This window comes from Synchiropus splendidus, chromosome 15 (genome assembly GCF_027744825.2).
Source record: "Synchiropus splendidus isolate RoL2022-P1 chromosome 15, RoL_Sspl_1.0, whole genome shotgun sequence".
In the NCBI taxonomy this organism is placed as follows: domain Eukaryota; kingdom Metazoa; phylum Chordata; class Actinopteri; order Syngnathiformes; family Callionymidae; genus Synchiropus; species Synchiropus splendidus.
Window position 1 is genome coordinate 6,516,259 of NC_071348.1, and position 1,137,960 is coordinate 7,654,218.

General features: G+C 44.4%; 59 protein-coding genes and 1 long non-coding RNA gene across 139 annotated transcripts in view; 26 read left to right on the forward strand and 34 right to left on the reverse strand.

The window, feature by feature from the left end:
• The first annotated feature begins 4,985 nt into the window (after positions 1-4,985).
• arl4aa (ADP-ribosylation factor-like 4aa) lies at positions 4,986-8,632 on the forward strand. The gene is made up of 2 exons (XM_053843866.1): positions 4,986-5,197; positions 6,760-8,632. The coding sequence occupies exon 2, from the start codon at positions 6,857-6,859 to the stop codon at positions 7,457-7,459; it is 603 nt and encodes a 200-aa protein (XP_053699841.1). The 5' UTR covers positions 4,986-5,197; positions 6,760-6,856; the 3' UTR covers positions 7,460-8,632.
• Positions 8,633-41,569: 32,937 nt separating this feature from the next.
• etv1 (ETS variant transcription factor 1) lies at positions 41,570-55,305 on the reverse strand. 3 transcript variants are annotated; one of them, XM_053843608.1, is made up of 11 exons: positions 55,156-55,305; positions 54,367-54,475; positions 50,167-50,220; positions 45,959-46,088; positions 45,556-45,744; positions 45,104-45,357; positions 44,197-44,271; positions 44,045-44,113; positions 43,799-43,968; positions 43,278-43,379; positions 41,573-43,204 (listed from the first exon to the last, which is right to left on the reverse strand). In XM_053843608.1, exons 2-11 carry the CDS (start codon positions 54,425-54,427, stop codon positions 42,983-42,985), a joined length of 1,326 nt encoding a protein of 441 aa, XP_053699583.1. In that variant the 5' UTR covers positions 54,428-54,475; positions 55,156-55,305; the 3' UTR covers positions 41,573-42,982. The 3 variants fall into 3 exon arrangements, with proteins under 3 accessions (XP_053699585.1, XP_053699583.1, XP_053699584.1); XM_053843609.1 differs by lacking the exon at positions 55,156-55,305 and having other exon boundaries at positions 54,367-54,761; XM_053843610.1 differs by lacking the exons at positions 45,959-46,088; positions 55,156-55,305 and having other exon boundaries at positions 41,570-43,204; positions 54,367-54,435.
• Positions 55,306-57,275: 1,970 nt separating this feature from the next.
• Positions 57,276-88,236, reverse strand: dgkb (diacylglycerol kinase, beta). 4 transcript variants are annotated; one of them, XM_053843602.1, is made up of 25 exons: positions 87,948-88,231; positions 86,654-86,794; positions 84,721-84,797; positions 84,586-84,606; positions 84,292-84,445; positions 84,055-84,180; positions 82,394-82,443; positions 81,699-81,773; positions 81,390-81,509; positions 80,652-80,769; positions 80,214-80,302; positions 80,027-80,143; positions 79,804-79,902; positions 79,407-79,508; positions 77,199-77,272; positions 76,434-76,508; positions 74,618-74,703; positions 73,980-74,069; positions 73,194-73,354; positions 68,873-68,937; positions 61,484-61,574; positions 61,214-61,409; positions 58,309-58,426; positions 58,189-58,249; positions 57,276-57,419 (listed from the first exon to the last, which is right to left on the reverse strand). In XM_053843602.1, the coding sequence occupies exons 2-25, from the start codon at positions 86,721-86,723 to the stop codon at positions 57,312-57,314; spliced, it is 2,343 nt and encodes a 780-aa protein (XP_053699577.1). In that variant the 5' UTR covers positions 86,724-86,794; positions 87,948-88,231; the 3' UTR covers positions 57,276-57,311. The 4 variants fall into 4 exon arrangements, with proteins under 4 accessions (XP_053699577.1, XP_053699579.1, XP_053699580.1 ...); XM_053843604.1 differs by lacking the exon at positions 79,804-79,902 and having other exon boundaries at positions 87,948-88,236; XM_053843605.1 differs by lacking the exon at positions 87,948-88,231 and having other exon boundaries at positions 84,686-84,797; positions 86,654-86,679.
• A 1,124-nt stretch (positions 88,237-89,360) lies between these two features.
• Positions 89,361-110,218, reverse strand: agmo (alkylglycerol monooxygenase). The gene is made up of 13 exons (XM_053843607.1): positions 109,884-110,218; positions 107,600-107,730; positions 107,319-107,470; positions 100,065-100,168; positions 99,699-99,794; positions 97,827-97,893; positions 97,693-97,758; positions 97,483-97,562; positions 97,287-97,421; positions 95,829-95,945; positions 93,889-93,971; positions 92,917-93,022; positions 89,361-89,683 (listed from the first exon to the last, which is right to left on the reverse strand). The coding sequence occupies exons 1-13, from the start codon at positions 110,001-110,003 to the stop codon at positions 89,603-89,605; spliced, it is 1,338 nt and encodes a 445-aa protein (XP_053699582.1). The 5' UTR covers positions 110,004-110,218; the 3' UTR covers positions 89,361-89,602.
• A 1,421-nt stretch (positions 110,219-111,639) lies between these two features.
• Positions 111,640-125,663, reverse strand: meox2a (mesenchyme homeobox 2a). Its single transcript, XM_053843889.1, has 5 exons — positions 124,911-125,663; positions 122,433-122,488; positions 121,097-121,785; positions 113,942-114,114; positions 111,640-112,054 (listed from the first exon to the last, which is right to left on the reverse strand). The coding sequence occupies exons 3-5, from the start codon at positions 121,644-121,646 to the stop codon at positions 111,836-111,838; spliced, it is 942 nt and encodes a 313-aa protein (XP_053699864.1). The 5' UTR covers positions 121,647-121,785; positions 122,433-122,488; positions 124,911-125,663; the 3' UTR covers positions 111,640-111,835.
• Positions 125,657-150,887, reverse strand: crppa (CDP-L-ribitol pyrophosphorylase A). Of its 4 annotated transcripts, none has more exons than XM_053843887.1 (12): positions 150,527-150,887; positions 149,857-150,121; positions 149,551-149,700; positions 148,286-148,390; positions 147,577-147,622; positions 145,806-145,903; positions 145,680-145,706; positions 143,474-143,551; positions 143,264-143,356; positions 141,481-141,606; positions 130,593-130,706; positions 125,657-126,092 (listed from the first exon to the last, which is right to left on the reverse strand). In XM_053843887.1, exons 1-11 carry the CDS (start codon positions 150,772-150,774, stop codon positions 130,602-130,604), a joined length of 1,341 nt encoding a protein of 446 aa, XP_053699862.1. In that variant the 5' UTR covers positions 150,775-150,887; the 3' UTR covers positions 125,657-126,092; positions 130,593-130,601. The 4 variants fall into 4 exon arrangements, 3 of the variants coding, with proteins under 3 accessions (XP_053699862.1, XP_053699861.1, XP_053699863.1); XR_008412569.1 differs by lacking the exon at positions 125,657-126,092 and adding an exon at positions 139,095-139,219 and having other exon boundaries at positions 130,637-130,706; XM_053843886.1 differs by lacking the exon at positions 125,657-126,092 and having other exon boundaries at positions 129,116-130,706.
• A 593-nt stretch (positions 150,888-151,480) lies between these two features.
• Positions 151,481-154,294, reverse strand: sostdc1a (sclerostin domain containing 1a). The gene is made up of 2 exons (XM_053843624.1): positions 154,048-154,294; positions 151,481-152,173 (listed from the first exon to the last, which is right to left on the reverse strand). The coding sequence occupies exons 1-2, from the start codon at positions 154,247-154,249 to the stop codon at positions 151,743-151,745; spliced, it is 633 nt and encodes a 210-aa protein (XP_053699599.1). The 5' UTR covers positions 154,250-154,294; the 3' UTR covers positions 151,481-151,742.
• Positions 154,295-155,316: 1,022 nt separating this feature from the next.
• On the reverse strand, positions 155,317-160,162 carry ankmy2a (ankyrin repeat and MYND domain containing 2a). Its single transcript, XM_053887104.1, has 10 exons — positions 158,828-160,162; positions 158,555-158,619; positions 157,804-157,942; positions 157,644-157,742; positions 157,412-157,572; positions 157,132-157,346; positions 156,938-157,073; positions 156,744-156,872; positions 156,558-156,687; positions 155,317-156,490 (listed from the first exon to the last, which is right to left on the reverse strand). The coding sequence occupies exons 1-10, from the start codon at positions 158,892-158,894 to the stop codon at positions 156,375-156,377; spliced, it is 1,257 nt and encodes a 418-aa protein (XP_053743079.1). The 5' UTR covers positions 158,895-160,162; the 3' UTR covers positions 155,317-156,374.
• LOC128771612 (4F2 cell-surface antigen heavy chain-like) lies at positions 160,057-162,544 on the forward strand. Its single transcript, XM_053887101.1, has 8 exons — positions 160,057-160,456; positions 160,647-160,837; positions 160,894-161,067; positions 161,134-161,231; positions 161,367-161,497; positions 161,561-161,873; positions 161,967-162,026; positions 162,119-162,544. The coding sequence occupies exons 1-8, from the start codon at positions 160,131-160,133 to the stop codon at positions 162,464-162,466; spliced, it is 1,641 nt and encodes a 546-aa protein (XP_053743076.1). The 5' UTR covers positions 160,057-160,130; the 3' UTR covers positions 162,467-162,544.
• Positions 162,545-162,807: 263 nt separating this feature from the next.
• Positions 162,808-166,130, forward strand: aldh5a1 (aldehyde dehydrogenase 5 family, member A1 (succinate-semialdehyde dehydrogenase)). The gene is made up of 10 exons (XM_053887103.1): positions 162,808-163,207; positions 163,899-163,982; positions 164,048-164,218; positions 164,291-164,407; positions 164,500-164,643; positions 164,709-164,852; positions 164,959-165,117; positions 165,178-165,341; positions 165,407-165,465; positions 165,624-166,130. Exons 1-10 carry the CDS (start codon positions 162,920-162,922, stop codon positions 165,830-165,832), a joined length of 1,539 nt encoding a protein of 512 aa, XP_053743078.1. The 5' UTR covers positions 162,808-162,919; the 3' UTR covers positions 165,833-166,130.
• Positions 165,072-170,367, reverse strand: kiaa0319 (KIAA0319 ortholog). Of its 6 annotated transcripts, none has more exons than XM_053887098.1 (16): positions 170,165-170,367; positions 169,528-169,723; positions 169,366-169,446; positions 168,678-169,303; positions 168,501-168,618; positions 168,280-168,351; positions 167,967-168,159; positions 167,761-167,909; positions 167,321-167,704; positions 167,099-167,258; positions 166,902-167,038; positions 166,715-166,837; positions 166,554-166,644; positions 166,402-166,493; positions 166,178-166,337; positions 165,072-165,793 (listed from the first exon to the last, which is right to left on the reverse strand). In XM_053887098.1, the coding sequence occupies exons 3-15, from the start codon at positions 169,412-169,414 to the stop codon at positions 166,186-166,188; spliced, it is 2,346 nt and encodes a 781-aa protein (XP_053743073.1). In that variant the 5' UTR covers positions 169,415-169,446; positions 169,528-169,723; positions 170,165-170,367; the 3' UTR covers positions 165,072-165,793; positions 166,178-166,185. The 6 variants fall into 6 exon arrangements, with proteins under 6 accessions (XP_053743073.1, XP_053743070.1, XP_053743072.1 ...); XM_053887095.1 differs by having other exon boundaries at positions 170,134-170,367; XM_053887100.1 differs by lacking the exon at positions 169,528-169,723 and having other exon boundaries at positions 165,518-165,793; positions 167,321-167,459; positions 167,553-167,704; positions 170,165-170,363.
• A 186-nt stretch (positions 170,368-170,553) lies between these two features.
• LOC128771610 (DENN domain-containing protein 4B-like) lies at positions 170,554-183,221 on the reverse strand. 2 transcript variants are annotated; one of them, XM_053887092.1, is made up of 29 exons: positions 183,063-183,221; positions 178,856-179,209; positions 178,284-178,539; positions 178,147-178,216; positions 177,910-178,079; positions 177,595-177,836; positions 177,360-177,426; positions 176,974-177,032; positions 176,754-176,898; positions 176,510-176,685; positions 176,351-176,451; positions 176,068-176,283; positions 175,807-175,952; positions 175,614-175,747; positions 175,443-175,557; positions 175,170-175,376; positions 174,959-175,087; positions 174,752-174,896; positions 174,196-174,345; positions 173,898-174,129; positions 173,552-173,834; positions 173,387-173,491; positions 173,141-173,316; positions 172,806-172,944; positions 172,497-172,736; positions 172,335-172,449; positions 172,108-172,273; positions 171,979-172,037; positions 170,554-171,904 (listed from the first exon to the last, which is right to left on the reverse strand). In XM_053887092.1, the coding sequence occupies exons 2-29, from the start codon at positions 179,188-179,190 to the stop codon at positions 171,759-171,761; spliced, it is 4,524 nt and encodes a 1,507-aa protein (XP_053743067.1). In that variant the 5' UTR covers positions 179,191-179,209; positions 183,063-183,221; the 3' UTR covers positions 170,554-171,758. The 2 variants fall into 2 exon arrangements, with proteins under 2 accessions (XP_053743067.1, XP_053743068.1); XM_053887093.1 differs by having other exon boundaries at positions 172,335-172,431; positions 183,063-183,196.
• A 466-nt stretch (positions 183,222-183,687) lies between these two features.
• Positions 183,688-200,638, reverse strand: LOC128772167 (CREB-regulated transcription coactivator 2). 3 transcript variants are annotated; one of them, XM_053888303.1, is made up of 16 exons: positions 199,790-200,638; positions 196,920-197,021; positions 195,969-196,085; positions 193,180-193,241; positions 191,162-191,230; positions 190,882-190,988; positions 189,686-189,712; positions 188,969-189,045; positions 188,847-188,896; positions 188,490-188,755; positions 187,328-187,776; positions 187,011-187,259; positions 186,322-186,498; positions 186,173-186,244; positions 185,933-186,110; positions 183,688-185,863 (listed from the first exon to the last, which is right to left on the reverse strand). In XM_053888303.1, exons 1-16 carry the CDS (start codon positions 199,961-199,963, stop codon positions 185,673-185,675), a joined length of 2,367 nt encoding a protein of 788 aa, XP_053744278.1. In that variant the 5' UTR covers positions 199,964-200,638; the 3' UTR covers positions 183,688-185,672. The 3 variants fall into 3 exon arrangements, with proteins under 3 accessions (XP_053744278.1, XP_053744279.1, XP_053744280.1); XM_053888304.1 differs by having other exon boundaries at positions 186,322-186,495; positions 199,790-200,637; XM_053888305.1 differs by lacking the exon at positions 191,162-191,230 and having other exon boundaries at positions 183,689-185,863; positions 199,790-200,636.
• Positions 200,639-201,251: 613 nt separating this feature from the next.
• LOC128771966 (zinc transporter ZIP1-like) lies at positions 201,252-204,296 on the reverse strand. Of its 6 annotated transcripts, XM_053887897.1 has the most exons (6): positions 204,217-204,296; positions 203,612-203,765; positions 202,827-203,040; positions 202,632-202,762; positions 201,883-202,542; positions 201,252-201,729 (listed from the first exon to the last, which is right to left on the reverse strand). In XM_053887897.1, the coding sequence occupies exons 2-6, from the start codon at positions 203,627-203,629 to the stop codon at positions 201,691-201,693; spliced, it is 1,062 nt and encodes a 353-aa protein (XP_053743872.1). In that variant the 5' UTR covers positions 203,630-203,765; positions 204,217-204,296; the 3' UTR covers positions 201,252-201,690. The 6 variants fall into 6 exon arrangements, with proteins under 6 accessions (XP_053743872.1, XP_053743871.1, XP_053743869.1 ...); XM_053887896.1 differs by having other exon boundaries at positions 201,252-202,542; positions 202,827-203,037; positions 204,217-204,291; XM_053887894.1 differs by having other exon boundaries at positions 201,252-202,542; positions 204,217-204,291.
• A 3,103-nt stretch (positions 204,297-207,399) lies between these two features.
• Positions 207,400-210,968, forward strand: creb3l4 (cAMP responsive element binding protein 3-like 4). The gene is made up of 10 exons (XM_053888031.1): positions 207,400-207,471; positions 208,200-208,373; positions 208,438-208,702; positions 208,808-208,926; positions 208,989-209,078; positions 209,201-209,307; positions 209,374-209,442; positions 209,553-209,637; positions 209,710-209,803; positions 209,901-210,968. Exons 2-10 carry the CDS (start codon positions 208,221-208,223, stop codon positions 210,203-210,205), a joined length of 1,287 nt encoding a protein of 428 aa, XP_053744006.1. The 5' UTR covers positions 207,400-207,471; positions 208,200-208,220; the 3' UTR covers positions 210,206-210,968.
• A 1,392-nt stretch (positions 210,969-212,360) lies between these two features.
• Positions 212,361-238,624, forward strand: LOC128771811 (atrial natriuretic peptide receptor 1-like). Its single transcript, XM_053887581.1, has 22 exons — positions 212,361-212,901; positions 214,877-215,652; positions 225,725-225,906; positions 227,336-227,449; positions 229,267-229,402; positions 234,112-234,206; positions 234,349-234,484; positions 234,552-234,636; positions 234,903-235,020; positions 235,497-235,571; positions 235,661-235,738; positions 235,796-235,900; positions 235,985-236,056; positions 236,115-236,277; positions 236,516-236,671; positions 236,739-236,907; positions 236,967-237,113; positions 237,232-237,355; positions 237,413-237,481; positions 237,567-237,741; positions 237,795-237,893; positions 237,959-238,624. The coding sequence occupies exons 2-22, from the start codon at positions 214,905-214,907 to the stop codon at positions 238,102-238,104; spliced, it is 3,192 nt and encodes a 1,063-aa protein (XP_053743556.1). The 5' UTR covers positions 212,361-212,901; positions 214,877-214,904; the 3' UTR covers positions 238,105-238,624.
• dek (DEK proto-oncogene) lies at positions 238,354-241,441 on the reverse strand. 3 transcript variants are annotated; one of them, XM_053887585.1, is made up of 12 exons: positions 241,305-241,441; positions 240,434-240,578; positions 240,275-240,370; positions 240,103-240,212; positions 239,944-240,038; positions 239,756-239,885; positions 239,260-239,568; positions 239,048-239,197; positions 238,925-238,991; positions 238,723-238,862; positions 238,587-238,655; positions 238,354-238,508 (listed from the first exon to the last, which is right to left on the reverse strand). In XM_053887585.1, the coding sequence occupies exons 2-12, from the start codon at positions 240,507-240,509 to the stop codon at positions 238,497-238,499; spliced, it is 1,254 nt and encodes a 417-aa protein (XP_053743560.1). In that variant the 5' UTR covers positions 240,510-240,578; positions 241,305-241,441; the 3' UTR covers positions 238,354-238,496. The 3 variants fall into 3 exon arrangements, with proteins under 3 accessions (XP_053743560.1, XP_053743561.1, XP_053743558.1); XM_053887586.1 differs by having other exon boundaries at positions 240,434-240,565; positions 241,305-241,391; XM_053887583.1 differs by having other exon boundaries at positions 240,434-240,517; positions 241,305-241,390.
• kcnv1 (potassium voltage-gated channel modifier subfamily V member 1) lies at positions 240,845-244,642 on the forward strand. The gene is made up of 4 exons (XM_053887582.1): positions 240,845-242,181; positions 242,792-243,036; positions 243,107-243,738; positions 243,902-244,642. Exons 2-4 carry the CDS (start codon positions 242,798-242,800, stop codon positions 244,414-244,416), a joined length of 1,386 nt encoding a protein of 461 aa, XP_053743557.1. The 5' UTR covers positions 240,845-242,181; positions 242,792-242,797; the 3' UTR covers positions 244,417-244,642.
• Positions 244,643-277,765: 33,123 nt separating this feature from the next.
• prdm1a (PR domain containing 1a, with ZNF domain) lies at positions 277,766-285,913 on the forward strand. The gene is made up of 7 exons (XM_053887497.1): positions 277,766-278,043; positions 279,417-279,722; positions 280,166-280,285; positions 280,502-280,754; positions 282,817-283,802; positions 283,881-284,009; positions 284,088-285,913. Exons 1-7 carry the CDS (start codon positions 278,017-278,019, stop codon positions 284,664-284,666), a joined length of 2,400 nt encoding a protein of 799 aa, XP_053743472.1. The 5' UTR covers positions 277,766-278,016; the 3' UTR covers positions 284,667-285,913.
• atg5 (ATG5 autophagy related 5 homolog (S. cerevisiae)) lies at positions 285,556-299,239 on the reverse strand. 2 transcript variants are annotated; one of them, XR_008416681.1, is made up of 9 exons: positions 299,113-299,239; positions 298,041-298,217; positions 297,576-297,703; positions 297,427-297,505; positions 297,039-297,201; positions 296,711-296,805; positions 291,423-291,540; positions 289,276-289,480; positions 285,556-288,205 (listed from the first exon to the last, which is right to left on the reverse strand). XR_008416681.1 is itself a non-coding variant. In XM_053887498.1 (8 exons), exons 2-8 carry the CDS (start codon positions 298,146-298,148, stop codon positions 289,344-289,346), a joined length of 828 nt encoding a protein of 275 aa, XP_053743473.1. In that variant the 5' UTR covers positions 298,149-298,217; positions 299,113-299,239; the 3' UTR covers positions 285,556-289,343. The 2 variants fall into 2 exon arrangements, 1 of the variants encoding a protein (XP_053743473.1); XM_053887498.1 differs by having other exon boundaries at positions 285,556-289,480.
• Positions 299,240-299,563: 324 nt separating this feature from the next.
• dctn3 (dynactin 3 (p22)) lies at positions 299,564-301,877 on the forward strand. Its single transcript, XM_053888288.1, has 7 exons — positions 299,564-299,708; positions 300,179-300,263; positions 300,353-300,439; positions 300,577-300,660; positions 300,731-300,789; positions 300,988-301,047; positions 301,117-301,877. The coding sequence occupies exons 1-7, from the start codon at positions 299,607-299,609 to the stop codon at positions 301,204-301,206; spliced, it is 567 nt and encodes a 188-aa protein (XP_053744263.1). The 5' UTR covers positions 299,564-299,606; the 3' UTR covers positions 301,207-301,877.
• A 263-nt stretch (positions 301,878-302,140) lies between these two features.
• On the forward strand, positions 302,141-307,906 carry nt5c3a (5'-nucleotidase, cytosolic IIIA). 2 transcript variants are annotated; one of them, XM_053887509.1, is made up of 8 exons: positions 302,141-302,281; positions 305,753-305,851; positions 305,911-305,980; positions 306,046-306,178; positions 306,240-306,329; positions 306,393-306,555; positions 306,617-306,817; positions 306,875-307,906. In XM_053887509.1, exons 1-8 carry the CDS (start codon positions 302,144-302,146, stop codon positions 306,974-306,976), a joined length of 996 nt encoding a protein of 331 aa, XP_053743484.1. In that variant the 5' UTR covers positions 302,141-302,143; the 3' UTR covers positions 306,977-307,906. The 2 variants fall into 2 exon arrangements, with proteins under 2 accessions (XP_053743484.1, XP_053743485.1); XM_053887510.1 differs by lacking the exon at positions 302,141-302,281 and adding an exon at positions 304,288-304,340.
• A 48-nt stretch (positions 307,907-307,954) lies between these two features.
• atp2c1 (ATPase secretory pathway Ca2+ transporting 1) lies at positions 307,955-322,592 on the reverse strand. Of its 2 annotated transcripts, XM_053887508.1 has the most exons (27): positions 322,490-322,592; positions 315,284-315,388; positions 315,094-315,210; positions 313,154-313,243; positions 313,034-313,069; positions 312,890-312,951; positions 312,706-312,814; positions 312,222-312,377; positions 312,090-312,158; positions 311,932-312,007; positions 311,808-311,874; positions 311,612-311,736; positions 311,445-311,542; positions 311,286-311,381; positions 311,122-311,211; positions 310,956-311,060; positions 310,624-310,780; positions 310,386-310,556; positions 310,207-310,304; positions 309,724-309,774; positions 309,486-309,652; positions 309,362-309,430; positions 309,184-309,300; positions 308,969-309,116; positions 308,807-308,902; positions 308,582-308,723; positions 307,955-308,504 (listed from the first exon to the last, which is right to left on the reverse strand). In XM_053887508.1, the coding sequence occupies exons 1-27, from the start codon at positions 322,511-322,513 to the stop codon at positions 308,383-308,385; spliced, it is 2,763 nt and encodes a 920-aa protein (XP_053743483.1). In that variant the 5' UTR covers positions 322,514-322,592; the 3' UTR covers positions 307,955-308,382. The 2 variants fall into 2 exon arrangements, with proteins under 2 accessions (XP_053743483.1, XP_053743482.1); XM_053887507.1 differs by having other exon boundaries at positions 312,090-312,377.
• Positions 322,593-322,940: 348 nt separating this feature from the next.
• Positions 322,941-329,876, forward strand: pik3r4 (phosphoinositide-3-kinase, regulatory subunit 4). Its single transcript, XM_053887646.1, is given in 21 exon segments — positions 322,941-323,177; positions 323,462-324,191; positions 324,255-324,388; positions 324,450-324,660; positions 324,733-325,113; positions 325,189-325,323; positions 325,385-325,606; positions 325,672-325,845; positions 325,916-326,061; positions 326,130-326,333; positions 326,445-326,646; positions 327,015-327,168; positions 327,170-327,396; positions 327,460-327,625; positions 327,689-327,853; positions 327,994-328,205; positions 328,270-328,401; positions 328,499-328,599; positions 328,678-328,766; positions 328,912-329,032; positions 329,369-329,876. Coding segments are annotated over 20 exon segments (4,065 nt in total). The 5' UTR covers positions 322,941-323,177; positions 323,462-323,473; the 3' UTR covers positions 329,540-329,876.
• A 139-nt stretch (positions 329,877-330,015) lies between these two features.
• Positions 330,016-348,710, reverse strand: LOC128746694 (collagen alpha-6(VI) chain-like). 2 transcript variants are annotated; one of them, XM_053843920.1, is made up of 38 exons: positions 348,451-348,710; positions 345,092-345,190; positions 343,679-344,266; positions 342,958-343,566; positions 341,435-342,046; positions 340,806-341,363; positions 340,179-340,736; positions 339,237-339,803; positions 338,443-339,009; positions 338,033-338,379; positions 337,883-337,958; positions 337,671-337,813; positions 337,308-337,400; positions 337,138-337,191; positions 336,931-337,002; positions 336,836-336,862; positions 336,712-336,756; positions 336,537-336,590; positions 336,267-336,329; positions 335,906-335,971; positions 335,538-335,591; positions 335,179-335,214; positions 335,042-335,104; positions 334,915-334,977; positions 334,638-334,700; positions 334,122-334,184; positions 333,942-333,992; positions 333,837-333,872; positions 333,387-333,449; positions 333,250-333,312; positions 333,135-333,170; positions 333,036-333,072; positions 332,954-332,965; positions 332,320-332,813; positions 332,103-332,193; positions 331,386-332,036; positions 331,242-331,323; positions 330,016-331,148 (listed from the first exon to the last, which is right to left on the reverse strand). In XM_053843920.1, exons 2-38 carry the CDS (start codon positions 345,165-345,167, stop codon positions 330,989-330,991), a joined length of 7,293 nt encoding a protein of 2,430 aa, XP_053699895.1. In that variant the 5' UTR covers positions 345,168-345,190; positions 348,451-348,710; the 3' UTR covers positions 330,016-330,988. The 2 variants fall into 2 exon arrangements, with proteins under 2 accessions (XP_053699895.1, XP_053699896.1); XM_053843921.1 differs by lacking the exons at positions 332,954-332,965; positions 348,451-348,710 and adding an exon at positions 347,429-347,461.
• A 3,620-nt stretch (positions 348,711-352,330) lies between these two features.
• On the reverse strand, positions 352,331-380,248 carry LOC128772162 (collagen alpha-6(VI) chain-like). 4 transcript variants are annotated; one of them, XM_053888291.1, is made up of 43 exons: positions 380,172-380,248; positions 376,420-376,481; positions 368,567-368,665; positions 367,127-367,735; positions 365,777-366,364; positions 365,001-365,621; positions 363,901-364,521; positions 363,269-363,829; positions 362,638-363,198; positions 361,804-362,370; positions 361,078-361,650; positions 360,461-360,807; positions 360,296-360,374; positions 360,083-360,228; positions 359,858-359,950; positions 359,687-359,740; positions 359,502-359,573; positions 359,393-359,419; positions 359,269-359,313; positions 359,078-359,131; positions 358,814-358,876; positions 358,315-358,380; positions 357,934-357,987; positions 357,636-357,671; positions 357,500-357,562; positions 357,372-357,434; positions 357,000-357,062; positions 356,764-356,826; positions 356,584-356,634; positions 356,479-356,514; positions 356,023-356,085; positions 355,886-355,948; positions 355,771-355,806; positions 355,672-355,708; positions 355,590-355,601; positions 354,956-355,449; positions 354,739-354,829; positions 354,022-354,672; positions 353,881-353,959; positions 353,673-353,791; positions 353,135-353,305; positions 352,752-352,799; positions 352,331-352,674 (listed from the first exon to the last, which is right to left on the reverse strand). In XM_053888291.1, the coding sequence occupies exons 3-43, from the start codon at positions 368,640-368,642 to the stop codon at positions 352,499-352,501; spliced, it is 8,292 nt and encodes a 2,763-aa protein (XP_053744266.1). In that variant the 5' UTR covers positions 368,643-368,665; positions 376,420-376,481; positions 380,172-380,248; the 3' UTR covers positions 352,331-352,498. The 4 variants fall into 4 exon arrangements, with proteins under 4 accessions (XP_053744266.1, XP_053744267.1, XP_053744269.1 ...); XM_053888292.1 differs by lacking the exon at positions 353,135-353,305; XM_053888294.1 differs by lacking the exon at positions 367,127-367,735 and having other exon boundaries at positions 380,172-380,247.
• Positions 380,249-384,440: 4,192 nt separating this feature from the next.
• Positions 384,441-396,605, reverse strand: gpcpd1 (glycerophosphocholine phosphodiesterase 1). 2 transcript variants are annotated; one of them, XM_053843719.1, is made up of 20 exons: positions 395,307-396,605; positions 395,142-395,216; positions 394,696-394,783; positions 394,535-394,619; positions 393,689-393,764; positions 393,064-393,105; positions 392,030-392,153; positions 391,067-391,304; positions 390,831-390,993; positions 390,038-390,167; positions 389,648-389,702; positions 389,485-389,577; positions 389,039-389,113; positions 388,687-388,723; positions 388,537-388,607; positions 388,398-388,463; positions 388,195-388,331; positions 387,933-388,068; positions 387,699-387,859; positions 384,441-385,380 (listed from the first exon to the last, which is right to left on the reverse strand). In XM_053843719.1, exons 2-20 carry the CDS (start codon positions 395,188-395,190, stop codon positions 385,182-385,184), a joined length of 2,025 nt encoding a protein of 674 aa, XP_053699694.1. In that variant the 5' UTR covers positions 395,191-395,216; positions 395,307-396,605; the 3' UTR covers positions 384,441-385,181. The 2 variants fall into 2 exon arrangements, with proteins under 2 accessions (XP_053699694.1, XP_053699693.1); XM_053843718.1 differs by having other exon boundaries at positions 395,365-396,604.
• Positions 396,606-403,145: 6,540 nt separating this feature from the next.
• On the forward strand, positions 403,146-410,605 carry chgb (chromogranin B). Of its 3 annotated transcripts, none has more exons than XM_053843782.1 (8): positions 403,146-403,413; positions 403,502-403,698; positions 403,787-406,201; positions 406,303-406,349; positions 406,418-406,508; positions 407,148-408,939; positions 409,565-409,631; positions 410,245-410,605. In XM_053843782.1, the coding sequence occupies exons 3-8, from the start codon at positions 406,162-406,164 to the stop codon at positions 410,323-410,325; spliced, it is 2,118 nt and encodes a 705-aa protein (XP_053699757.1). In that variant the 5' UTR covers positions 403,146-403,413; positions 403,502-403,698; positions 403,787-406,161; the 3' UTR covers positions 410,326-410,605. The 3 variants fall into 3 exon arrangements, with proteins under 3 accessions (XP_053699757.1, XP_053699759.1, XP_053699760.1); XM_053843784.1 differs by having other exon boundaries at positions 406,303-406,346; XM_053843785.1 differs by lacking the exon at positions 409,565-409,631.
• A 1-nt stretch (position 410,606) lies between these two features.
• trmt6 (tRNA methyltransferase 6 non-catalytic subunit) lies at positions 410,607-417,296 on the reverse strand. The gene is made up of 12 exons (XM_053843786.1): positions 417,078-417,296; positions 416,800-416,930; positions 416,616-416,725; positions 415,533-415,624; positions 415,374-415,457; positions 415,163-415,287; positions 414,904-415,062; positions 413,646-413,782; positions 412,874-412,959; positions 412,288-412,390; positions 412,055-412,141; positions 410,607-411,068 (listed from the first exon to the last, which is right to left on the reverse strand). Exons 1-12 carry the CDS (start codon positions 417,182-417,184, stop codon positions 410,904-410,906), a joined length of 1,386 nt encoding a protein of 461 aa, XP_053699761.1. The 5' UTR covers positions 417,185-417,296; the 3' UTR covers positions 410,607-410,903.
• Positions 417,297-417,934: 638 nt separating this feature from the next.
• fermt1 (FERM domain containing kindlin 1) lies at positions 417,935-426,580 on the reverse strand. Its single transcript, XM_053887720.1, has 16 exons — positions 426,463-426,580; positions 425,103-425,267; positions 424,320-424,417; positions 423,291-423,426; positions 423,087-423,218; positions 422,737-422,920; positions 422,550-422,652; positions 422,362-422,469; positions 420,984-421,115; positions 420,769-420,818; positions 420,387-420,511; positions 419,286-419,392; positions 418,977-419,201; positions 418,763-418,887; positions 418,522-418,663; positions 417,935-418,453 (listed from the first exon to the last, which is right to left on the reverse strand). Exons 2-16 carry the CDS (start codon positions 425,251-425,253, stop codon positions 418,280-418,282), a joined length of 1,992 nt encoding a protein of 663 aa, XP_053743695.1. The 5' UTR covers positions 425,254-425,267; positions 426,463-426,580; the 3' UTR covers positions 417,935-418,279.
• A 23-nt stretch (positions 426,581-426,603) lies between these two features.
• LOC128771889 (1-phosphatidylinositol 4,5-bisphosphate phosphodiesterase beta-1) lies at positions 426,604-581,282 on the forward strand. 8 transcript variants are annotated; one of them, XM_053887725.1, is made up of 38 exons: positions 426,604-426,919; positions 427,044-427,140; positions 427,666-427,719; positions 428,374-428,416; positions 430,539-430,647; positions 445,688-445,746; positions 484,537-484,614; positions 507,870-507,938; positions 537,652-537,792; positions 539,498-539,577; positions 544,596-544,649; positions 546,784-546,859; positions 548,169-548,269; positions 548,597-548,763; positions 553,158-553,304; positions 554,213-554,370; positions 555,464-555,546; positions 555,708-555,792; positions 560,105-560,279; positions 561,158-561,244; positions 561,436-561,506; positions 562,139-562,235; positions 562,333-562,417; positions 562,533-562,657; positions 562,719-562,873; positions 562,951-563,115; positions 563,290-563,389; positions 564,257-564,361; positions 564,425-564,540; positions 565,987-566,125; positions 566,514-566,567; positions 566,714-566,933; positions 567,089-567,257; positions 567,772-567,848; positions 567,916-568,005; positions 568,106-568,163; positions 568,277-568,363; positions 579,739-581,282. In XM_053887725.1, the coding sequence occupies exons 9-38, from the start codon at positions 537,700-537,702 to the stop codon at positions 579,964-579,966; spliced, it is 3,447 nt and encodes a 1,148-aa protein (XP_053743700.1). In that variant the 5' UTR covers positions 426,604-426,919; positions 427,044-427,140; positions 427,666-427,719; positions 428,374-428,416; positions 430,539-430,647; positions 445,688-445,746; positions 484,537-484,614; positions 507,870-507,938; positions 537,652-537,699; the 3' UTR covers positions 579,967-581,282. The 8 variants fall into 8 exon arrangements, 7 of the variants coding, with proteins under 7 accessions (XP_053743700.1, XP_053743699.1, XP_053743702.1 ...); XM_053887724.1 differs by having other exon boundaries at positions 426,604-426,845; XM_053887727.1 differs by lacking the exons at positions 426,604-426,919; positions 427,044-427,140; positions 427,666-427,719; ... (1 more) ...; positions 430,539-430,647; positions 445,688-445,746 and adding exons at positions 460,688-460,894; positions 474,426-474,529.
• bmp2b (bone morphogenetic protein 2b) lies at positions 446,545-451,196 on the reverse strand. Its single transcript, XM_053887732.1, has 3 exons — positions 450,825-451,196; positions 449,805-450,172; positions 446,545-447,773 (listed from the first exon to the last, which is right to left on the reverse strand). Exons 2-3 carry the CDS (start codon positions 450,157-450,159, stop codon positions 446,872-446,874), a joined length of 1,257 nt encoding a protein of 418 aa, XP_053743707.1. The 5' UTR covers positions 450,160-450,172; positions 450,825-451,196; the 3' UTR covers positions 446,545-446,871.
• A 3,621-nt stretch (positions 581,283-584,903) lies between the features above and the next one.
• On the forward strand, positions 584,904-624,951 carry LOC128771890 (1-phosphatidylinositol 4,5-bisphosphate phosphodiesterase beta-4-like). 3 transcript variants are annotated; one of them, XM_053887730.1, is made up of 40 exons: positions 584,904-585,150; positions 589,029-589,074; positions 596,225-596,292; positions 596,358-596,408; positions 604,236-604,333; positions 606,404-606,484; positions 606,554-606,613; positions 608,243-608,386; positions 609,478-609,557; positions 609,629-609,682; positions 609,763-609,844; positions 610,798-610,898; positions 611,239-611,296; positions 611,995-612,103; positions 612,392-612,602; positions 612,676-612,769; positions 612,870-612,949; positions 613,082-613,166; positions 613,246-613,336; positions 613,420-613,515; positions 613,600-613,739; positions 613,985-614,080; positions 614,157-614,301; positions 614,378-614,462; positions 614,835-614,959; positions 616,122-616,173; positions 617,283-617,385; positions 617,735-617,899; positions 619,033-619,237; positions 620,246-620,334; positions 620,909-621,065; positions 621,148-621,197; positions 621,298-621,363; positions 621,794-621,909; positions 622,005-622,080; positions 622,156-622,331; positions 622,399-622,558; positions 622,629-622,715; positions 622,843-622,879; positions 623,359-624,951. In XM_053887730.1, the coding sequence occupies exons 5-40, from the start codon at positions 604,250-604,252 to the stop codon at positions 623,433-623,435; spliced, it is 3,717 nt and encodes a 1,238-aa protein (XP_053743705.1). In that variant the 5' UTR covers positions 584,904-585,150; positions 589,029-589,074; positions 596,225-596,292; positions 596,358-596,408; positions 604,236-604,249; the 3' UTR covers positions 623,436-624,951. The 3 variants fall into 3 exon arrangements, with proteins under 3 accessions (XP_053743705.1, XP_053743704.1, XP_053743706.1); XM_053887729.1 differs by lacking the exon at positions 596,358-596,408; XM_053887731.1 differs by lacking the exons at positions 596,358-596,408; positions 622,843-622,879.
• Positions 624,952-627,598: 2,647 nt separating this feature from the next.
• Positions 627,599-630,757, forward strand: lamp5 (lysosomal associated membrane protein family member 5). Its single transcript, XM_053843554.1, has 6 exons — positions 627,599-627,936; positions 628,092-628,270; positions 628,620-628,751; positions 628,811-628,907; positions 629,783-629,971; positions 630,152-630,757. Exons 1-6 carry the CDS (start codon positions 627,855-627,857, stop codon positions 630,325-630,327), a joined length of 855 nt encoding a protein of 284 aa, XP_053699529.1. The 5' UTR covers positions 627,599-627,854; the 3' UTR covers positions 630,328-630,757.
• A 1,025-nt stretch (positions 630,758-631,782) lies between these two features.
• Positions 631,783-685,867, reverse strand: pak5 (p21 protein (Cdc42/Rac)-activated kinase 5). 5 transcript variants are annotated; one of them, XM_053888276.1, is made up of 13 exons: positions 685,615-685,867; positions 666,029-666,300; positions 660,739-660,962; positions 658,586-658,630; positions 645,227-646,066; positions 640,895-641,104; positions 639,957-640,098; positions 639,724-639,878; positions 639,023-639,156; positions 636,472-636,598; positions 635,060-635,185; positions 634,861-634,995; positions 631,783-634,402 (listed from the first exon to the last, which is right to left on the reverse strand). In XM_053888276.1, the coding sequence occupies exons 3-13, from the start codon at positions 660,940-660,942 to the stop codon at positions 634,247-634,249; spliced, it is 2,274 nt and encodes a 757-aa protein (XP_053744251.1). In that variant the 5' UTR covers positions 660,943-660,962; positions 666,029-666,300; positions 685,615-685,867; the 3' UTR covers positions 631,783-634,246. The 5 variants fall into 5 exon arrangements, with proteins under 5 accessions (XP_053744251.1, XP_053744252.1, XP_053744248.1 ...); XM_053888277.1 differs by lacking the exon at positions 685,615-685,867 and adding an exon at positions 675,027-680,529; XM_053888273.1 differs by lacking the exons at positions 666,029-666,300; positions 685,615-685,867 and adding an exon at positions 675,027-680,529.
• Positions 685,228-692,904, forward strand: LOC128772157 (galectin-3). Of its 7 annotated transcripts, XM_053888278.1 has the most exons (10): positions 685,228-685,627; positions 686,381-686,464; positions 686,540-686,569; positions 687,667-687,762; positions 687,983-688,201; positions 689,524-689,537; positions 689,648-690,481; positions 691,158-691,246; positions 691,324-691,495; positions 692,043-692,904. In XM_053888278.1, exons 5-10 carry the CDS (start codon positions 688,099-688,101, stop codon positions 692,199-692,201), a joined length of 1,371 nt encoding a protein of 456 aa, XP_053744253.1. In that variant the 5' UTR covers positions 685,228-685,627; positions 686,381-686,464; positions 686,540-686,569; positions 687,667-687,762; positions 687,983-688,098; the 3' UTR covers positions 692,202-692,904. The 7 variants fall into 7 exon arrangements, with proteins under 7 accessions (XP_053744253.1, XP_053744260.1, XP_053744255.1 ...); XM_053888285.1 differs by lacking the exon at positions 687,983-688,201 and having other exon boundaries at positions 689,524-689,573; positions 689,753-690,481; XM_053888280.1 differs by having other exon boundaries at positions 686,381-687,762; positions 689,524-689,573; positions 689,753-690,481.
• LOC128772155 (mitogen-activated protein kinase-binding protein 1-like) lies at positions 692,660-712,590 on the reverse strand. Its single transcript, XM_053888271.1, has 33 exons — positions 711,277-712,590; positions 710,257-710,348; positions 708,859-708,921; positions 708,735-708,792; positions 707,900-708,070; positions 707,653-707,790; positions 707,287-707,469; positions 706,267-706,427; positions 705,931-706,120; positions 704,940-705,083; positions 704,683-704,870; positions 704,524-704,615; positions 704,334-704,459; positions 704,006-704,076; positions 701,701-701,822; positions 700,757-700,832; positions 700,555-700,666; positions 700,420-700,483; positions 699,942-700,043; positions 699,724-699,878; positions 699,587-699,624; positions 698,021-698,203; positions 697,808-697,962; positions 697,605-697,738; positions 696,911-697,078; positions 696,581-696,647; positions 696,232-696,387; positions 695,983-696,158; positions 695,240-695,824; positions 695,091-695,175; positions 694,885-695,024; positions 694,388-694,473; positions 692,660-693,334 (listed from the first exon to the last, which is right to left on the reverse strand). Exons 1-33 carry the CDS (start codon positions 711,376-711,378, stop codon positions 693,113-693,115), a joined length of 4,605 nt encoding a protein of 1,534 aa, XP_053744246.1. The 5' UTR covers positions 711,379-712,590; the 3' UTR covers positions 692,660-693,112.
• Positions 712,591-712,742: 152 nt separating this feature from the next.
• On the reverse strand, positions 712,743-727,006 carry magl (MAX dimerization protein MGA-like). Of its 3 annotated transcripts, none has more exons than XM_053888269.1 (24): positions 726,837-727,006; positions 723,649-725,027; positions 723,188-723,572; positions 722,969-723,065; positions 722,772-722,888; positions 722,579-722,686; positions 722,363-722,464; positions 721,951-722,251; positions 721,606-721,786; positions 721,292-721,517; positions 720,635-720,789; positions 720,338-720,554; positions 719,766-719,980; positions 719,460-719,684; positions 719,164-719,371; positions 719,015-719,083; positions 718,110-718,612; positions 717,945-718,039; positions 717,835-717,862; positions 717,615-717,767; positions 717,166-717,321; positions 715,684-715,795; positions 714,492-715,205; positions 712,743-713,527 (listed from the first exon to the last, which is right to left on the reverse strand). In XM_053888269.1, exons 2-24 carry the CDS (start codon positions 724,992-724,994, stop codon positions 713,031-713,033), a joined length of 6,210 nt encoding a protein of 2,069 aa, XP_053744244.1. In that variant the 5' UTR covers positions 724,995-725,027; positions 726,837-727,006; the 3' UTR covers positions 712,743-713,030. The 3 variants fall into 3 exon arrangements, with proteins under 3 accessions (XP_053744244.1, XP_053744243.1, XP_053744245.1); XM_053888268.1 differs by having other exon boundaries at positions 726,807-727,006; XM_053888270.1 differs by lacking the exon at positions 717,166-717,321 and having other exon boundaries at positions 726,807-727,006.
• On the reverse strand, positions 726,768-731,613 carry LOC128746660 (uncharacterized). The gene is given in 3 exon segments (XM_053843864.1): positions 726,768-726,886; positions 730,712-730,830; positions 730,862-731,613. Coding segments are annotated over 3 exon segments (990 nt in total).
• A 3,601-nt stretch (positions 731,614-735,214) lies between these two features.
• LOC128771841 (bromo adjacent homology domain-containing 1 protein) lies at positions 735,215-773,628 on the forward strand. 3 transcript variants are annotated; one of them, XM_053887641.1, is made up of 7 exons: positions 735,215-735,756; positions 762,116-763,819; positions 764,311-764,651; positions 765,613-765,772; positions 765,861-765,940; positions 767,718-767,809; positions 768,353-773,627. In XM_053887641.1, the coding sequence occupies exons 2-7, from the start codon at positions 762,136-762,138 to the stop codon at positions 768,540-768,542; spliced, it is 2,547 nt and encodes an 848-aa protein (XP_053743616.1). In that variant the 5' UTR covers positions 735,215-735,756; positions 762,116-762,135; the 3' UTR covers positions 768,543-773,627. The 3 variants fall into 3 exon arrangements, with proteins under 3 accessions (XP_053743616.1, XP_053743615.1, XP_053743617.1); XM_053887640.1 differs by lacking the exon at positions 735,215-735,756 and adding an exon at positions 749,450-750,047; XM_053887642.1 differs by lacking the exon at positions 735,215-735,756 and adding an exon at positions 760,781-761,324 and having other exon boundaries at positions 768,353-773,628.
• A 1,395-nt stretch (positions 773,629-775,023) lies between these two features.
• LOC128771993 (echinoderm microtubule-associated protein-like 1) lies at positions 775,024-781,254 on the forward strand. Of its 6 annotated transcripts, none has more exons than XM_053887942.1 (7): positions 775,024-775,319; positions 778,429-778,623; positions 778,960-779,080; positions 779,918-780,016; positions 780,160-780,200; positions 780,285-780,311; positions 780,491-781,254. In XM_053887942.1, the coding sequence occupies exons 1-7, from the start codon at positions 775,160-775,162 to the stop codon at positions 780,766-780,768; spliced, it is 921 nt and encodes a 306-aa protein (XP_053743917.1). In that variant the 5' UTR covers positions 775,024-775,159; the 3' UTR covers positions 780,769-781,254. The 6 variants fall into 6 exon arrangements, with proteins under 6 accessions (XP_053743917.1, XP_053743918.1, XP_053743916.1 ...); XM_053887943.1 differs by lacking the exon at positions 775,024-775,319 and adding an exon at positions 777,414-778,000; XM_053887941.1 differs by lacking the exon at positions 775,024-775,319 and adding an exon at positions 777,418-778,012 and having other exon boundaries at positions 780,163-780,200.
• Positions 781,255-782,054: 800 nt separating this feature from the next.
• evlb (Enah/Vasp-like b) lies at positions 782,055-815,502 on the forward strand. Of its 3 annotated transcripts, none has more exons than XM_053843666.1 (13): positions 782,055-782,371; positions 805,202-805,370; positions 806,156-806,333; positions 810,300-810,366; positions 812,286-812,356; positions 812,415-812,662; positions 812,841-812,938; positions 813,112-813,151; positions 813,253-813,298; positions 814,006-814,063; positions 814,137-814,197; positions 814,283-814,340; positions 814,618-815,502. In XM_053843666.1, the coding sequence occupies exons 1-13, from the start codon at positions 782,367-782,369 to the stop codon at positions 814,653-814,655; spliced, it is 1,137 nt and encodes a 378-aa protein (XP_053699641.1). In that variant the 5' UTR covers positions 782,055-782,366; the 3' UTR covers positions 814,656-815,502. The 3 variants fall into 3 exon arrangements, with proteins under 3 accessions (XP_053699641.1, XP_053699639.1, XP_053699640.1); XM_053843664.1 differs by lacking the exon at positions 782,055-782,371 and adding an exon at positions 789,268-789,888; XM_053843665.1 differs by lacking the exon at positions 782,055-782,371 and adding an exon at positions 789,268-789,888 and having other exon boundaries at positions 813,115-813,151.
• Positions 815,503-816,125: 623 nt separating this feature from the next.
• yy1b (YY1 transcription factor b) lies at positions 816,126-821,664 on the forward strand. Of its 2 annotated transcripts, none has more exons than XM_053887643.1 (5): positions 816,126-816,831; positions 818,027-818,189; positions 818,389-818,449; positions 819,671-819,829; positions 820,752-821,664. In XM_053887643.1, the coding sequence occupies exons 1-5, from the start codon at positions 816,273-816,275 to the stop codon at positions 820,932-820,934; spliced, it is 1,125 nt and encodes a 374-aa protein (XP_053743618.1). In that variant the 5' UTR covers positions 816,126-816,272; the 3' UTR covers positions 820,935-821,664. The 2 variants fall into 2 exon arrangements, with proteins under 2 accessions (XP_053743618.1, XP_053743619.1); XM_053887644.1 differs by having other exon boundaries at positions 816,129-816,831; positions 818,039-818,189.
• Positions 821,665-833,559: 11,895 nt separating this feature from the next.
• On the reverse strand, positions 833,560-849,132 carry lrfn5b (leucine rich repeat and fibronectin type III domain containing 5b). Of its 2 annotated transcripts, none has more exons than XM_053843801.1 (6): positions 848,423-848,613; positions 841,943-842,859; positions 839,521-839,695; positions 838,313-838,646; positions 836,152-836,452; positions 833,560-836,063 (listed from the first exon to the last, which is right to left on the reverse strand). In XM_053843801.1, the coding sequence occupies exons 2-6, from the start codon at positions 842,831-842,833 to the stop codon at positions 835,386-835,388; spliced, it is 2,379 nt and encodes a 792-aa protein (XP_053699776.1). In that variant the 5' UTR covers positions 842,834-842,859; positions 848,423-848,613; the 3' UTR covers positions 833,560-835,385. The 2 variants fall into 2 exon arrangements, with proteins under 2 accessions (XP_053699776.1, XP_053699775.1); XM_053843800.1 differs by lacking the exon at positions 848,423-848,613 and adding an exon at positions 848,650-849,132 and having other exon boundaries at positions 833,561-836,063.
• A 3,266-nt stretch (positions 849,133-852,398) lies between these two features.
• On the reverse strand, positions 852,399-855,589 carry LOC128746727 (sterile alpha motif domain-containing protein 15-like). Its single transcript, XM_053843980.1, has 3 exons — positions 855,240-855,589; positions 855,078-855,176; positions 852,399-852,603 (listed from the first exon to the last, which is right to left on the reverse strand). Exons 1-3 carry the CDS (start codon positions 855,369-855,371, stop codon positions 852,412-852,414), a joined length of 423 nt encoding a protein of 140 aa, XP_053699955.1. The 5' UTR covers positions 855,372-855,589; the 3' UTR covers positions 852,399-852,411.
• A 59-nt stretch (positions 855,590-855,648) lies between these two features.
• LOC128746726 (methylmalonate-semialdehyde dehydrogenase [acylating], mitochondrial-like) lies at positions 855,649-866,080 on the forward strand. 2 transcript variants are annotated; one of them, XM_053843978.1, is made up of 12 exons: positions 855,649-855,844; positions 856,064-856,105; positions 858,650-858,724; positions 858,950-859,115; positions 859,388-859,462; positions 860,665-860,967; positions 861,175-861,296; positions 861,496-861,685; positions 861,782-861,963; positions 864,275-864,454; positions 865,188-865,286; positions 865,344-866,080. In XM_053843978.1, exons 1-12 carry the CDS (start codon positions 855,800-855,802, stop codon positions 865,446-865,448), a joined length of 1,584 nt encoding a protein of 527 aa, XP_053699953.1. In that variant the 5' UTR covers positions 855,649-855,799; the 3' UTR covers positions 865,449-866,080. The 2 variants fall into 2 exon arrangements, with proteins under 2 accessions (XP_053699953.1, XP_053699954.1); XM_053843979.1 differs by having other exon boundaries at positions 855,651-855,835.
• Positions 866,081-866,390: 310 nt separating this feature from the next.
• LOC128772026 (ectonucleoside triphosphate diphosphohydrolase 5-like) lies at positions 866,391-876,895 on the forward strand. Of its 6 annotated transcripts, XR_008416696.1 has the most exons (16): positions 866,391-866,438; positions 867,664-867,881; positions 868,069-868,148; positions 869,568-869,711; positions 870,784-870,859; positions 871,130-871,165; positions 871,348-871,436; positions 871,506-871,588; positions 872,175-872,227; positions 872,358-872,459; positions 872,572-872,718; positions 872,775-872,831; positions 872,889-872,998; positions 873,169-874,206; positions 874,299-874,400; positions 876,359-876,884. XR_008416696.1 is itself a non-coding variant. In XM_053888025.1 (14 exons), exons 2-14 carry the CDS (start codon positions 867,671-867,673, stop codon positions 873,250-873,252), a joined length of 1,272 nt encoding a protein of 423 aa, XP_053744000.1. In that variant the 5' UTR covers positions 866,391-866,438; positions 867,664-867,670; the 3' UTR covers positions 873,253-876,895. The 6 variants fall into 6 exon arrangements, 3 of the variants coding, with proteins under 3 accessions (XP_053744000.1, XP_053744001.1, XP_053744003.1); XR_008416695.1 differs by having other exon boundaries at positions 874,299-876,895; XR_008416694.1 differs by having other exon boundaries at positions 873,169-874,400; positions 876,359-876,885.
• On the reverse strand, positions 873,118-881,366 carry znf410 (zinc finger protein 410). Its single transcript, XM_053888024.1, has 12 exons — positions 881,243-881,366; positions 880,926-880,992; positions 880,796-880,847; positions 880,596-880,728; positions 878,563-878,748; positions 878,151-878,384; positions 876,421-876,574; positions 875,483-875,664; positions 875,303-875,392; positions 874,661-874,780; positions 873,954-874,073; positions 873,118-873,634 (listed from the first exon to the last, which is right to left on the reverse strand). The coding sequence occupies exons 3-12, from the start codon at positions 880,826-880,828 to the stop codon at positions 873,537-873,539; spliced, it is 1,350 nt and encodes a 449-aa protein (XP_053743999.1). The 5' UTR covers positions 880,829-880,847; positions 880,926-880,992; positions 881,243-881,366; the 3' UTR covers positions 873,118-873,536.
• Positions 881,367-881,994: 628 nt separating this feature from the next.
• On the reverse strand, positions 881,995-887,044 carry cipcb (CLOCK-interacting pacemaker b). 2 transcript variants are annotated; one of them, XM_053887702.1, is made up of 4 exons: positions 886,691-887,044; positions 885,768-885,884; positions 885,518-885,702; positions 881,995-884,623 (listed from the first exon to the last, which is right to left on the reverse strand). In XM_053887702.1, the coding sequence occupies exons 2-4, from the start codon at positions 885,874-885,876 to the stop codon at positions 883,727-883,729; spliced, it is 1,191 nt and encodes a 396-aa protein (XP_053743677.1). In that variant the 5' UTR covers positions 885,877-885,884; positions 886,691-887,044; the 3' UTR covers positions 881,995-883,726. The 2 variants fall into 2 exon arrangements, with proteins under 2 accessions (XP_053743677.1, XP_053743676.1); XM_053887701.1 differs by having other exon boundaries at positions 886,699-887,043.
• A 3,976-nt stretch (positions 887,045-891,020) lies between these two features.
• actr10 (actin related protein 10) lies at positions 891,021-896,131 on the reverse strand. The gene is made up of 13 exons (XM_053888029.1): positions 895,935-896,131; positions 895,159-895,231; positions 895,005-895,087; positions 894,832-894,940; positions 894,622-894,729; positions 894,229-894,296; positions 894,020-894,099; positions 893,594-893,629; positions 892,877-892,956; positions 892,725-892,798; positions 892,566-892,647; positions 891,792-891,993; positions 891,021-891,710 (listed from the first exon to the last, which is right to left on the reverse strand). Exons 1-13 carry the CDS (start codon positions 896,009-896,011, stop codon positions 891,532-891,534), a joined length of 1,251 nt encoding a protein of 416 aa, XP_053744004.1. The 5' UTR covers positions 896,012-896,131; the 3' UTR covers positions 891,021-891,531.
• Positions 896,132-897,033: 902 nt separating this feature from the next.
• LOC128746664 (uncharacterized) lies at positions 897,034-902,159 on the forward strand. Its single transcript, XM_053843868.1, has 8 exons — positions 897,034-897,092; positions 898,062-898,308; positions 899,651-900,037; positions 900,170-900,310; positions 900,379-900,534; positions 900,601-900,632; positions 901,181-901,330; positions 901,410-902,159. The coding sequence occupies exons 2-8, from the start codon at positions 898,200-898,202 to the stop codon at positions 901,482-901,484; spliced, it is 1,050 nt and encodes a 349-aa protein (XP_053699843.1). The 5' UTR covers positions 897,034-897,092; positions 898,062-898,199; the 3' UTR covers positions 901,485-902,159.
• On the reverse strand, positions 901,570-907,905 carry naa30 (N-alpha-acetyltransferase 30, NatC catalytic subunit). Its single transcript, XM_053843867.1, has 4 exons — positions 906,912-907,905; positions 906,280-906,403; positions 905,882-905,937; positions 901,570-904,555 (listed from the first exon to the last, which is right to left on the reverse strand). The coding sequence occupies exons 1-4, from the start codon at positions 907,707-907,709 to the stop codon at positions 904,418-904,420; spliced, it is 1,116 nt and encodes a 371-aa protein (XP_053699842.1). The 5' UTR covers positions 907,710-907,905; the 3' UTR covers positions 901,570-904,417.
• Positions 907,906-927,034: 19,129 nt separating this feature from the next.
• LOC128771885 (homeobox protein OTX2-like) lies at positions 927,035-929,198 on the forward strand. The gene is made up of 3 exons (XM_053887717.1): positions 927,035-927,259; positions 927,345-927,496; positions 928,155-929,198. Exons 1-3 carry the CDS (start codon positions 927,163-927,165, stop codon positions 928,776-928,778), a joined length of 873 nt encoding a protein of 290 aa, XP_053743692.1. The 5' UTR covers positions 927,035-927,162; the 3' UTR covers positions 928,779-929,198.
• A 20,074-nt stretch (positions 929,199-949,272) lies between these two features.
• LOC128746584 (uncharacterized) lies at positions 949,273-953,425 on the forward strand. The gene is made up of 3 exons (XR_008412562.1): positions 949,273-952,484; positions 952,553-952,671; positions 953,053-953,425. It is a non-coding gene; the product is annotated as an uncharacterized LOC128746584 (long non-coding RNA).
• LOC128746583 (E3 ubiquitin-protein ligase pellino homolog 2) lies at positions 950,043-957,281 on the reverse strand. Of its 2 annotated transcripts, none has more exons than XM_053843730.1 (7): positions 956,941-957,281; positions 954,846-954,975; positions 954,579-954,680; positions 954,166-954,363; positions 952,536-952,721; positions 952,257-952,462; positions 950,043-951,190 (listed from the first exon to the last, which is right to left on the reverse strand). In XM_053843730.1, the coding sequence occupies exons 1-7, from the start codon at positions 957,018-957,020 to the stop codon at positions 950,806-950,808; spliced, it is 1,287 nt and encodes a 428-aa protein (XP_053699705.1). In that variant the 5' UTR covers positions 957,021-957,281; the 3' UTR covers positions 950,043-950,805. The 2 variants fall into 2 exon arrangements, with proteins under 2 accessions (XP_053699705.1, XP_053699704.1); XM_053843729.1 differs by having other exon boundaries at positions 954,840-954,975.
• An 8,830-nt stretch (positions 957,282-966,111) lies between these two features.
• arf6a (ADP-ribosylation factor 6a) lies at positions 966,112-968,830 on the reverse strand. 2 transcript variants are annotated; one of them, XM_053887792.1, is made up of 3 exons: positions 968,703-968,721; positions 968,535-968,641; positions 966,112-968,414 (listed from the first exon to the last, which is right to left on the reverse strand). In XM_053887792.1, the coding sequence occupies exon 3, from the start codon at positions 967,921-967,923 to the stop codon at positions 967,396-967,398; it is 528 nt and encodes a 175-aa protein (XP_053743767.1). In that variant the 5' UTR covers positions 967,924-968,414; positions 968,535-968,641; positions 968,703-968,721; the 3' UTR covers positions 966,112-967,395. The 2 variants fall into 2 exon arrangements, with proteins under 2 accessions (XP_053743767.1, XP_053743766.1); XM_053887791.1 differs by having other exon boundaries at positions 968,535-968,830.
• On the forward strand, positions 968,599-976,256 carry prpf39 (PRP39 pre-mRNA processing factor 39 homolog (yeast)). Of its 2 annotated transcripts, none has more exons than XM_053887790.1 (15): positions 968,599-968,768; positions 971,076-971,399; positions 971,603-971,787; positions 971,866-971,991; positions 972,100-972,218; positions 972,386-972,553; positions 972,696-972,876; positions 973,281-973,388; positions 973,471-973,635; positions 974,074-974,200; positions 974,286-974,554; positions 975,155-975,339; positions 975,425-975,508; positions 975,638-975,764; positions 975,849-976,256. In XM_053887790.1, the coding sequence occupies exons 2-15, from the start codon at positions 971,111-971,113 to the stop codon at positions 975,933-975,935; spliced, it is 2,220 nt and encodes a 739-aa protein (XP_053743765.1). In that variant the 5' UTR covers positions 968,599-968,768; positions 971,076-971,110; the 3' UTR covers positions 975,936-976,256. The 2 variants fall into 2 exon arrangements, with proteins under 2 accessions (XP_053743765.1, XP_053743763.1); XM_053887788.1 differs by lacking the exon at positions 968,599-968,768 and adding an exon at positions 968,805-970,331.
• A 486-nt stretch (positions 976,257-976,742) lies between these two features.
• On the forward strand, positions 976,743-978,187 carry faua (FAU ubiquitin like and ribosomal protein S30 fusion a). The gene is made up of 5 exons (XM_053888262.1): positions 976,743-976,811; positions 977,360-977,441; positions 977,516-977,660; positions 977,777-977,832; positions 977,981-978,187. The coding sequence occupies exons 2-5, from the start codon at positions 977,367-977,369 to the stop codon at positions 978,104-978,106; spliced, it is 402 nt and encodes a 133-aa protein (XP_053744237.1). The 5' UTR covers positions 976,743-976,811; positions 977,360-977,366; the 3' UTR covers positions 978,107-978,187.
• Positions 978,188-978,650: 463 nt separating this feature from the next.
• On the reverse strand, positions 978,651-980,104 carry fkbp3 (FKBP prolyl isomerase 3). Its single transcript, XM_053843584.1, has 7 exons — positions 979,976-980,104; positions 979,705-979,806; positions 979,536-979,637; positions 979,331-979,466; positions 979,128-979,195; positions 978,954-979,051; positions 978,651-978,867 (listed from the first exon to the last, which is right to left on the reverse strand). The coding sequence occupies exons 1-7, from the start codon at positions 980,078-980,080 to the stop codon at positions 978,813-978,815; spliced, it is 666 nt and encodes a 221-aa protein (XP_053699559.1). The 5' UTR covers positions 980,081-980,104; the 3' UTR covers positions 978,651-978,812.
• Positions 980,105-1,049,531: 69,427 nt separating this feature from the next.
• LOC128746608 (MAM domain-containing glycosylphosphatidylinositol anchor protein 2-like) overlaps positions 1,049,532-1,137,960 on the reverse strand; it is a 199,944-nt gene continuing 111,515 nt past the window's right edge. For 3 of the 5 annotated variants that reach the window (XM_053843779.1, XM_053843778.1, XM_053843777.1), the window contains exons 7-18: positions 1,133,548-1,133,639; positions 1,133,240-1,133,477; positions 1,120,844-1,121,164; positions 1,109,928-1,110,200; positions 1,095,509-1,095,657; positions 1,081,616-1,081,793; positions 1,067,326-1,067,346; positions 1,064,771-1,064,926; positions 1,062,004-1,062,165; positions 1,055,362-1,055,492; positions 1,054,766-1,054,862; positions 1,049,532-1,053,161 (exon numbers count right to left, since the gene is read on the reverse strand). In XM_053843779.1, the coding sequence (XP_053699754.1) occupies positions 1,053,073-1,053,161; positions 1,054,766-1,054,862; positions 1,055,362-1,055,492; positions 1,062,004-1,062,165; positions 1,064,771-1,064,926; positions 1,067,326-1,067,346; positions 1,081,616-1,081,793; positions 1,095,509-1,095,657; positions 1,109,928-1,110,200; positions 1,120,844-1,121,164; positions 1,133,240-1,133,477; positions 1,133,548-1,133,639 (1,907 nt within the window). In that variant the 3' untranslated portion in view covers positions 1,049,532-1,053,072. The remainder of the gene's footprint in view (positions 1,053,162-1,054,765; positions 1,054,863-1,055,361; positions 1,055,493-1,062,003; positions 1,062,166-1,064,770; positions 1,064,927-1,067,325; positions 1,067,347-1,081,615; positions 1,081,794-1,095,508; positions 1,095,658-1,109,927; positions 1,110,201-1,120,843; positions 1,121,165-1,133,239; positions 1,133,478-1,133,547; positions 1,133,640-1,137,960) is intronic. The other 2 variants (XM_053843781.1, XM_053843780.1) reach the window with 1 other exon arrangement.

Sequence of the window (1,137,960 nt, forward strand, 5' to 3'; positions counted from 1 at the left end):
CAAGCTAAACATGATATAGTATAATCAGATGGAGTTGGTTGTAATACTAGTGGTAATAATATAATTCGAACATAATAATACCTATAATAATAGAAGAACTAGACAACCGAAAATGTTTGTAGTATAAGTACAAGCTGTAAAAGTCATAGTAGTAGTCAGACAATAATACTGATTCTAGTAGTACCACTAGCTGTTTCAGTTTTCATGGCGATGTTAACATGTAGTTATTGTAATGTTACTACAAAAAGAATTAGCTGGAGCTACAGAAATGTATATACTGGATGTACTGCTGGGTAATAAACAGTAATAGCACCTAGGAGATAAGTACAAGTACAAGTTGGCGTTGTGGAAATAGTGTGGAAAGTATTCATTGTTAGACGTATAAAATACCTGCCTCTGGTTCTAGAAGCAGCTTTAGTAATTGAGAAACTCTATAAAGTAGATGTGCAATTGTTGCAGCTGTTGTGCTAGTAATACTGTCGATAGAAATATCTTTGAGAAGTCTTTGATGTGTTTTGTGTCGCCGCAATATATGAGAGGGCCTCCGCAGGTTGACACAGTTGTGACGTTGATTTTGCCTCTAGAATGAAGAGAACATGAGGCCTGAAACTGATTTGAAATAAGTGAAGAAACCTGAGGAAATCTGGACAGTTTCTTCCTCCATCACTGACTAATCAGCACGACAGATGCAGCTGGAGTTTTTTGACTGTAATGGCTGTGATTTCCTCTCAGCACTCTTGAGGAAATCTGAACATGGTGACGGGTCGGTCAATGTTGAAGTAGGGAGACGAGGACGGCAGCTGGAGTCAAGACTCATAAACCTAGAGTCTGGGAGAACCATCTTATTTGAGTCTTTCTTCTCAGGTGTCATCGCCCACACTGGGTCATCCAAGCCTGCACAGTTTCCATGGCTTTTATCTCGGCTCGGTCACTACCTCTGGCCATAAGCGAGGAAGGTAGAGCTCTCTGGAGAGCAAGACACAGGAAGGAAAGGCTCAGTGACGCTTCCTGGTATTAAAAACCACTTATTTCCCTTTAGATGCTGACGATTCTCAAGACCTTCCCGGATTCCAAACCACCCTGGAGAAGCGTTGAACTGGGTGGAGGCCACGGGCCTGGTTTCTCCCTGATGATTTGGTGGAGGTTTCTGAAAGAGTCTGGGGCTCTTTGCCTTGACTGCTGCCCCCACGACAACACACATATCACATATGTTTGTGATTTATGGACTTGTTGGAATCACACATGAACACTGAGCTTCTGAGTAGATCCGCAGTGGTCAGCAGCAGCATCTTTGGTCAGTGTCCCAGGCTGTAAATGTCACCAGAGCGATGGAGACGCAGGGTCAGGCGGGTCAAGAGGAGCTGCTGAAGGTGGAAAGTCCTGTTTTTCCAGTGTCGGGGGTCAGCCTGCTCTCAGCTTGGGTTTCCTGCAGCTCCCGTCAGCTGTCTGGCCGTGTAAACGCGCTGACAACAGGTGGACTGATCTGTGTTTACACAAGAGGCTCCTCTGGACCTCTGAATGACACTGATGGACCACTGCAGACCAACAGAGAGGGTCAGGCTTTAGACATGTAGCATCAACACATCTGCCTCAGTCACCAGTGACAAATACACAGATATTGTTCTTCATTCTCCCCAGACTCGATGAAGGCGTCATAGATAGTGAGGAAGTGGTGAGTCATTTACATTCCTCTTCATCTGCCAGCGTCCATTTGATAGGTTCTTGACGTCACACCTCTTAATAAGTTGCCTTTGAACCATCATTTTAAAAAAATTATTATGTATCTTTAGTTTTAGAAACATCGTAATTTTGATTATTATTAACTTTTTTTGTGCATTTGTAATAACGTTTTTGTTCTTAATTAAAAATTATTATTTAGATAATTTAGACAAATATTTATATCCACTGAATATATTAAACGCAACATTAATATTCCATTTCCAAAATAAAGGGAAATTACAGTTTCTGATTATGTCTTAATAATGTTAAAACAAGTACAATAATCGATATTATAATGTGAATTATGGAAGATCAATTCACACTCGTGTTTTGTTGAAGACTATTTGGAATATTGGAGTTGAAAAACGTTTTTCTCTGCTGCCTCCTCGTGGGGAATTGGCAGAACTACATGTGCGGGCAGAGTAGTGACGTCAACATTTATTACGATTCAGTGAGTGTCGTAGTTTTATCGAACTTATATTGGGATCGTTAGCAACATAGCTGCGGGCAGAACGGAGCCGCATGTCACTATGGATTGTGCTACATGGTAACCTGGTGACCTGGTAACACAAAAGCCAACCGGACCGTGTTCACTTGCTCGTCAGCTCTTCAGCTCTCTGTTGTGAGGTGTGGTTACTGGGCAACACCTCTACTGCGTTACTGATCTCCTCACGACTCCTTCTGAGGAACTTTTCAGAGCTCAACTGTTCCACATCTGGACAAGTCACCTGGGTTCCTCTCTTCTCCTTTTAAGGGATCCCAACTTCCTCAGACACCAAGAGGAACAGCCACAGACGAGCAAGGCAAAGTGGAAACAGCACTCCTACTCGTAAATATTCCAGACCACATGAGCCATCAGCCATTAAAATGTCAGAGGCCAGTAAACGAGAATACGCAACTTCGAGCTGGCATATCAATATTTCACCACCAGGTGGGAGCAAAGATACGTTATTGATTTTCTGCTACTTCGTCATCGTGTTATCCAGACAGTCATAACATAACATAAACATATGCATTGACTATTTTAAAGTCAACGTAAAGTTGGGAATTTGGGTTGAATTACACTGTATTCTGTAATTATGCTTGTATGTAATATAATATAATATAATATAATATAATATAATATAATATAATATAATATAATATAATATAATATAATATAATATAATAAGCCTTGTCATGGTTCTCTCCAGGGAATGTTGCTGCCCTGCAGTCGGATGTCACCCTGTCGCTGTGATGGAGCCCACTGCTGCCCCGACAGCTGCTGGTTCAGATCCCCACCCAGAAATGATAAAAATGTGAGGCGTGCACGGGCTGCAGCTTATCTGGGGGAGCTGCGTTTATGAACCATCTGTGCATAACTCACACACACACACTAAATATAAGATGAAAAGAGGCTGAGGTTTGTTTGGTCTCTGGTCCACGTGCACGACCGTCTGTTTTCCCGGAGTCTGTCTGACTGGCCCTACTGTATGTCTTTGTTTGAATGATTAACTGTGGTATTTTTCAGTGTGTCAAACTCATGGCCAGGGGACCAGATCTGAAGTCATTCTCCATGTTCCCACAGAGCTTGAACGTTTGGCTCAAAATGGAGATAAGTCAACTGTTGCATGATGATATTGTGACCCGCTCTGTGGTTCAGCTTCATCACTTGACAGCCAGGAGGCTACAGTGATCCAGAAACGTTTGAGGAAAACTTTAAACACAGTTCAAAGTGCATTAATGTGCCTTCGAGCAAGACACTGATGACTATTGTCACTGCTGCGCTAATGGAAGCCGAAAATATTTTAGAAGGTTCATGATCATTTGAGTCATTACTGGCATCATTTATAACATTAAATCCAGTGATAACTACTATCTTCAACGGGTACTAAAAACAAAGGGGAGCGAAATATCAGAAGAACATATAACACATTTTTATTTTTTTTATATGTCATTTTGCGGTTCATTGCATGAATTATGATATATATATTAGCGTCGTTTTGCTGATTCAAATGCACCTAGAAAGATGTCATTACGAAATGGGCACATAAATATGGTGTAAATTAAATGTAAATTTATTTTAGCTCTGTAAAATGACAGGGTATTAGCACGGGTAAAGCCAAAATCTCTCCGCTCAGTTCCGACCGTGTGTCATTTGCTCAACCAAAACAGAGTCTGGTGCGAGTGCAATAAAGTTTGCAATAAAATTTCGTCACGTAAACAAATGAAGCCCAGGACAAGACTGTTTAGACTGGGATGATGCGTTCAGGGGCTGTGGACCAATGAGTTTGAAGAAAAACACGCGGATGAATGGGGGCGGTGCCACACACACACACACACAGCCTCGACATGTTTCATGTAGTTTTAGCCTTATAAGATGCAGGCTAACAATTTTAGCCTTCAGTTGCAGGTTCACTGTTATAATTGTGTTTGACTCCTACACCGTTTCATGAACGCGCCATTGACTTTGAAAGGTTTGTTATGGCTCGCGCGTTTGACCGTGAACGCACCATTCGTGGATTTTTCTCTTCCAGCAATGGTAGTTTATTTGTATGCTACCAGCTGGCCTTCGTTTACCGCACACACTTTATTAACTTGATAAACACATGAACGCACTGTCTTGAATTCCACCCGTGAACGCAACACCGCTGTTGGTTGCACCAACTTGTAAAACGCACCGCTCGCCTTCATTGATCGTGTGTGTAGTGTTGACCTATTGCACAGGCTGCACTTGTCGATTCGTGCAATTTCGATTTGGTCCATGATCAAGCCCAACTACGGTTAACGGGTTCACGTTTGAGACGAGCGTTGCGTCAGAAATGAACGCGATTGTCAACATAGCGCGAGTGACAAATTGACTTTAGCGCTTGATGGCATCGTTTGTGATGCGACAACAACGTTGAATCATTTACAAACATCAAAGATTTACACGACTGATGACGTCAGAAGTATGCTTAAACTTTACAGGGTCGTTTTCCTCACTTTTATGTGTGTGCTGTGTGTACGTCCACGATTCTGTTTACTGGCCATACAGTGACAGCGAGTTCACTGCAAACGCAGTGATATCGTGTTCGAATGCGTTTATTTGTGGAAAGCACTTCCTGGTCAACAGAAGTGAAATGGTGTGACAGACGAGCAAGCAACAGGTGACCCGGGATTCCGGGCATATCAGTGATTGACAGTTCCTTTGGCCAATCAGCGCGTGGTGTAGGGTGTGGGTGAACCAATCATGTCTACTGTTGGTGTCAGTACGGGCGTGGCTTCAAGTCCTCAGCAGCGTCGTCAGTGGTTGAGCCACATGAGAGCAGACCGGAGCACCGACGGCTGTGCGGAGGTCGACCGAGGCGAGGGAGCGTCGTGTTTGGCTGCTTTCAGCACCCTAGCGTCACCATATAACCAGGACTGTAACGTTGGTCGCCGACTAGTTGCTGCTGGAAGGTCGTGTCATTGTTCGGAGAAGATTTACTGCCGATTTTACACCGCGTGACTCGGATCGGTAGGTAGCAACCGAACACTGTGTGTATGTGTGCGTGCGCGCGCGCGTGTGTGAGAGCGAGATAGGGCGTGCGTGTATCACCTGCCACGTAAATACTTCATGAAATTGAGGTGTGTTGCACCAGGTAGCGATAAAACGAGCTAAAAATATCGCACAAGAATCGTGTTTCCTTTGATGCCTGATATTTTGTCATGTTTCCAGAGCTGAACTGCCAACATTATGATTACACGTGTATAGACTTAGTCATTTGGTAAGCTTGGATGACTTGTTTCTGTAGCGGTATATATCATTATTTGACGTGGACTGCACTGAAATACTGGCCCCAACATCGAGCAAATATAACCCACTCTATGATCTGATGCTTTCTGGAAACTTGTGTTATCATGAATGTGAGAAGTGACGCTTCAAAATGTATATCTGAAGAACATTCGAGACTTATCAGTGTGAGTGCGGGCTGAAGTTAGTTCCCTGCTAAAAGTTACGTTTTGGGAATTTCCCACGATGGAATAAAGACATTAACTCCAGCAGGCGTCACGGTTCGGATTAAACCGGTACTGGAGTGTAAACAGGATTAGGAACTAAGTGGATTGAATTCGCCGCAGGAAGAAATAAAATACATAAACATCAGGTAATAATTCATATGTTAATGAGACTTGAGTTGTTTGCTTTATCTGAGCAGTAATATTGACATGAGCTACTAGCTTTTACCAGCTAAGGTTTTGAAGACCGTGTTGAGCTAATCTTGTTAGCATTTGTAGCCTCCAAAGATTGGCCACATTTCTGTATGTATAAGCAAAATGTAATGTATTGAACATTTATCTATGAATACAAAAACTATGTGTCATTCATTTATGTTGCGGCGCCTTTAATTCCCCAATTTGACAAAGGTGTGCAGCACATATCTGACAGGACAGATATTGTATCATGCTTATCTGTCACAGTTTACTAACTCTCTAAAAATGTAGAATTTCTACTTTTCCGACTTGTTATGTGCTGTGCTATCAGCTCAAATCAGATTTTTCTGTTCAAAATGATAATTATCACACAAACGTTGACAGACCGTCCACTATGTTGTTGTTAAAATGAGAGTGAATAATCCGTCTTTTAACACTTCACATGGAGACAAGTCCTCGGTGTGCGACTTTCATCTTAAAGGAACCAGGAAGTTCTGGTTAGTGGACCGTCGCTGACTACAAAGTCGCCCGCGGCTGTGTGGTGTCACAAAGAACAAAGTTCAAGACAAGTGACTTCTTGTTCTGCTTTATTGTTCATGTATACTAGTTGTAAGTTGATAATTGAAATCTCATGATTGACGCTGGAAATGACCTCCAGTGCCACGTCGTCCAGGTCGGATGCTGTTCTTGCTCGCTCAAGTGAGACCTGATTTAATTTCATCGTCTGGACGACAGGTCGAAGACACTTAGCGTTAGCTACAATAGTCGTGTCCTAACATCAGCAAGTCACACGCTCAAGTTGATCTGTTGATCCAGCATCAGAAAAGTGGGTCATTACTGGGCGCACTGGTCTGTTTGTCCCGGCTAACATGAGCAATATGCTTTCAGGTTATTACTGCGGCCGTTTGGAATATAAGCCACTCGGAGGATTACCGCTGGTCACATCAAATCCCCCAAATCCCCGGCTCCTTCCTCATGACGAGAGATGGGGAATGGCTTGTCGGAAAAATCCAGCTGCCTTTCCAGCGTGCCCTTCTTCCAGTCCTTCCACATCGCCATCCTGGGCCTGGACTCGGCGGGGAAGACCACCGTCCTGTACCGCCTGCAGTTCAATGAGTTTGTCAACACTGTGCCCACCAAGGGCTTCAACGCGGAGAAGGTCAAGGTGTCGCTGAGCGGCCACCGAACTGTCACCTTCCACTTCTGGGACGTCGGCGGACAGGAGAAGCTGCGGCCGCTGTGGAAGTCGTACACACGGGGCGCAGACGGCATCATCTTTGTGGTGGATTCAGTGGATGTCGAGCGCATGGAGGAGGCCAAGACGGAGCTCCACAAGATCGCCAAGATCTCGGAGAACCAGGGTGTCCCGGTGCTGGTCGTGGCCAACAAGCAGGACTTGAGGCACTCACTGGGGCTGGACGAGATGGAGAAGCTGCTTGCGCTGAAGGAGCTGAGCCCAGCCACACCATGGCACCTGCAGCCCACCTGCGCCATCATCGGGGACGGACTCCGTGAGGGGGTGGACCGACTCCACGAGATGATCCTGAAGCACCGCAAAGTTCTTCGCCAGCAGAAGAAAAAGAGATAAACTGAGTGAAGGACTCGCTGGAGGGATCGCTGAGTTTTATCAGTCCAACACTGAACTGTAGGGGGCGCTGTGCTGTGCAAGTGACGCTGAAAAGGCAAACAGAATGAAGACAAGAATGTTTCGGAATGACTGGGGCGCCGATGATTCTGGAAGGCTGACGAAAGTGTTTCATGCTGAAATGACTCGAAAGTGGTTTTACCAAAAATAACTGGAGCAGAGTCGAAAGTTTGTTACCCCGAAACACCCGAGCGAAGATCTCTGACGACTTTTGTTCTTTTTTTATTCTTCGTGGAAGAGAAGTATTATCAATAGTTCAGCGGTTTGATCGCTTATATCCCGAGTTTTTTTTCCCTCCTAAAAGCACTTTAGATGACTCGTTGGTTTTGAAAAGAAGTTTCCTTTTTGGGGGGGGGGGTGAAGATGCTACTGTAGAGAAGGAGATGTAAATAGAGACTTTTGCTAAATAAAACATGTTTAAGAGAGAATCTGTTGACAGTGTAATATTCTTTCCTGGGATGAGGTTTGGCAACCTATTATGACCAGTTGAGATGACAGTGGATGTATTTGGAACTTGCAAGGGTTGCGAATGAAAAATGGCCATCAAAATATTCACTGTAGAAAAAAAGCCTCCACTAAGAGTTAAAAAGAGACAAGGCTGTTTTCAGCCCTCGAGTTGTTGATTTGGCAAATCGGGTTGCGAAATGAGGTGAGAAGTTACCTGCTTACATAATGACTCATTAAAACGGCCGCTTGGTGGTTCGTGCCTGAACAGGCGTCCTCGCCTGTCAGCGTGGCGCTCGCTGTCAGGTGTTGAGCCGCTGTGTGACCCAACACTTGATAACCAGCACCTTGGTGAAACAGCCCTGCAGCTACAAGCAGATGACACACCCGGAATCTGGGGCCGGTCGTAAACCGACGCCACTGCGTCGAGGTTTGACCTACTGAGGAGGAAATGTTTGATTTGCATTGTCCTTGTTTCATCAATCGGGTGAGCAAATAGAGAACAAAAACTGTGAAAAAGAAAGATTGGTGTAAGAAAACAGAAAATATTAATGAAGAGATAAATTTTAAAATCAAACCTTAAATAGTTAAATGCCCCAAAAATTACCCCAAAAACTGATGGATTAAAGTATAATACTGTGTCATAATAAATGGAAAGAGTTTTAAAAAAAAACACCAGCTACAGCCTCTGACATCAAAATTCTTTCTGAATAAACCCTTTTGAGTGAAAATTCAACCATGAAAATGCTACACAAATTCCAGATTGACCAGATTATTCAGCCCTGGTAGTCTTTGGTGGTATTCATGCTGAATTCGAGCAACAGAAGCAGCCGTTGCAGAACCTGCTGCCTCGCCTTCTGAGGGCTCTGCAATGTCGTCGGGGCGGTTCGCGAGTTGGAACCTGGTCGACCAGCTGGAGTGGCTCCCTGTGTTGGTGCCGCATCAGGGACGCAGCGGCTGAGAATATTCACACACATGAATAAAAATATCTGATCCACTTCCTAGTCCCTCGCCCCCCTCTGGACGGAGACCCCCTCGCAGGTTTTCATGGCTTTTCATGAAATGACTCACCGCTAGCATTAGCACTAGCTGCTTCTGAACTGAGAGTTCCAGACGATAAACTGGGTCGTGTCTGTTCAGGAACAGAATGCTGACCTGGCTCGTGTCGGTCAACACACCAGGACTGTCCTCATGACAAAAGCTGATGCACAGCGAAGACAGTGCAGAACATTTTGTTCAGAGTGCAGCGCTACGACGCCCAGACTCGTTGCCAAGCTGCCTCGGGCTCTTGTGTCGTAAAAGCACTGATTCCTGGGAATTCCAGCGTGGCTGAGCTGCCGCAAACACACGCAGCTTTTATTTCATGTTTCTCAGGGTTAATGGATGGCCTCTGGACACGAGCTGATAAAAGGGAGGAAATGAAGAGCTGCGGCGGGAGGCCGGTTGTGTTTGCCAACGACCGTCAGCAAAAGCAAAGACGCTTCAAGTCGTGCCAAGAGCAGGTCACAGGAAGTAACGTGGGCTACTTCAGCGGCCGAGCAGGAAGGAGAGCGCCTTTTGTTGAAACAGGCAGGCGGGTGTGGGAGTCATTAGCGTTGGAGCTAACTGGGCCGATCACGCTGAGCTGGCTCCACCAGCTCGTGCTGCGCCAGTGTCACAACAACGCCTTTATTATCCGAAATTCTAAATGTTCTCTGAGTCATGAGTGATTTCCATCACAGTAGCCTGGGTATCAAGGTGTGGGTGATGTCATTGGAGTTTCGTTTTTTGCAATTTTCCATCTTGAATTACAGGAGCATCAGCTTTGATGTCACGCTAAAGACTAGCCTTGACTAGTGACAGTGGACATGGCGTCGAGCTGTCCGTGACACTAGCCATCAGCATTCGACTTTGGAAAGTTGCTGTTTTTGACAGTAGATATGTCAACGCATTCTAGCATTAGCATTGAGATGCTAATGTCACAACGCCACAAACAGAACTTGCCACATGGCATTTATCGGATTGGTAACTTCAGCTGCAGTGTCATTTATGTGGACACACATCAACGTTGCTAATTTGCTAATTTGCCGTAAACTAGATGATGCTAATCGATAGCTAGCGCAAGGGTAGTACAGAAAATAAATGTTCTCTGGTAGAGACGTCCATGTTGCGCACTGCCACTCCTGCTTTCTGGGCGCTGTTATGGTGTCAGCTCCATGACTTGGTTTTGGGTGAACCAGGTTGGAGATTGGTTCCCAGATTTCTGAAAAACTCAGGGCAGGAATCGAAGATAAAAGTGAGCAAAGTGCTAGCAGGTGTGTTTAAGATCTGAGGGTTGATTGCAAGTTAGGTAGTGCTTTGTCCAACCCAAGACGCGCCTCTAGTGGAACTTGTTTAATGGAGCTACTAAGCGTTGCGGCTTTGCTGAGGTATATTTGTTTTTGAGCCATTAATGTAGCAGAAACAAAACATGACAGCTTCAGGTTCTAGACTCGACCTTCACCAGTCAGCAGCTAAAAACAAGTCAGACTGAATAATTCAGAACCGCAAGTTGACCTTGAAGCGACACGACTCTAAAATCCATTAGGGCAGATCCAACCCTCGCCGGCGAGTGCGTGCACCCATGCGTGAAAGCTTTTTTCGCCTCTGAACTTCTGACCGCAGAGAACTGAGAGCACCAGCGACTGTGACGACAGCAACCCCGACATGGCGGGCGCCTTTACTCTCGCAGGTCAGTTCAGAGTTATTAAGTCATGATGAAGGCCGCTTTCATGAAAAAATATGATGAGCCTCCTCACTTGAGCCACAGGGAACCTTGAAGGTCATGACAACTGGACTGCAGAGAGAGTTTGGACTATGTGATGAATCGCCCCTTCAGAAAGTTTGTCCACCCAGATGCAGTTCTGAAGACTAATGTTTGTGTCGGCCTGGACAATGTTAGGAGCAAAGATGACAACATTAAAGGGATGAACTGGTGGCCTCCTATTCCGTCCAGTGAGACCAACTCAGTTGGACTCATTCAGACAGATCTTCATATTGATGCAACAGCGACTCCTTCAGACTTAAAAGATTCAATGATTCCAGTGGGACTCAGTTGGATCAGGAGGGTTCCCTGGAGCACTTGATCTTGCAGCTGCAGTGACTCATTTAGATCTGTGTGACTCACTTCAACACACTTTCTGACGGGTTTTTGGAGCGCGTTTATATCTCTGTACAAACATCATCCAGAAGCGTCTGTTCGGGTGTTTGGCTCCCACATCTTCAGGTTTAGATCTCTGACCTGAAACCAGTGGCCAAAGAGAAGATCATCTGGAGTTGCTCATCCAGCATCTGAACCCTTGGGTTCACTGAGATTTCGGATTATAAGGATCTAAATCTTGTGCTAATCCAATCTTCAGTAAACACAGATTTAGGTTGACAACCCGAAACCTTCTCTTCCTGCGAGTTTTTGTGTTTCTGCTGCGCTCTGCACGCTCGGCTGCTTGTTATGCAAGGTTATCGTGACGGACTCATTTGTCTTCCTGGCCTGTTGAGAGCCAGCGGCCTATTTACATGTGAATTCCTCGCTCAGCCTCGCTTCAAGCACCTGCGAGCCAGAGGACGGGGGAGGGAGAAGCGGACTCCTGTTCTCACGCAAGAACTGGGTTCTTTGATCGTGCAGGTCTTCGGAGCGGCGGAGCACTTGTAGTGCAGGAAAACATTAGTTCCTGAGCATGTGGGGGTGGGGGGCAGAGGGTGGACAAGTGCAAGGTCTGAGCCATGGCAGACATTGGCGTGCGCTTAGATACGCAGTCATTTACTGCATAGTTGTGAGGGAGCATCGCAGGTGTTACCATGTGGCAGTGGTGTCTTTTCAAGTGACGGTCACATCGGGACAGTAGTGAAGCTCAGATGAACATCGTGTTAGCCTCTTCACAGCAGCCTCTTGGCGGGTAGATAAATCCTCCCTGGGTAATCCCTGGAGTCCCCTGGCGTCGACATGAATCGGCTGCACGTCCAGCCCCGCAGCCATCTTCATGGTGTCATCATTAAAGAGTCGTCTAGACCCTCTGCATCTGCCTGATGCTCGGAATTCAAATCAGATGTGACTTGACTAAACAGCTCTGGGCTGCGTGAAGATTAATTCACACAGCAAAGAAAGAAGGTCACGGAGAGGTCGCGTCTTCTCTGCCACATATGCAGACGAGGCTGGATGAGAAGACAAACACGGATCAGGACAGAAGCCTCCGCTGCTGCACATATCTGCGCTCAAGTCAGGACTTTCAAGACAGTGAAAGTCTTAAGTGTTCTCTCTTTTCTTTTCACTCTCAGTGGCAGCACCGCGGCTAAATGCGGCTGCTCCCGGGTGCAGCGGGGGGAGGGGCAGGCGGGGGACGTGGGGGCTCGCGGGGGGGGGGGTCATGTTGAAGCTCGGGTGTGATGTGAGTCAGGACGTGTTACTCAGTTATTCCTCAGAATCCTGTCGTCACAGAGAAACGTGCCGCCACAGGACGAGTCCCGAAAATTGGGGGATTCAAGTTGAGACACTCAATTTCGTCAGCAAGGTTTCATCACAGGTTCACTCAACTCAACTCAATCTTCATCAACTGAGTTTATCTTTTGGCTTATTTTTGTCTCCACAAACTCTTTTTATTCTCTCCTGAATTTTAACTTCTCATTTTTCATCTCCATTCATGTTCTGATTTGGTCATTTTTTTTAAAGAACTGAAGTCAGTATTTGAAGGAAACACAACATTATTCCCCCCAGCTGTGGTCTTTGGCTGACTCAGCAGAACTGCCTGTCCCCAGTGGTTACCTGATGGCTGTGTTTTGTTCAGTCAGCACTGAAGAGTCACAGCCTCCATGTGCTCCTCTCTCCTGGAGGACCATCAGGCAGATCTCAGTAACCTTTCCTCAGTGGGTGGTGGGAGAGGGGCGTGAGTGAGGGGGTGCGAGTGGGGGAGGGAGACGCCCTCTTGCCCTCTGAGTCATAAATCAGACTAAATGAAACGCCGAGTTTCCTCACTCCTTTGGCTTCTGTCCAAGCTCAGCATGAAATCACTTGAACAGAAATGGTGGCCTTAATCTGTTGCTGGGAGTCTGACGTCTGTCTTGTTTGTGTTTATGTTGCTTGACGTCCCGAACTTTAAGTCTCCTCCTGAATCATGAGCTTCAGTGGTTGATCTTGGTCCAACACTCTCTCCTCTCCACCACCTGACCTCCCGACTCCTTTCCAGTCTCTCCCAGTGGCAGCGCTCAAACTTGGACCCAAAGAGCGTCTGGTAGCCGATGTCATTCAGATGGCGCTCGGTTGGCTGAGGTCATTTCAGGGCTCTACTCTTCCCGCACCATTCCAAGCACGTTGGCTGTGCCGTCTTCGATCCAGCCTCTTATCTCTTCCTCTCTCACTGAGCTCCATTGTTCCGCCACAAACGTTATCAAGGATCCTCCGGCCCTGAGAGGAGCTATCAAGAGGAATTAGAGATGAAGCTCCACACGTCTCCGTGTCATCCTGCTGAAGGTTATTAGAACCTTCCGAGTCTCAGCGGGACTCTGCTCCGTGTCGCTCAGCCGTCGGCTCCAGCCCTGGGTTTCCCCCTGCGGGCCGCCTCTGTGAAAAGCGAATGACAGACAAGTTTAAGCTGAGTAATCCCTCTCTCTTCACACGCAATTAGCTCGGGCCTTCATGAAGTCATGTGACCCGCGCGGCAATAATCCCGATCCCTCGGCCCTGTAGCGGTCATAACCAGTGCGACTGGGAAACTTGAGCCCGACCATCCCGTGTCTGACGTGAGTCTAACCAACCTGAAACTCTGGAGCTCCTTCAGGAATCCAACTCTGGAGACAGAGAGGACAGAGAACACTCAGATCTCTGTCCTTGGCCAGTGAAGGGCTGAAAGCAGAGAGCTTCACCTCCACCTGCCTCTTCTGGCACAACCAGGCTTTGTTCTGCAACAAAGGAGCCCACTAACAAGTGCTGGTCCCTCTGGAGTCACTGATACGCCTTTCAACGTCTTGTCAAGTCGGACGTTGTGAGGCCCGGGACCACGTTTGGGGCTCTGAACAGGTGAGATCCACACCATGGATAAAAGCAATATATGTTTGCACTGGATACTATTGTTTTGTCTTTGCTTCCCCGGATAAAAATAAAATAATAATAAATAAATTGTAGTTCATTAAAAAGAAATAGAAATTCTAATATTTTATTGAATATGTTTCCCATATATTCTTGATATATTTTGTTGCATTATTAATGTTGTTCTCTCTTGTTAAGCAACTATGACAACATGTTTTGATGTTGCTGTCAAGTTGAAACGTCTGGCTTAGGCTTTTTAAATTTACAAATTGTCTTGAGTTTCACTCAGACTATGCTACCTTTACACGTGTAATATCTGTTGATGTAAATCACAGCAGCTCTGTTACACAACGGGAAAGTTCCACCGGCAGACGAGGAAGTTTGAGATCCGTGAGGAAGTTTTTCTTTTCTCCAGCTGCGAGCTCCAACATCTGCGCGTTGGAAACAGTTGAATGACAGGAAGTGAGGACGACGGTGAAACAGGAAGTCAAGCTAACTCGTGTCAAAGGCCTTGTTTTTCCACAGTCCGGACGAGAGGTGCCAAAACCTGCTCTTACTCCGTCCACATTCTTATGGTCAAGAAGACAACGCTGTGTCAGGTTGATCACAGTTGATAATCGATACATTCATTCATTTCTTTACTCATTGAATTATGTGAATATCTCATTTTATTTTAATGTTTTGAATCAGTACATCAGGCAGTTATGTATATATTTTTTCCAATTTTCAGTTATATGTACTGTTTTTCATCCGTCAACCTATGGTGGAACTATCAGTTAGCTAATGAAAGAGCTGAGCCAGAAGATGTCTGTCTCCCTCCTGACAGCTGAAACGTGTATTTTTGTTGTGTTCTCTTGCAGCTGCAGGCCTCAAACGTCACATTCCGGCTCATTATTTGCAGAGAATGCGACGCCTCTCAGCAGGCTGAAGCGATGACTGACTGTTCTCACCGTCACAGGGACTTCCTGCAGGACGAGGATGCAGCTGCTGGAGCTGCTCCTGGCTTCTGCTCCTGAGAGCTGCTGCATTGCTAGTGGCACCTGGGGATGTATCACTTTGCTTTGCTTTTGACAACTATTTTTTTGCCCTAGCTTTGACTGGAAATAACCATGACATGATCTTAAGAGGTCTTCTAGTGACGACTCAGGAGGTGGAATTCATCTTGAGTTCCTCTGACCTCATGAGCTGCTCTGTCAAGTTCTTGGATCAGTCCTAAAGCCAGATATTTGAAGTCCATTTGTTTCTAATTGTTGCCAGAATTGCTCCCGCGTCGCTCTGCTTGCATCAGGGCCCCGTGATGCCTCCAGGCTCCTCGTTCTCCTGCAGCTCTGGGAGAGTGTGGGTTTGCTATTCCGCAGCTCAGTCGTCCTCAGCTGTCCCATCGCTCAGCAGGGGTGAGGGGCAGACCCCCGTCCCCCCCCGTCTCCTCCACTTTCTCTCTCAGACAACTGGGTCAACCTGCTGCTCCGATCGTCCCGGTGTCCCTGAAGGCAGCAGACAAAGGCCCCAGACCCACTTCCATCCTAATGAGGCAGAGTGGAGGGAACAAAAGTGATGTCCTCTGGAGTCTGCTGGATCGCACCACGGTTATATAACCGTGTCCCGCTGTCAACAAGAAACATCATCATCATGGTATTTGTTGCCATGGTCCACTTGTAGCAGTAGCAAAAATATCACAACGTGGTTTTCTTTGAATGAAACAAAAAAAAAGTTTCACTGATGAATTTGAGCATTTGCTCAACCACTGCAACATTAAGCATCAAAATATATTTCGTCTAACCAGTGAGTGAGCTGGTTTCTTTTGAGTCGGAACGTCGCTTTTATTTTGTAATTGTACTTCCTCCTTAATCTCCGATATTATTTACGTTACTTTACGTCAGAGAAACGGACTTTTTGCCAGTTCAGTCAGACCTTCACTACTGAACCTGAGCGCTGTGTGAGTATCATTTGAGCCTTTGTGACTTGTTTTGTGTGGCTAAATCCCGGGGTTTGCTCGTTCTGTGCAAGTGAAATGGCTGTGCTGTTCGTGGGCTAAGTGCTAAAAAGCGATGGATTTGTTCGCAGTTTGAGAGAAATGTATAACTTACAAACGTTTCCAGTTGTTTGTTTGAGTTCGGTTTGATGTGGGATCCGCCACTCTGCACCAATGTGCTCGTATGTTGACATGTGTTCGTGATTTATCGAGACAACCTCATAAGCTCATGTCAGCATGTCAGTTAAACGAGCTGCCAGCTGATTTGTGCAGGACATTATTCAGTGTTGCAACAGTCAGTACCTGCAAACACAGGCTCAGAGAAGCAACTGAAGTGATGACACCACTTATTAACGCACTTCTTCTTTCTCTTTGGGCTTCTTCCTTCAGAGGATCATCCTCCTCCATCTCCCCCTGTCCTCTGCTTCCTCTTCTCTCAAACCTACAAACCTCATGTCCTCCTTCACCACCTCCATCAATCTCCTCTGTGGCCTTCCTCTCCACCTTCTGCCTGGCAGTTCCAACCTCAACATCTTCATCTACCAACGTACTGGCTCTCTCTCTCCTCTGTACATGTCCAAACCATCTGCACACAAATCGTAAACTCAAAGTTCATCTAGATCAGCGGTGGGCAACTTCATTTCCGAGTTGTCCGCAGCGTATATTTATATATATTGTAAATATGCTGTACACCTATAAAAATATTTCATTTTAGAGGCATTTTCAATGTAAGTCATAATATAACTATGGACCAAAATTCAAATTTAGTCATAAAAAAAGAACATGTTATATTTACAGTTGAACTGGTAATGACTGAAAAAAAAAAAAGAAGAGAAAATGTAGTCGTAAAAGTACATGTTTCGAACATATTTACAGTTGAACCAGTAATAGCTAAAACTTTCTCATTCACATATATTTTGGACCTGTACCTGTACTAAAATACAAATGTTCTGGGACAATGTCATAAATATTCTTGAGGAGATATTTGAATGTAACATTCTTAAGGACCCACAGATATTTTTGCTGGGACTCTTGCCCTCACAGGTGCAACAAGGTGATCGATATTTATTTAAAATCTTGATGCTTGCTGCTAAAAAAGCTATTACAAGGAACTGGGTGAAAACTGATGGACCTGATGTACGAAGTTGGACTGACATTATTGAAGAAATAAGGCAGATGGAGCGTTTGACCTCTCTGTTGAGACTGAAAACTGGGTGGTACACAGAAAGATGGACAAAATGGAACTTTTTTCAGCAAAGAAATCCAACCTTATCGCAATTATAAGTTATTGTAATATCCCCAGTGTTTTTCTGTCTGTATTTTATTTTTATTTTATTGTTCTCTTTGTCTTTTCTTTCATATTAGAAACCATTGTATGTATCATTTTCAATCATAATGCCTGTACTTTGTAAAATTTAAAATCGAAAAATAAACAGTTAAAAAAAAAAAAGGAAACAGGACTAAGGAAATGTAAGAAAAATGACTACATATCCGTTTTATCCGTCATCAGGGCCACAATTATATAGACATGAGGGCCACATATGGCCCCTGGTCCACAGTTTGCCCAGGTCTGATCTAGATCATAGGTAGAAGCTCAGCTGTCCAGGAAAGACTGAGAAAACAGTTGATGGGACTGTGTCTCTGTTGATGTTGCTCTGTTGACCTGAAAAACCTTGGTGTTCCCACAGAAGCGCTGGAGGAAGCCTCAGGGGAGACGACTGCCTGGACCTCTTGCTGCCCCCTCGACGTGGCTGGATGGATGAGGTGCGGAAAATGACCACCATTTCTCAGCATTAGCATGTGATAATGGGGTCTTCCTCGCCGTCCTGTACTTGATTGATTGTGCACGGTCGTCCCAAATGAAAGGCTGAATAATTTAGCTTGATATCGCCGGTCGCACTGTATTCATTTCCTGTTCAATCAGCCGGTTCGAAGGCAATTTAGGAGACGCCGGGTGTTTCAGCGGAGAGTAATGGGGGAGCGAGTGTGCCACTAAAAATAGAGTTCTGTTGGTGACTGTTCAGCGTTAGAGACGTCGATTCACAGCCAGGAAAACAGTGAACGTTGGGAGGGTTGGACAGTGGTGGGAAGTTTGACTCTACCAATTCTTCAAATGAAGTCAGCTTGAATAGTTCAAAACAAACAAATATACATTTACTTTTATATGAAATCACATTTTCTTTAATAAGGCTAAAAATATTAGAAAATATGTATCTTAAAAGTGAGGAGGAAAGATATGAAAACATATTTATTCGGCATAAATGAGATGAGTTTAGATAGAAAATGCCAAATAAATATTTCAAAATGAAGGGAAAGAATAATTCAATTCTAAAAAAAATGTATTTAAATCCGTCTAAGATGTTTTTCTAAACATCTTAAGTCAAACTAATAATATTTCAGTAAATATTACCAAAACATTTGCAAAAACATCCTAATAGTAAAGAATATTTTTCAACAGAGAAGTGCTGGAAAAAATGTATAGCTAGAAAAATGGGTTTTGACAATAAAAATATGTAATTTACTAACGAACAGTATCTGTAGATGTCAAATAATCTGAAATTATACCAGTGAAAATAATGAAAAGGCAATAAAACCAGCAAAAAGTGTCCAACAGCTGTGTAAAAATCATGGAGTTGAGCAGGTTCAGTGTGAAGAGGCAACCTTGGTGTTGAAAGCGTGCCTCATCCTGCCTGCCCGTGGAGCATGTGCAGTTGTTAGTAAATATGGTGAGCGGCCTTTGACTCTGTCAGGGTTCAATTTTTGGGCTCCACTGAGTCTCTGTGAGGCCTGAGTCACCGGCTGATTATCTGTGGAGCAGCTGATAACAAGTGAGCCTCCCTCCTTCCTGCTGACACTCCCCTGCACAAACAAACCTGCCGTGATGTCACTGAGCAAACACAGAGGAATAATGAAGCACTTCCTGCTGCAGACTGTTGACGCTCCGGCAAATGACCGTCCTGAGGCAGAAGCACAACAGACACCAGTGGCGTTATGTAAGCGCATCGCTGACATCTGAAGCGTCATTTACTTCAAACTCCAGCGACCTGATGGACGCACAGCGTAGTAAATGAGAAGTCATTTTCCTTCTGTGGTCGTAAAACAACCTACAGTCCTTGGTCGGCAGGAAGGAGCTTTTGGAGTCTTTTGTCCCGTGGTCACATGGTCTCTGTAATTACAGTCTGTTGTGTGGTGTTTCTACAAACACTGATTTGGTCGTGTTTGCTCCTCCTCAGCAGTTTTTATCTCCTGCGAGTGAGAGTCAGGCAGAAATAGAAGCGTTTGAACAGGAATGACCAAGAACAAACGCTGATGCAGGGCTGGGTTTGTTTGTCTTTGGAATTGACTCTTCCTTCCTGCTCCATCAGATGTGAGACGTGATTTCAGTGACTCATTTGTAGATAGAGTTTTAACTCGGCCTCAGCCGTTTTTGGCATCTAGAAGCTGGAGTCTCTCCCCGAGGATGATCACTCGCACCTGACCCACTCACATGACCTCAGGAGTAATTGGCTTAACGCTGGCGACCCTCGGAGACGCTAGCGCGGATGGTAACGCGCTGTGGCGGCGACGGTTCGCGCTGCAGTCAGGTGGAACATTTTTACCGTGACCCTGGCTAATTCTGCCGAGCAGGAGCTGGAACGGCTTCAAAGTGTGTGTGTTTTGTGTGTGTGCGCACCAGTTCCTCCACCAGTCACAACTTGGCACCGGTACCAGAACACACTAACAACCTGGTGCCAGTCGTCACCACAGAAAAGAACACAGTGTTCAGTTTTGACTGAATACCAAGTCGAGTCACATGACCTTGCTGGCTGCGTGAGCGAACCTTGAGCTGACATTTTGACCCTGAAAGTCACACGTCTGCCTGAGTGGGACTTTTGAATCAGAATCAAAATCAGAATCAGAATCAAATTTATTGCCATGGTCAGTGGGGAGCCCACTAACTAGGAAAGTGTTTTGGAATGACATGCAGTCAAAAAGTAAATAAATAATAAAATAAAATAAAATAAAATAAAGTAAAATAAAAATAAATAAATAAAATAAAATAACAACAAGGCTCTTCACGAATTCAACAATTTGACGGCCGAGGGGAAGAAGCTGTTCCTGTGACGGGAGGTTCTGGTCTGGATGGACCGTAGCCTCCTGCCAGAGGGAAGAGGAACAAACAGTCCATGTCCAGGGTGAGAAGGGTCGGCTCTGATCCCACCTGCACGTCTCTGGGTCCTGGAGACATACAGGTCCTGAAGAGGTGGCAGGCTGCAACTGATCACCTTCTCAGCAGAACGTACGATGCGCTGCAGTCTGCTCTTGTCCCTGGAGGTGGCGCTGTTGTACTAGACAGTGATAGAGGAGGTGAGGATGGACTGGATGATGGCCGTGTAGAACTCCACCAGCAACTTCGTCGGCAGTCGTAGTTTTCGTAGCTGGGCCTTCCTGATGAGGGATGGTCAGCTCCCATTTGAGGTCCCCAGTGATGGTGGTTTGAGTCTTTCTGTCACTGACTTTTTTAGAAACCAGAAGGAGAAGTGGACCATCACTAAAAACTGGCGATTGAATAATGAAAACACTGAGTGTAGATCAACAGAGACCTGAGGAAAGAACTGCAAGCAGAAGCTGGTCACTGGAGAGTCAAGTGTCCCCCTGGTTGTCATCTAACTGTGTTGGGAGTCAGGACTAGGCAGGACTTTCCCAAGGTTTTTTGTGAGGACTGCTCCGCTTGGCTAAATCTCTTTGTCTGTTCTTTGTTTTGCTGTTATTGCATCAAACTTGGCTTGTTAATTTAGATCCTGCGTGTTAGCGAGTAAACAAATAGGTTGTGTTTAGCAGAGACGTACAACCCCATGCACCGATGTTTGCCTGGTGGTGACCGCCTCACGTCTCAAACAAACCCGACCCTCGCTGGTCTCGGGACCTCGTCGCTGCAATGTTCCCGCGACCACATGCATAATTGATCCCAGAGCCAAAATGGCCAATTAAAGCGTGTTTGTGTGTCGCACTTCAACAAACAGCGGCCCACGGGGGGAGCCGGGGTGGCAACAGCGCCACGTTGTGTAGGGATTCATAATGCGACAATTAGGAATACACACGGCGCCATGATGATTAAAACATGAGCGTCTGCAGGGGGTTCCCCCCATGAGAGGGTGTGTGTGTGCGAATAGAGATCGCTGCAACAGAGACATTTCTCTGGTGAAGCCACAGTTCGCCACCCACTTTCTCAAAGGCCTCCCAACCCTGAGCTTGAGCACATGCTAGCGCGCTAACAACTGATGTCCTGCTGCGTTCACTGGGAAGGACGTCACAGCTGAGTTTGTTGAAGTCGGGAAAGAAGATAGTGATGTCCCGGGACGCTACTCTCACGCCTGCAAGTCGTTGATAGGATGAAGAGGAAACTGGCAGAGTGTGCTTGTTCCTTTGGCATAGTTCATTGGTTCTTAACTTAAAGTTCTTGTTTACAATCGAAGAAGCCATCGTGGATCGTGCACTCAGCGTGGTGAGGATTCTCCCATTTTCCAGGTTGATGCCAGTGGAAGGCTCCTTAGTTCTGTTCCCCTTAATGGACCGGTCCAGTCCAGCATGTCTCCCGTCCCTCGCCCCAGCTGGCGTGGAGTCAGTGTATAGCCAGCTGTTGTGATCGACAGTGTGTTGGAAAGCTGCATGAGATCGCTCTCTTATCCTCGGGGTCCCTTGTGATAGTCTCCCTCTACTCAGTCGGATCAACGCTTGCAGAAAACGTGGCTCTGAGGAAAAGGACGAGTGATTGGATCCGATTAGATCTGCTGTGATCTGCTCCCCCCTGGTGGAGAAACACAACCCTCCTTCGGTTTATCAGCCCACTACATTAAAAGTCAGTGCGTCCTGAAGCACAGATCCGGGGTCCAAAATTCATGATGTGAAATGTTTTAAACGAATATATCGCAGCTTGTGGATTAGAACAGTTTTCAATCTTCATGTTGACAGCATGAAGCATTTAAGTACAGGGGAAATATTCGCTTTTTGCGTCCATAGTGCGAATGTATCCAGAAGCAGTGCGCTGAACACACGGCAGAGGGCGCCATTGTTACTCCGATCCTCATGCGAGCGCGCAACCTGATAAATCCCTTATCAGTCACGCGCTAGTCGGACTCAAGCCGATGCCTCCGTGTGTTGAACCTTTTCGACCCTGAGTGAGTTGAAGATTTTTGGCTTCTCGTTTGTCTCCACGTGTCGGTTTGGAAGCAATTTAAGTTGACATTGTGTACGTGTTTTGGAACATTGCTACCAAACAGTTGTTTGGTGTAAAACAACATTTTAGAATGAACTAATTCTAATCTGACTTCTGAGTCACAATCCGCTATACAAATATGGACACAACTGAGAAATACAACTGAAAATAATTAAGTTGCATTCAAGTAATCTAAAGACAGAAAAGCACAATATGTAACTCTGTAATTACATTTTCCAACTTACAAAAATGTCCAAAATATGTTATTTATTTACTATTCGTATATCACGAATGAATCGAAGTTTAAAGTGTTTTTTTTTTGTAGAAATGAAACAAATCAACATATGAATTGCTGTTTTTCTCCTTGGCTGTCAATTTAGTTTTAGTTTATTACATATATATGATAAGCATTAACCCACACATTTTTTTTGTGATTATTAACAGACTCAACCTAGATTCAAATGAGTCAATGAAGAAAGAAATTTGAAATATTGAATCTGCTGTAGACTAAGCAGGATTTTGTATTATTATGACGAAATGACGTGGACATGGCTAAGCTTTGGCCGATGGTTTCTGTATCTTCTCTGCCTCCTATTCACTTTCAAACGCTCTGGCGTCTGGACAAATCAGCTGTAGCACTGTGAGCACTTGTTCTTGTCCTGATACCAGTGTGTCACATGTGAGGATAGCTGATGTGTTGTAGAAGCCTCTCACAACTGGAAGATCTATGAGAGAGCGGCTGGCACCATCGGCCGCTGAAGCAAACAGCACCAGAGTCCGCTGCTGCTTCAGTGTTAACCCCGAGCTCTGCGACGCTCCGCGCCAGGTCGTCTGATTAATTAGCTCCCCTCCTCCAAATTAGGAAGTGAGCACTGAGGCTAACAAGCAGAAGCGCAAGGTCGAAGGTCATGTCTGAAAAGATGGTTAGAGAAGAGGTGAGTCGGCTGCTTTAGCAAACAATGTCAAAAGTCAGTTTGGAATGGAAATATTCACACACACACACGCACTTTGTAATATGCAAAACCATTGGCAAAGAAATATTCTTGTTTACAACAATCACACACAAAAACACAGATTATATAGCACAAACACAACTGACCACAGAACTGATTCACAAAACACGAACAACCGCTGTCTTGTGAAGCTTGCACGCCCACAGACCAGGCAGCTGTTTATAAAGACAGAAATAAACACCAACGTCAGTGCACATCACGAACAAAAATAAACACACGCTCAAATAAGACAACAGAAAAAAAGATAGAAAACAAATGAATGGCTGCTCACGGGAAGCACACACACACTGACACATTCATGCAAACAGAAGGATGCAGTGTTGTGTCTCTGGGAACTTTTGCAGCACATCTTGTTGATATGAATCCCACCCTGAGTGAGTTGTTGTTTTGGATGGTGTAGGCGTCGTGTTCGGGCGGTCATAATGTTTTCATCGCACGCTCTTCCCTCTCCCATCATGCAGTGGGGCATCAGGACCGGCTGCTGATCTCCGTGGCGACCCTCACCTGACTGCACCCAACACCACCCAGGTGAGGACGATGGGATCACGTGACCTCGCCGAAGTTTTTCCAGGTCAGAGAAGTCGACGGCGTTTAGCTGGCGGCGAAACTCAATCACGCTAATTAGAGTGCAATCAAGGCTTTATCATTATTTAACATTTCAAGGCTTTGATGTTGACGCTTGATCGCTCTGAGCGGTGACACACTCGTGCACACACACGCACACATTTCTTTGAAAGACTTGTGTTTGTGTTTAGGCTCCATCAGTGTTTGTCCTTTCACAGCAAGTGAACACACAAAAACACATTTGATATACAGGTGGACTTCAACACACACTCCACGTCATGTGTGACCACGGTCGCTGAAGATTTCAGTTCTCACACTGAAAGGCACGGCTACACACTCTTACACGTTCATACACACCAAGACACTCTGACAGTCTTGAGGTCAAGTCGCTCAACCATTATGATCGGACTGCTCTCCGATTGGCCGACGATGCGTGCTCCTCCCCATCTGACCAGCTGACCCCGGTCAGGACAGCGTCCTCCACGGCCCCTGGTGGCGCTGGAGCTCCCCATATATTTATAACCCAGCGATTATAAACACATTTGCATCCGTCAGGATGAAGAAGTTGTTTGAGTTTCGGGCCATTTGAGAAACATATGGTGCAGCCGAGGAAGCCGCGGGCCGCGCCTTCATTACCCCGTCTCCGTTTCATCAGCTCCTCGCTCCCCCGCCGAGCCTCCCCACGGCGGAGCCTTCTGTCCCCGAGGTTTCAGTGGCGGGGGACAATATGTCCCCAAGGTGAGGCGCAGGGGGGAGACACTGCTCCTCCCCCTCGGTATTTAATCAGACTCCTCAACTGCAGCAGACGCGGGAGACGCTTGTTAGCTGTTTGTTTAACGCAAGGAGAGGAGAGGGACAGAGGGGAAGGAGGTGGGAAAGTGGAGCAGGGAAGGAGAGTGAGAAAAAAGAAAGTTAGAGCAGGGCCATGATGGAGGAGAAGACAGGAGGTGTAGGAGTTGAGTGGAAGGTTCGGAGGAAGGAAAATGAATGGTGACAGGTGAAGGATGGGTGGAGGGAAGGGAAAGAGATGAGGGAGACGAGTGAGGGAGGAGAGGGAAAAGGGAAGGTCACACACACACACACACACACACACACACACACACACACGTGTTAACAGGAAACACAAGTGGTCCAGGCTGTGGGTGGAGGCAGGTGAGGAGGTCACGCCGATGGTCTGTGCTCTAAATCTGCTCTCGTGTCCCGACTGTTTGTCTTCTATTTCCACGCCGCTCCTCCAGCGCCGTCGCCGCGGTTATTCCAGGACTGATGTTGACTCCTCTCTAACCTGTTCAGGGTCAGGGTGGTGGATCCGGGCCAGCTGCCCGAGAATTGCCCAACACCGTCTCTAAACACCAGCTCGACCCTCCAGACACGGTTCTTTAGACCGGAACCACGAATGACATGTAAAACAAGCGTTGCATCACACACAAAAATCTCTTTTTTTTGTTTTCTCATGTACAGTAATTTTATGATATCAAATCTTTACATATTATTATGAATTTTATATTTTAGTGTGTAATCGATTTTTTTCTCTGCTGAATTTAGATATATTTTCCCGCCTGATTTCATGAGCAATATAAACAAAGAATGTGATCACTATTGTCACAGTCAAGTCGCTGCAATAATTTACATTTGTTACGTGAAACTTTACTCAACTTTACGTAACTGCACTGGGGTGCAGCGCCTCGTCTCCCCCCCACACTATGTAAACAGTCTAGTCAAAATACTGGTTTAATTAATTTCCCTTTATGCTAATGGCTTCATCTGGGCCAGTAAATAGTCACTTTTTCTCTTCCTCAGAGTCACCCCAAATATTATTTCTGCCGTTTAGCAGCAGATGAAACGGGGGCAAACAGGAAGAGCGCGTGCTCAACGCCGCTCGTCGCCGACTGGGGAGAAAAAGCATCCAGTGTGTTAATAAGTAATGACTGCCCGACATCACAGGAGCACGACAACACAACAACTTTGATAATGACGCTCAATAATTCAACGTGTGTAATTATTGCGTTACAGGAAAGAACAATGGCGGCGGCGGCGCTCGCTGGGGTGCAATTAGAGAGATCGGGGTCAGCGGATCAGACCTGGTCTTCACAGGTGAAGTTGGAGAAGTTCTGGAGGCGCTCAAGTGGTTTTTGATGTTGTTATTGATCGTGTGAGAAAGTGACGACGCCGGCGTTTCACTTCCGAGCCGACTCCAGATCAGATCAGCAGAACTAAGTTGCCTCCGTCAAAAGACTGATGAGGGATCAGATCCCACAAGTTTGTTGTCGTCATGTTTTAGTTTCAGCAAAGACAGAGGAGTTTACTTGTTTGCCCCCTGGAGAACCAAGCTGTCTTCCTCGCGCTCTCTCTGAAACCACTGTTTGGCTGACAAATGTGCAGAACTCGATTTGGTCGTCGCAACAACGTGGGGTCGGAAAATGTCACCTTCCTCAAATATATTCAAAAAATATATTCTAAAATAATTGAACTTTAAAGTTGTGAAGAAATTGCTGAAGAAATCTTTATTTTATGATCTATTTTTCTGTACTGATCTGTGGGACTAAACATAGAAAAATAATTATTTTGTGTTTCTCTTAAAAATTGTATCAATAGTGTGTGAAGGTCATACTACTAAATAAATTGTAATAAAAATATGTCCGATAAAATTCAAATATGGCATGAAAACCATATTTTTAGAAATGTATACACATAGTGGAAGCGTATCTTAACAACCCATAAAAAGAAGAAAAGAAGGGGTGATATAAAACGCTTGAAATATAATTAGTTATTGAGGTATGGATAATAAAAGTTTGGCTTTTTATTATTTTGTAGTATCATGTGACTTCCTGAGGTCTTTTGTCCTTCAGAAACGACCAGTCGCACATTTGCAACTCAAAACTCCTCAGATCATCGGCGAACGTAATCGCAGTGTTTGTTATCCACAGATTTGAATTTCACTTTGTGGAAGAGAGAAACCACAGACGTGTGTGTGTGTGTTGTGTGTGTGGGTGGGTGTGTGTGTGTCAGGAGCTGTAGCGAAATGATACATGTCCTCACCTTTAAGAGTAGGACTTGAAAAAACACAACTTGAGTTTTTCATTTTTATATTATTTGAATTGACAATCTCAGTTCTGCCATCTATTGTTTTTCTATTTTTCATATCACCAGTGTGTTTTCTTACACATCAGTTCCGCATCACTGTTGCGTCAGGGCGGCTCCACAGTTTCAGCGTTGGGTTCAGGTGGAGGTGAGGCGCGCAGGAGGCTGCGCTGCTGACTGGTTCTCCGTCTCATACCTCTCTGGTACGTAGGCCAGGAGGAAGCACCGACGTGAGGGTGCGGCCGGAGAGTCGCGCTGGAGAGCCGCCTCTAGAAGGACGGCTCCTCTGGCTGGGCAGCGGGCCAGCGCGCGGAGCAGGATAACAATCAGCGGCAGAGTGGGAGAGAAGAGGCGGAGCGCGGCCCACCCCGGCACCCCTAATTGCCAGATGGTGAATATTTTCACCCCCTTTCTGCGGCGCATTAATTGCAGTGCTGCCGTGTTGAGCGCAGTGCCTGACCCTGATTATCCCCCCTTCAGGAGTGTGAGGAGGCAACAGTTACTCACCCTGTTTGCCTCTCCAGCCACCTGGGATGAAGGGGTGGAGGGGCTCCAGATAGGTAGGGGGACCGGCCACCCCGCCGCCCCTCCGTCAGCGCCTGCTTTACATATCTGCAAAAGAGCTAATTGAATTAAATAAAGCGTTTCCTTCAGCTGCCACAGCTGCGTGACGTGTCAAAGGCCCCACACTTTAAGAGCACTTACATATGCTCCAAATTAGCGGGTCACACGGGCGGACCCCCGCGTGACGGGGGCCACGGCTGCCAGCGCGACAAGGGGCCCGCAGCTGCAGCCGCTCAGCGTCAGAGAGGGGGGTGTGATTGTGAAGGGCAGCGGCGCACGTGCTCGCACGCAGGCTGATGAGACGCGAGGGTCACGCCGCTGTTCAGACCCTTTAACTCGCCTTTTACTGCCTGTGTAATTCAACAAACGGGATTATTTGGCTGAGGGTCGGTGGAGAGGCTTCCTGATTGGGTCTTGTTCATGAGTCGTGGGGCGACGCAGCTTCAGCTCAGTAGGACTCTTGCCAGGAGTCAAAATCAAATCTCTTTATCCTGACAAGTGTGGCTATTATGCTCGACTGGCAGACTTCCTGTTCCTGTCTTTCAGAATAAGAGTGGGAGCAACTTGTGTTGTTATTATTGTTGACCTCTACAGAGTCGCAGGGACTCACTCGGACGTGTGGGATTCCTTTCATAAGATCCAGCTCAAGTCCCAGAGGTGGAGCTTGTTGTGACTGGGAGTCGGTGCAGTTGGTCAGTTGGGCCAAGCGTGAGGGGCCAGGACGGGAACTGACTCGTCCCGGAGCGTCACGAGCGAACCTGCGATCTTCCTCGACTCCAAGTTGTGTGGAGAGAAAGTGGGAAGTGGAGACGGCGTCTGCCGTAATCACCCACTGGAGACAATCATCTAATGACTCGTCACTCATGATCTTCTGGGCAATTAAGGAGCATTTGCATGGCAGCGAATGACGTTCATGACAAATAACACGGGTCCTAATTGCTCATCTGTTTTCTTTATGTGATGGGACGTGATTAGCTGAGGAGTGATGCCACCCGTTGTCGCAGCAGAGGACGGACCTGGTCACGTGACCCGCGTCGGGCCGGTCAGTTCACCTTAGTTTGGGACTGGTTTTGTCAGCGCTGGTGATCTTCCTCCCTAGTCTAGCTGCAGCTTTCAGCTTGTACAGCGTTGTAGAAGTTTTTTTTTTTTTTGCTGAAGTCAGAGTTGAGCTTTTTTTTGTCACACAGCGACGTTGATGACATTTTCCCAGTGTTTACCGTGGAGTTCAGCGTGGCATTTTATTAGTTCTGTGGTTGACTTGATTTTTGAAATCCCCAAATCTGAACTGAATTTTGTGACCATTTATGTATAACTTCTACCTTTTAAGTTTGAGATTTTGCTTTGGCCAAAATCTCTGTATTTTTCTGTGCTCTTTTGCTGCTGCGGTATATATTTTTTGTTTTTTTGACATCTAACTTTTTCTTTATGGATTTTTGAAAAGCTATTTTTAAATCTATGATTTGGCGTATTTGTCTCCCTTGTTGAGATGTGTTTTTCATTCTTTTTTCCCCTCCAATTTTTGGGTACTTTTTATATTATTATGAGACTGTAACCAGTTTTAGCTGCCTTCTGTCTGATAAAAGAGTTTCTTACTTTTTGACAAAGCTTTACGGTTGTGGCATCCGACTCCATGAACCAGAAAGTTGTTCCGAAAGGTCATCCCGAAGTTCATGTCAAACGTAAAAAAATCCGCATTTTTAATGTGAAACAAATTTGTCCTAAAAACTCAGCTTTGGCACCGGCTCGCTGGAGCTTCACAGAAACACACGGAAAGTTGAGAGGAGCTGACCGCTGAAGTTTCCCTCCCTCATCCTCTGTCCTGTGGCGGGCAGAAAGGCCGTGACTCAGCTGTTTGCGTACGGCGCTGGAGAATAATGGATGTGAAGGAGCACCAAACACTGGCTTTAAAAATGCATGAAGGCCCCCCCAGCCCACTCCCCTCTCCTCAAACCTCCCTCCGCAGAATAGAGCTATCACTGGTGCCTGTTATTCCCTCGAACCCCCAGGTAGAAATGGTAATGATACCACTTAACATCGCTGCACATATGGAGGGAGAATGGAAATGCCAACAGCACCTCAACTATAAAGCAAATCAAATTGAAATATTAATCCGCTGATTAATATAACATTACGAGCGCCCGTTCTCTTTGTTGTTAAACAACAAAGGCTTGCAAAATAAGCAACTGCCTAAGAGGTAGGGGCTTTAAAAGAGTCCCACAGAGGTGCTAAAGCCCCTTTCAAACATCATTACTCTGCATAATGTATTCCCTTCCACAGTGCTGAGATTTGATATTGATGTTTACTCACTTATTTTTTAATTAACGCTCCTTGTTAATGAATTCTTTGATGAGAGGCATTTTGTAAATCATTATACATGGAAGAGGGGAAAAGGGGATGTGACGCGTTTGAAGCGTTATACTCGTGACAGTTGAGAAAATGAAAGTGTAAGGGGAAAAAAAAAGTTGTCGACGAGAAGTGGGGGTCATTGTTTCAAGTTTCTCTCGCCGCCGTGGCGAGAGAGACGGCGGGGAGCGCCGCGTGGCGCCTCGCTGCAGGCTGTGGTGGGGGGGCCCCCCGGAGCCCTGTCCTTTCCCCTCGCTCCATTATCCATCCGTGGGGAACTTTTCCAAGTTTGGATTGACATGTGAGCGAGGGCTTTGACACACCACTCTTCCACGGTCACCTGTAACATCCTGACACACCCAAATGATTGGCTCCCCTTCTATTCCTTCATAGATTTTTGTCTTGTGGCAAGACATAGGGGGACACCCTGGAGAGAGAGGGACTACCACTCGCACAACCTCACTCCTCTAGTGTGATGGCCTGAGAACAAAATCTTTCATTTTTGTTTTAAATTCATTCTTTCATAAAGACTTGTGCAGTTTTCTTGCGACTCATCTTCTTGTGTCGGTGTTACTCTTCAGTTTGAGTTCTTGTGCCACTCTTTTCTTTTTGTCTTAGCTGAACGTCATTTAGCTTCAGCCACAATGACCAAAGTGCGTATATAATTCTTTTGGATTTTCCACATTACGTCTTTCTCCTGTTAGGCCTACCTCTGATTTGGAGCCTTTGCTAGAATACCATTTCAAAGATCACCGTCCGTGATGAAAAATGGATTTTCAAATGTTATTCTGTAGCAGCGTGTTTCAAATAGGAGCGTCGTCTACAGTCCCACAGATATGAGCAGCTTATGATTGAATAAATATGTTTTGCGCCTGAAGCTGCAACAGTTTACTGAGAAAACACTCCAGATCGTTGTCTGGCTGGCGAGGTCTCTGCGGGGACCGCACCACACGCGGCGGCGAGGTCAGCGGGGAAATCCATCCATTAGCAGTCGTCCTCCAATATTGAGGAGTGGCTGTGATACTGCAGGCGAGTCCCGGCGTGCGGGTGGACCGCTTGGCCCAGGATGAGTCTTAAACCCCCATCCCATCTGGAGCACTGCAGAAGAAACCTGGAGAGAGTCCATCTCCTGGCAGCGTCGGGTCTCCACATCCACTCTAATCCACCAAAAATTAATTGCTTAATTGGATCTATTAAACGTCCCAGTAGATGCTGCGCTGGGGCAGAAGTGTGGTGACTGGGTATCGACATGTTCAGAGTCAGTTTGGGAGTCAGTCCAGAATGTGGTCACACTTCTGAGGCTTTCGAGAAAAATTCAGCAGTGTTCATTTGGTCAAGTACCAAAAAAGACAATGTGTTTCAAGGAGGAGTCCAACACTCAGACCTTTGGTGCCTCCTAACTCGGGTCACTCCGCAGTTGTTCATGAGTCTCAGCCACTTCCTGTCACTGCCTTGCTGGCTCCCATAAGTAAATCAGTGATTTCCAGTTGAAGCTTTCTTCTTGGATTATGTGGATTTAGTGAGTCCACCAATTTATGGGTGACCTGTGTGACTCACTCAGAGGTGTGAGATTCAGGAATCCTGGACCTGTTCACCAACTCCAGTAACAGGGTCTCATTTAGATAAGTGGGAATCTTTGCTTTATTTCTCAAATTCTTGTTCTGTCTTCTATGTTCCGACCTTCATCTCTACACAGGGTTGCTGGTACAGGAAAGAGGTTTTCTCTGTCAGGCGTCTGGATGCTCCCTTAGTCACGTAGTCACCTGTGAGAGACTCAGAATAGAACCCTATCTGAGAGAGAGGAGGTCCGGGGCAGACCCTGGTATTCCCTCAAAAGAGCAGAGGCTGGCCCCGTGACCTGACTTTGGACATGAGGGTGAAGGATGGGCTTCATCTTTTCGGTCTTTCTCCAGAGGAGTCGGGTCGGTGAAGGAGCAGATGAATCAACAGATCAGCTCGACTTCACGAGGATCCTCCTCTCCACCTGTCAGAATGATGCTTTTCTTTGACTCAACGCTCGACTGAGACGTGAACCGTGTCTCCTCTTCAAATCCTTGAAGGCTTCACTTGCTCTTAGAGTCGTCGCCAGCCGCGTGGTGAAATGGATAGATCTTACTTAATATCTATCTGCTGCTGTCACGCCGCCGCTTCAATCACGTGTGCGTCACTCCACGACATCATGCGGCGCTTGTTTTTTCTGCGCAGACAGAAGAACTATTTTCATGACTTATGGCATCGCGGCTCCTCAAAGATGCTGTTTTTTTTCCCCCCTTCAAGCCACTTTTAAATGGAGTCAAACTGCCTTTAAAGGCACATTCATCAAAAAGCGAGCACGAGAGCGCTGCAGATGCTGCCACTTTCTCCCTGGAAAAAAAAAAAAAAAAAGAAAGATTGCAAGTCGAATTACGGCTTTTCATCAGCCGATAAATTTCACTTGTGATTAATTGCAACACTCACTTTTGGGATCACTTGTACACAAAAGAGCATCGCGGCTTTGTAAAATTCATATAAAAGAAATGCAAATGGATGGTGTTCTTGGCACCAAACATATGCCAGCACAATGCCAACAAGCCTGCCCCCCGAAAACCCCAGCTGGGGGCTTGTAAGACTCGCTCTTGGCAAAAGACCTTTTTTCTCCACCCGCCTTTGCAAATGATCACCAATTAATACGAACAGCATCCAATTCTAATTCTGCACCTGGTGAGACTGTGAGCGTCTTGTAAAGCTCCTCGGATCCAAATTACACGGATGTTTTTTTTCTTCACTCCCATTTCGGAAAAAAAAGAGAAGATGGCAAAGGTCCACGAGTCTTTATCCAACAGACGAGGAATGTCACGAGTCAGATCTGTGGGCTTGATCCCTCTTACAGGAAGGGGGCAGTAGGGTAATTGACTGCGAGTAGCTGGGGGTTTGGGAGCGCCCCCTCTTGGACTAGATTTTTTTATTAATTGAATTTGTTTCTTGGAACTAGCACAAGTCATCTGGAATCAAAACATGCCGTGTCTATGAGTCCGTCCAACTTCCTCCGTCCTATTTTGACTCTGATTTTCTGTCAGTTCTGAAACAAGATCCACTTCCTTTTGAGTACTTGACTCTAAGCGAGTCACATGACCGACCATCTCATTGGCGCTTCGTGTCAGAGACGAAGTCCAACTCACTTCCCGTCTTGAGTAATAACCACTTCCCATCTAGTCAACTGCCGAGGCTTGCTCATGAAAGAACTGGAGTCTGTGTGAGTTTAACTTATTCAGAGCTATGAGTCAGACTCAGACTTGTGGAATCCATAAGTAAAAGCTGCATTTGCTGCGCTGCAGAAGTCCACAATTCGTTGAAGAAGAACACAAGTCATTGGAGCTCAGTATCCGCAGTGACAGAGTTCGACCCACTTCTTGACCAGCAGTCATGTGACTCAATCTTACCAGGAGATTTGAGATTGTGACTTGCATGTGGACTCCCCTCACAAGGACTCAGTCAGACGTGTGGGATTCAACAAGTCCAGGACCATAAGATGAAGCTGACTTCCTCCGGACGCTCTGAGGCCTCACGAGTTCTGACAGGTGCCTGCATCCATCCATCCATCCAGTCCAAACTTCTCCGCCTGGTGAACGGTGTTTGTCTCGCGGTGAAAACATCCATCCCTGTGATGAATGCCACAGATTTCCAGAAGAACAATCCAAAGACGTCTCACGTTACTAATTGCTCATCAGCGTTCTGCCTGCCTCCATCTCTCACTCTGACTCCCAAACTGATACTCGCCATACGACTTATGATGGATAGGAAGCTTTAATGAGCTCTTACAAGCAATTAAGTAATCAGGGAACCCTGCTGCTCAGCGCCGGAGCTTGTGTGAGCCGCGGCAAACGGAGGCCCATCAGCAGCGCAATCAGCACAGGACACGCTCGCCAGCGCCGCGCGAGGGCCGCAGTGGGCCGAGCAGCGGGCGGCCCACTGGCGCGCTTGTTTGTCGCAGAACTTTACCGCTTCAAACCCCCCCCCTTTGTTCAAGTCGCTGTCACGCTGGAAAGTTGAGCCGCTGTGACTTGGCAGTGGAGGCTGTTAGCTGAGGTTGACCCCCGAGTTGAATGGAAGCTTTATAGGAGGAGTTGGGTCCTGACGGTGGCTGCTTCCCACAGTCTAGTGCGGTGTTTTGCGACCGTTCTCTAGCCACCACATCCACATCCATCCCCGGGGCTCACCACCAAAGGAACCTGGGCCAAAGCGCACTTGGACTTAAGCCCTATAGAAATCCCTACTCATTTGTGAACAACTGTAGCGACTGACACTCGCTTGTTATTTTGCCAGGATATTTGCAGAAACAAATTGCAGAAAATGTATTTGTTGTGTGTCCAGAAAGGGCACACATGGCAAAATATATCATGATTTACTGATGTATTTACTGACTTTAAATAACTGTTTTGATTTTATCACATCTCTTTCTGTTCGTCTCTGAATCCTTAGCTTCTTTGCCTGAACTTGCTTCATAAGTAACACAATTCTTTCTCTCTTCACATTTTGGGGCGCATTTATTTTGTAGTGCATTTAGTTTTTCAAAGCCAACTTTTAAACCACCAAGCAAACGTTGACAGTCCATGAGTATCAATAAAGTTTAGCCGTTAGCTCTGTTAGCGCTGCGGTGCAGACAGTCTTTGGTGGCACGGCTCCGACAAGGATCCCTCCCTCCCTCCATGGTTCTGTGGTGAAAGTGTGCGGTCAAGTTAGAGGCGCATCAGCTTTAAAAACAGCTGGAAGTTGCCGCATGTGAGCGGCTTCTTGGCTGTGAGTGTGTGGGAAGAGGAGCGCCGTGCACCACAGCAGCGCTGCTTTGACTGACAGACAGATCAGCGCATCAACACACTGCAGCTCGACAGTAGAGTGGATAGAAAGAATGTCAGCCAATCCATGTGATCTCCTCACCTTGGCTGCTCCTCAACACCTTCTCATGGTCATGATTTCATGGCATCATATCGCCCCACCTCTATCTCCGGACACATGAGGTGAAACTGGATCACCTGACACACTAGTGTGCCGCGGCACCCCGGTTGAAAAACGCTGCTCTAAGCTCCCGTCTTCCCCCATCTCTCCTGCCTTCATGCCAGACTCAGGAGCCCTGTCCACCGGAGTCCATCATCCACATCCCTCTTTTGTTACCCAGGCGCTTCCCTTCTCCTCTCCTCTGCTCAGCTCTCCAGAGGCAGGAGAGGGTTTTCCTCACCTGGACGAGTCGGTGGTGCCCACCCTCCTGTAGCCACATGCTAAACTAGGCCGTGCTTCTTGCGCCTGGTGTCTGCTGCAGCGTCTGTTCTCAGATGTGCCGGAGTGTTTGGATGCCTTCATGTTACACCTTTAAACAAACAGTACATGTCGTGCTAATTAATAAGCTCTCGCCGCAACAGTAGCGATGACTTGTCTCTCCAATCAACACCTGCGTGCCGAACTGAAATTCTGAAAAACGCCGGCGCCTCGGTTTGTCGGACTGTTGGAGGTAAACATTTCATCAGGATGGCGCAGTCTAATTGCAAGGGTTGGCGTTCTCAGTTCTGCTCTCACCGGGGGCGTCTGAGCCTCGGCGTTCTCACCCACCCAAAGCATGTTGGGGCCCCCCCCGGGGCGCCGTGACACCTCTCCCACACGCCTCTGAATAATTCGGCGCCGTTCCAGGGCCCTGAAACAAACTAGAAAGTCAAATATGTTGCTTATTAATAGGGCGAGTTTGGCGAGCGCCACCTGGAGAAGAGCCTGAAGGGACAAGGTGCTGCTGAGGGACGCCGACAGAGCGGCATCGCTCTCCGCTCGGAAAAGAGCTGAGGCTGCAGATTTCTCCTGGCTACACTGGCACACACAGTCGCACGCACACACACACACACTTGATGGAATTCCGAGCGCCAGGTTAGTCAACTGAGCATGAAAAACGCAGATTCATGTGTTTTCTCTGCGCCGCTTTGTTGGGAGAGCTTCTCTTGATTTAACACCTTTCTTCATCTTCATAACTTAATGTTCAGTCATCACCGATCCTGTGCACTTTGAACACCTGAACGGGAATTTCCGTCCAAGATACAAATTCAGGAAGTGCTTGGCTTTCTGTAGTCGTACTCCCCACCCACACCACCCACTTCCCATGATCATGCTAACTGCTAACAAATGCACCTGAGCCACCTGCCCTGCTCTCCACCCAGCTGCATCCCCAGCTCCCCTCCTCCTGACCGCCTGGTTCACGCATCCCACAACCTTCCCTCTAGCCTCAGGACGCGCTTCTTCCCTCCTCCACTTCTACCAACCACACACACACACGCACGCACACACACACGAGATCAGCTGTTTGAACCGATACTTATGATTCACCCGGAACCACTGCCACAGTCAAAACAGATGTTTGTTTTGAGCGCAGAGTTTGTTTGCCGCACATTCAAATGCGTCTTTTCGGAGCTGCTCGCTATGTTTGTTTAACATCAGGGACAGAAAAGAGCGTTTTCAAGTCAGGGTAAACAGGAGCGAGCCGCGGCCGCGCCGTCATTTCCTCAGATTCCGTGCAGATTGCAGCAGCTAATTATGATCTAATAACTGGCAGACTGTCTGTTTGAATATTATTACAGGAAGAGTAGGTTAAATGAATAGCTCATCATCTGTCCCCTGTATCAGTCATGTTGTTTTAATGATCATAATTCCGCCGTTACATCTTAATAACCTGTCGAGATCACAAGGCAGACATGTCAATTTGGGCTTCAATGAGAACCAAGCCATTTGCGAGGCCTGCTCCTTTCCCCGGCTTGATTTCGTTAGCAGCGTCCGCACACGAACAGCAGCAGGGAGAGATTCTGGCTCCATCTCATCTCAGGAATTAATTTCTAATCTCCCATTGATGCGTCGCCGGAAACACGCTGGATGTTTTCTGCCTTTTGATTCTTTCTGTTTTGCTCTTTGTCTTTTCAAGACAAACATTTTCGATTTCTTTCTTTTAGATAAAAAAATTCTTCTGTTTTAAAGCTGAAATCTGTTTGTCCAGACATGCTAATATTAGCATGCTTGTTATACTGCGCCGTCGACAGAAACACCGGCAACGGCACAAAATAGGAGTCAGCTTGTACTAACGTAAAGAATGCATGGAAGCATGCGATCAGGGGGCATGAATGGGCCGTCAGAGTTCAGACGTAACCTGGACCCAGAAAAAGTCTGGTTGCCATTTCGCAGCATCAAGTTCTTGAAATCCATTGCCCAGAGTATATTAGACTGGTGGTCATAATGTTACGGCTATTGTTTGGTTCCTTCACTTTAATGCATCCTGAATCCAGGATCGTTCCTTCCTGAACCCCTGAACTCTCCTTCCTGCCTCCATGAAAGAAGAAAATCCCCAAAACTTCTTAGAGGACTTGAAAGTGACGACGGGCACTTGATCGCTAAACGGCGACTAAACCCAAGTCGTGTTTGAAGCCGCCGCGTCTCTTCATCGTCGGCTCAGTGGGAGTCGGAATCACAGCGGGTCAAACTTTGAACGTCTTGACAAACGGGCCGCTTTTGGACGGACTTCTAGACAAATCCGCCACTTTGAGGAAGAAACCTGAGCGAGCCGGGCGGCGTGTTTGTGAGGTGGCGGGTGCAGAACTAGCTGCTGGCTAAGAATAGCAGCGAGAGGAGCAGCGCCGGAGGAAAGTGAGGCAAAGTCGAAATAGATGAAGACAGGCGGGGGGAGGGTGAAGACAGAGACAATAGCTGCTGTCTGTCTCCACCTCGCTGCCGCGCCGCGCCGACTGTGGCGTGTGCGAGCGCCCGGTCACCGCCGCGGTCACCATCATACCTTTGTGAATGAGTTCATTCAACACACGTGTGGAGGAAGGTTGTGTGTTTGTGCGCTCACTAGCACGCAGTCAATGAAGCGTGTGTGCAGGAGACAGGAAGTTGAGACTGGAAGACCATTGTTTGTCTATGATGGTCGAGCAGTGACACCACTGTTGTGCATGCTGTGTTGGTTGAGTGTCAAGGCGATGCTCCTGGTCAGCGTTGGTGTTGAAGCCAACTAAGGGAAGTGGCCGTGTTTGTGTTATTCTTTTCACTCTTCAATGTTTTCACTTAAGTGGCTCTGTGTTGTCATGTGTTTCACAGCGTGGTGAAGGCCGTCCTCTTGTGTTTTCTTGCTGTGTGCGTGGCAGTGTTGGCACACTTGGGGTGACCAGTAGTGGAGGCGTGTGACCAATGAAATCCTCCAACCAACTTTCATTTTCACTCGTCTGGAGGTGCGAAGTGCAGATGTCTGCCGCGCAGCCAGGCTGAGCGGCGGCGGGAACATATTGCCGACATGTTTCTCCGACCGGAGCCAGCGCAGACGATCCAACATGTCCTCGTTAGCATTCATCAGACGTTAATTAGACTCGTCTCCTATATGCTGATTACACTGCTGGACGCTGTGTAGCGTCACCTCATCCGTCTGAGAGTCAAGTCAGACACGCCAAACTTGTCAACGAAAGCCTTCGCTAAAAAGATCGTGAGACTCTCGGAAACTCTGGCGCCTCCTGTGATCATAAGAAGAAGAACCATGAATTGTTTTATATTTGTCGGTGGAGAGGTCACATGTTGGCCGAGGGGGTGGGTGGTTCGAGGCCCGGCGGGTCATGAGCAACACTAGAAGAATCAATGTTTCTGTCACTCGCTGGTCCCAGTGTTGTGATTGGCCGAGAGCCACGAGGGAGAAGCCAGCGAGCTAACAGACACTTCCGCTACAACACAAGGAACCATCTGTTTGCTGAGACACACACACACACACACTTATTTATATCCAGGCTTGAACCACTTGAACTCAATTTATTTCGATCTCACCCTCCAAAAACACATTTACACTCCAACAGCAGCTGATGTCTTGTTGCTGCTGGCATGTTGACTCTTTCTATCCTCTGCATCCCAGTAATCCCAGCTCTCCAGGGTCGCTGGCAGCCCCGCTCCGTTTAGTCAGAGGTGGGGGAGACTCTGGAAAGTTGGCCACTCCCTCACAGGAGGAAACCAGAGTGGTGAATGGAGAGTCCACCGGCACAGGAAGAACACATGACTCTGCTATGTTGAACGTGTTTTGATTTATTACTGCACACATGTCTCAGTATTTTACTTTTTCATTTGTCACAGTGCATTTTTAATTATTGTCTTCATTCGTTTGCTTATCATATATATATATATATATATATATATATATATATATATATATATATATATATATACAACATTTTATTTATGGATATTCAGACTGACAGTTCAATTCCCAAAAAATGTTAAGATTTATTTGGCTTATTTTGAAACCATAGATTCATATTTTACATGTGTAAAATAGTCGTTGGTGATAATTAGCTGACAGTGACACGTCCTGTTCATGTAGGATGCGCTGCTGAGGACGAAGGCAGGAGTTGGCGTGGGAGTCCTGCGGTGAGAGTGGCCCGGTCCGGTCTCTTCACGTCCATCCGTCTTCACAGTGGTTAAAGAGCCGTCCCTGAACGCCTCGCGACTCGGGCCTGGAAGTGAAGGTGTGTTTTAACCAGTGCATTATTCAGTAGATTTGACGTCTGGCGACGAGTTAATTTGAGTCGGAGAATGAATCGCGAGACTATTTCAGCTGAAGAGTGTGAGGTGTTATGAATGTGAGCCGCTCTAAATTTACCCGCCCGGATCCATCCGTCTTCGTCTGACCGCGTGAGCTCGCCGCCGCTATTTAAGTCCCGGCTCAGGTGTGCGGCGGCGGCGCCGCTAGTCTCCGCGGCAGGTTCAGGAGGTGAGTGATGCGTCGGGTCGGTGAAGGAGCTAGTCTGCGTGGAGCCGGCAGGAGCACGGACAAGGCTTAGTGTGGGTGGACGCCCTGGGTCAGGCCCACACTCTGGTCCCTTCAGGACACAGGGAAACAAGCAACTGGAGGCCTGGCGGCCATTTTGGGCTAATGGATTAGTCTGGCCCGACAACCGACAGTACTAGAACACGTACTCTTACTCAGCTGTCCTTTTGCTCTACTGACAACCACCCTACACTTAAACTACTGCCTCTAAATTAGTACTAAATACATAGTACGACCACAAACCTAAATACTACACTGTGTCAGCAGATACTAGTTCCTTTTCTTTAACCATTACTAGCCTGACTACTGCTGCTACCACTTCAGTTACTTCCTTTACTACTACAGGTATTGATAGTACTACAATTTCTACTGCTACTACCTGCACGCTAGTACTTCACTCTTTGACAACAACTTCGAATGATGCATGAACTTGAGCCAGTACTTGTACTTGTACTACACTTGTTGGCTAGAATCAAACTCCATCTACTTTGTCTTCTACACACCAGAACTTTGTCTTTACTTTCTCCAATTTTTACCACCACCACGACTACTACAGTGCTGCGAATACTTCTGCTTCTCAGTTACCACCACTGTTGGTACCACTGTTGACTACGCCTACTGACCACATCTTGCTAATACTACTGCCAGCAGTGCTACAGATGATCTCAGCTGTGTGCTTCAGTCTGAGAGTCATACTTCCTTGAGTCAGAGCCACTATCTGTCTAGCCACACGATTGTGTTGAACCTTGAATCTGAGAAGTTTTATTTTTATGTTCTTCATCTGGTAATTTCTATTCAGTCGCCGTGACGCTTCTTTCTTCATCTGTCTTTATCTAGTTACTGTTGACTCTGAATCTCCTCTGAATAATTCATGTTCACTGGACACACACTCTCACACACACACACACACATGCGCTCTGCTGTGTCAACACACTCTGTATTAAGAGGCGACTTGTTTCAAAAGTCCAAACACATTTGCAGCAACAAGTGCGGTAGCCGAGTCATTCTGCTAGTCAAACATGGCGTGTCACAGCCAATCAGGGGCCTCGGGGGCCCCCACTTAACCCGAGCAAACAGCCGAGCCACCGAGCCGCACTGAAGAGCAAACACACGTCCAGTCAGAGGACGAGTCGCGGTGCTGATGACTCAAGATGGAGCCGCCATCTGTCTGACCGTGGGGGGGGGGGTTCAGATACACAGAATATTAGGAGGGCGGGTTTGGCCGGAGGAACAGGAAGTGCAGCATCCGTCCGTCACGGTGAACATGTCCGCAGCTGCGAGAGCCTGAAGTGGCTTCAATGACATGGCGACCAAGTCAGATGAAATCATGGGGTCAACAGTTTCATAAGTCAGGAAGACGTGCAGTTGAAAATTTCATGAATTTATTTGGAATATGCTTCATGAGGAATATGCTAAAACTGTAGACATATTTCAATGGAAACATTCCAGTATTAAATAACTTGAAAGTTGTGTAGAACAAATGAACTTAAATGGAATATATATATATATATATATATTAAATATAATAAAAAAATGAATGAAAAATAATCCAAGTATTCATATATAATTTATTGAAACCGTATTTATAAAATATTTCTATGGATTTAAATCATATATCCTAAATAAATCTTCATGAAATACAAATTTTAAGTATCATAAAAATATTTACTTTTTTAATTTTATGAGAAAATGAAAGAAATTCTGTTGTTTATTTAATATGTGTAAAAATGTTGAGCAAATCTAATGAAAAAATCTAATGAGGAATAGTTCCACTAACAGGAGAGAAAGGCTTTTATTCTGACAGTCTTGGAGACTTCCTGCTGTGGTCTGTGACCTCCTTGCTCAGACGCTCTTCACGGTTCGGGATGTGACCCCAGCGCCTGCGGTGTATTCAAACTCTCATGGCCAGATCCCATGCAAATGTCCGGCTGCTTTAAATATGTGGCGGTGTCTTGACGGCACCTGCGCGCCGGTTCGAATCCCGACACCTGCCTTGTGACGGAGCCGCCTCACTGCATGAACAGGACGTGTCTCTGACATGTACGCCGGCGCCGAGTCTTTCCAGCTGGTGTCCGTGCCGAGCAGCAGCGCCTTGGTCCGGTCACATGACCAGCTGCTCTGGAAACAATCCTGTTTTTGGTGAGCGGATCAATAGTGAGCCGGCGAGCGGCCGCCTCTCATTACTTCCACTTCCTCTTTCATTTTTCCATCAGCAAGGCAATTAAAGACTCGATCATTGACTCCCGGTGACACCGGAGGAGACAAGTCTCCTGCAGCCGCGCAATCGTTAGTGGACCAGCGCCGCCCTCCAGCAGCCCAGCCGGCCTCGGCCGCACTTCTGTTCCGCTCCCACCTTTTACCTAGCTTTTATTCTGATCTGTTCGGTGAGATTCTCGTGGATGTTTCTCAGAGCTGTGTTCGTACACAGAGTCTGTTGGGCGGTTTCCTGCCGCGGCCCACGTCGCTACAGAAGCTGACCTGTGTGAGAGTTTCAGCCTGAGCATGAAGGATCGACACACCCGGGAGACTTCAACAGTTTATTGTACAGCAGCTGCAGTTGGAGTGAGTTCAGACACCAATGAGGTGAGGAGCACAGTTCCGCCAGGTCTTTGTCACTCGCTCTCCCGCTCCAGGGCCGAGCTCATGGTCGCCACCTCCGTCAGCCAGTCTTTTCTTCGAGTCCTGCTGCTCAGCACAAAGGATTCCACAGAAATAAACAACCTTCTCGCCTCTTTGGAGAAAAAGTCTTCAAGTATCGTCACTCATGTTCGCCGGTTCCATTTAGCATCGCGGTTCAGAAGAAACACCAGAGTTGTGATGAAACCAAAGACAAAGCATCAGAAACCAGCTAAACTTATGAATTAAAAGACTTGATTTTGACAAAACGATACAAACAAAATGCTCAAACAAAACGGAGACATTTCTCAAATATAGCCGTCTTTTTTTTTTTGGGACAAAAACTTTTCTCAATGAATATAAATCAAAATCAACATTAAATACAAAAAACATTTTTAATAAATAATAAACATTTTATAACTTGAAGATTTTTTTTTTCCAGAAAAAAATGGTTAAAAAGCAGAGGTGGATCTGCATTTCAGTAGTCACTTTTCGCGATGAGGTCACATAACCATGAATCGTCCTGTCCTCCATGATGAGCAGATCATGTTCTCGAGTGAGGGCGCTTGGGTCACAAGTCTCTACAGAACATTGAAATCAAAGTGGGCGGCGCGTGGCAGGAGCACAAGGCTCGCCTGGTGAGTCCGGTCTCATGCTTCGGACCATCTTGTCACAGAAATAAAAATAATAAATAAATAAATCATGTACAAATGCCGGCGCCGCTGCGGTCCATAAAGTGCACGCTCCGTCCTGCTGCCAGAGGAAGAGTTCCTCGTGGGGGCTCCGTGGTGAGGCAGCAGCAGGGGGCGACAAGGGGCCAGCGGCGCGTGGAAGTGTGCGTCAGTAGACGTAGCCCTCGCTGTACGGGTTGGGCGGGCAGTACGGCGCCTCCTGCACGTACGCCATGTTCTCGTCAAAGTGCGACAGCGGCACCGTGTCCTCCTCGTTGATCTGCCGCTCCATGTCCGTCTTCAGCACCGGCCGCTGATTGTCGGGAAATGCCATGGAGAACAAGGCCTCGGGGTCGCACACGAACTTGTACACGTATCTCTCTCCTGCCACCTGAAGGACGGACGCAGAACATGAGCTTAGACAGTGGTCCACACCACGCGGTCGCAGCGGCTGAGCGTCCCACCTTCTGCATGATTCCCTTCTCGTAGTAGTAGCGCAGAGATCGGCTCAGTTTGTCGTAGTTCATGGCCGGACGGTTCTTCTGGATCCCCCAGCGACGCGCCACCTTCACAGCACACACACACACGCGCACGGTCAGGCAGCGGGCCAGGATGCAAGGCGACACAAACTTCTTAATCCACATTGTCCTGACGGCGGTAATGAAGAGATCGGAGCCGTGTTCATTAGCCAGCGCTCGCACAGCCGGCGAGGAGGCAGCAGATGTTGCTGCACCTGTCGGCCGGACCACCCGCCTCCCACCTGCACCGCCACCGTCTTTCTGCCCCCGGAACACAGCCGGCAGGAGACCTGAGCAGCCGCGGCTGGTACGCCAGTTTTCACCATTTAAAAATCGACATTTAACATTTATTTATAACATTTATTTGACAGTCATTACGTCTATTTCCAGTGATATTTGTGCCTTCTACACTCCACCTGGGATGGTCTTCCAGACACACTGCCCTATGAACTCTGGTTGCTGCTCACCTCCTCAGGCTCGATGAGCTTGAACTCCATGCCGCGGCCGGTCCAGGCGATGAAGTGCGAGTTGGACGGGTCGTCCAGAAGAGCCACCAGGAACTGCCAGAGTTGCAGGGAGCCGCGGCGCTGGTACGACGGGCCCTCGCGGTACAGACCCGACTCCTGCTTGATGTCTCCTGCAGAGGAAGGTGAGGCTGTGAGGGGCTTCACTTTCCCACCATCAACCGTGTCGCTCCACAGCTAGGCTCTCACCTTCCACTTTGTCTGGGACCACGCAGGTGTCGTCGTAGAAATGCCGCGCCACCTTGTCGAACATGCACCCTGAGGGAGACAGGAAACACTCGGGGTCACACTCCGCCAGTAACCGCTCGCCTCACAACGTTGAAGACGGCCAGCGTCGGTACCTTCGGCCCGGTTAGCGTGATGCGCCAGGTAGCCGTCCTGGCGTAAGTAGACAGAGTGGCAGCTAGGCACTTCAGCTGAAAGTCAGGATGAGAGGGGGTGTTACTGCCCGAGGGCAACATGGGAGACAAGTCTGTTCACTCAACGCAACAGCGCTCCTGATTAAAGCCGGCGCTGCTGCTGCCCCGGAGCCGCCTCGCTGTGTCATGCTGCTAATGGAAGCCGCGAGCGACGGCACTTAGATCAAGAGCTAGCACGGACACGCGAGCGAGAATGTGGCGATGGTGATGGTGGAGCCTCTTTGGTTCGCGGGAGCAACACCTGACCTCCTGGATTTGACCAACACTGAGGAGCATCTTTCACACAAGAGGATTTTCAGCGCATGAAACGTGTGTGGAGCTGCTCAGATGCTGGAAGTGCTCTCTCTCTGGACCTCACTGGGAGACTGGCTCTCGTAAACAAACCCTGAACTTCATCTCAGTAATGGACCGGCAGATTAGCGCTAATGAAGTCAGCTCAGCCGGCTGTTAATCACGGGAACATCTTCAGGTCCAGTATTTCACTGGTCACGTGACGCGATCCCGTCTTCTGACTGTGACACGTGAGGTAGTTTATGTCTGCTGGAGAGAGCTGTGCTATAGCGCTAACAGAGCTAGCAGAGCTGAGCTGAAAGCTGCCCACGTCCATATGATCAACTTGAAGCTATTTTCAGGTCAGATCCTGGTCCTGTCTCTGCCGACAGGAGCTGGCGTGGGTGGGCCAGCCGCCCCCCCTACCCCCTCCTCTCATTAGAGCAGGACAGGAAATGGTGACCGACGCAGACACCCGGTCGAACCAGACCCTCTCTTCTAATAATGGGCAAACTCAATAAGCCCCTCCCGCTCCATAAATCTACTTGCAGCGCCTCACCTGAGTCGTAGGCGAAGTCCCGTGGCTCTTGCTTGATCATCATGGCGGCGGCAGGGGGGTACGCGTGGGGCAGCGGCGCCCCCATCATGGCTGGGTGCTCGTACAAGGGGTCCGGAAACTCTTGCTTGAAGCCCTGAGGGGGGAAGGGGATGCTGGGCTCCGACATCTGCCGGTGGTAGAGGGGTCGGGCGTCCCGGGTCATCGAGGGAGGGGACGGGAAGCAGTGGCCCGGCTCCGAGAGCTGGCGCCGAAATCTGACCAAGAGAAATGAGAGTTATGTGGCGCTCAGTGTGGACATCATGACCTGGACCACCACCAGACTTGGAGCTCAGCTCCGATCATAGACCCACAGAGCAGCAGCCAGACCTGATCCCTGTCAGAAGCTGGACTGGAATACGGACTCCACACAGAAGGAGAGCGTAGAAGTGAGCCTGGGCTCGGGCCCTCAGTACCTGTGGTCCATGGCGTAGTTGTCGGGAAGTGGCTGCGAGGGCGGCACGTGGGCGTAGGTCCGGTCTGGTTTGGGTGTCTGCGCGGCGGTGGGGGAAGCATGGTGTAGGGGGGACACCGGGGTGCTACAGGGTGGTGTCACTGGGCTGGAGGGCTTCATTCCTGCGGGCTGCTTCTGCTCATAGGCACTGCTGCAACCAAAACACTCTCCATAAATGAAACATCAAAGAAGTATCTCCGTTATTACAGCGTGTGGAACGAACATGCTTCTCAACAGTGTTTCCCGTCTAATACCTCATGACGTGGAGAGCAAAAACAGAAACAGGTTTTCTGGACAAACGCGGGTCGACAAACGTGTCAAGAGCAAGGCAACAACTGAAGCTAAACAGAGAGAGTGGTCAGTACCTGCTGCTGTACGGACACTTGTCTCCATACTGGACCTTGAAGGAGCGGTCTTGGCTGCAGTTGGAGCTCAGCTCGGAACACGGACTGTGGAGCTCACGCTTGATCTTCAGCTGCAGGCCGTGGAACGCCACTGCAAGGAGCAGAGGAGGGTCGGTGTCAGACCACCACTTCAGACTGTCGTGTGTGTGAAATGCTCGAGCTGAGATGGTCACAGCCGAGTTTCCCTCAGGACACGGACACCTGACGGTGCTCTATTCCCGCTGGTTTTACCAGACTGTACATCCACTAACATTCCCGGAAGAGAATGCGCCGCAGGTCACGAGGTTAAGTGGAAGCGTTTTTAGGAAGCGCAGGAAGCATTATATACATTACGACAAGGTCCCTAACACGAGTCGGAGTCGAGTGCAGAGACTCGTCTGCTCTCCAGACGACGGCTGAACCAGTTATTGATCCGACGTCCTCCTTAACATCCCATCATCTCCAGTCCTGATTACGTCTAATGCGATTGACTCCGGCTCAGTCAATCACGACGCCACCGCAAACGCGCGCCGGAGCGGATCAAACTCCCAAATATCAGACTGGCAAGCGGCTCCAGGAAGTCCTCAACTAGCAAACCCAGTTAAAGTGATTTGTCAGCGAAGGTCCAGTGGTTGGTGCAGGATTCATCTCTTGGAAGAGACTGTCCCGGCAACACCACACCACCCGGGGGTCGTAATCTACTGGCCACTGTTGCTGATCTCTCCCACCAGGCTGAGCACTTCAGTACAAGAGCCAAGAGTGAGGTGCGTCCCTGATTCAGTGGCTTGACCTTGACCTTTCGCTCTTCTCTGTTCCTCCAAGACGTTTCCCTTGGAGCTGCTTTGACCAAAAGGGGCGGGGTCTTTCTCAGCTTGACTGACAGCTGCTGAGTCAGCAGGGGTGGATCGGCCAACACCCCCCTCTAACGCCCCGTCGAGCTTCCAGGGAGTCGGGGACACGAGCCTCTCGGGTTTGTTCACTGCTCTGGTGGGGGGTTCGACCTTTCTGGGTCATCGATCGCAGGTCACCGAGACTCCTCCCGAGGAGAGACCTTTAGAGGACGGCAGCTCGGCGGAGTCTTGTTGACATCGGACCGACGACCTTTTGTTTGTCTGGGACACAGTAACGGCTCATGTTGCTGCTCTGGAGATTAACCCATGAGTCACACTTTTGTTTTGCTGTATCGATTCATAATGTCAGTGAGTCGAGTCAAACAGTCTGTCTGAGTGATGAAGACTCAACTGAAGAGCATGAGTCACTCAGAGCATCGACCAGTTCAAAACCGTACACCTGACAGAGCAGCAGGTCCTCATTAGAGCGAGTCAACGATTCCAAGTGACTCGTTAATGAGTCACATCCTCTTCAATCTCTCTCATTTAATTAGGGAACAGCGGCCTCCTCTCCAGATTAGAAGACTGTGGAGGAGGACGGTGGGGTGGTAGTTGAAATCCGGTGTTGACCTGGTGTCATGAGCCGCTGCAGCGATTAGAAACGGAAATGTCAGCATGGATGCGGTGCGGCGGGGAGCCCAGATACACGAGTCAATAGTGAAGGCATCGCCTCCAAAGCAGAGACCTGCTCTTCAGTCCAGAATGTCAGGCCCACCAGCGCTTGACTGCCCTTGTTATCTGCCTATTGATTGGCTGAGACCACGGGGCGTCACTGAGCCCGGCTGCTACAATTACTGGAGCTGTGACTCGGGAGAGACGCTCGAGTCGGTGTTACCCTAAGTCCAAAGACTGAAAACCCAGCGCCTCACTTCCTCACGGGTGTTTTCCTGGCTGAGCGTCGTGATCCCGGCGCCACAGCGGGTGGCTCCTCCTCACCCGGGTCCGGAAAAAAGATCGGGTCTTTTGGCAGCTGCGGAAAAGCCTGCGTTCCATTTTCACCTGCCGCAGGTGCTGGACGCCGCCGCTAAACGGCGGAGGCTAAGATCTGGCGGGAAATGCGTGGCCTCATTTTACACCTCCACTCCTCCTTCATTCCCTGCTAAGTTATGCTAATGATACGCATCTGCGTGGAGTTTGGAAACAAAGAAGACGAGTCCTTTTCTCTTCCAGCCCTGAGGACAGGTTCGCTCGGGGGCTGCTCACATGCTGGTTTAGCACGATACCGCTAGCATACCTCACGCAGCTAACGGCGACGACGACAGAAAACAACACCCCAGGCCCCATTTTTCAAACATTCCTTCTAGGTACGATTTTTCTTTTCTTTTTTTTTTTTCATTTCATCAAACCGTATTTCATTATTTTTTGCTCCATTTACTTCCCAGATAAAATGAGCTGGAGAAAAAACCTCCAAACTGTCATTTTCATGTTTCATATTCAAATGACACCTTTTAAATGTGCTTAAAATAAATGAGAAAATAGATCAGCAGAAGCACTTTTCACTAAAGATAGAGGTAGCTAGCTGCTACCGTATAGAAAATCTTTTGCAAAAAATTGATGTATAAATTTTTTTTTGTTTTTTTGTCACAGGTCAAACAGTTAGCAGCATTTGTCTAACGCTAACAAGCTAAACAAATCTAGCATGATGTTAGCATTGATATGGTTAACAAAGCTGTCATCATCCAGGAAAGTTTACATTTGAGGTTTACACTCTCACAATCCACCCTTCTCTCCACAACATCTCTGGACCTGGAGGAACCCATATGGGACCCCGGCCGGCTGGGACTCGGGCTCCGGCGCCCCCTCGCCCCTCCCGCCATCTGTCGGTGCCTCTCGGTGGCTGCTGCCAACAGGACACTTTCAGATGGTCAGCAGCCTCCTGCCGCCACAGCGACCGCCCACATTCACCTCTGAAGGACGACGGGACGAGCGCTGACCTCTGGACGCCGCGGTGACCTCTGGACGTCGCTGGGTAGTAGTGAACAACGCCCAGCAAAAGTAAGAGCTCTTGTTTTCTGACTCAACCAACGTTGTTTATCTACTTAACACGGCACTTTTGGTGTTTTTTTTCTCCTCGTTTCTCTATTAGTTTGTCTTATGTGCAGACAAAATATATATATATATATATATATATATATATATATATAATTTTTTTTTTTTTTTTTTTTTGTAACATTTTGTTCCATTTTAAACAGCTGACAGTAGTGTGATTTTTATTTATTTATTTTTCCTGGGTCAATCCATCACGTCTGCTTTGACATTTGTGGCCTATTTTTCTGTTCCCTGTTTTTTAGGAAATGTAATGAAATAATAGTTTGCCGGTTTGCATCAGATAAACAACATACAGATCAAAACAAAGATAGCAAACTTGGATCATTGTTTGATCTTCAAAATGGTGATGAAATGTGTGACATGTTGAAAATGATTCTTGATCAAACCATCTCACTTCTGTTCACGACCTCCTGGTCTCAGAAAACGGGACCAGAAATCATTGAGAACTGTTGTTCATTTCTATTAAGCCGTACATTTGTTTGAGACGGACTCGAGTCTTAGAAGAGTCAGTGTTAACTGCGGTATTTTCTGGCTCCTGGCGCGTCCGCCGGCTAACACCGGAGCGGCGGCTAAGCGCTTGCTCCTGACATCTGTGGGATAAATATCGGCTTTCTCCGGTGATTACGGGTTCAAGCGCGGCGAGGACGCCGAGCGAGCAGTTTTGTGGTGTTTCTCACAGTTTTGGGGCGTTTTGGCTCCTCGCGAGGACATGTGCTCGCTCCGGCTCCCGCTGCGCTCCAGTCACTCGTTTCAGGCTCCACCTTGGCACCACTTCCTGCAGGAGGCAGCGCTGCCAAGACTCCTGTTACCAGGGGAAACCGTCCAGCAGGTAGAAGACCAGCGCAGCCCGCTGCGTCGACACGGACGAGCCAGTTCGCGTTTGACTTGAAGAGTGATGAAAGATTGACCCGTGAGTCATGAGTCGCAGAGACTGACTCACAGATGAATTCAAATAACAGGACAGGAAGTGGTTTTGACTCGTGTCACAGTTCAGGTCTGGGGAACCATTAGGAGTTCAGCCACTGAAACTGTCGCTACACTCCTGTTACCTAGCTTTACTTCCTCTGCCTGCTAAAATGTGGAGGAGGTCACAGAACACGTCTTTCTGGTCGAGTCACGGCAGGTCATATCACCGGTGTGAAGGTACCTCGTGTCTAGGTATCACGATGAACATGAGCGCGCACACACACACGCACGCACACGCGTGCACGCGCACGCATGCGCGTGCACACACACACGCGTCCTACTCACAGTTTTCGTTCTGGAAGTCGGGAACAAACTGCTCGTCATTGTCTGGAACTTGAGCTGCAGGAGAAGAAAACACAAGTGAGCTACGGAACAAAGGGAGAGTCAGGCTGGAGACAGTTCTGGCCTGGTTCTGGTGGGACTCGGGTTCATGCAGGACAAACAATATCTTGCATCTCATGGACATTTATGTGACACATTTGACTGCAACACTGAAATAAATACTCATACATGCTTAAATATGAATTATGACTACGTCTTAAATGTTGCTAAAATAATAAAACTTTCACCCACATTTTCATATTTTTCCTCTCTTCGCTGTCACGCAACAATATTTTTTCTTAGAATGAGGCAACAGGAGAGGAGGGGATGGGAGCGTTCCATTTGTCACTCAATCTACAACTCAAATGTTTGTGTGTGGCTCTCTGCTGCAGCTCCAGGGGGCGCAGTGGTCAGTACCCGGGGACGGAAACGTGGCCAGTTTTCACTGAGATGAGTTTTTATTTGATGCCTCAGATTTTGGTTGTTTAGTTTGTAATTCTAATTCTCTCACACACACACACACACACGACTCCCCCACCGCACCTGCCAAGTCGGGTCTGTTCCAAAACACTTCACCTGATCCCCCCTCACTCCTGCACTCCCGCGCTAATGCTAAAATAATGAAGGCAGCCAGCGCCAATTAAAGCGGCGGCGTGCGTGTTCACTCCCTCAGATTCAGCCGCGACGCGTGGCGGAGCACGGCGATGCCGGCACGTTGGGACACGTCGGAGGTTGTGGTGTCGGAAGCTACCACATGATTTCTCTTTTGTCCCTGGATTAAAGAAACAGCCTGATCATTATGACCACCTCCTCCAACACTCTCTAGGTCTAGGTTTGACTAGAGACAGTGATGGATGCTGCCGCAGAAGTGGCGTCAGAGGTAGGATGGTGCTGAAGACATGTTCAGCTGCAGAGTGAACTAGAGAGGGAGACCCAAGTGACATGACAAACGACAGTGACTCTCTGGTCGTCTGTTTGAGGACCAGGCATCAGTGTTTGGTCCACATGACCAAATGAATAACTAACTTAGTGGTCATAATGTTTTTGTTTTTGTCTGACTTCTGCTTCTCATTAGGCGAATAATGATATTTTACAGAGTCAACAGTGAAGAGGAAGCGTCAGTAGAGGGAAGGCTCATTGGCTCCTGCGTTATAACAAAGATGGAGTCTAGTTTGACTGACACACAGCTGAGCAGAGTTCGCTTGCTAGCGTCGATAGACAGTAGAGAATAAACCATGTTTTAAGAGAAATACTAATATAAAATGTATATGATATATATTTCATATATTTCAATATTTCAAATGATTTTCTGTCATGAACACGACAACATTCTGCCAGCACTTCAATATTAACGGCAAAATGCATGTTTGACTTCTGGTCCGCAGAAGGTCAGAGAGGAAGCAGGAGTGAAGGGACAAAGAGGTGAACGGGTGGAGGGAGAAAAAAAAAAGCCAGCGCAGCAGCGGTTTTGGGTCCAGAAAGGAAGTGGAGGATGAATGAAGCAGCTGATCCGGCGACTCGCTCCTGCAGAGACGCGGCGAGCTGGAAATCTGCCGCCATTCACTGAAACATGAGCGCGAGCCAACCAGGACCCGGAGCAGGACGAGGTCTGTCCGTGCTGCCCTCAGTCACCGAAGTTTGATGACTGAATCACACTGACACTCTTCACTCATTCTATTGTTATTGTTATTATTATTTAAATATATATATATTTATCTTGTGTTTAAAGCCATTAGATCATTATTAGTTAACATTTAAATCATTAACTGGCACGATTATTACTTTTCAGAATTTTACTTATTATTTATTTTACACGTATAAATAAAAAAAATGTTTTATTTGTTTTTCGTTTTTCGTTTTGTTTTTGTTTTTCCATGCATGTGCCTTATTTTTTATTAATATTTATATTATATTCATTCGACATTTTTAATAAAAATACTTCCATATTTGCTCAATAATCTATCATTTAATTTCTAGACAGTCTAGAAATTTCTACAGTTTTATTAAACGCAGGATACACAAAAGCATAAAAAGAAATTCAGTCAGGCGATCAATACCAACGTATTCATTGAATTTAGTCCTAATGTGCTTCAGCGATGAAATGTCGGAATATGTCACGGCCCACAGTTACATACAGAGTCGCGAGTCTTTTATCTTCAGGACTTTAATGATCAATAATTATCTGCTGAATGTCAACAGGTTTTGATGATCGATGGAAGCCATTGATTACCTGTGGAAGCTGTCAATCACTTGCAAATAAACACAAAGGAGACCAGAGGGGCGGCGGGGGTGAGGGAGGGGTGGGGGGGGGGGGGTCCAGAATAAAAGCTGTCAGCTGACAAGGAGTCGGAAATTCCATCCCATAATTCCTGCTCTTCTTCCAATTACCTGCGCTAATAAATCCTGGAAAGTGAAGGTTGGCGTCGTCGGGTAATGGACAGGAAGTGAAGACGACCCCTCCCGCCCCCCTCACCCCACCCCTCACCTGGCTCCTGGTCTCCCCCTGCCATCAAATATTTAAATGTGCCGCCTCGACCGGAGCCGCGGACGTCGGACAGGATTCCGACGGACAAATGGAGACGATCGTTTGAATATTCAGACTTTTATTCCTGGCCGTGGAGAGCCGATCCATCATGGCCGCCACAGGTGTCCGCGCACACGGCACCGCAAGCGCGACTCTTTCTTTGAAGCGCCGCGTGGCAAATTCTGCTTTTATTTTGGAAAATTTCATCATTTCTATTTAACAAAAAAAAAAAAATTGTATAATTTGAGTCGTGAATATTATTAATTTATTTTTCAGGCGTTTTTAATTTTACATTTATATTCCTCATAATATTTTAAATGGTTTATTATTTATTATTTTTTTTATATACATATTAGTATTTATTTATTTACACAAACTAGTTTTGCATCACAGCATTTCTCCAGAGTAAAAATGAACCTGAACACAAGTTAATTTTTCCAGAGCAGCAATTTAGATCTGTGCGCCTCAGCCAGACAGAAACGGGTCAAGATCGTGGAGTAACAGGCGCATCAGTGTCCTCACACGGACACAGGATCCACATGAAACTTTCACTCGAGCTTCAACCATCCAAGCATGTTAACATGAGCTGGGAGTAAACATGTCATTCCCAGCATTAATGCCTCTTTTTGGGCAGAAACACCATCATCTCCTTGGTGTTTCTGGAGCCAGGTGGAAGTGCGACCACGTCTGAGCTCGGGTTTGTGACCGGCTGAGTTGACTTGGTGTTGACCTGCCGTCACCAGTCATCATGGGAAGAAGTGGGGTTATTTATGAGTTGAGCAGAGCGACACCTGACATGGGGCTGCTCTGGCAGCGGAGAAACGGAGGCGCGTTTCTTTGTGTGAGCGCGAGTGCGACCGCGGTCACCAACCAAGTTCAATCCTGAATCACACCACGATCAAAGCCGGCGACTGTTTTTCACTGAAGTCCAGTCCTGAAACTGCAGATTTCATTTCCACAGTTTGGTGATTTTTCTAAAAACATTCTGCTTCAAAATTTAAGATGAATTGTCAGATAATTTCATTTGCAAGATTTTAAAAGAGAACAATGATTAAAATCTTTTTCCCCTTTTTCTTGTTTGATATCAAAAATATTTTGACATTTTTATTTAATATTTCACCTGAAAGAATTGTCATAAATCTCAAGACAATATTGGCGTCTGAAACATCTGAATTGTGCTGTTTAACGCTGACGTTTACAATTAAAACAAGTTCAACATTTGACTCTACACATTTTACCTTCTTTCATTCAGAGCAAAAACACTTTTTGGCAGCAATTTGAAGGTAGTGATGTAAGAAAAGGCCAGTATTGTCTGAGGATCAGAGGTCAACTGCGCGACTACTGTAATGATCGTATGAGAGGCTCAAGAGGACCCTGTTCTCCTGCCATTTTTCAAAAGTTTGTCCAAGATGTGATAAAATCTCGGTCAGAAATCCATATTAAACCCTTCATTCTGAACGTTTCTAAAAAGCCATAATGTTTGTAGCTGCTGCTCATGACATTATTTACGCCACAAAGTGATTCTAAAGCAAACACCGTCTGCACTGCGGAAACTTTTTGTCGACTAAGTTTGCTGGTTTTTGAGACCCACCGACAGGAAGAAGAAGAAGAAGAAGAAGAAGAGGAGGAGGAATAGTCACCGAAAGTTCTGTGCTGCAGACACGGAGGGAAGAGGACGGCGGCGTTTAAATCCTGCAGCATCACGTCTCTCTCGCCGCGGCCTGAGAAAGTCTGTCCATCAGCCAAAAACTAGCAAAAAAGGAAAAGACAGAGGGATGCAGATGAGGGTGAGTGGTGGTTTTATAGATCGCTGTCTTTGAAAAAAAGTTGTAGATCCATTCTTTTGTGCGTCAGTGATGGTGGGATGGAGGGAGGGGGAGAGAGACACAGAGAGAGAAAGAGAGAGAGAGGGAGCTGCTAATCCGAGATGACACTCGGGTCTGGAACCTGCGCGCTCTCCCTGCAGACCCCAGCGCGCGGCTCTAATGTATGCATGACACACGAGGTGCCTCTTCCACACCGCCTTTTAATTGGACCACGGCGGCAGGCAGCGCTCTACCCCTCCTTCACCCCTCCCCCGCCCCCTTCTCCCCCCTCCCCTCCTCCCTCGCCTTCGCTCAGTTTTTTTCTTCCAGGTTGAGCGACGACTTTAAGATTGAAGTTCGGATGCAAACTTTTATTTTGGCGGAAACTGAGATGCTCGATTTTCATTTTTAGAATTTTGTTTGACACAACTAAAAGGACAATATTTCCCCTCAGAACCGTGAATGGTGGGTTTCAAAGGTGTGATACAGAAGCCTCGTGAGGCGTTCGCTGTCAGTCCGGCAGCTTCATGTCTTTAAGTGTTTGCTGGTGTCAGTTAAACCATGGGATCACAACTTGTTTTCACTTCACCAAAGTCTCTTCAGAAGCAGGAAACCCAGACTCACCTGCGGCCCCCGCCTCAGGTCCGGGTCTGACCCAGCAGAACCGGACTCATCGACGGGCCCGGCGGCGTGGAGTCGGTTTCTCCCGCTGTAATTGAGATTTCTTCACGTTCTCCGATCGAGTTTCAGCGCAATGTTTAGGAGGCGTGAAATTAGCCGGCGCCGCGGCCTCCAGTGTCCAGTCGGCTGATGAGTTCTGCAAGCGCTGCCGCCGCCGCCTCTGCAAACAGACGGCAAAGAGAGAAATCAATGGAGATCAGAGGGAAGCTCATTTGACCGGCGCTCAGGGTTCAGAGGTCACGTAGAAGGAAAGTGCTGCCAACTTCACTCTGAGAATGTTTGCTTCAGGAGTGTTGCTTTCTTGATTCACTTTTATATAACGGCTGGATCCGGTCTGAAACACGTCACTCACATGTGCAGGCTCCGCCCACTTCGCTGAAGCGTCGTCCCGTTCTTGTTCGGCAGCCAGTCGGATCAGAGACAACTGGAAAACAAAACAATCCAGAACCGAGTCACAAACCGAAGTTCCGCTGTCGTCGAGATTAGAGCCGAGACGGAACTCGGGCTGGAACACAGAGAGACGGACGGAAGCGGGCGTCCGTCACACTGCTGCCATCTTGGAGCCGCTGAGGCAATGTGAGCTGAAGCTTGGTGTCACTCCTGATGTAGCGCCTGAAGACGCGGGAGCAAAGGTCAAGTGCGGGACTGGGACAGCGCCTGGCGCGGCTCAGGAAGTCAGTGAAGGGAACCAGCCACATGGTCAAGCCTATAAACCCAGTGTCCCGGGGTCAGCAGCCTGGACAACAACACAGGACAGCATCAGGACTGGAGCCTCAGTGAGCAGCGCCACACTGTTAACCTCCTAAAGACGCTGGCCCACCAGTGCTGCAGCGTGAGCTGGGAGAGCAACATGCTTCTGGTGTTGGTCAGATCCACGTCGGCCCTCCTCCGTCACTCGCCGGACCGCTACTTTCCGGGCCCCCGCAGGTCCCCATTTCTTCCTAGGGTCCAAACTGTCAAAAGGCATTTTGGGTTTCGTCCATTCATTTATGGAAAAAAAAAGTCCAAACAACAAACGTCATTTGGTTTGGTTGGCCCTGTTTTTGGTGTGTGTTTAAGCATATCTATCCTAGTGAGGTCTAGTTATAAGGAGAACGCCTCAATATGAGGATGAAGATTCCACAGTAACTGGGTGCAGTTGGGTTGCGTCACTATTCATATAGTGGCGTGTTGATTTGTTGTTTTTGGAGACACAAATAGCTCACAGAAGAAGACCAACGGTTCCGGATCAGCCTCGATGAAAGAGCTGCAAACAAGAAACCATCCGTCTTTATTTAAGGTTCCATCTCGCGCTGACGTCCGACCACGCCAAGCCCGAAAACAAAGCTACAAAAACGGAACAAACGCTGAGATCAAAGCATGCGACACAGGCTCCTCCTCACCTCCTGGGACGGCGACTGTCACGTGACCTTGTGGTTTTGTGTTTGTTTGCGTCTTGCTAGGTTTAATAAAGTTGTTCCTAGGTGGCTGGTTATTTACATCAAAACAACACTGAGTCACACGCAGACGTGGAGGATATGGAAGCTGTGGGCTGATGTTCGATGTCATGTCAGCAGGCCTTCAGCGGAGCAAGCAAGATGTTTGTGAGCAGATGTCGCTCTGTCATGCAACAGGAAGTGACCTCACCAACGACGTTGAACAACTGTCATGCTGTTTTTAACTCAGTAACCATCTCTGATCGCTCAGAACACCACGAGGTTCTCCGGGAGAAACTTCCAAAAATGACGGCTGTGTTTTTTCATCCCCGCGGTCCATCACCCCCCTCTTACCTCCCCCTCTCCTTCTCCCCTTTTAAGAAAACATCAATAGCAGCAAAATCTGAATAAATAAAAATAAAAAACGTCACTGAACCACATTCGACTGTCACGTGATCACAACGGCCAAAATTGAAATGGACTCTTGGGGGAGGGAAAGCCCAGAAATAGACTCCTTGGATCTCCACAACACCGAACACTGCAGATGAAAACGTCCCACCGGGTCCCGGACCAGAGCTGGTTCACCATGCAGGAAGCGTGGCGCCGCCTCAGGCCGCCGAGCTTCCGAAAAGACGGTCTTAGTGACAAGACGCAGCCATAATTGAGCTCTGGCTTCGGCTCTGCTCAGTCTTTGCTCTCGGCCCGGGTTCTCCTGAGGAACTGAGAGAAGAAGCTCCGGGCCGGCTGTGGACCCATCAGCATCGGAGCCTGGTTCTTGTGGACGATGTCAATCTGGTGGGGGGAAAAAAAAAAGGATTGAAACGTTGAGGGAGAAGTTGCGGCTGCTCCTCTGAGACCTGACCCACCTGCAGGGGGAGACTCCAGCCCGCAGCTTACAGCAGACTTCCCACTGGCAAACATTTACCAGGCGTGACCGAGCAAGTGAGGCGAGCGTGTCGGAGTGATGCAAGCGCCCCACATCAGGAGCCGCGTGCCGTATGGAAATGGATCGTCAGAGAGTCGTTAGCATAAGCGCTCATTAATTAGCCAGCGACCAGCTCCTCGTTCCGACGCGTTTAACGGGTCGACTGACGACAAACAGCGGCCGGCGTGGCAATCGCGGCGCGTCGTCACAACTTTGTTGGCGGCAGTTGAAGAGCTCTCTCCGCCACTCGTTCCGACGCGGTTTGGGATTGTGACTGGGACCCGTCGACCCGTGATGGAAACGCGAGCGTCTCTTCAGGTGTAATTACATCTGAACACAGTCCAAGTGCGGAGCGGGAGCCAGAGAGACGCCACTCGTGGGACAGAAGGGGAAGACTCGACTGAGCGAGCGCATGTTAGCATAAATTAGCTCGCGACAATGAGCCTCCAGAACGCAGCGGTTTGAGCCCGACCTGAAGAGGTTCTTCTGCTTTCATCTGTGGATCTTTGATTCAAGCGCTGAAGGGTTTGACTTGAGGAAAACAACCTCACATTGTAGCGTCGCTCATCCTTCCTGCTAAAATGCTACTCCCTTTCCACGGCTGGAGGGAGACTGGAGGTTTGTTCTGGTACTCACCGTGCAGGGGGTCTGCATCCACGGCTCCCCGTCGATCTGCATGGGCAGAGACTTGCTGGTCCTGAGGAGGACAACAGAGGAATCCAAACAGTGGTCCAAGCCTGTGGGGAGCATCCATACCTGATGGTGACGGAGGAACACTGGGCCAGCCTCCTCCCGGCCTTCAGGCCCGTGTAGATCTGACCCATCTCCATGGCGCCTTCAAGTCCCACCACCTCCAGCAGCTGGTCCGACAGGTCTGGGTCAGACACAGAAGATGGGTCATCATGAGAGTGATCTGAGCGGATCCGGGCCCGAGGGGAACCACCACTCAGTGGTGTCAGCCTGTTTGTGTTTTTGCTGCAGAAAAGCGCCGCGTCAGGAGTTAATGAGATTAGAGCGTCGCGGCGCGCCAATCTTCCGATATCATCCTTATTAATTCCTCTGGTGTCGTGCGCTGGTGAGCGTTGATTTGGACCCTGCTGGAGGCCCAGAGTCCTGCCGGGCCCATCTGCTGCAGCGGGCCTCAGATGAAGACGCTGGCTGGCTGCTGATCTGGAGCACTTCCTGTTGTGGCGAGGTGTTGATGCTGTCGCCGTGGTGACTGACAGGCGTCCGTCCGCACTGCTATCCAGGGTCGGAGTGGAGAGTGTGTGTACATACACGGCGTTGACCCGCTGACACGGGTCGTGACCCTCCCGACTTCTCATGTTAATGTAAACGCTCGCTCGGGTCCGACGCCGACTGGTGTCACCACGGCGACCAGTCAAGACCCCGTGTTGTTGCCCCGAGCGACTGGATCCCGAGTTGAAGGTGGGAACAACTGCCTACACAAATCAGCCGTAACATTATGACCAGCTTTCTCTCCTCACACTTTTGGTTGTTTTTTTTTTCAGTTTTTCTTGGTTACTTTTATGAAACATTATTTACCATCTTGTTTTTTTTTCTTTTACTTTTTTCTTTTAATTAAAACCCTTAATGTTTTGCTGAGACACTGTAAAATTTCTTTGACATTATTAGATTTTAAATAATGTCCATGTAATCTCATACATATAAAGACACAAAACATAGAGATAAGATGCGCATTCTTCTCAAATTCATCTTAATTCGTTGCCTTTTTAATCTGTAAATTCGATTTTCATTTCACTTGTCTTTCAAGTGTTCTTTATCTACGACTCACTTCTCCAGCTCACATTTCACACTTAATATTTTTGATCTAGTTTATATACAAAACTAGATACTGGCTCATATGCAGTTTGTTTTCAGCCTTTCTTTATCCTCCATGGAGCAGCGTCTGAACTTGTGGTGTCCATGTTGTGTCAACAGCCGCGCGGCGGTTATTATCAGAGGTGACAAATATGGCGTCTGTTTACTTCCAGGCCGATAAACTCAAATAAATCCCACTTAAGTAAATGTTAGGCCAAGAGGGCGGGGGACACCATCTCAGCTGTCAATCATTAACTGCAGCGACCATGCTGATGTTGCAGCCGCTCAGGTCTCATGTCTTCAGCACCTCAGAGGCCTCCAGGAGAGCGGCTGCTCTCTGTTTCCGCCTCATAAGAAGGCAAAGAAGGGAATGAGCCCAGTGAAAGACTGGACACCTCTGGGTCCTGGTGACACCCACAGAAGAGACGTGAACGGCGGCGGACTCCAGCAGACGTCCTGTCAAACGTGTCGTGACAGCCAGGGCCACACGAACAGGTGAGAGCAGGAGGGAGGTCCCAACAGTTGTGACCCCCCTCCCCCTCCCCAACACAAACTTCAGGCCCAGTCTAAATAATTCACTCCGCAGCCGTTCCCTTCCACCTGAGGGGTTTGTCTCCTGGCGTCACCAGCAGGACGATTTAACAGCTCTCGAAAGGTCAGGCTTTTTTTTTGTCTCCTCCCCATCCCAAACTGCGCCCCCCCCCGCCAACCCCCTCTCCTCACACACACACACACACACACACACACACACACACACACACACACAGACTATCCTCGACAGCGGTTTGGTCCATTCTCAGTTTGGGCTGATGCACTTCTGTGTTTACCTTTTTAAAAAAACCTTTTTCTTGATCTGACAACGTCTTCTGCTCACCTTCCACAAGGACACACACACACACTCCCACTAAGTGCCTTCCCAGGTTCAATCGCTGGCCTCTTTTATGGAACACGAGCGGATTGATTTTTATTCAGAGATTAATGGAGTGTTCATTCTCTCAGAGAGAGAATTGATCATGGACCGTCGCATTTGTGTCGCCCCACGTCACGCCGTCTCATTAGAGACTCAAACCACAGGCAGGGGGACATTTCCTGTTGAGCAAATCCAAACTTTGCACGTTATGAATCAGCAGAAACTCGGCGCCAGTTGCATTACCGACGCAGAGTTTAGCTCACGACACCAGAGCTCGAGCTGAGACCTGGACCAGGAGGTGACCAGACCCTCCTCAATAGGAGCACAGCTTCTACTCTGAGTCTCCCCTGTATGACTGAGCCTCCAGGGGGGCGGTGCCTTTTGGCTCAGCTCTGTGGCTGCACTGATCCATCCTTCCCTCAGCTATCTGCGCACCTCAACCTGGGGAATCTCACCTCCAGGTTGGACGCCACCAGCCATTTCACTTCCTGAGCGAAGTGAAGGCTCCAGTCTAATCCTTCACAAAGGTCCAGTGTGAGCATGGCGCCAGAGGCGTGACGTCCTCTGTCCGTCACCTCTGCTCCTGCGTCTCTCCACAGGTGTCAGGCCTCGGTGGGGCAGCGAGCAGCTGACTCACTGATGGCTTACTTTTGACGTAAATGGATTCGGGGTTGAGCGTGACTCGGCGACGCAGTCCGCTCCTATTAGCTGAGCCCGTCCACGGCGGCAGAGCATTAATACACAAGTGACAGGTCCAAACACTGACGCGGTTCTAGCTCTGCTCAGCAAACAACTCTGCCGTGATTCACCTTGTCGGCCCTAAAATATTCATGTGCACAGTTCCCAAAGTTTCAGTCTTGGGTGGATCAGGAGGGGGGGGGGGCAAGGACACGCTCGTGGGGACGCTTGTGGACCGGATCAGGAACCAACCTTGAACAGCAAACATCAGCTCTTTGGGGTCGGTCAGCGGCGTCCTCCGCTCCAGGCTTTTCTTTCCCGCCTTGCGGTTCCCTCGCCGCTTCTTGCTCTCGCCCCACAGGTTGGAGCCGCCGTGCATGCTGGGAATGTTGAGGATGGCGATGCCCTCCAGAGAGACGGAGCTCAGGTCCAGAGTGACGCCGTCGCACTGAAGGAGCAGCCAAACATGGTGATGGTGAGGTGATGACCGAACTCTTGGCCTGTCGCGGGAACTCTGATTACCTCCACCTCCACAAACTCGTGCAGCTTCTTACACGTGGCTGAGAAAGTCTCCGAAGTGCCGAACTCAAAGTACCACAGTTTGTTCTTTGTTCTGCAAGAGAAGAGGAGATATGAGGAGCTCGCAGGGACTCCAACCTCTTCACCCACATCAAACTCTCTGACACGACAGCTCGCAGCTTTGTTGTTCTGAGGTGGAGCGCTGGACCAGTCGAGGCAGGCTCCCAACCGCTCAACACAGCTGCCTCTCATGTTGCTCCAGACAAAATTCAGACTTTTTTATTTCGAATTTCGTACATATATAAACACACAAAACATTTAGATTCTGTCACAATTCCATGACTTCAAAGTTTTCTCTCATAATTCCATGCATTCTTCTCATATTCATTTTAATTCCTACATTTTTTCATCTGTAAATTCAACATTCTCATCTCACTTGTTTTTCTAATGTTGACTATGAAAAGCACAGTATATCTGATCACTTCTCCAGATCACATTTCACACTTTATATCTAGTTTATATACAATTATTCGGACCGAATGTTACATTAATTTTGACTTATAGTCTCCTGTGTTTTTTAATTCATATTTTAAAAACGTGTCTCATAACTGCAACTCATCTGTTCATGAGCACTTTTCATCTGTAGTTCACATTCCGTTGCCCTTTGACTCATAAAGTCTACTGTCTTTTGGATTGTTGATCATTTTCATCTCATTTTCTGACTCATAATATGATGCTTTTTTTTACTTCTTATTTGGTCATTTGGACTAAAATCTAGATTTTTAATATTCATTTTTGACCTTTGCCCTTCTGACGTTTTCACCATTACAGTTTCAGTTGTCCTGCCCTTCACTCCCTTTCCATTTATCACGTTTCAAATCTGAATTCCGACTTTACTGTGCGGGTCCGGCTGAAAACAACAGCTCCACCTGCGCGGCTCTCGCACGTCTAACCAGCCCCTTGGTGAACGGCAGGAGCGTTTCATCTCCCGCTGAAGACAAACCCATTCATCCAGAAAAGAGAAGCGGTGCTGACAAACAGCAGCGATAAAATATGGCCTTCAGCGGGCGAGAGTCCGGCGACGGATTAGTATAAGCAGAGTAACAATCGGTGAATTATTGATTTCCTCATTAGGACTTTTGTCAGGACCATTTAGCTGCTTTATAAATGAGCTTTCATTAGAGAACTGGAAACCTGCGCTTGATTTATAATGTGCAACACGGTCAATAGAGGAGCAGGAGGGGTCAGGCCGCCAGGACGCTCGCCTCCTCACCCTCCCCAGCCCTCGCGCTTGTGACGTCCAGCTCGCGGATCTCAGGTCAGAATCCATCCATTTGACTCCTCATCGCCTCTGTTTCCCAAACAGTCATTCCTTGACTTTTTTTCTTTTCATTCATCACAACACAATAAGTTAAACTCTCTGGACGGTGAGTGTCTCTTCCGGCAGGAGAGAGAACAGCTGATGGCAGAAACAAATGAGATGGTTGGTGAGCGAGAGAGTCCAAACTTCCGGCGACTCTTGAGTGAAGCCTCAGGATTTGAATCCATTTACGAAGCGCTGGTGTTTGTTCCGAGGCCACACAATGACGTTGGGGTGCGGCTAATATTTCAGTGGTGACGCTAATAACTTCCACTATCGGAGTCGCATTTCAGGTTTTGAGCCTGTGAGTTTGGACCAGTGCTAAGCTCAACATTGGAATATTTTTCTCTGTTTTCCTTCCATTAGATTATTTCCCCATTATTCTTTATCATTTTGTTTTCATGGTCATCTTCACTTTTTTAGTTCCATCGATGACAAGATCCAAACATGACCTTCATGAGGAAGAAAAGTGCTGCGGAGATGAAGACTTTTCCCCTGATTTACTCCACCGGGATCAAACCTTTCCCACTGAAGTCAGATCCCTCTGTCAGTCCAGTCGATTCCCACCACTTACCCTAACAAGACGTCGCCATGGCAACAAATCACTCGCGTCTCTGTTCATTAGGTAATTAGCCGAATCCGAGCGTCATTCGTTATCTGACCGACAGCGAGGAGCCCCGACTCATCCGAGCTCCAGTGAGACTCCGGATCAGCACCAAAGGGACTTCACCCGAGCGGCTGTAGGGCTGGAGTCAGGCACGTAACCATGACTCGGCATGCCCCACCTTTCACTCCTGACTTCCTCTGCAGAATGACCATGTGACCTCGTGTTACGGTAAATGGTCAGACACGCTGCTCTGCAGGGTAGTGACACTTAAGACAACATCAACTAACTCTACCAGCGGAGTGACGGTTGAAGACCTTGCCGTCCTGGCGACACACCTGCACGCGGTGGCTTCATCTCAATGCAAAGTGCCGTCACACCTGTGGCAGCAGGATCCAGTTTCAGCACGGGGGAGTGGATTTGCACAAACCGATGATGAAGATGATGAAGAGCGAGGAGCGGAGCGCCTGAGTCGAAACAACAGCCACGGCGTGTCCGGCCGCTCGCCCTGGCGTTACAGGATGTCACGGGCGCTGAGCTCTGTCCCGAGGCCTGCAGATGCACCTCACTGATCTCCACCGACTCTCAACCCCACATGATCTACGACCTGGTCCTCGCACTCATTTCTTCCTGATCAGAGGTGATCAATATCACGCTGACACCGCAGCGAGCCGCAGTTTTGTGTAACGCGCCGCCGCCCGCAGCGCTGCCACTTCAGCTGGCAGGTTGAGAAACGAGCCCAGTGCCGTCGTGTCGCCTTCAGAGACGCAGCCTGAGCTTTGAAAAATGTATTTGTGTCTGAAGATGCTCGCTGGCTCCGACAACAAACTCCAGAAGTTAGACCCAGCTGAGGAGCGCGAGCTGGCAGCTCCACAGATGCAGGAGGGGACGCTGAGAGAAGAACCCGTGAGCCCGAGATGCTCATTCCACCACTCGCCCCACGACCCTTTCTATCAGCCCTCAAACCAGTCACCTGAGCTCCAGCACTTGACTCCTGAATCCAACTGGATTCCAAGGATGGAACATCATTCCTCAAATGTCAAACCCAATTCTTCAACCACAACCTCGTCGATCCTAAGATGAATCTCTCAAGTCCAGAGCAACTGGGTGGCCTTACATCAAACAAAGTCCCTTCTGGACCCATCTGCTCCTCAACCTGACTCGATCCTTCACTAGAGTCCTAAAACATTCAACATCTTCAACTGCTGATTTAGTGATTAAATCCATCCCAGAAAAACTGAGCCTGAAACCAACGTCGATTCTGACCCAACCAGCTTGGACCCTGCAGTCACCTGACCACTCACGGACTGCATGTCAGCAGCCAGAGGAACCCAGGCCAGGGTCAGCTGCAGGGATGAACATGAGAGGGAGCCAGTCCCACCACTGACATGGGTGTTGTGATGTGAGTCCAAGCCACCTGCATTATGCATCTGTGGATCCAGTTATGCAACTGAGGAGCTTCCTGGTGAATGGTCCCCACTCTGCCTGTGTATCAGCGTGTGTGTGTGTTTGTGTGCTGCAGACAGGGCCACAGGTGAGATACTTCTAAATGACACACAAGTGCTCATTAATTATAGACGACACTTTGGTCACACAAACGATTTCACCCTCAATTGAGGTCTGAGGACGGGGCCACTGAGGTCCAGTGTGTGTGCGTGTGTGTGTAATTTGGAGCGCCATCACCTGCGGCCCCGTCCCCTCTCGGCAGGAGACTCACTCACACTCGCTCACACACACGTCCCACGGCGGCATCCAGCGCGCAGCAGAGCTTTGATGAACACATTCATTATGCTAAAGAGTTCTCTGCGCCGGGTTCCCTGCACCGTCACCAAAGGTTAACCGAGGATGGCGACGCAGCACAGCGAGCGCCGAGGACACGTGGGGGAGCGACGACGATATGTTAGAAGTCTGAGGACCCAGAATAGATCCAAGTGTGGGAGCAAATGTCAGCATCAAGGCGGGCGCATCTTCACCAGCCGCTGCTTCACTGACTCACTCCGCCGTGAGTGAGTCACTGATTCTAAAACGTGAAACTGAGGCTCGAATGAGTCACTGGCTTGGTAATGAGTGACTCATAAACGCTTCAACTAAATGAGTCACCTGACCCTCACAGGGGGATCAATAAATCCTGAATTCTACCATGCAGTCCTTTGATCCTGCCCTGAGTCGTTGATGAAACCATGACTCTTCAGCATTTGCTAAACTGAGTCACTTGATCCTGAGTCACTTGAGCAATGGATAAATGAAGCTGATCCTCGAATGAAGAACGGCATCGCTGGACTGCTCCTCAACTGAGCGATGAGCTCCATCCATCTGGACCAGGGGGCGTTACATTGTAAATGAGTGACGTCATAACTGCGAATGAGCTATCTATTACAATTTTGAAATCAAGAAAATTGCAGACTTTGATTTATTGTTTCACTGCAAAACAGCGCGACGTTCTGACAGAGTGAAGAGACCAACGGTGCAGATGAAATGTGAGCTGAAAAGTAAACTTCAAAGCTGGCGTTTCCCCGTGGACCCAAAGATTAGAGTAATTACATGAGAGATCAGCAAAAAGCAGCGAGTGAGCGCAGTGAGGCGGTGGTCCACCAGGGGGGCGAGGTGTCGGCGCCGCGCCGCCCGGCTGATTGTCTGCTTTTAATCCTCGACCTCATTATCACCTCCAGGTCCGGCAGCAGCGGTAAATGAATCTATCTGCCGAGTGTCAAATCTTCGCACCTTCGCTGCCGTAATCACCCCGGGGTGCAAATACATGAGATGGATTGATGGTGGGGAGGGGGGCGTTGATGAGATGCTGGTTAAGGTCAAACGTATAGAAACCACATCAACAGGAAGCCACGAGGTCGACTGTGACGTAAGGACTGCAGGATGAGGTGTTTGCTCTTTACGCTGCCATTTACATCACATATAGATGATGATGATGATGATGATGATGATGATGATGATGATGATGATGATGATGATGACGGATAAACGCCGGCAGCGACAGATCTATCACCAAAGGTATAGAGCGTACTTTGACCCCCAAGAGAGACTCACAGCTGGAGATACAGGGATGGACAAACTCATCTCTCACCTGTTCTCTGAGGAATCTTCAGAGTAACAAAGATAACTGAGTTATCTAAGTAAGTTGAGGCTCATAAATGCCTAGTAAAGTGCTGTGGTTCTGACATGAACACTAACAACCAGTCTTGATCCACAAATGAAGGTCTGAAGCAGCAGCAAGTTTCCTCACCCTGACCATTCACTGAGCGTCTACTTTATCATTTGCTTGACTGGTTTGCCATGAGGGTCCAGAGCAGGGGTGGCCGAGCAGTCAGAGGCTAAGAGCCACATTGTTTTACTGTGTTGCTGAAAAGAGCCACATCCTACAAACATGTCGGGCTGTGAGGCTCACCTGAAGAGCTGGTCACGTGACTTAGCGGCAGTATACTGGTTAAAGCACATCCCTGTCTGTCACAAGGTTGCTGGTTCGCGTCCGGCGTATGTCTCTTGTGCATGTATTTTTAAAATGCATACATTTTATCAAGCGGTTAGAATAGAATAGATAGAAATATGTGCGCCATTTATTTTACTTCAAAGTTAAACGCAAGTCAAAGTCTTTGAACAATATCTTGACATTTCGCCAGATTAGCTCTTACTTTTTCATCTTATTTCCCGTATAAACGGTCATCTCAACAGCAACTTGACCAAAATCGCAGCCAGTTCGGCGGCTCATTTGGTGAGGAGCCACATTAAACTGGGGAATGAGCCGCACGCGGCTCTGGACCCGCGGGTTGGCCAGGCCTGGTCCAGAGCGTCACCGGACAAATCTGTTCAACCTCGGCCAAAACTCTGATCATCTATTATTGAAGGAGGTGGAGAGAGTGGAGCAGAGAGATCCTAAAACCATTCACACTCCTGAATCATTGATGAGATTCAAATAACAGAGCGGATCATTTTCTTAAAATACCTCAATCATTTTTCACAAAAGATAAAACAGTTTGAGAAAATTTGAGCAGGAGCGAGAGACTCCACTGAATAAGTCAGGCGGCGCTTCAATCCTCGTCCACCTCAAGTGTTCGCCCCGCTTCAGACTACATGTTCTAAGATCCTGCTGGTGACCTGATGCGTCAGATTCATAGATATTCATGTAAATATGTGTGTGAGAGAGACAGTGGTTTCATATGTGTGTGTGAGAGACGGCAGTTCCGTGTGTGTGTGTGTGTGTGTGTGAGAGAGAGAGAGAGAGACAGTGGTGTCATATACGTGTGTGTGAGAGAGAGAGACAGTGGTGTCATATATGTGTGTGTGAGAGAGAGAGACAGTGGTGTCATATATGTGTGTGTGAGAGAGAGAGAGAGACAGTGGTGTCATATATGTGTGTGACAGAGAGAGAGAGAGAGAGAGAGAGAGAGAGAGAGAGAGCGGTTTCATATGTGTGTGTGTTTGTGAGAGAGAGAGACAGTGGTTTCCTGTGTGTGTGTGAGAGACAGTGGTTTCATATGTGTGTGTGTGTGTGTGTGTGTGAGAGACAGTGGTTTCATATGTGTGTGTGTGTGTGTGTGTGTGAGACAGACAGTAGTTTCATATGTGTGTGACTGTGAGCGAGACGGTGGTGTCATATATGTGTGTGTGAGAGAGAGACAGTGGTGTCATATACGTGTGTGTGTGAGAGAGAGACAGTGGTTTCATATGTGTGTGTGTCTGTGAGACAGAGAGAGAGAGACAGTGGTTTCATATGTGTGTGTGAGAGAGACAGAGGTTTCATATGTGCGTGTGTGAGAGAGAGAGAGACAGTGGTTTCTTATGTGTGCGTGTGTGAGAGACAGAGGTTCTGTGCGTATACTCTACAGGCAGTTTTGTGTATGCACGGATCTCAAAGAAATATGTGCGTGCAAGAGGTTCAAAGAACTTAAGTGCGAGCAAGTGTTTTGGCATGTGGGTCACAATGCACACATGCACATGCCATAGAGTGGGGTGTCTGAAGAGGCTTTCTTCTGCGGGACAAACACGTTCCAGGTGTTTGCTGACGGATCAACACGTGAACTCCATCATGGAGTCCAAGTGGTTCTGAAGCAGCCAGCGTGACAAACCGCCACCATCGTGACTCTGGTGTATGTGAGCCTCTGCTGACGGACCTGCACCGCCGCTCATTATTTCACCAGCAGTCCTCTGTTTGTCCGCCGGTCGTCACGGCGACGAGCGGCAGAAGAATGAGAAACAGCATAATTAGTAGAAATGCGATTATTAGGGGGCTGCGTGTCGTCAGCTGAGTGATCCGCCGATGTCAGAGCAGCGAGCAAATTCAATTAGAGGCTCAATTAGCCGCGACACTAGTGGAGACGTATGGGACGCGTGGTCTCAGAAGGAAGAGCCTGAGAAGCTTCACTGCAGGTCCACTCAGACACACGGGTGCTGGTGCTGCTGCTGCTGCCTCTCCTACCTGCTGTTGAATTTCTCCGGGTGTTTCTCCCTCATCAGGTGAAAGCGGTGAGCGATGGAGGCATCCTGAAAGACAGAGGAGCAAGGCTTTACCGCCACACCAGTCACCAATGAGCAGAACCAGAGTCCACAGCACTTCTGCAGAGTTTTCAAGTGTGAGTAAATAACCACAAGACTGACGTGAAAATGCATTTCTGCTGAATAAAATGAAATATGTTGGAGGCTCAATATCGATGCTGGATCTTGCATCTGAGTGTGAAGCAGCTGAGATGAGGATCAGCACCTCTAAGTCCGAGGCCATGGTTCTCAACTGGAAAAGGGTGGATTGCTCTCTCTCTCTCTATCTTGGGTTCTTGTTCTGGAGTGGAGTGGGGGGGTAAGGGAGTTAGAGTTTGCTTGGCAAATCGGCGTAGCGGGGGCGGTATTGCAGTCGCTCTACTGCACTGTTCTGTGTAAGAGAGAGCTGAGCCAAAAGGCAGAGCTCTCTATTTACCGATCAATCTTCATCCCGTCCCTCATCTATGGTCATGAGCTGTGGGTCATGAGCGAAAGAACAGGATCCCTGATACAAGCTGCTGCAATGAGTTTTCTCCGACGGATGGCAGGCATCTCCCTTAGAGATAGGGTGAGAAGTTCTGTCACTCGGGAGAGACTCAGAGTAGAGCTGCTGCTTCTCCGCGCTGAGAGGAGTCCGCCCCCTTGAGGCCTCCCTGTGGAGGTGTTTCAGGCTCGGCCAGCAGGGAGGAGACCCAGGGGTGGACCCAGGACCAGATGAGATCTCGCCACTGGCATGGGAGCGTCTCAGGATCCCCAGGAGGAGCTGGTGGATGTTGCCCGGGTGAAGGGCGTTTGGCGAGGCCTTCTGAAGCTGCTGCCCCCGCGACTTGGCAATGGATAAGAAGATGGTATATAGAGCAATAAAAATCTAGAAAACCTAGATGAATTTTTAAATTATTGTTTACACTGCAAGGTTGTAGATCAAAGTGCACAATTAAATACACTGTTATTTCACAGCATTCTTCAGATAAATCACCTGCAAAAATGTAAATGAAACATTTGCTACATTTATTTCAATCTCAATATTACCACAGCTAATAGTTCATAATAAAGATGTAGTAACTCAAAACTGCTTGTATTTAAACTTAAAAATAAGAGAATGTGACTTTTTGGTGTAATAAACTAGGAAAGTAGAACGTGAAGATGAAAGAAGCGTAGATGTTAGAAAATGAGAAGATGCTTGAGGGTAGTTGGACGGATGCCCAGCACAGTGAGAGCACACTGGCACTGCGGTGAGTTCACTGACACTGTAGCGCACCAAAGTGTAATTATCCTCCTCAGACTTGTTGCCACACCTCTGGGTCCCCGGAGGTTCCTCAGGCAGGATGAACGTATGAGGTGTATCGACAGCCAGCCGAGGATGACGCGCGCATCATTAATGAAACACGTTTGATCGCAGCGAGCGGCGAACCCACCAGCGCAGGTCTCTCTCACCTCCCTTAGTTCTGCGTACAGTAACCATGACGCCCGCATGCAGCCCTCCTCCTGTTAGCGCTCCTGTTTGGAGCGTCTTTCATAAAACTGCATGATCCAGGAGAACACAAACTATATTTCAGTCAGTCAATATGATTTGGGATTTGAACGCCATCGTAGTTTCAGGGGTCATGTGACGACCCGTGTGAGAAGACGCCGTCCCGAGACAACGGAATCTCAAAGTGTGGGAAGCAAGTAAACTTTTTTGGGCCCCGCCTCCGCCTGAGAGAGCGAAGACCCCCTGCTAGCAGTGGTTCAGCAGAGGAAAATCAATGGCGCTCTCTTGATGTCTGTGAAGACAGAAGAGCAAAACGCGTCCGGGATCCCCACAGACCAGGCTGGCACCTCAGCGGCAGCCGCAGAGGTGAGATGATGGATGTATCTGAAGACAAACAGGACGATAGCTGCTAACAAGAGAGCAGCAGCGAGGAGAGGTTGTCTCCCCTTTGGTTTGAGCTCTATTATCTCAGATTTGTACAAGAGCGGCTACAGCTCTGCAGCGGTAAACAGCAAATTCAAGCAGCCATGAGAGAGTACAGCACTCAGTCGAGCGGCATTGATCCGGCGCTCGCCTGCTCCAGCGGCAGGAAGGTCCAGGGGACTGAAACAAAGACGCTCAGATGTTCAACCCAAAGCAGAAAAAGTTGTCTGCGTGTGTGCGAGCCGCTCGGATTCCAGGTGCCGAGGCACAGAGGAAATGAGTTTCTGTTTGTAACTGGGCCTGGTCTGGAGAGGCGGCCGCGGCAGCAGCTACTAGTCAGCCGTCACTCTAGGAACAAACTGACGTGACTCATCTCTCAATAACCAATACTCAAGAGTTCACCAGACACTCTCCACAGTCCTGCGGCGGTGGGATCCCATTGCTCTCCCTCGCCCGGCGCCTCCCCTCAAATAATTACCCATGTAAAACCCAGGCTCCCGAATTAACGCGGGACATGTGTAATGTCCTCTCATAGCTCAAGGTTTGGTCCAATTACGAGCCGTCCGCCGCCCGTTGACGCGTCTTCGCCGACGACGGAGAGTAATGTCTGTGACAGGCGCGGCGGGGTCATTAGGCGACTGACTGCATTATGCTAGCGGAGCGCGCGCGGTGATTAGCTCTGTCCCTCACACGGGTCCTGATTGAGATCATTACACTTCACGTCACTTCCACATCCTCCCAGAGGGATGGCGCCATTAATCCTCCTCAGCGCTGGCAGGAACCTTCAGCAGCGTCAGGACGGCTTGCGTAGCCACGAGTCACAGACTTGGGACGTTGGTGGTTGGAGGCGTAAACATACTGTGGGATTCTTTAACAGGACTCAGACTCCTCCGTAAATGACATCCCGCCTCCGCTTGGCCTCCGCTGCAGCTGATCCTTTTTGTTTTCAGAGTCATTTCAAAAACAATCTGCGCCTCATCAGCATAATCTTCCAGCTGATTATTAGCTCGACTTGTCGCCCTGATCTGATTTTTTTTGACGCCAAAGTGTGAGAAATGTCACACTTGAACCCGTGGAGAGCAGAAAGTCGCTCTAATCCTGCTGCTACGACTTCATTTGTCATCACGCCGCCACTGAGTCTTAATCCAGGACACTGTGGAGGTGGAGGACTCGGGTCAAAGCCGAGTCTTTTGTACTGCCGTCAGTAAAGTTCGCTCATCGGTAGATCAGAATCAAAGCTCAGCTGTTACACCTGTATCTCTGAGGAATTTACTCAGAATAGTGTACTGATTTAAAAAAAAGGTAATGCCCCCATTTAATCATATAAACTGGCTGGCACATAAAAGACCCTTGAATTAGCTCTTATAGGAAAATGATAGAGAAAGAGCCTGAAATCAGATCATAAAAATCTGAACAGAAAATAAGACACATATTTTGGAAAATGGAAATTAAACAGAAACAAATGCAGGAACAAGAGAAAATTATCATAAGAAAAAAGAGGAGAAAGTAAGAGAAAACAAGAGAAAATTATGAAAACAATATGCAAAAATTAAAAACAATAAAATCAGCGGACTTAAACAGAGGAAGTAGTTCAGTAATACATACTGAAGAGAGACCTGTGACTGAGTCAGTCTCACTACTGACCAGGTTTATCTCTGCACCACTGAGTCAACACTCAACCCTATTTTGAACCAGGAAGTGATGTCACTCTGGACCTAGCATGGTGAACAGCTGAGCCTTGGACCATGTGAAAGTGGCTGATCCCCACGTGGGCCCGGTGACACGCAAGGACCGGTGTCCCCGGTGACTCCAGAGCAGCAGGACACAGCAAACTTCTTCAACATAAGCATCTCCACTCTCATGAATCTGCTCTCCAGCAGGAGCAGACGCAGCGGCTAATATCCTCTAACGCGGTCATTAGGGGCCCCGGCTGGAGCCCTTATTCAACTAACATTTGTGAGGACATGCATCACTTACGCTGCTGCCACCGCATGACAACGCCACCTGTAAATGTCAATTACCATATTTTCCGCTGACATTTATCAGTAATGGCCGACATGGGCGACGTGAAATCAGAGTCATTACGGGCGGAGGCGCGCGGCGGCGGCGTGGCGACACAACAAGGCTTGTTTATCGATTGCCTGAGTGCCTCTCAATAAAGGCCTAACTAGAATGTGATCAAAACAAATAAATGGAGTGATCATGTCGTTACCGTGGGGACAGGCTATTACAATTAGTGACAGCAGTGCGCCGCCATGAGAGCGGACCCGTCGCCCGAGGACGCGGCTCTTGAGCTGGTCAAGTATTATCGTACGAGGGGACGGTGCTTAACCTCTCATGTTCCTCTCAGGACCAAGCAGTTGGCACTCACCACTCCGATGGAGAAGTAGTTGTTGATGATGCTGTAGGGCACCGGGTCGCCCCGCTCCTCTTTGTCGGTGGCCGTGACGTCGATCTTCCAGCGGTCCAGCATGACCTCTGCACTGTTCTCAATGTCCCGCAGGATCTTCAGCAGGCTCTCGCCCTCGTACCCTGGAAGAGACCGATTCATATGAGTACAAGCAAGAAAATGCCAAAGAAAGAAAATACAAGTAATAATACAAGTGGAACTTCGATGAAATAGAAGAAAAATAAATGCTTCATAAGCTGAGGAAGAAATGAGAGGCAAATAATGAAACAAAGGAAGTATATTCAGAGAGATATGCATCATAAGGTTAGAGAGGAAATGGAAGAAGAAACAAACAGTATGGCCATAAGGAAAAACAGACAATAAAAAACAACCTCAACTGACAAATGAATGAAGTGGAACTTTAAAGTAAATGGGGAAAAAAAGGCTTTGGAAGTTTCAAAGAAATATAGAGAGAAATGTGGCCGTTATAAACACAAAAAAAACCTTTCAGTTGCTACAGAAAAATCAACAGAAAAATAACTACTTTGAAATGACAATAAAATAAAATAAAATACATTTCGACAAAAAAATGCTGGAAACCAAAAGTCTACTGGGTTGACAGACATTAAAACAAAATCAACTTTTTTGTGCCAACTACAAGGAAAACAAGTCAAAATTCAGATGAACATCAAAGGAAACAATGGCAAAGACTGAGTGAGGTAAAGTGTGTCAGGAGTGGCTGGTGTCACGGTGAGTGCGCTGCAGTACCTCCTCCCCAGCGCAGACACCTGGCCAGGTCATTCCCGGTGCCCAGCGGGAGGATACACACCGGCGGGTTCCGGTCCAGGTTGGCCTTGTCTGAAAGCAGAAGGACAACACAGCTGAAGTGGAGCACACTCACAGACAGCATGAAACCCATTTTCAGTGGCTCAATTCTATTTCCAGAGAAACAGTAATTGCCCGTTAATACCGCCGTCTTTGTTTTGATTGATAAAAAATTGAGGCAATTTTTCGAGAGGCCGAGCAACGCCTCGGAGGCCTGAATGGAGACGAGCAGGTGAGCTGTTTTTTCGGTTTCCTATCATCAAATGATGACTAATATGTTGTTTTTCCAACTGCTGTAATCATCCTATTTCGGCAGCCCCGAGTTCAGAGAGCGCTGGATGTAATGAGAGTCTTTATGGACAACCCAAGTGATGGCCAACATTCGCCAAGAACAGAATTCTGCGGCAAATGAAGATGGAGTTTTGATGGGGAAAAGGGAAGAGCTGTGTACTGTGGTGCCAAACTAAAACACTGTAAGGTAGCATAGCGCATTAGCCTAGCATAGGCTAGTGCTCCAGTGTGGAATTATGAAGCACTGTCGGACTAAACATGAAGAGAAACAAAAGGCGAGACAGCTTTACCGATGAAGTCCAGGATCCAGCCCACTGTGCCGTCCCCTCCGCATGCCAAGACTCTGAAGTCTGGAACGTCCCGGAAGAAGTTCAACCTGCAACAGTTCATCAACAACTTATAAAAACATTGTTCGCCCTTCTCACACCACACTCCAATCCTACAGAAGATCTGAGAGACGATCACTCATCCAGTTCAGTGTTGGCCTGGTCCGGCGCTAATCGGATCACGGCGGGCCGTGTTCAGCCCGACCTCTTCCGTTCCTTCACAATAACATAGCTGTAACTAAATGACGGGGCCTGCGACTCCCGCATGGCGGCTAAATGATTCGCTCAATTACTCGCCGACTGGGAGCACAAACTGCATTAGACGCAGAACAGACGGCCGCGACATGAAGGAAACTTTGGGAATATTTAAATTCCAAGAAACAAACACTTCATTAGCCGGGGTTGCATTAGCCAGACTGCTAATTGACAGCAGCGCGCGTGCTTCGTCCTCGTGGCTGCAGAACGGCCACCTGAGCAAATATGAATGCAGTTCAGGTCCAGGAAGCCGCAGGAAATAAACAGCATGTGGTGTCTCACCACTTCATGTGTCGGCTGCTGACCACTGCAGGCACAAAAGAACAGTTGGAAATGCTCCACCAAAATCCACCAAAACTCATCCATTCACCTGCCTCATCATGCTTCAACCCATACAGTCATCCATCCACTTCATTCATTCAATCAACCACTACTTCAGTCCATCCATTTTTCATTCCCTCCATCTCTGCATCATCCTGAACCATTTCTTCATTCATTCATTAATTTCACCACTCATCCATCCAGCAAAATTAAATCTATCTTTTGCTCAATAAATCCAATAATCCCTCCCACCCATCCATCTGGAACTATCAATGCACATGACTTGCTCATCTTACTGTCAATTCATCCATTCACCAACCATATATCCATTTATTTTCAACCCAATCTCATCCACCCATTGCAGACCATCTGTTCAACACTACCATCTCTTCTTCTTCTCATTAATCCATCGGCTGTTTCCCATCTTTACAACTCTCCATCCAACTTTCTCGCACCACGCCAGCTCCGCACATCCTTCCCTCAGGCAACAGCAAGTCCCTCTCCAACATTTTGGGGCGGTCAAGTGTCTGTGTGTGTGCGTGGACCGCCTTCATCCCTCTCAAGAGTCTCAGATCTAATCAGAGCCAAACAGGGCAGCAGCACGGCGGCGCCACCTTCCTCAGCGTGCGAACACAAACAGCCAACTCAGGCCGCTGCATGAATGTAAATCCAGCCACTTGGCTAATCGCCCTGTATGCGCCATCACACGTGGTATGGCGACCGCTTCACCCCGTCCGTCTCGCCATCTCTCCACGCACGTTTATGCAGATGGCCCCGGGGCCGGTCCGCACCGCCGTCTCTGTGTTTGAGCAACGCGAAGGATGAAAACCTAGGTCTGTGCTGCATGTGATGCCAGTGATTACGTCTCTACACAACACTACCTTTCAAGGTTTATTTACTTGTTCGTGATGGAACCTGCCTGACAGATATTAGCACGGTCCTGGTCACGAGTCTTGGGGAAACAAAGTGGGCTGCCCACTCAGCACTATTGGCTCCATATCATCTCATCGTTTCATGTTGTAGCAGTCATGGCGATGCTGATGCTGGGGTTGAGACCATATAAAGCCTACAACTTTTGTGACTCGCGGGTGCTGATCCTCATCCCTGCAACTTTCCAAATCTGACTCCCATGCTGCTGTGATCTGAACCAAACCTTTAGCCGCCAGTGACAAATGCAGGCCACTTCAGTTCCTGAGCTCCATACCCGGGCATGGGTCCGTTCTTCGCCAGATTGTAGACCTGTCTCGGGTTCAGAAGGTACTGGAACTTTCTGTATATCCTGGAAGACAGTGAGAGAAGCATGATTTTTAGGTTTCGCTGTAGATCAGTGGCACCTTTTCTCCGAAAGTATTCTAGTGTTTGTGTGCGGGGTCTGGCTTTTGAAACCCATTTGGGTTTCGAGTGAGTTATTTCCCCATAATGCCAGAATATCAGTGCTTAAAAAAGTGCATTTTCATGAACTATTCCTCGCAGCCGAGCTACGAAGTTCCTCATATTCATCATTGTGTATCTCGTCTTGTGAGCGATGATGCTTTCAAACGTTCTCAGGATCGTAGGACATTACAGTAAATGGTGTACCTCGCTGTGCTTAGGAGATATTTGCTCCAATCGTTGTCTATGGCGCCACCTGCTGTTATTTTTACACGTTGATGTTGCGCTTGTTTTGGTTTGCACTGTGTGAGGGAACAAGTCAGTTGTGGCAGGAATGAAGCCTGAGCCTGACAGAAGCGTCTGGCTGGAAGAAAAGTGAGGCGCAGGCCCTCACTCCCCTCCAGCAGAAACCATTAGAAAGACTAATTCATTTTAATTCCAATTTCACTACATCAACTGGCCAAAGTCGTATTTTGATCTCATAATTCCAGGGATTGAGGGTGGCAGTAATAAGAAGACGATGTCTCAGTAATAACCCAATTATCTTCAGCCGAGGTCGTGCTGACACGGCCGACCTGAGATCAGCGTGTGCGCTCACCGCTCGCCCTGCTTCCCGCCGCTCTTCGGGTTGACAAACACCAGCAGAGGATGAGTCCCCGCCATAGTTGTGATCTGAAACAGAGGCCACAGGTGAGTCATCATCTACCTGACAGCCACTCGAGAAAACAAAAACCAGTGAGAAAATCTGGGGATGACGAATGAATAAAAAGTCATAAATACCATGGTAATCCATTTAAAAACATACAAAGAAAGTGATGTACAATGATGAAAAAAATGGAGATGAAAATTTTCTACAATTTTACATGAAAAAGGCTTCAGATAATATTTGAGAAAAAGGAGTTGTTTAATCTTGAATGATGCTATGTTTATGGTAAAATAAAGTGTATTTTAAATAGTATTTGAAGAACAAATATAAAAAATAAAATAAAATATGAAGCATAGTATAAATAAACTTAATTACATTTCCTATTACAAAAGCTATTCGTCGGCTACACAATACTAAATGTGGGGGATATGTGATGCAGTACTAGCAGGAGTAGGTTCAAAAGACAACATTAATTTACAAATGTATTTCTCATTATACACAGACCAGACTGAAGATGGGAACAGGCCACACGTGGCCCACAGGCCACATCCTGACCCCTGATGCCCGTCTAGTGCCCCAACATCATCTAGCGCTTGCTGATTGAGTTTCGGACCATGACGCTGAGACGGTTCTGTTTAGCGCGGCACCTTCTCGGGGTCGGTAGTGTAGTGACTGGCTCTTGACTGACATGCGACTGCTGTGTGAAGTGAGACACCTGCTGCACAACTGATCAGCCAGGCTCAGCTCCACTTCTCTGCCGTCTGATCTCCAGCAGGAGCAGAAGGAAAAAGCCCCATGTCATGGATCAATACTCTCATCTAATTACTGAAGAATGGCTTGCTGCCCTAACTGGTTGATTGGCTGGTGACGTTCCCAGATGAGCCGCCGTACATGCGCCGGCGTCTACACCGTCCTCCTGACACAGATGAAGCGCAGGACCCCCCCTCCCAGCGGGCCCCAGGTGAATTAACCAGCTCCTCGTCCAGCCCGAGTGATCCATGACTTCCTGTAATTATAAATAATAATCTTGAATATTACGCCGGCGAGCGGCAGAGATGGATGTGGAGCAGCTACGATCCATCACGGTTTCCCCCTCACGAGACACGAGGCTGCGGACAGAGGCTCCAGCTGACGGACGACATGGCGGAGCAGCGGCCGTCGGCAGAGCAGGCGAAACTCCCGAAAACAGATTCATGTTCGACGCTCATTTTGTTTGCTCAGCAGTTTTACTCCAAACGTGTAATTACAAAGTGCTGTGATCAATAAAGCCAAAGAAGGACGACTGTTTACTGCAGGGCCAGACACAAGGAGCTGAGCGTCAAGTACGACTAGTTCAGGCAACAGCTGCAACAATAATACAGGCTGATGGTTTAGGACCAAAGGGTGATGTAAAAAATGTAGTGGTAAAGTGGAGCTGTAGCACTGATAAGTTGTATTTATAGTATTAACAGTATAGAGCTGCTTGTGTAAGTGAGTGAGAAATTCTGTTGGAGTTACAGAAGTAGTAGAAGAGCTGTCATAACCGTCAAGTACTAAAGAGAGTAGTATCAGTGGTACTGGAAATGGAAAACATAGCAGTCGTGCTGCAAGTAGCCATCTTTCTTTAAGATGGTGTGAAGTATCATGCCATTGCAAATAGTACAACATTATAAAATCTGAAGAAACTACATAAGGATAAGTAGCAGTAGTAGTAGTCACAGTAGGAGAAGCAGCATTAAATATTGGAGGAGCAGTGGCAGCACCAGAGAAGCAATACGGATGCTAGCAGTAATTACAGTTAAAATATTCTAGAAATAACAGTTCAAGTAGTGGTGACAGTGAAAATGGCTGCTTTATGTCTTAATATCTACGGTTTACTGTACTGCAATCCAAATTTCCCCATGGTGGCACGGGTACAGGATGTTCTTATCTTATCTTAGAGATGAAGCTGAATTGTTACAGGCAACAGTAGCCCAAATGCTAGAGGTAACAGATGTAGTCACAATCATATTATTAGTAGTTGTAGTAGTAGTAGCAGTGGTTGTACTAATAACAATAGTATCGGTCGTAGCAGAAGCATTAGTAGTAGTAGACACTGACTGAAGTTGAGGCAGTACATGGCACGTCAGTTGTAGTAGGAGCAGGTGGTAGGAAACCAGGAGTCAGGGAAGTACTACCCACCTGCAGACCTTGTCCGTCCACCGTGACTGAGTTGGCTCTCTGCATCTTGGCTCGACTGGACTGACTGGACTTGGAGTCTTTCCTCAGCGTTGACTGTCGCTCCTGCAAACATCACAGCTCTAGTTATCATGAGAAGGAGATTACACCAGTGCTAGAGTTTCAACAGTACTCGAAGAAGGAGGGTAAAAAACATAGCAGTTGCCATGATGTAAGGCAGAGGAGGGGGAAAATGAGGATGTGCTGTTGAGGATGAAGTAGGATTAGTAGTACTCTTAGTCTAAGACTGAATGGCAGTACAATGTCTGCGCGGTAGTTTGATGAACAAGTCTGAGGTTTTATTGATCTGATGAGTCAGGGTCTCAACGTGAGTCACTCCAGGTTGACGGTCTGGTCTCACCAGGACCACGGGGCAGATGGAGTTGGGCGGCAGGATGTGATCCTTCAGGGGTCCGCAGTCACACTCAGGCTTCACGTGGGAGGCACACTTGTTATGGAGCTGGAGAGCAGAGAGCAACATCGACACCAGACTTCCCGGAACGTCGGTAAACAAGAGTGTTAATTGGCTGGAGAGGCAGGCGAGGAAGCGGGGGTGCGAGCCTGTGCTCCGGCGGGGGTCTTACCGTGATCTGACACCAGACGCAGTGGAGCCCGGTCAGACCCTGGTAGCACTTAATGGTCTTGTGGCACTTGTCACACTTGGTGGGGCAGTTGCCCTCCACCCAGAAGTGGTGCATGACCTGCAGAGAAGCTCAGACGTGAGAGGGCCTGCAGACGTCAGAGCCTCCCGTCCACGAGGGATGGGCTCACCTCCGTGTTCTTCTTGGACTTGACGTAGGTCTTGATGCAGGACAGGGGAGCGCGGGACACGCAACGCTCGTGCACCGTGTACTTGCAGACTGAGACGACAACATGGCAGTGCTGAGGAAGTCATCCTTCACTGTGTGTGTGTGTGTGTGTGTGGGCTTGTTCATCCTACTTTGTGAGGACCAATTCTTGACAAAACACTAATCTTGTGAGGACCATATGACTTTGTGGGGTCATTTGGCTGTCCCTCACTTTGAAGATAAAACTTCAAAATAACTGGGTCATTATAATTGGGTTCCAGTTTGGTTCAGAGTCTGGTTCAGGTCAGCCATGTGTTTTGACTCGGTCTACGGGGAGAGGCTGCGGAAAAGGTGACGGCCACGAGAGGTCCCCACAAGGATAGAAATGTGTGTGTGTGTGTGTGTGAGGGTACACACTCACAGGAGCAGCACAGCCCCTGCTTGCCGAGGCCGATCAGCATGTTGAGGCACAAGTTGCAGTACGCAGGCTTGTTGAAGTGCTTCAGTCTCCACACGTGCTGTCCGTCGTCTTTCACATTCTGAAACAGAGCTCGTGCTGATCAACCAAAACGTCTCAAACACGAGAGGAATGGTCGAGCTGTAGACGCTCAACCTGATTCATGTATCTTAAAAAGCAGTATTCACCGTGGCACTTTTCACTTCCATAGCAGCTTCCAGATTTCACCACATTTTACTATCACTTGACTACAAAAGTCATTCATAAAAAAAAAAACAATCCTGACCATCCTCAGAAGGAGAAAGGCTGCCATCTAGAGGGCAGACTCGAGCACTGCAGCCAGCGAACCTCAAAAGAGAGTCGTCTTTGTTGTCATGTTTTGCAACTTTATATCTCTCTATTCATGTAATTACGGTCTTTGATCCAATAACTGGCGCCACTGCTTTGTTCTGACATATGTTCCGGCCTCAGTTGTACTTTGACTTGATGTAGTGTTCATATCTTCATTCTTTCCAGAGTGGCTCTCATGGCATGACTTATTTACACATTTGCTTTGCCTCTTTAAGCCACAGAGATTCTTTTGTTTTGCATTATATTACAATAATTTCTCACAACTTACCACCATTTTAAAATTGAAACATATCTGATTATTTGAAACATCAACAACAAGTTGAGAAAGGAGGACAACGAGAGCCGACTGACCGTCTCCAGGCCCAGCAGGACCAGCAGTGGGATGGTGGTCATACCCCCCTGGATCCACTCTTCCAGCGACACGGTTCCATCGTGATCATAGTCGATCTCTCGCATCATCTCCTGGAGGATCTGTTGAGGAACAAACTAGTGAAAGTTTGAACTCTTTTCGTGAGGAAAACAACAATGCAGAACGACGTTTTCCATTGAGAGGATTCACCTTATGAATGCTGAGTTATGAGTCCATCTGGAGTTTAAACTCTCAGTCAGGCTTTGATGTTACAAAGCCGCTAGTTTTCCAGCAGCTCTCCTTCATCTTACCGGCTTGAGCTCGGTGACATCCCACTCCAGGTACTCTGCCACGTGCATCATTTGAGAGATGATGTGTTCCAGCTCCTGCAGCCACACAAACGTTCTACTGATGAACGGCTTTCATTCTAACATTGGTTGAGCTGGTGAGCCACTGTGAGGCGAATGGTGATCCACTCTCTCTCTGGTGGTCTCCTCACCATGAGCATCACGGCAGTCACCGCAATACAGGATAGGTGAGATGAAATGTGAATATATGTGTTAAAATAATATATAAATGAAGAAAAAACACACTTGAGCATTATCAAAGAATATAAGGTGAAGATTAGTATTCAATTATAGTACAGTTCTAATGTATTGTCTAATGTAATGTGAATAAAAATAAAAACTAGAAATACAAAATAAGTGAGAAATCAAAATTTACTGGGTAAAAAGACCAGTAGACAAATAACAATTAAATAACAATTATGACAGAAAATTATGGGAATTTAAAATTACAGTTAATATTGAATTCATTATATTTAGCCATAATAAAAAGAGAGAAAATATATTCAAATATACAAAAACAAAACAAAAAAGAATGTAAAAGTACAACCAAAAAACTAATTGAGTATAATAAGAATTAGCAAAAGAATCAAATGAAACATTTTCATAAGGCTTGATCAAGCCCTCATGAATCATAGTCAAATCAGGTTTTTGAGAATTACCGAACTGTCCAGTGATCCATTTCCATCCGTGTCGTAGAGTCGAAACATAACTGTGCAGACATAAATCATACAATTGATAACACATAATCAGTAAGCAAAACACAACCAAATGAATGAATGTTAAATAGTGAATAATTTGCCTTATAAGAATTATTGACCACAAAGTCACAGAATATTTTAGAAGAGAAATTAACATTAAATTAAAAATATTCCATTGCTTTGAATAGAGACTTCATGAATGTAAATTATGCAGATTTAAAACGAGTGAAAATAATTTTGAGTAAAATAGCCAAAAAAAACTGTTAACAATTTAATTATTTCAATTAGAATAATAAAGTAAAATAAATAGAATACAAATTATTAAAGAGACAAACAATACTATACCTACCTAATTCGTTATTTTGAAAAAAAAAAATTTTAAGGGTCTGAAATTCAAATGAAATAAATGATAAAATAATGAGTGTAAAATGAAATGAGAATGACTTTAAATAATGCCAAGAAAATAAATAAACACTAACTCCTGGCTAAAACTCTGTAGGTCCTGCTCACTACAAGTGATGGCGGCGTCGCCACGGAAACAGCACCTCCTCTTCGGTGGTGACGATAACAACAGGATTGTTTGGGCAGCTAAAGATAGCACGCGCCGCATCATCACGGCTGATGTCATGTGACCAGGAACAAGGAGCTGATTGCTGGTTTCCTAAAGGATCACCACCAGCATAAAGAGCTGGTTGTGGTTCTGGACCCGAAGAGCCAGTCCAGGAGAGGAAAAACTCTCATCACAAGCAGGAAGGCGCTTTTATGAGCGACTTCCTGCCGAGCCAAAACTAGACCGGACCTCGGAACCAGAGCACCCGGACCTTCAGGATCCAGCTAGTGATGCCTCACATTCACATTCATCCTTTTACTGGCCCAATTCATATGCACTCATTCACACTATGCATTCACTATCCAAGAATTCATCCATCCATCCATCCATCCGACCGTCCATCCAGTCATTATCTGACTGTATCGAACATCCATCCAACCCTGCCTCATTTTCCCTCCCATCTTCATAAGCCTCTTCCTCATCTCCATCCTGTCGTGTCTCCTTCATCCAATAAAACATTTGTCCATTCTCTCCATCCCTTCATCCCCCTAAAAACGTTCTGCCAGCAGGGGGCGCAGGGAACCTCTGATCATCCATAATTCAGATGATTCGATTCGACCAGGTCATTAACACTGACACTAGAGAAGGAAACAATAACTAAGTGATGAGAGACACTAAAGCATGAAGATGAAACGTTTGTCCGTTCGATTTTTTTAAACATTTTTTTCTCACAAGTAAAATTAATTAAATAAATAAAATACATTAAAAAATATTAAATTTACAAATTTAAATAAAACATTCATAATTTGATTTTTTTATTTCACAATAGACATTTCTGCATTCATTTATTCATGTTCAATTAAAATACATTTAGCTTAACTTTGACTTTGAATTATTAACTTTTTTAACTTTATTTGATGAATATTTTCCGCTTCAATATTCAATGTCTACAATATACATAATTTCTCTATACATATATTTCCCATTTCATTTACATTTTTGGGGGGGTTGTTTGTTTGTTTACTTGAGTATGGGCAGCATATGCAGTGCTACAAGACTTTGGGGGACTCACACTCCAGCTTGTCCTCGGGTCGCCCCCCTTCCAGCAGAGACAGGTAGCACACAATGTCTTTCAACTGCACTGACTCCAGAGGCTTGGGGTTCAGTCTGGCCGGCGTGGACTTGATCAGCTTGAGTCCTGTGGAGAGAGGCACCTGGGCCTGACCTCACTTAACCACGAGCTCAGACCACATGTCTAGAGCAGCAGCAGATGCCTGGACTGGAACTCAGTCAGGACTTCCACACTCACCAGATACCCGGGGTCTGTCGGTGCCCGAGGAGGAGGACATGGGTTCTGCTCCCTTGTTGCTGAAGGACATGAAGAGATGCTGGCAGAACTCGTCTGGAAGCTCGTTCTCCAGGAACGTCTGCATGAAGAGCTTGAAGCCCGCAAAATCGATGGCCTGACGCAGACAGGAACTGAAGCTTTATTTCAGCTGAAACACTGCTGCATTGTCAGATTCTGAAGACCATCTTGACTGTGATCGAGTGGTACTGAGGCAGGTGGTCATTAGAGGCACAAAGCTGCTGAGTGATGACTGACCTGACTGAGGATGTCCTGCTTCTGTCAGGGGAGGCGAGAGAAGAACAATTCAGATCTTTGATGGAGGTTCTAATGTTCATGATCAGCGTGTTAAATTCACTTTCTGAGCTCAGGCTGGGCAGCGTGTGAACACACCTCCTCTGGGTTGTACTTGGCCAGGACTCCTTCACCGTGGAACTCCTGCAGCACATCCTTCAGCTTCTTGGTGGAGTCTGAGGAAACATGACGGGTTTCAAACCAGCAACTCTTCCTGCCTTCACGTCACATCTCACATCTGGCAGCAGCAGCAGCTGGCTTCTAGCGCGGCAGCCGCTCATCATCCCTGTGAACTGAAGTGGCTAAAGACGCTGGCTCTGGGTAAGAGAGAAAGGCTGTGTTGAACTTGCTTCTGGAGAAGGAACGCGCAGCTCTGGGAGCTCATTTACAGAGCAAGGAGCGCAGCGCAGGCGAGCTGGGATAATTTCTGCCTGCTGCAGAGTCTCCACCAGCCGGGCCCATCTATCTGCTGCAGACAGCAACATGTCAGGTCACTGCTGACAGCAACAAGTCTGTTCCTCGCCTTACAAGCCTCGTCTGGGCTTTGTTGGTTCCATCTCAGGACGAAACAGAACCACTGCCTCACAGTGGTAACAACACTTGCATCAGCTGCTGCAGTGATACACAGGGAGACAGTAGTATACTACCTTATACACTGCTATATTTAGTACTGCGGGATCATTATGCACTATGGTGCTATACGTGCAGTACACCTAACAAAGACACACACGCAGTAACACAAGTACACACAACTGAACAAACACTGGTACCAATCGTAAATAGTGCACACATTAGTTGTTCAAATACTTTTACTGTAGTACAACTGTATTTGTGCTGCATTTCTAAAATACTTCTACCAAATGTACTGCCTCACTAATGAAATTTGTGACAATTTGTGACATTACTGCAATATGGTACACCAAAAATGTTATACAAAGCAGAATGAAGTGCCATGATATCTGCAATACTACTTCAAATAAGGCTTAAACTGGTAGCATAAACCAACCTCACAGATATACCAGTGTACTCTGGTACACACCATGGAAGAGCACAACATGTTCCACACATACTCAGATTCAAGACTCAACCCAGACATAAAATGCTAAAGTATACATAATGTCAAATACTTCTACTGAGTACACTGTGGAACATGTCGATAAACTCAGTGTAGAACCATGGTATATACTATGTAACGTCACTACTAATCTTATGTGTACACCAAACACACTTGTTGTATCGTACCTCAAGAATGAGAATTACACAACAAACATCACTCCAACTCATGTGAGTACTGATGTACCTCAAAGCAGAACTCTATTGTGGACAGATGAACCGTCATGTTGGGAGGAAATTCGCTGGCCGTGTACTTGCTGGTACAGCAGGAGTCGGGTCATAATGAGGTGTGACTGTGACATCATCACTTTATCTTCCTCCACATTCGCCCCGGAGGCCTAACAGGCAATTCCCTTAAATGAATCTCAACAGCTCGACAACATCAGGTCTATCTGCATGATCTGGTCGCCATGGTTACAAGCCCTCAGCAACTTTTGGCATCCGCCCCCTCGTCCTCTCATTAAACCACCAGAAAAGACGACAATGCTGCTTCTTAAAGTGTCACCACGGGACAAAAGATTATCATGATGACCACCTCCTCACCGGCGGCAAAGTCTTGGCGTTAGAGATGAGCGATGGTGGACCAGTGTCGCGTCCTGTTGGGTGCAAAAGGTTGTGATGTGTTTACGACTTTCCAACAGAGACCGATCAACTCACTAGAACAGCATTTGTTTATACACGTGGTTGTCCAGCACCACCTGAGCCCACCCAATTCCTACTCTTCTTCACACATGAAACTGCATGAGAGTAGGTGTAGCATCACGCTCTGCTCATCATTTGAGAGAACTTCAAGTCCTAGATGCCCAAAACATGATCAGACTAAAGGCAAAACTATTTACCCTCATGCACACCCGGACTAGAGAGGTGAACATGATTGTGCCTGAACACATCACCTGGATGATGGCGTACAGTTACTCACACTGTGTGTACTCCTGCAGCAGCGCGAACTCAGCCGGGGTCAGAGTGACCCATTTGTCCGGGACGCTCATCGTGTTCCGTCTCTGTGTCCGCCGAACATTCCCGGGACAGCGGTGCACACAGGGAGGGGGCAGCTGTCAGACTGTGGGGGAACATCACACTTGGTCAGCTCCTCCAACATCAGAGTCACACTTGAGAGGAGTCAGAGACATTTGTGTGCAGTGGTACAACCAGGTCCTTCATCTGAGCGACTCTGCCGCGACTCGTGGTGGTAGACAGGAAGGAGCACGGACTTGGGGAATGGTTTGGATATGTAAATCTTCTGAACAGTTTTTTTTTTTTTTTTTAAGATAAAAATGAATTTGAAATTGGGGGACAAAGAATAAAAAACAAAGATAATAAATTAATAATTAAAAATAAAATGTACTGACAAAAATAAATAAATTAATTAATTAATATTTTAAAAATTACCAAAAAAATACAATTACCATAAATACCTCCAAGAACCAACTCTGACTTCATCATGTGTAGAAATTATATTTCAAATAGAATTAAATGGACATGAGCACCATGATGCACTCAAGTTCACAATAGTTTGCATTTATTGATATTTAGACGACCTTTTCTGTGCACCATGACTCGGCACTCCAGTGTGTGTGTGTGCGTGTGCGTGCATGTTCGACCCATTATCGACAGCCGGACTTGCACGTGTGTAACAGTTTTCATTTCTGTTGTGGAGGCTACAGGAAATAAACAAATAAACTGGACTTGGTGTGGGAAAGAAGTAAAAAACAAATCGACTTAAGAAAGGTCAACCTGTAACTTCACGCTGTGAGTTGGGTGAAATTACAAAAGAGCAAAATATTCAGGAATAAAAGACACACGAAGAAAACCTCCAAGGATGGAAAAATGGTGGACAACACGACACATAAAGGTCTATAATTGAAAATAGAATTGTTTCTAGTGAAGTGATTTTAATGTGAAAGACAGACACATCAGGCTACTGTTCAGAAGCATGGAGTTTCAGATGAACAGATGAGCTGGCCTGCTAACACCGTGTGTGTGTGTAGGTGTGTCTGAACGTTGATCTGAAGCTTCAACACAAATCTTCAGTCTTGTGCGACCTGTCAGTGGCGCGCCGGGAATCGACCTCCAGCTCAGCAACTTTGATCCGCCGTCACCTCTGCGGCGTCTTACCTAACGGTGACGGCAAGTGATCCAGCTGGTCAACTGTCACGGTGGTGCAGTGGCTGTCACAAGTGATGCGACACGGGAGAGACCATCATGCCGCTCACCTGATGCAGGAGTAGAGCAGGAGGAAGAGGAGTCCCCCGGCAGATGTTTGTAGCCGCTCACATTCCGCTTGCCAGCCGCTGGATCTGCCGCCGCGGCGGCTCAGAGGGACCCGAAGAGCCGTCGATGTGTCAGCAGCATGTTTGTTTTTCTGTCAGTGCAGCAGCAGCATCATCGTGGAGGGAGACAGAGCGAGGGAGGAGGGAGGGGGAGAGCAGAATAATCCGACTGCAACCATCAGTTTCTCCCGCGCTCACGTCACTCCCCCTCCTCCTCCCCCTCCACGTTACTACGACTCACCCTCCCTTCTCTACTCATTATTATTCCACTCAGTGGGAGGTCAGACACTCGCATCACATGACCACGTCACTGACCAACACACACATTAGTGTCCACGGAAGACACACCTGTCTTTCCCTCAGTTACTAGCTGCGTCTTTAGTTTGTTTCCAAGATTCATTATTATTATTACTATTATCATTATTTTATTATCATTTGATTTTTTTCTACAATAAAATTTCCGATCAGTATGTATTTTTTCCCTAGTAGGCTGGTTTCTTTCATTTATTTCTCTTTATTCTGTGGATCATGATTTTTATTTATTCACTTCCTGTACTTTTTTGGACATTGGGAGGAAACCAGAGTGTCTGAAGGACACATTTCAGAAGCTCCACTTCTGAAATGTTTTCGCTAACTAATTTGTGGATTTATGGCGAAAAAGATTTTCTACAGAAAACCTCTAAGATATTTATATTTTTAAGCCGAGTGAGTAGTGTGACTCCTGAATGAATGGATTCCCGTTCTTCACCCACGCCAACGACGGCAGATGATTCATCTGCCATTTCACACTACACCACCATCTGGAGATCCAAACCTGCTGCTGCTGCCGCTCAGTTAGTCGACATAGCTGTCTGAGATGAATGAGTCCGTCTCCGTGGAGACGCCGCGAAGCCTCACCCTCGAGTCAGTCAATGCATGATGAATGTGAAGGGTGTGACAACACAAAAATTAAATATCATCATTAACAAATCAAAAATAATCTTCAGATTTTTTCAGATTTAGAAGAAAAAGATGGACAGGAAATAGGAACGTTTTTTAAATTAAATTAATTAAAAACTTGAATGAATTGCGTTTCATTTTAGGACACAATAAGAAAAAGTGTTATGAAACACTTAGGAGATTACAAGTCGATTTTTAAAACATATTTGAATCATAAAATATTGTGAAGATAGAATGAAATTAAAGACTGATTGATTTAGATCTCAAATGATCCCAAGCACGAAAATATTTAGAAATTATGATTGAACTATTCATAAATAGTAAAAAATAAAAATAGTAAATAAATAAATTGAATCTACTAAAAAAAAACACTTTAAATTGTTTTTTGTAGATAAATATTTAATGATCAAAAACAGAATTCAAACAATTTCTGCAATATTTAGTACTACATTTGCACGTTTTTAAATGACAATAATAATGACAATAATAACAATAATTACTTTTACATTTTAAAATAAATGTAACTTTCACAATTAACCCTTTTTACCTTCATGTATAAGGTTCTTGAGATAAAAGTAACCTGAAGTGACCGGTAGTAGCACCTTGACTGCTAGCTTCGGTGAGGTTGCAGGTTGAAAACGTCGCCTTCCAGCCGAGTTTCACTCCAACTTCTTGCGGATGGTCAGATGCCGAGAGACGAGCTGCAGCGCCCAGAAGAGCAGGCAGAGGGAGACAAAGACCTGGAAGAGACGGAGACACTGACTGAACCAAATCATTATGACCACCATTTTGATCTTAAAACTGATGGTGAAGTTGGAGAGTCTAGGTGGTCTTAGCAGATGCCAGGTCAGAACCAGCTCCAGAGCTGCATGTTCAACATTAGGGAGCTGCTGCTGTCACACAATGATGAACGAGCTGTCGCCTCCAGAACGTCTGCTGAAGGTGGAACATCGGACTTGGACTGACAGGAGAAGAGGCTTGTTCCCTCTGATGCTCACAAGAACAGATCCAACATGGGACAGAAGATATTCCGAGATGAACGTGTGATGATTGATGATTGCGGTCTGGACCTGAGACTCAGAGTAGAGCAGGAGGGTGTGGGGCCAGGACCAGATGCAGTAATGCTTTCTGGTGTGGAAAGGTGTCATCAGTCAAAGCTGCAGAGGAAAGTGGAAATTCCCTCCAAAAGAAGAGGTCAGGGCAGCAGTAGGAGGCAGGTTGATCACATGACCAGCACACAGTCAAGTTTGTTCACCTGCGCAGAGGAATGTGTGATTTCCTGTCTGTCAGGCAGGAAGGACAGGTTACGTCCCACCAGAGAGTCACAGGACTGACACACACGCGCACACACACACACAAGCCACTGACCACTGCCGAGCTCCTCGTGTGTGCTGCTAACTGGACCGGGCAGGTGGTCGCAATGTTATGGCAGTCTGTGGAGCTCGAGTGTGACGGCTTCGCAGCTGAAGTTTCACGCCGAGTTTTCCGCAGCGAGATGATGTCATGCTCGGGCGGTTCTGCTCACCTCAGCAGAACCAGACGTCCCACACAAACCCAGATATCTGGGCTGTGATCTCGCGTCTGGATCAGCAGGAAGTGGCGTCGCCATCTTTGTAGACATCCGGTGAGGCAGGCGAGGAGGTGGGAACCGTCAATATTGTTCTGACCTCCAGGTCACTCATCTCCCAGAAATCTGACCCGGATTAGAGCGGGATCATCAGAACCAAGGTCTCATGTTGGGGAGAAAATCTTTGACCAAGGTCAGACCACTGCTTGACTATCGAGTCACTGATCAGCTACATCAGAAATCTATCACACCTTTATTTCAGGAAAAAATGTCGCAAGCTTATAAGTTAGTGTTTCACAATTTGTTTTTTCTTGTCTCCTGTCCGTCACCTCGTCTTCCGCGTGGTTTGTCCTCCCCCCTCTGGTCCTATCACTGACAAATTCAGCAATATGTGATTTATTTGTTCATCTTGACTCATCATGTTCAATTGTTTAGTCTTGAAAGAGTAATTTGCTAATTAGGGAAGCGCCTTCCCGAAATAAAAAAGGAAGAAAAGAAACTCAAAATAATTTGGTGAAAATATTTTTTCTGATAAAATAACACTAATAAATAATGCACTCTAAAACCCTAAAAATGAAAAGCATTAACACTATTTGACAGAAAAATTCTGAAAAACTACATGACAACGGTTGAATCTCTACATTTAAAAGATAATACTGATATACGCACACCAAAATGTAAACAACATACTATTCAGACCACTGGGACTCTCCTCTCCAGACGCCTAAAGTGGCACCCACAGGAACTCTCTCTGTGGGACGGGTTGAAAGTCAGACCCGGGTTGGAGTGGGCGAGCGAGGCAGCGCTGGTTTACAGGTCAAGCCTGTAGTTTTACGAGGGAAATCTCCAGAGTCGCTATAAATACGAGCGAGAGCCCGAACACCAGCGGGGCTCCACCACAAACCACCCCAGCTCTTCCACTTCTTTTGTAGTCCACTCAAGCCTGAACACAATTAGAGGTGAACCCCCACTCGCCTCTGCTTCCAATGACCGTTAATTGATCGGCCCCACTTCAAAAGTGCCGCCCCTCTCGCTGGTCGCTCACCTCACACGTCAGACCAGCGATTAAACAGCCTTCCAGTTTGGAAGCGTGTTCTTTTTACTTTGACTCGCTTGTGTCCTACATTTGGAAATGGATTGAGATGATCTGTATTTTATAACTTCTGGGGCCCCAAACTTTGTGACAGTTGTTGGAGACTTTAACAAAGCACGAGGAAAATCTTTTGTTCCGTCAAGTGAGGCGTCTGGTCGAGCGGTTTCACAACCGACACAGGACCATTGCAGCAAACTATAAGAGAAACAGTCTCATCGTGCCCCACGCAGATGAGTGTCTGAAGCTATTGAGACCACTATTGTGGTCATAATGTTTTGGGCAGAATCTCCGGATACAGCCTAAGTGTGCTGGACATGATCAGGACGCTGACCAGTTCCTCAAAATCTGAGCCATGAAATCCCGTGAGCAGACCAGGAATGTCTGCATCAGCGGAGAAAGAGTCAAACCCAAAGCTTTTTAGTGAACTGGACGATCAAGCCTTGAGGTCGCCTCCAGAAAGCAGCTCAGGCATCCAGAGCAGACTCGGAGGACAACATTGGATTGGAGAAAAGCAGACACGCGGAGAACCTCGGTCAGCACTCAGACCCACTGAAGACCAAGAGCAGGTTCTCCTCTGAGGAGCGTAATGAGCCCCGCGGCGTGACACCGCAGGTTTAGATCCCTCATTTGAGTGGAGCACCTGAGAGGCGCAGATGTGGGCGACCGCAGCGTGGCTCACGTGCAAATCTCATCAGGCAGCTCTAGTTAGCAGCAGACGGCCGTAATTGCTTCCAGAACGACCCCGCTGCTTCGACCCGGCCCAAGTGCAGAGCGCAGTAGGAAGGGTGGGGGGGTAGGCGTTTGGTGGGCGGGAAGGGTCACCCGTCATCTCCAGCGCAGCAGCCAGCAAAGAAACGCCAATTTTATGGTCAATTGGGCGACGCATCTGGACTCATAGATCAGAGGCCCACTGGTCTGGACTTAGCACCCGCTCACACATGTTTCTCACACACACAAACTGGACCACACAGCACACACACACTCCAACACGCTTTTTTAAAAATGATTAGCATGAAGCTTGTGGCTCCATCATGAGGAGATGTATCACTGCTGACATCAAAACACTGGCAGAAGGTTTCTGACTGGCTGTGGCTTATCAATCGCAGTGGTGAGTGATCTGTGGAGCCGGCCCTTGTTTTCGTTCACACCCTGTGGCAGCAGAAGACTTTCAACTTCATCAGCTCTATGTCTGGGTGTCTGTGGAAGTTTGAATTTGTTTGGCATCAGTAACGGTGATGAGCAGCGGTGCTGTGAGACCAGCAGCTTCGGTCACTGCGCTCCAAGCTGTGAGAGTGATGTCAAGCTGTTCCTACCTCTGTGGGCACCGCCAGCAACGGCGTCACAGGTCTGAGGAAGCCCAGCCGGTGCATGGCCACCATGACGCCGCAGCGCAGCATCTCCAGGAGAGCAGCTTCTGATCTGTGAAGAAAAGAATCGTATCAACATCTCGCTGCATGTTTAACTCCGGTGACGATTCTGGTCTGCAACTTCAACGTCTTTCAACCTTTCATTTCAATACGCTTTAATATACCATGGTACCTCGTTCAATCATTCCTGGCGGCCGTTCGAGAAGCGAATTGTTAGAAATCCGAATTGATTTTTCCCATTACAATGAATGAAAAAGAAATAATGCGTTCCAAGCCTTAAAACAGGCTTTTGTAGGAGTGAATGTAGAGTGTCCGCTGCAGGTGCGCTGTTCCTCTATGTGTGTGGCCGCTGCATGTGGGAGGGGTTGCCCAGTGAGTGACGTCTCTCCAGAAGTGAAGAGGTGCCCGGTGCGTGTCCAGCTCTGAATGTGCGCTTCTGTGCAGTTTGGCTGTGACCAAGTCATAAACCAAGTCACGCTCTGTCCCAGACCCGCCTCATCCCTGTCCCAGCTCCAGCCCACAACAGGACATCAAACCCTGGAGTGAGCGCTCCAGCATCTCCCCTGTGACACTCTACCACGGTCCAGTGCGGAGACAAGAAAGGTTTTACACCTCAATATGAAGAACAGTCAGTAAATGTAGCTAACAGGACACGTCTGCATACAGAGGCTGCGTTATACACAATAACAAAGCGCGTCGTGGGTCAGCTGATCGGTCTGCGCATGTTATGTTTTTTCCAGCTGTTTTCGGGGGCGTTCGAGTTCTGGATTTTCGTTCGAAATCCGAAGCAAAAAAATCTCACAATTTTTGTTCGAACTCCGACTTGTTCGAAGTCCGGGACGTTCGAAAACCGAGGTGCCACTGTACTGGGCAGGTCCACAAACGGACTGGTGAAAGTGCTGAGTCATGAATTCTCACCTCTGGTCTATGATGAAGCCCAGCGAGGTGAGTGTGAAGAGAATGTGGCAGGTCATCCCCAACACAGTTGGCTGGGAGAAAACCTGGAAGACAAACACATTTGAAAGCCTTTTGAGTGTGACGTTCACCTCGGTTTAACGGTCGAGTTACAGGAGCCCTCGGCGGGAGAGCCATCGTCAACCACTGCCTGGGAATGCCAACCCAAACACGGTCGGCTTTCCGAGTAAGTGGACTGGCACATCTGATATATCCAGCAGCAAACACATTAGAATGCCACGATTAGCTCAGAAGCTCGACGCACACGAGTCCTGACAGAAGACTGTGCTGTTGTGGAGGCCGAAAAAAACAGAAGGTTACAGAAGGAATTCAATTTTCCAGGCTGTTTGGGAAGAAAAGTGGAACACCGATGTGGGAATAGCGCCGAGAAGGGAACGTGATGTTCACTCTAATTTGTGTTCTCTAACCTTCGGCCTTGGCTCGGCTTCAGCTGGAAGCTCCCAGTCTCCCGGGGTCGTGGACGGCTGTCAGCTTTGGTTTACATTTCTCCAACACTTAATTCAGGATCTAACAGCCAAATCCCACAGACGCGTCAGACCATATACAGCGACACCACCTCGTCAACAGGATGCAATAAAACTGTGTTTCTGTTTATCCAAGATTAATAATCCATAAGCGCCTTTAAAGACGGAATCATTGCAGCTGAAGCTTGGGAACGCAGCGGGATACTTGGGTCTTCCATAAATCAAACGGCAGGAATTCTTGGATCAAGTCATCTGAATGGAGAAACCAAAGTTGTCTTAAACTGGACGAGGTCCCAGATATGGAACCACGGACCTGCTCTGCAGCTGAGCAGGACCAAGAGTCGGACCATCCCTCACTGTCCACATGTGTTATGAGGGACGGGAAAAGGTGTGCGGCGGCGCCCTGGGAGAGATTGTGGGGGAGCAGTGGGAGGATTGTGTGAGGCACTTTGTTTTCAGGGTAACCTAATCCCAAACACCCGAGGTGGGACTTGTGTGAGTGTGTAGATGTAAAGATGGACCTGATCCAGGGCCGAGTCTGGTGTTGCACTGTGAGGATTTGTAAGGAATCAGCTGAGAGGGTTTTAGCAGTCAACCCCTGAAGAATCCTACTTCGTCCAACACCTGTTGATCAACGTCCAACATTCAACCATCATACAACAATAGAACAGCTGACTATCAACCGACACGAAAACACTCAACCATCGCACCCATCATCTGCCTCAAAGTGCCCACCATGACCCAACATGAGGATAGGTGACTGTCATCCTTACAAGAGACTGTGTTGCAAGAGTGTCAAATGTTTGTGTGAATATAAATTTCTCTTATGTCTGTTTCTCTGTGAGCAATTGTGGTGTGAGTATTTGTCTTTGGTCAGACATGTCTCTGTGTGTGTGTGTGTGTGTGTACAACCACAACTGAAGCAGCAGCACAAAGAATCAGCTGGTTTTATTTGTGAGTTTGGAGGATCTGGGCGTGACGGCAGTTTCTGGCAAACCAAAAGTATGTCCCGGGAAACCTCGGTCCAAAGATAACTGCTGAGGAGACGGAGAGGGGTGGTGGTGAGGGGCTCTCCTGGACCGTCCACAGGAAAATAACAGACGACTCTTCAAGAGAACCTCGGTCTGTTTTGAGGATCCCGGTTCCTCCAGCGACAAAGGTGCCAAACTGATTTCAAGTTTTAAATGATTGGGGTGGTCAACATGCGGCCCGGGGCCACTTTCAGCCTTCTGACTACTGTAACAATGGGTTACCCGGACTGATATACGAGCGCCATCAGGATCTGTCAGGGGATCCTTACATGAACAGAACTACTGGCCTCAGATCCAGAGGAGAACAAATCGGAATAATTTCCCTTCCCTTCCTTCCACAGTGGTAAAGTGTCCCGGAGCAGAAGCACGGGAGAGAACTAACACCCACCGTCTTGTTCTCAAACACGTCGTGGTAACTCCACAAGACCAGCAGGAAGTGGGCGACCACATAGACCTGCAGAGGCGGAGAGCAGCTGGACTGATGAGGCACTTCCTCTCCGGTGATCTGCGAAGAGGAAAACAAAACAAGTTCAATTCCCAAATTCGTCGTTGGTCTTTTTGAGGATTCTCTGGCTGCCAAGTTCAACAGCGCCGACTTGGATGTCTCACTCCGCAAAGAAAATAAGGACAGAAGAGATTTGACTGAAATCTGGACCGCAGCTGCTGGTCTAGATTACAGGCTTTGCTGAGGGAGCTGGACCACCCTCAGAAGTTTTACTTTCAGGAGACGTCTTAAATCGGAAAATCGTGATCGCCACACAACAATAACGTTAAACAAACTTTTGGGGAAACATCAGCCACAACCAGCAGACTCCAAAACCCCGACAGCGAGAAGAACTTCTCAGAAAGTGACAGTGGATACAACCCACTCAGAACAGGCAAGACAAAAGCGCTGACTTCACTTTCACTGCTGAAAATAGAAAGTACTCCAAATGAATAAACGGTCAGCAAAACTTGAACTAAGCATGTTACCTTTCAGCAATGATGAAGGAGGGACGATGAAGAAGGATTATGTAGAAAGGGAAGAATGATGAAGGAAGGTTTGTGATTTGTTTTGGATGGTTGTAGTACTCACGTGTGTGTGTGAGTTTCTAAGTATTAAATGAAGTGTTATGTCACCATCTTCTGCTCAGAAGGTGAGATGGCAAGGAATGTTGCTAAATCTGGGCAACAACAAAGCAACAGACATCCTGCCGACACCTGGAAACATGCGTCAGACGCTCTGAAGGACTCACTCCAGTTTTCTCAGCACTGACGCCATTATGAGGGAGGTTTCCGTGCTGGTCCACAGAAGTGGTCCAGGATTTACAGGGCGCTGTGGTTTTCTCCAGAAGTGGAGGAACAAGTGAGTCCCTGCAGAAGAATTCCTGAGTCATCGCGTTCGTGATAACTAATGAGGAAAGAGGCTCTCAGCTCAGAACGAGTCCTCCTCTGGAATGATGCAGACCCTGGACTCTTATTTTGGGGGTTTCCTGAGATCCCAGCCGCCATATGTGCCCCCCCGCCTCCCTCCCTCACTCACTCAGAGCCCACCAGCAGGTTTCCAGCTCACTGCTCTGCTTCTTCTCACAGAGGAACACATGAAAACCTTTGCTCTCCTGCAGTCTTCCATCGCTTGAAATCACATGATCACATTCTGAGGCTTTTGATCACTTTACCAGTGACACCATCAACTGGAGCCATCATCACAGAAACAGAAACTCAGATTCGAATCTGCCGCATCAATAACACACATGAAAAACACAGCTGCACACTCACTGTTCAGGCGCAAGCATTCAGACATGAATTCATCCATTCATCGCTGACTGACACAAAGGCTCACACACGATAAAAAAGATGAACCAACTTTGGGGTTTCTGGAGCGATCGCCCAGACGAGGGAAGCCGGGCTTCCAGCTGGGGCCGTTGATGACCGCCAGCACTTTATTGGAGATCTTCTTGTAGTTGCAGAACTTCCTCCACAGGTGCTTGTAGTAGTGGAACTGGAGTACAGACACAGTCTTGAGGACCGAGCGGACTAAACGTGAGAGCATGAGGTCTCACCTGCACACGGAGGATCTCAAAGGTCTTGATGGGGTACACCAGACCGTAGACCACCTTTTCATCCTCCAGAGCGAATGTTCCTGAGCACAGAGAGAGGAATATGTTGAGTAAAGAATGATCCCATGGAAACAAAGAATAGTTGTGGATGGGAAGGAAAACCTGTCATGTGAGAGAAGGACATGACAAAAGAGGCTCTTCTGTAACGCTCACCGAACAGTCGGTCCCAGATGATGAGGATTCCACCGTAGTTCTTGTCGATGCAGTAGAGGTTCCGGCCTGACCGCAGGAGAGGATGAAGAGGATGAAGAGGAGCCCAGACGTTTGACAGACTAAAGTGGACCCACCGTGATGAACGCGGTGATGTTTGGGGGTGTTGAAGATCCACTCCAGAGGGCCCAGGTCTCGAATCAGCTGCCCACAAACACAAGTATTTTAAATCAATTCTGGCCATCGGAATCAATTTAAAGTTAAAGATGGTTGAGTGCGTGAAGACAGCTTTGAAAGCATTTGGCATTTGAGCAGGATCCGTCCCTGGAGATATCAAAGAACTTTCCCCAATCTAGATCCTCCAAATAAATGTGGAGGGAGACTTTCATGAGAATCTCCAGTTGAAAAGTGACATTTGACCTGATGATGTCATCGTGTTTAAAACCAGAACGTCCCCAGACGAGCGTCAAACGCGCAGAAATGAGGGCTGTGGTGACGGAAAGCGAGTTGTTTGGAAAGGAAGGACAGGAAAGATGTTGGCACGAGAGTCGTCCACACGTGCGACTCCACCAGACAATTCACACGAGCCACGTTTTCAAAACCCTGACATCAAGTGTCGTGTTCACGAGTGAGGGAATGACGGAGATGGACAGGCCGATCGGTGAAGCGTCTTCGGTCATGAAGGCTCAGTTTTGGTGGAGAAAGAGCTGGGCCTGTGGTCACCAGCCAAAGGAGTTTTCTCTGCAGGATGGTTGGACTCTCCTGTCGAGTTCCAAGCTCAGTTATCCAGGAGAGACTCTGAGAGGAACCTCTGCTCAGGTGCGGAGGCTCCTGTCATGTCTCTAGGACTAGTGAGGTCCCAGCAGCACACAAACGTCAGATGTTTCACATGAAAACAAAATCCCAGTCAAGTGCAGCTGGACAGGAAGATCCATTATTCCTGAGCGTGAGAATTCCCTCTCCAATGAAAAGTCCCTTGGCTACTTCACGGCGGCTCCGAGGTCGCCATGCTGAGAGGAACGGTGCGCCAATAAATTACACATCAAAAACGAGCACATAAAGGAGGCATAAATCTTTTTCCTCAGAGAAGCCATTCCACTAATGGAGCACTAAAACACGGAGGGCGTTCTCAGCCCAAAAGATGGCGGCGAGACTCTCCCAGTTCACTTCTGTTGGGAATCTTTCATAAAGTCTCATTATTTTTTATTGAACCAAGCGCTCCGTCCGGTCGTGAGTGTCGGCTCTGAGCAATGGCTGGACTTCTCTTCCCGAAGAGACTGTGCTTCGGGATGTTTGGATGTTGACTTCATGACAGTGTGACTGCTTTGAAAGAGGATTAGGGCCAGGAAAAACGTAGACAAGGAAATAAAGAAACACTGTAGGCGAGATTAAGGGAGATGGAGAAATGGTGTCTGAGAAAGGTGAATGAGAGAGTGAGGGGAAAAATTATTTACAGGGGGAATATGTTTTTAAGATTTGAAACAATAATTAGCAATCATTATAAAAGTGAAATATGTGAAGAAAATTATTTATAAATATGTGTGTCAACGGGAAATTATACTGTTAATATTTTTTATATGTAATGTTAACCTATTTAATATAGAAATGTGAATGACAAGCAAAGAAAAAGACTTAAAATAATAATAAAAATTGAGATTTAATAACTGTATAAGAAACCATAAATTCTTAAAATATACTGAGGAACAAAAGTAAAGTCTTCGATAAGGAGAAATCGGTGAGAGAAATATTAAATTAATGCATATTTTTGGGGATAAGGGACAGGGTGCAAAAAGAAGAATTAAGATTAATGATTATATATAAAAGTAAAACTAATAGAACAATGTCATTATTAAACTACTCGATAATTGAGGCCAGAGATTGACAAAGTTGATGAATATGTTAAAGTCGGCGAAAGATTCATTTTGTACAAATACGTTTCATGAGTTTTATATTGCTTTTCATGCGTAAATACACAAGAGAGGTGTTTCCCATGATGCCTTGGGTGTTACCTCGGTGTGGATCCAGAACTGGTAGAGGAGGTTCAGCTGGATGTGAACAGCGAAGACTGAAGGAGGAACCGCGAGGGCCAGAGGGAGGTAGAAGACCTGTGGAGGAGAGAAACTCACTGTCTCATTCCCATCGAGCAGCACAGTGTCACCGCGAGCGTGTGACCTCACTGGAGCTGTTCGTGCCAGACTCGTTATCTCGGCATCATAAAGTTTTTACGAGCTTCTTTTTATGAAGCCTCTTTACAGGCTTCAGTAATTTGTCTGCATGTGTGCACGTAACAGATGAGCGTTCCACAGTTGCATCACTGAGGGGTTGCCGTTACAGTGTCCGGGTCAAATGTCGCGGCCGGAGGTCAAAGGTCTTACCCACGACGTGAACTGCAGTGTGACAGATTGCCGGAGCGCCGTGGTCAGGTTGTAGTACTCTGAGCTGTGGTGGACCTGGTGGGCCGCCCAGATGAGGAAGACCTCTGCAGACACACATGAGGCGACGTCAGGGACTAGACCTGTTCGATATAGCTGATAGTTTTGTGATCATCCGAGTTAATGGACAGCAGAATCACGAGACAAATCTCTTCTCACTGTTCCTCCTGCATCACCAGCTGCCACAGCTGCACAACACGTCCCAGGTTCTGAACTCCAACACGATCCCACGTCCTCTCTCAGACTCACTCTTGACCCAACACCTCCTGGCCCAGTAGGACTCGTTTCTGTTGTGTTGCAGGGGAACCGCGATGAAAGCCCGAGGTGTGACAGCAGCGGGTCAGTGGGTGGACTTCAGGTGATAGGCAGGCCAGGTTCTGGCTTGCAGCTGGCCCGGTTCTCACGTCGAGTCCCAGCGCTCTAGTTTTCATTCCGCCTCTCAGGACCTGATGGAGAAGGGCTGCTAGTTTCCGGACCACCCCGACATCCCTGCTCCCCCAAAAATCTCCAGAAACCCCAGAGGAACCATGTTCACTGAAAATCCTAATCTCTCATTTAAAGTCATACGGCAGTCATATCTGTTACTTGCTAATATAATATTGATCATTGAACGGTTGACTCCAAGTAAATGGCCAAATCTAAAAAAAAAAAAAAAAAAAAAAAACAACAGATTAAAGGATTAATCTCATTAGTCCACGTTCACCTCTCCACTCAGATGGTCCTGTAGAGCACAGTCATCGTAACTAGCCAACACTTTGGGGTCGAGCCGCACCTGAACAAACACCTCACGGCGTGAGCAGCTGAGGTAGCCCGCCGCTACGCGCTCCTCCGCAGCCCGCTAATTTAACAAGGTCGTGGTTGGATTTGAGAAGGTGTGAAGACTGGAAACCAGTGTTTTGAAAATGTCATGACATGTTTAGCTGTGTGTTTTGGATCAGAGTCAGAATGGAAGCAGGTTGGTTTTAAAGGAGACACTTGGAGCTCGTAAAAGACACTAGATTGAGTTTCACTATTAAAGGAACGCTGGTCAAACCCACCATCGCTAGTTTCCCCTGCACTATTTCAATCTCCAGCTCGTGAAGCCATCACCCGGAGTGGGTCCTTCACTTCCTGTTTCAATCCAGCATTGACCGAAGAATACGAAAACACACTCCCACCATGACGGTAAAACCTTCAGCTACTGTTCTGTTATTAATGTCTTTATGAATTTACTTTCCCTCTGACACAGATTTTGCTTTTTACGATGCTGCGGTTAGCCCAATAGCATTAGCCCCTCTTGTTTGGCTTAGGGGTCTTGCTGGACCGGTTCAAAACCAGACATCAGGAGGTTGGTTATTCATTTTCTTATTCGACTATCTTGAATAACTTTGAAAGTTAAAGCCGGATCATAATGCGTTTGACAGGACTGACCCGAAACTACCGTCCCCGGAGTCCGTAAAAGATTCTACAGAAACAGCTCACTTTGCAGGAGAATTTAAGAAAATATCATCCACTATCATGGAGCTCCAAAGCAGTCCTTGAACCTGGAGGGACTTGAGAACTGTTGTGGGTGAATAATCCGGCCTTTGTTTGATTCCAGCCGCCCCACTCTTTTATTTTCCTCCCCTCCTCGCTGGGAATGTGCTTGGCGGGGTCCGGGAGCGCAGGCGGCTAAGATTGATGCGCGTTGTCATTGGTAGGAAGTTGGAACTGCTAGGCTTGACTGCAAGACCATGTCCTCATCTCTGGACCCTGCGGGATGCTGCATAGTTTGGCTTCGTTTATTCAGGAGGGAGGAGCGTTGACGGTGAGAACCAAACCAGCAGAGAAACACGGAGGACGCAACAACATCTGAGCTTGTGACAGGCCAACAAACGGTTTGTTTTGGCCGCATCAACCACTAACAGGGCTACTGAACAAGTCAGACCAGTGTGTTTGTCTAGAAATGTGTTTTTCAGGAGCCAACCTCGAGGCACTGTTGGGTGAGGGCTGGAATGCTGGACTGAAACCACAGTAAAGGAAGATTTAAGTTGAAGGGGAAGTCGGTAGAGAAATCCTCCGACCACACAGGACCATCTTACTTCTCCCTCATGGAAAAATCACTGAAGTCAGGTTATAAACCTTTATGTGAACTGAGAACCCACAAAACAGGGAGCTGCTCCGTCAATCGTCGCCGCCAACCAACAAATGCTGGAGCTTTCAGTAACTATCAAGACTCGAATTTGCCGTTGAAGAATGAAAAACATTGTCGGTGACTAAGAAGTTTCCTCCACAATGTCCCCTCAAACACATTTTCCAGGCAAAGGTTGATGCCAACGGTCAAAAATCTCTCCTCACACTTCAATCCTACGGCGAGGCAAACTTCTCATCCACGTGTCTCAACATGTGAGGTCGCAATCTGCCACGACAATTAGCAAATCTGAATTAGCCGCGTGGCGATTGATGGCAACCACTTCTGTTTACAAGGGGCTCAACTCTGTCAGAGCCTGTGATTGCATGAGTGTGTTGAAACTTCATAACGCCACACAACCGTCACACGAGCAGATCTGACTCAGGACACAGCCGTTGCAGAACAGTCAACGCAGTTTTTTCAGCACAGAAAATACATTTATGCCTATTTAATACATTCCTCTAGGTTCTTTTTCTTTTTGTTTGTTTGTTGTTTTGTGTTTGTCATGTGGAAAAACTAGAAATCAAATATGTCTTCCGGTTTCAAAGGTCTTCCACAGATGCGGTCCATCAAAAGACCACGAGCCGTGTTCAAATGTGCTCCTTCAGAAGAGCTCGCGACACGGCAGTGGTCGTAAGTGTGTGTAACCGCGTTAGCATGTCGATGGTTGTTTGTGTTTCCATCTCTGGCCTCGGTGAGTTATACGCCTGAGTTGTGGCGGTTTGAGACGTGCTGTATAAATAAAAGTGCCTCGCAAAGAGCCAAAGTCATCAACACAAAGTGCTTTCGAATCAGCGCCTGTAATCACTCAAACGTTACGCTACGACTTTGCAATTGCATCCATCAATCCACCAATCACGACCTGCGGCGACCAACTCCTGGCACCTGAGAGCGAGGACTGACTCCAGGGGCCGTCAGCCGCTGTCCGTCACCACGGTAATGGGCTGTGAACCCTCCTCCAGTGTTTGGATTGGAGGCCGGCGAGCGGCGCCAACCTAAACAGCGAGCGGCAGACTTGGTGGACGCTCGCTGGTTCATACCTCAAGCTCTCACACGTGAGAGGACAACGTCTCACCCACTGAGAGCCCAACGTGCTGCAGCAACTCTGTTGGTCGACTGGGTAGAAGGTTTGAGTTTGAGTCTCCACTCGATGATCAGATTCCTCCCTCACAGAGGTTTGCTCAGAATTTAATCCGAAAAACTGAAGAAGCGTTTTCAAAATTGACAGGATCCAGTCTAATAATTCTTCGTTTGATAGTGCCTTTTTTTTCCCCACTGCTGTGTCTGCAAGGTTTTTTTTTCGCTGCATCAGGCAAGTTTCCACGTCAGCAGGAGGTGTACTTTCTTCAGCCTCTTGCTCCTCCATCAGTATGCAATCTTGATCCATCAACACGCCCGGTCCAGTCCTCCCGGCGAGCGTCTCTCAAGAAGACAGCCCAGACTGTTGGTTCTGCTGAGCTCAGCGACGATCCTAACATCCCCCCTCCCACTGTGTTGTTCCAGGCCGGAGCTCGGTGAACATTATCCCATTGTGATGACTGGATTCCACTGGAGCGCTCTTCCTCTCTTTCATCGCACACAGCAGACGCAGAGTTGGACCGCAGCGACCTGTAGATCATGGCTGATGTTATCTTGGACTCCCGCGAGGCCGTTAACGGGGTCTCCACGTCTGCAGCAGGCGAGTCCCCCCACATCCTGACCAAACCAAAGCGCCGTGAAACCAAGAGGGAGTTGGGATTCTCTGGTCAACCTGCAGCCGTCCAGGAACTCGCCATCAAAGCGCAGATTTATGAAGACACAGAGGGCTGGGGGCTCCGAACAAAAACACCCACACGTGACCAGTCAAGGCCGACGGACGAGTCAAAAAATGAGGTTCCTCTGCTCCGAGGCTTTAACATTATCACCACGAAAAGTCTTAAGTTCAAGTTTGATCTGGGAACAGAATAACAAGTAGTTTCCCAAGAACAAATCATTCCATATTTGTTCTTTTATTTCCAGGGTTGTTTCTTTACTGGTGAGTTGATCCTCGCTTTGACCCAGTCTTCACTCAGTCATCTAAGCTCAACAGTTTTCTGCAGTGAGATTCACACTCAACTGGATCAGTATAAGCTCACCATCATGCTGCTAGCTAATAAGCTCCTCATCACACTGAGCTTCAGCGACACCCCTCCGCCCCTCGGGTCTATTTCCATCTGAAGATTGGGCAATTACAGAAGCAGAGAGTGACACGGGAATGTTTGTGCAAGTGAAAGGCGGAGCAGCAGCGAGCGCTGTTGTGGCAGAGCGACCGATGTCTCACGTATAATCAGTCCGGGGACGACTGACTGGCTGATTAATGGCCTGGGTCCGGCCCGGGACGCCCGGATATAGACGCTGCCGGAGCGCACGGCTGCTATTAGTGGTGTTTGCGATATGAAGTTAGAATAAACAGAATCATTGGGCCTGTCAACAACATGGCCGCATCCCAACCAAGTGGGTCTAGCGCTCGCCGCTGGGATCAGAATAGAGGCGGCGGCGAGGCGGCAGATACCAGACGCCATGCTTCGTCCCACAAGTGTGGGGTCACCTCAATTATGAGCAGGAGACCTGCGTGGCAGGTCCAAGGCAGCGTCCCTGCTGACTCTGTTATCGGGAGTCAAGGCCAGAGACGTCGTAAATCTCAAGGGGCCAGGTCTGATTATGTAACGTCCAGTGACGTTAAGTGATGTAAGTGACCAGAGGGTTCAAAGGTGAAGACAGACGACGGGAACACAACATCCACGCCAACACAGATGATTCAACTTCTGGCCTCTCTAGACATCTTTGTGTTGGAGTCATGACCAAGTACAATGAGGGGCAAGACCAAGACCATGACGTAAGAGAGTACAGTACAGAACATGCCAGATTGCACCAATGATAGCAGTTTAGTTCTGGATTCAGTTTGTAAAAATGACAACTGTGCAGTAAGAAATAAAGGAGTGTTTACATAACTAATGGACTAACACTTGAATTTCCCCACTTTGGGACCAATAAAGGACATCTCATCTAATCTAATCTGATTACTAAAGAAATGTCTTCTCACATATGAGGTGGATCCGAAGCAAACTGTCAGCGTTTTCAAAAAACCTGCAGCTGACAGTTGGCGGCAGAAAAGCGCTCGATTAGAGTTGGTGCTTGTTAAAGTCTTCATCATCTCACCGCTGGCCTCTGCGGTCTGAAGCAGACGTCAGCGTCGGGCCACAGCGAGGATCCAGTCGGATCCTGAAGCTGGTCCAGACCTAAAGTTTCCTCTCATCTGCAGCTATCTGCAGGATCACAGCGTCTGGCAGCGGCCGTGGCATCAGCCTCCCAGACTTCTTTCCACTTCATTATTTTGGAGCTGCCCTTTCATGTGGAAGTCGTGAGAGGGGAGCCATGAAACGGGACCATAAAACCGGCTAAATTGAAAATGATATTTTACATTAGAGCGCTCAGATTTCCCACTGGGGGATGTCTCTTTGAGATCATTTGCCAACTTTGTATTGTTCCCTCAGAAACGTCTGATTTATAGCAGCGACGTTTCGACACAATGGGACTTCAGATTTGGGGTTCCACTGGGGCTGAAACGCAATAGACTCTATTGAAGTCGGACGCCGCACATCTGCTTCACTCCCAGACTTTGAACAGATCTGGTCTTCGGCTTTGAAAGGAGCCAAAGTTGAACGTCTGGTTGACCAGATGACCCGGGCTGACCAGAGTGAGGACGGAGGAGCGTGCCTGCCCGGGCCTGCGGTCAGAAGCAGCCACTTCCCCTCGGTGACGAGAGGGAAAGCTTATATCCCGAGTGAGCTCTGCGGCTGTTCGGCACCAGACAATTATCTGGGACCCAACAATGTTCCACAATAACAACCTCCAAGGCCCGAGAGGAAACCCAGTGGAAACTTTTCTTTTTTGGAGAGTGGAGAGGTGAACACGGAGATGCTGCGACCCACTGGGCTTCACAGAACCCACCACACACTGGATATATGCAAGAAACCAGCCAAGCAACTGAATGGACTGTCCACCTTAAGTAGACCGCTTTAAATTGATTTCAATGTGTCCTTCCCATTTATTTATTTATTTTATGTCATTCCTTTTTTGTAACATGGACACCGTTTTTTATTTTCGGCTTCATTTTTTTCACTTTTATATTTTGACTTTTTCAGTTCAGTTTTTGTATTTTCCAATGTCAATTATTTTCCATCTTGAATTTATTTATTTATTTTTTTACATCACCTTTTTTGCCGTTGACATATTTTTACACATAGTTTTACTCCAGCTCTAATATGAATACTTTCTTTTGTCACAGTCAGCATTTTTCCTTCTGTCCTTCTGCGACACCCCTATCTTTTTCACGACCCTATAAAAAAAAAAACTCTTTTCTTCCCAAAACCCTGCAGGTATTTGACCGCTGAATGAAAAGTCACGCAGCCCAGGTGAGTTTGTCCTCGTCTCTCAGCAGAGCTGCATGAATCAGACAGCAGGGAGCTCTCGGTGACCAATAAACATGAGCGCCGGACAAAGCATCTGGCTGGTGAATCAGCAAGAGGAAAACACTGGGTCACTGCAGAACCCCAACTGTATCCGGCATAATACTTTCTTCTGCTGTTTTTATTGCGACAGAGTCCGCGAAGTTGAAGCTGTGACAGCTCTGAGTTCAGACTGCGAGCCTCTGGAGACGGCGCTCACATCTGCAGCTCAGCAGCAGCTGTGAGTCAAGAAGGAGCTCTTCCTCTCCTGAAAGACCAACACTCCTCATCTCCACCACATCAGGAAACAGCTCTTCCTGGTCTCAATGTGAGTTGGATTGAGAGGGTTGTTTGTGCTCAGCAGCAGGTGGCTCGAAATGCCCAGTTTTCAGTGAAAACTCACTGGAATCATATGTGAAACACAACATGCAGTAGTTCTGAGCTGCCATGACCCGCAAGGATCTGGCCCACGCCCTCCCTCGCTCTGACCTCTGTCTCTTCATGAACCTCAGTTGTCTTCTCACAGTAATGACACAGGAGCGGACAGTGAGAAGCTCTGGACGGAAAACACCACCACTGTACCGTGAGCGAAGCGGTGAACCCAATAGTAGCCGAAGTCCACTCCCAGGAAGGTGAACCACCAAGTCCAGGCCGAGTCCCACGGCAGATGCAGCAGGCGGAAGTGCTGCCAGACGTAGATATAGGCCGTCAGCTCGCAGCTCCGCATGAACAACCTGTGGAGGCAGCAGATCAGAATGAAGCGGAGCAGCGGGGACTGTTCGAGGTGCCACAGCTGCAGTTCCACAGTTGTCCACTGCGCACTACACTTCAACATCCAGGGCCTGAAAGACATGATCACTCACGAGGGCAGTCTGGAGACCATCCCCGCTGAGATAGAGGTGAGCCCATCCATCACCGTCCCCCTGATCCCGCCGTCCTTCAGCAGACCCACCAGCACCTCCAGCAGCATCAGTCCAACAAAGAACGGAGTCGCCTGAACACATCATACACATCACAGTTTTACATTTAGGCTGCAGGTTTTAGGTTTGATTTGTATTGGACAAGCCTTGGTAAGAGGGTTATTGGAGAGGACAGCCTGGGCCTCTTTACTTCAACTGCTGCCCCCATCACCCCACCTCAGTTAAGAGGACGAACATGGATCACAGCAGAGACCTGTGGCTACCAGCTAACCAGCCCTTTAGAGGGTTGTTTTTTATTTGTTTAAGATCAAACGCTACAACCAAAAACCTAATGAGCACAAAAGGAATATGAGAATGACACTTTGGTGGCTGGAGGAGCAGCGGGGATGGCAGCGCTGTAATAAGCTCTTCACCGCTGTGTCAAACGTGGATCTCATTAGTGAGGCACGGGGTCAGCGAGGGAGTCACGCCTGCGACTGCTGCAGCACGTCGCTCCGACTGGTTAGCTTAAGATCGCTGACCAAGTGGCTGCAGTCGTAACTGGAGCCTGGGTCCCGCAGAGAGCTCAGCCACCAGCGAGAAGCGGGAGCACAGGTGGAGAGGAAGTGTGTGTGTGTCACCAGGGAGCAGTGATCACACACACTCCAACATCTGGCTCCCGAGCTCCAAGCTCACCTCTGCAATCCACTGAAATGCTGCTCTTCATTTTTATCCTTTTGACAAGCAATAACACTAATTATGCGTCAACAACTCCGTTTTCCTCCCTAAACAAAACAAGCCTCACTATAAACAAGACAATCCACGGTGATGTGCCTAGTAATTCAAGAAGCCAGACGTTTCAGTCGGATCCAGAAGTGAGCCTCCTTGAACCATGATGTTTGCTGATGACATAGTGCTCAGTAGCGATAGTGAGGAGGAATATATGTGCGTTCATGAGAAGGAAGAGGAGGAAGAAGAGGGAGTAAAAATATGTCCAAATATCATCACATGGGGCGTGGCAGAGACACACTTGTGTCGCGTTGTTACGCCACAGTATGACGTTCTCTTGACGTCCCACTTGAGTCTGTGGTGCTTCACTTCGACCCGGAACTTCACCATTTGCGTGCCAGATGTCAAAAGCACTTTTAATAAGGTCGGCGATGACGGAGAGCAAGTCTGCAGACAATTCAAATTAATTCCTCAAAAACAACTAACAGCCATTCTCCCAAACAACTCTGACATGAGATGCTTTTGTTTTTCTGCTAATGAATCTGGCCTGCGCAGAATCGCGCAGCAACAATTGTACTGGCTAATTAATGACACACACACACACACGCACACGCACACGCAGGCAGATTTGTTTCATTAGCCTGTGGACGGCCAGCACTCCTGCTGAGAGGGTCATTGTTCTCCTCCCCTCATAAAGCAAAGTCTCATAACTAACACACGCTGTTAAACATGCACCAGAGCGCCGTCAAACTGTTGAGATGCACAAGAAAAGGGGATGAAAAAAGATCCGTAACTTTCGCCGCACTTTTACCATTTTTATACACCACTCTGTTGAGCTGAAAACCCAGAGGAAAAAAACATTTTGAACTACTGAACTTAAGCGTAATAAGAGGAAAGATAGCGGCAGATAATGTAACTAGCAGTTTTGACTAATGTTCACAGGTCGGAGCAAAAACAAAATATTGCAATATTGAACTGTAATATAAGCAGCAATACAAAATATAGTTATACTAGTCACAGTATTAATGCATCAGCACATGTAGTTATAGCAGATAAGGTGATAATAGCAGTAGAAGTAGTGAGTATTAGTACGAGTAAAGTGTCATATAATTACTGCTTCCAGAAATAGCACTACAAGTAACTGCAGTTTTAGCAGTACTCGTGTATGAGATGAGATGATGATCAATAGTACTACAACTTAACAAGTTGTAGTATTTGATAGTTGCAGATATTGTAACTAGAAGTAGCAGAGAGTACCCCAGTATTCTCCACAGTAATGAGAGCAGAGGTCAGTAGCTGCTGCAGTAGAAGTCAAAACAAACAAAGTCCAGCAGCCGTAGTGGTGATGGCCACCGAAGTATTATGTCATAGCTGCGTACTAAGGCAGTAATGTCAGTAGTTCAAGTGAAAAGTGGCAGTAACAGAGGAGAACATACTGCACCACAGTACATCTGAGAAGAGAATTCAACCATGGAGATGCTGAACTGACCCATGACGTCATTGTTATGCGAACACTCACCTGTTGGACATACGGAGGAACGTCCTCCACCTTCTCGAAGGAAGACTCGTTCGGCGTGAGCATGAAGAAAAGGGAGCGGACCCCAGTGGACACCGCACCGGGCAGAAGCCCTTCCGTCATGATGCTAGCTCTTCTGACTTGTGTTGCACCTGCGCAGGTAGTAGAGAGGCTCCGCCCGCAATTCTTTCTGAGCCGAATCCCTCCTCTGATACTGTTGTCGACAAAGTGGGTCAGTTGTGAAGGCGAAGGCGCGGACGTTCCGCCAGAGTTGGGCTCGAGTGACCGTGAGGTGACGCCCGGTGACTTCTGATCCACGCGCCTCCTGACCACCTCTATGTATCTACGTTCGTCTGAAGATATCGCGAGACTTTCCGTTCGCGGTTACTCGAAATAGTTTCCCCCAATATATTTCTGTTAGAAGTTACATTACTCCATTTGGAACCTCTCATAAAACTTTTCACTTTGCTCAATTTTATATAAATAAATGCACCCAGTTAGACAAACAACATTTAAAGCAACAAATGCAAATACACCTCGAACTATCTTTGCTGTTATTTTTAACACCTGCTGCAAACACTGTGACTGCCTTGACTGCTACTGCAAATACTGCAAATACTTTAATCCTGAGTAGTTGTTAGAGTCTAAACAGCAGTTCAGCAAATAACAAAAGCCACTGTTGTAGTTGTTTTAGTAGTTTAAGTTGGGGTGGTTTTAGATTTTGTAGTCAGCCACACACACACACACACACACTCACACACAGTTCCTTCTGAGAGTGTGTGTCTTTCCTGAGAATAAGAATGCACCCTCACGCGGTGCTGAAAGATGAGAACGAACCCCAAATTATTTTCTACTGGAAAGAAAATCTGGCCCCGGAATCCTCCTCCTCCGAGGATTATAAGGCCCAGGACAGGCTCTCCGCCCTCACTGACATCTTCGATTATGTCGGGATTGTTTACAGACGTGTGCGTCCAAACCCATATTCACACAAATAATGAAGTTCCCGACTTGGCTATTCCACAGTTAAACTGCATCTACAACTGCAAAACTAGTACTGAAGAGAAACACACTCCATCTACTATGATTTTTCACATGTGGGTGTAGTTATGTTTTACATGTTTACAATCAGTTTTAATAATAATACAACAACTGCTGCTGCAAAACTGCCACAACAACAAAAAGGATGTACTAGAACTGCAAAACTACTGGTTCAGATCGTACGTGTATCTTTTACTGCTTGAATTTGTAGAATTACTGTAGCACAAAAACCACGGCTGCCACTAATGGAGGTCGTAGTGATAGTCCGGCAGTAGGGTGGTAACAGTGGTGCAACAGGAGTTGTACACAACAGCAGTGAGACCGTAGAGTCAAGAGAGAGTATTAGCTTTCGCAGTATAAACAATAAATGTTGACAGGGAAGCATCAGCAGTAATATTACTAATGATAACAGGATTGACTGTTAGTAGTAACAGCTGTTGTAGTACAATGATAGCAGTACCTTGGCCGTAGCAGTAGTAACATTGATAGTAGTGGCAAGTAAAGACAGTGTCAGTCTTTGTAGTAACAGTAAGCAGTGGTAGCAGCAGTGAATGTTGTAGCAGAGACGGACGTTGTGGTAATTGTTGTGCATGAAGTATCCTCTTGCTAGTCATGGCCAGAGAAAATGACAATTATAGTGGAGTGCTAGTATTTTTGGGAGTGCTGGGGCACAGTTTTTTGATAATTCATTCAGAAAAAAAGTTTTATTTTATTGCTTTGGTTCATGTTTTACATTTCGAATTCCACAAATGTCTGCGCTAACATCACGCCAACAAAGATACATGTGACAGTTCTCCACCCAGCAGCGGGTCCCAATCCTCCTCTCCGTCTGTACACTTATTTAGCATCGTAGTGCGACGATCGGCAGGCCGCGCTCCTCCCGCGGCTCTGAGTGGCCATGGCCCGCGGTGACTGCATCATAAGTGGGCGTGGTCTGAGCTGTGGTCGCTGTCCTGACTGTCCTCGTTCGCTAGCGAGTCCGTGGAGTGATGCAGCGCTGCGATGCCCGAGAACTCGGACGGCAGCAGCGTCCCTTTTTTCACATTGATCAGTTCCTTCTCTCGAGCTGCTGCCCCCTGCTGGCCGCCCTTCACTCGTTTCCACTTCATCCTCCGGTTCTGGAACCAGACTTTGACCTGCCGACACAGAAATGAATCCAGTTTTGACTAATGTGCACAGGTTGGAGCAAAAAATAATAATACTGTAATATTAGCAGTGATACAAAATGTAGCTATACTTGTCACAGTAGTACTGCATCAACACACAGATAAGGTGATAATAGCAGTAGAAGTATGACTAGTGGTACCAGTGAAGTGTCTGATCATAATTACTACTTTCAGAAATAGCATTACAAGTAACTGCAGTTTTAGTAGTACTCATGTATGAGATGAGATAGTGACCAATAGTACACGTACTGTAGTGGATATAGTGAGTAATGCAGAAGGGCAATACTAAAAGTACTAGTAATAGTAACAGAGCAATCGGAGAAGGCTTTGGAAAGCACCTGGTAAAGTAAAGGAGCACAGTCATAGTACTATTGGTGGAAGTAGCGGCAGTAGTCGAAGTAAGAGAGAAGTAGCTTGTAGTAGTATTAGTAGGTTGCAGTTCCTGTGAGAGTGATATTGGCGCTTAAAGAATGATGAGTCATAATAAAAGCACTCTGAAGGCTCCGTACTCTGTATGTGAGCTGGGACTTGAACCCAGAACCGTCAGGATCAGGATACATTCGATGTGAAAGCTTAATAAAAGTCAGCTGCTGCAACACGCTGACAAACGTCAGGTGGGTGGAGGGGGTCAGAGCCTCCCTCCCTCTGCTCACCCGCCTCACGCTCCATATTAGCGTCTCTCAGACCGATGAGTAAGCTGTTGCTTAAAACGGCCGTGAGCACGTCAGCAGCAGCAGCGGCGGCTTCGTGAGGGCCGACACGTCAGACTGGCTGAAGCCTGAGCTGGACCCACACCGTGGGGGGTCCTCCTGCTGGGTGCCATGCTCAACAAGTCACAAACACAAACATCCTTCTGAAACAGTACCGACGAGGTTCTGTCACGACTGGGCCCACGCAGAACCTCCGCGCGCTGCCGCTATTCGGATATCGCTGACGTCATCGGTAATTGATATGAAAGCGAGACTTCAGCCTGCAGACGCCCGCTGGCACGGACGTGCTGCTGACCAGCAGCTCAACAGTTATACAACCCAAAATCCATCTTCAGAGGAGCCACGCGGTGAAGACCAAAATACTCCTGACACCAAAACAAAGCGGAACCAGCAAAGGGTCCTCTGTGGCCTCTTCACCGAATCAGTGCTGAACTGCTGCAGCGTAACTCGAACCTTCACACAGTCGTGGATTACTGAACTCTACGTGACTCACGCCTCATTTCAAGAGACTCAAGTTAACGAGTCACTTGGAGTCAGTATTGGATCCATGAGCCACCTGGAATCCTTCAACATTTAACGCAAGTCATTTCCAGTCCTGTAGAGGAAGTTAAACCCTGGCAGAAGTGGGAGCGACTCATGCCTCTAAACAACAAACCATTGTGTCCAGGTCCTGACCTTAAGTACCAGTGAGTCAGTTTCATGATTCATGGGTTACTGACTGTCTCAGGCTCTCGCTCCTTCCTTCGAACCATATTTATTTCTCCATCAGCAGCGTGGCCGCGCTCGCTCCCCAATTTGTTCTGACAGAAGAGCCAGTGGGACGAGAGCGAGCGGCTTCCTAGACACCACTTCCTCTGACCCGTCGCTTGAACGGCGGCCCGTGTGAAAGAACAGAAGGGAACATCTGGAACACGATATTCCCGCCACACCACCACATCTGGAGCACCGCGGCCCGCGATGCGGAGCTATGAAAACATAGGAGCAGAGGAGAGGAGGCATCTTCGGGGTTGGAGCTGACGTGTGTATAACTGGTCGAGTCCAACCAGAGAAGATCTGGAGTGGACCACGCACCACAGAATGCTGTGACGGTCAGACGCACAAGAGTCTTGGTTCTTCATCCGAGTTGCAGAACATGCCACTGACTCACCTGTCTCTCCGTCAGGTCCAGGTTGACGGCGATCTCGTAGCGCCGTAACCGGGTCAGGTAGTTGTGGTGGGCGAACTCGGCCTCCAGCTCCCGGATCTGCTCCTTGGTGAACGCCGTCCGCTCCTTCCTGGGCTTGCTGCTCAGATCCGACTTGTAGTTCCCGTCCTGAGACTCTGGAACACAGAGAGCGGGTCACTTCTTGGGGGGAGAGGGGGAGCTGGGCAAACACTTGAAGTGGCCGAATGAGCCACACGTGGGTCTTTACAGGAGGTTCGGATCTTTGGGGGGTTTTAATGAGGACCAAAGTCAGTCAGGAGTTGACTTGAAAATACCGTTTCAGTGACGTGTTTAATAAAAGCGAGTGAAAATGAAAGGCTGCATGAAAGAGAGGGAAGGCATGAGTGCAGTAACAGACTTCCCTGGAGTGTTCTGACCCAAGTGTTGCTCAACGGCTCCGGTCCAATTACTGCAAGTACTTGTGTGATTCATTTTGTGTATTTTTCACTTCTTCAAACTGCATTTCAAATATTTATATTTCAATATTTATCAGTATTATACACCACATTTATTGATTTATTTAATCACTTTAATTTATGCAAAAAAAGTACAAATTACCTTCAATATTTCAGCATTAAATCTACAGAAAATTCTATTCAATCTGACAGTTGAAGTTAGTATTAATTTTATTTTTTTAGTTAATATTCGTATATTAACGTATTTTATAACTTTTATAATAGCAGTATGTGTCTTTTTCATGCAGCTTAAATTCCAAATTAAACATAAAAAATAGCTTAACAAGAAACAAACTGAAATTGAAATTGTTTAAAATATAGTTATTTAGATTGTCTCTGAAAAAACTATGCTGTTGGAACGATATTCTGAGCTCAGCCAGGGCCGGCCCTACCATTAGGCAAACTAAGAAGGGCCAGTCGAAGCTGGGGCAGACAGCTAGAGTCTTTCCAACAAGAGAGCGTAAACTAACTGTCACTCACGGAATAATCCAAACGTATTTTTGAAGCGTTCAAACGTCAACCTCTCACATCTTCCTACTAATTTCCCTTCTCCACAGTCGAGACGAAGACGTGCGGGTTATTTTTACACAAGTTTTTCACAAATGAAATCTGCCAGAGAGAGGCCGCGCCCCCCCTCCCTGTAATTTGCGAGCGTTTGAAGCCGAGACGTTTCAGACACGTTTGGGTAAACGCAGACGCTGTGAAAGAGAAATAAAAAGAGTACGACAGCCAGCTGTTCTGGAGACTCCAGTTAAAAGCGGCGGCGGAGTTTTACGACACGACCGCCGCACCGCAGCAATTAGCTTCCCGCTGCAACTTTCATCTGGCCACAAGAAAGCAGCGAGAATATGAGAAACCCAGAGCAGCCTCTCTAGTGAGCTCACAGGAGCCAGACCAGCGCGGCTCTCTTCTGCCTCACAGCAGAGCCTCACTCGAGAACCAAACCACACCAGCACCACTGCTCCACAATGCAAGGGACACTTTTTGAAACAAGTCAAAACAAATGATTTTTGAAAGTATGATGTTTGAATCAGACCACTACTTCTTAAAAATATTTTACTAAGACTACATTTGCATTTTATTTCAAATAAGTAGCTATATAAATAAAATTCAATCAGCCTTCTGCCCTGCTACACTTTGTTGATTTAGGTTGCTAATAAACAATTAAAGTATGGGACATTCAAGGAAAAAGAATTTGGTTAGTGTTGGTAAAAAAAATTCTAAAAATAATTAAGACGAATAAAAAAATTGTCTAACAAGAGATAAAATGATGACATGTTCTATATAATAATAGAAATAATACGTTTTTAAAGGAAGTTTTAGAGACTAAAGATTTGTATTGATATTAAGATAAAAAAAAAATTTTGTTTTTTATTTTGTTATTTACAACATCCTTTAGAGCAAAAAATACTATTTAGTTTATATTTGTAGTAAATGTATTTATTTATTTTCTTCATGTTTGGAGTGTTTCAGATTGTGAGTCATCGTCCTCGGTTGGAGTCCAGAAAAATCAGATTCTTGAAATTCTTCTGGACTCAACAACCCCCCGCACGGCTGGATCTGGAGCCATATTTGCGGTTCTGGTCCAGATGTTGAAAGCCCATCAGCCGCGCATCTCGCGCCAGGACGATATTTGGACAGCTGATCCACTCGGAACCTCGCGGGTACGGCTAATGAGCGGCGGCCCGGTGGCGAGTCCCGGCTCGGTAATGAAGCGGGCCAGAGTTTGTTGTTGCAGGTTATTTGGGAGGAAACAGGAAGCGACTGTTGATCTGTGCTGATTGAGTAAACAAGCGAGGAGGAAATGGGTGGTTTGGGTCAGAATCGATGAGTCAGGAGGGTTTTTTCGGGCGGTTCTTGAGTGACAGGTGAGAATTGAACCCTCACACTTCAAGTCAGAATCACGTGATGTTTGTTGCTCAATAATGGAGTGAGTGGCTGCAGCACGGAAAAAAGTCTCAGCAAAAAAGGGGAAAAACTGTCACAAAATAAGAGTGTCGTGAAGAAGAAGGCTAATAAGGGGGTCACTGGAGGGTTTGGAAGGGTCAGTGTGGGGCGTCACCGGGTTCAGGTCCAGACGAGTGCTGAGAACTCTAAATCCTCAAATGGATCCCAGGAAAGCGCTGGGCTCCGTCCTGAGAAAAGCCAAGATCACGTTGCCGACGGTGACCTGAGCTGCCGTGTCAGGCCGTGATGGATGGCTCCGCTCGGTGGGGGGTCACATGACGTCGTGCTGAAGCAGACAAACCAGGAAGCCTCCTCGAATCCACGTAGACCGACCAGCTCGACCACGACAACACGCGTGAGGCCTTTGGTTCGCGCGCTGCTTTGTGTCCAGTCAAGGAGAATTCACTAACAGAAATAGTTTCAGATATTTTGAGTTGATTTTGAGTTGAGCAGGTTTTTGATTTAAGATTTATTTTTTATTTGAGCTAAAAACTATAGACTGACTCACATTGTTGAAAAGCATCACAGCTAGAAACATGAAGCCAACTTCTTCCTAAACATTTCAGAATGCCTCCTCAAACTTAACCCCAGTCGCGCCCGAGTCAGCGAGTCACCAAACCTAGACAGGTTTGACTTCCGAAAAGAAGCGCTCAAGCTGTCAAACAGAGGCTCAGATTATTCCACTCGGGGGGATTATCTCAAATTAGCACTCCTGATTTGCCGCTCAGCAGTTTGGTTCTGATAAAAAGGGTCGACTCGGCTCGTTTTCTCTCTGGCAGCGGGTGTGTGAGCGCAGCGGCCTGCGGCGGCTTTAACTGCACCAGCGGGACGAATCCTAAGACCAGGGAAGCCTGCGAGTGCGTCGGGTGTTTAGTGCCGGTGCCGAGCGCTGCTTGGCTTCCAGATGTGATCCACACTTCAGGTCCGAGCTCAGGACCTGGAGCGGGTCAGGCTCTGCTGGGGTCACCAACCGTCAGCCAGGAGTCGTGAGGGTTCTGGGGTTCAAAGGACGACTGAAAAAAGCTGATGGATCCACTCCAAAGCATGCTGCTGCAGAGGTTCTCATGACGTTTCAATTTCAAATCCAGTCTGTAACTGACCCCTAGGCAACGAAACCGAACAAATACTTCTACCACAAACATGGCGCTGTGTTCCTCACGGCTCGGCTCTTTTTCTCATTTTCTCCTATAAATACTATATTAAATCTTTCTCTGATATTTTTTTTATATATTCTATCTATTTTTATATATATATATATATATATATTTATTGTGTATATATTATATTTTTATATCATGTGATTCTCTCTTCTTAGTATGTAGGATGATTTTTCAATTTTATCTTTTTTCTCCTTTAGTTTTCCATCATTTTCTTTGAGTTTTCAACTTAAAAAAAATTTTAATTCCACCCAAAATATTTTTTAATACTCTTCTCTGTCTCCTTTTTATATTCTTTCAGAGCTGAAACATTCTTTTTAAACATTATATTCCACTTTAATGATGTTTTTCCCAGGGTAGACTGACTGATTTTCCGATCATTAAAGACTGCTCATCTCTCATTTAAAAAATTGTTTGATCCATTCAAATAAAATGAAATACTGAGAAGAATCAAAGCAGATTTGACAGTGGGACGACTGACAAACCTCTCCGTCCGCCGCACACGTGTAGCCATCATGCTAATTCACGCTTATCATAACTCAGAGTGCTGCGACGCCTCTCGAGGTTTTTGGTGAGAAAACATGCGGGAGAAACACGACGTCCGGAAAATGAAACAATGGTGAGTCGGATCACTTCCAGATGTCATATTCGGCCGAGACAAACTATGTCAACTGCAGATCATGGAGCTGAAAAACTGATGTTTATGGGCAAGTCGGATCACAGTTATGACACTCAGGTGACTGAATTACGGCGTCATTTCACTCTTCTGAGTGAGGTTTGGACACGTCTGATCTGGAGGGCGTGCAGACTTCGGTGAAGGCCGTCGCTCTGCTCACCTCTTTCCTCTTCTGACTGACAACTTCAAAGTTTAAGCCTTAAAAAGAGCCACTGCAGTTCAGCGACCTAGTTTCACAGTCCCTTCAAAACTTCCACTCCATATAAGTGACCGATCAGTGGAGACTGGCTGGCGACTGAGAAGTCGGATCCCTCTGCAGCTCGCTCTTGACTGTTTAGTTTGGTGCCGCTCCAGTTGAAGTTTGATCAGATGTTTAAAGCGACGCTATCAGTCGACTAATGACACACTTGGCTTGATATTTTTAGTGCGACTCGGTGACAGCAAACATTTGATTTTGCTGTCACAAACTTCAAGGCCAAATTCAAGGAAACAGCCAGTTGAAGCATCATGATGACTCAGCTGCACTAAATACTAGTTTTGGGAAACAAGTCTTGGGGACAAGTCGATGAATTTTGGCGGGAGATGGGACTCCTTACTGTTTGTCAACACTAATCCTGAGACGTTTTTTTTTAGTGAGGAGTCGCAGCTGCAGCCAAAGCAAACCTGCGGTCAGATTGTTTCCAGATCGGTCTGTTTTCCTCGTGGTTGTTTTACTTGTTTACTGACACGCTCACAGGGCTTCTCACACACACACACACGCAGACGCGACAGCAAAGTGTGCGACTCCTCTGAAGGCTTTTAGGTGGAGTTTGGTGGTGGAAAACGTGTTTTTTGAGTGATAAAATGAGTAAAAATAACGTTTGTCTGTTAAACAAAAGCTCTTCCAGATGCTTGGATGCTCTTGTTTCTTTCATAGACATGTCCTTGTAACACTAATTACATCGACAATGCCAGACACTTGAAGGGAAAATAAACAGTTTTCAGCAGGTTTTGATCATAAAATCGAATGGAAAAATCAGCTGTAAATGACCCCCAATTTATTTGTTTGTGATTTTGTTTGATTTTCTTAGACCAAAAATTTAGAGCATTTTTTTTTTGTCTTTTCAGTTGAATTTTGCTTTTTTTCCAATTTATTAATAAGAAATGCCATTCTCTGAATTTGAATTATTTTTACTACCATTTTAAGAGATTTATTTGTTCTATTTTGGTTTTATAATTTCATATAACTTACAAGTATTTTATTGTATATTATGATTTTTAATGAATTCCAAATCTTTTTCTTCTTATTTTTCCCCAGGTTGAAATGCTGTTCAGATAAAATGAAAGAGCAGCGCTGAAGTCCATGAGTAAAGTCTCTCTGGACCCGCCGACTCCTTCACTTGAGGGGACGTGACGTGTGCGTCAGTTGGTGGGGGTCAGCTCACCTGACGCCTCGGGTATGAACGTTAACATTCCCGCTGACGTCTGCTGACTGACACGGAACCGACGGCGGTCCTGGTTCTGGGCGTGCTGGCGAGAATCACGTTTTGGATCCGTTCACTTAAACACAACTGGTTTCCCGTCGAGCTTGGCGAGGCGTCTGGTCGAAGCTGTCGAAACTCACATTGCTGTCGGTCTCCTGCGAGCAGCGGACGTCCGTCTCAACCCAGCGCGAAAAACAATAAACAGTTGGCGGATTGAAGCGTGTGCACGTGTTCGCTTCCTTCGACAGTCTTTCCTCTCACTTTTTTCCCCACTTGATGTTCAAAACCTTTTTACCTCATTTTGAAATGACATTTTTTATGTTTTAGATTCTCCTTTTCAACACTATTTTCATCATCATAAAGTAATCTGCTTTATTTCAGTTTTATTATTCGTGTATTTAGTTCGGTCTTTTATTTTGTCATTTGTAGAAACTAAGAATTTTGTCGAAAGTGTATCATTTTGGTTCGTAAAAACGTAAATTAAAAAGTGGTCTCTCTTTCACGCAACTGTATTAAAGATTCGACGTTTGCAGTGTGACGTGTCGCTCCATATAGATTTTTAACCAGAAAATTTGTGTGCTAAAAATATTCTGTGATTTTTTTTAGTTATGATGTCATTTTTGGTTTAATGCCATATATAATTTTTTAGTTATATTTTATTCGGAGAAAACTTTCTTTGGCAGAGACGCGCTGCGTTCAGATGAACCTTTGCTGGAGAGCACTGTCGCATTTGCATGAACAAAAACTTCCATCTTCCAAACAAGTGTCTTTGAGAGTAAAAGATTTTGGGTCGACATCAAAGGCAAAGATCTAAGAGCTTCATCACATGCGATATCTGCGGCAATGTTTCTGAAAATAAAGCAGGGCTTACTGTGAATAAAAGAGCAGAGTATGAAACGGCCGTTGATGTAAATTGAATAAAATGTAATTTGTAATCAAACTTAAAACAAGTTGACCATTTGACTTTTTTTTTTTTAAACCTCTCAGCAGATCTCAGAGACACACCATGAAGGAACAATAACAATAAAGCTTTTAATACTTTATAGCTTATAAAACTTTATAGTTTACAAAAATTAAATATCTAGTTTGAGAAATATTGAAATTTAAAATACAACTATAATAGAAAATTGGAACGATGTAATTGACCAGGAAGTAATAGTAGTTTGTAAAGAATAAAAATGTCATATACTTTATGTATTTTCTTATTAAGAAGAAATTCAATTGCAGTCATATTTAAGCAAAATAAATATATTTTTAGGATTAAAAATCTCTCATTTGTGTTAAGTTTTCACCCAGTATTATATTTGGATTTCGGCTCTGATATTAGCGAGACATTTTAAATTGAGACGTGACGTGCACATTGAGGCTGAGGGTCACCCTATCAGTCCCCTGACTCTCACCTGAACTGTCGCTTTTGCGCTTCCCGCTCCTCTTCTCAGCCTCGGCTGGCGACAGACTCTGTCGCCCGAAGTCTGAGGTGACGCATGAGGCTCCGGTCGGGGCGCTGCTGCCACCCAGACTTGGGGTGCTGGCACACAAGCTGGGCCCGCCTGGGTGAACCAGGTCTGAGGGTCCGCCGTCGTGAGTCACGTGAGGGTGGCAAAGGCTGTGTCGGGCGCCGTTACCTGGCGAGGGCATCTGAGGCACGTGCCAGGTGGGACGGTGCTGGGGCGGGGGGTGATGCTGCTGAGGGGGCAGGTGGGCCCGGTGAGGGTGGTGGTGATGGTGGTGGTGGTGGTGCTGACCCGGGAACAAACCCTCCTCATAACTGGAGATGATGCAGGGCGCCGGAGAGGAGGTGGAGGAGGAGGAGGAGGACGAGGCCAGGTCCGGGTAGGAGACGTGGTCCGAGCGTCCGTGGAGGGCCAGGGGGGACTGGGTGAAGGCGGGATGCAGTGTCTGGGCCGGGGTGTGGGGGCTCCGCAGGCACCCGAACAGAGTGTGATCCATCACGGGTCAGAAGAAAACAATCCTGAGTCAGAGAGATGGCGAGCACATATCCGAGAGAAGGCGTCCCGCGGTAGTCCACAGCTCCAGTGGTCCGGGACAGCAGCAGCCCAGCGTCTCCAGCAGCAGCAGGAGGAGGTTCCTGCAGACGAGGGGAGCGGGCGGAGGTTATAAATAGGGTGTAACGTGAGACGAGGGAGGGTCACGGAGACCACAAACACCAGCGTCCCCCGAAAAACTCTGACACATAAATCTGCCACATTAAAACGGACCAGTCTCCAGAAAGACACGTATTTATTTAAGATCCAACCTCTGCGGGACCCCCCACCCCCCACCCCACGCCTGCCGAGGGCAGGGGTCAGGGGTTAACTCAGCTTTATCAGGCCGAGGTCACTCACTTCCTCATCTAAGACTGGTGGTGATGATATGATGATAAAGTCACTAGTTAAAGTCTGAACAGAATCGCTGAGTCAGGAATTTTATTTCAGTTATGTAACAAGGAAAGTTATTCATCGTTTTAACTTTATGATTCCGACCATTGTTCCTGACACTAAAGAGTCACACTGAAAGAGTGTTCATGTCCGTTTCTTTGCCCGACTCTTGCTTGCGTGACTTGAGTGAGATGAACTGGTCCACCAGTGGCATCTTGAAAGACTACGTCATTTAAGTGAACCGAGTCCCTTGTTATAATTAACCCATGAGTCACTAGTCAAATTGGCACTGACAAAAGAATCAACCCTGATCAGAGTCTAGTGAATCACTGTGTCAGACATTCTGACTTGGACTCACCCCGGGTCAACAGAAAGCGAGTCGGACTCAGAGATGACAAGACTCAGTGCTGCCCCCTGTAGGATAAAAAACAAACAAAATGAACAATCTTTTCAACAATAGTGTAAATATGAAGAACAAATATAATAACATATGAAGCATGGCCGTCTTTAAACATTTCGGCAGCAAGCAGTGAAAGTGTATATTATAATTCGTGGACAATATTATATTTTATGGTGTCAGATTTTGTTTTTATTTTACATTAAACATACATTTAAAAACTGTTTATTTCAGGACATTCAGCAAGCATCAAAAGACATTCAAAATCTTTGAAAATATTTTTATCGATAACACATTTTCAAAAACTTTTCATGTTCAAATATAAAGATCGTATCTTGCCCTAACAATATTTGGGGACAGATTATTTGGAGTAATACAGGGCCATTCATTTTCTTTGGTTAGTTCTCTGATGGAGACACGGGGGGGTTGGGGTCGATCCCAGCGACTTGGGGTGAGAGGCAGGGGACGCCCTGGACAGGTCGGCATCTTATTGTTCACATCTCTGGGTGATTTACAGTGTGTAACGTGGATGAAAAGTGCAGAGACTTTAGTTTCTGTTCGTGTGAAAACTTCAATATTCCCCCCAAAACCTTCCCTTCAGGACCAAAGGCCTGTGGGCCCGAGATGTTTTATAGATTAAATGGTTTGGGAGATTCCATTGATGTATTTCGTGAACTGGCAGGGGACCGCCAGCATGAGCTCATGCTCTGAGAGGGAGTGGGGAGGGAGAGATGTGAAGGGGTGAGGCTTGAAAGTGGGGAGCAGACGTGTGATGCTGAGCAGGGACTGTGCCGGACCACACCTCAAACAGCCCCGGGTCGCCACACTAAAACCCCCATTTAAATCTGGACCTGGTACAACCGCCTAAACCAGAAAGCGCCACCAGAACCATTAGAGCCCGTTTCCTCCCAGACTGGCTGCGTGGACGCCCTCCTGCACCCCAACACCTCCCCCGCACCCTCACCCGCGCCAGCTGGGGATCAGCTCCCACTTCAGGCTCCGAACCGGACCATTAGTGCTTTTATTTGCTCAATTGGATCCGACTGCCACACACACACACGCGCGCACACACACGTACAGCGCCAACATCCTGACCCAATAAGAAAAATCATTTCAACAAGTGAAGTCAGCGACTCAGGTTTTTCACTACTTTGTCGGGACTCTGGGCGTCGCCGGCGTCACTCTCAAGGTCACATCCTTCTTTGATGTTGACATTTTAGCAACTTCACTTTTTTATCCATTTATAACTGCATGATAGCAATAGCAAGCATGAAGCATCATCACGCTCATGGCTACAGTCATGGAAGAGTGGAAGTGATGATGAAGCTGTCGCCATGGTTACAGGAGCTTCCAAATCATGGCGAGGTAGAAATCTGTCCGTGACATTTGACCCTTAAATACTGGGATTCATTCCATCATTGAACTGCATGGCTCTGTTTGTTCACACAATACTTGATTAGTGTTTTTAAATCTTGCTGCAAAAACATTTTTCACACAATAACAAAAGGACAAAAAGTTTATAAAATGCAAACGTTTAAAGTGTTTCGGTAACCCTGGAACTCGATATAACCTCAAGTGAGGCAGGAAACAGTGACACCTGCTGGCAGCCATGGAACAGTCCTGACTTATTTACTATGGATTCTGTCGGCATTTCGACAAAGATTTAAACGATACGTACTGTTTTACTTTTTTAAATTTGCGTTTGCTCGAATAACAAACGTATTTCATAATATTAATGAAAAATATGAATAAATTTTTTTAATTTAATAATCCAAACAGTTTTTAAAATGTGATATTTCAACTTCACACTGTGAAATTTGGTTTCATAAAATATTGCTCCGGTCATGTACCAAAGACTGAATGATTATTAAGAAGCCACTAAAAAAATTAACTCATATTCATCATACTGTACAATATTTAAAATCCAAGTCTGATTTTGATTTGATCCAACAGGAGTCTCCAACTAAGCTGCAGTTAGGGACCCCGTAATGTGAGCTTCCTCGTGTCGACTTGAGAGCCACAAATGTCTTCATGCTCAGGAGTCGACCTCCAGTGACCTCAGCATAGTTCCCACTTGGCGAGGTCAGCAACACCTCCCCCCCCACCCCCCAAGGCCCGGGCTTGGGCCTGTTTGCTGTCTCTTCTGACGCCGGGAAGCTAGAGTTCTCAAGAATTCCCTCGCGGGTCTGCGCTGTGGCCCGGTGCGTGCGGACGTGACGCAGGAGTCGGACAATCAGAGGAACCAAGACCCGGCGACACCTCCATAACCACGGCAACAGCGTTGACTACTCTCCAGCTCACTTCCTGGATTTCACATTCTGGTCCAACTGAGGTTCTGAACCGTTAAAGCTGGATCAAAGAGCATCAGATATGAGGCCGGTGATGGAGAAAACGTGTGTCCGAGGATCAGGTCCGCCCGGAGTCACGCTATAAACCCACCGCAGCACGTCGTCGTGACATCTGGTCAAGTCGTCGTCCTGTTCCAGTGCACCACGTTGCCATGGTAACCAGCGGCAGAGCCAGGGGTGCCGGGGTCGCTGGGACTCAGAGAAGAAGAGGAGGCGGCGGCGGTTTTGGACGGGATGGACGCTATTCAGTTCCAGGGCTTTCCAGAAGGTCCCGAGGGCTTCATTAGCACAGAGGAGGAGGAGGTGGCGGGACTTCCTGTCGGAACATTACCGACCTGCTGTGACCCTGAAGGACCAGCGCCCAGCGTGACTGATCCTCTGAACCTGCATGAGAACCGGGACTTTTCTTACAGTCCAAACTTGATCATAAGGTTTATCACCTTCATTTGTCCACGTTCAAGTGTGCATCCTGCAGGAGACACAAACAGATGATGAAGCCGGAGCTTCTGAAGGGAAGAGGTCAGTCATCAGGTGGAGGCTGGTAGAAGAGCGACACCTCTCACGTCCCAGGAGAAACCAAGACAGAGACATCCTGAGGAACTGCCTTCAGCAGGCGCTTGTTGTCGCCCAACAAACGAATGCAGAAGGAGACTTGGAGTAGAACCACCTCACAAGGAGTGGCCTCTTGTACCAGCAAGATGTCGGAATTCTTTGATGGATGCTGGACGTCTTCTCAAACAAGGTTCAAAGAAATATCTAAGCTTGAGCACTACCTTGTGTCTTGTCTAACAGAGACGATGTGGAGCTCAATCACCCAGCAGAGACTCGTAGAAGAGCCTGGTCCAGAGTTCCTCAGCAAGAGGAGGACGGTGAGCATGAGTGGGTTCCAGCAGAGACTCAGAGTAGAGCTGCAGCTCCTCGAGAGTGGAAAGAAGCCAGGAGACTTTGAAGCCCAACTGAGATTGTGACTTCATAAATTCAGCCTTTCTCCATGACGACGAAAGCAAACATCAGGACAGATGTTGGCCAGTTCAGCGACCTTCGCACGAGTCCACCGAGACCTCCGGCAGATGTTCGGATCAGAGCCCACTGGAGTCCAGCAACGGCTAGCCGAGGGTTAAGGGGGGGTGGCGGATTCATCATCCAGCAGGAAACAATAGAGATGTTGTGGGGAGCAGCAGAGGAAGCAGCGTGGGCCGGGTCGGTTCCTCTCCAACACTTGCAGGTATTTGGACTCCAGTTTGTGCAGAAACTCCTCCAGTGAAGTTTGAATCTGCTGATGAGAACATGGAGGAAAAACTCACGATCATGCAGTAGTCGAAAAGTCCTTTTTTTCTGTTAAAAAATCTGAAATAAGGAAAAATCAATTATTTCAGTCATTTAACAGGAAAAACTTTTCATGCTCATGGTGATGAAGTGAGACAAGCAGGAAGTGTTTACTCCGCAACTGATTGATACTCGATCAGTTGCTGATTACACGGAACCGTCGACCGGAGCGCTGACTCAGCGGGAAACAAACAAGCGAAACCAAGAAAAACAGCAAACTCTTCAAGGGTGGGTCGATGCTCACACACAGACGCACGCTCACACAGGTCTGGTGTTTACGCCGTGGTTTGGCTCCGGACAAAGAAAGTGATCAGAAATCGGGGCAGCAACGACACGAGCACGCTGCAGAGTAAACAAGTCATAAATCTCGTCCACGTCGGCGGAACGTTCCCTGTAAACACGCCGGGGGTGGCGCGGAGAAGACTCTGGCTCCACGAGGGAAGAGCGGGATGAAAAAGGGTTCCGGGCTGGTTCTAATCAGGGAAGAGTTTGTCGGCGGCGTGTGAAAGAGACTCGCGAGCCAGAATGCTTTCCAGCGGAACCACAGCACAAACATCGTAATGAGGGAAATTAGCCGGACAAATGAGGAAGATTCTCGGAATCCAGCGACTGGGGAGGAGAGTCCACCACTGCCACGATAACTGACGGCACACATCGACTCGGGTGTGAGCAAGGAAATCGTCGACTCGTTCGAAAGTCGTGGACGACTCGACAAAGTCGTCAGGTTCGTTCAAACGTAGCTGTTACTGACTTGACCCTCCGGAGTTCAGAGCGTAGCTGCGATCACGTTTTCGAACTGATGGATTGTAAATGGTGCCCCCTGTTTGACAGACGGAGGATTGCACGATCTATTAACCGCAAAAACGAATTGACAAAAATGGAATGATTGTATCATTCATTCAATCACTGTGACGTGAAAATAACCATAAAAATAAATAACCAGCGGTGACCTGACATGACCTCCGCCCACGCTTGTCATAAAAAGTCCAGATGACTCTCTCCGCAGCAGAGCCGAACTCATTTGGACTTCTTCACAGAAATAAAAAGGCAGCAGTTCTGATCCAGCTTTATTGTTTTCTTCCGTCGCAGCAGGACATAAATCTCTGCTCTCCTCCGTCGCTCGTCCCTCCATCCCTCAAGCGGACTCGCTTGGCTCTCCGGAAGAATTAGACCCGCAGACGTGACCACATTGCATTTTGCGGGTTGAGGTTTTACCAAAAAAAAAAAAAAAAAGGGGGACCAGAGCTGGCTCTGGCTCCGACTGGGCCCCCGTCCTCCTGCTTCACTCTCTAATTAGATTAGCCCGGTGCCGGTTCTGGCTCCAACCCGGCGAACTGGCCACCTTCGCGGTGCAGCTCTCAAGACAAGGAAATGACCTCAACATTGGTCAGTCTGGAATCCCGTCACACCCAGCGTGACGAAATGGAGAGGAGGATTTACAGCGGCGTTCCGGACTTTGTGGTCCCGGCAGCCATTTTGAGAGCTGGCAGGGAGTCGCTTCCAAAGCAGCCAATTAGCCGTCGCGTCGCCGTCGCAGATCAATAAATATCAGTGGAGCGCGGCGCGACTTTGAGCGCGAGCCGACTGGATGAAGTGGAAGTTGGAAACGTTCTCAGCGCCGGCAGAAAACACGGCACCGCGACGATGAGAATAATGTGAAAAATATCGTAATTCAGTTGACCTTCTTTCGATTGGTTTGGAAACTTAGAAAACTCTCTTACACATGTGCAGCAGAAAATACAAAAGAAAAATTTTGCAAAAAGATTTGGGGATTTCAAGAATTTTTTTTTATCTGGAAATACAATTTGTTTTATAAAAATGGGTGTCATATTAGAGTTTTTCAAGATAAAAGATAATTTCAGCTAAGAATATAATGAAGGTTTTGAGGAGAAAATGAGTCTTGCTCACAGATGAACTAGAAGTTCCAGCATTCAAAAGACACTCATTACAAATCAGAAGTGAAAGAAGGGTGCGACTCGTGCTGCGAAACACGTGGCGAACCATCCGCGCGCTGAACTCGCCGCCGCTCGTCCTGACGTGACGGAATAGTCACGGCCAGGAAGCCAGTCTGCCAGTGATACGAGCTCATAAATCACTCGCCGCTCAGATCTGGAAACTTTTCTTCTCTTCCAACCCAGTGAGACTGAGGAGCTTCAAAGCAGCGTGTGCGAGAGTGTGCGTGTGTGTGCCAGTGTGTGTGTGTGTGTGTGTGTGTGTGTGTGTGTGTGTGCCAGTGCGGCTGCCACACCACAACACAAATCAACATGTTGTGTAGACTAATTTGCTGTTGTTGTTTGAGGTTTCAGCTGCAGACGAGCAGGAGGAGGCGAGAGTGACTCCAGTTGGAGTCAAAGATCTTGGCTCACTGCTGATCGCACTGACGCTTGATCTTTTATCTCTAACCAGAGCTGGAGCAGGGCTGCAGATAACAGCGATGAGAATCTGACTTGAGTTTTACAGGGGGGTTTAGTGAGGAACAACGTGAAGCTGATAAACTGCAGACATGAGTTTCTCAGACTGTTGACCTGGTTTAACTCCCTCAACTCATCTTTCTCACTTGCATCCAGATACACAAACATGACGTCACTTCCTGTTCGCGCAGCTGGGATTTCCAGATCTAAAGTACATAAAGAGTATTCTAATATTTTAGGATAAGAATTCATCAATGAATCGAATTGTCTGAAGATTTTTCTTTTAATTACTGGTAATTGAATAAATAGATCTGGAAAAACAGGACAAAGTGGCGGAAAAAAGAAAAACCTGTTGAGTCAAGAGTAAGGCGTAAATAACATAAATAATAATCCTAACTATTAAAATACATAGATTGAGTTAATTTAAAATAGAAATATTATCACAAAACTTGATGACCATTTTTATCTCAAGGTCATGAAAAAGGGAAAAAGGGCAGTCACAAAAGTCAAGCCCAAAAACGCGATTTTCACTGATTGTTCTCTAAAGTTTGGGCTTCTCTCGGTGTTGTCTTAATAGTGCAGTATAAATAAAGTTAGTGTCTTGCGAGTGTGTCCACATGTGCGTGTCGGCGTGGGCGCAGTGATGGACGTCCTGCCTCGCCCACTGCTGGTGGGCTTGATTGAACATCGCTGGAGGAGCTGGGACCAGAAGAACGTGGCGCAGAAGGAGGCGGCCACGACAGTCATCAGTCAGAACCGAGCTGCGGCGGCGAGTCTGAGCATGTAGGCGGGGAGGAGGGGGGTCCGCAACCACTGGCCAAGTCAAACTCATCCATCCCAACAACTGAAGTTTGAGCTCCATTAAAGAAAATACTGGCAGCGAAATAAAGACGAGGAAGAGGAGGAGGACGAAGAGGGAAAATGAAGCAGCGAAACAACACTTGCAGAGCAATTACTGAGCAATTACAGTCACAGAGACACAGGACGGCCACAAGCGCAGGAGGATGAACAGAAGAGATGGCAGCAGTCCAAACTCTCTCACACACACACTGGTCATGAAGACGGTGATGGGAATGTAGATGGGAGCTGACGCAGGTGATGCAGAAGATGATGATGTTTTGTTCCGCTCATGATTTGTGAAGCACCATCCCCGCATTCACGCTCCCTCTGCAGCTGGACTCTAACCCGGCGTCAGAACCGCAGCGGGCCGGTTCACATGTGCTCGCAGTCGGGGGTCGAGCCAAGCAGCAGGAGGAGCTGCTGAAGTGATGCAGCAGAGATGATGTCAGACTCGGCTGTCGGCGGAGAAGCCGCACTCACGCTGAGAGTCATTTATTAAGCAGCCGAGACAGAAACGTGGGACTGATCTGGACCGTGTTCGACTGCTGAACATTAGTTACTACTCTGCAACCCTCCACTCGGTTTCATTGGGCTTCCCAGCCACCGATACTATACACATCTTATTTGTCTCTAAATTGTCTTTGAGCTGAACTTGGACAGTCTGGTTTACATGAACCATCAGCGACTCATGTAAAGTGAAAGCAAATGTGGAAAATGAAATCTAGAAAACAAAAAGCGCAGATAAAACAAGTGGAAAATCGAAGCATAATTCCAAAAGCGAGCATCAGAACTGGACTCACCGCAGGTCCAGTTCTGACAGAGCAAGGAGGTCCATTACACGTCTAATATCGCCCCCTGTTGGAGGAAGACCGCAACAAACCTGTACTGACAGGACACTCCCACCAGGTGGCGCTACAACCTCGTAAATTAACCATGAGTGTATAACTATGATGTGGTTTTGGTTTGTTTCATTTTATTTTCCTCTAGCTCAACTTTCTTCGGTTACTTTTCAGTCAATATCAGCCATTTGGAGCTGAACAAATGCTTTGATCCAGCCAGACTGGAGTGTCAGTTAGGTGTCAGTGTAGAAACCACCAGTAGAGCCAGTGAACATCTGCCCTTCAGGTTTAGAGTGAGTTTTGAGTAGGAAGAAGCCGAGGTCAGTAGAAGGGACAGATCCGTGCACAGTTCAGTACCGTGCGCTCTCAGGCCCGCAGCACCTGCCCGACCAGCACCGGACTCCTGTCGCGGATCAGGGTGGAAGTCATCTCAGCCAGCTTGGACAGCGCCCTCTGCCAGCGCGCAGAGTCCTGCAACGAGACAAGGTCAGCGGTTGAAATGAGTCATGCAAACACAAGTGAGTCACAGCACAGACGTGTGGAGTCATAGGCACTAACATTTCAAAGACAGAAGAGTCACAACAAAACACCGATGATTGGAGAGGCAGAGAGCAGAAGAGGGGCCCAGAGAAGGAGTCTGAAGTGCTGGTCCGAGTGGTGGCGGCCTCATCGAGATGGACCGCTAAGACCCAACAGCACTGGGCTCCTTTCCAAAATGAGCTTTAATGAAGAGATTCCAGGACGACGGTTTGTTCCTTCAGCAGACGGAAGCAATTTCAGAGCCACCAAACAAGCTTCTCCTCTGAAGCCAGTAAGATTTATGGAGCGTGGAGCCGGACCAGGGGCACCAGCAGACTCTTGGTTCACTGTTGTGGTGACTCGCTTCTTCGCTGCAGACTCCTACTTTAATGGCTCTCGCTTGACGCCACGGCGACGCTTTGATTCTCGGCTGGTCCCTGAGAACGACCTGCTTAACGTCTGTCAGAGGTTTGCAACGCCTGTGTGTTCCTGGACCGACTCAACTGCCTCTTTTGTTGTCAGTCTGCACGAGTTCAGAGAGAGTGTCGCACAACTCGCTTCGAGACGACCCAAACAAGAGCTCACGAGGCCTCATGTTCAAATCCCATCATGAACCAACAGCTTTAAATCACTGCTGCCTTCAGCTTAGTTTTTTTTTGTGTGTGTGTCAGGCGTTTCCTTCTTCAGTGTGACTTTATGTTTATTCCGGATTGTATTGTTTGCATCAAGGTTGCAATATTTGTGTTTTCTCCTCTCAAGTTTGTGTTTTCTCAAATTTTTATACGTCCAATATTATGTTTTAAGGTCAGAACCCTGTATTTTCTGGTTCCAGATTCATCATTTGTGCGCCAATTGTTGCTTTTAATGATTTGTGTTTAAACTTGAGATGTGTGCCTTGTGCTATTCACCTTGGGTATTGTGTTTTCTACCAAAAGGTTTGAGGTCTAGTCAGTGTTGTGCAGTTTCCTGCTTCATGTTATTCATGCGCTGTCTATTGCTTTTTCTTCAGGACGTTGGCTTCTGATTTACAAGGTGTAGTGAGACGTCCTAAAGATTATAACCAGAGCTCAGATGAAGAAGGTTCAGCAGAATAGAAAGGAGTGAATAAGATAATACCACAAGTATTTGTGGCATTTTAATATGACCATCCAGAGAACTGATGAAGCTGGAGTCTTAATCCTGTTAAACCAGCAGAAGCCCAGGCTGGGCCGGGAGCTTTGCAGCGAAGCCTCTGCACCTCCAGAGGAAATTAAAGCAAAACACAAAGCATTAATCGAAATGTAATGTGTTCGTCATCTGAAGTTCAAAATCCACATCAGCCGTTTAACAGGTCTGGATCGGTGCCAGGCTTTAAAGCCAGGCTCTGGCCGGCGGCGTGATGAGGTGTGAGAGCGGCGAGCGCGCGACGGGCTCCGGCGCTCGTAAGTGGAGGCGAGTTCGGGCCTCCCGGAGTGTCTCCCTCTAATCAGAAGCAGCAGAGCCGGAGTCAGATGACAAGGATTTTCCACACTAGCAGACTGGAGGGAGGCGGCCAAGTCCGAGTCAGCGATTTTGATTAAAAAGCTCATCGAGACTCGGGCACAAACACGACAACGGCAGAGGCATTTGGAGCAGATTAACATGTCACTAAATTGAAGAGAGACAGAAGGACTCTGGTGTTGGGCTCAGCTGTGATCCAGCAGATGGGACTGCAGAGTGAGACATCAAGACTGCAGAACATCTGTGCAGCAGCGACTGTCATGTGTTCCTGTTTGCAACATGGGTGACAAACTGTTCCTCCCAACACTGTCATTAATGACCAGCACTGTGAACGACCTTTTTGCCAGTGACTCATGGACCTCCAAACCACATGCAACACACCCTCCAAGTTTTTGTCATTATATCTGCAGAAACCAACTTCAGTCAACTTTCTGTTTTGTTTTAGCTTCTTTAAGTTTCTAACGATTCGTTCTGAGAGTATCAACTTGTCAACACAAAATCACAAATAGATTACACAACTTAAAAAAGTCGACTTCTTGTGACGTCACCTGACCAAATGACCAAGCATCAGCAAGATTCCAGCCAAAAACCTAACACAACCACGCCACAGCTGTGGGTTGACAATCAAACTACAATTTCATACCTCCAGGTTTACGAAAACCCTATACATAGTTCAGAACGGCGGTGAAAGCCCAGGGAGAGAATTTTGGGACAGAGCGCGGAGCAACATCTCACCACAGCGACCGACTCTATTAGCCAGGCTGCATGTGTGCACAGGAGAACAACTTGCACGAAGAGGATCGAAGCTTTGAGCTGAACATTTCCCCTCCGTCCAAGACCAAACGTCAAGGCAAGCTGCACACTCTGTGCCCGCTGGCTAGTGGCACAACTCGAGGTGCCACTCAAAGCTCCTGCGGTGGGAGGAGATTACGAGATCTGGGTGGAATTACTCAACAACAACCGACTGGAGAGGTCCTGGAGGTATTATCACAGCGGTTAGAGAGGGTTCTGGGGCTGGCTGAAGAGCCGCAATGGGTTCTTGTAGGTGGTCGGTTTTGACAGCCAAGCTGTTTCTCTTACAGACCAGGGACTCCCATGAGGATTTGAGTGGAGCCTCAATGAAGAGCTGCATGTTGTGGGCACGCTTTGTGAGCAAGTTTATGGGAAACAGAAGACAATCTGGGCCTTAAACACCAGAGCGCACAGTGTTCATAGGCTTAAGACGGATTTGATTTCCCTCGATGGTGAGCTTCCGGCCACAGTCGTGACCTGCCTGTGCTTCTCTAAGAAACAAGGAGTTCATAGGTTCCTGTTCCTGTCGGCCGGTGTGAGGATATTGTACAGCAAGACCCAGCCGGCACGGCTTGATGGGGATGTAGACGGCAGGGAGGACAGGCTTTCAGAGGTGCTACTTTCAGAGCAGACCAGGACATGAAAAGGGAAGTCTGGGGATAGGAGGCTCTCAGTATATATAGATTTGATTGTTTTAGCGTGTAAGCAAGTCAGTGCCAAGACTCCAACTTAAACCACAGGAACTTTCCTGTGTCAGCGAAGGCTTTGTCTCAGCTCCAAACAAAGGGCAACATCAGGACCTCACAAGACTCTTTCACCGTCACATGTCACGGACCACCTCGATCTTTCGTCTCGAGCGGAGCACCAGAAAGGCAGACTTTGAAGTTCAGGCAATTAGAATCGTGAACGGTGACAACGCGCACGCCTTCTCCTGGTGCCGCTGCGCATGACATGCCAGGGAGCCTAAGTGAAAAACGGCTTGTGGTGACGCTGGTGCCAAGAGTTCTGGAAGGAGTTGCTATTGTCACACCAGCTACTATAACCAAAGAGGCCAAGAACACTGAGGGAGTTTTTACTGCCGCTTTTCATTTCACTTACATAGCATTTAGCCCTGAAACACCGGGCCGTCCTGGTCCACTCAAGGGCCCGGTCACTCCTTGTGAGAACTAAACTCAGGCTCTCGGTTGAAGCATTTTTAATTCAAATGACAAATGAAACATGACAACACAAATCTACTCCTGGCCTTTTACACATAAGTATTCTTCACCACTTTTTTTTTTCTTTTTGACGAAAACCCATTTGACATTTTCGACACCATCTTCCTTTCTTCAGCAAGAAAACAAAAAAAAACTTTTGTCTTAGCAAGGGTGGGTTTCTATTTTTATTTATTTATATTTTAGTGGTCGTTTTTGGTCTTTTGTGCTTAGTATGTTTTCTTTGCGAGGCCCCTTCTTTTTTTGGAGAATATCTTTCAATGTAGCTTAAAGGAAACTGTGCACAACTGACTCTTTCTACAGCTATTTGCACTTGTGTTCTGCCTTCATTTTCACACCCCTTGGATCCAAAATGTGGTTTGCAACTTCTTCACAAAACTCTCCCTGAATGACCCCCAAGTTCTGAGCGATACAATAGCGGCAAAAACACGGCCCCTCAGTCTGAGAGAGGATAAGGTTTCAGCGCTCCTGACAGCTCGCTTCTGAGTGGCTATTGTGGTCCTGCGCTGCTCCCCCATCACCACCCGCTCCTCATCACTGAGACAGGCAGTAGCTTGCGGCTAATCTCAGACAAGAGCAGGCAGATTGGAGGTCCGATTACCGGTCAGTCCTGAAGTCTGAAGCCCCATCCTGACCCTCCACAAGACTTTTTCTCATAATCCAGAAGCTGGCGTTCATTAGTGTTCTCAAATTTGCACATATTCATCAAGCTGACATCTCCCTCACATGTTTTCTCTTTTCCTTTCCATGAGAACGAGAAAATAAAGTCTCCCACCATTTGGAAGGTTGAACAATGTCCACAGCAGAAACTGTGAAAACATCAAATTATGTTTTTGTCTTTTCAGTTCAGGGTCTGTAAGCCATCAAAGCAGGAATCGGGATTTTGAAACCAGCACTGTTCTTTCTCTTTTTTATTGAAGACGAAATATCATTTGAATTCCAAACAGTTGGATCGTCGCTGGACGCTGATCTTGAGTAGCAGCGGGAGGAGCAGGATGATCAGAACTATTCAATAAACAACAGTGCTGTGCGAACGCAGTTCCAGTGGGACAACATCATGAGGCCTCTCACTCCGCCCAGAACATCACAGCAGTTAGACCTAATTCATTTGGAAGTCATGAAATGGGAACAATTTACAAACTGTTTCCATCCAATAAACAATGTGAAGTGAATGAATCAGGTCTTTGACTCCATTAGCAAGTCTTCCACCTTCACCTGTATTCATCATCCTCTAGTCAGACCTTCATGTCCTCCTCCTGCCGCTCATCTCCACATCTCCAAACCATCCGAGTCTGGCCTCCCTACTGATTTAGTTCTGCGTATAGCCTTCTGTTTATGAGCAAGTTGTGTCCACTAGAAGGCACCCAGGTGAAGAGCAATGCCACACTAAATTGTTTGTGTGTACTGGTGGCATCAGACTGTGGTTTTCTCACCTCCGCAGGCAGCAAGTCACACTCAAAGAAAACACATCTAAGTGAGCCGCTGTGAATCTGTACAGAGCGACTTGGCTGGAGAAGACAGCCGAACCTCAGCAGCACCTCCACAGGAGACGTTTCCTGCAGCTAATGCTGTCGGTGCATGCACGTCTGCTTTCTACATCCCATGTCGTTCCCACTCTGCCTCATTTCCTCTGAAAGGCTCATAATGTAGGAAAATGAATAACTGTGTATCCCACCCTGCTCTTTGTGTGACTGTTAGTTCCGTCAAACTTTCCGACTGAAGAAAAAGCCAACTTTTGTGTTGATAACTGCTATTCAGTGCAGCGAGGCACAATCGCAGCCACACAATCCTTCCATGGTACGCTGGCAACACTCTGTCAACACGTCCTTCCAAAATATCCTGTCTGGGGGCGTCTGTCGGGCACACGTGGGGATGTGAATCCTCCTCTGACTCGCCACTCCGAGAGGCTTCCAGAAATCTTCTGCTGAGAGACGACTTTCTTTGATTTGAGCTCAGCAGAAGACACGCAGCAAAACAGGGAGAGGACGAATGGCACTTCAGCTGAGTGCCTGTGTGGGATTTATGGACTGGGACAGAACAAGGGTCGACGTTGAAAGTGAGAGCAGGTCTCCTGAGCCCCCACACACCCGTTCACGGATTCCTCATCTACTTATCGCACCTTATCGCTTACACCAGAGCCGAGGACGCCCAGCGCAGCATAATCCTGGAGCATCTCAGGTCATGCGCAGGTGCGGGACGGCGTCTGCCTTCCAAACACGTCCACCTCAAGTTAGCATGGCGAAGTCCCTCCGCGGCTCAAGCATGAGACAGAAATCCAAACACACGAACATAGGTGAAAGCCACTGTTTTCACAGGGCTGTCAAAACATCAGTCTACCGCAGACTAAACAGGGGAGGATGAGGACGACAGTGTGGCCTGACGGATGGAGTGTGAGAACCCGGCGGGACAGCAGTTGAGGTTTACACACAAGTGTGAAAGTGAAGTCGGTCAGCACCTGTCTGTTTGAAAGCGTCAGTGTGGGAGCAAACCACGTTCGCTTGCTCACAGGAATGGAGGAAGTTGGAGTGACACAACTTATGGCTTTTCAAGCAGCATGATGTCATCCATCAAAGACACTACTGATAAGTAAACTATAAGTCACGCACAATTATCTCATAAATGTACTTTATCCATCAATGCGGATTTCATCTTCCCAGTGTAAATCATGTTGCTGTCCCCTAGAGGGCTCCCTACCACGACATGTGTTGAACCCTGAGGAGCTTGTGAAGTCGATGATTCCATGAGTCCAATTAAATAGGGGTCGACAACCCAACAGGAAGATCACTGCACATCACTGTCCGGGAAAACGGGGACATCTGGAGGCCTGGTGGACAAGCATCATTCCAACAAACATACGCAACAACGTTGACAGCAGAGCAGGATGGTGACGCCACACGATAACAAACTCTGGTTCAGCAGGACTACCGTGGGTGGTCAGAAACCACTTTGGCTGAACAAACAGACGCCATTACGCCATGTGACTGAGAGTTTACAAACCAACTGTGAAGAGCTGGCGCTCCTATATAAACTCTAACACTCCTGGAATGCCCTTTCCCCCAGGAGTCAGGGAACATGGACCCTAACATGGCGCTCGCTAGTCTTTTAATCTGAGAATCAAAGCTGAGTAAACACCACTTGGCATGGTCTTCGTCCTGAACTCAGCGGTCAGGTTTCACACATCTGGAGCTCTCGGGGTAGATCGGGCCTGATATCCAGCACATGACGCAGCTTACAGAGTTTGACCCCAGAGGAGGGAGGGGGCACTGCTTCTGCCTGTGCTGAGCTGTCAGGAGTCAATCTTGATTTCCGCAGGATCAAGTTTGAAGCCAGAACGGGTCGGGCAAACACAAGTGAGTCTGAATCTTCCTCTTAAGTTCTGATGATGTGGAGGTTGAAAGGAATCACTCCAGTGAGAGTCAGAAGAAGAGAGACTGACACTAAACTCGGAATCATAAAACCCAGCACAGAGTTTGAAGAGGCAAAAGGTTTGCTTTCACTTTCCACTGCCACTTTCCTGCCTGGATCATGTGACATGCAGTATGATTGGATACGGTCCAGCACGCTGCAGGAGTGGAGGGCTGAAGCGGCATGGCATGGGGTGAACTGGACTTGGCCTCAGTGTGACGACGCTCTACCAGCGAGGATCAACCTTTCCCCGACCACATCCTATTGCCTGCACCTCAACATTCTTAAGACGTCACATGTGAGAAGCACTTTCAGGAGATGAATATTGTTCCCAGGATCTTCAAGTTTCTGTCTGCTAAAGTTAGCAACACACGAGAGGCGCTGGTCGTTCGTTGACAGCTGTTGGATTAGCAAGAGCGTGCTAGGACAGTGGAGGTGGCACATCTAGCCAGGGTGTGAACCCAGAGTCCGGTTCCACTTTCACAGAGCTGCTCAGCTCGATATGATACGATACGACCCACGTGTGATCGGAGGGATGGAGTGAGAGCAGATAAAAGCTTCTTGGGAAGCTAATGTCCTGGCACAGCGCTGTGAAACCTCTCCTGAGTAATTGCCAGTGAAAGCTCCACAACTGTGAGGTGATGGACGATTACTCCTGATGCCCCCAAGTTTCTTTGACTCTGACCAGGACTGGCAACACACAGGACACTTATGTGCCGATTGCAGCATTCAGACATGTGTTTCAATACAGGAAAAGTGAAGTTACACCACCAGCCAAGACAAGACACTGGAGCCAGATATTTCAGAGGAGATGAACATAATCTCAGCAACACATTTGTTTGCCACAGCATGACGACATCAAGAATCAGACGTCTTGTTGGGCTAATCAAATGCAAGGTGCGAGCGACTGCTGCCTTGAGAAAGAAGTGCAATCTTCGTCACCACTCATTAACCTGCACTTGTTCCTACTCATCCTGAAAGCCAACTCGAAGCTGCTCAGTTTCTACGGAACGTGACAAAGTCTGGAGTGTGCAGAAACCACAGAGTCAGCGGCTCTCCTAATCTCCATTGACCCCGGCGAGAGTACAAACTCTGCGGGTGTCACAGCACTGGCTTCACCAGGTCGTGTCCGGTTTCACCTGTCTGCCTTTCAGACCTTGATCTAAACAGGTAGAAGAGAATGGAGCTATAGTGTCCCCGTCTTTTCTCCCTCTCTCTTTTCTCACTGAGCAGCTAATCTCCTCTCAGGTTTAGGATTCCTGGGCCCGGCTCTTTGAGGAGCAGGAAATATGGGGTTGGGTAAACATCAGGGCTCTCACTTCAGGGATTACAACACCCATATATCAACGTGACAACTCTCTTTTCACAGGATGACAAGTGGCTGGGACGCTGTACGAGGAGGGATCCGATGACACTTCCTATCGCCGCGGCCGACACCGATAGCACATACCGTCACCGCTTTCACAACATCCAGTTCGTCGATGAGGATCAAGTGTCGGAGGCTTCTCAGCCGGTGTCTTCGGAGTGTTGGAGAATTTAACGCATTGTTGTGCCCGATGATTAGCTCATGGGCATCTTGGGGGAAAGAACAAAACAAACGGAAAAGTGCTCAGAGAAAAGCGCTTTGATCAGGTTTCCTTTCAGATGCGGCATTGTTCTTTCTCCATTTCACTCTTGACTAAATAAAGTGGCACAAACTCCCGGGTGACGAGTAAATAAACAAGAAAATGAACCAATAAAAAGGCCACAAAAGAACAATGCGATTTGTACCTGCTTCACTATGCTACGCAGCGTCAGACTGGAGCAACCTCGACCTCTAGATCCCCAACTATGCAGCTCCCACCTTTGCAAAAAAACAGAGGCACCCGACATTAAAAAACCAACATCTGATGCGTAAAGGGTCGGATGTGCCGTATGAGGTAATATCTGACTAACAAACTTCTCACATCTATCCAGCCTTCTGAGACTGAGCTGAAAAGCCAAAGAGGAAGGTGCATATTTCAATAATTAAAGGTGTACTATCTCACATGAGCCGATGGTATATCCTTGTTCTCCATCAGTTAGTTCATCATACAGAGGAGGTTCAGGTCAGGGAACTGAACACCGGTTTTGATCTTAACAGCGAAGAGCAGAAGACTTTTGGATTAAAGGTGAAGTTGATTGACTGAGTTCCCTTCTCTTCATCCCTTGAAAGTCATGAAAGCTGGCAGTCTTGAGGAACAAAAGGAGATCAAAACACGACGTCCAAACATGAAGCAGACCTCTGGTCACTAACTGACAAAGGTCTGATTTACAACATGCCAGAGATGAGAAAGAGATACCAACGTCTTTGACTTTCACATTCTGTAATTGGAAACAACTCGAGTTCTCACGACCCTTCTGCTTCACATTTCTGCAGCATGTCAGGCCAAACACTTCACGTCATCCTGGATAAACACTCACAGCCACAGCTTTTGTTCAGAGCCCACATTAGAGACGAATGAATCAAGCCCAGATCAATGCAGGAGCAAAGATCTTGTCCAGAGAGGAGGTCAGATATTTTCATTGGACACATAAAGATGAGTTACTCCACTGGGTTAGATGAAGAGAAAAAAACTTTCAGTGTTCAGATTCACTGATTCTGAGTCCAGTAGCAGAAGTGTGTGTGTGTTTGTTTGTTGTCACATTTCTCACATGTGGTGAAGTCAGTGTCCACCAGGCTGCAAGAGATGCGGCAGCGCTTCCTGGGGACAGCTGAATTAGATTTAAATTAGCCAATTCTCATGCCTTCATTGACGCATGACTACCTTGCAATCACAGCTGACATATTTGTTTTCGGAAGAAAATCTTGTGTTTATCCACATCCCACGAGTCGCGGAGACTCACCTTTGATTGGTCCCTCAGAATCTAGAAGGAATCCTGCGGGGCTGTGATCAGCCGATCAGTGCGACCAGACTGGATCAGCCGATTGCGTAGGAGGCTTGAAGAGTTACATAACACGCACCTACTCTGACGCTTAAAGCACTTGCATCAGCAGGTTGACGGTCACGGCTCAGGAATGCCGTCTGATCAACCCTGCAGGAGCTAACAGCATTTTCGTTTGTCTTGGCTCCAAACTCTCCAGACCTGAATACTAGTGAGCCTACTAAAACAATCTCCAACGTTCTGCATCTTCAGGGAGGAAACCCTGGTTCAAGCGCCGTCATTGACAACCACAATCGGCAGAAGGCGCTGGCAAAAAGAACAATGACATGTGGTGGGAATTACTCATCACAGCACTAAGATATCTGATTTGTACCACAACTTTTCGCCGCTGCACGATAAGATCAGACGAACGTGATGTTTTTTCAGTCTTTGACAACTCTTTGGCAGACAAGTGCTTTTCTCATCTTTCATTTACTTCGCAGGTTGACGCTCCAGCTGTTTTCAAAACTTCAGCCCAACAGCTGAGGTGAAAGCTATAAATCCAAAAAAGCTGGACGATCCGTCAAGCTGCTCGCTGTGAGTACAACACAACCAACTGAGAGCGTGTTGGCAGGGCAGCGACGGCGTGTGGAGAGAACTACTCTTCATAACAAAATGTCTGATTTACACAGCGTAATGTTCATGCTCCACTGTAAGAATTGGACACGACAACTCAAGATCAAAAAATCTTTTAAAACACACCTGCTTATAAAAGGCACCACAAAAAGTAAATAAAAGACTTTAAACTCAACATTCCAAAAACTGACCGCGTCACCACAACAGAGTTCCTCGTAGGTTGCTGAGGTTTCAACCTCGAATGCTCCGGAAAAAGACATCACTATGTCAGATTAACTGTGACTCTACTGCACTTGGGAGGAGACGAAAGAACTCACCGTGCACAGACGGAGCTGGATGCCGTACAGGAAGACATTTCGGAGCTTGGCAGTCGAGGCCAGATCCATAAATGCCTCTGGCTCCGGCACTGTGACGGACGGCTCGACAGCAGTGCTCAAACACACCTGTCAAAAACACAAGACAGCGCAGTCGATCACAGAACAGCTTCACATGGAGGCAGAACATCATGCAACAAGGCGAGTTAGTGATGGATGTATTTGAAACCAGAAAAGTTCTGGGGAAAGTAACTGAGCCTGGAGCACCCACCAACTTGGAGACCCAAGAGCGGTCAGAGCTCTACATCTGCGAGAGTTTTCCCAGAATGTGGTCCTCTCAGTCGAGTGGATCTTGCTAACCAGTGCTTGATCTAGGAATTCTTCAGGAAGCCCTGGAGACTGGAGCTGTTTCTACTTGGCTGGTAGTGTTGTATTCCTGGATATGGCTTGTGAGTTCTTCACAGCCAGGATCTCAGACTGAGGCGGGTGGTCCTCCTAAAAGTGGATGCCGATGCCAGTCCTGGTCCAGGTTTCAGTTCCAAACGTCAAAACCGCATTTAAAGAACTTCGATGGAACCTTGAGGGGTGATAGAGAGGCCTATCCAGATCCAGGCTGCAAACAGGAGGAGAACTCGTGTAACGGAGAGCGGGTTCGCGTCTGGGATACCACAGGATGGCCCACCCTGGTTTGACTTTGGATCCGCTGACATTTGCTGGTTTATTTCTTTAGCTTAGTGGTTTGTGTCAAAATTGCAAAGGTTCATTTTCCACATAATTCTTGTTCAAACAGTTTCACCAATATCGGACTCTGTTTCTTTGAACTCTGAACTACCAGCGTTGATCCGCTCGCTGGTCTGGATGTTGCCAGTCTGAAGGTGAGCAGCTCTCAGGGGAGCGATCAACTTTCCTAACAGCTCAAACATCTCAAGCCTCGATGGACTTCACTTTTACAAGCGGGACAAAAAACAGCCTTGGCTTGGGGAAGAGAATGCACACCTCACCGAAACTAAAGCCATCCAGCCCAATGATCTGAGTTTCAGATCAAGTAAGGCAAAGTTCATCAGCAGGGAGGAATAATGAAGGAACAGAATAATCTCCTGGGGAACCTGCTGGAGCAGTGCGTCTTGGGCAAGTCATTGGAGTAAGTAGCATGGAGACAACCAGGATGGTGTGGTTGCAGGGCTGTCCAGGTGGCAGCGAGGGAAGTATCCGTCTGGCTGATCCACCTGGCTTACTTGACCAAAGCATCACAGCGTCTCTAGTCCCAAATATAACATCAGAATTTCACAAACTTCATGAGAAGCATGCTTGATGCTCTAGCTACTAGTCCTAAGGGAAGTGTCCTTCAAGACCCAGACGACAATAGAAATATTCTCGCCCTAATGGGTCTGTAGACCCGAGCCCCTGATATTTTAGAATTCCACCTGCTACTTCCTGCTGGAGAAAAAATCCTGTAGACGAAAAGTTCGCACTCGCTGACGGGGCAGAGACCAAATCTGGTGACTCGTCAATCTTAGACTGTTAAAAGACAAAGAGTCCAACAACAGATCACTCAGGTTTACAAGATGTGACATTTATCCTCCGCCACTGGAATGTTTGAGAGGCTCCTTTGAGAGAACTTTCCAGGTTGTGTTGGACCCGTCACAGAACTTTATTTTAGCCGGTGGTTCAAAATAAAAAGCAGACTTTGGAGAATTACGAGCGTCTCCTACTGAAGTTGTAGATCTTATTAGAAGCAGTGATGATCGGAAAGTTTTGAAGCAACAATTTGCTGACACTGACTCACCCAGACGACGACCAGCGGGTGGAGAAGAGCTCGATCGGACGCTTCTAGAGCTGCACAGATGGGCCGGACTGCAGCCAGGTCGGAGCGATTGATCTGCAGACCAGTGGAGGCAGGATCAGAGACAAATCCCGTAGCAAGGATCAACTGGTCTCAGGGAAGACATCCAGGATGATAAATCCATTTGTAGCTGCAGCAGATGAGGACACCTACGGAAACCTGGATGAAGTTCCACTCCTGGACCGGACACCTGCCCAAGTTCCCGTCCAGGTCCAGGATGATGTCGAGCTTCTGCAACACAGGCGCCTGACTCATTAACGTTGGGATCTTTACCACAATCATTAACAGCACAGGAGGTCAAACCGGAGCAACTCGAGTCCAATGGAAGGATTCACTCAGAAGCGTTTGACTCAGCAGACCCACGCATCTGCTTGACCTTTCTCTGATGGGGAGCTTTCTTCTAACTAGATGTTTATCTCTTTTATAAGAGTGAAATCTGTTGGAGCGTCTGCGTGTTTCAGTCGTGTGGAGAAGTGTTTTTTCAGTTTTTAACACTGCACCGTGTTGCAGAGAGATGAATCGTCTGGACCTCTCTAGAGGTCAAGAACCTTCCAGTTTGCGTTTCCATCACCTCTTCAGTCATGCCGAGTGCACCGGCACCTGTTTCCCTCGCATGAATCACATCGACACGACAAGTCAGCGACTCCATCAGAGGCTAACTCGGAGTCCATTATAAACGAGCTCCAGTGTTTTCCACTTTTAAGGTTGGAATGGTTTTCCTCGCTGCATAATTTGGGAAAAACTGTGGACGAAGTGACAAAGAGCTAGGCAGCCACAAGGAAGTGGAGATCTAAAGGAAGTCAGATCTAAACCAGAGATGAGGGACTGTACCTTGCACAACCTCTGTGTTTTGGGAAACCGGAGTGCTGGGGTGGAAACCCACAAAAGCATCATGATGTGGCAGAACCGTCCCCAGCTGACTCTACACTCTACAAGACTGAGTCCATACCAGGAAACAAGCTAAGCTTGTAACAACATCATCAACCAGCACGTCCACACACGCACACCTCAGCTTCCTGTCTCAGGTCACAGAGTGTCTCCGAGACAAAAGATACTCTTCTGCTTCTTCCTCTCGCTTTCATCTCCTCCTTTCTTCTTCTCCCGTTACCATTCCCTCAAGAATGTGGCTGTGAAAACAAGAGAAAAACACCTGACGGGACCGGCTGTGATCATCTGACACTGACCCCGATCTGTCTCAGGGGACTCGTCCAGCGCCGGACAGACACATCCGCCCGTGTGACACCACTGATGACGACTTGGACTTGGATCGTGCTGCACTTAAGAACATGTGCAACCAATTTCTCCACCTCATTCCTGCCATCGATCTGTTCTCACAATCGTGATGATAATATAACGGACTCGTTCATTCCTCTGAAGCTAACAAGTTAGCTTTCCTTTTCTTTTACAGCTGACCACAACCGTGTTCTCGCTATTCCTGATCACAGGAGCTGAAATAAAGAAGACTTCCCTCTCTTCAGAAACTTCTTCTGAAGGAACACCAAGGAGTTCCACCTCAACTGAGAGGCACCACAATCTGTCGGTGTCGAATAAGTGTTTACCAAAGGTTGATTTTTTTGGTTTTGGTCACCATTTTTTGGGGTTGTCAATTTTTTCCTTGACAACCGACTTTTTTGCCCATTTTTCTTTTACTTTTCTAATAACATTTCCACCATTGATCTACACTTTCTTCTTTTTATTTCTTTGTTCTTTGTTCTTCACGGACGGTCCAAACATGTCGGTGCTCATATCTCATCTGCACTAAAGTAAACCTGAAGGATCTGCGGTGATGTTTAGCTGCAGCTGTGACGAATGGTTCTGACGTTCATGCCTCAGCTGGAAGACCAAAGCTTTCATAATGTCCAGTTCCTCGCCAGCAGTTTCACAGATCGACGTTTCAGGGGTCAGCACCATCAAACCTAATATCTCCTCAGTTGCCGCACATCTGCAACACGCTGCTGTTTCCAGCTATTGTTCAACGCACTAAGACAGTTTGCAACAAGAACCCAGAGTAATGTGGGAAGGAGTTTTTCCCAGAAACCAAGAGGAGGCAGAACTCTCCAGGGTCCTGTCAGTTCGGATCAGTGGCTGCCTGACGGATGAAGAGCTCCTCAAGACTATTAATCAACAGAAGTAAACGGGTCAGGCCGCTCTCTCGACAAGTGGGTGCAGTTTGGTTCCCGAACAGTTGAAAACACCAAACGTGAGGACCACACATGTTGGCGATGATGAAGACGACAGACTGAACATCATCATCTGGGATGGCTGAAGCCCCCAGGCTGGTAAAATAGGGAGAGAATTCTCTAACAAATAGGCAGAATGAAATTATTTCTTTCAAAGACACATTCGCTGAGCCACTCACCTTCACTAACAATGTGATTTGTGTCCACTACAGGGCCGTGAGAAAAAAGGTCGACAACAGGAGAGGAAGAAATGGGTGGATAAATGTAGGCGAGGTGAATTTTTAGAGGTGCAAACGTCCACGTACCATCTCCATAGTGGCAACAGCCTTCTGCAGTTCTTCAGCCAGAGTCGTGGCCTGAGACGAACCGTCGGTGATGATGCAGGCTGACCTGGACAAGCTGTCTGAAACAGAAGAGCGTTTCAGTCGATGGAGGAAGAAGCTGACGTGTTTGTCACCTCAGGGACGACCTGTCGCTCAGAAATGATGTGAGGGAAGGATTGTGACATGACCATCATCACTGACTGATCCAGGACCAGCCCTGGCCAGCAACTCAGCATGTTTGATGCTGAGCAACAGAACTTGACTCAACTGTGGTCCAATAATTCAACATGAGAATGGCTTCATCACGACACTCGACATGTGACACGGTCCTCGCCAGGACGAGCTTGATGCTGCTTGAATCCAGAAACTGAATGTTCATTCAAGATTAGCTGCACCATAACATCTCTCAACAAGGTGGCAACACAAAAAGGAAACATTTCAGACTAAAATGGAACATAGGCATTTTAACACTGTCAAAAGGAAAAATAAAAAACGCCACTTCAGATCACCTCATCCAGTGGAAAATAAAGTTGATGGAGAGGAACGAATACTGGACTGTGAGGGGGAAAATTATGCAATAATAAAAACTAGAGTCAATAAAAATCAACTGTCAGAGAGGAGAGAAGGACAAGAAACGTTTAAGGATTCTGAACTCGGAAACCGATGAAATCGCAAAGTTACAGTATTCAAATAGATGACACATTTTTTCTGCGCTCTGGTGAACTTCCCTTACCTCCGATGAAGTTATGTGAAACTGTTTTGGAGAAAAAGACCCGATGCGTGTTTTGTTGAACTGTCACGCACAAAATCAGCCGGTTCTATCTGCTCCAGATGAAGCTTCGCAGCAACAATGATCTCCGCTGGTCATTTGTCTGAGATTAAAGCTAACTTAATCTAACATTGGCCAAAGCCTTGCTGAAGGAATCGCAAATGACTTCCAGCCTTCAAACAAACAGCAGTTCTGGCTTTGCTTTAACACTGAGATGTGTTCTGTCGCTGAGCCTGGGGTCTCCATGGCACCCTCAACGCAGTTTGTCCAACTGTGTCACATGATTGACTGCTACTACACTTTGTGCAGACCACAAATAAGGAACCACAGATATGTTTATTCATCTACCATCTTGTCTGAGGAAACATCCAGAGGGCAGCACCTGAAGCGAAGAAGCCCGGTCTTCCCTCTTTCCAGGATCTTCTGGGGAACACAGAGGTGCTCCGGGTCCTGACAACATGCTTCTCTTGCTCACCAGTGTAAAACCGCTTATTGAGGAGCTTCAGCCTTCCACCACTTGTGAACCAGATTGCAAGATCCTCCTCTACCAGGGGAAGACTCATGTCCAACCTGGACAGATCTTTCCATCCGTGGGGACCTCAACTAAAAAGCACCACACATTAAGTTCAGGTGTGTCTCCCGGTAAACCAGTTCTCTTCACGCGTCTTCATGACATTTGCTGTCTCACCTTGACACATGTGAGAAGTTTCCTCTCATGAAAAAAAAACCAAACAATGAATCCATTGACCTCAGAGTCTCGATAATGAAACACCTGATGTCATCCTCCAACATCTGCTTCCAGACTTTATCTCAGACTAGTCACACTCTTGTCTTGACTTGTCACAGTCACTCTGATCCGACCCGAGGCACGTCGGCCCTGGGTTACTAGCTTGTAACCAACGTCTGGGGTCATAGCGATGATGATTGTGACGCATTTGACTGCATTGTTAAACACACAACTCAATGAGGGGGACCAGAACTCACCTTTAACAATGGACTCTGCAGCAGCCAAGTCTCGCTTGTAGGTCACCTACAGATGGAGAAGATCATATGTGTGACCCAAAATCTTATCACAGACTCTGTGCTGTTGGGTACCGGAACATTCGGAGGGACAATCTTGACCTGTGGATAAGAAGGTTGTTCCGCGTCCAAAGACGAAGAAAACGTACCGCCTACGACCATCAGGGTTAAAAGACACCTATTAAGGAGTTGTAAATAAAACCATGGACCATAACTCTATTGACTGAAGAGTCACAATTGAAAAATAAGATTTGAAATGGAAGAAGGAAATTCAGTCATGGCTGCCACGCGACGGTGCCAGGAGCAACAATGGGTAAAGAGCACTTCTCAGGGAAAACATTACAAATCACTGGAGGAGCCGGGAACTGAACCAACAGCTCTCTGTGCCAGCTATCCACTTACTCTCCAAGATATTCAACCTATTAAATAAAGTACAGCATCTTGTGGCCACTTTAAAGACCTCAAATGAACCCCTGTTTCTGTGTAGGTGTCTTCTGAGATGATGTTTGACATGCAGCCTGTTTCAAACAGTCACTCTAGACACCGCACTTTCTTCCCGCCAGCACTCAATTTGTGACGCTGCCTGGTTCCCAAACTGTAAAAGAGCAGAGGGCCAAGAGCCACACTCGGCAGGATGTCCCCAAATCCCAGATGAAGCCCCTGGCGAGCTCACCTTCCACAGGGCTGGCGGGCCCTCGATGAGCCTGGCGTTGATGCCGCAGTACTGCAGAGCCAGATGGAGACACTCGGTGCCAAACTCCAAGTCAAACTCTGTGCACTGTGGACAGCAGAGGAGACAAGGTGAGGACCTTCTGTCGATGTGGACAGCAGTTGCTTGGGAGGCCAAATGGTTTGGACACGTGGAGAGGAGAGCCATCATGGGATCCATGTACCTTCCCTGTCTAGGCTTGAAAAAAGCCACCAGAATTCTTCTTACAGTTTGTGGATCCCATTCAGGATCTAAACATCCATGGAGTTGCTTCTTAAGTTCAACCCATCAAACAGAAGCTCTTGACATGAGTTTATCCCACACATCCCAACGCTCCCAGAAGCCTTATGAAGATGTGAAGGCTAACACAGACGTTGACAAGTTTGACTGGTAGGAGTCAATAATCCTGGAGGGTGAAGAACATTATGTGTCGTGAGATTCCACTGAGGTTATACTTCAAGAGAGAAGCCTTTTATCCTGGGCAGCGTGGAACCGAGGAGAAATGACATGAGAAATACTGTACGCTCTTGAGGTAATTGAACCTCCAGCACTTTCTCATGGCACAAAAGCCTCTCACTCGGTCCAGGATAGAGTGTCCCCCCTTGCTTTTGTCTTCCCAGCTCCAAGTTTTTTCCCTCTCAATGGATGTCAAAGCTCCAAACGTGAAGCTCGCAGAGATTTTTCATCAACATGACCTACAGTCCTAACCTGACAGACACCTTACACTTTCGCTTCTGTACAAATCCCACAGTTGGGGGGTTCAATCAATCACTCCCGCCCCGATCGGACTCGACGGCAATAAAACGTGAGATCATTTTCAGTGAAAGCTGAAAAAACATAAGAGTTTTTAAAGTAATCTGAGGATACAACTGGGGCGGGATATTAAAACGCCGACGGCGTGATTCAGATCCGAGCGCAGAGGTTGTTAGAGGGAAATATCAAAGGTGGATACGTCAGCGAGGTCAACGTGAATGTCATGTTTTAAATTGAAGAGCTTCTTCTGCCAGGTCGGAGGAATGAGTACCTCATTGTCTCTGCTCACCGTCTGCATCATCCCTGATGTTGAAGTTGTTTTTCCTTCTAAACCATGAAGTGGAGTCACAAACGCAAACTCAAGAGACATGAGATTTGAACTCAGTCGGTCGGACCTCCAACATTTGGACGAAGCCACTGAGGATGTCGCCACCAGATCGATATAACTGTGAGGGGTTTCTGTCCATGAGACCTACCCGCTGGTAGGCTTGAAGGATGGCATCGTACTTGAACCCCTGAGGCATCTCGCTGGCTCTGTACTTGGCCCGCTCCAGCGAGTGATCGAGAAAGCTGTCTGGTGTGGTGGCGATCACCGTGGAGACGAGAGGGCGGATTGCCCCGGCTGCCTGGGAAATAATATTAAAATGAAGCCAGCCGGTCATAATGTGGTTCACTGTTGAAGACAGCTCTTAATGGGTGACTGGCAAGTATAGATCAGGTGGTCATAATGTCTGGGATATCGGTGCAGGCAACATTTGAGACAGAAAGCTGGAGGAACTGACCCCGTGTTTGTCGGCCTCCACGGCGATCTTGCGCACCAACTCCTCCTCCACGAAGGGCCTCACCGCGTCATGGATGATGACCACCTTCGGCCTCTCTGTCGGCTCCCAGTCCAGAGAGCAAAGACCCTCATAGATGGACCTGTGGCGGGTGGAGCCGCCTGGCACTGCTCGAACCTTCCTGTGCTGGAAACGCTGGACGATGTCTGTCATCGGCTCCATGTTTTCTTTGGCAACGACGACCACGATGTTCTGGACCCAGGGCAGCCTGCCAGCACACACCAGATGCTCCCACACTTGTGTTTCATAAAGTGAGACTTCAGACAAACCAGAAACAACAAAACACAAAACTGGGTTTGCTGCTCTAGTTTTCCGCCACTCCAAACACTCACAACCTAATTATGAACATGAATTTATTGCCATGAAAGAAGGAACTGTTGCCCAAAAGTTGCCAGTCAAAGTTGCCTGCGCTCTGCACATAAGAGGAAGAATGATATCGAATGTTTACAAAGGATGAGTGAGGAAACACGAGTATAAAAGTCTGAAACATAAAGGGTTAATTGAACAATGGACCGCTCCGGGTCCACTGACGCCCAGTGGCCGGTAGAGGAGCTGCACACCGCGGCTCTCAGTCCTCCAGCTGCCACCGGAATACCACCGGAGTCCGTCTTACCTCTCGAACGCCTGGATGGCGTAGCTTATCAGCGGTCTACCCAGAAGGTAGCAGAACTGCTTCGGTGTCTGCAGCCCGGTTCTTTCTCCGGTGCCTCCAGCAGGAAGGACCACCGACACCGGGAAGTCCACGCTCGGCTCTGCGGGACTCGGGACACTTTTCTCGGCCTCACACGCCAGGAAAGAAGCAGGCTTCGTGGGCCTGACTTGGGTGTCGACGTCATTTTGCATATCGTGGCAGGTTGTCATGGGAAAACGGACCGCTGAAGGTTACGAGTCCCAACCTAACATTTTAAAAACACCCCGCCAAACTCGTGGGATAGCGGAGTGTGTCCGATTTGTATATCAAGTTAGTCGTGTTAGACGCCGAGTTTCCGATTAATACTTTCACAATAAAGGTCTTCAGCGAAAGAAAATGTCTCGTTAACGGTAGTCTAAACGTTACTTACTACTGGTAATTTTCAGTTGGCCCTCGTATTAAATCGACTCTATGCAGAGTTGAAATCCAATTTTGAAAACGAGCACTGACGATTTCCTGTTAGACTGCTGTACATATTTTAACTTTACGATTTGAGCAGCCACTCGCTTCAGCGTTTCGCTTCTTGTTTTTAGTCGATTCTAAATTATCAGATGCGTCTGAGTGCTTGTGTTTTGCTCATTAAATTCAATTCGAACATTTATCACTCATGGTCATGAGATTCAGACCCTCACATTTTTGCATGACTGAAGTTGACATTCTGTCGGTTCTATTGCATATATTTGATTTGGGTTTGACAATATAACTTTTTTTTTCCATTTATTCCCCATCACTCTAAACCCTGTTCCACTTCCAGCCTTGGTTCCACAGTGGACCTCATCAGTCCATCTCCTCACACTCATGTTTTCTGTCAGGAAAAACTTCACAACTTGCCATAAAAAGTGATGTTTATTTCATGACGTTGTTACAATCGTCACTCATGCTGGTCATAATGTTTCTGTAAAATATATTACATTATACCTCATTTATCTGGTAGAAATGTACACACGTCGCTGTATTCACATATTTACAGAGGAGCTGTGGTGGTCCTGGTGTTGGTGGTTCTGGAGGCGGTCCGAACCCTGGGCCCGGTCCCGCCCCTCGTCTGTTCACATTATCAGAATCCTCAGCAGAGCTCGAGGGTGTCCAGTCCTGCCCTCAGAGTCAGTCCTCCTGTGGGCCGGCTGCGAGGGTTCAGGGCTCAGGGCTCGGCGTCGTGCCAGTTGGCGCTCAGCTGCTTCTTCCCTGACCTCCTCTTGGACGTGTGCGTGCGCAGCAGCAGCGGCGACAGCGACGTCTCCTCGTGCGCCGACTCGTTCTGCTGCCGGGAGTAGCGCTTGCACTTGCAGGAGGTGACCACAGTGATCTTGTAGGTGCGGGTGCTGCCGTCCTGGCACTGCAGCTGGATCCGCTGCGTCCTGGTCTTGTCGTTGACGCAGCGCCACTCGCTGCCGCCGCCGCGACGGCCCCAGAACTTTTTCCCGTGAGTGCCACCGATCCAGTTCTGTAGCATCTGAGCCGGGAGACACTCGCCAGCGCAGACCAGCTCCTTGACCGGGTTGATGCTGGTGCAGTGGCCGTCGGAGATGTACTTGGTGGAGCGCAGCTCCCTGCAGCCGATCTGAGTCCGCTCTGAAAGACAAACCACTTCTTCTTAAGACTCGACTAACCTGCGGCGCTCTGCTCACTAAAGGTCAAAGGTCACCACAGCTGGAACCAACACACATTTATGGATGGTACCATGGTTTCTATTGTGTGTTCAACTTTGCCAGAACTAACTGAATCTGAGCGTCTCTTCCAAAACAGAGGTGCAGGTGCAGTCATGGAGAAAAATAATCTAAAGCAAAATAAAGGTTTTAATCTTGAACTTTTTTTTATATTCAAGATTCTTACACTCAAAACTCTAAATGTTTGACCCTGATTTAGTTCCATTCTATCAACCAGCGCAGAGACTGTGTTTAGTCAAATTTGATTTAGTGTTCGAGAGGGCATCTGTGATCCAGTCGAGTCAGTCACGCTCCTACTGAAATATGTCTAACTCAAAACAGGTGGCACACAAAACATCAGCATCAAATGTTCCTTCAGTTCAGACGGCACCGGAATGCATCATCCTTGACGCGTCTCCCTGACTGGTGATGCTTCTTCAGCAGGTTCATTCCCACCGTGACCGACGTCTCTACAAGAGAATCAGCAGCAGCGCGACACTTTGACGACATGAGGGTTTTCAATCCTCTGTGACATGAATATTCTCATTTTAATGATGTGGAAGGTGAGTGTGAGGAGGGGGTCTTTCTGGAACAGGACGGAGAAGATGCTTCTCCTGAGCATCAACCAGTGACACTGGTGTTCTCATCTGCATCCCATCCATCATTGAACTCCAACTATATTGATCATAACAGCTGTTCATAGTCTCCGTTTTCCAGGAAAAAACAACCCAGAAAAATTGAGCTTGAAATCTTGGTTGGTCACGGAAACAAGATATTTGAGGTGGTGCTTTCAATTTGTGTTGAATTTGATTTTATGTAAACTGGATGGTTTTAGAGAGATTTGGGGTCACAGAAAATGACCCAGCGGGTCGGACTTGGCCCACAGGCCTTCAGTTTGACTCACCAGAACCAAGAAAGTCCACCTTATTCTTGAAAGCGTATTCAGTCTTGACCCATCCGAAAAACGCATTTCGTTGGGTTGAAAACTGAAGTTCTAAGACGAAATATTGCAGTTTGAAATTTAAAATAACTGAGAGAGGATTCTGTAAATGAATGGTCCAGCACTGGTCTGAGGTTCATTCGTTCCCACATGAACTGAACCAGAGGAAGCAGAGGATGACACCAGGACCTGCTGCTTCGGCCCCACTGAGACTCGCACCCATGTTCACGCCCTCTGCTCTCTTGCAGTCTGGAACACACGCTGGAAAACTAGTTTACTCTGCGTCAGAAACAAACACTGGACTGCTCTTGTTTTGGTTTCCAGTGTCTCAGACAGTCGCTGCAGAACATCAAATCAAGAGTCAAGTCAGCTTCCTGCAGATCAGGTGCTTCTTATTGATAGTAATTTACTTTCTTGATGACAGCATTTTAACTTCAAATATATAGCTGATTTTCTTTTCTTGCTAAACAAATGTAATGTGTATGTAATGTCTGGAGGTCAGTTTTATCATATTTTTGCACATTTTAAATCTGTTCTTCTAACAAGAGACTTGATAAACACATTATCTGTGAGCTGGAAATCAACTTTTTTTAACGTTTCATTTCATTTTTAAAACGTGAACTTTTTAATTTTATTGTACGTTCCATCCACACTAAAATAGGTGAAGAACTGAACAATAACAATAAAGTTGTCAAGGACAAGATAAATAAACAGTGAATAAATACAAGGTTTCATGTTTGAAAGTTCATTTCGCAATAATAATTTAAACTACACTGTCACTCAACTCACTATGTGTTTCGCTTAACATGGTTCACCCTTGACCTCTTCACTTCCCTCCCGAGTTCTCTCCCTCCACTCACCGCCTCGGTCGTGCGCTTGCCCGGCTGCTGCTCTGCCGCCGGTCCGGGCTCGGTTGAGAGACACGTTACTCTGCGGTTCCGGTACCGTCGTGCTAACGTGAGACAAGAGAAGCTCCGTGGCGTCGTTCTTGAAGCTGAGAGAGTTCCGGAGCAGCAGACACAGCAGGACCAGAGTCCGGTGGTGCGGGAGGTTCCGGTGCATGATGCTCGGAGTAGATCCGGTCTGGGATGATGCCTGTGCTGGAGGTGTCGCTGAAACTGCGGGGAGGTTCGGCCTCCTCACGGGTTTATAGCCGGGACCGCCTCCAGCGCTGGCAGCTGCTCAGGTACGGTTCTGTAGGTCCAACACGCCCACCGGTCTTTTATTTTGAAGAGAGGATGATGAGAGAACGGGAACTTTATTTTGAAAAAAAACAAAAAAACAAAAAAACACCTTATCCCTTCACACGTTTCTGCTCCGTACATTTCCATTATTAGTTGTGTCGATAGTCGTAGCATCATGGATGAAATTCACAGTATGTCACAGATGAAATTACTAAAAATGTATTTAAAAATATTAGAACTTAAAAAAATATTTTTTTTTATTTATGTGTGTGTGTGTGTGTGTGTGTGTGTGTGTGTGTGTGTGTGTGTGTGTGTGTGTGTGTGTGTGTGTGTGTGTGTGTGTGTGTGTGTGTGTTTTCAAACAACAATTTATCTAAGGACCTTGATCGACGGTGATGGGATTATCGTTAATCCATCGTTTGTAGTTTCAGTTTCTGTTTTGGACCCTAATCTCGTTGCTTCGAATGAAAAGAACAATCTGTCACTTCCATCGTCTTTAACATAATTGATATCGTTGTTTCCGCACTACTCAAGCAGATATCTACTATTTACATACATTTAAAACGGCAATGATTATTGCAAGGGAACTACTTTCAAACGGCGAAAAAGAAACAGAAATTATTAAAAGTTAAACATGAGAAATTGTTGCGTAGACATTAGTAGATAAGAACTTTAGAACCATGATTTAAAATTAGTCCATTAAATCAGTGGGAATAGCCTTAAAATTGTATTTAAATGTGTATAAAAAAAACTTTAAATGGGGACATTATTGCAGTTGTCCCCGATTATTCCAATTAACTGACAATATGAGAGTAAAATTAACCACATAGACTACAAACACGTGAATTTTATTGAATTAAATGGACACACAAATCTGTTTTATTTTCTCCAGACTTGGGAGTAGCTGATCCTCTTCTGACACACGAGCAGATTCAACAAGGGAGAGAAGCCATCTTCAGCCAGATTAAAAGTAGAGTGAGCAGCTCAGCAGGTGAACTTTAGAACCAGGTACCTTCTTTGTGGTGAATGTTTGTTCATGTCTCTTCACTTCCGAGCAACAAGAAAAGACTGTTTGCTCTTCAGTCGTCAGGCCGACAGCAGCCTGAAAAGACGGAGGAAGCAGAGAAGACCAGTCGCCCCCAAGCCTCATGGGAAAGCACAGGTGGGTGTGTGAGCAGGACACGACCCCACGCTGTGGTGCAGGTGGGGCCGTGACCACAAAGACTCCAACAACTGGAACAAAGCCAGCATAGGCCAGTCGCCACGGCAACGGTCTGTCAAGTTTCTCCTCTCACAAAAGATGAGTTTCTTTTCACGCCAGTTTTTTGTCAAAATTTATTCATGGATCTTTTCTAGGAGGTCAGGACTCCCCCCACGTCACCTTTGACCCCAAACACAGCAACCAAAATAAGCACAAAAAAATTAAATAATGAATAAATACACAATTTAAATAAAAGACATGAACTAGAGGGATTTAAAAAGGAAATGTTGAATTATGTTTTATAGAATAGAATAATAGAAATGGAGGGGTATAAATGAGGCAATGAAAAAGACATTTACAAATAAAATTAAATCTGGAGGAAAGAAACAAATGAAAAGAGGGAAATTGTGAAGCTTGTGCGCCCCTTGATCAAATGTGGTAAAATCACCCCCTCTGCTGGACACTTGCTTTACCGCAGTGACGTCAGCCGTTGGTACTATGCCTCAGGTTAAATGACACATTTATTCAGTGGGTTCAAACATGACTGAACTGTTTAAACAAGAGACGGTAAAAAAAAGATTTTTGGTCGTTATCGCTCCAGACGGTCAGAAGGTGGCGCCACCACTCTCACGCTTCAGTTTAAGGCAGAGACACGTCCCAACATAATGTTCAGCGCTGCACAGAGACAGACAGAAGAGAGACGTCTGATCCTCGTGGACTGAGTCGGACCAAAGGCAAGTTCCGTCTGGACCGCGTGGACCGTGGTGGCTGGGTGTGACAATCAGGCGTCCGCAATCCTTGATCAGTTTCCGGCTGCGATGGCAGCAGAGTTGGGCGTTTCAGCGGCGACGTCCTGGCAGTTGTCCACAGAGAGATCCTGAAGCGCGTCGGCGGCCTGCTGCAGTGACGAGCTCTCCTCTGGACCAGACACCACACTCTGAACATTTCATATTCTTATCACAGAGTTGAAGAGTTGAGAACTGACCTGGGCTCTGCGGCGCCCCCAGCTGGGCCGCCTCGGCCTCCTGCTTCTCGCGCTGCTCCTGCAGCTTCTTGCAGACTTTCTTGTGAGTGAACCAGTGAAGCTTCTGACAGGTCTGGTCACAGTAGATCACCTGGAGGAGCAGAGGAGGTGACGCCAGGCTCCTCTCACTTGCTGTGTCTGTCTCACCATTTTACAGAGCGAACACCTCTTCGCCGCTCCCTTCTCACCACATGTGGTGCAGAACTCGGCGTCCATGAAGCCGACCTGACCGGTGATGGCCTGGGTCAGCACCGACAGGGCCGTGGGGTCGTTGCCCTGCGACAGAACACGATGAGGGGACGTCAGGTGATGCTGGTCACATGACTGGGGAGGTCACTCACAATCTCCACGGGGGCGATGCTGCGGACCAGCTGCTGCAGCAGCGTGGCGTCACAGTACGGGAACTTGCGGATGCACTCGCGAACAAACTTCTCCTGAGCCACGGGGAAGCCGTCGCTGTCACGGCCCTTGAGCAAACTGAGGAAGGAAGCCGACAGTTATGATCCGGCGAGTGCCCTCCCGCGTCTCCACCGACCTCTTGATGAGCCCGTCCAGCTGGTCCTCACGGTCCTTCAGGAAGGACGCACACTTCCCCAGCACGCAGCTGATGAAGTGCATCTTCATGGCGAGGACCTCGTTCATGTCCTGCTGCTTGATGCACTTCTCGCTGATCAGCTCCATCACGCGCCGACACTTGTTCAGAGCCTCCACCTCGGCCAGGAGGGGGTTCTCCTGCACCAGCATCACCATCTGGACACCACACACACGTGTTGGAGAGCGAACTGGGACACGCTTCAGGTGTTGCATTTGAGCACCTTGACAGGGTTGAGGCTGGTGCTCATGATGATCTTGTGCAGGGGCCCGGCCAGTTTCGGGGGCAGTTTGGGCTCCTTCTCCAGGCCTTGGGGCTTGGTGTAATACTCCAGTCGGGCCCGAGAAAAGAAGTTGTTAATGACGGTGACGCAGTCGTGCTGACCTGGCGAGAAGGAGAGATACACTGAGTCGGAGAGGAAACTCATCGAGGAACCATCAGGTCTGATTTGGTACCGACAAACGCAGCCATCTGAGCTGCCGTCCTGCCGACCGAGTTGACCACGTCAGTTTCTGCTCCGGCGTCCAACATCATCCACGTGATGTCAGTCTTCCCTGCAACAGGCGCACGTTAGACTCAACCGTTGCTGGGTCCAGTCTGGGTCCCCTGTCTCACCTGACAGGCCGGCGAACATCAGCGCCGTGTAGCCGTGCTCATGCTGGTTACAGTTGACGTCGGCTCCGTGCTGCAGCAGCAGGCGACACATCTCCGCTTTCCCCTTGTAAGCCGCGTGCATGAGGGGAGTCATCCCGTACTGAAGAAGGCAGCAGAGACAGGTGAGGGCACTGACGACAACAACACTTACAAGTTTGATATTTGCAGCTACAGATCACTACTATAAATCAAATGAACTCCTCCTCATCATCATGGAACATCAAGTCAGTCTCAACATCGACCACTGATGTAACAACCTTTAAGTCCCCTCCTCAGGCTCCGGCACCTGCTGCTGACAGATCAATGAAAGAGGTGCGAGAAAAGACAGGGGGGCGACATGAAGGACCCTCTTCACAGAGCCCACTCGTCCTGCACATGACACTTCACCCACAACTCATCACCATCACACGCACCGCTGACTGTTCTGTCTAACTCTTTGCCTCTCAGGTCTTCTGTGTATCACTGATATTTTTTGACTTATTTAGACCATGAAAAGATATTTGTATAAATTGTTGAAGCAAATGTAAGACATGGAACTCGGGAGATGTGGGGAAAGAGATGTTGCAGGAAAATAAAAGTCATCTTAAATCTGATCATTCAGAAGACCACACACCACCGGTCCCCTGCTCTTCTCTGGGCTGTTGGTGTAGAGAAACAACCCACAGCACGGCCTCACAATGACAGTGTCATTTCACAGTGACAGTGTCATTACCTCGTCCAGACAGTTAACGCGAACATCCTTACAGCCCAGCAGCCTGGAAGCTTCTTGAACATTTCCTGGGGTTGAAGACAAAACACGAGTGAGCAACAAAACAACACGCACAAATGTTGCAATTCGTTTGAGCAAAATCAACAGTAAGTTGACCGAACAAATAAAAAAATCATCAGAATTGTTTAAATAGTGCAGAATTTTAAAGTGTATTCTATAGCTGCAGCGCTTAACTGCTAACTGGCTATTGAATGGGGATTAGCAAAGGAGACTTACCTGCAGTTATGACCTCAAAAAGCTCCTTTTCGCTGGGTGACAAGTCTCCTTTCTTGCAGGTCGACATGATAGGAGTTCAGAGTTCAGGATAGATCCACGCTCAGTTGGCTGACCCTCAGCTTTGACGTGGTTTTCAGCAGTGCTGTGCAGACGCTGCTGACATGAGGGCTAGCTCAACAGCACCAGGCTAGGACAGTTCCACTACGACCACAACACGGGGGTGCACTGATTTATTTTAACTTAATGCTGTCTAACTTTAAAATATTATAAACAAATAGAAGTCTGTTGTTGTTTTAGTGGCAGCGTTCCTGATATGGTTGTTGATTAAATCGATATGTTGTCCTTTATAACAGACTCGCTACAGATCTGTCCCTCCCCGCTCTGCCATCAAGATAGTCCGCTCCGCACGCTTATTGAGACGAATTATTTTGGTTTATAAACCCAAAGTTTTTTATGAAATACTATTTTTTTACGTCGCAACATTGACTCGTCAATGTTAATGAAACTCGAAATGTAAGGTTTAACGAAGGTTTCTCGGTTTGCACTGTTTAAATGAATCATTACCGGTATATACGAATTAACTGGAACTGTGAAGATATCTATTATCATGTTGATATTCCCCAGTCAGAGTGAGTTCATCTGATGTGTGTTTATTTCTGAGGTTAGTATAAGTGCTGTGCCTCACGTAATGCCGAGTTTAGGGCTCGCTGAGTCAGAATGCCACTTCCTCTTCTGATGAGTCAGCAGATGTCTGCTGGCCCTCAGCTGGTGTCAGCAGTTTTTCTGTCCTTTCTGGGACTCGCTCATTAATTCATCGAATGTTCATGTCCGAAAACAACGAATAAAGACCGTAATCGCGGCGTCCTCCCGACAGAAGAAGCTGTCGACCGTTGCCATGACAACATCAGAACGATGATGCGCAAGTGGAGGGAGAAAACAGGAGTGAGCCGGTTAATGGTGCGTTCAAGTCTACTGGATTAGCTCGGAAAAAAACTATATCTCAGGCGATGAGGGGGGGAACCGTTGGGTTAAAATAAAAGTGTCTAATTTGTGTTTAATTCGTTTTTACAACTTGGCACGACACATGGCAATATCCCAAGTTCATACCTGAAATAAGCAACCCGTTTATGATCGAGGAGAACTAGCTTTCCGGGCATGAATTGGAGGCTGAGCAGGGATGCACAATGTTCTGACTGCCCTTGAACGCACCATCCACAGCCCCTCTCCTCCCCACTCGCATCAGCCACCATTGTCTCTCAGACTCTCGAGTACTCAGCACATCTCTCACATCCTGTCACGCGAGATGAGCGCGGAGGAGACCAACGTGGAGCTCCAGGAGCCCGCCGACGCAGGCGCTCCGCAGAGGGATGGAGTCGAGCCCCGGCAGGTCGCCGCGGATGCTGACGCCACCGAGGCCGACGTGAGCGAGGCGGACCTGGACCAAGAGGAGCAGGAGAAGCAGCCGATGACCGGCGGGGAGAGCCGGACCGAGGACGCTGCTCCAGTCGCGGCCGGCGTTGAGATGGAGAAGAACGGAGCCGTGAAGCTCAAGATGCCAGAAGAGATGGAGGAGGTGAAGTTCACCGGCCTGAGCAAGGAAGAGCTGCTGAAGGTGGCGGGCACGCCCTGGTGAGCACGCGCACTCTCTCGCTCTGAAGCCGCGCTCTACTGCGGTCAGTCACCAGCCTGTTCGCCAAAGCAGCTACGTTATGTGCAGCTAATCCAAATGTGCTTCTGATGTTGGATTGATCTAATCTAATCTAATCTGATCAAATCTAATGAAATGCATGGACTCCCACTCACCTCGGCGTCTCCTCAGCTGGGTTCGGACCCGCTGGGCTCTGCTGGTGGTCTTCTGGCTGGGCTGGCTGGGGATGCTGGTGGGAGCCGTCCTCATCATCCTGCAGGCTCCACGCTGCAAGGACCTCCCTGCCACCAGCTGGTGGAACGAAGGGCCGCTCTACCAGATCGGAGACGTGAGGGCGTTCAGCGAGAAGGGCAACCTGAAGGGTGAGTGACCTCCGACTATGGTGACCAGCTGCTTCTAACCACCCTCAGGTCCTCAGGTGTGCAGGAGAGGATCCAACAACTGTCGCAGCTGAAGGTCAAAGGGCTGGTGCTCGGCCCGATCCACGTGGCCCCGCCGGATGATGTCATGGGTCTGAGCTTCGAGGACGTGTCCGACAGTGCTGGAAACCTGGAGCAGTTCAAGAGTCTCATCCAGGCGGCGCATAAGAAAGGTCAGGACCAGCCACGGAGAGAGATGCTTTCTTTGAGTGGTCTGACTGTGTTCTGTTTCTGGTCAGGTATTTCTGTGGTTCTGGATCTGACTCCAAACTACCAGGGATCATCAGGACCCTGGTTCTCCAACGACTCTGTGACAAACGTGGCTGAGAGACTGAAGGTGACTGGCCAGTTGTGGTGCGTCCTGTTCAGTGTAACGTGGGCGTCACTTGTGGGGTCAAGCTTCTGAGCCTGACCTTGACTTGGTGCAGACAGCCGGGGGCGATGTTTGTCTCAGTCTTGTGTGCGTCTGCAGTCGGCGCTGGTGTTCTGGCTGAACGAGGGCGTGGATGGCGTGCAGCTGTCAGGAGTGGAGCATGTGTCCACTGCGGTGCCATTGTTGTGGACCGACATCCGAGCCATCCTTCAGAACCGCACTGACAAGCGGTAAGATCCCTGGCTAGCTGGGACTCTAACGGTTTCTGAGAAAGCATCTGGATCCTCCTGCAGAGTCCTGATCGGCGTCACCGACCGGAGCTGGGCCGAGCAGGTGTCCGACCTGCTCACCTCCTCTGGTGTCGACCTGCTGTTGTCAGCAGTCCTTCAGCCCATTAGGGACGCCACGCAGGCAGCCCAGTCCATTACAAGCTTGTCCTCCTCCCAGAATCAGTCCCAGCTAGCCTGGAGCCTGGGCGGGCCTCGCGACGGGCACCTGGTGTCTCTAGTGAGCTCCTCTCTGGTCCGGCTGTACCAGCTGATGCTCTTCACACTGCCTGGGACTCCTGTCTTCAAATATGGAGATGAGATCGGCCTGGTGGACCAGGTGAGGTTTCCATGGAGACTGTTGCTACATACTAAGCTAACAAAATGTCAAGAAAATATTTTTGTTCTCACCTAATTTTTGGATTTGTTAAAGGGCACAAAGTTTCCCAGAATGCTTTGGGACTCTGACAGTGAGCTGAATGGAACATTGCAGGTAACAAAAAGACTATTTATAAATAGAATATTTCCTATTTGAAATTGAAGCAGGAGAGACTAAAGAAGCGATCGTCACCTGCGTGTCTGCAGGGAGAACGAGAGGAGCGACTGTCTCTGCGCTCTTTTTTCCGCGACCTGAGCGAACTCCGTGGAAAAGAACGCTCCCTGCTCTTCGGAAACTTTGCGCTGCTGTTCAACTCCACAACGGCGCTGGCGTACGTCCGTGTGTGGGACCAGAACACCCGCTACGTGGCTGCCTTCAACTGGGATGACGACGCGGTGGTGCTGCAGCTGCAGGGGCCTCTACTGCCCCCGCAGGCGAGCGTCGTCGTCGCGACCAACGCCACCTTGCTGCCGGCGGAGTCGCCAGTGGACCTGGGGAGTCTCCAGCTGGGCCCCGGGCAGGCCGCGCTCCTCAAGTTTCCCTACAGCGGCTAGAGCACAACAGTGGTAGCTTTGTGTCGTGAACAAAAACATATAGAAAATGTGTTGATTCAAATAAAGAAATGCAGCTTGGTGGACTCTTGCTTCTTGTATATGGCACCTCAGCTCCTCAGCCAGCAGGGGAGTTTGGCACAACCCCGCAGTCGGGACTTGTATTCAGCCGGAAACGGTTGACTCTGAGGCTGTAATCGGATGAGAGAGTACAGTGCTGAGGCCAGAGACTGAGCTTGGTTTCGGCTCTGCTTCACATTCAGAAACAAGCTCTGACTGAGCCGAGGTCGGTCAACGACTCTTGAAATGTACGCATCGGTGATTTGGAGCAGAAGGAAGCGCACTTTGTTATGGTGCCGAGTCACGTGACTCAGAACTGGTTCCAACCGACAGGCGGCAGCTGATCGCCGGGAGCAGGCTCCTCTCACTCGGCTGCAGCCCCGCTCTCTCCCCGGTATGTCCTCACTCTGCGTGCTGGGGACTCGCAGCTTCCTCCGGCAGGTCTTCCCCGGCCTGTCCGCCACCATGCTCCGGAGCTACAGCCTCGGTGTCCCCGCTCCGCTGCTGCGGACTCAGGGCTACTGGGACGGCCGCTGGGTCTCCGCAGCCTCGGCGTTCCCAGTCCTGGACCCGGCCACTGGCCAGGAGCTCGCTCGGGTGTCCGACTGTGGTGCGGCGGAGGCCAAACAAGCCGTGGACGCCGCGTACAGAGCGTTCCACTCGTGGAAGCAGACCACGGCTAAGGTATGGAGCATGTGGAGCTCGTCAACGATCTCCATTGACAAACCAGTCAAATTAACGCTGAAGCCAGCGTCCTCTCCATTAGCTGGTAGTAAAGATTTATGACCATACTATCTTCGTCTAAGCGATGGACTGAAGTTAAAGTGAGCCGAATTGTAGAACACCGAGTCTTATTAATATTTGCTTAGGCAGATTGTGTTCAACATGTGAGGAACATGTGTTATTTATGAAAAAGATAAATCTTCAATGTAGTCTGGAGCACCCTCTTTCTCCGCTGCAGGTGCAACGTTGAGTAGTCGCGTGACACCAAGTGCTTTATTAAACATTTTAGATTTATTTAATTTATTCTTATAGTAAGCCATGTAAATAAAGATGGGTTTTCATTTTTTTCGTTAAATGTGACGATCCTTTCTTTTACTCTAATGAGCAACATAGCCATTCAATGCTAACGGCTTTTTGCAGGGTTTTTTGTTTGTTATGTCATAAAATACAAATCTCATGACCTGTTTTTAATACTGCGTGGTGATAAGGTTGATACTGAGGTTGGTAGACCTAAGCTAATCTTTTATGATGGTGGTTAAAAGTTAACATTTAGTGAGCGCTGTTGTGATGTGAAGTGAACCTTGGGTTGTTTGCTGAATAACTGTTGTAGTGGTGTAATAACTGTCAACAATAGGCTGTCTTGTTGTGGCAGGAGCGCAGCGTCCTGCTCAGGAAGTGGTTCGATCTCATGAACGTGCACAAAGAAGACCTGGCTCGACTGGTCACCTTTGAGAGTGTGAGTGCAGCCGTGGAGACAGCGCCGTCGGAGGTGATGGTTCAATGTTGTGTGCGCTTTTTCAGGGGAAGCCTCTGCAGGAGGCGCGGGGAGAAATCGCCTACTCGGCGTCCTTCCTCGAGTGGTTTTCTGAGGAGGCGCGGCGAGTGTATGGAGACGTCGTCCCCTCGGCTGCCAAAGACCGAAGGATCTTCCTGCTGAAGCAGCCTGTGGGCGTGGCCTCCATCATCACCCCGGTGCGTCCAGCATCTCCACCCGGTGCAGCCCTGTGGTGCGTGGTCTCACTTCCGTCTGATAACTCCCTGCAGTGGAACTTCCCGAGCGCCATGATCACCAGGAAGATCGGAGCAGCTCTGGCTGCCGGCTGCACGGTGGTGATCAAGCCAGCTGAGGACACCCCGCTGTCAGCGCTGGCCCTGGCTGAGGTCCGAGCGGCACCGTTACTCTTTAACTCTCAGTAACAGTCTGGAGTCTCGGTGTCCAAGTCTGAGTTGGAAATCATTGAATGTGGTTGCAGTTGGCGGAGCAGGCAGGAATCCCAGCGGGCGTGGTCAACGTGGTTCCCTGCTCCCGAGAGAAAACCCCCGCGGTGGGCAACGTTCTCTGCACCGACCCCCTGGTGGCCAAAATCTCCTTCACCGGCTCCACTGCCACCGGCAAGGTGGGATTCGCACTCGCGCATCACTGCGCGAGAACGATTGTTGACTTCCTCGCTCCCCGGCGCAGCTGCTGCTCAGACTTGCTGCCGACACAGTGAAGAAGGCGTCCATGGAGCTCGGAGGCCACGCTGCCTTCATCGTGTTCGACAGCGCGGACGTGGAGCGCGCGGTGGGCGGAGCCATGGCCTCCAAATTCAGGAACTCTGGACAGGTGGGTTGTGTCTGAAGCCCAGTTTTAATGTGGCGCTTGTTCGATGATGTAAGAGGTTTGAAATGTGTTTGTCCCGCTCTGATGATGTCACTCACGCTCCCTGCAGACGTGTGTCTGTTCCAACCGCTTCCTGGTGCAGAGTTCCATCTACGACACCTTCATGGAGAAACTGGCTCAGAAGATGGACAACGAGCTACGTCTGGGTCACGGTTCCGAACCCGACACCACCCAGGGGCCGCTGATCAACACCAGAGCCGCAGAGAAGGTCGGTGACGCTGTGGTTCCGGTGGACTCACCGCTGAGCAGGGCTGTGCTTGACCTGCAGGTGGCGCACCAGATCTCTGATGCCGTCGCTCACGGGGCGAAGGTTCTGAGAGGCGGGAAGCGGCTGCACGGCTCCTTCATGGAGCCGACCCTGCTGGCGGACGTGACTGCCGACATGCTGTGTATGAAGGAGGAAACGTTCGGGCCGCTGGTTCCCGTCGTCAGGTCGGTACCGGTTCTGTAGTCGCTCGTCATGTGACCCGCCCTCACTGCCCATCTCCTGCCGGCAGGTTCGACACAGAGGAGGAAGCAGTGGCCATCGCCAACGCCTCCAACGTGGGACTGGCAGGTGAGTGAAGGGGGGAATCATGTGGGAAAAAGGGTTTGTTGAAGGAGAACCACAAAACAGGAAGTGTTGGAGTCGGAGTCATTTTAATGCTGCGCTCTTCTCAAGCGTGCACCAACCAGGAAGTGGGACTGAGTGTCTCAGACCACCTTCTTCTGCAGGTTACTTCTACTCACAGGACGTGGGGCAGATCTGGAGAGTGGCAGAAGCCTTGGAGGTGGGCATCGTGGGGGTGAACGAGGGTCTGCTGTCCTGCCCCGAGGCCACCTTCGGGGGAGTAAAGCAGTCGGGTTTGGGTCGCGAGGGCTCCAAGTACGGCATCGAGGAATATCTGGAGGTGAAGTACATGTGTCTGGGGGCGCTCAACTGACAAGGTCACCGCGTCGGGCCGAGCAAGGAGTAACATAGTGACATGATCGTGACTGTCCTGCAGGGGTCGCTGCTGTGCCGAATAATGCGTTATAAGTCTTAAATAACAAAGTGAAGTGAATATACATTATGATTAATGTTTGCAGCGTGCCAATAATTTCGGTCATTTTTATCATCTTTTGTTTTGTATAGAAAAAACATGAGGGTATTTTTCTAAAACTGAGTCTTGACTCTGACTCTTGTTGTGATGCAGTAGATGAATGTTCCTGATCTCAGAAACCCATTAAAGTGGAACTGAACCTCTGGTGTGTGTGTGTTTTGTCCCGACTATTACCACATGACCTACCATGAATATCATCCGAAAGCGTTGCCGTTGCGGGCAGCACTGATGCGGTTCCGGGTGCGGGCAGGTCGGTCTCGGCTGAAGATGGCGTCCTGGTCACTGTCCAGCTCCGACTCCGACATCATCAGGCTGGAGTTGTGCTCCGTGCTGCGGTGTTTGATACCTGGCGAGACCAGAGCGTGATCAGCCTGTGGTGCTGTGAAGTTGTACAATAGAACTTGACTCACTGAATTTGGGTCTCAGCTCGACCCGCTCCTGCTCGTCCATGTTGTCCAGAACCGTGTAGCGAGTTTTCCTCCTCGCTTTGCTCTGTCGACTCCTGAAACACCCAGAGGTCAGAGGTCGCGTGGCCTTGCAGAGGCTGGACCGCAGGACTGACCTCCTACAGCAACAGAACAAGGTCCAGCCGACACACAGGATCACAACCACGACCACAAAGCTGGTCACAATGACGTAAAGGACCCTCCACTCTGACAGAAAAGAGCTTGTCAGAAACAGTCATCTGAAAACATCTGATCCTAGAACCAGGTCGGTCTTCACCACAGTTGCTCTCGCCATCACCCAGGTAGCGGCGGATCGGGTTCTGGGTCCAGAAGGGGTCACAGGAGCACTCTTTGGTGACTGGATCACACTGACCTCGGCCAGAGCAGCCCAGGAAACACACTGCGGAGTCAAGAGCACAAAATGTTAACGTGAGAGACTGGACCCACATTGGTTCAGGACTCACCCACTGTGTCCACTCTCAGAACTCTGAAGAGCAGGAAGTGGCTCTTCTCTTTCAGCAGCTGGTTCCTCAACAGACGCACAAGACTGGAGCTGGACATTGGACCTGACGGGCCTCGCACCCAGAACCTGAGCACAGAGCTACACACAGAGGTCACCAACAGCCTGACCGGCGGCACGCTGCAGTGCAGGTTCTGGTACCTGAGGTGAGAATGGCCCTGCAGAGACCGGACCTGGACGTCCGAGTCCAGGATGTGGATCAAAGCAGCCAGCTGCCGCACGACCGTGTTCCTCTGAACAACACTGATCTGAGAGACTGGAACCAGCATCTCCAGCTCCACCTGCTCACCCGCACCAGGTTCTGTGGAGATGAACAGTTCCAGACTGTGGTTCTAGTTCATGGACGGTGGCTGTGGTTCATACCTGGCTGGACCTCCACAGTGGCGGTGCTGCTGCTGGAGCGGCCCTGAGCGTCCGTCACTCTCAGCTGGAACAGGTAGGTCCCCTCCACCAGGTTAGCCAGGTACAGAGCCGAGGAGGAGTCTGACTCATACAGGACGTCCTGCACGTGAGGAGGGGGGGTAGGAAGTGACACCTCCCTAACTGTCTCCCAAGACTCATGACTCAAGTGAGTTTCGGTGTGCGTTTCACTGACCCCGGCCGCCGGACTCTGACCGTCTCGGACCCACAGGAAGGTGAGCTGCGTCTGGTCGCCGTCCGTCACTGAGCCACGCAGCACCAGAGAGTTGTTGGGCAGCGTCAGCGTGTGGCTGCCGCTCGCGTGCGCCACGGGAGGGAGCATCTTGGCTGTGGGAGGAAGACAGCGTCAGAGTTGTCACGGTGATGTCGCAGGCGAATCCTACCCTGCTGGATCCTGACAGTCAGCACGCCGCTGTCTGTCGCCCCCTCCTGGTCGCTCACGGTCAGTCTGAAGGTGTAACGTCCCACCCTCAGTCCAGTCGCCGTGGCGACCGCCTGATCCGAACCATCCATCTTTAACCCTGGTGGTCCACTGAAACAGCACAAACATTATGACCACGCGGGAGTACACAAGCATGACATCAGTTACCTGACGAAGTCCCAGCGATAGCGGACGATGCCGTGGTCGTCGGTGCTGCCGCTGCCATCGAGCAACAAGCTGTCCACCGGAGGAACCAGAGTCCTGTCTGGACCCACAACCGCCACGGGCCCCTGGTTTGGCTCTCCGGGTCTGGTGGCCGGAGCAGGGGAGGGGGAGGAAGAGTGGGGCATCATCACTGTGGCTGTGAAGAGGTGAGTCCAGTTCAGATTCTGACCTGATGGTCGGCACAACAGCAGCACGGACTCTGGCCCGGGACCACTGCAGCCAACTGGACCTGTGTGTCAATGGGCTCAGTGCTCACCTGTTGTTGGCCCAGTTGTTGGCTCTGCTGGTCCACTGAGGTGTCCCATTGACACAGTCCGAGGAGGATCTGCTGAAGATTAGAAACGTTGTTTACGTTTCCTGCAACCTGCATGTGGTTCTGATGGACCTGTGATCGTGGTTCTAATGGACTATTGACTGTAATTCTGATGGACCTCTGCATGACTGTGGTGAACCTGTGTGTGGTTGAGTTTACCGTACCCGGTGGTGGTGTATCTGGTGGTTCTGTTGGGGTGTCGCTGGTCCAGAGCCGTGTGTTTGTGGCAGAGCTGGTGCGGTTGTTGACGTCAGTCATTAGTTGCAGTGACAGTAATGTGGTCTGCAAACAAATAAGTGGATGTTTGAGGATGAAGGGATAAAACGTTCTGTCGGACTCACAGTTCTGTTGGCAGCAGGGTCAGAGGGTGTCGTGGTTCGGTCCACATCCTGGACAGTTGTGTCGTGGTTCAGGTCCAGGGTGCTCTCTGTTGGGCCCACGCTCACCTCTGACTGGTTGAACTCTTCGGTTCTGTTGGTCACTGCTAACTGGCTAAAGAATGCCTGTTCCAGCGCGTCTCCTTTAGCCCCTCCTCTCTGCTCTGGGCTCTCATCCAAGTAGTCCACCGGCTCTGAGAAGTCTCGTCCATCAAAGAGCGCCAAGTGCTTGAGTGCCTCCAGGTTCTCAGAGGAGGACCGAGAGTGAGTCCGCCAGCCGTACGGCTCTCCGTGCACCAGGGACTCCAGCATCAGGGTCTTGGGTGAGGCCCGGCGCAGGAAGACCAGGACCGAGTCGGCCCCGGGTCTCTCATGAGGTCGACAGGTCTCCACCTGCTGGCAGCGGAGGATATAACAGTGACCCTCGAACAGCCACGCTAGGTCATAGCCGGGCAGGTCGCAGCACGCCGCCACACACTGTGGCATCGAAGACACCCCGGGCACCCGCAGGATCCCGCCACTCGCCACTGCTGGAGACACCACTGCCTCTGAGAAGGTCGCCCCTTGCCAGCATTGAGATGCCACTGCAGCTGCAACACATCATTTCCTCCATTATAGACGCTCACAGCGCCCCCTGGTGGTGTGCTCTAACCTTCCAGTGTCGGCAGAAGCAGCAGCAGAATGTTCGTCCACATCATCATGAAAACTCATGAACTCACATCTTCACCAACTCCTGTGTCACCATGGCAACAAAAAGAGAAATCAATAACTCACTTCAGTAGTGCAAGTAGGTTTGACAAGAAGATGAACGAACCAAATCCAACATGAGCTTTTCTACTCTCAGTTTCAGCACCGGACAGCTCCGCCCGCCGCAGCTCGGCCTTCAACGCACCTCTGTGGAGTGTGTAGTGCTCGCAAGGAACATCACGTTTATTTATGTCAGTAAACCGTTGCAGATGTTCATTAATGCGTTGACAAGCGTCACAATAAACGTTGCTGTCGGAGTTCACCTGGAAAACAGACCAACGACACTTCGATCCAACTGTTGCCTATTTAAAACGTTTTTTCACTTATACAAAAACAAGAACTTCTTTTAAACTATGGTATCATTTGAACACACGACAAAAGCATCTTTCTTCAATTCGGCGTTGTTTATAAATCGTAATTCTTAATAATTCTTGCTACATTTGGAATTTTTTCTGCCACGAGTTTGCTAACGCTAGCTAACAACTTAGCCACTGCTGGGGAAACTGAGAAACAATGTACAAATGCAGATTTGACTTTGAAAATAACGGTGTTCATTGGTTATAATTTTATAAAAGAAATACTTGAGATTCAGAGCGACACCTAAAATGCGTGTTTTTCCATGGTATCTGCAACGTGTGACGTAGAAAAGAGAGTAGGTCGAGCATCAACACACCGTCATCTTCGTGATGCCAGCTGCAGCTCACCTGCCGCTTCTCCTCCGTTCTCATGGTTCTCCTCTGGTACTACATGGTCCCCGTCGCAAGTCCAGTTCCGCCTGGTTCGATGAAGGTACGAGTCAAGTTCGCCGTTAACATGCAACATCCGGTCACGACTGCAGCCGCTGTTTTAATCAGGAGGGATTTAACCGCGAGCGAGCCGCAATTTAGCGGAGATTTGACGCAGCATCTACAGAAACCTGAAATCAATCTGTTTCCAATAGATTTAACGTCAAACGTATGAAAAGAGCTAAACAAACAAAATCTTTATTCTGAAGGCAAAACATTCTTTTTCCTGTAAGCTGCTGCGTGACGTCAATGGCACTCGCCGTTTCTCACGTTCCAGAAGACAAATTTATATACAGTATATAGAAAAAAGCTGTTTTCCTTTCGTGACTTTTATTTCCGTTTTCTTATAAAAACAACTGGACTGCACTCACATTTATAAATTACAACAGCAAACACAATAATCTGGATTTAAATATTCCCATAAAACATCACGTGACCACTCCTTCATCGTCGGCGGCCGACGTGAGAACATCAAATCTGGAGCAGCTCCATCAAAAGTCTCTCCACAGTTTGCAGGATTCTTCAACGTAAACTGATCGATCGCAGATCAACAGTTATCAGTGCACAAGTCGCTGGTTTGAATCTTCATCAGTAAACATGGATGCTGGACGGGTCGGACCCGGACTGGAGATGTTTCAGAATAACGTCATTTGAGGTCCAGATTATTACACTGTTCCTAATGAGACCAAATCGAAGGATATATGGACACCAGCTGGTGATGTCAATCACACTGTAATCTTAAGCAACATTGCCACCAGCCCAGGTACTGACCACTGCAGGCCACCAACACAAATGGCTCAAAAATAGATTTAAAAAAATCTGCTACAGGCGTTGTGGTGCATGAAGATGCTGTAAACAGTGTGTTGAGAAACGTCTTCAGCCCAGGGGTTCCCCCACCAGATATCTCCAACAGAAACAACACAGCAGCCCACAGCGTCGGTGGCCCCTTGTGGTAAGGAGGCGTCAACGCACCATGACTAACTAAATGACTCATTTTTACGCTTCAAGTTTTTCATCTGTTATCAGGTCATGTTTTGCCGTTTATGGAATATAATGTTGAGTGAAGCCTTCAGAGTATATACGCAGGGCAGAGAGTTTTTCATACACTCTGTAGGTTTGATATTTTCCTAACCACCACTTCGATGTTAGCACGATTAGTTTTCAAAATAATACAGAAGATATTGAATTTAGCTTCAGAATATTGAAGTACAAGCAGAAGCTAGATGCACAATATAGAAGGCATAACAAAAAAATGACCTGAAAACAGACAGACCTGATTTTAACTACGAGTTTGGGAGTCCACCTGCATTTCTTTTCCTGTCCTAAACTTACCACGTAGACATTCCCAACTCGCACTTCCCTCCAGATGAGCGGCGGCACAGAGATGGTTAGTAAAAATGTAGCCTGAAGTTGGGGTGCATAGATCCGCGGATTCACGACGACGACGAGGCTGGACGGAGGTCGGGACGGAGAGCTTCAAGGCGGCGTCCACTGAGGGGGCATCAGCAGGAGCTCAGCATTCGAGCGGCGGGTGGAAGCTGCGTCGGCAGTCGATGGCCTTGGGGCTCGGAGGCTGTACTCGCTTCCTGCGCAGCTCGTCGCGGCTCAGGCTGCTGCTGAGGCGCGAGTAGGCTGCCTTGTACTTCTTGTCGAAGGCCGCTGGACAAGAGAATGTTTACTACTGACACCGTTGAACATGCACTGTGAGGGACGGCGTGTGGGCGTGGTCTCACCGACATGATCTTTGCCCATGGCTGCCAGCGTGAGGAACAGAATCTCTCTGTACAGACTTCTGCAGCACAAACAGGCGACCCGTGTTATGCCCTGACAGACATCTGGAACCTCAAGAGCCACGCCCTCACCTCTGTATCCATGGCGACCCCGGCTGTTTGGCCAGGGTGTCGAGGAACAGCGTCACAGCTTTGTGCACCTCGTTCATGCCGACCCAGCGCAGCACCTCCTCCAGGAAGTCCAAGGTGAAGGGGTGGTTATGCCGGCGCCACCCGTAGCTCCGCATCGGGGCGCCACCTAGTGGACGGAAGCCGTAAGAGCACAGTCACAGGAGGATGTGAACAGATGAGTGCCCTACTGTGAAGTCTCCACAGGACGTAGAGAGGCGGCCACTGGTCAGTGTCGGGGCTCAGCGTGTCCCACAGGAGGCGCAGTCGCACACCCGAGCTCTCCGACTGAGACGGAAACACAACCTTGAGTCAGCGCAGCGGGTCAGCGGTGGGCACTCACGGTCACTCACCTGCGCGAAGTGGCTGACCAGCGAGGAGGCGCGGACCAGCTGCAGCAGGTGGTTGGGGAGACCCAGTCGCTGGAAGAACCACACCAGGTTCCAGAAGATGATGGAGTGGCTGTCCAGCAGCTGCGGCTGAGCCAGAACCGCCTCGCCCTCGTTCTCCAGCAGGCTCTCCAGCTCCTTCCGCAGCACCAGAGGGCTCAGGTACGCCACGGTCACTTGCGGGGCCCCGCCCACCGACGAGCACTGCGGGAGAGGGTTGGGGGGTGAGTGACCATGGAGGAGGAGGGGGTGGGCGAGAAGAAGTGGACCCACCGTGGTTGCTCTGCTGGGCTCAGAGTAGCTGCTGGTGTCAGAGCTGGAGTCTTCACTCAAGCCGTTACATTGAAGACCACTAGGGGGCCTCACCGCGCCGTCCAGTTCATCCTCCATGTTGAGGTTGCTGCGTTCACAGCTGCAGACCACAGATGGGGGGGGGGAGGCACACATAGCTCAAGCAAGTCGAGTCATTTTCTGTGAGAAGTCAAGTCATAGCTTTGCTCATGCAAGTCACAAGTCATTCAATTATGGCAATGTGCTTGAAGTGGGACCATGGTCAAGTCACCATCTCTGCTGGAGACACACGCTGTGATGGTTGTGTGCTTGTCTACCTGCTGAGGGGCCCGGGGTCGCAGATCTCGGCATTGAGGAAGGGGACGAATGTGGCAGAACAAAAGGGACACGAGGAGTTTAAGTTGGAGTCGTCGGACGTCCAGCCGGCCATGATCTCCTCGTCGTACACTAGAGACTGACAGCCACGACAGCGAGAGCAGCTGGACATCAACACCTGGACACAGAGGAGGGGAGGTGAGCGGAGAGCAAGGGGGGGGGCTAACCAGCCGCCATCACTCTTCAACCTCAAGTCCTGCAGCCTCTTGACTATTGTCCCACGACCTTCGGAGGGGATACGCTGGCGCAGGAGTCTCCGTCAGGTCCAGGTCACTCCCCACCGACAGGGAACTCTGCAGGAGACGCTCGGAGTGAGAGGCTGCACCTGGGCACTGACCCTGTCACCAACCGACCTCGGACGTGGCGTTGACTAGGCGATCTTTGGCCTTCAGTAGGGTCTCGGCCACCTGAGACTTCCGGGACTGTCTCTGCTCAGACACGCGACGTCCGATGGCTCCACCACCGGGTCTGCGGTCGTCCACACTGGCAGCTCGCCGGACCGAGGCTCTGTGTCTTGTTGGCGTTAGCAGTTGCTGCAGCTTCCCGGCCAGACCGCCACGGCCGGGGGACGACACGTGGTTGGAGTTCTCATCCACCACTTTGCTCCGCGCCACTGAGTCCCGAGGTGCCGCCGGTCTGGAAAGTGGTGATAAGTTGACTTAAGATTCCTGCAGAGACAAGAGTCGACACGGGTCCGACCTGCCGTCTCGGCCCTGCTGACAGCAGTCCCGCGCAGGATCCGCTGACTCGGCACATTCCTTGTAGAAGGTGGACAGGCAGACGTCACTTCGCCGCACCAGGATACCAGCAGAGGGAGCCGGAGGAGGTGTGGCGGCATCCCGCCGGCCGAGAGGGGGTTTGCGAGACACGACGTCGCTGCAGCCATTGGTCTCAGCGTTTCTGAGGGCGGACTTCTTACACAGCTTCAGTTCTGTTGGGGGGAAGAGTCAAGGTTCAGACCACGGTGGCACACAGCGTCACCCGGATCGTCCGTTACTATCGGCCGGCGTCTTCATGCTGTTCAGGCTGTTGCTCTTCACCAGCGGCCCCGTCAGAGACTCGTGACTGGAGCTGTCACTCAGGCCGCTCCAGCTGGACTGACGAATCAGGTTGGACTGGGGGCGGAGCCTGCTGTCCATCATCGGCTCTACTAGACAGAGGGTCAAATCAGATTGCGATCACAGCAGTTGGATGTAGCATCACGTTAACACTGTTACTGAACAAAACAATAAATGTTTTTTAGCTCATTTCATCTCAGAATTTTAAACACTATTTTGTTTCTGTCATAGATGATTAAAGACTTCTCTTCCTATTAAAACAAAAGCTTCAGAGGTCACTCTGCAGGGGTCAGTGGCTGACTGATGAACCCTCACCTACATGTCTCTCCTTGTCTCACTTGGGATCCTCAACACTGTCTCAGCATGCCCGCATTCTCCTAACTCTCCTCTCTTCCTCACTCTGGCCATCCTCCATCTAAAACCTCTCATTTCCTCCCATTTTTCTGTCTCGCTGGAACCACGGTGGGTGAACAGACGGGTGAGTGTCTTCCTGACCTCCGTGTGACCCCAGCGAGCCGTTCTTCTGCTGCCGTTTGATTGGCTGCCTGAACTGAGCGACCGCCAGCACCACGTTCCGCAGCTTCGCCCAGCGCAGTCGCCCGCCCTGGCTGGAGGAGGGCCACTTGCTCTCCAGAACCGCCTGAGGAAGAAAGGGGTCAGTGACTGGTGAGGTCGGAGGCGTGGCGCCGAGCTGCGTCCCACCTTGTTGTAGTAGCCGTAAGTGATGGTGTTGGGTGTGATTCCTGCTTTCTTCATCTCTAGCAAAACACGGACGGCGAGAACCGGCTGACCATACTGGCCGCAGAGCTGCATGAGGATCCGGTAACAAACCTGGAGCAGTGGGGTCAGGTGAGTAAACATGAGGCAAACTTCTCATCAAAGACGTGACAACACACGTTGGTGGCGCACACACCTCGTCTGGCAGGACCACCTTGCGGTTCTCCATGTGTTTGAGGACATCGTAGGCTGTGTGCAGAGCCCGCACTTTGGCGGTCTCAGCGCGGACGAAGGTGGGCAGGTAGATGAACCACAGGCCGTAGCAGTGGCCCAGGAGACACTTGGACCACATGTCTGGCACAGCCGAGTACTTCTGGGCCCGCTTCTGTGCCAGCTTGATCTCCTGCATGGGGAGACAAAGAGTCATGCTGAAGATGAAAATCCACAGCTGCGGTTCAGTGGCGCCGACCTGTTTGGTGCGTCTGGGGGCGGGGCTGCTGGGGGCGCTGCCCTTGGCTGGGACACGGAGTTGGTCCTGCGGCCGGTCGAAGAGTTCCACCCTCAGGGTGGGGAAGGTCTCGTAACTGAAAAGTTGACTAAGTCAGCCGTGGTTCGTGGACCTCGCGGGACCGGGCGGTACCTGTAGAGGGCGGGGCACTCGGAGCCGTCGGCCTCTTGCGGCTCCTCAGGTGGCATGATGAAGACCGTGTGTTCTCCGCTGTGAGTCTCATCCAGGTCGATGAGCCGGACCTCTTCAGGCTTCTCCACGTCCACCTGCCATCAAAGACACGTCAGAGGACGTGACGAGTCCACGCACGATGGGAGGAGCCAACCTTCTGCACACACTCGTCAAAGAACTCCAGGCAGGCGTGACGGTCACTGACGAAGGAGCACTCCTCGATGAACTGCGTGAACATCTGAGTCCTTGTCATCTGGCTATAGAACTTCTGCTGCGTCCGGTCCCGGGACTTCAGGAAGCCTGAAAGAGAGAAACAGCCTCGGTCAACTCACTCATGACATTATCCCGACACAGAAGAGAACCCGACCAGATCCAACTGTAAAGCCGCTCTGCTCTTTCTGTGTGGACAGCTCACCCTGCAGGTTGAACAGGGAACTGCAGTCGGTGGCGGTGTCGGACGGCGCTTGCGTGATTGGCAGCAGGAAGGTCCGGTATCCTCTCAGCAGGCAGCTCATGAAACGCAGGAAGGCCTCCTGGATCTCCAGCTCCAGCTGCTTCTGCCGCCGGTATATCTGGTCATAATCTGTCAGCAGGAACTCCAGCGTCGCCTCCTCCTGGCCGGGAGTGCAAACTGCGAGACAGAAAAGGACAGAAATATGTTTCGAGGACATAAACAACAGGGTCTACTGTGGACTCACTCTTCTCCAGCGTCCTGTGCAGGCCGGTGAGAGTGTTGAACAGAGTCTTGCCGTGCTTCCTCGGCAGCGACCGCCATGACAGCGGCTTTTTATCTTCAGACCTGCGAGGAGACGAGTGTCAATGTTTCACCCAGGCGTCAGTCAGGCAAGGCTGCTCACTGGAAGATGGTGTTGGTGTCCAGGTCCACACACACCACGTCCGTCGGGGGGTCGTATAGGTCGAAGTAGCTTGAGTGGACTCCCACGATGAAGGGCATGGGCGCCAACAGCACGTCGGCCATCTGCAGCGGGCACAGCGGGATGTAGGGGCAGAGCCAGCGCAGCGGGAAGCTCATCTGGAGAGCGAAGCAAAGTCGTGTGGACTGCACCGACATCTCACCCACACATTGCTGCGTCCACTCACCGAAACCAGAGCCTCGCTGACGGACGTCAACACGTCGGGCCGCAAGGAGTGCAGCAGCAGCTTGTGTTCGGTCAGAACGGCCAGCAGCAGTGTGCAAGCGTTTTCTGGGCCGAGGTTCTGCAGCAGCTTCAGGAAGCTGGCGCCACTGTGACACAGAACCGCTTCAGCTCCAACCCTTACCTCCCACCAACATCTCGGCGAGATCAAGACAAAGACAGACCTGATCGGGAGTGGAGAGGAGACGGGCTGACAGAGCAGCAGGTTGTCGTACGGGGAGAGCTGCAACACAAACACAAGTGACCTCAAATCACCACTGAACGTCATCAAGGAAAATAACAGCAGGTGATTCCAACACACAAATGTGAATGAATCATTAAGGATCCAGTGAGATCGGATTCCAAAACACAAAATCATCTTCAGAGGTTTCTTTTTAATTATCTCAGAAGCTGATTGGTGGATTGTCCGAGTGAGAGTGATTAAGAACTCCACAACTCACTTGTGATCTGACCTCAGTCCTGCTGGAGGAGGGAGTAAAGACTGAGGGTCAGAGGTCACCAGGAACGTCCTGTGAAAATAAAAGCCTTCAGGACCCGCGTGGTCTCGTACCTGAACCAGGATGCGAGGTCTCTGTGGCGAAGGAAACGGGACGTTGTGCATGAAGCTGGAGATGTGTCTGCAGAGAATCAGCCCTGGTTAGCATCAGTCGTTCACGCATCTGAATGACTGAAGTCCGGCACAGGCAGAAACGAGTGAGAGGTTCTCCGATTGAAAGCTTTTATTTTGAAGAGAACTTCCACTGATGTTCCTTCCTGCAGCCGGAGTTGAATGAAAACCCACTGACTTCTCCAACGGCAGCACGTGAGGTCCAGAGATGGAGTATCTGTACACGAAGGTGAGGAACTTCTGGAAGACGTTGAAGAAGGGCCAGTGCGACAAGACGCAGATGCTCTTCTTCACCTGCAGGCTGCGGTTGGTGATGGGTCGGCGGTCCACCACGCTGAGCAGACCCAGCCGAACGCTCTGACGCTCCAACAGCTTCTCCCGCGGGTACGACTCGTAGAACTGGATGGCGGCGCCGTAGACCTGCGGGAGGCAGCGAGACCAAGGTACCATGGTGAAGCTCTCAGACACAGCTGGGTCAGACGTCTCGTCTCACCTTGTCCCCAGACGCAGAGGTGAGGACGAAGGTGGAGAAGACGGGCAGCTGGTACTTGGTGTTGAGAGGCCAGCTCTCCACAGCCACGCCCATCGGCAGACAGAAGACCGGCACCGACTCTGGCAGAGGGAATGACTCAAGGTCCTCTTCAGGGTAGCGACTGATGAGACCTGCCGGCAACCAATGAACCACAGCTGATGTCTGCAGCAGAACCAGAGGAACACGAGAAACACTCACCTGCCTCGTAGACCAGAGCGTTAGCTTTAGCCACGGCACGTTTGTAGCAGACGTACAGAGCAGGACCCCACTACAGGAACACAACACACGCGGTCAGGCCTCAGACCAGAGCCTCGGACCAGCCAGGGTGGACTCACCATGCCCGTGTTGAGGTTCTTGTCCACGCGGCAGAACGTGTGCGGGGCGACCTCTCCCTTGCTGGGCAGCAGCAGCGCAATGTCCGTGACACCCAATGTGTGCAGAGCCTGCGAGTCCAGGGCGCGTCGGTAGGTCAGGAAAACCCGGTGAGCAGTCGGGCCGCTGCCAGAACTCAGGCTGGCTGAGCGGCTGTAGGGCGTGGTGTCGATGACGTACCACCCCTGCTTCAGCGCGTCCTTGCCCTCATACAGAACCCTGTGGGGACCAGCAACAGGTCGGACCCAGCAACTTTCCAAGACCCCGAGGTCATGGACCTCACACTGCAACATCACTGCCTTTCCCTGCATCTCAGTCAGTGCAAAATAATATTAGAGCGATGTGTGATGAGTGGAGTGATCCGGGTCAAGAGTGTGATCAGATTTGAGCCGTGATCCGGGATTAACATGTAATCCGGAGTCATTAACCAGCTTGGAGACAATAGAGAGAAGAGCTGGGACCAGGTTACATCATCGACCGGATTATGTGATCTGATGACACGCGAGCCGTGAAACATTGGTGTGCCAAGTCTCACCCGAGGTCCAGGACGGGAGGTTTGTCGCGTCCTCTGCGGTAGCACAGGTACAGGTGAGGATTGTTGATGAGGCCGGCACTCAGCTCCGCAGAGTGGCCGCCCAGAGTCTTCTCGATGCAAGTGAAGCCCTCCGGCACCTCCTCCCCGAGCCCCCGGGCGATCACGGCCAGGTCTGTCACCGGCTCCACGGCTCGGACCGACGCGGAGGACGATGTGGGTGACGAGGAGGAGGAGGAGGTCTTGGCATCTTCGTCCAGGGACTTCCACGGTCCTGCAGGGTTCAGACCCGCCACTACAAAGTAGTCCACCAGCTGAGGACATTTCTCCTCGGTCATGCCGCTGGTCTGACCTCCACTGTGGACACACAGGAGAGCTTTTCAGTGTCAGTCCATCTTGACCCTCTCAGCCAACAAAAGAACTCTCTCAGAAGTTTGGAAAACCCAGACACAAGCCAACATGCTAACTGTGTGTGTCTGTACGAGATCTTTACTGCTCCAGCTGGACGTCGGGTGTCTGTGTGAGCAGGCACGTGTGACACCAAAATAGCATCCATGTCTGCAAAGCTAAAAGCTTTCTTATGTAACAGAGCGTTTTCTCTCCAGCCGAGGCTGACACTCCAGGACTGGGTCCCAGAACTGAAGAAGCAGAGGCGACGACCACAGGCCAAAACTCTAATCCAACTGAACTATATTCCTGAATGACACTGCAGTTCAGAGCGTGTGTGCAACCAGAACTGTCCACTCAGCAGATCTGTCAGCTGAAAACATGGACTTCCTGCAGGTCACTCAGTGTCAGAGAGTGAAAGTGAGAGCTGAGAGGAAGTGGAAGGATCAGCTGGAGTCAACGGTCAACTGGCAAACAGGAAGAGGTTTAGCCTGCCGCGTCCTGTTCACCGACAGCTTCCTGATGCAGTGGAGGGAGAGGTCCAGATGCCAGGGGACAGAGTCTCAGAGAGGCCTGTTTCGGTTTGGAGAGTCTGTTTGGTTGCCAAGTCAGTGACTCTGTCGGCTGTCAGGTGTTTGGGTGTCAGGTCAAATCTGCGTCAGGGTTGTGGGCTCCGAGTCGAGAAACGGAATCCGAGTGTCGAGTCGTAGCACCAGCGAGGAGCCGCCGCCTGTCTACAGATCACATGATGCCAGTGTTAAAAAATTAATGAACGGATCGCCATGACAACAGCAAAGTGGGTCAAACATTTGGGTCAAACTCTGGTCTGGGGTTCTGCTGCAGCCGATTCCTCGATGACCCTTCGTGAGCAGCTCGGAGGGGGTGCAGTCCTCCATCACGACCTTGACTCACACTGACTTCAGAGAGAGACGACAGGAACCTCCTCAGATTCAGGGAGGCTGTTCAGTCAGAGCGCAGCTGCTGAGATGACAGAGGAGAATTTCCCCACGTTCACTTCTCCTTTCAGCTCTCGATGCAGACACAGACACACAAGATCACACACTCTTACATGAAGAGGACCCTGATCAACATCTTCATCCATGAGCCCTTGAACACATGCAACCACCAAAATTACATTTCCTCAAACCATACGAGGAACCATGACAACAACTGTTGGTCCAGACCCCCAACCTCTTTCACAACCTGCAGTTGAGTTTGGGGTTTTCAGTCATTAAGACAGAGTTGAAGGTGGACACGCAGTAACCTTGGGTTACTCACAAGAGTCGGGTAAAGAGGAAGATGCAGAAACAGGAATTGAAAAAGCCCGATGGAGGTGACGGAGGGAGCCTTGTTCCTGGACGACAGAGCACTGTACTGATGCTGCCTCACACTGAACGACATCTCTCTTCTAAGATTTTAAACTATCACTGCGGTGGTATCTAAACTGGACTGTTATTCTGTGATCATGGTTAATTCTCTACACAACACGTGCAGGTTTCCAAAGCAAACAAAGCAGAGGTGCTCAAGGAGGAAACCAAACAAGCAAACGCAGCAGGAGAACACACAGGAGTTTCCGATCGCGAAACTGAAGAAGAGGATTGTGTCACTCCAGTACCTTTGCAGCTTTAGTACTGGTGTCACAGCGGCCGCGTCAAAACTGAGATTACAGTCCAGGCGATGAACCTGTCAACAGCTCACTGCTCCCTCACCTTCACAGGTCGCCCCTCAGCGCCATCACAGACCCAGAACCTGCAGCCACCGTCCGAACATGAAGTCAGAAGGTCTGACAGGAAGTCAGCGTTGTTAGGAGCAACTAGAACTGCACTTTCATTTCCATTTTCTAAGCTCGCAAAAAGTGCAGCTGAGTGAGCCACAGCTGAGGAGGAAGGAAGGTATGAAAGAGTCACACACACACAGAGAGACACACACACACTGACTGGTGTGTGTGTGAGCTGGTACTGTTGGTCGTGGATTACAACGCCTCTTTGTCAGGCGCTATGTCACTACCACACATTGGGCTTTGCTTATCAGTGACATCATCAGCTGCAGGGGTCACATGACTGACGTGTGCATGAGAACAGAGAGGCAGTTAGACGACTCAGCAGACCCTGAATATTGGGTTTGAAGTTCCTGTTACGTGACAACAATTGTGTCAAACTCAAGTCACGTGACCCCAGAGCTTCTCATCTTTGTCCTGAGTGTTGAACCACTACCTCCTCACACTGCTCTGGCCCAAGGGTGGGTCTCTGACGACCTATCAGTCCAGGAGCGCAATGAAAATGGGAAGGAATCTCCACCCTTAGTTTTATTTTCTCATGCAGTTCCTGCGACTGTCTCAGTCAGAACTGGGTCAGAACCACTCATCAAGAATCCTGCCTGTGTTCTGGAGATATCTGGACTTCTGGATGTCAGCAGGAGAGAGAAGGTGACATGGTCAGCCAGGGTAAATCTGATCCGGCCTGGACAAAGTCTCAAGATTTGCATGACTCCTGGAACCTGGAGTGCAAAGATGGGAACACATGTGTTGGAGGAAAGTTTCCTCAGAGTTAGGATGTGACCACGCACACACACACAGTTACACACATGCACACACACACAGTGAAAGTGGAGGAGATGGAGCTCCCAGAACAGATTTAAATATCTGTATCTATTTTAGTCACTCTGTTGAGTCAGTGAGGAAACAACCAGGAAAAATAAACCCACCATGCAGCTGCCAGTAGGGGGCGATGAAACAACAACAGTTCCCTTGTGTTCGTTAGTACACGTTAAAATTCATTGTTACAGCTATTGTAGCCAACTCATCACTCAAAGCAGCTGCAAACAATTTACACAACTAAATGATCACCCGAACAACAAACGTCAAGTGGAGAAACTGATGGTGGAAAATGTGAGGGTTTTTTGGTTAAAAATACCGATACAAAATCACTCGATACAAGTCTGTGATCTCCTCACAACATGAGCAAGATGTGATGTAGGTACCATTCAGGACATCACTATGTGGCGTTTTCCAAACTGGTCGCTCAGGGTCTCCAGCAGCAGTGTGTGCTGGGACACGCTGGTCCGGCTAGTTTCAGCTGCCAACACACACACTTTCACTTTCATTTGTAACCAGTCAGTGCTGCTTCTGATAAATCTGGCCCCACAGTCCACACGAGGGCCACTGGTGACCATCTGCTCCTAAACACAGTCACGTGAGCACGTATATGATTATGTAATGAAATAACATTATTGCATTTGTTTAAACAGAAGCATCCGGGCCTGGACATCTCCTGGTCAGCTGATGGTGATGATGCAGTGATGCAACACACTCAGCGCTTCAGCTGCTGCCAGGGTTTAAGTCGACCCCATCAGATCCAACAAACCATCATATAAACGAACTGAACGGTCCAAAAATGGGTGCGCAGTGAAGCCGTGCTGTCTGTCCGATAATTAAAGCAGCTTCAGAGCGTGACTGATGACAGTTCAGGCGGCGGCGTCCATCATGGGAGCACAGTTGGTCCATTATCGGACGGCCTCGCCAAGATAGCTGAATTTCAATGTAGACATTAAAATTCACTCCCTCGGTGAAACACAAGAGAACGCTGTGATGAATAACTGTGGACCACAAGACGGACAATAGTAATAAATACGCGTTTAGGTTGAAAACGTTATTTTTATTCGCGACAGAACCGAAAGCCGAGACGCGTTAATGGATGCACACAGGTGCCCCTCGCTAGCTCTGCTGGCTAACCAGATGAAAGCTAACGGGTCCGGTCCGGTAACACCGAGCCGGTTCTTGAAGACAAACGACGCAAGTCAGGTCCGAGTGTCTGGTGGCTCCTACCGTGTCGTCTGTGCTGGGTTGTCCTGCAGTCCGCTGCTCGGAGGATCATGTTTATGTCGTTCTCTGACATGTGACGTCCATGTTAGCCCAGTACAGCTGCAACATGACGTCAAGCTGGTGAGGAGGTGGTACCCCACTTCCGCTCTCCATAATAAAATAACGATAAGCGGGGCGGAAGTCCTACCAAAATCATCCTATATTGTACATTCCAGTTACATTACAAAAAACATTTCTCTGTAGTTTTTTGTATCAGAAGATGTGTAATTATTAGTGGAAAAAAGAAACACATTTACTGTACTCCAATATACATAATCATGTCAATTCTAAGTACAGCCCATATGCTTTATCCCTATATTTGAAAATTTGATTTGAAAATTGATCCTATGTAAAAATAAGCAATTGACGGTAGTGTTTAACTTTAACAAATCACATCTCATATTGTAGCTTCAGAACCCAGGACACCGAACTGGATCCCACCTCAGGACTACAGTGCTCAGCTGATTCCCATCACATGGACCTCCACACCACCAAGGACAGTCCAGTTCAAGGACTTCTGATCTGGACCAGCATTTCAATGGACCTCTCCCCAGCAGCCCTCTCCCCGCTCTGGTAATGAGATACGTTTGTAAAACAACAGTTCCAGACAAATATTCAATTTGTTTATTTTCTGTAAAATATGGTGAAGTTATGTCTCTTTAAAAATCTCCGGAGCTTCAAAATGTGAATATTTACAGCAAAAATATTAACAAACAATTTAGAAAACTCACGGAAACTCTTTCACTGCGAATGATGCGGATGAACTAAAGATGTACAAAATAAATGTTCACAAGAAGAAATGGCCGCTAACTGAAGTCACAGATCCACAGTGCTCATCCACGCCCTCTACTGGTCGAGTCTGGGAAGCAAGTTCATTCCATCAAGGGGAAACTGTCTAAAAATCTTGTTTTCTTTGCTCCATTTGCAAACACTGAAAGGCTGGTTCTCAAACTTTCTTTTCAGGTTCCTGAGATGTTTTCTGGGTCATGTTTTAGTCTACTTGCTCCAGCTTGGCAGTGGCACGTCTCTTCATAACAACTTCTCAATTACAAGCAAACAATACACTTTCAGTCCTCTGTCTAGAACCGGAGGAGCTGATCCTCATCCCACTCAGTTTAACCACTGACATCATCTCCTCCACTTTGAAATCCAGACCATCAAAACTAGGAACAGGACTTCCACTAAGGGGCCACAGCTCATTCTGTCCAAAATTGCATTGTTTATTCTGGTCTAGAAAAAGACATTTTTTTTTATATTTTGGTTTAACACGAAAAGCTTAATTTCGTGAACCTACTGCAGTGGTCAACAGCTACATGACAGCTTTACTACCTTGTCGTAGCAACTGACCACTGCAGAATAGGAACCCGGACAATATAAGGCAGGTGGTCATCATATAGGTCCTGAACTAACATCCTGTTTGTCATGCACTTTTACAAATGACTTCTACAATATCAAAAACGTCAAATAAAACACCAGGCAGAGTTTTAAATACGTCTGAAGAAAGTGCCAGTAGGATAGAGGGGGCGGACCTTATGGCTGTCGATTCGTTTTTTTTTTTATTGACGATTTCAATACAAACACTAAAAAAATAATTTATTTCTGCATTATTTTTTGAGACAGTAAAATGTATCAGTAAAAATAAACAATTTAAAAAAGAATATTTCTCATTTTTATTGGCAAATATTTTTTTGAATAAATAACAAAATGTGTAAATTTAATGTGAACAAAACCTGTTCAGAGTTTATCCATAAGTTAGCGATAAAAAATAATATTTACAAAAAGTAAAAAAGTACATTGAAAAATAATATTTGATTTAATCTACACTGGTTAGAATGGTTTGTGTAGTGGTGGGTTGATTTGTACGATCTTTATTGACTGCGATTCTATTTTGGTATCAAATCTGAACGACATTTTTGTTGGTCAGATATTGAAGGTTTTCTATGCTCTGACGGTGGACCACTGGTGGATGTTCTGGCACTTGAGAGGGAATCAGTTATCGGCCACAGATGAGCAAGTCGAGAGGCCCATGAAGTAAAAGCGCACACACGCGCACGCGCACGCACACACACACACACACACGCACACACACACACACACATACACACATACACACACAGTTTCCAGGTAACAAGCCCGTGGTCGCCCGAGTCTGGAGAAGCAGAATCTCCAGAATAATCTCTGAGCATCCGTATAAAACGTCATGGCTAACTTCCTGTTAAAGTGGCGTGGCTGCCTGCGCTGCAGGTAGCATGAAAGCTCGGGCAGCTGCATCAAGATGCATAATATTAATATAATGTCGGGTCTGACAAGCGATGCTCGTTGGCTATTGAAGGTCACATGGTCACGTTAGTCAGGAGCATGCGGGACGAGCTAATGCCTAGAGGAGACGACGGGCGCCGCGTGACGGGACGCTCTGTCGCCGCCAGCTGCCGTCTAAAAGAAGGAATTCTCCGTTCTTCGGAATCCACCGTGTGCACATGATGACCCTCAGTTCGGACGGGGACCAGCAGCTTGCACTCCTCTCTGACTGGGGTTTGCCAGCAAGGGTGGCAGCAGAAGGGGAATGGGGAGGGGTCACTTCAGCCGGTCAGATCTGAACGAGTCCTCCACCGCTGGGTCGGCTAGCATCAGGTCCCCTTCCAGCATGTCCAGGGACAGAGGGTCCATCCTGAGCGGGTCATCCAGGGAGAAGGGGTCCATCTCGAAGCCTGGGACGTGAGACAGTGCAGTGGTGATCTCCTTGGACAGACCCGGTGGAGACTCGCCTGCAGGAGTGTCAAGCAGTCGGTCACCTTCACTCAGAAGACTGACACGCACATGGGACCAGAACCCACCTGTGAGGATGATGTTGGGCACGGTGTGTCGTCCCTCTCCGTAGTTCTGGTTCTGGTTGTTGAGCATCTGCTGGTCTGCTGGGTCATGCAGGTCCAGTGGGGCCTGGGTGCCTGAGTGGTGCTGGTTCTTCTCTGAGCCACTGTAGTTCAGGCCGTCGCTCTGGTTCTCTGAGGAGAACTGGAGAAGAGACGCAAGCGTTAGGGACCAGACCAAAGTTCAGGGGTCAGGCGGGCGCCCACCTGCTGGCTGGGCTTGGAGGGAAACTGCAGGCTCAGATACGGGTCGTCCAGCAGAGAGTTGAGGAGAGCATCCTGAGAGAGAGAAGCCATCACGTGATCAGGCAGCAGTTTTGACATGTCGCTGCAGGGGGCAGCAGGGCGGGACTCACGTTGTAGATGTCTGAAGTCAGGTGCTGGCCAAGCTGCTGCAGCTGAGACAGGTCAAGTCCTCGCTGCTGGTCCGACTGAAGGGTCGACGAGTTCTGGAGGCACGAGTCTGACCCGCTCTCGTTCTTGATGAGCAGCCCGAGAGGAGTCTGAGTTGGCGCCACTCGCTGCTGCTGCTGCTGAGGACCAGAGCAAGGACCTCTCTGTTTGCACCAGTCGTGTCCTACTTCTTCAGTTTGTTCAGTTGCTGTCATGTCAAGCACTTTAATCAACGTGTTACTGCTGTTATTGTTACAGTGTGTCTTATGTGCCTCTTGATCACAACACTGCTGAGTCATTGCGTGCACGTGTCTGTGTGTTCTTCTATCTTTGTGAGAATGTGTATGAGTTTTTAACCAACAAGTGAGGACATTCCAGCCAGTCCTCACTTTGTCAAGCTTTAGCTTGAGGGTTAAAACTACATAACAGCTGGGTTATTATGATTGGGTTTTAGTTTGGTTCAGAGTAAAGGTGAAGTTTAGCCATGTGTTTTAGATGGTTAGGTTTAGGGGGAGAGGCTGGGGAATGGGTGATGTCAACATATGTCAATGACGGCGATAGGAGGGGTTGTGTGTGTGTGTGTGTGTGTGTGTGTGTGTGTGTGTGTGTGTGTGTGTGTGTGTGTGTGTGTGTGTGTGTCCTTCTGTTGTACCGCTCGGAAGTTGTGCTGCAGGGGCTGGTTGTGTGTGTTGCGCAGATTCTGCAGGTGCAGTTGCTGCAGCTGCTGGTTGTTTCCTCTCGGCTGCTGTAGTCGGTGCATCTGCTGCGGGTGGGCCAGCAGGGGAGGCTGTTGCCCAGGCTGGGCTCCCGGCAGGCCAGGCTGGTGCTGGAGCGACTGGCTGAGTGGGTACGGGGGCAGCCGCTGGTCCAGGGGCAGCTTGCTGGTGTCCAAAGCCACGCCCTGATGGGACAGCAGCTCAGTCACATGTGAACCCAGACGACACTGCGTGTTGCGTAGACAGAGAATACCTGTGTGATGGAGGACAGGGTGGGAGAGATGGTGGGGGAGAACTGTTTGGAGTGGTGCCTCCTGGACTCTCCCCCCATGGGCAGGATGAGGGGGGAGAGCTGTGCCCGTCTCCGTGGCGACGTACTGAGCGCTGGCTGACCCTGCCCGCTCAGCAGCGGCGAGTACGTCGAGGAGGAGCCGCCAGCGCCGCTGCTGTAGCCGGACCCGGACTGGAGGGAGGAGCTGCTGTGGGAGGAGTGCAGGGATTGGCTGCTGAGGGAGGATGGGAGCGAGGGGGAGGAGCTGAGGGAGGACTGCAGAGAGGGGTTGCTGAGTGACGATTGTAGGGAGGCGGAGCTTAGGGAGTTGGAGAAAGAGTGGTTGCTGAGGGACGACTGGATGTTGGGGTTGCTTAGCGACGACTGCAGCGAGGGATTACTGAGCGTGCTCTGTAGGGACGCCAGCAGGCCTGCAGGACAACAACAACAGTTTCATTTCCTTTCCTTCTGTGTGGCTTGGTGGGTGGGTGTGTGTGTGTGTGTGTGTGTGTGTGTGTGTGTGTGTGTGTGTGTGTGTGTGTGTGTGTGTGTGTGAGACAATTGTGATGAAAGAATGAGACAGTTACAGCAGAACTCCACAGTGATAAACAGTCAGGACTGTATTCCAGGTGGGATCATATGAAGGGTTCTGGCACCACACTTAGATAGACTTGAGTCCTGGTCTCACCTCGGCTCAGAGACACTGCTCAGCTTGGACGGCGCCAAGCAAGCAAAGACAGTCGAGACTGAAGGACCAATGAAAACCAAGGTCAGCCATCTTGGTGGTTTTGAGTGATCAAAATAATTTCTGATGAGGCTCAAGTCACGAGTTGGCAGTTTCCATCTTGTGGTCAGTTGCTTCTCGAGCGATAAGCCGACATGTTTCAACTGCACTTCCTTGTCAAAAACACCTTGTGTCTGCGGCCGCTTCGTTTCAACCTCCGCACCCACTCACTTCCTGCTCACCTTCACATGAGTCATTTCGCCACAGAAGAGCGAGGCGGCAGGAAAGAGTGAGCCTGGGAGAAACCATGCGCTCACACATCGACACAGTGAGCGTCACTAGAGATGGTCTAGACCTTGCCAACACGGAACAGCAATTCATAAACATCAACAGTCTGCTGAGTCAGCCAAATCTTCTCACCATGTGTGTGATGGTGGAAGGCGCCGTTTCCCGTGGGGTTTCCTGCGTTGATGCCCAATTGGGTGAGCGTGGAAGCCAGGTTGCCAGTGCTGTTGCCTCCACTGAGGGACGAGGATCCTGGGAAGCCGGGCTCGTCCTGGTCCAGCGGCGTGGGCAGAGGCGAGGGAAAGTGCAGGCTGGACAGGTCTGGTAGCGACCCACCCGTGTTAAGGGCAGACGGGACGCCGTGTGCGGGGTTCGGCGGCTGCTCCGGAGACGTGAAAATGCTGCCGACATAAGGAAGCAAATTTTCAGGTGTGCCACAGGGCTGTGTACTTGGACTACCGTCATTACATTTGGCTTGTTGTGGACACCCACCTGATGCCAGGAACTTCGCAGGACTTGGGTCTCGATGACAGTAGAGGCAACTGCACAGAGAGATAACATCTTAACCGCGCCTCCCTCCTGATGACATTTTACAATCACGGTGGCGTCCTTACCTTCTTCACGTCCCAAGGCTTCAGTTTCTCCTCATCCAGCACGTTCTCCTCGATGGGAGGCACCGGGTACGGAAACACTGGTGGAGAAGTTAAAACGAGAACTGAAGTACAATTGTGTAATGAGGGACACTAGACCCACAAAAGATGGACAGATGCAAAGACGAGAGAATGACAGACACAGGACTTTGTGCAGACCATTAGACATCAGAAGAAAACAAGCAGACAGAGGAAAAAGACAAAAGAAAAATGGCACAATGGCACACAAGTATAACATAGAAACACAAGCACAAACAATCATAGCTATTAACGAAACATAAAATCCAGAGGGAAAAACATTTAGATACTTCACACCAAACCAGTGGTATCAGATACAAGTACAAAAGCAAGGGCACACTTCAAACCTACAATAATTAACACACAAAAATGGATGCGCCCAAGCACAAAATATAGACAGAACAAACACAATGACAGCAGAACAAACACAAAAAGAAACATATTTACAAGAGTTGACAACAAATACAGAGAGGGACGAAAAAAAACAGTTGGACACAAACAAGACAAGAAGAAGAGACTAAATAATAATGCTCCCAGGCAAACACACACCAGAAGAGAGAGCAACAGGCAGGTAGACATTGACTGAGAGAAGTACACAAGCACAGCCCTGAGAGGAGGAATACATTAGACAAATGATTAAATTTGACAGAGTGTGACTCTTACTTCTTCTTCCTTCACCCTCACTCTGACCTGTGGAGACACACAGACACAATATTTAGCTTAGAGTCCAGTTTACCTTCCTGAACATCCTGATCCAGCTGCCCGTGCAGAGAAACTGTTGTGACTGAAGCTGCAGTCCGACTATGAGACCCAGAACCATGACCCAAATAAGCTGAGGATGCTTCCTGCTCTGTGTTTCAGATGTTGATCTACACACTTAATACTGAGGAACAGATTCTTCCTCCGAAAACTGGGTCACTGGGCCAGCGTTGACGAGTCTGTTGAGCTCAGTTACTGCAGGTGCTAGCAATGGTCTTTAGAACCAGTAAGTCTGTGTGGAAAGCGGCCGACCGAGTTTGTCCAGCAGCTGCGAGGAAACGTCTAAGAGCGGTAAAGAAAGACCTGACAGTTTATTGACTTCACAAGTTGTTGGATTTATGCCGGGACGTCCCTTGTACAAACACTCTGAATAACAAAGACTTTCGCCACAATCTGCAACACTTCCTGGAGCGAGCAGTGTTCCACAGACTTCTTTGAGAAATCAGCCTTGTAAAAGGTATTATATCTGAGCAAACACCAGCAATGGAACCTGAGAGACACAAGTGACCAAGTCAGACCACACTTTTAGGCTGGGAAAATCTCAGGTTGTGGGCCTTCTGATGTTTTTGTTGAGATGTAGTTAGACTTCCAGCTCTACCTCCTCATCCGTGAAGGAGGACTCCTCTCCTTGAGGAGGACTGCTAAGGACGCACTCCACCATTGTCTTGATCCACACTTTCATCTTTCAACCAACCCCTAGAACAAGAACCTGTGACTTGGTTTGACGTGGCACATGGAAATGTGCAGCTACAGCCAGGCATGTGGATAAGCTAGCATCACAACACAGCACCACACTCCAAGGTACATAGTGATTGAACTACAAACTAGGATTTTGTTTCTGGAACTTCACCACTGAGTCTGCCAGGAGTCCCACAACCCCTGAGACCAACGGTTCTTCTGAGCTGATGATGATGATGATGATGATGATTCAGTTGTTCATTTGTGACGCTATAATATCTAATTTCTGTGTTTGGTAGTCATGTGCAGGGTTTCCCCAGTGCCTTAGCAACATAGAGGCCTCCTAAGACAGGGATTTTCCAAGCGTAGAATCCCCTGTGAACCCTGGTGATGAAGCGGGTGGTCATGTAATAGATCCTCACCGGTGCGTCTGCCGCTGTGGGGGAGCAGGGTGGGTCCTCCAGTGGTGAAGGGGTCTCCTGAAGGGGGATTCATGACGCTGGTATGAAGAGCCGAATCTGAGTTGGTCCTGCGAAGGGTGACAGGACAGTTTTCATTCACAAAACCAGGGCAGCACATCAACGGAAGTCCGTCTTCGCCCGCTGTGTTTCAGATTCATGAGAGGCCAAACAACGGCCAGACGCGTTCATCGTCCGCGAGTCTCAGGACGAAGAGAGGAGACCAAAATGGAGGAAGATTCACCTGTTGAGTGCGGTGGTGGAGAGACGGAACAATTGGCTTTTATCCCCGTGGAAGTTTCCGGACCAGTTCCTTTTCGTGATCGACAAGAACAAAATCATTAATATCCTCCACATTACGGCCAGAGATGGAGAGAAGAGGAGTGGCTCCAGAGCAAACGCGAGTGGAGGGGGAGAGAAAGTGGTCGGACCAGTCCCGCTTAAATCCACATGCACAGAAGATTTTAGGGAGGAAGCCATCGAGCAGAATAAAGCATACACCATATAGTCCTTAGGTTGAGCTTAATTGTTTTACGGTCAATATTTGTTCATTTAAAAAAAAAAAAAAACATAATCCTACACAATTATTTTCTCTTAGCTCATAAAATTCTGTTTTTCAGCATCAAGATTTTTCTACAGAACATTTGTGCATCAATCCACTTTTTCTATTTTGTATTTCCAGTACTGGGGTCAGTGAGAATCACTCGTTCTTATCTCATCTCATCTGCCTCCATCATTTTGTTGGAGTCAGTTCTTGGGACTATCATTTGGGGAACCAAACTTCAAATTTGATTTCCAGATTTTACCTTGTTCTTCAGCCAATTTTCAGCTCAACATTTTTCTATAACGTCTTATACCGTCTGCTGACCATCACACTTTCTAAGACGTGGGGGCAGCATCATTGTCGCTGCCCTCATGCGTGTGCCTCTTCTTGGCTGCCATGGTGGAGCTGACTTGTCAGGCTAAGAGGCTAAACTGTGACCGTGACAGATAATCAACAGACTGTTAGGCAGCTGGTCATAACAACACAGGCCATCATTGTTTAATTCATAACAAGGCTGAATCACAATCACAGCCGTAGACCTGACAGATTCATCATGTTTGGTTTCAACACCACAATAATAACAATCATAATAATAATCATAATTCAAGCCACAATCAGGTGTCCACAGTAAATACTATGAAGTCAAAGAACAGTTTAAGAATAGAAGCTCTGTGCAGATGAATCCATACAGGACTGGCCTGGCCGCGCGAGCAGAACTCAGAGGGAGGCTGGCACCAAATCTTCAGTCCGCAGACGACTTATGTGACTACTAATGCACCCGATCCCCGTCACCATCTTTCTGGTGCCCTGCTTCGCTTGTCTATCATCCGTCTGTATCACGTAGACATGCACCTGCATCAGAGGTTGTAACACTGAATTCAGGATTGTTGAGTGAGAATCTGGTACCAGCTAACATTTTGTTTAAAAAAAAAAAGTTTGATGTAATGTAATTTTGCATCGCCATGTTAGACATTATGAAGTAGCTAAACTACGAGCTAAATACTACTAAACAAAGCCTCACAAGTATGCTGCATAAAACAATCAATTGTGGCGTCTGAAGTTGTGTTTTCGTGAGGCACGGATGCAAGTCAACACTGTTGATGAACAGAGAAGGTTCGTGTGCACGCCCAGTGAATAACAAGATAAACAGCACACCTCATGGAGGTGACAAGAAGGGTTCTGAGGCTTCGCTTCTGTGGGCCGAGGCCAGTCTCGCTCTGAAGGGTTGATTAGAGGAATACCAGGGACAACTCAAGCAGCAGGGATTAATCGCAAAAAAAAAAAAAATACGGACGAAGCAAATCTTTTCAAGAAAAGAAGGCGAAGAAAAGAAGGGAGACTCTTTAAAACTCAAGTCAGCTCCCAAGAGACGCCAGCTTGAATAAACTGTTTCCTGTTAGTAGTCTGAGAGGTTAGTATTCCTGCCTTGAGCGAATGGACCGAGGCAGCAGCTTTAGAGAAGCAGCCCAACCTTTGTGAAGCCTCCGTGGCAGCACTTGTGCGATCCTCATGAAGCTTTGGCAGGAAACCACCGCCCCCTCAAGTAAAACTGATCACAGATTCTTCTGAGGTGAATTTATAGTTTTTGGGCTTTACTAGTCTGAGGATCATACAAGGCAGCTGAGGTCAGACAAAAGCTGGGGTGAGACCAGAAGACGAGAGGCTGCGGAGATAAACAGGCATCCCAGCAGGAAGACATGTGGGACATTTGGCAGTACCTTCTCCAGCTGGGGTCCGGCGGTGGAGACAGGTAGGCAGGGTTATACTGTGAGCTGTCCACCTGAGGAGACGCCCGGTTAAGGAACAGAACGGGACTTCAACGTGAGAACCACTGACCAAAATATCACCCATCACTTCAGATGACCAAAACACCACAATAGATACATGACATGTGTTCATTTAATCCTATGTATATCTATAACAGTCATTTTTTAGGGTTTGAGATCAGTTTGCCCTGTCTTTAGTGGTGAGGTCAGCCTTGTGACATCACTATATATCGCTAGTCTTCATAGACAACAATTTTTTTATTTTTTTGTCAGTCTATTTCTTAGAGGCGGGAATTTATGGTCATTTTATGGTAGTTTTAATTTATGGCATCTTTCCTTCTTTTTTTTTTACTTTTCTTTTCCTTATTTATCAAAGTATTAATAAACCTTTGCAATACTGGTTTTATTTTTTTATATAATAAATAATGATATACATAATATGATTTAAATTTTCAAGAAAATTTTAACAATATTTCAAGATATTGCCATGTTTTTCTGGTGGGAACCAGGGAAACTGGGAACATAAATGCGTTGCTCATCAAAACATTCATCCTTCATTGGTTTCATTATGACCAGAACTTCTCCTTCCTCTGTTCCCTTACTGAACCAGAGACGTGTTCACCTCAGAACCAACAAAAGAGGAGACATCCCAATAAAATACAGTTTTTTCAAGAGTCCTATTTGAGTTCAGGTAGAATGCAGACACTGTGATTCTGTGGCGCCTTGATGAAGAGACAGGAATTTTTGCGTCCATAGAAATGACGCTCAAATCAATGGAATAAAGGTTTCATGTTCAACGGGTTACATTGTTCCCAAATGAAATCAGCTATTCACAGAAGGAGAAGATCCGTCACTTTCTCATACCACCTTATTTCTCTTAATGTCTGTTATTTTAAAACATTCTGAGTCATTATATATATATATATATATATATATATATATATATATATATATATATATATATATATAACACACATACAGACATTTCAACATGAGAGCAAACATGAGAAAAAATGTGAATAAGCGATTGTCAAAGTCATCTCTCGTGTCCTTGAACGCAAACTAAAAAGCTGATATTACAAAAGCTCAGTTATGACATGGACATTAAGTGACATGGAGCAGATTACGCTACATTATTTCACCCACAATTTGAGTAAGACTAACACAATCTCTCTTCCGGTGTCTGTTTCCTCTCCCTGTCAGGCTTCTAAATTCCAAAAGTTGATGGTCGGTAACTGAAGTTTTGTCCCCGCAAGTCAGTGGAAATGGGTGTTGAGAAAAAGGCTGATGAAGTCCACACTTCCTTTACCCATCGAGCATGATGCAATTGTGCGACCTGAAACAGTCCTTCAACTGAAGCCAGGGAGCAGAGTGGGCTGAAAACCACTGAACCACTAGGAGCAAACAAGATTAAGTGTCTGGTTCTGGGACAACAAGAAGGATCAAACCTGGATCATGGCGACCCTTCGTGGGTCTCCGGGACTAGTGAGACATTCAACTGATGGGGAGGAAGCTCCAGGGCAGACCCAGGACAGCCAGAACTGGCTGTCTGCACTGGCAGAACTGCACTGGCACGCAAAGGTGCTACGACTCACTCCGGTGCATTTATCATGCGTTTGTGTAGCTCTGTGACTGGATGTGAACTTGTGCCCTTGTTCTCTCCAGCCCGTCCATGATTCCGCTCCCAAATGAAGTGTGTCTTTATATTCGATGACACAGATTCTTGTTTGTCAGAACTGGAGTCCCACCATTGTCTTCAGGCAGTAATCTGCACTAATTAGATCTTTTCCGGATTTGGGTCCTGAAAACAAAGTACAAAAATAGCCGGAAAGACAAAGATGTGTGTTGACGACCGTCATTAGCGCGCGCTTGTTGCCTATTTACAGTCAATCAGAGACAGGGAGTTTGATGCACAGGCACGTCGGTGCCACGGACGGATGAGAGAAGGCTGTTGTGCTGCTGTCCAGACCCCTGCGGCAATACTGACGCAAAACAAACTTCACACCGATTAAAATAACATCTTTAGAGGAGGTGGCGAGGCGGTTTAACCCTCCAGGAACTAGCAGTGATGGATGCTAACTTTTTGATGGGCATGATCAGCCACCAAATCTGTGTTTCATAATGCAAATTTGCTATTTTTAACATTTTTTTTCTACTATATATTTGATATTTTCAATTTTTTTATGCATTTTTAAATTGTCACTTTTGTGTTCTATGAAATTTTCACCACCTTTTCTTCTCTGCCAACTTCAACCCCACAGTAACAGCAACAAAAACTGATCTTATTGGCAATATTAACAACTTGAGCACCTTTTTCGTTAGCCACCAGAAAGCTACTCACAGCTCACTCTCTTCACTGCCTCAAACAGCCACAACACACCTTCTTTCCAGATTTCAAATTAACAGCAGTACAGTAAGAAACACTTAAGGTTTCATCTTTAAAGTTGTTCAGAGGCTACCGCCACCAAGGAAAGCAGCAATTTTGTCAGAGCTGAGCTGCTTGACAGAGGTCTGCCCTCTCTGAGTGCTATCGTAATTTTCAGTTAGGAGAGTGTAGGATTGTTGCTCAACAAACTGGTGACGAATCGGTGGCGGATTTCTCCACAAATCTGCAGTCAAAAACCTACAGAAGGATGAGAACTGATGAAGTCCTAACTGCTCAGACTCAGAAATGACTCAGCTGCATTGAAATCCTTTCGAGATAAGCATGATCTAAACAGCCACCTGATGTGGAAGGATACTTGTCTGCTGCGGTACGGCCGGGCTGGAGACATGAATCGCCGGTCACGCTGGACTCGCTCTACCAGGCCGTGATGCCGAGTCAAGCGGTTGGAGTCCATGGTTGAAGGAAAAGATCCCTGGAGAAAGATGGAGAGACATTCAGACTTCATGCCAGAAGCTTTTAACTTTTTTTCGGTCAACATAGCTCAGACCACATAAAGGCTGGGATGCAGGAAGGCTGGGGAGGAAGTGCAAGTGAATTGTGAACAAGCTAACTCAGTGGAGAGTGGGAGAACTTTTAAAGTTTCTTGAATCCTTTTTTAATCCAAGCACCTTCTTTCATGGCCATCATCATCATTTAACTACTGGCCTATATTAATGATGAGCTCTAAAAACAAATACTTAACTTGCTCCTGAAATAATAAAACCTTTTGCATTCCATAGAATCGGACTAAAGCCAAAGATCTACACAAGTCCTCTCAGAGGGGAAGAAATCGGAGCCAATAAACGTGTTAGCTAATTTTCCCGGAGGTTAAGAGTGGACATGATGGATGTGCAACTTCCATTACAGCTGATGAGATTCTTAGATAACTCTGAAACCGAGCCGCACAAATCAAGGCAACACCTGCCTAACGGAGGAGTCAGCACTTTTCAGACGTGACAAGAAGTCGCTGCCTTCATAAGCGCTGCAGTGATACACCACACTCCATCAGCAATGAAAGCATTGGCTCCAGGAGAAGAGGAGGCTAGACCATTGAGATGTTCAACTGGGAGGATGTCTCAGGGCAGACCCAGGCAAGGACGTGTCTCAGTTGACCAGGAAACAGCTCACTATCAGCCCAGACAGAGGGGCATTTGGACCTCTTTACTTAAGAGGATTACTTGATCTATCGATTGATTGACTGATTTCCCCATGACAATCAGTGTTTGAAACAAGAAAAAGAAATCACAGCGATGAAACGTCTCCTCACCTGGAGGTCCTGAAGATTCCGGCCGATCTGGTTGACATTGGGCAGCGAGCCTCCATAGTATGGACCTTGACTCCGAGCCAGACGGATTTTCTGGGCTTGGAGCTGGAAGAGAAACGAAAGCAGTGAGGACAACTAAACTCGAGAGTGAACAGGAGGAGAAGACCGGAAGACAGGGAGACAACCAGGATGGTGTCTTCAGTGAGAACACATCAACTACATATCAATTCAAAATCAATGTCAGGAAGATGTCATTTCCAGAACAAAAACATTTACTGGAAACAAACAAAAAAGCAGTTGCAGAACTGCCAAGACAGCAGCTGGCAAGTTTCACTTTGGATTTTCAAACCGTGACGTTTGCAAACCAGATGAAGGCTGATAAAAATAATTTTGTAATCTCTGTCATTTTTCTTGGACAGCTCAGATAACTACGATGCTCTGGTTTGACTCTGGCAGCAAACTTTCTGTGCTCTGGTTTTCTCCCACAGTGAGAAAAAAAAAATGGAGCACTGCCCCTCGCCCAGTGCGTGTCTGGCTCAGGATGATTCAAAGACAATGACGATGACGACAATCTAGGGATGACGCAGTGATGGTAACTGATCTGTCTCTGCAACAGACAGTCGACCAATTATTGCCTGAACCGCCATCTCAGTCAGCAAGGGTCTTCTAATGATTCTTGTGAACCTCAGACCAGAGCTCAATGATCTTGAGCAGAAACGTCACTGTTCAGGTTATTCATTTCTCACTGAGAACTAAAATGACATTGGAAAGACGCCAAAACAGACGTCACACCTTTCCCCGACCTATGTTTCAAGCAGCTAAGTGAGGGCTGGTGACCATCCTGTGTTGGCACTGAGTGGTAAAAGTAAAGAAATGTTTCAGCACTGTCTCATCTGCGCAATGGAGCAGTCGAGTAAAAGGGTATTGAGGGGTCAAACCATTTTCAAGATGGGGGAGTGGCTTCTGTAGTTTCCTTCTTAATGTATCAGTCGCGTCCTGCATTTGGGTCGGACATTGTGCTTGCTTCTTCTGGACATGAAGTTAAAAACCTCTCCAGATTAACAAATGGAATAGAAGCAAATCGCTCAAGTGACTAATAGATGCTGCTTGATGTGAAGGTGAGAGATGTGATAGTAAGGATCCCTCTTCATAGTCAACACAGTCACAACACAAAAGGATAAAAGATGCATGTTCCGGCACACGTCTAATGCTGCAGACGCATAACTAAACGTGACGAAGGTGGGGGAGAAAGAATAGTGCAATACGAATCACTGGAGGCCAAGTGAGAGGAGGCGGCTCTCACAGGAAAGACTCCTCTGCATCTCATCTCGATCAAATGTGAGAAATTGATGAGTCAGCGTGAGCAATTTGATCAAACAAGAACAGACAGGGTTTTTATTCTAAAGCACGATCTCAAACAAACATCCTGGCCGAAGGTAATGAGCTGATAGCATTGGTGACAGCCTCTGCAAGATATAAGAGCCTGGCTCTGACAGAAGCTCCAGCGGGTGACTAGGGAGCCACAACATCACCCAATATTTCCTTCTCCAAGACTTACTGGCACCGAAAATAAAAATGTCACCACTTAAAGACGAACACTTGCACACTCACGCATAAACAGCCATGCTATTAGTTGATTGGACCACCCACACACTCCGGCTGTTGTGCGTTTGTGTGTGTGTCACAGAGAAGAGTTTATGGAATTCCCAGTGTAGAGTGAACACAGAGGGGTGGGACCGTCATTTAATGCTGCGGAATATGTATTTGAAAAGTCAGGGACCGCTTCCAACATATACATATTTGTAAAGAAGTTTTTATTCTTTTAACTCATTCAACTAGCAGTGTGCCGTTACGGTTTGCTACTGCGTCTGCAGCTTTAACTTCCATAACAATGGATTAAATGAGTGTTCTGTTTAGGAAGCCGGAACTTGTGAGTATCCACATGCAACAAGTAACTTAAAATGAGATTGAAGTAACATAATCTATCATATATTTAATCATATATATAAATGAAGTCACGCTGCTATTGAAAAGCTTTAACATCTAACAATAAATGGTTCTTCATTTCCCATCACCACTATCCCATAAAACTTCAGTGCTTACGCTGACATCACAGAGTCTACCCCCAACCTGCATTCTCTTCTTCAACTTAGCAACGGAAGGTTCATGACTGACATGAAAGCAAGGACAGAAGGTCAAAATGGGACATTTTGACAATGACAATCTCAGCTGCAGGTTGAACCACAGACAATTATTGAATAGACACCTCCCATAATACATGACTATTAAAGTTAGATGAGAAGTTATAACATAAAGACTTCAGTGAAGGATAAGGGTACACATTTGGCATATTTCACAACAAAATAAGAAAAAACACTTTTAAACAACCATTTCAGACAATAAAAATTCGAGATATTTATATAAAACCATAACGTTCAGTGGACTTAGAACGCTTCACATTGTATTTTTAACTTTTGACAAACTGTGCACCAGACACTTGATATGAAGTCAGAGTCGGGGTGTTGGCTTGAAAGTACTTAATAATTGATTTAGAACATACTACAAATAAAGCGAGAGCCGGGGAGAGTCCGGGGTCCAGCCAGTGTCGGAGGGCGCGGGGTGAAGATAGTAAACAAGCCGAGTTAGCCGTCCTGGCTAAGCTCTGCTAACTAGCCTGCTGCTAACAGTGGCAGCCGTCAACACGACACGAAACACAGAAACTACTGCACAGGAAGTTGTGATAAAGAACCCAGAAAGCGCGGTATAGCCCTATGTGCGAGTAAGTGACAGCAGGGTCTCGGTGCCTGTCGCGCCCGGGAAGGCCTCCCTTCCTCCGGACAGCTCTCCTCCTCCTGCCTCCGTCTCAGACTCACCCTGGTCGAAGTGATGTCCATCATGACCTCCTGGAAGGCGGCTGTCTCCTCGGCCTGGCGCTGTGTGTGCAGTGCAATTTTCTCACTAAACTTCCGAGGGTTCGAAGTCCCGGACCCGGCTCCCGGGCTGGATCCAGGTCCGGGTCCGCAGCCGCTTGAGCCCGTCGCAGACATCTTCAACGAGCGGACGGGACGAGTGGTGTGTCGGCTACGAACGAGTAGGCTATGACAGTCGAGGACTCTGAATCATGACAGACGCGAGGCTTTAACAAACGCATGCTCGACCAACAAACCCCATCTAAGAGGGTCGCTGGGACGATTAATGCATGAAGAATATATTAGTCATTTATAATGTGTAACGCGTTCTGTTATATATTGTCTGATGACTCGCAAGGGTCAGTCTTGTCTAATAAAGCAGAATTATTTCTGCGTTTAAACACCTTTGATGAGTCATTTACTAATTTTGAAATGATTTCACAATTAGTAAATTGTGAAATTAAAGAGACTGAACTTGATTGAGCGGGAAAAAAGAGTCACTTCCTAAAGCTGAACCAAAAAAACTAAATCTCTTTCAGGAGCCGAACGCCTCAGCACGGGAAACGAGGACTTGACGTAGTGGAACGATTTGGAGCGAAGAGCGGCAGAAAAACGAAGAGCTGTCACTTCGAGTTTTCTTTTAATAACGGACGGGTCGCCTACCTAATTCTGGTGTTGGTTAAAAAGAGAAATGCTGACATTTAGACAGATTCAACAGTTTCTACTTAAGAGGAATCCGTACTAACGAGGTTCTGTTTACCAAAAGGTTTACTCGTTTGTGGAATTTACTTTTGTGATTAAAGCATCAGCCCGCTTGTCCTTGTGACTGAGCTCAAGTCCAATTTTGTCTTGTTTTATGGCGATAGGAAGCTTCACGACAGTTGGAGAGTATACGATTAGCGAAGCGTTGGCGGAAATAGATCATTTTTATTTTCTCTCCGTGGGTGCACTTACGTCATCACTTGTGGCAACGGGGAGCGTCTGAGGTCAAACTCGGAACAGATGGCTTTGTTAGTCGGAGTGTTACCTCTATTGCATACATGATCTATGTCGCTTTGATGCGAATGTGCAGCGCGACTCCTTCTGGTGAAAGTTCTTAATGATCGCCACGATTCGATCCAGTTGAGAGCGATAACCAGCAACTACAATCGCACTCCCAAGGCTAAATGTAGAAAATTATTAAAACAAGGTATAGGGCAATGGCTACCTACCCATGAGGCCTCATTTTTGGTAGTTAATATTTGTAAAGAAAGACATTCCTGTGATGGAAATGATTTTGATACAGACAGATGATGAAACCAAGGATTCAAAGATGCAAGTTTTGCGCTGAGATGTGTGATGAGGGAGAAGAAATATGGCTGAATAAACGCAGTCAAAAGGCAGCACATTTCCCATTTCTGGGATAAAAGATAGAAGGAGACGCTGTCTACATTTAATGTATTACAATATTGAAATGTACTCCATACATTTACAATCTTAGAAACAGAAAAATCTTTCTAAAATAACAATTAAAAGTATAATTACACAGTAATAGGTGAGTTAAGATTCAAGTTCTTGAAGGCACATTTATAAAACTCCATTCAGATGGATATAAAAATAAGTTTCTCCTAAAAAACATAAATTATGATGACGAATTATACGACGTCATTTTTCACAAACTAAAATAAGGACTTTTCATCCAGGTGAAAAGGTTTGTGGTCTTCAAGCAGCTGTTTCAATGTTAAATTGTATTGAAATCATTCCGCTTTTGTTCAAAGAGGCTCCATGTTCCCACACAACTGGATCTTCCTCTCTGCTTACCAGCGTGAGTGCCGACCTGGCACCAAATGACCTCATGACCCCCAAGGCTACTGTAGGTCAATAGATCAAGTGTCCTGCTGTGTGGAAATGTCTTTGGCTTGTTCCTGCGTACAAAAGTGAAGAGATAAACAAGAGAATTAAGCATCAAGAGAACTCAGTTCTCCGAGTCCGGTCTTTAGGTCTTCACATTGCCATGGTTACAGTTTGATGAAGAGGACACCGGTCACTAGGGCGAAGCCCAACAGCAGCATAGCCACCTTGGGGATACGATTCCGCCCGGACTTGAGCTCATGCGGTAGGATCTCCATGAAGGTGATGTAGATGAAGGTCCCAGACGCTAGACCCTCCAACGAGCAGCGGGCCAGTTTGTGCTGAGGCGAGGACTTCGTCTCTGTGAGGGCGACCCCCATGCCGATACCGACGGGACTCATGGCAGCGAACAGCAGCAGGCAGCCAACGACCGCGGAGCGGCGGAGGTGACCCTGGATCAGTTTGAAGGACATACTGAAGGCGATTATGCTCTTGTGGATCATCAGAGCCAAGCAGATCTCCAACACCTCTTTGGGTTGCTCCAGCAGACCCACAGCCAGGCCCTCAAACACAGAGTGTAACGACAGCGAGAAGACCAGGATGAAGGCACGCAGTGCAGACTGCGAGCGGAAGTCAACATGGAAGTGCCCATCATCCGAGTCGTCGGACCCACGCCGACCACGATGATGATGATGATGATGATGATGATGATGGGAGGGTGGGCGGTCACTCTGGTCACCAGCCTGGACCCTGGAGTCCACCAAGAGAGCTCGATGCTCTTCCACAGGTGGAGATGATTGATCCTTGAAGGCCAGAACAATCTGCTCCATCAGCAGAACCAGGAAGAATCCCATGGCCACGATGAACTCTGGCAGCGGGAACTGGAGCTGGAGAAGAAATACAGCAAAAGTCAAACATCTGACCCTCCAAACCTCCTGAACTCCGCAAGCTAATCCTGGCCTGATTCGGTTCTCACCGTGATCCCGGCACTGTCGAAGGCCTCTGCGATGCCCTCCAGGTAGTCGGGCAGCAGGTCCAGCAGACATGTGGCGAAGAACACTCCTCCCGCGAAGCAGCTGACCATCCCGAGCAGCTTGTGGCGCGTCTCTGAAACGGCAGCACGGTGAGACGGCAGGGTGCCAACGGTTGACCAACGTGGTCGGACACTCACCTGGGCTGAGGCTGCACTGGCCAACCCCCCGCACGATGCAGAGGGGGGCGAAACCAAACAGCAGCGTGACGCTCAGAAGGACAGCAAGAGCACCCAGTTTCAGCTCCAGAGCAGGGACGTTGACAGCATCCACCTGCAGCTGCGTCACTTCCCTCACCGCAGTGGCAAAGATGGGCGAAGAAACTCTGCCCCCCACTGCCATGCTTGTTCTCTGCTGGAGGAGGAGTCACAGAGGGACTTTTAATAGACGCACATATGAATACATACATATATATACACATACATACAGTACGACCACCTACAAAAGTAGCATGCAAAGCATCAAATGCTTTAAAATGAAGAGGACAAGTCAAAAAGCTATGTGACAGTTAACCAAAAAAACAGCGGGCGAATAACGTGATTCTGAAGCTCCACCCTTTTTCACAGACTTTGGTCCCAAACATCAGTCTGAAGCATCGGACTCGTTATTCGCCGAGATATTATTGCACTTTCGCTTTTTAACTTCAAACGTCTACCTGTAGCTTCTTCAACTGAGGCAATGAGGCAACACTTGGCCGATCACTTAACCGCAATTTATCAGTAAACTCATCCTGATGTGCATTTAGCGATTAAATCTGATGTTGAAAGTTTCAAAGCCGCGTCAAGTGAGTAGCAACTTGTACGGGACACACAGTAACACAGAACCCCGCCACGTCGTGTGTATGTCCGCGTGTGTGTGCGAGTCGGTGTTAGCTCGTACCTGCTGTGCTTCTTCAGGAGAAAAAGAGTGTAGAGCCGTAAGTTACCTCTTCACTCCTCGACATGTTCGGAAATGGTGACTCAGTTTCCCATCAGCTGATCCCGCTCTCCTTATCGGATATGTTGGTTAAGCAGTCACAGTCGCAGATCTGCTTCCGGTTTTCAGAATAAAGCCTCGGACGTTTCCGCTTATGCGTTTCACTGAAGAAAAAAATGTTTATGACATGTTTTTGTGGTTCGTGATAGAAATACACGCGTGAACGATGCAATAATTCACTATTAGCGTGAGCGACCGTCCACATTTCTAGTGCTTCGAATGCTAACTGCTAACATCAATGTTTTATTTTGTACCATGTTGCAAACTACCTATTTTTTTTAATTGAATTATTTGCATTTATTTTGGTTAGATTTCGTTTGTTTTGTTCTAATTGTACATCTTATTTTTGTTGAACACGTGACCCTTGCTTCTCTGACGGCTAGTGTCACGCTATTATCTGCTTTTATGGGTTGCAATTTTGAAAGTTGAGTTCAGTGAAAAGAAGACCGATTTATTAGGTCATGTGTGGTGTGACCATTGGCATGCAAGCTCAAAGTTTCTTTTCTGGTTAATGTTCACACATACAGGTGAATAGAACAGGAGCTGAACATGTACTTGGTAATGACATGAAGACCACCTGCCTAACATACTGCAACAGGTGCTAAAATGGGAGCTGTTGTGGGCAGCAGGGGCCCGATTCAATAATGAGGACCCTTGGGTGTCGGAGGCCTTGGCAAGCCCAGTCAAATAGAGTTCATCAAGACGGGCGTCTTTGCGACATCATGGTTGAAGATTAGAAACACTTAAGTCACGACTTTAGTGTTGGTCATTACAGGGAGTTTATATAAAGGTGTGGACACAGTCCTCGAACCAACACGCAGGAGAGCTCGGGCTTTGATTTGCTCCACCGTCAGGTTTACCAACATGCCCTTCTTTCATTTGGGCTTCATTGTTGGTAAACTTCTGACCAGACGCTCTGAGCAGGAACTCTCGGGCGCAATCCTCCCATGCAAGCCTCACCTTCTCTCAGAGGTCGCTGACACCCAGGTTTCAGGAGAAACCGTCATCTGGATTGGACCAGGGGTCTTTGACGGGCCAGGAGATCAAGCAGTTAACTGGTCTGTGTTCAGTAAGAACACCTTGACTGGTGACATCTCAGTTCCACGGCCTCTGTTGGCCCAGCCAACATTCCCATGGAGTGAATTTGGCACAGTCGTCATCATCGCTGCTTCTATTGGAGTCATCAAGTACTGTCCCAGCGTGAGAGGTCCGGTGCCTCACCAGCAAGGCAGACCCCTGGCTCCGCCCCAGATCTGTGCAGCTGAAGGCCAAACCTTCTTGACACTTATGCAAGAACAGTGTGCCAGCATTCTGGAGACCATCACTGTCAGTGTCCCACCAGGCACCTCATGGACCGCTGGTGCCCGGTCCAGAGTTCAGTCCGCCGTGGACTACATCGTGTCTGTCCTCAGGACCGCCCTGGAGAAGTGCTACAGTAAAGTCAGCACCGCATGCACGCACCTGAAGGCCCGAGTGTTGCACTGCTACTACAGATGTTTGAGGTCCCTGCTGGTTTTCCTCTTGTACCAGTTCCCCCGTGAGGACCTGGAACTCCACTTGAAGAATGTGTCTCGTAAACAAGAGCCAACGAATAGGAGGGAAAATGCACTCCCAACATAGTACCATGCCATCACCAATGAGGAGCAGCAGAGTTTGGAAGTGATGGAGCTTTTTGGATTTGAAGAAGATGTGAAATCTTGGTTATTATGACAGAACTTCATGTTTCCAGGGAAACGCCCCTAACTCTGACCCCAAGCCTGTGGTTCAGTCAAAAAAACATTTAATGGCTGGTGCACAGGGGCTACATAAGAAAGCAACCTAGAGGGTCTAGCAGTCGTGTGAATGTAAAGCTAAGGTTTAGTCAGAACCAGGTCTGAGAATAAATGAAAGGTTTAGAGTATGTGAAACTTTCCAAAGGAGATTTGGGATTCAGATCTCTTTTGCTGAACTTCCCTGGAGGCTCTTCTCAACCTTTGTAGCAAGGAATCAGTGTGGGGTGAAACAGCGCCCCCTTTGTACTCCACCCAGAGGTTGGGATTTTAACAACGGACTTTGAACTATGCAGTTTCAGGATACACGGAGAGTAAACAAGTTTGTCTGAGCTTCTAATGTTTTTGCTCCTCCAAAAGTTGCTTGTTCTCAAACCAGTCAGCCCATTATTTCATTCACATTTTTGTTGATGCCAACTTTAAATAAACAAACATGACCTTCAATGTCCATTTGATTATTGGAAATTGTTTATCCCGTCTAGAATCTGGCGATAGGACATTATTAAAGCTCTATAGACAGAGCCATTAAGAAGTGCGCTCCAGAGGATGGTTTTGAAATTGGGTCACCATCATAGATCAGAAGTCTATAACTGTCAACACGCCTTGTTTCACTGACCCATTTAGTCAGTCTAGGGACTGAACTTCATTGTGGACTTTTGCTGAGACAAAAGACAAAGCTGTCCATCCATCAGTGGATTTCTACTCTTCTCTAAGTTTTCTCTGAAAGCTCAGTCATCCTGGTGAGCCTGAGTAGAACCTCCCCAAGAGATGACAGCAGGTGGCTGTTTAATATGTCTCCAGAACTACTGGAGCTGCTGGACCAGAAGAACCCCCTGGAACACCACAGTATGCAGTGAACCCAGGAGATGTGGAGGTTTCTGGAGAGTCTGGCAGGTCTACTTCTCATATACCAGACTACATTTTCAAAATCAGTTTATTTCACACTACATTATACAGTTATACAATTTAACATCTGTTTTTCTTTTTCAGTCAACTTTCAGCAAGAAATTTGATTTCCTCCGCTTGAGGGAAGTGGTTGAGCTTCTTCAGCGAGGACTTGAGGTGAATCGTGGATCAATTCCAGAGTAACAGGTCAAAACATAAACACCACTCAGCTCTGAAACTGAGAAGAAACCGGAGTTCCCGGAGAAAACTCACAGGTAATCTGAGAGATCTTCTCACAGCACACCAACACTCTCGTGTTTCTCCACATTCACTGGTTCAGTTGTGTCGTCACGTGATTGCTTCTTTTCAGCGGCGAGCTATTTCTTCAGGTTCTGAACAGCGCTCCATGTTTGGGAAAACCACGACCGGGAGCGGCTGATAATGTCTGAGAATCTGTCGAAAATGTCCATTCTGGGAATGGGAAGTTTGGAGAGTAGATCTTGAAGGGAGGAGGCGCCTCCCTGTCCCAGGGAGAGGACATAGGCTCTAGCACCAGGGAAGAGAATTATAATCCCTGCTGAGGCTGCCAGGATGATCACAGCTCCAACTTTGAACCAGGGGTACTTAGGCCCTGTGCCAGGAGGTCGAGATAGAGGGATAGCGGTCGGATTTGACTGGTCTACCCATGTCCAGCGACGACGTACATTCCCATATGGACCAAATAAATAGCAAGGTTCACCAGGGCAGTTGCCATCAGTGTGGCCCATCTCTGCTTGATGGTTCTGACCAAACCATCTCGAGAAGTATGACGCCATGGAGGCCCTTGGTTTGTTTATGTGTTCAATAGGATTTGGTGCTCTGTGTCGTTGTGAATTCAGACTCTATTGACCTCATTATATAAACTTTCCAGATGTCTGTTAAGTCTAGTGCTTTCATGACAGACACTGACATGGGTGTGATGTCACAAAGGTCGAGCCTCTCTGAGGTTCAAAACATCCTAAAACGTCACAGAAACCCAATTGATTCAAAATGGTGTGTCACTTCCAACTCATCCAGCAGGGGGCGATAACTTGCTTCGCCGATCCGAAACCCAGAAGCAGAAGAAGAAAGGGGTCTGCTCCAGCTCGACTTGTTTTGGTCCAGAAAGTTTCCGGAGGTACCGTGCTCTGTTCCCATAGCGGGTTTACGATGCAGAATCCGTCTCCGTCAGTCTGAGTTCACCGGGAACCACGACTGTGTGAGTAGTCCTAACATCTAGTCTTTCTCGACCGGTCTGGTTCGGCTCCTGACAGCAGCCTGGCTCGATAAGTACAATCAGCAATGGTTCAGGAGTGAATCACAGAATCCGATCAATACCATTTGCAACATTTAATGCGGTTAAAATAGCAATGTTTACTGGTAAACTGTTAAATGTCAGTAGATCTGTGGTTGAATGTGTCAACTTATGGATGTGATTTAATAACACATTTACAATCCACTTTGCGCTAGTAATTATTATTTGAAGTCTCCTTGCTGTTGCAGTCTGAGGAAATCTATTTGTCAGAAACGTGTTGAACAGCGTATCAGGTTTCTCTCTGTGTCGTAGGTGTGTGTGTGGTAGGTGTGTACCAGGATATCCTCCTTTGTTCACTGCTGCCTTGTGTATCCTGCCTCTCCCGAATAGTGTCAGTCACCATGGGCGTCATTAAAGAGCACTTTTTTAAAATTTATTTAGTCGTACATTTTCATTTTGTTTACACTCATTTAACTGATTTTATAATTTCAAATTCTCACACACATTTGTATAGCATGGGTGTAGTTTCTCTGACATGGGAAGGATGAATAGTTTGTAAACAGCACCATTTCATTTGATATATTTTGATATTGTGTGTTTCTCATGAAAAGACTGAGCAGCTGCGCTTCGACATGGATGCGGAGAGCTGTGAGTTATTTCTTGGTCAGGAAATCGGTCTGGGGGTGACAAGTAGTTGGCAGCTGGAGGCACCGGTGGCCTCTGACAATCAGATCTTCCACAGTTCAGAGCTCCCCCTACAGGACTGGAGTGGAGTACCTGATTGTGTGAGTCTCTTCATCACCCTCTTGAGAGTGAGTTAGACAGTGATCACACACTGTTCCCCGACAGACGCTGAGCGACAGTGAGTCCCGTGATGTTCTTCACGGTGTTGACCCAAATGAGGTGTTTCCCAGCGGCCCGCTGGCGGAGCCTTCGTCAGAGAGTGACAGCGGGCTGTCTGAGGACCAGCCGGTTGAGACCACAGCTGCCACCATGGTGGTGAGCCAGCCCGCCACTGCCACCGTCTACCAGCTGGTCTACGACATCAGCGGCCTCGGATCAGTGAAGGCCGGGCAGCAGAACATGGACGTCATCTCAATACAGCTCGGTGAGGGTGAGCTTACCAAATTCAGCAGAAAAAAAATGTTTTTTTAGGTTCTGTTTCGGTCATTGGTCTTCAGCTTGCAGTCACTAAGGTCTCCTCTCTCCTCTGGTCCAGATGAGTGGAACTCTCAGATGCTCCTTACAGATTCCTGTGTGGTGAACGAGCTGGCGCTGGCTCCGGCCGCTCGGGGCGGCGTGTCTCAGTCGTCCGAGGATCCCTCCAGCTGCGATCTGGTGAGTTTGTGGACCGTCTGTGGCGTGTGGACCGTCGAAGACTGACCCTGGTGGTGTTTTAGACGTTCTCAGATCTGCAGCTGACGGAGGAGGAGCAGAAGCTGCTGAACCAGGAGGGAGTGTCTTTGCCCAGCAACCTGCCTCTCACCAAGGTCAGACCTCGAAATGTCCGTGTTGTCAGCCGGATGTAGTTGACCTCCTCTCTGTGAGGTTAATGGAGGTCCCTTAAGTCAATGTTACTCCAGGTTCACTCAGTCAGCACTGTTGCACACAGGCAGAAGAACGGATCCTGAAAAGAGTACGGAGGAAAATCCGCAACAAGCAGTCGGCTCAGGACAGCCGAAGGAGGAGGAAGGAATATATCGACGGGCTAGAGAGCAGGTGGGACCATGAGGCGTCAAGGGGGATGCCGGGCGAGCGTCTTCTCAAGACTGTTTGTGTCTACAGGGCAGCTGCATGCTCGGCTCAGAACAAGGAGCTTCAGCGCACGGTGGAGACGCTGGAGAAACACAACATGTAGGAACATCTCCTTTCTAAACTTCCTAAACTCCAAAGTTCTGCTGAGTTTTCCACTCTGATGAAGTAAAGTTCCGGAGTCCTGTTGGTGACCTCTGTGTTGTGTTCAGGTCCCTGCTCTCTCAGCTGCGACAACTTCAGTCTCTGATCAAGCAGACGGTCAGTAAAGGAGCCCAGACGAGCACCTGCCTTCTGGTACGAATGTTGAGCGAAGTGGAGAGTCACGCACTTTGAGCTGCTGCTGACCTCTTGCTCTCCTGTGGTCAGATCATCCTGGTGTCTCTTGGGTTGATCATTCTGCCGAGCTTCAGTCCCTTCAAACGAGACCTGACTGTGGATGACGACTATAGACCCACCGGAGGTTGGACTTTCGTTAGCTCCTTCCTCAGCCACTAGATGGAGACAAAGAGCTTCCATAACTTATAATCATAACCCTGACTGGTTTCTGCTGTCTCCAGTTATCTCCAGGAACATCCTGACAGAACCAGCTGGTCCGCAGTCGTCCACAGAGACAACGTCCGACAACGTGGTTGTCCAGTCTAGTTCATCACCACCTGTTGATCCAGCGCAGTCGGATCCTCCAGGTGGCGCTTTGGTCAGTGAAGAACCAGCAGAACACCCTGCTGTACCTGCTGAAGCTGGCAGCCAACCAGTGAACAGCTCCTCTGCAGACACCGAGCAGGCTGAGCGGCTCGTCGTCGGCCTGTCAACAGCAGTGGGGAGTCACGATCCCGCCAAACCGCCGCATGCTGACGAGATGTGACTCTGATAGAGTCACACGTCACCCTGCAAGTGATGAACTTGGAGTGGCTCTGGATCAGCACATAACGGGTTCTGATTGGATCATCAGAAAGTGGGCGGGATCTTACTTTCACAGCGTCTGTTGTAGATGCTTATGTAAGTGTGAACATCACAAGATGACATGAACCCAACAACAAAACGATTGTTGAATTCATGCAAATTAATTTAAAAGGAATCAAATTGGAGGTCAAAGGTCAGATCTCAGTTCTTGAGTTGGTAGGTCTCTGAAGTTTTTCTCTTTTGTGCAAATGCTTTCTGTTGAGCTGATCAGACTGTCACGCCACCAAGCTATTTATCTTCTAACTAATGCTCCGGGACACAATCCTGAAGGACAGTCCGCTTTGCTGGACAAGTCCAGTCTGGGTGAGAAGCATTAGAGATGTGGATTGGCTCTGCCCACTCTGATATGGAAGGAAAAAAGATAAAAGAAGATGATGTCAGAGTCGGTGGAGTTGGGTCATCCACACCCGGAGCAGAGCTGCTGCTCATCGCTGTGGGAGGCTTCAACTGAACTTTCTCTTGAGACGGTTCTCAGGTCCTTCTGCCTGAGCTGAGGCATATGAGAGGAGTCTGATCGAACTGTGACAGCGATTTAAAAACGCAACTTGGTAGTGGGAGAAGTAAACGCATTAACGAGCTTCTGTTGTTCACTTGGTTTTTTACTTTTGTATCGGGCTCTTGACGAGTCTGTGGCGGAACTGCCGGCAATTAAAACTGTTTCTTCACTCGGTGTCCATAAACCAACTTCACATTGTATCAAATCAGAGGCGTCAATTTCAAGACCACGTGTGAACAGAACTGTCATTCCATTTGGACCACTGGATGGCGCTGCTGCTTCACTAGTGTTTGCTATCTAACTATATATCGATCATCTCTATTATCTATCGCGGCCAATTAAGCTTGTTATTGACCAGACTGCAGCTTCGTCTGACTCTTAAACGTTTTCTTGGAAGTGTGACGCTCGTGGTGATTGACAGCTGGAGGAAGTACCGTGGTCATGGAAACAGTTTTCCAGTCAAAGGTTCAAGAAAACAACTGTGTTCGTGTTTCCTTCCGCACTGGAAGGAAATTCATAATTGATGTGGCGCTCCTGCACGGCCATCCACACCACTCTCTCTCTCACACATGCACACTCACGCGCGCAAACACAACTGCAACCCTCTACGGTGGCATTTACACCTCGGCACAAATCACCACAACAGCTTCGGCTCTTAAATATTTAAAGCTCCCGAGGAAAACCAACACAACTTTCATGCTCATCATTAAAATTTACAAGTGGATGTGGATTCTGCCGTCAGATTCAGAAGGCTTCATCTGATGATGCGTTCAGGTGCCAGCCTGAGTCATATACTGTATTTGGATAATGAAAACTAATGATGGCAAGTACTCCTCCATCTGGTCTGAGCACGTCCATATTGTTCATCTGTCCTGCAGGACTTGCAGCACGTCTCAACACCGACGTTGTTTTGGGGACAGAAGGCCTCAGACACGTTGGTTCTTCATGTTCTGTGGGGAAAGATCAATGGATCCACAACATCAGCTTTTGGGCATAACTTAACTCGTGCAATGATCAGATCATAGATCGACAGCAGGACTACTAACAGCGGATGACGGAGCACAGCTGATGAAGTAATTTGACCAAGACCACGGTCCAGAGCGGCTCTTCTGAACAACCCTCCTGGTGAATGAAGCACTCGTGAGACACGTACCTGCGAGAGTTGGTGTTCAGGGGGACACATTCCTGCGAACAAGGCTCTTGACAACAAAGTCAAGTGAACGACAAGAGGCTGTTCTGGGGATTAGCTCCGGATATGATGCATCAAGGCTGCATAAATGAAACGGAAACCTAAGTGAGGAATTGAGACGCATGTTGAGACATTCAGCCTGGTGGTCGCACACACGTCGCCTGGCATCTCGAGTGGCCAGCGCTTCCCACAAATATATATATATATATATATATATATATATATATATATATATATATATATATATATATATATATATATATATATATATATATATATATATATATATATATATATAATGTGTGTATGTGCTAATGGGTTCACCATCTAGTGATTGAGCTTTTATATTTGCGACTGCTTATTTGTTTGTGTTACAAAATACTTAATCGTCTCACGTATAGCATCTGGTTTGGTTTAAATTCCAGCTTGGATTGATGGAGAACTTTGCACGTCCCACCAGGAAATCTGCATCACTCCCTTTCTTCCTCTCGTTATTACAGTGGACCCCACCACTTTCCTGCCGCTCTCTCCACTTCCTCCGCCTCTCTCCTCCCCCTCTCTCCGCCCTCAGACCTCCATCAGTCAGTCGGTCCGACCTGCAGCAGCTCTGCCACCAGACCTTCATCTGTCCATGGATTCCGGTTCCAAGACGAGCAAGTGGATCTCCCCGCAGCGCGCGGACCCGAACCGTCCACTCCCCAAACCTGAACGTCCTTCCTGATAAAGTTGGAGCTGCTCGCGGCACGCGTCGCTCCCGCACGTGCTTGCTGGGGAGCGCGAGGTTTCCTCAGTTTTCAAGTCCTTTCGTCACACCTGTCCTCTGGACCTGATTGACAGCTGCCGGGATGAGCAGTTAGCTAACCTGTGAGCTAACCTAAAAACAACATGAAAAAGAAAGAAGATAACAACTGAGGTGAGTTTTGTTTGTCCTTAACGGTTCTTCTTTTTATCTGCGTTTGGGAATTCCGTCATGACGTTACTCGTAAGTAAAAAAAAGTTATTTTTATATCCATTATCTTCCAAAAATCACAACAACAAATCAGCAAACATGGCAGATACGAATCATTCTGGTGTTTGTCTTCCCTGTCTGGAGATTTAATATCTATTTTAGGCGTGTTGGGTCGCTAAAACAATAGTTGTTTTGTTTTTAAACGAACTCGTTCAATGGGACACATTCCAGAAGTCAATGTTATGCACTAACTAAAGCCATTCGTTTTTTCGAGTGAAGTAATGGTCGCAAAATCCAAGTCTAAGCGTCTATAACCGACTCCTTTGTGAGGAAATGTGAGTCCTGGAGACCGTGTCAAGATCACCCTGATGTACCTTCAGACTCCTGTGATTTGCTTGTCCTCCTTCACCACGCAGACTCTGTGTCACAGCAATGCTCCTGACATACATTCACCTTTACCAAACATCCTTCTACTGTCAGGAGGACTATTAATTCCATGTATTGATGAAGAACGTAGATTTTTGTATTTTGTAGTAATCTTGGACTGAATTTTACTCTAAGCTTTTCACACTCTGGAAGTCCAGGTGAACCGGGTGGGATCATATCTTTCATATTAGACTTGAGCAAGGCAACAGTTCAGAGGTGTTCAGAGTGAAAATAAGAATAATAATATCATAACCAAACATAATAACAGACCTGCCTTATACTTAAATTTGTAAGTAACAGTTTTTTACACTTAGCAAAGCCCGAATCAGGATGATTTCCTCCTCCATATTTGTGTGATGCATTTCTCGATTCACAACAATGGAATGTTGTGAATACTATCCTCGCCATCCAGCTGGACAAGTACAGTAATTAGTGACTGTTAGCGTCGCTGTCTGAGGTGATAAGATAATTACCGTGACCATTACAGCAACATGTTCCGTTTCTGCGCCTGTCCAGCTGTTATAGCAGAATTTTGTGGTGATGATTCAGCACTAGTAACAAGAGCCGCAACACCAAAACAAGAGGAACTAAACCAAAACTTGACCAGGTATGTTGTATCTAGTACAAGCAAGTACTCGAGTTAAGTTTCAAAGAGATTACTGTAGGTTTTAACTGTGTTAGAGTCTCATTCCTCAATTTAACTACCCATCCTGCTTCATAACTTCTTTACTGGGTTTTCTCTACCCCTCCTCTCTACTGTCCTCTCGTGACAGTCCAGGGACCATATACCATGAGTCAGAACTTGTTTTCTCTGGCAGATGTTGAAGCCCTTCCAACCCCCTTTTATAATTATCGAGTCTCCTCTCTGCATCTTTAACTCCAAGAACCTCAGCTCAGACTGTTGTTGCTACGTTACTAGTCTTCATAGTATTTCATGACTCTGAGAAAAATTCCGGCGGAATTTGCTGTTTATTAAAACACACATGCACTTGTTTCTCCTGCTACAAGTCTTTCATGCTTATCTCCCTCTGCACTGACCTTTGGCTTCACAAAGCAAAATTATCTTTATGACATTTAACGCTCTGATTTATCATCTGAAATGCACCCCTTTCACCTCTTGTGTGCTTTGAGAGGTAACTGCATTTCATTGTCATTCATTGAAGCGACTGGACTGTTGGAGTGTTTACAGGGCAGAACATTTGCTGTCGATTAGCCACATGCATGTGTGACTAGATGTGTTCTTGATGGCTGCTGTTTGTTACTGCAACACAGTCGACCAGAGAGCTCAGTGCTTTCCAAAAACAGTGGTCAACCTGCAGATCTGTTGGTGCCTGATGAATGTGATTAGCACTAGCCATGTCACATACATCATGTCACTGTAGTGTTAATGCACTCATTGTAAACTGCCCCCCAGAAAAATGATGCTTGTGTTTACCCCAAAAAATTGTCATGGTCTCGGATGACAGACAAACCTCTTGGTCCAGATGCTGAGACTTGCCTTTTCTGTTGGCAGATTGAACCTCTGCAGCTAGCGGTGGAGGATGGCGTGTTTGAGAGAGGGTGCCCAGTTGCTGCTGGTCCTTCTGGTTCTGGCTGGTGGACGACCATCTGAGCGCCGCACCCTGAGACATTTGACGTGTCGCCACATAGAGCATCAGCCCAGCAAAAACATCACACTGGCCATCATTTTACCGCAGACAAACACCAAATACCCCTGGGCTTGGCCCCGCGTCGGACCAGCGCTAGCGCGGGCAGTCCAAAATGTCAACAGCGACCCGTCGCTCCTCCCGGGCTACCACCTCACGTATGAGTTCAAGAACAGCGAGGACAGTGATAAAATCTGTTCCGAGTCCATTGCCCCACTCATGGCAATAGACTTTAAGTTCTTCTACGACCCGTGGGCTTTCATTGGACCCGGATGCTCGTATACAGCCTCCCCTGTCGGCCTGTTCACCACCCACTGGGACATGCCCATGGTGACGGCTGGGGCACCGGCTGTGGCGTTCAACAATGACACAGTCTACCCGTCTGTCACCAACACTGGCCCCACCCACAAGAAGCTCGGGAAGTTTGCCCTGAGGATCTGCGAACACTTTGGGTGGCGTGAACACGTGATGCTGATGTTTAGCGACCATAAGACGGACGACCGGCCTTGCTACTTCGCCTTGGAGGGCTTGTTCTTGGAGATGGAGAATCTCAATATCACACTGGTCGACCGAGTTTTTGTGGAGAACAAACCGCCCATCAACTACACACAGATTCTGAGCGACTTCCAGGGTGACGCCCGAGGTGAGTCCACACTCTCTTCTGTCTGAAGGTCACTGTATTGATTTGAATTCCTGAAATAAGAGGACCACAGCGAAGATCTGAAACTGGAGCTGAACTGTGAGATTATGAGTCTGAGCTACGTGTTATGGTGTATGCTGCTTCCCTGAATTTATTTTGCACCTCGCAGACACATTGGTTTTTGACCTGTGGGAGAGCTGATAATGAACACGTGCTGGAGTCTGGTTCCTTTGAAGTGTTACAGATAAATTAGCTTTTATATATAGATACTGAGTTCAGGAGGAGTTTGTAGCACAATGATGGCTCTGCCGTGTTGAAGAAAGAGCTGAGCTACAAGACAGTGTTCTCCATTGACGGGTGAATTTCTACTTTCACTTTTGGTATCCAGCATTATAGTGACCTCACGAACAAGACCACAGCTGCAAGAGCTTATGAGAGATAGAAGCTGTCTTCCTGGAGAGACTCAGAGTAGAACTATTGCTCATCAAAGAAAGACAGTTGAAGTGGCTCTTATGAGGAAGTCTGCGGAGGGTGTGGTACTCCAGGCATTTCTAACTGGAGGAGACCCCGGACCGGCACCTTAGAGAGATGATGTTGGTTGGCCTCGGCAACCCCGGCAGCAAACGGTTAACACTTAGCTGAACTGAAAGCAGACTCGTGCTGGCACTAGCTTTTAATACTACAAATCAATACTGCTGAATGACATGCATTCATTCGTCCTCAATGGGTGAGAATCCTCATGACGCCACAGCAAAGCCCGTCAGCTGTTATTAGCTCAATCACTCAGTGCGTTCTGTGAAAAACCCTCTCAGCCCCCGATATTGACGTGTGATCGTAAACAAAATCAATCTGTGCGGCCGCTCCAGTCAGAAGGAAGATTGCCACCGAGCATCTCTTCCATGTGACGCCTGGCTCATCCAGCATGTGTAGACCATCAGAACTTAAGTGGTGGACTCAGATGTGTCATCCATGTGACACGGTGATGAATGACTGTCATCCAGTTGGAGCCAATTCACACCAGAACAAGGTCAACGAAAGAATATCTGCTGTCAGTCGCAGCAGCGATGCACAGATTAAATGAAACTATTCTTATTTTGGAGCAGCAACGGGTCTCTGTTTGTTTAGGAAATGAAATGAATAACAGCAGTCTGGAGCCGCTCAAAGACGAACGCTACACACAGGCTAAAGAAAATAAGCATGTCACGGCGAATGTTTGTGGTGATAGCTCGGCTGCACACGCTGAGGCGACTCTGAGCTCATGACAAATCAAACAAATCTGGACTCTTCAGCTTATCTTACCAGCTGACCCGCTTGGCGGAAAGCGAGCAAGCAAGCCAGGCTTGTTAACCTCAGCATTAGCTCAGGATCTCTGCCGCAGGGCTTCATCTCACAGACACGAGAAACATGAGCCTAAATCGATGCGAGGATGCCGAGGACCAGACACACGCAGCTCCTGCACTCTTGTCTGATTCAGCAGAGCTGCAGTCAGCCTGGCCAGGGTGCACTTGAAGCTGCAACTTAGAGGAAAATGGTAGAGCCTCGGGTGGGAGGGGACCAGAGAGCACACCGAGGATCTGATGGGTGGCTACATCTCAAGTCAGGCTGGAGATGATTCTTTCTTCATTTAAAACAAACGGTGGTTTCTCGTTTAAAAAGCCTTCAGCGTTCAGAGCTGCATGAGAGTCGAGGTCTGCTGGCGGAGATTTATAACATCGCTGTGTGTAATGAGGGGGAACGTGGATACACAAGCATTAGTTTGGGCCTATAATTCTTTTGTTGTGTTTGTTCAAGTTCAGTAATCGAGTCATAAATTCATGTCCGTCTGCTGCTTCCCACGTCGGTGGAGGTGAGTGTCGACTGGTCCAGAACACAAACAGTTTCCCACACTGGCATCAGGCCTCCCGACAGGACATTCATTAACAGAGGTCGAGAACCCCTCCTACGCCTTATAAGGACCCAGCAGCTGGACTATCAGATCTGTAGGTATTTCCTGACAAACACAGCAATTTTACAAAGCTAATTTTACCTTTTTGTCTCGACGACTAGCCGAGTCACTGTCAAGCTCCACAGCATTAAAATGTCCTCTTAGGGAGATTGTGTGGTGAAAACTAATGACGCTGTTAACATTTACATCTTAACAGCAGACACACACTCACTTGCGCCATCTTTATCGCTTCCTTTGGAGGACCCTCTGGTTCCTGAACTCTATTTTTAACCTACAACATTTACATGAAGCAGCTTGGCGTCAAGGGAAACGACCTCAGTAAAGTTGGCTGTTGACAACTGCCCCATTGTCCAGGGGATGTTCTTTAGGACATTATTATAGAACATGATGTTAAGTAACGTGAGATGTCTGTATGTATGAAATAGACAGGATATGTCAGGATACAGGGTGCTCACTGGTGTTAGCATGTTCCTGGCTCTTACTCACACAGCTCCTAGGGCTCTTGTCAATAGTGACACTGCCCACATGCATTTAGACTCTCCTTCGCCTCTCTTCCTTTTGATGTCACATTCGTAACAAAAGAGCCCTGCATTCACCACCATCATCATCATTAAGACCACCCACCGTGATTTCACCACAAACGACGGCAGAATTTCACTCAACACTTCTCTTGCAAGGCTGTGACAGAGACTCGAACCGCAGTGACGTCTCTGTACCAGGGATGGCACATTCATCATGTGGCAGCACTGCAACCATTGTGCAGTATAATTAAAGTGGGTGCGTGATTGAGAAACAAATAATTTCATTAGCTGGATTCCTGCAGGTTATTTTCTCCCTGAGGGATGAAGAAATGAGGTGGTTGGTGAGAACCATGGCAAATGGCTGAAACAGGAACAACACTAGAGTGGAACCGTGTTGTTGTGGTCCAACGTGTAGAACTGTCAAGCGTTGAGGTGGCAGCAGACAGAATATCAGAGATGACCACCTTTGATATTCTGGCTGTTTTTGCTGCTTGCGTTGATGATTCCAGAGTGTGTACTCGCTTACAGTTGTTTAGCGTCACACACAGTTGACAAGTTTGCAGGTTAGCTCACCTGTCACCGCTTCTCACCACCATCCAGGGCATGTGGAGATGCCATCTGTTTTTGCTGGTGGTTATGAAACGACCCGGCCAGTGAGGCGGACTCTGCCTGCATGATCGCTCGTGTGTGAAGAAGGCGACGGGATCAGGGAGACTGAGTTAAAGGATTCACTTCCAGCATTAACCTGGGAAGCTTAATAGGAATTCCAGCGTGTTTATGTTTCATGCAGCCGCAGCAAGCGAGAGAGAAGTCAATGATTGTCAGCGAGTCATGGACAGTGCAGCGACATCTTTATGAACAGTTCAGTTAAGAGGTCTGGACAATGATGAGGATGTGAAGAGCCACTGGAGGCTTCAATTAGCTTCACTTTCGTGGTTCGCTTCTGAGCCTCGAGCACATCTTGAGCTTATGTTTCCTAATTTGAGGATTTTGTACCAGTCTCCGTCTGGAGCTGCTCACACGGTGATACATGGAGCACGGCTGTGCAACTCCATCCATCACACTCTTGGCTCGCAGTCTGACCCAGACAGATTCTGTCAGCTTTTTCATCTGATAAAACAGTGTTTTAGTGTGTTTCCCAACAAAAATACTGTGAATTATGGAATGTGTTTTTGTCTCTCGATCAGTGTAATGAGCATGGACTACAAATATGATGATCTGCAAGTTCTCTGGTCACGCTGGCCAAGTTTTCCAGATCTGACATACGGTGCTTCAAAAATGAGGTCCACAGATTCTGACATTGGTGTCACTTCCAACGATTAGACTGGCTACTCCATCACTCTTCATGGAGTCACTCACCTGTGAATCCCCTCCTGACATCGCACCTCAGGTAGCATTCGAACTGAAGATTCCGAAAATTGAAGTTCAAAAGTGGTCCAGAAATTAATCACCTATAGAAAATAAGACAAATGGAATGAGAAAAAGAGTCGGGACAGGAAGGAAAACAATCTTTGGCGGCTCTGGAAGAACAAAAATGCATGTGGTGGTTCACTTGAAAAAGACATCCGTGGGAGAAAACAAGTAAAAGATGCAGAACGAAACAGGGTGGAAGGAGAGAAGTAATCTGAAGAGGAAATCCAGAAAACAAATCTGAGAGAGCATACCTGCCTGGATGTGACCTTTGCCCTCGGGTCTTGACGCCTTTAATAGCAAGTACGACAGGCAGTCACATAAAACAAGCTCAAGAGAGTGAGATGAAAACATGAAATATACAAGCAATAAAAGCTGATAGGAAGTCATTGTTTTAGAAACCGCAGGTTCTCTGTGACTCTGATGGGGTTAGTCTCCAAGGAACACAGCTGGGATGCAGGATATCTGACAGGAAATGACCTTTAATTTAACTGGTGTTGCAGTTTGGACGCTCAATTGAACATGACAATTGTGAATGACATCAACCTCAGCGCAACATTAAGATCGTCGAGGAGCAGAGGGACTGGACCAGAACCTGTGGGCTGCTTTAATAATTCAGCATCTCTGCATGACTCCTCACAAATGAACACATTAATAATTAAGCAAGATATCGCATGGATCATCATGGCGAAGAATGAAATTGTTCATATGCTTTGAAGATTGTGTTGAGGTCACTCAGTGACGACAATGAACACTCAAACAAAATTCACAAATTGACAGATTGACTTGTGTGTGTGGAGAAAACAGTCATGTCTAGCAGGATCTGAAGCTGCCCACATGTCTGCCATTGTGGTCACCTTTCAACACATCATGCTACTTTTGATCTCTGGGAATAACTCTAAACACTACTCTCCCTGCTTGTTTCGTGTTTCTCAAATTGATCTGTCTCGTCTGAAGTGTTTTCTAGTCGCTATTCTATTGATCACCTGATTAATATCGACATGGACTCAGGTGTTGCTGCTCTCTGGAACTGTAATCCTCACAGCCGTCCTTGTGGCAAATAAAACACCTGCTGTCCTCAAGATGGAAGATGAAGAGATGCTTATGGAGGCTGTAAATCTCATGGGTAACAATGATGATGAGACACGGACAGAGAACGGCTCACAGCCATCCATCACCGTCTATTGTTGGACTTTTTATGGCAGGAATTAGTGTGGGTCTGGCTCCTGGGAGGTGAGGGACAGAAACAATGAGAACATTGACGCTGACACAGCCACTTATTAGGACCGGGTCGGGCCTCTTCCCTGCACCGGACTCAGTCCAGTTGTATCTACCTGCTTGGCTTTGTTACCCTCTTTGTAAAGTTGTTACGTGTGAGACATCTTTGGTTAATAATAAGTATATATATAATAATAAGACATTCTCCAGTGAAAATGCACAACAACCGTGAATCATCCTTTTAGAGTATTAGCTGTGTCGTCGATATAAAAGAATGATTTGAGATCATGGTTTTATCAGTGCTTTAATATTCAGGTCATGCCGGTGAAGTCAGTCAGAAATATTTCGTCTCCAGCCCGAGGACAGAGATTTCCGAGCTTCCTAAAAGTGCTAATTGATTTCAGGAAGCAGACTTCTACTGTCCCCTGCGGCTCCTGCTGATGTCACTGGCTTTACGTCCTGGCCAAGCCGGAACGCTTTAACCCACAGGTCCGTGCCTCAGCCCACTTTTCCTCGCCACCCTGACAGTTTCCCTCCATCTGGCAGTCATTAAAGATTAATGTCCAGGAATCCCAGAGCTGGGAACATCCTGGAGTGACTCTCGATCACACTGTTGTAAACATACATGAACTACACAGACTACGGTCATTTGTGAGTGACTTCTGGTCCCAACAAACATAACCACCTGGAGAGCCGCACAAGTATTCTCAGCTCCTTGCTACATATAGTGCCAGTGGTGCTTGTCAATGGACCCGGTGAGTTGCAGATCCTTGGGGTGAAGTGTCCAAGCTAACAGACCACTGGATTGCTGAGTAAAAGCAAGTATTATGAGGCTCTTGAAGATAAAAACTATGCTTGGACTGGTTTACCTCAGCTGGGCAGCGACTCTGAGACATCAACGGCAAAATCGATGAAACCACTGGTATGTTAGATCTGCGGTGGTCCTGGACCCCCTCTGTTCCAGACTCCACCAATTACTTCCCCAAGGAATCAAGACGCTCCGCAAGACGACAAACAAACTGTAGTCGGAAATTGCGCCAACTGCGAGTGACGCAGAAACAGAAGTCACATTAAGATCACCGTCAGAACAGTGTTTGTGCAGCAGTATAAAGTAACAAGGTCCCTGACTAATCAGCTTCGCTCCAGTGAGCCACACAAGTGAAAATGTTGATGAACTTCTTCTTGCTTCTCTGAGAACAACCCTCAATATTGATGGTAAGATCAGCATAAATTTCAGCGCTGCACTTCGTCACGCACCGAAGCAGGCTCTAGCTCTTCTATTAAATGACCAAATAAAGGAAACCTGCCTTCGAACTGTACATACATTTACATAATTCTGAATTAATATTGGCTCCAGCCTTCCATCCTTGTATGGACAAAATTGGTGTTTGGGAGAGAGAGGTGGTGAGGTTCATCATGTCTTCACCAGAGTTAAATCCCCTGCCCTGTAGTCCATCCTTCCAGTGACAAACCAACAGATCTGAAGGAGGTGAAGAAGAGAGTGCAGGCAGGGTGGAGGCTGCATCAGAGCAAGTTGGGGAGGTCAGATGATTGGACACGTAGAGAAGAGAGAGCAAGAATGTTGGAGATGATGAGTGACAACATGAAGGTGTCAGTAGAGGCTCATCAAGAGGTGCATGTGAGGACCTACTGTGAAACCCCTGGTGTCAGATGTTAAAATGCTGTGTGTGTGTTGTGAAGAAAAAGGTTTCTGGGCCCTGGTTAGATATAAAGAATGAGTCTCATTATGACTGACTGAGGCATGTCTCACTGTTGCAGTTGTTAATTGATGCCAGGGGTGTATGCGACATGTTCACCACAACACGCTTTGCAAGCTGTAGTAGAAAATCTGTAATCCAGCCATCCATATCGCTGTCCCCCGCTGGTCCCCTTTGTCCCTGCTCCGTTTGTAGCGCACCAGCAGGAGGCCTCGCCTCCCGCTGAGGGAGTGTTTGTCAGCTGAGAAGCATGGTGTTTTCTCTCCGCCTTACGGCTGATAATTCAATTTCACTCTATATTTATGCCTGAAATACAAAAGCATTGATTTATCCGCATGCAGAGTTGGGATCAGCTGAGCACCTGCTGGCCTCCACACCGGCAACACTCCGATTTAATTAGCTGGTGCAGCAGCACTTGGCTCGTCTCTGCTCTGCTCTTCAGCATCAGGAGAGAGGTGTTTATGACTGAATGTCGTACTGACGGAGGAATTAAGCTTCATCAGCTCACCACAGCTAATAGATTTGACTCAGTCTGGGGACCAAACAAGGAGCGACTCTCTGGGTGTCGACTTCCGACCAGCACATTTCCACGGCAGCCGACCTGCTTTTTAAAGACAGAGCTGCATGGTGTGATCAATGACTCCACGTGGACTCTGGGGAATTACATCCATCCTCTTCAATATATGGCATCTTCACCCAGCCGCTTTTATCTCCATTTGAAATGAATTCAACGGCTGCAGATGTGACTTTCAATATAAGCCACCAGATCTTGGTCTGTGTTCTCAGCGTTAATGAGTCAGAGTCGTGCAGAGGCAGTCAGCTCAGTGGGCTTCTCATCTCGGCCAACTTCTTGCCCTTATTAGACAGTGACACGAGAGTAAGCGAAACCCACCCACGGGAGGGAGAGGATTAATTAAAACAGACTGCTCGCGTCTGTCAAGATTTTAATTACTGATACTGAAAGAGCACGGGCTCTATATGCTGAAACTACACTGCCTGGCCAAAAAAAAAAAACAGTCACCACCTGGATTTAACTAAGCTAATAGGTCAGTTGGTCAGGTCTAGGTTCAGCAACATTATGTGCTCAAAGAATGAGGTCAGCTGACTACCTGAATATACTGAATGACCAGGTTATTCCATCAATGGATGTCTTCTTCCCTGATGCTATGGGCATATTCCAAGATGACAATGCCAGGATTCATCCTGCTCAAATTGTGAAAGACGTCATTTTCACGCATGGATTGGCCACCACAGAGTCAAGACCTTAACCTCATTGAGAATCTTTGGGATTGGAGAAGGCTTTGCGCAGCGGTCAGACTCTATCTGGTGAAAAATGAATGCAACACTGGATGTAAATAAATCTTGTGACATTGCAGAAGCTTATCGAAACAATGCCAGAAAGAGATGTGGTGAGGAAGATCTGTGAAGCTTGTGGTGAGGAAAACCATAGTAAAGGACAATTGTAGTGGTTGACAAATGCACACTGGAATAACTGAGAGGATAAAACCAGAAAATAATGTGGCGAGAGAAGCCGAGTGCAGATGGAACTAGCTGACTGATAATTACTGGAAAATGTCAAACACTGGAAGTGGTCAGCTTTCATGGAGATTTCTGAGTGTGAACAGGTTTAACATTTACATTATCCTTGGTCATGAAGTTGCAAACATCTATCATCGTTGTGTGAGCCCCCATTCACAGTGTGCACCTCCTCTGTTCTTCAGTCAGGGAAGTGTGTCGCCAGCCAGAGGCGCTGGCCTGCACTCTGCCGCTTCCAGGGAATTATAGGTCGCACCTCGTGGCAGCTGAGTGACGTCGCCCTTCTCCTCTGTCTGATGTACCCGACAAATCACTTCTCAAGATGACAGCTGAGCTTTCAACCCTGGTCTGCGGAACCTCTTAAAATGTTCACAGAAAAAAAACATCAAGGCTGTATCTGATCCTGATTCCATTTGGAAATTGAACAACAGATGTGTCTTTGTTAATGGAGGAGGCTGTAAACCAGTGCTGAACGGAGTTAGACCTCCCAGGAACATGACTGGCTCTGACCCGGATTGGTTGGTCTGGATTGGAGAACCTTAAACCCGACAAAAAAGCTGCCATGCTGCTGTCACCAGTCTGGTGGGAGCCATGTTATTGAACCTTCTTATCTCATTTGCGCCCCAAGTTCAGGTGCTCCTGCTCTTGCTCAGAGAAATTGTTGCCTTTGGCTCTGCATATCAGTTGTGAGAGGCTCTTTAGCATGGCGTGGCCACGTTTCCTGCCGAGGTCATTAGTGCCTGAAACAATAGAACAGCGAGGCAGGAACGGCAGGCGGGCAGGGGGATGTCATGACGCCTCAAGAGACTTCCTGAAGCTCCGGCATCCAGGCTCTCATCTCGATGGAAGTTCTTCTCTGTTACAGTTGGGGAGGTTGGTGTTGTTGTGACCGAACAATAGTTGATGAAACCAAACTTCTCAAACCTGTCTCTCCACGCTGGCGTCTGTTTTTCTAGGGCCAGTGCCATCTAGTGGTGCACCATCTTCATGCCCTGTGTATATTGTCTTGCTTTGTAGCCAGTGAAACTAGGTTCTCAAAAGGTGTATGCCCTTACTCGGAACACAGATGGCATGCTTGATGTGGAGTGGAAAAAAAGCTGCTGGGCCAGTTTGTCCTGAAAAATACCTCCACACTAGACAGCGAGGAGATGTGATGATAGCAGTGGTAACAAACATGTCTCATCTCCTCTAGACTGGACAAGTGACTGACATGAAAGGAGATGAGACTGCGCAGAGAGCAGAGCGCCACCATGACAGCTGCTGATCGATCTGTCAGAAAGACGCTCTGCTGTTAAAATCTATATGAGCTGCAGGGGACAAAACAAAGTCAATAGAGGATTAGAGGAAGTCATCAAGGTAACAATAGCAGCGGTGTCATCCTCCAACATAATCCCAGATTATTATGCAGCCTGCACAGAAATGGTTACACAGTTACTAGTGATTAAAGTGGCCTGAATGTTGCAACAAAACATTTCCACGTATGAAAGAGGAAATGGGAAGAGAGGGATTAATGAGGGAGTGTGGAGCGCAGCTTGTGAGTGGGTCGCTTCCATCAGATGGGAAAGACTTCTCTGCTTCTCACGCTGAAGTGATAAAATCAGTGTGACCGTAACATTCAATGGCACATCTGTTGCGCTCGCCTCGAATGACTTGAGCAAGTTCAAGTTCCGTCTTGGGACACAAGAAGGGCTCGTTCTCAACCGGCTCCTGCTTTCTTCCCTCCACAGTCATTTTTGTCTGCTGTTCCCCTGACGTCTTCCGAAAGATAATGATTCAGTTCCAACGCAATGACTTGCCACACAAGGAGTACGTCTTCTTCTTCATTGACCTCTTTGGCGAGAGTCTCGTTTCCGAGCAGCCGTGGTTCCGCGGAGATGAAGATGATGCTGCGGCTAAAGAGGCCTACCAGGTACGTCTGCCGTCTTTCTGTTTCGTGAGCTCACCTTGATCGACTTAGCTGGAAGAGTGATGGTCGCCACACTAGCAACACAGTACACTTAGTTTTTCAGTGCCGTGTCACTGAAGCAACACAGCAAAGCTTAGTGCTTCAGGGAGCGTCAGAAATAGAAGGCAACTCTGGACTTCCCTCGGACTAGTTGTTAGTACAGGAGAAAATCTAGAGTTTGAAAGTCTGGTTATTATTCCTCTGCAGACTCTTCATTGATGACTTTGCCTTCCCTGTTGCGACACGCTAACAAGACCAGAGGAGGAGTTTCATCCAACAACTTCCCTCTCTTAAAATCCTGCCACCCTTTTTCTTGCTTTTCTTTCTCTCTGATTAGTACAGAAAATATTTGTCCTGGACTTGAGACAGAGACGTTTGGCCCAAAGTGTGCTGTTGATTTTTAGATGAGTGGTGTGACAGGAGGAGGGGTTGTTCACCCAGAGGGTTCCTGCTCTTATTATGACACATTAATTACAAACACAAGAGCTGCACTTACAGCAGATGTCATTCCTCGTCAGACTACTCTCTGCACCGGGAAGGATTTCGAGCAGCTTACTGAACAGCCCGCTTGACTCCCAGGAGATCTTCGGTGACTGCTTCTGTGCTCTCGGGGTCCTCTCTGCATGCTTGCTGACTTCATAAGCTTCCGTCAGGATTTCCGGGGAGTCGGCTGTGTAGAAGATTAGCTCTTGACATAGTGTGACTCTCAAAGTGAACAATTAGGGCGCTCGTATGATCCGATCTGACTGAAGCTCCTTCCCCACTCAATGTCTTACTTAATCCATTTTATTGTACTTTTTTATCATTAATACCCAAAACAAAATCCTGTTTTGTTTTTACATCACTGGCAATACATCCTTGGGTTTTGTTTAGCTGTGCCACAAGTTGTCAGTTGTTAGCATGGACTGCTGACTGGGCAAATGAGCCATCGAGATCAAACTTGCGAGTGACTGGGCACCGGGACAAAGATAACAGGAGCTGCCCTCAGAGGAGGACATCCCTCTGTTTTCTCACATGAAAGAATGTAACTTCCACGAGGAACCGTTGACTGTGTTCTGACGTTGGTCTCATTGAAGTGGAAGAATGTCAATGCTGAAGAAACACAAAGCATGGTGATGCGTTCAGGTGCTGTCAGCACTTGAGGAAATTCTGGCTCTGTGCACTCTTTGAGCTGGAGCTGTAATGCTCGTATAATGCAAGTTGCATTGTGTTGACGAGTTTGGTGTGATCAATCATTCTTGTTATCAAAACAACCGGCTGAAGCTCACCGTCCGTGAGGGGAAGAAAGCCAAGGGAGCCCAGTTAGTGAGAGTCCAGCAGTGTGGGTCTCCTTTCCTCTGGTGAACCGGGAAATCCTGTCATAAAACTAATCACTTCCTTTTCCTGTTGACAGAGCGTGAAGATCCTAACCTATCAGGAGCCTCAGAACCCGGAGTACAAAGAGTTTGTCCAAAATCTGAAAACAGACGCCGCGGAGATGTTCAACTACACTGTGGGGGATTCACTGGTGAGTCGGTGGCGAGGAGCCGTTTATGTGGGCTTGGAGGTGCGGAGTCGGAGGGATGGACGTGCCAGAAAATCATCCAAGAACTCAAAACTTCAGATTCACAGTTGACTCCCAGGAGATCTTCGGTGACTGCTTCTATGCGCTCGGGGTCCTCTCTGCATGCTTGCTGACTTCATAAGCTTCCGTCAGGCATTCGGCTCTGACGGTCGAGGATTTCCGGGGAGTCGGCTGTGTAGAAGATTAGCTCTTCAGATTCACAGTCGACGCGCTTCTCAGTCCTACCGACATTGGAATGTGAAGCTCGACCTCGTGTTCATCACGGCACCTGCTGGTATGTCCGCCTCCCTGCAGCGCTGGTGTAAATGTAATCAGCTGTGTGCAGACGTGAAGGATCATCACTGAGGAAGGCGACTGATCCCACACAATGGCAACAAATGAAGCACAATCACGTCTGCGCACACCTAGACCTGTGCCGAACACTATCATTGGAATGCAAATGTAGACAATCATCACGTATCCTGCTGTGTAGATCACACTTGCAGGTGAGAGCAGCAACACCTACAGTAAAACGCCTCATCAGCTCCACGCCGCAGGAGCGAGAAACACTGTGATGAGATGATGCCCAGGAGCTGTTGGCACCAGAGGTCCCCTCCACCTGTGGGAGGGCTGACTCCATGAGAGCAGGTCGCTCACTCAACATAAATTAAGCAGATGAATGTTCTCTGAAAGGGCAGGTCACTGCGGTCAGCGCCAGAGGTGACGCTGATTTGACCATTGAAAAGGAAGTCACTCAGGCGTCGGCTGCTGGCAGCCACCATTTCGTACAAACAGGTGGACTGATGCAATCTGTGGGATGGATTTCCGGGGGTTTTGCGTCCCACACCCTTCGTCCCCCATGGCAAGTGAGATGCTTCCTCGCTGAGCTGAGACCTCCTGCTGTGCAGCGTGGATGTGAGAAGTCTCGCTCCAGTTGTTAAGTGAGAAAAGAATCGCTGGTTCAGAGACATAGGTGCTGACGAACACGCTCTCTCTCTAATGGCTCAGTCGCGTAAACGGATTACGTTTGTTTTTCCTTATCAGATCCTGTGTGTGCAGCTCTCAAACTGTTAATCAGCAGCAGACAGAGCGCTAACGTTGTTAGCAGCTTGCCAAAACACACACACACACACACACGAGATGAAGGCCCAACATTGATCGTTGTGGATAAACCAGATGAGTCAGAGGAAACCAGAGACAGAAACTAGCAGATGGACAGGAGCGGACAAACAGGTGATTGGCACGCGAGTCACGTAGAAACTTTCAAAAACACCAAAGGAAGTTACAGGATTACGACGAGTTGAAAGGTACATTGGTGCTTCTCTGCCACCATCCTGCTCTTGAACTTCTTTCTGAAGCGTCAGAAGAGATTCTCAGGCCAGAGTGAGAGTGTTTCATCTGCCGCTGACCTCTTCAAGGTTCAAGGCTCATCCTACTTTCAGGCAGGATGCCTGAGCATGGCCTGTTTTTCCTCCGGTGTTTCCCACCGTTCTTATGCTGAATGTGATTTTAAAAATGGACACGGCGACTTACCCCTTCCCACAGGGCACCCTGCAGCCGATTGATGCGTTCAATTGGACAAAGTTCTGATGCTGATTTGGCCATTTAAGAGGGACAAACCATGTGACTGCTCAAAAATACACCAGTGTTTCTTGCCGTTCTGTCAGTGGTTGTGCGTCATCATCAGAGCAATAAGGCTGCGCTGCAGTCAGGCAATTTCACTGGAACGCTCAGCCAATTGCCGCGTGTTAGCGGACTGAACTGACTGTCCTGTCTTCCAGATGAACATCATTTCTGGAAGCTTCTACGACGGTCTGATGATCTACGCTCACGCCCTCAACGAAACCATGACGGCGGCCAACCCTCGGCCCCTTGGGAAGGCAGTCAACGAGAGGATGTGGAATCGTACCTTTCACGGTGAGTGAGGCAGGCGGCCGGCATTTACACTTGAATTATGTGAAATCCAGGGTGAAGGCAGCTCTTCACAATGAGTCCCCCACCTCTGAGATTTGCTAGACATGAAATGACTGCAACCCTCAGGTCAAACTCATCAATGCATGCTGCCAATGTCATTATCTTTGAGGACCTCTCTCCGGATCGCTGCTTTGTTTCCAGGAAAAAGAGGCTTCTGCATTTCAGTCTCATGGAGCAGCTGAGAATCTGACATTTGTCACGCACCAGAGAGAGGTTTTCCTCAGATCTTCTCTGCTCCACACAAACGTGGTGGTTCTTGAGCATCAGAGCGGCCAAGTTTGGCAGCGCTCCTCGGTTTGTCTTCCGCGGCCTGATGTCAGAGGAAACGTTGAGCCGGGAGAGAGGCGTAATCCATCACTTTTTGATTCATAAAACACAAACCAGATGACATCAGGAGATCGGCTTTGAATTCTCCTCAAACAAATCTGCGAGAGGTGACGAGCCAGCGCATTACATCACTGCGCTTTCACAATAAGAGCGCTGAGGCGGAGCGTCTTCTTGATGCCTGGGCCTCTCCTGTCTCTGTGTGGTTTTGTGCTGAAATGTTCTCTGAGAAATTAATAAACCACAAGCCGTGTTGGTCTGATGGAGGCCACAACGTTCTCACTGAGATGTCACTGGAGGATTGTCGTTTCACATGAGCAGCGGACTGGTCTTCATCTGGACTTGATTAGCGTCGACTTCCAAATTCTGCTCTTGGACTCAGTGGACATATGAGTCTGTGTCACCCTGAGACTAGGGGGACCTAAAGCTCAGGAATAGCTTGTCTCTGCCCAAGCGGCCGTAAGACAGTGTGGACGGATTTGGACTGTCACGCTTCTGACTGTGGGAAAATCCTAAGTGGGGGGGGGGGTGTGGTTGTCCAAGCTGGGCTTCTCCTTGCTGCCCGTGGTTGGTGGGACTTCCTGGACAGCGTCGTCCCAAGAGCTCCTGGTAGTCCCTCTGATGCAAGACTTCTTCTCACTGCTCCCAGAACTTTGGACCTGGGATTGTCAGAAAAGTCATGTGATCCATTGGGATACATGAATCAACTCTTCAGGTCTGACACAACAGTCGTGGCCCGTCTGCTTGCCGTACTGGACTCACCCTCAACTCCCGCCTGGTCAGGCTGACTCGGCCATGTTGCTCATCTGGTCTCCTCTTATTTCAACACAGTCTTGCAGACAAAATAAACCACAAAATCGGATGTGTTGCGCAGCAGTCACAAACCGAAGTGTGTGTGATGTTTGTGTACGTCAGAGGTGAGCTCTGCCGACGGGCTGGGATGATGAATGACACCCAACTTCCTGTGCTGTAAACTTTCCAAAGCACACAAGCCGCACGGCGACCGGCTGATGGATGAGACACACACAGCTCCACTCCCTAGCCCTATCCACTGGTGTTTGGGTCAGCGGGTCTAACCCGTCTGACTCGTCCACCCGTCACTCGCCACCACCTCCTACAGTCAGTTGGAACTGTCGACAAATTTTTATCAAACTGAACAAATCAAACGTCACCGTCTGGGATGAAACTCTAAGGACGTCTGGCTTCAATGGCCTGAGCAGATCCCTGACTGGAGGAGAGTTTGCTCTGGTCAGCAGCTCTGAAACCTCTGACTGCCTCACCTGTCAGCATGACCCAACTGTGGAGTCATGAATACAGGTCAAAGCTGAGACTCATCAGACACGCTGGCGATCTCCGGAGTCCTTCATGGCCTCTGTGATGATGTCAAAGCCCTCTGCATTAGGACCTGATGACTAAAGGTCTTGTGGATTGACCCACTTCAAGCAGTTAGTTGAACATTGAGTTCACTCTTGAAGCTCTCAGTACCCTGCTGAGAAGCTCCATGTTCCACCGCTGCAGGTCCTTGCCACTGCAGCTTCCAACGGCTTCTGTTTACTAGCTGACTGTGAGTGAGTGTCGTAGCATGATTTTCTCAGTCCAGCGTCACTGTGCAAACAGCAACGGTGAAGCAGCTCTCAGGCATTTGTTTGCTCTGCTCTTTTCTTCTCTCCATCCCTCTTCAAACCTCCGCTTCTTTGTTTTTCCATCCATCGCTTTGCCATTAGCGGCTGGCTTGTCATCGTGCTGATGACCCCGAGGGGAGGAGGCGACTGCTGCCCCACCGTCTGTCACGTGAAAGAAGATCTGTCGCTCGACTCCATCCGTCCTCTAGAATGTTTCATTCATCACGGCCATAGAATTCTGAGCTTCTCTTTTTATTTCCGTCACTTTTATTGTCGGGCGCTTTACTGTCTGGCAAGCAACTGTCACAGCTCAGACCCCAGCATCACTCAGTGGTAAGGTCAGATTTGACAGAACCTGTGTCTGATCGGTGCAACCACCAGGACCTTCTGGGGCTCACTGGTCTCGGGGTGTCCTTTGCCAGCAAATCTGGACCCATGTTTGGGAGATTGAATATTATAACACGGATGGATTTCTCCTTCAGCTTTGAGGTGACGACTGCTAATCAACAAATTCAGTTTTGTCACCTGTGGATGAAAGCTGGAGTTAGAATCCCACTGTCTTCTGATGGATCTGGAGCAGCCGCTCCCCGACACCTCCACCTGTTGGCATCGCTCTTCTTTGCCTAAACTGCAGCGCTCACCTCCAAACAGTCTAATCTAATCTGCTGGAGCCAGAGCTGCCGCCTGCTGCTTCCCTCCGAACATCCATCTCAGCGAGCAGCTGCTCCCTGGAGCCGTGTGACTCATGGACTCACCCATCATCTCAACCTGTTGCTGACGCCTGCCGCTCTGATTGCTGATTGTCCCTTGTTCATTTGTTCCTAAATGGCCGACACGTGGAGGCTGAGCGTCTCATCATGGCTGACTCGTCCGTGGAATCGCGACAGGCGTGTGTCCACCACGAGGTCAACCCACTGTCACCGTTCCATGTCACAAGTGAAGAGCTTGTTCGGACGGACACCAGGCGCCTGCTGCGGCGCACCTGTGTGACGGGGTCAGAGGGTGCTAATGTGGGCTGTCAGGCTGCGCAGAGATCTGTCAGCTCCGGTCGGTAACCAAGCAACACGTGTCTGTAAGTTTTCAAACAGCTGTGGTCACCGACGACGGCACATCTGTCGTGTGTTCCATCACGCTGGATGAGACTGGTTCTTTAGCGTTGGTTCGTGAGGACTGTGCTACACGAGTGTTCAGAGGAGCAGGAGAGGAGACAAGATGAGGGGTTTGGGCGAGGAAGAGAGGAGGACGAGGACGAGGAGGAGGAGAGAAGGGGTGAATCGTCTGTAATGACAGAGATGAAGGCGGTGAAGAAGAGAGTGCAGCATCTGGAGCTTCAGGAATAGTGACCAGTCCCAGACTGGAGGAGTTGGGAGAGTCAGAGTTAGTGCCAGTGTTTTGGAGAGGAAATGTTGCTGCATGAAGTCATAACTTGTGATTTCAACACTCACAGAGAGTCTGGCAGAGTCATGGTTATGTTGTTCTACTAACACAAACAAATACAGAGGCACACACATGGATGATCGCTTATCGGCTAATGGAGGCAAAGACAGGAAGTAGCAATATGATATCCTGCCGCGGCTCGGCCGACATCTGATTCATGTGGATGGAGCCATGACGTGATCCGATTACAGTCTGATCGCACATCTTTATTTCCCGCCTATTCACACACACACGCGCCTATGCGAGGCAGCACGTGTGTTCTCACATTTGTTTCTAAATGGGCAGCTGGTCCTCGAGGGTGGAGGCTGATCCCCTGTCTTCGTCTCTGATGTGCGATAATCGCTCCACTGTTCTCCAGAACCCAGTTTTTAATCAGAGCGGCGTCACTGCGGCACACGTCCCCGCTCTGAAACACGCCGATTCTTCTGTGCCGCCTTCCACTCCGCGCCTCCTTGTGACGGAGGTGGAGGATCCCCAATGCACGAGCCCGTGGGAGAGAGGTGTGAACCTGCAACCTCTGAGCATCACCGTGCAACCATTGTTTACTGGCCCGGGTCCTGAGGTGTGGACCCGACGACTTGACATCCGGGCTGCGCGGTTCATCTTCTGTTGTTGTGTGTGTGAGTCAAACTCGACAACAGACCCGTTCCTGGGACTCACTGCTATCACACAGTATTATTGTTATGACTTCTCTGTGTATTTATGACTCCAATAAGCTACGGGCCTCCTGACATTTGCGTTGAGAAACGTTCACACGTCGGATCAACTCGGCTCGAAATGTCAGCGACATAAAGAAATCTTATCTGCCCTTTCATGCATCCGCATCGCCGTTGACCCCCAACCCCCCCAGTCCCTGCTGTCAGCACACGCAGAAGCCTCAGCAGAACCAGACCAGTCTGTTGCGATTCTGATCCTTCCTCCTCCCAGACGAGAGCGAGTCTTGAACTCTGCTTCAAAGACGAACCGTTGTTTTGCAGAGCACAGGGAGAAACACAGGTGTCTCTGGTGAGTCGGTGCTGTGAACCTGAGCCGTGCTGATGGAGGTGGGTCATTACCGACTTAATAGCCGCCAACGCACGGTGCACAGCTAATTGGCGGTAATCACTGCCGCCGCCCGCTGCCACCTCTCGGCTCCACCGCAGCCATTCAGGCGCCGCTCATGAGGTAGATGAGGAAGAGTACGGAACATTATTGGAAGCTTGATCAGAGTGATGCAGCACCACACCAGGCTGGACATGAGGGTCTGATGTCACATGGTCTGCCTCTCAGGGGTGACCGGCGAGGTCCAGCTGGACAAGTTTGGTGACAGAGAGACGGCCTTCGCTCTGTGGGACATGGCGGACACCAACAGCAGCGCTTACAAGGTAAGTCCGCCTCAGCCTGCGCTGACATCACTTCCTCTCAGGTGTGATGAACATCATGCAGTCAACAGCATGTTTGGCGAGTCCTGCCACGAGTCATGACTCATGGGCTGAAGTGTGGAGTCACATGACGTGTTTGCGGCAGATCGTTCTGATGTACAAGACGCCGGACGAGCAGCTGACCGCCGTGCCGGAGCGGTCCGTGCAGTGGCCCGGCGGAGTCTGTCCTCTTGACATCCCCGTCTGCGGCTTCAAGAACGACAACCCTGCGTGTCTGACCGGTGAGTGGCGCCGCCAGCGGCCTGGCTGTGAGGTGTCGGCGCTGACACCTGTGTGTCTGTGTCTCAGAGGCCGTCACCATCTACCAGATGGTCTCCATCGTGCTCTTCTTCATCTTCACCATGACGCTCACCGTCACCGTCTTCATCTACAGGTGAGAGCTGCGCTTCCTTGCCAACTGGACCTGAGGTTTTGGCCCGTGGGATCGACAATCTGACTGACACTGTGTGTGTGTGTGTGTGTGTGTGTGTGTGTGTGTGTGTGTGTGTGTGTGTGTGTGTGTGTGTGTGTGTGTGTGTGTGTGTGTGTGTGTGTGTGTGTGTGTGTGTGTGTGTGTGTGTGTGTGTGTGTGTGTGTGTGTGTGTGTGTGTGTGTGTGTGTGTGTGTGTGTGTGTGTGTGTGTGCTCGCTCCCCCTTCAGGAGGATGAAGCTGGAGCGAGAGTTGGTTGCTCAGCTGTGGAGGATTTCCTGGGACGACATCCACATGAGTGACATCGACAAGATTCTCAGGAGCGGCAGCAGACTCACACTGTCACTGGTCAGCACCAACACACACGTTTGTTTTTATATCCTTGTGGGGACATTGTGAGGTTTCTCATTGCCTCTTTCTCTGACCCTAACCATCCACATCACATGGCTCACCTGAACCAGGACTCTGAACCAACCTTGAACCTAATTTTAATGACAGTTATTTTGAAGTCTTCATCCTCAAATTGAGGCTTAACCTCGTGGGGACCTGCCAAATATCCCCACAATGTCATACAGTCCTCAGAAGGATAGTGTTTTGTCAAGAATTGGTCCCTACAAAGTAGTAGAAACAAGCCCACCCACACACACCCATGTTTGTCTTCTTATCTTAGTGAGGACCGTCATCCCCAGCCTCTCCCCTAAACCTAACCATCTAAAACACATGGCTAAACTTAACCTTTACTCTGAACCAAACTAAAACCCAGTTATTTTGAAGTCTTCACCCTCAAACTGAGGCTGAACCTCTCGTGGCTCATGTCTCCACAGAGAGGATCGAATTACGGCTCTCTAATGACTGGAGATGGAAACCAGCAGGTATTTGCTAAAACTGGATACTACAAGGTGAGTGTGGCGCGTCTGTACTGCAGTTCTTGAGCGACACGTGGCGCGGCGGCGACCCGACAACGCTGTAACGGCGTCTTCTCTTGCAGGGCAACATCGTAGCCATCAAGTACTGCAACAAGAAGCGCATCGAGCTCAACAGGATGGTCCTGTTCGAGCTCAAACACGTGAGTTGGCCGACCCGCACGAGCACCACGCCGCAGCACTGACCCCTCTGTCCTCAGATGAGAGACGTGCAGAACGAGCACTTGACCCGCTTCATCGGTGCCTCCGTCGACCCGCCCAACATCTGCATCATCACCGAGTACTGCCCCCGAGGAAGTCTGCAGGTGAGGCCCGGTCCCACAGCCCCCTCTGCAGTCCCGCTCAGCCCGTCCGTCTGTCTGTCTGTCCGTCTGTCTGTCTGTCTGCAGGACATCCTGGAGAACGACAGCATCACGCTGGACTGGATGTTCAAGTACTCACTCATCAACGACATTGTCAAGGTGATGCTCACGTGGGCTGGAGCGCGTGCTCCCGGGGTAACAGCGTGTTCCTCTGCAGGGCATGGTCTTCCTCCACAACAGCGTCATCGTCTCACATGGCAAGCTCAAGTCCTCCAACTGTGTGGTGGACAACCGCTTCGTCCTGAAGATCACCGACTATGGACTGAGCAGCTTCCGATCGGAGGCCGACTGCGGGAAGGACGCCCACGCGTACTACGCCCGTGAGTCCTCAGCAACAAGTTAGCATTAGCATGGTTGCTCTGCTGTGGGGCAACTGAGGGACACCAGTGAAGTGAGAGGGGAAGTGGCAGGGACTCGGCACTCTGAGCCGCGTGTGAGGCTCACTGTGGCGCTGCAACAGGTGATGGGACCTGAGAGGCAGACAGGCGAGGTCATATGTGCTGCACTGATCCACCTTGGCTCCTGACTCGGCTCCATAATACCTGTCCTGTTCCCCAGAGAGACTGTGGATGGCACCGGAGCTGCTCAGGATCGACTCTCCGCCCCTGCAAGGGACCCAGAAAGGAGACGTCTATGGTTTTGGCATCATCCTCCAGGAGGTGGCGCTGCGCAGAGGGGCCTTCTACTTGGATGGAGACCTGCTGAGTCCCAAAGGTAGGAAAACCAGAGGGAAAGATCTGGAGACACCGGTGTGGTGCTCACTCGCTGGCTCCTTCTGCAGAGATCGTAGACCGGGTGATCTTGGGCGAGTGGCCCTGCCTGAGGCCGAGCACCGACCCACAGAGCCACAGTCCGGAACTGGGTCAGCTGATGCAGCGCTGCTGGGCTGAGGAGCCCACAGAGAGACCTGAGTTCAACCACATCAGACTGCTGCTGCGAAAACAGAACAAGTGAGCTGCCACGCGCCAATGCACACATGCACAATCTAACATCTGTATGTGTGTGTCAGAGAGTCCAGGACCAACATTCTGGACAACCTTCTCTCCCGGATGGAACAGTACGCCAACAACCTAGAGGAGCTGGTGGAGGAGCGGACGCAGGCCTACCATGAAGAGAAGCGCAAAGCTGAAGCCCTGCTCTACCAGATACTGCCTCAGTGAGTACTGCACTGCTACTGCCAGGAGGCCATTGCATGGAGCGATCCTGGCTCGCGAGTATACCTCCCTCCTGCTCTACTGACCAGAGCAGAGACGGTGCTTCTCCTGTGTCCCCAGCTCGGTGGCGGAGCAGCTGAAGCGCGGCGAGACGGTCCAGGCTGAGGCCTTTGACTCTGTCACCATCTACTTCAGCGACATTGTGGGCTTCACCTCCATCTCAGCGGAGAGCACGCCCATGGAGGTGAGTTCTGGCTCCGCCCACGCTGACGGTGCCGACTCTCACCGCATGTGTCTGCAGGTGGTGGCGCTGCTCAACGACCTCTACACATGTTTTGACGCCATCATCGACAACTTTGACGTCTACAAGGTAAGTTTGGATCTGTGGTGTGTAGTGGTGGGAAGGTGAACGAGGTCGGTCGAGCAGCACGTCTGCGGTCATGTGGCGCCCCCAGGTGGAGACAATCGGTGACGCATACATGGTGGTGTCGGGGCTGCCCGTGAGGAACGGGAAGCTACATGGACGAGAGATCGCTCGCATGGCGCTGGCTCTCCTGAATGCCGTCAGAAGCTTCCGGATCCGGCACCGCACAGAAGACCAGCTCAAGCTGAGGATCGGGATCCACAGCGGTGAGTCCGGGAGGCGTTCCCCGAGAAACACGGCCCAACTTGTGCCTGTGCAGGTCCGGTGTGCGCAGGAGTGGTGGGTCTGAAGATGCCTCGCTACTGTCTGTTCGGAGACACCGTCAACACGTCCTCTCGCATGGAGTCCTCGGGGGAAGGTGAGCGTGGGGAGGTCCTGGGTCACAGCTGGAGTCCGTCCGTCCTGACGCGCTTCTCTGTGCAGCACTGAAGATCCACGTGTCGGCCGCCACTCGCGATGTTCTGCAGGAGTTCAACTGCTTTCAGCTGGAGCTGCGAGGAGAGATCGACATCAAGGGCAAAGGCAGGATGACCACGTACTGGCTGCTGGGGGAGAGCGGCGCCCCCTGAGAACCCGGTGAGAACCCGGTCACAGACACTCCACGCTGCCCCCTTCTGGACATGTGTTGTCGTCGTGTTCACCTCGTAAAGAAGCTTTGTGACCTCACTTGAACGTCAGCCGGGACTTTCCGAGCGGCGGGAAACTTTACTCTTGTTTGTGTTTGTTTGTCGTCCAACCAGCAGAACGTTTGTTAATAAAACCATCACTGAACTTTGACTCCTGCAGTGACTCGACTCAGACTCACCTAGACCTCAATTTTTTCAATGTACAACTTTATTCTGCGAGAGAAACCCTGACAGAAGCCTTCAATAAAAAAACTGTCAGTTTAGGCATAGAAAACAAAGCTCAGCTGAAAAACAAGAGACATGGAACTACAAGTGGAGACGGATGCCTCCGGTCTTCATGTGATGAGCTGAAGGAAGGAGGAAAGCATAGGTTACTGCAGGACCCCTGGTCTGAGTGAGTGAGTGTGTGTGAGAGAGAGACTCACAGACTTGACGGTCTGTTTAATGAAGTCCTTCTTGGCGCTCAGGTCCTGGTTGGGGAAGGTGTCGAACACCTGCAACACAGGCAGGCAGTCAGTGGCCAGTGCCACAGGTCAGGGCTGCTGCTGCTGCTGCTCTCACCCTCTGGCAGATCTGCTTCATGGTCATCTCCTCCAGGTTGGCCTCCTCCAGCAGACCCTTCACCGTCTCCTTCAGCTGCTCGTCGCTCGGCAGCTTCTTCACCATGTTGATCAGTGGCTCGTCGTCCGAACTGTCGTCGGCTGCGGGGGCAGAGCGGCCAGGTCACGTGACTGTGGGGTGCGGCCTGCGGGGGCACACTCACCTGTGTTGGTGGTCTTGCTGCTGCTGCTGTCGGCCTTCTTGGTCTTGGCTGCGGGTTTCTTCTTGGGCTAAAACCAAACTCTGGGTCAGACAGTGGAACCAGAGAAGAGCGGCCTGCTCAGACCTTCTCGTCGGCGTCGCTGCTGTTGCCGTCCGACTCGTCCTTCTTCGCCCGCTTCTTCGGTGGCGCCGCCTTCTTGGCCGGCGTCTTGGCCCTCTTCACTGGCGTGGACTTCTTGGCGGCCGCCTTTTTCCCCGACTTTGGTTTTGGAGACTGAGAGGAGACGTCAAACGTTAGCTTGAGTCCTGCGAGAACATGAGGCAGGAGAGCATCACCTCGTCCTCATCCTCGCTGTCCTGCTGGCTGGACTGCTCCGACTTCTCAGACCGGTCCAGGTCTTTGTCGGACGCCTTCTCCTCATCCTCCGAACCCTCAGCTTCGGTCGCCGCCTCGGCCTTCTCGTCTTCCTCCTCGTCACTGCTGGAGTCCATCACGATAGCCTTGGACTTGCTGGCTGACTTGGACTTCTTGGGGCTCGACGAGGAGCTGGGTTTGGGTTTGCTGCTCTTCTTCTTGGCTTTCGTGGCGGAGTCATCGCCTGAGAGCTTCTTCTTGGACTTCTTCTTCTTCTTCACTGGCAAACGCTGCAAAATGATAACAGGACGAAATGTCGACACCTGGTGGAGATTTTTGGCAACTACAGGCCTGACAACTGTCGTCACACCACAACCGACGTGTGAAGCGTTTAGAAACAGAAATCACCGTCGGCACAGAGCGACCTGAGACGCACGTGATGATGCAGGAACAGCAAACTCTTCACAAGCTTCTCACCTTGCCACTGTTCTTGGGCGACACCAGGTACGTGAGGATCCGCTCCACCAGGTCCGAGTGCGTCCCCTTCTTCTCCAGGTCCAGGACGCTGCAGACCACCTTGAGCTTGCTGTTGGTCAAGTTTGAGCTCCTGCATGTAGACGCACGTTTTGGTGGGGAGCGCGGGTCATGTGACCAGTGCCACTCACTTCAGAAGCTTCTCCCGTTTCTTGGAGAACTGCTCGCTCTTCTCGTCGAAGCCGAAACCGTTGAACAGCCGCAGGGTCTTCTTGATGCTCGCTGACTGGAACACAAGTGCCGAGTCATGCCGAGGTCCAGAGAACGCTGAGACATGGCGGCGGACGTACTTGGCCCGGGCGGTCGAACAGGATGGTGTGAAGTGTCTTCAGGTCCGCCGGCTTCATCTTGGTGATCTGGTAGTTCGTCCTGGGGATGTCGCCCAGTTTCTCTCCACTTCCTGTGATGTCCGAAACGCCAGTCACTTGACCGCCAGCATCAGGGGACCCTCAAACGCCTAACCTTCTCCGATCTTCAGCTTCTTCTGCTCGGGCGCCTGGAAGTCGAGTCTCTCCACCGTCTTCTTGGCGCGTTTACCCTCCAGGATCTGTCCCGCCGCTGCAAGAGAGCAGGATCAGCCTCAGCACCGCAGCTGGGTTGGGACAGGAGAGCCAGACTCACCGGACAGCTTGGCTCTGCCGAGGTCGGGACTGGACTCGTCCATCCCCGTCTCCCTGGCTTCCTCTGCATCACTCATGCTGCCAGCTGCTCCACAGACGACACACAAGTCAGGCTCGGCTACCCCGCAGGATCCTGGGCCACAACACTGTGAGCAACACGTGGCTCACCTCAGCTTAGTAGCAGAAGGACGGATGAGAGGACCAGCACATCATCATCAAACTAAAAACACTTCTCACGTTGGTTTTACACAATAACACTTTCTTCTGCCACAACCACTCCGTCAGTCTCAGGTGAATAGACGCGTCATGAACATGAGCAAAAACCAGGGTGCAAATGACGTCACAAAAGACTAGGAAATTAACATGCGTCAGTCCGCATTAACAATATCTTCAGCATCGACAGTCTGTCATTTACATCAAGAAAGTGCTATTTTTATCTTCAGCAATATTTGACAGGGGAAGGCTCATAAATGTAAAAGCTCTAGTCTCTATTTTTTAAAAATCGAAAAAAGATTCAGATTTTGACTTCCGCCGCCAAGTTTTCAAAATAAAGCGGCTTTCGCGCTGCTGCGTTGAGTGACGTCACGGCTTCCCGCCGTCAAATACGATCTTTAATTTATCGAAATACCAGTCGGTTTCGAGGATAGTTTTCGGTTCCTGTCGTGTTGTTGGAACTAGAGAAACACAACAACGTCACGACTCACTCGGCGCCAGAATGGAAACGCTCGCGCTCACTCTGACGACGTTGCCGAATAGGAGATCTGGACGGACCCTTGACGTCACGTCGGCGACTCAACACCAGCGTGCTTACTCTGGCTACACGATAACGGCGGTAGCTGTTGTTGTGAAGACGAGTAAACAAAGAAACGAACCTTGTAGGCGAAGCTCCGCAGACGGCAACTCTTGTTTTGGATTTAGTGATGGCGGTTTCTCCGGTGGGCGGGGCTAAGACCGTGAGACCAGCTCGCTGATTGGTGCCGAACGATGACAAAGCAAGTCTTCCTCGTCTGGTTGAAAAAAAATGGCGGATGGCAGAAACGCGATTGTTGCGCTTCGTCACCCTCTGTCGGCAGACAACAGAACGACCCGTCCTCTTGATCTCCAGCAGGCACCTTTCTAGCGCCACACGATTAATCTCCACTAGGTCCACGGGGCGGCGCTACAGGCACATGGTTGGCTATTCTTGAGCTCAACAGCGCCATGCCAGCGTTTTGGGACTGGCGTTGCCTGGCAACAGCTGGACGGTCGGATGCCTGCGGAAACAAGAGTGAGGTGTTGAGAAACGGAAACATATTTGGAACTTGTTAAAAGTTGCATCAAGGCAGCCGCCCACGAGCAACGCAGTCCAGTTTCTGCCTTCAAATGTGGCTGGTTGGAAGAGGATGATGATGATTATGATGATGATGATGATGATGTCCCCACTCTGGAGCATCTTCCTGCCCTTCTCGTCCCATGGTCTTCCTCATGCTCCCGCACCTACGCTTCACTCATCCTTTGGTTCCCATCATTCTTCTGCTCTGTTTCTCCTTCTGGCTCCGGATTTCAACTCCTATAAATCGCTCACTCTTTATCATCCACTCCACTCCACTCTCCTCCTTCCGCTCATCCCTCCCACACCTTCCCTCCTCCTCCACCTCTCTCTCCTGCCGTGGCTTCATCACCGCTGTGATGTGAAGCAGCAGAGTTCAGAGCTTCTCCTCCTCATCTCCTCTGGATGTGATGATGTTGCTGCTTTGAAGACCACAGCAGGTGAGTTACGCTCTCTTTATCATGTTCAACTCACATGAGACCCTCGCGTCAATATCTGAGGATGAACTCAGCACACAGAAGAAAGAACAGTGATGAAGATTGGGGTTTATGGAAATGTGAAGGGATGAACTGAGGTTTGCTGACTGTAAACAAGATAGAGATGGATTCAGAGGAACACGTTTTTTTTCTTGATCAGAAGATCGAGCTAGACAGTCGAGCATGTTGAGACAGCAACAACCATCTGAGGATGGAGTGACTCGTTTCCGTGGCCCAGATTTTCCTGCACCTCTGAGCACGGCTCCGGTCTGGACTCATGATCGATGGGGGGATTCAAAGACGAGGCTCATTTGAGGAAGGGGTGAAGGTTTGATCTCCGTCTTCTGCTGAGGACGGACGATGACGGAAATAGACTCAGCAGACGAGGTCATTAGCATATCAGGATGAAATATTCAAACGTGGCTGAGGCGGCTCCACAAGTAGGACACGGCCGCAGGGTCCCACGTCTGGCCTGCCCAGGTGGGCTCAGGAGCGGAAACATGAGTGTGCGAGGGGATGGAGTGAGGTGGGAGTGAGGTCTGGATCAAACGCTGATGGAAGGTGTTGCTCACAGCGAACCATGATCCGTCCCTCTGGGTCCGGGGCCCCTGCGCCGCCACGACAGGAGGATCTGGACCTGTTCATCATCAACGTGGGCGGCAGCCGCTACCTGCTGTCCCGAGAGCTGCTGACGTCCCGGCCCGACACCCGGCTGGGAAGACTGGCCCGCTCCGGCCGCGACTGCGCGCTGCAGTGGTGTGATGATGCCGACCTGCTGCAGAATGAGTTCTTCTTCGACCGCAGCTCGCAGGCTTTCCGGTCAGTCCTCACTGCCCAGCACTGACGTGGCAAACCTAGTGATTTCTCTCCACTCTTCTGCTGCCCGCAGGTACGTGATGAACTTCTACCGCACCGGTCACCTGCATGTCATGGAAGAGCAGTGCCAGCTGTCCTTCCTGCAGGAGATCCAGTACTGGGGCATCGATGAGCTCGCCATCGACCCCTGCTGTCAAGAACGATGCCACCGCCACAAGGAGCAGAAGGCAACTCTGGACCTACGGCGAGAGCTGGAACCTGATGAGGCTGAGGAGGACTTCACCGGCGCCGTGTGCCCGGCGCTCCGCACGCGCCTCTGGGACCTTCTGGAAAAGCCAGACTCCTCATTTGCTGCCCGGACCTTCGGGTCGCTCTCTGTGTTCTTCGTGGTGTTGTCGGTGGTCAACATGGTGCTGATCTCTCTGGAACCCGGCGAGGACTTGCTGGACTGGCTGGAGTACGTGTGTGTGGTGTGGTTCAGTGCAGAGCTCCTGCTGCGCTTCCTGTGCGTGCGGGACAAGCGGCGCTTCAGCCGCAGCGTGCCCAACTGGATTGACCTCCTAGCCATCCTGCCCTTCTATGTCACGCTCACCGTGGAGTGCCTCCACGGAGGAACCAGCGAGCTGGAGAACATGGGCCGGGTGGTGCAGGTGCTGCGCCTCCTGCGCTCGCTCCGGATGTTGAAGCTCGGACGCCACTCCACTGGTAGGTTCCATTCACACGCCCAGAGGTCAGACTGAGCAGGTGGAGGTCGTGTGCTGTGATTCCAGATGTGATGACAAGTGCATGAATGAGCAAAACAGATGCAGGTCGGGTGTAGAGATGATGGATGAGTGAAAGGAATATGATCATCTGGTCCCTCCATTAGGACTCAAGTCTCTGGGCCTGACCATCGCTCAGTGCAACGAAGAGGTCGGACTGCTGCTGCTGTTCCTGGGCGTCGGCATCTCCGTCTTCGCCACCACGGTTTTCATGCTGGAGCACGACCTTCCTGCCACCACCTTCACCAGCGTCCCCGCCGCCTGGTGGTGGGCCACCACCTCCATGACCACAGTGGGCTACGGAGACATCCGGCCCGACTCGGCGGCCGGGAAGCTGCTGGCCTTCCTCTGCATCCTGTCCGGGATCCTGGTGCTGGCGCTGCCCATCGCCATCATCAATGACCGCTTCTCCGCCTGCTACTTTGCCCAAAAGATGAAGGAGACGGCAGCGCGGCACGGGGAGTTGCTGAGGCGTCTGGCCAGGGCGTCGGAAGGGGAGGCGGGGGAGAGCGGGGTGAACCTGAGGGATGCCTACGCCAGGAGCATGATGGAGATGTGGAAGATGAGGGGCCGCGAGAGGGCGAGTACCCGGAGCAGTGGAGGGGAGGAGCTCTGCTGGTAGAACGCCCCCTACAGGTACACCTGAGCACCTGCACCTGCTAGCCCATAACAGATAGAAATTTTTTTTTTTTTGGCCAATTCTGATCAATATTTGAGTCGCGGTTGCTTTTCTACCCAACCTGTCATGGCTAATGTTGGTGGCAGTTTAAGAAGCTAACAGGAACTGTTCTGTCGTTCTCTGTAATAAATCACTGTTGGGGTCGCTACAGATGTCGATCCCACTTTGTGGTGACTGAAGACATTTTTCTGCCATTGCACTTTTGTGTATTTGATTCTCAGTTTGAGCCAGTCGCTGCTGGCGTCTGAGCAATCGTGCGGTTGACGTTCGTACCTCCAGGAGCTTCAGATCAGCTCTCCTCGCTGCATCCCTCGTCTCCTCCACTGACAGAACCACTGAGTCCGTCTGCCCCTCTCCAAAATGTCACGGCGGCGCCCAAGGCTCGCCCGTCCACCCGGCAACTGTCAGTCAGACGAACATGAAGTGGTAAATGTGACCTCACTGAAGCTCCTCTGGATGTTCTTCTGGGATGATGCTCAGGTGCCTCGCCGCTCTCAGACGAGTCTCTCCGATAGGAGAGGTGCAAACATGCCGCTTCAGTTCCCCACTGAGCAGCAGACAGAATCAGGTCAGCCGAGCGGGGGGTCAGCATGAAGTCATGTGACCCGTCAGCACACACATGCAGAAGCTTTAATAAGGCTTGAGGTTTGTGGTGGTGCGTGAGCGTCAAGGTGTTGAGATACACAGATGTGAATGGATGAGTGAACTGATGATTCAAAGGAAAGACTGAGAAATGAATGAGTGAATACGTGGCTGGACGGGTGAATAGATTTCAGTGTTAGTAAGTGACAGGTTACCTATAAATGGCCGAATTTGACGCTGAACTTTTTAATGGAGTGACAGATGAATGAAAGAGCGGCCTGATAAAAAACGAGTGAATTCTCCAGCTGTGGAGCTCAGAACAACCTTCTCTCCACCTGCCATCCCTGAACTCCCACTGGACTGGAGGAGACGGCTTCAAGGTCAGACGAGGGACGGCTCTCTCTGGAAACTAGGACACACACTTAAAATGAGGAGATTTTGTCTCCGGAGGTCCCTGAAAAAACAAAAATCAGAAGGGTTCAAGTTAAATATCCATGAATATATAAACAGTCAAATCAAGAGCCGCAGCTGGTCATAACCATTTCTTTATACACTGCAGCGATGCGGTGAACAGTCTTTTGAAGAACTCACAAGACTCTAATGACCGTAATGCATTTATATATTGCTTACTTCAACTCCCAGAAGGCGACATATTTGAATACCGGTACCGGTAAGAACGGCGCGTGATGCAATCTTTTACCAGCAGAGGGAGACAAACACCGTAATTGTGAGTTCCGATAACGTTACACAGGCGCGCTCAATTGATCGTCTTCACCTTGATAGAGAGAAGACGCTCACGCAGGTCTGTGTCTCTGGGAGTTATTTAAGTGACAAAAGTAGAAGTGAATCACATGAACGCAGCGCTGAAATAAAGCTGCAGATTTTGATCACAGGGAGGAGAAGCAGGACCAAGGGGGTGAAGAACCAGGTCAGAGGACACTGGAAGTGATGAGACTGATGGAGGTTGAAGACTAGAGGAGAACATCAGGAGAAAGCAGAGGGGTTGGCTGTGCAGACAATTCAGGGTGTAAAGGTGAAAAAGAAAAGCAAGAAGTTGAGACGGGAGAGGAGAGGTTTGATCTGGAGGGTGGAAATAACATCAGGATTGAGCAAGGAGGGTGATGATGAGGTGCCAAAACTGGAGCAGTCAAAGTCAAGTTTCCAGTTTCAGAACGGGTGCAAATGCTAAGTTCAGTGAAGGCCAGGTTGAAGGTGGCAGGAGGTCTGATTCACCACAGCAACACATGAAACAGCGTGGCTCCTCCCACGTCTCCACCGTAGAGTTGTGTTAGAGGCACAAAACGAACGTCTCCGTCACTTAAGATGGAAGCCTGTCCTTCATGAAACTGAAGAACCAGAGTTTCCCCTCAGTTCCAGGGAAACTAGCTCAGGCTTCAGGTGAGGGCTCGACAGAACTGCTGCGATTGATCAAGACAGAAGATGGTTTATTCAGGGGAAATGCAAGTCAGAACCTCAGCTGCCTCACCGGCTCTGTGGCAGGTTCTCTGCGTCTCCATGACGACACTGAACCCAGGATGACTCAAGTGTTCTAAGATAGTGAACACATTAACCTCTCGGCATGTTTGTCCTTCAGTTGAAAAATGGATTATTTGGTGAATTTTCAGCCCGAAGTGAATCTTGCAGCGAGAACTTGGTTATCAGAGCTGGAAGAGGGTTATCAGTCCATCCCTGCTGTTTGCTCAGTTTCTCCAGTGAAACGATACGACGCGGTCAATGTTTGCCTCTCACCTTCCTTATCGAGGCGGGAGTTTGTCCTCCGCCCAAACACAAACCCCCTCGCCCTGTTTTCTGCTCCTGTGAGGCAACGAGAGGCCAGTCCACCTGTGAATCATGGCGCTCGCTTGTCGGCCATTAACCCTCCACACAGAGGTCACCTGCCGCTTCTTATCTTCACTTCCGTCTCGGCACTTTCAGCACTCTCAAGAGTGAAGGATAAACAGGAGGAGGCGTCACCCTGAATGCCTCTTCTGTAGTGACATGTTTTTAGAGCAGCAGCTCTACTTTAGTGAACGCTGCAACTCTATAAAGAAGATCAAACTTCACTGAGGTCGTGATGCGGACAGTGTGAGCAGGAGGTCGCGGTCGGCCTCGCGCACAAGCCAGGAGTCAGCAGCGCCAGGACCCCCTCAACTGTGAGGTCCAGAGACATCACTCTGAATTGGGAGGCGACTACAGGTGGGTGGAGCTTAGTGGGGGCTAATGGAACGGGCCTATGGGGCAGAGTGAGGACACCACTGCCCCGAGGTGAAGCCTGAGCAACAGACTGATGGCGGTTGTCAGCGGCGCCCTCACACACACAGTGTGCTATCAGGGATGAGGGCCATCCTAATGATCGAACTCTGACCCCCCGAAAGAGGATCTGGGGACAGAGGAAGTTGAGAGGAGGGGTCAGGAAAAGGGGAGACGCCCGGCGCCACATTAAGGTGACTGTCAATCAGAGGGAAATTTAGCAAAGCCCCGCCTACCAGCGAAACTTCTCCTCATCATGTGACCTCAACAATCGACTTCATTGTTGCCAAGATTGTTAGCAAAGACCGGACATTAACTTAGTGAATGACTAGAGCCACCACTCGCACTGACACGCACACGTTACTCCCTGCTGTGATTGGACGACAATTCGTCTCTTACCCCGGTCTGACCCACACTATAGGTCATGGCCGGGTCACTCTAATGACTTCCTCCTAATAGAGATGTGATGTATCAGACCTGCGCTCACCAACAGGTAACCATGGCAAAAGGAGGTCAGAGGTCACCGAGCGACAAGGTGTCAGTACTGATGTTTACAGTCAGAACTCTCACTGCTTCTGATCCGGTGCTGTGGATGCAGAGGAACCAAAAGACTTCCCAACGCTGGAGCACAGGAACCCAAATAGGAAAAGTTTGACAACTGACAAACACACTGCATCACTCCTGGAGACACACACACGCGTGCACACACTGCATCACACTGACACACGCACACCCACTGACGTGCAAGGAACGCGCAGGAAAGTCACCATCACAACACAAAGATTGAGTCCCTGAGTACACACACAGTTAATGGATACACATGAGGAGCCGTGCCTATACACACATACACGCAACAACAACCTCTGTCAGAGGCAGAAACACAGACACCAAGTCAGTTCTCCCAACTTTTATGGAAATGGAAATCAAGCAAGGCAAGAGGGGAAAATGGAGAGAAGGAAAGAAGGAGGAAGACGAGTGAGCATCTGTTTCCTGTCTGGGGCAAGTGACAAAAGAAGAAGAAAAGAGAAGAGGAGGAAGTGACGGCTTGAGAATGACACACACACATACAGAGAAAAGAAGGGACTTCCTTAGGAAAAAAACAAATCCTACTTCCTCTTCTCTCTTTCTGTGTGCGTCTGAGAATAAGTGGGACAGGAAGTCTAAATGCGGCAGCGTCCAAGGAAGAAAAGTGTGTGAGAGAAACAAACAAACTATCACCCATACACACACACACACACCCACACGATTACCACACAACTTCAGCCAGTGAGCCCAGCAGGACTTGAACCAGGAACCTTCAATGTGGGAACTTCATAATTCCCAAACGGTGACGATTAAAAAGCACTTTGAAATGACGCACAATTATTAGCTTCCTGTCTGACACACACACACCAACAGACTCTTACGTGAGCGTCCTGTTTACGTCCAGAAACAAATCGGCCGTTGGACTGACCAGAAGGCCACTTTGTCTTGTCTTCCAGCGACCAAACATTGCACACGAGTCACCGTCCACCTCCTGGGATTGTTTTAAACCTGCGATTTGACTCATACTGATGACTCCACGTCTCATGAGCTCCACTTCGCTGTCAAAGTCATTCACCACTTGTAAATTTCTCACAAATTCTATGGCTGACCACCGAGTGTCCCGCGGTTCAGACTGAAAGAAACCAGGGCCGGTGGGCGCTCTGTGGTCATTGGCATCAGGTGGCGGGTTTCAGCTCTGTTTGTCACCATCAGTTTCACAAGTGGAAGAGGATTAGTGGCCGATGAGCAGGAGGGCGGAGTCGTCTGAGGCGTCGCAGGTAAACAAGGTGTCAACAGTAAACAAGCCACAGTCCCGCAACATTCCAACGGGATTTGAAACAACCACTGCTGGTGTTTACGTTCATCAGTCTGTCGCTGTGAATCATGTGTGCTGTTAATCAGCAGACATGAGTCAGCTGGAGGAGAATCCCAATCTCCATCCATCACCGGACCTTTCTCTGCTTGACACACCTGGAAACTCACAGACTGGCGACACCCGAGAGCAAGTCCGGACTTCCAGTCACTGTCCGGCAGAGAGGCACCGCTGTGCCCAACCAGGACTTCAACGCAAAAGGTTATTTCACCACCTCAGTCCCACACAAACACAAGTCAAACATTTTTTACGCAGGCTTTGTCTGGAAAAGTTCCACAGATTGTTGATGAAAATGAGAGCTTTTTTTTTCATTTCTGCAGGTGTGTGTGTGTGTGTGTGTGTGTGTGTGCAGGTGCTTCATTCATTCATAAAACCAGCAGGAAGGACGTGTTGCTGGACTTGAGAGAAGAATAGAATCATTGTTTCATCAACGTCCAGTCTGAGGGACAATGTTGGGAAACGATCACACACTTTATTTCCACGCTGTGACTATGACACACACACACACACACACGCAGACAGGCGCATGCACCCAATCTCTCCCTGAGTGATAAAACATGGATAAGACATGGAGGAAATTGGCAGACCGTTCCGCTATCGTAGATTAACCCTAACCTCTGACTGGACCCGACAGAGAGGACACGAGCTCCATGCTGACCAGCTGAAACTGACCAACTGATCAACATTTACGATCGTCCGGAAGGTCGTCACAGTCGCCCTCGTTACTTTCATTCGTTCACGTCCTCAATTTAATCCGAGTTTGGTCCAATCTGGAGACCCTGAAGGTGTCATGACCTCGAGCTCCCACACACACACACACACACACACACACGAGCTGATTTAAGAGTCCCAGCTGAGATTTCACACTACTCATGTGCAGCCAAGGACACACACACACCGACACACACACACACACTCGTCATGTGAAGACGAAAACTCAAACATTTCTCCCACACAACTTTCTTACACACTAGACATACGACTGAAAATACAGTCTCACACTATTCACCATTAGAGATTAGCAAAGAGCTCAGCCCTGGTCTCTCTGTGTCGCCGTGACACCTCTGACCACATGTGACCACTGATGCTCAGCCAAGACCAGCAGGTGTGAGAGACCAACAATGACTGACCAAGGCTCACCCCAGTACCAAACCACTGGAACACAGTGAAAGAAAACAGTGTCCGCGTTTAGCCACGGTTTCATCACGGATTAGCTTAGTGTAGCTTCAGCGACAGCCCAGGCCCAGTGTGGCGAGCTGACTCAGGTGCGGCGAGGGGGCGGGTCTGCGGCAGGCACCCCGGGGCGGAGAGAAAGGGAGATTAGACAGCACAACCGTGAGTCAGTTCAGGGGAACAGGGAGCCAAAATTAGCCTAAAATAATTCTTAGTCAACAGGTGAGAAGGGGGCGTGGCCAGTTATATAACTTCAGTGATGTTTACCAATCGAACGCCTATGTAAGTTTGTCTGGCTCCATGGAGACCATTACTGTCACACACACAAACATGGACAGATAAACACACACACACATAGGCACCAACATGGACACACAAACATCAGCCCTCACACACACACACACACACCTGCTGAGGTCAGGAGCAGTTGTGAGACTTTACGTCCAGTAATGAAAGTCTGAAAGTTTTGTTCAGAAGAGACTGAGACGAAGACGGTCTTGTGTTTTGAAGCAGAATTATGTGCAACGTTCTTGTTTATTGTCCCGGAGACTCAGCTGTCATCGTGAGAGTGTTGGTAGTAAACACTCACGTCGCTACAGGAAGAGGCGAGTTCATCATCTGAATTCACGTCCACCTGAGTGTCCATCTGCTGCGTGCGTCGCCACCTTCAGGAAGGTTGGAGAGGAGGACTTGCATCCATGTGAAGTTTTAACCGCAATATCACCCGCATCATGATCGCAAAATTCTAAAATTAACAAAAAAAAATTCAAAAATGGGACAAGCCAAACAAACCTTCTGTTGCAGATGCCTGAGGGTCTTCAGGGGGCGGTATTCCAGGGGTGTGTGTGTGGATGAGTTGCATGTGCATGCAGGAAGTGGACCCTCAGTCAAGTTCAGGTAAATGCTGTTTAGTCTGCCGAGCCCTGTAGCTTTGATGTGATGAGCGACGTGTGTGTGAGAGACAACCAGGTGTGTCCACAGGACTTGGTAGACAAACATCAAACAGGTCGTCCTCATGTGGACCCGCAAGACAGGACGTGGGGTGGATGGGACTTGCGGTCCACCATGTGACCACGAGCAGCAGATGTCCACATGTGTGGGGAGAGAAGTTCACCAGGAAGTCATGTGACGGCAACATATGACTGCTCACGTATGGAGAAATATTTTCAGTTTTATGTTTCTACATTTGAAGGTCACAAACAAGCGAGCCTTCTGCGCACACTGGTGAAGACCAATGGCTCTGACTGATCGACTGTGCGGATTTTATTGATTCTTGCTGCAGAGTTGATGCATCTGTCACTGCCAGCACGAGTGCAACAAAGCTTACATGTTCACAAAGGAGTGACTTGAAGACGTGAAATCATCAGCAGTGCGGAGGCCACCGCTGGGTTCAGACGGGGACTTAAACGTTTCTCTGGCGGCTCTAAAGTCACTTCGTCTAAACGCTTGACAATTCGTCGACAGGACAGATTAATGTTGGGATTAACGGGGACTCGGTTTCATAATGAAGCGGGTTCAACACCCACTGTCTGGCTGACGGCGTCTGCTTTCGCTGTGACGGACTTGTCTGAGACCAAACCTGAGCAACAATGGAGACTAATCACAGCTAAGAGTTTGCGAGTTAATGCAGCGATTAGTGGCTAATACGGAGGCGATTAGAGAAGCATCGCTACACAATGACTCACACAAACACAGACACAATCGAAAGCATGACAGTGATCTGCCCACACACAGCAATAAATCACACACCAATACATAAACACCACACACATCTGTTGAAACTGCACATGTCGCAAGTGAGGACTGCTTCCTTTACGCTAACAAAGATGCTAACTGCACCAGCATTGGCTGAGATAGAGTGACCCCGACTCTACGCAGCTGTGGTGCGAGTGGAGGCCTGTACGCCAACGTCCCCTGACAAACAAAGCACGGCAGCGGGACGATACTACACACAAACACACGCAGAAACCAGATACAGATTGAAGTGTCAAAGACTTAACAAACCTACAAACTGTGTTTCCGTGTGTAGATGATTTCATCGCGCGCGTTACGCAGTTACCAAGACAGGCACCTTAAAAGCCATCATTATTCTAACTACTGGGGTTTTGATATTGGACGGCAACATGTTTCCCGAGTTGCAGGAATTTGCCGAAAACTTCAAAAGAACTTTATGATGATGATGATTATTGGCCGGCTGGTGTTTGTTGGCGTCAGCACCTGACAGTGATCACAGTCTGAGTCACCGGCTCAGACAGACGGACATGTCACATGTCACTGACCTGCGTCCACCGAGGGACTTTCCAGTCTCCAAACCAGCAGAGCTCTGCAGAGGAACGATGGAGGAGTCACACACTTCTTGTTTTCTGTCGACATCTCAGATCACAAACAGATGAGAGAACCAATGATCCCAGTCGAGACACCTTGTCTTCTCCCACCACCACGTAGCCAACTGCCCACCTTCGCCTGACCAGGTTCCACCACGCCTGATGATCAGCACACACGTTCTAAAGGTTAAAGGTTACAGTCTCCGCCACAGTGGGCTGATGACTCACAGCCTCTAAGGTTCACCATCACATGCTCCATCGCAGGTCCTTCGATCACACTCCCCTCATTTCAGTTTCCCACCACCTTGTCCACCACCAAGCAAGGTCCACACAGAACCTCACTGAAGGTTTCTGGTGTCACCAAGTGTGCATTGCAACAGCATTAAGCCAGTCGTGTTCATATTCCTGGGCTCAGAACTCTCGCTCTTTGACGGGCTCCTTTTTAAACCTTCAGTGAGGAGAGTTGATTTTGAAGAGCTCCTTCTGTCACAGCAGCTATTGGTCACTCTCCCTCTTCTTCTAAATGACGGAAACTCCTCGCAGCCCGTCCGTCTGTCTGTCTGTCTGTCTCTGTCTGGGTGGTCTGTGGTCTGCAGCCTCCCTCGCTGCTGTCGGGGGGGGGGGACAAAGAGTCCATGTTGGTGCAGTTATTTCTTTCAGCTCCCCCCAATTTACCCTTCACTTCCTGCCGGCTCCTTCATAACGCGCCCACCGACCCTCCGCAATATAAAAGGTTTGAGGGCTAACCACTGACGCCCACGGACCGCCACACACACACACACACACACACGAGCTGCCACCCGGCTCACTCTTGTGTACACAACACTGGTTTCTTACAGGCGGCATGACAGACAACAAGGCGGACAAACACACATTTAAACGTATGTGTATACAAGATGCTGCCCGTGTGTAAACCTATACACACATACACACACGCAGACATGTCTGACGCTGGACACAGCCTTTACTCTTCACCTCCTCGCTGTCGTCTGGGAGCCATTTCCACCCGGCTGCTTGTGCTTAGGGGGATTTTCCCCGTCAGATCTGGCAACCGCAGGAGGCAAGCAGAGAAAGCGAAGCGCTGGACGTGTGGCGAGCACGGCCTGGTCCACTTCCTCCGGTGACGGGAAAGCACGTGTGAAGAGGGACTCACGAGGGTGAAGATGACCGGAGCGGGTGCTCAGACCCAAATAGAACCAGCACGAGTCACCGTCAGAACCAGAGGAACTAAAAAAATCTGGGGAGAAAGAGATGAAGCGCACAGAACCTTGTGTCAACTACCACAGTGCCAGTCATAACTTTTCTATGACTGATGAATGTTACTTTTTTTCTTCGTGGCTGGCTGACTTGCACCACACGACCACCACACAGCAGAGATTTGTGTTCAATCCCAGTTATTTTTGCAGCAGGTTTTCTGTCAAGCACATCACAGGTCACTGCTGGAGATGATCCTCTTTAGTTCAAACAAAGACGGTTTTTAACAATGACTCCCTCGGTTCACTTTGTTGGCTGGCATCAGTGACACCAGCAAAGAAACAAGGGTCGACATTAGGGCTGTCAATAGACTGAAATTTTTATTTCAGTGTATCGCATCTGAGTTAACTCATGATTAATGGCAAACGCACAGCACATTTCTCCTCTGTTCTAAATGTAAATTGAAGGAAGATGTTATCAACAGCAGAGCTTTCATCATGCAAACATTTGTTTACACCAACAACCCAACACAAGGAACTTAAAAGGCTCGAAAACAGACCAACACTGAAGCGTTATTGGCCACTGCTATGTCGATAACATCTTCCTTTCAGTTACATTTAAAACAGACAAAAAAAAACGTGATTAATTCACCATTAATCGCAAGTTAACTCAGCTTTAGTGAGATTAAAACTGTAATCTCAACAGCCCATGTTCCCAGCAATGATGGAGTCACCGCGTGAAGCTAAGCTAAGCTAGCAGCTCTGCTAACAGGATCAGCTTTCTGATCATAATTAATGTTCTCGGCTTTTAATTATTTACTTTCCCATCTTAGACACACACACACGCACACACTCTGTGGGCCAGATTAGCCATCTTGCTTGAGGATTATCATAAATGTTGCTGAGCTCATCATAACACACACACATAAATCAAGGCGATGACGCATCACAGATTACGCTGTTTTGAGTCCAGCTGAATTAGCATCTTTATCAGTGAGTCATAAACCACTTATCACAAAAGCAGCTGGTCATGCAACAATCTCCACAGACTCTTTAGGGGAACAAGACTCGGCTTCCATTTCACCTTGGAGAGTTGAGTGTTTGCGCTAACATTCATTTCTCCTTTAAACAAGGGAAATATGACAAATATGGTGGTATCCGAGACTCCGCGTTGAAGTGGCTGAGAGCTGAGACAAATGTGCTCTGACACTCTGAATCCCAGAAGATGACAAACTTTCACCAGAGACCAGTTTCATCGCCGCGGTGACCAGCACTCACTATTTTCTTCACCATCAACGTGCATTTACACAACAACACAATCAGACAGTGTGTCTCAACTCCACCTTCTTCATCTGCACTTCTGCTTGTGCGGTGAGCGAGAAGACGGCAACAGAGAAGCAGGCAAGTCTTGGCCACAGCAAGAGAGTCACAGCACTCCAGCTTCCTTATTCTTCTCACGCTAAAGACGACTACTTCCTGTGAGTCCAGAGCAGAGGTGAGTGAAGCAACGTCTGCAGGTCACTTTCAACAAGTATTGGTCAACGCTCGGCCACATTCCCACACATGCTCGCCGCGTGTGACGTTTGTTGGAGACGTCCTCGGCAAACTGAGGCGTCAGAAAATGAGGCTTATTATGACGACCAGAGAGAAGTGGAGGAGAGCAGGGAAGCAGGGCAGAGAGGAAGCAAAGGTGACGCATGAGCCACCTCATTTACAAAACAATAAGATAAAGACGTTTGCACTGCTATGACACCAGACTCAAATGAAAAAGAGAAACTGCAGATCCACTCCAGTCTGCTCCGCTGTGCCAAGCCAAACTCAGAACTAGATGTAGATGTACGTCAACATACCCTTGAGAGCAGTTACAGAAGGATGCTTGTGAGAGACAGAGGGAGAAACTCCTGTGAAAAGCTGCTGATCAACATGGAAGCATGTGACGCAGCAGAGAACACTGCAGGTTTGGTAAGACCTGTCAGGCCTGCAGACGTTTCTCATCCGGCAGCAGATACGTAGCTGCTGGGCCGCGAAGACGAAGTGAAAGTGAGGGAAGTGAAGAAGCTTTCACTGCTTTGTTGGGCAAGCAGGAAGTTGACCAACAGACTTGACAGAAACACCTCACTTTGAACACCCATGCTGAAACACTTTTTTTTCCTTGTTGCTTTACCAGCCTGTCTGCCACATTTGGAGAAGCAAATAACAGCACTGTACTACAAATGTCAAAGTAGCCACAACAACCTTCCTTTGTGGGGGCATTTTTGGCCCTTTGTTTTGGATGGTTGGAGAGGTCCGCACAAGGACAGAGGTGAAAACGTGTGTGTGCATCAGGATTCTGAAATATAAGGAATACAAAATAGCCTGTATCAGTTTGTTTTTTTTTCCAATTCTTTGGCCTCACCACTCCACATCAACATATGCATCACTAGAATTAAATGACTCCCGACCAAGTCGTCAATCTGTGAGTCATGTGACCAGTCAACACATGTGAATTCGCAACCGGTCAGTCAATGCTGCGAGACAAGTTTCTGAGGAAGTGTTGAGCAGATGATGTTGAAACCTCGTGTTTCTGTTCTTTTCGAGGGATTCTTCCTCACAAACAAGCTCACTGTTTCATGCAATTTTTTCTAGCTCCGTTTTGGTGATGTCACCACTCTCTCTCCTTCAGTTTGTTGGTGTACACCCCACTTATACTGAGCTGGAATTAAAAACTAAAAAAACAAGTGGAAACAGCACAAAGTAAATAAGTCCACTTTCTGTCCAGAACAAAAACAAAACATGCTCTTGTCATCTGACTTGTCTGTTACCAAGACGATGGTCCGATACTCTCCCTCTCTCTTTGGGTCACAGATGAAAGGCTGCAGGTAACATGAGTATTAAAGACACACACACACACACACACACACATCAAAGTGCAACAAGCTTCACTCAGCTGGATGCTGATTTCACAGGAGATATAAAGGTTGCACTCACAAAGATGCTCTTCAGCAGGACGGAGACAGAAGACGCTGGTGGACAGTAGGGGGCAGCGTGGGTGCAGTGAGCACGAACTGGGGTCAGAGGTCAGGGGTATCTGTCAACCACGGGGATGACATGAGCGACTGGACCGCACAACCTAACCTAATCACTATCTAAACCAAACTTTAATGCTCAACCTTTAATGTCAGGAAATTGCACAAGATTCCGTTTATTTGACGTCAAATAGAGCTGGAGCTCCGGAGCGTTTTGGTCCTTTCAATTCGTTATGAATCCACTTCTTTCATCTTAAAAAAAAAAAAAAATTATATATATATATATATATAAATTTGATTTGACTTTATCCACTTAAAATGTGGATTATAGCTATTATTTTCTGTTATCTCTATTTCTGTCGCAGTAATTATATTATGTACGTAAATATATTCATGGTTAATTTTAGACGTATTAAAGTGTCCTTGCTTTATTTTGCCATGAGATAGATCAAGATAGATCCTCAAACTCTGAAAATAATCATTAATTTGCTCAGATTTTCATCCATGATTTTTCTCAGTTTTGAGTGAGAGGGCTCACGCTTGATGTTCACGTTTTGTATCAATACAGCTGGGTGTAACTTGGAGATCAGTGCTTGTTTTAAATGAATAATAAGATCCCAACTGGGAAGGTGTGTGTGTGTGTGACCACTCCATCACTTCTGAAGACATTTATTGTCCTTTGTGTTTCCAAACTTGTCTCCGGTGTCGTCGTTCCTCTCTTCTGTGTCGGTTTCTCCTCCACCGTCTCTCTGTTCTTCTTCTTCAGCTGTCGGCGTCTCGTCACCGTAACTGGACAATGTGGGCTTCAGGTTGCTGTGTGAGTGTGTGTGTGTGTGACATTCCTGCAGCGGCTGCTTGAATGTCGGACCCTCTGCTTATTCAGGCTGCTGCCGGGTCCACGGGGGGATCGGATGGTGTGTGTGTGTCGGTACATCTTTGACACACGCCTTGTCCAAACACAGACGGCAGCTACAGGGTCAAAATGGTTATTTTGAAGTGCGGGTGTGTGTTTCAGGGACCCAGGTGGGGCCGCAGGAGCGTGTGTGTGTCATCTCCACTATGACATGAATGTGAAGCTCTGACAGATCAGTTCCAGTTGTCGAATGGAAGAAGGCCAGCGAGCGGCGGCGGATTTACACGACGATTATCACCGAAATAACTGTTCCCTGAGGACAGTGGAGAAAGTCGCGCTGCAGAAGCAAACGTTAAAGTCACAGAGTGGGAAACTTTAAAACGGATCTCGCTCACAACTTGAAAACCCAATTGGTCGAGGTTTACGAGCTGAATTCTAATGTTAGTTCTAGTGAGGTCTGTTTAGTTTTGTCTTGATTTGTGAAAAATGTACTTTTTGTTTCAGTGTTTTCCCAGAACCAAGGCCTTTTTCCTTTTGACCTCTGACAAATCATCAAAAACCTGTCATCAGTGAACACCGAAGTGAATTCTTTCATTTTCACAGGATAATATTTTGATTCTTTTCTCAATACGATTTTGCTGTTTTGTCTCTACACACTGGCATGATGATGATGCTGATGGAGACGCCTGAAGAAGGACCACCAGGTCAGTGACAGCAGGCGCCGTGTGCAGCCACATGTCACTTGTGTGTCTGGTTGTGTTGTTCCACTCCTCAGACGTGTCGTGATTGGCAGCTCTCCCGTCCCTTCTTCTTCTGTGGTCCAACAAACGTTTTCCCTTGCGAGTTATTTACTGCCGCCATGACGGCACACGTTGAGCTGTGCAGCTGACTCTGAGAGAGGGGGAAAGTTACTCACTCTTTAATCACACGAAACTACACCATTAGACTTCTGCAATTCATGAAAAGCAGGACACAATCCGGAGAAAGGATATTGATCAACAGCCCCACACAACTCTCTGTTAAATTGATGCACACGTCTTTCAGAAAAACATCCTCGAAGACACACAATACAGAGACACGCTTCATACACAACATCACAGCACATACAAAACCCAGTAGACACACTCTTATGAATACAACACTCTGACTCACTGTTGTTGAGAACACACTCCACGAGATGCACACAAGACAAACAGACCCGCACATTTACCTGTAAAAACACAGTCATGCTGATACTCACACACACACACACCCATAAAGACACACACGTCCTAATGCACAATGCGTTACCCTCAACAAATGAGCAAAACACACTTTTTTATCTACGGGATGTAATCTGATTTAAGTAATCTGATTACTTTGGTGAGATGAGCTCCACCCGGCTGGCACACACACACTTGCACACGCACCGTTTGGTCGTTGTGTTGTTCTGTGTCAGAATGAGTCAGCATCATGCTCCTCTCACTTCTGCTCTGCCGCACTTCAACATGTATTTTTAGAAGACAATGATCTGATCTTGTCTTCTGGTCACCGGCACGTTGCTCAGTCTCTTCAAGTCTTGAAGAGTCTCAGAATTTGAGTTCAGTTGAGCTCTGCTCCACGTCTCTGGTGGTGGCTAGGCTTCCAATTCCACTCGCCGCTCCTCAACCAGGATCGTCACCTGCGCACAGATGCAGCAGTCATGTGACGACATCGGTGTCATCACTGGTTCTGACGTCAAAGTGGACACAGAGGTTGAGAAAGAGGCTTGGCTCCTCGCCTCCACAGACCTGCTCTGACTCAGACCTGCAGCCATAACTCACACCCCCGTCCCCGGCACAGGTTCCCCGCCGCCCTGCAGCGCTTGCTTAAGAGCTCAGCTAAACCTGGACAGTTCAACCAACCACACGCACATCTGAGAAGTTCATCCAACCACAGCGCCGTGCATGGCAACCAACGTGCTCCTCCAACCGCTTCATTCATACCATCCATCCAAGTTCTTGATGTGGACGTCATCCACTTGCTCACCACCATCTCAGACAGAAAGAAAAAAGACAGTTGAAGAATGTTTCTCACACGCACCTCAGCCTGTCCTGCTGGGTGCTGTAGACACAACCCCACTGAGCAGGTCAGTTGGGACAATGGCGCGTCAGCAGGGAGGACACGCCAGTAATCCATGTTAACATAAGAATGGAGGACTTGACACACACACACCCTCGCAAACACACACACACACACACTCTAATTGAGAGGTTAAGAGCACAAACACTGCGAACTTCCGCACATTATCTCCATCACTTCTTCATTCGCTGTCTTGTTTAGATAAAGCCCATCCATCCCTCAGTGTGTGTGTGTGTGTGTGTGTGTGTGCTTCCGTGGAGGTGATTCATAATCACTGGCTTGATAAAAGGACGGATCCATTTAGGCTGGACAGGTGTGACCTCAGACGCCCCCCATCCTGGGCTCTAATGGCCTCCTCATGTTGGAAACCACTCTTGAAATTTGACATAAATTTAGCGACAAATCTGAAGGAACACAGATGTTAACTTGAATTATGACGAATGAAGATGAGTTTTGAAAGAAGTAAACATTGCTATTACAAGTCTACTTGATGCAAAAGAACAAAAACTGGTTCCATTTAAAATACCAGGAATTTCACTTTTATATCTGAAAGTGCTTTATTTTTATACATTGGTAACTGTGTTTTCAATTAAAATGAAACCATTTCATGCGAGACTTTCATTTGTACACAAAAATGTAAAGATGATTTTCCAAATGTGGTGAAAAAGTGAAAAAAAAAAAAACGTGTAAGACAGTGCCGAGGGAAGATAAGATCTGTGTGGCTGGCAGGAATGTTCTCTTTCACTCACAAGCACACAGGTTTGTCACACTGTCTTTGTGGGGACCTCTCGATGCCATAACCCTTTCCCCAGCCTCTCTCTCCTCAACCTAACCATCCAAAACAATTGCCTAACCTGAACTAGGACCAAGTTATATCTCAAATTGAAGGTGAACCTAAGGTTCTAGGCTCCCACAAGGGGCTGTCCCCCCCAGATTGGACCTCACTAGGATACCTTAAACACACACACACAGGTCTCTGCTTCCGCATCAGTTGCGTTAAGTGGGACAATACTCTGGCGACACCTGAGGCCAAATATAATACTGGTTTAAATCTTTCCTGGGAAACACACACACCAACACACATACCAACACACACACACAGGAGTTCAAAGCACAGCCCAGGGCCGCAGATTGAGGGGCGAGTGAACGAAAGAATGAATGAATGAAAGGAAGGCAGCATACCTGCAGGGGTCAGAACAGGTGAGCTTTAATGGAGCCTTTCCCTTTCGCAGGAGACACACACACACACACACACACACACCAACAACAACGGATGTTTTGTGTGCTCACTGTTTTCAACCTAAATTGTTTAATTTCCCGTCACGGTCAGCCGGCGGTGACCTTTGACCTCCCGATCACGGACACTTGTGATCTCTGGTGAGCCAGGTTCTGGTACTGGTCCTGAGGATTTAAAGTCCATGTGGGAGAGGGACCTGTCGGCACCTTCCACTCTCTGTTCCATAGAGACGGGGGAGGGGCCACAGGTGACCCCCTCACTCACCCACCTGAAGCTGGGGTGATGACAAGCATGGGTCAGTCCAGGTCACCCACACACAAACCAGCAGCAGCGCACATCCTCATGTCCATGAACTCACAGACCAAAAGACACACACTTGTGAACGCACGGACACAGAAACACACAGTGACCTGTGACCTTGTGAGCCTACCTCCTCCCAGCACACAGACAGAAGTACGGCAGAACATGGCACGCATGCTAACACACATTTATGAACACACAGTATTGTATACAAACATGTGCACACACAACACATGACGCCACTGTTGTGTATGAAAGTAGCCTGGGGTTCACCTGTGGGTCACTCTGCAGATGATTGACGTGTCGTCAGGAGAAGCGGCGCTTTGTTTCAGGTGACATTCCCCCCACCACGACAAAGAGTCGAGTCACCTGACGTCACCCCCCTAGCTGAAGTAAACACACTGATGACGGCACCTGCAGAGAGGGAGGGGTGGGGTGCAGAGTCCCCCCCATCAGGTGACAAACCATCTTCACTCCCTGCACTGCAGGGCCACCGCCAGACTACAGACATGAATGGATGTTTGGCCTGTGGGAGGCAACCGGAGTGCTCAGAGGAGGACAAACACAGTCCACATGGCATTGACCCGAGTTATCCAGCCAGGCCATGATGTTACCTACACTGCTCCTCCTCTTCCTCCTCTCCTTACTAGTTCTCCTCTTACATTCATCCTCTTCCTCCTCATCCGCCTCTTCCTCCTCCTACTTCTCTCCTTCTTACTAGTCCTCTTACATTCATCCTCTTCCTCCTCACCTTCCTCCTCCTATTCATCCTCCTCCTGGCCCTCTTGCTCTTCATCTCCCTCCTCTTCCTCCTCCTCCTCCTGGAGGTCTGCTGGCACCTGAAGGGGGTGATCGTAGTCATCCAGGCGCCACTCAGTGCAGGTGCCTGTCAACCTCGCTCTCTCTACACACACACATGACATCATCTCCAGATGTGTTCCACCATCAAAACGGTTTCTTGGGTTCATTTGCATAATTTCGTCATTTTGCCGACTCAGCATGGAATGATCCCACACGAGAGTCCACTCAGACTTTCCACCACAGAAGGAGAACCCGAACGCCTCATCGTGTGTCATCATCACGCACGAGAGCATGTGTGTCTCAGACAGGAAAGTCCATGTCCAGACAAGGATCAGATTAGTGCGTAGGTTTGGGGCAGAGTCGGGGGACGGGAGAGTTTTGGGGGAGACGTAAACTCATCAGGCTAATTCAGTAATCCAGCAGATTAAATCCAGAGTCTGGACTGGAGAAACAAACATGGACCGCAAGAGAGTTGTGCTGTCCTGCTGTTCACTGGGTCAAAACGGAACCGGGGCGAGGAGCTGGCTCGGATGATGATGATGGTGAGTGCTGAGGAAGAGGGTGCTGACAATGAAGAAGACTGTGCGTCACATGATGTTTGTGAGATTTGGGAACTCAACGTTCTCACTGCAGAACCAACCTGATGTGGCACCTTCATCATCATCATCTGTCTGAGGAACCTGGAGAATGGTGGGGATATAAAAGGCTCCATGAAGAAAACACACACTCACACATCGGTCAGTCGGCCTCCAGTCATTCCCTCCTCAGGACAAACAAATCCCTTTCAAATCTGGGCCTGCAGCCGCGAGGCAGGGGGTTGCTCTGCGTGTGAGTGTGTGTGTGTGTGTCACTCAGACAGTAAAACATATGTCGCATCCAAGGAAGGGCTCCCTCGCTCATTTAGCCGCAGCAGCGCTCAATAGCTCGGACAATCGGACCTGCTGCTTTACAGCTCGCCAGAGGCGCGGCAGCAATATGGCGGGGAGGAGAAGACCCCCGACAGGGAGAGACCCCTGCGAGGCCAGCGCCGGCAGGAGGTGCCACTTGCTGCCCTGAAGTCTGCCGGACACTGAAGAGCGGTGCGAGTGAGGAAAGTGTGGTTGAGAGAGTGTTGCTCACACACACTGCAGCGCTGGCGACTCCGACTAGATCAAAGAGCAGAACAAAAGTGGGCGTGTCCCGCCGGCACCATCGAGTTGCCATGGTAATGACAGAGTGACGGACAGGTAAGTATCACCTGGACCGCTGTCTTGTCTCCGGACGTCTCCTTCCTGTGTTGGATGGCTCAGTGTCGCCATGGAAACAACAGACTGTATGACCAGATCAGACATGTTGATGAGTCGACCGGGTCAGAGGAACGTGGGACGACTCATCTGTTGCCAACACTTCTACTCGGGTCCACCCCAGGTCCTCCACCCCAGTGACGTCATGTCCCAGGTAGAAGTGAGCAGCTTTTCTCCGAGTCTATGGTGGACGACTGAACTCAGCCTTAGCTACTCAACTCCACAGTCCTCTTGACTACAATAGATTAACTTCCTTACTGTATTTTCTTATGTTTCCTAATCTACCTGTCCTTGAAAAAAGGAGTGCTTTTCAAACTTTTTTCTTCGAGACATACATTATTGTTTCTTTTTTCAGAGTATTTTTATTCAAGTCACAGTTGAAAACTTTTCATTTATTTAAAAAATTGCATGAATTTTTGTTTATTTGGTTATATTATCAACAACTTTTAAACTTTTCTCTCACATTAGATCGCCCTTCAAAAACAATGATTTTCCTTTAAGGAAGATCACGAGAAACTGCACCGACTTTCTGGCCTTTCTTTCCCGCCGTCTCTCACGGACGCCGCCCGTCATTCCCGCCCGTGTCGCAGCTCGGCTCAGATAAAACGCGGGCGGAGCGACATCGTAAAAAGTTACAATCCTGCGAGAAAGTGACGAGTCGTAGAAAGAATGCGGACGAGTCCTTCTCTGCAGGAAATTGGTACGTGCACAAAACAGGTTGAGAAACATTTCAGGAGAAAACAAAGAGAAAGAACAAAGAAACCTCCTAAAATCTGAAGCATCCAACTTAACAAATCATGTTTCTAAAAGTTGGGTGACTCTCTGTAAGGTCATGTGACTGAGGGAGACTGGAGGATTGTGGGAGATGAAGTCAAACAGGTTCGAGGTCTAGCGTGTGGACATCCGACTGCAGACAGGAAATGTAGATGGAATCTAGTCTGACGTCAAGAACGACTTCCTGCCTCCAGGCTGACAGCCACAAACCACACCCACTTACTCCCACAGTGTGTGTGTGTGTGTGGAGGGGGGTGCTGTTATCAGTCCAGTCATTCACATCAGGTTGTGATAGAGCTGACTCATGTGTAGTAGCAGTGGCAGTATAGAAACATAGGTGTGAGCGGATCGATTGTCGTGTGGTGATGTGTGTTTTACTGTGCTCATCCAGCTACCCAGTGTGCGTCAGTTGTGAGTCTCAAACCTGTGGGTGGAGGATGATGCAACAAAGTGTGTGTTTGTATTTAAGAAACTGTGTTGTTCTCCGGTGTGTTTGTGTGCACATGAGATAAGTGAGTGTACTTACATGTGATTGTTTGAGTTGTTAAGTGTTTCAGTTTGTCTGTGTAACTAACGGAGGTGTGTGTGTGTGGTCCAGGGTGAGGAAGTGGAGAACTCCCTCAGAAGTCCAACGTCTTGTCTCTGAATGGAACATCCAAGCCCCGCCCACTGCAGGAAGCCCCGCCCCTTTCAGGAGATGGATGTCGTCGGTGCGACCCTGGCGCGCCAGGTCTGCCAGTGTTTGGACTGCGGCCTCTTGTTAACGTCCTGCAGCTACAAACACTCTGACAGCTGATTTATGGAAATGAGCCATGAACGGAGCGCGGGGATGTAAATCCAACACACTGGAGACACAAACACTGCAGCGGAGGGAAAGTGCGTCGCTCCACAGACGCTTTCATCTCCGGGACGTCCAAGTCTTCCTGTCCTGTCCATCACAGCCCTCAGCACTGGTGGGCGCTCTCTCACACCTGACCTTTGACCCCCCAAACCTGGTGGTGATTCAAAGTCAGGAGGGAAGCTCCTCCAGGTGCTGACTCACTCGTGACACTGAATGTCTAGTCTCCCTCCAACTCCTCTTCTTTTCCCATTACAGCAGGTCCACCTTCAGCGTTCCTCACCATCCTCCAGTCACACCTTCATGTCCTCTTCCTCTTCTTCCATCTGCATCTGCCTCTCAACAAACCATCTGGCCTCTCCAACTTGGTCTCCAACCTTCTCCCTCCCATATGTCCTTCCCTTTTCCCACTCTCTACCTTCAGCTCAGACTCCTGAGAACGTTTGTCAAGACAGTCACCACTTCAGCTTCCCTTACACATCACTGTCACCTCCTTCACCTCTGACTCCTGTCCATGTCCAGCATTCTCTCATCATCAGTTTCAGACCTGAGCAAATGACAGTGTGTTTGTTTCGGAGTGATGTTTTCGTGTGTGAATTATTGTTGCATGGACCCACCCACTGAAACACCAGAGTGGACAGTAAAGACGCTGGGGGTGTATGTTTGTGAGAGCTTCCAGGGTGAACTGGTTGTTGAGAAGACTGACCTGGATGACCAGAGAACCCAGTGACCCTCAGCGGCAGGATTACTGTGGTAATCTACAGGAGAGATGATGACCTTCGCCCTCTTTAATAACGCTCCTCAGGCTGCGAGGAAACAACAAGGCACACGAGGGGGAGTCATTTCACACAGCAGGGTCATCACGGGCACTTGGGCCGGTCAGCGGGGCCACTTCATTATTGACTCACCTGCTGAGGCTGGTCTGGAACGCACGGTGACGTCACAGCTCAGTGAGCCACCTGAGCAGGTTCACACAGAACAGAAGAAGAGCGAGCTTCGTACCAGAGCTAACTCGAGTCGAGCTGATCAAGAGAACATCCGGCTCGGTACCTCACAAAAACGGGACCAATAATTCCACCCATCCGGTGTCAAAGTCATTTGAGTCTGGCTCGTCTGGACCTCCAGTCAAAGCTGTCACGCTCTCAACCATCACACACACGCCACATGCCGGTCTTGGTCCGGATCAGAACCAGGTCTGTGCCGGTGACATAATCGTCCAAGCAAAGACTGAAATCCTGAAAAGTCTAGATGATCCTGGTGAGGCGGGGGAGGGGGGGCGATCAGGGGATGAACTCTGCGACCCTCGCACGACCTTGGATCATCCTTCGGGAGCGTCACTTGCAACGACTCTCGATTGATGACACACACACACACACACAGACGCACTCGCAGCTGATTGACAGTTTCAGTGTTTGAATGATGAAGTCGGCAGATTAAAGCTGCCGCTGATGTGTGTGTCCTCGGGGAGTGTGTGTCAGTGCGGCATATGAATTATCCCTCAGATGCCGATGTTTCCTCAACTTTTTGTCGTCATTTGTGTTGCAACATTCCAGCGATTGCACGTACCTCACTTCACATCAAACCGTCATCGCTTATTTGGGTTTGGGTTTCCAAACCAGAAGCCCGACTCGGACTGAGCCCTTCCTGACTTCCTGTCCGAACTGCGCAACCAACAGGAAGTGTCCCTTCATGAGTGTGTGATGTCACTCGGCCCAGGCAGTTGAGGCTAAGCTAATGCTAATGGATGGATCTAAATGTAGAAACAAGTTTGTGTGTGTTTGTGTTGTGTGTTGTGAGTGTGTGCGTGTGCGTGGTTGTGATTGCCCCGGTGGTTAACCTTGGTGGGTTTCATTAGTGGTCCAAGGCCGGCAGCTCCACGATGAATTAGGAGGCCACAAATTCATCCTGGACAAGGCCTTCTGTGATTAAACCTGTCCGACTCACGCACACACACACACACGTGCACACGCACACAGAGGCACGGCGGACAGTTTCAGTCTGATGAACAGTACAGTCGCAATGGTCCTTGAAGGCATCGTGTTACATTCACTTCCCTCATTAGTCACCTGATTCTTCATGTCTCGTTTGTGAGGGAAAGTGAGCGAGCGAGAAAGAAACACAGGGAGAGAGAGAGAGAGAGAGAGAGAGAGAGAGAGATTTCCCTGGAGGACACACACATGAAGCGGGCTTCATTAGCAGCTGTCAGACTAATCAGTGTGTTCGAGACTGAAGTCTGTACGTACGTGTGTGTGTGTGTGTGTGATTTAGGGTCGGGCTCTGCTGAGACTGTGGAGCGGTCCGACTCCAAAACACACACATCTGTCATGCGTTCAGAGGCTACAAGTGGTGAGTTTAACAGTAGTGTTTGTGCATGTTGGTGTGTGTGAGACCTTCAACAACACACACACAATGATAAAAGCCCAAACATGCAGGATATCTCCTTACACACACACAAAGGCGGCTCATCCTCGACACGCTCCAGGATCGATTCCAGAGACAGCTGCTGCTGCCTGGACAGGTGTGTGTGTGTGTGTGATTCCATCGGAGAGTGTTGGACCTTCATCCTCCTCCATCCTGTGTTATTGCTGATATTCACTTCTCTTTTGAAGCTCTGTCCCTCTTTCAGACTTGAGAATTTGGGGCCTTTCTGGTCACATGATCAACAGCGGGTTGATGATGAACACATCCCTTCTGTCGTGTCCTTGAGCAAGGCATGGCCTCCACCTCGGCCGCGAGTCTCTTCACCTTGACTTGTGATTCTAATGACCGCGTAAAGCGGCAGGCGACCTTTGACCCCTGCTGGATACTAACAGTGGCCGTAAGTGAGGCTCACTCTCTCTTCTCTCGGGCCCGGGCAGCGACCAGCGGAATCCAGAAAAGGTTTAGCTGGTGACCTTCATGACCTCTTCAGCTCCTCTGCTCAGGCAGGGATGGACCGGCCATTCCTGCGTCCGTCACTGCAAACCCTCTTGTGGTCACGTTGGTTTGCAGCTTCACGCTGACAGCGATCCGTGCAGAAGCGTCACCAGGTGATGCGTGTGAGCTTTGACTATGGAGCCAGCGAGCCAGCGAGCACTCGATCACCGGTCAGACCTGCTGACCCTGGATGAGACATTTCATCTCATCATTTTCTCCCAAAACACCTGCGTGGTGTCGATGATTGTTGCAGCCGCTGCTTTTGTACCTGCCTGTTTGTGTGTGTTTTTCCTGTGTGTTTCCGCACATGTGCGACGCTGCGTAGCTCCTAGTTTGTGTGTGTGAGAGTGAAGGTGCTTTGGTGTTAAGCAGAGATCAGGCACTTGTGTGAAAACTGATCTGGACTGAGGCTCATTGGAGGGAGAGCTTTCACTGTGTGTGCGGAGGGCTGAAGCAGCAGCTATAAACAGACTCAAGTCGAGTGAAACAATATAAGAAACAGCACAACAATAGAACACACACACACACATGCAGAGTCGCCCTTTGACCTCTTCAGCTGCCACCATGCTTGCTTTGGTCTTGGTGCCGTGCAACAGGTGAACGGGCTAACGGCGTCGGAGAGAAGGGGAACGCCATGAATTTCACAAACATATGCACACGCACACTGACACACACCGACAAAGGGGTTAAAAGCGTTCATATATACACACTGCGGCACAAGGTCAGGGCCGGGTCGCGGCCAGGCACACACACCACTCCCTGCATTCCTACATATGTCACTTGTGTAATTAAAAGGCTCGCACCTCTTTGTCACTCTCACTGTGGCACACACACACACACACACACACACACTCACCGACGCTCACAAGCAGCAGACACGACACGTGATGTTCACCACTCCGGTCCCCGTTACCTCTCCAGTGTTAAGTCTAGTTAACACTGGCGAGAGGTCACATGACCAGCAGCAGCTGATTTTTACTTTTCTGCTTTTATTGAGGTGAGTCGAGGAAAAGTTACCAGTTCTGAGTGGGTCATCACTGACACACGCTTGTACCTCTATCTTTGTGAGGACCGCTCATTGACATAATGCTTTCCCCTGGCTAACCATCCCAAACACACGGCTAACCTCAACCAGGGCTCTGAACGAACGAGTTAATTTGAAGTTCTCTTCCTCAAACTGAGCCTTAAACAAATGGCAACAGGTCCCCACAAGGAGGTGCGCTTGAACGCATTGGTCCCCACAAGTACAGCTTTACAAGGACAAGCTCACACACACTGGGAGCAGGCAGCTGGCACACGTCCAGTCAATACTACAACTTCCATCAGGTCTGACATCGACTGAGGAAGCCGTGTGTGTGGAGGTGTGTGTGTGTGTGTATGTGTCAGGTCAGAGTCCGAGTCTGCTGAGCCATGCTGTGTTTATTTGTTTATCGTCACGGAACCAAAACACCATCATCAGAAATGCACTTTCAAAAATGAAAAACAACAGTAAGTCGGGTTCTATTTACACCAGAAACAGCCAATTCACAGATCCCTCAAGTCGTTCAGGTCCAGGTCGACACCCTCCTGGCTTCAACTCGTGTCGTCCAAGTTCAATACGTTAGTTAGTTCTGTTGTTAGCGTCTCTGGCTCATGGGTGCGAGGGTCTTCACCTTTGAGTTTCTCTGTTTAACAGACTTTTCTAATCCACACAAGCTGTAGACAAGAAAAGGTGTCACGCTGATGGAAATGACTGACAGGTCATGTGACCTTGGGTGGGCGGGCCCACAGAAGGACTAACAGAATCCTAAGGAGCAACGTGTGCGAGGGGCCAGGGAGTGTCTGTGTGTGTTCCACCTCTCTCTGTGTGTTCTTGTGCCCGTGTGAGTCAATTAGAATCAATTTGTATCATCAGCTGTTTGGCCGACACACTCCCCCCTAGAATCCCCCCCCCGGTCCCCACAACAGGACACCGTCTGTGTCGCTGGTGGCTGCTTTAGTCAGTGTGTGTGGCTCCTCCACGCTGCTGCTGAGCTCACCAGGGCTGTGTGTGTTTGTGAATGTGTCCATGAGTTTCAACTGTTGCGTTGACATGAGAGTGTTGGGGTCCTCGTAACATCACACACCGACATCATCAGAGAGTAACTGAAAATCCAGTGTGTTGGCGCGACTCCCATGAATCACTGCTGCAACACCTGTGCGTGTGTGCGCTTTGCATTCATGGGTTTCTAGTCACTTTTGCTTTGTGCGTTTGTGTTTTGTCCTCTCACACGTGAGATATCGTGAGACATCCTGGTGTGTGTTGTAATTACAGGCTCATTGAGGACAAATTACAGAGGCTCACACACCAACACTCACACTCTTCTGTGTCTCCCTCCCTCCACCCTTTTAACCTCTCGCGTTGCTCAACACACAGATAACAAAAAAACCCACCCTTACTACACGCACTACCACACAGGGACACACACACTCAATAGGGACAGTTATTAAGATAATCTTCCCTTTAACAGAAAACTATATTGTTCATCAACACATGACATTAAAGTTAAATCGTTGAGAGGATTGTTGATATTTTAAGAAAAATCAATCAAATATAACTTGAGTAAAAGATACAGAAGAAGGAAAATAAAAAGAGAAACATAATATTTTTTAAATCCTTAAATGATTAATTCAATACAAAGAAATTTCATTCAAATGTTTTCCTAATTAATTAAATCCCACTTTAAGAAGAATGATTATATAAATGTGTGTTATCAGCAGATCGACCCCCAAAAACAAACTAACGGGCGCGAACACCTGAAGCTGCTGAGGTGACGAGTGCTTTTAAAGCGGGAGAAGACCGGACTGTGTCCTCAGCAAAGGTCAGAGGTCAGATAAGAGCTGTCTGTGTTGAAACTGAGTGTGGGGAGTGTGGAGGGGGGGCTGGAGGGGCGGAGGCCAACGACAGGCCCGGAGGAAGGAGAAGGAAGCCCTGGAGTTGGTCGCTGCTGCTGGTGCTGAGAGCAGAGTTACTGAGTAACTTCCATCTTGAGGGTCAAAGTTCACTTCCTCTACAGGAACCCAGCAAAGTTGCTCCATTGGTTCTGGTTCTTCAAAGAAGGCCTTGAAGGAAGCATCTCCAGACACTTCCTGTCTGAGCAACCTTCAGGATGGAGGGTTTCCAGCTCGGTGTCTGTTGACCACACGGTCACATGATGTCAACAACTCTTGCTCCTCCGTGACAGGCGGCTGAGCTCCTCTCGGCGAGCGTCAGACGTTGTTGGTCTTCGGCGTCTCCTCTGTACTTATGAAGTGGTGGAGTCTGTAAAAGCGCAGCAGCTTTGAAGGTTTGGGCTAATAGGAGCAATTACACTGGCTCTCCTCCTCCGCCCTTCCACTCACAAACACTCTCCTCCTCCTCCTCCTCCTCTTCCTCTCTCTCTGTTCTTCTCGGCGTCTCTAATTAGCAGCATGTTCCACTCGGCAAACAGTGGTCAGGAATGTCCCGACACGCTCGTAAAAATGACATCAAACCTCCGAGACGCCGACAAACAGGTTTCCCGAGTCTCGGGGCTGAGAGCGGGAGAGTCGGCATGGGTCACATGACCACGGCACGCGCTCATTCCTGCACGTCCCAGCAAGCCGGGGTGGCAGCAACCTGTTGGCCGTCCTGTCACATGACCCATCACACAAGCGTCTCATCTCAATGAAACCACAAACTGTTATTGACGTTCCAATCACAACTGTCCACCTGATGATCATGTCGTCAGCTTCTATAATCAAGAGGAACCGGGGGGGTGAGGGGGTAGGGGCAAGTGGGGGTCACGACCACCCTGAAGGTCAATCTGGGGTCGACACGAGGAAGCAGTAGTTTGTGCTTGTGTGCGTGATATAACACGGTCATTACAAAGGTGATACCGCGCAGGAAGTCAATGCAATAGTGCTGAGACGACAAAGTTCAAACTGCTGATGGTCACATGACTGTTCAGGTGGTTAAAAAGGGTGTTCGGAAGAGCAACTGTCATGTGAGCGGCGACCGCCCGCAGAAGTCCAGCAGGGGTCGAGGGTCGTCCAGGGGTTTCAGGTGGAGGAGGGAGGCCAGTCAACACTCTGTCCAGTATCTGACCCGCGCTGTGTGCGAGTGTGATTGATCGGCTCGACCCGGTGGCCGGAGCTGCGGATTCAAGCCACCGGATAGAAGCGCGTGTGTGTGGAGGTGCAGGATGTGATCTGTCTCTCGCTACGACAGGCCGCACCGGGGACCCCTCCACTTCCTCTAAATATTTACAGAGTGCCCACCAGTCTGAAGGCGAGCGGGTTTGTGATGAAGCCATAGCGGCTTGAACACACAGGCTGCGTATGACCTGAGAGCTTCGACACCTTCTGACATACGCAGCTCTGCTGAGACGTGCAGCCAGTGAAAGTGCTCCGTCTCTGTGAACGGTAAATGAATTAAATGTGTTGGCGCTGCTGAGAGGAAGTGGTTTCCAGACCGCCTCAGCATGTTGGATGCAGCTGTGTGAGTGTGTGTGTGCTGTGGGGGGCACGCTGACCGCAGCCAGACAGACGTGTGTGTCATCAGGATGAACATCCATTTCATCCCAGACAAACATGAGGGAGCGAAGAGTTTGTCGTTGGCGCCTTCGATTGTTTATCAATTGATGTGTGATGTCACTCATCTCTGACATGTCTTTGGATTCATCGCTCGACAAAACTGGAGCCAGAGTCGAGACAGAGATGCGACTTGGATCACGAGACCTGAAAAACATAAAAATGCCGCCTTCACAAATCGTGGCCCTGGAGAAACTGAACTCAAACTCACTTAGATGATTTCTACGTCCAAAAACGGGAGCAAGCTTCCGCACAGCTCCACCAAGGCATGTGAACGCTGCCCCTGCTGGAGCTGTGGGCTCACTGCGTCCCTGAAGCTCCCACTCCTTCACTCTCCCTCTGTTCTTCACGCTGTGTGGCTTCAACTTCCGTCGTGCGCATGAGTCCAATCTTCTGATCTTTACACGAACCAGATCAGCACACACACACACACACACAGTGGCACAGGGACACACTGCTTCACCTCATCAAAGTGGTGGAAGTGTGTGTGGGACGATCAGTCTGATGGAAAGGTTGGGGGCTCGGAAGTGTTTTACTGAGCGTGTGTGTGTGTGTGTGCACACTGGAACACACACACAGCTGGGATGGATCAGTGTTTACTCTCTCTTGTTGGACTGAACTTATACTCCGCTCTGTGCAACATGTGTGTGTGTGTCACTGTTGTGTTTCACTCTTCAACATACTGCTGACACAGCACCTAAAACCCCTGCCCCCGAGTGGCGCTGCAACCCATGTCCTCCTCCCTCTGAATTATTGCTCTCATTTCTATAACCTTGTTGTTGCTTAATTGTTGATTCTTGTTGTTATTGGTTGTGTAATGGCTGTGTGCGCACACAGATGCGATCTGTGTTTTGCTTCCGTCATAAAGGAACTTTGCTTCCTCTTTATACCCGAAATAAACGTCTCCCGGCCTCATCGAACCCACAACACTCAGTAGCCTCTCCGACACACACGCACACACTTGCTGTAATAAAAGACGACAATATTTCTGAAGAAAGACTGAAAAGCCGTAAATCCATTTCACTTTTCAAGGCCAGCGGGTCACTGGGTTACTGATAAGAGTGTGTGTGTGTATCGTTTTACAGGTTCATTATCAGACGGGCCTCAGGTCAGATACACACCTCTCACACACCCACAACACACACTTCCCTGCATCTCACCAACACTTATTTTCCACACGCGGGTCACATGACTGGGAGACGCTCATTAAGGATCGAACTCGCTGGACTTTCACCTCCCACTCGGACCCCCTGGGTCTCCTGACCCACATAAACGCCGAGTCACCTCTAATTGAGCCGCGCGGTAATTAATCTGGTTATTAATCCGCCGCCGCCGCTTCAGGAGACAGACGCGTCCGCACGACTGCCGTTTATTGGCTGGTTGGCGTGCCGCGTGTGCGTGCGGGTTCAGGTGGGTCCCACCCGCAGGAAAACATGTTTAGATTCAAGTGTTCAGAGGACAATGGAAACGCATCGCCGGGAGTCATGTGACCAGCTTCCATGACTGACAGCTGCAGTCGCCGAGGTTAATGGCGGATAATGAGCGGAGTCATCATCACATCCATCATCTTCATCGTCCGTTCCTCATCGTCAGCAGAAGCAGCCTCGCTGTCTCAAGGTGTTTACAGCCACGTTTCCACGGCGACATGATGGCGGCGCACTGTGATGTGCGACATCTGCCAAGCAGCTCCGGAGGGTGGTGGTCAGCGAGTGGTCAAGGAGGTCCTGGTGAGGGCGCGACCTCAGGGGGGGGGAGGGAGGACCGGACCAGGAGCCAGACCAGGCTCTTGAGATGCTGGAGGTCTGGACCCAGTTTTCACCAGGGTTCAGGTCCATGTGGCCAGTAACCAGATCTGAGTCTGGCTGTTGTGGCGTCCGTTACAGAGGGTTGGCGGTTCCAATTCAAGCTTGCTCAAGGGTTCAGATGCTGGACTTCAGTGCAGTGGATGATTTGATGTTCACACCCAGGTTTGAGAGTCGATGCTTCCGTCATTAACGCGGTGGTCAGTCCAGGTCCTCAGGAGGCAGGGGAGCTGGGGAGGGGTCTCGGGTGGACGAGGGCCTCAGGGGCTGATGTGGCTCTGGGGGGTCAGTGAGTGATGGATGACACCGAGGATGATGATGATGGCATGTGACCAGTTCAAGCTAATCAGCACTCGCACCCTTGCTAACCTCCTCATCACACACACACACACACACACACACACACACACACACACACACACACACACACACACTTGAGAAACACAATCACAGAAACTGAACGTTGTGACCTAGATACTGTCGTCTTTTGTCTTCACTCTGCTTAGTTTACCGTGTGTGTGTGTGTGTGTGTGTGTGTGTGTGTGTGTGTTGGAAAATCCTGGAAGTTAAAAGTTGGTGATGACAAACGATGAATCACGGCTCCTTGACGTGATATGAAATGTTCCTGAAATATCCATCGTTGGTGTGTAAGTAGCACACTTGTGTGTTTGTGGCGTCAGTAGCCGCACGTTAGCTTAGCTCTGATGCTAATGTTTTTGAAGGTTTCGTGTTCTCATTCCGTCTTTCTTTTCTGCCCATGACAGGTAACGGAGCCTTGGTAACACACAGTTCTCTCACTCATGACTGAATTAAAAGAGGCTTTATTTCCATTTTATCTGCTCATGTCTGCTTCCTACACGCATCTTTTTCTTGACTCCTGAAATCTGACTCAGTCTGCAGTGTAACAACCACCTGAACCTGAGCTTCACTCTTCGGCTAGTTACCAGTCGATGGGCGGAGTCAACATACAACAGCCCCGCCCACCGACCAATCCGTAAACCTCCAACGCCTTTGATATTAAGTCAAACTCCCACTTATGAGCTCACAAACTTCACGGAATCATTTAACACAAATGACATACACTCTTTTGTTCGAGTTTCCATTTGCATTTTAAATGTTTTTTCAACAGTCAAGGAAGAAATACACATAGCAAACATAAATGCATCAACGGTGTCCACCTGCTCACTGGCAGAATATTGTTTCAAATCAAATAATAACAAAGGCTCATTCGCTCGCACACACACACACACACACACCACGCTGGAGTCCCAAACATTTTAATTGTCGCCTGCAGGCCATTTGATGCCAAATCAGTGCAAAGGATCATCTATTGTCCACTTCCTTTGTGTGAGTTGCCAAATGACAGTTTGACCATGCACCAGAGTGTGTGTGTGTGTGCACGGATTTAGGAAGTTAATCCCTGAATGGAGCGGCCATTAAGGAGAATTAAGCAGGTTACACTCGACCATGATTCCCCCACAGAATCGGGCATGCAAGGGTCCAGGACTTGAGGAGGGGTGGGGGGGTGATGCGGAGGGAGAGGCTCCCCTAATCTGGCCAATCCCCCCCTGCTGTGTGAGCGTGTCCACACACACTCGCTGGTCCTCCACCACACTTCTAACAGATGGTTGCAGCAACATGACAACACTACACACACACACACATACTCTCTTACTCTTCCATGGACTTACACAACAGAGTAAGGGAACATCCCATAATCACCTTTAGAGTGTGGGCACTTACTTCCACTGTGGCGCTCACAATTGTAACGTTGGAAAAATGAAGGGGAAAAAACATCACATGAAGCCTCAACTTTCTTCGGAGTTGTCCGTCCAACCCGAGGCCAAACACAGCAACAGGTGGAGGAAAATCCCTTACCGACGCTGGCTCAGGTCACATGACTGCCTCTGGATCGAGGTTCGAGCGAGGCAGATTTCATCACTTCTGCAGTATTTTGCGGACTCAGCGGTGCCGTGTGAGGGAAGACAAAAGCTGCTGTCAGTCACCGGGAGGCAAATCACGTCCACCTTTGGTACCTGCGGGGGGTCCGTGTTTGATGTGTGGCAGGTCGCCTGGCGGAGCCGCCGCCGCCGCAGACGCCGCCGCCGCCGCCGCCGTCGGACTCCTGGCAGCCAGGCACACTTCCTGTTGGCCAGAAATCTGTGGAAGAAGGACGACATGTTTGCGTGAGGAAACGAAATGAGAGTTTTAATCTACATTTGGAGGGGAGCTGGGGGCGGGGATGGAACTGTGTGTTGTTGTGTCGGCATGCATGCCTGCAGGAGACACAGGGCCATGACAAAGAGGAGCAGGGGACCTCCTGGGTCTGTTAGTTTAACGGAGGGCCTCTATCTCTCTCACACACGCACCTCTGCTCCTGTCTTCAGGTGGAGAAGTCGACCAACATTCACCTCAGGCAGCTCAGCAGGTGAGTGACCCCCGCAGAGGTCACAGGCCGCGGGCCCGCTCAGCTGCACTTGAGCAGCTCATGAAACAGGTGACTGTTGCTGGAGCAGGTAAAATGGATGGATAAAAGTACTCCAGAAGATGAGTGAAAATATGAGTGAATCAAACTCATCAAACACAAGGTGACTAGTATATTAGTGATTAGCTATATGGTAAAAAGGATAAGTAAAATAAGCTGAAATATCTGGAAATATTTTGAGAAAAGGAAAATAATCTATGAATAAATGCTAATTACCTTTTTTTTTAGCTAAAGAAGACTTGCATTGTATTTATCGGGAAATAGAATCTAATCCATTTATTCATACAGAATTCACGATTCTTAAAACAATAATAAAGTTGAATACTGATCAGATCAAGAACAATGTCGGTCCACTGGACCAGAGAGTCTGACAATGGTCATGTGACTCACGGCGAGGACCAGAGGAGCAGGAAGAAGTGGAGACCCCGACAAACACACACACACACTGGTGACAGCAGGTCTGACCACATCATTCGCTGCCTACTGCTTCCTGCCAACGGACGACACACACACACACAACAGATGTGGTGCCACAGCTGTCGGACATTTTCAACCTGGAAAACAACTGGAGAGAGGAGGAGTGGGAGGGAAAGGAGAGGAGGAGAGGAGATGGCTTCTCTTGCTTGAGGTGGACCACCGGAGTCCAAACCAAGGACAGGCAGAGGTTTGTTGAAGGATGGATCGAGGACAGCAGATGGATGGAAGGACAGACAGGCAGCGCGAGTGTGAGAAATTAAAAGTAGTGAAGTCAGTTAACGAGGAGAAAGTGAGCGCACAGATCAGTGCTGCCCCCTATGGGCGGCACCCTCTGCGCGAGAGTGTGTGTGTTTACCAGGGGAAGAGAGAAACATCCTGTGACAGTGACTCAATACTTCCCCCCAAACACTCACATTATCTCCACACTTGAGTGTGTGTGTGTTGCCTCAGGTGAAAGCTTCTTCCTCAGAGCTCCGCGTTGTGGGCGGGGCTTGCGAGCGCGAAGGGCGGGGCTTCAGCGCTCGGGAGCAGGGTAGAGCGACAGATGCTCGCAGAGTCAGACAGTCGAGGCAGGACAGCGACGCACACTCACACACGCTCCGCCGCTCTCCCTCACACACTCGCCGTGCGGAGCACCGGGACTGCACCTGTCGGACACTCGGACGGTCCGGACCAGACGACCTTATGTGCGGATGGGAGCAGAGTTACACGGTGAGAAGAAGTCGAAACTTCGAAGTCTGCAACTTTATTGACTTTAATCCGTCACCGTCCCGGACATGTCGGGACAGACAATTACTTTTTATTTTAACTTTTTATTGCAACTAACTGAGCAGTTGGAGTCGTCGTCGCGGTTGTTAGAGTTTTCCCGACACTTGTTGATCCACTGCGCTTTTTTTCTGCGATGATTTGATGTTTTGCGCTGTAAAGAAAAACCCTTTAATTTTTTATTCATCTCGGTTGTTGCTTTCTTTAACGAGAAATTGGTCAGACGTCTCAGAAGTGATATAAAAATGTGTTTTAATTTATCACCGTTTTGTTTTTGCGCTGATTACGAATATTTTCAGAACATCATTTTTTGTTTTAAAGAAACAGGTTTTAATGTGCAAAGCGAATTTATATTTATTTAATTTTATTTATAAGACGGATTGATTTGGATAGAATAATGTGAAACCGTTTTAGTAAAAACTTTTAGTGAACAAACATCGCCTTCTTTAAACCGCAGAAGAGTTAGACTTAAAAAGTTCGCATTCATAACTTTATTTAAATGTTCTCAAGAAACAGATTACATCCAGTCGTAATTTAACTTGACCGTGTTTAAAAAAAAAATAAAAATATTTAACTGAATCAATTTCTAGAGTGTCTAACATCTAACAAACTAGAATAAGAAAAAAAAAACTTGTTTAGAAAATGAATAAATGAGCAAGATTTAGAGTTTTTCTGCTTCAACCAGATAAAAACGAATTCATTTAGTCATTTTTGAAACAAAAATAATTCAAAATCAAATTTAAAAAAAAGTTAGAACTTATTTTTTCTATGTTTTTGCTGTTTTTTTTGAAACAGTGAAAATTAGAAATGAACTTTTGACAGAAGCGATTCATTCATAATACTTGATAGTTGATAATGGACTTGTTTTAGTGTGTGAGCGTGTGTGGGATTGTCTTGGGTGGGATTGTGTTTGAAGTTTTGTTTGTGCTGCTGTGGCCCCCCAAATGGAAAAGTTTTGGCGCTGCCTTCTTCCTTCCTAACTGCCCCCCCCCTCACACACACACACACAGATCTCCAGGATGATTCCGCTGCTTCTAATTTTAGCTTGATTCAGTCTCAGACCAGTTTCCTTCCTGTGACTGATGCGACCCAAGTAAACAACAAATGTCCCACATCATTATCATCAGGGTTTACGATGAAGGTTTCAATTCAAAATACTTCAGGAGATTTATGAATGAACACAAGGGCTTCCTGTCTGTGTGTGTGTATCTACATTGATGTTTTGTGCGGTTGTGTCTTTGTCCTTATCTAAGTGTGTATCTGTGTCAGGGTGTGTGTCCTCACCTGTTCTCACCTGTCTCCTTGTCATCTGTTGCTAGGCGACCTCTCATAGCTCGGCCATGTTGACCAGTGAGGGGGCGCACACCATGGAGCAGGACCACACCCACCACCTCGCCAAGATGGCATCCACAGCCACCACGCCCGGCTCACCAGGGGCCGCAGCAGACTCCGACGTGGACGACGTCGACATGGGCGTCTGGACGGAGGCGGAGTTTGAGGAGAAGTGCACGTACATCGTCAAGGATACAACGTGCGACACGGACGGCGAGGCGCCCGGGACCACTAGAGCCGAGGCGTCGCTACCGCGGAACCTTCTGTTCAGACTGTCGCCGGACACCAGAGAGGTGAGACCCCGCTGCAGCGCATGCCTCTGACACACCATAGTGACCCAGCTGACCTCCAGACATGACCTAACAGTCAGCCTGACTCAAATGTTCACCACCATTCGGTTCTCACGCTCATTAACAACACATTTATTGATCCATCTGTTTATCTGTTATCAGCAGGAAGTGACTGATGCACTCATCTGCTCTTCATCATCTCTCCTATCTCCTCCTCTTCCTCCCTCTATCCTTCCTCCCTCTGTCTTTTGAGGCAACAGATGACACGCTATGGAGTGTAAGAGTTCCATACTTAATTCCGATGGAACTCTGGTTTCCTCCCATAGTACACAGCCATTCACATGTTTAAACGTACCATCAACAACAATGGCTAGTTGTGAGAAAGAAATGCAGGAATATCTGGGAAGAGATGAGTGTGATAACCGTGTGTTTGTGCGTGTGTGAAGGTGGTGGGTGTGTGCAGCCGAGAGTACATCCCCAAAGGAACTCGCTTTGGCCCCCTGGTGGGAGAAATCTACACAGCAGCCAGCGTCCCAAAAGACGCCAACCGAAAGTACTTCTGGAGGGTGAGTGGTGATGAACACACACACACACACACACACAAGGACACTCACAAGTTGGGAGTGTTTCCTGTGATGTCACACTCGCTGATGGAAGCAGGAAACTTGGGCTCAGCGTGTGTGTGAGAAAGCGCGGGCAGGATGTGACATCACAGCTGAACTATTATTAGCGCGCACACGTGTGGACAGACACCAAGAGAATCTGCTCTGGTCTTTCTTCAGATCTACGCCGACGGCGAGTTCCGCCACTTCGTGGACGGCCTGGACGAGAGTCGCTCCAACTGGATGCGCTACGTGAACCCGGCGCATTCGGCGGCTGAGCAGAACCTGGCTGCGTGCCAGAACGGGATGGAAATCTACTTCTACACGGTGAAGGCGGTGCCGGCCGGCGCCGAGCTGCTAGTCTGGTATTGCCAGGACTTCGCCCAGCGACTGCACTACCCGCCGTCCGGAGAGATGATGATGCAGAAGCTCAGTAAGTCACCGACTGATGACATCACTGCTCCACGCAGATGTAAAGCACCAGGCTAAGCTAGCCTAGCTCAGATGATGGGACAGGTGTAGCTCAGTCATCTTGAGACTCGGAGTAGAGCCACCACACTTTCCTTTCAGAGGGTGGGTGACTGATAACTGAGGGTTGTGGGTTCAAATCCAGGTGTGAGAATGAACAAAGGTGAACTCAAATGTGTAACATTCGGTCCGGTCCGGACACACCTGCGCTCCCGTGGCCTCCACCAAACTCTACAAGACTGTTTGGTAAATTTTGCTGCGGACAAACATTTTAAACCGTTTTTCCACATAAAAGGCCAGTGAAGACACTCCAGTGAGTGTGTGCTTTTATGTGAAGAGCAGTTCTTCAAGTGTGCGACTGTGGCATTAGGGGCCTGAGCCCCTGTCGCTCTAATTACACTGTCATGTGCACACAAGAAGGACGATGGCACCGCGGAGATGAAAGCGTGTGTGTGAGATAATGACAGGCTGATGTGCTCAGAGGAAGGAGACGCAGCTTCACTCAGAGCACCGTGAGACTTTAACAGCGGCGACAGGACGCTCGCCGTCCCGCCAGCTTCACATCTGCAACGCATTCTCACTAATGAAGCCGCTCGGCTCAGAGACCACGACCGGACTGGACTGGAGCCGAGGGTCCGGCCTGCTGGCCGGGGTTAATGCGCAGGACACGTGCAAGTGGGAAGCTCCACTCCCAAGTGTCAAGAGATTCTGAAGAAAATGAGTTTGAAGTCCGTCCAAGTCTTGTGGATGATGCGCTGACTGGACCCTCCAGCTACAGTCGATCATTGCAGATGAGTCACTCTCAGCGCTGCATGATCCAGAACCCGCCTCCAACACAGATTAGGGCTTGTGTTTGACTGGCGGGGGCCGGTTCATCCCCGGAGGCACAGGTGGAGGAAACAAAGATCTCCTGGTTCAGATCTGAGTTCAGGTTGAAAGAGCTACCAGCCTCAGCGACTCCACCGGCAAGGAAGCATGCGCATGACCTGGGGGCCGACAGTGGTTCCACCCCCTTCCACTCCCAAATCTCGCCCCCTGTTGTTTGTGTTGCCTTTAATTAGCTGAGCGCCCCGCAGGCTGCTGACCCGCCGCTGACTCCTGCGTTCACCTGCGGCACCTCCAAAAATGACTTCATTCTGAAGTTGATCTGGTTCAGCAGGGGGCGCTGTGGAGTTTCCTATCCTTTATGTCTGTTGTACTCCACACTTAAGAAGGTGGAGGTGGGGGGCGGGGGACTCCTGCGCCTCCTCTGTTGACTACTTGAACTTCCTGGCAGAAGGACGGCGTTGACAGATTGATATCTCCAAGATGGCCGCCGTGTTTGTTTAGTGGTGGGAGGAAGAGGACAAGGGGGGTGAGGAGGGAGGAAGGGGGTGACTGATAACCTCAGTGTTTACTGTTCTACCGAGTCCAGACGCTGAGTGTGTGTTTGAACCGCGAGGATTAGCGTTGATGACCACCACGCACTCGGACACACACACCCTTCCCACCCCCCGCCAGTAAAAAGGTCGGCGATAATAGACAGCAGCGTTTTAACGGCTCGACTGCGCGGCTTTCATCATCGGGACACGAATGCGGGTGCGAGTAACTGAAGGGGAAGTGCTCTGGTTTAACCTTCGACCCCAGCAGTGACGGACGGTTCCGACAGTACAGGCAGGAAAAGAAGCAGAAACTTCAGGGAAAGTGTGTGTGTGTGTGGAGGTGGGGGTGGGCGTGGGGGAGCAGGTAGGGGCCAAAGCTTTTTCATCAGGAAGCCCTCCGTCAGCTCTGTCGACATTTAGATTTTATCTTGATTTAATAGGAGCACACACATACACCAGGACCTGTCGAGCCTCACTTCCCGTTCCCTCCTCCGCCACCTAGGCGTCCATCAAACCTGCCACCTTAATTGTGCTGTCGGCGAAGACGAATGTGACGACGGCTTCAACCGAGTTGCACCCTTTTCTGTATTTGCTTTGGTAGAATAGAGTTCTTGGTTTGGTTGCTTTGTTGGTTGAGTGTCCTGACTCTGAACTCTCTCCTAATAGAGCAATCCTTCCTGGAGGTCAAGCAGCAACAAGTCAGTGGAGACAAGTCTGCGGTGGACAGTACGCCTCCAGCCAATCCTCCCAAGAGGGAGCACAGTGTCCTCTCCATCCTTCATGGCACCTCCAAAAAGGAGCCCAGCAGGCTGCTGCCCACCCGCCCACACTGTGCTGACAGCCCGGAGCGTCCACTGTACCCACGTGCTCTCTACCCGGCACTGAGAACCCAAATCCCTGAGGACTTTTTAAGCTCCCATAAAGCGGGCTATCCATGTTCCCCAGGGAACCAGTCCTCAGCAACCCCAAGCCCATCTGCTCGAAGCAGCCCGGACAGCACACCTCAGGGAAGCCCCTCTGGCCCAGTGTCTTTCTACCCAACCGGACTGTCCTATCCCAGCTACTCCCCGCCTTCACCCTTCTACCCATCCAGCAGCCCTTACTCGCGCTACCTCCTGCCTCATCACTACCCTCTTCCTGGTGGGGGCGTGCCTACCGTGGGCGGGATCTTTCCCAGGATGTACCCGGTCTACAGCAGCCTACTGCCCACGCACATGCCGCTTCTACCCACCGATGCAGCAGGGAGGCGCTTCTTGGTACCTGAACCCCTTCACCCATCGTCCGCCCACAGAGACTTCCTCTTGCCTGGACCCACCAGCGCGTTTTCAGTTGCCACCTCTCTGAAGGACAAGGCTGGATCCCACCAGCCGTACCCAGGTCACCCACAGGGAGCGGGACACAACACCGGGTCTCCTACCGCTGGAACAGCTCCATCTAATGAGCGTGTGCCCACAAAGCCGACCTCGGCCATGCTGGGGAGTCCTGCCGAGCACAACCCTGATGAGGAGGCCATAAACCTAAGTAAGGGCAAGCGCGGACTGGGATCCGCTGGCTACAAGGCGCTACCTTACCCGCTGAAGAAGCAGAATGGCAAAATCAAGTACGAGTGCAACGTCTGCAGTAAGACCTTTGGACAGCTGTCCAACCTGAAGGTGAGTTTGCCACCTAGCACCTAGACAGCCTTACACCAGCTGTTTTAGAGTAGTGCTGACTCTCCAATCTTCCTGCAGGTTCATCTCAGAGTCCACAGTGGCGAGAGGCCCTTCAAGTGCCAGACCTGCAACAAAGGTTTCACCCAACTCGCACACCTGCAAAAACACTACCTAGTCCACACCGGGGAGAAGCCACACGAGTGTCAGGTGAGTCGGCAAAGGCCTCCAGTGTCTCGCCACTAGGCTTGTGCAGGACACGGCTAACATCTATCGTCTGCTCTTCAGGTGTGCCACAAGCGCTTCAGCAGCACCAGCAACCTGAAGACTCACCTGCGCCTGCACTCTGGCGAGAAGCCCTATCACTGCAAACTCTGTCCCGCCAAGTTCACGCAGTTCGTCCACCTCAAGCTGCACAAGCGCCTTCACTCACGCGAGCGCCCACACAAGTGCCCCCACTGCCACCGACACTACATACACCTGTGCAGCCTGCGACTTCACCTGAAGGGCTACTGCTTGGCGGCAACCCCTGGCTCAGGCCCCGCCTCTGTCTCCACGCAGGCCACACTAGACGAGGTGCAGCGCGCCAACGAAGAGATCGAGCGATTCGACGTGAGCGAGCACGCTGAGCAGCTGGAGCAGCTGCAGGGTGGCGTGGAGATGGAGGCCATGCTGGAGAAGCAGGTGCTGGGGATGTTGTGGCACGAGTCCGACGTCATGTCTCCGCTTTTCCACCAGCGTCACCAGAGCAGCTACAGCGCGTTTGAGACAGCAAACGAAGCCTCAGTGATCAAACTTCGGCGCAGCCCTGCCTCGCCCCTTCCTGCGAACATCACGGTCAAACAGGAAATGGACGATAACCACTAAGACCATCGGCGGACTGCGTTGCCCGGAGCAACAAATGTAAATAATCCTCTTGATGGTCGTCCAGTGTGGCGTCACCACCACTCACCTATCAGGGACTCGCATACTCAGGAAGACTTTGTCCCACGACTACTTATCCACCCTCCAGACAATCACCACCTTAAACCTAATTTATATAATTATTGTTCTGTCTTCGAATGTCTTCATTTTTGATCAATTGACAAATCTCCTTAATTTATTACTGTTGTTGTCGAAGCAATAAGAGATATGATCATGTCGACGCAGCCATGTTGGTAGCTGCGTCCACCCTGTGACCTTCAGGGTTTGAAGGTCAGCAGCGTCCTCTGATGCCTCCTTAACTTAAAAAGGGCATTTTTGTTTGTGTGTATTGACAACGGTTACCTCAGCGAGAGCGTATGTGTGAGCGCATGTGGACGATGTGAGTGTGTGTTTACAGGCTGAAGCTTCTATTTATTTTTGCTACTTGAAGAAAACCCAAACTGAGCTGGACGGCAGATCTTCCTGTGGTCCAACGAATCGGCGTCGCCACTGATGACACATGTAGCACGCAGCCGGCCCCGCGGCGGCTTTCGACAGCGACGCTAGCAACCAAAGTTCACACGGCTTTACTTTCTAAACCAAAAACTAAAGGGAAGGATGTTTGTGGTGTCACGAAGGGACGCGTGAATGAAGAAGATTGCTCTTGTTTTTCATAAATGTTGTCTTAGTTTTGTTACTCTTGCGGTTGAGGAACCTTTGAACCCTGTGATGGCCCCCTAACCGACATTCACGGAAACACACCAAAGCACCTCAGCTGCCCTCAATGCACTGCCCCCCCCCACGGTCTTTCCCCCCCGAGCTGAAACTCTTCGACCAAAGCGTCTCTGTTTACATTTCTGGTTTACGACCTTTATTTATGTGCAAAAATGTCAAGTGTAAATTATGATCTTTAAAATGTTCACTGCTTTAATCTAAACTGCGACTTGGTGTCTTCTTCTGCACAAACACACTCGTCTATCTTAGCATTTCATTCTGACCAGAATGACCACGACTTCACACGATTCTGTACTCACAGCACCCCCTGCTGGCGGGAGGAGATTCAACTACACAAGGCATCTCACTTTCTTAAACGGGCAACAGATTTATTTCCGAGCTCAGCTCATTTTTTAAGGTTGTTTCTCCTCTTCACAACAACTCATAACAAAAAATTCAATTAAAAGAACGTAATTACAACACTTTCTAAATAAAGGAAAATACAATCAGATTTTACAACAATTTTATTTCAGATTTTGTTTTATAAAATGGCTTTAGGATTTTATATGCAAGATAAAATGAGTTTTTATAGACTAACATAAGCATGTGTTTGTCTTTTATTAACTTTTGTAATTCAACAAATGTTTAAACACCGTTTGATCAAATAATATATCATTGTTATAATTCACCACCAACAGTGTTTGGAGTAAAAGCAGAACAGTAGATTATCATGGACTGCAAGGGTGAAAAACACTTTTGCCGAGCTAAGAAGCTAGCAACCGGAGACGCGCCAGCTCGACTGCGACCATATAAGGACGAGACATTTAATGGAGGAAAGTGAACTTGTTTTGTCTGATCGTGACTCCGACATGTTGAACATTCCTGTTCCAAGACCCGACTTCAGCACGACGGGGAGAAGTGGCTTGAAGAAAGAAGAATGAGGCGGATGGTGAAAGTCGACATGAAGCACTCACTTCCATCGCTCAACCATCCATAACACACACGTCATGTCTCGACAACAAGGAGACAGTGTTTATTAATAATAGTGTGAGTGTGTGTGTGAGTGAGAGAGGGAAGGAGAGATCAAAGCACTCCTCCGTCTACTTCCTGCGTCCATCACCTATTAGAGGGCGACAGACTTAATAACATGTTGTATGCTGTCTTTGTGTATCTGTGTGTGTGTGTGTGTGTGTGTGTGACTGGAAGTGACTGAACATCTCATTTCCAGTTCAGCTCGCTGCTCTGACCAAACAGACCCCCGAGTGGGTGCACTTCTCATGTGCGCGTCTTTGTGTACAATTGTTTCTATATATGTGGGAGTGTGTTTGTGCGATGACTCGACCTCTTCACTAATCACTCGCGTCTGTTGATCTGCTTGATCTTCACTTTACTGCCTGATACACAACAGGAGGAGGATGTGACCCCCAAGAGACTGACACACACAGACACACAAACTCTCCCTCTGACCACTAACTTGCTGCTCCGACACTCACTGGCCCGTCTGGTTCTGTGAGTGAGTGTGTGTGTGTGTGTGTGTGTGTGTGTGTGTGTGTGTGTGTGTGTGTGTGTGTGTGTGTGTGTGTGTGTGTGTGTGTGTGTGTGTGATTTCTGGGAATCCGTTAAGGATCTGCTGTCCAGTAAAGTTGTCTGTTTGCGGTTGCCACGGCGACACAAACAATTAACTGGCCCATAAAAAAAATCTTTTGATCGAAAGTGTTTTGTCGATTTTGTCCCAAGCTGAGCTCATCTGGGCCGACAACTCTTTTGGTCTGTATCAAAATATGAAATGATAAATCACTTATTTGTAATATTCATATTTGCTTTATATTTTATTTTTAAATATTGCATAAAATGCCTGAATTGTGTGGCGACTAATCGGTGATAAACCTCGCCTTGGAGCCTGGAACTGTCAATCATTCAGCTTCACTCCTGTAAACAATTGAACCTACAGTCTCGGGCGTGAGTTCAGACGGCGGCTCTGGGAGATCCTGTAAGCTGTTGTGCGTCAGGAATTTATCATCAGCGCGCGCGTACACACACACACACTTGACCCCACATCAAGCACCCGATCTGAGTCAACATCGTAAAGCAGCCATCTCAGCGCTGTAATGGAATGATAGTGACATCATCGACAACATACACTTTCAATTAGGTGTGTATGTGTGTGTGTCACCTATAATCACGAGGGGCCAGCGTGAGCCGGATCAGATGTCGGCGGCTCATAAAGCGGCGTGATGAGGACTCAGGTGAGACAGCTGGAGAAGAAAGTCGATTCACGTTCCCACGTCGGTCTCCTCCAGTACCCTGGAGTTTGGAGGGCTGCAACGTCTTCACAGAGGCGTCTTGATACACTGGAGGTTTGAAGGTTTCACAGGTCTTTAACGGGCTGCAGATGCTGTCCAACGTTTAACTGATCTGAAAGAGTCTTAGAAACCCAGCATGATGTTTTCTAAGGGTCTCAGGAGGCAGTCAGTGAGTCTCAGCGTGTCCAGGTTTAATCCAGGTGTAGCCAACCCTTTGATCTTGGCTCTTAATATGACTTTTGAGATATTTTTCTTAAAGGTCCGTCAGTCTTCCATGAACTTGTTGCATCTTGAATTTAGAGACTCTCTTGAGGGGCTCTGGTGTCTTCAAGGCTTTGAAGGTTTTTGAGACACAGCAAGGCAAAATAAAAGTGAAACTCTGCCAAAAGCTCCGTAGCTCCTGAAGGTCCTTTTGAGGGATATGAGTCCTTAAAGATCTGGAAAGATGTCCCAGGTCCATCAGATCATCTTCTCACCGGAGGGTCTCTTCTCACGTTACCCATGAGATACAAAATCCAGAACTTAATCAAACAACTTTATTTCAGCTCGTGTTAATAGAACAAATATAAAAACCCGTCAAGCATCAGGTTAGTGTCCCTTTAAAAGCCCCGGTACCAAACATAATCCAACTAGAGTCCAACACCGAGGTCACGCTTGAGTCCAACAGTCCCGAACATCTCCAAACAGTCACTGGAGTGAGCAACAGGGGTCCGTCATGAAGTCTACTTTAACCACTGATGTCGGTCACCAGGTTTGATTTGGGTCGGCGGGAAAAGCTTTCATGTGATGCGGGTAAAAAAAAATAGAAAATGATTCTTTAAAAAAATCTTCACGTGATTACATTCATAAAAAAAGGACCAAATTATGCTTTAATTTAATTCACAATCCTCAAAGTTCACCTGAAGGAACCACTTTGATCACGCCAAAGTAACACAGGAACAATAAAAGAATCACTACGGTTTTAACGGGTTCTCATAGTTATGCTCTTTCCACGCTACGTTTTCACTTTACAAATGGGAAAAATAATCTCTGATTTTGGGTTTGCCGCAGCAAACTCAAGGCGTTTGGTTCGAAGTGGTTTCTGCCATCCATAGCTTAACATTGATGTCAGTTAAATGAAAATGGAGGCAGAGTCACTTCTGCAAGAACCAAAGCAGGGCAGCAGCAGGCTGGGTTCTGAAGGCGGAAAGTTTCAGTGTGAAAAGAATTTATTTTTAAAAAATGGCCCGAATACCTTTCTTCTACAGTCCCACGTCATCTGCTCCGATTTCGAACTAAATGGCTCCAGAAGATTTAAAATCAGTAAAGCCTTTTTGCTGCTAACCTGAGCATTTTCAACCGCTACCTTCAGCGATGCTGCCATCGTGTTTCCAGTTGCCCGAGCGCAAGTCAACACAAAAAAAAAAACAGACGCGTTCAAGCGGAGAAACAAGGCGCCGCCCACTGTGACGCCCCGCCCACCACTTCAGACCTTATACGTATAGTCTTCATCTCAAACCTGTGGGTGGAGCAAGATTGATACGACCGCATCCCCCGACAATGAGGGCACATGGTACCTGCGTCAGAGCGGCGGCGTTACTACGTCTTCTTCCTTGCCATGAAGGTCCCGTGGGTAGGCGGAGCCTCAGTCGGTGGGGGTGGGCACCACGCAGACGTGCAGGAAGTTGTCAGGGTGACTGAGATGCTCGCTCAGCCACTGCAGCGGAGTCTCCAACAGTGGCTCGATTCCGTGGACCAGCACCTGGTAGCGCTTCGGTTCACCTGTAGCAACACAGACAGCTGGATAAAATAAGAGTTTTGCAGCATGACAACAAACAAATGAACAAATTTAAGTGTGAAAGCAAGTGTGGCTGGTTGTTCTCTGTTCTACAGTGTCTTCTCTTTCAGGTATGAACTTCTCTTGCTGGGCTCAGTCACAGATGAGTGCCTCAGACAGGTGACTGATGTGGGAACGTTTGGAGGACTCGCCCACACCATGTCATATCAAGAGGAGAATTTGGGTGGAGCCAACCGTCAGAACGACTGCCTCAGCTGCCCATCACAAAGAGGAAACCTCTCCATCCTTGCATCAGTCTTATACTAGGAGAGTCAGAAAGCATTTTCTAACTCATGTCTTGAGGAAATAAAGAGGAGGGATTTGTATTCTTACTCCAGTCAATAACCATTCCTTGAGTTTGTGTGTGTATTGTTGCGCAACACATGAGGTGGGAAGGGAACAATTCTGGTCTGCTCGTTGCTAGTAACCTTTTCAGTAGAGACCATCGGGGCCCGGGGAGCTGGGACAAGGACAAACAGGATCATGCACCGGTGCTCCAGGCTGAAAACATAAATAACTTACTAAATAACGCAACAGCTTGACAGACAAACTTCTGACGACACACGCACACAGCCAGTGTGTCGTGACTGGCCTCTGACGAAACAGACTGAATCACATGTGAGACAGACAACGCTGATAAGCTGCAGGTGTCGCCAGCAAGCAGATTGCCGGCTCCTTCGGAAGTGTCTGTAGCAGGACGCGGATCAGAGCCCAGCCGCTCGCTCAGTCCAGATGTGTTGGGAGGTGTGGCAGCAGGGGAAAACTCCCGTTATTCACCAACGTGGGAATTTTGCTGAATCTCCGACAAACACATCCGATTCCCAGCAACGTTTCATCATCTCAGTGTCAGGACTCAAACCCACAGAGAGGCAGACAAGAACAAGAGCAAGACTGTTCAGAATGAGACCAGATCAGACAGTCGAGAGAGGAGTCCTCCACTCCTGAAGATTGTGAAGAAGACGAGTGCTACAATCACCAGTCTCGACTATTGACAGATTCACACCAAGACCTTAAGGTCACCTTGACCAAAATTATTCAAGGTGGAGTTGAAGACAAGAAGACTCAGCATCAGCAGTGCAGATCCACCAAAACTGCCTAAAAACACTGACTGGACGAATGAGGCCTGGTGTCCACTGGACTCGGGAATCCCCCACTTCCTGTGCGTGGCAGCCACCAGCATCAGCGAGTTCAGTGTCGACGCTCCACTCTTGTCAGACACAACACCAACGTTTGAAGTCCCAGGATCACAGAACCTGAGCGCTTCCTTTTCTGATGTTGGGGTCCTGCCAGCCCAGCGCCACGCCCCGTCCTCCCAACACACGACCCGGAGAGTCTAATCCAAACACGCCACCATAATCCCGGCTATCACGGCACTCATCTCCCAGACGAGGAAGAGCCAGAAGCCAAACAAGCCGGCAGACAAAAGAGAGACTTTCTCTTGATGAGCAAGACGAGACTTAACAAAACACACATGAAAGAGGCCGAGACCCGCGACAGGAGACCACCGAGTCTCATCACAGGCCACCGGGTTTCCACGGAGACAATCCAGTGACATCACAAACCACCAACATGACAGGAGGGGAGCAGTGGACTCTTATATCCAGAACACGACCTCCAGTCAGGAGAGGAGCGACGATGAAAGAGAGAAGAAAGGAGACGGGGAGGGCAGTCTAAACACTCAGTTTTGGGGGCAGGAAGCAGATAAGAGGACCTGCGGGAGACTCACCTGTGCTCCGCCATTTTCTAAACACTTTCATTACACCTGAAGTAGCACACCTGAGGATCATTGTCTGTGTGTGTGTGTCTGTGTGTGTGCGTGTCTTGCGTGTAAGTGATATCATGTGCGTGTGGTGATGCAAGTGTGAGGAACTCTTGAGTGTTGCCCACCATCTTTGGCTACAGCAGCAGGGTAGGTCTCCTTCAGCAGGTCTCCCAGCGTGCGTGTGTTGCCTTCAGGGGAAACAGGACGAAACAGTTTCTGGATGAAGGGTCGGTCGCTGAGTGTCTGAAACATATTCGCCGCACAACAATGAGGAAAGAATCAAACATAAAGCGCACAATCATGACTCGCTTATTGCACACAGTAAAAAAAAAAACAGGTTTTATGATGACAAATTGGTGACACAAGGTGACACAAATGTACAGCTCCATGCGTCACATAAACAAGCGCGTGTCGCTGTTCCACAGGTGACTAGGGTGGATGGCCTATTGGAAGAGCGAAGAAGTGACGCACGCTCAGACTCCCGGGAAAGTGTTTGTGTGATGATGCGCGGGCGAAGAATGTGATGTTTAGCAGCGTCTGGACAGATGTTGACATGGGCTACGGCGAGCTATTAACAGGATGTATTGCATGACACTCATGACGACAGCAGGAGGAACAGGCTCCTCATGCCAATACTGTCAAAAAAAGTTGTTTTTATTTTTGTATTTCACATATCACATTAAGACAACAAACATTTTATTTTAAAAATGATCTTTACATCTGACGTCTTCGTTTCACTCTCTTAAACTCACTACTTTCATAACTATTTTTTGTAAAACATGAATAAGTACACCTTTAATTCTAAAATATATTTTCACACATAATTACATTTCCACATTGTCACCGAGCTCTATTAAAAATCCAGAAATAATTTTTGCCTCCATGAAATAAAATTAAAATAAAACCCTAAAATACACAAAGTGTATTTGTTATTGATATACACAAAAGATTAATTTTGGACAGTAAAGATAATCAAATTATTATTAGCGCTTTCCAAGGTAACACAACAGTTCAAAGGTCGAGACTCATGTTCCTTCAGGTCAGAACTGGACTCCCCATCAGCGTGAGTGTCGACTTTTCATTATTCAGTGGTTCTGGTTACCGTGTGACCCGAGGTGTCACGAAGGCAGTGAAGGTGCAGAAGCTGGATCAGGTCCAGATGCGTCGTCATGGAGACGGCAGCTTCAGCACCTCAAAGTTCAAGAACTTTCGCTGACCCACTCCAGAAGAAATAAAGGTGAATACTTTGACATGAGAATAAAGTTTGAGGTTTTTACTTTCAAATCTTGATGATGCTAACTGTTGCCAAGTAGCCTCACGAATGGAGCAATCGCCGTTTGCCAAACAAAATCTCTGAAATTGTCACCAAGGTCATCTTTTAATTTAAAATTTTCACTAATAAGTGAACAAGAAGGAGCCTTGGCTTGTTAGAAAAATATGGTTTTGACCTGAAGAAAAGGCAGGATTAAAAGACGGAAAAGCCATGGAAGTAGAAAAGTATTATGAAAAAATGATGAAGAGAAAAAAAAAAGGGGGAAAAATAAGTTTTAAATTGAATAAGGAAACAATTGGAAAGTGGTGGCCAGAAAACCTGGCAACAGATGAACGGAGGGAGCATGGTTGCCAGGGAGTCTGGACTGTAGTAACAGCTGAGAGGATCCAGCGACTCCTGCAGGAGGCTGGAGGGAGTGCAGGTGATGAATAAATGAAGGGTTGACATTTGGTCTGAATGGCGGCGGCCGCTGAGTGAGTGATGGGCCGCGGCAGAATCGTGTCGACACCCAACCTGAGGTGTCAAACACCACGACACCTAATCACCCTCTAATCAAGAAGCCGTGAAAAGGAAACCGTCCAGGATCCAGTGTCCGAGCGGTAACTACACACCGCCGGCCAAGTGCCACAGGAAGGTGGCAGCGCAGGCGTGAAGGCGGCGCTCGGGTTACACAGAAACACTGAGTCATGCCGGTGAATGCCGCAGAGAGAGTGTGCCAAGTGACAGCCAGGTGCTGAATTATTGAAGGAACCTTCTGAACAAAGAGCGGCCTGCTTGGACGCCGGCGATGAGAGCGTGACACCGCTGCCACCGGGAAACTTTCTTTTCAGCCGCCTGACACCCGAGGTGGCTGCGCTGTCATTGAGGGGCCGCTCGCTCTCGCTGAGTGAAAAGAGCAGAGCAACTTAAGACGAGAGCTAATTGATGGAGGAGATTCAATCAGCCCGAGTGATAATGGACGAGGGAACGTCGCTGTCACTCAGTTTCCATGAGGCCAGAGGAGAGCAGCAATCCGGAGACCTTCCGTTCCCACATGACAAGAGGTGGTGTGGAGGGCAACCTGCTGAGAATGGTCCACACAGCAGCACAGCCCAACTCCTGTGCTGCCTGTCTGACCACTGCAGTCATGTACCCAGTCCATGCTCACCATCGACACCAAAGCTTGGACCTTTCACTTGAAACGATCATCACGAGTCTCTCGCAGGCCTCATAACCAGTCTGCTGGGCCAGATTAGCCCTTCACCCTCATGCCTCAGGTTTGATACCCGTGATATTAGTGTCACGTTTTATTTCTGTCATATCTTGGGACTTCCATTTTTCCCTCATCATCTGGCTCAACTGTTTTCTCCCGTGGAAATCTATACTGCAAGACCAAAGAGAATGAAAACCTTGCTGTAACTTCTAGATAAATGAGTGAAATATCAATAGACTGGAAGTAAAATGAGCGCATTAATTTGCCCCACTTGTTAGAGGTGTTGGTTGCGATGGAGAATAAGGGAGTCCAAAATGAGAGATTACAACTTGATGCTTAAAAATGCACCTGAATACATCTGTGCTCCAACTATGATGGTCTTGCGCTTCAGCCCAACATGTGGCGGGTGATGTTTCAGGTGATCTGCAGCCGCGGGCGTCGTGACTCTCAACAACATTCCAGAGTTTTGTAATTGAGTGTTGTCACGCCCCCCTCCTCGTCTCGCTCGGGCCATTACTACATATCTGCGGGATAATAAAGCCGCGCAACAACCCCAGAGGAGAGCGCGGGTGGAGCTGCTGCGCGGTGAGTGTGTGAGTCAGGAGCCAGTCACTCGCTGGGAAACACAGCAAAGCCTGAAGAGCCTGATCTCACAAGCCTCTGGTGTTTTCTAAGGAAGGAACTGAGCACTGACGAGAAACTTGGTGAAAGAAACTACACAAACAAGTTGCTTTTGTCACACACTGGCACACACACACACACACACAGTGTAAATAACGTGTTTCATCCAGACAGAATTAATGATAGTCGACCAAATAACAGAGGACAGGCTTCCGTCTGCCCAGCACATTAGTGTGTGAGGACGAGGGAGTGAAGAACAAATAACAGGATCGACACACACGTTTGTCTGAATGTATGCATGTGTCTGTGTGTCCACTAGAGTTAGCAGCATTTACTGTATATCCCGAGTGACTTGTGTTGGTCGGGTTGAGTCTAGACTGAGTGAGAGGGAAGAGAGTGTTGCAGGAACTGTTCTCCACTTTGCTCTTTTTCCCTCTAAAACATATAATGTCATGATCTTTAAGGTATGTCACTGGAAAGTTGTGTCGAAGGAGCAGATATTTGTGTACCTGAAGTTGGTGAATGAGCATGTCGTGGGCGTCTGTGTCCACATGTTGCCTTTGTGTGTTTGTTTCTTCGTGTAGGCGTGTGTGTGTGTGTGTGTGTGTGTGTGTGTGTGTGTGTGTGTGTGTGTCTCTTCACCCCTGCACGTGTTAGTGTGACCATGTTTACCAAATAGAACAAGCAACATACAACAACACAATCACAGGCTCCTGACCACTGTGCACGTGAAGGGTCCGGGGTGACTGACATTTTGGATCCAGCACTTCAGCGATGGCATGCGGATCACAGCCTCCACCGTCTTCACCGTCAACGTCTTTCTATTTTGTGTCCCATGTCGTGCATGCGTGTACAAACAAAGCTGTGTTGTTGGCTTCCTGGTTGCGACACGTCAGCAGAGAGAAGCGTCCGGACTCGTCTCTCAGACTCATCATGATCCGATTAAGTTCCAGTCGCTGCAGAGTTTCCAGACTTTCTTTTGTTGTAAATATTTAACAGTTTGTAGATGAAAACCGCACCGTTTCCAAAACACTGGAAAGTCTGAACGTGACAAACAAGCGGCAGCGACAAGTGCACGCCGTCTGAGCCAGCGAGTCGCTCCCGCCGCCACATTAAAGACCGGCTTTTATTGGCCGACACAAGAATGCCTTTGTTCCGCTGGTGTTTGTATGCTGGCCGGGGCGGCAGCGTGGAGTGAGTGACAGCTGCTCATCGCCGAAGCACAGCCAAAATATTGCATCGCAACGACTCTTCCACTGGAGCCTTCAATGGGTCAGTCACCACCCGAGGAAGTTCACAAACATAAGTGTACTGATCATAAGCTGCACAAATTAAGCGTACAACTGTGGTTTTGACTCCTTGGGTACGCAGCACACACACACTGACAGAGGTGGTCAGGACACAACAACACAAGTCTCAGATCAAACACTACCGCTCTTCAAGATAAAAACAGGGAGGTAGACTGAGGTGCGCCTACAACTGTGAAACGTTCACTGCCAGTAACATCAAGCATGACTGCAGGAAGAAAAAGGAAGGTTTCCGAACATCTGAACCTAGCGGTTCTTGTCCAGAAAGCCCCATCCACGACCCAGCCGAGACTTGGCCAGACTCCAGCAGTATCTGGCTGCTGGCGTTCATGTTTTCCAGTCTAAGTTCAGCGGATTAATCATCGTCTTTGTTTTCTTCCTCTTTCCTTGTAGCCAGAAGGGAATTTCACCTGAGTCAGGCTAAAGCTGCGGAACAACCTGAAGACGCTTGTCTACCCCAGCCCCCGCGGCCGGCCATACTCTCACCCTCGTCACTCGGAGAGTGGCCCACGCTCCTTAAGTAAGGACGTATCTTTCTCATGAACATCCCAGGTTCTAAGGGAAGTGATGCACAAAAATATGAAAACACAGCAGAAGGCGTGTTTTCAATTAACCACAAGGAATGATTGCGAAAGTTACAAAGAACCGTTTGGTACATTTGCAGTCATCTCTCGACACTTTGGTTTTATTTCAGATGAGGAAAAAGGCAAGTGAAAACATTGCTCCAGAACCAGTTCAAACTAAAATCCTCACCCACTCTGGGTTTCTCAATCACCACGATTAAAAGGAGAACCATGGACACAGAACAACTGAATGAAAAAACAACAGACAGCCGCTTTGACAGAATGACGGTCAGCTGGAGTGTTGGGGGAAACTGAACTATATCAAACAGACAGAGGGAGAACGAAGTGCGCGATACAAGGGCAGCGAGGCTAAATAAGCGGTCGTTTGGCGCCATCTGGTGGCCAATAAATTGATGTCGTGTTTTTAAATTTCAGTCATCACGGGTGCAGATGTTACCTGATATATTCTGAAGGGGATGAACCTGAAGCCCCCGTCCTCCGCAGGATATTCCATCAGCTTCCTGTTCATGGCCCAGAACTGGTCAAATTTGTCTGCAGCAGCACAAACACAACATCAGACGAGCTATTGAGTCACAGACTTATAGTTTCCATGAGGATGAGGATGAGCGAGAGGGTCTGTGGCGGAGGAGATGAGGACGACTGCAGGTGTCGGATGACATTTCCTGAAGGTGTTCAGTGCCTGACTGTGTACATGAGTGAGAGTATCGGAGTGAGAGTATCGTTGTGGGTGTGCATGAGAGTGTGCCTCATGGCCAAGGTCTCACCGTTCTGCAGCCCCATCCACAGCTGCTTGTGGTCTTTCTTCTGCATGTCGTTGACCACCTGGCTCTTGTGTTTTAGTGCGTCGGCCTCCTTGATGCTGGACATAAAGTGAGCTTCGATCACAGCATTGGACGGACAGTGCAGTAGGTCGCGGTCAGGAAAGTTCTGGAACAGTCACAGAAAAACAGTCACGAAAGTCATATTCATGAGGGCCTAAGTGGGAGGAAGGTTCATGGTCTCCTGCAAGCTACCAACTGGAGTAACTACCTCCAAGTGGATCAGGACTACGTTTGGTCGAATCAGACATGGCTATCAATGAAGCTGTGTTTTAAAAACATGAGTGCGTTTTCACAGTCTTCCTGCCACAGACTAACACAAAACATCAGCCACCTTAAAGTGCACTGTGATGTTCCACGGCAGGATGGTGCTGGAGGCGTGCAGGTCGAACAGAACACCGATGGGGTAATGCCTGGAACCAGACGGTCAGACAGTCAGGCGCCTTAAGTGCCACAATAATTCCAGCATCGCCACACGCCCACCATTTCAGCGGCGTCCCCTCGTACTCAAACCACATCTCCTCCACGTCTTCAGCCTTCATCACCTTCAGGAAGTGCTTCTTCACCTTATCGGTGACCAGAGTCAGGTAGCTGACGCGGGGCAGCAGCAGCTGCAGGGGAACACAATGGGGGGACAGCAATGAGACACCGTTTTTATTGATAGACATGAACGATGCAGATAAGGTTGGGTGACAAATCAGGAGAAGATTCTGTTTCATACTCAAGAACACGCACAGAAGAAATGAGTAAAGAATGTGGATGTTAGAGAAGAAGAAAATGCGTGAGAGGGACAGAATGGCAAATGAGAACAAATGGAAAAATGGAAAGGGAAGAGACAAGACTGAAAGGAGGAAAAAGGACTGAACGACAAATACAAAGCTATCTGACACAAAACGTGTATAAGGTCACTTGGTGACCCCATATCAGTCCATGAGTCACATGACCTACATAGTAGGGCTCGGCCTCCCTCTCCGTGGCCTCATCCTGGTTCAGAGTGAAACACGCCGGAATGCGACCAAACCAAACGTCCCGCAGCACATCCTTGTCATCTGCCATGTTCCTGCTGCTGGCGGGACATTCAGAGGGAACCGGCAGAAACCTCGCCACCCAGAGTCAGACCGCCTCCTGACAATCATGAAAGTTATAGCTCAGAAAGATTGGCAAAACAAAAGATACAGAAGTGAAATATTTTCATTATTTTGCAAATGTTTACATTTTCCCCTTGTAAATTATGTAAAAAAATGTTACTGATAATCATTGACATATTCCCAGTTCATACGAGAAATGTATGCATATTACATATACTACGAGCTCTTAAGTAAAGAAACGGTCCAGAACATGTGTCACAAACAACGCTTTTGGATGAACTTTATATTGCACAAACGCTTGCCATTATTCTGGAAAGAAAAAGTGAATCTCCTCTATGACAAACTGAATGTTGCAGCTGAAAACACTGAAGTAAAACTGGAGGGGAAAAGACATCTCCCATTCAGGTGTGGACAAACCTGTGGCTACAGGCAGGTAACACCTGTCAGCGTGAATCTATAGGTCTTTTTGTGCAACGATTAAGTCCCAAAGAACGAGATGCATGATGTCACTCAGCTGCTTCTTACCGGGGTGTCACCTTGTCTACTTGACGGGAGGTTTACGGACCAGAAGTGAAACGAGCAGCTAACAGGAAGTCAGCACTGATAACAGTTGTGCATGATACACCCGGGTTCCCCAACATTATCGGCGCTATACCTCCAGACAACGAGCGGGATTCATTCATTCATTTACACCTGAAGCGATTTTAAATCGGTCAACTGCGCAGAGGTGATGAATTGAGGTGTAAAAGTGCCAAAATGACTGCGAACTGCGCAGAAGTGGCGTTAGCTCCAAGGCTAAGCTAACCCTGACAGAGGAGAATTTCACACCCAGACGAGGGAAATAAATCCCACGTGCGCGTGTTGCTAATGGCAGCAGTGGAACAACGCGAGTTTGAACGATTATTTGCGTAAATAAAGAAAATAAATCTTACTTCTAAAGACTGTTTAGCTTCAGCTTGGGTGAGACGCGGTGCCTCAGGAAGCCATTCCTACGCTTCACAGCGCCCCTCTGGCCGCGTCTGGGACTGCAATAACACTCGTCCATAAAACAAACTTTTTTGGCACATTAACATGAAAAACGAAAATGAACTGGTGCATGTGGGTGTGAATACACACTGGTCATGACTCAGGGGACATCTACACGACATCACTCGCATTTAAGAGAGTTGGAAATCTACTGTATAAGTGTTCAAGTTCCAACCCGACGGAAACAGGCGCTCGGTTAGTTGCTAAAATAAAATATGAACATAAAATAATACATGTCAAATGAACCCAATAACTTCTGAGATGGCCGCATTTCAATTAACGTCACGTTACATAAAAATAATAAATTATAGTTTCCTGCATCTCATACGTTCACGGACGTCAACGCGTCGACGTGACGTCACTGTTCGCGCTGTTGTCTGCAGCCAAGCTAGCAAGCAAGATGGAGAAGAAAACGAGCTCGGATGACTTGGAAATGCGTCTTCAGGCGCTGGAGACTCGGATTTACGGCGAAAGAAGGAACCAGAGTGGAAAACCAGTGAAGGTTATTTGTCACTGTTTGTTATTTTTTGTAAACGAAAGCTTGCTGCTAGCACAACACGGCTCAGGATGCTAACTGTCAACGCCCTACTCAGTTGCTTCAAACAATCCGTGTTTTATATGCGACTTAACCTATACAGCATAACAAAGTGTCTTTCTTCAGTGTAATTAATTCATCCCAATTTGACATTATGATACAAATATAACTAAGGTGCCTGTCACTCAAAATAATAAGAAGTTATATCGCATGTCTGTTGGGTCGCTTTACTTATGATCATTTTGTCTTAGCATTTTTGGACTTTCAAACGAATAGGAACAAAGATCAACTTGTGCTCCGGTCAAGAGAGAAGCACATGACGAGTTTATCAGCCGATAACTGTGTCAGACGACCATTTAAACTGATTAAATTGTATCCAGAACTTGTAGAGAGGTTGTTGGTTTAAATCTCCTGTAATGGTTTTATTCCTCCACCAGTGTGCAGAGTCCCTCGCTCGCATCCAGGCTGGTCTGACCAACACGGCCAACAAGAGAGAGCGTGTCAAGATCCTGCACAAGAAAAGTGAGTAGCCACAAACGCAGCACACTGGTTGGCTCTTATTCTCAATTCTGGGATCGGCAGTGCGTGAACACTGTATCATTGTGTTGCAGTTGAGGACCTCATCAAGTACCTGGACCCCCAGTTCACTGACCACATCACAGTCCCTGACGCAATGAAGCTGGAGTTCATCCTGGCTGGTGAGGAAAGATGAGAGTCTAGTCAAGTTGATGTTGTGGGTTTGGAACATTCAGCTTTCCAAGTTGTTGTCGCCTGGACCTTGTGAGCAAACGTCACTGTCAGTATGGTTCTGGCTCTGACTGTCTGTTTGTGACAGAGGAGGACTTCCTGCTCTCTCAGGCCTCTCTGCTGGAGCAGGTCAGTAACCTGCAACCTCTCCTGGACAGCACCTACGTCAGAGGTGAGTCCTCATGTTCATGTCACTCCAGCCACAGAGCTTTCTAAATGCATCTCCCCTCCTGTCTTTACAGACGTCCCTGAACATACCACCAAACTGCAGCGACTCTCACAGATTCACATCAAACAGCAGGTACTCGTAGTGTGTATTGTCAATTTGTTTTCATGTCTCTGTGAACTAAAAGGAAGTGTAATATTTTGGTTAAAACTAAACAGGAAGTGAGTCAGAGTTGCAGTGTGTTATCAAAATAATGACTGAAGTTGCTAGATGGCAAGTCTGAACATGCAGTCAAACGCCTGGTTCATAGCATTTCTCTCGCTGTTGGTTCAGGATCAGTCGGAGTCTCAGTCTCTGGAGGTGAAGAAGCTATTTGACGAATACAACAAGATGGTAATGCAGCGTCTCGCCACTCTCAGAACTTACACCTGTGGGAAGTGCTCTGACGTGTGTCCTCCACAGATGTTCCTGCTCTCCAAGCAGTTCACTCAGTGGGAGGAAACGCTGCACCAGCTGGAGGAGGCCCGAGGTCTGAAGCCCCTGGAGCAATGACTGAGACTAGGACTGAAATAGATCTGGACTGAGTCGTGACTTGCTCAGGATGCACAGAAGGCTTCCACTGTATTTAAATATCGTCTGCTGAGTTGATGATTACGCTGTCAAATTAAAACTGATGTGTTTATTTTTGTCTGGTTTTATGTGTTCAATACTCACAAATTTCCATCTTGTCATGGGGTGTGCCAAAGATAACATGATGCAAAAAGTGTTTGTTAGATTATGGAATCCAATGTGTTTATCCATAATTAACTGTTTTACTGATAGTTATTGAACATGCATCATTTTGGCCTTGAGACTGACTGGATCTGTTTCTGGGACTAATCTTTCGCAAATGAACAAAAGACAAACGTGTCTCCACATCAAGAAAGAACACGTTTAAGAACTTTCCACAGATTCATTTTGAGTTGTTTTAAACTGTGGCATCAAAAACGTGGCTTCTGTCTTCGATTGAGAACAAATGAATCATATCCAAATAAACCTGAAAACAGAGCGTATGCAGTCACGGTCACGTGACGCACAGTCCGGATAAACTGGTCACGTGATGTCATGTCTCGAATGCGAGTTGAATGCAGAGGTTTCACACCTTTCAAGAAAATAATATGAGGAAAGAAGTAACGCAGAAATGTGGATGTATATGAATGAGACATTGTACATGCGTTGAACCTAAAAATGTTTAGACTTTTAAAATTCTGAACAATTGTAATTGAGAACTCAAAGAATAAATAGCAATAATTATACTTCACAACTAATTTCTGGCAGCGTTCGTTGAATACGTTTTATGATATTTCGGACAAAATGAAGAAACTTCACAATTGACGTGTGAAGCGGAGGAAGTGGACAGAGGAGGCAGTCGTCTTGAGCACCGACGATCTTTGGACGCTCGGAGCTACTCGGGACTCTCCGGCGGGCGGAGCAGCAGCGGCGGATGTTCATGGACAGGGCGGCTGTGATGAAGGTCGGGGCGGCGGCCAGTGCCGGCGTCTGCGCGCTGCTGGGCGGCGCGGTTCTGGCCCAGTACATCGTCAACAAGAAGAACCGAGCCGGGAAGAAAACTAGAATAATCGAAATGGTGAGTGACAGCGCAAAGTGTTCGTTTCCGTTATGGGCGCGATAGCTGGGTCGAAACAGGATGTGGCCTCTATGGCTTCAAAATAAAAGCTTTTATTTTTCTCCAAACTGAAAAGTGTCGTAGTTTTCCCCGACGTAAATTATGACTTTGATGTTTCTACCCCTTTAACCAATAGTTAGACGTAGTTATTGATGTGAAGGAAACTATTGGAAACGTTGCAGAAGTTTAAATGTTTATTTTATTTCATAGGTTGTGCAATCAATCAATCAATCATTTAGGGAATTAATTAATATTCATGTTGTTCGTGTATCTTAATGTATTTTCGGATTATTATTCTGCTTGTAGTTAGTATAAATTAAACGAGAGCATAGTCTCCAGAAACAGTGTGTCCAGACATCATTCTTGCATCTGAAGGTGACCAGTCTCGAGTCGTGCGCTTCCTGTTTGTCAGCAGCTGTGTGGAGGTCACAGCAGCAGGCCAGTGTGACTCTGGCTACCCCTCTGCCGAGGCTGTCACATGGCCTCTGGCTGTCCATCACAGATGAAGCAAGTTTCAGTGCGGACGAACCGCTCCTCCACTCTGGCACGGGAATGTGCCTGCAGCTGAAAAGTCCTCAAGGGTTGTTGTCGTAGACAGTGTGGAAGAACTGCTCCTCCACTCTGGCATGGGGACGTGGAACAGGAAATTCAGTCAGCGACAGTGGAACATCTAAAGATCATTGTGCCATTCGAGCTGTCGGTTTTCCCTACAGACTCTGATTTCCTCCCACAAAACATTCTTCAGACTTTGATGTTTCAAACTGTTGCTCCCACTAGAGGGCAGCATCAGAAGCTGAATCATGAGGTCCTCTGATCTTGAGGTTGCCGTGGCGACCGCTGGCTCTTGCTGATAAGTGTCCTGAGGCGTTTTCAGACTTGAGCAGCAGATGAACGTTTGAGATGTGGAGGTTTTTGCCACTCTCTCTCATCAATGTAATGAGGCTGTGCTGGTCATAATGTTACGGCTCCTCCATGTGGTTTGTGTTGGAGCCACTGTATTATTTTTGTTTGTTCAATTTCGTTTGGTGATCAGCGTTTGTAAACAGAGGCGCAGTTTTGCTGTTTGAACATGGGGTGGAGCAGCGAGTTTGTGTTCCCCGGGTGACGCGGTGCATCCGGGCCATGTAGCTGCCAGGGGTCCGTCCTGGGGTTGCCGGCTCGGTCCAGCTCGCCATACTGCGCCGGGGGTGAAATGGTGCCTCCGTGTGTGCTGTCATCACGGTGCTCCTTATCAAACCTGCTGACGTCATCATTCACTTGATGACCTTTGACCTGCCAACTGAGAGAGGAGATTCCGAGATGTTTTCGCTCCGATCATCACTTTCTCTTATCAGAGTTGCTCAAGCTCCGCTGAAGTAATTTAACGTCGATGTTTTGGCGATCGCGACGCAGTGACCAATCCGAAGCGATCGCAGAGGGCGACGCTCAGAGTCCTGGAGCACTCAGTGGTCGGGCCCACATCTCTGCTGCCCCCTGCTGATGCGACCTGAGCGGAGTCATGAACCCCATCAGGCTCCAGAAAGTGGGTCAGCGTTCTCAGGTTACAAGCGAGTCGGGCGGGGCCGAGTGCAGGTCGGGTCTGGAGGTTCTGCCTCGACAACAACTCCAGTTTGGAAAATAAAAACATCGAGAAAAGAAGTGTGTGACGGAGCACCCTGGCCACTGACCACTGCCGCGTGGTGAGGTTTGGGTGCTGAAGTAGAGCAGCAGGTGGTCATAATGTTATGGCAAGCTAATGTCAGCGGAATGTTTGTGGCTCTGAACACTAGTCAGACTGGCTTTAGGTGTTGGAGGTGAAAGGTCACATGACTGGGCAGATTTAAATGTCACTGACCGCAGTCTGTCTATTTATGTGTGTGTTGACGTGTGTCAGCTGGAGTTTACCACTGTGTGTGTGTGTTGGTGGGCGGGGCTTGTGGGGGGTGTTTGGGGGCGTCGCCTCTCTGAGGCTATAAAGGTCTTCGGCTGAGACCAAAACGTTTCCTCACTTTTTTGTTTTGGCTGAGACGACAAACCTGAGGTGAGTGAGTGAATGTGTGTGTGTGAGTGAGTGTATGAGTGAATGTGTGTGCGAGTGAGTGAGTGAATGTGTGTGTGCGAGTGAGTGAGTGAATGTGTGTGTGTGAGTGAGTGTGTGTGTGCGAGTGAGTTAGTGAGTGTGTGAGTGAATGTGTGTGTGAGTGAGTGAGTGAATGTGTGTGCGAGTGAGTGTATGAGTGAATGTGTGTGCGAGTGAGTGAGTGAATGTGTGTGTGCGAGTGAGTGAGTGAATGTGTGTGTGTGAGTGTGTGTGTGTGCGAGTGAGTTAGTGAGTGTGTGAGTGAATGTGTGTGTGAGTGAGTGAGTGAATGTGTGTGCGAGTGAGTGAGTGAATGTGTGTGCGAGTGAGTGAGTGAATGTGTGTGCGAGTGAGTGAGTGAATGTGTGTGCGAGTGAGTGAGTGAATGTGTGTGCGAGTGAGTGAGTGAATGTGTGTGTGAGTGTGTGAATGAATGTGTTAGTGAGTGAGTGAAGGTGAACAGGCTGCAGTGGCGCCCTCACGTCTGCTGCCTCTGATTCATGTGTTCATCTCCGCGCTCTCCAAGTCTGTCGGTTCAGGGCATGAACGGTCAAATGTTCACGATTCATGTTGTTGCAGATCAGGTTTGTTGTTTCACAGCAGCTGGGACCAAATCAGAGTTCAGATCTGGAAAGTGTGTCAGTAGGTTTCAGGTGGTCGAGCGTGTTACACAACAAGATTCCAAGCATTCAGGAGTCAGCAGACCCCGACAGACAGGACACGGCAGCCACACTCGCCCAGACACGCAGACACACATACGCGTCTGTCTTTCTATCCTTGTGAGGACTGTCATTGACATAACCATCTAAAACACATGACTGAACATGACTAAACCTTCACTGTGAATATTAATTAGAGAGCTGTTTTATAGTGTTGATTAAAGTAAAGTAGAGGAACACACACACGCACCTTGTCGAACCAGAACGTCCAGGTCAGAAAAGTCGGTTCGAACACACACGGCAGTTTGAGAGAACGTTCCCCTGAAGCCACGAAGTCACATGACAGGAGCTCGACCTGAGTGACAGCTGAGAGACGTGGTGCAAGAATGAAGTGAACCGAAGCCGAAGAGTTGACGGTTGACTCTGACTCATGTTGACTCAGAGTCCTGTTGACTCTGACTTCTGTTGACTGCAACTCTTGTTGACTCTGACTCTTATTGACTCAAAGTTCTGGTGACTCTGACTCCCCTTGACTCTGACTCTTGTTGACTCCCACTCCTCTTGACTCTGAGTCCTGTTGACTCTGACTCCCGGTGACTCTGAGTCCTGTTGGCTGTGACTCTTGTTGACTCTGACTCCTGTTGACTCTCACTCTTGTTGACTGACTCCCGGTGACTCCGACTCTTGTTGACTCTGACTCCTGCGGTTCCTCAGATGCCTCAGTTCGAGAAGTCGACGGTCCACATGCGAGACCCCGAGCGGGTGGAGCAGATCATCTGCGGCCTCATCAAAGGAGGAGCCTCCAAGCTTCAGGTACCAGGTCCAGGTGCTGCTGCTGCAGGTCTGCATGGTCTCACGTGTGTGTGTCACAGATCATCACGGACTTCGACATGACCTTGAGCAAGTTCTCCGTCAACGGCAAACGTTGTCCGACGTGTCACAGTGAGTCCTTGGGTCGGGAGCCTGAGCCGCTCCCGTGGGGATCCTGACCCGGTTCTGGTCCTCAGATATCATCGACAACTGCAGCCTGGTGACAGAGGAGTGTCGGCAGAAGCTGCTGCAGCTGAAGAACAAGTACTACCCCATTGAGATCGACCCCAACCTCAGCATGGAGGAGAAGTTCCCCTTCATCGTGGAGTGGTGAGTCACCCGAGACCCGGTCCGCGCTCCTGGCCTGCGCCCTGACCCGCGTGCTGTGCAGGTACTTCAAGTCTCACACGCTGCTGGTGGAGCAGAGGATCGAGAAGGACAAGCTCCCGGAGGTGGTGCGAGAGTCGGACGCGGCGCTCAGGTGAGGATGAGGAGAGCAGTGATGAAGATGTGGGCCATGGTGACGGCTAACCGCGTCCTGCAGGGAGGGCTACGAGCAGTTCTTCGACCGGCTCCACCAGCACAACGTCCCCGTCTTCATCTTCTCGGCCGGTCTGGGCGACGTCCTGGAGGAGCTCATCCGGCAGGCGGGCGTCTACCATGCCAACGTCAAGGTGGTCTCCAACTTCATGGACTTCGACGAGAACGTGAGTCTCCGCCTCCTGCTGCGTGGCGTCTGCGGCATCTGAGTGTGTGCTGCCGTGTCAGGGCGTGCTGCGGGGTTTCAAAGGCGAGCTGATCCACGTGTACAACAAGCACGACGGCGCCCTGAGGAACACCGACTACTTCAAGCAGCAGAAGGAGAACTGCAACATCGTGCTGATGGGCGACTCGCTGGGCGACCTGACCATGGCCGACGGCGTTCCCAACGTGGAGAACATCCTGAAGATCGGCTTCCTCAACGACAAGGTGAGAGGACGGCATCAAGGTGTCCGGTGAAGGTCTCAGCTCTGACTGTCGCTGCAGGTGGACGAGCGGCTGGACAAGTTCCTCGAGTCGTACGATATCGTGCTGGTGAAGGACGAGACGCTGGAGGTGCCCAACGCCATCCTGCAGAAGGTCCTCTGACCCCACCCTCCAGTCCGGACTCATCTCTCATGACTCGGCAGTTTCCTGGCCTGTCAGTTGTGACTCTTCATGTCCGACCACAGACATAAAGTCAACCTGCAGGTGGCGCTACGGTTGGTGGAACTCGTGGGAGCTCCACCTTCATCTCAGCTGTGGTCAAAGACTCGACTGTGACTCGTCCTTTATGCTCACTTGTGTCTGTAGCTTCAAGTTTGCGACTACCGACTCGTCCTCCTGACTGACTGCAGGTCACCTTCAAGTTTGCGAGTCCTAACCCTCGAGCACTCGCCTGTAACTTGATTGAGTGACTCGTCTGACACGTTCATACTCGGGTTTCAACTGTTCTGTTTCAGTTCAACCTCAGTCACTCCACATTGACTTGTTAAGAGTCAAAGACTCGGCGTTGCTCACGTGACTTAACAGTGCGAACCCTGAAGAGCTCTACCTCATGAACTCACTCTGACTGGATCAAGCACTCCCATGTAGACTCGACCCACTGAAGCGGTGATGACTCATGACTTGGACGGAAGGATTCACCTGAAAACTCCTGACTCTTACCAGCCAAACAGGCTTTTTAGTTTGCCTCAGGTCTCCTCTATTAACTTGGGTCACCAAGTCTTTACGTTTGTATCCTTCTCATTTTAAGACCTGCTGCTCCAAGTCAATGACTCCTTCACCACTTGTGAGTGACTTGGTCAAGCTGACCTGCCTGCATGTGGTTGATGGTCGAGTCCTGGTTTTTATAAACCATTTCTTTCCAGTCAACTTTTTTTTCTTTCATGGAGTTCAACATCATCCGTTTCTGTTGTTGGAGTCCCAGCTAGCCAGGGTCCAAGGGAAGGTTGGGAGAGAAAACTGAACAATATGAGCAACACGTTCACCATCAGCAATAAAGAGTGTGATGCAGGAACACGACTGCAGATGAAATGCTGACGTGTCCGTCTGAATGAGTGAGACTGACGGTGCAGGTGCAAGAAGCACAGCAGGGACGAATCAACGCTCTTTAATGAGACCAACGGAATAATTAAAAAACAAAATATAAAACATTTAAATTAACTTATTTTGATTCAACAGGAAGTCCAGTTAGCGAGCCACTTAAAAACCTGCGGAGAAACCTTCCCATGGTACAGAAACAGTTTTATGTCAGGTGGCTCCGGGGTCACAACAGTGGTCAACACCTGCAGGACTGGATCCGCTCCGGACTGGACTGAGGTGAGGATGAGGATGAGGAGAGGTTGTGCTGACCAGAAGGGGCGGAGCTACACCGCTGCCGCGGGCCAGGCCGCCGGGCTCAGCAGGGAGACCCAGATCGATCTGGGCCGGTCTGCCCGGCGACCACCGCAGTTCACAAGTCCCATATCCCCGCCTCTTTTCCCACATGATGTCGGCTGGCGGCGCTGCTGACGTCATACCTCGTGGAAGCAGTCTGTGGGGGGGTCGCGCTCGCCTCCCCGCCCCCGCTCCACCCGCTTCATGACCTCGGACACCACGCACACCGAGGACGTGAGCCCCACCAGGAACATCAGGTCTGTGGAGGAAGCACCCGTTACTCCCCTATGTCAAAGGTCATGAGCAGAGGTCAGGGTCACGTGACGCGGTGGTTACCGAAGATGCTGAGGCTCTCGGTCTGGAAGATGCTCTGCAGTGGAGGGAAGTAGATGACCAGCAGTTGCCCCATGATGGACGCCAGCACGGCGAAGCAGAAGGTTCTGTTGCTGCACAGACCCATTTCGTGGACCAGCCGGGTCTGAGACCAGACAGCAGAGTCAGCAAAACTGTCTGGCGTGACAACCACTAGTCGTAGACTGAAAGGTCGGTCTCATGACTCACCTGCGAGCGTGAGCTGAGGGCATTGAACATGTCGAAGAAGACGAAGCAGGTGAAGGTCATGGTGGTGTCTCGAGGAGTGATGACGTTGTCCTGCAACTGAGAGGCCCGGACACCACCCGTCAGTCTCACCTTCGCTGCCCTCCTCCTCCTCCTCTTCCTCACCTCTCTCCAGAAGACGAACAGTGTTCCACACACAATGATGAAGGCCGACACCAGCACTTTGAAGAGCAGACTGCGGGTGAGGATGCTGTCCCTCAGGTTCCGTGGCGGCTTCCTGATTACGTCCTGATCAACAGGCTCCACCCCCAAACTGAGGAAGACCAGCGGGATGGAGAGGATCAGCATGAGATTCCGGGCCAGTCAGGTGACGGCCGTACCTCTGGGCAGGAGGTCCGTCCATGATGATGTTGATCCACAGGATCTGCATGGCGTTGAGCGGGTTGGGGAAGTTCATCAGCGTGGCCAGCGAGATGAGCGTGAGGGCGGCGATGCTCCTGCAGGAGGGAGGCAGGTCAGGTCATCAGAAGCGTGGTCACCATGCTGCGGCAGACTCACGTGCTGAGCTGGAAGCGCACAAAGTTCTTGATGTTGTTGTAGATGCCTTTCCCCTCCTCGATGGCCGACCTGGACACAGAGTGGATGTGACCCTTGGTCACCAGGTGGGTGTCAGGAGACTCACATGATGGTCTGGAAGTCGTCGTCCACCAGGATCATGTCAGCTGCCTCCTTGCAGACGTCGGTCCCCGTCCGGCCCATCGCCACGCCGATGTCAGCAGCCTTCAGCGCCACGGCGTCGTTCACCCCATCGCCGGTCATGGCCACCACGGCGCCTATGTTCTGCAGCGACTGCAGCAGGGGTCAGAGGTCAGCCTGGGCTCTCAGGCGGGAGACATGGAGATGGGTCATGTGACTGTCACCTTGACGATCTTGAGCTTGTGTCGAGGGCTGGCACGGTAGAAGACGGAGATCTGGAGAGAGACTCATACCATCACACACTGAGGCTTCCGTGCATGTGTGTGTGCCCGTGCCTGAGACGAGCTTCTCAGAGATCACGACCACCACAAGCTCCTGTCAGTGTGTGGTGAGCAACTCAGCTCTCTATTGGTAACAGCTCAAGTGTATGGGCTTGTTTGTGGGGACCTATGCTTGACAAAACGCGATCCTTGTGAGGACCGTATGACATTGTGGTTAAGCCTCGATTTGAGGGTGAAGAGGTCAAAATAACTGGGTGATTCTAACTGGGGTCCAGTTTGGTTCAGAGTCCTGGTTCAGGTGAGCCATGTATTTTGGTTAGGTTTAGAGGGAGAGGCTGGGGGAAGGGTGATGGCCAGGAGAAACCTCGCAATGTCTCCACAAGGATAGAAATACAAGTGTGTATGTGTGCGCGCGCACACACTCACTCGGGGCACCATGACCGAGAGCTGCTGCACATCCAGCTGATCCACTTCGTCTCCTGACATGCACTGAGAACCTTTGGAGTAGAGCCCCAGGCGACTGGCTGCAGAGACATTGACCACATGCTGTGATGTGTGTCTGTGTGTGTGACTGAAATGGAGAGGGCGGGGCCCGTCCTCCTCACCAATGGACACGGCCGTCTCCTTGGAGTCTCCCGTGATCATCTTGATGGCGACGCCAGAGCCGATGAGCGTAGCTACCGCTTCCTTGACCCCTGACCTTGGCGGGTCGATGATGCCCACCAGACCCAGGAAGGTCAAGTTCCCCATGTCAGAGCCTGAAGCAAACGCCAGGACTGCAGCAGAGAGACGAGCGTGACGAACCCGGCCACCTCCAACACTGGCCCATTCTCGGTGACTGACCTCTGAGCCCTGCCGTGCCCATGTAGCTGAGTTGCTGCTGGTACAGCTCCATCTGCTGGTTGTTGAGGGGGAGCGCAGCTCCTTGGCTGTTGTAGAAGCTGCAGAAGCGGATCACCTGCTCGTACGCTCCTTTCATGAAGACCACACCGGCCTTGTCCTGAAACAGTGTTCGTTCAAAGAACCACTAGAGGGCGCCCGCGGGCTGGACATGACATGGCTACTGTGAGTGTTAGCAGCTGTTCCAATGTGTTTGTTCATGCGTTATTGTGTCTCAGTGCGAGTTTCGTCTGTGTTTGCATGGCACTGATTCGTGTGTTCTGGAGTGTGTGTACCTTCTGTGTTCGGTGCACACAGCGCACAGACATCCACTTCTTCTCTGAGCTGAAGGGATTCTCCTCCACACGCACAAACTCATGCTGCAGACCCTCCAGGCCCATCTAGGAGGCACCACAGCGAGGTCACAAACACACACACGTTTCATAAAGGCACAGCTCGTACCTTCATGGCCAGAGCGATGAGAGCGCCCTCCGTGGGTCGCCCTAGTAGAGTTCCGTTCTTGATGATGGAGTCGTTGCACACACAGCCCACCTGAACACACACACACGCAGTGCTGGTATCCACGGGTCTCCCCCTGAGCAGGCTCTGCACCTGGAGACACTGACCTCCACTATCTTGCTGATGGAAGGGCAGGCGATGCCGTGAACCACCTCGCCGTCAATCAGAACCTCTCCAGTGCCGTTGTAGCCGACGCCAGTCACCTGTAGGTCACCAAACCGGCCTCAGAATTAACACCATGGTGGACTTCCAGCAGCGCCTCAGACCTCAGCGTGGAGTCCGTCTGACGTGTACAACTGCGTGACGGTCATCTCATTCTTGGTTAGTGTTCCCGTTTTGTCCGAGCAGATGACGTTGCAGCAGCCTGCGGGAGGAAACCAGAGTCACATTTCTGCCGGTTGACGGTAATGAAGACCTCAACCGGTGTGCTCACCAAGAGTCTCCACGATGGGAAGCTTCTTCACGATGGCTCTCTTTTTCACCATGCGCATCACGCCCAGCGCCAGAGTGACCGTCACCACAATGGGCAGACCTTCTGGGATGGCAGCCACTGCCAAACTGCAGCACAGAAACCAGCGCGGTTCCAGCATCTGTCACTCCAGGATCAGACACTGAGGTTCATCTGGTACCTGACACCGATGGTAAACATGTCCAGGACCTTCTTGCCTTGCAGCCAGCCCACCAACATGATGACACCTGAAGGAGATCGACAGTCAGGACAACATGAGGCAGATATTTACCACACAAACTCACCGATGATGCCGAAGGAGTAGAGCGAGAGCTGCTTCCCCAGCAGGTCCATGCTCTTCTGAAGCGGCGTCTTCGGAGCCTGCAGAAGAAAGAACCTGGTCACTTCAGAAAGCTTTGCATCTGGTAGGATCTTGAGCTCAAAGGCTCAGAAGGAAGTTCACCTCCTCCGCCTGCATCATCTTGAAGACCTCCCCAAACTCCGAGCTCTCACCGGTTCCGATAACGATGCCCTGCAAGAAGAACCGAAGACAGTTGGTTTCTCCTCCGAAGGCATGTGAAGATGGTGTCGGTACCTTTGCTTTGCCACATCGCACCAGTGTGCCCATGAAGGCAATGTTGCATCGTGAGGCGATGTCACCGTTTCTGGTGGGGGGTTGGTGTAGCGTGGACTTGGGGCACGGGGTGGTTTCTCCAGTCAGACTGGACTCATCCACGGTGAGGTCGGTCGCCTGGGAGTTTCAAAAGTTTTGTCAGTGAGGAAACGGGAGACAAACCTGTATGTGTTCTTCTTCTTTGTGAGACCCTGTATGAGTTTTTACGCAACACAGTGAGAACATTTTGGTAGGTCCGCACTAAGGCTCATTTTGAGGGTTAAAACTACAAAATAGCTTGGTTATTATAACTGGGTATCAGTTTGGGTCAGAGTAAAGGTTAAGTTTAGCCACGTGTTTTAGATGGTTAGGTTTTGGGGGAGAGGCTGGGGAAAGGGTGATGTCAATGACGGTCCTCACTAAGATTGTAAGACAAATGTGTGTGTGTGTGTGTGTGTTTTTTCACCTCGAACAGGCGCAGGTCTGCAGGAACGCGCTCTCCCACTGACAAACACACAGTGTCTCCAGGAACCAGCTCTCTGGCCAACATGTGGGTCAGGACCCCGTCTCTGATACTGAGGAGAGAAGAGGAGAGCGTGATGCTCAGAAGAGTTCGCCTGTGTGTGTGCTCGAGTGCGAGTGTGACCCACCAGTGACATTCTGGAGGCACCAGCTTCCCGAGTTCCTCCAGAGATTTCTCAGATCGATACTCCTGCACGTCAACAAAGGCATCACAACACACAGGTCCAGGAAACCAACATGACCTCAAGCTCATGTTGGTTTCCTGGACTCACCTGGACAAAGGCAACGGTCACCACGATGATGATGGCCTGCAGGGGGCGACAGAGGGGAGAAGAATTGAAGGAAGCCAGAGCGTGTGACTGATCAACTGTGTGGATGTGAGGGACACTGACCACAGTGATGCTGATGGCATCATCAAACTGGTGCATGACCACACTGATGACAGCGGAGGCCAGCAGCAACAGGATCAGAGGATCTTTGAACTGTGACACAGAGAAGTAGTTACCATGACGACGTCCGTCAGCGATGAAACCATCTCAGAGGACGTTTAAAAATAACTGATCAAAAACACGTCGCCTCTAAGATGAGCTCCTCAGAGATCACGACCACCACAAGCTCCTGCCAGTGTGTGGTGACCAACTCTGCTCAAGAGGGCTCAGAACTGCCGACATGAGGGAGCAGACCAAGTGGTTTCAGACACTCTCTGCGAGTTCTGCAACTTCATTACACAGCTCCTTTTGATCTGGAACCTGTCTCCGCACCTGCGTTTGTCAAACATTTCAGATTTTTCTTGGTCCACGACCTCAGCGAGTCTCCCGCAGGCCTCCTCTCATCTGGATCTGTTCTCTCTGTAGTTCAGGCTGTGCAGCTCCAGTTACCATGGTGACGTGTCTAGCTGTAATGGAACCAGCGTCAGGACCGTGAGACCAGGGAGGTGATCCCGCCTCAGATTCCAGGCCCCAGGTTTCTTCTCCTGAAACACGAGCGCAGCAGCTCTCAGAGCGTGATAACACGTCTCATTCTGCTGCCGGGGGAGTCTCCTTTCCTTCTCCTCCACTGAGTTTCCATCCAGGATGTCAGGACAACAGCCACACGCCGCGTCCCCCTCTAGGCTGACTCTATTATTCATCAGCTCAAATCTGGCGTCACCCTGCGCGCTCACGACTCTGATTCATCTCAGTCTGACAAAACGTCTACATGCACCATGAATATGAAGCTTCGCAGAGGACTGTGCCACAGAGTTCAAATTCACACTAAGACTAGGTTTTTTAATGGGCCATCAGTATTTTTTCCTCTTCCTTTTTTGGCCTCCTATTTCTTGTTTTAAAAGTAATTGGGAGCAGTGTGCTACCCCGTTTTCTGGAGGTCTTTGTTTGGCTGTCTGCTGAGTTTTTGATTGTTTGTTTGTCTCCTCCAAGAAGCATTAAAAGATATTCCAAAGCTAGAGAGGTGAGGAGTAGAAGGCTCTGTGTGTGAGAGCAGTGGAGCTGCTGATGACATAACCAGCATCCGTCCATGACCTATGCTCCTGGTGCCTGGTCACCATGGGTTACACAAATCACCAACAGAAGAAGTTGCATCTGCGATGCTCAGACCACCCTCGGTTTCAGGTCTTTTCACAAAACTGTCACTGCAGACTTGTCAGACACGAGATAAAAATAGTGGATCGACTTTATCCTGGGGAGGGAGCAGGAGGTGGGGGCGGGGTGGGGCTGCCACATCAACTCAGATGAGCCCACGAGGACAGGGATGAACCAGTTACACGGTCCTGATCTACATACACACACCGACACGTTCTGCTGCAGTGAAACTGCAAAACGCTGTAAACATGAAGGCAGACCGAGGTCCACGGCGGAGAAGGAGCGACTTAACATGTGAGGCTTCATCTTTAGTGCTGATGAGGTCACTGTTAAAGCAACAGACTTTCATTTTCCACTGGAGATTGAGGGAGCGTAAGGTGGCACCGCCATGTCGAGTGAGTGGCCTCTGAGGTGACCTGCCCCACCTCTGTGTTCCCTGGAGGAACAGAATCCTCACAGCAGGACTGTGATCGGAGCTTCAACAATGTTAATGTTTCACAGCAGGATCTTTGTCGTGTGATAAAGCAAGGAGCCAGGGTGCGTCACATTCCAGCACTACAGCACGAGGAGAAGGTCACGTGAGGTCTGAGAAAGTCCGGCGGGCTGTGTGAATGTGAGCGAACAGACCAACGCACTCATCAGACATGTGACCAGACACGCAGCGTGCAATTACAGGCTCTACACCAGGGGTGTGTGTGGTGTGGTAAGAGTGGTGCAGCGCAGGTCCGCTGAACACCGTGTCAAGAGGTCACCTGAAGGATGTACTTCTTCCACAGAGGCTCATCTTCACTGATGTCGAACTCGTTCCAGCCATGGTAGACCCTCCGGCGGTCCACCTCCACCTGGCTCAGCCCCCGCTGCAGGTCCGCCTGCCGCGGCGACAACCACATGAATGATTGGCTCTCACCAGTCTAGCGGACCACCAGAGTGAAGCCACAGTACCTGCAGGACGCATGCGGCTTCATTGACAGGGAGCTCACTAGCCTTCTTGGACGTTAGTACCGGGACCATGGTCTCGTCATCACTGGACGCTTCTCTCTCGGAAAGCTGGAAGACAAACGAGTCAGGTTACATGTTGCTGAGGAGAAGAAGGACTTTTCAGACTTCAGATGATTCAAAAGAGAGCGATGTAATGAGCAGCAGCAGGCCCTGCAGTCTCACAGCTGACCCACTTCCTGGTATTTCTCATCTCCACTCAACATTTCCACGTTAGACCGCCCCATAGACGGCCATCGGACCGAGACCTGCCTGAACCTGCCAGGACTTCCGGACACACACAAACAAACTTCAGTGTGAAAATGCTGCCTGCAGCACTTTTGTTCGACAGCTGATTCTGAACGGTCACCTCGGGCAGCAGGATCGCTGACACGGCTCTGCTCTCCAGCTGAGAGCCATCAACAGAGACCTGTGAGAAACTTTCACAGCAGTAAACAACACTGATCTCAGACAGAGCATCAGACAGGTGAACAGTGTTGGATGGATCCTCTTCACCCTCAGTTGATATTATCTAGCTATATTATTATTATTACATATTGATATATTTAGCTTGATGTTTCACACTGGCTCACGGTAATACGCAACTTTAGCTGAATGACAACAGGCAACGTTATGGTCCACAGCGATATGCTGACCACAAGCCAGCACAAAGAGCCATGCCATGGAGTTTTTGAAGTAGAACTTTGATCGGTGATGACCCCCCCCACCTACATCAAAGTGATTTTTGAAATTCAGTGCCCAGCCACATTGGTGTGATCAAAACTTTGGGTGTGACAATGTGCTCCTTCACGTTATAGATTGTGGACTGCAGCCCAGCTTCACCTTGAGTCACCTCATGTCCTCCGGGCCATAAAGAAGACTGGGGTTCGATCCGAGTGACAGAAACAAGTTTGGAACGACATGAACTGAAACCAGATTCAGGAACAAACCGAACCAAAGCCAGAGCAACTGTAACTTAACATTCAGCCCTCGGCTCAAACACTTGGGCGGCAGCGATGAGAAGCTCCTGTTAGAGTACACACCTTCTCAAACACCATTATCAGGAAAGCCCTGCAGGTCACCTGGCATGTTATAAAGATGAAGGACCGTTGACAAGCTAATGTTTGCATTCGCTTGCTTCCATCTTAGACAAATAAAATCGACAACACAAGGAAGTTCTTGAGATCACCGCGGATTACCACAACACAACAGTTAGGGTGCCTGGTCACATGACCGTGGGGCTGTGATCAGGTACAAATGACGGGTGGGCAGGAATTAGTTCCCCTCCTGTGTATTCCTGAAAAACCTGCAATAAAACCTGGTCACACAGACGCATTTCTGACACACCTCCAGCCATTGTTCTCTCGTGGGCTTCAAGAGTCTCACTGGGCTAGTGTAAAAACACAAGCTCATCTCCATGTACTGAGGATTGCCACTGAGTTTGGCCCCTACTAATGTGTCTGGATTTTCAGAACAGAAAGATCCACAGACACCTACTGCAGTAGCCCACGACTGAAAGCCAGACGACAGTAAACACTCCGCTCTTGAACTTGAACAACTTAGAAGAGTGAACAAGTCTTCATAGCTGTGCTCACAGCGACACCTACACACAACCCTGGTACACGGTTCTGATCTGCGTCTTTACTCCGCTCATCCTCTTCAGATCCAGCACAGGGATAATTAAGCCACCACAGACTCAGTCAAGATTAACTTCAGAGGCATCTGTGCAGCATTTGCCACGAAAAAAACGGGACTTCGGTTCCAATTGTACACACTGGACTGCAAAGCGGTTCACCAGGACCACAGGGCTGCAAGTTGGAAGAGTCAAGGGTTAAACCCAGAGAAAGTCTGAGCACATAAGGCAAACGATTAGGGAGGATCAGTGAGAAGACTTTCACCCTCTGCAGGATGGGAGGCTCACTGCACTTTTATCATATATCGTATATTTTACTCATCTCACCACGCACAGCGTGAGTCAGTGATCTAACGGTGAGTTTAGCACAGCCTCTGTTGTTTTGCCAATATCACACATTTTGGTCAACAGGAGTCAATTTGCATTTAAATTAGATACAAAATCTCATGTTAAAAGTGTTCACCTTTGTACCACTCGCATGGACTCCATTTAAAAGCCACTCCTCTGACATCATTGGCTTTGGCCTCAGCCAGCACGTGGCAATCAATAAACTGCATGCGAGTTGTGCCATTGTTGGGGACTGACATCGAACAGGATCTGCTCACAACTGGTCCGATTTCTTTCCTTCCGGAAAACATTATCTCCACCAGTAAGAGGTGCGTCTTCATGTCGGCCTGAACCTTTTCCTCGCGACAAACAGTCATTTGGATTAACAGGTTCTGGTTACACAACCCCTGGCACCATCCCAGACGTGAACAAAAGAGACAAATGCAAGCTTAGATGCTTTACACAATAAAATTCAGAGGTGCGCTAGGAATGCGTTCAATTCAGAGGAGCACAAGGGACCGGTTTTTCCCTATTGTTGCCATTTCTAAATGTCATGAAGCTGGTGGATCTCGTTCTACAGTGACTGGGCTCGTGACATCAACCTTATGACGAATTCTTTTATTCTTTTTGACATCGATATGAATGATGTAACGTGATAATTGAACAATATAAAGGCAGAAACACAATGAACCGGGCTCACGGGACATGTCTGTTGTTCATTTAGTACACTTCTTCTACACACCACACAGTGACATATTGTCTTATTTTAAAATGTTTAAGGAAACATCCAAATCCATTCTAAACTCTACTGTCAAATTCACGGGTGACTCATATACCTTATCAGTACATTGGGATGTGACACGTCGTCACCGTGGATCCCCCTCAGTCTCCGGATGACACAGTGGGACTCAACGTGTTTGGACTGTTATGGAAGACATTTAGAGACGCTGAAGCGGAACCGCGTCCTGTCTGGCTCTGGAGTTTTTCTTTATGTAAAAACAAATTTATTTGTGGGTCTTCTGGGTACTAATTGACTCACCATAACATTGTGTTGACAGTCAATGAGTAGGTGCTCTGCTGAGTCTCACGACTGCTCAAGTCACCAGCAACTGTGCGTGAGGGTAGACTTGCTGTGTTCAAACACACTCAGTGGATGATATTGAGCTTTCAAAATAAATCTGTTTGTGCGAGTACGACCTGTTTAGGTTGTTCAACAATCAAAACGTTTCAGTTGTGTAGAGCTGAGGGGTCAGACTCTTGTTCAGATGACTTCACACGTCTGGCCAGCCTTACTGGTCCTCCAGTACAATCGGAACATACTGGACAGTCAATATACTGGCAAAACCAGCATCACCTGAGATCAGGCGCTGTCTCATCGTCAGAACAACCTTCTCAGGCTGGAGTTCTGACACTATAGGATCCTAAATCTATAAGAATCATTTCACCTCAACACATTCACCATCAAAAGACAGAGAACAAGATGCATTTATCAGTCATGTCCCTCAGTGTGACGCACAAAAGTGTGACGCACAAAAGTGTGACGCACAAAAGTGGATGAATAAAAAACATTTGGTTTCTTTACAGCAATAACAGCATGAATAAAAGTGAATAAAAATCAAATTCAATAGATTTCAGTGTCAACTTGATCAAACTTTGCTGTAACGAACTTCCTCCAACTTTTATATCAAGTCTCCCACGCTTCCACTTCACTGACTATTCTCTGATAAATTAATTGAGAGATATTTACTTGATTTAAGTAATTCGTCTGCAGCCTAATAAGAAGTAAGCTGTGTATCAAACAAGTACTCGAGGAAGAGCCGAGTCAGCACCTTTACCTTGTTTTCATCCATGATCTTGGCTTGCCGACACCCTCACCGTTCAAACACCACTGCTCACGTCCAGCTCCTTCAGCGGCTCTGACACAAGTGACAGTGCTGTCGCTGCAGGCCAGGTCTACCTCACCCGCCTGTTGACGTTGCTCAAAGGCAGATGTGCGAGATGTTTGTCATTTTTAGGATTTGGGCAAACAGAAAGAGCTGCAGCAGAACACGTGTAGAACAGGCCTGACGACAGCCGTCACGCTCCGAAGGTGTGGCGCCAGAAAGTGTAGCGCCAGAAAGTGGAGAGATGAACATGCTTGATGCTGGAGCAGCTTCACCATGGTAACACAACTGAAGTCCAGAGACCTCTTGCCTCACTGTTCTCCTAACGCATCTATAGTTTTGCATTTTCTATCTTGCTGCCACATTTCAAGCAGGATGAGGTAGTGAGGACCACTGAGCTGTTCTGCTCTTGAACCTACCAAGCACCCTGCACAAATTCAGCCCACTATAAACCATCCTGCCAATTTTCTGGTAAGTCACCTGAAGTTCTTATTTCTGGTTGGCCCCATGACCTTTTCCCAGCAGGATGGACCTTGATACTCTTGTGAGTAAGGGTCACCAAGCTTGTTGAAAGTAGTAGTAGAGTGACCAGAAGGTCTACGACCAGTGTCACACTGCAGTAACGTAAGCAGCATGATTGTGTTGGAAAATTATTGAGTGAAAAACGCTACTTCTGTGACACACTTAAGTTAAATGATTTAACACAACGGGGAACATTAAACTAAGATAGCAAACAGAATAAAAAGTTATAAATCACGGTTAGGAATCTCCATCTCAATGCCGAGACACAATCATGCAACCTGGTTGAAATCTGATGACTGTCCATCAGGTCAGTCAACATCTTTCTCGTGATGTAAATCAGCTAGGCTATTAGCAAGAGGCTTGCTGTCATGCTAGTTGACCACAGTGTACCTCGCCATCCTCCCTGTCACCCTCGACGTCAGCAATTCTGAAGAGGATAAACTTGGCAAGAGCAAAAACGCGCCCTGCTGGACTGAGGATAAAAGGCCGAAGGACAGGCGTGGTGACGCTGTTGTTGTGAAACATGAAAGCTCCAATAAAAGAATCAGCCAGGTTCATCGGAACAAAAGAGCAGGGCAGTCATGTGTAAATGTAATAACCTGAGAGTCAAACCTGGATCTCTCATGAATGACGCATCACTCATGCACCATACAGGTTCTTCAAGTCGACTGCTGTTCACACATCACCACAACATTTGGATTATTCAAACTGAGATTGACAGGTGAGCTCAAGCCTTTGTTGCACATTTAAACGTGGCTCCACTGACGGCTCACGCACAGAATCTCCTCAGATGACATCATGGTGCTTCGTTCATGAACCCAATCAGGTGACATCAACAACCATGTTGAGCAAGAAGACAGTGCTGATGGAATAACAGCTTAAGACAAACGCGACGGCACACATAACTCAATATTGAATTACACACAACTCAAACACCATGTTCGAGTTATGGTGTGAACCCGGGTCAGAACCTCTCGTGAAGAGCACAATTCTTCCATCATAAGAGTCAGCAGAACACCGTTTCCTCAAGGAGACCAGGGCTGTCCGAGCCTTGGTACAGTGTTAGAGCCACATCAGGCCAGATATGATGAAGAGTCTATATGAACACCGGCTGAACATGTTTGTGAATCACAGAAACCAATCATTCGCTTTCAGCAGCAGCTGAGTCCATGAGTCACTACAATGTCATGGTGGGACTCAAACGATTGTCTGTCAGCGTATGTAGCGTCAAAGATTCATAGAAGAAGCAGTCAAGCGTGAGAGAAGCAGGGAATCTGGACACGGATCACAACCAGGGCTGATGCAGGTACACGAGAAGAGTAAACACACCAGACTGTGACCGTCACTCAGCCACTGGACGGATCTTTTTTTATTTAGACGTACTTCACATCCTGGTTCACAACTTTATTGCTCAAGACAGGCTGCTAACACACACACACTTGTTTACAAAAGAATAATTCTTCTCTTACACTTAAGGCTTCTCACAGTTTTATTAGTGGCAGGTTGACAGTCCCAAAATAAATCAACCAGGTGAGTAATGACACATGACAGCAGGAGAATTTGGCACCACAGAGCCAGAACCACAACAATACCCACGAGACAACAAGGGTCAAGACCAGGTCAAGATAAATGTACTCCCTGAACAGCTTCAATGAGTCCCACATGGATTTGAGAGTTTGGTCATCTGTGTCCAGAGAAGAGGGGACTCTCCAAGTGTCAACTACTGGCCAGACTTCTACATCAAGAAACTTTGGGCCAACAACAGCACCAACCAACCACATACCAGTGAAAAATAATAACCAGGGTCCTCTAGCCACCATCTCGGGTGCTGGACTTCCATGACAATCAGGTAACACACATTCATGAGCAAGTGACAGACACAACAGGAAGTTCATTGTTGAAAAAGTGCATGTTTAAAAAGGGAAATGAAGTCAAGAGACGGCCAGTAGCTGAGATATATTTAGCGATAATGGTGAGCCACGTCTATTTCCCCCTAGACACATGAACACCTAGTTCACATCACTAGTCTCTGCTGCAGTGGACAGGGGCAGAGTGAAGTGACTGACACATCAAACGGTCTCACTCTTGATGATCACTCCACCTACTGTACATACCCAACAGGTCAGCCTCGCTGCATCGACCAGTGCTCCACTCCACACGCGGACCACTGGGTTCCGACTGAGCTGGACCTTTTATCTGTCCGTTTCATCACACACAGACGGCTGTGACAAACAGGCGGGTTCCGCGTTTGAATATCCAAACAGAAGAAGCGAGATAAGTCACTCAATTTGACAACCAAACTCAGTATATGCAAAACCGAGTCAAACCAGTTCAACGACATGACGTGGAAACGTGTCACCCGCTTTTGAACGTGTTGATGAGGGTCCGAAACCCCGTAGATAAAAGGGTCGATGACTACGAGCCACAAGTTGAGTAAAAACACTCTCCACCGGCTGCTGCCGCCGGTTAGCCAGTTAGCTGCCCCGCTGCTAACAAGCTCGACTTCATAGAATTACGGAGCTGTAACACAGCCCTACTTTTGTAACCAGCGCTGCACAAAGCTCGATATGACCCCCAAATGGAAGGGCTCTCTGTTGACCTCTGTGCCCAACTGGAGTCGCTCCGACTCGGCAGCAGTAGCTATGGCCACCGTCAACGGAAGCAGCAACAACAACACGCTGCCGCCTAGCGAGCACGGCGCTCGGCTTCATGACTGCGGACGTGTCGGAGTGTTCAACTAGGGCGGAAATGACACTTTGCTTTGAATTCCGCAAGTGTGCAAAGAAGAATGTCTCATAAACTTCTCACCAGCCGCTCCCGGGTTTTCAGCATCTTCCGTGTGGTCCCACCGAAGTGTTCGAGTCTGACAGTGCAGAGTCCACCATGACAGCCGCCCCCGGTGCCCGGATGTTGTAACCCGCTGCACTTCACACTAAAAGCACAACTTTGAAGCATTTCCGGCTCTTGTAAAATAATCAAATAATAATAACAATAACGATGATTGATATTATGTTTTATTGAAAAAAAAGTAACTTTGTCGAGCTGAAAAAAAAGAAATTGACACATTATAGCAAAAATAATACGCTTGACCGGAGTCGTTGTTTTGTCCTTTCCATCCACATCTATAAACTTAAAAATATGGAGATTTAAGTGCATTTTTTCTGATGCAGTGACACGACAGATTCCCGTCTTTGGTATTCCAAAGACGAACAAAAGTAACTTCAACAACGAAAACAGTGACACATCTGACTGTGACCCGGAACCATAACAATAGTTGGGTCATGCTAACCGATTAGCCGTGTCTCACTATGTGACCAGGGTCCACGTCCGGAACAGTCTCCGATTTACCTGCAGGTATCGAGATTGCCTTGAGGATTACATCAAAACGACGGGATGTGAGGGTGTTGACGTCGTTTCGCATTGTTTGCTGAGAACCAGGGCGACGTCGATTGCCGTTAACTGGCTAAAGCTAAGACAACAACAACTAGAACAGCTGGTAACATCTTCCTCTAACGCAGTGCTGCTCTTTCTCACTATTTTCTGTTGCCAGTCAGGCAAACGAGCCTTGAGTAACGAGCTAGCGAATATTTCGGAGTAATTCAGTCACATGATACCATTACTGTGATCTAACTACCTTATATATAACACTCACCACACCTGTTTCAAAACATGCATCGCCATTTATTTTGTCATATGAAATCGCTTTTATTTATGACATGCCTTTTCAAACGTAATTCATGGCGACAAGTTTCTGAAATTGTGTGAATGTTTGTGTTCAAGTGAGAAGAAGAGATGGGGAACCAGCTGGCTGGCATCGCCCCGGCCCAGATTCTGTCGGTGGACAGCTACTTCTCCGACATTCATGACCACGAATACGACAAGAGTCTGGGAAGCACTCGCTTCTTCAAGGTGGCGCGGGCGAAACACAGTGAAGGTCTTGTGGTGGTCAAAGTATTCGCCATCCAGGACCCATCTCTACCGCTCACCAGCTACAAGCAGGAACTGGAGGAGCTGAAGATCCGATTGCACTCCTGTCAGAACTGTCTGCCCTTCCAAAAGACTTCTCTGACTGAGAAAGCCGCCATCTTGTTTCGCCAATATGTCCGGGACAACCTGTACGATCGGATCAGCACACGACCGTTTCTAAACAACGTGGAGAAGCGGTGGCTCGCCTTTCAAATTCTCAACGCAGTCGACCAGGCGCACAAGGTTGGTGTTCGCCATGGCGACATCAAGACCGAGAACGTGATGGTGACAAGCTGGAACTGGGTGCTGCTCACAGACTTTGCAAGCTTCAAACCCACATACCTGCCTGAGGACAACCCTGCCGACTTTAACTACTTCTTCGACACGTCCAGGAGAAGGACGTGCTACATCGCCCCGGAGCGGTTTGTGGATGGTAGCATGTTCGCCACCGAGAGCGACCAGACAACTCCACTGGTGGACCTGACCAACAACAACCAGAGAAGCCGCGGGGAGCTGAAGCAAGCCATGGATATCTTCTCTGCAGGTGAGGCAGTGGACGGCTGAAGTGTTTTCAGGAACATCAGCATCCTTTCGCTCTTGTCCTCAGGTTGTGTGATAGCAGAGCTCTTCATGGAGGGAGTACCGCTCTTCGATCTGTCTCAGCTTTTGGCATACCGGAAGGGTCTTTTCCAAACTGACCACCTCCTCCAGAAGATTGAGGACTGCAGCATCAGGGAGCTGGTGAGTCTCCAAGGTCCTGTCCATCTGCTGGTTCTCTGTTTTACGAGCTTTGTCTCCTCAGGTGGCTCAGATGGTTCAGCGCGAGCCGGAGAAGCGTCTTACGGCGGAGGAATATCTGAAGCAACAGCGAGGGAAAGCTTTCCCAGATATCTTCTACACGTTCCTGCAGCCTTATATGGCTCAGTTTGCCAAAGAAACCTTTCAGTCTGCTGATGAGCGAGTACTCGTCATCCGCAAAGACCTGGACAACATTTTGCACAACCTGCGTGGCGGTGAGACTGTGACTCGGACTGCATGCAGGGACATGTTAGGAAAGATGTTGAGCTTCATGAGTTCCTCTGCAGGTTCCTCTCAGGATGCGAGCGACGGTGTCCTGACCTCCAGGGAGGAGCAGGGCCTGATGGTGTTGGTGTCAGTCATCACCTCCTGCCTGCAGACGCTACACTCCTGCGACTCCAAGTTGGCAGCACTGGAGCTCATCCTGCACCTGGCACCTCGACTCGGCGTGGACATCCTGCTGGATCGCATCACGCCGTACCTGCTGCACTTCTGCAGCGACTCTATGCCGCGTGTGCGAGCCCAGGCGGTGCGCACGCTGGCCAAAGTGCTGGCGCTGGTCAAAGAGGTGCCGCGGAACGACGTGAACATCTACCCGGAGTACATCCTGCCAGGCATCGCACACCTGGCGCAGGATGACGCCACCATCGTCCGTCTGGCCTACGCAGGTCAGTGGGGTCATGGACAAGGTGGGAGGGTGAGTGACACGCTGTGTTTGCAAGTGAAGGTTGATTTTTCTCCAGAAAACATCGCCCACCTGGCTGAAAGTGCACTGCGTTTCCTGGAGTTAGTCCAGGAGAACAATGTCAACACGGAGCAGGACATCAGTGGAGAGGACTCGGAGGAAACCCTACACCCCAACGAGAACTACGACTCCGGTAAACAAGGTTCAGGAGCTGAGAGAGGGTGGCTCTTAGCAGCGTGTGCTTCTGTGTGCAGAACTGCAGGCGCTGCATGAGATGGTGCAGCAGAAGGTCGTGACGCTCCTCAGCGACTCAGAGAACATTGTCAAGCAGTCACTGATGGAGAACGGCATCACCAGACTCTGCGTCTTCTTTGGCCGCCAGAAGGCCAACGATGTGCTGCTGTCGCACATGATCACCTTCCTCAACGACAAGAACGACTGGCACCTGAGAGGAGCCTTCTTCGACAGCATTGTCGGTGAGTGGAACACGTGCTGTAGGGCGTCCTGCTGGGCAGACGTTGCTAACGTGGTGGTCTGGCAGGTGTGGCGGCGTACGTGGGCTGGCAGAGCTCATCCATCCTGAAGCCCCTCCTGCAGCAGGGTCTCAGCGACACAGAGGAGTTTGTCATCTACAAAGCTCTCAACTCCCTGACCTGCATGTGCCAGCTCGGCCTCCTGCAGAAGCCTCACATCTACGAGTTTGTGGGCGACATCGGTGAGGCCGCTCAGACAAGTCCCCCCCCGCCCCCCAAGTCCTCGCGCCTGACCCGTCTGTCTCACCACAGCTCCGTTCTTGTGCCATCCCAACCTGTGGGTCCGTTATGGGGCGGTGGGCTTCATCACTGTGGTGGCGCAGCACCTCAACGTGGCTGATGTCTATTGCAAGCTGATGCCACACCTGAAGCCGTTTGTCACGCAGCCCATCATCCAGGTGAGAGGCCCAAGTCATGAGCGAGCACCAGCGCCCTCGTGTGGCACCACCATATATTGTGTTTCCAGATCGACAAGGAGCTGGTGCTGCTCAGTGTGCTGAAGGAACCGGTCAGTCGGCCCATATTCGACTACACTCTGCGCTCCAAGGACATCGGAAGCTTGTTCCGCCACCTGCTGCTGCGGCAGAAGAAGCGTGCCGCCTCCATCCCTGAGTGCCCCGCCCCCGAGGATGCCGCCATCGCCCAGCTGCTGAAGAAGCTTCTCTCTCAGGTGGGAAAGCGGTGTCTAAACGTTCTCCTCTAGACCACTAGATGGCGCATGTGCTCTACTGAAGTATTACCAGCAGCCAGAGAGCATGGCTGACGGGTTGCTCTCCTTCAGGGGATGACTGAAGAGGAGGAGGACCAGCTGCTGGCGCTCAAAGACTTCATGATGAAGTCCAACAAGGCCAAAGCCAACATGGGCGAGCAGACTCACTTGGGGGAGGCGGCCCAGACCGGCGTCATTGACCTCGCCATGCTTGGCATCACTGGGCGCCAAGTGGATTTGGTCAAACCCAAGACGGAGGTGGAGGACAGGAAAGGTAGGAGAGCCAGGGGAGCGTGAGGAGACCACCTGCTTGATCTCACAGAGCTTCCAAAACAGACTTGTCTCTGTGGATCCTGAAAAGGTCACGGTGACCAGCCTGACCGGGGACTTGCACGCGTTCATCCGACCAGCTGAACCACACGTTTGTTCTTTTAGGATAAAAAAGAACAAACATATCTTTCTGTCTCATCTCCTCCATCCTCACCCTCAGAGGGAGGTTCATGTTCGCTGTGCGACAGATGTTGGACTCTATCATACAAGATGTGTGTTTATGGCACCAACTTCCTTGGGATGAATCACCGGTGATGACTTGTTGCTGGACTGGTGTCTGATGCTCCCCGACTCTCCGTGTTTGTGTTGCAGCTCGGAAACACACCAAGCAAGACTCCACCATGAACGAGGAGTGGAAGAGCATGTTTGGATCGCAGGAGCCATCCAGCGCCCCGCCGGCCCCGGTGAGTGCAGAGGAGAGCAGAGAGCCACTCGACCACGCTCCAGTTTGCTTAAGCCTTTCTTCCACAGGCTGGTGACGCTGCATCAGCTCAGACGAAGAAGAGCTCGGTGACGCCGGCGGGTCCGCTGCTGCAGTCTGTGGCCAGCGGTCCGGCGTACCAGCGGCGCCTGAACACCTGCAAGGCGGAGCTACAGCAACTGGTGCAGCAGAAGCGTGAGCAGTGCAGCGCTGAGCGCATGGCCAAGCAGATGATGGAGAGTGCTGAGTGGGAGAGTCGCCCTCCTCCACCTGGTAACCGCCGCAGCTTCCTGTCCCTGACCACGCAGCACCTCCTGACCCGCCTGTGTGTTTCAGGGTGGCACCCCAAAGGTCTGCTGGTCGCCCACCTGCACGAGCACAAAGCCGCCGTCAACCGAATCAGAGTGTCTGACGAGCACGCCATCTTCGCCACGGCGTCCAATGATGGCAGCGTGAAAGTGTGGGACAGCCAGAAAATGGAAGGCAAGACCACCACCACGCGGTGAGTGCAGGACCTGGTCCAGGGCCACACGTGGTTTTCCCAGTCCTGATGAGTGTCTCGCAGGTCGGTGTTGACGTATTCGCGCATCGGTGGTCACGTGAAGACCCTGACCTTCTGTCAAGGGTCGCACTATCTCGCCGTCGCCTCCGACAACGGATCCATCCAGCTGCTCGCCGTTGAGGCCAACAAGCCTCCCAAGTCGCCCAAAGTGCAGCCCTTCCAGTCCAGGCAAGGGCACACACACACACACACACACACACACACACACACACACACACACACACACACACACACACACACACACACACACACACACACACACACACACACACACAAAATCCCACCTGCTCACCCCTCCACCTCCTCAGGTCTCTGGACCTCCAGCAGGACGGCTCAGCTGTGGACATCCACCACTTCAACTCAGGTGCTCAGTCGGTCCTGGCCTATGCGACGGTGAACGGGTCCCTGGTGGGCTGGGACCTTCGCTCCAACAGCAACGCCTGGACGCTGCAGCACGACCTGAGACTGGGACTCATCACGTCCTTCAGTGTGGACATGCACCAGTGCTGGCTGTGTCTAGGTGAGGCTGAATCCCCCCCCACCCTCCTCACCCACCGTCTCCTGACTCACACATGTGCTGATAGGAACCAGCAGCGGCACCATGGCCTGCTGGGACATGCGCTTCCAGTTGCCTATCTCCAACCACACACACCCGGCAAGAGCGCGAGTACGGCGCCTGCTCATGCACCCGCTCTACCAGTCATCCGTCATCGCAGGTGAGCATGGACACACACACACACACACACACACACACACACACACACTCTCTCAGTCTCCAAGTCTGGACACACTCACTAAATTCTGCGTGTGTAGCTGTCCAGGGGAACAACGAGGTGTCGATGTGGGACATGGAGACCGGAGATCGGAAATTCACTCTGTGGGCGAGTTCTGCCCCGCCTCTGTCCGAACTACAGGTAGCAGTGTTTCTGTCGCCCCCTGCTGGATATCTGCTGTCACAGAGCTCAACTTCACTGTTACTTGTATTTGTGTAGCCGTCTCCTCACAGCGTCCACGGGATCTATTGCAGTCCTGCTGACGGGAATCCTCTGCTGCTGACCGCCGGTTCTGACATGAGGATCAGGTCTGTTTCAACCGCAGTCCTGTTAGAGTGACACCTAGTGGTCAACTCTGAAGTGCTCCGTTAGTCTCCTGGTGCTGTCGTGTCTGTAAATATCAACTTGCAGTCGTCGCTGAGAGACAAAGTTTTGATAAAGTTCTGCTTTCAGGTTCTGGGACTTGGCGTACCTGGAGAGGTCGTATATCGTCGCAGGCGGAGCCAATGACTCGCTGCATTGCCCGTCAGTTCTCTACAGCAGGAAAATCATAGAGGGAACTGAAGTTGTTCAGGTGAGAACAAAACAATAGTTAGCAAAGTTGCTACTTTTATAATGTGCCAAAGGTTTCCAAAGACAGTCAGGAAGTCTCTCTGTGATATAAATTCAGCGCAACAACGTGAAGTTTCCAACTAGCCTGTGTAGCTGCAGCGGCAACTAGCCCAAGTGCAGCAATCCAGAAGTCATGTTGTCATTGATGCTAGCAGATAGGTCAATGTTGTCTAACAGTTCAGCAGCAATCTGAGCAGAAGTAATGAAGGAGAAGCTAGCTTGCTCTCAGCTGCGTCACGGGTTCACGCTGGTTGACACCACGAAGGCCACCGTCTGTAACAAATCTGTTTCACCGCAGGAGATCCACAGTAAGCAGAAGAGTGGCGTCGTAGAGGACTCGCCGCGGCGCGGCCCGGAGTCTCTCCCCGTGGGACACCATGACATCATCACCGACATCGCCACCTTTCAGACGACCCAGGGATTCATTGTGACATCGTCCAGGGACGGAATCGTCAAAGTCTGGAAGTGAGGACGGCACCACCAAGTGTTGGCGCTGAACTCTTGAGACAGAAACTGGTGGTTTGATTCCACCATCAGGTTGCAGACTCTGCTTTCCCGACTGTTGATTAACAAATGAAGTTGTTCCTTGAAGCTGTTACAAACGTTTTACGTTTCTGCCGAAGTGACTTGTCGCCAATGTAGATCTTCACGACAGGCTGCAAACTCAAGCTGATGTACACCAACTATAATGTCATCGACCATGTGCTCAGCCACGCCCACTTCCATTTGCCTGATCATTAATATTGTAAAATAATAACAATTGTAATGTTTAATCTTTATGGACTCAAAAGTCCCACCTCAATAAATCAGAACTTTAATTTGAGTGACTTATTTACTTTTTGACGTGTTCGGAAGAGAGGAGCGAAACGCAAAACACAACAATAGCGTCGCGATTGTGCATGTCAATGGCTCCCCCACAGTTGGGGGTTGAATACACATATGAAGTGCTCAGAGAGTGCAAACCTCCAGCAATAAGGAATCTATTAAAGAACTAGAACTTAATTCCCAAACTCAGGCTCCTTGGTGCAGACTCTGACAATTGTATCACTTGAAAAATTCTTCCAAATTGGGTCCATTTTTTGAACACAGACAGTGGTGTTACCTCATGTCAGTGAGCCCCAAGTAATTTAGTAAAGTGAGTGAAAGAAGCCAGTCATGTAGCACAACATTTTATTGTATATAAAATATTATATTTTGAGGCTTAACAAAAGTTATGTGTTGTTAGGAACCATGACTGAGCCTGACTCGAAGGATGCACTCAATATAACCAGCACATGCTAAGCAATGGTGAAGTAGAGAGTTATCACGATGAATAGAATTGATGTCTTGGGCCCGTGCCAACCTGATCTCCTGAGGGTCCAGGCCCTGGGGCAGCTGCCCCCCCACCCTCCTCGGGCCTTGCGCATTGTCCTGATGAGTTGGTGGACCCGTGTTATTCCTATCATCCTATCATCGAGTGTCCTGAACATCTGCAAGGGACTCAAAGTGGAACACACAAACAGTAATGAATAAACTCACTGTTGTTTTTCCTTGTTTCTTTGGAGCTCTCAACTTCTGGTTCCAGTGATCCACCAGGCTTCAGCAAAACCCACACATATTGAAAACCATCCAGAAGAAACGTCCATGCTGACATGGAGACGGTGTCCAGACCGATTCGCTCAGTGGCTCCTGATCAAACACAGACTTTCGCACTCGTCCTGCGTGCTGAAGCGGTTGTCATTGCCACCGCAGCCGCCGAACCAGAAAGGTTTTTCTTTGCATCTTCAAATTCAGTAGCTTGAGGGACTTAACTACACGTATTTGCTGCTACTGGTAAGTAGCAACACATCCACATTTCAACAGATTGAACTGGGAGAGATGGACACCAAAGGGAAGGGAGGAAAACTAAACCTGAAGGCTCTTCACAGCGCCGCTTAGATCAGAGGGGAGTTGTTAGTGTATGTGAGGTTCTGTTGCGTGTTCCACCTTTCAGATTTGTTCGTGTCAGCGTGTCGACATTCGTCTTTCCTGTCCTAGGTTTGCTCCGTAATCGTACCCTGAATTTGATGGGCACCTGGTCAGCAACATAACCTTCCCGCCTGGAACCAGACCACAACACCTTCTTAATAATCACCATTTCAGGCAGAGTGTTGGCACTGGTGAGGTGTGTGGGTGTTGACTGTGGTCTTCACCTGCTGACTGGTCCTCCATCTTGTCCTGCCAGCTTGTCACATGACCTCTTCACAGCAGGGGGGGGATAAGTATTGATGCCCTCTGAAACAAAACCAAGAGAATGAGACTCGCGCATGACACACTCAGGTGGGGTGGGATCTTACTGTTGAGAGCGGAAAGGAAGACCCTGAAGAAGCGCTGGGTGTAGCCCTGCTCCTCAGACTTCAGCTGGCGCACATGGATCAGGTGCTGGCGGACGGGTCGGCTGGCGAGCTCTTCCACTTGTGTGCGGTTGTAGCGGTCGCCCACCGTCATCACAAAGATCGCCACCCCCTCACACTTGGCCTTCTGGGACATGTAGTGCAGCTTAGCCTGGTCCTGGTAGGCGGTCTGGGTGCCCACCACAGTGAACAAGACCCTTCTCTTGCGGGGCTGCGCTGCCTTCAGCAGAACCTCCTGCAGGCTGAACTCCAGAGTCTGGCCGAGCGCAGAGGAGCTGTGCTGCTGCTGCATGTTCCGGACGAGGTGCTCCCTCATGGCTTCCTGGCTCTGGAAGGCCTGAAGGCCGAACTCTAACTTGGGGTTCAGGCCACTCTGCTGGACCACCGCCACTCGAGCCCCAGGACCGGGCCGACGGGGTTGAGGGCTCACAGCCACCTGCTCCAACACCGAGCCTAGGAGCTGCTGGACCCCAGCGTACTCGTCCGTTTGCACCTCTCTGGAACTGTCCACCACCATGACCAGGTCCACGTCGGCCTCCTGAGGCTTCGGCGGGTCCTGGATAAAGGAACACTCCTCCAAGCGCTGACACGGGTCTGGAAGAAAAGCAGCAACTCATCTCTCCGCTGAACCAACTCCAGCAACAGGAAGCTTGTGCTCACCGTAACAAATGGCACAGTTCCTGATCTTCCTCAGGTCGGCGCTGGCGTCCCTCCCCAGCACCACGAAGATGGAATTCCCAGTGTCGTCAACCTGGGTGGAAGCAGACCCTGTTAGTGTCCACCACAGGATTAGGAAACCATCAGCAGTGAGACCTTCTGAAGAGCTTCACGCTCATGTCTGCCCATAATACAGTAGACAGGAAGGAACTGCTCAAACCTCCAGCGCACGGCTGACCAGTTGCGCATTCTTCAGCGAGATGACGGCAGGGACGATACCCAGGGCACGGTACTCCATGGTGGCGGTGACAATGTCGGCGACATCTTGAACTTGACCTCCAGAGAAGAACACAGCCACCTTCCGCATGATCATTCCAGACCGGATGCGCTTGAAGACATTCTGGCCCACGAAGCGCATGGCCGATCCCAGGTGCCGTTTGTTGGTGCTGCGTTCCAGGGCGATGTTCTTCACTGCCTCGACCAGCTGGGTCTTGCGGCGGTAATCCTGGAAGCGGATCAGGTACTTGGTGAAGGTGCTGTAGGCCACTACGGCCACACGTGCCCCGGTGGGACAGTTGCTCTCAGCAATGCTGATCTCATCCAGTAGGGACAGCAGAGCGGATCGTTGTCTCTCGAAGGCGGCTGGGGTCACATCTTCGGACATGTCCAGGCCGAACACCAGCTCGGTGGGGAAGGACGGGCAGCTGGAGCGATCTGGAGCACAGAAGAGTCAGACTCTTTTGATCCAAGATGAAAAACTTCCCAGTCTCAAATGGACACTAGTGTTGGGAAGCTCCATCGCCTGAAGACATTTGGTTGCTTCAGATCTCCCTGGCATTTAGAGGCGTACGTACCGATGGAACAAGCTGAGGAGGGAAAGAAAGAGCTTAGAGGAGAGAGGCAGACAGGTGAGTGGGTGTGGCTGTGTCTGCTCACCACAGTTGTCTCGGATGTAGGTGATCAGCTCACACTCCTGCAGCGACACGTGACATTAAAACAGGTTTTTGAACGAGAGGATGGATGATGGAAACTTACTGTCTTGCCTGTCTTCCCAGGTGGACCTCGAGGGCCCTGATGCATCAGAGGAACAGTTGTCACTTCACTGCAGTTTCCGACACACTTCACCAAATCTTTCTGAGATAGCACTCACTCTGTGTCCGGGATAACCCGGCTCTCCGACAACACCTGGCTCTCCTGGAATTCCAGAGTTCCCCTGCAGAGACCAGAACCAGGAACCAGAAGTCAGTGATGTGCCGAACGGCTTCTCCCTGGAGACTTGTAACTCACCCCGCGTCCGAGGTTCCCTTTACGCCCCGGGTAACCTTTAGGACCCTGCAGCCCGCTCTCCCCCTGCACACCAGCACAAACACACTTGTGTACAAATGCAGACGAAAGCCCATTGATCTTTCCTTATTTCAAAGGATGAATCACAATGAGACATCAGGAAGTCTGGACACCATCCATCACAGGGAGTTAGCTGTTAGCATGTGGCTGGTGTATTTCTGAGCTGATAGAGAATTAAATAAACATGCTCATGACTCGTCTGTTATCTGGCGTCTCTGTCTGCTTCCGTACAAACAAAATGAGACATTCTGGGTCAGATGACTTCAGCTCCCAGTGAACCGTACTGAAACATTGCGGTACAACAGGGGACTGCGAACTTGTTTCTTTTCTGGGAGACTTGGCTCTAGAAAATGACTTGTCTGCTCTGACTCGAGTGGAGGTGACGGAGCTCACCACAAGTCCAGGGTAGCCAGGATAACCAGGATCACCCTGGAAGACAGGACGGCATTTAAAGAGGCAGCTCCAACATACCAAAAACCAGATGCAACTCCGTCTTACTTTAACGCCCTTTGGTCCTTCGGGTCCATACCCATCTTTCCCATCCTGGCCCTGAAAAACACACATCATTCGGCTAGTCTGAAGACCCAAACCGGTCACTCGAATTCACAAGTTTGTTTATTCATGTGATTCAAATTCCAGTCAGACATTTGTCTTAACGCCAAGAGAACAGGCTCTTACTGGCATTCCTCGAGGACCCATCGAACCCGGAACACCAGCTTCTCCTGGCTCGCCTGGTTGGCCCTGGAAGTAAAATGTCAGTCAGCGTGAGCGGGACCGCACTTGTGGGTTGGGTGATGGTCATCTAGCTGGAGAGTGAGAGGCAATGGTTCTCCGTCACAAATTATTGGATTATTATGTGGTGACAGCGGAGGATGAGGTCCTCCATGGGGAGCTAAAGGCAAAGCTTCCACAGACCAATCTACAGTCCATCAGCGACTCAGAGAAGAGGCGTGGGTAGAACAACTCAGGGCTACCTCAATGAATGTGTTGATCCTGTGTTCTTGACACATGGCTGAGCAACATTTAATCTCGAAATAAAGAATTTGACCTAAAGGGGCTTCCTGTAGAGGAGATCATGGACAGGAACGTTGGATGAGGAGTTGATTGTACCAGGTCGTGAGGTCTCAGATGTGTGTGAAGGTTTGATGTGTGGCTGTGGTTTATTGTATCCTAGGGGTTAGTGGAGAATCTCACCTTCTGTCCGTTGACACCACGACGTCCAGCCAGTCCAAGGTTCCCAGGTGTGCCCTCTGCACCCTGCCATAGAATCAGTCTTGAACTGATGGTTGTTTGCATTTAAGGACTTTTAACTCCCAATAGTAATAAAATGTGTTCTAGACATGTTTATTTTATGTGCATAAGCTCAGGTCTGAGCTTTGCTTCAGTTTCTTACAACTGCAATTCTGTAACAACCAAACTGTCATTTAGAAAAATACATCAGTTTGAGGACCTTGACTCCATGTGAACCGACCTGACGTCCAGGAAGACCAGCTGGACCTCTAGGCCCCTGTAGACCACTTGCTCCTCTGGTACCCTGCACAAGCAGGTCAGAAACATTAGTTAGCTATTCTCTTTCAAGTTGAACGTCAAGCGCTCACCTGTGGACCTGAAGCACCGGGACTACCTCGCACTCCTGGCTCGCCGGGCTTTCCTGGTGGACCCTGCAAGAACCCACAGTAAGTGAATAGTTCCTGTGCAATGACGACCAACAGAGAGATTCTGTTGGTGGCATTACCTTCTTCCCGAGTGGCCCTCGTCTCCCGCCGGGTCCCTGATGAGAGAGAAGCCCAACAAAACAATGAGGACGCTGCGGTCAATGTTCCCGCTCCAGATGTGCAATGAACATCTGGTATGATTTATCATCAGTCGTGGTCTCAATTTATAATTGTTTTTCTTCCTTCACTTTTCTCGACGACGACACAACAATGTCAACGACTGGCTGTACTGAAGGATTGTCATGACAGATTCTAATGAGAACACAGAAACACTAGAAACTATCATGTTGTTACTCCTCGACTGTGTGTCTTGGAAGATGCCGTAAAATGGGCCAATTTCGTTTCATTCTGAATGCCGAATCAAAGATCAACATCTCACCGGGGCTCCGACGATGCCACTCTCGCCAGCATTTCCATCCTCTCCGGGATCACCCTGTGGAGGTACATGGCGATAACACAAGTGGTGAGAGAATCTGAGCAGACCACCATCAACCCCGAACAATGAATCTCGAGTTGCCTTGTTTTAGAAGTAGTTTTCCACCACTGTTTCAGCAGGAGAAGCTGGAGTTGCCTACCTCCAATCAAGATATATTGTTCCTCTTTCCTCAACAGCTCTTGTCACATATCCACAATGTTCACTGAACTGGTTTTCAGATACAACAGTCTTAAGACCACCACACCATCTTCTCAGCTTTGAATCCTGCCCATCACTTCTTATCCATAGACATCAGACATCAAAGTTCTTACCGGTAGACCTTGATTCCCAACCTCTCCTTTGGGCCCCGGCACAGTATTGTCAGTCCCTGGTTCACCCTGTCACAGAAAGACTGAGTCAGTCAGTATCAGGGGAAGCTCCATGTCAGTCCAGATAATAATACAACTAATGCTACTCATATTAATAACTAAGAAACAAAGTATTCCATGTCAAAATAATGTATGACGTGAACAAACAGTTGCCTCTTCTGGTGGTCCATATGTCCATATAGTCTGCTTGGAACAGGACATTTGGAGTCCTTCATATTTTCACAGGAACCATGTGACTGGAAGTGGTTTTCCATCATAGACTCGCAAGTCACAATGAGTGGTAGCTTTAAGTACTGCTACTGACCGGATCTCCTCTCAGTCCTCGCTGTCCGTTCAGACCGCTCGCGCCTCGGCTACCTGGGACGCCCTGAGGATGACAGTTGCACCAGTCAATCATCCAGCTGTGTTTCAAAGGTCGACACCCAACAGTTGGAGTGGAATTCCACTGATGAAAACACTTTCACTGAGGCTGATGAACGAAAGTCAGGAATACAACAGATCATTCTATAGACAGAAGGATGGGGCATGTGACAACAACATATAACAAACTGAAATAAGGAGTAAGTTGCTTTACTGGCTTTCCCGGATGTCCCCTCTCTCCACGACTCCCATCTTTACCCGTCAATCCCTATGAACAGAAGGACTGGATCAGAACCTTCCAGCTGCCACCATGGTGAAACATGCAGTCGAATCAAGTACACAATATCAAAACCAATGTTTGGTCACAAGGATGAATCAATTTTTCCGACCTGCTCTCCATTGACTCCGTCCAGCCCATCCTCTCCGTCCTCACCCTGCAAGAACAGAACTCTCTCACGTTGGAGGAACCTCTGGCCTGCTTCTGGATTTCATCCCAGGAAAAGAGTGACTCACCCTGTCGCCCTGGAGACCCCAGGAGCCCTGAACAAAGACACAACCATCATCATCCACAGCAACAGTAACAGTGTGTGAGTGCCACTGGACCGTACCTTCATTCCTCTGATCCCAGAACAACCCTGGACACCCTGGGGGCCACTTGGTCCTGGTAGGCCCTGCTCGCCCTGCAGGCAACCTAAACTTCAATTCAATTCAATTCTCAACAAGATGATTGTGGTGAGACGAGATTGGTGACACAAGTGATTATGACCCAATGGACCCAGATTAATTTTGCATCCTTGAAAAGAAACAGAACTTACGGCCACACCCTCGCCTCCAGAGAAGCCAGCGTGACCCTTCTGTCCAGGTGCACCCTGAAACAAAAACTCCATCAGGTACACATGAACTCTGTGACAGTTTAATGTTTATCATGGAGAGCTTATCTCATCAACACATGTTGGAGATCGAAAGGTGAGCTCTGTGTTGTTACCTTTTCCCCCGCAGTACCAGGAGATCCTGGGACACCTTTTGGTCCTGCACATTTGCACATGACGTTGCAGCACTCGCGGTCAGCCACAGTATGCTGCATGATGAAGACAGAAGTGACTGATGATACCAGGACACATCGTCGTCCAACACAGAAGAATGTTTACAGTGTCATGCTATAACAATGGTCAAACTGCAATACAATGACAAAGTATCACAACTTCTCAATGTAGAACCACAGGTTCAAATCACACATCACTACAATGTGCAAAACAGGAAAGTACCACTAGGTTCAGGCATTTGACCCAGGCAACTTATATTTGGGTCACTTCAGGATGCAGACTGAACATAGGCATAACTGACTCACAATCTGATCCTGGATGACGCTGCCCACACTGGGCATGTCAATGGTAAGAACCTTGGAACTGAAACCACGGCCAAACTCCATGTTCTGAAGCTCGGATCGGTTCTGGGCTCCCTCCAGTGCAACCACAAGAAGAGCATCGAGCCCTATAACCAAGAGATAAATAACTCACTGCTGTGAGCACAGTTTGACGGAAAATAAGTCTCCTTTATCACCTTGTCGGAGCAGATCTGACTCGTACTTCAGCTTCATCACATCATCGTCCAGTCCATCGGAGAAAACCACGAGAACCTGAAGGTGGAACCACAAGATTAAACTAATAACCAGTCCACTTCTTGAGAGATCTCGCAAGTGTTGGGTCGTACCTTGACCCCAGCCCCAGAATCTTTTTGGAACTTCTCCCCAAAGGATCTGAGCATTGGTATGTTGAAGTATGTGGGCTCCGATGGAGTCAGACTCATGACCTTCTCGACGATGTCCTGATCATAGCTGTGGAATTTGAAGTCATCCAGCAATTTCCCCTGACGATTCAGCACCCTGAATGCAATGTTGGGATTGATGGGGACCGGCTTGGTGCAGCAAAGGGCCGGAATGGACGAGACTTCTCGCACTATTTGCGGCAAGAAAGACCGCAGCTTCGCCTGTTCACCCAGCAAATCACGAGAAGATCTCCTGGTGATATCAAAACCCATTGCAATGTCGATGGTGCATTCTGCGGAGTAAGAGACACATTTTCAGACCACATGGTCCTCAGTGATGGCAACTCTGACCTCACCTTCTTCTTCCCTAGGTTCAGTGCAAATGGTCTCCACCACTCTCTGCTTGATTTCCTGCAAGGAGTTGAAGTCCGGAACAGTGATGTGCCAGTCATCAAAACTAGCTATCTGCCGCAGCTTCTGACTTTGGTCCTTATCGATCCCAATGACAAAGATCTGGACACCCAACTTCTGCAGTTCTTCTACTGGACCTGACACAGGGTCGTCGTCTGACATTCCGTCTGTGATCAGCACCAGGTTCTGAGAGACTACAGAGGAACGGCGCCTCTGTGGGGTTTCGAAGTATGCCCGAACACGCTCCAGCGCCAGACCCATTTTTCTGTCACCACCCTGCTGCACCATGCCCTTAATGCGGTTGGAAATATCCCCTGCATTGTAACTGAGAGAGAACTCGCGCTTCAAGTCACTGCTGAACTGGGCCAGACCCACATGAACAAAATTCTCCTCGATTTGAAAGCTGTCCACCACATCTTGGATAAAATCCTTCATGATGGAGTACTCCTGTTCCGTGATGCTGTCGGACTGATCCACTAGCAGGACCAGGTCTATCTGCAACTGCTCGCAGACTGTGGGAGAAATTGACATTTTCCATTACTTCTGTTGAGAGGATTTACATTTCTGCAACAAAGATCATGAGAAAGTCAACCTGACAGTGACTGATTCGAGAAAATGTATTGACAAACTACAAAAAGCAAAAACATGCATGGTTCTTTCGGTTTCAAGCTGATTCATTGAGGAAAATGTAACAAGGCGATTATTGCTAAAATGAATAACAGGCAGGATCAGCCCTCACCTAGGTTGCTTTCATTGCAGACGGCATCAGCGACAGACTTGAGCAACTGCGGGTCATCAAAGTTGTCAATGTAGTAATGTTTGCCGAATCCAGCCATGATCTTTAGCTGTTCCTTGTCGGCCTTCCCCAACCCTACAGCATAGACATTGATACCCGCATCGCGCAGGGCTATGGACGGCTTCTCTAGGTCGTCGGGGTCAGTCGCTTCTCTGCCTGTGATCACTATGAGAAACTGTGGGACACCGAGGGCCTTCCGTCCACCGTTTACCTTATCAAATGCTTTAAGGGAGAACTCCAGGGCCTTGCCAGTGCTAGCGCCAGTATCTTGGCGGGGAGGCGTTAGACTGGAGATTGCTTGTAGAACATCACGGCTGGAATCACACTCCTTGAAGGTGAAGACGGACGTCACGTCTGTGGAGTAGAGGATTACTCCAAACTGGGTGTAGTCGTTGCCCACATTGGTCTGGCTCACGACGGAAGCCATAAATGTCTGCATGCTCTGGAACGCTTTGTCATTGATGCTGCCAGACCCATCGACAAGGAAGATGATGTCTGATTTCTTGCACTCTGTAGGCAGAAAGACAAGGAGTTGAGGACCTTACTCCAAACTGCAGCTCAGGTCTTGACCTAGTTATTCATCTCTGAATCATCTACAGACTAGAGGCGGTTGAGCAGACCTGTGTCTCATGACAGACTTAAAACCACAAACTGTACTGTGTATGTACTGTGACATGATCCACAGAATATCATACTATGAGGAGACAGACCTCAGAGTACCGGACACAAGAACGCAGGAGACCAGGGCAAGGCCATGAATACGCATAATGTGTGACTCCAGTCCACAGATGATCCAACTTAACAGTTAATCCAGGATTTCTGATTTGCCCAAGAAGCCAGACGGAGACTTGAAAGGTATTGTTCAGCGAGTGTGGCGATACTTACTTTTATCAAAACAGATATCCAGAGCAATTCGACTCTCCAGCTCCCTGAGAGCGTCATAGTCTCTCTCTATAAAAACCTTCTCGTCTGTCCCGCTGATCTGGAGGAGCTCATTACGGTTAACGTCCACCACTCCAATGGAGTAGATGGTGACTCCCTTTTCCCTCAGAGCAGCAGCAGGTTTTTTTACTTGATCCTGTGACCTTCCATCTGTGAGTGTTACCATAATCTGTTTCTTATTCGGGCGTCCTCCTTTGGCAGGCTCAAAATAGTCCAGCGTCCGGTGAAGGGCCAAACCAGTCCTTGTGCCAGCACCAATTTGCTCCATAGCATTAATGGCTGTCTTCAGTTCCTCTTTGGTGAAGTAGAGATCCAGCCGAAACTCCAGCTTTGGCTCATCTGCGAACTGCATGGCACCTACATGGGTTTTATTTCTTCCAATGCTGGACCTGCCGACCAGATCCATCATGAACATTTTCATTTTAATGTAGTCATCTGCTGTTTTGATGCTACCGGAGCTGTCAACCAAGAAGAAGATGTCGCGTGGCACATCATCGCATGCTGTCAACAGAAGCAAAAAGACGTTTGGATCACAATTAGCTAGTGTGAATGCCACTCTGTTCAACTTACCATGCAGGAGGCAGATGCCTCTGACGATGTTGGTGCTAATATCACCCAGGTCATGAAAATTGTTGATTGAAAAAAACCTCTTTTCATCACCACAAATCTCCTTCAGCTCAGCTTCTCCAACATTTTTTATTCCAATCGAATAGACAGTGACTCCCTCTGTCCTCAGCTTATCAGCAGGCGCCTTCACATCATCTGCGGATTGTCCATCAGTAATGACCACCAGGTGCTGCTTCACCTGATGGCCACGTGTTTTCGCTGCTTGTTGGAATTGCGAAAACATCAATTCCAGGGCTTTTCCTGTCTTGCTTCCACCTTCAAGCTGTTTTATCTCACTCAGGGCTTTGACTAGAGCTTGAGCGTCTTTCTGCACAGTCAGGTCAAATTCTAGGTTTGGATCACCTGAGTATCTCACGACCAATCTAACGTTCTTTGGGCCAATGCGGAAATTTGTTGCGAACTTCGTCATGAACTTCTGCAAGTCTTCCAAGTCTTTGGGATCAATGCTTCCCGAGAGGCAGATGAGGAAGAAGATGTCAGCTTCCTCAGCTCTTTCGCATGCTGGAAGAGAAAAGGAAACATTTCAACATTATTTGCTTCAATCCAAGAGAAAAGTGGTGTACAACACAAACCTCTTTTGACTCTGCTTCTTCTGCTTGAGACAGTCTTGGCCTCTCGATTGATGTTGATACAGAGAGCAGTTGGCAGTTTTTGCGTTACTGACTTCAGTGCGTCAAAGCTGTCCACGTTGAATATGTAATTGCGAGGTGGGTGAGACACAATCTCTGTTAACTCTTCCTCATTAGCATTGACTCCGATTGCATAGAGAGTCACCCCTGAACGTCGAAGGCTGGCGGCCTCTCTAGTGACGTTGTACTGCGACCCTCTGTCTGTGATCAAAATTGCAATCTGCTGCACCCCCACGCGTTTCCTACTTCCCTTCTCCTTGGTGAAAACTTTCTCCTCTGCAAACTCAAAAGCAGCCGCCATGTTGGTACTGCGCCCACGGTACGGAAGGATTTTTATGTACTTCAGCAATTCCTTCTTGTCTTCGAAGGAGTTGAGAAACACATCTGAAGACGCCCGATCGCTGAGCACAATGCCAACTCTGACGAGGTTCGGCTTTATCTCGAGATCATTCACGACAGAGTACAGGAAAGAGCGGACATGGTTGAAGTTTTGCTCCTGGGTACTTCCAGAGTCGACAATGAAGACAATGTCCGCCAGGTTAGCTGCTTTGCAATCTGCAGGAAGAGCAAATCATGAGAATACAGGTGCTTACTGAGGCCCTCTCACATCTTCATCCTTCAGCCTGTCATGATTTGACGTGCACATTTCAAACTGTAACTCTGTCAATGTTTATCCCACCTAGACTATTCAAACCTCACAGCACTTGTGCTGCAGCACCCCCCCAAATACAGATTCACCAACACTTGCCAAGAGCTCATGTAGAAAAATGCGGGATGGGATGAGTATAGTTGGCTATACGGCTGCTTAAGTCGCCCCAATGATTCAATAATAATCATTCGTCAATTGAATTCATAATTCACTGTTTAATACAGCAATGAGTCGAGTAAGTTGGAGTGAGGTTAAGCATAGTTTGGTCACGTTTTTCACAGTCAGCATGGTCAAGGACTTCAAGATTGGTGGACCACATTGTGTCAGTATGGCAATGAGACCATTCATCCTAACAGGAGCTGTACCAGAGTCAAGTTCCCAACAATAAGTCAGATAATTCAGAGAATTGCATGTTCAAGAACTCAACTTCTCATGGTCCTGTGTGAGTAAGATGTGTCCTGGAGTCAGACTCAAGTTACAAATCTCCATCACAGCTGTAGTTATGTGGCTGACTTGAATAGGTGTTATGTAATATACAAGTACACATCATTTTTCGAACACAAACATTTGTACCGACCATTCAGGAGTTATTGCACTGAGAAGCACGAATAACTCTTGAACCCTCGGGAGCTTCTCTGTATTCAGTCCAAGGGCAGAAATGCTAAGGACTACTGTAGTAATAGTTTCTCCATAAGATAAAACTTTGAAGAAATACAGCAATTCAAGATGCATGTCAAATCATGTCAGTATTGTTACAATCCTCAATAAGCGGCACAGTTCATACAGCCTTGAGGACCTGACTAAAATCTTGTCTTACTTCCTTCAGTGACCTCCAGCTCCTTCTCCTGACTTTCAAAGACAGTCTTCAGTCTGGTAGCGGCAGTGTCGTCGACAGAAGAGTAATGCAACCGGGGCGAGGCCACAAGCTTCAGCTGATGTGTGTTGACATCAAGTGTAGCACCAGCAACTTCATCGGTGGAACCAGCATTCAATGACACCACCGTCACTCCTGCATCTTTGATCAAGCGTGCCTCACTGTACACAGAGTCGCTGGACTCTTGTCCACTCAGAAGTACCAGGATTTGGCGATAGCCCGGATCAACTCGACCTCCTGCTTCAACAGAGAAAAGGTTCTCTTTGACATACTTCAGGGCAGCTCCCAGGTTTCGAGGCTCATTGGCTTGAGGTTTACGTAGGCGAAACTTCCTGAATGCTCTTAGAGTGTCCTCTTTGGTTTGGTAAGTGTTCAGTTGAAATTCTACTTTGGTTTCTTTTGCGTACTGGGCCAGTCCGATGCGGTAAGCAGCACTGCCGATGTTAAGTTGGCTGATCAGACGAACAATAGTTCCGCGCGTCTGCTGGAACTCTGTTGGACTGATTCCACTGTCGATCAGGAAGACAATGTCTGCAAAAGTCTCGGCCAAAGCTGAAAAAGAAGAACAAACATGAGGCTGTGTGGTATTGACATTATACAGAGAAGACTTCGCATTGGATGACAGGACAAGAGTTATTGTGATGGTGTCACGTGGTGGCCTCACCTAGCTTCTGGTCTTTGATGGAGACACAAACCGTTTGTAGCAGAGCATCAGTCAGCCACTTTAAAGACTGGAAGCTGTCAATGTAGGAACTGAAGCGACTAGACGGCTGGTTGGCTATGTCGCTCAGCTGCTTCTGGTTTGCGTCACCCACCCCAATGCTGAAAACAATAACTCCATGATCTCTCATCTCCTTCGACGGCACCACCACGTCATCAATGGACTCTCCATCAGTGATGACCACAGCGATCTGAGGAACACGCTGGCTGGCTCGACTCCCAGCCTCTTCTTTGAAATACATTTCCCTGGTGAAGTTGATGGCCTTGCCTGTTTCTGTTCCCCCTCCGCGGTATTGAAAGCTGTCGATTGCATTTAGTAAAGATGTATTGTCCATGTGGTCCTTCAGCAGAAACTCCTGGTACGGTTCATTGCTGTACTGTACTAAACCCACTCGAACCTTGTCCGGACCGATGTCAAGGCCGTTCACCAAGTTTTGAAGGAACCCACGGACCTCCTGAAAGTTGTTGGGTCCGATGCTGGAGGATCCGTCCACCACAAAGACGATGTCAGCTTCTGTTGCCTCGCCACATTCTGGAGGAAAGGAAGCAGGGAAACTGTCGAAACTCAAAGCTCGTGATAGAGGAAAAAATAACTGTATCTGGACTATTTGAGCTTAAGCCACAGATCACATCCATGTGAAAGAACTGCGGCGGGTAAAGAACCAATGTGTTTGACAAAGCAGCTCATATGAAGCAGCTGAGTAATCCGGAGAGCTACGGTACAAGCTTTGATATTCTATAAAATCCAATAGGATGATCTTGTATAACAGTGAGCAAAAATTGGAATAGCGCCAGTGCCAGCTGTGGAGCAGTGTTTCAGATACAGCCCGTGGAGGTGGAGTCCCTACCAAAGACAGAAAGAGCAAAGGAGCAGTTGACAGTAGTTAAGGAGCATTGCTGCATGAATGTACTTGGAAACACCAATGTCAGAAAGCGCTGGTGGAAGTGTGCCTGTCAGTGCTGGTTGACACACCAGCATTGACTCGCTTGTGTGACTGGACAATACTAGTCACGCCAATCGCACCTTTTGCATGTGTGGGGATCTTGTACTTCTATCGTTGTGAGAATGAGAATATGACATTTTAACCAACATAGGGAGGACATTTTGGCTGGGACCCAAGTTTAAAGTTAATAACTAAGTTATTATACTTAGGTTAGAGTTTGGTTAAGAGCTATGGTTAAGTTTAACCATTTGTTTTGGACGGTTACGTTTAGAGAGGCTACAGTGAGTGTTATACGAAGATAGAAAAACAAACGTGTGTGAGAAAGAGAGACCATGCTTCCTCTTGTGCATCTGAATGATGTTATACATGCTGGTATGCAGGAAATGAAATGATCAGTGTCTAATAACACCCACTTGTCTCCTGCGCATTGGCGCCACAGGAACAGGCTGCGAGGACGAGGGCGAGGAGAAGACTCCGCTTAGCCTCCATACTGCTCTCGGGTTTCTGTCATCCTGAGAACAAAGAAACAGATGAGTTAACCACAAGTGAAGAGGACTGCAGGCAAGCCTCGAAACTCACAGGCAGCCCCAAGAAAGTCTCAGCAAAATGACAGTGTGAGCATAGCAAGCGATTATCTGTCACAAATGGTATCCATCACTAATAACTGCCATCTCTCTTTCAGAGCTCAGTGATTCTGGAGAGACTCAGAGTGCAACCACCGGTCCTCCGCATTGAGAGAAGCCAGTTAAGGTACTCTTGAAGAGGACATGTCCAACTGTGAGTCCACTGCATTTCGGTCAGCGCGGAGAAGAAAAGGAAAGTCTGGCCTCTGCTCCAGTGGAAAATGAATGGAAGGGTGAAGGGTGAATAAAACCATTCATCCATTTATTTATCTGACACTTGTTGGTGTACCATCTTAAAATGTGTCATCTCAGGAGTCCTCAGTAAAAAAATCTATCTGGGCTAGATTATTTACAGGACTGTAACCACAAGATGTCGCTCAAACTCTGTACTGACAAGCAACTGGCCTTCCTGTTTATCTGTACATTACATATCTTTTATTCGTCCCACAGTGGGGAAATTCAACAATGGGGCATTTCTTTTCAAAACCAGGATCCATATGGTTCCACTTACTGACTAATGGTGCTGCATCCTGCAGGCTGTCTGGATTCAAGTCCCATTGTGTTCATTTCACTGGAGAGAACTCAAGTCACAGCCAAAACAATCCTCAGCTTCAAGTGTAAAGGGAGGTCAGTGCTTAGTATGTGGTTCTTGGATGTGCAAGTTTTACGCTTGGATGCTGAAAAAAGCAGTTACGCTCGGCTGCACATGTGGACAAGGGGGAGCAAGCCTGCAGCTTGTTTTGAATAATCATAAATCCTTATCTTAGTTCAGTGCAATAGCTATCCAGACTCAGGAATAACAGGATCCAGCAGCGGACACCTTCGTATCACAGGTTCCAAACTGGATCTGAACAGACAGATGGTATCCCAGTGCAGGTCTTGGGTACCCAGGGTATGGTGACGTAACTGCTCTGGAATTGCAGATGAAAAGACCAAGTATTACGTAATTACGATCTTTTTCCCACATGCCACCATGTTCAAGTTCCAGCCAGACTGGAGGCACTACAAGAGTTTGGAATTGTCTTTTAGGAGGGTAGCCATGTCCCCTGAAGAACAGTGAGTGTGACCAGCTTTAGTCTATCAGGGCATTGGCAAACTAAAGAAAATAAATCAAACTGATGTGAGAAAGGAGGACCAACGACAACAGCATCCGCAACACACATCTCCGCCCCAACAATACATGAGCACATTACCGGTGCTTCACAGAGACCCACTAACAACAACAGTGGACTGGACCTAGTCCTCTGCAGCTGCAATAAACACATGACTATTTCCAGCCAATAATGACATTAAAGTTACTCATCCAAGTCACAGTGTGTTACTATTTTTTGTCATTTCCTCTCAGTAATAACTGATATTTAGACATATATTCAAACAAAAAAAACATGAGTTGGCAGAAACATATAGATTTGATCTTCATCTGAAACAAAACAAAGCTTCCCATCATTTACTGGGAGTGATTTTCTGCTTTTCATCGCCATTCTGAAGAATTAACAAAAAAAAAAAAAACATTCCAAAAAGTGGACCATGTGAAGCTAACCACAAAATAACACCACATTAAACTTGTGATCTTGAGACTATACTCCGAGTCCAACAGTAAATGACCCGCTTACCTGACCTAACTACCTTACTAAAGAGGGACAAAATATGAGGATGTGGATGCAAGTAACACAGAACAGAACCCTTGGTGTGAAAGCACCCTAAGTGAACGAATGTGTGTGTGTGCATGAGTCACAATTGAATTTGGTCTTTAACACCCAGATCTCATCACTTAAAAGAATTGACAGACATGAATAAAAACATTTTGGTATTAAGACCATGAAAGACAACAGCAACATGCCAGAGCATCAGAGGGACACATTCACACGTATATGCACAAACAGTGACCAGAACTCAGTTTCTCCTGATGCACATGCAGCACAGAGCGAATAAAACTGTTGAACGGTATCAGTGTTTTGTACAGTGGATTCTAGAAGCAGAGATCAAAGTAAACCGTGCTTCTCTATGGAGATGACTTCTAGACTTCTTTTTCTTTGGTTGAAACACAAACACCACAGGCAACATGACGACAGCAGCCACTGTCTGAACACTAAATCATGGGCGACAACATCGATTTATGTTTCTCACCTGCAGAGACATTTCGACGCGTCTCGAGTTGTTTAAGCAACAGGTGCTAAATTCTCGCACGTTTGAGGCGCGCGCCATCGTGTGGCCGGAAGGTGTCACTACGTCGGGATCACACAACACGCTACAGTCATCATGTGCAGCTTCAATGGCAGATTGAATGAGAATGACATTTGCTGAGACCCACCAGACAATGTGGTGGACAGTCATGCCTGAAAACAGAAGCCGAAAGGTTTCCTGGCGTGTAAGTGCGTAATGTCTTCAGTTATCCTTCTATGGCCTCCAGTCTCGACAGGAACGCGGCTGGAAATCGGCTTTTCTCTTTCGCTCTCATCTCCAGACTCCAGTCTTTTAAATTCATGAGCTGTGCCCCAGGACAACTTACACTGGGGCTTTCTACTCTTTATTGATGCAGCCCAACTCCAAGTCAGATTCTACAGTTATTATACTCATTCGCTTGCTGCAGGAAGCTATTTTTTTGGCGTTGTGTGTATGATGAATTGACCAGAACCAGCACTGACCTCTTCAAGTTCATTAGCAGGGAAGTTCTGGTATAAGATCAGAAAGAAATCACCTAGAATTTGGACCGAAGCAGCTCAACTATGGAAGTGACATCATTCCCCTCAAGAGTTCTTGGTCTGAAGTTTAACCCTTTCATACCACTATAGGAGAATATTGACCCATACCGGGCCTGTTTCCACATGTCCACATGTTGTAATGAAATACAACTCATTTGAAGTGAAACTCTGCAGTATTGTGGGTAAATACATCACACGTGACGGTTGTAAGTAAAGGCCACACATTGCATTAGGGTCACGTATGACTCATTCACCAATCACTGAAACATCTGGCTCAGCATCTCCTCTTCTCCACTGGAATGCTTCACTGCAAACGTTCTGTCGATTGTTAAGAGTGAACCAACACCATGGCAGTGAGGGAGGAATGATGTGAAGACAGACATACACACAGAAACCCTCGGGTTAAAGCATTGAGATCTGAGGAGAATAAACACAGGAGGTTCTCACCGGTGAGCAGTGCTGCGTCCCCGCTGTCTGCCACTCCTCGCTGCAGTCTTCCAGCATTTAGGCTGGCTCACAGTTCTCAGGAAACTCCCCCGGATGAAGAACCCGCCCACTGATCCTGTACAGTCCAGACTCTTCACACTGGAGTGACGAAGTTCTCATTGTGCACTCTGAACCTGCGGGAGCAAACAGGTCATCACTGAAAGTCCAGTCATCACAGATCTTTTAACTTTGTGCCCCAAAGTGATGGACGGCAACTGTTGGATGAGACTGGGCGGCCATGACGTCATCCATCGTGTCTGGAGCAGGTTTCACGACAGCTGCATCTTTCTACTGCAGCTCTCTCCTCCTTTATCACAAACGTGGAGTAGGTCGACGAGACTACATGTCCAGCTGAACCGCCGACCCTGAGGTTCTTGAGTTCCGCCCTAAACCCATCTCCTCCAAACACATTAGACAGACCTCGACACAGAGAAGACTGATAAAAGCTGAGCTGTTACACAATGTGTGTTAATGTTCAGAGCTGCAAAGGTGCACATGCTTCTTGTTTGGAGGTTTGTTTCTTGTGTGCAGTCTGAATGTGCATTGTGAACATGCACTTTTGCTTTCCATCTGTGTATCTGTGTCCTTGTTCCTTTCTCAGTGGAGTCTGGCTTCAGTTTGTATATAGTCGTGCCTGCTTTTGTCATCAGTGTGTGACTGAGTGCCGGTTCACCATGCTTGTGCCACACCGCTTGCTCTGAGTGTCGACACGTTGGCCCTGTATACAGCACTGTGTTCCCTGTTTCAACAGCTGGATCTCATCTGCCGACTGCTGAGGATCATGAGTTCATTTTCCTGAGAAATCTGAGGTTCCCTCGCAGCCAAAATGGCATTCTCCTTTAAGCACTTACTTTTAACTGTGCTGGCAAGGACAGGCCGCTGTGGGAGTGAGACCTAATCATCTGCAGCAGTTGGCGCGGCCATTTGTTCAGCACCAAATCCCGCGCACCGAACATCTGCACGCTGGCGCTCTCTCTCTCTCCCTACAGTATTTCTCTTTCGATTGGATCACATGCATGAATGAATTGAACTGAAAAAACACCTGTCGAAGTGAAAAGGAAGTCGCTCTTTCATGGAAGCGCTAGAACAGCCAACCAACAAGATGGCGGCACTGGGGATCCACGGAACAAAGTAAAGCTGATGTGGACGTAATCGGTGTCAAGCTGGTACGAAATATAGAGCGCTGGAATCTGTGGACACTGGGGATCAAAAAGGAAGAGGGAGTAATCTTGCCTCCTCGGATGACAACCATACAACTGGGTTCACAAGAGGAACACAAGGTGCGATATCATCCAATTCACTCAAAGGTCACGCCGTGTCTGACGGCTGCCGGCTTCATGGAGGACCTCACCGGTTGCCCAAAGATTCAACCGTTCTGAAACAGACGGTTCAGGGAGTCCATTTCCACACCATTGAAGGCCCTGTCATGGTGCCCCCTCTGTGGCCCCTGAAGATGCCCATCACCCTGCATTAGAGGGACGCTTGATTTACATGTTGAATATGGGACTGTTGGACATTAACAGGGTCGCGTGGCCACGCTGACTCATGTTTTGTTGTTGTGTTAGGGCTTCATACTGGATCATACTGCAGTTATCCACTGCACAAGACTGAGCAGGAATTCCAGCATGAGAAAGGTGGTTATTGCTCTTCACTGGTTGGTCAGTTCAGTTTGAATTTGAGGGGACATTGCCTTTGTTTGGGCTCCCCGCCCCCACCATTTTACAGTCAAGTTTTACTGGTTCAGATGCCCCAGATGTTTCTCTTCGGAATGTGACCATGGTGATCATCAGGAGATCAGCCAAGATTCAATCTCACCGGGGTCGTCCACACATCCGACACATCCGACTCACATGTTTGTTTTCTGGGGATCAAAAAGAACACTCCAATTCCTCCTCTTGTGATTCTTAAACAAATCAGTCTATTCCCACCGAGCTCATCAGCAGAAGACAGATCAATGAGACAATTGTCGGTGTCGCTGCGCAGCAGATGTTGGACTCCAGTGAAACGCTCAGAAGTTCCACAGAACTTCCCAGGAAGAGAAAACAAATCTGGCTTTGGCTATTGTCCTGACTCAGCTTGTTCATGAGCGGTCGGAAGAGACGTCCGAAGTGACTGAGTGAGCAGCTCGTCTTGATGTGAGCGGCATAACCTTCGCAGATATTACATGCTGGATCGACCCATTCACTCATCCACGTGATGGGGAGGATCAGAAGAAATCCTTCAGGTGACGTCATACTTGAGCGGCTGTGATTCTATCGGCCAAGATGACAAAGCTATCACAAGAATTCCAACTGATGCAGGTGTGTCATGCAGAGGACTTAACAACGTTACGAATGAAATGACAAACAAACTTAATGCAAATACTTGGCAAAGTACGTTCCTGAGCTCTCAACTGGAGGTCAGCCGCTGTCGTGCTGCTGAGGGCAGTGACAGAGTGGATGTGGGGAGCAGCACGGGCAACTCTCCACTGCCACTTGCTTAAGTTCCTGAAATGGCACGAGAGTTCTCCCAAGTCAGAGCGACATGGTCTCAAATGTCAATTATTTTATGACAAATGTTACTCCAAATTTTCTTAAATCATCAATACTTGAGGAGGATACATGGATGGTTCTCACCGCTGTGTCCTCGCCCTCTGCTGCTCCTCACGGCAGCCCTCTACCATATGGCACACAGTTCCTCGTGAGGATACTCCTCCCGCCTCATGGCACACTGATCCTGGACCTGAGGAAGGCAACAGATCTTTACTAATATGGAAGTTTGGTTCCAGACCAGGCCTGTCACTCACATGAAGTATCCTGGCTGAACCAGAGTGGGGCGCTGACCTCAAGGGTTTTGTCCGGCACTTTCCTTCTCCTTCCACACTCCTCCCCTCAACACATACTGGACACATGCAGAAGCCCAGAAACACAAATATGGACACAAACTATCATTGCATTGATATTAACACGTGTAACACGTGGCCTCATGTGTGTGGTCCCTATTTCGTCAAAAGAACAGTTGGATCCCATCAGCTGACTGCTGAGAATCATTACTTCAAGTTCTTGAGAAGTCTGAGCAGCATTCCCAGCCAACATTACATTCTTCATGAACAACTGCCTTGTAAAAGTTCGAGCAGAGAGCTTACTGGAAAACGGTCAGACGTGAGAGTTGGCACGGCCATCGATTCAGTGTATTCAGTTTATTCATAGGGTGTGAATCACAGGTGTTAAAAAAATACAGCCTGAACACCAACGGTGCAAAAACAGCGCCCCCTGGCGGTTGTAAGTGTGCGCACTCATGAAGCTGGATGAGATGTACTTCAGCCTGACCCTGAACAAGTTTGGTTGGCATGTTGTTAGATGCGACTATTACAAGCATTTCTGGGAGACTTGAAGGATTACTTCTTCTGATGGTTTGTCTACTACGAAACTAGGTGCATCTTAATTCCTAAACCAGGAAAAGACCCCCAAAATTCAGGGTCAGGTCAAACAAGCGTGTGCTCCGTGAAGACAGTGAAACTCGTTTAAAAATAAAATATTAAAATCGTTTGCTTCTTCAGTGCAATAAACTAGAATAGTGGCTTTGTGAAGGATCGATGACGTCCACCAGGGAGTAGCAATGAGCAAGGTAAGGGCCTCTGTGTTGCAGCTCATTCAGAATTTCTCTAAATGAAGTGAATGCGATTGTGCATGTCGGGGGAGTGGAGCGATATAGTGAGTCTACGAAATTCATCAACATGTACAAATCCAGATATTGTAGTGCGCAACCTTTTGAATCCAAAGAATAAAACGGTGAATCCAGAGTTGGATGCCCTCATGTCCTCGGCATGGGACCCGAAGCAGAAGAGAGAAACAGTAATTTATAAAAACATTTTATTGTTTTTTTTCCAAATATTTCTTAGGAAGTCTTGGCTTATGTTCCTGTGAACCACCTGAAGGGGGGAGGCATCAGCAAACCCCACACATCACTTATTAAACCTTGGGGACGAAACGTCCATGCTGACGTGGAGACAGTGTCCAGAGCGGTTCGCTCAGTGGCTCCTGATCAAACACAGACTTTCGCACTCGTCCTGCGTGCTGAAGCGGTTGTCATTGCCACCGCAGCCGCCGAACCAGAAACGTGCACACTCGCTCTGATCTGCATCAAAGTGCCACATCATGGTGTAGTTCTGGCAGCTGCCGATGTCCTGAGGCTGGAAGCAGGCGTCTGGGCAGGGGAAGCAACAGGAGGTGGAGTCCTTAGCCACAGTGACGGACAAGGCAAGTTGGGGGGTTGGTTCTTACCTTTTGTGAGCACGCGAGGGGCGCTTGAGCTCAGCAGATGTTTAGAGTCTGGAAATAGTAAAGTAGCTTGGTGATGATGTGGAAATAGAGTGGACTGAGACCAAGAGACTCCTTTGCATCTTCATATTCAGTAGCTTGAGGGACTTAACTACACGTATTTGCTGCTACTGGTAAGTAGCAACACATCCACATTTCAATAGATTGAACTGGGAGAGATGGACACCAAAGGGAAGGACGGTGGTGGACAAGAGTGTTGATGAGGAGGACCAATGGATGAGATGAGGGTGAGAGAAGTGTCTCATGAGGACATGATGTTGACTGTTAGTGACAGACGAGAAGTGACTGATGGAACAACCACAGACTCTGGAGAGTGTCAGACTTACGAGGAGCGCCACATGTCCGTAAACATTCACGTTCCGTGTTAAAGCGATTGGCGTTGCCGCCACAGCCTCCGTACCAGAAGGGGGAGCATGCACCGACGTCTTTGTCAAAGAACCACAGTTGAATGTGGTCGCTACAGTGGACACCAGTATCAGCAGGCAACTGACACTGGGCTGGAAGCAGAATATGGACACACATTTAGGACAGAACCAGGCCGTCACCCCTTCACTGCACTGCTACACGACGGCAAGCTGCTGGTACAAGCAGACACAGGAACCTTTTCAACCACCGGTGGAGTTCCCTCAGTTTGTACAGCTGAGTCTGGGGAGTAATGTTGCGCCACAACAGGACACATGCTACCATGCGCCAAGGTTCATTCATGTTGTTAATTAAAGATGCAGGTGAGAGACGTGAAGAGAAGACGACAGGGAGAAGAAAACAAAACCTGGAGACTGTCGTGATGCCTGCTGGCATGAGGGAGGAGCCACTTTGATCAGAGGGGTGTTGCTAGTGCGAGTGTGGTTCTGTTGTGTGTTCCACCTTTCATGTCTGTTGGTGTCAGCGTGTCGACGCTCATCTTTCCCGTCTGAGTTCTGCTCCTCAGTTGCTCCTCGAAGTTGACAGGCACCTGGTCAGCGACCTCTATGTAACCTTCTTGCCTGGAACCAGAACACAGAACCTTCTTAATAATCACCACGTCAGTCTGTTCCAGGTCTGATAACATGTGGCTGTTCACTGTTGTCTTTACCCACTGATGAAGATTTGCCCTCCATCCAGCTTGTCACATGACTCCTTCACAGCAGGGGGGGGATAAGTATTGATGCCCTCTGAAACAAAACCAAGAGAATGAGACTTGTGCATGACACACTCAGGTGGGGTGGGATCTTACTGTTGAGAGCGGAAAGGAAGACCCTGAAGAAGCGCTGGGTGTAGCCCTGCTCCTCAGACTTCAGCTGGCGCACATGGATCAGGTGCTGGCGGACGGGTCGGCTGGCGAGCTCTTCCACTTGTGTGCGGTTGTAGCGGTCACCCACCGTCATCACAAAGATCGCCACCCCCTCACACTTGGCCTTCTGGGACATGTAGTGCAACTTGGCCTGGTCCTGGTAGGCGGTCTGGGTGCCCACCACAGTGAACAAGACCCTTCTCTTGCGGGGCTGCGCTGCCTTCAGCAGAACCTCCTGCAGGCTGAACTCCAGAGTCTGGCCGAGCGCAGAGGAGCTGTGCTGCTGCTGCATGTTCCGGACGAGGTGCTCCCTCATGGCTTCCTGGCTCTGGAAGGCCTGAAGGCCGAACTCTAACTTGGGGTTCAGGCCACTCTGCTGGACCACCGCCACTCGAGCCCCAGGACCGGGCCGACGGGGTTGAGGGCTCACAGCCACCTGCTCCAACACCGAGCCTAGGAGCTGCTGGACCCCAGCGTACTCGTCCGTTTGCACCTCTCTGGAACTGTCCACCACCATGACGAGGTCCACGTCGGCCTCCTGAGGCTTCGGCGGGTCCTGGATAAAGGAACACTCCTCCAAGCGCTGACACGGGTCTGGAAGAAAAGCAGCAACTCATCTCTCCGCTGAACCAACTCCAGCAACAGGAAGCTTGTGCTCACCGTAACAAATGGCACAGTTCCTGATCTTCCTCAGGTCGGCGCTGGCGTCCCTCCCCAGCACCACGAAGATGGAATTCCCAGTGTCGTCAACCTGGGTGGAAGCAGACCCTGTTAGTGTCCACCGCAGGATTAGGAAACCATTAGCAGTGAGACCTTCTGAAGAGCTTCACGCTCATGTCTGCCCATAATACAGTAGACAGGAAGGAACTGCTCAAACCTCCAGCGCACGGCTGACCAGTTGCGCATTCTTCAGCGAGATGACGGCAGGCACGATACCGAGGGCACGGTACTCCATGGTGGCGGTGACAATGTTGGCGACATCTTGAACTTGACCTCCAGAGAAGAACACAGCCACCTTCCGCATGATCATTCCAGACCGGATGCGCTTGAAGACATTCTGGCCCACGAAGCGCATGGCCGATCCCAGGTGCCGTTTGTTGGTGCTGCGTTCCAGGGCGATGTTCTTCACTGCCTCGACCAGCTGGGTCTTGCGGCGGTAATCCTGGAAGCGGATCAGGTACTTGGTGAAGGTGCTGTAGGCCACGACGGCCACACGTGCCCCAGTGGGACAGTTGCTCTCAGCAATGCTGATCTCATCCAGTAGGGACAGCAGAGCGGATCGTTGTCTCTCGAAGGCGGCTGGGGTCACATCTTCGGACATGTCCAGGCCGAACACCAGCTCGGTGGGGAAGGATGGGCAGCTGGAGCGATCTGGAGCACAGAAGAGTCAGACTCTTTTGATCCAGGAAGAAAAACTTCCCAGTCTAAAATGGACACTAGTGTTGGGAAGCTCCATCGCCTGAAGACATTTGGTTGCTTCAGATCTCCCTGGCATTTAGAGGCGTACGTACCGATGGAACAAGCTGAGGAGGGAAAGAAAGAGCTTAGAGGAGAGAGGCAGACAGGTGAGTGGGTGTGGCTGTGTCTGCTCACCACAGTTGTCTCGGATGTAGGTGATCAGCTCACACTCCTGCAGCGACACGTGACATTAAAACAGGTTTTTGAACGAGAGGATGGATGATGGAAACTTACTGTCTTGCCTGTCTTCCCAGGTGGACCTCGAGGGCCCTGACGCATCAGAGGAACAGTTGTCACTTCACTGCAGTTTCCGACACACTTCACCAAACCTTTCTGAGATAGCACTCACTCTGTGTCCGGGATAACCCGGCTCTCCGACAACACCTGACTCTCCTGGAATTCCAGAGTTCCCCTGCAGAGACCAGAACCAGGAACCAGAAGTCAGTGATGTGCCGAACGGCTTCTCCCTGGAGACTTGTAACTCACCCCGCGTCCGAGGTTCCCTTTACGCCCCGGGTAACCTTTAGGACCCTGCAGCCCGCTCTCCCCCTGCACACCAGCACAAACACACTTGTGTACAAATGCAGACAAAAGCCCATTGATCTTTCCTTATTTCAAAGGATGAATCACAATGAGACATCAGGAAGTCTGGACACCATCCATCACAGGGAGTTAGCTGTTAGCATGTGGCTGGTGTATTTCTAAGCTGATAGAGAATTAAATAAACATGCTCATGACTCGTCTGTTATCAGGCGTCTCCGTCTGCTTCCGTACAAACAAAATGAGACATTCTGGGTCAGATGTCTGCCACTTCAGCTCCCAGTGAACCGTACTGAAACATTGCGGTACAACAGGGGACTGCGAACTTGTTTCTTTTCTGGGACACTTGGCTCTAGAAAATGACTTGTCTGCTCTGACTCGAGTGGAGGTGACGGAGCTCACCACAAGTCCAGGGTAGCCAGGATAACCAGGATCACCCTGGAAGACAGGACGGCATTTAAAGAGGCAGCTCCAACATACCAAAAACCAGATGCAACTCCGTCTTACTTTAACGCCCTTTGGTCCTTCGGGTCCATACCCATCTTTCCCATCCTGGCCCTGAAAAACACACATCATACGGCTAGTCTGAAGACCCAAACCGGTCACTTGAATTCACAAGTTTGTTTATTCATGTGATTCAAATTCCAGTCAGACATCTGGCTTAACGCCAAGAGAACAGGCTCTTACTGGCATTCCTCGAGGACCCATCGAACCCGGAACACCAGCTTCTCCTGGCTCGCCTGGTTGGCCCTGGAAGTAAAATGTCAGTCAGCGTTTGACCTAAAAGGGCTTCCTGTAGTGCAGATCATGGACAGGAACATTGGATGAGTAGTTGACTGTCGACAGTCGTGAGATCTCAGATGTTTGTGAAGGTTTGATGTTGTTTATTGTTTCTCATTCTCCAGGTCAATGGAGTATCTCACCTTCTGTCCGTTGGCTCCGCGACGTCCAGCCAGGCCAGCTTTCCCAGGTGTGCCTGGTCCGCCCTGCAAAAGAACCAAAGGTGGTTCGTAACTGGAGAAAGAGTTGTTGTTTACTGAACAAACTGTGTGCACATCAGTCACCTTCCTTTTCTAATCTGTTACCAGGCAAGTGTTACCAGTTGAATGATCGTGATAAAGTCATGTGAATGTCTGCAAGGGTTTTCAATTTATTTTTAAGTACATACACGACTGAAATGTGTTTTACACATTTTTTTTTCTTTTTTGTGGGTCTTCTTTTACTTTCAGACCTAATCTTTGGTTCTGTTTGGAAAGGTCATCAGCGTGATGAAAGTTGACTCGTTGTGGACCAACCTGACGTCCAGGGAGACCAGCAGGACCTCTTGGCCCAGGTGGACCTCTTGATCCTCTTGGACCCTGCACAAGCAATGCAGAAACATTACTGTCCTATTCCCTTTGAGATTCTCTCTTCAGATGCTCACCTGTGGACCTGAAGCACCAGGACTACCTTGGACTCCTGGCTCGCCAGGTTTTCCTGGTGGACCCTGCATGAAGCCACAACAAGTGAATAGTTTCCGTGCAATAACAACCAACAGCACGTTTTGTATGTGGCATTACCTTGTTGCCGAGCGGCCCTCGCCTCCCATCAGGTCCCTGTTGAGAGAGAGGTCCAGATGTGCAGTGAACATCTGGTGTGAGTTATCATCAGCGTTGCTCTCAATTTCAATTTATCTCCTTTTTGTGTCTGGACGACGACACTGACAATGTCAATGACTGGCTGTGCAGAAAAACTCCAGCAAACATGCCAGCAACAATGTCGAAACACAAACTATCACGTTGTTTCTCATTTAAGACATATTGGGCCACTTTCCTACAAGTTAAATTGGGATTGCAGAATCAAAGAGCATTATCTCACCGGGGCTCCGAAGACACCGCTCTCGCCTGCATTTCCATCTTCTCCCGGTTCACCCTGTGGAAATACATCATGACACTCCAGTTGAGGAGATCAAAAACACCTCCATCAACCTGAACGAAGACTCTACAGTTGACTTGTATCGAAATTGTTTTCCTTGACTGTTTTACCAGGAGAACCCGGAGTTGTCTCCCCACCAGCCATAAAACATCTTACCACTGAACTTGAAACTTGAAAAGTTGAAGTGCAGTAGGTAAATCCTTCCTGTTGCTCAGCAGCTCTTGTAACATCCTCACAATGTTTACTCTGAGTCAGAACTGCTTCTCAGATGCAACAGTCTTGAGACCACTTTCTGGGCAGAGATGTCGTCATTGAAGTTCTTACCGGTAGACCTTGATTCCCAACCTCTCCTTTGGGCCCCGGCACAGTATTGTCAGTCCCTGGTTCACCCTGTCACAGAAAGACTGAGTCAGTCAGCATCAAGAAATGCTCTTTGTTATACCAGATGATCAGCAGCAGTATCTGGATCAGGGTAACTATGAGGTGAATATTACATAACAAGAGTCAGAAATCTACACAGTATATGCTAAAACAGAGGGTTCTGGGTCAAAATAACATAAAAAAAATCACAATAAATGGACAAGTCACATCATTTCTTCTTCTGGTTTGATGAATCGTATCAGTTTTTGTGACATAGTTAATGTATGTGGTGGCAATGGCGTCCACTAGAGGTCTCCCTGGAGACACGACGACTCAGTAATTCTTCCTGGTAACTACTCCAGAGACGCCAAGAGTCCTTTATGCAGTCAAGTGAACCATGTCACTCAACAGGAAGTGGTTATCCAAGTCCGGGTGAGTGGTAACTTTAAGTACTGGTACTGACCGGATCTCCTCTCAGTCCTCGCTGTCCGTTCAGACCGCTCTCTCCTCGGCTACCTGGGACGCCCTGAGGATGACAGTTGCACCAGTCAGTCATCCAGATGGGGTCCAAAGGTCAACACTCAACAGCTGAAGTGGAATTCCACTGATGAAAACACTTTCACTGTGGCTGATGAACGAAAGTTAGAAATACAACAGATCATTTTATAGACAGGACAGGAACATATCATTTCATGAATAAACTAAAATAAGGAGTAAATTGATGTACTGGGTTTCCCGGATGTCCTCTCGCTCCACGACTCCCATCTTTGCCCGTCAATCCCTATGAAGAGAAGAACTGGATCAGAACTTCCCAGCTAACATTATGATGGGACATGTTTCGATATCAACTACACAATAACAATGCCAATGTACAAACACCCACGAGACACAGGAGGGCCCAGTGACCATTTGTCCTACCTGCTCTCCATCCACTCCGTCCAGCCCGTCCTCTCCATTCTCACCCTGCAAGAGCAGAAATCTTACTCTGTCAGGTCCTCTCTCCTGAACCTGGACTTCATTCAAGGAGAACAGAGTGACTCACCCTGTCACCCCGGAGACCCCTGGAACCCTGAACGAACAGCACAACACTTAATGTCATCACCAGCAACAGTACCAGGTCCACTGTGTGACTTCGTGTGACATGACTGTACCTTTATTCCTCTGATCCCAGAACAACCCTGGACTCCCTGGGGTCCACTTGGTCCAGGTAGGCCCCGCTCGCCCTGCAGGATATTCAAATAAATTACTGACAAGAAGATTTTGGTGAGATGAGCCTGGCGATTATGACCTTTAATGTAGAATCCTTGTGAAAAAAATTTTAAAAAACAGAACTTACGGCCACACCATCTTCTCCAGGGAATCCGGCATGACCCTTCTGTCCTGGTGCACCCTGGAACAAAGTAATACCTATATGAACCTAGTCACTGTACTATAGTTTAATGTTTAACATGGAGAGCAGGTTTCGTATCTACGTGTTGGTGATCAGTGGTCAGGATTGTATAGTTACCTTTTCCCCTGTTCCGCCTCGAGATCCTCTGACGCCTTCATGTCCAGTACATTTGCACATGACGTTGCAGCACTCGCGGTCAGCCACAGTATCCTGTAGGACAAAGATAAAAGTCACAAAACATTTGCTTATGATGCCAGGACACAACATCATAATGAAGTACCAAAACATTGTTAACCACAATTTAACCTTTTTTTTCCTTACAAAACAGCACAGGTAACTCACAATCTGCTTGAGGATGGTGCTGCCCACACTTGGCATGTCAATGGTGAGAGGAACCTTATAGCCGAAACCGCGGCCAAACTCCACCATCTGAAGCTGGGACGGGTTCTGAGCTCCCTCCAGTGCAACCACGAGCAGAGCATCAAGCCCTCCAAATGACACAAGAATGACTCTCTGCTGTGACCAGAGTTGGAGAAAAAAGTATTCCAACCTTACCAGCTTGTCTGAGCTGATGAGACTCATATTCCAGCTTCATCACATCATCGTCCAGTCCATCGGAGAAGACCACGAGAATCTGAAGGCCACAATGGAGGCATCAACGTTGGAACCAAAACACTGCTTGAAACAGTCAAGAGTGATCTAGCGAGGATTGGGTTGTACCTTAACCCCGGCGCCTGACTGTAGTTTGAACTTCTCCCCAAAGGACCTGAGCATTGGCGTATTGAAGTATGTGGGCTCAGATGGAGTCAGACTCATGACCTTCTTGATGATGTCCTGATTATAGCTCTCGAAGTTGAAGTCATCCAACAACTTGCCCTGGCGATCCACTACTCTAAATGCAATGTTGGGCTTGATGGGGACTGGCCCAGTGCAGCACAAGCCTGGAATCGACGAGACGTAGTGGACTATGTGCGGTAAGAAAGACCGCAGCTTCACCTGTTCACCCAGCAAATCACGAGAAGATCTCCTGGTGATATCAAAACCCATTGCAATGTCGATGGTGCAATCTGTGGATCAAAAAAGAAATTTTCACCCAAGATTCCAAGTCCAGGGACCACATGCACATTCATACTATTTTGTTCATTTTTTTTATATAACAAGGACTGACTAGGATCAACAAGGATTGACAGGATTAAGTGGTTTCCCACAGTTAAGATTTAAAATCACAGTTCCGTTCAAGCCGAGCCTTTCATAACCAAATCAAACTAGTGGTTCTGAGCTCCCAGTTCTTCAGTACACTACAAAGAGAGGGGGCTCACAACCAACTCTGAACTCACCTGGCTCATCCTCAGGTTCACTGCAAATAGTCTCAACCACTGTCTGCTTGATCTCCTTCAATGCATCAAAGTCCTTAACAGTGAAGAGACGCTTGGGAGATCCAGTGATCTGCTGCAGCTCCAGACTGTGGACATTGCCGATCCCAATGGCGAAGACCACCACGCCCATCTCCCGTAGTTTGACTGCCGGACCCAACACATCATCATCTGACATTCCGTCTGTGATGAGCACCAGGTTCTGTGAGACTCCAGAGGAACGACGGCTGCCACGTGAAGCCTCAAAATATGCCTGAATACGCTCCAGAGCCAGACCAATATTTGTGCCGCCACCCTGCTGCACCATGCCTGTAATGTGACTATAAATATCTTCCACACCGTAAAACTGGTTGAGAAAGAACTCATGCTGGAAGCCACTGTTGAACTGGGCCAGAGCCACTCGAACAAAATCCTTGTTGACTTGGAAGCTGCCCACCAGATCTTTGGTAAAATTCTTCATTATGGCGTACTCATGCACCTTAATGCTGCCGGACTGATCCACCAGCAGGACCAGGTCTGCCTGTTGCTTCTCACAAGCTGCAGGAATTAGAAAGGTCCATTAGTTCTGTTCAGGGGGGTTAGATTTCAGCAACAGAGAAAAAAAAAAAAAAAAAAAAAAAAAAAATATATATATATATATATATATATATATATATATATATATATATATATATATATATATGACCTCACCTAGGTTGCTTTCATTGCAGAGGGAATCTGTTATGCTCTTGAGCAAGGTTTTCAGGCCGTCAAAATTGTTGACATAGAAGACGTGGTCGTCGCGGCCGGCCATGGTCTTCAGCTGGTCCTGGTTGGCTTCCTCCACCCCGATGCTGTAGACATTGACTCCAGCATCGCGCAGGGCTTTGGACGGCTTCTCAAGGATGTAAGGGTTTGTGGCTTCTCCGTCTGTGATCACCATGAGGAACTGGGGGACGCCGAGTGCCCTCCGCCCCCCATTCACCGCGTCAAACTCTTTAAGGCAAAACTCCAGGGCCTCACCCGTGTGTGTGTCTTGATGGAGAGACTTTAGTTCAGCGATTGCTTGCAGAACCTCACGTTTGGAATCATACTTCTTGAGGGTGAAGATAGACTTGACCTCTGTAGAGTAGAGGATGACTCCAAACCGGGTGTCTGATGGGCCCACTACGGTCTGATTCACAATGGAAGCCATGAATGTCTGCATGCTCTGGAACTCTGTCTCATCAATGCTCTGAGACCCGTCCACAAGGAAGATGATGTCTGATTTCTTGCAGTCTGGAAGCAAAAAGATTAGTTACTATAAACTCTAGCTGAGGCTTGGGCCTAGTCATTCACCTCTGAATTATTCTGTTTTTCTGTAATTTCACATCTTGGGATCAACAAAGCAGATGGAGCTCTCTATTCTATTTATAAGTTATAGCTGCAACAACTCAATACTTGACCAAAACAACATTGTGAAACTGAGTATGTATCATGCACAGTTGTGCATGTACCCTGTATTTCTGAAATAGACCTTAGAAGGTATGTTTTGAAGATGCTCACCTCTTTTTGTATCACACAATTCCAGTGCAACCTCACTTTCCAGCTCCTTGAGGGCATCATAGTCTCTCTGTACAAAAACTCGTTCTGAGGCCCCACTGATCTCCAGGAGCTGGGTGCGGTTTACGTTGACCACTCCAATGGCGTAAATGGTCACTCCCTTTGCCCTCAGAGCCGCAGCAGCGTCTTTTACGTCATCGTGTGACCTTCCGTCCGTGATTGCTACCAATCGCTGTTTCACATTTGGGCGTCCTCCTTGGGCGGCATCAAAATACTTTGTCAGCTCCCTGATGGCATCGCCAGTCTTTGTGCCACCACCAAGCTGCCACATGCCACCAATGGCTGTCTTCAATTCCTCTTTGGTGAAGTACTTTTTCAGCGGAAACTCCATCTGCGGATTGTCGCTGAATTGCATGACACCAATGTGGATTTTGTCCCTTCCGATGTTGGACCTGTTGACCACAGCCACCATGAAGTCCTTAATTTTCCCGTAGTCTTCTGGCGTTTCAATGCTTCCAGAGCTGTCGATCAAGAAGATGAGGTCGCCGGGCACGTCTTCACATGCTGTCAACAGAAGCAACAAGAATTTAGGATGACAATCAGATTATGGGAATGATATTCTGTTCAACTTTACCATCCTTGGAGCAGATGTCAGTGATGATTTCATCTTTAATAGGTCTCAGGGCATCAAAATTGTTGACGAAAAAAGTCCTCTTTGAGTCACCAGAAATCTCCAGCAGCTCAGCTACAACTGCACTTTTTATTCCTATAGAGTAGACGGTGACACCCTGTGACCTCAGCTTATCAGCAGGCACCTTCACTTCATCTGCGGATTGTCCATCAGTAATGACCACTAGGTACTCCTTCACCTGATGGCCACGTGTTTTTGCTGCTCGGTCGAATTGTGGAGACATGAAATCCAGGGCTTTTCCTGTATTTGTTCCGCCTCCAAGCTGTTTTATCTCACCCAGGGCTTTGGCTAAGGCTTTAGCGTCTGTGTGCGTATTAAGATCAAATTCTAGGTTTGGATCATCTGAGTATTTAGCCACTCCCACTCTGACGTGCTTTGGGCCAATTCGGAAGGTGCGGACGAATTCAGTCATGAACTTCAGCATGTCTTGGAAATCATTTGGATAAATGCTTCCAGAGTGGTCGACGAGAAAGAAGATGTCAGCTTCATCAGTTTTAGTACATCCTGAGAGAGAAAAGAGAACAGTTCGGTGTCACATGATTCAATCTGAGAGAAAAGTGGAGTAGAAGTCAAACCTTTTTTGATTCCGCTTCTTCTGGTTGTCACACTGACAGCCTGTCGAATGATGTTGTTGCAGAGGGCCCTCGGTAGTTTTTGCTTGACTGACTTCAGCGCGGCAAAGCTGTCCACATTGAACACGTACTTGCTAGCCGGATGAGAAGCAATCTCAATTAACTGTTCCTCATTGGCGTCTTTGACTCCAATAGCATAGACCGTCACACCCGAACGTCGAAGACTGGCGGCCTCTTTGGTAACGTTGTACTGCGACTCTCCATCTGTGATCACAATCGCGATCTGCTGCACCCCCATGCGTTTCCTACTTCCTCTCGCCGTGGTGAAAACTTTCTCCTCTGCAAACTCCAGAGCTGCCGCCGTGTTGGTACCACCACCACGGTATGGAAGGATTTTTATGTACTTCAGCAATTCCTTCTTGTCTTTGAAGGTGTCAAGGTAGACCTCGGACGACGCCCGATCACTGAACATCACAATACCAACTTTGATTTGGTTTGGCTTCACCTCGAGATCATTCACCACGGAGTACAGGAAAGAGCGGATAAGTTTGTAGTTTTGCTGTCCGATACTTCCAGATTCGTCAACAATGAAGACAATGTCCGCCAGGTTAGCTGCTTCGCAATCTGCAGGAAGAGCAAATCAGAAAGAAGAATAATGGTCACCCTTTGCTGAGCCTAAACTAGGAAAACTACGAGGCCTGGAATGCAGCAGGTTCAGCAGTAAGTAGTGTCTCAAAGTAGGCATTCAATTGAAGCACATGTTTTGCCTTCTGTGGCACTTCCTGCGCAGCAAGGCACATGAAAGGAAGATGTGGTTTGGGAATGGGGTTAATCCTTTGGATCACTATTTCACATCATTCACATATAGACATGTCGCGACTCAAATGATCAAGGACTTACACACATGGTGCATGCTCAAGGGCACTGCAAGTGAAACACAGGGCCATATGAGGTGTAATATAATTAAAAATGTGCATGTCAAATCATGACAGCAGCAATTCAATTGTCAATAAGGTGTTAAAAAAACAACAGTTCTAGTGCCACAATTAATTTGCTGGCAGGCTAGATGTAGCCCGAGCGCCATCGGTTGCAGAATGTTTTACCTCCTTCAGTGACCTTGAACTCCTTCTCGTGACCTTCAAAGACAGTCTTCAGGCTGGTGACAGCAGCGTTGACAGAAGAGAAATACAACCGTGGTGAGGACACAACCTTCAGTTGCCGTGTGACGACATCAACCGGCACTGCAGCACCAACAACTGAATCGATAGACAAAGTTGAACCAGCATTCAATGACACCACCGTCACTCCTGCATCTTTGATCAAGCGTGCCTGTCCGTACACAGAGTCGCTGGACTCTTGTCCACTCAGAAGTACCAGGATTTGGCGATGGTCCTGATCAACTCGACCTCCTGCTTCAACAGAGAAAAGGTTCTCTTTGACATACTTCAGGGCAGCTCCCAGGTTTCGAGGCTCATTGGCTTGAGGTTTACGTAGGCGAAACTTCCTGAATGCTCCTAGAGTGTCCTCTTTGGTTTGGTAAGTGTTCAGTCGAAATTCTACTTTGGTTTCTTTTGCGTACTGGGCCAGTCCGATGCGGTAAGCAGCACTGCCGATGTTAAGTTGGCTGATCAGACGAACAATAGTTCCGCGCATCTGCTGGAACTCTGTTGGACTGATTCCACTGTCGATCAGGAAGACAATGTCTGCAAAAGTCTCGGCCAAGGCTGAAAAAAAAAGCATGAACACATGAGAATGTGTGATATTGAGAGGATAAACACAGAAGACTTCACATTGAAGGACTCCAGCATGACCAGGGTAAAAACTTCAATCATTTCTATTTTCACCCAGTTATTGTGAAGGTGTCACGTGGTGGGCTCACCTTGCCGCTGGTCTTCCATGGAGACACAAACCGTTTGTAGCAGAGCATCAGTCAGCCTCTCCAAAGTCTGGAAGCTGTCAATGTAGAAACTGAAGCGACTAGACGGCTGGTTGGCTATGTCGTTCAGTTGTTTCAGGTTTGCGCCACCCACCCCAATGCTGAAAACAATAACTCCATGATCTCTCATCTCCTTCGACGGCACCACCACGTCATCAATGGACTCTCCATCAGTGATGACCACAGCGATCTGAGGAACACGCTGGCTGGCTCGACTCCCAGCCTCTTCTTTGAAATACATTTCCCTGGTGAAGTTGATGGCCTTGCCTGTTTCTGTTCCCCCTCCGCGGTATTGAAAGCTGACGATTGCATTTAGTAAAGATGTCTTGTCCATGTGGTCCTTGAGCAGAAACTCCTGGTACGGTTCATCGCTGTACTGTACTAAACCCACTCGAACCTTGTTCGGGCCGATATCAAGGCCGTTCACCAAGTTTTGAAGGAACCCACGGACCTCCTGAAAGTTGTTGGGTCCGATGCTGGAGGATCCGTCCACCACAAAGACGATGTCAGCTTCGGTTGCTTTGGCACATTCTGGAGGAAAGAAAACAGGAAGTCAACACCCAAATCTTGAGATTTAGGAAGAAATAATTCCATCTGTATATGAACAAATGGAGAAGTCCCATTTTAGCTTAGCGAAGGTACCACATGCCCATCTTCACAGACACTGGTGCTCTGTAAATTCAAGTTGTGTGATCCTGTACAACTGTGAGGAAAAATAAGAATAGCACATGAAAAGAAATGTAAATCTGTAAATGTCTTTGTCACATCACCTCCTGAAAGTGAGGTACAAAAAATGTCTGTTAATCGAATTCAGTTTGAGTCAACACATCCGAAGGCACACACGCAGGCACGCGCACACACACACACGTTTGTCTTATCTTAGTGAGCACTCTCATTGACATAAGGCTTTCCCCAGCCTCTGACCCTAAACCTAACCATTTAAAACAAATGGCTGAACGTAACCTTTACTCTAAACCAAACTAAAACCCCATTATAATAACCTAGCTATTTTGTAGTTTCAACCCTCAAAATAAGGCTTGTGTGAGGACCTAATCTGAACGTCACCAAACTCACAGTCTTACTCGGCTTGACCTGAGAAAAATCAAATATCTTCATCGGTCATGGGGATTTCATAGAAAAGCTACCAGTGAAGAACTGTGACACTCTCCATTAATGTTGGAACAGGCACTGAAATTCTGTTTAATAACTGAATAAATCACCTTGCTCAATCTTGTCACCAGTGTGGGGCGTTACCAGACCATACACAGTCAAACTGGGGGAATCTGTTGTTACCTTTGGTCAACTGCAGGAGCTGTCGTTTAGCTTCCTCTACAGTTGTGCACAGCGTCTGGACAATGCTCTGAGAAATTCCTTGTAACGCTCCAAAATCAGACACACTGTAGACATGCTGACTGTATGGCTTGTTAGCAATCTCTCGCAGCTGCTCCTCGTCGGCATCTTTGATACCAATGGCATACAAGACGATTCCCTGTTGTTTCAGATCCTGGGCTTGGACCTCCACGTCATCTTGAGATTTTCCATCAGTGATAACCACGGCGATCTGTGGGATGTTCTGGTTTCTTCGACTGCCGGATGATTCTACAAAGTGGGTTTTGAGCATGAAGTCCAAACCCTGGCCGGTCTGGGTGCCACCACCCATGTAGGGCATCTTGCTGACGTACTGCAGGATATCAGACTTTTTCCGGAAGGAGTTGAGCAGGAACTCTGTGCGTGGAGTGGTGCTGTACTGGACTAGGCCAATGCGAACATGTTCGGGTCCAACGTCAAAGCTGTTCACCAGTGTGTATAGAAATTGTCGGATCTGCTCAAAATTCTCCGTGCCGATGCTCCACGAGCCATCCACCATGAAGACGATGTCGGCCACCGCCTCTTGGGTACATACTAAGAGGAAGGTGGTTAAGTCACTTGGTCTTTGAGACAGGAAGCACAGGTTCAGCCTGGTAGCGTGGCCAGCAGAATTGGAAAGCGATTCAGATGAAGCACGTGGACGCAGTGCCGGAACCAAAGCCAGAAAACGCGCAGGAGCAGTTGGCAGTAATTGTGGATTGTTGCTGCACAGGTGCATTGTGCTTGAAGCATGGCCTTACCTGCACGACCCAAATGGTTGTGGACGACAGAAAGGGTGGCATACAGCGGATGGAACGCCAAATTATGACAGTCACACTTCAAACCTCAGTAGTCATACCAACAACACTGGGCAATATGTGTACTCATAACTTGTGCTCAACAGCGCAAGTGTGCTCAAACTTGTGCTTAAAAACAAATATGCCAAACGACATACATGTGCTCTGCAACACAATCGCGCGTGTTAGTGCTTGTGTGTAAGCGCACAAAAGATAGCATGTCTGTATGTATGTTCCTCTTGTCTAAAGGTACATTCATGTGTATGTGAGAGAAACGACTGGTTGAAATTGCAAGGGTGAGCTTTACAGTGCCTTTGCAAGTATGTGTCTTTTTGTTTATTTGCCATTGATAATATACAGGTGAGTGACCTTGTTTTCATGACGTTTGCAGGTGTTTGTGTGAACAGGTCTGTAGGATTCACTAACTGAATCCGGGTTTAGCAAATGTTATGTCACAACTGCATCTGAACAATCTTTGAGAAAAAGTGTGTGTGTGTGTGAGAGTGTGGCCATGCTTCCAAGTGTGCGCCTGAATGATGCCATACATGCTGGTATGCAGGAAAATAAATCACCGTCTTATCACACCCACCTGTCCTCTGTGCAGCGGTGCCATAGAAACAGGCTGCAAGGACGAAGGCGAGGAGAAAACTCCGCCTTGCCCCCATGTTGCTCTCTGGTTTCTGTCGTTCTGAGAACAAAAGAGATAGAAGTGTTATTAAACACACATGTGGAGGAAGCCATGCCCACTCCGACTTTGCCGCTTACCCAATTTCCCACGAATACACAAAGACAAACAAGACGGTAGAGGCGACATCAAATAGACCACCAAAGTGTAGAACATTTATTGAGACTATTCCACTTGGTTGGCGTGGAAATACCACTGTATACGTTTCTGAGGGGAGGGAAGCCTAGCCCTCTTTCCTCTGACTGCAGCCCCCCGTCTTTGTTCTATTCCTCTGGATGGGTATTATTGACGTCTGAAAACTAGCTTCCATCTGGTGTCACTTACTAACTAATGGTTCTGTATCCTGCACACTGTCTGGGTTCAAGTCCTACTGTGTAACTTTTACTGGAGATAAGTCAAGTGTGTCACCACAGCTGAAGTAATCCTCAGCTTCATTTGCTGAGAAAGTTCAGTGCAGAGTTCTCAGCGTTCTGGGATGTACAGGTTGAAACTTGGATGCGGGAAAAAGCAGCAAAGCCAGATGCTATACAGTCAAAGTGCTGCAGGAATGTAACTCATTTTTTTTAAAATCGTGAAGTGTTTTCTTGTTTAGTGTGATAGCTAGCCAAACACAGGAATAATGGAATCAGATGATGAACTCCTTCCTATCACCGTTTCCTATCATGTGGATCTGACCAGACAGATGGTGTCCCAGCACATGTCTCATACAGCCTGGCAGCCAGCCGCATGGTAACATAGCTGCTATGGAATTAAAGATCAAAAAGACCAAGTCTTATGTAACCGTGGTCATATTCCAGAATGAGAACTTTCTCTCAATATGGTACCTCCTCCTCCGGCCACCTCTCACTCCGACAGGAGAGAAGTAAAAGAGCTAATAAACCAGCATGGTCAAGTTCCAGCCAGACTGGAGGCTCTACAAAAGTTTGGAACTGACTTGTAAGAGGGTTCCCTGCAGAACAGCGAGTGTAGCCAGCTTTAGTGCTGGTCTATCAGGCCGTCAATTCTGGCATGTAAACATCGGCACACACAAGCCCCTCAACATTTTCGAAGCCTGGTTGTAATCACCTGCCACATGTTGGAGGCCCAGCGAGGAGGAAATGAGGTCGGGTCTAATGTGAAGCATGTGAAGGTAATCACGGCCAAGGGCTCCGATGACAGCGCGGCCAAAAGGACCAACACGTCACTATCCCACCACGCTATTACCCTTCCGCATTTACACTGACCTCCAACCAAGCTCCACTGTTTGTTTAGTCAGAGGTGGCCTTTTCTCAACTAAGCAGTGTGAAACAACGTTTGGACGTGGAAAGTGAACAGGGGGCCTCGTTGTTTGGACCTGCTCTGATGAGGATATTGTCCAGAGGTCGGCTGAAGTCCAACACCCCTAAAAGTCCTTGAGTGATGACGAGAGCAAGCTGAAGAAAAGCTGCCTGGAGGAACGAAAATTTACTGTGATATGGTGAGACTAAAGTGAGGCAGGAGGCCCAATGATTCGACGGGCTTCATTCAAACACTGCCAAAGAGCAACACGGTGAAGTCAGGCTGTGTGTGTTTGTGTGTGTGAGAGCTCTTGAACACACAGGGATCAAGGAATCCTGTAGGCTCTAAGACTCTCTAACAACAATAGCAGATCTAGTCTTTTCCTCCTGGAGCTGATGTTTCTTAGAATCACACTCCACTCCATCTTTGTGTTTCATTACTACATGTCTACACAACATTTTTAAACAGTACTTCTTATCATTTGCCAGGTTGTGGGAACATACCGTGTTTAAAATGAAGATCCCCAAGAAAATCATGGGAATTCAAGACTTAAAAACCAACCATACACTGGTATTTTCTCAGACAAAAATGTGTTTCTAACTTTGAAACAGCTGCTGCTGTATGTTATCTCTTCTCTTCGTGCCACGCTCATGACGTCTTATGACAATGTGGCTCACACCTGTGCAAATGTTAATCATTATCAGTCATTAACCAGACATTACATTTACCAGAAACTGATACCACTGATAATTACTAGTTCAAACAAATGCCAAAAATGATTCAGAAGATTTTCCAGGAGAAGTTGTATTAAGGAGCGAGTCGTTGAAAAGAACTTCCTAAACTTTCAGCAAACTTGTCGCACCTTTGTTTAAATCTGAACACAGAGGTGTAAATACTTTCAAAACCAATTACACACGAACCCCGAACTCCTGCCAAACCCCACATACCGCCAGCTTTTCATAGTCAGTCAAGTACATGTTTGTCACGTCACCGTGAAATTGAAGCCCAAAAACTCAACGATCGGTGAGCCAACATCCGTAACTCGACCTTCACAGGACTGAGGAAGGAAACTGGATCTAAGCTGGTTCATGACTTGATGAAGCTGTTTCAAAGCTTGAGAAAGGGGGAAATACTACTACTTTGCATTTGAATGTTGAACATCTGTAACAATGCCAATGTCATGAAGGTCAGCTCGCATGAAGAGGGTCAATCAGGATTCAGATGCTAATGTGTATTACTCCTGTCTATATATTTGTGTGCAGATAGTCAAAGTCAGTTTACAGCTGATTCAAAACAGCTGGTACAGAGGAACTGTGTGAAGAGCAGAACTGCAGACCGCCTCCGACCTGGATCAGGTTGAAGGTACCGACAAAACTCAGACTCGACTTCACCATGAGCATTGCTCAAAGATAATGTACTTAACAACCATGTGCATTGTTATTGTTTGTGATATGAAGACACAGACCCGCTGTGTGAATCAAGTTGTAACACAGGCTGGTGCAAATACTGGAGCCATCTTGACGGCAGATGTTTCCCAGCTCATGAACTTGATGTTTGTTTCATCAGTCCATGCCTGATTGTCAACTTGTTGTTGGAATGTAAATATTGTTTCTGGAGGGTGAAAAGTTCTGACCAGCATCAGGGAGACCAGACAGTTTCAAGTTCACTATAAAATCTAGCAATATTTTGTGGAGTGACTGGTCCTAAGTTACTTGTACCTCAAAGCTCTACACTGACATTATGTCATCACCATCACTATATGATGTCACTCAGGCATTTGTCTTGGAAATCAAGCTGAGCTGAGTGTTGTGCCCCTCAGTGCATCTACTCATTTCGTCGTCCAAATGAGGACACGGGTGACGGTTTAGTGGCTGGTATTTGAAACAGACCTTGGTGACCTGCTGCGTTGGCCTGGCTTGTCACTTTTCCAAACACTTAACAGAGTGCAAAGCTTCTCTCAGTCTACCTCCACCAGCAGCTGCACTTCTGACACCATATATAGACAAGGTGGAAGACAAACACCCTGCTCAGGACCCCAACAAAAACAACCCTAATCCTGGACCCTGACACGTGGAGTAATGACACACAAAGTTCACTTCAAAACACTCACTTCAGTGAGTCAACCAAGAACTAAGATCTACAGTCTTCCATTTAGGTCAGTCAAGCCTTTTTTCCAGAACGATTGAATCTTGCCATGAGCGGCTCAGAATGTCAACCAGCTTTTATTTCCCGTTCTCACACTGCAATGTAATCACTTAATGCAACATATCTTTTCTGTCACTCATAACACTTATCCAACACAAACCCAATAGAAGGTCAAATGAGTCAAATCAAAGTGTGAACCTTCTACATGTGGGTTAGTCAAAGTTCACAGGTAGGAATCCGGGCAGACTATATCCATACTGATGAAAACACTAACACATGTCACGTGTTTGCAATATGTAGAGAGAGGCAGCACACAAACTGTCAAACACCAAGGACGGTGGGCCCCACAGGCCCCGCCCATGGCCTCTTGATGCTTTACATTACAAAACTTGAGTACGGCGGGAGTTCCAGCCTCTCTTGTGATTTAGCACCAGAGTGTTTGAAATGCAGATGTTGAGCCCATGAAATCTAAACAGTGGAATGCTGTTTTTTTCACTGTATAGATCCTTGTTAGAGCAGGCGCTGATAGAAACCAGCCACACTTCTGTACCAAATCCAAGAGCCAAATGTGCAGACGGAGAGTAAGGCGTCCAGGGTGACCAGTTCCCCAGTTGTAGCAGTAGACTTGGCAACGAATAAGTTGTTACAGCAGGAATGGAATCCTTCTCAAAACATGATTGTCTCAGAGTTGGTCCCTTCAGTGATTTGTGAGAGTGTTGAGATCCCATAAAAGCAGGAGGGAGAGGCATCGTGTTCAATCGACAAAAGAGGGAATTAGAAAGGGAATTTACTATGTATATCAGTATAAAGCAATTGCCATCCACAGTCAGTCCTGATCGAGTGTTGGGCGTCAGAATCCACTTTCAAAAATCGTGTAAGTTGTTGCTAAAGCGGACACATTTACAAAGCTGATGAAAACAAAACTACAGTAAACAAGTGTATTAAACCGTGAGTATGGAACCAAAGCCAAAAAAGGAAGACAAGGTTCAGAAAGTGGACCATTAAGATACTGGAGGGAAGTGGGCCAAACATTAGATTCAGACTAGCAAGCTCTCACCGCCAGTGTTCTGTTGCTGTTTTGAAAACACAGACTGGATCCAGAACTGTCAGCCTGCTCTCTCTGGATCAGTCTAGGTCTGATTCCAGAACGGAAATGATTTAAGGCCGCTTCTGAATGCTGAGGCTGCAGAAAAGACACTTTGATGCCTGCAGAGAACGACCAGACAACAATGTTTCTCTTATTTCTGTATAAACCAAAGTCCTGAAGGTAAGGCCACCAAGAGTAGCTCAAACAGGTCCTGTGAAACCCTACAACAGAATCTTCTCCTGAAGCCAAATTGGCAACAAGTCCAGCGATTTTATGGGTCCAGTCCACGGGGGAGGTTTAGTTTTGCTGGCAGCCAGTCATAGAGAGGGATTACAGGGAGATGGGGAGATCACCACACAAGCCAAAGAAGAACTTGTTAAAGATTTACAGCACAACATTAAGATGTGATAATAGAGACCAGTTGTTCACCAGTTTGTGAAGGTGACCCTGCAGTCCAGTCAACCTTATTTGAGACATTCTGAATGAATCAGCCTCCAATGTGCAACCTATTGGTCCCGGGCTGGTGACCAAACCTTAAACATGACCACATGTTACATCATTTGTCAATTTCTTCCCTCAGAGACGTCGTAGAAGTAAGCCAAAGTCTGGGTCCAAATGGCCCTATCAATCACCTCAATACTCTGCTGCCTCTCCTGGTCCAGGTAACTCACAGAGGTGTAGGGTATTCCAAGTCTTGAGAGTTTACAACTGCAGCTCTGCAAATGTAGCCTGTGGTTTTTACTTCAAGGATCCAGCAACCAGTAGCATCTGGCTCAGCAAGCTCCTCAAAGCTGGATATCGTCTCAGTCTAGTGTGCAGATCCTCATCAATGCCTTCACAATAAACCACAACAGCTGAGTTTTGGGGCGATGATAAACAATGGTCGTTCATCACTGTCACCATCTGAACATTGTTTTAATGCAGTGGATCTATCTGAATCATTCACCACAAACATTTCCATGTCTACACCATCCAGATGACTGACCACATCCCCAGAGCGAGCTGAAGAAAAGCCATGTTTTGTGAGATGTGCTGCGTGGCGTGAGGCCACAGAATATTCATCCGAAAGTCGTGGGGATTTCAAGATGATCAAGATGTTTCCTGGCAAATGTAAGATGAGCCTTTCTTATCAGCAGCGGTTTTCACCTGCAACTCCCCCGTACATTTTTGCCTGCTGTCTTCCTGAGTCATGAGTACTGACCTTAACTGAGGCAGTGAGTCCGCCTTTGTTCGTCGGACATCGTGGATGTGATGCACTGCGCTGTCGTTTTGGTTGGACCACCACACCTTGTGTTCCCCATTTATGAATAATAGCTCTAATGGTGATTGCCCGAGTCCTTGGAAATGGCTTTGTATCCTTTTCCAGAGTAAAAGATCAAAATGTTCCTGATTTGTCCTACAGTATCTTTGGGTTGTAGATTTTTTGGGGGGGATCTAGTAGCCTACTTCGATTTGTTCAATTTAAGTGATTCAACTCATGATTTAACAAGGGGGAAAATTACTTTTTCGATTTTTTTTTATCGGTTTCACATCCATTCATGCTCAACTACCTCCATGTGTCTTATGTATGGCTAAGCTGTTGCTGCCAACAGACTTGTGACTAAGCCTGGCTGGTTTATTATGTTCTGGTGCAAGTCTGTGCTTCTTTAACACGGTGCTGATCCACATTTGCTCTGATTAATTTACCCGCTCATTTTCTGTTATAGATAAATATGTTACATTTGCACATTATCTCCAAAAGCACTCTCACTAAAATCTAAAAAAAAGTGCAGTCAAGATAGGAAGACTTTGGGGTGAAGTAACTGGGAACTGACAGTATGCTTATTTCAGAGTGATATTGTATACACGTGGAGCTCCACAGAAAATTCCTTTAAAGTTCCAATGTTAACATTTGTGTTAAACACCTCAGTTCATGTTGATCATGATCGTCACTCTCCATTCTTTGACCACGCTGGTCGAAGGCAGATAGTTCAATGTACAAGCTGAGGGACACATTAAGTGACTCAATACCCTATTCTTGAATGCTGCGCAAAATCTGGATGACCCAAATCAGGCTTCCCTTCAAGGAGCTTTCATTAGTATCAGAACTGATATTTTACATGCTGCCCTAAAATAGAGAATATATTGAATATTGATTACACTTGTGTGTAGAGACACCACCTGCAATATGTTGAGTCAAATTTCACATCAGCTTTTCCTGACAAGTGGCTGAATGAATGACCCGAGCAGAAATGTTTCCACTATGTTGGATTTTTAAACTTAAATTCCTTCCAACGTTCAGTCACTGAGAGATCATGATGTCACTAACAAACAAAAATGACCCTGGGCAGTAAATCAATTTCTACTATAAATTCCACAACCAGACTGAGGGTCGATCTGCCAAGGCTCCGTTTGGACTTGGAATACCACAATTTCATAGTTTGTGCTAGTGATTACTGGATCATTTTTGTCTGATCAGTGAATCACTCGTGGTCTGGAAAGCCAGTGGGTTTCTTCAATGACTCAGAGAGAGTCGTGATGTCGCCAAAATTACAGAAAAATAACGTGTTGGTTTGTTTAGTCTGCTTCTGATCAGTAGCTGGGAGCATGGCCGGACAGATGCGAGAACACCCTCAGTATTTCCATGAGTCTCACCATGATCACATGGGAAAACAAGTACAGTTAGTGCTACAGGAGGAAATAACTCATTACTGACCAATTGTTGTTGATGGGGGCACAAAGTCCAACCCAGAGCACTGGACAACCTTTTACACCAGACCAGCACCTTCATGACCCGAAGACCACGTTGTCATTACTTCTTTCACAATACAAGAATTACCTGCCAGTTCATGTTCCAATAAGCTGTTTGATCGATTTCTTACTTCTCCTGACAGGAGATTTATCACAGTCTATGATACTGATGGACCACGCTCATGATCTTCCTGCATACCTCTGGCCACATCAATTAAACTCTTATATAACACTTCGAAAGAGCCAGTCTTCTGGCGGGATCTTTGTAAATGTAGCTTAAAAATATGTACGCACGAGTTCTCTCCCTAAAATGTGGGGGGGGAGTGAGGAAGTGAACACTTTGCCACTTCTGAAAGTCTGGTTTTACAGCATTTGTGCAGGTCACATGCTCTGACAACTCCAGTTTCCACTTGAAGTGCAGAGGAAGCATGTTTGACTCTTAAACAGGCTGAGGTGGTGACAAGCTCCAGTATGCCATGTTTTTATCCATTGATCATAAGAACGTTTCTCCATTCTAGAAACCATCAAATAAAAATACCTGGCAGAGAAAGGATGTCCGGCTCCAAGGCACCTCAGCAGCAGGACACAAGTCTGGTGAACCTGCAGGTAGAAGCAGCAAAATAGTTAGGATCACTTGGTGATCGAACTTGTTGAACAGAAACGACTGCACTGAAGGCGTCTGTTGCTGAATCATTTTATCACATCAAAGTACATGACATTCTGATGCCACTTGGATTAACACGATAACCCCCTTGTAAGGTCCTTGGATTCAAAATAAGTAACCTGGATCTGTTCAAAAAACAGTGGAGTAGCTCGCCACACTGGCAGCATCTTTAAATGTTCTTGGGAAGTCAACTGGTGCGAAATGAGAATGCATCTAGCATCACACTAGTTTCTCTTGAGCTAAACAGAGAGCAAAAACTGATCACGTCAGCACACAAAACTGAACTTCTGCAGACATGAGCTGGAAATAGACGCTCAAATTAAGCTGGAATGTTTTCGGTTTTCAGAAAAATAAACGTCAAGCGAAATTCGTCTCTCAAGACAAGCTGATCGTGATTAATGGGTCACGTTTTGTGAAAATTTAGACAACCTGCAGTGGCGAAGTACGTTAATATCGCAGATGTAAACATTGGAACACACACCCAGCACTTCCTGTTTAGAGTCAGGAAGTGGCTGTTGTTTACACTCGCCCAGATCTGACAAACACTGCAGTCATTCTGGAGGATGGAAACCTTCTTCATCGGGCGGACAAGACCAAGCTGCGCCTAATGAGTTAGAACCTCAGCGTCAAGAGGTTATCCGCTTGATTTTGTCGTCCACCACAGGAAATTAACTCATCTCCTTAGAAAACGGACCGACTCTAATTGCTGTGCAGTGCGCCATCTTGTAATAATCACAAGACATCAGATAAAGCGGTTGTTGGCAGACACAGCATACATTTGATCTCCATCTGAAACAGAGCTTCCTGCCATTTATTTTACGACAAGAACAAGGCTGCAAGTGATTTTCGTCGTCTCTCCCCCATTGCGAAGAATGCCAAAAAACACTCTCACACTAAAAGAAGTCTATGTAAACTGCCCATCTTAACCACCACATGGGACTTCAATACAACTGGGATCCTGTGGCTCTACTCCAAGTAAACAAATTAATTCAGCATCAAAGGAGAAAGTCAATTAAAATGAACTAAAAAATAAATAAAAAAACATGGTTGTAAACAGGCAAACATGCTTTTATATATGATTTTCATTTTAAATTAAAAAAAAATCTCACTTCTTTCCGATCAAAATTCAGGTCAAAATGACACACAGGCATTACCTGGAACCTTAAAGGAACTAAAGAAATAAATCATAAAAAAATTGATTCAAGTGTGTGTCAGTAAAAAAAACCCATACCACCATAAAAGGCAGCAGTTGCTCTCCAAACACATGCATGCACGCACACACGATGTCAATGTTTACATGCACAGAGCAACCGCTCATCTTCTCCTAATATACAGTATATGCAGCTAAAAGTGAATCTAACTGAGCAGCAGTGTCACGTCCATGACATCGAGTGGCATTTTTTTTCCACTTAAGACTGTCTATTCAGTGGAAACAGGGCAATGCAGCACATTTCTAGATCAAAGTCAATGACTGTTTATCTTTTAGGAAGACGTTTTATCCTAGTTCAGATAACGTATCTTGTCTGCAGACAATTGTAGGCCAATGAGACAAATATATCTCTTGCATCTCACCGCCACTGAATAAACGTTTAGGCTTAAGGGTTTACTTTAAATCATCCGAACAACATCGCTGCCACAGCTCCCACCACTTCCACCTCTCAACTTTACTTTATTTTACTCCTCTCGTCAGGAAAATTCGATAAGCTATGTGTCTATTTCCGGTAGAGCGCGTTCATTAGCGTCGCTAAAACACTAAATGACCACCACAGTGAATATGATAAGCGCAGCAACTTCCTCAACACTTACTCATTAAGTACAAAAAAGTATATGTATCATTATTATTTCGAGTTGCTCACCTGCACTGACATTTCAACGTAAAAGTCTTAGTGGCAACAGGTGTCTTAGCGCTCATTTCAGACGCGCGCCATCGTGTGGCCGGAAGTTGTCACTACATCATACTAGGACTAGAACTTAGAACATTAAATGCAATTTGAGCCCCAGACACATCTGTTTTTTTTATCTTAATGACAGCATTTAAGGAATGTCTGTGTCGACATGAACACGCTGCATTCGCCATCTGGACTTTTAATGAGACCCAGCAGACGATGCTGAGCTCGGGAGAGATAGCGATGCCTAAAAAAACAGAAGCTGGACGGTGTCCTGGCGTCTATACGCAGATCAATTTATCCTTTCATGCCGTTCAGTTTCGACAAGATCCTTCTATTTTTTTATCTTTGCGCTCATCCCTTCAGGAACTAAATCAGCGCTCCCTGTGGGGAACCAATATTGGTGCTGATGCTGGCTGTTAAGTGAGTGAAGTGCCAGTGCAAACAAGACCACAGAATGTCAGTTCTCTGACTAGAAGAATCAAGAATCAAGTTTGAGTCAAGTGACACATAAAAGAAGTCAACTACTGCCTCATCACGGTCACATCACCCACTGAGAACCAGGAGCTCAGACTCCGAAGTGAACATCGAAAACCCCTGAAACCGCAGGACCAACGCCTCCGCGCTGAGAAGTCACCCGCACACAGGTGAGTCCTACTGGCATCAGACCATCAAACAGAGTCCTTAAAACTCTTCCCAGCTGCAACAGAGTTTGTTCTTCAAGACAAGAGACAGAGGCCTTCATCTTTTTCAGCACACCAGGAATGTAACGAGGAGAAAGACCAAAGATCCTCGTCATATGGGAAACATATGTGCGGGTTTCTTGATGTTCTTCTTCCAGAACAGGCGTCTTCGTGTTCATTTACAGGGAGATTCTGGTTCCAGGACACTAGGGAATTACACTTGGACCTGATATGAAGCAGTAAAACTGAAACTAGTAACAATAAAGTGACATCATCACTTGTTCTAAGCCAGAAGTTTAGCCATTTTAATGCCGCTATAGCCTGATGTTAACTCTTTCCTTTCCTGTGTCCTGGTCATCCTCATGGCATCCATTAACCCTCGAGATCTCAGATGACTTACCGTCTCACATCTTGACCTGAAGGGGTCAGTCACTCACTACTTTGACCCCTCCACAGCCACACAAACGAATGTAATCATAAAATTAACTTAATGCACTTTCAATAGTAAGCATTGACCATTAATAAATAACTGTTTCATGAAGCACATCTTGTTCAGCACGGCTTTGATCTATGCTGGAGCACTGTAATAACACTGTAATTATTAACTCCAAAGAAGGATGTAATTACCTTATTAGTTGGTTCCCTAATCTAAAGTGGAATTATTATTGATAATAATGTGAAGAAAAAGTATCTTTCTTGGCATTAACAGGAAAACGATTGCAGGTACATGCTCCAATTCACCAGTGAAAAACTTGGAACCAGCTCAAAGGCTTCTTCATATATTCCAGCTTCCACTTGACCTCACACGAGCCACAGAGTCACAGTCGCTGGCCCCGGTTCGCCTGTCTCTGCTGCAGACATTTACATTCCTGCTGTCCCACTGACTCGTCATTTCACTTTAATGGCCAATAACATCTTGTCAAAGAGGAGAAGAGCCCTGAAGACCTGCTGCACACGAGTGAGGAGTTGCTCACTCACTCACATAAAAAAGCCCCATGCACAGTGTCAAGTGAAATCATCCAGATCTGAGGAGAATAGAGGCATAGAAAGTTCTCACCGGTGAGCAGCGCTGCGTCCTCGCCCTCTGCTGCTCCACACTGCAGTCCTCGACCATGTAGGGAGGCAACTCCCCACATATCCCCCCACCCACTGATCTTGCACAGACCTGCAGAGAGACCCGTCCCACCAAGCTCTGATGACTCTTCGTGTGATGACCTGCTGGTGTGACCAAATCATTATGGACCTGCAGGAGATAAATGGTCTCAGATCTACGCTAACAATCAAGTCTGGTTCCACTCAGTCCACCATCAGATCAGTCCAGTGGCTTTTGAGGCCTTCAGGCAGCGTCCCCCTCATCTGAAGACTTCTTTGAGTGGGACTTTTTATATTCACTGATGTATCATCACACGTCATGGAAGAGCACGAAAACTGAACCAAAATAGCTTTGAGATTTGTGTTAAGAGAATAACTTTTGACTCATGAAACAGTAATATCATCACTGAAAAGAAACCGGGGATTGTTTTGTCTCTATTTCAATCTCCAAAACTTGAATGAATGGGTCAGAGGTTTTAGCACTGGTCCACGCAAAGACACATCTTTTTCTGTCCGAGCGATATCATACGGTCTGTTGAGCTTCATGAACTGATTTAGACTTATTTGTCATTGCGCAAAGCAGTGGGACCGTGGCAACGAAATGTTGTTGCTCGGCTTCCGATTTCATAGTAATGTTTGCATAATAATAATAACTTTCCACAATGCAATAAATACTAAATAATAATGAGTGCAAAGCTAATACTAAGTGCAAGTAAGTAAAGTGAAGTGCGAAACAGAAAACAGAGCAACAGAATGACCTGTATGTAAACTGTAAAAACAAAGAAAAACAGAAACATTGTAGCAGCTGGGGAGGTAGTTACATCCATTTTGTATTTAACAGTGGCTGTGGAGCTTATTCATGTTGGTTGTGATGCGTGGAGGAAGATAAGAGCTGTATACCTCCACTGTACGTTTTCTCTCCTTGAACCTGGACCTAGCCTCACGGGAGGTTGACAAGACGGCGAACAGTCTTGGCTGAGCCAGGGTTTGGAACAGACCTCATGCGCAGGTTTCTTGTTCCTCCCTTCCTCCAGTCCTCTCTCTCCCCCCCTTCACCGCCTTCCGCATCCTCCCCCTTCACTCCCTTCCTCCCTTCTTGGACGCAGAATCAAATTCCTCAACATAAAAGATGTTCCCACAGAGAACAGTCTTTCTAATCAGATAACCTCCATGTGAGACATGCACAGAAGCACAAACATACACTGGACACACACAGCATCCACAGACAGATGGACATAAACAATAAAAGACCCCCCCCCCCCGCACCAATCACAACCCCCTCTACTTCTGAGAAGAACGTAAGCAGCTGAATTCTCTGGAGCAGATTTATGCGCTACACCTCTGTGTCTGACCTCAGAAATGAAAGAAGAAATCCTTTAGATAAATGATGGCTCGGCAGTATTTTTGACTTGACTTGTGCTCTGCAAGGGAACACTGACCCGGATTAAATCGCAGTTGCTCACTTGTGGAACATCAGTCAGCACTGGTGTCCATTGTGGCGCTGAACGTGGCCGACTGCAGAGCTGCAACACTCTCTCTTGGCCTGTGTGTTTCTTGTGTGTATGTTCAGTTTGGCGTCCTGTGTGTGTCTGTGCATATAGCTCTTTTGTAACATGACTTGTTTTATGTTTATATTGCTTGTTTGTTTGTTTCTTTTGTGTCACGTATGTACGTGTCCATGTTTAGGAAAACATTACTCACAGTTGGATCTTGTCTGCTGATAGCTGAGAATCCCAAATCTGCTTTCCTGAGAGGTCCGAGGCCCGGTCCGAGCCAAAGGGGAGGTATTAGTGAACCACTCACTCATCAAGCATTCAAGCTTCTGATGAGCAGAACAGGATGCTAGTGCATTACAGTGTTGTTACAACACAAGTTGTATCAACTATCTGGCCACAGCTTATCCATAGTTTGCACTCAACATCCAGCCAGTTGATACAGCTGCAGTCATTCACAAACACAATTGTTGAGGAGAATTCTTGAGTTCCTAATGTATTATAATCAACTAAATATAACTAGGTGCAACTTCACTCTACTTGTCGTCAACTAAAACACTTATGATCATTAATTTTTTGGTAAAAAAGCATACCTTTGGCTGTAAAAGAGGGGCTCCTTCCCAAACATAGTTAGGTTTGTTCACTGAAGTCAGTTTCATTGGAAGCTGTTCTAACTCAATAAACATAAAAGTTGCTTTCATTTTGTTACGTAAAAACGTTTCTTTTGTTTTGTTTTTTTTACGTGCATATGTTCACGGTGGTCCAGGTCTGGTTGCCAGGTTTGCCTGAGCACCCACTGGCCCACCGCACCATCAGCGGCCAAGCAGGCCAGAGGCGAGTTCTGGAGGCGCTCCAGTCCAGGTCCGAGGCTTAGAAAAAGAACGTCCTGCAGCTGGAGCTCATCAGCCGACTGCTGAGAATCATGAGTCTTCGGTTTCCTGAGAACTCTGAAGTTCAGTCTCAGCCAGAGTGTCCTGAAAGCATTTGACTCCGATCAGGAACAGCTTCCTAGTGTTGTCCAGCTTTTTATTCATTTACTTACTTTTTACTTACTCGCTTCAATTCGCTTTATTGTTGGTGGTTTTCACTATCAATGCTGATTATTGAGTTTCATTTGTCAGTGGAGGATTCTAGAACATTTCTTGGGGATGTTTTTAAAAAGTGACTTAAGTGCCCTCGTGATGAGCTGAATATTGTAGAAGAGAAAAAACATTAAAAACCAAGTTATTGTCAGTACCTGTGTGATCATTATCTCCAATGTGCATGTGTGTTGGTGTATTTGTGTATAGATCAGACTATGTATAAAGATGATATAGATAAAGATGCTGGGTTGCTGAGGCAAGAAGAGAAAAGCTGAAAAGCAAAAAGTGGAATGGTAATTCTGATGACTGGAAATAAATGACTTTCGCCAGATTCTGAGGTTTTATAGGGCCCCCAGTTCAAAAGGGAAAAAAAAATCTTCCATAAATGTAGGATTATCTGTCCAAAATTGTATGGAAACGTACAAGATTATGAAGTATTTATTGCCTGGCCAGCAGGCAGTCAATAACTCCTCCTGATCCTGCATGTTTGTTCACTCTGGAGCCTTTCGCTCCCTCCATAAAATGTCAGCAGGCTCGACATAATAGTTTGCATCATGCTTTTTGAGTTACGACACCTTCCAATGAAATGGAGCTCAGCCATAGAAAACTTATTAAGTTTAAGAAACAGTTTGTGTTCCAGTCGAATGTGTTATTAATTACCACTGGCGTGGGCGATGTTGGCATGAAATATCATTGATGTTAAATGTTAGATGAGAGTTAAAACTCTCAGCTCGCAGAATGATTGGGTGCATTCGGGCACAGCCGGGCAGACGCAGCACCGATCGGTGACAGCTTTGTTTTTTGTTTTTTTCATTTCTGATGGTGTAGCCCTCTGTTGCTAGACCTTCCATTTCTTTATAGAAAGCCACCCTGTTTTTGTAGTGGAGACCAAGCCACTGCTTGTGATGTCCAGCAGCAGAAGGGTGGCTTCATGTGTAACATGAATATTGTTCAGAATTACAATGTGTCATCCCCTGTAACCTATATATATATATATATATATATATAAACGCACACTTTGATTTCCTGTCACGAGAATATGTTAGTTTAAACCATGTGAACCATCTGTTACACTCGCCAGAGGTAGTAGATGTAGTAGCAGCATCACTTACAGCAGGGTGCAGCAAACGCTTGATAATATAAAATGTCAACATTCTCGCCTCATGTTTCCAGTCCAGGTTTTTATTGAAACACATTAGATGAGTGAGTAAAAGCAATGAATAATAACAAAACACTATAAATAAACTTGACCTAATAGAATGCATCACCAGGAATAAGCAGCATTTCTCAAGTCTTCAGTTTATATTCATTCATTTTATCAGATGTAGCCAATCAGACTTTCAAGGTTCACACTGATAACCGCCAAGATTCTCACTGTGAAAACAAACACTGGATCCTTTATATAATCACGTTATCTTGTCAGTCACTGAAGCTGCAGGTCAACTGGCGTGACAGGGGTGAAAGCATGGGCCTGACACTGCTAAGCTGCCACCAGACAACCACTGCTACTACTGTGTCCACTCATCTTATCACCAGCGGATACAACACACAGGGACTGAAAGCGCTACTGGAAAATGGAGGGTTTTTGTGATGATACCACCCTGAACACAAGCCAGACTCATGCAATGTTTTCTACAGTGACAAAAAAAATCTGCAGCATGTGGTTCAATTATTTATTTACATCTTAATGCACTACATCATGGAGTGACATCAGGAGACAGAGCACGAAGCACCTGTGCAGCGAGCGAAAACCTCATGCTTTTGTTATGTCCTGTGCCATGCCATCAGTCTGCTTAAGTGACATGACATTTGCCTGTGCTGAAGATGGAGCATCTCAGTCACAAGTCAAGTAAATATATATTTAAAAAAAAACAATTTAAGGCTACGGTGCACCAATAAACATTCGATCAAGTTTACATCCATATTCATTTTAAAACATAAAAACAAGATTTTAGCACTTTGAAGGTTCTGTTCTCCGTTCTCTCCACAAGTGTGTGACAAATAATCAACTCGACCTCATTGTCTACCTCAAAACTAAAACCCAGTACGAGACAATAAACTACATTTATGGTTACATGCAAAAGTTAACACATCCAAGTCTGGCTGGACATTATGACATGCAATCCCCCATTTTACAGCAGAAAATTCCATTATATTTGAGCACTTTAGACAACAAAAACAAATGGCATGTTGGCAAAATAAATACTGGTGTAGTTTTATCTTCCTGCTTTACATTCTGTGTTCATAAACCTCAAATCGCAACAGGCCTGAGCAGACATTGTGAGGTGTGCTGGTAAAGTGGGGAAGCTTCGGTGGACAATGCAATGTTGAGAACTGAGGAGACGCTGGTATGATAACCAATGTTTTCACGTGCACTGTCAAGTTATAAGTGTGGTCTTCTTATGATGAGCTGAGGCCAGAGTCGGACTCTGCGCTGCACGTGCGTGGCTTGGAGGTGATGCACGGAGCCATGGAGCAGGGGATGGAGTAGCAGGAGCACATGGAGTTCTTCAGGGTCTCCTCTGTGATGACCTCCTGCAAAGAATGTTGCTCTTCCACCTGGAAGATGTTTGGCTGGTCTCCTTGATCCTCCCCGATCCTGCGGGAAAAAAATAAACATAATTAGGAAGCTCATAACAAACATGAATATGTTTTTTAAAAACACAGTCGACACAAGATGCATAACTATTGTACGTGATAGAGTAGTAGTTCACAGCTAGATGGTTTAGATTAGTTCATGATAGTTCAGTTGTCTTGGGGGACTGTTATTAAGTTCCACAGTCAGAAACATGCCTCATTCCCTTTGTGTGAGAGAAAACCAGGTCAAGAAAAATGTTCATAATATAACTGGCCAGTTTTACAACCAAGGTCTTGAGCAACGCAACTCAAAGTGGAACGATATGGAAACATCAAGAGGAGAAATTGTTGTTGTTCGTGTCAGTTTAAGCATGCTTTTTTTTTAAACAGAAGTCCCTTTACAGTTTGATCTCAGTCATTACAAGCAGCATAGTCAAACTGTAGCAGTCAGAAAACAGTCAAACCTGGTGAACTGTAATGCAAAATGATGAGCTGTCATGAACACGGCTGCTGTCACGCAGCTGCTCTAGAAAGTGGAGCACTGCAGTCTATAGGAGGTTAAGTTTCACATTCCTGTGTGTGATGTTGAAGCAAGTGAAAGGATGACACTCACATCACCAGGGGGTTCTTTCATCACGTCCAACACAATAAAGCTAACAAGAGCTTCTATACAATTTTAAAATCTAATAAAGATCAAATATTAAGTTTGCTAATACAGTTTTATAGTCCCACTTCTGCAAATGTAGAGCTGATGCTTTGCTCTAAAGAGACAAATAACCAGCCAGCAAGTCAGCATTGCAAAACAGAACTTCCTGAGCCACGATGCAGTGAACACTGAAAAGGTATCATATTATACAGAAACAAACACAAGGCGGCCTCCACTGGGGACAGTTAGTATTGCAGGATAATCCAAGGCATCCAGTTTGTGACTCAATGTAAACAGTTACACAATTGACTGAACTTTTATACAGCAGCATTGTCAATTTGTTCCTTGGCATCGAAGAGCCTCATTTCCCTCAGCTCTCTCAAACAAAGCCCTTCGGGCTGCTCGGCCAGTAATGTGACCATTACCGCCAGTCAACAAACAACAAGCATGCTGGAGGATCAAGGGCGTCTGATGGAGCCGCTGTGAGTTCCATTCTTTGCACACGCAGCTCATATCAATTCAAACGAGTGCCAAGAAAGTTTAGACAAATAATAAGGGGTAGAATAACACATGCAGTCAACAGTTACGGAGCTTGTATTCCCATCATAAACACAGTGCAACGGGCTTTTTAGTAAAACTGCTTCAGAATGATAGACTGGGCAGTCGACCAGCACCTCTTTCATCAGATTTCAAGGGTGATTGAAAACATGGAATGAATAAATGATGAGTCAACTGTCTTCCATCATTTACAAAACAAAACAAGTTCGACAGATCAGTCATTTTAGGGAACCGACAACAAAACATAAGAGCAGGAGAAGGCACTTTACACAAGTCAGATGACCCAAAATTGGGCAGGGAACATTCACAAATTCTGTAAAAACAGAACAAAAAGTAAGACAACTGGGACCTTAAGACAATGTAACTGTCTTAAAACTTCACTGTGGCTATATGTCATGATGTCATATTAGAGTGAAGCAGAACTGAAACTTCTGAGCAGACGGGTTCGACTAGATGTGCTGGTTGGGTTGTTGAAAACCACCGGAGGCTGTCTTGAAAGTCAACATTTTTTTCACACGCAAATAGAAAATAACAAGGAAGTGACATACAAAACATATTTTGTAGTTCACTGTGTTATAATAGATAACATTATAATAGATAGTCTTGAAATCTAGAAAATGTGACGTAAGGGGAACAATGACATGATGAATCTGTGAACTAGCGATGGGCCATATGGACAAAAAAAGTTATTGCGATTAATGTAATTTTGGCAATATCATGATAAAGACATTTTCATTTTATTCCATGTGTTGGACATTACAGTCCCTCTGTACTGTTTTATGATGAAACATATCAGTGGAGTTTGTCTCCAACATCATTATTTGTTTATGTTTAAATGTAATAGCTACCCAAGTGTAGAGATGAGAAATTCAATGTTTCTCTTGTGTGATGAAAAACCTTTTCACAAATCTCTCTCCTAAAATGCTTGTTTTCCATTGCCTTATTGAATATTTGAATATATAACAATAAATTTCAGTTGGAAGTTTTGGACATCCGGGTCACAGAAATTTCTAGTTAAGGTTGGAGGCTAAAATACAACATCCTTAAATACCTCTGTCTGTCGGAAAAAGATCCAGACAGCAGGGTGAGAAATAGTTGTATGTTATAATCATTAGCTCAAACTTTGTTTGGCTTACCTGTCATAGATGAGGCCGTCAATCCCCTGTTCTCTCAGCTTCATCCTGTTGGCGTGGTTATTGTTGTCGTCTCCCCAGCTGAAGACCACCAGACCTTTGCTCTGAGCCTCCTTGATGTACGGCAGGTGCGTCAACAGCTCCTCAGTGTGTGCACTGATGCCCTGGAAACATGGCAAAAAATGTAGTTAAAGGACGGAGATGATCCAGTTCAACCAAATCATTCGCCCTACTCACTAGAATATTCTCGCTTTGAGCAAAGCTCATGGCAATTTGGGTGGACTGGCAGCGGATATCCATCAACTCCGGATATCTGTCTGAGATTCCCTGAGTCAGGAAGAGGACGGGGTATTTGTTCTGCTTGTGACGGACCCTGTGGTTCGAACAGAAATGGTGTCACTGGACATTGTGCAACTCAAGAAAACACAATAAGATCCTTCAGTTTTGAAAATGGAACTCAATCAGCTTCAAAAGTCCAAAATACAAATCTCAAGCTCACATGGTGCAGATATCTGGGTCAAAGCAGGAGAAAAGAATGCTCCTGTTTCCTCCCTTTTGCAGAACACAGGACAGGATGATGTCCAGGTACTTGTTCATGTTGAAGTAGGACGAAAGGTTGCCGTCCCATGATCCATCCTGAAACCACAAACATTAACAAACGAACAACTGAAGAGCCGACTGCTATCACTCACTGTTTCCTACCTTCATCTGACAGATCCATTTGAGCTCAATATTGAAGCCAACATGCTCAGGCACTGCTTGGAAAATCTAAAATGGTTGAAAGGGATGAATTATTAATTGTTGATAAGAATATCCCACCTCACTATTGGGTTTTAGTCACCTGTGAGAGTGAAGGAAACGGCTGATGCTCATCGATTTCTTCCTCCTCTTCCAGCAGATCTGAAGTACAATCTGGACGGCAGTGTAACATAGGGTAAACACGTAACATGAGAGCGTGAGCAAAACTCGAGGTCAATATTATAATACTTACCTTTGTCATCATGCCCCATGGCGGTAACATGCGCCAGCTGAAACAATGAAGCGGAAAAACTAGGTGATTGTATTGAAAAGAACTAACAAATAAAGATGGAACAAGTTAAATATTTGTAGTAAACATTCATCTGCACTGATGCAGCTGACATGTTTCATTACTCTCAAGTCTAACAAAGTCATGTGAACAAACACAAACGCTATTCCTGCTCACAACTGTCTTAAAAAGCAGAATGAGATGATCCGAATAAACACAAAGTCACTGCAAAAGGATCTGCAGCACTCAGCATTACGTTTTTACAGTGAAGAAAGTAACTATTATAACCACAAAACGATCTCCAAAAATACGTTACCTTTAGAAGTTGCAGCTGATCAAATGTCAAATCTTTAACAGGAACTTCAATTAGCTCCAGTCTCTTGTCGTTTTTCTGTTGTGGAGGGAATGTCAGATTTAAATACACAGCACAAAAACATCAGTTACATCAAAGTGAGATGATATCAAAGCGATGTTTTAACTTCTTAACCCACTCCTGCTGGGCCTGGAGTGAGTCGGTCTGAGCATGTGCGAATGACAGCAGGGAAACAGAACAGGAGCCAGACATGCTGACTGAGGAGAGGAAACGGATCACTGGAGATATGCTGAAGCAGCGGGAGGCTGTCTGGGACTTTTCAGTGATGCTTTATTTTGTAGTAGGGATTCATGTGTTTCACATCTTGGAAGATCTTGCAAGATGCACCATTGTGTCACCGCAGTACTAGCAGTGACAGGTACAACCCCATCACAGGTGGATAGTGTTACCTTTTTGGAAGCTATACAGCAAGTGAGGTCGTGGTACACGATAGGCACAGCATCTTTGGAGAGGTGGACGTCAAACTCTACGTAGGCGGCACCCTGTGTGCGGGAGTACAGGCAGTATGTGACTAGTCAATTCTGATGGGTGGCATTGATCCATTATACTTACATGGTTGGCAGCACTTTTGAATGAAGCGATGGTATTCTCTCTGACTTTATGGTGCCTGAAAAAAAAAAGCATTTAACAATAAAGAGAGATCTGGAGACATTACAAAGGTGTACCACCACAGCAACTCAGCTGGAACAGTGCACAGTGCGACAGTTTCCTTTCTGCACCAGCAGAGTTTGCATAACAGTCCATTGAGTACGCAGTTACATAATAATAATGCTGACAAAGTGTTTTGGGTGAGTGTGTGACTAGACAGCACTGAAAGCTAATACATCAACCTGCTGTTAAGCCCCTACAGTCCAAAGCTAATCTAAAGATTATGTGTAATTGAAGAGAAGTGGGATGAAAGTCCGTGAAATAAGATTATAAGACAAGAAGCGTGTAACTCACTTGGCTGCGTGTGTGCTTCCTGCTCCTCGGTGACCCACATCCAGAGGCCTTCTTTTCTTCCAATACTTGGTGAATGAGGAGCTCATGTCACACTGCAGTCCGTGTATCGGCCGCGTCACAAGATAATCCACTGAAACAGAAAGTTCAACAGATTAGTGTGAAAGGTCAAATTAAGTTTTATTGACAGGCAGGCAGAAGAAGTAGATCTTTATTGTCAGGGTTGAAGTTCAGGGCCTTTAAATGTAAGAGCTATCAACATGAACTAACAAAAACAAAGTCAAAGCGAAGTGTTGGGACACGAGAGCACAGGCTCTGTCTGTGGGAAGACCACTTGAAAAGTTACTATTGTTTTTACCATAGCTGTGTAACATCTGTGTCCTGCTAGAGGAAGCTCCACACAGGGGTGTTTTTCAAAATAAAAACATCAAACTAGTGGAGTTCTGTACAAAATAAAGTGCAAGTCCTCAAACCACAGATGCTAACTAATCTACTCATGTTATCTGTGGAAAGTGAAACACTGTTAAACAAAAAGATGCTGGTAATAAGCAATTATGGCAACAACAATCACAAGGTTTTAATTGAATTGAAATGCTAAACATAGTGGTATTGTTTTTTTTTTTTAATGAGCAACCTAGATGCTACAGAACGCCTTTGTCTGCCAGCCACACTAGTGGACAAGACAACCAGCTTACTGTTCTGAGATACTGGTAAGTCAAATGATATGCAAAGAAAGTCCCCATTAAATGAGCAGAATAATCTCATGTCACAAATAAAGCCGAAATTTCCCACTTACCTCTAACTTTCCCAATGGTCTGTCTGGAATTACGTCCCATTATGGGAAGTGTAACAACACCATTGTCCTTCCCACTCTCCAAAAACGAAGAGGAAAGGAGGCATGCTGTCCCGACATGACCTGGATGAACGTCACCCTGGACCACGTGTTCACTGAGATCCTCCTGTAAGGAAAGAAGAGGAACATCATTTCAGGTGATTTTATTTTCTTACAACCACCACCAATTGATTACACACCTCAAAAAACTCAAAGGTGAGCTCCAGGTTGTCTGGATCCATGGTGTGGATGCTGTACTCGGTCCACTTGGACGGCTCTAGGGCGTAGCCACACTCGGGCTGGGAGTGGCGGGAGTTGTATCCATTGGCTGTGATCATGCTGATCTCGAGAGTGGTGGGCATCTTGTGCAGCGAGGATGGACTGAGCACATCTTCCTCATCCTCCTCTTCCTCAATGCCCTCCAAGGTCAACTTGATCCTGGAAAGGTTTTAAAATAATGTGTTCACAGTCAAAGCAACTTGATAACATGTCTTTGTTTATCCAGCCTTATCTAAAAAAAGGCTGCATGAAGAGACATTTCAGAACAACAACAGATAGAATTATCAACTAATGGCAGCATGACACATATGTTTAAGCAAATATGTATCAGGAAATAAAAACGAAAAACTGATGATAATAGTTTGGATTGGTCTACTTAGTATTAAATGACCACTTCAGAGTGCATTACTAATACTGAAGGAACATGGACGGTAATGGCAGCAAAGCCTATCAGTGACAAGTAAATCTGCCTAAAGCGTTTAAGCTTCTGGCCTACATGGTAAGTCATGATGCACTGAGCCAACTCCAGACACACACTTTTCTATGCAACACCACCACCCTAAACCTCTCAATAATGCAGCACGCTCTCAGTCACTGAATCTATGAACATATGTTGCAAAATTTGGAAATGTGATATTAGAAAATGCCAGATTATTATAGCCAACATTTAGCTTGGTGCAGACATCATTGGTGCAACATCTGCCTTCTTTTCATGCTTATATGAAGAAAACTTGAGTGGATTTCATTGATAAAAATGTCTCCATCACCATAAAATAACTGGAAGAGCACACCACTTATCTGTCGCACGAGATCAGATGATCACAACAGATTCACTTTCAGTCCCAACTTTCTCCAGCTGGTGTCGAATTCAACTGCAGCCTCACCTGAAGCGGGACTTCTTGAATTTCTTCTTGGTGATGGACACGGGCGGCATCTTAGAATAGTGCAGTCTCAGGCGGATCTCTGTCTGGCACGTCAGCCATCCGGAGTCGACACATTTCAGCCCATCTGCAGACAGAAAGAACAGGAAGCACTGGAGATTAACGTTGCTTGTAAATGCTGACTAGTAAAGGAGCAACAAAGCGGGGGAGCTTCAGTTGCTTCATGAATATAAAGGACCTTTGACGACACATTCAAGGTTGTGTTTGAATTTGGAGTTATTTCATGCTTTTATTCTTGCACAGATCATAGGTTTAGGTCCAAGGATAGATATAGTTACCTGAGGAATATGTGCCCAATGAATGCTACATGAACACATGGGGACTGAAAAAAATGCAAATGCTTATACAAACTTAAACTTCAAAAGGAGAGATTAGTTTGCACACATGTATTGTTTAAGTCACGTTCTTCACCTCAGCAGCAATCGTGCTAACTCTTGTTTATAATACATTATGCTCCCATCCAGACAAATATTACAGCTGAATAAAAAAAACAACACACATTAATTCACTATATTCTCTCTTTAGAGTGTCATGCAAGATTGTGACCATCTGAGGTCCAAGTTGGCTGTACATGCATTTTAACAATGAAAAATAACGCCATGTAAACAAAAAGAAGAAAAGAAACCTGGGAGTATTTGTACTGTATATTTGTATATTTGTACTGTATTCCCAGAAAATAACCTCATTTTATTTATTTGCGACTGTTCAATAAGGTTAACAATACTGATCCACGCACAGGTAATCATAACACATGCGCTATCATCTTTTAGTTGCCGGTTCAAAGTTTAAACTGAAGTTCAGAGAAGTCTACAGTGAAATGAAGCCAACAGGACGTGACTTCATCAGTCCTCATGTAGTGGATTGTTTGTCATTTGAATCTTTGAGGCACCATCAGATTTTTTTTTTGTTGTGAGAGAGAAAGTTCTCGTGTTGAAGTTTTGAAGGGTTGAAATAAAAAGGGATTAAATTAGACTCACTGTGGATTCCGAACTCTCCGTTGTCGATCGTCACGGTTGTCGCTGAAATAGAAGGAAATTGCGTTACGAAATATTACAACCGATAGAGACGAAAATGAAAACAAATAAAACCAGAGCAGATGCTGCCAACGATTTCATTCAATATCACAGTATGGACTACATTTTCACTCAGCAAGCTCTGAGTTTGATTTGCCTCCATTTAAACATAGGAAAGTAAAAACAAGTGCTATATGTCAGAATAAGTTTATCAGGACCAACATATTAACCAAGTATAGAAAAGACTGAATGTGCCCAGCAGATAAGCTAGAAAAACAGGTGTGGGAGGAAAGGGTTGTCAAGCAGGGAGATGCATTAGTCAACAAAAGTATATAAATACTGAAAATGTTTCATGTGACTTAGCCATTGAAAACCGTATATTATATGGGATAAAAAAATCCCCCCTGAACCACCAACCCAGAAATAGAAGTTAGAATGTTAACAGTTATTAGTTAAAAAAAAAAAGGTCCTCTAATAATCAAGTTCTCTGCCACTCATAGCTCTAGAGCAGTACTGGCTAACATGAGGGTAGAGTCGAGCACAGTACCCCAAACCAACCACATAGTGCACCAGTTCTGTAGTTTGATACCTGTGGGGCTCATCGTGCGAGGTTGATGATGGGTCTCCCACATTTTGACTATCACTTGACAGGGACCACCTGCACTCTGAAATTCCAATGTTGAGTACAATGTTAGGGTGATCAGACGGTTAAATGGCTCTACTTTTCACGCCCGACTCAAGTCGGAACCTCGGGTCAGAGTATGAGAAAGGAATTACGAGCTGGCACAGTCACCGATCCCCACCTAGGGCAGCCAGCAACCATGGGTTGATATCTGAAAAGTGGATTTGTTAATGGGTTTAAAAAAAAACATTTGCTGTAATCATCATTCAAAAGTGACTTCATAGAAGTGGGGTAAACACTGTGTTGTTGTGCATTTGAGACGCCACCCTCAGACACATTCTACTGTAAGGACAAGTCATTTAGCACAACAAAGGAAGACATCTCTGAAAACAGCTCCACCCTTAGTATGCAAAATGCTGACCTATATACATTTGAATAAGTGAAATGTGATCCCTGGTAGTTTGAGTGTACATCCCCATCGCAGCAGGTTTATCAGCTCTCACGTGTGCAGACAGTCAGCTGGAAGTTTGCCCTGTTTTACAACAGGCAACCACAACTCCCTCAAAGGACAAAGTGTAGTGAAACATGAAAACTGCAAATACAGTGAAACCAAACCAAAACAATCTACAAGAGTCCTACTATTTGACCTATATATTTAAAAATGCTGATGTATTCTGCACATTAAGACAATAAAAACGATTCCACAAATAAGACTAAGCAAACAATTTAGATATTAATAACACCCTTATATATGTAAATTATCAAAACAGTACATTTCACTTAAGCAGGAGTATGTAAGTATTGAGTGCTCACCTTTGACTCCAAAAAGAAGCCTTTGAAGTATCTGTACTTGATGATGACTCCTTTAGGGACACTGACTGTTGCTGTCCATGTATTTCTGTCATGAACAAAAGATTGTTTCAGGACAATGTTGATGATATTTGTCTTAAAATATGGGAAATTGTGATGCTCACGCAATATCGCAGGGCTGTAACACCACAGCCTTTTGGTGGCTCCAGATTCCCAGGGCTTCACAGCTACCGACGACAGCAATCACTTCGCCTGTGAGATATAGATCATTAAATCAATAACTAAGTCACGCATCATGAATATTTGAAGTACATTTAATCCTCCACTTTTAAAGCTGCAAAATGGTTCCACTTCCTTTTGCTTTAAAACTTCTAAGGGGCTGACACTTCAATTTTTTAGTTAAAAAACAGACGCTCGGGCTACATTTTAAGATGAATATAAAACATTAGCCATATTAACAGGGTTAGACACACATGGTTGTTGACCTCGTATACGTCTTTAAAGGGTAAAAAATATTTCTGAATCGGGATTAGTTCGAGGTGAGATAACTAAGGTCATGATAGATCAGCTGAATACATTAACAGTAGGAGGATGAACTTGTGAGACGTGCCTGGAAGAGTTTCTCCTCGAACAGTCAGGGTCACCGAGGAAGTCTCCATTGTGGACAGATTTCTGACTCTGAATGCTGAAAAACATCGATCAATGTATTAAAGTATCAGCCATCACTACAGATAATAGCGTCACACATGGATACGGATAAGCGATGGTCACGAACCTGGAGAATATCAACAGAATACGTTCTCCAAAAAGCTTATTTCTGGGAGCTTAAATACCTTCTCTGCAGATGTGGGTCGACCTGTACTTGTGTGGACGGAGGGTCACAGCAATCCAGCTAACCCGCTTGCCAGCATCAGTCTGTGACACCACAACCTCGAGTCCCAGCAGTTGTGAGCCATTGTCCGGGATTCACACTATGTTGCTACCAAAAAACAACCCGACACAACAGAGAAAGTCATGCAGTCGCTAAGAAGTTGGTTACCGCAACAGGGCGTAAACAAAGATTGACTGTGTCTATTCGCACTATGCTAAACAGTCTTACTGTGTTGACACTGAATGACTTTCTGTTTGGATTTTCAAAGTAAAAAAAACGAACTCCGTATGTGGCCGTTAAGTTATATTTTGAGTCAAGTTAAATAAAGTAGTGAGTATAACTACTGATATCATATTTGGGAAAAACTGTTTCACATATATCTGATGGGTCAAAACGATGGCGTTGTTTTGAAATAGTAGTTTATTGTGTTATTTTGTAAGGTGTATCCGGTGTCTTACAATCGCTTGACGATGCTGGTTTATACCGCCCTGCGCCGGATCGGATGGCAAGCCGTGTGGTATTTATGGACCGACGGAATTTGCACCATTACAGCGCAATTCACCGCTTACATTTGCTTTTAAAGCTTTAATACATTGATGAAATAACATCAAAGTCATGTATATGTGGCACAACGTGTTGTCAACCATACAGGTTATTACATGAATGAATCAGAAGAATATGCAATTTGATTTCATTTTTACATGATTAGAATGGCACGTCATTTCTTTCAAATGTACCAAAATGAAAACATTTATTCAAACACAGATTACCAATTGAACATCATATTCTTCCATCAACATTCACACGAATTACCATTTTCCGATCAGGCTGTTTCCACATGAAACAAAACCAGCGGTTTCTCACAGAGGTTCTTCAAACGCAACATCAACTTGCTTTGTTTACATGCCAATATGAGGCTGATCATTTGTTTAGATTGTTCTTAGAGGAAATTAAAACGTGTACATATTTAAAAAGTGCATGTGAGACGGTTTGTTCATACCAGAGAACAAACACTCAAAACAGCGTGTTCTCCCTTTTAGTTCCACGAAAGCGCCCGCTTATGCAAGAGTATAGTAAATATTTTGTGTGGTGTGTGAGCACGTTTCCTGGAGTTTTGCGATAAAAGTTCAGGGATCACTTCGATTACAGGAATAAAACAGGACATTCTGCCAACAACAGCGTGACCTGTCATGGCACGTATTAACATTCCAGGATCTCAGGAGCAGACTCACTTGTCTGGATTACAAAAAAAAAAAAAAAAAAAAAAAAAAAGTTTATGCCATCTAGCGTTCAAATGCAGGTACTACATGTTTTACGTGCGCTTTCCCAAGACTTTCTAAATCCCAATAATAATCCAAATAGCGGGTAATTTTGACAATAATATTCTGCATTCAATAGTATTTTAGACTCATTAATTACACGCCCTTCCACCGAAATATGTATTTAATTATTGCACGATAATTATGATTACGTATTACGAATACACACGAAATTATTTCAGTGGCCTTTTTCAGGCAAACGAAAATGGACATTAAGGAGAAATTAAGATGGAGCTAATGCCGTATTTTTCAGTAATAAGGTTTTCACTAGCCACAGGTGTCAATCAAAGTATAAGCTGCCTTATTGTAGCAGAGGTCACGCGTTGTCAGTGCGTTTACAGAGAAAAAGTACGCAGTTGTAGACTTTGTTTTTGAATAATTTATAGCCCCATAAAGAACCAAACAACTCACAATCCTTTATATATATATATATATATATATATATATATATATATATATATATATATATATATATATATATATATATATATATATATATATATATATATATATATATATACATTTTTTTTTTTTTTTTTTTCAGCACATAACCTTTTATAAAGAATTTTCACTTACACAGTATGTCATGTGGCCACTTCGGAAATGTTAGTTTGTGGAATGTAGTCTTGGGTAAATGATCCCGTTTACTGCTAATAAACGCTCTCATTTCCAGTTGCTCCCGCGTTTGTGCGATCATCTGCGTCAAAAAGAGGAGCGAGGTGCTTAGTATAAACAAACCAAAGACAGGATAACAGGCCTAAACGCTCAGTAGATGTATGGTCTCGGATGAATTCATGCAATGGAAAATGAGTCCATCTCATTTCCTATGAGTCTCGGGTGAAGAATTGAAAGCAATCATATCTCTGCCTGCAGGGGATTTTCATATTTTATTGTTCACCAGTAAGATGTATCCCAGTTTAAAACCCCTGTAATGATTGAGTGGTCAGTCAACATCTTGGACGCAGCATCAGATTAAATCATTATCCCACCTGTCAGTCAGAATTGGTTAGATGAAGGAAATGGGCGCAGGTGGAAATAAACACAAAGAGGTGAGGAGGGGAATATAAAAGGCTGAAGGGATGTCATCGCTCCTTGCCTTCGCCAAAAGAAGCACAATAACAGCTCGAGGGGCAGCTGCTGGCAGATTTGGATCAGCTGCCTGCTTCAGTTGGAAGATCAGGCCGTGATAGTGCAGCCAACAGCTAAATTTCATTTCCTCTAAAAGCGGACCTTTCATCCTCTACACAGCGGTGCGTGAGCGCTGTGCCAGTGCTGGTGGTTTTTAGTGAATGATTTGTCTATTTTTACCTGATATCTCTCTCCAATAAGACCCTGGAACATTTGCCCAGCAAAGACTCTGTTCATTCATCATCAAATGCTTAGTCCAGAGATGGACTTGTGACTGTTGGGATAACTAGTCGCTAGTGCAATGCAGTGCACAGAGACAGAAGATCACTCTCATTCCCTCCTGTGGCAAACTTGAAACTCCAATAAATGTGGATGATGGCAGCACTCGCACAAGAACAACTAATCCCACATAAGAAGGGAAGGTTCTTTAACAGAGGACATGCATGGTTTGAACTGCAGAGTGAATGAATGGATGAACAGATTCATGGGTCTGAATGCATGGAATATTTTTGGGTGACGGATGGTGCTCATTGAATCAGTTGGACGGATGGATCCTTGAATTAATAATTCATTCATCCATTGCTCAGTTACTAGGGCAGAAGGATGTTTGGATGCATGGACAGAGGGTTGGTCAGATAGATAGTTGACTAGTCGGTTGGCTAAATGGACGGATGGATGGATGACGGTGGAAGATGGAAAAAGGTTCACCATTTTAACCTCAAAGTTAAGTTCAAGATGTGCTAAAACAGACCTCTACTTCTGAAATGTCAGCAAGCATCCTGCGGACAAACCCATAATCCGCTGCCTATTAACCTAACTGACATGTAAACAAACAACTTTCAGCCATTGTGTGATGAGGGCACGTCGTGCGGCACTAATGTCTGTAAAGTTGAATCTGTAAATATGCACATATTCCTCCAAAGCAGCTCAAGCTGACTCTGACACAAGCGGACAGGGAAAGGTAGGACGCATAATTGTAGTCGTGCAGGCTGAAAACGGTGGAGAACAGCTGTCACTGTGCATTTGCTCATGGTGGAACAGTGTGAGGCCTGAAGGGAATCTGTGGTGAAGGTCTTCCTAGAAGGTCTGCAGGGCTCCATTATCAGTTCGACATGTCAGCGCTCAAGATAAAGGTAGGTTTTACAAGATGAGGCAAACGTAAACAGGGTGCGTAGTAGCTGTTTATTATAGGAAATAAAAGTATGCGTAGGTGCTTCTGAGAGAGTTTTAATGATCAAAAGGACAACATAATAACATAAAAAATAATAATGTAAATGTTTACTTCAATTTGCCAAGTGATGTCCATAAAGAATCAGTCAAATCTTTCAAATAAATACAAACAAATTGGACATAATTGACACTTCCCATAATGTATATAAATAAGAATGGAAATCTGTGCTTAAAATGAGATTCATCAAAGCTTAAAAAAGAACCATAATTCATGTATGTAATTAACACATTTACACAACAGCAGTGACTGTTTTCTCTGTTCAGATTATGTCCGATGAATAAACTCTCATACAATGTAAACAGGGAAGACTTGTCGGTGCCCAAGTCATGTATCAACAAACCTCAGGTATATGGACATAACTATACTGTTGTGCTCAAATGAAGTGTAGAATTGTCGCAGGAGCGCCTCCAGCAAATGCGTGTGAGTGATAACATGGAGAGGCCGACATGATAGAAGACTCACCCAGGGGGAGCCAAAAATATATTTATGGGAGAATGACAATGTCATCGGACTCTGTCAGAGACGTGTGCAGTCATGAGCAGAACCTTCATCTCCACTCCTGTCTCACAAAACAAGGTGTCAGAAGTGGTCTGCAGGGGATTTAAAGTAGCAGAGAGGACCCCAAAACTATCCTCAAGAACACCCATGTGGTGTTTGAGTACTAGCATAATTTCTATTATGTTTTTTCACGGCTCATGTTTATCTGATCTTCACCTTTATTCAAATGCTCTGACCTGTTATTAGACTCGCAGGATCAGAAGCAAGAACGTATAGGAGAAATGAGTCACCGTTGCGATCAAAATGGCGCCAGACAAACTTGCTAAATGTCACCAGCATGTCGCCTGCAGGCTTGGTCCTCGCTCCCTTTAACGCAGCTAAATGGCATCAGGGCTTCTATCGACAAACCTTGATGATGTTAAAGATTACAATCGAATTTTCCCAGCTTCAAAGTCAGCCCTTGATGTCAGGTCATGCTTAACATTAGTGTCACTTTAAACAAAGGTCTGAAGTCTCCACAGAAATGTTCCTCATAGTAAGTCGCTCAACATTAAGCAAAAATCCCTTTGCCTCCATGCAACACAATGACAAGAGAAATGACATTTTTTTGTCTGTCATAGTGTGCGTTTTGTCAGTGCTATTGAGCCACGGTTTCATTGAAACAAATGGTTATTGTAACGTTAATATTCCCATTATTAAAGAAACTGACTACAGCAAAGCATTCATCGAAATTACATCTGTAGATCAGCTCAGTCAGGACTCATTTGCACGGTCCCAAGCCAAGTCTGTATTTATAGATGTAATTACTCGAGCCGATGTGTTCTCCAAAGAGGAGGCCGTAAACAAAGTGTTGGAACGATCACTGTAAATTGCGCTTCTTCAACAGACATCGCCCTTGGTGCGTCTTCTAAGAGGCCATTAGCGAGTGGAAATTTAAAAAAGTCAATGGCACGGTGGTGATTTATCGTGGAGGGGAGCTTGTTAAACGCAGTTGGGACTTAAACGGTCGCAAGCTTGTTGGCTCATTCTGAAATGAAGCTGAAATTATCCTTCAGCTGAGAACATCTGAGCACCGGTTGCGCCTGACTGACCCCACAGGAGGCGCTCTCTCTCCTCCTTAGATTTACAATTAGACTGGTGTCAGAGCCTTGTTTACTTAATGATATCCTTAATATGTAACACAGTCCTTGTGTTTACTTCTTCTTTGCCTTTCTACTGTTCCCATCTAGGGTCTCCCACCGTAACCTTACCCAACCCAGTCACACCTCTTCATGTCCTCATCGATCTTATCCGCAAAACTCATTGTCTCTCCGCTCCATGTCTCCAAACCATCTGGCCTCCCGTGGACATGTTAATCTGGAACTCATTTCTGAGCTTGTCCCTTCTGGTCACTTCCAATGACCATCATTCAACCTCGCCTGCACTCTCTTCTTCACCTCTTCACTCCGGATACGGAATGTTTTTCTCCCATGTGTCTCGAACTCTCCTTCCTGCCTCCATCCAACTTGATCAGGTCATTATTTTCGCTTCGCAAGTTGCGCTTGACCCTCAGCGCTTTCGATCTCCCCATGGACAGCACACTCGTTGAATGAAGGAATGAATATAGCTAGGAAAAGAGAGAATAATACACATGGATAAATGAAATTTAAATCTATTAAATCTAAAACTGAAAATATGTAAAGTAATGGCAAAAAAATGTGCGTTCCAACACAATATTCACAGAAAACAACGTGAGAACAGAGGTTTTACTATAATAATATGGGCACATCTAAATACACCTTCTGTTACAAGCCCAACAATATGCACGCACATTTATATTTGGAGGCATCAACATGCAGAGTGGAATCAATCATATGTCGGAAAAACCATGAGTGTCGTTTCGGTAGAATGCACACCACTAAGTCCATTTGCCAAGTGTCAGGGTGTCGCAATATTTTGCATTGAAACCCACAAATCAATACCCGTGATTGAGTGCGCCGGGCGCTGTCTTTCTGTTTCCAGAAGGTTCTGCTCAGGCTGACTTGGATCTTGTCGTCCCAGAGAGTGCATCAGCTTGACAGCTTTATTGGCAGTGTATCACAATAACCAAAAATAATCATCTGTGTGAAGCTTTCGTGTTCTGTCTGATGTATTTACTTCATAACAGAAAGAAGAAAGGCCAGAGAACATGACGATGTTGCCACCAAATTGAGCTCCATGGTGAAACCCACATTACTCCAGTTTCCTCTTCCTCTTCCCAGCATCCATGATTCAAACCGCATTTTTCTTATGAATGTTGCACTTGCTGTTTTATGGTCTCATCAGGCCGTAATAGCATTTATCCAAAAGATGGACAGAAGTGACTGTCAGTTAATGAACTCCAACAAAAGACACACACACACAGACGTTTGTAATGCTGTCCCTGTGGGGACATTGTGAGATTTCTCATTGACATAACCCTTTCCCAGTCTCTCACCCTAAACCCAACCCTCCAAAACAAACGGCCAACCTTCACCAAACTGAAACCCAATTATAATGACCCAGTTATTTCGATTTTTTCTTCCTCACATCGAGGCTTAACCTTGTTAGGACCAGCAAAATGGCCCTAACTAAGCCAAACGTCTCCACAAAAATGTGTTTCCCCCCAAATAGATCCTACCAAGAATAGATAAACCAATCTTTCCCCAGCCTCTCACCCTAAACCTAACCATCCAAAACACATGGCTCACCATTACCAGGACTCTGAACCAAATTTATTTTTCATACTCTAAAAAAATTGTGAGGACCGGCACAATTGCATAAAGTCCCCATAGGTAGGTGTGTTTCCAATAATTGGTCCCCACCAGTATAGCTATACAAGGACCACACACACACACACGTTTAAAAGAAAAAAAAAATAACTTGGATGGAAAATGTACTAGTCAAACAAACTTGAATTCATTTTTTTTTTAAACCGATATCACATGCATTATATCAAACGGACAGCAGATGGCAGTAGCGCTACAACCTTCCATTGAGACGCAGATGAGAGACGTGAAGAAGAGGCTGTGCAGCAGAGAGTGAATGACAGCTTCAACACACAAGTGAAGCCACATTTTATAGCCTCTTGACAGATGATTTATTACAGAGATTGGATGGAATGTTGTGTGTTATGAACACAAAATGTTCTAATTTCTATCTGTTTTAAAGAGAGCTAGTCATGTGACCGGATATAACAATTTCAAATGAACAGGGAACCTGCAACCAAACAAACCCAAACCCAATGATCCCATTTCCAGCCACCTCTGAAAATGTAATTGAAATATATTTGTAATTTTGTTAGTTATTATGCATAAACCCAACAAACAAACAGAACTCTGTGATAGGTTGAGGTAATAATTCTTGATATTCCCTACCAGACAAAGCAAGCGCAGGTGTGCGTGACCACAGGTGACCGCTCACATACTGTCCTATTGTTCCTGGACCTTCATCAAAGTCTGAGCATTCACAGTCAAATCTGAAGATTAAAAGCCCAGACAAGGCTTTCATGTGGTTCCCTGCTTCCTTTGTGAGTCATTCTGCTTTATATTAGTGCATGTAAATGATCCGGCTGAAAAGTGACACAGAATCATCAAGCTGTCGATCTTAGCCTGGTCACGAATATCCTTGAATTATTTACCAGGCCTCAGTGAAATACAGGGACTGTAAAACACACTGCAGCGTCATATGTGAATGAACTCACGCAGGATGTAGGAGGATGTGTAATTTACCGGCTCACTGCTTTTGATATCCAGTGGCTGAATGAAAGTCCCAGACTCCATCACGGACGGAGGATTGATGAGAAACACCGCAGCGCCCCTGTTGCTCCGCAGAACATGTGAGAATTGAAAAAAGATCTCGCAGTCTCTCCATCATTGATTTGGTTCACTGCTCTCCACATTTCTGACTTCACTGTTTCGGTACAGATGATTTGAGAGGCAGCGATGACCTGTCTGTGGAAACAAAGACAGATATCACCGGCGCTGATGTCAGGCGTGAAGCGAACAGGCTGGAGTAGTTTTATGGAGCACAATATGCACATTTTGCTCCCAGCTGTTGCCTTTTCTGGGCCTATGGTTTCCTAGACATGATTACTTTTGCCATGATCGTGCCATATGCAAAGGTCAGTCCATGTGTTGATGCTGCATACAATATTCTATAAGAAACCTACTTTTTTTTTTCCAAAAGCATCCCTCATTTTTCACCTACAGGAACTTCTTGTGAGTGCTTCCACCCTTTCCTGCTGACAACACAGTTTTGCAGTTATAAATCGAGAATAAAAGAGAGAAAATGGACATGACTGGGGACACGCAGTAGGGGTGAAGTATAATGACGGTGTTTTTCTTCTTTTCTCAATATGGTGTGGTGTTAGTGACTGTTTGTCCATGTGGCAGTTTTTACTTTGACACTTTAAAGAAGAAGCATCACCAGAGTAACACACTTCAAGTAAATAAAGAGAAGAAAATTTTCAATGCAACATGAAATGCAGTTAAAAATATATTCCAAATTTACAAAATATGCCAGGCCAGACCTGGGTAAAGTGCAGGTGTTGCCTTTCGGCAGTGTTTATGTGCCCTACATAAGGCAAGAAAAAAACTATAAAATGTTTCAGAATGCTACCTCTTTTATTTTGCTATTTCCCCCCAATTTCGCCCCCTTGTCTGTCATTCAATATTCCCCCCTACTTTTCATTTTTTTGTGTGACTTTTTTGTGATTATCAGGATTCTGTCGTTATATTTTTTGAGTATTCTTTAGTTCATTTATAATTATAATCATTATTTTTCATTTATTTATGTCTAATATCCTTATTTTATTTAAGTATTAACTGTTGTTAATTCGTGCAATTTGTGGCTGCTTTATGTGTACTGTTACTTTTGCACATCTTTAATGTCAAGTGTTCGCTGTTTTTAATGTTTGCTCCTGTGACAAGTCGAATTTCCACATTGTGGGAAGAATAAAAGCAGTCTAACTAATGTTGTTTTTGACAATTGAGATACTCATTGTGCCTCCATGAAACCCAAAAAGAACACTGCAAACACAGTACCACATGCTTAAGAAAACTATATTTTTGAAGTAGTGCTTCACATGACAAATATTACTGAACCACGACTATTTTCAGTTTATTAAGTTGGTGAGTATTCAGTGAAAAGTGATGATAGCAAAGAGTTGTGTGCATCGGCATCATTGGGTCACCAACCGCACATAAAAACCATCGTTCCACATGGTAACCGCTTCACTGCTGTGTAATTTTGCGTGTTTGCTCAGCTATCACCTCTATTGACGCATGATTCTTTTAACTACCATGCAGATGCTGAGAACTATCAGTGTCCAAGATAAACGGATGAATGGATCATTGGGAAGTCAGCTGGACTAATTCTGTCTTACATGTGACATGTCTGGAAGTGTTCCCCGCAGTGATACATTTATTGCTGTCTACAAAGAAGCAGTATCGGAGGGGTATCTAGAAATGTTGCATACTCCTTACATGACAGATGAAATCACACTGCTTCATTATTAAATAGTCTCATGTTAGAAGGAGTCTGAGAACATATAGTATCAAGAGAGCGCACTCTGCACATACAAAACACAAACTTTCAGGATATTTGAACGTAACATTGTGAATTCTGCTCTGCCTTCCGAGAGCACACCCTTGTGAATGAGTGATACCAGACATGAGTGAGTGAGCACACCAATACGGACACTCTGCTTCAAGGTGTAGGCACCAAAAATACAAACGTCTCTTTTAAAATAATATAAAATAAGACTAATAAGACTAAGACTTCAAAACACATTTTTAAATTACTGTAAACTACAGACTATACAGTGCCCCGGAATATTAGCCACACCCTCTAAATTGAAGAAGGAAAATAGATCTTGTTCATACATAAGTCTATGGCCGCGGGAGCAGTGGTGCTGTCTGCACCGTAGAATGGGCAGTGGTGGGGTATTTGCCCCATTGTTGTGTATACTGCAGGGTTCCGAACATGTGAAAAAAATCAGCTTATAGTCCGGAAATTGCGGTAATGTAATGTAATTATATTAGATCAATTGATACAAAGACAGGCAATAACTCCAGTCATTTTGCTGTTGTGTTTGCTGCTTGTTTTAATCCGATTAAATTATAAAGAACAAAGAAAGAATAAAGTATATATCCTATGTTACAGGATAGTGTTATAATATCATTCGGTTGTGGCAAGGAAGTTATTTATAAATGATATTGAAGAATGTCTACAGAGGACTTTTTCACCGGTGCAGCCTCAGGGATGTGGTGGCATTACACCCACCATACACGACAATTACTGCATCAGACCAATCCGTTTAAACCACAACCTGAACCAACTGTGACACTAAACAGATTGCTAATTATCTTACCACCAAATGTCGAGACTTTACACGCATCACATTTTCAAAGAGGGCTTGTTTAGCGGGTCTAATGATTCATGACACTAACTGAGCCTGAGGGCCCCCTCCCACGCCGCTCCAGCCCACTCCTCTCTCTTTATTAGTGGAGATCGTATCCTCCAGTCCTCAGAGCAGCAAGCGCCCAGCCAGCGCAGCTCTCGTCCGATCCTGCGCCTCCTCAAGATGAAGCTGATCTTGTTGTTCGTCGCAGCTCTTTGGGCTGGTGGGTAAAACTTTCTCTGCTTTCCCTTGAGAAGAGTTCAGCACCATAGACAGAGGCATTTCAAAGCTCAAAATGAAATCCTTTTTTTTTTCTTCTGACAGATAATCAAGCGCTTCCTCTTGGAAAAGAAGAGCAGAAAGGAGAGGTGGTATGTTTTTTTTAACGATAAATCTTTGCCTGAAAAGAGCTGCTTTGGCAACTTTCCCTTCTCTCCAGGTTGCACGATGCTTAGTTGCAGCTCTGACCAAAGCTCTCACCACACCGGACTCTCAGCTGGAGCAGAGATGCAAAGATATTCTCCGGACAGGTTTGTGCACCCTTTGCTCAGTCAGCATTTATTTGATCATTTAATGTTATGACATTTAAAATACAATCAGATACCTTATTTTCTTACTTAAATTATGGAGCTTTTCAGTGGATTTTATTTTCACATATCCAGCAATGCTTTTCTGCTTTCCTTCACATGCAATCCATTTTCATCCTGTAAAAAAAAAGTTTTTAGCCCTCAAAATGATTTGAATTGACACAGAAATGGCTGTGCTTTTTGAGCTTCATTTGTAAATTCTCAATCTGAATAGTATTCATTCATTCATCAGAGAGAAAGGTGTTTTTATGAAAGATGAAGAGGAGACCACACGAAAAATAGTTATCCGATGCTCATATTTTGAGACAGAATCTAGTATTAGACATGCTTTAAAAGTGACATTCAAAGGACTTTGACACACAAAGATTGTAGCACATCTCCTAATATTTTGTAAGTAACCATCGGATCCTTTGTACGGTTACATTGCTCCATATTTGGGTGTTGTTTTTTTTAATCCATTTTATATATATTTGTGTATTGCATATGCTGTCAGAGGAATATTCGGGGAATTTGTCTCCTGTAGTTCAGTTGAATTTTGTGTGAATCTCCACCACTTCTAAAGAACCTTTTGTTCTCTTGCAGGGATGAAACAGGCTGCAATGGAAAAACCAATTGGGGAGGGGGCGTTAGTGCATGAAGTGGTCAACATCTCTCCTGATGAGAAGTCAGCAGCAAAAGCGTCAGACGTAAAGGACATTGAGGAACTTCTGAAATCTGTGAAAACCAAGAAGGAAAATCCCGAGGACGAGCGCAGTCAGGAGTCCTGGAGTCTGGGTGATGAGAAGGATAAAAGACCAGAGAACGAAGTGGAAGAGGAACGAGAGAAGAGGAGCAACTGGAGGCCGGGCAGGTATTACCAAAAGCCAAAACGTGGTGAGGAAGAGGACTACGACCGCAGCCAGGAGAGTTGGGACGTTAAACGATCAGAGAATGAGGGCATCATGTGGGCGAAGAGAGGCATGAGCTTCAGACCCCGATATTCTCAGAGGAAAATCAAACGAGACGAGGAAACCTCAGAGGAAGAAAGGGAAGAGCCAGAGGAGGAACGCAGCCAAGAGTCATGGGATCTCTACAAAAGGTTTGGACCGGAGGATGACCAGGAGCGAGACAAGCGTATTTGGAAGCCCACACATCGCTACCACCACAAGAAAAAGTACCATAAACGCAGTGATGGAGAGGAAGAAGACGATGACAGTCAGGAGAGCGACGGTATTGATGATGAACGTTACAAGAGAAACTGGAGGCCTGGCAGGTTCCATCAGAGAAGACACAAGAGAGATGAGGAGCTTTCTGAAGAGGCCGCAGAAGATCCCAATGAGGACCGAAGCCAGGAATCGTGGGACTTTGACAAGAGAGGATGGAGGCCTGGAAGATACCACCAGACAAGACACAGGCGTGACGAAGAACTATCTGAGGACCCCAATGACGAGCGTAGCCAAGAGTCATGGGACTTTGATAAGAGGGGTTGGAGGCCAGGAAGGTTCCACCAGACAAGGCACAGGCGTGACGAAGAAGTTTCAGTAGATCCAGATGAAGACCGCAGCCAGGAATCGTGGGACTTTGACAAGAGAGGTTGGAGGCCTGGACGGTATCACCAGATCAGACACAAGAAGGATGAGGAGCTATCTGAAGATCCAGAAGAAGAGCGAAGCCAGGAATCCTGGGACTTTGATAAGAGGGGTTGGAGACCAGGCAGAATCCATCAGACAAGACATAAGAAAGACGAGGAAATATCAGACGACCCTAATGATGACCGCAGCCAGGAATCATGGGACTTTGACAAGAGAGGTTGGAGGCCTGGATGGTATCACCAGATCAGACACAAGAAGGATGAAGAAATATCCGAAGACCCAGATGATGATCGAAGCCAGGAATCATGGGACTTTGACAAGAGGGGTTGGAGGCCCGGAAGGTTCCACCAGACTAGACACAGGCGTGATGAAGAATTCTCTGAAGATCCAGATGAAGACCGCAGTCAGGAATCATGGGACTTTGACAAGAGGGGTTGGAGACCGGGAAGGTTCCACCAAATAAGGCATAAGAAGGATGAGGAAATATCCGAAGATCCAGATGATGAACGCAGCCAGGAATCATGGGACTTTGAGAAGAGGAGATGGAGACCCGGCAGGTTTCACCAAGTACGACACAAGCGCGACGAAGAACTCTTTGAGGAACCAAGGGAAGACCCATATGAAGAACGAAGTCAAGAGTACTGGGATTTCGACAAGAGACAGGATGAGCAGGAGGTCGACAAGCGCATTTGGAAACCAACCCACCGATACCGTCATAAGAAGAAACCTCACAGGCGCAGTGGAAGCTCCGTGGAAGAAGAGGAGGAGAGGGGTGGTGCCGAGGATGAGGATGAAGTCTTAAGGTAAGTACATCAGAAAACCAGATAGACATGTTTTGTCCCGTTCAACCATGATGTTAATGGATGACTCAACAGTTTAAGACAAACTTAAAAGAGCAGAGAACAAAGGAAAGGAAATGTAAAAGTGAATAGAGTGAAGTAATGAGACGAGGAAGTGGAGCGGGTGCAAGTAGTGTAGGGAGGCTGATAAAGCGATTTAAACTGGAAGTAATTACATTTATGGCTTGATCTCAGGATCACTTTCGAGATGAAGGAAGAAACAGTCGCTACAGGTTTAAAGTTTCACTGAACTGGATTAAAGGAACAGAGCTGTGTTGCATGGAGTTTCAATAGATTTAAACTCTTGGCTCGGATAATGTCATAGGAGCTTTAACTGTCGTATTATGGGATGGATGTCGCCTTGAGTGTGACATGCCCAATATAGACGTTTTTAATACCAACTCTTAGCACATTGATTTTCAACAAAAGATATGCCTTCATGGACCATTAACCAAAGTGTTAGCAAACTCAATGTTCCCCTGAGCATTTCACCATCTCCCTGAAGCTCCTCTCAATAGTTGCAGTTTCTACTTGAGTCTCAGTCAATGGCACCAGGGGTCACTAAATGAATTGTTCTTTTATTCGCCAGATATTTTGCCAAAAAGAGCACTCCTGGAAATAACCACTGGTTTAAAGGGGATTCAGCAGATGACAAGGTGGGAGTAAAGCTTGGTCGTAGTACTTCACCACAGAATCTGGGTTGACCAGAGAGAATGGCTCCCATTAATAAAGAGATGTGTAGGATGGATGTACTGAAGCACGAATGACGCTGACATTTGTGACTAGTTAAGCCTCTCAGCGTAACTGTAGGCCGGTAAACACTATTGTGTAATTGAACACACCTTCTGCGGAGGTGAAATTGCAATGATGGAGACGCTAAAAAGACATTTTACAAAAATATATGGCATCAAAGGAACTGTGACTTATTAGACTGATCTTTTTGAGCCGAACTGACAGCCACGCAGTCGGTCGTTCACAAACATCGGGAGAGACAGAAGCTGTGCCTCATTATGGAGATCACCCATCGACATTGTGATGTCAATGTTCCGCTGTCAGAGAGACATGTTTACTGCTTAACACGACATAATGACATAATGCATCCGAGGCAGGCCAGTGTGTATGAATTGACAGGCAGAGTTAGGAACACGTTATCAAGGCAGGGGTTGATCGATGACAGTCGAGGAGTGGATGCAGAATGAAGTTTTGGTTCCACAAACCAGGTTTTCAAGATGGGATGCGAATAAAGACCTCCATCCTTTGTCTTCTCAGGGACCAGCACTAGAGAATCTGGCGGCGATGGAGCTGGAGTTGCAGAAAATCGCCGCCCAGTTGCACGACAACAAAGAATGAAAGCTGTCTTAATGGTGTCTGTTCAGTACAAAACATTTTGCTGTCTTACCGTGTACATGTCTGCAGGTTCATCTGAATAGTGTTGAAAAAATCTGTACAAAAACAGAGCCTTGCCAAAAAAAAAAAACCTGATCATGCTACTCCATGTATTAGTGGTATTTTGTTGTTCCTAAAATAATCTGCATGGGAATGATTTTGATGTTTATATATATATAGTTATAATAATAATCAATGACAAACAGTGCTTTGAAACGTCTGGCCTAAATAAAAATAAATATTCTGGGACCAAACAGCTTCACGAGTTTGTTTATTTAAAAATATTCAAACTAAAAAAAAATGCATTTTTAAACTAAAACAAAAAGCCAGGGCTGTTAAAAGCAAAGACTTCAAGGCACCGCAGACACATTTGATCAGTTTGTTACATAAGAAACATAGTGACCTGATTTCTTCGCCTGCATCAACAAGCTGAATAAACTAGAGTCTTCTGATGAACACAAAAGCAGACATCTATCCTCAACGCTGGAAGCTTCAACAGAGGGCGCCAGCTAACGTGCCCTGAAATGTATTCCGGCTTGTGCTTACACTTGGGTGTCTGACAGTTTGAGTCTCTTTGGCGCTGGTTCCTGGGCTGCCTGGGAGGCGGCTGCTGGTTTAGAGGCGTCTGTGGCGACTGTGGTCCCGGAGAGGAGGTAGCCACCGCCTGCGCTCATCAGCAGCAGAGGATGAGTCCGGTTGGGCAACACCTCCAGACAGAACAGAGAAGTAGAGTCACGACACATTAATTCTGGATGAAGGGGATGCAGAAATAACACTTGTGACCAGAGGGGTGCCGAGTCTGTTGGACGAGGCAAACTTTTTATGCAGCGATCTGCATGTAAATAAGTGAAAACATCAGCCTGGAATATTTATACCACTTATAAAGCCTTCACTTTACAATAAAATCTCTCTGCATTTAACACATTAGCATCTCTACCAAGAAGGCACTCCATTATTGTAGTCCAAATGTAATGCAGGTAATAAAGAGTAGATATCACCGCAGCTACAATTTCCTCCCAACCTTGCTCCATGTATGCTTCGCTAGACACAAAACTGTGGGGTCCGTTGCAATCTGGTGTTTTAACAGCTCAGCACGTTTTTATCGTTAAAAAGCACCTCACTCAGCTTGTTCTTTTTTATTCTACATACATTTTATCAAGCGCTGTTGCTGCTGTTTATTCAATATCCCATTGTCTCCCTCTTGTTCTCCTCACTTCTGTTATTCAGAGGCGAACGTGGTTCACCGACGTAAACTGCCCTGAACATACCTTATCAACATCTGAACATAACCATTAATATCAAGGCCAAATTTAAAAACAATTATTTATTAAAATATCATTTTATGCATCTCAGTTTATACACCGCTATCTGACAATTTCATGGTTTAATTGTCATTGTGACATATGATATGAACACATTCGTACAGAAAACTGCGGAAAAGAATGAGATATCGAGAGGGAATGTTGTTATTATTATGATCATAAGTTTCAGCTTCATACACCTACTTCAATGCCTACAATGCAGCAGAAGTGCAGTCACTCATTCACGCAAATGCTGAAGCCAGTAGTATGCAACACAGAGCGCTAGCTGACCTTTCGGAAACAACTGGGGGTTACGTAAAGTGCAGATCATTTCATTAAATCCTGGGAAATTCAATAAGAAAAAAGAAAGAGAGTTTCTGATGTACATTTACCTGGTAGTGCCTCAGCCAGGTGTCTGTGAGTTTAAGGTTGACGGTGCCACCTTGTTCCTTGAGTTTAGTGAAACACTCAATAAGAGGCTGTAAAAAGAGAGGCACAATTATAATACCAGTTCGGAACGTTGCCATAAAAATCAGCACGATACATATATTTTATGACCACAGCAACAACGATATTCAGTATGGCTTTGTATTAGTTTTACAGCTAATTCAATCGGCAAACTCACTTCTTTGTATTGAGAGTAAACTACAAATGGCCTGGAGGGGGAGAGGAATTTCAGCAGCCCCATCAGGACTGAGGACGGGTGGAAGCGGCTGGCGATGACCAACCTGCAGAGGATGAAAGAAACAGATGATGAGGCAAACTTGTCTCCATGAAATATAAAGTCAAGGCACATTCATTTATCGGAAAAGTGCACCGGCGCAGCGGTGTAATTCAGTTTCAGGGCCGACATTGAGTACCACCGTGGACAATTATTTCCGGTGTGATGCCGGCGGATGAGAGACAGTAAAACAGGATGATTGAGGTTCAGCGTGATTCCATTCAGAAGAGGATCAATAAGCCAACCAGATCAATTCTTTGGGCTCCATTGTGACCCTAGCAGCCATTCATCAATCATAAACAGCCTATAAAGCTGTACTTGTCTTTCTATGACGGAAAAATGCAAGGTAATCACTTTGTTTAGATGTGTGAAGCCAAAGAACTATGACCGATCCATCAAAAGCAGTCATCAATGGTTCATTGATGTCTTGTGGTTGTATATAGAACTGAAGCAAAAGATGAACACGGAAGATTGTGGATTTCAAACTGACCCGTCCGCATTTCTGCCCTCCAGCTGAGCAGCAGCCGCCGCCAACTTCCTCCGCTTCTCCTCCTGCCTCTGCTTTCTTTCCAAAACCTGGAAAAACCAAGGAAAAAGTTCCATCAACTCAAATGAAAATGTTAATATCACAGCACCACAACATCAGTCATGCTCTCTTCAGAAGGTTTTGTACTTGTTTGTTTGGGGCAATCAGTAAGAAACTTTTTTTTCCAGAGGAAAGTTTTGTTTTTCTCAGGTAGGGTGCCCAAGGCAGTGACCACTGTACATGGCGCAACTTCAAAAGCTAAGATTCAACGTCAGAACAACGGTAATTTTGGTTACTCATTATCTTGCTGGATCACTTGCTGCAATCGAGATGTCACAATGTAACAGTGTTACTGGAAACACAAACATTTTGGGGAAAAGGAAAATCTCAAACATAATTCACAATTATGTTCACAGAACAGTACGTAACAAAAACTGCAAGTAATTTTAGTCAACTTTTTGCTCATTGCTTTCCTCCTCATTGCCACGGTTTATTGTTCTGTACCCACCAAATGTTTTTGGTCAGGAAAACAGTGTAAAATAAGACGCCTCTTAATTACAAAGCAACAAAGCTACGTGGCAAAAATGTTCTTAAAAACAAAGCACTTAAAGTGCTCAATATGAAGCTCTACAGTTCACTTGAAGCATCAAGGCAGTGGTTGTTTTCAGTGTTCAGCAGAACTGTGTTGAAAAAACAACCAACAATGCCTATTGTGTTTGTGGCAGTGACTGCATACTTTGGCTTCTTTACGTTGCTCCAATTTCGCCTGGTCATCCTGGTCAGGATTTTGGTCCACGCTCATTTCTTCAGGACCTCCCTGCATCCCTGTCTCAGTCGCTCTCTTCTCCTCCGCAGTGTTGGCTTCAGATGAACCTGGAACAGAGGCCTGTTTTCAGCACCAAAATCATATTATGTACTCTATTATCATACAGAAATCTGTTTATCCCTGGGGTGGTTTTCAAAACCAGATGGTGGTAGTGTTGCGTGTACATCACATAATATGCTTTTAATGTTCAGATTTGAAGGACAGAACCCATTTACTTGGCCCCTTCAGTGTAAACAGCTTCTGAATAGCAGCTCTCCATAACTTCAGTATAACATAATGACCACTTTATAAATATATATATATATATATATATATATATATATATATATATATATATATATATATATATATATTCAGGGGGCACACGATGGGATCTTGTAAAAAAGTTTGTTCTTTTATCAAAGTATTGAGAACCACTGAGATCAATTCAAAAGTCTGAACTGGTGATGGCTGGATGAGGTTTGATGACACAGTTTTGATGGGCTGAATGGCATTGTCTGGTGTAAAATGTTTGGTCTTGAACAAGTAATTCAATGAAACCTCACATCACTTCTAAACCAACTGTGCCATCTGGCGAACCAGTCACCCAAAACGGGTCAAATTCCCCGCTAATGTATTCTAGCAGAACAGCTTGTTGTATGTAAAAAGTAAATGAGTCGCTTTTGTAGCTATATTCTCGTTTAATTCATCTGATTTGCCTTTATCATATCAGCCCTCTTGGTCTTGGACGTCCTGGCCTTGAAGCTTGTATTGTCATTTTTAATCACAAAATGCTTAAGGCGATACGTGAGTGAAGGAATAATTCAAAGGTAGGTTATAGAAAGGTAATAACGTGGTCCTTACCACTCCATCAAAGTGGGAGAAGTTCACAACATATGCACCATCTATTGAACTGAAGCAGCTTGACACAGTTTCAACTCAATAGTGGTTGGTTATCAACCCCTTCAATTGGATTTGTAATGCATTTTTTTTTAACAAGACTAGTAACAAGACTTTAAAGAGTCAAGCACAGCTTCAATTCACACCTTAGTTTGTTTCATCCAAAATATGAATTGGTTGATTAATTTACAGGTGTATTTATTTTATATGATTACTGTTTGTCAACCATAAATTCTGACAACTATAAGGAGCAAAGCTTTTCAAGTATATTTATAAATTCAGGTCTCACCTTTGGCAGAGGTGTCCAACGTGCCTGCCAGGAGAGCGTTGACATGGCAGATGGGGAACTCGTACAGTGTGTCGTGAAAACGTTGAGGGAAGCCGAAGCTCTCCATTGCCGCCCGGATAGGCCCGCCTCCTGGGAGCATTTGGATCACTGAGCCAAAACCTAGCGAGAGTCATTACACCAAAAAAGCCACTGAAATCTCATCAAGTGGATCCACAAACAGCACCTACATTTAAATGTTTGCACAGCAGGGTGAACACACCTCCCATTCGTTCCATGACAGCTCCCAGCACCAGTCCAGCACAAGTGTCAAACACCAAAACTTTGCTGCCAGCGTGGACATTTGCCAAAGTTAACATCTGGCCGAGTGTGTCATACCGCAGGTGGCTGAAGTCACAAACAGGCTTTTTAAGAGTCACACATTTCTGCGGGGGAGAAGCAACCTTACACAACACCACTTTGTGCTGACTCACCAGATTTTCCCGGGTTCCCGACCATGGTACATCACTGCCAGGATGCGGCATGAAGGCTTCAGGATCGTCACAGTGTTTTCATACCTTCATAAAAAGCGATATGAAACTGAGTCCCTTGTGTCAGACAGATTTTATCGCTAGTCATTCGCGTTCACTCACTTCTTTTTCTTCTTCTTGATATACTTTTCCTGAGAATATTCAGTCTTATCGCGGAAAGTCGAGCTGTTATCTATCAGCTGCTGTATTATTTCCTTCAGGGCAAAAACACACTTTGATGTTAGTGAATTAAATAACAATCTCATAGACTGACAACATGACCAATCATTCTTGATACATAATCACTCGGTGAACGTGAAACTTTGCATGTACTTCTTGTGTCTTGGCAGTAAATCAGTGTGCATGATGCGCTCAAGACAACTGGCAAAAGCACGGTTACATAACCAAAATTATAGCACCGTTGGATTCTATAGCAGGGGTGGCCAAGCAGTCAGTGGCTAAGAGCCACATGGTTTTACAGTGTTGCTGAAAAGAGCCACATCCTACAAATAGGGGAGGCTGTAAGGCTCACCTGAAGAGCTGGTCATGTGACTTAGAGGCAGTATAGCGGTTAAAGCACATCCCTGTGTGTCACAAGGTTGCTGGATCACATCCGGCGTATGTCTCTTGTGCATGCATTTTTAAAATTCATACATTTTACAGTGATCCTCAAAATATAAAGCGGCATAGAGCAACTCACGTCGGCAATGGACTTGCGCCAAGCCCACCCCAGCTTGGAGCACGGCGAGGTTTGTTGTTTATGTTTCAAAGTGAAACGCACGTCAAAGTCTTTGAAGAATATTTTGACATCTCGCCGAAATAGCTCCTACTTTTTTGTCTTATTCCCTGAATAAACAATCATCTCAATAGCAACTTCAGCAAAATTGCAGCCAGTTCGGCGGCACATTTGGTGAAGAGCCGCATGCAGCTCAGGAGCCGCGGGTTGGCCAGGCCTGTTCTACGGTGACTGCAGTGCATGTGTTCAGTGATCTAATAACTTGACATGGATCATGACGTCTATTTAATCAGTTGTGAAACAATAACTAAATGTAGAATTATTTTGACAAGGCTAACAAAGTAACTTCAGGAGCATAGAAAAATAAAAATAGAACCCAGAAGTATGTGTTCTTGTAAATGTATATGGAGATGTTCAATGGAATTTGTGAGTGTAATTCAAGTCATGTCAGCGAAGAGGTGCTTATATACCTGTCCTTTTACACCCTGCTCCTTCAGTGTCTCGATGTCTTCCCTTGCAAGCTTCTGCGACTTCCCATCGTCAACGATGTTGCGGTTGTCGGTGCCAGCGTCTCTGGAATCTGAGGTGAACAGAAGAACTGATCAGGAATTGGACTCAAAATCCATATATGTAATGGTCTTTGGGAATGAATACCTGTAAAACTGTGGGTTTCAGAGGAACTTTTACGTTGTAAAGATCCCCCAGACTCTATTTCAAATGTCGTGCTATATGGCTGCCCGACTGCGTTATCCAAGAAAAACCACTGCCTCTCAAAATTCACCTTCCTGTATTCAAGATAGAAACAGATCATTAGAACAGGAAACATTACGAGACACTGTGGTGACGTCCTATTTACTCACTGACTCAAGCAGGTTATTATTATTGTAACTGAAAGTTCGTGGACTGCTGACGATCAGTTTAGACCCACTTACTTTTTAGCTTGAATTTGTACAGCTTTAAAAATGTCGCCTCGTTTCAACACCACGTAGTCGCCCTCTTTGATTCTCTCAAAAGAATCATCCTCTCCATTGTCCGCCATATCAGGACAAACAAGATGGTTGTCGGAAAACCGCTAATAATAATAATTCTCTCGGAAACCAACGGCAGCGTGACACTGTGCATCCGCATGCGTTAGCTTTCGGTTTCCCAAGTCCTCCTAGGGCAGCGAGAGGAACACAGAGCGAACACGGATGTATGCAACAATCGACACCTGTGATTGGCTAAACGTCTCGCCAGTCTTATATGCAGCCAATAGTAGCGAGGTTCAAGGGCACAATGTAGATTTCAGAGTCCTCGATTACTGCACTCCTCAATTACACAGTTCATTGTATAAAGGCGCGTTAATGTTTGTTTATTAACAACAGAATTAATAGAACCAATAAAAACAACACTTATAAAGTGACAGCCGACGAGACACAAAAATGATCAACTTTTGATTTGAAGTCTTTTTTTTTTATTTTTTACAAAACGTCCCTCTCAAATCCATTTGCTATAATAACTGCAGTTATCCAACACTTTTTTAAACTATAACACTGTCCTTCTTTATCTGAAAAAACAAAACAGAATTTCAGAACCACCTTCAGACTCCAACAACTTGGGTAGAAATAGAAGTCTGTTAAACAAGGTGAACCATTGCTCCTCAGATGATGGGTAGAGACTGTCTTATCTGTAAATTGTTTCTGGTTTATCATTTATTATTTATCATTTATCCCATATCTAATAACTAATCAAAGGCCAATAAATATTTAATGCCTGGACCTTATATAAATCAAATAATTAAACTGAAGACAAACATTTTTATATGTACAATTTACAGTATATTTTAAAAGCAAAGGCATTTAGCTTCATTTTTAAGTGGACAAATGGATATTTAAAGATTGGTAAACATAGAAAAACTTTATTTCATTCAATGAAGACAGTGGAATTAGACATAGTATTAGCGAAATATATATCCTGGTACATATTCACAACACAGAGGATTTGGCAGATAATGCTTACAGTTTACAGTGAATTTAACATGGGAAATGAGTACATTATTGTACATTTTCAATATCTGTCCATTTCCATTTCTGAGTTCAATGGATGGTTTTGTGGCTACACGATCACATTATGACAACAGACAGAATACTACCAGTTATTCTTGACCACCGGTGAGTTTATGGAACAGTTCTTCATCTAGTGTCTCGTTCTGGTCTTTGGATCTTGTGGAGAGGAAGATGTATCCCCCAATGAACTCGTGGACGACCTTACAGTCACAGCTCACGCAGCAGAAGGCTATTGTCACGTTTTGATCGAAATCCACGGTCACCTGTGAGCAAAAACAAAACGTCAGGCACCACACTGAACATCTTCCACACATTATGGATTTTCTCCTACCTGTCTGATCTCCCAGTTGACGTTCCACTGCTTCATGTTGGCAAACCTCCATGTGGTCACTGGCAGTCCAGAGGACATGTCCAGCCGGATCAGCCGGTTATAAGAGATCCCGAGGATTTCGTCCTTCTTGCTCCCCTTAAACCTGGAATAGTTTCAAAAATGGTCATTTTTAGTGTGAATAATCATTGGCTGAATTCAAAGTAAATGGCCTTGCTGTACAATTATACTTGTCATGCAGTACCTGACAATGTAGTAGTTGATACCAAACTCTGGAAGTGACTGCCAAGCCTGAATGAAGCGCATCTTGGCGTCCATCAAGGACAGTCCTGCTATGTTCTGATGGGCCTCAAGGATTCGTGCTGTCAGCTGGAAACATCAACCCAAGGCAATGTGTCAATGTGACGTAACACGAATAGCTGTCGGTAAGGTCGATTTCACGTCATGTTTTTCCTGACCTGTTTCGCTTTGTGCTTTTTGGCATAGCGCGGGGAGACAAAGCACTCAGCATTCATGTCCATCGTCTCAAGGTCAGGGGCTGTTTGACCAGGAGGGGGCGCCAGACTCTTCATTTGTAAAAAGGACTGGATGTTCTTCACTTCTGACTTGTAGGAGCTGTATGCCATTGTCTTGCCTTTGGATGCCAGAATACACGCCGCTTTCCACTTTGCATATTGTGTCTCCTGTAGCAAAACAGTGAGGCATTTTCATAATGTGTCACACACTGGCAGTAGAACGCTGGTTTGAAATGAGGAAGGTGGCCCTACGTTGTCACATCGGATGTACACTTCATTCATCCCATCAGCAACCGGGAGCAGCAGCTTGATGCCAAACTTTTTGTCGGTGACATTGACATCGGGCACAACCTCACATCCTGTCGAGGGAGATTATAAGGCATTCAATGCAGAGGGAAAAACAGGTGTTCAAAATACACTTAGCGTACATGATTATTAGCTTTGCGTTGTGCTCAAAACTTTTTTTCATCATTCATTACTAGTTCTAAATATAACTTTTAGGCTTGCTTCTTTTCCTTTCTTTTTATTGTACTTATTCTACTTTTCCTTTCTTTTTATTCCTTTTAAATATATAGTGCTCATATTAGCATTTCCTGCGTGACATAATAAATAAATATAACAGAATAAATAAAAAAAATACAGTTTTGGCTTTGTAAATTAAGCGCCTTTTTATCATAATGGGTTCTGTCACAGAGACATTCACAACTTTTAGAAGATATTCCAATATTTATGTTTTATCTTTATGTATTTTTGAGAAACTCTAACTGAAATGTATATTAAATATTATGTATTCAGATAACATATTTTAGGTATATAATGTCACGGCAAAACAGCCCTTTTCCTATTTTACAATATTTAATAATTAAAATGTAATATATATTTTTATTAAGATTGTTTTTCTTTGGTTTTTATATACGGCCCCTCACATTCATCACATTAAATAATGTGGCATCTTAGGAAATTGAATTGCCCAGGCTGGTCAAAACAAATCCTTATTGCTAACAAACTTCACCAAAATTTATTTTGGCGGAATAAGGATTTACACACAAAAAAAAATCTGTAAATTAATCACAATTTCATGAATCAACATCCTTTCGATAGGGGTTTATTAGCCATAACAGGCAACACGAACACGACCGCAGCGGCCACTGATTCCGCCTTCACATGAGAAATGAACTGCCATCAACAACAGCAGCACCTATTAGCAGTATTCATTTCAATCTAATTAAAATGATTCAGAACATTGCGTCCCAGTCTCTTTCTGATTGAAAATTAGTGGCGGTGACTCACGGATACAATTGCACAACGGTTAATGTGGTCATTGATTTAGCACATGTTCCCACTTTCCCTGACCTCTGAGGTGAAATTGCTCGATGGGCTCCCCACTGGACGCCTCTTTGTTCTTGTAGTAGGAGATGGTGGTGTCCTTGAACACGAACCAGTACTCTTTGTACGGCCTCAGGGTCAGTCTTTTGGGCCTGAGACAATATTAAAAGAAGCATGTGTATTGTCACAACCAGCTAACCAGATGTTTAGAGCCTCACACTGGAGCCGAGACCATTCAAAAGAAGTTTTGAATTATCACACATACAAATCAATAAATGTTAAGTTTGTGTGAGCATTGCAGTTCTGGTTACAACTGGCAAGGAGATGGTTCTGGACATTCAACGTCTGCTACTGAAGCTCATGGAGTTAGCCATGAAAGGTACAATACAGATGATAAAGGAGAATTTACCTAAAGAGCCGTAGGGTATCCGCCAGCTCTGGTATGTCTGTAATGTCTTCCTGTAGGCCAAAATAAACCCACTGTCAATTACTGCATGTCCTCTCGTGACATCACCGTGTCGAGACATGCAATCAGCAGAGGCTCACTCGAAAAAAACAGGTGTTAAAATCAAGGCAAAACTTGAAGGAAACACTGGTATTACAACAAATATTCAACGTGTTTACCAGAATCCTGTCGGTGTTTCCGCCTTCAAGTGTCACCTCCAGGTTTGACAGGGCTGCCTCTACTTCATCTATTTCGGGTTCATTGGAGTGATCCAGTGGCTCGTTGGACAAGGTCAGTTTACAAATGTGATACTGGAACGGAAATGAAAGAAACATTCTCCAATTAAATATGAATGAAATATGATGACTCAGAGGTTGTGCAAGGCTGAGTCAGAGGAAGGCTTGAGCCAGTGTGATGACTGGTGTACTGCACTTTGATTTCTAAATCTCTGCCGCCAGGAAAACAAATAAGAGGATGAGACATTTCAGATTATAAGCCTTGATAATACGTATTTCCCAAGATGTATGTCGCTGATTGTTGCCCCACTCACACAATCACACAATTGCACTCGCACATTAAAAGATGCCTCATAGACAAAGGATGGGTTTTAACATTGTCCAGCATTTGTGATGTTTGTGCAATAATAGCCAAGGAGAGGATATGAAGCCAATAGTTTGGCCCCAACCTCTCCTCTCTTTGTAATGAGTACATGCTCATAAGTCCATTTTCATTCTAGTAATGTCGCAGTCGAGACATCTAACCTGAGACCGAGTTGAGACTGTGGCCAGAGCATAACAGTCCTAGACTTTCATGGCCGAGACCAAGTTGAGCCCAAGACCAACACCAAACTGAATGCAGAATTGAATGCTAATTTGTTCCAGTTAAAACATTTTATGTTTTGATGTATTTGGAAAAAATGACTACTATTTCCTTTGCAATAAGAAATAAAGGTGTCTATATGTCTAACAGACTTATACTCTATTCCGTACACAGTTTAGTCTTGGCCTCAAAGTCTTGGTCTCTGTGTACTTCTAGGTTTAACCTCAACTACAACAGTAGCTGTGAGCTACATTTAATGCAGTGATTGTTTATCACAGGGCCCCAAGCCCAAGGTTGGGCCACAAGCGCCTCCTCGAGGCCGCTAAAAGTCTTTTTTTGTTTCACACATTTGGGCCCAGAGGTCTTAATAGACTGCCCCACTTTTTGGAGGCAGATGCATCATACAATTACGAACTACAAGAAACCAAATACACCCGTTGAAGCAAATAATTTGCTTCAACAGGTGTTCATTTGCATTTTGAAAAAAAACCAAACAAAATTTATTTATGATATGCCCCAATGTTCCCAATTTTCTCAACAGCATCAAGCATCAAGTGTTATTATTGATCACAAATGAAATCAAGAGTAGCATTATGAATTCAGTTCTGTTACTTGAATGGGCCCTGGGTCCATCTGATCTGGAAAAGGTGGGCCCTGAGATCTAAACGGTTTGGACCTCCTGCTTTGACAAACCCAATTGGACCCGAACAGCGATTTCAGTAGCCAGTCAGTAATAACCTGCAGTGAAGCGAACATCAGCATTTCCTCTTCAGTGCAGTCAATCTCCTCCAGCAGGATGGACCAGCGCGCTTGCTCATACAGCTGCGTAATCCTCACAGCATCATACTAAAACATAAGTATGTCTTTCATTAATCTCATATCTTCAACTGACTCAAATATTAGAAGGACTGAAAGTGACTCCTTACTTTAGGATTGAGGTCAAAGAAGACATTGTACTTGAACCTTAGTAGCAGCTTGTCGTCCTCTTGAATGTCTTGCTCCATCAGCGACCGAGAGGAGTTCAACCACCTATAAGTCAAAGCCGGTCAGAATATATAACAGAATGTGGTTTAATTTAACCACATGAGAAGATTTTGAAACTGAATTGTTCACCCAGCATGAATAATGGCTTTGTCCACCAGAGAAAGTGGCTGGTAGATCTTGGCTAGCTCGGCCGGGGGAAGGCTGGGCTGAGATTCTGCAAGCGGGTTTTCCCCAAACCACAAACTGGTGGCGGACACTGGCATCCCATTCTCTGGGTCATAGGTCGCTGTCATTGTCTTGCTGAACATTGGGCCTTCATAACACATAGTACAGATTCAAGGTTTAGTCAGAGAGTGAAAAGAGAATAAAAATGAAATGATCATTTGGGATAATATTTCTAAAATAATTGTTTATATTTTAAAAAATAAAGTAATATTTCATGTGTATATAGCACTTTGACTCCAGTCATCTCTGCTTACCTGATCCTGGTCCACCACTGAGTAAATCAATGTCCCAGATGTCGTCCTTGTCAGAGTTCTTGTCTTTTTTCTTCTTTTTCTTTGGATCATCTGGAGGCTTTAGCAAGGAGAGCTCCTCAGACCGTCGGATATCTTTAAGAAATGAATGAAGTTCAGTGGATGAACATGAATTTGTTTGTGACTATTTGATCTGCGGGCACTTACTGAGACTTTGACAGATTTCTGCCACCGCTTTGAAGACAACGCAGGAGAAGCTGACTTTCATCTGAATGGTTTTCATGTTGGGAAGCTGAAGCAGCAGGTTTTTGTGTTGGGGGGTGTAGCGCAGCTCTGCATCGGCCTGTGAAGCAAAAGACACATTTAATAAAAAAATTTCTGTCTTACAGTACATTTGACATATTTTATAGCCTTTTATTTCAAGAAAAAGCAAATGTAATTTGGATTTTAAAATGATGAGATGAGGCAGTGAGACCACACTGGTATTTATTTTATTTCATTTTTTTAAAAAGCCACAAATCATATTTTACCACTATTTTTCATGATAAATATTTTGAAATGCAAGGGGCTCAAATGGAAGATTTATAACAGTCATTTGTTTGTGTTTTAAGAAATCAAAACATAATTTCTCTGATGTTTTTACCAGAGTTGGTCCCGTGACCAGATGTGCTGCCAATTGAAACGCAACTGAAGAATGTTAGTAAATACAAATGAACCCAAGCCCTGTAAGTTTCATTCTATTGAGTTATTCTGTTTACAAACAAAAACAAATAAATAAAAATAGGCATAATAGACAATCTGCACCATGCTGTGATTGTGGAGGTAAAAAAAAAATTAACAATTGAATAGTATTATTCATGCATGCAGAACCATGAATAGCAACATAAGGTAAGAGACAGAGCTACACTGAGGCCTCCTCATATATATTCATATTTTGTAGATGTTTCTGACAACTATCAACTTACAAAGCCAATGTTTTGTACCTGTTATTACTGTAATATTAAGGACCTTGCATATATTAATCTCCATAATTTAGGGAGCAATAAAGCACAGCAAGCCAATGTAGGGCACACAGAGACACTCAAACACCCACTAACATTCATCGTGAATTCAAGTTCACCAATGAAGCTCTCAGGACCACATCCTTCACATAGTGAGTCTCCAGATTTTACAGGTAGACCCTTAAAGAGATTTATGCTTTTTGTGATGTTCTGGCATAAACATCTGCTGCAGTACCTGAATTCCACATTTGTCCAAGGTCCAGTGTGTCTTTAGTAGCCAGCATTTCCTCTGCTCCCACCACAGGGCATGATCGGACCAGTCCTGAGGGGCCTCTGTGGACGGTTATTAGATGTTTATGAAAAAGCTTATTCATTCACAAGGGTGTGGAACAATTAAGGGAGGGCGTTAGCGTGTCTGTTTTTTAAAACTATTGTGATCTGCAGCATTCCAAAACATCTTAAGTGTATTACAATGTCAAGCGGAAATGGGTGAATAGAGGTTGTTTGGTTTTCAAATAGATCCAACAACACTGAGATCCAAACAATAAAATGACTGACAATATAATGTGAAAATCAGTTACAATTCAGTTTCTGAGGAAAAACAAATTAAACAAATACACAGTCGGCCATACTGGACACTTTCTATACTTAACAGTCCATTCCCGCTTTTTTAAACAGAAGTTCTACAACAAGGCAAACACAATCCTTTGCGGATGGTAAAAATGTAAGCGACGTCATTAGAGATGTTGAAAAGTTGAACTATAATCTACAACAACAAACTCTGAGCGTGATTTTATTTTCGTTCCTTCATGTTGACACGTGTGTCAGATCCAACTACACTGAACTTCAGCCCCTCGGGCAACAAAGGCTGTGGTTCACAATTGTGCTGCAGTGAACAAAAATGCAGCGCAAATAAGGGTGTGGCCTGAGAGAAGCAGCGGCTGGTGTAAGGACGAAAGAGAAAAAGTCAAGAAATAGCATTGTGTTTCGAGGCTATCCAACCAAATCGATTACTCACTGATCTTCTCCACCAGCTTCAGCATGAGGCCTCCAATGTGCAAGTCTCCTTTGACTCGAAGTTTAAATCTCATTGATTCATCTCCATATTTCTGATCCACATGGACTTGTAATTCCCAAGATGTCTCTCCATACTCGGCTGCAGTGATCATGGTCCTTATCCTAACTGAGGAAGGACATGGGTGGTTATTTGAAACAGACAAAACAAGGCTTTATTGAGAAATTAGAGATGAGGGAGTTACAGAGGGATACAATGTGAATCAGTGGATTAAGTGTTTCTCAACATCCTGTGGGAACATAACTTGGCCAGCAGAGCATAAATACTTGTGTATATTTTGTTGGATAAACAATTAAACGCTGACATGTGACTTCAGCTAACAAGGGTGGGATTTCCCGTCAATAGTTTGCAGCAAGGGACAGTGATTTAGACATCATAATGTTCCATTGTTGGCACCATGAACACCACGTAGTTTAACGTTATTCCATTGAATTGCAGAGAATGATACTAGTACTCTACAATGCTTATGATGGCGATAAAATCAACAGCACCATGGGTAGATTTGATGTCAAAATACATAAAATGTGTAGGAGTGTACGTCCGTCTCTGGTCCGATTTCCACCAAACATTTCAAACAGTAGATAAGGTGGACGCAAAAATGTAATGAGAAAATAACTCCTTTAACAAAGCATGTGTGGATGGATTATATGGTAAGGTAGAGAAGAGGAGACGAGGGGAGGAGGGGTGTGGGAGGCTGTGGAATGTATGACGAGCAGGGGCACGAATTTGGAGCAGGAAAGAGACCCAGCGAAGCATCAACCTTCCCAGACCAATCTAAAAATGCTGATCCAGTTATTCCTTGAAGACATTGATTGTCAGCCGTTTCAATGAAATTATTTGTTTTATTTTGAACTTACTCAGTCCAATATTCTATGTAGGAGCTGCATTGTACCTTTATTAATTGAAGTATTCGACTAAAGTGACCAATATAAGAACTTGTTACTTTGAGGAAACCTTGTTTTTACAGAGGAATGGAAAGAGCAGATCAGAGGAAAAGTATTTCGACATTCAAAGTTGCAGAACACCGATTTCATTTCTCACAGGAAATAACAAACAAAACAAATTGTCCTGTAAAGCATAAGCTCAACAGTCACCTTTAGTTAAGCACCACCCTCTTTTTTTTAACTTTTTATATTTTCAGCATAAGTTATTGAAAACGCAGCCATTAACCACGCTGAAACCATGTGATATCCAGTGATCTAAAAGCATGCCATCCGGAGACACGTGATCAAGATGAAACGTTTGCTCAATCCATGAATTTAAAATATATATATATAAATGTTTAATTTGTAAAGCTTCTTACCTGTATTTCGGCTTCTGTTTGGTAAAGTCTTCTGTGAAGCGGGACAATCCCGAAAGAGTGAAAATGACCCGCCCACCACCGACAGGTAGTAGAGGTGCGAGGGTGACGTCAGCGGAAGTATCCTGTTTGTTGACTGTTTACCGACAGCATCTTAGCTACTTACATTCATATCACTGCGATATATTCTAAGCATATATAGCGTATATATACTCTACCAGAGCTGTAGTAACATTCGTCTATATTTTTTATGAAGCCGCTATGTTACTAAGCTTGACTTAGCGTCCGCCTTTCGCTGAATGTGAACCTCCCAGAGAGGCCCGTTACTACTGTAGTTAGTCAGCGTTAAACACTGGTTGGATGTTCGTCATGAAGTTTGGATCCAGGTAGTTATCATGGCGATTACATGTTTAATGGCAGTGTGCTGCTAGTGAGTCATTTGTCATAAACATGCTGTTAAGTAAGTACTTTGGCATTTCCTGTCTTCTGCTGTACAGTATTTCACCCACCAACTCTGTTTGGGGGATGTGAACGTTCTTTTGCCAGTGTGGCACGTTATCGTCTTCTTCTTTATTATTTTACAGTCTCACCTAAAACAGAAGCAGCTGGTCGACAGGGAGTCTCTGTGATACTCTACAGTGAAAGGTGTATTATCCATTGCCCATCACATGTGAACAAGAGGTGATGACACCACCCTTCGCATGAACTCCTTTTGTAGATGGCATACAAAAACACACATGAATTTTAAAATCATAATAACATTGGTTTTTAATATATTTTTAATTGCTAGAATTAAACAATTTAATTGAATTAAAGTCAAACTAACACATAATGTAAATTGTCTTTATATGTGCAGTAGAGTCATGATGAATATGACATATTTTGAATATATTTTAGAACAAACTAAAATCATCAGTAAAATTCTTTTTTATCAGCAGCAGTGATTCAGCTATTTGATAACATAAATTTTAGTTCGAAAATAAATAAATACTGACAGCAAATGAAAATTATTTGTTGCATAACAAGCACCTGTTACATGAAGTAGTCGCCTAACAGGCTAATCTCAAATCACAAAAATGTTTTCTCTCCATGTGACATGATAGTCAGAGAAGATTAAGCATTCTGGCTCACATTTGTACTTGTTAATGCGATTTCTTAAGAGATATTTTAACACAGAGGTTTTTATTTGTTGTATTTTCTTTGTAGCTCCTGTGTGATGAACGCACACCTGATGAAGATTCTTCTCCTCTGCTCTTCACAGTGAGTCCTTCAGATTTTTTGAGACTTTTTAGTTAGCTTCATAAAATATTAAGACTGGTGAACTGGCACTTGACCATGTAATGAGTAGTATTCATTGTCGAAGTGATTTTGAGGAAAACAAATTATGTTGAAATGTTTGTCTTATCACTCAGTACATGAACATATTTCAAAGATGTTGCTCCCTCTTCATGTTGATTTCTATTTGATAATAATGTCAGTGATTCCTCACAAGATTCCGAGTGAGGTTTTTAAATAATTTTGTATTCAAGCGACGATTCTGCAGTGCAAAAGCACCACATGGTGGCGCCACGACACAACAGCAGACTGTCACGACAAAGTCCCTCTTAACGAGTATGGATCAGATTTGAAAGTTACTTATGACCACTACCGTCCTATTTATGGATTTATATAGACATGGACAGGAACATTTATTTTTTATTGCATTGTACTTTGGCTTAAAACATGAAATGAGCCTTTATATGACCACAGTCACTCTCATTCAGTGTCATATCACAAGTGGCCTTTACAGAGGGAGCGAATGAGTGAGCTACGGTTAAAGAGTCACTGTATTTGGGTGTGGGGGGGGGTTGCATCTTGCGGTGTTGTGATTTATTGGTAAAGTTGAAAAATTGTCTTTTAATTGATTCCATCCAGGGAGGACACACGTCAAAGCTGCAAGAGCTCAACCGCAGAACTGGTACGTTTTCAAGAAGTCCTTGGCACGTTGTGTGCTCGCCAGCACTTGGGTGCTGCAGCTGAAGGACAGTTTCCCTGACCGCTTGACCATTGTGACCACACCCTGCGCATTAAAGGAAACAAACTTATGAGTCTATGTAGGCTTTTCAGTTCCAGGGAAGTGCGTAGTGCTGGCACACCAGATTGTCTTGAGTCCTTTTGTAAGACAGGAAATGTGAATTCCATGACAAAAACAAACAAATAAACCCAGGGCCTCATAAACTGTCATTTGTCGACAGACGCATGGAAAATAACATAATTTGCAGCTGTCAGACTTCGAAATCATGCAAGAAATACGAACCACAAGGTTGTCCTCATGACACCTGTGAGTCAAAAGGGGCGATTATTAAACTTTGCAGCAGTGCTTGATAAATAGCCATGAACGAACAGCAGGGAAAACAACATATTTTGGGGCTTTAGACTTAATAAATTACATCTATTGCCTGAAGCTGGTCTGAAACTACTTGGAAGCAATAGGAAACAACATCTGTAGAAGCCTTCGCAGGCTTTCTGTATTTATGGAAAGAGAAACCTCCCGGTGACCTGAGAACACGCTTACTCAATTAGCAGCCTTGCAGATGGATCAAATGGAAGTGAAAACATTCACTGCCATGATGGAGACGCATCACAATGACCCATTCATTGCGCCAAGGCTCGTGCTTTTGGGATGAGGTGGGGTGGGGGTTGCTTCTCCAGGGATCCGGCGGGGCGGTGGGATCAGCGTGAAGGAGCCCTGAATGCAACAAGAAACTAACTTACCTCACTGGAGCCTTTGATGTGTCGATGGAGACCTAATTCATGAGTTACGACCGACAGGGAAGCAAACAGTTTTCAAAGGTGTTGTTTTCATAAGGTTACCAACCACCGCTCACCTTGGCGTTCCACATCCCCCTCACATCAGACTCTGCATCCCCTTGCATACACGACCTCGGCAACCCAACGCAACCACCGCTCGTATCCTGTGGGACTAAAAGTGATGGGGTCAGGAGGCCTGAGAAATGGTGCTAGGAGAGGAGAGCTTGACAGCACAAGACCCGGGGGACCAAAATCTACCCAGCTTTTACTGCCTGCTGGATGTTACAACTCTCACTTATTTACCTCTGTGTTACCCTCACCTTTAAAGCATCTTTATGTAAACCTTTTTCTGTCCCCCTTGGCTTCAAGAGAAATAAAAAAAAATGCCAAGCAACAACAACAAACCTCAAGCTCGAGCATGAAAAAACACTGTGAATTAAATTTGATTTCAGCTTCATATATGCATGATGAAAGGGTATCACTAGTACCATTATTGTTATTGCTCTTTATTTATTTATGAAACGCAACATAATGCACTAAACCAAGGCGGGGTTCAAATGCTCATAAAAGCTCCATCATCTACCATGATTGTTTAACTCCTGATGAAAAGGAGCAGAGAAGGAGAGGAAACTTCTACCCAACCAGATTCTAGAACCATACTGAGACAAATGCAGTAGTCGGAGTGAAAACAGAGCGCACTGACACAATGACAACATGAGGGGTTTCAGGATATAGCTGACTCAGAAACGTCAAGATGAATCTAGTGATGATCAGACAGACATGATCATCACACAGACACAAGCATACACAGTTACACATTATTAATGTTTGGGAAAAGTGGGACTAAGGGGCAGAAATGACACTGTATTGGATGCAGTGCTATATAATGTAAGGAAGTGTAAGTCATATAAATGTCAAATGTAATAACAATGTAATTACAATGCATTAGCTCAGATTGAAATAAACATTTGTTCATACACTTAGGCTCTGACTCAAATTGAGAAAACATACAATGAGTGTTTTTTAAATGGACAAAGGACAAGGGATTAAAAACTCTTCGATTCAGTACTGTGCAATTTTTTTTACGTTACCGCCCTATGCTAAGTGACTGCCCCTCAATTTCCCTGTCAGTATCTGCAGATGTGTAAGAATAATGCAGCTCTGTGAATATCAACTGAGCTGAATAAAGCCACATGCATTACTGTGACTTTTATTAGGTCTGTCAGTGCAGACAGGGTGGGAACTCTGCCCACATTTGGTCAAAGATTAAATAACACCTTTTCTTTCAGGTCCCTCATCAGGACTGTTTTTTGGGTAAATCCTTTGCACGGAAGCACCGGGGTGTCATCCCACCACGTCCTGCTTTCCCCACTGCACTCCCCGCGGCCGCTCTCGCAGGTATAGGGTAAAAGGAAACGGGGTGTTGTGTTGCTTTCCTTCCCACATTGCTCTGCAAACTGGCTGTGAATGGGTGCCATTTTGAAACATGCAAATGTGGAAAGCCTCTGCCTGTATCAGCTGATGCTAGTTTGTCTTGGCCTGGACCTTAAAGCCCTGAGGTTAGTAGTAAGACACACTGAGAGCTAGAAAAGGTTGCATAAACTTTGGCGGGATTAGTTTCCCAACACTTTCCATGGCTGAGATCTTGTGAATGAATCCATTGTGGGTTGGGTCTCGGCTTGCGGAAAGAAAAACCTGTCAGGAACTAGTTCATTAACACCTAGTTTACCTTTTGAAGTAAGTTATTCTTTCAGTATGAAGGGAAACCTCAGTCATGTGCGTGTGTCTGCTGTGAATTTCCAATAACTTCTTGTGAGTAAATAAATAATGAAATCATTCCAACAATAAGGAACAATAAGGCATCCTTCCTGATCGAGTAACTCCATTTCCACTTTTAACCTTGGCAAACGTGCCCAAGGGATGCTGGGAGTGTGATCAACCGGGCCAAGTGTATTTTGGGGATGTGGAAAATTGTACAACCTGGTTCCTTCATTGAAGGAAATGGGGAGAGTCATGCTCGATTAAAGCAAGGCAATCTTGTGCACCAAAGCTGGGAGTTGTGACCTGTTTGGGTTTTTCCTTTCTGCTGCCAAAATTAAGCAACAAATTTCACTCCCCGGTTATGGTTTAATGGAACTGGAACCTGTATTACCGCTTGGTTGAAGCCACTGCTGACCAATTTCTTATGTGCATTTCAGTGTCATTTAAAAAGAGACGACCAACCTGAATCCAATTGGACTGAATTCAGATGTGAGGAATGAGAGTGAATAATGCACACAATTGTAGCCTTAACATGTACAACCTATTGTGATAGCATTGTATCAAAAAGTAACTCACTTATTAAGATTAAGATGCAATTTACACCACTTGCACAATATAGATAACGTAGGCATGGCAATATTACGGTAGCTGCCCCCCATGCAACCAATATTAGCAGAGGGCTTATGACTTACAACGCCCTTTCAGCTGTAAACAAACACAAATCCGAAACAATGGCATGAAGTGTTGTGCTAAAGACGACGCATTTCTTCGGGGAATGACACAATGACACAGTACCACAGCCAAGTAGGGCTGCATGGAACTGGCTTGGGGCTGTATCGTGGAAAAGTGCCATAACTCAGAGGCTTTAGTGTTTTTCTCATCAGGAGACCAATGGATTTCTCACATCAAGTGAAGGTTTTATTTACAACAATCCGATGAGCTCGACTGAAAGATTGAGTCCAAGATTTCAGTTACGTTTCTGTTTAGGACGCAGAATAATACTACTCGGAGTGACGACGGAGATCAGTACTGTGCTTCAAATGTTGAGTTGTAACACTGACGCAGCTTGAGTACACCCTCACTACAGTTCAAATAATGAAGCGTGCAACTTTCTTCTCCTATCTTATGTGTTTTGCTTGTTCTTTTGAAGAAGTCCCTCTGGTGAGACAAAAGTGCCGCCTTGAGCAAAACCTCTACTCCACTCACATGGTATGTGTGGGACGTCCTATTTGTACGTGCTTGGAGCAAATTAGACCAGCAGCTGTGCAAGTCTGTGTTGGCTTTTCGCGATAAAAATATGCTCTGGTCAACCTCGCCGCTGTCTGGATGAAGACTCATAGACATGTTTCTGCATGGGCCGACACCTCTTCCTATTTATTTGTCAGCACTTCCATTTTCAAGAAAGGGGTAGAAGATGAAGATAAAACAAGGAGTGGGAGTAACAAATGAGGGTGGAAAGAAAGGGCTGGCCGGAGTCAGTAGAAGGACCACCTATGCAGATGTTTTCCACATGTATAAGAAAAACAAGCTACGAAGAGGAGGAGGCTAAAAGGGAAGGCTGCACCTGTTGTGGGCTGCTATCTGGCCCAGAGTGAGACCAGTCGTAATGTTTCATGCAGCATGAGTCATTAACCAGACCTCATATATATATATATATATATATATATATATATATATATATATATATATATATATATATATATATATATATATATATATATATATATATATATATATATATATATATATCATCGTCATCAATGACAAAAACAACCCTGGTGATCAGCTTGCAGTGTTAAGATAACACTGTCTATACAAATCTATAAATGCGAATTTATATATGTACACTCAGCTGACTTTGCTTTGATCCTTATTTCTGTCAAGTCAAGACGTAGTTTGGATTGCACAAAAACGTTGCCAAGGCATAAGCCCGAGAAGACGTCATTGCCCTGATGATATTTAATGCTTCGGAACCATCGCAGCAGGCTGGAGTCATGGGTGGTAAGTCCACAGTGGGCCCTGCCACTGCAGGATTGGCCTAGAAAGCCACATCAGTGGCAGCAAATGACTCATGCCACATTTTCTGTTGTATTTCGGGACGCACTGTTGCCAACAACAACAGCCCTGCTTCAAAAAGGGATTGTGATCACGAAAGCGCAGAGTGTTGAAGCTGATGGCTCTTCAGGGAACTTCAGATAACAAGTCAATGTTTCGGTCCCCACATTTCTGATTTGTGTACGTCGGTTTTGCTCCCTCGCTGCAGCACGGAAAGGTGGAAGGCAAATATATTTTCTGTCACAGTGACAGGAATAAGAAATCGTTCTGACTCGGAATTGAGTTCTTAGGCTAATCATCCATGATTACAGCCTCGGAAGCCAAAATACACGATGTGAAAGAGGTTGTTTTCATCCGCTTGCAGCAGCAGCAGCACAGCTGGCTGACAGAACTATCTATTCTCTTGAGGCCTCCCACTCCCCTTCTGCATCTATTGGCCGGGAGCGCAGCTAGTCTTCTTCCCCTGGGGACAGTCCGGGGAGACCTGGACAGCATCGGGTGCTGTCAGCTTCGAGGTGTCATGTCACTGTGGTCAATTATGGACAAAAGTGTCTCTTGTTGTTGCTTGATGTTTGTTGGACTGCTTTCCAAACCCTGTGGAAAGGAAAGGACAGCCAATGGCCAACGCCAAACAAACCTGGTCCAGCTCACCTGTGCTGCGAATTTGGAACCAAGTGACCCAGATCTGGATGGAAACCATTGCAAATATTTCCCAGCAAGGTCTGTGGAAGAAGTATTTAGCGGGGCCTCTCTGTGGGGAATTTTACTAACTGTAAATGATTCAGAGTCCAGTTTGTGTCATCTGTTCCAGACAAGTTGTAAACACAGGATCACCATCAAACCGTAGCAGGTGCAGAGCAGTGTGAATAGAATTAAATATCCTGTAAGGCGGCTTGTTTACTGTTATTTTTCTGATATTTAGATTTTATTCCAAAGCACCGTGTATGGTTTTGAGCCGAGTGGTTCTGGATGAGCAGTGAATTTGTTTATGGACGTGTCAGTTCTGTGCGGCTGGCAAGCCAAAGCTGCCCAGAATACAGCTGAGTTTAGAAGTGTAAGCCACGCTGCAAATATTTGACTTGGCCCTTGAAATGAATTATACTGGCATAGAAAAAGTCTTGAAATAAAAACAGTAACCTTGGGAACAATTACGCTAAGTAAAAGGTGGTTAAACCCAGTGCTACCGAATTTTAGTGAAATCCAAAAGGAAATATGCATATTAGCTGGTTTTATCGACCCCAATAAATATGAGAAACTATTTATACTGGGCCCCTGGAAACTGTGACTGAGTTAGCCATTCGTTCAAGTTTGCATTATGATGTTGAGGTGTTCCCACCTGGAAGTTAAAAGCAAAACGGCAGTGGCTTAGCTTAGCAAAGGTGAACATAATACAAAAATGACGCAACATTATGTCATAGCAATTATTTATTTAATAGCAGCCAGAATGGTTTCAAATTTCTTTCTGCACATTTGTGTAGAAGAAATTCTATTATTGTATTAATGCATACACATCCAGTCCCTGACGTTAACTAGCAACAATTCAAAAGACAGCAAACTGTTCATATGCATAAACTAGAATTGGCAGGGAAGGCTACACATTCCCTCATCAAATAAAGCATCAAGTCGAATCATTTATGGTCTATTAAATGTTGGGGTCCTTTCTGCGTTAAGCACACAAACATCAGTTTATGGCCTCTTATGCCAGCCTCATTAGTGAGGGCATTGACTGGGTTCTTCTCTCATTCACCATTGATGCTCCACCTGCAGAACACACAAACACCATTGCTTTCATTGACACAAGGACTGAGGCTACTGGCCAGGCACCTAGCTAACCATCATCCAAACCTTTAAGCCAACGTTGTTTGTTCACAGCTGAAGCTCAAAAGAAAGGCAGGACCGGTGCAGTTAAGAGCCAGCTTTGACCATTTTCACACAAAGGGAGCACTGTTGGCTAACAGTAAGCGGCCTGTTTCTGGGAGGTTTGCACTGTTCCTGGGGCCCATTTCATGGAACACTTAGCAAGGCCAAAGGCAACCCATGGACTGGAGTGATAGTCAAGGCCTTCAGGGCCAAACCAGGGTCTGGCCTTCTATGTCTTTCTTTTTGACCCTCCCAGTTCAGTGGCTTTCAAAAGCCAAGTGGGAATGTTGGGTGCTGCAGGTGTCCTCTCATAGGGACCCACATCACATGGACCAATTAACTTGCTAAGTGTGGGTTTTATCTTTCTTCCAATGCAGGTGTTTGCGATTCAAAAGGGGAAAAAAAGGAAGTACTGACAGTATCCCGTGAACTCCACATTTGGTTTAATACTTAAACTGGGGCAATTCTAGATATTCTTAATAATGAGTGTTGAGCGTGTATTGCTTAATGCCTGAATATTCAGGTAACAACCAACATTTTAGCTCCTGAATAATGAAAGCTTTGCGTTCATCGCGTGAGAAGAAGAACTAAACCCAACTGCGTTAAAGTTACCCTAAAACCAGGAATAATTCTAAGAATTAACTGCGGAATTTGCTTAACTGGAATTAACTATGTGTGGCGTAATGCATCCAACATTTGAAAAACTGACTAAAAATGAGAAAGCAAGCATGTTCCCCCATTTCATTTGGTGCATCATGTTTGTTGTGTATATTGGGAATGGCGCAGGTGTTAGTGAGTAGATTTACCAAAGTGTGAGGGACAAGTATGAGTGGGTAGATTAACAAACGTTTGTGGGCGATTCATCTTACTACAGGGCTACTGGATCATACATTTATTTCTGCCTCCCATCCAGAATGTCAGTGTTTGAGGGGATGCTTCCTGCAGCTGCAACTGCAATTGCAACGGCTATTAAAAGGTCTCTGTTTGATTTAGACTTAATGGGAGGGGGAACCCAGAAATACTAACTCGTCTGGTGAAGAGGGGAAAGAGGAAGAAAACATGCAAGTCAAGAGAGAGAGATTAATATCCAGGCTTTTCTCCTACCGACCACAGAGTAGGCATAAAGAGCCGGGTGCCTCATTGATGTCAACCCTGGCTGTTCCTGTCCTGTAGTTTTGAGTTTGGTTTGGACTCAACAGACGGCCTGGCCTACAGGGGTTGGGAGGACAGAGCTGACGGTTTCCCACATCAGTCAGGGGCCTCTGATAGGCGGTCACACAAGCCGGTAATGACAGGGGGAGAGATTTAGTATTAAAGTCTCCTCTGCTGCCTCCGCTGCTCCTGTCTGACGTAAGGCTGTTAAATACGGGGATGAGAGCATGGTATGGCGTATGAGGAAGGGAGTTAGACTTGACTTAAATATACTGCTCTGTGTGTGTAGAGGTTGTCTTGCTGTGTTGCTACGGACACACGGAGTACAGAGCAAGTAGTGAGGCTTTCATCGCCATTGAATAAAATGATTTGTTTAGTGAGCACAGCATTTTGACAGTCGAATAACATCCAATTCACCTTGTTTTCCTGCTTTACAACTACTTTTAGGCCTTTCAAATTTGTCAATAGCATCATTTAAATCATGTCTGTTTCTACACATGAGTAGTAGTTTATTTATTTTTTCAACCAGTATTGCAGAATGACCCCTACTCTCTACGTCGTTGTGTAATGATGACAAGTGCTGGGCAGATGAGGTATTATGAAACAACGTCCTAATTTTCAGATGCCACTAGATGGAGCACTTGGTTTAGAAATTATGTGACGTAGCTGTTCTCGGGATATGCACGGCAGAATACGGCGTGAAAGGCGGGACATGCCCTTCAATTGAAAGCCTAGTGCATCAGCAGGCAACATAACAGAGGCCTTCGACGTCAACATGTGACGCAAAAGTCTACAATCGCAACATCAATATGTGACACCATGGGAGTGAGGATGTGTTCCTTCACCTGCCTAACAATGGGCTAAAGTCAAACAATCCAGGCCTGAAAATAAACAACTTTATTTGTTTTACATTGTGTGAGCTAAATTGAAAAGATGGAGGAAATATACTATCACAAAATATAGACGCAAGATGGAAGCATAGAAAGGGGATCTCTTTATGGGATGACAAACAACTTGCTGACTGTAAAACATTTCTGCTTGGCAGACCTTTACAAAGGAGTCCTCTCAGGCCTTTGGCCCGTGTTCAAAACTCACAAAAGTAAACCAATACAGTTTTTAAAGCATTTAAAATAACCTTACATATAAGTCTTAACATAGTTTCAGAATATTGCTGCACCTGTGTCCACTGATCATTGCATCACGCTGACATTTTAAAAAAGGCCTCAGTCAGTCTCACCCCATGACCTTCTCCAGCTAACATAAACTAATTAGGCTGGCTCTGAAAGGAATGACCAACCATTGAATTAATCAGCCTCCACAGATCTGTACCGCTAAAATTCGGCTGTAGTGGGTTCTGCCCAATGGTCCCTCATTATCTCACGTTTTCAAAGGGGTGCAATGGCAAATAACAGAGAAGAAGAAGAAACAGGAGGTGGTGGTGCAGGAAGGGGCTTCCCCGGTTCCTCTCCTCTCACGTCGGGCTCAGAAAAGAAAAGTCAAGCGTGAAGCCCGGTGAGTGGTCAGTACCGCTCGGTCCAGCATGCAGCACAGAGGGGGCTTTTGTCCACCGTCACTTAGCGCCAATTACAGCCCGTCAAAATAGTTTTTCTACTGCGGGGCGACGTGTTAATGGGCCCAACGTTGGGTGTGAGGAGCGACCTTGTCCACACACACCAACGAGGGGTCAGGGGTTAATAGGGCCCCTCTGATGTGGCGGATGAGATTTTTGCAACCTTTAGCTGGCAAGAGAATAGCAGGACAAAGCCTGGAGAATGTGATACAATTAGGCGGACAGCTAGCTGTTCTGAATAGTTGTTTAGAAGTTGAAGCGGGAGAGCGGCATTAGCAAAGAGCAGATGGGCAGTCGGACGCTTGCCAAACAGGTGCCAGGGAAGGTCAATGCCCCCTCACCAAATAGAAATGAGGACACAGGTGAGGAGACAAACACTAGATAGTTTCAGGGCTTTATTTTTCATGAACACCAATTAAAATCTCTGTTGAACAAATGAGAACGTTCCTTTGTACTTGCGAAAAAGGTCAGTGACTGTGCAGACTTGAATGTTGCGCAGGGAACTGAGCCAAATTTCCTTTTTGCTGACCAAAGACAAGCTAGAAGTTCTTTTTGATATAAGCTTGGCATTTGTCCGATGATGCAGATTATCTAATGTGAGTGCAAATAGCTGAGCATTGTCTTATCTTATTGTATCTCTCTGTGAAGAAGATGTCAGCGGAAAGCCTCTGTTGACACCATAACGGTGGAAATATCCTTAAACAACTGAGAAAGTTCGGCCACATGCAAGCTCACAGTAAAGATTCACATGGATACAAATAGTCTTGGAACTACATTCCGAACACATAGAAGTTCTGAGCACAACCCCCACCCAACCTTCAAGGAAATGTGGCTTCATGTTCTTGATGTTCAAAAAAAGAGAGGTGATTGAACTCTAAATTGGATTTGTTTAATCTGCCAGAAGTTTGAACATCCTGTGTAAACACAAGCCTGAACAGATGCTGGAAAATTCAGAGAGTTTGGCATTGAATTAGAAGAGATGGCAAAATGAGGGTCACATTGAGGCTTTTTAGCCTGTATTGTTCATGACTGCTTTATGTCTAAGGCTGAAATATCCTTTTTTTCCCCAAACAAAACTGTTGTGTACTTTTCATTATCTCCCACACCATCCTTGTCCACTTACTACACCCGACACCCACTAAATTTAAGCAAGAAAATAGATCTTGCTCATACATAATTTGCACCGCGGGTGCAGAGGTGCTGTCTGCGCCGTAGAAAGGTCAGCGGTGCACTCGGCTTAAAAATGCTCGAGGATCACTTTTTAACTAGTTTTGAAAACGGTTCCAGCATTGAGACTCATGAAACAAACTCGGCAATACCCTGAACTTGACATTAGAACACTCTAATTGCGCTGTTTTTGCCCACGTGTCTGAAGTTCTGACACCATAGCTTCCAGGTGATCGGCTCTGTGGCCGTAGTTGTGGACAGGTGGGTGAAAACAGCGCATTTTGAGCGCTTTAAGGTAAATAACAGCCTGTGATTTCATTGGTTTGATATGACGATGGTCAATATTTTTGCAGCATGACTCTCTTTAGCTTGTAAAAAATCCATCCCTTCGCCGCGTTGTTGTATAAGTTGCAGGGTTCAAACAAAAAAGGACCAGGTTATAGTTTACATTTTTAATGAGATCAGATAATACCCTTGAATGCTTGGATGTCCAAATTGGAGTGGTTTAATGTGGTTTCATTCAATTGAAATTCGCGGCAAAAACTATCTGACTAATGTATGACAAAAAGACAATTTGCCGTAGAATCAATTTGCCTTCCTGCTGGACTATTCACCCCAAAGCACAACTCATTAGGAAGTGTGTTTCAACAAGAGAAGGTCAGTAAAGGTTAACAGAGATTGTAGTGCCTCCTTGAAGCAGATTGACATGTCTCCTTTGGTCACAGATCATATGGGTTCTTCTTGATCTGCCGTGCATGGATGGGCCTCTCCGAGATACATGACACAATCTTCTGATATTACAGTGAATCCTGACAGACATAGCAGCTTCTTTATAACTTATCTTAATTCAGATCCTTGGCGGAAGTGAAGTGCAAAGAGCAAGGGTGAAAGAAACATTGGGGGTGGAAGAGACAAAGGATTTGGCGAAGACAAAACAACAAAGAAACAGAGGAAACTGTGAGACAGATAGAAAGAACGTGAGACGGAGTGAAAAATATAAATGAAAGCAATGGAAAAAAGAAAACAAAAGATGCAAGAAAGAGTAAGATGTGGGCCATTCATAAGCAGGAGAGAACTAGGGCCAGCACACCTGCTACTATTCACTTCAGAGGAAATAGACACTCTGTGGAAGAGAGGCTGTTGGCCTCAGGACAAAACCGCTGCAGCGCCAAATTAGAAACAGGAAGGACTGTGGCTAAGGCTCAGATTAAATACGCACTCCCCACATGGACTCAATATACTGCAGCCCTGATCCCACTCTGGAAACCCAAAACCCAACAGCACTATTTTATGCCCTAGTCAACAGAACACCCGCTGTTTGCACAACGACAAAACAGAGATTCATTCCAATGTCATCTAATAAATGTTGGTTAACAAAACTATATATAAGTGTAGAAAATACCACTTATACCGTTTAGTTAATCAACATATTTATATGTTGTGTTACAGATTATTTACAGCATAAATATGCAGATATAAATAACGGTTATGACAACCAATTTTAGATCATAAAGCAACAAACTATAGTGACAAATGTTTGTGCGTGTGTGAGCTGTTATTGTGTAATTACACGCTGAATTAGAACAGCAAACTTGAACATTTATTTATATCAATCAGCACGAATATTGTTTTATATGTTATTGTGTTATATTATTGTATTTTTCATATATTGCAGTTAGAACTTGTTCTGCAATATATAGTTTCAGGCAGTCTTGGAGGGAAAGGTTTTTGTCTTTAATAGTGCGTATGTGATTTATCAAACAATAGTACATATTATTTTTGCAGGTCGTCCTATGTATTTGGCCTTTGTCTGAGATAATTGTGTGGTGTGCATCCATGTTGTGTTAGACGCTGCTGGATGCAGTGGTCTTGTCGTGTGTGCTGGCTGCCTCTGATCACAATTGATGCGATGAACACTGTGCTGTAGTGCACAGCTGAGTACTGTCCAAGGTCCTAAATGTTGTGCTGTACTTGGTATGAAGGTTTATGAAGCAAGCTTAAGTTATGCCTCTATTTCTATGGGGACATTTTTTATCTTTCTACCTGCGTTTGTCCATGCTGCTGACTCTCAGATCCCATGGAAATCTACCCATCTGTAAATATCATTGTAGAAAAGGTTTCATGTAAACGCAGCATATGGTAAATCATATACATATTTCCATAGACTCACGAGCCTGTCCAAGTACTGTGTTCACTCCAACCTATCATTCCAATGTGGTCACTGATGGGTGAATGTAATTATTTTTACAGATACTGAGGATATGAAGGGGTCTTCCCATTTACAGGAAATAGAAATAGAAAGGGCAGTACTTCATCACTCTGTAGAAATGATTGAAGTGATTGAACGTATTCGCATGCAAGGGAGATGCAAGGTCATATTTAATTCCTAACAGACAATATTGTTTCACAGCATGGCTTCCATGTCTCTTTGTTATTGCTTTTTTGAGCCTCTGTACCAGACTGGACTGTATTCACCGCATTTTCACTTGTCCTGGCCTGGCATGATGAAACGCACACACACACACACACGTTTATTATCTCTATCTTTGTGGGGACATTTCATTGACTTTCATGCTTTCCCCAACCTCTCACCCTAAACCTAACCATCCAAAACAAATAGCGAACCATAAACCATTATAATGACCCAGTTATTTTGAAGTATTCATCCTCAGATTGAGACTTAAGTTTGTGGGGTCCGACCAAATTTGTCCCCACAAAGGTGTTTTGTCAAGAATTGGTCCCCACAAGTATGGATAAACCAGGCACACACACACACACACACACACACACACACACACACACACACACACACACACACACACACACACACACACGTAGCAGACTGTGAGTGTTCATAGCACTGGGACTCAAATAGGAAAACCTGCCATGACATCAGTCGGGGGTTGCAGGTGCAGGGTCGGGACAGGAAGTGAGTCACAGGAAGGTTGGTGAGGCAGAGTTTGCCACTGTCAGGCTGTGGGATCGCCGGTGAAGGAGTGGGAATTAGTGTCGTAGCTCTGCTGGCTGCGCCGTAAAGGTCACGGATCTGCTCTTGACATAAACGGTCTTGTTTGTTTACCCTCTCCAGTCAGGGTTGACGAAACCTTTCAACGCAAGTAATATCCTGGCAATAAGTCATATTCATGCAGCTCAGTAATGTTTGACTCAGTTGACTAGGATCCGTGTAGGTTGTTTGAAAGAATATGTTCATGTAGAAAACACCCATGTTAGCCAGGGTTACGCTGAGCATTTCTGTGCAATGATTTCCCAACCGTCTACAGCCCAGTTCCATGATGGGTGACAGATGCATGCAAGGATGTGCTGCAAATGTCGGACCATCGGTTTATACAAAGCTTATTACGTTAATCAGAAAAGCATGCTGAATAGATTTGTCCGAATAAACCACCCAGGGAATGAGCCTGTTCTCTGTTGTGCACTGCATCTGGAAGCAGCCTCTTGATAATCTGCTCTAAGTACAAAAGGTTCAGCACCACCTTGTTCTCATAGACCACCAAGTAAGACCCCCAACTCTAAAACAGGTCTCCTTTCAAAGAGAGGATCAACCAATGCTTGGAAGACTTTGTTCCATGCTTGGAGGTCCTCAAGGTGCTACCCTGGCACTTCAAAAGTCATGGCAATATTTTCAAAGGAAGTTATCATAGGCTCATGAGCTGGGCTTCTTGGACAGAAAATAAATTTGGACTCAGCCCACACCTTGTATTCATCTCTCACAATATCATGATACCTTAACCTGGTGATACATAGCAATAACTGGGAATTTATCCAAGGACGTTTTTGAAGCTTCAGTCGACTGTGGTGTGTAATGCTAATGTAGTGTTTCTTATTACAAACGTTATAACTGGTTTGTGCTTAATGCTACGGCCTGATCTAGCCATTGAAACCCTGAGAGTTATTTTGGATCATGCAGTGTGGACAAAAATTCTTTTTTTGATATTTCTCTGGTACATATTCGCCAAATCAAAGCCCCTGGTTTATCTATAGAAAACTTGTTTGGGGGCCAAAAACGGGGGGAAATATTTAAAGTATAGTTTAGCTTCCTCCTTCTCCCTGATAAGTTCACTTGCAGTCATGAAGCACATGAAAATTGTGACTACTGAGTTTTAGTGAGCCCTTATTTTGGACATTATTTATCAGTGATGTATCGTAATTAGGTGATTTTACTGACAGGTTTCCACCCGACACGCTGGGGGATGTCATCTAGCATTTGATTGATCTCTATACTTCCTGCTACAAAGACCAAAGCCACTCCCGAAAACCGCACGCCTCCTTTCAAGCTCATGATATAGGAGACGCCCTCGAGTGAAGTTTCAGGATGTTTTTTTTTTCTCTCTACAAAACTCTAATGTACGCTTCAGTTATCCAGAGATGACCGTCGGAGGTGTCCCATGTCTGCCACTGAAAGTTCCTTCAAAGTTCAGGATTCACTGTAATATCAGAAGACTGTGTCCAGTTTGTAACAATTTTAAAATGAAATACACAAACTAGCAGACACATTTGATGAAGTCATCTCGCCTTCTGCTACCCCCTACTGTTCGTTATTTAAAACTGTGGCATCTGTTTTGTAATTAAAGACATATTACAGTTCCACAACTATGGTTATTAATGAGCTTATGTGAAGGGCGAAATACAGTATACATTTAAATGTTGTTATGAACAGCGACTTTATTGTGAATATGTGGTGCTCGCTTCAGTAGTAGCTGTAATTCTCTGTATTCATGAAAGCCCCTGGTTGTTTACATGTAAAACTTCTATCATTCTTCAACTTTCTGGAAAAGCCATTTCCACGTTTGCTCTGCTCCCAAATCTGTTTGCCTCTTTGTTTGATGTATTGCAGCACAGATGCCCCAGTCTTAGCTGTGTGTGTGTCATCTCACCGGCTCTTCTTTGAACACAAAAAACACCACCTCCCAAATTAGTATGCACCACACACATATAAACCAAACAAATTTGATGGAAGTTGAGCTAAGTTAAGTTGTCTCTCTTATTTTTCGTGACAATTTTTTCTTTCAGCCTGTCCAGGGCTCCATCATGTGACCGTCTGGTCCATGGAACATACACAATATCAATTTCCAGATGCAAATGTTGAGTCAACAACCATTGTGATTTGGATTGTTTAGAGCTGTAGATAATTTTAATGTGGTTTTCTCCACACAAAACAAAATGAATAAGCCTCGCTATGCTCGTTGGCCCCGGCTTCCAGTGTTATGCTCATCAGTTGTGCGGCTGCTCTGTTGTGTGTTTGTGGATAAACAAAGTCAGTGAAGGACACCTTTAACTGATTTACCAGATGTTCAATGGAGCAGAAGGGAAATTTTTTTTTTTTTCAGAGAGGGATTTTGCAGAGGTCTGTGTAGCAGGTGAGGAGACTCTTGCCAATAATACATTTCTTGCAGACGGGCTGTTTAAACCTGGAAACAGTGGTCAAACTGTCACATATTTTAATCATTTTTGTGAAAAATACACCCATTGGGGCCATCAGAGTCCCTGAAACTCTAAACAAAAAACATTTTCTTACCAGTTGCTGAACTCACTTGAAGCCACTTCAGTAATGATGGAGGTGACTTGGCCCCATTACTTTGACCTTTACCCCTGTTCTCTGTGAGAAGTTAAGGAGAGGTCCCAGAGGAGCAGTGTAATACTAATGTGGCTTCAGAGAGGTTCTATAATGTGGAGCCCTGTTGACCAACTATCACTCCAACTGGGGTGCAGGCGGGAAGTATCAGGAATGAGTGCTTCCCATGTGTCAGGAACCCTGGGAGCAATATTTCCGCCCGAGTCAATGAGAGGTTTATGGACTCCAACGTTGAAGAAAAAAACACTTGTTACACTTTTTAAGGTGTTTTCATTCCCAATCCAGAACATGTTTTGACGCTTACAATGTTTGATCATGATTTTGGATTTTGGTCAATGGATGTTCTTTGAATATAAAACTCGTTGGTAAACATTCCTGAAAAGAAACATGTGGTCCAAGTCTATAAAAATGATGGTTGCTACTGGCAGAGGTATGCATAGGCTTGTGGTGTGGTGAGGTCCACAGAGGAGAAATGAACGCCACATGGGACCAAAGGGGGTGGATGTAAGGTAGAATAAAGTAACACATGCGGAACATTGAAACTTAACTGTGCTTCCAAGAGATGTGTGTGGGTTTAAGCTTGCAAGTGCCTGCAAGCATGCATTACATTATTAAATTCTATCATGAGATCGATGCATTAGTGTTTTCAGTTTGCATATCTTGTGTATGCGGCAAGCACATTCGTTTTTAAGGGGCAGAAAAATAGCCCACCAGGAATCCCTTGAATAGATGATTGAAAAAACAACCGTACTTGGTTTTCCATGTGAGCGCATGCATGCGTCTGAGATTGAAAACCAACATTCCACGGTCCCAATGTGCGCTGACATTTAAAAAAAAACATTCTATTTGGAGCTTTTTGAGCTGCCTTGTGATCCATCCAAACCATTTCTAATGCAAACACAGCAGAAAATGCAGTCTGTCAAACTCGGCGAAACTCTCTTTTCATTTCCCCCCTCTCATTATCTGATCTGTTATTGTGGCTCCACGATAAATGTTGGGGTCTTTGGGGTGAAGTTTTGAGTCATATCTTTGTCTGGGCTAGAAATTACATTGTTTTCATCGAAAAAAGAAATTGCAGTATGCCTCTATTTACACAGGTGTTCCTGCTTCAAACTGCAGTATATGATATGTTTTGTTTCTGCCAGCCTTCTCCGATGTCTTTGTGAATAAATCACTCCTCTTTTCAGAGTGCCTGTGTGTGGCTTTGTTTATGTAGCATTACTTATATATGTGCTTGCCGTAGTGTGTTGTGTGAAACATTCCTATGTTTTTCTCTTCAGTGTCATGACAAATCAAAGCTGTATTACCTGGAAGAGACAAAGGAAGGACACCAAAGTGGGTAAGTGAGTAAGAATCTGTCTGAGCATGTGCAGTATGTGACCAGGTGCAGGTGTGTGTTTGTGTGTTTTTAATAAGCAGCTCGACATAATGCTTTTTTTCTCTCTGTGTGCATTTGGATGGCCTTACTAAAGATATGTGGAAAATAAAGGTGTCAAGCAGATGTTCTCCACACATCTAAACGCCAGTGTTTTGTCACAAAAAAGTGAAGGTTATTAGATGCTATTTTTATATACATTATTATGTCTGATTTTTTTTCAGTTTCAAATCGCTACATAAATAACCCTGTCAAACCTTACACAGGAGCTTCGCAATGCTCAAGCAGTCTGCTGATGAGGTTTTTTTTGGGCTTCACAATATTGGTGAGGGACAGAGAAAACACGGGAACTGGCTTGTGGACAAGCCTTCCCATGGATCTTTGCACTAATGTGTAATGCATGAAAACATAGCCTGGTGTTTTTCTAACCCTCCCCAGGGAGTCTATCAAATTTGTTGCCTTGTAACTTGTCACTCCCGTCCCATGACCCGACTACCTCAGTTCATTACCACCAGTGGCACCCTGACCCCTGCCCTGTCACTTTTCTCTCAACCCTCCTATAGTAGCTGGTTTCCAATTACATTAACCAAAGGACCTCAACACTTCCTAAGCTATCTGCAGGGAGAGAATTCCTGTGTTGAATGCCCGTCTGAATTATTTACTTTGATATTCATGTATCGTCAGTTAGGCAGATGGAGGCAGAGCTGATGCGCACAGCGGGAGCTCTATGCAAATTGACCACATATTTTCACGATAAATACTCATTATTTATTAACAAATAAAGTGGTTATAATAGAAATAAATACAAAATAAAAATCTGAGCATTATACTTCATGTGGTATTGCACCCATTTCAAAATGTACATCAGAAATACATTTTCAAAACCAGTAAAGGAATATTCCTCTGATTAAAATATTTATTTTCCCAACTTTAACGTAGACATAAATATATTCATATATATTTTTTCCACAATAGCTCTTTTTGTTTTTCTTTTATATAAATAAACATCTTCATTGGGAAACCGGGTGTCCATAAAAACCTCTTGGAGTCCATCTCTGCTGGTTGTCTTTGCACACATAGGTCTGTTTCTTAGCGGCAGCCACAACCTTCCACCACCATGTCCTGATAGTTTTTGAGGATGACCTTCTCGTATTCATCCAGATAAAGTAGAGAGATGGGGCTGAGGTCAGTGGGGACGCAACAGGCTCGTGGGATGTTTGAGTTCACTGAGTTGACGAGTGTCTGCACGATGGCATGGTTGGTGGAATTGAGGTGGTCTGCTAGGGGGAACGGGCATTCCCCTTGGCAGTAAAAGGCGTGGTACCCAGGGGGTGCAACTATCCACTCATTCCACCCCACGTCACTGAAGTCAACATATAATTCATGTCTCTTGCAACTGGCTTTGTGGTGATGCTTCCTGCGCTGTTTGCGGAGTGCTGCCTGGCGTTTTTCTCGCGTGTGGAGCACTGAGTCCCCACGGCCATCGTGTCCATAAGTCACCAGGAGAGGCCGAGCCTGAGGCCAAGAGTCCTGGTCTTGGTGCAATGAGCGGCTAACCCTCACATGCCTGCTTCGTTTGTGGGCCTGCGCTCCGTTGGCCTCTTCCGGGTGATGCACCTCTACCATGAAGCCGTGGTTGTGGCCTTTTCCTGAGGTCCACTGAGATACAGCAGGGCTAACATCAAAGCTCTCCCATCGGCTCAGAGAGTCTTGAACTAGCCGCGTGTCAAGCAGGCGAGCCAGGGGTTCCCCACCATGATGTGCAGGGTCCCCGAATAACTCAAAAATGTTGATGCGGTGAATACCGCCAGTTGTAGCACTGCTAATAGTGCTGTTGTTTTTAGACTTGGGAGGTGCGGTTCCCATGACCTGATCCCTGTAGATGCGTAGCTCTGCAGACGTGATGAGCTCCTCTTCGGGAATAGACGAGAGATTGAAGTAGAACTGCTGGGTTGTTTTGCCCTTCAAGCTGGCCAGTGCCTCTTTAGCCTCTGCAAGGAAACAAAATAACATTTTGTGATATAAAATTCCCACCAAGGATAAAATCAGCGTTGTCTATAGTTGAACTCTTGGTGGCCACATTGATATGGAGAACAAGGAGTTGTGAACCAAAGAAGGTTCTGAGCAAAACAAAAGCACAACTGTTGGTCGAAGCCAAGGTGCCACGTGGTTTATAGTATGAGTAGGTGTAGATCACTCTGTAGTAGTATTATGATTTCCCTATAATCTTATGAGCCTGATCTCTGTACTTAACTATGTATTTTGATCTTGCATAAAAGAAAATCAAGAGGAAAGGTGTGATTTTATTTCATACAATTCAACTTTGAACTCTCATTTTATAGCAACCCAAGCTGGTGTAGATGTTTTAATCGCTTCAGTGTGGTTAAATAAACACAGTCTTTGAACTCTGTGCATTTTTTTTTCAAAGAAGATATTTAGGAAATTCCACCATTTCATCCTGACCCCCCTCCCCAGAAGTACAAAGACCTCAATTAGCCATATCGCTCCTTATTTGATGTGGGAAAGCCCCATGTCTGTCTTTCTCTCATCTGTGTCCCCAATCCTACCCGTTCCTCGCTTCCTAAATCCCCTTCTTTTACCAGTTCACTCCATCCCAAATCCTCTTTTCTTTTTCTCTCCTACTTTGTCACGCTTTCTCTGTGTCTTGTGCGGCATTCTTACTCTCTTAACCTCTGTCCCCTTTTACAGAAATGGTTGTAGGAACAAGTCGGGACTTGTCAAAAACCTGCAAAACACATTGTGACTGTATTAAGATACGTGTCTAATTTTGTTTAGCAATGCCTGCCAGAAAAGATAAAAGCTGATGTTGGGACACTTGTCACCGACAGCCCCTTCCTGTGTATATGTTTTTGGATTTAGATTTTTGATTCTGTTAAAGAATCAGCTGTAGACACTGGATTTGAACAAACATTTTAAGTTGGATGCTTTGCAACCCTCGTTTATGGATAGAGGATGCCGCTTTCGTGTTTACAATGAAAGAGCTATGGGAGCGTATGTCAACAAAGTCAACACCCTCTGAATGGTCGGCGGTGTCAAGGTGTGCTCTGGCCTGCTGCAGAGGTTTCCAGCAGTGAGTTGGCTTGGCAGACGGCACTGTGGTTGTTTGTAGTGTGTCAGAGTAGCCACTGGGTGTCATTGCACTAGGACTCTGGAGAGAGCCCAAGCAACCACTCAACCACCTCTCTGACTCACCCCTAATGGAAACTTCCCCATCACACACTTAGGACTCTGTTGAAGGCCTTCAAGTAAAACTTGTATTAAAATAAAGCAGGAAAATTTGCCACACAAGTAATTGACTTTATGCTATATATTTATGCTACGCGTATTATGCTATTCTGGTGAACTTTATTCAAGCTTAACAAGTGTAATTCACCAGAGGTAAAACGTACTTGATCACTGTATCCAGCATATGAACTAAGCGAGCCATCAGGGTTTTATTGGAGCGTGCGTAATGACGCAGGGCAGACTGGTTATTTGTAAAGACGCGCTCCCCTTCCTCCGCAGGATAGAGTTTAATGTACTCTCAGAAATGACTCACAATTCCGTCTGACAAGACATCTTTGTCATAAGTTGAGTGAGCGTAATGTCACGTCGTGTGTTGAAGTAACAGAGTGATGACTATCACCTGCGCGCAGGCACACCGCCCTTTATCCCGCTCCTGTGGTGCGTGTCTGGAAAAACTGTTTTCAGAGCCCACGCAAACACCATCAATTATTAAGTAAGAAATTACACCAGGGATACCACTGCCACTTGATGTTTGAGGCCGGTGACAGCTGCGCCACGGTAATGTTTGGTTAAAGCTTGCATCACTAAATATGAGGGATCATTTGTAAATGCCCTTTTAAACTCACATTCAAACTTAATTGGCCGCATGTCACATTGAAATGACTAAGGCACCATAAAACAGTGGCTCTGAAGTTGAGTGACTCATGTTTAAATATAGGTTTGGGCTGTCTGCGAGAGCCCAGCAGCTCAGGTAAAGGTATGTCACTAATACGCACCTTCATGGTGAAAGCTTCTAATCGTGTTGGCCTTGCTGGCGGCTCTCTCGGCGTGTTTCCCCATGCTCTTGGGCCGTTTGCTGCTGTGGTCCCCGTTCGCTGAATGCATGCGATATAGGTCCACCATGTATTGAGGCACCACCGCGTCCTTTCCCGGTGTCGGCCTCGTTCTCAGTCCAAACATGTTGAGAAGCCGAAGCTCAAAGTCTCTAAGGAAGTTCTCCGACCTCTCCGGCGTCTGCTTCCCGGATTCGCTGTATTTCCTCCGGCCCTCCTCGGGAATGAGTCCCGTCGTACCTTCCATCAACACCTGAGCAAGCAGCAGTACCATGAGAGAGCTGACCACGGCGACCATGATCAGTCAGTCCCTGAGGAGAGAGATGGCTTCTGTCAATACATCGGTGCTCAGGCATGAGGTAGACACTCGGGGGGGCTTTCCCCCAAAACGCAGCCGCGTTCCCCACTTACAGTGAGAGTGAGAGGAGGAGGATACACGAAAGAGACACCTCCACACTTTGAAGTCACCCACAAAAAAGGAGTGCGTGGATATTTGAAGATGATGCGAGACAAATTAGTATATCAACTCGGGAAAGTCTGAAGAGGGGGGTAGGGACTCAAGGAAGGTTCAAACTGCATACATACGGTCTCAAATTAGATAGAATTGATATGAGAATAAACGAAATGCAATTGTGGGATCACACGAAGCTTGAAAGAGTGTCGTCAGTCGAGAAAAAAAGTTGGAATAAGAAGTTCAGAAGTGGCAGTCAGCCGGTGCTACAAGCGTCTATTTGCAGAGGCTTTGACGGTCATGGATAATCATAAGGGCTAGGGTTACTTCAAGAGGCTTGCAGGTGTTAGATCTGACGTGTAAGAGCAGATGTAGTCCGAGACAAGACATCAAAACACATCAAATACCTGACAAAACATCTGACAAGAACGCGTAAATAAAAGCGCTTCGCTTTTACGCACACGCATCAGTTTTGTCACCATCCAAAGTTGAACGAAAAAACAAAACATTACCTGACAAGGAAACGCTGTGTCCGTTTCGGTTCCACTTTCAGGTCCGATAAAGTCCACATTAATTCGCGTTTAATCCACGCTGCTTCTCCTCGGAGGACCGCAGACAGCCCATTCCCTTCGCCGATCCACGCATATTATCGCCAGCTGCAACTTTTGGGTCGGTCTCGGTCAGCACACAGAAAGGAACAGTTTAGGAGGAAACGCGCATGCTGGACCCACACAAATCATCCTGAATAAACATCTCTAAAAAGGTTTCTAAAGTTCTCTGGAGTGTGTGGAAAGAAGCAGGCGTCTGGCTGGTGCGTGTCAGTGCGCTGCTCTGTGCGCTACTGGTCCCAATTGATTAGTGCCTTCTCTTCCCCCGGCGACTCTTTTTGTCAAACTGTGATGTCACCGAGGGGCTGTCAATCATTTGTTCTGCGAAGAAAAGCGCCTCCTGCGGACTTCTAACCCCGGGGCTGCAAACCTTTTCGTGTCAAATAAACACACCTCGGAGCGACGGAGCCTTTTGATAAGATTTTGTCTCCTACAAGCCAGCGGGGAGATTTAGTCCAGCGCTGGATGGGAGGGTCATTGGAGTGAATCTTACGAGGGAAAAGAGAAGCTTAACCCTCCTTAGAAAGTTCTGATCTCACTTTTTTTCAGAGGCGAACCTGTAATAAGTCCGGACGCGATCAGTTTTATTAAGCGTTTGATCGGCACGGGTGTAATTGAAAGATCATACGTTGTGGATTATGACAAACTGATAATGGAATTCCAATGTTGCTCTTGTGGGTCGCGGATTTCACTGTGCAACGGGACTATCATATTCTGCCACTCAACTTGAACCCTTAAGTTTAACACCTAGAGCACCATTGCTCATTAATAGTTATTAATATTATGAAAGACAACAAAAATGCTTTTGTAAAAAAAAAAAAAAAAACTCCAAAATACCCGAAAACTAGCGCCTACTGTGAGTGGTCATACATATGTTCTCTGGTCAATAGAAAATTCTCCTGCCCTCTCTTAGCGTCTGTGTTCCAAATGCTTCATTTTCATTACAGCATTTCAGAGCTGTTGAATTGGTCTGAAAAAGTCCCACGTTGTGCAGACGTGACTCCCGGGGCAGAGACACTATCGTTAGGCAGCGGGGTGTCGTCAGTGGCATTAATGTTGGGGGCATCTCCATAAAAAAGCCCCCATTGACTCCCTCGACTGACTTCCATTAGCTGATGATGGTGGAGCTGGCGGCTGTGTTTTGGTCAAAGCAACCCGTCTGTTTTCTCCCATGAGATAGCAATAGATTAAATCCCGCAGAGATCACAAGATATCTTTGTCTTCTTCCAGGACAATAACATTTTATGAGGGATAATCCCAGATCATCCACTTTGCTATTAAAATGCTGAGGATTAGTGGTTGTGTACCGATACCTGAGTGGCAGTGGGTCGCTGGTCTGGTCTTCCCCTGTCTGGATCCAAACACCAATGACTGTTTCTCTGTCTTATAATGATCACAAAGAAGGCCTTTTAGTCATCAAATGTAAATTTCTCAGGTTAAAAAGTTCATCTTTTTTTATATTTATCTTTATATTTCTTTCATTCTTCACCAATTAATTGGGTTATATCCAGATGAGACCAGACCAAGAGTTGATCGCGGATGCTGTTGCTCATGCAGTGGAGTTGCAGAATTGTTGGGAGCCAGATACATTTTTCCTTATCTAATCGCAGCCACTGATCCAATTACACACTGATTGAAATGACAACATAGAAAAGCAAACTGTGGCTGCCAGTGAGGACAGGTACTGATATCTTATCTGAGACTAAATGAACGATCAACCAGGGAGCCCCCTCTGAGGTTAAACTGTCCCACTTCCAGACTGATTCTGACAGTGTATCGTAAGAAAAAGCTGACACATATAAGCTTTTCTCACTTGTTAATGTCTCAAAAATAATAAAATAAAGAAGCCCTGAATGGATTTCAGTGTTAAAATGTATGACCCTGAGTAACACAAGGTATTTTGAAGATAAGTTTACATACAAAAGAGAAAGAGTCTGTGATCTCAAACAAAACTCTTTCAGTTGAAATGTGTTTTCCTTCCATGCCTTTTTAGTCTGTGGCGAATAGATGGCACAGAGTGAATTGGTTTTCCCTTTCACAATATTGGTTTTTCATTCCAGACTCAATGAGATCAATGAGGGAGACTGGAGACGGCAAATTCAAAGTAACATCAAGTTGTTATTGGGTTTTTTTTGTCTGTCGACTGTGATGTTCTATAGACTATGAACAACGTGAACCAAGTTAAGTTACGATCAGTGGGCTGTCCAAGTTGTCCCCCACTTCTCGCATTCGATTCTGATCAGACTGAATGAATTGGGTGTCACTTTTAACCATGTCCTTGATGGAGTCTGGACACTACTTGTTGATATGTGCTGATATGTACCTATTGTTGGTTGAGTGACAGCGCCCTGAGTCGAAGTATCTGTTGAGGATTCAGCCTGGGATCAAAGTAAAGTTGAGACGTTTGATTCCAGACGTATGCTGTCTGTTTCTTGCGAGTAGTAAAGTCTCAACAATGATCAGAAGTGTCTGTTATTTTCTTTGTATTGCAATTTCCTTTCAAATATAAATTATTTCCCTGCAGCGAAGAACATTCTCCGCCAGGAGCCCATCTCTGTTTTCTAAGAAACATTAGTCAGCTCGGACTAAAAAAATCCTGAGACTTTTCCCGTGTGGACGTATAATGTACTTAAAAGACCCATGTTTGCCAGGTGGCTACTGGTGTATTTTTATGTTGGTCAACCATCTGCGCTCCTCTCAGACAGCCAGCATTAGCTGTAATCTGTGTCTCTCACCGGTGACTAAACAGAAGCCTAACTGGAATTATTTATTAAGAATTATGTTGATGTATGGTGAAATAATGACCTGAACACCCAAGATGAATGTGAATTTGTTATTTGTCCAAGACCTTTTGTTGATCTGATTGTTCATTTAGCCTTTCTTTGTGGGCACGCCAACCTTACTCAGCGGAATAATTTACAACAAACCACCATGATATCTGCTTTTTCCCAACTAATGGATGTATCCCTTACTTGGATGGAAACTCCCAGGAACTGTAGATAAAAGACTCTATTCAAAAGGTCCATCGAGAGGGGAGTACTTGAGACCTCTTTTTTTAACTTTATTAACACCGAAGAAGAGTCAGACGTGGTTTATTGTCTTGTGTGCACGACAGACCTGCCCAGTCCTTTGCACGCCACAGTATGTGCTCCATGTGTGCGTCCCTGTACACATGATGTGCTGGATGTGGACAGAACGGCCTTCTCTTGTCATCACGTACATTCCAAGAGTCAGGGGGCAGACGAAGCCCTAAGATGACACCGCAGATCCAACTATTAGCCTTTCACCTGCTGTTAACAGCAACTTGGCCCGCCTCAGAGGACCTGCATTCCTCCGCTTTGAGCCAGATGTAGTCTTAACACACTTGAACATGCCTACAAGCAGATAATCTTTCAAGATTTTCTCCAGAAAAAAAAGGCTCGGAACACTGTGTTTTTGGGACCTAACAGGGTATTTACTAGGTGACGGTCAATGTCCCAGTGGTCAGTAAGCGTTGACAGTTGATTCATGGCTGATGTACTATATTAATTTTATTCTTTAGTCAAGAGCATTTCTTAAGACTAAGAATTTGCCTAGCCCAGTCTGGATTCTTTCTCATTGCCCAGCCTTTGGAAAAAGTCACTCAAACTGACTACTGTTTAATATCAGTAATGGAGAAAACTTGCTTGGTGACTAGATGACTGAAGCGATCAAAAACGTCAATTGTTTTTTTTTTAAATCACGTTCCGACCTTTGGTGCAAACAGAGCGTATGCATACCTATGCTCACAAGGCATGCGTGATCAAAGAACCAAGCACGCATATTTCCTCCTTTTATTATTACTATAGTGTAGGATCTAGAGTTAAACTGATCGTGCACCTGCTAAGACCCTCTCACTCCCACCCATGTTAATCCAAAATGATGATCAATATCATGCTAGTGTCTTTAAGATGTGCTTGTTTGAACTTTACATTCACTTCTTACTTATTAGTTTACTTGGTTATTTTGCTTATCACTTGTTTTGCTAGTGATTTATAAACTCCCTTATCATTCAATATGATGAGCTGAATACATGTGATAACTAAAGCAAAATACTTAAATTCAGAGAGCCAGTTTAACTGTAATATACAGAATGTTTGAGTATTTTTGTCATTATATAATATGTATGACACGTGCATCTGAGTTTTATCCATAGTGTATAGTAATGGTTCAGCTTGTGGGATATGAATGATGGTGATTTGTTTGACAGGAGAGGCAGTACTACTAATAATGCTGCACACGTGCGCTCATGGAATGAAAGAGATTGTGGGGGGACACATTTCATATAGGTTGATCCCAAAATGGAAACCCCACCAAGGTCAGAGACGGCCAGTTAGAAAGCCAGAGTCAATATTTAGGGCTCCTGAGCATGTGGCACACTTCTCAACCCACTAATTTGAGCAACAAGTCCACCTCCAGATTATATAGCCTCTAGGAGATCTGAAGAGAAGGTCCAAACCTTGCTCGCATGTTTCAAATATTGAGAGGCACGATGGGGTTGGTCACTGACTACAAACCTTGCACAATTTGCCAAATTGCCACGCTGTTTATTCGTTTTAATTTCCTGCAAAAAAAGGGAGTTCAATGGCTCTTTGATCAGACGGCGAGGCTTTGCCTTTTATCTCCATCCCAAGTCTGTCATTATCACCATCATTATTATACTGTATGTTCCAAAGTAATTATACAACTGCTAAATAAATGATCTCTGTTTTATTAAAAGTGAAGTGAAGTTTCAATATCTTCATACAGGATTTGCTTTTTTAGAAAATTAAGCATTGTAATAACCAATAATTCACTCAGAGTATGAATAGCTTTAAACTTCAAAGACATTGAACATGTAAAGGAAACATGAAGATATGCTCCATTGAGCAAACTAGCTAGCATGTGAGGCGGCTACTTCCATTTTAGAGTGAGAGAGAGGGTGAGAGAGGCCGTGAGGGATAAGTACAGGGATCTGCCCTTTGAATGCAGCTCCACTCATAAAGACACCACGCGTCACTCAATTATATGTCTGCATGATTAGAAGCTTGGGCTACGTAAACAGCCAGTGTAAAAATTTACATTTTACCACTTAAGCACAAGCAGCTGTTTACAGGCCAAGCAAGGAAGGAAAACGCTGCGGAAATAAGGGCACACTCAGAACTGTCATATCTGGCTGAGGCTGGGATTTACTGTCAAGCACAACGACTGTAGCAACTTCAATTCTCAAAATCTTTTTTTTTCATACACAGCGTTCCTGCAGCTTTCTTGTTTCAAGCATTAAAAATGTCAAGATCCAATTGTCCTGACCTTCACAGGATATTCAGTCACAGGCTGAGTGAGATGAAAGGGCGAGCACTCTATATATTTCATCTGCGGTGTCAAGTCGTGAACGATAATCTGAGCTCCGGCTTCAAATTTTCTTACCTCACTTTCACAAAAAGCATTTCAACCTTTTCTGACAGATTAAAGAACGCAATCACTGCCAACCCAGTTATTGTTATTATTTTTCCTTGTAAAACATTTACTAGGTCGTGCACTTTCATCCAACTAAGATTTATTAGTTAACATTTAGAAGTCCTGCGCACTTATCTACACGTGTACCACACAAACGTGTCCATACTCTAGATGAGCTTCAATATCTTCAAAATGTTTGCTCCTCTTTATGTAATCACAAAAGATTGCACTCAATATTTCAACCAAAATAAATATTTTGTGTGGATTTTGTCTTTTTAACACTGATGAAAACTGTATTTTGCAGTTTAGATTCAAACATTTTTCTGTTTTGTTTAAGCTAATACACACATGCAGAACCCTATGAATTTCATTTACTCTGTAAAGGGTCTATTCAAAGTCATACATTTATTGTTTCTTTCTTCTTAATTAAATTAAGGGCAAATTTTGTTCATTTTATACTTGTTTTTGCATTCAATTACAATGCCGATTATTTCTTCCCTTCGATGACCTAGCAGGGGTGGCAACGCAGTCAGAGGCTAAGAGCCACATTGTTTTACCGTGTTGCTGAAAAGAGCCACGTCCTACAAATATGTAAGGCTGTAACCTGAACAGCTGGTCATGTGACTTAGCGGCAGTATGGCGGTTAAAGCACATCCCTGTGTGTCACAAGGTTGCTGGTTCGTGTCCGGTGTATCTCTCTGGTGCGTGTATTTTTAAAATTAATACATTTTACCTTGATCCTCCTCGAAATATCAAGCCACGTAAATAGTAATGTGTGCACCATTTATTTTACTTACAGATTTTTTTTCGTGGCTCATGCCACCATTAACGTGGCCCCGGTCTGTGTGTGTGAGCGACGCTGCAGACTGGTGCGTCTCATCTTCACTCCACTGAATTAAACAGACTTCACGACGATCAACAATGAATGATCGGTGAAACACATGCCATACGTTTAGTTTAGGGAATGACAAAGTGAAAGTAATGTAATGTAATGTTGGAGCACATGCTGTGAGGTTTATTGTTAGTTAAACAAAAGTCTTTGAACAATAGTTTGACATTTCGCTGGAATAGCTCTTACATTTTCATCTTATTTCCTGTGTAAACGATGATGTCACTAGCAACTTGACCAAAATAGCAGCCAGTTTGACGGCTTATTTGGTAAAGAGGTACTTTTTTTTTCCTATTAAAGCCCCATGCAATGGTAATTGAGCTGTGCAATTAATATGCATAGAATGGTCAGATAATGAAATAGATAAAAGGTAAAAAAAAAAAAAATCTATCAAATAATTTATCTCAAATTGTGATGTCATTTGTAAAATACATAAACTGATATTAGTGCACAGTCGGCGTTAGAAAAAAGTGAAAACAAAGCCTTACATTAAAATTTTGATGAGGTAGAATGGGTTTTAAGGAGGCTAAGTGCCTGTATTTATAGGTGTTTGCAATGATGATTAGGTTGCAAAAAAGGTTGTTTTTCACTTTTACACAAAAGTTTGGTCACAGTAGAGCTTTGCTTTTATTTTAATACCTTGCTTAGTCTTATTCTTACATCACTCGCTGTATTAAAGCTGTATTAGGTAACATTGTGTCTAGGATACAGATGATATTATTCGGTCGTATTAATGGATAATAATCCGAACCATGCGTTTGCTGTTTTAGCGAGTGGCTGCATCTCCAGGTGACTGGAAACAGATTTTTTTTCAGGTGGTTGTAATTATCTGAGAACAAACCTGCTCCATTGTCACATTTTATTAGGATAGTGTTTTACTGAGCTGTTTTCAGACCAGCAGGCCAGTCTGACTGAGTGAAGGAAAGCTCAGTGTTGTAGGCTATAGGGAGGACCTGATTGTACTTTGGCATCCACAGAATGACATTATAGCTGTGCGGTTTCATGATAATAATAATCTTCAGGGCAGCTGTATAAACATTTAACTGACATCCACTCCCTGGGCATGCAGTATGTATCTTTAACTTCAACTTGGGCCAGTCTGATGCAACTGTTCATATCTCCGCCCATCTCTCTCTTCTCTCAGTGTGAGCTGGCTGCGCATGATCCATGCTAGTATTTGCTGCAAATGTCAATGGAAAAATGAATGTTCACATCACATTGAGCGTTTAGTGTTTAAAAGGAAACACATCATGTTCCAAATACAAGCTCCCTCGTGTGATTTACTGCACCCACTCACAAGGAGCTGCTGCGTTTAAAAAAAATTTGCTTTGAAATTCTGGGAGACAAAATCTGGTCCTTGAAATGGCCCCTAACAACGTTGCCTATTTCCTGGTAACATTTGTCTTAATTCGTGGCAGTTTGTGTAAATATTTATGCCACTAAACTAACTGCTCTGTGTATAGTAAGCCCCCCAATCTTCCCTGGAATGTGATTTAATTGGCGGTTTCCTCTGTTTATCCCGTTTCATACAGTTATGAGCGAGTTTACAGTAATGAGTGATCAGGTAGATAAAATATGGTCTTAAATTAAAGGTCTTCTTGTGAGGAAATCAAATGAAGGTTAATACCCATTTCATGCTGTTGTCTGTAATTCACATTCTCTCATCACATGCCAGATTACCATTATGTGTCATTCATAATACAATAAACAACGTCCAGATGGTTTGGATTCCCTTGAATATACACAGAGCAACAGAAGCTATGGGGAGTACTGCTGGAGTTCTCTGAGAATTCCCTTCTCCAGACAGCCAGCCCATCCTGCTTTCAGCAGCTGGCATATTACGTCCTGCAAAGTGGCCTGCTCAGTCTCATAACGTTGAGTCGAGGAAATAAGAACAATTAGAAACAGTTCGACGACAGTCATTACTGTCTTGTGTCAGCTTAAATCATAGGAGTGGAAGCTGTTTAAACAAAGTGTTTTTTGCAGGCATTTTGAAGCTGCAATGTTGAGATACACTTCTGAGTCATCATGCAGAAACAATGTGTCATCAGGTGGTTATTAACAAAACCTTGGGTTATAATGATCATTCTAAAGATTTAGCGGATAAAAGTGGCTGATAATATGAAGCTTATATCAGCTTTTCCACATCTACTGCATCAGTAGCAGCCCCACAAAAGACTATTATAACCAATGGTGTTGTTTAACAATTGATGATGAAGTTTTTGTGATGCTGCTCAGCTGATATTTTTTTTAAGTAGTCCCTCATTCATTGCCTTTTTTTTTTAAGAGGGTTGTGATCGGGAACCTGTTGTTGCTACTTGGGATGAGAGGCTTATGCATTCTCAGTCCCCAAATCTGCCGCATCCATGCATCCATGCTGTGGCATCCAAGCTACCACATCCTCACTGCCACATCCAATCTGCCGCATCCACAGTGCCACATCCACTCTGTTGCATCCATGCTGCTGCATCCACGGTGCCACAGCCACACTGCTTCATTCATACAGCAGGATTCACACTGCCGCATCCACACTGCAGCATCTGTATTGCCGCATCCACGCTGCCACTTCCACACTGGGGCATCCACGCTGTCACATCCAGGCTGCCTCAGCCATGGCACACTGCCGTATCCGGACCACTTCATCCGTGCTGCTGCATTCACACTGCCATACACTCCTGCTCACTGAGGATTGACTTCTTTATTTTGACCAATGTTTCACACCTGAGTGAAAGTGAGAGGCAGATCCTGGAATGAGGGAGTCTTTCGGTTTTGCTGACAGCCCCAAACACACAAACCAACAGTAGCCTGTTGTGAATGTTGCTATTTCTAATTCATATTTTTACACTATGTTTGTCAATGTTGAATCCTATCACACAGTCAGCATCTTTTAACATTTCCATCTTTTGACAAAAAATTAGGAAGTTACCGACTCTTTTATTGATGTTGACAGAGTTATGCACTAAATGTAATAAATGTTTTCAGATCTGACAAACAAATCAGAAAGCGTATGACATCAGTGACATCTTGGAGTTCAGCTGTCCTCGAACTTAAAAACGTCTGTTTTGATGGCTAACTCATATCCGTGAGTGATTTATCTTGGAATATTTTTCCTCTGTAGTTGTGGCAGCAGACAAGGAAAAGACCTCTCGTCGGGTTTTTATGTTTGGATCAGTGGGAAACACTGGGCCTCTTGTCACTATGTTGAGTTTTACTCCAGAATGAAACATTCTATTTTCCTAACCTGGTTAAGTAATCACATTACCTAAGACTCCATAAAGGGAACAAACAGTAGCGTATCACCCTGGCTTCTTTTTTATGAGACTTGAGTGGCAGATTGGTTTTCATCAAAGCGGGAAGCCAAAAAGTCATAAAGCCGCGCTGTTACTCTAAGAATACTATGTTTTCTATCATATGTAGAACATCTGGTGAAAAGCAATTTCCACCCAAGTGTTTTAGTATTTCCTCCTAATTAATTTCACATGTACATGACAAGAGCGTGCGGCCTCCCAGAACTCAGGCACAAAAGCCAGCTTTGTTTCAACATACGGAAAGTCATCTGTGGTTCCTGCTTAAAAAAAACGAAAAAAAAACAACTTTCCTGCTTGATGTCAGAAGTTAAAGCAGCATTTCGGTGAGAAAACTTGTATTCTCATGTGTCCTGCGGCCAGACGGGTGCATTAGGTACGTTACTGTCAATGGATTAGTGGCATGAGACGAGCAGTGGAGTTTAAAAGTGAAACATGCTTATCTGTGTAGACAGGTATTTGTGATAGAGTTCCAGTATAATAAATTCAGATTCTGGATCCAGATTTACAATTGTTGTCCTCATATCTTTCATCTGTTTGACAGGCTGCAGTGAAAGTGTTGACTGATCAAAATAATATGACTGTAGTGCTTATTATGTTCGACACGTGACCGTGCACGTATGACCCCCAGTGGTGCCATTTTTTAACCAACCTGTAACAGATGACATACTCTCCATTTGAGCCTGCCCTAAACTGGTCACCTGCCTAAAGTAGGGCTCATACAGACAAACCAACATGAAGACACTCGCACCTCCAGATAATTTAGAGTCGCCTCTGTTTGTATTTGGACTGATGGAGGAAATCGTACTGCCAGGCCATGTCAGCACTGATAAACTCCACATAGAATGGATTCAGGTTTACTCTAACCTGTGAGTTGCGTTAAGCTGGATTTGTACCTACGACCGTCTAAAGGCCCATTTATGCTTAACGTTACAGACGGATCCAGATATGGAGGGAGCTTTCTGTCCATGCTCTGTGTTCGTTTCCTCCATATTTCTGCATGTTTCCAGAAGGCTTACGGATACACAGCAGGGCGCAGTGTTGCTGTTTCTACCCGATACATCGCTCTAATGAGACATGTAGAAGACATAACAATGGCGGAAAGTCCTCTTGTCGCGATGTATTTCATTTATCGCCACCACTGCCTCCTCCAATGCTGCCTGCATTGACTCTTTTTTTTTTTTTTTTGCAAGATGTACATTATCAATACTTCGTCCACAGTCGCCATGTTGGATTTGGAGATTGTCATTGTCATAAACTTTTGACTCTCGGCCGCTGGATATTTTGATGAACAGCAATACCGATCTATAGAAAGCATGTATGGGATCAGTGACGGTAACATCGTTTGAATTGGACTGGTACAATTTCGTACATAAAGAGAGCATCAATGGGCCTTTACTGTCAGGCAGCATCAGTAAGCGAAAATGTTATTTTCGGGACTTTCTAGACATGTTCTTGGTCAAAATTCAAATGCAGAACAAAATGCACATGCAAAATAACCCTTCACTAGTTTGTTTTTCTTGTGCCTAGACGAGTCATTAGCTTTTCAAGTATCGTTCCGCAAGGTGAAAATCTAAACCATAAAACAGATCAACGTTTGAACAAAGACCATGAGACATAACGTTCTTGTTTTTGCTTGTCTGAGTGCCGAATCAAAGGAGCTCACACAACATTGGCGTCGACAGACTCAAAGTCGACTTGATCAGATTAACCATTAAAGAAAGAGATGTGAGCATACAGTGGTATTGTTTTTAAAGTTTATCTCGATGTCGCTCTCGCCGAGACATGTGTTTGGAGAGGGCGTCTGGGACCACCATGCAACGTTTGTTTGCCAAAACCACACATTTCTCACCTGAGGAGCTCTTCCTCACATAGGGTTTCCCCCCCCAAACTTTTTGCTTATTCATCACTGCAAGCTCTTCATCTTGAAGGAGATGTGATGCATGGCTACAGAGGAAATAACTGTCTAACGCCGGCTTTTCATAGGTCTTGTCTGTGCATAGACTAGCAAGAATGGGTGGTATTTTACCCACACTGATCACGAAGTAAGATACATGCAGGTGTTTACAGGATGGTTTTGAAGTTGAAGAGAGATGGTCCGCTCTGATTAGGGCCCTGGGAGCAGGACGGACACTGCTGGTGTCTCTGCTGACACACATCAAAAGTCTTCCATATCTCCTTATTTCTCTTCACCATCTACAGTGTACTTTTTGTAGCTTCGTCTGACTCATTTGGCACCAAGAGGCCTTCTTCTGGGAAGTCTGTTTAACCTCTAAGCCGTTGCCCTTTTTGTGTTACTGGGAAAAAACGATCAAGGATTCCTATTGTTCCGAAAAATCACTATTACCTTCTATTTTTGAGTCGCTCAGCTGCAGCAGGCAATGCTGCCTTAACCACAGTGAAGAAGCCTTTTTGGTGGAGCTTCAAAGCATTTTTCCTGGGCGGCAGAGTTACAGCCTCTTTGTGGCATGGGTTATTTGTCATAGGGTTTGGAGGGACTTGTTTCATTCTGTTCTCTGAAAAAGGCCCATGCGTGAGTGGTTGAACAGTTTTAAGTTTCAACTTTGAGCCCCAGTATTACAACCCGATGACTGACGGGAAAAATGGGGTGAGCTCTTTTTCTGGCTGGAACAATAACACCAATAAGAAGGAGAGGGAAACAACAGATTAGACTACTGATCTCAATCTTCTCTTCTTTGGTTATTGGGAAATAATAGCTCTGAAAGGAAGTCGTTTAAAAAGGGGGCCTTTAATCAATTCTCCTTTGACGAGCAAGTGGCATGAAAGTCTGGTGTGAGAGGGAGAGCGAGCTTCTGGAGCTCTGAACATGGTGTGGGGGAAGTACGAGCAGGATGGGCTTTAATTTGTGCTCTCATCGTGTCCAGGCACCTCCAAAGCACTCCATCACACCACAGCAGGCCTTGATGCCATGTGTGAGTGCAAGAAAAAGCTTCATGGTGGTACAATGTCAATGCTCAAATGACCACCAACTCGAAATGAAACACCACCCCCATTTTTAAAAGGTCCTATTGAGAGCCCAGTGTTATTTTAAAAGGCGCATAAGGTAGCAATTTCCCTCAAATATGGCGTAGCCCAATAACTGTTGAAGTAACTGACACCATGTCAGGACGAATTAAAATGTTTTACAACATACACAGAGCACTATAGGATGTGAGAAAGTATCCGAATTTCGAGCGAACTTAGCAACCTGGAATCAGGAAATATTACTTTCTTTACAGCCCCGAAGCTTAAATTTAAAGCAGGAAGAGGCATTTAAAGGAGGAAGTGTCGTCGGTTCAGTGCAAGGTTGAAAACAGAATCAATAAGAAGAAGGTTTTATGACACCGTTGAAAATGAATGATGGTGTCTCAAGATCTTCAGGGTAGTTCGCCGTCTCATTTTGTTTTATAGTCACAAGCAAAAAGCACCGGCTGTGAACCCGGTGAGTGAGTACTTTGTTCATTCCAAAGCACGGGCAAATCTGTTTTAAGTTCAAGAGAGAAGGAACCCTTCAATTTAAACTTTAAAAATGAAGTCATTCATCGCCCGCTCAACTGCGCTATGACCCATAAGGTTAGGTAAACATGTTGCTCCTGCAATGGGGCCAGTAGACCCTGCTTACTGCTCAGCCGTGATGGGTCACGGCGCAGTTGAGCTGACAAGTGTGGTGCTGAAAGTATGACATGAAATGAAGGAAAAAAATATTTATTTGTTGCTCTACGATTCATTGCTAGTGAAAGGTCCTCTGGCTCGTCTGAGAAAGGTAAAGCCCAAGTCTGGGCGAAATGAGGAAGAGAGCGGCAGCCACAATGTGCTGAGCCCAGCAGGCCTCCTCAGATGTATTACTAGCTCCAGCACGGGCTGGAATGTAAGGAATCCTACTCGGCTGAGGTTCTGGTGCAGGGGTCCAAACATTACATTGCTCCTCACACTCACTTTTACTTTCCTTGCTGTTTTAGGATAAGTGTCTGTAACGCAAGCCGAATTTCCCCTCACCGTGTTGATGCTGAAAGAGTGGCGCCAGATAGTGTTCCGAGAATATATGGATTTCGAAGAACACATTTGGCAGGTGCCAAGCTCCTGCAGAGGAACCAAACAAAGCACTTGCTTCGGGATGCACATAAGCTGCCGCAGCTTTGACGTGAATAAGAATTGCACCCTGGACGTTGCTAATGTGACACTAATTGCTTCTTAGTCTGTCAGAAGCCAAAAGAGAGAAGAGACAGAGAGACAGAGGATGAGAAAACGAGGGAGCAAGAGCGCACCGAGTGCTGACTGAGGGCAGTAATGACTGCCAATGGAATGCCTTCACCCGTAATCCTCCCTGTCATTGCTGACAGATCCTCTTGACCTCCGAACTCCTGATGTAAGGAACAAAAAGAGAGGAAGTCACAACTTAATAAAAATTACCACGTAGTTAGTGCTTGTTTTGGTGTTGCAGACGACTTAAGCTACTGGATTTAATGGGTGCAGTTACTGCTTGTGACAATCGGAGTCCTATTGTAGCTGATAAAGTTGCTTTGGATGTGCACTTTGATTGTTGCCCAGTGTTTTCCAACACGTTGGGCCAAAGGGCATTCATTTCCCAACACTAGTGTGCACAAGAGGGAAGACAAAAGTGCGTATGTGCTTAAGCCTCTTAACAGTATATATATTCAGCTTTTACACGGCTTTTAATGTTTCCTGTGGTATGCCCAACACACACACGCACGCAAGTATCTGCAGTGTGTGTGCATAAATGCATGTGTATTGGAGGCACACTGTGATCTATTTTTCAGCAGGCTGGCGAGGTCTGAAGCCATCAGCCAAAGCTGTCAAAAGTTTGTCATCAATTCTCCCTGCCTTGTCATCGGCCTTATCTGATCTCGCTGCGTTTCTCGCTGCATGTTCTCCTCCCACATGGCTAAAGGAAACACAGACTCCCTGTGCTCAGGAAATCCAAGGGAGGGCCCTTTCAATGCCCCTTGTCCAATTTATGTGCTCTGTCTCGGACATGTTTTCATGAAATGCCCATGTATCACTTTTGTCCTGTGAACACATAGAGGTTAATCAAATACTTTTTTTCTTAGTATTCCTTAGTTATTAACAGTCAAATTTACTTTCATCCAAAAAAGTGGATCCTGAATTGACTTTGTGAACGTCTTCAGTGAGTGTAATAACAGCTGCAAAGCTCACTGTAGAACCATCTTCAAATAATTTACAGTGAAATTGAAGTACCCACTTCAATACCCTGTCTACGACAACTGACCTTGCATGTGTTTTTAGCGCATGAAAGTAAATCTTAGATTAAAGATGAGGCTGAGTTTAGATATTTTAGATGGAGACCAACATAATCCACATGAATACATTCCTAGTTGTTTTTTTTCTTCAAAATGCCTAATCATATTTGATGTTTATTTGACAACATTGATATCATTTTACAACCTTATTGGATGATGTGTATTGGAAAATAGTCTTTACAAAATAATTATACTATGTTAAGATTCATACTCCGCTCACCAACGTGATCCAGAAGCATGCATTATAAGAGTCGTGAAAACAGGAAAACAGGAAGCGCTTGCATTACCGTTGCATCTATCTACAGCAATAAGCACAAAGTGTGTTAATATCTGACATCATCTCCATATTATTATGATGGATGCGGTTTCAAGCTTTGGAGAAATCCCGACCAAATTCTCTCAGCGCTTTTACTGAAAATATGATAAATTGGTTATTGGAATTGAACAGTATTTGCTTACAATAATTACAACCTTTCCACAATGTTATTTGACCCACCCAGACACAAACCACAGCTAGTATGCAGGTACAAGGCGGAGAAAGAAAGAAAGTTATTGAGTTAGATGCATCCTTGACCGACTCACTCCTGCCAGTACGTGCATTTAGAATGGGGAGTGGTGTATTTATTCTATTTTTTCTTCTTCGTCTTGCTGCTCTTGTGGAACTACCGGATGACAGTCCCATGCCAGTCCTTGTGTGTAAGCATGTCATTGTCATGTTTCTGCTCCTACTCTCTTCCTCCTCCTGAGTCTGCCTCACTGACAAATCATTTGACAAACATGCAATCACCATAGTTACAGACAGCCCCTTTAGTTAGCGTCGAGCGCAGTGTGAATTATGGTTTAGATGGGGACCTTTGAATTATGGGTAAGAGGAGTAGGAGGAGGAAGGATCTTTACACACTTGTGCCACAGAGAAGTGCTGACAGAGAGCTGGCCAGGCAAGCCAAACAACAAGAGGCTAACCCAAACACGGGCCGGCATTAGTGGAGAATCACGGCCTGGGCTGGGTCAAGCGGTGCATCTTACCACAGAATAGTGAAGATAGTGCGTGACCTTCCGCGCTGCTCGCTCCAGCCAACTTTGCGAACCAACACTTTGAAAACAGCATTGCAAGCATTCCTCTCTAATTGTACATTTGTCCTCTTTCAAAGGGAAAAGTGTTAAGCCAGATAAAAGAATCATGGGATAGGGCAATAGGACCAGCATCCGTCCATAGCCTCCTTAGGGCTATTTAAAGGTACAGTAGGCTGTATTTTCCGCCGCATATTGAGGCACCCACCCTTCCGCCTGGCTCCATATTGGAACCAGATGCTGCTGGATGCGAGGCCCCACTAATTTAAGTGGACAGGGCAGATGGAAGCAACTCGCCCTGCATGCATACCACCCCCTGTTGGCTTTCATGTGATGAAACATTTTTGTAGTATGGTGGGGGAGGTCCATTCATCTGCGCATAAACCCTCACACACGTAGCAATGTATTAAATATAGCAGGAGCACACATTCATGTGCACATATGTGTGCTCCTGCTCACAGGAAGTGCTCCACACTACCACAAACACTGTCCAACAGAGACACACATGTACACACAGACACACACACACACACTCTCATGCATGACTTCAGTATGTTGGCTCTGCTCAGGAATGGTATTTGCAGATAGAAAAGTCATTTTTCTGTGATGGATTCGCTCTGTATAAGCATTTTTGTGGTGCATATTCTGTATGATATTACGTGCCAAAAAGGTTTTTATGAGCCATTATTTTACAATGAGACGATGGCTGACCTGAAAGTGACTGGTGTGGTTACAGGACTGGATGTTTTTAGCTAAAAAGGAAGCATAAAATCCTCTGATCAATTTTCAAAAGTGACAGGGATCCATTGGAGTTTGATGTTGATGCCTCTTCTTTCTATAAGCAGGGCTGCTGTTTAACGCTTGGTGCGACCAGTTAATCTGAGCTCAGTTTGGAGGACTTCCCTGAAATCCTGGTTGGGATGATGGAAGCCAAAATTCCATCTTTCCTTTTTGGTCGGTTAGTTCCTGTACAGGGTCGCAGGGTGCACAACCTTATCATAGAGTGCCCGTCAGTGCATCTCCGGGGCACATATAGACAGCCAAATTCGCAGACATATACTCACGCCTACGGACAATTTGGAGTCACCAATTAACCTTTGTATGTTTTTGGGGGGAGGATTGTAGAGTTCCTGTAGGAAACCCACGCAAGCGCGGTGAGAAGGTACAAACTCCACTCTGTAAGGACCCAGATTAGCTCCAATCTCAGAGTTGCCTCAAGCTGGATTTAAACCCAAGGCCTTTTTGCAGTGAGGCAGCCACTGCTTCACCATGTAAATAACTTCAGATAGGTATGTCTTCAGTGATACATTTTGGCTGTTGATATCGAAGGCTGCCTGATAGATGTTACAGCACATCTAACTCGACTGGACGTCTTGCAAACAGAGGGTCACTAACAGCAAAGACTAGCCTGTCCTCGCTGGAAGACACTGGTGCTAAGCCTGCAATTCTATCCCACCATGGGTTACAGCACTGCCTAGCAACTGTATTGTGTCGTGCTTTGGTGCGCTCAAGTGTGTACCAGAGCGTCAACGCATGTGGTGTGAATTTGAGCGTTGGACTCTACATATGTCTGCAGCAGTGTGAGCCCTCCATAGTGTGCTCTTTGTCTACAGAGGTGGCAGGTAATTGAGTCAAAGAGGATGGAGGAATTATGGCTGGGAAGCAATTTGAAACGTTGTAAGGCTTTAAAGCCAAACCCTGACTGGTGGGGGAATTGTCGTGACACAGTTCACATGTTTATTGCTGCCAATACACTGTGCTAACACCAAATTAATCAGCAATATTTAAATCCTGCTGTTGTCCTACTCATCCTCATTGCTTGTTACAACTTCAACCACTGTGGCCCTGTAGAATTGTTTGGTAGCCATTCAATGATGCTTAGTAAATCAGATTTTTACCACTGGTTTACCAGTTCAAATCTCAAATGACAAGGGTTTAAAACCAGGTTGCGTTCCTAATAAAAAAATAAAATTAGGTTTGAAAAAAGAATATTTGGTTCACTGGACACTTGTGTACTGGATTTGTAAATGAAAGCTCTGAGGCAGTATCTGAAGAAGCCGCAAATCAAAATCATGACACCCAGCGGCCGAACCTGGTCAATTAATTTAACCAGTTAAAATTGAAGAGCAATCCATCCATTTTCCACCACTTTTCTCTCAATCTATTCAGAGTCTCTCCCGCATGAACAACAAACAAAGTTGGACTCCACTGCCCTGTAGTGTTGAATGCAGTGTTTGTTTACATGGAATCATAACAGCCCAAATCTATCTTTTGATAACGGGTTCCACCGTGGGAACAATTTGTCGCCATGTACAGTAGATGCTTTACTGGAGATGGTGCTGACACCAGCGGGCTCTTGCATATTATCTAGACATTCAATGCACATATGCTGCACTCATCACAACAACAATGAACTTTGCCATAATACACAAGGTCCTCCACATTGTCCACATAAATGATACGGGATAAAGCAGTACGATACTGGTAGTGGAGTGACGCAAAAACACTTAGTGTGCATTCCGCAGACAAGGTGTCACTTGGTGAGAATTTTCCAGCGTCCAGTCTTTTTCTGTTGTGCCATTGCCAAGTAATCCCAGCCTATGTCTATTCGCATTTTAGCAGCTAATATCTGCGATGCATAGCCAGTGAATAAGACCCGATATGTAATTGTATAATGTCTGTTTTTAACAATTAAAGCACAGTTAATGTTCTATAATATGGTAAACATTGTACCTAAATTGTTGCTAATGCCTACAATGGTTTGGTCGCAGCATTTTAATCATAAATATTTTGTCATCTATTCTATTAAAAAAACAGTGGCGTGACATTCTCGAAGAGTCTTCATGTCCTCATCTGGAGAACGTACCTACAGCGAGGAGAAAACTCAGATGGGCCGAGAAATTTCCTCTTTGATAGTGCTTGTTTGTTTAGCTGGTCACGGCCGACCTGCGTTGACCCGATGACTCTGTCTGCAGTTCTGCGCCACTCCAACAAAACAACTCATCTGTGCATTTAGCTTAGCATTAGCTACTTTGAATTGTCAAGTGATGCAGAGAAATTTGAATATCAGTGATTGACAAATTGTGATAAAAGTCAAGTTTGTGCCTGTTTGTTTTTATTAAGTCTCCGGGGATGTCAATTGAAACTTTAACATCTCCAAGAGTGGTGATGGATATAAAATTCAGGATTGAACTTGGCTTCTTTGTGGTCACAAAGTTGGATTTATTGGGCAATGAAATTGTAAAATCTTGTCAATATTGCAATTAATAAGTGCAAACCAACAATCGCTGCAACTTTAAACGTGCCAGCCATGTATCCAAGTTTTGAAAACTTTCTTAGGATGTCAGCAGAACACGTGAATAAATGCAAATAGTATTTGCCTGACAAACTTTGTTGATATAAATGCAACCCTTTCACTGTTTGCATTTAAAGTAGAGTGAGTTTAGAAATGGAAAAGCCATTTTGCTTGTGTGAAATACAGATGGATGGATTATTAAAAGTATTAAATTTGTGCTTTTATTGTTTAATTAATTTTGCTCATGACAGTAATATTTGATGGTGGTCCAAAAACCTCTTAGATTGTACGTGCATGAAGTTTATTACACTTGGTTGCAGTTGGTGGTCGAACCCAGTTGTGCTTGCATTGCCCTCTTGTCTATTGTTTGGATGTTTTTGCATGACCTTTGGGACATTTTTTGAGGTTTTGACAATTCGGCTTGGTGCGTAAACATGTGCCGGGAATCCCCTCCAGGTGTACAGTAAATAATCCTTATCCCGCCGGAATTAGCAATAAGCATCTGAACTGGATTCCTGTCTAAACCTTACACCCTTTCGGAGAAAATTAAGTCGATGACTCACTCCGAATAAATTTGCTGTGGCCCTTGATTCTCTTTTGTTAGAAGCAGCTTTTAGCCATGGAATCCAAGCGCACCGCAACAAGACACTCGCAGATGCATACACACACATTCATTAAGGAACACACACAAACAGAGAGGGGTTAAGGGGTTGCTTTGTTATCATGGGGGGTGCCCTGTGGCTGTGATTAAGCGTTGTTTTCACTATCCCTTCAGTGTCCTAAAGCTTAGCTAGATGTCGCAGCTATGGCAGGAATGCTCGAGCAGAAAGGCCAAGAGGGGGTCACAGCGAGGATGTAAACATAAACATTTTCTTTCTTGCAAGGATTTAGGTCGACCTGACGGCCACGGAACAGCGCAAAGCCTGATCCCTAACTCTGCACCTGGCCCAAGGCGCAGACCTATGACCAGCTTACCTGAGTCTAATCCACCATTTAAAACTTTCATTGAGGGCGCAGGACTGACCTTACATCAGCATCTTAGTTCCAGCACAGGCTTAGTCAGCAACGGGCTGTTGCTGCGTGTAGGAATCAGCAGAGCGGCTTAAGATCCAGATTGCGATCAGAGCGGACAAGAGTTTTATGCTGTTTCTGGAACCACGCCATTCGAGGCTGTTGACAATAGAGTCTTTGTGTCACAATGATTTGCTTGTGTGAGACAATCACAAATATAACGTGTGATTCCTCGTAATTTTATTATATTTCAAGCCTAATCTTAATCATTCAATGTCAACTCTGTTTAACTCGTCCACTTGACTGTTTATTTATTCAGATCTATTCTACATCTTCATCATCCACATGGCCTGCACTGGTGTCTCCTCTAGCTAATATAGATGTTATTATCGATGAATAAGGTGAAGGCTTGTTGAATAAGCAGTTTCCTGTTGTTGGAAATGAAAAGTGTTCAATGGTCGAGGGTTGTCGACTCAGCCATGGTCAGATTCTTGGAGGTTCTTGCGGTGGTCAAGTTATGAAATGTTTATGTTATGTAAGTGTCAAGTATTTGTTGAGACCACTGATCCCTTGTCTGTAGTCCTCGTGAGATCTAGTTTAATAAGCACCTCGGACTCAAGACTACTATGCATGTAATCGGATGTGCACTTGCTGGTTCTCCAGTCAAACCTGTCAGTTCACCCCCTATTATTTAGCTGTCCTTAAAGGCTTTTTGATGCTATATACAGTGACGATATTAGCTGTTATTGAGACACTGTTCAGGGTTTGCTTCACTCCATGTCACTCCATCCTGTGGAGCGAGTCAAAATGCTGTCTGGCGCCACTGAATTGATCAGTTGTTAAATTTTGGTCGTATTGGTGACCTCACACATGACCAGGCTTGTATGTGGTGTCACCACACAAACCTCCTACTGACAATCGCCTCACAGTCTATTCCCTCACATGATCTGTGTTGAGTGACTGTGATGTGTCCGTCAGCCATATATTCTTTCATGATGATATTCTTCAAAGCAAATATCCCTAAGGTATTTATACCATTTGCAACTTACAGATGCTTGTCACGTGACCACCCAAACGTTGCGTTAAAAAAGGCTATTTCAAGCTGCGGTATCATGAAATAGTATTGCAGGTCTGATGAAACAGTGACCGGATTCTCAGTGGCCACTAGATGGCGCTCTTGCTTTAGAAATGGTGTGAGGTTTCATTGAATTAGTTGTTCAAGTCCAAACATTTTACAGTAGACAGCGCCATCTAGTGGCCTCTGTAAATCAGGAAACTGTTTCATGAAACCTCATTTAACCATATAATGTGTTGCATCCCTTTTTCCTACACTGTCATGCGACAGCTTACAACTCTACATTGACTTTGCATAGAAAATTGGACACTTAGGTCTCTAAAATCACCTTAATTGTAAACAGACCCTGCACTCCCTGCACATTCTACATTCCAATAATCTTCCTAATCATGCCATTTATTAGTATTTTTCTTACTTAATTTTCGGAAATCATTTTATTTTTATTATTATTTTATTTTTTATTGTTTTAATCATTAGATTTTAATCTGTGTATTATCAGGTGTTTATTTTTATACACATCTTAAATTGTTGTTTTTCAACCTCAAAACTCCTTACCTCTTTGTACAGAAGTGAATGCGTAACAAACCATGATATCGATGTATTTCATAATGCGAGGACTGTACACCACGTGATATGTGTGTCTTTTCGATAGCAGATCCCATCGTGGGTTGTGGAGCCTCTGTATCTGCCCATATACGCAAGCAAAAGAAAATGTTATTCCATTCTCTTCTTGATGTTTTTCTTTGGAAGATAGTCACATTAAGTGTGAGTGTCCAGCAGTCAGACAGCTGTCGGTAAGAGAAGGGAAAAGAAAAATGTTTTTGCAATGTGAAGGTTTGGTCATGGTGGCCTCACACATAAGGGAACAATTTAAAGTTACTTCAGTGGTACTTTATATGTATGTCTTTTCAGTACTGTGATTGTTGCAGTGCAATACCAGACAGTGATGGAAATGTCAGACCCATCATTGAAGTTTTTTTTTTCACCTTTCAATGAAATGGGATCCACAGAGACAGAAGAAAAGAAATATAAATATGTGAATGATGAGGTCATGTCACAGACGCGAAGCCACATCTACTGTTCCACCAGACAATAGAAGCAGATGATGCCTGGAGGCACTGATGTCTGTTCATTTAGTTCTCAGCCCTTCTCAAAGCGTTTATACTACTGGCCACAACCTCGCTCTCACATTCTTTATTTTTCCTTAGAACATGTGACAGCGGTTCAGTTTGCCCAGCATGGGCACCATTTTTAGGCTGCAGCCACAAACAGGGCATAACTCCTCCATCGGCCACATCTGGATGCTGCTTGATCAGAAAAGTAGCTGAGATATAAACACAGACATTTCAGTTTCAATGAGGCAACCTCGGCCAGTATCAGACACTGTGGGTCAGCGCCTCAAACAGAATGATTGTATTAGTTGTCTATATCTAGCAATATATATGATTCATATATGATTTATTTTATTTATTGAGCAATGGTTTGTTGTGTGTCTTTCATGTTAAAGCTTGATGTCAAAAAGCTTAACCTGTGGAATGTGGAACTAGCCTGAAAATAACTTCAAATAACCTAAAGTTCTCCACTGGAAAATACAGATTTTAATTTAAAAACGGAATTGGTTGGAACTCACACATTTTGAGTCTGTTCTTGATATAACGTAAAGCCCAAGAGTGGCCAACAATGCTTTGCTAATGCAAACATTTGTTTGACAGCCCTTTTTAACACTAAGTCAGTGGGTTGCAACAAAGACAAAGGAAAATGTTGTTGTGAGTCTGAAGCCTTGGTGCTTATTTAATGTCCCACAACAGGTAAAAGGTCTATGTAGGTGAGCAGGAAGATGTAAATCAATTCTTTACTCAAAGCCGCTTGTTTGTAGGAACCAACACTTGTGTGGGATTTCACTCACATGTCAGGCACCACTGTTTGCCGATAGAAATTCAGTTTAGCACAGTAACATACCACTCGGATGAAGTCAACAGTGAACACAAGGAGGCGATGTGTATTCCCCCCTTCTTATCTGCGTCGGTGTAAAATGATCAATTACAAGCATTTGTCAGTGTTTTGAAGTGGCTGTGTTTTCCTTCTCTGATCATTCTGACGTGCAGTTAATGAGTTCTTTCTGACAGAGTGAAACCGGCCCAGCTGCAGACCTGCAGGTGACTGATGTCTCCCACTTCCTGGATGTGAAAGGGCTCTGTGTGGTCCAAGTTTCTTTACATCATACTAAAAGGTGCGCCGATCGCTAAGCTGTCATCAGCGTCGCCATATGATATTCAGGAATACGTGGCTGATTGTTGACATTACAAACTGACCTTTTTTTTTGTTTTTGGAGTCACTTGTGTGTATGTGTGTGTGTGGAGCTTCTGTGGAGGTGTATAGTATCCACAGCTGTGAGGTAACTGTGCCTATAATCTGTCTCACCAGAACTTTTGTAACCTGAGTTAGAGTGAGGTTAAGGGTCAGTTATTGAACTTGAATTACACTGGGAGAGGCCTCTCCGCGTCCCTCACCAACCCTCACAGAAACCCTGTGGGGTTTGTTTGTTTTCTCTCCCAGTCTCTCCCAGAGCTTACCCAGTCCTCTGTAATGAGTATTTAATACACACCCTCAGACGTGTTTACACTGCATGTAACAACACCGGCTGTGTGATCTTGCAACACACTTAGACATACGTGTAAAAGTATGTGCTTTCTGAGCGCGTTTTTGCCCTGCATATGTATGTACACATGCATGCGTGTTCCCTTTCATTCTGTCTCCCACCCTCTATTTTCCTGATTTCTGAAGTCTGTAGCCTGAGGGGGAGAACACCTGCCAGTTTTTTTTTCTCCTCCTCAATCTAGGATAAGACAATAGAAGTAGTAGAGGTGTTTGGTTACACACAGAAACAGCAAAGAATGAGGTGTATTAAAGCTGTCTCGCCCACAAGGTCACTCCGACACCCCAGGTGTGACCTAGAGAAAAAATAAAAAACATTTCATTTTGTCAATGGCGCTTCAAGTGTATAGCTAATAATTTGACCTGAACAGCCTCCTCAGCAAGCTGTGAAGTTTTTAGCATATAATTTTCTCTGCACATGTTCCGCGTTATATTTGGTACCAGGGCCTTTCTACATTGTGACACAGCGCGCTCTGTTGGTGATGCTCTAGTGCTACCGCGTTGCAAAAAAAAAAAAAAAAAAGCTCCGAGTGGGAGCGTTTTGTCTTTTTATAGGCAGAAAAACCACATCCCTGGCTTCTTTGAAAGCTTGCATTCGCTAAGTAGTAGTTAGGCCTGCCAGTACTTACTCACAACTTTATAACTATGTGCGGTGGAGAAACTCTTTGAACTGCGCCCGTTTCCAGCTTGATACTGATGCCTTTATAATAGTGCAGTAAATGGGCTATATTCACATAATTAGCTGGGATTCTCATCTGTTTATTATTTAAAGTCAATGTTTTAGGTGGGAGACACCTTGAAGTTGTTAACTCCGAAAATATTAACGCTGTGAAACTGTTTGGTCCTTTAAGCAATGAATTTTAAAATTGGATTGTCATTAAATGCGAAAAAATGCTAGCAAGCAAAGAAGAAACACATCTAATATTAGAGAAAGCAGTAATTGTGCAAATAATATTAAAATAAATCCCAAGATTTCAGTGAACTGATGAAAAACCTGCCGATTGAAATGAGAAAGAAATTGATATATTCTTTTCAAATTGCAAAAGTACTTATTAACCCCATTTTAATTATTCATATTTAATATTTATCACACCCCACTCATAAAATAGTAATAATAATCATTAGCCTGTAAAAGCATTCCATAATTCAAAGAATCATGTGGAAACTGTACAGCCCATTCACTATGTCCAAATAACATTTGTTTACAAATAATATGCCCCAAAAGTTAAGCTACATTGTATTAAGAAATAATTTTTGAAACTTTTTAAAAATCAATTTCAAGTCATAACATCCAAAATTTAATTTAAAAAGCATACAAAATAACACAAAAATGCTCAAGTCGAATCATTCGCTTTGAATTTGCATAAGACTTTTAGGGCAGCTTGATAAAAGCGACCAATTTGGGAGATTATTTAATGATTTTGTTGAATGTTTAACTGTATTTCTTGATTTGTAGACTTGCTGTTGCAGGCTGCAGCCACTAGATGTTACTAAAGCACCGCCTTTGTTTCCCAGGGTTCACAGAAAGGACACATCGAAGAGACCCCTGTGCCCCCTCCCTCAGGCCTGTTTATTAGTGGGGTCAGTTTTATTGTTATTGCCGACTGAAGCAGGCGCGTGTGCGGTGACAAGTGTGTGTCGAGAAGCCACACTGGATGAGTGTTTTTGTTGACATTGGATTTGATTTAACACTGAAGCATGATTTATTGCTACAGAAGTGGTGTGGATGGAACAGGTTTACAAGCCCACCAGGCTGCTTTAATAGAAGCCCGCTGTCCTCCTTGCTCACTGTGTGTGTTGTGCACGCTCGTCCTGGAACCGTGCTGCCCCCTGCTGTCCATTTGAGCTCATTAGAATTCCATTATTGCTAATATCAGATTTAGCCTATCAGAGTTGATTCCAGTTGTGATGTTTCTGGCTGCGGAGTCTCTGCGGAGACTCTGTGCCAAGCGAAACAGATTGACCAGCCGACGTTGCCAGATCTGTGGTAGTCGGATGGTGATTAAGAGAAAAAAAAAACCTGACTGGAATGATCTCAACATCTGCCCGTCAGATTCCTGGATGAAAACCTTCATTCTTAGATGAATGAGAGTTGGACAGTCTGCGGTTGAGCAGTGAAATGTTTTGAACATAACATCAAAACCAGCATGAAGGAACTGGGAAAGATGTTTCGCTCCGCACACATACTGGCAGGCAGAGTTTGGTTTCAGAGGAGTTGCGCTGTTTAAAAATAATTATATTTAAGCTGAACAGCCTCCAGGAGATGGCCGCAAATACCTCCGTCGTGTGATGAGAAGTGGGTTGTAGAAACGGAAGCAGAGGTTTGTTGATGTGAAAACAGTAATCATTTGCTTAAGTTTGAAATAAGTTCTGTGTTCTGACTGAAGTCAGACACATTCTGAAACCGTCATCCATCTGTGACTCGATCCAACAAGCCTCCCCCGGAGTGTCACCATTTATCCATCACAGCTGACAGCTAGCAAACACAAACAAGCTACAGAGGAACACAAGACATGAAGAATGACAGTTGCAATTTGGCAGGTCTGACTCCTTGGACGTGTTTGACACTTGACGGTGGACGATGACTGACCGCAGGGACAAAGAGGCTTGGATGCTTGCCGTGTGACATTTTGGAACCGACTGAAAATAACCGACGACAGCGCTCCGAAGTCCAGAAGGGCTTTATGTTTTATTTAATACCAAATCCCAATTCAGCAGTGTCCTGAGGCAGCGTCGCACTGTTGACTCATTGAACTTTGAAGTTTAATCGTAAGGAAATGAAAAGGCCTGAAGTCAACTTGGCACTCTCTCTTAATGAACGATTCTTTCATGCTGGCTTTGTGCTGCGTCTCACGACAGTTATGACTTCATATTTCATGAATTTCTGCTGCATTTCATAAAAAGATTTTTCCCACCTGGGTTGCAAAATCATTCCCAACAATAACTTCCTATCTCTCTGCTTACATACCGTCTTTCCTTCCAGTACTGAGCTAGTATCTCTCTAGCTAACTAGCTACCTGCTAAATACTGCTCACCAACGACTGACTTACATACGTCCTTGATCGTACCCTTACTGTAATGATATGCCAATGTTTTTCTTCTATCCTTCCTTCCTCTCTCCTTTCCTTGCCAGAAATGTATCATAATGCCCTCATCCTCATTTGTCGTTGTACCTCCCTTCTTTCTTTTGCTTCCTTTTTCTTTCTCTGTTCCCTCTTTTTCTTCCTTCCTTCCTCCATTCCTTAATTCTTTCCTTTGCGGTGATTTATCTGCCTGTCTGTCCATCCATCAGTCAACTTGTCTACCTCCCTACAAACCTCCATCTGTTCATCCCTCTTCCTTCTTTAATCGATATTCCTGTAAACATTGGCACATCCCTCGTCCATCCATCCATTCTTCCTTTCTTCATCATCCCTTCATTCCTTCCTCAATTTATATTCCCGTTGACTTCCACTCTTCCCTCCGTCCATCCATCGTTCCTTCCTTCCTCCCTTCCATCCATCCATCCTTCCTCCCTTTCTTCTATCGTTCCTCCCCACTTCCTTCACTGCCTCTATTTATGTTCCTGTATTCCTTCCACACATCCCTTTGCCCATCCATCACCCATCATTCCGTCTTTTTGTCCTTCCATTCTTCCTTCCAGCCACATATCATTATGCCCTCAGCAGTTCTTCATTTGTCCTCTTACCTCTGATCTACTAACTGACCTGCAGACCGTCTGTCAATCGACCTGCCTACCTACCCCTTCTATTTGTTCATCCCTCTTCTTTTCTTTCTTCCCTTCCTCAATTTACACTCCCGTTGTCATCCACACTTGCCTCCTTCACTTCCTCACTCTATATCCCTGTAGACTTCCACACTTCCTTCCTCCCTTCCATCCCCTCCTCAGTCTCCATTCCTGTAATCCTCCACTCTTCCTATATTCCTCCTCTCAGCCCCATGCAAACAGACTTACCAATTTTCAAAGTAGGCATCACCGTGTCTGCTGCCTGCGAATTTGCCCCGCATCCTAAGTGGTTCGTCCTGCTCCGAAGAAAGCAAGCCTGGTCATTATGTCCCTGACGCAGGGAGGCGCTAGATCACAAGCATCGATCGTATTACTGCATTGACTTCCAGGGACGTGCAACTCATTCAAATCCCCCTCCTTCTCTCTCGCACTCTCTCACGGTCGCAGTCTTGTGTTTGGCTGCATGTCCCTCCGTCACTCAGTGGATCTCCTCCGCTGCGTCCGCGCTCCGTCTCCTCGGCTCAGTGCGGGCATGTCGAACTGGCCGCGACAGTAGTGGGCTTCCGTCCGCCTGCTTTTGAAGGAAACCTAGAGAAAAAGAAGAGTCCGAGAGAGTAAAGTGACTCATTTCTCCCGACGTCTTGTGCAAGTAGATGAGTCAATGGCAGGGGCACAGCCAGGAGTTCATGCGCTGCAGCTCAAGCCGGTGTCCGTGCCAGAGAGCCTCAGAAAGGGCAACAAATTCATGAAATGGGATGATGTAAGTAATGACAGCCGATGTGTGCCGCCACTGTCTGTTGATCCGTGCATGTTGTCACTGTGATGCATTACACAATCTATCGGCTCCTCGTGCAACAGTAGCGAATGTGAGCGCGCTGACAGCAGCTGACCGCACATGACTCGCCGCTGCTCCGCGGTGCTTCAGCTGAAATGCAGCAGTTGTAGCAGAACCACCACGTGCTTTGTTTACCTTTTCCCGATTCATAGTATCCGGAGGCGCGCCTCCGCGCCGGTGCGCGCTCCTAATCAAACCAAACAAAAGCCCCATTTTTGCTGTTTCCCTGAAAGCGTTTTGTCAGTGAACAAAAATAATTCGCACATATGGGACTGGAGTGACACCGCGGGCAAGAGCTTAACATCAACTGATGGTGCCTGTTATCCACCAGCCACTCTCCTGCAAGTCTAGCTTTGGAGAAATGACCTTGGTTGTAATTGATTTTGCTGCTGGTCAACAAATGTTTATGGCCCCAGCGCACCTTGGCTCATCACATCCTCTAATCATCCTGCAGTGACTTGGAGCTGTGGTTTTTTAATCCATGGTTTGACATGTTGTCACTTGTTCTTTCAAAGCCTCCTGACCTCCTGAACACCTTCGCGAGTCCAACAATCTCCCATTTGCCTCACCGTCGGTGTAGCTGGTCCTGTCTGTGTGGCTTTGCAGAATGATGTTTTATACATGTGTCTCAGGTGATTCAACCACAGCACAGATGGCGATGACGGTTTTCAATGCAGTGTGAATTTGGTCATTGCAGACGGCTTCAAGAGCATTTCTCACCCTCACTGTCAATCATCACCCTTATATACGTCAACATAATGATGGGCAATCTTCAAAGTGCTCAGACCTGAGAATGAATAGCATATATATATATATATATATATATATATATATATATATATATAGGTTTCCGTTCCCATTCATTGGTCTATTGGAGAGCAGGAAAGAGGCAGTTTCCTAACAGCGGAAGCCTGGCGCTCTAATTCTAATCGATATTGTCTGAAACTGTTTCAATACGTTAAACCAATTACCTAATTCAAATGTTTTTACTCATCTATCTTCAGCGCACACTTGTGATCTCACAGGCACAGGTGAGAAGAATCTGATTCTCAGCTGTGTCTCCACATTTATGAGCCAATACATAAAACCATTTTGGCCAAATATGTGTGTGGCATCATGGAGGACACATGCAAGGGCTGTGTCAAAATGCATGTGGTCATACAACCCAACTCAGAAATGAGAGCCCCGTTTTGGGAGAGTAGTTTTGACTGTTTAACCTTCAATGTCTATGCTTATGTTAAATTGTTCTCGATTCCTTGACCCATCCACAAAGCCCACCCCCCGATTGACATGCTGAACAACCAGTCTTAAGCTCTGGTTTGACATGTGAAAGATCTGTCGGTGTGAGAATGGAGTCAGGTGTTTCCCTTGAAAAGCTTATTTGTGTACTGTCATTTGTCCATGTGGGCCAGTGTCCAAAACCAAATGCCCAACAAGCCCTACCAGTGACATACACACCCTTGAAAAACACACTCATACAGGCAGATTCGCTGTGTTCCCAGGCACTTCTTCCTTCCCCTTTCCTCTCTATCATTTATGAAGTGGAACATAAAAGAATGAAAACAGGGAGGGTGAGGATTGAATTAGAGACCAGCAAATGAAAAATTCATCTATTTATATTATTATTATTTTTTTATTTTTATATCAATGATGACACTATTCTGTTTGCAAGATTGTGGTGTCAATTTATTTAAGCAATATTTAAAACTTTGATGTCGCCACCCTGTATTTTTGTCTCATTTATGCGAGTGACATGGATGTAGGGGAGACTGGTGTTAGTGGTTCTTTCATCAAGTAGCATTCGTACATGCCAAAATAAAAATACACAAAATAGATGAAGGCAATTTGAGTCTGTCAAATGCTGTGTTTTCTGTCAGAAGTCAGCTGACAGTGTTGGTATGCTCCTCTGGCTGCAGGACATTAGGAAGCCCAGTAGGGGAGTTGAAAATCCCATAAAAGTAATAAAATATGTCATTAGCACTGAGAGAGAAGACACCATCTCCCCCTTTCCCCCCATGTGGCTAACCGAAATGTTGCCGCTCCACTGAAAAAATAATTGGTGTTTGTCATGTCGCTCACTTGTCCCAATACTTGAGTGAATGAAGAGCATCTGCAGTCATTATGATGAATGCAGAGTTGACAGTTAAAAGCCCCGCTTTGGAGATCCCAGAAAATCAACAGCGATAAAAGTAGTCAGTTTTAAATGTGCGTTCCCTTGAGAGAGTCTTTGCTAAGAGACCCTAATGACTTAATGTGTTTGTAGTGGCAGCCGTCGAGAGTGAGGACATTAAGGAAGAAGCTGGTGAAAACGAGAGCTCTCACACCATTAAGCCAAGTCTGAGTTTCCCAACTGTCTTCATTCTTTGTCTCGCGGACATCAAAGATCATTTTCGCTCGCAGTGCCGGTTGTGAATTGGCAGGGAATTGTACTTCCTTGTGAAATGTCCTCATTTATTTTTCAATATTTTGCTTGAAATAAAAAAGATGAACATTCAAGGATGCCGTTATTAAAGGCATGATCAGAAAGTGTTTGATGGGTATCGATCAAGCATTTTTGCAACCAAGAACTTCCTTCTTTTGAAATCGCATATCTCCATGTGAAGCTTTTTGAAGCTTCCTTGAAATTCATCAATGGCAATCCATGCTACATTCTTGATTTTCAAAGTGTAACTGTTGTCTGCGTTGTGTGGGTCCTTGGCACATATCGTTGTTCAACAGGCTTCTTACTGTACGTTAGAATTGGAGACAAAAAGATTTTAAGCATTCAGCTACACCAACAGAGTCCAATTCAAGGCCCGTGGGCCTAACCCACCCCACCCAGTCATTTTATGGGGCCCGAAAGAGACTAGCTATTTTTAACAAACCTTGCATTAGTTGAACCCGACATTAGGTCCTCTGTCAGTCTGACCTGTGAAAAAGGGCCTCTAAGAATAAAAACGGAACTTGATATTGCATTCCATTTAGACTCTTATCTCTGGTTAAAGGAGTGCCAGGTATTGACCGGTCTGTAAATAATGTTCTTCATTTACGTTTTGAACCCTTGCATGCCTGAGTTTGACTCCCGGTGTCGCACCATTGGTGTAGACTAGGCAGTCTTAAGTTATTTTTTTATGAAAAATAAATAAATAAATAAATAGTTTCTTGTGTGATGGAAGCTGATGTACTTACCTTTGAAAGTGTGGCTGACTCGAGATATGCCACTGGTTATTTAATTACAGTAAATAACTCAATGTTAAATCTTATTTCTCATCATTCATTCATGAACATCGTATGTATTCTGATATAGACTGCCTCGTCCTTTTTCTCTCTGAAAGCTTATACATTTGTCATGGCTCCTATGGAAATTTGAAACCCCCTCGCTTTTCCTTTTAAAGCCAATAAAGAGTTGTCTTTATTGCAATTTCCATAATTGAGAATTACTAGTCGTCGGGCTGCCTCCCGTGATTATAGAAAATTAATAAGTCGCATTGGCGAAGGCTTCAAGACACTGGGTGAAGCAGAGTGTAATGATGATGAGAATCACAAGCTTTATGAAATAGTTGGGCTTTCAGAAGCTCTTTTAATGAAAATCCAATAGTTTTCATGTGCAGTATGCGCCACCACTGTAAACTATCAGCAGATAGAAATGAAGATTTATATAAGTGTATAATAAAAATTATGTATATATTTTTGGTACAAATGTTGTGTGTTTCTATTAAAGACAGGATACTTGGATTTGTACTTATTTGTTTATTTGTGTTTCATTTTACTTGTGTGCAAATCAAGGTTAACATTTTCATTTGCATCTGCTGTCATACAGGATTTATAGTTGGACCCAAATGCAGACCAGGACAAGCAGACTTGAATAGGTTCAGTTCTTTAATTATCACACAGAAAAAGAGTGGGTCAAGGAGAGGCGTTGCTGAACCTGTCATGGGCTCCTACCTTACTACTTCGTGACCTGGATAAACCATGCTTGCGACATGCTCTTGTGCGCCTGTGGTCATTTGCTGGCGCGCAGATAAATGGACTCAGTTATGTAGTGTCTTTCTGTGTAGAAAAAAGTTTGGTGTCTCTCCAGTATGAGTCATCGAGTTACTGAGTTTGGTGGTTGGACATCGAAGGGGAGTGGCAACATATTTTTGAGCAAAATTCTATGAGAAATAAGTCTAGGAGAAGAGTCAATACTTGGTCAAGACACCTCATTATTTTTGAACCAGCAAGCTAATGCGGCTACTGCTACTGTCCTGACTGATCAGTGTTCAGGGTTTTGAACGAACCCCGTGCTGTGATCACCAGAGTTTGCACTGCTTTGCTGTGTATCCATTGTTGATGTCCTTTACAGGAGTCGCTTGGGGTTTCATCAGACTATCAGAAGGATGTAGCAAAAGCAGACCATTAGCTTTATCTCGCAGCGCTGTGATAGGGAATCATCAGAAGCAACATGCAGGCACTTTGAAGATTCTCCTCACTCTGCAGCGAATACGCTTCTCTCTGATCTCGCTGCCATGGCAGATTGAAGAGGACAATATGCTACTGTGCTGCCGAAACACGGCCACGGCGGACGCCGAAAAAGCCAAGGCTCTGTCTTTTTTTAGACGCTCCAATAATATCTGGCGTTGCCATGTACGCCTCAGGGTCGCTGTGTGTTTGTGTGTGTGCGTGCAAGGCTGGTGGCTGCGTGTATGTAAAAAACATTTGTCTGGCAGAGATGGAAACATCAGCTGTGAGGCAACATGTAGGTCATGATCTTACGCACACACCTGCACAGCTTAAATTTTGGTGAAGCGAACGTCTAGCATGCTGGGCATTTAAACAGCATGCATTATGGGATTTGAAAAATGTATACATTGAGCTTTGAAATCACCAAACAGTGTTCTTGTCTGTGTCCACGACTTCTGGTCGCTGCTCAGTATAAATCAAATTATTAATCATTATTATCATAATACAGTACATTTGTAATAATGTCCTAACATATGGCATGATTGATGCGTGTCTGTGTGTGTAACTATTCATTCAATTCCTCTTTTTTTCTCATCAGGATTCAACCACAGTGACGCCAGTAATACTCACCGTCGACCCAAAAGGCTACTTCCTGTATTGGACCGACCAGAATAAGGTCGGTACATATTTCTTTATTTTGGTATTTACGCCTAAATAGAAAAAAAACAAAAAATTTATATATATATATAGACGTGTGATTCATTTACACACAAAACAACTGATATTCACCTGACTATGGCTGGAAAATGTCCATAAATTTTTGACATTTAAAGTAAACTTCATCCACACAAAAAACTTTTAGAAAAGTCCTGAAGGTGTTCATTGAGAATACAGAGCTGCTTCTCAGAAAAGTGTTTGACATGGGCAGTGATGCCAAGAAGTGTTTTTCAACCTGCCTCGGGATGAAGCACCTTGTTTACCCCGGTACTCTAAAGGGCACAACTTTCGAGCGGCTGAATGAAATCGAGCTTCCACCACCACTGCACTCACACTGCAAATTGTGGCTGAGGTTTTCACCAAGGCGACGAAGATGAACAGTCATTAATAAGAACTCCGCAAATTTTGTTGGCTTTTTAAATGGTTGCACTTTAGATTTATATTAGCATAAATAAACTAAATGTTGTGTAAGTTCGCTTCCATCATGTATTCATTCGTTTACTGCATCTTACACAAACATCGAGGACTCATATCTACAGTTTACATTTTGGAGTACTTATTCAACCCATGTATCTGGGAGGAAATCAGAGACAGTCACATTAAAAAGAAAAAAAAATTCTTGAAAAGCTGTGGAATAGTTCTCTATAATAATTCAAGTCACTTGTTTATGTTTGATATTTGGATACTGATGAGACATTTAACTTTTAACCAGCTGAGGGAACTGGTCGAACCAGTTATCACCAGGGTTGATTAAGAGCTCAGCTATTAGCATTGTAAAGCTATTTTTATATATATCTAAGCTAAGTCATATTGACATTGAGCAACAAGAACATTGACATGGGTGCACAGCAAGTGTTACGCCACTGATATTTTTCTGAAGTTATAGAACTGTTAAATGTGTGAATGTGCGACAGTGTGTGAATGATTAAGGGGTCTTTTAAAATTCTGGATTTGGAAATCTGGTGCCAAAACATGAAGCACCAAGAAACTACCTGCCATTGTTTAGTAGTTCCCACACCTCCAGCTGGGAGTTACTGGAGCAAATTAGAAATCCACCTCTTTCAAATTGAACTTGTTAGCAAAAGGCTGCTTATTAACCCAGCCAACAGCTTTGGAGCGCCTTTCAGTCCCGGGGGAAATATGCAGTTGTGTGCCGTTTGGCTGTTACATGCGGCGCCATGTTCGCGGCTCGCAAATTGAGCCAGAGTCCGGTGATGCAGAGTGCGGTGTCTAACTGAAGCTTTTGAATATTGCGTGCGCTAGCACAGCATCGATGACGAAATAAAGTTCAGGTGAGTTGCCAAGTTCTGCAAACTTAACTCTTGCTATTTGATATATGCAGTATGTAATACAGCACCGGTGCTGCTATAAAGCATTCGGACAAAAAGTCCACCTGCATTGACTCACTTTACACCTGAGAATAAACCATTGTTTGACTCAGTAATAAACTGGGATGTGTGGTGAAATCTGACACTGTCTAACCAGTCATGTGACTGCCTCACTTTAAAAGCATGTGCTCATATCATATTTATAGTTTTATTTTGCTTTGCTTTACAGGCTTTTTTCTGGTGTGTCTTTAACTGTTCTGTGGCAGGTTCATCTGGGTGCACGCTAATAAAGTGAGATAATAATATGAAGGTTTTTCAGATGATGAGTTTGAATCTAATCTGCTATTTTAAGAAAACAATTGCCTTTTAACAGGAAGCAAAAGAGAAGAAGAAAAAAACCCTCTTTGATGTCTATCTTGCCTGTGCGTGTAATCGAAAAGGGTGTGTGTGTTTATCTGAGGTCAGAGATAACAAGCAGAGAGTGTGAGAGAATTGAGGGAGGCCCGTTGGCACCAATTCATCATTACTTCCTGTACCGCTGTCATTAGTCAGCCATAATGATCAGTGAGGGGCTCATGCGGGGTCAGTCCGGCTGCACATTTACTAAATCAAATTGCTACCGAGCAGAGAGCCGTGTGAGAACCAGTGTGAGGCCATATAGGCGGGCTGTATTCCAGCGCGCCCGCTGTGCGCAGTAATCCGTGTATGTGTGGGTTTATAAAGTTGTCATGGCTGGTGTTTTCGCTCTCGCTCGTCCACCTTGGTCGCGCACATCTGCTCAGCAGACCAATTTAAACAAGCCGCGATGCACTGTCCAGTCGTTGCTCATGTTTGCGAGACTCCGACTGATGGCCCGCAGAGTAAAAGCATTCCATGGATTCTTCAGAGCCAGAGCAGAACGGTACTAGCCAGTCTGTTTTTAACCACAAAGTGGCATAGTTGGCGAGAACTTTTAATATTTGTTTCTATGTTTGGATCGTTGTTTTTTTTTCTCAGCTGATAGATGGATTGATGGTAGGATTGTAGGTCACTGGGGAGGTGTGTAAACTGAGAGGGGCAGCAGGGTGGTCTCTCTGGACAAACAGCTAACAGCAATTGCTCCCAGCTGCTGGTCTTCCGCCTCAGACACTGGCCCTCTCTCTGGTTGGCCAGCAATGGCATTCTAGGATTCTGCTCCTTGTTTCAATCACAAATAACACAGCAAGCTCCATAACCTCCATAACGCACTGCAATAGCTGAAGTGATTTAAAATGGTCAGTTTCAGAACGTTCCACTGGTGTTCATCCAGTCATTTGGACTGTGTTTTTATTTAGTCCTGTCATAGCTAGCAATGTTGTCATGGTGTTCTCACATCTTACTGGGCACATGCTTCAAAATGAATCTGATTTGATTTCGCCACTCTTCCTATTGGTAAAAAATAGCAAGCCAGTTTGAGGATCTTAAGGAATTCCGAATTTCCATTGACAGAAAAGGCTGTCACTGATAGTTGCGCGCGTCTTTGTTAGTGACTCAAGAATGGCTACAGCTCAGCTTTACTGTAATAAGATCCATTCAGCCCTGAATCCCATCACTGGCCGACACACAAGACAGGAGCGGGAACAATACTAGCATTGAAGGCGGATGTCCTACATTGGTGGGTTTTACATAATCTCTCTTTCACCTGTGTTGCAAAACAGGTGTCGAATATGTGGATTTCAACGTCCACCTTTTATTCAGTTTATTTATAATTAGGTCACTGCTTTGTTGGCACCTTCCAGCCATCACAATGACGTGCTTGTTGTGTTCGTTTTGCTTTTATGGATGGTTTATTTGAAAGCCTGGGGGGGTCAACACAAGCCTGACATTGAAAAGTAATTGTCAAGCAAATACAATCAGATGGTGATGAAAAAATTGGTGTTTTCAAAGCCGGCAATCACAAGCGGCCATTTTAATTGAGACATCTGACACAGTTTGTGATGAAGTACCATACAGAGCATCACCACCAAAGTTATGAGCATAAGGAAGACATTTTATTCATGTTGACCAACAATATTGGGTGATCTAAAATACCATGGATGGATCCCTATTTTTTGTCTTGTGAATGTAGTTCTGACTATGAATGTAGAAGGGGGCAGCAGATTAACCGTAAAGAGCTGCATTGCTAATATTTATGTTTATGACGGAAACGTATGCTTTATATGTCACAAATGCACATCATTTACGGTTACTATTCGCATGTCTTAATATCAGAAATGTGTAAATTGTCATGCAATGAGAAGCAAATTTCATTCCTATCCAAAGAGCAGAGGTTCTTGACCTTCTTGATCCCTATTCAAATATTAGAAATGAATTGGTGATCACTCTTTCTTTAGTTGTATTAAATAACTGAATGAAATTTATGTATAGTGCTATCACACTCATCACATAGAAGTTTGTCATGCCAACTTAAACGAGCACCGGAACTAGACTCAAGTCGTGCTAGTGAGTTATTTAAAAAAAAAAAAAAAAAAGCTGTTGACATTGTAGATATGTGATGTGCAATCTAAAAACAAGATAGAAAATTTCCAATGAAAGTACGGCCATATCATATCAACTTGTTTTAATAATAGTACATAATACAGTAATATATGTCCCGAATTTAAGCTTTTTTATTATTATTTTGTGGGCGACCACATACATGAAGTTAAAAAAAATCTGCCGTAGATCTGTATGTCAGTGATGCACCCCAATAATCTTGGGACACCTCCCACAGATTCTGTCCCAGCATCCAGCTTGAAGCTCATCCTCCATGCCAGGAATATCTTGTGCTCACACCTGATAAAACAAAGTGGACTCAAGAGGAAAACAAGTATCATTAATGTGGTTTTTAATAGAAAAATCCCAAAAGAAACATCATCATCATCATCAATAAAATGGCCGGAACATGGCTGCTGCTTGTGGAACTAATTTAAGAACTAAGTTTACCGATGCCTCCTGGAGAATTGATGGAACAGACCAGGGGAGGATGGCCATAGATGAGAGTGGGATTTAGTCCTTGGGTTCTTTTGTCATCATCATTGTCATGAAGCACCAATTGCTTCCTAGTTTCTCCTTCCTTGTTTAGCTACTTTAGCTTAGGGAGGGCAGCTCCACCTTGCATGCTGCTGTTTTCATCAATAGATTGCGCTGCGACTTGGATACAGATCAGAAACACCACTAAATATTCAATAAAATGGCAGCTCTGTAGCTTTGGATGGTGCTTAAAATGGCTTTTAGTCAATTATGTGCACAATTTATTTTTGCATTGACACACAGCAAATGTGGCACCTCCTCTGTATTGACTGCTTTACATATCCCCGGTGCAATGCCATGGTAACCATTAGATCTGGTTGGCCCACATTTCCATGTCTGATCGCTAATTTGAAGCAAATGTATAATGTGAATGCACTCATGCACGGGGCCAGCAGTTAGCTCGTACACACACAAGTATTCCCCTCATGGCCAACAAGGAACAGGTGCTTCTCTTAAGTGGTTAAAAATACATTTTGCCTCAGATGGTGGATCCAACATGGAGGAGGAGGAGCAAAGAGGAGGACTAGCTGAAATCCAAATTAAGAGCCTTTTGGTTTTGTTGCCATGCGACAGCACACACCTTGGAAATGTCACATTCTCTTCCGTCCCCCGCACTTTTTCTGGTGAATCTTACTGCTTTCATATTGATGTCATTGTTTCCTTCTGTCCATGAATGTGTCCTGTGTTGGCAGTTGAGAAGACAAACAGCACGAGAGATACATCAAATTAAATGAAAAAAGCAGACAGCGGGAGCAGCTCAGGTGTGTCTTTACATGGCAAATCGTCTTTTAGGTTCATTTCAAACCTCCTACCGGTTATATCCTCCAATAAAAAACAATCAACCACTTCATTTGCTTCACACATCAGAACCCCCAACACAGCAATTTGCTGTGATTACTCAGACCCGCGCCACCTCCGTCAGCATTATATGGAAGTGAAAGGCGAGACATAAATCTACAGCCAATCTTGTGAAATTGAATTGTGACCCTGCCAAGTCAAAGCCTGGCACCCGAGACCCCACTTCATCTTTTGTGCCAGCTAGCCAAACATTGGCAGTGCAGAAAAAAGGAAACAGAACTGAGGGGATATCGGTGCATGTTTTTGATCCAACCTATCCAGCACACACAGCTTCACCAGTCAAGTCTCTGAACACTGTATTCACTTGGTTTTGCTTGACGCCTCATTGGTTAAACATAAACCTGCATCACCCTGGCCCTTTGAGCTCCGGTTTAAAGACCCCTGTCTTAGAACCATGTACCATGCCTGTTGACCTCTAGCATTATTCATTAGGTTGAATGGATTCCTGTCAATTTAAATGATTATAATAAAACTTGATGTATTATCAGGGCAGCACTTCAGTATTATGACACTTGTGCCTCTGCCTCTGTCTTTTTTTCTTTTAAGGAGAGCTAATGTTCTGAGTATGAAATGCAAAACATGGCTTGCTGTGTTCCGTCCTGCTGCTTTTATTAGGTGCCATGAATAGTTTGGCTCGGGACATCAGTCCTTAAATAGGATATTAGATGTCGAACGGTCTGCTTCAATCAGGCCCAGGCCGAGGGAGGCGGTCTGGATTGCATGTCGAAAGAGAAAATGCTCCTTGTCACAGCGCGGAGTCGAAAACCAAAAGGGGGGAACCGTACTCGACTGGCACTTCCTGGGTGAGAGAGTGTCAGAGTGCTTTGTTTTCGCTTGAGTTAGCGCTGTTTTACTCTTTGAATTCTGATTAGAACTTCCTCTCTACCCCACTCCACTTGTCTGGCGGTAAACAGATGCATGCTCGAGCAACCGCACACAAAGCAAAAGCTTAAGTGGAGAGAAGAACACATTTCTGTTCATTTCCTCGACTAAACAACTATGTCGACAAGGCTAGCATCCGCAAGTCCGGAAAGAGGGCTTTTTGTCAATTTCGATCCGTTTGGCAGTAAATAGTTTTAGTGCCAGCACGGTTAATCTCAGCAGCTCGGGGTAGCAGAGGTGGCTTCATGATGGCAGCAGCTCTAACTGCCGAGCTCAGTCGAGGAGCTCAGGCTGCTGGATAGGACTGATAAGCTCAGGCAGTCGTGTGGTGTTTAAATGAGATTGATGATGCAGCAGAAAGCTTTTTGGACTGTAAAAGAAAATCAGCTCTTTCTGAATTCTCATGAATGATCAGGGGTGTTATCAGAGCTTGATAGGAACTGCAGTCGCAGGGTAATGATCTAATATATATCGAGCACAGACAGGTGCAGGTGGCTGATGGCAGCTGGGAGGTTGACTGCTTTAATCGACGGGGAGAAGAGATGAGCTGGACGGTGTGAGGACCGTTCTAATATTACAAATGGGGGGCAGTTAAAAACATGTTACATCATATATCACCATAAATAAACTACTTATTTTGACCTGGAAAGGTCACCGGAAGTTCACTCTAAACAGATGATAACTGTAGATTAGCGCATAATTTGTTATTGATGCTTAATGTGTTCCCCAAATTGAATCTGCCGTCGGACTGCACCGATCGATTAGCAGGCCGATTTATCTGTGCCGATATGGGCATTTATGACATCATCATTATCTGCCATGATCCGCATTTATTATTATTATTATATATTTAATATGCTATTAATATTCATATATGGTGAGCAATGTTATTACTGTTAAAAAAATTACATCACATTGTAAAAATGACAAAACAAAGTCTCCAGAAAATCACACTGCTTGTTGTGATGCTGCAGACCTGCCTGCTGCCCTGCACCTTCTTTGGCTTTGTACCAGACAATAGGGCTGGGTGAAAAAATAGTTGATTCTCAAATGTGTTTTTTTTTGTGACAATATGAATTCAGCCCAAAGTTGTTGTTTTTTCCCCACATTGTGACGCAGCTCGTAATAGCTGTTTCCAGGTAAACAGTTGGGAAGCAAAGCTCAAGTGCGTCAAACACTCAAGTTTAAAGACTTTTATTTTCAAACACCAACTCTTGTCAGATGTAAACCTATGACTTTTTGCTGGATTCACGTTGCTAAATCGAATAAAGAATCAAAATATAAACTAGAATCTGCACCCATGTATCAAGAAAATATGGAATCAGGTCAAATGTGTATTCTCCCAGCCCTAACATTTCACTTCATGACATGATTTGTTTCAAGTTTCTTTTTTTTTTAATTCCAGAAACACAGATTCTTGTTGCCTTTGGATGTAGCAGTTTACGGGAGACATTCCTGCACGACTGAATATCGTTGGATTCCTAAATCTTTTGATTTTCCCTGTCCTATCGTGTATATATTTCTGAGACTCATTTTCTGAGCAGTTTCCTCAGTGATGTTTCTAAGGTTTTCTTGGAAAAGAGATTACGTCATGTCAATTAGGTTGAATGATTAAGTAAGGATTAAATAAACGTTGCCAGAGACGGAAGAGGAGCTTAACACTGCTTGAAAAGCGTTAGAAAAAGCATGCGAAGATGAGCAGCTTTGTGCGTCTGGAAATGATAATTTTCTGGGCTCAGTCTGTGAGAGCTAGTTCTTTGCCACATTCATAGCCTTGAAAAAAGTCTGAGTCGTACGGTAGCTTGGAAATCCTCTGAAGGGAGAATGCTTTATAAATACATTTTATTTAAGTGAACGTTTACGTTTTTCAGCATGCTCTGTATCTATTATCTGTTCATTTACCTCATAAAGGTTTGCACTTATGTTTAACATTTTCAACCAATAAATCAGAATACCACAGTGCTAACCAAATTCACGACAATATCCGTTTGAGGTCCCATTATTGGTTGACCTTCTTTTTTTTAAATTGCTATACACAAGTAGCTTAGTATGGGAATTATATTGCTGTGATAAAAATTCATGTATGATGTGAATCTACTGTATAACCCACTGTAATCCACGCGACTCCCTCACTTGCTGTGGGTCGTTGAAATATGACAGAGCAGTAAAGAGAATGATGAAGCAACTCATTGTCTCTGGGTTTCAGGTATTTATATCACCTCTACCGCGCCGATTCCTGGCCTCTTATTCAAAAACGATTATGCTGATTCCTCTCAGATGACATGGTTCGCTGTGAATCCAGTTTGACATTAAGTGCTGAGCGTGTGTGTGTGTGTGCGGGGGGATGTGGGGGTGTTAAAACTGTGACAGTTGTAGCAAAGACAAGCGTGTTTCAGGTGAAATTGAATCAATTTATGCCACTTCATCTGTCTTGTTCAGCTCTTTTGAATATGAACAGAATGTATAATCTGATTCAAGGATGAGGAATGCAATGATGCATCTACAGCGCGAAGGACGGTTCATTATGAAATATTGATCAGCAGAAGAGAACTGTAAGTGTGACGGTGATGCAGATTTAACGTGGCTGTTGAGTACAATAGAACTTTCTCTGTTGAGCTCCTCCAGTTTGACTGGTGCTATTGTTGCTGCCTGCGGATGTGATGATTAGCTATTGTTGTCGCGAAATAGATTTTGTGGGAATAATAAGATGCACTCAGGAGCTAAATTTAGATCCTCGCTACACCTGCCGTTGTTTTTGTATCACTGATTAAGTCTGATACGAACATTATTTTCAGCGTCTGCATGAAAGGGAAGGTATTTGTTAGGACTGTGAGATCCTTTCTGAATCTAGTGGCTTGGTGTCGGGCGTGGATGGACAATCTTTCATTTGTCTGATGTTACCAGCGCACTTCTGATTCAAGAGTGGAGAATACGAAGTCAGGTCTCCACGCCAAAGAGCTGGCTCATTGGTATGGCAGTCAGTGAACATCCATGCGCAAGGCACGTTCACATTTCCCCGTCTTTCTAGGAAGCGGACCCTTATGCTCCGCTCAATCAGCCATGCTTAACACTCACTGGCTCTCATGCTTCACCAGCTTTCGGGTCTTTGGCACAGATCATTTCCGTGGGTTCTTCTCACCCCATTTGCATCCTTCTTCTGACGCCATTTGTCACTGATGGTGGCATATGGAATATACTCTTGTCTAGTTTGAGGAGAACACACACTTTGGCGTCTTATTTCTGCATCTAGCTACGATTTGCCAGCAAGCATTCAGCAGTGAGTTGTTGCCACTTTGGAGTCAAAAAAAAACCATCATAGAACACAATAAACCTACATGCTCCATGCCACATTAGCATTTGATCTAGCTCATGAGTGGACGCTACTCTGACAACTTGGAAACAAAGTGTCGATTTTTTTGTTTTTAGGATTCTTTAGTGTGCTCTGATCTGTTGTTTGCTAGTGCAGCTGAATTATTGCACGATTATTGTGCTTAAATTTCATAGCTCAAGAATAGTTTTCTGAAACGGCCCGCAACCTTTTTAGTCGCATTACAGCAATTCTAATTGCCAGTTGCTATTTTTAACCCGTTACGTGGCTCCCCTCCTAATTGACAGTGCCAGGAAGTCACATGACTGAAAAGCACGACTGTTTAAGGGGCCTTAGACAGCAGTTAAAACGTTGCTACATGTTGAACAGAAGGAGCGCCATCCCATGGCTTACTCAACCAAACCTCTTTCACGAGTCTTTCTTTTTACATGGCGCGATGCCCATTGTGCTTCACTTCACAAGACATAATGTGTTAGCATTCAATGCAGAAGGCTTCGGTGTGAGTAGAAGACACAAAAGTCCACTTTTCACTTGTCAGTACATAACACATGGGAGTGAGGATTGTGTTATTTTTTTTTTTTTTTGAACAAATATTATATATTGCAATGTCATATAATCAATCATACATCCAGTTACTTTGACAAAGTGTGTCGATGGATCGTGGCCTAAATAAATAGAATGAAATTCTCAGGTGAGTTATGAATAATGATTTCATCCCGAGGGGAAAATCAATACTTAAAAATACATACAAAAAATGTTTGAATATAAAACATTCAGGCAACCGTTTAGACAATTAAATTTTTTTTAAATTGACTGCTACTAAAATTTTCTTTTGACTCAATAAAATTATTCTGGCAAATTTTCAAATCCATCATTTTTAAGTTGTGGCAAAAGGTCCTCAAACTTCTTTTTGAGAGTGTATATATTTCAAGTGACGGGAGACAAAAACCATTTGTTTGATTTAATAGCTTTTTAAAGTAATCGTCTCCTTCATTTCATAACAGACAGAGTCCACATCCTGTAAAAGACGTGTGACAGTAATTTATTGACTTCTGGTTCGGAGTATTTATGTTGTCATAGTGACCCAGTGGTGATTTGAATAGATTTAAGAGTATGGCGTAGGTCACTGCGGTGAGCTGTCAGGAAGGATCTGCGTGTGGATGAAAGACGACTTTCATGGTTTGTCTTTGCTGTGGAGAAATCTGTGCGGGCAGGCGAGCGAACCCAGGAAAGAAATGTAATGTAACTGCCAGAAGCGTTAACCTCGAACGACCTGCATATATTTATAATCATCATAGATATTTCTTAACTAAATTGATTTTATCTCAGCGGACTCAATTTTATCCAACAGCTGCTGTGGTCAGAAGTGTTTCTGTGTCACAAATTGGAGGTCCAAAACTCCTTACAGAGCCTCATCAATGTTGTGTTGGATTAAGGCTGACTGCTGGATCGAAGGTCTGACATTATAAATGAACTATCTCGGTCTTTGATTTGCTCGATTAGATTTTGATCATGTGTGATCAATTTCTGCGCAGAATTTATTGCTTGGACATTTAAACTAGGACTTATCTGTTGACGTGACATTTAAACTTGTGGGTCGCACTATGATTCAACTGCACAACAATCCATACACGCGCCGTCTTCTTTCTCCTCCCGAACCAAGCCCAGTTGCCATGACAATCAAGTCCATGCGGCATTTTTCCTTTTTTTTTTTTTTGATACTGAAAGAAGTGAGAAAAACCCGTGCTGCTATGATTTGCCTGCCATCGCTGTTCCAAGCCAGGTGGCTGTGTTCCCCAGAGAGCCTTTTCAAAAGCGGGCGGGCGGTCAGCCAAAAGACTTTGATGCTCCAGCGAAGACAAGTTGTCTTTGAGAGAAAAAGCCTTCTTGTTTCATCCCTGACTTGACAATGATGTCATACTTGTGTCTCTTATCACTTTGTTGATGGACAGGGAAAACACCTTTTTATCAAAAACTGTAAATACCAGATCATCTATTTATTATCGCTAAAGTGGGCCTCAAGAAATGTCCTGCTTATGCTCGTACACTATGAAATAAGTGGGCCAGGCACATGACGGTTAATCGTTCCCTCACTTGTGAACAAGATCCCAGGATACAGCTCACCTAAATGAGTCCGACAGGCTAGCCGACAACTCCGCTCAGCTCACTGCTAGCTACCTCAGCAGAACTCCATTATTTCCCTCAGTACTTTGTGAGTATTAAATGTGTTTATTAAAAGTAATAAATGGTGGTGACCCGTGGATGGCTCAGCTCCTCATTTGATTTGTCCTGGTCCCACAGGTGCTCATGTACACTATTACGCTCAAACATATTGGTGATGGATGAACTGCAATGAGCAGGTTGAGATCCGCAAAGCCGTTCCTCCCAATGGCACCTTACCACACACCTTTGCTGCCCTCATCGGTGCTGTTTCCCATCTGAATTAGGGAGTGACCAGGGGGTGCGCTTCCCTGTACTCCAGATGATGACACAAAAAAGAAAGGGAGCTCTGAAGTCCCGTTGAGCGTGAAAGCACTGACAACCTTTAACCAGTGGGAAGTGACCCTTTTCGCTCATTGGGAAAACCCCAGCTGGTGCCTCAGACTTGGGGCAACTCCAGAGAGAAAGAGTCAACTCCTCCAGAGTAGATTGATGCTACACTGACCTTTGTCATGTGGTGAGTCCAACAGCTCAGGCTCTTTCCCAGCCAGACGGGCTACACTCCTTGACCAGCACTTAATATGCCGTTGAGACCCAGTTCTAACTTACGAAGGTGAAATATTTTCTAGGTATTCATTTGCTATGTTGAGTCAGGTATTCTTTAAATTCCAGGATTTAATGGTCCTTCAATACCACAAGACATAAACATGCTCCCCTCCTTTATTTCGTTTTTCAGCATTGGATAATTTGTATGTTCATGTCATTTCTTAACTTTCTCGTTATGTAAAGTCAAATCTGCTGTTTTCTCCATATTCATCTTTTGCTCTGGTAAATGTTCTTTAGTTAATTTTGCTGGGGGAACAAGGGCAGTGACGTACACTGGAGTCCCTTTTCCAAATCAGGCGTTTTGCTTTAGAAATATTTCAATGGTGTCCTGCGTGATAATTGACCACTTGCTTAAGTGGAATGATGAAAAGGACTTAGCTCTCTTTCATACAAATGGACGTAGATTGGGGAGATGCTTGGTATAAATAGAAGGGTTTTTTCAACATTCCTAATCTCTGTAGGATGAAGAATGAATAAGGATATTAAGACATGCTGCAACGAACACCAGCTAACATCGAGAGAGTGTCAGCCACTTTTTGTTCTTTTCTTCACTTGAAATGAAGAAAAAAAAAAAAAATGAATATTGATCAAAAGACTGCAAATCCTTCATTCAGTTTACTTCGTTGTTGTTTTGTTTCGGTTTTTAATTACTTCCAGTGAAATACTTCTCTTGTTTTCCATTCCAGACCTGCAGTACGTGAAGCATTTTGACTCCTTCCAGGCCTTAGCGTGCAAGTGGCCTGCCAAATGGAAGCGTTCTGACTATGAATGAAATGAATCTGGGTGGTTTCGGCCAGTAACTTTTCAGTCCATATCAAAAAAAATCAGTTCCCCTTTCTATCGCTGCCCCATTTCTGCACGTAAGTGTGTCACAAATGTGGGTCACTTGCCTTTCTTTCCCCACTCAATCTAGTTGATACAGGGGCCTGATAAGCCGGTGTCATATTTTAGAAGGGTTGACTGAGGCAAGACAGTTTCAAGGCTTAAAGCACCTGCCCGGGACGGAAGACACACGGCAGGATGGATGAAAAAGGAGGCACTTTATTTAGTGAAATGTAGAAGGACACTTCCTTCGGTTTTCATTAACATTCTTGAAGGGAGACGGGCGGAGTGGAGACAGACGCAGTGGTGACAAAATTGCTTGTTCTCTGATATCCGCGGTTTGACTCCATTATTTTAATGTAATACTTTTCTCGACAAACAAATGTAATGTGGTTTGTTTGGTTTATGAAACCAAGATGTCTGAATTCTTGTTCAATATTTGAATGAACACAATAACAAAATATCTATATCCTGTCTTGTCAGGATGCCCCTGATGTGACTCTTGGATTGTGAGAGATTATGTCTGGATTATGAGGTTTCTGGGGACATTTGCTGAATTACAACAACCTTTGATACATGCTGGGAAAATTAAGGACAGAAATTAAACAGAAGAAAATTAAACACGTGCTGACTGAAGAACCAAAACCAGGCAGTTGATGTCTCAAACAAACGTTTTTTTTTCTATAACTACAGCGGTAGCTGGCAGTGGAGATGAGAGCTGATATATTGAAGATGAAGAGAAAACATTTTTCAGTGTAAAAGATTCACCAGAACAATTTGAGAGGATCCAAAATCAGGTCAGCTTTTTTTGCTGTGGTAAAGATACATTTATATTTATATATTTATATCTAAATATATTTCTTTCTTTGATTCTTCGTGAATGTCTTTACAGCGTTCCAAATTCCAAAAGTAGAAGCAAAGCTTAAAGACAATATGAATAAATAAGATTTCACATGCATTCATTTCTGCTAAAATAAATAAAGGGAAGATGCATATTGACAGAGAATAAATATATTTTAAAAATGTGTTTTTAATGGAATGCAGTCTGTAGTGGTCAGACAAGAGTGTTGCAGGTGAACTCAGAGGCTGTGTCGAGATGTGGAGCAAAACAACACGATTTTGAATGACTCCAAGGACACACAATATTTTTTTCAGTCCATGCAAGCTCACTTTCACTTCAGGTTTTAATTAACATGTTTCTTTTAGTCGTCTCGCTGCGAGTCTTTCACAGTCATGTTGGCTGTACAAAAGACAGTGTCTTAATGGACTTTTTAAAGAATTATCTTGAAGAAACAATGGAGTGGGATTTGCCCATCGAGCTGCAACAGAAAAATATATTTCTTTCAGTCGCCGGCTTTGTCCCGACTTCAAAGTGCCATTGGATTGCACTTAGGAGGTGTCTAAATGAGGTGATGTGAGAGATGAGAGCCAGAGCTGTGCTGTATCTGCCACTGGCACTGATTCTCAAAGGAGTCGGGCAGAGAGCGCAGACGTGAGCCTTCTTGCTGCTTACTTTCAGCTCAGCGCTGAATAGAAAGATTTGCCGAGATAGAATGTGCCTTTTAGCCATTTCTGACTGCCGAGGATTTCATTTATATGAAAACAGTTTCTAGCAATGACATGGCCAGTTTAGTATTCCAAGAGGAGATTATATAGGATCCAGAAGTGCCTCGGGGTAAATGGATTTATACGAGGGGATCAGAAGCTCGGCCGCTAAAACATAAATTAAGAGCATGTGAACCAGCATAAGACTGTGTGAGCGGTTGTCTGACTTTTAATTACCATAGTTTTGTGTGAATCTAAATGTTATTCACGCCTTGATGCGTGCACAGAATCCAGTTTTTAAAAGAGGCTCAGATGCAGCCGATAAGAGTTATCCTCAGTTTACCGCAGCAGTCTGGAGGAAGAGGAAGCTGCGTCATGTGGGGGTCGCTTGCTGTCAGCAAGACATCCGTGACATGAGCTAGAGTGAAGTTTAATGTCAGCAAGATCTCGGCTTTTGTTCCATAACAAAGCTATTACAATGAATCCATATGGAATATCAAGCTTCCCATTTTTCTAGGTAGCGTCAGCCAACTACGTCAAAGTGAGTCTTGTTTTTCAAGCTAGCGCATCTGGGAATCAGAGATCTTTCCGAGCCACGGTGGAAATGAAATAGCTCATATCCTGTTGTTGGTGTGCCCTATGCTTTCCTTCCTCTGGCTGTGACTGGAAATCCTTGAGACACTGACCTGTTGACACCTGTGGGCAGGCTAGCGTGCCGCTGATCCGAGTAGTTCCAAGATTTGATGAATCAGTTTATCAGTATTACATTGAATCGGTCACACACCACACATATGTTACTGAAGGGCTATGGTAATAAGAGTTTTGAATTTTGCTTTCATAATGTAAGCTGTTACGTGATTTGGCAACTGCCGTCCCACTTGGCCTAGTGGTTACCGCTCTCAGCTTGCGGCAAGAAGGTTGCGGGTTCGGTTCTAGGTTGCGTGGGTTTTCCCTATGTTTCCTCCCACAGTCCAAAGCATACTCACTAGGGTTCTAAAATTGCCCCTGTGTGAGTGAATGGGTGTATTCCTGCCTCTTGTCCGATGAGTTAGGCTGCATCACTCTCTGCAACCCTGACCAGGACTCAGCACAACATCACACTAGTCTGAATGGACCCTCTAGGTCTGTCCCCTGGTGAATGGCATCCTGTGGTGGAGAAGTGAATTCAGCACACGTGAATTTGAAAACAAAAATAATTTGACGTAAACCACATTTTGGATATCCATTTACTTCAACTCTGTTATTTATCAGGTTCCTTACAGTACAGAGTATAGCATCTGAGTCACATGATCTAACCATTATAGCTTCCTTTGATTTGCTTCTAACTTGACGTGAATTACAGCTGGCATGCTCTGAAACAGATGATTGTTTCTGCGTTGATGTACAAGAAAATGTTGCAGCATATTTGTTCCGTTCGACACCAGTTTTAGAGCGCCAGAGGAAGAAAATCGATGGGGAGTGAGGATGAGCAGAAATAATGAGGCAGATGTCCAGTGAGAGGATTGAAACAAAGGAGGCACCCGGCCAAGACAGCAGTGGCGTAGATGGACGTGGAAAGAGTAAGTGAGGAATGCGAGAGAGGGAAGCTCGGATTCTGCCAGAAGCACAGCAGAGATGGAGAGCGAAAACAGCGCAGGATGATGGACGGATGAGGGAAACAGCTTTGCTTTCTCTGTCACCCCACTTTGTTGTGCTATCAGTCAAAGAGTCCCCTCCTACCACTGTCCCTCACTTCACTCCAGCCGTCACTGAGCGAGCCGGTGCGTGGCAGACGTCCAGAGGCGGTTTGAACGCTCCAGTGCGGTGGCCAGTGTGTGCTCAAGAGCTCAGTCCCTGAGTGCGTGCAATAGCTGAATACAGACCAGAGATTGATAATGGAGATCAGTTTGTGCGTATCCACGGCTTTACTCCATTTCAGACGATAGACTTGTTGGTCAGTCTGGCTGTTAACTGATATGAATGTTGAAAATATGTGCCCGGATGTATAGAACAGCGCTTGCTGCAGCTTTTATCTCAACGTTGGTTTGTTTTTTGGAGCGTGGCGGCCGCTGATAGCCACTATCAGCCATTGCCACACTCCACTGCCACTTGCCCTCAGACTTTTTTTCGCCTCATAGACATTCTTCTCTCACATCGTCCTCACCAACTCCTCCAATCCCTGCTTCATTGAGTCTTAACTATAGTCCTTGCGCCTTCTCTATCTGAGCATGAATCCGGTTGACCCTGTGATGCAGCATGCAGAGCTACTTTCTCGACTAGTATGTGTGATTTCCTACCTTTTGTCTTCTGCAGTGGCCATTGCTGAGACAAACCTAAGTGTTTTCTCGCTTGTATCCTATTCATCTCCATTTTGCTCTGATTGTTTTAGCAAAATTGATCTGTAAGCATCTTCTCTCTCTCATGTGGATAGGCAGCGGTTTATGTGTCTGAAAGTGGATCAATTTGAACCCACAGATACAAAAACAAGCACTCACCGGCTAACCGCTGAGATTTTGCATCGGTTACAAGTGAAAGATTTTTCGACAGCCCATTCCAGCCTAGAATATATCCTTTATTATATTCTTCTGGAATTTTCTTGTGAAACAATATCCTTAAAAGTTAATTTTTGTTCTTTCTTCTAATGCATTTTGCGCTTTTTTTTGCTCTCAAACATTGAAATAAGTGGCTGGCGACTTATAAATAAAAACCAATGTAATCTGTTTATGACAAGACTGTGTTACAAAAGTATGTATTGTTTATCTATCTACTGTTAATAATTACATAACAGAATTTAGTTTTCACATCAATATCAGAGTTTTGTTTACATCTCTGAATGCGATTGTCGTGGTTTCAAACAGTTCCAACATTTCCGATCCACTTACGTCACAGTTATGTTCCCAGTTTAAAGCCCATTCTTGAAAGGCTGTTGGTGTCCATTGAGATTGTTAGGTGCTGTAGTTCTTACTCCAACTTTGATGGAAACACACCTACAATTGTTGCTCAGGTTGAAGTTAGAGATGCCCACCATCTGCTCGTGTAAAGTATTAACTATATCAGGCTCCAAATTGGGATCTTGGATTATTTAAATGTCACAATGTTGCCTCTCAAATTGGGACAACACTTCATGACGTCACGCATAAAGACAACGTGTCATTGGCTGCCGTGCTATGTTTGGTTTCCTGCATATCCAGTGTTGGAGACGTTCCGCTCCAACGTTTTTGCAACCTCTTTGCATCGGTGCTGATCATCTCACTTGGTTTGGTGAACGAACAGAGAAGAAATGGGCGGGGCCTATGTTGCGGTGATAGATCTGTTAGAGATATGAGGATGTTAACGTTAGCCTGGATGCTGTTCTTATATATAGAAATAAAAACATACTGTTGTACTTACATGTTGTATTGTTCATGTTGTTGGACACGGTAGACCATTTGGGTCGCTAACAGGCGATACGAGTAGTCCTCAGTGCTAAAATGTCCCTGTTGTCTGAGCCTACATTGTTTTTAAATAAAGTACTTCGGTATCCTGGAAATCTGTCCACACTTCATATTCCCACTCTGTTTCACGGAGCTCCCTCGGTTTGAAGGATCATTTGAAGTGGTGAACGGCGAGTGCCCTCTGTCTTAGGAGTATTGGGACACACTACACTTATTCATGAACGTGCAAAACCCAGTGTTAGGGTCAAAAATAAGTGTTATGGTGAGAAGTGGGACTCAGCCTAAATCTTGTTTCCCCATTACAAATGTCTTTTTAATTTATAGATATCTGCTCATGTTTAATTTTTCAAGCAGACAGAAGGACAAACGCATTGGTTTTTCATTGCATGAGGTCTAGAGAAATGGGAAATTAGGAAAAGGATATTAACTGTATCTAAAATTTGTAGATACTGTATATTCCTGGAACTGTCAAAGATGCGGCGTCTCACCAACAGCAAGTGGATATGTGGCAGACATGAGCCCATGTTTTCCCTCTTTTTTGGACCAAAAAAGTGATGGAGGATGAGTCTGTGGGGTTGACTGTCAGACCTGAGGACATGAGTGTGTCTCCAATTTAACTGGAGGCTCCATGTGGCAATGACAGACTGCATTAATATCCTGCCTTTATCACTCTCGACCTCCTTTGCTCTAATTTGGTGTTTAATCAAGGGAAGTACTTCATAATCCAATCTGCCCCCTTGTTAGTTTTGAGTTCCAAGCCATCTTTAATTATTTTAAGCAGTGTCTCCAGTGGTCCAGTCACTAGAGAGCATGACCTAACCTTAAAGTCAATTTATATGCCGTTTTTACAGAATCAATATTGAGGAGTGCAAACCTCCACAAACATGTTTCTGGTTGGGAGATATAGAAGGTTGGGAATTTATATTCATAAAAGCCAACTGAGGACGAGATGTGGCAGCATTAAGTTATACCCTGAGGACAAATGAGCTGTCACAATAAATCAGAGTTTACAAGCAGCAGTTTAATAATTTGTTACACACTCATCCTCTTCCTTCGGAGACCTTCGTGAGCGCTGTCGGGAAGATGTGATAGAGTTTTTTTAAGTCCACAACTGTCCAAATGTCCAAAAATGCTGGTCGTTTTGAGAGTTTCTTTCCTGAAAGTGTGACTGGGTAATCATTAAAAATACCTCCAGCAGTGACAATATCCACACTTGCAAGCTTTTTTTGAAAGTACATATTCTGCATATTTGAGGCTAACTTGAAGTTGTCACAGTATGAAAGCGGCTTGTATGAGTCATAGTTACCTGGGGCCTGAAATGACAAGCTGAGTGAATCCGGCGCTGCGCAAATCCACTGTCTCTTATCTGAAGGGAAACAAGATGAACATGTACTGCGCTTTTATTCTTTGGTGTGTTGCCCATAGCTGGGAATGCTCTGCGAGGACTCTTGAGCAAGGCAGCTGAGAAGGTCTGGTTGTGCTGGATGTGCCTCCAGTATGGTAACTTGATCATGCAAAACTGTTGATATTTATAAAATAAACATTGGATATGTTTTTTCGTTTACAGACTTCCCTACTTTTTAAAAAAATATGCTTAACTGTACTTTGACAGATTTTTTTTATCATGATAAACAACATGAGCACTCAACCCAAAGTCAAACCTCAATTATGAACTTTCGTAACAGGTGACCACACTATTACACGCTCACAAGTGTGTGAAAATGTACTGTCTGCTATTGTCTGTCTCTTAAGTCACTTATTTGAGTGGTCTGTATAGTCGCCTGGTTGGAAGTCATAAGTGGAACAGCCAAGTGGATGTGACTCTTAACCAAGTGCAAGTGCAGCTCTCAACAAACCATTTCCCCTCGTAACAGACTGTGTTTCCTGAAAGCCAAGTGACAGCCAAGTGCCTCTTCAGCCGCAGACATAGAACTCTCGCCACAGTCGGAGGGTTTTTCTGAAAGAATTAGTTCTGTTTGTGATGCAGGAACACATCCGTGCCTGGATTATTGTGAGTCATAGGAGATAAATTAAGGCAGGTTTCTCATCGAAAAATGACAGCATTCAAGTTCAAAACTCCAGAATATCATCGTTTTCACCAGAGTTGGGTTGTTTGTTGCTGCCTTTTTTGTTAGTTTGGGACGGAAAAGTCCACTTTCGCCAACAATATATTACGCTATAAGAGTAAGGATGTGTTGTCGGAGCTTAGAAAGTGGACGATTATCACAAAAATCTAACCTGAAAAGTTAAAGATTTACACACCTAAATAGCTCAGAATCAGGGATGTTTGCTTCCATATATAGAGAAAAGTTTGCAGCCATTGCCTCGAGCGGAGTCGGACAAACAAGCGGAGAACACAGAGCCTCCAGCTGACGCAGGTTAAGCATGTTCATTAATTTCTGTAGTTTCTCTCCTGCTGGCCTTTCTTGCTTCCTGGACGTGCGGTGGATCCTAATGGGCTCCTGTTTTGAAGCAGACAGAAATGCCTCGAGAGCGCAAATGTGACGATGAAGGGAGATGACAGACATGAGCCGATAAAGGAAATGGAGGCGTGGACAAATAACTATTGCAATAATTGGATAGCTTAAGAGAATGAAAACATGTTTGGATGTTTTCTTAGTGTGTGTATGCAGCGGAAATATAATTACAATGCTGATAATATATATTTTTGTGGAGGCCGTTCTGTATGAGTAAGCAGTGCAGGAACTGCTGACTCTTCAATATGTTTCTTTAATAGCTACATGTGCATCCGCATGGCCGCACACTGTGTAAGCATCTTGTGCCACAAACATGCTGCTGACATGATCTTTAATGAGCCTGCTCCATGGGTTAACACTAAACCGAAGCGACTGATTCAGCTTATAGCCATGTTAACCGCCTAGTGCCACGGGGCAGGGGAGAGGACTCCATCAGGGCGCCGCTTCCTGAAACCCCACTAGTCCGACAGGCCTCCATGCGGAGCGGCAGCTCTCTTTACGGACTTCAAAGGCTCGCATTTTTAGACCTGATGTAGGCGTTAACCTTTGACTCAGCCGCTCTCTCTCTCTGTGCGTGCTGGGACATTCTAATTGGTGCTCTGCACCGCAGAAGAAAAAGTGCCCTTGTGTCTGACTGCCAGAGAGCTGAGGGCTTTCAATGGGAGACATCAGTGGCTGAGCTCAAGCTCATAAAATTTTTCATCTTTCTCTGCGGTTAAAATTGTATCCCCAGTGAAACCTTGTTATTATTTGAAGACTGGTGACTTGGTTGGCTGTCACAGTTATATGATTTTTTTTCCCATACAACTTTTGATTATGATATTTGCCTGCAGAAGTTAAACTCTTGCAGTGACACAAAATATAATAATTTCATCAATTGGAATGAAGATATGTTATTGGCGCTTGTAGGATGTTACATTTGAAATATAATAAGCAATAACAATAAAACAATTCAAAAAATAAGCTAGTTTTATTGGACTTTCACTGTGCCCTTGAGCAAGATCTGACCACCTACTGGAGGCTAGGGAAGAAGTTCAGGAACAGTGTCATGTGGCCACATACAGTATAAAAAAAGCAGGTGTGGTCAAATTATGGCCCAGGGGCCATATGTGGCCCTTTGCTTCTGTTTATGTGGCCCACGAGGTCATAGCACAACTACAGAAGAACTTGTGACTTATTTTTCATTTCATTTTATGTATGTATTTCGCTTCTCCCATTGCTATCATTAGGCACAATGATGTGAATTGAAAAATTGGATATTTATTTCTTGTTGCTCAAAAATGAATAAAATGCCCCCAAAAAGTGCCTTTTTACTTAATAGCTACATGCTGCTCTCTGACCAAGATATTCACCAATTTAATTATATTCCTGTATGTATAATTTATGCTGACAATCTTTAAATATAATGTTCCTAAAATGAAATGAACATCAAATTACATTTTGGGTAAATAATTTTAGGCCACCGCTGCATTTTTGACCGTTGTTTTCTTGTTTTATATTTTCTAACCAAAGTCTTTTTCATCTGTCCTATGTTTGTTTGGCCCCTTACTACACTCACATGTTACAGGGTTACTTACCACCAAGTGTTCATTCTGTAATTTGTATTTCAATCATATTGACCAGTTTAAGATGCTATTTTCCAAATGTTTTCCCATGACAATCCATCCTCCTCTGTCTGAATCTTATCTTCCATCTCCCGCTTCTCCACCTCTGTTTCAGTTGAACGATTTCCTCAGTGTTTTGTGTTTTTGAAGAATACATCTACAGGCCATTGGTTAAGTACAAATTGAAAACGGAGTGAGAGAGTGATCCGATATCTAGAGTGCGGGCCGATACGTTTGAAATTCTGGCTTTGTTTATGCTGATCTCTGATAGTCAGATACCAGATTTGGAGCTCCAGACTGAATCAAACGCCTGTCGCATCTTGTCTGCTCTGATAATGCTGAGTGGACACTCTGTTCACTCCAGTTAATTTTCCACCCCGTGTCCTGGCTCCCTCTGAGGAGGATGGAGAGAGCGATAATCTAGACTGATAAAGCCTTGTGGTCACTGACGGTGCCTTCTCTGTGATTACATTTGCGCAAATCACTATATTTGATCTTAGAGTTCCACTCTGCATGTAAATAAGCATGGCAACGGTTTGCAACTTGATGGATTACTGGATGGTCAGAGGATGAAGGATAGCGTGTCATTTCTGCTCTGTGGTGTGTTTGTCACACTTGCTTTTTGTGATAGTCATGTCCAGGTAGCTGTATCTGTTCGTACTTGGCACTTGTTCCTTCATATTTCACATGTATGTGATGTAATTACTTTTGGCCTTTTTTTTACTGCAGATACAGTGTCCTCCACACGGCATCTCAGTTGTGAGTGTTGTTTTGCTCTCACACATTTCCAATGTCTTTTCGTGCTGCCAGACAGAACTGCAGATTCGTATCTGCTGCTCCTCTTCAATAATGAAAGCCAGAATCACTCCAGCAAGAGTTTCATGATTCACAACTTAAAATTGTGGTGAAATTGCGCATCATATACTGTAGGCATCTATCTATCTCTGCGGTGACGCACCTCACGCAACTGGAACGATCCGAACAGCCGGAGATTTGCGTAGCAGCAGCATAGAAATGTGTCTGTGTACCCCAGAAAGCACTCTGAAAGCCATTGTTTATGAGTGTTTATGAGCGTTCAGGCACTTTAGTATGTGCTTAGGTGTTGATGATGGCTTCCAATGACCTTGACATTGATATGGTTTTGTTTCTCTTCATTTACAGGATACAGACTTGCTGGACATTGCCTATATAAAGGATGCCAGAAATGGGAAATGCACCAAAACACCAAAGGTAAGACGACTGTTTTGCTATTGGGACGGCTGTATTTCAAAACTGGAATGGGACTCAAGTCAACATGCACAGCCATTCTGTGATTTTTTTTAAATGTTTTTTGTAACCAATATTATTTCCCTACCTTTACTTTCTTACTGACTGCTGTGACCTCATTCGGACAGCAAGGAATGTTACAGAGCTTCTATGGCACAAGCAAAGAAGAGATCACCTGAGCTGGTTGCATGACCAGTAGCACAACAGAATAGATAAGCTACTTCTACGTATTTCTTTGGTCCAATCAAAACCTACAGAACACCACCTCACCAACACTCGGCTCTTTGGGGTATTTTGTGATTCTTATTACACTTTGTCATGATATTGCTATTAATGTTTGATATTATGTTATGTCATGATGTTAGCTGATTCATTCTATCATATCATATCATATCATATCATATCATATCATATCATATCATATCATATCATATCATATCATATCATATCATATCATATCATATCATATCATCTCTTTAGAACCTCTTGGGGTTTATTCAGTGACGACTTCCACACTCGTCTGTACGCAACATGGTTTGCTGTTGTTCATGCGACAGTGGAAGATTTACACATCACACATGCTGAGGACAGAAAATAGTTTATTAGAAACGAAACCTCAACCACTTGAACTGTGTGTTATAACTATTATTTCCACAAATGTGTCTTTTTTTCTTTTTTTAAATTCATGTTACGCAAACAAAATAAATAGATAATCTCATGAAATAAAATGCTAATAATCCAGAAAGGTTTGGCCTTGCTGGCCATTCTGAGCTTCTGATAAAATTGTGTGTACACTCCATGATTGCCGGAGATAAGATAAAAAAAATTCTGCTGCTGATTTAGAAGTTGAACACCCACAACATTGAAATGTTGCTGTCTGAGTGCTGCAGAAACATGAAAGTGTGTGTGTGTTTGGCGGGATTCCTCTGATCGTGCTGCTTGTCCACACATTCGCTACATAAAAAAATGCTTTGTGTAAAGAACAATAGTTTCTCTGTTTCCCTTGTAGTTGGCACACAAGGAGAGAGAAGCGAGGACGGGTTCAGGGCGATGATTCGATGGTTTGCTTTTGCACTGAAATGTAGATAAGAGTGAGTTTAGAATGAGAGATCTCTTTTAATATCAGCCCATAATTACTCATTAGTACAGCCAATGTTTGTTTATAATCAATAGTACTGTGGGTCGGGATCTACTCTCCGGAATATGATATGAAGTCACGCACAGAGCCTGTCTGTCTTGTGTGTTATTGTTGCGTTTCAGATAATTAAAAAAAGTCTATTTATTCAGAGAGATCAACGATTGGACATTTGTTCTTCCTGGCTTTTGAGATCATCTGTAACAGTGTGGAACAGATTGTCACGGTAGTTGTTCCAGAGACTTTTTTACTTTCCATAATGACATAAAGCTATCTCGCCCGTGGATCAATTCAATCTCGCGACAACTGTTGTTTCGCTGCAGTGGCCGTTGGTGCCCGATCTGACTTGGTACGGCAGGAAAAGCGTGTGGGGGTCGCGCCTTGCAGCTCTATCTGGCGAATGAGTAATGATGGAGTGAGTACAATAACACAGAGAGGATTCATGCATTTCTAAACAGCTTACTGAACGATGCTACCCAGGGAGGAGACGTACGACCACGTGACAGGTGAGGGGGGTCCAAGCATTGGAAATCCATTAATGGGAGATGGAGCGGTGATGCACCCTGGGCTTTGTAATGGGTGCACGTGTGAGACACACTGTCTGAGGAGTGAAGAGATACGGAGACTAAAAAAATGGAAGGGATGGTTAGGAAGAGTATTTGTGGACGAGAAAGGAAAAGGAGGAGATGCGCGACCGGTTTTTATGTGAGGTCTGCTGAAAGCAAGTGGAGATGAAAGAGGGATGGGCAGAGGCGAAGCAAGGTCAGTAGAAGTGGCTGGCAGGGAATTGTCAGGGGACAGAAGTGACCTGCACTTTTCATGGATTTTTTTCGGAGCTTGAAATGACTCCAAGAATCCACTCCAAATTTCTCCCCTTTGATGGGTTAGTAAAGGGAAGGGCTTTTAGGAGTCGATTTGTGAGCCAAAATGATTTTTCAACATCCTCTTTTGCAAAATGTCGAAGCCACAGTGATCACTTGAAGGGTGCTTTGGGAGGAAGCTTGTCCCCAGACTCCCGTCTGGTTTTCTTAACTATATAACAGACCCTTGAGCTCAAATTACAATAAATGAAAAGTGAACATACATGGTTCTACTGGGATTTTGCTCGGCCGCCAGCCTCGCTATTCCCAACTGTCCTTTCATTCGCTCATGCAAATTGCAGGAAACCAGCGTATGCATCAAGATTAAAATGAGATGTTGCGCTTGCGATGACATCTCCCTGAAAGCTTCACAAGTGCTTTCACCGTACCACTCAAGAGACCTTCAGCCCCAACCAAAGATGGACGGAATCACATATAATCATTTCCCACAGAGAAGCTTTCAATAAGCTCCCAACGGAAAGCATGGTTTGGCTTCTTTTTTTTTCCCATGCTTCCATTATCGCTCAAAAACCTTTTTTGTCTCTCAGCCATTTTTGTATGAATCATTACAATTTGAAGCGCAGCTCCGCATTAGTCTTCTCAACACTGTGCGTGGGCTGCGTCTGACCTCCACATACTTGGGCCTCCCTGCTTGTGGGGCTCCGTGACGCTCTCTCTCTCTTAAAGCAATTCTCAGATGCATAATATAAGGGTTTCGTTGCATTAATTAAGCAATAATTCAACACTTACGGACTGAAAACAGCACGACTGTCTGCTGCGGCTCATTAGCATGTGTCTGCTCTGAGCTCGGCAGGTCTGTTGAGGTCGCTCGCTTGTTGGAATAGGGAAGAGGAGACTGTTGTTTGATGCCTGGCTCCAGAATGAAACCACAAACCCTTAAGCCTGATGAGCAAAGAACTGCACTAATAATTATCCACTTCATGTTCAAGCAAAGAACTGGGCCATTGTCCAAGCTGGAAACTGGAAAACAAACACATCGACTGGTGGTTCTGTATTTTGTCATGCTGTTGTGGTGAGATATTCTAACAGGATTCCCATAGGAACATTCAGTCCACGGTGGGTTATCGTTCACGCTTAGGATTAGGCAACATTTATTTTAATATGCTACTTATTCATATGGGCATTAGCAGCATAATAGCCAGTAATTGATGATGATAATCATTATTTTGGAGTCGAAGTTCACGCAAAATTATAGAATTATTAACACTATTGAAGCAAGAAATTAGTTAATGGTTGATGTTGGTTGGTTGTGTTCCCAGTCTAAAGTTTGTTACGTGTTTTCTTGAAGCAATAGAAATTCAAGCGACACTTAAAATTCAGGAACACGTATTAACTATTAATAACATAATTACTTGCTTATTAACAGTTAATTCTTGGTAATTATGCTGTTATTTTGAGTGACCTTTCAGTAACTATCCCAGGGTAAAATCTGTTCTGTCTTACAAGACACTTAGCAATACTTCATAACTATTAAATACTGGCCGAAATTCTGAACTCTCACTTCTATTTTTTTTCCCCACATCCCAAAAATTACTCATTTTGTTGATGGAATGCGGTGTTTTGTTTGTTAAAACTAATAGCTACTGTAGCAGGTTTTGGTTTGTAATAAAAATATATTGAATTCAGTTTTGCTATAATAGCAAGAGTGTTGAGACATTGTATTATTATTGGTATTTATTTTTGCCACAAGAAGACACATTTTTCAATTTGAATGAATGTGGTATATTACTGAATCAAATGATGGACCCATACACACAATTAAACAACAAAATACTGTTTATTTTGCATCAGTTTGACAATAACAATAAATCATGGTGGTGGCTATGTTAAAGTTTTTATATCACCTTATTTAAACCTTGTTTAAGCTCTTTATATTGACAATATTTGTATAAGAATTTCAATTTTATAATATTAAATTAAATTATTATTTTTTGTTGTAATTAATCGTAATTAACTTGTTAAATCCCACCACTAATTTATTTATTTTGAGAAAAATAAAATAAATATCACATAATTATTTTTTTAAATGCAGTTACAAGCTAACATGCTGAAAAATATGGAAGGTTCCAGTTTTACTATATTGTCTGTCATCAGTCAGATTCGTACGTAAAACATTCATGTTGCAGTTTGGTCGACATTAAATGTCATTCAGCAGACACTTGTCTCCAAAGTGTCATTCAAAAGTGCATCATGGAGGTTAAAAATAAAATCAACAAGAAACCAACCAAGCTACTCGTGTTGCAGTTTTTTTTGATGAATATGACTTGCACCTGGTTCAGCTGCTGCTTGAACTTTTAGATGACAAATAAATATCTTAGGACTGATCACACGATTTCATGTCATTGCGTATAAGTAGATTAAATATGGTTATTGAACACAGAACATCTGCTCTAAACAACACCATACTGTGATAACTGAATTTTAACAGGAGAGAATCAAGTGATTTGCTCATGAATTGTGAACATGTGCTGTCTAGTTTGTACATTGCTGCATACAAATGCAAACAAAGAACAAAGATTTTTTTTCTTTTCAAATCCTCAACACTCAGGTTGCTGCTATTTTCAGCGTCCCAGTTCATCAATAAATCACTGTAATAGCCACAGACAGAGCCGAGTCCAATGTAAACCTTGCTATGGGCAAGTCTCCCCTCCCTGGGTGTGTGATCACTTTGCTTTGAGCTGTACTCATGAATGAGTCCATTTGTTGGCGTGGACACGTCAGCCTGCCATCTTGGTCCATGCCGTGTGATCAGCAGGAGCTGCTGACCCTCATATGTAAACAGTGACAACATCGGGAGATCACATAGCTGCTCCAAAGTTTGAGGCTTACTTCTGCTGCAGGAAAACTTGCCAATAGATAATGTCAAATCTGCCATCAAACTCATTTCCAGCTCATTAATCCCTGCAGCCAACTTCATCTCCCGCACCACCCTCCATGTATATCTGGCTGCTTATGAAAAGACAGAGAGGGAAGCATGTTATTCTGTTGGTCTGACACCTCCGGCATGCAGCAGTGTGAGATGCTGATAAGATTCTCTCCTCGCCTGTTCAGTGTGGAGAGATCAATTCTGATGGCAGCAGAACGCGGCGTGGAAACACACACAGACACACACCTGTATATATATATACTACCAGTCAAAAGTTTTAGAACACCCCAATTTTTCCGCTCTTCTGTCCATTTCATACCAAACCAGCTCAATGGGGCTTAAGTCTGGAGACTGTGCTGGCCACTCCATGTTTCATGCAACAGTTCATGCAACAATTCATTCAGCAGGCCAACATAGATTTTATATATATATATATATATATATATATATATATATATATATATATATATATATATATATATATATATATATATATATATATATATATATATATATGTAGTTATAGTTATAGTTTGAAACACTGAAAACGATCCTCAGTCTCAAACCTTTATGTGTGAATTCAGGGATAGTTGGCTACTTGCTCTATCACAATGTGGCTTACACTGACCACTGATCTCTCCGATAAGCTTTTTGCCCATGTGTTAATCACTTAATCATAAGAGACTGAAGCAAATTAATTCCTGGATTACTGTCAGAGTTAATCCGGTCTGCTATCAATTGGGAACGGTTTTAAACCAGAGTCAAAAGCAGTCGTTATTAACCTGCTATAGCCTGACAAATATGATGGACTCGCCGTGTTTTTCCAAAGAACGGTGGGTAATATTGCAGTAAATTGTGGTCACAAACAACTTTCTCCAGGTGCGATCTGTTACTTCAGGCTCACAGTGAGTAGAGGTTAGCAGCTGAGAGCGCAGCTAAATGCGGAGCAGCTTGTGTGTCCCCAGCAGTGTAACAGGATCTGGGAGAGGCCAACAGGCCATTATCATCACGTATCGCTCTGTCTGGCCCACAAAACTCCATCCTCCACAGCGGTGTGTGTTAAACAGCTCACAGCAGGGTGTATCTGGGCTTAGCAGTTCGAGACAGTGTTTCATGAAGCAGGTCATGCAACAGTTCTTTCAGTAGCCCAACATAGATTATTAAAAACTACAACTCTATGGGAGAAATTTGCTTTTATGATGTAACAATCCATACATACGTCCATCATAAAATATGACAGGGCAGAACAGCATAGGAAGAGAAATGTGTGCACTTCATTTCCCATGTATTTCAAAGCCACATTCTGATACCTCAGAAGTGAAGTGTAGATGTAGAACTTTATTTTTTAAGTGACCATCGCTCTTTTTCAGTGGTCCTTAAAGTTCTAAATCCCTGTGCCAGCAGTTACTCCCTTGCCACGATCGGCTAGCCGTCAGAATGCACTGCCATCAGCATTCGTACCAGATACATGAGAGTGCAGTTCTTTCCATCATGCTGTCACACATGCACCACTGAAGGACGTGGTTGTTTATTCTGCCGCTTCTACCTTCCGACGAGTCCATTGATTGGGTCAAGGGTGGACACTTTAGAGGACAATGCTGATGTAACACTTCAAGGACACAAGTCCTCAGGGCAAACCTGCCATATCATACAGAAAAAGAGAGCGGTGCAAATGCTAATATGTTAAGGTCTCAACAGGCCCTTCATAAAAGACGATTATGTTTGTGTAGATGGATGAAAAATCCATGTTGTTGATATATTTTGATGCACAGAATATGGCAATTCAAACAGATCCACTCTCTGGCTGTGGACACTTGATGAGATGTCCTTCAATGCTGTGTTATGTGGAGGACCCTCAAGCCCTCTTAACCCTGTCTGGTCTTAAGCGGTTCTCAATTTTGGGCAATACACTGTTAGGTTCCTTTTAAATGAAAACAAAATGTCATCATTGAGCATTTTCAGTGCGAGCAGCTTGCATCGACTAGACAACACATTAGAGCGCTAACATATGCAGCATGATGTGCAACAAATGACGCTTTTAAAAGCGACTGTCTAGTGGTGTTTAAAAAATTAATTAATTAATTAATTAATAGATAAAAGCTAAATAAATAAAAGGTCATGCTTGGATTATTTATTTATTTCGTTCTTTTCCCCTGAACGATTTTAATTCAATATCAATGTAAATCATGATAAACTGTTTTCATCGATTTTTTTTTTCTCTTTCGTATTCCTTATATGGCGGTTCTCAACATATTTTCCAAGTGATTTAGCTCCATCCACACCACTCGCTGCAAAGGGGGTCCCCATAAAGGACTAAAATATTTAACAGCCCAAACAAACATTTACTGTCCAGTGTTTATCAGGAAGTAAGGGTCAAAACAGAATGTACCTCCAGATTAGATTCAATTGTAGGACAAAACTTGAACCCTGTAAGAGTGGTGTGTAGTACATTGGGCATTTTCTGGCTTTTTCTGGTGAATCTGTATAATGTAGTCAAAGCACCTGCAGGCCTGCTGTGCCCCCTCCACCTCCCTAGTCACCACTAAAATGTCTTCTTCTATGCTCGCAGTTCAAATCTATGCAAACTCGAGCTCGTATTCATGTATGCACTCTGTATATTTTGATATTTAGTTGTCTATTCATTTATTCCTCTGTGCACAAGCAGTTGCTGTGTTGGATAACAGAGTAATTTATCAGCTAACCCCCCCGGTCCACTGTTTTCCTAATATTCTCAAGGAGGAAAATTGTGATTCAGTCCCCAACCTCGGCCGCTGCAGCCAAAGATAAATAATAGTTGATCCCTGCTCGCAGGCTGACATGCAGAGATCAAGGTCTGAGATTTAGTCAGATGGAAGTTGGCAGCGCATCTCGCGCACGCTGATGCTGTAGATTAGTGTCATATGGCAGGGAGTCCAGGACCCCGGACCTCGTGTGTTTCTCCGGGATCGAACACATTTGTTTGAATGATGTCTGAGAGGTGAGCAGCTGAATGCGGTGTGAAACTTCAGAAGGGCAATCAATGATAATAAAGCACTTAATGTGTTTGTTTGGGAGCCCAGGAGGCAGACCAAGGGAGTGGGTGTTTACACGTGTGGGCCGACAAGTGTGTGTTTGACAGACAGACTGACAAATAAAGATGGAAGGCTTAGTTTATTTTAGGAAGCAGTTCAAGTAAACTGACCTTTTATCTGAATTACAAATGGTGAACAAGCTTAGAGGAGGCTAGGAGATCAAGAATAACCGAGGAAGCATAGGGAAAGAAATATCATTCATATTTCAGCAAGTCGACTATGTATTTTCTTTAGGAGCAGGACAAGTACAATTGGTTGACATGTGGCTCACTTAGAAGAGACGCAATACTGATTCTGACTGAGAAATGTCTGCTTGATGTCATCGTAAATGACACGGAGCGCTCGTACAAATGCAGGGTCTGTACAACCTCAGAATAACTTTGAAAGCATTATCTAAAAATACATTTAATTACCAGAGGTTTGCCTCATCTAATGCAAACTCCAAGGTTCTCCCTGAGCTAATTTACATCCTGTCAGCACTCACATGTAATTGGATGACAAGATTTTAATGTGGAAACTGAATGGACACAGCATCTTCTTGACAAGGAAGTGATTTCGTGTCAGTGAACCATTAAAAAAAACAAAGAAACCCTCCATGCCCAAATGCTGTTCACCATAGTTACAGATTAACCTAATAAAAGTTTCTTTCACTGGTAACATTTTTTCAGTGCACCGCATCACACAGTGTGATACAATAAAAAAACATCCAGGAAGGAGAAAACTGAAGGAAACTAAATCAAATATAAGACTCATAATTTAAGAAAAGAATATAGAAGTTTAAAAAGGAGTTTGCTTATCACGGGTGCACTTCCAGAGTGATGTTTAAACTTATGTGTACAGACTCCACTGAAATGAGGTCATTCTAGAATCACGTTCGGATTTAAATATCCATGACAGCCATAAACAGTGTATCGTACCTGATCTTTTGGATACTTGATGTGACAATTGTGTTTTTACGTTTGTGATATGCTATGTAGTTGGTATAGTTTCAATGATCTCGTAGTAGTAGTATTTCATATATTTGATTACATACAGTAAATTGAAATGAAAATGGATTTAAATCCACTTTTCATGGTTAAAATGTGTGTATTTACATTTAAATTTATGGGTGTATTTTCATAGTGCAATATCTTGCTGTTATTATCAGATTAAAATGTAAAATTCAAACTCAAGGAAGAGGCCAAGCATTTAGACACAATCCATTGTCACTCATCTGAACAGGGAGTAAAAGTGGTAACAGGATGTTGATCAGGAGGATCATTTGAAGGCTCCTTTTAGAATGTGTACTGTACTCAAAGAAAAACAAATGTTAGGACCTCACTAAAGGACTAGGGATGGGGTGAGTAAACTTAAGATCTGCCTGTTCAAGTTTACTTTTTTTTTTTTTACAAATAAAAAACAAAGTATTGAAAGTCAGTTTAATCAAATTTAAGATTAAGGATTTACTTCACATCAATTCTAGTCTCAAATGCTGTCAAAGTAACCGGCAGAGATGAGACAGAGGAGGCAAAAGAAAAGGTGAGCGTGATTGATCCCAGTGCATTCCACTTTTATTCTCCAGTCAATTACTAAGATGATCCCAATACGCTGGTGTGAAACCGGCCATTTCATTACTGCTCGCGCTGAAATCCAAGGCGATGCTCACTCTCCAGCGCGGAGGCGGCACTGGTTCCCAGATAACAGGAGGAGGCCAAACCAGCATGACAGAGGAATTCGAGAATGAATGAACAGAAGAAATAGACACTGCAATGATGGACAGAGGTGCCTGTGTCAGCAGGGAGTGTTACTGCAGTGGGACACACACAATGGCTTACCTGTTCCCACATAGGTCAGAGTATTGTAGGAGGGGGAATTTTCAAAGAATTTATCTCGCTTATGTCAAGGTATTTCCGGCTCTGATAATGCGTCAAATGTTTTGTTGCATTTCCCACTATCTTAAGTTGCCTGAAGTAGAATGTTTCCGTGTTACATATTACTTGGGGCTAAGGCGGATGTCCCTCACACGACCACATTCCTGAATCTGTTGGTGAGAGGATAAATAGGACTTGGGGGACATTGTTAGAAAAACCTGACTTTTGCTGCTCTTGATACTTGGGTTTTGGAGAGCAGCTCTGTTGCAGCCTTGCTGCTATCAACCGTCCTTCGTCTGAGAGGTCTGCTGGGATGCTTTCTGACCTTGTGAAGGCAGCGGGAGGCAGAAGAGTGGGAACATGTTGTTGGAGAAATAAAAAAACAGGTATTGAGAGGCTAGTTTTGTTACAGAATGGTACAGCGGAGATTGTGAAGGAAACACTTATAGATTCACTCTTAAGCCCTTGGTATGCCACTTGACTATGTCTGCTCTGCTTTTATTGATTTGTATAACAGCCATATATATATGTCTGTGACAAGGTCAAAGAGCACAGCTCAATAGGGCAGCGCATAGAAACTCATTCTTAATTATTTTTTACCACTTTTTTACTCCTCCAGATATTTACAACATTCTCTTAATGCTGCTAGTATTTAAGGATGGTTACACTTCAGATTAAGGAACACATATTACCATAAATAAACGACTTATTCATATGTGTATTAGCAATATATTAGCCTGGAGTGAATCATTGCCAAGTACTGACTTGACTATATTTGCCCTGGAATGGTGACTGTTCCATAACAGCTCCATAACTACTGATTATTAACCGTTAATAAGCTAGTAATAAGCTTAATAACAGTAAGTATATGTTCCCAAATCTAAAGTGTGACCCTGTCTTGTGTATAATGACTGCTACAAGGGTTCCATGGCACCTATCAAATTTAACAACACAGGGAAAGACAGTATACTGCAGAGAGAGAGCCCTTCCCTCTTACTTACAGACATGACAGGCAGTGCAGCAGTTTGGCTGCAGGTCACACAGTCGTGAAGGAACAATATAACAGAGTCTGGTGGTGTTGGGGAAAATGAATTTGGAGAGTGCTGGGACATGACCCTTTTTCATCAGTCGCTATGTAGGTGTCAGACTGATTTTGTGGAAAATATTTCTCAGCCGTCCGACGCCTGCTGTGGAAATCAGATGTGACAGTTAAGTGAGCCAAGGTAACCGCTGGCTCTGACGCTGATCAGGTGTCAAAAATGGGGGAAAGTGTTGCTGCAGTTGACGCACGATATTTGAAGTTGACGCATGTTTTGCAGGATAAAAGCTATTTCATAAGTGGAGCAGTTGGAACTATTGACATTCACAATGCTGAACTTTTTGATCATTTGAATCAGAGGGATCACATTCAGATTCCAATTCCTCCTCATACATTTCATTTATTTGACTTAAACTTTTTAGAAATCCACTGTCTCACCGTCCATTTTTCCGGTGAGTTTGATCTGCGATGACCAGCCTGATAGGTGTGTTGCCACGGAAACGCGAGTGAGACTGGCATGAAGGTTACGCTAACAAGGCCAGGGAAGGTTCTTTGACACCTGGAACCTTTACTGTCGACAGCAGAGTATAGGAACAATCCCACACGCCTCTAATTAACTCTCCTGTCATCTCTGGAGATTTTCCGCTCTCAGTCGCTCCTCCTGACTAATTCTCACATCAGCAGCTGCACAAAGCTTTTATTTACTCACGCCAACATGTCACCCAATGCTTGTCAGGTTTATTTATCAAATCACAAAATACATCAATTCATGTTAGCACCAATAGACTGGAGCCAAACTGCATGGACAAATGTAGCCAGGATTTGATGACGGAATTTCACAAAACTACCACCACTAACCTCATATGCCTGTAATGTACTGACTAAGGATGGGCGATAACTTGAGTAGTGTCTGACACGATCGTCTGCCTTGGTTCATATCAACACGTGCAGGTCTCCCGCTGCGCTGGCGCCTCGGCCAAACACCATGGTGAAAATAGTTGGATATTGAACGGAACTCCGCTCTCGTATTGGTGGCGACGTCCTCTTCTGCGTCCCCATTAGGGTTCACTGATCGTGGACACATTCTCACAGGCAGCGCTAATGCTACAACCGGGCATCCGTTAGGGACCGTCAAAAAATTCTAAAGCGGTGAAAGTATTAGTGAACTCTTCAAGGCAATGAAAAAGCACCATTTCAGGAGAGAATTGTGAAAAGGTTTTTCGTCACACAAGACAAAGGACTACCCGTTTGTATCATGATTTTGAATAGAATAGACTAAATGATAATTTATTCACATTATTTCTAATATTTCTTCAACAGCATCTCGTAAAAGTGTCCACACTGGTCCATAGTGAAAGTCAACCGTTTAGAGGCATGAGATACAGCAGACAGACTGCTCAATTTAACCCCAAAATAAAGCTGGCAGAGCAGTCACCAGCGGCTTCTACCTGAGACCTGAAACATTGAATTTCTCATCTCTACACTTAGTTAGCTATTACATTTAAACATAAACAAATAATGATGTTAGAGACAAACTCCACTACTTTCCTAGTTCTACCACTCTCCTTCAAGTACTCTTCAATGTGCAGTAACGGTTTGGCCTCTTAGCTTGTTTCCTCACAAGGTCAAGGAACATAATTGAATTTTACTTCACAGTTTGTGTAGCCTCAAAAACTGCTGTTCTTGCTATATGTTGGGTCAGTGAACCTGGAGCCACTTGCCCTTGGTGCCACGCCCAGTGACAGCTTGATCCAAAGACTTAAGGACCACGTAACTGCTTGAGCTATCTACCAAAACCAATATATCACAAGGAAACTGTTGCCGTGCTTGAGCTTAGTGCGCGACACGAACAAGCTTTGCACTCAAAAAGTCACCAGAAACATTCTAAATCTCAAGTTAAGCCTAATGAATTGATGACCTTTTTTTCCCCCTCATTTACGAGTCTTGATTTGGAAATGAGTTGGCTGAGTTTAATGAAGGAGCGTAAATGCTGCAGCTCCGACTCCTGTCCTGCCACGGCTCCCTTTTAATTGGTGTGATCAATATGTCCCTCAAGTTTTCCACCATCGTGCGTCCATTGATTAATAACACGTGTGATGGATTGAGCACCGAAGACAGTCGGAATGAGAAAACATCTCCTGGGATTCCGTTTAATTGCTTCCTTGGTCGCACAAGTTACCTCCTTACACTGTTAATCACATGAGTGAGACAAAGTGAAAGGGCACTTGGGTGTTCTGGTGCGACAGAGGGAGTGTGTGTGTACGGATTCTAGCCCTCGCTAAGAGATGCAGGTAACCTTTTCCACTTTACCCGATGATGCCTTCCAGGATGGCAAGCGTGCCAAACATCTCTTCAGACTTGGTGACGGCAACGTCTGCCTCTTAAGTCTGCTGCTCCAGAAACCGCAGATGTCTCCCAAACTATTCCTCTAAACAGAGACAAAAGAGACCTTCCCTTACTGACTGATATTTGTTTTAACCGGCGCAGAGATCTTGGATACCGTGCTGGTTCCCTCCCTGATAGATTTCATTGCTCTCTTGCGCTTGTTTTCTCATGGACACGATTTATCCTTGCTGAAGTCGAAGGAACACAAAGACTTGAGAAAGCCAAAATAATAAGTGGCGCTGTTTTATCCTTCCCTTGTTGGTCACTTGCTTCAAAGAACATAAAAAACACTCCAGATTCACCTGCATTTATGTTGTCAATTCTTAAAAACCTGCTGCACGGTAACTAACATGTTGAAAAGATGAAGCAATACTAATATTTATGATAGTCAATTTGGCCTGATAATACACAAATAAGGGTCTTTTCAGTGTGAAGTTTGGAGACAGTAACTTGACTGGAGTTGTGACTGATTTGGCCTGTAATAGACTGTTTTTTTTTAAACTATTTCTGCTAGCGAATTAGTGAACAGCCACAGTCTCATCTACTCATTTGACACAAAATATATTTCAATTTTAAGTTTCATTCTGGAAGAATGAGTTCCATGCAAAAATAGCCTAAAGCACGACCTGTTTTGTAGAATACATAGTGTATTTTGTCAGAGTCACGATAGGTGTTTTCTACCGCCAGAAGTGATGCCACAGTCCAGCACACGTCTCGATTCATCTACGTCGAACATTGAGGGTGCAACTATTTGGCATGAAAATATTCCTGATTTAATCTGTATACCCCCTGATACTTTCCATCAAACATCTTGTTAAAATCAATTGTTTTGCAAGCATGATTCAATCATGCTGGAATTCACCACCGCATCACGTGTGTTGCAAAAAGCAGAATTTATTTTGCGGCAAGGTCTGATGCAATGTCCTGCAAGAGCGGGCAGAAAGTGTTGACAAGCACTTCTACTTTAAGAGTTATGTTCGTGTACAAACTTTTCTACTTTACTATACTACTCAAAGGTCTCGTACAGGCTCAAATATTTCAGCCGCCTCCTTCCAGTCAGCGACATGCCATAACCCTTCGGGGAGCAAGATATTTGAGTTATAAGAGTATTGTTGGTAAGAAATTAAATGTGTTTTCAGTTTATTTATGTTCCATCATGTGCTTTTGGGGAATGTAACATAGCTTTTCTGTGATAAAGTCCTTAGTTGTTGTGAAATATCATGAAGTTTCTGACTTGAAAAGTTATTTTGTATCTGATTATCTAGCAAAGATCCACGTAATAAGCCGACTATCGTCTCTCCCATAGCTTTGTTTTGATGTCTGCGATGTGTACTTCGACTCAGAGTTGCCTGAGGTGTCTGACACTGAGCGACTGATAATGATCTTTTATCGAGATTGGTCACGGGCTCAAAGCCAATCAGATGGGACGAGGTGGTTCCGCACGGAGCGTTGGCCCCCATCATTATGTGCCTCATTACCACTGTGGCAACATGAAATAAGGTCTGTCTGGATCACTGTCATCTCAGTGCAGCAGCTCAACGGGTTCTGTTTTAATATGATTCATTATTTTTCTCAAATGCCAGCCGCAACTGGGCCTGTAACCACCAAGCTAACAATGGCAAAAGGATCAATGACGCCGAAGCAATGACAGATAAATCAAACGTATCGCTGCGCCGTGCCGAGTGAGGATTCCTACATGTTTGTGAAGGGACTTGAAAACCCAATTAGTGCTGTTTGTGCGCACAATAATCGTATATTATCCGGTGAGTGTCACTCTCCCAGCATAGCAGGTATCGCTTTAACTATGCAGGCTGAAAACCCAGGCTGTTCTCATCTTCTTTCTTGCATTGTAGAATGGGAGAACTGAAAATGTTCCTGTAACAGGAACTTTATTTGCATTCATTGATATTCAATTAGTTATTCAAACTCAACCAAAGCCCAAAATATGATGTGATGTGATATAAATGTTCTCTGTGAAAGAGGGGTTATTTGAGATTTTTTTTTTTTGTTAAATATTTATTTATACAGTTATATATTTTTATGTATTTTATTTTTGACTTTATTATTATCAATATGTTATTTATCAAAATGAATCGCAGTTAAAATCCTAGCCTAATTTTTGGAAAGAAAAAATCCAGTTGAAAATACAGTAGAATCTATAGAAGGTGTTCTAAGACACTTCCCTTCCTTAATAACATGTATATCACCTTCCAAATTGTCCGAGTTATCAGAAAATCCACTGGTGGTCTGCCCCGGCTGAACACTCCCCCCAACTAGTTTTATTAAAGTTGGGTCATTCCAAGGCTCTCGATTGTCCCTGGGTCCAGTTGTGAGCGAACGATTCCCCGTTGCTCTCTGACAGCCTTGTTATGAACCAGCAATTCTTCCGTAGCGAAACTCACCTCAAGCGCCGGTGTCAACCCGGTTTTGAAATAATCCATCACACTTTACAGGTCACTTTCTGTGCTTCTGTCTTTTTAACTTCCTTTTTCTGAGGACAGAAATGGGGTTCAGACTATTTGGTCCTTAAAGTTGGTTCACGGGGACCAGTTATGTGTTGCATCGATCAGAGGGGGCGATGATGTGTCTCTGTGTATTGGATTATCACCTGGGTGGGTGACAAAAAAAGTGATCCACTGAGGCCTCATATAAACTGTCACAGATTCAAGAGATTTACGTGTATACATGCACTTAGAAAATGTTTCAAGTTCTTTTTTTTTTACGACTTTTTACACATATGTGTCTGAAGGTTTACTGATACAAATATGAAATTACTCCATTGTCTATCTTTCTTGCGGATACAAATCTCATGTTACGGCTGTGTGGAACTTATGCACCAGTTTTAGCAGTTAGGTGCAAAACTATTTGAAAGAGCTGGTGATGAGAAACTTGTATCCGTGCACTTGGAAAATATTCCCACAGTGTAATTGCGGTTTTTTACGACTATTAATCTTCAATTATGCATATGTGCCTCGTGGTTTACGGGTACAAATATGCAGTAACACATATGTGCATTTTATTCACAGCTTCATGTGACATTCATGCACCCATTATACCTTCATACACTTTGCTCCTTATACTGAGGATAGTGGGATTTCAGTATGGAATCCTTATACTGAACAAGTCTATTGGAAGTTATCTTCAGCTCACTGTTTCAACTGAAAAAAAAAGGATTAGTGCTACAAGAAGGTCAGAAACCAGGTTTGAACTTCATTGGCCCCAGCTGAAATTGTAGATTTGCGGAAACCTCCTGCAGCAGATTCTCATGTGTACCACTGGAGTTCAGTCCCATAGCTTGGGAAAAAAAAATTGGCTGAACTGGTTGAAGAAAGGAAAGTCTGGAAAATCCACCGCATCTCTTTTACTTCACGCAGCTTATTCATTAGTTCTGATGCTGTGCTACCTTGTCCGCTCGCTACTGCTGGAATTTCCCTCAATAAACCCAGTTGGTTCTGGTCCGAATAATCTTGATTTTACTTTGCAGAAAAAGGACTCTTTCTGCAGGAATCCATTCGATATCAAAGAGAGCTGTCTGTTAGTGAAGACGTCAAGGCTGGAAACAGCTAGCAGGGGAGGACATATGCCTCCCGCTTGCAGCAGCATCAGTTATAGAGCATCTATAGCCTGAAGCTGTGTGACAACAGTGTGTCATAATTTATTTACTTTTGTGCCCCATTGTGGACGTTTCCCTTGTGAGGGCCTCACTCTCTCTTGCTGGGGCACAAAGAGAATGGGCGAGCTGCATTCCAAAGGCAGGACTGGAGGCTGGAAACGGTCCACTTGAAAACAGACAGTCTGTTTAGATCAATCCAGCATGGCAGAAAAAAAGGCAACACTCCGCAGATGAAGTAGCCACCAATGGTCCCTCAAAAAGGAGACGGATTTAAGGTTATTAAAAGTGCGCTGGGAAACTGATTTAAAATATTTTTCCTAGATGCGAGTTGACATTGGCATGACGGCAGTACACCTGTTCCACCACCTACCTTGCTGTGTATATGCCGTGAAATGGCGACTAAGGAGGTTGTTTGAGGACTGCTTACTCAACACTATGTTCAAAAGGCCTTATTATCTATTATGGTGGAAAATTATACAGTGCTCTCCTGCGGTGTCGAAAGAGTACTGACCTTGTCTTCACATGCTTTTAGAAGGCAATAGACCTTAAGCCATTATTCTCATTCAGACAAGGTGCACCATTTCAAGTCTGGCGACCTTCAGCGGAGCCCGTGAATGCAACACGGAGAGAGCTGCAATTTTTACTTCGAATAGAGTGTCTCCAAATGACTACATGGTCGGTGTGATCCATTATTAATGTGGACATTTTTTTTTTTTTTTTGTAGGCGTTACATGGTCTTTTTTATTTGCTGCCACCTTTTGAGGCACAATATCGCTCCTCCTGGTGGGACATATTAATCTTTATTTCACCATATCTACTTATTAAATGTAGATTACTTAAAATTAAATTGCTGTGCCTTTATCAACACTGAATACTAATTAATATACTAGCTCCAGAAAAGCAGAGAGTGGTGTCAAATGCACATTTTAAAAAAAGATCGCCCCAGTCATCAGATTTTGGGTGAATAAGCCAATGCTTCCTCAGCATATTTTTAGTTGAAATATTTATTATAAGCCCTAAGAAGAGGCAGGTACCACACAGCACTCACCAGTCGCCATGGGGCTGTCAGCCTCCCTGAGTCCCAGATTCCTCAGCAGGATATCTCCTGCTCCCTGGAGTCCACCTCCCTGCCACAGATCAGTGATTCCTGGTCGCCCTTTTTTGCGGTCCAGCACGTTGCTGGATGGGTTACTAAGGTAACTCAGCGCGTGTGTCTTTCCATCTGCCTCAAACTACTCAGGCTGCGATTACTATTTTAGATGCCACCATTAAACTACATTGATTGTCACTCATATGCATCTATATGGCTTCAGGACGATTGCGTTTTCATGACTTCAATTTGGAGACTGATGGAGGCCTGTCAAACAGAGAGCGACGTTCCAACAGTATCATTTTCTGTATTCTGTAATAGAATATTGTGCAAGTTAGTCCTTGTTACATCCCAAACTCTGTGGCCGTATTGTTTTATTTTTAACTTATTTTTTATTTCACTTCATATTTATATGAAACTTTTAAGATTAATATTTATAGCTTCATGTCTGCACTGACAGCTGTTCACCTTTTTTTTTTTCTTTTTTAAGCAAACCAGTGAAAGGTCCGGAACATCATGAATCACCGTCATGATCATTTTTGCCATTATCATGCTGCCATCGTGGCAATGTTGATATGTGCCAATTGACACACCGTTTTTAAGCACTTCATTCAAGTGACGTCACAATGGTGTGGCAACTGTATTTGGAATGTTCAGTTAGTGTTTTGTATTTTTCATATTTTGTTTGATATCTGTGACAACTTAATGTTGTATGTTATATTTTCGTTTTCTCATATTTAATGCTCAATAATGGCACCATACATAACAAAACATGATGTAAAATTAGATTGGAAAAGTGCTGTATGTCCATATAGATTTTGTTGTCCTCTTCAATTGAGGATGAAAAACTATGCATTAAGATCAATGTTTTTTTATTGTGCTACATATGCACCAAGTAGATGTGTTGGAGTGAATTATCTCTGTGTCCCGTGCATCTGCTGAATCCCAGTACTCCATCCTTCCTTTCCACCTCAGGATAATTACTGTACTTAGGTACCTGCCAGCACAGAGTGAGCTGTTTTCAGTGCCACCTCTGACACACTGCCTCTTGACAGACAGCTTCAACCAAATAAGGTTCATCCGCTGATGCAGATGAGTCAGAATAATGAAGCAGTCTGAAGAAGAGTGCATTTCAAAGCTCCATTAAACGCACCATGTTTCACCACAGAAAAAAAGGCGCCGGAGAACATTCTGATTCTGGCAGCATCATCTGATCGCACGGAAATGAATTCCTCCATGGTGTGATCTGAACTGGATTTGATTGCCAGCTCAACTATTCGACTTCTGTGCTACTTACGTTCCCGTTTTGCGCAGTAATAGGAAGTGCTGAGCTGGTGACTCACACCGGTTGATTATTTTTCTCCGGCTGGAGTTGTCGCGGTATATCTGAGGTCAGCTTCTTCCCCTCTGCGTCGCTGTGTTGTCTGTCCAATGCGAGTGCAGCCAGTGAGTGGGAGAGTGCATGCCAGGTAGACTGCTTCCACCTCATCAAACCTGCTCCCTGCCCTCTCTGTCTCCCCATCTTTCCTTCAGAATGATTCACACGCAGCATGAATCATCCTCTTGGCTCTTTTTCACCTTATTATCTCACTTGCAACCTCAAAAGTACTTTCCCTTAGATGTCTATTTTCTTTCAGTACCTCAAACTTTCCTCACATCATTTAAGATCGGATAAAAAATGTATCGTTTTCTCACTCAGAACCTGTCCTTGCTATGTCTGAACTGTTCATGTAACTCCTAGCCGGCATGCATTCCACCTCCTCATGTCCTCCTGAACATCAGCCTCCAAAACAATCTAAACAAGTAAAATTGTTCTTTAAAAACAAGCGGTTGGAGCTGCCATCTGTAGCAACAGTATACCTTATTATCATCATTATCATTTCAGACCAGTTCCCTTTGTACAGTTCAATTTTTATGCTGACCCGAGCCCTGTGAAATGTGGCAGACAAGGGAGATCTTGAAATGTGAAATCTGGAGAGATTGATTGCCACCACACAGCTAGAAACATAGGTGTTTCACATGAACATGCTGCGGGAAATGCATTGTGAAAAATACTAAAGTGAATGTCCTCAACTGAGGTCTAAGTCTTGTCAGTGTCACGACACTGGGCAATGTGCTGAAGAACATATCTGGGATATCGCTCGGCCCTAACTCAAGGCCTGAGGCCAAATCTGGTCCATCCATTATTCATTTAAAGAGCACTGAATTGTCATGACCCACGAAGGTTGATGTTAAAACTAAGCCATTCGACAGGATGTTTTCCAACAAGCAAGGATTATAAATGTCAAAAAATCATCTAGAAATGGTTGGAAAACGATAGTAATTTGAATTTATATTCCGATAACAAGATAGCCGCCATGAAACCATTACTCTGCCGAACCTTAAGGCCCATTGATGCTCACTTTACATACAAATTGTTAGTTTCAAATGTTGGCACTGATCACATGCTTCCATCCCTTCTTTACATTGGTATTGCTGTTCACCAATACTGCCACCTGGGGGAGCAGCCCACAGTCAAAAGTTTATGACAAGATGTGGAAGAAGTATTGATACTGTAAAGACGACACTGAGGCAGCGTTGTAGGAGGTGGTGGTCAGTATATATCAGAACTGGAAGACAGAGAATTTCCGCCATTATTATGACTTCTACGTATCTCATACAAGCTACGTATTGGGTAGTTTTCGTGGAAACATATGGACAAAATGAATACAGAACACAGACAGAAGTCTCCGGCAATATACGGATCCCTACGTGATATTGAGTGTAAATTGATCACACCTTTAGTGTCGATTTCAGGACAATGAAATAGACACCTATCAAGACTTCACCTTTGTTACAGAGGCAAAACGGTCTTTAGGTACAGTCTCTGACATGCCAAGCAGCGTCCACAACTCACTTGATTGATGTGGAACAACTAGTTTTGAGACGAAACGTTTCTAAGTGGGTAAATTCCTGCAGCCTGGTCGTTCAGTCGTGGCCTGTGTGGGAACCCCTGCTTAGAGAGGCTTCATGAGGTGCACTGCAAATGAGCCGATGTGCTACTAAGCCAGTTTGTTGATTCGCAGAGTTTTTCATTTTATTCCTTGAGCCCTCAAGAGCACAAGCTCGAGAAAGTAGTCGCACATATTTTGTTTATATTTATATATTAAAGTAAGATTTTTTTCTGTTTAACATAGAATAAAGTTCAACAAAACAAACAAATTCTCAAATCAATGAGTTATTATTTTTGAATAATTGTGATTTCATTCTGAATCTAAATAATTGTGATTATCATTTTTATTCATTTATTTTCATTGATAATATCTAGAACTTATATATCTGTTATATTTTAGCTACAAAGGAGTGCTCGGACAATATCAAGTGACAGATCGTCCTCCAGGCTCATGCCATGTTACAGTGTTGTGAGGCCTGGGAGCTGTCAAGCTGCTTTTATGCCCACAAAATCAATGTGATGTTTTTCAAGCCGACAGCATTTACAATATGACAGAGAGCACAGTTTTTTCTGACTTAAGTTACAGTCTTTGCTATTTACTGCGTCAAGAATATCTTAAATAACCATGTATTATTATGGTGTTTTTTATATGTAAGTGCACATGAAGTGAAACTTAAAAATATGTGAACAGACCACCATTATTTTTGTTATTGAAGGGGCTTGTGCCGCATATCAAATGTGAATGGAGAGAAACGTCAACAGAACACTTTTGTTCTTGTTTCTGTTGCAAACAGAACTATGTCTGATCCACTAAATTAACTGTCTGCTTTGTTTTTGTATGGTATTTTTCACCCCCCCAGTGGGGGGTAAATAAATAGCTTGCTGAATTGATGTGTCTACCTTTCCAGCTGGTTTCTATATAAAGGTGTGAAGTATCTAAAAAAAAAATGTATGATAGGCATTGTATATGATGAAGAAATCATCTGGATAGTTAGAAAAAATAGAGTCAATACTCAGCTGCTCAGCTGAACACAACGTGCCTCCATCATAGCGGAGGGTGTGAATACAACACCTCCTCCCAGACACCGGTAAATGGTTGCCTGCCAGCGTTAGTTAAACCTGATGCGCTGGCATTTCAGCAAAGGTGAGATATGTGCTCTGTACCTCTTTCCTGTCCATCCCTTTATCCTTCATTTCATGTTTCAGCGCTCCAGGGTTAATGAAATGACCCAGTGAAGAGCTTGAATGAGGGATGGTTAAGTTTATACACTTTCAGTGCTGCTCCCACGCTCTTCCCTCACCTGCTTCTATATGCATGAGCGGCTGACGCATCGCTGCAGACAGACTCACTCGTTGGATTCCCATTCAGTCCTTCTAAACATCTAAAAATAAATCGGAACATTTGGAAATGAATGTGAACATACTGAATGTTTGAAGCATAGAATGTCCATGAATATATTTGTTCAAATTTGATCTGAAGTTATTCATATTTAAGGCCAGTCAGGCTGTGGAGGCGCAAAAAGTTTAATAGTGTAGTATAGTTCCATCAATGTTTTCTCGGTCAAGTAGCTGCAACAACCTAAGAAAGGAGGTTGGGAAAAAAATCTCTACTACTCATGGAGGTAGTGGACAGTTTGCTAGACAACTGGGAGATGGCACGGGACCTGCATATGAGAGGGTAGCGCTAAGAACAGCTCACCTGGGAGGTATTTCGCCCGGACCTTCCTCTTCTGGCTTACGCTTATGTGAACAAGCAGAAGTGTGTAAGGGTCCAGACGTGGTTCTGAAACTGACAACCCTGGTTGTCTTAGTCCACTATTGCATGCCGGTGCATAGATCCACGGCTCATCTTCAGCTAACACGTCGAAGACATCTCTAGAGACTTGAACGCATCAACAACGATTGTCTTTTTTTGGGAGAGTATAGACTCTGGTCTGGAAAGAGCCCCACACTCCTTCGGAATCCCCACAGTATGAACAAAGAGCTATATTACGGACCCATCCTGAGGTACTCCTATATCAGATTTAAAATACTATATTTCACGACAGATCAGATTCTGTGAAATTTGAGGTTTCCCATGGATCAAGAGGAACACACACACACTCACACACACACTCACACAGATGTGGACGGATGGTTTCACCCAAAGATCAGTGATGCATTACCTGACAGCTGACTGATAAAGCATGACCTTTTTACTCCTGGCTTGTGGGCAATTCCCCACCTTCTGAAATTGCTGTGGTCTTCAAGTGAATTATGACCATGAGGGTGAAAAACGAGGAGAAAAAAAAGAACGCCCAAATCGTGGGCCACAGCACAACAAGGACAATGATTCATACCAAGCTGAAGATGAATGGAACCCTCCTAAATTTGGTAGTAATTCTCATCTTTTCTTCATCCGCTGTCCTCCACTTTGTATTTATTGTGTAGTTGTTGTGACATGGCTCACCCTCTTCCACAGCGCATTGTACGCTGGGAGTTAATACCGTTAGCCAGGAACATTAGTGGCTGACTTCTTCACCGAAGGAGGTGTAAAATGTGAAGCAGCAGAGAAGTAATAAGAGCAGACAGCTCTGCGACTCTTGTGTGAGAGAGGCTGCTGCAGTCCTGGCTGAAGGAAGCAGGTCGCTTGATGGCACAAGTGATCACACAGCTCCTAGAAAAATGTCAATTTTGTTCAAAATAGTATGCAAATAAGCGTAGAAACTTTTTGTCTGGACCCACAAATGACACAATATGCCTCTGAAAACCTGTTTTTTCCTTTTAAATGGCAGTTTAACATCAATATTTTTTACATTTTTTTTATATTTCTTGATTCATTGTTCTATGTCTTACACACATCACAATAAACCTTGCAGTATGTGCTGCAGTGTTTTACTGCATATTTCTCCTCAAAATTTATATTTTCTCCTTTGTGTTACTTCATTGACAGATTGTATTTTTATACATGTTTATAATTACACGTAGATATATTTGTCATACAGATAATCACAATAGGATATTGTGAGATGAGCCCACTGGTTTAATGAATTTTTCATTTAACAAAAATACAAATTCCTTATTAGTAGTCAGTTAGCATGAGGGTGATGTGAAGTATAGCTGCTGAAGAACGCAATCATCCCAAACGCATTACTTAAAGTGAAGTAAAGCGACTTCAAGCCGCACACTGAACTAGCCGAGGGGAACCATGTTCTTCCCTCCCTGGGGATCACACCAAATGTCTCGACAGGAGCTTTCGCCGGTCGTCTGTATCCACAGACCGTCCTCGGTTCCGCGAGGCTGAACAAACACCTCCGCGGCACGAGAGCTCCGGGACACGCACATGCTGCGGTGACATCAGAGACCACAGAAATACAGCACATGCTTCAATGTTTTTTGTCTCTATTTGTGTTCAACTGTGAAATTTAATTATAGGTTCATGTTTAACAGAATAGACATGCAGATCGATGTGCATGTCCCTTATGTGTTTCCGTCCATGAGTACAGACAATTACGGCGGCCATTTGCGGATTCCAAGAACTATTTAGCTCCTCCTGCTAATGGGATCAGTGTTTTAGTGCTTTCTGTCGGTGTAAATTATGATGTGGCTGATGTTTTAAACATGCTCTGTAGATGCTGTGTGACCCCGTCTTAAAAATACAAAGAAAAACAACTGCATCGCCGGGAGAGTGAAATTGAGTTAGAATAAGTTATGACAAATGACCAAATGCTTAGTCGACTCTGGCTCACGGAGGCAGATGGATGAAAAAGTGCGTGCCACCAGGGACAGACATATATGCTTATTCATTCAGCAGAAAGCAATGCAATGCGAATTCAGGGGTGATAATCGTGATGAAGAAGAGGAATGCTCTGAATTAGCTTTGTGGAATGACTGCAACATTTCGAGCTAGTTTCCTTCCACAGCCGCGGGCTTCTCGGCGCGGCGAACATCTTCCCGCTCTGCGAGTAAACAAGGCGAGCCACTGGCTGCAGATTTGGCACGCTGCTTGTGACTAGTGCTCATTTTCTCCTCTTCGGTTGCTTCAGAAAATCTAGTGAAGGTTGCATTTTTAATAACTTCCCTCTAACCTTTATTTTATGCCCAGTTAAGCACAAAAATAAATAATAGTTTTTTTTTTCTTGCTTTAATCTAGCTTTCCAACACTCTGCAAAACTGACTTCAATTCTAGGTACCAAGGGTGAATGTTAGTGATAGGTAGATGAGGCTTCATGAAACAGTGTCCTGAGTTTCAGAGGCCACCAGAGGGCACTGTCTGCGGACTTGAGCTACTATTTCAATGAAACCTCACATCATTTCTAAACCTTCTCGTGGCCTCTGGAAATGAGTGTTTCATCGACCCTGCAGTTCTGTTTCATGACACCTCATCCACCCGTCACTGGTGCGTATCTACTTGAATTCGATCTTTGCTGTGGGAGATTGATATTTCTATAAACAGCGACACAAATCTTACCTAAATATAGACCGGTGTAAATGAAGGCCACTCGTTAAACTGTCTTGAGTAAATCAGTGAGGAATCAATCCTATCCATCTGTCTGTTGGATCGCTGCTAAGAAGCTGCTGTGACACTATTGACTGGCGTGTGTGCTGGTAGTTGGATCATCAATCATTCAGCAAGGTGTATTCTTTGATCCACGTGTGTGACTGTCATTTGAACGGGTGTTTATGCAGGTCTGACCCGGGGTATGTGTTGTGTGTGAGTTTAGACAGGTGCCGTGTTGCAGTTTTAATGACCTGTGGTGGTGTACTTACTTCCTTTTGCCAATCTGAATCCCATCCCTTGTGCCCAACAAAGTGTGACACAGTTTGAGCACATGGCTGGTGACAGATTGGGCCGTGTGACAGACCAAGGCAGAATGAGGAAGTCTGTATTTCCTCCGGCTGCTACTCCACCTGAATACTAAGTATGTGAAAAGAATTCCCACTTCAACACGCAGGCCCTGCCGACACACACGCTAGTATGCTTGAATAAACACTGCTTTACAACTTACGCATTTACAGGCATGTTCGGTGGAAGGAGCACGTCATCGAGAACGCTTAGGGGCAGAGTTGCTAAGATCCTGATATAGCTCATGCTAAGTAGACAGTTGGGCCAGGTTTGAGACTGAAGTGCATGAAGCCGTCCAGACCATGGACAGCACTTTCATGCAACAATGCTTCAGTCTTAAAAACAAAGTGTGGAACACAAAAAAACAGCCTCTTCAGCTGCAACATCGCATTCTGATCCCAAGGTGTTGCATGTTGACTATTGTCTGTGACCCTTCACATTGTTGCTGCATATGCATTTCACTGGAGTCAAAGGGAGCAGTTTGGAACAAGAGCGATGGGCTCTGAATAATATACCTTATTTGATGTTGCGTAGCCATGCGTGTCAATATTCTTGAGGTGCTGGTGCGACCCTGAGTGATACTGTATGTGTGTTCATATGAGGTGCCATGTTTACAGAGTCACTAGAAATTGCATATCCAGGGTGAAAGTGGCACCGCCTCATTGCTTCACCGTAACCCAAACTCTAGCTTTCTTTTACATGACGTGCTTCTTACATCGCAACTGAAGGTGACACATGATTCTATTGAACGCCTAAGGCGTAAAAATGCGACTCAGTGAATGAGTGGTAGATGGCTGTGTGAGAGTGAGGTGCTGGGATACTGTGCTGCAGTAACTGTCGTACACGATACCAGGCTGCTACGTGCTGCGGTGCCAGACATTGAATAAAAAAAACAAAGCATCTGCTGGCCGTTTTTATTTTTATGTATCCATGGACATACATATATTAATTACATTTTTGTAATTTTTTGTTCTATTAGATCAAGCTCAGGATTAGACAAACTTTTAACACTAAAAACATCCCATGAATCTTGAGCGCAAGTGCAAGCAGTCAACGGCTGTATTTTGATTCCACTTTTAAAGGCGTCATTCTACAACCCATCTCATAAAACATGCATCAACCCTTTATTTCCTCCCGCACAAGTGAATTTCTGAAATTTATATGCTGCCAGTGCCTGCGGCCCTCAGAGATCCCTCCCTTTGGCAGGTCCTAGAAAGGAGAGAACATGCTTGTTAGCCACAAACGCTGTGAAATGAGCTCCAAATGATCTCAACAGGGAAGCGGCGAATTAATTGAAATATAGAACTCGCCACTGTCTGATCTGATCTCTTAAGCTTTTTATCTCCCGGCAGTGAGAGCTTCAGTGATTGGTGTTTTCACTTCATTGAAAGTGGCTTTTGGGGCTCTGATTAATGTGACAGGTCACTTCCAGCATGTGTAAGCAGCCAGTGATGTATTCCCACTTAAGTCAGCACTTCGCGGGCAATTGATCGGCGGTTAAGATAGTGGTCATGTGACTCTCCGCTCGACCAACCTGCTGACAAAACCGGATTTGGCAAAAAGTCGGGGAATCATGGAGGCGCGCTTGTCTCGGCCAGACACGCAGACGTCCTCAATGGAGGAGATTTGTCGGCTTAGAAAAGTTCTGAGTGATAATAATGGCTGCCGCTAAGTCCCAAACTGCGATCAGGGCGTGAGGGGCATGTAGGCAGCATTTATCAGTGTGACACCGGACACAATACTCTTTGTTTGATTGCTTAAATTTGTGGAAGCTCATTTGCTTTCCCCGCAAACTCCGTCACAGCGCCTTTTTGTTGTGTTAAATAAGCTGGAACAACTGTTTTGTAGTCCGCAAGAGCAAGTGAGGTGAAAGAGGAAGGGGAAACTATGGTCTCCATTCGGCTGGTGTTCCTTGGCGACAGTAGTTTTGTGCGGGTGATCTGCGGCAGAGATGCTGTATGCTGAGTGTTCCTTCATCGGTTATTTCCCGGAGTCCTAGTGCTCTGTTCCTGCATCCCACTGATTTAGGCGGAGGTTGAATCATACCTTCTATGTGTGTTTGTTGATTCCAGTTTTGTTCAGTAATTAAGTAGAAAGTAGTTTTACATCAAACGACTGAGCTGCAAGAGTCAAATCTGGAGATGAGAAGGCACACAAAAGGCTTGTTTACAGCTGGTGCTCAGATCGATGTTGTGTTTGGGAATCCTCTTCTTTGTATCCTCTTCTGATGGGTTTTGTTCGGTGTGGACTGATGAGTATTTAGACGTTTTTACACCTGGCAGATGGGTTGATTTTTTTTTTTTTTTTGTCCAAAATAATGCGGTCAAATCCCAAATGGGAAGTTGTTCTGCTGAAAAGACAAATTTGACCTAGATAATTGTATCATTTTTCTTTTTCTCTTACTTACCTTGGAACCAAAACAGAGCGATGTCCAAAATTAGATATTTGAAAAAAAAAGGAAAGCTAATTATGAAAAGTGGTGGGAAAATGATGCCGTATCAAACACACTTTTCATTACCTTCCTTACCTTAAATAATATATAAAAATAATTCAGAATTAGGGCTGTGTATCGCTCGGTATATTGAAAAATATACTGATACAGGAGTGGTGATATGATACATCGCAATATATTGCAGTACTGTTTCAACAATGCAGTGCAATAAGTAGTACAATATGATACACTTTGAAACATATTGAAACAATATGATACGCTATGATGTCAGTCCTACACTTGCAGTTTAAAACAGAGGAATGAAACCATCCTTTAAGCAATAAAATGATGCATGGTGCTACAGTAGGACATTTTACTTTTTCACAAAACACTGAACTTCACCTCTATGTACATGAAAAAAGATGCCTTGAGTTAAGGGTGTGACCATATCCAGGAAGGTAGTACAAGTAACATCCGACTTACGACCAGTTGGTCGGAACCAGTCCCGGTATCAGATTGGACGTAAGTTAAATGCCATTCAAAATAGCCGACACGAGGGTTATAGGTGCTACTGTAGTGGTAGATGGCTGTGTGAGAGTGAGGTGCTGCGATACTGTGCTGCCGTAACTGTCGTACGCGATGCCGACTGGCTGCTACGTGCTGCGGTGCCAGACATTGAATAAAAAAAATTAAAAAAGAAGCATCTGCTGGCCGTGGTCGTAAGTACAGGGGGACGTAAGTCGAGCAGGTCGTAAGTCGGATGTTGCTTGTAGTGTAGTGTGGTATGCCAGAAGAATTCTGGATGAGCTGCTGAGGTCTGCTGACACGACGGACCTGCATCAGGACAAATGTTGCTGCAGCTTGTAAAAACGGATGTGAACCTAAGAATAGACTTTTACAACAGCCAAACTTTTTCTGGTGGGATTACCAGCTTTTCACCAGTGGAGCTCTGGTTTGTAAGAAATCATAATGTTTCACTCTGAGAAGCAGAATATTCCCATGCTACATTTTCAAGTAATAAAAGTAGGTCATGCAGAGCTACTAAGGAATAATCCTTTTTCTCCGGACAGTTATTTTTGAGACCTGTAGATGAGCCAGTAGCTTTGACTTCAGGACTATAATCAGGGGCTTGACTCCACTGTTGTATTCACACCAAGTCTCCATGTTCACAGCTGCTCTTTAGCCGGACGCTGCATGTCACATTGTGACTTGTTGAGCTCTCTTCTTCAAGCTGTCATGACTCAAACCGCTGACCTCTCATTCATCACGGTCAGAAAAGAGGTGAATTTCGCTCTGGCAGGTTTCATCACCGAGGCAAAACAAAATGATCTAAGTCATTGTTTTCTTCTGATCTGTATTTGTGCAATGTGATGGGCACTTCATCAATGGAAGGAGGCAATTGGATTTAGATTTGCCTCTTTGATCTTCTCTAGTCTGGATATGGCAATGATAGGAAACTTAGGTGACACCAGAGGCTCTAAATGTGATTTACACGGGCGATGATGAAATTCAATCTTGCTAAAGACACGTGTTCGTCTCCCCTCTCTTTCCCACTCAAGGATGCCAAGCTGCGCGAGCTGCTGGATGTCAACACTCTGGCGGGGAAGATGGAGAACAGGATGCTGACGGTGGTGAGCGGCACAGACATGGTCAACATCACCTACCTGAACTTCATGGCCTTCCAGGAGGAGACAGCGAAGGTAAATATTTTAGGGAAGAACAGGAACACCACTTAGCTATTACGTAACCCACAGATGTTACGAGCTCTCCGTTCATTGAGCTATCGTTGCTTGTAGCAGCCTCTCTCTTTCCCTTCGGCTGTTGCTATTACTTTCATATGACCTGATGAAACGTGGATCTGTCATAAACGGCTAGTTTTTAATAATTATATTTCAACTTGAATGCTGAAGAAAGAATTAATCGAGCGTTGTCGTGAAGACCTCCTACAGAGACCGAGCCGAGTCCAAGACTTTGGCCAAGACTAGGATCAAGACAGAGACCAAAATGAATACAGAAACATAAGTCGATTTGTGATACAGACTCACACTTTTTTTCAAAATGAGTCAAGAAACGAAATGCTGTTATTGGGACGAAACTATTCGTCAGTTTGGTGACTCAGTGTCAGACCCCCAAAGTCTTGGTCTTGAACTTGGCCTCTGCTCTGGTCTTAAGTCACACGGTCTTGACTGTAACACTGGTAACATCCAGGCGAATTGTAAAAAAGTCATTTTAGATGCGACAGCAGTGACTTCAAAATCCCTATGTATTGTAGTGGAAATTGAATACATGTCTTTAACTTCCTGTTCACTCCAAACATAATGCTCCCCAACTCATAAACATTGGATATTTCCAGTCCTGTTGCTTTCTCAAGAACGTAAACCTTCTTCCAGGGTCCATCTTAACTGCCCATAACAGACACTAATGGAAGCTCCACAAGGATAAATGGAGCCATCATGACTGTGCACAGTGTGACATGTGTCCTCGTGTATCATAAATAGCTGCAAGAAAAATGCACTGGCAAATACATATGCATTACCGCTGACCACAAACGCGTTTAACAGCTAACTGTTGATGGGTGTTTTTATTTCCTGTTCACTAGATGGATGAATGCCTAGTCGCCCCACGACCAGCCAGGCATGGGTTTCTCTATCTATCTATCTATCTATCTATCTATCTATCTATCTATCTATCTATCTGTATATATATATATATATATATATATATATATATATATATATATATATATATATATATATATATATATATATATATATATAAACTGAGCCAAAAAGCAGAGCAGTTCATTTTGCACTTGATTTTTGGAGATTCAACCAGAAGTGTTCTTTATGTGTGTTAAATATCGAGATAAAGTCAGTAGCTGTGTGCTACAGACTCGAAATGCTCGGTCCTAGACAAGACAAGAAAAACAAGGAACAGACCTGTCTGTTTGTTTTGCTCTCTGTAGCTCTGTAGCTATGCTTAGCTTCGCTGTACTGTAGCATTTTTCCCCATTTCTTCGACCCAGTCATCTGTTTTAGTCTGTGGAGAGCAGTAATTATAATTACTTGGCACCAGTTAAGTATTACAAGTTTTATTAAATCTTGTGAAGGGAAAACCCCCACTTTATTCCTAAAAGCCTTTATGGCTCCAGGCAGAATCCACTGGTATTTTCCAGGTTGGTCATCAGAAACAGTAGCAAAACTGAAGTGTGATTTGCTACTGTTACTGAGGGTGATAAATAATATGAAATAAATGAAAGCTTGGTATCCAGTTTAAAAACGTCAGATGCATCAGTCGGTTGAAGCAGCGGATGAGTGTGACTGAGAGAAGAGTAAAAATATCACCAGCAGCATCTGTGCAATCTCCACCTGCGTTGTTTCATTGTTTGTTTATTTATTTTTGCAGGAGTGGGCTGAAGAGCTGTTCAACCTGGCCTCCAACCTCTTGGTCCAGAACATGTCTAGAGAGGCCTCTCTGGAGAAAGCGTAAGTCACCAAACATTCACATACAGTAGCAGTCTCACAAAAACATACAAATCCTACATCCACATGGTGACTCTAAAAAATCACTTAGTGAAGGTCTGTTTTGCAAGATGCGAACCCAGCAGCTTTTATAAAAACATACCTGTATTTCCATTTTCTTCCTTGTGAAAAGGTCACAGTTATAACTGTACACAAAGGCGTGGCCAGAAAGTCTTTGATATCATTGTCACTGGACTGCGGTGTGATATGTCGACAATGTTGTGTTCCGTAAACCAAAACTGGGCTTGTGAACATGTCAGCTCCAGGTCTGCGTACAGTTGGGTTCTGGAATGCTGTTTACATTTTTGTGGTTTCTTCCTATGAACAAAGAGATCAACGCAGAACCTGAGGTCAGCTATTAAGACTTTGCTACTTGAACAGCCTATAAACAAGGCAAGTGTGTTACTTTATTTTTTAATAATTTAATAATTACACATCCAAACAAAGTGTTATACTCAATTAAACTAAACTGTTTTTTTTATTTATTAAAAAACAAATGTGCAGCTTGTGAGATTTAACATATTAAAAAGCTTATTTCTGAAGTGTGTCCTTATATATTGAATCAACTGCACACAAACTAGAGAACATAGCTTTGAGAATGAGTGAGAATTAGTGGGTGAAACCTGCAGTGAAAGGTCCTGCTTGCTCCTCTGGTTGAGATAACTGGTTTCCTATTCTGTTAAAGGAGCGCGGCAGTACTTACCTTGTAATTCCCCAGTCATATCGCTGTATAGAAAATCATTTTTCTCCACATTCAGACAGGGTTAAGGTCACAGTGGGTGAGGCTGCAAATCAAGTCCACAAATAATTTCTTTGAGTTTAAGGGCACAGAGTTATGGATGGGAAGATTTATTTACCACCTGTCGTGACAAAAGCTCGATTATAAAATCCTATTATTTGCTGAATGCGGTGTCATTGCCTAAAGTAGTGTCCAAAATGCACTTGGAGTAGAACCGTCATCTTTTGAGGTGGAGGCAGTGCTGGTTCCTCCACCTTTGGTGATGGTACTGGTCATATCCATATCGTATTCAGAATGTTTTTTTCCTAATCTTTTAGTTCACCCCTCAGAGTTTCTATCCCTTCTATCCAGACTTTCAAACAACAGCTTGAACTTTTCAGGATAAAAAAGTACCCAGCTCCCAAATGACTCTTCATGCGGCATCTGCAAACCAAATTTCTAAAGTTTACTGGCACGTTTACGTCCTGGATTGCTGCCTAGTTAAATGACAGCGCACTTCTATAATTCATTTTTGCTGAACGAGCCCTTTATTTTGTGTCCCCCAACTTTTGGAGTGAGAAGAGCGTGTCCCCACCCACTCAATAGATCTGACAGCAATATTAATGCAGAACAGGGTGGGTGTGTTTAAAGGCCAGCTCACAGGTGAATGGCTTCATGTGGTGATCAAGAGAAAAGAGTCACTTGACCTCGATCATGCTGCAGCTTTGAAGACACAGTCCACCAGAAAGCCTGAGGACATATGTTGTGAAAGGTCACCCCGCATTGAAGAAGATAAAGTAGCAACTGTGGGGTTAAAAAATGGGTTAGAATGGGTTTGTACAGCTTTAGAAAGTAGTAAGTAGATATGTGACAGCAGTGGTTGACCACGATGCATCAAGACTCAGATTTGAGTTTGTGTCATTCAGTAGTGCTGTTGGACGAGGTCAGACAGGAGTCTACACCGATGAGAAGTTCATAATGAAGCCTGGAGTGAAGGGCCTCAGGCAGCCTGAAGCATCCTGGGCTCCCTCTGGCTGCTCCTACGGCCAAGTTGGTTTCCAGCTGATTGCTTTGTCCTTCATTCAAATACATACAATTCCCATCCCTCTTCTGATGATTTACAGACTTCTGAGCACATTGACATTCTAGAAGTATCCCCCTATTTCTCGCCATTGTTCCGTCATTGAGACTTCGTACGTGTGACGTACAGTACTTCAGTATATATTAGCAACAACTTCATTCAAAGTCCAATTATTTGTGACTTCAAATATGTTTTTTAGTTGAAAAATAAGATTGATTTGTTCATGTCAGTCTGACGTGCACGAAGCAAAATATGAGGATATGTAGTGGCTTCCAAAATTGCAGTTCATTTAAATGAAACTGCCCCCATTTTTAGAAAGTGAAAAATAGCCATAAGGAAAATGAAACATATAAACAACAAATAGGAAAACACCCCTGGGCAAAGTAACAGCTACTCAGTGAATTGCGGTTTGGTGATGTGAGGTAATTCATTCTGACTGAATATGGTGTGTAAAAGAGCAACTCCTGCTCCAAGTGGAGGGCTTCAAGTGGTGCAGTGTTTGCTGTAATGAAGATACCATATCAGTGGCGAAGGGAGCGCTGACGCTGGGCTGTAAATATTAACCAGACGATTTCAATGGAGAAAAAGTGAATAATTTTTCATCCCAAATTCCTCCACTTTTATTGTCTTCCACTGCCAGTGATTTACATTTCCCAGCTGCTTAATGTCTGCTGTGACTGAGGGAGACTCACGCTGAGTGACTTTAAATATGTCTCTGTCATGCACAATATTGTGTTACATGATGGAGCCCAGCTGCGTGATGTTTGTCAGGGAACAGCAGCTCTCAACACCACTGAGTCTAATTGACTTGTGAAGCGATAAACAAAGAATGAAAACAGGATTTAGCAGGTATCATTATCATGCTGGGTGCACACACCATCTCACTGCTTTGGTACAAATGAAGCAGCTTTTTTTTTTTAAAGTCACACCCTCAGTAAACACAAGGACGCATCGTTCCGAAAGCGATGTTGACGCCTCCCTGCAAGGAGGTTTATTCTCATCACATGGGCTTAATGCCATGATATATTTTGGTCTAGTCGGCACCTCCGGGCGACAGGGATCAAAATAGACGGCGAAAGATCGCTGTATAAATTTGGACCTTTAACCCATGTCTCCTGAATACCATTTTGCTTATGAATGTATATACTGTATGTACCAAATGGCTTTGTGAGTGTGACGATTAGCGTTGGAGCAACCTGTTGTCGCTAATGTTTGACATGTGTTTTGCGGCCCGAAATGAAAAAAGGGGTTGTTTATAATCCAAACAGGTTTAGCATTAACCAAACAAGAAATGCAGATGAGGAGGAGACTGGGAGCGAGGCAGACAAGGCTCGCCTGGCTCTCCTTCGCTCATGCTGACGAATGAAAGCAGCAGGGGTATTGACAAAGAAATAATTCATCCAATTGCTTTACCTCTTTTTTTTCCTCCTGATTTCAACCACTTGCATTCTAATTCCATTTATGGTAGACTGTGCTTTCCTCCAGTTGAAACATCCTCCAGGGTCAGACCTCTGAGCCTGACCTGCCGAGGCCTCCATTGACAGCTGGCGTCATGCAAACTGACAGTCAATCTCCACTAAACACTCCTCTCTTTTGGGAAACCGATGCGCTGTACTCTTTGAGTAGCCTTGAGAATCCAATTAAAACAGTTATCGCACCAACCGTATTTACCGTGAATACAAAACGCTTGCTGAGAAACACAGCAGTGCTGCTGTTAGTATGAATGACATTGAGCGCATCACAATTCACTCCCATGGATGTTACTGAGCTGATCATGCTGAGAAGTCACATGGTGAAGTCAGCATGGATGTACATTTAGATTTATTCATATATTTCCCTCCTTATTTTCATATGTACTCACATATAGTTGCTCCTAAAGTGGTGCAGACGAAGGTGGGGGAAGAAGAAAAACAATCCAGGTGGATACCCACCTGTCCCTGACAGACATTGTCCAGTAATCAATAACTTTCAAAGTATTTTAAAATCCAATTTCTTCCCTCTTTGCAAGGTGTCCTTATTGCAGCACAGTTGTTTCTCCCCACACACATCTGTGTAGCAGGGGAGAAACAACTGAGCAGGAAATAAGAGGTCGGATTACTTTACAGCGTGTCTGTCAAACAAATATTTCCTGAAAATTATATGCATATTTGTGCTTAAGTATTGCTCAAATAATTCTTCTAAAATAAGTACTGCTTATTATATTATATTATATTATATTATATTATATTATATTATATTATATTATATTATATTATATTATATTATATTATCAAGTAAAAACTTCCAATTTTCATTTGCAAAAAAACAGAGACCTATGTTACACAGGAAAAACCCTTATCTGGTATTGGAAATAAACTTTAAAATAAAGTTTGGCAATGCATGAGCCATGGTTGAACTAGACGGCATTATAATAATAAAAGTCATTAAAAAGTAAAGGGATCTCCAATACTTCCATTAATTCAATTACAAACTTAACCATCATCCTCTGTCTTCACTGCGCACCATTGAAAAAACATTCAGATTGGGATTTTATTCCGCCCTGTGTGCCCCACACAGCTGTGCAATAGTCAGTGTGGTGATCAGGCCTGGATTGTTGCGCCTCACTTGCCAGATGGGAGGAATTTAATTATAAAAATGAGACATGAAATGAGCCTTTTGTTCGTTTCAGACAACAGAAGCTGGAAATCTTTTGTTGCCTGTTGAGCTTTAAAGGCGCCTGTTAATAGAAGAATGCAGCGTCCCACCTTGTCAGAGCTCATGACGCTGGCTGTGGCTTGTAGCCTGGAATAGTGGACGCTGTAATGGATATTAATTATTGGCCAGCAGCCACTTAAGTCTGTAGCCTGTAATGACGGCTCCTGTTGCAGCCCAGCTATTTTTAGCTGCGCTGGGAGTGCTGCAGCTGCATGGCTCTGCAATGCCAGTCGTAGACTATGAAGGATTACTGTAGCAGCAAAAACTCACCAAATATAATCCAAAAATGATGGCACACATTGGTGTCACACAGTGTGACTGCTCTGCACTGTGGATGCTCCAGCGTCGACCAGCCTGACAAATCAGTATGCAAATGGATCTCAGTCACACATGCAAAATCACAACAAACTTACTCTTGAGCACGCACATCACTCACAAGACAAAGCGCGTGTTGTGCGTTGTGTAAGCTGTGCACTCTGTCTTACGCAGATACACTCGACTGAAGCTGCAGCTGAATCCTGAGGGGCGAATACCCGTCAAGAAGTAAGTCTCTCTGACTCATCTTTCTCCTCCCCTGACGTGGCTTCTACCGTTTGATCAATTCTCGTCCTCCCCTGCTTTCTCATGTGACCATCTGTCTGTAAGCACTTCAGTTCTTACACCAGTTATTGCATACATAAGTAGCGTGTGTCTTGACGCAAAACTTTTGCTTCCGCAGCAGAATTTCTAACCATGGCTGAGATGGTTGCGATTCAAGGAGTCGCAACAGACCAAGGTTACTATAGTGAAGACGCACGTGCTTCCAGAAGTATTTACAGAATACATGGATGAGGCCTAGTAGTTGTATATTTGAGAGAAAAAAATAATAATTTTGTGTCCCTCAATGAAGACATCATGTTTAGAAAATAAATAAATCACTTTTCAAGTTATAGTCACAAAACATTCAACATGATCAGCTACAGGATTAAAAATAAAAAAATGAATTTAGTGCAGCGACATTAACCGATTAATTTAGTTTAATAAGGTGTGCAGAAACAATGTTCCAAATAACACTGTATAAAGCTTTATGATGTCATCACTGACACAGCCATGATGAAGGAGACAGTGATGCAAGGTAGAGTTCCTTCATCACTGGAGTACTTTGATCTCAATATGTAAAATAGGGTGCAACATATTTTCATTGTGGTTTCAGATCAGTTCATTTTTTTCATATAATGCTAGAGTGAAGAATTTTTTTATGATCTAAATGTGCATTATAGTTCAGTTCAACAGCCCTTATATAAAGAGAATTATTAATGTGAGGCCCTTCAACCTTCATCTTTCGCCTGCTCATTGACAAAACTAAACGTAAGCCTCTTCAGCTCCATTAGTCAAGTTAAACTTTCCGGCGTGCAGCAGTGAACTCCGCCGTTGACCTTGCTGAGCCGCATAGGAAAACAGTAGGTGTGTCAACGCGGCGAGGCAGAGAGAGGCGCTCCTTGCTGTTTGGGGAATTAACCTCCTCACTGGAAGGACTTGTCAGCTCCGCGAATGTCAGCTTGACTCTGCTCTCATACCACGCGTACAGTATGTGCTCACGTATGTGCTCTGACATACCTCTGCATGGAATTCACAGTGACAGCCCCCTGGAAGTGATACACTGGAAAATGCTCCCTTTGAATGCAGCCGTATGCAAAATGATTTTGAATTTCCACTATAGTGAATTGTCCAAATTCATCTCTTAAAGTGACAGACCTATTTTAAACTATTATGAAATGTAACGTGAAAAAGACATTGACGATAATGAAAATAAGATACCACGGAATATAGTCTTAACCTCTGAAAATTCTTATATACTATATGGCTAAATCCATGTGTCAATGTTTTTTGTTTTTCTACCGATGTCTGACTGCCGTAATTTCTGGAATGTGAGCCGCTACTTTTTTCTCACTGTCTGAACCATGCGGCTTATACAAGGACTAATATATGGATCTTTACAGGCTAAAGAGCCTCATGCTGCCAAAATATTGAGCCTCATGACATCAAACTGATGAAATCACAGGTGTTTTATTTGCATTAAAGTGCTCAAAGTGCACTGTTTTTGCCGGCGTGTGTGCAGCTCCGCCACCAGAGCCGATCTCCTGGGAGGACCGGAGACGAGAAGCAGCAGCTGAGACCGGCTGTGGTGTCGAAACTTCAGACACCTGGGCGCAAACAGCGCATTTTGAGCTCTTTAATGTAAATTCAAGATGTCAGGAGTTCATGATTCAAGTTCAGAACACAACTGAGTTTGTTTCATGAGTCAGTCTCCATGTTGGACCCTGTTTTCAAAACTAGTTTAGAAGTGATCCTCATGCATTTCTAAGCACCACTGACCTTTCTACGGTGCAGACAGCACCACTGCACCTGCGGCTTATAGACCAGTGCAGATTATATGCTTGAACAAGATATGTTTCCTTCTTAAATGTAGTGACTAATATTCCGGTGTGCTCTATTGCCCGAAATTTACCTGAGTGATATCATGACAAAACTGATGAAGATACCATTAGAAAGAAAGGTGGGGTTGTCATATATCCTTTGTGGTGTGGTGTATAGTTTGTATTTTGGTTCCTCCTTCAGCCCGATCATCATCCTCATCACATTTGTATGCAGACACTATGTGCAAGCTCCCAGCTGATCTGCTGTGTCTCTGTCTCAGTATCTTCAGGATATTCTCCTCAGACAGGAAGCGAGTGGAGACAGCGCTGGAAAACTGTAACCTCCCATCTGGCAGAGTAAGACCTGTGTTTAGAGTGGAGTCTTTGCTCTGTCTCTGCATCTGCTTCTTTATATATAGATATATTCTTTTATACAATATATTTATACAAGATTAATCTCAGAAACCCTGTGGTTAATCTGTCCCACATTCATTTTGGATATGACCACAAGTCCTATACTCTATGTCTATATCACTAGAATAAAAATGTAGCAGAAGCTGTTGGCCAAAAAAAAACCTCCATTGTTTCAGCTTTTTCAAACAAAGAGAAGCTTGGCTGCCGTATACAAACACATGCAATACGTAGAGACGCAGTTGGAGCCCTGCACAATTAACTCAGATAAAGCGTGACGGACGGAGTGAGACAGCACAACGTTAAAAGAAAAACATGTTTCTAGGTGGAAATCTGCTGGGATTCGCTGTTGTTCCGATGTGCCAGTAATTAGAGCTAAATGGTGCCGCAGTTAATCCCTCAAACACACACACACCCTGGCAGGATCGCAAACACATCACCGCTCACGCTCTTTAGAAATGACTTATTGAATTTTCGGCGGGGCGTGACCCGCAACACCCTCCCCGTGTGCATCTTCCCTGATCTTCTTTTCTGCTCGGTTTCTCGCTGGCACAATGCAAGCGCTCGAGGTATTTATACACCCTCCACTCCTCAGAGAGGGCGCCACCCTGGAAAATACTACTTCATTTATCGACTAAATGTTGTTATAGCCAACTAAAATATTGATACAGCATCGTAATATTTGAGTGTATCATTTTTTTATGAATTTACGAGTGTCTATTCAGGACTGTTTTTGAAAACATCTGTTAATTCTTGTTAATGCATGGTACTAGTGTTGGGAAGATGAGGTATCATGGAACAGTATTCTTAATATATATATATATATATATATATATATATATATATATATATATATATATATATATATTTTTTTTTTTTTTTTTTTTTTTTTTTTTTTTTTTCATTATACTTTTCTCATTGTGTTTACTTGGTGCTATTCTCTGCACACAGAGTCTTGTTAGTATCCACATGCTAGGTGTTAATGTCTGTTGAAATGAATGTGCAGCTATTTTTGTTATCAAATGGCCACAATCTTTTTCACACTCTGGAATTGATCTGATGCTTGTGTTCCGGTTTGAATGTCTAAAGATACCAAAGGATGATACAATTATTTCCACTATCTAAAACTTCTGAAGCACATTGTGCACTTGGACTGAAATTTAAAGCTTTGAAGATGCACTCCCAGCGTAACAGTAGATTCTGTGTCCGATATATCAGTGTGTTAAGTTCATGTTTGTGTTGTGCTGTGCTGCAGAATGACTCCATCCCACAGGAAGACTTCACTCCAGAGATCTACAACCTGTTTCTGAGCAACATCTGTCCACGGCCAGAGCTGGACCACATCTTCTCAGACGTGTAAGATTGGAGATATGGCCTTGTTTAATCCAAAGTATTGATCACCCGAGCCACTTGTTTTTTTAAATGCCTCTCTTGCAATGTTATCCACTGGGGCTGCGCAAAGTAATAAATCTAGATTTTAATCACAGTTAAGTGCCAGTAGGATGTGGAAGCGATCGCCTTTATATAAGGTTTTTCAAGTCAAATCCATGGCACGATATTACATTTTTCTAATTTTCTTCACTCCTTTTGACCACTTCTTATCTCATGCTGTCATGTTTTTCTTCCGTTGCCTGGTAACGCTGTGTTCTCCTTTTTCTATTTTCTATAATCCCTGATGCACAGCGGCGCCAAGAGTCGTCCCTATCTGACCGTGGAGCAGATGACTGAGTTCATCAACAATAAGCAGAGAGACCCCCGTCTGAATGAGATCCTCTACCCGCCAGTCAAGCCGGAGCAGGTCCAGCTGCTGGTGGACAAGTATGAGCCCAATGCTGCCCTGGCACAGAAAGGTGAGCAGTGGAAATGAGTCTTCATTCATGTGGAGATCAGGGGCTCAGAGAGCTCAGTAATTCACTGCCGCTCATGGATGTGTTTTTAAAAAATACATTACAATGCCACCATTAGGGAGCACTGTGGAGCAGATGTCAGCAAAGTGCGGCCTGTGGGCCGCATGTGGCCCTATGCCTGCGTTTATCTGGCCCTCATGACGTCAACAACAGACTTTTTGAATTTCAATGCTAATTATAGGGCCTTAGTTATGTTTATAAAAGTAATAATAATGATGATGGTAATAATAGTAGTTATAGTGATAATAATAGTAATAATAATAGCTGTCGATAGTTGAATTGAAATGTCAAATTAAAGTCAAATAAAACGACTATTTTTCTGCTGTCTGTGACGCTTCAAAAGAGTCTCAGTATATACGTAGCAGGCATGATATATGAGGCACTATAACCGAGAGAAATTCTCTCTCTAAATTGTTTTTCTACTATATAATTTTTTCTCTCTGACATTTTGGGATGAATTGTACCAGGCTGGAAAACAGCATGTTAAAGGAGCAAGTGGTGGGAGGTCACAACATCGACATGCATTGTGAGAGATGTAGTCTTTGGTCAACGTCGCGATCCACTTTCAGTGCAGTGGGTGGCCCAGAACATGGGGTTTGACGTATGAGTAGGTCATGAAAGACCTCTGGAGAGTATGTTGGAAACATCTCACCACTCTCACTGAGCTGAGGCTCATACCTCCTTGAACTACAACCATATTATTATGACTTGCACCTGCTTTGTAGCAGTGAGGCTGTGATGACATGAAGCAGCTTTAATCTGTGCCTAAACATATTAAACATTTCTAAAACACAGAAACATCCTCCTACTGTGAGGATCTGTCGTGTGTAGTGTCCAGAGCTTTCTGGTCGCCTGCCCTTCTCGCCCTGTGACAGATTTCCCTATGTGAAGTATTTATTTTGCCGGAGGAAGCACTGCCATCTGCTCTGCACCGGAGTCCAGAGCTCCACAGGCAACCTTCACACACACTCACACACTCCTCTTTCAAGGACAGACCTGCACATGAATTTAGTTTAGTTTGTCTAAATATTAAATTCTACACATGTACACAGAATTTCATGCTTTCTCATTTCCTCCTTCTTAGTTATCGTCTTGCAAAATGAACTTGCAGTTACTGTCAGTAGAATGGCTGATATTTTGCTAAAATATACAAATCCTTACACGAATATGGTAAAAGAGTCTACAGACCCTAAAGGAGTGTAACCGGATTGTGCAGCCTCATAAATATAATACTGTATATATAACCCTCCCTCTGCCTGAGGAGGAGCTGTGTTTTTATTTCACGACACTGCCACCTGTCACAGTGTTTTTACTCAATTCATTTGTGGAATTCTGGTGTCGTTGGTTTTGTATTCCCATAAAAATTTGTTTATTTTCCAAAAATGTATATACTATTGTCAAGTTTTTAAGTGTAAATGTAATTTTCATTTACTCTCCATCACCATTGCCTGTATTTATGCAGCCCTAATACGCAAAACAATGAAAGAGATTTATCATCATTCATAACTTTTCACATTCACAGTAAGTCATTAATTTTTCTTTTAGGTCTTTATTTCCCTTCCCCCTTTTTCAAATTGGATTCTTCTAACATGCTCATTTTAACAGTAGTTTTTGAAAGTTATTTTAAATAGTACCTTCCATTTCATTTTGTTTTACCCATAGTTTCCACGATATTCACTATGTAAATATATGTGCATGATTTGTGTTGCAAATATTTAAAAAAAATGCAATATAAGTATTCAAATCACATATTTTAAGTATATAACGTTATGGCCTCATTAGATTGTTTTTATTTTTGCAAAACTGAATCAACAAAACTAATAAAATTAGGTTTAAGTTCCATTTCATATTCTATGAATTCTGTCCTGTGTTTTGGCTTGATGCCCCCTCATTTCTAAATGTGGCCCCTTAAGGGCTAGAATGTGGTGCATCTGGACACTGTACATTATTATTATTATTATTTTATTATTATCATTTCATGAACCATTTTAGCTTTCATTTAGAATGATGTTTATGCACCAGCTTTCTTTCCTAGTTCCTCTCATGCTTCTTTTCCTCCTTTCTCCTGTCTTTTAACAAAATAAATATCTAAAGAAAGCACTTTTTTTCAAATTATTCATGTGTCATCCCCTGACAACAGTACTGGCATTTCATTTCCCAATCTAACATTGGAATCAGACTGAGTAGTTTTTTTATAAAGCAGACAGTTCAGATGTCCACCATTAAAACATGGCCGCCCAAGTTCTTAGTCAAGACCTCATGCTGGGGAAAAGTTCCTGATCCCTCTGAAGGGTATCACATCTCTGGTTCACCTTGAGTCCCGACACCGCTTTCCTCCGTTTCATCCACAACTGTCTTGGGACCTGGGGAGCTGTGTGTGACGGTGGCGGGGTGCCATCGCAGCGAAGGCAGTCCCCAGTATTCAGCAGGGAGCAAGACGGCGTGAACCCCGATGTCACAGGCAGCAGCCCGTCGTAATTAGTCAAGCAACTCTGCAGAGGGCAGCACTGCAATAATTAGCATAAAGTGGCCGTAGGGACCTGCTGTACCCGCTCAGCTTGCATTACTTACCATATTTAGCATGACGCGAGCGAGCGTGCGTGCGAGCCGCGCGGTAAAGGACGCGTATTCCCCGCAGGTGCCGCTGTAGAAGATGTGTATTTTCATTACAGTGTTGAATGTCTGGGCAGAGAAAGAGCTTTTTTCATCTGTTGCTTATCATTTATTTATTCAGCGATATTCGCCTTCTAAAGCAAGACATGAGCGGTGTGATTATTACCGCTATCTTAACACAAGAGACCTTGAGAGATGAATCAAGCACGGAAAAAACAACTTCAGGGTCTTCATTCTTAAATGTGTGTCAGAGCTGCTCACAGAGCTTACAGTGGCAACAGGAAAATGTTTCAGGTACAAGCGGAATAGATGTTGAATATACGCTTGTGCTTAAAGGATTGAGCTTCATGAATTGAGGATTGGGATTACGCAGCGCCTAATGGAACCCAAAATAAGAGGGAAGCGGCTGCTTCTTATATCAGTAGGGATCAATCTCTAGCTGTCGGGCGAGGTACCAGCCTTCAGTAGCATCCGTGAGCACAATCGGAAATGCCTGAATCTTTATTTATTACGCTTGGTTGGTTATCATTATCAACCCACCTTAACATACTGGATCTGGGAGAAGGCTCTTTAGAAGACACCAGTCGAAAGCGTGTTCAAATGTTTCAGGGGGAAGCCTGAAAAAAAAAAAAACTGAAATAAAAAAAATTTGAAAGAATGAATGAGTCACCTAGGAATTTAAGGTGGAAGTGGGGATGGACTTTTCTCATGTACGGAAAATCGGCCAGTAGTGTGTGTGTGTGTGTGTGTGTATATATATATATATATATATATATATATATATATATATATATGTATATTTACTAGAGATTATTTTCAAAGTAGTAGTTGTACAAGTGACAAATTTTCCTTGACTTGTATCATAGTCATTAGTAAAACTATTTTATGTTTACTAGTATTTCTAGTACGACAAAACATGTTCACACAATTTTTGGCTACAAGCAATACTAGCAAAACCTAACCCTGCACCAGTAGTACTAGTCAACCTAATGCAATTGGAGGAGCAGGGATTATAGCCAAATTCTGTTCACTGATAGGTTAAAATATTTTTAATAGAAAGCCAGTATTTTCTTTTTCCGGCCCATTTATTAGCATGTAAGCGTTTCAAGTGGCGCAACTTTTGGAGTTCACTAGTAGCAAAATGTGTACTACTAGTTCTCCTAGATTTAAAGCAGGGTTGATATTGCCCATCCATCACCCGAATTTTAACAGAGCAGGCATGTGATATTTTCAGGGGGAAGGTGTTCAAGCCAGAGGAAAGGGGCACCCCTGCCAAAAAATATTATAACAAATAAATAAAAAAAAATCTATATCTAAAATATCTAAATGCAGCTAGAAACAAAGACAGTTAAATCACAAATTCGAACAGTAAAGAAAAGTGCAAAAACAAATACAAATACTGACCAATGTTTAGGTGAGCTGGGACAGGGGTGTGTACAAAACCATCAGAGTTTATCATATATAATATCAGTTCTGCTGCGTTCTCGGTGGATTATATTTATTGTCTTTGTTCACATAGCAACAAGTCGCATGCATTTGATCTTACAGTCCATATATTACCCGCTAAGCAGGAAGGATGTGGTAAACAACATTAATCCACAGGCTTTTACTCGTATACATCTTAAAGTTCATCGATCACGGCCACACTAATATACACAGAGAGAATATGAGGTCATTCCTCCTCTTCCCGAGAGTTGAATCTGTTTTCCTGGTTTACTCTGCAGGTCAGATCTCAGTGGAAGGGTTCGCCCGATATTTGAACGGCGAGGAGAACAGCATCATTCCACCTGAGAAGTTGGACCAGAGTGAAGATATGACGTTTCCACTTTCCCACTACTTCATCAACTCCTCTCACAACACGTACCTCACAGGTAATTCCACTTCAATCTCAAGGCTGGTTTTGTCTGAACGCACCAAGCCATTTGACTCCGCAGTCACACACACACGCTGCATCTACACGGACAGATGACTCACTCCTCCGTTGCATAAGTGATTACATTTGACTTCATGCCTCATCGGAGTCAGTCAAATGAGATGGGCATATTTCAGTGCTACCTATCAAGAGGTTATCCAATCAAGTCGAAGCGTAATTCTCCATTCATTGATATTCATGAGCTAAATATCCTTTTTGACTGCTAGTCACAGTAACTGGCTGCTGACAGACAAACACACTCCATTTTCTTTCAGATTACAATTCATCTATTTAAATCTATTCCAGGGGGACTGGAGGGTATTGGATCTATCAAGTGAATCAAATTTCCTCTGCGACAGAAAAACAAAGAATTTAGGAACGACAGGCTCGAAGGATAATGAAGAAATGTTGCCTACCAACAAAGCCCTGGCATTTGTCTACGGAGGGAGATTGTTAGGAGTCGCAGCCGAGCGGAGATTATACAAGTGTGAAAGAGTAATCCGCAGGATTGCGAGGCTGCCCACAGCATATGGATTTGTTTTCCTGTCAGCTTCTGGAGGGAATGTGAGGCTCAGTTTGTCACAGCGGCTTCCAAGTATTTTCTTAATGTGAGGACATCATGGAGACATGCTATCGCAGTCTTTCAGTGTGAACATCAAGTGTGCTCCTTTTTAATAAAGTCCTTCAATGGAATCTATCTTTTGCATTTTGTGTGAGATTCATGCAAAACGTTTTAAAAACGTGACATATTGGGGCTTTGAAATTCATACATGTATAAGTCATGCTAAAGAGGTGTGTCTGAAACTGAGTGGGAAAGTCGCACTCATTGAACTGGGTTTTTAAGGTCTGCATCCCTTTGCTTCACAGCCGGACAGCTCGCCGGAAACTCCTCCGTGGAAATGTACAAGCAAGTCCTCCTGTCCGGGTGTCGCTGCATCGAACTGGACTGCTGGAAAGGTCGCACCACCGAAGAAGAGCCCGTCATCACTCACGGCTTCACCATGACCACTGAGATTTCCTTCAAGGTAGCACCTGAGATTCAGTATTTTTATTGGCCACTGAATACTATGTATGTCATCAAGAGAAGGTTAACACTGATGCGAGATGTTCTGCTCTCTATTATATAGTTACGTTTGTGTTTAGGTTGTATGTTCTTCTGGGAAAAAAGTTAAATTATATAAAAGGAGGAGACAAAGTCAGAGAGGCTAGATGGAGATAGTTAGGAGGAGAGAGAGCCAGCACATTGGTAGGAAGATGTTGAGGTTGGAACTGCCAGGCAGAAGGTGGAGAGGAAGCCCAAAGAGGAGATTTATGGAGGTGGTGAAGGAGGACATGAGGTTTGTAGGTTTGAGAGAAGAGGAAGCAGAGGACACGGTGAGATGGAGGAAGATGACCACCCCTGAAGGGAGAAGCCCAAAGAGAAGAAGAAGAAGAAGATGATGCGGACAAAGAGGACAAAAAGTATAGATAGTTTAAGTCACTTTGTTAGCAGAAAATGTTATTTTGTCTGATAAATTAATAGTGACACTTTATATAAGGGAACGCATATTGCCTACTAATAAAGGAATTTTGCATTTATTTAGTGCTAATACTGTTTACTGACTGTTCCAGGGTAAAATCTCTCAGCCTTAACTAGACACTCATCAATACGTAAATATGATAAATTACAGGCTAATGTTCTGCAAATATATGTGTGAATAAGTAGTTTGTTTAGGGTAATAAATGTTCCCTAATCTGAAGTGCCATTGCTGGAGTTGAACGTGAGGTAGTTCTCCTGAGTTCTTCTCTCGTCTTAGTGTCCACTGCCCTCATTGTTGGAATCTTCCGAGGACTTACTCTTCCACATCCCTCAGGCGGACTTGAAAAGCGAGACATACACCATGAAATGAGGAGGATAGAGTGCAGTCTCTTGAGGTTCCCAGTCTTGAACATGAAGATGAGCAGCTCACATAACATGCAAGCAGGATTTTAAAATGCATTTTCTGAAGAGATCAGATAACTGGATAGGGGAGATGTTGAGGAGAGTCAAAGAGGAGACTGAAATAATTGCTTTTTTTTTAATGTATAAGAGGGAGTTGGGGAAAAAAGTGATGAACTATGACCTTTTTAATCTTGCAGGAAGTGATCGAGGCCATCGCAGAATGTGCCTTCAAGACCTCCCCCTTCCCCATCATCCTGTCCTTTGAGAACCATGTGGACTCGTAAGTCAGAGCGTCTTCTCCAGTCAGAGAGGAAACAGCCTCCGTGTTTATTTGAACGGTTCATGGCCTTAGTGGCCATCTTAGGACCACCATGCATATTCAGTCCATATCGACAAGCAGCAGAGAGTCATGTGTGTTTCCCTGTGTTTGATCGCTCCCAGACCAAAGCAGCAGGCCAAGATGGCAGAGTACTGTCGGTCAATATTTGGAGACGCATTACTGACTGAACCTCTGGAGAAATATCCCGTGAGTACATAAGCGGCTCAAACACACAGTTGCATGTGTGCTATTCTGTTCTCTCTCTCTATATCACGCACACACATGCAACATAGGGGGAATTAGCGCTGGCATGGTCGTACTGGTGCAGGTGTTAACTACCAGGATTATTAGTCATCATCTCTATTCATGCCTTTTTCTGTGAAGAACGCCACCTGACATGTTTACATACAGAACACATTTATTGTTTGCGGTGGATCGATGGTTTTGTTTTGCTTGTTGTTTGTTTGCTGTTACTCTCATGACACATACTTGATCAGCACTGTGAGCGCTCAAATGTTTACACGACCTCAGAGTATTTTTTTTGGATAAGTATCACATTATTTTTATTTCATTATGATACTTGTCAAGTTTTTTTCATGTTATTTCATGATACTTGTCACATTATTTCGTAAAAGGTCACATTATTTCATAGTATTATCATGTTATTACATAATATTACATTACTTCTTGATACTTGTCACGTCATCTGGTAGCATTTATCAGATTATTTCAGATTTTTATACAATTTCATAACATCATCCCGTTATTTAATGATAATAATGACATTTTTCATGTTATTGCAGTGTTTTATAATGTTATGACTATAGTACTATCACATCATTTTGTAATATTATGACATTATTTTTCCAATATTATCACATTATTTCATTATTCTTGTCTCGTTATTTGGTAGCATTTGGTTGCAGATATTTCATAATATTTTCACATTATCTCACGATACTTATGACATTATTTTGTAAAAGGTCACATTATTTCATATTATTTTCTTGTTATTACTTGTTATCATCACATTATTTTGTGATACTTATATAATATTATTAATTATTTTACGATGTTATCGGGTTATTTCATGATTAGTGCCCTGAAAATTATTTAGGAGAGACATATTTGGAGGAATAAGTTTATTACAATTGACAGTGGTCGAGGTCTACTTTCTACAGTATTAAACTGTCCTGTGTCAGGGTCGTCATTCTGACTTTTTATTCGCCACGATTGTTAGGTAAACATCAGGAAACTGTAAGAGACTGTACTGACACGTGTGGAAGTTGTCACTCATTGTGTAAATAAATGCTAGTTTCGGACAGACATTGAATAACACAAAATAATGAGACAAATATACAAAAATAACATGATAATATCATGAAATAGCACTGATTCATACATTTTTCCTCATGACAGTTAAAAAATAGCTTGTGTTTTAAGTAAGAATACTTAATACTTTAAAAAAATTACTCATATTAATTATGTAAAGTAATATTTAGGACATTGTGACTGCTTTATGCTGAGAATTGCAAGGTGCTCGAATCCTCAAAGGCTCTCACTCATAAAACAGTATGAGGTTGACAGACATCTGATTGCTGGGTGAGTGAGCTGAGCCAAAAGGCAGAGAAAGGAACAGGAAGCAACTGAATTAATAACCGCTGACGTGCCACCGAAGGATAGTGCCTGTTTACTTTGAGTCAGGCCCTTTCTGGACCATCATTGTTATTCATCTGCAGGACCCTTGCGTTGTCCTTGCTGAACACAAACAAGAGGCGTCCCAGATTAAATGCTCAGACAATAGTGTTTTTGCGCTGTAATCCAAACGTGGCTTTTCTTGGCGGCCCTTTATCTGTCTCCTCTCAGTTGCCATGGCTACCTGTCAAAAGCTTGCTTTGTCCCTTTGTGGCCAAACTCTTCCCCCCACCTCCCAAAGGCGTCTTTGTGTTTAATGACGCAGAGTGAAGCCAATGTAGACACTTGTCTCCCACAAACACACACGGTGGCAGCACTCATGATGCCCACCGCACACATGAAACATCCAGTTTGGACTTTAATACACCACTTAGTGCTTTCATGTTGCCGACTGGGGACGTCTTATCGCTGCCGGTGTTACTCCACGGCGCAAGCGCAGTCCCCAGCAGTCAGGTGCGGCATTATCTTCCCGCCTCACAGTTGTTGCCCGCGGGGAATTACAGCTTTCTGACTGGATTTGACATTGAAGTATTATCAGGGAGGAATCCTACAAACGGAGTGGCGGGGAGATGATTGGAGAAGTCAGCCGGCGACAGGGCGGGAGAAAGTGATGTCGAGGATTCACATGTCTTTCACTGAGCGGGTAATGAGTGGGAAAGGTGAGAGCAATGACAGCCACTCCCCTTCGGCAGCCGTTTGACTGCGCGTCGAATCGGATATCAGCTCCTTACGTCCTCCAGGGCAGGGGCAGATCGCTTAATAAGGCCCGATTGGTTCCAACTGAGCCCAGGGTGCAAATAAAGAGGATTGCTCCAGCCTCGCAACACAAAGCAATACATTTGAAAACATGGAATTGAAGAAGTGCTTTTGTTAGATCTACTTTAAAATACAGTTAAAATGCAGTACATCAACTCGAAAAGTGCTCAGACCCGTGTTGTAAACATGCAATTCTGGAGACCCATCTCTATGTGACCGAAGATGAATGGATGGATAGCATGGACCTGAGGAATAAAAACATTAATGAACAATTAATGGATTAAATACATGGAAAAAAAACAGAAATTAAAACCTAAGTCAATGTAAAAGTAATTGCACTCTGACATTTTATGTTTTATTTCCTATGTATTTATATTTATTCAATTTAGTCTCCCGTTTATGCATCTAGTTTCCTTCAACGAGATGCATGTGGAAATGTGGAAATATTGATAAATATATAAAATAAAATAAATACATATATGTGTTTAAAAAGGGATCATATATGTAGAAATATATATCAATAAATATGGTAATAAGACGTTATTTGTGTTATTTACTTATTTAATTATTCCTATTTTTTATTATTTATTATTTTATTTTATTTATTTATTTGTTTAATGTCATTTTCGTCCCTCAAAATACAGTGTTTTTCAAATTAGTTTACTGTAAAATATGGGTCTCATACCCGTGGCACGTGCAGGGTATTTTGTAGTCTTGCTTGGAGGTCAGTGCAGGCAAATTTATTAATTCTGTCTCATAGTATTTTCACGTTATACTAGATGAACATTGGTATCATTTGGTTTAGGACTCAGCTTGGTGTTCCTCCACCAAACATGAGAGCTCATTGATCCAACATGTTACTGAATAGGCACCATGGGGGTGACGTGCTGATGTAGCCATGACCTTAACCAATATGTGTTAATACTCTGTCGTGCCGTACACACAAGTACTTACAATTAGGATTAATAAAAACTAGAATATTCCCATAGAGAAAAAAGAAAGTATTTCACTCATGGTGTGAAAGAAGCCTTCACTTGAAACGCCTTTTGAAGTTTTGAGGAAAGGTAGTTGGTGAAGAAAGGAAAAAACTGTTACCTTTTGATTGTGTGTTTTGCCTCTGATGTCGCTTGTCATCGCCGTTTAGTTTTTGAGGAAAAGAAAGACACAAACGCTTTGACTTGTGTGTGTTTGAACTGAGCCTTCTGTAGTTCTTGAATCGGCCTCATTCAAACACAACAGCGCAGCAAGTGTGCATGGGCTTTAGCAGTCAGTGTTAATGGCTCCTACAAATCAGTGTGCATCTGACTTTATGTTCCTATAATCCTTAATAGGGTCATGAGGGAAGGAGATTTAACGTTTTTTTGAGGAGGAAATTTTGCTTATGTGTTGCGTCACTTTCCCTATAATGTAATATTAATACTGCTAAACACAGTGAAGCCTATAAATAAATCAGCTATTTTGCAGAGCCCCGCTGAAAAGATGTGCATTTGTGGGTGAGCTGAGTTTACTGTTAAATGTTGAGCTCCACATCAATGGGCTTGAATTTTCAATGTGCTTCCCTGAAGTCAGTGGAGAGGCGGAATCAAAGGTGCAAATCCTGTTGAAGCTCCAAGTAAAAAAACAAACTGTATTTAGTTTTTGGTCCCATTGTGGTGTGGTGGTTTAATGGTTTAATAGTCCTGTTTGTATTCAGGGCTGCTTTGTATTGAAGCCATTTTAGTGCTGTGAAGAATTGAAATTCACCCCAGGATTTGCTTCCGTCTCTGCATAATCGTGAAGTAAATTGGAATTCTCAGGTTTGTTTTCCAACATTGGTGTAGTTTGGAATAGTCTGGCAACATTTTTGATCACACTTCATCTGGAGCCAGATGTATTTGCTGAGGGTTCGCGAGGGAAATCAAACGCCCAGTAGGAGAAGCATCATTTGTCACTTTGTAATTCCCAGAGAACACATAACTGAAACCGTTTGTCTGCATTATAAGTCTATTCAGCACTTTACAGAAGCTTTTTTGAGGAGTTATGGGGGAATCATACAACCTGCTAACCATGACTTCGTCTGCACCCCCAGCTGGAGTCAGGAGTCCCACTGCCCAGCCCGATGGAACTGATGGGCAAAATATTGGTGAAGAACAAAAAGAAGCACCACAAAACAGACGGAAGCACCAAGAAGAAGCTGGCCGAGCAGGTTTCCAACACCTACAGCGACTCGTCCAGCGTGTGCGAGCCGTCGTCCCCGAGTGCAGGTACGCAGCCTTCCAAAAGCCGCTGGGATGTTTTGGTTTTGTGAAGGTCCGTCTGCACGTTGGCCCCGGCAGCTTCTGGAAAGTGAATCAGTGGAGCTAAACAGTGCTTTTGTTTATCATCCATCATTTTCATGACCCACTATATCAACCCACTGTGTTATTGGCTGCTGCATTTACTCGCTGTCAGGCAACCACACTGCTAGTCGGCGGGGCATCTCAAGCCCTTGCTGAAGTGACCTCATGTTTATGTGTGTAACATTATCTTCAGCTCATCGAATCTAAATGCACACAACTGTTTGTTTTGTTCACGTTTGCCTGTTGAATACAGTGCAAAAATGCTTACCACCTAACGGCTATGATCTTAATAGTGCGCGGACATTCAAGCCCCGCACCGATGGGAACACACTGCCCCCTAGTGTGAGAGTTGAAGAAACACAGATGACACTCCGACCTTTCAGTCAGGAGAATGAGATTCACTACGGAATAATTGTAAAAATATTACTGTGAACTAGGAACTATTATATCAATAATTTATTCTTTCTTGCAAACACAGTGTGATTAATCCTGGACTTTTTCAGAACATTGACCATCAAATTACTCAGAAAATACCCAACGATTTTTAACATCCCTGCTATATCTTTAATAAAATAAGACTCCCTCTGTGCCCAGTGAAGCTCGCGGATTAATCATTTTAGTTCTTTCACTGGTCTTTTTCATCAGAATTATTGGGAATATTAATATTTCCTTACTCCCAGGAAAGTTGTGCAGTATTCTGAGTTTTTGCTAGATCTATTTTTGCAAATATAACCGCACTGTTCAGACAGAGCCAGTTGGTCTTTAGCTACTTATTCAAACCTAAGTTTCTCTCCTCCTCTTAGGGTCAACGAAGGAAGATACAGGTGATTCCTCTCAGCCAGCTGAGGGCGCAGAGCTCAGCTTGAGGCCACAGGGCAGAAAGTCTATTGGTGAGTCATACATAGAACATGACCTGGGACAGGGTGAGAACTCACAGGAGCTCTCTGAAGCTAGAGATCAGCTCAGCTATTTCCGATAAACGCCACCGCTGAAGGAAATGTGAAGCACATCTCCTGCTCTCACTCTGTACCACGCGCTCGGCTCATATTTTCTCACCCACTTGTCAAACTACTTGGTTTAGGTGAGGTGGAAGCAGAAAGTGAGGATGAAGATGACGACGATGACGATTGTAAAAAGGGTTCAATGGATGAGGTGAGTGTGTTGTTGACTAAACGCGGCTTCAAAATAGATGACTCATATTCTTCTGGTGATTTATGTTTGACATTATTAAAGGGGTTGGCCCTTACCAAAAATAAAACCACATTCCCTCAATAATTATTGTTATTTAATTACTGTTATAGTTGTTTTTTGTCTACCTTTTCTCTTCTCACCTAAACTCACTTTTAACGTTTTTTGGGCATTTTAAATTTGCCCTCGTGTGTTCATATTACATATTATTGACAGTGTTTTTAACTTTAGCCAAAAATAGAAGTTTAAGCAAACACATGAAAAACTGTATGAGAATCTGTGAATATTCCGCCCTGGGACTAGTACTTTATGATGACGCTTTCTTTCGTTTGTATGTTTGGCCCGCCCTCTAGTGGTGTGTTCCTTTAATGCACGTCTTTACGTTTTTCTCCCGTCAGAACAGAATTTCAACATTTCTAAAAGCTTTCCTACCACTTTAGGTTCCAAAATTCACAGTTAAAGCAAATCCCAGACATTTCTGTCAAATTTGAAAATCAGATTTAAATTAAAATAAACGTCACAAATGCCGTGATGTTTTTTGTGGGGTATGGAGTTTTGGTATGACGTATGTTGTCTTCGATGCTTTTCATGTCCAGGGGACTGCAGGCAGCGAAGCCTTTGCCACAGAGGAAATGTCCAACTTGGTCATCTACATCCAGCCAGTCAAGTTCAACAGCTTTGAGGGCTCCAAAAGTGTGTATGAACAAGATGTTCAGTTAATACCGACATTGCATTTTCATCTTCATCACAGAGGAATAACTACTATAACTTATTATTTGACCAATTGCAGAAATCAACCGCAGCTACCAGATGTCATCCTTTGTTGAGACCAAAGCTTTGGAGCAGCTGACCAAGTCCCCTGTGGAGTTTGTAGAGTATCCTTTGATACCTTGAGAGAGCATCTCCACCCTGCCTGCGCTTTGCTCTTCGCCTCCCTAACAGTCTCACTAAAGAAGACAGGTGTTTATTTTCCTGAGTTGCTTCATTCAGATACAACAAACTGCAGCTGAGCAGAATCTATCCGAAAGGAACTCGAGTGGACTCGTCCAACTACAACCCTCAACTCTTCTGGAATGCTGGCTGTCAGCTGGTGGCTCTCAACTTCCAGACCATTGGTGAGGGAGTACAGTCAGGAGTGTGAGGATAAATAACCATGCTGGTGGGTGGTCTCTGCAGATCTGTCCATGCAGCTCAACCTGGGCATGTACGAGTACAACGGAAAGTGCGGCTACCGGCTCAAACCAGAGTTCATGAGGCGACCAGACAAACACTTCGACCCGTTCACGGAGAGCACGGTGGACGGGATCGTCGCTAACACCCTGTCAGTGAAGGTGAATCTCAAATCACTTAATTTTTAGAAAGCGTTTTCAGGACATTTTTTCTGAGCTGGCTTAAATGCTCCTTCCAGATCATCTCTGGCCAGTTTCTCTCTGACAAGAAAGTAGGAACCTATGTGGAGATCGACATGTTCGGCTTGCCAGTGGACACAAAGAGGAAGGCCTTTAAGACGAAAACTTCACAAGGCAACGCCATCAACCCGGTCTGGGAAGAGGAGGCGATCGTCTTTAAGAAGGTCCCACCTCTCCATGTCTTCTTAAAGAGCAATGCTAGCTATAGACGAGGAATTTATGTTTGATACTGATTTTTCTTCCACTGATATCTGTCATCTTGAACTGTGAGAAAATGCATTATCATGTCAACCTCAACTGCCTATGTTCAGGACTTCACTTTGCTTCTTGATCTGCAGGTGGTTCTGCCCACACTGGCTTCACTGAGAATAGCAGTGTTTGAAGAGGGAGGGAAGTTTATCGGCCACAGAATCATCCCAGTGTCTGCCATTCGTCCAGGTGAACCATCTGTCTCCTCTGATGATAAGCATTAGTGAAGCGTCATGAAACAGTATTGCAAGGTTGATGAAACAGTGTCCTATCTTTTAGAGGCCACTAGATGGCTCTCTTGGTTCAGAAATGATGTGAGGTTTCATTGAAGTAGTTGTTCAAGTCTAAACGTTTTACAGCAGACAGTGCCATCTGGTGGCCTCTGGAAATCAGGGCATGGTTTCATGAAGCCTCATCTACCTATCTATCATTGTCAGCAGCTCTCTTGGGAGTCAATGTCAACTTCAGACCTCAGATGAATTATCATTGTGTCACAGGCGAGGGCAGGCGTCTCAAACCGCTCCTCAAAAGGAGCAGGGTGCAGGTTTCCGTTCCAACCAGTCACCTGAAGTCACTGAAGAATCAGTTGACTGTGAGTCTGATTTGTTTCAGCTGCACCCGCTTGGTTAATATGTGTATGCTTGTTTGGTTGGAACAAAGACCCGCACCTCCTTCGGTCCATTTGTGGATCAGTTTGAGACCCCTGTCCTTGAGTGTCATCCATAAACTGTCTCATCAATTGGTACACCGAGTTCACTGGTGGATTTCTACCCAGCCCTTTGTTTGTGTGCAGCAGCGCCCCCTTGCGTAACTCCTCACAGGATACGCAGCTGTTTTATAATTCACTCTAAGACACACTACCATTAAACAAATACACAACTACTTTTTACATTCTTAAATATCTTTTTTTTTTGGGGGGGGTAGGTATTAACGAAAATAGTGAACAGTACAGCCTTATTTTGGTGCTGCCCATTTTGCATTCATTTAGAAACAACTGCAAGAGTATTTTTCAAATAGGCAGTATAACTGGACAGTGCAATCCCCTCTGACCCACAGGCTACCATTACATCAGCCTGAGGAATGAGAAGAACCAGTCGCTGGCGCTGCCCGCTCTGTTCGTGTACGTGGAAGTCAAGGATTATGTTCCTGACACCTTTGCAGGTGAGTAGATATAAGATTCCAGGCATTAAGCGGGCGAGGTTAACTGCTTTTCTTGGCTCTCAGATGTCATCGAAGCCTTGTCCAATCCCATTCGCTACGTCAACCTGATGGAGCAGAGAGCCAACCAGCTGGCGGCTCTCACGTTGGAGGAGGGTGGAGAGGACGACGGGGACAAAGAGGTGCGTTTCTGTTGAGTTTTCTTTTTGCTTTTGACCACCAGTCCGGCTAAAAGTAAATACAAACAGGCCTGTTTTGTGTATTTACACGAACCAAGTACAGTGGTACCTCGGTTCTCGACCACAATCTGTTCCAGACGGCTGTTCGAGAAGCGAATTGTTCGAAATCTGAATCAATTTTTCCCATTACAATTAATGGAAAAAGAAAAACTGCTTTCCAAGCCTTAAAATAGGCTTTGGTAGGAGTGAATGTACAGTGTCTGCTGCATGTGAGAGGGGTTGCCGAGTGAAGAGACGGCACTCTCTCGAGAGCCGGCACTCTCTCAAGGTGCCCGGTGCGTGTCCAGCTCTGAATGTGCCTGGAGTGCCTCGGAGGTGTGGAGAGCGAGCTCCTCCCCTGTGACACTCTACCACGGTCCAGTGCGGAGACTGGAAATGTTTTACACCTCAATATGAAGAAAAAACAGTCAGTAAATGTAGCTAACGGGACACGTCTGCATACAGAGGCTGCGTTATACACAATAACAAAGCGCCTTGTGGGTCAGCTGATCTGTCCGCGCACGTTATGTTTTTTTCCGGCTTATTTCGTTCGAGTTCTGGATTTTCGTTCGAAATCCAAAGCAAAAAAATCTAGAAATGTTTGTTCGAATTCCGAGACGTTCGAATTCCAAGAAGTTGGAAAACGGAGGCACCACTGTATTTGACCAACTTTTCCACTGTCCGTGATCAGGAAACTTTTCAAAACCAATAGTCAGCAGCCTGTCATTGTGGCTCAACAGTAATTGAATGGAACAATCCTCCGAGAGTGTGGCGGTGGACGCTCACGGCCCAATGTCTCCCAGTAATGGATCTTAGCTTTGCATCAGCGCTGAGAAATAGATTTTATTTCAGCAGTTCAATCTAGTTTAGTGGGAATTTGGGGATGTTAAGAGCCAATCATTGCTAATGTCATTTGAAATGCAATTGGAGAGGGATATGGAGGAGAGGAGGGGCTCATCTGGAGACGATGTGAGCAAATCTGTCTGAGTGGCCACATAGCACATGGAGGTTATCTCAGGTTACACAGACGTGGCTGCAGGAGGAGGAGGTCTGTTCAATTAGCGCCTTCTTTCATCTGATTTGGCACTTGATACGATTAGCTTCTGGGCAGGCCGGCAGGAAGCTGTCGCCATGGCGACAGTAGCCAAGCTCATCCCAGCATGGAAAGTCAGAGCAAGAGATGAACGTGGACGGCGCAGACAGTGGACTTCAGGCCGAGGTGAAGTTAGTCTAAGCAGAGCAGGAAGTCATGCTAAGAGTGGGCTACCAGAGCTACATCTACAAAATACACTGCAGGACGCAGGTAGTGGCCGGATGTTTTGTAGGTTCTATAAGAAATTATTAGTTTATTCTATCTTAAATATTAACTTTGTCTTCTTTTGGTACTCACCTATTTTCCTACTCTGACAGGCGGAGACAGGAAGTGATGCGCCATCTGAATCTAAAGTGGACTCCAGGGTGGTGTTACCTGCAGAGAATGGGCTGAGCCACACACCTATTATATCCCCAAAGCCACCTTCGCTGGGTGGGCACCAGCCTCAGTCTGCAGGTACAGAGAGAATCTTCTTCTTAGCCACCTCCTCCTCCACCCCCACTTCACATTCTCCTCCGCCTTCTCATACTTTTTCTGCTGATGAACAAGTTCCAAGCTTTTAGATAATATTAGTCCTTTAAAACAAAAACTCCTGGATCCAGACAGTGATCCTGATCATTCCCAATATTGAATCATTTGATTCAAATCCATCCATAACTTCCAACCATGTTTTTGTGGACTCAAACAGACAAACCTGGGTGGAGGTTAAAAATAATAGTATAATAGTTTATATGTCCATCCAATATTCTGGCACCATTGACATCCCATGGAACTAATTCTTTTCTATTTCTATTTCATTTCGATGTCTAAATGTGACTCTGCCCTGCTGTGATTTTTCCATCAGGCCCTATGAAGCCAGCTGTGAAGACCGAAGACATCATCCAAAGTGTCCTCACTGGTGAGCTGATCCATCATTGTAACTACAATAATTTCAGAGTCTTGACTCTGACTTGGTTCGAGAGGGGTCTTTGTGGACGATGATGTTTGTTGATGATATAGTGACCTCAGAACCTACATTGAAAGCTTGATGATATTTGTCCTCAGAACTGGAGGCTCAGTCTGTGGAGGAGTTGAAACAGCACAAGGGTTTTGTGCGTGAGCAGAAGAAGCAGTACAAAGAGATGAAGGAGCTAGTGCGCAAACACCACCGCAAGACAAGCGAGCTGATCAAGGAGCACACGACCCGTATGTCCGAGCTGCAGAGCCAGCATCAGCGCCGGCGCTCAGCCATGCAGAAGAGCCACAAAAAAGATGGTAAGAAAAGGTATGTAGCTCTCCTTCTTTCACCCTGCATGCTCCCATGTCAGGCTTTAAACAGTTATTGAAGACTTGGTCCTGGCATCGGCTTCAGCCTGAGAGCTGTCACATTCCATTCAGATTCTCTCTACAGCTGTGGTTCCTTTTGTGTTCACACTGCAGTCGATCGGACTATTCTCTGTCCACCTTGGACCAGGAGCTCGCTGACCTGGACCAGGAATGCAGCCAGAGGCTGTCGGAGCTGAAGGAGCAGCAGCAGCAGCAGCTTCTCACGCTTCGCCAGGAGCAGTACTACAGCGAAAAGTACCAGAAGAGAGAGCACATCAAGCAGGTACCAGTGGATTTCGAGATGAGTGCTGCAAGTTTGAGTGCAACTTTTTATTGAGCCTTTTCACCAGCATTGCTCTAATCATTGTGATTGAGGCCGCCATCATGTAGCCATGTTTGTTAACAATTGCAAAGTATCCTGTAAACCGCTGTATTGACTTGGTTTAATTCCACAACCAATAGCCAGCAGGCAGACTATTGACCTGACCGACCACTGAACTGGCCCCAGTGTGAAGCGCTCCTCCGTGTATGGTTCAATTCTTCTGCCACGGTAGAGATCAATTGATGCCACTAGCTGGTCTCCTACTGCCCCAATGGCCCAGAGCATCAGTCACACTTGTTTTTAACACTTGAATAAATAGATGCTGGCTTCATTTGATCATTGCCGTGCAGTGGAAAAATGCATTTGCTCTCGCTGTGCTGCACTGTCGCAGTTCAAGCTAGTGATCACGGCGTGCGCCGTCAAATATACGCTGCTGTGACAGCGTCCTGTAACAGCTCCCCGTCTCTGTGTCCAGCTGGTGGAGAAGCTGACCACACTAGCCGAGGAGTGCCAGAGTGCTCAGCTCAAGAAGCTCCGAGACATCTGTGAAAAGTAAGCCTGCGTTGTGGGTGGCATCCAACATCCAATATTGACTTTTGATGTCGCCGTTCTGTCGCAGAGAAAAGAAAGATCTCAAGAAGAAAATGGACAAGAAAAGACAGGAGAAGATTAACGAGGTCAAATCGAAAGACAAGAACGTAACAGAAGAGTAAGCGTTTAAACGTTACATCAAACCGCACTAACAGCGTCCTACCACTAGATGTCAGCAAACGCAAGTCTTGCGTTTTAATAAAGTTTTTTTCGTGCAGGGAGAAGCTGGAGATCAATAGGTCGTTTGTGAACGAGGTGGTTCAGTACATCAAAAGAGTAAGAGATTATTTACATTGCATAAACCTGAACATTTTCACCTGAAAATATGTATATGAATTGAAATAATGCTGGCGGAATTGATGTAAGGAGCTTTTCTTTGTGTGTTGAAGCTGGAGGATGCGCAGAGTAAACGCCAGGAGCGACTGCTGGAGAAACACAAGGACATCCGTCAGCAAATTCTGGATGAAAGGCCAAAGGTGAGAGACTTCCCAAACTCATTTGTAGTTCTGTCTTTCTAATTTTTTGTTTTAGACAAACAAACATAAAAGCTTTCTCCATTCTCTCTGAATTTTACATGTTGAGTTGTACAGCCAGGAATCACTATTATAATACAGAAAGAAAAACATTCCTTTTTCTTTTGTGAAATTCACTTTTCTTACTACTTTAGAAAGTTTAGCATCAACTATACACTGGGGTGTTGCCTCTGCTTTTCACTGACACGCCAAAGAGTAATGCTTGTAACTGTCACCGTAGGACAAAGCTCCACCTGAAGATCTTGGTAAGACTGGCTGCATCTTGGGGTGAAATAACACACTTATATTCTGCTTTCTACTGGCCTGGGTTAATACACTAAAATACAGTGAATCTAAAAGTCTAACATTTTGAGCAGATTTTGGACTAACTAAACATTTTAAAAGAAAATCTGGATTCGTCTCCGGAGCAGTTCGGGGCCGTTTAACTGTGACTAACTGCCCTTATTCGGAGAGGACGTTGGTTGTATGTTTAAAATTACTAACAAAACATCTGTTTTTTTGAGGTCAGCGGGACTCAAACATTCTTTTATTTTCTCATTTTAAAACCACATTACTTGTATTTATTGCTTTTCTCATATATTTCCTCACTGTGTGACAGTAGTAAATGAAATTAATACTGTGTATTTACCTGGAACATTTTTAATTCTGCCAAGTCCAGGCGCACCACATTATGCAATGTGATGTCATAACCAAAATGTCCACGATGAAGGAGAGTCATTGAGATGACTGAAAAGTTATGTTTAGAAATGTTCTGTGCACTTACAGTCAAGAGTTCAGTCATCACTGCTGGATTCCACCCACTATGTACTGTGGCTCTGGTTACATTTAGACAGTATTAACTCCCTTTTACCTGCTTATTACTTGTTAATAATTGGTAATTATGGTGTTTCTTTGAGGGAACTTTCAGTGACCAATATACACAATTATAGTCTGGCTGAACAGGACGTGAGTTACATGCTAATATGTTGGTAATGCACGTATGAATAAGTATTTTATATGTTCCCTGATCTTGGGATAGGGTTAGGGTGTAACTCTGAAACTGTAGGTGCAGATTTAGTCAGAGAATTCTGCTATTAAACATAAAAAACAAATTGAAAAAATGTGAAGAATGTAAATCATGAAATATTTTTTAATCGAGTGGCCTTACTGTATCAAATTATCACCCATCATTCTGTGAAAAATTGTGTTTACAACAGTGCCAGTAGAAAGGGAAAAAAAGAATGGTAGTCTCTGTCATTCGTCATGCACCATCATGTATTTGAATGAGCATCGCAGATGAATGACGCCTCAGCTCGCCCCCATTCTTGCTAAAACAGTGAATCACGGCGCGCACTACTGCAGCACATCACAGCTGCTCACACAAAATCAATAAGAGAGCAGTGTTTACACGAAATACCAAATGTGAAAAGGCATGAGAAGTTACTCAAGATGAGTTTATAGAAAAAAAAAAGCCTTGTATTGTCATATTTAATGGGTCAATATAGGGTGTGGGGAATTGTAAAATCAGAGTAGGAGGAGCTTGTAAAATTGGTTCATTTTGTAGGCTGAAATGACATCTAATTTTTACTACTGCAAAGAAGCGTCTTGATGTCACTGTTGTGGTGCCACTGCTGCCCACTTGCAGACCAGTGTGGGAGGTGCAGTGACAACAGTGAGCTCCAGCAGCAGGTCCGGTCTGTTCGGTGTGTGTACCCGGTTCATCCTCAAATCCAAGTCTCAATTTTAGGATGAAGACGTCAAAATAACTGGGTCATTATATTTACGTTTCATTTTGGTTCAAGTCCTGGTTCAGGTGAGCCATGTGTTTAGGATGGTTAGGTTTAGGGGGAGAGGCTGGGGAAAGCATTATGGCAATGAGAGGTCCCCAGAGAGATCGAGGTACAAATGTGTGTGTGTGTGGATACAAGAGGAAGATACAGTCAGCCTGGTTAGCATCTGCCTGTTTAGGTCAATCCGCTTATTGATTTCAGCTTCTCTTAAATGTAAGAGAAGCTGATGGTAACAACATTATGACGGATGACCCCGACTGAAACAAAGCGATGGGGTCCTGGTTGACCAGTTGTTCCCCAGCACGGGTGATGAATTTGAACCGGTGATCCATCACCGAACATCGCTGTCGCAGTCGTCATATTTAAATCAATATCTGGACCCCGAAAATTGAATTCTCCTGCTGGAAATCATTACTGGCTAATCACTCCTGAGACGCGGGTTCTGGCGCAGGCGCCGACATCTGTATGCAGAGCAAGCAGCCGCGCTTGTGGTTGTTAGCGTGAAATATGGCATCCTTTTTGCAAGTGCACCCTCGTGGCTGAATTTGGAGGCTGTAACCACATAAGTCAATCATCTCTGCTGTGCTGTGTTTTCAAATTCTGCTCATGAAAGGCTACTGTAACATTGCATAGTAGTGGAATCACTGTTTTCAAATACATGAGTCAAAATGCTCAGTTTAGTAAGCAATGTTTCTTGTTATAGGAGTGGGCAGCATGGCGTTAGAGCGGCTGGTGCCTCCCTGCAAGAAGGTTGCTGGTTCAAATCTCACTTGTTTGGAGGCAAGGGGTTTCATGGAACAGTGTCCTGATTTTCACAGCCCACTAGATGGCGCTCTGTAATCTTTGGATTTCCACAACTATTTTAGTGAAACTTCAACCTTTTAAAAAACAAGAGCGCCACTTGCTGAGCTCTGGAAGTGAAGACACAAAGCCTCACGAGTGCGCCGCCCGTAGTGAGTGTTGATGCAGGAGTTGGATGGCTTGAGGTTGAAACCAACTCATTTTCAGTGTTGCCAGTGTGACACAGGAGTCTGCCATCGCCTTGAGGCTTTGAATTCAAGCACATTCCGCGGCACTTCCTGTCAACGTTGGCAGCAGGTCACGTCAACAGAAGTCCCTTGGTTAAGCTTATCCTTATAGTACTAAATCTTCCAGACCACCACCAATATTTAATGATCTTTTCCATGATCCATATTCCCCGGTAAATATTATTGAAATGCTTTGTAACTCTTTGAGTAATACGCTGACGGACAGACAACCAGGTTACCTTTTGTCTGCAGTATTGATATTGTAAGAGAGACTCATGCGTTTTTGCTATCTTCTGAAAAGCTGAGTAGAAAGTGACTCACATAGTGAATGAGAAAGATGACAATAAAACTGAAACACTGGATGAGAAAATGATTTATGTGCATTTAGAGCAGTACTTCTCAACTTCACATTTCACCCCTCCCAACTCACCACCGCCTCCGAAAATAGTATCATTTGTCTATAAAATTATCATAAGTACACCTCTGCATAACACTTTATCCTTGTTAACACTATAGAAAAAAAACAAATATTGATCAACTTACAATAAAGAATAACTTGTTTTTGTCTGTAACAGGAAAGACTTAAAGTGCAGTTGTACAGTTGGCTGTACAGTACTGGGTAGATGGTGAAAGGTTCGTGGATGCATTGAAGGAAGACATAAAGAGGATAGGTGCAACTGAGGAGGATGATCTGGGAAGGCTCAGGTGGCAGAGGCGGATGGGAAACAAAGAGTCATCGGTGACCACCAGTCTTTAGTCCTCAGTACACCTTACATGAGCACCTTAAGAACGTCGTCGCACCATTGTTGCTGGATGCATATTTCCTCTAGTAGCTATAAATATATGAACTCATCTTTTAAAAGAAGTCTCTCTGTGAAAGCCCGAGCAAGCCATGAATAGTGAGCCGTTATTAAGAGCTTGGCTTTGACTATTGTTCCCGATGAATGCTGCCCATTTATCTGGAACAGTATATAGAGTTAAAAGGAGACATTGTCTTCGCTGACAGGAAAAGCCTTTGTGAGCCAGTGTGACCTTGGATTGATCGTCTTAGTAGCCCCCCCCCTTGAAGAAGACACAGGATGTGAAGGAGGAGGATTAATGGAAAAATACTTGAGTGTCTGACTGTCTTCAGTACAACATGCTTCCTCCTCTCATACAGATCTGACCCACTTTCTCTTTTGGGTCCAGATCTGCCTCTAATGGACACTTATAACCGTCCCTGGTGGACCAAGTGTCCTCTGCAGCTTCACAGCTACTGCATCACAGAGTCTCAGGATGTTACGTACCGCCGCAGATTCTTGACGTGATTTTTTTTTTTCTTCCTACTATAAGTGACGTGGAGACAAAAGGAGACGTGAGAGGTTTGTCGTCACTCCCAGCATGTTCTCTCCGGTGGCAGTGCCCTGCTAATGATCCAATCAAAACGCCCCACAGGAGTTTGCACTTCAGCGAACTCCATTTTGGCACCAACTTGAGATGTGCTACCCTGCTTGACTTTGCGTTGCAGCCCCAAGGACACGTTTCTAGCATGAAATACCCTTTACCAAAGCAGCGCCAGTAACTTGCCTTGAAGAGTAATGTCCAATGGTTGATAAAATTTGAGAATTATTCCTCCATTTTTTACAATAGAGCAGTGATTCTTAACCATTGGGCCGGGGCCCACGGTTGACCCGCAAGACGCTCAGTTTAAATACATTAGCTACGTATGTTGGCAGTAGTGTGTCACTGAATTGACTTGACAGCTGCAAATCTGTGATAGTTAACAACTATGGAGAAGTTCTTGAAAAGAAAATAGATGATAGAGGAAGTGATGTCACCCCCCCAAAACTGTTCATGAAGGCACCTGATTTATTGAAAATAAATTAGAACATTTTATCATTTACAGTTTAAATAAAATAAATGATTTTTATTTTATGATATTTAGACATGGTTTTATCATATTTATTTTACTCAGAATTTTATTCTGTTTTTCCAATTTTCTCAACAGTTTGTGGTGTATTTTTTCCTTTTTTCTTTAGTAAATTTCATGAATATGACTCGAGCCCCGAGATCAAAAAGGTTAAGAACCTCTGCAATAGAAGAATCATACTCTTAGTGAGCCACAGAATTGATCTTATGTGGTTTTGGTGCATCTTAAACTGAATTAATCTGGATTTGACTCCCAGACCTTGTGTCTGACACACCTCATTCTCACCTCTATTGTGATCAGGGATCACAATCTGCCTGCAGCTTCTGTCACTGACAGCAAAGCAACATGTAGCATGGTGTGTCTGTGTGCTGCCCCAGGATGCAGCGCCTCTTTGTTGCTCAGATCAAAGCTTGCATCCTGACGGTGTCTCCCCACTGCGCGCTCCCAGAATCAGTACACAAATCAGACGCGCGCATGTACGCACACACACGTGCAGGAGTCCTAAGCTGTCGTCATGGAAACCCTCCCCCTGCACGCCCCCTCTTATCCTGTACTTATATTCTCTTCTATTCATCGTGACTCTCCGCAATCTGTTAATTTGGGATTGAATCCTCTTGGCGCAGCCTGGGACGGGGTGGGGTGACGGTGTTGGAGCGGGCGCACACAGGTAGCTTCTCTTCCTCTGTCGCAGTGGAGCAGCTGGCGCTGTGTTCCCTCACGTTGTTTCTGAGATGCTGATGCTGATACTGAGAAGTATTTGATATGCAGTTTAACAGATGGTGTCTTGTAACGGTGAGAGAAATGTGCAATACATTTCCAGCTGCAGAGTGTTGTGCCGGGCTTTTCAGATGAGTCCGTCCATATGGGCTTCATCAGAGCTTCCATTGAACATTACATTCCTGGAAAGCTTAGAAAGATATCTTCATCAGGACCTCTCAGTTAAGCTTGTCAGCTACCCTCAATAGAACCAGGAACCAGGGTCCTGGTCGACCAAAATTATTTGGTTCAGCTTTACATTATATTCTCAGATGTAAAAGAATCTACAAAGAGGAAATCAGGTTCTATAAATCATGAGTCTGGAGGTGTTGTGTATTTAATCTTCAAATCATACAGTGCTTGAATAAATCTGCATGGTCCTTGATGACTGCAGCAGAGGTGATGGGATAAATTGACATATGCAAGTAAATATTTTAAGAAGGATTTTTATTAGGTCTGGGATTATTTGCACTTATAATTTGTTTCACAGGATGCATTTTTCAGAGTCGCACCACATGTGGCGTCATCACCAAGACATCCATGATGAAGGAGACTAAGATAAGATTGAAGTTTAGCAAAATTGAAGTAAAAAAAAAACCCAAACAAATTGAGTATAGATGCAGAAAACCAGCTAAGAGTTCACTATTCACTGGAGCACTTGCAGCATGTTGTTGAAGCCTACGGGCACAGACTCAACTTAAATTTTTTTTTCCAATTTTTTTTTATTCCACACATCTTTTTTTTTTAATAATTTAAAATTTTATTTATTTATTTATTTATTTTTTGTTCGATTTTTTTTCTCCTTTTTTAAGACAGCACTCACTTTGAATGGTCTGAAAAAAAATATTGCATGACCCTGTATTGTACTGCACTATTAATCGGAAAATATAAGACAATAAAACAATGACTTTTCAAGTGAGTTTTGAAAGGCAGGTTTGGTATATAGTTGAATGAAACTTGAGGGAAATTATCAGGAATTAACAGGAAGTAAAGTGCGTAAACAAGAAAATAAATGAGAGAGTAAAAAATCTCAGTGAAACATTGTGTATTTGTACGTGCAGCAGGCTGCGGTGGAGACGACTGCCTGGGGTGATCTGTGACCATGATACAGCTCATGGGCTTCACTTTGCTCAGGCCTAGGACTGTTTGATATCAGTCTAAAAGAATGAGAAAAAAGAGGCGTGTAGCAAACAATTGTGTTAATTTTTTTACGTTGATTTAGGGTGGACAGTTTGGGGAAAATCAACTGCTTTTACAGAATAATATGTGCTGCTGAAATGGAGCTGGAGGGTGGGAGGCGTCCGGCACAGCACCTGTGACACACATACAAACAAGAGGAGAAAAGATGGCCGCTGGAAAAGTGGGTTCTGTGTTTGTATAGAGAAGGTTTCATGTAAATGAAGTAGGCCCAAGCGCCCTAGATTCTTTGAATAAAACTCCTTTCTGTGAAGACTGCTGACAGGGTCGTGATCCCCTCTCATCCATAAGTCATGTATTCTTGCGTTCTGTCTAATTGGGCTGCATTCGGATGCACGCGGCATCTCACTCTGGACGCCCGTCAGCCCTCGTCTCTTAAATTGTCTGGTTCAGTAAAAGAAACTCCTTTATTAGTGGGATGTGTCCCAGCAGGTCCCAGAGCCGGTGGCTGCTGCAGGAGGCTTTTCTTGCCGCCGTTATGTCAGAGCTGAAAGCAAAGAATGAATTCAGTTCTTCAGAGGCCTCCACCGCTTCCCTCGATAGCTCCACGGAATGAGGCCATCTGGTGAAAAAAGGTCACAGAGTGTTGTATTTTAAGAAAGTCTCAAATATGTGTGTGTGCGTGAGAACATGCGTGTGTGGTTTGTTGACATCAGAGATGAGAGAGATTGAAAATCTGGCTTGGTAACAGCTGCCGGTTTGTGTCCAAAGAGAAACTGGACCACATGCAAGCAGGGCACAGAGGCAGGCAGGCGCGCGGCAAATACAGGCGCAGACAGTTCACATTCATTCCCAAGTCAAAGTGAGTCAGAATGGATCCAAACAAACGTGTTCAAAAACGCTCCTTGCTCTCGCGCAGTGTCTCCAGAGAGCTGCCTGTGTGGACCCTTCCAACACTGTCGCATGCAGCAGTTCTCTCCCTTGGCTGCGTCTCAGTATTTTCTCTGTTGCGTCCTTGAGTCGTTGGCAACGGCAGCGTTTCAAAAGTCGTGCTTTATTATGGAAGTCCAGAACAATGAGAGGCTGATTCTTCATGTACGCGAAGCATTTTTCCTGCTCCAGCATAGAATCCCTGTGTTAGAGCTGCAGTTGGTTGACTCCCGGTGGTTGAGGCGGTTTCAGAATGCGACACCCCTTCATTTTGGCACCACCGATTTAACTTCACATTTTGTCTGGTTTCTGGTTCTCTGTCTTGATCTTCTGTGCCTGCTTTGTTTACGCTGTTGTCACCAACGTTGACCTAGTTTAAGCAATTCAACTATTAAAATACCTAGAGGGCTCCAAGCCACACCCCACAGTGAGCTGGTCTGTGATTGGTTAAAAATCCTATTTTTATTGACAAACCCAACGAGACGTGCAGCGGTCCGTTTTTTATGACAGATCCCTTAGTGACCCAGAGACGTGCAGGTCGGATCAGAGCCGACCCTTCTCACCCTGGACATAGACTGTTTGTTCCTCTTCCCTCTGGCAGGAGGCTACGGTCCATCCAGACCAGAACCTTCCCGTCACAGGAACAGCTTCTTCCCCTCGGCCATCAGACTGTTAAATTTGTGAACAGCCTTGTTGTTATGTAATTCTATTTATTTTATTTTATTTTATTTGTTTTTTGTTGCACTTTATTCCAAGACACTTTCCTAGTCAGTGGGCTCCCCACTGACCATGGCAATAAATCTGATTCTGATTCTGATTTATCATTTAAGATGTACTGGAGAAATACGAATCATAAAACACACAAAATCTAGAAAAGTACTGAGAGATCGCAATCCTCTAAAGAACTAAAAATGGAACCCTAAAAATGGAATGGAACCCTGACCACGGTGGAGACAGAGGTCAATCCTAACCCCCAGGCCACATATTTTATTTTATTTTATTTTATTTTATTTTATTTTGCTCCTTTTTGATAGAGCAGAAAGATACAGCGATAACTCACAGCTTCTCTCAGCGCTCCCCTTGACACTTCCTGTTGCCACCTACTCTACATGTGTCGAGGTGTCATCAGGTGGCATGACAGATTGGATCAGGGGGTGTTGGTACCTCAGCGGGCAGAGGCTCTGGCACTGGGATGCAGTCACACCCATGAATAGGTCGTGCGCGGTGCAGCGCTCGCCACGTGAAGAGAGATGAGCCACGTCTTCGGCCATCTGGTTGGGATCGGTGAGACCCGCTGAAAGAGAGTGGGAAACCAGAAAAGAAGGGTAGGCGGAGCAGTAGGAAGGTCACCTTGAGATGTTCGGAGTTTTGCATTCACGCATCAGGTGGCTCTAAGAAAGAAAATCTGGGGTTGAGAAGACACATGATCAAACGCCATGCCATCGCATTATCCTTTTTAAGCACGTTGTACGTGATGTTTGGGAGATTGAATTTTGTTTATGTGTCATGTTCGGAGTAACTCCCCCAAGGCCGACGCCTTGATGTCTGATAGAGACTGTAAATAAAAGACTGAAAAATTCCATCGCCCTATTGCAGATTTTCGAGTCCAAAGTGCGACACCCACACGGCGGCCTTGTCCTCCGCTGTCCTCTCCACAGACTGAAGGTTCTTTTATTTTCAGTTGCTGTCGCAGATGAAGGTGAAAGATGTAATTATCAAACTGACCGCGCCGGCAGAAGCACGAACGGCACAGTGGGCGCATCAATATGTGTTAGCCACGTTCTCCCTCGGTCGTAGCTGTGTGTGTGTGTGTGTGTGTGTATCAAACGTCTCTTTGATGGAGAGCCTCGTGTTTTCCGTCGCTCATATTTGAGATTCTGACACCATTCGTCTTAGCAGCTTTCTTTTTAATTACCGGTCCCCCATGGGAGCCAGTCGGGTAGTTAAACAGAGGAATCAGCATTACAGCAATTATTGGTTCGCCATGGAATGAATCTGCTCATCTGTAATCATTGGGGGCGTCTGCGCCTGCGAGAAAACATCTTCTGAGTGAGAACTGACTCTTTCTTTGAGAGGGGCGTTTACAAATACAAACTTCATTCTGAGTTTTGAAGTCCAAACATAAGACTGCGTGATCGGTGAATGTGTACTGACCACATGACAAGTGTGTTTTGTGTTTTTTATTTTTAATAAATAAAGGTGAAAATGCAAGCGGAAAATCGATGGGCTCCTCACACATGCTGTATCAAGGTGTATTTTATTGACATGGTCAGTCAGCAGCTCCTCTTTTTTAGTCTTGAAGGAGTGGTTACCTACGCTAACTTAGATTTGGACTGGTCATTCACTTACCTAGGATTGCCATTTCACACTTTGTGTTTGCGACTCGTCTATGTGACTCGTTCCTCAATACAACTTTTGTGCATGACAACACTGAAATCTTCTGCTTGCCGTGCTTATATCTAACTCACTGCAGCTCACCAAGTGTTGGCCAACAAAGACCTTTTAATGGAACTCTACGAGTCATCGGAATTGTAACCACCAGGTACCAAACAAAGTTACTCGAGACACTGATTCTTAACCATAGGGCCGGGGCCGAGCGCCCCCTAGAGGGCCACTATAAGGTTTTTGTTTTACACCTCTGGGGGTTTTAATACACTTATTGGGGCAGTAGTGAGTCATTGAATTGACTTGACAGCTGCAAATCTGTTCTTCTTGAAAAGAAAAAAATGAAGAAGAAAAAAGTGATGGCGCCCTCAACAGTATAAACTGTTCACCTGTTGGAGCAGTTTTAAAAATTATTTAGAACATTTTATGGCGATTCTTTCATTTGCTTATCTTCTTTAGAGTTTATTTATGAGTTTAATATTTCATGATATTTAGACAGTGTCTTATTATATCTTTTTTATTCAGAATACTATTCATGGCATACAGTTTTTGCAATTTTCTCAACCGTTTGGATTGTTTTTCTTCTTTTTTTCTTATGTAAATTCAATGAACATGACTTGCAGCTGGTTCTGCTGTTGGTTGGACTTTTTGATGAGAAATATCTTGGCACTGATCACATGGTTTCATGTCATTTCACAAGGTTTTGGTGTATTTACATGTCTGGTTATTGAACATTATTCAGTTCAGTTCTAATCAGTTCTATTCCTTGAATGGGCCCCGGACCCATTTGTGCTGGGAAAGGTGGGCCCCGAGAACAAAAAGGTTAAGAACCCCTGCTCTATACAACTAAGATATATCATGAAATATGAGTCAAAGAAGAGGACAGATATTCCAGAGCAGGGCAATAGTTACGTTTCAATACCCCCCTTTTCTCTGTTATTGGTACTGTGTTTGTTTGACCATTTGGTGGCATGTTTGTTGTTGTTTATGTTTTCAACCAATAGTATGTCAGCTTATAAAGTGGCCTTGCAGTCAGCCAATCGAAGGGTCCATTGGAGCGTTCAGGTGGCTGAGGCTGTGACGGACAACTGTAAACCTTGGCTTTATATAGTAGCATGTAGCTGGATCACTAAAATGAATCAAATTTAAGGTGACAAAATGTGTTCCTGTTCATTCAACAAGGTAAGATTGGGCAGATTTTTGAGACAGTGGGAAGGGTTAGGTGCGGGATGGAGTCCTGGTTAGTGCGCCTCTTTTCTGGGTGACCCAGCAAATTCTTGAGTGCTTTCCTTGTGTGCGGTGTTTATATGAAGTCATGTTGAAATGAGCTGGGGACGGTGTGCGTCGTCTCTGTGCTACTGACTTCACAGTTCAATGTCTAATGTTAGCCATCTTCCGCTCCAGCTTCAGGGCGATCTGGACCAGGAGTACCAGGACAAATTCCGGCGGCTACCTGTGGAGATCCAAGAGTTTGTTCAGGACAGCAGCAAGGCCAAGCTTAGCGAGGACGCCGTCCAGAGTGAGAACCTTGTCAGCTCTTCAACAGCTGAGAAGCTGAACCACAAGGCGTCGCAGTCGGAGGACGACACTGAGGACGGCTCGATGGAGCGAGTCTACGACACCCCTCTTTAAATACGCGCACCTTTGCTTCACACTGAACCTGGATCAGACGTGTATTGGACAACTCTCGTTCTGTATATATATCCAGCGGAAGGACTTTACCATGGACTGAACCGGTGAGTAGGCCTTGCTCTCCACACCAGGGGATGCTGAGAAAACAATGTAAAAAATATGTTGTGTGTGTCTGTATGTTGTCTGTTGGGTGCGCAGGAAATACTTGAACTATTGCACGAGGGGTTTCTTTTGAGTTAAGGTGGAGGTGGTCTGTGCACTGAGTGGTGGTTCTGAATTCACTCATAGTGGACTTGTCAATGAAGTCGAGTCGACTTGTAAACCAGCCGCTACGTCACCAGCCTCCCATCTCTGTTTGCACTGAAGTCTCTCAACACAACGATGTGACATTGTGTTGCTGCTAATTCATTTGAATACACATAGTTTTTTTTTTGTTTTTTTTGTTTTAATCCTCGTTGGGTTTGTTGATTTGTCACGGGGACAGGAAGTTGTACAGCATCTGCATGAACCTGAACTAACTGTAAATGTCACAGTAGCTCTGTAGCAGAGATGTTTATGTAAATCTATTTTCTTGGAGATATTTAACAAGATCACTGGGCAAAAAAAAAAAAAAGACAACATTCTTCACACAGTAATTGTGCTGTTGACCTTTTCGATGAACAACACCAGGACGTTGAAGATCCGGATCCTGCTGTAGTTTTATAAAAGTGGCCTTCCTTATTTTACTGGCTCACTGTTTACTACCAGTAACTGGGTCTGTGGTCCGAGTCCGATCCAATATTGACTCAAGTCGCTCACCACATCAAGACGGTGTTTGAAACATGGTTCTTTAGTTGTCGATCACGTGGGCTTTGGCTTCTTGTAAGAATGTCCCCTTCTTCTCTGAGGGGTTCCGGGCAGCTAAATGTAGAGACAGCCCCTTGAGTAGAAGTTAAGACTCAGTTCCGAACGACTGGTTCGTGACCACCTGGACTTTTCCTGTGCCATTGAAACTACGGGGGTGTGAAGGATCTGCTGACAACCACAGTTCTGTTCCATGTGAGAGTCCTGTGCCTTTTTAATAGCCTTGTTTGATGTTGAATGTGTGAAATGCAATATATCTTATGGAGCTGTCAGATATTACAAATAGACTGTGTGCACTTTTGAGTCCCACTACTGAGTAATGCTTGTGACAAGCAGTGTTCTGATTTATTTAACACCCCCGTCATCATTTTACGTGTATGCACTCTCTGGAAATGGAAATGTATTGCTAACAGATAAAACATGATGTTCATAAAGATTATATAGTGTCAAGGGAATTTGCCTGTAAGTAAATAAATGTGGTTATTATTGTACTCGCTTTTCGTTTGTCCTTTCCCTCACACTGTCTGATCATTCTTTTTCTGTTTCTGCCCTCAAACTCATCATTTCATAAAGTCGATGTTTGACATGAGGTCTGCCTTGTGCAGTAAAGGCTCTTCGGATATCGATAGTTGGTGCGACATCACAGTTAGGTTAGAGTTGCTTTGTCTGAATGGACAGTGGTGAGGTGTGCTGTAGGAGAGTCGGGGTGGGGGTGGGGTGGGGGGGGGGGGTTAGGGGGGTGTGGAGGTGATATGATTTGTTTTGCATGGCCAAGAAGCAAAGCAAAGTCGGTGAGAGTAAAGCAAGGGAATAGAGGTTGTGAAAAGAGTTTAGGATCAGTCATAGAGTTAAGATGAAGGGAGGTGAAGAATAGAGTGCTGCCAGGGTGCATACATCACTAGATTGTTAATATTCCAATCCCTATTCAAGTGCAGTGCACTGACCTTCTCTGTCCTGCTGTAAGATTAATAATAATCTCACACCGAAAAATGAAAAACCGATGTCTATATTTGGTCTCCACTTCCACCGTAATCCGCTGCCTGAAGTGCAAAACAACTCCATGCGTTGAGTCAAAAATGTGATGTTGAATGTCAACGAAACACTTAAATCCAATACAGGAGATATAACAATACTGATCATCCGTGTAAAGGGTTTAATATCCAGCTGACCACCTCTGACATAGTCCAGCAGCTCATCACACTTTCCTCTTACACAACTGCTTCCCTCGACTGCCTCGTGCAGCGAGTACTGTCAGTGTCTGGATCTATGCCACATGTTCAACAGCCAGTGTCTTTGTGGATAATTGTGCATGTCACGGACAGAGGGGGAAGACAGTCGGCTCCTTAATGACCTACTTCCTGTCATCTCCAAGGTAACAATATCTCTCCAACCAACCTGAACGAGGAACTTGCTCACTGGCTGAGTGACACGTTGAACTTGACCACCGCAGTTTGAGGCTGCATTTACCTTAGTATGAAGAAGTTCAAAAAAAAGAAAAACAACACATTCGATTTGAGAGTTCAAGGTTAGAATCCATGAAAAATTATAGGCAAATCACATTTTGTGTTCCTATGGAGGTCAGATTTTGGATTTTGTAGTAAAAGTAGAACGCCCAAAAATGAGCGTTTGGACTCCAGTCTGCAGGTAGATAAATATGTTTACAGATGTTTTTGTGCGCTGCTCCTGTGAAAGTGAATATTTGCTCCATATGCAGGATGTGTGTGCATCTCTGCCAGACTGCATAAACACTGCGCTCAGATCCTCAGCAGAATCCCAACAAGCTGCCCCCCCCCCCGGTCATCCATAACCAGCATGTGACCAGTCTGAAGCCTCGACATGCTCGCCGCGACTAGGAAGTGAGCTAATTAACCCGAGAGTTCACCGACGGAAGGACTGTGGCTTTTTAATAAGATTCTCTGGGTTACGTAAACAGTGCCGCCCTCCCAAACTCCCAGGAATATTATCATCACCCCGCTGCGTCTGTCCATCTGCTGCTGGAACCAGGAAGAGCTGAAGGAGGAGTCCAGTAAGGCAGCAGTAAAAAGACACGGCAGGATGTCCGGAGACTTGAAGAAGGTACACACACTTTTACACTGAAAAGAATGTTTACCCTCAGTAACACATATTTACATCAAAGAATTACTTCAGTTATCTCAATGAAATACACCATTTCAAATGTATGATGAAGCACAAACCATCTACAGTGAGACTAGTTTTTTCTATTGGTTGAAGTAGAACTTTTTTAACTGAGTCTAAACTGCTGCTACTATCTACCGTCACAAACTGGTTTGAAAGGGAAAACAAAGGCTGCAGGCGGCTCTGTCGGCATGTTTACCCTGCAAACAGACACTCATTTACTGCCATGTTCGTGGTTGTATCTCAGTCTGACAGCCTTCTGTACAAGTGAAACCTTGCTTTGGGAATCCATGTTTTAATCTGATGTATAAAGGCTGCTGGTGTGTGTCACTTGTGTGGCAGCCGGTGGGAGCATGCAGGTGTGAGTGATGATCATGATTTAACTTGTTGAGAGCGACTGTCACTGGAGCTTGCAACAACTCACCTCCACTCCAGCTCCACCTGTCTACTGTCCAAGTCAACCCTTGTTGTTTTTGTTGGGTGACAAGAAAGTTGCTGGTCAAATCCGACCACCCCATTAGGTTCAAAAACAATAGTTTTCCCCTCCACTCTCTCTTTATATCAGCTGAAGTGGAGATACGTTAAAGTTTTCATATTCAAGAAAAAAATATATCAACAGTTTTGCAACAATACAAGTGGAGTATATTTTAATGGAATAATACAACTTACTTGAAATGCTTTTCCAAAAATGTAATCTTATTTTGACATACTTTTAACACTGATGAAAACGTACAGCTCCCATAATTCTTTGCTCCTTCTCAAGAATATGTACATACATTATTCATATTGATTATGTGGAGCGGCGCCGAGGTGCTGCACAATTTAAAGGTTTCAAATCTCAATGGAAGCTGTGATGTATAAATGATGTGGTTTCTCATATGTTCATTCATAAACATAAATATGCATGGTATCTGAAATAATGCGCGAAATGGAGAGGAACAAACTTTGCCGTCCGTAATGGCAGCTGAGTGATGATGAAGGAAGTGGAAGTAACTTATAAATATGCATGAAATGTTTTCCTACATGTCTTTTGCAGGAGGCTATGGGTTTGCTTTTGAGCCACTTTTCACGTGAAGTACATATTTGGCCTCTGAAAGATCAACATTGCGCTTCTGAGTTCGGTGTTTGAACATTTGTGAGAGTGTGCTGGGGGAGCTGAGGACTAGTTTTGTGTTTTAATTGTGCATTAACCTTTTTTTTTGTTATTGAAATATTCAACTTTGATATTTCTAGTTCCACTTTCAAGGGTTGTAGTTTCGCTTAATCTGATTGGGCGATGATGGTGACTCACTTTCACAGATGTCTTTCTCATAAAAATGATCACTGTCATGCACAGCAAGATCATGAATACCACTGCTGTATTGCATATCCTAAACGGCGGTTTTCAATCTCTATTCACGCTAAACTTTCAATAGACACGCCCACAAACGTTGCCCGGCTTGAAGCTACTAGTTTCTGCCACCTGCTGGTGTAAAGCAGTGACTACATCAGGCTTCACGTTTGCAGCTTGACTTGTTTAAATACAGCTTGTTAGATGAATAAACTGACTATTATTTAATTCAATGTATCATTATAAAGGAAATAATGGGCAATTTATCAAAAACATGATATTCTCTTGGATATTATTTTTGAGGTCTTATCTGCATATTGAGTCTAAATAAAAGTTTGCTTCGTAAGAATCTCAGACAGCGGATGAATTTAACATTTTGTCAAAACAGATCAGTTTAATGGAATCATCGGTGTAGTGATCTGGCTATGACGTAAGCAAACCTCGGTACTGTGTTTTCCTGCACACAGCAGGTGGCTCTGATTCCGATCTCACGCCCCCTGGTATCCAGTGTGTAACAGAAACGTGTGCTCCATTGTGCGATAGAAATAGGAGCTGAGCCCATCGCTCTTTACTCAGGGAGGAGGGAGCCACTGTTTGTCTACAGTAGTCAGCTGCTCGTGGAGCAGGGAGGAGCTGATGACTCACTCTGTCAACCCCAACACACGGGCAGTCCGTCTGAAGAGGGGCTCCTGAGCAGCGGGCCGCTCATTCTCCACTGGAGGGCGAGAGGGACCAGAGCACCGGGGAGGGGGGAGACTGACAGGACGCCGCTGCAGACGCAGGGAGAGCAAATCCCTGAACCGGACTCTGCTCCAGCATCTGTCCCCGGCGCCACCGCTGGATTAAACCGTCCGAGGGTCGAGCAGCAGATTCACGTAAGAGCCTTTATTTGAACGTCTTCAGGCGGACTTGTCGGAGCGCAGAGTGTTTGCCATCTCTCCTGTGAACTCCATCCTCGGGGCTCTCCTCTCATCATCCATCCTCCGTGTCCCACACGCGCGCACACACACACACACAGCTGGAGACAGTAGCCATTGCTAGCTAACATAGCTCCCGCTTCTACACATGCTTCCAGCAATTTAATGTCGTGTGTGTTGTATTGACCCTTAGTCAGGAAAATAAAACGCCCCCGGGAGCCTCTGCGTGTATGAAAGTTTGAAAATATCAGCGTTATCGATGTTTCCATCGGACGGGAGGTTAGCCGGGGGAGCTAACCGTAGCGGGACAGCAGCAGCAGCAGCCGGAGTCATGGCCATAAAAGTCAACAGACATCCCGTCCATGCCCGGATTTAAATGTCCTACATATTTGCACAGTTGTATCTGCCCAATTCTTGCTTTTATCCGTGGTTTAGTGGCCTCTGTCTGACTTAAACGTTCTTCTCATCAACGTGTTGTGGCTGCAGCGGTGAGTGTGCCGCTGTTCGCTGTCAACGTTTGAATGAAAGGTCCTGTTTTTGTCCCACATTTCGCTCTATTTTAGCGGTATTTTAAAACGATTTAACACAATACACAGCGTAGAGATGTTACATTTCAACGTTTTAGTCCAAATACTAAGACTACTACGGGTACTTTTTTACAACTTCTAGCAACTTAAAATGAAAATACGAATGTGCACAATTAACAATGCATATTTATTTAATGCATATTAACGGACTACACATCACATTCATTTTCAAATATAACCGTTTATTTCGGCTGTTGCGACTTGTTTTCTGCCTCTCCATCATCACAAAATTTCAAATTGCATTCTGTTTTTACACCGGTTTGGATTAAATTGAGATGCTGTTGTGTGCACTCTTTTTTTTCTTCTAAATTTTGTCTTTTTAAGGAGTTATACATATGTGCAACCTGTATGTTCGCACCACTTTTAATCATCAAACCTGCAAACCAGTTATTTATGAGCGTCACTGTCTTTCAGATGTGTCTCGCTCAAGCATTAGTTCACTCATCTTTAGTAATATTCAGCACATTGTCTTGTGTTACTGTCCTTTTTCTAATAAAACTGTTGGTCTACTCCCTCCCATTGGATGTCACATGATCCGACTGGCCCAAAAAGTAAGAGACGCCATTGTTTTAACAAGTGTGTTTGCCAGGATATGTTACATCATTATTTGTTATTTGTCTTTCAAATAAACATGTCAGTGGTCTTGTCCAATCCAAAGCAAGCTGACAGAAAAGCTTTTGGTTATTTGGTTTTTTAAATAAACCTGCTTAATGCACTTTTATTCCTGTAAACCTGACAAAAGTATTATTTTTGTTCACATTGCATCTCACATATAGGTCTGCACTGCACACGAACGCAGCACACTCAATTAGATTTTGATATTCCTGCGGTTATTTGTCCCCGTTTTTCAGAGGAAAATGTCTTTGAAAGGAATCAATTAATTACATAAGTGCTTTTTTCATACTTGTCTTTTTATTTACTGTTCACCTTAATTCCACTATTCAAAAAGCTGCCACCGTCATGAATCATAAAATATAAGCTGCTCTGTATTATTTTCCTTTTAACTCAAAAGTAAATATAACTGATGATATAACCACGTGTTCTGGCATTTACATTGTGTTTCACTAGTTTACTGGAGACATTTGACGTTGAATGGGAGTGTCCTTGTATTGTGGAAAAACCAATTCTCCTCCTGACATATTGACTTTGCAGAATTAAATGTTTACTGTTGATTATCAAAGCTAACATGACCCTCCTTTTCACAACACCTGTGGCTTAAAACCAGCCGGTGATGCACTCCTGTGAGGAGGGTCCCTCAAGGTGCTCTCTCCAGCAGTTTTTCCTTTCGTCGATTGGTGGATATGTCCTTCACATTTAATTGTTCTTGAGGCTAATAAAAGTGAGGGTCAAGATGTAGCTGGCGTCCTTTGAAGAGCAAGGGTAACTTGTTGAATGCTCTTTCTGATAGAAAATGGCGAGCTATCCTGTGTTCACTGCTGAAGCCTTTTCAACAGTGGAGGATGTGGGCTGACTCGCCGTCTTTCAGTCCTCCAGATGTAATGTGGTGGCACTGAAGATGACCCTTGAGGTGTGATGGAACGGCCACTACTCTCTGTTTTTGGACAGAATCAGATGTTTAGGAGCTTAATGGGGTCTGATGTACTGCAGCGAGCCACACATAGACCAACTCTGTGACCCAAAGTCTCTCTTGTGATCTGCATTTATTGTCGGGAATTGTCAACTTGACTCCTGCAGACTCAGAATAGCGGCCTCGATTCATGTACATCATGATGAAACACATGTATTGACACAGGAATTAGATTAGAAAGGTCTTATTGAAGGATTAAACTTGTCAGTCCTTCATGTGTTGCCTTTCTGTAGTCTTTCCATCATCTGTCTCCGAGGCTGTGTGACTCCGAAGTTTGCTCATAAAACCGGTCTGACAAGACTTTATGTGAAGTTAATGTTAATGCATTGTTTGACTGAACCCTCTCAAACACATCACATGTCACCAAACAGCGGCAGTTTTTTAGGTTGTAGTTGTCATCACTGAATACCTACAGAGCTGAAGAAAAAAAAAACATTCACTGAGAGACGTTTGGTTGATTTAAAGCTGCTCTGCATTCGAAGTCCCTGTGATGATGGCAGACCATGTTCGTATGATTCAAGGCTACATTCCTATGGACTCGGCAAATATGTTCATAAATATGCTTGGATCAAACTAGAGCGGTTTGAGAACCTTTTTTCCTTTTATATTATTACTTTAGCAAATATTGCAAATGTTTGTTTTGGAGTCCGCCATGTCCTCTTCATTTATTTCTACACGCAAATAAAGTAAAACACACACAGTATAATCTGACACACAGCATGATGATGGTAGTATATGTGTCTTCAGGCCAGTGTTGAGTTGTTTTGAGGAAGTACTTCATTTGTATTTTTTTCTGTGTTGGCGTCAAACGGTTAATATTTCTGTTGCAGCCACAGTTATTGAGCAGATCATATTATGAGAAATTTCCCAGACATGCTGTAGTGTTTTGGGATGTCAGGAGTTCAGAGAGAAGAACCACCGTAGCCGCAAGCACCAGTCCAGCCAGAAATGAAGTGAGAGAATCCATTTTTCCTTGTTTGTTTTCACTGCGCTTGCCAACACGACTCTCAATTGGAAGAAAGTCCAGCGGATTGAAGGGACTTCACATGAAACTGAACGCTTTGCTGCACATATTGATCTATCACCCCTCTTGTTGTCATTTCCAGCTCTTGTTTTGTTCAACTTCCTTTTTTTTAATTAAGCTGTTTGGCTCTAGATTACCTCTCCTGTCTCCGGTTCCATGCCTGTGTTATGACAGGGGTATCAGGGTTTCTTCACAGCTCCTCAGTGCAGCAGAGACACAGCTGTCAGACGTACCTGCAGCTTTGTTTATATGCTTGAAAGAGAGGTCTGCGACTGTGGGAGTGATGCAACGATTGAGGCAGAGTTAAGGTTCTCATGCAGTGTGGAGTCATGACGTGTAACATTTGTTGTGAGGACGTCCAAACCTCTTATTCGGTATTTGCTGGAGGAGTGTGTTACACCGCCAGCGAATGTGCTCATCCTAGTCTGCTGAAATGGCTGGTGGATAATGTGATATACCATGCTTTTCTTGGCAGCCAGAGTAGCATGTGGTTGTCTCGCTGTGTGATTCTGCCTCACCTCCTGACCCCTCAGCTGCAGCCCAGTTTAGATCTCAGCCAAATAAGTCCAGATTCAAGCTTCTGTGCTTTATGAAATTCTCCAAGCTTAATACTGAATGCCCTTTTTTGTCTGTGCAGGCCAAGACATGGGCTTTTCCTCCTGAACACTGTTGATGTGTTACTGGTAAGTTGAATGCACTCTTTTTATATGTCATAGAAATACGTATGATAAAAACATTTTTTGAGACAAATAGACAGTTGGCATTAACTTCTGAGAAATTTTGAGAGCGTCTGCTAATATTTCAACTTAGTCATTGACAAAGCCTCACTTGCTCTGCTGCTGTGTTCGGTGTCCATTGGAGCTCTAATACATTTTTCAGCCTTGCTTATTCGACTTTAAGACCTCATTTTGGGGTAATTTCTCAAAGGAATGACAGAATTGATTGGATGAATTGATTATGGCTTGAGTCTATTTAGATGCACAAGGGATCTTTAAATATTAAACCTTTATTGACCGAACAGGTATTGAGGCGTCTTTCCAACAGCTCCTGTGCCTGCACGAGTGCTGCCTGTGCTGATACAACACCACCACATTATGTGCATGGTGACATCTTCGCCTCTGTAATGAGAATGATTCCATGTCCTTAGCGGAGAAAAACACCTGATCCTGTTTTCATCCTTTTGCGTCATGCCCTCTCTTCCCCGAGGCCTTCTTCGAGAATACTAATGCCTGTGCTGCCAAAGCATTTTACACTGCAAACAAGGAGCAGCCGCACTTTAGAATGACAGCCCTGTTAGCGGTTTAATATTGAAAGATGGAAGCAGGAGCAATATGTGGCATTGCTAACACAAGACGGATGTGTTGTGCTTGTCCGTCCTCAGTGAGACATTGCGCGTTGATAATCGGGACACGTGTCTGTGGGCTGCTGCTCGAGACCCTGATGGGAGAGTGGTGGTCGCCTCTCTATACATACTGTAGTAATTATGTAATATGCACTAATGATGTAATGGTTTGCATGAAGGCTGTGGCCCAGTTAATTATTGTTTTTTTTTTCAATTGCAATACAGAGGGAAGTCATGTGAGGGTGTGAGCCAACTATAAAATATCTTCTGTCACAGTATAATGATGTTTGAATGATAGATGAAACAACACCTTCCATGTGGTCTCTTTCGTGTTTGGATACATATGACAGCCCCTGGTCAGTCAGTTATTATATTTCACCTAATGGTTTTAACCAGTCATGGCCCGATATGTCATCTAGAATGTCTAAACAGCCATTCAGTGTGAAGCACGGATGAACATACATTTAGGAATCAAATTTATTGGTTTGTTCGCCCCATATTTCACAATTGCACAATGCGACGCCATACCCACAAAACTCCAGTTGTAGTAAAGATACGTTGCCTTGTCTCGTGATGAAGGAATCTTTTCCCTCGCCCAGCAGAATGAATTATTTCCTCAGCCCGACACCTCATTATGCAATAATGTAATTCAATACTGTGGCACAAAGCTGAGGTCACCAATGTCTTTCAGTTAATCGAATTCCACGCCTCTGAGTGTGTGATGAAAAAAATCCAGCCCTGTTACTTTTATATCAATGACTGAAAGTCTATTAAAAAATATACATTATTAATCGAGCTGAATTGGTTGTTTCTGCCAGCTTATTACATCATTATAAATGAACTTGATAGTTCTATTTCTATTCTTGGTGGTGCGTTCTGCTTTAGCTTGCACAAAAATTTCACAGCTGTTCATAGATAGGAGTTGCTCTTCAGCTAAATGCATCGTAAAGAAATACGGGCATCTAACACCACTTTAGTCTGACCTTGTTTCTGTTGTTTTCAAAGCGGATCTTTTTTTCTGACACCTACTGTTTGTGTGTTGATCACATTTCCAACCTAACACTAGGGTTGTGCAGCTCTTTTTCTCAGTCGGGTTACAGCATACAAAGTGTGGCCCATGGGCCATATGTGGCCCTTGGCCTGGTTTGTTTGTTGCTCATCGGGTCAAAACTAAGCTGCAAAAGACATTGGACTCTTTTCATCATTCAATGCTGTTTGAATTCAAAATATAATTCATTCTTTTCTCCCTGTAGCTATTAGTAGTTACACTGAAATTTATGCTAAATTAGTTTCTTTAAAAGGGTTATGCATTTTATAACATTATTCCCTCAATATAAATAAATAAAATGTGTATCATGTCTATAGTTGTTTTTTCAATAAATTAACCACTGTCTAAGGTCTTATAGTATTAAGGATTTTGGTGTTACATTTCTGACTGTTTTCATCTGTCCTTTTTTTTTTGCATTATTGCCCCTCAAAACAGTCACAGTATAATGTGGCCTCTCAGGGAATTGCCCATCCCTGAATTAGAAATAAAAAATATAACTCAATGTCATTTCGGAAAGGATTTTAGTTTGAACAATGCCACATTTAACACATTATTATTGCAGAGGAGTGGTTCTTGTTTGGTTACATAGCATGAGAAGCACTGAACCTTTCAGCCTCTTCTCTCTGTCCAGATAAAACCACTCATAGATACCATTTGTCTTCAAAGACAACAGTGATTAAAGTCTAGTCTCGGTCCAACTTGTTCTGATGTTTGAGATTCTTATGAGTGTACAAATGTTTACCCAGAGATCAATAGCGAGTGAGCAGGTTTTCACCGCGATGGTAAACGTTGCTGTCGGGGTGACATAATGATGGCAGCACTCTCTGCTGTCACACTTCTTCCCTCCGTCTGCTGTTGGCTGTGCGTCCACACAGTGGGCATAAAAGCCAGCATGCCGTGCTCGAGCCACCATATGGGCACTGCATCCATTGCGTCAATATTTACTTGCTCTTTACTAAATTTGGCATGTTCAGAAGCTGTCGGCAGGAGCTCTCTCATGTGTGGGAAGGAGTTGTAAAATCATCGCTTCAGTGGTGGTAGTTGTGCGCCTGCTGCATTCACCGCCTCTTCACAGAGTCTCCTCATTCATTGTCCTAATGTTAGACGTGCACACGCTCATGCACACATTCACTTTGGCTCTATCCACTGTGGGGATACATGTGAACGCAATTTGCACTTCCAATTAAACTGCCGACCTTCGTTCCAGAATGCAAAAGTTGATTCTGTAACATCCTCTTCAGGATTGCTATTATTACCCAGCCTGCCCAGGGAAAGTCAGGACGTGGTTTCACAACACGCTGAGAAGGATTTTTGATGTCAGCAGAATAATCGCTGTGTTCCACTGTTGACATTAGAGGCTCCACAGTCATGTAACCAGTGATGAATTTTAATGTGGAATCAATTTCATTATTCTGCAAATGAGCATTCCGCTCAAAAGCAGCTCTTTGCTTTTTCACAATCCAAATAATAAAACACAAACCTTCCTCTTAAAGCATGTGTGTATTTCCAAACTTGAAGTTTCAATTTCTTCCGTAGTATTGGTTTTGCTGCCTGTTTCTCACGTCTTCAGTCGGTCCAAAGAGCATTTTTGGCTTTAGTTCTTTACAATTGTAAACCCTATAGTTGTCCAAATATCGCTTCTTGCTTTCAGTGGATTTTATTTGTTGCAACGTATAAAACTTTCACGGATGGTCAAATGACTGACATCTATAATAATAAACGTGGTAGTGTGATTGGTTATTTGAAATGCTTTGCTGCAGTCTATACTGCAGGGTTAGCCTACAGCACGTTGCTTGAAAAGGAACTTGAACACATGGCTCGCCGGGCACATCAGATGACATGATAAATGTCAGGAATGTTGCTTCTTTCTCTCTTCACGAATGAGGGAGATGGAGTCAATTTCAGTTGTGTGCGAACATAATAAGAAAATGAATAAAACAATAAATCGACCAATCCTTGTTCAGTTTCTGATCTATCAGTGAAGATTAGGTTTTGTGCGCCAAAGATTTTGTTTTGATCTAATTTTTTTTTTTTTTAATTGCTAAATGAACCAATGAATCTGGTAATTTGGTATTGTTGGAAATCTTTGTTGCTTTAAGACTTTTTTTTTGTCAGTTGTGGATTTGCGTAAATGTTGTGACTTGATGTGACGTTGTTGTATTCATGATCCCCCAGAGTCAAGCAGCATGATGCTTTTAAGTATGGTGCCTCTTTTGTTTTGGCTTTGGCTATTAGCTTTATTTAATGAAGAGCAAAGTGGATTTTAATGTTGTTTATTTTCTGATGGACTCTAAACAACACAAACTTTTTGTTGCATGTATACAAATGTGATTCCAGGGAATTTATGTTGCATTACCATCACGTTTCTCTCCAACTAATCTGCTATTGGTCCAGCTTTCTAGCCATTGATCGACAACTTGCCAACTGAAGTCAGAGGCCATTGATGTACTTGACTTTTTATATAGTATGGCTGAGTATGGTTTCTATTTTGCTTCTTCCAATAGCAGTGCAATATTTCTCTTTAGATGATATGACTCAGCGGCACTATGAATTATGCATCTGCATTTCTTATGTCTATCGCAGCCATTACAACCCAGCTTGTTATTTTTCAGTTTTTTTTATTAATTGAATTTTGATCTATTTTAGGATGACTAAAAGATGTTATTGAAAAACAGGCATGTTATCGCCGAACAGGGTCCCATCATTGGTGGGAGATAATGACTGTGACTCAGGATCCTTTGCTCCATCTTTGCTATTAGTAACCACAAATGATCTTGTATGCTGGTAAAAAGGAAGACACTCTCCGTCATTGTGTGTGTTCGGAGCTTAATTTCGTCCTCGTCAAAGGCAGTCATACGTCATTTGCTGAAGGACACCGAGGAACTGTTTTTCATCTCGCTTATTCACCCATCTGAAAATATCGCCTCTTACCTTTTGACTCTTCCTTGAGTTTTTAGTTGACTTTCATTCTCGCCAATGTCAAGTTTTCAATGTTTGAAATGAGTGTAATATACTGGCCAGTCTGCACGATTATGACCAACTCTTAGTAAATAGTGGTCTCAGTTGAGCAGAATAATTACATTTTTATCTACTCTCTGTAAGCAACTGTGAAATGCAAATAAAATAGGTGCAAATATTTTGGACTTCAGCTCAACGAATGACTGTGTCAGATGAAATGATAAAAAGAAACAGAAACTCCTATCAAATCTGCTAATAAAGATGAACTGTATTGGTTACTGTTTGCATATCACGTACCATGGTCCTCACTGGTCCACGTATGTAATAGTCTATCCCAAATTGCTGCCCTCCTGCTAAAAATAGTGACCTCTTTTCGATCTTTCTTTACACACTTCCAAAGAACTGGACACAGCTGTGGGATGAACTGAGGGCAGGGTTTTCTCAGGATGGTCTTTTTTCCTAAGAAAAAAAAATGATCAGAACAAGGCAGGAAGTTAGTTTAGGTCAGGGACTCGATAAGCACAAGGTTATGCTGAATGAATGCTGAATTTTTGGAAGCAGTTTTTTCTCAAAGTATGGCCATTGCAGTAATTGCTGTTGCAGTTTGATATTTCCCCATTTTATCTTATGGATATTAAACGTACCATATCAAGACTATGACAAATGATAAAGATACAACGCTTTCTCTTGTTTTTGTCACTTGTATTTCGAGCACAGTTGGCTGCATTTTTTCACTGCAGATAAACCATCTTGTTGTGAAGGCACTTATCAAATATAAAAAAATGCAAAGAGTAACATTATGTTCATGAATATTGAAATAATGCTACCGGACTTGTGTATCAGTTGAATCATCTTCCAGATGAGTCGTATGTGTATAATCTCTGATCATGTCAACGTCTACTAATGTGCTATCTATAGACCACTGTTAATGCCAATTCCCAAGACGCATGCTTGTATTAATACCCTAGCTAGTGTGAGTCTAGGGGCCCGTATGCTCTATTTGTGTTTGTTTGCTTGTCCTTTACTCAGCACCCTTGTGTGTTTCCCCCCTTGATGGTTAGATGATGATGACAGAGCTGCCAGATTGGGCCCTTCAAAAAAAACAATGCATAAAGGGCGATGCAAGATTAGCATTTAACCTGTTGCCCTTATCAAAGAAGTACCACTGCACAGCTGGATACGTCTTTAAATAGCTCAGTCTAAAAATACACATTCTCCCTGAATTGAAGGAGAAGGCCTTCTGGCGTACGACGCAGATTGTCCTCCTTGCTTGGGTTTCCAACGTGGCCATGAACAAGGGTCCAGAATTTAACCAAATATACTGTACTTGTACTGTACTGATGTATGCGTTGCTGGTAATAAGTGGATTTCATTCAGATTAATTCATAGATTATTGATATTGAGTCAACAAGACTTGACTAATTTTACAATCGGTGAAATAGGAATAAGATATAAATGTGTTTTGACAAAAACTGTAGTCGTCGGAGTGTTTGCTTTCAGGCTGACTTTTTGTTGATATGACAATTTCAAGTTGACTGCACTTTCACAACTAAAATTGGAATGTACTGGATAACTCTAGGAATGCACTCAAATAGACAAGGACTAACTCAGAAACTGCTCTTTAGCGGGAATATACAATTGGAAAAAGGTGTCGTTGGTTTGCAGTTTCTGAGCATGACAAAACAGTTTTTGATGTATTGAAGAACTTACCTGAAGAATTGTGTTTTAAACTAAACTTTGTAAAGCCTAAGACAAATCCCAGGAACAGAAATCATGAACTTCATGGGAGAGCCCCTCAAACCCTGATCCCAGATATGAAAAGGCCTGTGAATGGCTCGAGGCCAGTGACACCACTTGACATGCTGAATAATTGATGTGCGCTGTTTGAGCTGCTATTCTGAGAGAGCCAGTGACTAGAGACAATAAACGGTATTTTGTGATTAGACAGTAGAAACACACTCCCAGCAGAGGCAGCAAGTGTAACTAATGTTGTCTTAACAGTTAAACTTCGATGACCAAACTATTCCTGAGCTTCCCCTAAATTGTTTACTTGCTGCTGTGGTTGTTTGTTGATGAACATCCAAATTCTTGAGCTGTGGTTTATAAGAACTCTCTGTAGTTGTTGTTGATCTTGTAAGTGGTTTGGTTGTCAGTACAAACAATTGACTTGGCTGAAAAAAGCATGCAGTTTTCTGCTTTGTTTAAATAAATTTGAATATAAGATCACTAATCAAATATAAATTCATTTGTTACACAACTTTTCTTTCGATGAACAGAATGACAAGCAGATTGTGTGGTGTTTTATGTGATGGGAAGGCCTGAAATACACCCCATTGATGTGAACAGAGAGTGAGATATAAGGCCTTGTACTTCATGACTATCTGGTGTATTATTTGTTTAAAACGATATACTGTATATAAAATGTATGTGCCCGTGGTGTTGTGTCCTGTCCCTCAACCACTTCACTCTCTTTATCTCCCTTTAGAGCGGCCAAGTGCTATCCTTCAGTGTTCCCCAGCCCCCCCAGTATTCTGCCCCAGTGTTTGTCACTTGGTAAGTACGCTCATATTCGCCCACTCTCTTACATATACATGACCAAGGCTTTCGATGTTTTCCAGTCCTCGACCCGATTCCTATCTCGGGACCTTCAACTGCACTTCACCCTCACGGTAAAAACAGATTTTGGCAGAGAAAAAAAACAACTTCACAGTGAAACCAACAGAAACCACATTAGTATTTACTTCAGAGACAAAATGTTGCCCTTGGTCATAAACCGATTTACTTAATATTCTTCTGTTACATTGGAAGCACACTGCAGCTTTTGGTAATAATAATAATAATAATAATAATAATGGATGCTTCTATTTAGCACCATATGCAGATTATCATGCAGTGAGATTCAAGTGTGATTGTCAAAAGATAGATTCTATTGTTAAATCACTCGATATTTCTTCCAAAAAAAAAAAAAAACAGACCAAGATGCTACTGGATACAACCATGACACAAGCTGTTCTTCATGACACCATTTGAAATTGTAGATGCTCAAAACAGGTATGAGGAACTCAAAAATGACTCCACAAACTCCTACACTGTTTTGCAAAGTTATAACTATATTCAATTGGTCTATGGACGTGAAGTTCAACATTGACAACAACAATGAAAATAAAGTAGACAAACCAATTCTATGTCCCCACTGCATGACACATACAGTATATTGCAAGTGAGATGTCTGACACATTGGAACTTATTTACTCGTGTAAAATATGGCAGGCAGGGCACAGTTCTGTGAGAGAGTGACCCTCCGTGTCAGTCAATTACTCTCAAGCTAAACTTTTGGAGTTTGAATCCAGGACGACTAGAACACAAACCTAAAACCTTAATTTAACCTCTCCCTCAGTGCCCATTTCGGGGGTGTTATGCATTTGACAGCAGTCTTTAACGTTTAGATATGTGTGTTCTCTGCTCAGGCCTGAGGGGGTGTTTGGCCAGCAATGGCTATGAGTCCCTCTGTCACTATAAATACTCTCTAGGATCCCATTCAGAAGCTGTTTGTGTGTGTATGGTCTGTGTGTGTGTGTATATGCATGACGCCACTGCAGAGGCTATTACTGGTCAGCGAGGTTGCTATGGTGACCAGTGGTGTCTGGGAGTAGCAACATCTGTGGAGTGTGTTTTTCTTCTATGACAGACAGGTTTTCCTCTTCTCTCCCTGTTTTTTTTTCATTTCTATTCCCTGGACTCTAACCCAAGTAAGAGCAGAGCAAATGCTTGTTTTCATTGAGCTGTGTGCAAACCCCAGGATCTTTATTCATCAAGTTGGTAAACAGTGTTACAGAACTGATTTCAGAACATCTTGGGTTCAGCTGCTCGTTCGCTGCAAACCCGCCAACTGTCAATCCGCCTCCTGGGATTCAGGGACTCTTCATCTGACTGTTTGGCAATGGAAAGCTCTCATTCTGGGGAAGCATTTAACCTCTGACCTTCATCCATCCGGAGCTCTGCTCTCTATATGGACATGTTCTCCCTCCTTTGCTCATTTCTTCTGGCTGCCTTATCAGAAGCTCAGCAGGGCACACATTCTCTTTTTTATAGGTACTTATTTGGGCAATAGGAGAAATCCTCTTTTTCAACACCCTCCCATCCGTTAAAACGACCCATTTAGGAATCTAGTCTTGGGTATTTACTAGTTTTCTAGTGTCCCGCGAATAGAATTTGTGTCATGTCAAAATGAGGTTTTATAATTCTGTTTAGAAAAAATAAAAAGGTAAGTCATTATTTGTTTTCTCCTATTTTTTGGACATAGTGGAGAAAAACATTTCCTGAACAGATTCTTTTACAGCCTCGTGAACATGTCAGTTGACAGTGTTATGTTTGAGAAAAGGGAGTTTTATTAAAACTGACACTGTGATTCTCCGATGAAGAATGGTTCAACAGAATGAGCATCATCTGCCAAAAATTCAACCCACCTCACATTCATGTCCAAATCTCCAATCCCCATTGATATTTTACACAGGTCAATCTCAGTCATGTGATTTGCTCTTCTTTAGATTTCTGACCATGTTTGGACAAATGTTCGACACAGTCTTTGTGTAGTTGGACAAACCAAACCTTCGACCTCCTAATCCGCTCCAAACGAGACCATCACACACACACACACACACACACAACATGGTGTTGCTCAGCATCGTAAGTCTGTGATGTAACATGGTAATTTTGGGATAATTCTCTCTTTTCACTCTGCAGGCATCTGTGCAGAAAGGCCAGTTACCTAACATTCATGTCCAAGCACTGCAACTATGCAGTCTCTGTCACCTCTGTGTGTTACTTTCAAGTTGTGTACTTGCAGAGAAATAGTTCTAAACTTTAAATATTAAACTAAGTATCAAACTAAGCCCATTTGCCTTTAATGCCAAAGAAAAAGCCAAAAATAATTTAATACTGTCATCTATGACCTATGACCTATGACGGTTGTGCATTAATTAAATCTGAAATTTAAGCATAATCTGATAACACATCCGAAATGGAGTACAGTAACCAATGGTGTAACTCATATAAACTTCATCCATTATCCGCTTGTTACAACAACAAAAAAAGCCAAGCGCCTGCGGAGACAAATGTTTGAAGATTATGGATGCTGTTTTGGATAAATGGTTGTAATGCGTTGCTCTGACCACGCCACCTCATTACATAAAGGGAACTCCATGGCTAAATGCCTTTCTGAAATTGCACATGCTCAGTCACTGTTCTAAATACCACAATTGAGATTGTTGATATCCCGGGGACAGCCCTTATCCTAATCTCTCCATGCTTCCTCCCTTTTTTCCCTTCTGTGGGGCTCAGTGTTCGTGATAGAAGGCATTGCCCTTTGGTCTATTGAGCCCTCTGTCTGTCTGCCCCTCTCTCACACACACACTGTTGAGTACGTACTGGAGGGCATCATTTATAAGGTGGAGACTCTGTCCATTAGGGCATGTGTTAAATTCTTTGTATAACTCAATTTGTCAGCGGCTGGGTGTGCATGACTATATATAGAGCTGTTCTGAGTGTGTGTGTGCGTGCCTCAGTATGGATAGTTGATTTAACTATTTCACATCTGCCATCTCTACTTGACCAGAACGTACTGCCTTTTTTCGTATTCAACACTCACGTTTGTGACTTGCAGTCGAATTCAGAGTGAGTCACTGATACACAAGCCCAATGAGAATGTTGGTGTTCAGCTGTTATGAAAGTGTTTATAATGGTCATTTGTCATGGGAAAGTACTTTCATTGAAATTATGCAGTATCTGTAACCATAGTAACTTGAAAAACAAATGTAGAAAACAGTCTTGTGCTTTTGGCTTGTGGAATGTTTTTTTTACATTTTTGAGACTAAAGCAATGATTCTTTGTTACAAGACCGCCAGACTATAACCAAGATAGAAATACATGTTTAATTTAAAATAATAATTTGCTCTCAAACAATATTATCTATTTTATGGAAATGGTTGATGTTGTTTGCAGAGTTGAGACCACTATGTATGGCTGGGCTCCCATGCAGCTATGTGTGTTAACTACCTGTAATGCAGGATGGAATCGTGTTGTTAAGCTGTATATAGCGTAGATTCAGTTTGGCCCCTCCACCACTTGAATCGATAATCGGCTTATTCAGCTGTCAGTCACACCTCTACATAAGACGGCCACGTGGGCTAACAAAAACACACTCGATGTCTTTAAACAGACAAACATAAACAAATGAGCCCACTTAATTCTGGCGTGAGATATTCTCAGCTGCAAACTGCCACAGGCAAGTCATAATCACTTGGCATTCAGCATGAAAAAAGTCAACCTCACAAATATTTTCACTTCCGTTAGTCTAATATTCACAAAGACCTGGGGCCGGACTGTGCACACCCAGTGTTGCTGTCGGTGAATATTGAGATGAGTGATGCTGTGCACACACATACATTTGTATTGCTATCCCTGTGGGGACATTGTGAGCTTTCTCATTGCCATAATGCTTTCCCCAGCCTCTCACCCTAAACCTAACCATCCAAAACACATGGCTCACCTTAACCAGGACTCCGAACCAAATTGAAACCCAATTATGATCTCTACATTATTTTGAAGTTTTCATCCTCAAATTGAGGTTTGGACCTGTGGGGACCGGCAAAAGGTTCCGCGCAAAGACATAAGGTCCCAACGAGGAGAGTTTTTTTGTCAAGAATTGGTCCCCACGATGCACTATAAACAACAGCTTGCACGCACACACACACACGCAGACACACACACACACAGGATCTCCATCCGTGTTAAGGTAAGTACATGTTTACTCAATGATTTGCTGCACTCATTTTTATACCTGCCCCACAGTGGCCTCGATTGGAATATGGACCGCTCATTGTTTTTCACTTTGTTTTTGTTATCAAATACTGTATTTCCTGTTGAGGGCATTGATGCATGACTGTTGTATATTTCCGGGCCTCCTATGCAATGCGCTAAGTAAACAAAGCAAACATTTACCGGGCTGCTCGCTGGTTTAAATGGACTGACTACTCATATTGAATGCATTAATGTGTTCTTTTCTGGAAATTACATACTGTATTTGTTATTCGAGCTGGATGCTTGGTGATGTAATGAAGCCTACTGGTCTACTCTCTGCCGTCAAGTACTTGATGCTTATCTATTTATCAGTTTATCACATTTTGCTTGCCATAAGTAGATGGCAAGCTTAGTTCATAATACAGTCAAACCTGGGTTCATGAGTTTAGTTGGTTTCAAGGTGCAGCTTGCAGCCTGGAACGTTATCAGGCTCAGACAAATTTTACCACTCACCAAACTGTCGCTTCAGATCTAGCATTTATTTCCTCCATCATTACAACAGTAATCGGTCGATGCATCCTAATAGCACTTGTCACTTTCTTGGCAGCCCAACTGAGGCCTGGTTTCAAGCCAGAAATATGTGTTGCACAGCCCGATCGATGTGTCCCCTGGGTGAAAGTGCTTTTTTCCAACATTTAACTTAAAGTTGTGAACTATGGAACCGGCAAAAAAAGAAGGAAAGCACAGGGCACACACTTGTTGTTCTGTTGACCTCAAAGGATTGATTCTTGAAATACAATCTTTCATTAACATTATTCACCTGAAAAACAGAAAAAAAGTTAAAATGTTTTGTTGTTTTACATTGCACACCATGTCCATTATATTATTTTCAATGGTCCATTTGAACTTCTTCAGCGTTCATTTTGGTTGTGTCCTCTGTAAAGAGGTCATGGACATCTTGATGAGCAGACAGCCATCTAGAGAGGGAGGTAAACATGGAGAGGGGACTCCTTGAAGATTTTAAGAGAACTCACAACTCTTCCATAATTGTAAAGTTGGCCATATATGGTCAAGCAAAGGAGAAGCATGCAATTTATTGTCTGACTGCAGCTTAAAAACTCACGTAAATAAGATTCATCACGCCATCTGTTTGAAATTCGGTCGGTTTTTCTACTTAAAAAGGTACAACATGAGAGGATGACAGGAAGATTACATTAGCTGAACTTTAGATGTCTGAAATAGTTTTACAAGCTCAAGTTCATGTACCGTACTCTTAAGATGGTTGTTTGAAGACTCAATTGGAGTCCAAGCCTTTTAAAAAGTAGCGGATTCAACCTGTGGATGGAGCCAGGAGAGCTGCTAGATGGTTCTTCATATAGAACAGAAGAAAGTTCTAATGCAATTCATGATTAATGATGACGGGCTTTAGCATGTAAATGCGTTCCTTTGGCAGGAGTGGTTTCCCTTTTTACAAGTGCTCCTGAAAAATCTACCAAAAAATAAAACTTTGCTCTCAGGGGATGTCCAGTCCTGCACCTCAATAACTTGGCCAAGTTATGTGTGGCTGTCAGGAGTGAGAGTTATACAAGAAAAAGGCAGTGTAATGACTTAGATGTATGAGAATTACTAGTAGAAGTATGATCTGGGCAGCATCAACTAAGATCCTGATCTCTTGCTTCCTTGGTTGTAGTGCTAGGTTCATGCTAGGCATTTAAAAACTAATAAAAAAAAGATGGATAAGTAAGAAGAAGCTCTTATTCCCATCATCGAGTTATTTCCTGCCTTTGTTTTGAGACCCTCTCTGTCTTGTTGACGCACCACATGGGTTAACCTCTGCAAGAGTCTTGGCACCCATCCACTTGCTGTGGGCACTTTTGGCCGGAACAAAGGCATAAGCCTCATCAAAATTCACTGGTCACCATTTGACCGTGTCCCGAGTCGACCTGCCGTGGCAAGCTTACTGATGTAACCTAATTTTAGCTTATGAGGTGTGGGACCGCTGGGTGCTACCCTAGCTGCCATCGCAGATAAAAAGGATAGGAACAGTCTGCCTCCTGGGGCTCTTGACTCTTACAATTATCTCATTGTCAGGGTCTGGACAGAGGTTTGGCTCTCACACACTTCTCTGCACTGCTTCTCAAGTGCACACCAACGATTTGCCTGGAGATGCAACCTGAAACTTAGCATCCGTCTTTTGTCATCATTGTCTAACTTAGCAGTTACACATGCTGCTGTACATGTTTTTCAGTATGGAAATTTCCTCCATCTCTTTATTAATAAACAATTTTCTGATTTACCAGAAAAACAAGATATCTAAGTCCATGTTTTTGTCGCGAGAACGTCTCTTATGACACGGACAGATTTACTTCAGTGGGATTAATTGATTGACTGTATGTTGTTTGACTCTGTAGCACACTGGTCCTTGGGTGTTGGGAGGGAGGAATATGGACAAATGAATGAGTACTTTATATCACGTTTTCCTTAAGTGTCTGAAGCATGCGAGTAACCAGCTTTTGATAGCCGAGTCTTTGCAAAGGGGAAACTGTACAGTCTGTTTTAAGTAACTTTCAAACAAACAGACTTTAATTTCAGAAATTAATTTCGTGAAGAGCAGTGATCCTAAAGATTGAATATTAACTATGAGTTGTTTCTACTCACTGTTGTTTGAAGATGACCTCCTAAATACCTTTCTTCATCCTTGTTTGTCACGCCTGTGGGTTACAGTAAGCCTGCCCAGCGTGGGCCTTTCTGTACTCTCTGTTGATGTCGTGTCTGCTCTGTGATCATTGCATCAAAAGCAGACCTCTCCCCAGTGTGCTCAGCAAGCTTTCTGCCCCGGAGCCCTCTCCAGCTAGCCTCTGTCACACACAGCTGTTGGACCAGCTTGTGCTGCCAAACACAAATTTATTTTATCTCCACACTTCCTCCTTTCTTTCAACCTTGTTTTAGATAGCCTCGAACGTGTCCTGATGTAGTCTACTTGTTGTATTATTTTACTTACTACATTTACTACACTTCCAACAATATATTAATACTGCTTTCTTTTATTGCTAGATGTGAAATCCTTTTTTACCGTCTATTTTATTCAACAAGTGGTGTATGCCTATGTATCTATAAATGTAGTATGGATTCCTAGTGGTATTTTGTCTGTTATTCAGTGTACATGTGAGGGTATTGCCATTAAAAATGTGTTGCACATTGGGCCAAGGATTCCAATCGAAGCCAAATCCCACCTCTCTCTATTCCCATAATGACTTTGTACCAGCTAAGCTCTTTGTCTATATATAGTGTGTCACGTTCTCACATCTCTGACAGTTTTACTCGACACATTTGAGCTTGACGTAAGAGGAGCCTATATAATGTTCATACGTTATTACTATATACGTTTCCTGTCTTACGTGACCATACACGTGTCATACATGTCGCATCAATCTTGGGTTTTTGTTAAATTAAACGGGCAATTACATTGTCATTGTTTTTTCATTATTGTGACATGCAGATGCAGAACTTTACCACACCGAAAGTAAACCATGTTTTCTAACATGTCAAACTGCAAGCATTTGCTTTTCTCTTTTTATTGAGTAAATAAATGGCATGTAATGATGCCCTCTCCTTTGATTACCCTTTTGTCCCTTGCTTATATAAATTCAAATAATGTTTCCGTGTTTAATGGGTTCTGTCTATTTCTTGTTTTCCAGGTTTGCGAGCAGCCATGACTAAGTCCTACGAGTTCAACTGGCAGAAGCACCTGCCCAAGTTCATGCAAGAGGGCGCCTCATTCGACAGGTTTGATGAGGTACGTCAAAAAAACATTCAATTTACCGGTGAAAGTGGCACATTTGGAGAACATTTTGGCTCCTTACAACATTGTATCTTCTACTGTGTAGCCAGTGTTAGCAGTCTGTTGCTCAGCCAAGTCACCATTTACTCTTTAAAACATGTGTATTTACTTTAAAATCATCTCTAATTAAATATAATAAAATGATGGGTTGACATTTTTACTTATTTTTTATTGACTCTGTCAATATAATTTGAATATTAATACAAAGAAGTGAACTTGTGATTGGGGTCTCCATATTCAATCATGCTTTTTGACTCAAGGTGGCTCTTACAGAAAGGGGTGGGCCGTGTCCCATAGGCAGAGAAGAATACTTGGGAAAACATTCTGAAAGGAATCATCAATTGACTTGTCCAAGTGAGGCGTGAAAGTGGGCCGACATGTTTCTGAAGAGAGTCCTCAGAGTGCTGCAGTTGCTTCTTAGAGCCAAGCTTAAGCAGGGCAACCCCATCCCTGCGACTGAAGGCACTTCATAAAGCCTGTCTTTTTAGTCATATACATGTAAGGGATTGTTCTCAGGCAGTATAATACGACATCTAATATCGTGGAGTGTTTTGGTCTTGTGTTGCTCTTTTCTTTGGCGTTTTGTGGTGAACGTCCCATGTAGAGGTGACACGTCACAAAAGAGCCACAATCCCAATGGATTTCCAATGTTCATCGATAAGAAATAATTGATTGCTTTGCTGTTGAAATGTCAGGAGATGGCCGGGTCAAAGGTTAAATATATCCTCAACATTCAGGCAGGGTGTTAGCCAAAGGGCTCCCTTCCTTTGTTTCAGTCTTTGTCCCCACACATGGGAAATCAATCAGTTGAGGTGGGACTTGTCTTCTGCGTCTTATGCCTGAATTTCTATGTACTGTGTCTGTTGCTCTTGGGACGATTTTTCTTTGTCCTGTGTTTTCAGGTTTAAAGTAATGATTACAGGCACATCTTTGCCAAAGAACTTTTAACAAACAATTACAAAAAAAGGCAAACATTAGCACCTACATTCAGCATTTTTTGTTATACGTTAATACCTCTCAGCATCCCAATTTTATTTTTGACTGTGTACCAAATGTTTCCGAGTCCTTGAAGGTTGTGTGGGGGCGTGGCTCTTATAATACATCGTTGCAGGTTTGAAACAGCTGCAGTTTTTGTGGCAAAATATACTTTGTATTACAATGTGGTTTGTTGCAAGTAGGGCTTTGGGACCTTCAGCTGATTGTTTCTTTCTGCTTGACAAGTTGCGTTGCCTGCTGGCTGTTTTTTTAGTTCTTTGTTTGTGTTTTCTATTCTGTGTCTCTGAAGCTTTCGTCAGTCCAAATTCTGAAGAAAGACCGTTGAGTTCAAATGGAAATGGAATTGTTCCAATGGTTTTCATATGAAAAAATAGGAGCTATTGTAGAACAGACAAATAAGAAGCTGGCCTGTTTTTATTTATTCTTTGGAGTTCTGAAGGAGCAGCAGCAAAATAGTGAGGAAAATAAACATGTGTTTGTGTGTCACCGTGCTCCATATTTCTAATATTAGAGTTAGGGTGACCTGGCAACTGATGACCTCTCTTCAGTCCTCTGAAGTGTGATTTGACAGTACTGTGTCACAGCTTCATGCAGCAGACTGAATTGAGGGAAAAAATTGTTTTCATCGATAAATATTATGACAGACAGCCCTGACTTGATGATCACCATAACCTGCGACGACTCCTTGAATACATGCGCGCAGAGACGCTCAAATACATCAGGTGTCCATCGTTTACTGCGCTGTGTTGCCATGGAATGATGTTTGCATTCAGAAGAACATGTCTGTGACATTTATCTCACTGTGTGTTTGCTGGAGAAACCTGTCCCATGTCCTTTGCACGCAATGTCTGTGTAAAGTGAATATATTTGCACATCGTTTAAAAAAAAAACGTGTCTGCTTGCATAACCTTGAAGATACATTTTAGATAATGTAATTGTGCTATGGCATTGGGTTGACAGCATAAACCGTTATTGTTCTTTTGGATGACTATTGTCTTGTGATTGTTGATATTTTTTCCTTCTTCCCAGGACCCCTATATATTTGAGCCCAACTGTCAGATGAAGGTGGACGAGTATGGGTTTTTCATCACCTGGAAAAGTGAAGGAAAGGTAGGTCATTGAAGAGCATAAATTTTCTAAGTTTTGTCTCTTTCCCTCAATTTTCTGTGTGCTTTGCAGGAAGGCCAAGTGCTGGAGTGTTCACTAATAAACAGTATCCGTGTTGGTGGCATCCCAAAGGTGAGACATCAGTCACAACCTCTCCAGACTTCTGTGCAGCCCATCATTTCAGGAAGCGTTATGTTACAGCCAAACTGCGACAAGATTTTTGATTTGAGCTGTTGCACAGTTTGGAAGTAAAAGTGCAACTTTGAGGTGATAAAATGTAAATATACATGTCTTTCCCACAGTTTCCATGTGCACGCTTTTGTGTAGACATTGACGCTTAATAATTAATACAATATTTATCTATCTCATCTTGAGTAACGTTTTTCAAACGCACCGTCATTTGCTCTTCTGCTTTTATTTGCATCCTGATTAAATCTTTTTAACCTTTAAATGTTCATCAACTGTATAAGCAGTGGGTTGTTATTGTGTTGCGCTCTTAAGGACTTAAGGATTTTTAAATTTGGACCATCAGGAATTAAGGCAGTTTTTCTAAAATGATTTTAGTTTGATTTAAATTATTTTATCTACTGTAAACTGGCATGAAGACGTGCCATACATGAATGTGATCTGGACATCCGTGACTGCTCTTCCTCACGCTGAAAGGAAAACATTGCCGTCGCTTAAAAGCAGGCCTGTGTAGAGATTAGTCTGAGAAGTAGGAATATTTTCGGGTTGAGTTCTGCCATGCGCTTCACTCTCAAATCAAGATTTAGAGGAGTGCGAAGACATTAAGTGCGCTACTCTTTTGTTCATCTTTGAAGCTGTCTCTCCTGCATTTGACCCAGAGAGTTGAGGCTGACTCACTGGTGTAAGACATTCCCCCTCAATTGGAAAGGCTGTAGTCAAGGGAACTAAACCTGCAACAGTGCAGCACAACATTTCATGTTTTTATGGACCAACGTATGGATGTAAATAACATTTTATCATTGTAGTGAATGTTTATGTTGACCAGTTGAAATGAAGAAGCCAGTCTCATTAGGATTCTGTCAGTGTGTGTCAAGAGCTTGACGAAATACTGATGTGCGCTGTTTATATAGATTATATCAGTTTGCATTCATATTGTTGACTTCGGTGGGAACACTGTGCACACCGTGCATGTCTAAGCTCACGTATACAGATAATGCAGCCTGATAACGGCTTCCTCTGTTTGTAGCCGCTGATCTTTTGACTCTAAAGCAGGAACACCAGCTCTCAAAGTCGCAGCTGCTAATTTAATGAAAGTGAAAAGATAAATGGTGTTAGCTGATTGTTGGAGATGAAAAACAGCAGAGCCTATCACCTTTCTCAGTCAATTCAATTACAGGACGAAAACATTGCAATGTCCCAGAGAGACCGTGCTGGTCCAGTGAATTGAAGTGGAACGAGAGGGTCGGTGTGTTGAGGGAATTGCTTGCTAATTGATAAGAGGCTGAAAAGTTTAAAGTTGCTGTGTATAATAAATGTAAAATCACATTTGAATCACATTAAAACAGCCCTTTGGAAATTATTTTTTGGTTTCATGCCTCCAGCATAACATTTCAACGTGCTGTAGCCAAGTAATCTTAGAAAGTGTTTACCATAACACATTATTTTTAAGTGAGTCTTCATGTTCTCTGCTTCCTTGCTGTGAGTTTATAATGTTATAATGTCACCTCTTATGTTGTTACAACATATTCCAAAAATGTATTTTCACTCTACAGCATTTCTTGCTTTCCTTTTTAGGACCCCAAGATCTTGTCATCATTTGAGGCCCTGGGGAAAACAGAAGCTGACCTGGAAGGATGCATCATATGCATCTGCAGCGGCACAGACCTGGTCAACCTCAACTTCATGTTCATGGTGGCAGAGAACCCAGACACAGCCCGGGTAAACATGCCGACTCGGACACGCTCCGCTCTGACCCTTCGGTTGAACATTAGTCAATCTTGAGTTAAGACACCGTAATAGTTTGCCATGTGACTGTTTAAGGAATAAGTAAGATTTAAACATGCCAGAGTTATTCTATACACAGCAGCTGAATAAACAATTAAAATAAAGGTATTTCTGCAATAGCAAATAAATTGCTTCCTATTTTACATATTTTTGAAGCCACAGTAATGGCAGAGTTTAAAACTGAAAGCAAGTGATGCATTATTTCATTAGCACTTGGCATCCATTAAATTTCATATTGGATTTATGGGATCTGTGAAATAGCAAGTTTCTATCTTTTTAAATGTTCACCTTGTTGGTTGCCAATGTGAAGTAGACAGTACAAAGGGTGTGGGATGGAATCGCACCACTGTACCTAGTGACTGGATCCTCGATCTGTTTAACCAAACTGCATAGTGTAGCAGATTAAAATTGGAAAGTGATGCATGAACTTGAATAGTTACGAGACATACATTACTTAGTAAAATACTTGAGCTGAAATTGAGAGACAAATCGGGCATTATCATTTACCTCAGTAAGACGCACTAATGCTGAGTTTAGCAGCATCATGATGCAGCAGATTCAACCGTGACGGGGTATGTCAGATTTTTAAGAGGTTTTGGATGATCATTCTGAGGGTATTTGCCATGATGAATCAACAGCATTAACTAGGACCACATCGTTTTCTGAAAAGAAAATCATATTTGTTTTTAAATCTGAAAGTATCAAGTGTTTTTTCCCTGCTAATATCTTGCAAGTGACACTATATTTGATCTTATTTGATAACTCTGTTTTGGCTGGAAGCTGCGTCATAGATGTCTCAAGACCTTATTTGTTTTGGTTATTCTCTAAAAGTGAGTGTCAGGTTACTTGAATAGTGTACCTTGCTTGGCAGACAAGGCATGAACTCCCTTGATTTATAGTTTGAGCAAACCTGTTTCCAGTAAAAGTTGTTCCATCTGTTTTGCCTTCAAAAGGATTTCTTCACTAGAAAATGTTGCTTACATCGGCATCCTTTACATTTTTTCACCTTTTACTTACGTACACAGAAATGGACGGAGGGTTTGAGGTCCGTCATTCACAACTTTAAGGCCAACAACGTATGTCCGATGACCTGCCTTAAAAAACAGTGAGTGTATTTTCTGCAGTTATTATCTTGTTGTGGCTGCTATTAAAATGTATTTTTCTCCTCTCAATTAGTTGGATGAGATTGTGCTTCCTGACCAACGTTAATGGGAAAATTCCAGTGAGAGGGTAGGAGAACATCGATAGAATGTTTCTCCGCCTGAAGCCACTGAATCCATTACTCAGTCTGTTCTTCTCTTAATTTACAGCATTACTCGAACGTTTGCGTCGGGGAAGACGGAGAAGGGAATCTTTCAGGCTCTAAAAGATCTGGGCCTGCCAAGTGGAAAGGTCAGAGCATTAGATAAGAACTTGTTTTCCTTCTCCCTCTCTTGTTGCAAAACTTTGCAGCAAAGTTGGAATGGGCATCTGAAGACACCATGAGGACTTTGGTGGATTCCAGTTGTTTATTATTGTTATGCAGTTTGGAGTTTTTAATGTGGTGCATAGATTTATGGTTTAGGAGAAGTGAGTGTGATGATAAGAAAGTGAGGTGATGACGTGATGTCACTAAACATACAGTCGTAGTAGTAAAGACTGCAGGAGGTTGCTGCACCAATTTCACATGCAAGACAGACAAACTCATTATGATAAACATTTTCATAGACGCTGTTCCTGGCAATTTTGGGATATCCAGACCAGAACCTCCCGTGGCGTTGTTTGTGGGTTATTTATTTATTTGTTAGTTTTATTTTATTTTATTATGTTTTTGTTCAGGATTGCACGTTATTCCAAAGCACTTTCCTACTTGGTGGGATCCTCACTGACCTTGGCAATAACGCTGATTCTGAGTCTGATATTCTCTCTGCTGATGGTTACTGTATTTTGCTGTGGTTTGCCTCTGTGCCACTGAAGTTTACAAGGTCAAAAGCTCAGCAATCAAGTTTCGAAGGACGTAGCTTTTTATCATCAACATATTTTCTGTTTCGGTTTTATTCCACAGAGGTTGAAGTATACTACATTTCTGTCTGCTATTCAATGTTAAACAGGCTTTTTACTACATGCAGCTTCATCTGTGCTTCCTGAGGGTTTCATCTCTGAACAAACACAAAGTTGTTTGAATGTTGAAATTCTATGAAAGACTACTAAAGCAGTCTAACATGAAATGAGTCCTAGTTGTGCAAATAAGTGACATACATGAAGGCCTACACATAGTTAAATCAGTAGGTAAAATAACTGCAGTCTTCTATAGCTGTGTGAGGAGTGATGAGCTATAGAAATATTTTGTCGGTTTCTCTCCACAGAATGACGAAATTGAACAATCAGACTTCACATTCGACATTTTCTATGCGCTCACACAAAAGATCTGTCCTCGCACAGACATTGAGGAACTGTTCAAGAAGATGTGAGTATTCCAGTTGTCGTGCTTGGAGCTTAAACGGCTTAACCTTTTGTTTTAAAACACCACTCGAATATTTGATTTATATTTCTGTCTCTGTGTAATGACTGAACAAAAAGATGTGCGTGCCTGCTTCACTAACGTTGCCTGACTTGCCTCTACATTTCGATATAAAGATGGCCTGATTTTATTCAGTCCTATTGGTAATGTTGAACTTTTTTCTTTAAAGGTTTTAGTGTGAAGTTCTCTCGGCTGTTCTGCTTCCTAATGGGACTGCTTGTGTGTTTGACTGTCTATTTGAAGAAGCCTAACATTTTGTTTGTTTTTCTAATTAATTCCTTTGCAGCAATGGGAGCAAAACTGATTATTTAACTGTAGACCAGTTAGTCAGCTTTCTGAATGAAGTAAGCTCTTTATCATTCATTAACTTGTGTGTGTATTTAGCCTGCCTGTGCCCCTCCCTTGTGCGACTCTCCCTCCATCCCAGGCTGAAGTTGCCCTGCGGCTGTCGAAACGCGCTCTCATTAGACATTAAATGTTTAACTACCAGCCTCCAAGTGCAACTTCATCCAGCTTTCCGAGTCTGCATGCCCAGCCCTTTCCCATCCCTCGTGCTTGCCCTACCGCTGCTCGCATCCCTTTGTCTGATTGGTGTTGCCGTGGTAACGGGGGGCAGAAGTTTCCATCCTGTTGCTTCTTTCTGGGCTTGTCGTGTTTCTTGCCGCTGTGTGTTTATGCTTTCTGCCTCACACGTCACCTCTGACTGACCTCAAAATGGAGCTTATCACACCGTATCAATTCATAAATAAAGGATATCTAATCTAAATGACTTGGGGCGTTCTGCCGCATACATTAGTAAAGCTGCACATCTCAAACTGTCTCCATGACAACAGTGCTCTCTCTTTAAAGCAATCATAGTAAAGCACCTTATCGATTCGACGTAATTACCTCCATTCCTCATCAGTTACGTCCCCCACATTGTCCTGTTTGTTCCTCTCATGTTTGCCGTGTCTGTGGTGGTCGTTTTTCCTCACGTCATCTGGAGGTCCCGTTTCTCGGCCGATCAATGTTTGTGTGACGTTCTGTGCTTGTCGCTCCTCAGAACCAGCGTGACCCCAGATTGAATGAGATTCTGTTCCCGTTCTACGACCCCAAGAGGGCCATGCAGATCATCGAGAAATACGAGAGGGATGGAGAGCTGAAGAAGAAGGGTGCGTGAGATGTTTGGTGAAATGCTACCATCTATGTGTTGGATGGAGGCACTACAGTGGAGGGACTCAGAGGTAGCGAGGCAACTTATGACGAACCACTGAGGAAATAGCGCATGTAAAATAACTTTAAATTACATTTTAATTACATTTTATGGTACTGATACTAGTTGAGCGGTCTCATTCAACACTTTGACATTCTGCAGGAATCAATTGAACAATAGAATGTGAGTCAGAGTAGCCCTGAAAGAGGAAGCGCTGAGGTAAAATGTTCATTTATTCCCCCCTCAGGCCGCATGTCCAGCGATGGCTTCTGCAGATACCTGATGTCGGACGAGAACGCCCCGGTGTTCCTCGACCGACTAGAGCTATATCAGGACATGGACCAGCCCTTGGCCCACTACTACATCAGCTCTTCACACAACACATACCTAACCGGTCGGCAGTTTGGTGGAAAGTCGTCCGTGGAGATGTACCGACAAGTCCTGCTGTCAGGATGCAGGTGTGTGAAGATACTGGGACGCTCTGGTGCACAGGTTGAAGAGTTTAATGGGCTGTGTTCTCCTGTCTATCAGGTGTGTGGAGCTAGATTGCTGGGATGGCAAAGGAGAGGACCAAGAGCCCATCATTACTCATGGCAAGGCTATGTGCACGGACATCCTGTTCAAGGTAGTCATACTGCTGACTTACTGTACTTAGTCTTTTGTGTGCTCTGCCTGCCCCCTACTGTTGAAGACGCACTACTGCAGCAATAATTATGCCTCTGCAGGATGTTATTCAAGCCATCAGGGACACAGCATTTGTTACATCTGACTACCCCGTCATTTTATCCTTTGAAAACCATTGCAGGTAAAAACACATTCAAGACACTTGAAAAACAAGATGTTAAATTGTTTGTAGATGTATTAAAAATAGTAGATCATTGGATGAAATGACTAACTTTTGGATTGAAATATATATTATACCTGTGTTGAACACTAGTAAACCACAGCAGTACAAGATGGCCAAGTATTGTGAGGAGATCTTTGGTGAGTTCCTCCTGAAGCAGCCTCTAGAAAACTTTGTGGTGAGTAATGTATATATATTTTTTAGTCCGTTCCATATAGAACTATAATATTGATTGTGTTTTTGGTGTTGTCTTTCAGCTTGAAGCCGGTCGCCCACTGCCATCACCAAATGATCTGAAACGCAAAATCCTCATCAAAAACAAACGCCTGAAACCAGAAGTGGAACAAAGTTGGTGCACTGAAACTGAAGCAATCTTTGGATGCTCTGACATAAAACGTTTTTTAAGGACGTCTCAATTTTTTGTTTTGCAGAACAACTTGAAGCCTTTAAGAAACACATGGAGGCGGGGGAGACCAACACGCCTGCTATTATAATGGGAGAAGAAAATGAAGATGAAACGGACAGTGGTCAGTCTTCTTTAACATTTCAAAGTGATTCTCAGGTGCAGACATGTAAGTAAAGCAAAGTGGGCATGTTTTGTGTTTATCCAGGAGAAAAAGATGCTGATGATAAGGACAATTCTGAAGCTCCTAGCATAGTGTCAGAGGCAAACGGCGAGAAAGAATCCAATCACGTTTCTCAGAGAAACGAAAAAGGAAAGGAAGCAGGACGTAAAAGCAGCGAGAAAAAGGTAGGTCAGCAATGTAATCTGTAATCTGTAAACTCCCTTAAAGGAGCATTGTGTGAATGGTTTAGCCACATCAGCTTTTTGAGTTACACACTTGCTCTGGGCTCAATTAATGTTTGAATTAGTTCCTATATTTTTGTAGAATATTTGTTTTTTTTAAATTGTCAATTGTCTGCAATGGATTTGTGAATAAAACACTGTGAAGCTATTGTCCTCTCATAAACGGATATTTGCATGTGTGTCGCTAGTCGCCTGATGACGATGGAACAGAAGCCTCTGAACCCACAGAACCAACAGATGTGACAGATATTTCTGAAGCATCAGATATGGAGAGCAACAAGAAGGTCAGCCGACTTGTTTTTGTGCGGATGGTTTTGATGATGCTCATTAAATGCTGAATGTTTGCATGGTCCTGTTCAGGGTGGTGATGTGGCTGAGGACTCTGAAGAGGCTCTCATTGCTCAGTATACATATGTGGGAGCCACCACCAACATCCACCCCTACCTTTCTGCCATGGTCAACTACGCTCAGCCAGTCAAGTTCCAGAGTTTTGATGTGGCTGAGGGTGAGCTCTCAGTCATTACCTAAAATATAAGATATATTATCATGTGGTCTCACTTCATTTTGTTCTGTGTAACCAGAGAAGAACATCCATCACAACATGTCGTCTTTCAACGAGTCTGTCGGCCTGGGATACCTGAAGACCAACGCCTTAGAGTTTGTCAAGTATCCTTTCAGCGTACAGTATAAACGTGCCTTGGATTAACCGGATCAAATAAGATTTTGTCCTGGCTACCCATTTTATTTCGTAGGTGGCCCTTTTTTCTAAAGTAAATGATCAGTCCTTTTGAGAAAAGTCATGCTTTTTTTTTTTTTTTTTAAATAAATGCTTAAATTTGTTTTTGGCTGTTGGCAAGGCGGCTAGCCTCTGGAGGTTAAACTTGCCTCTGGACTGTGCCACTTAAACACACATATGTAGACCCAAGCTGCTCGCACTAAAAATAGTGCTGCCGTTTTCCTAGCACTCCGTTGCACACATGAACTGCTGGAGCACACGCTCTCCTCTGCTCTGCACTTTCCTGAACTCCATCATCACAGCTACAACAAACGTCAGATGAGCCGCATCTACCCCAAAGGGGGCCGCGTTGACTCCAGTAATTATATGCCTCAGATCTTCTGGAACGCGGGCTGCCAGATGGTCTCGCTCAACTTCCAGACCCCAGGTACCACAGCACGCAACGCCACGAGGTCTCAGACGGCACACACGCGTTTAACTGCTCTTTAAACTGTATTTGAATAACTCATTCAGACACAGAAATTCAGTCGACCTGGTGACCCCAAATAGCCAAGTTTAAAAACATCATACCTGTGTTGAAGCTGTATTTTTTTTTCAATGATTTGCAAAAAAAGCGGCAGGTAATGAATTATGAAAGATGATGGTGAACCATATTGCTTGCTGGCTGCAGCAGTAGAGAAATAAATGAAGCAGAAACGGTCACATTGAGACGGAGTGGAGTGTGTTTTACATTCAGTTTACTTACTGAGTTGTAGTCCAGTTCTGGGATGGTTGGTTTGTTGACAGCCACTGCGGTGTGATTGACTACCTCACCTCCTGGAGACTAGGTGTGTGTGTGTGTGTGTGTGTGTGTGTGTGTGTGTGTGTGTGTGTGTGTGTGTGTGTGTGTGTGTGTGTGTGTGTGTGTGTGTGTGTGTGTGTGTGTGTGTGTGTGTGTGTGTGTGTGTGTGTGTGTGTGTGTGTGTGTGTGTGTGTGTGTGTGTGTGTGTGTGTGTGTGTGTGTGTGTGTGTGTGTCACGGCAATACCTTAATAATGATTTTCCTATCAGTTTATAGGAGCACTTTAACAGTCAATATTCATTTCAAATTCCATGGCTTTTCAATTTCAAATGATTTTGCATGTCGTATTATGGAGCACAGCTATAAGCGGCTATAAGCGTCTTTTCTAAATGTGATGATATTGATGATTATTGTTGTCATAATATTATTACTGGACCTTTGTTAGCTGGTTATGAACAATGGAGGTGAATGCTTCAGTGCTTTTGATATCTTGTTTATGAGCACAACATGACTGGACCCAACATGTGAAAGTGGTCTGTGAAGCCTGTTTGAAAGCAGCTGTTGCTCCATAACCACAGGCAGGGAAGTGGAAACATATGGCCTGCTGGAAGCTGGACATGTGCAGCCCCACAGGCAGGTTCAAGTGCTTCACTGGCTGTAGGGAAGATGGGAGTTGTCATTGGGTCAATATATCTAATATCCGTCAAATACCTGTGCTCCATTTTGAAAGAGGTGTGCAGTTGTCAACATCAATCCCCTTTAATGCTTCATCAGGTTGTTGACTACTGTTTGTCTTTTCTCTTCCTCAGATTTAGCAATGCAGCTCAACCAGGGAAAGTTTGAATACAACGGTTCCTGCGGGTAAGAAGTCTCTCTTTCTCTCTTGCTGTCCTTTTATCACTCCTCCTTCCTCTTGTTCTCTCACAAGCTCATCAATTAAAGCTTGTCACATCTCATTAGTAGCTGCCGGCAGCCATCATAGCCGCTGTCTGCCCAAGAGCCAGTGAGAGCGTTACCTCTTCACTCTGCACTGGAACTATCTGCAGTCATCTGTCTCTTCCTCCCTCCATCGTTGTGTCCGTCCCTCGACTCTGATACTATGCCTGAGGGCGGCCTCTTTACTGCTAATGCTGGAGACCTCATATGTGGAGAGAGAGAGCAGTGCTCACGTTGGTCTCTGCTCTTCTCTGATTCCATACTCTTTCCTAACTTCTCTTCCTTAATGTTCCCTGTAGAAGGTTAGAAATGAAGCAAAATAACTTGTCCTCATGATAATTGCTCCTGGAGTAACAACGGATGATGAATTTGTATCGATTTTTTTCGTCTCAAGTCAAACTGCGTTTGCTATGCTTTGTGCAGCAATTTTTTTTTGCTTTTTGATCCGCTTGAGCACTGAAACCACTATTTTCTTCTCTTTATATCTTTTTTTTATTTTTTGTTTTTGTCTCACTTTCCATTTTGCTTTACCAGACAAAGACAAGACAAGACAGACAAAATTGTAGATTAAGCTTTAAGTAATATTAAGAAGATGGATACCATTAAAAAAAAAACTGAAGATGATCTGTCACTAGAACTTATAGTTGTCATATTATAAGAAATATATATAACAAAGGTATTACCAAAGTAAATGTGCACGCAGAGTATACTGTCTCTTTAACGCTCTTCTTTACCGAGCATGTCCAAAGTCATAATTTGTGTCTCTAAAGCCCTGTCATAGAATGTAGAAGTAAAATTGAGGTCATATTAAAATCCCATGAGTCAAATGAAAACTGCAGAAAGTTGCTGGACTGCATGGCGACACTTCATGCTTTTATAAAAACTCTTTTTCAGGTTAAAACTTTGCTCATCTATACAGTGTTGCAAATGTGAGATACCACCTTTGGCTCCTGCACATTTTGTCCTGCTCCTCAATGCCATTATAACTTGTCTGTGTGCTCCTCAAACCTTTCCTGTGTTTCTCGGTCGACCAGGTACCTACAGAAGCCCGACTTCATGCGGCGGTCAGATAGGATGTTCGACCCCTTCTCAGAGACCCCTGTGGATGGTGTCATCGCCGCAACTTGCAGTGTGCAGGTCAGACTGTGGTCAACTACAGTCTTGCGCTGTCTTTGCTTAAAGAGATCAAATGCTCGGGCTGGTTCCTATATTTCTGGTCCAAAAACAACATCACTAACTGATTCTTATGGGATGGAGGATAAAATAAATGTAATATGCGTTTTAATCTTGAAGAAATCATTGAACTGATTATGAATTATTCAATTCAAAATACAAGCCAGTAGTTATTATTCAAACTCAGAAGACAAACCTGTAATTCATTATCAAGAGTATATTGTTGATCTGTGTTGCACTTGTAGTAAAAGAGCCTTGTGTTTTTTATACTGTATAACACTCACATTTTTCTCTCGCTGTCCTTTCCCCCCAGGTTTTCTCCGGTCAGTTTTTATCGGACAAAAAAATCGGAACATATGTAGAGGTGGACATGTACGGGCTCCCCACCGACACCATCAGGAAGGAGTTTCGCACGCGCATGGTGATGAACAATGGCCTGAATCCAGCGTACAACGAAGAGCCGTTTGTCTTCAGGAAGGTATGGCCAAGGACAGATGTGGTCACGTGACCTGTGCGTGCCGTAGTGTGGGGGAGACACAATAGAATGGAGTCTATTGCAGGAGTGAAGAAAGGATTTGGCTCGAGTGTGTTTGTTGCCTAAAGAACTGAAGAAAGAGAATGAGAGGATCTTATAAAGCAAGGAGTCAAAGACCCAGAGCAGAGGCTGAAAGAGAGGACCTGTGTGTGATACTGCTGCTCTCAGCAGAATGAGGAGTCTCTCAGCCATGACTGTGACTCCCGCTCCCTAACACACACCATCAATCACAGCTTCCTGCAGTGCTACACACACACACTTAAAGTTCTGCTTTCACAGCCCAGACTCCCTTGCAAATGTGCCGCCAAGATCCTCCCTATCTGCACACAATACCTGTAAATACAGCAGCTTCAGCGTGCCAACACATGCCGCTTCAGAGATGACGCAGAGCGAGCAGCCCCTCACTCACTACAGCTGCGAGGATCAATTTGCGTACGCACGCACGTGCATCTCCACTCATTCATCTCGAGCGACTATTCTGCGGTTTTATCTCTTACCTTCCTCCTCGTCTCTGTATTAATCATCCTCTCCGCTTCACTTATCTCCTCACACAAGGCCAGTTAAGGTTTTTTTTTTTTATTCCTTGTGTGGGGGGGGCTCTGCGTGCATAAGCTCCTCCACACACCGACACACGCATTAATGCGTAAATAGATGCGCATTTGCTGGCCTTGTCACCAGTCAGATTTGCAGCATGCTGCGGTGCTATCGCACTGCAACCGTCCCTGATAGTGTCCACTCCAGCTACATCCTTGACCTTCTCCTCCTGCACTTCTAACCTGCTCCTATAATGACACTCTTTTATTTGCTCTCTGAGCAGTCATTACTTTGACTGGAAGAAGACTTTTGTCTCAGTTAACTTCCATCGCTATCCTGTGCGATAACTCTGGATCCAGCTATGACCCCTTCCAAGGTAGCACTGCTGCTTGTGACCCAAACCATTTCACTACTGGCCTTGTTGAGCAGGTGATCAGGAACAGCAGTTAAAATGTCTCTGCAAGGTCAAAGCTGCTGTTTAGTTTACAATAAAACGATGATCTTATAATCCATTACTTGTTCTACTTATTCCTCCTGTTCAGGTGATTCTACCAGACCTGGCTGTACTGCGCATCGCCGTCTATGACGACAACAACAAGCTAATCGGTCAGCGGATCCTGCCCCTGGACGGCCTGCAGGCCGGTTACCGTCACATCTCACTGAGGAATGAGGGCAACAAGCCCCTGTCACTGCCCACCATCTTCTGCCAAATCATCCTCAAGACATACGTGCCCGACGGTTTTGGAGGTGAGTGTTGTTTAATGTGTGGTGGTTTAGTTACGACACACACGTTTTTTTTCTTCTTTTTTTGAAGTCAATAAAGTGCTCAGCCAGCGAGGGGTGGGGGTGTAAAAGCCCCCTGCCTCAGGTCTCTTCGACCATTCAGAGTAATGACTTGGCACAGATGATGATGCTCATGCTTTAACAGATAGAAGCCAACAATTGGGAAGGACATTTGCAGTTGTCATTAAAGAAAGCCAAGGGCCTTCTGGTTGGCTGGGGTGGAGTGAGTCCTGAACACAACCATTAGCTTCTGTCTACTATAGAAAAAGACTGTGAGTGTGGTGCCTTGGTGACCAAGTCCATCGTCGTCATTGGCATGATGCCGATTTTTCCCAAGCCTCTTGAATGACTCATTTGGTTGCAACATGGCCTCTGTGTTTCATGTTGTAGACTAGACACGTCAAACTCCATCAGCCCATCCATCACATTTTTTTTCTTTTTTCCTTCCTCAGAATTAATAAATGATTTCTTTTAAACGCCTTGTGATAAAGTGCCTTAATCCAGTTAAGTTACAAAGATATTCACCTATTATAAAGGATGTTTATAATATATATTGCAAATCTTTTAATTATATATATATATATATATATATATATATATATATATATATATATATATATATATATATATATATATATATATATATATATATATATATATATATATATATATCTAAATTTAAGTATATATTGTCATGGTGTTGTTTGCTTGTATTTAAGGAGCCAAATTTATGTTGCATTTAAAATCCTTTTTCTTCTGTCCATTCTTGACTGACTGCCTGCCCCTCATAACAGTCAAAGTATATATATGTATAATTTTGTTTAATTTCCACTCATGTGATTTTTAAAGCTTTTCTCTTAGTACTTTATCAGGGTTTTTCTCACAATTGATAATAGCAATCTTCATCATTGTAGTACATCATGTTCAGTGAACAGTGATGTTCCTTTTTCTGTCCCTGACTTTACCTTGCAGCTATCGTCGACGCTCTGTCCGACCCAAAGAAGTTCTTAACCATCGCTGAGAAGAGAGCTGACCAGATGAAAGCGCTGGGGATCGATACGGTGAGCACACACGCACACAAACATTAGAAACTGTAACGGCCGTGAGGGGCCATCATGCCAAAAGAAAGGCAGCGGTGACAACAAAACATGATGGAAAAATATCCAAAATATATACTTGAGGAACAAGGACAAAATGAACCGAAGATGATGAAATGTAACTAAGGTTATAAAGAAATGTAAATATGCCATGAAACCTATTTAACAGTTTCATTTTATATGCACTTGATTTGAATATAAATCAACAATGGACTATAATGAAAATTATAACAATTTATTTCAAAACATATTTTCGGTATTCCTTCAGCATATTTGGAGTAACAAGGGAAACATAAAAATGGCCAATGAAAAGAAGAAAATTCTCAGTCTTAAAACAAAAAAATGCTATATTTACTGCTGAAGTCGTGGTGGTGACTGAAAGAGAGACCAAAAAAGGCAGAAAATTTAGGACATATTAGTTATAGTTTTAGTCTGACGTCAAAAGGGCCATGATAACATAGGTATTGGGTCGTACATTTGCCTAAGTCTGACCTAGAATGTGTCGGTTTCTGCTTCATCGACTGAAAACCCTCTGCAGAACGACATCGCTGACGTCCCCAGTGGCAGCTCTAAAAACGACAAGAAGGGAAAAAACAAGGGCGACACAGTCAAGGCCAACGTGACGCCACAGAGCAGCTCCGACATGGCGCAGACCTCCAACTCAGCCCAAAATAACTCATCAGAAAGCAAGAAGGGTGAGTTGTGGCCCCGCGGGAGTCAAAGTCAAGTCAGTCAAAAAACAAATACATTTTCAACTCCTGTTCTTCTCTCGCTCAGATTCTGCTCTCGTGCCTAACGTCAGCATCGAGGACTTAAAGCAGATGAAGGTGAAGCAGACTGAGAGCAGACATCATAGCAACACAGAACCTTTGTGGCACAAGTGTAGAACCAAAGGTGTTTTGTTGTTGTCTCTCCCTCTCTCTGCAGTCGTACCTCAAGCTGATTAAAAAACAGCAGAAAGAGCTCAACACTTTGAAGAAGAAGCACTCCAAGGTGAGGGCTCGTGTGTGTGTGTGTGTGTGTTGATAAAGCAACATGGCCGCTCTCCATCACAGAGCCTCGCCACTTTCATCTCCATGTTGTCGAGAACCACCACGTAATGAATGTGCATTTGGAAATGAGACTTTCTCAAGTGTGGGACTCTGTTGTAAGCACTGAAGCCTCTTGCATAAGCTTTAATTAATATTCCTCTATAAGATGTAAACAATTTAAACATGCTGTTTAAATGGCTTCTCATTTAAATAGTAATCATGCTGTGGTTATTGTTATACGATAATAATCACTGTTGAGTCACGGCTCTGTCGAAATAATGCCTCCATCATTAGGATGGTTTTACTGCTTTTGTTTTTAGGGTGACCTCGGCAGTGATGCAGTAAAATCCTTTATTCATGCTCATATCAATTTGGATTTCTCTTTTCTGAAGGACCAAAATGTCATGCAGAAGGCTCACTGCAGCCAGGTGGACAAGATGGTGTCCGTGCACGACAAGGAGAAGGGCACTCTGGAGAAGCTGCTGGAGAAGGCCATCAAAAAACGAGGGTAGAAAAACACAAACAATAATATTGTTTTTGAAGCTCAGCCACATCAACAGTTTTAGATCATCTGCTACCTGGTCATGTGTTTCATTGCATCAGGGAGAACAACTGCCAGGAGCTGAAGAAGGAAACCGAAGATAAAATTCAAACCCTCCTCGCTGATCACAAAGCCAAGGTTGAACCTGCCTGTCCATGAAGTCATAAAGAGTTTGACGTTTATTTCAGCTTAAGTGATGGATGTGTGGTGTAGGTAAAGGACATCACGGCGCTGCACACTAAAGAGTGGTCGGAGCTGATCAGCAGTCACAGCAGCGAAGAGCAGAACACGAAGGACGGCCACGTCACGCAGCAGTGCGAACACCTCAAGAAGCTTCTGGCCACCGTCCAGGAGCAGCAGACCGTGCAGCTGAAACTCATCCACGAACGGTGCGCTCATCTCAGCAGCGGAGCTCGGTGACGTGTGTCTCTAACATGGTTTGCTCTTGTTGTGCAGGCAGAGCAAGGAGATGCGAGCCAACCAAGCCAAGATGTCCATGGAGAACAGCAAAGCCATCAGTCAGGACAAGAGCATCAAAAACAAGGCTGAGAGAGAAAGGAGAGTGCGAGAGTTGAACTGCAGCAACACCAAGAAGTTCCTGGACGAGAGGAAGCGGGTATGAAGATGATGAGGATGAAAGTGAAGCCAATGGAGCTGCTGAAGAACGTGCTTGTGTTTCTGAGCAGTTGGCCATGAAGCACCAGAAGGAGATGGAGCAGCTGGAGAAGAACCAGAAGGAGCAGCTGGAGAAACTGGAGAAGTTCAATGAGCAGGTAGATCCCGGAAGCCTGCTGTGACGGCATGGACTGGCATCATTCATTTGTCGTTTCATTTCGCCACAGTGGTTTACGTGCTCTGCATGAGGTCATTCTTTAATATGATTTGCTTTTCCTGGCGCAGCTTTTGAAATCACACCATGCAAATAAACAGCTTCCAGGTAGGAACCTTCATCCCACTTCTCCTCCGCCTCACTCTGTCTGTCTGTCCATCACTTTCTACTGCCATTTCTTTGAACTGACTCGTGAAGAGACTTATATTAAAAAGATAACAAATGTTTCCTTCAACTATAGAGTCACTGACTGATCTGTTATTTTTGAAATTTTCCCCATTAACTGTTGAACTCTCAGCTGGATTGAAAACAACAAGCTTCAACTCTATTGTCTTTGTGAGTCATGATATCAACATGAATCAAATCGACTGTGATCTGTTTCTGAATTCACGGTTCTTCCGGGCCACATGAATGACTTGGCGGTTCGTATTTGGCCCCGTAGCCTTGAGTTTGACACCAACTTTAAACTAAATGCCAGGATATTTAGAGTATTCAGATGTTTTTAAAGAAAGTGACAGACCAGCAGATGTCTGTGTGGTGTGTCTTCTTCTGCTCACCGTTTGGCTCGTGACTCTTCTGTCTTAAAGGCCAAGGACATGCAGCAGATGGTGAAATTGGAGGAGGAGATGGACCGCAGACCTGCCACGGTGGTGTGAGCAACTAACTCACTCACACACTGTCACCGTCTGATATATACCTACACTGTAGCTTTGTGTTTCTGTTCATTCGCCACCACTGAGCTTCTCACTGTCCACTGAGGGTCGAAACACTCGGCCACCGAGACGCACACCGCGGTCCTCCGCAAGCACCACCACCTGACGTGGGGGGACCATCGCTGTCATTTCTTCCTGAGCACTTTGACACACGTTTCCAGATGTAGCACTGCACTGTAGGTCTCACGCATCTCAGTAAGAATGTATTTTGTAAAAAAAAAAACACTGTACGAAGGAGCCGTGACCCCCTTGTGCCCTCGTCACCCTAGTGGTTTGTTTGACGTTCAATTTTGATGTCTTTAATGAAGGAAAAAGCCCGTGTCAATTGAACCTCAAGAAGACTGCGGAGAATAGCCACTAATCTGGCGAATAATCCAGATTATAAATTTGTTTTAATCGTCCTTTTATGTTTATTTATCATCAGTCTGCAACAGTTTTGCTCAAAACTTGCCCCCAATAATTACAAATCTTAACCACGTGTCAAACACCTGTGGGATGAAATTCAATCCGCCATATAATTCTATATCTTCTTTGACAGAATGTGGAAATGTCTCGCTCTTCCACTTATTGTACTGCAACAGTTCAACATGGAAGTTCACGTTCAAAAGAAGCAAAGACAGCGAGTCTTGTTTACTATTCTCACCAATGGAAAGTATTGTCATCTAGTTTTCCAACTTTCTTCCAACATCCGTTCGGTCCTCCTCTGTGTCTGCTCTCAACAGAGCAGAGAACACGAAGGTGAACGCCACACTGGCTGAAGCACTGAGCTAAGGTCAACAAGAAAAAAAATTCCTTCAAAAAAGCTCCACACCAAGACAAGGAGGTTCTTGTAAATACTGGAATGTACGTAGTTCGTCTCTGTGCAGCGGTTCTGTCCATCAAGGGCTCAGCGTTCATTTTGGGGAGACACACTTTTATCAGTTTTATTCCCACCTGTTTCCTCTGTCACTTCCTGCTCTCCTCTGTGGCTCCACATATCTAGAGACGATCAAGTGCTTTTAAATTCGACTCCCATCGCTTTCAAACGTGCCACTCAGTGTCTGTTAGGATGTTTAAATTATTGGTAAATGCCAAAATAAAGGGGGTTATTTATATGAAGACGTATATATCTATAAATAAATGAATATATATATTATATATATATTAGATATGACGTGTAGTTTTAAGATTATTTTGTTTGTTTAGAGGCTTTTTTGCACTAGTTGAATGTTTCTGTTGTGTACATGTAACTCGGGCTCTCTAGTTTGTCACAAAGCAGATTATTTTTGCAGAGCAACGTCACACTTGTTTCATTTCCTCTGTTTCTACTGTGTTTCCTTGGTTTTTTTCCGTCGGCGAGCCATCCCGTGGTGTGTTTTTGTATTTATATTGTATCGTTCTACTTTTAGCTATGGAGATCTCCAGCTTCTTTAATACTGTTTTATAGTATGTGTACCAATAAATCCTGGTGTAAAATGGGACACAATGGTCTGGGTTTTTTGATGTCCTCACCATCTGTTCGTGTTAATACGCAGCTTTGGGTGGAGAAGACATTTGGCTGTTAAACAGCCTGAAAAAAATATATTGAAGATTGTTTGTGGTATTTTCCCTCTCACCTGACTTGTTGCAAGCCTGAGCTGTAGGTGAATAGGAGGACACAATTGTTTCTTGTTTGGTAGGGATCAGCGTGTTAGGCTAAAGGTATGTATTTTACAATTTATAGTTATATCAACAGCAACTAGGTGACGTCAGCTCAAAACTAGCTCTACATCAGAAGTGGGGAAAGTGCAGCCCGGGGGCCACGTGCAGCCATTTTCCAGCACTTGTGCGGCCCTGATGTCAGTGTAATTTATTGTATTAGAATACTATACTACTATTAAATTATATTTTTATCCTCTTTTATGTATATATTGATACTAATAGCTACATTAACATTCACTTGAACAACCGTTGGGTATGTACCGTTCCAAAAACTGGAGACACATGCAGGAATGTTGTCTCCCTGAAACTTTAGTCAGAGAGACAGTTCAAAACATTTGCGATATAATATTTAGTTCTTGGCCCGATTCCTTTTTTTGCGTCAATTAGCTAATGGCAATGTTGCCTTTAGCTCATTGTCGACTGGTGCTGACCACTGCGGCGGGAGCTGCAGGAAGGTATCGGTGATTTAGGTGTAAAGATGTCAGTTGGCAGGTGGTCATAATGATATGTCACGTGAGGAATGGATTTGAGATTGGCATGACGACGTCACATGCTTTTTGTAAAGATACTTAGTGGAACTCTGGATTTAAAAAAACTGCTGACTGCACCTTTTGTGAAGAGGTTGCGCTCTTTATTTCTCATGGAGCATCATTTCATCTCCCACGTCCGCTCTGCTGCCTTTATCATTTAAAAGGCCTCATGTGCATGAGAAAGACCTGGGCCGGAGGAGACGCCGAGGTTGCCGGGGCAACTCCGGTATGGAGGCTTTAAAGCTCCGGCTGAATTGAAAGCGTCAGCAGGGAAGATGAACAAGGCTTCCGTCGTGAACCGGCGGGACCGGCACGGGCGCACGGCGCTCAGCCACGCCTGTCAGAGGGGAGACCTGGAGGCGGTGAAGACCCTGATCCGGAACAACGCGGACCCGGAGGTCGTGGACGTGTGGGGGAACACCGCGCTGATGTACGCGGCCGCCGAGGGCCACTCCTCGGTGGTGGAGTTTTTAGTGCGAGCTTTCAAGCGGCTCGGGGTCCAGTTGGACCGGTACAACAAGGCGGGGAACTCCGCCGTGGAGGTGGCCCGGGTCCTGGGACATACCGACTGTTTAACTGCTCTCACTGGCTGTGGGGGGACCCGGAGAGGCGCGCCGGAGGAGTCCGACCGGAAACTTGGTCACTTGGTGAGAAGACTTGAGCTGCTGCAAACCTCTGGACCCAGACGTCCCGGGTCCATGGAGTGCATCGAGGAAGGTGAAACGGAGAGCTCCTGTGACCCGGGACTGCGCAGAGTGCTGCTTCCTAAATCCAAAAGTGCCCAAACCAGGAAGCCAGCTGAGGAGCTTCTGCCTCCTCTGGTCCAAAACAAGTCCTTTTCTCCACGTCCGAACAGAGCTCTCGCTGCACCCGGGGTCGCGTTAACCACCATCCCGATGAAAGATCCACGAGCGGTGAAGTCCAGTGTCCCCACGCCTCCCCCGGACCCGCTCCGCCCCCACAAAACTTTCTCCGTGTTCGGAGCCAAACTCCTGCGCCGCTTCACCGCTCCGGACATTAAACATGACGTCAAGGATCCGATTCGAATCCCGCGTTCGGAAACGTTCCCGCTGAGTGCGAGCCACCCACAGGTGGACCTGACGGTCAGCGTGGACAGTATCAGCTCCGTCAAGTGCGAGTTCGATTTCCACTTCAACTGAGATCCCTGAGACACGCACTTTAGAGGAAAAAGAATCTTGAGCCGCTATAGTTCAGCAAATAAATAAAAGTGGAGAGTGAGCTGCGTGGATTCCACCCACTGGAGGGACGCACTTCTGTGTGAGTTGGAGGAGGAGTGATGTTCACTGGACCTCTACACACTCACGCGCACACCCGCACACGAGGAAACAGCAACGTTGCAAATTCACCCTCCACTCAGTATATAGTTCCAGGGCCGTAACTAACCGCCATTTTGATAGTCCACTCATCACCGACTAGCTTAACTTGACTTGACGGCGAATGACCTGTACAGGTTGACAAACACGACTGTACTCTTGTAAATAGCATACACTTGTAAAAAAAAAAAACGTATATGTATGTATAGGACCTGGATGCATTAGATATCGGCCAGACGTTGCAGGCCGATATTAATGCAGCACGTCATAGTTTGTCGGTTTTATTTTAGGCTGCTGAAATAACATTGACACTGACTTTGTTATACATTATTTAAAAGCTTATCGAAGGCTACTTATATTAACAGCCACTATCTTTTTGTATTCCTTGAATCAATCCGAAACTGAACCAAAGGTTAAGTAACACGCAAAGAACCAGGACGAAATATTAGCAAAAAATTATGAGAACCTCCAAAATTATGTGTATAAATTGAAATGTGTGCGGGAGTGAAAGGGGGAGGGGAGAGAGGGATCTCCCTCGCTTTCATCCCAACCTGCAGAGAACATCAGCACTGCGGAGACGGTGAACACGGGCGATGGTGGGATAAAAGTTGTGAGGAGGAGGTGCTGACGGTGAAACCTGGAGGAATGACTTTTTAAAGAACGCGTTTCCAGGGAGAGTTTGTTCGTGAGGGGGTTTTTAGTTGTGCATTATCCGAGCGGAGGTCTCCCCCTCTCTCTCTCTCTCCGCTCCCTCGCTCCCTCCGTCGTTCCTCCTCCACTCCACTCTCTCTCCGTGGGTTCAGCACCGGGCAGCCCAGTCAGTTTGATGCCCGGAGCCGGGAGGCTGGTCGAGATGGGTCGAGCCACTTTCAGGACCGCGGAGAGCTCCGGACTTCTGCTGCTTCTCTGTGAGTGGGTCTTTGTGCGCGTGTGTCGTGACTTCTCACTGCGGTGTGTGCGCGCGAGTGTCCCCGTCTCCTTATTTCAATGTTAATCTAACAATTTTTTTGGGTGGTTGTCGCCCACCTCCACCGCCTCACACCGTCCTCTTGGTCCCCGGCAGGTGCGGCGGTTCTGTCCGCGGCTCTGGCTCAGCAGGAGGGCGAGAACCTCTCCGGACTCTCCAACAACCCGGACAAAGCCATATTCGCGGTTCGAGAAAACAGCACCACGTGTCTGATGGTGGAGTTCGCTGTTAAATTCCTGGTGCCGTACGATGTGCTGGCGCTCAACGGGATTGACGTAAGGAACTCCCAAAGATGCTCAGATATGAAGTGGAGATGTGGCTTCTTACGCGGGAACCGGTTCAGAACTGCGGCGAGCAAACGGTTACAAATGTTGTTAACGCCATCAAACGGTAGTGTTTGATGCTTTTCTGTTTATTTTAATGGTTAAAATAGCTGCGTTTTCAGTTCTGAAAGTCTCTAGTGGACGCAGTTCAGTGCGCAAAGTGCTGACTCGGCACTCCTCACGCCTGTAATTTAATAAATAATACGGGGCGATGCGGTGTAGATTTGGGAAATTCGGAAATGAGCGACTCATTTCTGTCGGCTATTTTATCGTGGGCGTGAAAAGTGTCGTGTCCCCGCAGCTGATCACCGAGCAGGCGTCCTTCACTCTCCCACGGAGCGCAGAAATCGAGGGGAAATGTGGAACCACCGAGTCAGAGATCCACATCTCCTGGAAGAACAGAGCCTACACGCTCCGCATCTACTTCTCCAAGGTGAGCGCCGAATCCGACGCGTTTCCGCGCGTCGCCGTTAATCTGAGTGTGTGTTGCAGGAGTTCCGCGAAAAAGGCGTCGAAGTGTGGAAGATCAGCAAGGTGCAGTTCGTCTATGACACGTCCGAGACCACGCATTTCATCAACGCTTACAACCGTGAGTGCTTTACTCTCCACAGCGAATTCCTTCTGTGTCCACGTGGAGTTTAGTCATCTTCACCCACGCACGGAGCTTTTCACTGTAGGAACCACGCCAGACTCATGAGAGTAATAGTTGCAGTATTATAGTGTAGTAAGTGTATTATACAGTCATGATATTGACTTAAATTTCGCTGACAAGAAACGTTGGTGCCGTTACGCGTTTGCTTGTCGCCTACCGATGACGTCACACGCCTACCGATGACGCCACACAGGCAGTTGCGATTGCATTTTTCGTAACTTTTGGTTGAGTCAATTAAACTTCAAATGAAGGATTCGACGACATGTTCCGTCACACGCAAAACGTTCACATTAGCAAAAGGCTATGTTTTCAGCTTGTTTAATAAGAGTACAATGAGGACCGCATCGTGATTGGCTGACGCGTATCGGCCATTGTCAAACCAAGAAGTAGCCCCGGACTCGTTCACTGTACGTTTTTCGTAATAAATGAATAAGTGTATCGATTTAGATTGTTCTGCCGCGGCAAATGAAAGCATTAACTCACACATACAGTATCAGCCAATCATAAGGTTTGTTGTCAGACCAGGAAGTCGCACGTATGCTTAGCAAAACACCTGCGTGACAAATATCTGATATACATGTTTCGCGTGTGGTAGAAAGTGCCGTCGAAACCTCAATTTCAAGTTTTATTGACTCAAAATCAAATTGCGATTGCCGAATGTGACGTCATCGCATTCCACATTTTGCACCTCCATGCAGGGAAGTGTTGTCACGAACAAAGACAAGAACAACAGTGGCTTCACCGACATGAAGAGGCCACAGGTGAGTGTTGAGTGTCACATCCTGGGTGACGTCCTCCATCATGTCTTCCAGCTGGAAAACACACAGCGAGCACCCACCGTCTCTCCGCTCTGGTGACCCCTGCTGGACGCTCCTACTTGTGCACGGCTCAGCAGACGCTCACGCTCATCTCCAGCGACCACCAAAAGGGCGTCACCGTCTCCATGTACGACATCCAGATCCAGCCCTTCGACATCTCCTCGGACTTCATTTTCGGCGAACGTAAGAAGTTTATTTTGAAGTGTTTTTGACCCCTGCAGGAGACGCAGCAGTGTATAGAGAACGGCAATATAAGCGACGTGTCCTCTGCGAACAGCGAGCAGAGAGAGAGAGCGAGACAGTCAGAGCGCTGCATCCAAGCCGTGACGCCATTTGTTGTGACGCCCCCTGTCTTCCTTGCAGCCTACAAGTGCATCACGGACCAGCGTGAGCGCCTGGAGGAGACCCTGCCCCTCATCCTGGGCATGATCTTGGGCCTCATCATCGTCATCACGCTGGTGGTCTACCACTTCCACCTCAAGCTGACGGCCGCTCAGCCGCAGCTGCCCAGAGATCGCTCCATGTACAAGAACATGTAGCCGTCAGCAGCACGCCGGAGCGCCCCCTACAGCAGCACAGAGGAGGGTCTCCAGCAACCCCCCACCGATCCCCTCAACCTCTGTCACCGGCCCAGCAGAACTGCCAAGGAACTTTGTTTGGGGCCCGGATGTAGTTGAAGGGTAACGCCAACCAATCTGATGCCATAAATGACCTGGAACTCTCTGTGACCTTTACTAACTTTGGAGTTCATCTGCTGCTATCGTGCGTGTTTTCCGTCCACATCCTTCTTGGGTTCAGTGTTTCGAATGCCGCCATAGTGACCGTGGTCCGTCTCGTCGTGTGTCCCGCGCAGCCTCCTCCCGCCAACATATCAGCGTCAGAGAAAGTGTCTGTGAGGTTGTGGGCTGAAGGTTCAACATGATATTTTCACTAACAAAGTCTATGCATATAAAACTAAAGCTGACACGACTCTGTCCGGCGTCTTCCTTTCTCTGCGGACGGAAGAAATCACCACAGAGGGGCCGAGTGACGGCTCCATCAGTCAGGCGAGCCGGGGCCGGGGCCACTATTGATTTCACCTGCAGAGGAGCCTCAGATTTAATTAAAAATGAATTGAGCGCTGGTGTTTGTTTCAGAAGCTCGGCGTCGTCCTGCAGCCTTGCTGTCTCTCACTTGCGACACTTGCTTCTCCCAGCTAAAACATGGTGTGGACATTCAGCACGGTGCTTCATCTTGACGGCTTCTCACACTGCACCACCAACACTACTACTAAACACTCTGCACTACTGTGACAAATAGCACTACCACAGTAACAAAACTAGTACCACCACCAACAATAAAACCACTTGTGTTACTGTATCTTTACAGAGACTAGTACCTTCTACTACTACTACTGCCACCAGTGCCAGCTATTTCATAGCTGCTTAAATACCAATAACTCGCCTGCCAATACTCATAGTACTGCTTTTTCAACAACTACCATTGCTATTACTACCAGCATAAATACCTTCCCTGCAAAACCCGACTATCATACTACAATAATACTGCAGCTGCTTCAACTGTACCATCAATGCCCGTACTCCACAAAATACCTCTAGTGTGTTACTAGAGTGTTAGTACTGCTACTTGCGCCAGTGACACTATAGTACTTCTACTTCTAGCAATAATAGCAAGTACCACCACTAGTCCTTTTCCTGTCACTACTACACATGCTACTACTGCCAGTCATACAACTACTTCGACAGCACTACCTCTGCTAACCCTACTGCTTATAATACACCTTACCTTTAGTGCGACTTCCACTCTTCGCTCCATGGTTACTATTGGTATAAACACTGATACTTTCACCAACAATATTAATCTACCGTTCATAGTTCTAGCTTCTTCTGCCATTTACACCAATTGTTGTCATCGAAAATATACTGCATTCGATTATTTTATCTGGCCAAGTCAAAGCTGCCTAAAGCAACACATATTTGACTTCAACTTTTTTACTAACTGGAACCGCTCAAATGCCTTTACTTGTGACTGAAAAGCTGCAACAGTTTTAATGTTTTCCTAGAATGTGAAGAGCACTCAGTCACTGTCGGTGGAGGAGGTCACTCTGTGTACAGCTCATCCTGGGAATCTTCAAGGAAAGACTTAGATACCAAACCATCAATCATGGCTTCATCCTGTCACCGTCCCAGAGCTCATCGTCGGTGATCCAGAATACGGCGCACCCCAGGCTTCCTCCTCAAAGGTTAGAGCTGGACTCAGACACACACACATTTGTACTTGTGTCTTCGTGAGGACGTGCACCAACATACGGCTTTCCCCAGCCTCTCCCTCTAACCATCCAAAACATCTGTGCAAACTGAACCATTGCCCTGAACCAAGCTTACATAGTGTTATAACCACCAAGAGATTTGGAAATTTAATTCTAGAATTGAGGGGTGAAGAAGTGAGGACCTGGCAAATGTCTTCACTTCCAAAAAATGTCATCCCGGTACTTGGAAGCACAAGAACACACACACACACACACTTTGATTATTACAGTATAGGTCCCAACAAATTGATGATTAAAATGTAAGTTGTTACCACATAATAATGTATCATTATTACGATTGTTAGTATTATTATAAGAATAATAGAATATGTCTTTATCACTTAAAATAGTACATTTCCAGTCGCTGTAATGTGTTTGAAGCTGTTTGTTTGTGTTATATATTAAATATACAGCACCTTTCTTTCAAAATACATATATTAAAACAAAAGTTCCTGGCTCAATATGGAGAACCGGGTAATGGAAATACATATATTAACATGGACATTGTGTTATACTATGTCACAAATGCTAAAAGAGTTTTTGATTTCTGTATAATATAAGTTCATATTGTATCACTGTTCACCATTTCAGAGAGGTTCAAGAGCGTCAGCTAAACATGCTAAACGCTAAGATGCTAACCAAGATGGCGCTGCTGTTTAAGAAAGCTATTTCTTAGCATGTCTTTTTTAAGCAGTACTGACTTCTACATGGATGATGGCCAGAAATAGTTGCATATTTAATCTTTATTATAAACTTTATTACAGCAGAACTTTTCCACTTGTGTTTGCAACATTGGTGACATCGCAGTCTTGTCTCTGACGTGCCGCAGTCTACACCTGCCGCTGGACTTTTATTCATCCGACGGTCGTTGGAGAGCAGGAAGCTCGGCTCTCGGTCCAAATCAATATCCCATCACAGTCAGAGGAAAGGGAGGAATGGCCTCATCTATCGCCACGACGACGACGCCTCTTTGTGTCCCGAGGAGGAGCAATGAAGTCAGCGAAACATGGCAACAGAACCGTGAGGACGAGAGGCGATGAGGTGAGAAAAGAAAACATGCGGCGGATTGTTTTCATGGATGTTGTTGTTTTTAATTGAAAGCAAACATGCAGGGTCACTGTACACCACCGACACACACTCATGAGGAACACACACATTCAGGTGTGGCCCTCTCATTCACACACATATTTACAGATCACAGTGAATCGTGGGTAAGAAAAGAAAAATAGAATGAGGCTGGGAGGATCGCCGTCGCTCCCAGCTGATGGAGAATGGCAGTGAGCGCGTGAGTCCATGACAACGGTGACAAGTGAGTAGAAAACTTTTGATCTGATCTCGGAGGCGCTTTTGAAATACAAAAGTGATGAACGACTCCTGTGCTACATGGCGTTATTATGATTCATAAATAATTTTGGCCTATTGCTTCGATCACGACTCCAAAACAAAAAGAAAGGCCACACTACCAAATAAATAAACCTTCGATAAATAAATAAATACTTTAAAACAGCATACAAAATTCGGACATATTTCCCAACATTTAATGGAAGTTTCTGTCTACAAAGATAATAAATATATTTTTTTTAAAGTAACAGATAGGTGGGTTTATTTGGGATAGATTTTTTATATCTTTAAGCAAAAACTGGATTATAAACAGTAGGAAAGATTTCTATGTAATACTGCTCATATCACAATGGTTACGACACGATAAAATACTGCAAATTATCAAAACTGTACAGAAAAAACTTACAAGTTTGTCTAAAATACATTTTCACTGTTTGCGTGTGAAAAGACTGATAGCTCGTCTCGCCGCCCTGCTGGTGAAGCGACGCCGCTGCGACGTCGCCACAGCGTCTTCTAAAGCCAAGCGGCCTCCCGCCGCTGCCGCGCTGAAGCTGATGGCTACTACAAGTCTATGTGGAGCTGGAGACCAGACGATTCTACTGGACGCCCCACGTTTTTTTTGTTTTTTTTTCCAAATATCGGGACAGTTCTTTTCTCTGTAGTGTGTTTTCAAAGGTTGATGTTCCCTTAGCTAGCCTACATCACAGTTACAGGTGTGAGTGCTGCACCGCGGGGCGGGTGGGGGAGGGCCGTGCCACCCTGGAAGTGAGTTACAGTGTTACAGGGAGAGGTGAAGGGGGACGTGGGGGTCAGCGGTGGCGGTAGTGTCTCATGAGGGGGACGATGCAGGACGGGGGTCCGGAAAGTTTGAGGAAGGGGTGCTGAAGTAGCTCCTGCGCCGTGGCCCTCTGAGATGGTTCCCTCACCAGCATCAGGTCCAGGAAGGAGCGCAGCACCGTGGACACCTGCAGGACAATTTTCAAATTTGACTATGAGCGAAACTTACCCATAATAAATCGCTTCACCTTCTTCGTTCTCCCACCAGCTGCTGATATGTGCTGGTATGTAATGGTGCTGTGGTGTGAGCTGTTCTGGTGGTGGAGTCAGGACTGCAGACTATTCTATGTGAAGCCTATCTGCACACGGGCCGACCTTTGTCTCACGCCCTTCTCTCGCTGCTCATCTTGTGTGAAGCAGTGTGTCGTGAAGGGTAGGTGAGGCTTCATGACACACTGTCATGATTCTCAAAGGCTACCAGATGGCACTGTCTGCTGTACTAATTCAGTGAAACCTGACCTCACTTCTAAAGCAAGAGCGCCATCTTGTGGCCTCTGAACAGTAGGACACCGTTTCATCAACCCTGCAATAGTGTTTCATGATGCCTCATCCACCCGTCACTAGTTGTGTGTGACCTTTTTGCTACCTTGTGCGACTCTTTTAACCGAGGCGGCAGGTTGTCTCGTATCCTCCTCATGGCCTGCAGCGGAGGCTCATTAAAGTAGGGGGGCTCCCCGTCCACCATCTCGATCACCATGATGCCCAGAGACCAAATGTCCACCTGGAGTGGCCCAAACATGGCGGTCAGTGCAGCTCTATTAAACCAAGCCGGCGCGTGCCGTCACCTCTGTGCCGTAAGGCAGTCGAGAAATGACCTCCGGCGCCATCCAGTACGGCGTGCCCACCAGGGACTTCCTCTTTGGCACCTCTTTGGACACTTGGGCGCAGAAGCCAAAGTCTGACAGCTTGATCTGGACACACACACACACACACACACACAGATGACAACGCTTCACAGAACAGAAGCTGCGAGCAGAGGAAGTGACCCTCAGTAACAAAGAGTGTAGCATCTCTTGTATTAGCCCTTCATTATCTTTCACTTAGTCATGTCTTATCAGCTTGTAATTGAGGAGGAGGAGGAGGAAGAGGAGGAACTGGAAGAGGAAGAGCAGTGGGAGGAAGAGGAAGAGGAGTAGGAAGAGCAGGGGGAGGAAGTGGAAGTGGGGGGAGGAAGAGCAAGAGGAAGAGGAAGAGGAGGAGGAAGAGAAAGAGCAGGGGGAGGAGGAGGAAGAGCAGGGGGAGGAAGAGGGGGGAGAGCAAGAGGAAGAGGAGGAGGAAGAGAAAGAGCAGGGGGAGGAGGAGGAAGAGGAAGAGGAAAAGGGGGAAGAGGAGGAAGAGGAGGAGGAAGAGGAAGAGCAGGGGGAGGAAGAGGAAGGGGGAGGAAAAGGAGGAAGAGGAAGAGGGGGGAGGAAGAAGAAGAGCAGGGGGAGGAAGAGGAAGAGGGGGGAGGAAGAAGAAGAGCAGGGGGAGGAAGAGGAAAGTACAACATGAGGACGGTCTCTGTGACACCACTTCCTCAACAGCCAGAGTGAAGGATGCCAGCACTGTCAGTCATGTGGAGGAGGGTTGGCTGACACTGAAGCACCTGCTCATGGATGATATTCTGATTCATCTGTGGATATAATGCAACGTTCAATAAGAACAAACACTGTTTTCGTCTTTGAATCACGAACCACATGGGTTTTAACCATTTAAGTATTTGTTTTTTGACTTCAGAAACAACTTAAGAGCCCAAATTCAAACACTTTTCATGTGAGAATGTTGGATCAAAAATAATAAACAAAAACTTTTTTAGAATACATCAAATGATTACATTCAAATGACTATTACTATAATGATTATACATAATTGAAGTAATAAGAAAGTTAAATGCAAAAATATTAAATGAATTAATGACATGAATAAAATAACACACTGATATGTTTACTATAATTAATAAAATAAATAAATTAAATTAAAATGTAAAACTCCCCCTGTAAATTAAAATAGTCATGGAATAATATGTTTTTTTAATCCAAGTTATGGATTTGTTAGTCATTTTAATAAAAATAAAAAACTAAATAAACTGAATTGGACATGACAGTTCACGGGCCGTGAGCAAGGATCCAGGTGAAACACACAACAGTGACTTTGATATTGTGCTCTCTGCTCAGTGTTCTGCTGAGGTCAGCACACGGGGGAGCCTGCCTGGACTCACCCTGCCGTCGCTGGTCAGCAGGATGGAGTCGCTCTTGATGTCCCGGTGGATGACGCCCTGCGTGTGCAGGTAGGACAGAGCTCTCAGCACTGACAAGCACACGGTGGCGATCTGCTCCTCGTTCATCCTGAAAAAGAAAAGATGCTTTCAACAGAGCGTTCCACAGAGAGGTGCAGTGCAGCCCAATATAGCAGAGTCCACATCTCCAGACTGGAGGTCTGAGTTTGGCCTGCAGCAGAGCAGCAGCAGGACGAGGTCCCATATGGAGACAGGAGGCGATGCAGTGCGACTGACTGAGCTCGCACACAGACTTCCAGCTCCACTGAACATTAACATCTAGACCCAGCTGGCCATGTTCGCCGTGTGTGTGTGTGCGCAGGCTGAACTCACACAGCACAGATATGCTGATTCCAGAGCTTCACACACACCAATCCGAACAGAGAATTCTCCGGATGGAACTGCACAACACCTTCACCTTCACTCCTTCATCTCCACCAACACACGTGCGGAAACAAGGCGGCTGAAACAGAACGTTGCTGGAGACGAAGTGCGCGCTCAGTTTAATGAGCTTGTCGGCGGGAGAGAGTGACGCGCACGCGGCACACGCCGCGTCCCGCGCGAGGCTCGGGCGCAGCCTGATCCTGGTGATAGCCACTCATTACCAAACTCTTGAGAGTAATTAAACTTGGAGCGTAATTGAAATTGTTCTGAAACAGCGACTCATGTGGGGGTTCATCATCAGTGTGTGTGTGTGTTCCTGTACTTCTGTCTTTGTGAGAACCTGTGTGCGTTTTGTGAGTGAGGCCCTGACTTTGTCACGTCTCATTCTGAGGGTCAACACCACACAGTACCTCGGGTGTTAGAAATGGGTTTCAGTTTGGTTCAGAGTGAAGGTTCAGGGTCGCCATCGCTTTTGGAGGGTTAGGTTTAGGGGGAGAGGCTGGGGAAAGGGTTATATGTCAATGATGGTCCTCACTAAGATATGATGACAAACGTGTGTGTAGAGCTTGTTTATCTGACTTTGTGGGGGCCAATTCTTGACAAAACACTGTCCTTAAGAGGACCACGAGACTTTGTGAGGACATTTGAAGTGTGTGTGTGTGTGTGTGTTTGTGGGAGGCTTGTTTCTCCTGCTTTGCCAATTCTTGACAAAACACTATCCTTGTGAGGACTTTGTATGACTTTGTGGGGGCGTTTGGTTGGACCCCACAAGGTTAAGCCTCAATTTGAGTATGAAGACTTCAAAATAACCGGGTCTTTATCATTGGGTTTGGTCCAGAGTCCTGGTTAAGGTGAGCCATGTGTTTTGGATGGTTATGGCAATGAGCAACCTCACAGTGCACCCACAAGGATAGAAAAACCGTGTGAGTGTGAGTGTGTGCAGTGCAGTGTAATAATTTGGCTACACCAGATCACTGTATTTGTGCCTCAATAACAATGTTAAATACATATTACATAAAAAAAACAGTGGTATAAAATAAAATAAAGTAATTTCCGCAAAGATGAGGTGCTACAGTAAACCTTCACGTTAGGTGCTAAAAAAAAGGTCAAAAAGCGTATTTTAGAAGGGTTTGAAAACATGAGCTCTGGACGTCTTGTGACTTGTGACCCGTCGACCCTTGTGAGACTCGTGTATCGCCTGCTCTGTGGCGCTCAGACTGAGTTTGAGCGCCACCTCAACAGCCCAACACTGGAGTGAGAAGAAACAAGTGTGTGGGAGTGTGTCAGCAGCAGCGGCGCGGGGACTCACACTAGCATGTTATTAGCAGCCGACACCTCACAGATCTAATGCAGACGCTCCTGGCAAATGACTGTAATTACACAGCAGCGCTACTCAGGCTGAACTGAAACAAACTAGTTCTGAAAGTTTTTTTTTCTTCCCACGTTACTCTCCGTAATTACCTGCCATCGTAAGTGACCAGCGCTCAGATTATAACGCATCACTTCCACTGGCTGCTTTTATACACTTTATACACGAACCGTTAATAAAGTGTTTATTACATGGGTATTCACAGCAATTCATTTAGTTATTGGTTTTGATACTTACTGTTCAACAAAGTGTTGTGGAGAGTCCACTGTCAACAGCAAAGTGAGGACCTTATTAAAACTAGGGCTAAGCCTGGTCAATGAATCGCATTTTTTTATCGGGATTGCGTCTTCCTGCGATTATGAAAACGTGACAATCGCCATGAAGCGATTATTTAGCCGAACGCCCGTCTCCGCAGCTTCTCTCATTCTGTCCCGATACACACAAACGCTCCACCACACATTGTCCCAGTGGAAGTTGCCTGGCGGGAAGCTGCTCCGTGAGGCCCAGTGCGCGCGCTACACAGAGTGAGCCACTCAGTCACTGCCTGTCAGCAGCAGCTCGAGCCTCTGTTTACACGGCGTGGGGGACGCTAACATTAGCCACCGTCGACTCCCGACTCCAGCGGTTCGAGTCACCAGCAGTTATAGCTGCTTGTTGGAGATCTTTTGAAAACCAATGTTAAACAACGGCTAAATCTTAAATGGTGGAATAATCGTGATCATGATGTAGTGCGTAACTTACCTCGTGTGAGTCACGATGTCCGTCAGCGCCCCTCCCTCCAGGAACTCCATCACCACCCACAGCTCGTCTCCAACCAGGTAGCTGTTGTACATGTCCACCACGTTTTCGTGATGGTAGTCCCTCATGATCACCACCTGCCAACACACACGTGTTACACCCCTCACTCACACAGCGGCACATTTCCCTTTGACCCGCGAAACCTTTGATATTATTTCATTTGTGATTTGACTTCTTGTTTTGGATCCACAGCTGAAAAACAGAAAGGATTACACGCAGACAATAATCGGATTACGTGAAGCAAATTAGCTGCGAACTGAACACATGCACGCACGCACGCACACACACACACACACATACACACACGCACACACCAAGCTTCACTCCTGTTTCCCCAAATGAATTCAACATGTTAACATGAAAGCTTGAGCTCAGCCTATGAATATATTTCCTGCCTTCTTAGTGTGCGAGCACTTCCCAATAAAACTAAGTGATTTACTTCTGTGAATAGATCTCATCATGTTGTCATTGTAATAAAGCCTGACTCAAGGATTAGTTTAAAGACAGAGGTTTAAAACCGACTTGTATGAATGAACGCGTCCCAGAGCCTCTGTTGATCGAACACGATCTGCTGTCATCTGAACAAACAAGGCTGCGATACCACTCCACGTGTGCGTCGCTGTGATGATTATTCAGTGTCACACCTCATTGAAGAGCAGCTCCCTCCTCTGCTGTTTCCTCAGGTCCATCTTCTTCACCGCCACCTGCTTGCCGCTGTGTTTCTCGCTGGCGATGCAGACGATCCCCGTGGAGCCCTCGCCGATCTTGATGAAGCTGTCCAGGTACTCCCGAGGGTCCCCTGTTGGGTGAGGCACAAACACGGATCGGCACCGGCGGCAGAGCTGGCGGTGCCGCAGCCTCGGCCAGCGGCACTTACCTGGGTTGACCACGAGCTGAAGTGCCGCCCTGAACTGTTCGTGAGAAACTCTGGAGGGCTGCGTGTCAGAGTTGGACCCCCAGGAGGGAGGCGGGTAAGCCCCCGGGGGGATGTAAGGGGACGAAGGCTGCGAGTAGGCCCCCTGGAGGGAAGCACACAAGCACAGAGAAGGAAACTGAAAATCTCACCAATTTCTGCTCATATTCGCATCTATGTGGTATCACAACACGGCGTGTATCGACATTAGAATTGGGGTGAGTGGTTATTTTATACGAGACACCAGAATGATCAAGTTTAAGTTCATATAAGCATAAAGGGTGGCTGTGATGCTGCATGAACTGAAACTTAACTTTCTCTCCGTCAGCGTAATCCCATTTGATCTCTTCATGAAACAGTTATGAGGCTTCAAGAAACAGTGTCACCAGTAGGTGGCGCTCTCTGTTTAAAAATGATGTGAGGTTTCAGTGAAAATGCTTTGCCGAGACCAAATATTCCGGAGCAAAGAGTGCCATCTAGTGGGCTGTGACAGTGAAGACAGGGCTCCATGAAGCTTCATAAAACCATCTCTACAAATAACATGGCTCATCTGCTGCTCATCTGTTATCTGGGTCCATTTTTTATCTGTAATTAATTAAAATAAATAAAAATAAAATGCATTTATTAATGTATTATTAATGGAGCCGAAACAAGTGATGCTTTTGTAGCCTGGATGTTCCAAGTGCACGTTTGATTTTTTTAGACTCATCTCACAACAACAGCATGGAACAGACGATGCAACTTCTCATTTGATGGTTTGAAATATCAAGCAATTATTAGTGTGAGAAAACAAATGAAAGCAAACAGAGGAGAATAATGAGAGCTGGTGTTTATTACAAATATTTAAATGACTCACTGGAGCCTGAATGACGCATCTGTAGCTGTGTGAAAGAGTTCCATACCTGAGGGGTGTAGGGTGGGCTGGGCTGCGAGGGGGGGTGATGGTATGGAGACGGCTTGTAGTGGTGAAAGACTGGGGGGTACGGCAGGTGCACTGGGGGGTAACCAGGCGGCTTGCCGTGACTCTGAGGTAGCTTGAGAGGCCCTCTGGGGTACGTGTCTCCTCCTGAAACCTGGGGGCTTCCATCACGTGAGGAGCGCTCGTACTCCCCCTGCAGGACGGCGGAAGAAAACAATATGGATTTCAGCAGTCTGGTTTGGTTGAGGTTTCTGCCTCAGTACCGTTACAGTTGCTACAAACTCTGCTTATGTGGTGTCGCAGCAAAGCATGAAAATTCTTTATTTTACTGAAGGATATATACTTCCAGCTGAGCGTCACGGATAAACGGGAGCGCTTCCTAACTCACGACTTCCTAAACCTCACCATTAGTCACGCAGCTCCTCAGGGAGTCTCTAAAACTGGGACAAAACCTCTTTCCCCAAAAGCACAAGTTTTCTAGCTGGAAATAAAAAAAGAAGGAATTCAACGAACGATTTCACGAGACACGACTGGAAGAAAAGCGATGACTCAGCAAAACACACCTGACTTGTCATTCCTGTAACGCACGCATGTCGACAGCACTACAGAGCTGCTTCAGTTCATTATAGTGTGAATCATCAAAGAAAAAAAAAACATATATAAGCATAAAAAATGGGTCACACTTGAGCTATTATTAAGGCAACTTCTTGCATATTATCTGTTAATAATCTGTAATTACAGTCTTGTTTATAGTGAACTTTTAGTGACCATCCCAGGGCAAAATATGGTCAGGCTTAACAAGACGCAAGTCAGGACTTCAGCATGAGAAACTACAGGCTAATACGTCACAAATACTTCTTCTTTCTCTTTGGGCTTCTCCCTTCAGGGGTCACCACAGTGGACCATCATCCTCCATCTCACCCTGTCTCTGCTTCCTCTTCTCTCAAACCTACAAAAATATGTTGCTAATACACTTATGAATATTATTTTTTTTAAAGTGTAACAAAAAATGGCTCCACTATCTGGACATAGCTGTGACTTCTTCTCCTGCTACGATAAAAAGCATGTATTAAAACAGTGCATTTCTCTCCTCATTCATTTTCATAATCTGAAGTCATAACTTTCAACCAAAGTCAAGTCACGATTCTTTCTCCACAGAAAAGACATTTCCATTTTTGATATCCTCGTCTCACAAAATGCTGCTTATTTCGTATATTTATTTTACCGTTTATTATTGCGATTACATCAACTCTTCTCCAGTGGATTTGTGACCAAACATACAAATCTTCTTAAATATTCCCTTCAAAATCCCTCAAACACACCATGAATGTGAGTATAGAGTGGTCGCTGTCTCTCCATCACAAGTTAAGCATCTTTCCTGTTTCCCCAAATTCACAAATGTGACAAATAAAGTATAATACCAAGGGGTCTATTTCTGGCCAGTAATCTTCTTATCAGCGGCAAAGTAGAGCTGACAAACATCAGTGATCTGTTTACACCGAAAAACAGTCCAATATTCTGCATCACTGTCTCGTCCGCCTCGAAAAGATGTTAGTATAATGAGTCATAGATGGAGATCTGTGTCTGCAGCTCTGCAGTTCGTCCCTCAGGCACAGAAACAATAGTAATATGGAAATAATGGCTATTTTCTTCTTTCAAAGGAAGCCAGTCTTATTTTGCAGCTGGAGGACGTAAACCCAAATAGTACTTCAATCTTTTTAGGAGCGCTTTTGAGTTTTTGAGCTTGGGTCTCTGAAGCATGCATCGTGGTGAGGCTTTTAGCTCGAGGGGCGTGAGGGCGTCCTGGGGATGCCCCACGCTGAGAAACTGGACGCCCGGTTTTTTCAACGGAACACCCTAATATTTCTGATCCACAGTGCCTGTATATAGTTGTACAATTGTTCTGGCTTCCATCAAGAGGGTGTTTTTAACCTGTAATTCTGTTGAAATGGATGGAAATTTACTTTTGTGGACACGCTATTTTGTTGATGCAGACGCCATATTTGTTTTCCCCTATCGCAAGTATTTGATTGGTCGATGGGGCATGAAAGATCGCTGCAATAGATGGGATGTCTTTCCATTGCCGTATTCATCGCAATAAAACTTAAGGAAACTGACAGAATGGGGGGAGGTGAGTGGCTTGGGAAGGTATGTGCTCTCCGAGTGCTTTTCTCACTATGAAGTCGGTCTTATCTATAATAGATTCTCCGACACAGTTCTTCTGAACTAAGACACTGCTTGTAAAATCACGAGTCGAAACTGAGGTATGACTCCTCTGAGCTGTACCAGACTGTCCAATACTAAAGACAAAGAGCAGTTGGGCTATGAATGGACTATGACCTTGATTCAAGGTGCCACACATTGTTGGCACCATGAGTGAGGCTCATGATCACATAAGGCAAGACATCTAACAAGAGATCATAATGATCACCCCTGTCTTCAGAATAATCCCAACCACCCTTTCTGAACACCAGGAAATGTGGCAGTTAAATTGACAGCATAATGGATCAACTTTGCGGCACACTGAGTCCGAAAAAGTCCACTTGACACCTGTCAATACGTGAGAGATACGTGAGCTACAGCGGCCACCTACTGTCCAGTTCCCCACACTTACATGAATACAAAACCGCTCCATCGTATAGACTTTTTTGTTAGTGATGTGCCCATTTCGCGGCCATGAAAAAAACCCATATTGGTTGGCTGCCTGGTTTCCCTCGCCTAGGACCAACACTCATCTCTCTCTCTCGAAACATCAGTTCATCAAAGACATTATGAAGACCGATGAAGAAGAAATCCTGCCATGGAAGAGCTTTGCGTTGTACACGTCGCCGCATGTTCACAAACGTATGAACCGTCGTTGATTTGGGAGGAAACCTCTGCAGTCATTGAGGTATGAGGGAGACTGAAGAGGCAGTGGAGGCACATTCATCAATAATATCTTCTGTAGTAAATGTAATTAAATATCAGTCACATTCAGGAAGCGCCGGATCGGAGAGACGGATTTAAATTACATCCCCTGAAAACTCTTATCAGTGATAAATGATAATGGGACAGGACGCGGGTATAGGAGTCTGTCCAGCGGCACCGCCTCTCTGACAGGCGCAGACCAGGGGGAGGAGCCCCGAGGTGCCAGAACGCTGTATAGTTACGCAGCACGAGCTCTGTTAATCAATCACTCTCCAGGAGCCGGAGAAAGAGGTGGGGGGGTGGGGGGGCACAGACGTTGGGACAGCCCCGTCTTGAGCCCCCTATCGTTGGCCGGCGCCGCGAGCTGGCTGTCAGCCAGGGGTCTCCTGATCCATGTTGGTTAAACGCGCATTAATCTCAGTTTGGCAGGGTAATCAACAACCTAACTCAAGTGTGAAATTGAATTCCGCGGTGGAACATCGTTCGGCCGGTTTTATGCTAAGGCTGCAGAAAAAGGGAAAGTGCTGCAACATCAATTTGTCACTGAGAGCTGCAGCATTGGAAACAGAGGGAGAGTGTGAGAGGCGCTGCGATTCTGTCTCTTACTCCCTCAGTGTGTGTGTGTGTGTGTGTGTGTGTGTGGCTGAGACTTCCTTCTCACCGGCTGCTGGAACATCCCCTGCAGCTTCGAACAACAGCGGTAAAAGGGAAGGATTTACTTCACTGGCGTGCCTGCATGCGTGTGAAAGTGACGCACCACAAAAGGCGCAGTAACGGCTGAGACAAAGACAAGACCACTACATTCATAAAAACACAACCTTGGCTGCACAAAGGCACCCTTACCCCCCCCCCCCTTTCTGCACCACAATGTGCTAATAATAAATAAAAAGTGAGAAAATGACCGACCCCCTGCATCACTTACAATCCTGCCTCCCTTGCATTCTGGCTTCTATTTTCTTTCTCTCTTTTCGTGTGTGAGCGGCTGTTTACTGGAGCATTCAGGTTAAATGGTTTTTCATCAAGGCACCCTGGGATCTACATCAGCAAACCCACTCGCAACTGCCCGGGTGTGAAGGAGTGGCGCCATCGTGCCGCACACTCCTTTGGATTGTGCGTAATGAAGCAGCCAATGGTGTAAAAGAAACGGAAAACAGATTGAAAAGTCCGCTCGAGACTCACCTCTGTCTTCCTAACCAGCGCCAACACGCTCCCTGCTGCGGTACATGACATTCTGCACAGACCCTGTGATGCATCAATTCAAGCTTTGAGGAATCCCAATGCGTTCATATACCCATCTCTCAGGGTATCAATCCAAAAATACCAATTTTTTTCATACATTTTTTATGGAGTAGTGTGTGGGAAAAGCAACAATAAAACAACTCTATGACAGAATACTTTGGGTGGTTACCTTGGGCAGCGTCTGCGAGTTCGCCAGACTTTCCGATAGTCGCGGGTACGTGTACGAGCTGTAAGGATGAGCCTGCGCCGGGTTCTTAAAAGCCCCACTGGCTGTGTACGGAACGTTTGGCTCCTGCAGCCCAGAGCCCGACCTCGATCTCTGCCTGATGGCCGGAGTGGGGCTGGTTTGTGTTACGTAGGAACTTTTGGGCCGCTTGTCATATTCGTCTCTCATGCCTCCGTAGCTCCACTCGCTGTCCGGGTAGTTGATCTGCTCGCTGTGTAGCGACGCACGAGACGGTGTTCCTACAGAAGTGTCCCGGTAGTCCTGGCTCGACGAGCCCCCCACAGATGCCCGATAGTATCCACTAGAGCCCACCCCGCTCCCCACAGTGGAGGCCACCTCATCGGCTGACCGCCCCTTGCTCTCCAGGTAGGTGTGGTAATCCGGAGGGAGTTTACCGTAGTCTGATTTTTGGGGCATGGCATCCGGGTAGAAGTGGCTGCGTATGGGGTGTGAATGTCCGTTCTGCTTTGTGAATCGATAGTGTCTCCCCATTCCCCACTCCCCGTCCATGGAAAAGCCCGGCTTCCCTGGATCCAGTGAGAAGTCTCTGCTGGATGAATCCAGGTCACAGGAGTAGCGGGAATAGTAATGGCTGAATCCATTCTCCTCTGGGACCGTGGGGTGACCACCGATGGAGGGTTTGATGCCTGTTCCAGATTGGTGAGCCCCTGGTGGACTCTCTTTTCTCAAAGAGTTGGAGCGAGTCACTGAGATGTTGTCGAACTCTTCTAGCAAGCCGTTGATGGACACGTCTTTGGGTGGTCGGTTCCCTCGGACAATCGTCTGGAAAAGACAAAGGACAGACAAGTTTAGGCATTAGGAATACTCTTCACTACCTCACTGCCAAGGAGTTGGACGGAATTGGGTGACATACTCAGGAGACAGTGAAATGGGTGAAGGAACAAATTTTCGAACGGATCTGGATCTATGGAATGGATCTGATCCAGGTATTCTTTGGAGGATGAGAGATTGTGTGGTTGGACCGAAGCTGCTTGGTGAAGGTTTGTAATGTTTGAGTGCTTTTCAAGTTATTGGGTTTTTTTTTTTAGAATTATGTGCACACATGCCCATCAGGGAGGAGGGCTAGGGGCAGATCCTGGACATGCTCTAGGTATTATATCTCCCAGCAAGTCATGGGTATCTGAGGTATCATGAAACAGTATTGCAGGGTTGATGAAACAGTGTCCACATTTTTAGAGGCCACTAGATGGCGCTCTTGGTTTAGAAATGATGTGAGGTTTCATTGAATTAGGCCAAAACAAGCCCAAACATTTTACAGCAGCATCTGGTGGCCTCTGTAGATCAGGACACTGTTTCATGAAGCCTCATCTACCCTTCACCAGTGTCTGGGATTCCCTGTTGAGCCTGAGCAGCAAATGGTTGGATGGATGGATGATTCACCTCTCCTTCACAGACGATTCAAGTGAACGAGCGTCAAGAAACAGACGTGAGCTGTGGAAGTGTTTACTGCACTTGGTGTTCATTAAAATGACCCAAGTCAGATCATGCTGATCATGCAGCGCAGGAGGAGGCAGGCTCTGGCCAAACCACCTCAGTTCACTTGTGTCACCAGATCTTACTGAGCGAATCAATGGTAAACAACTTCAGCGGTTGTACGTGACCAGCTGTCGTGAGGAAGCGGCGGGAAACCTCGGAAGCAGGGAGGGAAAAAAAAAAAAAACTGGTGGCAGATTGAAAGAGCTCATTTCTGCCCCATTTCCCTCGCAACAGATTAGCTTCATTTTCAGTGGGCTGATCACAGAACATTATTAGTCGTGATGTTTGGTTTTTACGCTCCAGAGGTGGACGCGCACACACACACACACACACACACACACACATCTGCTTCAAAGGCCCAGCAGCTTAAACATCAGGGGTGCTGCTGATCCCCTCCTACCTTGTGTTAAACCCTTTACATGGCTGTGTCGTGAGTCACAGGGAGCTGCTTCACTGTGTGTGTGCGTGTGCGTGCGCTCGCTACTTCCATCCAGTGTCAATGGAAGCAGCAACAGCAGTTGCACTGCAATGGTGCCTCCCAAACAATGGAGGAGTGCTGCGTGACTGCTGCAGAGAGGAGGTTTGATTTCTCCCTCTTGCATAATCTTCTCAGGGCTTGTGATCATCGAACATCACTCGCACCATCGACGCTTCAACTGCGGCGTCTAATGAGGAAGACAAAGCGGCATCACATCTTAATTTATCATTTCAATCAGCCGCTCTGGTCGCCCACCCTCTCTGTCGAGAGAAAGAGTGACTTGATCATGCAGCACAAGGGCCCTTCACTGATGACAGCAGGACCCTACTAGTGTTGAATCTTACTGCCATTTTCATGACAGTTATGTTGTTTGTAGGGAGTTTCATCTCTTTGTCATCAACAATGTTCCCCTTATTTCGTTTTTCGTTTTGTTTTTTTCTTCTTCACCACATATATATAGCCACATTTTCCAATTGGAATGAATGAGGTATATTTCGGGAGCCAAAATGGCGCGGCCTGACAGCGGCTCATCAGCAGGCTACATGTTTTGACAGAGCGTCACACAACTGTCACACCTGTCTCACTGCTGGTTTGCTCGTGTCACATGTGCTCAGGCGGACTGAAGGAACGCAGCGATGTGCTGACACATGAATCCACTTCTACACGTCTTCCTCCTGCAGTTACTTTCACGCTTCAGCGTCAACGGTTGACAGCAACATTTACATCCCCGCTTACAGCTCAGCAGCAGAGACACACCTGCAGGTCGGGGCGGTGGGATTTGGTCAGGTCGACCACGACATATTCAAAGCCACAGAGTGAGTTGCACAGACAGCATCAACTCAACGACAAAGAGGCGGTGAACCACTGTTGCACTCGATATTCTTCTGTTTTATAGCTCGATATCCAACAGCCGCATTGCACCACTACAGCTTGAAGCCAACAGTCAGGTACTGTGCACACTGGCCTTATTGTATTGTTGAACTCCAGTTGTTTAAACTCCGGCGGTTGACACTTCATCTCCCGCTACTCTCTAACCACGGTCTGCGACTCCACCGCCTCCTCTCCTTCGCTACACAGCTGGAGGACTTACACGCTGCCCGGTGCCGTGAACTGGAACTCAAGGTGAAATGGCCTATAAAGCAGCGAGTGGCTGAGAGGCAGCAGGACGGACGCTCCTTCAAACTCAGACTCCATCACTCTTCAGTCTGTAGGCAGTAGTGACGGGAGTTTACGTCAACGAAAACACCAGCAGAAGCACTTGTTCTATGATTTAGTATTTCATTTCAGAACAAAACATAAATAAATTACCAAGTTGTCAAAAATGCTGAAATATGACCTGAAATATGACCTCAAAAATAGGGTCACACTTTAGATGAAGGAACATTTATTGCCCTAAATAACTTGGATGTGCAGTCGCAGCATATTTAATAATTATATAGTATTGAATAATGTCTTGTTCAGCGTGACTAGATTTTGCCCATAGTTACTGTTGACCGTACATAAGCAAGTACTTCATGTATTAATGGTTAATATCTTCTAAAGTGTTACCAAAAATAGAAATATTAGATTCACTGCAAGGCGAAAAAACAGGATTTTAATGAGATGACTTTGAAATTGTTGCATTTTAAACTGATTAAAGTGAAATTATTATCAAGAATTCCAGTATATGCAGTAAAGGTCTTTTTGACAACAAAAACAAGAACAAAATGAGAAGTAGTTAGGATTATTTTTGGCAATAATTTAGGCTATGAATAGTCATTTCTTGAATATAGAACAAAAAAATAGGAGTAAAACATTTAGGGGGAAAAAATTAATAAAACAAACTAATCAATCAAAATATAAATATAATGGGTATGAAGAAATATGAGGAAAGACAATGGACATCACTCCTATTTAAATCTATATGAGAATTATACTCATTCATTACAAAAAAAGAGGATGATGACGGCAAAAGAAAGTGGAGAGGTCGCTCTCATTACATCATTGAAAACAAATAAACGCCGGTCAAGCCTGCTCAATTGAAGGTCAAAGGTCAGACAGTGACCCTGGAGACCCATAATGACTCACATGACTAACCCAACTGAGTGTTGACTGCACAAATAAACTTCATTATCTGACTCCTGATGGATGGGAAAGGGACACCAAGAGAGTGAAAGGGCCATAGAGAGAGTGACGGAGAGAGAAGTGTCCAATCCCTGTCAAGCGCTCGACATCCAGCCTGAAAATCTCCCTATTCGTTTGAATTAAAAAGCTGCAGCGGACCCCGGCGCGCGGCGTCCTCACAGCTCGGTGCGCGGGTCGCGCTCGGCGGCAGCGGTGACAGCAGCCATATTTCACTGGGGTGCGGCGCTGGCCTGTCCTTAAGTGATAAGCTGTAATAGATCTACTCCTTCTACTCCGGCTCAGAGCGGAGCGGAGGGGACCAAATCGGAGGGAATTGCTCAGAGCAGAATTAAATAAATGTGTTTGAAAACAGTTTGTGACTGGAGATTCGGTCAAAGGCTGAACTGTAGATGTGAGAGGGGGCGGTGTGGGGGTGAGGGGAGGGTGAGGGCAGGTTAGACAGAGAGAGGCATGAAAAATGAGGCTCAATGGGAGATAAGAGGGGATTAACCTTGCTGGTAATGAAGGGAGGGGGAGGCAATCGGAGACTATAATTAATGAGCTTGCCCTTCCACTGACTTCCTGCTGGAACCCTGGGTCTGAGGCTGCGCTTCACTAGAGGGTCCCGGGACCCATCGAGGGGGGAGGAGCACCACAGCACTCATCCTCCGCACTCTTCAGTGCAAATAACAAACTTCAGAAGTAATAAAGAAAAAATATCTGAACTGTAAATAGGACTTTTTTATACTCAATAATTGGAATGGATTCGGTAAAACGCTATTTCACAACCAACTTTATCTGAACTATATTTACCTTCCCGAATGTTTATTTAGTGTATTTAATCCACTTGTGTTTTGTCCATAAATTCTATTGGATCTCTATTACTATCACTTCTTGTTCCATAGTTTTTCATCCTTCTGCTTTGAGTTTTATCACACTGCATATACACTAAATAATGGTCTCACAAGCAACATTTCTTTATTATTATTTAAATAAATCATAACGTCAGTGTTTATTAGTCTGTTAAAACGAATCCACTTTTTTAGCCAATTAAATATATTATTTATATATATATATATATATATATATTTTTTTTTTTTTTTTTTTTTAAGATAAAATATTTCAACTTCTTTTTTCTGTTTTTTTTCCACCCAATTTTTTTTATTTTATTAATTTACAATTTCCCCAGTCTCATAAAATAAAAAAAACACCAGTTGGCAGATCAGTACTTCTGAATGTAAACATTTTTTCTTAGTAATTTTATGATTACATCTGTGAAACAAATAATCAATTGATACTTTTGATTTTCATCATAAACTTTGAAGAGTTGACTCTGGCGTGGTGAATTTTAACAAGCTAATATTCCTAAAGTAAAACAATGTATTTGTCCCAAAATAAGATACAAGCGTGACCTTTAAATGAATGGAAACTTTGCAATCGAGTTCATTAACAGTAAATAAAGATGTCAATATCTTCAGCTCGGTGTGACGGAAGTGTGAGCACTTCACTGCAGCTCTGATCTTACCATCACTTTTCTTAGTTTCTCCCATCTCCTTCTTTTTTACAGAAGCTTCTGAGTGCTCAGCTTATGTTACACAGTCAGGCAGGCTGCACAGTGGGAGAGAAAACAAGCTGATCTTCTGCTTATTTCAAGTCAGTGACGCTGACAAAACTCTGCAGCTGCTACTCCACAGGATGAAGCAGGAGCGCGTGAGTGTGCAGATGTGACTCCGCCTCATACGTCACGCACTTCAGCTCACGACCAACCACACAGACACAGACCGCACCACAGCGCCCACTGCTGCCAACATCTCGTAACTGCAACCCAGGCATCACCAGTTTGGGAATGTCTCGGTCACGACTCACACTGCAGAGAAAATGTCCAGCCGGAAGTTTCGCTGCTGCGTCTGGTGAGTCGCTGCTGGCTGGTTCAACAGCGTTTAGCAGCTTATTCCCCGCAGATCCAGATCAAACTATCAAACATTTGGCAGCTGCAGATAAAGAGTCGAGCGATAATCACAACGGTCCAGGGGCTAAAGTGTCAACACACTAGCAGCTGAGTTCACAGCGGCCATGAATGTTGTCACGACTGCGATGGGTTTTCGATTAGAGAAGACAGAACTGTTTCAAGCGCACAAATACGTTCCAAGGAGTGGGTGTTTATCCTCTGCTGCCCACTAGTGGATAAAACTGTGAAATGCACTTCGAGCGAAAGCCATTTTTTTTACCATAACCATGTCACCAATACGTAATTTTTCGATGTCACGATGGATTAGAAACTATCTACGTTAAGACGTTCGGTAAATCATACATTTTATTATGTAATTCCATTAGTTTTCAGGCGTGTGAAATATGTTTCCGTTATAATGCCCTTCATTGACAAATAGTATTTTCTGTTATTTATTATTTATTTTTTTTACATTGTCTTTCCATAAAACTAAATATTATGAACTTCTATGACATTTAACGCATGTACTTCATTTATAACTTTTCTTTTCGTGTGCTTGAACTGTCTTTTTCAATGATGACTTTATTACTTATTTTCTTATTGTAAATGACCATTTAACATTTGTTAATATACTAAATAAACCGTTTTTACCACTGAAAAGAGATTTTTATGCTAATAAAATCTGACAAGAAACGTGACATGACAACGTCCACTGACGTTAAACAAAGCGATACATGGATGAAGAGTGTACTCTGGCTCCCTCTACTGGGCACACTATGAACTCCACCATCTTGGGCGAAAGGGAGATGTAAGTGACGTGGGTTTTAATTTAACTAATAAAGATATTAAGTTCAGCAAAGATCTCCCGAGGCACACGTCAGCAACCTCAGCTAATAATTAACAGGAGCAGAATTGGCCCCCAGAATTGGTCGATGGCGACCTCAGATCAGAGCTGACAGGTCCAACCACCTGTGTCTGGACTTCACCGACCAGTTCTCCATCTCCATCCTGACACGCCATTAGTGGGAACACAGGCGAGGTCGCGGCAGAACAAGATTGTCGGAGGATTTCCCAGCAGTTTTATGATTAATAGGCAGCGCGGCCTGTTTCCTGGGGCCACTGAGATTCTTGTTCATTACTGCGGCAGATCTCCAGCCCAGACTGACGCCAACCAAGGCGTTCACACTACACATGGACCCTAAATAGCTAAATACACTTCTGCTGTGAAGTCTATCACATTCACACCTGAGCTATGAGACATGAATGTGTGAGATACAAGTAAACAACCAACAGCCCTGCCAAGGTAGTTTTTTTACATCACCCATAAATATTTGTACATGTTAATAAAATATCATTTTTATTTAAATGAAACATCTTTTCATTTTGAATCTTAAACATAAACTTGAAAAAGAAAATGTTTTATAGATTAAATACTGTTTACTCCCCCTTCTTTTACTTGTATTGTCCTCAAATATTAAACCTAATTTCAATTCAATAAAATCAGATTTCCCATCCGAATATTTTCCCAGTAATTCCATATCAAAATGTCATAATAATGAGGACAAGTCAATGATTTAAGACTAGTAATTTCGGTCATTTTCAGCAGCACAAACCTCAACTGTAGCTGATGGTGAACTCCTCACGTTGTGTTGCCTCTGACCCCTGCAGCTCACAATCCCCCTCCTGAGACCTGCATGACCCAGTCACCTTTGACCTCAGCTAGATATAGTCTCATCTCAAAGCTCCAGATTCCATAATGCCAAGAACAATGGATTAGTGGAGGAAATGAAATGGGGAAAAACAAATTCACTGACACTAAATGTCTGGACTTGTGTTGTGCTAGAAGTCCACCATCGATTCCTGTGGGATGGTGAAGCAACTGTGTCAGTGTCTGATGTGCGGTGAGTGAAGGCAGAGAGAGCTGATCAATAAGGTGTCCAACAGCTATCTACTGGCCAACTGTGACGCGGGTAAACAGGCAAGTATAGATTCATTACAGACCAGTGCCCATTCATCTCAGTCTCCTAAGACCACACGACGCCTCCTCCTTTCTTCTTGTATCACTGTAATCTCTTTGTGTCGTGTTCATTTATAAGTCTCCAAATCTTCATTTTATTTTGTCGTTTTTAGGCGTGGCAGTAGCAGGGATAAAGAATAGTAACGTTGTAGGCACAAAAAAAATCTTATTTAAAGTGGCTTCTGAAATCTAGTCTCGATTTTGTTTTAAATATTAAAGAAGGTCAATAATCTGAGACGAATAAAAGTAATTTTGAATCGTCATTTTTGGAGTTGCAGTTCACCATTTGGCCACGCGAGGACACTGTAGCTCCGGTGTGAAAGTATAATGTATAGTAAGTATAAATATAGTATATATGTAAATATATGTATAAACGCTTCCATCAATCAAACCCTGCGGTGAAGTCCGCCACTGCTGTCACTTTGAAATGTATCAGCACCAACTGTTCCCTATTCAAGTGTTCCCTACTCAAGATGAAGAACCTGAACATCCCACACTCTGGATATGTTGAGGCGCCCCGGCAACTCCAGAGCAAGGAAGCAGAGGAGGAAGGATGCAACGCTCTTCACATTGTTGCCAGAGAAGGCAGATGTTCTGCTGGCGAGCCTGTGTTTACAAGCTCAGACATCAATCAGGACCTCAATTCTCCGCTTTCCCTCAATTGATCTCAGATCAGTGCGTGACATCGCGCCATTTCTCAACATCAGCAACGGCATGTCCGTGAGAACTATTACTAGAAGGCATATGAGCTTTGTCGGAGGGGAAAAAACGGGTCTTGTGACTTAAGATGAATAATAGCTTAGTATTTTGTTGAAAAAGTAGTGGCAACTGAAAACATTGGAAAACAATTGATGCATTATATTGACAACCTGATAGATTTTAAACAGCAATAATAATAATAATAATAATAATAATAGCTATTATTATTATTATTCATGCAATATATAATACAGCAGTATTAAAGTCAGATAAAACGAGGCGGAGGGCAGGTCTGACTAAGGGATGAACCTCACTCAACTTAGCCACCACCTACACCCAAGAGAGCCCTGAATCCAGTACATTTATGGAATCCAACAGATGACAAACAGAAGTTCAGTATCTAAGCAGCAAGTATTTTGCACAACACAATATGAAGGAGCTAGCCATTCATTTACACAGCCAGATCTAATCCTAAACACACACTGAAATGAAACACTTCCTAAACTGAATCCCAGCTCATGTCCAGGCTTCCCATTCAGTAGAGACCCCGGATGGCATTTCTGCCCCTGAAGCGCGGGCTATTTATTGAGAAACACGATCCCTCACAGCTCGCACGTTCAGCAAACCCACCGGCCAAAATAGCTGGAAACACGAGCGGCAGCCTTGACCGGCTGCAATTATGGGAATGTCACAGGTCGCTGCTTGAAAAAGATGCTAAAATAGCAACAGTTTTCCAAATCCCATTTACACAGGAGCTCTCCCTTTTGGCAAGACTCGGCTGCTGAGTCAGCAAAGCAGTTGTCAGACACAGACAAGCAGCGAACTTCTTTCTACCTGTTCAGGAAGCGTCGGTGTTTTGGTGTTTAATAACACCGCGGCCTCCTCAGGCTTCACTTCACCCGCAGTCTTGGGACCGGCTCCGGCTTCAATCCCGGTCTCTCCACTCTCCCCCGCCATGACTCCCTCAGACTGACCACTGCTGCATCCAGACCCTGAAGACAGCCTCTCTGCAGCTGCAGCGACCAACATCTGAGCAACGATCAGGTTTCTCCCCGAGTCGCCTGCCAAACTGTTAGTCATGAGGTGGGCGTCTGTCACTGACCCACTAATACAGTATTTACAGTCATGTTGCGCCACTCAATACCAGGAGAGTCCACGCCTCAGGTCACTGAGCTGCCGTCATTGTTTTGTTTTGGTCAGTGAGAAAGACAACTGTCTTCAAGAGCGTCGGTTTGTTTTTTCATAAGCAATAAGTGACACTTGCAAACTGTTGGGGATGAAGGGATAAAGACTATTAAAGTCACATGCTTTAAACGATTTTTTAAAAAATATATTACGCTTACGAAGTAGAATTCAGATATAATAAACTTCTGCAAAAGTAGCAGTGAAACTAAACAAAATAGAAATACAAATGTAACATACTTCTGTAAACTGTAAATAAAACGTCCTCATGTATCCGTCTTACTTTTTGGCTACTTCGGGCCACTGTAGATCAAGCTACTTGCGCTGTCTGAATTGATCAGGCAGAAATAAAGAATCATATCAATTCTTTTACGCGTGAAGTTCCGCAGTATCGTACACGCCACAGCTCTGATTCGCGGTCGATAGGTTTCTTAATTTTCCTCTCTCCGGTGTTTAGGTTGCGTGCTGGTGATGCGTTCACATGTATCGGAATTTTCCATAATGCTGAAAATAACCGAGGTTACGATGGCTTACTGGATTTGTGTGCGGTGGGGATGATTATCTTTTATTTATTTAAAAAAGAAAATGCATTTTGACAACAAACACCATGTTTTTCAGGAAGCAGATAAAGCTTTTGTAAGATGTCTATATTAATAAATCGTACAACACAGCCTACAAAACTGCTGAATCTTGAGAAATCTACAATGCAGAATGAAATAATTTCCTAAAAATAAATCCATGAAAGAGTCATAGTTATTCAATTTATAATGAGATGAAAGCACCGCCGTCCTGATTTGCACTGAGAAGATGATGTAAGGTGGAGATATAGATAACGCAGCTATAGAGGACGTGAGTGGAGGTTTTAGAAAGCAAAAATATCAGCCTGAGATCTCTCCACCTACACCACCTACTCACTGTGAGGCTCTGCAGATCTGTGCAATGAAGTTTAGACTTTCACTTTCAGGCAGAGTTTGGGAAAAACCATGGCTTTATTTTTAGAAAAATGCTCATAAATTCAATTAGCTTTCTTTCCAACGGCCCAAAACTGTAGCCAAATCAGAAAAAAACCCCTATATAACGTTTTTATTTCTTGTTGAATCATAGCTACATCCCAGCTCAGGGTTATTAATATTCATCTCCTTGTGTTGGTTAATCTGCACGCCACAGTTATTCAAATTTTGAGATAAAAACGAAATAAATAAATCACCCACTCATCATGTCTCTTGAATGCAGTGCGTGAGAGTTGGAGGTGGAGAAGAATTCTGAGCAGAATACAGCAACAAATGATGCTCACTTTAGGATTAAGGACAAAGGCCTTAGATTCATATATAACCTTCAGAGGAGCATCAAACTAGGAGCAAACCATGTTGCCTCACCTTTCATGCTCACTAGCTGAATGACAAGAGAGACTGACGTGTAGCATCAAACACCAGCACGTAAGAAGAGGAAACCTGCGCACTCATTTCCACAGGTCGCAAATGAGCTGCTGGAAGACTCAGCGATTCCAGGGTGAGGTGCAACATGAGAGTGTTGTTAAAAACCTGCTGGGCTAATGATCGCCACACATTACCACACACACCCTCCATACACACAGTGTAAGAGCCGTGTCCAACTGGCAGAGTGAAGAGGATTTAAAGAGCACAATGTTTTTGGTGGTGGTGTCAGCCTTCACTTCTGGATTAGCAAGTGCGCTGCAGGCTGGGTGGAGAGCGAGGGAGCGGAGGGAGGGTGGGGATGAGGGGGGTGAGAGACCAGGCTTTAAGCAACACTAATGCTCAGCTGAGTCTGACAATAAGCCTCAAGAATAAACAATGAGAACACAAGCCAGAAGGAAGGGAGTTTAGAAGGAGGACCGTGCCGACCTCCGAAAACTGCTGTGTTCCCAATACATTCACATGGAGAACTGCATCACTCCACCAGAGGCGGACCAGGTCCGAGCCCACCTGGTGATCGCACAGCTAACCTGGCCAGAGCTGGAGAACCACTGCCACGAAGAGGAAACCTCATGTCAGTCAAGTGTCAGGCAGAGCAAGGTGAAGATGAGGGTGGCAAGTGAGAATTATAAATACACCGTCCACCAGGGGGTCGCGGTTGTAGACCAGGATTTGAGGTGGTCAATCACTGATGGTGCCTTCTATTTATTTATTTTTTACATGGAAAAATATTTTAGTCTTAGAATAAATATTTAATGTTGCTGATTTATTTAAATTTTTGAATTAAATTTTTATTTAAAGCTTGTTTCCTGCCTTTACAATACACAGCTCTGTAATGTCTCAATTCGTGCGCAACTTTCATTTTCGACAGAAAATAACACCAAGCCCTACATAACATCGAAAACCACTCCGCAACTAAATAGTTAAAAAGACCTCTCAAATGGTTGTCCAAGAGCGTGACTGCACCTGCCAGAAATCCAACAAGTGCCTCAGAAAACTAACACAAACACGCAAAGATATGAAGCTGGAGTGTTGTCACACTGATGCCAATACAATCCTCGCTGACTATCAACAACAAGAGTGACATCTGAAGAGCAACATCGAAAGAGAGCAGGGTGAATGCTGACTGAAAACTCACCCCGCCTCATGGACCATTCTGAGCGCATCTGAAACATTCAGAGTGAAGGGCTTTTTATAGTGCCAAGTTGGACAATGCCGTGCACAATGATAAATCTGTCGCAGTACAATTATGTGGCACTGTCTGCTGCAAAATGCTGCACGTATTCAATGAAACTTTCAATCTTTTTTTTCTTTTTTTTTTAAACCAAGAGCGCCACCTAGTGGCCTCTGAAAAATGAGGACACTGTTTTATGAAACCTCGTCTACCCATCACTAGCTCAAAAGCTGAACTGTCATTCATGTGTCCACAACATATTATTATGAATAACCAACTTATAATGAAGGGCGGTTGAGGTTTTTCAAAAGGGGTCCTCTGTAGCATGCACATCCTTCATGACCTGGTTTCCACAGTGGAGCCCGATCAGCTGCCATGACAACTACCATGCACTTTCACATCGCAGCATCCATCATCATCATTGTTATGATGATTAATATCATTATCGGGAGGGTCTCTCAGCGGTCTCTCAGCGGCCCCACAGGGAGCGGGGCAGGACGCGGGAACATGCCCCTGCAGTCCTCCTCCTCCTCCTCCTTGTCATGCGGATGAAACAAATGGGAGTGAGAATGAGTTCTAAGAAAAGACTTGGCAGAGCGATGTAGTTATGTCATGTTCCTCTCTGTTCCCGCTGACACACCACCTCCACCTGAGTGCAGGAAGCACGCAGACGGGGCGATGCGGTAGCCGAACCAAGGTTTGGGATTGTGTAAGGGTGGCCAAAAATAACAGCTCTAAAAAGGTGGGTTTAGCAGAAGGGAAGAGTCATACTTTGGGTAACGGCGTTTCAGCTGACCGGACTGTCTTGGGAGATATCTGTGAAGAGAGTGAGATTATTATTGCGGTGTCTGGCCCTCTTCAGAGATATCTCCTGTGGCACATTGCTGTTCTATTGTTTTCACTTCACCATAGAAGCTTTTATCAACACCAAATTTCCAATTGGAATGAGAGAGAAGCTCACGTCACTGGCGGGGGGGGGGCGAGTCAAACCCAAGATTTTAAAAGCTCGACTTGTAAAAGCCAAATTGTGAAGGTGTTGTAGGTGTCGAACACATATTTTGACCAAAAAAAATCAAGATAAGAAAAATGGTGCGACCGGTTGCTAAGAAACCAATGAACAACAACACATCAGAGGAGACACTCAGAAGGGTTGAAGACAGAAGGAGACACACACAGAGGAGAAAATAAAACATCTGGAGGACAGACAGTTGTTGAGAGGGGAATGGGAAAATCGATCGGAACAGTCCGACAGCAGATGTGCAGCAAAGACAGAGACATTTTTTCGATGTTCAACAGAACAGTGTGAGTCGGTAAAGCTCTCTTTTCAGCTGATATTTAGTTCAGTTTTTTTTTTATATTTGCTTTTACAATCCCTCAAGCAAATTCCTATGAAACTCAAAGTATAACTCCAGACTCATGTAAGTACTTCTGTGACTTGTACCAGGCCCTATACAGTCGAATATAAAACAATAAAACTACTGCAGTCTCCAATTTTAAGACACATCTACTCTACTCCTTTTAAATATTATAAACATTTCTATCCACTACGGAAGCTCTTGTTATTTACATTGTAATTACAGGCATGTACTCAAGCAACATATGAGCCATTCTACAATTCAGAACTACTGAGGTAATTAGCGTGTAATTAATGTATGTTGACAGATAATTACGGTTCAGCAGGACATGACCATTTATAATGACTGGAAAAAGGACAGTGCACAGCAGATACACATATTAGCAGCGAATTAGTGCTTAGCAGAAAACAATTAAATGACAGCACGGAAGAGAAAAATCCTACACAGATATATATCAGAGAAACCGTCCGTCTTTTATTTCAGAGAGAGAGAAAAACCCAGCACTATACAGATGGAATACAGCAAAAATATTACAGTCAATTATGGGAAAAAATACAATATAGTCACTATAAACTACCCTATATATTTTTCATGAAATAAATAAATCAGTTTCATTGGAAAAAGATGGAGACTTACAGAATATTTTGAGTTTATAATATTTGTGTTTTGCCCCAAACATCAATGAGCAGCAGTCCTACAGAATTTATATATTTTTTGGGATATGATAGCCCCAAAATTGAGATATAATAATGGGCAGAATCATGTTAATATTAAAAGGAAATACTGTACTAGATTTTATCAGAGCATATAGTTTGACAGCCTAATCTTTGGACACTACATAGTGCCTCAAATATGTATTTAAAAATAATAATAATAACACTGTTTGGCTTATTTATTTTATATTTTATATTTATTTTCATTGACAGTACAGTCAGTGCAACAGGTGCGTGGAGCAGGCCACAGCAACAACAAAGTTTCAGTCGCGGTTCTAAATTATAGTTGATTTGGAACTAAATACACCGGCACTATGCGGTCAGACTGTTTCATAAGGTCAGAGTCGATGTTCAGTGCAGACTAAACGCCTCATCTGTCGGCTGGAAGTGTCAGATAACTGACTGATGTTTGGGTCTCATCTGTCAACAAAAGGTTTTTTTTTTATTGGAGTCTCAGCTGGAGGGTGTGCTTGTTTGAGTCCTCTTCATCCCGTTTTACCATCCGCCACTGTCGAGGGTTTATCAGAGCGTGTTTGCTTGTGTCTAAAAGGTCAACACTTCAATTTTTTTTAATAATTAATGTTTTTTTTTTTAGTTTAGTTTTGCTCTTTTAAACAACAAAACATTATCACAAGACATGTCCTTACCCATCCCCATTCACTCCATTATGAAGTCTGTAGTAGTAGACTGTTTCTTTCTTATTTGAAATATAAAACATCAATAAATAGTTTCATGGCACCAGATAACATTATGTTCTAGCAGCGGTGACAGAAACAGCGGCATCTAATGAGTGAGGATAAGTTGGTGGGAGAACTGTGTGACGAAGTTTGATCTGAATTGAGCTGAAGCATCGTACCTTCATTGGTGCCAGCTGGATGGGGGTGATGTAGGAAGGGTCCACCATGGGCTTGGGTCGGTTGGCGGTGTCGGCCAGGAGGCTCTGCCATTGCTGTGGCAGCCCGGTGAACTTCTGCTCCCGAGGGTCGAAACCCGTGTGGACCCGGTGCTCAAAGTTAGACGGTGCTGAGATCTCCAGCCGTTTCTTCTTCTTCCCAAACATGCTGGAAAACCCTGACAAACCTAAAAGAAAAAGGAACCGATTCAACCAAGATCACTGAATGAGTTCAGGCATCTAGTGTCAAGTATAAAGAAAACATTGATCAAAGTTTAATCCACGACATAAGGACTGCTAAAGAAGAGACAGCGATAAACACTAAGAGACGTCTAAGCCCTTGTGCATGTTTCTCATGGCGAGAAACATGAAAATAAAACAGCCAGATCAAACAGAGGAAACCTGTGCTACTGAAAAGTAAGCAGCAAATCATCCAGTAAAGAGGCAGCAACTATTATATACGATGATAAACATAGATCCCAACTGATGATAAACATTTGGCCCTGACTGCTAAGAAGAGAACATGATGGAATGCATGCGAGGGTTGGAGCTCATGACACATCAGTGGGATGAGACTGAGCCAGTCGTGAGACAATTTAATGACCAAAACAATGGTCTCCAACACCTTTCTTCACTCCATGATCACACTAGCGCTCAGTCCCAGGAAGCCAAAGCCGGAGCGTGCCACAAAAAAAAAAAGAAAAGAATTCACATCAGTTATGTAACATAAACAGCTGACAATGGGGCGCTGAAGCGCCCGAGCGTAAAAAAGGAGGAAAAATGATGTCAACTTAAAGTTGCTTTGTTTTTTTTCTCCTCCATTCAGTTTGACTTATTTTCCAAACAGGACTGCAGTCAGAGGAGAATCGTGTGTGACTGTGCTCGGAACACCAGCCTGCACTGGGCGGAGACGTGGAGTGGTGTTGGCAGGTCGGGCGGCGGCTTGTGTTCACTCACAGGATCAGAATGTCATGAGGGTTGGTGCGGCCGTGAAAGGAGGCGATTGTGTTGATTCTCTCTAGGAAGCATTGTTCTAGCTGGAAAACAAAGTCCTGCCTTTTCTGCCGCTCTTCATACCCCCCCCTCTCCCACTCCGTTTCGGCATCTGTGCAGGCTGAAAGTGTGAGGCCCCAGCTCCCATTTTAGCACCATCCACCAGCATGAAGCAAAGTCATCAAGCCATGTGCGCAATGTAGCATGCAACAGATACGGTGAGGCGTTTGCACTTACTGATGTAAGGAGTTTGTTGTGCATGTCATTGCATTATTTACATACACATTTAACATTATTAATGTTCAGTTCACTCAAAAACATGTCACGCACAAACAATCAAGCATAACCAATGCTAGCTACAGAGGCCAGGGAGCGTTCCATCTGTGATCGGAACAACGAAAATTCCCAGTTATGCCACCCAGTGTAGGATTTTCCAAGTCCTACAAGAATCCTCACCTCCCCAAGAATGCAATCCAAGATGGCTACCCCGAACGTAAACAGGAAGTAGACGTTTGAATGAACTTCGGGGAAAGAAACAAACACAATCTGCAAATTTCAGTTTCCTCCTCAACCATCAGGCTTTCTAGTCGCAGACGGAACGTTTATTTATTCAGAAGTTGTTTATATCAGGGCGAGGCACGCATGAGAACAGTTTTCGTGGAGGTCGCCATCTTGTTTTCCCACTTCTGACACCTGGAAGAGGCTAAACAACCCATCCTCACTACCATATCGGCATATATTGACATTGGGAAAGTTGCCTTTTGCGTCCTATACTGACAACAGGCAGCTTCAGTGTTGCATGTTGAGGTATTGGCAAAAAAGTAAACTGACGGCCAATATAATTCACAGAACTTACTGCCTTTTCATGGAACATTTTTTTCAGGCACGATGTGGTACTACTTAAACCTTCTGAAAATATCCAGTGTTTTGAGCAGGGAAGCCTCCAAAAGAAGCCTAATCGAGTAAATCTCAGTCATTTCCTTCGCCTTGCAAGTGGGGAGCCAGACGGAATTAGAGCCTTCAAACGAGACACGATGGAGGGAGGGATGAGAGGAGAGAAAGTGAAGAGGCAAGGAAGGTAAGGGAAGTGAAAAGTCTGGATGTAAAACACATGACATGCAAAAGAGTCAGGACGGCGAGAAGCCTAAAGCTTTTGTGACAACTACAATCGCTGCACAACAGATTAGTCGGCAGCTCAGCGTTGCCTTGGGAAAGCTCAATACTGGATCAAAAAGGTGTTAAGTCATAGAGAGAACGGTCTTCCCAGAGGCCACGCAGCATTCGGATGCTGTTCAGCGTAAGCCTCTGTGTACACACTAATGGCTGCAGGGTGTTTTCCGGCGGCTGCCTCGGAGAATATCTAGGGCTGTGGAGTGAAGTTATTACAGCAAAAATCCAGAAGGAGAGAGAGAGAGAGAGCGCATACTGCGACAGCACGCACCGCATCCGTGGGTTAGGGTTGCACCGTCACTAGTGAGAGTAAACTAAATTTAGGGACAGATTCGGACAGTGTATACTGTTCTACTCGCTTTTAAGACGCCATCAATTACAAAAAAAAGATACAAATTCATGAATAATTATCAACATTTGACCTCTAGGGGTCATGAGGCACATAGCACAAATGTAAAAGCCGGTTGTCACAGAAGCTATTGCCCATATTGTGAATCGCTGCTTAGATACCTTCAGACTCGCAGAGAACGACAAGGTCTTATCGCAGCTTTGCACTGAATCATTCATTGAATCATCAGCTGCCACCAATGTGACACTTAACGGCCTCGCTGTCACTGGCAGCAGTAAACAAAACAAGAACAAGTCATGATGTGGCAGGCAGCAAGATCCCAGTAGTCCGTACAGTTTACTGTAGGAGTCAATACAGAGCAGAGATGATTCGTTCCTGAACATCATGCTTCGAGCAGTAACCTTCCTATGTTGTGATGCCTTGGAATACAACCTGTTTTCACAGTTCATAAGTTATTTTTCGAAAACTTCATGCGAACATGCACATCTTACACCTCCAGATTTGATAACACATAAAACGTAAACAATCATCTTTCTCAGACTCAGACTCAGGTGAGGGGAGCGATATTTAAGGTGACACTTTGAAGCACATGGAGGCAGAAGAGTGGTTGAATTTCAGTTTAATTCAGGCGTCCCACGTTTAAACTTTTGGGGAAATGTATTTATTTTTATTATATATTTTTATGTACAGTTCCACCGGTGTCACCCCAAAACACCCTGCTGCTCTATAAAACAATGCTTTTAAAAGGCATGCAACAACACAAGTCCACAGCAAGTATCCAGGAAAGGTCCTACCCTCTAAACACAGGTTAACATGGCTATCGTTCCACCAGTCTGTGCGCAGCCTCAGTGTGGACAGACACTCCTGACCTAGATGCCACGTCTCGGGAATGAGATTACTCCGGGCAAGCAGGGCTTAAGACGTCTAGGCCAAGCTCAGAGACACAACAACACGTGTGTCCAGGAGAGACACTGAGTGAAATCAGCGCAGCATTAGCGGCAGAAGTTGCTAGGACTCCAAGTGTCGCGGCTACTTAAGCGCCTCTTGAGCTGAAATTTATGGGCAGATTGTGAAACACTTTGTGACGTTCCGCTGTAATGCCTGAAGATTATTCTGGCACCGTTAGAGTACTAGAAAAAAGCACACCACGTGGTGACATAGGGATGGCGTTTGAAGTAGGTTTAGTCAAAATGGAGCAAACAAGGAAACCAGCGTAGCTTAAGTGAGTATATGTAGGGTGAAGAAAGTTGGATGTCTGCCAGCGACTGGCTTCAGTTGGTTGGTTGCTCTTAGCTGGACACTGAAAGGCGTTTGCCACTGCCATACACTAACTTTACATGCAGCACGAGCAGGAGAAATTGACATTGTTGATATGTTAAATGTTCATATCTTGATATAGGATCAATATAGTGTTGATTTTAGGATCTTATATCAATACAATAACACATCGATCCTACTACAAAGAACAAACAAATACAAACTGAAGATTGGGGAAATGCAACACTAGTAAAAGACTAAAACTAAATATTTTCTGAGCTCAAAAAACAACTTTAGAAAAAAATAAAAATAAAATAAAATATCTGAAAATCTGAATCAATAGCCGTAGCAGCAGCATCACTAGTTGCAGTTGTAATATGAATAAAATAAAAAGCAATTAAGATGAAAGTAGCAAATGCAGTGAAAGCAATAATAGCAGTAATACATGGATTTGCTGCACAGTAGTTACAGTTGTAGCTGCTTTGAGTATGAATACAGCATTTTTGAAAAATACTGTACAAGTGACACATTTGGGAGTAAGATCAGCAAAGTTGAAGTATTGTTGATAGAGGATTGAGCAGGAATAGTAGTAGTATTTATCACTTTAACGACAACATAAGTAAAATAACAGAGGTAATACCACAAAAGGAATGAGAGGTTTGTTTGGTGTACATGGTATTTATTAATTTTTTTTGTCAAAATATAAGAAAGGAATTGCTTTTTTGCGAGAAAAATAGTATCAACCAACAAAGTACATTAATAATGTTATGAAATTACGCCTCTCTTAAATGTTGTGTTATGGCCATAAAACCCGGAAGCGTGTGCAGTATTGACGAAAGCAAACACACACACACAGCAAGGGGACATTCAAGAGGGCAGAGATCCTGAGTCAGAGCCTGCTTTCTCTCCGACCCATCTGCTACCATCTGAGCCTCCACATGCATTTCCCTTTCGGAACAAAAACACCTCAGTCCTTTCATGCCGCCCTGGACGTGGTCCCGCCTCGCAGTGTCAGTACACTGTCTATGGAGTGTGTTTTTGCTGCGCCATTTCAAGAGGACCAACTTGAATTTCCCATCCTCAACGCTGTTAATGAGAGGAATAATTCTCCAGTGAAATGCAGATTATTTAGCTGAGCGCAAGTATGCAAATATAGTTCGTACATAATTCATGGCTGAACATAGAAAGGACAAGATTTTCTCTGGTAAACAAGGAAAAAGAGGAAGTGGTTTGCACTCTGGTTAGCAGCAACAGGTAGCACTGAATGGTTCTTAAATGTTTCAACACGACTTAGACTGAGAAACCTGTTGAGGTTTCTCACACTGGATTTCCAACCAAAAACAAGCTGCACTGCCACAACAACACACGAGGACAGGGAAATACAAACTAGCTAAGACACCACCCAGTTGGCCTCAGCTTGAACACCTTCAAGAGGGAGGAACAGTGCAAGTTTTGTTGTCATCTGTATTGTTTCCATTTTATTACCGGCATTTTCCTGTCGACCTTATCTCATTTGCTTGATCCCATTTGCATTCATTTGTTCTTCCGCGTCTCTTTGGGCGACTTCATTATCTGAAGACGCTTTAAGCAGACGTGCGTTTCACTTCCGCTCCCTCAGCATGGATTTGTACACCATGATGATCCAGCCGAGGCTTTCCCTTTAGAAACAACTTCCTTCATCTCTCTGAATCATCAACTCATCTGAATTGGAACGGAGAGCAGGCATCGTCGGCCGGCTCTTTCGCTCAGGGTCTTACCTGGGAGGAACAAGAGAGAGTCTTTTAAGCGATGGCAGTGATCAGGATAAGCCATGGCTGCAGGGAGATCTTTAAGTGTGTGGCTATTAAATCCGATATTCTCGTCAATCCTCTCCTCAACAAAACACAAAACAGTGAGTCCCCTGCCAGATCATCATTGCTGAATTATGAGCCATGGATTCCCTGGAGCTGGAAGAAAGCAAAGTGACAATTCGGGTCAGATCCAGGACCCTGTGCAGCCCCCGCCCCCCCTCCAGCGATGCTACTCCAACTACCACTGCTGGCCTGCTGCTGCAGTGACTCTTGCTGCCTGCACGCTCTGATAACTCCCAATGTGAGATGCACGGGGCACAAAAAAGTGCCGACGCCAGCATACCAGGCCAACGCACAGCCAGACAGCTTAAGCCCAGACCCATCCCATTTTACTTTCATTGTCAGGCTAACTCACTTTGACCGCCTGCGTCTCGATCCGAGGACTACCTCAGCCTCGCTGCCAACCTGATACCAACTTGTCCGGTGAAGGTCCTGCGCTGCAACAATGCTGAGGAGGATGCACCTCCACAAAAATACCCATCATAGCTCACCAAAACAGATTTCATTTTTCAGAACAGTAGGCATAACTGGCGCAGGAGAGGGAGGATTGCAAATCAATATTCTATTTTTGTGTTGCCTCCACACAGGTGAAGATGTAGAAGACAACTTGTGTGCCTCTCACTCTCAGGCTTCCCCTGGCTGCCCATTTGATCCCTTCTTCTGTCACTTTATGACCAGGATGCTCTCTGTGCTAGCCAAGCCAAGATGCTTTCAATAACTGCTGGCTATGCCTGAGCTATGCTGCCCCCGCGACCTGGTCCTGGATAAACAGGAGAAGAAGAAGAGTTCCGCTACAAAAACTCATCCCTCACATGGGCCGCCTTGGTTCCCATTAACTCGCGCAACCTTCAGTATCCATGGCAGGTCGAGGTGGGCTGGTGAGGCTTCATGAAACAGTGTTCTCATCTTCAGCGCTCAGTAGGAGGCGCTCTCGGTTTAAAAACGATCTGAGGTTTTATTGAAATGGTTGCTGAAAGCCAAAGATTTTAGAGTAGAGAGCCTCATAAAACCATCACTTATGGCATCCTCTTTCTCATGTTGTCTTCGGTCACCCTTTGCTTCCAGTTCAAGCTATTTTACGCCCCCAAACTAGAACAAACGTAATGAAATGCAACTGTTAAAAGGCATATTAAGTCGCCCAATTTAAATTCAAGCTAACACCAGCATCACTGAATCAAATAAAAGATGTCAAGTTTCACACAACAGTAAATGTGGTTCGACGTTTGCACCCTACTATACTGTACTGCCCATTCTTTAACTACATTTCATAATGATACACAACAGGAGTGGCACTTGAGGTCACAAGGTCGCGTGCTACAGCAGCTATAGTGGTGTCAGAATATGCAGAGCCGCCCCCCTCCACCACTACCAGCTGATCTAAATATACGCATCACCTTCGAGGCTTCTCCTGTAACTCCTGCCAAACACACACACACACACACACACACACACACACATGCAGGGGAGTGGAGAGTGTGGAGGCGAAGAGCTGAGGAGCAGCTGCAGACTAAATAGAGGAGAAAGACAACTCAAATTATGGCACTTGTGGTTGTGCTAAACACTCAGCGTGTGCTTTAAAAGCTCCAAAACCTCCATGTGGAGACCATTCTCAAGATGAACACTTGCAAGAGAGATAAGTGCTCATCCTAAATGTGATATGGCTTTGCTCCTCAGCCATGGGATGCTGAGCAAAATGGAAGAGAGAATGTGGAATTACATACATCCTCAACATTCCATCGCAAACAAGTGGGTTCATTCTGTATAACAATAGCAATTTTAAATTATGAAGAGAGGGACATATATTACAAAGAAGCTTATATTGTGGCAAAAGTTATGGAACCTTTTTTTCCAAGATGATAATCTATCATTTCTTATAATATATCTCGAAAAATAAAGAGCAAAGATGCTTCAACAATGGAGGAAAATGAAAATATTACTCCACAAAAGACGCAAAAATACTAACACCGTTATCGTCACACGACATTGACTGGTATATTTGTTATCATGTTACACATGTGTAAACAAAATTTGATACGTGAGAAGTGATTTTACTAAAAAAGAAAACAGAAAAAGCATTATTTTGGAACAAACTAATGACTTTGCTAAAGATTGTTTATCAATTGTTTAATCTGTGGCCGATATTTGAGTTTTATTTTTTTTATAGATTATATTTTGGAAAGCGGAACTGAAATAATGTTTGCCTTTTGCCCACGCAGCAGTTCATATAATATAACAGAAAAAATAAATAAAGGAGTAAATAGATTAAACAAAATTAGACTAGCGCAATACTGGAAAAGTCAGGTCAAATAATTGTGACATATATTCAACAAATTACTTCTACAAACATTGGGTTTTTTTTCATTTTAATAAAATGAAATAATAACCACAAATTTATTTACTGTGTATTTTGGATCAGAATTGATTATATTGTATTGTTATTATTATTGTATTATACAATTATATGAACGTTTTAGTGGGTTTTTGCAGTGAAAACACAAATAAGTGAAACTAAACATTTTGCAGAGTGAGACAAATAAAGAATACAGTGTGTGTTTCAGGAAGAAAACCAGTTGCATATTGTGTCATAAGCAGTGTAACTGGTGACGGAGGGAAACCTTGGTAGGCAGTTTGACTCAATTATTCACGCAATATCCTCAGACAATGACAGACTTTGGGATGATGAAATAGCACTCTTTTCAGAGCGTTTTTTCTTTTTGTAATCCCAGGTCATGAACTGGTAACACAGATGTGGCTGGGGAGCAGACAGCCATTAGAAAAGGCACTTCCTGTTGGTGGGTTTCTCAGCTCAAAAGCACTCTGTGTTCTCCAGAAGCCTTTACTTTCCAGCCCATTATCTACACGAGCACGTTCAGACCTTCACTTAATCGTTCATTATTGATAGCCCGGCGAGAAGCTCCCCCCCCTCCCGCTGTTAGGGGGAAATGGTTAAGACCGACGAGACGAGTAAAAGCTGATGCGAAGCCACCACTCGTGCGTCGTGGAGTGTCCCCCCGCTGAAATGTGCTGCAGCCACTGAAGCAGCGAGAGGACTTTGATAAAGGATGAGCCAGCAGGCTGCGTGTATCTGAGGGTCGGGGTTAATAAAGCGGGGACGGAGGCAGCAGGGGGGGATCAGGGCATCCAGCCCCTTGGATTGACTGATACTATACCGCCTCGCTGACATTTTGACAACTTGGAGCGCACTTGGAGCCAGAACTGCATCAACAAAAAGCACGACTTTGCTTTTAGTATAAAGCATCCCTCTTTATTACAGTGAGCTAGTCCGAGTCTGATCAGTGAACTCCAGTATTGAAGCTAAAAACACAGAAACATTTAGAAGATTTTCACAGAAAAAATGACATTGTTACGTACAAATACAAAAAAATGGTGAAGTGTGAGTGTATATATATATATATATATATATATATATATATATATATATATATATATATATATATATATATATATATATATATATAGTTAAACTACAGGGATGGAGATTGAATGAAACCTTGCATTTGCCATGGCGACTTTGGCTCCAGCTTCGGCGTCACTAACCTGCTGTCTATGAGCCGGACAACAAGGCTCCTGACAACATATCAATCCCAGGCAAGGCCATGCAGCAGAACGACAGCTTTGACGGATGATGCGGCACGAGAGTCTCACCATGACGACGCTGGATCGTCCAGCGTGTGCCACAGCCTCTGTTCTTCAAGAACGCTGATCAAGGTGCGCACAGTGGTCTCGTTTGGAGGAGTGAAAGGTCATGTGACCATGCACTTGTGGTTGGAGATAAAGGGCATGAACAAGTGAACAAGTGTGAGGGTTGAATTTGAATTATGCAACAGCCAAACAAATTGAGTTATCAATCTAGATATGTTAATACTATGACCCTTTTGAAACTTCAATATAGAATGAAATTTAAGACACTTATGGTGCATTCCAATTGTGCTCGGAGCTGGGACAATTCAAGATGGCCACGGGAAACGTAAACAGGAAGTAGAAGTTTGTGTTTCCTGTTCATCCTGCGTTGTTTCTTGTTGCGAAGGGAAGTGAAGAAGTCAAGCGTGAGAACAGCTTTTGTTGGACGTCACTTTCTTCTTTCCCCACTTCAATAACTGGAACGCAGAGAACTCTGCTCAGGCGTTATTCCCAGCTCCAACTTCCCATTTTCGAAGGAACCAGAATTCAGCATTATGCCACATCAAAAGCACTTTACAAGCCGCCACTAAAAAAGACGTGCTACGAATGATAACAATGAATATTTTCCCCTTTTCCTCATAATTATCTTCATTATAATCCAGCTACCCAAAGTCCACCTCCACTGGCACAGACACTCTAAACAGTCACACACCTTCACACAAGGACAGTTTGGATGAATTCAACTCTGTTCATTTTTGGCCTGTAGGGGGAGTAGACAGAGGAGAACCTTCATCCACTAGAGATGGGCTGATGAGGCTTCATGAAACAGTGTCCTAATTTTCAGCACTCAGTAGGTGGCGGGATCAGTTTAAAAATGATGTGAGGTTTAATTGAAACGCTTGTTGACGCCAAAGATTTTAGAGCAGAAAGCGCCACCTAGTGGGCTCTGACAATGAGGACACTGTTTCATGAAGCCTCATATATATACAAGTAACATCCGACTTACAACCGGGATTGGTTCCGACCAACTGGTCGTAAGTCAGATTGGACGTAAGTGATTCATTCAAAATAGCCGACGCGAGGGTTATAGGTGCTACTGTAGTGGTAGATGGGATAGACGTGCTGGGATACTGTTGTGTGTTGTACATGATGCCGGGCTGCTACGTGCTGCGGTGCCAGACATTGAATAAAAAAAGAAAAAAAAAAAGCATCTGCTGGCTGTGGTCGTGAGTACGGGTGGGCACAAGTCGAGCAGGTCGTAAGTCGGATGTGACTTGTATATATTTACTCACCCATGTTCAGTAAACACAATTCTTTGGACTTTAAAGGAAATTGACAGTGCAAGAAGCAGCCTCCCTCTTCTGTGGTCCCTTTGCGAAACGGCGTGGCAGTTCAAGCAGCAACTGTAAAAGGAATCTATTAACCTGACCAAACAAAAAACAGGTTTCTTTCTGTTCTATTTTGGTTGTTTTTATATATCGGCCAAAACGGCACAATGGAGGCTGCTATCTGGACGACTCAGGCCAGCGTGACTCACAGCTTCTCCATTAGCTCACACACAGGCGAGGTGAGATAACCTGGAAACACGCTCACGCTTCCTATAAAACATTGATCAGCCACTGGGCCAATCCCACTCCGCTACCCACTCACCCTTGCACAGTGATTCCTCCCCTACTTCCACCTCACTTGTCTTGGGCTGCAGATGGCCAAATGGAATCTAATACCTGTTGACCTACATGACTGCTGCAGAGGTTTGTGGCGCTGCTCCTCAGCGGATCACAGGAAGGTTAACTATGACACAGGGTTCAAGAGCGCGCGGGTGATTTATCCTGCACTAAATCATGTGCCTGTCGAGAGATTATTGAGACAGAAATCTCAACATGATACAAAGTTGGATGTGGCAAGAGCATGAGCTAACTGATGAATGGATGAAAAGAAGCATTACTTGAGCAAGATAAAGAGTTTGTGACTCCCACTTTTGCACAGTATTTGTGAGTGTATTCAGGTGTTTTTATAAAAGGAGGGGAGGTTCAGCCCCCAAAAATGGAGGGGTTCAGTGACATAAATGGATGAACCATAATAGGAAAATGGGAACGATGAGGGACAGTGGGAGTCACTTGTTTTGCGACTCTCAAACTCACAAAAATAAATCCAGTCCGTCTAAAGCCGAGGTTTTTAATGGCTATTTCATGTATGATTGAAAAGCCATTGATGTTTGCCTCACTTCCTGTGTACTCCCTAAGAGTGAAGAGTTTAAAAATAGCCAGTAATATTTCGAGGGCGGTTGCAGTTGGGCTTTACATTTTTCATCAACAGTATTCCCTATTGACGCGGTGGCGTTAACTGCATCGCCCCTGCTATTTTGACTCGAGCGGGACAAGTCTTCAGAGGCAGAGAGGGCAAACTTTGGAATTGGAAAACGTGCAGAGGGGCATGGCTAAGTTCCTGACACAATGGAACGCACACAGATGCAGCCCTCATTGGAGACCTTTTCAGAATCAGACTCAGCTTTATTGCCAAAATATTAATAATAACAATACTACTACTTCTTATAACAACAACTATTTACAACAACTATTTCAAATTCTTCCACGGTGATGGCGATGTGTGGCAACCACTGACAAGCCAAGTCATAAATAATTGAGCTCTAAATGCTGGACATGGAGAACAGATTATTTCAGTGACAATAACAATGTTTTTTTGTGATGTGAGCCCTTTCTTCTGGCTTGTGTACCGGCCCCCCATAAAGATGATGGCATGTTGTCAGGTTTGTTTTTAGCAGGGTGTGAGTGTGCAAAAGACTGCCGCATTACATTTCCAACATCTACTGTATAAAGGGGAGGGATGGAAAGGGGGGACTTTCCACCCACATGCCCCCTCAATTCAAGTAATAGCTTTAGTTATCAGGGTCAAAGTAGGTCTTTCATGCAGCTGAGCATCGCGCATCAATGCCTCGAGCCAGAAGTCACAGACCTCTATCAGGTTATGAGTTATATCAATACCCTCACCTAGTGGCACGATCGAAGGAATTGATCACAGATGCAACAAAGAGTTTGTTTAGGCAGGCGGAATTCTCATTGCTCCTTTTGAGCTCCATCTTTTGAGACTCGTACTAGAGCCACAGCTGCTCAACCAGCAGGGTTTCGAGGATTTGTTTGGGAGATATTTCCTCTGGGGCAGGAACTTCTGACTATTTTGACAGTCGGCTAGTCACTGACCACCTCGATGACTAGCCGACTAGTATGTGAATGGGTTGTACGGGTTGACAAATACGCCAACATCTCTGAATGTAGTACTGGTAAATTTATTTGTATCGAGTTAAATGTTGGTTTGAAACTTTATATTAGAATTTTTATCACTCAAAATGAGGTGTGAATCTATGTGTCCTTCGCTCTGTGCTACTCTGATGAAATGGTCCCAGGCTTTCCAAATTTTGGGTTGTGATGGTCCTGTAGCTTCAGTGGAGAGCGATGACGCCACGACTAGTTGATTCATGAATCAGTTGCCGACAAATTGAGAAGACGATTACAGTTGGTAACTTGTTACAGCCCTAATTTCAAATCAAAATAAACGGCAGCCATGTTGGAGACAGACGCAAGAACACTCCCGATACTACTAATTCAGAGGCTTTTACGGCTCCAACTCATGCCACCGGCCTCTTTTGACCAGGCTTTAACTGGGACAATATGACCTGATATTAAGCCACACCTTCAGATCTACCCAGGGACTGAATAGACATTGTAGCCCGGCATCTCCTCTGGATCCATCAGTAAGAGCTGGCTGAACGTCCGCTGAATTAAACTACCACCACCAGATGACCTGGCAACAGATAAGCAGCTAAAGAATATGACAATGACGTCATCTGCTGATGGAGAATGAAATACACTGGGCCACACTAAATATATCTTTGTGAGCGAGTGTAAACACTGCAGAGATCCTCTCATCACAGGATTTCAGCTTCAGCCTCAGACTCATACCAGTCCACATGACTTCACACACTGATGCTGGGTGATAAGGTTCCAGGATTAGGGTCGATCAGCATCCATTATGCGGGTGTGAAAATAAATGTGTCACCCTCAAACTGAAAGAGAAGAAGTAGGAGTGATGATTCTTACCTCTGTATACCTCAGTTCCTAACTATTGGTGAGGTGGTAAACAGCAATGGGTTAAAACCGGAACCAGACTCGCAGAGTTCATAGATAAAGGTAGCACACCATGGAGGTAAGGCAGAAGCTTTGGCCACAGGGAGACAAAAAGAGAAATAATTCATAACGCACGGTAGCGAGCGGTATAACTGCACGATCAGGAGAGCAGCTTCTTTCCCCGGAGCGCCGCAAAAAGGACGAGACAGCTGCTTACAGCGCTGACAGAGGTGAAAGACCTACTTCTCCGCCGCTGGCTTTTTGGGTGAACAGGTCATTTCTATTTCTAACTGTACGTAATACAAATGGACACCACTGTCCATTGTAGCCACTGAATTCTTGTTATTTTACAAGTCAAAATGATGCCTGGTCGCAGTGAAAGGAAAAGATGCTTGCAACATTTCTGTTTCATCATCACCTCCTCCTTGTTTAACATGCAAGGCTTGTGAACTTTGGGGCTTTTTCACTTTAACACACAAGGGTTTATAAGAACCCGCTTTAATTAGAGCACTCATGCTGAAGGCTGCTCTCCGAAATAAATAGGCGTCCAACGCTCCCCCTCCGAGAGCAAGCACTTAACAAGCTTATACTACGGACGTGAAACTAAATTTAACTCAGCTGCAAATGAACATGTCACGAGCCAACAGGCGTGATTGACGGACGGCACTGTACCCCATCACGTCAGACAGTTTCTGACATGAGAGCTTCACAAGAATCCTAACATGAGTGATTTTAAATTCCAAATGTGCAGTGACCTGAATACTGAGACAATGTTTGGTCCTCAGCCTAGAAGCAAGTGTCACAATGACGTCTGGTGAGACGCACGGAGACTGGGGGAGATGAACTTACCTTTGGTTTTTCTGTGTTCCTGACGTTTCATGTCAAGGGATGGACAGAGATTTTGTCGTGTTTTATTGGTTTCATCATAACAGATCATTTTCAGTATGTCTGGAAGTCATTCATCGCTTTAATGCGTGATGTCAGTTCAGGGTTCCGCTAAATGTCACCACGGCTTCCGAAAAAGGATCTTTGTGTCTCATGTGATCAAAGTGGAAACATCTAAACTACCATTGATAATGGTAGTTTTCAGAATGTTTTTAAAGGAAGACTTCAGAAAGAAACACGATAACAGTACGAGAGGGACGTGGCGTTGCTCGCAGAACGAAAGTTGCATCCAGCCGGACATATAAAGAGACGGACCGAGTGAGGACGGCTGCAGACTGGAGAAAGATTCACGTCTCATGATTGAAAACTAGTGTTTTTATTAACACTCGGAATGGGCTAGTACAGATACCAGCCTTTTTTCTATGTACTCAGTACCCGTGAAGGCTGTCGATACTAGCCACCTATACTCAAGACGATGAAAAAATTGACAACCAACAATGAACTCCAATGAATTCACTTTCACTCCAACAGTGTCACCTTCATGTTCAGGTGTGATTCATCTGCCGAAAGAAATACAACAATCCCCTGACAGTCGCAGGGTTACGCTCTCCAGCTCAGTGACAGAAATAGTGAAATTCGCTGATTATTTAATGGTACCCAGATATTACCCTGACTGAAACTGGGCCAGACATGACGGAATGTTAACGTAAGACTTCATTGGTGGTTACATAATGTCATAAGCAAAGAGCGTTGCAGCAGCCGACGTGCTGCAGATGAGCATCTCCCACGACGCAAACACGTGGATCTCCCTCTGCCGTGTCCCTACATGGCTCTTTTGCCGTAATTTCCTGCAGCTTCATACCCCAGCATCAAAGCCAGCACAGCTGTGTCACTGGATGAACGCTTTAATCTATTCAGCCGGTACATCTGCAGGCTCTGTCTCATGCTACGTCATTAGCCGCCGTCATAATGCCAGCATTTGTGTGTGTGTGTGTGTCCGTTCCGGGGCTGGTAAAGGCCTGTGTGTACGCAGTCAAGCACACAGATATTGCATCTGGCTGTGCTCCTGCATGTCATCACTCCTAAAATAAAATTTAAAAAAAAGTCCACAGATGATACGCCAGGATAATGAGGCCTCATCGTACCCGGGGTTGGGTTGCCTTCACTGGCTTTAGGGTTTTTTAGACATTTAGATGAGATGGTAAGAGATGATTCTCAAGCTAAATTCAAGGATCGGCCACAGTGCCGATTGTTATTGTGACACTAATCCCATGGAATGTAGTACCTTTTATGAATGACTGGTTCAGCTGATGGGTTAAACAAATACCACAGTTGAATAAACACATATTTGAGGAGCTTGTTGTTGCTGATGAAGTACTTCTTTGTAGCACTGCATTCGTACTTCAGATAATCCATGTAAGTTTATGCGGGTTTTTGTAGGAGTTGTTGCAGTAGACGTATTGGATGTACTAGCTATAATACATGCACGAGTTGCCGCTGTTTGGTGGCAGTGATTATTATAGTATATTTATAGTAGTAGCGAGGATTTTTTCCTCCACATAGAGATTAGTTTATTTATTTTTAAGTTGCACTTAAAGCTTTACCGTGGTCACTGGGCCTGTATATTGGGAGGAATATTGCGATACCACACGTATTGCGATACAGGAGTGGTGATACCATATATTGTGATACTGTAAGCTCGGCAATATTTTGGAATATTTGTTAAGGAGAACTGTCATTTTAAGGGTGAAGTTCAGATAGTACTGTACAATGTAATGTGGATGAAAACAAGCTAATTGTTGTGACTTCAGTTAAATTCTGCAGGGGAATAAGCAGCTCTCATAATCATCATAATATGTACATAATATGTATTAAATATCAATATAAAGAATACATTTGAATTAAAATAGCAAGAATATACCTCACAATCAATTGATATTTAAGCAAAAATATACAATATCGTACAATCAGGTACCGCAATATCTGAGCGCGTCAATATTTCCCCCCCCTAACAGTTACAGCCAAAACCACCACCCAGAAAATTATGTTTTCGACTGCGGTGGCTCATCTGTGTTCAAAGAAACCTGAAGAATTATGGCCAGATTTGAATGAAATTTCAATAAAATTCATTTTTTATTGTGGCAAGTTACAACAAGTGTAATAGGTTGCAGCAGTATACAGGAACAACAGCGGACCTGACAGTGTGACCAGTAGTTACGGTAGTTGAGGTGCTGACTGAACGTTCGCAGCACCAACAAAGACAGTTTACTCAGGACTGCAGGCGCTAACTGGACTCAGATTGCGACTGCACGTAGACGGAAATATCCCCCAACACACTGACAGCGATTACTCATGCAGAAACAGGTCGGACACCGAATGAATTCAGAACTAGAGCAGCAACAATGTTGTTCAGGAGAGTCATTAAAGGTCAGACTCGGCCTTGGCATTGACACTCGACTGTCACTGTTGCCTCCTGAACACATCCTGGATGGGGACTGCGGCGAGGGCTGTGATGCAACCCTCAGTGCGCCGCATCTTCAACATCACACTTTCCTTTGAAACGTCCCGCTGGGACAGTGGGAACCGAGCAGTTTGATGAAACTAGCTGAGGCATAATGAACCCCACGATTCCAGACCGCTTTGATCAAAGTCCACCTGTCCGATCTCAAATCACAAAACAAAGCAGCAGGAGCTGGCTCTTAGTAACACAGCCCTCTCTGTCACGCTGTTTTACATGAAAGCACTGAGCCCATGTCTGGGATACTGCAACTCCACCATAAAGAATTCCTCCGCCAATCGTACACACACGACCCTTCAGTCCACACTCAACAGAATCTCCGAATGACAACGTAGCATTCAAACAATTCCTGGATCCAGACAGTGATCCGGATCATTCCCAATATGTCATCATTTTTCCCTTATCCCATTTCACATATGTCCTGATCAATTCATCCAAATCCGTCCATAGCATAGAGATAAATTGTGTCGATGAATCAGGTTTTTTTTTTTTTTTTTTTGCAAGATTAATCTCATAGTAAATTCGTTTTTCCACAAGATTGTCACAATAAATTCGTTTTTATGTGATTAATCTCATAGTAAATTAGTTTTTCATATTAACCTCGTAATAATATGTTTTTTTCGCGACTAATCTTGTGGTAACTTCGTTTTTCATGAGATTAATGTCATAATAAATTATTTTTTTAGGCAGTTAATCTCAAAGTAAATTCGTTTTTCATTGGACTAATCTCATAATAAATCATCTTTTCCCATGATTAATATCATAGTGAATTAGCTTTTCTTTTTTTCCAAGATCAATCCTGAATTTTTATTTTTTTTATGAGTATAATTTGGTCATAAACTCGAGATTGTAGTACGATTAAGATGGTCTGGTGAGGTTGTTCACGCCTGCTCCTGGACTGGCTCTCACCAGCCGTGTTTTCATCTTTATTGTCTCCCGAGAAACGAATTTACTAAAAGACTGGAGATAAAAAACACCTTGAAGATTTGGAGACTGTGGCAACCACAAGTTCAAGGTGATGGGGGTCTTTCATACATTTTGACTAGCCAGTTCTAGTATTCAGATGATCTCCCTGTGTTCTAATGTACAGTGCGCATGTGTGGATGTCGATTTTTTGGCCCATCTGGAAGGAGTTCAGGTGGAAATGCTTGGCAGCAGGAACAAAAGAAGAAATGATAGAGAGGAATCTCAGGAACAAAGCGTCCTGCAGAATAAGAATAAGATTCACTGCTGCTGTTTCCACTACAAAGGAGCAAAAAAAGAATGTGGAAATCCTGTTTGAGGCAGAAATGGAGACGTGAGCGAGGAGGGTATGACAAGACTGCTAAAGAAGATTGCAGAGGTCACTTGAAGAAGAAATTATGAACTACTACAGGCACCGCTTGCACTTTAAAAACTCAAGTAAAACCAATACAATTCTGAACTTCACTAAACTTGTAAACAAACAATCCTCCTACGGTCACTACCTTGATTCCAAACAAAGTATACTCACAAATCAATGGCATTGTTGAGCAAGCCGGGTCAAATTAACTCTTCACCAGCGGCGCACACACACAAACCCACGAAGACACACACGCTGACAGAAATAACTCACTCTCCCTGCAGGGTCAGTGACAGAGCTGCAAGGGTCAAAGCTGCAGAGGAGGCAGATGCAGCGGTGCCTGCTGCAGGGGAACGCTGTGGATTCATCAGCCCTTTTGGTCACATGACTAGCGGCGAGCTTTTACTGCACTGCTCCATCCAGGACTTGTAGGCAATAAAAAAATGTTTTTTTTTTAGTTTAAAGCAGCAGTTGTGCTTGAAGTGAAAGGCGAGTGGGAATGGACAATGGTTAGTGGTGGAATTATGAGTATAAAATGTTGAATTCTCAAGGATTGGACACGTGTGTCTCTAAAAAGCCTTGAAAAACTTCGGTGTGCATTCTTTCAGGGGGTCCCTGGATGTCTGGGAGGCCTGCTCACATGACCACAGATGAATGGCAACCGCTTATGATCCCATTTATCCCTGAAGAAACAAACATGTAGTCCATGTCTTCCGTCATTTTGTCTCTTTCATACGCTCAATCTCTCCTGTCTCACTGCCTCTCTCTCTCTCCGCCTCACACACTAGCCAACACACACTGCTCTTTATTTGGCCACTGACAGGCCAAGTCATGTGGAAGACACCAGGGAAGTGTCCGGATTTCTTCTTAAATCACAGGACCAAGATCAGCAAACCTGGTGAAAAGCACTGACATCTGAAGAGGAGACTCCTCTTGAGACCTGAACAACCAGACCTGACCACGGTGAAGACCAACAGCTGCATGTGGCCCATTCACTGCCTCGGCCCTGAACCCTGAGCTCAATGTAGTACTACTACTACTAATGTATTTCGGTGTGTAAATATTAGCGGTGGGACTTTAAGGAGTTAATTACGATAAATGAATTCCAACAAAAAACGTTAAAAAATGTAACTTAATTTAATTGAACAGTTTGCTCTCCAGACAACAGGGAACCTTTGTAAGTGCAGGAGTTCCTGGTCCACTGATCACACTGATGCACAAGACACGTGGCAGCTAGGATGATAACAACAACAACAAACATGGAGGAATCCCTGAACAAAAGCAAACAAAAGCATCTGTTTGCTTTTGTTCAGGGAGGTTTTTCACTACACAATGACCAGGGTTTCTACTACTCTGAATGGACTTGAAATCCTTATACAAATATTTTCAAGACATGAAAAGAGCTTTAGTTTAAACAAGGTGATATAAAAACTTGAATACAGCCACCATCTTTATTTATGGTGCTATTGTCAAACTGATGCAAAATAAACAATATTTTGTTGTTTAAATATATATAAACAACAAAATATTATATATATTAAAATATATATATATATATGTATATATATATATATATACTTCCCTGCAGACTGTCAGTCTGCGACTTATCCATCAATCGAGATCTGACCGTGTCACCTGCGACGTGGGTAGATCACAGCTTCCCACACACCTTTCCTCAGCCGTCTCAGCTACTCCCTGTCCTCATCTCCCCCCGCCTTGCCCCCCCCGACACGCTCTCCTCTCCGCGTGTTGGCAAGCTCCTCCTCGCAGCTTCTCGATTAGCGGGATCGACCTGACAGAGTCTGTCAGGCCGCCAGTTACAAACAGCCAATGAATCTTTCCTGTGTAGCCGTTTAAAGACAGAGTGGAATCAGACACTTTAATTACAGATCACAACTTCCAACACCTGAATGTTAAACAGCGACGTCACTGAGAGATGAAGATGTAGCGCTGTAGTCCAGCTGACGCATCCCATTCCATGCCTCTTCTTAAGCGATGTTTACAATTGAAAGTCCGTTATTTTGAGGCATACAAGCTCACGTCTCAGCCTCCGCATCATTCCTGAAAAACAGGTTGTGACGTCCGATGAGGACCATTAAAAAAAATCTTATTTACTTATAAGATCAAGTCAGTGTGAGATGTTTGCAAAGCATCTTTTCTTTGCTTTTCTCCGTGCGTAAAATGAGTCTGGCCCACATGGACGTTGCTTCAGGGCCACTGTTCAAAGCAGACAATGGTGTGTGAGAATGGGGAATTAGGGCACAGCATAGCTGCACTGTTGGAGGCGGGGAAAAGAGCTGAGCTAGAGGGCAGGCTTTTAGCTAGGATTTGGACACAGGGCGTCCAAAACCCTGCCCCCATCCCCACCCCCTCCCACAATACCACAATAACTTGATAAACAGCAAATAAACAACCATCTGAGTCAAACAACAAACAGACATGAGCTCAGTAACTGTTGCCAAGGTAACACTTTGAGACGCAGGGGTTTGACTTGGCTGACCCCGATTAACTTGAATAATAATAATAATAATAAAACATTTTTATATTGATTCTTTCCCTACCTACAAGCCATGGTGTGTACAGCCTTGTGACTTCATCTTGTTCCACATATTTATGCAAGATAAGCTGTATAAGCACAACCACAACATTCATTAATTCAAATAATACTTATATAAAGGCTTGTCGCTTGATTCAATAAATAGAACTATTCGAATTTTGAAAATCATTGAGTTAGTTTTGTGAACCATTGTTTAAAGTTTGGAACTTATCTGTGGTTTCCTCCTGTCAGTGCGCTTCCATGCCGCGAGTGTCGCGACTTACCGCGAGATTACGGCGGTAAACAAATATGGCGACCGCGATGGCCAAAATACAGTCGCAAAAGGTTAGAGAGTCTGTGAATTTGGATCATATTCGGGGAAATTACCGGGCAGAAACACAGTTTAATGTAAAGCAGTGAGATGACACTACGAGTTGGGCATTATACACGAAAGAATAATACATTTTGGGCGTCCTGTTGAGGAAAGAGGGCGTCCGTTTTTTCATGTTTTGCAGTTGCGGACGCCCCAAGACACTCTCTAACTATACATCCATCGCCTCGCTGTGAACCTAAAATTCGGTCTCTCATATCACTAAGCTGTTTAAAAGTCTCTCAAAAAGCTCACAACATTTGAGGAACATTGCCTTCACCTTTCTGCCAGTAGACTCTGGCACTGCCACAGGGGCGAAAGCGGTTTGTCGTGTTCATTACCGCCTCTCAGTGCTCCACAAACACAAAACCAAATCAGACAGCTGTGCGTCAGAGTGTGTTGCAGATAGTGATGACTTCAAAGGTTATTAATATTATTAGCATTACTGCGGCACTCTGGCATCCCTCGAGCTTTGATCATTATGTAAAGCTGTTGCGCCGCCGCTGAATATTTTACTGGGTGAATACGGGCGGGACCCACACGTTTTTAAAAACCAAACACAGCCTATCATATCTAATGGGGCAATACAAGCCACCTCTGGCTAAAACTTCGAGGTTGAGGGGAATTCAAGGTCAAAAGGGTGAATGAAAATTATTTTTGTTGAGTTATGAGCAGGTTTTTATAAGAATGAAATATTTCTACATCACTAACTACCCACTTTTACATTCAATATTTCAAATTTCGGGGGGAATTTCACTTCAAATACAACAAGCCAATACCTCAGTGTAAAAACTCTGCACGAATGACTTCTTGTATTCATGTTTGACCTTCACCATTCACTGCATGTTGTGAATGTTTTTCATAATTCGTTTTAATTATTGCCGTATCCAAGGCTCCTGGGAAAACCCCTGATGTCACTGAACTATTGACGATCAGATAAATCGGTTGCCAGGCAACTACATTTCAAAGAGAAGCAAAACGCAGAGAAAAAAAAAAGCATTAAAGACGTCAAATATTGGCACCAAATTCTTATACTTCACATAAGTCTAGCATCAGCCAGGACTCTCTTCATCGATCCAAAGTTCAGTGCTGCTCAGGCTTAACTTTTCAAGCAGACAATGTTGAGGCTACTCCTCATGGGGGGAAAAGTTCATCCAGCATTTTATTTACACTAAGAACACAGACCCCACACTGTCACCATGGTGACAGTGTGATCACTAGAAATGGGTAAAATCAATGCGACAGGAAGTGGAACAAAAATATCTCTGCCTCGGTTTCCTGTTTTAATTTAGTTTACATTGATCAGTGACCTATTTCATCTTTCAAAAAGGCTCCATCCTGCGGAGGACAAACCCTTTCGAGCACTATTTATTGTTCAGTTGAGCTGCTGAAAATGACACATTTGTAGTTTGGAATATAGGCTGCAAGCACTGGGAGAACCCTGTGGGATGCTGCAGAGCTGGTCATAATGTTGGTGCAGCTGGTTTGGATGACCACGGAAATGGAATTATCAAGTGAGGGAAAGATGGAGGCAGTAACTCAGGAAGCTACTGAATGAGAGCTGGAGGAGGACAGATGGGGGGGGTATCAAAGTGGACAATATCTAACTGAATACCTTGAGGGCTCACAATGATACATAAATACATGCCATTATAAATACTTCTTTCCCCTCTGAAACTGTTCATGCTATTGGTCCTGAATGGAGTCAAGCTACATGATCCTATTCTGCAGTAATGTTAACTACGTGAGGTGTTATTTACTGCAACCTAACTTGGTGAAGTTAGTTGGTGAAGGGAATCTGTTGACTCCCTTTACTGTTGACACAGATCATCTCCATAGGTTCAACCTGTCAGCTCATGAGGCCGCGACACATGATCAATCTTTACATTAGTAGCTTGCCACTGAGGCGATAAGCAGGAGATGCACATATGATCACACTGGAGCTTCACCCACCACCTCACACTGTCCACTGAAAACAGTAGTTCCCTGCTGACATGTTGACTTCACTTCTGTCACTCTTTAATGTAGTCAAATCGGTAAAATGGGGAACAAGTCGAACAGGTTGGAGAACGTGTGAGCAACGCATGATCAATGTTTGCATAGGCATTGGATTGAGCTGAATATGATGGAAATTTTGAGGTGGAATTTTGGTTTATAGACCTGCGGTTGACGTGCGGTAAGAACTGTGAAATCAATTCTCATGGGTAAAAGACGATCCTGGACCAATGAGGCGAGAAGTCTCACCGTATATGTGCAGCACTGGTTCATGGCATGTTTCTCAACCTTTATTCTAATCCATCACTGTCATTGATCAATGTAATCCAGTGGAATGAACAGCAGTCAGACTCAGTGGCTCACACATGTTAATGGTGTGACTGAGACAGGAGAACGTTTACCGTAGCATTTACAAACTAAATATTGACTGTGCATGAGCAGTTCAGGTGGATGACCCGTGCAGCATGACACTGCCACCCTGTTGTCTTTTGGACTTGGAATATAATATAATGCAAATATTTTAGAGAGAATTGACTGCTTTTAAATAGGATTTAATAGGACTTTGTTAAACGTTTGTGATGTAACACACATTAAATAAGTGCCTCGTTTTATATTTACAACAATTTATTGCTATATAAATACACAGCAACCGCAGAACATGAATTGTTGGGTCAGAACGAATTAAACTAAAATTAAATTTCATATTTTAAAAATAATCTGACATGATTCAACAGTGTAAATGAATTTGTCAAAATTATATAAAAAAGATACATTTATGACGCTTCAGAAATGGGGAAATTATACATTTATTACAAAAAATAAACATTTATTTTTAAATTATGATTTGGAAATATTTGACATTTCTAACATTCTCTATTTATTACTACCTTTTTTGCCAGACTATTTGTTTGTCTGATGCAGTTACAATACTGCTTCATGTATGTACATCTTCAATATTAGTTTTTAATGTTTGCATCTCATCTCATCTCATCTAATCCAGCATGACATGAGTGTGCTCCATAATTTATCAGTCGAGTCTCACTTTGGTTTATTGATGTTGCTACCTATGCTTACATCGCCAAAGTGCAGTGAAACTCAGAGTGAAGGAGAGTCCTCACCTCTCCACTACTGCGGCCGGACAATCTCGAGTCTACTTCCCCACAACAATGACGGTGACCTCTGCCACCCCAGGAGCAGCAAGTGCATTCAGCACTGGGTGTTTCTGCTATCCCCATTTACAAAGTGCAGCAGTTCCTGGAAGGGGGCTTCTGCAGGGCCCTCACCACCTCTTTTAATTTCCATCGACACGTCCTAATCCACAAGCCGTGGTGAACTTGAAAAGCAGCCATCTGTCCCTGGGCTTACCTGGTCTGAGGGAAGGGAGGCGAGCTGAGCCGCAACACGCAGCAGCAGTGTTGCTATGGAAGAAGATGGAGAGCCCACAGCTCACCAGGCTACATGCATGAGCACAACACGCGCTGCTCATTCACGGCTGTGATCCTCCCCAGCAGCAGCATGTTGTCGGTTATAGTGACATCTTTCTGGAACGGTCGGCCTGCAGCTGCACACGCACTGATCCAGCCCACCCACTTCAATACCAAGGACAGCGGTCGACGCACGGAGCTCTGACAGCCATGACAGCACATGCAGCAGCAAATCAAGCCCTGATTTATGCCCGGTGCTCCGGGAGCAGCGACGCGCGGCTGACCGGGATGACACTGCTGTTTCGAGGCGAAGGGCTCTCCGCCGCTCCTCCCGCAGGAAAGCAGGCGCCACATTCTGCCGGAATTCAAGTGGGGAGTCGACACCTACCTGCTGGTCCTGGGTCAGTCGATGAGCTCACATGTCCCGCGGTTTATTTTGGTGTGTTGTGGTGGTGGAGGAGACGGAGGTGGGCACCGTTATGTGTCTGCCAGCGCCATGTTATTGTGAGCAGCCGCGAGCTCCTGTGCGCTACATCCGGGCTGCAGACGCCAGCGAATGAGCTGCTGAGGAGGGCGGAGAGCTGAGGAGAGATGGAGATCACCTGTGAGCACGGCGGCCACCGGCTCCGAACCATGTCTCACAACCGACCGCACTACTGGGCTGGTCTTGGAAAACAACAACAATGGCGACGGCTAATCCTCTTAAAGTCTCAATGAAAGTGTTTTTCATTTCTCTGCAGCCCGACCCCAACACACAGTTATGAGTTCAACTAAGTTTGATACTCGCAGAGTTTTTTGAATTTCCTTACAAATAAATCTGGAAATAAATCTGGAAAAATAAACACAAACCAATCAATATTTCCCCCGTAAATCCTTCCATATTTCCATAAATGTTTCCCTATTTCGCTATATTTTCCATATATATATATATATATATATATATATATATATATATATATATATATATATATATATAAAGAACAGCAAAACAATTTGTTATCATGAAACAAGGATGTATTTTTTATTCGTTTCTATTATTACTCAATTTCTATTTGTTTTTTTTTTTTTAAGTACAATTTCTCAATTCTTACGCTGCATGATGATTTATTGTATTTTTATTTCTTTTTAATGAACTTTCTTTTCTTGGCTTGAAGGAACCCTACTATTGAAGTTGTCTACAACCATTCAAGGGACATATGCCAGTGGTTGGGAGCAACTTCAGAGTCTAGTATTTGCTTGTGCGTGAAGACTTTACTGGATTTTGTTATGACTGAAAATGGCTATTTCTAAATGAACTATTGTCTCTTTGAAAGGTTTCTTCGGGAAAACAATGTTTGTGTACAGTAAGTGAAAATGTGCACTCTAGCTATGTGTGTGAAGAAGCCAGTGTTTTATCTGCTCAGAGTAATAAATCATTTCTGTTTTTACATGTCATATGCTACACGTGTTTGAGATTGTTCCCTTAGTAGAGGTCTGGCGCGCACACTTACTTTCCCTCACATGTTTTGACACTGGAGAGGGAACACCCCTGCTGCTCGGGACACTGAACATAGAAATGTTGTTTTCATCCGGCATTTCAGTGCAGTCGATGAACCATTTACAAAGGAACTTCGACTTTATGTTTTAGCTACATAACTCTAATAAGTTGTTATGTTATATGTTGTCTTAGCTTCAGAATAAGGTACTTTCTACATCACTTCTTTCACATCCCCATCTAGTGGTGCGTTGTGGGATCGCACAGGTCACCGAAGTGCATCCAGCCCCGATTGGAAGGCATAAACCAAAGCGATATAAATCTCACCCCACAGTGGTCCAGATCTTATTTTAAAATAAACATATACATCCAAGACCTGAGCCATCTGAGAGGAACTCTCTGCCATCACCATGGCAACTGCTAATATTTGGTGCCTTACGACAGTCACACTCCATCTGCTTCTGTTTTGAACGGAACAAAAAGAAGTAAGAGCGTTTGAACTGCCACAGGAAGAGAACAGTTGGAGATATTCTTGCCCCCTCATCTCACACAGCTCCCAATCACCCTGATATTTTACCTCGGCAGGAGGAGAGGAAGCTGAAGCGAGGCCTAGAGCTTATCAAAGGATAATGCCGTCACTTTGGAAGACCCTGCCGCTGCCAAAAGGTTCTCTTCTGCCCAACAGCAGCTCCGCTCACTGTGGATTCCTTTTCGCCTCCACTTCCTCATTGGTCCAAATGGCAGTGGAGATTTCCCCTTAGTGACATCCCTGCTGAGCTGACGCTCCTGCGCTCAGGACAACATGGATTCATGTTGTCGAGCCTTAACGCTCGGCCATGTTTGTTTACAAAAATAGAACACCATTCATTGCACTTCTTCCATGATATTCATCGGCGATCAGTTGGTTTTATGGCACTAAAACGCCTGGATACCTGCTAACAATACCATCCCCTCTCCATCTTTCAGTGAATTCTTGGACGATTAAGTCGGCAGTCGCACATTTCTCGGCTGAGGGAGAGCTAACCTAATAACAGAGGACAAGACCAGCGTGTGTGCACCAGCGTGAGTGTTATTTATTATGAGGATGTCACCTTGGAGTTTACATTTAAAGAAGTAAACATCCACATGCTGCTGGAATGAATGCTCCTCTGTTGACCCATAACCTTGGAGGGGAGTGAATCTTCATCTCTAACTCTTCAATAGTGATGATATAGGGAGCATAGTTGAGTCTAAATATGCATCGCGTCTTTCTCAACATCCCTTTATTGTCTTTTATTCATAGAAACAAGAGGAAAAACAAGTTGATTTAGAAGGATTGTGACAGAGGTTGAACCCTTTTTGACTTCTCTGATGAGTCATGTCTTGCCAGCGATGCATTAAGTGAGGAGTGGTCATGTGATGAAGCGTTTTTGGGCTATAAAAGTGGCCGTCATTGGTCAGAATGAGCCGCAGATCAGCTCGCAGAGGACCCGAGAGACTCCAAGGACAGAGTTAACGGAAGGTAACTTGCTCTAGCTTTGTTGAAAATAGTAAATTTGGGGGAGGAAAATGATGTCATTTGATGCTTGAACATTATTTTGAACATCGCACTGCATACAAATGCTTATGTTTCATTTGAAATGCCAAAAAAGCACTAAAATATGAATAAATATTACTTATTTATCTAAAATATCGAAGGTTAGAGGAAAGTCAATAACGCAACATAAATAGATTTATTTTATTTGTTCATTTTAGATGCATTGGACTTGTGTTGACATGCAAATATGTTAGAGAGAATTTACTGCTTTTAAATAGGGATTTAATAGGACTTTTTAACTCTATATTTTTAAACGTTAAAGTGCCTTCATTTATAATAACAATTTATTGCTATATAAATAGAATAAATGCATAGTAAGTAATTTCACTGCAGAAATAATATAATTCCAACATGTTTGAAATGCTCTGTCAAAATAAAATAAAATTTCATAATTTCGTATTTTAAAAATAGTCTGCAACAGTGTAAATTAATTTGTTAAAATCATACACAAAAGGATACATTTATTATGCTTCATGGGGAAATTACATTAATTTAAAAAATACATTAATTTAAATTAATTTAAAAAATAAATCTAAATATTTATATCTAAATATCAAAATATTTTAAATTAAGATTTTTTTTTTTAATTCACATAATTTTACTGGAAAGTTAAGCCACTGACAGGCATTTTAAATGGATGTTACAGAGGACATAGATGCTGATTGAAGAGCAGATTTGCAGAAATTGTATATGTATTTGAAATAAATATATAGTCAGGACACATTCTGTGTCAAAGGAAGAAACCAGATATTTCTCAGAATTGATTTATAGACACTAGTGAAGCAGGTATCAATGTAAATTGAGGAGCTGGTAAATACTGGCCATTGCCTTGACAATTGCCGACTCAGCAGTCTCTCCAGCAGAAGCCATCAACAAGTGTCATTGTGAAGTGTGTGTGAGCAGCTGCACATTCCAGCGTGAGTGGAGCACAAGTGTCTTGAATAATCCGTCGTCAGTCTGCCATTATGCCTCTGCCTGACTCAGCATTTGATCCCGTGCTCATGATTCGAATTGTGCTGAGGAATTTGCTGAGCGCTTCATCGCCGGTCCGTTGTTATGACAATAGGCAAACACTTCCTGAGACTGACACGTTCAGTCGATAGTGATGAATTTTTCATGTCACGGTGGATTCAGACCCACCTTGCTGCCCAGTCTGAATGTGTTGCGTCTGTCCCAGATAAACAGGTCGCTGACTTGTGCCAGTTTTTGACTGACATATTCAGGTAACCTCGAGTGTGTTGTTCCAGGAGCCAGCATGGATGTAAGTAGCCCGTCTAATGCTCAGCTAGCCACTCTGGTAAGACCCACTTCTCTTCACTATCTAAAAACAAACGTGTGGATCTTTGCTTGTGTCGATGTTGCAACTGCAAGTTGGTGTCGTCCATCTTGTCAACCCTCTCTCTTCCCCGCATCTCCGTTCTGGCTCCTGATCTGGATCCATCTCCCCCTTCCTCCCCACCTCCCTCCTCCTCTCAGCAAACTGATGCTCTGTGCGGCGGCTGCCCTTCCTCTGGTTCTGCCCCACAGACTAACACCGTCTGGACCGCCGCGCCAACCACTCCTGGCTTCCCTGGGTGGCCGGGACAGGTGAGCCAACCTGCCCCCTGCTGGACCGGCCAGCCCAACACACCCTGCTGGACCCAACAGGTGCCAGCATCTTACCCAGCTTCAGGTCAGGCACAGTCAGGTCAGGTGTTCACCGTTCCAGCTCCCGCTGCTCCAGTCCAGCCTCCAACCCCAGTTCAAACTTTACCCCCAGTCCAAGGTTTAGCTCCAGCTCCAGTCCAAGCTCTCACTCCAACTTCTGTTCAAACCTACCAACCCTGCTGGCCCGGTGTTCCGTGTCAGTCGCCCCAGTCCCCGGCCCCAGTTCAAGCCCTAGTCCCAGTTACACCCCAAGTCCCAGCTCAACCCCAAGTTCCACTTCAACCCCAAGTCCCGGTAACACCCCAAGTCCCAGTTCAACCCCAAGTCCCAATTCAACCCCAAGTCCCAGCTCAACCCCAAGTCCCAGCGCAGGTCCCTGCTCTGACTCCAGCACCGGTTCCTGCGATCCAACCAGTCACCGCTGCCGGTCCAGGGCTTCAGCCCCTCCGCTGGGCGGCCCACCCTGGTTGGCCCTACAACCCGGGGCAGTCTGGCTGGCCGGGACAGAACCCTGCTCTCATCGCTCCTCACTGGCACCCTTCCACATCTGGACCACTTGTGAGTCAAACAATAACCAGATCAATCCATCATCGGAAAAGTGATCACATGACTGTATCTACTCTAACTCTATCCAGATAACGCTACTTAAAGTACACTAAAAACTGCCATGACAGGGAAGAATCACTGCCCAAAAAAAAACAATCTTTCCTTCCCGGGATCATGTCAAGGCTGCCCGACATGAACACGCACAATAAACTCATGTCATGGCTTTTATCAGTTTGACAACAGCACAATAAACCACAATGGTGTCTACATTCAAGTTTTTATATCACCTTATTTAAACTAAAGCACTTTTAATGTCTTGAAAATATTTGTATGAGTCCATTCAGAGTAGTGGAAACTCCGACCATTGTGTAGTGAAAAACCTCCCTGAACAAAAGCAAACAGATGCTTTTGTTTGCTTTTGTTCATGGATTCCTCCATGTTTGTTGTTGTTGTTATCATCCCAGCTGCCACATGTCTTGTGTATCAGTGTGATCAGTGGACCAGGAACTCCTGCACTTACAAAGGTTCCCTGTTGTCTGGAGAGCAAACTGTTCAATTAAATTAAATTGAATTTAATGTAAAAAAAATTAACGTTTTTTGTTGAAATTAATTAATCGTAATTAACTCAACCACTAGTAAATATGCTTTGTTTTCAAGTCTGAATCCAGTCGTTCTTGTCGTTGTCCAGAGCGTCCCGTACAACCTGAACCTGTCCCGTGGAGTGTACGACAAGATGATGATGACCATCTTGGGTCATGTCAAACCACATGCTAAAATGTACGTGACTCCTTTGCCTTTCACGTTAAATCTTACAAAGCCTCTGAAGTGCGTCTCCTGTTTGGTCCCGACCGCAGGTTCACCGTGAACTTCCTGCGAGGCAACGACATCGCGTTCCACCTTAACCCACGCTTCTGTGAGGACGGCAAGCAGGTGGTGGTTCGCAACCACAAAGTGGGCAGTCGCTGGGGACCAGAGGAGAGGGACCTGAAGGGACCCTTCCCCTTCGCCCTCGGCAGTCCCTTCGAGGTGAGGGGCCGACAGCTTCAGAGCTTGTTTGGGAAAGACTTTATAGGGAAGTTTAGATATGGAGGTTTCAAGGTTTGCGATAAATACTTCCACCACTACTATCACAACTGCAATAGTTCTACAAACTATAAATACTGTTAAACAGGACTAGTAAAGTTCAGCTGAGTTCAGTTGTATTGAGCTACAGTAGCTGTGCGACAGAGAAACAGCAGCTTCTTAAGTGGTGCGTTGATGTCTTGAACTGACCCCAGGTTGCCTCTCCATGGTTAATATCAGGATAACCACACTGGACTGACAGTGGTTGGAAAGATGTTTTGGAAAGCTGGTCCTAGATAAGTCATTTCTGAGGCTGCAGGGAGACTCCTGGAGGTCAGTGGGGGTCTCATATCACTCAACACCACTCTCTTTCTGACAATGCAAAGTCTCCAGCAGCGCAGAGGAGAGACGTCAGAGCTGCTCCCTCAGATTGCAGCAGTGACTTGTGACGTGTCAGTGCTTCATTTGTGTAGAAGGACGGTGCTCCAGTGAACTGTCCACTGTCCTCCAGATGAAGATCCTGTGCACCCACGAGGCCTTCAGGGTGGCTGTCAACAACATCCCATTGTTTGAATTCCGCCACAGAGTCCGAGAGCTGAACCAGATCGACAGAATCAACATCCTTCACGACGTCGTCCTCACTTTCGTCAACGTGGAGAACCTTCCATAGATAGCACCGCTGATGCACTCCTTATATTCAGAAGTGCATATTAACATGTTTCAAATGTATTAACCCAAGAGTGGATCGACTAACCTTAACGTGTGATATTGTTTCTGTAAACTACACTGACAAGTGTGAAGTAGTGATGGGTAGATGAGGTATCATGGAACAGAAGTGCATGGTTTTATTTCACAGCACCATCTGGTGGCCTCTTAAAATAAGGACACTGTTTCATGAACCTCGAAGTTGACTCATGGAAATGTATTAAATTATTTGGATTTATTTAAACAATAATCATAACAGTTTCATAAATACATATAAGAAAGTCTGTCATAAATATAAAATACAACACTTTATACAAAGTTTCATGGCATCAATCTATCAATGACATACATGTTGATTCAAGTGCATCAGTAAAGAACACTGCTTTAAAGACCATTTAAAATCAAGCATGGTAAAATGTATGACTTTTAGTGTCAGGATCTTAGTTCCACAAGCTGCTGCCCATGATGTTGCTGCCCCACTGTGGGAGAATGGAGGAAGCACATGAGCCCAAGCCTCCAAATTTGAAGGGTTTTTAAGAGCCAGCAGCAGCACGGAAACGTAAAATAAAGACTGAGGCAAACCTTTCTGTGAGAGTGTTTCAGATATGTACAATGATGTGTCTGTAATGTATAACTGCCTTCTGGTGGGAAATAAATGGTGCAGTGTAGAGTAGTAGTTAACCTTTGTGAACCTTTTATCATTAGCACCAGGCTTGGATTCCCGGATCATTTTCAACAGTCTCAAGTGTTCGTCCATCAGTGGTCCCACACCCTCCCCTTGAGTAAACATTAAGGCAATTCAGTGAACATGGCTATAGATCTATAGATCTTAAGTGCAAAGCGTCCAGTGTGTGAGCGGAATATCAGCGGCTGGGTTTAGATCTTGGTGTCCAGCCTTCTCTCCACTGACTTCAGCAGCAGCTCGGCGTACTGCTCCAGTAGCGCCATCGTCTTCTCTCCTTCACCTTTAACCCCTTCCTGTGGGAGGGCGGAGCCAGGTAGAGAGTCCAGCTGGGTCTTGACTGAACGCAAAGCTTGATATAAGATGCTCTTCATCTCCTGCTGGTCCTCACTGGACTCATGGCTTCTGTCATTAATCTGTATTAAAGAAACACATTTTTATATTTCACATCATTCACATGGCAATGTGATGATGTGAAGTGACATTTCATAGAGAGTATAACTTAAAATAAAAATCATACAAAAGCTAACATTAAACTTAAAGCTAAAAGTTAACGCAGGATTGATGGCAAATTAATCACAAATCCGATTCATAATGTAAGTTAAAGGAACAGTTTATCAACTCAGGAGAGGCTATTAATGCGTAAAATGTCTTGCTACTAGGATGTTTTTGAACCTTTTCAGTGCCTTTTGAGTTATTCTAAAGTATGATCTTTGCAGTATCTATTATACTGGGTTGTTGTAGTAAACAAATGTTTGTATGTGGAAAACATTGTGACGATACATTCTTCCTTTAAGGTATATTGATAACAGGTACAAAATGTGTGATTAATTTGCCATTCATTTTGGGAAAACTTAGCTTTAGCATTAGCATTGAAAATAAAAATAATTACCTCATGCAAACATGCAACTTTCTCTTGCAAAAAATACACTTTAAAAACAAAAACAAGTGTTTAAACAAGGATTCTTTTAACTAGTCTTGACTGAAAAAAAAATAAAAATAGCTGATAGTTCTGTTGCCTAAAATTGAAGCTTCCAACCATTTAATTTACTAGAAACACTTCAAAAACACGTCATGTTATGTTAAGCTTAGCAAGAGACACGAGTGTTTGTACTTAGACAGTTATACCTAAGCAAAATGGAGGATCAAAAGATATAGTTAAATACTAACCGGCCACTGTCAGTGAACGCACATAGCTTATTACAGTTCATCATCCCAAAAATAGCAGCGAAAAAGAACAGTTCTCCATTTCCAACAGTAAAGTCTAGATCCTCAGACAAACTCGAGGTCTGGGGGCCACATCTAGGCCGCACAGTCACTTCATGTGGTCCACAAGCACTTGGTTGAAATTAAAGAGTAAGACCTCGAGGACTCGCTCACCCACAACGCCAGAGATTTAAGCGTTTAAGTTTAGGAGAACTCTGAGATTGAAAGGCAGCAGTCTCTCTGTAGCGCAGCAACACACTGACCTGCATGTAGAGACTGATGGTTCTCCTCAGGCTGCTCTGCAGTTCACTGGCCGCCCGCTGACAAACCTCCATGCTGATGGAACAATCTGCAGAACAACAAGAAAGACTTTGCACAAATGCTTCCCCACACACAGAGAGTGCTGAGCAAAAGGTTGAGCTGCAGCTGAGTGAAGACACCAGACAGCAGCAGAGCAGGAGCTGATCTCGCATCCTGCAGCTAAAAAAACACAGCTGAAAATATCTGTCTGCTGCTGCGGATGGGAGAAGATCTCAACCAGAAGATGGAGCGTGAGGCCTTTCAGGTTCAGCACATGAACATTTGTGCTGCGCGCCTGATAAACTGATGTAACTCGTGATTTAACGGACGATTAATTCCGCGCTGAGAAACACTTTGTAAATAGTCAGGCTGAAAGTGACAGCTTAGAAAAGTGGAAGACAGAGAGGCAGCAGGAGTGGTGGAGGAGAGGCGATTTTCACGTTGAAATCGAGACACTGACCAGCTGCAGGTGAGTGATGAAGAGCAGCTGCAGGGGTGACAGGTAGATCACTGGTTTGGAGCTCTGAATTGGAGGCTTTTGAGAGCGCAGGTGGCGTGCGACACTTTTCAGTCACAGACCGATCCACCGGATCCACGAGACTGCAAAGACCAATGTGTTTCACGACTCTCCACAGTGCTAACCATCACAGAGAGATGAGCTGTTACCTCTCGGAAAGAGAATCTCTCTTCTGCCTTACTGGCAACAAATTTGCACAGGGTTCAAAGTTCAGCGACTGGATCCGTCCGAGGGCTAAAGGCAACACATTAGATTAGAGCATAACACCTCTCACTCATAAAGGTTGCGTCTTACTGACCTTGTTTGCCTGCTGTGACGGGCGAGGCGTCACACGCTAGATCTGGTTCCCCAGACCCCAGTCTGATGTCCGCACACAGGCTGCGGCGAGGGCCGAGCGGCTGCTTGCGTAAGGGGATGCGAGACGGCTGGCTCAGGGTGAAAGCCGCGCTGGTGTTCGGTACAACTTTGGCGGTGGGTTGAGGAGAGGAGGGGATTTTTGAGGTCAGAGGTGACGGCAGGCGGGAGGGGAAGGCAGCAACAGGTGAGGAGCTGAGTGAAGGAGGCTCCGGCTCAAATTCGCCCGACGACTTCCTGCTCTTGAAGAAGAACGAGGAGGAAGGCGGGGTTCCGATCTGGAGCCCGTCACTCAGGGAGGAGGAGCGGCTGCTTTTGGCGATGGAGCTGGCTGTGGGGTTCATGTAGGACTGTGGGGGCTTCAGTTTGGGGCTTTCCCAGGGCTTGGGGGAGCGAGGGGACTGTGGGGAGCCTGTGGAGGGAGAGGAGAAGTGGAATGAAGGTTTGGGAGTGTAACAGTCCAAAAAGAGGTGCTGAGGTCTCTTGCAATACTCTCTGTGACCGGCTGAGGGCAGATGCACTTGCAGAACTGCAGGGAGACATTTTCATGAAGTCATTGAGTTAATACGTTTTAGTAGTAGTAGTATTGCTACTACTAATAATAATAATAATTACAATAATGATAATAATAATATGAGAAAAAGAAGAAGGTTTTTGAAGATGACAGAACAAACAATACAAATGTACCATCAGACACCAGGTTCTGTGCCGAGTGCGACTTCTGCAGGTTGGAAGCCCGATCATGCTGCAGTGGTGCATTTGGCGGGGGATTGGACAACCTCCACAGGTGACTTGCAGCGGTCCTCTTCTTCTGCAGCCTCATGACGGGAGCTACTTCTCTTTTCGGGGAGACGGCGTCCACTCTGCGATGCATGTTTATTACAGACTTGCTGACTCAGGAAACCCCTCCAGCTACGATCTATACGTCTGACTTACTTTGGTCCATCGATTGCCCATGGCAGCACCGGCGTCCTGTCTTCAGTGCTTCTCTTCTGGGCGGCGTCCATCATGGGCCGAACTTTAGACACTGGAGGTTTGGCAGAATGGCTGCCGAGTTCTCTGACCGGCATCTTTGTAAACAGAGGTGCCCCTCTACACATAGAGAAAAACAAGTTGAACTGCTTAAACACACTGTGGTATGAAGCAACTGTCCATCTAAGTTGAAGCTAACATTTCAAACTGACAAGTTCTTCTCAGGCGGTAAGGCACGGAAGAAGTGAGTTTCATGGGCTTGAGTCTAAAATTATAGCGGTGAGTCGAGTGAGCTTGAAGTGGTCATTGCTACCTGTTATTATGTCCTCTGGCCAGGAAGCGTGAAGACATGCTGAGCCGGGGGACTCTGCTCTGCTCTGCTGTGGACGGAGATCAGATAAAAATAAGACCATCGGCGAGAGAGAGGGGAAGAAACATGTCACATCGACCAGCAAGTTACTTGTTCAGTTGACAATGAATTCCTGACAGCCCTGATCTAGACCATTAGGATGCAACCCCTATGCTGTTGCCATAGCGATCTCAGAAGATGGTATCGCTTCAGTCCGAGGATCAATAGCAAAGGCGCTTCAAAACAAGTATTTCCCCCAAACCACCATCTATTATGATGTGCGTCATCGCTTACTATTGGCGCAGCCGTCCGCCAGCGTTTCGAAATTCTGCTTCAGGAAATCTTGGTGGTGCTGTTCATCTCCACCAGTCACAGCCCTCAGAGCTTCATCCAGGCTGGTCACTTGTCCTTTCAGCTCTTCATCAGAGCTGTCTTGGCTGAGGAACTCCACATCAGCGGAATCTGTGAAGCAAAGGAGGAATGAAAAGGACAAACCAGAGTTAGAACGGAAAGGTGGGGGGAAAAAAGGCATTTCAAAACTGCTTTGACCTTGGAGCATCTCTATAGCATCAGATAATCCCTGACAAATGACCAGCCAGCACACAGAGGCTTCTACAGTAATATGATCTGACACATTTGTCTCCCCTCTGAAGAGAAATCCTTGACTGTGTGCTGAATCCTGCTCAAGAGCCTTAACTGACGGTTCAGTCCTTTTCTATTTAAATTCACAACCAGACACTCTTTGTGAGACCGTTTGAAAAGAGGAAACAAACAAACAGTGCACAACAGTTCGCTCTCCATGGGGCCACAGACTGATAAGCTTCCACTCAACATGATAGTTATCCACATCTTCAGAGGTCATTCAAGTCCACGACTTGCAAGGCACAGCCACTAGAGGGAGCCAAATTGAGAAACATGGCCGCAACGTCTGAGCACTAACTTTGGCTTGGCAGATGATGGTCCATGATTGATTTGAATAAATGCTGACCGTTGAGGTTACTGTCAGGGCTGCACGCTCTGCTGTCAAAGCCCAGAGAGCAGGCGCTGTCCGGGCTGCGCCCATCCTGACTCTCGCTGAAGATCCCTCGTCTCCTGCAGTCAAGCTCTTTCACCACATACTCGCTGGAGGAGGAGGCAGAAGAAAACATAAGACATCTCATTGTGATAATCCAGCGGCCACTTGTTACCCACCTGCTCAGCAGTCCTGCATCATCCTTCAGTCCCTCTGGGGAGAGCACAATTCCATCATCTCCCCTGCTGTCCTTCATCTGGGAAGTCCAGCTCGAGTGCTGCCAGGGCCGATGCTTCTTCTCTCCCTCCTCCTCCTCCTGCTGCTGCTGCTGCTGCGAGAAGAGTCCAGGTAAAAAGCGAACCTCTCAACTGTCTGGCTGGTGGAACACTCACTTCTGCCTCCTGGAGGTTAAATGTGCTGAGTGTTTCTCTGTCACGGGGAGGCTGCTTCTCGTGAGCAAAGGTTTCCAGCTGCCTCAGGTCCAACATAGATTTCACCACCAGCTCCATGGAGCCAATACGATGAGACCACTGCCTCCGGGGACGTCTGGTGGTCTCAGGTGTTACGGTTTTATGCTGTAACGACGAACAATTGGAATGAATTTCAGCCCAACAGTTTAAGCACAGTGCAAGTACTCAATACCATATACACTTTCATTATTGTTGACCTACATTCATTAAAACATGTTGTATGACAGTTTTATTTTTGGGGGACACAAAAATGTGTGGTCATACTTGGATTACTAAGTAATTCTGAGCAAAGCAACTAGCACAGCAGAAGTAGTAGAGGTTGAAGATTGAGACAGAAAAAGTAGAAATGTAGCAAGCAGCATTTATTTAAGTAGGTTGATGTCACACTTCCAAATGCAGCAGAGTACACGTAGTAGTAAAGGACTCTAGTGGAAGACACTCATAGAAGATGTAGTATATAGTCTGTTCTTTGCTGTAGCAAATATTCAGTGCAATTTTAGTAGTTATTGAGAAGATGCATCTTGTCATTGCGATAGTACTTCAAATATATTTAGAAAATAAATGTAATTGTGTATTTGTAGTGGTGTTCGGTTATATTAGCGAAATTGGAGTTATATTGCAGTAGCGCTAACAGCAGTACATTTAGGAGGAGAACGAATGGAAGTTACTGTAGTACAGTAGAACTAGATGTAATATAGTAATATAATTTGAAGTAGTGGTTTCAGCATAGGAAAGTAGCCCTCTAAAAAGTGTTAGTAGCATCGCTAAATGATGAGTTAGGGAACCTACTTTGAAGGATTGTAAAATAACATCTAGTTCAGCCTGGCTTTAGTTTAATTTAACTCACTGTAAAACAATACACATCTGGTATGTATAAACATGTGTCACTATAGCATACAAAAATATACACATAGGTTGTGTCTGTGTTCTGTTTATACAGTGTGTCCTCCTGAAGCCACCCTAGTTGAGAGAGTAGTGACTTCATTACATCACAGGGGACACTGTGTTACTTTCTAGTAAGTGGTGTGAATCATCTTTATCGTAACAATAGGTCTTTTTACTTCTAAAACGAAAATATATTCTGCTACTGAAGTAGTTTAGCTACCAAGCAGTTGCAGCAAATTGTAGTACAGCAGCCTCCAGCCCTGATCAGACATAACAGTGTATTGTTTTAGATGTAAATGCTTTTGTGTTTCTGCGTTACTTAGTGGTGGAGCAGATGTGTGAAAGGTATCTTTATTAGTCGTGGCGGTGGTATTACAACAGCACTGACATGACCTTAGTTGTAGTACCAGTAAAAGAAACTGGATTAGCTGTGTTTGGTGTAGAGTCCATGGTAATAATAATAGTTGTGATTTGCTCTAGTAGTAGTGGATGTAGCACTCCTCGTATTATCAACAGCACGAGGAAGTTCTATACACAAGTAAGCAAAAAAAAAAAGTGATACACTGGCCTATTTCTTGGTTTATATTCACTTCAAACACTTACTTTAGGAAGCTCCCACTCGTGTCCTTCGTCTGAGCAACCTGCAGCCAGACAAGAAAAGTATCTTTGAAAACTGGCACAAAGATATGCACTAAACATGCTGGTTTTATTCACTCAGCATTTACAGAAAAATGAAGTACCTGTGTCCTCCTCTCCTTGGCTACTGTCAGAAGAGTTGTTGACAGAGTGTGTGTCTTCCAGGTCATTTTCCCCACTGTCCACCTCTTCGTGCTCCAGCTCACTGTCAGAGGACAGCCTGACCAGAGCGGGTGCGCTGAACACCTCTCGCCGGGAGCTGTGGTGGATCAACACTATCAGCGACTCGAACCCTCCCTCAGTTGCTGTGTGTCGGGGCTACCTGAGTGTGGGGGTGCTGCTCAGCGGTGAGTTGGGGTTTTGTCGGAGCCGGCCTCTCATGTTGATCGTCAGTTCTGGAGCCAGTCTCCACACAAAGATGCAGCTTGGAGATAAAAGCATTCACACATTAAATATTAAACATTTCATTTCAGCTCGCGGAGACTGTCAGCAAACATATTTCCAGTCTCATTTCCTCTGGCAGCTGAGAGTGACGATCATTCGAAAAGCATTGTTTTTTTCATCCCTAATAACACTCATTATTTTAAGATCCCATCCATAGTCTGCTTTAAAGCAGGCAGTGCATATAATCATACAGTTCATAAAGCAGCTGATGGAAATTATTACTTAAATCTAGTGTGTCACATACTTTATTACAGTGTTATTACGTTTTTAAAGATAGTTTTCTAGTTTTACTGCTCATGTCTCTCTGAAATGAAAACATGCCGCAGTGTAAATCCACAGCTAGAATAGTCTCTCACCTGTCACCTGACGCTGATAACAGGTGCTTGCAGTCGTTGGTAAACTTCATGCCAGTGACGATCTCTGAGAGGAAAACAAATGTGTGGTTTAGGTATTGCACTGCAACTCCATCTTTAAGTGATAAATCCACTTACCCGAGTGGCCAAACATGGAAGCAACGCACTCTCCGGTGTAGAAGTCAAAGATGCTGATGTTTTTATCCGAGCAGCTTGTAGCCACATATTGGCCTGACGGATCGATCTGGACCTGCCAGTTCAAAGGCAAGTTTTGTACTTTTTTTGGGGGGGGCTGAGGAGTTGCTCTTATAGTGTGAAGCCAAGTCTTAAAGAAACTTACTCTGAGCAGACTGCCATCCTCACTCAAAGAACCTTTGTAAAGTTTCTTCTGTTTGCCGCTGCTGATGTTGAAAATCCTGCAGATGAAGCAGAGCAACTCTCGATGACCTCACTCAACTCAATATTTTTTGTTTGGGGGTTCAGTTACAGAAGAGTTGCACAGACTAAAACCAGGGCTGTAACTACAGGTCACTCCAATTTTCAAAGGTAACTAGTCACCAACATCCTTATTGATCAGTCAACTAGACGTCCTATGATGTGTTCGGGTCAGCATGCCAAACGTGCTGGGCTGATGAGGTTTCATGAAACAGCGGCATCATTTAAACCGCTCTCGGTTTAAAAATATTGTTTCACTGAACTGGTTGTTCGAAAACAAAGTTTTTAGTGTCCTCTAGAGCGAGGACACTGTTTCATGAAGCTTCACAAGCCCATCACTAGTAAATAAAAGAAAGAATGTAATGTAAACGTATGTAAATTGTTGGAAACACGACCTGATATATGACTGTTGTATTTGCCTTGGATCTGGGACACATCCATTTCGAATCCGACAAATGGCTCTGTACCAGACTTTGTAAATTACATTTTTGAATTTTATTTTCCCGATATGGCGTGAGGACAAAGGGTGTCCTTTGATGTGTCGTTTGAGAAATGGTCCCATAACATTTTGGGTTGCGATGGACCTGTCACCTCAGAATGACGACCTCACGACTAGTCGACTCATGAACCCATTTCGCAGACGATTATCGTCGAGTAAGTCGTAACTAAAACGCACACTTAAAAACGTTCCAAGCAATTGAGCAGAAGAATATGAAATGAGTTGACATTCAAAAGTATTGGAGGCATCATGATACAGATGAGAAAGTGTCTTGACATGTCTCCATATAGGAAAGTGAGTCAGCATCTATTCAAATATTGGAGACAACTCCACTCATGGCTGGTACTCACCTGACGCGACGGTCCTGGCAGCCGACGGCAGCATACCTGCAGGTGGGATCTACGTCCATGTCGTACAGAGTGCTCTTCCTCACCATGTGGTGCGAGCGCCGGAACTCCGTTCCTCTGTCAGTCTGTAATCGTAAACAAGATTGGCCGCAATTCCCTGTGTAAATCTGAATATTTAATTCATGCAAATGAGCGATGATCACAACATCAAATAGCCATTTACTTCACTGGGCAAATCAGCACGACCTTAAACATAAAAATAGCTTGTTATGAAGCATAAAACTTTACTTTACAGCTTGTTGGTGGTTATCATTAAACTTAATGAGACACTTGGGGAGCAGTCGGCTGAAAAGCTGCTGAGTACAGTTTGGGGAAACGAGATACGGCGGGAGGCTTCTGTTCTATTCATAGAATGAGCTACATTTGATGCATCATAACTTATACAAATTAAGAACAAGGATTTAATGTGAAATAAAAAAAAGTGCTTTTGAAGTGAATTCTAATGGGGATTTATGGGGGTAACCACGGCAACCATGGAGCGGTCAGTGAAAACAAATGGTTCACACAAACAAAAGAAAATTAACAAAATAAAGTTAGAAGAATCCATGAATTACAAATAACATAATACAATTTGTACTTCATAAGGATTCATTACTGGAATACATATGAATAAGTAGATTATTTACAGTAATATATATGATCCACTTTGCTAGAATGTTTTTTATTTATTTTTTGTTTGTTGGTGCAGTTTACATATTGGTCATTCAGTTATCTGTGTTCTGTTTCACACTTTACTTTACTTACTTGCACTTTCTTTCCATTTATAATAATAGTTTTGCACTCATTAGTATTTTATTTTATTATTGTTTGATCTGGAAGCCAAGCAATGACATTTTGTTGCCAAGGTCTCACTGTTGTGTTTCATTGTGCAATGACAATTAAAAGAAGTCTATGTCTATGTCTAAGTCTAAGTCTAAGTCTATTGTGTGGCCACCAAGGTGAGTGAAAACAAAGCAAAACACGGCTATTCAAACAAAACTTTCACGAGCAAGAACCAAACAAATATGACACCAGTCAAGCATCATTTAACAAATAGAGCAAAGCAGAAAAAACAAAGAGCTAGACAGCAGTCAAATTATTATTCTCCCTGAATCCGAATAGTCGCTGAATAACAGCGCCTTGTTTATTGTTCTTGCTGTAAAGAGCAGGGGCCTCAATTGTTTCTTGAGAATGCTAAAACTCCAGGAAGCGGCCCACTAACCCAGAAGCAAATCCAGAGGAAACAATGGAGCATAAAGTCTCTTTCATTTCATTCTGTTACATAACTCTGGCTCTGTTCACGCTGCTCACTTGTTTCTTAGAAGGAGGCTAAAGAGATGTGTAATTATATCGTGTGTGAGTCATTCATGAGAGGCGGAATGATAAATATATATTTAATGAGGATGTTGAAGTAGCACCAGAAGATGATCAGACACAGAGGTATTCAGAGATAGGGATGAGCGTTTTTGATAAAGCCTTTGTGTTCAATTATGCAGGTTATAAGTCAAATGAATCAGTCTGTTCGCTGCAGTTGTGATGGAGATTCCTTTTGTACGGATTGAATTTGTTCAGCTGATCAAGGAGACTCTACAGGAGGAATGTGATTTGCAGACGACTGGTGAGTGGGAGGTAAAGACTGGAGGGGGAACAAAGTCTGTGGACACTAGACAGCGGGGGAACGTTTCAAGGAGTTGCAGTTATGATACAAAGCACTTCAGGTTTTCCTGGATGAGAAGTGGACAAGCTATACATTTACAAGAGCAATATTGAGTTCTTTAGTTCTGCCTTTTTAACCTTTTTTCATAATGTATTATAGGCACACACTTGTTTCACTTCACCATATAATGCTTTCCCCAGCCTCTCACCCTAAACCTAACCATCCAAAACACATGGCTCACCTGAACCAGGACTCTGAACCAAACTGAAACCTCATTATAATGACAGTTGTTTTGAAGTTTTGATCCTCAAATTGAGGTTTGGACCTGTGGGGACCAGCAAAAGGTCCCCACAGGGATAGTTTGTTGTTAAGAATCGGTCCCTACTAGGTAGCATAAATGAGGACACGCACGCACGCACGCATGGCTATCTTTGCTACTCGCTGACATTTTCAACCCTCAGGACTTATGTCATTAAAACAATGACCTTTAGACACTCTTTTCATTTCATTTCCATCACAAATGCACCACGCTTTACGGTATAAAGACTTCAGTCTGCAGTGTCGTTGAAACAATGCTGCACAATATGAGCGTATTTTCTCGGACTGTCTTACCTTGTGTGCTGTCCGGAAATAGATGCTCTTGTCCGCCCCGCAGCTGATCATTCTGACCTTGTTGTCGTTGGCTGCAGAGGAGAGAAGGTTTCAATGGGCCCTCTGTAGAGCAGCTATCTATAAGCAGTGGCTTAACCCGGCGAGCACATTCAACTCAAGCAGAAGCGGGGGGCTTTTTCAACCACAAACAAAAGCGGCAGACTACAAATGTCATCTATTATTGAAGCAGTGTTGGCAAACAAACACGCTCTTGTTTGAGAGTACGATCAAAATGAGGATTAGTCAAAGATTAGCTTTTCGGCTGTTGGCACCGTCTCTCCTGGCTCACCAGCAAAGCGGACGGCTGTTATGGAGGAAGAGTGTTCGTCGAGGGTCTGAACCAGACTGTAGTCGTCCTCTGCGTCCAACACATGAATGAGACGGTCCCTGCTCGCTGTGGCCAGCAGCTTCAGACCTGAGTTGGAAAACACAGGCTCAGCACGGGACGCATCATCACCCAGTACTTGATGGATTCCCACCTGTCTCCGGTTTACTATACTCCAGACTGAGGATTTCAGCATCATGGGCATCCACCTTAAGAATCTCCTTTATGGTTGCAAGGTCGTGAACTCTGGTGGCAACACAAACAAGCTTTCAGAGATCATTGCATATGAACTTCCATGTGTAATCCGTCCTACCTGAGCATCCCATTGCGGTCGCCAGATGCCAGGTGTTTGCCGTCTGGACTGACACAGATGGTCCGGATGCCGGTTCTGCTCTCTGCAGTCTGAACTTCTCCGGGTTTTTCCACATTCACAGCGGTCACGTTGTCCGCATCCTTTAAGTGACTTGTGCTGTCGTCGATGTAGATAATATTCTGGAGATCCTGAAGCAACATCATAACATGAAGGTCTGAGCTACACTACACTAGAACAGTCGAGCAGCTTATACTCACACAGCTTAAAACGTTCCGAGGTGGAATATGTACTGGGCTCCAGCCCTCCATGTTCCATACTCTGATGGTGTTATCAGCTGAGCAGCTAATAAATGAGCCTGCGGACAGTGAGGCTGCTGGCTGACCTGGAACATCTGGAAACATCTGTGGAGGGAAATGGTGCAGCTGTCGCTTCAGACAGATTTTCTTTGGGTCCATGGCAATTTTGCTGGCCATTGCTAGAAGTTGTGTAGCTTGTAAAACTACACAAGGTTCAGTGAGGTAGTAGTTTGAGTGAACTATTTCTGCCAAAACGACTGCCAAAAAAATGAAAATTTAGCAGTCATGTATGCTCATTCATAAGGCGTGTATGAAGTGAAAACAGTAGCGTACAAAAAAAAAACACTTGCTTCTATATCCAGCATAATGTACATGCTCAATGCTACATTCATGCTGTGAGATTTCCCTTATGTCCACCTGAGGCCACCATAGTTGAAAGAACTGCCTCTGATAGATTGGCTGATTTATTTATTTATTTCAAACTTATTTATCTACTTTAAAAACATCTTGAGTTTCCCAGTGGACAGACAAGATGCTTGTTTTATTGTGTCAGCGCATTTGCTAATATTCACCACTAGGTGGCTTTTCTAAACTGTGATTTGAAACTACTTTTTCAATGTTTAATTGCAAAATAAGTCAGTATCTAAATAAAGTAAGCAAATACGTGATACAGCACAACATTGAATCACACTAGTAGGTTATGGCAGGCGTTATTAAAGCTATCTAGTTCGTGTAGTTTCAGTCTCCCCAACGCTGATAACATGTAACAGAAACGCTTCTAAGAATGGACTGATGATGTTTTGGAATTGACATTTTGACTCCAAAAAGCGAATGTATGATCATTGTCTCTGTTTGTGCTGAATCATAAAGTTAAATCAATTCCAAAAAACAACTCTCCGTGTGTTACTGCCTCTGAAGCGCAGGCATTAGCCACAGCAAGTACAGTATTTACCTCCAGGTCCCAGACACAAGCAGCATGGAAGCGGGCCGAGTGCACCTTCCCCACTCTGTGGACGTCTCTCACATCCCACACATACACACTGTGGTCGTTGTACACACAGCTGAGCCGGTGGCTGACATTGTCGTAGGTGACAGCAATGCAGTCTGGGTAACGGTCGTCCGAGTTGGTAGAGTGAAGGAGGCTGGAAGGGACAGTGCGGAACAAACAGTTCAGCTTCCAAATCCATAGAATATGGCGGGTGAGCGCATGCCAGTGGCGACAGAATGGAGCAGAAACAAATAGATCCTGCTGGGCGGAGAGCCAGGGACAGACTGAGCTCTTCCTCACCTGGCCTTTGTCACGGAGGAGACGTCAGAGCCAAGCTTGTGTGGCCGCGGCAGTGTAGAGATAAAGCAGAGGTCAGCGGGGCTAAATGCTCGAACGGTTCCATCAGCACAGCCACAGAAAATCATGTCCTCGGAAAGAGACAGTGCCTGGGCCACACCCGTCTACGACACAAGCAACACAGCCATTAGGACACGAAAATAAACATCCTGTCCCATCCTTAATGAAGTCTGCAGTCTAAAATATGCATGAGGAAACAGGACGGAGAGTCCTGCCCTGTCAGTGATAATAAAAATGGAACTTGAGGTTCATCCTTGTTGAAAAACTTAGGAACGCTCTGTCCCTGCTGGTCATCTGTCTGTGATCACGCTTATCCTGATTCAACTGGAGAGTGAATGACTCCCATAGTCACCCTTATGGTGAAATTTATATTGAAATAACCTTTGTAAAAACTCGTTAAAAAGTAATGCAGTTTTCTTCTCAACAAGTATTGTAAGTAAGTAGGGATGCACCGATACTGATATCGGTATTGGGTATCGGTCCTATACTGGGCTTGAGCCCACCAATACTAAGAAACCGATACCACTTTACGGCAGTGTGCAATTTCAGAATGTCAGTTATGACAATATTGTTATATTTCGGTTTGTACTACAGAGAACTTGTGACCATCACTCGTGTACAAAGAAAAAATACTGAGAAATATTGTTTCAATAACAGACTTTACGGATGGAAAAATAAAGCAAAATCAAAGTAATATTGGCAATGTATTGGCAAAAGTACTCGGTATTGGTGAGTACTCAAATGCAGGTACTCATTTTGGAAAAAACTGGTATCGGTGCGTCCATATTCGCATCCCTCATTATCACAGGTGACTTATTCAAACACTGATGATAATCACAACAAAACTGACTCATGATATAAGATGACAATATGTGCAGATGTGCTGATGCTGCTTTACTGAGAAAAATATCCATTTTTCTTTTTTTTTTTAAACGACAAACATCAACAAGCCAGGTCACTCACCCTCAAGTCCACCCACTTGTCCAACATCCTCTTGCTGTTGAGCTCACACAACAAGCCAGAAGACGTGATGCAAAAGGTGGAGTCGGATTTGGATCCTCGTCCACACGCGACATCGCAGAAGAAGTTGTTCCTGAGTTCTCCTAAAAGCCCAGAGCGGCCCAGCAGAGGCACCGGGTCACTGGCCTGGAGACAATGTGAATGAAAATGGAACATAGCAGGAACATAAATGAGAAAGCAAAGTGACACAATACGCAATACTTAAAAAGAAAACAGTGAAGTGACTGATCCCTAGCCTTGTATATCCTTTTTAAAATTCAATTTTGCAACTAAGTGCTCTGATGACGATTGTAAATGAATGAAAGTAACCTTGTTGGCCTTGCAGTGATCCAGATACCAGAACTTGACGTGTCTGTTCCCGACAGTCACAAAGTAAGAGCTGTCCTCAGAGAACGACACGCCCGTCACCTTACTGGACACTTTGTTGGCTGCCACAACAATATCTTTCTAAGAGAGAAAGAAAAAAACAACATTAAACTCGTAGAAGTGTGAGGCCGACTGACTTGACACAGTCAACCATATTCTGTATTTGATATTTGCCAGTGTGACTCTGCACCTTCCACGCCCAAACGTTGACCAACATGTCGTGCTGGTTTCCAACGCTGACAATGTACTTGCTGTTGGGGGAAAAGGCCACGCAGGAGATGCCATATTTGTGCTTCTGGAGCTCTGCCACCTGCCTCCGCTCCGACACGTCCCACAGTCGCACAGCTGGAAGGTGGCCACTCTGCGGGAATAAGAGATCAAGCTTTTGTGTTCCACTTTATCAGGTCCACTCAGTCTGCAGCACTTCCTACCCTCTATCCATCTATCCCTCTCACAGAGCTTATCTTCCCTCACCTTTGCCCTTTCCTCACTGTACACAGCTATTTGTCCTTTGACCTGCGCACTCTAGTCTCCCTGCAGTGTTAAAGAGGTGGAGCAGGTATTTGTGTACTCTCTTAGTCTAATACGACTGACTCAAGGTCGCAGATTACAGGTGAGTGGAGAGAACGGACGCTGGGAACAGAGGGAAACGTGGTGCGGAATATTAAAGAGAATACGGCCGTCTGCTGGACCTTTTTATGTAAATCAGAAGCTCTTCAGTGGATGAAGGACTTCTCTTATCTCCTGCTCCGGACAAATCCTTCATGCTTCCAAATGAAACATAAAATGCAGGAACCTAATTACTTAAAAAAAAAAAAAAATATATATATATATATATATATATATATATATATATATATGTGTGTGTGTGTGTGTGTGTGTGTGTTGCGTCAGCTAACTTCATCCATTCCAGCCTTAAATAAGCTTAGCTTGGCAGGAGCACCGTGAGATTTTTGTTGCTGCAAACACCTGTAGCTCCATCGCAACACTGACCTGCAGCTGATGAACATAGAGTTCAAACTCACCTCTCCGGTGGCCAAGTGTTTACCATCAGGCGAGAAGGAGAGCGCTGTGATGGTCTTTCTGTGAAGGTGAAATGGGTGAATACTCTTTCAGCTGTGATATGACGCTCTGCTGTGGCCGCCTTACCTTGAAGTGTTAATGAGGTGATGCTGTGTGTTCTTTTTGGGGTTGAGCAACACCACAACACACCTGCACAAAAGAAAACAAAAAAATGGTTACAAGCTTAAATGATCCTTTGAATCAGAGGTTTGTCTAAGTGAACTCCTATTTCGTGGTGCTGAGTAAACACATCTGAAGTCTGATGTAACCACAACAAATATGCAGAAATGAGCTTTATTTGACTAATCTCTGCTGATCTGTTGTGAGTGTGAGAGCTTTCTGCAAGACACTCAACAACAGAGTTCCTGTTTCAGTGAGAGACAGACTAAACAAGCTGGAGAGGGAAAACACTGATAACACTGAACAATCCGCGGGGGAAAATACCAGTTTATAATGTTGAAATGAGTCAAAGGTGCCTCGGCAACCATTGCAGGCTCACTTATAGAAAAAAACATGAGATGTTAACTGTTGTCGGACGCAACAAGGTCCCTTATACAATCGCTGCAATGCCATAACACCTATTTTGCACGTTCCCTGAAACTCACTGTGATATCAGATCCAAGTATCTATGTACTAAATATTGATATATCTAACTTCAAACATCAGGACAATATCACACAATCAAGCATTGTGATACTTCAGCAAAAATATCAATACACCATCACGATATTTGTGTGTATCAATACCCAGTTGTCGTTATATTTTTTACCACTATGCTACCAGCCCATTACATTCTCCAACATAATAGTAGCTGCATTTTCAAAAACACTCGAGGAACCTTGAACCAACAGCTATATCGAGTCACACCTCTCAAGGTGCCACTGATAAAAGCAAAGGTCTGAATCACTGAAAAACATTGACGTCTTTTCTTTTCCCGGAAATCAATGTGCTATAAATATATTTCAGTGGTCATATGCAGGATGAAAACACAGACATTCATGGTCCTCCAACCAGCACACAATAAGTTCAACATTATTACATGAAAACTCAACATGTTTCTTTGACAAGGAGCTAAAATTACACCGCAGCAGGATGAAAAAAATAAAAATAAGTGAAAATCCCCTTAATTTGATATGCAAAAACTAAGGACATGCTAAGCACGAAAAGCTGTTGTTGTAGCTGCGATCATGCAGCCTGTTTTCAATATTATTTCTACCTACCACAGTGTGCGCCAGCATTCATGGACTTACAGCATGCGAAGCGAGACAGCAGGTGGCTCACAATAAGACACACACCTGCTGCACATATGTGCGCTAAGTCTTCACAAAGCTCTTCATTCACCTTCTTCGTCTCTAAAATGTTTGCTTGTAATTTAGATTCCAAGCCAAGCAGAGAGGCTTGGTTGGAAGCAGCTACTGTAACCCTGGATCTTTGCTCCTGGACTCCTATTGCATGTAGGGGAATAAACATTCACACACAACTTACCCTGCAGGATATGCCACAAGTCCAGATTTCGGGTCACAGGCAAAGCCACTGTTTCCTGCAGCAGTGATGCCCAAGACCTTCTCCAAGGTCACCTGAGGAGAAGGAAGATCATCGTCATTAATTCACTCTTTCATTCATTTTCCACCGATTATGAGAGGCAGGAGGGGAGACCAGTAAAACTCCACTCAGCAAGAACGCATGTTTGGTCTCAAAGTTACTCTCAATAAAGTATGAAGAAGGTGAATGAATGTTGACTTAATGGACTTGAAAAAAGAACCTTTTTTTCACTTCCTTTGATTCTGAATATAGTTTGTGGATAACTGCAACAACCATTTCATACCGCCACTTGTCAAAAAGTAGCAGCAGATTACACACAGTATTTTAGCTCCATTTACAAAGTCAATAAACAACTGAAATGAAGCGCCATTATTGATTATGAATTGCGTTTGTTCCCTCTAATGATCTGACTGTCTACTAATGATAAGAATTATATGGACGATGAGATACAAGTTCGTTGTAACACCATAAAAACAAATTATCTTTATCTTGCAAAAAAAAACAGGTTGGATTTATTCGGTCCAATGTTACATGGACATATACAGTAACAATCGGTGGAAGGTTGTTTATGTGGCAAATGGATTCAGGTTCAAACATGTCTGTGCGTGTTTATCAAAGAATCTGAGAAGCATGGTTTCGATATATATATATATATATATATATATATATATATATATATATATATTTTTTTTTTTTTAATGTAGTCTGATATATCTACATTTTTTTATTTCTTTTCACACATATCAAAACAGAAAAGGCCACTTTGCCAGACAAAAAAGTAAGGATTTCATGTGTAGCTACTAGGCCCATCGAGTGAAGGATTTATCCTAAGCAGTTAAGTAAATTAACAGGACAATAGAGAGAGGAAATTCATTGTATTTTCAAATATAAAGTATACAGGTGCTAAAGAGCGAATGTCAGAGTAAGCAAGTAGCTCGTGTGTACTTGTGTTGGCGTGTTTACCTTGCTGGTGAGCTGCTCCCTCTTGTTTTTCTTCTGTTTGATCGATGGCGATCGCAGTAAATTCCGAATTCGACTGGTGATCGTGAATCCATCTCCCGGCATCTTGTCTGCAGCCCTGAGCTCTGCAGAATACCACAGGTCCTCCTAACAAGTGCACACAAGGAGCTGATCCTCCTGCTCCAGAACTGGAAGTGTAGAGGTTTACAAAGCAGGACAGGTCTGCTGCTGCTGCGAAGACATGTGGCCTCTAATCTCTTTTACAAGGAGTTTACTGCGTGTGGATTTCTGCAGCTACCGCCTCCCGCTCCACAGCCACCGAGTTTCTCAAGTCGTTCACGTTACAGCTGCTTATTATCGCGGAACAGCTCCGGGTATCTGATTGCATCAGGACTCATCTCTGTTTGATTAATGGGATTAAATGACGTCGAGCGTCAAAAGATGAATAACGGATGTTTACATCTTTTGTTTGGCCGTTGATTGACTGACTGAACTTCGGTGTTGCTTGTTGAACTTACCTCGACTTTGATGTCGGTGACATTTCAACTGCTATTTGAAAGCACATTTGCATATTAATAACTCGTCTTTTTCGACGCGTTGGCAACACAAATTTGATCGATAATGTAGTTTCCGGAAACTTGCGCACGTGCCGCTCCACGTCGCTGGCAGGAGACCGCGCCCCCGGATGACGTCACTTGGACCGCACCCACGGCGCAGTGGTCATTCGTCGCCATCTGAATTAACTGCCCAGGCCATTCACACCAGATTAAGACTAATGCAATTATACCCTGAGATTAAACAGTTACACAACTGTTTTGAAACTGCAGCAAAGACTTATTGCCTCGCTTTCAATTGATCAACAAGTGCGGGCACACAACGAATCAGAGAAAACAAACAAACATGGCGCATTACATTTCTAAATAAGTGGCGCGTTCGGGAACCATTCCACGTTTTCACAGGAAACCACTTGCAAGTTTTTTGTCATTCATCAATTTGGTTTGGAAAATTACACCCAGCTTTCAATGTTTCAACATTACACAAAAGTGAAGCCAGTATTCACTTAACACAACAGTAACAACGGTTTAACTCCATTCTTTAGTTGAACATTTGGCACCAAGCACAGTTGCAGCAGAATCTTCGTGGAACCTCTGATAATAAAACAGAGAGGACAGAACATCTCATTCAAAACCACGTTGCAGACTCTAACCTCCCTTGTGTTATGAATTGCTCAGGCTGTTTAGATACGGAAAAATGTTAAGGCATTTCTGAACTGCAGCAACAGGCAAAAGTGTTAACACAGTTAACAACAACAAACGTAAACACTATCATAATTCAGCAGTTGTACAGCTCAATATGAACTGTGTGAACAATCTGATTCATACTTCAAGGACAAAAATATAAATTACCCACGTAACGGCCCAAAAAAATATACCATAGCAATTTGCAGTTTGTCATCTATATAACACAGATGGATATTAAATAATTTAATTGACAGTTGATATTGATATTAACAGTGCGGACATTGAGAACAAACGAAAGAAACCCTCAAGTGAAACATTTAGTGTGGAACAAAAAGTGGTAACACAGACTGAGATTTTTGATTTAAAACAAAACGTCCATCAGCTGCATTAATGCATTACATTCCTCAGGTGAACACGTATGCCGCCACAAAAACCTACAGAAAAGAGCAGCATCAAGTATTCCATCCAGGCACATCTGGTGACTCAGAGGGAACAGTGTTTTATCTCCAAAGACATTCATTTCAGTCCCTCAGCATCCACTTCAGACTCCAGGTCCCTTTCCAAGTCTATCCAAGACCTCCTCTTTTCACTGGGGAAGTCCTTGCCTAAAGAAGCGCGTGTTTGAGGTCGAGATGAGGGGGGGTTCTGAGACACCAACTGGGTCTTAGGCAGGCGAAACACACTGTCAAAGTTGACATCTGATTTCCCAGATTTACTCTTCAGCGGCCTTCCTCTCGGACGCTTAGCTTCCCCATGCACAGATGACCTGTTGATACAACTGGAAGGTCGAAACACTCTTTGTTCTTGTGTTGCGGCCTCCTTTCTCGGTCGCCCTCTCTTCCGTTGGCCAGTCCCAGGGCTGTTGTTTTGTTGATTTTCAACTTGCTTACGACTACATCCAGACAAGAGAACAGACCTCTCTGAGAGAGTCAATCTCGGTACAGAGGACGGCTTTGGATTGTTGGTGGCGGCGGAACTGCACGAGCCATCTTCATCCACCTCTGTTTCCTGGGCTAAAAAGACAAGGGAATAGTTAATATTTCGATGGCTGCAGCTGCAACATTGCTCCAACTCGACCCCTAAATCACAGTGACTGAGTCATCACACTATACTTGCGCTTGGGAGGGCATAACTGTGATCAAATTGTGTTCCCTACAACCTCAGAGGAGCGACACTGAGCAGCTCCGTCAAGGAGTTTCAGATATGCATTGAAGTTGGATTCAGGTTTGAAATTAAAGCTTAGCCACAACATTAAACCGTTTCTGACTGGCTACTCTGTTTCTTGGGCAGAAGTGAGTGGTGTACATGCAGGACTTTAGGGGAAATGTGCTGTGAACGATAAATCGTTCAGCCCTGGAGCGCATATTAACACTCAACACTTATTAATAGGGATGCTCCGATCGGGGTTTTTGCTGCCGCTCACCGATACCGATCCGCCAGAGTGCCAATCACCACCGATCACATGGATTGACTATTTGTAATCAATATGATGAGACCTTCTGTGTACATGTGAAAAAATGAACTTTATATGATTTAATTCAGACACGTTTTATACGCCTATTCAAGAAGGCAAAAAAATAGCAGCAACTATTATGTCAAAAGGACACAATTGAAAAACATTTAATTCGATGTGAGATGTTGCAGTTTGGTGAATCTCTAGAGACTCGGTGAAATATTTACATACTGGCCGCTTGTCGCGTGAGTCAGAGAGCTATGCATTTATGAAGGTTTCAGATTCAGGTGGCTAATGAACACTGCACCTGACACCAAAACAGCGACTCTGTCGTTTCCGTCTCCGCGTGCACGCACGCACGCACACACACACGGGAGGAAAGCGATTTCCTCAGATATGAGATAACCCTGCTGATATTGATCATCATGGACTGAGGTGCCAGTTTTGCTAGGATCTCTCTTAGTGTCTAGAGTAAATGACTCCATCCATCCATCCATCCATCCATCATCCTCAGCATAGCTCACCTGGCTTGAGATACGATGGAAGTATGAGTCCGCCGTCCTTGGTGCGCACCAAAGGAAAACTGAGCGACACTTCATTGACCCTGGCTGGACCTTCTTGTGGGGCCGGGACCTGGGTTGAATCCTTATCAGACTTAGCATTGGACTCACCAGGTTCTTCCTTCACACCAAACACGCTTTTATCATCATTTAAGGAGACAGGCAACTGTTCCATTTGAAGGTTTGTCTGAGAGTTCTGATCCTTTGCTTGCTGTTCCGTAGAAGTCAGGCTGTTCCAGTGGGCACGAGCCTCTTCTGGGTCCATAGTTATCAGCAGAGGCATTGGCTCAGCCTCATCCTTCACATCAGGTTCTTCTGTAGTCTGCTCTAGGCAGTTTTCATTTGCACTTAGGTCACTATCATCATCACTATCGTTGTCCTCCGTGACTTCTGGGCTTTTCTGGGCAACAGGGCCGACTGTTTCTTTCTTGGTTGTAGTCTGAGACCCGCTCTGGGTTTCAGTTTGGTCCTTAGAGCTCTGAAATGGACCTAAAGGGGTATCAGGCACAAGGAGAGGAGTCGTCGCCACCTTCGACTGAGGAGTGATGACTTGCAGCAGAGCAGCATTGGTCTGGAGAAGGTGGGAAAAGAGAGGTCGCCATTTAAGGTTCTTCTCTCGAAGCTTCTGTTTCTCGCACACGTCCGACAGCTTGTCTTTGATCACTTTCTTGGATGTGCCTGAAATTGGGAAACATCGGCGTGTGAGACAAACACATGCAGGAGTGTGAAGTGCCGCCTCACAATTTAACGGTCTCGTCAAAGTTTGATATTTCTTTATGTGAAATAAAAAAACAAGTCAAACATATATCAGTGAGAGAGAATCACTTGGCAGATGACAGGCAAAAAAATCTGGCAGCTGTTAAACAATCCACGGCTATTGTCTTTATCATAGCGCCATCCACTGTTCTGGGGCCCATTCTGCTTGCCCTTAAATCAAAGTTGCTTGGAAAGACATGTTAAAGATGGAAACTAATGGCGCCACCTGTTGAAATTAGTATCACACCAACACCGAAAAAGGTGTGTTGGTCAGAGAGACATTTTGTGTGACGTCCTTGCACATTCTAAAACTTCATGAACTGGCAGGAAAGAAGTCGGGGGCGTGCCTCCTCTGAAGACAAACAGGGACTTAACGTTTTTATGTGTTCAGGTTACATACCAGTATAAACTTCCAGCTGCTTCAAATATTCATTCTGCTGTATAAGCAACATCTTTTTGGTCTGTTCCAAGCGTTTCGCTGTCTCCTGCAAATGTTTGATTTCTTTCAATGTCTGCAAACACAAGATATATATGGGTGAAAATGATCATACAGATCAGGAAGATTCAAATCAAAATAGGAAATCAAACACATTTATCAGGTTCAAACAGTGAATACAAATTCTTTAACTTGAGTAAATTCATTTCTATCTCGCTCATACACCCCCATAAACATTATGTCATCGGAGTTCAACAAATTCCAGTGGTAGCACATTACACGCAGATAATGCTCTGATTTGTGTGCTGCTGGTACTGCCCACTGCAGCTTGGATGCTGTCCTCTGGTGGCAACCTTACCAGTTGCACGGGGGACCTCACAGGAAGTTCAATTTTTAGATAAAGGTTTGAAGCCGATTAAAACAGATTTAATCATAAAAAAGAAGGACTTAATCATTATCTGCCTCCAACACCCACACGATCAAGCAGAGCCTTTTGCTGTCTTTAAAGCATTTCCAGATTTGTTTCATGTGCATTGATCAGATCAGAGAAAAAATATTTCCATGACTGAAAACTAAACTAAGATGCCAAAAGCAAGACTATATTATATTTATATTTAACTGAGTCACATTGCATTGTCACATTGATTCTTTTTTCCCTGGTCTTCAACCACAGAGAAAATCTTCGAGGTGAATATACATACATTTAGCATTGCACAATGTATAAACAGCACAGTTAACATAAAACGTACTTCAGTTTAATCAACAACATCAAATTGACAGTAAACATGTCAACAAAAAAAACCTCTAACTGATCCACAGCACTTGATTGATGTGCGACACTATTTTAGCACATTAATTCATCTCATCTCCTTGTGTTTGGGGGCAATGCAATATGATATTTTTACAATAAGAATTATAAAAAGTAGCCTTGAGCACATCTCCAGGATCTGTTATCAGGCTTTGAAAAGGCAGAAGAAGCTCGCTCAGGCCTGCATTGCCACATCATAGGGGAACATGAAAAAAGCTGTGGGTGCTTGGGAGTCCCTTGTCAGATACTGAAACCAGCGGCACATGGCGCTCTCAGAGAAATAGTGCTCAATGAACACGAGTTGAGGGATGGCGAAACAAGCCGAAGTAAATGACATTACATAAATATGTTGCTGTATGTATTTTTGCGTTGTACTTCAATTACAACATAACTGATTCATGCTATAAACACCAGGGTTGCAGTTTCACTGACTACCTCACATAAACCACAAAATCCCCGGACTGAGTTAAAAGGACTCCTATTACTTGACGAGAAAACAACATTAGTCCAGGGGCCAACTACATGACACCGCATTTCTAAATGGAAGTTGGCTCAGAAGTGGCCCAATTTCACAGAAGAGAGTTAACAGAGATCAACAAGTGATTGTTGTTCAACTTGGGACTGGAGATGAAACAAACCAGTGAGAGAAGTTGCAGCTTGGAAGTCCTGGGACAGCTCTCGAGAAGGGACTGAAGATTGCCAAAAAGTTTTCGCTGCTCTGAACGCCTTTGCCTTTCCACTTCTACGTGTGAGACAGGTCTGCGGAAGGTCTGCGGGACATTATCCGATTTATCCTGAAATAATGAATGACAGTCTCACTTGGGTTTTTTAATTTTTTTTAATCTGTCTACCATATTCATGATAGGCCAACAAAGCGTTTTTGAAAGACATTGTGATTGTTTGTGTATTTGGCACAGAAGCATTGGCTCCCCAGTGTAAATCAACTTAAGGAACGGGAAGAAACGTGTTATATTGGTTTGTTTCTGAAGTCTCCCGCTATTTAATCGAGGACGGTACAAGGACATGTTTAGATAAGAATATGTTTAGGTAAACAAAAACCTCGCCGGAGGAAAGATGCAGAACTCACCACTTCTAGAAGATGGAGCCTCGAAGATCTGAGGTTGCTCTGCAGTACTGTCTGGAGTTTGTTGAAAAGTTCCCTCTGTTCTGAACGTCGTTGTCTTTCCATCTCTATGTGATTGGACCGCCTAGAAGGACCTGTGCGCTCTTCTCTGGGGTTCTGAAAGGACAGTAAGTCAGTAAAAGAAAAACAGACATCTGCATGCAAACTGAATTAAGAAGCACACCTGACAGGTGAGGGGTTCCACAGACATTCTATAGAAGAAAGGAGAAAGTCAGAGATGAGTGAATTGGACAAATCTCTTGACTAGCGTCTTACACCAAACCAAAGGCCTACCCCTTATGATTCCGTTCGCATTTGATTTTTTCTTTCAGCTTCTCCACACATTTTCCCAGTTCTTCCTGGACAGTCATGATGTCCACAAAATCAACCTGATGTAATGACAAAAATTACTTAAGTGTCTTTTTTGTTCCATGCAGAAAAGCAGAAGGGAACACTTACTTCTGAGTCGGAAGTGTCAGCGCCGTCATCTTCAGAGCTCACGCCCTGATCAAGTGTCAATTTCCCTCTTCCAGGTTCTTTATTGCTGCAGACTGTGGATTTCCTACTCTCATCAGAGTCATACTGAGGAGAAGTTGCCGAGTCAGGAATGGAAAGTGGAGCTTTTTGAGCCTCAGATACCACTCTAGATGTTTTCTGAACGTTCTCCGGTATGCTCGCAGTACTCTGACAGCTGGCTTCACTTTCTGGAGCTCCAGGTTTCGGTAGCTTGCAAAGAGTGAAACCACCTGGTAGACGGAGCCCTAGCTGGGTCTGGCCTTGGGCACCGTTGGATCTTGGTGGATAGATCCTGAATGTGGAAAATCTTGGCTGTTTCAGGGACGAAGACACAGTGAGGGACACAGGTGTAGTCACCAGGCTTTTGGGGGGAATTGGTCTTGTGTCTTTTTGCTGTGGCACAAATTGAAGCAAAGCTGCTGGTATCTTGGCACCAGAGCCTTGACCTGGGGGCACAAAGTTGGATTAACTGAGACTGCAAGAACAATTTCGTACAACTACTGAACTACTAAATAATTCAAATTTCGACAGTTGTTGAAATCCAGGGTGGCAATTTTGGCTGCCAAATTAAGTTGAAAACTGAGCTCAAGGTCGGAAGCAGGCCTCTCATGATAACAACTTTGCTGGTGAATATACCTGTTCATAGCACGTTTATCACAATAATGACATATCACATAAATTATCTTGTTCACTCATTGGTGAGTGTTTACAACATTGTGTACCAAACTAATAGACAAAACATGTTATCAAAATAACAAATAATTATAGTGACTTCCAATTCAGTTCCATGAACTCCAAAAAAGGTTATGAACTGAAATTAATGAGTTCGATTCAGAAGGAGTTTTCACCTGACTCCACAGCGGCATTCTTTGGGTTGGTGGTCAGAGAAGCCACAGCAGCAGAAGCAGTAGAAGGTGCTGAGAAAGAGTCATGAAAATTGCTTAAAAGACAATAAAAAAACTTTATTCCTTTGCAACTGGAGCAAAGATATACTGACCTGCTTGTACAGTTGAAGCCGCTACCGTTTTGTTCTGCGCCGTGACTGGAGTCGCAGGCTTCGTAGTGTCTGTGGTTGAGCTGTTCGTTTTTGCAAGGCGTGTCCTGGCCACCCTGCCAGTAATGTATGCAGCAAGACGATTTGCAGGATGCAGTGCTCCCATGTTCCCCAACAAAAGCTTGGTGTGATTGTAGCATTTGCCATTAACCTGTTCACAATCACAAGTACAAGACACTTACAACCCAAACAATAGCCTGAGCCTTCATACTATTAGCATACACATTTGCTCTGGATACCTGTATCCGTCCGGTTGTGTGACCACCGGAGGGCACTTTATTGGCAGTCAATATTCCTGCAGGGGTCACTCCCATCATGAAGGGCACCACTCCAAACTTGTTTGCAGCCATGATATGCTTTAAACTGTCGTCGCCCTCATCTTCAGTGCTCTTGATGTCTACATTCTCTTCCACACGGTGGTCACCCATTCTAACAAGCACTTCATGCTTGTGGCTGATGCGGATCTGCAGGAAAGAGGCATCTGTTAAAAATTATAGTCTCAATGACTTGGTGCTTCAAGACCATCAACATTGCTCTCACTTTACCCTGTAGGTGAGAAAGCACCCGCTGGGCTTCTTCATGAAGATCCGTGTTATGGGATTGATACAATACGGTCCAACGCAGAATTTCTCAGACAAACTCTTCCTCTCTATCTGACGGAATATTCCTTCCAGGATCATTTTCTGATCCTTCTTCCAGTTACAGGCAGATTCAATTTCAATCTGCTTGCTAGCCTGCATTTCATTCGATCTGGAATCTCCTGTTTAGGAATAAGAAAAATGTGAGCTAAAGTTCATGAAAACTTAAACAAAATAACTTAATGCGTCTGCTAAACAGCTTAGTAGTTCATATATACTTTAGACATAGGCATAATTTCAGTAGAATTCTGAATTTAATAAAGCAAATCTGCAACACAAAAACGGCAAATAAATTGTGACATTTGAAGCTATAACAATTTTTTTAATATACCCTTTATGTTTAACCACTTAGGAAAAAAATGGCGCCAAGATGTAACACCACAATTTTTTACAAATAAATATAGATCATCATCATCTGTCTCTGACAACAACTTTTGTTCTTTCTTTGTTCTTGAGTCTCATCACTATTCAGTCCTCACCTGAAAGATTAACAGTCAACAAAGATGTTTTATCCACCGTCTGCACTTGGTCCTCTTTGATTTCTGATTTCATTTTTGACTTTGATTCAACAGGGTGCAGACCATTGTGACCTAATTCGGTGGGTTGTACAGGCAGGCAGTCAAAGGGTCTTACACGTGCACATGTCATCATGCTCTCCAAGTATTTGTACACAGGATCCTTCTCCTCCTCAACAACCTTAAAAACAATGGCATCAAGTGTTAAATGAAACGAGTGCATAAAATTCATGTTTACCGAAAGAGCGAGTCAGTTTTTACCTTTTCAATCATATTTCGGGGTGCAGTGGAGACAGAAAGGGGTGCTGCAGGGATGTGCAATGGTTCTGGATCATCGTCAAAAACAGTCTTGGCCCATAGTCTATTCATGTGGAGCACACGACGAGCCTGGTAGTCATGATCCGTGTTAGCTATTGCTGAGGGGTGAGAAACATTTCACATTTTAATGTGAGGAGTGAGAGAGGGAGGAGAGGAGATTATGGGACACTTCTCTTGCCGGACTAGGGCAGTTGCTCAAACCAAACATTTACAAGAGAGAAATATACAAGACAACGTGGTCAACCATTATACCACAGAATACCTTGGATAGAATGGGCTAAAGCTGAACTGAGGAATCTAAAATACAACCTAAAAAGTGGAAGTTGAGTCTTTCCCAACTGAGCTTTAAGCCCACAATTGATCCATCTAGATTTCAACTTTTAAAATATTTCTGACTGTCAAACGACTGTTGTTAATTTTCCAACAAATTTCTCATGTTAATTTTCTCCGAATAATAACTCTATAAATTGTGTACTGATAATTCTATTTGAAATACTGTGCAGTAAACCAATATGAAGACAAATTAACTTTTAGATTATGTGAAATGTCAACAACTGATTATACTATACACCAAAACCTTGAGAAGACCAACTGACTCACAGTGAACAGGACTCTGCTCTGCTCCTTTCTCTGCGGGCTGCTGGGGAATCTTGAAGCAGTTACGGTCCAAGATGGAGCCCGGCCGCTGGCAATGGTTTGGGCCTTTGTTACAGACTTTGAGACTGACACACACACAGCCCAGTCTGCAAAAGGCACGGCCACAGACGGGCTCATCCACTTTGTCATTCGCTTTCTGTGGCTCTTCATCAATCTTACGGCTCCAAGCCTGTTTGAAATCAAGACCGGAATAACGGAGTCGAATGAGTAATCCCAATGTTAGCCAAACATTTGTGCAACGTCTCTGCATCTGTTACCTTTTTTGTTACAATCGCAGAGAGAGCCGACGAGACCCTGTCTGCTGTCATCTGTGTTCGTTCCGGGCCCTTGCTGATGGCCTTCATCTCCATCTGCTGCAGTTTGGTGTGAAACTTGGATAGGAATTGGGGGCGGTTCTTTGCCCCAAGTAAGTGCGCAAAATCTGATCTCATCTTCTTGCTTAGAGTTAGAGAAAGACAAACAGGAAACCACATTAAGAAAAAAAAGAAAATGCTGGCGTGGGGGGCACGGCAGAATAGAAACTATAGGAAATATCCAGCAGTAAGGAAAGCACTGAGTTATGCATAAATATTATGTAAAATAATCTGGGGTGGGGAACGTACGTTTTTGTGACAGTGGAGTGACTTAGGGAACCAATCTCCCCATGTTTTGGCATCGACAGATCCAAGGGCTCATCCTGTGTGGCCATTGGTGACTTGGATGCAAGGGTTGCAGCATTCCGATGCCTCAGTGCACTGTCCAGGGTTTTGACATAACTGGAACTTTGAGCAGGCAGCTGATAGGCCACTGAGCCCTCGGGGCAGGTGGAGAAGGCAGCGGCTCGCTCACTGATTTGCAGGGCTTCTTTCTCCAAGTACTTGTCGAGCATGTCGCTGCAAAAGGCAGATAAGTTCTTCTCTGATCCTGTTTTAAGAAAAGAATAAAGGCGGGCTTAAGTGAATGACAAACATCAGAACACAGGTCTCAGCTACAACGTCTGTAATTACAAAGGGTTTAATGAAGGTTAAATCTCACCGTTGCTCTGCAAAGTGCTCTCCTTGCTTTGAGCAAACTTGTTTTTCCATCCCTTTATTTTTGTCACGTCACTCGTCTTCCCAGTCCTGGACACAAAATGCTCTGGAAAGAAAGAAAACCATATTTAAAAGTGGTGTTTCATTCACATCAACATTTGAGTGCCTCAAATCAAGATCCGCGAAAGTTCTATAATCTAAATTCAACCATTCTTCTTACCTGACGGTAATGCTTCGGTTGGGGTTTGAGGGGGTGGAGGTAGTGCAACACCAAGATATTGCAGGTCCACGCACACAGTTGGTTCAAGACTGCTCAGCTTTAAACCCACTAAAAGAAGCAATTAAAAGTCACACTATTTCAACCATAGACATGCATATTTGAAGGCAAGAGAGGTTAACTTAATATCACCCACCTTCCTGGAGTTGTGGATGGATAACCTGCCTATGTTTTAGAGCACCAAGGTCCATTTTCAAGGAGTCCTCTAAACGGGCCAAGCTCTCCTCTTGAGTCTCAAGAGCCTCCTCCTCTTCTATGAAACAATTTTTGGAGAAATTAAAGAGCGCAGTCATCACAAAAAAAAATCCACAAATAGGCAAAGCAATTTCTTACTTGGTGTATCAGATGGTGTGCTGGTAATAGGCGCTAGTGAAGATTCTAAAGTTGAGCTTTTGGTTCCATCAACCTTGGTATGTGAATCAAGGTGCTCCTTCAAAACATAAATAAATACAGATGTGGATACAAATAGAAAAAGTTGCGAGTTGCTCACATGCCCTTTACCAAGACTTTATTTTTTTTTAATTCAACATAAATCTTGGCTATTATATTCACCTTTGATGTGAATGACACAAACAGTTGGCCTTCCACATCATCCACCTGTGGTTGCACAGCGTCATGCTGTGCTGTATGGGAGGTCGTCCAGGTGTTACACTTGGCGCGGTTATACGTCTTCTTTTTGCTTTTGCGGTACCCGGGAGAAGATTCTGGGGATGTGTGGCCCCAGATGAAATTGCGTTTCTTATTAGGAGCCTCATCCAGGTTTGCTTCGTCATCCTCCACGACAAAAAGCTCGCCAAGCGCGAGACCTCCTCTGATACAGGGTGTGTATCTTTGTCTTTTCAGTTGCGGTGAAAACGATATGGGCCTCAGTACCACATTTGAGAATTTGTTTTTCAGAAGCGGTGCCGGTGTATTGGGTGGAGAAGCAGTGCTCAGGCTATCAAGGAAAAAAATGAGGACAAATATATAATCAGTCCTAAAAAAAAAATCAAATAGTAATAATAATAACTCACCTCTTTTTGGTATTCTGTGGCTCTTCTCTGTGAATGGACTCTTTTGTGCATTTCAGGGAGGGACCATCCATATTATCCAAACCAACAGTTTGTTTCCTGTCCTCACTGAGGCTTTGTGCTGACGAACCGTCTTCACATTTTTTGCTGGCAGCCTCAAATGGCTTTACTTTTTTCTCATCCTTCTTTACCACTGAATCCTCTTTGCTATTGGTGGAGGTGGTCTCGTCGTCGTCATCATCATCATCAACCTCATCTTCCTCGTCCACAATATCCACAACTTTTCTCGAACCCTTTTTGAAACTCCTTGCCAATGGATTGTGATCAATCTTTAATTGAATGACCTCGATATTTTGATAACATGTCACAGCCATGAATTCCATTTGAGGGAAGGTAAAGGTGATGCTTTGCGATCCCATAGCAACAGGCTGGGAGGGTGTGACATCGACTCCGTCAGGCACTGGGATAATATGCAGTCTAGGTATGTACCGATGCATAGAGTGGATGATTATGTATCCGTTTGTATTTTGATGATCATTGGTCAACTTTAGCTTATGAAATTCTAACTTGGATTGCATCCATCGTCTGCCAGAGCATGGTGAATTTCGATGGACAATGGCTCGGCTTACACTCTGTTTCAAGTTGTCTGCTGGTCCATTGACATCCCATTTGGATGCAACACAGCGATACCTATGGGGAAGTGTTGGAACAACAGATAAGACCATACTGTACTGCCGATCGGGATCTAGACCACTCAGACGATAGGAGCAATTTGGAAACATCTGGCGGCCTGGTCTTGAGACTATCATCTCAGTCCCACATTTGTAAAACTTGTTCCATAGAGTGCTGTTTTTCAGAGTTACTGTCACACCTTCGTGTGTCAAAGAAGAAGGACAAGCAACTTCAAAATCAGAGATGCTAACGGGCCAAGAAGAAGACAAGATTTGCACCACATTGGTTTTCGGATCGCTCGGCTGAGCAGCAGAAGCAGACGGCGTTGTTGAAGAAACGGAAGCTTCTTGACCACTCAGCTGGAGGACTGCTGGCAGACCCTCAGCAGGTTTGGCTGGTGAAGCAACAGACGAGTTGCAATCGTTGGTGTCAGGAGGCAGGGTCTCCAGATTATTGCCGGACAAAGGAATTTTGAGTGGGACAACAGTTGCATCCGTGGTCGTATTTGAGGATTGGAAGACGGAAAACAGCTTCGAAAAGGGGATGACTGTAAAAGGAGCCGAGGTGGATGCAGAGTTTGGAAGAGCTGATGCTGGAATAACTGTGGTCGGAGCCGTAGGTTGTGCTGAGCTCTCGTCCTCATGGGTGTCCATGGGTTTACAGTCTGTGGCGGCCATTGTGAACAGGATTGACTTGTCTCACATCATTGTCTGTCAGGAAAGTAGAGAATAAACACAAATTTACTCTGGATTGAGCAGCTACGTTCATCTGTTAAAATAGCCTTGTAAAGAACTCTAGATGTTTTCTCAGAATCTACATTTGCCACTGACTTGTAATGAAGAACTGCACAATAGAGTTGGTCTTGTTCACTTACTTCACATTATTAATACATTAAAAAACAAAAGTAATAGTAAACTTCGTCATCACATTGCACATCTGAAATGATTAAGAAAGGTGGCACAGAAAGTCAGAAAAAAGATTAAATAACATCGAGCTTAGTCTGTATAGTCTGTAAAGTCTATATATGGAACAGTGTCGTGTTAGAATCTTCAAAGATTTTCTTACTTAAGTACATTCATTTAGAAATTTGGTAACACAAACCATTCATTAGTGGTTATTTATCCTTTAAATCAGCCTGTTCCTCTGTAAAAAAGGGAAGAGATTTAATAAACCTAAGCCCTTTTGGATATGTTTTTCTGTCTCTTATTACAAAAAGGACATTCATGCATTGTGGCTCGTATCTCAAATACGATTTGCAGAAAATTCTTTATTCCATGAGGGCAAATGGCAATGTTTTTATTTTGTAATTTTCCAGTGAATTGTGTAATGGTACAGTAGTAAGAGGGTAATTGTGGGAATCTATAAATATTTTACATAAATGTCTGCTACATCGTAGGAACTCAACAGTGAATCAGTGTTTCATTGATCTACTAGGCAAAAATGGTTGCCCTCGGTAAAAAACGCATGTGAATTTATTTATAAATGACTGTACAATCGTTTTAATGTGGTGGACGAGAACACCATTGAGCACAACAAACAAAGGTTCATCAAAGGAAAACTATACAGTAAACAGAACACTGTCCCCTACTCTGATTTACATGAAATTGTCATGTCGGTATTAAACAATGAAAATATTTAAAGCATATATCCAATTTTTCAAGGAATGTTGAAATGTAAGTATCAACAGTAAGGAGCAGACGTACAGAACGTCACTGCACTCTACTAAAAACAACTTTTTATGTCTTTACTTCAGCTCTCAGTCGGGTGGAGCCAACACTTGGAGACTGCCAATTAAACGCAACTTTTGCAAATGTCGTGTCCTTTTGGGTGGATTTCTTCCCTGTAAACCTCAACCTCAAACGTGTTTTCAGTGCTTTTGTAGCTTCGGACATTTCTCAACTCCTGCGTTATAATTCATCCAAACCCGTGTTTAGCCCCAATCGCCTCCAACATGGCTGCGCATCCGGTTAGCGATCAAAACCGTGACGTCGGTGAAACCCCTCTTGTTCGCTATTGCTACTGCAAAAACGATATGCTTTTCTGTCTGGTCATTCTGCGTTATTAGCATTAATCGAAAAGTTAGCAGACATGCTAACGCAATGATGTGTCAAAGAGCAAAACGTTTCAAAATATGAACATCCTGACTGTGTAACTATTGAAGTTCTTTCACGGCGGAATAAATTGTGGAAGTACCATGCAAAGAAAGCCGTTTACTAAACTTAAACTTAAAGTGTTACCCCTAAAAATATCGCTCCTTCAACAGACTACACGCGACAGCGGATAAATAAATGCACCGTGAGTTCTAGTCCCCTCCCTCTTCCTCGTCCCATCTCGGCCTGTAAAGGTGTATATCGAACACATTATGTCCAAAGCAGCGTGTTTGAGTGGTGTAAACAACATCACGCAGTGACGTGAATTATCCTGGTAAACACAACAGCTTCTTCCTCCTCTCACACCACGGAGGGGGAGGCCAGTCGCTCCACACTCACCAGCAAGTTGGGAAAAGTTGCAGGTTTCACCTTTGGATGCTGGATGCTTCCTGGATCAGCGCTGCGGTCGAACACCGTCGCTGGCGTGGAGAGTACAACTGTTGCACGTTGTCGCGTCCGCTGGATAAATTCCTCGAACACAATCACAAATTCAGAATGGAGGCCGAGAGCCACGACCGGAGCGAGCGTGCACGGTCGGAGTCAAAGCGCATGCACAGAAGAGGTCCCCCTCCCCCTGAGGTGGCGCGTGATTCCCGCTCGAGACAGGATGGTGTAGTGTATCATCGCGAGGTTTCCCTTGTCCTCGAGATCAGTCCACGCGCTTCTCTCAAGTTTTTTATGATGATCAAATCCCAGGAAGCGCAAATATGTGACATGTCCTGCTTAGTTATTCACTCGCGTCACTCCCAGCCACCTTCCCGAAGCAGAGACACTCCACTCTGCACCCTCGCTGCTTGTCTCACACGCACGTGAACACACACATCCGTGATCTCGGGCTGTGACGTAACACGGCGGTTGGGCTCCAATAGCCAATGGACGAGGTTCTTCCGGGCACTTCACGGGTCAAACGCTAAAACGACTCGTAATGCACCATTAAACCTTTGTACACCGTGATTTAAAGATGCGTGTCTTTCAGGGAACACCACGTGAATTTTAACAATTTATTTGAATATCAGGAATGGAGTTGATTTGTCCCTTGACGAAGGTGAAAACCTCGCCCCTAAGTTGAGCTGTGAACCAAGATGGCGGCGTTTGGTGCGATAAAATCAACTTTAAAACACATTTTATCACAGAATATTCATCAACAAACCAACAGGTATTCAAACAGCACACATTATGTATATCAGATTCAAATCAAACTGCTTGACAGTGACGGAAATCTGGTCAGAAAGAGATTTGTGGTGTTTGTTCCATTTGCAGCTGTGTTCATCCACACAACACAAAAAACACAATTTACTACACTGCAACACCCTATAAATATAGGTTATTTACAAAGGATACTGGTAATGTGTTCTTTGGTGCGTGTGGGGATTAATCCATTGTGTCTGTAATTTGGTCAGATTTAATTTTATTGTCAAAGATCATTTGCTAAATAAAAAAGTACTCTGAGAGCTCAAACCTCCAACCACCAAGCAGCGTCAGTCCACCTCCAAAACAACCGCCCAATGACAAAATATCCTTCAAAAATATTCCTGGATCCATATGCTAATCTGGGATGAAAATGGTCCAACCTCCCAATGTTAGAGAATCATTTAAAAATCCTGGATGACTCTCAGAATGGAATCATTTATTCCTTTCCCGGGAAATTTCATTCAAATTTGTAATTTTGGAGAATCACTCTTGACACAAGAGTTCAGCCCAACCTATTCTTTTCTGTGTATAGAACGAGGAAATAAGCAGTGACATTAAAATATTTATTTATTTATTTATTTGTGCATTTTTAAGATGAATTGGACGAAGTGGATTTGTCTGTATTTACAGATGCTCAAAGGGTTCCTTCACGCAGCAGCCAGAAAATGTGACAACAATCAAATGGAGTAAATAAAAACAACTTTAATGCGCCTGAGATGAAGTTTTTTTCCCCCTCATCCTTAGCTGTGGGCCTCGGAAACAATACTTTCACCTGCTGGTCCATGGAGTTCAATGCACTTGTGATACTTCATAACACGACATGATCTAAATAAGATACATACATGCCAATAGTATTTGAGTAAAAAATTAAAAATGAGTGTGGATCCATATGAGAGGCTTGGTGGAGGGTGGAGGCAAGTGCAGGCCCAGTGCCTTTATAGGTTAACAATTAATAATTAAAAAATCAAATAAGTTACAGCAAGTTACAATGAGTTGCCATGAGAGCATTGTGGGAATGTGGGAGGGACGGTACAAATGGCAGTTGGGTTTATTGTATGGATTATTCACATGTCACTAGCCAAGTCATTTGAACGGGACGGTTAAAATAACTGGACAGTCACAGGTGACTAAAAATGAATATTTTTTCCTATTATTTTTGTTTTGTTCATTATTCTAGTGTTGGAAAATATATGCATTTGGTTGCAGTCAGGACGTGAGCTTGAAGCAATATAGTAAGAATTCTCCAGGAACACTTTTTGTACCCTCCCTTTATACATTCTTTAACGTTACTTTGTTATATACGATTGAGCTGAAGAAACACTATCCCCACCACAAAATGATTCAGCATCTCAATTCCAGAAGGAGAGCAGTCCAGTGACTTTTATTTCACAGCTAGAAAGGGTCCTCAACAACTGCAAAGTGAAATGTCGTGGTTGTAAAATCAGCAGCGACACCATCGAAATTGAAACAAGTCTGTGGCGACACTGACTGACATCTGTGCATTGTGTCATTGTGCGTTATTAGTCATTGTGAAGAATCATCCTCTGAACCACAAAAACAGTAAATGGATGTTAGAATGGTGGCAAGACAAAATATATGCATACCAGATTCACTCCCATCACTTCTACTATCAATCCCATCATGCACTGCAACACTTGGAGCTCTCTTTACATTCGAAGTGCCAGAGTTTTAAAACCATTTGCATTCCAAGTTTAACATGCTCATTTTGCTGTTAATCCTGTTTGACTCAGACTGCTTTATTTCATTGGGTTCCCTCTGTGATTGAGTCGGACACCTCTGGAGTAGAGCCACTCTTTCTTTGGACTCATCTGAGATGGATAAGGCATCCGTTTGGAGGGAAACTTGGTCTCTTTCCTTCGGAGCGTTTCTAATCATATCTGCAGAAGAGGACCAGAGCGCGGACCCTGGAACAGATGAAGAGATTAGATCTCCTCTCTGCTCCTTCCTTCTTCTATGCCTTATCCTGATAAAAAAATCTATTACGGTTGATAGGAGCAACACTGAAATATAATAGATAATAAGAGTTATATTCCTGGCTGCACCTCCAACAAAATAATTGATGCTCATATGACTTGCCATGATCACAAAGAAGCTTCTCCACAAATATTTCCTATTTAATTTAGCATTATAATCACTTGTTCTCCCTTCTTTTATTCTTTTTTTCAATCTATTTGCTCGGTACACAGGATTACTGTTGCTGGGTGCGGAATACAGAAGCTGCAAGCAGAGAGTTGTGTTTGTGTGAATGTTTGTGGAATAGTTACCAAGCAGTGTCAGAGGGAAAAGGTCTTTTTAATTCACATAATGATTCACAATCACTTCTTCAACTCGTGTGGTGCGACAGCTGCCTTAACTATCCAGTGGTTACAAGCCTGTGTGACGCAACATCAGGACAGAAACAATGATGGACAGTTTAGATGAATATGATTTTAAAAAGATAAACAGTGGCAGCAGAATGTAAGAACAGGAAGACTGATGGTCATATAAAAAATACATAGGCAGATTTTTTTCTTAAATTAATGACTTTTCCAAACAAAAACCAATGACATGGAAGGAGACATGCAGAGTATTACTCAAAAGTCTGATATTTAGGAAACCCATTAATTTATTATTTATTAATTTAGTTTTTACTGTACAAAGAAGTAGGATGTAAGTGAATCAAGTATGCATTTTAAAAGCCTGAGCAAAATCTATTCCCTCAATAGTTTCTACATCAGTGTCAAAGTCAAGGCCTGGGGGCCCAAATCATGTCCGGCAAGTCTTTTCATCTGGCCCGAGAGCACTTTAAATACCTTAAATCGATGGAGTAAAATTCAATGCAATATTAATTTTAATATTTAAAACAACAATCTGCAATGCATATTAACGTAACGCAGTTCAAGCAGAGGTTATAAGCCATAAAAATGAATCAGGAAATGGAAGAGAACTTGTTTTGCCCAGTAAGTTTTCACAGTAGCTTTACAATAAAATTAGCCTCGACTTTTCAACTGACACCCATGTTCCACAGCATTTTTCATGATGAATAAATTTGCTGAGCGCGAAAAAGTTACCCCCGATTCCGAATACATATTGGCTGATAGACGTATAAGAGGTTGAAATGAAGAACTCCAAAGGCAAGACAGCAGGCTCAGCCATCAACAGAAAACAACAGAAAACAAAGGATATATATATATATATATATATATATATATATATATATAATCCAGTCGACCTGAAATGGCAGCATTGCAGCTAGTACTGGCCATGTACTTCTCTGAATGCCCGTCTTTCTGCAGAGCTGGCCCACTCAGACTGGTGCCACTGTCTTCCTCTGGCTCAGCAGAACCAGGATGATGAGGCAGCTGCTGACTGTGACCACCATCAAGGGCAGCAGGTTACAGCTAGTGATGAAGACATATTTGTTAAGGCGAAGGAGGATCGGACAGTAATCCTCATTGCAGTGGACGTAGTCTTGTGGGCAGCAGGTGTGGTTTCGTGTAATGTTTCCCTGCGGTTCTACTGGTCTCAGAACCAGCACCGGGCTGCTCAGGAGCAAAGACATGAACACACAAGCCCCACTCATCAGCCAGGCGAGTCTGATGTTGTCCAGGGCAGCCGGAAGACTCACTCTCTTGTTCGCATCTTGTAACTTCCGGTAGCAGAAAACACTGTTGATGGTGAGGAAGATGCTGATATTATCACCAACAAGGACCAGGAATTTGAATGCGCAGCAAGTGGATATGTTGGTAGAAGAAAGCTTGAGGACCACAAGGCTGTAGATGTTAACCATTAGAATTTCCTCCACATTAGCCGCAGCTAGTCCCAGCAGAAAGCAGCCATATGTTTTAACATGCCTGGTCCGCATGATGGAGGTGAGGAGAAAAACATTCCCCAGAAGCTCAACCAACAACAGAAAGACTTGTAAGCCCAGCAGGTCAGCAGAGAGACTTGTCATTATGCAAATTGCTTGCTCCTCTCACAAGTGTACAGCTGAAATAAAGGATAAGGCAGGTGTAGTCCCAGTCAACACCTCTGAGCCCTTGTTATCGAGTTCTCAGAGAAGCGATTGTCTCTGCTTGTTATCCACACAAAGGTGGCACCACTCGGAAGAGTGGGAGTCATTAAAATTTTACCTCTGAGCATTTCAAAGCTTCACCCTGAGACCAGCGCTCCTGATTGAAGCAAGGGTTTTTGTTTTTTTCCACTGACAGGGCGACACAATCAAAACTATAAATATATAAAAATATAAAGATGTTCCGGGACGACATTCTGTTGTTATCATCTCCTTGTCTTATTCAACTGAGTGTTTAAACAGACTACAGGAAACGGGAATTAAGTGAACAAGAAAGGAGTTAAATAATAATAAATAAATAAAATAAATATTTTTTATAATGAAAACTGCATATTTTCATATTTTCTGTTCATTGACTCCAACAAACACTGAAAATTCATCTTTGTTTGTACAAATGAAAACTTTTATTCATATGAACTTATAAAATAAAGTATAGCAGTTGAGGTTATAGCAGCCATGCTGATACCTATCATATAGTTTTCTGTCATTTCGGAACTATTGAGCGCACCTAAATATTAGCCACGCCCACTACACTTGAGAGGAAAATAGGCTTTGCATGTATGCAAGCTGCATCAGTCTATAAACTGCGGGTTTGCGCTGTAGAAAGGACAGTGGAGATTGTGTTGCGGATTAAAAATGCGTGAGAATAGAGGGCAGCACGGATCCCTGGCAGTTGTTCCAGAGAGCCATGCTGCTGCTGAGACATCAGGTGTGGAGCTGGAGCAACGGGAATGTAAATAATATTAATATCTTAGCGGCTTGAAGCTTGTTTGCCCGTAAAAATCTGTATGCTTCCGAATACATTACTTCCTGTATCTTAAGCTGATTTGCCATGGACGAAGTCCGGGATGAAATGCATCCTTCCAAGTGGACTGTAGCCTGGTTCACTTGCATTCACATCGCACATTTTTTAGGACCCAAAACAGAGTCTGTGGAGTGAAAGCACCATTTGTGTTGGCAGATGTGAGTCACAGTGACAGATGTTTTTGTTTCTCTAAAATCACAGTGTACACCATACAGCACTGATTTAAAAAAAGTGAGTGCTGTTTTGGTTTGCAGTACACAGCTTTATTCAGTAGACACAAGCTGGTATCATAGCAAATCAGCCACGGTGGCTATCTATGTTAGAGTTCTTTCTGACAATGTCAATCTAATTTGCTTTAATTAGGCTTGAAAGCGAACATCATTCCGTAGCGTATAGATGCGAAGCAGCCCATACGTTCTCCATCCATCATTTAATGTGTGATTTATGGAGGCAAAAACCTGAGTGAGACTGAAAATGAAAAGTGACAGTTCGAAAAACAAGCGTGACGCACAAACATATCGAACCATATTTCTGTGAGAAATGTTCTCTGCTTGTGTGAACACGGTCGGACAACACGGTCTGCTGCAGACCGAGAAGCTTTTCGTGTTTCATCTTGTCTGTGGTCCTCCGGTGCGAGCAGAACTCTCCAGGCCGCCGCATCCTGATTCAGCTTAATTGTGAATCCCTCTGCATCTGTTTGTGTGTGTGCTGCTGCTAAATAGATGTGAAGGCAGTTTCACCCCAGAAAGTCATATTTAGTTAAACAGCAATGCTTCGGACTAACTTTCTGAATTTCGACAGTTCATCCAAATGCTGACCTGAGAATTCAGTGAGTGGAGGCTTTATGGAATACTTTTCTATGTGATGTGTTCATGCAGAGATGAGGCTCAACTGGTTTTTATGTGATGCTGTGTTTTTATGGTCTGTTTACGATCACTTTTATGATCAACCTCTTCACTTTTATATTGTTTCTTTTTCTTCTTCTCCATTCTTTTGTGAACTGCTCATTTGATTGTCAGATTTTTTTTAATCTTTGATTTTAATTGATTTTGTGCAAAAAATGTGCAATATTAAGTGACAGATAATACAGTAGTATTGCACTTACCTATACGTACTAAACACTAAACGGTGCTACCTATAAATGTTTGGAAAAGGCGGTAAACCATGGGGATGACTAGATACCGTGAGCAATTTAAACAAAGAGGCAATTTATTACATAGAGTCTCACTGCAATCACTACAGCTATATGTGTACAATTACACACACACAGTATTCCCATGAAAGCCCATGTTGCATTTTGCTTTGTATGTTTGTAGTGTGCAAACAGTTAAGCAAACCTTTACAAAACAGCCTGTTGATGTTTATTGCACTCGCCCTGAGGTGCCAAAAATACAGTCCAAAACAAAGGCTGAACATGTTAACAAGTCGTCGAGTTTTTTGGAGTTGAAGATGTTTAAATCAGGAACAGCCCCACAGGCCCGTCCTAGTGTTTTGAGTTGCGCTTTGTTTTACATTAGATTAGATCAGATAGCCTTTATTCCAGCGACAACAATGGGCTCCAAGAACCATTTTGTAGCTCAAAATATAGACCTCAGTTTTAAAGAACGGGAGCTCTCGGTCAACTGTTAAAGGTTCATGCTTCATATGTGCCAGTTCCAACCTAAAGGTTTGACTTGCAATGCCCACACCTGAACCACGCGCAACACATTTCTATATCATGATTAAGAACTTGTTTTGGTAACTAGAATCAGAAATGGATTCACTAAAATCTAAACGATACACAACTCTGTCAATCCTTTTTCCACCAACAACTTACTCAGTGTAAAGTTAAAATGGCGGATCACAGAGGAAGAATTGTGGCCCTTTGTAAGGTGCAAAAAAACCCATTGAAAGAAAACAATTACCAGTGACTGAGAGCAAAATATATTAATAATCAGTGGAAAAAAAATTCAGGGAAGAAAAACCACAACAAGGACATACAAGCGGTCGAAAGTTCCGAACTTACCATCATGATGGCTAAATGTAGAACTTCGCCCGTCTTGATCTGAGCTGTTGAAGTTCTTATCACAGCAATAGCGAAACAAACAGGGTGTGGCTGTAATGGCACCAGCTATGACTGAGGCACATGTGATGTTTTGAGCTTTTTGTTTAGTGTTTCTACAGTGTAACAATAGAAAAAAAAGGATGCTGCCTTCTCTTCGTCCATCAGATGCGTCAGAGGAGTTTGAATGCTTATCATCCATTTAACATCTTCCTGCATACGTCACTATTATTATTATTATTATTACTTAGTTTGGCTTGTTCCAAATTGTGTGGGGTGGTTTATGCTGCTTGTTGCTCGGGTTGGCTTCCATCTGAACACCTGATCTGATCGTCTCTCCTTGTCTGGGCTGATATTTGTGTTAAAGTCGCACAGAAACATGGGCGCTTCAATGATTAAAACATACACATGCTAGTTAAATGGGTGATTCACGATAGCAGGCAATTTAGAACTGGTTACTAATGTGAATGAGTCAAACAACAGAATAAAGGAAGATAAAAAGTTTCTGGTTGAGTGGGGGGTCACATTAGTCTTTGCCCGAGGCCCCAAGTTCACTGCAACTGGCCCTGCGAAGAAACCATCGGACGGAACTAACCGCGAAGTACTGGCGTGCTTTAAGGACTGACTGTGAGGAGAGTCGAGGATGTCCATTGTTGACTCGGCTCTGAGCCTGGTTCCGCCCAGCCGCCGTCGCGGTGTCCACATCGCATCCCTGCAGGGAAGTTAACGAGGTGGATCCAGCGAGACGAACCTCCTTCAGCCACGCGTGGATGCCCCTTTAAAAGCCTCACCATGTTGCCATCACATGCTTCCAGCCCAGAAGTAGGATGTGGATATTCTTGCTGCTGTTGTTATGTAAAACACACTTGTTTCTGCTGAATTTCAACACAATCGCCGAGACTTTTTTTCCGGGATTCTACCCACTTTCGCGTCCGGGATCGGAACCGCCGGTAGTTGTTGTTGGCTCGCTCGCCTGAAAACGGTTCGCCGTGGCGGATATAAACCCGCGACGTGTGCGGCTCTCCGGCGGCTGTGGCCGGACTGTGTTCACCACCGGGATAGAAGAAACATCGCCTCGTCTCCGTGGAGCGGAGTTGTTCTCTCCTCGAGTGGAAATATCGTGTTTGTTCGCCACATCGCCTCACCTATTCTGAAAACAAGGTGGCTCCACCACGTCACGGTGAGTAGCGGCTTCATGGTCAATCGCGGACTTTTATGAACAGATGGGCTGAGAGCTGCTTTTTGGGGCGGTTTGTTCGGTCATGTCTGGGCTACGTGGTCATGGCCGTGGTGATGAAGGAGATCCCCGGGGAGTGGTACTTCTGATCGCAGCCCCCCACACCCCCCACCACACTGATAATAGTCCTCTGTCCGCGAATAGACTGGAACAAGGTCAGCGATAGCGCGTCCACTCGCCTTCACCTGGGAGACTCACTCTTCCTGGGAGGTAAACTTTACTCCACGCCGTGTGCCAGCAAGCGCATTTAATTCTGTGTTCAGATACGCATTTATTGTTTGTTGGATGTTGGACTTTGTTGAGCTCGTGCTTCTATAAAAGATATAATCTTGATGACATCATAAACCATCGCCGCGAATCCTGGGAATGTTCGTTTTCAGTAGTTAAAATCTGGTCGAACGTGGAAGATAAAATAAAATGTTTGTACCGAAAGATGTGCGTGGCACCATATACTAGCCCTCCCACTGTGTTTTGGGAGATAGAGTGCTAAATATGAACATAAAAGATACATTACATCACATCCGAGGAAGTGTTAAAGTAGACTCCTGGGAATGATGATATGTTATTTAAAATGCATCTAGAGATAAAATGATGAAATAAAGACATGATATATACATGTTTTAGTTTAGGATGGGGCTTGTACGGTGACAATATGAATATCACTGAGTCATCTGTGAGAGACATGAACCATAACACAAGGCAACCAGGTGTTTTCTCTGTTGAGCCTTTCATGACGGCAACTGAATGGTTCCAAGTCTGTCCTCTTGCTCTTAAAACTAGTTTTTAGGCTTTGGAACTCAATCTAGTTATGTTGGCTTGTCTAGTTGATGCTGAATTTGAAGGACAATGTTGTCATTTGGTGGACCAATGGATTTTGTGTTATATTAATATATTGATGAAGCTCATTTGAAAAAAAAAAAAATCAAACTGGAATTCATGAGTTGGGAGATATATTCTCGCCGCACTGCGGGATGGTGTCGGAATACCGCCTAAAATAAAAATAAAATATTCCCTCTCTTGACATTATTGAAGTGCGACATCACACACGATGAGCATGCTTGAGCAGACTTCTATCGAGTCTGTGTAATGTGAGGTTGTCGGAAGTGTGTCTATAGATATATAGATGTGAAATAAAGTTCTCAGTTGGTTACTATGCTTATTTTATTTCCATTACAAGTTTGTCAGGAATAAACTGGCTTTACATGTTGAACAAGATGTGAGCTGTTTTCCGTAGTTTGTGGCGAGTGCATTTTTCTGATTTTTCATTAGACATTTCATCATCAGAGTGAAGAGTTGTTTTTCAAATATGAGCTGTTTGGAAAATGGAGAAGCCAAAGAAAGCAGAGTAGAATGTAGTAGTTGACCATCTGTTTGTGTGGATGGAACCGATTTAACAAATTAGGTTTTGAAAACATGTGCCTTTATTCCACCTTAAAAAAGTTTCTGTTATATGAGTGATGTTCTGTGTGTCTTTGAATCAAGATTTTGTGTGTTGATATTGAGGTGCTTTAAACTCGGAAGGCCAGCTCTGAAACCAAGGCTGCCTCAAGCTGGATTCTAAACTGCAACCTCTGTATTGTGAGATTGCAATCACTTTATTTTTATAAATTGTCTAATTTATTATTTATCTATTAACTAAAAATTTGATGGGCAGTTAATGTATATGTGTATATTGTTATACCATTAAGTGTTTAATTGAAAATAAGCATTGAGTTAATATCAAAGATAACAATCTATTGACAAGCTAGAAAAATGCATTCTTAAAAGCTCTGAAATAACTCTCATTGTGTAATGCACATTTGTTCCTGCAATAATTTTACCCCCCCAAAAAAGGGAAAAAAAGTTTACTCTAAACAACACAATAATTATTGATGATTAACAGCAAACAAGATTACATAAATATGTATTCCCTAATCTAAAATGTAAACAACAAATATGATATTCATCCTGAGGCATTTGTTTTTTCCTTTTTTTTAAATGCAAAAAACTAAAATACCATATAATAAAAGTCAATAGAAATAGAAGATTCAACCATGTTAATTCAGCTTGAATAAAACATTGTGGCTGCAGTTTTGACTCACACTTTTTAGTGCACTGATGATAAGGGAGCTTTTGAGTATGACTTTCGGAGCGTGCAACCTTTCCGCTCCGATCCAGCGGACCACACCTAAGCTAACTAAACCGTCATAAACGTCTTCAAAGCTAATATACAAGTGTAATAATGACTGGAGCTCAGACCTCTCATTAGAAGGCCGTGCAAAGCTAATAACTGTAGCAGTGCTGAAAAGGCAATTATGAGTGGATTTCTGCCAGCATTCCTTTTTAATGCTTACATCGGCGATGAAATAAAGGCCGTTACAATTGATTTCTGGATCAGTGACATTTCAGAATCAAGTGTGATGTTTCTACACTCACTCTCACTCACTCCTTCTCAGTGAATCTGCACCAAGAGTTTTGTCGCTTGTGTAATCCCGTGTAAATGTAAATTCTGTCAATCCCGATGTGAAATGTTTTACCTGACTTTTACTTAAAACACTATATGAGAGTCTCCAGCTGCAGTGGGTGAGTCGATGTGAGGTAATACATTAGCTCCATGGTTGCTTGATTTAATTGAACAGGGCATGTTTACATTCACCTGCTGATTTAATCCGCTGTCACGATGACCAGATTAAAGGGTGGATTTACTTAGGTGCTAGTTTGCATGTACTGACTTGCCTGCACGATATAGAATTTTTATTGGTCGGGGCTGAGCCATGGCTTGCAATGGATTTATCAAGGAAAACAGGTGCTGCTGGTGTGGAGTTTGGGATACGACTGCATGTATGTACGTATGTATATCTATATTTATCCTTTCAAAATATCATGCTAGTTATTTGCCACTTTAAATTAGTCAAATTTTTGCGCCAAACATGCATAATAAAAGCTCTTACCGACCACCTGAAATGACTTGGATTTGGGTCACGATCAGTTTCCCATAATTCAAAACGCTATTTAAAATTAAACTCAAGTGCTGAGAAAACGTATTCATGCATTTATATTCTCCAATCTGGACTACTACAACTCTGTCAACACAGTATACCAGCTACAGCACATCAGAGAGGTGTGGAAAAAACATCGATACAGCAATGTATCGCGATACTTTGACCTCAAATATAACATTGATATTTCATCTCTTAATATTGACTTTTTTTGTTGTTGTATTTTAAGTTGAGAGTCATTTAAAGGGAAAAAAAAGGGCTCTGGAATCTGAGGTCTGAATGTACCGCCACTTTTAAAACAGTTCAGAACGGTTTAAAAAAACATTTTATCGCCGCAACAATAACAGTAACAACAATAACTTAATATTAGTGATGCTTCGATCAGTCGGCCACTGATCACGATCAGTCGATGAAAAAGAATGTGATCGGTTTATGCCGATCACTTGCGACAGTGTGCAGTCTTATGAAGCAGGGTGCAGGAAGTAGGGTGAGTTTTCAGGGGGGGGAAACGAAAAGAAGACCACTGGTTCATCAGCCATAGCCAGGTGGCAGTTAACATGGCTGTGGGAAAGCTAAGCAAATAATATAAAATAAAGAATTCATTTTTTCAGGCGGGATGACCAGTGGTTTGGAGGACCGTGGCTACCGCCAAGCGCTCTCCCTCCCTTGGAGCCCTTCCACATGTTTTTCCACTTGTCCTTCTGACTGAATAGTTGCTGCATTGTGCCTGAAATCTTTCTCTAAATAATAAAATAGTCCTTGTCTAAATTACAGCTGCAACAACTGGTCAATATAGTCCACCATAATCGACTATTAAATTAGCTGCTGATGGCTTCATGAGTCGACTTGTCATGACACTCTCTCTCTCTTCACACTGTCTGCAGTGCACCATCGCATTCCAAAACATGCGGTCCACACCACATCATGAGGAATTACAATTTTAACATAGATTTATAAGAGCATCCACCAAATAACAAGCAGTAGATCAATCCATTTCCTCCTCCCAGGGCACACTGAAGTAACCCCCTCTAACTCCACGTGTGCTACCTTGCACCAATGAACGACGCAATGCCAATGTGATTCGTCACATTATTCACTTCTCTGCGCGTAAAATAATGAGCTTCTCCTGCTTCACATTAACCGGTCCTGCCCAGAAATAACCTTGACCGCAGCGGTCCATCTGAATATGTGCGACATTGTCCTTTAACAATGTAATAACTTTAATCCTGTAATTAACCTGTGTAAGCCCTTCAGCTGCTCTTTCACTTTGGCAGCTTTTTTCACCAGTCATGTCAGAAAAGGAACATGTTGAACAAGAGTTTTGCTGACTGGAAAAAAAAAAGTGTGCTGGAAAACACCTGATCAGAACTTCCCGGTAGTGATGCTCCGTGGCTCAGTCCTGAATAAAACTTAAACCATTGCGTTCTTGTTGATGGAGACAGAAACCGTGGTCATCGCGGTGACAAATGTCGCAGGCAAAATGAGTTTATTCAGCCACATTACTTCTCTGTCTCACTGAGTAATGCAGCTCCGCGAGAGTTTCGCGCTTGTTAAATTTGCCTGTTTTCGCTCCAAATCTGTGTAAAACCCGGCGAGGCCTCATTACATTCGCAGTTGAAGGTTTTGAATTTGTCTCTATGTTTTTGAAAAGAAGGAAGCAAATTCAAACATGAACCAAAAAAATGATGATGATCATTCTATTATTTACTTCAATGTTTGGATTTTTATTTAAAAGGACAATTTTCTTAATTCACCAGGTGCCAAATGATGAGTCGGCAAAAGATAAAACATCTAAAGAAGATCACCCGTGTAGATATATGAAGCCGTTGTTTGGGAGCTTTCGATAGTACTGTAATTGTGTGACCCATTAGACTCCATTAGTGTGAAGGAACAGAAGCAATAATTCAAGGTTGAGATGATGAATATTTAACTGAGATGAATGAATTTGTTTTGAAGCGAAAAGGAATTTTAGCGGTAATTGTAATGTCACTTTATATTGATATGTGTCAACAGAGATGTGATTAGACTCACAGAATATCACTCATGAGACCTTCAGTTTCGGATATACTTTAAATAATTCAGCAGTTTCATTCAAAGTTTTTTTTGTCCACTTGAGCTAAAGTTAATAGGTGAATAACTTTTTACAAGAGAAATAACTTTTGCTCTTAGCTCTAAGTACTGATGACTGAAGACCGATGTGGCTCTCATTCTCACTCTCCATCTTCCCCTCACTCGTGAACAAGACTCATTTGCATGTGTCCACCTCCTCCACAACCTGGACAGAACACTGCATTAGCACATGTTGGAAAAACTGGCTCAGATATTTATTAGCTACTCCTGTTAAAACGCGAATCACATTCAGTAGCTGCAGTTGCCTGGGCCCTTATTCCTCAGTCTGAATGAATGTATTCTGCTTGGGGATTAAATCTTCCTAGTTTTCATGACGCAAATCGATACCGTCCGATTCAAATGTGCGTGCTCACGCGGCGAGCATTACTCGGTAAATATCCACGAGCATAGAAGAAACTCTTACACTCCCTCGTTCCATTTGTTAACAAACCACCATTTGTTACCTAGCAACATGACCTATCATTTATTCGTATCTGTATTCTGTTTAATACGTTTGTTTTGCGTAACTGCAGTATTTGCATTCACGGGCTGCTGTGGCTCTGCAACTATGCTCTGGGCATGGTCATGTCTCGTGGGCTAGACATGCGCAGTGGCACATAGATCAGCCCAGACACCGAGAGACGATCGGAAACGAACAAAATTCCGAACAATGAAGCGCTTCATTCAGCTCAAGAATTTATTCCAATTAAAGTGGTCCATATAAATGCTAGAGCTGGGTTTATATTTTGAGGGCTCAGTAGGTGGCGCTCTTATGTTAAAAATGATGTGAGGTTTCGTTGATTGAAAAGCAGGTGCTTGTGGGCTCTGTTTCATGAAGCCTCATAAGCCCATCGCTAGTAAACATAGCTAATGTTTGTTACAAAAAGCACATTAGGTGGCCCTTCTTTTCCCCCTAGTTATTTAAGTTATGTGAGGTATTTCTAGATGACCATATTTGTTTACTTTATATCTATTATTAGCTTCCAAATTCTCCAGTCTCAGGATGAAGAATCTGCTCAAAGATTTAGGAACTTTACTAAGGTCTTCTGCAACTGTGTGGGACCACATACAGTGTGTTGTGTGAAATGGAAAGAATCTTGTGTGGTAGATGGAAACCATCTCCTGCTTTAGACCTAAACATTATTTTATATCTCTAATAAAGCCGTCTGTGGAACTCTCAGAGCAGTGCTCTTCATCACTTCTATAGGTTTGTGAGGCTTTGTAATGAAACAATGAGCCTGATTGGATCAGCTCCCTTTAAAAGCGGCTCTATTGATCATTTGTCATTATCACTGGTGCTGCTTTCGGCAGCAGAAAGGCCAAGTGTCTAACAGGTAGATCTCACAAAGATATTGAGCTGCCGCAGTAACTATGCTTTCATTACACTCTTTCACTGTCTGTCTGACTGCCTCACCTTCCGCTGACATTAAAAAGTCTTCAGCCGGGAAGTGGAGGAGCTGCTCTCATTGATGCTGCCTTTTACATTACGTGAGAGTTGACAAAACTGCCTTGAAACGTTCGTGGAGAGTCAAAGGAATGAATGATAACACAATCAGATGCTTTTCATTGGCCAAGTGATGTTTAACAGAACCGGAGTGATGACTGAAAGTGGCCAAAGTGGAGGTTTTCAGTTGAATGAGCAAGGCGCGTTGCTTACTGAGACCACCTGTACAGTAGTTTTTGAGGTCAGCTATGCCAGTCTTTCTCAAATAGTGGGGAGGGCGTAAGGTGGGTGACCTCAGGGAAAGTGTAATTGCACATCCACTCATGATGTTTTAATTTTATTTCAGGCAAATTGATGAGCTTGAAGTCTTTTCTGTAACAGAAAAAAATGTTAATAAAGTTATTCTTTATTGTATAGTTTATATCACAAGAAAGAATAACTTTATTAACTATATCACTTTCTTTTTTCTTGTCTTTAATGTTTACCAAGACACAATCTTATGCAGAAGTGTACTTATAATAACTTCAACAAATGATGACTAATGATACTATTTACAGAGGTGGTGGAGAGTTGAGGGGGCGCGAAACATTTACTATTAATTGAGAAGCACAGAGGTATGCTAACATTTTGAGGTACCGTTATACATGCCCTTTCATATGTTTCCTGATATCTGTTACACATCCACCATGTGTGGGGGGGTATGAAAAAAAGACACGAGGTGCGGAGGCAAGAGGGTTTGGACTACAGTCAACAACTGTGTAAGATCAACAAATACAAATGCATAAATTACAAAATAAAGGACTGTTGCGGCATAACAATGGGAGCTATAAAAACAGACAACCTCCAGACATTTTGACATAATCCGTTTCATAGCTCTGCCCGAGAGGTCTGGATGAGTACCGGTGAGGGACAGCCAGCAGCGACTGGTGTGACTTCAGATGGTCTCCCAGCCTCTTTGGAACCACAAAATCTAATTGTTTTTTTGTCAATAAATGTGTTTTTCCATCAAATAATTGGTTTAAATGATCAGGTTCAGTGTGGTCTGGGATTTACTCAAGCTTCATTATTACTGTGTTTTGTTTCTATTACTACCCATGTGGTGAGTCCCCATCATAAATACTAATGAGCCACCGATTGAATCAAGTGAATTCATAATTATTGATGGACGAAAAATGGTTCAAGTTGAAGTTAAAGTTCAAGTTGTCCTCTTGTAAGTTAATCATAATTAATGAATAATTATCCATTGATGCAGTGATACAATGGTTTAGTAAACTGAATTACAGCCTTTGGAAAGTCATCTTTTACGGCTCAAATACATCAGTTCATAATGCTGAGTAAATTTATAGCCACGCTCTATTTGTACTGAGGGCCCCCGGAGATGATTGGAACACTTTGGGAAATGGTTCCCAGGAAAAATGGCACGCACCATTACTGGCCGAGTGGGAGGTTGTGGTGAAGGATGGAAACTGCGCTGTTATTCAATTCAGAAATGTTAAATATCAGGGCAGAAATGTGAAAGTTGGAGGCCTTAAAAATGACATTTCAAACAAGACGTATATTCTGTACGAAACGTATCATTCTTGGGGATTTTATTTTTTTCTTATGTCGCCATCAACCATGCCTCACCAAATCATTAACATATGTCCACTAACCTTGCGTTCATGCGGCGTCATTTCCTTCTCTTCTTGTGCATTATTAGAAGTAGCTGTTTTTTGAAACACTCCCCTCTAGTGACTGGGGGTCGTATTGTAGATAGTGTAGTGGCTGTAGATAGTTTTCACTACAGCGAGGAACAGAGAGACTCTAATGCTGCCTCAAGTGAGCCGGTGGTACAAGTTGTTGGGTCAAAACTTAGTTGATATCAGGGTTCTCCCCAGTGCTTCAGCAGCATAGGGACCCCTACGCTGGGATTGCTTATCCTCAAGACTTTAAAGGCAGGGCCTTAAGGAGGGCTGTGAGGGCTTTTCAGCTCCCCGTTGTCAAGATCCAACACATCCCTGCCACCACCCCCCTGATCAGAGACAAACCGTATGTAGAGAAAACCCTGGATATTGTGCAGAGTTTATTGAAGTTTGAAACTTTAACTTTGAGCCATGTTTTTAAATGAATCTGAAAATGTACACTTCAGATGCCTTTAAATGTCCAGTTAGTATTTATCTCACGAGAAGGTGGTGATGTCACACACGAGTGCAGCTGAGACTGCTCATGACATGGACACACTGGTACAGATTGATTTGAACTGAAACTACTTAGAATCGTATCATGAAAAGCCTTTGATCCGGAAAAGTGGAAGATGATGAATAAGTGAAGTCGTCAAGTGAAAAGCTGTCAGTGTGGATGACACAACCTTTGATGAAGCTGCGTTACATCTCATCTGGACATTAAGCGAGTCTTTATCAGCGGGAAAGGAGACTCTCCGCTCCTGTCACTCACACTGCGAACGCCGGCTGCCACTCCGAGCTTTAAGGAACATTAGAGGGAGCTCCTGGTTCGAATGTGATACACTGCTGACACTGGTAGCTCCTGCCTTTATATTTGTATACCATTTAAGATGAGAGTCGATGGTCTTTTTATTTATTACTCCCACAGTGGGGAAATGCAACAATGAGAGGTTCAATAACAGTTGCCAATATCTCGAATAGTTAACCAAGCTAGTTGTGAATATTATTTCATGTGTGGACTGTTTTGATCTTTGTCCTTGAAATTTCTGATTGCAGCTATTGTTAAGTTGCTTTCTGAAATTGAGTTCATCGTATTAAAGCAAATGATTTTTACTTATTTTCTTGTGCTAGCTGTCTGCATCTGCAGAGTTTCCTGACTCGAAAGTGTGACAAATTAATGGAGCTTATCATCATGTGAAAGAATCCTGCCCTAAGTGTCTTTGGAAAGAAATTTAAGATACACAACACACTTCAAGGTTTCTTCCTCTGTTATTTGTGGTACAAGTGCTTTGATATATTTTATTTTCTTAGATGGTTTCATGAGTAACTCCCCCATATTTTCTGTATTTTTACTGGTCAAAGGTTTATTTCCACTCACACTATTTATGTTTTTCCTGTTTTCAACCACAAAAAACTGTCTTTTAAAATCTGGCTTTTTATTTGAAGCAGCATGTTGGTGCTTGGACCTTTTCAGATTAATTTCGAAGAATTACCGACAAGGATGCATTCAAATATTCTGTCTCAATTCAATTATTTTTTTTAGATTAATTAATATCTATCTACACAACTCATTGCAACTGTGAATGTCAGCACTTCCTGTTTTATCTTGAGCCTGAGCAGGATATTGATTCACTTTTCCGAAATCGAATTTACAAGGGCACAATTGGAATCGTGATTTGGTACGGAAATTTTTCAGTCAGATGAATAATTTTGCCTCTTACACAGACCTGGGCAATGTGTGGCCCGAGGTCCATGTGCAGCGCTTGGACTGTGTTTATGCGGCCTTCCTTGTTGTTAATCTTTTTGTCTATTTTAGAATATTAGTAGTCCCTTAAAATACATTGGAATTGAAAATAGATTTTGAAATGTACCAGATACATTCAGAATCTTTAAATGGAAGGTATATTAAATGAAGTAAGACACATGCCACCAACATTTTTTGCATATTTTTCAACAATATAATTTCATAATGGCAGATATTTTCACTTCATTTTTTTTTCCATTTAGTTTTCCCATTTAACTTTTTTTTTCTTCTCATCACCTCCTTTCTTTGGAAACTCACTACAGTCACAGTATATAATGTTTATTACAATTTAACTGCCCATCCCTGCTCTTATGTGTCTCATTACTAAAAATATTATTGCTTATATTCTGGTTCAAACTGTAGTCCGTACCATGTGTGATAGAAAAGACATATTAAGTCATCGATTTATGGAATTGATAGGGAACCATGCAGCGGAGAATCAGTTCAGATCGATCTTTTTTTAACCCAGCCAAAGAGTAGTTTGAACTGTTGCGAATGTATCTTTTAGAATTAAAAACTAAATCAATTGTAACTAACTGCTACTTACACTGCTGTAGTTATATTTGCCTGTTTTGGGGGGGTAATTTGTCTATTTTTGGATAAAGACCAACTTAGCAGGAACCAGTCTGCGTCACTGTTATTATTATTTCCTTTTATATGTGAAATAGTTTAGGATTTGAATATATTTCTGTTCATGGCAGAAATATTGAGAGATAGTTTTGTTGTAAAACAATGACCCTGAAAGGAGCTAAAATTTTACCTTAATGAATAATTGAGGGTTTATGCTGAATTAGTGGACAGAGGGAAGTGAAAAGGCTTTAAAAAAACATCAACTATGTGATCATTTAGGCAGTAAAACTTGATCGCGCCACATGAAACTGCTCACTATGACAGTCATCAACACGCTCTGCACTGTAAGTCAGACTCCACCGATGATTCTCCCAGGGCCCACTTTAGTGTCGCTCTTGAAAAATAAGTGTTGCAATCTCTTCTGGATTCACCGTGTAGAATAAAGGTTGGATTAAAGATAAACTCTGGAGTGAAAAATCACTTGTGCTGAAGGGGCGTTTCAAAGGCGAGTGTGTTTTTGTGTGTAATTACACGCTGTAGGATCCTCTTTACTCGCCCATTCACGCCGTTTTATCTTTTTCATCATACGCAATCTGCGCATTTCAAACCCTGGCACCGCGTATTATGATAATGTTGGTGGTAATAAAGCTGTTGGCCATATGCATATATTTGAATACGCTCCATTTAGTTCTCAAGAGTGTAGCATCACTGTGGGGAAATCAAGCAATACAAGTTCTCATCACAGGTTATAGAAGAGAGGACGCGAGTCGGTCCAAAAATGTATGCGCTCTTATTGATGTCAAATCCTTGTGGGAGTTTTTCTTGAGGTGCCAGGCTTGTACCTGCATGTTTTTGGTCGTGGGAGTTGACCATGGGGAGGTTACTCACTTGGCTTGCTGATTCGCTTTTTGTTGCCACATAACAAGACTAAAAGCACTGATGTCTATCCAGTTGAGAGACTGTTATTTCAATGGGAAATATGGTCATTGATACACGGTTTTATGTCAAACTCAACTGAAGGGCCATGTTCTTTTGTGTGCCCTGCTAGAATTTGAAATGTATAGTACAGGTTTGAAATATAACTCTAAAGTTATTTAAATGACATATTGATCAATAGCTGAATCTTCCTCTGTGCAGTTTGAACCAAGAAGAAGTGAAACATTCATGCAATTGTAAGAAAAAAAAATATGATCAGTCTTTAATAGCTCCAAATAGAATCTTCAAATTGCCCCAAAATTAACTGATGTCAAATCCTTCAGTTTCTGTCAGTGTGATCTCAGTGGATATAATTTCTGAATTTCAAAAATGGCTTAGTTGAACCTAGTAGATACAGTCCTCGCCTTACGATGTATAAGAAATGTGTGCCGACTTAGCGACATGTGTCATAAGGATCAAGTATTATTGACATGTGTCCATTGTGAATACCAATCTTAGACTCCAACTTTTCCCTGAACCTAGCTTTTAGCTAGGATTTTGAAACAGGGTGTCCAAAGCTCCGCCCCCTAGCCATTACCCCGCCTCCCAGCCTATTCCTTTCTGACACGCCATGCCTTTGACATGGTCATAACACCTTGCTAAAAAAGTTTAAAAAACAGAAGCTGTAAACATCTATTTGTATCAGGCTTTGTGCTAAAAGAAATGCCAGAATACTCCTCCGATTATAAAGCTGTGAGTTAGTTTTGTAAACGATTGTTTAAAGTGTGGAACTTATCTGCGGTTTCATCCTGTCATCAGCGTCAGACACGCCGTCAATAACAGCACGCTTCCATGCCGCAAGTGTCGCGACTCGTGAGATGTGGATAACCACAAAATTACCGAGATTTACCCAGTAATCTAATCTGTTGCCCACGATGGCCAAGCTACAGCGGCAAAGGGGTTGCGATACGGCGAAATTACCTGGCGGAAACAACCTTTCCATGGAAAGGTTGTGATGACATTATGAGTAGGGCATTATATAGGCACTAATAATCTGACTACTAAAACAAAAAAAAGAAATTTAGGGTGCCCTGCTGAGAATACATGGCGTCCATTCTGTCATATCTTGTAGTTCAGGATGCCAACCCAGCTAAAATTATGCGTACAGAGAATATATTGTTTATTATATGTAGCAATGAATATTTGTCTTCTACTTTACCTCCTCTTATTTGCAATTCTAGTTCTTTTTAGTTCCGTATTCATATATCTTTGTCCAAAATGATGGCTTATGACTGCATGAAGGAAGGTGGGTGATCTAAATTTACAATGAAACCTGACTGAAGACATAATCAGGCATGTGCACAGGCTTTTTTGAGGGGGCAGGTGTTCAAGCCAGAAAAAAGGAGGCACCTGCTGTGAAGATCATTAATAACACTCTAATTCTTATTGTTCTTGTAAAGAGAGAGTGAGTGAAAAGTGAGAGTATTTTTTACCCCTTTAGGGGGGGAATTTAGGGGGAAAAAGTGCTCTGGCAAAAAGAGCACTTTTCTCATGTGTGGAAACGGGGACTGGTGCTTGAGCACCTCTGCTCTACCTGCACAGAATGTAGGACTGGAACCTTGCCCCGAACAAGCACATATTTTATTTGTACATAAAAGATTTATTGAGATTCATGCGAAAGCAATTTCAAACTGAACACACATTGAGTTCATTCCGTCACTTCCACCCCTAACATTCCCACAAACAACCTCATAAAGTGACTCAGCCAACTGCATCTGAGCTGACTGCAAGTCATGAAAATGTGTCAACTCTCCTTAGTTTTCAGTCATATATTTAAATACTTTGTTTCTGTCGCTGCATCATGTTTTCATTATCTTCTTTTGAATCATATTAAGAAGTAGCTATCTTACTTTTTTATTGTAATCGCAGTTCTCCACTGTAGGAGAACCATAGGAGACTTTCAGAAATCCGTCGTATCTTATAGGTGGATTTTGAAATGACAAAAAATAAAATAAAACAGTTGCTTGACCCTTAAACAACTGAATGAATGAATGAAGAGATTTCGATCTCCTGAATGCCTTTTTGTGTTACAGTCGGCTTTGTTTCTTTGGTTGAATGTGGTTCTGTTTTTCTAAGGTTAGAAAATGTATGATTGAGGATGAGATTAATGTGTCGGACTAACTTGTCATTTTAATGCCTCATGAACTGGTGATGGATTTGTTAGATGTTTATGCTTTCTATGTGATATCATTTTATTTAGAACAAGTCGGTAGTTCCAAAATAAATTGGACTGAAATGGAGTTTAGAATTCCTTCCACCTTCTCATGACGTGTTACAGTCTGTTGTGGTTTTCAACGACAAATGACAGGGTGTGTGTGAGTGCGTGAGGGGGGTGTTAACATCCATCGCCCATGATGCATCGCTGTTACAACAGACCAAGTTCGGCTCACATGTAGTTTCTGGCTCTGTGGGTCCGTCATTTGAGGGACGCTGGTGTTAAACCGGGCTGGTTCAGATTAACTTTGTCTGCAAATCGGTGGAAGCCCAACCAGGAAGCGCACACACACGCGCGCGCACACAACACACACACGCGCACACACATCGCAAGCAGCGCCACCGACCGTCCTCCACTCCTCCCCAGCTCTCCCAGTTACGGAGCTCTGCCATCGCACCAGTCCGACTTCCCCCCTCGCTTCCCCCCGAACCTTCGCTCGACGCCTCCCGGCTGCCAGGAGGAAGTGTGTCGGCGAACCGTAAGTTACCAGCTCGATTGTTTTGTTGCGTTTTTGGCCCTGAATGTTTGAAGTTGTGGCGACTGCCCAGTCGTTCAGAGAGGAGCGCAGAAGCCGTTTTTCGCTGCTTCGTGCACCGATCCAGCACCGGCTGCTGCTCCTCCGCCCGGACTGGGATCGCATCGGCTGACTAGTCGCTATTGACGGATCCGTTTAGAGAATGTGATCAGGAGGGGTGACTGCCCTTTATTTCGCTCGGTGTGTGTGTGTGTGTTCGGGTAGCCCCCTCCCCTCCCCGGCTCATATTTAGCTTCTTCAGATGGGCAGCGACGTCAGGCTTCTCTCTATCATCCGCTAATGTGTTCGGATCCCGGTTCATACGTGAAGACGCCGAACTTACTGTCGCACATTCTTGCGCTGTGTGATCTGCGATCGACCTCGACGTGCCTTCTTGTCTGTCTATCTTTCCGTCCGCTGCAGTGACATGGAAACTGTAAAATAAGAGGTTCCTAAATCGGATCCCTGTGGGTTGCCTTCGCGAGCTGCTTATTTATTTTTGATGCGTGTTCAATATAGGTGTGTTGTGCTGACTGTGTGTGGCTCTTCCTGAAAGTTAGACAAATGAAGTGTGCAGGTGTAACGTGGTCGAAGTGCATGTTTACTTTTGGACCTTAAAACCTTCAAAATTCCTCATCACAACAGAGGCAGTTTCTGACTCTGAATTGAAGGCATACATTTTCATCTAATGCGCTTATATTTTCCTCATTTTAAAATATGGCTGAACCAATCTGTTGTGTTCGTCTCTGGGGTGTAATTCATTCGCAAAAGAAAAAAGTTTGCCCACAGCGTGATTTACTATACAGAGACTAAGTCATTTTGCAAAACCGCAAGATTTATATTGAACCTACAAACAGCAAAGCACATTAAAGTGTTAGTGAGCACGTTATTTACGTTCTTAGATACAACATGAAGATGAAGATGCATTTAAAGCGATAAACTAAAATGGAAAAATAGTATGAGCTTAATCACAATATTAAATACAATATACAACTGATAAACATAGAAATACTATGACTAAAAAATATACACCTCAAACACCAATCGTGACAGATGTGTTCTCTCACTTTTTTCACTGTAAATGAAAAATCTAAACGTATCAGACACACATCCTCGTCGGAGGAAGTGCCTGAATTTGAATTCTAATCCCCCCCTTTTAGTACACAGGTCTGAGTCTCACTCATTTTCTGAAACCTTATTATCTGCCTTCCTTCGACACTTCTTGCTGTATACTGACCACTGCTGCAACAAAACCTGTAGTACATGTTACAAGGACGATGTACATGTCGTGATGCTGGTGGCTAAAATGCTAGGTCAAAGCAGCAACTGTTAAAATGAGCAGGTGGCCTTAACAATGCTAACTAGCAAGGCCCGCTAACTACACCCACTTGCTCCTTTGGATGGAGCAACTAAAATGCTGAATGTTAAAATGATAGATGTTAAATAACTTGAATTTGTATCCTTTAATTAGTTAAATGACGCCTAATGATTTTGGTAAATAATAAGTGCAGGAGTTACAACGTGCCGAAGGTTTCCAGTTAACATACACAAATAGAAACGTACATGTCCGATAAAAACATGAAGAAAGATTACATCAGCTCTTACTGGAACCTTTCTATTTGCACAAAAAAATGCCTGTTTTATAGGTTCTGTAACTAACCCACCTGACCCGAGTTTGAAGCTTTGCAGATTTCCCATTCGACTTTGTGTTTGCGCAAAGGATCTGGTGGGTTTCAATAAAAAGTCTGGGAATATTTTTGGTTATCAAAGGCAACAAATGTGGTCTGAGCAACAATTATTAGAGTCGGAAAATCGAGTGGGTCATCTGTTTCTGCTTGAGTGTGTTCTGTGTTTGTTGGCAAAGTGGTTTTACACGCGCAACATTTTTATTTCATTCATGAAGCCCCATCACCTCGCCAGAGCGGTGCCACCCAGGAAGCCGGGGGTTTTATCGTCGTCCATTAGTTTGTCAGTGGGGACAAATAAAAAGCTGGATACTTGTTGTTGCTATGATTGTGTCTGTTAAACTTCCTTCTGTTCTGAGAGTTTTTTTTTTGCTTGAATTTTGCTGAGCTGATTCTCTAACCAGTCTGTTATCTAATATATCAGCATCATTTTGGGATTTTGTAGCAGCATTTTTTAATATTTGTAGTGAAGATTTGAGTATTAGACGTCAGTTAGGTTGCACAGACCTGGATGCTACCCCAACTATAATATCATTGAGAATTTTAGATTTTCAATATTGTCCTTAAATGTGCACAAATATAGGCTTCATATTAATATGAATGATTCATACAATATAATGAACATTTATAAAAAATAATTCTGAAGGCATGGTGTCTTTTATTTGGATGAGGTGGTGCGCTGTGACCGTGGAAACCCTGAAGAATTACTTGCCATTTGTAAACTCCAAACCTGGCGAATGTATTTCAATAAAACCTTCTGGGTTGCTTGGAAAGGACCTAACAAGTGAGGGGATTTGATTTCACTGACTTTTTTTGTTGTTTCTGTATGTTTCTGTACTCATTTTGGTCTCGGCCTTGGACTTGCTCTCGTCTATTCAAGTCTTGTCACAGTAGAAGTCCAAAAGTGGCATATCCATGTTGAGTCTACGACGATCGAGCTCCCGGCCACTTCATCTATCGTTGTCTTATCAGGGTTGGGTTGCAGGTGAAAAGATTAGCGCTGTCCTCAGGTCGAACCCACTGAAAACAACTGCATGCGAGAAAATTCACGCCTCATGAAAGCGTGTTTACACAGTGGTGCCGTAGATCAGCTCCCTGGGCACAAATTGGTGTTCAATTTGGTGATCGAAGCATTTTCATCATGTTTTATGAGATCTTTAAGAGAAGAACTCACTCCTTTAATTCTATCCACTTTAGCACTCTCTTAAGAGTTAAGCTGCGTTGTGATAGACACACAGGTGAGCATGGTTTGTCCACCAGAGAGCAGTTTTTCCAGTCCTCTGTGATTTCCATCGCACACTTATGCCCTCTTTTCCATCAGCATTTAGTTTCTGAACATCTAGCAAATGTCACAACAGCTGGTTATTTATGCAGTGTTCTGACATTCACTGTTCATGTATAAGAGGTGCAGGTGAATAGATCAAACACTGCTGCTCTAGCGTTTTCATCTGTGCCATTGACATCGCGCCAGCGGTGAAAGTTGCCTCTCAGGACTGCATTTTCAGAAGTTTGGAAAACACTATAGGATCACAGGATTTCTGTCACCGTCTTAAAAAAAGCTGCTTATTATCACGCCGCTTGGGGGCGACCACATGTGATGTGCTGTATTGTATGCCTCTCTTGTAAAGATAGAATCTTCAATTGCTTGGCAATAGGGATGCACAATAAATCCTATTTTTTCCAAGTTTACTTTGCAACAAAATTTGGAGGCTGCATGAGTGAATTTAAAATCCGCTCTAAAGCTTCATATTAAACATGACGAAATAGTCTAAAGTCTAAAGACAGTGAGTGCTGGGTGGGAGAAAATTATTATAATTTGCAGTTCACTAGTAGTGTTCTAGTCAAGACCACACCAACCGAGACCAAGACATTATCAATCTGATCCATAAATGAGCTGCAATGGATGCAGGCACACATTGGTTAACCAATCCGGTGTCAGCTGAAACAAGCAGCACCAGTCTGACAATTGTGAGTCTTCAGACACCTTATCAGGGTTTGGCTATCTTCCTCCGGAACAAAAACCGGCAGCCACTGTGGACCTCTTGTGGATCAGGGTTCTTGAGATATTCCTCAGAGGTCTCAAGAATCCTTCCTTTATCAATTATGACCGTTTCTTTGTTGGTAGTGACTGGTTTTGAATTGAAATCCAAAGTCCGCCCAGTTCAAGTCCGAGACGAGACCGATTAAAAATACATTTCCAACCGAGACCCTAAAAACAACGGTCTTCACACCAAGACCAATCTCGAGTACTACAACACTACTCACTAGATCACCAAACCATGCACTGCTATTACTAAGCATTATTCGCCACGTTTGTAGGAAGCAAATTCACACGCTAAATGGTTACTCTGGAGCGATATGTCCAGGGAAATATTGGGGTATATTAGAATTGTATACAGTCCTGCAATCTTGATTCCATGAGTGCACTGTGTAATAGCATATTCATATTAATATTCATTATATTCACTCATTATTTTTATTTAAATTTAATTATTCATTTTAATTTCAATTATTATTTTAGCTTTTATTGGCCGTACTAAGTAAAGTAATTCAAATACAGGTGTTTTCCCCTGACATCATGAATAATTGTGAATAATAAGCGTGATTACAATACTGATCAAAGTAAACATGATTATAATTTGGGTCATACTCACGCTGTCCTGCTTGCCAACTTCTGAATAACAGTCTCCCTGGAGTGCAACTAATGTTTCTCTTTTGTTTCTCTCGGTAAGTCACGTTCTACTAATGCAAAATAAAATTAATTTAAAATTGTGTTAATTCTATCAATGTGTTGTACATATGCTTTTGGGAACAAGTAGACTTCTTGCTCACTTGTTGGGTAGGATGGTAAGGGAACGCTAATAATTATTACAATAATTCAAGAAAAATGTATTAAACTAGATGCAAAGTAAAAAGAAATGCGTGAACACTAAAAGCTGAAACAAACTTAAGACAGTAAGTCGGAATTTGACCCACAAAAATTGCTGTCATATTTGATAAATCAGGATGTGGGGAATACATTAATTCTCTCCTTCTAGAACTCACTAAATGTGTTTGCGTAGTACACACACACCTAAAGTCAAACCGGTTTTGACCATGTTATCGCCAAATAAAAGTGAAAAAACTCACACATGATTAAAACGCTCAGCATACCGTTTTTACAACTACCTTGACCAATGACTAAATGATAGTTGACGTCAAAGAAACACTGTAGTGAATCACCTGAAACTCGAATGAAGGATTCATCTGTTTATAATCACACCTAACTTTTCTGTAATGTCTGGTTCCAAAGAATGAGAATCATTGTCTCCTTTATATGGTGGTTAGTGTTTAAGTGTTAGATTCTAATGGTTGAGTGGTTGTCGGTCCACTGCGTGTTTGGCTCAGCGGTTTGCAGTCGGAGTGGGGGAGTGTGTTTGTGCTCCATCCAGGCAGAAATTGTTACACATCATTCCTGTGAAGGAGTTTTATCGTAAAAAAAGGTCTGGGGCGCCGTGTGTTTGTGGATGGGACTGGAGCTGATGACCTGTTTTCTAACCAATTAGAGGTGGAGCAAAGGGCCATTCATCTTACTGTAGATGTGAAATTGCTTCCTGAGGAACACCAGGCCTAACTGTGTTTAAAGAGCCAAATTGCCGTTTGGTCAGCATGCTGCTGCACGAGATAATATCTTGTAGGTTATACTTCCTCACTTCTCCCCTCCTACATTACTCTTCTCGGCAGTGACCCACAGCTGCTGAAAAATCGTCTGGCTGGTTTAAAATAAACATTATTAAAGCTTACTATCAAAGTTGGAGCTTGTGGTTTTGAACCCTGTAAACGATTGGGGATGATATAAGCCACATGTGTCAAAGTGGAGGCCCGAGAGGCCACTTCAGGCCCGCAACTATAAAATACTAATCAATCCAGGGCGGTTGGACCGCTCGGTGTTTTTGCTTCTGCAGCCTCCTGCATACGTCGACACGGTTTTCTTACCTCAGCTCTGTTGATATAGAACATTTGACTCCGTTTAGAGGAGGGAAAACTTGTTTATATGAATCATGTTTGACAGATCAGCAGTGAATCACTTTCTGTAACATTTTGTTTAACAGTATCATATAACATCTGAAAGTCAAATGAAGCTTGAAAGAAATATTTTATGGTGACTGACACATTTGTGAAACACTCAGATTGGCACCCGTAAACCTACCTTATGTTCAGCAGAACAAACCAGTGAGACGAGTAACAAAATTACCAAAATACTAACAAGGCTGAGAAAGGAAGTGTCGCGAAAGGAGATTTTTCTGATGGAGCATTCAGCGATGGTTGATCAGAGGATAATCGGAGGAACTGAATTTTTTCTTCATGCTGGTTGCGCACATACTCCATGTATTTTGACTGAGACGACTCATGACACGACATTAGATAGACGACTGGTTCTTCCAAATGAAACAGTTGAAAAAATGATGTCATAGTCATTTTCTGATCCCCACCTTAGCAACTTCCTAAAGGAAAATAAAACAATCATTTACTGTTATATAGTGTTGTGTCGAGTGAACTATCGGTGACCGAGTATGAACAAGATAATAATCAGGTTTTTATAATAATGAATTACTAGCTAATATGCTGCTAATACACACAATAATAAGTACTTTACTTATATTATTAAATGTCACCCAATCTTAACAGTAGCTAAATAAGATTTATTTTACTGCAACAGCAGATGTTAATCTTATTGGAAACATTAAGAATCGCTGTGAACACACAAATGGTCTCCTGAAAGCATCACAGATGAGCCTGGAGAATTGAGAAATGAAAGTGAAATATTTGGTGCAAACTTTTATTCTCAAACAAACAAACAATCAAACAAGAGTCAAAAGCTCACGGCATCTCGATTCATCCTTGTAGCTGCTCAGTCTGTTAGCACTTTCTGCTAATTATGGCGAAGCTACAAACGCCTCGAAGCACTTCAACACACATGTCCATATTTCTCTGTTTTTCTTCGCTGACTTTACTGTTATAGTGGTTAGTATTCAGCCTATCATTCTGTATGGGTTTTTATTTTCAATTAAAATGCCAGGGCTGCAGTTAATGCCAGACTACAGCCTCCAGCCTTGTCGCTAAAAGGTGTTATGTTAGCATGGCGTCGCAGCTGGAGGAGGAAAACTGACCATCACCAATAAAGCATACTTGATTTTAGTGTTAAATATATCACCGTTTTCACTTCAGGGTTAAAGTTTTCGTAACCTGCCTGATGTCATTGAAGCATTGAGGTGAAGAACTTGCTGTGGAGCAGACTCAACGTACATCACAGGTTTTTCTCAGGACCTTTTGTATATCTTGTTCCATGGCGGTGCATAGAGTTTATACATTATTATTGTTTTCACATGATGGACAGGTGCACTTGTGATGTTGTTCGTTCTGACTGGTCTCTTATTTCACATCTCTCTGTTCTGTCTCAAGAGGTTAAAGTGAGATTGTCAAGATGAAAGTGCCCTTTGAGGCTTTGGAAATTTTCAAGCATTCTCAGTGTAGACAAAAGTTAAAGGTGAAGTGTGCTGCTTAGATCACGCATGCTAACTATAGCTTGAGAGCCAGCCAGCTTTGCCTTTTTGAAAAACTTGCATAAAACTCTATATAAGCTCAGACGTCAGCCAGTCTGCATTTCAAAGCCATAAAGAAGTCGTGAGATTCATACTGAAGTTTGTGCTTTCCAGTTACCTCGGATGTGGGAAGTGCGAATTATGTATTGAAGTAGGAATACAAGATAACCGTGTCCACGAAAACGCGTGACCTGATTCAAGCAACCTACTGGCTCCATTTGCTACTCGAAAAACCACCAGATGGAGAGGAAACACAATTTTGCAGAATGTGTTTCATGTGTTTCATTTGGCCTAATTGATTCAACACTTTAACTTTGTGTTTATGTTCGCTGAGTCTGCGACTTTCCAACTCAGAAGTCCTACATCAGGTGATGTAACTGGAGGGCATAACTTGGAATTTTTCTGAATTCCGAGTGCAAGTGGAATGTTCTCGTTGTCCCAGTCCTGGGCTTCCAACAGTATCAACCACGTTTCATATGCTCTATGTCTCTCAGTCTTGGCTGTGAAACACCCAATAGATGTGCTGTAACCAAATAAAAAATCACTGGAGGAAAAGAATGTTCACAGAGAAGAGAGACATTGCCATCTTTTTTTGCACAGACTGAAGCACAGGCGAGGGAAGTTGTCACCAAAAGAGACTTCTGTCTCTCCTCCAGTTTGACGTGGTCTTGTTGTAGTCGTGTGAATAGTGGCTTTGCTGAAACTGACTTGCCTGCCACAACAACTCATTGAGATGTGAGCAGGTGTGAGGTGGTTGTCACGTTTGCCTAGCTGGTATTGTAGTTCTTCAAACAATTTTGTGGGTTACATTGTGCCACTACGAAGTCGAGTAGGCCTGCAGTAGTCAAAAAAGATTTAACAACTCTCAAACAAAACACATTAACTCTTGCTGTAAATATCCCACAGTGGCTGTTGCTGTAACATCCTGTGCAGAATCAAACCCATGCAATGCCAGTGTTTCCCCACTAGATGGCCAAGCTGCGTGACCTCCCTTTTTACGATGCCCTGTTAGATAGCAAAATGTGAGTATTTAGTAATGAGCACATTACTAACCCCTTCTTGACAATCATGTTGCCTCCGACACGATTTGACATTTCAAAGTCCCAGAACTACTTGATCCGAAAACTTCGAACCTCATCTGAAAGACCTGGGGCTTTGTGTGCACTTCTGCATAAGGACCACAAAACAGCAGATTCAAGTGTAGCCCCATTTCCTGGTCGAACTTCAGAGTACAGTTATTGTGAGTTACAGTTGAGACATCACCCCTCGTAGGATTTCCCAGTCGGAGTTGGCAGAATACCCACCACTCCGATTACGCAATCCAAGATGGCGTCCCCGAACAAGTTTTTAGTCAATGAAATAGGTCAAACACAATCCACAAATTTGTTTCCTCATCATGCTGTGTTTGTAGTTGCTAACACAGACCATATTTCAACGGCCATAAAATTGAAATGGCATGGCCATATTTTACTGGCTCACTAGTCGAAATGGTTTTGTCCGTTCTCAGTTTTGGAATTCGTCCGTTGTCTCCTGGCATCATTTTGACTATCAGGGGAGTTACTCACAGCTTGCCTACACTACACAAGTCCAGTCACACCACGTTAAACCCAACATGTTTAGAAAGATCTTCCACTGCCCTTGTGGGAATTTTTGGCTGTTTGCTGTCGAGTATTTCCATGCTACAGAATCATCCGCCGCAAACATCAGGTCTTTTTTTCAGCCGTTCTCGCGCAAAAAAAAACCTTTCAAGCTTTTGATTTGCGAAGAGAGAAGGATATTTTCCAGGATGTTCCCAGAAAATTGATCCAGCTGCTTTTGACATAACTGCAAATGTCAAGCCACTGTTATGCTTATTTTGGTTGCTGGTTAAAAAAACCCCACATTATTTGTGGATCTATCCAACGTTGCTAGAAACACATCGGTCTGTGCCGTCATCAGTGTCAGTTCATTCTCTTCGGCTTAATCACATATGTGTCCACATCATTAGATCGCTGATAGCGTGTGAATTGTCCTCATCTGTCTCATTGATGACTGCAGCAGAACATTACTGTGAATGCGTGAAACAAGGTGCTGCATTTTATACTGGGACCTGAGTGAGGGGCTGTCCAACCTAGTTCTCATCAATGTTTAGTCAGGGAATTCTGCATATTGGCTCATTGAAAGCAAATAACTAAAATATTTAAAAGAATTTCAGGGGAGGAACTTGAATTCAAATAATAATATAATATATTATAATATAATATAATATAATAAAATACAATACAATACAATATAATATAATATAGTATAATATAATAGAAAAAATACTGTCAGCAAAATATAGAATTCAAATAATGAAAGTTACAAATCATTACAAGTGTGACTTTTTGAAACACAAAGCAGTGGGACTTTTCTATATTGACAGTTCATGACTTCATGAAGGCCAGATAAAATTCAGTTAGTGGACCATACGTGGCCTGTATGCTACAAATCAGTTTGGTCTTGAGTGCAGTATGATGCTTAATACTATGGTGGCGCTTAAGAGTACATGACAATCGAAGAAACACAATTACACTTACAGAAGCGCAACCACGAAACAGGTTCTCAATGACTAAAACCTCTGCAATATTTCGAAATTCTGATGACTGTCGTGGAACATAGACGTTCTGAATGTCACTGAAGTCATGGTCAGTGTTTTTAACTTAAGTGATTCCTTTTTGTATATGCGCTATTGGTCAGACTTTAGATTAGGGAACATATATTACCTAAATAAACTACTTATTTGTATGTGTATCAGCAGCATGTTAGCCTGTAATTAATCATTTATAAAGTTCTTATTAGTATAATGTTGTCACTGACTTTGTGCCTTTTACCCAGGATTGGTCACCAATAGTTCACTCAAATAAAAAGCATCATAATTACAGTTTATTGACCATAATAAGCACGTAATTAGCTTATTAATGGCTATTATACGTTCACCAATGTGTTATTATGATCTATTGTAATAATCATGAATATCAAGTCTTCCCTATTGATTATCTGCAACGTACATTGCTTTAATCACAACATGAACACAATTAAAATACAAAAAAAATTAATAAGCTAACACAAATAAAAATATTCCTGTTTTCATTGAAGTCAAAAAATGAAACATAAGATTTAAACATGAGAGAAGTAAGCAGGTATTGCACTGTATTTGTTCAAAATAAAGACTACGAATAGATATTTCAGCGATTAGATTGTTCTAGATCGCTTTCACTTTCACAGCAGCTGGTGGTTTTCAGGGTGGATTTCTGAATAAGGTTTAAATTATGAAGACAGTTTATTGTCATGCTGACAGATTTTGCGCTTTTTCAATGACAGCTTGTGACATTTTCTTTTCAGACTCCACAATTGTCCTTAATAAGCTGTTGTTTGCATGCTGCGCGCTCACTGGTTGATAAGCGGCGCTGGCTCCACAACAAACACAAGCCCGTAATAAAACATGGATTAGAAGCAGTGATATGATAACGGCTGCTCACCATGTGATCGTAGAAACATAATCTGAGTGAAGTGACGTTCTGCTGAATTACTAATCATTATCTTGCAAATGTCATGTTTAAATCTGAATTGAAGGCTTGAAGGGGTCTTTGTTTTGCTAGCTGATGTGTCTTTTGAGCAGATCTCCTCGGCAAAAAGTCACTTTCATTTATCGCATTGGTTGTTTCTAGGTACTTTTTTATGCTTCACGCCAGCTGCTGATGGTCCACTATACGGACATCGCCTGCTGATCTCAGCCTTGGCTTTGTGATCGCAGAAGATAAAAGCTATTCTGAGATGTAAAGGATGTTAAGAGTTGTGTATGTCCTTTAACATTCTTGCAGAGATAAAAGGAGTCCTGGAGTTAATACAAATGTACTTGACTGAGCTTTTTCGGGTTGAGGACAATAGAAAGTGTTATGTAGTTCAAGATAAATGAAGAGACAAGGGTCGTAATGGAATAACAAAGAGGCATGGTATGAAAAAGAAATAAGCAGGGGAAGAAAAAAACAAGTGCCAATGGGAGACAGCAACAGTTGTTTTATACAGAAGATGGGGAAAGTTCAAGATTTGAATTCAGAGTTGTAAAGATAGAATGGTGTGTTTAACGGACTTTACAAATAGTGCGTAGTCAATCCTTTTGACTTAACCGTGAGTCTGCACAAAGAAATAGGAAGTTATTTTGCTTGTGAGTTCATTAAGGTGTTGCTAGATGGGTAAAACATTTTGGCGTTAATGTGTGAACTTTCCACACTTCCACTTTTGTCGAGCAGATATGAACTGTAGTTGGATTCTTTTCTGTATGTCCGTCGTTCCTTTCGCATGCTGAGTCATAGACTCCTCGCATGCAGTGCTGAAGCATTGAGAGTCTTTTAGTTGCTTGTAATGTGTCATAAAGCTGAACCAGGAAGTGAACAAGATCGTACTGTTTTTTATTCTCAGCAGGGCCGCATGTCTGTGTGTGTGTGTGCGTTCATGAGGGTTCTGAGTGAGTCTTGCTTGTGATAGCTTCAGGATGGAGTTAGCTTCAGACTCGTGGGGGTTACACGACCTAGTCATTTTTCAATCCATATTTGGGCTTATTTGTTATGTCCGGCACAGGCTTGCATATCTTATTTGTCGCTGACTGACACTTTTATTTTTACAAAGTGTATTTGCATCTAGCTTCTGAGGCTCCGCACCCGTTGGCACTACCCTTCCTTGTACACGAAACACTATGATGCCAGTTGGGGAAACTCAGAGTTCATTTTTGTTCTCTTATCCATAGGCTCTGTGAAGAAGCATGTGATGACTCACGCAAAGCAGAAAGGTTCCCCCAGGCAGAGCCACATAGCTGCCGAGTGGTGGGACGGCTCCCCTCTCGGGCCACATGCTGGCACGATGGGTGGTGGTGTGGCGGAGCGATTGTTGAGGTTTGGAAGGACCAAGAAGATCAGCGTAGTCAAACAAGGGAGAAGGAAAGCCGAGAAGATGAGCCACAAGAGAGCGCAGGAGCGTGACCTGAAGGTCCCTGGTATCAAGAAGCGGGACAGGAAGCTGTATCCTCTGCGAGGGCGTGCTGGGGGCTCAGAGGGAGGCGGTCTCAGCTGCCACGTCCTCCTCACGAGGCTGGAAAGCACCAAGGAATTGAAAAGTACCCAACAAAAAGAAGTGAATTTGCTCAACCACAAATCCAAGAAAGTTAAAAGCAGCCCTCAAGTTGAGGCAACTTCACCCAAAAACAAATTGAAATTCACCCCCCCAGTAAAAGGGGCGAGTGTCCTTGATCTACAACCACGCAAGCGACGGCTTGCCTCCCTGAATGCTGAGGCAGTGAACAGTCTGCTGCTTGACAGAGCGACTGACCTTCAGCCAGCTGCCAAGCAGGCCAAAAAACAGGAAGAACTATTGAATGCTGGTGTTTCTTCAGACGCAGATCCAACTAGAACTGGCAACTCGGGAGGTCAAAAGACCAACAGAGGAAACACCAATAAGGGTCCCGGCACGCAGAAACAGGAGCAGTGCCAAAGCTCAAAGCAGGCCAAGAAGACCAAAGCATGCCGAGTGGAGGAAACACAGGCGGCAAGTCTTAAAATCTTGGATGCCCCTGCCCCGAGAAGACTGGCAGGTCTTAATGCTGCTGCCTTGCTGAAATTAACCAGCACGTCTGCTACGAGTAAGCAACGTGTGAAGCCTACAGCTACAGTCACAGCAGAATGTAAGTCCAGAGTGAAACACAAAGAGCGATCGCAGAAGCGGAACGGCAAAGGCGACTCCCCTCTGCACACTGGCTGCACGGTCTGCAAGAAAAAGGCCGACTTTGAAGACAAGGTGGAGTGGGAGATTGGCAACTGCACTCACAGGCTCACCAAGCCAGGCTACCAGTCGCGCAGCGTGCTGGGCTATCCCTTAAAACAAGTGAAGGAAGAGCAGCTGGAGACAGAGCTGAGCCCATACTACTGCTGTCCACCAGAGGGCTCAGTGGAATACTGCCATCGCTTGGCCTTTTTTCTCGGCCAGCAGACTTACGGAGAGTCAAATGATCCGGCGCTTAACTCGGCCATGACTCCCGTGAAACGCGAGTGCCTCGTCACATCACCGTCCCTGACACATTCCCACCCGCACACGGCCCTGACCCTCAGTCCCCACCCATGCCTCTGTACAGCCGAGCACTGCTTCTCCAGCTACTACGTGCACATCGCCCACCCGACACACACTGGAACAACGTCAGCTAGTCTGGCTTCGCAACCTCTGAACTTTGCCCCACCCAACATGTGCCCGAACAGGATGACTGACTCCAAGCTGCTAGGTCCGAGGATGTCCCACCCTTCAGGGCTCCCTCATCCTGCGTACTGCAACTCTGTCGGGTCTCCCTGTTACAATGAAGCGTGCAGCATCAGTGGGTACACCTACAGGACAATGCCTCCCGTCAACAGCAGGGGGTGCTCTTTTAGCACAGGATGCACTGGATGTACACACGGCATCAAAACAGGTAAGTCCTCACTCAGAAATTGAGGATTAGTTATAGTATATTTCCAAGGTTAAATCCTCCTGGGACTCTGAGGCAGGGCACTGCATGGAGAGGCATGGGATTCCTTGATGAAGTTGTTCCCACAACAAGCTAGCAATGACCTCTACAACCCGCAATACATTTTGGACACTTCTCTGTAATTCACTTTACAAGACAGTACTTAAATTCTTCACATGACTGCCTTGCCTGACTCCTTCCTTCTGTTTTCATCTCAGCTTTCGGGTTGTTCACAGTTAGATGTTGATTTAGATTTTCCCTGATAAACGGATCAAATGCTGTGTTCCTCTGCAACAATTGTATTTATACATAGCTGTACAGCTGACTCAGATTAACATGGGAAATCCACACAGGAATTGTGCCAGTTCAAAGTTGTATTGTTTTCATAGAATATCTTGACCTAAATCTTCGATTTTGAATTTGTAGTATGTTTGTTATTGCTCTCCTTCTTCCAGAGGGTTACTCTTCCCCTCAGGGCGACCACAGCTCCTCACTCCTCGTCTCCAGCTGCCCTCTCTCCACCGTGCCGACCTCCACCCAAACCAACTCCCACCTGCTGACCCCTGTGTCAGGGCGGGACCAGCCTCAGGCCCGGTTAAAACTGGCCACAGAATGTCCACAGAGCACCAAACCTTCTAACGGCTCCCTGTCCAGCGGTCGCACACGGCTGTCCCAGAAACAGCCCGCGAATGTGCCAAGCCTCAGCAGCACCAAACAAAAGAAAGTCAGCCGCAGACGGGCCACCAATGGCTGGAGGCCCGTCGGAGTTCCCACAGAGAAGGAGGTTTTCATTGCGGTAGGTTTGTTTGGACGTTTCTCATTGCATATGCAAATTAGTGGATTTGACTGACCTTTGTGAGGTCATTTGTGACCAAATATGTATAAATAACTACACTACTTTTCCAATTTGCATTTGAAACAATTTACTATCTACAGTATCTCAGCTGTCTTCCATATTTTACTTTTTCTTCCTTTCCCGTTTCTTTTCTTATCAAATGTTTAAAGATTGAATATTCCACATTTTCACAGAATTCAAAGTGTATCTAGTATCACATTATTATTATTTTTTAAATTAAAAATACATTTTTTACTTTAAGTATGTACAAGTGTAACCTGTTAAATATCTATGTTTTCTATTAAGGAATCTGTTTAAATATATTTTCTTGTTTAATATTTCTTTTTATTTGTCTTTTTTGTTTGAGTTTTTTCTCCCAATAATAAATGTCTCTCTATATATATTATTTTTGGTATAATTTTACATATTGCTTTTACAATATTGACTTTAAAAATGCCACTTTTTATTATTATGCCCTTATTGTTTATGTATAATCATACATGTTCATGTAATAATTAAACCACAAACTGTGCCTTCATTTTGTTTTACCATAGCTCCTCTTTTCATTAAAAATGGTATTCAAAATATATTCCTTTGAAAAAAAATTGCCCTCGAATACTTATTGGACTCTAACCTTGTTAACCTTGAGGTACAACATACTTCGTAATTTGTGCTTGTTTTTAAGAGTTTGAAAATAAAACAGACTTTCTGGTAATCCAATGAATTTCTTTTGATAAATCACAAACCTCTTTTATTTCTTGTATTTGCTGTTTAATTTATCTTGTTTTTTGATAGTGTTTATGGAAAAAAGAAACTATAATATTAGTATGTTTTTACTGTGACGCCACAAGAGGACACTATGTAACATATTTTGCTTTGTGACCTTCCCATTCTAAATCTTGTTCGTGTTGACATGTCTCAGGGAGAGGACGAGTCAGCCTTGCGGCAGTGTTACGAAGGAGTGGAGAGGGACGGTGAAGTGATCCGAGTTAGAGACACGGTTCTGCTGCGATCTGGCCCCAGGAAGAAGTCCCTCCCTTATGTCGCCAAGATTTCGGCTCTATGGGAAGACCCCAAAACTGGTGAGGTGGAGCCGAATATCGAAAGGCATTGTTTATTATCTGCACGTGTGGAAGGACACGGAGGATCAATGTTGTGTACATGCCACAGGAGAGCTGATGATGAGCCTCTTCTGGTACTACCGACCTGAACACACACAGGGAGGCCGAGATCCCAGCACACACTGTCAGGTGAGAGAGTCAAACCTGGTCAGATAACATGCTTCTATGACGATCTAGGTGGAGGATGCTGACTTGCTGTGGCAACCCTTGATGGGAAATGCTGAAAGAACTAAAATATGCTCAAATGCTATGTATTTTTCCCTGTATTCTGTGTATATTCTGTATTTTTATTTTTATTTTTATTTTTATTTTAAGTGTCACCAAACTGTCAGGATTTACAAAGCACAACAAGGCTACTTATCAAAAATAAGGAATAATAAATTTATAATTAAAAATTTTGCTCAAACCTGCCGTTTTATTAGTCACAAAATAACCAGTATTGAACCTCTAAAAAGAGTTAAGCATCAATGAAACTTCAGTAGCATCACATGACTATTCCAATATGTAGCTGCTGCACCTAAACTGTTAGATATTTCAGTCAATTGCCATGCAGTAAGGGTGTATCAGCCTTTTTTTAATAATAGCATATGGCTTTATTTTTAATTACATGTTGTGAGACATGTGACATTGTGATCTAATTGAGGGCCTCAAACCAACACCCACCAGGTTCCAAATATAAACGGAGCGGCCGGCGAAGTCTCATTACTGAAAGTGCAATATCTGCTTTCTATTAAAGCAGCAGTGAGCTCATCAAAACGGCTTTAGAAGCGATAAGGATGCGAGCTGTGTTGTGTAATTGTTAATATCACATCCCACCTACAACTGTGCAGTAATCCGTCAGGATCATTCGCTGGAAAATCACCCACCACTGAGATATATAGAGGATTTAACAGCGAGTCCCAGCAGACTGTCACAGATGGTAAATAAATACTGTCCTCATTTAAAAGCAGATACACTGAGGGCTTTTATTAACTGCGTCTTTGGCTGCGGCGTCATGGAAACGATGACGCATGCTTATCGTGGATCAGTCCATGAGCCAACTGTATGAAGCTCTACGATGAGTTCCTGCTGCATGACAGCGCTCTGGTCGCTGCATCAATGAGTGACAGCTCTGTTCATGTCTGTTGTCATGTCATGTCTGTTCATGTCTATGCAAAGGGACACACTTTGAAAGCACCAGTTTGCCTCGGAGTTCGACTTCCGTCATTCAGCTTAATCCTGCTTTTTTAATCGGCAACTCAATTACAGGTGTTTTGCTCCCTAAATCTCCTCGGCAACATCAGGGTCTTCTCACCTCTCCTGCTGGAACTCACCGAAACACCGTGACAGACCTATTTAGCCTTGCGCCGCCGCAATAATGAGCTTCAATAATGAAAACACAACACGCCTTTGTTAGCAGCTAATGAAAACATCGTGATTATATTCTCCCTAAATCCTACAAGCAGGTCCCGAGCCAGCTTTGTGTTGGGCTGTTGAATGTGGGAGTGCTCACTCTCTCCCTCTCCCTCTAGCGCTCCAGCTTTGCTGCTCTATAAGAAGAATCCAGCGCAAGTTTTGGTTGCGGTGTCGACACTAGTGTTGTGATAAAGCAGCCACATCATTATCTCTCTTTGCGCAGCCTTGAGACTGTTGAATAGTGGGAAGCCTCTCGGTTAAAACCGCCATGTCACAGGCGATGGTATCTGCGCCGCTTGAGTCCAACATGGACAGAATGGGACTTTAGAAACCTACTCATGTTACGGGTGGTGATGGAAGGCTGCAGCACGTGCTGAGTGGAGCACACAGGCGCATTACTCATGAGCAATTTGGTTTGCTCAGCACTAGCAGTCACAGAAAGTGGTGTTTCTATTTCAGGCGGCGTGATGGCAAACAAATGCAGAATGTGATTGTTCTGTTGCTGTTTCAGAATGAGATTTTCGCCTCTCGACATCAGGACGAGAACAGCGTGGCCTGCATAGAGGACAGGTGCTACGTCCTCCCTTTAGCCCAGTACTGTAGGTGAGTACACTGGAATCTAGCTCAAGCCATGGAGCCTAGATTTTAGTTTCAGCTTCACATGAGATGTGTTCTTCAGCTGAAGGAGTCAAATGTCATGTTTCCTTGTGAACTTGTGAACTATTTTTTTCCATTCTTTGAATATCAATATCAATACAATATGCAAGATACATAATACAGAGCTTTATTGATTGTTCACATTTATGAGTATTGGTCTGCCTATGTTTGCCTATGGACTCTTCACCTCACGGTCACGAAAACCATTCTTGCACTTGCCTTGTTCAAATAAAAGCAGCATGTGGGCTGCACAATCCACCCCTGGATATAATGTAGCGAGGATTTTGTATTAATAGTTTTTTTTTAATATTCTTAGTCTTCTCATGTTTCTGGTACTTTACTATCCCATATACGATGAAACTCTTTTGTATTTCTCTAGTCAGGATCATCAGGTACTGTCTTGTTTGCGTACTCCATTCTTCAATTGCTTTCTTCTACTTTAACTAGGAAATGAAATCATTAAAACTTGGCTTGTGTTTATGCGTGTAGATATTGTGCCTTGGTGAAGCGCCATGCCGAAGGCGCCCCACCTGGCGGTGCCAGAATGGTGCCCTGCTGCTCTGACTTCGCCCCCCCCTCCCACCGCTGCGTGCCCACAGACGTCGACCCGGAGCTGGTGTATCTATGCCGGCATGTCTACGACTTCCGCTACGGACGCATCCTGAAGAACCTGCAGTAGAAGAGGAGTCCGCCGCCGAAATCAATCATCGCACGGCTCCTCGTCCTGCATGGACCGAGCTGAAGAAGCAACCACCCCCCGACGTGAGGGGGGCGAGGTTACGGGGGGCGGGAGGGGTGTGTTTGCAGACAGATGAAGCAAAAAGTGTTTGTGACAAATGATGAAGCACAGATCCCTTTAGTTGACTGAGGAAGGTTTACAATGGCGCCGACATTTCCTGGTTTGGATTAGGAAGTGAGATTTCATTCATCAGCTTCCACCACACTCAGAGGTTACGCGAGAGCCAAGCTTGTGTGCCTCCCCAACCCTCCGTACCTGCCAGGAACACTGAACACCAGGCTCAACTAGGCCGCTGTCAGTGTCCCCTCCGGCGTCTTAGCGCCAGAGTCATGTTTGTTCCATTTGTAAGCCAGTGGCTCGGGGATGGTCCGGTGCGGAGGTGCTGCCGGGAACACAAGCCTGCGCTGTCAGCTCATTGTTAACGCCGCTCAAGCAGCCGGGCTGAAGGAGCAGCTAATGGAGAGTGTCGTCTTATTCCTCCTGATTTCAGCTTAACTCCGCCAAGTGTGCGAGGGAAAGAGCGAGTGGGAGAGTGAGTGTTGTCACTATGGATCACCGTGGACGTGTGCGATGCTTTTTGAGGAGGCTTTTAGGCAATCAAACCAAACAAGCAGCTTTAGAGGAAGCCGAGCTCTCTCTCTCTCTTTCACTCTCTCTCTCTCTCCGTCCGTCCTCTCTCCTCGGTGCGCCGACACTGACGGAGATGTTTTCATCTCGCGCGGCGCTCTGCACAATCTAAATGACTGAACATGAAAGAGGTTTGTCAGACAGATCTTTTCTCACCACTTGAGAGCAGGGTTTATTTAGTTCTCTGGCCAGGACCCAAAAATGGCTTTTCAATGATCTGCCTGTTGGAATCCTACCTTCCTCCGCGTGAGGCAGCGTCCACACGACCAGGTTTTCTTGCTTGAATGAGACAAACTGTCGGTGTGGTTTTCTGCCGTCTTGAGCCGTCCACTCATCACCTCTGACTGACTAAAGTTATGCTAACACTTCACGCGCTACTCACCCACCTAAAAAAAAGTAGGTCAATCTGCCGGAGGTGGGTTGAAATACATGAGACCTTTCAAATTTTTCCTGCACCCTGCACACTCTGATTAAAAACAAAACTACTAATGAATTGTGCTGACGTAGTCGCCACAGAAGCTACGGCCCTTTTCTCTAGTTCTAGTATAGTTACAGTTCGGTAGGAGGAACTTTGTTCTTTCTCTCATTCTACGTCATCGAATTGATTTACGAGCCCTATGTTATGTAAAGTGTGTTATGGACAAAAAGTTGTTGAAGCTTCAGAATCTAAAAAGTGACTTATACTAATGTGGCATTTTGTAATTGAAATCATCCTATGAAATACTTATTTATCCTTATTTAAGTTGTTTATAGCTAATAAAATCTATTTATTGTTTTATTCTTCTCTTCAATTCTGAATCTTCAAATTCTTAGAAGATTTGGCTCTAAAATTCGAGTCAACCTTTTCATTATCTCCTTTTCAGGAAAGATTTAAATAAGATGTGCTACCAGGAAGTGGTGGAGATATGCAGTTGTTTTTTCTCTATATTGGTGCCAACAATTATCCACAGCCATATCGTAACTGAATTTATTTATCTGTTTTTAGTGATTTATTGTCCTTACACCCCCAAAATACGAGGCTTGTGTGCAGTGATGCTTGTTCAAAATTAAAAAATAAAAAATCTCAGTCAAGGATTCTTTTATTTATTATAACCATATAGTGTAGTTCTATTAAATTCACTTCAAATTGTCATAGTGGGGAGAATAAAAGCAGTCCCTTCTAAAATAGTACAACCATCTAACAGTGCATTCTACTCTCTGCTGACCCCTGTGGCGAGTCCATTGAACTGTAAAGTTCTTCAGTCATCTCCGAAACGCAAACCAAAGGGCATCACAGGATCCATCACTTGCTACTGTTCCATTCTTATATTGCACTAATTCATTCCTTGAAAGCAACGGTAGACTTTCCTTGCTTGAATAACTCTGGCTGTGTTAGTGAAGGACGTGCTTATTCAGCCCCAAAATCATGTTCACACTTCCTTGGAAAACGAATATATAAATGTGTGGTATGTGTGTAGCACATTGTTGTTGATGGTGCTAAGGAAAGGTGAGGACAAGAGTAGCCCCATGTTAGATGCAGCGTGTGAGTGGTGAGGCTACAGTTGTGGAGTATTTAACCTGAAGCCATCCAAGACTCGGATCAAGCCTGATTCTAATCGTCCTATTTCTATGATTGCCCAGATTCTTCAAAGAGGTAATATATATATAAATATAAAGCTATATTCTCCTACTTTACGATTGCTCCTTATTAAGAATATTTTGTTATGTCAATTTCCTAAAGTGGCATATGCAATATTTTTTTAGAATATTTTTTAGAAGTGGAACAAATCCTGAAAAACTTATTTCCCAGTTTGAAATTTGACCAAATGAAAGAATCACAGAATGATGTCATCACGAGTCGTCTATTGAGGTGTATATATATATATATATATATATATATATATATATATATATATCTTGAGTTTACTCTAGGAGGCGCTCTTTTTGGAAAGAAAAAAAAATGCTGATGCGCAGTGTGTTGGTATATTTTGCGAGAGCTGTGGTGATTTTATTTAAGATGCATATTTAAGGAAAATACAAGATATATTGAGATTTGAATTTTAACTTATTTGAAAGTGTTGATTTGATGAACTTCTTCCTGTTTATGTTTGTGCTGCAGGATAGAGCTTATTTTGTCAAGTGATGAGATAGGTAGGACGAAGTGTTTGGCAAATGTTCAGGATCACTGGGAAATTATTTGCCATTTTTTCAAATGGAACATTTGGTCGGTTCAGACCAAAAAGGTCACGGTTTGACTCGGGGTTAAGGCAACTCTGGGTTTGGAGTGAACCTGTTGAGAGCCTTTTTCTCCTTGTGCTTCTGTAGGGTAAATCATGCTTTGGCCTTGAACAACCGTTACAACAAAACCTCACCTTGTTTTTGAAATGTGAGCGCCACCTACTTAGCTCTAAGGATGAGGACACTGTTTCATGACGCCTCATTCTCCCATCACTAGGAAACTTTGGCACGTTTTTGTGAGATGCTTTGTACGAAAATCACCCTCAAAGAGACATGGTCTGTTTACACTCTCATTTCCATCATAAACTGTCCCAGATATGTTTTCTGGCTCACAACCTGTTTAAGATTTTGTCCCCTTTCTGTAAGTGTGTTCGACACCCATTGCCCTCAGTGTCAGTGGTGTGAGTGGTAGACACAATTTGAAAAAAGTGGCTACTAAATGCTAATTTTTTCATTTCCAACATTAACTTCCTGACCTGTCGTGCAACTCAGATCGGGACTGTTTCCCAGCCACTCATACACCCATATTATGGCCTTTGTTTTGGGCACCAGAAGCTGTATTTGGTGGTCTTAAATCATTTGGTCAGTTGGTTGATAGATATTTTAATGGCTTCTTAAATCATTTGATGAAAACTGACCGCATCACAAAGTCAGTTCAACAGGTTGTTAGTGTGGATTCAGGTTCCGTATTTCAGAAGCACCTTTGGCCATCTTACTGGTCAAAGATTCAAGGTGTTCTGCACGATGACAGCACGTCGAAGCGACCAATGTTTCAGAGAGTGGTCCTTAACTTTTTGCCAAACCTGTAATTGGTGGTAGAAAATGTTTAGAGCTTGTATTATTCAGGTGGGAATCATGAGAGGAGACAGAAACAATTCATCAGATTGGGGTCTCCAAGGCGACACGCAGGGAAACATCTCTGAATTAAGCGAATTCAAATGTTGAATTATTCAAATCAGTTTTATCATGATGGAGCTCCGATATCCCCAGATCTGCTGGCTTTTCTTCCAGATGTGTGTCGATGTTGTGAGGAGAGCTGTCGAGAGCCCCTGCTGGCTGTCCATCCTAATAGATGAGAGTCAGGAGGACGTGGCCTTGAGTGCTCTTCCCCCTCGTGCTGGCCAGCCTTGAATCAAAGCATGGACTAGATTGTATGTTCTTATTTATGTGACTTCATTTCATAGCAGCTTTGCATGCACTTAGTGGCAGAACCACCATGACTCTCAGGCCGGGCCAGCACTCAGGAGAGGACGGCGTTGATCACTCCACAAGGTCAAACCCATGAGATTCAGCTTCCTGTGGTCTGTAGATGCTTAATGTTGACATATATTTTGATATATTTGGAGACAGCGGGGAATAAAGCTAGTTATTTTTTGGAGTAGAGAAGCAATGTGTGTATGATATTGTCACTTTGTCATGCTCTCTGAAATGATCTTGATTTTTTTTTTTGAAGGCTTATATAACATACCTACTGATCTATTGTTTATGGAAAGAATATTTATAAATTTGAAGTTCTTTGTGAGAAAACCTGTGTGTGTGTGTTTGATTGACCGAACTTGCTGTCGGATCAGTACATAATTTGGAAGCACATATTGAAATAATAACTCTTATAAATGTGAATTTGAAATACATGTATCAGTAATTATAATTATTAATGAGGTCAAACAGAAATGAATAAATATAGATAATAAAATGGTCTGGTTATTCGATTTTTGTATAATTTCATTTTAAATAAATATACACATAAATAAAAAGGAACCAAAAAATGGAAAAGTAGTGGAAAATAATTGAATAAATATCCCACCTAATGGGTAAAATGAAAATATATAAATATACATAAATATAAAATGTGTAAATTATGTTAATGTATTGAAATGTGTACAATACATTAAATTAAAAAATTGCTCACAGAAGGGAAAGTCACTCCTCTGCATACCAGCATTGTTGCATTTAGGGTTACATGACTGCTTGGAAAACCTACAGGATAAATAAACATTAGCTCTGAAAATAAAAAATAAGAAATAAGTGCCTTGTAAAAAAAAAATAATTTTAGAGAAACAGAAAATTGTTAAAAGAAAAAAAAAGGCCAATGACCGATCCCAAATACAAAACTGGTAAATTAAATTAACATAATGAAAGGGATAAAGGTGATTTATCAGCACAAAATCAAATTATAAACATGTAACCACGGCATGAAAACAATGTATTTTTTAAATTAAAATATCTTAAATATATTTGTTTTTATTTTTTTTTACGTTTTGCACGTTTCACTCTCCCAATCACCGACAGAAGAAATGTCCTAACTTTGCCATTTTGTCTTTTTTATGCTCAAATATAAGTTTGTAAAAATCGCTTCTATATTCTCTGTGGAATTCTAAATCCCCACACGCGCCACAGGGGGTCGCTGGTGAGGCAAATTTGAGGTCAGTCCCTCAGTGACGTCCACCATTACTGGCAGCACTGAGAGCATGTTCATCTGTTCATTCTAATACCGACAGGTGTAAACACTCTGTGTCCTCTCATCTCCTCTGTCAGCAGACCGATTATCTGTCGTTGGCCTTCATCCCTGTTCAGACCTCGTGGTATTAGGAACGACACGCGAGCTCGCGCACACGCACGCACGCAAACTTGGCACGAGAACAGCCGCCGGAGCGGAGCAGCAGAGCTGAGAGAGGTTTCTCATGGTAACGTGGCAACACACGCTGACCCCGGTCACAGACCGCCTCTCCGCTGTGAGACCTGGAAGATCAGCCACAACACCGGGGTTGAGAAGCCACCAGTGGCTACACTTCTTCATGGGATCAAGGTGATGTGACGGACTTGAGCCAGGGGCTCCATCACACTGCACACTGCATATGCGTCCGCGTAGTTTTTGTTTTTCATGCACGACAATGCAAGAGGAACCTCAAGATAAATATATTTTTTCTTTGTTTGTTTTCGTGTTTTTTAGAGAGCAATCTGTAAATTCGTCATCGAAGTCCATCACAGAAAAGAACAAAACAAAAATGAACAATCGAAGGGTTAAAAATAGCTTACTGTATTTAAGTCTATAGAACATTAATGAAGACTGAAGTACTGGAACAGTTTTCCAATATTACTCAGGCATGGCCGGAAATATCTTCATATCTGCGGAGCAAAGCACTTTCTTAACAAAAAAAAAAAAAAATCCAATCACTTAAATGCAAACTAGACAGGAAGCCAGATTTAACCAGAGTCGGTGACACAATCGGCTAAATGGCTTTTCATCTGCTGCTGTAGTCTCCATCTCAGCTGGTGTAATTACCACGCCCAGCTTATTGTGGTCTTCATGACTCTGAACTAATAAATTCAGAGTCATGAATTTATTAATTCATCCCACCCTCAGAAGAGTCACCTGCCAGCGCAGGTGACTCTTCTTCTGGATGTGGCCTTGTTGAAAAGTTTGCTGCCAATTGTTAGGCACTTCCTGCTGTCTGCCTGTGGAAGGTTGTGCACCAACAATGTGATCACCAAGTCTGGGACCTTCTGCTGCCTCAGGGCTTACCAGCTTCCTAATCTCTCCTCTGACTGACATCACCCTCTCTCTTCCATCCCTGCTATTCCTCCATGAGACTGAGTGAGGATGAGAAGGAAGGGGAGGGGGACTACGGGCTTAGGGAAGGTGAGCTGGCTCAGCCGTGTCAGTCAAAGTCAGGGAAACTAGTGAGACCGGCTCATATCCGCGCAGCAGGGTCATGGCAGCAGGTGCAGAGGAGGAGGACGCTCACATGGAGGACCTGCTGGACCAGGGTCTGGGGATGGAGGGGACGGGCCCCAGCCTGCAACACAGGCCCTCGCTGAAGGACAGTTACCATGGTGACGCGCTGCTGGCTCCAGAGACGGACTTCATGACAGGTAAAGAGAGGAAGAGGCCAAACACTTCATAAAAACTGAAACGTCTTAGCGGCAAACTTTGCCCTGTTATACACTTATAAATGTTAATATTTCTCTGTTCTATCTGGGTAAGACAGACCTAAGAGCAATTTAACTAACTACAGTATAATAATACTACAGAATGTTTGTCACCATGAATAAAGTACTGACTTGTACATTTATTAGCAGCATATTAGCCTATAATTCATGACTACACTTTACACAGGAACATGCAAACAATCAGTTTATAGACAGTCATATATGTTCCCCCACCTAAAGTGTATGAGTTGGGTTATAATATTGTATAATGTTATTTAGATGTTAAATGTATAAGTACCTGTATAATAAAACCATTTGCTGACAATGATATGCTCATGTTCAGCCAAATAAATATATATAATATAATAATATAAATAATACACACACAGAATAATACAGCACACACAAGTGAATCATCTTGTCGTGTGGGGAGGGTCCGGGGACATATGTGCTGCAGCATGTTTGTGCACACTTGCATTAAAGGCATCCCGAGAGCGTGTTCTTTGTGCACCCGTGGTACTGCTGAGATCGAGCTTTGCGCTGCTAATTCCCTTTTACAGTACTGGGATTATGTGCTATTCTAATCCCAATCCCATATGGGGTGTGTGGAGGTAGCACGAGGATGATGTCATGGCTGGAGGAGAGAATCAAAGGCCTGCGCTGAAGGATGCTGACTGAGAGCAGGAGACCTTGGTGAAGACGAGAATCAGATCAGGAGTCACTTCAGTTTAAAGATCATTTATTTATGCAGTGAGGAATGTGGGGCTTTGAAAAGTACTCAGCTGGTTTTCTACAGCATTATCACTCCCATATTACTCTGTAGTCAAGTTCTCATCTGAGGGCAGTTTCAAATCTTACTTATATGTTTCTGGAATCTGGATTTGTTTCCTACTGATGCTCTATACTCTTTGTATATACTGTGAAACCTGTCTTGATCTTAAATAACTAATTCATAATATTGATATTATTCATATCATCATACATGAGGAAAACATTTATCAATAAAGACTTGGTTTCTCTTCTATTTTTGATGCCTAAAATCACTCTTTAATGTTAATGCATGAGTGAATATTACCATTTGGAATTATTGCTTGAAATCCATTGCAAATACAGCAACAACAAACATGGAGGAATCCCTGAACAAAAGCAAACAAAAGCATCTGTTTGCTTTTGTTCAGGGAGGTTATTCACTACACAATGGCCAGGGTTTCCTCTACTCTGCATGTACTTGAAATTGTTATGAAATTGAAATTCTTGTACAAATCTTTTCAAGCCATTAAAAGAGCTTTAGTTTAAATAAGGTGATATAAAAACTTCAATATAGCCACCATCTTTATTTATTGTGCTATTGTCAAACTGACGCAAAATAAACAATATTTTGTTGTTCAAATGTATGTATGGGTCCATCATTTTATTCAGTAATATACCACATTCATTCAAATTGATAAATGTGGCGTCTTGTGGCAAATATTCTGATACCATTGAAAATAACAACCTGACTCCTAATAAAGCAAAGTAGCAGTTAAGACTCTGAGGAAGGTGGAGGTTCAGTCTTTGATCTTGTATGTGCTGTAAACCTAATAACGCAATAGGAGAAACAATTTAAGTGGGTGCTTTATTTGCCACCCAACATGGCAATGCTGTGAATCTGTGAAGTCGCGACTGGTCAGATGAGGTAACTGTAGCCAGGAAACATACCTTAGAGGGTGAAAAGATTGTTTTGCCTTCCACTTTACTCCTTTCTTCCGGCCGCTCAGGCGAGTCGAGCTGAGAAAAGAAATGGAAAAAGTTCTTGGATGTTCATTTCACCTGCTGGTTTGACATGATCATGACTGAGTATTTGCTGTGTTCTATTTCATGGTGAATTAGCGTCTCAAACTCACGGCCCCAGGGCTGAATTCAGCCCGCCAAGGCATTTGACTCGGCCCACTACAGCATCGGAGTGTAGCTGGCTCCTGGTGAAATTCAACAGCATTAGAGAATACCGAAAAAGCTCTGTAAGAACGATGCTATCGGAGTGGTGATCCTGTGGCTGTGTAAGTCTCACAATGCCACAACTGTTGTGTCTGTAGATCGAACTTTTGACATTTGAAGTCACACAAGAACAGTAGCAACCTTTGGGGCTTCAATTGTTGTTTCCTCCCTCAATCTCCATCTTTCACAGTGACATGAGGCTTATGCGTGGGGGCGGGGTCCGAGAAGCTCAGTCTGAGAGATTATCATTGAACTCCACACACACACCAACACACAGACAATTTAGACTGATTTGGACCTGGGCTGAGGTTTTAAGCCCTCAGCAGAGGCTTTAAGCGTTGTCATACGCATCACCGCACCCCAGTGTGTGCCAGGCAACCAGCGAGGAAACGTGAGGGGATCAGAGCATCAGCATCCTCATCTCCAGCTCGGAAGCCTTGTGACACAAGCGGAGCTAAGGAGATGAGATCTTAGTGGAGCCCAGCCAGTGGATCAGATGGAAGGAGAAGCGGCCGGTCGGACCGGAGCCAAAGGAGGAAAGAGAAACGACGGGGTTTGCTCCAGAGAGGAGCGGAAGAGGAGGAAGACGACCGGGATGGTGGAGGAAGGCGTTCAGCAGAGGCCCCTCGACTCCTCGTCCTCGGTGTCCAGTGTGTCTCACGGTATCGTTGCCACGACAGGGGATGGCGTTATGCTTTTGTTTGTCACTGGTCTGCAGCGTCCAGCTGTGCTCTGACCTCATTAGCTTGACTTAATATACACAGAAGAACAGGAGGGTTTGAAGGGCTTAGTTCATTCTCTGATTATATTTTAGGTTTGCGGCCAAGAGGAATTAAAGTTAGATTAAACTACAGGGGAAACTGCCTCTCACAGATGGCAGCAGGAGTCCAACTCTCCAGTGTTTACATAGGCCTGAGGTAGCAACTTTTCATCAAAGTGATGTCTCACTCTGCCTGCTTTCATCTGGATGCTCCTTGTAACTCATTCACTCCGACTGTGGTCATGTGCACATGCTAAAGCCGACTTCAGACTGGCTATCACTTACGTAATAACCGTCATAATCCGTGTCCATCTCCAGATGACCGCAGCTCAGCGGCCAGCGGCCTGGACGTGGCCGACCGCCTGACCTACCTGGAGCAGAGGATGCAGATGCAGGAGGATGAGATCCAGCTGTTGAAGATGGCCTTGGCCGACGTCCTCAAGAGGCTGAACATTTCCGAGGAACATCAGGCTGCAGCTGCAGCAGCGGGAAGGAGGGCACCGGGCAGCAAAGGTGGGCAGAGATCCAGATTAACCATGGCTACTGGCTAACCATGGCGATGAGCCTGTCATCATGTCTCGCCTCCTTACATCCATCTACTTTAGATACGAGTTCAGTCAGGAAGGAAGTCATGAGCCACAGCAGCATGTTTTTTGTATTCTTTATTCTATTTTTAAATCCTAAATCTTAGAAAACTTAGAATAAAAAGTCAAATAAACTCTTACAAACTATGGTTTACACGCTACTCTTATAAAATTCTATTTGTATATTAATAATAATATTTTTTAAATATTTAAAAGCCAGATTTTTTCCCAAAATAAAAGCTCAGGAGCCGGTGTGTTTCCACAGCCAGGCCGGTGTCTCTGGCTCTGCCCTCTCGACCTTCCGTCATGACAACGTCCGTGAAGAAGAGCACCACGCTGCCATCTAGCTCCAGCTCCAGGAACTACAGCCCTACGCCGCCACGCAGGTAAGTCATTCACATGCATAGCTGTTTATTCGTTCTAATTCTCACATACGGTGAAATGTTTTGGAACAAAAAAAGTCTATTTTGTTGATGATGATATTTATTTTTAACCTTCATTTGAGAGACAACATCTTCAACTCCATCCAGGATGTCAGACAAATATAAGTTAACCTTATAATGTTGCGTTTAACTATCTTTTCATGGACAAAATGTCAAAGTTTCAACCACTTGTTGTCCTCCTTATATGTTTTGGTCTTTTGAGTGTAATAGCATTAATTCAGTTACACAAGAATGCTTTGCATATTTTAACAAATTTATTTGTGTGAAAATATGGATGAAATAAAACTGCATCCACTGGTCATCCTTGTGTGCTGAACGGCACCTTTTTAACGCAGTTTTTCATCGGTCAAGTGAACGTCTCACAGTGACACCTCATCCATCTGCTGTTTAAAAACAATCAGCTGTGATTCTCTCCATCATCCGGCTGCTACATCATTATTCCAGCAGTCTTTTATTCCAGAGCGATGAAGCAGAGAAGCCTTCCTGCACATTATTTCCTCTCAATTACGTTTAAACGGTCCTTCGATTAGAATCCATTAGTCAGCGCTGGCGATTGGTTCTTTCTCTGTTACTGTAATGTGCAGCTGCTATCGGGGAAGAGAGGATCTTTACTGATGCGAGGTTTTCACCATCAGCCTCATGATAAACACATGTATTGTCATTATTATTCATCTTCTCACTTTTCTTTGTGGATATTACTCAAAGGTGTTGAGTTTATAAACCTTTGGGTTGCATCAAAAAATGCAATAATCTGTAGGAGAAATTCAATTTTTGTTCCAGCAATGTGAAGAGTCCCCCGGGAAGTGCGAAGGACAGTCCGAAGACCTCGAAATCACGACCCTCCTCTTCAGCATCGACCGCCAAGTCAGTCAAAGAAGGGTGATTTTTGTCTGCCTCTGCTGCTCTATATAGCAACTGTAAAAACTAATTCCACCGGATAAAGTAGATGGGCGCTGTATTTATAGCGTCAGAACCTTTCTAATCTCAAACAATTAATAAAGCTCAGTGTGATTCGTCCGCAGCAGCAGCAGCAGCAAGACTAAAGAGGCTTCGACAAGCCTTGGTGAGGGAAACAGACATTGAATGATTTTATTTATTTTCATTTGTCTGGTTTTATAAATGGCTGCTCTGTGTGTTGGTGCTTCAGGGACGAGGCGTGTGACACACTGCAAAGGTAGGAGACATCAAAAACAATGTCAGTCTACTAGCTAATACAGGAAGCTGTATTTTGAGTTTTTATCTTTGTGTTCTTCTTTCATTTTTCCTCATCTGACCATGACTTCTGTTCCCCCTCTCTTCCTTGACCCCTCCCTCAACTCCTTCTCCTCCACCCCATTCCACCGCTTCACTTAGTGACTATGCAGATCTATCTGAGCCCCCTCACAAAAAAGACTGGGTCTTCTGAGACGGCCAAACATGCGGCGACTGTCCCTGCCAACAGAGGACCCTCAGAACCTGCCCAAGTCAAGCCTCAGGTGAAGGAGGCGACCAAGCCGGAGTCCAAGAAGAAAAGCCCATCTTTTACTTTGAACTTAGAGAAAACCACCACTAATCGGAGCACACAGCAGGACCCAACCAGCTATAAAAGCCCGCTTAAATCCCCCAGCCAGTACTTCCAGATCTGCTACTGAATTGAGGGCCGGCAGATCCAATTGTTTACAGATAATAATCTCCATGTTTGTCTGACTTTCAGTGGGCACCTTGAACACAGCGTTGTCTTTCAGATAATTGTTGACTTCCCAATCTCTGTGTTTTAATGTTCTGTTCCCATGAAAATAAATTTAAATACCAAACATGTTCTGTATCAGAAAGATCCTCTCATGATTCCTCACACTTGACCGAATGATTGGCTCAAGCTAGACATAAACTTAAGCTTGGCAAAATCAAATATAATTCAACTATAGCTTCAAGAAAAGTGAAGCACTTTGGTTTTTAATGTCACAGAATAATGTGTGTGGACGAAGATGACTTTCCCTCAAGTTGGTGTAAAAACACTGTCACGTGGAGCGACGTGTGTTTGATGCTTTTGTTTAGTTGTCTGTGTAATACTGTCAACCACCATTTGCCAGAATGTTTTTTAATTGCAGTCGACAAATAAAAAATGTTTGGAGACTGTTCTCCTCGCTTGTGTGTGGTGTTACTTACAATTCCATCCCTGTGTTTGTCTGAAAAAGTCACAATTTGGTCAGAATTCCAAGCTAATAAATCATGATTATGTCTTTATGATATACAGTATTTGAAAAAAACAAAAAAAGGATATGTATTTTATATTTTATTATTTATAATTTAATTCTGATACATTTTCATACCATGCTCTAATAACCATGGTATTTATGCTCCCTTAAACAGAAATCGTAATATCGAAACAGATTTTAAAAGATGGTCAGGGTTCTTATGTATATACCAAACTTGAATAATAATAATAATAATATAAAATATACGGTACAAGTTTTTTTTAATTTATTTATTTTTCAGTTTGCCAGTATTCTGTTCCTCACATTATGATGTTGTTTCTCTTCATTCATTCTGATTTTAATACGCACACCATCAACAATGTGTAAACTGTAGCTTTGCTAACTCGGGATGTAGAAAGTACTTTTTTTTTAAATATAGAAAAATATTGAATGTGAAATTGTGGTAAAATATTTGACTGTATGAACTTAACGTCAGGTAACTTCATAAAAGTATCGATATTATTGACTGTTTTAATGCTAAAGGTCGAAAAGAAGGGCGTTATTTAGAAAATAAAGAAACACATTTCCCATAACACTGACAAACAATTAGATGCTTCAGTTATTATTCTGAACAGCTCATATTTACAGATTTAATTTGCGTGAATCTGCACAGTAGCAGCGTCTGACCGGTGGTCAGAAGTCGCAGCTACTGCGCATGCTCTGTCGCGCGCCCCTGTCGGTGGCGGAGGAAGGTAGAGGGAAAGATGGCACCTCTGGATCAGCTCCCACTCTCGCCTCCTGGCTTCTGCTCTCCCGTTCAGCGGCGTGTTGCTCTCTAACATGGCTGCCGACGTCCCACCGGCCACCCGACTCAAACGAAAGCAATTCATCAGACTTTCAGACCTGGAAGTGTGAGCCACCGTGTAGCATCTCCACACCCTGTCGCCTCTTCTCCAGCCTCAACATCTGCACCTTCAGCCGCCGCTGGAATCACCGGTGCTCCGCTGCCCCCAACTTACCAGAAGATATTTCATTCAGACGGACTGCAGAGGAGAATGAGGTAGGAACCAGCAGGTTGTCTACTTGCCGCGCAGTGAAATGGGATTGTTATGCAATGTTATCTTCTTATTAACAGACATTAATAGACCATGTTGAACAGGCTCAGCACGCTGTGTTTATGAACTCTTCGCCTGCCACATTTGACGCAGTGTTAACCTGTTGGTTGGCAGAAATAGAATGACACGCATATTCAGCAACACACAGAACAAACCAGTGATGTTATAGAAACTCTCTTCACTGTGATGAAACACAAGCACCATACATACACAGACAGACACACCTCCGTTGCTCTTAACCAGTCAGCTGCCAGTATGCATTAACACAGACACACACGCGCACACACACAGCCGACTCATGGCGAATCAGGCAAAGTGTGAGTTAAAGGTTGATACCCAGCCAATCGTTTTAAAGTGTGGTGCTACAAAAGGGTGGGTCATGAACTGGCAAAGACCCACAGCTGACTTTAAGTTCAGCTGGCACTGTGTGAGTGTGTGTGTGTGAGTGTGTGTGTGTGTGTGTGTGTTCAGCGTGGACCATCAGCAGGTTGCTGCCCTGACATTCTTTTTTTGCAACAAAAATTGAGCCCCGCAAAAGTAGAATGGAGGGATGGATGCGATATTTCGAAGTAAATTTTATTTTCTTTGTAGTATATTTGTTTTTTTCATGTCTCTCTTTTGTTCACGTCAGGTGAACTAGAGTGCCTTGAAACATGGCTATTTATGCATTACATTGTTAAAAAAAACAATGAAGCTCATCTCCACTGTGGAAAATGCCAAATGTAATCCATGATATATTTCAATGACTATTTTTAATTATGGGATTATGCCTAGACTTCTGTCCCTATGTTAAATGTGACGTTATTAAGCAATGTAAGATAGATAGATAGATACATGGATGGATAGATAGATAGATAGATAGATAGATAGATAGATAAATAGATGGATAGATAGATGATGGATGGATGATGATAGATAGATGGATGGATGCATATGTACATAGGTAGGTAGATAGATAGATGGATGGATGATGGATGGATGATAGATAGATAGATAGATGGATGGATGATAGATAGATAGATAGATGGATGGATGGATAGATGGATAGATGGATGATAGATAGACAGATAGATAGATAGATGATAGATGGATGGATGTATAGATAGATGATGGATGGATGATGGATAGATAGATGGATAGATGCATAGGTAGGTAGATAGATAGATAGATAGATAGATAGATAGATAGATAGATAGATAGATAGATAGATAAATAGATGGATGATGGATGGATGGATAGATAGATAGATAGATAGATAAATGATGGATGGATGATGGATAGATAGATGATGGATGCATATGTACGTAGATAGATAGATAGATACTTGTGAGATTCTTAGAAAGACGTCTGTTCCCTGGAAGCACTATGTTTCTCTGATATTTATTTCTGTTGGTTGACTTGCTGTGTGGCCGCAAATTGAGTTTGATCTAAACCTCCCTGACAAGCTGTCTGCTAGATACTATTATTATTTCAGAGAAAGCTCAGCAGCGTCTGCGTTTGTGTGTCTATGTGTGGCGGTGTGCTTCACGGTGGTGCTCTGTAGGTGGCAACACAGACTATGACTCAACATGAGACAGCTCTGTTTTCTGTTGTATTGAATGTCAATATAATATGTCTATGCATGACTATAAGAGTTCACTTTTTTCCTATAGCTCAATTGCTTGTAAACCAGTTTTGGTGTCTCTGGATACTGGGTGTCGATTGTTGAAAGGAAACAAACCTTATTTTTAGGCTCCTCTATTTATGGTGGAGTTCAAGGGGGTGCTCCTCTGAGCAGGAGGCTCCGAGCACAGTGAGGCTCGCAATGGAATTCAGGGTGAAGATCAGTCTGATTTCTCTCCTGGAGGCAAAACATTTTTCTCCCCACCATCTCTCCCTGTTATCACTCTCCCCCAATGAGGGAAACCTTTGAAAAAGGAGGAATAAAAGAGTGTTCCTTTGTCTGCTGCAGTTTTTACTTCTGTATTCCTCTTGTCATATGATACGTCTTAAAGATATAAGTCAGCCCGTCAGTGTTTTTGGTGTTTTAATGTCCTGCTTTTGAACTGTATCTTCACTTTAATTTTAAAATATTAGTGAATAATTTCCCTCCAGATACAAGCGTAAACAGATTAGCAATAATAATAACAGATTTATTATTCAAGAGACTGAGGACAAGGACATTTGGGTATAACAAAAACAGACTGAAGAATCTGCAACACAGAGATTTTAAGGAGTGTGATCATAGATGGTAGTGCTGGGTCAGTATTGCAAGGTTCATGAAACAGTGCCAAATTTTCAGGGGCCACTAGATGGTGCTCTTGGTTTAAAAATGACGTGAGGTTTCATTGACTTAGATGTTCAAGTCCAAACATTTTACTGCACACAGTGCCATCTGGTGGACTCTTGATAATCAGGAGACTGTTTCATGAAACCTCATCCACCCATCAGTTAGTTAGATCGATTGATAGACAGACAGACAGATGGATGGATGGATGGATGGATAGATAGATGGACACACAGTCAGACAGACAGACAGACAGACAGACAGATAGATAGATAGATGGACAGATAGATAGATGTCAACTGTCAAACGTCAAATGATAGACTTGCTCTCAAATTTGTATGATAAGTGACGTGCAGTCACTAAATCATCTTTGCTGTGTGACTCAGTTGCCCCACTCACTCAGTCTGACAGCAGGATTGATGCATGCTTCTGCCCGCGGTGGCTTCCCACCACTGCCATCTATTTGTGGATTAGAGTTCTTGGTTAGACGGAGTGTGGCCGCCATCGATGGCGCGTCATGACAGTGCTCTGATGAGTATTGACAGGAGCAGTCGGTGGTAAGTGTGTGACCCACATGTCGGTGCACAAGTTATGTGCGCGGTGTTTGCGGGACAAGGACAAACACATGCATTTAGTTCCAGCAATGTGGCTGTGTCTTCATTGCTTTTGGGAGCCCACAAAATCTTGTGATCAGAGCTCTGCCATGGTGTCAGTTGTGCAAATGCATAGTTGGAAATGCAGAAAATAATTGAATATATGCATTTCCTCATCTATATTCTTATTTCTGTGTGTATTTATGTCCTTATAGGCTAATAGATGACTATATTTATGTCAATTTTTACACATTTCGAAATATATTTCCACTTTGTTTTCAGTTAATGTCTGTATCCATAGTAACGTTCAAAACGCTCCCGTATTTATCTATGTCTTCTAAAATGACACTTTGAAATGGCATGGCTGTCATATGTATAATGTTGGAATTCAGATATGAGGAATGTGTTGTGATGCAAAGCTGTGTGTCAGGTGTGAGGTCACATGACTCCTCTGCTGCAGATGTGCATGATTAAGATCAGAGTGCATTCTGGGTGACAGCAGTGTGGCTCGTGAGTCATGGCTGAGCTCATGCTGATGCTCATCCTCACAGCATGTCAATGTGCTAGAGAGCTGTTTCATGAAGTCTTGTGAATGAGGTAGAATTCACTGCGTCACGTCACCAGCTCCTGCAGTAAATCTATCAGCTCATATGTGTGTTGTGCACTGCGCCTCTCATCTCACCTCTCCCACTCATTAATTCCCCCCACTTTACCTCGCAGGGATCATGATGCAGGTGGGTGTTGGAGGGAGGAAGGGTAGCAGGAAGTGAGATCTGGACGGCAAATGCTGCTTTTTAAACCACCTTCAAAATCGCCAGTATCAATGCTGCAGTTTCCATAGTGTGTTAAAATCCAATAAAAATCCACCACTTGAACGGCAAGTCCCATAATGCACTGCAACAATTTGACATCTTACAATAGAGCAGTGTTTCTCAATTGTTTTCTATTTTATTTGTCCCGCCCTCTGCATTTGTCCATGAAATTAGTATAAGTACACCTCTGCATAACATTGTATCCTTGTTAACATTACAGAAAAAAAGAACGAAATATAGATCAACTTACAATAAAGAGTAACTTTATTAACATTGTTTTTTGACTGCAACAGACTTAAACTGCATCAATTTGCCTGAAATCTAAAAGAAACAGGATGTGCAATGAAGTACTTTAGTAAAGTATGTTCCCCGAGGTCACAAGCGCCGCCCCTGGCATCGCTCCACGCCCCGACAGGGAGGATAAAGACTGCAATAGAGAATGATCCAAATTTATATTCTTCATTTAATATGCTCAATTATATGCCCAAAAAATGTAATATCAATATCGATGAGCAAAATACTATCAAACATAAATACAGTATGATCTACAAGCCAACAGAAAAAAAAAAAAAGATTCACCCACCCACCCTGACAGGCTCATCTGTCACACGCTTTACAGTCACGCTGTGTGTCCGATCTGGGGTCATCCCTCCTGCTGGATGATAATTTGATGAATTACAGACTAGCCCATGTGCCAACAAGCACATTTTCACTCCGATCACACAAAGTCCAGCTCTCACCTGAGAGAGAAAAATGGGGGCGTGGAAATAAAGCTGGACGCCCTCCATCTTTTTTCTTTGTTCATTCGTCCCTCCTTAAATAATTCCACTGCTCCTTTTTTTCTATGCACCTTTTTCAAATTCCAGAAAGACCACTTGGCTGCCCATCCATCCACCATCAAAGTCTTGTCTAAACCCAACCCTCCTTTGATCCTGTTCACACTATATTAATGTCTTAGTGCTTAAAATGATTTTAAATGATGTCTTGTGCTTGCATCACTGATAGACTCATTCATCCCTCCGATGTCCTTTTCAAAGAAACTTATTTGGATTTCTAAAAACACAATGCGTAGGTGGTGCAGTAAAATATAACTTAATTTATGAGCCTCAGCCTCTTTTGTTGAAGCAGACACAAGAAAACTGGTGATGTCATCCTCTGCTGTGCCCAGCGTGTGTGTGCACTGCACCACGCCACACACAAAAACAAGTTTTTGTTATGCACTGCAAAATGTAAGCAGGGTCTCCTGCAGTGTGTCACTGATGGTGACTTGATTTCTCTTCTATTATGCTTGGATTGTGTGCTTTCACTCATGCTTAAAATACAAAATACATGCATCTTTTTGGAAATTTAATTATTTGGATTTATCCTGAATAATATTAAATATTATTATGTATTACTTTTTGTAAGATAGTTGACCATTACGATAATAATAATGATGTTATATTTTCATATTTCATGATCTAGTTAATGTCACCTGCTTACCACAACCCTTTGTAAGGGAATAAGTATGAAAAATAAATAAGGAAAATGAGTGAATAATATTTATTTAAATGAAAATTACATAGGCATAAATGACAATAAGCACTCCCACCATGTCCCTTAATGCACTGCAACAGGTGAAGCTCTTACATAAGTAATTTGAGTTTATGTTTGAAATCTCATTTGTATTCCTGAACATTGTTCAATTTCAGAAAACATTTTAGTTCTGTTTGGCCCAATATTTTGTAGACATTTATGGACTCATTGTGAGGGGCGTGGCATATATTTTGCTTATTATCTATCAGATTTGCTCTGTGAGGATTTATAGGAAAGACTATTGATTTGTTCCAAGTTGTGGTGTCACCAATTACAGAGCAATTTGTGTCACGCAACTACTACACAACCAGTCTGATCGATATCTTTGCCCGGCGGTGAATCAAAGCAGGATGTATGTATGTGGGTGGTCGTAGTGTGCTAGTCATGAAGAGAAGCCCTATTTTCCTCAAAGGTTTCTTTCTCTTTGGGCTTCTCCCTTCAGAGGATCATCTTCCTCCATCTCACCCTGTCCTCAGCTTCCTCTTCTCTCAAACCTGTTTTCCTCAAAGGATGTACTGTAAATGCTGAAAGGATTTATGGTTCCTGGCTGACAACTGTGATTGGATGCTACCAAGAGGATTAACGTTATAGCCGCACTTATTTGACTGTATATCATTTATAATCTCTAGGCTGGATGATGAATAGATGAAAGAAATGAGTATTAAAAAGGTAGATATCTCAGTCCTGAGTTCAAACCTTTGTTCATTTTTAGGCACCTAATCGTGTACTGGGTCCATACAATCATTGCCGTATGAAAACAGATCAGCTTCATACATCATTTAAGTTGAGCTGTTGAAAATCTAGGACAGCGTCCCTCCGTTATGCACATAGATAACATCCGGCACTCTGTCAGCTGAGTATAATCTTTGAGAACTGAACTCCTGGAAAGACAGTCACAATACTCAATGGGTCTTCTGTCAAGAGCCAGTGTCACAGTGTCTTGTGGCCCATTAAAATCGTACAGTATATAAAATGCAGTATGCTTACCATCAGCCTGTACAGTCCTTTTGTGGTGGAAGTAGTTTTACTTGTTTAATTGTACGCTGTGTTTTTATAGACGCTCGATGGGAGATGTACGCACCTTCCCAGTGCCTTTCTAGTTTTTAACTTTTATGGTGACTTTTGGTGCGATACAAATTCAAAATATCAATTTTAGTGGATTCTTATTGTGTCTGTGTCCAATTCTGGACTCCCATTCTCTCAATGAACAGTCTTGGTGTGTGTATGTGGAGGTGTTAATGTGTGTGTGTCCATGTGTGTGTGTGCTTGCCTTGCCTCCTCAAATTATGCGAGAAAGACGGGGCCCATCTCATGAATTAAAATCTGTTGCTCCGCCTCTCCTGTCTTATGCCACACAAGCTTACGCATCTATGCATCCACCAATCGGACGCAGGGGTGAAAAATGAAAAATGAGGGGGGCGAGGAGGGGGGCTATTAAGAGAAGGAACATGAAGGGGGAGGAGGGGAGGACCAGCAGCCTCTAGGGCTGGATGCCCATTGCTCCTGTCACAGCTGGGAGGGGAGAAAGTGAGGGAGGGAGGATAGAGGGGGGAGACAGAGGAGGGGAGGGTGGATGGAGAGAGAGTAGGTAATCCAATGAGACACACTGAGAAGAGGCAGTGCGAGGGCAACGCCTCACAGCACCGGGATTCTCTCCCTCTCTCGCTCCTCTGTCTTTCAAGCGTAAAAACCAAAAGATCATCATTTGGGATTTCATCTCCTCTCTACGTGGACCTGCTTTTTGGAACATTTTGTCTCTCTACAAAGGTGAAGAATGACTTTAGGGCTGAAAGGCAGGATTCTTTGACTTGTGATTTCAGCTGGAGTCATCTTTGTCTCACACCTGCTGTCTGTGCTGAGTGGGGAAATAGGTTAGTGTGCCTGAGCGGTTTCACCCATCAGAGTTGTTGATTCTTTCGCGTATCGTGGAAGGAAGGAGAGGGGATGCCTTCCTGACTGTGCCACTGCTCTGTAGCCTTGCAAGCATTTGGAAGGGAGAGATGCTGCTGATGAACCTCTAGCCAACGTGTCCTCGGCTGAATTCTGGATTTACCAAGAGGTTGGAGCTGGGAAGGAAGACGTTTTCTTTAATTCTATTGGATAAGGCTTTACCTGGCTGCCATGGATATCAACCTCCAGTCGCACAGGTTTTACTTTCCCCAGATCTACTGTGCCGATCCGGGAGCTCAACCACAGCTCGCTGAGTTCAAAGTCAGGTAGGTGAACAGACTGACATGATACTGTCACTGAGACTCGATGCGGGCTATTGTCATTTTGACTGTAACAAAGCATAATGCTATACTGTCCAAGTGTGTTTATGTGTGTGTGTGTGTGTGTGTGTGTGTAGAGTGCCGCTGTGAGCGTGTCCTTGCAGGGGGATGGGGCTGCATGCTAGTGTGCTAGCTGCTGGCTGTGCAGAAAGCTCCTGGGAGAAGCAGAGGGCATTAATGATCTATGAAAGAGCTCGCCAAGTTGGGACCGAGGAGATGACAGTGCCGCAGTTGTGTTCTATTGGGTGTCCAGTACCCAGTGGCTGCTGCAGCTCTTTTTTCGGCCGCTTCTGTGGCTCTTTTGTTCTCTGTGCCGGCTCGCCTCTTTGCTTCACTTCTTCACTCAACACTGTGAAGCCGCTCATGGTGCCTTGTTGCATCCTCAGCCGACGCCTGCCGCCACCGCCAAGGCGCATGCTCAGATGAGCAACAGCTTCCCGGGTTCCTTTGTCTCGTCGGGATGTAATGGTGCTTCGTGAAGCTGTTGCATGCAGCCATGCAAGAGTGCAGACCTGATGCTCCGTGACATCCACGCAAGAAAATGTTTGTCTTTTCACTCCAGCGGAGCACGCAAATCACCGTCCTTATGTTCTTGTATTCATCGCATCCTTTCCGGCTGTGATGATTTATTTGACTGCTCCTTATCTCTCAACACTGATTAGTGCAGCTTTAGGGGACTCAGCTCCAGTTTTGGGCCCAACTAAGCAGCTTTGAGTTTGGCTTGGGTGAAACAGGTTTACGGGGCTATAGCGTGTCACTGTTACAGTCTGGCCCAGCTCCTTGGAATCTCCCAAAGAAGTCAGAATTAAGCTGTGCATATTAAGGCTAAGTCCAGCACTGAACTTGCATTTCACTTCACAGTCTTGTTCCAGCCTTCAGTCCTTCCCTGTTTGGTGTCTATCTTGGTCAGAAATGCAACGTCTGTGATGGTAAACAAAGCAGTTGTCTACCTAAGCTCTAAGCTACTCTAGTGGTCAGAAGTAGTCAGTCTTCATGGCACCTACAAAAGGAGAAAAATGTGCCTTTGGCATCTTTAAATAACCAAGAAAGCAATCTGTTTTCATGGGATTTGTCCCCAAAATGTACACATAATACTATAATCAGAAAATAAGTGTGGAATATCAGTGGTGATTTTGAAATAAAAGTGGAAATAAATATGGAAAAATACAAATTGAAACATACATGGAAATACATTACAAAACGGCGGTAAGTCTATACACAGCTATTTCATGTAGATGTTCCCAATTTATTTCCATATAATTTTTACCACTTCATAAATTCGATATTGAATCATTAAGAACATAATTTGCCTCCCTCTCTTCTCTTTGCCCAATAATTTTGCTCTCACCGGAATATAGAATCAATAGATTACCAGTAACATCCGACTTACGACCGGGATTGGTTCCGACCAACCGGTCGTAAGTCAGATTGGACGAAAGTGGAATGCCATTCAAAATAGCTGACGCGAGGGTTATAGGTGCTACTGTAGTGGTAGATGGCTGTGTGAGAGTGAGGTGCTGGGATACTGTTCTGCCGTAACTGTCGTACGCGATGCTACGTGCTGCGGTGCCAGACATTGAATAAAAAATAAAGAGCGTCTGCTGGCCCGTGGTGGTAAGTACGGGAGGACGTAAGTCATGCAGGTCGTAAGTCGGATGTCAAGTGTATACTTTAAGTTCCCCTCCACTTCAAAGAATATTTGAAATGCATGTAAAATAAAGTGAAATTCAGCGTCGACAGCTGGATGCATCTGTGCTGAGCTACACGTCCATGTAGTCTGGCGCATTAGCGGCTTCGACTCACACCTCTTCATATGTCCTGATCCTGCAGAGATAACAAGGCTGGCTGTGCATTTTATTATTGTGGCTAAACACAGCTGGGTGAGAATGGATTTCCTTACCTCACACGTTAGTGCAGTCTTGGAGTGAGCAGAGGTTCTAGTCTCCTGGCTTGAGCACAGTAGTGAGCTCATTATAATGAGACGATGTGACGACAGAAGAAGCAGAAAGAGTTGAAATGAAAGAGGAGGCATAAGGAGAAGCAAGGTAACGAGAGACGGACCAGCGGGGAGAGGGGGGATGGTGAGAAAAGCCAAGCTACGCAAAACAGGGGAGATGGAGAGCAAACCAGGCTAAAATCGAGAATGACATTGAAGAGGACAAATGGGATTGTGGTAGCGAATAAACAAGCATTGTGGCTGCTTTTATGAACATAAATGAGAACTGATGGGGGGATGTAAGCAGCAACTGAGGTTCCATGGTGACCAAAATTGACATAGCAATGGTATGGCCAGATTACCATGACAACCACTCCTCCAGCACACACTTACATGTAGTAGATGCAAGCAACATAAAAGCCCTCACTGAAACACAGAATTTTCTTTTTAGTTTTTATAAGATGGATAGACAGACATACAGACTGATATTTCCTGTTTAAGTAATGCCTGTTTTTAATATTTCGGCCCCTTTATTTCATGAGTTTGTCATACGAGTTTGAGGCAGAGATGAATAAGGCAATGTATTTTTTTTCATTTGGTCATGTTTCCACTTGCATGTCATCTATTCATGAATAACTTGCCTTTTGCCTGCAAGCTTCTTGTCCAGCCATTTATCAGAAAACGCACTGAAAAAAACAAGACACTTTTTAATGCGCTAAATATCTTATTATAATGGTGTGGCTAGCTTCAGGTTGTTTGCTTAAGCTGCTGTGTCATAAATATGCACCAGCTTGAATAAAATGCGCCATTTTCTGGCACGAAACATCACTGAGTGACTCAGGGCTCTTTTGCTTTTTCTGTTCTGGAGAGATTAAAATGCTCCCAAGTGGTTTCTTTAAGTCCCTCAGTCACATTATCTAAATAATTACCCGTTTAAAGGATTATCTAGTTAGCTTAATTAAGCTGCTATTGTAGAGTCACTTATTTAGGGGGGGCTTGTTAACCAATACCATTACTGCGTACTGTTTGTCTTTTCAATTTGAGAACTGACTGAGTCATTTACAGGCGCCACAATGCCACCTTCTATTTCAATTCTAGCTCACTGCGTAGAACCCCTTGTTACCAGCCAATACTGTACAATCTTAATGTTGAATTCTTTTGAAAACCTAACCCTGTGCAGAATATGAATATGCTTTTGCGTGTCAGAGAAATCTGAATAATAATGTTGTTCAGAGGGTTGTTGTAGAAATAAGCTTGTGTCCGGTTAACGCTGCCAGTGCTCCTCAGCAAGTGTAATGTGTTGCTAGTACCATAGCATTAACTTTGCTTTTTCAAATTTGATGCATATTCATTTTGCTTTTGGCAATTCCAGAAAGTTATTTCGGTAATGGAATATTCTTTTGCTACCAGATACATTTGTATAAGCATGCTTTCTTTATTCTGTCCTCAAAGATATTAATCCACGCTGCAATGTGACGTCTTGCTTGAGGATTAAATCTTGGGATGATGGATGTTGGCTTTCAAATTCCCACAGGAAACCAAATGTCTGTTATTCCCTCAGCGCGCTGTGATGTGACAGATTAGAGTTGCAGTCCAGCGCACATGCATGTCAAACATAAGAAAGCACTGCTGGAAATTTGTGAGGTATATTCTGGGTCATTGAATCCGCTGAGTGATGATATGTGGCACGAAGAGGACTGAACGCCACAGTCCACAGAGGACGATGGAAAAAAAACCACATGCACGTTCACATCTGGTGTCTGTGGAGTGTTGGATGCGGGCAATCCGGTTCTGCTATTTGAAATCAAGAGCACTTAACCTAATGGCCTTGAGTGAGGTGTAAACAGCATCAGATGTAAATACAGGACGTCTGCCTTGTGTGTTTGTGCTCCAGCAGTGGTTAAATGGCATCATGGGGAACGGAGAAAAGCCTGCAGGCGTCTCCTCCGCCTGTCTTAATCCTTCCTTCCTGCTTTGCTCATTTTTTAGAGACAATCTGCTCTGACCTACAGTGAGAGAATGGCAAGGGAACTTTTTCCTCAATGCCAAATGGAGACTCCTGCATATTTAAAGGCCTGTGCTTGCTATCTGCTCTCTATCTGCTCCCTGCCCAATCTGTTTGCCTCCTAGATTCATCTCCCCTCTTAATTCTCCTTCGCTTTATCTTCTCCACTCTCTTCCCAGCAGGAGGTCCGCATGCTTCCTCAGCATTTTGTCAGATCATGTGAGGATTCATTCGGGTGAAGAGTCGACCTTCCTTCACCCAAACATCCTTCAGATACCGCATGTCATTTAGAGGAAACAAATTCTGCGTGGCATCCAAGATTTTGTCCACCGGAGGCAGCGTACGATCTATTGAGCCTTCATTCCAACTAAGATGTCATTAAGATATCCAAGGCACGGGAGCAAGATGTAAATGTTTGGACACAAACTGAATCCGACGCTTGCCAGGGCAATTCAACTAAAAATATTCCAATCACGTACTTTAGTAGAAGATTATAACTGTGTTGGAAATGGCTGTTCGGATCATTTAAAGTGAAATGATCTGGATATAGGGTCACTTATGAATGATGGGAAATGCAATTGAAAACGATAATAAATAAATAAGGGATGGAGGTCTGAGGTTAAGCATATAAGTCAATAAACACATATATTTTTAAACATATGATTTTTGAAATCATAACTTCAAAATGAATGCAGACAAAATAGAATGTCAAAAAGCAGATATGAGCTCACAAGTCTTGCATAACAAATAATGACATGAATGTATTATCTCAAATAAAAAACAGAATGTTCACACGAATAACTTCCAAATCAAAATCTGGTCAAACTCAACATGAACATTAGCTATTTTATTTGTGTGGCTGAAATGAGTTTTCACTGGCCTGGGAACGTCTCGGGATTCCCCAGTCAGAGCTGGTGGATGTTACCTGAGAGAAGGGCGTTTGGCACAACCTTCTGAAGCTGCCTCCCCTGCAACCCTGCAACGGATAAACTGTTGCGGATGGATGGATGGAACATTAGAGTCGTTCAGTTCCCTGTGCCATCGATAGCAGTGAAAGTGAATAAAGTCTTCATCACTTTATAAGTTTTGTCACACATCATTGTCACACCAGAAAGAGATCCTAATCCGCCATGGGAAATCTTACCGAATGTCAACACTGTAACACTGTTCTAGTATTGAATGTGTTTCAAATATAAAAAATGGTGGTGTTGCTCTCTTACAGCAGAACTGCTGCGACCTTTACATTTCTACAAGTACAGTAAATTATTGTTTTCATCGTGAAGTTTTGAATTGAGAAAATGAGACCTTGAGATGGCTAGAAGAGTGAAACATTGGTCACGGCTGTTACAATTCCGATGGTTTGATATATACTGAAGCTTGAAATTGTCTTTGAAATCAGTACCAGGCTATATCCAAAGATGTATCCACAGATTGCCCAGGCGACACTTGAAATGTTCAAAGTGAAAGTTGTGGCAATGGTGTCATGCTTGTTTGGGAACGTGCTGGAAAAAAATCATCATATAAAATGGTTGTAACGGTATTAACTCACATTGATACTCAAATGTCAGTACACGTACTTAAACTTGTGGTATTGGGACATGATTTCACATCATTTTTAAGCTGAGAACGCCACCTACTGTGCTCTGAAGAAGAGGACCTTGTTTTATGATGCCTCATCAGCTCATCACTAGACTTTTGGTGGATCAACCCCAAGCATTTGGGGGAAAGAAACACCATGTGGTATCAGCACCTTGTTTGCCAGCCAGCACTAATATATAAGTTGTGCACTTGAAAGTACTTTGAAAAAAAATCCAAAATAAAAAATCCCTGCAGATTTAGCATGTTTGTTTGTATCTGCAGAGAAACCAAAGTGGAAATATTGACCATGTGTCGTCTGCACTGATGTTATGTCAGAGGATTTATCTGTTTTCATGGACAAGAAGCCACCAAAGTCCAAATCCTCTGTTATTTTCCATTTTGCCTCATCCTGCCGGGTCAAACAAAGGCGGCCGTCTCTTCTGCAGCTTTATGACACAGTTAGATCCCTGCCAACCTCTCTATTAAAGTTATAGCACGAGCCGTGCCACTGCCAAGACAGCTCACCTTTGTTTTCTTCAATAAGTATCTTCCTTTTTTACAACCACTAATACTGCGCTTAAACTCAGAAAAAAATATGATATCCCTGTCGCACTTCATCCAGTTACAGCCAGCCATGAAGATCTCGCCTTCTTCACTCTGCTGTGCTCTGCAGAATCTCAGGGAGGAGAAAACTCTTAAATGCTTTATGTGCTCATCTGTAGCAGCAGTAAAGAAACTGCATACACACCACAGGCTTCCAGCTTGAATCCCATCGTATATTTTAGGCTTTTATTCCTCTGCCCGCCTCAGACCGTCACACTTTACCACTCTATTCAAGGCGTGAAAAACATACATAATCCCTGAAGCAAAGACACTAGTGAAGTAGATTCAGCTAATGGCTTATATACTTTACGGTCTGCAGGGCCGCATCGCCTTCAAGGCAGCATTTCTCATGCAATATTCCTCAGCAGCACGTATGGAATCTCAAGTTCACATTGTGGTGTTGCGCGCTGATTATCACAGGACGAAGAGTGTTGTCTGGTGTTGTGGTAGAATAGAAGTGTGTAATTGAAGAGCAGACTGTCTGTACACTGATGCGGCTGGTTTTTATTTATATCTTTATTCTCATTCATCTTTTCTTCACAGCCATATTTTCTAGGCCAAGTGAATATTCCACGCCAGTTGTCATGCCAACAGATTAGCCTGCTCTTGCGTGGTCTTACAACTGTTTGTGTGTGTGTGTGTGTGTGTGTGTGTACATAACATCTCTGCAGGAGCTCTTCTGCCTTCATTGAGACACAAGAGATCTGAACAGCAAGCATCCGATTTTATTTAGCTTCTTTTCTATCTATCTATCTATCTATCTGTCTGTCTGTCTGTCTGTCTGTCTGTCTATCTATCTATCTATCTATCCATCCATCCATCTATCTATCTATCTATCTATCTATCTATCTATCTATCTATCTATATATATATATATATATATATATATATATATATATATATATATATATATATATATAAAGAATGAATATAATGAAGAAATACTGAAGGTTTTCCATTTGAACTTGGAGTTAACGTTTTTTTTAAGTTGTCTTATTTGTGACTCAAACTTCATATCGGGCAACAACATTGGATTTAACAACAACAAATGACCATCTGCTTTATGTTCAAGGGTCAAGTTGAGAAAAAAAGAACCGGAAAATACCATATATGTACATATATATATATATATATATGTATATATATAAGCTACTACTTTTTTCAGTCTCGATGCTTTCAAAACTAGTACCACTGACCTTTCTACGGTGCAGACACCACCACTGCACCCGCGGCTTATGGACTGCTGTATTTTTATGTATGAACAAGATCTATTTACCTTCTTAAATTTAGTTGTGGTGAGTATTTAATTATTCCTAGTTATTATTTTAATGTATATACACTATCTGAAGGACGGGCACCTTTTTTGTCCATCTTTCTCACTTATTTTACTCTTCCTGGAATTTAACTAACCATTCTACATGCTGGTGAAATAAGGTGAAAATTATTTGTCACTAAGTCATTATAGTGTCATTTTCATAGTGTTTCATTTTACGTATCATCTTTCGTGTTGTAGTATGATCTACAGTCTTAGTGTCTTATGATTTCATACATTCCCCACACAGTGATCTGAGAATGTCAAAGCGAACTCATGGCTTGAGGTTTTAGTCTGTGATGTTGATCACTGAGTCATGTGACACACCGACACTCTTGCTGCTTTCCAGCCACTATATCAGACTATATTCCCATGGAAGGACACTTCCCTGGAGCTTTCTTTCCTTGCACAATCGCCTGCACAAATTGGGGCAGAGAAAAGATTTAACACTCCAGAGATCCTTTCTGCTGTGTCATATCTGACTAAAGTGACTGGTACTGACTCACTCTTTTGCCGCGAACCATTAAACTGATCCGCCCTGCCAGGTTGGTGGACACTCTTCACCAAAGCAGGCAGTAAACATGTGAATCCCAAAGGCGTCTTGTGTATTTTGAAACACTTCCAGTCAACGTTGTTTCAGTCTTTCAACCATCATTTCAGAACATTTGCAAACTTGACTTAAATTAGCTAGGAATAGTTTTAAAGAGAAAACATGTCCCACATCCAGCAGCACCCAGTTCCTCCCAAACCGCTGCTGCACTCGTGCGCTAGCTTGTTTCCTCTCTGTCTTCTCTGTAAACTGGCAGCAGACACTGCTGTCATTTACCCAAAGTGGCTTCTCATTATGCCAGCTGGCCGCAGTAGTGGAGTACACTGACGGTTTAGCGCAACTTATTCCATTTTCTAATAAAGCTGAGGTTTAGCTGCGGCTCAATGCTAATGTTGCTCAGCCCTGGCATGCATGTTTAAGCTGTCAGTTGGGCTTTGATGTTTCGTTCAGTTGGTGCTCGCTCACACACACGTACACACTGAAAAGCATTCACAAGGAGTTTCATTGTGCAGCTTCCTTCAACAGTTGTCGACAATTCTTTGCCTTTTCGCTTCTGTCAGGAACAACCGAGGCTTTTCTGTGAGGGATTTAAACATAAAGACAAACAAGTTGTGCAGGCGATTGTATTGTCGGCTGGATTTGGCAGCAGTCTGAAACACTGGAACGTTTAACACCAGGAGGAGTCAGTCAACAGCAGCTAAGTGGTATCACTTTTAAGCCTAATTGGATTTCTCTGCTGAAAACCACCGAGGAGATTGACACTTGAAGTAATGAGTACAACTTGAGGATGACAGGAGAGACAGTGGACCTTCTCAGAGCAACGATCTCAGACAAATGTGTTCGCTGCTGTCCACCTTGCGTGTATGTCTCTGCTGTGTCAAAATTAAGGCAAGAGATTGAATATGTTCAGGTCGCTCAGAATGAAATCGCCTGTTAACCATGTGACCCATTGAGATTGCTATCTTCAAAGGTCAACAACTAGCCTGGGCTCATCCAAAACAAGCATCTCTCTCTCACTCTCTCTCTGCAATGAGTCGGGGGTGAAACCACACAGGTGCTTTAAGCTAAATTTGACCTCTTCTACTTCAAAAGAGACTCATTTTATTGAGACAAACTGTACACTCCAGGGTTTCTGCCGGGATCTTTTGAAACTGTGGTCGGAGAAGCAACCCCCCACACTCCCAAAACAAAACAAAAAAAAAACTTGGAACGGAACACTAAAGAAGCAATAGAGAAACTATGAATCAAATGGCAAAGTTTTAACATTTCTTGAATCGGTGGCAATAAAAACGCTCGTTTTTTAAGTTAATCCCTCTCCTATCGGCAACGTCTCTTCATATGTCCGACTGGAATGTGTTCCATGAGCAATGGATTTCAGTCCATATGAGGATGAACCTGAGGGATGTTTCCGTGAAAAAACACGAGGAAAACCATTATGTTCATGTCCACCTCCATTATACGTTGTGTTATCAGTTGGTTTGTGTCTATGTTTTCACTTTGTTTGAATATGTTTGATCACATGGGAGTTTTAAAAGAGATCTTTTTTCTGAAGACGTGGTGGTTCTCTCCACGCATGTAGCGGAAACCCTGCACTCAATATATAGACATCCAAAATAGATTGTTGAGAGATCATCTGTCGGTGAAATGCAACTCCTCTTTGTCTTTGGGGCTTCTGTTTTTTGGATATTCATAAGTATGTGCTGCCCACTTATGAAAACAATTAAAAAAAAAAGTCTTTTCTCAAATTAAATAAGGGTGTATTAGATCCATAAATAGGTAGTAGTACGATAAGAGTGAAGTGGACAGCTAAATGGCTATAGCGATAACTGATCACATCGCTTACACTGCCCATGTTCGCTTTCATTCACAGATGTCGTGGATGACCAGCAGGTTTTAGGATTTTTTTTTTTACTATGTTCTGGCTTTAGTGGCATTACTGGAATGGCTAATCCATCAAATCACTTTAGGACGGTCAGATCCCATAATGACCGTCACTGCTGTTTTCTGGTTTCACCGCAGTGATAATATCATGGTTCACTTCCTGGATTGGCATAAAATTAAATTGATGGATTTGTTCAAAGGCCGGCAGCACGGAGGAATTGTGGCTAGTTTGGCAGCAAGAAGGTCATGTGCTCAAATCCAGCTGGAGTGTGGCGTTTGCGGTATTGTTTATTGTCTCAAGTTTCCTCCCACTTCTTCGACCGTGTGAAGTTGAGGGACAGTTTCCTGAACAATATTGTGACTCGTATTTAAGTGCTCACAGCAGCACAGCAGCCATTAATCTGCAGTGTGAGCGCATGCAAATTTTCCTGCAGTGATGTTGCTATTTTAGGCCGACTCTTGCTTGTTAGCGCACCGCCGCCTTGAGCGTCGGAGGCCTGGGAAAGTGGAACAGCGAAGTAGCTTTGATGCCGTGATGTCTGCAGGCTGGTGCCAGTGGATACACTGAGACAAGTACAAGGCCGTAAGACAACAGAGATTAGCAGACAAGGTCGACGGGGACTGACAAGCAAACACACTGTCAGCAACTGAAGGGAACGAAGGCTGCTCAAAGGTTTAGCATGTAATAAATACATCCGAAGCGGAGAGTTAAGAAACATCACCTGTAATAATTGTAAGATAACATAATAAGAATACTTGTTTGCCCTGGCAGTGTCATGACAAAAATTCGAAAACGATAAAGCATCATTGGTGCATCACAGGTGTATATTTTATACATAAATGTTTGGTATTATTATACGATAATAAAATGAATTGGGAATTATTGGAGACAAATACAGTAAATTAATTTCATTTTTTTGGTACAATTAAATATAAATATACATAAAACGTGTGGGAAAACATATAAGAATTCAGAAAATTACAGTTGTAAAAAAGAAAAAAATTAAATAGAGATCCAAAATTAATAATTAAAATGGAGGAGAAACATAAAATGTTTTAAACCTTTGACATAACATAAGATAATAACAATAAAGATAATAATTATATTTCATCAGATTAAAAAATGAAATACATTTAAAAGTATTCAGGAAAACACAAAGGCCTTTATGTACATGTGAAAAATGTGAAATGGCTTTAAATAAATTTTTATTTAATAATACCATATAACATGAAACTGTGAACATTTCCACTCAGTTTCATTAATTCAGGCAGAGAGCCACATGTGGACCCCGGCTGTCCTTCGCCCAGGTCTGGATTATAGCAATACATTACATGGATGCTCAGAAATGACTTGGCGGGGGAATGTGTTCCGTGAAAGGCTGCCTCTCTCTGCTTTTTGTCTTGGAAAGTGGCTGACAATTTGGCTTTTCTTAGTGTGTATTTCTGGCTCCTTCTGCTGCACTTCCCTGACCTATGGCAGCTTTCAGTTTTGCTTTTCATACTGGATCAGAAGCGGCTCATTCGGTGACAGCGGGAAGGATTTGGTGGAACAGAAATAGAAATTGAAAGTTAACACTCTGACAATGCTACTGATCATCAGTGAACAGTGTGACAAAGCCAGGTAGTTGCTACTTCCTGTTTAATGCTCTAGAGTTTATTGAAACTGAAATAGGTGTAGCAAGCTCATCTTCTCCACCTACCTCATCTGGTTCCTTCAGAAGGTCCGATGAAGTGTCAGTAGTCCAGTAGTTTATAGAGAGTTGTCATGAAATATTTACACACCATTCAAGAAGGCATGGAGATTTATTCTGAATGAATAACTTTATAATTTCGACCATCAAGTAGCTGCTGAAGGATGTTCATGTATCAAGAGGACACCGTTTCATTGTCAGTCAGGTGCTGCTGGTTTCAGCTGACACCAGATTGGTTAGCCTGAGTGTGTTTGGTGGGTTGGAATAAAAACCCACGCCCACTGTGGCTCTATGATGGAGAGGGTGAGATGAGCTATGCCAACATCCTGAGCTGCACAGGAAAGACTTGACTTACTGCTGCTTCGGTGTATGGTCTACTCTGTTTTCCGAGGAGCCACCTTTGACAATTCTCACTCTGTGTATTGGCAGATATCTGGTGGTACGATCCATATCCTGAAACAGGCGATTGCAATATATCATGTCACTTTAAGTTCACCAATATATTGTATTAAGAACCATCATTTTAATGGGGGGAAATTAGATAATGCAGTACAATATGTGCGTGAATGCAAGTTTATTGTTAGTAGGAGCATTCGACACATCACAAATGCAGCAGCGTATCCTCGTATCTATGTATTAAAGATTGTTGTAGCCAACTAAAAATATCAAGACAATATCACACAATCAAGTATTGCAATATTACAGCAAAAATATTGATGCAATATCAGGCTATTATCATGATATTTGAGCATATCAATGTTTTCTTACACCCCTACTTGTGAGTGTGATTGTTTGAGCAAAACTGCAAGTCAAAATCACATCCCAGAATGAATGTGTGAGTCTCCCGCTGTGACAAGATCAGAGGCAAAAGCCTTAGATATTTCCTCCACATCACTTTCATTGGACGTTTCCCACAATGTGACTGGCCAACGAATCCGAAGCAGAGTTTCCTGTCTGTCACTTTGACTCTGGTGATGGCGACGAGCCGGACAAGGGTGTCTGAGTGTATGTCCTTGTCCTCGTCTCTGTGTGCGCACGAGTGTCCTGCGAAGTTAAATTCAGAAGCGTCTGATTTATTCATGAGAAATTGTTAATTTTTCAACAAGGGTGACAGGGACGGATTCAAACTGCACCTGACTGTATTTGTGTAATCTGTGGGAGTGTGTCTGAGTGTTTGCCCCACGACTGTCAGTCAGAATATGCCTTGTGTTGCCTCTCTTCTTTTTCTCGCTGCCTCCTCTGTTTCTTCCTCGAGTTTCTTTTAGCACCAGTCTCTCATTTATTCATGCTCCAGGGACGCTGATGCCATATTCAGCTGGTTGCCAAGTCCTGCTTTTTAAAATTTAAGCATGTCGACAAGCAAAAATAAATAAATTAAACACATCGCTGCATCCCATTGGTGCTCAGGCGAATTGCAAGTGTGCGTTCATAAAACCCTTAATGAATGTTAATGGGGTGTGAAGTGTGAGAGTCGAACTTGAATTCACCTGAATCTCATGTTTTCAAAGATACGTGCCAATTTTCCATGCATTAATGGGTCCATGTTTCATTTTTCAAAACTTCACAGCAAATCCCAATTCAGTTTAGGACTAAGACATATCATTCTAGTGTAGATTTCCCCCCTCTCTTTTCCTCCATGGCTATCTCCCAGGATCTGTGGTTTCCATTGGCATCTCACTTGCAGATTTGCGCTTGTAGGTCCTGGCCATGCTCGCGTGCATCACAGCAAGTATTGGCCGCAGGCTGGAATCCCAGTTTAGAGAGTTGTGTGTCTCTCATATGTTGGCTTGGTCCGCCGAATTTAACCTAGCTTCGAGCCCAGAGCCTCGAGACAAGATTATGTTATTATCCGCATGAACTTGCAGCCCAGAATTTGTTTTTGAAAGATGTTTATTGGCCAAATAAACAGGTGCCATCCGAAGGCATGTTGGCATTGTGGCGGAGGGAGATTTGTGGTCTAGCTTCAGGCAAACCGTTTCACCTTCAACCGCCAGTGGTGCGCCACGTATACTAGTGATGGGTAGATGAGGCATCATGAAACAGTATTGCTGGGTTGATCAAACAGTGTCCTAATTTTCAGAGGCCACTAGATGGCGCTCCTGGTTTAGACATGATGTTAGTTTACATTGAATTAGTTGTTTTAGTCCAAGCATTTTACAGCAGACAGTGCCATCTGGTGGCCCTTGAAAATCAGGACACTGTTTCATGAAGCCTCTTCAACCTATCACTACCAGATACCGTACAGCGCATCTCATCCATGTGATAAATTAGGCCTTAGGCTGCAGTAAAAATGATGAAATAATGTATTTCAAATTTTATATATAAAGAGGGATTGCGGCAGATTACTGTAATAATAATGTAACGAAATTTATTTTAAAAAGAAAGAAAAGAAAAGTAAAGCAGGCAAAATACTGGAGAATAGAAAGTATATAAGTGTGACTATATTTTGTACTTTATGTTTTAAATATTAGCTGAACAACATGACAAGTTCTTCGCATCTAAATTGTTGATTAACACAATGAAAGGACACGCTACAATGAAAAAAAGTATAACGTAATTTTATTCAATTTTCTGACATATTATCCAGTACAATCAAACATCCAGTGAAACAAACAAATAGTTGAACGGAAAAAGGCAAATCAAAATAATCATAAATACAATAATAATTAATGATAATATATATTATTTCAAATTCTATAAATGTGGCTCTTCTTTCTCTTCCGGTTTCTCCCTTCAGGGGTGTTCACAGAGGATCATCTTCCTCCATCTTCCTCTCCTCTGTTCATGTCCAAACCGTCTCATTCTAGCCTCCCTTACTCACTCCTATACACCTGATATGTGCTGTCCCTCTGATATATGTTCCTTTGGACACAGATTCCCCAATTTATATTCATCCAAAGGTGGCAAATAATGTTGTATCCACATAGATATCAGAACCTTTTTATCGGATACGTAGTCCATGAACAAGTGCTTTGTGAGATAGAACGGTAATAGGTGATAATGAGACTGTAATAAAGAGAGCAAATTACTCTATTACTGCGCCAGCATGCATAAGGGAAGAGTGTTTTTACAGCGCTGCAGAATTTACATAATTCCCCTCCTGATGTGTGAAGCGTTTCTTTCATGATATTTTGCAAGCCCACACTTTCCCTGCTTTCTTCTCTGACGCAGCTCTTTCCACGGCCCTCAGGGGTTGATCCACTCATTTTAGCTTGGCAGGACGGCAGAGACACAGATGGGACTCTTCTTGTTAATCTCATTTGCAAGTCAAAATTGTTTCCCTGATCCTCCTCTGTGTTCTTCCATTATTCTGCGTGTAAGTCCCTCAGATTTGCTCTGTTTCTACAGTGTTGTGATTCAGCATGTAGCTGTGAAACACTCATGATGGTTGTATGTCTGTGAGACTGAGAGTCAGAGGAAAGTGACACTGATGCAGACATGCAACACCCCTGTTAAAAACATCAACATATGCTGAAGACGCGCTTGATTACATTTGGATTAGCGTTACACTAGATTAGAACTAAGTGAGACCTTGTAGCGGCTCTGAGGAAATCCAGAAAACCTGTGTGGAATCAAAATAAAGGACAAAAAGTCAAAAGATTTCAAATCCAGTTTGTAATGATGGTGCCATGCAATAGTGAATAGTCCGAACAGGTGTTTTGTCCCTTCTCTGACTAATAAAATGTGTTTGTTTCCATGACAGTGAGCAAAGCATCTGCCAGGCGCGGGCCTCAGTCATGGTCTACGACGACACCAGTAAGAAGTGGGTGCCCATCAAGCCAGGACAACAGGGATTCAGCCGCATCAACATCTACCACAACACTGCCAACAACACCTTCCGAGTGGTGGGTGTCAAACTGCAGGACCAGCAGGTAAGAAACAAACTTCAGAATTCAAAGCTCCCGCAAATGTATTTTTACATACTTCATAAAAACACATGTCATAATAGTGATGGGTTGATGACGTATCATGAAACAGTATTGTAAGATTGATGAAACACTCCAGATCTTGCTTTGGTGCCTTACTGGAGGTGTTCCTCTTGGTTTAGAAATGATGCATAGTTTCATTGAACATTTTATAGCAGATAGTGGCCTATGAAAATCAGGGCTCTGTTTCATGAAGCCTCATTAACCCCTAAATACTGTGTCATGAAACCTCATCGACCCAGCAGTTCATCATAACATATACAACCAAAAGTTGCTTGCAAATAGCACTTCACTTCCTTAGTTATCTCAGACGCCACTGGACGACCATAGGAACGCAAGGAAGAGACAGAGGTCAATATTATACTATGGTTCATCATTTTAAATATGACATACTTTATTTTATTATCAATAGTTCGTGGTTACATTCATCCCCTACTGCGCCCAAACAAATGGAATGAAAACTTGTCCACCTTTTCAACATGTTCAAATCATTACTGCTAGAAAACATTGTGGTGCAGACCTCTGCCAAGCAGCTCATTCTGTGAATTTCACTTATTATTGCTCTACGTTTATTTAATTACATACTTTTTGGAGCATATCAAATATCAACATGCTACTACTACGACTACATTTACTACTACTAGTAGTACTACCACTGCTATAGAGAATCATTATTCAGGATTTTTGTTTCCTCTCAAACCAAATTGTTTTTCGATCTTTGTTCTTCCCAGGTGGTCATTAACTACTCCATAGTGAAGGGTCTCAAATACAACCAGGCCACTCCGACCTTCCACCAGTGGAGGGACGCCAGACAGGTCTATGGTCTCAACTTTGCCAGCAAGGAGGAGGCCACCACCTTCTCCAACGCCATGCTCTTCGCCCTCAATGTGCTGAGTGCTCAGGATGGAGGTGTGCTGTGCTACCACTCACCGATGCGCCGTGTTCTCATGTCCATTATAGCGTACACACCATCAGCATTTTGCTCCTCTTGTGTTGTGGTCGCCACTGCAGGGAGCACGGTGTGATCGGTCCTTTGTCAGCGCTTTGTGGAGCGCCTCATTCTGTTTAATGACCTGCCTGCTGCACAGTGATCCTAAAGCACCAGGGTACCTCCTTTATTGGTCAAAGGGTGGCACATGTACCTGGTTACGTGTCTTTGTGGTGTGTGGAGGTTTTCCTCCAGCACATTTTCAATTCAATTGCTTTTAACATTTGACATCTTTTAGCAAGAAAGAGTGGTTTGTTAACGCTGTGGTGTCTAAATATAGCCCCTTCAGAATATATTCCAAATCAATAATGAATTGAAAGTGCAGCAGGAGGCCACTAATGCATCCACATGTTTCCTCACTTCCTTCTCAGTGTGGGGAATCACTTTCTCTTCTGGACTTACACCAGAGAGGAAATGGATTTCAGTCGTCTCTGCTCAGCTTTAGCTGTTTCATATTATAAGGTATAATAAAAACAAACAGACACGCACACACATGTATCTCCATCATTGTGGGGACCTCACATTGCTGTAGTGCTTACCCCAGCCTCTCGCCAGAAACCAAACCATCCCAAACAAACTAAACAACAACAAACAGAAAAACAGGAGACTTATAATTTGCCAGTTGTAATCCTAACAAAAGAACAGACCAAAAGTAAACCATTATGATCACACTTTCAGTAGAAAATTAAAGGTATTATATATTAATTTTAATTTGATTTTTTTATTCTTCCATTCAAAGAATGAGTTGACCCCAAACTTAACCTTGGTTTCTCAGATTTGATTTACAGCTCAGTTTGGCATTTCTGAACTTGGAATCTCACACCCCCTGGTGGACATTCGAGGAACCACCGGACAAGCTGTGAATTACTAAAGCAGACGTGCGGCGACTGTAGACTCATTCCTGTTACAGAAATGTCATTTGAGTGTCAAGAGTGAAGCTGGTGTGTGATGTCAGTGACAGTTGTAGCAGGTGAATGATGGAGTGAGAGTGACATTTACTGTCTCCAGCAGCAGCAGCCTCTTACGATTCAACTCTGAGTACAGATGTGGTGCTGTTTTTCAAACGTCAGCAACACAGACTGAAGTCAAACACTTGAGGAGGCAGTCAGCAAGAAGAGCAGTGAAAAGGCACATCAGTGAAAAACTACTGTATCCTGATGTTGACCTCATTGGCGTGTTCACTTCAGGAGAAACCAATGTATTGTGTAGTTTAACTTAAAACACATTTCATGTAATTTAGCTTTCAATTTCAACATTTATTTCCCCCCCTTGAAGTAAACATAACCAGAATATTGTGAGTCTCACTGGCTGCAGATGAAGTCGCCATCAAACTGAGCCTATTGAAACATAACCCATAGACGTTTCGCTGCTGCTGCTGCCTGAAGTGTGTGTTACAAGAAGATGACAGATGATCCCGTCTGTGGTCGGGTGGAGGAAGGGAGGTTTGCAGGTGAGGCTGTGGTGGAGAGGAAGCAGGCAAAAGGCATGTGAAGGCGAGAGATGGTCCGCTGGGAATGGTTCTGTCAGTGTCTGTGTGTCTGCTACGGTCGCTTCCTCTTCTTCGGCATGTCATGTAGGTCCACCTTTTCCATGAGTGTCGCAAATGTATGGTCTATTTAACATAATTTTCATTTGGGTTTGAGTCAATTACTGTTTGTGATAGTGATGTTTGAGCTAAGTGACATAAGTTAAAATTGTTTCCTGTTGCTAAATTGTGAATTATAGGTTTTGGAGGAGTTGTGGGACAGACTCGTGTCACTATATGCTACTTTGTCGATATATTTTCTGAATTTGTTGTTGTTGTTGACCCCGGTTTGCCCTCTTGTTATTTCAAATACATACTTTTTAAAAAATTGTATATTTACCCCATTACTTCAGCGAATTAATTGTTTAGTAATTAAAAAAAAAATGTAATAATAAATAATATTTTACATAATTTGGGATGTATCATGGATGTCTAGCATCTCTGATTTGATATATGAGTGTTGACAAAATAAACTAGTTTAAAGTTAATAATGCGGCAAGTAAAGCTTCATTGCATGTGGCGAATGAACCCATTTCCTGTCACTATGACTTTGAGTGGATCAGCTTGTGTTGAGCAGCTTTGATGTGGATAGAGTCGAATCACCAGGAGCACAGTGATCCCTGCGTGTTTGTTAGTCTCCATGTGTCCGTTCTGGTGTGGGTCCTGGATTAAACAGTGGATCAGATGGGAGACAGGGGTGCCCTCTGTTGTTGTGCTCTGTGATGTTGGGCATGTTGTTATTTGATCATCGGTGTCCGTTATCAACTCGGCACACAGTCACCGCCGTCAGAGGTGTGAGCACCAGAGGGGATCGCCTCTGAGCCAGGAGTCGATCCAGCAGGGCTCCTGAACCGTGATGAAGCATCATTTAATAATAGCTCAATATACAGCGAAAGGACACTTGTTTAATCATTAAATCCTGATATGTTTGTGTATAAATATCTGCAGTAACTGAAAGCTATTCTCCTTGTATTCTATGGTGAAAGTTAAACCATGAAACTAGCACTTATTATATAATGAAATGTGGCTTTTGTATGCAAATATATGGCATCATTGGGGATAAAATAAAAAAAGCTATCCTTCAAAATGTATTGATTAGATGATAGAAGATATGGCAATGTGTGAGAAATACATGTACAATTGAATTTAAATGTTCATTCTGAGCATTAAAAAGGGGAATTAAATACAGTATGACGGAACTCAATATTATGAATTAATTTCATGTTTATTTCGCAGTGAAACAGACACAGTAGAGACTAAAATATAAATTGATTTTAAAATAATTTGTGGCTAAATTAATAATAGAGATTAAAAGGAGATTCGATGAAGTGTAATATTCTTATTTTTTGGTTCATTTTTAAACACAGAAAGACATAAGGTGTAAACAATAAATATACCTAAATGAATAGTGAGGTATTGAGTGGAGTCGACTCCTCCAAAGTGGAATGCAGCATTAATCCCAAATGTTTCCCTGAGACCTGGAGGGAAGAAGGCAGATGAGTGTTGGTGAGCGGGAGTGTGAGAAACACGATGATTCACCAGGATTGGAGCGTAATCTCTCCGCCTGACATGCTTTCATCTTCATCTTGTCACGTCTTAATTATATTCACTATCTCCCGCTTCATCCACTGATCTCATGTTGCCAACGCGATTACAATGAGAGATCTGTGTTGCTTATATCATATCAGAAGTGAGGAGAGGACCTTCCGTATCTCCAACCCTTCCCTCAGAGGATCTGGGAGCAGGCACTGACTTACTGTGTTACATGTACAGTGTTCATGTAATGCATGTGGAGCGTTCTAAATAAGCCGCAGCATGTTCTCTATCATGGCAGGTGGTGGCTTTTAATGTTTCAGTTGATTTATTTTGAAAAAAATGACATGCTTTCTGCATTCAGTTTGGTCAGTCATTGGTCTTGGTGGATCCGGCGAGCTTGTCTACGACGCTTAACCTAAAAAACATTTCATGATATGCATCGGCTATAAAAGAGCACGTGCAATAAAATGTTTTCTTTAATCCTTACCTGAAGCAAGGAAGCAAGCACATGTTTATTGGTGATGAGGTTTCATGAAACAGTGTCCTGATTTTCAGAGGCCACTAGATGGCACTGTCTGCTGTAAAATGTTTGGACTTAAACAACCAATTCAATGAAACCTCAGATCATTTCTTAAGCAAGAGTGCCATCCGGTGGCCTCTCAATGTTGGGACACTGTTTCATCAACTTTGCAATACTGTTTCATGATACCTCATCCATCCATCACTAATGTTTCCTATGGTCCAAACTGTCCTCTGCTATTGTGCCTTACAGTCCATTTCAGTTTGTGTAATTACACTTGTTCTGTCTTATGGTTTACCTGTGAAGGTCCAGTTGTCCAGCGGCAAGTCCAAAACGGGCCGACTTCAGAAGAGATTGAAGTTCAGAGAGCAAGGTGAGGCGGTGGTTTCAATATCTGTCCTTCCACTCTTGAAAACAAACATCAACCTGTGTGCACACGAGTGACAACAAACGCCAGAATAGGGTGAGAGATTCACGAAGAAGGCTTCAAAATCTTTTGAATATAGATCAAAGTCTATCTTGCTGTCTGACTTTTAAGAGAAGAACAGCAAAGCAACGAAAACTTTTATGGGCTTTTGTCATTTAGTCGAGCTCACCACGTTGTTTACTGGACATCTTGAGTGCAAGTTGACAATATGGCTCAGAGATATTCTAAAAGCAGTGAACTCTCTGTGAACGTGGGTGAACGCAGCAGTGACTTTGATTTACTTGTCTCCCTTCTCCTTTCCGTTAGAGCCCCTTGCTGCTCTAATATTTACAACAGCATGTAGCTGGTTATGAAACAGAACATTATTCTGAACTAGAAGCCTCCAGCATGATTTGTGACATTTGAAGTGGCCTGCTCTTTCTGCAACAGCCGATTCCGATGTTCATCATCTAAATGTCAGAAGATATTTTGAAAATATGACTTTCATAAGTCATTATACTAAAGGGCCTTCTTTGTGCGTGCTCCACCAAGCTACATGGATTTTATCTATAGAATTCGTGTTGAATATGTTCGACTGTGAAGTGCTCTGTCGGCCAGCAGGTGGCAGTAGCGGAGTTCAGACAACAATAAAATGATTTCATTTGCTGGTTCGATTACTGTATATGTTGCGTTTTATAAAGGGATCAGGATGTCTAGCTTGAGCTTGTTTTTTTTAACAATAGCTGGTCACATGACAAGAATAAATAAATGTAACAATGAAAAACGTCAACCTGAGTCCCATTTTTCCTGTCTGTTTGGAAAAGCCTGATTTTAAATGTTATTTTAATTTAGAAAACTCAATCTACACTTTACAATATACTTTATTTTCACCATTATAAAGTGTGCACATGGAGATGGAGCTCAAACATCCAGGCCATCTATAAGAAGACGCATCAGTATCGCAGCATATAAAGAAGAATGTCGAAGAATACTACTCCAACAGAGTCACTCTAGTTACACACAGAGCATTTTTTCTCACTTGTGGCGCCATCTTTTGAGGTTAACTGGTGCTGCTGCTGTCAAGGGAGAAGTTGCACACAAGCCTTTTGACCGTGTTTGATCTGGTCTGCAAATAACATTGAGGGAGGAATTGGGAGCTTATATTTGAGGCAGGCACTAAACAATATCTCTAGACAGACCACAGAAATGCACCTCAAAAAGACCCATCTAGAGAGGGTTATATGGAGGCTATCACAAGGAGAATATCACTTTTCTTCCAGATAGCAAATGCCAGGGCTCAAAAATTCAGTTACGATGCGCAGCTACAATTCAATCTGATCCCATGTCTGCTGCCCTCTGACACGTCGGATTACGGCGGTGATTGTGAGGGGAGAATTTGAGCTGGAGGTTGGACCCAAATTAATTTGGTTGAGCTTTCTGCTGAGTGTTGCTCCTGCTGTGTGCGCGCCGGTCTGCAGTCCAGGAGGTTGCTGTCTAAGCGCTTCTCCACACCAAACGCACAGCTGGAAAATTCCACTTCCTGTCCAGGAGCATTGTTTGTTCCATCTCTCCAGAGCAGTGACATATATATGCCTCTATCAGGGAAGTCAGAGCGCTCATAAAGATCAAAATTACAACGTAAAGACAAGAAGAAATGTGTGAATTCTCTAAGCTACTCAATCAAAGCTGCTTTTATGGCGATGCCAACATCCCATCAGACAGAATTAAGAAGCGCCTTTGCCCAAACAAAATCCTGGAAGTGCAGTGGAGCCGATTTATTAAGACAGGAGCGACAAACACACAAGTGCTGAACACAACTGCATCAAACAGAACACTATTTTAATATGTCAAAAATGTTGTAGCAGTGTGATGCTTGGTCCTTCCAGGCAGATGATGGAGCAGCAGCAGCAGCAGATGCAGGTGCAAATGGAGCGAGAGCGGCGGTCATCAAACTCAGGTACACGCCCAGATGACTCATCCATTGTGGAGAATTAAAAACACCCATACCCCTCTAGGTTCTCCTTTCCAAGGCCATCCTGCTGTGCTCTCAGTAGCGCCCCCTGTAATTCCTCCTCCTATGAACATGGGTGGTGGGCCTCCCCCTCCTCCACCTCCTCCAGGACCACCACCACCTTCAGCTGCCGCACCTCAGCCTCCTCTTCCTCCACCGCTGCCAGTGGGGGGCGCCCCGGCCGACGAGGCCCCTGCCCCGACTGGACTGGCTGCGATGATAGCAGGAGCCAAGCTGCGGCGCGTTCAAAGAGTGAGTTCCAGCCGTATCTAATAATAGCATGCATCCTTGAATGAGAACTAGTTTGTGATCGTGACCCAAGAGGGGTGTCACCTTGATTTGTGGGACCGGTTTGGCCCATCAGTCGACCCCAGTGATTTGTCAGAGTGAAGTGGCCTCGCTCACAGGCGTCGCCTGCTTGTCCCTCCAGCCTGAAGACAGCTCCTCCAGCACCAAAAACGATGCCAACCGGACCAGCGGAGGAAGCGGGGGATTGATGGAGGAGATGAACGCGCTGCTGGCTCGAAGGTCAGATCAAACTCTGTGGGAAACCACACACATCTCAGAGCGTCAATATCTGCCTCCCTCATGAGACGTAATTGAACTCAAATCAATGTGCGGTCCGTGTTTGTTATCGGGATTAGTGAGTTACGACACACAGAGATGTTTAGTTCTCACTTCAGGCTTCTTCTTGCTCCCAGAAGGAAAGCAGCATCAGAGAAACCAGAGGACAGTCAAAATGTGAGTGATCCAGCCAAATATATTCAGACGACAGAATGCTAGTGTGCTATTTATACATCATACTCAAAGTATCTGACAACTTTGATGATTCTCCTCTGCAGGATGATGCTAACTCTCCTGGTAACCGCAGCGGACAGAACTCCACCGGTGAGGAGATCATTCCCTCTGTTAAAGCACTCGAATCATCAGTCACAAATTTCAATTTCAGTCCAAGTACAAGTATCTTTAAATACATTAAACCCATTTTAATGACAGTATGAAAACCAAACATCGAGTATTAGATTTCGCTAGTTTCCATCTTCATTTTGTCCCAGCATGGCTCCACAGCAGGTGGTTGAAAGTCTGTTCTTTTTCACATTGTGTGTTTGTATACTCATTTATATATATATATATATATATATATATATATATATATATATCTTGTATAACGGTTTTATCTGATGTTATATTATTATTATTCATTTTACGGCCGCGCACCACAGGCTTGGCTCACCATGTGGCCCCTCTGGGAATTTCATGGCGCATCCTTGGGCTGGGTTCCCAGGTGACTCACAATGGAGTCTCGAATTACAGCAGGTAGAAACAGCCAAAGTCACAACTTCCCTATCTGGATCTCAGCCCTCATTGGGATCTGACACCTGTCTCTCACCACCTGCAACAAGAATCCCTGGAGTCAGGGGCCAGAGAAGTGCTTTGTAAACACATCCTGGTTTCAAACAAAGGAAAATCAACACTAGCAAAAGGACGAGAAAAGCTGCTAGACCAAGCTCTGGAAAGTCAGCATAATTCTGAACAATGGCTGCACTGTCTAGCCAGTTTTTAATGTTTTTTTTATTATTATTATTGTTTCCTAGATGGCGCTAAAAAAGCTTGGGACAGAGCAAACTCAGCAGACAGGTCGATGGCCTCCAGGTGAGAACCAAAGTGTTTAAATGTGTGTATGAAGGCATCGCGACATGCTGGTCTGTGTCCCCTCCCAACGCAGGGTCCGGCCAGCAGCAGGCTCCAGCGACGCCGACTCGCCTGACATGGACAGAATGAAACAGGTAGCACAAACCGCACAATTGCCGAGAGCTGTAACTACTACGCCAAACTGATGCCATATTCCCGTCTGTGTGTGTGTGACATCAGGAAATCCTGGATGAAGTATTCCGCGAATTGCACAGAGTGAAGGAGGAAATCATTGATGGTATGTTTGCAACACAGACATTTTCAGTCTTGTAAGCTATTGCTGTTCAGGCTTTTGCCCACTAGGCTGCACTGTAGTCGCAAAACTCTGAGCACCGAATACTGTACATCAACCAAAACTGTTTCGGGAAGTCGATTTTTCCCAGTCAGATGATCAGCTCAAAGAACTGTTATTGTTTTAAAAATCGCCTCAAGTGTTTCGACAGCATCTGATCTTAAATGGATCATGAAATGTGGTTTGATTAGGCAACTAAACCTCTTGTTTCTTCACTGTGCAGCCATTAGACACGAATTGAGTCGAGTTAGCACGACATAATCCTGCGGGACCCTCTTCCCCCCCCCGCCTGCCCCACACTTGACCTGAACCACCAATGCCCTGCAGCAGCTGCTGTAGCCCCGAGGAGGAGGATGAAACGGGGAGTCAGGACCGGAGGCCCAAACTGTGACATCCACTCATCGTGTTCTGCTGAGGTTTTGAAGCAACAAGACATGTTGCTGTCACTTCAGACATTTCTGTGTAATGTCTTTTTTTTTTGAGGGAGGTTGTGAGTCAACTGCACTCTCACTAAGACTCCTCTGATTCTCTGTGTCTGACCCTGTTTGTCCTTCAACCCAAAGGAAAGCATAAAAGTACTTCATTTGTTTTGTTATTTTCCACAACCTTGACTAACTCTTTAAAAGATTACTAATATTTATCTCATCCTTTTTTATCATTCTCTAGATCTTCAGTGTACTTTTATGTGAGTTTTAGTAGTCTAGTGCGTACACTGGTGATCACTAGCAAATGATAATAGGATGTTGATTATTATTATTATATTTTATATTGGGGTTTTTTTCAACAGAAAATCATTCCTGTTCATGTTATATTTTCAGCAGTGTGTTGAAAGATTTTTATCCTCTTTGCCGACACACCACGAGTAGCAAAAACACAACCAGCTAAAATCAGAGGGGGGTTAATGTAAATCTGCAATTATGAAGAAAATAAAAAAAATAAATGAAACACATGCGTGTTTGTGATGGTGTTAATAAAATGTTTATTGGCTGCAAAAAAAAATATTGTTCATTTCATTCTACTTTTGTTAAAAAGTGCTTCCTGATTTGACCACAAAGAGTAACGCACTGAGTTTAAAATGCATTCAAATAAAACTGTGAACCAAATCTTACCCAAATGTTTTTGTGTCATGTTTCTCTACTGAAGTTTTGTGTGATCTTTACATGTGAATATGATCACTTTTTTTTATTTCATGAGAAGGATGCCATGTGTGAAGATAGACACTTAGAGACAGAATGAATGAGGATGACAAAACATTACCAACTATTCTGAATAGGAAGAAAAGAGTCGATATATGTTTCTGTCTGACATATAGTTTAAATATTATTTTCAGAATAAATATTACATCATAAAGTCGTAATGATGTAACAGTGACACCTTGAGGGCGTTAACGTGTAGATATTTGTTTCATTCGTCTTAGCGTACTTTACCCAAACTCTCCGTAGTATTTACCTACTATATATATCATTATATTCGAGTTAATTGACAGTATCTTGACCGAATTACTTTTTCATTTTTTTACATGAAAAAAAAACCACGTGATGTAAAGCGCTACTAAATGTGTAGTTGCATTTATTATAAATGTAATTCTGCCACAATGTTAAATGCGTTGTATTAAACAAAATTGTGGAAATATATGAATGAAATAAACAAATAGTTATTGAAACTGGTGATGAAAGGCGAGACCGAAGTCTCGCGATGTTTGATGCCGGAGCGACCTGGGCGACGAGATCTGGCGTGGGACTGAGTGACAGAGTTGTTGGTGAAGAAGAGGGAGAGCAGTGGAGGCTGGAACAGAGCAGGGGGTGTGTGTGTGTTTGTGGGGGCTAAACAAGAGCACAACACGGCGTGAATGAGAGAGGCAAGCTGGCGGAATTCAACATGGCATCCGGAGATACGCTGTACATTGAGACAGACGGCTCGGAGATGCCGGCCGAGATCGTGGAGCTTCACGAAATAGAAGTGGAAACCATCCCGGTGGAGACGATAGAGACCACGGTGGTCGGCGGGGACGACGACGATGAAGATGACGACGAAGACGGGCAGCCCATGATTGCGCTTCAGCCTTTGGTTACGGACGACCCCAGCTCGATTCACCACCACCACCAGGAGGTGATACTTGTCCAGACCCGGGAGGAGGTAGTCGGCGGGGATGACTCGGACCTGCACACGGACGGCGGTGGCGGGGAGTTCGAGGACCAGATCCTCATCCCGGTACCGGCTCCCGGTGTGGAGGACGAATACATTGAACAGACTTTAGTGACTGTGGCCGGGAAGAGCTCTATGGGTCGGATGAAGCGAGCCGGCGGCTCCGGGGGGAAGAAAGCGGGTAAAAAGAGCTATTTAAGCGGCGCCGAGGCCGGTGGAAGGAAATGGGAACAGAAGCAGGTGCAAATAAAGACTCTCGAAGGGGAATTTTCGGTCACTATGTGGGCGTCGGGTGAGTAACGTTAGCCCGGTTGGATCTGTCTGTTACAGCCGTTGTGCATGAGGCCTCGTTGCCTGGGCGTTGTCCTGCTGCACCAGACTAGTTCCTGGAATGTACCGTTGCAATACGGTGTAAAGAGATGCGTTTTTTTTCGTGATTTTACTCAAAAAACCACTCGGAATCTTAAGGAAATGTTTTTGTTTTGAAGGGAGGCCATGTTTTAGTTGGGCGCCGCCATATTCCCCGAGTCTAGCAAGTATGGCGGCGGCCCCGAAAAAATGGCGATAGTCGCGGCCGGCCAGACATGGCGGCGGTGCTTAGCGAGACAGACACAGGCCGCGGAAATGTGACGCTCAGAGCTACGCTAGAGCTGTGTTTTCGAACTCGGAAATACAAATTCTGGCATATTTTAGTCTGATGGAGAGTCGTTTTATCGCTTATGAGTCAGTAAAGCGACAATAATGAACAGAGTAAGCTGCGGGTGACACATTGACAGTGTTCAACCAGTCGGGGCGCTTGAGTGAACTTGCTGTCACTGTCACGATACACACGTTGTTGCATGTGCAACATATGTAGTCGTCATACGCAGCGTTGATCCACACGTAATCGTAAAATCCTACTATAGATGCTGTAGAAGCATTTGTTTTTTTGACAGTTTGCTTCCTGTTAAATTTAATCTAACAATTTTAGATAGTATAAACTACCCTCGGTTGGTTAATATTTAGGTTTTTTTTTCTGTCCAGAACCTGAAATTTGAACTTAACATTAGATTTTAGATTCTATTTTACCTTGATCTCTTCAGAATACCTAAAGCAGTCGGTCTGTGTTCGACCCTTAGACACTTAGGAGTATACACACAGTACCATAGTTCATGTTTGCTCGAGCCGTTGTGAAACAGGCTTGGAGCATCAGAATGAGTTTGCCGAGCCATTTCAATTTGTCTAGCAAACATCATCTGCCTTAAATCGTGAACACGAATTTGATCCCTTGTTTGTCCCCCTTAAAAAAGAGCTAGACATTAGTGATCATTTCGAGGTGATTTTTTAAATTTGAGTGGACCAAATCGTCTTCATAGTGATAACGTGTATTTTTTTTAATATATATTGAGGACCAGATCTTGTGCTACAATTGTGTAAATTCGAGCACCTGTAGTTCTAAAAGGACCCATCAGTTTGTTATCGGTTCAGTTCTGTAATGTATTTCCTAGATAACTCTAAAGACATCGACCATGAGTCTGTGGTGGAGGAGCAGATCGTCGGGGAGAATTCTCCACCGGACTACTCCGAGTACATGACGGGAAAGAAGCTGCCCCCTGGTGGAATCCCGGGAATCGACCTCTCAGACCCAAAACAGCTGGCTGAGTTCGCCAGGTGAGGAGTATCCCGGTGCACAACTGCCTTTTTTGACATGATCCGTCATCTTTTTTTTTCCAGAAAAAAACCCACACTCAGTAGTGAGCTTATTATATTCAATTTATCATGAGATGATTCATCCATCGCCTGTAGCATTTTGGCATGAGAAGAAAAAAAGAACTTTCATTCATTTCTTTCATTTCTTTTTTCAAACCAGAATGAAACCCAGGAAAGTCAAAGAGGATGATGCTCCACGGACGATAGCGTGCCCTCATAAAGTGAGTGTTCCAAGACACATTCCTCAACACGAGAGCGTTTGATTCTGTTAACTCGGGGCCAAAAACATAATGATGGGAAGTCGCTTTAAGGAACTAGTTCACGCCAGGTTTTTGTCCATCATTGGGGCGATATTTTCTACTTCTCCCTGCAACTTCTGTAGCTCCGCCCTGGACGGTAATTGGCAGGTCCATGATAACTAGCAGTTAAAAGATTTGAGGTTGATGGAGTGTTTTGTGAGAATAAACGTACTCCACTGATATAATTTAAGAGCCTTTAAACATGCATCTGGCTCGAGTGGGTGGCGACTGCTTTGTGAAAAAGCATGATTATCAGTCTTGCTGGAAATAATGGCCTTTCTATTCTGCATTTATTATTTATTGGGCCCTGCTGACTGTCTTGAAAACATGTTCCCACCAAATCTGTTCTTCCACCTGGGATACCGCCGTCGACTGAAGCGTGCCTAATGAAAGAGTGCGGCTGTTCTCGCCTTCATTTCTGAATGAATATATGCAGGATAAACATGAACCTCAAGTTCCCGTATTTGTTGTAAATAATTGGCCTAAAATTGCAGTGGGCTCGGAGCGGGGAGATTTTAATTCTCTTTGTCGGCTGCCTTGATTTGAATTTTCAAGAAGTGGTGGGAAAAAAATCCCCCTCTAAAGTGAACCCAAAACGGTTTATTTTTAGTGGTCATGTGTTGCAGCTGTAGCTTCCCGCTGATGTTACGCCATCGGTCTATTAATTATTCTCTTTAAAACCACAAAGCAGCCAAATTGAAACTGTTTTCAAGTACTGGATTCTTCATCAAAGCCTTTCTATACTCATGATGCTTAGTGGCTACAACGATAGAATGCTGGTGCTTTTTATTTCTGACATTGGACCGAAATTGAAGGCACTTGCGAAGGGGTCCGTTTCACGTGGTCGTCCTTTTTCTTTCTGTTTTCATCGTGTTTTTGGCTTCAATGAATTTTCTGGCGCTTTTGAAGTGAAGCGCCCCCTGCTGGCTGGTTGTCAGGTCACAGAATTGCTAGTTGACAGGTCGTGTGATGCTTAAAGTGCTTGGTGCATTGTTTAAAATGAAGTATGAGACCGTGATCCGTTTGCCTTGAGCTGATGTGGAGGAGTGATGCCAGGGTCAAATATACCTGCCTCCTGCTGCTCTTTGATACATGTGTGCTTGCTTGTTGGAACAACAGCCTCATCTGTTTCTTTGTCCTCAGGGCTGCACAAAGATGTTCAGGGATAACTCAGCCATGAGGAAGCATCTCCACACTCACGGGCCGCGTGTGCACGTCTGCGCAGAGTGCGGCAAGGCCTTCGTGGAGAGCTCGAAACTCAAACGTCATCAACTTGTTCACACAGGAGAAAAACCCTTCCAGGTTCGTGTCTAGAATAATAATGCGCCTCGAGCAGAGTAGCTGATGAAAAAGTACTTGTTTGAAGGAAGTTTCTTCCTGGTGGTTTATCACTTAAATAAATAAATCATTGTCATGCTGCTGGTGCTCCTAGGGTGCGAGAGAATGCAGATCTATTTCTGCCTCAGTTTCCACTGTGTTCCAGTAGACCATTATTTTTAAACCCAACATTATTGACTCTGTAGCAGACAATGTTTCGGCAGCTTGTTCTCGCACCGATGGAATGTGAGAATTTAACTTGACATGCCTGATTAGAGGACATGTTGTTCCTTTGATCATAATAAAAGGATTACCTTTCTGTACCTCAAGCAGTTTGGCACTTAGGAAGTGCTTGATTTCGTCAGGCAATGTTACCCCAAATAAGCGGCCTCCTTGTCCCTGACGTGGTGAAAGATACATGTCTTGTGTGTGATCCCAGATCCTGTTTATTGAAGTCAGTTTCCCCACACTGTTGCATCTTTTTTAACACTAATGGTTGGAGAAACAATTCAACTCCTTCTCTGATGAAAGAGATTTAACGCTCCAGTGAAAGTTATGCTTTGACAAGTTGACGGGTTGATGAGGTTTCATGACACAGTGTTGAAGAGTCGATGAGGTTTCATGAAAGTGACCTGATTTTCAGTGGCCACCAGATGGCACTGTCTGCTGTGAAGTGTGACTCAATATGACCTCACATCATTTCTAAACCAAGAGCGCCATCTTGTGGCATCTGAAAATTACGACACAGTTTCATGATACGTCAGCTACCTATCATTAGCATTTGCATCAGCTGCGATGTAAAGTTGAACCTGAAATCCCATCAGTAAAATGCCTTTGAAGTTGTCACTGTCTGCTAGTTCCGTTGATCCTGTGGTTCATAACTCAGTGCTCCCCCCGCTCTTCACAGTGCACCTTCGAAGGCTGCGGTAAAAGGTTTTCTCTGGACTTCAACCTGCGCACGCACGTGCGGATCCACACTGGAGACCGACCCTATGTCTGCCCGTTTGACGGCTGCAATAAGAAATTCGCTCAGTCAACCAACCTCAAGTCTCATATTCTCACACACGCCAAAGCCAAAAACAACCAATGAGAAGCACCAGCCTCAAGACACACCAAGAAGGAAAAAAAAACAAACTTTGGAAAGACTTATTTTGATTTCTTATAATAATCAGATCGATGAAGACTTTAAAAACACTGCGAATCAGCTTGTTTGCCTGCGTCCCCTTTATTTTGCTGTCGTTTTTGGAAGAGGATCGACTTCGCCGGCGCCGACTCGTGTCCCTGCAGCTGCCGACAGACGGATGAACACCAGAGACTTATTTTTACCAGAGTGAGCAGAGAAGCAGCAGTCTATTAGTATTTTATTTTGTGGCATAGATTTTATTTTTCCTCAAGTGTGCATATTGTACACTTGCCTCTGGGTAACATTGTGAGTTTATTTTTCCCCATCAAACCTACCTACGATAGCAAAGGCTCCAGCCTTGTGTGACATGTTTGTTTCACATGCCGTGGTTAAAAACGGCTGTATGTTTGCATTTCCACTCTTGGTTGTATTTTTCTCTAACCTCACAATAACCTTGTATACTTGTATCGTATGGCTGTAATGAAACTTGTAGACATAGCGGTGTGATTTACAGTGTTAACCAGTTAAACCCTTAGTTCTGAGTTGCTCTTTACTTTAAACTGTTGTTACACAATAAAAATGAGTGACATCCAGTTGCTTTGCTTGTCTAGGCAAGCGTTGAGTTAAATGATGTTCACACCCGTGTATCTCAACTGCCCACAATAAAATTGCTCATTCCAACCCTGTAGATTTATAACGCGTCTTTTCTACGGTTTTATTTTTCCTGCTGCACACAATTGAAGGGTTAGAGCATCAACACTGATATTTTCCTTGTAGTTTAATATTGTGAAATTTACCACTGTAGTTTTTTTCTATTGGTCCCTGATGTCTCGACCACAGCAATGTTTTCAAGAAGTTATTACCAGATAAAAGTGCTAAATGTTGACGTGTTCACATCTATTAAGGCATTCAATTTGGTTATTTTTCTTCATTTATTTTCTTCATTTATTATAGTTATTCTATAGAGGAGCGATAAATGGCGTTATCAAACATGATGTATTTTACATGAGACCTTTCTTCACTTCCTTAGCTCAGTAACTACAGTTATTTAAGCCAAACTAAGGCGTTACACAGACAGAAACCTTCAGCTGTTAAGAAATATTGGCTCCCTTTTTGTTTGTCAGTGAAAAACACACTTTTCTCTGGGACACTCTGCAAGTCTACTGAGCAGTCTGGGGTGTCATACATTTTTAACTCGGGATAACAGACTTACAAGAAGCTGCATCAGCTTCTTGGATGTCCTGTCTTCATTTGTTACAACGTCATTCTCAGCTTACCCAGTGAAGCTACCTACTCCACTCTTAACTGGAGGTATTTTCCTTTGTGTTATTCTTCTGTGCATCAATACGTGCATCACTTAACATTTTAATATAAGCTAGAGCTGGAAATACACCAGGAATGAGCATGTTCAGTTGAGAAACTACGTGCTATTAAGCAAATAAATAATTGCAAATATTGTATACTTCATTTGTTATCTGACCAATGTGTGGCTTATTATCATTGATATTATATTATTATTATTTGTTGTTGTTGCCAATTCAAGTTGAATCAGAACTAACTACTTGTTTGTCAAATATCTGTTAGGTAGGAATTTTGTGATTCATATATTGATATATATATTTTTTTAAATATGGAATATTTGCGCTGAAGATAACGTGTCCTCAATTTCATCCACTAGATGCCACTCTTTATTCAGAGGAGCCACCACCAAGGCTTCACCCTCAACGCCACCAGACTTGCTCATCGGTGAAAAGGTCAGGTCCTGAAAAAAAACAGCGCTCCAGTCGACGACAAAATAATGACAGGAAATCATATCCACAAATCGGAATGATTGGCAAAACAAATATATATATATAAACCATTAAAGTTATAGCGGATAAAGTGATGATAAAATCAAAATCACAATTGCTAAACAAATATACATTGGATAAGTTCAATATAGAAATATATTCTGGTTTCTTTGAAAAATGCATTCCACAGAGGTGGTTGAAAAGAAAACATTTGACATTCATGGATGATTTCACTCCTGTAGCTTGATCTGAAATCCTGTCTGTCCAGCACAAGACCTTGAAAGACTCGATGCTTTTGCAATGTTTGCATCAACTCCTTCGCGGGAGCTCAGTGAATTCCATTCTAAGTGAAGTCCATTCAGGTGACAGCAGGATCGCCTGCTCATTTTGATCAGCTACCCACTGAGTTTCCTTCCTTCTGAGATACATGACATAGAGAAAGATTATAGCAGATGAATCTATCACCTAACTAAATGTTACATGGCACTTAGAAGCTAATAAAAACTGTGTTTGTGTTGACCAAGTTCTGGATGTAAACCAGGTGGGTGAGGTGTCCTGCCGACCCAGGTTAGGGAGCTCTCAGTGGTGCTGATCCACAGCTGCACCCCACAGCAGACACAGAGCTGTTACGTGACCTGAGTGGTCTTCAAAGTCCTTACAAGCTCCTGTGTTCAGAGAAAGCAAAATAAAAGGCAGTCCGCTCCGGAATCAAATAGATTTCCATCCTTCTTGATATCTTTCTTTTTCAGTCGTGCTGCTTAAAATTCAACACAAGTTCATGTTTTCTTCTACCTGAGACCAACTCTGACTGGTGTGTGTGTGTGTGTGTGAGAAGGAGTGACAGATCTATATGGCTTTATTAGAGAGTGCCGGGGAAACCAGAGGCTGGTGCAGGCGTGATTTCACTCGGGGCTCTGTGTTTTTCTTCTGAGGGAGTATATATTAACAGGATTGGTTGTTTGCTTGACAAAGGCAGGGAGAGTGAATGCACTACTTGTTATGCAGCTGAAGTCTGTCAAGCCTCCAACACCTGCTCTCTTTCAGATGCTTATTTCATTACGGCTTCCCTCTCTCAGGAGTCGACGCACTTGTGGTGTTTTTCTATTCTGATTGAATCCTGGGCTCCGTGTTTACCTGCATTCCTGTTGTCTCCTTGATGCTTCCCTGCCTGCCTTGGTCAAGTCAGGGGTTATTCGGTGCCGACTCTGCTCGCGCCAACTATTTCTCAGTTCTGGTTTGCTTTCATTAGTTGGTGTCACACTTGCTCCGGCAGCAGGATAACAAGGCATTATCAGACTCAGGCAGTCTGGGAGACAGAGACGTGCTACTCTTAAATCTGAAGATAGACTTCTGTAAAAGTGCTGCTCCGGCGTCACCTCCACCACTTTTATGGACTGAGTTTCTAGGCGCAGCCAGGGGATCCGGTTCAGGAACCACAGAATTTCACCTCTGCTATTTGCGGACGATGATGTTCTGCTGGCCTCATCGGACCGGGACCTTCAGCATGCACTGGGGCGGTTTGCAGCCGAGTGTGAAGCGGCCGGGATGAGGATCAGCACCTCCAAGTCTGAGGCCATGGTGCTCGACTAATAAGGTGGTTTGCTCTCTCCGGGTCGGTGGAGAGTTCTTGCCCCAAGTGGTGGAATTTAAGTATCTTGGGGTCTTGTTCTCGAGTGAAGGAGAAGGGGAGCGTGAGATTGATAGACGGGTTGGTGCAGCGGCAGCAGTGATGCGGTCGCTGTATCGGACCGTCGTGGTGAAGAGGGAGCTGAGTCACAAGACGAAGCTCTCGATTTACCGATCGATCTACGTTCCCACCCTCACCTATGGTCACCAGCTTTGGGTCATGACCGAAAGGATGAGATCGCGGATAGAAGCGGCTGAGATGAGTTTCCTCCGCAGGGTGGCTGGGCGCACCCTTAGAGACAGGGTGAGGAGTTCGGTCATCCGGGAGGAGCTCGAGGTGCAGCCGCTGCTCCTCCACATGGAGAGGAACCAGCTGAGGTGGCTCGGGCATCTGATCCGGATGCCCCCTGGACGCCTCCCTGGGGAGGTGTTCCAGGCATGTCCTACCGGGAGGAGACCCCGGGGAAGACCCAGGACTCGCTGGAGAGACTATGTCTCCGGTCTGGACTGGGAACGAGCTGGAGGAGGTTTGTGCGGATCGGGAAGTTTGGGCTTCCTTGCTCCGAATGCTGCCTCCGCAACCCGACCCCGGATAAGTGGCAGAAGAAGGTGAAGGTGAAGGTGAGGCATCACCTCTGCGCACAGATTTCATCTAGCTTCATGAGAGCGACTGAGTTATGGCTGCTTCAATCATGGGGGCGGAAAGTAACATGACATCTCACCAGTTTTCTGCGGACGGACACAAAGCTTAGTCAACATGCAGAAAAGAGACTGGAAGAGCGGAGAACATTTTTACTTTAGCTCTTTGTGTTTTATTTCCAAATTGGGTTTGTGATGAATTGTACAATGTCGCTCTTGAAGGAGCCAGATGAAACAATTCTAATTATTTCTGCCTCTTATCGACGCCTTTTCTCCCCCGAAAAGATGATTCTTAATTATAGTTCAATTGGTTTCTTCATATATTTAGTTACTGACGTTTATTCGCGCGGCTCTTTCTGATCTTTGAAGTCACTCCAGACCAGGCTCCGAGTGTCTATATCAATTATTTTTTTTCACATTTTGTTGATATGACCACACTTGGGTTGGTGAGGCTTCATGAAACACTGTCCTCATTTTCAGAGCTCGGTAGGTGGCGCTCTTGGTTTCATCATGATGTGAGGTTTCATTGCAATGGTTGTAGAAAGCCAGAGTTTTTTGGAGAAGAGAGTGCCTTCTAGTGGACTCCGATAATGAGGACACAGTTTCATGAAGCCTCATATGTAATGAAAAGTAGATGAGGCTTCATGACACAGTGTCCTGGTTTTCAGAGGCCACCAGATGGCACTGTCTGCTGTAAAATGTTTGGACTTGAACAACTGCATCATTTCTTTACCAAGAGCGCCATCTAGTGGCCTCTGAAAACCAGGACACTGTTTCACCAACTCTGCAGTACTGTTTCATGATACCTCATCTGCCCATCACTAGTTTGAACAATTCCTAGTCATTCTCTGTTTATGTCTCTGCACATTACTGACTTTACTGTGTTTTTCGTTCAGAAGCGTATCAAAATAGAAATGAAGCAACTTGTAAATTCAATTGACTTGAATCTGTTGTTTATATTTCATCAGAAAGGGGGTTGAAATGCCAAATATATTATGTCACAAATTATCCAGTTGTGTAAAGCACCTTGTAAAATGTGTTAAATAATTTACATAAGTTATTTAAATATTTCATTTACTTTATTTGCTCATCTGGCTCCAACTCTGTAGTTTGTATTGATGTGTTTATTTATTTCTATAATATTTTGCATAAACTACTCAAGAACAAATTGTACACACAGGGGTGCGATGAAACTAAGCGTGATACATTACCACATAGCCACTCTTGCTGTCCAGGAGTCTGTGTTTTTTCACCAAAGTGTGGGTCAAACTCAACTAATATTTACTGAACAGTCCGCTGAATGGCAAGCGTTGCGAGTTGCCACACGCCTTTTAAGAGTTTTTTTGTTTTTAAAACCCAGAGAAACATGGTGCAGTGTTGAAGTTTTTGTCCGCTTTTTTCAGGTTTGAGGTTTAACCAGAGCAGTACTTTGTCCCTCATCTTGGTCCCCCTCCTCAGAGACTGTAAACCAATGGGATGAGACAGAGAGAGAGGCATGTTGTGTACAAAGCCTGGCAGTTCAACATTGCTTTTTGCACAGCCCCATTAGGGAATAAGCTGCAGAAAATGGATGGAGGGATGAACCTGTGTTCACCTCACCGGCCAACCCAGGGTCATTCAGTTGAAAGGACATGTTGCGTTGCAGTGCGCTGAAGTTCTTGTCGGTTGCTGTTGCTTCCAGAAGAGACAGAAGTGGAGCCACTTACTCCTCCAGTTGAAGTTGTTGTGGCATCTCTTATCAGATGTCGTATAGTTACTCATGAGGCAAACCCCAGAGCCGTTTAGATCCCTTGGAAACCGGTCCACTCCATCTGTCAAACTCATAAAGGAACAAGAACAAGGGAATACCTGCTCAATCGCTGCTGAAGTGAAGTAGGTTTCTTCATGACTCTCTTTGATATTACGTTTAATTTAGCGGTTCAGATGCTGCTCTGTCCATTAAATCCTCCCAGACTTAGACAAACCCACAAGTCCTCCCCGCCCACTGTTGCATATGCTGAATACCTGTCAGTATCTATTACAATTTCTCTTCTAACCGCTTCATGCCACGGCCAATTTGCTGCCAAACCATGCAGAACCGAACAAGTCACTTCACTTCAGCAGGTCACATCTTGCCGGCCTAAATGGCTTTTCAGACCAATTTAAACCTTTAAATCTACCTTTGTTTTGCAGTGGGCACAGCAAGGGATGCTATTTCCATGCAGAAAATATGTTGCCAAGGTAACAGAGGCGAGAGTGTGAGGAAGCGAGCGATCGTCTCTGAATACCAGGGCTGCTGCTGCAGACGTGGAACACAACGCTCCACCCTGTCAGCATCGCCTCAGCAGAATTTTAACCCGTGTACGAGACACGTTCTACATCCGCTGGCTGTGTGTGAATAGCATAAACGTCAAGTCTTAACCATCTGTATTTGTGAGCATCATAATGTAGACGGCTCCAGGTTATCATCCATCTGTAAATACCTGATGCCCCAACCCCACCCCCACCTGCTTTTGCTCTTTATCTCCCCACCGTCTGTCTGCACCTTTCCTCTCTCCGCATCTTGTCAAGCTCCTGCTGCCTTTTCCTGCAAGACGAATGAAGCCGGGGGCCATCAGTGCAGGTTCTGCGCCTCTAATACAGTGAAATTCACTTAGCCAGAATGCAATAATAGAAAGTTTGACATTACTAAACAGCGCAGTGCACAGTAAGCTGCCACTAATCACCATCTGTTTCACTGATAAATGAATCCTCTGAGTCGATTACTATTATGTAACCCACTTCAGCGCGGTGCAGAGCTTTGACTAAACCCTTGGACTTGAAACCATTTTGGAAGTATTAAGGCAGAAATAGCTATTTTAAGTATTACCGTCGACATCTGACAGAAGCACTTTTAATATGAGGCTCCAGTCCATCGTTCAGGGGAAAGAATTCCCCTACCAAACAAAGAAACTCTTCATTCTTTCAAATAGGAATTATTCATTCTGACATTGCCATCATGTCTTTATTCCACTCCTCCGTCTGTCTGCTCTGGTTTCCTGACGCCCCGTCGTCGCAGATAATGTATGAATTAACAATAAATCTAACTTAACGGAGCATTGACAAAAAGAGAATTCTTGCCTTGTGATAAAAAATATCATTTTCCTGGAGCTAAATAGGAGTTTCACAGCCTCATAAATCCAACACTGATCTAAACAGCTGCTTTCAAGAACTTCTTAAAATGCTTCTGTCGACTCCGCTAACTATATGTTCTTGGGGAAACAGGTTACCGATAGACTTGGTGGCCACACTTTAGATTAGGGAACATTTATTGCCCTAAATAAACAACTTATTCATATGCGTATTTGCTGCATATTAGCCAGTTTTTCACAACTGTAAACAGTTGATCAGTGTCTTGTTAACACTGACTAGATTCTGGAATAGTCAACAAAAGTTCACTGTAAACAGCACCATAACTGCCAAGTATTAACTTTAAATAACATAGTAATTACTTTATAAATAATTAATATGTATTCCTCAAAGTCTTGGTAAACTGGTTGTCAGAAATAAACTTGGTCCAGAAAAGATTTGGGTGGTTTCCACCTTAACCTATCTTGTGCATCCACTGTAGTCAAACCTTATAGCGTCTTCCAAGAAAACAGTTGGTAAAATGGATTTCCTCATGCTTTTGAATGTGGCAGAAGGAGCCAGAGATTTGACCCAGTGGCTACTGCTCCATGCAGAATGTAGTAATTTAACATAGTAACACCTCTCTTGATGAAGTTCTGGCCCAGCTAAAAGAGGAACGTTCACCTCCTCACACAGTCATCTTTCAGGCAATAACATCTAGTTCTCTCTCTCTGTGGCCCCATGTACTTGAGTTTCCCTGTCTCGGGGGTACCTCCCAAAATTATTTGTTCATTCCTGTGGCTCCCTCGTACTCAAACTAAAATCACCATTCTACCTCTGACACCATTTGTCTCATGGAGTGACCAACACTGGTCAAATCATGGTATTGTGCGCTCTAGTTTTCAAACAATGCAGCAGGCTTTTGCTTCTTGGTTGCCCATGGTTTATATTTTCACTTAAACTTTTCAGTTTCTTCTTCTCAATTTACTGTCTATTTTCCAACGCACGCCTTCTTTTGATGGATATTTTCTTTCAGTTCCAAGGTGGTTAGGTTTGTCTGAGAAGTTGGGGACAGATGTGAATAATTTTTTAGGACTGTGTTGGGGGTAGACTGAGGCTGCTTGGCAGAGGTTTGATCTCTCTGAATACTTTTCAAGTTTGAAGATATTTCAGGAGGCTGTAGTGCAGACGCTTCAAACACAATGAAGTTGGCTTGAACAATGAGGCCCACAAGGTTTTTTCTGAGGACAACCAAAGCCTCCCACCAGGACACCTCACCTCTCCAGATACTAGACATTTCAAATGGCACTGTTTTCTGACCAAAACCTATGTTTTTGGAATCAGAGGAGCTGATCCTCATCCAAGCCGGTGCACACCACTTTTTATGTGTCTCTCATAATTTCCCTTACATGTATCTTATTGTTCTTGCTTTGTTTCCGTGGCAGCTCTCATCACGTTGTAGCGTCTCTGGATCACTGAAGATGAGATGAGCACTCTTCAAGAGACCAACATTAAAAGATCACTTTTCCATGGTTCCTTTTTTTCCCCCATTCATTAAGCTGTAGCTGTCGACCTCCTTCCATGATGGGAGGCGATGGCAAACTTTGATCTGCTGAAGAAAGCCATTTTTCGGTCATTGGTTTGGGATTTGAATGCAGATGTCCACATGCATGAGTCCGTAGGTGTTGAGGGATTTTATCAAGCCGCTGGTTGTACATTGCAGACGTGGTCACCGTCAGATCAAAAGCGTTTGTTTAAAAGCAGCTCGGTATACTGCGTCTGCTTTGTGTGCCCCGTCGGCTGCAGATGATGACAACTGATCAAACGACCGTGGCAAGGCTGACACACTCGCTTGTTCTGTACGTATCCCCACGCGGCTTTGCTTCATACTCCCAGTTAGAGGAAAACCCATGGTAAGTATGACACAATGATTCGATATCTCAACACACACACCCTGATGGGATCATTCTCTGCTGCGGATGTGATGAGCACTCGGTGGCTACTGTGTCTGGCTGTGAAAAATGAAAAACATTCTGAAACATACTCGACGTCTCAGTGATGAATGAGTAAAATAATGTGGCCCGCAACCTCCAGACAGCCTAAGACCCTCCATTACCAGCGGCCCGAAGTGATAACAAGATTAGCATAAGCACTTTTTAGAAAGTCACTGTGAATGGGATCCTTAAAGAGGCTTAAACTGCCCCCCTCCTTCACCCACCGCTGAAAGATAGCTGGGGCTTCCACATCTGTTTTGTTGCTTCTTTCTTTTTCGCTACTGCTAAATCAATGAGATCCATCATTGGGGACGGCGGGGAGAGACAGCCAGCAAATCACTTGAATAAGCGATAGGAGCTATCAGGCAAATGGGCAGAAAATGATTCCTAATGGTGCCTGGTATGTCTGGTGTAAACTGCAGCCAGGCTTCTTGTCGTCCATCACCCTGGAGCATGTGTAACCGAAGCAGGATTGGCTGCAGGAGAGGAGCGGGAGCATCTGTTTGTTGAATGTGGGAGCCCCGCAGGGGTGCTCATGATAATCTGGGGTTCACGTCAAACAAAATCTGGTGTTGTTGCTCTATCACTTGGTAAGTCTGTGCGGAAAAGCGGAAGTCACTCAGTCAGCACACCCTGTGTGTGACCTTCAGTCGTCGCCTCCACGTTCTCCTCTCAGTGGAATCTCACACATACGCTGCCAGTTTCCTCGCTTGCTGCTTTGTCAAAGTCTTTGTGTTAATGTTTGTCGACTGAAACGCTGAGGTTATGAAAAATGAATGGTGTTGTCTGTGGCGACTGAGCTGGCAGTGATCGAGAAGTCTTTACATTTACAGCGACACTTGGAGAGACTAGTGAGCTGCTTCGTGTTTTAGTCACCACTGTTTAGTTGTGACGCAGTATGTTGTCTTTTTTGTTTCAATTTTCTCATCCTTAGATATACCGTAATTTCCGGACGATAGAGCGCACCGGAATATTAGCCGAACCCACTAAATTTAAGAAGGAAAATAGATCTTTATACATAAGGTGCAACGGCCTATAAGCCGCAGGCTCAGTGGTGCTGTCTGCGCTGTGACAGGTCATTGGTGCAACAGCTTAAAAACGCTTTTCAAAACTAGTTTTGAAAACGGGGTTCAGCAGCAAGTGTGAGAAAATAGCGGAAACAAACTGTGTAATACGGAGCGTCTTGATTTATCCACGCTGCTCTCACAATAGACAAGGTGCAGCTCTCCAGCCGGGATCAAGTCAGCGGCCAAAACCCGACTCACTTGTGTTCACGTTGGAGTTTTGAGCCCAACGCGCTTTGTCTCTAGACAGCGTCTCCCATATTTTATTCACATAACAGCCCTGAAAATGCACTGTTTTCGCTCGCGTGCCCAAAGTTCCAACACCACCGCCGGTCTCAGCGGCTGCTTCTGGATTCCAAAAACAGTAGCGACTTTTTTTGTGGAAGGTGCTCAACACAGAGAGAGTGAGTGGCCCTCCTGACTCCTGAATTTCCGTTTTCTTTCGTGCAATTTAGTCCATGACCCTCAGTAAATCTGTGACCAAATGCCTTACTTACAGTCAGTAGATTTATGCCTTGTTCATGATCACATTTCTGGATGGATTTCACCACTCCTAATAGCTTTGACCACAAGTCTCTGAAACTCAAAAACTGCTGAGTGTTATCTGCTTTGATGCATCAGTCATCCTGTAAGTGATTAGACCCAAACACTTGGCGCTGAGTAAATGCTGGTCTTTAGATTTGACTATTCAATAACCTTCCCTCCTGCCCACGACGCTGCATTCCCAGAAAAGTCATCACATTTACTATTAATGAGCAGTGACGTCTATCCTGGACCCATTTACTCCTCTAAATAATGCATATTCTTTTGAATCGCTTGTGCATATTTTACACTATACCACCTCCTCTTCTGGTGTGAATCCCACCTCCTGAAAGGGGTATCACTGGTACTCCGTATCAGGCCCGGGGCCCTGTCTTCATGGACTCCAAGGGAGAATACTCCCAGTGATACAATGGTCTTTTGTGATAGACGGACTTGGACTGCCTGCTGCTGGGAGATAATGAAACATGCAGAGCAAAAGGTGCAGACACTTGTTGAAGGAGCTCAGCCAGTAAGATAGATTTCCTATTACTCCTCTCTGACCTGATCCAAAAATGAGCGTTGAAATGTGCCACCTAAGACTGACACTTCACCGTCACTAGAAGCTGGCGACAGCGGCATCAGAGTTGGTTGGTTTAAGTTCTTCATAAAGGGACTCATCCTGTCAGAAGCAACTGGAACTCACACAAAGAAATGAAAAGCCCATTAGCAGTGACAGCGGGAAATTAATTTCATCGGTGGAACCATCCAAAGTGGAAAGAAGGTGGTGGTGGTGGTGGTGGTGGTGGGGGGGTGTTAATCAAAACGTCTCTGCCGATCACTCTGACCCGGTGGCTTTTGAGCGGCGTATCAAATCAGCGCTGGCTGAGCGGAGATCGGCCGGCCTGTTTGTCGAAGGCGGGTCAGGCGAGTCATCAGGAAGATTGGCAGGTTCATTTTGCAAGTGGGCCAAGCAGCTGGAGGTTGGCGCTGGGAGGTTTGTGCGGTGAGACTCCCGCAGTCGAGTAAGGTGAGTCACGGAGATCCAAGGCAGAAGACTGGAGAGAGGAGGAGGAGGAGGAGGACGGCTGCAAGAGGAACCATAGACAAGGAATGGGAAATAAATGATAAGGTTTTTTTCGACACGGTTGTGAAGGAGTATGTGGTTCAGATCCAGCCTGGGGTCTCACTCATCTCTTCTTGTTGCCAGACCTCCAGCTGAGGTCTATCACCCTCAATCACTCCATTCCTGCCCCCTGCGCCTCCTCCTCTTGCCCTTGCCCATTCTGTTAAGATGCAGTGAATACTGAGGAGCCACAGGCTGCATGCCTGGCGTACAAAAGATGCTCTTTTCTCTGTCTCCCTCGCTCCTTCTTTACTATCTCCACGCCGTCTAGCTTTCTCACCTGCACCTCTCTGCTCCGTCATTTCTCTTACTCCCACCCTTCTCACTGTATTTCACAAATCCTCTCATCCACTGCCTGCTGCTTTGCCCTCCTCTTACCCCTCCTCCTTCTATACCCCCAAAAGCATCTATTATTAATGCACACCTCTGGCTGTTGCCAAAGACTCCACCAAGGTTCAGACTGGGCTCCTCAGCATTTTAATCACCCATAATGAGCCAGAAACTAGGACTAAAAGTGCTTGAATCCAGCTTGTTTAGGTGACAGCCATTCATTTCGTCGAGTGTGTGCAGCCCTTTAATAAGAGTGTGTTTCGGCCCAGCGTGCTGCAGCCCCTGAGATTTCATGCTGGGAGGAAGTGTATGTAAGAATCAATCCAGATCTATCAGAGCACCGAAATACACCGTGAATCACGGCTCCTATTGCAGCAGATAATGCATATCATGTCAGAACTGGTATCCGATCTGTTAGTGTAACGTTAGATTTAGTCGAGCACTGATCCCTGCCCCGGCGATTGTATTTAACCTCTGCAGGTTCCTGCAGCGGAGGGAGGGGAGGGAGGGGGCCCAGCTGCAATGCTGTCAGCCAGGCGCTAAGATGTGCAAACCAAAGGCATCCCTGGTGACTATCATGGCTTCTTTTCATCATCCGCTCCCATCCTCTCTTTGAACAAACACAGGGGCTCAGGGCAGAGATCTGGCAGAGGTCCACCGCTCAAAGGGAGGGAGGATTACGTTGCCGCATGGCTACTGAAATTCTAAATTCATTACAGTGCTCACAACAGCCTTCTTTCTGTATTTAAAATGATATTCTACAGTCCTCTGAGTGTGCGGCTGATGTTGTTATGAGCCCAGAACTAACCGGAGGCAGGCTGGAGTTGTAACTATAGGAAGAGATTGGGTCTCAATTTTGGAGTAGGAATCAGAATTAGCTCTTGTTTGAAGCCACGGCATTCTCTTTCTTCGCCCCCTAACTGTCTTGTACCCTATTAAAAACTCTGATTTGGCTCACATTGCCCTATTTGGGGCGACGACTTTTATTGGCCCATGTTCCAAACAACTGTGGCTCTACTTAAAGAGTCCATAGAATATGAGTTTTGTACATTCTATTGATGATCTCCTCTGGATCCACAGCCTTAGACTGAGGTGGTGATCCTCATCCTTTACCTTTGGCATCTACTTGAACTGTAATTACTGTGGTGTTACTACTCTTGCGGATTACTAGTGCTTGTTCACGAAAAGCAGCTTTGCCTTGTAAGGATGAGTAGAACAGGAGATCAAGTCGGCCATTTATGGAGAGCTTGTTTATGTAAACCTGTCTGACTCGATGATAAAGACATTAAAGTGAAAATAATGTTGTCCCTTTCGTTACTGGTTTATTGATACTTGTAAACATCAAACAGAAACAACAGCAAAATCAAGAGCTGACGTTCTTCCACATGTGTGATCATCGTCTCTCTTACATCAACAAGTTCATTTACAATGGTTGTCATGATAAGGTCATCGAGTAAAAAAGACGGAAATGAACGCCCCGGAATCTCATCCACGCGTAATATTGGATTACCCCGCGCGCCTGTCACTCGCTTGGCTTTTGTTCAATTGCCGCGGTGACAGGAATCCTATCGGAGTCCAGTCTTCATGTAATTACGTGATAAAATTCTATTGATTCAGACCGGAGGGCAGTATTAGGCTGCGTCAAGTTGTGCCACAAAATGCTGCATTTTTTTCCCCTTTTTTTTTGTGCCTTAAAATGTCGTCTGGAGACGATCGTGTGCTGTCTGTTACATTCTGTTCCAACACCTCTGAGATGTGAAGCACATTCATAACCTCTCCAAGTGAATTAAGACATGTCGCTGTCTGTACATTTGGAGATGAGATTGTATACCATTAAATAGGCAATAAGAATAGGTCAACGTCACCATCTGTGCCATCATTTTTTTTCTTTTTTCTTTTTCTTATAATACAGTCCATTCAGGATACTGCATTCCACACCACACTACTTGCAGGTGTCCTGAGATATACGATATCTCCAGCAATTCTCTGTACATAGTGTATAGTTTTTATAATCTAGTTGTGCCTTTCAAAGTTTCCCCTTTAAAGAAGTTATAAAACAAGTGTGCAACACCTCCCGCCAAGTTCCATGCCTGCCCGTCCTCCGAATATAATGAGGGTTACTTACAGGTCCCGTCAGAGAAAACGCAAAACCTCAGCACAAGGCATCGAATCCTCGTCCTGCTCTGCAACAGGCCACAAATCCAATTCCGGAAAACAAGTGAGCGCAGGTCGTAAACTCCAAATCATAAAGTGCTCTCCAGAAGCCACTCAGACCTGGAGAGCTTGTCCCTCGCCCGGCGAATGTTTGTTGTGCTTTCTAGCTGTGGCAGCTCTCCGCTCATTGACAGGCTTCGCTTGGAGCGGAGGCTGGCTCCTGGTTTTGGATACGACATGTAGCAGCGCTCGATGTAGGAGTCTGCGTTGAGAGAATGTCTGCGGTTCACTCTTACGCCCCCAGTAGGCACAGTCATGTACTGTCGAGACACCTGGTGGTGCCGCGGACCCCTGGGGGCTGCAGTCCATTTGGCGGGTTGGCCCCGTGTAACCGCGCCACTCACTTTAATGTCGGAGGAGTTATTCCGGTTCACGTTGTCAAATTCCACATCTGCCCTCGCCTCGGCTCTGTGCGCCTCTGCGGGTGCAGCGGCGCGTTTGTGTCTGAGAACTCCTGGGGAGGCGGGGTGCCAGCTGTGGCTGGCTGCAGAGGTAGACACAGTGCAGTCCGGAACTGTGGGCTTCGTCGCGGCGACCACCACCGTCGGCCGCTGCTTGGCTGGTTCTGGCGGCGGCAAGGCAACTCGCAGACATTCTTTGTCATTCTTCTCTGGCCGCAGAACCTGCTTGGAGAGCGACTTTGGAATCCCACATCCCTGTAGCTGTCCGTCACTGCTCAGGGAACGCATATCCCCCATTTCCAGAGCCTGGAAGATTGAGGACAGCTGCTCAGTTGCACTTTATCATGGGATACATGAATCACAAACAGAACAAAGGGATTCACTCCAAACTGACCTTATCTACATCGCCTTGGTTACACACCCGGTAGCGCACAATGAGGAAGATGATAAAGGCGAGCACGGAGGCTACAATTATGCCTCCGATGATAACCACAATGGTGCCGCCAAGAAACTGCGACTGCATGAAATGGCATCTGAGGTACTGTGGCTCCGTGGTGAAGTGGACACAGCCGATCACTCTGGTGGCTGTCAGCGCCGTCACCTGGTCGTCGTATATGGCCAGGACACACAGGTCATACTGCGTCCCCGCAGCCAGGTTGTTGACCATGATGTTCTTGCTGGTGGGCGGGATCATTCTGTAGAAGACGTCAGACTACTTATTGTTTTGGAGAGAAAAATGACACGGCTATTATTCATCTCCCACTGGGCTATTGAACGTCCGTCAAGGCGTCATTTTTTGGGACATTTGATTTGTTCCTGCCAACATCACGATTGATAAACACTTGCTTTCAACCGCCGGGAGAGGAGGACTCCTTCAGTGTTTATTAGTGTTATGATCCTGAATTATTCTATTTGCACAACTCAAAGACTTCTGGGCACGTCGGTTTCCCAGAGAGTCGTACATGAAGGCTCTGATGGTTTTAGTAAAACAACAGCAAAGTCCTTTACCCTCCTTCTATCAGTTCTCGGCTTAGTGCTGACATTCTGTTTTGATTCTGTTGATCAAGCATTATCAAGCTTCGGCACATAATACACGATGCACTCCGGCAAAGGGGATTATGAGTTCAAGAATATCAGTCCAATACAGTGCATTAGTCCTCCCGGCAGGATAAACAGGCACCGCATATGATCATGGAGACAGTCGGGCCCACATCTTAGGGAGATTATAAAGGCAGAATCAGAGTCCAGGCGTTTTTTGACTCCTCTGCTTTTGTTGCATACACTTAGTAATAGCCCAGCATTAAAGGTATGTATATACTGTATCTATACTTATATCGATCCGAGGTCTTAAAGTCAATCCGCCGCCGGGGCTGTAGAGGTTAGCGACATGCTGACCGGGGTCATGTTGTGTCGAAAAACGTGCAATAATTTTCCTCAAATTGAGATCTTTATTTTTGTGCGTCGTAGTTCTGTTCCTTCCTCTGCTTATAATTACAGCCATATACAGTAACTACCGGGCTATAAACTGCTATAGACTGTACTTTTCTCTCACAGCCTGAGCCCTGCCGCTACTACACGGACAATATAAGGATTTTTATAGGCTAAAATTTTGAGCTTTGTCACATAAAACTGATGTGTTTTATTCACCCTAAAGCGCTCAAAATGCTGTGTTTTTGAGCGTGTGTCCGCAGCTCCGCCAACAGAGCTGATCTCCTAGAGGACTGGAGATGAGTGGCAGCAGCTATGACCGGCTGTGGTGGCGGAACTTCGGACACGTGGGCGAAAACAACGCATTTTGAGCGCTTTGATGTAAATTAAAGATGTGAGGAATTCATGATACGAGTTCAGAACATTGTGGAGTTTGTTTCAGTCTCGATGCTGGACCCCATTTTCAAAACTAGAAGTGATCCTCATGCATTTTTAAGCCGGGTGCACCACTGACCTTTGTACAGTGCAGACAGCACCACTGCAACTTGTGCATGAACAAGATCTATTTTCCTTAAATTTACCGGGTGCAGCAAATATTCCACCACACTCTACAGTCCAGAATTTATGGTACATAATAACCATTGCTGAAGTTGTGTATCTGCAATAAAAAATAAAATCAAACTTTGATGAGCCCAGAGGATGCTTTAAATAACCAACGACACCACATGATGTTGGCCTCCGTAATTGTGTCTTACAGTACATTCAAGTCTTCCCCACAAATGTGCTTGACACTCAAAAGCTGCAGCTGCCTGCTGTTTATTTCTCTTCTCTACGGATGCTAATTTATCTTGTTGTCAAATGCATTAATGTGGTAATAGCTGTGGTATTTTGGAGTGATTTGGTGGTTTTGCATCACAAGTAAAAGTGCTTGCTCTCTCGGGACATGCCCAGAACCAAACCTCATGAGTTAGGTGAGGCTGCTGTTGTCACCTGAGCAGGCATACTTTGAGAGGCTGGAGGACTTGAATGGGGAAGATAGTAAATACCAACAGCATATATGAGTTTAAGTTGTAAGTTGCATGTTTGGTCATAGTATTATCATAAGCAGAAACACAGATTTTTCTTACCGATAGACCAGTGAATCGTCATAGCTTCCATTATACTGGATCTGGAACATGCGTATTCCTGGAATGCTCCTCTGAAAGTTAAAGTTGACCATGGCTGAGGTGGATGTAGCCTCTGAGATCACGACTTTCTTTTCCTGGCTCGTCTTGGCGTTTCCCAACGGCACACCTCCCGCCTCCGGCCCTGTCTTGGTGACCGTCGCAATATCTGATGATCCTGGGTCGGGCTCCTGCTCCACGATTGTATTGTTGGCGATATGAGGGAGTTTCGTGATGACCAGATCCACGCCGGCCTGAGCTTCGCCCGCTGGGTTTGAGGCCACACAAGTGAAGGAACCTGCACCGTGAAATAAGCATCTCAGCACAGACTACAGTGTCGAGAGCGAGCACTATACTCCAGGTGGCCCACACGTATCAAAGCTGTTCCCAAGAATATAACACTGCAGTTAAAATAGCTTTTCTGTAATATGCTTAGTTTTAGCACACTTATATAAGTCCATTAAGTACAAGTATCCTGCCAACTGGCATTAAATTTAGCATGACGATATGAGGAAACAAGCTCAACATCTCAGAAGAGGAAATTCAGAAGGGCAGCTTCAGGCTGAGAATTTGTCTGAGCCTGTTTACACTTGTTTAGACACTCAACACGGATTAACAAAACAAGATGGAACATCCAGGTGGGCTTCAAGTGTATGGCTACGGTACTGTCCTTCATAACAGCAGTTGCCACTCTAAAAAAACAAACAAAAAAAAAACAAACAGCAGGAGCAAGACAGCAGTTCTCTGATGTGGTGCTCTTTTTTTATTACGTCCCCTAAGGAGGTTCTGTTTTACTCTTGTCAGCACAATTACACTGAAACTGTTTGCTGGGAAAGTTGATGGAGTCTGAGGAGGTGAAACACGAGCCAGTGAATCACAAATGAGATTACTTTCAGAGGCGGAAAAGGTTTTTTTTTAACTCCAAATTATCATATTTTGTTAATTGGGGAGCATGTCGTCATTGATAGTTTAATGGTTTCTGGCTGGATTTTCTATGTGATGCTATAGAAAATCCTACTGCCAGTGAAGCTGAATTCATCAGTTCAGTGTGACTCAATATTTGTCCCGCAGCTCTGATGTAAACAAATACTGCAGTCCTATAAGTTTCTGCCCACACAAGCAAACAACAACTCTGTTGGCATCCGACGGAGAGCCAGTGTGTACAAACAAACCTGAGTCCTTGACGGTGCTAATGAGGATGTCCAGGGTTCCATCCGTGTGCACCGCGGCTCTGGAAGAGTTGGACATGAGCCGACCATCGGGGGCAATCCAGTGGATGATGGGATCTGGGTCACCTCTGGCCTTGCAGCGCAGAGTCACACTCTGACCCTCCAGGGCTTGCATCTCCTTTGGAATACAAAAAAGATTGTGGTGACGCTGAACACTTCGGTTATCTGTCCCTTATCGTGCCAAAAAAAAGTCATTTTTTTGGTCTTTTGATCAGGCTGGATGGAGCCATTGGAGAAAAGTGGTGATATGTGACAAAAGGGTGTGGGCAAGGATGGAAAGGAGGGTGTACAACAGGGTGGTCAGGCCAGGAATGTTGTGTGGTTTGGAAGCAGTGGCACTGAGGAAAAGACAGGAGGCAGAGCTGGAGGTAGCAGAGATGAAGATGCTGAGCTTCTCTCTGGGAGTGAGCAGGATGGATAGGATCAGAGGGACAGCACATGTGCTCAGGTGTTTAGGAGACAAAGTCAGAGAAGCTAGATGGAGATGGTTTGGACATGTATAGAGGAGAGAGAGAGACAGTACATTGGTAGGAAGATGTTGAGGTTGGAGGCCAAAGAGGAGATTTATGGAGGTGGTGAAGAAGGACATGAAGTCTGTAGGTTTGAGAGAAGAGGAAGCAGAGGACAGGGTGAGATCCGCTGTGACCACCCCTGAAGGGAGAAGCCCAAAGAGAACAAAGAATAAGGAGGAGGAGAAGAAAAAGGAGGAGGTGGAGGAGAAGGAGAAGAAGAAGGAGGAGGAGCACAAGAAGAAGAAGGAGGAGAAGAAAGAGAAGAAGAAGATGTTGAGGTTGGAACTACCAGGCAGAAGGTGGAGAGGAAGGCCAAAGAGGAGATTGATGGAGGTGGTGAAGGAGGACATGAGGATTGTAGGTTTGAGAGAAGAGGATGCAGAGGACAGGGTGAGATGGAGGAAGATGATTCACTGTGGCGACCCCTGAAGGGAGAAGCCGAAACAAAAAGACATCTTTTGATGTTGTTTAAACTAGTTTCTCTTATAATATTGAGCTTCAAACCTTGCAGTGTTAGTGGTAGGATTTTTTCTGTACCATCAAGCTGTTTGTAGGAGATAATGCAACATTATTTCGGGGCAGTATATTGTATAATAATAGGACCTTAAGAACATTGCTCTCTAGAGGAGCATTTATAAAGGTTATTATATCAGCCCCCTCTTGAGGTAGCAGATATTAGTAACATATAAACAGAAAGCAAGTTCATATCAAACCCATATTGATGCAGGCATCAAGGTTTTTAATGTTTCTATTGAAACCGACAAGCCAGACAAACACACAAGGTGGGAATTGGAGATATGGATGTGGTTGGAAATGTGTGGTGCAAGAACTTTTCACCAACCAGAAAACTGCCACGAGCAAATGGTAAATTATGAATTCTGCTTTGAGTTATGGCAGAAAGATTGCTGAGATTTTACTGACAAGTTCCAGGAGGCGCCTGCCCTGATCCCCATTCCTGTTGCGTGAGAAACTGTTCAGATAAAGGCATGAGAAACTGCAGCAAGGTTGTCCAGACCAAGGGGCTCTCCTCATAAACTATATCACAGGCCTCGGCAATTGATGCTGGCTGGCTGCATCACAGAAATGAATCCAAAAATGGCATGGGAGCGGCTTAAACTGTAGTTCCAGCCAGAGAAAAGAGCTGATCAGAGGCCATAGCTTCATCTTCACAAACAAGATTCAGAAATTCCATGCAGGCATACAGTGGACATTTTGTTAAAGCCGCTACCATCTCACTAATCTTTGAAGTACTGGCGGTCTCTGTACGTGACTCCTTCATATCAAAATAGTTCTCGTCTCTCCAAATGCTTCAGTTTCAGTTTTCAAACTGAATCGGTTAGGACTGCATCGGAATGAATAAAGCAGCACATTCAAGTGAGAGGCTGTCAGTGCGCCATGTTTTGTGTAATTACCTTATATGCGCTTGCTGAATATAAATTGGTGGGTATTGCGGTTGTTATTTGACATGGTTTTGATCAGATTTTGTTTTGGGTGCAGAAATCACGGCTTAGTCACCGGAGCTTTCTCTGCGTAATGAGAGCCTCGCTGCAGCGTTTTCATCAACCTGCACACAGCTTCATTCATATGACAAGTGGAAATCCTCTTTTCAAGGATGTTTCCATGGGACACGAGAGGTGGTGTTTTTTTTTTTTTTTTTTTTGGAAGAAAATCCAATATGCTTTACACTGATCTTTTCGCTGAGTCGGCAAAAATGACTCACACAAGACAAATAAGACTTTTAAGGCTGAAGCAGTGAATCACTGGCTTGAAAATTTGTCATAGTTGAGGCAGAACCGAATTTTCAATTCAAGAATACTAACTTTAATAAGTCGCCCTCTATCCTGGGTTTTTACCTGCGAGTGCCTGGTGATGAGAGGAGGCTCACATAGGAATTCCTCTTCTGAAACGGTCCAGAAATAACGTCCAGCCAAGTGTTGCGGTGAAGCACATGTCTCCAGGTCATCCTCTCTTCGCAATCTCCGCAGCCACAGCAGCTCGCAGTTGCACCTTAAGGGGTTTCCTCCGAAGCTCAGAGCAAAAGACGTAGGTCCCATGATCCCAGAGGTTGCCAACACTCCTGCTCTCTGGAAAACTGGATCTGGAGGAAGCTTCTGGAGTTTGTTGGAGGTCACATCCAACCTTTTCAGCTTCTGCAGGCCAGAAAACGTGCCTTCAGGGATGTAGCTGATCATGTTGTGGTCCAGATTGAGGGTGTGCAGGCTGGACATCCTCTGAATGGCTACCCAAGGAGCCCCTTCCAAGTTGTTGTAGGACAAATCCAGCTCTTCCAAAGCTGTCAGATCATTGAAGGCGCCGATATGGATATGGGTGAGCTGGTTGTTGTTAAGGATGAGGTGGTGCAGTTTTGACATGCCACTGAAGGTGTCGTTGGTGATGCGAGTGAGACGATTGTTGTCAAGGTGAAGCGCTCGTAGATTCTCCAGGTCTTTGAAGGCATGAGGGGCAATGGAGCCGATGGTGTTCCGGGACAGCGTCAGATCCACCAGTTTGGTCATGTTCGCGAAGTCCTTACGCTTTATGCTGGTTACAAAGTTATCTCCCAGACGCATTTCTACAGTGTGCCTGTCGATGTTGGGAGGCACAAACAACAGGCCCTTCTTGCCGCACAGCGTTGCCAGATTTGGGTTGAGCACTTGGCAAACACAGCGCTTGGGACAGATCTGGACTTTGTGGGACTTGACAGCCACACTGAGGATGATCAGATAGATCAGCAGAGACTCCATTTGGCTTTTCAGTCAGGTTAATATACCTGGAATACAAAAGAACAAAATAGAGTGAAGCGTTTAGCAGTTAGATAGCACACCGAGACAATCTGTCATTGTGTTTTTCATCATCTCCGATCAAATTATCGCCTGGGAATTACACACACGCTCTGTGAAATCCCCTCTTTACGTGTAGGGAGTCTTTTCTTCTGCCAGATAATATCATTGCCAGCTCACTGTTAAGATATAGAGTCCACACCTGAGAGACTCTATAGATCTGAGCAAACAATTACTGAAGTGCAGTCATACATGAAACTAATCGGCTACCTGCAGATTTAAGAATGAAAATGGAATTGTGAGTCACCACGTTCCTTTTTAACAGGAGCCCTTTTTGTGTGTCGAGAGATTAAAGCATCGGATGAGTCCTAGAATTCGTCAGGATAAGACTGATATCTTCCAAGATCGTATCGCCAGTAGGAAGGAGTGATGGCCCCTGTGCCTCTGTGAGGATGTGCTATTCCTCGCTATTGATTTTCTCTATGCTGCAACTCTTGCTTATGACACAAGTGAGATGGCGGATAAAAGGCTCTGTTTGATGAATCCAGAGGCCTTGACAGGAATCTGGCACACCATAGACCCAGAAGAGGGAAGATCAGGTCACAATTCCACTGCTGCACCACACAGAACGTTCACGAGATCCTGACATTAGCCGCCATTATATTGAGAGCTTAATATGGATCGTTCGTCGCAGTTGAAGATGAACCCCGGCCCCAGGGTGCACCACAACTCCACGCTGAAGGAAATATCTGTCTATTCTACAGCAGTGTTTGCCAACCTTTTTCTAGCCACGGCACCCTTGGTTTATTGAAAAAATCCCGAGGCACACCACCAAAAGAACCTGGGCCAAAGTGCAAAATCCCTATTCATTTGTAGAAAAACTGTAGAAAAATGTATTTGTTTCAACGCAATATGGCAAAATATATCATGATTTATTTATTTATTTACTTACTGTAAATGACTGTTTCCATTTTATCACTTATCTTTTGCATGATTTTATTGTACTTCTGAGTTTCCAGACAAATACTGAGCAAAGCAAACTCTGTCTGACAGTCCATGAGTCTCAATAAAGTTTTGGAGTGAGAGTTAGCTCTGTGGTGCAGACAGTCATTGCGCACCACAGCAGCGCTGCTTTGACTGACAGACAGATCAGAGCATCAACACACTGCAGCTCGACAGTAGAGTGGAGAGAAAGGATGTCAGCCAATCCATGTGATCTCCTCACCTTGGCTGCTCCTCAACACCCTCTCATTGTCATGATTTCATGGCATCAGGCATCATATCGCCCACCTCTATCTCCAGACACATGAGGTGAAACTGGATCATTTTCCGACAGCACACTAGTGTGCCGCTGCAGCTCGGTTGAAAAACGCCGTTCTACAGTGTCTAGTGAACAATGGTGCTGAATTATTATTTAGCTTTTGGAGATTTGTCAATATCTACACTCGTCCCTCGGCTTGGCTGCGAACACCTTCATGATTTAAATTCCTCTGTCACGCCTGAGATGTGACTTATAACCTGCTGAGTTATAACCTTGACAGTACAATAAATGGAATATCATTGAGTAAAGTAAACATCGTTCAGGGAGGGACCCACATGAAGCCACGTGGGGCTGTGAAAAGTTTATATTTTGACAGCCTGGTGAAATATACCGCAGGCCCTTCAGGAGGCTGAAAAGAGGTCACCTTAAAATGCCATATAATTGTAATAGGACTGATATGAGTGGTGGGAGTACACCGGGGATGACATTTTCATGGATACTGCTGATGAAGCAGCAATGTGTCAATGTCTTCCTCGACCCATTTTACAACCGCGGAGAGTCAGGCTTATAGGCTACGGAGCAGCAGCTGTGTGGGATATCACTGGTCCCACATTATTAAATGTGTCCCAAAATAGCCTTTGCTAAATCATGTCAATGGCTGAATAGACTTTGCTGTTGTGCGTCACCTGGTTATGAAATATGCAGAGACCTAGCCCGCTGGGATGGTAATTAGCCACCAGATTTCACCGGTTTGTCAACACATTGACCAAAACACGTCGTGGTGTTTGGGCTGGAGGCCTGCCAGTTCAGCTCTCAAAGCTACGCCTAAGGCAGAGCACTCCCAACTGACTGGGTCACTGCAAAGTGGCCGCTCACTTACGGTTAATACTTATCCCCTGCAATATCAACGGTCTCTAATACTCACCCCTCATATTGATATCTCCAACGTTTCCCCAGCTTCCAATAACAGGGAGGAACCATGGAGCTTCCTGAAGGTCTCCTTCCAATGTCATAGTCAAGACTAGTGATGGGTGGCTGAGGTACAGTATCATGAAACAGTATTGCAGTGTCTTAATTTCCATGGTATGCTTGGTCTTAACATGAGATTTTATTGAATCAGTTGTTCAATTCTGAACATTTTACAGCAGACAGCGCCATCTGGTGGCCTCTGATAACCAGGACACTGTTTCATGAAGCCTCATTGACCTTTCAAAACTGCCATGAAACCTTATCACTAGTCAACACTCTCTCCACAGAGTAGATCCCCCACACTTTCTGTGGGGGATCTACTCTGTGGTCGTCCTGAATGATAGAGCTACTCCTTCTTTCTCTGAGGATATTATGTTTTTATAGTTAAAATGTGGAGGGACAGGGACATTGCACATCTTTCGCGGTCTACCTTAGAAGCCGGAGTCCTGCTTGACAAACGGCAAGGGAGCAGTTCAGTGCTTTGGTTGGCCCTTTGCTGCTAAAGCGCTGGAGGAAACCCAGCTATCGCACTCATATTTCCTTTGCCTCTTATAGACCCTATATATGGAATTTTGTCTGACTTAAAATAATTAAAATAATAATAGTAAAATAAATAAGCAATAAAAACAAAACTGTCATTGTGATTTAAAAAAAAACAAACGTGGATTTTGTGTGAAAAGTTTCTGCATCACTCCAAGCACCGAGGAACCTGTGTGAAAGATTAGTGTGGGAATGTTGGTGTGCGCTTGGGAACATAGTAGGGACAGCTGAGGCGTGTGCCACAACGCTCTTACTCTCAGTGGCACGACTTCTGGGTGTGCAATGAGGCACAGAGGACCTGCTACTTCCAGACTGGAATTGTGCTGAAGATTTGATATTGATTCACTCAGTGGAGAATGTTTTTGTCCTCCCTCACACCCCCCACCCACCTCCACCCGCTTCTTAAAAAGTCCCCCAAATGAGACCAAATGGGGTTTAGAACGCTAAACCCTGGAAATGTTTGTCCACAGCACCAAGAGGACAGCTCCTCTCTGGTGAGACAGGATATTTATTTCAATGTCTCTAATTTGCATTTCATTATCGTCGCCCCATGGAGATTTGCATAACAGGTTGCACTCATCAGGTACATGAACAAATAAGCAGATAATCAATCAATGCACTCATCTATCATGTGCTTCATCTTTAAATGTCACAGCGCGCTAGAAAACCATTACTCTCCCTGTTGGGCTGTTCAGGTTAATGGGTTAAATTCTGGGGGCTGCAGATAAACAAAAAAAAAAGGCAGGCAACCTTGTGTTTAGCTCGATCTGTACAGCCAGTGAAATGGCCATTTTCTACCCCGGAGAAGGGGCATCTGCTCACGGCCCACACCTACATGCACTCACAAGTGGGTGCTTAATAGAGGCAGGTTAGTACTCAACAACCCTCGGCAATGGAAACAGATGTTCAGGAACAGCAACCATGGTTTCGCGTGGAGGATATCTACAGCCGTCCTGGGGGGATCATTCACCAAGACAAGCCTTCTGCAGCATGCTGCTCACAGCTGCAGATCTGGAAGGATGTTTTCAGACTCACGCTGGAGCTCACATAACAAGGATACAATCCTTGTCTGGGTAGAGAATCAGGTTATGAGATGAGGCCTAGTTATCGCGCCTACATGCGGGTCGACTCCGAGTCACGTGGCAGCGTCTCGGCAGTAACTCACCTGGGTCGTTCAGAGCGAAGCAGTTGGACGTCTGCTGTTGCCAAAAATAAGCGCTGTTGTGTAAAGGAAAACTGATGCTCCAACATGACTGTTAAGCGGTATCGACGAAGCAGTGAAATAGCTCCTCAGTCTCCCTGCTTTATGACACCAAATGGGGCTGCCACATCTGCCGAAGCGGATCATATTTTGACTGAGCCGAGGTGAAATTCTATTTGGTGCGGGAGCTCTCTCCTGTAGCCCAAAGCCCAAACAGCCTGACCAAACAGTGATGCAGTTAGGGCTTTTCGAAACCAACACATCTGTGTTTGTGAATGCCGGGTATATGCTGCGACTGCCTTTTCCTCGCGAAGCTGCCAATGTTAAATGTGATAACTCTTGGGTGACAGCCTTGATGCCATGGCAACACAGAGACGTCACTTTTGTGCCAGATCAAATCAATGGCCCATTTGCTGATGTGCTAATGTTGAGAAGTATCACTTCACTATTGAAAATAAAAACAGAATGGTTGAATTAAATCGCTTATTGGGACTGCAGCCTCACAGCAAGCAGTTTCTGGGTTCAAATCCAGGTCATTTCAGACCTTTCTTTGGCACTAGTTTCCATCCACAGAGGATAATGACTGGTACATATGAATTTTAGCATCATATACTGATATACTTGCCAGTGAGTGTGTCTTGAAGATGTTGACCAACAGTACTGCATACACTCATGTAAACTCATGTTATATTGTCGTCATGCTGACTGGATCACACGAGGAAGCCTCAATGCATGCATGGAAGTGCAGTCTATCAGTAAGACTCTTTGTAATGTGGGGGACAAAAAGCTTCTGCAGTGAGGTAGAAGGCAAATCTAAATGCTGATCACTGTCAGCAGGTGTGTTGTGATGTGCGTCTGATCTGTGATGACCGGGGATTTTCTTCCAAGGGAAGCAATCCCTGGGTCCTTCTTGGAAATACCAATAAACTCCTCATCATTCAGTGAGTGTTTCTGTGGAGGCTATGATTTGTTTGCCAAAATCTGCCAACTCCTGCGAGAGATACACAGCGAGGAGAGTGAAAGGAAGCACTAAATCCATCCTTGTGAAATTGAACCCGCTGTTACAAGGGATTTTTTTTTCATGTTACAATCCACAAATTCGAGGAAACAAGGGCGGCTAAAATGAATTCCATAATCACTGCCACGACTCTCCCTCTGTCGGATTCAGCGTTTAACCTCAGTCAGTCCGAGAATTAGATCTTTGACAATGGCTGTCTTTCTAATTTATGGTAAGTGTCCGGGGTTTCTAGTGTTTCAAGCTTAAATTTGGGTCGGCAGACTCTGGGAGATCACAACACCTTCTGCCGTCAGGTGCAGGTGTCATCACATACTGTGATTCGTGCATTAAGAAAGAGCAAATCGAGGCAGCTGAATGAGGCGTGGGCCCAAATCCACCGCTGGAGCAGTTACAGTCCTGCCTCAGGCTCTCATGAATAACAAGATATGTGCTCACTAACATAACCATTACACTCCATCTTCATGTGAATCACCAGACCATCAGTCACCTGGCAACACACACACACACACACACACACAGAGTCGCTGTCCAATTAGTGTTGTCCTGGATCAGACTTCATCACACCTGCATCTGCGTGAAGGATCCATCCTGGACTCACAGTGAAGCCTGTCATGATCTCGCTGAAGAGATTTTGTTGACCTTGCGGAGCAGGACCTGGACTTCCAGCCACAACCCTGATCGCAATCGAAGCCAGCTGAGGGAACTAGTTCAAGTCCACAATGCGGCTCTTGGTCGACACTCGCTCAAATGCACCACATTCCATCGGATGGGCTCTGAAATAGTGCATTTACCTTGCAGATGAAGCCTCCAGTCGAAGCCGATTGCTCTCATCTCCTCCCGGGAGCACAAACGGGACCGACTTGATAATTCAGGTGTCCCGACTGGAAAAAAAAAAAAAAAAAACTAGATCGTGTGTCGGCCTGCGATGCCGCCGATGTCCTTCAAGAAATCCATCAGATAAAGGACGAAGCCGCGGCGATCCAGAAATGAGACACAGATTTCCTGTCGAGCGAGAGAAGGGGGGGAAGAGTGCGAAGGGTCCCGGCGATGCTGCTGCTCGGCTGGTGCGCCTCCTCTCAGGAGAAACGCCTCTCATACGCGTCCAGATGTTCGGATCGCTTTCACTGTTTTTTTTTTTTCCTCCGGAGAGCTCAGTGCGAGTTAATCCCGATTGACTGAAAGCTTGCTGCCATCGCATACCCCCCCTCCTCTAGAGCAGTCAGCGACCCGGCTCCATTCCTGACCAGAGGTACCGTGCTCGGAATGGTAATGCGCGCGCTCGGAGCCGCACACTGAGCATTTGTGTGCGCAGACAGAAGCAGAAGCCTCCCAGCCTCCCTCCGAGCCTGCCATCATCATTTATTCATGTACACTCAACTCCACCTCACCAGGAAAATGCAGAAGGCCTATCACATTCTCTTAAAAAAAAACCCCTCATTTAATTAGAATTAAAAGGAGATTGGGGTATTAGATTGCGGTGACCAGATCATTTAAGTAAGGCGTAGAGAAGCATTTGTTCTTCCCTGACTGATCCTATTACTTAGTTAAGTTCATCAAAATAAGGATTTACTTTAGAGTACATTTGGTAATGTCACGACGTGAAGGGGCCAACTTTTTTTAAACCGTTTCTAGCTCCGAGCTGTTGGTTGGTATCACATTTTACTTACCATGTCCCTTGTTGGTGGCTTTTCCATCCATCCATCCGTTCATCCATGCATCCTCTGCACTGCCATAAGGCTAGGTGGTGGGGGCAGCAGTCGATGTAAAGAGGCCCGGGCTTCCCTTTCTCCTGAAACTCTTGTGCTTTAACATACTCATGGACAGCTTCCTTTCTTTCCCTTGTCTGCTACCAGGGAGGCATCACTAGATGCCTGACCCTGACCACTCAACCAGACCCTTTTAATGCAGAGGAGGAGCGCTCTCTTGGGTGGGCAACTCTGATGGCTGTTGATGTGTCTTGGAGTTAGTTTTGATTCAGTTCATCGGGAGCTAGTCACCAAGTTCAACTGATGCAACTCTGATATCTTCTTCTTTTTTGACATGTGTTGCTAACTTTGGCAACATTTCCCGTGTTCCAATCTCTCCATCAGTACTTGAGTTTGAGGCGTCTCACCTTGCTTGTGTGGCTTTCCTTTCGCAGTCTAAATACTATTCAAAATGGCTCCACCTGCGACTGGCAACGTGTCCACACAGAGACTGAGGTCTCTCACTGTCTCCCATACATCCTGATGATAGTTTTACAAGACTAAGCAATGGATAATGAATCAATTATTTTAAATATTCTTTCATTAGTATCATAGTCAGATACAAAGAGGAATTATGGCTCAAACCTAAGGCAGTATTCTGCCTGAAATATGATGTGATGATTTGTTTTTTTTTAACCCCAGATATATCGAGTCAAACTCAATGAATGGCTGCCTTGCTGAAAATACTGTTTTAAATAGGAAGAATGACAGAATCCTATTGAATAAGCTGTTAAAACTGAATCACCATGATCCTTCTTTCATATTCCAGTGTATGTTACAGTGACATTTCACCTCGCTCACACTGCAGATGAATCGTCAAACATTAAGAAGCATAATAATGGGGCCACAGAGAAACGCGTGAGAAGAAGATTGATGCTGAAGTTGTCAGATTGAGTATTGTTTTGAATAAGGTCTGTTTGTTTACCAACCTACCGACTCACCCAGTCACCCGTCTATCTGTGTACTATATGTAGCTCTTCTTCTTCTTCATGATCATTGTGGTAACTTTAATAGGAGTGAATGTGTGTAAACCAGTGATTTAATGTATTTATTTTGACATGAAAGTTTCTATCTGTGATATCAGCCGACCAGTCATCTTAAATTGTTGAGATAAATACGTGAATGAGGAAAAACAAACTCGGGAACAGGCCAATATATGTGGGTTGTTTCCTCTAGTTAGTGCAGCCTCTTCTTACAACAACATCCTTCTGAGGCTGTTGAACCTTCCTTGAACATTGTGTCTCTTTGATATGCAAAGGAGTGATAAACCAGTGGTGGAAACAGCAATACAGGGAGGTAAAAATACTCTGGCTCATTTCCTACATGAAAGTATGCGCTTTAATATTCACAGAGCAGAGAAATGTTTAAATCAGGTGTGTATTTGCCATCAAAGGTAAACAGACCTCACCTACCTTCCCTTATGTACAGCCATCGTGGATTTTTTTTTATGAACCATTATACATTTATGAAGCAAAGTGGATCAGTTATCGAGGTGAAGTGGAGCAGATTAGTCCTCTGTGGTGTTGTTGAAGGAAGCTTTTTCAAAATAAAACAGGCGTGAAACATCAATTTCTTTGACGGATTCTTCTCCGTATCAGCACATCTCACGCCAAATATATCCGCCTATAGCCGAATATTCAAGCGCGTATTACATAGATTATTGGCTGAAAAGTGTCGAGCTGGCTGAAACATTAAGCCCGTCTCCCTCTGGGTCTGTTTGGCACTCAACCCCTCACGATCGGACACAATGATCCTATAACCTTTTGTGCAAGTTGGCAAAGTACGTGCACAAGACTGCTCTAGTGGAGATTAGGCCCTTTGCAGAGATGCTCGAATATCTCAGCACCCGACGGCAGTGCAACATCCTCCTCTCCCAGAGCCCCATGGCAGCATGAAATTGGGGCTTTTTGTCATCTTGCGAAGGTTGGCTGCTCTAGTTTTCTTGTGTTTAATATTTAGTTGAAATCGTTATTTGAGGTTGTTCCTCCATTTTGTTGAGGATTTTTTTCAGGTGTGTCCCACAATTACTGTACAGATCTGTGTAAGCTCTTAACTCACTCACTTCATGACTCGTGTTAGAAAACGCTTGTGTATTGAAGGTTCTTTTGCCATGATGTCTTTGCTCACCAAGTACAGCTCACAAACAGTTCATCTTCATGTGAGCAGTGATAAATAAAGCTGTTTCCTTCAGGAGTTTTTCTTTCCATTGTTATTCCCCGAGGCAAAAAAGGCAAACGCTTTCTGCGCTTCTCCCTCATTTGTTCATTTTTGTAAACGTCTGTGTTTTGTTCTTGTTCCACGGTAACTACCTTGACACAGCGCAACCTCATCTGTCCCACATTATCCTCCCAATTTCCTATGAGGCACGCCAAAGTAGATTAACCGTCATGTTTGTTTCACTTGGAATAAATAGTTCTCTTTTTGTTCCCGAAACCAGTAAAAAAGTATCAAAAGAACATGGGCAGTGAGCTCATTTTTTTATATGGACATAGTTTATGTGGTAAAAGTTGAAAACAATCTAAAAAGCTATTTTAATGGTTTTTCCCAAATGCTGCTAAAAAATCTCACATTTATGATGATGAAAACCAGAAACACAAACAGACCATCAATTTTGTGTCCTTTGTTGACGGCTCAGCCGATTGTTTTGATGTAAAGTGCCAGAGAACACAGCACAGGGCACCACTTTAAAGCATTATATGAGGTCAATAAAGCACAGAACCCATCTTCAGGCTGTTGGCAGTAAGTGAAGAAAATTCAAATAGATGTGCTTTATTATTCAAAACATTCAAGGTTTTTATGCGACTGCTGTCAATTCGTATTGAGCTCAGACGGAGATGCGTCATCCCGGTACTGCTGAAAGGTTAGCCGGTCTGTTTGTTCACCTGTCTTGCTCTTCCTCTCCAAGTACAGACCCATGTGGTCCCGTCGAGGGTCGGCAATGCTTCGACTCCGCGGGGTCCCTGTGATCCCGAGCAGCTCACGCACATTAGCAGAAATTGCCTGCGGATGGCACAGCGGGGTTGAGCCCTTTGATAAACTGCTTGTTGACAATATCTAACCTCAGTTAGTAAGGAGGTCCTACTGAGATCCTCCAAAGATCAGGGATTCACAATAAGGGTCCAAGTCCGCCAAAGACAGGTTTAGTTCTTCGACATCACCAAAGGACAACAACAATGTCTTGCAATATCCTGTCATCATTCAAACCCACTGCCTTTTGAATGTTTTTACAGTGAAGTGAAAAAAAAAAGATCTATTTAACCAATGTAATTCTGACCTCAGCACGAGCAGAAAACAATTTCAAGTGTGAGCAGAATTCAGCTGATGTGAGGGGAGTTAGTGCATTCATGCACAGCCGGAGCGCACAACTGTAATTGGATGTCACACTGTTCTAAGTGTGCGACTTTCAAATGAGATGTACAACTGAGCCAGTGCCACCAGTTTGTTGTTGCTGGCTTCTCGCTATGATGGCTACAGAGGGGAACTGTAAAACCTTGATGTGACAAGCCATTATTGGTGCCGCAGTTATCGCGTTTCTGCCATCAGTTTTAAAACTTTACAAACTGCTCAAGATGTAAACCAGCACTCATCTGGAACTGACTTTTAAATCTAGACAAACACAATTTGGGGCTGCGCAGTGATGCCTATTTGTTTATACTTAACATTTTTTTTTGTTTTTAACATACTTAAACATACTTAACATTTGTTTATACTTAACTTTTTGCTGTGTAATGCACACTAATCGAAGTGTTAGACACGCATCCTTTGATCAAAGATCATGTGTTTCCTGATGCCTAGCAATGTGAGTGTGGAGGGAAACACGGGACAGCATTAAAACAGAGTTACGTAACAGTGGTTGAGTCATGAAAATTCCAGAAAATAAACACAAAAAACAGTCACAGATAAAAGACCTTCAGCTACTATTTCAGTGAATTCCTGTAGACAGTTGCGTAAGAAAATGAGGTCCAGCATTAAACTGATCCCATATGTGACCAACAAAGTATTCTAGTTCAGTACTATGCAGGTCAGCACAGCAAGGATCACATCTCAGTGTGTGCCTAGTGAATCCACCCTACTTTGGTGTAGTGTCGTATTCCAGATCAACTAACCGAGGCCAAAAGAAAAGACTACATTAGGTGCATTTGAACTCGACAATTTCGCACATTTATGATTAAAAATAAAAAAAAACCTCAGCTGTGGCCTCAACTGACCTTGACAAAAAAAACAGGAGTCCATCACGTCTGAGGTGAGACTGGCCCGGAAATGCAGTCTATTTTGAGACAAGACCTTGGACGTGTGGTTTTGAGACCAACCGCAAGTACTACAACACTACTCTAGTGACAAGATGAATATATATACATTGAAGTTTTTTAGACTCTTCTGGCAAACGCTAGTGGGAAATGGGAAAAGACTAGAAGAAGATAACGTCAACCACATTTCACACGTTGAAACTGAGACTTTCGACTGCAAAATTGAAAATATATATATGCAATGAGACTCAATACTATCAGTGGCTTGCAGGACACTGTGTCCAAAAATGATTTCAAATTTTCATTAATCTGACCACAGAACAGTTTTCTATCAGGCCTAAGCGCATTTAAAATGAGCTCAGACTCAGAGTGGGGGATGACTTTTATTCACACTTCCCCGTGGACGATGATTTTATGGACACTTGGACGTGTCACTGTTCAAAATGTCTTTCGCTGGCATTACACTTTAAGTGAGCAGGAATGTTCGTATCTTATTAGCTTTGTAAACTACTGTATTATGTTGTCTACTTTTGGGGTATTGGATGTTGTTTAACAATATGTTGACTTGTAATCCAGGGTGTCAATCTGAACCAGGCAAAGAGCCAGATTGCCTCACACAGTCCAAGTTGCTCACCGATCACAGCCTATAAGAGTCTAAACAACCTCAATGGTAATAGCCAGACACTATGAATGAAGCGTTTCTGTAGGCAGATTCAAAATACATGACAGACCTCCTTCACAACCGACATGTTTTCTCCCTTTTGTGTGCATTACTTCTTGGTTTTTGAAATATTCCAAATAATTTATTTACATTTATTATCTCTGGTTTATTTATTTATTTTTTTAAATATTTATTTTTCATGTCATTTAACTTAAGTTGGTGATGAGTGTTTAAATGTCAATGCCAATGTGGATTTGGTCATTGGGCCTGAAGTTTGAAATTCCCACCCTATTATTTATGGAAGCAGTTCTCCATCGGCAATAGGTCTTCTAAGCAGAGTGAACTGAAGAATAACATCACATCAAATTCTATGAAAAATAAAATAATAATGTAACAGAATAAATCAAATAATGCAGTGAATAAACAATAAAATAGTACAGAACAGTGTTACAGTTGTGTGTAAGACTGAGAGCATTTGGGAGCTGCAGTCTGACAGTTGCGTTTCACAGATGTAAAATTAAACCAAAATCGTTGCTACTGTTGGGGTCTAATTCATAAAAGCATACCTGCATGTCTTTAAAGTCAGTGATGCCAAGTTTGGGCAAGATCGCGCAGTCCACCAAGATGAGCTTCCTTCCAGTAATGCAGTTCTCTGAGAAACATGCCTGCGGAACAGTGAGAGGAGAAATGGGATTGTGTCGCTCTGCATTAGAATGTTATTAACTCACTGCATATTGTGGAAATCCCATGGCTTCAATCCATCTTGCAACATCATTACAACTCCACTGTAGGAACTCCATGTTTTCTGTTGCCTGGTTGCCAGTTACCATGGAAACTGCCACCCGCCATTGAGTGTTCATGACTGTGTTCTCCGGCCTACAAAGCTAAGATACCCTCTCCCTCGTAGTTTCCCAGTTGACTCGACCTAAAAAAAAACGTGTTTAAATTATATTTTTATTCAGTTATCTCTATATATGTATTTCTTTAAGCGCAGCCAACCAGCTTTCTACATTTTAGGGCGTTGATGAATTCAAGCAGTGATTGGTTGTTGAAACTGCTTCCACCCACCCATATTATCGACAAGTGGCCAATAGAGGCAATCGTCATTATTGCAGATCTACAAATGCTATATCGTAGTTGCCTTAACTAGATTTGCGTCATCGGCATTGTATAGATCAGCGTGCTTACGCAGCCGCACGGCGCTCTGCTGCACCTTCACCGTGTGAAGTTCTCTGCTGTCTGTGGGTCGGTTGAAGGGCTTCAGTGCAGAACCAGTGAACCGTCCACCATGGCGACCATTCTCCGCTCTGTTTTAACCAAGAAGGTAGCCCTGGTGCGTTTCTTGTCTGGGTGTTTTAGTTCGACTGGGATGACTGTCAAGATAGCTCGGGAGCTCAGCGGCTAGCTAACAAAGTAGCCACCATGCAGTCCGTCCGCCAAACAAGTTCAGTGTGTTGCAACACGTTTGGTTGTTGAGCGATGCGGAGGTTGCATGTTGCCAAACCAGCATTTATGTGTCGGCTGAAACACTTTTCCGTGTGTTTGTTTGCAGGCCCCCCTTCAGCTGGGTCGCATGTGCTACTCCTCATCTGTGGTAAGCGGTTGCATAAGCTTCAAAAATGAGTCGCGTTACAATTGTCTCCATCCACTCGCTTGTTTAAAGCAAACGTCTTTCCAAAGTGCACGCAGTCTACAAGAAGGAGTGACGTGAAGCAGATCAATATTCCTCCAGCATTCATATTATGAATGAAATCAAAACGGATTATCTAAGTCTATACTATTTTGATCTGTACTGTATGCTGAGTTTTGTCTTTTGTCTCTGTCAGATGATGATCCAGGTCTGTTTGCAAAGGCAAACAAACTCTTCAAAGTCATGTAAAGATGACATGCAGTTCAAATAGTTTTGGCAAAGAGTGTTGTGAGCTGCTCTGCCTCACTGCATCTCAGCACAAGTGCAACAAGTGTCTGTATGGTCTGTAGCTATCATTCAATCCCTGTGTTTATGCTGAATAAGTGAACATACAAGAGTCACATTTTGCCAGACGATGGCAATAAATCAAATAGTTAAAGGAGTAAGGTATGCTGGTATGTAAAAGTGATGGTTCAATACCAAAAGTTTATCCCCCCCGACATCCCAACACTGTCTTAAGGAATAACATTTTGCCAGCTTAAAAAAAAAGTTAGTTCTGACGGCACCAAGTTGGCATTTAAAAGAGCTTTTTTTTCCAATTCAAACAAGTAAAAATTTCAAAAGTTTCAATCTTGCATTACTCTATAAGATCAACGACTTATCTAAAGTTTGGGTGGTCCTGAAACACTAGAGGTTTATCCTCCTCCTCCGTACTTGTCCTCACTGTTTGCTTTGCTTTTGTGTATTTTTAAACAGGAACCTTTATCCTTCGCTTTCTATGCAAATGAGATTTATTCAGAGTGTCACTACCCTCTACTCTTTGAACATGCAGTCTAATTTTTCTCCTAAAATTAGTGCTTCTTTGAAGCTCCCCGCTTCCTATACACACTCTGTTGTGGGATAATTGTGCTCATGAACTGCTTCACACTCAAGAGCCGAGTGCTTAAAACGACCCCTCGCTTATGAGTTTCTTCTCTAATGCTGCGTACCTGCTTGGTTTTGACAGGCTTTTGTGTGGGGTAATGTCATCATCTAGCCAAACAATAGATGTCACCTATTGAATGGATTCAATGAACAGGTTGCTGCAAGATTTATTCAGTGACCACCACAGAGTTCTGAGTCTTAGGGATGTGTTTCCACAGTGAAAATGACACTTGTGACATCACAGCTTTAGAAAGTGTTCTGTGGACCCAGACAAAACAGCACAAAATCTATTTTAGTTGTTTTTTTTTTGTTAGTTATGTTGTATTTTATACATAGTTCAATGTCATATATGTCACCGCACGGTTCAGTCCTCTATATGCGGTGCACATGACAGTATTGACAACCTTACCTTAATCTTTTCAGCCATGGTGTGGTTATATTTTATGAAGACTGTCCACACAATGGCTTTTTTCTTTATCTTTACTGCCTCATCATGTGTTAGTCATCGCCTAATCTAACGCATCCCTCATAGTCTTTGGCATCCAGCTCATATTCTGACCTTCTGCAGCAGCAGTCACCAGACCACACATCACGCCAAATGCCACTGCTGGAATGTTTTTTTTCTGATTTTTATATATATATATATATAAACTTTCTGGTGTGAAGTCAGCAGTCAGTCCTTTCCTTTTGCTCTGCATTGTTTTTCCATTCGAATGTTTTCACCTTCAGCTTTTCATAAATATGCGCTCTTTTTCTGAGCCGTACTTTCAACTCGACCTGTTCTCCTCACTGGCTGCTAACAAAATGTCATCCATAAACATTGTTCAGAGCAACTCCTGTCGTATCTCATATGTCAACCTCTAGATATGAAGTGCCCCAGAGCTGTTTCCAATGCAATCTTTTTTATTTCCACTTTAACATGCAAAAGCACTGTCACAACCATCAATGCACTGTCATAACACATTTTCACTTGTGCAACATTAAACTGCCTGTTTTTTTTTGCAGACTGTGTGTATGTAATGCATAAAGCAGATTGTTAATATTATTATTGTTTACCTCTTCTCAATATTTCAGTATCTTCTTCGAGTATCAGTAAATATTTTCTTGGCGAAATGTAATGACATGCTTTATAGTTTGCTTCAAGGAGGAACACAAGTGTCCATAAATATCTGCTTTGCAAGTGTTTTTGCAGGATTGAAACTGTTTTTTTTTTCAGTTTTATGTACAGTATTTTCAAAATAAGTCAAAAATAAGTTAAAGGATGGTGCGGATAATCGTGCATTCACCGTTCGGTTCAAATGTATTAGCCTGTAGTCATATAATTTGTAAAAGTAGGATAATTTCAATGAATGATTTAATGGATTGTATGAAAATAGAACTGCTGTAAGTAGAAATGTTCGACATGTTACACCGTAAAGTGTAAAGTCACTTCTGTTATTCATGTTTCTGCTCCCCTTAATGTCAGAAAAAGCATGTTCTTTGAGCTTTTACAACCAGTCACAGTGAAACGATGGTCTGAAAAGCCTTTTGCTGATGCAACCAGACTGTAAATGGATGTAATGTTGTGTTCCTCTCGCCCTCTAGCCCACCACCAAGCTGTTCATTGATGGCAAGTTTGTGGAATCCAACACTTCCGAATGGCTCGACATCCACAACCCTGTGAGTATTCAGAGATGAACTGTGGTTAACCTGCACAGACGGCTGCAGGGAAAACCGATGTTCTTCAAGCTGGCTGCACAGAGCCAGGGCGGCCGTGGTTCAGTGGACTTACATTTGTGATCGGAAATTCCACGTTATGTGCTGGTTGAAAATGCTTTGAATTGAAATAAGTTCTAGTAATGATGACACAATGTGACTCTTAATCGCCCATCTCTTCCTCTACAGGCCACTAATGAGGTGGTGGGACGTGTTCCCAAAGCCACTCAGGGGGAGATGCTGGCAGCGGTGGACTCCTGCTCCAGAGCCTTCCAGTCCTGGTCAGAAACCTCAATCCTCACCAGACAGCAGATCTTCCTGCGATACCAGCAGCTCATCAAAGACAACATTGCAAGTTCTGACTGCTTTGCTACACGCACATTCCTAGCTTGCAACTGTTTCTATTTTCAGGACTCAACCTGAGTCAGTTGGGGGAAAATATTTTTTGACGGAAGTGTTTGTTCAATACTTAATATAAAATATGTAAGCTTGAACATCACTTTTTCTGGAGGAAAATATAATGGAGGACTGTTCCCTCTATTATATTTAATCTTCAGTATATCCATAAGTAGTGTACTGGAAACTTCACTTCCTGAATGTGCTTTTCCCTTGCTGCTTGATAGAAAGAACTGGCCAGGTTGATCACACTGGAGCAAGGCAAAACTCTGGCTGATGCTGAAGGAGATGTATTCCGAGGACTGCGTAAGTAAATAACATCCTAAATTCCAGACTGTGCTGCGTAACTTGTTATTTCATGGTTATTTAATGCCATGTCTTGTTTATACAGCGCTGTTTCTAAACAGAATTTGTCTTGTGAGAGCTGACAATTTGAAGTTATGTTGGGTGCGGTATTATGGTGTGATGTTCACAGTATATTAAGGGGTAGACTTGGCCTTGGTGGATCTGGCACTGGGCGGCGATGTGGATTGGAGAGAGAGAGGGTAGTGATGGGCGAGGGAGACACACGACAGAGCCGAAAAGAGTGATGTTTCAGGACCAGATGATCTGGACTGCTAATGTAGATGTGGGACTAATTGTTAGCAAGAGGGGGCACCAGCAGACAGTGTGGATCAGATGGTCCATGGTGAAGAATTACCTCTGTGACAAATGAACGGTTGCATTCGGAAACCAGTCGTTTTCAGTTGCGCTTAATGGGCGAGCTGTGAAGTGGCTGGGTCTGAAATCTGACAGCTGTGGAGCAGAACTCTGGTGGCAGAGGAATGCGAACAAGTAAATGCCTCCAGCTGCAGTCATCTTAAAGTTTCAGGCTGATGACCATTAAGTGTAAATGTAGTCTGTGCAAATTCACTTTCTCTGTCTCTTTTTGTCATTCTGGTGTCTGGAAGGGCTCGTCCTGTCTATTTACCGGGCAGTCGCCTGCCAGCACTTTCCTGTGCCCCACTTTATTTAATATTCAAAAGGCAAAATATGCAAAGATGATTGTGCCGCTCCGTCACTCGGCCCGTACTCTTTAGCAGCCTGTTTGTAAAGGAGATTCACGTGGAGAAGCTGCGCAGTCTTGCAAGTCAGCGACAATAGATTCACTCTATTACGAGACGTTGTTATGAAGTGTTTTCTGTACTTGGTACAGTTTGCAGCTTCGGCGCGCTTTGCTGCTTCTGGTTCTCTAATTTGGTTATCAGCCATAAGGCAGGCTTCATCTGCAGGTATGCTGCCAGTGTTGGTGATATTCCCACAGTACTGCTCCCAATGTTTGAAGTGTTTACCGGCTTTATTGCTGCCTACTCAAAGAGAAAATGAATCAATTAACAGGTGGAGTGCTGTTCTGCTTTGACCTAAGGATCTTAAGTGCTTAAAAGGCGGTGTATCACATCACCTATTTTCGCAGCCTTTTCACACTAATGCTGCGTTGGTTTAGTAATATCTCATCTTTTTTCCAACAGAGGTGGTTGAGCATGCGTGCAGCGTTACGTCCCTCATGCTTGGTGAAACTTTGCCCTCCATCACCAAAGACATGGACACTTACACCTACAGACTTCCCATCGGTGTGTGTGCCGGCATCGCTCCCTTCAACTTCCCAGCCATGATACCTCTCTGGATGTTTCCCATCGGCATGGTGTGCGGGAACACCTACCTCATGAAGCCCTCCGAGCGAGTGCCGGGCTGCACCATGCTCCTGGCCAAGCTGCTTCAGGATTCCGGTGCCCCTGACGGCACGCTCAACATCATCCATGGGCAGCATGCAGGTGGGAGCTGAACGTCCTGTGTGTTTTGGAACCTTTGGTATTGCAGATTTTATTCAAACAATAATGCAGTACCTTCAGGTAATATGCAGATGTGAAATTTCCATAATAGGTGCTGAATATAATCTAAGTATGCAGAGTGTTTCTGCTCTTTGCTTGTGCCTGGAGGGCCCGGCTCTGCTGAGACTGTTCTCTCCTTCTGTGGTCTAGCTGTGAACTTCATCTGTGACCATCCGGCTATCAAGGCCATCAGCTTTGTGGGATCCAATCAGGCGGGCGAGTACATCTACGAGCGCGGCTCCAAGAACGGCAAAAGGGTGCAGTCCAACATGGTACGTGTCAACCCCATTCCACTGTATCTGTGTCACACAGCTGTATAGTTCTTTTATCTTCAATTCCTGTTGGGGACTTAACCACACTGCTGTATCTTGCTGCGATTTACGATGTGTGTTTCGCAGAATGCTGTAGGTCTTTGATGTCCACCCTGTCTCTGAAATCCTACTGCTGTGTCCCACATTTTCTACATATCAGGGTGCCAAGAACCATGGTGTGGTGATGCCCGACGCCAACAAAGAGAACACGATCAACCAGCTGGTGGGTGCAGCCTTCGGAGCTGCTGGCCAGCGCTGCATGGCTCTGTCCACTGCTATTTTTGTAGGGGATTCTCGTGAATGGCTGCCAGAGCTGGTGGAGCGTTCCAAGTCGCTGCGAGTAAATGCAGGTAAGTTAAGGACAAAAGTTGCAATGGCTTTTTTTTTTTTTTAATGATCTTGGGCTTTATAATGTTGACACCAAAACCACTTTGTTTGGCTTTAAGGTGACCAACCTGGAGCTGATGTGGGTCCTCTTATTTCCCCTGATGCCAAGAACAGAGTGGAGTCTTTGATCCAGAGTGGTGTCGAAGAAGGAGCCAAGCTGCTGCTGGATGGGAGAAATGTCTCCGTCAAAGGCTTTGAAAATGGAAATTTTGTCGGACCCACCATCTTGGGCAAAGTCACGGTAAGACGGATCCCAGATGCCTCATGGCTGCCCAGAAGTAAACAGCGGTTCAATAAAACAGAAAGCTAGTTTCCAGTGTGCAAAAGGAGCAGCTATAGACGAGGGCATCATTATTTCAAGCCCATCTGCTCTCAAACATGAGTGGCCAGACTTTTAGATTCCCCTGATCTGGTAAATATCAGACTGCGGAATCAATAGCATTGCTTACTAAAACTTGGTCTCTCGCTAGTAGATTTGAAGTGAATATTTGCATTTGGCTCACGTTCTCTTCACCATCTGCTTTCTGACAAAACCTTTGCCACTTATTTCCAAGGTTGGGAGTTCACCTGCAGGGTTTTCTGGACACCAACACTGCACTTTGGCGCTCTCAGTTTAAAAACTCTGAGGTTCCATTGAAATGATTGTCGTGTTGTGAATTATATATCTCTAATACAGATTTAGGGCCTGTAATGCTGAATTCAGAAAAATTCAGTGCCAAGTGTTGAACTTGAGTCTGGTGTTGCGTGGGGACAGTTGTGCGTCTTCATGTCAGTCCCACTGTTTCAGTTCAACACCATGTGTTTGCACAGATTAAACATGTTCCTTTGGTCATCTGTTCCAGTAATACTGCGGTGTACTCGTGAGCTTGGGATGATGAGGGGGATTGTAATACTTTAAGGCTCTCAGTTGCTGCAGGTTTCCTCTGGATCAGTTGCATTAACTATTTATTGACTAGTTTGAGCTGTTTGACAAAGCTCAGCGTCCTGCTCCCACATTAGACTCATGTTCTGGTGTATTCATTACCACCCACTGACGCACAAGTGTTGAGCACATGCACGATTGGCAGCGATGTGACTGACGGAGGACGTTTGCTTAAACAAAGAGGTTCGATTCCCTGGCTGCTTTTGTCTTGATTCGTCTTTGACCGTCAGACACAGCAGCAGATGTGAATTTTGATGTGTTTTCAGCACTAGACCCGCTGCTGTTTCTCAACTGTTTCTGTCAATGTCCTACCCATTCTCCACACCTCTCTGACATGTGTTCTCCCAATTCAGCTCTAACTTTGAGTGCACTGAAGCGTCAGACACTTCTCACTGGAGCTTGTACTCTCTGGAGCGTTGCGTTTGGAGTCATAATAAGGGAGCCGGTTGCCCTCGGATCACAAATCCGTACACTATCAAAACACCATGCGTTGACACGGAATAGGAAGAGGAGGAAATACATTGAAGAGCTGATAAATCAGATTTACATTTCAGAAGTAAAGGACGGGAGATCAGACGTGTCTGATCCAGTATCAGCGGCAGTCTTGGTGTCACAGCATGACACTTGATAAGGTCTGGAGGAAGTGAGAAAAACAAGTTTGCCATTGATTTTTTTTTTTTCTTCACTTCTGGTCATTTGTTATTAAAGTAGTGAGTCTTTTGAGTGATATCCATGGACGAAGTGGTGTGGTATCTTCTCTTGTGGGGGCACTGTATATGCCATAAGTTAGTAATAATATAGATTTATTAGTGTGTTTATCTGAGTACTGTTGGTTTTTGTACTCAAACCATGCATCCAAAATATATAAATCTGAATATTCCTGGGTTTCTTTGGCTTCCACATTTATTTTGTACTGTCACTGTGGAAACAAACAAATGATGCAGGTGAAGGATTCGCCCACTGCTGTCTTCCACTGTGACATCCGCTCTGTGCTCGCTGTCTCATGGTAGTCATCCTGTCAGACGGCCGTCATCATCCTCCACTTGACCTCCCCTTACATCACTCAGGAGAGCATGCTCAACTCGACAGACAGAAATGCAAAGTATCCCGACACAGTGTGACAGGCTTGAAACTTACCTGGATTTTCACCCTCACAAGTTGAGCTCCTGGATGGTTCCTCTTGTACCAGGTGAAACAAACCCGCCTTCCTCCTAAAGCAACCCAGATGAGTATGAAACGGCCGTGACATGTTTGTTCTCAGGAGGCCGGTTCCTCCCCTGCAACAGGTTGAGGAAAACTCCTTGTTGGAATGTGTTTTTTTCTTTTTTAAAAAGACCTAAAAACAACTGTTTTGTTTGAGTCTGGGATCAAGAGCGAGGAACAGGCAGGGTGGAGAGTCTACTTTTTGTGCACTACTTTCCCACCTGTCATGTTCTATATATAGGTTCGGGAGAGGAGCCAAGTGCACAATGCTGCCTCTAACGCAGGAATTGTGCTGTGCAATGCTGCCGCAGTAGAAACCATGAGATCTGCAGTTTATTGAAGGGGAAGCTGTACACTTAAAGATGGGTCAGAAATAACCACTTGATTTGTGTCATCGAATGAGTTGACAGGAACTTTATCTTTGCAGCCCGACATGACGTGCTACAAGGAGGAGATTTTTGGCCCGGTGCTGGTCGTCCTTGAGGCGGAAAGTCTGGATGAGGCCATTTCTCTGATCAACAGAAACCCCTACGGCAACGGCACCGCTATCTTCACCACCAACGGAGCCACTGCTCGCAAATACACACACGAGGTGGATGTCGGCCAGGTGAGACATGTTCGGAATGAAGAGGAGAGTTTGAAATGTGGAGATGAAGGAAGTTTGTATCCTTGGAGTGAGTCATCTGTTTGGAGTGTGTGGGAGGCGTTTCATAGCAGACTGAGGAAACATTAGACGTCAAGTTCGAGTGAAGTTGTAAATATGCTGTGCTGAAGTGTTCAATGGCGTGGTGCTGAGGTCGCAATGGGGAGCTGAATGTGACTTCACACCCTTGGTCCCCACAAAGTAGAAATCACAATCCGACACACAGTCACACACCTTTGTCTTCCTATCTTGGTGAGGACTGTCATTGATATACGTTGACATTCACCCCAGCCTCTCCCCCTAAACCTAGCCATCTAAAACAAATGGCTAAACTTAACCTTCACTTGTAACCAAACTAAAGCCCACTTATAATAACCTATTTAGAATTTTAAACCCTAAAAATGAGGCTTGACAAAGTGAGGACTGGCCAAAATGCCATGACTGACACACATTGTTGAGCAGTTAAACAACCTGTTAACACTCAGTTTTCTGACCATACAACCACTGCTCTGTATTTACTAGTGAAGCTGTCTGAGCTCTTATTTTTAAATGTCAGGTTTTGGTCCTGTTTGTACTGTGTCAATGACATATTTTTGACTGTTAAGTATGAAGATACAGGGATTTTTATTCCTCCCAGTGAGTCAACTTGTCATCTGGTTTTGTCTTTTCCCCCCATCCCCCCCGTGTTTTTGTCTAGATCGGAGTGAACGTTCCCATCCCAGTCCCTCTTCCAATGTTTTCATTCACTGGCTCCAGAGGATCATTCAGAGGAGACACAAACTTCTATGGCAAACAGGTACTCGACAAGCACATGAGGCGGTGAAGAGATGACTGATGGTGTTTTCATGTCCAGGGCATCCAGTTCTACACCCAGATCAAGACGGTGACATCACAATGGAAGGCAGAGGACGCCACAGTGACCAGCCCAGCTGTTACCATGCCGACCATGGGCCGCTAAATTCGTCATCCTTTTATGCCGCACTAATCGTGGATGAGCCTCTTGTTTTGGTTGCTGAGAAATGTTCCTTATGTGGAATAAAAATTGGTCAATATTTAATCATCACCGATGTGGATGAATCAGCACTTGGTGTAAAATTGACATCTCCAACACAGACCCAGGTGTTGTGTTGGGTGTATATTTTGTATCTTACCTCTTCTGAAGTCGTGAATTTCTCCAGTCTGCTTCAGAAGCGACACATGAAATGGCTTGGTTTGTCTGAGCTGTGAATGATCAGAATGTCTTCCACATGTTTTCTTTTCACCTTGGACTTCTCATCTGAGCATTTTTGTGGACAAAAGACAAATGCGTGGCACTCCACTGGAACCCCTCGATTATAATGCAAAATGGATTTTACAGCTCCAGCTTTCTGCTTGGATGTCCTGGATTCAGTGTCTTCTAGGTGTGTTGTTTCTGATTCTGATTGTTAGAGGTCATAAATGATGGAGTAGGTATGTTACTTCATATGCAGTTGTTGCCTGAGATGCACACATGAGTAGTGGCTTCAGTTTTTTGTCTAAACTCTTAAACATTTCCAGTGAATGTTGAAAGACAAGGCATATGACTGTTTTAATAAACACTTTTGAAAGCAACCCCCATTGTTCTGTTTGGTTTATATCATTTAACATTACATTTTCTGTTGAAGTGATCTGTAATGATGCACCTTTTAATAGAATTGAGGGATGAAATGAGCCAAGCTATACAGCATAGCTTGTATGAGCCCTCCTCCGGTGGTTGTCATGGCAACCGAATATATATATATATTTTTTTTACGTGAATGTATCTCAGTATATTAGCGACTTTTAGATTGCAAAGCCTAACTTCATTCACAGTGCAGGTTTTAAGAACGGTCTTCACAAAAGAAAGTTTCCAACAGCAACGTACAGGCGCTGGATTTATGACGTCACTAATAGTTGACAGACAGGAGCGAGTGCTCAGTCAGTCGTCATGGTGAGTGTGTCTGTCCTTTTTGCGTTATAATTCACCTTTTCTACATCTCTACTGTGTGTGAGGAGACACATTTTAAGTCAACCATGGAGTGAAGTGTACTTCCGTAGCCCTGGATGGAGTACGTCGCGCCCGGGTGCTAATATTTAGCTAATGCTAATGTTGGAACCAGCCGTTTTAAATGCGAAAAAACGAATTAAAATTGAGTTCCAACTGCTGAAATTACGTTACGCTAAGGATTTTCACCAGCAATTACGCTAAGGATACTGATATAGAGGAGAGTTCAACTCAAGTGCGACTCACAACATAACAACGGTAAAGTAAAGTGCCGGTATTAACTAGTGGGGACTGTAATGGGATGTCTGTCCATTCGAGCCTGTTGTTCACTTTTAAACCTGAAAAACCTTTAAAGTGTCAACAGGTGCAACCAGGGTTGCGTTTAAACCAGTCCGTCCGCTTGTTTTGCAGCCGAATAATGATGTACAAATACTGGAGGGTGCAAGTGCAACCGATATTATTCAGAATAAAGGGCGATAATAAACTGAAATTGAAGTATTGCGTCACTTAACTGCTTCTCACAGTTGGTGAAACAATAACAGCCAAGTAATATTGTTGTGAGGCATCAATAATGGTGAAGAAAGAAGTAAATTCCCCCCTTCTTTATTCTGCTGGATAATATTTCTGTCTCACTGAATGCGAAGAAATTGATGTTTACATTGGTCACAGTGCCAATTCTGATGTTACTCACATGTTTTATCAATCTTTTAAAATGGAAAAAAGAGCAGCAGGGAAGTTAGTTTTGAATTTTGGGGACAGCTGTTGTTTCGCTACTATATAAATTGTATCGCTCTTAGACAAGTTTGTCATAAAGTAGTTAATAAGTAAATAATAATTGCATCTAACTGTTTTGTAGCTTTTTTTTCTCCTTATTTTCTTTCCTGCTTTTCTAACAGATATGAGTAAAATGTCCAAATATGTCTGGACTGGGGAAAATCCATCAGCCATTCAGATCTAAAGCGTCATGTCCAACATGATGATGTGAACAGGCTGCTGGAATGACTCAGCAGGTGGAGGCATAGATTTCAGCTGTGTCTCAGGTGGTTGGTGAGGGCTGAGGGCGGGTTAATAACCGGTCGCCTTGTCAGGCTGTAATTTTAAGATTTCCAAGAGCAAGTCGGCTACACTTGGAGTGTTGGAGTCACTTCAGTTTCTAACGTGTTTCCTTCAGAGTGGAGATGAAGCCTGTCGTGCTGCTGCTACTGCTGCTCGCTGTGGTCCGAGCTCAGCTCCAAGTGTCCTATCTGGACCTGACCAGCAGTTTCTGGAGCATCGTCCCGGGTCTGAGCCGACCGGCAAATCACAGCCGTATCTTCTACGCGGTGATGTTTGACGCTGGAAGCACGGGGACACGCATCCACGTCTACACCTTCATCCGCAGTGATTCAGGTAGGACAAGTGTTCGCCTCCTGCTCATGCCGAGCGTCTGTGGATTAGATTTTCTGTCTTTTGTGAGAAGTCTATTTTTGTTTGGAGCGCTGCGAGGCGTCCTATTCTTCACACATTTGTTAAGCAGATTGAACATCTCAACTATTCATTTCTGTTTATTGGATGTGGGCGGATGCTGTGTTTGCAGGGAAGCTGCCTGTTTTGGACAATGAGGTGTTTCATTCTCTGAAGCCGGGTCTGTCTGCGTATGCAAACTACCCAAAAATGGTGAGTGTTATCAAATGTTGGGGTCAGAGAAAAGTTATGGACCGTTCTACTGTAATCCAGACTCTCAAAAGTAGAGCAAGTAGAGTTGGTTCGTCATCTGAGGATAGTTCAGGTTCTCTTGCAGGTTGTTGTTTTAAGGACGTGTGAAATCCATTCAACGTGTTACAGGTTATCGGTATGTTTTTTTATTCAAAATGTTTTTATTGGTTTTCAAATACAAAGGTTAGAAAAGCAATTTTGAAAGTACATTACAAGTTGAAGTAATTGAAACGGCAACAACAACAAGACAACAACAACAAAAGAAATACAATTCCACGCCCAAGAAAAATAAAATAAACAAACCCACCTATTAGACACCCATTCCCATGCCAGCAGCCTAAAACCTATGCATGATCACCACAATATGGAGCTTTTGTAGATGTTAGGAAGTGGAGCTGCTGCGTGGCCTTCATCAGAGAAATATTGCGTAGGAATATTAACCAAATAATATTAATAATAATGACAAATGTAAAAAATAAAACCCAGAAAAAAACAAAGAAGAAAAAAAAAACACAAATTCAAAGGGATTTAAAAGACTGGAAGAATGAAATGAAAGAACCCCAGACTTTGTGAAATTTAGTTTTGGAGAATACTGACATTTTCCATGCTTAGCTTTTATTCACCTTTTATTTTTGTATGATTGTGCATTTTTGAGTCATAAGGGACAAAACACTTTTTTTAAAAAACATTTCAGCTGCATATACAAATGGGGTACGTGGCCACTGAATCCCAGGTTCATTGCTTGTTGTTTAAAAAAAAATAGTCCAAGAGGTGCCACTTCCAGAAATGGCTATAAGAGGAGAGTTTGGAAGTTGTATATAACTTACATTATTATTATTATTATTATTATTATCGATGTTGTTTACATAAAACCAGAGCAATGTGGAGTAATGAAACCGAATTTAAGGGACTTTTTTCCCTCTAAACTTTGTGCAGGTGGGAGTTTTACTAAGACATTCATGCTAGAGTCATGCTGAGTGGCTTGTACTTTCCATGCTTGTCACTAAGCCGCCAGCTATTATGTGGGTTGGTGTTCAATGATACCAGCTTGTACCTAAAACTAAAATGGAAAACTGGCAGTGGTAAAGTTAAACTCAAAGTTGCACCGAAATCAACAGTCATTACTGTGTAATTATTGTTTAAAAAAAAAAAAAAAAAAAAAAAATATATATATATATATATATATATATATATATATATATATATATATATATATATATATATATATATATATATATATATATATATATATATATATATATATATATATGTGTGTATCACTCCCTCGGCGCAGGTTCATATGAGCCAGTGCTCTCGGCTGGTTTCCTTCCACTCCACCACACACGGCCCTGCTGTTGAGAGATCCATCTGTTTTCACAGGCTGGACAGGCCGTGAGGATGCTGCTGAAGGTGGCCAGGAAGGTGATTCCACGTCTGGAGTGGAAGCAGACCCCTGTGGTCCTCAGAGCCACAGCTGGTCTCCGACTGCTGCCTGAGGAAAAAGCCCAGACTCTTCTAGACCAGGTCAGAGGCTCGGCAGCTGAGTCCGCTCGTCGGTCCGAGTCAGTTCTTCACTCAAGTTAGACATAGCATTATCCCTAAAGGCTTAAAATGGAATAGAATCCCTTGTTTGTTTGTGTGGTAGCTTTGAAGTGTCTCTGACTCTTACTACATTAGAGGCTAAAAGACAAGATTCAAGTCACAAACAAGGAGTATATGGAAAAAACTTTCCCTGATATTTAGTTTTTGATTCTCCAAATGTTTGACTTTCAGCAAACAAGACTGGTTAAATCCACTTTAATGACTCGGGAGACTTTATGTTCTCACGGTTAGGTTTTGTGTCTCTTGGCCATTGAGGAGTCGAGTAGACCTTGACCGTGCACTTTAGTCGACATAGATCACCCTCCTTGGAATGGTGTCATCATCCGGCTCCAAGGACCAAGTCAGATGTCGCCCGTTCGGGGTTGCAGCTTGACATCTCCCATCAGCTGCAGTACATGTCCACCATTCTATATGAAGGGGCTTCATGAAACGGGTTCCTCATTATCACTAGGTGGCGCTCTCTGCTCTACAGGCTTTGGCTTTGAACAACCATTTCAATGAAACCTCATGTAATTATTAAAGGGACAGCGCCACCTACTGTGCTCTGTAAATGAGGTCCCTGTTTCATGAAGCCTCACCAGCCTGTTCATGAACGTCAGTGTTCCAGGCACCGGTCACGTCAGACTCCTCTGAGGCTGTTGGATAAGGAACGTCATGTAAAACATGAGCAATTTAAAGGTGATATTTTCCAACGGAGTCACTGGATAAATCGACAGCGCTCAGTGATGAAACCCTTTTCCCCCTGTGTTACTGAGGAGGGGAGTGGAGGCATGTGACGCAGGCCTGCTGCTCTTCTCCTTCAGGTGAAGGCCGTGGAGACGAGGCTATCACAAGTGCCTGGACTGAAGGATGAGATAGTCATGTGTGGCCCTGGGGCACTTGCTAGGATGACTGATGCTCTATTAATCCCCCGGAAGGAATGACATGGCTGCAGGAACAATAGATAGCAGGTGTCTCCTGGGCTGCTCACCCTCCTCCTCTCCCTCCTCCACAGGTCCGGCACGTGTTTGCTGAGTGTCCGTTCCTGGTCCCGGACAACAGCGTCAGCATCATGAACGGCACCGACGAAGGTGATGTTTTCAAGTCTGCACCGTTATTATGTTCCTATAAGCCGCACCAGGCTGCAGTGGTGGGACTGCTGAGTCATCATCTGCCGCCACTGAAGGTGATGACAGCAGCAGAAACCTCACTGATCCTGATCACCAGGTGGTTGTCATGTGGCTGAGATGATCCACCACGCCTCGTCGTGGCTGCTGCAGTTGTTGTTGATGTTGAAACGGCGCCCTCAGTGCAGACGCTGGTTCTTTTGACTCCACTCTTCTGTTGTTTGTTAAATCCAGGGATCCTGGCGTGGGTTGCTTTGAACTTCCTGACAGGTGAGTCTTAACACTGCGGAACGCGTCGCTCGTCTGAGGCCAAGCCCGCCGAGATGAAAGGCTCTGATCTTCATCACCAACTATTCCTGAGATATCATACGCCGTCGACACCAAGAGCGGCGTCTGAACTGCCGAAGCCTTTGTTGTTTTGGCTGCCTGAGCTAAACAGGAAGTGCTTTCAGGTCACCTGGATGAGCCAACCGAGGCAATGGTGGGAATCCTGGATTTGGGAGGAGGATCCACTCAGATCACCTTCCTGCCTAAAATGAAAGTGAGTCCCACGCATGAGAACAAAGTCGATGTTCGGCTCAGCGCACGTGTCCTTGATGTGACCTTGCAGGAAACCATTGAGAGTGTTCCACTGGAGGATTACATCAGCAGATTTGAGGTCTTCAACAGGTCCTACCAATTGTACACTCACAGGTAACGTTAATCTTTGTATTCACTCCAAAGCGCTTCCTTTACCCAACACTGGAGATGAGCCGCTCGTCTTTTACTGCTTTTGTCGGCTGCTTCCTCTGCACTCAGGAAATCCAGCAGATGTTTCACAAGTTTCTGCTTCAGTTTTCAAACCTTTGATAGTCAAAACATGCTTGTGCAGTTGTGGCGGCAGTTACCTCTCACAATCTGGTCTGCAAGCATGGTGCCTTTGGTTTGGCCCTTAAATGTGAAGTGAGTGCTAGTGATGCACTGAGGCTTCATGAAACAGCGTCCTCATTTCAGAGCCCACTAGGTGGCGCTCTCTGCTCTAAAATCTTTGGCTTTCAGCTCGCAGAGCGCCACCTACTGAGCTCTGAAGATGCGGTCACTGTTTCATGAAGCCTCATGAGCCTGTCACTGCTGAGAACATTCACTAACATGTGCTGCCTTCTTGAGCAGAAGCATGAAAGATATATATATATAGAGAGGGAGAGAGAGACGTAATGTAACCCGCTTTTGAGCTGTAGATGATATTGTTGGAAGAAAATAATTTGTTGCTCAAAATGGCTCTTCTCTTTGGAACCTGCAGTTATCTGGGCAGTGGGCTGATGGCCGCCCGCCTGGCCGTGCTGGGAGCAGAAGGTGCGTGTGTGTGGATCAGTCACGTCGGAGCGTGTCACGCTCTTCAATGAGCATCACTCATGCACAGCTCAGGACGGATGAGTGGACGCCTGCTGCTTGGGTGGCTTTGCTCACCTGACTGTGTTGGCAGGGACGAAGGTGCAGGTGCTCACCAGCACTTGTCTGCCCAAGGGCTTCCAGGAAGATTGGAGCTTTGGAGGGACTCACTATCAAGTGGCTGGAGACCCACGTGGTGAGTGGTGAACTAGCACTTGATGGAGTGGAGAATTGTCACATCCACGGCTCCAACTGTGGCAGTGCAGTATGAGCTATAGTGCGAGTGACTTTATTCATGTCTTCCGCAGGTCAAACAGGATTTAAACTTTGCTACCAGGAAGTGTCACAGGTGGTGAAGGGGAGTTTCCACCAACCACAGGAAGTCCAGAACAACAGCGAGGTCTTCTACGCATTCTCTTACTATTATGACCGAGCGGTGGATGCAGGTCTGATAGGTGAGTGCTCACACCTGCTCCCTGAAAGCGTGTGATGGCGTGAGCTTCTGTCCCAGATGGGCTCAGTGGTGGAACCCTGGAGGTCCGAGACTTCAGGAGGAGAGCGAAAGAAGGTGAGCTCCAGTGTCAACTCCAGCGCTGTTGACTGATATTCACGCTTCCTCTGTCAGTGTGTAACAAGATGGCCGACTCCAGGCAGCCCTTCCTGTGTCTGGACCTGACCTACATCAGCAGTTTGCTCCGGGATGGGTTCGGCTTCCAGGACACGTCCAAGCTGCAGGTGAGTCGTGAGGACCTGAGCGACTGCTCCATGATGCCGAGTTGGCTCTCCTCCTCCAGTCAGAAGATTCCTCATAAGCCACACACACACATGCAGCAGAGGCTTGAGCTTGTCTTCAGATAATGGTTTTATTTTAATAAATACAAAAGGCATTTGGTGTTGTCTTGCAGCTGACCAAGAAAGTGAGGAGCGTGGAGGCCAGCTGGGCTCTGGGCGCCGTCCTGAAGCACGTCCACAACCTGAAGGTCCAGTGAGGAGCACGCTCGCCCGCTCTCATGAGTAATGGAGTCTCCCTCTTCCAGTCAAAAGAAGCAGCTAATGAGCAAGGCGGTAGTGACTCACCAGCGAGTGAGTCACTACCGTCACTGCGTTGTATCAACCTCTCCGGCCTGAATCTTCTCTGATAACACTTTTGTACGCAAGACCTTTCCTGGACATGTTTCTAAACCCACGTTCGTCTTTGGGACCATTGGTAGAGCCTCTATAGTCAACAGTTCAGTACATATCTACACAAGTGACCTGCCCGCGGTGCAGGGGGTCACAGCAGCGCCACCACGTCCTCCCCGTACGTGGGGTCTTCTGTTGCCATGGATACCAACTCATGAGGCTGCGAGAGAACCACTGAGTCTGCAGAGTCTGAGGTGAAGAGAGAGAGAGAGAGCACATGCCACATACTTTGACTCCGAGCAGAGGAAGTGTTTGACCTTGAGTTTCTGCTGCTTCACCTGGTTTTGCCTTTCGGGTTTGATGCTGACAGGCCAATTAAAAATGTGAAGGGCGAGCAGAGACCCTCTGACTTGTGTGTTAAAGCAACACAACGACTTGATGACTCGTGTAGCGAGTCGCTCTGACGTGTCTGCAGGCTCTCTGTACTGGTCGTGGCGTTTGCCACGTCATTACAAAGTCCATTTTGTCGTTGACCTTCACCACTAAGAAAAGTTCCTGGAGAAGTTACCTGGCGACGTGAGCATGGCGTGATGAAGATCGATTGGCTCCACCGCCGTCGCCATGGCAACCATGCTGTCTCCGTTCTCTCCGTCAGCCTCCAGCAAGCTGCTTTGTGTGAGTGCTTCCCCTGTGCCACAAACAGCAGAGATAAAGTTGTGGTGACTGGAGGCCGACGACCCGTCTCCTGCCTGGACACCTGCTGTAGCTGGCTTCGTCCAGGTTTGAAGCCACCATTCAGTCAGTCAGTCAGCCAACTCATGGTAAATATCACACGTCTTTTCTGCTGGAGCCTCCGTGGGAGGGTGACCCAAATAAATCTGTGCGTAATGGGAGTTTTGCTCGTCTGGTGAAGCTGTGGCACAGCGAGGGGCGGGTCTGGCTGCTGACACGTGGACACGCTAACAAGTCACAAGTCACTGCCTGAGACGTCACAGGGAGCGGATGGATCCTGGAGGTGAGTCACTCACTCAAACACAGCGACTGAACCCGCCTGACATCCGCACTTGAACCCGGTCGCGGCCCTTTAAGAATATCAATGCTGACGATACATTTTTAACAAAAAAAACTATCAATTATTCAAGTCCTCTCTCGAAATCAAACCTAAACCAGCCGCTGATTTATGCACATTTTTAAATGTAGAATCAGCTCCCAGCAATAAACGCCAGACATTAGCATACTGTGTGTGTGTGTGTGAGAAAGAGAGAGAAGACGAACCCGTTTCTCTTCCTTCGCTGGCATGGCCTTCGTCTCCGTGTCTCTTCCTCATGTGGACGTTTCTGCTGCCAGACTGGGAGAACGTCTTCCCACAGATCCCGCAGTGGTGAGGCTTCTCACCTGGGACACACACACACCTCGTGAGGGAGTCAGCAAGGACTCTGAAGCCCACTTGTGTCACTAACTGGCTCTCCCCAATTATGACGACATCAGCAGTTTTTGAAGCAAGATCCAGGTAAGAATGAGTTTTCAATGAAGCCATCCGCCACATCTGCCAAGCCAAGGCTGAACTAAAATGCTACACAAAGTAGCTGAAGACCAACTCCCAGATTGCCTCACACCTGTCTATCAAGGAAGTAACACAGGAAGCAAGGTGTGTTCAAGAGACTGCAACGCTGGATGAGAAACCCGACATGCTCCATGAATGTGTTGACAAGGACAGGAATAAAGTCTCTCGTGTTGCACCACAGAGGTGTGACCCAGGTGCTAACAATGCTAATATGCTTCAAAGTCTTACAAAACTCAACACCCCCACTATCAACTTCTAAAGCCGTGTTCTGAGACAGCCTTGTTGCCGACAACGTGTGGCTGAATGGAACTCTGACTCTCTCCAGAGGTTTGAATCCCGGCCTCTCCACTCACCCGAGTGCACCAGTGTGTGCTTCCGGAGGCTGGAATACTCGGCGAAGGAGCGACCGCAGCCGTCCGCCTCACAGAGGAACGGCTTCTCTCCTGGAGCACAAATACGTGGAGCCACCATTGATACTTCTGCGTCTCACAGCAGGGGTTGCTCAGACTAACATCTAGTCACCTGCTCCTCACCTGTGTGGATGCGTCGGTGGTTCTTCAAGTTCCCAGCCGTGGTGAACTTCTTGCCACAGTTCTTCTCCTTGCACATGAAGGGCTTCTCGCCGTTGTGCGTCCTCATGTGAACCTGCAGCCTCTGCAGCACGTAGAAGCTCTTCCCGCAGCCTTCAGCGCCGCAGCGGAACATTCGGTCATTTCTATGGAGAGAAACAGACTGCACGGTTCACTGAGGGTGGCGTGCCACAAGGTCAGTCAGGGGTAGACCGCGAATAGATTTACTTCAGCTAGGGTGACGGAGCGGCTCCACCGCTCACTCGCTAGCAAGTCTTGACCCAGTTCTGGGCGGCTCCCGCACACAGCAGCGGAACCTGTCAGAGGCCGCGGGTGGCTCCACCACAACGGCTCTGCCTCGGCCAGATAGTCACCAGCAGACAGTCCCTCTGCATTTCTTGCTTGTGCTTCAGAGAACACTTTGTTGCTGAAGGGATTGAAGCCCTGGTCTGCTGGGCTTCATGTCCCCACATAAAGGTCACGTCCAGGTCGCACCTCAGTGTCGATGACGTCTCGACAGATGAAGCACATCACTCTAACTCCCACAGAGGCATCAACTCTGTTGTCACCAGGATAAAACAGTTTCCTGCCCCTGCAGTGTCGCTTCATTAATCTGCTAACAGGGTTGAGTTATTAACTGACTTAGACGTCACGCCAAACAGTCTGCTCGAAGGAAGGAAGGAAGCGGAGGAATTTTAATGTATTGTTACGCAAGAGAGTCAAGGTCAGCCATGAGTCATGTCAGTGCTGGAGACTGTCTCTCTCTGAATGACGCAGGAGGGGCTACATTCAATGTCTGTCTGGTGCAGGTGGCGTCTCATTTGTAACTTTGTTTTCTAGGTTGGAGAAAAAGTCACCAACAAGACTTTCGTCTGCCTGCCAACCTTCACTCCAGCGCTCACCTGTGGGTCTTCAGATGGTACTTGAGGTGCGCCGGCCAGGTGAAGGTCCGGCAGCAGCCCTCGAAGGAGCAGCGGAGGATCTGCTTGGACAGCGGGTGGTTCGTCCTGGATGGCGGCTCGCGCTTGTCCTCCTCGGATGGCAAAGCGTGGTCGCCTAGGCAACGGGGAGAGGCAAGTGAGAACAGTGGAGGAGTGCCACGTGGTCGGAGTCTGGAGTCCCACTGCATAAAAGCTTATCACTGAGCGGACGCGCCGCGGCCAGAGGAAAACAACCTGCTGCTGCCTGCAATCACTTCCTTTTAACCAGCTGCAGCAGCGGGCCGCATGAAAGTCACTCCCCGCTGCTGCTGGAACACAGAATCATCTCGTCTGAGTCGGCAGGAGGTCGGCCGCCGCGCTGCTGATCACTTCCTCTGAACACTGGGCGCCAGCTTGGAGCCTGTGTGCGACACACCTCCAAGCTCGCTCGTGCACTTTCCCCATGAATAAACCTTTCATCTGTGAAACGGTTTGGTTCTCCAACTCACACACACACACTTTGTGCTTCCAGGAAAAATAATTTTCCTGTGGACAGTCATGAATGTCACCGATGGTACGAGCAGATCCAGACTGGGAGAGGAAACATCTCCTTCCCAGCAGAACCTCTGGGGAGGAGGCCTGGAGTGACTGGAAGACAGTGGCCTGCTCTTGCCTGCTGCGGCAAATGTGCAGCGATTTGCTCCACAGATGCTCCAGACCTGAGGTTCAGAAGCAACATGAGGAAACACCTCACACAGAGACGAGAGGAACAGGCTGAAACGGCTCACCTGCCACTGGCTTTGCTTGCCAGTTTGCTGGCTCGGGTCAGGCAGGTGTCTCCTTAGGAACCACAAAATAGGTTTTGATAGAGCCATGAATGCTGGACCTCCACTCCGCAGCACAAAGCCCTCACCTACATCACCTCTCAAACACCTTCTCACTAACAGTCGAGAGCTGCGGGGCCATAACAGAAAACAGGCAGAGGCTCCAGGTGAGCCAAAATGCCTGTAAATGGCTGCATAAAGGTGCCAAAACCATCGTTTCTCATCTGTGCTGACACAGAAAAGCGCTCTCGAAAACCAACCAGGGGATGCAAGAGAGAGAGATGACTGACGTGGTGCGGCACCTAGTGGTGGGATAGAGCAACTAACATGACGACCTTTTTGGTTCACTGACGCAGGGCAGAATCCCGTCAGAGTCCAACAGGATCAACATTGATCAGGACACACAGACTTCAATAAACTAGGAAAAAAAAAGAAATATCACAAGTACAGCTGCAACTATCTGTATCAATAAAAAGCAGAGAGCGTTTCAGTGAGACAAGTCTTAGCGTATGTATCATGGCAGTTTGGGTCAGTTCAGTTGCTCCAGGTCAACAGCCAAAAATGAAGACATTCATTTTCAGGTATTTCAGTCGGTTGTAAACGTTTGGCAACAAAGACAAATTCATTTCGATGAAGGCACTTTGTCTGCGCCGCTGTGTTCGCCGTGACCTTGTTTATTTCCCACCTGTCTTTGAAGTGAGCTGAGGGGTACAGCAGCAGTACCACCAACCTTTTTAAAAAAGGAGTAGTATCTCATTTTAGTCACTTTGTCCCGCCAAACTTTATTAGTAATTGGGATGTAGAAGCAAACACTTTCTGACCCAGTTCCGCACAACAGATGATGTAACACCGCCGCATCATTAATGGGGAAAACAGAAGGGAGCGTACCGTTGGTGGTGCTGGCGGCACGAGCGTCCTGGCTGGCCTTGGCATCTCGGGCGAGCTGCGCCCGCGTGGCGGCGATCAGGCTGTCGTGGGCGAGCTCTTGGACCCGCAGATACCAAGGCGCGCTGCCATCCAGCCCGTAGTCCCCAGATGAGATCCCCTCCTCCTCCCCCTCCTCTTCCTCCTCTCCAGCACCATCTGTGGCAAATATCAGGGAGTCTGAGGCGGCTGTGATGCCTGCGAGAGGAGACGGATGACAAGCAGGGTCATTAGGTCGACGTGATGATGTGTGGTGGAGCGAGAGGACAGACGCTACAATGTGATCCAAGAACACACCACTTGTGAAAGATTGAAAACTAGCGCTTCCGAAACCGCGTCAGCTCACCCTCATCTTCCTGGTGCTTTGTTAGCTCACCTTTCGCCAGGTTCAGCAGCACGTAGGACGTGCTCTCCGACTGTTGAAGGTCATGCAGGATGGGCGGCGGGCTGGGCGACGCTCGGAGATGAGTGGCCGTCTGCACCACCAGGGGGCTGCGCTCCGGCAGACCTCCGAACTCTGACAGAGGCGGAGAGGTTTCCGGCTCTGGGCTCAAGGCGCCATCTGTGGCAGTGAATCCAGTTGATAAAAAAATATTCAGCAGCAATTCAGTTAGGTCAACAACTCATCTTGCGTCAACTTCCAGGCTTGAATCGTTGGTCGAAATTTCAGTCATCAGTTTACATTACTGGTTTCTGCCCCATGACTAGCACATCCATTTGAGGAGCCACTGACTCTGCTTGTTGCTGAACAAGCTTCCACTGACTTCCACTCCTCAGCTCCTGCTGCTAACTGTGTATGAGCGTCCGGTGATGAATGGCTTTCAGACTTGCAGCCAACAAGCAGAAGATGATAAATGCAAAAGTAAAGGACTATAAACAGCCACAGCAGATGCACTTATAAGCTGGCTCGAAACTAAAGACGAGCAGTATTGATGCCTTGTTTATGCAAAACAGTGGTCATATCACAATGCAACGCTACAATACGTCCATCATATTTAACAGTAAATGTTCTGCTAGACTTTAACATGAAAAGCACGAACAACACACCTCACATTGAGATTGAATATATAACCAAACTATTTGTTTGTTTTTCTAGCTGCCAGAAACAAAACACGACTAAACTGCATAAACTTTCTCTTCTAAAGTGTAATCGATGTACATGTACTTGGGTGGATACTGCAAACACGTCTCTCTTTTCCCTCCTAGTAGTTGCACACAAAAACATCTGTGTAATGATGTCACTGATATTGCTTCTCAGTATTTGTCAAAAGTTTGCATGAGAATTTTGAATTTATTTGAATACGTTCAACACTTTCTCAAACACAACACTAAAATGAATGACTTAAAAAAAAGGCTTACGTTACAGTCAAAAGCTATGGATTAACAAGGTATTTTCTAAGAAAGAAGACGCCACTGTGGTGTTCAAATGTTCAAGGACACGTGGTTTATGATTGGGACTCATAGAGGTGTAATGGTTCACAAAACTCCAGGTCTCAGTTTTAAATCACCAGTTCGATATATTTTCAGGACAGTAAGATTACGTCATTACTATTATTATTATTATTGTTATTATAATGTACAGTCATATTTTTTGTCTTTTCTTCTAAACTTCAGCATCTACTTGTAAATAAGATTCTAAAAAATAACATTAGAGAAGAGGAGTTGAGCGTTTATGGAAGCATGTTCTCATTTTCAGAAACCACGAGACGGAACATTATTTTTTGGCTTTGAACAACATGAAACCTCCCATCATTTAGCTGCAGAGCTGGGCAAAGTGCGGCCCAGGGGCCATATGCATCCCGATGCCTGTGTTTTCGTGGCCCGTTTGACTAAAACTAAAGCAAAAATGTCCTAATTTTTTTTCGTTCTCTCTTTTAGTCACCACCACCACTTCAACAGTAAATATAGCATGTTCTTCTTTTCATTAGTTTGTGTTTTTCTTGTTCCTCAAAACACATTGACAGAATACTGAAAATATATTCTTATCCTGAACCAGTCCATAGTTGATTTATATTCAAATTAAGGGCATATAAAATGAAATATTTCAGTATGTTTCATGGCATGTTTACACTTCTTAGTATCCTTTCTTAGATTTCATCTTCTTTAAGTTTGTTTTGTCCTTGTTACTCAAGCACATATTTTAGATATTTTTCTGTCATGTTTTGTAGTCATCGCTGTCTTTCCTTTGACAAACCGTTGCAGTTTCTAATGTGGAAAATGAATTGCCCACCTCTGACCTTCTGGGATCTGAACATTAGGCCACAGTTTCATGAAGCTGGCATCAAGCAGCTCGAGTCCGTGTCTGTAATTTTCGCCTATACGCAATTTCAAATATACAGTACTTACAACAACTATGGCTTTAAAAAGCCCCTGTGAGTGAGAGGAAAGAAGTGTGGCGGAGCTGCTGACCTGTCAGCTGCAGCTGGCTGCACAGTGGACCATCCGCCGGGGCCAGCAGCGGCAGAGGGGGCTGCTTACATTCAGAGTCCTCCAGACCCTGGCCCAGAGGGATGGACGCGCTCTGGACAAACTGCACCAGCAGCTTCAGGAACACACGGAATATTAGAATCCGGAAGATGTCTCGGCTGGAAAGAGGACGACCTCATTACCTCTGGCTTGGAGTCGAGCTCATCAGAAAGCATGAGTCACCAGCTGTGGAACCTGCACCGGAAACAAATGTGAGCACGAGTGAATTCTACTGAGACGTGTGTAAGAATACATCAAGAAATACGACGTTACCTAGCTCAAATGTGGCGTGATGACGTTGACAAGGGTCAGGAGCTCGAGTTTGGAGTCATTTTTCAGCCTGTCAGAAATGCATATATATTCCAGTACAAGCAAAAAACGCGCTTGCATCACCAATAACGACGTAAAACAACATTAACTTCATGGGTTTGACAATATCAGAACCTTGAACAAGACTAACATGTTCATATGCTAACTCAGCTAGCATAGCTAACCTAAACAGCCACCAGGTACGAATACATTATCAGTTTTGACAGTGCAAACAACGCAGTCCTTTACGCAAATTAACAGTTTCTAATCCGTTGACTTACCTGTGGAAGCGTGTGTAAGTGGCCGAATACGATAAATGACAATAAACGGACGCGAAACAGCAACATCGGCTCTACGGCGTCTGCAAGAGAACAATGTTTGGCCACTTCCGCGTTTCCCTCTGTGGCGCACGGGTAATACCGCCATCTAGCGACAACTACTTGAACCGCCTTTAAATGTCGGTGAAAAAAACTAAAATACTTTGTATAGCTGGTGATAATAGTACAGCGTTACTTTTCGATCAGAAAAACAGGTTGATTTCAGTCGTTCTGACTGATATGGGCAGTTTTTGGCCATTTTTTTTCTCACGCATTTATTTGTTTGCCATTTCCCTGTAATATACTGACACCACCTTGCACTGTAAGCATTATGCAATACATGCAAAATGATGCTCTAAAAACCTTGTATTTACTTTATTACCACAATGCTACATGAGTTTGAATATGGCTTCAAGCCTTTTAAATGTTTAACAAAAGTATTTTCCAACAAACCTTTTAGACGCAGTGGCCTAAAACCATGCGCTTCTGGTTTAAAGCCTTATAAACACGTCAAGGGATTTGCTCCTTATCACAGATTTATACGTTTTTAAAGGCCTCTCTTTCATTCATGTTGTAAAACTAAATATAGATGAGCAGCTCACAGGTGTCTCTCCCTCTCGCGTCTAACCTGCAGGTCAACTGTTTCCTGCTGTTGCTCACATTACAACAGAAATAAAGATGGCAACAGATGAGTGAAGCGACTTGTTAGTTTGCAAACACATTTAATATCATTAAATAGGAAAGGAAGTAATAAAATATACTCAATATGTAAGCGTACATGCACACATTGACTTGTATAAAAGCTAACACACAGTTCTGAATATTATGACATTGTAGACAACCAATAAAGAGTCCACATCACTGGCATGAACGATCACATGTGTTTACAACCCTCCTGACAGGAATGCAGACTGGAAATCATTACACTGTTGGGTAGTTTTTGGCAGTTAAGTGATTTCACAATGGTGACTGAGCAGAAATAAACAAGTTGTGTGTGTTACTAGTCATTATAGAAATTGGTCGATTTAGCGATATTGGTGGGCCAGAGCTCTTTCCCCCAGAATTGTCTGGTTAAAAAAGTAGGTTTTGTCAAAAGAATCTGATTGTCAATGTATGCGTGATCTTCACCACCAGTGGATCTTTTTCATGTGTTCATTCCTCCCTCTATAGGACAAATACAGCAATACTCTGACAACAACTCACTTGAGGAAGACATTTGTCATTGTTATGAACAAACCCAAATAGAAGTAGTCACTTTTACTTTGTGTTTAATTGCGTTCAGACTGAACAAAAAGAGATACAAAACATTTATTTCCATTCCTTTACGTTGGTGTTCTTCATCAGCCAGGTCATAATTTAAGTATACATACTTAAACACAATTTATTTTTATTTAAAAAAAAAGGTGAATGCAAGGGTTGGCTAAACACAATGCACTTTTAAAAATTAAATAACCATAGCTGCCTGTAAATCCGTTGCAAAAATGTAGTGCAAATGCCAACTTGAATGTTAAGGCCGGAACATAAGAACATATAAACATCCACAGAGCGCCACGACAGTATCGGGAGTTACAGATAAAAAATGTACAAGACGGTGAGGAGACCATCTGGCTGTAGTCTAACATACGCACTGGACCTCCACGTTTGAAACTAAGTCACCAAAAGTCCACATCGCGATAAAACTTGGTCGCTGATAACTTACAGGATGGAAGGAAGCACTCAGAAACTCATGAACGGATGTTTGACTTGCTCCAATAACATCCAATAGCAGATCAGGAAGTGAAAGAAAATGTCTTCAGGCACACGTTTTTTTTACATCTTGATTACTCAGAGGCCTAAAAGCCTCAAGTACATTCAACAACAATATTCCATGGAGAGATCAGAAGAGCGGTCGACTGAATAGCTGTCAATATCACAACACCGAAGCTCACTCAGGTAAACAGAATACAGGAATCGCATTCGAAAACCACTAGTTTGAACAGCCCCTTTGAAAAGTTCCGAATCTCTCTGGTGGCGTCAGATTGCATGGTGCAATGCTTTGTGCAATTTTCACAGGGAAGGAAGGTGAAACTACAGAACAATGCCGTACAGTCCCTCATCTCCTGACACACCACATCGGGAATCTGCTGTGGCAGTTTATTCTGCCACTAATCTGGAGACACACAGTTTTGGATCTCAAGGGTGAATCACAAGACACTTGATCACACAGTGTCTAAAGGTTTTGTTTTTGCATTTGGCCACCAGGAGTGTTCAGACAAAATGCCCCAGTGAATGGCACTTTTAGGCAGACGTGGTGTGTCAAGAAGGATTGGGGGCAGCAGCCTAAAATGTAGGCCAAACAAACTGTCAGTAGAGAGTTTGGGGGGGAGGGGTTTTGGTGGAGCGCATTTCTTTTGGTCCATCTGTCTTCGTCCATCCAGGTCTTAGGCAAAGACTGCAGAGTTTTCCTCCCTAGATATCGTTGGAGCTGAACGGAGAGACCTGCTCGCTCTCTCTTTCCCGAGCTTCATCTTGAAGTATTGCCTGCAGCTTCACACAGACGCTGGTGTCACCGCTCCTCAGAGCCTCAAGAAAGAGATTGGTCTGCTCCTTCAGTCGCTCGATGTCAGTCTGAGTGCGGCGGTTCTGCCTGAGGAGCTCCTTGGTGCGCAGCGTGATGTCCAGCAGGCCCGATTTGCTCAGGATGTTGTACGTGTTGCAGAAGCGCTTCCGCTTCACATCGGCATCGCTGTGGCTCGGGTCGTCCGCGGAGCACGGCTCGTCGATGCTTAGTTCTTTCAGCTCAGCGGGAGTCTGGGTTTTTAGGGCAGCTGCGTGCGTGAATGAGAGGGAGGCGGTCAGGTCTGGCAGGCTGACAACTGACGTGGGCCTGGCGGGACTGCAGCCGGAGCTGGAATCTGAAGCAGGGGGGGCCAGTCGGCTCTGAAGTACAGGGAGTGGGAGGGAGGGGGTGGCGGTGGGCGGGACGGAGTTGCTGACAGAAGCAGGGTTTCGCTGCGGTTTGTCCCGACGGCTGGAAGTGGAGCTTCGACCTCTCTCTGAGCAGGAAGACGAGGAGGAAGAATAGGAAGATGTGGAGGGGGAGGAGGAGGAAGTGGAGGAGACGGTCCCTCTTCCAGAGGAGCTCGAGCTGTCCCCGGGATGCGGAGCAATCTTGGGATACGACTTGAGGATTGGAAAATACTTCTTCAGGCGCCTGTGTCGTGGACCTTCTTTGGAGTTTGGGGAAGCATGGCGAGAGACAACAGGCTGGAGGAAGACCACCTGAGGCTGCTGGGTGACTGGCTGAACCACCTCTACTGCTGGACTGAAGCCCCAGGGCTTCAGGGCAGGAGGGTTCTCTCCAGGCTGCGAAAACCAACACAGAATCCTTATTAAACATGTTTAAAAAAAATGAAATACAACCTAAATAAACAGCAGACACTACTACCTACTGAATAATAGAAAACCTTTCTCATGTCCATCTAAACAGACTTCAGTTGAAAGAGAGGAATTTACCACCAGTCACTTTTCAGCCGCCCCCTGCCCTCTTAAAGACACAGACACTTCACAGTTTCCCTGTCAGAGTTTGTAAAGGAGCTCTACAAATATCCTGGATGACAGCGCCCAGTAAAAGAAACATTTCAGTGGTGCAAATAATCCTGATCTTGTTGGACCTACAGACTAAACACCAACTTGAAAGCCTTTGTGGTAACAACATCCTAAAATATTAAGTGACTTGTGCACACAAACTCTGAATCAGAAAGCTTTATAACCAATGCCAGTCAGGATCCCACCAACTAGGAAAATGCTTCGATGCATTGTGCAATAATTCACAAAATAAATAAATGCTAATACCAATAATAAAAATAAAGGAATAAAAAGACACGATAATAATAGAAGTGATTCATAAGTAAATAGACAAGGGCAGTTCATGAATAGTTCAGCTACCTCACCCGAGGTTCCAAAACAATTTCCTCACAAGGAATTGTGAGTATTAAGTATTAATTGTAAGTAATACGTTGTTTAGTATGTTGCAAACAGCACAGACTCAGCAGGCCTCTGTGTGCTGCTGCCAAACCACTGAGACGGAATGCTGTGCGAGTAGAAGCAGCAGCGTGGGGTCGGGTTTCATATCAACGCTGATCCAGCATAAATGTTTTGATTCAAGCAACACGAACGCACATGTGCACATAGACTTCTGCTTCTCTTAGAGTCAAAATATTTTGATCGGTTCCCACACCATCTACAGCAGCAGTGTACCTGTTTCAGGACCACATTGTTCATGATGATCATGGGCGACAGGTTGGAGTACGACCCTCTGACCATGGCCAGCGGAGAGGATTGCGCTCCAAGGCCGGAGGTCTTTGGACTCTGCTGGACAAAGTGCTGCGGAGAGTCTTCAGAGTCTGTGGTGTCCATGGTGCTCATGTGTTCCGAGCTCGCGTCTGTAAACATGACAAACAGGTAAGTTTTGCCATTTCAAAAGACCAGCCAGATCTTTGAGGCTGACCTGAGAATCCGGAGTCTCTCTCCGAATCGGCTCGAGAGTCTCCGGTCTTTATGATGCGAGTTCTGCTGGCGATTCTGGAGTCGCCATCCGCCTTTCTCTTGGCGTTCATGTTTGCAGCTGTAATGACAGTGGTTGAGCAGGGATACAAAAAAAACAAAATTACAGGGGGAAACACGTTTCACAATGTCATTAAAATGAAAAAGACTTCACTGCATCTAAACATAAATTAATTTAGACTGCAGCCGCTTAAAGAATTACAGGGCAGACAGTGAAACCAGATGGCTGCTGGTCTGGGTCCATGCTTGGTCTAAACTGGATTATCGACTTAAAAAATCCTGACCGTAAAGTTTCATGTGCTGAACTAGAACTTGTTGGGGAACATAACTAAAATGCAGTTTATAAAAGAGCACTATACTCAGAAAAAAAGCCGATGTGTACGATAATAGATCGAGAGAAACAAGTCAAGTGGCGTCCAAGCAGCAGCGTTAACGCAAACACACAGGAAGTTGCCACTGCATTCGTTTGAACTCCTCATGTTTATGTGTCGTTCGATGCATAAAGGGAGGTAAGCAGAAGTACACACAATGAGCTAGAGGCAATACGTTGGCATGGAGATGCATTTTGTGCCCTGCAAACCGATCTCCGCTCAGACAATGACGAACTAGAAACCAATAGGGGCAAATTGACAAGTTTACCATTCACTTAAGTCTATTGATTTCCCCTTAACAGTTGGGTGAAAGGTTCGTGATAAAGGTGTGAGTTGGATTCACTACACAAATGTATCTCCGGTGAGTTCCAGCGACACAAGGAGCGATGCAAGTTAGCACGTCCATTAGCCTCGAGTTAGCAACAACTTCCCATGAAAAGCACACGCCACGTCGTTGAAGAATACTAGGCACGATGTAAACAAAACTTGTACTTGCCGACTTACTTGGACAAAGCAGCTCAGACAGATGTGTCCACCTGGTTTGACGGAGGTCCCGCTGCAGTGCGTTCGGGCGGCGGCTTCAGTCGCAACTGCCACCTCCTCGCCGCCTGGAGAACTCGGTGTTCCACGGTAGAATCCACGAGACAGCTCGCCCCTCCCGCACCCGACAGTCACATGTAAAGCACGGTGGCAGCCGCCGTTTTCATTTCCTCAAGAAACGCCCGTAGCGCGAACCTTTTGGGACCAACAGACACCCGAGAATCCCACTTAGACCCGGACTAGAATTCGCGGACGGTGAAGAGCTCCCAAGCTACGATATTCGTTTTAGACTTTTTGCCATATATGGTAATTAAGGCGTGGCCTCGCCATGTCACCGCAAACGTCAGCGTTTTTGCACGGATAGCTCCACCCATTTTATGACGCTGCTCCTCCTGATTGGTCAGTAGATCCAGCAGCTGGAAAACGTGACCCACAGCGAATGTGTGGCAGGTTGAGGACATCGTGTTCGGCGAGTCGTCGGAGGAGGTGTGTACTGTACAGGCGCGTCAATGTACTGACGAGAACCCCGATGACGCCACGTTCTCCGCCGTAGTTTTCTGGTGCATTACATAACAGCTGCCGTACTGCCAACCTCTACTGAGTCTACCGCGTGTTTTATCAAGTTAGAGGAACACGACGTTCTCACGTGGAAAGTTGCGGCGATCAACTCCGCGTCATTGGTGACTTCCGCATTAAAATATGTATAATCCAAGACGCCTAGATTAAGATTAAACCCTCAATTTTCAGTTCATATCTTACACTGAATGTGTTCAACTATGTAAACACCCTCACCAAACAACTTTGTTTTTTGAACAGGGCGCAGCTCTAAGGCAGTGCCTGAAGTAGAAGCCATTATTTGGGGGGTTTTCAATTGTTTCTGTGGCGGATATAAATGATCTCCACCAAGTTTATCACCAGACGTCCAACCAACAGACCAGACGGAGCTCCTCACCTTGTTCACGGGGGACATGAAGGAACTGGTGTGGACCGCTTGCTTCTCTAATGCAGTTTTATATTCCAGGTCTGAGCTAAAGTTGAGGGCTAATTCTCCAATATATGCCCAGAACCAGGGTATATTTTGAGGAATCTAAATGAATGTAATGTATTTTTAATCCATCATCTATGACCCTTAAAAACAGGCACCCAGTCTGAAGTACAGAGGAATCAATAAGGGCAGACACTGGTTTTTGTTCTCTAAATAAAGAGATAGCAGTGTGTGTGTGTCCCAGTTACCAAGAAATCAATGTGAACAGAACAGTCCTCTTATCAGGCACGATAAGACCTTTTGGTATTCAACTGTGTCGCAAAATTCCAATTTTCAGTGCGTTACTTAAAAAAATCCAGGCTTCAGACAAGTTAATTTTGGTGGATGTCTGTGTGGCTTTGGTTTCATCCCACATTCCAACAACACAGAGGTCATTTGAAGGCTCTAAATTGTGTGTTTGTCTGCGAGTGCTGGAGTGAACTAGTGTGGTCACATGACACATTTAGCCCACGAAAAGGTGATGAGTAATTTTTCTACCAGAACAAAAACCGTGCTCTATAAAAGGCCATCACACAGAGCGAGAGCCTTGTCTGACCCTGAAGGTCAAAAGGTCACAGAGAAGCATGCAGCTAGAGAATGTTAAACCGGAATGGTCATGTCTGAGCACCTCCGTCGGACCAGGCACTTGGGTTCAGAGGTCACTCAGGAGAAGGGAAGTGACTGTTAGTGCTTCATCTGGGCGAAGCCATCATCTCATGTTTATCTTCACACACTCTACGTGGGATGTTAGCATCCAGTGGTGGGCACTTTAAATCTGTGTGGTCCCGTCGACCGCGAAAAACTGGGTGGCTGCATTATTGGAAGCAGAACATCAAGACCACACAGGCAGAGATAGAGTCCTGAAAACAAGTTCTAACACCAGTAGGAAGCCATATCACAGTGAACAAAGACTCTGACAGAACAACCCTGACTCTACCAATAACTACAGCAGGCACAAGAATGCAATTCCAACCCCTAACTGCCTAATCCCACATGCGACCCAACCAGTTCTCATGCTGAACAGCAGCGACACTCACAATAAACAATGGAAGCCCCCCAGGAAAGGACTCCATCTTGAATCAAAAACACAAACCACATCTCAAACTTGCTTCACTTAAAAACAGAGTTCTCTGTCTCAGCAGTCAAGAAATCTAAAGGAGACGGTGTCGATTTCTAGGAGCAAATGTTTGAAGTATGCTCAGTGAGGACCTATTGGAATATTTGGAAAGAGATGGTGAAGCTTGAGTGATGACGAATGAAGGTTGATCTGCCACGCTAGTAAGATGTTAGGTGTTGATGTCCAGGTGGTTTTCCCGCAGAGAAGCCCAGGATTCAGGACCATGATTCAACAAGTCAAAAAAAATAGCTTCAGACCTGGAACAAAGCAGTTTAAATGAAGATTCTGGAGCGACAATAGCTCTATCTATAACAGGGATTACCAACTAGAGGTCTGCGGGCCACATTCGACCCGCCAAGGGTCTCCATGTGGCCCGTCAGATGCATGATGGTTGGGGTATATTGTCTCAATGCACATCTTTTATTGTCTTTTTCTCTAATAACACAATAGCACATGCAAAGACTGGAAGACGTCTAGCCCACGACCCCTGATCTAGAGGTTTCTCAACAAGCCTGTGAGCAGACCAGAACTCTCTGTCACGCTGCTGTCGCCTTATACAAGAGCTGACAGTGGTCTGTAGCCTTGAATGAGGGTTTGAAGAGACCCAAAAAAGGTTGCACTCTATCGTATTGTATTCTTGAAGCACAATGTCCCTTGATGGTCTGAGTCACCAGCTATTTATTAAACCTTTCAGCCGCTGTTGCCACCTTGCATCATGTCAAGGACGTGTCTCGAGCATGATGATTTTAGACAATGCCAGCCCCTTTAAAACAAGTGCAAAATGAGGTCCGAAGCTCACACATTTAGAGTTATATCAGAATTTTATATCTGCAGCAAACAATTTGAATTGTATTGAATGAACAAACTGACGTTGAACAGTCTCGAAACCATGCATTCAGTTAAGGAGAGGTGGGAACGCTTGTCCTTCCTGCTTTGGACTCTACACTGAAGGAGGAGCGGTTGCTGCAACTAGTGAAGAGTTTCAATCTTTTCATCTTGGCTGTTTATTGTTCTGCGCTTTGAAAGCATTCAAGGTTTCTTGATCTGCGTCGGTTTCTACGCATTACATCACTCACAGGAAGCCGCAAGAGCAGTACAACTGCAAGCAACGTGACGCGACTACGCAAGAATTGCAGAACCACCTTAACAAGCTCACATTTTATCATATTTTATGGAGAAAAAACGTTCAATAATCCCACTGCTTTTCTCAGTTGTGTGCAAAATGATGGTAATGTCGGAATTCAAGCCACAAATAGTCACAAATTACTTTTTGACTTTGCTTGCATATTTTTTTTTGTCGAAACCTGTGTTTTATTAAAAAAAAGCTACTTTTTAAACCACAATGGTCAGTAGTGTTTCCAAATACTTCATGTTTATTCTTAAATAATGCCCTCCTGGTGGATCAAAATGTACATATTGGAAATCCACCTGAGAAAGTCTTGTGTCTAAATTCACTTAAAAAAAAAGGGAAGGGAAACAAGTGTTGAACATTTAAAATGCAGCAGCCATTTGCTTTGCTCTTGGTTTGAGCACTCTAGGTGTCAACAACAGAGTTATCTCACAGAAGCCAGACCTCGCCAGGCTACACCTGACTCCCTGGGCTGTTTTATACTCCGTCTTCATTAGCGTTGACTGCTTATCGAGCTCATGCGTCTCAACGCTGCGGCCAAATTTGCCTGTTCATCCTGCAGGATGGGACACACATGCAGCGGTGTGAGGCATGGCCACAGCAGGTGAGATTTACGAGATAATTGGATGGATGGGTTTGAAAAATGGCCTCGGCGGAGGAGATAACAAGAACGGATGTTAGCTTATGATGAATCTGTGGCTTCAGTGGCGCTCCAGAGGAACACTTGTTTACATGGCTGTAGAGATGACATGAAAAGTAGACTGGAAAACATGTGTTAGCATAAGCTGTTTTGACTCATGGGTCACCAAAGGTCCTATATAGAGAAGGAAGTAACCCGAAATGAACTCAAAACCTTGACATGAGAAAAGGAAATAGCTGTTATTGGCTGCCACTAGGGCGGCGTACAGGAGCTGGTGGGAATGGTTTCAGTCGCAGTAGTTGTCCACGAGCACCACCTAGTGGTATTTAAAAAGCTTATTCACCTCATTTGCAACACCTAAGATTATTTGCACAGAGAATATTTCATCACATGCCACACTAAGCAAGTCAATGCCTCCGGTCTTCATTTCTTTGCGTCACCTCTAGGAACTTAAATCTGGATTTAAAGGCATGAGACCACTGAAGATCCATTAGAATGTTACGTTGAATGAAGATTAGATCAATTTAAAAACAATGAAGAAGAAGGCAAATATTTATTTGTTGAAACAGTTTAGTTTAATATATGTAATATTGAACTGCAGATGGGTACAGAAAATCTCCTGTTTACTGAAGCCGACAGAGAAAACTGTTATCCACTATTGCTCTGCTTCACATAAGTACATCATCTGCTAAGTGTATACTGCTTGTGAATTGACATGCTCCAGATTGGTCACAAATTCTCCTTCAGAAGTGAGTTAAACTGTAGCCTAAAAAGGAAACGCCTACACTCAAGTCAGTTTTAACAGTCAGTGCACGACACCAACTAATAAATAGAGGTCAGTGTTCAACGTTTAGACAAAGCAAGTTCTTGAATCCGACAGGTAAAAGCTACTTCTCTGTGGAGAAAGCTCGTTTCATGAGGGGTGGGTTCTTGCCGGTGTCATACAGCGACTCCGGTGGGGGGGTGCTCAGGCAGCACCAGTCTGGAATACGGCCGTTCTGGTTGTAGTAGTCCCTGGAGACTGACCTGCTGGCCAGGATGTCTTGTGGCGCCCCAAAGATTGCTCCTGGTGAACACAGAGGGACAAGAGATAAAAATCTCACCTTGAAAATGCAGCTTTTAAAAACAACCATAAGGTGATTCTGACCTCCGAGCCAGGCCGTGCAGTTGGGCTTGGCAGGTGGGGTGTGAATACGGAAATTCTTGCTGGCCAGGATGTCGCTGTACTTCGGTTTCTCCACCAGAACTCGGATCTCAGCCAGGAGTCGGTGCAGGAAGCCCGGCAACATGGCCGTGCCGCCGATGACCACCAGGTTCTCAGAGAGAACTTTGCGGGTGTCAATGGGGCACTGAAGCAAACACATGTAACTCAACGTGATCTGCATGTCATTTTCAGGTTCTTTCCTCGCAGCGGAAAAACAACATTTAAGTCGAAGAGGAAATTAGCTTGAGATCATCCTGAAAGCCGACCTACAGTGTGATTAATGATGTCATTAATGACTGTCTCCGGGGCTGGTTTCAGAGCAACACAGATGAGGAGTTACCATGGTAACCACATTACAAACCTACTATTAGTCCTTGTTCAACTACAAAAAGAAAAGTACCAAAGACAGATGGGTAAATCCTAAAATAGCCCGGTCGGGACGCCACTTCTATCAGGACACACACACACACTGAAAGAAGAAATGAATCTTTCCCAAGTACACTTCAAAGATTTTCCAAAATAATACTCATTCAAAAAACAGCAATATTTTTCTATAATTTTAACATCAATCTGTTCATGCTGTGTGTTTACATCCTAGTGTCACTACGCCAGACAGAGAATTGGTTCTTACTTGGAGCGAATGAAGAGCTTTATGCACAACTACAAACTTGACATGCAGCTGGTGGTACAGAGCTAGTGGTCAGTATGATGGTCTACCTTGACAAGAGCGTCCAGGATGAGAGACGCCACACTCTTCTCCTCGTTGTCTTGTTCAAAGAGAATCTCCATCAGAGAATCTCTGGAAGACAAAAAGGACAGATCCATGCACTTAACAGCCACATGGACGTTGACAAGGCACTTCACTCGGTTATCTACCTGATAGAACCTTTGATATGCAGGATCTTCTGTCCGTCCAGAGGATAAGCAACATCTGGAGGAGGAGCCGGACGCTTCCATGATAAACAGAACAGAGGTGTTTGAAAACAAAGTATAACGCAATGCCACTGACTTCAGAGTAATTCAGTCACCTCTGCTGTACCATCCAGGTTGAACTTAGCTTCCTGGATCTTGAGGCCTCTTTGCAGGTCGCTGACAAAGCAAGTCCTCACTGCACAAGAACCAAAACTACACAAGTGAGTTTTGATATCTCTTTGCAGCATTATAGCATTATACTGAAATACAAACTCTACTTATATATATATATATATATGTATGTATATATATACAGTATATAAATATCGTATTGAATTTGTGGCATTGACGCCTTTTAACGTGCACGTGCTGCAGGACTCATGACACGACTGAAAAAAACCTCTGCAGTAGACATGCTGTTGCCAAGCGAGCGGCGTGAACTGCATTCACCGATCACGCCGAGCTGAGCCTTTCATAATCGGTGGCCAATCGATTGGAGCATCCCTCGTAAAAATCCATACAGTATATTAGCCGCACCGTTGTATAAGCCGCAGGGTTCAGACAGCAAGTTAAAAGTAGCGGCTTATAGTCCAGATAATACGGTTTGTGTGTGTGTGTGTGTGTGTGTGTGTGTGTGTGTGTGTGTGTATATATATATATAGTTTTTTTAAATATAAATACTGCTCACTCTCAAATTACTACTACATAAATTGTCAGTTTTAATATTTCAGTTCAACAAGATAAGAAGGATTAACACATTCTACATGAAAAAAGTGAGTGCTTATTTGGTACATGTCAGTTTTAAACTTTGACTAAACAGCAGTCAAACCCACCTTTGATGTCTTCGACAGTTTCCTCTGGAATGATTCCTGCAAACAGATGACAACAGAGGTGAAATAACTAGACCAGAAGTGGCCAGCTTTACTGTGACCAACATGAAACCCTCACGACTTTAGGTTAAGCAAATAAGCGACTAAGTCTAAGCTGAAAACATGATGCAGAGGGAAGAATGTTAGCGTCATAGTTGCATGTCCTAGAGCCGTTCAAAACTATGCAGCAGAATGAAAAACAATGCTAGCGTTTTGAATATATTATCGCAATGGTTCAATGCAAAGCACAGGTGAGATAAACTAAGAAAAGTGTGACATCAAAGGGCAAGTTTGTGTCAGGTGAGCTTTTTTTAATTCCAGGTGTTAGGAGTCGCAATGGCTACTGTGCCACACTGTGCGCAGCATTTATTTACTTCAGTGAGTAATTACCAATGCCAGCAGGTACGCTCTGCCCAGTTGTTGTGTCAGTATCCACAGTACACTGCTCCACCAGAAGAGCGTCCAGTTCTCTGGAGATAACACATCAAATGTTGAGGACAAACAAACATCTACAAAAAAAAGAAGTATGTCTTCACAAATAAGAGATCAGTAGAGATGCTGTTGTCTCAGAGGAGGTGGAGTCTTTATGTGGCACTTACTTATGAATGGCTTTTCCACCCAAAGGCAAAGCCTCCCACGCTGGAAGGATGGGGGTGCACTCATAAATCTGGGATAATAGTTATGGAGGAAATATGTTGATTCAAATCACACAAATGGATTTGGTAAAGCAAGCACTCAGGTTGAGATAAAAAAAACTCTTTAAACCAGTTTCTACATGGGATATTGGTGAGAAATAAACACAATTAATTCAGTTAACCTGAAAAATAAAAGCACGCCCATCCTATGGACTGTCAAAGACCACACACTTGCTCACTACTCTTCTTGCAAGACTAGAGGGGAGATGCTGTCACCCACTTCCTGTCCCATTGTCCTGGATCAGCAGCACATGACTGCGGTCCATCCATAAGACTCCAGATGCAAAAAAAGGATACAGGAAGAACCAGTGTCTCTGTGTGTCCACAGTCCATCACCAGTGCAGAGTTGATCCCCAAAGTCATTATAGACATGAGATGACTGGGTGCAAACAAGACAGAAGGGACCTGGACAGAATAAAATTTCAAATCCAGTTGAGATGTGTTTATTTTTTAAGAAAAATAAAACAATGTTTTCAAGTTCAGAACCATAAATGTTGCTTCTTGTACCTCAAACTGTTTGAAGAAAACCTTGGTAAGTGTTTCTCTGAAGTGAGACGGGCATAGGATGGACTCGATAATGACCACTCTTCTGTCGCGAGGATTCACCAACAGATGCCTGAGATCAGACATAAAAATTGTGTCGATGAACCACAGCACAATCATTTTGCAAACACACTCACCTGAAGTAGAGTATGTGGATAAACTCTTTTAGGATGACATAAAGCTCTTCTGTGTTGATGTTGTACTGAACAACTTTGGTGGCCTGAAACAACACAGTGGCTCTTGTCACAAGGGTTCAGGCTATTGCTTTTTATAAGCAGCAGCCACTCTCACCTGTTGTTCCCCTGGTTTCCTGATCTCGCTCGGAATGATGAACCTGGGCCCCGTTTCCCCTGCAAAGCCACATCTACAAAGGCGGAACAAATCATGTCACGATCCGGTTCAGTAAGGGACGCCTCATTGTCACGTCAAACTCAGGACAATTCTGTATTTCAAATGACGGTGGCAACACTAGAAGTAATGGCCTTTGGGTGTGAATCTAAGATGTGAAATTGTGTTCCTCAAAAGCTGTTCTTACTCTAGTAGTGATGGGCCAATGAGGCTTCATGAAGCCTCATTATCATAGCCCACTAGGTGGCACTCTCTATTCTAACACCTTTTCAATGAAACCTTCCTGGTCGGTGACTTGTCGACTATAAAAACGGTCGTCAGTTGCAGCCCTACACTAGAGTGAACGGACAAACAAAGACTTGTTCATTCCACTTGAGTTTCATGTGACTTTGCTCGGGGGGATGCTAATTAAATATGCGAAGTTGTATGTTTCAAACTGTTGACGTTTAATCGCGAATTTGTGTTGTGTACGTCGCGTGTCAAGTAAAACATTCCCTGTCTCATCATATTAACGTGTTTCGGTGCGTTAGCTCAGTTAGCTTAGCATTGACTTGTCAGAATCGCTGTAGCTTCTTGACAACCACAAGCTACTGCTTACTGAACAGCAAGGTTTATATCTGCACATGTAGATCTACGGACGGCGTTTCGAAGCAAGTAAGTCGCTTCAACCTGAAATGGGAAGGTTTTAGCTCAGCTGGTTTGCTAACGATGCTACTCACTTTGTGTACGCTGCTCCTAAATCGATGACGACGGCAGTCTTCTCGGCTAAACTCCCCAAACCTTCAAACAATGGCATTTTACTGTTTCTTGGAAATGCACAACTGTCACCAGTTACTGTAAGTTCGCTGCTGGCATTGTCGGTCAATAAAAGGATGTCGCTTGTTTCTTTTCTCGCGACCGGCTGGGTGTCGCCACTGTGACGTCACGGGAAGCTGTCAAAACGAAAACGTTTATCGAACGTTAAATGCGAATTTAAGTGACAACTAAATACTCTTAAGGCCTAATGTCCAAATAAATACTGAGAAGATTTAGAGACAATGGTACCGCTTTATTTAAATTGGATTGGAATTGGATTCCTACAAATCCAAATTATAGAAATGTATTCCAAACAATGAAACATGCAATTTAATTATTTTTAATAATAAAAGAAGAATCCAATTATTAATTATTCATTAAATAACTGCATGTCAATTTAAAATGCAATTTTGTGTTTTCTGTTGGTTGTTGTTCATTTTCTTAAATTGTCGAAATATATCTCACGGTGCAATGCTTATGACTGATAGTGAGTTTTCGTTTATCGCTAATTTATAACTGACAGTTAAATAAAAAAAAAAAAGAGAATATGAATAGAAATTTTGATCACGATTACATTGTAAATGGACGTGCTGTTAAAAACAATAGGCATTTTCTCAAGACTACTGAGCACATTAGTCATGAGGCTGCTAAAATATAATTTTGCTTAATAATACACCAGCAGTAACAGAAAATGTGCTTAGTTACACACATCAACTTTTATATTAAAAATCTAATGTTAGTTTAAAATGGTTCCGTTAAAATACGTTCAAAGGGATTGCCTTCAAAAATAAAGATTTTTCCTGTCCGTTTTTTAAAAGATAGATCTTTTATGAAAGCAGACAGAAGCTGAAGCCGCTCCTCTGACGAATCCGCTTGATTTGATGGAAGCACTTCAGCCGTCTGCGTAGAAACAGATTTTGAGTCGGTGACGTCGCAACAACACGCCTCTTCATCCCCCTCATCCTCTCCATCCTGCTCACCCTGTCCACAACAGCAGTTTCTGGTCGTGCATATCGAATGTAAGTGCATCCTGCCAACACAAATCCTGCATCCTCCAGGCAACTCGTCATGAAGTCTGCAAGGTAAATGCGGTTCGATTTCAGCCACGACTTTTATTTGAGCACTGGACTCCGCATGTTGGCGAACTGCGACTTAAACGCTGCACGTTGACTCTGAAATGCATCAGAAAAATGAGAGATTGTTCATCATGGCAGTGTTGGATTGTTTACAGAGTGCAATCTTGAGAGATCCTGTGGCTGCAGCACAACTCATGCTAGAGAATAACACACAGGATTGTTACCCTGGTAACATGATTCAGCTGTAATTGTTGCAGCCGTTTGGAGCAACAAATGTGACACACACACACACACACACACACTCTCTACTTTAACATTCATGGGTCTGAGCAGAGAGAACCTGGTAGTCTATTTATAGGTGAAGTGTGGAGGGGTGCTCAAGGATTGCTGCCAGACTCCCCTTCTCCTCTCTGCCCAGTATCTTCTGTTGAGAGATGAAAAGGAATCCAAATTCTGATTTAGTACGAGCATTGAAATGAGTCTGACTGCGACATCAAAGCGCTTAATCCTGTTCTCCCTGCTCATCTCAGCCAATATGGAGTTCTAAGTGTGGTTTAATCTGAAGCTTCTGGAAAGTGCAGACCGAGCAGAAGAAGTAGCAGGTTTTGACGTCCACGTTTTGTGAGTTTAGGATCTGCCACTTCTCTCGCCAGGGACTGAGTTAGGGACGAGATGGTGATGTCTTGGATGCTCCATCGCCTCCTCTTGGCTGGGACCTGTTTCTGTGTCTTTGGGAACCCAGTTGAACAATCCCTGGTCCGAAAACAGGAGACTGGCTCGCTGCTGAATAATGAAGATCCAGGCAGACCTAAGGGGATGGAAGTGGTGACGCAGGCTGAAAACGGGGCCAGCGCTGACAGGGAATATGGGTCGAGGGTAGGCGGTGGAGGGAGAGACGCACCTGTTGGGACTCCTGCAGGTGGGCAGCCGGACGAGCCAGGCTCCATAGGATTGACCTTCACTGCGTCACCACAGCCTGCAGGCACTGACATCTCCCACCTGACTGAGAGTCTTCCTAAAGATAAAGGCCGGAGCGCCACACCGACAGATTCCTCGGATCAACAAACCGTCACTCCTAACCCGGCTGCCTCATCGGACCTCATCGATGCAGCCATGATGTCCACGCTGTCTGAGCCTCTGGAGCCGGACATTGGGACAAACCTGATGCCCAGAGAGGACGACATGGAGAGCCTCTGGACGGAGGAGACGAGGCCCAGTGGAGGTATGTTTGATCATCCATTTCAAATAAGAATCAACTATTAAAAACAACAATATTGTGATGATCATTAACCTTTAAACTCAGTATATATTCTGTATAAATACAATTAGAAAGTAGCACTAATATGGGCCCTGATAGCCTACTTTCCCCAGGAATACAAGTTTATCTATAAAAAAATCCAAAGTCAAAGCCACCTTTTTTGTATTTTTTAATTCACAGTAGTCAGTGCTGCAGTCTCATAGCAAGGTTGCTGGTTCAAATCCCTCCCACTGTCCAAAAACAAAGGTTGAAAGGCGACTCAAAATAGTTGATATTTTTTGCTGTAGTTGCATGTCGGACCCCTGACCCGGCGAGTGGCAGTCATTATCGCTGCCCCAGTTTTGTCTTCCACTTCTGCCTCTGCTACTTTGTATGTAGCAGAGGCAGAAGGGAGGGATTGAAGTTGTCTGAGTCTATATATGTTCTTGATGTTCAGCGAGGGCAAAAGGCTGTTTGATGAAGCTTCTAGTCAAAAGTTTTACTTCTACAAAAAATGCTTCCAAAGCCAAACTTCAGCAATTCTTCTCTAAGATGAAGAGCGTCTCCCGACAGCAATGTTTTTTCCCCTCTTTTCCTTGCGCCTATGCCTCGCCTCTCGCATGAACACTGTTTTTAAAGCGATGCGGACACTTTTTTAAAAGCATTTTGCTCCTCATTTGCTAATTCTGACTTTTTAAGTAAAAGTGATGTGGCAATATTCGATATTTGAAGCTTATGTGTTGCATTTCAGGTCAGAAAGACCATTTTCATCTGATGCAGAACAAACGTCTTTTAAAATATCACTGGTAATTCCTCAATCGGCCAGCAGGTGGCAGTGGCGTGAGGGCAGAGTAGCATGGATGAAACATACCTACATAACACCACCAAACTCAAACCAGCTTTATTTAAAATATGTTTGTCTGCGTTGCTGTTCTGTTCACAAATAGAAGAGAGAAGAGCCCAGCTACATTACCTCTGCCACTCCACTGATTGGAGGAGTCAAAAATGTGTCATGAAATGAATGATCTGAAATGTGTCACACCAAAAATATCTGCTTTTATAGCCAAAGGTCATCCAGCTTTGAGCAAGAAGCTGTTTTAGAGACTGTATTTTGGGTTAATTGAAGCATTGTTAAATTGAAAACAAAGAACATAGTAGCCAATCTGACGCTAAAAAAGTGTTCTGTAGTTTACATTCTGCAGGTGAATAGAAGTTGGACTGGAAGCTGCAGCCATCTTTGTGAGAAATTGTCCTTGGACGGGTTCTGCTGTGTCATTTCCTGTCAAGCTGTCATGTTACTGAGTGGCAGCTTCTAACTGTGATGCAGTGACAGAGGACACCGTGGGTCTGATGTCTCAGGATGAAGCCACCGAGGGAACGATGTCTTCAGAAGCGCTCCCTCTCATCTTTGAGCCTGTTGAAGATGTCACACCCGAGGAGGCGACCTCACTCACCTCAGCGTCCCGCCACGCTCAGCTTCCTGCCGCCATGGCGACCGGCGGCTGGCGTCTGTCTGAGGTGGACCTGAAGCAGCTGGTCACCGTGGAGGCAGACAGTGACAGTCCCTCTCATGCCACGCCTTTGCTGATGCCAGACTGGACGTCACCCTGGCAGGTGTCAGGCTCTGAGCTCCTGGATCCCATCGGCCAATCCGAGCCGACGGTCTTGCGGCGGCGCCTTGAGTCAGGACGGCTAGAGGACGACTCTGACAGAGGTGGGATGTGGCATGTTTTATCATCAACAACAAGACATCAGGGGCCACGCAAGACCAGATGGAAATAAAAAAAACAAAACAAAACATATATATATCCACTAAAATTATTACTATATTTGCTCTTGTGCTCAGGTAATGTGAGGACGGCAGACGTCGAGGAGAGCCACCTCATCATGGAGGCTTCGCTCTCCTCAATGCAGGATGCTTCCACAGCGGTAACCATGGCAACCCAACTTAAATCGAGATCAGGGCTGGAGCAAATGGAGTCTGAAGGTGAGTCCACTTTCTCCACTGCACAATTCATTGAAACCTTTCATTCTCTGTGCTGTTTTCGCAAACAGAGGACGAAGATGACGAAGAGGAGGAGAATTCTGAGGAGTCTGTGGAAGACGACAGCGAGGAAGACTTGACAGATGCGCCCAGAAAATCCTTGACCCAACCTCCGTACAGCATCATTCCTCCTCCTCCAGTCTGGGTGCAACGCAACCAGGGACTGAGTGAGTGCGCGGACACGAGCGCGTACACGCACAAGAACACGTCACATTAATGCGCCTCTCTTCCAGTGCGGAGCTGGGTCGACCTGATCAGAGAAAAGGTAAGGACGACCTCTACCGATTGGTTAAGGTAATGCAACGAGTTTGATTAGAGATTAACCATTAAAAAAAACAAACAAACAAACATTATATTTAGCTGCCAAAGCTAGTGGTTTATCAAAGCTAAAATGTATTGAGGAAACTTCTAAACATAAATAGAATAAGGCAATTCAAAAACAGACTGATATCTTGACCGATGCTGTATTCATTGAGACTTTACTGCATTGTATTTATCGTAAATATGAATCTCATGAACAAAACAGTTCCTGGACATGGTGGAGGAATATGTCACCTGTCCAGTGCTGAGCTAAGGATGAGGGTTAATAACAGTATTTTGTTTTGAACAATACATTTTTCTCAATGCTACTCATGCTTGCAATTTAGGAACATAACCGGGACGCAGAGTCCAAGTTTGGCCCCATGCATGACTTCTTTTTTTTTGGCTTGTGCGTCATTGCAATGTCATTTTCATGTACTTATTGTATTGCAAATGTGCTACTTCTTGTGAGTGACAAACATGAATTTATATTTCGGTGGCCTCACCTTGCAGGCGGGCTATGTGTCCGGTATGTTGGCCCCTGTAGGGATTGGCATCGCAGGGGCCCTGCTCATTGTTGGCGCCCTCTATAGCATCAGGATGATTCATCGCAAAAGACGCAACAGTTTCAAGCATCAACGGAGGAAGGTCAGACAACCAGAGGTCAGTGTCCTATTTGTTTACGCGTCGGGCAGCTCTGACACCCGTAGTAATCTTGACTCCCTCTCCTCTTCCTTCCCAGCAGCCTGGTGAGCTGAGCACCAGCGGCCAGGACCAGGCCATGCTGCTGGCAGACAGCTCCGAGGACGAGTTCTGACGTGACTTGGGTCAGGCACTTTTCCGACCTGCCAAACAATGCTGCTGAAGGTTTCCATCACTATGACGACCGCACCTCCGATCACCCATGGTTGTTCAGCTATGACTCATCTGATGTGCTGAGTATGACGGAGCATAAGTACACAGGGAATTTCCCTGTATATTGATGGAACATTGAGCCCAAAGGAAACGTGAGGGGAACTAGTTTAACATTTCACAGTCAAGTAAATTCAGACTGTGTGCTGGTTTCCTGACAGAACAGCTGCAGTTGAGACTAAGTAAGTGTAAATATATGTACAGTAAATGCAGCCAATGGTGGTTAATGTACATAAAAAGACATGTTTATCAAGAGCAGTAACAATAGCACATTGAAAACAGCAGAACAGACAGCAATATCGTTCATAACTTGGGACCAACATTTACTTTTAAACCAGTTTCAGATTACATTTCAGTTCGAGGACCAGCTTTCAGTTTACGCTCAGCCTGCTTCATAGAAAACCTTGTTGACATGCAAATAAAAACTGCATTTTATTGTTTGAGTTCATCAGCTTTCCTGAGTATTTCAATATTCTATATCAATAATGTAGCATTAACAAACCCTAAATGAAGGGTTGATGTATTAAATGCATGTCGTTTTTATTTTTTGAAAAAGCACAATTAGAAAAAAAAAATTAAACAGCAGCTCTTTGCACAATACTTTATGCATTTTGTTAGTTGAGCAGAGGGATGAAACAGACACAGCAGGACTGTTTCAGGAGTTTCATTTTTGAATCACTTTCAGAAAAATATTGTTCATCAGGTCATTCGCCCCACTGAGGTCTGTAACATTCCAACATATCACATCCTGTTTGATGAATTTCCTACTTGTGTGAAAGCAATATGGTTCCATTGTGTGTCGTGTATATATCGTTTTGTAAACGTGTGTGACCGAGATGGCTGCAATGTAGTGACGGAAAACTCCAGACAAAATGGTTACAGCATTAAAAAAAAAAAAAAAAAAAAGAATAATTTATTTCTGTGTTTTTTTCCACATTAAATAAAAGCTTTTGGACATTTTCAGATTGTAATAGACGGACGGTGAAAGCCAGGGGGAGGGCCATGCAAAACTCTGTTGTTTCCGGCATTAAAAGACATGGACAGTCATTTTAGTGTGGGGCTGCTGTCTTCCCGGGTGAGGTCCGGGACATGGTTGGGAGTTGGGACAAGAACACTGTACTGGCATGTCTCAAAAAAAAAAAAGTCTCATGATAGGTGATAGAAGAAACCACTGGCCACAATTGACGCAGCCCTCGAGTCTCTGGCGGGGCAAAGATTGTGGCAAGGATTTAATGCCCAGAGTTTTCCTGGATTCAGATGGATCATAAAGCATCTTCCGATGGGCAACTGCTATGACATTTTTTCAGAAGGCGTCGCCTGTCGCCCGCCCTCATCTTACAGTTACAATAAACTGAAGGAAATATTTTGCGCGGGGGAAGAAATCAACTTCAAAACAATAAATACCCCGATGATAATGTTCAGGTCGTAGCTGCGTACGCTGGCATCACACCTGGATGGTTCATAAGTGGCACAAACAAAATGCAAGCATCAAATCTTTAACCCAACCCTTTCCAAACAAGACGGATGGACATTTGTTCTGAATGCAGGTGGGAAGTGTAAACATGATCAACCGCAGTCATGGTCGTGCGGCGCCACATTGGATCCTCTTGGGAGACTTAAGCAAGTTGCTGGCAGTGTTTATATCACTAATTTGCATGATCGGAAAAATAAATAACAGCTGGAGGTGCACAGCAGTCGACCACCAGCGATCCTATAAATAGCAGGGTTTTATTTCTTGGGTGGAGAGAATTATGCCGGCAACTCATACAAACGCAGCATCCATGTCTACATTTGTTCAAGTACTCATGAAGAAGGGATGTAAAGGTTGTGTGCGGGCACCTGGGAGCGTTGTGGATATACTGTAAATTAAAGAACAGAATTTAAAAAAAAGTTTGTTTTACATTTAAGAGTTAAATTACTGATTGCATAATTCAAACAAAGCATGATGCTCTGGGCAGAGGGATGGCCGACAGTGTGGCGCAAGAGGAACATGGTTACAGTCTGATTAAAAGGAGTAAACAGCGGCCTTTTGACCGCATTGGCAACCTCTCATGAAAACACTTTGTTCCAGAAGTTTGCAGAACCTGGCAGTGCACTTCAGGAGAGCTCATCTCGAGGAGGGAAAAACAAACGGGAGCGCTGGCATGATCCGTTAGCGGGGTACATGAGTGAATTGGTAACTCGATCCAAGGCTCTGCGCGGACATGCTTACACCGAACAGGGATAGGTTTATCAGGACGCACTCTTCCGTCTGGCGTGCGCCAAACAAACGCATGCTTATACAGTCCCGTTGGCTGAGGCAGGTGACGGAAACCCAAGACACACGTCCACACGCTTGCCCGCGGCGAGAGCAGGCGCGCGTGCGCACACAAACGGGCTCCACGCCCGCTTTAAGAAAACAAACACGTAAAGGCTGTACAAACACAGTCATACCAGAGCTCTCCTCGTCCAAATTACAAGGTTAAAAAAGAAACACAAAAATAAACTCCACAAATATATTTCTTTCCCAGTTTGTTTGTCTCTGTCCTGCCTGACTGTTGTCGTGCGGATGATTGTGGGTTAATTCCTGTTGGATGCGGACTCCTGTCCCCACCTGAGCTGCCCTCACAACCAAACCCCCCTCCTCACTCAACCTTTCGTCAGTAAAAGTAGGTAAAACATCTGGAGGGCTTCAGTCTGTCAACAGTTTCACGGTCAAGGACAGAAAGTGGGTGCGATTGTGTGTCAATGTGTGTGTGTGTGTGTGAGTGAGTGAAATGACCAGGGCAACTCTGAGGCTGAGTGTGCTGTGAACAGCTCCCGCCAGCCCCTCTTTCCCGTCCCCCGCATCTTTTCTTCTCAGCGGAGCCACAGTTTGAGCCGCAGAGCGTCAACTCCGTTCAGGTAGTATCTGAAGAGCCGCTTGTCTCTGACAAAGCCTAAGTTTTCGTAGAGCTTCAGGGCTGATTTGTTGGTGATCTCCGTCTCTAATACGACCTGTGGGCAGAAGGAAGGGCGTGTCAGGATCCAGTCAAACTCGGCAGGCTGGACTCTGCTGCAGCAGAGCGTTATCTTATCTGAGACAAACAGGACTGGCTCAGTCATATGCATCGCCTCGCACAACAAAGCGGAGAGCACACTCCTATGATTATCAAAGGACAAGACATGAGACGCAGGATCATGTGGAAAACAAGACGGATCAACTATTTAAAAAAAAGGCTTGAAGACACCAAGACCTGATAACAAAGGTTAAAACACAACAGATATTACTAACTAAGCTTATCTTTCCAATTTAATGGGGAAAACTTAGACATATAGTTGTCAAACAGCGGCTGTTAGCTTAGCAAGAACTAGTCAAGAGCCGGGACATGAGAGTGTCACATACAAAGTGCCCTTAATGAGAAATCCAAACAACCATGGCAGTGAGTCACCCACGAACGCAAAGCTAACACAGAGCTTTCAGAAAATAACACTGTGGATGGATCACAAACAGATTTTAGGACTGACTTTGGTCCCCTGTGAAGTGTAAGAGGTTACACTGCAGTGGAAGAGAGTAGAGAGACCTGGATACAATGAGTGGATAATGATGACTCGTGACTTCTGTGGTATCTCCTTGAATAATCCTTTCATGCTCAAGTGCCTTTAACTAGGGTGTTTATCTGTAGAGACTTTCATTTATCTTGACATTGAATCCAATTTTACCAGCGCATGTACAGACTTACTCTTAATGTGTGACACCAACCGACGTCACACAACTCTTTTTTTGCAGGGCTACACTCCCCAAACCCATCCACAAAATTTGAGATTATTTGAGCAGCTTGCATTTTAGGAGCAATTATATACTTAAATACTGTAATATTACAAGCATCTAGTCTGATACTAGCTTTGTCACAGTGAGTACCATTAGCATCAGATTAAAAAAAAAGACAAATTAATCTGCTAACTTCAGTATTTAAACAGCCTCTCGGCAGAGAGTCACTTATATGCAGCTCAAAGTAGCTGTGCGAGACGAGAAACAATCACACTGCGTTCAAAGACACCTAATAAATACCACTTTGACATACTTGATTTACGTGACAGCTGCAAGTTACGAAATGTAATGCATGTTTTCATCATGCAAGTCCTGCTAGTGGCACTGTCCCTCAGAATATCTTCTCACAGAAAGCACACCAACTACCAAGCCTCTGCGCTGTAGGAGCTAACAGCTACTTTATTTTGGGCGGAGGCGAAGTCATGGCAGGCAGATGTTGCTGTCAAAGGTGGTCACCTAAACTATAAAGAGCAGTGGAGAACACAGAACATGAAGTGCAATGAGGGCCTTACTTCGTCACAGTCCCCCTCCACCATGGCATAGATGGCCTTCTTCACTAGATTAGTACCTGGGGAGAAAAGTGAAATGATGTAAACATGAAACAATGACTTCACTGCAGGTTCACTTGTGAAGTTTCCATGCTGTCATTGGAGGAAGAAGGCAATGAAATAAACAGCGGTGATTGTTTATTTAATATTAAATTAAATCAATTGGGAACTTGGAATCCAATGAAATGACAGACAATATACAAGACAAAGTTCTTCAGTGGGATTTAAGTTTGATGTGTTACTTATTAAAATTGGGAAATACCCATCCATGTGTCACATGTCGGCTTTAATTGAAATAATGTAAACCTATTCATGTGTTATGACAAAGAAATCCACTTATTAATATGCAACACCACACTCACCGATACTTTTCCTTCTGTGTTTCGAGTCCACGGCCAGCATGGCAATGTAACCGCGTCTGAACATTTTCTTGTGCATGTCAAGCTTACACACGATGGCTCCCACACACTCCTGCTCCACCATGGCCTGGGACACAAACACACGTGCGTCAGTCATTTCAAGACGCCGCCCCAGACCTATCAGTCCAGCAGTTCCTCTGATCTTCCTGCCGTTTCGCCCGTCCAGCTGGTTCTCAGAGCTGACCTCTGACCCTTGTGTCAACGCACTTCCTATCGTTTGACATATAGAGTTCCAGACAAACAGGAAGTCGGAACTTAACTGGAACCACGAGACGACAGCCAATGCATATCCTATATTGGAAAATGCATTTATCGGTATTTTAAGACAATACAGTGGGAGGACAAAAAGTTTTGACTAAAATTGAGCACCACTCACTTTGGTGCAAATAAAAACTCAGACAAGCAAACAGTCAAGCAAAACAAATATTAAAACAATGTATTCATGGTTTGCTGCAATATACAATGAAGACAGGTGACACTGAAAACTTGTCAAACCACGTGGAGCATGGCACAGAGTTAAAAACAATTCAAAAACATTTCTCTTGAGCAATAAAAGTCAAGCGTGTCAGACTCACCAGGAAGCAGAGTTGCGGCCAGTTATGAATGAAGTACCTGTAGGTGTAAATTGAATAAGGCTCGGACAAGTCCTTGGTGATCAGTCTCATAATCCAGGGCATCTGCAGTTCGGACTCGTAGCGCACATAACAAATACCGTGGCTCTGGTCTTGGGCTGGGCCGGGGCAGCAGCTGAGGTCGAGTCGGGCCAGCTCCTCTGTAGGCGGCTGGAGCAGCGGACAGTCACCGGGCTTCTGCTCTCCCACAGGCCCGGCACCGTCAAGATCACCCTTCCCTTCTCCTTCGAGGGTCCCTTCAGTCCTTGGGAGACTCGGTACCCCGTTCATGCTATTGTTAACCGAGAGAGAGAGGCTACCGTTTTTGGAGCAGGGGCCTTCCTGCTGGCAGTCCTCACTATTGTTTCTGGACAGTGGAGCCTCGTCGTTGCTGCTGTCACAGTTGTCCGCGGACGACCTCGGGTTGTCAGGTCGAGTAGCTCCGTGCCGGAGTCGGTCAGCGTCCTCCGGTGAGCACGCCAGGCCGTTTAGCTGCGGCTGATCCCGGGCTCGCATTTTCAGGTGCAGCGGCGCTGGGCTAGCTCTGGCTAGCATGCTCTTCTGTTTCTTCTTAACCGACCGTTTCACCTCGTTTTCTGACTGCGCTTTCTTCCCCGCAACACTGGATAAAGTGCCCTGCCTGTGACAGAGCGGTTGTCCGTCCTCCCTCGCCGTCTCCGAGTCCACAGCGCCGGTAAACGGTGGACTTTCAGCCGGGGATGCGGGGAGAGCGCTACTAGGCCCAGGCGGCACTGTGGCCATCCCACCGCATTAAGGTGGAAGAACGCGCTTGAAGAACGTTGCGGACAGTCTCATTCACAAGGCGAGGGCTTAAACCAACTGAATACACCGGAGCTGACCGAATATTGGCTCAATCGGAGGAGTACAGTAGCAATGGTGTATCAGCTGGCTTTCTCCTCGATCCCCCCGCTGCCGCCAAGTGCTGTCGCAGCAAACGCCATTGCAACACCGCACAGTGACGTTTTACGACAGTGCCGTAAAGCAGGCCTAGGTCATTCCACGGCAACTCACGTAATTTAACGCTGATTTTTGATGTAGTACATCATATATATATATATATATATATATATATATATATATATATATATATATATATATATATATATATATATATATATATATATATATATATATATATATATATATATATATATATATATATATATATAACTTTTTTTTAATTTTCTTATTATTATTTTATTCTCTGTGTGATGCTCTTCCTGATGCCCTTTCTTGCCTCTATTGCTGCTGGAAATGTCAATTTCCTGGAGGGAGTCATCCGCCATAAACAAAATGCTCAGACGGTTTTCACTACGTTTTAAAATCTTGTGGGAACCTTTACGTTCTTCCAGCTGATGGCGCTGCAGTTCATCTCAGTTTTGAATTTGATTCGTCAGGTGTGACTCTATTCTGCTTTCGTCCGCAAGATGTCGCTATGAGACAATTTTGACGTTCGTGAATAAAAGGTTCAGCACGACTGTACTGGTATCGTTTAATAGAACGCATATACTTTCTTGACAAGTTTGGCAAAGGGGATACATTTCGAAGAGCATTCGCATTTCAATATAATATAATATAATACAATACAATACAATATAATACAATACAATACAATACAATACAATACAATACAACACAATACAATACAACACAATACAATACAATACAATACAATATAATACAATACGATACAATACAATATAATATAATATAATACTTTCCCATTTAACCATGTACACATATTGGTATAAAAAGATCTTTCGCCATTAAAATTGTTTGACGTTTAGATTACATTTTATTGCACGTATTTTTGCGTATATTCCAAATGTTCTCTTAAAAGTGTGTCATGTTATGCTTTTGAAAATATGAAACCGTGACACTGGGGGCAGCTGAAGGAATACTTCAATGTCACGAGTTGCTTTGCCCATGCAGCCACTAAACAGCTCCACTGTGCACAGACAGATGACCATGTTTGATCAATTCAAATGGAGCAGATTCCATCGACGTATATGGAAACAGGTGGATTCGTCGGTCGATCCAGCGATATGGAAGCAGGCACTCACTGGGAGACAGAGACTCGGCGACAGGCCGCTGGTGAAGCAGACCTTTGAAAAACTAAGCCTTCAGGCTGAGAGCTCTCTGAAAAGCTGGAATCAGACATGCACAATCAGTTCCCCTCTTCAAATCTCTTTCACAGGCCTATCTACTTGAACAGGCTTCTCTTAATTACTTTCTCTATCACTGAGCGAGCTGCGCCGGGGACTGGGAGCCACGTCTTGCCAGAGACACTTGGCTGGTTTGAACCCATATTTATATATCTCCTTTCTCACAATCCCGTCCCGTACCTTTCCTACCCCCTCTCCTCCTCTTCATCTGCTGCTTTTCATTCTGCTCTTCTCCTCTTGTCTCTCGGTGCTTCTTTTTCCAGCCTATCTCCATCCTTTTCCAAATATCTCCAGGGTGTCGGTTGCATCATGTGACTGGCGTAATTGTGGTTACAGTGGTTGGCACTTGCGCTGAACTGTGGGAGAAGCAAAAATAGCTGGTGTGGAAGAGTATCAGGTCGATGCTGGCCTGTGCTTGAGCAGATTTCAGTCACCCTGACACCCCACCCTCCTTCTACTCGCTGTCACAGCGGCCCGCTCCCCTCCTCTCACAGCTCACTTCCATGCGTCCACCTCCTTCTCTTTTTTTTTTTCCGCCATGGCGTCTGGACCACTAGAGCTGTATTTAATTAGTTTCTGTTGGGTTAATTAGGGACTAAAGTTAGGGGGTCGGAGCAGAACAAAAACAGGTCAGACTGGACGCATGCAGGTGCTCCAGAGTGGATGCCAGAACCCACTGTTTCGATTGAGAAGGCTGCAGAATGTCTGGAGGAGAATTCTAAAACTAAAGGAAAGAGTTCCAATATGTGAAGAAGAATGGAAATATGACATGATATTAGTGAGCCTTCATCTCGAGAGACATCATTCATTCACACCCACATCCATTGAATTCTGTAAAACAGAATTCTCCTCTGTTTGTGCTTTAAAATGAGCAAAACGCTGCCTGTGCATCAACTGTCGAGAGAGACCACTTAACCATGCAGAGGACCCCACCGCCTCTGGTCCAGTCATGCCTGTTCTTCAAATAGAGTCAGCAGTTGACTCTTATGAGCATGCAAAAATGTTATTTCCAGAAAATCTCCTGGATATAACTTTCATTGACACCAGGGCTGCTGACACATTTCAATGCTGTGAAACCACAACTTCCTGAATGCAGGTGGAGTTCAGTTTGCGTCATAACGCAGGTGTTTCCACAGACACAACTGTGGTCACAAGGTGCGGGGGTCTGGGTGGCAAGTGAAGCTACAGGGTGCTCATCTTTCAGGGCTTCATAAATGGCGGCTTTCAGTTATTACATGGTTATTATTATAGGCAGTGAGAGAACACATACCTTTCAAAATAGATTTAAGTGTCAACGAATTCAGTGAGACTTCAGCATGCATTTATTATATTAGTCCAGAGATAGGCAATTCAATTTCCTAAGGGGCCACATCATAAACTGGGACTGTTGTGAGGCGCCATCATGCCAAAAGAAAGATGGTGATGACTTTGAAACATGATGGAAAAAAGAGCTGAAGTAGCATGGACAAAATGGATGTAAAAAGCTAAAAAAAGACAGGATATTTAGAAATGTATAAATGCTATGTAAACTATTAAAAGAAGAATGTTATATGCATTCTATTTGAATATAAATCAAAATAAAACTATGGACCAAACATCAAAGAAAGATAAAAAATGTTTTCAATTTTCTTTCAATGTATTTTGTCTAACAACAAAAAATACAATACAAGAGCAGTATTTTGCTGTGGGATTATGTTTATTTATTTATCGTTCTTTTCCACAAGTTTCTATTTGCAGCGCTGCTTTGACATTTCAACAGCCAAATTGCTTTCGCAATAATTTACAAATAATGCAGCTACTGTGTTTGTTTTCCATAAAATTGGATCATAATGTTTTTGTTTGTGCAACTTATATTTAATATTCATAGTGTATCTGTCTTTGGCAATGCTATGTGGCACTTAATTTCCTGATTACAATTCCTTACCATTACTAAATGCAGCTCATTTTAAAGGCATTTCAGATATTTTAATCCTAATATATGACTCGTATGACCACAGTTAGTGTGTGACAGTAAGACAAGAAAATTCTCCACGGCATTTGAAAACACTAAAACTCTAAAACAGTAAAGAAAACATGGTATATTTTAAAGCTATGGACGTGACTCTTGTCATGACAGATGTTCCTGACTGCAGAGAAGAGAAATAAAAATCTTGATATGTGATGCGAGGCGAATGAGCATCGATGGCAGCAGTGAAGGACAGATAAGAAGGAGAAGAAAGCAAAGGAGAGAAGAGGAGGGCATATCTGGCATGGCTGGAGTCCCTCAGTGTGTGAGGGTCCTACGGCCCTTTAGACAGGCGCCAGCCCAGCAGGAAAGCAGAGACAATCACGCAGCACCAAATCCGATGCACAGAGATGGAAGGATGAAGGAGAGGAGGGAAGACAGAGGGGAGCATCAGGGGGGTAGCAGTGGGACAAAGACGGAAGAAAGGTGGAGGACGTGACAAGGAGAAAAGTGGGTCCAGGAAGCGGGAGTTGACAAGAGATGCTCTGAGAAAGAGAAGATCAAGAGGAGGTAAGAGACTGGAAGAAAGGACGACCAAGCAAAGGAGAGATAGCACGTATTCCCTCTGTAACAGTCTTTATCACGGGCCCAGATCGTGGCGTATGAACAGTGATCCAAGTCAACCATCTGCTGAGGCTAGATAAGCCTGGGAGAGCCGGGTATTGAGCTGTCACTCAGGGAGGCGAGCAGAGAAAAGGAAGAGAGGAGGGGACCCAGAATCTGAGGAGAAATAAAGACGGACCAGGCAAATCATGAGGGAGGGGTCCGTGCAAGGTAGGGAAACTCCACAAAACTGCAGCAGGCCCAGGAGCATCCGCCCTGTTTGAGGGAGACTTAACGTCAAATAGACGTCCGTCCTCTCGCTGCGGCTCTCAAAGTAATCCCCACAATAAAATGGAGAAGAATAATATGATTATTTAGTGTTTCCACAGCACTTGTCGGCTGCTTGAAGACAACTTGGACAAATATTTCTGCAAGAAAGTGAGGGCAAACTTGGGTCCTCCGAGTGTTCCTGAAATCTCAGACGGGTCGCTGGTTGATTAAGACCGTGCGCAGGTGATTAAGTTAAATCCCACTTAAACATATCCAGATAAACCACTTACTCAACATCTATGAATGCGATTATCCTCCTGACCTCGCCGGGCGCAGGAATACCAGCCGAAAAGTTGATCATATCATGAGATGTTTCGAACCGAAACCATCAGTAGGTGACTTTAAAGAGGAACACAAGTGAGCGCTTGTGTTTATAGTGTGATACTAAAGTGGCATGAATTCAGGCCGGGAGGGGGGTCAGGCCTGGGAGTGGGGGGTTAGAAAAGGGATTAGCCGAGGCCAGTTGGATCATCTTACAGCTGTAGAACCCCCCCACCCACCCAACCCGCCGCAGTCTCTTGGACAATGAGGATTAAACTCCTCTTGTTCCTCAACTCCGAAAACGGCAGGACGACAAAGACACTATTCCTCCTCAGTCCCTCGCCGTGGCTGAGAGCTGGGAGAAGAGGGAGGGAAGCGAGATGTGGAGGACGGAGGTTGGGGGGTGGGGGGGAGGCGAGAGCAGGCAGGGGGTCCATCATCAAATTAATCCCTTCACAGTTTCCTCTGGGTGCAAAGTGAGATATGAGGCAGACATGTCTAATGAAACGCTACAGTCATCTAAGGGCACCGCGATAAAAAGCACATATTCCACTAATGGAGCTCGGCATTAAGCGGATGGAGAGGCTCGTCTTTGGTGATCAGCACAAAAGATGAATCATCGATCGTCCCTCGTATCAAACCCGCCTACATCAGTCGGCGCCGAAGATCTTCAGACGTGATGAATCCACAGAGGTAGACAACAGGCCAGGTAGAATATATCAGCTTCAGAACAGACAACAGAACTGGACAGGCCTGGTGTCAAGAGGTTCTGAAGTCAGGTGGCATTTACCAGTGTTCCTGGAAACAGAGAAAAAAATGAAATATTTTTATCTTTATTGTGAGGACTGATATTAGTGAAATAAAAAAGTTAAATTGCAGGGAGAGAAAAATACAGTAGCATCCATGAGAAATGATAGAGGCTCGGGTTGTCATAACAAAATACTACTATTGTAAGTTATACTATGTATTATTTGTTTTTTTTTAAATACCTTCTTACAACAGGGGAGGTGAATTACATTTTAGCAAAAGGGCCTTAACTTAAAATGTGTTATTTCAATAACAATAAACAAGGCAAAAATAGGAAATGTCTTAGTATGACTGAGGTGGTCAGCTGCATAAAAACACCTGTCCACTCCATACAGTCAGTGAGTCTCCAACTGCTGACATGGCCAAGACCAAAGGGAACTGTCGGTCTAGAGAGGCAAGGCAAGATCTCACCTAGTGGTGTCTCAATGGTCCTGAGAAAGGTGAGGAGAAGAACTACATGGCAGGAGTTGGTCACTGAGGTGAGAAGAGCTGGGACCACCGTTTCCAAGGTTACTGTTGGTAACACACTAAGACGTCATGGTTTAAAATCATGCATGGCACGGAAGGTTCCCCTGCTTAAACCAGGCCCATCTTAAGTTTGTCATGATCCAGAGGAACATGGGAGAAGGTCATGTGGACAGATGTGACCGAAACTGAACTTTTTGGTCTGAATTCTTCACTTTGTGTTTGGAGGAAGAAGAACCTTTGACCTCAGTCCCCGCAAACAAAGGCAACTGTACCAAATATTAACATTGATTTTCTCATGTGTTGAAATACTTATTTGCAGCAGGATCATACAAATAAATTGTTTAAAAAAATCATACACTGTGATTTCAGGATATTTGTTTTTAGATTATTATTTTTGACATGCACCTTTGATGAAACTTTCAGACCCTTCCGTCATTTATAAGTGGGAGAACTTGCAAAATCGGAGGGTTCAAATACTTTTTTTCCTTCAATGTATATATATATATATATATATATATATATATATATATATATATATATATATATATATATATATATATAAACACCTTTTTTTAAGTATACATTTTTATAATTATTTTTTATCTACTTTTCAATATCCATCCATTTGTTCCACAGTTCTGCTCTGACCTCATGGGCCCAAGGCTGCGTTTTGACCACCCCTGTCTTAGTGTGACATAAATATTCAAATTAAAATATTTACAGTCAGTTATTGTGTGGTACTATAATTATTTGGAATCATGTGCAGTGTCTTAGGTTTCAAACCAAATCATCCCCCTGCATCAATGAGTGTCTGTCTGAAGATCTTAAAGTAAAATCTAACGTATATTGGTTTGTAGGTTGCTGTGCCAATACAAATATAAAAAATGTAAAATTAAAAATGACTTAAAACCAGTTTTAAAAGCAAAATCTACAGAGCCAACATTGCGTGTTCATATGAATCAATATAATCTGCCCAAAAATGTGATCGTGAGCGTAGTAGAAAGTACTTGGACGAACACACAAATTATTAAAAGTACACAGTCTGTTTACTTCAGACCAATCACAATGGAGAAATAATTATTAATGGACACTGTTATCTAGACTTTTTTGTATGCGTATTGTCAAGAAACACATGAAGTTTCAAGGTATGTCCTTTGTTGAATATTCACAGTAGCCTCTACAATCGCTGCTGCTTCATAAGTTGTCAGATTTCAGAGGAACATCTGCGACAGTATCGTCTGTGAATTGGAGAGCGGCCTCTGAAGTAGTTTTGAGGGGTCCTGAAGGCTCCACTGACCGGGAGTCTGGCTGGAGAGAGTCAGGTCTCCCGGTCACCGTTTCCTAACTGGGGTATGTGTGCGGATGGAGGGATGAGCGTCACTGGTGGTGGATCACCAGAATAATTCTTCAAAGCCCCGCGGTAGGGCAAGTGACCATTGTTGAGTTTGGATCTGTCCTCGAGCAGGATAAATGGTTTCCCTCTTAATTACCTGAAGTTTTTGTCTCGCGCTGAATGAAAAGATAATACCAGCTAAAAGCACGCGGCCTCAGGCAACAGTCTCTACAACCTGAATTGCTCAGCTAAGAAGAAGAAGTGTGAGGATTAGCTCAAAGAAGTGACTCGGGTTGCCCTCGGTGAGCGCGATTACAATCGGTCTGACTGTAAACGCACTTGTGCGGCGCTGATCCCGCAGATTAACTTCAGCGGCACCATCAGCGAGACGGACGCGGAGAGAAAACCCAGACTGCTGTTTGGAGTCTGTCAAGATGAGAGCAGACGGATCAGCGACAGAAAACGGAGTGTGAGGATCACAGAGGGAGGGGGGGCTTTCATGAGGGAGAAAAAAGGCGCTCTTTTACTTCATATATGAAGGGGAAAAAAGAGCAGGAGAAAAGATCCTTCTCGCCTCCTGAACGCAGTGTCAAACCGAATCAGTGTCTGGTCTGGCAGCGCGGCTCGTCTCCCAGGCACCGGTTCACAAAGGAGGCGAGCCTGGGCCGCCACACCTCTCACTTCCAATCTGCGTCGCCCGGGACAGGCCTGAGAGCGGGGGGCCGCCGGGAGGCCGACAACGCCGCTCACGTCTTACAATAAAACACTGGACAGTGCAGCCAGAACGGGATTAGCCAGAGAAAGTTTACGCGACGGTTTCAGCTGTGTGGGACGTCATTCTTCAGGGCACAACAGAAAAGATTAGCAAAGTGTGTTTTTAATGTAAAACTCAACGTGGATCAACTGCCTGACGATTACCACGAACAACAATCCCTGATCTGCCGAGTCCCACGCTAATAAACCAGATCAACAAGGTCTGATCCCTAAAAACCTTGCCACTCAAGGAAAAAATGTCTCTCTTGAATAGACGTCCCCTAAATCGCATTGTTGAGCAAATCCTGCAATAAAAGGAAAGAGTAACTCTGCGTTTATACTCTTGAAGACTTTAGTTAAGCCAGTGCCTCTGACACTCCTCGCAGTGCGAGGAAAGCTCTCAATGGCCATTGGCTGGAGACGAAGGGGCCATCTTTTTCACACGCTTTCTTACCCCCCCGCCGCCACCCTCCGCCCCCTCTCGGCTAGTGTTTACCCGTCAGCAAACAATGGCTGGTTACTGGCAATTAAACAGCATTTTCTGTGGAATCCGTGGCACTGGCCTAATGGCATTACTGTTGGATGATTCAATCCTTGAATAGTCAACAGGATTTTGCGTCTCTCTTCAGGAAAATACTGCTTCATCGAATTACCCGTATTACATAGATTTACCTCGAGCTTATGATTCAGGAGTCGCAGATTACCGCTGTTTCAAAAGATGGTGGGAGAAAGAAGCATCAGGCCAGGAGTGTGGTGACTCCAGCAACTCCCAGAGCTTCGCTGATAAAATAATCCAGCTGGATATATAAAGGATTTTTTATTTTTTTTTGGATGGCAGGGGAATTATGCATCTCCTCATGCATGGGAGATTGAGATGCTCCTGCAATGCTAAACAACATGTACAAGAGCGACAGCTGGGTGCACACCTTCGGGGGAGAACGTGGTGGCAGGTGGAGGGAAGAATAAAGAATTCCAAATGTAGTTGGATAAGCTTTCAGATGTTTAAAGAACAACCAGGGTGTGGGACGAGTTGAAGTTGTTGGTAGATGGGCCTATGCGCTGAATCTGACGGACAGCTGACTATCCACACCTCCATGAAGCTTGTATTGGTTCGGCTTGGCAACATTCTTAAGACTCCCACTTCCCTTATTGAAAACATCTAGAATCACCTATGAATGCATTGCAAAAACTGAATATGGTCAAGGAATTTAAAAGTTTTTGTTCGATATTTTTGCTGTTATTTTAGATATTTTTGTTATTTGCTGTTATGAGTTTACAGAAGCAACACTGCTTTACAACAGTGAAGGCTGACTGCAGACCGATGCATAGAGGTGTCCTTCATGGGGTGAGATATATATATATATATATATATATATATACACACACATGCACCATCCTGTTTCAGAGGCAGAGGAGTTATGTAAAGAAACGTAAAGTGATATTCCTTTCATGATTAGACAAAAATAGCTGCGGTTTAATTTGATTTTATTTGTCTGATATGGCCAGTATTTTTCAGCCTCTATTTCGGAAACTGCTGAAAAAGAGTGGAAGAATGACGGACAACAGCAATAAAGGACACTCACTCAGCGTGTTTATTAATAAATATATGTTTTGTATTTTATTTTGTTTTACATCATTGTGATATTTTTATTTATAGTATAAGTAGCTGGCAAGCTGGAGAAGTGTGGGCACCAATGGTCTAGACCAGCCGATATGGCGGTTATCAGTCCATTGAGTGGTCCATTGAACACCCATTCATATGGGCCAGTAGCTTCCTACTGTGTCTCCTAGTTGCTTCAGCAGGCTCCGATCACCCGTTCAATTGCAGGCAACTGTCAGTTGCAATCTCACCATTTCAACCAATGTTTTTAGCGTCAAATGTTGAGCGAAACAGTGTAGGAAAAGTATATGACCGGCAGGATATCATTAATCTGGCTGGTTCATCTGGTCTGGTCGGTTGTCGCAGAGGACTTATAGCTAAGACACAAGCTAACCCGCTAGCGGCTTCCATCAGCCCTGCTTGCTAATATACGCTCCCAGGACAGCAACCTCAAGGACGACCTCAAGCTGAATCTAAACACCAGACGGGAGACAAGAAACTGTTGCATCCTCATTGTCACCGAGACATGGCTCAACTCTTCAGTCTCCAAAATATGTTGAACACATTTTCATGTGAAGGCAGTTCTTCAAGCCCATTACCTAAACCCAATGCTACAGTATCCTTGCTATTTAAAGTTCTAGAATTTGGCTCCATCATTGGAACTCGTCTTAAAGTAATGTAAACAAGCAGTTTAAAAAAGTTTGCACTCTGACCTTGTGTAAAGGCCGATATATATGGCCGATATGAAAGACAGCGATTTAGAGGACTAATGTGAAAGCACAGTCGGAGGCCGATATATATGGCCGATATGAAAGACAGCGATTTAGAGGACTAATGTGAAAGCACAGCGATTCAGAGGACTGATAACATCTGTATTAATTGTCTGGTTTACTCCTGGGGCTGTGAGGCCCAAGACCAAGCTGCGTTGACGCGTGCTCCGCAGGTTAGCCCCCACTGTATTAGACATGGTGTACACATTGTCTGAACATATACAATCGATGCCAAACTGCACATTGTGCCCTTTGCACTTTACTGGGTCGAGTCAGGCTGGGCTGCAACCAGGAAGACGGGCCAAGTCCATTATCTCACAATGAAGGGCTAATTACTGGGCCAGCAAGCCTGAAATCACACGGCAGCAGACTGTCGGTCTCTGTCCTCTGCTCACCCAACATCTTAATTGCTCTTTTATTCTCTCTCCGCCTCGACTGTGCCTCTCTCCCCGACTCGCTGCAACCGTTCCACACATAAAAGCCAGATGCTAATTGCCTGCTATGGAAATATTGGGGGCCTGTGATTAGGCTGCTGTAAGGTTTTGGCTGGTGTGAGTTTCCCTGTCAGTTTATGAGGCGGCACGAACCGAGGAGAACGGTGCTCGTCCGCGGGAAAAGAAAAATCCATTTGTCTGTCGCAGGCGGGAGGGGCAGAGTTGAAAGTGCGAGGGTGGTTGTTGTGCTCGCCTGGCAATTTGTCAGACTGCCACGTTGGCAAAAAGTGTAGAGAGGAAATCTCCTTGAAGAAAATTGGAGGGAAATAAGCTCAAGGCAAATTATTAAACATGACAAGGAAAGTGTGTAAAAAATACCCCTCTTCATGACCGTTATTTGGTTGCTCAACAGAGAAACTGGACGAACTTTCTTCTGGATCAGATTTCAGCAGATCTTCACTCTTCAATCCATGTTCACGGAGAGCATCATTTGCTGCTCTATTGTCCAGAAATGGTGTCCTTATCAGCGACACGTTCAGTCCAACCTCTCCTGACCCTGCCTCTTCATCTCCATCAGATCCTTGCAGCAGATAATAGTCCAGTGAGACAACACAGGTCAACGTTAATAGACTCCATTCTGGGAGCCATATACAAATGGAAATGAGGCTCAGTGGGAGAATTCTCTGCGCAGCATATCACTGCTCTCTAATAACTGTCTCTATGGGGCTGCTGCAAATGAGCAAGTAAGCTGCTCTTTTGGCTGAAATTTACAGCGGAAATGCTTTATAGGTAAGAGCACCTTGGCCATTTTATGCTGCTGCTTCCATTCTAAATCTGGGTGACACTTTTGAAGAGCATAAAATTGAAAAATATATTTTTTTGTGTTACATCACTATCACTCTCCCCGCACCGTAAATCCCATCTTTTTGCCATCATTTTTTTCAAAATAGTAACTTTTAAGAGGTGACTCTTTTTAAGACAATATCAAATAAACATTGTTTAAAAGAATATTTTTTACACCTCTAATATCAGAATTTGACACAATTCAGTTAAATACACAAGCATAGCAAATGTAAAATGCTATTTTTGTGTAACATTAAAACACTGAAAGTCATAATAAAATGGTGAAGTTGAACATGTATTTAATATTAACAGAGGAGTAAAATGATTATAAAGATTAATGTGAGTGCCAAATACTGTTTAGGAAAATGACGTAGACAGAAGTGTATGGCCCACTCTTGTTTTTATTACCTCCACCAGGGAGGTGTGGTTTTTGATGCCTCTTGTTTGTCTGTCCCCAAGTAATGGATGGATTTCGATGAAACATTTCAGGAAATATGTGAAATGAGATGAGGAAAAAAAAAAAGATTCCATTTTGGGAGTGATCACCATCTGGATACAGGCATTTTAAGAAGAATTTTTAAAATTGGGAGAGCCAGAACATATTTATTTATTTATTTACTTTTTTCCATTGAGGCTTGCACTCTCTGAGAGATTTTCTAGTTTTAGGTCTTGTTATAATATTATTTATATTTACACTATATTGAGTGTATTTTGCTGTCTCATGTCAGTCATAGTGAAATGTTGAATTATATTAAATAAAAACACCTTTTAATAACTGACGTTTCTGTTGGAGGAACGTGTGCTTGAGCCTGTCTTTTGCTTTCTTGTCATCCTTTTGTTTGCAGACTTTCATCAAATGTTTTGGCTCTGTACTGAACAAGAAGGACACCCCAGTTTTCTAAGGCTACTAGAACTACATGCCCTGAAGACTACTGGGCAGATAAGGAGAATGAGACAGATTTGATGCTGTCACTCAATAAAAAAGGTTTGGGAGAAACTAAATATGGAGAGAAAATGAACCCAGAAAATGATGGGCTGCTGTTAAGGTCGAGTGAACATCACTTCATAACAAAAAACAAAAAGCACCGTTGAGTGTTTTGTGTGTTCTTAAAGCAACATCAAGTACTTTTGGTTGTACTTCAATGAAATGCATAAAGTTTTTTGGGGTCTGGCGCTCATTTAAAGTGCGTCTGCAGTCAGAATCACCTGTCGTTTGACCTCTGTCTGGAATATTGGGGTCTTTTTTCAGATTGGCAACTAGTGCCCCGAGTGTTTTGTCAAAGAAGTTAAAGAAGGAACCTCAGCGGCTGCTGGTGCCGTGCAGTGTTTAAGCATCTAGATTGAAAGGGGGGAGATTCGGGGGGTGATGGGGTGCAGGTCGGCTGTTCAAAGGCAGGATTTTTGCATTGTTGGTCAGTTGGGGATTAGGGTCCTCTGTGCGGCAGAATAGCCCCTCTAATTAAAAAGGATAAGAGGGCAGAAAAATAGTAAGAGGCACGGGAGGAAGCAACGAGAGAGAGAGGAGAGAGAGGGAGAGCAAATTTACCCAGAAGAGAAAGAAAAGAAAAACTGTTTTCAGTGTCATTCCTGCATCAATTCAGAGTGGATTAACTCTGCGCCGTCCTCCTCGCTTCACTCTGTCTCTGTCGGTGCAATTTCTGAACTTCGAGCGCCCTGGTGATTTGCTCCCGCCTGCGGAAGCAAGAATGTTTAGTCGTCCATCCGTCTCAGAGCTGCCTTTTATCTGCCGTTTTACCTCGTGAATTTCCCGACAGAGGAAATTCAAGCCACTATGGCGACTGCAGAGGTTGATATCAATGACCCGGTAAACCAGTGTTTTACACTGAAACACAATATATTGATTTGTTGACCGCAGAATCATGCAAATATTCATATGGTGCATAATATTGTTTTTTTTTGGGTTTTTTTGTTGGAATAAAGACAACTTTGTTTTTGGCTGGCACGTGCGTTGGATACCATTATTTTAATATAATATATTTTGAGAAAATAACAGGAAGAAATTCTGAAATAATGACACTTTATATGTTACAAAAATATAAAAATATTTTGTGGGAAACGTTTTATCTAAAAGTCATTTCATTAACCAAATTTCAGGTTAAATAAATAAAGAATAAATAAAAGAAGAAGACGAAACTGACGAAAAAGAGGAAGAAGGAGGAGGAGGTGATGACACATGATGTTAAAGCTACAACATTTAGAATTGCTGTTTTTAAACCTGAGCTTATAGCACCTTTCCCCTGTCTCCCAATTGAAGCTTGAACTCTTCACATTTGCGGATAAAATATGAACTATTGTTCCGGGGAAATGACAACACAAGGATGGACAGAAGTAAATAAAAGTACAGCCAAAATTATGCTGAGTGAAACATGGAAGGACTTAGTTGTGTTCAGCCCTCCAACAAATACATGGAAAATATGTATCCAAAATATACATAGCAATTTATATGTAACAATGAAAAGCAAACAGAGAGGATCCGTTGTCATGTAGTTACATTCTAATTCACATCTGATGTGTTTGTGAGTCTCTCTCTGTGAGTGTGTGCTGCGAGTATTTGCTCCGCTCAGAATGTGAATGGAAGCCTGTGTGCTGTGTTCCAGATGCTAACCAACAGTAGGTGGGCTGTTTACCGTGGGGATGCCAGGTTGTGTTTTTGTTTGTCCCTCCTCTGTCCCGCCTGCCTCCCTCCCATCGCCCAGTGGGAGGTCCAGGGCTCCCGGGGATGGTCCCTGCTGACCAGTGCCCGGGTATGAGGCCTCTCAGTTTGGCTAACACTGGCCACAGCCCCAGGGAGGTTAACGAGGAATCGGCGGAGACAAGACATTCAACAGTCCCCAGGGCGAAGAGCAAGTGGGGAGTGTGTGTCAGGCACGGAGGGAGGGGGCATCACTAGATAACAGTCCAGGGAAGATCGGTTACAGTGAATGGGTCACACAAGATATTTTGGGTTTGGATTCATTGTGAGAAAAAAACTGCTCCATCAGCATTTTGCAGCAAGCAACCCCCCCCCAAAAAAAACAAAAAAAACACTCCGTATAAATACACTCAATATCGCGTAAAAAAAAAAAAAAACACCGGCTGTCTAAAGTTGACAATCCATAACTCAATAAAGCAGACGCCTGTGTTGCTTGTACGATCATCAATAACTTTGCAAGCGCCACGATGCCTATCAATAAATCCATCAAGATCAGATGGCAAACCCTCAAAATACAGTAACAGATGGAGCTGAGATGCCAAGCCATTGATTCGACCTTGAAGCCCGTGATTTTTTAAAAAAGGAGCAGTTGGTTCCTGCAGTAAGATCCTGCAGGTGGAAGCCTGTCTCCCTCAACTGGCCTGCAGACAGGAGGAGGGCAGATTGTCACAGACATGAACAAGCTACTTCACCTTCTCAAACAAGCGCAGAGCGTTTAGCCCAAACACTCCCCGGGGCTGTTGGATATTTCCCGATGAATTATATATCAGAGCGGCAGATGAAAGCGGCGTGACTGAGCCGAGCACATTGCTGAGGGACGGAGACTCCCAGCGCCGTTTGTTTCATTCGCCGCCTTTTGGGAGATGTGGAAGAATAAAGCGTCACAAGTCTGTGAGAAGATTTCTACTGGAGCCTGCAGAACAATGTTGCTATTATTTTTACTGTCTGTTTTGTCAGATACATTCATTAATATTTTTATTGAATTTCGCCCCTACTATTTGGCTACCCTTCACATGTATTTTAAAATGTACTTTTCAGCATTTAGCTCATCGTACTTTTGACTTGTTATAGCATGAAACTTAAAAATACATATGATGATAGTTTATATTTTAATATTCATTTTGTGTAGATGCATTTCATTAAGAGGATAATAAACATATTTCAAGTGTCTATGACCTTCATATCTGAACGAACATGGTGAGCAGTAAAAGAGGCTTTTATTTTGAAATCAGAAACAATAGTGAAGCAGCTCTTTTACTGCCTCTCTTCTTCTGTTTCATCCAAGGTCCCATGCAGGGTGTTGGGGTGGAAAGCGAGCCTGGTAATTGAGGAGGCGGGATTTGGGAGGAAACTTTTCTTTTCTTGCTAAGCATTCAGGCGATTAATGGGGACACAGGACCTGTCTACTGATAGTGCTGTTGTACCTTTGTTTTCACATGCAACATGCTTTCAAATTAAACCTTTAGGAACTGCATAGTGTATAGCAGCACATACTGTACTTAACTTAAATTGCTTGGTGAAAACAAAAGACTTCTTTCAACATCTATCTTAAGATAATAGTGTAAATCAATAACCTTTAAAATGAAAATATAGTGGCTTTTCCTTATTTTCTTACTCATAAATTGCAATAAAAAGAAATATATTCAGTAAAATCTTCTGCTTTGCCTCGAAATGGGTGAATGAAAACGAAAGGTATCAGGCAATACTGGTTTAATGCAAAGGTTGATACATACCGATATATTTATATTATATATATATTAGATATTTTATTTATATTTTTGGAAACCGGGGACAATAAAGAAAGTCAAAGTCTATATATCAAGCGATAAAAAGTTAGACGTCTGGAATCAGCATTCATCTTTGGAGATTCCAAAACCAATAAACAATAACAGATGACCTTCTCTTGAGTTGCTCTACTTTCTGTCAGACAAACTTATGAAGAAGCCACAACCAAAGTCAACGCTACAGGTCTGCGGAGCTATGATGTACAAACCTTGAGGCACAGGAACTTCTCCATAATGACATGCTCGTATAACGTCTACAAAAAGCGAAGACACAACTGTAGTCCATCACCGTTGTTCATCCCTGGAGGGAAGCTCAGCGCACTCTACTTCTTCTTGTTGCAGTTTTTTTGTCACCATCTAGGATAAGAAGGACCAACTGTACAAACTCATTCAGCAACTATTATTATGACTATATCTTCAGATTCCCTTGCCTATGCAGCTACATATGATATTTTACATGCGTATATAAACAAGTTCATTCTAAAAACCAGTGAAAAAAGGGTCTACTGCTGGGCTATCATGAAATGATGGGGCAGTTAGGGCCACTAGATGGAGGTCAACATACTACGGTGGGAAACGACAAAAAGGTTACATCCACTTATGTAAACGCCAGATGCTGTGTGGTACAAGTGAAGTAGTAATCTGGATTAAATTATGACTAGCCTGTTGTCTATTCAGGAACAGAGATTGTCTTTGAATCACACCTTTAAAATGCCACAGAAAAATACTAATGTGTTACATATTTTGGGCGCATGAAGCTGATAAAGCACAAGTGAAAATCAGATATTAACGTATTAATATTCTGAGGTGTATTCCCAATGTGCGGAGGAGGCAGGAACAGCTGTATATCAAAGCAACGATTGACGGATTGATATGGACAAGGTCACCGGTATCAGCCAGCAGCTCACACTATTTGAGCCACAAATGAACCTTTGTATGTAAGAACACAAACTTCACCTTGAAAACACTTGAACAAACTTTGACAATAATGATAAAACAATCATCAGAAACAGTGTCTCAGTCACATATATTTATATTTTCTATAATAAAAATCATAATGCTGTTTGTGAGCTGTTGGGTGGAGGGGAGTGTGTGTGAGTGAGGGGGAGTCTGTCTGGCAGTCAGCTGGTCTGATAAACACAATGCAGCTCTTTGTTTTATTTTCGTGACGCAGAAAATCGCGGGGGTCTGCTGGATGAGTGGGGGTCTGCTGGCGTCCTGTAATCAGGCCCACGCGTGCCACTCGGATTATCTCGTTAATTTCTTACAGACAGAAAGAAAAATCTCCCCCCCAAAAAAAAATAATTAATGAACGTGGCCGGCCAGTTATTATTGAACGGATGTGGAGCAACCGGTGGAGCTGGGGTGCGGGGGTGGGGCGGAGGGGAGCTGCTGCCGGGGTTGACAGATTGGGCTGAGGAGTGGACCGTTATTGGCTGGATGGAAAACGAGGGGCGCCCTGGGGGTCCTGGGAATTTAATTCTACAGGTAGGTGTCACCGACGTTTGCCCAATTAGGGGGAGTAAACATCCAATAATACCGTCGGTCATTTGTTTTTCCTTCGTTTGCTTATTGGGATCGTGTTGCCGTGTATGACGTCATAACAACGTAAACTCGTAGTCGTTAAGGTAAAACGATGTCAATCCGTATATATATATATATATATATATATATATATATATATATATATATATATATATATATATATATATATATATATATATATATATATGAACTGGAAACGAAAAATAGTCACAATTTTCCATAACGTGACGTCGCCATGCAGCGATCTTCTTGGCGGCAGATTTCTTCATCTTTATAGATCAATGTTGTGTACCTAAAACATGTCCCATTCAAAGATGACTCTTTTAAAACGCCATTTTAAATGTACTATCAATACAATTACAAGCAGACCGGCAAATACATCGCTCATTTACTCATTTACACAGAGCGTCTTATTCTCTTTCATTTTTCGTTGTGTTAAAAGTTTAGCTGCAATACTGTTTATTTGTACATCTTCTTGACTAGTATTTATTTATTTTGGACATATAGTTTTGTTTTTGGAAACCGGAGGCCTCAGACCGAAATTTCGTTGCGATAATATAGTGATATGTCTTTGTGCAATGACAATAAAGAAAGTCTAAGTCTAAGCGATTCATTATGTTACTTCACGTGTTTCAAAATGAGTTACATGACACTCTGGTTATTGTTTACACGATAATACAAACAACTGAAATACTCATCTTTAGTCTGCTGTGACATTTTGTTTGTATTTGTTTACCTATGTATTTGTAATGCACTTGGCGACAGGAACCTAGGAGCCCTCAAATATGATAAACTTTTATTAAATGACTGAATAATATTTATTGCTTGTAAGTTAAAAAAAAGGCGTTTTGTCGCAAAATTAAGCGTCATTTTGCTGCTGTACTACACACTCATATTCAACTTATATACATATATATATATATATATATATATATATATATATATATATATATATATAGTCAAAAAACTGAAAAGACCCAGGAGTTTCACTCTCAACTTTTTGCCCCAAATTCTGCTAATAAAGTGTCCATCTCCTTGTTTGTTTAGATTCAGATTAAGTGCTGCCGTCTAATCAACACTTAAAGATAGTCTCACCTTCCAAATCTAATTACCGAGAGCAATTCATTAGGTGAGCGCTCGAGGAGGGAGGGGGGGGGGTTACCAGGGGGGTATCGCACTGGGCAGAGTCAATAATGTCCGAATTAGCCCCGCAGCTTCTGCAAGTTTTCCTTCAGATTATAATTTGGCCACATTTGAATCTACAAGAGGTTTGCTACAAAAGGCTCCAAATATCGAAATAAGACGCTCGCTTGTATGTGAATGGGCGCTCAGTTTGCACTATTGTCCACCAACTCCCCCTAAAGTCTTTTGTTATCAGCATTACTTATCGCTCCACAGTGGGCTTTGTCTCTGCAAATGGCCCCCCAATCAGCTGTCTATTTAGCTTGGGCTAACCTGTGGGTATATGCTAATCGAGGGCCCCCCAATACGAGTGAGCGCATTTTAACGACAATGTTTTGTTTTTGCTGGTCGTAGGAGAGAGGAGTGTGTTTTGGTGGTGGTGAAGGGGAGGGGGGGGGGTGCGAGGGGTTGGTGTTGGGCGGGACGATTGGGCAGCAGTTAGTGTGGGTGAGCGTGTTTCAGGGGGAGGGGGAGGAGGGAGAGGGGGGGGGGGGGGGTAAACGCCTGTCAGCCAGACAGAGCATCCTCAGTGGGGGTCTCCACTCAGCTTTAAGAGCCCCTGCGAGACCCCGCCACGCTCACTTCACTCAGTCCACGGACCTACCCGCGACAGCACCGGAGCTCATCGGATCTGACCAGAGGATTTAAGGGCGCAAATATGATGTCCTATCTGAAGCAGCCCCCCTACACTGTCAACGGACTGAGTCTGTCCACGTCCGGAGTGGACCTGCTGCACCCCTCCGTGGGGTACCAAGGTAGGGACGGATAGCCCGGCGCTTGCGTTGCGTTTGTTTAAAATGTGGATGAGAGATGTGAAGTTTCTCTTCTCGTTTCTTCCAGCGACGCCACGGAAACAGCGCAGGGAGAGAACCACCTTCACCCGGGCTCAGCTCGATGTTCTGGAGAACCTGTTCGCCAAGACCCGCTACCCGGACATCTTCATGAGGGAGGAGGTGGCTCTGAAGATCAACCTGCCCGAGTCCAGAGTCCAGGTGAGCGCCCGCAACTTACCGGCGAATTACGCGGTTCAAACGGAGCTGACATGAATCACAAAATTATAAACCACTTCACCGATACACTCATTTAATGCTTATTTTAAAATAACATTTGCGTAACAAAGTTCCATTGATGTAAAAGGCGCCAGTTATTGTTTTGCGTCGCTACCTGACTTCGTTTTTGAAAGTTAAATAAAACCATAAAACAATTTCTACCGTAATTACTGACAATTTCTTGTACAAATATAAATGATAAAAATAGAATTCCAAGTGCCAAAATATTGCTAAATTGTTTGTCGAATGTTTTTCTTAAAACGTACATCTAAAAAATAAAATATAGTCGACCTTTATCATTATAAATTAAGTCTGTACAATATCCTGGCGTCACATGGAACGAAAAGAACAAGGCAAAAATAAATGAATAAGAGAATAATGTCTGTGTTAAATAAGAATATGACATCTATGTGTCTTGTTGTCCAAAAGTATCTTGAACTTTAATTTATCTCAGTCATGACAATTAAATTATACGCATCTTAATGTAAAATAAATAAAGATGGAACGACGGGAAATGTTCCTGATAATATTATGTGAAAATTTAACTTTCAATGACATTATTTCTTAATTGAATTCCAAACTCAATCCCCTTTCCCACCAGGTGTGGTTCAAAAACCGGCGAGCCAAACACCGGCAGCAGGCCCAGCAGACGCAGACGGGTACCCAGAGTAAACCAGTGAACCGACCCGTGAAGAAGAAGTGCTCCCCGATCCGAGACGCGAGCTCGGACAGCGGAGCGAGCGGCCAGTTCACACCGCCCTCCAGCACCACCCTCCCGGCAGTGAGCAGCACCGCAGCGCCGGTGTCCATCTGGAGTCCGGCCTCCATCTCCCCCCTCGCAGACCCCATGTCCACCTCCTCATCCTCGTGCATGCAGCGATCCTACCCCATGACCTACACGCAAGCTTCCGGGTACAACCAGGGCTACTCTGGGTCCTCCTCTTACTTCACCGGGATGGATTGCGGTTCCTACTTGTCCCCAATGCACCACCAGCTCTCGGCTGCGGGTTCCACCATGGGTTCCATGGGCGGCAACGGCGTGAGCAGCCACCTGAGTCCGGCCTCCTCGCTCTCCTCGTCGGCGTACGGCGCAGCGGGCCTCGGCTTCACCGGAGCTCCGGACTGTCTGGACTATAAGGAGCAGAGTGCATCATGGAAGCTCAATTTCAACGCGGATTGTTTGGATTACAAAGACCAGTCAGCGTGGAAGTTCCAAGTGTTGTGACATTTTTAAGGACACATGAAAGGTTTTTTTTTCGTCCTTTGGTTGGGTTAACTTATTGAACATTCTCCCCAACTTTGATCAAGGACACGGAACAAATCGACCAAAAGGGATCAAAAGACTTTCAAGGAGGAGTTTTCTCCTCTTTTTTTACTTCTCTGTTGGCTTTGATCCACGAATGTGTGTGACCTCTGACATGATCCTGGATGCACTACTACTTAATTTATGACAAATATGTTTAAAGGTTAGTTTTAAGAGACAATCACGTGTTCACCTGTGTTTTATTGAAGGCCCCTTTACCCCGTTAGAAAAAGCAATAATTGTGATTATTTGTATTTACTGTATTAAATTTTTTTTTTGCTTCAACGAGACATGATTTTGATTTTTTTCCTGGTTTCCCGCAACACAAGCCCAAAACGGAATATGGAAGATATTACACAAACATATTAATACATTTGTGATATGGTTATAGAATAAACTGCACTATGTCTCTACAATATTGCTATTGTTACTATTTATAAAAGGTGGTAATAATCAACGACATTTAATAGTTTCTGACCATAAAGTGAGTAACGACAAGGATAATAAAAAAATAGTTAAATTAATGTTCAATGAACAAAATTATGTTCACGAGTCAAAAACAATTAATTTACACTAGTTTATGGTTTTAAAATAATTCGATGTTGAATTGTTAGATGTTTTACATAAATAATCATCACGGCATATTTTACACGTCCGTTCATATAAATGTTTCACGTCATTCCACCCCGCGCATTCGCGAAAAGAACGAAAACGTCCATGCTAAACGAATGGTAGGATTTGTATTCACTTGGCAACCACTTCGACTGGAAGGAATTTTGGGCGAGTTATGTTAATCCAGGCTCATGAAAAGGATAATCCCACACTTTTATTGACGGTTGCTCTCTGGTTTAAGCAAGAAATGTGAATGAGATTAATAGCGAAGACTTAAAACGCTGCAATTTTCAACGGAACAAGATTTTACTTTGAATAAATATTCGTCGTTATCCGCGATCTGACGTCACAATCCAACGATTCAACGAAATAGTTGAGTTCACCGATTAATGTAACGTGACACAAACAGTATCTAATAAATCAATCGGTGGGTCTGATATAATCCAACACAGCAACTTTTGCATTGAAGCTTCTGCCGACGTCCGTGACGCACATGTCAATGAATATTCATCCCGATATTAAAACGGGAAACGTGTAAATTCGGATTGGAAAAGACCGTCTTTTCAACGAGTTTTAATATCAATGGCAACAATTTGTTCACTTTGGCGATAAACACGTCTTTAATCACATTAGTTGGAAAAGTCAGTGTGTGTGAGTGTGGCGCAGTGGCCCCCGGGGCCCCGAGGATCCATTCAGGTTTTAATTAAAGCCCCATCGTCAGTGCACAGACATATGGGAGAGACAGACGCTCTCGCATTAATCCTCTCATCGAGTTTGAGGAAGTTTCCTCCTAAAAAAACGGGATCCTCGGAAGCGTCTGATTGACGCATGAGACCGCACAGTGCGAGCGGCGCAGCCCGAGGCAGAGCCCCCGAGAGCGGCGTCACTTCGGTGGAGGCCCGGCGGCCGGAGAATAATGGAGGAATTAATAAAGTACATAAAGTCGGAACGTAGCTGCAATAACTAACATTAAATCAAACCTGAGAAACCAACGCGAACAGTGGAGAAAATAAATAAAGGTGTGGTTTGTTCGCAGAAAAGTAACGTGATATATATATATATATATATATATATATATATATATATATATATATATATATATATATATATATATATATATATATATATATATATATATATATATATAGAGAGAGAGAGAGAGAGATTTGTTTTTTGATCTTCAGAAACAAAAACAATGTATAAATCCTAGACTTTATTTAAATAACGGGAACTGCTCAAATACAAGTAAGATTATTATTTTTTGGACAAAGACTGGAGTGTAACCGGTTTTGATTGTGACTTTATGGACGTAAGTACTGAAGCCAAGGCAGATGAGGAGGCCTAAATACAGTTTTGACTTCACTTCGGATCTCCGAAGAAAGGTGTTCTGTACATGTGCGACTTCAAAACTTCAAAGAGATTTCTAACTGTTCCAGCGACTGAATGGATCACTATCTCTGTTGGTTGACTCGACTTTCTAGACTGAAGATGAGAAGCTCAGTCAACGGGCAGAGGCTCAGAGTAGAACCACTGTGTATTGAAGGTAACTGAGGTGGCTTGACCTTTTTTGTCATATATATATATGAATGGAATCACATACATATTTAAACGATATCAAGTGGATAAGAGACATTATTAATAAATGACTTAATAAAGCGAACAACTTAATAATGGGCAGAGAAGGAGGTAAAAAAAAAAGGAGGTTGACGGTCATCAGAAAACAAAAGTGTAAATGATGTCACCAGATCAACCTGAACGTAAGTAGGTTAAAGCAGCAGCGACTGGCATATGACGACTTAGTGAAAGTATTGGAGCAACTGTCGCTGGCGATTCTTGCGACATATGCATCTGCTATTTAATATGATGAACTGGAATAATTTCCTTTCATGGAAATGAGAACGGAGGAGGTAAACGGCCAATTTGAGGATGAGAATCTAACTGTAGACTATTGTTATGCATAAGTATGTGGCCTACATTCCCTGTGAGTGTCTATCACATATCAGCACAGCCACACATAAATAATTCATCTGAGACAACAACAGTCAAGGAATCTCATTTAAATAAACAATAGTGTTTGTGTGCTCCGGTCAGACTGGCCGTTGAGGAATATGGTAAATGGACACGAGTAGACACTCGCTGACCCTCTCGGCCACTCTGATGTTGCCTGCGATTTCTTCACATGGATTACACAATGAGATGAGATTAAGCTCAATTCTATCCGATGCTGCTCACAGTACGTTGGCGGGCGAGTTTTAATGGGATGCCACAAATGCTATTGGGGGTCAAATTAACAGTCACTAAAGCTGGAGCATGTTAAGCGTAAGTGTAGCGGTGACCGTTAATCTGAAGGAATATTACCATTTGAGGATTAAAACATCAAAATTATGGCCTTAAAATACATTATCACATGCGTGTAAGGACACTTTATTTCACATCAGCTCAGGGTGTCATAATGTTATTTTATGTTGCTTTTATTTCAAAATTTCTATCATTTATTCCGTACTTTGTTATTTCCTGTGACTGAATGCCTGAAAGGCTGGTGAAAATGTGAATTTCTCATGAGGATCAATGGACTTTAACTCAGAAATATTTTGTTTTTAAAGCAAAATACATTTTTTAGAGCAAAAACCATATTCTTTTTATGCTCAGTATTTTCCCACTTCTAGTTTGAGTGCATTAATATTCACAGAACTTGAATGAAAAAAATCTATATAAACAAATCTTGATTCCATTTCAACCTGACCTCTGGTTATATTATTTTTATAATATCTGATGAATTCTTGAATGGTCTTTATGAATCGCTGCAGTCAGTGCATGCATTGACGGGAGTCAGATCTACACGCTAATCTGTACATTAATCTCATCCCTGCTTCCTTTTAAACAGAATTAACTGGTTTCTAAGACATGAGCTTGTTATGAAAGCTCCCAAACCTCTTTAAAAATGTGCAACATTTTTAACTAAATATCTTCTAAGTGGACCAGACACACATATGCTCTCACACACCCAGACACAAAGCAAAAGCTGATTACAGCTTTAAAAAAACATATGCAAAAAAAAAAACTTAATGGCCATTAGAGAATTAGTCTTTACAAAAAAATAATTCCTAGATAATGTTTCTTTTTCTTTATTTTCAAAGCGTGTATTTAGCGTCCGCAGCAGTGCAACCGTGGATTATATCAGCAGTGGATGTCCCGCCAACAAAGCACTCTGATGAGAACGGACCATTAGCAGGAGGAGAAAAATACACAAATCTCCTTATGAGAGCAAACATGGAGATGCCGTAATAAGAGATTACATGAATTTAATGGTCAAATTTACATCCATAAGCTTGACGTGCTGCTAAAAGCATTTGACGTAAACAGATGTTAGGAGTGAAGGGTGGGGTTTCCAGGTCAGGAGGTGGGTGAAATGACAGAATCGCACCTTCAACCTTTTTCTCACGTGGCTGCCCGTATCATCGTGTCTCTTTCTTCCCTCAGTTTTCAGAAGCTCATCATCAGTGTCTGATATCTGAAAAATATAGTGCATTCTTTGCAAGTTTTCATCTCACTAGGAAAATGTTTGAGGCTTGCCACAGCTGTAAAGTGTGGCCCGGGGGCTGGATTTAAATGGCCCACATGAGGTCAGACCAACACTGCATTTACAATTCAAATGACAATTATAACTCACTATTATTATGCTTTTAAGATTTTATGTCCTTTTTTCTTTTGAATCAGAATCTCCTCAAGGAGCATCACCCATTTCAAAAGTATATTTCGCCCTTCAAAATAAAGTGTATTGAAGAAAAAAAGTACATTTTTTTATCATCTTTGCCTCTATATCCCATAATTTTGTCAGTTTTTCCATCATTTAAGATTCACATTATGAATCTTTAAATAAAAATGAAATAATATACAATAGGGTAACAATGTCATGTCCTGGTGTACTTCCTTTTTTCCTGATTTGTAAAAAAGTTCAGTAGCAAAATCTAAGGCTGCCCTACTGTTTATAATGTGGCTCCATAGGAAAGTTAAATGCCCAACTCTGTAGTATAGGATTCAAGCATGTTTCAGTCACTGGGTCCGCAGTGTCTGAATCTTTTCCAAGATGGCTTTTTATCCAAATATAAAGCAGCACAGTGTCAGTGAAGTGTGCAGCTTCCTGTAGCTATGATTGGACTAGCACGCTGTCAGTTTAAAATGAACCAATGAGGCACTTTGGTTGTCATACAGGTAACAGGTTTCATTTCATTCGACCGGCCTGCTTCACCAGAACAGCTTCAAGTGGAGTTGGGGGGAATTTAGAAATTGCCTGTGCTAGAATGGGCTGGAAATGTAAGTGTGAGAAATCCTCTCATATCACACACACCACATCAGGTGTTTAGGAGACAAAGTCAGAGAGGCTAGATGGAGATGGTTTGGACATGTACAGAGGAGAGAGAGAGACAGTACATTGGTAGATGAAGATGTTGAGGTTGGAACTGCCAGGCAGAAGGTGGAGAGGAAGGCCAAAGAGGAGATTTATGGAGGTGGTGAAGGAGGACATGAGGTTTGAGAGAAGAGGAAGCAGAGGACAGGGTGAGATGGAGGAAGACGATCCGCTGTGGCCACCCCTAAAGGGAGAAGCCCAAAGAGAACAAAGAATAAGGAGGAGGAGAAGAAAAAGGAGGAGGTGGAGGAGAAGGAGAAGAAGGAGGAGGAGGACAAGAAGAAGAAGGAGGAGAAGACATAGACGGAGAAGAAGAAGATGTTGAGGTTGGAACTGCCAGGCAGAAGGTGGAGAGGAAGGCCAAAGAGGAGTTTTATGGAGGTGGTGGAGGAGGACAATGAGGAGGGCGAGACCAAGACCAGGACCAAGACCAATGAGGATTGTGACACCAGGACCAAGATCAAGACCAATGAACAGGGCGAGACCAAGACCAAGACCAATGAGGAGGGTGGCACCAGGACCAAGACCAAGAACAATGAGGAGGGTGAGACCAAGTCCAGGACCAAGACCAATGAGGATTGTGACACCAGGACCAAGATCAAGACCAATGAGCAGGGCGAGACCAAGATCAAGACCAAGACCAATGAGGAGGGCGAGACCCCTAAAGGGAGAAGCCCAAAGAAGAAGAAGATAAGACATCAATAAATCGTCCTTAGATGCATAAAAAGAGCGTCGTCCCCCAAGTGCTGTGATGCATGCGTGGATCTAAACTGCCGAGGCCTAACTCAACACAGGGGTGAAAGGTCAAGAGGCCACCATGTTCTGTTTGAGTACAGTGATGAGAACTGCGTGAATTGCAGTGAATTCAGGGGGGAAATTTCCACCAACTCATGTTGATTGGTTGAAATGGTAATTTTGTGATTGTGTGCAGATGGAGACGTACAGTAGATGAGGAAGGATGCGGAGTGTGTTGACAGATGCCTCCCCCTCGGCCCCGCCTCCACCAGGCCCACCTGTTTAGGGCAGCAGCGATGTCCTGGAAGCGAGCGTGTCTGTTGTGTATTCACGCAGTGAGTTTTAAGGGGGGGGGGGACTGGGAAGCCTGGCACGTGTGGAGCTCTGCGACGCATCTATAAGGCCAATGTCAACGCTGCCCAGCGCAGGTGCGAGCGTGTCCCTACCCTCGCTGTAGATGCAGGTCAAACCTTGATACGTGTCTGTAAATCGATCACATGCGCGTGTTGAGGGGAGCAGGAGTGTGCCCTCGCTGCACCCCCACAGCGGCCACACGCCTGGCCACCTGCTCTGGGATTAGAGAGCATGCGGATTACACGCGTCACAATGGAGATACACAAACACAAATATACCCTTGGCCAACAAAGCAGACACACGTACCGGACAACCTCGGCACTAATAGCACGGTCAGTATTACAAATTAGTTCAGGAAACAGTTGACAGCTTTTGATGCCTTCAGGTGCTTTTACTCAGACCGATCCTCATTTGCTACTCCAGTGAAATGGAAATATGATTCTATATTTTTGTTTTTACAGCGACAGGATTCTGATTCATGGCTGGTGGGATGGCACAGGCTGTTTTGCTTCACCAGCTTCCTTGTGACCCAAAGAGATCTGGCCTAGTTTTACGGTACACAAACACTGTGACGTCAAAAACGAGCGGGGAACTCATGCCAAACCAACTAGGGTTCCATTGACAAAAACAATGCTGACTGACAGACAAAACAAAAAGCACCTGTCGTGAATCTGAAAGAAATAATCGCAAACTTAAGATTTTGTTGAGTCGACCAAATGAAAATCAAGATGTGTCTATAGCTTCACAATATGATGCATTAATGGCACATTTTACCATCATGATTCTTTAAAATACAAAAGATAAGATAGACTTTTATGGATCTCACAAAGGAGAAATTCACAGTTACAGGAGCTCTTACGTTAGAAATAACTAAAAAAGAAAAGTGCAAGCCGGTCGTCATCACAACATATTTACCAATATACAAATGTGCAATATTGTGGTGCAATATGAGGTGGGGTATTGTGTACATACACAATACCAGAGAGGGTGTGTATATGATGATGGTGGACTGGTAACTAGACCGTGTTAACTACACTGTCGAGTTGAGCAATCTAACGGCAGTGGGGATGAAGATGTTCAAACAGACAGAAGCAAAATAAGTGAAAATAAACCCCAAAATATTTCATCATAAACCTTAATTCCAAAAAGGGGGGCGGGGTGGAAGTGGAGACAAAAAAATGTAGTTATTATTATTTATTATTACCAAAAACTTATGAGACTTCTACAGATTTTCACTGACAACCTGTCTATTTCATAACTTCTTTACTATAACCTGTGTTACATGAGTTGTTTTACATTATTGGTTATTTAGTTTTCGATGCACATCATCAGTTTCACCTTTAAATGAGACTTTAATTCGGCTACAGTATTAGTGAGTTATAAGCATTTAAATGATCACAACAGGTTTCCATGAGCGTTTTTTTTTAACCACGCCTGAAACAAAACACCTGAAAAGTGCCCAAATCCGTCCAGATTTCCACCCAAACTCAAGCGATCTTCTTCCCCCTATTCCTCGCCTCCTCCAGCCCCATGGGGTTGGTGGGTTTGTTTTGCTAATGACCCCATCCCGTTGTGACCTCATTCAGATTGCGCTCAGTAACTGGTGGCACACTGACACACTGCGGTGATGGGGGAGGGGCTCCCGCCCAGGGGGGGCGCCATCCTATTGTAAACATTCCTCCCTGACAAATAAGGTATTGTTATTGCTGATTAACGGCAATGAGGGGTAAAGTGTGTGTGTGTGTGTGTGTGTGTGTGGGGCAGGGTAAAGGATAATGAGGGTGATTATTGAATGACAGTAACAAGTGAAGTGCTGCCACAGATTAGACTGAACTGAAGCGGCAGCGATGATGACAACTTGATGACGAAGGTCAAAGCTAGAAAGGTTTGTCAGATGAAATACTGCATGAATAGAAAACCAGAACCTTTGTCTCCCAAATGATGAACCAATCCACACAGAGTAAAGGATAAACAGGATTTGGGTGACTACAGGACAGGCTCAAGATCATACAGTATCTGCTGATGTCAAACTCAATGTACCAGCACATTTGATCTCCACGCTCATTTGAACCTTGTTTTATTTAGGGATTCAACTGTATGGTGTTTTTATAAAGTCAGAACACAATGGTGACAACAGCGAGGATGTCTCCAAGCAGAGAAGAGGCAATAGCTGAGTCATAGTAGTAGTGGGTCCCATTTAAGAGGTTTGTCCTGATATAAATGAAATGTAGAGTGAACCGGATTAATAAGGAACCTTGCTTTTGGGACGATGGGTGGGGCTGTGACCTGGAGTCCTTCCAAGACTGAGACCATGACCGATACGGATACCAAGACCAGGACCAGTGAGGAGGGCAAGACCAAGACCAAGACCAATGAGGAGGGCGACACCAGGACCAAGACCAAGACCAATGAGGAGGGTGGCACCAGGACCAAGACCAAGAACAATGAGGAGGGCGAGACCAAGACCAGGACCAAGACCAATGAGGATTGTGACACCAGGACCAAGATCAAGACCAATGAACAGGGCGAGACCAAGACCAAGAGCAATGAGGAGGGTGGCACCGGGACCAAAACCAAGAACAATGAGGAGGGCGAGACCAAGACCAGGACCAAGACCAATGGGGATTGTGACACCAGGACCAAGATCAAGACCAATAAACAGGGCGAGACCAAGACCAAGACCAAGAGCAATGAGGAGGATGGCACCAGGACCAAGACCAAGATCAATGAGGAGGCCAGGACCAAGACCAATGAGGATTGTGACACCAGGACCAAGATCAAGACCAATGAACAGGGCGAGACCAAGACCAAGAGCAATGAGGAGGGCGAGACCAAGACCAGGACCAAGACCAATGGGGATTGTGACACCAGGACCAAGATCAAGACCAATAAACAGGGCGAGACCAAGACCAAGACCAAGAGCAATGAGGATGATGGCACCAGGACCAAGACCAAGATCAATGAGGAGGCCAGGACCAAGACCAATGAGGATTGTGACACCAGGACCAAGATCAAGACCAATGAACAGGGCGAGACCAAGACCAAGAGCAATGAGGAGGGTGGCACCAGGACCAAGACCAAGAACAATGAGGAGGCCGAGACCAAGACCAGGACCAAAACCAATGAGGATTGTGACACCAGGACCAAGATCAAGAACAATGAGCAGGGCGAGACCAAGATCAAGACCAAGACCAATGAGGAGGGCGAGACCAAGACCAATGAGGAGGGTGACACCAGGACCAAGACCAATGAGGATTGTGACACCAGGACCAAGATCAAGAACAAAGAACAGGGCGAGACCGAGATCAAGACCAAGAGGAAACCAAGAACAAGACAAATGAGGAGACTGAGACCAAGATCAATGAGCAAACCAAGACCAAGGCCAATGACGAGGGCTTAACCAACACCAAACAGACTGCAAGACAAACTACTAGTTTGTTCCAATGTTCCGTCTGTAATCTGCATGCTGTTTGGCCTTAGCAACTGTAAGCCACTACAACGCTACTCCCACCACAGAGCTAGTGTTAAAAATGCTTGATGACCGACAGAAAGACCTGAACCACTTCATGAGACCAGTAAATCATGTGGAGCACTCAATTCAAATCTCTCCTCATCTGCACTGGGCAACAGTGTATTCTATTTATTTTAACAACCTGCCGCAGGTTGTCCTGTTAACTTTCAAAATAAAATGTTCCTAGACACAAATTCCACCTTCTATCAACAGGTATCATAGCGTTAGAATCAAATTCTAGGGTCCTTCAATTTGACATTGTACTATCAAGTAATGCAGGGTTAATGAGAATAATCGCAACAAGACTGCACTGTTTACCAGCTATTAATTTGGATAAATATGCGAGGCACTGTCAGCGGATGAAAACAATAACCTCCCACCGAATGAAATACTTCCAGCAGTGTTTGAAGTCAACAAACAAATGTGTACAAACATAAACACACACAATCTTGTTTTGTATTTTGAGTAAAAGTGCCTCCACCACCACCACCACCATCTCTTTTCTGCCACCTCCTCATCCCACTATCACATTGGACAGGGTCTACTTATAGCATCACGCCAGCGAGCAGAGAATAGGGAGCGAGCGGGTATTATGACGGTGCAGGGAGAATAGAGAGGCAGGAGAGAAAAGAGGGGCAGACAGGGTATTATGAGAGAGAGGGATGAGAGCAGTGAAGGCATTTGGAGTCTTTATTCGTCTTCCTAAGCCACGGGCGCCGCTCCCAATCCGATTGGTCGATACGGCCAGCCATGTAAATGAAATGCAAAGCAAAAAGACCCTGACTTCTCTTTGCCAATTTGTGGGGCCTTTTCTCTCTTCCTCCACTGATGGCTTCCTTCTTTTATCAGTGTGTCGTCCTCTCGACGTGATGCCTTTCTTCTCCACTATCACAGTCTACAGCCTCCAACCTTTGATTCTTCCTCTGACTGTGGAAGATAATCATTTGCCTTTTTTTTTCCTGTAAGAGCTGAACTCTGCACTTCTCCGATGTTCGGCTCCAGGGATTAATTCCAATGGGGGAACTCCAGTGATTATGCAGAGAATATTTTCTTGTTTGTTTCTCTGCAGCGGTGCCAGTGATGCAACAAGTTGTAGAAATATCAGAAGCCCACGAATGTAAGAGATGACTCGAGGTCATGATGTTATTACCCTATCACTATCATTTTGTTGGCAAAATGAATTGATAAAAATGTGTTTTGAGGATTTGCCATACGAAAGGAGCCCATACATTTTACAGGAAGTTCATTTAGAAATTGAATATGAAAAACAAAGACCAAAATATTTAACAGGATTGGTCCAAACACATCATTATGTTCCTCTCATGGGAAGATCAGGGAATCCAATTGTCACTTTTAATCTCAACTATCTGGCTGTTTTCACATAGACAGCATCTCTTATTGTCTTAACCATGCATCAAATTCAGAGCTTCTATTCTGCACACGCTCCATGTGTCTCATCTGAAACTTTTCGACTGCAACAACGCAAAGTGTCTAGACAGATTTCAGCAGTGCGTTCTCTTCTCTTCACCCATCTGCAGTCACTGACTTATGATACATTTTTAAAGACATACTGAAAAATCTGTGTCCGCCAAATTGCCCAAAAAAATCCAGACCTCCGAGGGAGCAGACGAGGAGTTGGAAATGAATTTAAATTTCCCTCCTTTTGTTGTTACATTTGTGTGTCTGCGGCCTGATCTTATGTTGTGATGGAATGCAGTGAGATTTCATAAGGAATTTTCAGCTTTTACTTTTGGTGAAAAAGAAGAGGCAGCTCAGGGGGAGGTGAAATCCTGCAGCATGTGGATTGAGAATTTGGGTTGGACCTTCACAAAAGCACCAGTTTATGTCCAAGTTGTGCAGCAGCGCATCTGAATATAATTAGTGTCACATTTAAATGAAGGGCTGATTTAATCAACTACAACCTGCCTCCATCCACAGTCCATCATCGGCACCCTCCTGCCGTCTGCTGACACTGACCTCTCCCCAGGGGGTTGGTGTACCAGTAATGGGGGCTCAGGCTTCCTAAAGCTCAGGCTGTGAGATTTAGGTTTCGGTCATTTATTTATTTTAAAGAGTCTAATCAGCTCCGGCAGTTTTTTTTTTTTTTTCCCAAACAGGACGGTACGTGGGAGGCAGGCCGGCACGACTGATGACAGTTTAAGTGCAGCGCTGCAACAATCTGTCCGAGATTAAAAGGCGTCCAACACCACCGCTGTAATCCCTGTCGCTGTGCCAAATTGGTATTTCCTGCCCTTCTCTGAATTGAGCAGAGATTTGGATGAAGAGTGTGCAGTGCGTTTGACCCCACCAGACTCCACTCCCAGGCCCGGATTTATCTGGAAATGGTTTGTTTCCGGGTTCCAAGTAGAACAGAGAGTCTTTCGGAGCCTGTCGATATCAGATGTGATTCACCGATTTAGGAAGTCAAGTATAGTGGTGTCACAGCTGTGATGACTGAGCTCCAGCCAAATTCATTTCACAAAGGCGGATCTCAAGGTGAATAAAAAAATATCAAGAGAAATACATGACAATGGAAACAATAACAAAATAATCATGGTTAAATTTGAAGTTTAAAAATAGGGATTGGGGAACAACAGCATGTATGTGAGAAGAAAACCCCAGAAAAACGAATTAAAAAGGAGAATTCTGATTCATTTGGAATAAACCCTGGTTATCACAACACATTTAGAATCATACTGCAATGACTAAACCTCAAAAACCAGGGGCTGCAAGTGAAAATGCACATGGGCTAAATGTCAAAAAGTGATTCCAATGAGCTCCTACTGAGCAGCTCCCTATTTAAAATGCTATAGTTTGTGTTGTTTTATAAATAGACACTTGAAAATACATTTAACAAATGAATACTCACCACAGGAAGGTGCATTCTTTCCGATAAGAAATACTTCATTTCAGTCTTTAGGCCCGTTAAACTAGACTTGGGCAAGTTTGCGTAAATTTCAAGGTTGTTACGAAATGAAACGTGTTAAGTCGCACTTTACTTTTTGGGTTTTTAATCCTCTTCCACTTTAAATCTTCCTCTGAAGTTCAGTAGACCTGATTGATGAAGATAGTCCGGTGGTCAAGGAGCAGAGCGCCCTGTTGCGTTAGCAATGCAAGTACTGCCCCCTGCAGGCTCTCAAGCATACTTCAGCGGGTTTTAAGATTCTATCACTATGGTTTGCAGTAGTTGGCAGCAGAGCAAGAGGTTTTGAAAACCATTCAGACCTCATTCATCCAGTTCTATACGTATCTAGACCATATCATATACCAACACTCATAAGGCACCACAACTGCCCTCACTGATCTGGAGTATGGAATAAAACATTCTGAAAATTCAGGGGGAAAAAAACAGATGTTTTGTCTCCTAGCTGTCTGGGAAACACCTCAGTATCACGCCTCAAGGTGGAGGCTCTTCCCAGGTGAGAGGGAAGTTTAGACCCTCTGTAACCAAACCTCAGCTAAGTGATGGAAAGTGGTGAGTAGATAAATAATATTTTTTATCACAATCACATCACTCTGCAACACAACAATTTATAAATACAACTCTTGCTGTTAAACAAAGGACAAAAACAAGTCTTAGAAATACGGACCAACAGAGTTTCCTCATCGTAAACATTCTGGGAGATAACACTGGTAACGCACCAGGATTCAGACCAGAGGCTGTTCCAACCTGTACAGCCAGCCAGCTGTCGATGTGGCAAAATATGGTTGTCATTTTAAGTGACATCATGTATGTAGCAGCAGTGAAACTGAAGCCAAGATCAAGATACAGTTTCTCAACGTGTGTGTGAAGGCAGCTTGAGAAAAGCATCTGCTCACTGACAAGCTGGAGAAAGTCACTCCCACCCTCCTTCTCCCATCCTCACGCTCCTCTTCCTCCTATCAAACAGTTCATGGCTGTACCCCCTCACACACACACACAGTACCACACACACTCACACTCACACAGCCCTGCCAAGCTGACAGCTCCAAGCTCCATGGAAAATGAGTCTTGCTCGCATTACAATCGTGCGGGACAGATTCCATTAGCACTATCTGAAATTGAGCGCAAGAAGCGGAAGGCAGCAGCGTGCAGCCTTATCACAGGGAGAGGAGAGCTGCACCAACGTCACTAATCCACTGGGTGGGATAGAGCGCACACACACACATACACACACACACACACACACAGTCCGACTAATTGGAGTGCATAAGCGTAAAGAAATGTGCCGACAAAACATTTTGCATACACAAAATGACACATGAAAAGACAATTTGGGGGGCACATTGGACACATACTTTCACTTATGCAGTTGGTTGCTCACATATTTCAACACCTGAGCATGTACCGAAACACAACTACGCTATGGAATCACACTAGATGTGAGAGGTGGATTGGGGAAGCCTGCTCAACAAAACAAACTGAAATAACATATATTATATACATTTGACTCGTGGTGGTCGACATGACAGCCTAGAGCACAGTGAAGTTGAAGGTGCTCAGCAGACTCGCACAAAGAAAATATCTCCAAAATAAATGTATAAACAGTAGGAGATACACACCAGAAACTCAAAACACACCCCCTCCAGCATATTTGGTAACTGCCATTAAAATAACCAAATGTTGCGTAAAACTAAAGGATATGATGAAACAGGGAGACAAGACTCACGTGTGTGTGTGTGTGTGTGTGTGTGTGTGTTTGCTGAGTGCTGGCAGGTCTCAGAGCTGCTGCTGCTGCTGGGGTTTGTAACATGACAGTCAGTCACTTTCAGATGAAGCTGCCGCATGATCTTCACTTCCCGCTCACACACTCATCCTCACTGTTATTAACCCTTGACACATACAGCAGCGGTGTGTTTGATATTAGCCGGGTGTGTGTGGGTGGGAACGAAGATGGGGTTAATCTTTATGTAGTGGGGATCTTTCACACAAGATCACTCCATTTAAATGGAGGGTGAAGCCTTTGATGTCTCCCTGGTTCCCTCTCTCCCCGTCGCCTCTTTTTGCTCTTTTCATTTGCTTCATGTTGCCCTCTCTCTGCCCCGGCGATAAGGTGTAATGAGAAACTCTTCCAAAGTGACTCTCACCTTCTATGAGATGCTAATTGAGTGTGTGATCAGGCGAGGAGAGGAGCCCTCATCTTTGACCGCGGCGCCGCTGAGCACGGGGAGTTATGAAAGCACAGAGAAGAAGAATAAGAGCGCCGGCGGCAGCCCAGCCCCCTCGCGCACTCAAGAGGAAATACCATCTTCATTAGTCGTCATTTACAGGGAATTATGCCGATGTTTCCTCTGGGCTGATATTGGTCACACTGCAGAATGGAAGGATCTGTGCAGTCGAAATGTTTGGCCTACATTCACTGCAGCTTGCAGAGCCTATGCTGTAGATGACACGTAAACCAGTGGGAAATAAGTGATATTTTCCTCTAATTTAAATAAGCTTCAAACACTATAGCTTACTCGACTAAGAAAACCCTTTCAGTGTACTAAATAGTAATGATGGGTAGGTGAGGTATCAAGACACGGTAGTGCTGGGTTGACGTCCAGTCTAAACATTTTACAGTAGAGAGTGCCATCTGGTGGCCTCTGAAAATCAGGACACTGTTTCATGAAACCTCATCAAAGCATCACAACTAAATACTCAAAGTATTTTTACAGTATCAAACATGACCTCAGAAGTGTTTCTTTATGCTCTAAATCAGCGTTTTTTTCAACCGCTAGTGTGTTGTGTGAGACTGTCAGATGTGTCCGGAGATAGAGGTGGGCAATATGATGCCATGAAATCATGACAATGAGAAGGTGTTGAGGAGCAACCCATGTGAGGAGATCACATGGATTGGCTGACATTCTTTCTATCCACTCTACTGTAGAGCTGCAGTGTGTTGATGCGCTGATCTGTCCGTCAGTCAAAGCAGCGCTGCTGTGGTGCGCGGCTCTCCTCTTCCCACACACTCACAGAGAAGAAGCCGCTCACATTTGCAACTTCCTGCTGTGTTTAAACCTCATGCACCTCTAACTTGACCTCACACCTTCAACACAGAACCATGGAGGGAGGGATCCTTGTCGGAGCCGCGACACCGCAGAGCTAACAGAGCTAACGGCTAACCTGGCGTCTCACTTAAAAACTTTATTGATACTCATGGACTGTCAAAGTTTACTTGGTGGTTTAAAAGTTGGCGAAAAACTCAATGCACAACAAAATAAATGTGTTCCAAAATGTGAAAAATAAATGTTTTTATGAAGCAAGTTCAGGCAAAGAAGCTAAGGATTTGTCTGGAAACTCCAAACTACAATAAAATCATGCAAAAGAGACGTGATAAAATCCAAACAGCTATTTAAAGTAAGTAAATAAATAAATAATTCTTTGGGCTGTGGGAGGAAACCAGAGTGCCCAGAGTAAAACAGTGCAAGCACAAGTAGAACATACAATGGTGGCCCCGAAGCTGAAGTGAACATCCATCCTTGCTTCTATTTTAGCTAGCAGCCAAGCTAAAATAGAAGCATGTTTGTCTACGCAACCTGTACTATTGTACCATCATCTGAAAATGTTCAAGTTTAGTTTGCTAGTTCATAATCTGAAAAATGAAAATGAATCTTACATGTAACTTACATTTTGGGGAAAGTGTTATGACAACACAACATTCAAAATATCCGAAGCTATTTTTAAGTGGTACATACCTTGGTAACATAACTCTGGATGTAAATATGACAAATGTACTTTAATAGAAGGTATTTTCTTCAATATCTTTTTATTATATCTATTTTACTATTTTATTTATTTGGAGGGGTGAAAAATACGGTTTAAATAAGCATTACTCATAAAAGATAATGCTATTTTAAAGGGAACAAAACTCCTTAAAAAAAGGTAAAAATTTGCTTTGACTTATTGAGGGTTGGTTTATAAAATACACAAGAATACACAAAAATGTACTTAACACAGTCAATACAGCACTCATAGCATACTGACTTTGACAGCTTGGATTTCAGTGTGTGGAAAACTATTGTTCTTATTTGAAACCCAGCACTCATAGTTTCAGTAATTTCACCTTTCAAAACCGGCATAATATGGCAATTTTTCAGGAATAATCCGAGCGCCTCAATCACGACTGCAATAGTGGCTGTCTTCAGCACTTTAAAATGTCTCTGTGGACAACATCGTGACAGCAAAGGAGCGTCCAACTAAACCAACTTAATCTGACTCCAGCATTGTGACGTTGAGTGTCAGCCTGGCTGCGTATATGAAGTTATGGGCACATTGCAGGGATGACACGCGGCATATAAAAGAGACAGGATTATTCTGTGGTTGAAAGGCTCGGTGGGAGTGAAGTGACGCTGTCAGCACTCTTCACGTGTTGCCACATTTTGTAAACTGGACACCATGACAGCCCAGTGATACGGGGCCTGTCGGAGAGATTTCCTCGTCTTTCAAATTCACGTCCAGGTTCTTCAGCGATGGCAGAGCGGGAGTCTACTTGTTGGCACACAAGGCAGACTGGATTACCAGCCTGCTGCCACAACATCACCTCCCTAACAGGATAACACAGAATAATACACCCTAATATAATCGAGTTTATTAGAACTCTTAACCCTGAGTGCACGAGTTCTGGCATTCATCGCTAGTGGAAGCACAAAAGAAATATCTTAAGACTGAGGAGAGCAGCGGCATGTGATGCCTCAATATTGCCTTTAATTGGATTTGTAAACCAACACTTTCTATGGGTGGGTGCCTCAGTAAAGGCTGAAGGTGGGAAGAGAAAAGAAGTGAAGGTCTTAAAGTTAATTAATCGTCTGCGGCCACAGCTTAATTAAACTTTCCCAGTGTTGGCAGTTAGTAGCTGGATTGATAGGGTTATGCCGCTGATGCCCCCTGCTACCTTCCAAAACTGTGGCAACACACACACACACACACACGCCTGCTTCAAATTACCCTGCTACACTCCCTCAATACTCCCATGGTGGGTTTCATAATAATGACTTGGAGCAGAACCTACAAAGCAGTGAGTCCACTGAGAGTTCAGCGGCACAGCCTCCATCATCCATGCAGGATCCCCCGACTCAAACCCTCACACACAACACGCTCCATGATGTTGCTCTGATGCAGAGTAGGCAGTATCATACAGAGTGCCAGACCATTTTGCTAGGATTTTTCTGGAGCCCCTCATGTATCATATGGTAGTTAGCCTGGTCTTTGGAGTTATACTGCCAACAGACAGATGGATGGCGAGACAGAAACACCATCAAAAACACAACATGACCTAGTAAGAAGCGTCAAACGGAAGAATGTGCTTTGCACTGCTCAGCATTACACACATTTCAAAGACTTTTATGACACTGATACATGAGCAGTGTCCAAACTGCATGCCTCAATGAACAAGTGTATTTAGGGATTTTGAATCAAGACAATGACAAAACTGAAGGTGAATTAAAGCTTGGGCAGGTGAAGAAGCAGAGTGGCATTTAATGCAAAAAGAAGCAGGAAAACAGGACTGAACTGCAACCTGGGAAACACAACAGTCAACAATGTGGATGCTGTGCAGTGATCTGCTGCAGCCTGATCTGAATTCACTCACACAATGACATGCAGTATAGACGGCAAAAACAAAACAGTGTTCAAAACAGAATTCCTCCAGAATTCAGTACAGTAGTTGATGTTATTACTTAAGTATGTGTAAGATCACAGCAGATCTTGGCAGCACACAGTAAACAGAGCATCCTCAGCAAAATCTGCTGCCAAAAGAGGCATCAATTAAAATAATTTTATAGAAATTATGATTCATCAGGTTTTATTTGAAAGGAAACCTCTGATGCTTACAGGCCTGCAGTGCGTTTGATAGCGGAGGATGGTCAGCTGCGCTTCCTCGTGCACAAATGCTGATCATGAACACGACACACATCCTTCACAGGCCACAGTGGAGTGAAAGGGGAGCCTGTATATTCCATTCATGACCATTGACTTTATCATTCATTTGTTGACAATTTTCTTCAGTCAAATTCAAACAAATAAACATTATTCACTGACTTCAAAAGTTGAAAGCACCTTTTAAATGCACCATAATTAACTTTGCTCACATGATGTGTGGAGTCTCAGCAGGTTTTTGGATTTCCTCTTCCTCTCATACTCGGAAACAGATTAAATGTTGTGTGGCACCGAGATACCCATGAAATAGGCTTCGTAATCTTTGAAAGGAAGAGTCTCCCCCCCTCTCCATCAGAGAAGGGGAAAAAAAGGCACCACACTTTCGCTCTGCTCACTAAACTTCCGCTCTCAGTCAGCACTCCTGACAGCTGCAGTTCCCAGCGCGAGGACCAACATCATCTTTTCAGGCACTCAGTTAATGTTTTCAGTTTAACACGGCGCATTTGTGGACTGAAGTGAATGCCAGACTCTCATTGACATGGTGGTTGTTTGGAAGAAATGATGCAAGTTGGAGCAACCACATGAAAGACTCAGTTCAAGAGCGTCCTCTAGTGGCCGTAGCAACACTTGGCCATGAGAACCGCGTTAAAACAAACTATCATAGACGCTTAAAATGCTACAATTAGAGGCATATAAAAGAGAAATTCGCAGTGAAAACGAAAAACAAGATAAATTCCATCAATACCCAGCTTAGATATACATGTTCTTCTGAATAAAACAATGCTCAATGATATCACCTGTATTGCAAAGATTATACAGGTCTATAAAACTGTTAACTTTAAAATAAACTATAATATGGGGAAACAGCAAACCAAACAGGAAGTAAAAAAAAAAAAACAGTTTGTATTTTAACAGGTTTATTGACATGTGTATAGCGATTGTCTGTGCACCATACGATTACAGAATATGGTAGAAAGCAATACAAAACTGCTGTACATGACATTAATGTTTATAAAGGAATGCATTAGAGTCGGTGAGGTCTATTACTCTGAAGTGTAAATAGTCTACTAACCCACTGAAAAAGATGAGTTAAAGAGGAGACTAAACTGTCTGCAGATATGAAAGCTGGCAAGAGTGTCATGTTGGTGGCACTACACTAACCTCAAGTGACTAAAAATAAATTCATAAATGCTAGATCTACACAAAACAAAACAAACAAAAACATATACATGATGAATTTAAAATAAAATGGAGCAAGAGAATTCAAAAGCTGAAAGGGTGCTGCAACTTTTCCTCCATCCACATGCCAATGGCGTTACAGTAACTGGGGGATTTGGCGTGCAAAGTGAAAGGGCAGGTGCTTTCCAGCCCCTTTCACAGATCGCTGTGTTGTGAAAACATCCATCAGAGCCACCATGTAGTCAGATCTCTCATCAACGGAACCTTTTAAAAAAAAATCACACGCTGCACCTGTGACACACCAATCGCACATGAATGCATTTTTATATGTTATCGTAACATAGTAGACTCCAGGCTTTTTACAAATTGCTTCATTAATATACCGATTTAACTGTTCCAACTGTTTAAACTCCATTTTCGATTCATAACAAAGAACCGAGATCACGCTTCAAGATCACACACATTAAAACATCGAGGAGAAATATTGAAGTCGAGTCACCAATTTTACAATAGAGCACTTTCCTTACACGTTAAGCTTAAGCATTTCTAACTCGAAAACGGTGACGTCAGATGTAATTGGAGATATAGAGACATTAATACCAAACCTGCTTTTAAAAACACTTTTTAAAGAGCTAAATAGTGAGAGTTGATTGAAGAAAGACGACTTTATAGTGCTACGACTTAAAGCCAATTGTGATGCTCAACATACGCCACTAGGGGAAAAAAAAATTCCATTTAAGCGCTTCACAGTTGATCGCTTATTACAGTGTGCCATCTAGTGGTGAACTACGGCACACGCTTCCCTTTCTCTTCCACTTCGACCCAGCATGACCTGCGCATACTCAAAAGTTTGCAGTGAGTCTGAGGCAAACATTAGCATAGTAGTACAGAGTTCGACTCTCAGTAAAAACATCACACATCTATCAAGTATAAGGAATATTTTTTTAGGCTCGACTCCTTTGTTTTTTTTTTTTTTCCCACACACGGTCGCGAGAGGTCCGAGAAAAGAAAGGAAGACATATTGTTCATCAAACACACGGCATGAACAACATGTTGGCAATCCACCGTGCAAAAATCGAGTAAGTGTTTGAGTGTTGTCTACAGACTGTGTGTAGTTTCATGCAAGCCAGACAATTTTGTTGTGTAAGTGTGTGGTTATCAATTCAACATCTTCCATACTTGAGGCTAGTATTGCAATCACAGACTTTGAGAGAGCGGTCACCAAGCTACACTATTATACTCGGTTACAAAAATAGTATCACAATATAGACCATTCAATATTGAGCACCAGGGAAGGCTAGCATATAGCCTTAGTTGGCTACATTCATTGTCTGGGCAATGCTCTCATGGTAGCAGAGGGTTTGTGTGGTGGACACAGTGTTGGCAATGTTTTCTCACTCACAAGCTCTCCGACATCTACCACACGTGGGTATTCCAAAAAAAAAAAAAAAAATCACACAGCACTTGCTTACACAGACTAAACTGATAATAGTTAGAAAAATAGTTTTGTTTTTAACACTGAAAACGCAAAGAACCCACCCCTACCCCCCTCCCACCCCACAGTTCTTTACAAAATAGTTTCTTTAAGACTTAAACAAGGTTATCATTTGAGGTTAAGCGAGATCAAACCTTTTGTTTTTAATCGCCACCAGACCCTGTTGACCAGGATTCGACAATCAGAAGTGTGTTCAAGTCAGTCCATGTATACATCTACTACGGACTCCTCTTGTTTTTGGAGGTTATAAAGCATCAGCTTTGGTTAGACATTTTAAAATCGCTTGCATCGTTTGGAAAAGGAAAGGTCAAGAGTCGAACACACCACTGTTTGAGACAACCGTCCCCAGAACTCTGCAAATTAATGCACAGAACACAGCTTATATATGAGAGTGATTATTGCTTACTGGAGTTACATGAGGTGACTTTTACCCGAGATAATTCCAAGCCCTTATTTAAATTCTGCTTCACGGTTGGAGAGGGATCTGAGGTTAAAAATGCAATCTTAAAATGGTGCGTGGAACATAAATCTGCATTAAAACAGCTACATTTTCAAGTCGGGATGGTAAACTATGAGGCAAAGTCTGATAAAGAACAAACCATTGTGTTTCAGGAGGTTCAAAATAAAATCTTTATTTTGAACCTCATCAGAACCTTATCCAACCACCAAGCTCAGAAGTGAAAATAAGGGCAGGACTTCAGTGCCGCGAGCTGTACCCAGCGACTGGTTAAAACTCAAATATATAAATCATTATTTGCCACCTGAGTGCAGCTCGGGCTTCTTTCAGAAAGTGTGGAAGTGGTTGTTGTGTTGTGAAAACTAGTCAATGGGACCCTGAAAAATGAGTCGTGTCCAGCCTGGGGTGCTGAGTGCGGTGGAGCAGAATGGGCACACTGGTCTGAAGGCGTGTGTCCCGTGAGGCAGCGGGGTCTCGGCCCAGTACCTGACTGTTTTCTCGGAGCAGACGTGGCCGCACGGCACGAAAGCGTGAGTGGGAGCGCCGGCGTCTACGTACACGGCCGGCTCGCAGCCTAACCACAGAGGCACGTAGGGACCCACGCTTCTGCAGAGGGGACATTCTCGGCGAGTGGTGGAGCCCTCGCTGTCTCCCGGCTCCTCCACTCCTTCGGATCTCTGACCCCAGTCGTGCCGTCCGTGGACGTGGCCACAGGTGAGGTAGACCCAGGGCTGTCGCTCTTCGAGACTAAAAGGACACATCCAAAGCTAAGATCACCAAGTCACAGATCAAGAGGTTGAGAAACAGACTATAAATGTATTCACATAACTCAAATGGGAAGATAACCTCTATCACAGACCTGGCCAATCCGCGGCTCCCGAGCCGCATGCGGGTCTTTCCCCAGTCTCATGCGGCTCATTTTGCGAGCTGCCGAACTGGCTGCTATTTTGGTCAAGTTGCTGTTGAGATGATCGTTTATACAGGAAATAAGACGAAAAAGTAAGAACTATTCCGGCAAAATGCCAAAATATTGTTCAAAGGCTTTGACTTGCGTTTAACTTTGAAATATGAACAATAAACCTCGCCGCACGTGCTCTAAGCAGGTGGGGAGGGGGTGCTAGGAGCACGTTCAGTGCCGCTGAAGAGGAGCGCCATCACATCCACGATTTACATGACCTAGTTCCACATTTCACTTTGTCAATCCCTGAACTAAACATGTGTTTCACCTGCTGTTCATTGTTGATCTTCGAAGTCTGTTTAATTCACTGGAGTGAAGATGAGACACTCCAGTCTGCAGCGTCCCTCACACACACAGACCAGGGCATGAGCCACGTAAAAAATATATAAGTAAAATAAATGGCACACACATTTCTAGCTACACCGCTAGATATTCCAAGGAGGATCACGGTAAAATGTATGAATTTGAAATTTGAAAAATGCATGCACAAGAGACATACGCCAGATGCGAACCAGAACCTTGTGACACACAGGGATGTGCTTCAACCGCTATACTGCCGCTAAGTCACATGACCAGCTGTTCAGGTCTTACATATTTGTAGGATGTGGCTCCTTTCAGAAACACAGTGGCTCTTAGCCTCTGACTGGTTGGCCACACCTGCTCTATCACCACTGTGTGTTTTTGAACACCCAAGACGTTTTTTGAAGATTTTCGTTCTCGAGCCCTCTGGCGCCCCCTAGGGAGACACACTTTCTATTGACGACTTTCTAGCCACTTCTATTCTTAAAAGGAAAACTCCCAAACATGGCAGTTGATTTAAAGGTAACTGACATCCGACCTGTTGTTGGGCCTCACCTGTGGCTACGTGGCAAACTAGGGAAGGCCAGTGTGCTGAGGCCGACGGGACACTGAGGGCGAGAAGCGTTGAGTTCCTGCCGAAGCGCTTCGAGGTGACGCAAGGTGGGGGCGCGCATCAGGCCCTCACCGGTGCGCCAAAGCAAAGTGGCGCCGCACAGATCCACCAGAGAGCCGTCCTGCAGTGCGCTGCTCTCTCCTTCAGCCTACAGCACAAAACAAACACAGGTGAGCAGTCAAAACAACAATAACAACTGAGTACCGTCTGTTTCCACTCACAAGTTTTCCCCTGCTAGGACCCGAGCGAGTCTCCCGCAGGGCGTAGACATCCCCACAGACCGAGATCTCCCTCCACAGACCCTGCCGGGGGTTCTCAGGGAAGCCTTCTGGGTGCATCACCAGGACTCCATTTGTGGTGAGACCATCCATGTGGCCATCTGGATTTTTCCATTTGGTAGCTTTTTCCTGCAGACACACGTTTATTCACTCACTTTGAGAGATGACAAAGAAGACTAAGGCTGTATCAGTATATGAATAAATAAATGGAGCAACATCTGGTGGAAATTGTCTATCTTAGGAAATGAAATCTTTTGAAAAATTAGTTGCATTAACAGCGCATCTATCATAGGACGGTGACTGCAATGCTTTTTCAAGTAAATGCAATTCATTGCAACCCAAATATAGAAAATAGGCTTGTCAGTCCAGATCTTCACACTTTTGGTGCAGCAACATATTATGATGGTATCCCATTTACAAAAAAACCCCAAAAAACAGACTATCGCTCTGACTTTTGCAGTGCAGTCACCTGTTTGCCAGTAGGAAGAGAAACGAGTTGAAGAAAAGTCTGCTGCAAATCATTGAATTTGTGGTTTGTTAAAACTTGACAAAGAAATGTGTCCATTCAGCCATTCATTATCCTGTGTGTGTGATCGCAGATATGTCGCAGCTAGGATGATAACAACAACAACAAACATGGAGGAATCCCTGAACAAAAGCAAACAAAAGCATCTGTTTGCTTTTGTTCAGGGAGGTTTTTCGCAACACAATGACCAGGGTTTCTACTACTCTGAATGTACTTGAAATTCTTATAAAGTTGAAATTCTTATGCAAATATTTTCAAGACATTAAAAGAGCTTTAGTTTAAATAAGGTGATATAAAAACTTGAATATAGCCACCATTGTGATTTATTGTGCTATTGTCAAATGATGCAAAATAAACAATAATTTGTCAAATGTATGTATGGGTCCATCATTAGTTTCACTAATATACCAAATTCATTCTAATCGAAAAATGTGACTTGTTGTGGCAAATATTCTTATACCATTAAACTATGATTGAGTGACAGTGTCCTGCAGTTCCCTAGTAACACAGATGATGATTGACATCTTATATTTTTACGTTCATACAAAGTTCAATCAGACTTCATCTATGGTTTTCAATTATGACCGTTCTGCTTCATATATTTTCCACAAGTCACAAGACAATTGTTAGGGATCATCTTGAACTTAAACAGCGCCAATGGGTTAGAAGGTGGTGAACCATTCATTCAGTCATACATCGGAACACAGACTGTATCCATCCCATGTGGACCAGAAATTGGATTGTGCACTGGGATCTGGAGAGAGGCCAGATTACCTCATGGGCACTGCCAAGGTGCCCTTGTTAAGGGCACTGAACCAACAGCAGCCTAGGGTGTTACACAGTGGAGTGTTCCACACTCTGATATTGGTATCTCTGTAACAGGTCAGTATGTGGCGTCACAAAAACATTTTCAAAGCACACCCAGTTTTTTCTTCAGCAGCGAAAGGATAAAAAGGAACACCTTTTGTTAAACCATGGCCTTGTGTTTTTACTCTATAAACTTGAATGATCAGGCAAAGTAGGTAGTTAGGGTTCCCTGCTACTCACCCCGAGAAAGATATTTTTGGAGGAGTCGAAGCCGGCAGCATAGATGCGTGCGGTATATGGTGGGTGACGCTCACACACGACTCGGCAGGCAAACCGTGAGATGGTGCTGGGAGCGATGGAGGGGTCCTCGCCCTCCTTGCCGCCCCCAGAGGTGTCTGTCACCACAAAGTCGATGGGACTTTCAGTGGAGCGGCCAATCTGGACAGAAACGACAGGTGAAACCCAATATGTCTTTAAGACTGTCTTCAGAACTGACTGGCTACTACTGACCTGAGACAACACATCAGCAGAGAAATATTTTAATGGCGTTACATAACTGGAGTATTTTAGGACACACTTCATCATACTTGTTTCCAAAATTAGAAATCCCATGTCAGCTTTCAAGAAAGGGTTGAACTATCATGACGGGTTACCTGGAACATATCTGTGTTGTTATCGTGGCAATACTCCACCACCACCGTTTGGTTCCGGGACAGAGTGAAAGAGATGCTGTGCTGCCCCCTGCTGTGAACAGCCTGAATTGGGAAAATATATATTAATCACCATAAAAGCTTTTCTTTTTATTTGCAAAAGGCTTCTAAAGAAGGTCGATGAGAAATGTAAACAGCACACACACTCCTTCAAACTGCATGGCCTCAGGGAGTTACAGGAAGGAAGAACATTAACCCACTCACATGTACCTTGCTGTCTTGGGGTGTGTTGAGGATGTGCACAGCGCTGGGCTTGACGCCATTGGCCTTCGCCCTTCTGTACAAAGCGAAGCGGCTCTTCCTGCGGCCCCGGTCTCCACTGGGAAGAGAACCATTGTACCTAGAAAAAAGAAAGCCACAGCTTAAACGGGATCAGACGACACATTTGTGTCTGACATTGGAAACAGACAAGCCTGTTCAGGTGATGTTATGTGCAAACAAAATTACTGACCCACTTTAGAAGACATCCTTTGGAGGAACTCTTGAAACAACATGTCTCAGGGATGAAACATTTTCCAAGGAAATTTACAGGAGGAGCTAACATTTTCCTCAGAAGAAATAGTGACTACATCAAGTCAAATGACTTTCATTTTTGAAAAACAGTAACACAAAATAAAGTCTGAACTGGCAGTGTTGAGAGACAGATGAGCGAGCTGAATGGCACGTACACAGACATCACAGATGAACCTTTTTCCTTTAAGTCAGTCTGGCTAAAGACTGGCTGCTCAACTATTATATATAGTATTTATAGGGCTTCTATTAAATATCTTATTTGTCAAGTCACAAATGTTGAGGTTCTGATGACATCTCGCTGGTTGGCGTGAGAGTCGGCTTATGACTGAGGGGAAGTTGCCAGTAAGGGAACAGAGAGAAACTGCTGTTAAGATTTGAAGTTATGAAATGAGGAAACTAGGAGGTGGAAGTGAGACCAGTGAACCATAAATCTTATCACTAAATGTGGCCTCACCAGCCCAATAGGCTCGACGTCATGTATGTTCATCACAGAAGGACATAAAATATTCACTCCTTCTGCCCCCCGACACAAGGTTTATTTTAGCTGAGGCCAAGTCACCAAGGAGGCCTTCCTCTGTAAAAGCCACAACTCAGCAAAACAATGGGCGGCATGTGAGCGACTGTGGAATGTGATAAAAATGTGAAAGGGAGGTAAATAAAGAGGACAGTGGAGGAATTGTATGAGGAGTCGAGAGGGTGTGGAGAAATGTGTCTACGGTATCTAAGGTAATGAGCAGAGGCAGGCACTGTGCAATGATCACATGGCCTGCACAGAAGTAAGAATCAAGCCCTCAAAGCATGTGATCTTGACAGTTGCCAGATGCACAGGAGTATTAATACCCTTGATATAAAGTACACCCTATACACAGGGGTACAGATTTCTGCAAATTTAAAGACTTTTTATAACCCCAATTGCTCTGTCACTTTTGTCAAAAAAGAATCTTGTCACAAACCAGACAGTTGTCTGGTCTGATGATGTCAAGGGTCGCTCTGTTCAAAGCAGAGGAGGCCGACTAATCAGTATTCTGATGCAGACAAACTCCAACCTCCACGCTCCATGTTCAGCCAGAGGGGAAGAGATAGGCCATTAGGTCAGTTATCTTTGGCATACACAGGAAGCCAGGCAAAAGGGAGGCCTGTGGAAGCTTTGATATGACTGTGTGTGTTGTGATATTCTCTGCACAGTATGAAGCTGCAGTGGTGGAGGCTGGTGGCTGTCATGAACACATCCTGTCTTCTGTGTCTCTCCTCCCTATTTCCTGTCATGGGTGGTCGGTGTTTTTTTTTCCAATGCACAATTCATCAGCTGACGGCATGCATTCGCTGCAAAACAGCATGTTTTGGAAAGCATTAGATCATCACCACTGGTGCTACTTTTAGCTCTCCTGTATCTGGTATAGTATGACATCATTGGGATTTTCAGTCCCAGCCAGCGCTTACTACCATTGAGTGAAAGTGGCTCGGCATCATCGTAGTAGATTTTAAACATCCACACGGACAACATCCAGATTGATGCTGATGGAATCGTACGACATTCCCGTGAAATAGCGTGTTTCGTCATCCGCCAAAGTTAGTCTATTAAAATACTACGAAGCATTAGACTTGTAGTAGGAACGATGCCAGTACACAATTGGCGTAAAACATACGCATATTTGGGACGAAATGCAATGAAAACGGTCGTTATTTTTGCAACAAACGTGAACATTAATGAGTCAGACACGTTCACGCGCAGCTGGATCGCATCTCCATCACACACCGTTTGTAATGTCGGTTCACAATGTCACATACGTACCCCAAAATGACCAATTCGCCGTATTTTATCGAGTCTTTAACCGGCACATCATCGTCTCCGTCTTTTTTCGGCGAATTCATCAGACTGGACTGGTCCAGGAGAAGAAAACCGACGCTTCCAACGGCAGTAGTAGAGGTATTCTTGAACAATGCTAAGAACCCCAAACTGTGAGTAACTTATTTGGTTTGTCGTGAATTAAAGTTCAGCCTGGGCTCCACAAAGTTTATCCAGATGTCTTAGCGCTTCTTTTGAGGTTTTAGTCCCACGAATAGGCATTTTTTTCCTTGGGTTAAATCACTGTGTGTGGCTAGTTTGTATCGGGGTAAATCCGTTCAGTAGCATAGACTACAACAACGGCTAACGGAAGGGAGTGGGGCGCACCATGTTGTGTGATGCGGGGGTCGTGTAAAGAGTGTCCTCGAATATATGGACGTATAGTCGTTTCAAGAAAACGTGTGAGAACAAGGACCATTTAAAACAATATTATATTGCGGAGTAGAAATGTTGCACCAAGGTTAACTCGATGATATCAATGCATATCTTTTACGTACTATGAAAACGCCCCCCCTTTCTGAAATGGATATTGGTAGAGCACCGATGAAACGCTGGCTCCCACTGATTGAATAAAACGAGGCGTTTGTATTCCCATCGAAACACATGCGGATGGGCGACGCATTATTTTCCATCATATCCATTTTGTTTTTTCTAGCAAGAACGTTTTCCTTTGATCAGGTGGTTCTGTGTGCAGCGAGACGGATGCAGTGAGTTGGGAATTAGTTGCGGGGGTGTGGGCTAATACTGGGATGTGGGTCACCACTGCGACCCAGACAACATGCAGTTTTTTTCTACTTTGCGCGCAAAAGGAGACTTGAAATCTGAAGAAGTATTTTTGCAACAGGGATCCCGTCATGCTAACATTTTCATATAAGGTACTACTCAACAGTCCGTGACCACATGAGGGCAGTGCCCATCAGTTACTCCAAACAACTGCACACCTACACAAAGACAGACACATGCAGTTAGGAGAGAAGGCTAAGAATGGGGTGCAGTAAATCATAGCTATTTAATCTGAATTACAATTTAAAATGGCTTAAACCCGATTTGAAAATGTCTTTTTAAAAAAGGAGTAGGAAATAGATGAAGTAATTCTATGAATCATAAGTAGTTTTTGAGGCCAGTATGTCACATAGTATGTGACAGTTGAAGATGGAAGTGCACATGATCTACAGTATCTTCTTCATGACATTTCAGTCTCATGAAGTGGGTGGAAAGTTGTTATTGTCCAACAAGAAGTCTGCTGACATTTTCATACGTCCAACTTAAGCAAACATTTCAAGCCAAAACTAGTCCGTTTAGTGGTAAGCCTTGTTCCGACCTGTTCTCTGATGGTTTGTTATAGTCCCATAAACCTCTTACTAATACAGCCCTTTCCATGAATGTCCATTGAGACTAGAATTTAGACGATCATGAATGAGCTAGACATTTTGGTATGGTTACAGACTGGTCCTATTTTCCTCAGCGTGCCAGTCCCTCTTTGTTACTTGATGACACAGAAAGCCCAGTCAATGCTACAGGCTTTTTGGACCCAGCCCAGAGTGTCATTACCAGAATCTAATCCCAACAATAGCTTGGATGTCTTCATCTATGAGCCCAGTGCTCTTGCAGAGCGGTGTTCAACATGTAGGGGCCTGCATTTAGGATATAAAGTTCAGATACTGTGTAGGGCTCTTTCACAATGCTGTGTCGTAAAAGCCATCAGATGTCATCAAAGTCAGTAAAGTTGAATCGCTTAAATACTATAGCAGCAGCGAAAGGTTCAGTTCAGGCCTTGCTAGTAGTAAACGGTGAAGTCCTGAAACTTCCCAGACAAAAGTGTGGTGACTCATAATGACTGATGTGTTGTGTAGTTGTGTTCAAACACAACTAAACAGCCACACCCAGCGCATATGAATGAAAGCCTACAGCACAGGAAGAAGGCTTTTGGGCCAGTTGTGTGCTGAGTCATTATTGGTGTTACACATATAGAGGAAGTTTCAATTTGTGTTACTCGAGCTCAACGTTCGGCATACTTGCAGCATGAAGCACAAGCTGAAACTGGATGAACCAGCTCTTAGATTTTGTCATTCCCGCTGTGGGATTGAGGTCACACCCTCTGCACAGACTTTTTCTGTTCTTCCACCTCTCCCCCAACATTTGTGTCTCATTTTACTGTTGCTGTCTCTTTGTAGACAACTTTAACTTTAAATGGAAAAAGTGTGTTTGTCCTTGAGCAATGAGAGTGACTCCACAGTCAGTAAACAGCTTGTTTGTTCTGGAGCTGATAGTGTGCTTTAGACTCAGTTACTGTCAGTGGAGTACGCTTTATAAGAAGTCTATCTATCTATCTATCTATACATTAATTTTAATTTTATTTTTTTGTTTAATGAATGTATGCGACACTTAAGAATATAATAGCTGAGCTACAACGTCAGGTTTTTCAAGGTCTGCAGCCAAAGTAAGGTTTCTTATTACACCTAGCAATAGCTTTGAATTAGGGAGGCTTCCTCTCAGACGCAATAGAGCCGATATAAATCATCGGTACACCTCTACTCTGGTTTGGTCTAACAAGTTATAACCCCTGTAATAACTAGCTTCCTATCACTGAAATTTTACTTTCATTTAACTGAGGTTTAATCTCCTCCTTTAAATAAGTATTTATTTAAATCCTCTTGTGGTCTGGAAGCACAATGGTCGCATTGAAAAAGGTCATAGGATCCTCAATCAGATCTGACAGTAGTTGGCAACATCAAGTGACAAGCAATTTAATTTGTCAACAGCGTTTGAGCGATAAATTGTCACCGTTTTACTATATTGCATATGCTATTCTGCTTTCAATAACATGTTAAAACAATGAATTTCTCAGTGTTACCCTGTAACTCTCTTCAGATGTGTGAATTCCTGTGTTCAAATTGTGGTCAAAAACAGGTTGAGCTTGTCACTGCTGCGGTCGCCACCTGTGTCGTTCTCTCCCTGACTTCAGTCTTGAGAAGGAAGAGGCTGTGAGTGTAACCACCAGTCAGGCTAATATGGAGTCACGGTTGTAACGAAACAAATTGAACATGACAGATGTTACAGGCTGTCTGGTGCCATCACAAGCCAGACAAATTATAGTGAGTTGAGCAAGCGTGAGGTCTGTGGCGGCATGAGGGCGCTAGATTTGCACACCCCATTCTGCTAACAGTTTTGATGTTTGAGGACTACACTTTTTTGTATTGATAGTTTTGGGATTAAAACAAGTTTTCTCCAGTCAAGTGTGTGGCTCGTTGGCTAACTATTTTGAATTGTAAACAGTGTGGGCAAGCCCTATTGTCACATAACCATCATGTTGTTCCAATAACATTCCTTAAAATAGAATTAATTCAGAATGAATCACCTGCTTCAGTTTCACCTCCTTATCGATATGAAAACAACATATTCTTCTGGGTTCCATCTTTGGGTTTATATCCATCAGTAGACCACTTTCTAAAAAGATAGGTCGATGTACAAGCTTGTGAGTGGAGAAAGTTAGTGCAACAGAGCATGTTACACTGTTATGTGGGGTTGTTGAGCCATAAGAAAGACAGGACAATGAAAATGACCCTTAAATTGGAGGGAATGTGCAGAAGAAATATACAGTCAAATTACAAGGACAAAATGGATTTCTTAAAATGCCACAAAAATAGCTCTAAAACAATGAGCTTTTACACTTTGGAGTCGAACAACCAAGCAATTTATTTATTTATTTTTAAGTAGTCTACATAATTGGTTTTCATGATCTCTTGAGGGCCAAATAAATAAGGTCAAAGGGCAGCATGTGGTCCATGAGGTGCAGCCTGCTTCAAGTAAAGGAACCCCAGGTGTCTGTGCCAAGTCATGTAATAACACAGAATGTTGAAATTACTCGATGGTGATGATGACTATGACATTTAATAGCTTTCATAACTTTCCAGGCAGTCCTTGCCTTATAAACAATGGCAATTGCATCTCAGCGTTTTGCAATTTAAAAGTCAGCCCGCTGTCTTCGTCAGCATCGCCATAGAAACAAGAGAAAACAAAGGAACGGAATTGCAGTGAGTAACCAGAAGCCAACTTCCATTTTCTTTGACTGCCCTGGTAATGGACTCGTCACTAATGTATGAGTCGAGCAAAAGTGAGGTGAAGGAGTTCATAGTGGGGACTTGAAAATGCCGTTTGTTGTTGTGATATTAGAAATATGAAACAAAGAAATTCTAACCACTTGATGTTCGCTGAAAGAGGAAATTATAGTGGAGAAAATCCACTTACTTTTAACATAAATAGAAAGCATTTGCAGCATCAACATCAAATGCTAAAATATAAACATTATAAATACAAAGTAATCATATTTGTCAAGCTTGAAAGATAAAACTAAAAAATCTCTTTCTAAAAATGACAATAAATTAAAACCATGACTGCAGTGTGTGTCATTTTTTTATTGACAATGAATTAAATTCCATCCACAAATACAAATTTGGTGTGTGTTTTTTCTTCATGATGACCAACCACTCGGGAACAATGTCATCACTAACTGGAGTGCTAATTGGTCACACAGCATGTGAGCATCTTATGGTGTCCAGGCCTGGAATAAAAACATCATGTGACAGGTCACATTTAGACCAGAGGTGCACTCCCACTGACATGTCCCAAGCAACCTACTTTTGGGCCACTCAATCGAGGAATTTGACTTCAAAAAGTGACACAACTTTTACTTACAGGAAGCATTAAGATGGGACAAAGAACGATAAATAAATCTCTATTTATACAGAGCATAATTCTGTGGGATTTACTATTTTATATTTTTACTGTTGGATCTTTGATCATGCTTTTGCCTTCTCTCCACATCCCTCACAGCTGTCTCCCACACTTTTTATCAGCCAAACTAAATACACAAGGAGCTTCAAGCTGAAGTCAAACCATAATCATAGAAACAGGAAACACTGTGCCAGCATGGGAACTGAAACCGCTCTTCATCTCTGTAAACACGCACTAGTGAGCCTCTTCTTTCCAAAAATCCATGCTCTCTGCCTTGGCACCTGCTGCTAACCTGATCTACCACTCCCAGCTGCTGAAGTGTCATTAGGAAGAACGACGTGTTATTTTTGGCTTGAAATGTGTTATTTAGGGATGAAAGTTGTTCGGAGCGCTGTGTTAGTTTGGCTGAAACACAAGAGTGACATTTAGAGTAATTGGCTCCCTGTTCAGTGCAGAGCAGCGCACCTATTAATAATTACACACCGTGTGTGTGGCAGCCTTTGACCCGCGTGCAGAGGTTTCATTATCTCAGCTTCGAAAGAATGTGCAGAGGCACCGTGATACTTGTTGATTGTTTCATAATCGCTGGTGTAGAAATGCCACCGAAAAACCTTTAGTGGTTACAGTACACCTCCACACACAACAACAATAGTTAAACTGCTATTATTTCACTGCCTTTTAACATGACTTTAATGTTCTGCAGTGAGAGGGAGGTTGCAGAAAATGCCACTTCCTGTTTCAAACTTGAAGGTTTAGTCATGTAAAATATTTTTTTCTCAATGTTTATCTCTTCTTGAGATCATCAGAAACTGCATGGTTATCTCATAAATCATCGAACACAGGGGTCAGCAACCTTGACGGCAGAAAGAGCCGGTTTCAACCAGTTTCCACAGACAGAATCTTATCTCGGTGCGCAGCACTTTTACAGTTTCGAAAGTTCTTTATTTGTTAATCTCCAGCTTGATAGCCTAGAGTCGAAGATACGGCAGGGAAAGAAAGGCCCCTTGGGTGTCTCATATTCAGACACAAATATACACACCTGATTTCTTTTTTTTCTGAGCCCTGTTTTACACCCCTCACTATACTTGTTATTGTAATGTCAAGACAAGAGGGACATTAACAATCCAGCATGCTCAAGGTCTGCCCCAGGACCTCCTCCTACTTCCGGGTGGACCTCATCAGCCAGGTTTCTTCTGTTCTCTACTGCAAAAAAATAAAGTAAAATAAATAGAAGAGGAAAAATAGATCTTGTATATGCATAAGCCACACTATAAGTCACGGGTGCAGTGGTGATCTTTGCGCAGAAGAAAGGTCAGTGGTGCACCCAGCTTACATGAGGATCACTCCTAAACTAGATTTGAAAACAGGGTCCAGCATCAAGACTGACTCATGAAACAATCTCGGCAATGTTCTGAACTTGAATCATGAACACATCACATCTTTTATTGACGTTGTGACACCACAGCCGGTCTCGGCTGCTGCTTCTGATCTCTGGTCCTCCAGGAGATCGGCTGTGTTGGCGGAGCTGCAAACCATGAGCCATTTAAGATAAATAAAATTTCATCGGTTTGTTGTGGCGACGCTCAATATTTTGGCAGCATGAGACTCTTAATCTTGTAAAAGTCCATATATTAGCCACGTCTTGGTATAAGCTGCAGGGTTCAGACCCAGACAAAAAAGTAGCGTTTTATAGTCCAGAAATCACAGTACTTAATAGTAAATTGTTTGCTTAAAAGAATCTCAACAGAAAAAAAAATACATGAAAATAAAAAAATGCATTGTCCTCTTCCTCCTCATCATTCGCTTAAGCAGCAGGAGTTTGGATGCAAAATGTGCTTACAGTGTCAGTATTTTTTTTATTCAAATCAGATGGCTGCATGTGAAAGTAGTAGTTTAAACCTAAATTTAGGGGTGAAGGGGAGTGAAGGTGAGTGAATCACTAATGTGAAGTGGCCATGTGGTGAGGATAATAGTGGATGTTAGAATTGAAATTCTATTCACCGGGGCCCACAATGGTTATTCTAAATATACACCTCTACCTGTCCTTGACTACACTGCTCATGACTTTTGACCTTTTAAGTGAGACAGAGGATGCAATTACATCTTCACACAGTCCATTCATTTCACATGAGAGCAAATCACTGCTGCCTTCTGGGTCGCAGCGGCATCCATCCCTCCTACTATCTGCACACAAACAAAAGCTTCAGGCTCACTGTAATTGCGCTCAGATTTTGGAGGAGCAGCGATGTACGACATACTCCACTGGTTTACTTACACAACACACGCTGGGTTTGGGGAACTGTTCGCTCAAGCCCCGTGACAACCACGTCTTTCGAAGTTGGAGCTTTAGGTCTGTCATGTACATCCCTGAATGAAAATATGAATATGAAGTGGCAAATACAGGTTTGTCAATATTGAATTCCTGGCGTAGCTGCAAGCCAGTTATATCACTCTCAAGTGTGACAGGACCTTAGAACTTTAGGAATCTGTTAAGCAAGCATGTGGAGGCAACCGTGCACCTATTTGTGATGTGTGAATTGTATGTCGATTTATGTTGCATTTGGATTGTCAATATCACAGGCATTTTTGTCCCAAATAATACACAATCCGTATCTTCATGAGCCACTGTACATTAGTTAGAGACCAATAAGCATTTGTACCAAACCTGATGGGCCCCTCAAGGTCTCTCAATGGACTGCGTTTTTGGAGAAAAGGCAACCCTACTATTGGACCTGGACAACAGGTTGGCTTTCGTTCGTGCACATGGGAACAGCGCTCTAAAGTCAGTCATGTCCAAGAAGAACTGTGATCAAAATGGAAAAGGAAAGCCTGAGTAAACAAACAGACCCGCAAATGAATGCTCTTTTAAAAGTACTTTTTGAACCCACCCCCTCAAAGGACTACAATAGAGCAGCTCAGCCCCACCCAGCTCCATACAATGGTGGTGTTTGGATCGTGAAAGCAGGAACAGCAAAGCTATCTTTCCAAGCAGACTGTGTAGCGTCTGCGTCCGCTTTCAGTGGGATGTAGTGCTGACATTTTATTTTCTCTGTATGTTTGATAGAGTCAGAAATATTTATATCAGAGGTGCCAGACTAAAAAAAAAAATCAACTGGCCACATTTTAAACAAAAATATAAAGCTATTTCTTGGCAATTTGCAAAATATTTTTCTCTCATTCTCACCATCCATAAAATTTGCATCCTTCTACATCAAAAATTACCTGCTGGGTCACTGAGTGGATCAACTGAATTTCAACGTCAGGGACAAACTGCTATTATAAAATTTTAGCATATGTAGTTCAAGCTGGAATCTGCAACATTTTATTTCAAAATTTTGTTTCAGATCTACCTAAAACGTCTTTCATATAGTTGTATAGGATTAAACTGGCTAAAAGATGAGGGTACCTACTTAGTCATGAGGATAATCCTATATGATTTAGCGGAGATGCTTCATAATAACAGCAGCATCTATCAGTACTAAACTTGTGAAGACGGACCTCCCACTTGTCTTGCCTTTCGGACCCATTGTGCACTGCAACAGCTGCAGCTCCTCCAGTTCGTCAGAACCTAATGTTTAAATTAGTCGTACATTCCTTTTTTTTTTTCCTCCCAAACCGCTACAATTAACTGCAGTGAATGTCAAGGTCTAAAAGCTTTCATTACACAGCTCCTCCTTTACAAGCCCTTTGCTCACTGGTCTTCCAAAGCAAGGCATGCTTGTGTTCTGAACCTTTTCTGAACCACAAACGAAAGGCGAAGTGCCCCAGTTTGAACTGAAGGCCACAGGTGAAAGTGACAGCACGTGACGGAAGCCCTTGTGCCTGGTGCATCCGCAGCAGAGTTCAGTGACAGCTGGACAAAAAGCTTCCAGCGTGATTCGCTGACTCAGCGCTGATGGAACATCGGGAGTAGCCTCCTCTCAACGACTCGGTTTCAACACTGCTCCATGTTGTGCTGAAATGTGTCACCAAATGTACCTAAAATTGTACAGAAAGTAAAGAGACAAGTTCTCCGAATGAGGGGCAGACGATCAGTCATGTGGAGGGGACTCTGCCAGCTCTTCATGTGTGCTTCTTCTGTGAGCCCAGCAAACTTCACGTCAGCAGCCAGAGAACAAACATCACAAAAGCAAACACGAGCTCTCGGAACGTGCAATGGGAGATAACCAGGGAGAATTCCTTCAGCTGCGAGACGCTTGGAAAACCTTCCCAGACCGACAACACTTTTATTCTTTACTTAGCTGATTTAAGTTGAGTTTGCATCGCCAGACTTCTTCTTTTTATGTCCCCCAGTTGGTCACAGGCATGAATCCACAATGTTCAGAGGCGAGCGGTGCCATTCATTTTATTTTTGTTTCCGTATAATAAGATTGAAGCAGTGGAGAAACCAGTTGGTTGAGCTAAACATGGGGCTTATTTTTGCATCTATTTGCTGCCGGATTGAGAGATGTGTTATTTTTAAGGCAACTCTTCACAGCCACAACAAAAATTAAATTCTCGTGTCATGATATTTACATCTTCGATAGCTAGTATAGTTTTTAAAAAAACAAATTTCATGTTCAATTTTCACACACTCACACCGAGTCTGTGAGCAAGAACTGACTCACCAGGATGCTAAAGACTGCTGACGTAACCCCTGAACCGTTTTGGTGGCTGCCGCCTTCAAACCTCTGCACCTTGAGCAAAGCGAGACATACCCGGCAATCACCTCTCGAAACCAGAGAACTCATCACTTATTCACAACGGGGGTGACTCACACATGTGAAAGGAGGCACACTGTTCCATTCCGTTTCTCATCTTTGCTCAAGCACCACTGACTCTCCTCTTCCTCTTTCGTTTCTGAGTGAAAAAGGCGTCACTTCCGCACTGATCTGGATACATAGGTTTTTTTTATTAACTCAATCAGCATAGCAACAGAATAGAACAAAATGAAAAGTGTCTATAATCACCCAGCAAAGGAGCCTACAGGTGTTGGAGCACGCTTGCTGGGTTTTAAAAGTCAGTCACTGAGAGCCCCACCCACCTCTGCGGAACATTTCAAAGCACCTTCTGGTAAGTCTTGAATTTGGGGCACCTGTATCCTGGCACCCCTCCTAAGGCAGCTGAGACCACAAATACTAAATCTAGAAAGGAAGCTGATGGAGGCAAGAACTAAACTGGCGGTAACAGAAACAGACCTGGCCACATACATCAGTGTGTGAAGATCCACATTCAGACACATCATGGATTCACCACACAGTTGCGAGACTCAAAACCGGGTTACAGTGAAAAGTTGGTCATGAAAACATTTCTTTTTTTTCTGTGTGTGAGGTCCAGAAATACACATTCGTAGAGTAATAAAGGCAATGGTTTCCTGACGCCTCTGTCCTTTGGGTTTACAGCTTTGTCAGTGAATAAAGCAACTCATCACCTGTGTCCCAAAGTCCCCTCATAAGGAAGAAAAAAAAAAAAAAAGGAAAGCAAAAAGCAATAAGCGCTGAAAGAAAAATAAAACTGCTGATTACAGATGAGTGAGTTAGAGAAAGCTATTGTTTTTAAAAAGCCAGCAAATGTATCTAAATCTGGTTATAGTGAAGTTATTATGATCAAATGAAACAAAAGATGGCGTTTTATTCATTCTCAGCTACTTTAAATTCAGCCTCCAAAAGTCCTGGTCGGGGAGCGATATTATGATTTGTAATTTGAGGTAAGCCAAGTCAGGCCCTCGTAGAGTCCATCCCCTGCAGTCGCACATGAGGGCTGAACGTACCAATTTCTATCTCTGATCCGCGTCAGGCCCAGCTTCTCCTGAATTTCGTGGGGCTTCATTGCATCCTGCAGGTCCTGTTTGTTGGCAAATACCAGGATGATTGCATCTCTCATCTCCCTGTCGTTGATGATTCTGTGAAGCTCCTGCCTCGCCTCGTCAATCCTATCCCTGTCGGCGCAGTCCACCACGAAAATCAGACCCTGGGTGCCCGTGTAGTAATGTCTCCAGAGGGGCCTGATCTTGTCCTGCCCACCGACGTCCCACACGTTGAATTTGACGTTCTTATAGGTGACGGTCTCCACGTTGAACCCGACCGTGGGGATAGTGGTGACAGACTGTCCCAGTTTCAGCTTGTACAGGATTGTAGTTTTCCCAGCAGCATCAAGTCCAAGCATCAAAATTCTCATCTCCTTGTTGCCAAAAACCTTTGACAGCATCTTCCCCATTGTGTTTACTTTGCATAAATACTTTGTTAGGAGGAAAAAAATACTTTAAATTTCTGAGAGGAAATCACAGTATTATAGGCTTAAAAGGAGCTCTCAGAGGAGGAGGACCTGAGTTGCTGTGTTTGAGAGGCACAACTGTGTGAGCAGCCCTGACAGAACTGGGAGGGGTGTTTTCATGAGCTACTCCCCAGTAATTATTTGAGAATTACCACATACATGGTGAGACTTCATTCACAAGCCACGTTAATGTTCGACTTTCCTCTGAGAATCCAACACAAAAGCCCTTTACACAGATCAGGCCCAGTCCTAGCCCGGGGTTCCCACTTCCTCCTCGGCTGTCAGATGCCCACGGTTACCCTAAGCCCGGTCCTGTCGATGAGAGGCTTCCAAAAACACACACCGAAAACAGTCCTTCAGACGTTCCGGTGACAGGGCATCCAGGGAAAGAGCAACCAAAAGGTCATTGATTCATCCGACTTTCTTCTCTTCCCCTGTGACACAAGAGCAGGGAGGGGTGTTAGTGCCGCGGACAACTTCGGAAACGAATTACTTCACTGGATCTGTTCCGAAGCGATCATATCAAAGGACAAAGTCATGACTGAATGAAGTACCTTCGTGTGCCGCATTCGTATCTCAGTCCCCGGTTCGTTACTCCCCTCTCTTGTCGCCCTCCGTGCGCGAGTCTCTCCCTCCCAGCCGCTCAGGCTCAGTGGCGGTGCTGTTACCGGAAAAGGTGCGGACTGAGATCAGGCGCCACTTCCTCTACACTGCTCACTCACAGTGGTGCTGCCTTCAGGGACGCCTCGCGGGCTCCGACATCTGAGTTTTCCAATTTACTCGTCAAGGTAGACTTGTGGGTCATTGTCGTCAGTCCGGACGGCTCGATTTAATTTTAGTTTTGAAGGAGCGAACGTCGGTAGATTTACTAAGTACGCGTTGGTGGAATATTTAACATGGAAACTGCACTTATGACCTTTAAAGCATATACTTATCTTGCGCTTGAAATAAAGGTAATGAATTACGTCATCAGAAGACAACACGGTTATGAAATTAAATAGCGGCTTAGAAAATATTGGATTAAATAGTGGCATTTAAATAAAAAACGTATTATATTCCGAGTATGATATTACTCTGAATATAATAATAATGCATTTAAAAAAATAATGTTTGGTCGTTTTAAGAATCGAAGAAAGCCATTGGCCAGTTGAAGTAGTTTAATAAAAATAAATAAATAGAAGCATTTCAGCATATATTGGTGTAGTAAGTTCTTAGTTTAAAGTTGTTTCCTAAATGTCTATTGGCATGTCTTTATTTGTATTACTGCTGTTACTCTGCACCACTAGAAGTTTAAATAGATCTACATTGCGAAATGTCCAGCACTTCATACATTATATGAATAAATACATTACATATATGCAACCTCTGATGAGCAGAACACCACAAATGACCTTTCGATGAGTTGAACGTGGGAAAATAGATGGCATTTTTTATTCATGAATCTGCCAAGATGAATTAAAAAGTTACATTTATTTCATGCATTATGATTATTATTCCCCTTCATTTCCTTGCTCTTGTACGCTTAATGTGACATGTTACCGTATGGTTACACTATCACTGACTATTAAAATGAAGGCTCGTAATGAGAAAATATTTAGCAAAATACACCCTTCAAAATGGAGTCTTCAGATTTCCGACAGCACACAAAAGCATCGAGCGCCATTTCGCATGCGCGCGGAAAAGCACGCCGGTTCACAGGCGCCATTGAAGCGAGAAATGATATTCTAAGCGTCTGGGGTGGCAAATAAAACGCCTTTTACAAGTTGAACCTCTAGAATTCAACCTATGTGAAGGACCAGAGAGGCTGTACACCGATTTATTTCCTTCTCTCTCCTATAAGTTTAACCATTCATTCAAATCGGTGATCGGTTAGTGACGTGGATGTTGTGTGGGAGCGGGGCGTGGTTCAACATTCCTTTATTATAATCTTAAAACAGGATTTCCAGTTCGCCATAACGTGCAATTTGAATTAAAACTATAGTCTAATAGACTGGTTAAATAATCAGTAGTGAAATATGTCATCTTCTAGTCGATCATAACATGATTGCTCACAGAAATGTAAACACATTTACATTTAAAAATAAGTGCGATTAACACAGTCCAATCTAAATTATTGTGTAAAGAATGTAAAATGTAACCCTTTTTATATCGGTATTTTTGTTTTGAGGTCTAATAATATAATAGATTTTTCTAGACTGTTGGCGCTCCTCTGAGCATGCGCAGTTTCGGCCTCATTTCATGTTGAGAGTAATGGCGGCTGTACCGCGCTGGGCCGAGCGATACTAGTTAGAGTGTATTATCGATCCTTAAACACGTCCACGTCGTCGACCCACTTTGGATGGAAGATACTGGTGAGGCCCATAACTTTATTCCTACACATTAGGGTGTTTTAATTTCGAAAAATACGAAGTTATTTTGCTAAGAGAATAGGGAACCGACTAATGCCTGGAGAAGAAGAGGAATAGCATTGCTAAGCACGTTGTACTTCTACTAGCCACCAGAAGGCCATTCAAAGTAAACGATAACGGTGTGTTATTAAGTAATTCGAGTCATGGAAGTGTATTTCGGGAATGCATGATTGTGTATGTTCGTGTATCTACTCCGTTGAAGAGACTGGAAGCTAATGTTAACTTAAGGTTACTTCCTTAGTGCGCTACTTCCAGGAAATAGACGGCGACCGAGGCCCTACGATCAAACTTACACACGGCAAACATTCCGAGGCATTTCGACTAACTTGACTCTATTTATCTCCTTATTATTTTAGTTAGCCAATATTTTATGAAGCTACTAATTCTGTTATTTCTGTAATTAGCCTCGCACACGGATTCATTATTTTTAGGCACGAAAACCTTGGGTCCATTTCACATCTGAACAAGGAAGTGATGGTCAAGTTACACGTCTCCGACATTTACTTGAGGCCAAGTTTACATAATAAACTGTCTTTCACAGTTCAATTTTCTCAACTTTGTAATCCTTCTAAAAACATTGCTTTTTGTTTTGTTTTGTGGTTTTAGTGTGGTTTAGTACATGTTGCCTTTTTTACATATTCAACACATCACTGAATCGTTTGTGTATTTGCTTCTGTTCTTTTGCAGCGGACAGTCACATCCCAGAAGAACCAGTTATTGGAATGCTCAACACTGACTCCCCTGCCATGGAAAGCAACGGGGATGCCTCCCTGCCGGCTGACTGGTCTGATCACGTCGCTTCAGAACCGATCACCAATGCGTCCCAGGAAGCTTCAGAGAAACAGCTGGGCTCGGTAGAAAAGGCAGTGGAAAACTTTCAGATCGCTGTCGCTCAACTTCCAGAAGAAGAGCAGCCACCTCCCCCCCCACTGCCTTCTGAGCCACCATGCGCCCCAGAAAACCAGCCCCTTGATTTTCACAATAACCAAGCTATGGCTATACAGCCAGAAGGTAAACATAATGTAGTCTTTTGATTGATTTGAGCAGCACAGCGGTAATAGATATTTTTCGTCAAGGAACAGCTGAGTTTTCAAGAAGATCAAGTATGCAACTATACTATTGTAGTTACTTTATTACATGTGTGATTTATTTATTTAATCACCCTGCTTATTGGCTGAGACCTGTATCATAAATATTATGGTTTTGTTTTTCAGATTCATCTCAGGCCACTGAAGATGGCATGGATATTGAAGATGCATCCAAAGAAACAGTACAAGAAATTGCTCCCCCACCAGAGCCACCTCTACCCATGGAATTCGAAAGGCTGTTTAAAGGCTGCCAGGAGAACATGGAAGACTTCAATGGTTGGGTCTACCTTCTGCAGTATGTGGAACAAGAGGTAAGACTGACTAGATTGCTCTCTTTTTACTGGATTTCTAGACTTCAAAATGCTGATTTTTTTTTTTCACCTTATCAGAATATGCTTGAACCTGTGAGAAAGTCCTTCGACTTATTTTTTGAACGTTATCCATACTGCTATGGCTACTGGAAGAAGTATGCAGACATTGAGAGGAAACACGGAAACATACATGTTGCAGAGGAGGTAAAGACTTCAACTTGCTTCTGTGGAGCGATCTTTGTTTTAATGTAGTGTGCTGTTCTGTTTTTTGAAAAAGCAAGTCCATAATCAGCTTGTGCTTCCGAACCGTAGGTTTACAGAAGAGGCTTGCAGGCCATCCCTCTCAGTGTGGACTTGTGGCTGCATTACATGACTTTCATCAAAGAAAACTCAGACACAACTGACCCTGAGACAGAAGGACGCATCAGAGCGTGAGTGGACTGTCTGTTTTTGTTGATGAAATATTTGTCTCCGTTGTAACTTGCTGTTGCAATAAAAAAAATCTATTTACATATACTTCTGTTGTTTTTACTGCAGCAGCTTAAGTAAATCCAAAAATAGACTTCCCAAGTTTAGTGAATCTTTGTTTTCCCTCCAGTGCGTATGAACATGCAGTGCTTGCGGCTGGTACAGACTTTCGCTCGGATCGTCTGTGGGAGTCCTTTATCGCCTGGGAATTGGAGCAACAGAAGTTGGCTAACGTCACTGCCATTTATGATCGGATCTTAGGAATCCCCACTCAGCTATATTCCCAGCACTTCCAGAAGTAAGAGTTTTGAAGTATTGAATTTATTTTCGTTCTGCTCAATACTAGTTGTTGGTAGCAATATTGTCCTCATTTCATGTCAGTGTCTATTTTGTACTGTAACATTTTGCAGAATGAAAATAAATGTATCGTTTGTCTTCAGGTTCAAAGAACACGTGCAAACCAACAACCCGAAACACTTCTTGTCAGAAGAGGAGTTTGTACAGCTAAGGTTGGAACTTTCTAAAGCTACTTTGGCATCCATGGCCAGGGAAACTGACGAGACACCTGCTCCTCCAGAGGATTTGCCCCCCGGAACAGAGGACCTACCTGACCCGGCAAAGGTAATGTCTGGATCACAGTCTTGAAGGGGGAAGGGGACGCATCATTTTCAGGAGTTGCCCTGGGTTGCCTGTTCTCCATGCTGCCATGGGGAGAAAATTTACTCAGGTTTGAAGAGGTGTCTTTATGTCAGCAGCTAAGCCAAGGGGTGGAGTCAAGCTGGCATCCTGTCAGGCACTCGCCCTTAAGCTAAAGGGAGCAACTGAGGCAGAATGACCCCATCACCTGCACCCTCAGGCTGATATGCCGGGTGTCTCCTCTGCAGGCTTCTTGTCTCTGCCAAGCTCATGGTGATGTAAATTTTTGGCTGCAGGACTCGCAGTTATCACATCAAGTGGAGAATGTGATGCTGTAATGTCAACATTGAAGCACTCACCATATTGGTCTTCTGTGTTTTTATGTACAGAGGGTGACAGAGATCGAGAACATGCGGCACAAGGTGATCGAAAATCGACAGGAGGTGTTCAATCACAATGAGCATGAAGTCAGCAAGCGTTGGGCCTTTGAAGAAGGGGTAAGTGCATGTTTGGTTGTTGAACGTCCTGGATGTGTTGGAAAACTAAGCTAAGCTCTTTCTTTCGCCCATCCAAATAAAGATTAAGCGGCCGTACTTCCACGTCAAATCCCTTGAGAGAACCCAGCTGAACAACTGGAAGGAGTACCTGGACTTTGAGATAGAAAATGGCACCCCGGAGCGTGTGGTTGTTCTGTTTGAAAGATGTCTCATCGCTTGTGCGCTCTATGAAGAGTTCTGGATCAAGGTAAGGGGGCCTCCTTCTGTTTGCTTATTCATTTCTTTCGCAACCTCCCTGCACTTCCCCCCCATCAACGATGATTATCACAACGACAGTAATTCGTCCTGCACTCTCTTTGCGTGTAACGTTGATATGTGACTGTATCTGTTGTATTAGGGGATGGCCAGCTTGCCACACAAGATTTGACTGCCGCATTTGCCAACTACTACGTTGCATCTTCTTCGTCTCCCACTACCTTACAGAATCTTATCTAATTGGTTCCATGAAGGTGCTGATGGGTTTACACAGAACATTTCAAAAAACGATCTTGTCAATGAAGAACTCTATTGAATTTGAGATATGAAAATGTAAATGGCTTTTTGTTTTTGCCTTTCTTTCCCTCTGTCTCTTGTCTTCCTCTGTCCACTTCTACTTCTCTTCCAACCTTCTCTGTCCGCTCTGAAGTATGCCAAATATCTCGAGAGCTACAGCACTGATGGTGTGAGACATATCTTCAAGAAGGCCTGCACGATTCACCTGCACAGGAAGCCAATTATCCACCTGCAGTGGGCTGCTTTTGAGGAGCAGCAGGGTGAGTGGACAGTGAGCGCCACCAAGGACAGCTCATCAAGTGTACATGATATGTATTTCAGAGTTGTTTCCACTTGTTTCATCAGGATACCCAGATGAAGCCCGTCGTATACTGAAGACCGTGGAAGACATGATTCCATCTCTGGCGATGGTTCGACTTCGGAGGGTCAACCTCGAGCGTCGCCAAGGGAACTTGGAGGAAGCGGAAGCACTACTGAGAGAAGCGATGGAAAACTCGAGGAATACTATCGAGTCATCCTTCTATGCTGTGAAACTTGCCAGGATGCTTCTGAAGGTTCAGAGAAGTTTAAGCAAAGCCAAAAAGGTGCTGCTCGACGCCATTGATAATGACGAGGTGAGAGCGAGTGATCATGATTTAAAAGAGCAGCTTATTCAATTTAAAATCTAAACTGAATCTGGAATAATTGGCCTTCAATGCATGCTTGTCTGGATGAGATGAATTGTTTTGAACATTTATTGCCACAGATGAAGCACAGAAAAAGTGATCAACTTTATACTGATGTTAACGATCTGAGATTACTCCTCTTCACTTCCCGAATTTGGTAAATTTGTCATTTTAAAAAAACTGTTCCGCAGACTCAGTCTGCAAGTCCAATGGGTAGATTGCCAGTAGATTGAAGTGCTATGGTGATGGAATGTTATCTGAAGTGCAGAATGCTGCAAAGAACAGGGAGCATGTTCTTGCTTGCATCTTCTACATAACAAATGAAAAGACAATAATGAGAGGCTTTACCAACAACATATGTTTGACAGATTTGTCTTTTTTTGCTTGAGACTTGGGACCAATAGATATAATAATTGTCAGCAGACTGGATTCAAGGATAGTTTTCTTTTCTGCCCCAGTCCAAATGTGACATTTCTCCCTTCTTGATGGATAAAATTAGGTGGTGTTATCAGGATGATGATGTTTTAATGGAGTTTCATTTGTCTTCAGACAAGTTCCCGGCTCTATCTGAATCTACTTGATTTGGAGTTCAATGGAGATATCGCGCAGAATGAGGCAGAGATCCTGGTCATCTTCGATCGAGCCCTGAAGAGCCAGATGCCCCTAGAGTCGCGTCTCCTCTTTGCGCAACGCAAAGTCGAGTTCATGGAAGACTTTGGCACCGACGTCAACGTGTAGGTTTTTGCGCCGAGCGCTTCAGCAACCACTGAATTCAAATTTGTTGTGTTGATTTTTTTTTTTTTGCTGTGTCCTGTTCAGGCTCGTGGCTGCTTACCAAGAACATCAGAAATTACAGAGGGAAAGCGATGCTTTGAAACAGAAGGCGGAGAACGGCTACGACAGGTAACTATTAAGATTTAATTGTGACACTTATCAATATTGATGGAACTGTAACTGTGTCATTGTATAATAACTAATATAGTGATAGTTTAATATTTGACTGCTCGTGACATGACTCATTACTGTTTCCAGCTCTGGGGAACCTGATGCTAAACGCCAGCGCACCGATGATGCTGCTGCTGCCGCTGCAGCCGCTGCAGCCACCGCCATGACAGACATGCAGGCAAACAATGCTGCGTATAACTACAACTGGTACCAGGTGGGTGTTGCTAGAGAATCTTCCCGTTTTTATTTTCTTCCAAAAATTGAACCATTAAACTCACCTTTTCTTGTTTTTCAACAGCAATATGGGGCTTGGGGACAGAACTCCTGGGGACAGTACGGTCAATATGCCCAGTACAACCAGTACTACCCTCCTCCTCCAACATGAGCCCCATAAGCTGAAGAGTGGAAACACGTCCCTTCTGACGAGCTACTTTTCCAATCAGGATTGCTTTTTTTTCTACAGTGTCATTGAGGGTCACATATATTTGTGTGTGAGCTGATTTCACTCATGTGTTCTGGCTGCTTGAATGTGTGGATAATAGTTCGAGGGGAGTTTTGTTTTCCATGTTCATCCCAATTATGTGTTCCTCTTTCTGAAATACATACAATAAAACATTTTTTTAAATCAGTAACATTTCCAGAAGTAATGAATAGTTCCATGTTTTTTAATTTCTATTTTGACCTGGTTTCATAATAAAGATATTGATATTCTGAAATGTCTGTTTGTCCTTCACTACTTGGATGTATTCAGGTTTTTTTTTTTTAAAGCATCAGCACCACGAGTAAGCAACATGTATTATAAAGATGTTGGAGGCTTCTTATTCTGAGTCATCTACTGAGGGTGTCTGTCAGGGAGCTGGACTTCAGTGTGAATCTTGAATGAAAACCCTTCAGAAATACATGTTTTAGATCCAAAACCAAGGGGAGTTGCCTGTTTTGCCACGAACAATTCGAAATATAGTTGGAAATGTTTCAAAATAAAGCAAGGCTGGTGGATGCTTACCATATATGTAGCTGAAACTTGCTTGAATTAACGTATCCATTTTTATTCACTGTCTGTAAAAAGGGACGCTGTTAATCGCGATGAAACCTACATTTTCGGATGCTCATCTTCACCGTCATAAAACGTCTTGGAATAAACTTTACAGGTCAGGGGGCGTGGTTTCTAGTTGCCTGGTGTTACGTATATCTGCACATGCGCAGTGCTGCCCTCTGAACAGTCCTTTTTATGCTCAACGTTGAACGTGTAGCATCGAACGAGGTACGGCCTGTGCAAATTAAGTTTAAATGTCAAAATTTGGACTAGTTTACTGGATGTTTTCACAACGGTGTGCGTTCTGTGCTGACGGCGGCTTTATGTTTGTGTCATTTGAAACCTTTAAGCCGCATTTTGGCACATTTCTACGCTGTTTTGTTATTCGTCTCTCCCATGTGGCTAGCAGCGTTAGCATTAGCCGAACTGCAGAAGGGACTTGCCCGAACACATTTCCGCTGTTCGAGTTGTGACACTATAATAATGATAAAGGTTGTAGTTTATGTTGGTGAATAACACGTTTGTTGCACTTTGTTATTGTCTGGTTGTTGTCAAAGTAAAACGACGCCGTCAGACGGTGATGCAGAATTACATTTTGAAAGCTGGTGATTGTTATTGACGTCTCCTTTTATTCTGTGAGTTACTTGTTTCTCTTTTTATACGAGAAATATCTCACAGGCGTTGGTAGGAATCACTCGCAACACCTGGCTCAAAGTCTTTTCCACGGATTTCTTAGGCCTCACAGTGATGAAATGCGTCTCACTATTTGCCCACAGCATCAAGATGCAGCTCTTCTTGCGTGGTCAGAACACTTACACCCTTGAGGTGACCGGACAGGAAACTGTCGGGGACATCAAGGTAACCATTGGGTTAAAGCTGCACTAAACTGCTCATGTGTGGAGTTTACATGACCTATTCTTGATTTCTGACAGGCCCATGTCCAGACTCTGGAGGGTCTCTTGGTTGAGGATCAGGTCCTGCTGCTTGCTGGCTGCCCACTGGAGGATGAGTCCTCTCTGGCTTCCTGTGGCGTCTCTGAACACTGCACCTTGGAAGTAGCTGGAAGACTTCTGGGAGGTCAGTGTCTGTAGATGCAGGAGTTGCATGCTGCTATATGATGGCACCTGTGTGATTTAGTCTAACTAGAGTGCTGTCCACAGCTGTTTGTTAACATACTAAACAACTGTTTTCAGGTAAGGTCCACGGCTCCCTGGCTCGTGCCGGAAAGGTCAGAGGACAAACACCCAAGGTAAGCTGTTTTTTTAGGTGTGCTGGGCTTTTGACCATTTCTCTACTTGGGGATTTGTTGTCCAACCTGAAGATAAAGTAGTGGATAAAGAAATCTTGATGAATTTTGAACATGATTCTTAATCCATCCTTAACTTGTGTCCTTACAGGTTGACAAGCAGGAAAAGAAGAAGAAGAAGACAGGCCGTGCCAAGCGTCGCATTCAGTACAACAGGCGCTTTGTCAATGTTGTGCCCACCTTCGGAAAGAAGAAGGGACCAAATGCCAACTCCTAATTCCTTAAAACGGCCGGTCGATCGTTTTCAAGTTTTTTTTGTTGGCCAAGTCAAATGTAAAGAATAAAACATTAACTTGGATGAATACGTGTCAATTTGAATCCAATGTTTCTCCACCTTCAGGGATCAAGAGATGAGCCGAGGTAGTAGTAATACATGGTGCGTGACTAGTTGTATTAAATGGAATGGTTCTTTAAGAAGGAAAGAAGGTTACTATTAGACTTGAGCCTGTGGTGCTGCAGGTGGTTGTTTGGGTCAGACGCACAGGTCAGTCTGTTATGGCTTGTTTTAGCAGACACCTGAACAGCTCACCTTTGTCTCGCCCTTTGACCATGTTCAGCACTTCAGCGTCTTAGCACTTGAGTATTTTTGTTAAATGAAGCGAAGACCTTTAAGTGGTAAGCAACTAGCTGTAACAACTAAACACGTCTTAATATTGTGGCTGAATGGCAAGTTAAACCTTATTCTCCAAACTTGAATTTGTTATAAGAAAAGATCACACACATGCACTTTTCAAATTCCACAGTAAGGATTTATGAGTTCACTTGAAGTTGAATTTCATCGTGTTTTCTTTATTGCTTGCATTGTCAAAACAAAGGCCAAAAGATGTAAACATTGTCTCATATGTACATTATTCACATGCCATAACAGAAAACACGCTCCAGGTGTTTTACATCCAGGAGCGCAACAGAGATCAGTGTTGAAATTAATCCACAGACACCAGCTCGACCTCAAAGATCAACTTTGCGTTTGGAGGGATTCTAGTGATCAAAGATCAAGGACAAAAACGAAGGGATGAAAAATGCAGGCAGGTCATCATCAGAACACCGACAACTGAAAAGGATACTTGGAATCAGGAAGGCCTTTCTTTCCATAGGCCCATTCTGGTTCGATCTCCAGCCGGGCGGTTTCACCTTTACTCATGGTCAGAAGACCCTCATCCCACTGTGAAATAAAACAAACAAAAAAAACCCATCAGGAAATGAAAACCACACGAAAGGAAAGAAAAGAAGTCACATACTCCTCTGATGACTCGACCCATGCCAACTTTGAAGCTGAGTGGTTTCGCTTGCTTCTTCTTTCTTGCACCTGAACATGAGTTTTTAACCTTGAATATTTTCTATTATTTCTAAACCACACCAAAGGCACTGCTCACAGAATCACGATCAGTCTGTATGCATCTGTTATGCAGATGTATTACGTAACACTGCAGCTCCTCCAAACCTGCGGGGATGTTGGTGTCGAAGACAGTTCCATCCTCCAGAGTGCCAGTGTACCAGCAGCTCACTGTGTCCCCTTTCTTTGGGAAGTTAGTCTTGTCCCCTTTCTTCAGCACAGACTTGGTGAATTTCGGTGGACCCTTTCCAACAAAAAGTCACTTTATGCCACACAATTTTCAATTGAATAAATCAACTTTTAAACACTTTACCTCGTCCACGACTTCAGCCTTCACCTCTTTGGGTTGACTATCGATTTGAACATTTTTGACTTGCTCAGTCACTTCCTCCACTGGCTCGGAGCCTTTAAACCTCTGTGGACACACAAAGCAACTCACCACTCCATTCAAACCCAGCTCCAGATGCGCTCCCTGAACTTACTTTGCTCTCAAAAAGCTGGTTGTAGGCGACTATCAGCTGCTCCTTCTTTGCAGTTTTGGCAACATTTTTGATGTTTCCTAACAGCTTGTGCTCATTGAGAAACTAAAGGAAACACAACAGTCACTATAAAACAAAACACGCACGATATTCCACAGTCGGTGTTTAAGCACATAGCAGTTGTCACTGACTGGATGCAGCGCTGAGCTAACACACACAAACCGGCGCGTATTTATCGACTTGACTTCAAACTATAATTTGTAGCTAAACATACCGAGTTTGCAGCATTGTCCTGAATGAATTTTATTATGTCCTTTTTCGGCAAATCATCACTTTTGAGCTGCTCATCGCTCCACTCCTTTACTGGTTCGGCCGCCATTTTGAGAGCTTATGAACTCTGACCTCACCGACGTAATAGAAAGGTTTTTGTTTTTAATGTATTCCAATAACAATTAAATTAAAACCAGAACATTAAAATTGTCATTTAGAATTACTTAAAATTTTAGAAGCATAATAAAAATAACATATATAAATAACACACACATATATGTTATTTTTATTTTATTATATATATATAATATATATATATATAGCTTCGCTTGTTTATTAAAACAACAACAACAACAACAACAACAACAACAACAACAACAACAACAACACCAATAATACAACAACAACAAACTAATCAGCTCTGAAATAAAGTCATCATTATTTTTAATGTATTCAAATGATAATGAAATTCAAACCAGAACATTAAAATTGTCATTTAGAATTACTAGTTTGTTTCGCTTTACAAACAACAACAACAACAACAACAACAACAATAATACATTTACTTATTGCCACTGAGAGGGCACATCCAGTTAAAAACGTGTTTCCCCCCTATATATTTGCTTGAATCGGCTCTGACATAAAGTCAGCATAAACCCAAAATAATATCCTATCCAATGAAGATGAGTTTGATGATTATTATTATGATTCGTAGTGGTAACATTTGCTTCATTTATAGTTTTTGCAAGTGCCATGTATCTGTGAATTTCAGTTACATTTCCGTTTCAAATGTGAATCATACTGTGTTCATGTGAACACCATGTTTCCATGAGCACATATAGGTAGTGGCAATTTTGTTTATGAGACAAAAGTATGTCAATGCCAGAATAAAAATAAAAACCTAGCACACAATCCAGCAGCAGTCAGTGTCTCTTGTCGGTATGATTTTGAGCAGCTGCATAGGAGTCTGAGGCCTCCTGCTGTCACTCTTATAATGTCAGTGTCATTTCCGTTTTGGCTTCCCTCCTGCGAGCACACACACACACACACACACACACACACACACACACACACACACACACACACACACACACACACACACACACACACACACACACACACACACACACACACACACACACACACACCTAGAACAGGGTCACAGTGCCTGTAACTAAGCAACAACAGTGACATTGTAGAAGAAGCTCCTGAGGAAGAGAAGAGGCTAATAATCTGTTTAGAGCAAACCTCCTGAATCACATAGACTTGCTGCTCACGAAGGAACGCTCCAGTCACAACAACTGGATGTGCCCTCTGAGGTATTCCAGTCATTCTTCAGGACTTTGTCAAGCACCAATCAATAGTCAGGCAGCAGGCCGGTGCCCTTTGTTGATGACGGGCAGCGTCCCAGTCACCTCACAAATACTTCTTTGATAACTCCAGTACATGTCTGTCATGATACCTCGGAAGCCATGGAGCTCTGTTTTTCCTTCTGTTGCTCCATTTCATTCGGGTGCTGCCAGCTTAAGTTCATGAGCGGCTCACAGATGGTGTGAAGACATGAGGTCGCTCATCACATGTGGTGTCTTTTTCACCGCCGTGTGTTGAAGTGGTATGAAGCGTGGCGACGATGTCATTTGAGGCAGCACCTGAAAGCTGTTCTCAGCAACAGGAAACACAAAGGAGACACGCTCGTTGATGTGACTCTCAGCTCCAAGAGGGCGTAAAAAAAAAACAAAACAGTAATCCGCTAGTCTTAAGCACAAACACAACTTCTGGTATTTCACCTACAAGGAGATGTCTATTTACAGAGACGCAATCTGAACGTGATTTTACAAGTTGTGTGTCACATTGAAGAGACAACAAAACAAAAAAAACAATATAATATAATATAATATAATATAATATAATATAATATAATATAATATAATATACAAACATTCATTACCAATGGTGTACAAAAAGAGAACAAAATCAAATAAACTAAAACATAATAATAATAATATAATATAATAAAATAATAGTAATTATTATGACCACGTTGGTGACCCCAGATTTAACATAATGCAGTATAAGTAATATATTATGACGTGTGTCAGTTGCACTCTTCTACCTCACGATGGCAGTATGTACACATCACTGAAATGACGGTTTGCTATTCACTCAAGATTGATATTTTCAATATATGATGTTCACAATGAGGTTTGACAGGGAGGGAAATGACCGCGACTCATCCCGCAGAAGAGCGCAACCATAACAAACAGTGAGTCAACGGGGGCCAGGCTCAGAAGTTATTGTCATGTTTATATCCCATACTTCTTAACATGACGACAAATCACTATTGGATACATGAATCTATTGAGAACTCATTAAATATATTAAGTTGAAACACTGTTATGTGATACTCTGGTGTATTTGAAGACAAACAACAGACGAAAATAAAAACATTTAAGCAGCACTAATAGGGAAAATGTGAAGTGAAAAAGGAAAACATGAAAAGTAAGAACTACTGTTTGCATATTAAAGGATATATAAAAAATAAGAGGATAAAATACACAACGATGAGGGAGCTGTATCTCTACTAAAAGAAGCATAATAATTTCTGAAGTTGTGAGTGGCATTTGCAAATCATTGCTATTGTAAAATTACATCTCCATCTTTGAATGAATGCTTTCATTAGCCGTTTCCCTCACCTGAGATAACACTCTCCCCCAACGTGAATCATCCCTGCGCCTTTTAAATGAATTTCCTTATACAGCCTGTGACTCCCAGCAGAGGAATTAGAGTCCTTTCATGATCGAAATGATCTCAATGTGGCCTTGGTCCACTGTGGATAATGCGTTTCCTGTTCCCAGCCTCATAATTCCTTTCTGAGCCACATGGCAGGCCAAGTTCACCTGCTCGTGCTCGCAGCTATCCGAGCTCATCTGGAGCTTTATGGGGAAGAGACTAAGCCACTGAGGTGGGGGACCAAATGCTCCCATCTTTTTCCGGTGAACTCAGAGATTCCTCGGAAAGAGCAGCAGCAGGAGGGAGTCGGTCGGCCGCGTTTGGGATTAAGCCTCAACTTTCATGTGATATTTGAATTCATGTCACAAAAAGTTGCTAAAATATAAACTATAAACTTCAATAAACACTACTTCATCTCACAAGAGAATTCCCTGATCATTTAGCGGAAGATTCTTCAGATGTTCTGGAACTCCAGTGGTGATTTAATCCCTCCATCTGGTCCCGCGGATCCTCCCTTGTTCTCCCACTGGTTGGAGACATTTCAGACACCTAAACAAAAGCACTGTAAACTCCAAAACATTTCTAAAAAGTTGATCTATATCATTTATGAATTATTTACCCTCCATCGCAAGATTTCTAGAGAACCTGAGGAGCTCTGTCATCCACCAAAAGCTCAGACTAGAGCTCAGGGGGGCATTCATGGGGCGGCTCTCTATGTTGTGTGGTGAGAAGGAAACATCAGATGCAGCCCGGTGCACCAACATGCTGCAGCTCTGGAACATTTCCAATCCAGAGCTTAGCCAGCAGAGCTGCAGTCTCGCTACTAGCCCACGCCTGCTCTGTCATATCTAATCTCTTGGCCGCATGCCGTGAAATGGGGCTTATTAAGAGTTTAACCGAGATCAGTTCAACCTCGATCCGAGGCGTGCAATGGAAAAGGAAAATCACTCACCTGAAAAGGTTTAAAATGACAAGGAGCGGGTGGCGAGCGGCCGGTGCCACCCCACAGAGGGTTCCGCCGCCGGCCGCCGCCCCGTTCCTCCATCAGTTTGTCTGCGTATCATCTGCTCAATGCTAATTGGGAACCAAAGGGAAAAGGATGGATGTGAAGTTTGAATTGGAAGCCGTCCCACATTCATATCTCACGCAGCTAAAAGGGACAGACTTCAGAGCCACATGCTCTCAAAACTCTTGTGTCCCCGCATTACTCGCACACAATCTGTTCACAGTCAAACAACAAGATTAGTGGTGGCAAAATAGGAATTGAAAATGGGCAGGACAGCATGACTGTCCATGGATTTATCAGCGGGAGTCACGTTTCATGTGGCTCAACAGGTCAGCGGAGGGTTATCCACTTTCACTCACAGACGGCAGTTCAAGCCCAGCAGTCCAAAAACAAGCCCAGGAAACAAAGGACTCCAGACTTAAAAGACAAAAAGGGACAGTTTGAGATTTGGAGGGTTGAATAAATAATCTATAATGCCTTATGAGTATATTCATAAGGCATCATAATGCATTCATATGGTCTTCATCACTAAATGAAGTCCACCATTTATAACACTTTATATACCTTGTATATTTATAAAAATAAATACTTGATATACTTTGTTTAGTGATTGGTAGATGAGGTTTCATGAACCAGTGTCCTGATGTCTGCTGTAAAATGTGTGGACTTCAGTCAAAACATTGTAACTCAATGAACAAAACAAGAGCACCATGTGGTGGCCTCCAAAAATGAGGTCGCTGTTTTATGAACCCCGCAATGCTGTTTCATAATACCTCATCTACCCACCATTTGTGATGGGGTTTCATGAAACACTGTCCACATTTTCATGCCTAGGATCCTGAAGCCTGTTAATGAAACCTCATTTTTAAACTGAGAGGCTCTGAAAATTAGGGCACTGTTTCATGAAGCCTCGTCGGTAGCCCCCAAGCACGAGCAAAATTTCACTATGCTTGGTGCTTTATTGACTTTTAAAGGGAACAATCTCGAACACAGCTCAAGTAAATGTTTACCAACCTCAACATGAGGCACTGACATTGATAGTGAAAGGAATACAGAACAGTTGTGGCTCACAGGAAGAGTTGAGCGACACTAAAAAGCACGTCAATGGCGAGGAGTTTATGGATAGAGATTAAGCAAACTCAGTTGGCAGCATCGTTGATGGCAGCTTGGCGAGTTTTTGTTCGAATGAGGCACACTAGGAAGTAGCTACTGTTTTGTTCAGAAAGGAAGAAAGGCTGAACCTAGCTTCTGTTTGGACTTGTTCTAAGCAATATAAGAGAGGATTTGATTGATCAATTTTTAAGGCCAGCTGATATGAAGATATCTGGTTGATCATTTTGAAGCTGAGAGCGCCACCTACTGACCTGATGCTACAGCATTGTTTTCATTAGCATTATCCCTGTGTTTACTGAAGAAAACGCTGTGGTTCAGTGGCGCACCATTTTTTAAGGAGACATTTAAAGCTTTATTTATTTATTAAAAAGAGAGTTCAATCCATAGTTTCCCCCCATTAAAACTTCATATTTTAGCCAGTTTCCTCTATTAAATGCATTTCCTTCGGGCTGGATAAATAGATTGTAGCCCTGATAAATGTTGGTTGTGAGAACAAAATAAATCATAGGTTAGTTTGCTCCTTCATAATGTATGAGATGCTCTCTGTAGGCGTACAATACGATGACTAGCATTCAGGTAATGAGTGTTTCCTTCAACTACAGAAGCATTGCATGTAACTAATCTCGGCCTGTGCTCCTGAAACTGATACCATTTTCCATCTTAAGACATAAAGCATGGACCCTGACAGGGACGTCAAGTAAAACACAGGACAATTATTGCTCCACTTGTGCTGGATTTTCTAAGTTGTATGTTGTAACTTTCCCCTCATTTGTACCGAGAATGGGTTGTATTTTACAGCAATTCTTATTTTACAACATCAGTGACACGCTCAGGCACACACTCACCCCCAAACACTCACACCCACACAGTGGTTTTTGTGTAATTGAAAATGGGTTTGTGTTGAGTAAATGGAATTCCATCTTCCAGGCTTCAGTTCCATCACCAGGATGGAGAAGGTTTCACTGCGGCTGCCATGTAAAATACATCACAGCCGTGCAGAGAGCAGGACTTAGCGATAAGAGAACATGTTTCTAGTGCTTAGTATTGATGGAACTCTCCTGAAGGTAGTGCACAGTCTCTGCTCCCCCTTGGAGGAATCAAAGTAAAATAGCCCAACATGAAGAATCAGGCCACGTGAGAGTGGTAGCGTGATAATGTATGGAAAAGAATGCACGCACTTTAACCATGCGTCATTTTAGACTGCTGCTTTCCCTTTTTTCCTTCTTTGCGTCAATGCTTCTAGTGAGCAAAAAAAAAAAAATTACACCGCTTTTTCATGTTTTGTCCATCATTCATTTCTGACTGACAACTTGTACAGAAAATGTATAAAGGCAATATAATTTTATCTAGTAAAACACTTGAAGATTGGGGAGACAAATAAACTAATAACTTGTTTATTAATGGTTATTACACTGTAATTACTGTGTACTAAGATCTAAAAACAAAACCCTATTAAAATCATGTCTTAACAATGCACTAATCAATACCTCATAATGATTACTTACTGGGTAAAATGCTACAAATACAGAAAGGAATAAGTACTTTCTTTAGTGTAATAAATGCTAATGTAAAGCGTAACCAAAAATAACATGCAAACATTTGACAATTTCATTGTGTTTTTTTCTAATGTCACATAATGACTGTACATTTTTTTTTTACTATTTTGTCCTTGTAACATATTGAAATTCTTCTTTTGCGTCCCTTGTTATTTTGCCCTTACAACTGTTCATATATAAATGTGTCTAGTTTATTATTAAGAGCGCACAAATGTGACAAAGAAATATTGAAAACAAAAAAGAGAATAAAAACAAAGTATTTAATACTTTATAATTACAACCTACAGTGCCAAAATGTGTAAGAGTAAGTATTGTAAAAACAATAATAATAATAATTCTAACATCAATCTTAGTTGAAACAATCTTAGTTGAAACAATCTGTAAAAATAATATGATAAATTTTAATAACAAGATAAAGATGATATTAATGTATTTATATTATGTCTGGACATTGACATCATTTGTAGGTGGGTTTTTTTCACTTACCATTGTATCATCTTTCGACTTAAAAAGAGGAAAAAAGTGTATTTTGTTGTATATTTTTATCTGCTGACTTGTGTGTTATTAATTCATTTAGATAATTTACATGATTTTATCTTCACTTGTTTCAACATTCACTGGAGTCTGAGGAAATTGGATGAAATTAACTTGTCCTCAAACAACTCGGAGTCTCTTTGTTCCACAAACACAAGCTTTGAAGCACTTTGAAGAGAAATGAGACACAAAGTGCGCGATGAAGGACGCTGTGTAAAACCCACCGCGATTCGGATTGTGCACCTGCACTGGAACGACAGGACATTAAAGAACAGCGGCCATGTCACTGGACCTGTCCTGAGTGCCTGGGGTTGGGTTTGATCCACGTGGCGCCTGACACAGACAAGGCGCCACACGACGAACATGAAAAGGCGCACACATATTCCCCAACTTGTTCCTGCACCAGCTCTGTTTTCTTTCATGTCTCTGCCTCTTTCTTTGTTTGGGGGTCAAACAGGCTCCGGAACAGAAAACAGAACCGACCCGAGCCTCCCTCCCGCGGCGCCGCTCTTAGCTTTCATTTGATTCTAGCGACCAAGATGAGTTTTCCGCCGCCATTAAATTACCTCTCCCTTCCACTTTCCCAAATCTGTCTTTTGGAATAAACTCAGTGAGGACTTAAAAGCAGAGTGAAAACACAATAATGACCCGACTGGTGTCTGAGTCCCTGAAAGGTTTCAACTTTTAAACAACATGATAAGCGAGGATTCATTCCGAAATATCAAAGCCCACCAGGTGAGAGGGCAGGGTCGGTTTGATATCACATCCAGAAGATTTTCCTTCAGGGCTGGAAAACAAATGCAGAGAGGATGGTTCTGAGCAGCTTATCGAGTTGTTGTGCAACACAGTCCTTCCTTCCGGTCACAAACTCGGATTTACTCCCTTTCTGCTGATCGTCCAGACGATTTAAAAGATGAGGTAAAATAAATCACTGAGATCATAAAAAAACGATTATTCACATTTGTTCATGTGTCTGTTCACTATTTACTTATTGAAACAGTCATAAAGTCATAAAGTGAAGCATCCCTGTGTTCCGTCATCATCACTGTCACAAACATACTTCTAGTTTTTAGTGTCCTAATGTGGATATCACATCCTTTCAAAGCCCTTATCGGCTGTGTAAATGTCACTTGGAAGATTTGGCACCCAGGCCTTTTACGTTTAGACAGTGATGGGCTGATGAGGCTTCATGAAACAGTGTCCTCATGCTCGACGCCCACTAGATGGCACTGTCTGCTCTAAAGTCTTTGCCCTTGAACAACATTTCAATGAAACCTCACATCATTTTTAAACTGAGAGCGCCACTCACTGAGCTCGGATGGTGAGGGCACTGTTTCATGAAGCCTCATGAGCACACCACTACTTAGCTAACTGGTCCACTGACAACAGTGAGTGGTGAATATCGCCATTTTCCATATTTAAATATTAGCGATTGATAGATGAGGTTTTATGAAAGTCCAGTAGGTGGCACTGTCTGTTTTAGAATTATGTGAGGTTTATATTTTATACATATATCTATATCTATATATATCTATATATCTATATATATATAGATATATAAATCTATATATCTATATATAGATATATATCTATATCTATATATATCTATATATGTATATCTATATCTATATCTATATCTATATCTATATATCTATATATATATATATATATATATATATATATATATATATATATATATATATATATATATATATATATATATATATATACACTTTATGCAGGCTTTCGCAGGTCATGACCAGTGGGAGGAAACCAGAGTGTGACGAGGAAGCCCCTACAAGCACATGAAGCACATACAGACTACACACACCTCGTTGCTACGAGGTTGCGGCACGAATAATCCACTGCCATGTTGTTTTCAAGTGCTGCATTTTAAAAAGGTTTAAGAGAAACAAATCCTGTGGGTCTCATTAGTGAGTATCTGTTTTTAAAGGACAATTTTGTTTGTGTAATCAACAGCTCATTAGATCCTAAGTCTGAGTGTCTAAATATGAATATATTAAATGATTATCTCTGAATGAACTTCAGGCATTGATCAGAAAAGAGAAACTTGACTTTGTTTTAAATCTGAAAGTGAAAAAGTGGAATGAAGTCATCTTGCTTTTTCTTGCCTATGACACACACTTGTTGAGTTATTGAAATATCTGACAAATAAAAGGAGGATATTCTCTCGAAAAATAAGAAAGTTTGGAAATGGATGGTGAATTTCCTTAAGTTGAATGTATTTTCATACGCACTTCTGATGTGAACCATTTTTCTGTTTTGTGTTTTACTTTGCTATGTTGCCGCCATTTTATTGAATATCAGTCATTCTCTTCCTCGAGAAGACAAAGATGTGTTTTTTGCTTACTAAAATATTATTCGTAACTCTTTAAGTGCCTTTCTGAACAGTGAAAGTTATTTTTAAAGACATTGAAAAGAAAAAAAAAACAAAACGACTTCAGCCTGATATAACTACATTGTTTAGTCATAGATAGATGATGGGTAGATGAGGTTTCATGAAACAGTGTCCTGAGTTTCAGAGGCCACCAGATGGCGCTGTCTGCTGTTAAATGTTTGGACTTGAACAACTAACTCAATGAACCCTCACACAAAAAACGAGCACCATCCAGTGGCCTCTGCAAATTCAGACACTGTTTCATCAACCCTGCAATACTGTTTTATGATACCTCATCGACCCATCATGTATCGCTGCACCAGTCAAGAATAACTTCCCTCTAAATTCTATAATTTAATATATTATACATACTTCTTTGCTGTTTAAATAAAGTTATGGATGCAGAGAAATAGAATTTGAGCTGTCAATATTTATGTTGTCTAAATAAAGTTTTGGACATTGAGGATTAAAAGCATAGAAAACACAATAGTAATAACATTGAACGAGGAGGCGCAGTAGGAGCTGTGAAAACACTGTTCACTGGACTGATGACAGCCATATTGGCAGACAGTAAGTTTGGCCTCGCGTGCACCGTTGGTGTGCTTCTTTTTGGACCACAGGTGGCCTCAATTTTGGGAAATATTGAGTAACAGTTGGTCATGGAATTGAAACATAATGACTGGGCACTGTTGCACAATTGCAAAATGAAGTGAAAATGACTAACAGCTTAACAGCTCTGATCAGGGCAGGAAATCGAGGACACGCTCCGGTGCATGTTTTCTGCTGAACATATCTGGGATCAGGAAACAAGTTTCTACTGAGTATGTGGAATGAAACATTTTTTGAACGGAGTCACACTTGTGAGGTAACATCTGTATTCTGCCACATAAACGCAAGTGGTGTTGTTCCATGAGATTCGGCAGGAGGTTTGCTGAAACAGGACTCAAAACACACCTGTAAATATGTGGTTGCTATGGAAACAAAGCTGACCTTAGTGAGGTTAAAACACACACGACTGTGTCTGGTTCATACTTTGAGTGGTAGAATGGGTTTCATTCTACACACATATCGATACTTAGCAGTATTTGTAGAGTTCACTCACTGGTTCTGAATGATTCCGAGTCAGTAAAGTGAGTATTTCAGGGACTCACAAGATGAAATTGAAGCACGCGGAGTGTCTTCTCATTATTCGTCTCAATTTGGGAGCGATGGTGCTCACAGCTTAACAACTTAAGTATTAAATGGGTTAATCTGCACACTTGAGTAGTGGCCCCCAGGGGACAGTGGCATCTGTGACTGATTGTCTACGTAATGAAGTATGAAAATAGGAGAGAGTCTGGGAAATGCACTTGTGATGAGGTTGATCCTGTTGGTATCGCTTCTGTTCAAGGTGGAAACACAGCAGATGTGAGGAGAAGAGGACGCCGCGCCGCAGCACTGGCGGCATCTCGACTGCGGAAGATCCATTTACAATCACAGCCACTGTTCTACTTAGCATACTGTGAGAGCCGCGGTCACCATGGAAACCTCCGCTGCAGGATTGATGGCGATGCTGCTCATTGTTTCCGTTAAATGACGTATCTCACACAAATCTGGAGATGAGACATGGACGTCAGCGGGAACTTTGATCTATGCAGCGGACATAAAAAAAAACTCTTTCATGACACGGAGATTCATGTGGGCTGATTGTATTTCACTTGAGACATGATCTCCAGTTAGGAACAAGTCATTCATTTTACAACCCTGTCAAATGAAAATATATGGTTCTTTGCTGTGATTGAAAATGTAATGAGAAAAGTTAGAAAAAAAAAATTAAATCACCTGTCAACATTTTCATTTTCAGAAGAGTATATATCTATATCTATGTATATATGTATCTATCATATATATATATATATATATATATATATATATATATATATATATATATATATATATATATATATATAGTTTATAAATGCATTTTATACACAAAATGCATTTATAAACATTTATAAACTATTAGAAATAAGAAAAAAGTGTGGGTTAAAATTTGAAACCGTTCTCAGCATAACCACAAATAAAAGAACAGTAACATGTCGAAATAAAATCTAACATAAAATGCACAATGAATGGTCAAATATAAAGCATGAATTAATTTCAGTATTAAATTTTTTTTTTTTATTATAAAATATCAGTAGTTCAATGTTGGACACACATTTCTGCCTTGTCTCCTGACTGCTTTTTCTATGTAAATATAAATAGCAGTTAAAAAAATGGGCATAGCTTTCAAATTTCAGTTCATGATGACATTGGTCTATTGGTTTTCCCATTAAAGCAACATTGCGTAGTTTAATAATATTCGTTTTTGGCGCTGCCACTGGTGAAAGAGTGTAATTGCAAACTGTAAAGCTGGGTTCGGGATCCCCATCTCACGTTTATGTGTTTACTAGGAAGGACACTGGAAAAACAGTGAAAATGGAAACATCTATTGTTTAACACCTGGAATGGAGCACGTGAGGAGAACCAGGACCCAGCGAGAGGCGGATCCAGACAACAAAACTTCATTTTGACTGCATGTTTTAGACTGCTGTTCACAAATGAACACAGTGTAATAAATGTCAAAATATGATCTCTTGTTGCGTTAATATTTAACAATATGTTATTTAAAAAACATGAGACCCATGAGACCCAGCATCAAAGAGATTAAAACCTGGATGGATGAACGGAGGAAAAAAAAGGTTTTATTCATTTTTGTCTGTTACCGATGAATAAATAAGGACTCACCTGAGCTGAACCAGGCCTATAGAATCATAAGGTGGCACCGCGATACAGAAAATAGAGTGGCGTGAGAGACTAGGTTCAGAAGTATTACAATGGAAATGAAATGTTGAGCTGTGGCAGCAGAGCCTGCTGTCTGGATCCATCTGGGTCAGGTGGGAGCTCCCTGCTCAGCTAAAGACGATGAAGCTGACACTCTTCCTTCCTGACTTGTCCCTGCTGCCTCTTGAAACTGCATTGAACAACAGAGGACTTAAGCTCATCCTCATTATTCCGAACTGATGGGCCCATCCATCAAAAGAAGGCACTTTAAAACGGACGGAAGAGGACAGAGAAGAGGCACAGGAGGGACAGTTCAAATCCTCAGAGTCTCGCTAACTCTTTTCATGAATCATCTGAAACTCACCGTCACAATCCCGCTTCACGTCATGCATTAATCCAGTCTAGTGTTATCTGAAAACCTTCAGAACCACCAGTGTAGGTGGGCTGAGGAATGAGACAGCCACCCCTGGAATATAGCTTCATCTGTCCTAGGTGTTCAGGAGCCAACACAAAGGGCCCAGCAGGAGGAACTGGGGGTGGGTTCTGAAGAAGAAGAAGAACAAGGTCACTGTATGGGCTTGCAAAATAGAAATCTGAGCATAAAAATGATGAGAGATTTAAGTGAAATAAAGTAGTTCTTCAGATTCAGAGAGTGCCATCTGGTGGCCTCTGCTAATGACGACACTGTTTCATGAAGCCTCACCAGCTCATCACCATTGACAAATGAATGAGCCCACTGTCATATCTGATGTTAAAGAACAAAATAGATAGATAAACTTAAAGAAAATAAAAAAATATTATGCTGTTACACATATAAAAAAAAATCTGTTGTATAAATATTATTCTTGTTTTAACAATAATAAAATTATTGTTTTTCTAATATTGTAAATCTTAGCTTTGACTTGAGAAATATTTAATAGTGATGGGTAGAGGTAGCGTTTAAAATGATACAAAGTTTCATTAAATATGCCAAACATTTTACAGCAGACAGTGCCATTGGGTGGCCTCTGAAAATCAGGACACTGTTTCATGAAACCTCATGCACCCATCGTGAATATTTAACCTTGAAAGTATGAAGAAATATGCAGGTGTGACAATGAATCTTGGCAGAAATGCCAAAATAAAACAACTCTTATTACACAACAAAATAAACACAAACTATTTTAAATAAAGTTTATAAATAACGTTTGGTATTACACAAACAAACAGATATTTAAACTCACCACAAGTTGAATATCTGAAAAGAGAACATCACATTTGGCACACTCTGAATTTGGCAAGCCAGTTTAGAAAGCTAGCAACCATAGCACCACTTCCTTCAGGGAATGAGTGGAACTAGTGCTTCCCATTTATTTTGTTTGTATCTTAAACCTCACATCATTTTTATTTAAACTGAGGGCACCACCTACTATACCCTGAAAACAAGGACATAGTTTGACGAAGCTGTACTTCACCACTGAAATGACAGCAGAAGGAGTTTATCAAATACGTTTGAAGAACAAATCCCTTCTTATTTGAATGTGTATTTGTACTTTACATCCCAGACAAACTGTATAACTATATACAACTGCCCTTGTATTCAGCACAACTTTGATAATCTCTTCTTCCCAGCAAAGCCTGGAGCAGCTTTTCTTTGCTCATGAAAAGGGGAGATGGATGGACTAGAGGAGCGGAGCGCGAGGCAGAGAGGCGATAGACTAGAGAGAGATCTGTCTTTAACTACAGCAGCAGAGTGTAGTTCACCATTGTGGCATTAGCTGACATCTCCTGATAACAATGGCGGGGGATTAATCAGTATTCCGCGCATCGCCGAGGGCTCCGCGAGTCCTTCACGGCATCACAGCGGCGACTGTGGCCTTCCGCTAAAGGTAAGGTTAAAATGGAGATTAGGCTTTGTTCCTGCGCACCGACTCTAATGAACCTTATCTCCCCTCACTACCCATCTCTTCATTCTGTCTTGCTCACACATTATCACACACCTCTGTTCGCCACAATGGGGGAAAACAGAGTGAAGCTCCGTGTTGCTTGTCTTCTCGGAGGGAAATGGGCCAGTCACCCAGCTGTCTCCTTTATTCCCGCACTGAGTCATTCACATTGTGTCATTCACACCGCTCCACCGCTCGCCGCGGCTCCTCTCTCATGTCACGACGCCAGCCCAAGACTCACTTTCTAATGGGGCTTCATAATTGCCGCCTGCACGCCTAATGCGGAAGTATAATAAAGTCTTTAAAAGAAGTCAGTGAAGACAGCCAATTTACTGTGACTAATGAAATCATTTGGTCTAGTTGTGTGGAAATGCAGTTTTGAGAACTTCTCGCGTTTTAACTGGTCTGGTTTCACATTATTTTAAGCTAATATGGATTCCCTTGTTGTTTCGTCCTGGGTATCTCGGCTTCTTGTCCTTGCTTGGGCACTGATTCAATGAAACCTCACATCAATTCTCAACCAACAGCACCATCTAGTGGCCTCTGTTTCACCAACCCTGCAATACTGTTTCACGATACCTCGTCCATTCACCACACGCGAGTGGGTCCCAAATGTGATGGTGATGTACGGGCTGGTGAGGTTTCATGAAACAGTGTCCTTATTTCAGCGCTCACCAGGTGGCGCCCTTGGGTGAAAAATGACATGAATTTCATGAAAAAAAGAGAGAAGAGAATGCCATCTTGTGCCATCAGAAAATGACGACACGGTTTCATGAAATCCCAACAGCTACTTGCATCCCCCGCTGTATCGCAGTTTCCTTTTGGCAGACTTGGTACCTTGCAGTCTGTCCTTGAACCTGAAACTGAACATTATTGTAGTAATTATTACTGCTGTCAGAAGTCAGAAAGTATCAGACCTGAGTCACAACAATATTTCCTCAGTTACTCGACAGTGTCTGGGAAACAACAACCATGGCACATCCTCTAAATCCAGCAGGTGGTGAGCCACGGCTCTATAGAATGGACTTGTTTTCTCATCTCATCCCCGCAAAGGCCGACTTCTGAAGTTCAGCAGCCAAAACTTCTGGTGTTTGTTTGCTGATCTTTTTTTGTACACAACCAAAGCAGTTAAAAATAATTTGATGATGCCATTATAGACCATTTTTCATTTTACCCAATTGAATCAACCTGTTTTCGGATTGGTCCTTTATCTTGACATCCACTTTAAATTGCTCTTTCTGACTTTAACCAGACCATTCCATCATAAAGTCAAATCTTTTTTTGTCTGTAATGGTGTTTGCCATCAATTATTATTTAATTGTTTGTATTTATTCATATAAATACTGACTTTGAATGTAGAACAAACATTAAATCATTTTAAATAAAAAGTTTTGTGAGTCTGTAAATTGTTTTCATGTGTTTTTAAAAAAAATTGAATTATATGAATTAAATTGTACTTTTTAAAAATATGACTGTGATATATCTCTCTGATTTACTAATTTTGAAACTAGAAATGAAATATATGATGGAATACTGCATAAACTTTTCCAATATAAACATTGTTTTACAATGAGTATTTACATTTTAAAATAATTTCAATAAATACTTGCCTTTGATATTGTACTAAAACTGTGAAATTATGAAATTCTGCTTCTGAAAAAGCTCATATTTATAGTGATCAAAAATAATACAACATAATTTAATTGACTGTAATTTATTGTTTCCTTTCTATGATGGCAATATTTGTAAAATTATTTTCAGTTTTTTCCATATTTTCATTTTCTATTCATGCATTCATCTTCAAAGTTTAAAACATAGAACAAATCCTCTGAACAAAAACAAAAAGAACATTTGACACAGACTTTGCAGGACTAGTCAAATATTTTGGGAACGTGACTTGCACTCTGGTTTTCAAACAGCAACACGATCGAATATTACAAATTTGCTCCAAAATCAAAACAGCTAAAATTCATAATTCTGAGTTTCTTTGCCAGAGGGAACAATGCTTTGCGGAGCCATGATTCCGGAAGAGTGTTTCACAGCAGTCAGATCTGGAGCTGCCATGGCTCATTTGTATGCACATTTGCCAAACCATTTCTGTCTTCCCTCTCCATGTTTCCATTTGCCTGCTCATCTCTCGGTCCCAGACTCATTTGATTCGAGGTATAATCGCGGGAGAGGATCTGTGGCCGGGTGTGGAGACGGGTGATTGCGGCGCTGCGCCTGGTGCTGAGGATGAGATAGAAGAGACAAGAGCTCAGGAGACTCGCCGCCTCTGTACCTGTTCACATCATCTCCTACCTGGCTTGGAGCACACTTCAGCCCCGCTGTGAATTTGGCTTTGCTGCGGTAAACCTCTGTTGCTCTGCTGCTTTCCCTAAAAAAAGATCTCATCTTTTCATGCTTTCTAAATCAATGTGTTCAGTTTGGAAAATTAAAACATCATGCCATGTGACTTTATCATTTTTTGAAATTCCTTTCACCGGTGAGATAAATCCAAACATGCATGAATGATAAATGTATTATTCACCCGCTGGAGAGCCAACCCTGTCACCTCTTTAGCCAAGTCTTAGTAAATAAACGCAAGATGAAACAGTATTGCAGGGTTGATGAAACAATGCACTCATTTTCAGCGGCCACTAGATGCCGCTCTTGGTTTAGAAATGATGTGAGTTAGTGGTTCAAGTCCAAACGTTTTACAGCAGACACCGCCATCTGGTGGCCTATGAAAATCAGGACACTGTTTCATGAAGCCTCTTCTGCCCATTCGTAGTACTGTACTGTACGTACAAAGTAAAAGCACGTGGAAGATAGCAACTGCATCAACACGCCTCAAAATTGTGTGTAATGTTCAATGGAACTCTTATTATGTTGTCGATTACAAAGGCTTCAACTGTTGCAGTGCATTATGGGACTGGGTTGTGATTGCATTTTACTATTAATAATACACATAATACCCAGATGAAGAATTGAAAATTGTGCAGCTGATGCACGAAACCAATAAAAAGATGATCAGTATTTCCAGTGGATGTATGTAATGCACTACACTGCCTTTATCTCTAGCCATTTTCCAGCTACAAACGTTTGAAATCGTGATATCAAAGTTCAATATCTCACCGATAAAAGTTGGCCAAAGAGTTTTATGCTGCGACCAGCGGCCATGAGGGGAGTGGCAGGTCAATGGCTCTTGTCTGTCAAGACCAGGTACACCATGTTTATTGACTTGACATGCCTCACTTGCCCTGAATGAGCCTTCATAAGAAAGGCAGCTCAACATGATAAATATTCCAAGAGTGTAATGTGATATGTTGAAGATAGCGCGTCAGCTCTTTGCTCCCTGTGTCTGTGGCCTTGTGATTGAGATATTCAGAAGGGAGAAGATTCTGGGAAGAGTTGCTCCACAGGACACGCTGGAATGATTTATTCAGGACGAGAGGGTAGCAGCGGGCCATGAGGCCTCCACTGTTATCATTTAGCTGCATGCGTCGCCTTCATTTATCCTTCTTCTTGTAGAGATTAATTCATGACCCCGATAAAATTTTCAGAAGTTGCCAATCGTCCTTCACCGTGTCTCACTCCCCCAACAAACTCAGGCCAGTGGGGGGGCCTCTTGGTAATATATATATATATATATATATATATATATATATATATATAAATCCACGGGACAGACCATAATATTTATTAACAGTCCACTCATGTATGTACGAGCCTGGCTAGTTGATACTCTGAGGGGAGCAAGTCACAGATCTGCTCGCACTTATTGATGCATTAGCATATCAATATTTGAGTAATGTCTCTGTGGGAAGCCAGAAATAATAATATATGGCCAGCAATTTGTGTAGTATCGTGTATATATATATATATATATATATATATACAGAGAGAGAGATAGATAGATACAGATATATTTACACACGTATATATATATATATATATATATATATATATATATATATATATATGTTAATAAATATTATGGTCTGTCCCGTGGATTTGGTATTTCAGCTCCTCTGACAGGAATAAGTCAGGCCGGCGAGGAACTTTGTGCTGCCCACCATCAGAACCTGAAACCCCACGGCAAAAACTGCAGTCATTTCAATTAGACCCAATTCCTTCTCATTGAAAACCACATAAATAAAAGACTGAAGAAAGTTTTCCAGAAGTAACAGACCATGTCTGCTGCCTTCTTTCAAACTTCTTTCTTTCAAGTTCTGCTTTTTCTCAAGGCTACAACACATTAAGCAAGAAAACTCTCCTGACTATGAGAAATCACTTTCATTTCTTTGCAATGATAGAATGAAAATGTACAATTATTTCCCCACTTTTTTTTTCCTCACCGTGTGGCACACGCACCACAGCTCTTTCAAAGGCGGAAGGGAAGACACGGCTACACCAACTCTTCTACTGGGATGCGATTAGTGTCCCCTGAGCCGCGGCGTCTCATCGTAAGAGATGAGTTCAGTCTTCTGCTTCGCAGTCCCACACATATGACTGGTGTGCTTCAATAATAAATGCTGAAGGGGTCAGAGGTAGATCAGTGGATCACGGTGCCATAAATGCAGTCAACCCACTCATCAATATAACAGGTGGCGTTCGTCTGAGGTTCTCACATCGAAATTTCAGGAAACGTTTGAGCTCATTGGGAAACACAATTTAATAGACCAAATGCAAAAACAAAAAAGGAAACAGGATGCTAACCTTCATATTTGATACCAAAAATGCTCATAGTTTCTAAAAAGGAATTCTTCACTCCCTTCTTTGGTGCCATAAAATAACAATTGTTATCCTTTTTCTTTTGCACGAATCATAAATTCCACTTCTCTTCTCATTATAACCATCAACTTTTCCATAATCTTCAGAAATATAACCCCTCATATTCCAGTTTGAATACAATAAACATTACATTATTATAACATTTTAGGTGCCTGTGTTTTTTATGCAAGGAATTGGCTTAGTGTTGGGGTCGAGGGGTGATTGACTGGATGTCGGTGTTGAGCAACTATGTATCATGAAACAGTATTACAGGGTTGATGAAACGGTCTCCTCATTTTCAGAGGCCACTAGATGGCGCTCTTGGTTTAGAAATGATGTGAGCTGTCATTGAATTAATTGTTCAAATCCAAAGTCCTGTAGACAGCGCCATCTGGTGGGCTCTGAAAATCACTACGCTGTTTCATGAAACCTTCAGCTCCAAAGATGTGATAAACATATTTAAAGGACAAGTTGTCCAGTTTATGTAACGGCAGTTGGTACACTACTCACTAACAGAACTAAACTTGGCTTCTACAGTCACTCCCCGCGTCTGACAGCTCGGCATGGAAGCTGTCGGACGGGTATTTAATAACTCAAGTGTTATCCGAACTGCTACCCTAAATTTAGTCACTAGATTCAGTTGCCATGGAGAGTATCAGACAGGTCTTTGTCTGTTTGTCAGACACAAGCATAAATCCCACCACTGTGATAAAAGCAACTAGATTAGAAGCATGCCAATGTGCCGGGTATGTCTTTGTCTCAGCCTTTGTTCTCGCTGCACTTTGTTGCTGAATTCTCTTTCTATCTACTTTCGCTCTCCTTCAGCACCTGCTTGAAGGAAAAATGGACTTTTCTCTGACGCTCTAATAACAGACTGCAACTTCAGTTTTTCATGTCACCTTGTCCTCAAGTGTGAAAGTTATTTCACCACTTTCTTCCCAAACCTTTATCGCTCGCATCCAACGTTAGAGGATTTCCATTTCTATACAAATACGGTCTACTGTTGTTTCCCCCCCAGCCTTTTTCTTCCCCCCTCCTTCCACTGTCTTTCACACTAAAGGTTGCGCAGTGTTGCCCCTCGTGAAGGCGCCATCCCACTGTAAACGAATGAGCCTGTCACATTGCAAACAATCTGCATTCATCATGTCTTATCTGCACGGGCTTCCGCGCCAGAAGTCCAGATACCGGCAGAGAGGGAATGTATTTGGACCTGTGATGTCAAGGGTCAAGGTCTGCTGCTGGAGAAAATAGCTCTTTGGCTCAAAGCTTCTTTGGTGAGCCTCTGCTGCATTTTAGCTTTTGGCCAGTTAGACTGGAGGCGGCCAACTTGACCTGCCCTTGGTCTGAGTGTATTGGTTTATTCGATGAGAACGAAAGTGAAAGAAGACCACGACAATGTTTTCATTGTTATTGTGCCAACTAGATGTTATGTTCTTTTGGTGTCATAAATTTTAGAGTTTAACACGTCAACTGCGGATCGTAGAAATGGATGCGGAGGCATCTGACAATCTCAAATATCTTCTTCTTCTTCTTTCTCTTTGGGCTTCTCCCTTCTGGGTTTCATTTTTTCATTGCTTCAAAAGCCGTAGTTTGTGTCTCCCTTATGCAGAAAGAAATGATTCGCTTTTATTATTTAATGTTTACACAGTAAAAAAAAAAAAAAAGTTACAAAAAAGTTTCTATGAGTGCAAGCAGAGCCCTCTAACAGACGTCGCTATTGGTTTATCCCTTATACGGCATCAGTCGGCATCAAAGTCAAGAAATACAGTGTTCAAAAATGAAATAAATCACATCATCATATTCATATTTCGTAGCCCTGCCGTTACAACACAGTAGAATGCAAGAGTTATGGAGCCGTAAATCAATCATGCCATATTTCTCGGAGAAATAGTTTTCCCAAATCTCCTTTTTCCAAATCCAGCCTGACAAACGTTACATTTCTGAATTCAGTTTATTGAGGAACACAATGATCATGACCTGGCCTACGTGAAGAACACAACAACAACAACAAGTTGGACACAGAGTAAGAGTAAGTTGGTAAATAATAAAAAAAAACATAAAATCTAAACAACAATATGGATAAACAATCTCCATTATCAAATGAAATACAGAAGATTCATATTGAAAAACCTGTCTTGATTTCACTGTCGATGGATTCTACTGCTCCATTGATGATGTTTTGTTTTAATGGAAGAGAAAGTTGAAAAGCAACAAGCAGAGGACCTGAGGGTAAAAGCAGACCTTATAAACAAGGAGAAGCCAGTGGAAACTAGTGGCAGAATATCAGGACAGGAAGCTCGTTCAGACACTTCACTTCAATTTGAATTTAAAACAGGAGCAAAGTTGAGGGCACACTGACTGAAACCTTGTTTCCTGGTGTGCAGAGTTATTGATGATGCGTTCCAGTTACCTCAGAAGTGGGAGTCGGAGCTGGGAATGACGTCACGAAAGAGAAAACTTCAACCATTTTTTTAAAATCTAGCATCTGACTAACATTAATATTCCATCAGTGTGTGTTCTGCAACACAAAAAGCAACATAAAATGAATTGACACTGTCGTTTTGGCTGGTAATGGGAATTGTGCATGCATCATACAATATTAATATTGTTGGAATTGCTTGTGCTACCAATGAAGAAGTTATTTACAGATGGAGGAGTGCAGGGAGTGTGTTTGAGTGTGCGTGAGAAAGAGAAGTTACAGGTGGAGTTCAAAGGCAGGAGTGACTGGCGACAACAAGCTTTTGCCTTTTCACCGTTCCTGCCTTCTATTTCATACGTTCCCATATTACCATCTGCCAGGATAATAGGATAACCAGCATTAAAGCTACACATAAATTGGTTTAAGGACTTTGCTGAAGGACTTATCATAATTAATTGTTGAAATGAGAAGCCAGCCAGTGGAGCCTAATCGCTTTTTCCTCCCTGAATTCACTTTCTAGTTGCTGCTATCATGTTTGCATGGAAACTGTCGGCGTAAAGAATGCAAAGTGAAATCAGGCTGGTGCGGATAGAGCAGCTCTGGCGGTGGTTTCGCCACTTATCCTAGCAGCTCCTAATAATAGATGTTGGTAATAACAGTGTAATAAATACACCTTTTCATTACTTTAAATTTGAATGGATGGGTTTAAGATTTTAGAATTTAGGAACAAAATGAAGGTCAACGGAGGTCAAAACTAGCTAGTGTCTTTTCATCAAAACAGAGACCGCATTTATGAGCACATCACTTGTAAGCCAACGTGAATGACGCCGTCCGCTTTGAAGGTCAGAGCGGTCGCGTTGACTGAGCCACAGTGTCAGTGGCTCCACCTGCTACCTGCCAGACCTCCAGGCTACCGATCACTCACCACTCAGCGGATGACTGCGCTCAAGATGACTGGACAACACCTCCAGCCAGCCACTCCATCAGACAAGACAGCGCCTGCGGGAGCGATGACGCCGCTGAAGCTCCATCTAGAACAGGTCAGGGGTCAGATGAAAGCTTCCTCGTGGGAAGATGTCGACGATGAAACTCAAAAACACCCGAGTGAATCAGAGAAATAGCTGTCTAATTCAACATGAAACAAACAAACAAGGAGTGCATTCCGGGAATTTCCTTTTCATTCTTTCCTCTCTTTGCTGCAACTGAGTGATGCACATGTCCTTGAAGAACAGAGCGGGTATTGATATAAGCGCAGTGGTGCTAGGGTTTTCAGGTTCCCATTTTTAAATAGCTAAGAGGAAGAGCGTGTTTCCAGGGGGAGGAATGGTAATGGCAAGGCTACACTTCAACACCATTTGTTCAGTGGCTCACTGGAAACTGTTTCCCCAAACAGATGGAGTTAACCTGCATTTTATCTTGACTATGGTGGAACTAGTGAAGCTTGAAAGTGTCTGTTGTAAATACATTTACCACATGATGTTTGGTGAATCACCATTAATAAAGTGAAGCAATTTCCATCTACACAGGAGGTTTTTTTTTTCTTCTACGTAGCATTAACATTCTATAATTAAGAGTCACTCCATGATGGACAATATCTAAAATCAGTGACCTTTTAATGAGTTTTTATTCGCACGCCAAAGCTCTGGTGGATCAGCGACGGCGGCAGACACTTCCCATGACTGATCGGCAGGCTGCTCCACTAATGCACATTTAATAGGGTGAGCCATTACCAGGCTGGAATATTTCAATTACATACATGCGTTCTATTTCCCTCGGAGGAACAACTCTGGGCTTAAATCCGTTGCATACAATTAGTGTAAAATGAATGGATGTATTTAATCGTAAGGGACAATCTGAAAAGTAAATTGGCATATATTTTAGCCGAGTCCCTGCTGTGAGGTAAATCTGAGGATGGCTGAACTGGGGAAGGCAAGACAACCTTGACAAGTTTGTAGGCAATAATGTGGGATTTCAACCCACTCTGAAGCCACACTCTGTGGTGAGCTGGACTCAAAAGTGCAAAAGTACAGATGTACTGTACGTCGATAGGATTGTTTTGAGCTGAAATTATTTAGGGTCCTTCACCAGGAGTAAAAGGATAGTTGTGACTATGTAATGATTTAAGACGGAGACCCAAGTGCAGCAATAATTTAATAACAAAACAAACTAAACACACTCAACTTCAGCGCTGGAAGGAGGCAGGAAAACTAAGAACAAAATGCTATACACTAGAAGGAGGTGAGCTAAAAATACCAAACACCAACTGAATTACGCTCTGCTTCTATACTAGAAAGAGATGAACTAAAAATACCAAACACCAACTGAATTACGCTCTGCTTCTATACTAGAAGGAGGTGAACTAAAAATACCAAACACTCACTGAATTACTCTCTACTTCTAAACTAGAAGGAGGTGAACTAAAAATACCAAACACCAACTGAATGACTCTCTACTTCTATACTAGAAGGAGGTGAACTAAAAATACCAAACACCAACTGAATTACGCTCTACTTCTATACTAGAAGGAGGTGAACTAAAAATACCAAACACCGACTGAATTACTCTCTACTTCTATACTAGAAGGAGGTGAACTAAAAATACCAAACACCAACTGAATTACGCTCTACTTCTATACTAGAAGGAGGTGAACTAAAAATACCAAACACGAACAGAATGTCTCTCTACTTCTATACAAGAAGGAGGTGAGCTAAAAATACCAAACACCAACTGAATTACGCTCTACTTCTATACTAGAAGGAGGTGAACTAAAAATACCAAACACGAACAGAATGTCTCTCTACTTCTATACTAGAAGGAGGTGAACTAAAAATACCAAACACCAACTGAATGACTCTCTACTTCTATACTGGAAGGAGGCAGGAGAAACAAGACGGTACAAAATCTCAAACACAAGAGGGAGATGGAGTCCGGAAAATAAAATCAAAACAGTTCAGAAACCAAAGCGAGCGTCCATGAGCGCCAAACAACCAGAGTCCAAGAAGCGGAGTAAGTCCACAGGATTGGGGGGAGAGGAACCACGGAGAACGGGCACAGACACAATGGAAAACAAAGGAGAGGCCTCAGGGAAAGACTCATGAACTCAAAGCCCTTGGCAAAAATGTCTACAGTCAGGAAAGGTATCATCCACGATATGAATTTGGGCACGGAGAGCCATACCAGGGAGCGCACAAGCAACGAACTGACGCCTGTTTGACAGGAAGAAGACCCCCATTCCTGGAAGAGAGGAGGAGAGAAAGACGGCTGAAGGTGTCGGAGGATCAGTTGTCGTAGCAACCACTGATGGGAAATGTGGATAAAGAAGAACATAAAGATTGACACGACTTAACAAAACCAAGGCTCCATCAACAGAAGTAATAAAAGCAGTAAAACAGAATTGTATGTCTCTCAAAATAAAGGGCTTGGCGGCTGCCTCGAGTGTATTGAGGTGGCATCTGGTGATGTGAAGGTCGAACGGCATTCACGTGGTTAGCATGAGAAGCTGTCAACACCGAGGGCTGCTTGCACCAAAAGCGGCACACCCCGAGGTTCCTATGTGTCAAGACTGTACTCTCCGGCTGGTTTGCATACATTTCTACAGTTGTTGGAGCAGTGGCAACAACTAGTGGATAGATGTGGATCTATAAGCCACATAAACAATGGTTATTGATGCTCTCTTGGCATTTTCCCATCTCAGAAGCAAGGTTCTTTTGAATATGACATCTGCGTGCAACCCCCATACTGTAAAATGATGTACAAAGGTGTGTGAAACTCCATCTTTCAGTATGGAATTTATGCTGGGAGGGGAGTGGCCACAGCACTTGTCAGTGACCCTCAACATGTTTGTGACTAATTCATCTGACTCTTGTGTGACAACTATAATGAATGTTTCTGTGAGCAGCATCTTGCCATGAAGGTGTATGAGGTGTCCCTGCTTCCCCTTCACACGAGCTGCCGCTTCTTCACTGGCAGATTGTTTCCTATCCCTCTTTAAACGAAGAGGAGGCAGTTACCAAACGAACGCTTGGTGTTTGACTGCAAAGACGTCTGCAGGAAATGTTTGCAGAAGAAGGGCTGTGTGTGTTTTCATTTCGGGGACCGGTGATATTATCACAGTGTATTGGACACACATGCTAATATCGGGTGCAAAGAGCGGCTGTCATGCTGATGCAGCCGCTGCCTGATCACACAAAAAACATGATCACCAGATGTAAAGTGATCCCAGTGTGACAGTGAAGAAGCTGCTGCTGCTGGGCTCCCAAGTCTGAGCAAAGAGGAAATGTGAGTTTGCAGGTGGGGGAAGCTGGGAGAGAGCGCTGAGGCTGAGATGAATAATCTAGACACAGATAGAAATACATTTTAGAGTGAGTAATGATAATCAAGTCATAAGTTTTAAAAGGTCAACTGGTCATAATTTCCACTGAACTGAGAACACCATGGAATTGTTGCAATAAAGTCAGCAACAGAAAAATCTGAGGTGAAACAAGCGTATGAATGTGACTTGAAAAAGGATTTTAATAATGAAATATAATTTCAAAGTGAAATAGTAGCGGTGAAATGAAGCCTCTTTATTGAGATAATTTCCCCAAAATCTACTATATGTGTTGGTAAGTGAACAAACAGACACAGACAGGAAAATAAGTCCAACTCAATTGGAAGAATTGCAATATTAAAAATAAATGCATTTCAACATCAAAGTACAATACAGAGACAAAAAAAAAACTGCTCTCTGAAATTACACAATGTGCTCTGTTGAATTGACAAGTTTGACTGACACGGCTGGTTTTCAGAAGTGCTGTCCGTGGTCCTGATTGTGGGGACAGTGTGTGTTTGAGTCTCTTGTAATCCACTGTTGCAAATTATGATTCATACAGTCTCACATTTATCAATACCTGTCCTGAATATGCTTCTGAGCTACTGAGCTCACTTTCATTCATGAAACCTCATCACTAGTTTTATTGTTACATGAACAAGGGAAAACACTCAGAACCAACGAAACACTTCTACATCGTCACTTTCATCTTTGGTTCCACATTAAATGTAGTCATGGTTAAAACAACAACAGGAGTTTCCACGAAACACCCCTGTGCCCCCCATCATCCACCACCTGTCTCTCATTTCATAAAGGCAAAAGTAGCATTGTGGTGTCGAGATGAGCTTCTTCCAATTCAAAACTCAGGGAAGAGCCGACTCATAATTAGATTTGCTTTGTGTATTGGAGGAGCTCTTTCAATCTAAACTTGCATCCACTCTTTCAGGCCTCATTGAGATTCTATCGCCTTGTGTTTGTGTAGCGCCTGTCAAAACTGCCTTCTTTTCCCCACAATTCTCACTTATTTCACTGGTGGGGAAGCTTCATCGCTAAAGAAATGTGCTGGAACTAAAGAGGCTCCTCTGTTACAACCTGGGGGGAGAGTGTGTCAGTTGGAACATGAGGAGCACAAGCTTGCATGTTGAATATGTCTGTGTTCACCTGATAATTTGAAGATTCTATTAAAGGTGATCCTGATGATGGTTTGGGGGAAGTTGTTCAAAAAACAAACAAATGAATAATTTGGGGGTTGGGGGTCCTCTGGCGCCCCCAGGTGAGGTGCCTGTCAGACTTTGGAAACCACAGGTCGAAGGAGTGCATGAAACTATCAGTTGCATGGATGTTTTGCTGCTGTGACAAACGCTATCGTAACATCATTGTTGCTATCTACTGTATCTTTTACTATCATGAAACACTTGAGACAATACAAGCAGATAGAAGTGATGACTTCACCTCATATTCATGACTGTTTTCATCGTTGTTGCTGCTGCTTCATTGACTAGATTTGCTCCACAAGCCCAGCTTTTCAGAGGTGCTGCCCTTGGTCCTGAAAGTTGACCTCACCATTGAGTCTCTTTAAATCCACAGTGCAAAGACCACACGTTTTGATTTATGAACAGCTGTGTTAACAGTACCTTGGATGTCTCAAAACTGCTCCGTAGTCATGGGTAGATAAGGAATCATGAAACAGTGTCCTAATTTTCAGAGGTCACTAGATGGCACTCATGGTTTAGAAATGATGTGAGGTTTCATTGAATTCGTTCAAGTCCAAACATTTTACAGCAGACAGTGCCATCTGGTGGCCTCTGAAAATCAGGACACTGTTTCATGAAACTTCATCTACCCTTCACTAGTAAATGCAGTAACAAAGTACTAACATTTCTGCATAGCCAAATTTCTGTTTATGATAACCCATGTACATTAAACAACTTTGACATGATGCCTTTATTGAACAAATATGTATTTTACATACCGAGATGTGGTTTTTGAATGCTACTATCTTCAGTATTTTTCCAACTTTCTATTAAAATACTGCCTTCAAATATGGCTATGGGTGTTTGATGTCATTGAATTTATCATCGGAATCATCACTTTCGGCTCCAAAATAGCAGCAGAAAAAGGCGTGTCCATGTTTTATCACGTCGGTAATGTGACAGTTGCAATGTTAAAGGAAATGAAGCATTAAAAAGGAAAAGCAAAATGTTTAAAACTGAAATAACAAATATTATAGGGGAAAATGTGCTTAAGTACAGTAATGAAGGACACTTACTTTGCTGCGTTGCAACACTGTCTAAAACAGCAGAGTGAGTTTCTGCACAGTTGACTGTGAATCTTGACTTTCTCTCAGTTGTATGTTCGGGATACAAGTTTTTGGAACCCGGGGGAGGGTCAGACAGGCTGTTTCCCCTGCTGTCAGTCCTTACACTAAGCCAGACTAAGCCCCAGGATTTAAGTTAATGCACAGACATGACAGCGATATTGATCTTCTCATCTAATTCACAGTAAGAAAAAAAAAAAAAAATCCTAATTCTTCTCCTCTGACACGGCTAAGCTAACCTCTGGGGTCATCCTCTAAAGTTAGATTAGTGCTTCCTGAAAGAGAGCCTTCCCAAAGATAAATGAACCGCCCCTCCAAAACAAGCCATCTTAAAATGAGCACGTCCTTCGTGCGGCTATATGAAAGATGAAACTGAGCTGTGATCATCTTGGAAGTGAAAAGCATCTGCAGTAAAAGTGCGATCTCTGTAACTGTCTGTCAGTCATTGATTTAAAAGGTTCTATAGAAGCTAATCGACCGTGAGGATAAAAGCTCATCCGGATGACAGCATGTTCTTTTGACGCTTGCTTCCTGCGTGCATTCACCCACCCCGCTTCCTGAGAGTCGACGCCGCGTTCAACTGGTGACACCATTACACTGAGTGATGGTCCGACTGACATGGGTGTCTGCCACAAGGACTCCCCAAACTGAACAGTCTCCTGTTGCCGGAGGGATAAACACCGACTGCTTGGTTTTAATTCTACTCACTCAGGCTAAGGACATGTCAGTTTGGGCGCTTGACTCCGTTCCCTATAGAGCCGTAGTCCGGTTTTTGACAAGCATTCACTTCTTCCCACATCACAGAGTGCTTACCATGGCCGTTTCCTGCTGTGTACCTCGGTGCTTCAGGAAGTGCGTGGTCAGCCAAAGTGCCGGAATCTGTTCAGGAGTAATTAAGAATGGCTGTTTTAATAAAATCGTGTCGGATACAAGTCAAAGGCTGACCACACCTGCCCTTAAACCCTGATGCCAAACCACGAGTGACACGTCGGATTTCAGTTAATACTGTTAGGCTTTGAATCCTCAAGCACCGTTCTGGATCTAATGGGAGCTGAAGCCGACAATTTTCATCCATTGTATTTATTTATGTTTGACTAGATATTTAGCATTTATCATATAAAAATCCAACTCAAATATCTGCCAAAAGACACAACCATTCATTTTGATACCGATGACATAAAACAAGGAGAACATTATGACACATGCTTTCAACGCAATTCGCTTTTATTATATTTCATTCTACAGACATTTTGTTAAAAGGTTGTCAGTATAAATTATGAATATTTTTAAGTGGTGAATATCTTGGGAGCATGACTTTAACCATGTAAATATCAGATATAAAGGCACTTCTTGACAACATTCTTTGGTAGTTTTTCTCAGACCTCAGGAGAGCCACACATATGAATTCATATTCATACGTGTATTCATACATATGAATACACAACAAAATGATTTTCTTTGTTTAAAAATGTTAAAATTAATATTCTATTTAAATTTTTGTTTTTCTATGACACAGTCTGGAACATTACCTATTATTATTATCCGTTACTATGGACAAGTTTCAAGACAAATATATATATATATATATATTCTGTTTTATATATATATATATATATATATATATATATATATATATATATATATATATATATATATATATATATATATATATATATATATATAACAGAATATATACATATATACATAAACTCCAACACACATATGTGACACAAGTTTGGCTCTCTTGTTTAAGTGCTGCCTTCTCTCCGCATCATCTGCTCCTCCGAATTATAGTTTGTTCGAAGTTTCCGCCTCCAGTCGTCAGTTTTATCTGGTTTGTTGTCACAGTTTTTCTCTTGTATTTCTCCCGAAGCATCCACTCCTCTTAGCGTCACACCTTCACTGCTAATTGCCACGAGGAAGTGAGAGAGGCTGCACGTGGCGTTGTGTGAGCAAAATATTTGCTAACAAAATAGCTTCACTGTGAATTCGACCTCGAACAACTGAAATCATTAAACAAAAAACAAGGAAGGACTCTGCACTATTAGCGGCACCTGAGGAGCAGAACAGTTCTGTTAATTCTTCAAGGATTTAAACTTTAAATTCAACACTGCTCTGTGCGATAATGTCATCTTAAGCTTCCTTATGCTAATGCGGCTGCTATGCTATTTCATTACGACACTTGCGCCGCTTTTCTGAGCAACGCTGAATGGATTTACATGCTCATTTTGAAAAAGGTGAGTGTGAGTTTGTTTTAAACAACCAAACCGACCCGACCATTCGACAGACAACACATGCAGAAACTTCAATAAATACTTCATCTTTTTCCTAATAAAACCGCAGGTGTCACGGCTGCTCAGGAATCACACCCAGTCGCTGAAACGATGACACGGAAGGGCGAGAGTAGGTTTTGCGATAGTTTATGATAGTTAAATGATAAGCAAAAGACAGACAGGAAAGATGAAGGAGTCGACACCAAATGTGGAGCGAAGGAGACAAACACGACGGGACAGGGGTAAAACCTGAAAACAGGCAACTCAAGCCTGACTAAGGGGGACAACCAAAACGCACTCAGAATAAACTCACAAGGCCCAAATAACAAAAAGCACTCAGTGGTGGAATTAAACACACAGACAAGGAATAAATCTAACAAGAGCAAAACAAAAGGGTTACACAAACATTCACGCACGATACTATAAAGAGAAGCGAGAAACAGAAAACGGAAAACAACTACGGAAGCGACTGGAAGTAGAGCGTGCACGAAATTGAGAATCATCAAAAGAGTGCGAGAGAGCGGAGTCACGAAGGGAGAGTTTACCGTTGGAACGTGAAGTAAGCATCTGGCAAAGAAAAACAGGAAACGGAAACACACACAAAATAAAAGCGCGAGGAAAGACGAACACAACAGGAGGTTCTCAACTAACTTTGAAAACATACACACAATTGCCTATTCATTTAGTTTCAATGCCTCAAGAGTCTCGTACCTGAGTTTCCCTTGGATCAGAAGCGTGTGATCCGCTTGTCTGCAGTGCACGCGAAACTCACTGCAACACCTTGAACCGCTCACCTTTCTAAATAAGATTAGAGCTATTTAATTATTCAGAAAGCTGCAGTAATAAAGCCATTAGATTAGTCCTCGCTGGAGGGGGCCACCAATCCAACTCATTAACCTCGGTCCCTGTGACTGTCGCCGCTCGCCGTGATGACAAAACGCCGCGTGCTGAAACAACCAAACTGTTCTGACCTTGTCCAAAGCACTTAAATTATCATTGGGCTCTAAAATTGGAAACAATAATAGCCGACTCTGCTTCGTCTTGTCCACGTCGTCCCTGGCAACACCTTTGCCAGTCATGAATGTCAAACGCACAATGTTGGGTACAACTTCTGACATAGATAATATAAAAAAATATAATAATAAGAGAGAAAAATGGGAATTGTGGATTGATTCTACTCAACTGCACATCCCTGTAAAAATGAAGACAATATATAAATATTGTTTTTTGCATTAATGTATGCTTTTGAATAATTACAATTATTTATTTATGTCAGTCTTTATTATTATTTTATATTTATTTTTTATTATGAATACATGTTGACTTTTTATTATTATTATTTTGTTTTCATCTGAACAGTTGCAGGTTATCTTCGATATTTTTAAATATTTTGCGATAATAACCCTGTATGACTTAGAGATCCTTAAATATAATCGTGAGTCATTGTGTCATGTATGTATTAACACTGTTTCTGGGCCGACTGGCATATAGTGACGCTAGTCAAGGAGCGAGTGCAGACTGTGAAGAAGGAATCAAATTTAGACAAGGTCAAAGTCTTACTTTGATCTTGACCCAGACCTTTGCTTTGACTTTGCCTGCATAGTACTGTCTGGTTTGCCCATCTACTTTGGCATTGGAGACCTGAGGTGACCTGGAATCCCCGGACCGACCTGCCCTTTGTACCCTACGGGACGTCTGGTTTTCACCTTGGAGAAAGCAAGCAAACCTCTTATGTGAGTGGGACACTTGGCTAGTGTTCACCAGTCATAGCAAAACATTACCTTCAATGCATCTAAAGAACTGATGTATGGGTTTATGTCTTCACAAGCAGATCGATTGTGACATTCTTACTTGAGGATGAAGCTTGGATCACAGCTCAAAAGGTCACCATTTGAATGTATTTTCTATTTTCAGTTAAACCCAGGCAAGTCAAATTCAAGTTGTATGGGCTTATGAAACAGTGACCTCATTTCCACTTGATGGCACTCTCTTCTCTAAAAGCTCCGTCTGTTCAATGAAACCTTTTTCAACAGACAGCGCCACCTACTGAGCTCTGCAAACAAAGGCATCTCAAATAGAGATGGTCTGATGACGTGTCATGAAACAGTGTCCTCATTTCCACAGCTCAGTAGGGGGCGCTGTGAGTTTTAAAATGAAGTGAGGTTTCATTGAAACGGTTGTTCCATGAGAACACTGTCTCGTGAATCTAAAGTACCCACACATGCCTGGCTGAGTTTGACAGCAGTGTAAGTTATTTAAGAAATAATACATCGATATTGAGACATATCTTTTGGTATCCAATATTTTTCCTGGTCAGTGTCAAAAGCCCATGCCAAGCCCGTGGATGGCATTGTAGTTATGTTGCAGCCGAAGAAGACGGCATGAGTGCGTAGGAAGCTTGAGCGCACATTTGGGAAAAAAAAACAAAAAACAGTGCTTAAACATTTCTTTTATTGAGTTAAACTTCGACTTTCGACACACTCCGAGACCCAAGCCCTCAGCTACCTACAGTATTTCTGAATCCTGAGCGTTAAAAATAAAAATGAAAGCACACTTCGGCAGCAGACACGACATCTCCTGGGTCATCTGTCTGACAACTCTCATTTACATAGCCTCAAACTAGAAACTTTGCGAAAACCATTTCAACTTGATCCTCGCGACTCGGGGAGAAGATAAAACGCTGCTACTCATCAGTAATTACATTACCTGTCTGTATTTGCCTAACCCTGCTGCTCGGGGGCAACAGCACAATATGAAGGCTCTCTGGAGGAGGATGGAGCAATAACTTTGATTTTCTCAAGCTTTGGGTTCATGTCATCATCTTTTTAAAATCGAAATGACGGATGCTCACGCGGGCTTCCTTTATCCAAGTCCACAATTAGAGCTGACTCATTTAGTCCATGTTAGCCTGACTGAACTATGGCACTGACTTTTTCTGGATTCTAAAACATGTTTTATGATGGCAGTTTAGTGTTTTAACCTTCCAATGCTCCCAATCTCACTTCAAACATGTGAGAAAAAGGTGTTTTAGAGTTTCTATTTTTGCATTTTTAGGCTAAAAACAACGCAAAAAAAACGGTTTGTACTTCATAGTTGGAGTTATTTGAACAAATATTCTCACAATCTTCAGAAAACCTTAACTAACCACTTGTAAAAAAAAAAATCCGTGTTGTGCTCATATCTCTACATATGGAACAAATGAGCCTCCATATTTATTCAATAATGGTCAGGTTAAACCTTGAATATGCAACAATTCTGTATAGTGCATATTGCAACGCAAAAGTTGCTCATCCGTAGCACAATTTGTAAGGCATTTTTAGAAAGTCAAATAAATGCAAAGATCACAAAGGGACTTCACTACTTTCTCAGTCAAAGTACTGCTGTTGTATTCTGAAGTACTCAGGTGGTTTATTTTTATTTGTTTAAAAACATAGCTGCCACCAAGACTTTTTTATTTGCGAGAGCAGTTTTCTAACTTTGCCAATAAAAAAAAAGAAAAATGGCTGCCACCAAGATGTTTTCATTAACAAGAGCAGTTTTCTAGCTTTGCGTATTATATATTATACAAAAAAAAATGGTCGCCACCAAGGTATTTCATTTGCAGGAGCAGCAAGTTTTCCAAGCAAAAAAAAAAAAAAAAGGTTCAATAAGAGTCAAAATTTTCACCAAGTGTTAGAAGAAGTAGAATTTGGAAGGAATACTTTGGGTTGTTGGGAATTATAGACATTCTTTTGTGCTTCATAATTTGACACAAAAACACAAAAATCTTCAAATACAACACAATACAAAAGTATTTTTGAGAACAGATCAATTTCAAGTGACAATGAAAAGAATGTGCATGTGTGTGTTGTATTGGGCTGAAGGTTAGAATTCACCCAGAAACATCCAAACCCCCTTCGAGAATAAGGATGAGTCGCCACTGACTCTCCAACCAGTATCAACACTCCTCAGCGCTCTGTGATTGATACTGTTTTCCACACTTGGACACCATCATTTGTTCATCCCAGCGGCCTCAGTTGCATTAACCGTCCCTGCATCCAAACATACGCTCATGATTTATGCTCCCATTAGTATCTCTTCTCTCATTGTTTAGTCAGATGCCTCCAATTTCCAGATTAATTTGACCAATTGAACTCCAATCATGGCGACACTTGTTATCGTGGATGCGTGTCGGTGCGATGTGTCACACACTTCAAAGACTCATTTGAGGGGCTCCTCATTTCGATGCATCCAAACTGCCTCTGCGCATCACGTGCTGACTCATCCAGGTCGACTGTGGAGGAGCCAGACATTGGCCATCGCCTTGCTCCATACATCAAGTTACGTTTGCGTTCACAGATTTACTCAGACTTGCAAATGTTATTCTCAAGAAGAGTTCTGACTCGGTGTTGCAGAACCTGATATTCCAAACAGTAAACATGCAGCAAAAAGTACATACAAAAACAATGTATGTGAAAAGGTAATACATGATTTAAAGTTATGAAAACAAAAAAGAAGTATGAGTAAATGAATAAACAAAGTGCTTCCAAGTATTGTAGAAAATGGAATGTCATTTTTGAAAAAAACAGGTCAGATTTTCAAGTAAATTGGTGGTCTTTATAGCATTAAAACAATGATGAAATAAACAAGTCAATAAATAAAATGGACGGTGTCATGGATGTTTATGGGATCATACCCAGTTGCTGAATTGTTGCAGGCTGACAGAACGTTCGGGGTAGATTTAACAAGGTTTATGTGACAATTACACGAGACCTCAAAAGACGAAGAGGAACAGAGAACCAGGGATCCAGAACACGGACCGAGAAATACACACAAAGACAGGGGAAAACCTGAATCAGAGATCGAGCCTAACTGATAGGGACAACGCAAACACACTTGGAAATGAAGTCACGAGGCCCAAATAGCAGAAAGCCCTCGGTGGTGGTTCCACACACACACACACACACACACACACGAGGAAATAACTATGACGCGAGGAAAGCAAAAGGTGAGTCACACAAAGAACTCACACACAATCAAATAGTGAGAAGCGAGAAACAGAAAACAGACCGAGGAGAACAAACTAAAGAGGCGGCAGAAAGGAGATCAAGCACGGAATTTAGAAACATACAACAGGAGCACGGGAGAACGGAGGGTCGAAGGAGTGTTTACCGTGAAGACGCAAAGCAACCATCTGGAACCCAGGTGTAGAAATCAGTGGAGTCTGATCATCAGCGTGGGGTCCAGCTGCGCTGCTGTGAAGCTGACAAGAGAGAAGGAAAAGCAAATGACACACTGGAACACAGGAAGGACATGACGGACGGCTTGATAAATGCAGATGCAATAAACTAATATCAAAAATATGTATTGTTCTTGCTTTTAAAAATAAATGTCATCATCCATAACTTTCAGGTGTTGGTTGACATGACCCTTGACAGCATAAAACTTTAGTTCTTTCATACTTTTTGAAAGAGTGTTCATCCCATTCACTAGTCTGGCTTCAAAGGCTGCTGTAGGTCGACTGCCAATTTAACAACTGAACTCATGTTAGCATTTTTATTGGTACAATGTAATGGCTTCAACTCTCTCTGTGCCCTGGTGGAACAGATACAAGCATATTAGCAGTGAACAAACCGCACTTGCCTCGAGACCAGTCATTGCAACACCAGTGGAGTCACTCCTATGGTTGGCTTGCTCCTAGACAGTGTGATGTCGGGGAAAAAAATGATCCGCAGAGGTGACATCATCGATTTAAGACTGTTTACGTACAGTGCTCATTAGGTTGCCTTGCTCACCATCAGATGCTGGTGATCCCGACCCCTCTCGCTCTCAACCTGCATAGCAATCATCCCTCCTGCTGACCTGCTCCTGTGACCCACCGCTTGGCCTCACCACCCAGGCCTCCTCATTAGAGGCCGACTCTTACTCTGAAAAATCTCTCACACACTGCACTTATCTAAATTCTTTTACATTTGTGGCAATTGCGCGGCACGCAAGCTTCTCTCTCTGACCACTTGGATCTCCTCTGTCTTCCTCTGAGAGTGAAGCACAAAGAGAACACGGGTTCTCTCTTCCTCCCACACGCACTTCTACTGAAACAAGTGTGTTACAGCCTGAACGCATTGTTGATCCACGTGGCCGCTGCTGACCTCTACATGTGTGAAAGAGGTGCGTGGTCACTGCAGCGTAAGTCACTCCACTGCACTGTGAATACTCACACATGGAAAGTGTTCATTTAAAACTTATTGCATTCACATGATGCAGTGTGTTGCCATGCTGTCTCATATTTTAGACATTTCTGTCTTTATTTCGCCTACTGACTTCCTGTGTTCTCCTTTCCTCATCCTCCTGAGCTTGACCCATTGATGGCACACTCCTGGAACTGACTCTGCATTCAAGATCAGCTGCTCAAAAGCTCTGTGGCTCCAGTGTAGCCAGATCCAAAATTGAAAAATTTGGTGTTATGAGATGCACTGGTTATTCTGATTCTCTGTTTCCGGTGCTTGAGTCCAAGCCAAGTCTTGAGTCTTTAGTCAGGAGTCCAAAGTCTGCTGTTATATCTAATGAAATCAAAGCATGACATCATCGTGAAGAGACGGACTGATTTTCAAAAATACTATATTTCATACATGTATTTTAACAGGTGTCATGTTTAGCATAAAATGCTTGTATGTTGCAAACACTTAGGTTTTCATGTCTGTGTTTACAATTGTTTCCTGGTCTTTCGGCTAATATTTTATGCTAATATTTACAATAAGTGGAACATCTGTCGCCGAATGAGCTGCAGTCTGTAGTCTGTTTTTTCTGGGAGCGAGCCGAAACAGTGACGGGACAGTGATGTGATTGTTTCAGTTGTGGACAGGAAGTTCGTTCGCCGATGCTAATGCTGCATTGTTTCATGACTAGCTTCTCTGGATGCGCTTTGCGATGTCTGACAGACTTGGCTGGAGGCTGAAGCTCAGAATAGAAACATACAAACCAAGTCAGAAGTCATGAGTCAGTGTCGAGTCTTTTGCCCTCGAGTCTAAGTCAAGCCACCACGTCGACCGATATTCAGTTTATACTTGTTTGTTGTGTTGTTTTTACTTGAGCATGTCTCTCTCCATGTGTCTGTGAAGACAGAACGTGTGTTTGTTTTTCTTTATTTGGGTATGTTTCTGATCACCATGTCATTTCTGCTTTTAAATCCTGCACGTTTGGTTCCGTTTGTGTGCTTCTCTCGCTGTTCTGGGACTCCCATGGCTCTCACGTGTTTTCCATATTTTAATAAACAGTACACTTCAATAATTAAAATTGCATCCTGCACTGTCTCGGCTTGTGTCGTGAAATGTTTTCAACCAGTGTTTATTATAGTTACTGATATTTCAAACAATATTAATGGGACAAATCTTAACAGTGAGACTGGAATTATCTTATGATCCGTGCGAGTATCGTGATGTGGGAGTAGATGCGTTTGTGTTGGTCTTTAACACTAGTCTGCAGGGGAAATGAATGAATTCCGATATTATTTAAGACACTCAGAGAGCGCGTTATTGCGAAAATAAGTGACGGCAAATGCGTTTCTTGGGCTTGTGGAGGTGTTGTGAAGCCAATTAATAGGCATTCATGCTGCCGCGCATGTTCAACGGCGGTAATATTGCATGTTTTAGACGCCTCTTTGTGAGTGTGGGAACAGCTATTATTGAGCAGGGACTAAATGGTTTCGCTTCCCAAGTACCATGAAGATGCAGGAAGCAAACAGTCAAGCACAAATACATTTGATAAAAGGCTTTTTAGCAGTTACCAATGCTGGTTGTTTTGTGCTGAGAAATATTCTATTGTATACTCTCCTGACATCATCCTTCAATTCTGCTTATGAACTGACAAATACTGTTATTACGCCTTTAATGTGGTAGCAGTTTTGCCCGCCGTGTCACATGCGTTGCCATGATGCAGTGTGAGTCACGTCTGAGGCTCTGTATTTAGCCGTGCATGCCTTAAAAGCATCAGTGGTTGTTCCACATTGTGTGGATGAAACGGCAGTATGATTTTCCAATTCATTTCCGGGCTTGTAATATGAATTTCTGTCCGGGGAAAATCATTTCAAATGTCAATTTGAAATTCAAATTTACGCTGACATTTTTTGGTGGTTTATTATGAGCCCAGCTTCACTGCAGCTGTCACTTCATCTGCTGCTGCATATCGACCCAACGCTGACCCAACCTAGTCGCCAGCCTCCATCTCGCCCACCACAGTTAGCTCCTCTCCTCTTTTACACTCTCGGGGTTAAACACATCTGGCCTTTATTCAATCTGGACCCTGATCATGCAGATAATGACTTTAGGGATATAGTTAGGCCGAGGGACGTGCCGAGGCTCTGCAGGCCCGACAGCCTTCGGATGAGATAACAAGAAGCTGCCAGCAGATTAAAGACGACAGTCCTGCACCCCAGAGTGAAAATGGATCTGTTTTTACGTAAAACAAAGGTACTTTCTTTTCCCAGCTATATGCTGCGGAGGAGATTATTTTGCTGAAGTCGGATTGTGTCACACACGATCTCCTCAAATTCAGCTGCAGGCAAAGTCAGCCCTCTGTGTCCGTCACAGAGTCGCACGCTTGTACACTGAAAATGTACAGTACAGCTGCAGCTGGAACATCAACCCACTGTACTCCTGCACACGAGTAGCAATGCACAATGTCTTGTGGAGTGTCTCGTAAAAGGAGACTAGTTCTGACAGAATAAAATGCAAACTCTTAAATGTCAGAGCAAATTGACCCGGATTTCTCCTGCCGCTGTTGCTGCTTCATTTGCATTGGCATCATCCGTGCAGAGTTTCTGGTACATGAGCTCCAACAGGGTCGCATTTCCGATATAATTTTAAAAGCCTTGTTTAAGTAACCATGTCTAGCAGAGAGGTGTTCGCTTTGAAAAACAAGATCCGACTTATGTCGCTACAAATATGCAATGAACTGGTGAATTGCGAATGTTTCCGGCACTAGTCAGCCATGTTTGTTGTTGTGAGGCGGCCATGCTGGAAAACGAACTGTAACAACTGCAAACCTTTTCATTGTTGTTGTCCTCTAAAGTTTGTCTGTTATGTCACATTTAATTTGACCGGGAAATAATAACCTAGTTGCTTCCCTTTACGGAAATATGCTGAGGAATTCTCCCGGCAGTGTAGTACTATCCCTTCAAAATATCCGGCCACAAGGTCAGGGAGTGGTAAACCTATCCAATGCACTTGAACAGCGGAACAGTGGCCACCAGTGGGGGGCAAGAGTGACATGAATTTGGCTGTCACATGATCTTTAACCCATTACTTTTCAGAAATGTACCCCATTGCCTGAAAAAAAAGTGTAGATCACATGCAAGTGATGTGCATGCATCGTACCTTTGGTGCCCATGTGCTTGCTGCCGAACACCGTGAGTGAAGCTCATGATCATGTCAGGTAGTACATATACACACCGGGAGACATGAAATTGCATCTCAGAAACAAAACTTTAAGGAGTGTCAACCCCTAACATAAAGAAACCTTGCCTCTTCTACTTTCTTTTTGTATGTGGTGCTGCCTACACATCAAGACATGCTCGGGTAGGGGAATTGAAAGCGTCAACAAGAAATGCAAACTGCTGACTTTGGCATCAAGAAACATCCACTTATACTCCCTTTCCATACGAAATTATACCCATCTGTTTCAAATGTTAACTGTCAGATCCATGAGTTACATCTGTTGGTATTGCTGTTCACCAATATATCAGGAGCCCAGACTCAAAAGTTTATGACAACAACAACCTCCGAAAGAAACATTGCGAATGAGGAAGTGGTGGATAATGCACCTTTTGCGCAAAAGAGGAAACGGAGGCAGCGTTGTAGAAGGCGGTGGTTGGTGAGGTAAAATATATTGTAGAATTTCCACCATTGTTATATATTCATTGGACTACCTAAGCTTTGTGGAAACATGGAGAAATACGGACAAAATGAACGCAGGGCACGGACAAAAGGCTCTGTTTGTATCCAGATACATATGTGACATTGGGCATAAATGGGTTTTTAGGGATGCAAAGGTCCACTTGACAATACTCAGTATTTGTCGCCATAGGAATGAGAGTGTGTTGTCCGAATACACCCACTATCCAGTAACTGAATATGGGAGCTTCCTGTGCACAAAAGGCTTGTCCAACACAGACACGTGTGGATACAACCGACTCCATGTGAACATGCCTGTGGTGTTCACAATAACAGAGAATAACAGACACAGGTCAAAGTAAGCACTGCCTTTTTCAATACGAGGTGCAAGTGCACCCAACGGACACGAGAACTGTTCATGTGTGTCTGAGTGGAAAGCTCAGTAGGCCAGTTCCAGGACAAAAAAAAACAGTATAATGAAGATGTTCACAGCTGTGGCACGTTGGCTCAGCTCAGGATGACCCTCCCCTGTGCCCGCTAAAATATTGCGCATGTGGCGGGCCTCACACACACACTCTCTCTTTTCCGAAGTCCATCTCATACTTTCCTTTTACTTGCTCACAAACACAGCGTCTCCAGAGACGTATATCTTCATCTGCGAACCAGAGAAAAACAAACCGCTATCAGATGGAAACATATGGCTGCTTCTATTGGAACACATCCCCTGGGCTGCCTCTGATACAGTAACACAAAGGGCCGACGAGTCGTATGAGGTGTTTGTGGTTTTATTTAAAATATCCAAGTATAAAGACAATGTTTGTTGACCTCCGTTGCTTCCTTGACTCGGGGCGTTATCTTCGTCGTCTTTGCCAGCTCTGAAGCCCAAGGACAACAAGATGGATTCAGCAGCCAAAATAAAACAGAATCACAAAACTAGTCTATTTATGCGCACAGGTCACAGAGCAACAAATTCACATTTGCAAGCGTAACCTTGAAGTGAATTTTCATTCCAAGTGGGAATGGGAGGAGATAAAAAATTGACAGGCGAGCAAAACAATCAACAAGGCGGGATAATAGGAGACGGTGATGAAGAGCGAGACGGATATCGAATCAGAAATAGGTGCAGAGTGACGGTGCGGCAGTGCAAATGAAATAAATAAATCTCTAAACAACAAGATGAAAGGCATAAACACACACTCAAAACTGAAGCCGAGCAATTATAGATATCCACAGACGAGACTCGGGGATTAACTTGGATGGTATTCCAGACTATTTAAATTGATTGTTCCTATTTAATGGCTTATTATGAATTGCCTAGTTTAGTGGCAACGATTCAAACAGTCTGAAGGTAATTGTTGTCTAATAATTTGCCTTCTTTTAAGCCCCTGATTTAGATTTAGAGGAAAAGTAGATGAGTCCGGAGTACGTTGGCGTCCAAGTGATTGTGTTTGGGAGAACAAATGGAACTGGTATTAAGGTGCAAACAGGCAGCACCCAGATCGACTACCTCACAAGACATGACTGCAGGAGGTCTTTGATGTTTTGCAGTCCATAAATAGTCATGGATTATAGATGTGTCCAACTCAAGGCCTGAGGGTCAAATCTGGTCCACCAGGTCAAGATTTTTCCTACAGTATGAATTTTATATTATGACTTGTTCCTGGTGGATGTTGGTCTCCGCCAGGGCTGCCCTTTGTCACCCGTTCTGTTCATTACTTTTATGGACAGAATTTCTAGGCGTAGCCAGGGGTCGGAGGGGATCCGGTTCGGGAACCACAGAATTTTATCTCTGTTATTTGCGGACGATGTTGTTCTGCTGGCCTCATCGGACTGGGACCTTCAGCATGCACTGGGGCGGTTTGCAGCCGAGTGTGAAGCGGCCGGGATGAGGATCAGCACCTCCAAGTCTGAGGCCATGGTTCTCGACCGGTATAAGGTGGTTTGCTCTCTCTGGGTCGGTGGAGAGTTCTTGCCCCAAGTGGTGGAGTTTAAGTATCTCGGGGTCTTGTTCTCGAGTGAGGGAAAAGGGGAGCGTGAGATTGATAGACGGGTTGGTGCAGCGGCAGCAGTGATGCGGTCGCTGTATCGGACCGTTGTGGTGAAGAGGGAGGAGCTCGGGGTGGAGCCGCTGCTCCTCCACATCGAGAGGAACCAGCTGAGGTGGCTCGGGCATCTGATCCGGATGCCCCCTGGATGCCTCCCTGGGGAGGTGTTCCGGGCATGTCCTACCGGGAGGAGACCACGGGGAAGACCCAGGACTCGCTGGAGAGATTAGGTCTGGCCTGGGAACGCCTCGGGATCCCCGGGAAGAGCTGGAGGAGGTTTGTGCGGATCGGGAAGTTTGGGCTTCCTTGCTCCGAATGCTGCCTCCGCGACCCGACCCCGAATAAGCGGCAGAAGAAAGTGAAGGTGAAATTCTATCACTGCTATGTACAGATGACAATACTTCATTCATCGTCCCCCATTTAAATAGCGTATATCGATTATTGTTTGCAAAGCATAGCCTTCACCAATTTCTAAGTTGAGCCATTCCTTGGCTACAAGTTTCTAAACAGCAGGTATAAAATAAATATCTTCAGGTTGTTGTGACTTGTTCTTTTGTTGTTCCTTCCATGATATCCATCTTTAATAAACACACCAGGTTTGATATGAAACTCCCTCGATCATTCCAACTTTCGGAATATCACTTCTGAGACTCACTTTGGGTTTATGTCAGGATTCTCTGCAGTACCTTTGTCCCTTAAACATAATGTATATATCTGTGCTCTCTATCTTGCCAATTTATTCGTGTATACAAAAAATGGACAAAAGGTTTTTGCTTATTAAAAATGCAAAATATCTATTTGAAAAACAGATTTCCTGCATGTATGTAATGCACACAAAACAGTTCAGATCCCAACCAGCTTCATGTTCAATATTGGTGTTTTTGCCGGAAGCTAAGTGACTAATAACTGTTTGTGGTTCTACACAAGACAAGTATTTTTTGGGGTTTCTGAGGGTTAAAATGATGCCAGTGAAGCATAGTAAGGTAGTAAGTAAGGTTCTTTTAATAACACATTCACTCACAAGTTTGCGATATGTCAGTAGTTGAACCTGTTTTTATAGTTCAACGCTGTAAACAAATTGAATACACTTGTATTGCCTCTCACGACAGTGATGGTATATGTGTGACTCTAAAGGAAATTTAACTGCCCACCTCTGCTTCTACAGATTCTGGCCCGGATCGTGTTCTGTAACTAGTAGAGTTTGTTTGTTTTAACCATGCAAAGTTGCTTTTGATATTCTAGACAGTCTCTGATTCTCACCATGTTGCTGAGCAGTACTGATGGATAGATGAGGTATTGTGAAATAGTATTGCAGTGTTGGTGAAATAGTGTCCTGATTTTCAGAGGCCACTTTGTTTAGAAACAATGTGAGGTTTCATTGAACAAATTGTTCAAGTCCAAATATTTTACAGCAGACAGCACCATCTGGTGGCCTCTGAAAACCGGGACACTGTGTCATGAAGCCTCATTGACCCTTCACTACGGAGCAGCATGACAGTCACAAACATGGATTTTGGGTCGTGACTGAACCAACAACATGGAATCTTCCGGGTGGTTCATCACCTATGCATCTGACGTCACAGACCATCTTCCCCTCCTGTCATGGTGACTTGACCGACGACTTTACTTAACACTTGAGAGCAGTTTTCTGCGTCGCATTTAACAAACTAGTGTCTGAAGATGGCGATGATGAACAACAGTCATGTGTGATGGCATCAAGCCTCCAGCACTTGCGCAGTTTTCCTCGCTAGATAAAACTATAAAGCAGCCACAGGACATCCACTAGTTCGTGTAATTGCCGGAGAACTGCGTAATGAAACAGAAAACAGATTTCACCATGGAAACAGGATCATTTCTTCCGCACTCTTCAATGCAGCTGAGCTTGAATTGCTGCTTTCAAAGCAGTGTTGGTTCAATGCCGTCCTATGCAGCCTACATATTGCGTTTCATCTGATATGAAAAATTTAGCACGAGTTATATCACCATCAGACCCACAGAGACATGAATATCAAAGCCTTTTCTCCGTTTTTGTTTCACATAAGTCTCTTCTCAGACGCTCACTGATGCAACCGATCGAGCGTGTGTTTACTGTACACGATGCTCGTGTGCTCACGGAAAGCATTGAATAACCAATGTTGAAACAATGTTCTGCAGCTTCTCCCCGCCTGACTTCTCCTCCTTCCTTGCTGTGGAACACAGAGGCCTCCTAATAGAGGCTGCTAACTCAAAGACAATGTCTCATGTAGTCAAGACAAGGCGGCTTGTGATATATTCTCTCTTGATATTAAAAACAAGTGGGATGAGCTGAGGGACTCTCTGGGTGCTCTTATCTGACTTCTGAGAGATCTCCCCCCGTCTCTTGAATCCCCAACCCTCCTCTTCCCTGATTGTCACAGCGATAATAAGGAGTGGTGTGAAACTGGAGGTGAACTACACCCCCTGTTTTCTATTGAACAAATCCCCTGTTGCTGTTCTTAGATCAGCCTATTTGTAATACAGAGTTCTTCATGAGCTGCTGCTGGAGACGCTACCAGAGACAAACGTGCTGTTTGGCGGTCGCCACTGAAGCCTCGCCTCTTCTTGCTGACCTACATTACACCAACAGTGTATCAGTGTAAACGTTTACTAATAGTAAATTGTTTGCGCGTTACTCATTTAGTTATTAATAAGTCAATTGACCCTGAAGTAAAATGTTCAATGACATTTTCTGCCTTAATTCAATGACAATCTGGTATGTGTTTGTTGCTTGGTCAGTATGTTGGATTTAAAGGATTGATTTTCACTGAAAGAAAATATAAACAAATAAAATACTAATAAATATTCTGTATCCAGTTTTTCTGCTTTTGGAAAAGCATGTATATAGTACATAGATATGGCTTTGCTGCTGCACTAGATCTTATTATGTGTTGTAGGAGTGCGGCAATTCTACTACCATCTGGTGTCCGAATGAGGTCATTGCGTTCAAAGATATTTAAAATGAAAAAAATCAAAGAAACAATAGTATTACTTCTGCTACTGGAATGTCTTTTGAATATTTTGGTAGCAAAAGTTTGGGTAAAACAATGTATTTGAGGTTCAATATGTTTAAAGTCTTACCTCATGAGGGCCACATAAATCATAAATGCATGTGGCGGCCTGACAGTTAACGTTTTTTTAAGTTGTCTTATTTGTGACTCAAACTTCATATCGGGCGACAACATTGGATTTAACAACAACAAAAGACCATCTGCTTTATGTTCAATGGTCAAGTTGAGAAAAAAAGAATTGGAAAATACCATATATCTATATATATAAATATCTATATCTATCTATCTATCTATCTATCTATCTATCTATCTGTCTGTCTGTCTATCTATCTTTCTATCTATCTATCTATCTATCTATCTATAAATATATATATATATATATATATATATATATATATATATATATATATATATATATATATATATATATATATATATATATATATAAAGAATGAATATAATGAAGAAATATTGAAGGTTTTCCATTTGGACTTGGAGTTAACGTTTTTTTAAGTTGTCTTATTTGTGACTCAAACTTTATATATATATATATATATATATATATTTATATATATATAATGAATATAATACTGAAGGTTTTCCACTTGGACTCAACTTTAACAGCCCAGTGAGTGATCCGAGTCACAGAATCAAAGCAGTGACCACTAAGCAGCGATGATGCCTGTAATTTTAATGCGTTTTTTATTTGAAATGGATTTAATTGGTATCCGGAGGAAGTCTAGTTGAGTGGAACCTAATAAAAGCTGCCAGTGGATCATCATTGGGAATTTCAGCTTTATTAAAGTCAACCCACCATCATGAATTATTGGAATGTGTCAACTATCGGCAGTGAATTAAATATGGACCGTGAGAGGCGGCGCCGACCCAAATGCACTGGCTCGGTTCTGTTCGTCTAATGAGGTGCCTTTGTTTCAGTATGTATGTCACACACCAAGGCCTCGCTGCGGCAGCAGCACACTAAATAGACACAGCACTTCTGACAAGAATATCCTTCAGCACTAAACAGTATTTGTGCACACATCATCACGCACGCACACACATTCCCATTGCTGCTCTGCATAAACCAATATTGTAATGGAGAGAAAACAAGCCCCAGTAAACAGGAATGAATAATTTAAACAACACAGCTGAAGACCATCTCCAACTTTTAAAACCGCTCCAATTACACGTCCACTAAGTCCATGAAGAAATTGTAATGGCAGTCGATACAAGCTGTGGCATCATTGTTAGATGAGTTCCTTGCTTTTTCGGTCAAATTGAATCCATTAGGCGTCTGAGCTGGTTTGATTTCCACGATGATGGAGTGAGGCGCTGCCCGCTAAGCTACTGCGGGCTCCACTTCGAGGATCGGGAAGGAGCTTTGCTCGCTGAGTAACTTCCCTTCACGCTTCGGAGATGAGGTGACCGTAACAGGAGGGAGATGGAAACAATGTTTGGCTCCTATTATTGTACTATTGAGAAGCATGTGGTGCCAGAGTCAATAAACATGAGGATACAGCGCAAGCGCTATGAAGAGAAAGGCAATGAAGTAGATTCATTTGGTCATGATGTATATCTTTGAATACAGAGGATGCAGAAGCTTTCTATTAGAGGCTCATAAGCTCTGTCATCTGTAAGGCACCACCACATCAAGAGAAGCAATTTCAGGCGCCTCAGGCATCTGGATGGGAGGAGTAGTGACGGCGCACTCTGCTCTACAATCTTCCGCCGATTATTTCAGTGGAACTGCAGGTACCTACTAGCTTCTGAAAACGACAACCTAGTGATGGGTAGTGATGGGTGGACGAGGTTTTATGAAACACTCTCCTGATTTTCATTTTAAGGTTTCATGAAACAGTGTCCCTAGTTCCAGAGGTAGGTGGTGCGGAGCCATCTGGACGCGTCTGAAAATGAAAGCCTGATAAGGTTTCATGAAACAGTGTCCCTGGTTCCAGAGGTAGGTGGTGCGGAGCCATCTGGACGCGTCTGAAAATGAAAGCCTGATAAGGTTTCATGAAACAGTGTCCCTGGTTCCAGAGGTAGGTGGTGCGGAGCCATCTGGACGCGTCTGAAAATGAAGGCCTTATAAGGTTTCATGAAACAGTGTCCCTAGTTCCAGAGGTAGATGGTGCGGAGCCATCTGGACGCGTCTGAAAATGAAGGCCTGATAAGGTTTCATGAAACAGTGTCCCTAGTTCCAGAGGTAGGTGGTGCGGAGCCATCTGGACGCGTCTGAAAATGAAGGCCTGATAAGGTTTCATGAAACAGTGTCCCTAGTTCCAGAGGTAGGTGGTGCGGAGCCATCTGGACGCGTCTGAAAATGAAGGCCTGATAAGGTTTCATGAAACAGTGTCCCTAGTTCCAGAGGTAGGTGGTGCGGAGCCATCTGGACGCGTCTGAAAATGAAGGCCTGATAAGGTTTCATGAAACAGTGTCCCTAGTTCCAGAGGTAGGTGGTGCGGAGCCATCTGGACGCGTCTGAAAATGAAGGCCTTATAAGGTTTCATGAAACAGGGTCCCTAGTTCCAGAGGTAGGTGGTGCGGAGCCATCTGGACGCGTCTGAAAATGAAGGCCTGATAAGGTTTCATGAAACAGTGTCCCTAGTTCCAGAGGTAGGTGTTGCGGAGCCATCTGGACGCGTCTGAAAATGAAGGCCTGATAAGGTTTCATGAAACAGTGTCCCTAGTTCCAGAGGTAGGTGGTGCGGAGCCATTTGGACGCGTCTGAAAATGAAGGCCTGATAAGGTTTCATGAAACAGTGTCCTGTTTTTCAGACACCACCACATGACACTCTTGACTGTAAAATGTTCTATAAAACTTCACATCATTACTAAACCAAGAGCTCCATTTAATGGCCTCTGAAAATCAGGGCACTGTTTCATCAACCCTGCTATACTGTTTCATGATACCTCATCTGCCCATCTGAAGAAGACCCTGTTTCATGATACCTCCTCAGCTCAACACTACTGTTCAGCACCAACAGCCTGATGACGTTTTAAGAAACAGTGTCCTTAGTTTCAGAACTCAGAGCTTGAAAGAGCCGCAGCAATATTGCAGATCATTTCGTGGACCTTCAAAACGGTGGCATTGTTTCACAGTACCTCGCCAACCCATCGCTTCTGATCGCTTTCTCTAAGACACGCAACAACACGTTCATGAATTCAGAGTTGCATTGGCAAGTGCATCTCTACATGTACTCAACTCCACAAATGCATCTGAAGAGCCCTTTATACCATACAGGAAGCAGGCATACCTTTTTTTTTCATTCAACTCTTCTGCATGGTTTAGTGCATGACTGAAGCGTAAACACTCACCCGGACACTTTTCCAGATGGCAGCATGTGAGACAGTCGCCCTCCTCATGTGGTGCTCCATTTTTGTCCCGCTAGTCCTCACCAGGCTGCAGAGGTACTTCAGGAGAAAGGTTATCGGCAGCGAAGCACTAGATGACATGTTTTAATCAGAAAGGAGAAACTAAGGGGATTAAAGTGTCAACACAGAAGGGTAGAAGTCAAAATTAAAATGTATGAAAATCTAAATCTACACCAGGTGGGCGGGTGGTGGAGCGTCCGAAAAATGACAAGGAATGACAAATGACAAGGAACAAGGAACTGTTTTTGCACTGGAGGAGGAAACCAGAGTGCCAGGAAGAAACCCATTTGTTTTGACATAGTGCTCCTGGGGGCCAGACAGGTGCTGTTTTTGGGCTGTCTGTGGCCCCCGGGCCAGTGTGATGCTGTGGTCAAATCACGCCCTGGCTTTCTTACAAACGGCGCATGAACTCAATTAAATAAACTTATCCTCGGGGCCCGAAAACTCATGGCAGACGTGTCATGACAATTCCATTCTATTCAATGAGCATTTCCTGGACATCAGCGGAAATACTTCTGCTTGGTGGTGGAATTGGAAGAAATCGCTCAGGGGAATCCCAACAGCCTTGTCAGCAAACCTTTGAAGTTCAGTCTTGAGAATCGTGGTGTTTGTTCCACACGTGCCAGAGACAATCATTAACCACATCAGCTCACGAACGTCATCTGTGTTCGTATACTTTCATTGCTTTTAGTCTCTTTTAAATGGCTGGTTCAGCATCTGCACCAGACCAGTGCCAGGCCACTGTGCAGCAAAATAGACCCTAGTAGATGAGGTTTCATAACACAGTATTGAAGGGTAGATGAGGCTTCATGAAACAGTGTTCTGATTCTCAGAGGCCACCAGATGGCACTGTCTGCTGTAAAAGACTGAAGAGCTGAGTCAATGAAAATGTGCATCATTTCTAAACCAAGAGCGCCATCTAGTGGCCTCTGAAAATTAGGACACTGCCATGTTTTTTCATGATGCCTCATCTACCCATCAGAAATAGACCCTGTAACTGGGGACAGTGAAATAGAGTCTTTCGGCTCTTTATTTATCTTGACACTTCAATTCATTGTCATGACTGAAGACTCTGTCGACGCACAAGTCAATCAGATTGAATGTTGACTGTCCCTCCTCATTTCTTGATGTTTAAGAAGAAAGTTTTGGGAGAGGCACGGTACTTACCCTAACGTCACTGGTAACGTCACTTTACCAGTGACGTTACCTGGTATATACTGAGGGACTAATATTGGATAAGATGCCAGTAAATTCGACTGAGAGGTAGCCTCCTGTCATGCTTTTATTTTGCTTGGACTCCTCCTCATCCTTGTGTTTCCTCTGTGTTTAGACAGTTCGGGCAGAGCTGCACCTTTGCCCAGTTTTCACCCCCACTAAGGAGTAGCTGGAGGACAGTGTATCACCAAATATATTTTGTGAGCTCTTTCCCTTTTGGACTTGGGATCACATTGTAGATTATCCTCTGTTGGAGACTTTGTCTGATCTGGTTTGGTCAACATTTGTTGTGTTGGCCCTGCCTCTTGTACTTCCTGCTTTTCAATCCCTTGCCTTTTCTGAGCCTGTGACGTGGTCAACCTCACGCTCCACCCTCTCTACCTTCATGAACACAATCCCAAGGTACAGCAATACCTTGACAGGAACAAAGGGACAATTCGAGACTGAAAGCTAAAGTCCAACCAGGGTCTCCAACCAACCTATTGGGAGCAGGGTCTTTCTGGGTTTATCCAATGGTGTATTGCAGATCAAAGGACAGATTTGAGCACCAGAAGAAATGTCTTTGTTACAGAACAAGTTCAATGCTGGTGTTGAATGAATTGAATTTAGGCGCTGCCTCAGCAGTCTCCACACCATCCGTCCACCTTCTCCCAAAGCGTCATCTACCCCCGCTTTGACCGTCTGACCTTCTGAACGCTGGAATGGACCGGCGGGACACAATGGAGGTCGTATCAAGACGGGAAAAGTACATCAGCCGGACGCTAATCGGCTGACTCACCTTCGCAACAACCCCCCTGGGATGAGCCGGAGGACTCGGGAAGGGGAAAGGCGGTGCAAAATCAGACAGTGAGTGATTAGACTAATGAAAGAGGAAAATGGAGTGAAAGGACAGGAAAAGGTGGCCGTAAGGTAAATAAGTTTAGAGGAGAACCGAACCATTTGCGCTGACAGCTTCAGAGCGTAGCGCCGAGACACTGACTGACAAAGGAGAAATAGGAGCCAAGATCCTCTGTCACAGGATGAAAGAATTACATTAAATGTGCAGAAACTTCCATTCCTATCGGCCAGCGGAAGGTCAGTGGAAGCCTGTTTTTAGTGACCGAGTCCAAGTTTTCTATACATTGGAAGTCTCCCATTGAAGGCTGGTAAAAGAAAAGCCTTTCGAGCTGCGAGAGGCATTAAAAAATGTGCCTTTTCTTTCTGTGTTAATGATCCGGATCTTGGCGTTGACAACCTGGTAGATGTCTTTAATAATTCACTGCCGCTGACAGATCTAAAAGTACAATGTCTCTTTTGATGATTTCAGCTGCGTTTTTAATTTGTTATCTGAAGGAAATCTGAGGAGAATACAGCCACTGCAGATTAAAGTCGGCTTCATTAGAACTGGAAAAATGACTTTAGGACGTGTTTGAAGTAGATTTGCAGTGAACACAGGGAGCTGTCAGAATTATTGCTTTGAATGATTCAAACGGTTCCAACTAAAACTCAGTAAATAAAGTCTATATAGTGATGTAATTGAAAAGAATTAAGAACTATTAAAGGTCCGATTTATATTGGTGTACTTCTTACTCTTGAGAGTGAGAGTTCACCAAGACACATGGTGGTGTTTGATTTTAGTGTCCCCAGGTTTAAGACAAAAGTTGTCTGTAATTATTTTCCAGCATTGACTGATTTGAAAATTTTGAGCCAGTTGGTGTCGCAAAAAGTGCAGATGCCAGAGAAACCCAAAAGGTCCGGGATGGTTCTGTGTTTGTTCCCAACAATGGATCCCACAGAGTGAAACTACTGAGGTGTCATTTGAAACAAGCTGCACCAGACTAACCCTAACCCTTGGTGAAACTCTGTGTGCCAGGTGGGTTGGATGAAAAACCTGCTCCACCCTGGGCCTTTCTGGAACAGTTTGCTTACCAACTCCATCTATGGAAAAGCTGAACAGAGGACAGAGCTCAGGTCAGGGAGGTTCTAAATCTCAAGAAGGTAGATGCCACTGATGCAGATTTGCTCCAGCTTCCCACAGGAAGCTACAGATAGAGCAGAACACAGTGGTTTAGATAAGGAAGCTAAGTTTACAACAGAAATCGAAATATTGGGAGAAACTTTTCCATAAAAGTTTCAACTGGGTGGTGCCATGTACAGTCATGACTCCGATGTAACTTTCACCACAGGCGAAAAGTCCGTAATGCCCAACATGTCTTGGTTCTAAGAGGCTAGAAACGGCTTCCGATAAGCTACTGCACATTGTTTGGACTGATGGAGAACAAGTTTCGTGGAAGCCTTGACAAGACCGTGTTTGTTTGCAGGAAACACGACCGATGCTCTCATACTGAGTATGAGATGTTGGAGTCGTTGAAGCTTGCAATCCTCAGGGCCAAAAATTAGGAGGTCGGCATCTGACAAATTCACAAATGTGCTCTTTTGATGGTTGAAGATAAGGGGTTAGAAATTATACTACAGATGGTCTACTCCAACTTCTCATCTGCCGTCTGAAAGGAGCAGTTTTGAGACACCACAGAACGGAACAGAAGTCACCCCTTAAGCGACTGCATTTACCCTATTCTTCATACATTTTCGCTGGCCACTCTTCTGAATGCACTTGCGTGCAAGTCTGAAGCAAAACAAACAAACAAAAAAACAACATTTTGACGGCTTGAGTTTAAGTAAAGGTCAATGAAAGCTTGGATATAGCTGATGGTTCACGGTACCATGATCATGAACATGTACTACACGTCTCACCCGCAGTTATTTATTTTTATGGGCTTTTTTTGTGGGATGTCTAAATGGGATTAAAAGCGTTTCACTTACGAGTTTAGAATGCAGTCACGGAACATATTAAAGGTAACATTGTACAGAGAAGGGTTTCCTGAACTGGTGCATTCTGTTACGCCTGTCGAAATCTCTCTTCAAGTGGAAGAAAGATTCTCATTTTCCCTTCTTGACTGTATCTCCATTGAATGCTTATATTTGAAGGGTCAAATGCACGTCACCAGTCATCCTGTATTTCTGTTGCAGGTGTTTGCAACTGGCCTTTGTCACTGCCATTTCTCACTCCTCTCTTAAGGGGGGACAACACTGGACCCACATGTGCAGTGCCAGCTCCCCAAAAGATGTTTCTTCCCTTCACAACATGAACCTTGTAGCTGGGCTGTACCTTCCACGCAGCTGCCTCTCCTTCAGTTCATGTCTGTGGCTCATCAGACAGATTGTGTTGTTCATAAACACCTATTTACTCTAATTGTTTAATGACACATTCATTCTTATTCATTCTCGCTCTGTGAGAAAAAAAAGTGAGTACATATATTCGGTGTTGAAATGATTCTGCAGTTGTTATTTAATATAATATAATATAATATAATATAATATAATATAATATAATATAATATAATATAATATAATATAATATAATATAATATAATATAATATAATATAATATAATGTAATTATAAATACAAATGAAGGTTCCCTCGGTAAACACCAACAGGTTAGGTTAAGGTGAGCGGCATTGTTTGGAGGTAAAACCGCATTGTTCAACCACCCATCCATCAGTCATCCTCAGTTTGTCCACAGTCAGTGTGCAGTCGTGCGAAGAGTTCCAGACTTCCCTGCTCCCGGGAGAGCGCTCACCAGCAGGCATAATCTCTCCAGCATGTTCTTGGTCTGCTGCTTGCCAGGAACACCTCACCAGGGAGGCTGTGGAGCATGGGTTCAACTCTGAGCCTCTTCTGGATGACCTCTTGTTATCGGCAAGAGTTGGACCCTTGATGCTGCCCACAGCTTACAAGAACAAGAACCCAAGACAATGATATTCACACGCTACATGTGTAACTGCAAAACCACACAACATCACAGCTCAAGACACTCCAACTGAAATATGTCTGGATCATTCATGTTCGTGTTGGACTCCGCCAGGGCTGCCCTTTGTCACCGGTTCTGTTCATCACTTTTATGGACAGAATTTCTAGGCGCAGCCAGGGGTCGGAGGGGATCCGGTTCGGGAACCACAGAATTTCATCTCTGCTATTTGCGGATGATGTTGTTCTGCTGGCCTCATCGGACCGGGACCTTCAGCATGCGCTGGGTCGGTTTGCAGCCGAGTGTGAAGCGGCCGGGATGAGGATCAGCACCTCCAAGTCTGAGGCCATGGTTCTCGACCGGAACACGGTGGTTTGCTCTCTCCAGGTTGGTGGAGAGTTCTTGCCTCAAGTGGCGGAGTTTAAGTATCTCGGGGTCTTGTTCTCGAGTGAGGGAAAAAGGCAGCGTGAGATTGATAGACGGGTTGGTGCAGCGGCAGCAGTGATGCGGTCGCTGTATCAGACCGTCGTGGTGAAGAGGGAGCTGAGTCACAAGACGAAGCTCTGGATTTACCGATCGATCTACGTTCGCACCCTCACCTATGGTCACGAGCTTTGGGTAATGACCGAAAGGATGAGATCGCGGATACAAGCGGCTGAGATGAGTTTCCTCCGCAGGGTGGCTGGGCGCACCCTTAGAGATAGGGTGAGGAGTTCGGTCATCCGGGAGGAGCTCGGGGTGGAGCCGCTGCTCCTCCACATCCAGAGGAACCAGCTGAGGTGGCTCGGGCATCTGATCCGGATGCCCCCTGGACGCCTCCCTGGGGAGGTGTTCCGGGCATGTCCTACCAGGAGGAGACCCCGGGGAAGACCCAGGACTCGCTGGAGAGACTATGTCTCCGGTCTGGTCTGGGAACGCCTCGGGATCCCCGGCAGGAGCTGGAGGAGGTTTGTGCGGATCGGGAAGTTTGGGCTTCCCTGCTCCGAATGCTGCCTCCGCGACCCGACCCCGGATAAGCGGTAGAAGAAGGTGAGGGTGAAGATGAAGGTCATTCCAAGTTTCATTTGACACGCCCATCATGGCTGTTTAACTCTTCTAATGACTGTATTAGCCAGTGTCGTCTATGAGTTGCTTGAAAAAGTTCAAGAAAAGGACAGGCAGATACTTTGAAAGTGGAGTGGTATTTTCACTGCTTCTCCTGTCCCTGCGGCTGATGCAGTAGAGCATTTTTTCGGAGAAGTTACTGTCACAGTGCTCCTCCAAGCGTCGCCTCCTGCATGGCAATTTATCCCTGGAAGTGGTCCCTTCAGAGTCTGATGGACGCTTCCCTATTCTGTAAGAATACAGAAGAAAATAAAGCCTTATTCTGTCTATTTGTAGAAAATTATACCCATGTACTTTGAAGAAACCTTTCAAATGGAGATCGTAACAATCGATGTAAAATAAATGCATAAATCTTCTCAACCAAATGGATCAGCAGCTTGAGCCTGAAGGCATCTGAAGTGGAAGGAAATATACGCCAGCGCTGAACAGTAATCTACAGACCAAGTGCTGAAGAATTCAGGTCGCACCGCAGACCTGAGCCGACCCCTAACCAAGATTCACGATGTGACTGTGGAGCTCTCACAAATACTTCCCCTTTGGTCCAGAAGAGAGTGAAATGTCTTCTCATCAGTAAACACAGGTGGATCTTTGTAAACAGCGAGTGTCGAAATCAGCCAGGGAGGCAGAAGGTCAGCCAGGCGCGCGCTGGTTTGGGTCAGAACACCAAAGAGCTGCCAAAACATCCTGCTCCGTTTCCACCGAGGAGCTAAAGTGCTCTCAGAAACACTTGGTTTGTCTGAACCCTTTCATCGAACAGCCCCTCGCATCCTAAATTATAAACTCATCCTGCATTCCAGAGGAAGAACACAAGCACTTTACTGTGTTAGCTTAAATCCTCAAATGATCAGGACGCTGTTGCTTCATGTTCCTCCAGCTACCGTTTTCAACTCTCCTCAGAACCAAACTGACTTGAGTCACAAGGCAGGTTTGAGGGGTTGTTTTCTGACCCATGTCAACAGACCTCCCCATCAATGGACGTCAATTGACAGCCTTGTTATTCCCTCTGCGAACAAAGATCTTCAGTTATTCAACTTATTTATGCACAGCGGCGTCGCCCAGAGAAGAAAGAGAGTCTGTCTTCCAACAGCTATTGTGTGCTGGAATCAGCCGAGCCGAGGTCCGCTCACATGCCCCACTGTTTCCCGCTGCCTCCTGATCAATAGTCGCTTGCGGCAGTGAAAACATCACTGAACCAAATCTACATCTCAACCTTTCCCTCCAGGGACTCGGAGATGGATCTCAGAACACAATTAAAATTTCACACTTGACTGCGTTTGCAGACATTGTCGATATTAAGAAAATGAATAACAGCGAAGTTTCCAGTCAACAGGAAGTCAAATGGGACTAATAACTTGTGAAAGTTAGCAGACAGACACACGCGTCAGCATGCTAACCACTTCATTACCATCCTGTGGTATGATGGGAGTCAAGTCAAGTACATTAATGCCAAGTTATTATGTTACTAAATATGTGAGGGAAGAGAGCACAGAAGGTGAGTAATGCAGGGTAAAATAATGCAACCTTGGGTTTCAGTATTCAGGTCTTTTGTTGCTGGTTATTCAACTCTCCGCACAACGACATGCACCGGCGCGATAAGCACTTTACAAAGCCATGTCTTGTGTCTAATACCAAAGCAAATGCCTTGACACAATCTTCCACTTTGGGGGTCGATGTGAAATCCATTTGACCAGTTGTAGAGATGTCATGAACATAAAGCACACTCAGGCATGATCCACGCTCCCGACGAGCGTTTCTCTGCAGCGAGCGTGACACAAAAATACCCCAGTGAATTTCCAAAGATGTTTTGCCGCTCACTGTGGACACGATGCTGTAGAGAATCTGAGTAAGCCAAAGTTTGTTTTCTTTCCACTCCAAAAAGAACTTTATGAGATATCTGGGACAAAAAGAAAAAAAAAAAAAAAAAGCTTCACATGTATGTGTCGTAAGTTTCTTGTCACGTGTGAAAAAAAACAAGTGACTCGTGAGTGTAAAAATTAGTCATGGGTTAACAAATCCTACATGTTGGTTGAACCTGGCCACCATTTCTGAAGCACTGTCAATTTACCACACTATCTCCTTGACTTTGACCTTTGAGATTCCGTTAGTAGCAGACTGCAAAATATAAAATCATCAACAAAAGATAGATGAGGTGTCATGAAACTGCACTGAAGGGTTGATGAAGCCGTGTCCTAAATTTCAGAGGCCACTAGATGGCGCTCTTGGTTTAGCAATGTGCAATGTGAAATATCATGGAATGAGTTGTTCAAGTCCAAACATTTTACAGCAGACAGTGCCATCTGGTGGCCTCTGAAAATCCGGACACTGTTTCATGAAACCTCATCAGCCCTTTGTGTCACGACCCATCACTAATAAAAATTCAGAATTTATTAACAAGAATTGTGGACTTAAAAATAAAAGTGGAAAGAGAAATGCATGTGATGACTATCTTCAACCACTGACTGTTCTGTTAGAAACAATACACACACAGAACGGAATGCCTGAACGAGGGCTGACCACAGCAGGGAGTTGTGTCCAGTTCGCACTCAGATGTGTGTGTTAGCTATCAGATACTGTAGCTATGCTCATTTTTTTTTTAACTAACCAAATTGTTATAGAAAAGGGCTGGGTAAAAATTGATTCCCAAATGTATCGTGACAATATTAAATGTCAGTATTTCTATTTCTTTTTTATACATTTATATGTATATCAGTTACCTGGTAAGCAGTTGGGAAGTTAAAAACTTTTATTTTCAAACCCCAAGAACTCGTTGCATCGGGCAGCCAACTGTCACAGTGCCATTTCCGGAGCGCACCATGGATTGCACTCACAATGTACGCGACATATGGCACTTGGCTCGAAAGGTGTGGCCTGACAAAAGCCTCTGTAGTGCGAGTTTCACGCTGGTTACGAGAGAATTTGGAATTCTGTGCTAACATGTTAGCGCTCTCTGCTAACCGCCGCTCAGCACCACTCTGGAGCATTGTAAATACTGGACTACCACCATCTATGCGACGGATGGTCTTTCTGGTCGACCTAAAAATGAGGAGGTGAAGCCACTGCTTCCTGCTCCAGTTCTGATTCTCGCTTGCCTACAGGTGACCCTTTTGGTTCAGAAAATCCAAACAATGAGCTTTCAAATAACGCAACAGGAGTGGATCGACACGTAACAACTGCCACCCTGGTGACAGTACTAACCAGCTAAGCTGAGCTCATAGCTAAAGCTGTATGTGAGTGTTTCATTTAAATAGCAAGAAGCTGTTTATATTCTCATTGAATTCATGTGTGAGACAGAGAGGCTGAAAATATAATAAATCTTGGACATACCAGCGGGGGCGGCTTCATGTGTCACCATATAATCGACCCATAGCGATGAGAAAAGGTCATTTGTGTAAATGTAACATTTTTCCGTATGAGAGAGGTGTTGCACGATAGACGATCCAAAGGTCACGCGTGTCACCCCACCCGGCCTGTCTTGTACCGTGGCACTAAACACATCTGAGCAGTTCCCACTACACCTCACCAGAGACCACCCGCTCGCTGGTGGGTGGCTGGTGGTGTCACTTTCGCACGCAACCTACAACCCAGCATTCAAGCATCTCTCTTTAGGTCAGAAAGCTTGCTTGGGACCAGCATATTGTTTCCTTGCTGATATGAAAGGTGCACATTTATACCACTGTCAGCTTGAGCTTCAACAAAAATCCTGTTTCCTCTCAAACCTGAGAAGCTTCTCTGGTAAACACGGAAGCGAGTGGACCACTTGATATGCAGCGGAGCAGTAATCATTATCCGGCTCGCTCATAAGCAACACAGTGTGGGAGCGGAGATTGTGGAATCGCTTTTGGTCGATATGCTCTTTTGGAAACCATCCAGGATGAAATATTGTGAATGCGGTGGACATCACTGGGAACCAAGAGATTGAATGTTTTAGAAAACTTTTAATGGACTAATTCCTTCATTTTGTATTGCGGAGGAATCACTGTCTGTCTCTTGACCCCCAACTGTATATGATAATAATTGAATATTGGATTTATTGGCCAGGTTAAATGATGCAGCTACCGTGCTTTTTTTGCAGAGGACAATACGTGACACCAAGGATATGATGCCACATATTGGTGATATTATGACTGAATCATTATTTATATTCCGAAGGATTCTGATAAATCACACACACCTTTGTATTGCTATTCTTGTGGGGACATTGTGAGGTTTCCGTAACCCTTTCCCCAGCCTCTCACCCTCAACCTAACCATGTAAAACGAACGGCTAACCATAACCAATAATACTGACCCAGTTATTTTGAGTTTCCATCCTCAAATTGAGGCTAAAACCTTGTGTACCCACAAAGCAAAATGTCCTCACAAGTAGGTGTGTTTCCAATAATTGATCATCACAAGGACAGCTATACAAGTACACACACATGCAATTATCTGTTGCTTAAATGTTGACATTTGAGTGTGACACTTACGATCGCGTTCCATTTGACGGCAAAAAATAAAGTCGCCAGCGCTTTCGGTGGGAGTTGCCTTGCACACGGAGTGCTTTCACTAGTCACTCTGGCCTTTGATACGAAGAGAAAGCGCCACCTTCAGTTCAAACCTCATTGCACAATGAGTAGGTGGGGTTTATGTTATTCAAAGACAAGCAGAGGGGGGTCATTCCAGCAGCTGGAACTGTGCTGGAACTCTGCAGGAAGTGGACTGGAACTGTGCTGGGAGTCGGCTGGAACTGTGTTACTATGATTGTAGCACTCTTTTTAACCCAAATAAGTGCATCGACTCTCTTTTTTTGTGGACTGGAATCAGTACGAACAAATGTTTTGTCCACCCTTCATTTGCTCATATGACTTACCTGGTGTCCAGTTGCTCACATGAACCCCAGGGTAAAAGAGGAGACCAAGGAAAAGAGGTTCTTTGGGGTGGGACTCCTACAGGGTCCGTGCGCCCTTGACGTTGTTTCCCAAGTCATCATGAGCAGTGATCTGGAGCCAGCTCTGAACTGGAATCGTGTTTACATCGGAAGACAAAACTAAAATCTTGGTGTGAAAAAAAGTGAAAGACAAAAAGTAATATTATGGAAATAAAAATCTAAGATAATTTAGAGGCCAGACCTCTACTTTCCAGTTCTACTTGCTGCTTACTTTTTTGTTTCCAACTTTTCAAACAGAAAGTATGACTTTCAAGATCATCGCTTTGTCAATACGTACAGCATCAGAGAGGATAAACGCAGTCAGACTGCCGAGTCGTGTACATTTTATCAAACATATGACCAGAAGACTGTTGTACTGTTAGCCACTGTGTTGGTTCTTGGTGACAATGAAACATAGGTAGTTGGTCGACTCGTCCTCGGCAACTTCCTCAACAAAACAGGCCCTGCTTCTCAACTGATCAACCCCATACTCCTGTTATCCAAAACTGAGCTGGAAACATTTGCACGGAAAAATGTAAAATCAATGCGTGGTTCACAAAAAGGTTCCTGTCTCTCTTTTTTATTCCAAATGAACATTAATGTTTAATGGAATTATGTATGAATTAGATATGAACTTTAATTTCAAAAGTTCCTCGAGTCACTCAAAAATGTTTTTTTTTTTCTGGGAGATAATAATGAAGTACCCAGCAAATGCAATTTCTAGTTCTGTTATTGAATTAACTTTGAATCATAGGCCAGTTCCATTTTTAGGACATGTTTTTGTCTAGCTTTTTCCAGCCCTGTAATGAAGTTTGAACCAGTTTTTTTAAACTCATTTGTTCCTCAAGCGATGCTCAGTTGGTAAAAGTTTGTAGAAGCAGGTCAGTCTGCACCCAGGAGGAAACCTCAAGTGAGTCAACTGCAGGAGGTGATCCATCTTGGGTTTCTGAATTCTTATGAGACATTAATTCAATATAGAAGTGCAAAATATAAATCATAATATGCAGCTATCTCCCTGCAATTTCGTTTTAAATTCATTCATTTTTAAGTGTTAAGAAGGAAGGCATTATAGCGGTGATGCAGAGTAGTCAATAACTCTGGAGGGAATTAACGTAGAAAAAAAGGCTTGCAAGGAATCTGTTAACTTTTTTTTCACTCGAAGGTACAGCTTGCTTGAGGTCACAAAGTCACAATCGAACCGTCTCGACCTGCCTTAATCCAATTAAATGAGTACAGAGTAGATGTTCACAATCGAATGCCAAGATCTTTACTGTCCCATTGGGTCATTCCCTCTTGCCATGCTCTTCTGAGGAAGTACTGCATGAACTATCAAGCATATTCTCTCCAGTGTATCTTCAGTGTCTCTCACCAGGGGTTTCGAACGAAAATCCAGAACTCGAACCCCCCCAAATAAGCCGGAAAATACATAACGTGCACGGACCGATCAGCTGACCCACGACGCGCTCTGTTATTGTGTATAACGCAGCCTCTGTATGCAGACGTGTCCCGTTAGCTTCATTTACTGACTGCTTTTTCTTCATATTGAGGTGTAAAACCTTTCCTGTCTCCGCACTGGACCGTGGAAGAGTGTCACAGGGGAGGTGCTCGCTCTCCACACCTCCAGGGTTTGATGTCCTGTTGTGGGCTGGAGCTGGGACAGGGATGAGGCGAGTCTGGGACAGAGCGTTACTTGGTTTATGACTTTGTCACAGCCAAACTGCACAGAAGCGCACATTCAGAGCTGGACACGCACCGGGCACCTCTTCCCTTCTGGAGAGACGTCATTCACTCGGCAACCCCTCCCACATGCAGCGGCCACACACATAGAGGAACAGCCACCTGCAGCAGACACTCTACATTCACTCCTACAAAAGCCTCTTTTAAGGCTTGGAACGCATCATTTCTTTTTCCATTCATTGTAATGGGGAAAATCAATTCGGATTTCTAACAATTCGCTTCTCGAACCTCCATCTGGAGCAGATTGTGGTCGAGAACCGAGGTACCGCTGTATTAATGATCAAATTGTCTCTATGGAATTTTAACACCCATGTTCTCCTCACGCAGGGGACTTGGGAGAACGTGTGGAACCCTAAATAGTCAACGCCGTACATTGCAGTAGGATGCTGAGGTGCAGCTCGTCCCCCTTTAGTGAAGTTGGTTTCGCCCGTAATACACAGGAATAAAAATGAAAGTAAGTTAGGATTTTACTTCACAATTTTTGTTGACTTTTCCTGAAACTGCCAGCTGTGAACAGCGGAAATAAGGACACCTTACATTCAACTGGCCATTCATGAAGATGCATGGATCATATTCTTGATAGCTTGAAGTGTTGCAGTGCGTGGTATGTGACATGTGGTATAGAGAGTGCTGTTGAATGGCTGCAGGACCTGTTGGCTAAAGGAACCTTAGTAACGGTGCACCATGAATCAAAGCTCCAGCTGACAGCAGTTCAGTGGACAACAGACACAGAGTGAGAAGAACATGAAATAACCTGCAACCCTGAAAGCAGCGTAAAAATGCCTTTGGAAATCTTTTGTATTCCGATGTTCGACCCCAGTTGAGCGTCGATTTGATGTTGTTCTCCAACGTTGTGCGCTCTTATCACACGACACAGATGTCTGAGACGATGCCAGTGGGATCAGGTCTGTGATGAGAACTGAACGTAATGTGAGGTGGCACCCGGTGTGAGCTCTGCCTTCCGAAGGGCAGACGGATAAATAATTCATCAGTTTTGCATCAACACGGCTCAGATGGCAGCACATGAGAGGGACTTATTTATGCAACATCCATAAAAGAACAGGGAAGTCTTACAGCCACGAGTGAAGTATGGAGCCAAAGCCTTTAAAAATCTTTTTCTCTTGTATGCAAGTGCTGAGGAAATAATGCAAGACCGAGGCTGCATGAGCTAATTATTGATATTGTTCTGGAGATCAGTTGAGTTGGTCAACACGTTCTCTCTCCCAAGGCATCAAATAGCAGCTATCTTCAAGTGGACTTTTGCGTCACGTCAAAGAATGGAGGAGAATGAAGCTCCCTTTCTTCAATAATATCAAAGAATCACTGGGTTTTTATAGCGCGGTCCGCCATTGAGACTGATGAATAAAACAAACTGGCTGATGTTTTGAATGCGCATCATGCCGCCAGTATAACTAGACTAGTCGTGTCAGACCAATGAAATAACAGACGTTTTATTCACATTCAAGAACTCAATGTTGCAGTGAATTATGGGACGTATAGTTTTAGGGGTCAGACTCAATGCGTTGTTTTAGCTCATATGTATTACTCAGGGTCATTTCTTGGGCTGTGGAGGCGGAGCTGCGACCAAAACCACACATTGAAGCTCTATAATATAATACAATTGACTCAGTGTCTTGGCGGCAAGCTTGTTTGCCCTTAAAAATCCATGTATTAGCTGCAGCGTTGTTTAAGATTCCAAGTTCCGACCGTGTAGTAATGGCTCATACTATTTGGCACCTTGACAGTGAGAATGTGTTAAGATGATTTTCACATTTTTACTGGTCAGCTCCTTCCGTTCTGAAGCACTTGTGGTCATTCACATTTTTTTTTCCCATGACATTCTTTCTCCCAGGTCTTCACAGAGCGACTATTCTTTTGCATCCTAGAGTGAAGTCAGAGTCTGGCGCATAGCATATTGACTCATATGGTGTTTCAACTGAGTCAAATTTGTCCCCGCCCGTTCTAAAGGAGGGGGTTCGGGGATAGGACGCAAGGGGGCGAAACAAGGGCCACACTTGACTCAACCCTGACCCCAACCTTTCCTTTACATGACACACTGCCCACGGCATAAGGAAACCCAAATGGAAGGCGATAATATTGATTCAATTCATTGTCGATTCCGTCAACATGGGTCGCTACTTGCGCAGCCTTGTTAGTGAGAACGTGTTAATGTTGCAAAATCCAACCTTGCAACAAAGCCACTAGTTTAAGACATGTGGTGTAAGCTTTGAAAGTCCCTCTCGTGGTCACGCATTCAACTTCAGTGGATAATTCAAGAGCCAAGAGGTACACACTAGACAACTTTAACACTTGGGGTAGCACACATGGAACACAAGCAACTGTCCACCATGTCCAAGCGGCTGAAAGGCTGAAAGGAAATCATGACTGAATCACAGGATCCGGACAACCCAGTGCACAATTGCATGCAGCTTCATGAAGTTCTGTTAACTCAGATAATGGATAGGTGATACGTGAATGCATTTTCATTGGGGCAGACTATTCTGACCCTTAGAAAGGGATGCAGACTGTTGCTCGATGCAACGTGAGCAGGCTAAATTGCATGGTTTTGGATTATTGTGCTAAGTGTTAGCATGGAGCAGTTCATCCCGAAGCAAGCTTTGCTAACCAGGGAGGCGCCATGACAGTGAATCAGATTGTGGCCCCAACATTTTGTAAAGTGTAGAGGTGGATTCCGACTTCTCTGGCAACGGGTGTGAGAAGCGCAGCTGACTGTGATCAATTTTGGGCAACCAAAACACCTAGAGAGCAGTGAGGGCAGAGGCGTAAAGTTGCACCGTGAAGTGGACTTAGGTCCGCAGTGTGAAAGTGACCGACCCAGTGAAAACTGCAACTGATGCAATGAATGACAGACTGTTAGAAAGAGCTTCATTGGTTTGTTTTTGCATCTATGTATATTTGAATGTCAATATTTAGATACAAATCTTTGACCCACTGGTTAATAATGTTGGAGACCGTTTTCCCCACAAACAATTCCATCATTTAAATCAGCGACTCAACATGAATGAGTCGATCGGGTAAATACTCGGCTGTTTGTTTTAATTGATAGTGTGTCAAGCCACATTGATCACATACCAGACTCAGTCATGCCTCAGTGACTTAGACAAAGATTGCATCGCCGACTGCCTTTTGAGTGACGTCCGGCTCTCTGTCGGAAATCAGTATTCCATGACATTTTGAAAGCAGCGGTGGCCCTGTAAACAAAGTGCTGGAGCAGTGCATGGCAGGGAGAGGAGGGAATAGAATGTAATGTAGGATGGCATTGTTGAGTGGGTGAGATAGCAGGTGTGCATGCTAATACTTGTCTACAGGGCAGCATGACTGGCTGCTTCAAACAACCAGCCGATAAAGGTGTGGACGGAGGGGTGGAGTGGAAGGGTAATTCATAGTGCTTTGGTTTTTAAAGGCCAAACTTGAGCAAGGGTTATCAGCTGGAGAAACAATGTGAATATTTGATGCATCATTCGGCAGGCACCAAGGATGAGCCCATGAAGGACACGAGAGATAATCCAAGATCATGAAGGCGAAACTTTAAATTGAGCTTTACAGCAGCAATTCTCACACGTGTCGCCAAATGTTTCAACCAGCCACTCAAAAGAAATGTAATGACAATAATGTGGTGTAGATGACTGCCGGTTCACCAGGACCAAGGCTCGGATCATTTGTTACTGGGACATAAATGATGAGCCCCGCAGAACACAGCATCATTCATGGTTGAATGTTATATCATAGCAAAAGCACCGCAGGGGAAAGACGTGTTGTCACCGCAAACTGTTTTCCAAACAAGCCAGTGTTTTGTCATTTGTGCGACTGCTACACAACACTGACTCTTTCCAAATGTGTGTTCAAAACACACTGAGGCTCTAAATCAGCGGGCAGCCTGGGGAAAGTCCTGAGGCTAAAGAAAGACTGATGACAGATATCTGCATCTCCAAAACAATAACCCTTCAATGTCAGAGCCTAAGGGGGGAATAACAACAAGGCAGCCTCCATGTCTTTTAGTTGGGAGACGCAAGATGGCCCTGAGAAAACCTCTCAGGAAAATTCCGATTAGTCTTGTCGGAGCAGCCGGAATCTGTTTACAAGCAATTAAAATGCTTTAAAAACATAACATGGTAGTGTTTGGAGTTCACTGACTTGAAGCCGTGTGAAACCATTTCTGCGGAAAATGACTCGTAACTCTCACATGAGCGTTCTTTCAAATATACCCTAAATATGGCAGGTTGACAGGTTTACAGCAAAGTAAAGCAGAGCACTCGCTGATGTTGTTCGTCTGGGATCCTCGGATTTTCGTCTGAGAATTTGCAGATCAAATTTCCCATCTTTTGTTGCCAGTCCTCCCATGTGGTTGGACAAACAACTGTATGCCACCATCATGTCATCACTGCTTACAAACTTTAAGCAGGACTTTATCCTCCAGTTACCAGCATACTCAGAAAGCAGACTTATTACAAAGGCAACGGCCTGTTGGGAAAGATGCCTTTACTGACAACAAAGGCAGAATTCAGTGTTACATGGTGACACATTGGCAGGTAAATGAAAGGCGGAAGGGTTGAGGAAAGCCATATGATGCCGCTCCATTCTTCTGTAACATTGTGCCAATTGCTATTAAGTGTGTTTTAGTCACAGTAACTTTTGGTACCGTCACTTAGGACAAGAGCCACGCAAGGGCTTATAAATAGCAAGCGCTATATGGCACTGAAACACACAAGGAAAATACTCCATTCAAGCGCCTGTGTGTCAACATGCAACACTGAAAATGTCAGGATACGAAGGGACGAGGGAGCTAAAGCCACGTATAGGGGACGTGGTGTAGGACCCAAGTGCGAGTGGTTATAGGCACAGGAGGCAGGAGGGAATTATAAATAATATTTAAAAATTAAACAAACAAGAAAACAACTGAAAGCGTCACCGAACCGGGAGTTAAATGAGCTAGCGAGCATGAGAGACCGAAACAATGAGAACCAGGAGTTAAATGAGCTAGCTAGCACACAAAACAAAAAGCCAAACACAGGATGAGACACGAGAACCAGGAGTTACCACAAGAGCTAGCAAACAGAACAAAAGAAGCCGAACACAGGGAGAGACACGAGAACCAGGAGTTACCACAAGAGCTAGCAAACAGAACAAAAGAAGCCGAACACAGGGAGAGACACGAGAACCAGGAGTTACCACGGGGAACGAGGGGAGTCCAAAAGCACAGGAACCAGAGGAAACATCACAGGGAACATGGGAACACACAGCGACTAGAAGAACTGGCAGGAAACAAAGACAACGATCTGGCACACGTTGCTGGAGCCCAGGTGTTTTTGAAGTCAGTAATCAGGGGGTAATCGGCTCCAGCCGTGTGCCAAAGGAACAGAGGGAGAAAAGCAAAACCAGGACTCGGAGCCTGGAAGCGGAGCCATGACAGAAAACTGCCTTTTTCCTCAGTATTGGATGCAAAACTCCGATAGTGGGAAAGTCTTTTCCCTACGTCAATATATTATGCCAAGGGAGTTAGGATAGGTTGTTCAGTAAATGCCACGCCCACCTCTACAGATACCAGTCACCTATCCTGGTCAGTCATGATGTGAATTCTCCACGTTCTTATATCTCGACACAGTATTACATTTGCACTGTAACTCCTCCTTGTGTTCCACTTGAGCGTGTCTTCACAATAGTACAGGAGAAAGAGGAAAAGTAACGCCATCAAGTTTTTCTTTAGCGACCCTCCCCAACTAACCTTTAGATGACTTTCAAATCCCTCCGTGCATTGTTTTAGCTCCGCCGTCTTTCCTTCAAATGTCCTTTTTTCTGCGCGTTTTTTCATGCTCTCGTTGCTCGAATGCCAGCAAGCTCCGCTGTCGAGCCGCAAACTGCAGCTGTCAAAAGAACAATTTGCACAACACAAACACTTTTGTTTCTGGCTCCTTCTGTCAGAGAAAGGTGGTCTCTTCATGTCACAGGAGCTCAACTGTCTCACAAGTGTCAAAGTGTCTTCGTGCATTTGTTTAAGCTACACATTCTCCTGGACGGTTTTGTTGAAACATTCTAATTGACACGAGTAAAATATTTCTTTATTTTAAATCGGTTGCAAGTATGGCAGAAAAAGAAAGTGGAATGGTGGCGGGTCATTTGCACTGGATGCTCGCACAGGAAAATACATCACAAAACACGTCTTGTTTAGAGCAAAACAAAAGAACTCTGATCTGCTCTTTCTTTTAGCAGACAAATAAAGGAATTGAGGGAGAAATAAAAAAAATGTAAATGATCTTGATCCTGCTGAACAGCCACTCAGATTTCAAGTGTAACTAGTTAACAGCAGCCGATGTCATGAAGTTCAAGAATATATATATATATATATATAGCGATATATGTATCGGCCTCCTGCCTCTGTTTTCCTCTTTTTCAATACTTTTTCCACAGTTGGTCTTGTAGCTTTGGCAGGTGGATATTTTCGTGAGCAGCAATACCAAGGTACAGAATGCATGGAAGCATGAGATGAGTGACGGTAACATTGTTTGAAACGGCTCTTAACACTGGTGTTTCTTTTGCTCATCACATTTCACTGAACCAATTCCAGCTTATGTTATCAACCTTCTGCTGCCATGAGCAGATATGAGCCCCACATTTGTGGAGGATCCGTAGCTCTAACTCAACATTGGTTGCTCTTTTCAATTAGTTCCTCAATAAAATTGTGGCCGTATCCTCCGTCAAGAGCGTCGACACCTGGAGGTGAGTTTCCACTGAACATCATCAAGCAACCAAACACTGACAGAGGCGAAATGAGATCTCTGAGAGGTGTCTTCCTTCAAGCGTTATGTAGTGAGGCTGCCATCAGCTTCCTGGCAGCAAACCACTGTCTGCCACCTCAAAGCCGCAAGGAGAAAAAAAAAGTCCTGCATTCAAACGGAAGCTTTCAAGATATCGAATGTAGCGAGGATGTTACCAAAAGGACAAAATAAATCGAGGACTTTAGAGAAACTGCAGTATTCACCTGCACAACTTCACAGTCACTTCTGAGAACTTGGTCACAGGCTGGAGAAATCGAGGGGCTGCTCCTTTTACTTCCATAATTGAGTTATTAAACTTCTGAAATGAAAACTTTTCATGTGACAATATTGCAAGCTTCGCACATTTGTTTTCAGATGGCTCCTCATACTCAGCGCTTGGTCATGGTTCTGCTCACATGGATAGTTTTAATCAAATTTAGCCCCAAAAAAAGGGAGAAAGAAAACCTGAGGGATTGTGTCGACATCCAGCGTGATTAAGTTTCATTGCCAACACACGTTCCTGAATGCTGTGGCGGCTTTATTTGCATGGAATTAACCAGAGAGCCGCTAAGTTTCACACACAACTGCTCTCATGCTTTGATTAACATTTGTGACAATTCCATTTCGCTGCTCAACTTCCTGTGTCCAGTTTTTGTCATTCCGACACGTACAATTCCTCAGCCACCGAGGTCAGGTGTGAGGGCGGACCTCTGGGTGGGCTGTGGTGACGCCAGGGCAAAATAACTAAACAAGTTTGTTGCTATTAAACTTTACAACCACTGCAAAGCCTGTGAGGGGAAGGAGCCTCAAACACACCTCCGGCTCAGAAACTCATTCTAATCCAACATCAGAGAGACTCGCAAATATCTCACACTGGCAGTTAGTTTATGAACTCGCTTTCATGACCAAAGTCAGCGAGGTGCAGCGGGAAGAAATAAGTCAGACACGTCGGTTCAACATTTTCCCAGTTAATCCGCGCTAATTGAACTTTGAAGAGGCTTTTGTCGTGTTTGCATTTGAAGCCGCTCGCCTGACTCACCCAGAGATTTACGCTCACTTAGGGCGACGCGTCCGACACAGGAAAAAACAACAAGAAACTATGTGTTAGGGATGTTGTTATGTTGCAGTACAAAGTAGTTCATTTGAAAACGCCTTGTTGGACCATCTAAGGCTGGAGGACTTCCCTTTTCTGGTTCGACTACAAAGAATAAGCATTTTCATGCAAATATGGAAATTCATAAAACAAGGTTCTGGGTAAATGGAGAGCATCAAGTTGAACTCAAGCTGTACGGTGGTAAGCTTCCACAAGCACTGACTTCCAAGTTATGGAGTAAAAATACACAGATGTAGGTGCCACTGTGCAAGGTGTTTGGGTGGAGATAGTGATAGGTAGATGAGGCTTCATGAAACAGTGTCCTGATTTTCAGAGGCCACCAGATGGCACTGTCTGCTGTAGAATGTTTGGACTTGAAGAACTAATTCAATGAAATGAAATCACTTGTAAACCAAAAGCGCCATCTTCTGGCCTCTGAATATTAGGATACTGTTTCATCAATACAGTTTCATGATTCATCTAGCCATCACTTGGTGGAGATTTGTGGCTACTCAAAATGAAACCAAAACAAAAGAGAGGCAAGCCTTTCACCTGGAGCAGAGTGGCGGTCTGATTTTTGCCAGTCCTGACACTGAGGACCTCATCTTGCCAATGAAAGGAACAATGACCTGATGTCCTTGAACCCCTCAGCCCAAACTCAGGGCTTGAAACAAACTGGAAAACAGCATTAAAAATCAAGTATTTAGAATGGCAGCAAAATATTTATCTTCGTACTTCTCATACTTATCAGGCTGAAAATGAAAACAAAATATCAAATACATGAGGTGATATTTATAAACACAAGTCATCATCATGAAGTATGTATCTTACTCTACTTTAGAAAGCTGCTTTCACAGTGGCAGAAAAAAAAAGGTCATCCCTGTTTTCAAAAATCTTTATTGAACAAGTCTAATTTGTACTGTGATTGTTCTTGGATGTTTATATTGTCATGGAGTGGAATAAAGTGTCAATACACAAATACATTTTCACGGCCGATGAAGTTGATGTCATAACCCGAGGCAGAAGACATTTTGTTTCAATGCTAATTGCTAATTTCACTGCGGTCTAAAATCTTATATGGAAAAAAAGCAAAAATAATGATCTTCTTCATCCACACGAATTTTTGTATTTTTATTTTGTTCAACAAAAAAAGACTGTGGCTCATGGAATGAGCTGTGAACTAGTGTCACATGGATGTTTTGGATCCAGCTGTCAGCCATTGTGTCATGAGACGATGGCGTGCGCTTACCTTTGAAGCAGAGAACTGTCGCTTTTATGGAGTATATATTTTTTAAATTCAAAGTTATACACACAGGTTATGAAAATTGCAGTTTAATATCAATTTGATTCTGCATCAGGACACAATGTTAAAAGCAGTGATGGGTAGATGAGGTTTCATGAAACAGTGTCCTGAGTTTCAGAGGCCACCAGATGGCGCTGCCTGCTGTATGATGTTTGGACTTGAACAACCAGTTCAGTGAAACATTTTCTAAAACATGAGCGCCACCTAATGGCCTCTGAAAATTAGGACCTTGTTTCATCAACCCCGCAATACTGTTTCATGATACCTCATCCATCCATCACTAGTAAAAAGGGAAACAGCCAAATGGCTGTGAGAAAAAGATGGAAGCCAACAGAGAAGAATAAGCAGGGCAGAGCTGGAACTCCATCATTTTACAACAATAATACTAAACCATTATTGACGTGTGATAAATATGGTTTTGTAAACCGAAAAATCTGGGTTTACCAAACTGTTCCTTTGATCTCCGCTTCTGTTTTTTCAATGTCAGCATAACATTTGAGCAAATTTTGTTTGTTTATTGCACCTTTATTTTAAATACATACTTTCAATTCTCCACTTTTCTACGCCCATAATAATAATGAATGACTGAAACACAAACAGTGGAGGTGACATTTGTAGATATTTAGTGTTGTTTGAGGGCTATTTTTCATCCTGGAAAACCCATGTGTTTATAATAACTTATAATAATAAAAAAAAACAAAAAACATAGATATTTTTCAGTTCATGAAAACAACTTCCCAGAACAGCATACATTCATTATAAACTGGGTTTCATATGGAAATAAAAGCATCTTTCAACAAAAGGAGAGCACATTAAAACGGTTTCTGATTTGATGGCAGGAGATTTTTTTTTTCTTTACAAGTATCTCATGACACCTATTCTACACTGCATTATGCCCACTCGGTCACGCCCACTCTGGAGGCTACATGACGACGATTCGCTACTCTGAACTCCACCACTTTTTCAGTGACAGAGTGAATGCGAGGGAGTGGGTCGAGCGCATGTCGAGGAATATAAAAAACGATTTTTGTTTGTTGTGCTTCCTGTACTCCAACATAAAACATTTCTCATAAACTTTTTGAATAGAACTTCTTTCACATTTACAAGTTATACAAGTTACCAAATTGGTTTCCATCAACTCATGGCCGATGCAAGGGGGTGAAAGGAGAAAGGAAGTTATTTTAAACTGAATTTTTAAAAACAAAGACGGGAAAAAACAAGACAAGTCCTGATAACATTTGTCATAACCAACAAAGCTTCTCTCTCTTGCTCTTTTTTTTTTTTTTTTTTGTAACAATACAATGTAGTTTGAAAAACCCCGCTGGTTAAGGTTATGGTCTCAGGTAGATCGTCCACAGTCCATCTTCACAGTTTGTGTAAAAGCGGAGAAACATTCTCGCTAGAGTATTAAAATATCATGACTATTATTATTTAATTTTTTTTTTTGTTCTCACATTGTTCCATATAAATGGTTGAGGGGTCAGGCAGTTCACCACCTGCAGAGTTTTGGATCCTCCTCCATGTACAATGTTTTATTCAGCAGTTTTCTCCCGGTAAAAATGTCTGCAGGGTAGGAGGAATACAGGAAGAGAGAGCGGAGTTATCATTCCACGTTGTGTCTTTATTTGCCTGTATGTTTTATAGTGGTCTTTATAAAAAAAAAAAAAAAAGAGAAAAAAAAATCCTCTGGTTTGTTGTTTGCCGTATTTCCCACCAAACCTGTGCTCGTGGTCTGCCAGCATGGCTGGCTGCCCTCATCTTTTCAAGTAGGCACATGCACATGCCCGACAAATGTCCCGCCTGGAGCTTTGAGCACTTTTGAACAGACATCCCATCAGCACTTGTGAGGCAAAAGAAACATGTAGAAAATAGCCCATCAGAGGAAAGATGATCAGGTCGATGTTGGTACACACTCAGGCTCACGATTCAGTTTGTAATCTGAAGGCACTTTGTTTCATGGCAGAAAGTAAAGTGGCTTCTGTTTCGCAGGCAGAGCGCCAACTGATGTCGGGTCACCATGACTAGACCTCTCACCTCCGTTCTCTCTTCCTCCCCGTATTTACATCTCGTTCTTCTGTACAGCTCCTTGCGGATTCTTCTTATCTTCTGCCACCACACCGTTGCTTGTCTTCTCGTGAGCACAGTGTTAAAAGAAACAGACAGCTACAGCTAAGGGAACCAAAAAAAAAAAAAAAAAAAAGTCCTTGTTCTTCTTCAGTATTAGCACCAAGCGATAAAGAAATGAGGCCAAGCTTGAGTGGAAAACAAGTCATGTTGGCATCTGGTGCAAGAAAATGAAGATAGATACGCAGAGGAAGGTCATGTAAGCGGGCAAATGAATCCCTCCTCAAAAGTCAGCAATCTCTGCTGTCTTTTTTTTTCTTCTTTTTTTTTGACAAATTTGTTCTTGTGCTTTACAAACTGTTTATCCCTCGTCGCAAATTTCCTCAAGACCCCGACATTTGTGCTAGTCTGGCACAGAGGAGCACTGTCCCGATGAGGAGGTCTCCATAATAAAAAGGAAAAAAAAAGAATACACTTCTTATTACTTTTGATGTCCCTTTTTTTTCTTTCAACAGAAGTTTTTTATTTTTTTCTGAGTCAGTCCCCGGGTTGTCCGTCGAACGCTCCGTGCTGCCTTTCGGGATGCATGAATCTTTGGTGATTGGATGCCGAGGGAAGAGCTCTCAGACGGCGGGGGCTGGAAATTGGCCTCAGACATGACGGAGAGAGGGGTCACCTTTGACCTTCCAGTAGGGTCATCACTATGGCGACACATGGCAGCCATATATGGGAGGAAAAGTACGGAGCTGACGCACTAGGATCTGAGGAGGACACATCGGGAGAAGAGTGCAGACAGGAGGGTTAAACTTCTGGTAACAGCATACACAGAACAGCTCTCAAGAAGAACTTACAACATGCTATTTCCATATTCTAACTGCTAAATGCTTACTTCTACTCAAAATTTGCTGCTTTCACAAGTGAATTTCCATGCAAATGGATCAATACATGGTGATCTTTTTCATATAAGCTGATGTAGTGGGCTCTGAAAATGAGGTGTTGAATGAAGCTGCATCACCCCGTCACGACCAGAAACCATCGGTACCCTGGGATGACTGGTTCCTTTATGGATTTTAATGAAAATCTATGCCTGAAACGCCATCCAGATCCATCTGAATCATTCATCTTTTTCCGTGGTACTGAAGGACCTGTATTCTTGCTTACACCAACTAAGTGTGATACTATTGATGATATTTCAAATTTTAAAACAATACATTCGATATTTCAGTTAAATATAGAGCAACATTAAGTAAAAACATCAGAACATTCATGAACATGAGCCACTCGGCAGAGGTTGAAACTGTCTTTTCTCTTTTTAAAAATATTTAGTGGATGAATGTTGCCAAATCCACGTTGTGTTATCATGTTGTTGTGAAACCACCAATGGGAAAAAAATGTCCTCACGAGACTGGGTTATAAAAGTCTATAAAAGCTTTTTTTTTGTTTTGTTACTGTTGTACCTGTGAAGTTTCCCCCCCCGAAAAACAGGCACCAGCCTTTTTCCACTGACTCTATACACAGATAGTAATAGAGTTTAGATGCTGACGTGTTTGGGCATCCTCCAACAACACACATTACATTGCTTTCTTTTTCTCACTATTATTTTCACTATTATTTACAGGGCTGCTTCGACAATACCTTCATGCCATGAGACGCTTATTTCTTTCCCCACTTCTTCAGAGGCCGATTTAAAACAACATCTATATCTTCAGGAACTTTAGTGAGCGTCCCTAATTGCGTGTTTTCGTTCGGAAACAAATACAATTTTAAGCTGAATAACTCGATGAAAACATGTTTTATTGTCACTGGCTCTGTTTTAATTGCTTCATTCTTCATGGCCTCCGTCTTTGTTTACCACTTAAAAGCAAACAACAGCGACTGTAGTGAAGCAGCGATTACAGTCCACTCACTGCTGCGAGAGATGCGTCTGGTGTTGATCTTCTTTAGCCTCACTCAAATGAAAAAGCCACACGACACAGGGAATCGAGATGATATGGCGACATAGAATGACCAAGTTTTTCACCTAACATTGATAAAAGCTGTGCATCTACAAACTGGATGTTTAAGTTGGTGGAGCTCCATTTCACTGTGAGACGAGAACGTCGCTCTTGGAAGGAAGTGAAAAGTCACATCACTCAGAATCCACACAGACATGACACCACCGCGCTCTGCCAGCGCAGCCATCCATCATGTGGTTCGAAAAAAAGGTTGCTATGGCAACTGGCCACTCGGGAGACTATAGTTCATTGTTGACACTGACTCAGATTAGATCCTTCTTGTAAATCTCGACCTTGTCCAGTGAGAAAGAGAGCGAGAGCTCTAATCTAAAGGTCGGTCTGATAAGAAGGTGTAATGTGATGGTACTTACTGGGAGGAGGGTTCCGACACTCCCCTTCCTCGAGTGTGACATCATCTATAGCAATGTCTCCTTCAATACCGGGACCTCGGATGCCTTCTAGAACAACCTGCCGAGCAGACAAAGGCCATTATACCGCATCCTGATCAGTAGAAAGAGATGGCAGTAGTTAAGTAGTTAGTAGCTAAACTGCTACACAGGGAGAAGACAAGCCTTTATTTCAACTTCTAGTGTCCTAAACTTGAAGGCCTGCAGTGGCAGAATAGTGGAAACAAAAGCTTCATAGAATTGCTGTGGAAACTATAATTACTTTCCTCAACTGCTGCAGTTAAAAAAAGACGGGGAAGTGGAATTCAATAACAGTTTCTGGAAAAGATTAGCCTTCCTGATGGCAAAGTATGAGTGATATTGTTTTCTCAATTGCATTCAGCGTCGATGACGCCCATCCATTCTCTGCTTCATATCATGGCTTGTGAAAGTGCTATATCAATATGTAGCCCCTCCAGCAAGCCGGTACTTCAATATATAAAGACAGACAGAGGAGGAAATAGAGGTAACAAAGATGGCTGCTTCCAGTCAGGATGGGATTTTTTTTTTTTTTGTCTTGCCTGGAAAGAGGACGTTGGATGGATGGTGACTTTGGCCTGCTTCCAGCGTTCACCTTGGTTACCACTTAGGGACCATACGGGACTCTCTGTGGGGCTTTGGCTCTTCTGCTTGAGGAAGGCATTTAGAGTCCCTGCACGATGAGACAAAGGAGGCGGTCAGAAGAGACAGTAGCACATACAGAAATGCACCTGATCATTTGTAGTGACAATTTATATATATATATACATATATATATATATATAAAATGCACATAAATCCAAAACAAAAAAGGGGGATATCTAAAAGTAAATCAAATGAATGCGTACGCTTATAGATAACATGAAGATGAGCCCAGATTATTTTGTCTAAGTTTGCAGATATTTTGCTGGTGTTTCTTTGTGTTTGAAGGAGCTGGCTGGAGTACACCGCAGAGACAGCTTCTCCCGATGGAGCGTCCCGACCTGACAAGACGCCCGATTATCAAGTCTCCTGACAAGGTACCGGCCGATCTTCTCTGGATATCAAGTAGGATATTTCAGCACTTTCCTGACTCGAGTCCCGTTGTTGTGTTCCATTTTGCACCCCCATCACACTATCAATCGCGCCCCTGAACTTTTGCTAGAAAAGAGAAAAGCATTTCATATTTACAGTGATTTCATCCCACGTCTGAGCCGAATAAAACACTTGATAGCGGCACTTATGAAGGTGAGCTCTCTTTCTGACGGAATTTGCATCCCCCAAAATCATTATTCTAAGAGTAAACTTCATATTTATGGTGATTATGAATCTTCATATCAGGTCTGAGTGGAACAAAACACTTTCATTCAGACAATATCCACCTGACCCGACTTTGTGTCCTCATGAGCACGATAAAAAGCTGAGTGTAATTCACTTCTATAGCTTGTACTGTATGAAACTTGATGGTAAGGCCCATCGATGCTGTCAATAAGGGGGGCACAAAATCTGACTGCAAAACCAGGCACCCAACACTGGTGTGAGTCAAAGCTTATGAAAAAACACTGTACCTTCCCCGGCGTGTGATACAGTTTCTACATCTGATTCCTCATCTCCACCAACAAGTCACAAAAGGATCATAAAAGATGGCTGCATATTTTTTAAAATCTTAACGCCAGCTCTTTTATTCACAAAAAAGTTAAATTAATTTACGAATGAAAAATAATACAATCAACATGTTCTCTGTGTCTGCAGGCAGGTTTGCATTACGCATTCAAAACTCTTACGATTCCCAAGTCAAGCAGCGACTTCACTCTCTTCTTCTTGACTTTCTTCACAGAGTCAAACACAAATCCACTGAATTGATCTTTTGAAATTATTCTCCTAAAAAGTTAACGTTGTCGTCATTTTAATTGTGGAATAATAAACCGAACTAATGAGTGATTTTTATGATGAACTGTAAAATCTGAACTAGAATTTGCCACATGGTCCCATCGCTTATGCGCTAAATGCCAAATACATCAGGATGAATGATAATACAGAATAAAGGATAAAATCCACTTTCATTACAGTAATAACTCTTGCACTGAAATATGCTGTTAATGTCAGAAAGTTATGTTGAACGCGTCTATGGAAGTATCAGTGACAGGTGTCTCAGTTACGGATCATTTATCCAGCCGCGTCCCTCCACTTATTCTGGAGAGCTTCTGGCATGGGCACAGAAGTAACGTTGACATCATGTTCCGAATGTCACACATTTGGATTCTGTTCTAAATATATCCTAAAATAAGATGTTATCGGCAAAAGAGTGGCTTTCCTCATGTTAGTTTACTACAATAACTCAACATAACAGATACTGTCCAGAACATTCTTTAGAATAACCTCAAAACTACTGGCAAGGTTCAAAAACAAAACAAAAAGTAGGACATTTTTGCCCACTCTTTTGTTGCTAAACTCTTCCTTCAGGTTACATAGAGAACTGATACAAAATGTGAGATCTGAACAGACTGAACAAAAAGGAGATTAAATGAAAATGGGACCAAAAAAAAAACCCTCAGCATTATGAAGATAAAACTATATTTTTACTTTATTTTAGATTCAAATCAATGGACATCAGTAAGATAATTATCATGTAATGTCAGTTAAGCTCAGTTTGTTCTTTGGCTGTGGGAGGAAATCCGAGTTCCTGGAGTAAACCCACACACACAGGAGCAACCTCAAACACTAACTACATCATCACACTGCAGATTTCGTTATTTTCGCTCATTTTTTCCTAATGTCTGTTCTTCTATATGGTCCACACTCTCCGACCATCCTCTGGACTGCCAGTACGGTTGGTGCTTTTAAGCTCAGTTGAGCTGTAATAACTCAATTTAGGTGTCTGTCACCTGCTGTCCTGGCCGACGTGCCCCCTAAGCTGGTCCTCAGTCGGGTCCCCTGTTCCCTGCAGCAAGCTTCCACAGCTCAGAATCTGCTCCTGTGCCTCCTCCCTCTAACACCATAACTCCTGTCCGCCGTTCATAAAGGGGCAGGGATACCTTCCTCACTGAAGTCATGATCTTTCCACGAACACTTGCTCTGAATTTAAGCATCTCTATGGGGTGATGTGTTCTGGGTGATGCCAAACTCGGAAATCTAACAACAAAACCGCTGTGGGCACTTTCAGTGGCTGATGTTCCAGACAGAAAATCACAGTGTTCAATCTATCTTCAGGCAATAAAACACTGATAAGGTTCAATGTGTGCATAAGCTACCGTCTGTCCATTAGAGCCCTGCGTGGTGCCAGATGTTTTATTGGACCGCTGCTTGGTTTTGTTTTATTTTAGCGCTCCAATTATATGTGCAAAAAATAAATAAATAAATAAAATAAAATAAGAACAACAATGACGTGGTATTTACTTATCGCATCCTTGAAGCTAAAGGTAACATATGTGCACACTGTGTAGGAAATAAACCATGATGCAGTGCACACCATGAAGGGTATAGTTTGGAAGATAGTTTGTTGGACTGGAATCCACGAATGGACCATTATTTATCGTACTCAAATGGGGTCTCAAATCCTCCTCCTTCATCTCCAAATGCTACGAGGTATGTTCCTAAAATGTGAGCTTCATTTTCAGTCGAATATGACAGGTCCATTTCTGGTTTGTTGGTATATGTCTATAGAAATGATGGGGAAATACTGACACGTATTGAGGCTGTATGCTGGTCAAAATGAAAGACTTGGATCTTCTCTGGCCCTAGGCGTTGATATAAATCTGTCAGATGACGACACTGGATGCAACCACTGTATCCTCTCCTCAACTCATTGTCTTCTTTTTATCCCCAACAGAGGCGGTGAAGGAGAGGAGAGAGGGCAGGAAGGACTGAAACCCATGACACACATCAACACGGTAAAGAAGCTCAGTAGGACCACCGCTCTGAAGTCAAATTAGATTTGCAAGTGTTAAGAAGCACCGGAGTGCTGACACGACTGCTGAGCAAAGACGCCTGCGACGAATGCAACCTCTGTTTTGATGCATCTTCATCTCAGCGAGGTGCCTCATTAGTGTTCATCATGTCCACGATGAAATGTGAGCAAGGTTTAGCGCGCTCCTTTTCTCATCAGCACAGTTTGTTCTTTTTTCCTCCAGAGCAGCACGATACCAGGCGAGTCCTGTAGTTTCATCTTTTCAAGTGTTCGGGGGGGGTTTGGACAAGTCTTGCTGAAGCAGCTGGAGCGCTCTTGCTTTGAAGATGCTAACCAAAGGTGCAGATCACATGACCACTCAGGACGAGTGCCTTTTTAAAATTACTTCCAACACTCATGGGCCAACAAGTCACTTGTCTCTCCCCTAAAATCCATCCAGAATCCAGGACGTTTTATTTAAATAGAACCAGTTTTCCAAAGATGCCGAAACAAGAACACCTGACAAAAGTGGGTATTTATGGAAGGACACATGGAGGGCATTGAAATAATACATCGGTGAAAGTGAGTAGAGTCATGTCACAAGCAAGACGTTGGACGTTGGAATCGAGGTTGGGATGAAGACTTACGGCAGGCTTAGAAATGCAATTTTCTGACACTTGTTCTTGTTTTCCAGAGTCTGTCCCTCACTTGCAAGTTCTTTGTGTTGAAGACCACCCAACCAGAGACCGGAGCATGCAGAGACCAAGTCCAAGACCCAGAATTTGAGGAGCTCAAACCGAGTCGAGAGGCCAATGAAGGGAAAGACACCGAGACCAAACTGAATACAGAACAACTGCTACCACTGCAACTACTGATTTATTTCGGACAAATGACTGCTGTTTCTTTTGCGGTAAGAAATAAATGTGTGACTTACAGACTTATGCTTCATTATTCTGTATTGGGTTTGGTCTTGCTCTTGGTCTCAAGCACTCAAAGGTCTTGATTTTGGTCTTGGTCTTGGTTTCGGCCCACTCATTGGTCTCGACCGAAGCCCTCAAAAGTCTTCTTGGACTTGGTCTCTGCATGCTCTGGTCTTAGTCTTGGATTACTACTACACTACCTTTCCTACTATAAAGTATATTACAAGCAAAAAGATTATGTGATCAACTCGGTAAATGGAAGGAACTACTACTTGATCTCAGCGTACATTGTAGTGAAATCAGCGCATGATTTGTTGGTTGAGTTCTGATTTTTCAGCTTCTGCGTTTGCAACTGTTGGCATTTGGTACCAAGGCTGTTGGCCCAAACGCCTCACATCCCCAGCTTCCATATTATTGCACGATAGTTTGCCACATGAAATCGCACCTCTACATTGACTTGACAAGGTAACCCGTCACTTTTGACGTATAAATCCTGTTCGCTGGGAACGTAGCTTCAGATTTCAGTCTAGACAAACCGGTCCTCAAAGTGCCAGGGTGGTGCAGGTTTTTGTTCCAACCGATCGAGCATACAGAGTTTAACCAATAAGCCGGCAATGTGCTTCGTAATAACGATAAAGCAAATCCTTTTTCAGAGTCAAAGGGCGTCATCTATTTAGATCATTTGTACACAATCGAGGTACGCTCTGAAGCATTAAAAAATAACATGGGAGAGCAAGCGCTGGGTCAAATGCTACCCTGTTTTTTTGCCTCTTGGAAGGTCAGGCTGAAAACCAACAAGCTTCTTACGCTTGGCTATCAACATAATCCAATAACCAAATGTGACACAACCTCCAAAGGCAAACTTTTGAGCTCTTAGTTATTAGGCGTGACCTTGTCTCAGGTAACCCCCACCAGCTAACCACAGCAGATTCTTTAAGCCTGTGCCACTCGTCTCCTCAGTATGTAGGCGAGACCGCTCCTGGCCTTCAGCGATTCAGCGTGCCATGTAGTATGACTCAACTCAACAGCACAGTCCCTGAGAGAATCCAAGCACTTGCACTCCCGTGGTGAGACGTGACTCAGTTTCTCCAACCCAGAGAGCCTCTAACTCTTTAAATTCACAATCACATTGCAACACGTTTATGATTTGACATGAAGACAACTTGTCTTGTAATCTCACAAACTTATAGTATTGAGCTCGGGGGGCAGCGGCGGAATGCTAAACCAAGCGTGGTGTACGGAAGATCGGAGCCGGGTTTCAAGTCCTTGACATTTAGCCCATTCATCATAACACCCCACAGTCTGGGCATGGGCTTCACCACAGACGGGGGAAGGCTGGGAAGAGAGGCTTTGGCTGGCAATCAATTTGAGCAAATTGGAAATGTCACGGCCTACTCAACCTCGGCAGGGAGCCGGAGGAGCTCTCATATCCCTGCTGAGTCTCCCTCCAACACTTCTATCCATATATATTCTCCACGCCTCCCTCTCCTCCACCTTTCCAGATGTTTCGTCAACATCCTTCAGTGGCCTTACCGCTTCAGACAGCTTGGCTGGAATTCAGTCCGTTTGGGACTCCAGTTGTGAGCTTGGCCTCACGCCCAACAGGTCATTTGGTGCCACAAATTCACATTCGTGAGGGTGAAAACAGAATCTTCTGCTTGTCGGTATTATAAAGACTTCAAAACATTCAGATAAAGATTAAACTGGGTTGCTGAACCGTCTAAATCTGTATACAGACAACTATGTATTTTCCAATATTAGCATTATACTGTAATACACCACAAGCCAGGAGTTCATATGCTCTCCCTCGTGCCACTTTCTGAAATACCAAAAAGTCTATCATAATGCAACAATTCCAAAGCAATATTTTCCCCCATAATCCAACCAAAAGAAGGTTGGACTTTCCTTCCTTAAATTCCTCTGCTTGTACTCATTCATTCACACAAATGTATTCCTCTATTAAAACTTGCTGCTTTGACTTAAATGTGAATCGGTTGGGTGAAAATTTAAGCAGGGTACTAGTAGTATTGAGCTGGTAAGAGGTAGTGATGGGTAGGTAAGGCATCATGAAACAGTGTCCTTATTTTCAGAGGCAACTGGATGGCGCTGTTTGTTTCGAAATGACGTGAGGTTTCATTGAAGTAGTTGTTCAAGGTCAAACATTTTACAGCAGACAGCGCCATCTGGTGGCCTCTGAAAATCAGGACACTGTTTCATGAAGCCTCATCTACCCATAAGAGGCTAACCAGGGTGGTGAGAGGCGCGGAGCCAGGATGAGACACCGGAGCATCACCAAAGAAATAGATTGTACGACATATTTCTCATACATAGATCGCGATAAGATATTTTTCATCGCAACCATTGAATACTTTCATTGAAGCAGACAGTAAGCGACTCACCTATGTGTTTGCCATGCATGTGATAGAAGAAGCCGAGGCAGTACACCGGCGGATTGTTGATGCCATATGGGTTCTTCGGTGCAATGTCGAAGATCGGACTAAAAAGGCGAGCCTGGTCCCCTTCCAGCCGTGGTCTTGATGCCTCGATGTACATGAAGAATCCTTCAAAACAAAGATGGAGATAAATCTTCTTTTCTTTTTGTTTAACCAGTAAGACAGATTTCCAATAATTTGTTCAATATAGGATTATAATGGGAATCATGATAGCCTTCTGTCTAGCTTATAAGTGCGCACATATTTTTGCTCTTACAGAGAGTAGGAGCAGGATTGGAAACGCTCTTTCACTCATTTTAATAGCAAAGTTACAGAGCAAGGTGAGGCTGTGCAAGTACTGCAATAAGGCTGTGAATAATTGTAGGGTAGCCACGAGGGGGAAAAAGGTCAGATACACAGGTTATTATTTTTCTAAGCGAATCCCACCACACACCTCCTCTACATGTGGAGTGTAAGCTGCTCACACCATTATGAGAAGAATAATGAGGGAAACTAAACTAAAATTCTGTTTTGTTTTAGCAAGTGGATGGCTTAAAGGTGAGCAAGCGAGACTACATGAAACAGTGTGCTCATATTCACATGGCACTGTCTGCACACAGTGCTTTGGCTTTTTGGCTTTTAATTCAATTCTTGTATTTTTTTTTATTTTGTCATTTTCAGCATTTTTTCCACCATTTAATTTATTTCATCACAATTTCATACTCTATAAGGTTAGAAAAAGAAATAAACTGCCATTAATTTTGTAGATAAAAAAACATAAACGGTACATATGTTTTAAGTTGTTATTATTTTTACAATGAAGCAAAAATGAAAATAAAATAAAGAAGTCAACAGATCAGCGCACATGAGGGTTGGGGACTGCAAGTGTGCCCTGGATATTTGTAAATTGAACTACATCCACCTGTCACTACGACAATAATGACCCAGAAATAAGCTTCAATAAAATGTGATCATAGTACTTAAAATGACATTTTAAAATATGTACAGTAAGCAACACAAATTGTTTAGTTTTATATGCCTTTAAAGCTCTTGCGGGCCGAGTAATATTACCCGCCAGGCCGGGTTTGGCCCCCGGGCCTTGAGTTTGACTCCTATTTAGTCAACCCAAATCATGGTTATTCTATGTGCCAGTGCGATTGGAGCCAACAGGATGATGTGGGAAGCAGAGGTGGGAGCTAAACGTATACGATCATTTGTCCTGAACTGAAAGCTGCAAATGCGCACACCGCGCAGCTGGATGAAATGTGGCATGCATTTTAAGGAGCACGGCAATCCCCTGACAAAATCTAATGGAAACCATTCCTCAGTTGCATCTCATATTAGATAATTGCACTGAAAGAGGTACAGTGCTCGTAATGAAATGCCGGACATTTTGAAACCATTAGGTGATTAAAGCCGATGTATTATTTACCGCTTCGGCTGCTGCGGCGCCCGTGCACCATAACAGGGACTTGTTTTACATATTGGGGCTCCATGGCCAGCATTTATTAAGAATCCAAATTCAATTTGGGCTCCTCTCGACACGCTCTTGAATACTGAAGATTTCACACGCACGTCAAACATTGTGCTGTTGTCGCTCTCCAAAGTGTTGCGTCTTTGATTTACTTTCCTTGCGATGTTATTTGGCAACTTTTCCTCACAGCGCATCCGACCGCTTTACTTCCGACTCGATAAGCAGGTGCGGTGTTTATAGCGTCGCGCTGACAGCTGGCAAAAATAATTACTCACAGAAACACCAACTGTCATCCTTTACCTATTAATGCTCAATCTCAGAATGGGAAAAGTTAAAAAGCATTTTACTGAGTTTTATCTAAGGACTCATGAGTTTGTTTTCCCATGTACCTCCTTCCAACGCTGACGAAAAGCAGCAAACACGGTGGGCTATCACTTATTTATCCCTACCTCATCTGACCTGCACAGAAACTTTCTGTGAGGACACTGTTTCATGAAACATTAACAGCCCATATTGGACATGGTGAAAATAATTTTGGAAGAAAAGAAAACGTGGTCATTTTAGCGTTTAAAAAAAGGCTATGACATCAGCACATGGTTAAACAGTGTAGTCAGTCGTTGAACCGTCTTTGACAGTCAGTCATATTGATGGGTAAATGAGGTTTCATGAAACAGTGTCCTGTTTTTCAGAGGCCACCAGATGGCACTGTCTGCTGCAAAATGTTTGGGACTTGAACAACTCATTCAATGACACCATCATTTCTGAATCAAGAGCGCCATCCGGTGGCCTCTGGAAATTAGTACACTGTTTTATCAACCCCACAATACTGTTTCACGATACCTCTACTCAGCGGTAAATCAAAAGAGGGAGACGTTAAGACACATTTTCTTACTATTACCAATAATAATAATAACAGTCATAAAAACATTTTTTAAATCATCATCATTTTAATTCAGCTTTTATTTTATTACACGCTGGTTGTATTCTGTCCTGTGCCAAGGCATATTGTAAATATGACTTCAGTGTTTCATCATTATTCCTTCTTCTCAAAAATATAGATATCAGCACAAGGATGTGCGCGTGAGAAAAAGAGTATTTCCCCGATAACTCATTCATTATTTACTCCATGTAACATTAAAGTTTGAACATGGTGAGCCCTTAAATTGATTCAATATTTCATTCAGAGACCATGAAAGTGCTCTGCTTTCCTTATCTACAACAACGCTACCGTTCTGAAAAAGACTAGTCGTGGACATTTACCTTGCTTGGAGCCTCTGCGGTCACGGCTGGGTCCGGTGTTGGGTGTGTACCTTGTGTCCCGGGTGGCGGCGCTTTGCCTCGTCCAATCGAAGTCGTCGTTCTTGTCCTGTGTGAACTTGCAGATAGGCTCCTCTTCAAAGGTGCACTGGAACTCTCCTGGAGCGTGAGAGATGTTACACAGACATCATGCATCGGCAGACATCTCCGGATGGTGATGTTGAAAAGATCGTCACGCTATTAACATGAATTCTGTAGGAAACTTCAAACATGCACAAACACATTACACAGAAATCATGCTTGTAGTGAGCCAAGAATCATCCAAATCTCGAAACATTTACACACCATACACTGCGCCACGTATACATTTAAACATATTGTCAGGAGGACTGTCTGTTTCACTCCTTATCTGGTTTGTTTGTTTGTTTGGTTAGTGAGTGTTGCGCTCTTGTACAAATACATATTTAAAATACTGTGTTCTGAAAAGTTATTATTATGTACCATCTTTGCACAGAAAAAAACAATATATCCTGTTTTGTTTTCAATACACTCTGTTGGGAATTTTCATGAGCAAGTTAGCGACTAACATGCTAGCTCTGTAGAGACATACGACTCGACCAGGTAGAGAAATATTTTGCTGTAATCATTATATGGAATATATTTTGGTCAAGGGTGCCTTTTTTGTCAGTATAGTTCGCAAAAGTCCACTTCAATATAGTACGCCACTGGAGTGAGAATGGGTTGACGATATGGTGCATATACTTTAGTGGGCACCATGTTGCTTGTGGGCACTAAAAGAGTGATAGACTCAGGTTCCAATGAACAATACAGAGAGATATTGAAACTGATAAGTCATTTTATTACAATCACACTTGTTGCAGGATCAGCAACAGTAACAAACGTGCAAAACTAGATGTTACATATAGTTTCGACTACAAAAAAAAAAAGACATGGATGCCACTAGCCCTGGATTAGATCCTTCAGTGGAGTCACCGAGTTCAGCAACTTCTTGTAAATCCTTTTTGAAAATAATCTCAATTTTTCAGCCTCAACATTTGATGCAACTAATGTTACCGATGAGTTGGCACTTGAAAGGCGCTGAAGGTTTCAACCATGTGGCCGCCACATCCCTCGCCCTCATTTGCACTAGTGCTGGGTAGACGAGGCATCATGAAACAGGGTTGATGAAACAGTGCCCTAATTCTCAGAGGCCACTAGAGGGCCTTGAATTACTTGTTCAAGTCCAAACATTTAACAGCAGACAGTGCCATCTGGTGGCTTCTGAAAATCCAGACACTGTTTCATGAAGCGTCATCAGCCCTTCAATACTGTGTCATGAAACCTCTTCTACCCATCACTACCACACACATAATGGCATGTCTACATTGACTTAACTTCCGTCACATAGCTCATGCCCCACACTGCGTCTTATGTAACAGGGAACATTTCAGAATGTGAGGAGGAGACTCAGTGCAGGAAGATGAGGGAGCTGCTGGTGCAACAGTGACAAAATCTCCATCTAAGCCACGTTACAAACAACACAGCGCACATAACCAGAGGACACAATGCTGCTCAGCATTGTCCTCAAAGAAATAGCAAAACAAGAGTATTTAGATTCAGGATGCAAGCGTGTGTTCTGATAAATATTCATTGATTTATTAAAACGTAGCTGGGAGCTGTTTGGAGTGGTGACCTTGAGTGGAGCGTATTCTGCTGTTTGTACTTAGGTAATGGAGGTAGCAGAGAGGAGCACGAGTGGGTGGACAGAGGCATGGGAGTGGGCAGCTGGGCTGCAAGGTAGAAGTTTAGAGTCGAGGGTAAGATAGGAAGGTGGTGGGAAAAGCAGGCTGCGTAACACAGCCTCTTGACTCTGCTCCTCATCCACATGCAGATTTAAATGGAGGAGTAGCTCCTGGTGCTAGACACCGATGCCCCCATTCACTGGCAGCTAGACTAAATGTTTACTTCATCTATGCCTGGGAGATGGAGAGGACTTGGAGGGTAAATGGAAGCAGCAGGAACAGGGAGTAAGCAGGTGAAAGTGTTTTCTTTGGAATTCAGATAATGATGTTGGTGATAAGAATGTTTGTTATGTCTGTATTTGTTTGTTTAAACTTAAAAAAAAAAATCGATATATGCACGTGTGTAGTTTGTGTGTGTGTGTGTCTATTTACACATGCAAAAATGAGCATCGCAGGAATCTTTAAGAGGATTCTCAAGGCATAAATAATGTGAGTTTGTAAAGCTTCAACGCTAAAATGCATTATTAATGGCTTCAAACACGGGCGCAGAAATAAAATATGGAGCACATTATTGCGTACATCACGAAGGACAGAGTGGGATTCAAGAGGAACATGATCACGCAGAGATTTGAAGACTTTAACAGTCCCCCAAGAGATGTCTTACTTATTTTATTTGGCTTGTTTTGCAGTGTTTAAGAATCTTCAGCTGTGTGACACTTAAAAGCATCAGATCTCTGCAGGATGCACGATTTTAAACCCCCCCCCCCTTCCTGCACACCATGGTGAAACATGCTGAGCTGGATGCAATTCACTTACTCAGGTGAGAGTTGATGGGAGCTGTGGACGAGAAAGGACAGGGACAGTCATTAGTACAGGTTCTTAAACACTTTCATGAGATTTGCAAGATGATGCTGAACAGCGTAATGGTCACTAGCTGAGGTGAAACATAGTTAGGACAATGCTGCAGCATGTCAGGCTGGTTAGCATGAGATACGACGACGTCAGGTGCTGCTTTGGCCTGGCACATTGAAGTAGCTCCTATCATACAGAAGCGAAGATAAAAGGATTGTTGTCTGCAACATCTTATAGAGGTTTCCTATTGTCTGTGTCAGTGTGTCTTGCAAACTGGAGAGCAATAAAGTCTTGTGACAGACACGAGGTGCAAAATGGATTTTACCATGATAGAACAATGGTGTGGTAAAAACAGAAAATCCCAAAATATAAATAAATAAATAACAAGTAAATTTCTAAAAAAAAAATTCTATGACTTTTAAAATAACATATTTTAATATATATATATATATATATATATATATATATATATATATATATATATATATATATATATATATATATATATATATATATCATTCCATGAAGCTAAATTGATATTGATGAAGTTTTCATGTAGAAATAAACATTAAATGTGAATGGTCAATTACAAATAAACAAAGTGGCTAAAACTTTCACACCGGCACATGAAGGGGACATTTCTGCATGGTTGGTCTCACTGTTTCAGAGTGACCTCATGACGGCCATAGAAGTATAAGAAACAGGTTCACTGTATTTAGAACAGCAATACTAGTCTTGTACCATGAATACAGTTCCAAGAGAAGAAAAATGACGCTCATCTACATTAAGATTAATAGACGGAAAAGTGGGAGAAAAAACTGAGGAATACAAAGAAAAAGACTCACACATCCATAAATATAAACACGCCCTCAGTAGTTGCACGACGTTTGTGGGGACCGCTCATTGCCATAATTCTTTCCCCAGCCTCTCACCTTAAACCTAAACATCTGTAACAAATGGCTAAACTTAAGGCTTAACCTTGTGAGGTCCAGCAAAAGGGCCCCACAAAAAGGAGCGTTTTCCCCAAAACATCGACAATGGTTTGCAAACATAGGGAAACCATGTAAAAATATTGCACTGGCTACACAGTAGTGAACGCTCCACCTGGCCTGTGTCCTCCTTCCATCTTATAAACGTCAAAGTAAGGAGACCAGGTGGCATCGTTTCAGCTATGAAATGCACCATAAATGGTACTAAAACAGAGTTAATAAAAAGGGGCACAAACACAGACATACATTACGTTCATGGGGAACCAGTGGAATCCAAAAAATACATGCCATTCAGGGATCTGAGGCTTTTACAGTGTTGCTTAAAAGCATTTGCTAAAGGAGTCTGCCGTTATGCTGAGGTGAGCATACATCTCTTACAAGTGAGTGTTGTAGAGCTCCAAACACACACAAGCTGGTTCCCCAGAAACAAACATAGCATGATCGCAAATATGTTACATGTGTAATAATCCTAATAATGAAGACCCATATGAAGAATTGGCAATGAGACAATTTCATATTGTCATCCTCAAAGCGTCTTTCTTCTGTACAAGTGTTCATATAGCTGTCATTGTAAGCAGTTACTCAGCCATTTTAATGCTACGTTTCTATTTGGATGGAGTTTCTTCATTCAACTGCAGCCTACAAAGGCGGATGCACACAAACTTCTAGTAATATATATCATGCTTTTCCCTTGAACACAAAGCAATTGGTGTGATACAGGGATGGGCGTGAACACATTTTGGCAATGGAAGTATGGGAGTACAGTTGTTCACCAAAGATGGGTAATTCTACCTGCAAAAAGTGACACATGACTCCTACAGCATTATTCCCATTGGGATTCAGTAGAGGTCAGTAGAGTAGAGAGAGTTCTTTGGCACTTTCATTGCCACAATACATACAGACATTCTTTTATGACGTCAACTGTAACTGGTCAACCGGAATAAATGAAGCAGATACATCAGTCAGTCAGGGATGCAAAGCTCAAAGTGAGGACACCCTCCACTGGTCATAACAAACACTCATATTGACAGACGGTGTAAGGCCCATTGATGCTCCCTAAATGTACCCGTCCATTTCAAAGGATGTCACCGTCATTGATAACATGCTTGCATGCATTCTCCGCGTTGGTATTGCTGTTCACCAATATATCCACCGGGGGAGCAGCCCAGCATCAAACATTTCTGACAACGGCAAACTCCAAAAACCAATATGGCGACCGTGAAGTATTGATAAACCTCTTGCACAAAAGAGGACAAAGGAGGCAGCGTTGTAGGAGGCAGTGGTCGGTGAGGCTGTTAAATATATTACGACTGGAGGACGGAGAATTTCTGTCTTCTTCGTGTCCCATTAGAACTATGTATCGACCCCCCACGGTTTCCGCAGGCACTGCTCCATTTGGCAGGGAGAGAAGGCTCTGTCCGGATCCAGATCCGTACATAACATTGAGCATAAATGGATAGCCTAAATTCAGAGTCACCACTTCAAGTCTATGGGGAATTTTCACCCAGTCTTAGCTGCCTTAAAGTGGATTCAAACCTGAAGCCTTAATGCAGAGATGCTGCAGCGCTAACCGCTATACCATAGAGCAACTGAGACAGAAAATGCAATATTTGCGATCCTACACCCCAAGACAATCCATGACGTCGAAACCATTCTGTTTTCTGCCGCTTTTCACTGTCTAGACAAATAAACAGGTAAATATTTATATATATATATGTGAGTACACGTTTTGTTTACGGTTGCATTCTGCTTCCAGATCATAAAACAAGGCCCAGCCAGAGCCAAAGAAAGGTAGATGTTGTCCTGTGATATTAAAAAGCACAGTGGAGGCATATTAAAAAGCGCGTGCTCCATCTCAGTCAGGCTCTATTGCTATCTCGGTGTGAAAACAGCAAACACGTTGGCAGCCAACAGGGACGGCGCAATGATTATCAAGCCGACCGTGAGTGAGGTCCCTGAGATTCTGAATCGGTGAGGTGACAGCAGGCGTTCTCCGTGGGTTATCAAATGCAAAAGAAGTAGGGATTAGGCAGAGCGGCCTGGCCACTTGAATGAGCTTAAAGTGCAACTGCTTATCATTATTGGCATTGCTGATGTTCCAGGCCAAGGTGACTTTCATTTAGAGCACTGAGCCTGTTTATAATCTAATAAATCATGAATATGAGGGACAAAACCGCTGCTTTAGTAGCGACAAACAACATGTTTATATTAGCATGTGGAGATGAGTCATAATGTTGAGTGAAGAAATGCCTCTTTTGTATTCTGTCCGGCGCGGCCAATGCAGAAGGTCAAGGGGAGTGCTGAGTAGCAACAATGCAGAAGTAAGTACTTCACTTTTCAAATAAACATGTCCAGAAGATTCATGGGCATTTTCACGACTGAGCGGCCGAATAGATGTTGGATTGATTCATGAAACCTTCCTGATGGTGCTCAAAAATGATTTTCATCCAAGCAACGAAAGGAAGTAATAACAAGAAACTATCGAGCGAAGGAAGCAGTTGTTCAGGACACTTTGAGTGAACATACAGAGGAGAAACGCAGAAGAGAAAAGTACCTTCTCAATTGGATCACATCAAACTTTCAGTGACCAGCAACAGCGCCGCTGAAGAGGCCACATGAGGGAGAGGCAGTCCGTTACGCCCTTGGTGTTGAAAAGCCTTTCAACACATTGTTGAAATACCAGATTTCGACACTCGTGTGTCATCCCAGATACGAGCGTCGGAGAATAGAGACGGGAAAAGAAAAGAAAGGGAACCTGAAATGTCTTAAACGACAACTTACAGCCCCGGGGCTTGAGGCGGATGCTGTGATGCTTTTCAGGCTAACTTGTTCTTTCGGCTTTCCGTTTGTTCCAAATGTGCCGGCAACTGTTCAGCAGCTTTCAACTTAAGTCAAGCATCAACACCACTGTCCGATCTACTTCACTAAAACAAAAACGACACGTGGCGATAAAGCGCTTTGATGCGTTGGTTTTTCATGGAACTTTCTGGGGATTGAAGGGCCTTGAAAACGTGGATATCATCATCGGCCCTTTGAGTCCAGCGAAAGATTGAAAAGCAAATTGTCCCAATGGAAACAACGTTTTTGGATCATCAGGCCAACTATTTAACCGTTTCCACTCAACACAAGACAGCAACCCACTTTGCATATTACTGGCAGCTCACCTATATACAAGGCATGAGTGCTGTTTGGCCCCTTTGACAAGACATCTACCTTCACTTCACACAAATATATCCATAATGCACCAAAGCAGGCTTCATTTCTCCAGTCATATTGTGACTTGTATTGTTTTATTTTTTACTTTAACTCACTTTTTTTCTTTTATCTTCCTGGTATTGCAAAGAGCAATTGCTGGAATTGCAGTAGGAACAGGAAGATTGAAACACAATCCCAATACAGAAACAAAGTCTACTCCAGTAGAGAGGGTTTACATCTCTTGGGACTCAAAAATGATTTTATCATTCATACAATGGTCTGAATAGAATATAAAATAACTGAGACACACACACTCACACATGATATTTCCCCCAATTATTATGACTTATTCATCCTCAAATTGAGGCGTTACCTTGTGGGGATCGGGAAAAATGTCCCCACAAAGCAAATTGGTCCCCACAAGTAACTAAACCATGTACACATAAAAAAAAAACAAAAAAAAAACACACTACTACTACGACTACTACTACTACTACTACTACTAATAATAATACATAATAATAATATTTATAACAATAATAATTATTATAATAGTAAGCTCTTCTGATACTACTCTTTTAATACAAAGAAAATTCAAACTAAAAGAAAGTGTTGTGAATCCTGCACCGCCTACACTGACTCCTATTTGGCAGGGGTCCATGTCCTCAGGCTGGTATCGTGAAGCAGCAGACAGTGCAGCAAGTGTCCTCAAATGCACAGGTAACCGGACTTCTTTTTTCATCCTCTTCTCCCCCCCCCAAAAAAAAATCCTCACTCCCCAAGATTCTTGCCGCAATGATGACTGCACAGCCTGTAACACAACAATGACTAACACAGAGAAAACTTTTTTTTTTTTAGCAGCCGGGCCTCTGCATGTCACACATAAGGTTCACGTGAGGATGCAAATCTCCTATATCCATTTTTACACCCCGTGACTCACGTCCAGTGTCTCCACTGTGTATTACACAATAGTGCAAACACGTGAAACATTAATAGATTTCTGCATGGATGAACTTTACTTTATTATGCCTCAAGTCAAAATGCAAAACGCACAAAGGGGTCTCCAGAAATAAAAACAAATGACAAATAAAATCTTAAAGGCTGTGAGAAGGAGGGCGGGTGAAATGACTATGGCCTCAGACGACCCAGGTCAGAACGGAAAAAAATAAATTCCACACTGAATTAAATCCCCTGCGTCCACAGCTTCAAGGTGGCATCCATAAGTGTCACCATTTCCTTTAAAAGTGACTTACACTCCATCTGTTGCCAACCAACATGTTTGATAAAAAGTCCTTGAATGTAGTGTGTCATAATCTGCGTATGGATTATTAAATTATGACTCTGATAGTGTCACCACTAATATCCATTCTGCTTATTTATGAGACACTGACTGTTACAACATTGACATGATGGAGGGATTTATGATCATGCAATGATCTGGGCACAGATCAGTCGATCAGACCGAGAGTACAGGATAAAAATATGGCCAAAAACAGGGTAGGTCCATGCAAGGAACCACATCACAGCACCACATTTTTTTTTTTTTGGATGGGAAAATGATAATACTAAACATTGTGTATGTGTCTCTGTTAATTTTATTTACGAAAGTCCTTCACAGTTAAAAAACAAAAATGTTATTATGGCACTGACTGCCTCAGAAATGGAGACCTGACCAGCTGCAGAGGTACAAAGGGCAGATGGGGTTTCATGAAACAGTGTCCTGATTTTTAGAGGCCACCAGATGGCGCTGTCTGCTGTTAAATGTTTGGACTTGAACAACTAATTCGATGAAACCTCTAAACCAAGAGTGCCATCAAGTGGCTTCTGACATTTTGTTTCACCAAAACTGTTTCATGATACCTCACCTACCCATCGCTAGCCCATCAGTGGGTCTGCCTGTTATTGTTAATTTCTCCACTTGTTTTTCAGCAAATTTGAAAGCTCTTCAAAACAAGTTGGTCTGAATGGTTTTGAAATCAGCATCAGCATTTTCTTCAGAAAAAAAAAAAAAGAACAGAATACAGTCTCACCCACCAGCACCACACTAATATGAATTCATACGGATATGAATGTTTTCATTCACGCGCTGATGCAATAGCTTAGCTACACAGTGTGCCATGATGGATTGTTGTTGTAATCCCCAAATCTTGTCTTCGGAGCGTTTCCCGTCCATTTCATCATCATTACAAGCAGTTAAACATGGCATATGAAATTATAAAAACAAACGTCGATAAACAAAGGCAGATGAACTCAGAGTGTCGCGACAAAAGGAGGTGGAGGTCATTCAGCACATTAAAGGGGTATGGATTCCAAAGGCACTATATTCTGCTACGTCTGGCATAAAAAGTGGAAATTAAGCAGCGCTCTAGCATGCTGTGTCGGGAGCGTACATATTAAATCTCCGTCTTGGGGGGGAAACAGTGAAAAGAGAGGTGTTTGAGAAACACTAAACAGATGTTGAGATTGTCAATGCAGCACTTTCAAAGAGCATCGTAGGAACTAAATGACACGACCATTCTTCACTGTACAGCTGGGGACACTGTAACCGCTTTTGTGTTTTGTTGCCAACTCAGAAAAAAAGCTGACATTTTGGCCGATCAGAGGAAAAGGCTGTAAAACTTTTGGAAGCTGTTTGTTTCATCTGCTTCACGAGATTGCATATGCAAATACAAATAGCTTTCCATTGTAGAGTACACAACTGAGTGTTTAGTGAAATATACATCTCTCAAGGTTTATGTCCATTCAGCTCTTGTTTTTTTTCCAAAGAAACACCAAAGAATTCAGACGGTTCAATAGAACGGCATGTTTGGAGTCAAACCCTTAAAATCAATCCCTGGGAAAAACAACTGCTGCGAGGATAAATAGTTTGAGTAGTTCTGGGTGAAATATTTCATTCAGTTTTGATCAGTCAGAACTACGCCCTTTCAATTGATTTTTTTTTGCACCTAACAGAGTGGAGGTACAGTTTACTTTGGAAAAGACTGGCGGCTAAATGATGATCTCAGCTGCTCCGTGCTTTAAAACCATAAGGAAAATATTTGTGTGCCAATAATGTTAAAATGTCTAAATAAACTAGACTTTAAAAAAAAAATCCAGGATCGAGACAGTGATCCTGATCAGTCCCAAAATCCAATCATTTCACATATTTCCTGATAATTTCATTCAAATCTAGCCATAACTTATATTTTGAACACAGACAAACAAACCGACAGCATGAAAAAACATTCTTCTTGGAAGAAGTGTGTGTTAATGTTAATTCATCAAAGCAATTTCTTCATTTCCTCAATATTATTTTATATTAATGATATGATTGAAATTACAATATTTTTCACATTGGTTTTATTTTGCTTTGCCACTTCCTTGTCATGGTTCGTGCTTTTACTTTGTCACTTCCTGTATTCTGGTTCCTTGTTTTCTTGTTTGCTCTCTCACCCCCTCCAGCTTCATGGCAGCGCAGCTTTAGATTCATACACCTGGAGAACCAGCATGTGCTGCCAGATGATCATCTTTTGTTCTCATGGTATGTTCTCGCTCGACTGCTCCGTTTGCTTGTGACCCTGTTTATCTCTGTTTTGCTCTGCGTTCATCTCCTCCTTCTGTCACCTTTGTCTCTCTTCTCACTCTATCTAGCTTTCCTATCGCTTGCTCCCTGTCTTTAGCTCCATGTTAGCTTCCTTGAGTGTTACTCGCTACTTTAGTTCAGCCTGTGTGCTAGTTATTTCCTCGGTTAGAGTGTTTGTTTTCACCTCTACCGCGCGTCTTTAGTTTTGTATTAGCCTTGTCAGAGTTATATCCGAGTGCATAGTTTTCTGTTGTCCCTGTTTGCAGCACTGCGCATCTCACGCCTGTTTTCAGTTTTAGGTTTTTCCCTCTCCTTTCGTGTGTTGTCCGCCGCGCTCCACTTTGGTGTCGTCGCCCTCAGTTTACATTTTTGTGTATTGTTTTCTTGTTCATTGTAATAAATAGTCTGCTAACAGAACTCTCGCTCATCCGAGTCCTCTGAGTTTGGAGTCATCTGCTCTTGGGTCACCTTAGCTTAGCGGTCATGACATTCCTATTTGATCGTACATGGCACGCACCCTTCCATCTATAGCCGACTGCCTCCTGCTTACTTGTGTGTTGTTCAAGTTTGACTGTTAAATCCTCACACGCTCGACCTTCTGAACTCCTTTTACGAGCGCAGACATAGTGAACTGTGCATTGTCGTTCACCAAGTGCATTTCCTTCAGGTGGTCTCATTCACTTCCGCTTTTGGGTCCTTTGCCTGACTCAACAAAACACTAACAACCCTTGACATAAATATTCAAATTTTTCCCACTACAAGAAATGACTGCTCCATTTGCTATTGGAAATAATTGGGGAAAGGGAGAAAAACAATTCAGTGTTTCAGAAAAAGCACATGTAATCTCATCCCACCAGAACACATCCGACACTCATTAACTATAGCCTCAGGTGAAATTCACCAATCTGAAACACTTGTATTCGATTTCCGTACGGCTGTGAATTATAAATTCATCATGCTGCGTCTCGCTGGCTGCCGCATTGTTTCCCGAATCGAGTGCCCCGGCGTGTATTCCACACGTCAGTCAGGACATCTGCTGGGACTGGCTCTCCGAGAGGATTCAGCGCCGACCCACATGAGCCTGCCACAGTGACGCTGCGAGTGGGAGAACACAGTAGCCCTAGAGTGATCATTAGCCGGCTGCCTCCACGGGCAGGAGATTCACACATCGGCATTAACACGCTCAGTCTTTACAGAATAAAAGGACTTTGTTCGTCTAAGTCTAACTTGGCTTCAGTCGTCTTTCCTCTCAGGCTCTTAATTAGCCTCAGTTCACATTATTTCACTTTGATTGGAATCAATTTGAGTTCAGATGAAGTCAAATAAAAGTTCAGCCAGTATTGAGAGTCATGGAGTGACTTTTCTCCATCTTTATTTTCCAATATCTTCATTCACAAAAGCAAAGTCAAGGATTTGGAAATGCTGAGTTACCTATTGTAACTTCAGTTCTATGAATACGTATATACTGTATATATATATATATATATATATATATATATATATATATATATATATATATATATATATATATATATATATATTTGCGCTGTCAGTCGATTAAAAAAAAGAGAAGATTTGAAATCCAATTTTTTATTGGTGAACTGTGCTTCATAAATGAAGTCCAAAAGTAAAGGTCAAGCACATCCGCAAACCATTTTACGTCAGGTGCATTATTCAAAAATGTGAAACAAATGCAGCAATACAGTGAAATAAAACAAGGCTGTTTTCAAAAATGTAATTCAAATACAGTGATTCAGTGAAATAAATAAAATTCTGAAATAAAATAAGGCTGTCTCAAATAGGCACTTAAGCTCAATATAGCAATTCAAAAATGAATTGCTATATTGTATGGGTCCTTCAATGGGCCAAAATTCAAGTGGGCAAGCATTGGCTCGCCACCGTTGATAATTCATTGCGCTAAATTTTTTAACGCGTTAAATTGCGGCGTAATTCATTAACCGAATGAATGCGTTAAAATGACAGCACTAATATATATACTTCTAAGCATCCAATGATGAAGACGATACACTCTCAGGCTGAGGACGAAAAAGAAAAAGGACGCATAGAGGCGAACAGGGGGTGGAGCCTTCCTGGGTGGAGAGCCAATCAATCGCTCTCAGGTGCGAGGCGGAGCCTCTGAGTGGAGGTAACCAATAGCGAAGCCTGTTAGAGGGCATCGCACGTATTCATAGAACTAACACAGATTTAGTGACCCTTTAAAGCAACCTGACCAATGCATGCTGGGAATGAACAGATGAGCTGGAAGCGAAAGGCAATGGTGGACCAGGAGAACACCGTGCATGTGGCAAGCTTGTGATGTACATCACTCTGCGATGCTTTAAATTGGCTGTAAAGCAGGTGGGATCCCGGGTAAATGGGGAGGAGAATCTGTTTACCTTTCCCGTCCCCTGGCCCCAGTGGGAAACATGTAATTCTCCAGATGTATCCTTTCCTATTCTCTAAAACACAAGCTCAGTGTGGGTCTGCGGTGCAAATGCAGGGCTTTTTCCGCTGGCGGAAGCGCTATTGGAATTGTTTGATTCAAAAACAGCACGACAGACTGATCTCCATCTAAGCCTTGAAATACTGCATCCGGATTGGCCTGGCGAACATCATGCCCCACAGTTATTGGAGTAGCTGTTGAATCTCAACTATCCAGTAACACTTGCATTAACGGAGGAAAGAAATGATATAGGCGAGTCAAATCGCACAGCGCATTGGACTGGCTTTTCACGTCCGTGATTCTGCAATGTTTACCCATGTTTGTTTTGAATTGGATGTAAAGCCAACATATTCTCACGCCTAAGGCCAGCGTTTTCTCCCGTGATTTAGCCGTGTAGGGACCCCGAGGCAAGGACTTTGACCCCATATGTTGGGATCTCTGCCGTTTCCGTCGATATGCAGTCGATACAGTCACCAGTGGTGAACTCCTCCCCTTAAGGGGGACTGTTAAGGTCATGCAACACGCTCCGCCGTTCTCTTAATCAGTCGCATTTTTAAAGATTGTCTGGCGGACATAAATCAAATATTTCCCCTTTCGCTTCAAAAACCTTGGTCAGGATGAGGCCGGCTGAAGTGGGTGGGTGTTTGGTGACGATTGTAAGGACTCATTCGAACCCTCCCTGTGCGGTTACTTACTATATTGTAATGGTTAGGATGTGTGTGTGTTGGGGATCTCGCAAGAGTGGTGAGGTGCTGGGCTTTTGTTCGAGTTCCTGGTGAAAGGGTGTGCGTGCGACTTGAGTTTAAGGCCAGTGCCCTTATTTTGTAATGTGTCACTTGACCTGTGGATTTCCAGACTGTTCATTGACGGAATGGATGGAAGAGATTACATCGCAGATATCTTAGGATCAGAGATTTTAGGGTAAGTCCATGCTCAGATATGAGGATTCTGGTATAACTTTGTCACATCTGATTCCGATACCGATGTTACGGCATTAAGGATCGGTATGTACCAAGCTAATCCGATAACTTCTACTTATTACTCAAGGTTGCTACTGTTTATAGGTGTGACCTGCTTCATACTGATACCAAAAACACAGCACCACTGAAGTTGTGCACGACTGCTTTAGCTTTGTTAAAGCTTTTAACGGAATGAATGAGAGTGTAACATGGGAAAATACTAGGTTATGGCCCTTGTTTGACGCACCATCACCATTCATTCAAAAAGACAACTGCATGTGGCAAAGTGGAACTCAGGATATTTGGGCTTATGGATCACCTCAGTTCCCATCAATCCTATACCCAACCCATTCATTTTGTCCAATACCGATCAAGGCTGACACCGATAACCATCCGTACTTGTGCGGTTTCACTCGTCCACTGGTGGCAAAAATGCAATACCCTAAGAGGGAGACCTGTACCTAAGTACATGATTCCATCAAGTGAGGGGCAGATGAGTTATCGTGAAACAGTATTGCAGGGTTGAGGTACATCAGAGATTGCCTTGTGGATGCCACAGCCAGGCCTCAATTGGACCGAGTGGTGGGCCGCAGAAAAGAATGGTAAAGCATGTGCAATTGACAGTGTGTTGACAGAACAAGAGTTACTAAACACATTGTCCTGTCTAAGCCTTTTCTGAGCTTGGTCAGAATGTTACCAACAAACAAACAAAAAATTCTGATCAACAAAGTTCATAAAGAAAATGGGGTTCACTTTCAAATAGGAGATTTAAGTTTACTGCCATGGGTTTTTGCTTCAGGCGTTTCTTTCTTGTGAAAGAGAAGCAGACAGAGGGACGCTGTGTGTTATGGCAGTCTGGTGAGGCCAGTGAGAAAACATCAATACACACTGTATCTCTCCAGCAGCTTGCAAATCGAGATAGACTCTCCGGCCTGTGGGAGGACACATTGGCTGGAACACAAAAACACTCCTGTGATTGTCACTGTAGACCAGCGGTGTCTGCGAGCAGATGCACAGGTTCTTCAGATGTGAAAAGCCCAAAACAAACTGGCTGCCTGTTTCCTAGCGATTCCTGACTGCTGAGCTCTTCCTAAGTTGTGCTGCAGCTGTTGTGAATAATTCAGTTTCACTGCAGCTCATGATGATGTATGAAAAGAGAATTGGGAATGTGAAGACAAGAGAAGCAGGGAAGGATAAAATCCCCTCTTTATTCAGATTTGTTCAATTTCAAGGTCTTGTTTTCAGTTTCCCCCCGTATATTGAGCTGTTTATTCATCAGCCATTGAATCCTATAATGATTTTTAAATCACTCACTCAAGGGAACACAATCTAAATCATAGTCCAAGTTGTGAGGAAAACAACATTGAAAATAATAATGAATAAACACCAAACTAAACAACAGCAGTCTGCATTTAAATCATTCTTGTCTGTTTTTCTTGGAGGCTATATTTAGCATGATTCTTTGTGGTTTCAAAACGCCAACATAAATCGTACTCCCTCGCCACAGACACTGCCTTGTAAACACAAAAGGCACACCGTGTTTTTCCTCTCTGAAGCACACATGTTTTTGCTTTCCCATCTGTCACTAAACTGTCTCCGTTCGCCATCATTTTTTCCTCATCCTGGACATTTCGGGATGAATCGCCGGCACTTTTATTTGTTTCTTGGAGAACCGATTTTCAAACACTGCAGACACTCCGTGGGGACGCCATCTCATTGACGGTCACAAAAATCAAGATTCATTCGGCCAATGTACAGAATAAATAAGCAGGAAACAGATGGAGATTGAGCCATGTTAGTCTGATCCATCTGAAGGTCGCAGTAGATCACAGCTACGTTTTACGGATCACTGTTTCCTGATTTGCAAAGTGGCATGTCAAGTCCTCGCCTGCTGAATTCCAATTTACTGTTTCCAATTGAACACTTTAGATTCACCACTCGACTTGATCAACACATTTCTCTGTCCTCTTCTACTCACTTCTTTTATCTGCAGCAGGCTGAATGAAGGATCATTTACAATGATCGGTTGTGTTCTCATGTTATTTGAGTTAAGTAAATTACAACTTTATTATTTTTGCTGGACACATATATTCTCAAGATCTGATCGTGTACATGCACTATATGCTTGTCTACCTGTGCTCTCCAACATTGCTACTCGCCCTCTGGTCAAAAAAAGGCCAAGCAAATTCAATTTGAAACGCTTAAAAACAAGCAACAGCATAGAACAAACTGCTTTTACTGGCAGTTACTTTTGTGATCACAAGGGATGGAATGGGTGGGAATTTATCAGAAGATAAACGTACAGTATTTTCATATTTAATTTATTTTAAATCGCATAATTTCTACATATTTAAATTCAACTTCAATGATTTGAATTTTATGTTTACTCTGAATATTCTGCAGTGGAATTCATTCGGGCAGCCACACGATCACACACAAAATCCAGCCAACAGAAGCCACTTATGCTGGGACTTGCTGTACTTTTAACAGCAGCAGTATAAGGTGTACAGTATTTAATGTACACCTTGACATTTGGATATTCTGAACTAAAATGAAACCGCTATGAAACGGCCTCCCAGTAGACAACTCACATCTGGTTAAAAAAAATGAAAATAAGTAGAATTTCCAGCCCAGTCCGGTTAGATTCTGTGGTCCAAGTGAAATGTTTGAGTCAGATGGCACTTTGATGTTCTCTCACGCGCTACTGACACGTCAGCGTTTGCCTGAGTGCAGAAAAAAAGCCTGACTCAGCCAATAAAGGTCACAAAGAACAGATCTTTAGGCAGCTGATCAACTTTCATTTCACTCAGCTTTGCGAAGAACTGTTCCGAGTTCATTATGTTCACTTTTACCAAACCATTTGCATCATTGTCAGGAGCGAACGCCAGTGAGTGGCTGCAGCACAAACACAAGCAGGGGTTCATTTGAGCGTCAGCAGGAGGATCGCACAATCTGCAGCAGCTGTAGCACCTACACATGTGCAACCGTGTGGAACAGCAGGACCTAAATCCGCCTCCGTTCGAGTGTCGCCCTAACTTGAAAGCTTTAAAATGTTGCAGGGTGAGTAGACAAGTTGCAGCGCGATAAAACATTCATCAGGACTCACCGCTGTAAGTGACAATGCGGATTGTGGAGTCGCCCTCTCCGAAACGTGTGATGGGGGTGAGGCGCACCTCATAGGATTCGGGCTTTATGAGCTCAGTGAGGTTGTGGGTCATGAGCTCGCCCTTGTTGATGGTTCCGTCTACAGGAATCTCCTGCTCCCACCAGCGCTGCAAACCCATCTGAAGTTGAGATAAAAAAAGAAAAGGAATATTATTTAAATGTTCCAACACAGAAAACATAGCCAGCAACAACCCGACCATGCCTTTATATACACTTAAAGAATAACAGGTTTCCATGTTAAGTTAACACATTATCACTCTCAAGGCCTCAAATAGCTACTATTTTAAAGTGGACTTTTCCGTACCAAACTGACACAGAAGTCCGCGTTCCGTGTTGATGCAACAGGCATCACCATGATGACGTTACAAAAAAGAAAGACAAAAGTTGGGGTTAGGGTTAAGCCTTGGGGTGGTGCCCCTATTGCTAAGAATACATAAGGTGTTCCTCCTAAACCCACCTTTTGAACCTGACAGTGGAGGGGAACGATTTCACTCCATTGAAACACCAACATCGGATGCACAAATGCAATCACGAATGGTCCCTATTTGACCCTGTAGAGGTGCTATTAAGGTCAACAAACTGTCACGCTCCAATAATGGGGGAAGCGACACATTTGGGCTGACAAAGTTGCAGTTTCAGTGTGTTTCAGGCAGCTATTGTCGAAAAATCGCCCTTAGCAGGTGCCGGAATTTACGCCCCACCGATCTGATGGCGACGCTGAAGGATGTGATGGATCCAGTTCCATACAGATCCGGATACAGTCGGAGCCTTCCGTCTGTGCTCTGCGTTACTTTCGTTCCTATTTCTGCACGTTTCCACAAAGCTTACGGATACGGACCAATCGGGCAAGTACCACTGGAAACCCTGGACGGAAGGAACGTGTGGTAACATTGTTTGAAACGGGTACAATTTCATAGGCAAAGGGAGTATAAATTAAGGAGTCCTCAGAAGACCGCTGTTAGCGCACTGAGATGACTCGTGGGTATATTTCACATTGATAAATAATTTAGCAAGACTTAAGTCAAGACCAAGACACACAATGCAAAGTGAATTTCCAGCTATACTCGAGTAACTCGTGACATTACTAAACAAAGTATGGAGGAAGACATCAGCTGAAGAACTTGGATGAACCATCTTGCAGCTCTCCTTCGGCAATTGATGTTACGTTGGCATCACACATAGGCTTGTTGCCAAACACCTGTCAGCAAGATTGTAGTCTTCCCGGTGAATAATGCCTTTAGCCTTCTTTTCTTTTTCTAGAAGTCGATGATTTATGCCTTTGTTTTGTTCATTTTGAGAAAATTATCATCACCGCAATCGGATGACGGATAGCAATGATCTGATTGTGAGCCTTGGAGCGGTGACAGCACTGCAGCGTTGTCTGAAAGTCTCACCAGCCTCTAAACATTGACTGTATATCTTGACGGTAACGTTCAAAATATTCATCGTCTTCACTGCTGGATTGCAAGAGAAACACACACAAAGAAATCTTTCCATCAAATACGGAGTCAGGCATGTTGTTGACAGAAAACAAAACCACCTCAAACTGGTGGATGATGGATGGACTCAACTCGCCCTACAAGATCAGTTCAGGCCATGACGGTGAGCCGCTTCATACATTGTGTTGCGCCATGTTTCGCTGTTATATGAAGTGACATGTAAAAATGCAGCAAAATTCTCACCAAGATGAAATGTCAGTTTTGTTTTTATTCAGAAACAGGTTCATTGAAGATGTTTTCGATGCTTTGGTGATGGACGTTTGTACAGCGTGTTGAGCGAGGCGGCCATTTTGTCACGGAGTGAAAACACTGGTTACATGCCAGATGGCACTTTCTGCGAAATTTTTTTTTTCAGTCTGTCACCCCAAACAAAGATAGGTGGGAACATTACTGCATAAAAGCAATATTCAAAAAATACGTAGGGCACAATTTGAATGGGATTCTAGCAGCTTCGTAACTCATCCTGCAAGACTCATCGCAATTGTGAAAATAATATCAATGAACAAAGAAAAAAATAAAATAAAAACCTTCATGGAATTGTAAAAGTTCAGGCCATTCCCGAAATACAGGTGTTTTCGACAGCAACTTTCAATTGCTCTATTTAGATGTAAAGCAGATGTAAAGGGTGATAGCGCTTAACGGATACATTAGCACACTCTTCATTGGTTCAGCGCAAGTTTTATGGGCATGAGTCAAACCTCAGATTTTTCATGTGAAAGCATCTGATCGCCGCTCAGACGCCAAGCATGTGTCCTGGTAGGAAAACATGCGTGTTCAAGAAAGTACAAAACTTTCTTCTTTATCATGTATGGCTATATAAAAACACATTCCATTCTAGTGTAGCATATCCATTGGGAATTAAAACAAACATGAGATCAATCCGTCTTTGGATCACAACTATGTTTGCTTCATTGCAATGAACACAAGCATCCCACAGTCCAGCTCTGTGTGCCAGAGAGTGACCAGTTTGTCCTTTCATGTGTCGAATAATTTGCCTCCAGAAACAGATCTTAAATGACCGAAGTGAACATGTCGTTTCTTTACCATCTGCGCACCGCGTTCCTTCTCATCTGCTGATTAACCTTGTCCGTATGCATTTGTGTGATACGCCGACATTAAACACTACACAGCTAAAAGATTTTTTTCCTCTGTAAGCTGTTGACAGCTCGCTGCTCATTAGCCACGTTTACTTTCAAAGCAGCTTTGGAATTCCAAGACGGTTGTGAGCAGGCAGGACGGTTATTTTTGCATGTGCGTGATTTATTTATCCCATTAAAGTGTCAACTCAGTTTGAAATATACTGCGGTTTTGCAAGGACACCGAGTTGAGCACCTTACATTCTGGAACAAACGTTCAAACAGTGTCTATAGGATTTGATCACGGCATGATCCTGAGAATTCACACAAGGTCAACAGCCACTTTAACCTAAGTTTCCACTGGGAATTATACACCACACACAACCCCTATCTGGCGTAGCTTCCAAGATGGTCGCCATGTACACCATGAAAGGGACATCCATCAGCTTTGCTTTGGAGCTGCTGAAGATACTTGTACATTTATTTCACCTCATTTCCCGAGACATTTCTGTAAACTAGTTGGAAGGTTTCACCACGCTGAGCTGCATGGAACCGAACAGGAAGGATTTATGCTACAAGTTAAGCCATTACTAAGCTCAAGAAGGTACTACTGCACACAATTTGCTGTGTAAAACCTGCTGCTAACTTTCAAAAAATAAGTTTTCCTTGTGAAACGGCCGCAGGGGAAAGGAAGAAAGACGTGTTTTCCTGAAGATCGGTTCACACAGAAGTGAAGGCTTCCAGGAAGAGACCACACTTGTGCAGAACAGGGCAGGCAGAATTCATTAAGCTCTGTCCCCTGTGAAGCAGTCAATGTGTGCGATCAGAAAAAAAAAAAAAAGTCAATTAAGTAATTACTTAGAAGCAGGATGATTTACAATTACTGGAGGATTTCACCAGCACAAGTCAGCAGGTAAATAAAGAGCTTTGTCTGTGGTAATTGTAGTCGGTGCACTTGTCCCTTCCGATCCACTGGAAACTTCACCTTTCTTCTAAATTACAAAAGGCATGGCAGTTCATTACGGCGATTTCTCGCCTCCGTGGACACCAGGTATATCTCATGATGGGGCGGAATAAATCTCACTTAAGCCCGGGACACACACAATCCAGCTGATTGTTGGCAACGCAGCGTGACAAGAATGTAATAATTCCGGACGTGAATATGACAAGCGCTAAATCTTTGCCTCATCTGCAGTGACATGTCGCAGTCTTCCATCTGCAGTTACCTAAAGTGCCAATGGTATGGATTCACCTTCTCAAAACTGTGGTTTGTTCTAAAGTAGACCTGGCCAACCCGCGGCTTCCGAGCCGGATGCGACTCTTCCCCCAGTTTCATGCGGCTTTTCAAGTTGCTGTTGAGATGATCATTTATTCAGGAAATAAGACAAAAAAGAAAGAGCTTGTCATGGCTCCGCTTCCAGGCTCCGAGTCCTGGTTTTGCTTTTTTCCCCTGTTCCTTTGGCACACGGCTGGAGCCGATTAACCTGATGACTTGTCTACAAGAACACCTGGGCTCCAGCAACGTGTGCCAGATCGTTATATTTTTTCCCCATGGTTTCCCAAGTTCCCTGTGACGTGTCGTGTGGTTCCTGTGATTTTTGGACTCCTTCTGTTCCGCTGTGGTAACTCCTTGTTTCTCGTGTCTCTCCCTGTGTTCGGCTTTTCGTTCTGTTTGCTAGCTAGTTCATTTAACTCCTGGTTCTCGTGTCTCTCCCTGTGTTCGGCTTTTCGTTCTGTTTGCTAGCTAGTTCATTTAACTCCTGGTTCTCGTGTCTCTCCCCGTGTTCGGCTTTTAGTTCTGTTTGCTAGCTAGTTCATTTAACTCGTGGCTCTCTTTGTTTTCGGTCATATTCTGTGCGCTTGCTAGTTCTTTTGTTACTCTGTGTTTAACCCTGCTGCCTTGAGTTAGTGATTTGTTTCTTCGTGCTTCCTTGTGCTCCCTGGTTTCTTTTGTGATTATCTGTCCTTTGTGCTTTTGTAAATCTAGTTCCCTGTGATTTAAGTTTGTTTTCTCCCGGTTCGGTGACGCTTTCTGTTTTGACTTTTTACTCATGTTTGTGCACTTCTGTTAGTTTTGTTACTCTGTTTTTACATTCTGCGTTCGCTCCGTTTCTTCCCGGTTCGGTGATGCTTTCAGTTGTGTTTTTTCTTGTTTGTTTAATTGTTAAATATTATTTATAATTCCCTCCTGCCTCCTGTGCCTATAACCACTTGCACTTGGGTCCTACACCACGTCCTCTATACGTGGCTTTAGCTCCCTCGTCCCTTCGTATCCTGACAGAGCTATTCCATCCAAATGTTGACTTTCACTTGCTTTTAACTTTGAAACATAAACTAAATAACTAAATACTAAATGTATGGGATGTGTTTCACCTGTTATTCATTGCTGTAAAATTAGCAAATGGTTTTGCTATCAAATCCGAATCGAATCGTAGAGATTTTTACCGTTCACAAAAACGTACCTTTCTTGAAAATATATAGCGCTTTTGAATCATATCGATTTGCAACCCTAGTTTATAGTCTTTGTCTTCCATAAGCAAGAAAGGCAACAAACAGTCAAGCTCAGTACTGACATGGGCACTGGCACATACTCTGCTACTGCAGTATGACAATGGATGCTGGCTTGCTTTGTGGGGTTTTGGTATGGTATCACATCAATACATTTTATCTCATGAGCCGTCACTAAAATGCCCTGCACCTTAAAAAATTGTCGTGGTTAGGGTAAAGACACAGGGTGTATCTTTAAGGAATCCGTCCTCGAATTACAATTTCACATTGTTCAGTATTTGCTGTAAATAGTTTAACTCCAGCATCAAAATCTACCACTGGACGAGGCACTTTAACTTGAAATAGATCAACATGCAACTAGGAAAGCTGACTTCTCTCAACAGGGAGGTGTGCAGATTGACCTCTAGTGGTGCTCTGGCTCCAGCCAGAAAAGTGTCTTTTTTTCATTCTTAAATTCTTGAGAAACAAAGTGAGTCTCTTTCCATTTGTTTGAGGCCTTCAGAAAACTATTGCTCTCATGACATTGGGGCTTGTTCTCATAACAATTTTGACTCCACCTTAGAATACAGACCAAACACCCTCAAACTAGTTCGTTCTATGACCCACGTCGAGGACTATGTTACAGACAGGTAACTGTGATTTTTCTTCAGTTTATTCTTGGTTTCAAAGCAAATGCAGCGACATAAAAACAAACTGAGGTAGCATCACATTTTAAGGGAGTCAATATACCTTAAATTTGCTTTAAATACAATCTTTTTTTTCTGTTTTTATGTCCCCTTTAGGTCAGAGCTGCCCATTTCATTCACTCCTATTTAATGTTGACCGAATTCCTGTGCCTTCTTCCAATTGTGGTTCCTGTTTACACTCCATTGCCTTTCATTCTGTACATTTCCCGTAGTGATGTAGCCAGCACTATTGGTTTAATGTCATTTGACTGCGGCGGCACTTCATAAAACCTCTGTGGCATGAAAAAAGAGGGATTGATCAAAGCCAAAAATGAAGAACCAAAATAATAAATGGGTAATGAAGGCTAAGTTGGACTGTTAGATGGCCTGCATATAATAATTCAAGCTGCAATTGATCTACACAGGCCTTATATATCAATTTAAAAACACAAAGGATATACTTCTTACATAAGGGACTTCTTAAGGTGTAGAGCACATACAGTACTTTTAGCACATTTTCAATAACAAGTTACAATGAAAAGTCGTGAGCAGATTGGTAGCGTTCCTGTCGTTGACAGTTCAATCCCTCTCATCTTTCAAAATCATAACGTGCACTAAATGTACACTCAGGCATAGAATACTTTCATCTTGAATTTCTGAAAGCCTTTTCATCTGTCTCCAAGGAAAGGGTGGACCTCTCTCCACTTCACCATGTGGCTACATCACATTTATTTGTGTGTTCAGCCTTTTATAAATGGATAGAGTATGGAAAAAAAGATCTCAGGATGTCTCATTGCGATAATTCATAGCTATGTCTTACACCGCTTCTACTCTGCCTCGACCCAATTTTTACTCATGAAAGGTCTAATTTCATTTCGTGACCAGGGGCCTCGAACTAGACTGACTGGGGGCCACACACAAATCGTCCCCCAGATCTGGGCGATAGATGTGTCTTGTTGAGTGAAGGGCAGATGAGGTTTCATGAAACAGTGTCCTGATTTTCAGAGGCCACCAGATGGCACTGTCTACTGTAAAATGTTTGCCATGTTTCAACCACATGCTAAAATTGGACCAATGATGGCAGGTTCTCCAGTTGCATCCTGAGTTTGGTTTAGAGCAGAAGTGAACAATTGAATTTCCAAAGGGGCCAGATTATACTCTGAGACCATCAAACCCAAAGAGAGGAGGATAAGAAAACAATGAAAATAAAAATTAAGTTGAAAATGCACAGAAAAGATTCTCATACATTTCAAAATCTACATTCAATTATGATGTATTTTAAGGGACAAGAACAACAACATTGTCAGTTTCATAGTTTGACTCCAGGAGCGCCGCATAAATACAGTCAAAGGGCCACATTTAGCCTCCGGGCCGCACTTTGGCCAGGTCTGGTTTAGAGCAACTAACTTGAATAAATTGCCGCCAATTCAATAGTAAACATTTATTAGGTTCTTCATAAATGTTCACTCTGTCATTCTAGCCTGAAATCTGCTTTAAATTTACTGGTTTAAATGCACAGAAATATGAGTTCACTAAAGGTGCTATTCACTAGTTCACAGCTAGAACTACAGCTTGGAGTTTGAGTTTAAATATGGATCAATTATTACAGAGAAACTTCTGATAAATCGGGTTAAATGTCATGGGGTCAAGTTGAGCACTGACCCTTGACATTTTGAATTCTTTAGCTCAAAGCACTTCAGACTTGTCTGGAGAAAACTTTCACACGTCAATTATATTCTGTGAGTAACATAGTATATTGTGTGCATCACTGCAAATGTGTGGGGAAAAATAAGTTATAATTGATGAGGTTTTGAAAAGAAGCTGCCCAAGAACGGATCCTTGAGGGACTCATGCTGAACACACTGCTGAAGGGCAATGCTTACAATGAGCAACGCATCTGATGTGTGCACAGTGCAGTTCGAAACCTTGTCAACAGAGTTTGTCAGCAAAGTGTGAAGGCTGCATGCCATGGATTATAAATGTCTTACCGCCTCGGTAAAGTCTTAAGTGTCAAGATCATCTGGAGAGCAAGGCAGCGCAAGCGTCACTCATTTGGCTCAGGTTTATGCCGTTTGTCTTACCGTTAATATTTGACCTGTGAAATACAATTCAAAGTGTTTGTCAATCTGTCTCCAACTCAAAAAAGCAAGAGGTGATATTGCTTCTCACAAATGCGGTTTTACATGTGAAAAAAAATTCTTGGGGAAAAAAAAGTGTTTCAAAAGGTTTGGTTGCATGATACAAACACATTTTTTTGTCTGTTTGTTTTAACTAAACTACATTCCACACAGTTTTAATGTTAGTCAAAGCCAACAAACAACAGAAGGAGGCGGTCAAAACTAAACAAAAATATCATCAAATTAATATTTTGCATCTGTTAATATTTATTAATAGTATTTGCCAACATCGTGGTGGTGAAGTCAATTTTTATTTTTTTTTTAAATTTTTTATTTTGGTGAACGACAAACACCTCTTCTGCGTGCATGTTCATACTATTTTTACTTTTATTTCATTTCAATATTTGAACAAAGTTCTCCATTTTATAAAACTTGATAATAAACATGGAATTATGAAAAATCGTAACGATTGAACAACAGGAAAGGGAATAATGATCATGAAAATAACAGAAAGGAAACGCAAATTAAGAAATTATTACATGACTGCTCTGGGCTTTCAATGTTCCCACAGAATTTGTGAAATTCAAGACACGATTCCTACTTTAAAATTCCTTAAAAAAAAAGTCAAATTTTGAATGACTACAGAAAAAGTATGAACTATTAACAGTGGCACACTGGCTTTCAAGGGAACCACCCACCAGTTGCCATCCATCTGTTCATCCATCCATCCGTCTATCAGATACAAGCTAAAAACTCCAGGAGAAAAAACACAAACACCAAAGGATTTTCCCAAACAAACTGCTGGGTGGAAGTCAAGGCATCTCAGTGAGCAAAACAAGAAGAGGTGCCACCTTCTCGGCGCACCTCTGACAGGTCTAGCTGATCTGTGTTACCTGCCTCGGCATGCCCTTTAGCCAACGCTTCATCCCAGCTCCAACAACACTGTCTCTCACGAGAGCAGTGGACGATAACACAAAAGCAATCCATTACCGAGACATGCGGCCGAGCGCTTCTTACTTTTCCACTCAACAAGGTGGAGGAGATTTAAGGAGAGCTTCTATCAAAACGCAGAAGAGTCCCATCGAATGTGCTGTAGCCTTTCATCGCAATTTCACAGTCAGTCTTAGTGAATCTGCATTTATTAGTTTACAAAAGGAGCATCTTCTCCCACACAGTCCTCTCCTCCCCGTCATTTGCGGCTCACTTTCTTCAGTCTTTTCTCAATCCAGGGTTTAACTTTTCCCTTGCAAAATACATAAATATATTCAGAGCGCATATCGGAACTCATCACATGAAATGAATTATTCACATCGGCGTGCCATTGTGCTAATAGAGCCGCCTTGTGTTGCTTCTTTTGTGCACCTGGTTTGGGCTCAGTTGAAGACCTTCTACTTTCGCATTGCTTTTTATGACAGAATTAGGTGGTACTTTAAGACATTAAATCTTAATTTACAGGATAAATTCAAACTCATTTTTGTTAAACAAGTCAGATCTTTGTGTTTTAATGGCTTTCCAGATAAGTAGAAGTGACATTTGAGGTTTTGTCTTAAACTATAATAAACTGGAGTTGCAGTCAAGACCGCCAAACCCAAAATTGAGACCAGACTGAACAGCTGTAAGAAGTAAATGTGTGAGTCGAACTGACTGACAGACTTTAGTCTCAACTTTCATGAGGTACCATGAAACAGTACTGAAGGGTTGATGAAACAGTGTCCTAATTTTCAGAGGCCCCTAGATGGCGCTCTTGGTTTAGAAATAACAGTGGCATCTGGTGGCCTCTGAACATCAGGACACTGTTTCATGAAACCTCATCGACTCTTCAATACTGTATCATGAAGCCTCATTTACCCACCACCAGTCGAGGGATCTTAAAGTCTGGGTCTCTGTACGCTCTGGTGTCTGTCCCGTCTTGAACTCGTGTTAGGTGACTGCAACACAAATCTGAGCTATTACTACTGACATTTTAGTGAAGCAGCTGCACTGAGCATAAGTCACCAGAGGTAAATAAATTTCAGACCAACATGACATGAGGCTGAACTCAAAGTTCATTCAAAATGCGGTGCCCACGATTCACGTCATGAAACCCACATGAAGACAATGGCAAATGAAAATATACTCCACAAAGTTGACTGTTAAAGACTCTGTGGAGTTCTTGATCTGGCTTACGCAGCCACGAAGAGAACAAGCGCTTGGAAAACCCTGTTCAACTTTGCCAGTTGGTAGAGTTTGGTGGATGGGGATTTAAATGTGCACCTTGGCAGCGCCACCGCATTCAAAAATCATGCTGAATGAGCCTCTCGATTGTGTGCCGTCTGCTGCAAAAGAATAGAAATCATCAATTCGGTCCAAATACTTTTAATCACGCCTCCGCCACCCTCTTCTGTCCCTCGTTTCCATGCAGCTACATCTCAGTTATCACAGGGAAGTGCTTGTCGACGATCCACTCTCTTACACACTGTTTCATCCGCGATCTGCCCTGGATTTTTGACTCTTTTTACCTCGCTTCTGTTGCCTTTTGACCCGCATTTGTTTGTGCTGCTGAGAGCAAATCTGTGTTCATGTCATCTTTGATGAGACGCTGTATCTCGTGTAACAAGTACTACAAGAATTTCTATCAAAAGGTTGTGAACGTGTTGCGATGAGTGGCGGTGCAGGGATCCTACTATGAAAAAACGCAATGAATTCTCCGACATTTTTCATCATTAAATAAAACAATAGCTTCATGAGAACATTGGATGCCTTTCCTGAGATACAAGTGCGCTCTGGAAAGAATTCTCCCTGCAAGGAGGGGGGGATATAAAGGCGACACAATGTTCCAACTACAGGTATTAATGTGGAAACAGTGTTCATCTACAACAGCATCTGTCTACTCAATAAAGAACTGCATTGCTCCTCTCATTTATGAATCTCTGCAAGTGCATTCCAGCAAAGATCTATATATGGTATGCTAAACAATGAGTATGGAACAAGAAGCACATAGTATATGTATATATATATATATATATATATATATATATATATATGGCAAGTTTTCAGACAAACACACGCTCTCGTTGACAGGAAAATCATTGCGCTACACAAACATTACTGGTTCACGGTGTGTTTTCTAGCGCCGGCTGGAATGTGGAAGCGACACAAAACTGCATCATTTGTCACCAAAAAGAAGTGGTACAATTACTTATTAAAAGCAGTGGGTTTAATGTGGCAGCGACTCATATTGTGTTATTTTGAGTCAAAATAAAGCAAAATATTACAGTATCCTACTGTAGGTCTGACATGCATACCGATGTGATGAAGTAGAATTAATATTGTATATTTATTTATGATGTAAATATGAGGTTGAAAACAGGTGAAGGCTGACTTGTTGAGACTAAAGTCCCAACCACGTCACATTTTACTCCATTGAAACTTAACTATGTGTCAACATTGGACACAAAAGTTCACATTAAAGTAGTCGCTCTTTTGACACCTATGACACTGAGGATGTGCAGCCGAGTGGAGTGTTTTCAATGGATACTTATGTCCATTTTCGATTGAAAATACTTCAAAATATACCGAACAAAACCTAAACATGCAGTACTGTTCTCCTATTATTTTGTAGTAAGATTATTATTTACAGTTTTTATGGTGAGACTGAGTAATTTTTTTCCTTTTGTCTTCGCGTGATTGCAATGTCCGTGCCTTCCAGACATGCTTAGCACTTCACGTGACCATATCGTGACCACTCCTCAGAGGAGGATGTTAAAAAGCTGCTGCAAAAATGTCCATTTGTCCTGTCAACCAGATGCCATACAGTCAGTAACCGGCCAGATATTGACGTTTGAAAACTTAGTATGACCCCAGTGCAAGACGTCACTTTACTCAGTGTCTTGTTAGCATTTCTTTCTCAGTTGTGAGGAAGATTTTGATCACTTTTTATTGCTGTAAATTTGAATTGTAAGCCATTTTTTTTTATTTATAAATTAACATTTGAGAGTTGCACATACATTTTTGTTCAGCATATATAGAATTTGGTGCATAAGGAAACACACCGCAGTATCCTATTGGGCTTCAATATGATTTTAAAAGACACCAAAATCAGCAGGATTTAAACCAGAGAGCTCCTCAGTCGAGGGGACTCCACTGTGCGTCCTGGTCATAGACTTCGCACAATAGAAATTCAGCATGGTAAGATGTTGAAATTTTCAGCACAAAGAACAACAGCAGTGTTTCCTCCACGACAGTTGCTCAATGACAAATCACAGAATACACCTCAAGACGTCATATCTTTCATCTTGAAATGGAGAATGAGCACTTGTGTGCGAAGCCTTATTACTGCTCTTTCGCTTATACAGAGACACATGCTTGAATCCGAGTGTCACAGAAAAACACACCCACACAGCAGCATTAAAAATCCACAAGGCAGTTGACTTAAAAGGAATTATCACTTTTAAATTCTTCATTCACAGCCGCACATCTGCTGCAGACGTATAGAACAAAAACCATGGGGAGAGCAGCAGAAAGACAGGAAGAAACACAATGATGGCTACACTGAAGGAATACAATCCATCAATGTTGGCTGTCTGTCATCTGTGGAGTTAACTTTGGAGGCTGACAAACACAAGCTGCTCCTGCTTTGCCTCTCACCGGGGCTCCCTTCACCTCCTCTGACTAAACTTTCAAAGGCAAGCAAAAGCAAGGAAGCAATTGAAGGAAAACCACGGAACCCTTGAAACAAGCTGCCCCTGACAGCTGCCTGCAGAGACTCGTTGACTTCTGTAAAACTTAACTGCGGAATAAGACAGTCGAATGAGCTGCAATATTTGACGCTGTAAAACTAAATGCCACAAGCAAGTCGTTGCTGCACAAGCACTCCCACAACAGGGCCGATGAGCATCTTTGCCTCCTGTGGTTTCTGTCAATTGGCAGTGACAGACAGTGACCAATAAATTGGTTGAAGAAGGAAACAACATTGCAAACTCATTGTCTGTAATAAGCACCTGTTGTTAAGGGAGTACGGTGGCACCTCGGTTCTCGACCACAGTCCGTTCCAGATGGCCGTTTGAGAAGCGAATTGTTCGAAATCTGAATCGATTTTTCCCATTACAATGAATGGAAAAAGAAATGATGCGTTCCAAGCCTTAAAATAGTCTTTTGTAGGAGTGAATGTAGAGTGTCTGCTGCAGGTGGCTGTTCCTCTATGTGTGTGGCCGCTGCATGTGGGAGGGGTTGCCGAGTGAGTGACGTCTCTCCAGAAGTGAAGAGGTGCCCGGTGCGTGTCCAGCTCTGAATGTGCGCTTCTGTGCAGTTTGGCTGTGACAAAGTCATAAACCAAGTAACGCTCTGTCCCAGACTCGCCTCATCCCTGTCCCAGCTCCAGCCCACAACAGGACATCAAACCCTGGAGGTGTGAGCGAGCACCTCCCCTGTGACACTCTACCACGGTCCACCTCAATATGAAGAAAAAACAGTCAGTAAATGAAGCTAATGGGACACGTCTGCATACAGAGGCTGCGTTATACACAATAACAGAGTGCGTCGTGGGTCAGCTGATCTGTCTGTGCGCGTTATGTTTTTTCCGGCTTATTTCGGGGGCGTTCAAGTTCTGAATTTTTGTTCGAAATCCGAAGCAAAAAAATATAGAAATTTTTGTTCGAATTCCGATTTGTTTGAATTCTGAGGCGTTCGAAAACCGAGGCACCACTGTATTATATAGTACAATTCATTCCATAGCATCAAGACATGTCATAGCTCAAATTTAGATATTTATTAGTAGTGATGAGGCTTCATGAAACAGTGTCCTCATATGGCACTCATTCAACCATTTCAATGACACCTCGCGTCATTTTTAAACCAAGAGCGAAATCCACTGAGGCCACTGTTCCATGAAGCCTCGTCTTATTAGTATGACTATAGGGATCGACGATAATCGCAGACCTGGGACGGAAGGAAGCAAAGAGGTTCATTGAAAGTACATTGGAAACTCATACCTGTCGCATGCCGAGTCTGTAAGCAACAATGCGATCGACCGCATTGGGGTTCATCTGAGTCCATTGGAGCTTGAAACCAAAGACTTGAGGTTGGTTCTGCCAAAGAGGGCTGTATGTGTCGTAGTAGAATTCTGGAGCGTAAGCCTTGCCTGGAAGAAAGAAAAAAAAAAAAACACAATCCATATTAGATCCTACGAAGTTGGCATAGTTTGTTGACAGTAGAGAATCATTGTTGGGGATATATTATAAGTAATATAAGTATATTCCACCCACACCTGGAATATGTAAACACCACAAGGATAGCCACAAGGTACATGAGGTTTTATGAAACAATGTCATTGATTTTCAGAGGCCACCAGATGGAACTGTGTGCTGTAAAATGTTTGGACTTGAACAACTAACTCAATGAAACCTCACAGCATTTCTAAACCTTTGAAAATTAGGACACTGTTTGCTCCACACTGCAATACTGTTTCATGATACCTCATCTACCAGTCTATATGACAAAGGTGAGAGAGAACAGTCCTCTCTAGTCACTTTGTACTAAGCGCAAACACACAGACATCACAATATGGTCTTTAAAGTTAAAAGACTGATTCAATAAATAATGAAAGGCTGAAAGACAAAAACTAAAGAATATGATAATAGCTCTTCAAAAAAGAAAAGAGGATCAGAGTTTACGAAAAAAACCACAGCATGGGAGTCTCGGTGAGTTATGCTAAAATTAATTTCAGTCATTGCAAAAGATCAAAGGACCGAGAGCAATTCCTGCAGAATTCAAGTCTTCAATTTTGATGTAAAGAAAAAAAAAAGCAAACAGGAACTAACTTCCTTCAATCATCTTAAAATATGCAGCCGACTCACAGATGCCATATGAAATAAATAAATAAATACATTAGCACTCCATCTGCTTACCTGACCCGCCATAAGAAGTGAGTCCAGTGAGTCAGACTACAGTATCAACTCATTCCTCAAGCAGACTGGCGACTTCACATCAACTGAGCGACTCATATATTCATTTACCATTTCAAAGCTGAACATAGATTTAAAAGCTCTCTCCTTCTATTCTGTCGTTGCCCTTCCGTCCACAGATTTAAAAAGGAGTTTTTGCTGCTGAACTAACAAAAGCACAGATTTTTTGGCACATCACCGACACTGCCTTTCATCTGAATAACTTTTTATTTTTGGCACTTTTTGCTTGACCCTGGAGCTTTTGAGTTGACGTCTGTGATAACATTGGGTTCACTGCAGCTGTGTCTAGAAGTACGTGCCTCAGCCTTCTTCATTGCTTTTCCTCATTTCCCATCAGAGGTCGCCGCAGCCTTCTCCACCTGAGCTTATGATACACACCCTCACTAGTTACAGCTGTCCTCTTCATGCCCTTTGAGGTACCTCATTGTTTGCGGTGCAGCTCTATATGGACGCCCTTCAAGGACATGTGAAATGTCAAACCACGCCACCCCAAAATGATCTCAGAGGTCAACAGCTCAATGGATACTGATGGGATGTAAAGTGGCCATGGCAGCTGTACAAACTGTGTCTGTTGCGAAACCTGGGTCACTGCAGTAAAGGGTCCCCACTCAACAGATTCTCAGGTGCAGGTTGAATGCGTTTCTGGTGCTATTTAACCATTTCATATCTGGGATTGACTGAGCAGTTTTTCCAGTACACCATGAGCAGAATGTAATGAAAAGGAAGCTGTAGGTAGGTGTTAGTCAAAACAGTTATGATAAATGATAACTATCCAAAAATAATGAACAAAATGGTCTTTAAAAAAATGTATCGTATGGATTTATGATGTACAATGAAGCACAAAAGAGTACTCCAGCGCCCCCTATTGACTAATCTCCACTGGATTTAAGGCAAGTTTACATCCATAAATCCACCACTATGTATGAACCCAATGTTGGTAACATTCACATGTACTTACGATGGTCATATATCTTCGATCACCGTGAGTCCCAATGTTACGTACTAGCATGATGAAAATGGTGGCTGTTCTATAGAGTGTTCTGTTTCTATTCAAAGCTACGGCCCAAAGTTTTTATCAAGACGTGTGTATTTACAAGTGAAGGGTAGATGAGGTTTCATGAAACAGTGCCCAGATTTTCAGAGGCCACCAGATGTCTGCTGTAAAATACTTGGACTACGAGGATTTACTCCTCATGTATTTACGTGTCCAGATTGTGCAGGTCTTTCACAGTGCACCTTGTGGTGGAATCTTCTGACTTGATGGGAGAAAAAGCAGGAACTGCTTTACTTGAACTTGTATGGATTTGCTTTTGAGATTTGTCTTCACAGACTGAATACATCTTTCAAGACCTGCGCTTTCTTGTCACAGTCTGACTCCTGACAGCCCGAGTATGAATCGGCATCACACATTTAAACCAAGATGGAGAATGTTTGCAGAGGGACCTGACTGGAGGAATAATAATTCACCGCGATGACATGTTGTGTTTGGTTTGTGCCTTGACTATCTGAGTGATCTATGGAAAGATGGATGGGTGACTGATAAACTCATGAACCACCCACAAAGAGGAACGATTCAGGATCAACTGAAGATGTGTCAGTAAACCTCCCGGTACAGGACTTTTTATTTAGTCCCACTGAAAAAAGACCCCAAAAACAAAACAATTCAGTTCTTAAGTCCATTTTGTCAAAGCAACTTCAATCCAGGTAAGTGCTTCCTACTCTTTTTGGATTTGAAATAACCTATTAAGTTAGTGGAGTTACTCGCATTTATTTCTCTTCTCCTCTAGCTCCTTCAACTGCAAACTCATAAAAGCTAGTATTTAGTGTGTATCCAAAGGCTAGTATAGATTACTCATCTGTGTCATAGAGTTCCATTATTTGTCCGAAAGCTATTAAACTACATCAATAAGCCTCAGCGGTGCAGTGGCTGACACGTTCATTTGTTATCACAAACTCAGTTGGGTTTGAGTCACGGCTGCACATCCCATCACAGCGCAGTCAATACTAACAATGCAGATGAGAAAAAGACAAATGTAATTTGGTAATAGTGTTAGTTTTGATGGAATACGGAGGAAAAAAAAGATGCAGCTCACGCTGATGAGATTGTGTTTGTGGAGTTGAGCTTTTGGCAGAGAGATTTTCATCAGTCTGATGAAGCACAGAGACTGAAAAAAAAAACACTGTTGTCGGGTAAAGACAAACAGTTTGTGCAGCAGTTATCTGTTTGCGGGAAATATTTCTTGTACTAGAGGATATGTTTCCATCATCAAGAGGACTTATAGTGTCATGTGACGGGCTGGAAAAAATGTAATATAGGGCCTGTGAAAAATACGAAGTCACATAAGCAGACAGTTTGAAAGAAATCAGAAATGTAGCTATGTCACCATGCTCAACACAGTAGTTTAGATACAACCGAGTAGACAATATTCAAAGTAAGGAAAGAGCAATAAAACCAGCAACTTTATTAGAAGGGATTTGAAAGAAGTCTGATCAAAGTTGAGGCACAAGGATGGAGCCTTGAGACCCCTTTGAGTTAAGCCCCGTACAGGGACCCAAGACGGTGACCCAAGACCAAGAGCTGAGTCAGCGGTGTTGGAAGCAAGTTGAGTGTCAACATGATCATGTGGTGTCGAAGAAAACAACACGATTTGTGACTGCGTTTGCTGCACACTGTTGCTCATTTGACGTCCTTTATGAGTCGCGCAGTAAGGGAAATTCAACGTGTCACAGCAACCAATGCCAATAAAGACACATACCCAAGGCATTGGAGATACACAATACACATCAAAGACGTCTACAAATCACGAGCACAAGACAAATAAATAAGCTTGACTATGGTGTTTTGGTTCATTCGCATCCTAGTCTTGCGACATCCCAGCGTGCATTGCAGGACTATATGGTTGCAATACTCGCAGGTTTTCTCTGTGTGTGGATGCCATGTAAGTGTATTTTCAAAATCATGTTTTTGCGACATTATTTGTATTGGAATTTGGTAGTACTGGACAGTAAAAAAATATATATTTTTGATACTTTGTACAACACAGGAGTGCATGGAGGGCTATGTATGTTGAGGTTTCATGGGACACAGACCTCATTTTCAGAGATCCGTAGAGGGCGCCCTTGGTTTAGAAGGTTTTGGCTTCTTGCAGAGCACAGAGTGCTATCTAGAGGCTTCTGAAATGGCAACAAATGTATCAGTGAGGCATCAGCATGGTGTAGTGCTGATGTCAACCATCGGGATTCACTTATACAGCATCTCCTGGGGAGGGGTGCAGTTTGAGACCCCTCAATTCAGAGGTGGTAACCTCCAGAGAATTGCTACTGACTGTCTTTTCCCATTGCCAAGTGCTAACTAAACATTTCCTGACCTTCAGGTTTTGATATTCTTTTTGAGAGAATATTCTCTTTGACTTAGATGCTTCATCATTTCTGCGACACCACCGTGTTCTTCATGAGATTCCTCTGATGCTGAAGACGCACCCGCACTTCGGGTAAAACTCATTCAAAGTAGATCCAGATTATAAAGCAGCATGCGTCGGAGGATAAAACAAGATCAGTCGTCACCACTTAGCAACTGACTGGTCTGATCAATTCTCATAATTATCAGCGAGAATCATAAAACGGCAACTACGCGCTCGCTTCCCCGCTGCAGGCTTGTGATGCAGAGAGACGCCTACTACAGATCACAAGTGTTAAAAGCAATTTTTCTTTCAAGCCTTGGAATGACTCACTCACGAGAGGAGATATATTTACCTCCTGTACTTTATGGATCTTTTGAATGTCGCAATGTGCAAAATGAATTAAGCCACTCAGTTGCAGAGGCAGCAAACTCACGTTTTTCCATTAAAATCAGGGAACTATAAATAAGCTTTGTCTATTTAGTGCCACTGAAAAACACCAGCCCTTAAAGTCTATTTTCTATGTTCATTCATGCTACATCTGAAGTACTCACTGATCTATGTTTATATTAAAAAAAAAAGCTTGTTTTATATCAGAAATGTTGACTGAATTCTGAATGAAAGCCTCACTCTTCTGCTCAAAGACGTCACAGGTTATTTTACTGTCAACCTATTTCAAACAAAACCTTCCCAGTTTCATTCTTTTCTGTTATTTTTCACTACAAACTGTAAACCGATTTTCAAGAAATTGAAAAATGCAGTTGAAAAAAACTCTATCCGATCGAGTGTTCAGCTTCAGATGGTGAAGATTCAAATGCGAAGAGTTGTAAAAAATACATTTCATTGAAGCTGTTTATATATTTCTTTGTTTGTTTATTTATTAATAAAGGGGAAAACAGTGAAGTTTAATACGCAGAGGAGGATTTTACCAAGGTGCCATCTTGACTCTGAATCTAGATTTTTTTAGATTTTGAACTTGCTCCATGGCAGACAGAGCTACACGTCTAAAAAACTAGATTTTAGGTGACAGCTGTGGTATGCTGGAAAACACTATTCTGTCTCGAGCAACTGAGCTGAGCCATGACATCTGAAATGATTGTAGTCAATGACCGGGAGAGTGGAGTGTCCCAGAACCGCTATGGCCGTGTGGCACTTCACTTACAGCGGTTCTATTTTTGTCACTGACCGCTTCATGTTCCCGGTCAATTCAGAGTACAGTGAGTCGTAATGGAATTAACTCAGCAAAGATGCAGGAACATTTCAAAGTTACAGACCTATTTAACTTGGAAACATCAACATTACTACATATCTGACATCATGTCTGTTACTATGCGTCAACATGGACGAGGAAATATGTATCGTGGAGGTGAAAAGTCGTGACAGCTTGTATGATACGACTCACCCATGGCTGCGACACGACAACGACACAGCTAATGTATGGATTTTTCCAAGCTAAAGAATGTAATGTTGGCAAATACTGAGCCTCAACACATCAAACCGATGAAATCACCGTTTTATTGACCTTAAAGTGCTCAAAATGCGCTGTTTTTGTCCGCGTATCCACAGCTCCGCCACCAGAGCCGATCTCCTGAAGGAACGGAGTCGAGCAGCAGCAGCTGAAACCGTCTGAGCTGAAACTGGTGTTGAGACTTTCCACACGCGAGCAAACACAGCACATTTTGAAGTTCACAAGTTCACAATTCAAGTTCTGCTCATTCAATCTCCATGCTGGACCCTTTTTTCCAAACTGGTTTAGAAATGATCCTCATGCATTTTTATGCCAGGTGCACCACTGACCTTTCTACGGCACAGACAGCACCACTGCACCCACGGTTTATAGACCAGCGCGGCTTATGAATGAACAGAAGATCTATTTTCCTTCAGAAATTGTCGTGGGTGCAGCTAATATTCCGGTGCGCTATATAGTCCGGAATTTACGGTAGTATATTTTCCATACATCTGCGTGAGAAGGAAAAAAAAAAACTTCCACGGGTGATGCTGCGAGTCCCACGTGTTTTTGGAGAGGTCTTGCCTTTGCTTTCAGTGGAAAATATTAGTTACCTGGATGTATCTCCAGTTCCGTTCGTACATGCGGAGCCCTCTAAAGGACTTTGCTATTGGTGAAACCAGGGCCTTTGTGAGCAAGCTCTCTATAGTAGGAGTAAAAGTAAAGGCTGCTTTATGAACACCATATACACATTTAAAGTTTTGCAAACCGAATTATGTTCACTGCCACAATCACCACTGGAAGGGAAACATGAGTTTGCACTGTAGTGAATTTACATCCACAAATCCACACGTTATATGGGTTCAAAAGACAAATAAATAAATAAATAAAATTATATATATATATATATATATATGGTGTGCCAACCTTGCAACACATTACAGTACATTATTATGAAAATTCTGATCTATTTTATTCTATATACTATGATGCCGGTGTTACTGAAAAGTAAGATAACATTTACATCCAGTACATTTTAGGCATTTGTCTTTGCTCATGTAAGGATGCTGATGACAGCGGTTTTGTTGGTGTGGAAAGCGCAGATGTCCCCACGTACAACAGCTGGACCAGAAAAACTCATCTCGGCCACATGAATAAGTCACGTCTCAGCAGGAAATGCATTAAAGACACATGTATCTTCATGGATTAAGACTTCAATGTTCTGGTGTTTCTATTTAATTTATTTTTTTTTGTCTTAAAGCAGTTGGAAATGAGCTCAAATGATCATCTAGTATGTGTCCGTCAGCTTTAGGTTGTATGTTTAGCTTCTTTGAAAAGCACGTCTTGTTCTGAAAAAGTCTACAATAAAATGAGTCATAAAAAGTTGGAAGTAGCAATTCAGAATAGATTAAGTCTGACAGGCTTTCAGTGTGATCTCAGATAATGTTATTCATTTTGTTCTTTTTTTTACCTGCCAATGCCAGTCATACTACCTACAGCATAAACCTACCAGTGCTTCTTTGAGCTCAGGGAAGACTTTCAAATCTTCTTCTTGTGGGAGGAAGTTCAATTTAGGAGACAGCTTGCATTCTAATGGAGGAATTTAAAAGCCCGAACTAGGCTGCGCTAAAGTGCTGAAGTCAGGGTGCTTGACCCACTTTACATCCTTAAAAAAAAACACAAAAATAATCACGTTTTTCTTTTCATGGGGGCGGTTTCTGCTTGTTTGTAAACTATGTATAGTCCTCAAATGAAGTACAGTTGTCAGAAAGGAGAATGATAGCTGTGAGCAAGTTGCTCCTTGCCTTGGCAGCCGAGATTTTTTTTTTACCGTCTGAACCTGAGAAATCTTTGATGACTCACACTGTGTCATAGATGTGATGAGCATGAGTGTGTCCTGCAACCCGACACCGGACTTTTCCGCTTCCTCTCCTCTGACAGCTGGGTTTTGCAGTAGTAAAAGACATTGTACTGATTTGAATTTTCACAAAGAGCGAAAATAAACACGAATGGAAACACCATTTACACTAGGTTTGTCTGCATATCGATCGATTTTTGAGTGGAAACTGGATCTTTGGACCCAATATCACATCATACATTTACGTATGTGGCATCGGACGATAAAGTCAGATATGTTTGGGCAGGAGGTGAAGAAACAAACATTTTTCAGGAGTTTGTTAAAGAAGTGAACATAAATGCCATTCTGGATGTCAACTCATGGCACACTGCCCTCTCAATAATCGCATAATAATAACTTTTAAACAGGCACAATATAACGTTCTTATTGCTTTTTTTCATTAAATTCACCAAAGAATGTCGAAACATTCTATTTTAGAAACGTAGCTTATTGTTTTCTTAATAATGCTCCTTGTTTAGATGAATGATATAAACCCATTCTCATCTCACAGAAACAGATAAACATATAAAACATATTTATTCACTTATAAATCCATAATTTGGCTGGTTTTGAACATTGATTTGGCACTGGCAAATGCCTCCCAAAGCTAATGTTTTTGTAATGCTCCACAGCTTGGAAAAAAAAAAACAACAACAACAACAACAAACCTCAACATAAAAACCTTTGTAGTCTGTCAACACACCACTGTCAAGGCGTCCCAACAGCTGCTATTTTAAGTGGACTTTTGCGTCGCAAAGCGACGCCGACGTCAGCCTTCCGCCTCAAACGTTGGGGTTATCCATCGAATGCTCTCCTTTCGCTGAGTGTATTTCTTTTGGCACCTTGTATATAAACCCCCACTAAGGTCACGGCTGCTTCTACGGTTCCACTGAAACATCTATGCATCAACATGGAACACAGAGGGCTGACTTTATCGTCAACACTTGAAGACAGTTGCGTTTTGAGGCCTTTGGAGTGAGAACCGGTTGCCTTATTACGCAAAGCAATTTTGTGGCAAGTGTATGTATGAATGACTTTGATTCAATTTGAGAATTGGTCTGTCATTTTTACGACAAACAACAACAAAAACACAAGTGCGGCAGACAGCTAACTATGCATATGTGTTAATGTCTGTGCATCCGTCTGTTGTTGTTCCATCCAGCCTCAGGACAGAAAGTAAAGTGACTTGTGCTTAAATCAATTAACGCAATTGACTGAGATAAAGCAGGGAAATAAAAGATAAAGAGATATTCCTTTTTCTGGCTGCGCGACGTTGGCAGCGGCGTGAAAAACAGCTTGAACCAAAACCCTTTGGTACACATTGCATCCCTCCGAGGGCTCTCTCCCTTGACAAATCCCATGGCCAACTTCAACATACTGCCAACTGGCTGTTTCCACAGATGTCCCCATGGCACATAAGCATCCATGCACATGCACATAACGTCCCCAGGCACACGATGATTCTGATGTGACAGCGTTCATATTTCACCATGTCTGCGTGTCTGTTGGCTTGGAAACGCTTATGCTTTGATTGGTAGGCTGATCCGTTGAGCCCGATCGAACACACTTTCGTTTTCCGGGCCAAAACTAAGGATATTACTCACAGCGGCTCAATAAAACGTCAGGAGCAGAGAGGAAGGGGAGTATGTCCTGTAGTATAGACAAACAGAAAATCGGTTTTAAATATTTAATGAACTTGTCAGCTCACATTTGGCGAATGAAATGAAATGGATTTTCATGAAGTAAGTGCCCGATCTTAAGGGATATCCAGGCAGACATATGTACCTGCTACTGTGATGTGTATTACTATATTCCAAATGAACACATTTCCATGTTTGCATCATGTCGGTTCACAGGGCGAGTATAATAGCCTGGAATGGTTCGACATGCCTTGACATACACGTGACTAGTAAGATCCGGCTTATGACCAGAATCGGTTCCGACCAACCGGTTGTAAGTCAGACTGGACGTAAATCGAATGCCTTTCAAAATAGCTGACGCGAAGGTTATAGGTACGACTGTAGTGGTAGATGGCTGTGTGAGAGCGAGGTGCTGGGATACTGCCGTAACTGTCGTACGCAATGCCGACTGGCTGCTACGTGCTGCGGTGCCAGACATTGAATAAAAAAAATAAATAAAAAAATCTGCTGGCCGTTGTTGTAAGTATGGGGGGACACAAGTTGTGCAGGTCGTAAGTTGGATGTTACTTGTATTGACATTAATAAAGTGGACTTGTGTGTCCTATATTGATGACAAAGACAGAAACACACAGTGAAACAAGATTTGTTTGAAATGGTTTGAGGCGCCTCCTTATGATTCTCCATGTCCTCAGAGTCATCTGCAGTGACAGCAAAATGAAAGGTGGACTTACCATACAATTACATTTGAAAGAAGTATCCATTTCCTTTTAAAAATAGCAAATATTGTTTCACTGAAATCTGAACGCAAGTGTGAGTAAAGTGTGCATCGGAACCAATTTCGTATCCAATTCTGGACAAACACATTGCAAACAATTCCTCATTACTTTGTAGGAATAATTGGTCAAATTTAAGTTTTACGGATTCCTTGGACAAGAAAAAAAGCAGAATTTCTAGTGCTGCTTTGCTTCAGAAATATGATTTACACTTCAGAAGTTGATATTGTGATGCCGCAAAAACATTTTTTTTTTATGCCAAGCTACTCTGTGACTATGTCAGATGTGATTACTGAAAAAGAAAAAAATTTAAAAATAGTATTTTGTAATGGCTGTACATCTTCTATGTGTCGGGTCTTTGTTCGTTGTTTTAGCTCCCTATGGTACTGCCACCTGCTGTCTGAATATACTATTGAATTTAAAGAATGGAAGAGAATAGAAAAGAATGGCTTGGCGGAAGTATTCACTCTCTGGAGTGCCTTTCTATAGTTACATTTCTATAGTTTTCCTTGGCTAGACTTGTCCAAATCACCGTCTTTATTTATTACACACTGTTTATGATGCCACTTTGTATGAGTCTTTCTTTTTTCCAGCTATTTTTAATAGATCAAATTTGGCCTGGAAGTTATTTTCTGTCTGTTCCCCAGTAAATTATAGTCATGTATCAGCAGTTCAGCTCTGACGTATGATGTACTTGTTGATGTACTACCACCACTACTACTTCAGATGAAATCAGAACAGAACATTTCTTTGACTAGACTCGAGAATATAGGAGCCACTTTCGAAGTCACCTTTATATTCTGCTGGCGACTGACTGGGCATTTGAAAGATGAGCTGCTGGAATGGACCACTGTGGATTTTATGTCTGTTGGAAGAGTCTGAAGTAGATTTTGTGAACACTGAGTTTTGAAAAGCGCTGCTATACCTTTGGCAATGAGCGCGGCCAGATGGTGGAAATCTGGAGCACTGGGTGGGAGGAAAGAGAGAAGGGAAGAAAGGATAGATGATGGAGGGGAACAAAGGGAAGAAATATGGACGTGAGAGCTGTAGCAGGTTGAATCTTTGGCCTTTCTGAGACAAAAGGAATGGCTTCAGGGGACTGTTTATGTCTGGAGGTAGCTCCGAGGACAGATTCAGGAGGAATACTGACAAAGAATTGATGCGGATGAGGAATATAGGAACGTGTCCAAGTGGCTGTATGGAGCTGAGAAACAATGAGAATGTAAGATTTGAGTGAGTGAATGGCAGATGTGCAGGTTCCGTGTGACAAATGCCGGAGCGAGGTACCCACAGCAGCTGTCTTCACAAACACGTTTGGGAGATTTAAACATGGCCCAGAGTTTTTACAGCCAAACTCATTCTGTCCTGTCACAACTGTTGAGATGGACACTTGGTTCTTTAAGGAGGAGGGGGAAAAAGGCAGCAGCAGTGGAAGAAAATCGCTTTAATCTCAGATTGAGCAAGTTTGTCTTTGGACAGAAGGAGAATTAAGTTGACTGATGTGTGGTACTCTTTGAGATTGACAAGCTTTTTTTCCTTCTTCTCTGCAAATGAGTTGTCCATCAAATGGAAAGTGGAATCCCAGAATGACACAGAGCAGGATGTGTGTGAGGATATTTTGCAGCTGGAACTTTCATAAGAAGACAGGATGTTTCTGGTATTGTTTTCATCACTCCGAACAGTTCGGGTCTGACTGAGTCTCTCGGCTGTCCCAGTGTCAACAGTGACACCACTCAATAGATACAACAGATTCAAGTCCCAGATTCAGGTTTTCCAGATCCATCCACCACGACACTGACAGTATTTATCAAAAATGAAGGTAGATGTTCATTTCGATGGCTAAAAATAACAAAGCTCAACATGTGTCACAGCAACAGCCGGTGCATAAATTCATTATGCCGCGCTTGTATATTTTATTACTTTCCCTAAGTTACAATTACCAAACTATGTAACTTGGTGTCTCCCTCGATCACGATCATCATTCCGATGAGTAAGACTGGTTTACAACAAGCGATGGAGGTGTGATCCAGGAGACACATCTGGATGATTCACAGTCTCCACGACAGCGCCTTTCTGCCGTCCTTACTGTGTCCACTTCACTCTTTGTTTTGAGTCTCAGCGTTTCAAATATTCATGGAACTTTGGGTGACATTGCAGCCAGGGCAGGATTTTGCCTGTCAATCATGCTACTAAGGCAACATTAAATTTAATGCATTCAGCACATACAGTTTAACACCTTCTCAGTCCTATGGTGTCAGTCACAATACTTGAGTAAACTTTTGTGTCCAGGAGTGAGGCAGAAGTGTCTGTATCCTGAACAAAAGACATTGTTTGGGGTTAGGGTTGCACCATGGCATGACAGTCCCCTTGCATGTCTTGCAGGAGGGAATACCTTTGACTACATTCATACTTTTTTAAAATTTGAATCACCTCTATTACATTGTAATTACATCGGGCAGTTGTACAACCTACACTTCTCTGCACTATATAACATTGCTTCTGATACTATACAATGTATAGTGCAGTCAACATTTCTTCTTGCATCTTGCAAGAGTGAAGCACAGAGGAAACAATGTTTAGGTTGAACCTAAACGTAACCTTCCTGGCGCTGTATTTACTGCGGCACATGCTTGTTACATCAACGGCATCAGATGTTTACAGTCCGTCTTAGGTGGTTAGCTGACATGAATATCTTGGTGCACTCGGGCACGCTCTATTATTATCTCACACGTACACAATTTAATCCCAAATTAAAACTGACAGAACCCAGCCAGTGATGTTCAACAAGTCAAACTCTGACACACTGACCCCCCACCATCGCAGTGCTTTTTAACAATAAGATTTATTGATCTTTTTTATGATTTTATTTTTGCCTTAAGACAATCAGGGAGGCGAAGAGGAGAGTGCTGACAAAAGAGGCAGCTCTCGTGATGAGAGAAAGACCTGATATAAGACATGGCTTTGAAACTTAGGGAGTAACTCGGAAGGACATAAGTTGAGGAGGTCAGACGCAGGTGGTTTGGACACATGGAGAGGAGTGACAGGGACAGAGATGAGATAGAGGAGGACATGAGGACAGGAGTGACCAAAAAGGGACTTGCTCGAGAAGAGAATACGCTTCACCTGATAGCCTAAAGTGCATAAGAAACTGAAGCTGATTTTTGTGACCGCAGTGGTGACATTTTTGCCCAGTTTCTTAAACCTATCCTTATGATCATGGCGTAACATAGTGACGCTGTGAAAGTGGTCTTTTGTGTCCTACGCTGATGCCGAAGGCAGATTTCCGCAGTAGCGGAAAAAAAAGGATGGATGGAGGATGGGGTTGGGTATGTCATATGATGGCATTCCATTCATTTGACATAGAATGTGTCAACACCATTTTAAAACCACACAATTTAGTCACAGTGACTTTCAGTACCATCACTAAAGAGGGGAGCTACGTAAGGGTTGATAAATAGCATGTTGCTCCTCACACTCTGCGACACGTGATCCCTGTCTCGCTATAGGGGACTTTGTTTCTCCCCCGTCCCACAATGTTCCCCTAGTTCTCTTCCTCATGTGCATCGCACTAGCCTTGAACGAAACAGGGGAATGACAACATTTTTGTAATTCAATGAAGCACCGACACATATGTGTCAAGATGTACCGCTTTTGTGGTCAGTCTAGGATGCAAAGGTCCCCATTCCAAACGTCAATACAAGCAACATCCGACTTACGACTGGGATCGGTTCCGACCACCCGGTCGTAAGTCAGATTGGACATAAGTCGAATATCAAAATATCCAACGCGAGGGTTATAGGTGCTACTGTAGTGGTAGATGGCTGTGTGAGAGTGAGGTGCTGGGATACTGCCGTAACTGTTGTACGCGTTGCTGGGCTGCTACGTGCTGCGGTGCTAGACATTGAAAAAATAAAAAATGCATCTGCTGGCTGTGGTCGTAAGTACAGGCGGACGTAAGTCGAGTAGGTCGTGAGACGGATGCTACTGGTATACTGCATTACGCCATGACAGTGAGGATGTCTCGATTTCCTGACTTCCTTAGCCCAGCTTTTTCTCCCCACTTTCCGCTATTAAAGTTGCATTCTACTGTGATAAGTGTTGGTGAACGCTAAAAAAAAGGCCTTACTGATGTTAACTGGTTTAAAGGTGAGTGAGCTGGTTAAGAACGCCTGAAATCTCGCATATTGGAATGAAAATTGTAGCTTCAAATAGACTTCATGAGCAGATTGGTTCATGTGCTGGCTTGTGGCTACAGCGCTGGGATATTCGGGAGATGCTTTTCTCAGTCTTACCTGTGACCTGGAAGGTGCACTTCCCCGCTCCTGCCTCGTTGATGACATTACATGTGTACTCGCCCCAGCCGTCTCGGTTCAGGCTTCGGATGGTGTACTCCGTCTCGTCTCTTTGAGTGTCAAAGGCTCCGGCGTGGAGCAGCCGGTTTGACAGGAGCCACTCAAAGCGCAGCACACGTGATGGGTGGGCTCGCAGCACCCGGCAGGTCATCACCACAGGCCGCCCCAGACCTTGACGCATCTCCATGTAAACCGGCTCCACTGTCGGCGGATCTGAGGAGCAGACGAAGATGCTCAGACAATTTGAGCTGACATTTGATGAGGACAGAAAACAGTGTGAACGATGTCAGCACGCAGGGAAAGAGGAGAGCGGGAAGGCTACAGCTTTTGGTTAAAAAGCAAACGACAAAAGGGTTGACGTCTTCACATGACAGATGCCATTAAGACGCTTTCACTTCTGTCTGACCTCCTTAGTCGTTCACACGGCCAAAAGATGAGTAAGCTGAGGGCTGACAGCAACAGAATGATGAAGTGAAAAACCTGTGCAAGGACGTCGATGAGAAAGTCTTGGAGGGAAATTGCTCCAACATAAAGACTTAGGATGCAGGAAAACAAAATGAAGACATGTAAACATGCCGCAGAAAGCAAAAGCGGAAGGAAGACATGACGCTGACACGAGCCGTACGCCTTCTTCAGACAGCAGCAAAATGGAGCCAGAGAAACCCGACCCCATTATCTATTTAGTTCTTTCTCTTCTGCTATTCCACTTCTCATCTTATTCTTACACATCACAGCCAGATGGCCAGGTAGCAACCTTGCTTTCCATCATTGCTTGACACGCGACCCTGATCTTCACCTTTGGTCCTTATTACCCGCCTTGCTCTTGTTTGTACTTTGTATCCTCAGCTTTTGGCTCATGAACTCTGAGCTCTGCCTCGTCCCAGCCAAGTTTTCTCTCAGTATTCTGTTTCAGAAAGATGGGCAGTGAGGTGAATCGCATCTCCAGGATAACAAGACTTGCAACTTTCAAGGGTATCTTTATTTATTTATTTGTTCTATTTTCAGACTCCGAAAATAGAATGTCTGACTTCTGTTGGAATCATTTGAATTTTTGAAAAAAATAAAACAAATATTTTGTTTTAAATAATATATTGTGCGTATACATGTTTATATTTTCCTCAAACATGTCAAAAATGCAGGGTTGCAAAATGCAAGCTCAGTGTGACACTGACTTGCTTTTCATGGTTTGGCATGTTATACTGCATAAGAGAAAGCATAAAATACATGACTGTTTAAACACTGAGGCTTAACATGCAGAGTAAGAACAAGTGAAACAATGTTTGCGAGTGATGTTGTAAAAGCCGCCGAACCCAAGACCATGATTCTGAGGACCCCGCCACAAGTTGACACCACAACCAATGAGGGAGGCCAGGCCAAGACCGAGGCTGAGACCAAACTGTATACGGAACAAACTGTTTCCCTCCAATGACAGAATTACAGTTCTGCATTTATTCATACAGTCCCTGACTAAAGTCTTGTTGCTCATCCATCTTGTAGAAACAACTGCTTAAAACATGGATTTTAGAAATGGTTCATATGAAAGCTAACACACTATCACATTCGGTTAAATATCCCAAAATAAATTTGCTTGACTGTAGAAATATTGATCATTGAACGAACACAAAAATGTCAGATTTTCCCAGTGCTGGAAATGTCTCAGATCACCACCATTCATTGTTTTTTATCCACCACTCTTTCATTTCACTGAAGCATCGTGGCTCCACGTGCCAGACCTCCTTGTTATCTGAAGATTCCTCAACGGGTAATAGAGATTAGCATGAGCTATCATACCGCCTGGTGAGACCAACAGCAGTGGGGCAGTCTGCTTTGAAGTAAAGTCTTAAAGGGCATGATATTTTAATAAAAAAAATGCTTGTTACGATTGAAATATCGCACGTCTTATTCTGTATAATGATTCGAAACACACTGGTAGCCAGTCTAGCAGCCGCTCATTTCACTGCAATGCATTTCTTTTCTCCATTTTAGGAAGCGCTCTTCATGGCAACATCATACGCACAACAAACAAAAGCATAAACCCGCCATTTGATGCGGCGCCAACTCACTTCTAGGACTGTTCATGGATTCTCACAATAAACATTGGCGGCGGCGGATGCTGTTTACAAACTCTAATCTGTTACAGATCACCGATTGTCTGATTGAAATCCTAAACTGCAACATAATTGGCAACATTATTCACTGACTGTGGGACCATTTAATTCCACAACATTTCAAATTTGACAGGGTTTCACAGTTATATTTTGTTATTCAGCACTGAACATTTATGAACATCTCAGGTAAAATACATTTTAAGGGCATGTACGATATCTCTCTCTCTCTCTCTCTCTCTCTCTCTATATATATATATATATATATATATATATATATATATATATATATATATATCAACAGATAGATAAAATAGCTCTGAACTGTTCCTGCAGGGATGTGAAACCCACAAAGCAGACACACAATGTTTTGGTTTTATCGCCCTCTAGACTGATGTTGACACACACAAAAAATAAAATAAAAACAATAGGACTTTTCTCCGTGGCTCCTATAAATATCGACACACCATTAACTCTGATAATGAAGTGGATGAATGTGAAAAACAATAATTTGTGAAGTGGACACAGATGAGAACACACGGTTTGCCAGATGCTTTGAGCTTCAGCAGAAAATATAGCTGCGGAGCCACGCTTCTGAAATATAAATGAATCGTAGCGCATTATCTTGGGAGACTTCCGTTGTGCAAATATGCTTTTATATGCAAACATCATGAGCATATATATATATATATATATATATATATATATAGACCTGTATTTGACGTGGTGATGGGTAGATGAGGCTTCATGAAACAGTGTCCTGATTTTCAGAGGCCACCAGATGGCACTGTTTGCTGTAAAATGTTTGGACTTGGACAACTAATTCAGTGGAACCTAACATCATTTCTAAACCAAGAGCGCCATCTAGTGGCCTCTGAAAATGTTTCATCAACCCATCACTGTTTCATGAAACTCCCCTTATTGAAACTCCATACTGAGCATTGCTGCATTCTTGCCGACTTCCGAACCCCTCCCGACTTATTTTCAGCCTTCAGCAGGCAACAGCTCCGGCCATGAGGTCGGAGAACATGGCGCCACTCCACGGTAAAGCAGTCGCACATGCGCCAAGTTCAAATTAATCAATTTATTTCTGAAGCAGAGCTTTAACCGAATGCCCTTTCATACCATATTTACAACATCTTCCAATTATTTATAAACCTATGTTTCAAAATCAAAAATATTCACTTAGATTCGTGGTGTATATCTCTATGCTCGATGACTTCCCTTGACCTCTAATGTGCCCATCTACAGCATGTTTCTCTGATCATTGAATGGCCAGTAAGCACTTTCATTCATCATCAGTTTTCACTAAAAAAAAATATAAATATGATCACAGTAGATTTCACAGATATTTCCCATGGCAGATTTCAGTGGCATATTCTCTGTTCTTTATCATTTCAGCAAACTGTGTATTTCATTAAAAAATGTCACCGTGTTGCAGGTGACTGGGCACCTTCCAATGGAGAAGAAGGGTTTTCTCAATGTGGGGAGTGGGCGCTGGCAGAGCTAAAAACAGAAATGGACATCGACTTTAAGTGGCTGTCATCTCCACTAAATGGAACAACAAAGTGTTCCTCCTCCAAATGAGCACAATCTGGGCTTTTACCCAAACTCAATGGCTAATCTGTTTCTCCATAAGAACGATCTGTACTTATCACATTAAAATTGTAGGCTTGTGTGTGGCGATGAGTCACAGCGTGGCTCCACAACCTCCCTGAGTGGCACTACACCAAATTGCAGTAAGTGCATTTCTTTTCCCGGTAAACTGACGGAAGACAAAAAGTCTGGGTCTACAGAAAAATGTCTTACGCAACCCAAACATCCTTAAACAAGGGCACATGTCTCATCTCCCTCTGTGTATCGACTTTGAAATAGCTGCTCAGCAAACATGAGTGGAGCGGAGCAGAAAGGTCCCTGTGATATTCCCTGGGCAGAGCTGGGCCATGGTTAGTGCATCAGCAGGGGGCGGCGAGAGGCTTTCTAAGTCACAGGCTGAGGGAAAAACCACAGGACGCAATCCATCACCGTTCACGGGTGAAGTCTTTGTCACTAATGTGGAGAAAAAGACTGTTTAAGAGCAGCATAGCTTTCTCTCTTTCGACTGAACGGGCCAGTCTGGGCGTCAATAAAACAGTCGCTTTCACATGTGAAAGAGCACTTGACCTGACCAAAAAGTTTTGCTTCAAAAAGGTGTTTCATTTTTCAGCCATTTGCTTCTGGTTTTCCCATTTAAGGTGATTGAAAGGCCCAGTCGGCCCTGCAGCAGGGGTTCATTACATGTGTATGAGGTGATATCAAACTACCATTTGCTTTCTGTTTCCCACTTTTATAAATTGACTTGCTACTGAGAAATGATGGGAAATATAGAGACAAGCAACTGCAGGAAGTATTTACTTATACCATACTCCATCTCCTGAGTGAAATGCTTAAATAGCTTGCGGTAAGGTAAATATCTAGCAAGCACCCAATGTTTGTGACCTGCAATGACATGGGGTTGCCGCATGTTTCAAACCACATCTCCCCCTGCTGTCCAACTAAAGTAATCGATAGCTATGATCAGAATGGATCTGGCCGCAGGACACTCTCCTGGGCTGGATGTGGCCCCTGCTTTGCATATGCGGCAAACTACTCCGCTGAATTGTTATTGTTTTACCATTTTTATACTTATTTATGTTTGTTTTTTACCTCATTATTTCTTCATGAATGTCTGGAAGCCATGACGTCCGACTTGTTTGTCCAAGTTTGTGGAGTGTTTGCGGAGTCCCAGCAGTCCATTCTTGTATTTTATTTTGTGACTATGAGTCATAAGGATTGTCTTCAACTGCGTCATCCAATGTTGCACCCCCATTGAGTTTGGGTCTAGGAGATGATCTTGCCAAATATACTGTGACAGAACATGTGCTGACACGGTATTAGAAGATGTGGCTCATAGAAATTTCTAAATCTGTTCCTGGGTCCTCCGTTGAGAAACCTTCATGCAAGGCCTGGACCCAGTTCTGTTGAGTGTCTGAGCTTCTTTTTTCTGACACTTTGTCTCCCTAGCCATGGAAAAACATGACTATTTTTAGAGTTAGTGTGAGCAGCAGTTACGGGATGGAACAAGAAATTAAAGAATATGGTTAACCGTTTTAAAGGAGCTTACTCTTGTTTCCTCCAACGACGCCATGTGAAAGGGCACCTTCCTTGCGCAACCAAGTCCTCTGTCACTGAAGTGCTCAGTTCAACTAGCGCCTTCCCCTGTTCAGAACTGAATGACTTGAAAAACTGGGACTGCTAACTTGTAATGAATGTGAAAGTGAAAGTGAAAGTGAGTCTCTCTCCAATGTAGTGGACTTAAGCTTTACAGGGATTTGCATGTTTACCGTAAAGACGCACTTCAGCAACCCAGTGAATTCTGAATTCTCAGTTAAGGATGAACTTGTGAATCATTCCGTCAATGTTGCAAAGGCTTCTGCTAACAAACAACCATCTCAGTGACCTTTTCCTCCGCACACTTGATGCGGCAGATCAGTTCAATATTGTTTGGCGAGAAAAGGTTATTAAACCGTTATCCTCCAACGTGGAACCCTGTGTAACACTAAAGATTCATTTGGCCCAGTTACGATGGCGTTCAATCTAATGGGAATCGCTCTAACCGAAGGGCCAGCTCCTCCGCTCTCCTTGGTGCAAAAGGAAAAATTCATTAAAACGAGTGACAGTATATTTCTGCTTGCAGCTTATGAGATTGAGGCTCTTTATCCCAGTGTGCCACAGTTACGGAGTATCATGGAGAACGTTGTTTGCTTTCCGGACTATCAGGTGGTTGCATCACGCAGGTGTGACGGATGTTGTGAGGTGGAACAGACGGCAGAAGTGGATAAAAGATTCCTGTACATCTGGTCCAAAATCAGGGTTGACAACTCTTATTCCGAGAGACAGTGATATGTAGGACGAAAGACCACGCTCAAGCCTCCTTCCTTCTGTTTCCTTCTGTTTATTTCCTCGCTCTCTCGAGCCCCTGGACCGTGCCAAGTCGTTTTGACTAAGAACATTAGGGTGTCACAGCTTGGGATTTGGCGTTTGCAATTCTATTAGAGTGCCGACGCTTGAGGCAGACGCTGTTCGTACCCTCCACCACTCCTCCTGGTGCTTTCTGTGCCAGCCAACAGATGCAGGTTTTTACATATCAAAGCTGTTGACTTGCCAGAGTTATTCCTTCACGCTTCTAATGCTCTTTGCTTCAGAGGACTGTACCTCGGTCCCTTGATCAAGTTACTAAACGCGGCTTTGCACATGGCTCACCACCAAAGTCGGATGGCTCTTTCCGGGACCTGAAAAATCAACCGAGAAAAGCATCCCGGGGGAAATTGGCTTTTGCTTTCACCCCAATGTGGGAGGCTGAGATGCAACAAAAAGCAAGTCCAGCTTTTGTTTATGAACGAAAGGCTTTCTGCAGAGCTATCAGAACATCTGAACATGTTGTCCCTGCTTACATCCAAATTACGTCAGACCCATTCATAACTCCGCTCAGGCCTGAACTTTCAAACCACCAGCTTTGATGTCGATTATTAATAAGTATGAATATGAAGTGGCAAAGAAGATCTCTGAAGCTAGAACGTTATCAAGTGCGCAATAAGGCATGTTCAGCTTTGAAGGTGGAAACAGATTTAAAGAGTCAAAAAGTGCAACCAAGGTGGGGTGCGCTGAGGTGGCATGAAAAAACACAACACAAAAATGGTTTTGAATTTGGCAGGATTTAAGCGGAGGAATCATCGCAGGACACACGTTCACCTCAAGGGTATTAACAGATGGTTGCTTGTTGTGACATCATCGAGCGAGAAACTGACTTCATTGATCCACACGACTAGTGGGTCCTTTTTTCATATATAATAATTCAAAACAGCACTGATATTACAATCCCTCCACAACCCCTGCCCAAAATATTAATGCCATGCATTTCATTTATCTACATAATCTTTTTTTTTGTTTTTTTTTGACACCTTTAGCATTTGAAATCTGCTTGACTCAAATCCACCAGTCAATTTCAAGTTAACTCAAGTTAACTTAATTGAACTACAGGAGGCGGTGCAACCCGTAACATGCTCGCACTAGATGCACAGTAGCCCCTTGTTTCTGAGACGCGATTTCTGCCGGACTCCACCAGGTGCAGATGTGGCATGACTTCGATAGGACTTCAAGATTGCATGGCACTTGGTGCTCTGTGGGCTTTTAAAGGGAACACTAAACAACCTTTGTGGGGGAGTATGTTCATGATAGAGCGTCCTTTAACTGTGTTGTGTTACCGCCTCCCTTTGTCACTGGACCATGATTTTATGATGACTGAAGACCAGTAACAGATTATGTTATCTCGCATCTTTTCCATTCACTTTCCTCAATGTCGTCTTTCATCCCAATAGGAACAGTCCTGTCAAACTCCATCTGCTGTACTCCAGTTTGAGGTGGATAACAATAACAATGTTGAAACTGGAACTACCGTCCAGGTTATCCACTTCACAATCCTCAAGAACATTGCTTTAGCTTGTTTTAGTGCTCTATTTTTTCGGCTATTTCACAGTGCTCAAAACAAACCTAGACACCATTTTAGGTGAAAATTCAGTAGCGTTAACATTTTATAGAAACTGTATCTATTATCCTAAACGCTTTTTTGTCCAGGAAGTTATAAGTGCTTATTTTTACCGAATGGAAGATGAGGCATCGGCATATAATGGTTGATAGCGAAGATGAAAAGATGAATGATAAGCAATCGTTGCTAGCCTCTAAAAAGCGCCGGAATGGACTTTATTAGCCATTTTCTGCTTGAATTGTGCTGCTGGGAAACAAATGGTACACAGACTTCTGCCGCTCACACAAGGCCACTGTGACCTATAGAGGTTTGTAGCAGGGAACTGTTCTGTTAGTTTGTATATATATATATATATATATATATGAAACAAACTAACAGAACAGTTCCCTGCTACAAAACCTATATATATAATAATGAATCAGTCCTATATATATATATATATATATATATATATATATATATATATATATATATATATATATATATATATATATATATATATATACATAGGACTGATTCATTACTCTTGAATTTACTTGAGATAAATAACCATATTTAATCTACTTGCAGGTAAACAAACTGAAACCTTGTGAAATGACATGATCATTGCAAAGATATTTGTCTTGGAGCAGTTCAACCAACAGCAGAACCAAGTTACTCATACTCATCAAATTTACTAAAGTTTTTAAAAAAAGAAGATAAAAAATACACTTGATGCAAACTGTTGAGAAAATGGGAAAAACTGAATAATATTCTCAATAAAATAAATCCAGTTAAACAATGTCGACATATTATAAAATGAAAATAATATATTTTATTGACATTCAAAAGAAGGTATAAGTAAAGTGTAAATGAAAGTAACGCCAGAAAATGTACTTTTTTTTTACTGTTGGGGAGGTGACATCACTTTCTCTATCATTTTTTCTTTTCAAGAACTTCTCCATATTTGTTAACTAACACACATTTGCAGCTGTCAAGTCAATTCAGCGACACACTACTGCCACCATACGTGGATAATGTATCAAAATGGAGTGTCTTGCGGCCCTCACGGCCCAAAAGCCTCAAACAAAAAAGCTTTCCGAGGCCCTCGAGGAGGCGCTTGCGGGCCAACTATGGGCCCCGGCCCGATGGTTAAAAATCACTGGTATAGACTATCAAGTCATACGCTAAAGCTTGACAGTGAACCCAAAACGGGAGCATGTTGGACTTCAAACGGTTTGTGGGTGTGTCAGGTCCTGCAGAAAGGAAAAACCATGCATGTGCCTCGTCCACTATTGTTTTCCTTTATTGGATTAAAATGTTGATTTGCATCATTGTTTCATTACAGCAAATCCATTTAAATTGTGATATGCCCTGAGGAGAAAAAAAAAAAAATCCCAGAAAATCATTATGCATATTGATGGTGACATATTTCCCTGCGCTGCGAGTGACACGCCGAGACGCAGGTTCGGTTTGAATTAGAGTAAAGTGAGACGGAACAGTGTATGGATTAACAAAGTAGGCCATGAGGAAAACAATGGCTCTCTCGCATGCCTGTAGTCACTTGCCAGAGAAGACTAAGCACCGTACATGGATCGCTCTCATTTCCCTCACATCCATCTCGTGCTCCTCTCCGCCGAGGAGCCGGATCCCTGGCGCGTGAATGAGTGACACTGCACTGAATGGCTAAGTATTCCACTCAAATTTCCATAAATTAATACAAATGAACACTATGGGATTTCATTTACAGTTTAGCAGTCGGAGAATGACACTTTTTAAGAAAGCCTTCTCTGCGGCGATGACAGACGTCGAGAGACATTTTTTTTCAAAAGCGGTCTTTAGCCACTGTGGATGTAAGTGTGGGAGCACTGAGCCTCATGTTAATATCTACATCTGTTCGGTTGAACGACACATCAACACTGACTGGAGGCACTGGGAAGCTCAACTGACTCAGGGAACTCCATGCATGAAGCACAATTTTCAGAAATGAAATTGTGATTTGTGGGCCTCACGTGCATCGTCAATAAGCAACAATGGGGATAAAAATGACTGTTAACTTTTTTTGGGGGACTTTTCAGTTGCTTTTCTGGTTATAATAAATAGCAAGTTAAGGTAACTAATATCCTTTTTTTCTCTGGGGCTTCGCACTTAAGAGTAGTGATGGGTCAATGACGTTTCATGACGCAGTGTTGAAAGGTTCATGAGGCTTCATGAAACAGTGTCCTGATTTTAAGAGGCCATCAGATGGCACTGTCTGCACTTGAATGTTTGGACTTGAACAACGAAGTATTTCTTATTTCTATTACTAAACTAAGAGCACCATCTAGTGGCTTTTGAAAATTAGGACACTGTTTCATCAACCCTGCAACACTGTTTCATGATGCCTCATCTACCCATCACTACTGAACAGTCTCTCTACTAAACATCATGGCAGCGCAAGCTAATGTACTTTTTTTTTTTTATTATTTCCGCCCTGTCTACACTCTCTTCTTCAACTCCTTTGAAGATGGAACTCAGTATTTCATTTAAAATGCAACATTTTATTAAAAGAAAGTGGTACAACCTTTCTGCATTACTAAACTCAAATGCTTTATTTTGGTACTTTTCTCTAGTTCCTGCCTGCTGTTTTCTTTGGTAATTTCCAGTCATGCCTGATCGGTGAGGCTAAAGGAACGAGGTGTCCATTGGTGCGTTGCCAGAGGAACGTCTCTCCATTCCTGGTACCGGTCATGTGACTCATCCTGAGGCTAGTTCTCCATCGATTGTCGATTTACTCTTGGACCTCGATCCAGCTCTCTTTATATCAGTTGTGCCACTGCTTGTCCCTCCAGCCAGCACCCGCCTCTCTTTCTAGGTTTGGACTTTTTTTCATCTTGAGTTTCACCATTCAGGTTTTGCAATTTCCTCTGACCTGTTTTCCGTTTGAATTTATTTTTTGGCCTCGTGATTTGTGAGATTGAGGTGACTACATCAATATATCTTGTTGTCAGTGATGCTCTGAATGAAAAACAAATCCATGAACAAATCCTAAAAAGTTCAATCTTACACATTTTTATATGTTTGTAACTGTAAATTATTTTTATGTATTTATTTTTGTCAGTGAAGTGTGTAGCAGAGATAGTTCATGTCACCTAGAACCACAAGAGGCATTCAAAAAATACACTGATTTCAGCTGAGCTCAGATTGACAAAAAAATAAAAAATACTTACATTGCACGATGAGCTCCACAACTGCCTCTCTGGGTTTGACATTGAAGCCATTATACTGGCTGGTCTGGCAGCGGTACGAGCCGGTCATCTCTCTGGACACGTTGACTATCCGCAGCACGCCGTCGTAGCTCTCCATCTGCATGCTGCCGTCCGGCATTGCCGCCTCCTTATCCGCTCTCGACCACAGGATGATAGGCTTGGGTTTCCCTGAAACAAGGCACTCCAGCTCCACTGTGTCACCCTCACGGGCCACCAGGGGGGACTTCCCCCGAGGGACTGTCAGGTTGGGAGGAACTAAGAAAGAGAAAAACAGAGGAGGGACTGATATGGGGCTCTAGAAAGTCAGCAGGCAGGGTAAGAGGTACTGGTCGAATGGGTGGGGAGCGGGGTCAGCGTGGAGGGAATGGTGGTAGCAAATGAGCATCCAGATTGCAATGCCAATGACTCTCAGCGACTACACACACACAGCTAGTCAGAAACATGCGGATGTTAGCGCGCCCACAGCTTGCAGCAAGGTCACGTCTAGCAAAAACCATCATGGCAGGCAGTAACAAAAGTTCAATACATTCAAGCAATGACAAACAATGCAATGAAGAGTTGACAAGCAAATGCAGCAAAAGGGTTGTCAAGGCTAACACCCATGGAATGCAATCGTTTCTAAAGCACATTGAAGTGTATCAGCATTAAAATGATGGAAAAAAAAGGATGGTTTCATTTGAGGCCATGCCGACATAAACAATGGCTCATTACGAGAACGATACTACGTGATTGCAGGAACCCATGAAATGCTGATTGCAGAGGTGCCACATCACGACTAGAAGAGTCTTCTCGATGGAACAGACTGATTCAGCGCCTCCCTATGTTTAAAGGATGCCAAACAAAACACAGCTAACTGGGCCGTTTTGCATTCTGCAAGTCAACACTTGAAAGATCACAGCGAGGCTAACGTACTAAACGCCCTTCACTTGACACATTTGAACCAGTTTGCAGTTCTTCCCGCCATTATTCCGTTTTTGACACTTGTTGGCTGAGAGTTTTCAGGCCTTATAGGAGCTAAAAATCGAGGCATTCCCCCCTGGAATGCAGGGGGTTCAATAACATTAGTCTAAATAAGGAAATGTGGGGATCAGACTACAAAGACAACCAGAAAAAAAGACTGCAGGTTTTCATTCAACACATCCCGTCAATGTTTCCTTAGATGCCCTGTTTCATCACCTCCCGCGTAAATAGACTCTACAGATATCCATTATCCAGACACTGTGTTTTGCTTTGTTACGGGTCTCTCAAACATTTCTATGGCAGTTCTTTATCTTGAGGGCAAACCATGGGTGAATATTGAAGGCTGCACATCTCCTCTTTAACAGATCTACTCAAGCATTAATGCAACACTATTCCTCAAGGCCGTCGGTCTCATCCACTGCTGTTAATTCCACATGATATTGCCTGCTTTTTTACGACATATTAGTCATTCGAAATCCTCACTTCAGCACCAGCATTTCTCCATGAATGCCATTTAAGTGTTCCTCAACCCTGCAGCCTTCTAATGCAGGAAACACGATTTGTTTTTCCACCTAAAGAAAACACGATTAAACGCTGTTGGGATGCGCTAAATTAACTATCCACCAGCTGATCTCAGCTTGTAAGCATAAAACTTAGATGAAACACTTATGATGAAACAGCTTTAAGCTTCTCTGATGATTTTGTATTCAGCCATTCCTCCCAAACAATACAGCAGCGGGGAAAAAGTAAGTGACTTGGGAGGCTTTTTTTCTCCCTGCTTTTTTTTTTTAACTGATGAAATGTTCAGCAATCTCCAGAAACAAAGTCCAGTTTTACTTCTTTTGACCCTCCTTTCACCTTTATTTTGCAAGCGACGGTTACCTCACTTATCCTCAAAGGAAGTTCAAGATACCCCCCACCCCAACTCGTCTTTTAACTAACCAATCGGTGTCACTCAAGTGCCGCTATCAGGGCTTCCTCTTCCCTTATCCACTTTAGCTGAGTCGGTGACACCTTGGACTTCAAAAATCCAGCACAGAGGCGACTGATAGAGAGTTTGAGTCCTATATATTTTCTGATATCATTCCACTTGAAAATCCAATGATGTATTCTCCACCACTTTCTAAAATGCAGTTTCATTTGCATCCATGTGGGCTTTTTTTGATGCTCATTTTCAGCATCAAAATCCAAACTGTATCTTGGTGTCAGAGCTACTGACTGTAAACCAAACATCATGGCAGCTTCACCTTCATCAGTCTTACTTACTCTGTACGACTGACCCCAAAAACTTGAATTCATTTTCTCCATTCACCCTGCCTCCACCTCTTTTACGCCAGTGTAATAAATGTCTCAACTTATTATCTACATCGTCGGCGAATTTGGGCAGCAGGGGCGGTATTGCAATCCCTTTGCCTCACTGTTGTCCATAAGAGGGAGCTGAGCCAGAAGACAAAGCTATCTATATACCGATCAATCTTCGTCCCAACCCTCACCTACGGTCATGACCGAGAGAGCAAGGTCCCGGATACAAGCGGCTGAAATGGGTTTTCTCTGAAGGGTGGCTGGGCGCACCCTGAGATATAGGGTGAGAAGTTCTGTCACTCGGGAGAGGCTCGGAGTAGAGCCGCTGCTTCTCCACATTGAGAGGAGTCAGCTGAGGTGGTTCGGGCATCTCATCAGGATGCCCTCTGGACGCCGCCCTTCGGAGGTGTTCCAGACACGTCCAGCTGGGAGGAGACGGAGGGGTGGACCCAGGACCAGGTGGAGAGATTATATCTCTACGCTGGCCTGGGAGCGTCTCGGGATCCCCCAGTCGGAGCTGGTGGATGTCGCTCGGGACACACTCAGCTCCTTAGTCTCAAAGCTTGAGAGACAATCCAGCATGACTCGAACAAAAGCAATGTTGTGGTGCATAAGCATCGAAAACTGAGTGATTTAATCACTCAGTTCTTCCTCGTCTCCAAGATTGAACTAAAAAATAACTTTCAAGTGGTTTCAAAAGCACTTCCAGGGTTCATTGGCCTTTGCCCTTGTTGTGTATTTATACAGCATACAATAAATATATGTATTTTTAAGTGTGCATTTGGGCAGAGTTTTTACATGTACATGCATCGTCTGAAACATGACACCGATATCAAGTACCATATTCAATATTCCTGACTGGGATGGTGACACTTTAATGCAAGAAATATATATATATATATTTTTTTTTTTAGATCTCTTGAAGGTTGTACGAGAAGATATTTCTACTGAGCAGAGAGAGTCACACAGCAAAGCCATTGTATTACAATTCTTCAGCCATCATCATTAGCATGAAGTAATGAAGACCGCTTGTGCAAAAGGCAAGTCACAGCAATGACGTTTGGCACCAAAGCAGCAGCAAAAGTAATATTCAGCGAGACAATGACAGCAGACACTCATTTCTCTCCCTTACATTCGCCGATCGGTATTCACACAACGTCTCGACGCAGTCGGCTGCATGTTGAGAGCTGACATATTTCTTTTCACAGCACATTTCTCCATGTTTCCAAATGTTTCCTTAGCACCGAACCATTAAACTGACAACAGCTAGTTGGAGCAGGAACAGCAAGTTCATTACAAACAAAGAGGTGAAGTTTAACGCTGGTCTGTCTCACTGTTGTGATGAGTGAGCCCCCTATGGTTAAAGATTAAGACGGGCAGCACAAAAACTGGTGTTGTTTTAACACAGCAGCAGTGACGACAATGAACTGCTCTGCTTGTTAAATAGTGGGCTAGTTTAGAAAAGCCTTGCCATGTGTGACTCTTTCAATACCCAACAGCTGTGATGGGTAGATGAGGTATCATGAAACCGTACTGCAGGGTCGACGAAAGTGTGTAATACTTTTCAGAAGCCATAAGACCGGTTTCAAAATGAGGTTTTATGGAATCCAAACATTTTACAGCAGACAGTGCCATCGAGTGGTCTCCGAAAATCCCGACACTGTTTCATGAAACCTCATTGACCGACCACTTGCATTTGGTGTGAACCTGCCATAAAATAGCAACGCTCACCTGCACCCAGTTTTTTTTTCCCATGAGTACATGAATTCATTCAATGTCCTTCCGACTGACCAAAGCACGGCTATCTTTAGTCTCACAAATCGAGCAGACAGCTTGCTCTCAAAGTGCCAAACCATCCAAATAGCAGAGACGCCCGCAGGGCCTGCATGCTGTGTACGTATGCCAGCGTAGTAAATACTTCTATGTCCATGCATGTGCTTGTGTTTCCTCTCTCGCCTGTGGGCAACACCCCGCTGTGATGTGGCGTCAACTCCGCTAAGCTAGTTGACGGCTAATATTTCCACAGTGTATTTGAGGATGTGTATGCATTAGGAGCTAACTGCGTCTATACGTCTTAGTTTGGCACGTGCCACATGCCACATTGCTCAGCCGAGGTTAATTGCAGAAGCCGTACGGAAGATATCCATCAACACCCCTTCGAACAGGCTGCTTAACAACCTGACTGGTAGAAATGGCTTTTCACTCCTCCGTCTTCTGCGGTGTTGAGAGAGGGAGCGTGTGCCCCGACATCTTTAAGAATACACAACATTCCAGCTGTCCCCTTTTTGGGTAAGTGCTTTGACATCATTCGCGGTCGCCATGGCAACATAGTGCTCCACACCAGTGCCGCTCCTGCAGTGTGTTTCTGTAGCAGTTGCACTGTGTACTCTGGCGACTGCAAGCCAATGAGATGGTCAGGATTTAACAGCGCTGGTCTGCTCTGAGCCCTGGACCTCAGGGGACCGCTGGAGCCCTTTGCCTTCATTATTTGCTAGCTGGATACAGTATGTTGATTGAAGAAATCTTTTGGGTTCTTTTAGTATAAAGAAGCATGTTTCTTTTTATGCAGCTCCCCAGAGAAATTATCTTGCCGTCAATAAAGCTAACCCTCTAATAAAGTCATTATTTGTGATTGTAGAGAAGCAGGATTGAAACTCTTTTGGCCTCCAGTGGCCACTATATTTTATCTCCACTCCAATCTTTCATTAAAAATGTGTGGTCATGTTAAGATCTTTAATGTTGCCCAGTCATTATTGGGTTAGACTTTTTTTTGCCTTTTTTATTTCATCAAATAACATCAGGTAAAAAATAAATAAATGAAAAAAAAATGCTGAGTCATCAATTATATGGCATCCATATGACAACCAACAATTGGAAGTGTAACTCTGACAAAAAACAACTGTGAAACACTGACTCACTGAAGTTCCTGTTAGACGATCCATGAAACACACAAAACCATGGAGCATCAATCTGAACTCTTTCTTGTCATCAATCTTGGCTCGCATGGCGTATAACCAAGAAGAGTCCCACTTCATCTCTGTTCAGTCCTTGTCTGGTGGTGTGAGGACACTGCGCATTCAGGCGAAAGAGGCCCGGAAGGGAGCTTGTCTCTGAATTCCGGATTACAATTCGCAATACCTCATCGACCCATCACTAGTATTAGCAACTGGTTTTCACTGAGTTAGTGGACCTTCAGAAACCTCCTCTTATTTGGAGCTAAGGTGGTATCACAGTAAGCAGATGTAATAATTGTTAGCCTCAGATGGAGGGAAGCTAAATTTCTAATTATGTAACACTCAGATTTTGAATCCTTTTTACAGCAGAAAATGTCAGATTCATCTGGGGGCAAATGGGGTTCTTCTCTGGGACTTTTCTTGTGCATCCTTTGACAAATGTATTTATCAAAACCAGCTCATTTCTTCATCAGGAAAACCCTTGTTTGAGACGGTAAACACTTCCTCCAGTGCTTCGTCAGCTTGACTGCGACGCTGCGTGTGGTGTTAGCGGGATGCTAATGGAGTGAGTGATCCTGTAAAGTCTGCACAATAGCACAGATGACAACCCACACCCCGGTGTACCTGCTGATGATCAGTGAGATGATGCACCACGGCGAGAACAAGAGGTCTCACTACGAAAAGTCAACAGCCAATAATCAGTATTGACATTTACCAAGCATCAATGTTTTTCCAGCAGTTGCCACGGCAGAGTCTTGCGCTTAGTTACACAACAGCAACACATTGTTATCAGGCTTGTGCTGTGAAGCGGCTTTAAATGCCACAAATCCAGCACACGCAATTACTCTGCAGGTTATTAAAGTTTTATCTCGAAGACGTCCCAGCCCTCATTTGAAAACAACACCCCAGCTACACGACTGAGGATCAGATCATCGAGCCATCGCCCAGGAAGACGTCCATAGAGAAAGCAGTGCAAAAACATCAGCTACAACTATATGTTTCTCCAGTCAACCAGCACATATGATGGAGATTTTAAGCTAATAAAAACTGTGTATCACCAGGTTTCATGGCAGAGAAACCAAGCACCAGTGGAGCGCTCCATTAGGAGATTGATGGTGTTCCACTTCAACGCCTGACCTGATGACCTGTGCTCAAGACTCTTCCTTCGTTCATGGCTTACTCACTAAATGAATTCGATGCTAACCAATCAATGTGACCACACGGCTGTGGGTGGATTCCTCAGGAATTAAATGGTGGTACCTGTAGGGAGAGAGGACAGTGCAAACTAGCCGCTGATCCTTTAGTGACCCACAACGCATTAGGTTACCTTAAATTCCGAACCATAGACACATCGGAATATTAGCCACACCCACTGGCATCAAGACTGACTCATGAGACAAACTTAGCAATGAAGCATGAACTCCTCACTGTCACGTTCTGCACTCTGTGCTCTGTTATTCTGTCTGTTCTGTGTGCTTTTATTTTGTTAACCCCCGGTAGTTTCCTTTTCCTGTGTCCCATCCAGCTTAATGGCAGCGCAGCTGGAGCTCCTCCCGTCATCAGCGTCTCTGTGGATATCTTCTCGTGCGTTCCAGACTGCTGGCTGCTAGATAGTCACTTTGTGTCATTCGGTAAATCTCCTGAGACTAACATGCCTCTTTGTTTTCTAAATTTTTGGGCGCGCTTCAGTTTCTCTTCAGCCGCTTTCTTAGTTCCACTTTCTCCTCTTGCTCCGCTTCTGTTTTCATCTCCTAAATTCTTTAGCAAGACCGTGCGTGAGTGTTCTTAAACTCATTTTTCATTTATCGATTGTGTAGGTTTTTTCCCTTCGTGTTTGAGTCTTCTCCTCCACGTAGCACTTTTAGTTGATCTGGACCTTGTGAATTTATATCCGAGCGTTTTTGTGTGCTCCCTAGCTTTTGAAGGTTGACATTGATTCACCTCTCTTTTGTTACAGATTTTTCCCCAGTCCCTCTGTGTATTTCCCGGTTCGTGTTTTGACTCCGGCGCCTTCAGTTCCTGTCTTCGTCATTTGTACTGTCGTGATTTTTGTATTAAATTTATTAATTTAATATCGCTGTCCGTGCCTTCTGTCAGCCTGCAGTCATCTGCACCTGGGTCCCTTCTTAGGCAGTTATGACACTCGCATCTTTTATTTACATTAAAGGGCTCAAGATGCGCTCATTGTCTGACACCACAACTGGTCGCAGCTGCTGCTTCTCGTCTGGTCCTTAAGGAGGTCGGCTCTGTTGGCAGAGCTGCCGACACGTGGGCGAAAGCAAAGCATTTTGAGCACTTTGAGGTCAATAAAACGCCTGTGATTTCATCGGTTTGATGTAACAAGACTCAGTATTTTTGGTCTGTATGCATCTTTAGCCTGTAAAAATCCATATTAGTCGCGTCGTACGTGCACCAGACCGTCTAGAAAAAAGTAGCAGAAATGACGGTAGATGAGATTAGACTGCCTGTATTTGTCCCACATTGGGGACATTTTGGTTATTACAACAGCATAGAAACATTAAAGACATAAAGCAAGAGCACAATAGAAACAAAGAAAAACAAATTGTTATAAAGACATAAAGGTAATAATTAAAAAAGATAGATTTAAAAAATATTAATAATGAAGCTATAAGGCCAAAATGCCCAACAATGAACAGTGAACATATATTCTACATCTATGATCCACAATTAAAGAGCGCTCCCACCATCCCCATAATGCACTGCGGTATTGTTTCCATTGCTTAAGGTTGTACAAATAATTCCAAAAATGATTTGTGAGCTCCTTCTCATACAGCATTTTCTCTGACTTACAGGGTGAGCCCTTAAGCTTGAGAATAAACTATCGAAGGAGACAGATCAGGACTGCTGTGAAGATGATCCGTAGGTCAGCGGAATAAAAGCCAGTGGCGGGACAGAACATGAAACGGCCGGAACATAATTCCATGTCTCTACCTAACCACTTCCCAGCATGGAGCCCTGGCTGACTTGCAGTATAATCCCTCTAAACGCTTTTATTAAGGCGTCTAATTGCAGCTCAGGCTTCTTTCCCTTCAGCAGAACAGGCAGAGGAACAAAAACAGGGCTTATTCACCCCAAATCAGGCTGCAGGCATACGACAACAGAGGCACAAGGCGCTTTAGTACACAGCGGCTTTGCCAAGCCGAAGACACTTCTCTGATTCATGCCGTCAGAGGGAAGCGCCGAGCTTTACAGGCAGCAACTTCACAACCAGGTAAAGCTGGAGGATTTGTAACCAGCAGGAGCAAAATGCAATGCATTGTGACACGTGCAGCTCTGCAGAGCACCTCTGTAGTCTCTCACGCACAACCCATTGCGTCTAAATAGAACAAGTGAGGCCTTAGAAGTCATCCTACACCAGCCTTAAGACAACTTTCATTTCACATGATCACAACCGAATCAGTCAGCTCCTCAGTTATTGCCTGAGTTGTATCTTTTCTTTAGACATTAAAGGGCGTTTGCTGAAGCAGCGCCGCGGCACTCCAAAGAAATTACCGAGCTATGCTTGAAAGATAATAAGAAACCTAGCTAGACAGGTGCAATTGATCCCACTGTTTTAAAGCGTGGGGATTATCAAAGGATTATCATACAATAATTATGCAGCCGAAGTTGAAGAGCCGCTTTTATGTTCCTAAAGTGAGTGGCAGCGAGGTGTGCAGTGCGGAATATTGAGCACGGCTGCCCATCTGAATGTGACTGCCGATGTGTGCTTATGTAACCTTAACCCGCCCAAAGCATTGGAGCTTGCTCTCAAATCCATCACAAGACAAGAAACACCCCCCAAAAAGGGCTTATCAGTGGTGGGCACACGGCAGCCAGCGCAAAAGCATAAAACATATCTCCAGTTTCTGAGGCGACACAAGCGTGTGGGAATCCCCGACGTGGCTAAACCAGAAAATAGTTCTCCTCGGTCAGCTGACATTGAGAGGAGTCGATGGGCAGTGGAGTAATGAACAGTGGCATCTGTGCATCTCAACACGTTTGCAGCCCATTGACTGACCCCGTGCAGCAGATTTCAGATAACCACCAACGTTCCTCTTCCATTAGATGTGTCAACCCTTTCACTCGAATCACTGTCAGGGCTCAGAGGCGCTCGCCACCAACTTTAATAAACACAACAAGCAAACAATATCGAAGCTCTCACACGACTACAGTATGTGTGCATTTGTTTCTTACTGAAATAAATTTGATCCATATTTTACTGACTTCTATTTATGCTATCTACTTAGTAAATAAATAAACATGTTTCCCCTGTAGTATGTACTCAGTATTACCATAATATTTTTAATGTTAATTCAGAGTAGGAAACCAAACATAAAAAAATACAAATCACGTGCATATTCTGAATTTCAAAGTGCTAAATTGCTTTCGATGCTTGCATGTATAAAGGTATAAAAAGTTTTTCGCCTCTATAATCACTTTATTTCGCAGTCTTAGTATAGTTCTTATTTCATTGAAATGATGCCAAACATGATGCAGGGTCCAGCATTTTTTTTCTCAGGGTTACAGGCATGAACACCCGATTATCGACCGTAGCTTGACGCCAGATTACACAGGTATATGGCGGCATCTGGCGGCCTAGCAACTGGCGATAATCGGGCGTCCATTTTTTCATGTTTTGCAGTCGCCCAGACGCCCTCCTAGCTGAAAGCCAGGTTGCAGGTCTCTCCGCCAAGGCCAACGGAAGTGGGGATATAGGGCAGGGGGTTCACACTGCCATTGCGAAACCAAGGAGGACAGTGTTACGTCCCAAGCTGTCAAATACCAACTATTTTCGTGTCCAATGTTGACGATTATTTTGAGGTGCTACACATCACAAGTTGTGCAAGTCATTGTACATGCTGCCCATTGGCTAAACCCTGACCCCAACCTCCATCTATCTTTTACGAGACACACTGCCCAGGGCATCAGGATATGTGCTTCAATTCAAAGCCTAATCTCAAGCTTTATGCTGGGACGCAAAGGTCCCTCTAAAGTTGTCTTTATTTGATGCCTTGAATAGACAATGTATTGCCTATGCTGCTGAAGTACTTGGGAGAACCCTGAGTCACAGAAGGCCAAGGAACATTTCAGAGGTGATCCAGATTTCCTTGGCTTATAAACACGCGTCCTTCAGAACTAGGGAAAAAAAACCATTCAATTTACTTCCAAGTGACTATATAGACATATATTTTCGGGCAGCTATGTGGCTGGTTCTCACCCACACATGTAGGTAAAATAGAATGCCTCTCATTCTTATTGCACACGTGACCTACGATGAAGCCATTGTGACTCCTTTATAAGTATGTTTCACATAATGTACTTATTATTATTGCACATCTTTTTCAGTGCATACAGCAATCCTGCTCGAGGCGAGACACAAAAGGCTTGAGAAGTTTGACAGCAAGTTTGATGCGCACACTCATTACCGTGTCATGGTGATATTGTTAGCGAAGCACCTTTGTCTTTTTACCCATTGAATCGACAATAATAGCGACAAAATGAACAGCGGCTGTCTGTTTCCATGGGATTCAACATGCCATGATTGAAAGTACAAAGATGCAGCTCTGGTTTGGTGTGTCGTGTTAGCAACATGCGCTGTACCAAAGCAGACGGAAGTTAGAGCAATGCTAGTAACAGCCAGACGGAGGGACTGAGGATGCTGTGGATTTAACCAAATGAAAACTGGCTTTGTAAAAAATATCATATTAACATGGGTCTTGACATTTTTTATGCACATTTATTTTAGTCTGTGTTGCTCAACCTGCTGTTGTTGGTGAGCGGTTGTTATCCTTTTGAGAGAACACTCCCTCGAGTCTTATTGACTTCGCAGGAAAATACTAATATTTTTAAGTTTAAGCTTGCAATGAAATGATACTCTGCATGTAAACAGAGCCACATTGATCTCATCCGCAGTTAGACTGTTATTCATCAACACTGGCCGGGATCCAAAAATGGTTTAAAGAGCACTTCATTTTAATCCTACATTAATAGTCTGCCAAGAAAATATCCGGCAAATTGATCTGTTCTTTTGCCATCTGACAGAGTGGACTGCTTTTCACAAAGATTTAAATGTGCTACTAACCTCTGTTCAACACAACAAAACAGAAAGGTCAGCATTTTATTTTGCAGTCTCGCGTTCTGTTATCATGGAGGCAGAGTGTTATAAATGAGTTCAAGTGAGAGCTAGTTGGTTTACTTTGCTGCAGTGAACTCTGCTTAATCCTGATGGGAGCATCAGCACGAAGCTCATGTGAGGGAAGAACATTCAATAAATACACTGCTCAGGCTCACGTCACAGCTTGTAGATATGTTTTTATGGCGGTGAATTATTTTGTACTAGACCGTCATTATTCTACTAATTATGTCCTGTGTGAGATTTACTGTTTTTGTAAGGATTTCTGATGGCTGAAATTCGAGGAAATCTTGGTCAAAATAGGATATACTGTATCTGTATTATGTATCTGTGCGTAGTTTGCTACATGGGTCGTATTCCTTATTTTCATTCAGCATGCAATATTGCAGTGAATTTTGGTTCAATCAAACATCCAACATCAGCCAAAATATTTTTATTTTATTTTATTTTATTTTATTTTATTTTAGTGATTCTTGTGTTGCAGTCATCCAAAACGTAAGCAACACAAAAAATATAATAATAATAACAAAAAAATAAAAATAAAAATAATTTCCATTATTCTCGAAGTAATTCATGGTTCACTTTGTTACCTACTTATTATTACTATGACTATAGCATTTATTTATTTTATCACTATTGAGCTTAATTGCAAAAACATAGACTCATATGTTCTGGAAAATTTCTTCTAGAATGCTTTAGGCATGGAATTTTCTGCCGTCTTATTTTCATTGATATTACTGTCACGTCACTACAAGCTGGTGCAGGCAGTGTCCCTAAATGTGGCTAAAAGGTGCCGGTTTAAAAATATTTTTGTGGAGCTGAAGAAAAAAAGGGACTTAATGTCACCTATGTTTATGAATGTCGAACAGCCCAGCTTGTTTCTTATGTGCTGTGAAGTGGATTGAAATGAATGTTGAAGTTTTATTTTCTGCGCTGTGAGAATGTCATGTCTGAAATGGCGAGGGAGGTGTGAAGATGCTTCATGACACTAAGGGGTGTGAGACTCACCAGTAGTGGAGGAAATGTTGACATCTATGCTGATCTCAGGAATGCCACCTCCTTTCAACGCCGCCACACAGGTGTACGTGCCGAAATCTGTGAATTTAAGATCTATAATGTCCAGGTTGGTGGTCCCGGGGGAGATGTCGGGGTCGGTCTGGGTGATGACCATCCGCTCCGAGCTCCTCAGTGCCCGTCCGTTCTTCAGCCAGCTGAATGTGAGCTCCTCCGGGGGCGTCGCCTCCACCTGAACCACGCAGTCAATGTTCAACTTGGGATCCATATTTGGAATTCCAAGAGGATTCCATTGACATTACCTGGCAAGATATTTTCACCTCCCGTCCTATCTGGATGTTGTCGTCGTTGTGGTAGGGGTCCGGAGTGATCCAGAATCTTCCTTTCTTCAAAGCTGGAAAGAGAGACTTTATTTAGCAACAATTATTCACATAGATTTAGTACTACTAAATTGTCTGTTTCAGTCAGACACAAATTGTTTACAGAACACAGCAAGCAAGGATATGTAACTCCCACAGTGAACAGATTGAGGAGGGAAAATCCAGTTTATTCGACAGCATTTTACGCATCTTGGCCGCACGTATACATCAATGATCAGCGACATAACAGAAAGTCAAATTTCAAAGCTCAGTTTCTCTCTCAACAACCCCTTAAAAGAGATGATTTCATTACATTATTCATGCTGTGTTGGTTCCAAACTACACATCTTGTGCTCTATCTACCTCATTGGTGGAATAAAAAAAAAAAAAAAATTAAATAAGTAAAAGAAGAAAGCGAAATCTTTTCATCTAGCAATTCCCGACTGACATTATCATATTCGGTTTGGTGACGGGAGGATGAAAACAAAACCTGGGTGTCAGATTTAAACCCAGGAAATTGAATGTGCAAAACACCGTGTTGCCTACAGAGCTGCGGGATGAGAGGGGAGACGGATGACACACAACAACTTGACATGATCTTGCCGCTCTTGGTTAAATTTGGTTTGGGGAGACAGGGAGTTGTGTTTCTGACACGTGTCAGGGGGACGGGGTTACGCCATGTTAACAGTCTCTGAACTCCTCTCATGTCTTGAAGGGCCCTTTACTCCTTTTAGTCTTTTCATAGTACCAATTACCAACTTGGTACGTTCATAAATGGGCTGTGGTTATGGAACAAAAAAGGTGGTGGTGGGAGAAACATGATCGAAACAGTTAAGATTCTTGGCTTCGGAAATGACTTCAGGTAAAACCTTCATCTGCTGTTATGATACTTTTACATGACTACACGGTATTGGATTTCAGGAGAACATTTTGTTTCTTCACAGCAGCACACAAACATAATGTCAGCCAGAGATAAGAAGAAAAATGGAAAAAATAAAACTTCACATTTATTATTAAACAGGAAGAGAAGGGAAGGAAATGAGAACTGGCTCTTTTGCCGCCGGAGTATGCAGGTAAAAGGTGCCGACAACAAATCTGCCTGTCCCTGTTAACTATCATTCGCCGCTAAACCTTGGTCCATTAAATGTCTTCTGCACGATGCACCAGCACAACTGGGGTAGGAACAACATGGGGGCGACCACTGGTGGTGGTGTCACACTCGGGTATATTATGTACTGTACTCTAAATCAAGGGATAACACTGGGTTTTACACGTTCATGAATAAGTGTAGTGTGTTCCAATACTCCTCAGAGCGAGGGCACTCGCCGTTCACTGCTTGAAATGATCCCTTCAAACCGAGGGAGCTCCGGAGCTGACTTGAAACCAAGTGGGAATATGAAGTGTGGATAGATTTCCAGGATACCAAAGTACTTGATTTTAAAACAATGTTGGCTCGGACAACAGGGAAGTTTTAGCACTGAAGACTACTCTTCCGTTTGTTTACTTTCTTTCGTGTCACACGTTAGCCACCCAAATGGTCGACCGTGTCCAATAACATAAACAATACAACATGTATGTACAACAGTATGTTTTTATTTCTTCTGAACAAACAACGGTCGACTCCGCCCATTTCATCTCTGTTAGTTCACCAAACCAAGTGAGATGATCAGCACCAATGCAAGAGGTTGCAAAAACGCTGGAGCTGGCATTTCCAAAGCGTCCCCAACACTGGATATGCAGAAAACAAAAGACAGCAGGACAGTTAATGGCATGTTGTCTTTACGCGTGACGTCAAGTGTTGTCCCAATTCTTAGGGACGTCAGTCACTTCACTTTGTTGTCGGAGGGTGCTCAGAACCGATTGGCAAGTGGACACAGCCTTAAACCTCACAATAACTCAGCCATTACAATTGAGTTTAAGTTTGGTTCAGAGTCCTGGGAAAGGTATTCGCCATTTGTTTTGGATGGCTGGGTTGAGGGTGAGAGGCTGGAGAAAAGAGTAGGAATATAGGCATGTGTTTGGTTTGTAACAGAAAGAGTGAAGTTGTGTTTTCAATTCTAACTTGAAGCCCAAATCCCCGACCAATATTTGGTTTGTTGTGTTTGTATTTAAATATATTCTTCTGGGAAGAGGCAAGTCAGAACTGCGCTTGAGCCTTTACACTAATATAGGCATGAGGTCCACCCTCATAAAAGTCCAACACTGCCTACACAGAAAGCAAGAAGCTGGGAGGAAATTACATATGATACAATGGTCTATAATGCGTACTTGACCTTTCGGATTATTGCTTCACTAGCTCTCTTTGAGGCAGAAACCTCAAGAGGACCAGACTCAGGGCACATGGTTGCACGTGCCCTCGCAGCCTTACTGACATACTTGAATAATTATGGTCTATAATCATAGTAGCATTGCTTTTAAATACTCATGAATCCTCCAGTTTTGCAGGCCAGACAGTTTTACAGACAGAGAGCAACTCACAGGTCTCTCTTTTTATCTGGGTGGCAACCTCATGATCCGAGTTGGTGAATCTGCCACTGAAAAAGTTATTATCCTTCCAGCGCGTGTCGGTGAATTCAGATCACACTCACCCAAAGCGCTCTCTCTGGCTAAGAGCAAAATAAACACCCAGACAACCTTTTGCTCCAAGTACCGTACAGATCTAAACCGCTTTTTGAAATTGTCAGGAGATTGGCCGCAAGTCACGCACTTTAGCTGCTCATAGTTATTTGTGAGGCCAATCTGGTGATCGGACACAAATTGTCTGCAGACCTTTGTCAGTATGAAGAACGAAAAAAAAACAACAAAACTAAAACACAAGGCTGGAGGGAAATAGAACGTCTTTAGAAAGAAGTGTCTTAGCAAATGACGCCCGAGAAAAAAGAGGAAGAAATCTGAAGGTGTTTTGAACACGGAAGAAATCTGAAGGTGTTTTGAACACAGCTGTGCGTGTGGGGAAAAGGGCATCTGCATGTCGCATGACACACGATTTCTGCCAATTGTAAATATTCACAATGACATTTCTAGTCGCCTGATACAGTCAGTGATTTACTTTGGCTTATCTCTTCAGTGTGAATGCATGAATCAACACTGCAACCTTTTCACAATCTGAGATTATGATGGAGATCAGATCTGTCTGTCATTTTTTTTTCTTCAACAATTAACTTATTTTCAGGCAGGCAGACAAGAGAAGAGTTAAAAAAAAATCTTCAAATCTTTTAAATTGCAAAGACAATTTGAAAAAGAGGTGAGACCACCCATCCTCACTCCCATACCGTAATGTATTGACGCTGTGAAAGGGATGTTTTGCATCCTGTACTGACACCAAAGGTGGACTTTGGCGATACTTGTTGACCCGCTGGCATTTCAGTAGAGTGAAAAACTTTCTTTCGCGTGTCGAGTTCCATGTTGCGGCTAAGGGCTTTAATAATACCATAATTTCTGGACCATAAGCCGCTACTTTTTTCTCGCCATTTGAATCCTGCAGCTAATACAACAACGCAGCTAATATATTGATCTTTCCAGGCTAAATATTGAGCCTGTCACATCAAACCAATGAAATCACAGGTGTTATATTTACCTTAAAGCACTTAAAACCAGAGGTGGGAAGCAGATGCTGAGACCGGCTGTGGTGTCGGTTCTTCGGACATGCCGGCGAAAACAGCACATTTTGAGTGCTTTAATGTCAACAATAGAGGAGTTCAAGTTCAGAACATTGCTGAGTTTGTTTCATGAGTCAGTCTCGATGCTGGGCGCTGTTTTCAAAACTAGTTTAGAAGTGATCCTTGCATTTTTAAGCACCACTGACCTTTCTATGATGCAGACAGCACCACTGCACCCGCAGCTTATAGACCGGTGCAGCTTATGTATGAACCAGTTCTATTTTCCTTCTTAAACTTAGTATCTCTTAAAATGCATGAGTCGACAAAAAGCGTTATGTTACGCACCAATATTTCACAGAAAAAAAATGGTGAGCAATGAAACCAGCTCACTGGTCACCTTCCCTATTCGCCGTGTTGTCATTTACTTCCGTGTTTTTCTTTTCTTTTCTGGTTGCCTCCAAACTTACGTTCACTACTATCTCCAACTGGCTATAAATATTAAACGCTCCACATTTTCTGCAGAGCGATAAGTGGTGATTACTTCACTTGCTTGTGACAAATTCTAGCGGACGGCTGCTCAGTCTAAAAAGGTGCTTGTTCGCTTCTGCTTGGGAGCGACTGTGAGCTAAAAAAAAAAAAGAGACCTCAGTGCCAGGAGTAGTGAGTAGACTAGAAGCCTGTTATCGAGGGTTGTCACTCGTTCCTATTTCTGGAAGCCAATTCATGGTAAAAGTCATGTGAATGTTTAATGTGAGCC

Bases quoted from the DNA above. Each gene is read 5' to 3' on its own strand.
- LOC128771811 (XM_053887581.1), top strand. From the start codon at position 214,905: ATGGCGTGTTTGAGAGAGGGTGCCCAGTTGCTGCTGGTCCTTCTGGTT. The intron at 229,403-234,111 runs GTGAGTGAGGCA...TCTGCCTCTCAG, and splicing joins GTGGAATCGTACCTTTCACG to GGGTGACCGGCGAGGTCCAG. The intron at 234,207-234,348 runs GTAAGTCCGCCT...TGTTTGCGGCAG, and splicing joins CCAACAGCAGCGCTTACAAG to ATCGTTCTGATGTACAAGAC.
- dgkb (XM_053843602.1), bottom strand. From the start codon at position 86,723: ATGAGCGTCCCGGACAAATGGGTCACTCTGACCCCGGCTGAGTTCGCG. The intron at 80,144-80,213 runs GTGAGCCCATCC...GCTTCTCTGCAG, and splicing joins AGTCCAAGAAGAACACGGAG to GTCATGCACCACTTCTGGGT. The intron at 58,427-61,213 runs GTTGGTTCCTGA...TGTCTGACCCAG, and splicing joins GCTGATGTTTGCTGTTCAAG to ACCTGTCGGACCAGCTGCTG.
- dctn3 (XM_053888288.1), top strand. From the start codon at position 299,607: ATGGAGAAGAAAACGAGCTCGGATGACTTGGAAATGCGTCTTCAGGCG. The intron at 300,440-300,576 runs GTGAGGAAAGAT...TGTTTGTGACAG, and splicing joins GCTGGAGTTCATCCTGGCTG to AGGAGGACTTCCTGCTCTCT. The intron at 300,661-300,730 runs GTGAGTCCTCAT...CTGTCTTTACAG, and splicing joins GGACAGCACCTACGTCAGAG to ACGTCCCTGAACATACCACC.
- znf410 (XM_053888024.1), bottom strand. From the start codon at position 880,828: ATGCTTTCTGATGAGCTCGACTCCAAGCCAGAG. The intron at 876,575-878,150 runs GTACGCTCCCTT...CCCGTTGCCTAG, and splicing joins TGCCGCCAGCACCACCAACG to GCGACCACGCTTTGCCATCC. The intron at 874,074-874,660 runs GTTCGTCTTCTC...TTTGTGGCACAG, and splicing joins CAGCGAAGGAAGAGAAACGG to GGGAAGCACTCACACAAAGC.
- atp2c1 (XM_053887507.1), bottom strand. From the start codon at position 322,513: ATGCTGAAAACCCGGGAGCGGCTG. The intron at 315,389-322,489 runs GTGAGAAGTTTA...TTTGTCTTCCAG, and splicing joins TGAAAACCCGGGAGCGGCTG to CTTTCCGAGAGAGAAGCGTC. The intron at 310,557-310,623 runs GTCAGTCACCGA...TCTCTGCTGCAG, and splicing joins GGGCACGGCAGGGCTCAGAG to TCCTGGCGTTTGCTTCAGGC.
- prpf39 (XM_053887788.1), top strand. The intron at 972,877-973,280 runs GTAATGTCTGGA...TTTTATGTACAG, and splicing joins ACCTACCTGACCCGGCAAAG to AGGGTGACAGAGATCGAGAA. The intron at 973,389-973,470 runs GTAAGTGCATGT...ATCCAAATAAAG, and splicing joins GTTGGGCCTTTGAAGAAGGG to ATTAAGCGGCCGTACTTCCA.
- sostdc1a (XM_053843624.1), bottom strand. From the start codon at position 154,249: ATGCACCGGAACCTCCCGCACCACCGGACTCTGGTCCTGCTGTGTCTG. The intron at 152,174-154,047 runs GTGAGTGGAGGG...TTTGTCTTTCAG, and splicing joins GCAAGCGCACGACCGAGGCG to AGCGGACTCAGATCGGCTGC.
- trmt6 (XM_053843786.1), bottom strand. From the start codon at position 417,184: ATGGCGGACAATGGAGAGGATGATTCTTTTGAGAGAATCAAAGAGGGC. The intron at 415,063-415,162 runs GTGTGTTCACCC...GACTCTCGCTAG, and splicing joins TGTCATGGAACGAATGGGAG to GTTTTGGCTCAGTGATCCAA. The intron at 412,142-412,287 runs GTGAGTTTGCCG...CTCTTTTTACAG, and splicing joins TTTACTCTCAATACAAAGAA to CCTCTTATTGAGTGTTTCAC.
- lrfn5b (XM_053843801.1), bottom strand. From the start codon at position 842,833: ATGGAGTCTCTGCTGATCTATCTGATCATCCTCAGTGTGGCTGTCAAG. The intron at 839,696-841,942 runs GTAAAAACCCAG...TGTATTCCAAAG, and splicing joins TCATCACCAGGCACTCGCAG to GAGATGCAAGCCCTGGAGGG. The intron at 836,453-838,312 runs GTAAGAAAAATC...CGTCTTCTACAG, and splicing joins GACGATTCACTGGTCTATCG to AATGATCCCGCCCACCAGCA.
- LOC128771885 (XM_053887717.1), top strand. From the start codon at position 927,163: ATGATGTCCTATCTGAAGCAGCCCCCCTACACTGTCAACGGACTGAGT. The intron at 927,260-927,344 runs GTAGGGACGGAT...CGTTTCTTCCAG, and splicing joins CCCCTCCGTGGGGTACCAAG to CGACGCCACGGAAACAGCGC. The intron at 927,497-928,154 runs GTGAGCGCCCGC...CTTTCCCACCAG, and splicing joins TGCCCGAGTCCAGAGTCCAG to GTGTGGTTCAAAAACCGGCG.
- nt5c3a (XM_053887509.1), top strand. From the start codon at position 302,144: ATGGACAGGGCGGCTGTGATGAAGGTCGGGGCGGCGGCCAGTGCCGGC. The intron at 302,282-305,752 runs GTGAGTGACAGC...GCGGTTCCTCAG, and splicing joins AAACTAGAATAATCGAAATG to ATGCCTCAGTTCGAGAAGTC. The intron at 305,981-306,045 runs GTGAGTCCTTGG...TCTGGTCCTCAG, and splicing joins ACGTTGTCCGACGTGTCACA to ATATCATCGACAACTGCAGC.
- naa30 (XM_053843867.1), bottom strand. From the start codon at position 907,709: ATGGCCACAGTGCCGCCTGGGCCTAGTAGCGCTCTCCCCGCATCCCCG. The intron at 905,938-906,279 runs GTGAGTGTGGTG...TTTTCTCCCCAG, and splicing joins ACACAGAAGGAAAAGTATCG to GTACTAATCTAGTGAAGAAG. The intron at 904,556-905,881 runs GTAAGGCCCTCA...TTCTGCCCACAG, and splicing joins TGGAGGGGGACTGTGACGAA to GTCGTATTAGAGACGGAGAT.
- LOC128746726 (XM_053843978.1), top strand. From the start codon at position 855,800: ATGGCGACCATTCTCCGCTCTGTTTTAACCAAGAAGGTAGCCCTG. The intron at 859,116-859,387 runs GTTCTGACTGCT...CTTGATAGAAAG, and splicing joins CATCAAAGACAACATTGCAA to AACTGGCCAGGTTGATCACA. The intron at 860,968-861,174 runs GTGGGAGCTGAA...TCTGTGGTCTAG, and splicing joins CATCCATGGGCAGCATGCAG to CTGTGAACTTCATCTGTGAC.
- dek (XM_053887585.1), bottom strand. From the start codon at position 240,509: ATGAGTGATGCAGAGGAAGCCAGGGAGACGGGGATGGACGAGTCCAGT. The intron at 240,371-240,433 runs GTGAGTCTGGCT...GCTCTCTTGCAG, and splicing joins CGGCAGAGCCAAGCTGTCCG to CGGCGGGACAGATCCTGGAG. The intron at 240,213-240,274 runs GTTAGGCGTTTG...CGGACATCACAG, and splicing joins GAAGCTGAAGATCGGAGAAG to GAAGTGGAGAGAAACTGGGC.
- aldh5a1 (XM_053887103.1), top strand. From the start codon at position 162,920: ATGTCCTCACTCTGCGTGCTGGGGACTCGCAGCTTCCTCCGGCAGGTC. The intron at 163,208-163,898 runs GTATGGAGCATG...TTGTTGTGGCAG, and splicing joins GGAAGCAGACCACGGCTAAG to GAGCGCAGCGTCCTGCTCAG. The intron at 165,466-165,623 runs GTGAGTGAAGGG...CTTCTTCTGCAG, and splicing joins CTCCAACGTGGGACTGGCAG to GTTACTTCTACTCACAGGAC.
- LOC128746694 (XM_053843920.1), bottom strand. From the start codon at position 345,167: ATGGAGGCTAAGCGGAGTCTTCTCCTCGCCCTCGTCCTCGCAGCCTGT. The intron at 337,959-338,032 runs GTACGACCCAAC...TTCCACCTTCAG, and splicing joins ATTCTGGGGCTGGGGTCAAG to GTTCTCGTGGTTTTCTCCGA. The intron at 335,972-336,266 runs GTCAGTAGCAGT...TTTCTGTGACAG, and splicing joins GAGGACTGAGAGGAGATCCG to GGTGAACCAGGGACTGACAA.
- faua (XM_053888262.1), top strand. From the start codon at position 977,367: ATGCAGCTCTTCTTGCGTGGTCAGAACACTTACACCCTTGAGGTGACC. The intron at 977,661-977,776 runs GTCAGTGTCTGT...AACTGTTTTCAG, and splicing joins AGCTGGAAGACTTCTGGGAG to GTAAGGTCCACGGCTCCCTG. The intron at 977,833-977,980 runs GTAAGCTGTTTT...GTGTCCTTACAG, and splicing joins TCAGAGGACAAACACCCAAG to GTTGACAAGCAGGAAAAGAA.
- pak5 (XM_053888273.1), bottom strand. From the start codon at position 675,114: ATGATCTGTTATGATGAAACCAATAAAACACGACAAAATCTCTGTCCA. The intron at 646,067-658,585 runs GTATGACTCTTC...TGTCTTTTCCAG, and splicing joins CTGAAACGCCGTTACCCAAA to ACGATTGTCCGAGGGAACCG. The intron at 634,403-634,860 runs GTAGCAAAAAGG...ATTGTCCTGCAG, and splicing joins GGTTAAAAGAGTCGCACAAG to GTGTCCACGGTGCTGCGCTC.
- LOC128772167 (XM_053888303.1), bottom strand. From the start codon at position 199,963: ATGTCTGCGACGGGCTCAAGCGGCTGCGGACCCGGACCTGGATCCAGC. The intron at 193,242-195,968 runs GTATCCTTCCAC...GCGTCTCCTCAG, and splicing joins GGCCGTACCGCAGCAGACAA to GTGGACAGCTCACAGTATAA. The intron at 188,897-188,968 runs GTAAGGACGCCA...CTCTCTGTGCAG, and splicing joins AGCCTTGGGACGTGAAGAAG to TTGCCTCTACTGTCATCGAG.
- chgb (XM_053843782.1), top strand. From the start codon at position 406,162: ATGAAGCTGATCTTGTTGTTCGTCGCAGCTCTTTGGGCTG. The intron at 406,350-406,417 runs GTATGTTTTTTT...CCTTCTCTCCAG, and splicing joins AAGAGCAGAAAGGAGAGGTG to GTTGCACGATGCTTAGTTGC. The intron at 406,509-407,147 runs GTTTGTGCACCC...GTTCTCTTGCAG, and splicing joins CAAAGATATTCTCCGGACAG to GGATGAAACAGGCTGCAATG.
- crppa (XM_053843887.1), bottom strand. From the start codon at position 150,774: ATGACAACCTGCCACGATATGCAAAATGACGTCGACACCCAAGTCAGG. The intron at 145,904-147,576 runs GTGAGTTCTGGT...CTTCTGTTTCAG, and splicing joins TGCAGAGTCCATTGTTAAAG to ACAGCTTGTCCAGGTCAGCC. The intron at 143,552-145,679 runs GTGAGTGGCTCA...CCTGTGTTGCAG, and splicing joins AAATCACATTGTTAGTGAAG to AAGCTCGACATCATCCTGGA.
- arl4aa (XM_053843866.1), top strand. From the start codon at position 6,857: ATGGGGAATGGCTTGTCGGAAAAATCCAGCTGCCTTTCCAGCGTGCCC.
- gpcpd1 (XM_053843719.1), bottom strand. From the start codon at position 395,190: ATGGAGACTTCCTCGGTGACCCTGACTGTTCGAGGAGAAACTCTTCCA. The intron at 390,168-390,830 runs GTAAGTGGGAAA...TTTCTGTTTCAG, and splicing joins GACCATTGGGAAAGTTAGAG to TGGATTATCTTGTGACGCGG. The intron at 388,069-388,194 runs GTGAGCTTGAGA...TTCGAACCACAG, and splicing joins GACCCAGATATCTGCACCAT to GGTCCGTCACAAGCAGAACA.
- LOC128771889 (XM_053887721.1), top strand. From the start codon at position 479,343: ATGGCAGGGGCACAGCCAGGAGTTCATGCGCTGCAGCTCAAGCCGGTG. The intron at 548,270-548,596 runs GTAAGATTGGAG...CCTGATGCACAG, and splicing joins GACCACATCTTCTCAGACGT to CGGCGCCAAGAGTCGTCCCT. The intron at 567,849-567,915 runs GTAAGCCTGCGT...GTTCTGTCGCAG, and splicing joins CTCCGAGACATCTGTGAAAA to AGAAAAGAAAGATCTCAAGA.
- meox2a (XM_053843889.1), bottom strand. From the start codon at position 121,646: ATGGATCACACTCTGTTCGGGTGCCTGCGGAGCCCCCACACCCCGGCC. The intron at 114,115-121,096 runs GTGAGAGTCAGG...TCTGTGTTCCAG, and splicing joins GCGCAAAAGCGACAGTTCAG to AGTCTCAGGACGGGAACTAC. The intron at 112,055-113,941 runs GTGAGTCAGTGG...CTGTGTCGGCAG, and splicing joins TGGACCTGACGGAGAGACAG to GTCAAAGTCTGGTTCCAGAA.
- etv1 (XM_053843608.1), bottom strand. From the start codon at position 54,427: ATGCTGCAGGATTTAAACGCCGCCGTCCTCTTCCCTCCGTGTCTGCAG. The intron at 44,114-44,196 runs GTACCGACGCTG...TGTCTCCCTCAG, and splicing joins TCACGCTAACCGGGCCGAAG to GGTGCATGTTCGACAAGGTG. The intron at 43,969-44,044 runs GTGAGAGCCTAG...CTTCCTCTGCAG, and splicing joins GGTCCCAGACAAAGTGGAAG to GAGACATCAAGCAGGAGTCG.
- lamp5 (XM_053843554.1), top strand. From the start codon at position 627,855: ATGCCCGGAGCCGGGAGGCTGGTCGAGATGGGTCGAGCCACTTTCAGG. The intron at 627,937-628,091 runs GTGAGTGGGTCT...GGTCCCCGGCAG, and splicing joins CGGACTTCTGCTGCTTCTCT to GTGCGGCGGTTCTGTCCGCG. The intron at 628,271-628,619 runs GTAAGGAACTCC...GTGTCCCCGCAG, and splicing joins TGGCGCTCAACGGGATTGAC to CTGATCACCGAGCAGGCGTC.
- arf6a (XM_053887791.1), bottom strand. From the start codon at position 967,923: ATGGGGAAGATGCTGTCAAAGGTTTTTGGCAACAAGGAGATGAGAATT.
- LOC128771993 (XM_053887940.1), top strand. From the start codon at position 777,847: ATGGAAGGAGAAGCGGCCGGTCGGACCGGAGCCAAAGGAGGAAAGAGA. The intron at 778,013-778,428 runs GTATCGTTGCCA...GTCCATCTCCAG, and splicing joins GGTGTCCAGTGTGTCTCACG to ATGACCGCAGCTCAGCGGCC. The intron at 778,624-778,959 runs GTGGGCAGAGAT...GTGTTTCCACAG, and splicing joins GAGGGCACCGGGCAGCAAAG to CCAGGCCGGTGTCTCTGGCT.
- LOC128772157 (XM_053888278.1), top strand. From the start codon at position 688,099: ATGAAGCGTTTTTGGGCTATAAAAGTGGCCGTCATTGGTCAGAATGAG. The intron at 690,482-691,157 runs GTGAGTCAAACA...GTCGTTGTCCAG, and splicing joins CTTCCACATCTGGACCACTT to AGCGTCCCGTACAACCTGAA. The intron at 691,247-691,323 runs GTACGTGACTCC...TCCCGACCGCAG, and splicing joins GTCAAACCACATGCTAAAAT to GTTCACCGTGAACTTCCTGC.
- fkbp3 (XM_053843584.1), bottom strand. From the start codon at position 980,080: ATGGCGGCCGAACCAGTAAAGGAGTGGAGCGATGAGCAGCTCAAAAGT. The intron at 979,638-979,704 runs GTAAGTTCAGGG...GTGTGTCCACAG, and splicing joins ACCAGCTTTTTGAGAGCAAA to AGGTTTAAAGGCTCCGAGCC. The intron at 978,868-978,953 runs GTATCCTTTTCA...TTTGATCACTAG, and splicing joins AAAGGCCTTCCTGATTCCAA to AATCCCTCCAAACGCAAAGT.
- LOC128771610 (XM_053887092.1), bottom strand. From the start codon at position 179,190: ATGACCGAGGAGAAATGTCCTCAGCTGGTGGACTACTTTGTAGTGGCG. The intron at 175,748-175,806 runs GTTGGCTCCTCC...CTTTGATGGCAG, and splicing joins TTGACGAGTGTGTGCAGAAG to GTGGACGTGGAGAAGCCTGA. The intron at 173,492-173,551 runs GTCGGTTGGTGA...CGTCTCCTGCAG, and splicing joins TAGTCAACGCCACGTCCGAG to AGTTCCCTGTCGGTGGGGAG.
- LOC128772026 (XM_053888025.1), top strand. From the start codon at position 867,671: ATGAAGCCTGTCGTGCTGCTGCTACTGCTGCTCGCTGTGGTCCGAGCT. The intron at 872,719-872,774 runs GTGAGTGCTCAC...CTTCTGTCCCAG, and splicing joins GGTGGATGCAGGTCTGATAG to ATGGGCTCAGTGGTGGAACC. The intron at 872,832-872,888 runs GTGAGCTCCAGT...TTCCTCTGTCAG, and splicing joins CAGGAGGAGAGCGAAAGAAG to TGTGTAACAAGATGGCCGAC.
- LOC128771841 (XM_053887641.1), top strand. From the start codon at position 762,136: ATGACTCACGCAAAGCAGAAAGGTTCCCCCAGGCAGAGCCACATAGCT. The intron at 763,820-764,310 runs GTAAGTCCTCAC...TCCTTCTTCCAG, and splicing joins TACACACGGCATCAAAACAG to AGGGTTACTCTTCCCCTCAG. The intron at 765,773-765,860 runs GTGAGGTGGAGC...TACATGCCACAG, and splicing joins ATGGGAAGACCCCAAAACTG to GAGAGCTGATGATGAGCCTC.
- actr10 (XM_053888029.1), bottom strand. From the start codon at position 896,011: ATGCCATTGTTTGAAGGTTTGGGGAGTTTAGCCGAGAAGACTGCCGTC. The intron at 894,941-895,004 runs GTGAGTGTGTTT...GTCTGATCTCAG, and splicing joins ATCCACATACTCTACTTCAG to GCATCTGTTGGTGAATCCTC. The intron at 894,100-894,228 runs GTAAGTGCCACA...TGTTATCTCCAG, and splicing joins GGTGGAAAAGCCATTCATAA to AGAACTGGACGCTCTTCTGG.
- cipcb (XM_053887702.1), bottom strand. From the start codon at position 885,876: ATGAACGCCAAGAGAAAGGCGGATGGCGACTCCAGAATCGCCAGCAGA. The intron at 885,703-885,767 runs GTCAGCCTCAAA...TCATGTTTACAG, and splicing joins GAGAGACTCCGGATTCTCAG to ACGCGAGCTCGGAACACATG. The intron at 884,624-885,517 runs GTACACTGCTGC...TGGTTTTCGCAG, and splicing joins ACAATGTGGTCCTGAAACAG to CCTGGAGAGAACCCTCCTGC.
- LOC128771612 (XM_053887101.1), top strand. From the start codon at position 160,131: ATGAGCGCGGAGGAGACCAACGTGGAGCTCCAGGAGCCCGCCGACGCA. The intron at 161,498-161,560 runs GTAAGATCCCTG...ATCCTCCTGCAG, and splicing joins CAGAACCGCACTGACAAGCG to AGTCCTGATCGGCGTCACCG. The intron at 162,027-162,118 runs GTAACAAAAAGA...GCGTGTCTGCAG, and splicing joins AGCTGAATGGAACATTGCAG to GGAGAACGAGAGGAGCGACT.
- yy1b (XM_053887643.1), top strand. From the start codon at position 816,273: ATGGCATCCGGAGATACGCTGTACATTGAGACAGACGGCTCGGAGATG. The intron at 818,190-818,388 runs GTGAGGAGTATC...TTTTCAAACCAG, and splicing joins CAGCTGGCTGAGTTCGCCAG to AATGAAACCCAGGAAAGTCA. The intron at 818,450-819,670 runs GTGAGTGTTCCA...CTTTGTCCTCAG, and splicing joins CGATAGCGTGCCCTCATAAA to GGCTGCACAAAGATGTTCAG.
- LOC128746583 (XM_053843729.1), bottom strand. From the start codon at position 957,020: ATGAATTCGCCGAAAAAAGACGGAGACGATGATGTGCCGGTTAAAGAC. The intron at 952,722-954,165 runs GTGAGTAGCAGG...GTGTGTCTGCAG, and splicing joins CCAAAAATATCTTTCTCGGG to GAAAAAGCTACCAAATGGAA. The intron at 951,191-952,256 runs GTGAGGCCCAAC...GTGTCCTTTTAG, and splicing joins AGTTTGCCACGTAGCCACAG to TCTCGAAGAGCGACAGCCCT.
- ankmy2a (XM_053887104.1), bottom strand. From the start codon at position 158,894: ATGTCGACCTGCAAGAAAGGAGACTTGTCACCCAGCGAAAAGGAGCTT. The intron at 157,573-157,643 runs GTACCAAATCAG...CCTTCTCGCCAG, and splicing joins TCAGATGGCTGCGTTTGTCG to GTCAGCACGACTGCGTCACC. The intron at 156,873-156,937 runs GTGAGTGACCTC...GTTCTGTCGCAG, and splicing joins GCATCGCCCCCGTGGAGATT to GGCAACGACCCCACGGCCCT.
- atg5 (XM_053887498.1), bottom strand. From the start codon at position 298,148: ATGGCAGATGACAAGGATGTGCTGCGGGACGTTTGGTTTGGTCGCATT. The intron at 297,506-297,575 runs GTGGGCGTGTGG...GTCTGGTTCCAG, and splicing joins GAGGGGACGCCGCTGAAATG to GCATTACCCCATCGGTGTTC. The intron at 297,202-297,426 runs GTGGCTGATGTT...TGACTGTTCCAG, and splicing joins ACATCACAGTGCACTTTAAG to AACTTTCCTGACCGCGACCT.
- creb3l4 (XM_053888031.1), top strand. From the start codon at position 208,221: ATGGATGCGGAGAGCTGTGAGTTATTTCTTGGTCAGGAAATCGGTCTG. The intron at 208,927-208,988 runs GTGAGTTTGTGG...GTGGTGTTTTAG, and splicing joins ATCCCTCCAGCTGCGATCTG to ACGTTCTCAGATCTGCAGCT. The intron at 209,308-209,373 runs GTGGGACCATGA...TTGTGTCTACAG, and splicing joins ATCGACGGGCTAGAGAGCAG to GGCAGCTGCATGCTCGGCTC.
- fermt1 (XM_053887720.1), bottom strand. From the start codon at position 425,253: ATGATCACTGCAGCCGAGTATGGAGAGACATCTTGGGAATTACAAGTC. The intron at 422,470-422,549 runs GTAAGGAGTCAC...CTTATGTTTTAG, and splicing joins TCTTTGACCTCAATCCTAAA to TATGATGCTGTGAGGATTAC. The intron at 419,202-419,285 runs GTAGGGCCACCT...GTTTTGCTACAG, and splicing joins TGTACATCCGATGTGACAAC to GAGACACAATATGCAAAGTG.
- prdm1a (XM_053887497.1), top strand. From the start codon at position 278,017: ATGTGCGGATGGGAGCAGAGTTACACG. The intron at 279,723-280,165 runs GTGAGACCCCGC...GCGTGTGTGAAG, and splicing joins TGTCGCCGGACACCAGAGAG to GTGGTGGGTGTGTGCAGCCG. The intron at 283,803-283,880 runs GTGAGTTTGCCA...ATCTTCCTGCAG, and splicing joins GACAGCTGTCCAACCTGAAG to GTTCATCTCAGAGTCCACAG.
- LOC128771966 (XM_053887894.1), bottom strand. The intron at 202,763-202,826 runs GTGAGTGTCCGA...CTGCCGTTTCAG, and splicing joins CCAGTGCAGCCTCAGCCCAG to AGACGCGCCACAAGCTGCTC. The intron at 202,543-202,631 runs GTGAGAACCGAA...TTTCTTCTCCAG, and splicing joins TCGACAGTGCCGGGATCACG to CTCCAGTTCCCGCTGCCAGA.
- LOC128771890 (XM_053887730.1), top strand. From the start codon at position 604,250: ATGACTAAGTCCTACGAGTTCAACTGGCAGAAGCACCTGCCCAAGTTC. The intron at 612,950-613,081 runs GTAAAAACACAT...GTTGAACACTAG, and splicing joins TCCTTTGAAAACCATTGCAG to TAAACCACAGCAGTACAAGA. The intron at 617,386-617,734 runs GTCAGACTGTGG...CTTTCCCCCCAG, and splicing joins CCGCAACTTGCAGTGTGCAG to GTTTTCTCCGGTCAGTTTTT.
- bmp2b (XM_053887732.1), bottom strand. From the start codon at position 450,159: ATGGTCGCCGTGGTCAGCTCTCTCATGGTACTGCTGCTTGCTCAGGTG. The intron at 447,774-449,804 runs GTGCGTATTAGT...GTTTCCTTGCAG, and splicing joins TAGAAGCTTTCACCATGAAG to AGGCTAAAGAGGCACTGGCC.
- kcnv1 (XM_053887582.1), top strand. From the start codon at position 242,798: ATGATCCGTCCCTCTGGGTCCGGGGCCCCTGCGCCGCCACGACAGGAG. The intron at 243,037-243,106 runs GTCAGTCCTCAC...TGCTGCCCGCAG, and splicing joins CGCAGCTCGCAGGCTTTCCG to GTACGTGATGAACTTCTACC. The intron at 243,739-243,901 runs GTAGGTTCCATT...TCCCTCCATTAG, and splicing joins GCTCGGACGCCACTCCACTG to GACTCAAGTCTCTGGGCCTG.
- LOC128772162 (XM_053888291.1), bottom strand. From the start codon at position 368,642: ATGGGGGCAAGGCGGAGTTTTCTCCTCGCCTTCGTCCTTGCAGCCTGT. The intron at 361,651-361,803 runs GTGAGGTCATAT...TAATTCCTGCAG, and splicing joins CTGCAATGAAAGCAACCTAG to CTTGTGAGAAGCAACAGGCA. The intron at 358,877-359,077 runs GTACATCAATTT...TGTCATCCTCAG, and splicing joins GAGGACATCCGGGAAACCCA to GGCGTCCCAGGTAGCCGAGG.
- kiaa0319 (XM_053887098.1), bottom strand. From the start codon at position 169,414: ATGATGATGTGGACGAACATTCTGCTGCTGCTTCTGCCGACACTGGAA. The intron at 166,838-166,901 runs GTGAGTCCTGAA...TTGACTCCGCAG, and splicing joins TCTGAGAGTGGACACAGTGG to TGTGTTTCCTGGGCTGCTCT. The intron at 166,645-166,714 runs GTGAAGACCGAC...CTTTTCTGTCAG, and splicing joins TGATGGCGAGAGCAACTGTG to AGTGGAGGGTCCTTTACGTC.
- magl (XM_053888269.1), bottom strand. From the start codon at position 724,994: ATGGCCGCCACAGACTGTAAACCCATGGACACCCATGAGGACGAGAGC. The intron at 723,066-723,187 runs GTGAATATAATA...TATGTTTTGAAG, and splicing joins TTGTGTCATTCACATCAAAG to GAGCACCTTGATTCACATAC. The intron at 713,528-714,491 runs GTGAGCTATGCT...TTGTCTTTTTAG, and splicing joins TCCATCGTATCTCAAGCCAG to CCCAGGAAACAGAGGTGGAT.
- LOC128746727 (XM_053843980.1), bottom strand. From the start codon at position 855,371: ATGAACACTCAATGGCGGGTGGCAGTTTCCATGGTAACTGGCAACCAG. The intron at 855,177-855,239 runs GTGAGTTAATAA...ACTGTTCCGCAG, and splicing joins TGGGATTTCCACAATATGCA to GCATGTTTCTCAGAGAACTG. The intron at 852,604-855,077 runs GTATGCTTTTAT...TGCCATCCGCAG, and splicing joins CTGACTTTAAAGACATGCAG to GCAATTTCTGCTAATGTGCG.
- evlb (XM_053843664.1), top strand. From the start codon at position 789,794: ATGGATATCAACCTCCAGTCGCACAGGTTTTACTTTCCCCAGATCTAC. The intron at 789,889-805,201 runs GTAGGTGAACAG...TTTCCATGACAG, and splicing joins CTCGCTGAGTTCAAAGTCAG to TGAGCAAAGCATCTGCCAGG. The intron at 814,198-814,282 runs GTAGCACAAACC...GTGTGACATCAG, and splicing joins ACATGGACAGAATGAAACAG to GAAATCCTGGATGAAGTATT.
- agmo (XM_053843607.1), bottom strand. From the start codon at position 110,003: ATGACGGAAGGGCTTCTGCCCGGTGCGGTGTCCACTGGGGTCCGCTCC. The intron at 93,972-95,828 runs GTGGGTGTTAGT...TTTGTCTTCCAG, and splicing joins ACGTGTTTGAGAACAAGACG to GTTTTCTCCCAGCCAACTGT. The intron at 89,684-92,916 runs GTAGGAACAGCT...CGTCTCTTCCAG, and splicing joins TGCTGGCGGTGCCCACAGAG to GTCTTTGTCTCCCTCTGCCT.
- LOC128772155 (XM_053888271.1), bottom strand. From the start codon at position 711,378: ATGCCGGGAGATGGATTCACGATCACCAGTCGAATTCGGAATTTACTG. The intron at 708,793-708,858 runs GTAAGGCGGCCA...TCACCTTCACAG, and splicing joins CACCTCATTAACACTTCAAG to AAAGACCATCACAGCGCTCT. The intron at 694,474-694,884 runs GTCAGTGTCTCG...GTTGTTCTGCAG, and splicing joins TCATCACTCACCTGCAGCTG to ATTGTTCCATCAGCATGGAG.
- LOC128746664 (XM_053843868.1), top strand. From the start codon at position 898,200: ATGATGTCCACGCTGTCTGAGCCTCTGGAGCCGGACATTGGGACAAAC. The intron at 900,311-900,378 runs GTGAGTCCACTT...TTTCGCAAACAG, and splicing joins GGAGCAAATGGAGTCTGAAG to AGGACGAAGATGACGAAGAG. The intron at 901,331-901,409 runs GTCAGTGTCCTA...CTTCCTTCCCAG, and splicing joins GGAAGGTCAGACAACCAGAG to CAGCCTGGTGAGCTGAGCAC.